Genomic DNA, 1010889 nt, shown 5'->3' on the forward strand with positions numbered 1-1010889 from the left:
TGATACATTTTCTGGTGGTAGTAAAAACGTATAGAAGATACTGTAAATACCCAGCCCTGCCTTCAGCTTTTGGAAAGAGGGTATTCACCTGTCTGTCACAGTCTCAAACATCTTAACCGAAAAGCTGTGTGGTTTCATTTTTAATCGGAGTGTAAGTCATCATCTGGATTGTAGAAAAGGAAAACCAAAAAGATAAGATTAACTATTTCACAGTCAGCCTGCCTGCAGCTGAAATGTTCAAATGCTCAGAATCATAACAACATAAAACACCATCAGGCTTGGCTCTAGAAGCAGAGAATACATGAAGTTTTGGGAGATCATCCTATTTGGCATTGTACTGAAACAACAAAATAACTGAAAATGATCATTTTGTAGAGGTTCCTTTGCTAAGCTCAGGTGCATTCGTGTCAGAAACAAACACATTCGTGGAGTGAAGTTTCAAGTGGTACATTCATAAAATAAAGGCTGTTAACAACAATAAAAAAAGAAGGGGCAGGGAATCAGGGAGCTTCCATGTGGCTTGTGAATTAGAAGGCTAAGGTGCAAAAGTGCTCAAAATGTCCTGAGTCAAATCTCACCTCCTACTCTCCTGACACTACGGAACATGCAGGAATGGCTTAATAATAATCACACTTCTTCTAAAGTAATGCATCTCAACATGAAAACCTGAGGGATTTCAAAATAAAAGCTCCTAACAAATACGATGCGTTTAAAATCAGAGAAGTTCTCTTTGGATGGAATGATTGTATTTGCTGCTTGGACATTTCAGAAAACAGGAAGTCATGAAGGCAACGCCCTCATTTCGAAGCTTGTGTACAAATCTTCTGTGATTAAAAGATGGGGGGGGGGAGAGAGAGAGAGAGAGAGAGAGAGAGAGAGAGAGAGAGAGAGAGAGAGAGAGAGAGATGAACCCTGAGTGCAACAAAAGGCAAAGTAGAAAACTCAGCTGCTTATTTTACTGTCCAACACAAGACAAACTGAAATATATACTAAGCAAGATCACTGCAGGTGTATCAAGAAACATCGGAGGATCCAGGACAATTCTTGGCACAAGCAGAGCTGCACCTGGTCTGTCTGCTGCTCACAGAGGAAGTTTACACACATTTTAAGACCCAAGATTTAAAGTATAATAATTCCAGGTCTTGTTAAATGTTTTAATTTTAGTATTTTTTATCAAAATGTTGATAAAAAAGGTTAGGTTAAGTTTAATTCAGTTTATAGCTAGCTAGTTATTATAAAGCTTGTTGCTTCCTGAACAGCCAAAAGACTGATTGTCGACAGCCTGACAAGCTGGAGCTCCCCTGTGCCACCTCAAGGTCTGATCCCAACACAAAGTGATATGGCCGAATTCTCTGTGAAATATTTAAATACAGAGTCTTGGTGACATAGTGACCATACTTGCAGGGCTAGTTGGTGAGCTGCTGTGGCTGAGCTGATCATTAACTCAGTAGCCAGCTGAGCTAGTGCAAGTCAGACACAATAACTCAATATCTTCTCTTTTTTCTCTCTCTCTCTCTCTTAGATACTTCATTCACCGTGGAGGCATGATATAAAGTTTTCTTCACAAATTCAGTCATTTGCGGGTGAAGTATTCCCTTAAAGCTGCTGGTCTGAACTCGGGCACCCATGATGTTAGGGTAGGGGAGAGAGAGAACCAAGGGGCTAAGCTGTATGAAACTATAGGGTACCAAGAGGCTCTCAGGAATGACAGAGCAGATTATCAAGATATCAAGGTACAACAAAATCAAAACACTAAAGACAAGGTGCAATGCAAAGAAAAGAAACAAAAATAAAGTTCACTGACTGCTGTATTTCAATCTTTTTAGAATTCTGCAACCAGCACAGATGATATGGCTAAAATTCCCACATTATTTAATGTTGTATAATTTACCTGCATGCCAGCAGAACTTGTCTGTTAAGTATCCACCCTGGGTGTTTACTAGGAAATGTCATTATTCCTACTGTCTAACAAGTGGAAATGCAAGAAAGACATGCCGCCCTTAGTCCACCAGCATCCTGTCAGCCAAACAAGTTCCTAACAGCTCACATACCACTGCTAACATTTCTACTGTTGTTTTGTATATGTGCTCATTTGCCCTCCATTAAAAAAGTAGCAACTTCTTTAGATCTATCAAGTATTGCTATTCTCTACAATTTAATAAGACATTATACATGGTCTTCAACGTTCTATATCATGTTGAATGTCACATATTTGTCGGTGTCTGCTGTTCCTACACACAAAAAATCCAAAACAGACATCTATTAGAAAAATGACTATATGGGAATGTCAGCATGCAATGAGAGACGATAGTGGTCATTTGAAAGACCGGCTGTTTCTCAAATTAACTGAAATTGAGAACTGAAGACCTTCACAATAGGAACAATTATATTCAACTTACATGTTTAATTAGCTACACTGGCAAAAGCTCTGCTATCCTGCAAGCTAGAGTGTCGACCCATAGTTGAATAGTAGATTATGTCATGTTGGAGACCCAGATAAAACATACTGCAGTTGCATTACACATTTCTGTCCTCAAGTAGTTGTCGTACTGTATATTTAAGAGACAGGACCAGTAAAACAAGATGATGAAAACTAAAACTCTGCTACAATTAAAATTCTATGCACCTTCCTCAAGTCTGAGCACAGAGACTGTTTTCACTATGACAAAGAAAATGTAGAAAAACAAAATGAAGTTTAAGTCCACATAGTCACTGAGGGACTTTCTGCTCTCTTGAAAACGACTTCAATCAGGGCTTCCTGAAGGACTGTAGAAGTCAATCATTTTCATTCAGCATCCACAAGCTACTATCAAACTCACTGAAAACCATGAAAGCAGAGAGGTTTGTGCTAAATGGCTGATTGATAAAAGCAATTGGAAAAAACTCTAAAAGAACCTCCTCAACTAAACTTATTTTCAACAGTTAATGTGAGACCACAACACGAGCTGATGTTCGACTGAGCGGCTACACACTATGGATGTATGTCAACCATTTTTGGAATGTGAAAGAAAAGCAACAAAATGTATATCTTCGCTCTATTAAAAACATTTAGAAAAACATTTTCTCCAGTGTAATCACAACTACCTGTCCTCTTCAAACAATAGAAGATGGATTCATTTTGTAGCTCTAATGATTAAGTAACACAGCTTGACACTAGAGTCTGCAGTGTGGCCACAATGACATAGTGTATCTAAAATTAGTTTGCAGATATACAGATGATGTGGTGGTGATTGTGTGGAACCTGTTACTGACTGAGACTTTGTCAAACTTTGGAAACAAATAGACACCACACCACAGCCAAGCCCCTCAACTACCAGCTGTTTAAGGAAATGTACATTACACTAATTTTTCGCAAGACAACAGATTACCATGGAGGAAGTTTTGAGTTTGCAGAGAAGCAGAAGAATTTAAGAAAACAACTTTCTAATATAAGCCTATTGCAAACAAAGAGAGAGCCCTCTGCCAATGAGGCAATAAAGGTCAAATTTGAGAATTTACTGTAGACTAAAATAAGATGTGTTGAAAAGTACAATGGCATGCTGAACATACAAAAATATTAAAATGATGTCTCAAAACAAATGTTCTTTAATTCCACCAACCTTGTCCATTAAAGTCTTAAACCCAAACTGGATTGTTTATGGAACCTTAGCTACACCAGCATGTATCTCAAGAGTGTAAACACAGCCAAACATAGGACCTTCGCCACCAAACCAGCTGGAAGAGCCACTTCACTGAGATTCAAGTTTAACTACACCACCCTTTTGACTGTGACAGTTTGAACCAGTATGTGACAGACAGGTGACCTCTCCCGTTTCCATTACGGTCACATTTCAGTGAACCAGTGTAACAGATGAGAAGTACTGTTTCATAAATCAAAAGTTTTCCATCAAGATGTCAGAGGGAAGAAATTAAAAATCTTAAGAACTCATCTTACCTCTTATTTTAAGTTTCCAAAAGCTGATTGGCCTAAATGGGTTAACTGGTAGTATTTAAGCATGTCTCCCACTCATACATACATAAATAAGTTGGCATACATTCAGCAAAACCATTTCCAGATGGAGGATATATTTTTCCACATGGGGTGACTGGGAGTTTCCGCAGGATGATTAAGTTGATCTTCATCTTTTCCCGGAAACAAAAGTAAAGTTTTCCTCTCAGCTCCATGGCTGAACAGTCATTCCAGCTGCTGTTCCATGCAGTCCAAACTCAGCACTTTTTTTAATGGAATATTTATTTTCTGAATATTTTCACACCACCTCCTACTTTGGTCCGTCTCATATTTACAACCACGGTTATAAATAATCACTAGTCTATTTGTGTGCGTGTGTGTGTTTCTTCCCAGGGTCTAAAAATGATTAATGGTCAAGTGTTGCACACTGAAATCAAGGTCTGTGTGTGTGAACACACAAGAGGCATTCCACTCCAGTTCCCTCCTACAAAGTGCTTGTTTCTCTGTGTGTTTTTATGTGTGTGTGTTTGTAAAGCGTGTAAGGTGCAGGTAGGCAGCTCTGTGATGATTTGAACGGGCAAGCTCAAGTGTGAGGGGAGTCAAGCCAGCGACTGATTGGCGTTACCAAATGTTCGTCAGCATAGTCTGTTGGCTGAGGGTAAGGGGGGAAGGTCACAAGGCCTAAAAAGTCGCCGAAAAGTAGAAAGACGAGGAAGAGGAGGACACTTTCCAACCCGTTTTATTCTCTTACTAGAAAGAGGGGCTTTAGGTTCATTATGAGGTCCAAATTACAAGTTGACTCGAAATCTCTTGAGTTGTGGTGTGGGCGGAGGCCAATAACTAAAGGCGGGGAGAAAACCTTTTGGTCCTCAACAGCAGTGGGTTTGAAGTGGTCGGCCTCTCCCGGTGTGGGAGCTTTGTGGCACCGAGAGGGAGCAGGGACACTTCCTGTCAGGATGATCGGCTTGCATTCCATTTAGCTGCGTTGTTCATGCTAGGCTGAGGCTTTTAGGAAAGCCCAAGCAATGGCTGAGGAGTGGGTGCAGATAAAGAGTCCCCCTCTGGGTGGCTGTGGATGACAAGGAGAGCAGTTTTTTCACCCACTGCTTGAGTAAGGTAGAGTTTAAGTGACTGGCCCACCCCTGGTTATTACTGAAGGTAGGAGTAGGAGTGTGATGGCCGTGTTGCTGGGTTGTTTGTTCAAGAGGTGACAGTTTCTCCCTTGAAATACTTCAAATAGTTCTGAGCCCATGTAGAGGCTCATACATTGGAGAAACAATTACGTAGGCATGAGAGTTTAAAACTCATCCTTGGCTGAGAGTTCAACGCCCAACTCGCTGGGTAATTCCTCGGTTAGGAGGTGGAGTTCCCTCCTTTGAATAAATTCTGGACCCAGGCGAGGGGCGTGGCCTGATGTCAGGAGTCATCATCAGTGTCCTCTATCAAAACCTTGGTGTCACGGGTCTTGGACCTGGAATGGGGGAAAAGGAAGAAGGTAAGCATGCTGATGCCACTAGCAGAGTGAGAGGTTCATTATATGGATTATTAAACCCACATTGTGTGTCTTCACATTAATTCCATTATGTTTTACTGCTGCTAACTACTGCAACTACTACAACTAACTACCTTAAAGTCAATTAATTGACTAAGTTCACACACAGAGAGGATTATATGACCTAAGATACCAATCACTACAAACAGCAGACGTCATATATTACAGAGTAGTTTTCACAAACAGCCCAATAGCATTGCTTTTATGGAGAACATTGAACACAGTGAGATCAGAAAACCTTGGATCAAACCACTTACTTTAGCTTATGCTTTATTGAATACACTGGATCATATTAGGAGATTATGGCGATTAAAATTAAAATTACATAAATAATGAACATCATTTTTTCATTGACATTCGAGTCAACCAAGTGTATCGGAAAAACTTAAGAAACAAAACTGTTGGTGCACACTCCCGCCATGAGAAAATCTTAAGAACTGTAATAATTTAATGAATCAGTTGATCGAAACTATTTAACCCATGCACTTTAACATCAGTGTATGAAATAACTAGAAAACAGTTTGACTGGGTCAGCCATTCAACATCAAATTTATCTGAGCACATATTTTCTGTTCAGTCCTAAAAAATACTTTCCATAACTTCAGGGGAAAAAAAATGCCGAAAATGAAGCAGAAGAGGTCGAGATATCCTGACTATTCTTATGTCTTAAATCAGGGGTGGGAATCTCAACATTCAGTTCAATTCAGAGGGCTACAATGCAATTACAAAATTATTGATGCATCAAAATTTTTGACATCTATACATGATTTCTTTTTTCTAACTGTACTTGCTACTTCAATAGGGTTAATAGGGTCGTGGTATCAAGGTATACCATGATAACAACCCTTCCATTTTCATTCCTTTAAGGGTCATTCTGACTGATAGTAATAATAATTCTGTAATACCGTGAAACCACAATATTTTCAGAGACAGCGTACTGGGAAAAACCTCATACCGTTGCAACCCTACTTTTAAAACAGCGTACTTATAATGATGCGTAATTTAAAAAAAAACAAAAAACAAAAACAGATTAATTACTACCAAAACTTTTGATTAATACAATAGTAGTAACATAGAGGAGATGTGTTAACTCGAAGGTTACATTTTACAACACAAAGCCATTCCTTAGTTCCACCCCTTTTTGCTTTGGGCTCCAATAACCCATTGAGCAAGCCTGGTATCCGTGACCGGTGACCGTGGTAACTAGTTACTCTTAGCTGAATGCGTTGTAGTTACTCGTAGTGCCGAGCTTTTGAAGACACAAACAAAACATGTCTGTGTCCTCCTTAAAAAAAAAAAAAAAAAGGCTTTAATTTAATTTTACTTCATCAATTTCAAATACATACTCATCTGTTTTTATTATCTACGGCAACCATTTTCATAAATTACTACAAGCAACCATGGTGCGTTTGGCTGAAAGTCACCAGTTAACACAGTCACTTGTTAAAATGGCCGCAGAACCTTGGTCAACTTTCCTCTTTCCTGTTACACTCAGCGCTAGATATGCTATGTGTTAGGGTTCTCTATGTTGCATAAATAAGTAGCTAAAACAACTATCAATCACGATCTGAACAGCCTTGTCCATATTAGGCTCGCTATGATACATTATACAGAATGCTGTCTTACATTAACTACCAGGCCCCCATGTTGCTCTGCCAAAGTATGTCTTTGCAGTTAAAGCAACAAAGGTGACGAGAAACCATCTGATACACACTGCAGCACCCAGATAAACAGAACCAGTTCTGCCATGTTTGTTTATTTTTTGTCAAGCTTGCCTGAACTAGCAACAGTAATTAAGGAGGGCGGGACATTGGATCGGTCAAATTACAGCTGTAAGGAACACACAGCCTAGTTTTACAGGTGATCATGATAAAAAGAATTTGGTTTTTAATTTTCTGATTATTGACTATTCTGCATGGAGACAGAGAATTGCAATGCATCTAAGAATTGTTTTTTCTACCCACCCCTGTCCAACACTACTGTGGATCCTGTGTTTTCCAAAAGGCAACTTGATAGTGTCTGTTGTTTGACCTTTCCTGCCTGGTTAAATCCCACTTCTCTTCAACTCTACACCTATTTGGTAAAACAGGCTTTAAATTTCGTATTAATTAATTAATTAATTTATTATTAATTTGCTCCCACATCACGCTTGGATCTGTTGTTGTTCAGACTCACTGTGAGGCCAGTCGTGGCCTGCGTAGACTCATGCTGTAGCTCCTCTTCCAGCTCTTCTTGCCCTGACGGTTCCTGACTCCGTCCTCCTGGTCCATCATCTGTTCCAGCAGTGTCTGGTCGTCAGCATTGAGCGGGGCCACGCTGATGTCTCTGACAGCCCTGAACTCACCACAGTTATTCAGGTGCTCGTTCTCTAATCTGAAGAAATTCCACACAAAACGCCTGGGGAGGAGAAATGCTCACTGTCAGTAGCAAATCTTTCTTACATACCTTACGTCACATATTAAATATTTAAACAACAATGAATAACAATGATTCACATCCTTACGCCAGCCAGTGGTCATCACATACTATATCAGCTGTTACAAATGTTTTCTTTAAAGTTAGGAGGAATATTATTATGCTATAATATAATCATTATATCAATGGCATAAAATGGTTGCAAAATGACAATAATATTGTTTGTTGCAATTATTTCTGGGACAATATCTTATCCAACAAAGGCAGTTATTGTTACATGCTTAATCCTAAATTCTATTTCATGTTTCAAATAATTAAAGTAACTGCTTATCAAAAGTGTTAAAAATGTCCATCATTTGCTGTTTACAGTTTTCAAAAAGGAGAACGTATTCTACCTTTGCTGCTGACGACTAAAAACATCTTTGGGTTTTAAAGATTGATGGGACATAACAAGCAATTTGAGGATGTCTTCCAGGGCTCCAGGAAATAATGACATTTTATAGAAACATTCATAAGTGGAAAGAAAAACTGACATATTGACCCAGAGGGAATAAGAGGAGTAGAAAGTAAGAGATGAAGAAGGAAACTTTAAAAGAAAGAAAGTTGCACTTTCAGTTTACATCCATGTCTGTGAAAACATGGACGCTTCACACACATTGTCCACCAGGCAGCACAGAAGATCTATACCATTAGCACAGTTTTAGTGTCTCCAATTCAGTATCTGACCAAATGTCACCTCTACTGTTCCTGAGATAAGACAGTGGGTAATAGCCAGAAAAGTGTTTTTGAAGAACATTATGCTGTCCGTCTCAGTGACCGTGACATTTGACCACCAAATTCTAATCAGTAGTCCAAGTAAATGTTTGTACCAAACTTAAAAACATTCCCTCCAGGTAGTCTTTAAATAGTGTGTTCATGAAAATGTAATGGATGAGGTCATAGTGACCTTGACCTTTAAGCACCAAAATGTAATCAGTTCATCGCTGAGTTCAAGTGAACATTTGTGCCTAATTTGGAGAAATTCACTCAAGGCCTTCTTGAGATATTGTGTTCACAGGTATAAGACAGACGAAGTTGCAGAGACCTTGACCTTTGACTCATGATCACCAAAAATGATTCCGTTCATCATTGATGCCGAGTGAACATTTGTGCCAAATTTGAAAAAATTCCACATTCTTGACTTATCGTGTTCACGGGTATGGACAAACAACCTAAAAACATTATGTCTCCGGCCATGGCTATCGCTGGTGCAGAGGCATAAAAAGTCAGATATCAGAATGATTGTTCATACCTAAAGACCTCCATTGGGGCTAGTATAGTTGCCAGTATGTCAGAGATGCCATGGATCCCAGAGACTCTGCTGAGGGTGACTGTTAAAGTCCATGAAAAACGCAACAGCACATCTTCCACTATGGCACTGTAGTAATAGGCCTGGAATGAGACAGAGAGAGCAGGGAGGACACATCATCACATGATCAGGGACTCACACTGAAAGGATCAAACTACTGGATGAGTCCCTCTCTTCTCTGTGTGGACAAATACCTTATGTGGGTAGACTATCTCCTCTCTCAGAAAGGTATTTTCTCCTGCGTTGCGGTCAAACAGGCCCCAGTCCATTTTCAGATCCCAGACCAGTGTGTAGCATGAGCTGACCACTAAGCAGCTGATATACAAGTAGAAGAAGATCTGGGCATCAGCGTGGGCTTCAGCTGAGGAGTCAGAGAGTGAGAGAGTGTGAGAGAGAGAGAGAGAGAGAGAGAGAGAGAGAGAGAGAGAGAGAGGTTGAGGTTAGACAGATGGTATAGCATCAAATTGATATGTTTAAAAATGGAAACATCAATCAAAGATGTTTGCTTATTTGGTTTTTAATAACCCAGACAGCTGTATTTTTCATTTAAAGGAGAGAATATATCTATGTATGTAGACTATCCCAAAATGATTCCAAGCCACCATTTCCTTTGAGTGATTCATACTTTAATAAAATCTTTTATGCTGTTAGTTTGGCTTCTGATGCACAACAGGAAAAGCTGCTTTATAACTAAATATGCAATGGACAACACAGGCAACAGAGCCTCACTAGGAAATAAATATAAACTTGAAAAAAAAAATCCTTTTTCTTAAAGGAAATAACCCACTGCTGTAAAAGTCTGTTTTGTCTTTTTATTTTATTCTTATTGTCTGAGGCTTCAGAACTTCTAGTCAGCTGTCATGTAGAACTGCAGCACCAACTGTAGGTGGTGTGGGGTGGCAGTGAACACTTTTACCCTATTCCACACCTAAGGCATCCATTGGGACCAATCACGTTATGCTAACTTGTCGGTAATAATGCTCCAAATCTAGGCTAAAATTTAACAAGGGAAAAAGTGGCGTGGCCATTTTAACAGGGGTCCCTTCACCTCAAGATATCTTTACAGATATGCCAGCTTTATGTTTATCCCATGCAGTTTTGGACAAAACCCATGCATTTTTCACATGCAGTACAAATGTATTATTTTTTCTTATTGTACTGGACTATTTCTGCATACTGGGGTTCCTAAACAGTCTTGGAATTGCCTGAATTTGGGTATGAATGGAAAACTGAGACTCTTGTGGATTCAATGAGCCCAGGTTAATTAATGTGTGATGATGTTAACCCCCTTAGTAGCCATTTCATTGTAGTGAGACATTAAAAAAAAAAAAAAAAAGATCACTATATAAAATGATCTATTGTGACCTCTAGGATAATCACAGCCTCTGAAACTTTACAAACATGCACTGGAGACCTCGGGCATTCAAGAGATATTATAGGTACTTTGACAATAAAGAGGTTTCTGAGCAGTTTCCAGAACAAAGGTTCTCACAATCCAATTGTAGAATCATGCAATTCTTACAAAATCTCCAAATGTCTTAAGTTTTTGATACCAAATCACAGCATGGATTTTTGTATGGTGTTCCTAAAGGTCTTGGAGTCTTAATGTGGCATTTTGGAGGGATTTTTCACCATTTTTATCAATTCTCATGTGGCCAAAATGCATAAATTTAGCACCAAATCTGTGTAACAGTCAACACAAAAATTGCTTCAATAACTTAGAAGATATAATTGAGAATGAGAATATCCATGATGTACTTCCATTATACATACACTCTAAACTTTCAGTTTGAATAGGCCTCTAAAGAAAACACAATATTTTTTGTAGATTTGTGACAAGAAAAGCTACATCTCAAATGAATCTTCAGGTTCCCAGCTTTGAGATTATGTTTACCACTTCAATGGGGCATATACTGTTTACCGCTATCTCCGATGAAGATCCCCCGTCCCACCCCAAAAAAAGACAAAAATGAGTCTCTGGTAGGGTGAAGGGGAGTAGAAGAGCGGGGGAACTAGAATATGGTAAAAGCTGTAAGGTACCATGAATTTAAAAGCTATTATTCAAATAATGACCAGCGTGGGCAAACATCAGCATAACAGAGTCATGGTGCATGGAGTGTCAGATGAGAGATGTGTCACCTGTTACATTTTGATGGTCTTATAACATACCAGCAATGAGAGGAATTATGCTCTTTGAGCTGCCGGAAGAGTTTTAATGTTAAACATCTGAGTAGGAAGTGATTTGTGACATGACCCCAGAACAACAGAATAACGGAGGAAGTGAAAACAGTAAAATAGTATAAAATTTGAAAACAGAGAGACATCTTACAACATTATGAACAAAAATATGAAAAGGCAGGGAATAATGGAAATATTTTTTTTCTATCTATAATAAAAGGGTGTGATAAGTAATTATATACTATATATAAGGATATTCCAATCAAGGTCTCTGTACATTGAATACAGCAAAGACGTGTAGTGTATCTGAGTTTCCATGCTACCTTTATGTGTGCTGTACAGGGCAGCAAAGGTGACGACAAAGAAGGAAGTTGAGTATTTCCCAGCATTAACCAGGTGAGGAAAGGCCCGTTTGGTGTCACGGTAACGTCGCAGACACTGGACGAATCGGAACCAAGCAGGAAGACACTGGATCACCGCACGGACGCCATACGAGTAGGAATTACAGACATCTCTACCTGCAGAGGGTGGCATGCAGACAATGTGGTTATGATGAGTTGTGGGTCCATCATCACTGTATCAGAATCTTACCAGTCTTTGATTGTTCAGTCTTACCTTCACTGCTGATGAGTCCGTCATGTTTCTTCCAATCCAGCTCAAAACTGTAGAAACAGATCATGTACTCCAGATCCATCAGAACCACACCTAGAGAGTTCAACTGGTCAGCAAGCCAGAAGTCTGCAAAGCCAACCCGATGAAATGGAGCCGTCACCACCCGAAACTGTGAAAGAAGGGACACAGAGGACAGTTTCTCTTCAGAATCCTGAACCAAAGCAATCATTAGTGTGTTTGTTAGGGTGGAATACATAACTGTTCTCCACTGATTTCAAAGTGAGTCCATTTGTACTTGGTCTTTATTAAGGGCGCTGTGATGATACTACTTTTAAGTTCTGCACATTGTTGATTCCTAAAAGCCTTCACCAGACTGTCACGCAAAATTCAAATTACTTATACAATAATTCTAATACATTAATCTTTGATATAAAATACACTAGCCCCAACAACCCTCATACAATGGCATTTCAAAACTCATTGTAGGAGAATATAGAATATAATCAGGGGTTCACATCTGAAGGACTAAAACCCCATTGTTTTTGTGCTGTGTGATTATTATTAATATTAATTATTCTCCTTATAATTATTGTTCAGAAATGTTTTCGCAAATTCCTGTGAGATGGTACATCTTACATAAAATTTTCACCAATGATTGGAAGCTGTGTGCAAATGATGATCAAAAAATATAATGCCAATCTGCTAGATGGGGGCACTATAATTAAGGTCAAGGAAACTCCACCATTTGTCGGACTGACGTGAAATTCCACAACATGTCCAGGTGAATGTGTTCTAAGAAAGCAGCAAGAACCACGAAGGTGACTAAATTTTTCACCATATTGAGTTTTTTTGAAAAACATATTTTTGACATCTCCTCCTAGGCCGTAGCTCCGATCTGTACCAAAGTTTCTGTGGTATTGCTTATTGATTGTTGCAGCTCAAGTATAAAGTCTGAAGCATGGCAGAAAATATCAGAGAGGTTGTGGATACCAGGTTTGTATTAATATAGTGATTTTGTAACAAAACTCTGAAAATGTTAAATGGTGTACCTTTCAAACAGTCAAACACTTGAAACATGTTTATCAACTACAATTAACTAAATTTACTGCATCACATATACTGAATATTTGAACAAAAAAAATGAAAGGTGGTGACAGAAACATCAAATGAAAACAAACTTTTTTTAAAAAAACTTTGTAATTGAGTGATGATACCAAGAGTTTGAGCAGCCAGAAGCGTGACTTGTAGTAGCAGGTCTTGAATGGGTTGATGAGGAAGAGGAAGAAGAAGCCGTAGAGAGCGAGAGGATTAGCCTGCATCGGTACCATGATGCTATCCCTGAAGAGACAGGACAGCAGGCTGACGCACCACAACACCCCCAGCAGACCTGCAATCTGCGTGCACACACACAAATTCAGTCACAATATTTATCACTATCAAAATATGCTCTTTAATCCAGAGGGATAAATGAACATCCAGTATATTAGATTGTACAAAAAGCAACTGGTAGAAATGCTCATGGTTACAAAGTTATTATTTTCATTTCATTTTGAGGGTTTTGTATTGAGCTACAGTACTTGTTGTGTTTGTTAGACAGCAGGTTTGCATGTGTGTGCTCAGACCTCAAACAGATGTTGATGTGACAGATTGTTTCTGGGGTTGAGTTCAAATATGAGTACATGGTTCACTCCTGCCTGCCTCCAGCCATACGTGTTGATGCCTGGAAGATAAAAACAGCGGGACTGGTATTTTTGTGCGCTTATTTTGAACAGGAAATCGTTCAAGCTTATGTGGTAGGGAAACATGTGTTTGTTTGTGTGTGTGTGTGTGTGTGTGTGTGTGTATGCATACCTAACAGGAAGAGGAATTCTATTAACAGGAAGCCTCCTCTGTAGATCCTGACCATAGGCCAAACATCAGCACTGCGGATCACCACAGCTCCTAGTGACAGGTATAGAAACATGGGAAAAGAGTGTGTAATGTATGGAGAGAGGAGACAAAAGAAAAATGAGAGAAGAACAGAACACTCACACCAGATCACTCACTGCCAACTTATAAACTACTTTATGAGGCAGAAGTACTATCATAAAAATAACATCCCTCCATGCAGCATCAAAGTCATACTGAGTGTAGCAGATTTTCAAATGTTGACATTTGGTTAGGGCTGGGTATCAGAATATCATACTTTTGAGGTATCTACTGAAATAACCCAGTACCGAGTAATATCAAAACTTCTCCAGTCAAACGATACCTGCATTTAGGGCTGGGCGATATGGCTTAAAAAAATATTGTCACATTTTTAGGCTATATCACGGTACATAATATATGACTCAATATTTTGAAAGCTCCTCTAAACCACTGTGGACTACTAAAATACATAATTATTAGATGACCTACAGTTACAATAAAGTTGATTAATACAGTAGCTAGTGTCACAATCAAGTTCAATTAAGTATTGTTACAATAAAGTTAAATAAAGTACTGTTATAATAAAGTTAAAAAAGATAGTGTTATAACTAAATAAATCAAAGCAGAACCATTGGTGCTTTTCATTGTGAAGCACCCAGCTCGACTCAGGCCGAAAGTGTTGATGTTTTTGCTGTGACCCTAAAGCCTCCGGTCAACAGAAGTTAGCAGTTAGCACGAAGTTAAACCGTTACTGCGGTGCCTTTCAACATGAATATTTATTCATTGTGAACTAGAAACACAGTAACAGTTATCCAGTTTATATATTTATAGTATTTGCAAGTCACACTGGTGCTCCATAGTTAAAGAATGCATGTAAACAGTCAGAGTCTGGAGCCCTGCAATTAACAAAAACAAATGCTTTGTCTGCTCACACTATCATTAAACTCATTAAACTGTTACTGCAGCGCCTTTAAACATGATGATTTATTTACTATGAGCTGGAATCAAAGAAACAGCTCTCCAGTTTATATATTAATAGTACTTGCAAGCTGAACTGGTGCTCCTTGGTCACAAAATGCGAATGAATAATAGCAACCTGGAGCCCTGCAGGTACAAAGACGTGCTTCGCCTACTCACACTGTCACTCTGGAGAAACTGATCTGGGTGGGCGGGGGAGTGTGTGTTATGTATCATGTTTGTGAGTTTTCTGCATGTGTCTGTGAGAAGGAGAGAGCCAAAGCTTGCAACTGAACATGTAGCCCACTTAGTAGGAAATACTAGGATATATATCGTGTATCGCCATTCAGCCTGAAAATAGTGGGATATGAGTTTTTGTCCGTATCGCCCAGCCCTACCTGCATCCTGTCCTTTTTGTACCCACATCTATAAAAAACAAACTATTTCATGGTTTTGCTTGCAGCCAATCACCACAAGCATTCTTTGACATAATGTAACATGTATTTGGCCCACTACTGCAGCAGCTACAACCAATACAGTCTATGGTGTGGTGAAGCTGAGCGCAGTGTATTTTAAAGTGTTGGCAGTTCAGCGAGAAGAGATGACACCAAAATGTTTGAAAGTATGGCTACACTACAATCCTGTGGTGTCTGGTGGAATTTTACACAATGCTTCTATTCACACAATGGGTATTAAATGAAGTAAAAAACAAAGGTATCAAATGAAGTACTCTCTTGGTATCTGTATCACTTTGAGGGTACTGGTATTAGTACTGGTATCGCAATATTTTTAAAAGATACCCAGCCCTACATTTGGTGATGTAATATATTCTAAAAACACAACAAAAAAAGTCACAAAATGATTTTGTCCAGTTTTTTTATTACCTCCGCCAAGGAAGTTATGTTTTCGCCGGGATTTGTCTGTTTGTCTGCAAAATAACTCAAAAAGTTCTGAACGGATTTTGATGAAATGAAAAGGAACAGATGATACAATTTTGGTGGTGATCGGTTGAAGCAAAGTGGATAAAATAATAAAATGGCGGGAAATCCGAGCTGCTTGGCGGAGGTCTGCGCTCTCCAAGTGCTTTTCTAGTTGCTACTTTTTTCCAATATTATCGATGAATTCTGCGTCTATGAATGAATTTTATTTTATGAATTTTTGTCTCTACAGCACGTTCAGAAGAAGTGTACTGTAGAGGACATTTTGACTTATTTTTATTTGAACAAATCAGACAAACGGGCAGTAATATGCACAGAGGACAAAGGCCTACTTATTCTAAAACCTTAGTAGCCCACCATATGTCACAATGTAAAGAACATAAATAGGTTATTCCACTCAAGTCATGAAACACACTAATTCCTAATACTAACCCTGACACTACAGTGTGTTCTGCTATGATCAATGTTTGCCAAATATTTTAAGTACTGTATATTTCTGGCCTGGACATACTGGCAGTTGTTTTCCAGGAACTAAAACCTGAGTCACTAGATGATTAAATATTTCAAACCTTAAAAATCTTATATTCTTAGATGCACAATTTTTATAACAATTGTTTAAGAGCTGAATGTGTGTATTACCTGTAATGACCACAGTGACTATTAAGACAAGGAATACTCCACAGTAAAGGCCGACTCTGAAAGTGGTCCAAGCAGGAGCAGGCTGTAGGCAGACACAGACACGCAGTCAGAGCATGACAACACAATTAGTAACAGGCCCAGCTGCCCAGGAGTAATATATATACCTACTGATCTACTATTCAAATTTGAACACACAGAAAACTCAGGCACTCTATAAAACTCATAACACGAATGTTCAGAGAAGTACATATATATATATATATATATATATATATATATATATATATATATATATATATATATATATATACATATATATATATATACACACATACATATACATATATCTATATCTATAGATATAGATATAGATATATACACATATATATCAGGGTTATTACAAATTGTGGACATGCAGACATGTCAAAAAACTGGACCATCTTTCAGCATAACCACATTCTCTGAGCTTGTTGTTCATTACCCAAACAAATAAGTCAAACTAATAATGAATTTGAAATTGCATTTGCAACTTATTCTTAATGTAGATGTCATACATGTAACAAAAAATAAAAAATAAAGGTCTCAGTGTAAAGGCATAATATGGTCTATTTGTCTGGATAGAGTGGACAGCTGTCACCATGTACAGTATAATAATATATTACTGACTGTGTAATTTGAGAGAAGTTTAGTTTGTAGGGTGATATTGGGTGCAAAAAAAGAAAAAGAAAAAGAAAAGAAACAGAGATAGAGAGAGGAATCTATTAGACAGACCATCTTAAAGTGTCAGCAAAATTCATAATGATTGGATTTGTTTGTTTCCCCCCAAGGAAATACAAACTTATTGGGACAGCAATTATCTGGGTTCATTTCATGACAATTTAAATTGGGTACTTGGTCCGTCACTTTGTTGGCAACTGTTAGGAAAGGGAGCTTTCTGTGGGTGAAAGTTTGATTATAAGCAGTTAACAGGACAACAGGAGGCCCTTGGAGGTCTGATCCTTCATAGAGGAAGATCAAGTGACAGCAGGGCATGTTGAATTAATACTGACTGATTGTGTGTGTGTGTGTGTGTGTGTGTGTGTGGGTGGGTGTGCGTGCGTGTGTGTGAAAGAGTCTGACCTGTGCAGCTCCCAGAGGAGGTACCCTCAGCCTCTTCATGGCCCTCTGCCTGTCACCGCCTTCCAACTCTGTTGTGACCAATGCCTGAAAGACACATAGAGAAAGAATTTTGAGGGTTGCTCTTTACCTAACTAATAATAACTGATCACTGATGGCAGGTAAATTTTTCTTACTGTTGCCTTTAAATTACATATTGACATTGTATAAACTTCTTCAGCATTACTGTTATTGACCAGAGCAATGCCAGTGAAGCATTTATAAATTTGAGCATGTTTACACTAATATCTATGTGTGTGTGTGTATGTGTATGTGTGTGTGTGTGTGTACGTGTGCACCTCAGTCTCAGAGATAAGCTGTGTGATCTTCTTGCATGTGTAAAATGGAGCCACTTCAACATGGGCCACCCTCCAGTCAGCCCCTCTCGACGTCTCCAAAATCTTATCATGCTTCTTGAGGATCTTCCTGAAACCTGTGAAATTCAGGTTCTACAGGGACAGGGACACAGACACGGATGGTGTTTCATGAAAGAAGATTCAGACCTGTCAAAAGCAGCTGAGTAAACACAGTTGATGAAAGATGTCAAACTATAAGTGACCTAAATATGACAAAAGGCTCTGCATGTGGTTTAGCTGTATTTAGTAAAGCAGATCGAATGCAAACTGAATGTGCAGTATAACCCCTGTTTGCACTGACTTAAATTATATCTCTACAATTAATGGCTTAATCTACAAGTGTAATTATAACCACATCCTGTTGAGGATTATTCTACTCATTACTTAAAGCTGTTTGAATTGATTTGTCTCAGGGGCCGGGAACAAGCTGAAAACACATCTGACATATTATAAAGCTGTTATGACAAACAGGCTAACAAACGGCTGCTTAATTACAAATCCAGCACTTATCTGAAGTTGTGTTTGTGTCCACATGATGAATGTCAGTCCAGTATTCACTCTCTTTACGCTGTTCTTTATCAACTCCTGAGGGGAAATATCTGGCTCTTTAGCTGCTAAATGCTCCACTATGCTCACCAGCTAATAGCTAGATTTGTCTTTTGGTGAAGGACAGGTAGTGTACAGTGGCTTTATCAGTGTTTTGCTGTAGAGCAGTGAGAGTAAACTAAAATAGTTAAGTGCCATACCATAATAATGAGCTAAAAGAGGCCAGGTAGTTCAGTAGAGCTGAGAGGAACTGCAAAGTTAGTGATAATTCTATGATGGTTCATCACTATGACACCTTTCACACTTCACATAGTCTATTGATTGTTAGTATCAACGTATTGATAATGCTGGGTTCAGACTACACCACATTTATCTCTGCTCCGACAGTCACCATATCAGATTATTTAATTGTGGAATCATAAAATCTTGCTGTGACTTGGCCAGCAGACATGACTACATGTTGGTCTGCGACCAATCATCACTGGTCATCTATCATGATGTGCATGATGTCATTGGGTTATTCTTGTCATATTTTTATTATTATTACTATTATTTCAGTCATTTTGGCTTTTTATGTGCCCGCCGAAATGTTAATATTGTAATGTAAGAAGTGGCGGCAGATGGCAGGAGCTACATTTGAAGTATGCATGTGAAGTATGCAAGTCACTGAATCCCCTACAACAAGTTCCTGCAAATGTTTCACAATTAAAAGCCTTTTTTTAAGAATATGAAGGGATCCTCTCAACCGAAGTTATTAATTATTTTATTTAATTTTAAATGAATACAGGAAGTGTTGAGTTTGAAATGACGGTATGATACGTTAATTTTAACAGGGCAAATGAGGGCGGATTAAAAGTAAAAATAGAATAATACAGAGGGAATAACAACAAAAGGCTTGTTTTTTATGTAGTTTGTTTCAAATGAAGCCGGCACCCTCTGCAGCTGTGGTAAGTAAAAGCTCTGCCACTATTTTTGAATTTTATTCCTTTATACCCTTCTCTATTATGAAGAAACCACATTCTGTGCTAGCCTGATGCTGTTGGCAGAACTCAGTGGGTTGCTTAAGTGCCTCTGCTGTTTCATGCAATAATTTTGCCTTTTTACTCTGTGTGGTAACATCCCTACAGGAAATATCAAAAAGGCTGTGGTGTTGTTGCCCTACAGTTGTCTATGGCAGCAGATCGCTCTGTGTTTCTATTGGTCAAGGTGACGGCTGAGGAAGACAAAAAGAAAATCAAACATGCTTGACTTTCTGTCCGGACGTCATGAGGTGTCCCAGACATAGCGTTGGTTGTCGTCTACTGTGATGCAATACAACCAGGATAAAACAAAGGATAATTTGTTTCAAAAAACTGCACTGACAATGGCAAAACTGGTCAAACTAAAGTTAATATTTATTGTCCTCTTCACATTTTTGCTGTGAATTAATTTATTAATATCACATCTATAGCAGCCACAACAAAGACATTACAATCAGTTATCTGGCCTAAAACACTCTCTCTCAGCCTACTTATGAATAGTCTGGTGAGCCTTTTCAGGTTGCGACAGCTGTATGTATCAACCTGTGAGCCCAATAACCCAATAGCTAATGGCTATTATGCTGTATATACAGTCCCTGACAAAAGTCTTGTCGCTTATCCAAGTTGTAGGAACAACAAATAATAACCTGACTTGTAGTTGATCAATTGGAATCAGAAATGGCTTATATGAAAGGCAAAGGCCTCTAGATTATGCTTATTATACCAAAATAAAGTTGTGCATCATTCACTGAATTTTATCATTTAATTAGGACAGAAAAGTCAGATCTTGCTTGGACAAAAGTCTTGTCGCATACAATAATAATGTACTGTAGAAATGATACTTTATTTTGAATACACAAACATGCTCCAATAACATCAGAACATAAAGTCATGGTGCCTTGGGAAAAAGAATTAATATCGTGTATGACTCCCATGAGCTTGGAGGACTGCATCCATACGTCTCGGCAATGACTCAAATAACTTATTGATGAAGTCATCTGGAATGGCAAAGAAAGCAGTCTTGCAGGACTCCCAGAGTTCATCAAGATTCTTTGGTTTCATCTTCCAAGTCTCCTCCTTCATCTTACCCCAGACATGCTCAATAATGTTCATGTCTGGTGATTGGGCTGGCCAATCCTGGAGCACCTTGACCTTCTTCACTTTCAGGAACTTTGATGTGGAGGCTGAAGTATGAGAAGGAGCACCACCCTGCTGAAGAATTTGCCCTCTCTTGTGGTTTGGAATGTAATGGGCAGCGAGAACCTCTTGATACTTCAGGCTGTTGATGTTGCCATCCACTCTGCAGGTCTCTCGCACACCCCCATACTGGATGTAACCCCAAACCATGATTTTTCCTCCACCAAACTTGACTGTTTTCTGGGTGAATCTTGGGTCCATGCGGGTTCCAACAGGTCTTCTGCAGTATTTGCGGCGATTGGGATGCAGTTCAATGGATGATTCATCAGAAAAATCAACCTTCTGCCACTTTTCCACTGTCCATCCTTTCTGCAAGCTGTGGGCCTTGGCAAATGCAGCACGATTCTTTTGTTGTCTTCTGTTTAATGCTGGTTTGTGAGCAGTAATTCGGCCATGGAGACCATTGCGTGAGAGAATTCGACAAACTGTTCTGGTAGATACAGGGGTTTCTGGTGACCAGTTCTGATGTAGCTCTGCTGCAGTTGAAAAAGGGCTGGCCCTGGACTGCCGAAGCAACAAACGGTCCTCTCTAACAGTTGTGTTACGGGGTCTGCCTGACCTGGGCTTGTCATGAACGTCACCAGTTTCTTCAAATCTTTTTTTTATCCTCTCCACTTGACGTTTGGATACACTGAAGATGTCTGCCATCTCAGCAGCAGACTTGGTCTTCAGGCTCTTGATGATCAGCACTTTGGTCTGTGGTTGAATCTTTGGCATGTTGTCAGCGGTCAGGTTGCACTTCACATGAAGGTCTGGTGTGCTGGGGTTCTTTTTATACACACCTGGGAATGTGTTAATTACAGTATTTGTCACAGGTGGAGCTCTAATCTGTGATTGGTTGAATCGTTTAAAGACACGACAAGACTTTTGTCCAAGCAAGATCTGACCTTTCTGTCCTAATTAAATGATAAAACTCAATGAATGATACACAACTTTATTTTGGTATAATAAGCATAATCTAAAGGCCTTTGCCTTTCATATAAGCTATTTCTGATCCCAATTGATCAACTACAAGTCAGGTTATTATTTGTTGTTCCTACAACTAGGATAAGCGACAAGACTTTTGTCAGGGACTGTATTATATGAACTTTATAAAACAAATTTTACCTTTTTAGGGTGCTTTTTAAACATCTTGCTAGGGACAACAAATGAAGATTAGCCTGAAGTCTAACTCTGTTTCTTCAAATGTCTTTAGTCTGCATGTGTAAATATGCACCTGATAGTTCTGCAGCAGTATGAGGCTGAGGTAGAACTCGGAGAAGGCCAACTGCAGGTCCTTTATGTTTCTATGTTTGCATCGCTCTTGCTGCGACAGGGCGAACACCGTCTTCCTCCTCCTCAGGCCCCGCCCGTTAGCCCAGCTCTCCCTCTGAGCATCCAATGATGACTGCAGCTCGTTCTGCAGCGTGGCGAATCGCCGCTGAGCCTCAGCCAGCTTTTCTGGAGGGAAGAGAGGGAAAGAGATGAGGATGATTTTAAAGATAGAAAGCCTCTGCAGCATAATAAGCAAAACAAACTGCCAGAGCTATATCTAAATGAGAGATTTCTAGCTTTAAAGTATATGAATGTGTGTGCGTAAAGCAGAGACAGTAGTTGTCATCATTACCAGAGTAGAAGGTGTTGATCTTGGCCAGTTCTTTTTCACATGTCTGGAAGAACTTCTCCTCAAACTTGGCATAGTACCTCTTAACGGTATCCTCATCTGTGACTGCAAGAAGATACCAGTTGTTAGATTAGTGAACCTTGAAGAACAGAGTGAAGACTATTTGTCTCACAGCACTGATCAAACCACCTTAATGAACCTGCATTTACATAGAGAATAAACAGGAGGACAGAAAGGGAAGGTGAAGAGAGGACAGCAAAGGCACAACAAGGACAAGCAGGAATGGAGGACTGAGTGTGTGAATGTAAAATTCCATGTTCCATACAGCAAGGCCTGCGTACCCTCCTGCTCTGACCAGCAGATGGAGCAGTGAGACAACAGCAGGGAGTCCAGCTCTGGCAACAGTTTTCAAAAGGTGGATTTTCCTTTGTTTCTATGAACTCTTGAATCTGTCTTAGCTTAATTTGCCTTAAATTTAAATATTTTAAATTTGATATTTTAGTGTGTGTAACTGGGCTTTTATTCCCGCAGTGTATATACATTACAAGTTTAATGTGGTTTGCATACTTTTTATAATAAATCATGAATGACAAAAAAAGTACTTTTAAACACACTGAAATGATTTCACCAAGTTTTATATTGAAAGCCACAAGCAAAATAAGCATATTTTTTTTGTTTATATAAACATTAAAGTAATTGCATGGCCAATACCTTATGGTATGGTAACACATGAAAACTATATGCATTGCAAATGTGCATTAACGTTAAAGGACAGTCTTTGAAGTTCTTGCTCAAGCATCTGTGTCACTGTAGATCAGGCATGTGCAAAATCTGGCTTGGGGGCCAATCATGGCCCATGGACCAATTTTTAAACAGCCCCCTGCTTGTTGTATGAATTATACTAAATGTGGCCAACTGCACATATCAGTTAATCATGTTGGATCACTTTACATTTTTTTCATTCACCTCACAATGCAGGACTATCACACAGTTTGTAGACATGAACAAAGTAGGAACTATGCAGACGAAACTAATGTGTTTTCATAAACGGATGTTAACAAGCAAACGAATGGTTGCCTAACAGCAGGCATTTCCTGCGAGGTAGAAGACATGGCCATAGCAAAAAAGTGTAAAGTCAACAGCGAGGGCCGCTGCTTTCTGGAGTGGCAGAAGGTTGAATACTTTTTTTTTTTTTTTTTGCTGCACGCCCACTCTGTAAGCAAGGCAACAGCAAAACAAACTGATGTTGCATGCTGCATATGTGCTGCATGCTGCTAACTCTGGTCAACTCTGGACAGTAAGTCTTTCAAAGTAATCAAACATGGTTTCAATGATGATTAAAATTTGAAATGGTAATACTAACCGTCTGGAATTTTAACATTGTTTATTGTCAAACTGGTAACTGTTTCATCCCTATCCTGGTCTATGACTATAGACTACAGTGCAGAGATGCTGACACATGAAATGTCATCTTCTTTGCACATTTATTTATCTCCTATTCTTTTTTGTATTTTTTTAAGGAGTATTTATGGCTCTTTCAGACTTACAAACAATCAATCCGAAAAGATGGCTTATAACAACGATCATGTACTGTATGTTTATTGCATGTTACAGTGTGTGAAATGAGTCTAATTAAAATCTTCCATGGTTGTTGAGGTTGTCCGATTGTGTGTTAAATGTGGGGTGAACTGTACTGCTATGATGTTGCTACATCAGCTTGCATTATCAATCTGTGCTCTCATGCTTTCAAAATAGAGCAAAACAACACACAGAATTTGGCCATGGTGCTGTTCTTCTGTTCTACCTCCATCACTTTGTTTTGTGTGAGTTTTTTCTAAAATGACCCACCAGCAGGTGTGTTGTGCATCATTTCATGTCGTATTATGATTGGCTGGTTTGTAGATATGACTCATAGCAGCCTTCACACTGTGGGAACTTGGTCATCAGTGTTACCAAAGCTCTAGACTCACAAGTCAGTCTTTAGACGCTTTGTTTAACTAAACACTGATGTCTTTCTCCCTGATTTTGTGTTTAGATGGGGGGATACAATTTCAGAGTTTAAAAAAACTCCCTACGTTGCAGAACCAATAGTAAATCTGCAGGGCGGACCTTCGGTGGTTCGCTGATCTCTTGTGCTCGTAAACATAGTCCGACTGCGTTAAAAGTTTTAAACAAAGTCGCTGTAAGTCCTTCATTTCCACAATCTTGTGGACTGAGCACATGTTTGATGAAACCGAGTTAAATCTCTCGGCATCCATTTTCAAGCTCTCTGTGCATTTGTTTCCTTGCGGACGAGAAAAGGGGGAGCGCACATTTCCAGGAGGGCGTGTCCTAAAAAATGCAAGAGGTGTTGCTTTGTTGCTGGCTGTTTTCTCCGGTGTGTTAAACACACTTTAGAAAAATGAAATGAAAGTGAAATATAATTTGTGAATCCACCCTGCAATTCAGATCTACTCTAAAATTGAATGGCTTCTTCCTTTAGCCATGCTTCACCTTTCCACCAAGTTTCATAAAAATCAGGCCAATAGTTTTTCTGTAATTCTGCTCACAGACAGACAAACAGCACTGAAAAACATATCTCCTTGGTAGAGGTAATAAGACAGATGAGATAAACTAAATTTAGAAACCAATCTTTTAACCAAGTTGTCCATCAAAGTTTAAGATCGTTTTCAAAACAAGTGACGTGACAGCATCTTGTTTGGGAGAATCATATTGATATCAGTGTTATATTTACTTGTCTCCCAAACACCATGCTAAAACATTTAATTCCTGTTCCTCCCATTGAGTCAAATGTTTTTTTTTATAGTTTTACCAGAACAGAGTCCTGTAATTTCAATCAAAAAAGGACAGAGTGAACCTGTGTGTCCAACCACTAACTTGTACCCACTGTCACGTCAACAACAACCAAACAACAGACCGGGCAGGTGGTTTTGAGTCAGACTCTGCAGACTCAGTGATTCACTGTGTTTCAGACTGGCTGCTTTTAGACAAGACACCAAATTAACTAAATTGGAGTGTCCCAACCACTCCCTCCCTCCCCCTCTCTCTCTTTCTCTAACTCTCTCTCTCCAGTGCACAAACACACAAACAGCCACCACAGTCAGACTACAGTAATCTCCTTATCCCTTTTTGGCCTTATTCGGCTCTTTTCTCTCTGTGTCTCCACTCATGTCATCATGATTATTATCATTATTATCATTATGGCATGTCTGTCTCTGGGTAATAGGCTATACTTTCCATTTGACAATTGATGTTTTTTAGCTCTATTTTTCTGCAACACTCTGCTTTACTCTCACACAGTTACACACACTGACACTTGGTAGCCAGGTGCAGAGGTGTGCTCACGGCCAACGTAGCTCTGTGTCTCGCTCAAAGGTAGTTAGAGGGAGGGACAGCATTACATGACACTTAAAGGTCGCTTTACGCAAGTAACAAAAAAATATTTTCTCTCCTCATCTGGTGCTTTCTAGTCATGCAGATAGATTATGTCAGTTGTCCAGTTTTTTAAATATCTTTTTATCCCTCAATACAATAAACATAAATGGAATGTCACTGACAGTGTTCAGAGCATTAAAAATATTTTTTCTCTCCCAGTCAACCTCTCTTTACAATGTCCCCATTCTTGTGGATCAAGCAGCAACCCCCAAGGCTGAAAAATGAAGCCAACGCAGAAGGGCCAGAAACTGCAGTTCCTCAAATGGCCACTTGAGGCTGGCTCCAAAAGCCAGTCAATCCCCACAGACCCCTTTGTTTAAATGCCCAACTTTACAGCAGAAATAAACATGTTTACAGCCTGGTACAAAAAAAAAACAGTTTTGGCCTCTTTATCTAATTTCTACTTCATTAAAATAGTAAGGGGGTGAAGTTTATATGTTATCAAGGCTTTAAGTTTCAAAATTAGGAGCATGGCTGTTTTCAGTTTTGACAGGTGGGGGCCATCTATTGACAAGTTGCTACCACGGCTACAATGTTGGTTAGGTAACGTAACCGCTGTGTAACCCCAGATACAGGCATAGCTGACAGTGTTGCTACTTTAGTGTGTTTTCAGTTCATGAAAGTTAACTGTAACCTTCTGGCTGTCTAAAAAGTCTTCTTCAGCTACTTACTTTCAAAGCTACTTACAAAGCTACTTTGTATTAATATGCACCATGCTAACCAAGCTAGCAGATAGTGTTAGAGTTAGCTCAACCCTTTCGTCCAAAGATAGTCTTTAATTCTATACTACTATATGCCACTACAACCAAAAAACAAATTAAAAACAATATACAAAGTAGGTCTGTGAAACTCAAGTCACCAACCGAATTTTAGTCATGTTTAATAAATTAATTTCTTCATCCACCTACCCCTTACGTACAACCACGAATCCAACTATGCAGGTCCAAATACACAACAAGTTGTCTTTGTGGGCTACTTTCATAAATTGAGTCAACATTTTTAAAAGGGCAGTTTGAATAAGGATGGGAATATATCAGATATTATCAGTAACAACGCCAATTCAGTTTATTGGTCCTATTATTTGTCAATTCCCTTATTGATTCCTAATCAAATTTCTGCAAAAAAAAAAAAAAAGAAAGAAAAGAAAGTAGGCCTACAGGTTTTCAGAGTCAATACAGTTGTTTTATTATCTCAGTCTGAACACAGTGTACAGTAGATGAAATGAGAGAATATTTGTACAACATTTATTTTCATTTAGGTTTTCTAAGTAAAAGAAAAAACATTATAATATATAAACCTATGTATTATCTAAGATATTCAACCTCAGAAACATACATGGTGCTCGGTTGGGAGGCAAGGGCACTTGTGTGTTGAGTGTCAAATACATGGCATTTCTTACATTTAAGCCCATATTGTGCAGAAAGATGTTTCAGCATATTTCTGGTGTTTCCACCCTTATTTATTTTTTCTAAGTTTCCACAATTGTAGACCCATGAATTTGATAATATTGTTTTGCCATGCGCACCTGTCAGAAAAACATGTATGAATAAAGGAATTGATAGGAATTGATGAGCACTTGGACTGGTTCTTCATTCCCATCCCGAAGTTTTAAGCAATGTAATCAACCCTGTGTGTCCAGTAAGAGAGACAAAACGACTCAAATCCTGGAAAAATGCAGATGAGTTGGGATACAAAAAGATAACATGCCGGTGTGTTGACAAGATATAGGACAAAACAAAACTAAATATAATTACTGTCAGAAAACCACAGAGTGTATTCCAGCCTTTGCAGGAGCTCTAACTGCTGTGTGTGTGCGCGTGTGCGTGTGTATGACTGCACTCAGGATCGGCAGGTGAGCTGGATGTCAGGTTCACAGTTAACAGTGAGTGTAATAGTGAATGCTTAGTGTGAGGTATAGTTGTCAGAACATAAATGCTACAGCCACTCGAGAGTTATGCAGAGTTAGGTTAGCCCCCCCGTTAGCAACAACTGAGCCCTGGGGCATTAAAGGAGTCTCCCCTGAGCTCTCTGACCTCAGCCGGAAGGCTAGAGCAGTTTCTGACAAAGCAGTCTGTTACACAAGGTTTTTCTGAAGTAATGTCACTCATCACCAGACCCATCAGGATCTGCAGTTTTTTTTAAGGGCTGTACCCCACTCAGAATCAGATTTGATGTTCCAAACAAATATTCAACATGTCTTTTTTTTTAATTATTATTATACAGCTGAACATTGTGAACAAGCTAATGGTGCCAACGACAGATCGGAAATGTGCAACATTTTTTTGCTGACATTAAATATCAAACAAAAATCAAAAACTGTGTCATATTAAGTTGCTGTGAGCTGTAAATTAACAATTTCTAAGCAGAAGAGAGAAGATAATGTTATCTTAGAGAAAGTCAAGGGCGTTTACTCTGCAGCAAAATCTGGGGACCAAAACCTCCCGGGAAGTACACGGCACAGCACACTGACTAGCAAAAAAAGACTGGTCTACTTGAAGTAATCTCAGTCAACTGAGCAGTCTCCAACTGATGAACTGAACCTCAAACTTTGAAAGGGCAGCCCCTTTTTTTTTTCTTCAGCAGTTAATTTAGACGATTTTTTGGCTTGTAATGTGAGTGTGATATTGAATATGATATTCATTCAAGATACTTTTTTTTTTTTTTTTTTTTTAAATCTAAGGTGGTGTCATCAGAATTCTGCGTCACCCTGAAAAAAACCACTGATGGAATAATGTGATTAAAGAAGCCATAACAGTGTTACTCAAATCTGTTTACAATACTCATTATTTTGATAGTCACAATAGATGTGAATATAGCATAATTCTAATTTGATTTAGCTTTTTGACTACTGAATATGTTTTACATACATATACACATGTATACAAACATATACAGTACAGGCCAAAAGTTTGGACACACCTTCTCATTCTATGCGTTTCCTTTATTTTCATGACTATTTACATTGTAGATTCTCACTGAAGGCATCAAAACTATGAATGAACATATGTGGAGTTATGTACTTAACAAAAAAAGGTGAAATAACTGAAAACATGTTTTATATTCTAGTTTCTTCAAAATAGCCACCCTTTGCTCTGATTACTGCTTTGCACACTCTTGGCATTCTCTCCATGAGCTTCAAGAGGTAGTCACCTGAAATGGTTTCCACTTCACAGGTGTGCCTTATCAGGGTTAATTAGTGGAATTTCTTGCTTTATCAATGGGGTTGGGACCATCAGTTGTGTTGTGCAGAAGTCAGGTTAATACACAGCCGACAGCCCTATTGGACAACTGTTAAAATTCATATTATGGCAAGAACCAATCAGCTAACTAAAGAAAAACGAGTGGTCATCATTACTTTAAGAAATGAAGGTCAGTCAGTCCGGAAAATTGCAAAAACTTTAAATGTGTCCCCAAGTGGAGTCGCAAAAACCATCAAGCGCTACAACCAAACTGGCACACATGAGGACCGACCCAGGAAAGGAAGACCAAGAGTCACCTCTGCTTCTGAGGATAAGTTCATCTGAGTCACCAGCCTCAGAAATGGCAAGTTAACAGCAGCTCAGATCAGAGACCAGATGAATGCCACACAGAGTTCTAGCAGCAGACCCATCTCTAGAACAACTGTTAAGAGGAGACTGCGCCAATCAGGCCTTCATGGTCAAATAGCTGCTAGGAAACCACTGCTAAGGAGAGGCAACAAGCAGAAGAGATTTGTTTGGGCCAAGAAACACAAGGAATGGACATTAGACCAGTGGAAATCTGTGCTTTGGTCTGATGAGTCCAAATTTGAGATCTTTGGTTCCAACCGCCATGTCTTTGTGAGACGCAGAAAAGGTGAACGGATGGATTCCACATGCCTGGTTCCCACTGTGAAGCATGGAGGAGGAGGTGTGATGGTGTGGGGGTGTTTTGCTGGTGACACTGTTGGGGATTTATTCAAAATTGAAAGCACACTGAACCAGCATGGCTACCACAGCATCCTGCAGCGACATGCCATCCCATCCAGTTTGCGTTTAGTTGGACGATCATTTATTTTTCAACAGGACAATGACCCCAAACACACCTCCAGGCTGTGTAAGGGCTATTTGACCAAGAAGGAGAGTGATGGAGTGCTGCGGCAGATGACCTGGCCTCCACAGTCACCGGACCTGAACCCAATCGAGATGGTTTGGGGTGAGCTGGACCGCAGAGTGAAGGCAAAGGGGCCAACAAGTGCTAAACACCTCTGGGAACTCCTTCAAGACTGTTGGAAAGCCATCTCAGGTGACTACCTCTTGAAGCTCATGGAGAGAATGCCAAGACTGTGTAAAGCAGTAATCAGAGCAAAGGGTGGCTATTTTGAAGAAACTAGAATATAAAACATGTTTTCAGTTATTTCACCTTTTTTTGTTAAGTACATAACTCCACATGTGTTCATTCATAGTTTTGATGCCTTCAGTGAGAATCTACAATGTAAATAGTCATGAAAATAAAGAAAACACATTGAATGAGAAGGTGTGTCCAAACTTTTGGCCTGTACTGTATGTATATATATTACTCAGTCATAACAATACATTATGCTCATATGCTTAGTACACAGAATTACTAAGAGCTCCACAGAAAGGATGAAGAACCATGTTCACAGGTGGCATTTGTTGTATAGGGTTCATTCATTATTTTTGTCACTGAATTTCCTTCTAATTCATACTATCACAGGATCATTTACGCATGTGTCTATACCTGCGCAAACATATTTTTTGTGAACTTCCAAAAGAAAAAGACTATTTCCTGTCATTCTACTATGTTATGTCAACATACTCTAGGTACAGTGTTAGCATAGCATAATTGCAGAGCAAACAATTTACGGGGACACATGAACCATTTTGTGCCTGTGTTGTCATCAGTCAAACAGCCTGACTGGAAAGCCTGCTAAAAGTCCTCCTGTGTATTCTTATGGTATGATGCACAGTTGTACACTTTCTCTAAGTGGTTCTTTCCAAACTGTATACCAGTCAATTATATGTGAGAACTCCAAAACCCAGTGAATGAGACTTAGAGTAACTGCAGCTTGATGTCAAAACAAACACTGTCAACATTAAATAATAATTATCTTTTTTTTTTTTTTTTTTTAAAGTCACTTCTCAGTCCCTGTAGAAGTGTTATTACTCTAACTGAAGGGATTTTCAACTGATTTTTTGTGGTCAATTATTGTTGTGCAAGCACCTACTGATACTGCAGCTTAATGTGAAATTACATAATTCTGCCAAACAGAGCAGCTGATAAGGTCAGTCACATGGAGGAGAGACAAACATGGTGAAAGACAGTAGTTGAAAGAGAGTGAACCACAGAAAAAGTCACAGGGATCATTAGGGAGGCCATGGTACAAGATGGAGGGATAAGAAAAGTGATAGATGGTTCGTGAGATTGATAGAACAACAACAACATGATGGGAAATACAAGAGACCTCTCCTTTTAGTCTGGTGCTTTATTGACTCAGTGAGCTTTAGCACTGCATCTCAAAGTGCTATCCATTCAGAGGTGGAGAAATTTTGATGTTTTACATTGTCTTGCCTTTTATTTTTTCTGTTGACTTTGCTGACAGACATCCAGCTAGCCTTGGCTGCTCCACACTGCACACTACTCGGGTCAGATGGGAGCTAGCCAGTGGTGCTGCTCATCTGGAGATTACTGCTATGGCAACATGGTAGCCACCATCTGGTTTCCTCCCTCAGGTTGCCCAAGTGAGTAAGTGGCTTCATTTTGAGCCGCAAAACCCTTTTAGCATTGTTAACAATTTTAGCACCATTAGCAATACTTACACTGCCAACTAATGATGCACAAGTTGACCCACAGCTGTAGGTCCGAAGGTTTGTATAAGCTTGTTAGAAAATATTGGGGGTTTCCGGCAGGTGGGTCATGAAGTAACAAAGCATTGTTCTGAGTAAGTTATTAATAACTTACAGAAACATTGTGCAATAATCCAACTCACGCCTTCTCTTTGTCTTTCTCTGTCTCTTTTAGACAGCAAGCCGCTGTATCATAGTGCTGCCATGCTCAGGCTTTCTGTTATTAGGCTTTTGAGCAGGAAAATCTGTTGAAGTCTGACATATTTAACTCCTTCCGGTAAAAACATTTCCCTCTGCAAATATGTAGGCCTAACACTGTAACAGCAAGCAAGCATATGCTAAATATGCATTTCTGTAACACCATGTAAACAAACCACTGTAAAGATCAGCTGTGCTCTCATGTAAACAAACCACATAGGTTTTCAGCTGTCCGCTCAAGATCATACCTAATACATTACCAGTTAAAGATGGGCGAGTACTTGCTGTCCTCTTACATTTGTTCTTTTTTAAACAAAGAAAAGAGGTGATATTTACTGGCGCCAACTGCAAGTAGGTTGTTATTAGCGATGGTCATTACTAGAAACTGCTCCGGTTTGCAAGTTTGAGGGTTGGGTTCGGGTTATTGATTAATGCATGTTTACAGGTCAGGTGGGGTGGACTGGGTCTCGTAAGGGGCCACATTGGTGTAGGTTTTAAAAAACCTGATCTCTGCATCACTACCACTAATTTTACAAGAGCTTACAAAAACACACACTCAAGCAGAAATTAGGGGCATTGAAGAGGAAGTCGTTTATTTTGTTTAAAGCAACAAAACTGTTAGGGGAGAGCAGATGTTTGTAGGATTCTTACAGACTACCATATCACTAATCATTTTCCAGATATGTTTGATGTTGGCTGTACTTCCAAGTCCAAGACACAGAAAAAAATTATTAAAATAAACAGGAGGCAAAAAAAATAAACACAATGACAGACAGTGCGAGCACTAACAGTCGGGTGGATTTATTCCTCAGCCAGAAGATGAGAATGGAACAACGTGTGATTCACACAATACCAGCCTGACCATGGACTTCTGCATATAACAGAGCCATATATAGGAATAGTGTCTGATCCACTGGCCATGCTGCAAATTAGTCAGTCAGTGAGCCATATCAGGAATATGTCTTACTTTTTTTCTCCTTACTATGTGTATAGATATGTAGCCATTCACAAGAGGTAGTTCCTTGTGTGTAAAAACCTACTTCGCAATAAGATAGATTCTTTCTCAGAAGGTGTTTGATCATAAACCTAAGTAGTGGACAAGTCAATGTTCTGACCTGATGATGGGGCTAGAGGAAACATCAGAGGATAATCAATGTTTTTATATTCATCCTGAAGGGAGTATGAATTTAATGGCAAATTTAATCAGTTTAATACTCAACAGTCACAGTCAACTGTGTTCATTCTTAGAGAACTATTACAGGGTTCAACGCTAAGTTTTTTTTTTCACTTGCCCGGTCGGGCAAGTTGGTCAGAGATCTACTTGCCCGAGGTCAGTTTTTACTTGCCCTATAAAAATTGTTTAATTTAAGCGGCTATCAATTAACAAAGACTGCAGTTATTTTCATGTTATGTAATCTTTATTCACACTGTATTTATTAATTAAAACAACCTATGTCATGTATTGTAGCTTAATTCCTACACAAATATGACCGTGTCAGGGCTTAAAGTGAAAAATTTGTCAATCATTCTCCGTCTATAATTTTGCGCCCTACTTGAGCCATGCCCACCTCTATTTATTTTTCACCCCTCTCTCCAGTTCTGCTGTATTAACACCGGGTTTAATATATTTTGCTTCCATCTCTCTGCCCTGCTCTACTCTACTTCAACGCTACTTAGCTCTCTCTCTACTCTACCAGTAGATTACCACATCCACCTGTTGCACAAAACGCACACAGCAGTGTTTCCCCTAGGATGGAGTTGTAGCAGCGGAGGTGAAGCACACGCATGAAAAATAATTTTCACATGCGTGAAACTTTTTTGTATGCTTGCAAAGCACAGCCTGCTGGGATGTTTCTATGTATCTACTGGCACCAGAAGGGCTCTTTAGGACTAAGTACATACAATACATGTGTGCACAGAAATGAGCAGTTGAAATGTCTGTCTAGCTTACATATGAGGTGTCTCAAGATTTAGGAACATACAATTGTATTGATTATGATAAAAGTAAAAAGTCACTTGACATGCTGCTGTTTTATGCTATGACCTATTTAAGTGCTGGAAGTTGTTATTTACGTGACAACGCCTGAACGCAACACAAGCTCAGCATAAATGCCGTGCTACGCTGCTTGGAGTGCTCGGGGTCAGGTTTGGTCAGGAAAATGCGGCCCGAGCCGCTCTAGCGTGCTCACCTGTGTGTGTGGCGGAACTCTGCCGTGCGCGATACAGAGAGCAGAGGAGAATTGTGACGCGTGACCATGTAGAGACAGAAATGACACGATGACATAACACCATAAATAGTATGTTTTTATGTTATTATATGAAGCGTTCATCGCGCAAAATAATATCAATGGGGGCTGTGGGCAGGACATTGTTACACAGCTGTGCCTGTGACTTCAGGCAGAGAGACCGCTGCATCAGAGCCGAAGGAGCACGTTTTAAAATACATTTATTTTATTAATTAGTTATTAACTTTTACTATTTTTAGCAACTTGCCCGATCGAGCAAGTGAGTTGTTAGTTTACGTGCCCGACCTTGAGTTTTACTTGCCCCGGGTAATCGGGCAATCCTTATTGTTGAGCCCTGTATTAATATCTAAATTTCATGGCAAGCCATTCAATAGTTGTTGAGATATTTCAGTCTGGAGGAAAGTGGTGGACCGACTATTTCCTTGAGCCAAGCTGCTAGCATGGCTAAAAACATAGATGTGGAATGATACGGGGAGTACTTTAAGGAACACTCCCAATTTTCAAAACTACATATGACCAATCACTGATGAAAGCGGTCAGATTGTCTATCTCTGTGTCTGGATGATGCACCTTACCACCAATTTACCACGGGTTTTCCAACACTCCAGAATTCATTAGAGTTTACTTCCACCTTTGAATGTTCTCTAATGCAAAATCCATTTAACTGTTTACAGCATTTGTAGGGTACCACTTTGGCATGATGTAAGCACCCTATATCCAGAGAGAATCTAGGAAGAAAAAAATCAATGGTTGTAAATTATGTTGATGTCTTTCACTTGTGCCATTCCACTTGACTAAACACAGAGTTAACTTACTCTGGGCAAATGTTAGATTTTTTCCTTCATCGACCAACTGACTGGCTGAAGAGTTGTTAGATTTTCAATAAACCAAGATTTTTTACCACAGCCCTATCGATGTGCTAGCAATGTGTGTGCAGATAGTTAGAAAAATATAAAATGTGATCAGGATACTATGCAGGTTTAAGATATTATGTAGAATGCTGTTTACATGAACACTGAACTTTAAGATTAGATTAATGGCTTTAAAGGTCTAGTGTGTAGGATTTAGTGGCATCCAGCAGTGAGGTTGCAGATTGCAACCATCTGAATTTTGAGATAGGAGAGGCAGAGTTGTCTATAAAGTAGAAAAAACAAGACAGAAAATGTTTCCTGCCAACAATTACTTTCCCTTTTTGTGGCATTTAGAGTATGGGTGGATTTCACATTTCATGTGGCTATGATAGTCTGAATGATTTTATGATGGTGGTGTTATGAGAATACGATATGCTTAATATATGCTCAATTTTGTTTCAATCAGTTTTTGCCTGAAATATTGTACTGTATATTGTTAAGTAGTAAAGTAATGGGGTATCGGTGGCGTGATGAATGGTGCCGGTGCCCCATGTGTGGAGGCGATGCCTTGCTGCAGTGGTTGTGGGTTCGATTCCGACCTGCGGCCCTTTGCTGCGTGTCTCTCCCCACCCTCTCTCCCCATTTCACATACTGTCCTGTCCATTAAAGGCAAACAGCCCATTAAAATAATCTTTAAAAAAATAAGGAAAGTAACTTTAATGGAATGAAATGTCAATGATACCAGTGTAAACCCTTTGTGTGTCGAGTGGGTCCGAGAGTCTGATGACCCTGTCATGAAACTAATAACACACACAGCAAAACACATGCCATCAGATCGATAGGTAGCTCATAGCTGGCAGATCTACAAGTGAAGCTAAATGCAGTGCAAGCGACCTGTATCAGAGCAATATGCAGGGGTTTGGGTTTGGCATAAGGGGTAGGCTTGTGTCTTTTTGATGCTCTGGTAAAACTTCACAAATTACATTGTTTTGTGGCCGTTGGGGATTTACTCTAAGGTTTAAGTTCACTTACGTCATTATTTCTGACTGAAAACAGGCTTCTATAGTGGTGAAACTCTTTTGCCAGTGTTTGTCAAAATAAGATGAAAGGAAAGATACCCGGAAAACACAAATTGTGCTGGTCACGCTGTTTTGTAATGCCTTAAGAGTGTGCAGTTCAGGGGCACAAAGAGGCCTGTCATTACATGATGAAAAAATAACGCCGCTGATAACTGGTTTTAAGACATTTTGAGACTCTTTGAGGCCTTAAATTTTGGTCATACTGTGGCTGTTGTTAGCATATTTTTTACAAAGACACATAATTAAGCAATAATGCAGGATGAGGTAGCCCCATATAAAAAGTAATTGAGGTGCTGGAGGTAGAGGACGGCACGTGCAATCTTGATAGTAAAGAGAGGCCTTTTCTCTACCAAGTCCATTGTTTTCTGCAACAGAACTCCACAGAGTGCATTATCACGCTCATACCATGAGGTATTATTGTTGCCTCGAGAGTACTGGAAAGACATAATTACAACTTAATCCACTTCCACAAAAGAGGAGCTTCCTCTATGCCCTAAACGGTGTGTTTTTGGATACAGCACATTCTGTAAATAGACCTCAGAGTTTGATGTAGAGGAATGGTGCTCTTTTGTGCTGCTGTGTAGCTAAAACACACTTTCACTCCAAAGTCAGTGAAATCATTTTTATAGACCATTCAATAAAGCTGTCATATTAATGACTTTGAGTTTTTATCGCATTCACGTTGGTAGTTACTCATCTTCCCTGTTGTCTCTGAACGTCACAGCTAATGAACCTAAGCTGAATGGCAAAGCTCTGCTGTCAGACCTTCATTTCAGCAAGTGAAGCACAACTAGGAAGGATTCACCCATCACTTCACATTTGAACAATATTAAAGAAACTTTAAATATGCTTAACCAAAGCCAGGGCAAACGTCTGTTTGTGACGCATTAACTATGCTGAGCAAGTTTCATGGCTCTGCCAGCTGATTTTGATAGTGGATTGATTTGGAAGTAACGGAATCAGATTTTAAAATGACAGCTCCACTTACACGCGTTAAGAAATGGTGGTAAATAAGATTTACTTGACTGAATGTGCAAAACCACCATGTCATATGGAGATAGAAACAAACCTTTTACCATATCATAAGTAGACGTAGTCCATTAATTTGCCAAATTAATGCATTCATTTGTCGAATTATACATACAGGATCCAAAACTAACACTCGCCACTCGCCAATTACGGGTAGATTTTGTCTCTGGCTGGTAAATTTTTAAGACCATTGGCCACTCTGGCGAGTTATATTTTTACCAGGGAAAAATGCATTTTTTGTTACTGTAGAACGGTGCTGGTATCAGTTGGTTTCTTGGCAGAGTAATGTGTATTTCAGGCAGAAACGATCTCTGGTCACGTAACGCCAGGGCCACACCGCCCGCGGAAGCGCTGTGAATAGCCTCGAAGCGAAGCCAGTTTCCTTTCAGCACCCATGTTAACCGATTGTGTCATCCACACCGGCCACGGAGCTGCCCTGCAGTGATCGTTTCGGCATCTGGTCTATTTTCTGCACGAGCCGCAAGCGAGTGTGTCAAGCCGGGCAGTTACCCATGATGGAAAAACAGCCCCAAATGTGACGGAGACAACAGCTGGGAGCAGAACCGCTTGTCGACCGGTGTGGAGAAATGCGCGTCTGATGTGAATGGAAGTGCTACGGCTCACGCGAGAATTTCGGTGCGCTGCGATCGCTGCCCAAACGTACCTGAACAGCCGAGCACACAGGTATGTGTTGTGTCAGAGGAGAAACGAGCCATTCACATTTCTCTCTTTGTGGCAGGTAACCATGCACAAACCTCATCGCACTTTAGGGACTGTTCTTTACTTATGAAGGGACTGTTCTTTACTTGTATGTTAATCAGTTGGTGCAGTTTCACTTAAGTAAAAAAAATGACTGAACAACTTTCACTTGTATTGGAGTAATATTTGACCAAGAGTATCTTTACTTTCACTCAAGTCATGTCGTTGAATACTTTGTCCACCACTGGTCAGACATTCATGTTTATATAGGGCAGGCCCTGCTGTTGCAGTCTGGTTGAGCTAAAATCTTATGTCTCAACTGTCCAAAGGGGACTGAAGTCAGTGATTCATGTAAAATTCCTTAATCAAAGATTCTTTTTGCACTGTAGTAAGAATACTACAGAATTTATTAACCCAAATATTAACTGTTGAAACAGTTATTCATATTTTAGCATACATTATTACTAATATTAGTGCACACTATAAAAATATTGATTGAGAATCGCATACAAGACCCACATGACATGCTAAATAATACTGATAGTAAATTACAACACTTAAAAGCAATTTTTATTTGGTTGGCTGGTAAAATATCTGCCTGGCTGGTAAAAAAATTCACTTACCAGCCAGCCTGGCTGGTAAAAAAATTCACTTACCAGCCAGCCTGGCTGGAGTAAAATGTCGGCAGTGTGGCGATATTTTACTCTTACTAAAAATAGTTTTGTGCGAGCAAAATAAATCATTCAGCATGCTGTGCCAGTACAGATTTCAACCAGCAGCAGAAACAAAAGGCAAATCCCGCCGGTTATGGGTTGAACGGGGGTCACAGACACAGACAGGAATGTATTCCTGTTAAATACGGCGGCCATAGTGCTCTGCGGTGCAAGATAACGCTTACCGGCGACGGAGAAGTCTGGCTCCAATAATGTCCTCTTCTTGGCATCATGACTGCCCAGTAGTACCTGGACAGCCGAGCCATGGCGGCACACAGGTATGTGACGTGTCAGGAGAAACTGTTCACATTTCTCTCTTTGTGGCAGGTAACGCTCCACAAACCTCACTGCACTTTAGGGACTGTTCTTTACTTATGAAGGGACTGTTCTTTACTTGTCAGGGGAGGAGGGTGGCTGGTTGATTTTTATTTTATTTATGCGAAATGCATTTGAATTGCAGTTAATTATTTCTCATAGACAACACTGTAAAAATTATATTGACAAAAAAATAACAGTAATTAAACAAGGCTTATAGAAATGGATTTAAACTTGGGCCAATGAAAAACTAAACAACGGTATTCGCTATTCGGTACTCGGTATTCGGCCAAGCGTTTAATTTTATTCGGCTTCAGCCACAAATTTTCATTTCGGTACATCCCTATTCTAAATACATACAATGTGAAATGAGCCATGTGGTGGGTGAGTTAATTAGCAAGTCAACAGATGGGGAAATGTTATTTTAAATTGTGCATGCAGAAGGTTGTCTTTTCACTGAATTTCTATCTAATGGGATGCTGATAAATGATTTGTACATATGATGGAAGAGTGTGCTGCTAAGGGCAGTGCATGGTTACAATTTAATTAAATGGGCATTATATCGACCAAAACGTGCCATAAGATCAAGTATTGCTTTTTGTGTATATCCTCCTTCCTAATCAGTTAACTATTAATAAGGTACGATTTTTATATTGAAGGTGTGAAAAAATTCCCAAATTCCCAACCCTTAAAGAGTAACTAAACCCTAAAACCATTTATTTTCAGCTGATAATCATTGTTTCTGGTTGTATAGTAGTGTTACTGACTGATCCTGCTCAAAATCTTGACAGTTTAGTGCAAACTGTTGAAAATCTACATTTTATTTTAAAAATGTGCTATGGAGTGCCCTCTACAGCTTGAAACCCGGTTACTACATTTGAATTTACATTACACTACATTGGAGGCGAATGATTCTTTTTCGGGGCGAATGACGTCACTAACCGTCCACGCTAAAGCCTGCCCTCCTCCCTGTACTCCTCCTCCCCTTAGTATAAAACCATTCTGTCCGCAGTTATCAAACTGATAGCGAGTAGGTTGGATCAGAGCAGAGAGAGTAGTAGAGCAGAGAGAATAGCTAGTAATTTGTCGAATTGTATTGTTAGCGTAGTGTATTTTAGTGTAGGTTTACAGTTAGTAGTGTGTTTATAGTATTTAGGTTAGTTGGTCAAGGAGAGGCGCCGAGGCTTGGGAGTATATGTGCGGAGCGGCGAGGGAGGGATGTGGAGGGCCGCTGTGCGGTGAGAGAGAGCCGAGCCTCGGGGGTATATGTGCGGGCCACGTGGGAGGGAGGGGTGGATGGATGGATGGATGCGGTGGGCTGCTGCGCGGTGAGGGAGAGCCCAGGCTCCCAGAGAGGGAGCAATAGAACCAAGTAGGATAAAATAAGTCAAAGTGTGGAGAAGGGGACCGGCTGAGCTCCGGCCGCCTTCCCTTCTGCCCGTGTGACACAGTTGGGGGGGTTTTCCAAGCCACCATCGGCACAATGAAAATAAGTCTAAGTGTGGAGGAGAGGGACCGGGTAAAGAGGCCGACCTCCGGGGAAGCCCTCTCCCCTCTCCCCGCAGCGAGGGACCGTTCTCCAAGGTACCAGTGCTGGGCTAGGTGAAAATAAGTTCCCCTTTAACTTCCCTTGGAGAATTTCCAACCCTTTGCAACCCTAGAGTGGTAGACCTTATTGATGTGTGTGCATGTGGAATACCTTCAATAGATGGGGCCTGGTCCTGAGCAGCGTACAGCATCTCTTTGAAAGCCTGCAGACACAATGATAGAGAAGTGATTAAATTATCAAATATTAAAAAATGACATGAAGTATTCACATTGTCAAACGTCTCCATGCTGTTAAAAAGCCAAGTGCTTTTTTATGCCCCATCAATGTTATCCCTGTTACATTATGTCAAATGCCCCCATACATACACACTTAGATCCCATTGAATAAATGTTTTCTCACAACAAACAATGAACCACCACAAATGACAATTTTGTTATTCACAGCCACTAATTGACAGTTTCAGTAATGAAAAAGAAAAAAAAAAGTTTTGGTTTTTTTTTTTTTTAAATTTTTTTTTATTTCTATGATTAGTCCCAATATTCAATTATATAGTCAAACTTTATTTAACCCATACACTGTTGTAGTGTTTAACTTGAACCATACTCCTTTAGTCCTTAAGACTCACTCACTGACAGTGTGACGTATAAGGCACCACAGACTTAACGGGCCTGTCTGAGGTCTGTTATTGTGATAATGCTAGAAATAAGAACCAGAGCTGTTTTTAATAGCTGTATTTATTAAAACGGAGACACTATGTATATCAATTATAACCCCAAACCTACACAGGACGGAAGAGTCCTGTGTCAGAGTTAAGTTGTGCACTGGGACAGCAATTCATTTCAGATGAATTAAACTGAGAGGGAGATTCAAGAATGAACATGAATGGAAGAAATGAGAAGCAGCAGCGTCTCGTTCACGGACAGTTAAACTGGGTGGAGAATTTTAGATGTAGGGCCTGGGCTAACCAGTCAAACAGCTTGGTCTGGTCTTTAAATAGTTTAGCACCCTGCCATCTGAAAAGTTTGACTGAAATCCAAACATTATCAAAGGGCCAGTCTGAAGGTGTCAGACTCAGGAGCCTCAAAATACATACAGTCAGGTCCATAATTATTTGGACAATGATACAGTTGTCATCATTTTGGCTCTGTACACCACCACAATGGGTTTTAAATGAAACAATGAATACCTGCTTAAAGTGCAGACTCTCAGCTTTCATTTAAGGCTTTTTTCAAAAATGTAGTATGAACCGTGTAGGAATTACAACCATTTCTTCACACAGTCCCCCGACTTTAAGGGCTCATAAGTATTTGGACAAACTAACATAATCATCAATTAAACAGTCAGTTTTAATACTTGGTTGCAAATCCTTTACAGTCAATGACTGCCTGAAGTGTTGGACACATAGGCATCATCAGATGCTGGGTATCTTCCCTGGTGATGCTCTGCCAGCCCTTTACTGCAGCCGTCTGCACTTCCTGCTTGTGTTTTGGGTGTTTTGCCCTCAGTTTTGGCTTCAGCAAGAGAAACGCATGCTCAGTTGGATTCAGGTCAGATGATATGACTTGGCCATTGCAGAACATTCCACTTCTTTGCCTTAAAAATGTCTTTGGTTGCTTTTGCAATATGCTTCAGGTCAATGTCCATCTGCACTGTGAAGCATCATCCAATGAGTTTTGAAGCATTTAATTGAATCTGAGCAGATAATGGTGCCCCAAACACTTCAGCTTTCATCCTGCTGCTCTTGTAAGCAAGACAAGACTTCACTAGAATAAATACAGAGGGTTTATCACAAGATGCAAACCATTGGTTAGCCTTAAAAATGGAAGGCCAGATTAGAGTTTGTCAAAAACCATCTAAAAGGTCTGTACAGTTGTGGAACAGCATACTATGGACAGATAAAACAAAAATCAACTACCAGAATGATGGGAAGACAAGAGAAGGAAGAAGGGAAGGAACTGCTCATGATCCAAAGCACACCACCTCATCAGTGAAGCATGGTGGAGGTACTGTTATGTCATGGCCATGTATGGCTGCCAGTGGAACTGGTTCTCTTGTATTTATTGATGATGTGACTGCTGAGAAGAACAGCAGGATGAAAGCTAAGTGTTTGGGGCACCATTATCTGCTCAGATTCAACCAAATGCTTCAAAACTCATTGGACGATGCTTCACAGTGCAGATGGACAATGACCTGAAGCATACTGCAAAAGCAACCAAAGACATTTTTAAGGCAAAGAAGTGGAATGTTCTGCAACGGCCAAGTCATATCATCTGACCTGAATCCAATTGAGCATGCGTTTCTCTTGCTGAAGCCAAAACTGAGGGCAAAACACCCAAAACACAAGCAGGAAGTGCAGACGGCTGCAGTAAAGGGCTGGCAGAGCATCACCAGGGAAGAAACCCAGCATCTGATGATGCCTATGTGTCCAACACTTCAGGCAGTCATTGACTGTAAAGGATTTGCAACCAAGTATTAAAACTGACTGTTTAATTGATGATTATGTTAGTTTGTCCAAATACTTATGAGCCCTTAAAGTCGGGGGACTGTGTGAAGAAATGGTTGTAATTCCTACACGGTTCATACTACATTTTTGAAAAAAGCCTTAAATGAAAGCTGAGAGTCTGCACTTTAAGCAGGTATTCATTGTTTCATTTAAAACCTATTGTGGTGGTGTACAGAGCCAAAATGACGACAACTGTATCACTGTCCAAATAATTATGGACCTGACTGTAGCTGCAAAAATAAAATGTCTGTTATACTGTAACTGTGATATAGTCTACTTACTTAGATGCTAGTGTTGGGTGATATGACCAATGTTTCCACAAGACTGTATCAAGATTTTGCCATTTTACTGTTTATCCCGCCGTAGCTATGTTTTTATTGTCTCTGGTTTAATTGAACCATTGTAGGCACTAATTTAAATCACTAAGCAGGACTGCTTTATGGGAGTATTTGACAGTTATTAGTTTGTGGCCCCTGAATAGATATTTTAAACAAAGTTGTTTGTGCTTGTCCATTTCTATAGGCTTGGCAGCATATTCAACAAGCTATTCAGTCTACAGGTTTTACAAGTAAGTCAGTGCACTCAGTGGGTTGTTTTAGAGTCATCTGGTTCTGTAAACATATTGTGACCATATACATGAATGCGTTGAGATTTTAAAAAAATATTTTGAATACTTAAGTATTTTTAAAAGCAAGAACTCACTAAATCAAGTAATAACTCACAAGTAATCACTTGACCAGGACCATCTATACTTTGACTTAGGTAATAGAGTTGTGTACTTTGTCCACCACTGCTGTGCACACTTATAACTAATAATTTTTTTTAAATTTTATATACTTTATTAATCCCCCTGAGGGGAAATTCATTTTTTCACTCCATTGTCATTAACACACAGGTCCGAAAGACACACACATGCACAAACAGGACCTATACATGCACAAAGTGGAGAGATGTCAGAGTGAGGGGGCTGCCTTGGTCAGGCGCCCCGAGCAGTTGGGGGGTTCAGTGCCTTGCTCACGGGCACCCCGGCAGTGCCCAGGAGGTGAACTGGCACCTCTCCAGCCACCAGTCCATGCTCCGCATTTGGTCCGGACGGGGACTTGAACCCGCGACCCTCCAGTTCCCAACCCAAGTCCCTATGGACTGAGCTACTAAGTTAATATCATCACTATCTGATAGCACTATGTACTATGTACAGGCAGGCCTACTACTTACATGATGGCTGTGAATCACAATTTCGCTTTCTGCCTCACTAAAAATGGAAGAAGACCAGATGGAGAAATTCTCAAAATAAAAAAAAATAAAAAATAAAAAAGACTTCTCCTCTGGAAGCAAGTTGTTCTCACATGCCAACAGCATTTTCAGACTGACATGCTTTAGTGTGCAGGTGGTCAAACCTGCAAAGGTGTCTTGCTTTATTGGACCTTTTCTTGGACAGATGTATTTGTACACTGCACCTGATTTCTAATGCAAAAGCTTTCTTGGTGACCTTTACTGAACCACATGAACTAGACGAACACAATGGGCCACAACTGCAAATCTTGTGACGGTAGTTTCCAGTTTTATAACAATGTCACTGATGTGTTGACATTGCATTGATGCATTAGTATCATCTTGCCTTTCTTGCTCAGCCTCCATCCTGTAATAATGCAGTGCTGATGATGTAGCCAGTCGGTCTCCTTCAGCCTCAGTGTTAGTAAATCTGCAGTGTATGCTGCAGCTTGTCTCTGCTGTGGAGAGGCCGAGTAGACGACAGTCATTCAGTCTCAGTGAGTACTAGCAGGACAGCAGGACAGTCGCCCTCTTTCATACGCTCTCTCTCAAGGGTTAGATAGTAGAGCAGTCAGTCAGTCAGTGTCTCAGAATGCCAACAGAGGACGAGACCACAATGGCCTCACTGTGTGCCAGACTGCCTGCAAGACAGCCAAAGAGTGGCAGAGCAGGCTTCTGCTGCAAACAGCAGCGCAAATCAAGGTCATGCTATATCCCACACAGCCAGCCTATACTCACTGTTCAGCAGTGCTGCCACTACAACAATGTAAACAACACCACCACAGACAACAAACAGCAAAGACAGGGCAAAAACACAGCAAAGGTTTACAAAGAAATCAATGAGAAGGCATTAAGATAAGATAGATGTGTGTCTGCCAATCCAGGTTTACATTTAAAGTTACAATGGGCCCATTACTTAAGTTGGGTAAAAACCTACATCACCCCAAAATACAATCAGTTCTTGATATAGTGGCCATATTGGTGCTCTGATATTCCTGTGACTTGTTTTTACCCCACACACAGAAACCTGTAGATACACATTTATAATGTATTGCATGGTCATGCAGTGTCAACAAATCCTAGTGTTTTCATTGATTGACAATACAAATGGTGCTAAAATTTGAAAACAAAAAAGAAGTGAGGATCAATACAAAACTGTTTGCCACTGTAACCTGAGAGATTAGGCCCTCAGCAGGCAGATATAGAGAAGACTTTGAAAATATGGCAAGGGATAAAGTCTGCCGCTGAGCGCCCCATTCATGTTTGCTAACATTCCTATCAGGTCCCCTGCCTTCACTGTATTTTTCCTTCACCACTAAGAAAAACAGCTTCTTTTCCCACAAATGCAATACGCATGAACACAGTAGAATCTAAATCCCAGGTCAGGACCACTGTCTCTTTCTAATACCACTGTTTCACAAGGGACCCATGTTCACCCCACATTTCCCAACATGCTGCGTGGGAAACAGACGACCAGTCAGACAATGAATTACATAAATGGGCAATCATAATATATATATTTACAGATAAAAATTTTAATACTGTATTGTTTCCAGGGGATATTGTGAATATAATTGCTTTCAATGGTTTTGTCAATTTGGAATGAACAAACACAGCCTGAAGTCACACAAGCAAACTGATCCAGAAGTCTATAAGCAAAGGGTTCAACAATAAATCATTTTTATATCAAAATGGTGGTTTGATGGGGGGTGTTGCATTGGAAGAATTCAAGCTGCTACAGCCACCAACTGAAGGTCTGTGACTCCGGAGCTGCTGCTGCTCTCCTCCCGGTCAAACAATCTACTGCAGCAGGGAGCAAGGTATGTATGCTTGTACCCCGGTTTACCTTTATTTTCATGTATTTTCATTTATGTAGGCCTCCTGGTTTAAGGCCATGTATTTGTGTTTGCATTGTGTAGTACTATTATTTCATTGTCTGATTTATATGCTTTTATAAAGAACGTTTATTTTGAATAGCCTTAAGGAAAATAATTATTCACAACCTTTTGTTTTCTTATGGTGTTGTTTTACTTTGTAGTGGTTTAAGAAATTTGTAAAACAGAGTTTACTTAGTAGAGTTCATGTTGAATGGGTGGTAATTTGCTAATTAAGCTGTCAGCCTATCATGAGGGGTGAAGAAGCAGAAAAAAGTCAGACCTGGCAACCCTCGAAAAGCGGTAGCATGGAGGAGAGCAGTAGGAAAAAGTACTAAATAGTGAGCTGACATGAACTGACTGTAAACGCAGGAGCATGCAGAGTGTGGGGCTTTTGTTCAGTGGCTGTGACTGACCTAAAAAAAACCCGTTTCAACAAAGTTTCAGTTGGCAGATCAAGAGAGGATAATGGTACATCAGAAGAGGACACTGCAGGACTCATCCTTGGACATTGTAGTTTTTTTGGCATCAGCCTTTGGATTAAAGTGTTTTGTTTTGTTTTTACTTTGAATGACCTCATTAGGAAGCGGCCTCTGAATTAACCTTGGTCAGGATAGTGCAGTGTCATAAGTTACTGAACTTTGAATGCACGAATTCACTCCTCTGAGCTCCAATGAACATACTACATGGACTTTCACAGACTGTAACTGTAACACATCTGTGGGCCAAACTGTTTTATTATTAATAACAGTTTGTTATGGTCCTTCAGTACTGCATCTAACCTATGTAAACTTAATGTCAGTGACAGAAAGTTAGCTGATATTTCTCAATTTAACTTTCAATAGGTTTAATAGACAAAGTGAACCCTGGTTGTTCAGTAAATTAATTTCAAATTGCACCTGTCTGTGTTCGGCCGATTTACATTCCTATTCTTACATAAGATTTTTTATTTGCACAAGTGCTCATTAATAATTTAATATGAGTAAACATGGAAGTCACAATGCCCATCCCTAACAGGTACTGGTATTGGTATCATATATATATTTTTTTAACAATACCCAGCCATATTTCTGATGCTAGTGAAGACTGTTGATAGTGAAGACATCATTGAGTGAGTTGAAAAAAGGTGCACTGGTCTCTCCTTTTCAGTAGCACCACATATTGTGATCTATTGGTGTCACAATACTGAATTGCTAACTTCAATGCCTTTAGAAATACTGATATTCAACACAATTTTTGATACCAGAGGAAAAATTTACATTGAGGACATTTAATTTGAATTTTTTATGAAAAGATAATTATGACAATTGCGACTTTTCTTTTTTGAGTTAGTAGCAGTGAACAGTAGAATGCTTGTATTAAGCATTAACAACAAGAGAGAGCAATAAAGATCAGATGAACCAGTCTATCAATACTGCAGAAAATGAGTACTGAAAACATTTGGAATATTCAGTATCAATATGTACTGATAAACTGATGTTTTTGGCAAGACTATTGTGAATTAGAAAATCTCTGCAACTTCTATGGGAATAAATAGTTTGGATTTATCTGCAGAATTAGTCTCAATGACCTCTGAGCCTCAGAGCTTGTTTTGTTTGGTCTATGGGTAATGAAAAATGACTGGATGTATTTGGCTGTGTGTTAAATTGGCACAATGTCTACACACACAGCCAGATAGAACATGATCTCTTTTACTATGATGATAATTTAAAGTGACAGAGTGCTTTGTTTGCCAATCTGATGTCACGCTATCATCAGCAGCAACCATACACACATACATTCACATACAGACTCATCTGGTTGACAACTGCAAACATTGCTTTCCCACACTTAGGGCCACTTAGGCCCTGAGGCCCATACAATGTGTGCGCCTGTGTGTGAATGTGTGTGTGGTCAATAGGCAGGCTCACCATGTGCTAAGGTGCAAGTTTCCAAAACATAACACACGCAGCTCAACAGGAAGGAGGGCAGCTCTGCTTATCCTCACAGATTACCCTAGTTCTCTCCTTTCCCCCTTCTCCACCTCGCTCTCTCTGACACACACTCACATTCTCACACTCCCTCTCTGTGGTCTTAGCCTCTTGTTGGCTTGTTACTAAGTCAAGGGCATTTTCTCTTCTCTCTCACACACCTCGGTCTTGATCCAGACCCATGACTTGCGGCTATCACCTCAGACAGACTGTTACACCATGACCACTGACCACAAATCTGTGGAACTGACCATGTGTGTGAGGTGTCTATGTCATCTTTCTTTGTTAATTTATCATCTCTATCTAATGTTTTTCTAAATCCCCCATTCCCTGTATTTTTTCTTTTCCCATCTTTACTCATTTTCTTTTCCTCCCTTTGTCCATTTATTTACATTTTAATATTACGCATAACATCTCACTTTCTCACCACTTCTCTTTTGCCTAATCTCTTTTATGCATTCCTTTCCCTCTGTCTCAGCCCCTCTCTCTTTCCCTAACCCCCTGCCACGAGGAGACAAACACTTTATATCTTGACACCAAACTGTCAGTAGGATTATATGAGTCATAACTGGATTATACTCGCGTTTGTGTCCCACAGAAACCTCAGATCTCTAGGTTTTCCCTCATTTTTGTGTTAGTGGCAGCTCAAACTGCTTATATACAAAACTGCCTCATGAAGGTGGTGCATAGAATAGATAGAAGGAAGCTGTGTTTTTAAATGTCAGGCCTACAAAGGGCATTATAGGGTCCCAAAAATGGAAATGGAAATATGTTTGTTGCAGGACAGTGATGTCATGCTCTGTGACGCTCAAATGACGCAAACTAAAAGCTAAACCAGCAGCTTTACAATGTCTTAACATTTGTCTGAGAAATGATTGCAACTATACAGGGATTTAACAGTTCTGTTCCTTATTAGGTGGCAAAATACTAAAAATGTACACATATTTTAAACTCATGTTTATGCAAAGATGAATGAAATAGTCAGAAAACATAAAAAGCTCAATATTAGCCACTGTTGACTGTTAGTTTGAGTACTATAAGGCCTGAATGTCAGAATGCATTTACGACTGCAGGTTCTAAATCTGGGTTTCGGATGTTGGTGCTAAGCTAATGCTTGTTTCAATTTAGCTGAGAAAAAAAATATAGATCTTTTTTTCCCTTTTGGCTATGGTTCATTTATTATTTTCTTTTGAGTGTCTCAGTCCAAGAAACGCTCATAGTTCTTAGAACGCCATTTTAAGGGAGTTTTTTAGCTAATATTTCAGGGTAGGTACTCTTCCAGCACAACATAAACCTTGAGTGACCAAAGTGTACAGTGACTGGTCAAAAACATGAGCCAATGCAGCACCGACAAAAGATATTTTTAAAAACCTTTTAGCTGTGTGGACAACAAACGTGACAAAACACAAACAACAGCTCATAACGAAAAAACAAGGGAAAATGGACTAACAGTAAAGTCCAGGCTTTACTTAGCATAGCCTATATGTGACAAGGGGATATATAATGTGATTTTGACTCATCGAAATCTTTCATAGCTGACTTGGGTCACTTCCCTAATGGCAGTGTGAAAGCAAACAGAAAAAAGCCCTTGAAGTAGAGCTGGGTATCTTATCAATACTATATCAGTACTGATATGAGACTAGATATCGTGTTAGATTTTGGGTATTGCAATATCATAAGTGTTGTCTTTTCCTGGGTTTAAAGTCTGCATTATAGTTAAGTGATATACTTTCTAAACTTGCCAGATTGTTCTATTATTTGAATTTACCCACTTAATCGTATCCACAATACTGATGATTATTTATCAAAAATCTCATTGTGTAAATATTTTCTGAAGGCACCAATAGTCAATCCTACAATATTGGTGCAATATCGACATCAAGGTATTATGTAAAAAAAAAAAAAAAATCAAGATACTTGTTTGTTTGTATATCACCCAGCCCTATCTTAAAGGTATATTGGTTTGGAAGAGCTCCCAAGTGAGCAGTTCCTCTCAGGGAGTTCTCAGAACTCTTTGGTCCAAAATGCCTAATGTCAAAAAGCTTCTTTTTTTTTAACTTGACCTAGGCATGTATGTTTTTAATTGCATTATTTTAAGCAGCTAAGTGCTGTGATTTAAGCACGCTTTTCCTGTATATTTTCCACTGAACAGTATTTTGTCAAAATTTAAAATCATGGAAGGATTGACTGACTTTGCATATTTTTTTTTTTTTTTTTTGCATTTACAAGGTCACAATATATGATTTCCCTATGAAGATCAGTAATGTAATAAATGATACTTAGGCCTATGCAGAGATCCAGACCAAAAACCGCCTGGCATTAAAACAGCACAGGGGCCTACGTCACTGGGAGCGTGTTGTTGAGATAATAGTAAGACCAGGGCTAAGATTTTCACTGTTCAATAAGCATCTCAGAAAAATCACGGTTCTATGGTATCACATCATACAGTTTTACACAATTCTTATAATTATCACTTACACTGACCCTTTAAGACATAATATGCAGGACAATCATCACTTATGACCCATTCTCAGTGTGTGGTAGTGTATTTTTCATGGATTTTCTCATTTTCTGTGTTCGGGACGTTTATGGGCGTGTACCCCCACAGCCCTTGGGTGAGGTAGGGGCTTTATAAAAGGTGCCAGACCAAAAGCAGCAGGCATCCAAGAGACACAGGGCCAAAAAAACACCAGTAAATACAGCAAAGCAAAATGCTGAACGATAGTGAATCTGAGGTTGGCTTTCACATTCACTTTTGCTGGCATGCATGCTTACAAGCAGTAGCCAACAATCCTGCATAGTATACCTTTAAAGGAGTCAAAACATAAGGTTTTTTGGGGTAAAAAATGCTTTATTAAAATTGAAACTTAACAACCTTTTTTAATATAAGTATGTGTAAAAGTCTGCCAGGCAGTTGAGGAGGAAAGGAGATGTACACCCACAGGTGAGATTCTTCATCTTCTTCTGTACACGGTATGATAATCAATTTTCAAACAGTGCACTGTGAAACTGGTACACCACTGCAACCCTTGGTGAGACAATGAAATAAAAAGTCCAGTTGGAGTAACAGATTAACTTAAGATGTCAAAAGACTGTGGTTGTCCTGTTGGCGAGTCACTGCCATTGGAGAGTGCTGTTGTCATTAGAGGGGGTACTTAGTCTGCAACTGTGTTTGGGTGATTGGAGTTTGTCAAGTGACATCCATATAAATGCCAGGACCAAAGGTCACCAAGCAGAACACTGCAATGTAACACGATCAACAATATTATTCATGTCACCCCAGGGTTGGAAATGAACATCCACCAAGTGCAAAATGCAGGTAGATTTTCTATTTAAGGCTTCTGCCACAGTCGTAAATGTTTGTACAAAAAAGTCACATGATAAAAACTATGCTGAGAGTCTCTAACACATTTTGGTGTTATTTACAGTTGCACTCCTTCGGTCCTCTTCACTTGTCTCTATCTGTGTCAGAGACAAGTTTGACACTCACAAAGTGACAGGGACTTGATTAAGCATTTAGGTGTTGTTCATAAATCTGATATTGATTTGTACAGCCACGTGTGGACGCTGACCATGGTGCATTCAAGTTCACATTATTAAATCAGTAATCTATACTCCAGTGGCCACAAAGGTTTTTCAAAATGGGGGTGTTTCTATTTTTTTCTCTCTATACAGCATTTTTAATAGTTAGATTCTAAAATCATACCAATATTACATTCATTTAAACATAGGCAGATTTAAAAGATTATATTTAGAAATCAAGTTGTTATCAGCAAACCCCGTAGTACTCTAGTTCAAGAGGTCCCCAAGTACCTCTGTGATCATTTAAAAGCTGTTTTACCACAGCACTTATAAACAATTGAATTCTCAAGTCAGACCGAATAAGCATATGCCTACATTTTGGCCAGTAACAATATGCATATTTGAAATAAACTAAAGTATCATTTGCTGCCAGTCTGCTGCTCATTACTTTTATTTTGGCTGGTAGAAAATATGCTTGGCCAGTGAATTTTTTCATCTACCAGTCCCCCTGGTCAGTGAGTCAAAAACACTGCTTCACCCACCAGTGTTTTTTATGTTTTGGCTGATCAGGGTACATATTCACTGGGATGCAGTGAATGCAGGTCATCACTAACTGCAGCAGACAGTGACAGAGTGAGAAAGGGGAAATGGTACCTGGATGTCTTATCGAAGGCCCTGATGCAACAAGCCGGTGGTCGGCCATCAGTCAAAGTTGGGCAGTTGATGAGCATCTGTTAGCCCTCGCTGGCGCTAGTTGGCATTTTTCCCACCAATTCTGCATGTTGAAACCACGTTGGCACAGCAGAGTCAGTTGGTAAATCTAATCACTATGATTGGCACTTCAGCTCAGGGAACTGTGTTGTTAACATCCTAACTGGCTAACTAGCATCAAGACTCTGAGTTTCCCTTTTTGAATGATGATTACAGATGACCGCCTTCTGCTGGTATGGAGTGGTATGTGCTCTCAGGCAGGCACATAGCATTCATGCTTGTGGGCCATCAGTTTGGTGTGTTCTATGCAACTTTTTGGCCAAGACAAGGCGACAAGAGGCAATGCAGCAGGATGGTCTCATCACCGCTAGTTCTCCCACGTCGGTTTGGTGTGTCTAGGCTGGGCTCACAGGACAGGAGACAGCTGTGGGAACTCAAAAGAGACCCATGTGATCTATGCATGTATGTGATCCTCTTATACCAGTCAGGTGGTAGCCACTGCCACCAGCAATCAACTCTGATCTTTCACATCCCTCTGACCTTTTTACCCTTTTCCTCTCTTCCTCCTCTCTTTCTCAATCTGTTAGTGTTAAGTGTTTTTCTGCTCCATATGTTTCCCTTTGGTCCTGGAAAGAGGTTTAATTAGAGCTTGTATGGAGATTATGACAATAAAGCTTTGAGAAATTCTCTGCTCATCTTTCTTTTAAATCCTTCGCTTCTGTCTCCACAGCCACTCGTTTTCATTGTGTAGACATTTTCTTGAATATAATTACAGTCAGGTCCATAAATTATTTGGACAATGATACACTTGTCATCATTTTGGCTCTGTACACCACCACAATGGGTTTTAAATGAAACAATGAATACCTGCTTAAAGTGCAGACTCTCAGCTTTCATTTAAGGCTTTTTTCAAAAATGTAGTATGAACCGTGTAGGAATTACAACCATTTCTTCACACAGTCCCCCGACTTTAAGGGCTCATAAGTATTTGGACAAACTAACATAATCATCAATTTAACAGTCAGTTTTAATACTTGGTTGCAAATCCTTTACAGTCAATGACTGCCTTAAGTGTTGGACACATAGACATCACCAGATGTTGGATTTCTTCCCTGGTGATGCTCTGCAAGCCCTTTACTGCAGCCGTCTGCACTTCCTGCTTGTGTTTTGGGTGTTTTGCCCTCAGTTTTAGCTTCAGCAAGAGAAACGCATGCTCAGTTGGATTCAGGTCAGATGATATGACTTGGCCATTGCAGAACATTCCACTTCTTTGCCTTAAAAATGTCTTTGGTTGCTTTTGCAATATGCTTCAGGTCATTGTCCAACTGCACTGTGAAGCATCGTCCAATGAGTTTTGAAGCATTTAGTTGAATCTGAGCAGATAATGGTGCCCCAGACACTTCAGCTTTCATCCTGCTGCTCTTGTAAGCAAGACAAGACTTCACTAGAATAAATACAGAGGGTTTATCACAAGATGCAAACCATTGGTTAGCCTTAAAAATGGAAGGCCAGATTAGAGTTTGTCAGAAACCATCTAAAAAGCCTGTACAGTTGTGGAACAGCATACTATGGACAGATAAAACAAAAATCAACTACCAGAATGATGGGAAGACAAGAGAAGGAAGAAGGGAAGGAACTGCTCATGATCCAAAGCACACCACCTCATCAGTGAAGCATGGTGGAGGTACTGTTATGTCATGGCCATGTATGGCTGCCAGTGGAACTGGTTCTCTTGTATTTATTGATGATGTGACTGCTGAGAAGAGCAGCAGGATGAAAGCTCAAGTGTTTGGGGCACCATTATCTGCTCAGATTCAACTAAATGCTTCAAAACTCATTGGACGATGCTTCACAGTGCAGATGGACATTGACCTGAAGCATACTGCAAAAGCAACCAAAGACATTTTTAAGAAAAAGAAGTGGAATGTTCTGCAATGGCCAAGTCATATCATCTGACCTGAATCCAACTGAGCATGCGTTTCTCTTGCTGAAGCCAAAACTGAGGGCAAAACACCCAAAACACAAGCAGGAAGTGCAGACGGCTGCAGTAAAGGGCTGGCAGAGCATCACCAGGGAAGAAACCCAGCATCTGATGATGCCTATGTGTCCAACACTTCAGGCAGTCATTGACTGTAAAGGATTTGCAACCAAGTATTAAAACTGACTGTTTAATTGATGATTATGTTAGTTTGTCCAAATACTTATGAGCCCTTAAAGTTGGGGGACTGTGTGAAGAAATGGTTGTCATTCCTACATGGTTCATACTACATTTTTGAAAAAAGCCTTAAATGAAAGCTGAGAGTCTGCACTTTAAGCAGGTATTCATTGTTTCATTTAAAACCCATTGTGGTGGTGTACAGAGCCAAAATGATGACAAGTGTATCATTGTCCAAATAATTATGGACCTGACTGTATATGCAAGTCACATCACTCTGTCTCCACTGACCTGTGTGTGTCTGTCTACATCCTTATTTCCCTACATGTTTCTCCCCCCTCCTCCTCTCTCTGACCCTCTTCCTTTTCCACTCACCCTTCTCTAGTATCTCGTTCTCTTTGCTTTCCATACTAATCAGATAATGAGACCAGCAGAGTCAGCAGCTGTCCATGACCATATTCTGCTGAAGGCAGTGTTACCAAGGAACAACAACTGAAACACACAGATAAAGGTTCCATCCACACTCGTGTGTTTTCCTTTTAAAACATGTAACTTTTAGTATGTTTACACCAAGTATCCACTCTACTGTGGCATTTTGGAACCCCTACAGAGACTTTTCAAAATGATGATGCAGACAACCACGTTCACTTCCTGATTGGGTCTCATCAGTCACAATGTGCCGCATGTGGGTACTTGATAATTTGGGAAATTTTCAGTTGTGTTAGTATGGACAGAAATTATTTCTGAAATTGTGCTAAAACACTTGTGTACATATATTGTTTTTGTTCTAAAACACCATTTAAAAATGAAGGATCTCAAGGATCCTCCAAATATGGCCAAGAAATGTGGCAGGATTTGCAGAATACAACTAGCTGGGTATGCTTTGTAGCCCTGTGCATCGAACAACCTCCTGCATGTTGGTCAACTGTTTCATGTTGCACTCGTCAAGTCATTATGTGGGCAAACATCACATGACCGTGTCATATTTACCAGGTGTCAGTATTCAGATGCTCATCAGTCACTTGTGAAAATACTGTATCATCTTAACTGGGCAAAACAAAACACCACTGCCTGGTGTAAATAGAGGAAGCTAGGCATGAACGCCACTGTTTGTTCTTGTTCGCAGCCTCAACAGGTTTTTCACAGGTTTCAATCACAAGGTTTCACAAATAAATGAAAGTTATACTGATGCTTTTTTCCACTCACTTTCGCTCACTGTTTCTATGTGCTCATCAGGCATTAAAGCCAAATGTCAAAGTTTATACTTTAAACCGTTCATGGAAGTGGTTTGGGTGAGAAATCATTTCAAATGTTTGATGCTCTTGCTAATGCAATATTCTAGCAAGTGTACAAGAACTTTTCTTTAATACGTACACTTCCATCTAGCTGTTAAATATGTTTTACATTTTGTGAATTTAAGAACCTGAGTGGACCAAAAATTCTAAAAGAAGTTCTTACACTTGACTGAGACAGAAACACTGGTGTATCAATAAAAGCAAAAGTGCACAAAATAGAATGGAAACAGCAAATAAATTACGATGACGTGTATGACGTGTGTGACAAAAGCACTATTCGGACGGGATTAGTTTTACATTGGCACGTGGGGTAATGTCACTTTACCACAGGACACCGGTAATATTAATGGCCAATTCGCACGGGATAAGAAATATCAGTAAAACTACCACAAGTGGGAGGGGTAAATCCATTCACGCGCCGCCGTCCCCTCCTGTCGTCATGTGTGTACGTTGCTTCCTGTGCGTACCACACTCAAACACACTTGAATCGTGTTCGTCGTAGGCCCACAGTACCTGAGGTTTCACATGGACTTGTCCAACTGTTAAGTGCAAAACTGAGTGCTTCTTCAAGAGCCTCCATGCTTGAAAATCTGCAGAAAACCACTTGTAAACAGGATATGACAAAATATCTACACACATATTTACTGCTGGTCTATTATCTATTATCTTTACTGACATCGTGCGGTAATGATTTCTTTTTTATTTTTATGGGCTTTTTGCCTTTAATGATAGGACAGTGAGTGAAATGGGGAGACAGAGAAAGAGTGGGGACTGACATGCAGCAAAGGGCCGCAAGCTGGATTCGAACCCGCGGCCACTGCAGCGAGGCAATGCCTCTATACATGGGGCGCCAGCACTATCCACTACGTACCAACGCCCCGTGTGGTAATGATTTCTGACATGGCACATTCGGACAGGACTAAAATCTCTTGTAATTATTACTTTACCCCATGTACCTATATAAAACTAATCCCGTCCAAATAGGGCTTTAGTCGTCCTCTGAAGCTTCCGCTCCACTGCAGAGACCAACAATGGCAGCAGAGTTCACATATGTGTGGATCAGAGAGAAGCCTGTAACCTTCCACACTTTTAAGTTGGTCAGCTCTTTGCACTCTCTTCCTGTGCGATGGTTTAATGACACCCAACTGGAAAATCAGCACCGTCAACTATTTACCCTGAGGCCCCAAGCTCCTTCAGGTTTCAGCAGTGGATGGAAATGCACTTTAGTTTGCATTTTCTCTGCAGATTAGCTAGAAATTCAGTTACAATTTGCCCTAACGTTCGGATGGAAACTGAGCTACATCAGAAACAATCTGACCATAGAACAAGTAAACTTTACTACAATTCCAAACAGACATTTAACACCAGCTTTCAGTGCTTGACAGTTTTAGTAAGTGCAGTGGGTGCAGTTTGGTCTGCAACAAAGTTTCAAAACCTAGCCCTGTTTACTAAAGATCTTTATCATTCTGTCAGCCCTCCGAAGACAACTTCTTAGTGTTAAACTTTAGAAGTACTGACTTTACAAGTTGAAGAGGGGTGCCTGAATGCAACATTAGTTTTGTTGTTCATGAGGCTAGAACTCTGGGTTTCAGTTAATTACTGATCTTGTAACCAGCTTAGTCTTCAGATGTCACTTAAAAATATAGTATGGATATGTTACATAGTTGATAAAATACTGTATGTTAGTATAGCTACTTTTGATAAGAGATCGACCAGTAGGGGATATTTAAAGTCCTGAAAGTCTGCCTGAGATTCTCAGGTACACAATGACATTACCTTGACTTTGTGTATGCAAAACAGTGATCAGAGATGGTCAGTATTTCTGCAACTTGTATTTGAAATAGGCTACATATTCCAATTACTTTTGGGTGTTTTATAATTAGTAAAAAAAAAAATCAAATGTAATTTCAAACAAGATATTTAAGAACAGAGTAATTTTGTATTTTCTAAATACTCAAAATACTTTCTCAATGACTCATAAAATAAAAAATAAGACTAGGTCAAAACCTAGTATATGACTGGACTGTGTATGAAACACTAGAGAGCTTTTATTTTTGAAACAAGGGTTCTTCATTTGAAGCAGGTAGTGACTGCATCCACTCAGTCACGGACTCACAGACATTTGTTCTAGGGCTAATAGTGCTACAACGCTCTATCAGCTGTTGCAGTCCAGGCAAAAACTTCCGTAAATACATGTTAAAATGAAGAGTGATTCACTTACACACAGTAACACAGGAGTGGGGACCCGCTTTCTCTGGAGCTGTACCCACTGATTATTTAACACAACCCTTCACTAAAACAGTAGTTTCAGTAGGTCTGTCCATGTTGTTTCAGAGACTTTCTTTAAATGTCTGCTGACTCATGACTGCAAGTCAAAACAGAGAATTGTTGATTCACCCTTATTTTTCTGTCAGCTGCTCTATTCATCACTTTAACAGAAACCAGCTACCATCAGCAAACTAACTTCCCATGAACCAAGGCTGCTGCGGCATGGAGTTTCCACTAATGCTGCTGTGCGCAGACCTCCATAGCAGCATTATGTTGACTAACAAGAAAAGTAGTTGTTTATCTATAAAAGAAAAAATATCACCTCAGGCCAATGACATATACAAATTACATCACAAACAAGGTGCTGCTGCCCGCTACATAGAGTAGAGTGATTAACCTTCTGCTCCTACACCTAACTGTGCATGTTTTACAAGTCCTGTGACTGAAATAACCCAGAGAGACTAATTCATTTTAAAATAAAACAAAAACCCATATGCAACATGGTGTTTTATTTTTGGTTATCATAACAATACAGTGGTGGGAAAAAGTTTTCGGACACCCCATGCATTTGTGAAATATTGCATTAAGAATCACTCTTAGGTCTTCAAGTGCAATTTCTTTTAGTACAATCACAGCCAAAATACTAAATAAATAATAATAAAAAAGCCATTAAAAACTTAAAAATGATTGGTTCCATAAAAATACATAAGAAATTTTGAGTATTGGGTCATTTTGGTACCAGTGATGAAGGTCGTTCTTTTTATTAAAAGACACAATTTTTGTTGCCAAGCTTCGTGTCTACATAAAGCCAGCACATTTGAAAGTTCTTCAGACACTAAAGTGGCTAAAACAAGGAACCTAACACAGGAAACACGGCTGAAGATAAAGATTCTCAGCCAGGAAGGGTACAGCTGCCGCCAGATAGCCAGGAAGTGCAGAGGCAGTCCTTCAGCAGTTGGATACACTCTGCAGAAATACAGACGAACCAACAGCTTGGAAGACAAACCAAGATCTGGGCGTTCAAGGGTTTCTTCAGCAAGAAATGACCGCATCCTGATCCACATGTGCAGGCAAAACCGCCGAATGGCATCACAGGAGCTTCAGCAGCAGTGGTCAAACCAAACTGGTGTCCAGTGTTCCACCCGCACTGTGCGTGGCCGACTTTTAGATCATGGCTTAAGGTCCTACAAGGCTATCAAGAAGCCCCTGATCAATGAGAGACAGAGGTTAGCCCGGCGTCGTTGGGCCCAGGCACACAAGAACTGGACAGCCAGGAACTGGAAGAAGATTTTGTGGTCAGATGAGTCCAATTTCCAGCTTTATCTTCCTCCTACTAATGTCAGGGTACGCAGGCTAAGCGAAGCATTATCTCCAGCATGTACAGTACCTACTGTCAAGCATGGTCGAGGCAGTATCATGGTTTGGGGATGCATGAGTGCTGCTGGTGTTGGTCATCTCACTGTCTGTGATGGCACATTGAACTCTACCAAGTATTGTACCATTCTCGAAACCCACATGCTCCCTTCTGCGCGTGCACTGTTCCGTCGAGGTAAAAACTGGATGTTTCAACAAGATAATGGCCCTTGCCACACATCCAAGGCCAGTAGAACTTGGCTGCAGGAGCACAGTATCCAGGCCTTAGAGTGGCCAGCTCAATCCCCGGACATGAGCCCCATTGAAAATCTGTGGTGGATTATCAAAAGGTCTGTTTCAAAGCATAAACCAAAGAATTTAGAAGAATTAAAAGCAGTAATTCAAGAAGAATGGGACAAGATTACCCCTCAACAGTGTGAAAGGCTCGTGGGGAACATGCCAGCCAGGATTAGAGCTCTACTACGTGCCAATGGCAGGACTACTAAATATTAATTTGATGATGTGATGGTTTATTTATTTTTTATTCAGTTTTGAACACATTCTCTGTTATTTGTTGACTTTGATACCGACAATGTTGAGAACTGACATATTGAAACTGTCAAGAATTTAGTTTTGTTAGTTTTTCTTGTAAAAAATAAACAAAAAATATAATTTGTATTTGTTTGTATCTGTCTAATGCAGCCACATCTTTTGAAACACAAAAAAGATTTTTCCACAAATATTTCAGGATAATATTTGAGATTGTGTAAAATTTTAAGGGTGTCCGAAAACTTTTTTCCACCACTGTATGTTAACCTACAGTAGTTACTTTCTGAGATGTGGGGACATGGCGACATTGCTACAGCAAAGTCTGATGGCAGCTAAGACACAGGAGTAGTCTGACAAATTTTAAACAAACTAACAGTTTATCCGAATTATCCAACTTTTCTGGATGTAAAACCGAAAGTGGGTGCAACTCATATTTGGTAACAATCCCTCATTTTACAAGAAAACTGCACAACCATAAAATCTATTGGAGGTCTAAGTTAAAGTGGGGAGGACAGTTTGGGTAATGATTTTACCATTGACCTTTGTTTCTTAACAAGATTGGGGGGTAAACTTAAAACCTGCCTGATCATCTGTTTGTGTTTCTTGTCTGTCAGACTTCTTTTGAGAAATATTGCCACACTCTGAGACACTCTCTTATTAAGTGAGTTGAGTTGGGTTGGTATGAGAAAAAAAAACAGTCCGGTTTTTGTAAAAAAACGGCATCAAGTCGGTAATACTGGATTTTCGCCACTTGGGGGTGCAATTGACTCATTTAAAATTAAAAAAACGACCTTAGGACAACAGAGTGACAGTAACAAGTTGTTTCTTTTATTCCTTACAAATAAATTTTGCAGCTTAGTCAATCAGTGCAAACAAGGGTTGCCTCCTTCGTCTGGCTCAAAGCCAAAGTGTTGCCATAGTGGCGCATTCTTTGATTTCGTCGAGACTAAATTGTCCGCCATTGGCCCTGTCCAAATACCCGCACTTGCGCCCTGAGGTCTTCCCTGAAGTGCACTTGCCAAAAGTGCAGTTAGGGACGTAAGTGCGCAAGGGATCGACGCTGTTTAAAAAGGAGAATTGGGACAGTTGCGTACACGTCACTTCCGTTTGGGTCCAGCTGGTCCGTCTCCTAGGAGACGAAACATGGCGATAGAGGAAATAACGTTGTTCACAGCACTGCTGCTGCAAATGATAAATAGATCAGCGAATGATGAGGAGGATTAGGAGCCGCAGGAGAAGGCAGCATCTACATCAGATCCAAGTATTGATGCTGATGCCCAACTAACAGGTAAATTTTTTAAATTAAATTTTTTAAATTAAATTTTACTCTTGAATTTACCTGTTAATAATGTGTATATTAGCTGTAACATCTTTTTTTACTCTACCGTTAACGTAGCCTAGATTACCGTTATTACTATTAAAACGTTTTTTGCTTGGATAAATTGTGGTAAATTGTAATATAAAATAAACTATAAAGACATACGGTAATAAAATAATAATTAAAGACAATCAAAACTGTAAAGTGATGTGGACTATCATACAAACCTCAGGTCAACTGTAAACTGTATATTATTTCATTATTAACGCCTTGTCATGTATTATTAAGTCCACACAGCGTGTTGTTTGACGTTATGTTCCTCTAACGGTTGCTGTCAGTCGTTAACGGCTCGCGGATACGTCAGTTACCGTTTGAAGATGGTGAGTTGTACCGGCCAGCTGTGCAGTGTTACGGCGTCACGACACTACAGAGGATTCTGGGTAAAATCCTTCAGCGAAGTGAGGTCTGATGCGCACTTTTGGAAGGGGTGCATTAAGGGCGCAGGTTTGCACCCCTTGATAACAACAGAAGACAATTTGGACACCCTACGCACTTGCGCCCCTTCGCGGGAGCGCGCAATTAAGGGGCACAAGGGCGCAAGGGCGGGTATTTGGACAAGGCCATTATCGACTCCCCATCACTATTAAACAAACTCCAGGCTACAGTAGAGGCGCATGCGCACTTGCACCTCCTAGCTCAGTCCCTGCCCCACCCCCCTCTCTCTCCTGCTTGCTGTGCGCTTGGTGAAGAGGCAGACACAGGTGTTCACAGACTCGGGCATACTATAAGCGGAGCGGACTCCGTGTAAAAATGTCTGTGAAAAATCCCCGCGATGTGAAAAATACATGCCGAACAGTCTATTGTGTGACACTGGTGCGCGGAGCGGAGTCTGCGCGGTCGTGCTTTGCGTGCACAGGGCTTGCAGACGTCCACTTTTACCAGGCGGACCTCCGCGGCGTCCGCTCCGCGTACGTTCTGCCCGAGTATGCGGTCCAATCGGTCTCAAAAAATAAAACCCGGTCCAAGACAGAGTACCAGACTGAACTGGTATTACCGAGAACTGACCCAACCCTATAAGTGAGTAATGCACACTTGCCACCTTTTTTGAGCGTGTAAAAAGCCATAATCAATAGAAACAATGACCAAACCTCCAATACCATAGTTGTGAGAAAGCAAAATTATACTCTAAGATTTAGCACAAAAGCATGTTATAACAAGCAACCTTTCTCAGCTTGAAGCAATGTGATTTTGCAGAAATACGTGAAATTACAATGACCTCTTTATATTGCATTCCATGGTGTTGGTTGGGTTTTGGCACCAAAACTATTTGGTTATGTTTAGAAAACGACTGTGGTTGCCATTAAAATAAAAACATTTGTTACGTACGGGCTGGCACAGTACAGTACAGTTCAGTTCGGTATGCATTTTTTCCATTTCCACTGTGAAAAGTTGTGAATGGTACCAATAAAACTGCTCCTTACAGTCCCCATTATTGGTCACCCTTCTGTTGGCGAACGTACACAGATCTGGAACTAAAAGGTGGCGCTCTGAATACTGCAGTCTGTTGATTGGTCAACAGCGGACGGTCACTCTGCTCAGAGCTGAGTTGTGGTTGGTTTTGAGGGTTACGTAACCACTGTTCATACCGTGGCAAGTGTTACACATATTAGTAAACTCTAACAATAAAATGAAAGGATGCTTTGATGCCTCTCACAGCAGCTGTAGACTGAGGAAAAATAATTAAAAAATAATTGGATTTACTGGGTGGACTGCCGGCAATTCCTATGGTGGAACGTTTACTTGTAATGTTACACAATGCATGAGTTGATGACGTGAATCCATCAACGCAACCTAAATATTAATATGACAACTTTGACCATTCCATTAGTTTTTACTGTCTCTCTCGGACGACATATACTTTAAGTAATGAGTGGATCTTCAAGCATTTAAAAAGATATATTAATTTCGACCAGATTATGTAAATTGCATATATTCTAATCCGCATTTGGAGAAAAAAAAATGCCACAAAGCATCATTCCTGTGGGCTCTGGCAACACTAAACCCCTAAGCTTGCCTGAGAAGGACTACATGACAAATCCGCTATTTTTTTTAAATATCCCCTGTAAAGAGACTCTGGCTCTAGCCAGCTCTATTTTGTTCTGAAAATGTCAGTGTCCAAGCCCAATCCTGTGGATGATAAATGAGGCGCAGATTTCCATCTGTGTCACCGGTGATGAGGAAATACAGTGAGTGCTGGACAGAGCAGTGTGTAACAACAACCCCGCCCACATTTAGGTGTACTATTTGCAGTGGAAATGCTAAACGGACCTAAGGTCTAGGGACCATGTCTATAGGGTTACTTTGGGTGTTTTTGGTTAAAATAATTACTTTTGTTACAGGACCTAAGTACATGGTGAACTGACATAAGTACATCACATAGCATGATATCACTAGGTAAAGGCTGTAAGTATGTAAAACCCTCTCTCTCTCTCTCTCACTGTTTATACTACGTATGGAGCCGTAACATTAACCACTGCCCATTGCATGATGATGACAAATAAGAATTTGTGTGTCCACCACAACAAAGGATCCTTACTAGCTGGCCATTAGCATTGTTTCCATGGGTGCCAGTTTGTAATTTTAACACATTACGTGCCACTACTACATAATGTGGTGTTAAAAGGTCATTGCCACTTCACACATTTCTGTGAGACAAGGCTGACTTGAAGAACATACTGATTACTTTCTAGTTATGACAAAATTTTCCTGTTATAACAAGATATCCTGTGTCAGATAACACAGTGTTGCGGTACTATTGTTACCACAGCAGCAATGCCACCGAAACTGGTGCTATACACTGTCTCCTTAGGGCTCCCTAAATCCATTCCTCTTCTCTAGAGTGGAAACAATTATTAGATTAATCAATTAGTTTAATGAAAGAAGAGTAACTTGCAACTATTTTCATAATCAATTCATCATTTTAGTCAAGAGAAAATGACAAAACATTTCCTGGTTCCATTTCCTTAAGTGTGAGGATTTGCTGCTTGTCCTTGTCATTCAAGATATTAAAAGAAATATCTATGGATTTTGAACTTTTGGTTGGACAAAACAAGCAATGAGAAGATGTCACTTGGGCACTGGGAAATAATAATGATTTTTTTTTCCTTTTTGCTTCTCTTTTTCTAGGGTTAATAGAGACAATAATAGGAAGATTAACTGATGGTGAAAATAACCATTGCTCCTACTGCTCCTGCCCCTTCCCCTTTCTCAAACCTCTCTATAAGTTCTGCTTATAGATATCCCTGTTGTCAACTGAGTGCAACAGACATGTAGTCATCAAGCAGATTTTTTTAGCCAGTTAATCAGTCAACTGAGTCATACTTATGACCATCAGGCATTTATTCTTGTAGTCCCTGTCAAGTAGTCACGCTAGCAGTCTGTCAGATAAAATAAAGCTGCTCCTATCATAGATTTTTATTGGGAATGAAGCCAGTCAGTCATTTAGTAAACAATGTCTGAGTCGGTTATATTGTTCAAACTGAATCATGATATCTCACATATTTTCTGCATTTAAACTGAAGGGAAAAGAAGGATTCCACACTATTAAAATGTCAATAATCTGAACTACAGACATGAGCTGTAATGAGACATGGCAGGCTCAAAACACCCCAGGCCAGCATGAAAACAAAGCAGTTGACAGTCTTTGGTTCACATCATATCATATCACATCAGCTGAGGGTACACCTCTGTTTATCTAACTGTCCTGCTAAGTGTCTGACCTAAACACAGCTGCTATGAGAAAACATGACATACACGTAACAGCCCTGGTCAGCATGGTTCTGCGAACCTCATAGGCCAGGGTCCCACATCTTCACAGGACTAAAACTAACTGGGCCAAGGGCCAGCCTTACAGCTGGGTAGAACAACAAGCTCCATCTGGTTTGCTTCCAAACACTGCAAGACCAGGAAGACACCAGAGTCCATGTAAAGCTGCTTTGGAAATAAGCAACAGAAAAGTGCACAAGAGGCATTACACTAACCGCTCACGGTGCAACAAAGATAAATTAGGCTGGGTATCACCTGCAAAACATAGATAACTGTCCCTATTTATGGGAACGCCCACAAAACGTCATATCCTATTGCCACAAGGGGAAAAACAAAGCATATGCTACCATGCTAAAGAGTTACTGTGTGGCTTTCTGCACACAAAATAAATTTAAAAATCCTGAGTTAAAGGGTATTTTTCAAAGCAAACCCTATTTTCACATGCTTTTGTGTCTAAGTGACTAATGGGAGCAACATTTTTTTTAAATGGTCCACACTGAAGGAAAGCAGCAGCCAGGCTGCAATGTAAACCCTCACAGTGTGTTCACACCCTCAGTTTATGCCCACTTAAAGTGCTTGATTTAGCCATTGACAACTATTCAATTATTTAAATGGATTGTATTGGGTTTGGGAATGGCAATGTTGGGCTGTTTTTGGTTAAAAACAAAAAAGTAACACTTTATCCAAAGAGTTTTAGGTTGTTTATCCGCCCACTACTAAAAAAAATTGTGTGCCTCCACGGACATGTACATCTTGAGGTTTCAAGACCCTGCATGATAGCATTATAGCACATCATCCAAACAGGCTAATGGTGTTGAGTAACATTATGTTAACAACTGTATCACAGCCTCTACTGAAGTGTGGTGTGTGGCAAGCAAGAAGGCAGAGATGGTGTATCTGCACTCGGGCCCAGCAGGTGAGTTGGGTATCAGGTTAGCAGTAAATCATGTATGTAACAGTGAATGTTTAGTGAGAGCTAAAGTTTGTCAGAACTACCAGACCAGGGAAGCTATTTTAGCGGTGTGTAGAAAAATTGTTTTGCATGTTTTGAGCAATCTGATCAGTTCTTCTGGTCAGCCTTTATAGAGACCACTAATCAAACTAGAACGAATGTAGGCCGACAGTGATTAGACACCGACTGTATGTATTGATCCACATTGTATTTGTCCAGGCCAGGTCAGGTTATCGGAGTTCAACTACTGCTGAAATAATTAGTCATATATTCAATTAGTCGCCCGACAGCAAAAAAACATTCCAACAGCAGGACTTGCAGCTCCACGAGAGTTCTTTTTTAACCTTTGGTAACATTTTTGTGAATGAAACTTGCCCACACACAGAGTGGAACAGGCAGCCTTACATAACAATTTTAGCGTTGATTACATTAATGATCACATCTCATGAATGTGCACCTCTTCATCAACAGGTGAAATCCATCAGGTTAAAATCAGCAATTTAAGACAAGTGTATCCACTTACATGTAGCACTCATGTCGGCAAACCTCACTTGTATTCTAGGAACAACTATAAAACTATGAACTTATGGTTAGGCTAATTCCAAATACTTTAAAACAAGTACAGCACAAACAAGGCTACAGTAGAATCTGTTTCTACATTTCACATCATCGCGAGCATTGCTTTTCTTCCCCTCTTCACTGTCTTGAAACATTCCACAATGTAAGGTCTACATTTTATTCTAACAATAACCAAAGGCCATTTTAATAGACAAAAAATTGGGAGGAGAATATCCAACAGCAAAACCTATAGGCTAGTCTGTATTTCAGAGGCTTTGTAATTCACCAGAGGCTATTTGGTTTGGTAATTACAGATGCTGATATGGTTGTTGTTTGGATCTCTGGAGCTGAGCTAAGCTGGGGTGAATTTTAAAAAGGTGGTAGGTTGATATAACACTGAACAGCACTGCTGAAGCTACTCAACAGACTGCATTTCTAACTGCACACAAAGACCTTTGGCTCACAGATGAATGTGACTGTGCTGCAAAGGGAACACAGAACTAAAACAATGTGTCAGGAGTGCAGTGACTGATTGCCTCTGACTTTGAGCCAGTAAGCTTAACTCTGCTTTATACTGACTGGAAAAACAGCATGAATAAACCAATGAGTAAACTATCTAAATATATAAGTGACAATTAACGGGTATTTCCAAGTCACTTAACTGAAATTCTAAATCTTCTTAGTGCCATACCATGGCAGGTTTTGGTATGGTGGTGAACTCAGTGGTACTGACTGAAAGAATGTGCTGCAGTCACACTGAGCTGTAGCAATATGTGACTATGCAGAGCGCTAGCGATGACTTATGAGAATACTGCAACCACCAAACAATGCAGATTCTTCTGCTACAGGTACAGAGGGGGGACACCCTGGAGGCAGAAACATAATAGCTGTGTTCCAACTGTATGTCCTCACTGCACAGAAACAATGGAGTATACTTCACATCTTGATGCAACATTATAGGTTATTTATTATACACATGTTGACAGGGACTGTGACAACAGATGAGGCTATACTTATGGTATTGTGATATGCATTCTTCCCACCTTATTAGTGGGAAGTTTTTCTTTGTCAACAAGATTTATGCTGGATAGTCGAAAAACTACATTAACTTTATGGTTCAACTGGGGTTGAGTCCTAATAGAGGGGCAAGTATTGAATTGGTTCAGGTCAAATGATACTGTAACGCAATGAAAATGTCCTCACGTTTTTCAAACTCTCAGAAGTTTCTTAAATGTTCTCTTTTATAGGTTTGCTGAAATTTTCAATCAAGCTATGTTCTGTGACCATGTCAGATTTGAGGTTATTTTACTGTCAAGATTTTTTTGTCGTTGTCATTGTTTTAAAATGAAAGGGAAAATCACCTCAAAATACATTGTAATAACAACAACAAGACAACAACAGATAATGTTCGATTCCATTCAGTCATATGAGGCCATGGTGACCGAAGGAAAAATACACCAAATGGTGCAGTAAAAAAAATTGGTGCATGTAATTTTAAAAGTTACACATGTACACGGATAAAAAGTATTTCAAGCTCTAAAATCACAATTAAACTGTGTGGTTTTGCTGTTCAACAAGACCAACAGAGAGGCAAGTGTTCTCTGGTGTAACGATCTTGCAGATCAACGTCTCAAATCATATGCATAGCACACAAACAATTCCCAAATTTGGACATCATGTGTTTAGAGCATACCTTGCGCAAAATACGTTGTGAAGTTAAAAGGTTACACTTGTTATTTTAATGTGCTATATTCATTCATGTAGTCGTTTAATACAGACATTATGCTGCCACTAAAATCTGTAGTGTTTCAGCCTTCAGTTTTAGTCTGTTTTTTTTTTTTTTTTTTTACACAAGTAACAAATGTTTAAGGCTGATAAACAAATGTTGAGGGTTGAATTTAGATTCAGTAGGAACATTTGATACTTGATTCAGATTGGATAAAATGCTATGAAGCCTCAACTTTAGGTTCAACTTGCATGCTGACAGTTAACACTCATGCAAAACTTGTGACATTTGAGTGACAGTTCAATAACATAGGAATTTGCCCTCTGTACCAACTGACTGTATGACAGTGTGCACCTTTTACATTACCCAAATTACTGCGAAAGCTGATTCTAGTAATGAAATCTGTCCAGCACACAGATCCGCTTGGTTGCAGTTTTAAATGCCACTTATAAGCTAGATATAACTAACTAACTAGCCATTGTCCCACGGCTAGCACCATGTTCCTGCTGTATGAAAACACACTGTACTGTAAGCCCAGTATACATCCTTGACAAGACATGCTTAGAACACCAATGTAAATATGCTGGCACAACTGTAAAGGCTTTCTTGGAACTGTTTCATAATATGTTTACTGTCAGCTCTGTATACAAATTAAGGCCCAACTGAGATAAGAGTTGAATAGCAAGTTTTAATAGCATTAATGGGTCAAAGGGTGCAGACTGATCTATCAGCACCTCTCCGTCTCCAAGTGACCCCGTCCACCCGCATGGTACAACACCTGCAGCAGCAGGACTGCTGAGCTGGGTCAGCATTTGGGGACAGACAGGGTGGTTAACAAGCGCAAAGATTAACTAGCTCAAAAAATGATGACTCAGCTGAATACCTTTTGTCCCCCAAACACATTCCAAGCAGCTTAGAGGACAGAGACACACGGCTCTGCTGCTCGATGTACATAACAGCTCGATACAGCATGATGTGACCGAGGTGCTAACCTGCAGAGCAACAAACAGCAAACATAGCTTATTTAGTTTGCTAGCTAGCTGACACTAGAGAGCTGCTGTTGCTTGATTTGCGGGTGTAACATTTGAAGCAGTTCCTCTCTTCCTGTTTTGTAAAGACAAAGGAGTGAAATATAAGGAAGCCATCTCTAACTATATTGTTCCAAACAGAAAAAACCGGTATGAAACTGGGCAGACATCCATACAGTCAGTGACTGCCCGGTTAGCCAGTCAGCTAGCTAGTTGCTAGCAAAGTGCAGGTTGAACATGAAGCTAACTTACCTCATACTGGATGTACTGTTTTCTCCACTCCGGGGTGATGTGAGCCGAGAGATGCTCTGTAAATTTCATCTTGACGGTTTGTTGGTTTCCCTCCCCTGCCTTTCCTGTAACCTGGACCGGTGGGTCAGCTGAGCAACGGGAGGTTTTGCCGTGCTGCTTCACAAACGTTTACACACAAACTGTCATTCGAAGATTTCGATCTAGCTGCTCGGTCAAAGACACAGAGATGCCCTTTTTGTCTTCACGTTATCCTAACGTTAGCTAGCTACCGGCGCGCATTTCTGCCGTTTCAGACACACTCGACGAAATGCCGATGGAGTCACACCTTAGCTAAAGGAAATGCGGTAAATGTGATTTTATATGTAGCCCCAATGTCAGAAAATCGCGATTGGGTTCAGCTAAAGAGAGCTGGCGTTAGCTGGGTCTTGCTATCTCCCCCTCCTCTCCCTGTTGTTCAGCCTCTACCTCTCTCCACCTCCTGTCTCCCGCTGCCTTCAGGTGCAGTTGGAAATATCACAACAAGCCAGGCTTCAGCGCACATGAAAATGTTGTTGATGGGTGGAACAAGGTGTGGCTTAACCCTTCTTCAGGAAACATCATCCAACCAGACGGGTCGTTTTTAACTTTAGTAGTGGGGCAATGCGCTGGCTGTCATAGAAAGGGGAGGGATAAACAGCCATACAGTCCTAGTTTATGTTCAGCACAGGAGCTACAATCAACAGATAGTGTTTTCCTCATTCACCACGCGTTGCTGGATTTTGTTTGTGCTTTGACTTGGATAAGTTTGTTCTTTATATTGTTGAACCCATCTCTAGTCCTAAGAGCCCGGCAGCTGCTTTACAGTATAAGTCTTCCACGACCTCTAAATTCCATTTAGACTCATATTCTGTTTGAGAAAACGTGCATTTTTACAATAATAATAAGCTATTAATTTATCCATGTTCCAGTCAGATAGCCTTAGGATTTATACAATTCAGTCCTGTAGCCTATATCTGATAATCTTTTAAATTGTATCTCTTTAAAACTATTTCCTTTCACCTCTCTTTATAGCTTGCATTTCCGTGACCAAACCTTGTCCTCTCTATATATTCCGATAACACACGAATGTCACACGTGTGACGTCGCCCGCCACCTTTGGGAGAAGATGACGTAGATGTAGATTGTCTTTTAGAGAGGGGGGGAATTCAGACGGAAAGTTACCATCACATAGCGATTCTCTTGAGTGCGGTTGTGCCTGAACGGTCACAAGATCCAAAAATAAACGTCAGTGGAAAAAATGTAGCATTATGATGTAGGGCCTACAGCTACAGTCAGTACAGTAACACTGTGATATTTTAACAGGTGAATCCTATCCTATAATCGTAAGCGACTGTGATACTATCAGTCGCACATTGTCAAAGCCTCAGCCTGCAGGAAATTGATAGAAATATGAAAAAATGATAAATAAACCATGGGGAAGCAGATACTGCAAATCAACCAGTTTTATAAACTACATAAATTGCAATTTTGTCCCGACAATTAACCCTTTGACTCAAGGCAATAATTATACTGCGGGGGTATTCAAATATGCTAAAAGTTTCCCTCACAATATATTGAAAAACAGTGTTGGTAGGGTTATTTTCATAGGTTACAAATTAGCCAAGTTAGCCTGTTAAACATGTAATAAGATTACTTTTCTAGCAGTTGTTTTAAACTGGGCAATAAAGCTGAAAAGTAACAAACTTAAATGCATTGCTCTCAGATTTGTTCCAACAGCTTTGTTGATCTGTGTTGTCTGAAATATGTCAGCAGAAGGCCTTCCTGCATGACAAAAAGATGCAAAGCAACAGAATGAATGTTCTACATATAAGTTTTTTTAACCAGAAAGAACAAGTTCATATGTAACCCCTTTGTAATCACCAACATTTTGATCACTTACTGTAATGTAATTCAAGATGTTTTTTTCTCAGTAACTGTTACTTATTACAATTACATTTATTTTGTAATTTAATTGCATAACTGTTACGTGTAACTTATTCCCTACCACTATTGATAAAAAACATAATACAAAAAAATTGGTTGGTAATACAAAAATGGTTCAACAGGTAAGCACGCACCACTATCCTAATTGATAATAATAAAAATAATAAGAACAAGAACAAGAAAAAGAAAAGGGAGGAGATATACTTTATTTATCCCGATGGGAAATTCAGTGTTTTCACTCTGATGTCATACACACACAGGCCAAAATACACACACATGTACAAACAGGACCTATATATGCATTAAACAGAGAGATGTCAGTATGCGGGGGCTGCCTTGGATGGGCACCCCAGGCAGTTGGGGGTTCAGTGCCATCCCTATGAACTGAGCTTTAACCACCTGGTGTTGGCAATCACTAGCAAACATATAATAGTAACTAAACCTAATACACCTCCAGACACCACAGAATGTCGACTCCATAGTTACAGACTTGCTTTGACTTGCTGTCCATAATTGAAAGATGATAAGTCACGGCACATTCAAAAATCTTGTCCCATGATATCACCCTATTACTCACCAGAATTGTACCTATTTTACAAACCCACATCAAAATGTGCTGACCTTTCTAGATCTAAACATCAAATGTTGTGTTTACAAATGGAGGAGTATGCTTCTGTCTTTGACGGAGGGCCTTAATAAGTTTTATCAAAACACCCTCAATAAAGGGATTCTGGCTACACACACATATATATATATATTATATATATATATCCCATTCTATAATCAACAAATCCATATCATATTCTCTTGAGTTCTTAATCAAGTCACTACAATAAAATCATTCTCATGCTTTAATTATATGGTCAGAAGTAGTCAGATTTAAAGATACTGAGTGTGCAATATATTGGAGGTAGTCACTAGGTTGGAACCATGTCCCATCCATCTCTTTCACTGTCTGTGTCTTTGTCTTTGTAAAATCTCACTGACATTCTCATCAGTGTCAGTGTTTATCTGTCACACTGTAATGCCAGTCCTTTTCTCTTGAGATGTCTTTAGTCTCACAACAAACAGACATAAATAAATAACAAGGAGTACCAACAGATCTGTATTGTCTTTGCACAGTATAAGAAGTGTAAGGCAATTTAGAGTAAACTTGTTTATGAAACATCTTAACTTTTTGGGGGGCTCAGCAAAAACATTTAATGATGTCACCTTCTGAACATGCCTCTTCTGTAGCCTTAATGATCCTGATGTTGATGCTGTTGCAGTTCATTTTGACCATTTGAGTCTTATCATGAAATATTAGTTGCAAATTAAGAATTGTCTAAAGTGGGGCTGTTGATAAGCAGGTTAACATTACCCTCTAGTGTTCAAATAAGACATTGCAGCCCAACTGGTTTTGAGGATGTACTAAGTGCATTCTTGTTTTTTTTTCCTTTACACATGTAGCATATTTAAATAAAAAAAATTAAATACACTTAAGACAACAACTTTTAACGTTTCAACATATTTAATTCCATACCAAAATCTGAAGAGAAAATATCAATCATCTATTAACATGGTCTACGCTGTCAGTGTCACTGTGACAGTGTGAGCCTGTTGTTGTTGTTGTTGTTGTTGTTGTGCCACCTACAGGTCAGCTAATAAGTACCCTCATATCAATGCATATATACAGTTTGTCCCCTCATATTGAACATATTACATTCAGATAAACCTGTTCTTTTGACTATACAGTTTGACCTGTAAACAAATGAGAGGTGAAGGACTACACATCAGTAGGTTTTTCCTGTTTCATTGCACCATGAGGTTCAAAGGTCTGGATTTTTGTTTTGCAGCAGCTGTATTAACTGAATGAAACCTGATCAACCTGTATTATTTCCTGACTTTTTTTGTGCATTGACGATTTATTTTATTTTAAGGTCCCCTTTTATACATGATTTTATTTTCAAATACATGGTGCCAAAAGATCAGTTAGACATCATTAATAATGGGCACATTTTGAACATTAAACATCTTCTGAGCAAAACACACACACACACACACACACACACACACACACACACACACACACACACACACTGTAAAACAATATAATTCATCCATGGTGCTGGAGTTGCTGTCCAGATGTTTTCATGCCTCATCAAGACAATTTAGTGTAACATTCCCATTCAGTTTGTTGCAGAGCTGACCATGTTGCAGCTGCTCTGCAGTATTCTCTGGCTTCTTCTCAACCCGTCCAGGTGACGCTCTTCTGGCTCAGACTGGAGGCTTCTGCTGCTACCTGCTCTGCTGCTACCTGCTCTGCTGCTGCGGCATGCCTGAGGGCGACCACTGTTACCTGGCAACCGCAACCATGTGCCGTTTATTTTGGAGTGATACCTCTGGAAGAAAATGAGAATTTCCTATTCCTGATGCTGTGGGTTAATAATCATTGACTACCTATGCTTAAAGGTCCAGTAGGTAGCTTTTATTACAATTTGAATTTGTCCCATTTACTTCAACTATCACTAAATCCTGACAGTAGTACATAAGACAGATAATCTGTGAAAAAATCAGGCTCCTAATGGCATCTGCAAGAATTCACTGCTCCTGAACGAGCGTAGAAGTTTGTAATGCATTATCAATCCCTGCTTATGCACGTACTGCCCTGCCAAGAACAGCATACACAGCAAAGACAAATAAGCAGAGGAAGACTAACAACAAAAAGAAAGAGTTACACTAAGATAAAACAAGAGTAAACATTGGATTGGCTTTTATGAGGTAAAGAGAGGGGATTCAAAACCAACGCCAGCTCAGGCTCTGTTTGACTTTTTATTAAGCTTGCTTTCATCGTCACTCTTACACCATGTTCACACTGGATGCAGAAGCAACCCAATATGTCAGTTTTTGTGTAGCCACCCATCAGCAGTTCCCTGGCCATTCACACACTCATCACACATTCCCATACACTGTGCACTTGCGTTCTGTTTTAAGGCTCTGACACACCAAGCCAATGGTCAGCTGTCAGTCAAAGTTGAGCTGTTGGTGAGCATCTGTCACCCTAGTTTTTCAGTGTGTCCCACACAGTTAGCCCTTATCAGCCCTTGTCGGCTTTTTTTCAGCCAAGTCACCATGTTGAATCATCGTTGTTCAGCTCAGCTCAGCACATGAGAAGAGAAATGGAAGTGAGGAAAGTAAACAAAGAGCTAAAGTCAAGAGGGAGTGAGACCAAAACAAACTTTTACATAAGGTAAGATTATTTTTCTTTAGCCATTGAGCTCTTCAGCAGAAACATTTCCTCCTGGTTTGTGTCATTGTTTACCTGCTCACTGGCTCATGCTGTATTCTTTCAACATTGAATTGTGTTGTTAATGTGCTAACTGGCTAACTAGCGTCAAGACAGTCTTCCAGTTTCCCCTTCTGAATGACAACTTCAGACTACCGCTATCTGCAGTTTGGTGTATCTGGGCATAGAGCTCACTGTCTCTGTCTGCTTGTGTGTCTCTTTGTGTGTCTGTGTGTGTGCTAATCTCTCTCACTCTCTGTTTAGACACCAATCATGGGATGGGATCTTTAAATCAATCAATCATGGAGCTCAGTGCCACACCATATCCTGTGTGAACAGCCTAATTGCTTAACATGGGCACCGAACAGACGTGGGCAGCACTCCACGGAAAACTGTTGTGCTTTGCAGCGCTTCAGGATCCAGTGTGAACCTGGTGCTACTGTGTTTACTTCTCTTTGTCATGCACGCTGTTGTTGGCAAAGGAGCAACGGGCAGTGTTTTCATTGGCAATGATTGTTTCTCAGCCACCGTGTTTGCAACGCTCCTCCAGACGCTGTGCTGAAAACACTGAGCTTGACTGAGTAAGAGCATTCCTGGTGGGGGGGGGGGGTAATGACCAGCGTGTGCAGGAGCAGTGACCGACAGCATTAGAGGATCCTCCTGGCTCTGACTGGTTGTTTTTGTTCAGGTGTGGTGGATATTCGCAAATGCCATTAGGAGCCGTAGATGGAGCCAGAGGAACCCGATTTTCTTTATCTTTTTATGTGTCTCGTGTACTTCTGTCAGGATATGGTGACTGTTTTAGCAAATATGACAAAGAGTTATTTTCATAAAAGTTACTTACTGTAGCTTTAATGGTGTCTACAAAGGCCACACAGTAAATTAAGGTGTCATTATAGGTGTCATAATGAAATAGATTTAGAGTTTGCTTCTATAAACAGACTTTCTATAAACAACTGATGTGTTCTCTGAGCACAAAACTGCAATCACGTTTCACACTTATACTGTGCAGTACAATATACTGAGCAGGCTGCAGTTACCTCACCGTTTTGTTATATAATATGTAATTCTGCCTGATTCTGAAGGATTAATATGACAGACAGGGAACTTAAAATACATTTACGCACGTAACTGGATCAATAGAGAGAGAAACAATATTGGATTACATAATCTGTGTGTGTTTGCATGAGTCTGTTTGTAAATGTGTGTGTGACAGGAGGTGTGTGGGTGCGTATGCATTATACAGTATATGTGCATAAAAGACAAATGGAAACTGGGCTTTGTAACACATCCTGAACATCTATGAAATACTAAGCACGGCTGACACGACTCGCTGCCTGCGGAAACATCCTGAGAGCCAGCAGGACTAAATGTAGAGCAATCATTACTGAGGATTAACAGCCAGTCAGGGTCAGATTAGGCTGGCTTGCCTTTTAACAAGGCTGTTTAGATGTAAACAAGCTGCTGTCTACAGTTTGAAGCAGACAATAAATACAAAGTCATTCCCAGCAAACCCCAAAATACTTCCAAACTGTTGTAGTTGTTAGAGGCAGCCATGTTAGGAGTAACACTCTGCTGCATATGACTGCACCTACTTATTATTGTTTGTCTCCACCTCAAGTGTTTTAAACTCAATGAACCACCTTACATTGCAAAAACTCAGTTTCCCTTGTGTAAACAAACAGCCAATTAAAACCTTAACTGTAGGTCATGTGATATTGCACTGTTCAAACCATATGCTGCCCTCAGACAGCATTTCAGTAACAGCCCAAAGTGTTTCCATAATGCAACTAAGTGGCAATTAAGACCCAACTAATGTTCACATTAGGCAGTCAGACACCACAACTGTGATTATTTATTCATCAGAGACTCACTGGATCACTCAACATGATGTCATTCCTTATCTTATCTTTTCTTTTCTTTGCTGCTTGTTAAATGCACTGTATGGGATTCAGTCATGCTTCTCTTTAGAAAATATACGGAGCAAAAGTTTAGCGCTATTGTCTTTGTTCCCATTTTTCACAGGCTTAAATTAAAGATCTCAGATTTTTTTAAAGCACTCAACAGATTCATTTCTCATAAATTTTGTTTGCAAATTTGCTTAAATTTGCATCAATGATCTTTTCCAAGACAGTCCATCCACCTGTTAGGTGTGCCTTGGGATAATCACAATAAAAGGCCACTTTAAAATGTGCACTTTGATCACACAGCACAATGACACAGATGTCTGCATTCTGACTGCAGGAATGTCCACCAGAGCTGTTGCCTGTGAATTGAATGTTCATTTAACTACCATAAGGCGTAACCGATGTTGTTTTTGTTAATTTGGCAGTACATCCAACCGGCCTCACAACCACAGACCACATGTAACCACACCAGCTCAGGACCTCCACATTCACTGAATTCACTTGCGAGATCATCTGAGACCAGCCACCTGAACAACTGATGCAACCGTTGGTTTGTAATAAGAATTTCCGCATAAACTGTCAGTAACAGTCTCAGGGAAGCTTATCTGCATGCTCATCATCGTTTCTAGGGTATTAACCTGACAGCAGTTCGTCATCTTAACTGACGTGTGTTTGTGAGGCTGGTTGGATGTACTGCCAAATTCATGGAAACAACATACTGTGGGAGACATCTTATGGTAGTGAAACATTAAGTTCACAGGCAACAGCTCTGGTGGACATTCCTACAGTCAGCATGCAAATGGCATGCTCCCTAAAACTTGGGACACCTGTGTCATTGTGTTGTGTGATCAAACTACACATTTTAGAGTTGCCTTTTATTGTGACCATCCCAAAGCACATCTGTGTAGTAATGATGCTGTTTAATCAGCATCTTAATATGCCACACCTGTCAGGTGGATGGATTATCTTGGAAAGGGAGAAGTGCACACTAACATGAATTTTAACAAATTTGTGACTGAAATTTAAAAGAAATATATCTCTTGAGTGCATGAAAAAGTCTGAGATAATTAACTTTTGCGAAGAGCAAATGTGTTATATTTTTTAAAAAAAATCATTATTAAATTACCATTGTCCCATTTACTAGTATGTCAGTCTTTAGTTATGATGATTTTTTTGTACATGCATGCAGCCCCATCCTCACTAAAATCACTAATAACTTATAATGATAATACCTTTATTTATATAGCACAATTCATGCATAAAATGCAACACAAAGTGCTGAACAGAAAAGACAATCATGACATTTGTGCGAAATTAAAAAAAAAATTAAAAGCATGAATAAAAGAATGCCTGGTAACAGCATTAATACATAAAAACATTTTTCAAGAGAAAGCAATGGTGAAAAGGTGTGTCTTAAGATATCGTTTGAAAGTTTCAACAGATTTAGAGGTCCTAAGACCCTCAGGTAGACTGTTCCAGAGTTTAGGGCCATAATAAGCAAAGGCTGCCTCTCCATGCCTTTTCGCTGTAACCTTCGGAACAATTAAGAGATCTGAGTCTGAAGATCTTAGGGACCTTGAAGGCACATATATTTTGAGCATGTCAGACAGATAAGATGGGACAAGGCCATTTAGAGCTTTAAAAGCCAATAAAATAATTTTAAAATGTATTCTGTGACTGACAGGTAACCAGTGTAGTGGTTTTAAAACTGGAGTGATGTGTGCCCTCTGTCTGTTTTTTGTCAGAACACGTGCTGCTGCATTTTGTATAAGCTGTAACTTAGATATGGCTTTCTTGGACAAACCAGACAGAAGAGCATTGCAATAGTCCAGTCTGCTGGAGATAAAAGCATGAATCAATTTTTCTGTATCTGCTTGGGAGAGAAACGGTCTGACTTTGGCAAAGTTCCTTAGGTGATAAAATGACACTTTAATTACATTTTTAATATGGTGGTCAAAGTTAAGATCCGGATCAATTATAATACCAAGGTTTTTTACTAGATACGGTTTATCACATTTCTTTACATTTTATTACTGGAGATGGTTTTAGGACTCACCACTGTGAACTATAGCCTATCAGAATGTGGGATGGTCTTCTCTTTGATAGAAGGGAAAGACACTGCCTCTTTTACGTTTATGAGGCATTGATAGGCAAGTTAACCTTCTTCCTAAATTCTCTTAATTCTGATGAGAAATTAAATCCATTTTTCATCACACATGTTCCTAGGAATTTTGTATCCCTTGAAACTCCTCATATCAGCACTGAGCTCTGTAAAGTCGCTTTTAGTTTGTTTGGTTTTTTTACACAAAATTAATGGAACACGTACTGAAATTAGACAGGTATGTGTCCTGAGATCATTTTAAGTGTATGCTAGATGATACAGTTGTTGTACAGTGTTCCTGCTTTGATTAATTCACAGACATGGTCATTATTTATTGTTTTTAATTTCTACATTCTTATTGCTGTTGTTATATATGCTTTATTCATGGCAGATGTGTTTGTTATTTACTTCTTAGTCATTTTACTGTCTTTATTGTTGTTTACCATTCTTGATAGACACCACTGCTAGTTATTTGTTTTTATGGACTTTTTCATCATTTGATTGCTGCTGTTATCACATATTATATATCCGTCTAGCCCTTATGAATGTGAATTCGAGGTGTTGCTGTAAAATAGCTTAATGCTCAGTCAATTTACCCTAAATTAACAATGACTGATGATGGATCTTCCTTGTTTGCTACATGCAGCACAACTGGGGGAAAAGGCCACTATATAAATCTGAGACTTACAATAAGAAATAGATCCACCTTTTCAAAAACTGCAGACACATTAACGTTCAAAAAAAGGTGAACTATAAAATACTGTTCTAACATCAGCATCAATACTGTATTACAGTTACATAACAAAACATACAAGGACAAAATATCAGCACTATTATTTCACGTTTCATCTTTATTTGCAGAGGTCAAATGCTATTTACAGCTATCACAATAATTAAAGGTTTACTGCGTGGAATTTAGTGGCACTGTAGATTGCAACCAACTGAAACTTCTCCCATGTGCCAAGCATGTGCCAGTGCACCAAGCCAGTGTTTGATTTGTCCATTCTGGGCTACTGTAGAAACACAGCTGACTCTGTGGAAGAGGACCATCTGCATGTAGATATAAATGGCTCATTCTGAGCTAATGAAAAAAAAAGATTCTTTGTTTCAGGTGATTACCAGTGACATAGTTATAAATATTATTTTCCATTTCTGCCAACAGATGCCTCTAAATCCTATACATTCAGCGATTGCACCTTTTATACAGAATGGCAAGGAGGAATAATTCCCGCCTTGAACAGGCTGTGTAAAAGGGGCTACAGTTGAATGAATTCTGATTTATGCAGGGAACATAAACAAACAATAGTAGGTTACAATGCTGACTTTTATTTCACTGAAATAAAAGTCAGCTTTATTCAGCCTCTGAAGGGGGCTAACTGAGTTAGCAGCCTCATCAGAAATGCCAGTGATTGGCTGTATCTAAAATACATGTTATTGTTGGGACCTTTGACACCAAATCAAACAATTCTAGATTGCTAAAATGTGAACTACAACATAGATATGGCACCTTAGTATAGCTCAGACATCTTGGAAATTGATGATAGACCTATTTTTGTGTTACAAAGTGAATCTAAAATGCATATCTCTATGAACATTTGCATAAATTACATTACTATCATAACACGACAAGGATGTCCAAAGTCTGGCCTACAGGCCAGTTAAGAGCCGTGGATGGATTTTGTCTTCACTTTTTTCCTCTCACCTCCCAATGGCAGGACTATTATACAGTTTGTAGACATATGCCACGTAGGAACTACACAGGCAGAACTCGTGTGTTTTCAGAAAAAGATAGTAAACAAGCACATGAACTGTTACCTAGCGGCCGATGTTTTCTGCTAGGTAGCAGACATCGGGACAGCAAAGAAAGTGCAGGCCAGTGAAGGCCAACACTATTTTTTTTTAAATGCCTCACATGATGCGAGAAGCAGCTGGCCCCGGGTATTTTCACATTATATAATATGGCCCTTTGTAAAAAAAAAAAAAAAAAAAGGTTAGTAAGGTTACTAAGGTTATTAGTTTTCATTTGTTTTTTGCATGTGCTTAGATGCTTGCCACACTGCAGACCATTATTTGAGACCAAAACACAGCAAGACCGCTTGTGTTTAAGCATGTCATTGCTGTGTTTTTCTTTACTTTATTAGATAGGAAAGACTAGTGTGAAATGGGGAGAGAGAGACAGGCAGCAAAGGGCCAGAGCCAGAACCAAACCTGCAGGACATAGCCTTTGGGCATGGGACGCCCACTCCACCAGGTGAGCCAGTGGGTACCCCAAAGTATCAAGGCATCGCAGTTTTTCCAGTAGGGATTTTGTCCCCCAAACCAGGCATTTTAAACCGAAACATGATCTTTTTTAATCCTAACTACGTTTACCACAGCACTGTTGAAACGTAAAGTTTCAGTGTATCCACTACATTATGACAAGCAAATGTTAAAATGCAAAAAATCCCCTCCTACTACAACATTAAATTACTACTTGTGTTATACATACATTAACAAAAGTGATCATATATCATAATAATATGACACTGATGTTGGCTATTCTGCATAATGATCACTGTGAGTAGATTTTGTTGCTGTTACTGTACTTTTATATAGGTAAATATTCTGAATGCAGGACTTGAACTTATAATGAGTATTTCTGCTTTTAAGTACATTATTTGAATACATCTTCCACCCCTCTATATCTCTTATTTGACATATTAACAATGCTGTCTGTGTTTTGTCATCAATGTGCAGGTCCATTTTGATGTAAAGGGAAGAGTTACCACTTCAGTATTTTAATATATATTGAATTTTAATACAGTCAGAACAAAAAGACAAAAAAGGGTTGATTTTGCACTTATCATCATTATTGTTATACATACAACAGTGAGGTCTGTGAGGCCAAAAGCAATGAGGAAGTACAGCCAATTTCCTTGCTGATTATATTCATCTCTGCAACAGGCATTACGCACACAAAATAAACTGCTTTTCTGAACAACAACCTAAGACATAATTTTAGACATTTTCCAAGCACAGAAGAGTATGGTACAGTTAGTTGGTATACACATTAACAGAGAAAGAGGCACACTATGAAACATAAACTGTATGCAGCACACACTCACATTTACAGTTTACAACAGCTTTTAGTATAAGCCATACCAAATTCCAGCCATTCTGGAGCAGCGAGGCTCCTCTCTTGGCATTCACCGCGTGCCTTAATTGACTGATTTTAAATCAAGGTCCACTGTGAACACTGAGAGAGGAAGCCCAGAGTCACTGAGGAAGAGAGAGACAATAACCTTGAGGCAGGTAGTGCTGAGGTTAAACCTATATATATTTTGTATTCCTGTATACTCTGAATAACGCTCTGAATAATACACCTTTAACAGAATATTCCAATAGCAAATATGTGTACAGCATCAACGGTTTCTCTTTCAAGCATGCAGTAGCCATGTATTTCTGGAATTCTGTAGTACTGTCACAGCTGCCTCTGTATCATCTATAATGGTAATTCACAATAATGAGCAAGATTTTTTTTGAAAAGTGACAAAAAGAAAATTTGTCTATAGTTTTTCTTTGAATTATTTCAAAATACACTTCCTTGCTGACAATATTTAAAGGTCACATATATACCTGCTCATCGTCTTCCTTTTGCTCTTTTAGGTACAGCAGCCATCAACTGTTTACAGCTGTCTGCCCTAATAGACAGTATTGGCAAGTAAAAAGCATGCAAAAACACAGATAATATCCAGTCTCTCTTTTTCATGACATGTCAAGGACACATCAAGCAGGCAGCCATTACAGAGTAGAGCCCAAGCTGCAGGGATCTAAATGAGGCTAAGACCAGATTTAATGGAGTCTCATCAAAATGTAAACAGATGGAAGCATCAGAATCAGGTTATCGTGGTGAGAAAAGACTTTTAACGTGCTGAAGTGTGCATAAATGCTTTTTTTAAAAAATTATAGTAATTAAAAAGAGGAATCACTTCATCTTTACTAGTGCCAAATGGTGACACACTGTCATCTTTCTCCAGAAAAATGAAACTAAAATGGTATTATCTATTCACAGTGAAGATACTATGCCATAAATGAATTGTGAAAATAATATGGTAGATTTAAAAGAATAATTAAATATACATATCTATATATAAAAGCATCCTACAGGCACCGCAGTAGTGTAAACACACCACTGAGTACTACAGACACATTGTGCTGGAATCACCATAAACCAACAATAAGGTCACAATAAGCTCAGTATTGATAAGTGCAGACACACACACAGTGTCCCTTTAGGAATGTTATATAAGAGTGATTTTTCATGTGACCACTGCCGACATTAGATGGAGCAGATTATTACAGTATGTAGGCCGTGGCATGCAGCATTAGCCTATATGCTCCACCAAAGCCTGACCAACCACAATCTGTCCAACAATAACAATACAAAATATGCACTCAAAAGCAAGGAGCTATGAAATATATATAAATACATCAATTTTAAGTCGGAATGAGCCATTTGATGCAACCTACATCCGTCTGTTTTACGCACAGGGACAACCCATCTTCATAACATATCGGTTTAAATAACAAGAACAAATTGCCTAAATATGAAGAGCGTCGACATCTGCAGTCAAACACGGAGCTGCTAGTCTCCTTGTCGCATTATCTCCTCCAGGATCCATCCCGAAGCCTCCACATCCTCCCTCTCCTCTCTCCAAATCCTTTCATGCAGGACAAAAAAATATTTTTGATTAAAAAAAAAAAACAAACTTGCCGATGAGGCACAGTCTCGTTTCAATGTCATCCTCCTACTCCCTGGATGGTGAAAAATGATCTTGGTTGATTGGTTTAATATTCGACACGAATTTGTTAAATGAAATCAAAGTGTTTGGATTCATCCTCCCGGACAGTGCGGACGGGCGGGCGGTGGATTACGCACAGAAGAAGGCTTCAAGCGGCTGGGGCGGGCTGACGTCACCATGCAGACAGATGCTCTCTCTCCCTCTCTCTCTCTCATCCCCCCACCACCGCCATCACCACCACCCCCCCCCCCCCCCCTCTTTGCCCTTGAGACCGGGATAGGCCTCCTGCAGGGAGGATGCTGCCATTTGGGTCTGTCACTTTGCTCTGTTTCCCCATTGTTCAGCTGCACAGGACCAATACAGCACAGTGATCATATGTTAGAAAGAACATGCATTTCATGCACCACAAAAATAGAACAAGTGATCATATTTTACATGTACAGGAAATTAGTCGACAATATGTGAAATATAGTGGCACAGGAGTGTGTTTCTCTACAATATGAAATCATGAATACAATAGCTCATAATGATAGCCTTTAAAAGGGCTATACTATTTATTTGTTTTTGTGCGTCAGTTCATGGTATTCACCGAAATTATATTCTGATCAGGAACTCAAGAACTGTATTTACAATGACTTATCTTAATATGCATTAAAAACCCACAGCAATTTCCCATCATATATGTTTTCTTCAAACTACAAGAAAGAAGGTTCTCTTCCTTACACCCTCTACTGAGGAGGTCATAGTGTAGTCATAGTGCTGTTTGTGTGTCTGTTTGTTTGTTCATTTGTCAGCAGGATTACTGAAAAAGCTACTGGCCCAATTTTCATGAAACTTCATGAAGAACCCATTACATTTTAGAGCGGATCAAAGGAAGGGTCGATACACCATAGATATATGATAATACCTACATACCAGTCACCAACACTGAGCCTATTCATTCCAGTGGAGTTGCTTGCCTGGTGCATAGGCTAAATTGTATATATGCAGTAGTTGCAGTAGTAGTTCAGTCTGCTCATCTCATTTCAATCATTTTCTTTGCAGCAAAATGTATGTAGTGGACTGAAAAAGCCTGCCATCAGGCTCAGAGATAGGGGTATATGTTTCAGGTTCATGGGATCCAGGATGTGATCTATCTATGCTTTCTGTCTCAGAGGAGATAAGGGGTAAATCTTTTGCTTTTGGACAATGTGTGTGTTGACAGCAGAAGGGCGCCTGGTATACACTGTCAACTATCTGCAGGGAGATTACATCATACATAACCTTGGCAGCTGGTTTCAGATCAGCGTTCCTTGTGTCACAGTGAGTTGATAGACACTTATGATCTGTTTCTATCACAAACTGATTTTATTATTCAAGTAGGCATTTAATTTGAATTTGTAATATTACTTATTCATATAATAAAAAATTCGATAGTTGGCACTGTGTGATGATAAAATATTACCACACAAAAACATCGCAATACTATGCTGTATCGATTTTTCCCCCACACCTAGCCTGAGATACACTAGTTATTTTTCACTTTAGTTAACATTCAGGGTTTCCACACATTTTCATGGACCCATAGTAAAATTTCCACAAGCATTCACAATGTATAACACGCACAGAACTGTATAGTACACTTTACTCCAGATGTTGATTATATTATTTTTGTTGCTCTGCAGTCATGGAGCAGTAGGGCTCCCGGATAGTTCAGCTGGCCTGTTGGTTAATTTGTTTCCAATAAAGAATGCTCCATACCTCTGAACAACCATGCTCTACTTTCAAAGCGGTAAAAAATAAACAAACAAAATAACAAAGTGCACACTGGCACTCAAAGTGACAGCTGACTGCCCATATCAAATGCTCCATCTCAAAAATGCTGTATAATTTAAAAGTAGTCATGGGGCACAGGTATGGAAACATGTTGAATCACACTGTCACATTATTTTTCTTGCCCTGCTTGTCCAGTGTCATTCAAACATATCAAATTCAAACTCTATGCTAACATAATTCCAGCTAGCTGATATACATGGAGAGAGAGACAAAATGTAACACATCAACTCATAATAGAGCTATGTTACATCAGCAGCAACAGATAATAAATTTCCTGTTATGTTACATTACGTGGAAGGTTATTCACAGACGATTACAATAACACTTTCATTACACACAACAAAATTCATTTTCCAAAAATTTCAAGGATTTTATTAATTCTATGACTTTTCCAGGCCTGGAAAACAAGATTGTGGACTTCCATGACTTTTTCAGGTTTTCCATGACTGTAGGAACCCTGAATCCTGATAGGGCATTTGGTTTTGTTGGGGGTATGTGCTCACTATACCCTTCTAGTTTAGAGAATTTGATAAGTGAAGTCTGAGTAGTATGTCTATTCAACTCATTTCAAGTCAAATGACTTTAATTCAGATGAGTTCATGTTCATAAAAAGGAAAAGGAAAAACTAGAAATGTGAAGTTTGTCTAACTTGAAACACATACATTTAGTTAATGATAAAGTATTAGTTGTATCCACTGAACCCCTACTTAAAATTTTTGTCAAAGACAATGAAAGAACGAGTGTAACAGGCTACAAGAACATGAAACACTTGTATTGTATGGGATTCCTAGCCAGGGCTAATTTGTGATCCCTGTCCCTTATATTTCTTTTGTTACTTTCAAACCACATTTGGTGTTCTGCACTTGGTTTTCGACAATCAACATAGAACACACCCACATACACACCTACAAGCCTTTACAACAGCCAAAACTCCATCCCAGTTATCCGTTGATGTGTGCTCTCATCTGAGAGACTGTGACATGGCAGCGCCTCCCCAGTAACAGTATTTGATCTTGCCATAATTGCTTCCACATTTGTCACACTTCTGTTCTGTGACTTTGCTGCTGTCCTTCCACTCTTGAAGGAGTTTTGCCAGATCTTTTGAGTTAGACTGATTTCCTGTAAGAGGACATTTCAGCAGAAATTGCTTTGGGAACTGATCTATTCAGACCTCTAAGCGGTCTTTGCAAACTGTAATGCTTCATGAGTGAGCTGCTGTAGGACTGGGAGTCAGTCCAGCACTGAAGTGATGGAGTAGTGTCTTTGACTGAGGACTGTGTCGCAATGAAAAACCCATAATTTAAACACAATGTGGTTCCTGTCATTTCAACTGACAGAATCAGGTAGATGGTGTTAAATTTCAGATCAAGCTGGAACTTGTTTGACATGATGTTTCCTAAATGGAATCAATAACAAGTTGTGTTTTGGCAGCATGGCTAGAGAGGAGCAGATTGGAAAGTTCAATGACACTTCAATGTACCATCACTCTCTGATGGGTTACATCACCAAACACATTCATCAGAGGGAGCCTGGAGCTGAAATTCTGGCTGCATGCATTCTCTTCCTCTCTCATCCTTCAATACTAAATTTTACCATACTTCTACACTTACAAAGATACTTCTATATTAAGTGAAAAAGTTGTGGTGATAATAAAAGGTCAAAATACTTGACTTAAGCAACTCTAACTTGTTTTTATTTTACTCCCTTTCTACTCAAACAAAATGTTTTTTTTTATTATTTCACTTTAGTCACAGTAAATAAATGGTAAATGGTCTTGAATTTGTATAGCACCTTTCTAGATGTAACACTACATGTCACAGCAGTACAAGATGCCGCCTGTTACTCAGTTAAACATTTATACTGATTCACATACCAATGGCACATCTATCAGGAACTGTCTGGGGTTCTTGACCAAGAACACTTAGACATGCAGACTGGAGGGACCAGGGATTGATCCACCCGTTCTCCAATTAGTGAACAACCCACTTTCCAGAGCCACCACCACCCCATATCAATTCTAGTTTTTATGATCAAATTGTTTTTTATAAGACACCTTATGTTTAAATAGTTTCCTTTAAAAATGATTGTCTATACACAAAGCACTGGCAGGAAGACGGTGCAGTAGGCAAGACCCCTCTTGAGTTTGGCAATGAAACTGGGGCCTGCTCTAAAGGACATAGTCAGGATCACTCTGGAGACAACAACGTGAGCGGGATCCCTCTGGATGACGGCAACAGGACCCTACTGGAACACAGAGACTTGACCTCACTGGAACACAGGCACAGAGCTTAAGGTCAGGAATGGCAGCTGGGAACTGATGGCCCAGCTGTAGAGTTTAGCCGGGGACTGGTGACTGGACAGCAGAACAGGAGGCTGGTGACTGGAGTACAGGAGTGGAGTCCAGCAGCTGGAGACTGCTGCAACTGAGAGAGCTCACTTCTTTCCACATCCCCTAGATTTTTTTTATTTTCAAACCTGTAGTCTTCAGCCCCAACTGACAATGACTCAAGTGACATCACTTGAGGCAATTTATTTGCACATAGAGCTCCCTCTGGGACCGCAAAAAGCTTTATACAGCTTTGTTCACATATGCAGTAATACTCAACCACACCTTCACCACATCATCTCAGTATCCGCTAGCTTTATCTTGTGATATGTTATCTTGTGAAAGGGGCCCAACTCCTAGGTTGAGATCCACTGGACTAAACTATCTTATCATATTCAAAGTAGTTAAAATTACACCTTGTCCAGTTACAACAGTAAAATTCTGCTAACACAATGACTTAGTGATACCTACCATCTAATAATGTGATTATTAGAGTAGATTATTATTTTCCGCAGTACAGTTACTTTAAGTACATTTTGCAATTTTGATACTTTAAGTACATTTTGCTGATAATATTCCTGTACCTTTACCTTATTAGGATTTTGAAAACTGAATAGATCTGAACTTGAATTGGTACTTTTACTAAAAGGTGGAGTGCAGGACTGAACATCTGTTACATTCAAACCCTTGCCAAACAAGTTCACACAATGCTGATAAAGCCTATTGCTGTCAGGGAACGCTCTCTGTATTTCACAGAATACTGAGAGCTCTGGAGCCTGGTGTCCTTGGTGACTTTTCTGTGCTGGCACATCCGTAATGATGCATATTACATCAACCAGCAGAGCAAAAGGGAGCAGGAAGGGGAAAGGGACCATAGCCATGCAGCAGCAATATGATGGAAGCCATGGTTAAAAAATCCCATGAAGTGTCCAAGAAATGAGTATTGAGTGGATGATGCAGCAAAAACTAAATATAAAAAGAAAATAAAAAAGACTTGAAGAGAATGCTCCAGAGGGCAGTGGAGATGCAGCAAGCTCACCTGGAGGCATACGTCATAACAGCCCATTCTCACTCTCAACTCGTCAAATACCATCGCTTTGTCAGTGGAGGTTATACCCAATGCAACGAGACACTCTTGGTGACAGTATGATACACACCAGCGACTATTTCTGATGGAAACTACCAAAGTATAAAGAGCAAGAAACATCTGACTTTCACCTGAGAGCCTGCTGTTCGTTTCCAATGTGAACTCAAAAGTCAATAAGGTTATTTTGATAACAACTACGAGTTTTACCTGTGCTGTAAGTTTATTTTGAAAAAGACAGTGTATTACATAAAGTAGATGTCAGTCGGCATGCCCCCAGTTTGGAGTACTGCCACCAGTCCAAGCAATGTACTGCTGTGAGTGGAGTGTATGCTATATTGAGAGTATTTTCACCACTTTACCTTTCCATTAGACAGTCCATTATTACGGGAAACCAATTAACGGTTTTAGTTCCCCATTTATGCTCTCCCCAAAGCCACCAGATTTCATTGATTAAACAGTAATTTTAGCTCACTGAACACAGGAGCTGCTGGTCGACTGTTGCTTTGATCAGTTGGTTTGTGTTATTGTGAGACTTTGGGGAATCTGATATAACTTTTTTTAAATACCAAAATTACACAATAACATTAGCAAAATAACTGATGGAGGCAGTGGTTGACCAGCAGCTCCTGTGTTCAGCAATTTTAAATCACAGTTTTTCCTTAATGGAGTCTGGCTCTGAAGAGAGAGATTTAACAGCTTCATTTTTCTTTTTGAAATTACTGTCTGACATTAAGCCAAAACAGTGAAAATATTCTCAATAAAGCGTACACTTAAACTGATATTGATATTTTAAGATGGGACTTTCTTTTCATGGCTAAAATATGTTCTATTGCTGACACCTCCAACAGTGGTTATTTCATGAAACACACATTTATATACACCATGCACATTTTGACATACAGCTCCTTCTCCTTCAGATTTGCAATTGATCAAATTACTACAATCAGCTGGTACAAAATAAGAATATATGCCCCAGGGGTCCACAGTAACCTGCTTTGCCTACTTGGTAACCCACCCTTGATTTAGTCTCTCTCAACAAATTTGGACTGTAATTTGAGAGAACATTTATGACATTAGGACATTATTAGGCCAGGAAATATTAAACTTAAAGTTAATATTGCTGGATTTCATATCTGATTTGCAAACAGCATCTTGCAGCAACAGCAGATGTTACTATATGTGTGAACATTAGAGGGCAGTCTCTCATTCAAGCATTGACAAAACATGAGAAGCACCAAACTTCATATCATCATAACATCTCTTCTGCTTATGCTAATTTGAACAGAGGTGTGACCATTAATAATGTTACATTTCATCTCTGCATTTTAAGATTAAGAAATTATAAGTATCACCCAGGTGAGAATAAAATTCATTTTAGGACATGATTTTTTTTTTTAACATAAACTTTAGTGTTTTATTCTCTGTAATAGACTTTGTGTCTCAGTTTTGAAAGGTGTTAACTGGAATAATCAAGTGCTCTGTTTTATCTTGTATTTCAGTTGATGTTAATGGTGCAGGTGTCCTCAGTCGTGACCCTGCACACCGTCCTTGTTAATCTGATGTCTAATTGGCTAAATAGAGCAGATGAAGCTAAGACCAGGAATAGGACTACATCCCACACACACACACACCTGTGTGTGGGGGTGTCCAAGTTAGAGGTTAGAAAGACTGTAAGGTCAGTACAATATGACCAAGATAAAGCAAGGCGCTTTATATATCCAAGAATGAAACACTCCCATTTTATTCACATTTTGCTCCAGCTTGTCCCAGTTTGAAATAAAGCTTTTATGTAAGTAAATAAACAGAAATAAACAGTCACTGTCAACTGAAATGACAGTGAAATCATTTCCATTACACTGACTATTATTTTGTGTGAAAGAGACTTCCAAGTCTTTACAAACCACACATATTATCTTAGAATCAGAATGCCTTTATTGTCATTGCAAAAAGAATTTGCAGCGAAATTGATTAGTTGTGTTACTGGAGCCTATAGCCTTAATTTGCTGTGTTGCCAAAAATGAAATCATAAGAATCTCACAGGTTCTTGAAAAAGGTGACACTGAGATGAGAAATAATTTCTCAAGGGCTAAAATTAAATGAAGTGGAGAAAAGCTGTATGAAGGTAAGATTCTGTATTATAGAGGCTCTCTAAATGTCTCTTGCCACTTTGTTCTGCCATGCAAAGGTTACAGTGACCAGAAGAGGTGTTATAATTAGACAAATGTAAGAAATGTAAGAAATGTAAGAATTGACAGCCATGCTATCAGCTTTGTGAGGCTGTACTGATGCAGTGGTCGTTTGAACAAAAAAATGCTAACAGACTCACATACTACATTGTGAAGCAGGTATAATATTTGGGTTTGCTATCATAGTTCGGCGTGCTAATATGCCAACCTTTGCTAAGTTGCACTGAACTCGCACAGCTGAGGCTGATGGGGATGGCATTAGTTTGACATGTATTTTATCATTATAAACCAAAGTGTTGCACAATGAAATTCTGGCCTGATAATAGCATTTGATGAAAAGTCAGAGGTTACAGAAGTGATGTCTGTACATAATTTCCTGCCAATCCATCCAATAGTTAAGATATTTCACTCAAACCCACAAATGTCAACCTGCTGAAGGTGCTAGAGGAAAAGTCAGTGGCTCACCAAAGTCATTAGGATTTGTTTGCTGAGGACCATGAAAGCCCATACCTTTTATTTAATTGCTCTCACCATCCTGTAAATGTTGAGCTATTTATAACCTTAGGTGGTGCTACAGAAAAAGTTAGGGGATTATCATCTCCTTAGAATTTATCCTTTGGGCACCATGAATGCTCATACCAAATGTAATGGTAATCCTTATAATAGTTGTTGAGATATTTCTGGGCAGAAATGTTAACCTGCTAGTGGTGCTGGAGGAAAAGTCAGGGATCCACTTAAGTCATTAGGATTCGTCCTCTTAAGACCATGAATACCTATACCTTTTTTTGCCCCAGTCAAGCCTGTAAATGTTAAGATATTTCACAGAATAAGTGAGAACTTTAACCTGAAGGTGATGCCCTAGGGGACCATCATCTGCTTAAAATTTCTCCTCTGGACACCATAACTGCTCATACCAAATGTAATGGTAATCTTTTTAAGTTGTTGAGGTATTCACAGAAAAAAATGTCAACCTGCTGATGGTGCTAAAGGAAAAGTCAGGGACTCACCAAAGTCAGTACAACTCATCCTGTGAAAACCATGAATTTTGTACCTTTTTTTGCCTCAAGCCATCCTGTAAATGTTGAGAGATCTCATAGAATAAGTGAGAACTTTAACCTGAAGGTGGTACTACTGATAAAGTTAGAGGATCATCATCTTCTTATAATTCATCCTCTGGGCAACATGAATACCCATACCTAATGTAATGGTAATCCATTAACAGTTGTTAACATCTTTAGGGGCAAAAATGTGAGCCTGCTGGTGGAGTTAAAGGAAACTGCAGTCAGTAGAACTCATCCTCTGGGGATCATGAATGTCTGTACAGAATTTCAATCCATTCAATAGTAACTGAGACATTTCAGTCTTAAAACTGTTCGTATAATATACTGCTGGACAGCAGCGTGTGTTGAGTGACTATAGCTACTATCGAGACCCAGCGGCATGATAAATCAGTAGCCTACATTAGGACTCTTCAGCCCAGTCCACATAAGAAAATGTTGGTATTGTATGTTTCTGCGAACATGCGAATATATGTTTCACTGGATCATATCAACGTTTCTAAGGACTTCGTCATGTGGAGGAGAAGGGGATAGTGGTGGACGGGGTGAAACCTAGGCGAGGCACCTGCCATGCTGCAGACCACTGGTCGAGAACAAAAAACAAGAAAACCATTGGTGGTTTAGTGGACTGTTTTTCCAGCCACTTTTTAATCTACCAAACATGAGTGTTTTTCAGTGGCCCATCACTGTTCTTCCAGCAGGGCTAGTGCCACAAAAAGCGATGACCAGCAGTTAACCACACATCATTCTCGGAACCCATCAGCTGTATTCGGCATCTGACTTCCGGCAGACGGCGAATACAGCCTCTGGGGGCAGACCCCCGATTTTTTGGCATTCCGGTTTGATTTTGGGTGGAGGAGGCGAAATGTAAGTAAATATGCTGAACCGTTGCGATGGATTCAGAGTTAGCAGTGACGCCAATTATGTTCCGCCTCATTAGTTCACCGCACGGACCGTTTAACCTGGCAACAACTACAGCCGGCTCAAACGTGATTGATCAATATCACGTGGACTACAAACAGCCTACAACCGGAAACCAGGGCTCTTCCGCTCTTCTTCCAGAGGCAAGATCTCTGGGGTTTGCCTACAGACTCTACATTCACTGAATGTAGAGTCTGTTTATAGAGACTAACCACACATTAACCACAGCTTCATTGAAAAATAAAGAAACATGAAGTTTCGACGTATCTGCTACATAATAACATACAAATGTAACATATCTATAGTTTCAGAAAATTAAAATGGCAACCTTTTTTTCTGGCTATTGGGTTGGACTAATTCAGAGTACTACTGCACATCCCTACAGGGAAATTCTGGGAGGAGGATTAGTCATTCTACAAATAAGTGACTTTTTTTAATAACCAACCTACTGCATAATCACCATCTCAAACACTTGTACAAGTGTGTGATGTAAGTGCAGATTTAGTTGGCCATGTGAAACTCACAGCTCAGCCAGGCAATCAGGGAGCTCAGACATTTGGCACCCAGGCTTTGGCTCCGCACCCTTGGGTGACAGGAGCAAACTACATTCCTCAGTGCAGACAAGTCAATCTGCCGTTTTTCCTATTAATACGTTAAGATAATGTGACCTTATGATATAGGCCAAGTCTTATTATATTATTACAGTAAATCTGTATTGAAAATATGGGAAATTGTTACACTTAAAGACTATTATGGTAACAATAACTGGAAGTTTAAAAAGTTATGTGAGTTTTGAGTTCTACAGGCAAACTGGAAGGCATGGAAATACTTTTGTTTAAATTTACACAACAGTAAATCAGGTATTACAGCAATATAGCCTAGAACAGTTAGTTTCATCCACAAATGAGTCAGCCTTTACCAGGCTTCAGCAACGTGCCTACCAATGTGTGTGTGTGTGTGTGTGTGTGTGTGTGGCCACTGACCGAGCATGTGCAGAGCAGCAGAGGGATTAGCGCTCACTCTGACTCTAGGCGGCTTGGTGCGCGTCCTTAGCTCCGCGACTGTTTGCTGGAATATTCCGGGAAACGGTTTAATTTAGTCATGGAGGGACTTAATGATTTTTGGGAAACTAACGTTATTCACGTAAAACAGAGCCAATAGGCATCAGAGGGAGAGGACATGAATGGTTGGGGTTTTATTTGACTTTGGAGACTTTTTACGCATATGGATGAATGCCTCATCAGATGTGGACATGGCCACGTAGCTCAACAGTTTGTTTGTGAAAGAGTGACTTTATTTAGAGTCGGACGCTTTTAATAACTTCAAGTAATGATAAGCTCGAGGAAACTGAATAATAGACTTGGTTTAAAGATATTTTATGCAGAAATCGTAATTTTTTGGACACATCTCAAGTGGCCTTATAACAGCTAACCAGCAAAAAACAAAACAAAACAAAAAAACAAAAAAAAAAAACAAATCAGTTTTCTATAGACTGGAATAGAGGATTATTTATATCTTTAAACGGAATTATTACAGAAATCAATTGTAAGTGGATCAAATGGCAGAGGAATATGAACAGTCTGGTGCGTCAGAGTTTATTAAAGGTAAGTTACGCATGAATTTATAGTATTTTATAACTGTAAACCTTGTTGTATACAAATATCTGCAACAATCCTGTGAGGTTAAGATGATGTTAGGTGTAATTGGGTAGCATGAACACTGAGATGTCCATTGGAAATAATAATATATATATAATTTTAATATATAAATAATATATATTAATAAGTAATTTACATAAAAAGACATCTGTGTCTAGTACAAAACTTTAACCTGTGGAGTAACCATAGACTCAGAATGAGTGTCTATGGGAATATCACTTTGAGACCTTACGAGAAAAATTACACTGAAGTCACTGCACTATTGAGAACCATGGATTCACGCAGGAATAATACCCAAATACTTTTACTTATGTTGATTCTTGTTGGATGATTCTCTAAAACAGGGGTAAAGCAATGGAAAATTAGTTGGTCCACCAATTTGGCCTGTTTAACAGTGCAGTCGGCAGTTGAAGCAACAGCAGTGGCTGTGACACACAGCTCATGGAGCCAACTAAGGTGCTTTAAAAAACCTTTTTAAAGCCCAACTGCCAGACTTTGCATCAAGAATTGCACTCCCTCAAATCTAAACACATAGACGTAATACAAGTATTTTTAGTCAGTGTGAAATATATTCTCTGAATATATCATTAACACTGATGTCCATGGCAAATAAACATATAAATCTGCTTAGAAATGACAGAAAAAGTAGCTTCCTAGAACTTGACTGAAAATCATCATGTTTTAAATTTGCTTCACTACCAACATAATTCAGTGATAGTCGTCTGTATGTCCATGGGTACATTGCAAACTGATAATAACTAATTTGACCTTTAATGGTGTCACTTTTTCAAAATTACAAACAAATATAGGCTGAAAAATTGGCTCAAGTTGAAGCCCACCAACGCAATTGGTGGAATAAATGTTGGCATTGTAAATTTCTGCAAACCATGGATACGTTACATTTTTAAATTATTATGTCGGCCTAGTGGATAAGTTAAAACTTTGCTTACTTTTAAATTTCAACAACGCTGTAGTTAATGTGTGGTTAGGTTTAGGCACAAAAGCCACTTGGTTATGGTTAGGAAAAGGTCATGTTTGGGCTTAAATTTTTCACTTTTGGTGACACAGTCTCGGCTGAAAATGCAACCAGTGTTTGTGGCACTATACCTGGTGGAAAAACAGCCACAGGTCGCTAAAAAACACCCACTTTGGGCTGGGCTGAGTCAACATCTAACTCACTGATTCTATGACAATAGGGTGTCAATTGTTGAGCACTGATGAAAACAACATTTGGGTTGCCAGGTTGTAAATTTTTCGTGTTCCCAGCCCCATATGTAACCTCAGCACTCCGTGCACTGTGTGACTTGGTCACACAGACTTCTCTGAGAGACTGACATCTTTGCCCACAGTGAAACCAATGTTTAGATTGATTATTTTAACAAACTGTGCCCAGTTTGTCAGAAACAAAACTACAAACATGGCCCCATTTTTATTGGCCTCACTGTTTTAGCCCTTCAGTTTTCAGCTGTCAAAATGACAAATAGTTGCCTTTCACCTTAATTTAACAATTCACTGTTAATACTTCTGTCTCTCTCTACACACAATCCAGTGCTTATTGAAGGACATGGTTTGCTTGATAAAAATTGCGGTTAAGTTTTACTCTGTGTTCCTGACATGAAACCAAAACTGTCTGTGTTCCGCACCTGAACCCACAACACCTATCAATAATGCAGTGTCTACTTGTCTCCCTGTGTGCTGTGTGTGTGTGTGTGTGTGTGTGTGTGTGTGTGTGTGTTCTGTACACCACAGACCGGCTGTACTTTGCCACTCTGCGTGTCAAACCAAAGAATACAGCCAACACACACTACTTCAGCATGGATGAGGAGTTCATATATGAGAGGTAAGCCTCTGTGATAATCAGCTGGATCAAATTAACATCACCCAGTCAGCTCCAGAGATCATGCCGCCATAGAATCCTCCAATCCACCCAATGCAAGGCAGTGTGACAGAAATACATTCATGGCATTTAGCAGGTGCTCTTAACCAGGCCAGGTGACACAGCAGTGCACGAAACAGTGAAGAATTTATAATAAATCTCTACATTAATTATAGATGCCTGATAGAAGATCAGGGGGTATCATTCAAGCACACTGGTATATTGTGATCATTAAATATGTTAGAATTTAGACGTTAGAGTTGTACAGTCTGTAGTCACTGTGCGATGGTGTGAGTAGTGTTGTTAATACTGGCCTTTATCCAGTCACATGTGTTATGAAAGATATATTGTTCTTACTGTAGAAAATTAATGCTTTGTTAAAGGGTAAATTCTACAGTACCTGAATGATCTCAACACACTGTGACATAAGAAACCACATGCATAAAGACAAAACTCAAACAAATGAGGAAAACATCATCCAGACTTTAATGCCACATGTCTGAGAGTATGAGTTGCTGTTGAATTTCTAAAACTCAAAGCATGTTTCCAAAAACATAAGCAAATAAAACCATCTGCAAAGTTATACTCACACTGTGTGTGTATTTTTATAATTTGAGTGAACTGACTTTTTAATAGTTAATAGCTGGAGCAGTAACCACAGTTGTTTTTGGCTTTTTAGTTAAAGGGGCAAAAAGCGAAATTGTTTCACCGCTAGGTTTGCTGTTGTGCACTGCCTGTAGACCAAAACAAAGTGTGTCATGAGCCACACCTCCCTCTACCTCTGCTCTCCACCCCCCACCCCACTCGCCTCGTCTAGCAGTTAGCGATGTCTCAGTCTCTGCTGTGTTTAGCTATTCCCCTGCCTACTTCAATGATGATGGTACCTGTAATAAATGTAATATATTTGCTGAGATGGAGGCGAGGCTCACTGACTAGAAGAGCTGGTAGAAGCGCTCCATAGCTGTTAAGTTACTCTAGTAGCCGGTGGCAGCCGACTCGGCTAGTGCTAACACCGGGAGCTAACGCTAACGTTCCTCCTCTTCTCCGTGAGTGAGAGTGATGTTTTAGCCTAGCGGGCAGCTGGCTCGCGGGCTGCCCACTAGGCTAAAACATCGCTTCAGGTTAAAGTGGGAAGAAGCAGTGGGTTTATCTGGCAGCTGAGTGAAGCTGGGTGAAGTGGAGGCTGCGGAGGAAACACCGGGATGGGTTAATGTCCGGAGCTTGAGCAGCCCGCCAGGCTGCCTGCCAGGCTCGCGGGCTGCCTTCTAGGCTAAAACATCGCTCTCACGGAGTGTTAGCACTAGCCAGGTCAGCTAGAGCCCGTCAGGCTGCCCGCCTGGCTCGCGGGCTGCTCAAGCTCCGGACATTAACCCATCCCGATGTTTCTTCCACAGCCTCCACTTCACCCAGCTTCACTCAGCTGCCCGATAAACCCACTGCTTCTTCCCACTTTAACCTGAAGCGATGTTTTAGCCTAGCGGGCAGCCCGCGAGCCAGCTGCCCGCTAGGCTAAAACATCACTCTCACTCACGGAGAAGAGGAGGAACGTTAGCGTTAGCTCCCGGTGTTAGCACTAGCCGAGGCGGCTGCCACCGGCTACTGGAGTAACTTAACAGCTATGGAGCGCTTCTATCAGCTCTTCTAGTCACTGAGCCTTGCCTCCATCTCAGCAAATATATTACAAAAATGTAGCCTCGCGGGGAGGCTACATTTTACAATGCTAATTGAAAATGTTAGCTGGGCTGCCGGGCTAACTTACTTCACATGAATGCGCAGCCAGACCGGCTTGTAAACAAGGGGCTGGAGATCAACACAGAGAGAGGGTGTGTGAGGTCATGCTATACTCCAGATGAAATTACACCCCTAGTTCTTCACATAGCAATTTTTTAATTCCTTCAATCTAGAAATGATAAATTTCGCTTATTGCTCCTTTAAACTGTTTTTATTGAGTTTTGAGTTGACAGCATATTTGTATGCAGTACACATTGGCAATGAATGTATTGCTAAACATAGGGCAGATGCGCTATATATATATATATATATATATATATACATATACATATATATATGAGTATAAATGTGAGGAAAACCTGCCCTTTCCCATACCCAGTCACCCAACCCTCCACACCATCCCACTTGTACCGATGAGTTCATGTCCTTAGGGGATTATTTTGACAAGGATGACAAAAGAGGTACATACAATATTGCATAATGATCACGGACAGATGATTAAGAAGCAATAAGAGAGAGAAAAGAAAGGAAAAAAAAACACAAAGGGAGACGTAATGTGAACCCCAAGACATTTAATTCCCTTGCTGACAACTCTAAACGGGATGTTTGATTCAGGAATTAAAGAGGCTGTCCGATTGGGAGGAAACATTTCACTTATTTCAAAACTGGTTTTATAAACTGAATGTTTCCCAAATTAAGTTAGAATGGCGGGAGCTAATTTTAATGGGTCAGAGACATACAAGAGAATGTCGTCGGCATATAAGGATATTTTGTGCGTGAGGCTGCCTTGCTCTATGCCATGGAAGTCTTCGGACTGTCTAAGAGTAGTGGCTAGAGGCTCAACAGCAATGGCAAATAATAGAAAGGACAGATTACAGCCCTGATGTGTGCCTCTGGTTTTTGGCTTTTTAGACAAGTGATAAGGTCTTACATTTAATGTGAGGCACAGGGCTCCAGTGGAGATATCCCGTGAAGATGTAAATTGACATGTAATTGTATGGGCAGGTTGAAGAACATACAGGTTGCTTGATTCTGCATCATTCAGATGAGTTGATCATCTGTAAACCAGGTTGTTGCAATAATCCAATTTGGCATTGATGACAATCATAACTTCTAGACGATGATTCATGCTGTTACTCTCATTAGTGTTGTAGACATGATATTTAACAGACCACTGGCGATTGGGCTCTCTGCTATGACAATGTCTCCAATGTAAAACGGTTAGAATTTCTGTGCTTGCAAAAAGTAACATCACCCTACATGGTACACTAGTATGTGTAAATGTATCTACTTATGTCGAAGCAGGCTTATAAGGAAATTCTCATTGGTCATTTGAATTCCAGCCTGTGTCTGAAGCCCATTCATTCCCATACATGTTGAGCCAGTGGTTATGATCCCATTGTAAGATATAGGTCAAGATGAGATCAGTGGCTGTGCCCTCATGATGGAAGGGGATTTAGGACAAACACTGGATGACACCATACAGACTGGATGCTTAATCATTACAATCTACCACAGTAGATAGTGATTGACATGACACTTTAGCCATACTCTTTGTTTTTAAAGCTCACAGGTCCTTGCTGTCTGTTATAGCATTTCAGTGCACTTAATAGTCCAGTAGGCTTTAGGGTTGTTTGTAAGGTATTAAAGTGTGAAGACATTCAGTCCAACATTGACATTTTAGAGGGAGAACCATGGAAAATGGACTGTACCTACATGAAAACACATGGATTGTATTTCATGAAAGCACAGTGTAATTCATTGTTTCAGCTCATACAGTATGTGTACTTAGAGTTAGTAAGGCAGCAGCTCATTATGCAATAAGTGACTGAGGTGCACACAGCGCTGGAATTCATCTAAGAAAGGAAAGGAATAAAATATGACAAGACGTGTAGGCTTGGGCAGTATCTAATTGTTCATACCTTCATACCTTCCTGGAATTTCACGGGGTATATGGTATATGATGGTATTTGTGTGTGGCTCTACATCGTCTCCTGGGACTGGCAAATTTGCTACATTTACCAAGCTCTACAACCAACCAACACAAAGGAAACCTGCAAAAAGTTTAAAAAAGTATCTTTTTTATCTTTATCTACTTTCTTTATTAAACAGAGAAATACAACCATAGACTTTATGGATTCAAGTTTCTCTCTTTCACAGAACTATGCCAGGCTTAGCTGCCTCGTTAACTCAGGGTAAAACCCTCTTCATTCAAACATGACAGAAACAAAATAAAACTCACCACAACTGTCTTGGATGGTCGTGTTAGTCCTTAAGTTAGTTAGTCCATTGTTGCAACAATCACCAACTCTGGTTTGGTCGAAATAAACCTTAAATTCACAGTTAGATGTGAAAATAAACTGTTTTCCTTGTGGGCTCTCTGCCCTATTTAGGGATGCACAATAATATCGGCATGTCATTGGTATCGGCCAATATCAGCTTTAAAATGAACTATTAGAATCAGCCAACATGCTTTTTCTTAATTTGCACAATGAATGAATATTACATACACTGAAAAGCATTCTATTTCATGTCTCCATCTGCTGGTGGACCATCATGATAACAGTATGCATGCATCATATGACGTTAATTCCACTACAGAAGAGACTTAAAATTAGGTAGGGAAAAAAAGTGGATATATCCAAATCGATTAACGGTCAAATGAGTTGTTACCTATAGGCATATTGGATATCGGCAAAAAATCCAATATTGTGCATCCCTAGTCCTCTGGGCTGTTTACAGTCAGTCCTTTTAATCTCTACGACTCGCAGTCAGCTCAGCTGCCTCTTGCACCACACTGACCTCTGGAGATGTGTGATGTGGGCTAAATGCAAAAAAATCCTCGGTACAGCCTCTCCAGCACAAGATGTAATAGAAAGATGAATGTCTGTATTTTTGACAGTATTAAAAATTATACCATCAGGATTTTTAAATACCCTGGTATACCGTAATACCAAGATATCGCCTAAGCCTAGATTTATGTCAGATTGTCAACATTCTAATCTGGACTCATTATGGCCAGGTATGAAGAACAGGGCCCTGGTTATCTGTTTACTTTAATCTCAATAGTCTTTGAATCAGATCCCTCCTGATGAAAGTTAGGCCTGCCCTACAAACACCAATCTCACTGAATGAGTGATGAAGTTACAACATTGGTCCAGTATTGGAGTTTTCCCAGTGGCTGTTGCTCTTTCAAAATGAATAGGTACAACAGTTTTTCAGCTGGTAACGTCTTTACCACCACAACTAAAACAAACTAACAAAAAAAAAAGTAAAATATAGAAAACATGTTAAGGAAAATATGTAAACTTATGTAGCCTAAATTAACATGATTGCATAGGTGCAGTTAAGGTGTCTGTGGTCACTAGCTTAAACTTAAAAAAAAAACCCTGAATTTATTAAATTAAAGCAGTCCTCAGGTATTTGACTCAAATTTAGCTTAATCTTGTCAAATTTATCTCCGTGCTTTCTAGCAGCTCTACACAGCTATTGCAGAGAGCACTATATCCCTTTAAATAAATTTAGTTAGTTTGTCTAAAAACAGTCTTTTTTTTCATTCAAACAGTCAGATATTCTATGTAAGAATATCAGTCAACCTTAACAAAGCCTAACGTGTAATTAATGTCAAAATGTAGAATATAAACTCCTCTTCACGACATTTAACACTCCAAATTCCCAATTCCCAAGAAATATTACTGAAGTGTACTCATGGTAGCCCTGATGGCTTTTATTGTCGACCAGTCTCCTGTTCTTGGACTGACATTAAAATGCAGAAAACACAAAATCATTTGCCAAGTTTGAAAAGAAAAGGCAACGATGCAAAGTCTGTTTATTACATATTACTCAACTTCCAATGTTGAAAAGAGATCATTGTGATGTGTGAGAACAGTAATAGTGTCTGAGCTTTATTCTGAGAAGTTTAACACACACACGCACGCACGCACACACGCACGCACACACACACACACACACCTGAGAAGCCATGTCTGATGAGCCTTCCTTTAAACATGAACAATAGGAAATGTGGGATAGGGTCTATACTTGAGATACTTGAGATGTGTGGGGCTGTTATACATGAAGTTACATGCAGCCGAAATCGCCAAAACAGCAGAGGTTGACCAAGCAGCGGTGCTGTCCAAAATATTTTTGGTACCTCAAGTTGCTCACGTCGCTCATGACGTCATACATTCGAATGTTCGATCGTTCTTGTCAATTTAAAGGAGCTGCAAAACAGGTTACTGGCTGGAGCACAGTGCCTTTGCCGGCTCCCCAGCCCCAAAAGCTAGGCTAAATGAGTAAAGAAATTTGGTCAATGAAAACAGAACACAACTACTAAATTGGCCTACATTAAACACTGGGAAAATATGTGTAGATGCTATGCTGCCATCACAGAAATGTCAATTCAAGCGTTTACACGAATAGGCTACAGATAGTTGCATGTTTGGTCAGTGAAAACAGAACTACTAAATTGGCCTACATTAAAGACTGGGAAAATATGTCTCTGCCTTGATGCCATCACAGAAATGTGATGTCACATTTTCACAGACTAAACGGTTGGCAGACCACGAAATCGTCACAGTCATGAAACAAGGGAGATTAGCATGCTGGGCATTATATTAGCATGGATGTATTCACCCCTAGTTTAAAAAATTCTTTCTCAATATCAACTCACCAGGCAAACCAACTACTCAGGACATGGCTTCCCACACCTGTTCCTTTTGATTTTGGTCCCTTTATATAAACAGGCTCGAATCATACAGGTCTCTGTGTCCAGCTACAGCAGTGATTAGCTTCTCTCTCATTTTGAAGTAGGAACGAATGTGTGGTAGGAACTAAAATTTCCGAGGATGTTCTCTGGGTTCCACAGAAGCGATGGACATCTACTTTTCGATTGGTGACCTGTCATTTGCAGCCGAAATGCGTCATAGCTAATTTGCATAAAGTTCACGACTCCCCAACTCACCGGTGCCCATTAAAAATGAATTGAATTGGTCGCCTTTGCAGCTTTTGCAGCTCTTGGTGTGCACGTACAGTTAAGGTGCACTGGAGGGCAGATGTACAGTGCATGATACATTCATCTATTTGTCTGTGTTGCAGTTTCTATGCAGATTTTGGGCCCCTCAACCTGGCCATGCTGTACAGATACTGCTGCAAAGTCAATAAGAAGCTCAAGGTAATGGAGACAGAGCTCTGCACTTAAACTACAGATTAGAATTCATCACATAATGGAGATTTAGGAGAGTTTACCCTCTTTCTCAGGCTGACATAAAGTTCTGTGGTGTACATTCATAATTTACACTGTGTGGAAATTGAGCAGTTAAATCACTTGTGTTGTTGAGTTGTTGCTTCTGATCATTCATTTGTAACTGTTTTTTTGTCCCTTCAGTCTTTCACGATGTCTAGAAAGAAACTGGTCCACTACACCAGTTATGACCAGAAGAAGAGAGCAAATGCTGCTCTTCTCATCGGTGCCTATGCTGTAAATATCCATTTCTTTGTCCATTATCCTCCTATTTATCCGTGCACTGTATCTGTCTGTCCATTATTAATAACACAGTATAACCTCTTCTCTACAGGTAATCTACTTAAAAAGAAGCCCAGAAGAAGCCTACAGGACTCTGATCTCAGGAAACAACATAGGCTACTTGCCATTCAGGTGGGCCTCAGAACCGGCCAGCATAATCATGTTCATCCTATGATAATCACATTTTATTTTGAACCCAAATATTTACCACTATTTATCAAAAACAATTATCAGAACAAAGTATTTATTGTGTAGACTCACAAACACGCACACTGGCTAATGTTGCTAACACTAGCTAGCAGGGGTGTAAATCACCAGTTTCATCACAATACGATATTATCATTGATGTTTTCACTTTGCATCGATGATATTGGATCGTTATCTGGATCAATGGATCGTTACACCCTACTAGCTAGTAGCCCTTTTTATACAGAGATCATTCTACAGAGCCACTACAAAGTCCCTTCTTTATGTCCCCTTTGCATTTTTACATAGAACCAAACAAGGCAGCCTCATGTTGATCCAGTGTGTGATTTTAGACAGCATGTCGGTATCACAGAAGCAAAGAGACGAAATTGCCATGACATGTAACACAACAGCGTCAGCCTCTAGTGTGACATCAACAAATACTTCGCCAGTGCTTTATGAACAATAACAATGGCATTAGCATGGCAAATACAATCATTTACCATCCCTATGATATAGGCTAGTGGTTGATCTCATCCTCTGATTGGAGGGTAAGGAGCTCCCTGACCCTATTGTTGTTGCGGAGCTGTTACTATCTCCGATGCCAGTTTAAAGGCAAGATGACTTTGTCCACCAGTTCCACAATTGTACCTTTTATACAGACCACCTCAAAGAGGCAGTGTAAAAGGGGCTAGTGTTAGCAACTAGATCTTTGCAATCATGCATTACAAAGGCATCATTTCTCACCAGTGAAAATGGATAGTGTAGATAGTCACGTAAATCTAAGCAGACAGCAACATATGCAATCACTACTAGTAAACGGACCTTTGTGTGTTTAAATGTTTGTGTGTGTGTGTGTGACACAGGGATGCTGCAGTGGGAGAGTGCTCCTTCAACCTTACTGTTCTCGACTGCTTACAAGGAATACGCAAGGTAAACAACAGCAGGTCATGAGAAAATTACATCACAGTGTCAGACTACATATAAAAATTTTAGAAAACTGCTAAGTTAACCATCCTCTCTCTCTCTCTCTCTCTCTCTCTCTGTCTCTCTCTCGTCTAGGCATTACAGCATGGTTTCTTTGACTTTGAAAGTTTTGATGTGGAGGAATATGAACATTATGAGGTGAGGGCACATACATATACACACACACTGATAATATGTGCATAAGAAATGTTTTTACTTACTTTTTACTACTGGACACAAAATAATGGCGCATGTAAAATTACAGTTGGGTTCATTTGTTTGTTTTTACCACCGTGCATGTGTTAGTTAATCAGAATAATTCTAAACTGACCTGCAGGCCAGTCTGCCATTTTATTTGATCTTCATTATTATTATTATTATTATAAACATGCATTGCTTTTATTGTTTTTATTGTATAAACTCTTATAAGTATGTTTTTATGCCTCCACGCTGGCGACTACGACGGAGTATTAGGGCCACATTGAAGAAAAAAAAGTCGAAACCGGTGTTTTTACTGTAGGCTATGTGTCCGGGGTCCTTCGCCTGTGGAACAAGTAACGTGACCACTAACTTGTCCCCAAACCAGCGCATGTTTCTGTGAGGCCTATGTGTTTCACTAACGTTCTATATGTATTATGAAGGATGTCAGACTGGCCAATCGGAGGCAGAGTTGGGCCCGGAGTTTCGACTGACACAGAACCGGCACGGTGCCGGTTCCCGAACCTAATTAAGTAGGCTACTTACAACGGCATGAAAGACAATCTGATATTCTGTTTGTTGTTGGTCATTTCCTTAAAAACTACGACTTTATTCTCGTAATATTATGACTTTAATCTCATTAAATTACGACTTTAATCTCATAATATTTCGACATTTTTTCTTGTAATATTACGACTTTATTCTCGAAATATTAAGACTTTAATCTCATAATATTTCGACTTTATTCTCGTAATATTTCGACTTTATTCTCGAAATCTCCAATTTTTTTTCTTCAATGTGGCCCTAATACTCCGTCGTAGGCGACAGCCATGGCCAGAAGGATTATATTTTGGGGTTTTCTGTCCTTTCATCCGTCCCTCATTTAAGTGAACATGATATGTTAAGAATGCCTTAAGGGAATTTCTTAAAATTTGGCACAAACCTCCACTTGGACTTAACAGTGAACTGATTACATTTTGGTGGTCAAAGGTCAAGGTCACTGTGATCTTGAATCTGTATGATTTTTTTTTTTAAAAATTGATATCTTAAGAACACCTTGAGGTCATTTCTTAAAATTTGGCACAAACGTTCCACTGGACTCAAGAATAAACTGATTAGAATCTGGTGGTTGAAGGTCAAAGGTCAATGTGATTGTGACCCCACAAAACATGTTTTTGGCTATAACATAAAAATTCATTCGCCAAACATGACAAAATTTAAGATAAATGTCTAATCGGATAAAATACTGAAGGGATGACATTTTATATCCAAAAGGTCAACTTCACTGTGACACCACATAGTTCTGCAAAAACACTTTTCTGGGCATTATTCAATGTCATATCTTAGGACAGAAGGGGAGACATTTGGTCAAATTCTGAATTGGTGACACTAATCTTGGGTGTCCACATTGAAACTGAGGAGAATAAACAGATCTTCTGTGCTACCCAGGGGGAAGATGTGTGTGAAGCATCCATGTTATCACAGATATGGATGTTAACTGTAGGTGCAACTTGATTGGTTCACAGAGACAGACAACCGTGAAGCAATAATTCTATTTCATCATTTTCATTTCTATTTCTCATTATCATCAGTGTTCCTTCGAATATGCTTTTGTGTCTTATCACTTGTTTAATTTAGTCTTTCTTTACGTCTTGCCTTCGTCTGGCATTACTCTATGGCTTCTATCATTATATTGCTTCTGCGTTACATTGCTCTCTCTCTGGTTTTGCAAAGCACATTGTAAACTCTATTTTTAAAGGTGCTATATAAATAAAGCTATTTTTATTACTCTTAATATTATAAGTTGCTAACTTTGTTAGCACATCATGTGCATCAATCTACATACCATGTATTATGCATGCGGCTGCATGTAGCGGACTGTTACCCTTGGACTGTGATGGTTCGCTATGAATACGTGAACCGTTACAGCACTATTACTGATCTATTACAGTAATATGTAAATGGTACTTTGATGTTGTTGTTGGTCAAGGTGGAGCTAATTCTAACAACTTAATAAACTGTTTCATCTATAACAGCGTCTCATATTTTATAAACTGATTCTATGTTTTATATGTAAATCTGAAAAGTCAGAAAAACTGTAGTAGAGCTAAAATTACCAGTAGTAATATTTCCCTCTGAAATGTAGCATAAAGTAGCATAAAATGGAAATACTCATGTAAAGTTCAAGTATCTCAAATTTGTACTGAAGCACTGTACTTAAGTAAATCACTTAGTTACATTTCATCACTGTTTTTAGGATTAATATAAATAAATAATATATAATGAAGATAATAACATGATAAAATTAGTTGTTTTTACAGTGAGAACTAGAAGGTTGGAATTGAAGAAAAATCTGCTAGGTTTGTTCTACTGACCACAAAAAGCAAGAGAGCTCTGTTTTTCTAGCATAGACAAAGCTAAAGAGTTTCTGGCACAGTCGAATAAAAGAGGGGAATGACAATTTCCAGTGTATTTATCCTCTAGGCAAAGGCAAACATTTATTTTCTTACCTGTTATGTTACACATACCAAGTGTACCTCAGTCACACACACTGCATCTCCTTCTTCGCTTTTTTTGTGTGTTTTCAGCGAGTAGAAAACGGGGATATGAACTGGATCATTCCAGGGAAAATTCTGGCATTCAGCAGTCCTCACCCTCGCAGTAAGATAGAAAATGGTGAGTTAGATTTTATCTAAAACCTTTCCTCCAAACCACTGGATTTAAAATGATTTCCCAAGGGTCCACTCTGGGTTTGTAAGGTCCCAAGAAAAATAGAGCCATATTTGTTTGAATTCATTCATTTGAACTCAGTATGAGAATGTCATAGGAAGGTTTATGAGGATTAAAAGTCCTAATTTTTACCACTGTTGATTTATTGGTTGCTATATTAGTTAGGTAAAGAGTATTTAACCAAAACGTCTCATACTATTACTTAAAACTACTATTAATCAGTGTTAACAAATCCAAATGATTTTTTTCCCAGGTTATCCTCTGCACGCACCAGAGGCGTATTTTACATACTTTCACCAAAATGATGTCACAGCCGTAGTCCGTTTAAACAGGAAGTTATATGACGGCAGGAGGTTTGAGGATGCAGGAATTGAGCATCATGACCTTTTTTTCCTGGATGGGACCACACCCTCTGACCTCATCGTCAGGCGCTTCCTGCATGTGTGTGAAAGTACTGAAGGAGCTGTGGCTGTGCACTGTAAAGGTAGGAGTGGATTTGTGTGTGCATTGACTTTTTGTTTTTGGTCACAGTGCATACATACCATATGTAGAGAGTAGCGTATTGTTAAACTTAATATTTATCTGTTTTCAAACCTGTATATCCTAATCTTCTCTTTTTAAACATTTCATTCAATCACAGCTGGCCTGGGCCGTACAGGCACTCTGATTGGCTGCTACCTGATGAAGCACTTTCGGTTCACTGCAGCTGAGGCCATCGCATGGATCAGAATTTGCCGACCTGGATCCATCATTGGTCCCCAGCAGAACTTCTTAGAGGAGTGAGTTTCAGTCTCAGTTGTGGCTCCACAATATGAACAACTCTCACTTGTTTTCTATTTGGTGAGATGACTTGAGGATAATTATGGAGATAATGGATAATATTTTGAGATTAAAAGATAAGACTAGTAAATTTTTATACTATGTTTTATTGTCACAAATCCCATTGTCGTGATGGTGAATGTGAGCAGCAAAGGAAGGAGGACTCAAACGCAGACAGTCGAGGCACATAAATAGCCTGAAAAACGCCAGACCAAACTACCAATGTGATTGTCTGGAACCTCTCAGTTCATTTGTGATTTCCAAGGGGTGTTAATTAATGGTCGTAGGCTAAAATGTCTCTGGACACAAAAAAACAGACAAAGGACACCTCCTCTGGACACATTTGATAGATCTATAACCAATCAGAGCAACACAACATGGGACTTTGCGTGAGTGATGGACCAGTATAAACAGAGTACACCTATGTGATGAGAACTGGAAAAAAAAGATATTTTATTAGAAAAATAATCCACTCACAGTTAATTTGCTCCCATTATTATAAATGCAACATTTGGGTCAGATAGACCTCGTCAGTCATTAACGAGGCCACTTTTCCACCCTTTACTCCAGCAGCAGAGACAGTCGGACATTACTTTAAAGTTTTGTATGTGATATATTCAGAGTAGTTTCATCATCCAATTAAATAACAGAAAATACTGTATATACTCTATTAATGTCACATATAGCCTGGTGATACTATTACATGTAATTTAAGTCTTGCCTGATGGTAAATTTTTGGATGTACTTTCAATGTTTCTACATTTTCCACTATAATATTACATATCATAGTATCATTTACATCCCACGCAACTGACATTGTACTGTCTCGCAGTCACAGACACCCTTAGTACCATTTCATCTCATATCATATGAAGCAGCCTACTTCATTCATGGTTCTGATGATGTCACTCATAATTAACACCCCCACCTCTTTCACATTAACGCCCTTGTGGCTGGATAGGAAAACCCAGAGTTGACTGAATTAGTTGATAACCAGCTTTGTAGTAGAAGTAGTGTGACAGATTAGTCAAGCCAGACAACGAAAAGATATCCAGGGTAAGTTGAACTGGATTCGTAGTACAGGCCTTTGGTCAGCTGGGAATCTGTTTGACGACTTGTCTGTCAGAGAAAACAAAACATGAGTTCACAAATGTATCTGTTTTTTGGGCCCAGACAGGGACAGTGGAATGATTTATTGGGGGGATGCAAAAAACATACAGGATCACAAGGTAAAGATTCTAAAGTCCAAGAAACAGGCAGGCAGGTGGGGTTCCAGGAGACGGGTAATAGATTGCAAACACAATGAACTGACAGGTATACGTTGTGACTTAAGAGGGAAGTGGGAACAGTTGTGTAAGTGGAAGGGGACATCAGGTGATGGAAAGAAAGTCTGAGTCCATCTAGTGGATGGTTTGAGGATGGCAGATTTGGGGAGAGAGGAGAGGACATGGCCTGAGGGAAGTGAGCAGGGGCTGGAGACAGGGACAGAGAGTAAGGCCAGGTGAAACAACCAGTTAAGTAGAAAGTCCTCATTAGCATTATCCCACAGCTCCACTGTTCCTTAGTACATCCTCAAAGAGCTGCTAGCATGACTGTAGACTTACTTCTGATCAGTGTTAAATCTTGTTTAGCTTACAACAAATGAGCTAAGTGTGTTATTTTCAAGAATTTTCTTCAATGAGATTACTTTGCTTAATACTACTAAAATGAAGTAGGAGACACTTGTGCATTTCATTTTTGTCATCACTTATTATGCCCAGAAAAGACTTTCTACCAGTACGTATGACTTAAGAATTTCACCGTCTCATTGTACAGTGTTGTCTGTTCCTTGTGTGTGTGTGTGTGTGTGTGTAGGAAACAGCACAGTTTATGGGTCCAGGGTGACGTCCATCGCTCCAAACAGAAGATCCTTCAGCAGAGACTGAGCCGACGGCAGCAGCTACAGCAACAGCGTCAACAGCAGCAGCTTCACAGCCCCGACTCTGAGGGGGGGAAACAGGAAGCCATGTCCCACCTACTCTCAAGCATGGATGACCTGTCAATTAAGACCACCCTCTGCAAATCATACAGTTTGGATGAGGTGAGGGGCAGAATGAGGATTACATCATTTAAAACTATTTCCAGTGTTACCTCTATGGAGAATGTACATTTTCATACAATTCAATTTCAAAAAATCTTTTCTTTTCTTTTCTTTTCCTCTCTCTCTCTCTCTCTCTCTCTCTCTCTCTCTCTCTCTCTCTCTCTCTCTCTCTCTCTCTCTCTCTCTGTATATAGAATAACTGTCAGGAAGGCAGTCTGACTCAGGGAGACAAACTCAGAGCACTGAAGGGAAAACGACCACCAAGATCAGCCTCCTCATCCTCAAGGTACAACGTGATTCGAGCTCAGTTAACGTAAGGGTTATGGTTGGGGTTATGCCTTTTATGCCTGTTATGACATTTAGGCCACGTTCAGACTGCAGGCAGTTCAGATTGGTTTCTTAAACCAGATCTTTATGACAGATGCATGTGATCAGTTTGGATTTGTGGGTCCACATCACCAGCCTATTTGCATGGGTTCTTATTATAACAATGTAGGCGTCTGGCCACATGGCTTTCCAACACGAAAGCATTAGAAATGGGGGGTCCATGACTTTGCACTCTGACAATTGAGCTCACAAGTCGCTGGGAGCAGGGATTCTGCTTAGCACTGCTGATACTCTAGATATGACTACGTTGCCTGGATCCAGTTAAAAATCTCATTACAAGTAGTTTTCGGCTGTCTGGACTTTCTCAAATCATCTGGATACAATCTGGATATGCCAAAATGAGATCTGGGCTGGCAGTCTGAACAAGACCTCAGAAAATACACTTTCACACTTTCTTGTGACAGATGTAAGTTAAATATGCTAATTAGTATATTTAATTACACTAAATGAGATACATTGTTAGCTTAGCTTAGCTCAAAGACTGGAAACAGCGAAACGTGTTATATTTTGTTTGTTTGTGCAGATTAAACAACAAGATATAAGGTACTAATTATTAATCAATCAATCAATCAATCAATCAATCTTCACCCTGACCTTCACCCAGGCAACATATGTCACGTGACATACTTGTAACCACTGCGGGTGTGTAGAGCTTTCAAGGATCTTTAACCTTTCAAATGTTTTGTTTCAACACATATACAGTTCATTCATGTTTTCTATCAATGGAACATAAAGTTATACTTTTATTGTGTTTCCATTAGTCAATTGATCTGAGTTGTTTCTTTGCGCATCATGAATTTCTTGACATTTTTCACTCATTCGCTGTACATGCTGTTCCTGTTTGTTAAATTTTCACATCAAATCTTTGTATTATGCTGATATAATTGTTAGTTACATTCGATTTAATGGTTTGGAAACATATAATCAGTTGATTGTCCTTTTTGTTTCGTAGGTTAAACCTGTCCAAGGCCTCTCAATGCTCCATTCTCCCACCCCCTAAGTCCCCGAAAGTTCCCCTCTCCTTCTCCTCCTCTTCCTCCTCTTCTAAGAGGCTGTTAAGAAGCTCGTCCTCCTCCGCCACGCAAATCAAAAGGTGAGTGTTCATGTTCTTGTCCTGTTTAAAATACACTTTTTGAATACAGTGGATCAAAACTAAATGGCACCAACAGGTTAATAAGCTGACACAGGTAACTATGTGACTCTGTGACACCACTATTGTGCAAACATTAAGGAGAGAGCCTCAGTGGCATGAATCAATCAAAGGAAAGAATTATAAAGCAAACTCCTCTCTCTCTTCTACTGTCTCCCCAGTCCATTCAGCCTCAGTCTGTTCAGCACCAGGCCTTCTGTCATTCACTGACTTCACAGTTTGGACCTTTCCATTCTGCTCACAGTTGACTGAGGAGGACATCAAAACTGGACTACCAACATGCTGCTGTTGTCTAGGCCTTAAACATTTTTTCACCTTTGACAAATGTTTTAATTATTTGTCTTATAAAGTACCTGCACGGACTCACAGAATACAGAGGTCTGTAGAGTCAACTCAAAGTAGGGAAACACATATTTCTTTAACACTGGCACCCAAAACACATCTCCAATCTCCAGTAGATAAAAGCAAATGGTATGTTGGAAGATAAAACACACAAAATTGCGGAAAAATAATGTAATTTCACATACATGTATTAAATAATGATGAACAAACTTTAATTAGTAAACAGGTTTATTATTGACAAATCTACGTACAGTACTAGTAGGCTGAAAACATCTGCAAGTACTCAAGTACAAGTAGTAACAAAACAATGTACATGTACCATTTCAAGTAAAAGTCCTGCTTTCAAAAGCCTACGAAGTATTAGTACAGATGTATCATTAGCAAAGTGTACTTTAAGTAACAAACTGCTCATTATGGTGAATGGCCCCAATCAGAGTTTTATATATTTTATAGTATCATTATCCCTCATGTTTTGACTGCTTAACAGTATTTTACTCTTGCAGTTGGTTGAAGCGGAGCTGATTTCAGCAACTTTATAAAGAGGTGGACTGTTTAATCTGCAAAAACCTCAACATTGTGAAGACTTTTTCTGGCAGTGATAATTGGTATGGGTGCAAAAATACTTGTAAAAGTACTTGCAAAGAGTTATAAAGACATAAAATAGACTATAAATATAATGTTGTTTTCCTCCAGAGGATATTCATTTACAGGCTGTTGAATAAAAAGAAATACCAACTTTGGATGGTACCATCACCATACTGAGAACAATGCTGCTGTAAGCACCTCTCAATAATTAACATACTTTACAACTGAGTTTTAGCATGTGACAGAGAGACGATTTTGGTGTCAAGTCTCAGGTGAAGTTTTAGAGTCCTCACATCACTTGCGGAGATCCGAGGGGAGAAGGGGTAGCAACACAACTCCACCTAATGGAGGCTTATGGTGCCCCAGATTAAAACGTCCAACAACACATAATTGAAACCACAAAATATCTCCATTCTGCTCGTCCATAGTGATCCAAGTGTCCTGAAGCCCTGACATAAAAAGTTGTTTGGAAAAACATCATTTGATCTCTGTTTTTAGCCTCATTGTAGCCTGTAGCTCTGCCTCTGCCTCTCTGTGCACCGTGCTCACGTGTGCTCGCTTGCGCATGAGACCAGCAAAAGAATGTGAACACACATGAACGCTGTGCCAATGTTTCGCGCAAGCGCGCACACATGAGTGCGGTGCACAGAGAGGCAGTTAGAGCTGCAGGCTGCAATGAGGCTAAAAACAGAGTTCAAGTGACGTTTGGATCGCTACGGTCGAGCAGTATGGAGATACTTTGTGGTTTCAATTATGTGTTGTTGGACGTTTTAATCTGGGGTGCCATCAGCCTCCATTAGGTGGAGTTGTGTTGCTACCCCCTCTCCCCTCAGATCTCCGCAAGTGATGTGAGGACTCTAAAACTTCACTTGAGCCTCCCTCGGCATATGGGTGAGTAGATAATGGCTGAATTTTCATTTTTGGGTGCACTATCCCTTTAATGTATCACTGTTCAAACAATGTAGAAGTTGTGCCAGTGGAGGAGTGGAAACAACGCCATATGACTCTTAACTGCAACTGCACTTTATTATTAGAACCATATTAAACTAAATGCTTTGACATCATTATTAGTAAGGGTTTGTTTTATATCGAGCAAGAAACACTGAGTATCAACAGTTACAGTTACATATAGGTCAAATTTATCAAGCACAATAAGGCACAGAAAAGGATCACAGGGGTTCAAATCACAAAAACTATTATAAAATATTTGGAAAGTATTTTTAGTTGCGAAGAATAATTTTGGCAGCAGGTCATTCATGCAAGCCATTCATAATAAAGGGAAATTGTTCTGTTTGTCTGTCAAGCTGTGTTAAAACATTTTTCTTTCTTCAGAGAAAATGTATGTATTGAGAATTTTTGTGTTTGCTTGTTGCAACATGCTGAAATGCTGTTTGGTTTTGAAAGTGTGCAGCTACGATTATGTGTGACTGTCATTGCCGGTGTTATTTTAGGAATGTATTCTTAAATCACTGGTTGTTTCAAAAGAAAGAAAAATAGTAATTTGAGATATACAACTGAATAATATAGGTGTGTTTAGCGTTGCTGCAGAGATTGTTATTTTTAAAATGAAGAATAAAGTTTGCTGATGCTGAGAAAATGATTCATATTTCCTTTGATTATGCATGTGTGTAATCATCATAGAAGTAGAGATATTGATATTTTGTAATGCTGGAATTATTTATCAAAGAGTTGATTATAATGCAGTGTAGTGATTAACTCAAGATCTCACACACAACTTAAAACTATTTGAAAATTTGGGTCAGTGAGTAAAGTCCACCCTCTACAATAAAATACCAGTGAACTTTTATTTGGAAGCACATACATTAAACATCTGTTCTTCAATTTCTGATTAATTCTGGCAGGTTTTCTTTATTCAGTTATTAAGCACTGATGAAAACAATTATTGTGAATATTAACTCCAAGATCCCTCTGGTTGATAATGTTGTGTCAGTTAAATCCAATGACATCATTATTTAATCTCTTGTTTAAGTACACAAAGCTGGTGCTGTAGTGCCAGTCACAGGTAACAATCAGCTGCTGAGAGAGCTATTGTAAGGAGAACTGTCACACACACTGTGTCCAAACAATGAGCACAACTCTTTAGCTGTCTTCTGGTTGTCTATTGTAAACACTCACACAAAACAGTCTTTACCTCACAAGATGTTGAGATATTGTGGAAAAAAAGTTTACAAAAAAGAGCTCCTTTGTGAAATTTGTCTGCTTTGCTAAATGACAAAAGAGGAAGATTTTTTTTCAGTGTTCCTCAAAGTATGACATCGTAAAACATTTTCTGCAATCAGTTCCATCATTAACAACACTCGTACTAAAACACTTGATATCCAGTCTTACTGAGAAAGCAGTATGCAATCGAATGTTTGAAAAGTGATAAGAAAAATGACTGCCTCTGAATGAAATTTGGATTACGTCCAGAAATTCAAAGGACCCTATTTAAATGATCTATAGTGCATGTTCTAAATTGAATGGTGCAAGTGCATTAAGGCGTGTCTTACTTCTGCTAGTTCAAATGCACATAGTCTGGGCGCAAAGTAAGGTGCAAGGGGCAAAGGGGTTGTATTTAGTTCCTTAATTAATCACAGGTGGATTTTGGGGTAACATATTCAACCAGTCACAGAGTAATCTCCTATATCCTTTACAAGCAAGGTACAAATGCTATTTACATGGTAGATTTGGCAAACTGGAGCAGTGAGTGGTCTTCTGCTGAGTGAGAGCAGTATTGTTAATGCAGCTAATACCGTGGGACATTTAGAAACTCGCCAGAGGAAACAGAACTTAACTTTTAGCTTTTTAAACAATCAATAAAGTTACGCTGCTCCTCCTGCGTAAATGCACACAGCCTCTCTCAATGTGGAGTCAGACAGCAGCTATGCAGCTTTGCTCCGATCTCTACTATGTTAACCCTTTTACATAAAGTCATTATTTGTCTTTATGATGTATTATTTCACCCACCGGGAACCCATCCACATGTTCCTGTGTGCCTAATAAGCAGACTGTACAAGCATTTTAAAGCCATCTTTGTAGGCACATCTCAGTATCTGAATAATAATAATGATGCGCCCTTTAAATAACAGGAAAACTCTGGGACATTCTGATTTCTGAGCATATTTTGTAGGGTCAATGGTGCAGTCAGTCCGCCGCCTCAGAATTGCAGCATTTAGTCAATGCACCTGACCACACCTCATTTTAAAACCTATACACCCATTGGTGTAAATACATTTGCTAATTAAACAACATGGGTGCTGGATACGGAACTACATTGGTCTGAAACTAGCAATGAAAGCTGCGCTGCACTGTGCACCGTTCCGCACACCACTGTGCGTTGGACGTAAGATAGGGCCCTAAAAGTGAATGTGTACTGTCATTACACAGTGGCAGAGACCAACAAAAGGAAACTGTTTCAGACAATGGGTCGTGGTGATGATGTTTTAATTTATTAACATGAAACAGCCATTAAAATACTGAAAAAAAACCCAACGAAAATTTGATTGGGAAATTATGTTGGTTGCTAAGTCCTTGGTGGATGTTTCACCCTGGTAGAAATGTGAGTGTTACAAACTGTGCAGTTTGAAGTTGTAGACATAATTCATATACTAACATCACATTTAACTTGTTTGCAGTTCAGCTCTTCTCTGGTCTGTCCATGTCCTCTGTGTCGAAGCTGAAGGGCTTATCGTAGCCCATCAGGTGGTTGTAGTCATGTGGAGTGAGGAACAGGTCTGGGTTTACCAGCAGCCCCGCTTTATCAGCATAGAAGGTGGTGAACATCTTGCTGACGGCTGGGATCCTGACCTGCCTCTGGTGGAACACAGTCTTTTTTTCAGTGAGAAGGACGCTACAGGTGATGGCAGTATAGGTATCTCTGTCTGGGTTGTGGTACAGGCGGAATACGTAGCCCTTACTGATGAGGTGGAAGAGGACAGGGGTCAGGAAGGTGAAGAATCCAATGATTCCACAGAAAGCAGCCTGCACAGCCAAGCTCTGGACTCCTAATCCGGTCTTCAGGAGGATTTGCGGCATGAGAAAGAGGCTGGCCGCACTGGTGCTGTAAGAAAACATCTTCACTCCTGACAAAAGAGAAGATTCAGAGAACACAGGTTATAGATACACTGCTATCATCAAGGCATTTTGTCCAGTACTGGATGCATTAAATTAATGGAACACTGACATCACAGAAAAGGCTCCTAATTCTTGTTTTATTTTTTGTTTTTTAAGCACTGACACCTTCTGGTTGGTTTGTTAAAGGTAGGATCTGGAGGATTTTCAAACAAAACAAAATATAGACGGATACAAATGAAATCCTGCTTAATCATCACCTATGGGTTTCTACTCATGTGTGATGGTGATTCTGTTTGCAGAGCTCCTGCCCTTTAACTGTATTTCGATGTTTTTGTGAGCTCGGACCGCTTCTGGGCGGAGATTTCCCCAGCCAATGAGAGAGCGCAGGTGCTGTGCCCGAGCGTGTCCGAGTGTGCACCAGCGCGAGCCTTGCCTGAACCTCTTCTGTGAAGCCTCCTCCCTACCTCTGGACTCCGTACACCCGGGAGAGTTGAGCCTGATAGGAGGGGCCAAATCTGAATGTGTGTTTACAAACAGCAACTGGAAAATCCTCCAGACCCTACCTTTAATATATACTCTTGTCTGACCAAATTCTCATTGCAGGGCTCAAAAATAATATATGAATATGAATATCCGATTGTCAGGGGCAAGTTTAATGCCACTTTGGGCTTGTAAATCTAGCAAAAAAAAAAAAAAAAATTAAACACATTGTTTTTTCTGGAGCTGATGATGGAAATAGCCATGGAGTGAGCCATCTTGTTTCTTTCTCATTTCTGTTGAGAGTTGCAATTGCGGCGGGTAAAGACAAAGTCAATGAGCTGAAGCAAGCATTTCAAGTTTCCTGGACACAGTAGTTTAGCTGGGTGAACAATGGAGCAATAGTGAAGAAACGGGGAAGAGAGACAGAGCGTGCACGAGAGGGGGACGAAAACAAGAGACAGAGAGAGAGAGAGAGAAGGGCTACAAGGCAACTTGGTTGGCAGTGTCTGCTTCTGCCTCCCCAACAGTGGGAATGTGTGTAACATGCAGTGAAGAGCGGTGATCCTCATCAGTGTGCCGCATCACCATGGATCATCATGCACACCACACACACCGAGGGCTCTGCCAATACGTAGTGCACAAGACAACAGACTACTGAAAAAGGAGAAATGGTGCAAGGGAACACATCAGCCCTTAGCTTGTAATGAATGTTTTAATACTAAAAAAAATATATTATAATAGATAAGATATAACTTCTTTTTTTTACAGTAGAAATTCTGGTTTTTAATTGGGTTCGGACCCAAAACTGCTGTAGTGGACCAGGCTCAGGTCAGGCTTGGACTGACACTGTGTGGGTTCATGTAGTGTTGGGCCTGATTTTGTTGGGCCTGATCAGAGCTCTAACAGGAGGAGAGAACATACCCTCCACTCTGTGTGGTCAGCAGTATTAATTTCTCCTCTACTGCTGTTGCTTGCTGTTGTTGTTGCTGAATGCCTGTACACGTAAGATGTGACAGTTGGTCTTTGCCCCACCCCTTCTCCACTGTGACTGGATGGCTGGGTAAAAAGTCACAGTCACAAGTGCAGAATTTTACACAAAGTTAAACATTTTTCAACTCTCAAGCAGAGAAAAACAGCCAAATGTGCAGTGATCAGCACAGAATAAATGCTCAGCTCCCATCGCAAAGAATTAAAACAATTAAAAATTTTTTTTTCCTCATCAACCAATTGATTGGTTGAAGAGTAGATAGAACTTCAATTCACCAGGATTTTCTTTGGCTTCCTACAGCCCTACTTTGTTTTAGGAAGAGCAGTGTGACTCGTTTCTGTTCACTCTATGATGCTGAATGATACTAGCTAAATTACTTTAGAACCAGACGCTGATCCTTTCACTACTGGCATCTAGTGTGATTGACTGTTTGACTGACAGCGCTGTCAGCGACAGGAGAGATGCTCCATGGTGCATCTGTGGTGATTTTACAACTGACCTATGATCAGGATGCACTCTTTGTTCATCATCTGTGATGCAAATACATCCAATTTCCACAGTCATTAAATGTGACTCTAAAGAGTAAAACATGAGACTGATGATGTAACTGTTGTTAGGAGCTGAGTGTGGGACCGGACTGTGACCCATTTATGGTTATTTGTTTTTATAAAGACATAAAAATAAAGTTGATCCAGAAGACCAGGAAACTTATCCACATTAAAAAAGTACAACATTAGTAAAAGGGCACTATGTTCTCAAGACAGACAAAAAGACAAGCAACAGTTAATGTTTGGGGCTTTCACACATTATACCTTTCATATACTGCAGACCTGGCACTATAGTGGAAAGAATAACAATCACAGCCATCCTCTGACTACTGAATTCTAACTTAATTAAAACTTGTATCAGATAAAGAAGAGGAAAGACATACTTTCAGATATAACAAGGTGAAAGTGACTTACCTCGGACAGCCATGCCCAGGCTACCAGTGTAAATGAGGTTCCCATCCTCAGAGTGGGTCACTGTGGAGAGACAGCGGGTGGACAGACAGTGGGACTGCACCTATTCAAAAAAACAAAAGAAAATTAAACAATAAAACTGGCTTTTGTAAGGGTTTAGTTACTGTGTTAGAATAAAAACCCTGAATAAGTCCTTAACACATGTCAGTTTATTTCTATCTGGTCACAGATGCAGGACACTTAGACAGAAAAAGGCACATTTCTGTAAAGGTTTTGTGTGTGTAAATATATATATACATACATATATATATATATGTGTGTGTGTGTGTGTGTGTGTATATATATATATATACACACTCACCAGCCACTTTATTGGGTACACCTGTTAAACTGCTTGTTAATGCAAATAGCCAGCCAATCATGTGGCAGCAACTCAGTGCATTTAGGCATGGAGACACGGTCAAGATAACCTGGTGAAGTTCAACCCGAGCATCAGAATGGGAGAGAAAGGTGATTTAGGTGACTTTCAATGTGGCTGATCTACTGGGATTTTCAAAATGTTGTTGCCAGAGGTCAGAGGAGAATGACCAGACTGGTTCAAGATGATAGAAAGGCAACAGTAAGTCAAATAACTACTCGTTACAACCAAGGTATGCAGAACACCATCTCTGAACCAACAACATGTCAAACCTGAGGCTACAATTCATAGGCTCACCAAAATTGGACAATAGAAGATTCAAAAATCATTGCCTGGTCTGAGGAGTCTTGGTTTCTGCTGCGACATTCAGATAGCAGGGTCAGAATTTGGCGTAAATAATAGGGATAGACCGATATGGATTTTTTAGGGCCGATGCCAATACCGATTTTTTTCCATCACCCTTAGCCGATGACCGATTACGGACTGTTTATGGACGATTTTCTTGAGCCGATATTTGGGGCCGATACTGCTTTTGCTCCCTCAATTTACATCAAAAAAATGACACAATGATAACAAATATTACAGGTCTCAAGTTTAAAATAAGAAACATTTATTGAACAGTAAAAAATACTAAAACAAGATGGAAAGTTGAGGTAGAACAGGTAGAATATTATTATTATTATTATTATTATTATTATTATACATTCAAAAAAAAGAGTTCAGTGCTCTTAAATCTTCCAGTAATGTCTTTATAAAATAAACAAATATTTAAACTGAAGCATAAATAAAACAACAACTACTGCACACAGTAGGATTCAACAGCTTTGTTCAACTTAACCACATACTTTCAAATGAAAAAAAGCGCCAGGGAAAAATAAATCTGCGAACCCACGCGCATATCGGCCGATGCAAGTAAAAAACTCAAATATCGGCCCGATATATCAGCCGGCCGATGTATCGGTCTATCCTTAGTAAATAACATGAAAGCATGGATCCATCTTGCCGGTTCAGGCTGCTGGTGGTGCTGTAAAGGTGAGGGATATTTTTTTTTGGCACACTTTGGGCCCCTTAGTACCAGCTGAGCATAGTTTAAACACCACAGCCTACCTGAGTGTTGTTGCTGGCTGTGTCCATCCCTTTATGACCACAGTGTACCCATCTTCTGATGGCTACATCCAGCAGGATAACACGTCATGTCACAAAACTCAAATCGTCTCAAACTGGTTTCTTGAACATGACAATGAGTTCACCGTACTCCAATGGCCTCCACAGTCACCAGATCTCAGTCCAATAGAGCACTTTTGGGACGTAGTGTAATGGGAGATTCTCATCATGGATGTGCAGCTGACAAATCTGCAGCAACTGTGTGATGCCATCATGTCAATATGGACCAAAATCTCTGATGAATGTTTCCAGCACCTTGTTGAATCTATGCCATGGAGTTCTGAGGGCAAAACGGTGCAACCCAGCACTATCAAGGTGTACCTAATAAACTGGCTGGTGTGTGTGTGTGTGTGTGTGAGAGAGAGAGAGAGAGAAAGAGAGAGAGAGAGAGAGAGAGTGTGTAACTCTACTGATGCAACAGTTCCAACAAAAAGAATAGAAAACACAGAAAATCAGATCCTTAAAAAAACGTTTTGTCTTGCCTTTAGTAATGTTTTTGAATTACAACAGGATGTTCCATAAATTGCATCTGAACAAGTCTCTCTATCATTTCCTGAAATAATACATTAACATAATGTCCTTTATTGTGATTTTAAGTTGGTAATGTATGTAACTACTGCTGCCAAAACAATGCAGTCATTTTCAGCACAGATGGTAGACAGTCATTTAGGCTGAGTACACAGTGATCTTAGCTGCTAATGCAAACTGAGCTAGTCTCTAGTTTTGTTTGCATTAGTCACATAAACATGTCCACTAAGTATTAGCTTGCTGACTACGCTATGTATCTCTCTAGAAAACAAAAAGTCGGCTTGGAGTTCAGTAACGTTACCTTGTAGCTCAGGTTGAGGAACGACCTTCTGACAGCATGGTGCTGGTTCCCACTCACTCCTTTGACGCAGGACACGTAAAACTGTCGCGCGGCCGCAATGTTACAGTAGGACTGAGAAAGTACACAGGGTCGTAATCTCCGCAGGATATTCACTGAAAACATTGTTAGTTTGTTAACAACCCTGACCGTTGTATTGAATTTCACACACACTACGCTGGAAGTACTATCCTCTCAGCTTCCTCTTCTTCGTGTGATGGCGGATAGGCTAAGAAACTAGCAAGAAAGGTGCATGCTGCCACCTAGTGTACCGGAGTGCGTAGCGTCATCGTTTTGTTTTAATGTCTTATTTCCTGGTTGTTTGAAAGAGACTAAAAGCTTCTCTCAAAAGCTGTTGTACACCTCCAGAAACACCAACAACATCCAGAAATCTCCTTACTGTATCTATGATTATCTCTATTTCCTCAGTTTTTCTTTGAGTTCCAGTGGTACAATTAAAAACCATTGTCACAAAGGCCAAAAACTTAATCTGGTCCTCACACGAGCAATATTCCTTATGCTTCCTGGCTGACTTGTCCTCCTTACTTTGCTGTCTTACATATCTTGTCTTACCTACTTCCTCACGCTATTTCTTTTCTTCATTTTGGCTCTTGCTTTTTTTTATTGAAGAGATTCACAGGTACAAATCAACATACATCACAATACAATATAGTGTATATCTAAAAATAAAGTGAACCGCTGAACTAAGTACTTCCTAGACTATGTGCATACATAATATGAAGTATTTTTACTGTGTTTTCGAGTAATCCTGTGTCAAAATCCTTAACAGAGGATAAGATCAAGGATATTTCACCCAACTTTGATGTGGAATAAAAAACTTATTTTCCATAAGTAGTCCAAGATTCATATACCGCTGAACTAAGTACTTCGTAGACTATGTGCATGCATAATATGAAGTATTTTTACTGTGTTTTCGAGTAATCCTTTGTCAAAATCCTTAACAGAGGATAAGATTAAGGATATTTCACCCAACTTTGATGTGGAATAAAAGCCTTATTTTCCATAAGTAGTCCAAGATTCATATACCGCTGAACTTAGTACTTCCTAAACTACGTGCATGCATAATATGAAGTACTTTTACTGTAGTTGAGTAATCCTTTGTCAAAATCCTTAACAGATCGCAAGATTAAGGATATTTCACCCAACTTTGATGTGGAATAAAAAACTTATTTTCCATAAATAGTCTATGATTCATATACTGCTGAACTTAACACTTCTTAGACTACTTGCTTGCATAATATGAAGTACTTTTACTGTGTACTTTTCCAGTAATCCTGTGTCAAAATCCTGACCAGATCACAAGATTAAGGATATTTCCCCCAAATTTGATGTCAAATAAAAAACTTATTTTCCATAAGTAGTCTATGATTCATATACCGCTGAACTTAGTACTTCCTAAACTGCGTGCATGCATAATATGAAGTACTTTTACTGTGTAGTTGAGTAATCCTTTGTCAAAATCCTTAACAGATCGCAAGATTAAGGATATTTCACCCAACTTTGATGTGGAATAAAAAACTTATTTTCCATAAGTAGTCTATGATTCATATACTGCTGAACTTAACACTTCTTAGACTACTTGCTTGCATAATATGAAGTACTTTTACTGTGTACTTTTCCAGTAATCCTGTGTCAAAATCCTGACCAGATCACAAGATTAAGGATATTTCCCCCAAATCTGATGTTGAATAAAAAACTTATTTTCCATAAGTAGTCCAAGATTCATACACTACTGAACTTAGTACTCCCTAGACTACTTGTATAACTAGTATGAAGTACTTTTACTGTGTACTTTTTGAGTAATCCTGTGTTAGAATCCTGACAAGATCACAAGATTAAGGATATTTCCCCCAACTTTGATGTGGAATAAAAAACTTATTTTACATAAGTAGTCCATGATTCATATACCGCTGAACTAAGTACTTCCTAGACTACTTGTATAACTAGTATGAAGTACTTTTACTGTGTACTTTTTGAGTAATCCTGTGTCAGAATCCTAAGGATATTTCGCCAAGTTTGACGTGGAATAAAAAACTTATTTTCCATAAGTAGTCCAAGATTCATACACTACTGAACTTAGTACTTCCTAGACTACTTGCATGAATAATATGAAGTACTTTTACTGTGTACTTTTCGAGTAATCATGTGTCAAGATCCATTACAGAGGACAAGATTAAGGATATTTCACCCAACTTTGATGTGGAATAAAAAACTTATTTTCCATAAGTAGTCCATGATTCATATACCACTGAACTAAGTACTTCCTAGACTACTTGTATAAACTAGTATGAAGTACTTTTACTGTGTAATTGAGTAATCCTGTATTCCTGTATTTCTAATTGTTTTGGTAACACGAGCAAACATTAGCACAGTAATGCTAAAATAACACGTTTTATGTGATAGTCATGGCACAGCGCGGCAAATATAGGTTGGTACGATTATAATATATGCGTTTCCAGAGTGTTCTTTCACAGGACACAGGGAGATGAGGAAGAGGGAGAGGGAGAGGAGGAAGACCAGGGACAGGAAGGGGGCGAGGGGGTAACGTTAGAGGCGGTGCAGGAACGGCCAGGCGAAGAGATGTGTCTCAGCTACCCAGAGGGAAGAGGAGGAGGAGAGGGTGGACGCCTTCGCAGCAGCGCGAGAGGAATCAACAGATTAGGCTGTAGGCTAGGCTAACCATTTAGCTGTAGCTCTGGAGTAACATTAGCCAAGGCTAGGATAACGTTAGCACGTAAACGTAGCCATCACTCGAACTTAAACGAGAGGGAAAAGTAGTTGCAAACCTGAAGCCAAAATGATTTTAAAATATCAGATTGAATTACCTGTCTAGCACAAAGCAGGCAACCTCCGCATCCCTTGTGAAATCGTTCTCCTTCAGGAGTTCTTTCCACCTGGAATAAGCAACGCCGAAATTCACTCACGTTTTGTCCTGTCCTCGCTTATCTGATCTTTTTCTTTTATTTGGTGGCGTGGTTTCCCTCTTACGGGGCAAAACATATGTGTGTTCCTCCATTTAAAGTGCGACAGAATCCTAAAAGTACAAAGCAGGTTCACGCAGAAGCGCCCCGGATTTATCTTCACCTTAACCGTCTCCAGTGACAGCAAGTTCTAGGTAAACGCGAAAGGCGAAGCGCGTATATCCCTTTCGGCCACTGTATTCAAATATGGCGACGCAAGAGGGCAGCCTCCATCATAGCACGCCCTGCCTGTGTATATATAGAGAAATCATTCTAAGCCTATGAGAAAGCTTCCATTTGTATGTGAATTGCGTTACACTTTAGTAAATATATATTTATGAAAGCAATAGTTGATATTTGCTAATAAACAACCACGTAAATTACACATTGTAACTTTAAAAAAATCCCGACCCCGTCGGCGCTGCTTTCACCTATCGAAATTACACTTGTACCCTTTGACCATAAATCAGACACATTCTTAACGTTATCATCAGAGGTTATTCTCATTTCTTGAGTGCATATGATATCGAAATTTGTTTTTAACAGGTAATCAATTTTTAGCTGTCTGGAAACAACAGATTTAATCCCACAGATATTTAATGTAGCAACGCTAAGGGCGCACATTGGATGTTATATTTATGGTGTGGGTTTATTGTCATGTCGTTTACTCTTAGATGATCGGGCAGAGTGGCGGCTGACTGAGGAGCCGACTGTTGCTGCTGATTAACAAGCTTTGGTCTGGGTTGTTGATGCTGGGCAGGTTGGGTAAAAGCCTGCTGCAGCTGGCCTCCAGGATTACTGTAGAGCCGCGCCGCTGCTGCTGCTGCTCCCGTGCTGGAGGCTGGCTGTGGGGTCTCTGCTGGACCTCAGGCTTGGCATGGGGCTTCTGCTACTGTGCAGGTTGCAGGCTGCGATGTTGCCGATGGTTCGCGGGCTCGGGGACCAGGATCTGCTGCCGTCTGTGCTGTTGTTCAGCCAAGGGATGTCCACCAGGGCTAAGCTGCTTTCTCTGCTGCTGACGCTTAGCTGGAGGTAGGTTTAGGGGCTGCTGCTGATGCTGCTGGTCACTCGGGCCGGTCTGTCTCAGCTGCTGGTCGCCGGGCTCAGGCTGCTGCTGATCTCCGGAGCCACGTTGTAGCTGGGCAGGGCCAGGCTGCTGCTGGGAAATGGAGCCGGGCTGCTGCTGGGCCGAGGAGCCACGCTGCTGTTGGTTCGTGGAGCTGGAGCCAGGCTGCTGGGCAGTGGAGCCACGCTGCTGTTGGTTAGTGGAGCCAGACTGCAGCTGATCACTGGAGCCGGGCTGATGGTGGGCTCTGGCCTGGTTGGCGTATGAGTGTGGGCACTTGAAGAAGATGTGGCCATTTTGACCACACAAATTGCACAACCTCCGAGTTGCAGGTTGTAGCTTTGTGGCCGAGGCCGCCACATTTCCAACACTTTTCCGTCTGTTTTACTTGATGGTCAGGGGGACCACATATGAAGCAACAGGCGGTCTGCCCCGGGTATATAATCCACCCATTGTAAGGGCCCATGGAGATGCAGTTAGGAATCTGTTTAACTTGGCCACCAGTGTCTTTGTGCAATTTGACTTTATATTTTCTCACTCCATACCAGATGGCGTGTTTATCTAGTGGTTTGTTCACTTGGAGGATGTCACAGAAACGTGATAGGTAAAGTTCAACATCGTTATCTGGCACCCTTCCAGTCCAGAATTTAAGTTCCTGCCCCCGGTTCCCGTCTCAGACAACCATTAGCCAAAACTAACAGATACAAATTCTCCTTCATACCCTCTGCCATCTCACTGCTTAACTCTGCACAGTACAGGTAGCATCATCATTAGTTCATATTTTATTCAAGTATGCGTTTTTATTTATTTAGTTACGACTGATTTTATGTGACTGTTGCCTTGTGTGTATCAACCTTGTTGTTGTCACTGTTGTTTGTTGCTGTTGTTTTTATTGCTACTGCGGCAGAATCAATTGCCCCTCGGGGACAAATAAAGGTCTTGAATCTTGAAAGATTGACGATATCGAGCTGGATGGCTGACTCAACAATCCATTCTCGCCACTATGGCTCACCTTGTTTAGTAGAGTGAACATCCAGGAAACGTCTCATATGAGCCTCTTGAAGGAAGATGAGCTCGAATTCGCGTTTGTTTGGTAATGCTATGAATGAATAGACATCAGACGTGTTTATCCAACACGAGTCAAATAGCAGTTTATCACAGACATAATCGCGGGTAGAAAGCTCTCCGGTGCCTATATACTTTAGGCAAACCAAGAATTTTCCATGCCTGGAGGCATACGTTGGTGTTTTGCCGAGGGGAAGCGTTGCGGTTCGCTGCCCAGCCGGGCGCGGGGGAGAGGGGGAGACAAAACTACAACTATTTTCCACTCATTTTGTCAGAGTCTAGTTTGTTCCGAAGAAAACTGGCTCCCTCACTCTCTATGGACAAATAGCCTCCCATGCTGTGCATGTTTGCCATTGCACAGATCACACACAGAACTCCACATTTACCACATAACTCTGTATCAGTTCTACACACAAATAGTCTATTACCAAACTTCCGACAGTCGGTACACTTAAGTGGCTTGAGGATATATTGTCTTGCTGGATATGACACGTGATCCAAAAACACTCATCCAGCAAGTACTTCAAATCAAAGTGAAGCATGATGGACTTGGTCTCAAACTTTTTCTGAGTAACTTTGTCAAATCACCTCCTGAGGCTGTCTGTTATGCCTTTGCTCTTTTTAAATCCCTCAGCTTTTACTCTGTGTGTGATTCCGTCTATAACATTTAATGTGATTTTTTTTTTCAATGTGAAACAAATCACTGGAAACACATCCATTCCACTCCTCAAAAGTTAAATTTTCAGTACCTTTTCCTTTTTTTTTTTTTTTTTTGATATGCACTCCACTACTATGTCGGTGAAGATTCTCAGTCATCCAAATCATGGTAATCGTAAGTGCTAATAGCGTAGGCAACTGGACTTGCTTGCGTTTCCTGAAGACGTTTTGCCTCTCATCCAAGAAGCTTCTTCAGTTCTAAATGACTGGTACGAAGTTGCAGGCTATAAACCCTGTGTGGGTGGGAACCCTGGCAGAGTCGTAGGGGTCACGTGAGCTCTTAGGTCTAGTCCACATGAGCACGGGTATTTTTAAAACCAAACTTTTTTGGCCTCCAGTTTTTAAAAAATCTGTGTCCATACGAGTGGTGTAATAAAAATACCTCCGTCCACATGACACCGCAAATTCCACTATCAAGCAATGTAATACACATGCCAAAGCAGTAGGTGGCGATATAACTCCTAACTGTAAGGCCATTGTAGCCAATCAGAAGGCAGTAAAACGTCATTACCGTAAAAACAACAACCGCTGAACTCCCCCCCATCCTCAAATCGTCTCTCGCACACACTGGATCGGGTAATAACAGCTGTTTTCTGTTTACGTCGCACACTGTGATGTCATACAATGGAGATGAGACAAAATAACTGCAGTTATCCTGTCCACACATGTGTTACACCCACAAATGTAATAAACCACAAACGTAATACAAATCTGCAGCTTTGAATGTAATAATCCTGCAAATGTAATAAATTTCCCACAAACGTAATAGCAGCTGCCTACTACAAACGTAACACACAATTTTCCGCAAATGTAATAACTATTACATTTGCAGGAAATTATTACATATGTGGGAAGGTGAAAATCTAAACTGTAATAACTTCCCACAAATGTAACATGAGACTGAATAATGATCTTTGTGGTTGTTGTTGTTTGTTTGTTTACTTATACACCTACCAATAGTAATGCGTGTGTTGACAAGCAACCCGCAGGTTGGGTCAGAAAGTGACAGAGCAGCGTTCTGAGTAAGTTAGAAATAACTTACAGAAACACACACATACACACATACACACACACACACACACTGGTCATTCCTTGTCAGTTCACAGAATTACTTTGTGGCAGCAAATATGTCCTTTAATTGCATTTATTTTATTTTCTTCTGCCTCTTGTTAATACGGATTTCTCTGCAGCATCTGGCCTACAGTACCTGTTCAGCACCTCGGACAGCGGCGCTGCGGGATGGGTTGGCTCTCATAGGGGGTCAGGTGCAGGTTGCAAGGTTTTAAAAACCATGGTTTACAATAACTTAATCCTCCTCCACTCAAAAATGTGTTTTCTCCTTGTTCCTACAGATGAATGTTTGAGCCTCACTGTGCAGAATGATGTATATGCAGAGCTTGACACTCGAAGGCTGTTTTCACATTTATCTGCTGAAAATGCTCATATGATTTTAAGGGCTAGGGCTACGAGCCTATGTTGGTGGCTTATGTAGCCTATGTTTGAACCATTTAATTAAAATATGTCTGCATATCAAAAGCCAAAAACTTGAATATGTCATTCATTCTTTGAAGTAATGAAAACATTTTTCAAGATTTAAGACTGGTCCGTGTACTTTTTGATAGTAACATGGACCAAGACTGTCTGAACACTGACAATTAAAGGCTTGCAAATAATTAATGACTGGTGAACTTAAATTAATGTAGCCTACGTGAATACAGGAAAGTGAGAATTGCCATGTAGGTAACTGAAAATTTCCCAGACAAAATGATACATTATGTTACATTACTTTAAATAAACAGCCTTTCAGTTAAGTGTAATGTAAGGTCTCATCCACTTATTATTATTTGAATATGAATTATTTGATAGTTGCCGCAAATAAATGAATGTATGGGTATGCATCAAAACTCTACCAGTAAAACCAAAGAAGACGCGCAGACGATGGTCACTTTGCGGTAAAACAGTTCAACTTTGGAACAACTTTTCACCCCTTTCCCGGTAAGCCAGCATGATGTATTTGGTATCAATGGATTCATTGAAATCTCAAGATATATATGATACCGCCCATCCCAAAGGTTTCACTGTTGAGTCCATTCTCAGTGTATGTGCACTGGAGGCTTCAAGTTTCCACATCACACTTGTGTAAGTTGAACATTGGACCATGACTGGCTTCTAAAATATTTGTGATGTCACAAATCATGCTTGTAGCCCTTCCAAGTTTTTGGCTTTTGATATGCAGACATATTTTAATTAAATGGTTCAAACATAGGCTACATAAGCCACCAACATAGGCTCGTAGCCCTAGCCCTTAAAATCATATGAGCATTTTCAGCAGATAAATGTCAAAACAGCCTTCGAGTGTCAAGCTCTGCACATACATCATTCTGCACAGTGAGGCTCAAACATTCATCTGTAGGAACAAGAAGAAAACACATTTTTGAGTGGAGGAGGATTAAGTTATTGTAAACCATGGTTTTTAAAACCTTACAACCTGCACCTGACCCCCTATGAGAGCCAACCCATCCCGCAGCACCGCTGTCTGAGGTGCTGAACAGGTACTGTAGGCCAGATGCTGCAGAGAAATCCGTATTAACAAGAGGCAGAAGAAAATAAAATAAATGCAATTAAAGGACATATTTGCTGCCACAAAGTAATTCTGTGAACTGACAAGGAATGACCAGTGTGTGTATGTGTGTGTTTCTGTAAGATATTTCTAACTTACTCAGAACGCTGCTCTGTCACTTTCTGACCCAACCTGCGGGTTGCTTGTCAACACACGCATCACTATTGGCAGGTGTATAAGTAAACAAACAAACAACAACAACCACAAAGATCATTATTCAGTCTCATATTACATTTGTGGGAAGTTATTACAGTTTAGATTTTCACCTTCCCACATGTGTGATAATTTCCTGCAAATGTAATAGTTATTACATTTGCGGAAAATTGTGTGTTACGTTTGTAGTAGGCAGCTGCTATTACGTTTGTGGGAAATTTATTGCATTTGCAGAATTATTACATTCAAAGCTGCAGATTTGTATTACGTTTGTGGGCTGTTATTAGGTTTGCGGGCGTAACACACATGACTGCACCGGACTTTTCCAAAAAGTTCACCCTGGACTCCGGTTACAAATAACTCTGGTTACAGGGGCCCAAAACTGCAGTTACGTGTGGATGAAAGGCCAAACCTTGAGCAAAGAGTCACGGTTTTATAATTACCCGCGTTGGTGTGGACAGCCCCTCAGTTTCAGAGTCGTTAAGGTCACAATGTGAGTCGTTAGGGTCAGGTGGGACCAGGGGTGAATGGGTGTGAAGTCGTCTGGGGAGGGATCCCAAGACTGCAAGTGGTTGTTTTGTCTCTACAGTGTATAAATCTGTGCATTCCTGGTTGCACTGAAGTGCATACACTACATTACTCTGCTTATGTATGCCAAGGACAAAACACCCAGGCATATGCAGAGTAATGTAGTGTATGCAGTTCAGTGTAACCAGGAATGCACAGATTTATACATTGGTGAGACAAAACAACCACTTCACAAGCTCATGGCACAACACATGAGATCCAGCTCCTTGGGTCAAGACTCGGCTGTCCACTTACATCTACAGGAGAAGGGACACTCCTTTGAGGACAGCAATGTGCACATCTTGGCCAGGGAGGAAAGATGGTTGAAAGAGGAGTAAAAGAAGCCATCGACCTCAAGCTGGAACGACCATCGTTAAACAGAGGGGGTGGCTTACGACACTACTTATCCCCCACCTACAATGCAGTCTTGGGATCCCTCCCCAGACGACTTCACACCCATTCACCCCTGGTCCCACCTGACCCTAACGACTCAAATGATGGCCAGGTGGGTCAACGACAAGCATTTCACGTAGATACAGTTTCCAAATACACAAATTTTATTGGCAGTATCTCTTTGATGTCTCGACAACCACCCAATAATAAACATTCCACTTCTTGTAATCCTCACCGATCTCACTTGTCTAAGATCTCCTTCTAAAAACTGTTCTACCACACCAGGATCACTGAAAATCCCATCTTCATGTGTCACAGCTATCATTCCAACAAGACATGTATTAGTCTGCCTTGTTGAATTGCTTGAATTAGTCTACTTTATTTTCAAATCCTTTTCAAATCCTGCTCCAATGCTATTTCCCCGTCCCCCTTGCCTCTAGACCTGTTTCTGGAAGATTCTGAAATAAATCCCTCCCTACCTCCCGCTGTTTATCAGTTAACTCCAACAACCCTTTAATACATTATTTGTCATGTTCCACTGTTTGTTAAGTATTTTATTTTTCTCCCTCATGTTTCATGTCTTGTCTTCCTGTTTTATTTTGTGATCACTCACCACTGTCTCTGTTCCAGGTTCCTGTCTGCCCCACCCCCTCCCCGTCTGTGTACACCTGATCCCTGATTGTGTCTCCCGCACCTGTGTCTAATCACTCCCCGTCAGTCCTGCATATATTCCCCCTTGTGTCTTGTCTCGTCGCCAGTTCGTTGATGTTCACAGCTCACGTTCCAGCATTTTTCTACAGCCACAGTCATAGCTTAATTGTGTTTGAACCTTGACTGTTTTTTGACCTCGCCTTTTGCCTCACGTCGTGGATACCTCTGCCTGGTTTGTCTGCTTCCTCGTGTACCGACCCCTGCCTGGAATAAACCTTGTTTTGCTGCTTTTAACCAGTCTGAATCGTGCATTTGAGTCCTGCCCTTTCTGAACTAAATTCATGACATTAGTTTAGTTTAGTTTAGTTTACTTGAAAGGGACAATGCACATTAATAAACATTGTGTACAAAAAAAAACACACATGTAAATGCACTCGAATTAGCTTAAAAAGCTAGTTTTCATCAATTGTCCCTTTGCCAGTTTGTACAAGGCAACCTTTAAAAAGAACAACAATGGGATAAAATATTGTACCACATAGGGTAGACACAAACACATACTACTGTCCGTAAATACGATATTATTCCCTTCCAGTTTATATTATATTTCAGCATAATGCTTTTACATACCAACAATAGGCTATGTGACTCATTTTTACTCATGGAATTCATTACAATAATTACTCAGGGATAGTAGGCAGTTAGATAGTTGTTGATACATTTTAAAATTAAAAGGTAGTTATCATCACACTATTAAACTGCAGTTTTGGAGAGTAGGCCTACTGGCGTTGTATGTGAGACTAATAAAGTCAGTAAGTAAGTAAAATTTCTTTGTACAGCACTTTTCACAGACATAGATCAGCAAGTGTTTAACAAGAGCAATATGCAAGGTACAAGGCAGAAAACAAAGAAGATAAAGTGACGACCTGAGTCACGTAGTTAGAGGTGCAAAACTATTTGCACAGCACATGCTGAAAAAAAAAAAACATCACATAAAGAATATACAGAGCCGATGCATACAAGAAGTTACCCAAATACCTGTCTACATTCCGAATGTTTTCTCTTTTGGTTACTGTTTGTTTTGTATTGTTTTATTTTCTTCTGCACTTCTTTCATGCAGTGTCTTTCTTATCTGATTTCTCTTGTTGAATGTGAACTAAGTCTTAAACAAAAATCAAAACAAAACAACAACAATAAAACTGTTATAAGAAAAGAAGAGAAAAGACACATCCTATTACTGCATATTACTAACTTGACCTTACTGCATGTCAATAACTCGGCTTCTTCTCCGAAGCCTTTGTGCTCCACTCTCTGGCAGGATACCTCGTATCGCAGCTGTGCCTGGATCGTGTGACATGGTAGTGCTGCTGCTGCGGTCCTACCTGATGCCTCCTGCTGCTGCTGTTATTATTAGTCATATTTTTACTGTTATTATACACATATGATTATTATTGTCACCTATAATATCATAAATTAATATATACTTACAGCATATGCTACCACAATTGCTGTAATTATACATACAACATCAATTACACATCTATCCGTCCTAGAAGAAGGATCCCTCCTCAGTTGCTCCTCCTGAGGTTTCTACAATATTTTTTCCCTGTTAAAGTTTTTTTGTGGGGAGTTTTTCCTTATCTCCTGTGAGGGTCCAATGAACAGAGGGTTGTGTATGCTGTAAAGCCCTGTGAGGCAAATTATGATTTGTGATATTGGGCTTTATAAATAAAATTGAATTGAATTGAATACTAAGTGAGGTGAAAAGTGCTTTACAGTAGTCAATGTGAGATACGATAAATACATGTATAATCAATTCCAGTTAAGCAGTAGAAAAAACAAATCTCAGGTTATTAATATTTCTCAAATGGAAAGAACAACATGGTTTACAATGATTTGAGACTGGGAGCCCAGCGAGGTCCCGCAAGAAAGCAACAACTCCAGGCTGTGAAGATCATATCCAGTGGGGCTCATTTGTTTCTCGGCCCAATGTCAATTTGAGTGACGGGCCGCTCCGTTTGCGTTGATATTTGGTTGTCCACAGGGAAGGAGAAGGGTGCACCGTTCCTGGCAGTGCTGCAATACCGGGTCGATGCGTGGAGTGAACGACACAAGCCCCTTTTTCAGCCCCCGACACAAAAAATATGTTTAATATGTTGTCGTCTTATTGAGGACATATCAGAAAATAAACAAATGAGAACAGATACTACACTTGATCTTAGCCAAAAGGCCGAAAAGTGATGTGGCCCAACCGTTAGCTGCCCAACACAATCTTCAGGCACAAGTGTCACTTGCCACAGTGCAATACTTTTCACTGGACATCAAACACCTAAATCTAGCTCAAGCTTAAAATGGCTTTTCTGATCTTCACAAAAGCACAAGGCTCAGCCAAACAGCAAAGCCTGCCAAAAATAGCCTCAACTCATCGGTGTTCCTTTCCACGGAAGTCTTTAAGTAAAAGGCAAAAGACTTGTGCGTTATGAAAAGAACCCAGAGTAAGTACAGCCCTTTGATGAAGAACAGCCAAAGACCCTAGTCGTCCCAGTCAAAACACTCACGGTACGCCTGACTTGCCCCGCGATCCAAATCCCAGGCCACACCCATTCCCCTACCCCTGCCCACAATATCACTGTGGCAATATTTCCTCTCTGTCCTGTGTTTTTCTACCAATTAAAAGTGCAAATCTCGCTGTATTTTTTGAGACTTCATTTTGCTGTTGATTGGCTTTTACTCCAGTTGTCATGTTTTACAGCCATTTGAGACTGGGAGCCCAATGAGGTTCGCCAAGGGACATGGGTGATGAGGAGTCAACAGAGCCTATTTTGCCACAACGCCAGGCCATGAAGACAGCATCCAATGGGACTCATTTGTTTCTCAGTCCAATGGCAATTTGAGCAATGGGCCGCTCCGTTTGCGTTGATATTTGGTTGTCCACAAGGCAGGAGAAGGGTGCGCCATTTCCAGCGGCGCTGCAATACCGGGTCGATGCGTGGAGTGAACGGAGCAAGCCCCTTTTTCAGCCCCCGACACAAAAAACATATGTTTAATGCTGTCGTCTTATTGAGGACATATCAGATATTAAACTGATGAGAACAGATACTACAGCCAAAAGGCCGAAAAGTGATGTGGCCCAACAGTTAGCTGCCCAACGCAATCTTCAGGCACAAGTGTCACTTGTCACAGTGCAATACTTTTCACTGGGCATCAAACACCTAAATCTAGCTCAGGCTTAAAATGGCTTTTCTGATCTTCACAAAAGCACTAGGCTAAACCAAATGACAAAGCCTGCCAAAAATAGCTTCAACTCATTGGTGTTCCTTTCCACGGAAGTCTTTAGTAAAAGGCGAAAGACTTGTGCGTTATGCAAAGAAACCAGAGTAAATACAGCCCTTTGATGAAGAACAGCCAAAGACCCTAGTCGTCCCAGTCAAAACACTCATGGTACGCCTGACTTGCCCCGCGATCCAAATCCCAGGCCACACCCATTCCCCTACCCCTGCCCACAATATCACCGTGGCAATATTTCCTCTCTGTCCTGTGTTTTTCTGCCAATTAAAAGTACAAATCTCGCTGTATTTTTTGAGACTTCATTTTGCTGTTGATTGGCTTTTACTCCAGTTGTCATGTTTTACAGCCATTTGAGACTGGGAGCCCAATGAGGTTCGCCAAGGGACATGGGTGATGAGGAGTCAACAGAGCCTATTTTGCCACAACGCCAGGCCATGAAGACAGCATCCAGTGGGACTCATTTGTTTCTCAGTCCAATGGCAATTTGAGCAATGGGCCGCTCCGTTTGCGTTGATATTTGGTTGTCCACAAGGCAGGAGAAGGGTGCGCCATTTCCAGCGGCGCTGCAATACCGGGTCGATGCGTGGAGTGAACGGAGCAAGCCCCTTTTTCAGCCCCCGACACAAAAAACATATGTTTAATGCTGTCGTCTTATTGAGGACATATCAGATATTAAACTGATGAGAACAGATACTACAGCCAAAAGGCCGAAAAGTGATGTGGCCCAACCGTTAGCTGCCCAACGCAATCTTCAGGCACAAGTGTCACTTGTCACAGTGCAATACTTTTCACTGGGCATCAAACACCTAAATCTAGCTCAGGCTTAAAATGGCTTTTCTGATCTTCACAAAAGCACTAAGCTAAACCAAATGACAAAGCCTGCCAAAAATAGCTTCAACTCATTGGTGTTCCTTTCCACGGAAGTCTTTAGTAAAAGGCGAAAGACTTGTGCGTTATGCAAAGAAACCAGAGTAAATACAGCCCTTTGATGAAGAACAGCCAAAGACCCTAGTCGTCCCAGTCAAAACACTCATGGTACGCCTGACTTGCCCCGCGATCCAAATCCCAGGCCACACCCATTCCCCTACCCCTGCCCACAATATCACCGTGGCAATATTTCCTCTCTGTCCTGTGTTTTTCTGCCAATTAAAAGTACAAATCTCGCTGTATTTTTTGAGACTTCATTTTGCTGTTGATTGGCTTTTACTCCAGTTGTCATGTTTTACAGCCATTTGAGACTGGGAGCCCAATGAGGTTCGCCAAGGGACATGGGTGATGAGGAGTCAACAGAGCCTATTTTGCCACAACGCCAGGCCATGAAGACAGCATCCAGTGGGACTCATTTGTTTCTCAGTCCAATGGCAATTTGAGCAATGGGCCGCTCCGTTTGCGTTGATATTTGGTTGTCCACAAGGCAGGAGAAGGGTGCGCCATTTCCAGCGGCGCTGCAATACCGGGTCGATGCGTGGAGTGAACGGAGCAAGCCCCTTTTTCAGCCCCCGACACAAAAAACATATGTTTAATGCTGTCGTCTTATTGAGGACATATCAGATATTAAACTGATGAGAACAGATACTACAGCCAAAAGGCCGAAAAGTGATGTGGCCCAACCGTTAGCTGCCCAACGCAATCTTCAGGCACAAGTGTCACTTGTCACAGTGCAATACTTTTCACTGGGCATCAAACACCTAAATCTAGCTCAGGCTTAAAATGGCTTTTCTGATCTTCACAAAAGCACTAGGCTAAACCAAATGACAAAGCCTGCCAAAAATAGCTTCAACTCATTGGTGTTCCTTTCCACGGAAGTCTTTAGTAAAAGGCGAAAGACTTGTGCGTTATGCAAAGAAACCAGAGTAAATACAGCCCTTTGATGAAGAACAGCCAAAGACCCTAGTCGTCCCAGTCAAAACACTCATGGTACGCCTGACTTGCCCCGCGATCCAAATCCCAGGCCACACCCATTCCCCTACCCCTGCCCACAATATCACCGTGGCAATATTTCCTCTCTGTCCTGTGTTTTTCTGCCAATTAAAAGTACAAATCTCGCTGTATTTTTTGAGACTTCATTTTGCTGTTGATTGGCTTTTACTCCAGTTGTCATGTTTTACAGCCATTTGAGACTGGGAGCCCAATGAGGTTCGCCAAGGGACATGGGTGATGAGGAGTCAACAGAGCCTATTTTGCCACAACGCCAGGCCATGAAGACAGCATCCAGTGGGACTCATTTGTTTCTCAGTCCAATGGCAATTTGAGCAATGGGCCGCTCCGTTTGCGTTGATATTTGGTTGTCCACAAGGCAGGAGAAGGGTGCGCCATTTCCAGCGGCGCTGCAATACCGGGTCGATGCGTGGAGTGAACGGAGCAAGCCCCTTTTTCAGCCCCCGACACAAAAAACATATGTTTAATGCTGTCGTCTTATTGAGGACATATCAGATATTAAACTGATGAGAACAGATACTACAGCCAAAAGGCCGAAAAGTGATGTGGCCCAACCGTTAGCTGCCCAACGCAATCTTCAGGCACAAGTGTCACTTGTCACAGTGCAATACTTTTCACTGGGCATCAAACACCTAAATCTAGCTCAGGCTTAAAATGGCTTTTCTGATCTTCACAAAAGCACTAGGCTAAACCAAATGACAAAGCCTGCCAAAAATAGCTTCAACTCATTGGTGTTCCTTTCCACGGAAGTCTTTAGTAAAAGGCGAAAGACTTGTGCGTTATGCAAAGAAACCAGAGTAAATACAGCCCTTTGATGAAGAACAGCCAAAGACCCTAGTCGTCCCAGTCAAAACACTCATGGTACGCCTGACTTGCCCCGCGATCCAAATCCCAGGCCACACCCATTCCCCTACCCCTGCCCACAATATCACCGTGGCAATATTTCCTCTCTGTCCTGTGTTTTTCTGCCAATTAAAAGTACAAATCTCGCTGTATTTTTTGAGACTTCATTTTGCTGTTGATTGGCTTTTACTCCAGTTGTCATGTTTTACAGCCATTTGAGACTGGGAGCCCAATGAGGTTCGCCAAGGGACATGGGTGATGAGGAGTCAACAGAGCCTATTTTGCCACAACGCCAGGCCATGAAGACAGCATCCAGTGGGACTCATTTGTTTCTCAGTCCAATGGCAATTTGAGCAATGGGCCGCTCCGTTTGCGTTGATATTTGGTTGTCCACAAGGCAGGAGAAGGGTGCGCCATTTCCAGCGGCGCTGCAATACCGGGTCGATGCGTGGAGTGAACGGAGCAAGCCCCTTTTTCAGCCCCCGACACAAAAAACATATGTTTAATGCTGTCGTCTTATTGAGGACATATCAGATATTAAACTGATGAGAACAGATACTACAGCCAAAAGGCCGAAAAGTGATGTGGCCCAACCGTTAGCTGCCCAACGCAATCTTCAGGCACAAGTGTGACTTGTCACAGTGCAATACTTTTCACTGGGCATCAAACACCTAAATCTAGCTCAGGCTTAAAATGGCTTTTCTGATCTTCACAAAAGCACTAGGCTAAACCAAATGACAAAGCCTGCCAAAAATAGCTTCAACTCATTGGTGTTCCTTTCCACGGAAGTCTTTAGTAAAAGGCAAAAGATTTCCGCGTTATGAAAAGAAACCAGAGTAAATACAGCCCTTTGATGAAGAACAGCCAAAGACCCTAGTCGTCCCAGTCAAAACACTCACGGTACGCCTGACTTGCCCCGCGATCCAAATCCCAGGCCACACCCATTCCCCTACCCCTGCCCACAATATCACCGTGGCAATATTTCCTCTCTGTCCTGTGTTTTTCTGCCAATTAAAAGTGCAAATCTCGCTGTATTTTTTGAGACTTCATTTTGCTGTTGATTGGCTTTTACTCCAGTTGTCATGTTTTACAGCCATTTGAGACTGGGAGCCCAATGAGGTTCGCCAAGGGACATGGGTGATGAGGAGTCAACAGAGCCTATTTTGCCACAACGCCAGGCCATGAAGACAGCATCCAGTGGGACTCATTTGTTTCTCAGTCCAATGGCAATTTGAGCAATGGGCCGCTCCGTTTGCGTTGATATTTGGTTGTCCACAAGGCAGGAGAAGGGTGCGCCATTTCCAGCGGCGCTGCAATACCGGGTCGATGCGTGGAGTGAACGGAGCAAGCCCCTTTTTCAGCCCCCGACACAAAAAACATATGTTTAATGCTGTCGTCTTATTGAGGACATATCAGATATTAAACTGATGAGAACATTTACTACAGCCAAAAGGCCGAAAAGTGATGTGGCCCAACCGTTAGCTGCCCAACGCAATCTTCAGGCACAAGTGTCACTTGTCACAGTGCAATACTTTTCACTGGGCATCAAACACCTAAATCTAGCTCAGGCTTAAAATGGCTTTTCTGATCTTCACAAAAGCACAAGGCTCAGCCAAACGGCAAAGCCTGCCAAAAATAGCTTCAACTCATTGGTGTTCCTTTCCACGGAAGTCTTTAGTAAAAGGCGAAAGACTTGTGCGTTATGAAAAGAAACCAGAGTAAGTACAGCCCTTTGATGAAGAACAGCCAAAGACCCTAGTCGTCCCAGTCAAAACACTCATGGTACGCCTGACTTGCCCCGCGATCCAAATCCCAGGCCACACCCATTCCCCTACCCCTGCCCACAATATCACCGTGGCAATATTTCCTCTCTGTCCTGTGTTTTTCTGCCAATTAAAAGTACAAATCTCGCTGTATTTTTTGAGACTTCATTTTGCTGTTGATTGGCTTTTACTCCAGTTGTCATGTTTTACAGCCATTTGAGACTGGGAGCCCAATGAGGTTCGCCAAGGGACATGGGTGATGAGGAGTCAACAGAGCCTATTTTGCCACAACGCCAGGCCATGAAGACAGCATCCAGTGGGACTCATTTGTTTCTCAGTCCAATGGCAATTTGAGCAATGGGCCGCTCCGTTTGCGTTGATATTTGGTTGTCCACAAGGCAGGAGAAGGGTGCGCCATTTCCAGCGGCGCTGCAATACCGGGTCGATGCGTGGAGTGAACGGAGCAAGCCCCTTTTTCAGCCCCCGACACAAAAAACATATGTTTAATGCTGTCGTCTTATTGAGGACATATCAGATATTAAACTGATGAGAACAGATACTACAGCCAAAAGGCAGAAAAGTGATGTGGCCCAACCGTTAGCTGCCCAACGCAATCTTCAGGCACAAGTGTCACTTGTCACAGTGCAATACTTTTCACTGGGCATCAAACACCTAAATCTAGCTCAGGCTTAAAATGGCTTTTCTGATCTTCACAAAAGCACTAGGCTAAACCAAATGACAAAGCCTGCCAAAAATAGCTTCAACTCATTGGTGTTCCTTTCCACGGAAGTCTTTAGTAAAAGGCGAAAGACTTGTGCGTTATGCAAAGAAACCAGAGTAAATACAGCCCTTTGATGAAGAACAGCCAAAGACCCTAGTCGTCCCAGTCAAAACACTCATGGTACGCCTGACTTGCCCCGCGATCCAAATCCCAGGCCACACCCATTCCCCTACCCCTGCCCACAATATCACCGTGGCAATATTTCCTCTCTGTCCTGTGTTTTTCTGCCAATTAAAAGTACAAATCTCGCTGTATTTTTTGAGACTTCATTTTGCTGTTGATTGGCTTTTACTCCAGTTGTCATGTTTTACAGCCATTTGAGACTGGGAGCCCAATGAGGTTCGCCAAGGGACATGGGTGATGAGGAGTCAACAGAGCCTATTTTGCCACAACGCCAGGCCATGAAGACAGCATCCAGTGGGACTCATTTGTTTCTCAGTCCAATGGCAATTTGAGCAATGGGCCGCTCCGTTTGCGTTGATATTTGGTTGTCCACAAGGCAGGAGAAGGGTGCGCCATTTCCAGCGGCGCTGCAATACCGGGTCGATGCGTGGAGTGAACGGAGCAAGCCCCTTTTTCAGCCCCCGACACAAAAAACATATGTTTAATGCTGTCGTCTTATTGAGGACATATCAGATATTAAACTGATGAGAACAGATACTACAGCCAAAAGGCCGAAAAGTGATGTGGCCCAACCGTTAGCTGCCCAACGCAATCTTCAGGCACAAGTGTCACTTGTCACAGTGCAATACTTTTCACTGGGCATCAAACACCTAAATCTAGCTCAGGCTTAAAATGGCTTTTCTGATCTTCACAAAAGCACTAGGCTAAACCAAATGACAAAGCCTGCCAAAAATAGCTTCAACTCATTGGTGTTCCTTTCCACGGAAGTCTTTAGTAAAAGGCGAAAGACTTGTGCGTTATGCAAAGAAACCAGAGTAAATACAGCCCTTTGATGAAGAACAGCCAAAGACCCTAGTCGTCCCAGTCAAAACACTCATGGTACGCCTGACTTGCCCCGCGATCCAAATCCCAGGCCACACCCATTCCCCTACCCCTGCCCACAATATCACCGTGGCAATATTTCCTCTCTGTCCTGTGTTTTTCTGCCAATTAAAAGTGCAAATCTCGCTGTATTTTTTGAGACTTCATTTTGCTGTTGATTGGCTTTTACTCCAGTTGTCATGTTTTACAGCCATTTGAGACTGGGAGCCCAATGAGGTTCGCCAAGGGACATGGGTGATGAGGAGTCAACAGAGCCTATTTTGCCACAACGCCAGGCCATGAAGACAGCATCCAGTGGGACTCATTTGTTTCTCAGTCCAATGGCAATTTGAGCAATGGGCCGCTCCGTTTGCGTTGATATTTGGTTGTCCACAAGGCAGGAGAAGGGTGCGCCATTTCCAGCGGCGCTGCAATACCGGGTCGATGCGTGGAGTGAACGGAGCAAGCCCCTTTTTCAGCCCCCGACACAAAAAACATATGTTTAATGCTGTCGTCTTATTGAGGACATATCAGATATTAAACTGATGAGAACATTTACTACAGCCAAAAGGCCGAAAAGTGATGTGGCCCAACCGTTAACTGCCGAACGCAATCTTCAGGCACAAGTGTCACTTGTCACAGTGCAATACTTTTCACTGGGCATCAAACACTTAAATCTAGCTCAGGCTTAAAATGGCTTTTCTGATCTTCACAAAAGCACAAGGCTCAGCCAAACGGCAAAGCCTGCCAAAAATAGCTTCAACTCATTGGTGTTCCTTTCCACGGAAGTCTTTAGTAAAAGGCGAAAGACTTGTGCTTTATGAAAAGAAACCAGAGTAAATACAGCCCTTTGATGAAGAACAGCCAAAGACCCTAGTCGTCCCAGTCAAAACACTCACGGTACGCCTAACTTGCCCCGCGATCCAAATCCCAGGCCACACCCATTCCCCTACCCCTGCCCACAATATCACTGTGGCAATATTTCCTCTCTGTCCTGTGTTTTTCTGCCAATTAAAAGTGCAAATCTCGCTGTATTTTTTGAGACTTCATTTTGCTGTTGATTGGCTTTTACTCCAGTTGTCATGTTTTACAGCCATTTGAGACTGGGAGCCCAATGAGGTTCGCCAAGGGACATGGGTGATGAGGAGTCAACAGAGCCTATTTTGCCACAACGCCAGGCCATGAAGACAGCATCCAGTGGGACTCATTTGTTTCTCAGTCCAATGGCAATTTGAGCAATGGGCCGCTCCGTTTGCGTTGATATTTGGTTGTCCACAAGGCAGGAGAAGGGTGCGCCATTTCCAGCGGCGCTGCAATACCGGGTCGATGCGTGGAGTGAACGGAGCAAGCCCCTTTTTCAGCCCCCGACACAAAAAACATATGTTTAATGCTGTCGTCTTATTGAGGACATATCAGATATTAAACTGATGAGAACATTTACTACAGCCAAAAGGCCGAAAAGTGATGTGGCCCAACCGTTAGCTGCCCAACGCAATCTTCAGGCACAAATGTCACTTGTCACAGTGCAATACTTTTCACTGGGCATCAAACACCTAAATCTAGCTCAGGCTTAAAATGGCTTTTCTGACCTTCACAAAAGCACAAGGCTCAGCCAAACGGCAAAGCCTGCCAAAAATAGCTTCAACTCATTGGTGTTGCTTTCCACGGAAGTCTTTAGTAAAAGGCGAAAGACTTGTGCGTTATTAAAAGAAACCAGAGTAAGTACAGCCCTTTGATGAAGAACAGCCAAAGACCCTAGTCGTCCCAGTCAAAACACTCACGGTACGCCTGACTTGCCCCGCGATCCAAATCCCAGGCCACACCCATTCCCCTACCCCTGCCCACAATATCACTGTGGCAATATTTCCTCTCTGTCCTGTGTTTTTCTGCCAATTAAAAGTGCAAATCTCGCTGTATTTTTTGAGACTTCATTTTGCTGTTGATTGGCTTTTACTCCAGTTGTCATGTTTTACAGCCATTTGAGACTGGGAGCCCAATGAGGTTCGCCAAGGGACATGGGTGATGAGGAGTCAACAGAGCCTATTTTGCCACAACGCCAGGCCATGAAGACAGCATCCAGTGGGACTCATTTGTTTCTCAGTCCAATGGCAATTTGAGCAATGGGCCGCTCCGTTTGCGTTGATATTTGGTTGTCCACAAGGCAGGAGAAGGGTGCGCCATTTCCAGCGGCGCTGCAATACCGGGTCGATGCGTGGAGTGAACGGAGCAAGCCCCTTTTTCAGCCCCCGACACAAAAAACATATGTTTAATGTTGTCGTCTTATTGAGGACATATCAGATATTAAACTGATGAGAACATTTACTACAGCCAAAAGGCCGAAAAGTGATGTGGCCCAACCGTTAGCTGCCCAACGCAATCTTCAGGCACAAGTGTCACTTGTCACAGTGCAATACTTTTCACTGGGCATCAAACACCTAAATCTAGCTCAGGCTTAAAATGGCTTTTCTGATCTTCACAAAAGCACAAGGCTCAGCCAAACGGCAAAGCCTGCCAAAAATAGCTTCAACTCATTGGTGTTGCTTTCCACGGAAGTCTTTAGTAAAAGGCGAAAGACTTGTGCGTTATGAAAAGAAACCAGAGTAAGTACAGCCCTTTGATGAAGAACAGCCAAAGACCCTAGTCGTCCCAGTCAAAACACTCACGGTACGCCTGACTTGCCCCGCGATCCAAATCCCAGGCCACACCCATTCCCCTACCCCTGCCCACAATATCACTGTGGCAATATTTCCTCTCTGTCCTGTGTTTTTCTGCCAATTAAAAGTGCAAATCTCGCTGTATTTTTTGAGACTTCATTTTGCTGTTGATTGGCTTTTACTCCAGTTGTCATGTTTTACAGCCATTTGAGACTGGGAGCCCAATGAGGTTCGCCAAGGGACATGGGTGATGAGGAGTCAACAGAGCCTATTTTGCCACAACGCCAGGCCATGAAGACAGCATCCAGTGGGACTCATTTGTTTCTCAGTCCAATGGCAATTTGAGCAATGGGCCGCTCCGTTTGCGTTGATATTTGGTTGTCCACAAGGCAGGAGAAGGGTGCGCCATTTCCAGCGGCGCTGCAATACCGGGTCGATGCGTGGAGTGAACGGAGCAAGCCCCTTTTTCAGCCCCCGACACAAAAAACATATGTTTAATGCTGTCGTCTTATTGAGGACATATCAGATATTAAACTGATGAGAACATTTACTACAGCCAAAAGGCCGAAAAGTGATGTGGCCCAACCGTTACCTGCCCAACGCAATCTTCAGGCACAAGTGTCACTTGTCACAGTGCAATACTTTTCACTGGGCATCAAACACCTAAATCTAGCTCAGGCTTAAAATGACTTTTCTGATCTTCACAAAAGCACAAGGCTAAGCCAAATGGCAAAGCCTGCCAAAAATAGCTTCAACTCATTGGTGTTCCTTTCCACGGAAGTCTTTAGTAAAAGGCGAAAGACTTGTGCGTTATGAAAAGAAACCAGAGTAAGTACAGCCCTTTGATGAAGAACAGCCAAAGACCCTAGTCGTCCCAGTCAAAACACTCACGGTACGCCTGACTTGCCCCGCGATCCAAATCCCAGGCCACACCCATTCCCCTACCCCTGCCCACAATATCACCGTGGCAATATTTCCTCTCTGTCCTGTGTTTTTCTGCCAATTAAAAGTGCAAATCTCGCTGTATTTTTTGAGACTTCATTTTGCTGTTGATTGGCTTTTACTCCAGTTGTCATGTTTTACAGCCATTTGAGACTGGGAGCCCAATGAGGTTCGCCAAGGGACATGGGTGATGAGGAGTCAACAGAGCCTATTTTGCCACAACGCCAGGCCATGAAGACAGCATCCAGTGGGACTCATTTGTTTCTCAGTCCAATGGCAATTTGAGCAATGGGCCGCTCCGTTTGCGTCGATATTTGGTTGTCCACAAGGCAGGAGAAGGGTGCGCCATTTCCAGCGGCGCTGCAATACCGGGTCGATGCGTGGAGTGAACGGAGCAAGCCCCTTTTTCAGCCCCCGACACAAAAAACATATGTTTAATGCTGTCGTCTTATTGAGGACATATCAGATATTAAACTGATGAGAACATTTACTACAGCCAAAAGGCCGAAAAGTGATGTGGCCCAACCGTTAGCTGCCCAACGCAATCTTCAGGCACAAGTGTCACTTGTCACAGTGCAATACTTTTCACTGGGCATCAAACACCTAAATCTAGCTCAGGCTTAAAATGGCTTTTCTGATCTTCACAAAAGCACAAGGCTCAGCCAAACGGCAAAGCCTGCCAAAAATAGCTTCAACTCATTGGTGTTCCTTTCCACGGAAGTCTTTAGTAAAAGGCGAAAGACTTGTGCGTTATGAAAAGAAACCAGAGTAAGTACAGCCCTTTGATGAAGAACAGCCAAAGACCCTAGTCGTCCCAGTCAAAACACTCACGGTACGCCTGACTTGCCCCGCGATCCAAATCCCAGGCCACACCCATTCCCCTACCCCTGCCCACAATATCACCGTGGCAATATTTCCTCTCTGTCCTGTGTTTTTCTGCCAATTAAAAGTGCAAATCTCGCTGTATTTTTTGAGACTTCATTTTGCTGTTGATTGGCTTTTACTCCAGTTGTCATGTTTTACAGCCATTTGAGACTGGGAGCCCAATGAGGTTCGCCAAGGGACATGGGTGATGAGGAGTCAACAGAGCCTATTTTGCCACAACGCCAGGCCATGAAGACAGCATCCAGTGGGACTCATTTGTTTCTCAGTCCAATGGCAATTTGAGCAATGGGCCGCTCCGTTTGCGTCGATATTTGGTTGTCCACAAGGCAGGAGAAGGGTGCGCCATTTCCAGCGGCGCTGCAATACCGGGTCGATGCGTGGAGTGAACGGAGCAAGCCCCTTTTTCAGCCCCCGACACAAAAAACATATGTTTAATGCTGTCGTCTTATTGAGGACATATCAGATATTAAACTGATGAGAACATTTACTACAGCCAAAAGGCCGAAAAGTGATGTGGCCCAACCGTTAGCTGCCCAACGCAATCTTCAGGCACAAGTGTCACTTGTCACAGTGCAATACTTTTCACTGGGCATCAAACACCTAAATCTAGCTCAGGCTTAAAATGGCTTTTCTGATCTTCACAAAAGCACAAGGCTCAGCCAAACGGCAAAGCCTGCCACAAATAGCTTCAACTCATTGGTGTTCCTTTCCACGGAAGTCTTTAGTAAAAGGCGAAAGACTTGTGCGTTATTAAAAGAAACCAGAGTAAGTACAGCCCTTTGATGAAGAACAGCCAAAGACCCTAGTCGTCCCAGTCAAAACACTCACGGTACGCCTGACTTGCCCCGCGATCCAAATCCCAGGCCACACCCATTCCCCTACCCCTGCCCACAATATCACTGTGGCAATATTTCCTCTCTGTCCTGTGTTTTTCTGCCAATTAAAAGTGCAAATCTCGCTGTATTTTTTGAGACTTCATTTTGCTGTTGATTGGCTTTTACTCCAGTTGTCATGTTTTACAGCCATTTGAGACTGGGAGCCCAATGAGGTTCGCCAAGGGACATGGGTGATGAGGAGTCAACAGAGCCTATTTTGCCACAACGCCAGGCCATGAAGACAGCATCCAGTGGGACTCATTTGTTTCTCAGTCCAATGGCAATTTGAGCAATGGGCCGCTCCGTTTGCGTTGATATTTGGTTGTCCACAAGGCAGGAGAAGGGTGCGCCATTTCCAGCGGCGCTGCAATACCGGGTCGATGCGTGGAGTGAACGGAGCAAGCCCCTTTTTCAGCCCCCGACACAAAAAACATATGTTTAATGTTGTCGTCTTATTGAGGACATATCAGATATTAAACTGATGAGAACATTTACTACAGCCAAAAGGCCGAAAAGTGATGTGGCCCAACCGTTAGCTGCCCAACGCAATCTTCAGGCACAAGTGTCACTTGTCACAGTGCAATACTTTTCACTGGGCATCAAACACCTAAATCTAGCTCAGGCTTAAAATGGCTTTTCTGATCTTCACAAAAGCACAAGGCTCAGCCAAACGGCAAAGCCTGCCAAAAATAGCTTCAACTCATTGGTGTTCCTTTCCACGGAAGTCTTTAGTAAAAGGCGAAAGACTTGTGCGTTATGAAAAGAAACCAGAGTAAGTACAGCCCTTTGATGAAGAACAGCCAAAGACCCTAGTCGTCCCAGTCAAAACACTCACGGTACGCCTGACTTGCCCCGCGATCCAAATCCCAGGCCACATCCATTCCCCTACCCCTGCCCACAATATCACTGTGGCAATATTTCCTCTCTGTCCTGTGTTTTTCTGCCAATTAAAAGTACAAATCTCGCTGTATTTTTTGAGACTTCATTTTGCTGTTGATTGGCTTTTACTCCAGTTGTCATGTTTTACAGCCATTTGAGACTGGGAGCCCAATGAGGTTCGCCAAGGGACATGGGTGATGAGGAGTCAACAGAGCCTATTTTGCCACAACGCCAGGCCATGAAGACAGCATCCAGTGGGACTCATTTGTTTCTCAGTCCAATGGCAATTTGAGCAATGGGCCGCTCCGTTTGCGTTGATATTTGGTTGTCCACAAGGCAGGAGAAGGGTGCGCCATTTCCAGCAGCGCTGCAATACCGGGTCGATGCGTGGAGTGAACGGAGCAAGCCCCTTTTTCAGCCCCCGACACAAAAAACATATGTTTAATGCTGTCGTCTTATTGAGGACATATCAGATATTAAACTGATGAGAACATTTACTACAGCCAAAAGGCCGAAAAGTGATGTGGCCCAACCGTTAACTGCCCAACGCAATCTTCAGGCACAAGTGTCACTTGTCACAGTGCAATACTTTTCACTGGGCATCAAACACCTAAATCTAGCTCAGGCTTAAAATGGCTTTTCTGATCTTCACAAAAGCACAAGGCTAAGCCAAATGACAAAGCCTGCCAAAAACAGCTTCAACGCATTGGTGTTCCTTTCCACGGAAGTCTTTAGTAAAAGGCGAAAGACTTGTGCGTTATGAAAAGTAACCAGAGTAAGTACAGCCCTTTGATGAAGAACAGCCAAAGACCCTAGTCGTCCCAGTCAAAACACTCATGGTACGCCTGACTTGCCCCGCGATCCAAATCCCAGGCCACACCCATTCCCCTACCCCTGCCCACAATATCACCGTGGCAATATTTCCTCTCTGTCCTGTGTTTTTCTGCCAATTAAAAGTGCAAATCTCGCTGTATTTTTTGAGACTTCATTTTGCTGTTGATTGGCTTTTACTCCAGTTGTCATGTTTTACAGCCATTTGAGACTGGGAGCCCAATGAGGTTCGCCAAGGGACATGGGTGATGAGGAGTCAACAGAGCCTATTTTGCCACAACGCCAGGCCATGAAGACAGCATCCAGTGGGACTCATTTGTTTCTCAGTCCAATGGCAATTTGAGCAATGGGCCGCTCCGTTTGCGTTGATATTTGGTTGTCCACAAGGCAGGAGAAGGGTGCGCCATTTCCAGCGGCGCTGCAATACCGGGTCGATGCGTGGAGTGAACGGAGCAAGCCCCTTTTTCAGCCCCCGACACAAAAAACATATGTTTAATGTTGTCGTCTTATTGAGGACATATCAGATATTAAACTGATGAGAACATTTACTACAGCCAAAAGGCCGAAAAGTGATGTGGCCCAACCGTTACCTGCCCAACGCAATCTTCAGGCACAAGTGTCACTTGTCACAGTGCAATACTTTTCACTGGGCATCAAACACCTAAATCTAGCTCAGGCTTAAAATGGCTTTTCTGATCTTCACAAAAGCACAAGGCTAAGCCAAATGGCAAAGCCTGCCAAAAATAGCTTCAACTCATTGGTGTTCCTTTCCACGGAAGTCTTTAGTAAAAGGCGAAAGACTTGTGCGTTATGAAAAGAAACCAGAGTAAGTACAGCCCTTTGATGAAGAACAGCCAAAGACCCTAGTCGTCCCAGTCAAAACACTCACGGTACGCCTGACTTGCCCCGCGATCCAAATCCCAGGCCACACCCATTCCCCTACCCCTGCCCACAATATCACCGTGGCAATATTTCCTCTCTGTCCTGTGTTTTTCTGCCAATTAAAAGTGCAAATCTCGCTGTATTTTTTGAGACTTCATTTTGCTGTTGATTGGCTTTTACTCCAGTTGTCATGTTTTACAGCCATTTGAGACTGGGAGCCCAATGAGGTTCGCCAAGGGACATGGGTGATGAGGAGTCAACAGAGCCTATTTTGCCACAACGCCAGGCCATGAAGACAGCATCCAGTGGGACTCATTTGTTTCTCAGTCCAATGGCAATTTGAGCAATGGGCCGCTCCGTTTGCGTCGATATTTGGTTGTCCACAAGGCAGGAGAAGGGTGCGCCATTTCCAGCGGCGCTGCAATACCGGGTCGATGCGTGGAGTGAACGGAGCAAGCCCCTTTTTCAGCCCCCGACACAAAAAACATATGTTTAATGCTGTCGTCTTATTGAGGACATATCAGATATTAAACTGATGAGAACATTTACTACAGCCAAAAGGCCGAAAAGTGATGTGGCCCAACCGTTAGCTGCCCAACGCAATCTTCAGGCACAAGTGTCACTTGTCACAGTGCAATACTTTTCACTGGGCATCAAACACCTAAATCTAGCTCAGGCTTAAAATGGCTTTTCTGATCTTCACAAAAGCACAAGGCTAAGCCAAATGACAAAGCCTGCCAAAAATAGCTTCAACGCATTGGTGTTCCTTTCCACGGAAGTCTTTAGTAAAAGGCGAAAGACTTGCGCGTTATGAAAAGAAACCAGAGTAAGTACAGCCCTTTGATGAAGAACAGCCAAAGACCCTAGTCGTCCCAGTCAAAACACTCACGGTACGCCTGACTTGCCCCGCGATCCAAATCCCAGGCCACACCCATTCCCCTACCCCTGCCCACAATATCACCGTGGCAATATTTCCTCTCTGTCCTGTGTTTTTCTGCCAATTAAAAGTGCAAATCTCGCTGTATTTTTTGAGACTTCATTTTGCTGTTGATTGGCTTTTACTCCAGTTGTCATGTTTTACAGCCATTTGAGACTGGGAGCCCAATGAGGTTCGCCAAGGGACATGGGTGATGAGGAGTCAACAGAGCCTATTTTGCCACAACGCCAGGCCATGAAGACAGCATCCAGTGGGACTCATTTGTTTCTCAGTCCAATGGCAATTTGAGCAATGGGCCGCTCCGTTTGCGTCGATATTTGGTTGTCCACAAGGCAGGAGAAGGGTGCGCCATTTCCAGCGGCGCTGCAATACCGGGTCGATGCGTGGAGTGAACGGAGCAAGCCCCTTTTTCAGCCCCCGACACAAAAAACATATGTTTAATGCTGTCGTCTTATTGAGGACATATCAGATATTAAACTGATGAGAACATTTACTACAGCCAAAAGGCCGAAAAGTGATGTGGCCCAACCGTTAGCTGCCCAACGCAATCTTCAGGCACAAGTGTCACTTGTCACAGTGCAATACTTTTCACTGGGCATCAAACACCTAAATCTAGCTCAGGCTTAAAATGGCTTTTCTGATCTTCACAAAAGCACAAAGCTCAGCCAAACGGCAAAGCCTGCCAAAAATAGCTTCAACTCATTGGTGTTCCTTTCCACGGAAGTCTTTAGTAAAAGGCGAAAGACTTGTGCGTTATGAAAAGAAACCAGAGTAAGTACAGCCCTTTGATGAAGAACAGCCAAAGACCCTAGTCGTCCCAGTCAAAACACTCATGGTACGCCTGACTTGCCCCGCGATCCAAATCCCAGGCCACACCCATTCCCCTACCCCTGCCCACAATATCACTGTGGCAATATTTCCTCTCTGTCCTGTGTTTTTCTGCCAATTAAAAGTGCAAATCTCGCTGTATTTTTTGAGACTTCATTTTGCTGTTGATTGGCTTTTACTCCAGTTGTCATGTTTTACAGCCATTTGAGACTGGGAGCCCAATGAGGTTCGCCAAGGGACATGGGTGATGAGGAGTCAACAGAGCCTATTTTGCCACAACGCCAGGCCATGAAGACAGCATCCAGTGGGACTCATTTGTTTCTCAGTCCAATGGCAATTTGAGCAATGGGCCGCTCCGTTTGCGTCGATATTTGGTTGTCCACAAGGCAGGAGAAGGGTGCGCCATTTCCAGCGGCGCTGCAATACCGGGTCGATGCGTGGAGTGAACGGAGCAAGCCCCTTTTTCAGCCCCCGACACAAAAAACATATGTTTAATGCTGTCGTCTTATTGAGGACATATCAGATATTAAACTGATGAGAACATTTACTACAGCCAAAAGGCCGAAAAGTGATGTGGCCCAACCGTTAGCTGCCCAACGCAATCTTCAGGCACAAGTGTCACTTGTCACAGTGCAATACTTTTCACTGGGCATCAAACACCTAAATCTAGCTCAGGCTTAAAATGGCTTTTCTGATCTTCACAAAAGCACAAAGCTCAGCCAAACGGCAAAGCCTGCCAAAAATAGCTTCAACTCATTGGTGTTCCTTTCCACGGAAGTCTTTAGTAAAAGGCGAAAGACTTGTGCGTTATGAAAAGAAACCAGAGTAAGTACAGCCCTTTGATGAAGAACAGCCAAAGACCCTAGTCGTCCCAGTCAAAACACTCATGGTACGCCTGACTTGCCCCGCGATCCAAATCCCAGGCCACACCCATTCCCCTACCCCTGCCCACAATATCACTGTGGCAATATTTCCTCTCTGTCCTGTGTTTTTCTGCCAATTAAAAGTGCAAATCTCGTTGTATTTTTTTGAGACTTCATTTTGCTGTTGATTGGCTTTTACTCCAGTTGTCATGTTTTACAGCCATTTGAGACTGGGAGCCCAATGAGGTTCGCCAAGGGACATGGGTGATGAGGAGTCAACAGAGCCTATTTTGCCACAACGCCAGGCCATGAAGACAGCATCCAGTGGGACTCATTTGTTTCTCAGTCCAATGGCAATTTGAGCAATGGGCCGCTCCGTTTGCGTCGATATTTGGTTGTCCACAAGGCAGGAGAAGGGTGCGCCATTTCCAGCGGCGCTGCAATACCGGGTCGATGCGTGGAGTGAACGGAGCAAGCCCCTTTTTCAGCCCCCGACACAAAAAACATATGTTTAATGCTGTCGTCTTATTGAGGACATATCAGATATTAAACTGATGAGAACATTTACTACAGCCAAAAGGCCGAAAAGTGATGTGGCCCAACCGTTAGCTGCCCAAGGCAATCTTCAGGCACAAGTGTCACTTGTCACAGTGCAATACTTTTCACTGGGCATCAAACACCTAAATCTAGCTCAGGCTTAAAATGGCTTTTCTGATCTTCACAAAAGCACAAGGCAAAGCCAAATGGCAAAGCCTGCCAAAAATAGCTTCAACTCATTGGTGTTCCTTTCCACGGAAGTCTTTAGTAAAATGCGAAAGACTTGTGCGTTATGAAAAGAAACCAGAGTAAGTACAGCCCTTTGATGAAGAACAGCCAAAGACCCTAGTCGTCCCAGTCAAAACACTCACGGTACGCCTGACTTGCCCCGCGATCCAAATCCCAGGCCACACCCATTCCCCTACCCCTGCCCACAATATCACCATGGCAATATTTCCTCTCTGTCCTGTGTTTTTCTGCCAATTAAAAGTGCAAATCTCGCTGTATTTTTTGAGACTTCATTTTGCTGTTGATTGGCTTTTACTCCAGTTGTCATGTTTTACAGCCATTTGAGACTGGGAGCCCAATGAGGTTCGCCAAGGGACATGGGTGATGAGGAGTCAACAGAGCCTATTTTGCCACAACGCCAGGCCATGAAGACAGCATCCAGTGGGACTCATTTGTTTCTCAGTCCAATGGCAATTTGAGCAATGGGCCGCTCCGTTTGCGTCGATATTTGGTTGTCCACAAGGCAGGAGAAGGGTGCGCCATTTCCAGCGGCGCTGCAATACCGGGTCGATGCGTGGAGTGAACGGAGCAAGCCCCTTTTTCAGCCCCCGACACAAAAAACATATGTTTAATGCTGTCGTCTTATTGAGGACATATCAGATATTAAACTGATGAGAACATTTACTACAGCCAAAAGGCTGAAAAGTGATGTGGCCCAACCGTTAGCTGCCCAACGCAATCTTCAGGCACAAGTGTCACTTGTCACAGTGCAATACTTTTCACTGGGCATCAAACACCTAAATCTAGCTCAGGCTTAAAATGGCTTTTCTGATCTTCACAAAAGCACAAGGCTAAGCCAAATGACAAAGCCTGCCAAAAATAGCTTCAACGCATTGGTGTTCCTTTCCACGGAAGTCTTTAGTAAAAGGCGAAAGACTTGCGCGTTATGAAAAGAAACCAGAGTAAGTACAGCCCTTTGATGAAGAACAGCCAAAGACCCTAGTCGTCCCAGTCAAAACACTCACGGTACGCCTGACTTGCCCCGCGATCCAAATCCCAGGCCACACCCATTCCCCTACCCCTGCCCACAATATCACCGTGGCAATATTTCCTCTCTGTCCTGTGTTTTTCTGCCAATTAAAAGTGCAAATCTCGCTGTATTTTTTGAGACTTCATTTTGCTGTTGATTGGCTTTTACTCCAGTTGTCATGTTTTACAGCCATTTGAGACTGGGAGCCCAATGAGGTTCGCCAAGGGACATGGGTGATGAGGAGTCAACAGAGCCTATTTTGCCACAACGCCAGGCCATGAAGACAGCATCCAGTGGGACTCATTTGTTTCTCAGTCCAATGGCAATTTGAGCAATGGGCCGCTCCGTTTGCGTTGATATTTGGTTGTCCACAAGGCAGGAGAAGGGTGCGCCATTTCCAGCGGCGCTGCAATACCGGGTCGATGCGTGGAGTGAACGGAGCAAGCCCCTTTTTCAGCCCCCGACACAAAAAACATATGTTTAATGCTGTCGTCTTATTGAGGACATATCAGATATTAAACTGATGAGAACATTTACTACAGCCAAAAGGCCGAAAAGTGATGTGGCCCAACCGTTAGCTGCCCAACGCAATCTTCAGGCACAAGTGTCACTTGTCACAGTGCAATACTTTTCACTGGGCATCAAACACCTAAATCTAGCTCAGGCTTAAAATGGCTTTTCTGATCTTCACAAAAGCACAAGGCTCAGCCAAACGGCAAAGCCTGCCAAAAATAGCTTCAACGTATTGGTGTTGCTTTCCACGGAAGTCTTTAGTAAAAGGCGAAAGACTTGTGCGTTATGAAAAGAAACCAGAGTAAGTACAGCCCTTTGATGAAGAACAGCCAAAGACCCTAGTCGTCCCAGTCAAAACACTCATGGTACGCCTGACTTGCCCCGCGATCCAAATCCCAGGCCACACCCATTCCCCTACCCCTGCCCACAATATCACCGTGGCAATATTTCCTCTCTGTCCTGTGTTTTTCTGCCAATTAAAAGTGCAAATCTCGCTGTATTTTTTGAGACTTCATTTTGCTGTTGATTGGCTTTTACTCCAGTTGTCATGTTTTACAGCCATTTGAGACTGGGAGCCCAATGAGGTTTGCCAAGGGACATGGGTGATGAGGAGTCAACAGAGCCTATTTTGCCACAACGCCAGGCCATGAAGACAGCATCCAGTGGGACTCATTTGTTTCTCAGTCCAATGGCAATTTGAACAATGGGCCGCTCCGTTTGCGTCGATATTTGGTTGTCCACAAGGCAGGAGAAGGGTGCGCCATTTCCAGCGGCGCTGCAATACCGGGTCGATGCGTGGAGTGAACGGAGCAAGCCCCTTTTTCAGCCCCCGACACAAAAAACATATGTTTAATGCTGTCGTCTTATTGAGGACATATCAGATATTAAACTGATGAGAACATTTACTACAGCCAAAAGGCCGAAAAGTGATGTGGCCCAACCGTTAGCTGCCCAACGCAATCTTCAGGCACAAGTGTCACTTGTCACAGTGCAATACTTTTCACTGGGCATCAAACACCTAAATCTAGCTCAGGCTTAAAATGGCTTTTCTGATCTTCACAAAAGCACAAGGCTCAGCCAAATGGCAAAGCCTGCCAAAAATAGCTTCAACTCATTGGTGTTCCTTTCCACGGAAGTCTTTAGTAAAAGGCGAAAGACTTGTGCGTTATGAAAAGAAACCAGAGTAAGTACAGCCCTTTGATGAAGAACAGCCAAAGACCCTAGTCGTCCCAGTCAAAACACTCACGGTACGCCTGACTTGCCCCGCGATCCAAATCCCAGGCCACACCCATTCCCCTACCCCTGCCCACAATATCACTGTGGCAATATTTCCTCTCTGTCCTGTGTTTTTCTGCCAATTAAAAGTGCAAATCTCGCTGTATTTTTTAAGACTTCATTTTGCTGTTGATTGGCTTTTACTCCAGTTGTCATGTTTTACAGCCATTTGAGACTGGGAGCCCAATGAGGTTCGCCAAGGGACATGGGTGATGAGGAGTCAACAGAGCCTATTTTGCCACAACGCCAGGCCATGAAGACAGCATCCAGTGGGACTCATTTGTTTCTCAGTCCAATGGCAATTTGAGCAATGGGCCGCTCCGTTTGCGTCGATATTTGGTTGTCCACAAGGCAGGAGAAGGGTGCGCCATTTCCAGCGGCGCTGCAATACCGGGTCGATGCGTGGAGTGAACGGAGCAAGCCCCTTTTTCAGCCCCCGACACAAAAAACATGTTTAATGCTGTCGTCTTATTGAGGACATATCAGATATTAAACTGATGAGAACATTTACTACAGCCAAAAGGCCGAAAAGTGATGTGGCCCAACCGTTAGCTGCCCAACGCAATCTTCAGGCACAAGTGTCACTTGTCACAGTGCAATACTTTTCACTGGGCATCAAACACCTAAATCTAGCTCAGGCTTAAAATGGCTTTTCTGATCTTCACAAAAGCACAAGGCTAAGCCAAATGGCAAAGCCTGCCAAAAATAGCTTCAACTCATTGGTGTTGCTTTCCACGGAAGTCTTTAGTAAAAGGCGAAAGACTTGTGCGTTATGAAAAGAAACCAGAGTAAGTACAGCCCTTTGATGAAGAACAGCCAAAGACCCTAGTCGTCCCAGTCAAAACACTCACGGTACGCCTGACTTGCCCCGCGATCCAAATCCCAGGCCACACCCATTCCCCTACCCCTGCCCACAATATCACTGTGGCAATATTTCCTCTCTGTCCTGTGTTTTTCTGCCAATTAAAAGTGCAAATCTCGCTGTATTTTTTGAGACTTCATTTTGCTGTTGATTGGCTTTTACTCCAGTTGTCATGTTTTACAGCCATTTGAGACTGGGAGCCCAATGAGGTTCGCCAAGGGACATGGGTGATGAGGAGTCAACAGAGCCTATTTTGCCACAACGCCAGGCCATGAAGACAGCATCCAGTGGGACTCATTTGTTTCTCAGTCCAATGGCAATTTGAGCAATGGGCCGCTCCGTTTGCGTCGATATTTGGTTGTCCACAAGGCAGGAGAAGGGTGCGCCATTTCCAGCGGCGCTGCAATACCGGGTCGATGCGTGGAGTGAACGGAGCAAGCCCCTTTTTCAGCCCCCGACACAAAAAACATATGTTTAATGCTGTCGTCTTATTGAGGACATATCAGATATTAAACTGATGAGAACATTTACTACAGCCAAAAGGCCGAAAAGTGATGTGGCCCAACCGTTAGCTGCCCAACGCAATCTTCAGGCACAAGTGTCACTTGTCACAGTGCAATACTTTTCACTGGGCATCAAACACCTAAATCTAGCTCAGGCTTAAAACGGCTTTTCTGATCTTCACAAAAGCACAAAGCTCAGCCAAACGGCAAAGCCTGCCAAAAATAGCTTCAACTCATTGGTGTTCCTTTCCACGGAAGTCTTTAGTAAAAGGCGAAAGACTTGTGCGTTATGAAAAGAAACCAGAGTAAGTACAGCCCTTTGATGAAGAACAGCCAAAGACCCTAGTCGTCCCAGTCAAAACACTCATGGTACGCCTGACTTGCCCCGCGATCCAAATCCCAGGCCACACCCATTCCCCTACCCCTGCCCACAATATCACTGTGGCAATATTTCCTCTCTGTCCTGTGTTTTTCTGCCAATTAAAAGTGCAAATCTCGCTGTATTTTTTGAGACTTCATTTTGCTGTTGATTGGCTTTTACTCCAGTTGTCATGTTTTACAGCCATTTGAGACTGGGAGCCCAATGAGGTTCGCCAAGGGACATGGGTGATGAGGAGTCAACAGAGCCTATTTTGCCACAACGCCAGGCCATGAAGACAGCATCCAGTGGGACTCATTTGTTTCTCAGTCCAATGGCAATTTGAGCAATGGGCCGCTCCGTTTGCGTCGATATTTGGTTGTCCACAAGGCAGGAGAAGGGTGCGCCATTTCCAGCGGCGCTGCAATACCGGGTCGATGCGTGGAGTGAACGGAGCAAGCCCCTTTTTCAGCCCCCGACACAAAAAACATATGTTTAATGCTGTCGTCTTATTGAGGACATATCAGATATTAAACTGATGAGAACATTTACTACAGCCAAAAGGCCGAAAAGTGATGTGGCCCAACCGTTAGCTGCCCAACGCAATCTTCAGGCACAAGTGTCACTTGTCACAGTGCAATACTTTTCACTGGGCATCAAACACCTAAATCTAGCTCAGGCTTAAAATGGCTTTTCTGATCTTCACAAAAGCACAAAGCTCAGCCAAACGGCAAAGCCTGCCAAAAATAGCTTCAACTCATTGGTGTTCCTTTCCACGGAAGTCTTTAGTAAAAGGCGAAAGACTTGTGCGTTATGAAAAGAAACCAGAGTAAGTACAGCCCTTTGATGAAGAACAGCCAAAGACCCTAGTCGTCCCAGTCAAAACACTCATGGTACGCCTGACTTGCCCCGCGATCCAAATCCCAGGCCACACCCATTCCCCTACCCCTGCCCACAATATCACTGTGGCAATATTTCCTCTCTGTCCTGTGTTTTTCTGCCAATTAAAAGTGCAAATCTCGTTGTATTTTTTTGAGACTTCATTTTGCTGTTGATTGGCTTTTACTCCAGTTGTCATGTTTTACAGCCATTTGAGACTGGGAGCCCAATGAGGTTCGCCAAGGGACATGGGTGATGAGGAGTCAACAGAGCCTATTTTGCCACAACGCCAGGCCATGAAGACAGCATCCAGTGGGACTCATTTGTTTCTCAGTCCAATGGCAATTTGAGCAATGGGCCGCTCCGTTTGCGTCGATATTTGGTTGTCCACAAGGCAGGAGAAGGGTGCGCCATTTCCAGCGGCGCTGCAATACCGGGTCGATGCGTGGAGTGAACGGAGCAAGCCCCTTTTTCAGCCCCCGACACAAAAAACATATGTTTAATGCTGTCGTCTTATTGAGGACATATCAGATATTAAACTGATGAGAACATTTACTACAGCCAAAAGGCCGAAAAGTGATGTGGCCCAACCGTTAGCTGCCCAAGGCAATCTTCAGGCACAAGTGTCACTTGTCACAGTGCAATACTTTTCACTGGGCATCAAACACCTAAATCTAGCTCAGGCTTAAAATGGCTTTTCTGATCTTCACAAAAGCACAAGGCTAAGCCAAATGGCAAAGCCTGCCAAAAATAGCTTCAACTCATTGGTGTTCCTTTCCACGGAAGTCTTTAGTAAAATGCGAAAGACTTGTGCGTTATGAAAAGAAACCAGAGTAAGTACAGCCCTTTGATGAAGAACAGCCAAAGACCCTAGTCGTCCCAGTCAAAACACTCACGGTACGCCTGACTTGCCCCGCGATCCAAATCCCAGGCCACACCCATTCCCCTACCCCTGCCCACAATATCACCATGGCAATATTTCCTCTCTGTCCTGTGTTTTTCTGCCAATTAAAAGTGCAAATCTCGCTGTATTTTTTGAGACTTCATTTTGCTGTTGATTGGCTTTTACTCCAGTTGTCATGTTTTACAGCCATTTGAGACTGGGAGCCCAATGAGGTTCGCCAAGGGACATGGGTGATGAGGAGTCAACAGAGCCTATTTTGCCACAACGCCAGGCCATGAAGACAGCATCCAGTGGGACTCATTTGTTTCTCAGTCCAATGGCAATTTGAGCAATGGGCCGCTCCGTTTGCGTCGATATTTGGTTGTCCACAAGGCAGGAGAAGGGTGCGCCATTTCCAGCGGCGCTGCAATACCGGGTCGATGCGTGGAGTGAACGGAGCAAGCCCCTTTTTCAGCCCCCGACACAAAAAACATATGTTTAATGCTGTCGTCTTATTGAGGACATATCAGATATTAAACTGATGAGAACATTTACTACAGCCAAAAGGCTGAAAAGTGATGTGGCCCAACCGTTAGCTGCCCAACGCAATCTTCAGGCACAAGTGTCACTTGTCACAGTGCAATACTTTTCACTGGGCATCAAACACCTAAATCTAGCTCAGGCTTAAAATGGCTTTTCTGATCTTCACAAAAGCACAAGGCTAAGCCAAATGACAAAGCCTGCCAAAAATAGCTTCAACGCATTGGTGTTCCTTTCCACGGAAGTCTTTAGTAAAAGGCGAAAGACTTGCGCGTTATGAAAAGAAACCAGAGTAAGTACAGCCCTTTGATGAAGAACAGCCAAAGACCCTAGTCGTCCCAGTCAAAACACTCACGGTACGCCTGACTTGCCCCGCGATCCAAATCCCAGGCCACACCCATTCCCCTACCCCTGCCCACAATATCACCGTGGCAATATTTCCTCTCTGTCCTGTGTTTTTCTGCCAATTAAAAGTGCAAATCTCGCTGTATTTTTTGAGACTTCATTTTGCTGTTGATTGGCTTTTACTCCAGTTGTCATGTTTTACAGCCATTTGAGACTGGGAGCCCAATGAGGTTCGCCAAGGGACATGGGTGATGAGGAGTCAACAGAGCCTATTTTGCCACAACGCCAGGCCATGAAGACAGCATCCAGTGGGACTCATTTGTTTCTCAGTCCAATGGCAATTTGAGCAATGGGCCGCTCCGTTTGCGTTGATATTTGGTTGTCCACAAGGCAGGAGAAGGGTGCGCCATTTCCAGCGGCGCTGCAATACCGGGTCGATGCGTGGAGTGAACGGAGCAAGCCCCTTTTTCAGCCCCCGACACAAAAAACATATGTTTAATGCTGTCGTCTTATTGAGGACATATCAGATATTAAACTGATGAGAACATTTACTACAGCCAAAAGGCCGAAAAGTGATGTGGCCCAACCGTTAGCTGCCCAACGCAATCTTCAGGCACAAGTGTCACTTGTCACAGTGCAATACTTTTCACTGGGCATCAAACACCTAAATCTAGCTCAGGCTTAAAATGGCTTTTCTGATCTTCACAAAAGCACAAGGCTCAGCCAAACGGCAAAGCCTGCCAAAAATAGCTTCAACGTATTGGTGTTGCTTTCCACGGAAGTCTTTAGTAAAAGGCGAAAGACTTGTGCGTTATGAAAAGAAACCAGAGTAAGTACAGCCCTTTGATGAAGAACAGCCAAAGACCCTAGTCGTCCCAGTCAAAACACTCATGGTACGCCTGACTTGCCCCGCGATCCAAATCCCAGGCCACACCCATTCCCCTACCCCTGCCCACAATATCACCGTGGCAATATTTCCTCTCTGTCCTGTGTTTTTCTGCCAATTAAAAGTGCAAATCTCGCTGTATTTTTTGAGACTTCATTTTGCTGTTGATTGGCTTTTACTCCAGTTGTCATGTTTTACAGCCATTTGAGACTGGGAGCCCAATGAGGTTTGCCAAGGGACATGGGTGATGAGGAGTCAACAGAGCCTATTTTGCCACAACGCCAGGCCATGAAGACAGCATCCAGTGGGACTCATTTGTTTCTCAGTCCAATGGCAATTTGAACAATGGGCCGCTCCGTTTGCGTCGATATTTGGTTGTCCACAAGGCAGGAGAAGGGTGCGCCATTTCCAGCGGCGCTGCAATACCGGGTCGATGCGTGGAGTGAACGGAGCAAGCCCCTTTTTCAGCCCCCGACACAAAAAACATATGTTTAATGCTGTCGTCTTATTGAGGACATATCAGATATTAAACTGATGAGAACATTTACTACAGCCAAAAGGCCGAAAAGTGATGTGGCCCAACCGTTAGCTGCCCAACGCAATCTTCAGGCACAAGTGTCACTTGTCACAGTGCAATACTTTTCACTGGGCATCAAACACCTAAATCTAGCTCAGGCTTAAAATGGCTTTTCTGATCTTCACAAAAGCACAAGGCTCAGCCAAATGGCAAAGCCTGCCAAAAATAGCTTCAACTCATTGGTGTTCCTTTCCACGGAAGTCTTTAGTAAAAGGCGAAAGACTTGTGCGTTATGAAAAGAAACCAGAGTAAGTACAGCCCTTTGATGAAGAACAGCCAAAGACCCTAGTCGTCCCAGTCAAAACACTCACGGTACGCCTGACTTGCCCCGCGATCCAAATCCCAGGCCACACCCATTCCCCTACCCCTGCCCACAATATCACTGTGGCAATATTTCCTCTCTGTCCTGTGTTTTTCTGCCAATTAAAAGTGCAAATCTCGCTGTATTTTTTGAGACTTCATTTTGCTGTTGATTGGCTTTTACTCCAGTTGTCATGTTTTACAGCCATTTGAGACTGGGAGCCCAATGAGGTTCGCCAAGGGACATGGGTGATGAGGAGTCAACAGAGCCTATTTTGCCACAACGCCAGGCCATGAAGACAGCATCCAGTGGGACTCATTTGTTTCTCAGTCCAATGGCAATTTGAGCAATGGGCCGCTCCGTTTGCGTCGATATTTGGTTGTCCACAAGGCAGGAGAAGGGTGCGCCATTTCCAGCGGCGCTGCAATACCGGGTCGATGCGTGGAGTGAACGGAGCAAGCCCCTTTTTCAGCCCCCGACACAAAAAACATGTTTAATGCTGTCGTCTTATTGAGGACATATCAGATATTAAACTGATGAGAACATTTACTACAGCCAAAAGGCCGAAAAGTGATGTGGCCCAACCGTTAGCTGCCCAACGCAATCTTCAGGCACAAGTGTCACTTGTCACAGTGCAATACTTTTCACTGGGCATCAAACACCTAAATCTAGCTCAGGCTTAAAATGGCTTTTCTGATCTTCACAAAAGCACAAGGCTAAGCCAAATGGCAAAGCCTGCCAAAAATAGCTTCAACTCATTGGTGTTGCTTTCCACGGAAGTCTTTAGTAAAAGGCGAAAGACTTGTGCGTTATGAAAAGAAACCAGAGTAAGTACAGCCCTTTGATGAAGAACAGCCAAAGACCCTAGTCGTCCCAGTCAAAACACTCACGGTACGCCTGACTTGCCCCGCGATCCAAATCCCAGGCCACACCCATTCCCCTACCCCTGCCCACAATATCACTGTGGCAATATTTCCTCTCTGTCCTGTGTTTTTCTGCCAATTAAAAGTGCAAATCTCGCTGTATTTTTTGAGACTTCATTTTGCTGTTGATTGGCTTTTACTCCAGTTGTCATGTTTTACAGCCATTTGAGACTGGGAGCCCAATGAGGTTCGCCAAGGGACATGGGTGATGAGGAGTCAACAGAGCCTATTTTGCCACAACGCCAGGCCATGAAGACAGCATCCAGTGGGACTCATTTGTTTCTCAGTCCAATGGCAATTTGAGCAATGGGCCGCTCCGTTTGCGTCGATATTTGGTTGTCCACAAGGCAGGAGAAGGGTGCGCCATTTCCAGCGGCGCTGCAATACCGGGTCGATGCGTGGAGTGAACGGAGCAAGCCCCTTTTTCAGCCCCCGACACAAAAAACATATGTTTAATGCTGTCGTCTTATTGAGGACATATCAGATATTAAACTGATGAGAACATTTACTACAGCCAAAAGGCCGAAAAGTGATGTGGCCCAACCGTTAGCTGCCCAACGCAATCTTCAGGCACAAGTGTCACTTGTCACAGTGCAATACTTTTCACTGGGCATCAAACACCTAAATCTAGCTCAGGCTTAAAATGGCTTTTCTGATCTTCAGAAAAGCACAAGGCTCAGCCAAACGGCAAAGCCTGCCAAAAACAGCTTCAACTCATTGGTGTTGCTTTCCACGGAAGTCTTTAGTAAAAGGCGAAAGACTTGTGCGTTATGAAAAGAAACCAGAGTAAGTACAGCCCTTTGATGAAGAACAGCCAAAGACCCTAGTCGTCCCAGTCAAAACACTCATGGTACGCCTGACTTGCCCCGCGATCCAAATCCCAGGCCACACCCATTCCCCTACCCCTGCCCACAATATCACCGTGGCAATATTTCCTCTCTGTCCTGTGTTTTTCTGCCAATTAAAAGTGCAAATCTCGCTGTATTTTTTGAGACTTCATTTTGCTGTTGATTGGCTTTTACTCCAGTTGTCATGTTTTACAGCCATTTGAGACTGGGAGCCCAATGAGGTTCGCCAAGGGACATGGGTGATGAGGAGTCAACAGAGCCTATTTTGCCACAACGCCAGGCCATGAAGACAGCATCCAGTGGGACTCATTTGTTTCTCAGTCCAATGGCAATTTGAGCAATGGGCCGCTCCGTTTGCGTTGATATTTGGTTGTCCACAAGGCAGGAGAAGGGTGCGCCATTTCCAGCGGCGCTGCAATACCGGGTCGATGCGTGGAGTGAACGGAGCAAGCCCCTTTTTCAGCCCCCGACACAAAAAACATATGTTTAATGCTGTCGTCTTATTGAGGACATATCAGATATTAAACTGATGAGAACATTTACTACAGCCAAAAGGCCGAAAAGTGATGTGGCCCAACCGTTAGCTGCCCAACGCAATCTTCAGGCACAAGTGTCACTTGTCACAGTGCAATACTTTTCACTGGGCATCAAACACCTAAATCTAGCTCAGGCTTAAAATGGCTTTTCTGATCTTCACAAAAGCACAAGGCTCAGCCAAACGGCAAAGCCTGCCAAAAATAGCTTCAACTCATTGGTGTTGCTTTCCACGGAAGTCTTTAGTAAAAGGCGAAAGACTTGTGCGTTATGAAAAGAAACCAGAGTAAGTACAGCCCTTTGATGAAGAACAGCCAAAGACCCTAGTCGTCCCAGTCAAAACACTCACGGTACGCCTGACTTGCCCCGCGATCCAAATCCCAGGCCACACCCATTCCCCTACCCCTGCCCACAATATCACTGTGGCAATATTTCCTCTCTGTCCTGTGTTTTTCTGCCAATTAAAAGTGCAAATCTCGCTGTATTTTTTGAGACTTCATTTTGCTGTTGATTGGCTTTTACTCCAGTTGTCATGTTTTACAGCCATTTGAGACTGGGAGCCCAATGAGGTTCGCCAAGGGACATGGGTGATGAGGAGTCAACAGAGCCTATTTTGCCACAACGCCAGGCCATGAAGACAGCATCCAGTGGGACTCATTTGTTTCTCAGTCCAATGGCAATTTGAGCAATGGGCCGCTCCGTTTGCGTTGATATTTGGTTGTCCACAAGGCAGGAGAAGGGTGCGCCATTTCCAGCGGCGCTGCAATACCGGGTCGATGCGTGGAGTGAACGGAGCAAGCCCCTTTTTCAGCCCCCGAAACAAAAAACTTATGTTTAATGCTGTCGTCTTATTGAGGACATATCAGATATTAAACTGATGAGAACATTTACTACAGCCAAAAGGCCGAAAAGTGATGTGGCCCAACCGTTAGCTGCCCAACGCAATCTTCAGGCACAAGTGTCACTTGTCACAGTGCAATACTTTTCACTGGGCATCAAACACCTAAATCTAGCTCAGGCTTAAAATGGCTTTTCTGATCTTCACAAAAGCACAAGGCTCAGCCAAATGGCAAAGCCTGCCAAAAATAGCTTCAACTCATTGGTGTTCCTTTCCACGGAAGTCTTTAGTAAAAGGCGAAAGACTTGTGCGTTATGAAAAGAAACCAGAGTAAGTACAGCCCTTTGATGAAGAACAGCCAAAGACCCTAGTCGTCCCAGTCAAAACACTCACGGTACGCCTGACTTGCCCCGCGATCCAAATCCCAGGCCACACCCATTCCCCTACCCCTGCCCACAATATCACTGTGGCAATATTTCCTCTCTGTCCTGTGTTTTTCTGCCAATTAAAAGTGCAAATCTCGCTGTATTCTTTGAGGCTTCATTTTGCTGTTGATTGGCTTTTACTCCAGTTGTCATGTTTTACAGCCATTTGAGACTGGGAGCCCAATGAGGTTCGCCAAGGGACATGGGTGATGAGGAGTCAACAGAGCCTATTTTGCCACAACGCCAGGCCATGAAGACAGCATCCAGTGGGACTCATTTGTTTCTCAGTCCAATGGCAATTTGAGCAATGGGCCGCTCCGTTTGCGTCGATATTTGGTTGTCCACAAGGCAGGAGAAGGGTGCGCCATTTCCAGCGGCGCTGCAATACCGGGTCGATGCGTGGAGTGAACGGAGCAAGCCCCTTTTTCAGCCCCCGACACAAAAAACATATGTTTAATGCTGTCGTCTTATTGAGGACATATCAGATATTAAACTGATGAGAACATTTACTACAGCCAAAAGGCCGAAAAGTGATGTGGCCCAACCGTTAGCTGCCCAACGCAATCTTCAGGCACAAGTGTCACTTGTCACAGTGCAATACTTTTCACTGGGCATCAAACACCTAAATCTAGCTCAGGCTTAAAATGGCTTTTCTGATCTTCACAAAAGCACAAGGCTAAGCCAAATGACAAAGCCTGCCAAAAATAGCTTCAACGTATTGGTGTTCCTTTCCACGGAAGTCTTTAGTAAAAGGCGAAAGACTTGTGCGTTATGAAAAGAAACCAGAGTAAGTACAGCCCTTTGATGAAGAACAGCCAAAGACCCTAGTCGTCCCAGTCAAAACACTCACGGTACGCCTGACTTGCCCCGCGATCCAAATCCCAGGCCACACCCATTCCCCTACCCCTGCCCACAATATCACTGTGGCAATATTTCCTCTCTGTCCTGTGTTTTTCTGCCAATTAAAAGTGCAAATCTCGCTGTATTTTTTGAGACTTCATTTTGCTGTTGATTGGCTTTTACTCCAGTTGTCATGTTTTACAGCCATTTGAGACTGGGAGCCCAATGAGGTTCGCCAAGGGACATGGGTGATGAGGAGTCAACAGAGCCTATTTTGCCACAACGCCAGGCCATGAAGACAGCATCCAGTGGGACTCATTTGTTTCTCAGTCCAATGGCAATTTGAGCAATGGGCCGCTCCGTTTGCGTCGATATTTGGTTGTCCACAAGGCAGGAGAAGGGTGCGCCATTTCCAGCGGCGCTGCAATACCGGGTCGATGCGTGGAGTGAACGGAGCAAGCCCCTTTTTCAGCCCCTGACACAAAAAACATATGTTTAATGCTGTCGTCTTATTGAGGACATATCAGATATTAAACTGATGAGAACATTTACTACAGCCAAAAGGCCGAAAAGTGATGTGGCCCAACCGTTAGCTGCCCAACGCAATCTTCAGGCACAAGTGTCACTTGTCACAGTGCAATACTTTTCACTGGGCATCAAACACCTAAATCTAGCTCAGGCTTAAAATGGCTTTTCTGATCTTCACAAAAGCACAAGGCTAAGCCAAATGGCAAAGCCTGCCAAAAATAGCTTCAACTCATTGGTGTTCCTTTCCACGGAAGTCTTTAGTAAAAGGCGAAAGACTTGTGCTTTATGAAAAGCAACCAGAGTAAGTACAGCCCTTTGATGAAGAACAGCCAAAGACCCTAGTCGTCCCAGTCAAAACACTCACGGTACGCCTGACTTGCCCCGCGATCCAAATCCCAGGCCACACCCATTCCCCTACCCCTGCCCACAATATCACTGTGGCAATATTTCCTCTCTGTCCTGTGTTTTTCTGCCAATTAAAAGTGCAAATCTCGCTGTATTTTTTGAGACTTCATTTTGCTGTTGATTGGCTTTTACTCCAGTTGTCATGTTTTACAGCCATTTGAGACTGGGAGCCCAATGAGGTTCGCCAAGGGACATGGGTGATGAGGAGTCAACAGAGCCTATTTTGCCACAACGCCAGGCCATGAAGACAGCATCCAGTGGGACTCATTTGTTTCTCAGTCCAATGGCAATTTGAGCAATGGGCCGCTCCGTTTGCGTCGATATTTGGTTGTCCACAAGGCAGGAGAAGGGTGCGCCATTTCCAGCGGCGCTGCAATACCGGGTCGATGCGTGGAGTGAACGGAGCAAGCCCCTTTTTCAGCCCCCGACACAAAAAACATATGTTTAATGCTGTCGTCTTATTGAGGACATATCAGATATTAAACTGATGAGAACATTTACTACAGCCAAAAGGCCGAAAAGTGATGTGGCCCAACCGTTAGCTGCCCAACACAATCTTCAGGCACAAGTGTCACTTGTCACAGTGCAATACTTTTCACTGGGCATCAAACACCTAAATCTAGCTCAGGCTTAAAATGGCTTTTCTGATCTTCACAAAAGCACAAGGCTCAGCCAAACGGCAAAGCCTGCCAAAAATAGCTTCAACTCATTGGTGTTGCTTTCCACGGAAGTCTTTAGTAAAAGGCGAAAGACTTGTGCGTTATGAAAAGAAACCAGAGTAAATACAGCCCTTTGATGAAGAACAGCCAAAGACCCTAGTCGTCCCAGTCAAAACACTCACGGTACGCCTGACTTGCCCCGCGATCCAAATCCCAGGCCACACCCATTCCCCTACCCCTGCCCACAATATCACTGTGGCAATATTTCCTCTCTGTCCTGTGTTTTTCTGCCAATTAAAAGTGCAAATCTCGTTGTATTTTTTGAGACTTCATTTTGCTGTTGATTGGCTTTTACTCCAGTTGTCATGTTTTACAGCCATTTGAGACTGGGAGCCCAATGAGGTTCGCCAAGGGACATGGGTGATGAGGAGTCAACAGAGCCTATTTTGCCACAACGCCAGGCCATGAAGACAGCATCCAGTGGGACTCATTTGTTTCTCAGTCCAATGGCAATTTGAGCAATGGGCCGCTCCGTTTGCGTTGATATTTGGTTGTCCACAAGGCAGGAGAAGGGTGCGCCATTTCCAGCGGCGCTGCAATACCGGGTCGATGCGTGGAGTGAACGGAGCAAGCCCCTTTTTCAGCCCCCGACACAAAAAACATATGTTTAATGCTGTCGTCTTATTGAGGACATATCAGATATTAAACTGATGAGAACATTTACTACAGCCAAAAGGCCGAAAAGTGATGTGGCCCAACCGTTAGCTGCCCAACGCAATCTTCAGGCACAAGTGTCACTTGTCACAGTGCAATACTTTTCACTGGGCATCAAACACCTAAATCTAGCTCAGGCTTAAAATGGCTTTTCTGATCTTCACAAAAGCACAAGGCTCAGCCAAACGGCAAAGCCTGCCAAAAATAGCTTCAACTCATTGGTGTTGCTTTCCACGGAAGTCTTTAGTAAAAGGCGAAAGACTTGTGCGTTATGAAAAGAAACCAGAGTAAGTACAGCCCTTTGATGAAGAACAGCCAAAGACCCTAGTCGTCCCAGTCAAAACACTCACGGTACGCCTGACTTGCCCCGCGATCCAAATCCCAGGCCACACCCATTCCCCTACCCCTGCCCACAATATCACTGTGGCAATATTTCCTCTCTGTCCTGTGTTTTTCTGCCAATTAAAAGTGCAAATCTCGCTGTATTTTTTGAGACTTCATTTTGCTGTTGATTGGCTTTTACTCCAGTTGTCATGTTTTACAGCCATTTGAGACTGGGAGCCCAATGAGGTTCGCCAAGGGACATGGGTGATGAGGAGTCAACAGAGCCTATTTTGCCACAACGCCAGGCCATGAAGACAGCATCCAGTGGGACTCATTTGTTTCTCAGTCCAATGGCAATTTGAGCAATGGGCCGCTCCGTTTGCGTCGATATTTGGTTGTCCACAAGGCAGGAGAAGGGTGCGCCATTTCCAGCGGCGCTGCAATACCGGGTCGATGCGTGGAGTGAACGGAGCAAGCCCCTTTTTCAGCCCCCGACACAAAAAACATATGTTTAATGCTGTCGTCTTATTGAGGACATATCAGATATTAAACTGATGAGAACATTTACTACAGCCAAAAGGCCGAAAAGTGATGTGGCCCAACCGTTAGCTGCCCAACGCAATCTTCAGGCACAAGTGTCACTTGTCACAGTGCAATACTTTTCACTGGGCATCAAACACCTAAATCTAGCTCAGGCTTAAAATGGCTTTTCTGATCTTCACAAAAGCACAAAGCTCAGCCAAACGGCAAAGCCTGCCAAAAATAGCTTCAACTCATTGGTGTTCCTTTCCACGGAAGTCTTTAGTAAAAGGCGAAAGACTTGTGCGTTATGAAAAGAAACCAGAGTAAGTACAGCCCTTTGATGAAGAACAGCCAAAGACCCTAGTCGTCCCAGTCAAAACACTCATGGTACGCCTGACTTGCCCCGCGATCCAAATCCCAGGCCACACCCATTCCCCTACCCCTGCCCACAATATCACTGTGGCAATATTTCCTCTCTGTCCTGTGTTTTTCTGCCAATTAAAAGTGCAAATCTCGCTGTATTTTTTTGAGACTTCATTTTGCTGTTGATTGGCTTTTACTCCAGTTGTCATGTTTTACAGCCATTTGAGACTGGGAGCCCAATGAGGTTCGCCAAGGGACATGGGTGATGAGGAGTCAACAGAGCCTATTTTGCCACAACGCCAGGCCATGAAGACAGCATCCAGTGGGACTCATTTGTTTCTCAGTCCAATGGCAATTTGAGCAATGGGCCGCTCCGTTTGCGTCGATATTTGGTTGTCCACAAGGCAGGAGAAGGGTGCGCCATTTCCAGCGGCGCTGCAATACCGGGTCGATGCGTGGAGTGAACGGAGCAAGCCCCTTTTTCAGCCCCCGACACAAAAAACATATGTTTAATGCTGTCGTCTTATTGAGGACATATCAGATATTAAACTGATGAGAACATTTACTACAGCCAAAAGGCCGAAAAGTGATGTGGCCCAACCGTTAGCTGCCCAAGGCAATCTTCAGGCACAAGTGTCACTTGTCACAGTGCAATACTTTTCACTGGGCATCAAACACCTAAATCTAGCTCAGGCTTAAAATGGCTTTTCTGATCTTCACAAAAGCACAAGGCTAAGCCAAATGGCAAAGCCTGCCAAAAATAGCTTCAACTCATTGGTGTTCCTTTCCACGGAAGTCTTTAGTAAAAGGCGAAAGACTTGTGCGTTATGAAAAGAAACCAGAGTAAGTACAGCCCTTTGATGAAGAACAGCCAAAGACCCTAGTCGTCCCAGTCAAAACACTCACGGTACGCCTGACTTGCCCCGCGATCCAAATCCCAGGCCACACCCATTCCCCTACCCCTGCCCACAATATCACCATGGCAATATTTCCTCTCTGTCCTGTGTTTTTCTGCCAATTAAAAGTGCAAATCTCGCTGTATTTTTTGAGACTTCATTTTGCTGTTGATTGGCTTTTACTCCAGTTGTCATGTTTTACAGCCATTTGAGACTGGGAGCCCAATGAGGTTCGCCAAGGGACATGGGTGATGAGGAGTCAACAGAGCCTATTTTGCCACAACGCCAGGCCATGAAGACAGCATCCAGTGGGACTCATTTGTTTCTCAGTCCAATGGCAATTTGAGCAATGGGCCGCTCCGTTTGCGTCGATATTTGGTTGTCCACAAGGCAGGAGAAGGGTGCGCCATTTCCAGCGGCGCTGCAATACCGGGTCGATGCGTGGAGTGAACGGAGCAAGCCCCTTTTTCAGCCCCCGACACAAAAAACATATGTTTAATGCTGTCGTCTTATTGAGGACATATCAGATATTAAACTGATGAGAACATTTACTACAGCCAAAAGGCTGAAAAGTGATGTGGCCCAACCGTTAGCTGCCCAACGCAATCTTCAGGCACAAGTGTCACTTGTCACAGTGCAATACTTTTCACTGGGCATCAAACACCTAAATCTAGCTCAGGCTTAAAATGGCTTTTCTGATCTTCACAAAAGCACAAGGCTAAGCCAAATGACAAAGCCTGCCAAAAATAGCTTCAACGCATTGGTGTTCCTTTCCACGGAAGTCTTTAGTAAAAGGCGAAAGACTTGCGCGTTATGAAAAGAAACCAGAGTAAGTACAGCCCTTTGATGAAGAACAGCCAAAGACCCTAGTCGTCCCAGTCAAAACACTCACGGTACGCCTGACTTGCCCCGCGATCCAAATCCCAGGCCACACCCATTCCCCTACCCCTGCCCACAATATCACCGTGGCAATATTTCCTCTCTGTCCTGTGTTTTTCTGCCAATTAAAAGTGCAAATCTCGCTGTATTTTTTGAGACTTCATTTTGCTGTTGATTGGCTTTTACTCCAGTTGTCATGTTTTACAGCCATTTGAGACTGGGAGCCCAATGAGGTTCGCCAAGGGACATGGGTGATGAGGAGTCAACAGAGCCTATTTTGCCACAACGCCAGGCCATGAAGACAGCATCCAGTGGGACTCATTTGTTTCTCAGTCCAATGGCAATTTGAGCAATGGGCCGCTCCGTTTGCGTTGATATTTGGTTGTCCACAAGGCAGGAGAAGGGTGCGCCATTTCCAGCGGCGCTGCAATACCGGGTCGATGCGTGGAGTGAACGGAGCAAGCCCCTTTTTCAGCCCCCGACACAAAAAACATATGTTTAATGCTGTCGTCTTATTGAGGACATATCAGATATTAAACTGATGAGAACATTTACTACAGCCAAAAGGCCGAAAAGTGATGTGGCCCAACCGTTAGCTGCCCAACGCAATCTTCAGGCACAAGTGTCACTTGTCACAGTGCAATACTTTTCACTGGGCATCAAACACCTAAATCTAGCTCAGGCTTAAAATGGCTTTTCTGATCTTCACAAAAGCACAAGGCTCAGCCAAACGGCAAAGCCTGCCAAAAATAGCTTCAACGTATTGGTGTTGCTTTCCACGGAAGTCTTTAGTAAAAGGCGAAAGACTTGTGCGTTATGAAAAGAAACCAGAGTAAGTACAGCCCTTTGATGAAGAACAGCCAAAGACCCTAGTCGTCCCAGTCAAAACACTCATGGTACGCCTGACTTGCCCCGCGATCCAAATCCCAGGCCACACCCATTCCCCTACCCCTGCCCACAATATCACCGTGGCAATATTTCCTCTCTGTCCTGTGTTTTTCTGCCAATTAAAAGTGCAAATCTCGCTGTATTTTTTGAGACTTCATTTTGCTGTTGATTGGCTTTTACTCCAGTTGTCATGTTTTACAGCCATTTGAGACTGGGAGCCCAATGAGGTTTGCCAAGGGACATGGGTGATGAGGAGTCAACAGAGCCTATTTTGCCACAACGCCAGGCCATGAAGACAGCATCCAGTGGGACTCATTTGTTTCTCAGTCCAATGGCAATTTGAACAATGGGCCGCTCCGTTTGCGTCGATATTTGGTTGTCCACAAGGCAGGAGAAGGGTGCGCCATTTCCAGCGGCGCTGCAATACCGGGTCGATGCGTGGAGTGAACGGAGCAAGCCCCTTTTTCAGCCCCCGACACAAAAAACATATGTTTAATGCTGTCGTCTTATTGAGGACATATCAGATATTAAACTGATGAGAACATTTACTACAGCCAAAAGGCCGAAAAGTGATGTGGCCCAACCGTTAGCTGCCCAACGCAATCTTCAGGCACAAGTGTCACTTGTCACAGTGCAATACTTTTCACTGGGCATCAAACACCTAAATCTAGCTCAGGCTTAAAATGGCTTTTCTGATCTTCACAAAAGCACAAGGCTCAGCCAAATGGCAAAGCCTGCCAAAAATAGCTTCAACTCATTGGTGTTCCTTTCCACGGAAGTCTTTAGTAAAAGGCGAAAGACTTGTGCGTTATGAAAAGAAACCAGAGTAAGTACAGCCCTTTGATGAAGAACAGCCAAAGACCCTAGTCGTCCCAGTCAAAACACTCACGGTACGCCTGACTTGCCCCGCGATCCAAATCCCAGGCCACACCCATTCCCCTACCCCTGCCCACAATATCACTGTGGCAATATTTCCTCTCTGTCCTGTGTTTTTCTGCCAATTAAAAGTGCAAATCTCGCTGTATTTTTTGAGACTTCATTTTGCTGTTGATTGGCTTTTACTCCAGTTGTCATGTTTTACAGCCATTTGAGACTGGGAGCCCAATGAGGTTCGCCAAGGGACATGGGTGATGAGGAGTCAACAGAGCCTATTTTGCCACAACGCCAGGCCATGAAGACAGCATCCAGTGGGACTCATTTGTTTCTCAGTCCAATGGCAATTTGAGCAATGGGCCGCTCCGTTTGCGTCGATATTTGGTTGTCCACAAGGCAGGAGAAGGGTGCGCCATTTCCAGCGGCGCTGCAATACCGGGTCGATGCGTGGAGTGAACGGAGCAAGCCCCTTTTTCAGCCCCCGACACAAAAAACATGTTTAATGCTGTCGTCTTATTGAGGACATATCAGATATTAAACTGATGAGAACATTTACTACAGCCAAAAGGCCGAAAAGTGATGTGGCCCAACCGTTAGCTGCCCAACGCAATCTTCAGGCACAAGTGTCACTTGTCACAGTGCAATACTTTTCACTGGGCATCAAACACCTAAATCTAGCTCAGGCTTAAAATGGCTTTTCTGATCTTCACAAAAGCACAAGGCTAAGCCAAATGGCAAAGCCTGCCAAAAATAGCTTCAACTCATTGGTGTTGCTTTCCACGGAAGTCTTTAGTAAAAGGCGAAAGACTTGTGCGTTATGAAAAGAAACCAGAGTAAGTACAGCCCTTTGATGAAGAACAGCCAAAGACCCTAGTCGTCCCAGTCAAAACACTCACGGTACGCCTGACTTGCCCCGCGATCCAAATCCCAGGCCACACCCATTCCCCTACCCCTGCCCACAATATCACTGTGGCAATATTTCCTCTCTGTCCTGTGTTTTTCTGCCAATTAAAAGTGCAAATCTCGCTGTATTTTTTGAGACTTCATTTTGCTGTTGATTGGCTTTTACTCCAGTTGTCATGTTTTACAGCCATTTGAGACTGGGAGCCCAATGAGGTTCGCCAAGGGACATGGGTGATGAGGAGTCAACAGAGCCTATTTTGCCACAACGCCAGGCCATGAAGACAGCATCCAGTGGGACTCATTTGTTTCTCAGTCCAATGGCAATTTGAGCAATGGGCCGCTCCGTTTGCGTCGATATTTGGTTGTCCACAAGGCAGGAGAAGGGTGCGCCATTTCCAGCGGCGCTGCAATACCGGGTCGATGCGTGGAGTGAACGGAGCAAGCCCCTTTTTCAGCCCCCGACACAAAAAACATATGTTTAATGCTGTCGTCTTATTGAGGACATATCAGATATTAAACTGATGAGAACATTTACTACAGCCAAAAGGCCGAAAAGTGATGTGGCCCAACCGTTAGCTGCCCAACGCAATCTTCAGGCACAAGTGTCACTTGTCACAGTGCAATACTTTTCACTGGGCATCAAACACCTAAATCTAGCTCAGGCTTAAAATGGCTTTTCTGATCTTCAGAAAAGCACAAGGCTCAGCCAAACGGCAAAGCCTGCCAAAAACAGCTTCAACTCATTGGTGTTGCTTTCCACGGAAGTCTTTAGTAAAAGGCGAAAGACTTGTGCGTTATGAAAAGAAACCAGAGTAAGTACAGCCCTTTGATGAAGAACAGCCAAAGACCCTAGTCGTCCCAGTCAAAACACTCATGGTACGCCTGACTTGCCCCGCGATCCAAATCCCAGGCCACACCCATTCCCCTACCCCTGCCCACAATATCACCGTGGCAATATTTCCTCTCTGTCCTGTGTTTTTCTGCCAATTAAAAGTGCAAATCTCGCTGTATTTTTTGAGACTTCATTTTGCTGTTGATTGGCTTTTACTCCAGTTGTCATGTTTTACAGCCATTTGAGACTGGGAGCCCAATGAGGTTCGCCAAGGGACATGGGTGATGAGGAGTCAACAGAGCCTATTTTGCCACAACGCCAGGCCATGAAGACAGCATCCAGTGGGACTCATTTGTTTCTCAGTCCAATGGCAATTTGAGCAATGGGCCGCTCCGTTTGCGTTGATATTTGGTTGTCCACAAGGCAGGAGAAGGGTGCGCCATTTCCAGCGGCGCTGCAATACCGGGTCGATGCGTGGAGTGAACGGAGCAAGCCCCTTTTTCAGCCCCCGACACAAAAAACATATGTTTAATGCTGTCGTCTTATTGAGGACATATCAGATATTAAACTGATGAGAACATTTACTACAGCCAAAAGGCCGAAAAGTGATGTGGCCCAACCGTTAGCTGCCCAACGCAATCTTCAGGCACAAGTGTCACTTGTCACAGTGCAATACTTTTCACTGGGCATCAAACACCTAAATCTAGCTCAGGCTTAAAATGGCTTTTCTGATCTTCACAAAAGCACAAGGCTCAGCCAAATGGCAAAGCCTGCCAAAAATAGCTTCAACTCATTGGTGTTGCTTTCCACGGAAGTCTTTAGTAAAAGGCGAAAGACTTGTGCGTTATGAAAAGAAACCAGAGTAAGTACAGCCCTTTGATGAAGAACAGCCAAAGACCCTAGTCGTCCCAGTCAAAACACTCACGGTACGCCTGACTTGCCCCGCGATCCAAATCCCAGGCCACACCCATTCCCCTACCCCTGCCCACAATATCACCGTGGCAATATTTCCTCTCTGTCCTGTGTTTTTCTGCCAATTAAAAGTGCAAATCTCGCTGTATTTTTTGAGACTTCATTTTGCTGTTGATTGGCTTTTACTCCAGTTGTCATGTTTTACAGCCATTTGAGACTGGGAGCCCAATGAGGTTCGCCAAGGGACATGGGTGATGAGGAGTCAACAGAGCCTATTTTGCCACAACGCCAGGCCATGAAGACAGCATCCAGTGGGACTCATTTGTTTCTCAGTCCAATGGCAATTTGAGCAATGGGCCGCTCCGTTTGCGTCGATATTTGGTTGTCCACAAGGCAGGAGAAGGGTGCGCCATTTCCAGCAGCGCTGCAATACCGGGTCGATGCGTGGAGTGAACGGAGCAAGCCCCTTTTTCAGCCCCCGACACAAAAAACATATGTTTAATGTTGTCGTCTTATTGAGGACATATCAGATATTAAACTGATGAGAACATTTACTACAGCCAAAAGGCCGAAAAGTGATGTGGCCCAACCGTTAGCTGCCCAACGCAATCTTCAGGCACAAGTGTCACTTGTCACAGTGCAATACTTTTCACTGGGCATCAAACACCTAAATCTAGCTCAGGCTTAAAATGGCTTTTCTGATCTTCACAAAAGCACAAGGCTAAGCCAAATGGCAAAGCCTGCCGAAAATAGCTTCAACTCATTGGTGTTGCTTTTCACAGAAGTCTTTAGTAAAAGGCGAAAGACTTGTGCGTTATGAAAAGAAACCAGAGTAAGTACAGCCCTTTGATGAAGAACAGCCAAAGACCCTAGTCGTCCCAGTCAAAACACTCACGGTACGCCTGACTTGCCCCGCGATCCAAATCCCAGGCCACACCCATTCCCCTACCCCTGCCCACAATATCACTGTGGCAATATTTCCTCTCTGTCCTGTGTTTTTCTGCCAATTAAAAGTGCAAATCTCGCTGTATTTTTTGAGACTTCATTTTGCTGTTGATTGGCTTTTACTCCAGTTGTCATGTTTTACAGCCATTTGAGACTGGGAGCCCAATGAGGTTCGCCAAGGGACATGGGTGATGAGGAGTCAACAGAGCCTATTTTGCCACAACGCCAGGCCATGAAGACAGCATCCAGTGGGACTCATTTGTTTCTCAGTCCAATGGCAATTTGAGCAATGGGCCGCTCCGTTTGCGTTGATATTTGGTTGTCCACAAGGCAGGAGAAGGGTGCGCCATTTCCAGCGGCGCTGCAATACCGGGTCGATGCGTGGAGTGAACGGAGCAAGCCCCTTTTTCAGCCCCCGAAACAAAAAACTTATGTTTAATGCTGTCGTCTTATTGAGGACATATCAGATATTAAACTGATGAGAACATTTACTACAGCCAAAAGGCCGAAAAGTGATGTGGCCCAACCGTTAGCTGCCCAACGCAATCTTCAGGCACAAGTGTCACTTGTCACAGTGCAATACTTTTCACTGGGCATCAAACACCTAAATCTAGCTCAGGCTTAAAATGGCTTTTCTGATCTTCACAAAAGCACAAGGCTCAGCCAAATGGCAAAGCCTGCCAAAAATAGCTTCAACTCATTGGTGTTCCTTTCCACGGAAGTCTTTAGTAAAAGGCGAAAGACTTGTGCGTTATGAAAAGAAACCAGAGTAAGTACAGCCCTTTGATGAAGAACAGCCAAAGACCCTAGTCGTCCCAGTCAAAACACTCACGGTACGCCTGACTTGCCCCGCGATCCAAATCCCAGGCCACACCCATTCCCCTACCCCTGCCCACAATATCACTGTGGCAATATTTCCTCTCTGTCCTGTGTTTTTCTGCCAATTAAAAGTGCAAATCTCGCTGTATTCTTTGAGGCTTCATTTTGCTGTTGATTGGCTTTTACTCCAGTTGTCATGTTTTACAGCCATTTGAGACTGGGAGCCCAATGAGGTTCGCCAAGGGACATGGGTGATGAGGAGTCAACAGAGCCTATTTTGCCACAACGCCAGGCCATGAAGACAGCATCCAGTGGGACTCATTTGTTTCTCAGTCCAATGGCAATTTGAGCAATGGGCCGCTCCGTTTGCGTCGATATTTGGTTGTCCACAAGGCAGGAGAAGGGTGCGCCATTTCCAGCGGCGCTGCAATACCGGGTCGATGCGTGGAGTGAACGGAGCAAGCCCCTTTTTCAGCCCCCGACACAAAAAACATATGTTTAATGCTGTCGTCTTATTGAGGACATATCAGATATTAAACTGATGAGAACATTTACTACAGCCAAAAGGCCGAAAAGTGATGTGGCCCAACCGTTAGCTGCCCAACGCAATCTTCAGGCACAAGTGTCACTTGTCACAGTGCAATACTTTTCACTGGGCATCAAACACCTAAATCTAGCTCAGGCTTAAAATGGCTTTTCTGATCTTCACAAAAGCACAAGGCTAAGCCAAATGACAAAGGCTGCCAAAAATAGCTTCAACGCATTGGTGTTCCTTTCCACGGAAGTCTTTAGTAAAAGGCGAAAGACTTGTGCGTTATGAAAAGAAACCAGAGTAAGTACAGCCCTTTGATGAAGAACAGCCAAAGACCCTAGTCGTCCCAGTCAAAACACTCACGGTACGCCTGACTTGCCCCGCGATCCAAATCCCAGGCCACACCCATTCCCCTACCCCTGCCCACAATATCACTGTGGCAATATTTCCTCTCTGTCCTGTGTTTTTCTGCCAATTAAAAGTGCAAATCTCGCTGTATTTTTTGAGACTTCATTTTGCTGTTGATTGGCTTTTACTCCAGTTGTCATGTTTTACAGCCATTTGAGACTGGGAGCCCAATGAGGTTCGCCAAGGGACATGGGTGATGAGGAGTCAACAGAGCCTATTTTGCCACAACGCCAGGCCATGAAGACAGCATCCAGTGGGACTCATTTGTTTCTCAGTCCAATGGCAATTTGAGCAATGGGCCGCTCCGTTTGCGTCGATATTTGGTTGTCCACAAGGCAGGAGAAGGGTGCGCCATTTCCAGCGGCGCTGCAATACCGGGTCGATGCGTGGAGTGAACGGAGCAAGCCCCTTTTTCAGCCCCTGACACAAAAAACATATGTTTAATGCTGTCGTCTTATTGAGGACATATCAGATATTAAACTGATGAGAACATTTACTACAGCCAAAAGGCCGAAAAGTGATGTGGCCCAACCGTTAGCTGCCCAACGCAATCTTCAGGCACAAGTGTCACTTGTCACAGTGCAATACTTTTCACTGGGCATCAAACACCTAAATCTAGCTCAGGCTTAAAATGGCTTTTCTGATCTTCACAAAAGCACAAGGCTAAGCCAAATGGCAAAGCCTGCCAAAAATAGCTTCAACTCATTGGTGTTCCTTTCCACGGAAGTCTTTAGTAAAAGGCGAAAGACTTGTGCTTTATGAAAAGCAACCAGAGTAAGTACAGCCCTTTGATGAAGAACAGCCAAAGACCCTAGTCGTCCCAGTCAAAACACTCACGGTACGCCTGACTTGCCCCGCGATCCAAATCCCAGGCCACACCCATTCCCCTACCCCTGCCCACAATATCACTGTGGCAATATTTCCTCTCTGTCCTGTGTTTTTCTGCCAATTAAAAGTGCAAATCTCGCTGTATTTTTTGAGACTTCATTTTGCTGTTGATTGGCTTTTACTCCAGTTGTCATGTTTTACAGCCATTTGAGACTGGGAGCCCAATGAGGTTCGCCAAGGGACATGGGTGATGAGGAGTCAACAGAGCCTATTTTGCCACAACGCCAGGCCATGAAGACAGCATCCAGTGGGACTCATTTGTTTCTCAGTCCAATGGCAATTTGAGCAATGGGCCGCTCCGTTTGCGTCGATATTTGGTTGTCCACAAGGCAGGAGAAGGGTGCGCCATTTCCAGCGGCGCTGCAATACCGGGTCGATGCGTGGAGTGAACGGAGCAAGCCCCTTTTTCAGCCCCCGACACAAAAAACATATGTTTAATGCTGTCGTCTTATTGAGGACATATCAGATATTAAACTGATGAGAACATTTACTACAGCCAAAAGGCTGAAAAGTGATGTGGCCCAACCGTTAGCTGCCCAACACAATCTTCAGGCACAAGTGTCACTTGTCACAGTGCAATACTTTTCACTGGGCATCAAACACCTAAATCTAGCTCAGGCTTAAAATGGCTTTTCTGATCTTCACAAAAGCACAAGGCTCAGCCAAACGGCAAAGCCTGCCAAAAATAGCTTCAACTCATTGGTGTTGCTTTCCACGGAAGTCTTTAGTAAAAGGCGAAAGACTTGTGCGTTATGAAAAGAAACCAAAGTAAGTACAGCCCTTTGATGAAGAACAGCCAAAGACCCTAGTCGTCCCAGTCAAAACACTCACGGTACGCCTGACTTGCCCCGCGATCCAAATCCCAGGCCACACCCATTCCCCTACCCCTGCCCACAATATCACTGTGGCAATATTTCCTCTCTGTCCTGTGTTTTTCTGCCAATTAAAAGTGCAAATCTCGCTGTATTTTTTGAGACTTCATTTTGCTGTTGATTGGCTTTTACTCCAGTTGTCATGTTTTACAGCCATTTGAGACTGGGAGCCCAATGAGGTTCGCCAAGGGACATGGGTGATGAGGAGTCAACAGAGCCTATTTTGCCACAACGCCAGGCCATGAAGACAGCATCCAGTGGGACTCATTTGTTTCTCAGTCCAATGGCAATTTGAGCAATGGGCCGCTCCGTTTGCGTCGATATTTGGTTGTCCACAAGGCAGGAGAAGGGTGCGCCATTTCCAGTGGCGCTGCAATACCGGGTCGATGCGTGGAGTGAACGGAGCAAGCCCCTTTTTCAGCCCCCGACACAAAAAACATATGTTTAATGTTGTCGTCTTATTGAGGACATATCAGATATTAAACTGATGAGAACATTTACTACAGCCAAAAGGCCGAAAAGTGATGTGGCCCAACCGTTAGCTGCCCAACGCAATCTTCAGGCACAAGTGTCACTTGTCACAGTGCAATACTTTTCACTGGGCATCAAACACCTAAATCTAGCTCAGGCTTAAAATGGCTTTTCTGATCTTCACAAAAGCACAAGGCTAAGCCAAATGGCAAAGCCTGCCGAAAATAGCTTCAACTCATTGGTGTTGCTTTTCACAGAAGTCTTTAGTAAAAGGCGAAAGACTTGTGCGTTATGAAAAGAAACCAGAGTAAGTACAGCCCTTTGATGAAGAACAGCCAAAGACCCTAGTCGTCCCAGTCAAAACACTCACGGTACGCCTGACTTGCCCCGCGATCCAAATCCCAGGCCACACCCATTCCCCTACCCCTGCCCACAATATCACTGTGGCAATATTTCCTCTCTGTCCTGTGTTTTTCTGCCAATTAAAAGTGCAAATCTCGCTGTATTTTTTGAGACTTCATTTTGCTGTTGATTGGCTTTTACTCCAGTTGTCATGTTTTACAGCCATTTGAGACTGGGAGCCCAATGAGGTTCGCCAAGGGACATGGGTGATGAGGAGTCAACAGAGCCTATTTTGCCACAACGCCAGGCCATGAAGACAGCATCCAGTGGGACTCATTTGTTTCTCAGTCCAATGGCAATTTGAGCAATGGGCCGCTCCGTTTGCGTTGATATTTGGTTGTCCACAAGGCAGGAGAAGGGTGCGCCATTTCCAGCGGCGCTGCAATACCGGGTCGATGCGTGGAGTGAACGGAGCAAGCCCCTTTTTCAGCCCCCGAAACAAAAAACTTATGTTTAATGCTGTCGTCTTATTGAGGACATATCAGATATTAAACTGATGAGAACATTTACTACAGCCAAAAGGCCGAAAAGTGATGTGGCCCAACCGTTAGCTGCCCAACGCAATCTTCAGGCACAAGTGTCACTTGTCACAGTGCAATACTTTTCACTGGGCATCAAACACCTAAATCTAGCTCAGGCTTAAAATGGCTTTTCTGATCTTCACAAAAGCACAAGGCTCAGCCAAATGGCAAAGCCTGCCAAAAATAGCTTCAACTCATTGGTGTTCCTTTCCACGGAAGTCTTTAGTAAAAGGCGAAAGACTTGTGCGTTATGAAAAGAAACCAGAGTAAGTACAGCCCTTTGATGAAGAACAGCCAAAGACCCTAGTCGTCCCAGTCAAAACACTCACGGTACGCCTGACTTGCCCCGCGATCCAAATCCCAGGCCACACCCATTCCCCTACCCCTGCCCACAATATCACTGTGGCAATATTTCCTCTCTGTCCTGTGTTTTTCTGCCAATTAAAAGTGCAAATCTCGCTGTATTCTTTGAGGCTTCATTTTGCTGTTGATTGGCTTTTACTCCAGTTGTCATGTTTTACAGCCATTTGAGACTGGGAGCCCAATGAGGTTCGCCAAGGGACATGGGTGATGAGGAGTCAACAGAGCCTATTTTGCCACAACGCCAGGCCATGAAGACAGCATCCAGTGGGACTCATTTGTTTCTCAGTCCAATGGCAATTTGAGCAATGGGCCGCTCCGTTTGCGTCGATATTTGGTTGTCCACAAGGCAGGAGAAGGGTGCGCCATTTCCAGCGGCGCTGCAATACCGGGTCGATGCGTGGAGTGAACGGAGCAAGCCCCTTTTTCAGCCCCCGACACAAAAAACATATGTTTAATGCTGTCGTCTTATTGAGGACATATCAGATATTAAACTGATGAGAACATTTACTACAGCCAAAAGGCCGAAAAGTGATGTGGCCCAACCGTTAGCTGCCCAACGCAATCTTCAGGCACAAGTGTCACTTGTCACAGTGCAATACTTTTCACTGGGCATCAAACACCTAAATCTAGCTCAGGCTTAAAATGGCTTTTCTGATCTTCACAAAAGCACAAGGCTAAGCCAAATGACAAAGCCTGCCAAAAATAGCTTCAACGCATTGGTGTTCCTTTCCACGGAAGTCTTTAGTAAAAGGCGAAAGACTTGTGCGTTATGAAAAGAAACCAGAGTAAGTACAGCCCTTTGATGAAGAACAGCCAAAGACCCTAGTCGTCCCAGTCAAAACACTCACGGTACGCCTGACTTGCCCCGCGATCCAAATCCCAGGCCACACCCATTCCCCTACCCCTGCCCACAATATCACTGTGGCAATATTTCCTCTCTGTCCTGTGTTTTTCTGCCAATTAAAAGTGCAAATCTCGCTGTATTTTTTGAGACTTCATTTTGCTGTTGATTGGCTTTTACTCCAGTTGTCATGTTTTACAGCCATTTGAGACTGGGAGCCCAATGAGGTTCGCCAAGGGACATGGGTGATGAGGAGTCAACAGAGCCTATTTTGCCACAACGCCAGGCCATGAAGACAGCATCCAGTGGGACTCATTTGTTTCTCAGTCCAATGGCAATTTGAGCAATGGGCCGCTCCGTTTGCGTCGATATTTGGTTGTCCACAAGGCAGGAGAAGGGTGCGCCATTTCCAGTGGCGCTGCAATACCGGGTAGATGCGTGGAGTGAACGGAGCAAGCCCCTTTTTCAGCCCCTGACACAAAAAACATATGTTTAATGCTGTCGTCTTATTGAGGACATATCAGATATTAAACTGATGAGAACATTTACTACAGCCAAAAGGCCGAAAAGTGATGTGGCCCAACCGTTAGCTGCCCAACGCAATCTTCAGGCACAAGTGTCACTTGTCACAGTGCAATACTTTTCACTGGGCATCAAACACCTAAATCTAGCTCAGGCTTAAAATGGCTTTTCTGATCTTCACAAAAGCACAAGGCTCAGCCAAACGGCAAAGCCTGCCAAAAACAGCTTCAACTCATTGGTGTTGCTTTCCACGGAAGTCTTTAGTAAAAGGCGAAAGACTTGTGCGTTATGAAAAGAAACCAGAGTAAGTACAGCCCTTTGATGAAGAACAGCCAAAGACCCTAGTCGTCCCAGTCAAAACACTCACGGTACGCCTGACTTGCCCCGCGATCCAAATCCCAGGCCACACCCATTCCCCTACCCCTGCCCACAATATCACCGTGGCAATATTTCCTCTCTGTCCTGTGTTTTTCTGCCAATTAAAAGTGCAAATCTCGCTGTATTTTTTGAGACTTCATTTTGCTGTTGATTGGCTTTTACTCCAGTTGTCATGTTTTACAGCCATTTGAGACTGGGAGCCCAATGAGGTTCGCCAAGGGACATGGGTGATGAGGAGTCAACAGAGCCTATTTTGCCACAACGCCAGGCCATGAAGACAGCATCCAGTGGGACTCATTTGTTTCTCAGTCCAATGGCAATTTGAGCAATGGGCCGCTCCGTTTGCGTCGATATTTGGTTGTCCACAAGGCAGGAGAAGGGTGCGCCATTTCCAGCGGCGCTGCAATACCGGGTCGATGCGTGGAGTGAACGGAGCAAGCCCCTTTTTCAGCCCCCGACACAAAAAACATATGTTTAATGCTGTCGTCTTATTGAGGACATATCAGATATTAAACTGATGAGAACATTTACTACAGCCAAAAGGCCGAAAAGTGATGTGGCCCAACCGTTAGCTGCCCAACGCAATCTTCAGGCACAAGTGTCACTTGTCACAGTGCAATACTTTTCACTGGGCATCAAACACCTAAATCTAGCTCAGGCTTAAAATGGCTTTTCTGATTTTCACAAAAGCACAAGGCTCAGCCAAACGGCAAAGCCTGCCAAAAATAGCTTCAACTCATTGGTGTTGCTTTCCACGGAAGTCTTTAGTAAAAGGCGAAAGACTTGTGCGTTATGAAAAGAAACCAAAGTAAGTACAGCCCTTTGATGAAGAACAGCCAAAGACCCTAGTCGTCCCAGTCAAAACACTCACGGTACGCCTGACTTGCCCCGCGATCCAAATCCCAGGCCACACCCATTCCCCTACCCCTGCCCACAATATCACTGTGGCAATATTTCCTCTCTGTCCTGTGTTTTTCTGCCAATTAAAAGTGCAAATCTCGCTGTATTTTTTGAGACTTCATTTTGCTGTTGATTGGCTTTTACTCCAGTTGTCATGTTTTACAGCCATTTGAGACTGGGAGCCCAATGAGGTTCGCCAAGGGACATGGGTGATGAGGAGTCAACAGAGCCTATTTTGCCACAACGCCAGGCCATGAAGACAGCATCCAGTGGGACTCATTTGTTTCTCAGTCCAATGGCAATTTGAGCAATGGGCCGCTCCGTTTGCGTCGATATTTGGTTGTCCACAAGGCAGGAGAAGGGTGCGCCATTTCCAGCGGCGCTGCAATACCGGGTCGATGCGTGGAGTGAACGGAGCAAGCCCCTTTTTCAGCCCCCGACACAAAAAACATATGTTTAATGCTGTCGTCTTATTGAGGACATATCAGATATTAAACTGATGAGAACATTTACTACAGCCAAAAGGCCGAAAAGTGATGTGGCCCAACCGTTAGCTGCCCAACGCAATCTTCAGGCACAAGTGTCACTTGTCACAGTGCAATACTTTTCACTGGGCATCAAACACCTAAATCTAGCTCAGGCTTAAAATGGCTTTTCTGATCTTCACAAAAGCACAAGGCTAAGCCAAATGGCAAAGCCTGCCAAAAATAGCTTCAACTCATTGGTGTTGCTTTTCACGGAAGTCTTTAGTAAAAGGCGAAAGACTTGTGCGTTATGAAAAGAAACCAGAGTAAGTACAGCCCTTTGATGAAGAACAGCCAAAGACCCTAGTCGTCCCAGTCAAAACACTCACGGTACGCCTGACTTGCCCCGCGATCCAAATCCCAGGCCACACCCATTCCCCTACCCCTGCCCACAATATCACCGTGGCAATATTTCCTCTCTGTCCTGTGTTTTTCTGCCAATTAAAAGTGCAAATCTCGCTGTATTTTTTGAGACTTCATTTTGCTGTTGATTGGCTTTTACTCCAGTTGTCATGTTTTACAGCCATTTGAGACTGGGAGCCCAATGAGGTTCGCCAAGGGACATGGGTGATGAGGAGTCAACAGAGCCTATTTTGCCACAACGCCAGGCCATGAAGACAGCATCCAGTGGGACTCATTGGTTTCTCAGTCCAATGGCAATTTGAGCAATGGGCCGCTCCGTTTGCGTCGATATTTGGTTGTCCACAAGGCAGGAGAAGGGTGCGCCATTTCCAGCGGCGCTGCAATACCGGGTCGATGCGTGGAGTGAACGGAGCAAGCCCCTTTTTCAGCCCCCGACACAAAAAACATATGTTTAATGCTGTCGTCTTATTGAGGACATATCAGATATTAAACTGATGAGAACATTTACTACAGCCAAAAGGCCGAAAAGTGATGTGGCCCCACCGTTAGCTGCCCAACGCAATCTTCAGGCACAAGTGTCACTTGTCACAGTGCAATACTTTTCACTGGGCATCAAACACCTAAATCTAGCTCAGGCTTAAAATGGCTTTTCTGATCTTCACAAAAGCACAAGGGTAAGCCAAATGGCAAAGCCTGCCAAAAATAGCTTCAACTCATTGGTGTTCCTTTCCACGGAAGTTTTTAGTAAAAGGCGAAAGACTTGTGCGTTATGAAAAGAAACCAGAGTAAGTACAGCCCTTTGATGAAGAACAGCCAAAGACCCTAGTCGTCCCAGTCAAAACACTCACGGTACGCCTGACTTGCCCCGCGATCCAAATCCCAGGCCACACCCATTCCCCTACCCCTGCCCACAATATCACTGTGGCAATATTTCCTCTCTGTCCTGTGTTTTTCTGCCAATTAAAAGTGCAAATCTCGCTGTATTTTTTGAGACTTCATTTTGCTGTTGATTGGCTTTTACTCCAGTTGTCATGTTTTACAGCCATTTGAGACTGGGAGCCCAATGAGGTTCGCCAAGGGACATGGGTGATGAGGAGTCAACAGAGCCTATTTTGCCACAACGCCAGGCCATGAAGACAGCATCCAGTGGGACTCATTTGTTTCTCAGTCCAATGGCAATTTGAGCAATGGGCCGCTCCGTTTGCGTCGATATTTGGTTGTCCACAAGGCAGGAGAAGGGTGCGCCATTTCCAGCGGCGCTGCAATACCGGGTCGATGCGTGGAGTGAACGGAGCAAGCCCCTTTTTCAGCCCCCGACACAAAAAACATATGTTTAATGCTGTCGTCTTATTGAGGACATATCAGATATTAAACTGATGAGAACATTTACTACAGCCAAAAGGCCGAAAAGTGATGTGGCCCAACCGTTAGCTGCCCAACGCAATCTTCAGGCACAAGTGTCACTTGTCACAGTGCAATACTTTTCACTGGGCATCAAACACCTAAATCTAGCTCAGGCTTAAAATGGCTTTTCTGATCTTCACAAAAGCACAAGGCTAAGCCAAATGGCAAAGCCTGCCAAAAATAGCTTCAACTCATTGGTGTTGCTTTTCACGGAAGTCTTTAGTAAAAGGCGAAAGACTTGTGCGTTATGAAAAGAAACCAGAGTAAGTACAGCCCTTTGATGAAGAACAGCCAAAGACCCTAGTCGTCCCAGTCAAAACACTCACGGTACGCCTGACTTGCCCCGCGATCCAAATCCCAGGCCACACCCATTCCCCTACCCCTGCCCACAATATCACCGTGGCAATATTTCCTCTCTGTCCTGTGTTTTTCTGCCAATTAAAAGTGCAAATCTCGCTGTATTTTTTGAGACTTCATTTTGCTGTTGATTGGCTTTTACTCCAGTTGTCATGTTTTACAGCCATTTGAGACTGGGAGCCCAATGAGGTTCGCCAAGGGACATGGGTGATGAGGAGTCAACAGAGCCTATTTTGCCACAACGCCAGGCCATGAAGACAGCATCCAGTGGGACTCATTTGTTTCTCAGTCCAATGGCAATTTGAGCAATGGGCCGCTCCGTTTGCGTCGATATTTGGTTGTCCACAAGGCAGGAGAAGGGTGCGCCATTTCCAGCGGCGCTGCAGTACCGGGTCGATGCGTGGAGTGAACGGAGCAAGCCCCTTTTTCAGCCCCCGACACAAAAAACATATGTTTAATGCTGTCGTCTTATTGAGGACATATCAGATATTAAACTGATGAGAACATTTACTACAGCCAAAAGGCCGAAAAGTGATGTGGCCCAACCGTTAGCTGCCCAACGCAATCTTCAGGCACAAGTGTCACTTGTCACAGTGCAATACTTTTCACTGGGCATCAAACACCTAAATCTAGCTCAGGCTTAAAATGGCTTTTCTGATCTTCACAAAAGCACAAGGCTCAGCCAAACGGCAAAGCCTGCCAAAAATAGCTTCAACTCATTGGTGTTGCTTTCCACGGAAGTCTTTAGTAAAAGGCGAAAGACTTGTGCGTTATGAAAAGAAACCAAAGTAAGTACAGCCCTTTGATGAAGAACAGCCAAAGACCCTAGTCGTCCCAGTCAAAACACTCACGGTACGCCTGACTTGCCCCGCGATCCAAATCCCAGGCCACACCCATTCCCCTACCCCTGCCCACAATATCACTGTGGCAATATTTCCTCTCTGTCCTGTGTTTTTCTGCCAATTAAAAGTGCAAATCTCGCTGTATTTTTTGAGACTTCATTTTGCTGTTGATTGGCTTTTACTCCAGTTGTCATGTTTTACAGCCATTTGAGACTGGGAGCCCAATGAGGTTCGCCAAGGGACATGGGTGATGAGGAGTCAACAGAGCCTATTTTGCCACAACGCCAGGCCATGAAGACAGCATCCAGTGGGACTCATTTGTTTCTCAGTCCAATGGCAATTTGAGCAATGGGCCGCTCCGTTTGCGTCGATATTTGGTTGTCCACAAGGCAGGAGAAGGGTGCGCCATTTCCAGCGGCGCTGCAATACCGGGTCGATGCGTGGAGTGAACGGAGCAAGCCCCTTTTTCAGCCCCCGACACAAAAAACATATGTTTAATGCTGTCGTCTTATTGAGGACATATCAGATATTAAACTGATGAGAACATTTACTACAGCCAAAAGGCCGAAAAGTGATGTGGCCCAACCGTTAGCTGCCCAACGCAATCTTCAGGCACAAGTGTCACTTGTCACAGTGCAATACTTTTCACTGGGCATCAAACACCTAAATCTAGCTCAGGCTTAAAATGGCTTTTCTGATCTTCACAAAAGCACAAGGCTAAGCCAAATGACAAAGCCTGCCAAAAATAGCTTCAACTCATTGGTGTTCCTTTCCACGGAAGTCTTTAGTAAAAGGCGAAAGACTTGTGCGTTATGAAAAGAAACCAGAGTAAGTACAGCCCTTTGATGAAGAACAGCCAAAGACCCTAGTCGTCCCAGTCAAAACACTCACGGTACGCCTGACTTGCCCCGCGATCCAAATCCCAGGCCGCACCCATTCCCCTACCCCTGCCCACAATATCACCGTGGCAATATTTCCTCTCTGTCCTGTGTTTTTCTGCCAATTAAAAGTGCAAATCTCGCTGTATTTTTTGAGACTTCATTTTGCTGTTGATTGGCTTTTACTCCAGTTGTCATGTTTTACAGCCATTTGAGACTGGGAGCCCAATGAGGTTCGCCAAGGGACATGGGTGATGAGGAGTCAACAGAGCCTATTTTGCCACAACGCCAGGCCATGAAGACAGCATCCAGTGGGACTCATTTGTTTCTCAGTCCAATGGCAATTTGAGCAATGGGCCGCTCCGTTTGCGTCGATATTTGGTTGTCCACAAGGCAGGAGAAGGGTGCGCCATTTCCAGCGGCGCTGTAATACCGGGTCGATGCGTGGAGTGAACGGAGCAAGCCCCTTTTTCAGCCCCCGACACAAAAAACATATGTTTAATGCTGTCGTCTTATTGAGGAAATATCAGATATTAAACTGATGAGAACATTTACTACAGCCAAAAGGCCGAAAAGTGATGTGGCCCAACCGTTAGCTGCCCAACGCAATCTTCAGGCACAAGTGTCACTTGTCACAGTGCAATACTTTTCACTGGGCATCAAACACCTAAATCTAGCTCAGGCTTAAAATGGCTTTTCTGATCTTCACAAAAGCACAAGGCTAAGCCAAATGGCAAAGCCTGCCAAAAATAGCTTCAACTCATTGGTGTTGCTTTCCACGGAAGTCTTTAGTAAAAGGCGAAAGACTTGTGCGTTATGAAAAGAAACCAGAGTAAGTACAGCCCTTTGATGAAGAACAGCCAAAGACCCTAGTCGTCCCAGTCAAAACACTCACGGTACGCCTGACTTGCCCCGCGATCCAAATCCCAGGCCACACCCATTCCCCTACCCCTGCCCACAATATCACTGTGGCAATATTTCCTCTCTGTCCTGTGTTTTTCTGCCAATTAAAAGTGCAAATCTCGCTGTATTTTTTGAGACTTCATTTTGCTGTTGATTGGCTTTTACTCCAGTTGTCATGTTTTACAGCCATTTGAGACTGGGAGCCCAATGAGGTTCGCCAAGGGACATGGGTGATGAGGAGTCAACAGAGCCTATTTTGCCACAACGCCAGGCCATGAAGACAGCATCCAGTGGGACTCATTTGTTTCTCAGTCCAATGGCAATTTGAGCAATGGGCCGCTCCATTTGCGTCGATATTTGGTTGTCCACAAGGCAGGAGAAGGGTGCGCCATTTCCAGCGGCGCTGCAGTACCGGGTCGATGCGTGGAGTGAACGGAGCAAGCCCCTTTTTCAGCCCCCGACACAAAAAACATATGTTTAATGCTGTCGTCTTATTGAGGACATATCAGATATTAAACTGATGAGAACATTTACTACAGCCAAAAGGCCGAAAAGTGATGTGGCCCAACCGTTAGCTGCCCAACGCAATCTTCAGGCACAAGTGTCACTTGTCACAGTGCAATACTTTTCACTGGGCATCAAACACCTAAATCTAGCTCAGGCTTAAAATGGCTTTTCTGATCTTCACAAAAGCACAAGGCTCAGCCAAACGGCAAAGCCTGCCAAAAACAGCTTCAACTCATTGGTGTTCCTTTCCACGGAAGTCTTTAGTAAAAGGCGAAAGACTTGTGCGTTATGAAAAGAAACCAGAGTAAGTACAGCCCTTTGATGAAGAACAGCCAAAGACCCTAGTCGTCCCAGTCAAAACACTCACGGTACGCCTGACTTGCCCCGCGATCCAAATCCCAGGCCACACCCATTCCCCTACCCCTGCCCACAATATCACCGTGGCAATATTTCCTCTCTGTCCTGTGTTTTTCTGCCAATTAAAAGTGCAAATCTCGCTGTATTTTTTGAGACTTCATTTTGCTGTTGATTGGCTTTTACTCCAGTTGTCATGTTTTACAGCCATTTGAGACTGGGAGCCCAATGAGGTTCGCCAAGGGACATGGGTGATGAGGAGTCAACAGAGCCTATTTTGCCACAACGCCAGGCCATGAAGACAGCATCCAGTGGGACTCATTTGTTTCTCAGTCCAATGGCAATTTGAGCAATGGGCCGCTCCGTTTGCGTCGATATTTGGTTGTCCACAAGGCAGGAGAAGGGTGCGCCATTTCCAGCGGCGCTGCAATACCGGGTCGATGCGTGGAGTGAACGGAGCAAGCCCCTTTTTCAGCCCCCGACACAAAAAACATATGTTTAATGCTGTCGTCTTATTGAGGACATATCAGATATTAAACTGATGAGAACATTTACTACAGCCAAAAGGCCGAAAAGTGATGTGGCCCAACCGTTAGCTGCCCAACGCAATCTTCAGGCACAAGTGTCACTTGTCACAGTGCAATACTTTTCACTGGGCATCAAACACCTAAATCTAGCTCAGGCTTAAAATGGCTTTTCTGATCTTCACAAAAGCACAAGGCTCAGCCAAACGGCAAAGCCTGCCAAAAATAGCTTCAACTCATTGGTGTTGCTTTCCACGGAAGTCTTTAGTAAAAGGCGAAAGACTTGTGCGTTATGAAAAGAAACCAAAGTAAGTACAGCCCTTTGATGAAGAACAGCCAAAGACCCTAGTCGTCCCAGTCAAAACACTCACGGTACGCCTGACTTGCCCCGCGATCCAAATCCCAGGCCACACCCATTCCCCTACCCCTGCCCACAATATCACTGTGGCAATATTTCCTCTCTGTCCTGTGTTTTTCTGCCAATTAAAAGTGCAAATCTCGCTGTATTTTTTGAGACTTCATTTTGCTGTTGATTGGCTTTTACTCCAGTTGTCATGTTTTACAGCCATTTGAGACTGGGAGCCCAATGAGGTTCGCCAAGGGACATGGGTGATGAGGAGTCAACAGAGCCTATTTTGCCACAACGCCAGGCCATGAAGACAGCATCCAGTGGGACTCATTTGTTTCTCAGTCCAATGGCAATTTGAGCAATGGGCCGCTCCGTTTGCGTCGATATTTGGTTGTCCACAAGGCAGGAGAAGGGTGCGCCATTTCCAGCGGCGCTGCAATACCGGGTCGATGCGTGGAGTGAACGGAGCAAGCCCCTTTTTCAGCCCCCGACACAAAAAACATATGTTTAATGCTGTCGTCTTATTGAGGACATATCAGATATTAAACTGATGAGAACATTTACTACAGCCAAAAGGCCGAAAAGTGATGTGGCCCAACCGTTAGCTGCCCAACGCAATCTTCAGGCACAAGTGTCACTTGTCACAGTGCAATACTTTTCACTGGGCATCAAACACCTAAATCTAGCTCAGGCTTAAAATGGCTTTTCTGATCTTCACAAAAGCACAAGGCTAAGCCAAATGACAAAGCCTGCCAAAAACAGCTTCAACTCATTGGTGTTGCTTTCCACGGAAGTCTTTAGTAAAAGGCGAAAGACTTGTGCGTTATGAAAAGAAACCAAAGTAAGTACAGCCCTTTGATGAAGAACAGCCAAAGACCCTAGTCGTCCCAGTCAAAACACTCACGGTACGCCTGACTTGCCCCGCGATCCAAATCCCAGGCCACACCCATTCCCCTACCCCTGCCCACAATATCACTGTGGCAATATTTCCTCTCTGTCCTGTGTTTTTCTGCCAATTAAAAGTGCAAATCTCGCTGTATTTTTTGAGACTTCATTTTGCTGTTGATTGGCTTTTACTCCAGTTGTCATGTTTTACAGCCATTTGAGACTGGGAGCCCAATGAGGTTCGCCAAGGGACATGGGTGATGAGGAGTCAACAGAGCCTATTTTGCCACAACGCCAGGCCATGAAGACAGCATCCAGTGGGACTCATTTGTTTCTCAGTCCAATGGCAATTTGAGCAATGGGCCGCTCCGTTTGCGTCGATATTTGGTTGTCCACAAGGCAGGAGAAGGGTGCGCCATTTCCAGCGGCGCTGCAATACCGGGTCGATGCGTGGAGTGAACGGAGCAAGCCCCTTTTTCAGCCCCCGACACAAAAAACATATGTTTAATGCTGTCGTCTTATTGAGGACATATCAGATATTAAACTGATGAGAACATTTACTACAGCCAAAAGGCCGAAAAGTGATGTGGCCCAACCGTTAGCTGCCCAACGCAATCTTCAGGCACAAGTGTCACTTGTCACAGTGCAATACTTTTCACTGGGCATCAAACACCTAAATCTAGCTCAGGCTTAAAATGGCTTTTCTGATCTTCACAAAAGCACAAGGCTCAGCCAAATGACAAAGCCTGCCAAAAATAGCTTCAACTCATTGGTGTTCCTTTCCACGGAAGTCTTTAGTAAAAGGCGAAAGACTTGTGCGTTATGAAAAGAAACCAGAGTAAGTACAGCCCTTTGATGAAGAACAGCCAAAGACCCTAGTCGTCCCAGTCAAAACACTCACGGTACGCCTGACTTGCCCCGCGATCCAAATCCCAGGCCGCACCCATTCCCCTACCCCTGCCCACAATATCACCGTGGCAATATTTCCTCTCTGTCCTGTGTTTTTCTGCCAATTAAAAGTGCAAATCTCGCTGTATTTTTTGAGACTTCATTTTGCTGTTGATTGGCTTTTACTCCAGTTGTCATGTTTTACAGCCATTTGAGACTGGGAGCCCAATGAGGTTCGCCAAGGGACATGGGTGATGAGGAGTCAACAGAGCCTATTTTGCCACAACGCCAGGCCATGAAGACAGCATCCAGTGGGACTCATTTGTTTCTCAGTCCAATGGCAATTTGAGCAATGGGCCGCTCCGTTTGCGTTGATATTTGGTTGTCCACAAGGCAGGAGAAGGGTGCGCCATTTCCAGCGGCGCTGCAATACCGGGTCGATGCGTGGAGTGAACGGAGCAAGCCCCTTTTTCAGCCCCCGACACAAAAAACATATGTTTAATGCTGTTGTCTTATTGAGGACATATCAGATATTAAACTGATGAGAACATTTACTACAGCCAAAAGGCCGAAAAGTGATGTGGCCCAACCGTTAGCTGCCCAACGCAATCTTCAGGCACAAGTGTCACTTGTCACAGTGCAATACTTTTCACTGGGCATCAAACACCTAAATCTAGCTCAGGCTTAAAATGGCTTTTCTGATCTTCACAAAAGCACAAGGCTCAGCCAAACGGCAAAGCCTGCCAAAAACAGCTTCAACTCATTGGTGTTCCTTTCCACGGAAGTCTTTAGTAAAAGGCGAAAGACTTGTGCGTTATGAAAAGAAACCAGAGTAAGTACAGCCCTTTGATGAAGAACAGCCAAAGACCCTAGTCGTCCCAGTCAAAACACTCACGGTACGCCTGACTTGCCCCGCGATCCAAATCCCAGGCCACACCCATTCCCCTACCCCTGCCCACAATATCACTGTGGCAATATTTCCTCTCTGTCCTGTGTTTTTCTGCCAATTAAAAGTGCAAATCTCGCTGTATTTTTTGAGACTTCATTTTGCTGTTGATTGGCTTTTACTCCAGTTGTCATGTTTTACAGCCATTTGAGACTGGGAGCCCAATGAGGTTCGCCAAGGGACATGGGTGATGAGGAGTCAACAGAGCCTATTTTGCCACAACGCCAGGCCATGAAGACAGCATCCAGTGGGACTCATTTGTTTCTCAGTCCAATGGCAATTTGAGCAATGGGCCGCTCCGTTTGCGTCGATATTTGGTTGTCCACAAGGCAGGAGAAGGGTGCGCCATTTCCAGCGGCGCTGCAATACCGGGTCGATGCGTGGAGTGAACGGAGCAAGCCCCTTTTTCAGCCCCCGACACAAAAAACATATGTTTAATGCTGTCGTCTTATTGAGGACATATCAGATATTAAACTGATGAGAACATTTACTACAGCCAAAAGGCCGAAAAGTGATGTGGCCCAACCGTTAGCTGCCCAACGCAATCTTCAGGCACAAGTGTCACTTGTCACAGTGCAATACTTTTCACTGGGCATCAAACACCTAAATCTAGCTCAGGCTTAAAATGGCTTTTCTGATCTTCACAAAAGCACAAGGCTAAGCCAAATGGCAAAGCCTGCCAAAAATAGCTTCAACTCATTGGTGTTGCTTTCCACGGAAGTCTTTAGTAAAAGGCGAAAGACTTGTGCGTTATGAAAAGAAACCAGAGTAAGTACAGCCCTTTGATGAAGAACAGCCAAAGACCCTAGTCGTCCCAGTCAAAACACTCACGGTACGCCTGACTTGCCCCGCGATCCAAATCCCAGGCCACACCCATTCCCCTACCCCTGCCCACAATATCACTGTGGCAATATTTCCTCTCTGTCCTGTGTTTTTCTGCCAATTAAAAGTGCAAATCTCGCTGTATTTTTTGAGACTTCATTTTGCTGTTGATTGGCTTTTACTCCAGTTGTCATGTTTTACAGCCATTTGAGACTGGGAGCCCAATGAGGTTCACCAAGGGACATGGGTGATGAGGAGTCAACAGAGCCTATTTTGCCACAACGCCAGGCCATGAAGACAGCATCCAGTGGGACTCATTTGTTTCTCAGTCCAATGGCAATTTGAGCAATGGGCCGCTCCGTTTGCGTCGATATTTGGTTGTCCACAAGGCAGGAGAAGGGTGCGCCATTTCCAGCGGCGCTGCAATACCGGGTCGATGCGTGGAGTGAACGGAGCAAGCCCCTTTTTCAGCCCCCGACACAAAAAACATATGTTTAATGCTGTCGTCTTATTGAGGACATATCAGATATTAAACTGATGAGAACATTTACTACAGCCAAAAGGCCGAAAAGTGATGTGGCCCAACCGTTAGCTGCCCAACACAATCTTCAGGCACAAGTGTCACTTGTCACAGTGCAATACTTTTCACTGGGCATCAAACACCTAAATCTAGCTCAGGCTTAAAATGGCTTTTCTGATCTTCACAAAAGCACAAGGCTCAGCCAAATGACAAAGCCTGCCAAAAATAGCTCCAACTCATTGGTGTTCCTTTCCACGGAAGTCTTTAATAAAAGGCGAAAGACTTGTGCGTTATGAAAAGAAACCAGAGTAAGTACAGCCCTTTGATGAAGAACAGCCAAAGACCCTAGTCGTCCCAGTCAAAACACTCACGGTACGCCTGACTTGCCCCGCGATCCAAATCCCAGGCCGCACCCATTCCCCTACCCCTGCCCACAATATCACCGTGGCAATATTTCCTCTCTGTCCTGTGTTTTTCTGCCAATTAAAAGTGCAAATCTCGCTGTATTTTTTGAGACTTCATTTTGCTGTTGATTGGCTTTTACTCCAGTTGTCATGTTTTACAGCCATTTGAGACTGGGAGCCCAATGAGGTTCGCCAAGGGACATGGGTGATGAGGAGTCAACAGAGCCTATTTTGCCACAACGCCAGGCCATGAAGACAGCATCCAGTGGGACTCATTTGTTTCTCAGTCCAATGGCAATTTGAGCAATGGGCCGCTCCGTTTGCGTCGATATTTGGTTGTCCACAAGGCAGGAGAAGGGTGCGCCATTTCCAGCGGCGCTGCAATACCGGGTCGATGCGTGGAGTGAACGGAGCAAGCCCCTTTTTCAGCCCCCGACACAAAAAACATATGTTTAATGCTGTCGTCTTATTGAGGACATATCAGATATTAAACTGATGAGAACATTTACTACAGCCAAAAGGCCGAAAAGTGATGTGGCCCAACCGTTAGCTGCCCAACGCAATCTTCAGGCACAAGTGTCACTTGTCACAGTGCAATACTTTTCACTGGGCATCAAACACCTAAATCTAGCTCAGGCTTAAAATGGCTTTTCTGATCTTCACAAAAGCACAAGGCTCAGCCAAACTGCAAAGCCTGCCAAAAATAGCTTCAACGCATTGGTGTTCCTTTCCACGGAAGTCTTTAGTAAAAGGCGAAAGACTTGTGCGTTATGAAAAGAAACCAGAGTAAGTACAGCCCTTTGATGAAGAACAGCCAAAGACCCTAGTCGTCCCAGTCAAAACACTCACGGTACGCCTGACTTGCCCCGCGATCCAAATCCCAGGCCACACCCATTCCCCTACCCCTGCCCACAATATCACCGTGGCAATATTTCCTCTCTGTCCTGTGTTTTTCTGCCAATTAAAAGTGCAAATCTCGCTGTATTTTTTGAGACTTCATTTTGCTGTTGATTGGCTTTTACTCCAGTTGTCATGTTTTACAGCCATTTGAGACTGGGAGCCCAATGAGGTTCGCCAAGGGACATGGGTGATGAGGAGTCAACAGAGCCTATTTTGCCACAACGCCAGGCCATGAAGACAGCATCCAGTGGGACTCATTTGTTTCTCAGTCCAATGGCAATTTGAGCAATGGGCCGCTCCGTTTGCGTCGATATTTGGTTGTCCACAAGGCAGGAGAAGGGTGCGCCATTTCCAGCGGCGCTGCAGTACCGGGTCGATGCGTGGAGTGAACGGAGCAAGCCCCTTTTTCAGCCCCCGACACAAAAAACATATGTTTAATGCTGTCGTCTTATTGAGGACATATCAGATATTAAACTGATGAGAACATTTACTACAGCCAAAAGGCCGAAAAGTGATGTGGCCCAACCGTTAGCTGCCCAACGCAATCTTCAGGCACAAGTGTCACTTGTCACAGTGCAATACTTTTCACTGGGCATCAAACACCTAAATCTAGCTCAGGCTTAAAATGGCTTTTCTGATCTTCACAAAAGCACAAGGCTCAGCCAAACGGCAAAGCCTGCCAAAAATAGCTTCAACTCATTGGTGTTGCTTTCCACGGAAGTCTTTAGTAAAAGGCGAAAGACTTGTGCGTTATGAAAAGAAACCAAAGTAAGTACAGCCCTTTGATGAAGAACAGCCAAAGACCCTAGTCGTCCCAGTCAAAACACTCACGGTACGCCTGACTTGCCCCGCGATCCAAATCCCAGGCCACACCCATTCCCCTACCCCTGCCCACAATATCACTGTGGCAATATTTCCTCTCTGTCCTGTGTTTTTCTGCCAATTAAAAGTGCAAATCTCGCTGTATTTTTTGAGACTTCATTTTGCTGTTGATTGGCTTTTACTCCAGTTGTCATGTTTTACAGCCATTTGAGACTGGGAGCCCAATGAGGTTCGCCAAGGGACATGGGTGATGAGGAGTCAACAGAGCCTATTTTGCCACAACGCCAGGCCATGAAGACAGCATCCAGTGGGACTCATTTGTTTCTCAGTCCAATGGCAATTTGAGCAATGGGCCGCTCCGTTTGCGTCGATATTTGGTTGTCCACAAGGCAGGAGAAGGGTGCGCCATTTCCAGCGGCGCTGCAATACCGGGTCGATGCGTGGAGTGAACGGAGCAAGCCCCTTTTTCAGCCCCCGACACAAAAAACATATGTTTAATGCTGTCGTCTTATTGAGGACATATCAGATATTAAACTGATGAGAACATTTACTACAGCCAAAAGGCCGAAAAGTGATGTGGCCCAACCGTTAGCTGCCCAACGCAATCTTCAGGCACAAGTGTCACTTGTCACAGTGCAATACTTTTCACTGGGCATCAAACACCTAAATCTAGCTCAGGCTTAAAATGGCTTTTCTGATCTTCACAAAAGCACAAGGCTAAGCCAAATGACAAAGCCTGCCAAAAATAGCTTCAACTCATTGGTGTTCCTTTCCACGGAAGTCTTTAGTAAAAGGCGAAAGACTTGTGCGTTATGAAAAGAAACCAGAGTAAGTACAGCCCTTTGATGAAGAACAGCCAAAGACCCTAGTCGTCCCAGTCAAAACACTCACGGTACGCCTGACTTGCCCCGCGATCCAAATCCCAGGCCGCACCCATTCCCCTACCCCTGCCCACAATATCACCGTGGCAATATTTCCTCTCTGTCCTGTGTTTTTCTGCCAATTAAAAGTGCAAATCTCGCTGTATTTTTTGAGACTTCATTTTGCTGTTGATTGGCTTTTACTCCAGTTGTCATGTTTTACAGCCATTTGAGACTGGGAGCCCAATGAGGTTCGCCAAGGGACATGGGTGATGAGGAGTCAACAGAGCCTATTTTGCCACAACGCCAGGCCATGAAGACAGCATCCAGTGGGACTCATTTGTTTCTCAGTCCAATGGCAATTTGAGCAATGGGCCGCTCCGTTTGCGTCGATATTTGGTTGTCCACAAGGCAGGAGAAGGGTGCGCCATTTCCAGCGGCGCTGTAATACCGGGTCGATGCGTGGAGTGAACGGAGCAAGCCCCTTTTTCAGCCCCCGACACAAAAAACATATGTTTAATGCTGTCGTCTTATTGAGGACATATCAGATATTAAACTGATGAGAACATTTACTACAGCCAAAAGGCCGAAAAGTGATGTGGCCCAACCGTTAGCTGCCCAACGCAATCTTCAGGCACAAGTGTCACTTGTCACAGTGCAATACTTTTCACTGGGCATCAAACACCTAAATCTAGCTCAGGCTTAAAATGGCTTTTCTGATCTTCACAAAAGCACAAGGCTAAGCCAAATGGCAAAGCCTGCCAAAAATAGCTTCAACTCATTGGTGTTGCTTTCCACGGAAGTCTTTAGTAAAAGGCGAAAGACTTGTGCGTTATGAAAAGAAACCAGAGTAAGTACAGCCCTTTGATGAAGAACAGCCAAAGACCCTAGTCGTCCCAGTCAAAACACTCACGGTACGCCTGACTTGCCCCGCGATCCAAATCCCAGGCCACACCCATTCCCCTACCCCTGCCCACAATATCACTGTGGCAATATTTCCTCTCTGTCCTGTGTTTTTCTGCCAATTAAAAGTGCAAATCTCGCTGTATTTTTTGAGACTTCATTTTGCTGTTGATTGGCTTTTACTCCAGTTGTCATGTTTTACAGCCATTTGAGACTGGGAGCCCAATGAGGTTCGCCAAGGGACATGGGTGATGAGGAGTCAACAGAGCCTATTTTGCCACAACGCCAGGCCATGAAGACAGCATCCAGTGGGACTCATTTGTTTCTCAGTCCAATGGCAATTTGAGCAATGGGCCGCTCCATTTGCGTCGATATTTGGTTGTCCACAAGGCAGGAGAAGGGTGCGCCATTTCCAGCGGCGCTGCAGTACCGGGTCGATGCGTGGAGTGAACGGAGCAAGCCCCTTTTTCAGCCCCCGACACAAAAAACATATGTTTAATGCTGTCGTCTTATTGAGGACATATCAGATATTAAACTGATGAGAACATTTACTACAGCCAAAAGGCCGAAAAGTGATGTGGCCCAACCGTTAGCTGCCCAACGCAATCTTCAGGCACAAGTGTCACTTGTCACAGTGCAATACTTTTCACTGGGCATCAAACACCTAAATCTAGCTCAGGCTTAAAATGGCTTTTCTGATCTTCACAAAAGCACAAGGCTCAGCCAAACGGCAAAGCCTGCCAAAAACAGCTTCAACTCATTGGTGTTCCTTTCCACGGAAGTCTTTAGTAAAAGGCGAAAGACTTGTGCGTTATGAAAAGAAACCAGAGTAAGTACAGCCCTTTGATGAAGAACAGCCAAAGACCCTAGTCGTCCCAGTCAAAACACTCACGGTACGCCTGACTTGCCCCGCGATCCAAATCCCAGGCCACACCCATTCCCCTACCCCTGCCCACAATATCACCGTGGCAATATTTCCTCTCTGTCCTGTGTTTTTCTGCCAATTAAAAGTGCAAATCTCGCTGTATTTTTTGAGACTTCATTTTGCTGTTGATTGGCTTTTACTCCAGTTGTCATGTTTTACAGCCATTTGAGACTGGGAGCCCAATGAGGTTCGCCAAGGGACATGGGTGATGAGGAGTCAACAGAGCCTATTTTGCCACAACGCCAGGCCATGAAGACAGCATCCAGTGGGACTCATTTGTTTCTCAGTCCAATGGCAATTTGAGCAATGGGCCGCTCCGTTTGCGTCGATATTTGGTTGTCCACAAGGCAGGAGAAGGGTGCGCCATTTCCAGCGGCGCTGCAATACCGGGTCGATGCGTGGAGTGAACGGAGCAAGCCCCTTTTTCAGCCCCCGACACAAAAAACATATGTTTAATGCTGTCGTCTTATTGAGGACATATCAGATATTAAACTGATGAGAACATTTACTACAGCCAAAAGGCCGAAAAGTGATGTGGCCCAACCGTTAGCTGCCCAACGCAATCTTCAGGCACAAGTGTCACTTGTCACAGTGCAATACTTTTCACTGGGCATCAAACACCTAAATCTAGCTCAGGCTTAAAATGGCTTTTCTGATCTTCACAAAAGCACAAGGCTCAGCCAAACGGCAAAGCCTGCCAAAAATAGCTTCAACTCATTGGTGTTGCTTTCCACGGAAGTCTTTAGTAAAAGGCGAAAGACTTGTGCGTTATGAAAAGAAACCAAAGTAAGTACAGCCCTTTGATGAAGAACAGCCAAAGACCCTAGTCGTCCCAGTCAAAACACTCACGGTACGCCTGACTTGCCCCGCGATCCAAATCCCAGGCCACACCCATTCCCCTACCCCTGCCCACAATATCACTGTGGCAATATTTCCTCTCTGTCCTGTGTTTTTCTGCCAATTAAAAGTGCAAATCTCGCTGTATTTTTTGAGACTTCATTTTGCTGTTGATTGGCTTTTACTCCAGTTGTCATGTTTTACAGCCATTTGAGACTGGGAGCCCAATGAGGTTCGCCAAGGGACATGGGTGATGAGGAGTCAACAGAGCCTATTTTGCCACAACGCCAGGCCATGAAGACAGCATCCAGTGGGACTCATTTGTTTCTCAGTCCAATGGCAATTTGAGCAATGGGCCGCTCCGTTTGCGTCGATATTTGGTTGTCCACAAGGCAGGAGAAGGGTGCGCCATTTCCAGCGGCGCTGCAATACCGGGTCGATGCGTGGAGTGAACGGAGCAAGCCCCTTTTTCAGCCCCCGACACAAAAAACATATGTTTAATGCTGTCGTCTTATTGAGGACATATCAGATATTAAACTGATGAGAACATTTACTACAGCCAAAAGGCCGAAAAGTGATGTGGCCCAACCGTTAGCTGCCCAACGCAATCTTCAGGCACAAGTGTCACTTGTCACAGTGCAATACTTTTCACTGGGCATCAAACACCTAAATCTAGCTCAGGCTTAAAATGGCTTTTCTGATCTTCACAAAAGCACAAGGCTAAGCCAAATGGCAAAGCCTGCCAAAAACAGCTTCAACTCATTGGTGTTGCTTTCCACGGAAGTCTTTAGTAAAAGGCGAAAGACTTGTGCGTTATGAAAAGAAACCAGAGTAAGTACAGCCCTTTGATGAAGAACAGCCAAAGACCCTAGTCGTCCCAGTCAAAACACTCACGGTACGCCTGACTTGCCCCGCGATCCAAATCCCAGGCCACACCCATTCCCCTACCCCTGCCCACAATATCACTGTGGCAATATTTCCTCTCTGTCCTGTGTTTTTCTGCCAATTAAAAGTGCAAATCTCGCTGTATTTTTTGAGACTTCATTTTGCTGTTGATTGGCTTTTACTCCAGTTGTCATGTTTTACAGCCATTTGAGACTGGGAGCCCAATGAGGTTCGCCAAGGGACATGGGTGATGAGGAGTCAACAGAGCCTATTTTGCCACAACGCCAGGCCATGAAGACAGCATCCAGTGGGACTCATTTGTTTCTCAGTCCAATGGCAATTTGAGCAATGGGCCGCTCCGTTTGCGTCGATATTTGGTTGTCCACAAGGCAGGAGAAGGGTGCGCCATTTCCAGCGGCGCTGCAATACCGGGTCGATGCGTGGAGTGAACGGAGCAAGCCCCTTTTTCAGCCCCCGACACAAAAAACATATGTTTAATGCTGTCGTCTTATTGAGGACATATCAGATATTAAACTGATGAGAACATTTACTACAGCCAAAAGGCCGAAAAGTGATGTGGCCCAACCGTTAGCTGCCCAACGCAATCTTCAGGCACAAGTGTCACTTGTCACAGTGCAATACTTTTCACTGGGCATCAAACACCTAAATCTAGCTCAGGCTTAAAATGGCTTTTCTGATCTTCACAAAAGCACAAGGCTCAGCCAAATGACAAAGCCTGCCAAAAATAGCTTCAACTCATTGGTGTTCCTTTCCACGGAAGTCTTTAGTAAAAGGCGAAAGACTTGTGCGTTATGAAAAGAAACCAGAGTAAGTACAGCCCTTTGATGAAGAACAGCCAAAGACCCTAGTCGTCCCAGTCAAAACACTCACGGTACGCCTGACTTGCCCCGCGATCCAAATCCCAGGCCGCACCCATTCCCCTACCCCTGCCCACAATATCACCGTGGCAATATTTCCTCTCTGTCCTGTGTTTTTCTGCCAATTAAAAGTGCAAATCTCGCTGTATTTTTTGAGACTTCATTTTGCTGTTGATTGGCTTTTACTCCAGTTGTCATGTTTTACAGCCATTTGAGACTGGGAGCCCAATGAGGTTCGCCAAGGGACATGGGTGATGAGGAGTCAACAGAGCCTATTTTGCCACAACGCCAGGCCATGAAGACAGCATCCAGTGGGACTCATTTGTTTCTCAGTCCAATGGCAATTTGAGCAATGGGCCGCTCCGTTTGCGTTGATATTTGGTTGTCCACAAGGCAGGAGAAGGGTGCGCCATTTCCAGCGGCGCTGCAATACCGGGTCGATGCGTGGAGTGAACGGAGCAAGCCCCTTTTTCAGCCCCCGACACAAAAAACATATGTTTAATGCTGTTGTCTTATTGAGGACATATCAGATATTAAACTGATGAGAACATTTACTACAGCCAAAAGGCCGAAAAGTGATGTGGCCCAACCGTTAGCTGCCCAACGCAATCTTCAGGCACAAGTGTCACTTGTCACAGTGCAATACTTTTCACTGGGCATCAAACACCTAAATCTAGCTCAGGCTTAAAATGGCTTTTCTGATCTTCACAAAAGCACAAGGCTCAGCCAAACGGCAAAGCCTGCCAAAAACAGCTTCAACTCATTGGTGTTCCTTTCCACGGAAGTCTTTAGTAAAAGGCGAAAGACTTGTGCGTTATGAAAAGAAACCAGAGTAAGTACAGCCCTTTGATGAAGAACAGCCAAAGACCCTAGTCGTCCCAGTCAAAACACTCACGGTACGCCTGACTTGCCCCGCGATCCAAATCCCAGGCCACACCCATTCCCCTACCCCTGCCCACAATATCACTGTGGCAATATTTCCTCTCTGTCCTGTGTTTTTCTGCCAATTAAAAGTGCAAATCTCGCTGTATTTTTTGAGACTTCATTTTGCTGTTGATTGGCTTTTACTCCAGTTGTCATGTTTTACAGCCATTTGAGACTGGGAGCCCAATGAGGTTCGCCAAGGGACATGGGTGATGAGGAGTCAACAGAGCCTATTTTGCCACAACGCCAGGCCATGAAGACAGCATCCAGTGGGACTCATTTGTTTCTCAGTCCAATGGCAATTTGAGCAATGGGCCGCTCCGTTTGCGTCGATATTTGGTTGTCCACAAGGCAGGAGAAGGGTGCGCCATTTCCAGCGGCGCTGCAATACCGGGTCGATGCGTGGAGTGAACGGAGCAAGCCCCTTTTTCAGCCCCCGACACAAAAAACATATGTTTAATGCTGTCGTCTTATTGAGGACATATCAGATATTAAACTGATGAGAACATTTACTACAGCCAAAAGGCCGAAAAGTGATGTGGCCCAACCGTTAGCTGCCCAACGCAATCTTCAGGCACAAGTGTCACTTGTCACAGTGCAATACTTTTCACTGGGCATCAAACACCTAAATCTAGCTCAGGCTTAAAATGGCTTTTCTGATCTTCACAAAAGCACAAGGCTAAGCCAAATGGCAAAGCCTGCCAAAAATAGCTTCAACTCATTGGTGTTGCTTTCCACGGAAGTCTTTAGTAAAAGGCGAAAGACTTGTGCGTTATGAAAAGAAACCAGAGTAAGTACAGCCCTTTGATGAAGAACAGCCAAAGACCCTAGTCGTCCCAGTCAAAACACTCACGGTACGCCTGACTTGCCCCGCGATCCAAATCCCAGGCCACACCCATTCCCCTACCCCTGCCCACAATATCACTGTGGCAATATTTCCTCTCTGTCCTGTGTTTTTCTGCCAATTAAAAGTGCAAATCTCGCTGTATTTTTTGAGACTTCATTTTGCTGTTGATTGGCTTTTACTCCAGTTGTCATGTTTTACAGCCATTTGAGACTGGGAGCCCAATGAGGTTCACCAAGGGACATGGGTGATGAGGAGTCAACAGAGCCTATTTTGCCACAACGCCAGGCCATGAAGACAGCATCCAGTGGGACTCATTTGTTTCTCAGTCCAATGGCAATTTGAGCAATGGGCCGCTCCGTTTGCGTCGATATTTGGTTGTCCACAAGGCAGGAGAAGGGTGCGCCATTTCCAGCGGCGCTGCAATACCGGGTCGATGCGTGGAGTGAACGGAGCAAGCCCCTTTTTCAGCCCCCGACACAAAAAACATATGTTTAATGCTGTCGTCTTATTGAGGACATATCAGATATTAAACTGATGAGAACATTTACTACAGCCAAAAGGCCGAAAAGTGATGTGGCCCAACCGTTAGCTGCCCAACACAATCTTCAGGCACAAGTGTCACTTGTCACAGTGCAATACTTTTCACTGGGCATCAAACACCTAAATCTAGCTCAGGCTTAAAATGGCTTTTCTGATCTTCACAAAAGCACAAGGCTCAGCCAAATGACAAAGCCTGCCAAAAATAGCTCCAACTCATTGGTGTTCCTTTCCACGGAAGTCTTTAATAAAAGGCGAAAGACTTGTGCGTTATGAAAAGAAACCAGAGTAAGTACAGCCCTTTGATGAAGAACAGCCAAAGACCCTAGTCGTCCCAGTCAAAACACTCACGGTACGCCTGACTTGCCCCGCGATCCAAATCCCAGGCCGCACCCATTCCCCTACCCCTGCCCACAATATCACCGTGGCAATATTTCCTCTCTGTCCTGTGTTTTTCTGCCAATTAAAAGTGCAAATCTCGCTGTATTTTTTGAGACTTCATTTTGCTGTTGATTGGCTTTTACTCCAGTTGTCATGTTTTACAGCCATTTGAGACTGGGAGCCCAATGAGGTTCGCCAAGGGACATGGGTGATGAGGAGTCAACAGAGCCTATTTTGCCACAACGCCAGGCCATGAAGACAGCATCCAGTGGGACTCATTTGTTTCTCAGTCCAATGGCAATTTGAGCAATGGGCCGCTCCGTTTGCGTCGATATTTGGTTGTCCACAAGGCAGGAGAAGGGTGCGCCATTTCCAGCGGCGCTGCAATACCGGGTCGATGCGTGGAGTGAACGGAGCAAGCCCCTTTTTCAGCCCCCGACACAAAAAACATATGTTTAATGCTGTCGTCTTATTGAGGACATATCAGATATTAAACTGATGAGAACATTTACTACAGCCAAAAGGCCGAAAAGTGATGTGGCCCAACCGTTAGCTGCCCAACGCAATCTTCAGGCACAAGTGTCACTTGTCACAGTGCAATACTTTTCACTGGGCATCAAACACCTAAATCTAGCTCAGGCTTAAAATGGCTTTTCTGATCTTCACAAAAGCACAAGGCTCAGCCAAACTGCAAAGCCTGCCAAAAATAGCTTCAACGCATTGGTGTTCCTTTCCACGGAAGTCTTTAGTAAAAGGCGAAAGACTTGTGCGTTATGAAAAGAAACCAGAGTAAGTACAGCCCTTTGATGAAGAACAGCCAAAGACCCTAGTCGTCCCAGTCAAAACACTCACGGTACGCCTGACTTGCCCCGCGATCCAAATCCCAGGCCACACCCATTCCCCTACCCCTGCCCACAATATCACTGTGGCAATATTTCCTCTCTGTCCTGTGTTTTTCTGCCAATTAAAAGTGCAAATCTCGCTGTATTTTTTGAGACTTCATTTTGCTGTTGATTGGCTTTTACTCCAGTTGTCATGTTTTACAGCCATTTGAGACTGGGAGCCCAATGAGGTTCGCCAAGGGACATGGGTGATGAGGAGTCAACAGAGCCTATTTTGCCACAACGCCAGGCCATGAAGACAGCATCCAGTGGGACTCATTTGTTTCTCAGTCCAATGGCAATTTGAGCAATGGGCCGCTCCGTTTGCGTCGATATTTGGTTGTCCACAAGGCAGGAGAAGGGTGCGCCATTTCCAGCGGCGCTGCAATACCGGGTCGATGCGTGGAGTGAACGGAGCAAGCCCCTTTTTCAGCCCCCGACACAAAAAACATATGTTTAATGCTGTCGTCTTATTGAGGACATATCAGATATTAAACTGATGAGAACATTTACTACAGCCAAAAGGCCGAAAAGTGATGTGGCCCAACCGTTAGCTGCCCAACGCAATCTTCAGGCACAAGTGTCACTTGTCACAGTGCAATACTTTTCACTGGGCATCAAACACCTAAATCTAGCTCAGGCTTAAAATGGCTTTTCTGATCTTCACAAAAGCACAAGGCTAAGCCAAATGGCAAAGCCTGCCAAAAATAGCTTCAACTCATTGGTGTTGCTTTCCACGGAAGTCTTTAGTAAAAGGCGAAAGACTTGTGCGTTATGAAAAGAAACCAGAGTAAGTACAGCCCTTTGATGAAGAACAGCCAAAGACCCTAGTCGTCCCAGTCAAAACACTCACGGTACGCCTGACTTGCCCCGCGATCCAAATCCCAGGCCACACCCATTCCCCTACCCCTGCCCACAATATCACTGTGGCAATATTTCCTCTCTGTCCTGTGTTTTTCTGCCAATTAAAAGTGCAAATCTCGCTGTATTTTTTGAGACTTCATTTTGCTGTTGATTGGCTTTTACTCCAGTTGTCATGTTTTACAGCCATTTGAGACTGGGAGCCCAATGAGGTTCGCCAAGGGACATGGGTGATGAGGAGTCAACAGAGCCTATTTTGCCACAACGCCAGGCCATGAAGACAGCATCCAGTGGGACTCATTTGTTTCTCAGTCCAATGGCAATTTGAGCAATGGGCCGCTCCGTTTGCGTCGATATTTGGTTGTCCACAAGGCAGGAGAAGGGTGCGCCATTTCCAGCGGCGCTGCAATACCGGGTCGATGCGTGGAGTGAACGGAGCAAGCCCCTTTTTCAGCCCCCGACACAAAAAACATATGTTTAATGCTGTCGTCTTATTGAGGACATATCAGATATTAAACTGATGAGAACATTTACTACAGCCAAAAGGCCGAAAAGTGATGTGGCCCAACCGTTAGCTGCCCAACGCAATCTTCAGGCACAAGTGTCACTTGTCACAGTGCAATACTTTTCACTGGGCATCAAACACCTAAATCTAGCTCAGGCTTAAAATGGCTTTTCTGATCTTCACAAAAGCACAAGGCTAAGCCAAATGGCAAAGCCTGCCAAAAATAGCTTCAACTCATTGGTGTTGCTTTTCACGGAAGTCTTTAGTAAAAGGCGAAAGACTTGTGCGTTATGAAAAGAAACCAGAGTAAGTACAGCCCTTTGATGAAGAACAGCCAAAGACCCTAGTCGTCCCAGTCAAAACACTCACGGTACGCCTGACTTGCCCCGCGATCCAAATCCCAGGCCGCACCCATTCCCCTACCCCTGCCCACAATATCACCGTGGCAATATTTCCTCTCTGTCCTGTGTTTTTCTGCCAATTAAAAGTGCAAATCTCGCTGTATTTTTTGAGACTTCATTTTGCTGTTGATTGGCTTTTACTCCAGTTGTCATGTTTTACAGCCATTTGAGACTGGGAGCCCAATGAGGTTCGCCAAGGGACATGGGTGATGAGGAGTCAACAGAGCCTATTTTGCCACAACGCCAGGCCATGAAGACAGCATCCAGTGGGACTCATTGGTTTCTCAGTCCAATGGCAATTTGAGCAATGGGCCGCTCCGTTTGCGTTGATATTTGGTTGTCCACAAGGCAGGAGAAGGGTGCGCCATTTCCAGCGGCGCTGCAATACCGGGTCGATGCGTGGAGTGAACGGAGCAAGCCCCTTTTTCAGCCCCCGACACAAAAAACATATGTTTAATGCTGTCGTCTTATTGAGGACATATCAGATATTAAACTGATGAGAACATTTACTACAGCCAAAAGGCCGAAAAGTGATGTGGCCCAACCGTTAGCTGCCCAACGCAATCTTCAGGCACAAGTGTCACTTGTCACAGTGCAATACTTTTCACTGGGCATCAAACACCTAAATCTAGCTCAGGCTTAAAATGGCTTTTCTGATCTTCACAAAAGCACAAGGCTCAGCCAAACTGCAAAGCCTGCCAAAAATAGCTTCAACTCATTGGTGTTCCTTTCCACGGAAGTCTTTAGTAAAAGGCGAAAGACTTGTGCGTTATGAAAAGAAACCAGAGTAAGTACAGCCCTTTGATGAAGAACAGCCAAAGACCCTAGTCGTCCCAGTCAAAACACTCACGGTACGCCTGACTTGCCCCGCGATCCAAATCCCAGGCCGCACCCATTCCCCTACCCCTGCCCACAATATCACCGTGGCAATATTTCCTCTCTGTCCTGTGTTTTTCTGCCAATTAAAAGTGCAAATCTCGCTGTATTTTTTGAGACTTCATTTTGCTGTTGATTGGCTTTTACTCCAGTTGTCATGTTTTACAGCCATTTGAGACTGGGAGCCCAATGAGGTTCGCCAAGGGACATGGGTGATGAGGAGTCAACAGAGCCTATTTTGCCACAACGCCAGGCCATGAAGACAGCATCCAGTGGGACTCATTTGTTTCTCAGTCCAATGGCAATTTGAGCAATGGGCCGCTCCGTTTGCGTTGATATTTGGTTGTCCACAAGGCAGGAGAAGGGTGCGCCATTTCCAGCGGCGCTGCAATACCGGGTCGATGCGTGGAGTGAACGGAGCAAGCCCCTTTTTCAGCCCCCGACACAAAAAACATATGTTTAATGCTGTCGTCTTATTGAGGACATATCAGATATTAAACTGATGAGAACATTTACTACAGCCAAAAGGCCGAAAAGTGATGTGGCCCAACCGTTAGCTGCCCAACGCAATCTTCAGGCACAAGTGTCACTTGTCACAGTGCAATACTTTTCACTGGGCATCAAACACCTAAATCTAGCTCAGGCTTAAAATGGCTTTTCTGATCTTCACAAAAGCACAAGGCTCAGCCAAACTGCAAAGCCTGCCAAAAATAGCTTCAACGCATTGGTGTTCCTTTCCACGGAAGTCTTTAGTAAAAGGCGAAAGACTTGTGCGTTATGAAAAGAAACCAGAGTAAGTACAGCCCTTTGATGAAGAACAGCCAAAGACCCTAGTCGTCCCAGTCAAAACACTCACGGTACGCCTGACTTGCCCCGCGATCCAAATCCCAGGCCACACCCATTCCCCTACCCCTGCCCACAATATCACTGTGGCAATATTTCCTCTCTGTCCTGTGTTTTTCTGCCAATTAAAAGTGCAAATCTCGCTGTATTTTTTGAGACTTCATTTTGCTGTTGATTGGCTTTTACTCCAGTTGTCATGTTTTACAGCCATTTGAGACTGGGAGCCCAATGAGGTTCGCCAAGGGACATGGGTGATGAGGAGTCAACAGAGCCTATTTTGCCACAACGCCAGGCCATGAAGACAGCATCCAGTGGGACTCATTTGTTTCTCAGTCCAATGGCAATTTGAGCAATGGGCCGCTCCGTTTGCGTCGATATTTGGTTGTCCACAAGGCAGGAGAAGGGTGCGCCATTTCCAGCGGCGCTGCAATACCGGGTCGATGCGTGGAGTGAACGGAGCAAGCCCCTTTTTCAGCCCCCGACACAAAAAACATATGTTTAATGCTGTCGTCTTATTGAGGACATATCAGATATTAAACTGATGAGAACATTTACTACAGCCAAAAGGCCGAAAAGTGATGTGGCCCAACCGTTAGCTGCCCAACGCAATCTTCAGGCACAAGTGTCACTTGTCACAGTGCAATACTTTTCACTGGGCATCAAACACCTAAATCTAGCTCAGGCTTAAAATGGCTTTTCTGATCTTCACAAAAGCACAAGGCTAAGCCAAATGGCAAAGCCTGCCAAAAATAGCTTCAACTCATTGGTGTTGCTTTTCACGGAAGTCTTTAGTAAAAGGCGAAAGACTTGTGCGTTATGAAAAGAAACCAGAGTAAGTACAGCCCTTTGATGAAGAACAGCCAAAGACCCTAGTCGTCCTAGTCAAAACACTCACGGTACGCCTGACTTGCCCCGCGATCCAAATCCCAGGCCACACCCATTCCCCTACCCCTGCCCACAATATCACTGTGGCAATATTTCCTCTCTGTCCTGTGTTTTTCTGCCAATTAAAAGTGCAAATCTCGCTGTATTTTTTGAGACTTCATTTTGCTGTTGATTGGCTTTTACTCCAGTTGTCATGTTTTACAGCCATTTGAGACTGGGAGCCCAATGAGGTTCGCCAAGGGACATGGGTGATGAGGAGTCAACAGAGCCTATTTTGCCACAACGCCAGGCCATGAAGACAGCATCCAGTGGGACTCATTTGTTTCTCAGTCCAATGGCAATTTGAGCAATGGGCCGCTCCGTTTGCGTCGATATTTGGTTGTCCACAAGGCAGGAGAAGGGTGCGCCATTTCCAGCAGCGCTGCAATACCGGGTCGATGCGTGGAGTGAACGGAGCAAGCCCCTTTTTCAGCCCCCGACACAAAAAACATATGTTTAATGCTGTCGTCTTATTGAGGACATATCAGATATTAAACTGATGAGAACATTTACTACAGCCAAAAGGCCGAAAAGTGATGTGGCCCAACCGTTAGCTGCCCAACGCAATCTTCAGGCACAAGTGTCACTTGTCACAGTGCAATACTTTTCACTGGGCATCAAACACCTAAATCTAGCTCAGGCTTAAAATGGCTTTTCTGATCTTCACAAAAGCACAAGGCTCAGCCAAATGGCAAAGCCTGCCAAAAATAGCTTCAACTCATTGGTGTTCCTTTCCACGGAAGTCTTTAGTAAAAGGCGAAAGACTTGTGCGTTATGAAAAGAAACCAGAGTAAGTACAGCCCTTTGATGAAGAACAGCCAAAGACCCTAGTCGTCCCAGTCAAAACACTCACGGTACGCCTGACTTGCCCCGCGATCCAAATCCCAGGCCACACGCATTCCCCTACCCCTGCCCACAATATCACTGTGGCAATATTTCCTCTCTGTCCTGTGTTTTTCTGCCAATTAAAAGTGCAAATCTCGCTGTATTTTTTGAGACTTCATTTTGCTGTTGATTGGCTTTTACTCCAGTTGTCATGTTTTACAGCCATTTGAGACTGGGAGCCCAATGAGGTTCGCCAAGGGACATGGGTGATGAGGAGTCAACAGAGCCTATTTTGCCACAACGCCAGGCCATGAAGACAGCATCCAGTGGGACTCATTTGTTTCTCAGTCCAATGGCAATTTGAGCAATGGGCCGCTCCGTTTGCGTCGATATTTGGTTGTCCACAAGGCAGGAGAAGGGTGCGCCATTTCCAGCGGCGCTGCAATACCGGGTCGATGCGTGGAGTGAACGGAGCAAGCCCCTTTTTCAGCCCCCGACACAAAAAACATATGTTTAATGCTGTCGTCTTATTGAGGACATATCAGATATTAAACTGATGAGAACATTTACTACAGCCAAAAGGCCGAAAAGTGATGTGGCCCAACCGTTAGCTGCCCAACGCAATCTTCAGGCACAAGTGTCACTTGTCACAGTGCAATACTTTTCACTGGGCATCAAACACCTAAATCTAGCTCAGGCTTAAAATGGCTTTTCTGATCTTCACAAAAGCACAACGCTAAGCCAAATGACAATGCCTGCCGAAAATAGCTTCAACTCATTGGTGTTGCTTTTCACAGAAGTCTTTAGTAAAAGGCGAAAGACTTGAGCGTTATGAAAAGAAACCAGAGTAAGTACAGCCCTTTGATGAAGAACAGCCAAAGACCCTAGTCGTCCCAGTCAAAACACTCACGGTACGCCTGACTTGCCCCGCGATCCAAATCCCAGGCCACACCCATTCCCCTACCCCTGCCCACAATATCACTGTGGCAATATTTCCTCTCTGTCCTGTGTTTTTCTGCCAATTAAAAGTGCAAATCTCGCTGTATTTTTTGAGACTTCATTTTGCTGTTGATTGGCTTTTACTCCAGTTGTCATGTTTTACAGCCATTTGAGACTGGGAGCCCAATGAGGTTCGCCAAGGGACATGGGTGATGAGGAGTCAACAGAGCCTATTTTGCCACAACGCCAGGCCATGAAGACAGCATCCAGTGGGACTCATTTGTTTCTCAGTCCAATGGCAATTTGAGCAATGGGCCGCTCCGTTTGCGTCGATATTTGGTTGTCCACAAGGCAGGAGAAGGGTGCGCCATTTCCAGCGGCGCTGCAATACCGGGTCGATGCGTGGAGTGAACGGAGCAAGCCCCTTTTTCAGCCCCCGACACAAAAAACATATGTTTAATGTTGTCGTCTTATTGAGGACATATCAGATATTAAACTGATGAGAACATTTACTACAGCCAAAAGGCCGAAAAATGATGTGGCCCAACCGTTAGCTGCCCAACGCAATCTTCAGGCACAAGTGTCACTTGTCACAGTGCAATACTTTTCACTGGGCATCAAACACCTAAATCTAGCTCAGGCTTAAAATGGCTTTTCTGATCTTCACAAAAGCACAACGCTAAGCCAAATGACAATGCTTGCCGAAAATAGCTTCAACTCATTGGTGTTGCTTTTCACAGAAGTCTTTAGTAAAAGGCGAAAGACTTGAGCGTTATGAAAAGAAACCAGAGTAAGTACAGCCCTTTGATGAAGAACAGCCAAAGACCCTAGTCGTCCCAGTCAAAACACTCACGGTACGCCTGACTTGCCCCGCGATCCAAATCCCAGGCCACACCCATTCCCCTACCCCTGCCCACAATATCACTGTGGCAATATTTCCTCTCTGTCCTGTGTTTTTCTGCCAATTAAAAGTGCAAATCTCGCTGTATTTTTTGAGACTTCATTTTGCTGTTGATTGGCTTTTACTCCAGTTGTCATGTTTTACAGCCATTTGAGACTGGGAGCCCAATGAGGTTCGCCAAGGGACATGGGTGATGAGGAATCAACAGAGCCTATTTTGCCACAACGCCAGGCCATGAAGACAGCATCCAGTGGGACTCATTTGTTTCTCAGTCCAATGGCAATTTGAGCAATGGGCCGCTCCGTTTGCGTCGATATTTGGTTGTCCACAAGGCAGGAGAAGGGTGCGCCATTTCCAGCGGCGCTGCAATACCGGGTCGATGCGTGGAGTGAACGGAGCAAGCCCCTTTTTCAGCCCCCGACACAAAAAACATATGTTTAATGCTGTCGTCTTATTGAGGACATATCAGATATTAAACTGATGAGAACATTTACTACAGCCAAAAGGCCGAAAAGTGATGTGGCCCAACCGTTAGCTGCCCAACACAATCTTCAGGCACAAGTGTCACTTGTCACAGTGCAATACTTTTCACTGGGCATCAAACACCTAAATCTAGCTCAGGCTTAAAATGGCTTTTCTGATCTTCACAAAAGCACAAGGCTCAGCCAAATGACAAAGCCTGCCAAAAATAGCTTCAACTCATTGGTGTTCCTTTCCACGGAAGTCTTTAGTAAAAGGCGAAAGACTTGTGCGTTATGAAAAGAAACCAGAGTAAGTACAGCCCTTTGATGAAGAACAGCCAAAGACCCTAGTCGTCCCAGTCAAAACACTCACGGTACGCCTGACTTGCCCCGCGATCCAAATCCCAGGCCGCACCCATTCCCCTACCCCTGCCCACAATATCACCGTGGCAATATTTCCTCTCTGTCCTGTGTTTTTCTGCCAATTAAAAGTGCAAATCTCGCTGTATTTTTTGAGACTTCATTTTGCTGTTGATTGGCTTTTACTCCAGTTGTCATGTTTTACAGCCATTTGAGACTGGGAGCCCAATGAGGTTCGCCAAGGGACATGGGTGATGAGGAGTCAACAGAGCCTATTTTGCCACAACGCCAGGCCATGAAGACAGCATCCAGTGGGACTCATTTGTTTCTCAGTCCAATGGCAATTTGAGCAATGGGCCGCTCCGTTTGCGTCGATATTTGGTTGTCCACAAGGCAGGAGAAGGGTGCGCCATTTCCAGCGGCGCTGCAATACCGGGTCGATGCGTGGAGTGAACGGAGCAAGCCCCTTTTTCAGCCCCCGACACAAAAAACATATGTTTAATGCTGTCGTCTTATTGAGGACATATCAGATATTAAACTGATGAGAACATTTACTACAGCCAAAAGGCCGAAAAGTGATGTGGCCCAACCGTTAGCTGCCCAACGCAATCTTCAGGCACAAGTGTCACTTGTCACAGTGCAATACTTTTCACTGGGCATCAAACACCTAAATCTAGCTCAGGCTTAAAATGGCTTTTCTGATCTTCACAAAAGCACAAGGCTCAGCCAAACGGCAAAGCCTGCCAAAAACAGCTTCAACTCATTGGTGTTCCTTTCCACGGAAGTCTTTAGTAAAAGGCGAAAGACTTGTGCGTTATGAAAAGAAACCAGAGTAAGTACAGCCCTTTGATGAAGAACAGCCAAAGACCCTAGTCGTCCCAGTCAAAACACTCACGGTACGCCTGACTTGCCCCGCGATCCAAATCCCAGGCCACACCCATTCCCCTACCCCTGCCCACAATATCACCGTGGCAATATTTCCTCTCTGTCCTGTGTTTTTCTGCCAATTAAAAGTGCAAATCTCGCTGTATTTTTTGAGACTTCATTTTGCTGTTGATTGGCTTTTACTCCAGTTGTCATGTTTTACAGCCATTTGAGACTGGGAGCCCAATGAGGTTCGCCAAGGGACATGGGTGATGAGGAGTCAACAGAGCCTATTTTGCCACAACGCCAGGCCATGAAGACAGCATCCAGTGGGACTCATTTGTTTCTCAGTCCAATGGCAATTTGAGCAATGGGCCGCTCCGTTTGCGTCGATATTTGGTTGTCCACAAGGCAGGAGAAGGGTGCGCCATTTCCAGCGGCGCTGCAATACCGGGTCGATGCGTGGAGTGAACGGAGCAAGCCCCTTTTTCAGCCCCCGACACAAAAAACATATGTTTAATGCTGTCGTCTTATTGAGGACATATCAGATATTAAACTGATGAGAACATTTACTACAGCCAAAAGGCCGAAAAGTGATGTGGCCCAACCGTTAGCTGCCCAACGCAATCTTCAGGCACAAGTGTCACTTGTCACAGTGCAATACTTTTCACTGGGCATCAAACACCTAAATCTAGCTCAGGCTTAAAATGGCTTTTCTGATCTTCACAAAAGCACAAGGCTCAGCCAAACGGCAAAGCCTGCCAAAAATAGCTTCAACTCATTGGTGTTGCTTTCCACGGAAGTCTTTAGTAAAAGGCGAAAGACTTGTGCGTTATGAAAAGAAACCAAAGTAAGTACAGCCCTTTGATGAAGAACAGCCAAAGACCCTAGTCGTCCCAGTCAAAACACTCACGGTACGCCTGACTTGCCCCGCGATCCAAATCCCAGGCCACACCCATTCCCCTACCCCTGCCCACAATATCACTGTGGCAATATTTCCTCTCTGTCCTGTGTTTTTCTGCCAATTAAAAGTGCAAATCTCGCTGTATTTTTTGAGACTTCATTTTGCTGTTGATTGGCTTTTACTCCAGTTGTCATGTTTTACAGCCATTTGAGACTGGGAGCCCAATGAGGTTCGCCAAGGGACATGGGTGATGAGGAGTCAACAGAGCCTATTTTGCCACAACGCCAGGCCATGAAGACAGCATCCAGTGGGACTCATTTGTTTCTCAGTCCAATGGCAATTTGAGCAATGGGCCGCTCCGTTTGCGTCGATATTTGGTTGTCCACAAGGCAGGAGAAGGGTGCGCCATTTCCAGCGGCGCTGCAATACCGGGTCGATGCGTGGAGTGAACGGAGCAAGCCCCTTTTTCAGCCCCCGACACAAAAAACATATGTTTAATGCTGTCGTCTTATTGAGGACATATCAGATATTAAACTGATGAGAACATTTACTACAGCCAAAAGGCCGAAAAGTGATGTGGCCCAACCGTTAGCTGCCCAACGCAATCTTCAGGCACAAGTGTCACTTGTCACAGTGCAATACTTTTCACTGGGCATCAAACACCTAAATCTAGCTCAGGCTTAAAATGGCTTTTCTGATCTTCACAAAAGCACAAGGCTAAGCCAAATGGCAAAGCCTGCCAAAAACAGCTTCAACTCATTGGTGTTGCTTTCCACGGAAGTCTTTAGTAAAAGGCGAAAGACTTGTGCGTTATGAAAAGAAACCAGAGTAAGTACAGCCCTTTGATGAAGAACAGCCAAAGACCCTAGTCGTCCCAGTCAAAACACTCACGGTACGCCTGACTTGCCCCGCGATCCAAATCCCAGGCCACACCCATTCCCCTACCCCTGCCCACAATATCACTGTGGCAATATTTCCTCTCTGTCCTGTGTTTTTCTGCCAATTAAAAGTGCAAATCTCGCTGTATTTTTTGAGACTTCATTTTGCTGTTGATTGGCTTTTACTCCAGTTGTCATGTTTTACAGCCATTTGAGACTGGGAGCCCAATGAGGTTCGCCAAGGGACATGGGTGATGAGGAGTCAACAGAGCCTATTTTGCCACAACGCCAGGCCATGAAGACAGCATCCAGTGGGACTCATTTGTTTCTCAGTCCAATGGCAATTTGAGCAATGGGCCGCTCCGTTTGCGTCGATATTTGGTTGTCCACAAGGCAGGAGAAGGGTGCGCCATTTCCAGCGGCGCTGCAATACCGGGTCGATGCGTGGAGTGAACGGAGCAAGCCCCTTTTTCAGCCCCCGACACAAAAAACATATGTTTAATGCTGTCGTCTTATTGAGGACATATCAGATATTAAACTGATGAGAACATTTACTACAGCCAAAAGGCCGAAAAGTGATGTGGCCCAACCGTTAGCTGCCCAACGCAATCTTCAGGCACAAGTGTCACTTGTCACAGTGCAATACTTTTCACTGGGCATCAAACACCTAAATCTAGCTCAGGCTTAAAATGGCTTTTCTGATCTTCACAAAAGCACAAGGCTCAGCCAAATGACAAAGCCTGCCAAAAATAGCTTCAACTCATTGGTGTTCCTTTCCACGGAAGTCTTTAGTAAAAGGCGAAAGACTTGTGCGTTATGAAAAGAAACCAGAGTAAGTACAGCCCTTTGATGAAGAACAGCCAAAGACCCTAGTCGTCCCAGTCAAAACACTCACGGTACGCCTGACTTGCCCCGCGATCCAAATCCCAGGCCGCACCCATTCCCCTACCCCTGCCCACAATATCACCGTGGCAATATTTCCTCTCTGTCCTGTGTTTTTCTGCCAATTAAAAGTGCAAATCTCGCTGTATTTTTTGAGACTTCATTTTGCTGTTGATTGGCTTTTACTCCAGTTGTCATGTTTTACAGCCATTTGAGACTGGGAGCCCAATGAGGTTCGCCAAGGGACATGGGTGATGAGGAGTCAACAGAGCCTATTTTGCCACAACGCCAGGCCATGAAGACAGCATCCAGTGGGACTCATTTGTTTCTCAGTCCAATGGCAATTTGAGCAATGGGCCGCTCCGTTTGCGTTGATATTTGGTTGTCCACAAGGCAGGAGAAGGGTGCGCCATTTCCAGCGGCGCTGCAATACCGGGTCGATGCGTGGAGTGAACGGAGCAAGCCCCTTTTTCAGCCCCCGACACAAAAAACATATGTTTAATGCTGTTGTCTTATTGAGGACATATCAGATATTAAACTGATGAGAACATTTACTACAGCCAAAAGGCCGAAAAGTGATGTGGCCCAACCGTTAGCTGCCCAACGCAATCTTCAGGCACAAGTGTCACTTGTCACAGTGCAATACTTTTCACTGGGCATCAAACACCTAAATCTAGCTCAGGCTTAAAATGGCTTTTCTGATCTTCACAAAAGCACAAGGCTCAGCCAAACGGCAAAGCCTGCCAAAAACAGCTTCAACTCATTGGTGTTCCTTTCCACGGAAGTCTTTAGTAAAAGGCGAAAGACTTGTGCGTTATGAAAAGAAACCAGAGTAAGTACAGCCCTTTGATGAAGAACAGCCAAAGACCCTAGTCGTCCCAGTCAAAACACTCACGGTACGCCTGACTTGCCCCGCGATCCAAATCCCAGGCCACACCCATTCCCCTACCCCTGCCCACAATATCACTGTGGCAATATTTCCTCTCTGTCCTGTGTTTTTCTGCCAATTAAAAGTGCAAATCTCGCTGTATTTTTTGAGACTTCATTTTGCTGTTGATTGGCTTTTACTCCAGTTGTCATGTTTTACAGCCATTTGAGACTGGGAGCCCAATGAGGTTCGCCAAGGGACATGGGTGATGAGGAGTCAACAGAGCCTATTTTGCCACAACGCCAGGCCATGAAGACAGCATCCAGTGGGACTCATTTGTTTCTCAGTCCAATGGCAATTTGAGCAATGGGCCGCTCCGTTTGCGTCGATATTTGGTTGTCCACAAGGCAGGAGAAGGGTGCGCCATTTCCAGCGGCGCTGCAATACCGGGTCGATGCGTGGAGTGAACGGAGCAAGCCCCTTTTTCAGCCCCCGACACAAAAAACATATGTTTAATGCTGTCGTCTTATTGAGGACATATCAGATATTAAACTGATGAGAACATTTACTACAGCCAAAAGGCCGAAAAGTGATGTGGCCCAACCGTTAGCTGCCCAACGCAATCTTCAGGCACAAGTGTCACTTGTCACAGTGCAATACTTTTCACTGGGCATCAAACACCTAAATCTAGCTCAGGCTTAAAATGGCTTTTCTGATCTTCACAAAAGCACAAGGCTAAGCCAAATGGCAAAGCCTGCCAAAAATAGCTTCAACTCATTGGTGTTGCTTTCCACGGAAGTCTTTAGTAAAAGGCGAAAGACTTGTGCGTTATGAAAAGAAACCAGAGTAAGTACAGCCCTTTGATGAAGAACAGCCAAAGACCCTAGTCGTCCCAGTCAAAACACTCACGGTACGCCTGACTTGCCCCGCGATCCAAATCCCAGGCCACACCCATTCCCCTACCCCTGCCCACAATATCACTGTGGCAATATTTCCTCTCTGTCCTGTGTTTTTCTGCCAATTAAAAGTGCAAATCTCGCTGTATTTTTTGAGACTTCATTTTGCTGTTGATTGGCTTTTACTCCAGTTGTCATGTTTTACAGCCATTTGAGACTGGGAGCCCAATGAGGTTCACCAAGGGACATGGGTGATGAGGAGTCAACAGAGCCTATTTTGCCACAACGCCAGGCCATGAAGACAGCATCCAGTGGGACTCATTTGTTTCTCAGTCCAATGGCAATTTGAGCAATGGGCCGCTCCGTTTGCGTCGATATTTGGTTGTCCACAAGGCAGGAGAAGGGTGCGCCATTTCCAGCGGCGCTGCAATACCGGGTCGATGCGTGGAGTGAACGGAGCAAGCCCCTTTTTCAGCCCCCGACACAAAAAACATATGTTTAATGCTGTCGTCTTATTGAGGACATATCAGATATTAAACTGATGAGAACATTTACTACAGCCAAAAGGCCGAAAAGTGATGTGGCCCAACCGTTAGCTGCCCAACACAATCTTCAGGCACAAGTGTCACTTGTCACAGTGCAATACTTTTCACTGGGCATCAAACACCTAAATCTAGCTCAGGCTTAAAATGGCTTTTCTGATCTTCACAAAAGCACAAGGCTCAGCCAAATGACAAAGCCTGCCAAAAATAGCTCCAACTCATTGGTGTTCCTTTCCACGGAAGTCTTTAATAAAAGGCGAAAGACTTGTGCGTTATGAAAAGAAACCAGAGTAAGTACAGCCCTTTGATGAAGAACAGCCAAAGACCCTAGTCGTCCCAGTCAAAACACTCACGGTACGCCTGACTTGCCCCGCGATCCAAATCCCAGGCCGCACCCATTCCCCTACCCCTGCCCACAATATCACCGTGGCAATATTTCCTCTCTGTCCTGTGTTTTTCTGCCAATTAAAAGTGCAAATCTCGCTGTATTTTTTGAGACTTCATTTTGCTGTTGATTGGCTTTTACTCCAGTTGTCATGTTTTACAGCCATTTGAGACTGGGAGCCCAATGAGGTTCGCCAAGGGACATGGGTGATGAGGAGTCAACAGAGCCTATTTTGCCACAACGCCAGGCCATGAAGACAGCATCCAGTGGGACTCATTTGTTTCTCAGTCCAATGGCAATTTGAGCAATGGGCCGCTCCGTTTGCGTCGATATTTGGTTGTCCACAAGGCAGGAGAAGGGTGCGCCATTTCCAGCGGCGCTGCAATACCGGGTCGATGCGTGGAGTGAACGGAGCAAGCCCCTTTTTCAGCCCCCGACACAAAAAACATATGTTTAATGCTGTCGTCTTATTGAGGACATATCAGATATTAAACTGATGAGAACATTTACTACAGCCAAAAGGCCGAAAAGTGATGTGGCCCAACCGTTAGCTGCCCAACGCAATCTTCAGGCACAAGTGTCACTTGTCACAGTGCAATACTTTTCACTGGGCATCAAACACCTAAATCTAGCTCAGGCTTAAAATGGCTTTTCTGATCTTCACAAAAGCACAAGGCTCAGCCAAACGGCAAAGCCTGCCAAAAATAGCTTCAACTCATTGGTGTTCCTTTCCACGGAAGTCTTTAGTAAAAGGCGAAAGACTTGTGCGTTATGAAAAGAAACCAGAGTAAGTACAGCCCTTTGATGAAGAACAGCCAAAGACCCTAGTCGTCCCAGTCAAAACACTCACGGTACGCCTGACTTGCCCCGCGATCCAAATCCCAGGCCACACGCATTCCCCTACCCCTGCCCACAATATCACTGTGGCAATATTTCCTCTCTGTCCTGTGTTTTTCTGCCAATTAAAAGTGCAAATCTCGCTGTATTTTTTGAGACTTCATTTTGCTGTTGATTGGCTTTTACTCCAGTTGTCATGTTTTACAGCCATTTGAGACTGGGAGCCCAATGAGGTTCGCCAAGGGACATGGGTGATGAGGAGTCAACAGAGCCTATTTTGCCACAACGCCAGGCCATGAAGACAGCATCCAGTGGGACTCATTTGTTTCTCAGTCCAATGGCAATTTGAGCAATGGGCCGCTCCGTTTGCGTCGATATTTGGTTGTCCACAAGGCAGGAGAAGGGTGCGCCATTTCCAGCGGCGCTGCAATACCGGGTCGATGCGTGGAGTGAACGGAGCAAGCCCCTTTTTCAGCCCCCGACACAAAAAACATATGTTTAATGCTGTCGTCTTATTGAGGACATATCAGATATTAAACTGATGAGAACATTTACTACAGCCAAAAGGCCGAAAAGTGATGTGGCCCAACCGTTAGCTGCCCAACGCAATCTTCAGGCACAAGTGTCACTTGTCACAGTGCAATACTTTTCACTGGGCATCAAACACCTAAATCTAGCTCAGGCTTAAAATGGCTTTTCTGATCTTCACAAAAGCACAACGCTAAGCCAAATGACAATGCCTGCCGAAAATAGCTTCAACTCATTGGTGTTGCTTTTCACAGAAGTCTTTAGTAAAAGGCGAAAGACTTGAGCGTTATGAAAAGAAACCAGAGTAAGTACAGCCCTTTGATGAAGAACAGCCAAAGACCCTAGTCGTCCCAGTCAAAACACTCACGGTACGCCTGACTTGCCCCGCGATCCAAATCCCAGGCCACACCCATTCCCCTACCCCTGCCCACAATATCACTGTGGCAATATTTCCTCTCTGTCCTGTGTTTTTCTGCCAATTAAAAGTGCAAATCTCGCTGTATTTTTTGAGACTTCATTTTGCTGTTGATTGGCTTTTACTCCAGTTGTCATGTTTTACAGCCATTTGAGACTGGGAGCCCAATGAGGTTCGCCAAGGGACATGGGTGATGAGGAGTCAACAGAGCCTATTTTGCCACAACGCCAGGCCATGAAGACAGCATCCAGTGGGACTCATTTGTTTCTCAGTCCAATGGCAATTTGAGCAATGGGCCGCTCCGTTTGCGTCGATATTTGGTTGTCCACAAGGCAGGAGAAGGGTGCGCCATTTCCAGCGGCGCTGCAATACCGGGTCGATGCGTGGAGTGAACGGAGCAAGCCCCTTTTTCAGCCCCCGACACAAAAAACATATGTTTAATGTTGTCGTCTTATTGAGGACATATCAGATATTAAACTGATGAGAACATTTACTACAGCCAAAAGGCCGAAAAATGATGTGGCCCAACCGTTAGCTGCCCAACGCAATCTTCAGGCACAAGTGTCACTTGTCACAGTGCAATACTTTTCACTGGGCATCAAACACCTAAATCTAGCTCAGGCTTAAAATGGCTTTTCTGATCTTCACAAAAGCACAAGGCTCAGCCAAACGGCAAAGCCTGCCAAAAATAGCTTCAACTCATTGGTGTTCCTTTCCACGGAAGTCTTTAGTAAAAGGCGAAAGACTTGTGCGTTATGAAAAGAAACCAGAGTAAGTACAGCCCTTTGATGAAGAACAGCCAAAGACCCTAGTCGTCCCAGTCAAAACACTCACGGTACGCCTGACTTGCCCCGCGATCCAAATCCCAGGCCACACCCATTCCCCTACCCCTGCCCACAATATCACTGTGGCAATATTTCCTCTCTGTCCTGTGTTTTTCTGCCAATTAAAAGTGCAAATCTCGCTGTATTTTTTGAGACTTCATTTTGCTGTTGATTGGCTTTTACTCCAGTTGTCATGTTTTACAGCCATTTGAGACTGGGAGCCCAATGAGGTTCGCCAAGGGACATGGGTGATGAGGAGTCAACAGAGCCTATTTTGCCACAACGCCAGGCCATGAAGACAGCATCCAGTGGGACTCATTTGTTTCTCAGTCCAATGGCAATTTGAGCAATGGGCCGCTCCGTTTGCGTCGATATTTGGTTGTCCACAAGGCAGGAGAAGGGTGCGCCATTTCCAGCGGCGCTGCAATACCGGGTCGATGCGTGGAGTGAACGGAGCAAGCCCCTTTTTCAGCCCCCGACACAAAAAACATATGTTTAATGTTGTCGTCTTATTGAGGACATATCAGATATTAAACTGATGAGAACATTTACTACAGCCAAAAGGCCGAAAAGTGATGTGGCCCAACCGTTAGCTGCCCAACGCAATCTTCAGGCACAAGTGTCACTTGTCACAGTGCAATACTTTTCACTGGGCATCAAACACCTAAATCTAGCTCAGGCTTAAAATGGCTTTTCTGATCTTCACAAAAGCACAACGCTAAGCCAAATGACAATGCTTGCCGAAAATAGCTTCAACTCATTGGTGTTGCTTTTCACAGAAGTCTTTAGTAAAAGGCGAAAGACTTGAGCGTTATGAAAAGAAACCAGAGTAAGTACAGCCCTTTGATGAAGAACAGCCAAAGACCCTAGTCGTCCCAGTCAAAACACTCACGGTACGCCTGACTTGCCCCGCGATCCAAATCCCAGGCCACACCCATTCCCCTACCCCTGCCCACAATATCACTGTGGCAATATTTCCTCTCTGTCCTGTGTTTTTCTGCCAATTAAAAGTGCAAATCTCGCTGTATTTTTTGAGACTTCATTTTGCTGTTGATTGGCTTTTACTCCAGTTGTCATGTTTTACAGCCATTTGAGACTGGGAGCCCAATGAGGTTCGCCAAGGGACATGGGTGATGAGGAGTCAACAGAGCCTATTTTGCCACAACGCCAGGCCATGAAGACAGCATCCAGTGGGACTCATTTGTTTCTCAGTCCAATGGCAATTTGAGCAATGGGCCGCTCCGTTTGCGTCGATATTTGGTTGTCCACAAGGCAGGAGAAGGGTGCGCCATTTCCAGCGGCGCTGCAATACCGGGTCGATGCGTGGAGTGAACGGAGCAAGCCCCTTTTTCAGCCCCCGACACAAAAAACATATGTTTAATGCTGTCGTCTTATTGAGGACATATCAGATATTAAACTGATGAGAACATTTACTACAGCCAAAAGGCCGAAAAATGATGTGGCCCAACCGTTAGCTGCCCAACGCAATCTTCAGGCACAAGTGTCACTTGTCACAGTGCAATACTTTTCACTGGGCATCAAACACCTAAATCTAGCTCAGGCTTAAAATGGCTTTTCTGATCTTCACAAAAGCACAAGACTGAACCAAATGACAAAGCCTGCCAAAAATAGCTTCAACTCATTGGTGTTGCTTTTCACGGAAGTCTTTAGTAAAAGGCGAAAGACTTGTGCGTTATGAAAAGAAACCAGAGTAAGTACAGCCCTTTGATGAAGAACAGCCAAAGACCCTAGTCGTCCCAGTCAAAACACTCACGGTACGCCTGACTTGCCCCGCGATCCAAATCCCAGGCCACACCCATTCCCCTACCCCTGCCCACAATATCACTGTGGCAATATTTCCTCTCTGTCCTGTGTTTTTCTGCCAATTAAAAGTGCAAATCTCGCTGTATTTTTTGAGACTTCATTTTGCTGTTGATTGGCTTTTACTCCAGTTGTCATGTTTTACAGCCATTTGAGACTGGGAGCCCAATGAGGTTCGCCAAGGGACATGGGTGATGAGGAGTCAACAGAGCCTATTTTGCCACAACGCCAGGCCATGAAGACAGCATCCAGTGGGACTCATTTGTTTCTCAGTCCAATGGCAATTTGAGCAATGGGCCGCTCCGTTTGCGTCGATATTTGGTTGTCCACAAGGCAGGAGAAGGGTGCGCCATTTCCAGCGGCGCTGCAATACCGGGTCGATGCGTGGAGTGAACGGAGCAAGCCCCTTTTTCAGCCCCCGACACAAAAAACATATGTTTAATGTTGTCGTCTTATTGAGGACATATCAGATATTAAACTGATGAGAACATTTACTACAGCCAAAAGGCCGAAAAGTGATGTGGCCCAACCGTTAGCTGCCCAACGCAATCTTCAGGCACAAGTGTCACTTGTCACAGTGCAATACTTTTCACTGGGCATCAAACACCTAAATCTAGCTCAGGCTTAAAATGGCTTTTCTGATCTTCACAAAAGCACAACGCTAAGCCAAATGACAATGCTTGCCGAAAATAGCTTCAACTCATTGGTGTTGCTTTTCACAGAAGTCTTTAGTAAAAGGCGAAAGACTTGAGCGTTATGAAAAGAAACCAGAGTAAGTACAGCCCTTTGATGAAGAACAGCCAAAGACCCTAGTCGTCCCAGTCAAAACACTCACGGTACGCCTGACTTGCCCCGCGATCCAAATCCCAGGCCACACCCATTCCCCTACCCCTGCCCACAATATCACTGTGGCAATATTTCCTCTCTGTCCTGTGTTTTTCTGCCAATTAAAAGTGCAAATCTCGCTGTATTTTTTGAGACTTCATTTTGCTGTTGATTGGCTTTTACTCCAGTTGTCATGTTTTACAGCCATTTGAGACTGGGAGCCCAATGAGGTTCGCCAAGGGACATGGGTGATGAGGAGTCAACAGAGCCTATTTTGCCACAACGCCAGGCCATGAAGACAGCATCCAGTGGGACTCATTTGTTTCTCAGTCCAATGGCAATTTGAGCAATGGGCCGCTCCGTTTGCGTCGATATTTGGTTGTCCACAAGGCAGGAGAAGGGTGCGCCATTTCCAGCGGCGCTGCAATACCGGGTCGATGCGTGGAGTGAACGGAGCAAGCCCCTTTTTCAGCCCCCGACACAAAAAACATATGTTTAATGCTGTCGTCTTATTGAGGACATATCAGATATTAAACTGATGAGAACATTTACTACAGCCAAAAGGCCGAAAAATGATGTGGCCCAACCGTTAGCTGCCCAACGCAATCTTCAGGCACAAGTGTCACTTGTCACAGTGCAATACTTTTCACTGGGCATCAAACACCTAAATCTAGCTCAGGCTTAAAATGGCTTTTCTGATCTTCACAAAAGCACAAGACTGAACCAAATGACAAAGCCTGCCAAAAATAGCTTCAACTCATTGGTGTTGCTTTTCACGGAAGTCTTTAGTAAAAGGCGAAAGACTTGTGCGTTATGAAAAGAAACCAGAGTAAGTACAGCCCTTTGATGAAGAACAGCCAAAGACCCTAGTCGTCCCAGTCAAAACACTCACGGTACGCCTGACTTGCCCCGCGATCCAAATCCCAGGCCACACCCATTCCCCTACCCCTGCCCACAATATCACTGTGGCAATATTTCCTCTCTGTCCTGTGTTTTTCTGCCAATTAAAAGTGCAAATCTCGCTGTATTTTTTGAGACTTCATTTTGCTGTTGATTGGCTTTTACTCCAGTTGTCATGTTTTACAGCCATTTGAGACTGGGAGCCCAATGAGGTTCGCCAAGGGACATGGGTGATGAGGAGTCAACAGAGCCTATTTTGCCACAACGCCAGGCCATGAAGACAGCATCCAGTGGGACTCATTTGTTTCTCAGTCCAATGGCAATTTGAGCAATGGGCCGCTCCGTTTGCGTCGATATTTGGTTGTCCACAAGGCAGGAGAAGGGTGCGCCATTTCCAGCGGCGCTGCAATACCGGGTCGATGCGTGGAGTGAACGGAGCAAGCCCCTTTTTCAGCCCCCGACACAAAAAACATATGTTTAATGCTGTCGTCTTATTGAGGACATATCAGATATTAAACTGATGAGAACATTTACTACAGCCAAAAGGCCGAAAAGTGATGTGGCCCAACCGTTAGCTGCCCAACGCAATCTTCAGGCACAAGTGTCACTTGTCACAGTGCAATACTTTTCACTGGGCATCAAACACCTAAATCTAGCTCAGGCTTAAAATGGCTTTTCTGATCTTCACAAAAGCACAAGGCTCAGCCAAACGGCAAAGCCTGCCAAAAATAGCTTCAACTCATTGGTGTTCCTTTCCACGGAAGTCTTTAGTAAAAGGCGAAAGACTTGTGCGTTATGAAAAGAAACCAGAGTAAGTACAGCCCTTTGATGAAGAACAGCCAAAGACCCTAGTCGTCCCAGTCAAAACACTCACGGTACGCCTGACTTGCCCCGCGATCCAAATCCCAGGCCACACGCATTCCCCTACCCCTGCCCACAATATCACTGTGGCAATATTTCCTCTCTGTCCTGTGTTTTTCTGCCAATTAAAAGTGCAAATCTCGCTGTATTTTTTGAGACTTCATTTTGCTGTTGATTGGCTTTTACTCCAGTTGTCATGTTTTACAGCCATTTGAGACTGGGAGCCCAATGAGGTTCGCCAAGGGACATGGGTGATGAGGAGTCAACAGAGCCTATTTTGCCACAACGCCAGGCCATGAAGACAGCATCCAGTGGGACTCATTTGTTTCTCAGTCCAATGGCAATTTGAGCAATGGGCCGCTCCGTTTGCGTCGATATTTGGTTGTCCACAAGGCAGGAGAAGGGTGCGCCATTTCCAGCGGCGCTGCAATACCGGGTCGATGCGTGGAGTGAACGGAGCAAGCCCCTTTTTCAGCCCCCGACACAAAAAACATATGTTTAATGCTGTCGTCTTATTGAGGACATATCAGATATTAAACTGATGAGAACATTTACTACAGCCAAAAGGCCGAAAAGTGATGTGGCCCAACCGTTAGCTGCCCAACGCAATCTTCAGGCACAAGTGTCACTTGTCACAGTGCAATACTTTTCACTGGGCATCAAACACCTAAATCTAGCTCAGGCTTAAAATGGCTTTTCTGATCTTCACAAAAGCACAACGCTAAGCCAAATGACAATGCCTGCCGAAAATAGCTTCAACTCATTGGTGTTGCTTTTCACAGAAGTCTTTAGTAAAAGGCGAAAGACTTGAGCGTTATGAAAAGAAACCAGAGTAAGTACAGCCCTTTGATGAAGAACAGCCAAAGACCCTAGTCGTCCCAGTCAAAACACTCACGGTACGCCTGACTTGCCCCGCGATCCAAATCCCAGGCCACACCCATTCCCCTACCCCTGCCCACAATATCACTGTGGCAATATTTCCTCTCTGTCCTGTGTTTTTCTGCCAATTAAAAGTGCAAATCTCGCTGTATTTTTTGAGACTTCATTTTGCTGTTGATTGGCTTTTACTCCAGTTGTCATGTTTTACAGCCATTTGAGACTGGGAGCCCAATGAGGTTCGCCAAGGGACATGGGTGATGAGGAGTCAACAGAGCCTATTTTGCCACAACGCCAGGCCATGAAGACAGCATCCAGTGGGACTCATTTGTTTCTCAGTCCAATGGCAATTTGAGCAATGGGCCGCTCCGTTTGCGTCGATATTTGGTTGTCCACAAGGCAGGAGAAGGGTGCGCCATTTCCAGCGGCGCTGCAATACCGGGTCGATGCGTGGAGTGAACGGAGCAAGCCCCTTTTTCAGCCCCCGACACAAAAAACATATGTTTAATGTTGTCGTCTTATTGAGGACATATCAGATATTAAACTGATGAGAACATTTACTACAGCCAAAAGGCCGAAAAATGATGTGGCCCAACCGTTAGCTGCCCAACGCAATCTTCAGGCACAAGTGTCACTTGTCACAGTGCAATACTTTTCACTGGGCATCAAACACCTAAATCTAGCTCAGGCTTAAAATGGCTTTTCTGATCTTCACAAAAGCACAAGGCTCAGCCAAACGGCAAAGCCTGCCAAAAATAGATTCAACTCATTGGTGTTCCTTTCCACGGAAGTCTTTAATAAAAGGCGAAAGACTTGTGCGTTATGAAAAGAAACCAGAGTAAGTACAGCCCTTTGATGAAGAACAGCCAAAGACCCTAGTCGTCCCAGTCAAAACACTCACGGTACGCCTGACTTGCCCCGCGATCCAAATCCCAGGCCACACCCATTCCCCTACCCCTGCCCACAATATCACTGTGGCAATATTTCCTCTCTGTCCTGTGTTTTTCTGCCAATTAAAAGTGCAAATCTCGCTGTATTTTTTGAGACTTCATTTTGCTGTTGATTGGCTTTTACTCCAGTTGTCATGTTTTACAGCCATTTGAGACTGGGAGCCCAATGAGGTTCGCCAAGGGACATGGGTGATGAGGAGTCAACAGAGCCTATTTTGCCACAACGCCAGGCCATGAAGACAGCATCCAGTGGGACTCATTTGTTTCTCAGTCCAATGGCAATTTGAGCAATGGGCCGCTCCGTTTGCGTCGATATTTGGTTGTCCACAAGGCAGGAGAAGGGTGCGCCATTTCCAGCGGCGCTGCAATACCGGGTCGATGCGTGGAGTGAACGGAGCAAGCCCCTTTTTCAGCCCCCGACACAAAAAACATATGTTTAATGTTGTCGTCTTATTGAGGACATATCAGATATTAAACTGATGAGAACATTTACTACAGCCAAAAGGCCGAAAAGTGATGTGGCCCAACCGTTAGCTGCCCAACGCAATCTTCAGGCACAAGTGTCACTTGTCACAGTGCAATACTTTTCACTGGGCATCAAACACCTAAATCTAGCTCAGGCTTAAAATGGCTTTTCTGATCTTCACAAAAGCACAACGCTAAGCCAAATGACAATGCCTGCCGAAAATAGCTTCAACTCATTGGTGTTGCTTTTCACAGAAGTCTTTAGTAAAAGGCGAAAGACTTGAGCGTTATGAAAAGAAACCAGAGTAAGTACAGCCCTTTGATGAAGAACAGCCAAAGACGCTAGTCGTCCCAGTCAAAACACTCACGGTACGCCTGACTTGCCCCGCGATCCAAATCCCAGGCCACACCCATTCCCCTACCCCTGCCCACAATATCACTGTGGCAATATTTCCTCTCTGTCCTGTGTTTTTCTGCCAATTAAAAGTGCAAATCTCGCTGTATTTTTTGAGACTTCATTTTGCTGTTGATTGGCTTTTACTCCAGTTGTCATGTTTTACAGCCATTTGAGACTGGGAGCCCAATGAGGTTCGCCAAGGGACATGGGTGATGAGGAGTCAACAGAGCCTATTTTGCCACAACGCCAGGCCATGAAGACAGCATCCAGTGGGACTCATTTGTTTCTCAGTCCAATGGCAATTTGAGCAATGGGCCGCTCCGTTTGCGTCGATATTTGGTTGTCCACAAGGCAGGAGAAGGGTGCGCCATTTCCAGCGGCGCTGCAATACCGGGTCGATGCGTGGAGTGAACGGAGCAAGCCCCTTTTTCAGCCCCCGACACAAAAAACATATGTTTAATGCTGTCGTCTTATTGAGGACATATCAGATATTAAACTGATGAGAACATTTACTACAGCCAAAAGGCCGAAAAATGATGTGGCCCAACCGTTAGCTGCCCAACGCAATCTTCAGGCACAAGTGTCACTTGTCACAGTGCAATACTTTTCACTGGGCATCAAACACCTAAATCTAGCTCAGGCTTAAAATGGCTTTTCTGATCTTCACAAAAGCACAAGACTAAACCAAATGACAAAGCCTGCCAAAAATAGCTTCAACGCATTGGTGTTCCTTTCCACGGAAGTCTTTAGTAAAAGGCGAAAGACTTGAGCGTTATGAAAAGAAACCAGAGTAAGTACAGCCCTTTGATGAAGAACAGCCAAAGACCCTAGTCGTCCCAGTCAAAACACTCACGGTACGCCTGACTTGCCCCGCGATCCAAATCCCAGGCCACACCCATTCCCCTACCCCTGCCCACAATATCACTGTGGCAATATTTCCTCTCTGTCCTGTGTTTTTCTGCCAATTAAAAGTGCAAATCTCGCTGTATTTTTTGAGACTTCATTTTGCTGTTGATTGGCTTTTACTCCAGTTGTCATGTTTTACAGCCATTTGAGACTGGGAGCCCAATGAGGTTCGCCAAGGGACATGGGTGATGAGGAGTCAACAGAGCCTATTTTGCCACAACGCCAGGCCATGAAGACAGCATCCAGTGGGACTCATTTGTTTCTCAGTCCAATGGCAATTTGAGCAATGGGCCGCTCCGTTTGCGTTGATATTTGGTTGTCCACAAGGCAGGAGAAGGGTGCGCCATTTCCAGCGGCGCTGCAATACCGGGTCGATGCGTGGAGTGAACGGAGCAAGCCCCTTTTTCAGCCCCCGACACAAAAAACATATGTTTAATGCTGTCGTCTTATTGAGGACATATCAGATATTAAACTGATGAGAACATTTACTACAGCCAAAAGGCCGAAAAGTGATGTGGCCCAACCGTTAGCTGCCCAACGCAATCTTCAGGCACAAGTGTCACTTGTCACAGTGCAATACTTTTCACTGGGCATCAAACACCTAAATCTAGCTCAGGCTTAAAATGGCTTTTCTGATCTTCACAAAAGCACAAGGCTCAGCCAAACGGCAAAGCCTGCCAAAAATAGCTTCAACTCATTGGTGTTCCTTTCCACGGAAGTCTTTAGTAAAAGGCGAAAGACTTGTGCGTTATGAAAAGAAACCAGAGTAAGTACAGCCCTTTGATGAAGAACAGCCAAAGACCCTAGTCGTCCCAGTCAAAACACTCACGGTACGCCTGACTTGCCCCGCGATCCAAATCCCAGGCCACACCCATTCCCCTACCCCTGCCCACAATATCACTGTGGCAATATTTCCTCTCTGTCCTGTGTTTTTCTGCCAATTAAAAGTGCAAATCTCGCTGTATTTTTTGAGACTTCATTTTGCTGTTGATTGGCTTTTACTCCAGTTGTCATGTTTTACAGCCATTTGAGACTGGGAGCCCAATGAGGTTCGCCAAGGGACATGGGTGATGAGGAGTCAACAGAGCCTATTTTGCCACAACGCCAGGCCATGAAGACAGCATCCAGTGGGACTCATTTGTTTCTCAGTCCAATGGCAATTTGAGCAATGGGCCGCTCCGTTTGCGTTGATATTTGGTTGTCCACAAGGCAGGAGAAGGGTGCGCCATTTCCAGCGGCGCTGCAATACCGGGTCGATGCGTGGAGTGAACGGAGCAAGCCCCTTTTTCAGCCCCCGACACAAAAAACATATGTTTAATGTTGTCGTCTTATTGAGGACATATCAGATATTAAACTGATGAGAACATTTACTACAGCCAAAAGGCCGAAAAGTGATGTGGCCCAACCGTTAGCTGCCCAACGCAATCTTCAGGCACAAGTGTCACTTGTCACAGTGCAATACTTTTCACTGGGCATCAAACACCTAAATCTAGCTCAGGCTTAAAATGGCTTTTCTGATCTTCACAAAAGCACAAGGCTAAACCAAATGGCAAAGCCTGCCAAAAATAGCTTCAACTCATTGGTGTTGCTTTTCACGGAAGTCTTTAGTAAAAGGCGAAAGACTTGTGCGTTATGAAAAGAAACCAGAGTAAGTACAGCCCTTTGATGAAGAACAGCCAAAGACCCTAGTCGTCCCAGTCAAAACACTCACGGTACGCCTGACTTGCCCCGCGATCCAAATCCCAGGCCACACCCATTCCCCTACCCCTGCCCACAATATCACTGTGGCAATATTTCCTCTCTGTCCTGTGTTTTTCTGCCAATTAAAAGTGCAAATCTCGCTGTATTTTTTGAGACTTCATTTTGCTGTTGATTGGCTTTTACTCCAGTTGTCATGTTTTACAGCCATTTGAGACTGGGAGCCCAATGAGGTTCGCCAAGGGACATGGGTGATGAGGAGTCAACAGAGCCTATTTTGCCACAACGCCAGGCCATGAAGACAGCATCCAGTGGGACTCATTTGTTTCTCAGTCCAATGGCAATTTGAGCAATGGGCCGCTCCGTTTGCGTCGATATTTGGTTGTCCACAAGGCAGGAGAAGGGTGCGCCATTTCCAGCGGCGCTGCAATACCGGGTCGATGCGTGGAGTGAACGGAGCAAGCCCCTTTTTCAGCCCCCGACACAAAAAACATATGTTTAATGCTGTCGTCTTATTGAGGACATATCAGATATTAAACTGATGAGAACATTTACTACAGCCAAAAGGCCGAAAAGTGATGTGGCCCAACCGTTAGCTGCCCAACGCAATCTTCAGGCACAAGTGTCACTTGTCACAGTGCAATACTTTTCACTGGGCATCAAACACCTAAATCTAGCTCAGGCTTAAAATGGCTTTTCTGATCTTCACAAAAGCACAAGGCTCAGCCAAACGGCAAAGCCTGCCAAAAATAGCTTCAACGCATTGGTGTTCCTTTCCACGGAAGTCTTTAGTAAAAGGCGAAAGACTTGTGCGTTATGAAAAGAAACCAGAGTAAGTACAGCCCTTTGATGAAGAACAGCCAAAGACCCTAGTCGTCCCAGTCAAAACACTCACGGTACGCCTGACTTGCCCCGCGATCCAAATCCCAGGCCACACCCATTCCCCTACCCCTGCCCACAATATCACTGTGGCAATATTTCCTCTCTGTCCTGTGTTTTTCTGCCAATTAAAAGTGCAAATCTCGTTGTATTTTTTGAGACTTCATTTTGCTGTTGATTGGCTTTTACTCCAGTTGTCATGTTTTACAGCCATTTGAGACTGGGAGCCCAATGAGGTTCGCCAAGGGACATGGGTGATGAGGAGTCAACAGAGCCTATTTTGCCACAACGCCAGGCCATGAAGACAGCATCCAGTGGGACTCATTTGTTTCTCAGTCCAATGGCAATTTGAGCAATGGGCCGCTCCGTTTGCGTCGATATTTGGTTGTCCACAAGGCAGGAGAAGGGTGCGCCATTTCCAGCGGCGCTGCAATACCGGGTCGATGCGTGGAGTGAACGGAGCAAGCCCCTTTTTCAGCCCCCGACACAAAAAACATATGTTTAATGCTGTCGTCTTATTGAGGACATATCAGATATTAAACTGATGAGAACATTTACTACAGCCAAAAGGCCGAAAAGTGATGTGGCCCAACCGTTAGCTGCCCAACACAATCTTCAGGCACAAGTGTCACTTGTCACAGTGCAATACTTTTCACTGGGCATCAAACACCTAAATCTAGCTCAGGCTTAAAATGGCTTTTCTGATCTTCACAAAAGCACAAGGCTAAGCCAAATGACAAAGCCTGCCAAAAATAGCTTCAACTCATTGGTGTTCCTTTCCACGGAAGTCTTTAGTAAAAGGCGAAAGACTTGTGCGTTATGAAAAGAAACCAGAGTAAGTACAGCCCTTTGATGAAGAACAGCCAAAGACCCTAGTCGTCCCAGTCAAAACACTCACGGTACGCCTGACTTGCCCCGCGATCCAAATCCCAGGCCGCACCCATTCCCCTACCCCTGCCCACAATATCACCGTGGCAATATTTCCTCTCTGTCCTGTGTTTTTCTGCCAATTAAAAGTGCAAATCTCGCTGTATTTTTTGAGACTTCATTTTGCTGTTGATTGGCTTTTACTCCAGTTGTCATGTTTTACAGCCATTTGAGACTGGGAGCCCAATGAGGTTCGCCAAGGGACATGGGTGATGAGGAGTCAACAGAGCCTATTTTGCCACAACGCCAGGCCATGAAGACAGCATCCAGTGGGACTCATTTGTTTCTCAGTCCAATGGCAATTTGAGCAATGGGCCGCTCCGTTTGCGTTGATATTTGGTTGTCCACAAGGCAGGAGAAGGGTGCGCCATTTCCAGCGGCGCTGCAATACCGGGTCGATGCGTGGAGTGAACGGAGCAAGCCCCTTTTTCAGCCCCCGACACAAAAAACATATGTTTAATGCTGTCGTCTTATTGAGGACATATCAGATATTAAACTGATGAGAACATTTACTACAGCCAAAAGGCCGAAAAGTGATGTGGCCCAACCGTTAGCTGCCCAACGCAATCTTCAGGCACAAGTGTCACTTGTCACAGTGCAATACTTTTCACTGGGCATCAAACACCTAAATCTAGCTCAGGCTTAAAATGGCTTTTCTGATCTTCACAAAAGCACAAGGCTCAGCCAAATGGCAAAGCCTTCCAAAAATAGCTTCAACTCATTGGTGTTCCTTTCCACGGAAGTCTTTAGTAAAAGGCGAAAGACTTGTGCGTTATGAAAAGAAACCAGAGTAAGTACAGCCCTTTGATGAAGAACAGCCAAAGACCCTAGTCGTCCCAGTCAAAACACTCACGGTACGCCTGACTTGCCCCGCGATCCAAATCCCAGGCCACACCCATTCCCCTACCCCTGCCCACAATATCACTGTGGCAATATTTCCTCTCTGTCCTGTGTTTTTCTGCCAATTAAAAGTGCAAATCTCGTTGTATTTTTTGAGACTTCATTTTGCTGTTGATTGGCTTTTACTCCAGTTGTCATGTTTTACAGCCATTTGAGACTGGGAGCCCAATGAGGTTCGCCAAGGGACATGGGTGATGAGGAGTCAACAGAGCCTATTTTGCCACAACGCCAGGCCATGAAGACAGCATCCAGTGGGACTCATTTGTTTCTCAGTCCAATGGCAATTTGAGCAATGGGCCGCTCCGTTTGCGTCGATATTTGGTTGTCCACAAGGCAGGAGAAGGGTGCGCCATTTCCAGCGGCGCTGCAATACCGGGTCGATGCGTGGAGTGAACGGAGCAAGCCCCTTTTTCAGCCCCCGACACAAAAAACATATGTTTAATGCTGTCGTCTTATTGAGGACATATCAGATATTAAACTGATGAGAACATTTACTACAGCCAAAAGGCCGAAAAGTGATGTGGCCCAACCGTTAGCTGCCCAACGCAATCTTCAGGCACAAGTGTCACTTGTCACAGTGCAATACTTTTCACTGGGCATCAAACACCTAAATCTAGCTCAGGCTTAAAATGGCTTTTCTGATCTTCACAAAAGCACAACGCTAAGCCAAATGACAATGCCTGCCGAAAATAGCTTCAACTCATTGGTGTTGCTTTTCACAGAAGTCTTTAGTAAAAGGCGAAAGACTTGAGCGTTATGAAAAGAAACCAGAGTAAGTACAGCCCTTTGATGAAGAACAGCCAAAGACCCTAGTCGTCCCAGTCAAAACACTCACGGTACGCCTGACTTGCCCCGCGATCCAAATCCCAGGCCACACCCATTCCCCTACCCCTGCCCACAATATCACTGTGGCAATATTTCCTCTCTGTCCTGTGTTTTTCTGCCAATTAAAAGTGCAAATCTCGCTGTATTTTTTGAGACTTCATTTTGCTGTTGATTGGCTTTTACTCCAGTTGTCATGTTTTACAGCCATTTGAGACTGGGAGCCCAATGAGGTTCGCCAAGGGACATGGGTGATGAGGAGTCAACAGAGCCTATTTTGCCACAACGCCAGGCCATGAAGACAGCATCCAGTGGGACTCATTTGTTTCTCAGTCCAATGGCAATTTGAGCAATGGGCCGCTCCGTTTGCGTCGATATTTGGTTGTCCACAAGGCAGGAGAAGGGTGCGCCATTTCCAGCGGCGCTGCAATACCGGGTCGATGCGTGGAGTGAACGGAGCAAGCCCCTTTTTCAGCCCCCGACACAAAAAACATATGTTTAATGCTGTCGTCTTATTGAGGACATATCAGATATTAAACTGATGAGAACATTTACTACAGCCAAAAGGCCGAAAAATGATGTGGCCCAACCGTTAGCTGCCCAACGCAATCTTCAGGCACAAGTGTCACTTGTCACAGTGCAATACTTTTCACTGGGCATCAAACACCTAAATCTAGCTCAGGCTTAAAATGGCTTTTCTGATCTTCACAAAAGCACAAGACTAAACCAAATGGCAAAGCCTGCCAAAAATAGCTTCAACGCATTGGTGTTCCTTTCCACGGAAGTCTTTAGTAAAAGGCGAAAGACTTGTGCGTTATGAAAAGAAACCAGAGTAAGTACAGCCCTTTGATGAAGAACAGCCAAAGACCCTAGTCGTCCCAGTCAAAACACTCACGGTACGCCTGACTTGCCCCGCGATCCAAATCCCAGGCCGCACCCATTCCCCTACCCCTGCCCACAATATCACCGTGGCAATATTTCCTCTCTGTCCTGTGTTTTTCTGCCAATTAAAAGTGCAAATCTCGCTGTATTTTTTGAGACTTCATTTTGCTGTTGATTGGCTTTTACTCCAGTTGTCATGTTTTACAGCCATTTGAGACTGGGAGCCCAATGAGGTTCGCCAAGGGACATGGGTGATGAGGAGTCAACAGAGCCTATTTTGCCACAACGCCAGGCCATGAAGACAGCATCCAGTGGGACTCATTTGTTTCTCAGTCCAATGGCAATTTGAGCAATGGGCCGCTCCGTTTGCGTCGATATTTGGTTGTCCACAAGGCAGGAGAAGGGTGCGCCATTTCCAGCGGCGCTGCAATACCCGGTCGATGCGTGGAGTGAACGGAGCAAGCCCCTTTTTCAGCCCCCGACACAAAAAACATATGTTTAATGCTGTCGTCTTATTGAGGACATATCAGATATTAAACTGATGAGAACATTTACTACAGCCAAAAGGCCGAAAAGTGATGTGGCCCAACCGTTAGCTGCCCAACACAATCTTCAGGCACAAGTGTCACTTGTCACAGTGCAATACTTTTCACTGGGCATCAAACACCTAAATCTAGCTCAGGCTTAAAATGGCTTTTCTGATCTTCACAAAAGCACAAGGCTAAGCCAAATGACAAAGCCTGCCAAAAATAGCTTCAACTCATTGGTGTTCCTTTCCACGGAAGTCTTTAGTAAAAGGCGAAAGACTTGTGCGTTATGAAAAGAAACCAGAGTAAGTACAGCCCTTTGATGAAGAACAGCCAAAGACCCTAGTCGTCCCAGTCAAAACACTCACGGTACGCCTGACTTGCCCCGCGATCCAAATCCCAGGCCACACCCATTCCCCTACCCCTGCCCACAATATCACTGTGGCAATATTTCCTCTCTGTCCTGTGTTTTTCTGCCAATTAAAAGTGCAAATCTCGCTGTATTTTTTGAGACTTCATTTTGCTGTTGATTGGCTTTTACTCCAGTTGTCATGTTTTACAGCCATTTGAGACTGGGAGCCCAATGAGGTTCGCCAAGGGACATGGGTGATGAGGAGTCAACAGAGCCTATTTTGCCACAACGCCAGGCCATGAAGACAGCATCCAGTGGGACTCATTTGTTTCTCAGTCCAATGGCAATTTGAGCAATGGGCCGCTCCGTTTGCGTCGATATTTGGTTGTCCACAAGGCAGGAGAAGGGTGCGCCATTTCCAGCAGCGCTGCAATACCGGGTCGATGCGTGGAGTGAACGGAACAAGCCCCTTTTTCAGCCCCCGACACAAAAAACATATGTTTAATGTTGTCGTCTTATTGAGGACATATCAGATATTAAACTGATGAGAACATTTACTACAGCCAAAAGGCCAAAAAGTGATGTGGCCCAACCGTTAGCTGCCCAACGCAATCTTCAGGCACAAGTGTCACTTGTCACAGTGCAATACTTTTCACTGGGCATCAAACACCTAAATCTAGCTCAGGCTTAAAATGGCTTTTCTGATCTTCACAAAAGCACAACGCTAAGCCAAATGACAATGCCTGCCAAAAATAGCTTCAACTCATTGGTGTTGCTTTTCACAGAAGTCTTTAGTAAAAGGCGAAAGACTTGAGCGTTATGAAAAGAAACCAGAGTAAGTACAGCCCTTTGATGAAGAACAGCCAAAGACCCTAGTCGTCCCAGTCAAAACACTCACGGTACGCCTGACTTGCCCCGCGATCCAAATCCCAGGCCACACCCATTCCCCTACCCCTGCCCACAATATCACTGTGGCAATATTTCCTCTCTGTCCTGTGTTTTTCTGCCAATTAAAAGTGCAAATCTCGCTGTATTTTTTGAGACTTCATTTTGCTGTTGATTGGCTTTTACTCCAGTTGTCATGTTTTACAGCCATTTGAGACTGGGAGCCCAATGAGGTTCGCCAAGGGACATGGGTGATGAGGAGTCAACAGAGCCTATTTTGCCACAACGCCAGGCCATGAAGACAGCATCCAGTGGGACTCATTTGTTTCTCAGTCCAATGGCAATTTGAGCAATGGGCCGCTCCGTTTGCGTCGATATTTGGTTGTCCACAAGGCAGGAGAAGGGTGCGCCATTTCCAGCGGCGCTGCAATACCGGGTCGATGCGTGGAGTGAACGGAGCAAGCCCCTTTTTCAGCCCCCGACACAAAAAACATATGTTTAATGCTGTCGTCTTATTGAGGACATATCAGATATTAAACTGATGAGAACATTTACTACAGCCAAAAGGCCGAAAAATGATGTGGCCCAACCGTTAGCTGCCCAACGCAATCTTCAGGCACAAGTGTCACTTGTCACAGTGCAATACTTTTCACTGGGCATCAAACACCTAAATCTAGCTCAGGCTTAAAATGGCTTTTCTGATCTTCACAAAAGCACAAGACTAAACCAAATGACAAAGCCTGCCAAAAATAGCTTCAACGCATTGGTGTTCCTTTCCACGGAAGTCTTTAGTAAAAGGCGAAAGACTTGTGCGTTATGAAAAGAAACCAGAGTAAGTACAGCCCTTTGATGAAGAACAGCCAAAGACCCTAGTCGTCCCAGTCAAAACACTCACGGTACGCCTGACTTGCCCCGCGATCCAAATCCCAGGCCGCACCCATTCCTCTACCCCTGCCCACAATATCACCGTGGCAATATTTCCTCTCTGTCCTGTGTTTTTCTGCCAATTAAAAGTGCAAATCTCGCTGTATTTTTTGAGACTTCATTTTGCTGTTGATTGGCTTTTACTCCAGTTGTCATGTTTTACAGCCATTTGAGACTGGGAGCCCAATGAGGTTCGCCAAGGGACATGGGTGATGAGGAGTCAACAGAGCCTATTTTGCCACAACGCCAGGCCATGAAGACAGCATCCAGTGGGACTCATTTGTTTCTCAGTCCAATGGCAATTTGAGCAATGGGCCGCTCCGTTTGCGTCGATATTTGGTTGTCCACAAGGCAGGAGAAGGGTGCGCCATTTCCAGCGGCGCTGCAATACCGGGTCGATGCGTGGAGTGAACGGAGCAAGCCCCTTTTTCAGCCCCCGACACAAAAAACATATGTTTAATGCTGTCGTCTTATTGAGGACATATCAGATATTAAACTGATGAGAACATTTACTACAGCCAAAAGGCCGAAAAGTGATGTGGCCCAACCGTTAGCTGCCCAACGCAATCTTCAGGCACAAGTGTCACTTGTCACAGTGCAATACTTTTCACTGGGCATCAAACACCTAAATCTAGCTCAGGCTTAAAATGGCTTTTCTGATCTTCACAAAAGCACAAGGCTAAGCCAAATGGCAAAGCCTGCCAAAAATAGCTTCAACGCATTGGTGTTGCTTTTCACGGAAGTCTTTAGTAAAAGGCGAAAGACTTGTGCGTTATGAAAAGAAACCAGAGTAAGTACAGCCCTTTGATGAAGAACAGCCAAAGACCCTAGTCGTCCCAGTCAAAACACTCACGGTACGCCTGACTTGCCCCGCGATCCAAATCCCAGGCCACACCCATTCCCCTACCCCTGCCCACAATATCACTGTGGCAATATTTCCTCTCTGTCCTGTGTTTTTCTGCCAATTAAAAGTGCAAATCTCGCTGTATTTTTTGAGACTTCATTTTGCTGTTGATTGGCTTTTACTCCAGTTGTCATGTTTTACAGCCATTTGAGACTGGGAGCCCAATGAGGTTCGCCAAGGGACATGGGTGATGAGGAGTCAACAGAGCCTATTTTGCCACAACGCCAGGCCATGAAGACAGCATCCAGTGGGACTCATTTGTTTCTCAGTCCAATGGCAATTTGAGCAATGGGCCGCTCCGTTTGCGTCGATATTTGGTTGTCCACAAGGCAGGAGAAGGGTGCGCCATTTCCAGCAGCGCTGCAATACCGGGTCGATGCGTGGAGTGAACGGAGCAAGCCCCTTTTTCAGCCCCCGACACAAAAAACATATGTTTAATGTTGTCGTCTTATTGAGGACATATCAGATATTAAACTGATGAGAACATTTACTACAGCCAAAAGGCCAAAAAGTGATGTGGCCCAACCGTTAGCTGCCCAACGCAATCTTCAGGCACAAGTGTCACTTGTCACAGTGCAATACTTTTCACTGGGCATCAAACACCTAAATCTAGCTCAGGCTTAAAATGGCTTTTCTGATCTTCACAAAAGCACAACACTAAGCCAAATGACAATGCCTGCCGAAAATAGCTTCAACTCATTGGTGTTGCTTTTCACAGAAGTCTTTAGTAAAAGGCGAAAGACTTGAGCGTTATGAAAAGAAACCAGAGTAAGTACAGCCCTTTGATGAAGAACAGCCAAAGACCCTAGTCGTCCCAGTCAAAACACTCACGGTACGCCTGACTTGCCCCGCGATCCAAATCCCAGGCCGCACCCATTCCCCTACCCCTGCCCACAATATCACCGTGGCAATATTTCCTCTCTGTCCTGTGTTTTTCTGCCAATTAAAAGTGCAAATCTCGCTGTATTTTTTGAGACTTCATTTTGCTGTTGATTGGCTTTTACTCCAGTTGTCATGTTTTACAGCCATTTGAGACTGGGAGCCCAATGAGGTTCGCCAAGGGACATGGGTGATGAGGAGTCAACAGAGCCTATTTTGCCACAACGCCAGGCCATGAAGACAGCATCCAGTGGGACTCATTTGTTTCTCAGTCCAATGGCAATTTGAGCAATGGGCCGCTCCGTTTGCGTTGATATTTGGTTGTCCACAAGGCAGGAGAAGGGTGCGCCATTTCCAGCGGCGCTGCAATACCGGGTCGATGCGTGGAGTGAACGGAGCAAGCCCCTTTTTCAGCCCCCGACACAAAAAACATATGTTTAATGCTGTCGTCTTATTGAGGACATATCAGATATTAAACTGATGAGAACATTTACTACAGCCAAAAGGCCGAAAAGTGATGTGGCCCAACCGTTAGCTGCCCAACGCAATCTTCAGGCACAAGTGTCACTTGTCACAGTGCAATACTTTTCACTGGGCATCAAACACCTAAATCTAGCTCAGGCTTAAAATGGCTTTTCTGATCTTCACAAAAGCACAAGGCTCAGCCAAACGGCAAAGCCTGCCAAAAATAGCTTCAACTCATTGGTGTTCCTTTCCACGGAAGTCTTTAGTAAAAGGCGAAAGACTTGTGCGTTATGAAAAGAAACCAGAGTAAGTACAGCCCTTTGATGAAGAACAGCCAAAGACCCTAGTCGTCCCAGTCAAAACACTCACGGTACGCCTGACTTGCCCCGCGATCCAAATCCCAGGCCGCACCCATTCCTCTACCCCTGCCCACAATATCACCGTGGCAATATTTCCTCTCTGTCCTGTGTTTTTCTGCCAATTAAAAGTGCAAATCTCGCTGTATTTTTTGAGACTTCATTTTGCTGTTGATTGGCTTTTACTCCAGTTGTCATGTTTTACAGCCATTTGAGACTGGGAGCCCAATGAGGTTCGCCAAGGGACATGGGTGATGAGGAGTCAACAGAGCCTATTTTGCCACAACGCCAGGCCATGAAGACAGCATCCAGTGGGACTCATTTGTTTCTCAGTCCAATGGCAATTTGAGCAATGGGCCGCTCCGTTTGCGTCGATATTTGGTTGTCCACAAGGCAGGAGAAGGGTGCGCCATTTCCAGCGGCGCTGCAATACCGGGTCGATGCGTGGAGTGAACGGAGCAAGCCCCTTTTTCAGCCCCCGACACAAAAAACATATGTTTAATGCTGTCGTCTTATTGAGGACATATCAGATATTAAACTGATGAGAACATTTACTACAGCCAAAAGGCCGAAAAGTGATGTGGCCCAACCGTTAGCTGCCCAACGCAATCTTCAGGCACAAGTGTCACTTGTCACAGTGCAATACTTTTCACTGGGCATCAAACACCTAAATCTAGCTCAGGCTTAAAATGGCTTTTCTGATCTTCACAAAAGCACAAGGCTAAGCCAAATGGCAAAGCCTGCCAAAAATAGCTTCAACGCATTGGTGTTGCTTTTCACGGAAGTCTTTAGTAAAAGGCGAAAGACTTGTGCGTTATGAAAAGAAACCAGAGTAAGTACAGCCCTTTGATGAAGAACAGCCAAAGACCCTAGTCGTCCCAGTCAAAACACTCACGGTACGCCTGACTTGCCCCGCGATCCAAATCCCAGGCCACACCCATTCCCCTACCCCTGCCCACAATATCACTGTGGCAATATTTCCTCTCTGTCCTGTGTTTTTCTGCCAATTAAAAGTGCAAATCTCGCTGTATTTTTTGAGACTTCATTTTGCTGTTGATTGGCTTTTACTCCAGTTGTCATGTTTTACAGCCATTTGAGACTGGGAGCCCAATGAGGTTCGCCAAGGGACATGGGTGATGAGGAGTCAACAGAGCCTATTTTGCCACAACGCCAGGCCATGAAGACAGCATCCAGTGGGACTCATTTGTTTCTCAGTCCAATGGCAATTTGAGCAATAGGCCGCTCCGTTTGCGTCGATATTTGGTTGTCCACAAGGCAGGAGAAGGGTGCGCCATTTCCAGAGGCGCTGCAATACCGGGTCGATGCGTGGAGTGAACGGAGCAAGCCCCTTTTTCAGCCCCCGACACAAAAAACATATGTTTAATGCTGTCGTCTTATTGAGGACATATCAGATATTAAACTGATAAGAACATTTACTACAGCCAAAAGGCCGAAAAGTGATGTGGCCCAACCGTTAGCTGCCCAACGCAATCTTCAGGCACAAGTGTCACTTGTCACAGTGCAATACTTTTCACTGGGCATCAAACACCTAAATCTAGCTCAGGATTAAAATGGCTTTTCTGATCTTCACAAAAGCACAAGGCTAAGCCAAATGACAAAGCCTGCCAAAAATAGCTTCAACTCATTGGTGTTGCTTTCCACGGAAGTCTTTAGTAAAAGGCGAAAGACTTGTGCGTTATGAAAAGAAACCAGAGTAAGTACAGCCCTTTGATGAAGAACAGCCAAAGACCCTAGTCGTCCCAGTCAAAACACTCACGGTACGCCTGACTTGCCCCGCGATCCAAATCCCAGGCCACACCCATTCCCCTACCCCTGCCCACAATATCACTGTGGCAATATTTCCTCTCTGTCCTGTGTTTTTCTGCCAATTAAAAGTGCAAATCTCGCTGTATTTTTTGAGACTTCATTTTGCTGTTGATTGGCTTTTACTCCAGTTGTCATGTTTTACAGCCATTTGAGACTGGGAGCCCAATGAGGTTCGCCAAGGGACATGGGTGATGAGGAGTCAACAGAGCCTATTTTGCCACAACGCCAGGCCATGAAGACAGCATCCAGTGGGACTCATTTGTTTCTCAGTCCAATGGCAATTTGAGCAATGGGCCGCTCCGTTTGCGTTGATATTTGGTTGTCCACAAGGCAGGAGAAGGGTGCGCCATTTCCAGCGGCGCTGCAATACCGGGTCGATGCGTGGAGTGAACGGAGCAAGCCCCTTTTTCAGCCCCCGACACAAAAAACATATGTTTAATGTTGTCGTCTTATTGAGGACATATCAGATATTAAACTGATGAGAACATTTACTACAGCCAAAAGGCCGAAAAGTGATGTGGCCCAACCGTTAGCTGCCCAACGCAATCTTCAGGCACAAGTGTCACTTGTCACAGTGCAATACTTTTCACTGGGCATCAAACACCTAAATCTAGCTCAGGCTTAAAATGGCTTTTCTGATCTTCACAAAAGCACAAGGCTAAGCCAAATGGCAAAGCCTGCCAAAAATAGCTTCAACTCATTGGTGTTGCTTTTCACTGAAGTCTTTAGTAAAAGGCGAAAGACTTGTGCGTTATGAAAAGAAACCAGAGTAAATACAGCCCTTTGATGAAGAACAGCCAAAGACCCTAGTCGTCCCAGTCAAAACACTCACGGTACGCCTGACTTGCCCCGCGATCCAAATCCCAGGCCACACGCATTCCCCTACCCCTGCCCACAATATCACTGTGGCAATATTTCCTCTCTGTCCTGTGTTTTTCTGCCAATTAAAAGTGCAAATCTCGCTGTATTTTTTGAGACTTCATTTTGCTGTTGATTGGCTTTTACTCCAGTTGTCATGTTTTACAGCCATTTGAGACTGGGAGCCCAATGAGGTTCGCCAAGGGACATGGGTGATGAGGAGTCAACAGAGCCTATTTTGCCACAACGCCAGGCCATGAAGACAGCATCCAGTGGGACTCATTTGTTTCTCAGTCCAATGGCAATTTGAGCAATGGGCCGCTCCGTTTGCGTCGATATTTGGTTGTCCACAAGGCAGGAGAAGGGTGCGCCATTTCCAGCGGCGCTGCAATACCGGGTCGATGCGTGGAGTGAACGGAGCAAGCCCCTTTTTCAGCCCCCGACACAAAAAACATATGTTTAATGCTGTCGTCTTATTGAGGACATATCAGATATTAAACTGATGAGAACATTTACTACAGCCAAAAGGCCGAAAAGTGATGTGGCCCAACCGTTAGCTGCCCAACACAATCTTCAGGCACAAGTGTCACTTGTCACAGTGCAATACTTTTCACTGGGCATCAAACACCTAAATCTAGCTCAGACTTAAAATGGCTTTTCTGATTTTCACAAAAGCACAAGGCTCAGCCAAACGGCAAAGCCTGCCAAAAATAGCTTCAACTCATTGGTGTTGCTTTCCACGGAAGTCTTTAGTAAAAGGCGAAAGACTTGTGCGTTATGAAAAGAAACCAAAGTAAGTACAGCCCTTTGATGAAGAACAGCCAAAGACCCTAGTCGTCCCAGTCAAAACACTCACGGTACGCCTGACTTGCCCCGCGATCCAAATCCCAGGCCACACCCATTCCCCTACCCCTGCCCACAATATCACTGTGGCAATATTTCCTCTCTGTCCTGTGTTTTTCTGCCAATTAAAAGTGCAAATCTCGCTGTATTTTTTGAGACTTCATTTTGCTGTTGATTGGCTTTTACTCCAGTTGTCATGTTTTACAGCCATTTGAGACTGGGAGCCCAATGAGGTTCGCCAAGGGACATGGGTGATGAGGAGTCAACAGAGCCTATTTTGCCACAACGCCAGGCCATGAAGACAGCATCCAGTGGGACTCATTTGTTTCTCAGTCCAATGGCAATTTGAGCAATGGGCCGCTCCGTTTGCGTCGATATTTGGTTGTCCACAAGGCAGGAGAAGGGTGCGCCATTTCCAGCGGCACTGCAATACCGGGTCGATGCGTGGAGTGAACGGAGCAAGCCCCTTTTTCAGCCCCCGACACAAAAAACATATGTTTAATGCTGTCGTCTTATTGAGGACATATCAGATATTAAACTGATGAGAACATTTACTACAGCCAAAAGGCCGAAAAGTGATGTGGCCCAACCGTTAGCTGCCCAACGCAATCTTCAGGCACAAGTGTCACTTGTCACAGTGCAATACTTTTCACTGGGCATCAAACACCTAAATCTAGCTCAGGCTTAAAATGGCTTTTCTGATCTTCACAAAAGCACAAGGCTAAGCCAAATGGCAAAGCCTGCCAAAAATAGCTTCAACTCATTGGTGTTGCTTTTCACGGAAGTCTTTAGTAAAAGGCGAAAGACTTGTGCGTTATGAAAAGAAACCACAGTAAGTACAGCCCTTTGATGAAGAACAGCCAAAGACCCTAGTCGTCCCAGTCAAAACACTCACGGTACGCCTGACTTGCCCCGCGATCCAAATCCCAGGCCACACCCATTCCCCTACCCCTGCCCACAATATCACTGTGGCAATATTTCCTCTCTGTCCTGTGTTTTTCTGCCAATTAAAAGTGCAAATCTCGCTGTATTTTTTGAGACTTCATTTTGCTGTTGATTGGCTTTTACTCCAGTTGTCATGTTTTACAGCCATTTGAGACTGGGAGCCCAATGAGGTTCGCCAAGGGACATGGGTGATGAGGAGTCAACAGAGCCTATTTTGCCACAACGCCAGGCCATGAAGACAGCATCCAGTGGGACTCATTTGTTTCTCAGTCCAATGGCAATTTGAGCAATGGGCCGCTCCGTTTGCGTCGATATTTGGTTGTCCACAAGGCAGGAGAAGGGTGCGCCATTTCCAGCGGCGCTGCAATACCGGGTCGATGCGTGGAGTGAACGGAGCAAGCCCCTTTTTCAGCCCCCGACACAAAAAACATATGTTTAATGCTGTCGTCTTATTGAGGACATATCAGATATTAAACTGATGAGAACATTTACTACAGCCAAAAGGCCGAAAAGTGATGTGGCCCAACCGTTAGCTGCCCAACGCAATCTTCAGGCACAAGTGTCACTTGTCACAGTGCAATACTTTTCACTGGGCATCAAACACCTAAATCTAGCTCAGGCTTAAAATGGCTTTTCTGATCTTCACAAAAGCACAAGGCTAAGCCAAATGACAAAGCCTGCCAAAAATAGCTTCAACTCATTGGTGTTCCTTTCCACGGAAGTCTTTAGTAAAAGGCGAAAGACTTGTGCGTTATGAAAAGAAACCAGAGTAAGTACAGCCCTTTGATGAAGAACAGCCAAAGACCCTAGTCGTCCCAGTCAAAACACTCACGGTACGCCTGACTTGCCCCGCGATCCAAATCCCAGGCCACACCCATTCCCCTACCCCTGCCCACAATATCACTGTGGCAATATTTCCTCTCTGTCCTGTGTTTTTCTGCCAATTAAAAGTGCAAATCTCGCTGTATTTTTTGAGACTTCATTTTGCTGTTGATTGGCTTTTACTCCAGTTGTCATGTTTTACAGCCATTTGAGACTGGGAGCCCAATGAGGTTCGCCAAGGGACATGGGTGATGAGGAGTCAACAGAGCCTATTTTGCCACAACGCCAGGCCATGAAGACAGCATCCAGTGGGACTCATTTGTTTCTCAGTCCAATGGCAATTTGAGCAATGGGCCGCTCCGTTTGCGTCGATATTTGGTTGTCCACAAGGCAGGAGAAGGGTGCGCCATTTCCAGCGGCGCTGCAATACCGGGTCGATGCGTGGAGTGAACGGAGCAAGCCCCTTTTTCAGCCCCCGACACAAAAAACATATGTTTAATGCTGTCGTCTTATTGAGGACATATCAGATATTAAACTGATGAGAACATTTACTACAGCCAAAAGGCCGAAAAGTGATGTGGCCCAACCGTTAGCTGCCCAACGCAATCTTCAGGCACAAGTGTCACTTGTCACAGTGCAATACTTTTCACTGGGCATCAAACACCTAAATCTAGCTCAGGCTTAAAATGGCTTTTCTGATCTTCACAAAAGCACAAGGCTAAGCCAAATGGCAAAGCCTGCCAAAAATAGCTTCAACTCATTGGTGTTGTTTTTCACGGAAGTCTTTAGTAAAAGGCGAAAGACTTGTGCGTTATGAAAAGAAACCAGAGTAAGTACAGCCCTTTGATGAAGAACAGCCAAAGACCCTAGTCGTCCCAGTCAAAACACTCACGGTACGCCTGACTTGCCCCGCGATCCAAATCCCAGGCCACACCCATTCCCCTACCCCTGCCCACAATATCACTGTGGCAATATTTCCTCTCTGTCCTGTGTTTTTCTGCCAATTAAAAGTGCAAATCTCGCTGTATTTTTTGAGACTTCATTTTGCTGTTGATTGGCTTTTACTCCAGTTGTCATGTTTTACAGCCATTTGAGACTGGGAGCCCAATGAGGTTCGCCAAGGGACATGGGTGATGAGGAGTCAACAGAGCCTATTTTGCCACAACGCCAGGCCATGAAGACAGCATCCAGTGGGACTCATTTGTTTCTCAGTCCAATGGCAATTTGAGCAATGGGCCGCTCCGTTTGCGTCGATATTTGGTTGTCCACAAGGCAGGAGAAGGGTGCGCCATTTCCAGCGGCGCTGCAATACCGGGTCGATGCGTGGAGTGAACGGAGCAAGCCCCTTTTTCAGCCCCCGACACAAAAAACATATGTTTAATGCTGTCGTCTTATTGAGGACATATCAGATATTAAACTGATGAGAACATTTACTACAGCCAAAAGGCCGAAAAGTGATGTGGCCCAACCGTTAGCTGCCCAACGCAATCTTCAGGCACAAGTGTCACTTGTCACAGTGCAATACTTTTCACTGGGCATCAAACACCTAAATCTAGCTCAGGCTTAAAATGGCTTTTCTGATCTTCACAAAAGCACAAGGCTAAGCCAAATGACAAAGCCTGCCAAAAATAGCTTCAACTCATTGGTGTTCCTTTCCACGGAAGTCTTTAGTAAAAGGCGAAAGACTTGTGCGTTATGAAAAGAAACCAGAGTAAGTACAGCCCTTTGATGAAGAACAGCCAAAGACCCTAGTCGTCCCAGTCAAAACACTCACGGTACGCCTGACTTGCCCCGCGATCCAAATCCCAGGCCACACCCATTCCCCTACCCCTGCCCACAATATCACTGTGGCAATATTTCCTCTCTGTCCTGTGTTTTTCTGCCAATTAAAAGTGCAAATCTCGCTGTATTTTTTGAGACTTCATTTTGCTGTTGATTGGCTTTTACTCCAGTTGTCATGTTTTACAGCCATTTGAGACTGGGAGCCCAATGAGGTTCGCCAAGGGACATGGGTGATGAGGAGTCAACAGAGCCTATTTTGCCACAATGCCAGGCCATGAAGACAGCATCCAGTGGGACTCATTTGTTTCTCAGTCCAATGGCAATTTGCGCAATGGGCCGCTCCGTTTGCGTCGATATTTGGTTGTCCACAAGGCAGGAGAAGGGTGCGCCATTTCCAGCGGCGCTGCAATACCGGGTCGATGCGTGGAGTGAACGGAGCAAGCCCCTTTTTCAGCCCCCGACACAAAAAACATATGTTTAATGCTGTCGTCTTATTGAGGACATATCAGATATTAAACTGATGAGAACATTTACTACAGCCAAAAGGCCGAAAAGTGATGTGGCCCAACCGTTAGCTGCCCAACGCAATCTTCAGGCACAAGTGTCACTTGTCACAGTGCAATACTTTTCACTGGGCATCAAACACCTAAATCTAGCTCAGGCTTAAAATGGCTTTTCTGATCTTCACAAAAGCACAAGGCTAAGCCAAATGGCAAAGCCTGCCAAAAATAGCTTCAACTCATTGGTGTTGCTTTCCACGGAAGTCTTTAGTAAAAGGCGAAAGACTTGTGCGTTATGAAAAGAAACCAGAGTAAGTACAGCCCTTTGATGAAGAACAGCCAAAGACCCTAGTCGTCCCAGTCAAAACACTCACGGTACGCCTGACTTGCCCCGCGATCCAAATCCCAGGCCACACCCATTCCCCTACCCCTGCCCACAATATCACCGTGGCAATATTTCCTCTCTGTCCTGTGTTTTTCTGCCAATTAAAAGTGCAAATCTCGCTGTATTTTTTGAGACTTCATTTTGCTGTTGATTGGCTTTTACTCCAGTTGTCATGTTTTACAGCCATTTGAGACTGGGAGCCCAATGAGGTTCGCCAAGAGACATGGGTGATGAGGAGTCAACAGAGCCTATTTTGCCACAACGCCAGGCCATGAAGACAGCATCCAGTGGGACTCATTTGTTTCTCAGTCCAATGGCAATTTGAGCAATGGGCCGCTCCGTTTGCGTTGATATTTGGTTGTCCACAAGGCAGGAGAAGGGTGCGCCATTTCCAGCGGCGCTGCAATACCGGGTCGATGCGTGGAGTGAACGGAGCAAGCCCCTTTTTCAGCCCCCGACACAAAAAACATATGTTTAATGCTGTCGTCTTATTGAGGACATATCAGATATTAAACTGATGAGAACATTTACTACAGCCAAAAGGCCGAAAAGTGATGTGGCCCAACCGTTAGCTGCCCAACGCAATCTTCAGGCACAAGTGTCACTTGTCACAGTGCAATACTTTTCACTGGGCATCAAACACCTAAATCTAGCTCAGGCTTAAAATGGCTTTTCTGATCTTCACAAAAGCACAAGGCTAAGCCAAATGGCAAAGCCTGCCAAAAATAGCTTCAACTCATTGGTGTTGTTTTTCACGGAAGTCTTTAGTAAAAGGCGAAAGACTTGTGCGTTATGAAAAGAAACCAGAGTAAGTACAGCCCTTTGATGAAGAACAGCCAAAGACCCTAGTCGTCCCAGTCAAAACACTCACGGTACGCCTGACTTGCCCCGCGATCCAAATCCCAGGCCACACCCATTCCCCTACCCCTGCCCACAATATCACTGTGGCAATATTTCCTCTCTGTCCTGTGTTTTTCTGCCAATTAAAAGTGCAAATCTCGCTGTATTTTTTGAGACTTCATTTTGCTGTTGATTGGCTTTTACTCCAGTTGTCATGTTTTACAGCCATTTGAGACTGGGAGCCCAATGAGGTTCGCCAAGGGACATGGGTGATGAGGAGTCAACAGAGCCTATTTTGCCACAACGCCAGGCCATGAAGACAGCATCCAGTGGGACTCATTTGTTTCTCAGTCCAATGGCAATTTGAGCAATGGGCCGCTCCGTTTGCGTCGATATTTGGTTGTCCACAAGGCAGGAGAAGGGTGCGCCATTTCCAGCGGCGCTGCAATACCGGGTCGATGCGTGGAGTGAACGGAGCAAGCCCCTTTTTCAGCCCCCGACACAAAAAACATATGTTTAATGCTGTCGTCTTATTGAGGACATATCAGATATTAAACTGATGAGAACATTTACTACAGCCAAAAGGCCGAAAAGTGATGTGGCCCAACCGTTAGCTGCCCAACGCAATCTTCAGGCACAAGTGTCACTTGTCACAGTGCAATACTTTTCACTGGGCATCAAACACCTAAATCTAGCTCAGGCTTAAAATGGCTTTTCTGATCTTCACAAAAGCACAAGGCTAAGCCAAATGACAAAGCCTGCCAAAAATAGCTTCAACTCATTGGTGTTCCTTTCCACGGAAGTCTTTAGTAAAAGGCGAAAGACTTGTGCGTTATGAAAAGAAACCAGAGTAAGTACAGCCCTTTGATGAAGAACAGCCAAAGACCCTAGTCGTCCCAGTCAAAACACTCACGGTACGCCTGACTTGCCCCGCGATCCAAATCCCAGGCCACACCCATTCCCCTACCCCTGCCCACAATATCACTGTGGCAATATTTCCTCTCTGTCCTGTGTTTTTCTGCCAATTAAAAGTGCAAATCTCGCTGTATTTTTTGAGACTTCATTTTGCTGTTGATTGGCTTTTACTCCAGTTGTCATGTTTTACAGCCATTTGAGACTGGGAGCCCAATGAGGTTCGCCAAGGGACATGGGTGATGAGGAGTCAACAGAGCCTATTTTGCCACAACGCCAGGCCATGAAGACAGCATCCAGTGGGACTCATTTGTTTCTCAGTCCAATGGCAATTTGAGCAATGGGCCGCTCCGTTTGCGTCGATATTTGGTTGTCCACAAGGCAGGAGAAGGGTGCGCCATTTCCAGCGGCGCTGCAATACCGGGTCGATGCGTGGAGTGAACGGAGCAAGCCCCTTTTTCAGCCCCCGACACAAAAAACATATGTTTAATGCTGTCGTCTTATTGAGGACATATCAGATATTAAACTGATGAGAACATTTACTACAGCCAAAAGGCCGAAAAGTGATGTGGCCCAACCGTTAGCTGCCCAACGCAATCTTCAGGCACAAGTGTCACTTGTCACAGTGCAATACTTTTCACTGGGCATCAAACACCTAAATCTAGCTCAGGCTTAAAATGGCTTTTCTGATCTTCACAAAAGCACAAGGCTAAGCCAAATGGCAAAGCCTGCCAAAAATAGCTTCAACTCATTGGTGTTGTTTTTCACGGAAGTCTTTAGTAAAAGGCGAAAGACTTGTGCGTTATGAAAAGAAACCAGAGTAAGTACAGCCCTTTGATGAAGAACAGCCAAAGACCCTAGTCGTCCCAGTCAAAACACTCACGGTACGCCTGACTTGCCCCGCGATCCAAATCCCAGGCCACACCCATTCCCCTACCCCTGCCCACAATATCACTGTGGCAATATTTCCTCTCTGTCCTGTGTTTTTCTGCCAATTAAAAGTGCAAATCTCGCTGTATTTTTTGAGACTTCATTTTGCTGTTGATTGGCTTTTACTCCAGTTGTCATGTTTTACAGCCATTTGAGACTGGGAGCCCAATGAGGTTCGCCAAGGGACATGGGTGATGAGGAGTCAACAGAGCCTATTTTGCCACAACGCCAGGCCATGAAGACAGCATCCAGTGGGACTCATTTGTTTCTCAGTCCAATGGCAATTTGAGCAATGGGCCGCTCCGTTTGCGTCGATATTTGGTTGTCCACAAGGCAGGAGAAGGGTGCGCCATTTCCAGCGGCGCTGCAATACCGGGTCGATGCGTGGAGTGAACGGAGCAAGCCCCTTTTTCAGCCCCCGACACAAAAAACATATGTTTAATGCTGTCGTCTTATTGAGGACATATCAGATATTAAACTGATGAGAACATTTACTACAGCCAAAAGGCCGAAAAGTGATGTGGCCCAACCGTTAGCTGCCCAACGCAATCTTCAGGCACAAGTGTCACTTGTCACAGTGCAATACTTTTCACTGGGCATCAAACACCTAAATCTAGCTCAGGCTTAAAATGGCTTTTCTGATCTTCACAAAAGCACAAGGCTAAGCCAAATGACAAAGCCTGCCAAAAATAGCTTCAACTCATTGGTGTTCCTTTCCACGGAAGTCTTTAGTAAAAGGCGAAAGACTTGTGCGTTATGAAAAGAAACCAGAGTAAGTACAGCCCTTTGATGAAGAACAGCCAAAGACCCTAGTCGTCCCAGTCAAAACACTCACGGTACGCCTGACTTGCCCCGCGATCCAAATCCCAGGCCACACCCATTCCCCTACCCCTGCCCACAATATCACTGTGGCAATATTTCCTCTCTGTCCTGTGTTTTTCTGCCAATTAAAAGTGCAAATCTCGCTGTATTTTTTGAGACTTCATTTTGCTGTTGATTGGCTTTTACTCCAGTTGTCATGTTTTACAGCCATTTGAGACTGGGAGCCCAATGAGGTTCGCCAAGGGACATGGGTGATGAGGAGTCAACAGAGCCTATTTTGCCACAACGCCAGGCCATGAAGACAGCATCCAGTGGGACTCATTTGTTTCTCAGTCCAATGGCAATTTGCGCAATGGGCCGCTCCGTTTGCGTCGATATTTGGTTGTCCACAAGGCAGGAGAAGGGTGCGCCATTTCCAGCGGCGCTGCAATACCGGGTCGATGCGTGGAGTGAACGGAGCAAGCCCCTTTTTCAGCCCCCGACACAAAAAACATATGTTTAATGCTGTCGTCTTATTGAGGACATATCAGATATTAAACTGATGAGAACATTTACTACAGCCAAAAGGCCGAAAAGTGATGTGGCCCAACCGTTAGCTGCCCAACGCAATCTTCAGGCACAAGTGTCACTTGTCACAGTGCAATACTTTTCACTGGGCATCAAACACCTAAATCTAGCTCAGGCTTAAAATGGCTTTTCTGATCTTCACAAAAGCACAAGGCTAAGCCAAATGGCAAAGCCTGCCAAAAATAGCTTCAACTCATTGGTGTTGCTTTCCACGGAAGTCTTTAGTAAAAGGCGAAAGACTTGTGCGTTATGAAAAGAAACCAGAGTAAGTACAGCCCTTTGATGAAGAACAGCCAAAGACCCTAGTCGTCCCAGTCAAAACACTCACGGTACGCCTGACTTGCCCCGCGATCCAAATCCCAGGCCACACCCATTCCCCTACCCCTGCCCACAATATCACCGTGGCAATATTTCCTCTCTGTCCTGTGTTTTTCTGCCAATTAAAAGTGCAAATCTCGCTGTATTTTTTGAGACTTCATTTTGCTGTTGATTGGCTTTTACTCCAGTTGTCATGTTTTACAGCCATTTGAGACTGGGAGCCCAATGAGGTTCGCCAAGAGACATGGGTGATGAGGAGTCAACAGAGCCTATTTTGCCACAACGCCAGGCCATGAAGACAGCATCCAGTGGGACTCATTTGTTTCTCAGTCCAATGGCAATTTGAGCAATGGGCCGCTCCGTTTGCGTTGATATTTGGTTGTCCACAAGGCAGGAGAAGGGTGCGCCATTTCCAGCGGCGCTGCAATACCGGGTCGATGCGTGGAGTGAACGGAGCAAGCCCCTTTTTCAGCCCCCGACACAAAAAACATATGTTTAATGCTGTCGTCTTATTGAGGACATATCAGATATTAAACTGATGAGAACATTTACTACAGCCAAAAGGCCGAAAAGTGATGTGGCCCAACCGTTAGCTGCCCAACGCAATCTTCAGGCACAAGTGTCACTTGTCACAGTGCAATACTTTTCACTGGGCATCAAACACCTAAATCTAGCTCAGGCTTAAAATGGCTTTTCTGATCTTCACAAAAGCACAAGGCTAAGCCAAATGGCAAAGCCTGCCAAAAATAGCTTCAACTCATTGGTGTTGTTTTTCACGGAAGTCTTTAGTAAAAGGCGAAAGACTTGTGCGTTATGAAAAGAAACCAGAGTAAGTACAGCCCTTTGATGAAGAACAGCCAAAGACCCTAGTCGTCCCAGTCAAAACACTCACGGTACGCCTGACTTGCCCCGCGATCCAAATCCCAGGCCACACCCATTCCCCTACCCCTGCCCACAATATCACTGTGGCAATATTTCCTCTCTGTCCTGTGTTTTTCTGCCAATTAAAAGTGCAAATCTCGCTGTATTTTTTGAGACTTCATTTTGCTGTTGATTGGCTTTTACTCCAGTTGTCATGTTTTACAGCCATTTGAGACTGGGAGCCCAATGAGGTTCGCCAAGGGACATGGGTGATGAGGAGTCAACAGAGCCTATTTTGCCACAACGCCAGGCCATGAAGACAGCATCCAGTGGGACTCATTTGTTTCTCAGTCCAATGGCAATTTGAGCAATGGGCCGCTCCGTTTGCGTCGATATTTGGTTGTCCACAAGGCAGGAGAAGGGTGCGCCATTTCCAGCGGCGCTGCAATACCGGGTCGATGCGTGGAGTGAACGGAGCAAGCCCCTTTTTCAGCCCCCGACACAAAAAACATATGTTTAATGCTGTCGTCTTATTGAGGACATATCAGATATTAAACTGATGAGAACATTTACTACAGCCAAAAGGCCGAAAAGTGATGTGGCCCAACCGTTAGCTGCCCAACGCAATCTTCAGGCACAAGTGTCACTTGTCACAGTGCAATACTTTTCACTGGGCATCAAACACCTAAATCTAGCTCAGGCTTAAAATGGCTTTTCTGATCTTCACAAAAGCACAAGGCTAAGCCAAATGACAAAGCCTGCCAAAAATAGCTTCAACTCATTGGTGTTCCTTTCCACGGAAGTCTTTAGTAAAAGGCGAAAGACTTGTGCGTTATGAAAAGAAACCAGAGTAAGTACAGCCCTTTGATGAAGAACAGCCAAAGACCCTAGTCGTCCCAGTCAAAACACTCACGGTACGCCTGACTTGCCCCGCGATCCAAATCCCAGGCCACACCCATTCCCCTACCCCTGCCCACAATATCACTGTGGCAATATTTCCTCTCTGTCCTGTGTTTTTCTGCCAATTAAAAGTGCAAATCTCGCTGTATTTTTTGAGACTTCATTTTGCTGTTGATTGGCTTTTACTCCAGTTGTCATGTTTTACAGCCATTTGAGACTGGGAGCCCAATGAGGTTCGCCAAGGGACATGGGTGATGAGGAGTCAACAGAGCCTATTTTGCCACAACGCCAGGCCATGAAGACAGCATCCAGTGGGACTCATTTGTTTCTCAGTCCAATGGCAATTTGAGCAATGGGCCGCTCCGTTTGCGTCGATATTTGGTTGTCCACAAGGCAGGAGAAGGGTGCGCCATTTCCAGCGGCGCTGCAATACCGGGTCGATGCGTGGAGTGAACGGAGCAAGCCCCTTTTTCAGCCCCCGACACAAAAAACATATGTTTAATGCTGTCGTCTTATTGAGGACATATCAGATATTAAACTGATGAGAACATTTACTACAGCCAAAAGGCCGAAAAGTGATGTGGCCCAACCGTTAGCTGCCCAACGCAATCTTCAGGCACAAGTGTCACTTGTCACAGTGCAATACTTTTCACTGGGCATCAAACACCTAAATCTAGCTCAGGCTTAAAATGGCTTTTCTGATCTTCACAAAAGCACAAGGCTAAGCCAAATGGCAAAGCCTGCCAAAAATAGCTTCAACTCATTGGTGTTGCTTTTCACGGAAGTCTTTAGTAAAAGGCGAAAGACTTGTGCGTTATGAAAAGAAACCAGAGTAAGTACAGCCCTTTGATGAAGAACAGCCAAAGACCCTAGTCGTCCCAGTCAAAACACTCACGGTACGCCTGACTTGCCCCGCGATCCAAATCCCAGGCCACACCCATTCCCCTACCCCTGCCCACAATATCACTGTGGCAATATTTCCTCTCTGTCCTGTGTTTTTCTGCCAATTAAAAGTGCAAATCTCGCTGTATTTTTTGAGACTTCATTTTGCTGTTGATTGGCTTTTACTCCAGTTGTCATGTTTTACAGCCATTTGAGACTGGGAGCCCAATGAGGTTCGCCAAGGGACATGGGTGATGAGGAGTCAACAGAGCCTATTTTGCCACAACGCCAGGCCATGAAGACAGCATCCAGTGGGACTCATTTGTTTCTCAGTCCAATGGCAATTTGAGCAATGGGCCGCTCCGTTTGCGTCGATATTTGGTTGTCCACAAGGCAGGAGAAGGGTGCGCCATTTCCAGCGGCGCTGCAATACCGGGTCGATGCGTGGAGTGAATGGAGCAAGCCCCTTTTTCAGCCCCCGACACAAAAAACATATGTTTAATGCTGTCGTCTTATTGAGGACATATCAGATATTAAACTGATGAGAACATTTACTACAGCCAAAAGGCCGAAAAGTGATGTGGCCCAACCGTTAGCTGCCCAACGCAATCTTCAGGCACAAGTGTCACTTGTCACAGTGCAATACTTTTCACTGGGCATCAAACACCTAAATCTAGCTCAGGCTTAAAATGGCTTTTCTGATCTTCACAAAAGCACAAGGCTCAGCCAAACGGCAAAGCCTGCCAAAAATAGCTTCAACTCATTGGTGTTGCTTTCCACGGAAGTCTTTAGTAAAAGGCGAAAGACTTGTGCGTTATGAAAAGAAACCAAAGTAAGTACAGCCCTTTGATGAAGAACAGCCAAAGACCCTAGTCGTCCCAGTCAAAACACTCACGGTACGCCTGACTTGCCCCGCGATCCAAATCCCAGGCCACACCCATTCCCCTACCCCTGCCCACAATATCACTGTGGCAATATTTCCTCTCTGTCCTGTGTTTTTCTGCCAATTAAAAGTGCAAATCTCGCTGTATTTTTTGAGACTTCATTTTGCTGTTGATTGGCTTTTACTCCAGTTGTCATGTTTTACAGCCATTTGAGACTGGGAGCCCAATGAGGTTCGCCAAGGGACATGGGTGATGAGGAGTCAACAGAGCCTATTTTGCCACAACGCCAGGCCATGAAGACAGCATCCAGTGGGACTCATTTGTTTCTCAGTCCAATGGCAATTTGAGCAATGGGCCGCTCCGTTTGCGTCGATATTTGGTTGTCCACAAGGCAGGAGAAGGGTGCGCCATTTCCAGCGGCGCTGCAATACCGGGTCGATGCGTGGAGTGAACGGAGCAAGCCCCTTTTTCAGCCCCCGACACAAAAAACATATGTTTAATGCTGTCGTCTTATTGAGGACATATCAGATATTAAACTGATGAGAACATTTACTACAGCCAAAAGGCCGAAAAGTGATGTGGCCCAACCGTTAGCTGCCCAACGCAATCTTCAGGCACAAGTGTCACTTGTCACAGTGCAATACTTTTCACTGGGCATCAAACACCTAAATCTAGCTCAGGCTTAAAATGGCTTTTCTGATCTTCACAAAAGCACAAGGCTAAGCCAAATGGCAAAGCCTGCCAAAAATAGCTTCAACTCATTGGTGTTGCTTTCCACGGAAGTCTTTAGTAAAAGGCGAAAGACTTGTGCGTTATGAAAAGAAACCAGAGTAAGTACAGCCCTTTGATGAAGAACAGCCAAAGACCCTAGTCGTCCCAGTCAAAACACTCACGGTACGCCTGACTTGCCCCGCGATCCAAATCCCAGGCCACACCCATTCCCCTACCCCTGCCCACAATATCACTGTGGCAATATTTCCTCTCTGTCCTGTGTTTTTCTGCCAATTAAAAGTGCAAATCTCGCTGTATTTTTTGAGACTTCATTTTGCTGTTGATTGGCTTTTACTCCAGTTGTCATGTTTTACAGCCATTTGAGACTGGGAGCCCAATGAGGTTCGCCAAGAGACATGGGTGATGAGGAGTCAACAGAGCCTATTTTGCCACAACGCCAGGCCATGAAGACAGCATCCAGTGGGACTCATTTGTTTCTCAGTCCAATGGCAATTTGAGCAATGGGCCGCTCCGTTTGCGTTGATATTTGGTTGTCCACAAGGCAGGAGAAGGGTGCGCCATTTCCAGCGGCGCTGCAATACCGGGTCGATGTGTGGAGTGAACGGAGCAAGCCCCTTTTTCAGCCCCCGACACAAAAAACATATGTTTAATGCTGTCGTCTTATTGAGGACATATCAGATATTAAACTGATGAGAACATTTACTACAGCCAAAAGGCCGAAAAGTGATGTGGCCCAACCGTTAGCTGCCCAACGCAATCTTCAGGCACAAGTGTCACTTGTCACAGTGCAATACTTTTCACTGGGCATCAAACACCTAAATCTAGCTCAGGCTTAAAATGGCTTTTCTGATCTTCACAAAAGCACAAGGCTCAGCCAAACTGCAAAGCCTGCCAAAAATAGCTTCAACGCATTGGTGTTCCTTTCCACGGAAGTCTTTAGTAAAAGGCGAAAGACTTGTGCGTTATGAAAAGAAACCAGAGTAAGTACAGCCCTTTGATGAAGAACAGCCAAAGACCCTAGTCGTCCCAGTCAAAACACTCACGGTACGCCTGACTTACCCCGCGATCCAAATCCCAGGCCACACCCATTCCCCTACCCCTGCCCACAATATCACTGTGGCAATATTTCCTCTCTGTCCTGTGTTTTTCTGCCAATTAAAAGTGCAAATCTCGCTGTATTTTTTGAGACTTCATTTTGCTGTTGATTGGCTTTTACTCCAGTTGTCATGTTTTACAGCCATTTGAGACTGGGAGCCCAATGAGGTTCGCCAAGGGACATGGGTGATGAGGAGTCAACAGAGCCTATTTTGCCACAACGCCAGGCCATGAAGACAGCATCCAGTGGGACTCATTTGTTTCTCAGTCCAATGGCAATTTGAGCAATGGGCCGCTCCGTTTGCGTCGATATTTGGTTGTCCACAAGGCAGGAGAAGGGTGCGCCATTTCCAGCGGCGCTGCAATACCGGGTCGATGCGTGGAGTGAATGGAGCAAGCCCCTTTTTCAGCCCCCGACACAAAAAACATATGTTTAATGCTGTCGTCTTATTGAGGACATATCAGATATTAAACTGATGAGAACATTTACTACAGCCAAAAGGCCGAAAAGTGATGTGGCCCAACCGTTAGCTGCCCAACGCAATCTTCAGGCACAAGTGTCACTTGTCACAGTGCAATACTTTTCACTGGGCATCAAACACCTAAATCTAGCTCAGGCTTAAAATGGCTTTTCTGATCTTCACAAAAGCACAAGGCTAAGCCAAATGACAAAGCCTGCCAAAAATAGCTTCAACTCATTGGTGTTCCTTTCCACGGAAGTCTTTAGTAAAAGGCGAAAGACTTGTGCGTTATGAAAAGAAACCAGAGTAAGTACAGCCCTTTGATGAAGAACAGCCAAAGACCCTAGTCGTCCCAGTCAAAACACTCACGGTACGCCTGACTTGCCCCGCGATCCAAATCCCAGGCCACACCCATTCCCCTACCCCTGCCCACAATATCACTGTGGCAATATTTCCTCTCTGTCCTGTGTTTTTCTGCCAATTAAAAGTGCAAATCTCGCTGTATTTTTTGAGACTTCATTTTGCTGTTGATTGGCTTTTACTCCAGTTGTCATGTTTTACAGCCATTTGAGACTGGGAGCCCAATGAGGTTCGCCAAGGGACATGGGTGATGAGGAGTCAACAGAGCCTATTTTGCCACAACGCCAGGCCATGAAGACAGCATCCAGTGGGACTCATTTGTTTCTCAGTCCAATGGCAATTTGAGCAATGGGCCGCTCCGTTTGCGTCGATATTTGGTTGTCCACAAGGCAGGAGAAGGGTGCGCCATTTCCAGCGGCGCTGCAATACCGGGTCGATGCGTGGAGTGAACGGAGCAAGCCCCTTTTTCAGCCCCCGACACAAAAAACATATGTTTAATGCTGTCGTCTTATTGAGGACATATCAGATATTAAACTGATGAGAACATTTACTACAGCCAAAAGGCCGAAAAGTGATGTGGCCCAACCGTTAGCTGCCCAACGCAATCTTCAGGCACAAGTGTCACTTGTCACAGTGCAATACTTTTCACTGGGCATCAAACACCTAAATCTAGCTCAGGCTTAAAATGGCTTTTCTGATCTTCACAAAAGCACAAGGCTAAGCCAAATGGCAAAGCCTGCCAAAAATAGCTTCAACTCATTGGTGTTGCTTTTCACGGAAGTCTTTAGTAAAAGGCGAAAGACTTGTGCGTTATGAAAAGAAACCAGAGTAAGTACAGCCCTTTGATGAAGAACAGCCAAAGACCCTAGTCGTCCCAGTCAAAACACTCACGGTACGCCTGACTTGCCCCGCGATCCAAATCCCAGGCCACACCCATTCCCCTACCCCTGCCCACAATATCACTGTGGCAATATTTCCTCTCTGTCCTGTGTTTTTCTGCCAATTAAAAGTGCAAATCTCGCTGTATTTTTTGAGACTTCATTTTGCTGTTGATTGGCTTTTACTCCAGTTGTCATGTTTTACAGCCATTTGAGACTGGGAGCCCAATGAGGTTCGCCAAGAGACATGGGTGATGAGGAGTCAACAGAGCCTATTTTGCCACAACGCCAGGCCATGAAGACAGCATCCAGTGGGACTCATTTGTTTCTCAGTCCAATGGCAATTTGAGCAATGGGCCGCTCCGTTTGCGTTGATATTTGGTTGTCCACAAGGCAGGAGAAGGGTGCGCCATTTCCAGCGGCGCTGCAATACCGGGTCGATGTGTGGAGTGAACGGAGCAAGCCCCTTTTTCAGCCCCCGACACAAAAAACATATGTTTAATGCTGTCGTCTTATTGAGGACATATCAGATATTAAACTGATGAGAACATTTACTACAGCCAAAAGGCCGAAAAGTGATGTGGCCCAACCGTTAGCTGCCCAACGCAATCTTCAGGCACAAGTGTCACTTGTCACAGTGCAATACTTTTCACTGGGCATCAAACACCTAAATCTAGCTCAGGCTTAAAATGGCTTTTCTGATCTTCACAAAAGCACAAGGCTCAGCCAAACTGCAAAGCCTGCCAAAAATAGCTTCAACGCATTGGTGTTCCTTTCCACGGAAGTCTTTAGTAAAAGGCGAAAGACTTGTGCGTTATGAAAAGAAACCAGAGTAAGTACAGCCCTTTGATGAAGAACAGCCAAAGACCCTAGTCGTCCCAGTCAAAACACTCACGGTACGCCTGACTTACCCCGCGATCCAAATCCCAGGCCACACCCATTCCCCTACCCCTGCCCACAATATCACTGTGGCAATATTTCCTCTCTGTCCTGTGTTTTTCTGCCAATTAAAAGTGCAAATCTCGCTGTATTTTTTGAGACTTCATTTTGCTGTTGATTGGCTTTTACTCCAGTTGTCATGTTTTACAGCCATTTGAGACTGGGAGCCCAATGAGGTTCGCCAAGGGACATGGGTGATGAGGAGTCAACAGAGCCTATTTTGCCACAACGCCAGGCCATGAAGACAGCATCCAGTGGGACTCATTTGTTTCTCAGTCCAATGGCAATTTGAGCAATGGGCCGCTCCGTTTGCGTCGATATTTGGTTGTCCACAAGGCAGGAGAAGGGTGCGCCATTTCCAGCGGCGCTGCAATACCGGGTCGATGCGTGGAGTGAACGGAGCAAGCCCCTTTTTCAGCCCCCGACACAAAAAACATATGTTTAATGCTGTCGTCTTATTGAGGACATATCAGATATTAAACTGATGAGAACATTTACTACAGCCAAAAGGCCGAAAAGTGATGTGGCCCAACCGTTAGCTGCCCAACGCAATCTTCAGGCACAAGTGTCACTTGTCACAGTGCAATACTTTTCACTGGGCATCAAACACCTAAATCTAGCTCAGGCTTAAAATGGCTTTTCTGATCTTCACAAAAGCACAAGGCTAAGCCAAATGGCAAAGCCTGCCAAAAATAGCTTCAACTCATTGGTGTTGCTTTTCACGGAAGTCTTTAGTAAAAGGCGAAAGACTTGTGCGTTATGAAAAGAAACCAGAGTAAGTACAGCCCTTTGATGAAGAACAGCCAAAGACCCTAGTCGTCCCAGTCAAAACACTCACGGTACGCCTGACTTGCCCCGCGATCCAAATCCCAGGCCACACCCATTCCCCTACCCCTGCCCACAATATCACTGTGGCAATATTTCCTCTCTGTCCTGTGTTTTTCTGCCAATTAAAAGTGCAAATCTCGCTGTATTTTTTGAGACTTCATTTTGCTGTTGATTGGCTTTTACTCCAGTTGTCATGTTTTACAGCCATTTGAGACTGGGAGCCCAATGAGGTTCGCCAAGGGACATGGGTGATGAGGAGTCAACAGAGCCTATTTTGCCACAACGCCAGGCCATGAAGACAGCATCCAGTGGGACTCATTTGTTTCTCAGTCCAATGGCAATTTGAGCAATGGGCCGCTCCGTTTGCGTCGATATTTGGTTGTCCACAAGGCAGGAGAAGGGTGCGCCATTTCCAGCGGCGCTGCAATACCGGGTCGATGCGTGGAGTGAACGGAGCAAGCCCCTTTTTCAGCCCCCGACACAAAAAACATATGTTTAATGCTGTCGTCTTATTGAGGACATATCAGATATTAAACTGATGAGAACATTTACTACAGCCAAAAGGCCGAAAAGTGATGTGGCCCAACCGTTAGCTGCCCAACGCAATCTTCAGGCACAAGTGTCACTTGTCACAGTGCAATACTTTTCACTGGGCATCAAACACCTAAATCTAGCTCAGGCTTAAAATGGCTTTTCTGATCTTCACAAAAGCACAAGGCTAAGCCAAATGGCAAAGCCTGCCAAAAATAGCTTCAACTCATTGGTGTTGCTTTTCACGGAAGTCTTTAGTAAAAGGCGAAAGACTTGTGCGTTATGAAAAGAAACCAGAGTAAGTACAGCCCTTTGATGAAGAACAGCCAAAGACCCTAGTCGTCCCAGTCAAAACACTCACGGTACGCCTGACTTGCCCCGCGATCCAAATCCCAGGCCACACCCATTCCCCTACCCCTGCCCACAATATCACTGTGGCAATATTTCCTCTCTGTCCTGTGTTTTTCTGCCAATTAAAAGTGCAAATCTCGCTGTATTTTTTGAGACTTCATTTTGCTGTTGATTGGCTTTTACTCCAGTTGTCATGTTTTACAGCCATTTGAGACTGGGAGCCCAATGAGGTTCGCCAAGGGACATGGGTGATGAGGAGTCAACAGAGCCTATTTTGCCACAATGCCAGGCCATGAAGACAGCATCCAGTGGGACTCATTTGTTTCTCAGTCCAATGGCAATTTGAGCAATGGGCCGCTCCGTTTGCGTCGATATTTGGTTGTCCACAAGGCAGGAGAAGGGTGCGCCATTTCCAGCGGCGCTGCAATACCGGGTCGATGCGTGGAGTGAACGGAGCAAGCCCCTTTTTCAGCCCCCGACACAAAAAACATATGTTTAATGCTGTCGTCTTATTGAGGACATATCAGATATTAAACTGATGAGAACATTTACTACAGCCAAAAGGCCGAAAAGTGATGTGGCCCAACCGTTAGCTGCCCAACGCAATCTTCAGGCACAAGTGTCACTTGTCACAGTGCAATACTTTTCACTGGGCATCAAACACCTAAATCTAGCTCAGGCTTAAAATGGCTTTTCTGATCTTCACAAAAGCACAAGGCTCAGCCAAATGGCAAAGCCTGCCAAAAATAGCTTCAACTCATTGGTGTTCCTTTCCACGGAAGTCTTTAGTAAAAGGCAAAAGACTTGTGCGTTATGAAAAGAAACCAGAGTAAGTACAGCCCTTTGATGAAGAACAGCCAAAGACCCTAGTCGTCCCAGTCAAAACACTCACGGTACGCCTGACTTGCCCCGCGATCCAAATCCCAGGCCACACCCATTCCCCTACCCCTGCCCACAATATCACTGTGGCAATATTTCCTCTCTGTCCTGTGTTTTTCTGCCAATTAAAAGTGCAAATCTCGCTGTATTTTTTGAGACTTCATTTTGCTGTTGATTGGCTTTTACTCCAGTTGTCATGTTTTACAGCCATTTGAGACTGGGAGCCCAATGAGGTTCGCCAAGGGACATGGGTGATGAGGAGTCAACAGAGCCTATTTTGCCACAACGCCAGGCCATGAAGACAGCATCCAGTGGGACTCATTTGTTTCTCAGTCCAATGGCAATTTGAGCAATGGGCCGCTCCGTTTGCGTCGATATTTGGTTGTCCACAAGGCAGGAGAAGGGTGCGCCATTTCCAGCGGCGCTGCAATACCGGGTCGATGCGTGGAGTGAACGGAGCAAGCCCCTTTTTCAGCCCCCGACACAAAAAACATATGTTTAATGCTGTCGTCTTATTGAGGACATATCAGATATTAAACTGATGAGAACATTTACTACAGCCAAAAGGCCGAAAAGTGATGTGGCCCAACCGTTAGCTGCCCAACGCAATCTTCAGGCACAAGTGTCACTTGTCACAGTGCAATACTTTTCACTGGGCATCAAACACCTAAATCTAGCTCAGGCTTAAAATGGCTTTTCTGATCTTCACAAAAGCACAAGGCTAAGCCAAATGGCAAAGCCTGCCAAAAATAGCTTCAACTCATTGGTGTTGCTTTTCACGGAAGTCTTTAGTAAAAGGCGAAAGACTTGTGCGTTATGAAAAGAAACCAGAGTAAATACAGCCCTTTGATGAAGAACAGCCAAAGACCCTAGTCGTCCCAGTCAAAACACTCACGGTACGCCTGACTTGCCCCGCGATCCAAATCCCAGGCCACACCCATTCCCCTACCCCTGCCCACAATATCACTGTGGCAATATTTCCTCTCTGTCCTGTGTTTTTCTGCCAATTAAAAGTGCAAATCTCGCTGTATTTTTTGAGACTTCATTTTGCTGTTGATTGGCTTTTACTCCAGTTGTCATGTTTTACAGCCATTTGAGACTGGGAGCCCAATGAGGTTCGCCAAGGGACATGGGTGATGAGGAGTCAACAGAGCCTATTTTGCCACAACGCCAGGCCATGAAGACAGCATCCAGTGGGACTCATTTGTTTCTCAGTCCAATGGCAATTTGAGCAATGGGCCGCTCCGTTTGCGTTGATATTTGGTTGTCCACAAGGCAGGAGAAGGGTGCGCCATTTCCAGCGGCGCTGCAATACCGGGTCGATGCGTGGAGTGAACGGAGCAAGCCCCTTTTTCAGCCCCCGACACAAAAAACATATGTTTAATGCTGTCGTCTTATTGAGGACATATCAGATATTAAACTGATGAGAACATTTACTACAGCCAAAAGGCCGAAAAGTGATGTGGCCCAACCGTTAGCTGCCCAACGCAATCTTCAGGCACAAGTGTCACTTGTCACAGTGCAATACTTTTCACTGGGCATCAAACACCTAAACCTAGCTCAGGCTTAAAATGGCTTTTCTGATCTTCACAAAAGCACAAGGCTAAGCCAAATGGCAAAGCCTGCCAAAAATAGCTTCAACTCATTGGTGTTCCTTTCCACGGAAGTCTTTAGTAAAAGGCGAAAGACTTGTGCGTTATGAAAAGAAACCAGAGTAAGTACAGCCCTTTGATGAAGAACAGCCAAAGACCCTAGTCGTCCCAGTCAAAACACTCACGGTACGCCTGACTTGCCCCGCGATCCAAATCCCAGGCCACACCCATTCCCCTACCCCTGCCCACAATATCACTGTGGCAATATTTCCTCTCTGTCCTGTGTTTTTCTGCCAATTAAAAGTGCAAATCTCGCTGTATTTTTTGAGACTTCATTTTGCTGTTGATTGGCTTTTACTCCAGTTGTCATGTTTTACAGCCATTTGAGACTGGGAGCCCAATGAGGTTCGCCAAGGGACATGGGTGATGAGGAGTCAACAGAGCCTATTTTGCCACAACGCCAGGCCATGAAGACAGCATCCAGTGGGACTCATTTGTTTCTCAGTCCAATGGCAATTTGAGCAATGGGCCGCTCCGTTTGCGTCGATATTTGGTTGTCCACAAGGCAGGAGAAGGGTGCGCCATTTCCAGCGGCGCTGCAATACCGGGTCGATGCGTGGAGTGAACGGAGCAAGCCCCTTTTTCAGCCCCCGACACAAAAAACATATGTTTAATGCTGTCGTCTTATTGAGGACATATCAGATATTAAACTGATGAGAACATTTACTACAGCCAAAAGGCCGAAAAGTGATGTGGCCCAACCGTTAGCTGCCCAACGCAATCTTCAGGCACAAGTGTCACTTGTCACAGTGCAATACTTTTCACTGGGCATCAAACACCTAAATCTAGCTCAGGCTTAAAATGGCTTTTCTGATCTTCACAAAAGCACAAGGCTAAGCCAAATGACAAAGCCTGCCAAAAATAGCTTCAACTCATTGGTGTTCCTTTCCACGGAAGTCTTTAGTAAAAGGCGAAAGACTTGTGCGTTATGAAAAGAAACCAGAGTAAATACAGCCCTTTGATGAAGAACAGCCAAAGACCCTAGTCGTCCCAGTCAAAACACTCACGGTACGCCTGACTTGCCCCGCGATCCAAATCCCAGGCCACACCCATTCCCCTACCCCTGCCCACAATATCACTGTGGCAATATTTCCTCTCTGTCCTGTGTTTTTCTGCCAATTAAAAGTGCAAATCTCGCTGTATTTTTTGAGACTTCATTTTGCTGTTGATTGGCTTTTACTCCAGTTGTCATGTTTTACAGCCATTTGAGACTGGGAGCCCAATGAGGTTCGCCAAGGGACATGGGTGATGAGGAGTCAACAGAGCCTATTTTGCCACAACGCCAGGCCATGAAGACAGCATCCAGTGGGACTCATTTGTTTCTCAGTCCAATGGCAATTTGAGCAATGGGCCGCTCCGTTTGCGTCGATATTTGGTTGTCCACAAGGCAGGAGAAGGGTGCGCCATTTCCAGCGGCGCTGCAATACCGGGTCGATGCGTGGAGTGAACGGAGCAAGCCCCTTTTTCAGCCCCCGACACAAAAAACATGTTTAATGCTGTCGTCTTATTGAGGACATATCAGATATTAAACTGATGAGAACATTTACTACAGCCAAAAGGCCGAAAAGTGATGTGGCCCAACCGTTAGCTGCCCAACGCAATCTTCAGGCACAAGTGTCACTTGTCACAGTGCAATACTTTTCACTGGGCATCAAACACCTAAATCTAGCTCAGGCTTAAAATGGCTTTTCTGATCTTCACAAAAGCACAAGGCTCAGCCAAATGGCAAAGCCTGCCAAAAATAGCTTCAACTCATTGGTGTTCCTTTCCACGGAAGTCTTTAGTAAAAGGCGAAAGACTTGTGCGTTATGAAAAGAAACCAGAGTAAGTACAGCCCTTTGATGAAGAACAGCCAAAGACCCTAGTCGTCCCAGTCAAAACACTCACGGTACGCCTGACTTGCCCCGCGATCCAAATCCCAGGCCACACCCATTCCCCTACCCCTGCCCACAATATCACCGTGGCAATATTTCCTCTCTGTCCTGTGTTTTTCTGCCAATTAAAAGTGCAAATCTCGCTGTATTTTTTGAGACTTCATTTTGCTGTTGATTGGCTTTTACTCCAGTTGTCATGTTTTACAGCCATTTGAGACTGGGAGCCCAATGAGGTTCGCCAAGGGACATGGGTGATGAGGAGTCAACAGAGCCTATTTTGCCACAACGCCAGGCCATGAAGACAGCATCCAGTGGGACTCATTTGTTTCTCAGTCCAATGGCAATTTGAGCAATGGGCGCTCCGTTTGCGTCGATATTTGGTTGTCCACAAGGCAGGAGAAGGGTGCGCCATTTCCAGCGGCGCTGCAATACCGGGTCGATGCGTGGAGTGAACGGAGCAAGCCCCTTTTTCAGCCCCCGACACAAAAAACATATGTTTAATGCTGTCGTCTTATTGAGGACATATCAGATATTAAACTGATGAGAACATTTACTACAGCCAAAAGGCCGAAAAGTGATGTGGCCCAACCGTTAGCTGCCCAACGCAATCTTCAGGCACAAGTGTCACTTGTCACAGTGCAATACTTTTCACTGGGCATCAAACACCTAAATCTAGCTCAGGCTTAAAATGGCTTTTCTGATCTTCACAAAAGCACAAGGCTAAGCCAAATGGCAAAGCCTGCCAAAAATAGCTTCAACTCATTGGTGTTCCTTTCCACGGAAGTCTTTAGTAAAAGGCAAAAGACTTGTGCGTTATGAAAAGAAACCAGAGTAAGTACAGCCCTTTGATGAAGAACAGCCAAAGACCCTAGTCGTCCCAGTCAAAACACTCACGGTACGCCTGACTTGCCCCGCGATCCAAATCCCAGGCCACACCCATTCCCCTACCCCTGCCCACAATATCACTGTGGCAATATTTCCTCTCTGTCCTGTGTTTTTCTGCCAATTAAAAGTGCAAATCTCGCTGTATTTTTTGAGACTTCATTTTGCTGTTGATTGGCTTTTACTCCAGTTGTCATGTTTTACAGCCATTTGAGACTGGGAGCCCAATGAGGTTCGCCAAGGGACATGGGTGATGAGGAGTCAACAGAGCCTATTTTGCCACAACGCCAGGCCATGAAGACAGCATCCAGTGGGACTCATTTGTTTCTCAGTCCAATGGCAATTTGAGCAATGGGCCGCTCCGTTTGCGTCGATATTTGGTTGTCCACAAGGCAGGAGAAGGGTGCGCCATTTCCAGCGGCGCTGCAATACCGGGTCGATGCGTGGAGTGAACGGAGCAAGCCCCTTTTTCAGCCCCCGACACAAAAAACATATGTTTAATGCTGTCGTCTTATTGAGGACATATCAGATATTAAACTGATGAGAACATTTACTACAGCCAAAAGGCCGAAAAGTGATGTGGCCCAACCGTTAGCTGCCTAACGCAATCTTCAGGCACAAGTGTCACTTGTCACAGTGCAATACTTTTCACTGGGCATCAAACACCTAAATCTAGCTCAGGCTTAAAATGGCTTTTCTGATCTTCACAAAAGCACAAGGCTAAGCCAAATGGCAAAGCCTGCCAAAAATAGCTTCAACTCATTGGTGTTGCTTTTCACGGAAGTCTTTAGTAAAAGGCGAAAGACTTGTGCGTTATGAAAAGAAACCAGAGTAAATACAGCCCTTTGATGAAGAACAGCCAAAGACCCTAGTCGTCCCAGTCAAAACACTCACGGTACGCCTGACTTGCCCCGCGATCCAAATCCCAGGCCACACCCATTCCCCTACCCCTGCCCACAATATCACTGTGGCAATATTTCCTCTCTGTCCTGTGTTTTTCTGCCAATTAAAAGTGCAAATCTCGCTGTATTTTTTGAGACTTCATTTTGCTGTTGATTGGCTTTTACTCCAGTTGTCATGTTTTACAGCCATTTGAGACTGGGAGCCCAATGAGGTTCGCCAAGGGACATGGGTGATGAGGAGTCAACAGAGCCTATTTTGCCACAACGCCAGGCCATGAAGACAGCATCCAGTGGGACTCATTTGTTTCTCAGTCCAATGGCAATTTGAGCAATGGGCCGCTCCGTTTGCGTTGATATTTGGTTGTCCACAAGGCAGGAGAAGGGTGCGCCATTTCCAGCGGCGCTGCAATACCGGGTCGATGCGTGGAGTGAACGGAGCAAGCCCCTTTTTCAGCCCCCGACACAAAAAACATATGTTTAATGCTGTCGTCTTATTGAGGACATATCAGATATTAAACTGATGAGAACATTTACTACAGCCAAAAGGCCGAAAAGTGATGTGGCCCAACCGTTAGCTGCCCAACGCAATCTTCAGGCACAAGTGTCACTTGTCACAGTGCAATACTTTTCACTGGGCATCAAACACCTAAATCTAGCTCAGGCTTAAAATGGCTTTTCTGATCTTCACAAAAGCACAAGGCTCAGCCAAACGGCAAAGCCTGCCAAAAATAGCTTCAACTCATTGGTGTTCCTTTCCACGGAAGTCTTTAGTAAAAGGCGAAAGACTTGTGCGTTATGAAAAGAAACCAGAGTAAGTACAGCCCTTTGATGAAGAACAGCCAAAGACCCTAGTCGTCCCAGTCAAAACACTCACGGTACGCCTGACTTGCCCCGCGATCCAAATCTCAGGCCACACCCATTCCCCTACCCCTGCCCACAATATCACTGTGGCAATATTTCCTCTCTGTCCTGTGTTTTTCTGCCAATTAAAAGTGCAAATCTCGCTGTATTTTTTGAGACTTCATTTTGCTGTTGATTGGCTTTTACTCCAGTTGTCATGTTTTACAGCCATTTGAGACTGGGAGCCCAATGAGGTTCGCCAAGGGACATGGGTGATGAGGAGTCAACAGAGCCTATTTTGCCACAACGCCAGGCCATGAAGACAGCATCCAGTGGGACTCATTTGTTTCTCAGTCCAATGGCAATTTGAGCAATGGGCCGCTCCGTTTGCGTCGATATTTGGTTGTCCACAAGGCAGGAGAAGGGTGCGCCATTTCCAGCGGCGCTGCAATACCGGGTCGATGCGTGGAGTGAACGGAGCAAGCCCCTTTTTCAGCCCCCGACACAAAAAACATATGTTTAATGCTGTCGTCTTATTGAGGACATATCAGATATTAAACTAATGAGAACATTTACTACAGCCAAAAGGCCGAAAAGTGATGTGGCCCAACCGTTAGCTGCCTAACGCAATCTTCAGGCACAAGTGTCACTTGTCACAGTGCAATACTTTTCACTGGGCATCAAACACCTAAATCTAGCTCAGGCTTAAAATGGCTTTTCTGATCTTCACAAAAGCACAAGGCTCAGCCAAACGGCAAAGCCTGCCAAAAATAGCTTCAACTCATTGGTGTTGCTTTCCACGGAAGTCTTTAGTAAAAGGCGAAAGACTTGTGCGTTATGAAAAGAAACCAGAGTAAGTACAGCCCTTTGATGAAGAACAGCCAAAGACCCTAGTCGTCCCAGTCAAAACACTCATGGTACGCCTGACTTGCCCCGCGATCCAAATCCCAGGCCACACCCATTCCCCTACCCCTGCCCACAATATCACCGTGGCAATATTTCCTCTCTGTCCTGTGTTTTTCTGCCAATTAAAAGTGCAAATCTCGCTGTATTTTTTGAGACTTCATTTTGCTGTTGATTGGCTTTTACTCCAGTTGTCATGTTTTACAGCCATTTGAGACTGGGAGCCCAATGAGGTTCGCCAAGGGACATGGGTGATGAGGAGTCAACAGAGCCTATTTTGCCACAACGCCAGGCCATGAAGACAGCATCCAGTGGGACTCATTTGTTTCTCAGTCCAATGGCAATTTGAGCAATGGGCCGCTCCGTTTGCGTTGATATTTGGTTGTCCACAAGGCAGGAGAAGGGTGCGCCATTTCCAGCGGCGCTGCAATACCGGGTCGATGCGTGGAGTGAACGGAGCAAGCCCCTTTTTCAGCCCCCGACACAAAAAACATATGTTTAATGCTGTCGTCTTATTGAGGACATATCAGATATTAAACTGATGAGAACATTTACTACAGCCAAAAGGCCGAAAAGTGATGTGGCCCAACCGTTAGCTGCCCAACGCAATCTTCAGGCACAAGTGTCACTTGTCACAGTGCAATACTTTTCACTGGGCATCAAACACCTAAATCTAGCTCAGGCTTAAAATGGCTTTTCTGATCTTCACAAAAGCACAAGGCTAAGCCAAATGGCAAAGCCTGCCAAAAATAGCTTCAACTCATTGGTGTTCCTTTCCACGGAAGTCTTTAGTAAAAGGCGAAAGACTTGTGCGTTATGAAAAGAAACCAGAGTAAATACAGCCCTTTGATGAAGAACAGCCAAAGACCCTAGTCGTCCCAGTCAAAACACTCACGGTACGCCTGACTTGCCCCGCGATCCAAATCCCAGGCCACACCCATTCCCCTACCCCTGCCCACAATATCACTGTGGCAATATTTCCTCTCTGTCCTGTGTTTTTCTGCCAATTAAAAGTGCAAATCTCGCTGTATTTTTTGAGACTTCATTTTGCTGTTGATTGGCTTTTACTCCAGTTGTCATGTTTTACAGCCATTTGAGACTGGGAGCCCAATGAGGTTCGCCAAGGGACATGGGTGATGAGGAGTCAACAGAGCCTATTTTGCCACAACGCCAGGCCATGAAGACAGCATCCAGTGGGACTCATTTGTTTCTCAGTCCAATGGCAATTTGAGCAATGGGCCGCTCCGTTTGCGTCGATATTTGGTTGTCCACAAGGCAGGAGAAGGGTGCGCCATTTCCAGCGGCGCTGCAATACCAGGTCGATGCGTGGAGTGAACGGAGCAAGCCCCTTTTTCAGCCCCCGACACAAAAAACATATGTTTAATGCTGTCGTCTTATTGAGGACATATCAGATATTAAACTAATGAGAACATTTACTACAGCCAAAAGGCCGAAAAGTGATGTGGCCCAACCGTTAGCTGCCCAACGCAATCTTCAGGCACAAGTGTCACTTGTCACAGTGCAATACTTTTCACTGGGCATCAAACACCTAAATCTAGCTCAGGCTTAAAATGGCTTTTCTGATCTTCACAAAAGCACAAGGCTCAGCCAAACGGCAAAGCCTGCCAAAAATAGCTTCAACTCATTGGTGTTGCTTTCCACGGAAGTCTTTAGTAAAAGGCGAAAGACTTGTGCGTTATGAAAAGAAACCAGAGTAAGTACAGCCCTTTGATGAAGAACAGCCAAAGACCCTAGTCGTCCCAGTCAAAACACTCATGGTACGCCTGACTTGCCCCGCGATCCAAATCCCAGGCCACACCCATTCCCCTACCCCTGCCCACAATATCACCGTGGCAATATTTCCTCTCTGTCCTGTGTTTTTCTGCCAATTAAAAGTGCAAATCTCGCTGTATTTTTTGAGACTTCATTTTGCTGTTGATTGGCTTTTACTCCAGTTGTCATGTTTTACAGCCATTTGAGACTGGGAGCCCAATGAGGTTCGCCAAGGGACATGGGTGATGAGGAGTCAACAGAGCCTATTTTGCCACAACGCCAGGCCATGAAGACAGCATCCAGTGGGACTCATTTGTTTCTCAGTCCAATGGCAATTTGAGCAATGGGCCGCTCCGTTTGCGTTGATATTTGGTTGTCCACAAGGCAGGAGAAGGGTGCGCCATTTCCAGCGGCGCTGCAATACCGGGTCGATGCGTGGAGTGAACGGAGCAAGCCCCTTTTTCAGCCCCCGACACAAAAAACATATGTTTAATGCTGTCGTCTTATTGAGGACATATCAGATATTAAACTGATGAGAACATTTACTACAGCCAAAAGGCCGAAAAGTGATGTGGCCCAACCGTTAGCTGCCCAACGCAATCTTCAGGCACAAGTGTCACTTGTCACAGTGCAATACTTTTCACTGGGCATCAAACACCTAAATCTAGCTCAGGCTTAAAATGGCTTTTCTGATCTTCACAAAAGCACAAGGCTAAGCCAAATGGCAAAGCCTGCCAAAAATAGCTTCAACTCATTGGTGTTCCTTTCCACGGAAGTCTTTAGTAAAAGGCGAAAGACTTGTGCGTTATGAAAAGAAACCAGAGTAAATACAGCCCTTTGATGAAGAACAGCCAAAGACCCTAGTCGTCCCAGTCAAAACACTCACGGTACGCCTGACTTGCCCCGCGATCCAAATCCCAGGCCACACCCATTCCCCTACCCCTGCCCACAATATCACTGTGGCAATATTTCCTCTCTGTCCTGTGTTTTTCTGCCAATTAAAAGTGCAAATCTCGCTGTATTTTTTGAGACTTCATTTTGCTGTTGATTGGCTTTTACTCCAGTTGTCATGTTTTACAGCCATTTGAGACTGGGAGCCCAATGAGGTTCGCCAAGGGACATGGGTGATGAGGAGTCAACAGAGCCTATTTTGCCACAACGCCAGGCCATGAAGACAGCATCCAGTGGGACTCATTTGTTTCTCAGTCCAATGGCAATTTGAGCAATGGGCCGCTCCGTTTGCGTTGATATTTGGTTGTCCACAAGGCAGGAGAAGGGTGCGCCATTTCCAGCGGCGCTGCAATACCGGGTCGATGCGTAGAGTGAACGGAGCAAGCCCCTTTTTCAGCCCCCGACACAGAAAACATATGTTTAATGCTGTCGTCTTATTGAGGACATATCAGATATTAAACTGATGAGAACATTTACTTCAGCCAAAAGACCGAAAAGTGATGTGGCCCAACCGTTAGCTGCCCAACGCAATCTTCAGGCACAAATGTCACTTGTCACAGTGCAATACTTTTCACTGGGCATCAAACACCTAAATCTAGCTCAGGCTTAAAATGGCTTTTCTGATCTTCACAAAAGCACAAGGCTCAGCCAAACGGCAAAGCCTGCCAAAAATAGCTTCAACTCATTGGTGTTCCTTTCCACGGAAGTCTTTAGTAAAAGGCGAAAGACTTGTGCGTTATGAAAAGAAACCAGAGTAAGTACAGCCCTTTGATGAAGAACAGCCAAAGACCCTAGTCGTCCCAGTCAAAACACTCACGGTACGCCTGACTTGCCCCGCGATCCAAATCCCAGGCCACACCCATTCCCCTACCCCTGCCCACAATATCACTGTGGCAATATTTCCTCTCTGTCCTGTGTTTTTCTGCCAATTAAAAGTGCAAATCTCGCTGTATTTTTTGAGACTTCATTTTGCTGTTGATTGGCTTTTACTCCAGTTGTCATGTTTTACAGCCATTTGAGACTGGGAGCCCAATGAGGTTCGCCAAGGGACATGGGTGATGAGGAGTCAACAGAGCCTATTTTGCCACAACGCCAGGCCATGAAGACAGCATCCAGTGGGACTCATTTGTTTCTCAGTCCAATGGCAATTTGAGCAATGGGCCGCTCCGTTTGCGTCGATATTTGGTTGTCCACAAGGCAGGAGAAGGGTGCGCCATTTCCAGCGGCGCTGCAATACCGGGTCGATGCGTGGAGTGAACGGAGCAAGCCCCTTTTTCAGCCCCCGACACAAAAAACATATGTTTAATGCTGTCGTCTTATTGAGGACATATCAGATATTAAACTGATGAGAACATTTACTACAGCCAAAAGGCCGAAAAGTGATGTGGCCCAACCGTTAGCTGCCCAACGCAATCTTCAGGCACAAGTGTCACTTGTCACAGTGCAATACTTTTCACTGGGCATCAAACACCTAAATCTAGCTCAGGCTTAAAATGGCTTTTCTGATCTTCACAAAAGCACAAGGCTAAGCCAAATGACAAAGCCTGCCAAAAATAGCTTCAACTCATTGGTGTTCCTTTCCACGGAAGTCTTTAGTAAAAGGCGAAAGACTTGTGCGTTATGAAAAGAAACCAGAGTAAATACAGCCCTTTGATGAAGAACAGCCAAAGACCCTAGTCGTCCCAGTCAAAACACTCACGGTACGCCTGACTTGCCCCGCGATCCAAATCCCAGGCCACACCCATTCCCCTACCCCTGCCCACAATATCACTGTGGCAATATTTCCTCTCTGTCCTGTGTTTTTCTGCCAATTAAAAGTGCAAATCTCGCTGTATTTTTTGAGACTTCATTTTGCTGTTGATTGGCTTTTACTCCAGTTGTCATGTTTTACAGCCATTTGAGACTGGGAGCCCAATGAGGTTCGCCAAGGGACATGGGTGATGAGGAGTCAACAGAGCCTATTTTGCCACAACGCCAGGCCATGAAGACAGCATCCAGTGGGACTCATTTGTTTCTCAGTCCAATGGCAATTTGAGCAATGGGCCGCTCCGTTTGCGTCGATATTTGGTTGTCCACAAGGCAGGAGAAGGGTGCGCCATTTCCAGCGGCGCTGCAATACCGGGTCGATGCGTGGAGTGAACGGAGCAAGCCCCTTTTTCAGCCCCCGACACAAAAAACATATGTTTAATGCTGTCGTCTTATTGAGGACATATCAGATATTAAACTGATGAGAACATTTACTACAGCCAAAAGGCCGAAAAGTGATGTGGCCCAACCGTTAGCTGCCTAACGCAATCTTCAGGCACAAGTGTCACTTGTCACAGTGCAATACTTTTCACTGGGCATCAAACACCTAAATCTAGCTCAGGCTTAAAATGGCTTTTCTGATCTTCACAAAAGCACAAGGCTAAGCCAAACGGCAAAGCCTGCCAAAAATAGCTTCAACTCATTGGTGTTGCTTTTCACGGAAGTCTTTAGTAAAAGGCGAAAGACTTGTGCGTTATGAAAAGAAACCAGAGTAAATACAGCCCTTTGATGAAGAACAGCCAAAGACCCTAGTCGTCCCAGTCAAAACACTCACGGTACGCCTGACTTGCCCCGCGATCCAAATCCCAGGCCACACCCATTCCCCTACCCCTGCCCACAATATCACCGTGGCAATATTTCCTCTCTGTCCTGTGTTTTTCTGCCAATTAAAAGTGCAAATCTCGCTGTATTTTTTGAGACTTCATTTTGCTGTTGATTGGCTTTTACTCCAGTTGTCATGTTTTACAGCCATTTGAGACTGGGAGCCCAATGAGGTTCGCCAAGGGACATGGGTGATGAGGAGTCAACAGAGCCTATTTTGCCACAACGCCAGGCCATGAAGACAGCATCCAGTGGGACTCATTTGTTTCTCAGTCCAATGGCAATTTGAGCAATGGGCCGCTCCGTTTGCGTCGATATTTGGTTGTCCACAAGGCAGGAGAAGGGTGCGCCATTTCCAGCGGCGCTGCAATACCGGGTCGATGCGTGGAGTGAACGGAGCAAGCCCCTTTTTCAGCCCCCGACACAAAAAACATATGTTTAATGCTGTCGTCTTATTGAGGACATATCAGATATTAAACTAATGAGAACATTTACTACAGCCAAAAGGCCGAAAAGTGATGTGGCCCAACCGTTAGCTGCCTAACGCAATCTTCAGGCACAAGTGTCACTTGTCACAGTGCAATACTTTTCACTGGGCATCAAACACCTAAATCTAGCTCAGGCTTAAAATGGCTTTTCTGATCTTCACAAAAGCACAAGGCTCAGCCAAACGGCAAAGCCTGCCAAAAATAGCTTCAACTCATTGGTGTTGCTTTCCACGGAAGTCTTTAGTAAAAGGCGAAAGACTTGTGCGTTATGAAAAGAAACCAGAGTAAATACAGCCCTTTGATGAAGAACAGCCAAAGACCCTAGTCGTCCCAGTCAAAACACTCACGGTACGCCTGACTTGCCCCGCGATCCAAATCCCAGGCCACACCCATTCCCCTACCCCTGCCCACAATATCACTGTGGCAATATTTCCTCTCTGTCCTGTGTTTTTCTGCCAATTAAAAGTGCAAATCTCGCTGTATTTTTTGAGACTTCATTTTGCTGTTGATTGGCTTTTACTCCAGTTGTCATGTTTTACAGCCATTTGAGACTGGGAGCCCAATGAGGTTCGCCAAGGGACATGGGTGATGAGGAGTCAACAGAGCCTATTTTGCCACAACGCCAGGCCATGAAGACAGCATCCAGTGGGACTCATTTGTTTCTCAGTCCAATGGCAATTTGAGCAATGGGCCGCTCCGTTTGCGTTGATATTTGGTTGTCCACAAGGCAGGAGAAGGGTGCGCCATTTCCAGCGGCGCTGCAATACCGGGTCGATGCGTGGAGTGAACGGAGCAAGCCCCTTTTTCAGCCCCCGACACAGAAAACATATGTTTAATGCTGTCGTCTTATTGAGGACATATCAGATATTAAACTGATGAGAACATTTACTTCAGCCAAAAGACCGAAAAGTGATGTGGCCCAACCGTTAGCTGCCCAACGCAATCTTCAGGCACAAATGTCACTTGTCACAGTGCAATACTTTTCACTGGGCATCAAACACCTAAATCTAGCTCAGGCTTAAAATGGCTTTTCTGATCTTCACAAAAGCACAAGGCTCAGCCAAACGGCAAAGCCTGCCAAAAATAGCTTCAACTCATTGGTGTTCCTTTCCACGGAAGTCTTTAGTAAAAGGCGAAAGACTTGTGCGTTATGAAAAGAAACCAGAGTAAGTACAGCCCTTTGATGAAGAACAGCCAAAGACCCTAGTCGTCCCAGTCAAAACACTCACGGTACGCCTGACTTGCCCCGCGATCCAAATCCCAGGCCACACCCATTCCCCTACCCCTGCCCACAATATCACTGTGGCAATATTTCCTCTCTGTCCTGTGTTTTTCTGCCAATTAAAAGTGCAAATCTCGCTGTATTTTTTGAGACTTCATTTTGCTGTTGATTGGCTTTTACTCCAGTTGTCATGTTTTACAGCCATTTGAGACTGGGAGCCCAATGAGGTTCGCCAAGGGACATGGGTGATGAGGAGTCAACAGAGCCTATTTTGCCACAACGCCAGGCCATGAAGACAGCATCCAGTGGGACTCATTTGTTTCTCAGTCCAATGGCAATTTGAGCAATGGGCCGCTCCGTTTGCGTCGATATTTGGTTGTCCACAAGGCAGGAGAAGGGTGCGCCATTTCCAGCGGCGCTGCAATACCGGGTCGATGCGTGGAGTGAACGGAGCAAGCCCCTTTTTCAGCCCCCGACACAAAAAACATATGTTTAATGCTGTCGTCTTATTGAGGACATATCAGATATTAAACTGATGAGAACATTTACTACAGCCAAAAGGCCGAAAAGTGATGTGGCCCAACCGTTAGCTGCCCAACGCAATCTTCAGGCACAAGTGTCACTTGTCACAGTGCAATACTTTTCACTGGGCATCAAACACCTAAATCTAGCTCAGGCTTAAAATGGCTTTTCTGATCTTCACAAAAGCACAAGGCTCAGCCAAACGGCAAAGCCTGCCAAAAATAGCTTCAACGTATTGGTGTTGCTTTACACGGAAGTCTTTAGTAAAAGGCGAAAGACTTGTGCATTACGAAAAGAAACCAGAGTAAGTACAGCCCTTTGATGAAGAACAGCCAAAGACCCTAGTCGTCCCAGTCAAAACACTCATGGTACGCGTGACTTGCCCCGCGATCCAAATCCCAGGCCACACCCATTCCCCTACCCCTGCCCACAATATCACCGTGGCAATATTTCCTCTCTGTCCTGTGTTTTTCTGCCAATTAAAAGTGCAAATCTCGCTGTATTTTTTGAGACTTCATTTTGCTGTTGATTGGCTTTTACTCCAGTTGTCATGTTTTACAGCCATTTGAGACTGGGAGCCCAATGAGGTTCGCCAAGGGACATGGGTGATGAGGAGTCAACAGAGCCTATTTTGCCACAACGCCAGGCCATGAAGACAGCATCCAGTGGGACTCATTTGTTTCTCAGTCCAATGGCAATTTGAGCAATGGGCCACTCCGTTTGCGTTGATATTTGGTTGTCCACAAGGCAGGAGAAGGGTGCGCCATTTCCAGCGGCGCTGCAATACCGGGTCGATGCGTGGAGTGAACGGAGCAAGCCCCTTTTTCAGCCCCCGACACAAAAAACATATGTTTAATGCTGTCGTCTTATTGAGGACATATCAGATATTAAACTGATGAGAACATTTACTACAGCCAAAAGGCCGAAAAGTGATGTGGCCCAACCGTTAGCTGCCCAACGCAATCTTCAGGCACAAGTGTCACTTGTCACAGTGCAATACTTTTCACTGGGCATCAAACACCTAAATCTAGCTCAGGCTTAAAATGGCTTTTCTGATCTTCACAAAAGCACAAGGCTCAGCCAAACGGCAAAGCCTGCCAAAAATAGCTTCAACTCATTGGTGTTGCTTTCCACGGAAGTCTTTAGTAAAAGGCGAAAGACTTGTGCGTTATGAAAAGAAACCAGAGTAAGTACAGCCCTTTGATGAAGAACAGCCAAAGACCCTAGTCGTCCCAGTCAAAACACTCACGGTACGCCTGACTTGCCCCGCGATCCAAATCCCAGGCCACACCCATTCCCCTACCCCTGCCCACAATATCACTGTGGCAATATTTCCTCTCTGTCCTGTGTTTTTCTGCCAATTAAAAGTGCAAATCTCGCTGTATTTTTTGAGACTTCATTTTGCTGTTGATTGGCTTTTACTCCAGTTGTCATGTTTTACAGCCATTTGAGACTGGGAGCCCAATGAGGTTCGCCAAGGGACATGGGTGATGAGGAGTCAACAGAGCCTATTTTGCCACAACGCCAGGCCATGAAGACAGCATCCAGTGGGACTCATTTGTTTCTCAGTCCAATGGCAATTTGAGCAATGGGCCGCTCCGTTTGCGTCGATATTTGGTTGTCCACAAGGCAGGAGAAGGGTGCGCCATTTCCAGCGGCGCTGCAATACCGGGTCGATGCGTGGAGTGAACGGAGCAAGCCCCTTTTTCAGCCCCCGACACAAAAAACATGTTTAATGCTGTCGTCTTATTGAGGACATATCAGATATTAAACTGATGAGAACATTTACTACAGCCAAAAGGCCGAAAAGTGATGTGGCCCAACCGTTAGCTGCCCAACGCAATCTTCAGGCACAAGTGTCACTTGTCACAGTGCAATACTTTTCACTGGGCATCAAACACCTAAATCTAGCTCAGGCTTAAAATGGCTTTTCTGATCTTCACAAAAGCACAAGGCTAAGCCAAATGGCAAAGCCTGCCAAAAATAGCTTCAACTCATTGGTGTTGCTTTCCACGGAAGTCTTTAGTAAAAGGCGAAAGACTTGTGCGTTATGAAAAGAAACCAGAGTAAGTACAGCCCTTTGATGAAGAACAGCCAAAGACCCTAGTCGTCCCAGTCAAAACACTCACGGTACGCCTGACTTGCCCCGCGATCCAAATCCCAGGCCACACCCATTCCCCTACCCCTGCCCACAATATCACTGTGGCAATATTTCCTCTCTGTCCTGTGTTTTTCTGCCAATTAAAAGTGCAAATCTCGCTGTATTTTTTGAGACTTCATTTTGCTGTTGATTGGCTTTTACTCCAGTTGTCATGTTTTACAGCCATTTGAGACTGGGAGCCCAATGAGGTTCGCCAAGGGACATGGGTGATGAGGAGTCAACAGAGCCTATTTTGCCACAACGCCAGGCCATGAAGACAGCATCCAGTGGGACTCATTTGTTTCTCAGTCCAATGGCAATTTGAGCAATGGGCCGCTCCGTTTGCGTCGATATTTGGTTGTCCACAAGGCAGGAGAAGGGTGCGCCATTTCCAGCGGCGCTGCAATACCGGGTCGATGCGTGGAGTGAACGGAGCAAGCCCCTTTTTCAGCCCCCGACACAGAAAACATATGTTTAATGCTGTCGTCTTATTGAGGACATATCAGATATTAAACTGATGAGAACATTTACTACAGCCAAAAGGCCGAAAAGTGATGTGGCCCAACCGTTAGCTGCCCAACGCAATCTTCAGGCACAAGTGTCACTTGTCACAGTGCAATACTTTTCACTGGGCATCAAACACCTAAATCTAGCTCAGGCTTAAAATGGCTTTTCTGATCTTCACAAAAGCACAAGGCTAAGCTAAATGGCAAAGCCTGCCAAAAATAGCTTCAACTCATTGGTGTTGCTTTCCACGGAAGTCTTTAGTAAAAGGCGAAAGACTTGTGCGTTATGAAAAGAAACCAGAGTAAGTACAGCCCTTTGATGAAGAACAGCCAAAGACCCTAGTCGTCCCAGTCAAAACACTCACGGTACGCCTGACTTGCCCCGCGATCCAAATCCCAGGCCACACCCATTCCCCTACCCCTGCCCACAATATCACTGTGGCAATATTTCCTCTCTGTCCTGTGTTTTTCTGCCAATTAAAAGTGCAAATCTCGCTGTATTTTTTGAGACTTCATTTTGCTGTTGATTGGCTTTTACTCCAGTTGTCATGTTTTACAGCCATTTGAGACTGGGAGCCCAATGAGGTTCGCCAAGGGACATGGGTGATGAGGAGTCAACAGAGCCTATTTTGCCACAACGCCAGGCCATGAAGACAGCATCCAGTGGGACTCATTTGTTTCTCAGTCCAATGGCAATTTGAGCAATGGGCCGCTCCGTTTGCGTCGATATTTGGTTGTCCACAAGGCAGGAGAAGGGTGCGCCATTTCCAGCGGCGCTGCAATACCGGGTCGATGCGTGGAGTGAACGGAGCAAGCCCCTTTTTCAGCCCCCCACACAAAAAACATGTTTAATGCTGTCGTCTTATTGAGGACATATCAGATATTAAACTGATGAGAACATTTACTACAGCCAAAAGGCCGGAAAGTGATGTGGCCCAACCGTTAGCTGCCCAACGCAATCTTCAGGCACAAGTGTCACTTGTCACAGTGCAATACTTTTCACTGGGCATCAAACACCTAAATCTAGCTCAGGCTTAAAATGGCTTTTCTGATCTTCACAAAAGCACAAGGCTAAGCCAAATGGCAAAGCCTGCCAAAAATAGCTTCAACTCATTGGTGTTGCTTTCCACGGAAGTCTTTAGTAAAAGGCGAAAGACTTGTGCGTTATGAAAAGAAACCAGAGTAAGTACAGCCCTTTGATGAAGAACAGCCAAAGACCCTAGTCGTCCCAGTCAAAACACTCATGGTACGCCTGACTTGCCCCGCGATCCAAATCCCAGGCCACACCCATTCCCCTACCCCTGCCCACAATATCACCGTGGCAATATTTCCTCTCTGTCCTGTGTTTTTCTGCCAATTAAAAGTGCAAATCTCGCTGTATTTTTTGAGACTTCATTTTGCTGTTGATTGGCTTTTACTCCAGTTGTCATGTTTTACAGCCATTTGAGACTGGGAGCCCAATGAGGTTCGCCAAGGGACATGGGTGATGAGGAGTCAACAGAGCCTATTTTGCCACAACGCCAGGCCATGAAGACAGCATCCAGTGGGACTCATTTGTTTCTCAGTCCAATGGCAATTTGAGCAATGGGCCGCTCCGTTTGCGTCGATATTTGGTTGTCCACAAGGCAGGAGAAGGGTGCGCCATTTCCAGCGGCGCTGCAATACCGGGTCGATGCGTGGAGTGAACGGAGCAAGCCCCTTTTTCAGCCCCCGACACAAAAAACATATGTTTAATGCTGTCGTCTTATTGAGGACATATCAGATATTAAACTGATGAGAACATTTACTACAGCCAAAAGGCCGAAAAGTGATGTGGCCCAACCGTTAGCTGCCCAACGCAATCTTCAGGCACAAGTGTCACTTGTCACAGTGCAATACTTTTCACTGGGCATCAAACACCTAAATCTAGCTCAGGCTTAAAATGGCTTTTCTGATCTTCACAAAAGCACAAGGCTCAGCCAAACGGCAAAGCCTGCCAAAAATAGCTTCAACTCATTGGTGTTGCTTTCCACGGAAGTCTTTAGTAAAAGGCGAAAGACTTGTGCGTTATGAAAAGAAACCAAAGTAAGTACAGCCCTTTGATGAAGAACAGCCAAAGACCCTAGTCGTCCCAGTCAAAACACTCACGGTACGCCTGACTTGCCCCGCGATCCAAATCCCAGGCCACACCCATTCCCCTACCCCTGCCCACAATATCACTGTGGCAATATTTCCTCTCTGTCCTGTGTTTTTCTGCCAATTAAAAGTGCAAATCTCGCTGTATTTTTTGAGACTTCATTTTGCTGTTGATTGGCTTTTACTCCAGTTGTCATGTTTTACAGCCATTTGAGACTGGGAGCCCAATGAGGTTCGCCAAGGGACATGGGTGATGAGGAGTCAACAGAGCCTATTTTGCCACAACGCCAGGCCATGAAGACAGCATCCAGTGGGACTCATTTGTTTCTCAGTCCAATGGCAATTTGAGCAATGGGCCGCTCCGTTTGCGTCGATATTTGGTTGTCCACAAGGCAGGAGAAGGGTGCGCCATTTCCAGCGGCGCTGCAATACCGGGTCGATGCGTGGAGTGAACGGAGCAAGCCCCTTTTTCAGCCCCCGACACAAAAAACATGTTTAATGCTGTCGTCTTATTGAGGACATATCAGATATTAAACTGATGAGAACATTTACTACAGCCAAAAGGCCGAAAAGTGATGTGGCCCAACCGTTAGCTGCCCAACGCAATCTTCAGGCACAAGTGTCACTTGTCACAGTGCAATACTTTTCACTGGGCATCAAACACCTAAATCTAGCTCAGGCTTAAAATGGCTTTTCTGATCTTCACAAAAGCACAAGGCTAAGCCAAATGGCAAAGCCTGCCAAAAATAGCTTCAACTCATTGGTGTTGCTTTCCACGGAAGTCTTTAGTAAAAGGCGAAAGACTTGTGCGTTATGAAAAGAAACCAGAGTAAGTACAGCCCTTTGATGAAGAACAGCCAAAGACCCTAGTCGTCCCAGTCAAAACACTCACGGTACGCCTGACTTGCCCCGCGATCCAAATCCCAGGCCACACCCATTCCCCTACCCCTGCCCACAATATCACTGTGGCAATATTTCCTCTCTGTCCTGTGTTTTTCTGCCAATTAAAAGTGCAAATCTCGCTGTATTTTTTGAGACTTCATTTTGCTGTTGATTGGCTTTTACTCCAGTTGTCATGTTTTACAGCCATTTGAGACTGGGAGCCCAATGAGGTTCGCCAAGGGACATGGGTGATGAGGAGTCAACAGAGCCTATTTTGCCACAACGCCAGGCCATGAAGACAGCATCCAGTGGGACTCATTTGTTTCTCAGTCCAATGGCAATTTGAGCAATGGGCCGCTCCGTTTGCGTTGATATTTGGTTGTCCACAAGGCAGGAGAAGGGTGCGCCATTTCCAGCGGCGCTGCAATACCGGGTCGATGCGTGGAGTGAACGGAGCAAGCCCCTTTTTCAGCCCCCGACACAAAAAACTTATGTTTAATGCTGTCGTCTTATTGAGGACATATCAGATATTAAACTGATGAGAACATTTACTACAGCCAAAAGGCCGAAAAGTGATGTGGCCCAACCGTTAGCTGCCCAACGCAATCTTCAGGCACAAGTGTCACTTGTCACAGTGCAATACTTTTCACTGGGCATCAAACACCTAAATCTAGCTCAGGCTTAAAATGGCTTTTCTGATCTTCACAAAAGCACAAGGCTCAGCCAAACGGCAAAGCCTGCCAAAAACAGCTTCAACTCATTGGTGTTCCTTTCCACGGAAGTCTTTAGTAAAAGGCGAAAGACTTGTGCGTTATGAAAAGAAACCAGAGTAAGTACAGCCCTTTGATGAAGAACAGCCAAAGACCCTAGTCGTCCCAGTCAAAACACTCACGGTACGCCTGACTTGCCCCGCGATCCAAATCCCAGGCCACACCCATTCCCCTACCCCTGCCCACAATATCACTGTGGCAATATTTCCTCTCTGTCCTGTGTTTTTCTGCCAATTAAAAGTGCAAATCTCGCTGTATTTTTTGAGACTTCATTTTGCTGTTGATTGGCTTTTACTCCAGTTGTCATGTTTTACAGCCATTTGAGACTGGGAGCCCAATGAGGTTCGCCAAGGGACATGGGTGATGAGGAGTCAACAGAGCCTATTTTGCCACAACGCCAGGCCATGAAGACAGCATCCAGTGGGACTCATTTGTTTCTCAGTCCAATGGCAATTTGAGCAATGGGCCGCTCCGTTTGCGTCGATATTTGGTTGTCCACAAGGCAGGAGAAGGGTGCGCCATTTCCAGCGGCGCTGCAATACCGGGTCGATGCGTGGAGTGAACGGAGCAAGCCCCTTTTTCAGCCCCCGACACAAAAAACTTATGTTTAATGCTGTCGTCTTATTGAGGACATATCAGATATTAAACTGATGAGAACATTTACTACAGCCAAAAGGCCGAAAAGTGATGTGGCCCAACCGTTAGCTGCCCAACGCAATCTTCAGGCACAAGTGTCACTTGTCACAGTGCAATACTTTTCACTGGGCATCAAACACCTAAATCTAGCTCAGGCTTAAAATGGCTTTTCTGATCTTCACAAAAGCACAAGGCTCAGCCAAACGGCAAAGCCTGCCAAAAACAGCTTCAACTCATTGGTGTTCCTTTCCACGGAAGTCTTTAGTAAAAGGCGAAAGACTTGTGCGTTATGAAAAGAAACCAGAGTAAGTACAGCCCTTTGATGAAGAACAGCCAAAGACCCTAGTCGTCCCAGTCAAAACACTCACGGTACGCCTGACTTGCCCCGCGATCCAAATCCCAGGCCACACCCATTCCCCTACCCCTGCCCACAATATCACTGTGGCAATATTTCCTCTCTGTCCTGTGTTTTTCTGCCAATTAAAAGTGCAAATCTCGCTGTATTTTTTGAGACTTCATTTTGCTGTTGATTGGCTTTTACTCCAGTTGTCATGTTTTACAGCCATTTGAGACTGGGAGCCCAATGAGGTTCGCCAAGGGACATGGGTGATGAGGAGTCAACAGAGCCTATTTTGCCACAACGCCAGGCCATGAAGACAGCATCCAGTGGGACTCATTTGTTTCTCAGTCCAATGGCAATTTGAGCAATGGGCCGCTCCGTTTGCGTCGATATTTGGTTGTCCACAAGGCAGGAGAAGGGTGCGCCATTTCCAGCGGCGCTGCAATACCGGGTCGATGCGTGGAGTGAACGGAGCAAGCCCCTTTTTCAGCCCCCGACACAAAAAACTTATGTTTAATGCTGTCGTCTTATTGAGGACATATCAGATATTAAACTGATGAGAACATTTACTACAGCCAAAAGGCCGAAAAGTGATGTGGCCCAACCGTTAGCTGCCCAACGCAATCTTCAGGCACAAGTGTCACTTGTCACAGTGCAATACTTTTCACTGGGCATCAAACACCTAAATCTAGCTCAGGCTTAAAATGGCTTTTCTGATCTTCACAAAAGCACAAGGCTCAGCCAAACGGCAAAGCCTGCCAAAAACAGCTTCAACTCATTGGTGTTCCTTTCCACGGAAGTCTTTAGTAAAAGGCGAAAGACTTGTGCGTTATGAAAAGAAACCAGAGTAAGTACAGCCCTTTGATGAAGAACAGCCAAAGACCCTAGTCGTCCCAGTCAAAACACTCACGGTACGCCTGACTTGCCCCGCGATCCAAATCCCAGGCCACACCCATTCCCCTACCCCTGCCCACAATATCACTGTGGCAATATTTCCTCTCTGTCCTGTGTTTTTCTGCCAATTAAAAGTGCAAATCTCGCTGTATTTTTTGAGACTTCATTTTGCTGTTGATTGGCTTTTACTCCAGTTGTCATGTTTTACAGCCATTTGAGACTGGGAGCCCAATGAGGTTCGCCAAGGGACATGGGTGATGAGGAGTCAACAGAGCCTATTTTGCCACAACGCCAGGCCATGAAGACAGCATCCAGTGGGACTCATTTGTTTCTCAGTCCAATGGCAATTTGAGCAATGGGCCGCTCCGTTTGCGTCGATATTTGGTTGTCCACAAGGCAGGAGAAGGGTGCGCCATTTCCAGCGGCGTTGCAATACCGGGTCGATGCGTGGAGTGAACGGAGCAAGCCCCTTTTTCAGCCCCCGACACAAAAAACTTATGTTTAATGCTGTCGTCTTATTGAGGACATATCAGATATTAAACTGATGAGAACATTTACTACAGCCAAAAGGCCGAAAAGTGATGTGGCCCAACCGTTAGCTGCCCAACGCAATCTTCAGGCACAAGTGTCACTTGTCACAGTGCAATACTTTTCACTGGGCATCAAACACCTAAATCTAGCTCAGGCTTAAAATGGCTTTTCTGATCTTCACAAAAGCACAAGGCTCAGCCAAACGGCAAAGCCTGCCAAAAACAGCTTCAACTCATTGGTGTTCCTTTCCACGGAAGTCTTTAGTAAAAGGCGAAAGACTTGTGCGTTATGAAAAGAAACCAGAGTAAGTACAGCCCTTTGATGAAGAACAGCCAAAGACCCTAGTCGTCCCAGTCAAAACACTCACGGTACGCCTGACTTGCCCCGCGATCCAAATCCCAGGCCACACCCATTCCCCTACCCCTGCCCACAATATCACTGTGGCAATATTTCCTCTCTGTCCTGTGTTTTTCTGCCAATTAAAAGTGCAAATCTCGCTGTATTTTTTGAGACTTCATTTTGCTGTTGATTGGCTTTTACTCCAGTTGTCATGTTTTACAGCCATTTGAGACTGGGAGCCCAATGAGGTTCGCCAAGGGACATGGGTGATGAGGAGTCAACAGAGCCTATTTTGCCACAACGCCAGGCCATGAAGACAGCATCCAGTGGGACTCATTTGTTTCTCAGTCCAATGGCAATTTGAGCAATGGGCCGCTCCGTTTGCGTCGATATTTGGTTGTCCACAAGGCAGGAGAAGGGTGCGCCATTTCCAGCGGCGCTGCAATACCGGGTCGATGCGTGGAGTGAACGGAGCAAGCCCCTTTTTCAGCCCCCGACACAAAAAACTTATGTTTAATGCTGTCGTCTTATTGAGGACATATCAGATATTAAACTGATGAGAACATTTACTACAGCCAAAAGGCCGAAAAGTGATGTGGCCCAACCGTTAGCTGCCCAACGCAATCTTCAGGCACAAGTGTCACTTGTCACAGTGCAATACTTTTCACTGGGCATCAAACACCTAAATCTAGCTCAGGCTTAAAATGGCTTTTCTGATCTTCACAAAAGCACAAGGCTCAGCCAAACGGCAAAGCCTGCCAAAAACAGCTTCAACTCATTGGTGTTCCTTTCCACGGAAGTCTTTAGTAAAAGGCGAAAGACTTGTGCGTTATGAAAAGAAACCAGAGTAAGTACAGCCCTTTGATGAAGAACAGCCAAAGACCCTAGTCGTCCCAGTCAAAACACTCACGGTACGCCTGACTTGCCCCGCGATCCAAATCCCAGGCCACACCCATTCCCCTACCCCTGCCCACAATATCACCGGGGCAATATTTCCTCTCTGTCCTGTGTTTTTCTGCCAATTAAAAGTGCAAATCTCGCTGTATTTTTTGAGACTTCATTTTGCTGTTGATTGGCTTTTACTCCAGTTGTCATGTTTTACAGCCATTTGAGACTGGGAGCCCAATGAGGTTCGCCAAGGGACATGGGTGATGAGGAGTCAACAGAGCCTATTTTGCCACAACGCCAGGCCATGAAGACAGCATCCAGTGGGACTCATTTGTTTCTCAGTCCAATGGCAATTTGAGCAATGGGCCGCTCCGTTTGCGTCGATATTTGGTTGTCCACAAGGCAGGAGAAGGGTGCGCCATTTCCAGCGGCGCTGCAATACCGGGTCGATGCGTGGAGTGAACGGAGCAAGCCCCTTTTTCAGCCCCCGACACAAAAAACATATGTTTAATGCTGTCGTCTTATTGAGGACATATCAGATATTAAACTGATGAGAACATTTACTACAGCCAAAAGGCCGAAAAGTGATGTGGCCCAACCGTTAGCTGCCCAACGCAATCTTCAGGCACAAGTGTCACTTGTCACAGTGCAATACTTTTCACTGGGCATCAAACACCTAAATCTAGCTCAGGCTTAAAATGGCTTTTCTGATCTTCACAAAAGCACAAGGCTAAGCCAAATGGCAAAGCCTGCCAAAAATAGCTTCAACTCATTGGTGTTGCTTTTCACGGAAGTCTTTAGTAAAAGGCGAAAGACTTGTGCGTTATGAAAAGAAACCAGAGTAAGTACAGCCCTTTGATGAAGAACAGCCAAAGACCCTAGTCGTCCCAGTCAAAACACTCACGGTACGCCTGACTTGCCCCGCGATCCAAATCCCAGGCCACACCCATTCCCCTACCCCTGCCCACAATATCACTGTGGCAATATTTCCTCTCTGTCCTGTGTTTTTCTGCCAATTAAAAGTGCAAATCTCGCTGTATTTTTTGAGACTTCATTTTGCTGTTGATTGGCTTTTACTCCAGTTGTCATGTTTTACAGCCATTTGAGACTGGGAGCCCAATGAGGTTCGCCAAGGGACATGGGTGATGAGGAGTCAACAGAGCCTATTTTGCCACAACGCCAGGCCATGAAGACAGCATCCAGTGGGACTCATTTGTTTCTCAGTCCAATGGCAATTTGAGCAATGGGCCGCTCCGTTTGCGTCGATATTTGGTTGTCCACAAGGCAGGAGAAGGGTGCGCCATTTCCAGCGGCGCTGCAATACCGGGTCGATGCGTGGAGTGAACGGAGCAAGCCCCTTTTTCAGCCCCCGACACAAAAAACATATGTTTAATGCTGTCGTCTTATTGAGGACATATCAGATATTAAACTGATGAGAACATTTACTACAGCCAAAAGGCCGAAAAGTGATGTGGCCCAACCGTTAGCTGCCCAACGCAATCTTCAGGCACAAGTGTCACTTGTCACAGTGCAATACTTTTCACTGGGCATCAAACACCTAAATCTAGCTCAGGCTTAAAATGGCTTTTCTGATCTTCACAAAAGCACAAGACTAAACCAAATGACAAAGCCTGCCAAAAATAGCTTCAACGCATTGGTGTTCCTTTCCACGGAAGTCTTTAGTAAAAGGCGAAAGACTTGTGCGTTATGAAAAGAAACCAGAGTAAGTACAGCCCTTTGATGAAGAACAGCCAAAGACCCTAGTCGTCCCAGTCAAAACACTCACGGTACGCCTGACTTGCCCCGCGATCCAAATCCCAGGCCACACCCATTCCCCTACCCCTGCCCACAATATCACTGTGGCAATATTTCCTCTCTGTCCTGTGTTTTTCTGCCAATTAAAAGTGCAAATCTCGCTGTATTTTTTGAGACTTCATTTTGCTGTTGATTGGCTTTTACTCCAGTTGTCATGTTTTACAGCCATTTGAGACTGGGAGCCCAATGAGGTTCGCCAAGGGACATGGGTGATGAGGAGTCAACAGAGCCTATTTTGCCACAACGCCAGGCCATGAAGACAGCATCCAGTGGGACTCATTTGTTTCTCAGTCCAATGGCAATTTGAGCAATGGGCCGCTCCGTTTGCGTTGATATTTGGTTGTCCACAAGGCAGGAGAAGGGTGCGCCATTTCCAGCGGCGCTGCAATACCGGGTCGATGCGTGGAGTGAACGGAGCAAGCCCCTTTTTCAGCCCCCGACACAAAAAACTTATGTTTAATGCTGTCGTCTTATTGAGGACATATCAGATATTAAACTGATGAGAACATTTACTACAGCCAAAAGGCCGAAAAGTGATGTGGCCCAACCGTTAGCTGCCCAACGCAATCTTCAGGCACAAGTGTCACTTGTCACAGTGCAATACTTTTCACTGGGCATCAAACACCTAAATCTAGCTCAGGCTTAAAATGGCTTTTCTGATCTTCACAAAAGCACAAGGCTCAGCCAAACGGCAAAGCCTGCCAAAAACAGCTTCAACTCATTGGTGTTCCTTTCCACGGAAGTCTTTAGTAAAAGGCGAAAGACTTGTGCGTTATGAAAAGAAACCAGAGTAAGTACAGCCCTTTGATGAAGAACAGCCAAAGACCCTAGTCGTCCCAGTCAAAACACTCACGGTACGCCTGACTTGCCCCGCGATCCAAATCCCAGGCCACACCCATTCCCCTACCCCTGCCCACAATATCACCGTGGCAATATTTCCTCTCTGTCCTGTGTTTTTCTGCCAATTAAAAGTGCAAATCTCGCTGTATTTTTTGAGACTTCATTTTGCTGTTGATTGGCTTTTACTCCAGTTGTCATGTTTTACAGCCATTTGAGACTGGGAGCCCAATGAGGTTCGCCAAGGGACATGGGTGATGAGGAGTCAACAGAGCCTATTTTGCCACAACGCCAGGCCATGAAGACAGCATCCAGTGGGACTCATTTGTTTCTCAGTCCAATGGCAATTTGAGCAATGGGCCGCTCCGTTTGCGTCGATATTTGGTTGTCCACAAGGCAGGAGAAGGGTGCGCCATTTCCAGCGGCGCTGCAATACCGGGTCGATGCGTGGAGTGAACGGAGCAAGCCCCTTTTTCAGCCCCCGACACAAAAAACATATGTTTAATGCTGTCGTCTTATTGAGGACATATCAGATATTAAACTGATGAGAACATTTACTACAGCCAAAAGGCCGAAAAGTGATGTGGCCCAACCGTTAGCTGCCCAACGCAATCTTCAGGCACAAGTGTCACTTGTCACAGTGCAATACTTTTCACTGGGCATCAAACACCTAAATCTAGCTCAGGCTTAAAATGGCTTTTCTGATCTTCACAAAAGCACAAGGCTAAGCCAAATGGCAAAGCCTGCCAAAAATAGCTTCAACTCATTGGTGTTGCTTTCCACGGAAGTCTTTAGTAAAAGGCGAAAGACTTGTGCTTTATGAAAAGAAACCAGAGTAAGTACAGCCCTTTGATGAAGAACAGCCAAAGACCCTAGTCGTCCCAGTCAAAACACTCACGGTACGCCTGACTTGCCCCGCGATCCAAATCCCAGGCCACACCCATTCCCCTACCCCTGCCCACAATATCACTGTGGCAATATTTCCTCTCTGTCCTGTGTTTTTCTGCCAATTAAAAGTGCAAATCTCACTGTATTTTTTGAGACTTCATTTTGCTGTTGATTGGCTTTTACTCCAGTTGTCATGTTTTACAGCCATTTGAGACTGGGAGCCCAATGAGGTTCGCCAAGGGACATGGGTGATGAGGAGTCAACAGAGCCTATTTTGCCACAACGCCAGGCCATGAAGACAGCATCCAGTGGGACTCATTTATTTCTCAGTCCAATGGCAATTTGAGCAATGGGCCGCTCCGTTTGCGTTGATATTTGGTTGTCCACAAGGCAGGAGAAGGGTGCGCCATTTCCAGCGGCGCTGCAATACCGGGTCGATGCGTGGAGTGAACGGAGCAAGCCCCTTTTTCAGCCCCCGACACAAAAAACATATGTTTAATGTTGTCGTCTTATTGAGGACATATCAGATATTAAACTGATGAGAACATTTACTACAGCCAAAAGGCCAAAAAGTGATGTGGCCCAACGGTTAGCTGCCCAACGCAATCTTCAGGCACAAGTGTCACTTGTCACAGTGCAATACTTTTCACTGGGCATCAAACACCTAAATCTAGCTCAGGCTTAAAATGGCTTTTCTGATCTTCACAAAAGCACAAGGCTAAGCCAAATGGCAAAGCCTGCCAAAAATAGCTTCAACTCATTGGTGTTGCTTTTCACGGAAGTCTTTAGTAAAAGGCGAAAGACTTGTGCGTTATGAAAAGAAACCAGAGTAAGTACAGCCCTTTGATGAAGAACAGCCAAAGACCCTAGTCGTCCCAGTCAAAACACTCACGGTACGCCTGACTTGCCCCGCGATCCAAATCCCAGGCCACACCCATTCCCCTACCCCTGCCCACAATATCACTGTGGCAATATTTCCTCTCTGTCCTGTGTTTTTCTGCCAATTAAAAGTGCAAATCTCGCTGTATTTTTTGAGACTTCATTTTGCTGTTGATTGGCTTTTACTCCAGTTGTCATGTTTTACAGCCATTTGAGACTGGGAGCCCAATGAGGTTCGCCAAGGGACATGGGTGATGAGGAGTCAACAGAGCCTATTTTGCCACAATGCCAGGCCATGAAGACAGCATCCAGTGGGACTCATTTGTTTCTCAGTCCAATGGCAATTTGAGCAATGGGCCGCTCCGTTTGCGTCGATATTTGGTTGTCCACAAGGCTGGAGAAGGGTGCGCCATTTCCAGCAGCGCTGCAATACCGGGTCGATGCGTGGAGTGAACGGAGCAAGCCCCTTTTTCAGCCCCAGACACAAAAAACATATGTTTAATGTTGTCGTCTTATTGAGGACATATCAGATATTAAACTGATGAGAACATTTACTACAGCCAAAAGGCCGAAAAGTGATGTGGCCCAACCGTTAGCTGCCCAACGCAATCTTCAGGCACAAGTGTCACTTGTCACAGTGCAATACTTTTCACTGGGCATCAAACACCTAAATCTAGCTCAGGCTTAAAATGGCTTTTCTGATCTTCACAAAAGCACAAGGCTAAGCCAAATGGCAAAGCCTGCCAAAAATAGCTTCAACTCATTGGTGTTGCTTTTCACAGAAGTCTTTAGTAAAAGGCGAAAGACTTGTGCGTTATGAAAAGAAACCAGAGTAAGTACAGCCCTTTGATGAAGAACAGCCAAAGACCCTAGTCGTCCCAGTCAAAACACTCACGGTACGCCTGACTTGCCCCGCGATCCAAATCCCAGGCCACACCCATTCCCCTACCCCTGCCCACAATATCACTGTGGCAATATTTCCTCTCTGTCCTGTGTTTTTCTGCCAATTAAAAGTGCAAATCTCGCTGTATTTTTTGAGACTTCATTTTGCTGTTGATTGGCTTTTACTCCAGTTGTCATGTTTTACAGCCATTTGAGACTGGGAGCCCAATGAGGTTCGCCAAGGGACATGGGTGATGAGGAGTCAACAGAGCCTATTTTGCCACAACGCCAGGCCATGAAGACAGCATCCAGTGCGACTCATTTATTTCTCAGTCCAATGGCAATTTGAGCAATGGGCCGCTCCGTTTGCGTTGATATTTGGTTGTCCACAAGGCAGGAGAAGGGTACGCCATTTCCAGCGGCGCTGCAATACCGGGTCGATGCGTGGAGTGAACGGAGCAAGCCCCTTTTTCAGCCCCCGACACAAAAAACATATGTTTAATGTTGTCGTCTTATTGAGGACATATCAGATATTAAACTGATGAGAACATTTACTACAGCCAAAAGGCCAAAAAGTGATGTGGCCCAACCGTTAGCTGCCCAACGCAATCTTCAGGCACAAGTGTCACTTGTCACAGTGCAATACTTTTCACTGGGCATCAAACACCTAAATCTAGCTCAGGCTTAAAATGGCTTTTCTGATCTTCACAAAAGCACAAGGCTAAGCCAAATGGCAAAGCCTGCCAAAAATAGCTTCAACTCATTGGTGTTGCTTTCCACGGAAGTCTTTAGTAAAAGGCGAAAGACTTGTGCGTTATGAAAAGAAACCAAAGTAAGTACAGCCCTTTGATGAAGAACAGCCAAAGACCCTAGTCGTCCCAGTCAAAACACTCACGGTACGCCTGACTTGCCCCGCGATCCAAATCCCAGGCCACACCCATTCCCCTACCCCTGCCCACAATATCACTGTGGCAATATTTCCTCTCTGTCCTGTGTTTTTCTGCCAATTAAAAGTGCAAATCTCGCTGTATTTTTTGAGACTTCATTTTGCTGTTGATTGGCTTTTACTCCAGTTGTCATGTTTTACAGCCATTTGAGACTGGGAGCCCAATGAGGTTCGCCAAGGGACATGGGTGATGAGGAGTCAACAGAGCCTATTTTGCCACAACGCCAGGCCATGAAGACAGCATCCAGTGGGACTCATTTGTTTCTCAGTCCAATGGCAATTTGAGCAATGGGCCGCTCCGTTTGCGTCGATATTTGGTTGTCCACAAGGCTGGAGAAGGGTGCGCCATTTCCAGCAGCGCTGCAATACCGGGTCGATGCGTGGAGTGAACGGAGCAAGCCCCTTTTTCAGCCCCAGACACAAAAAACATATGTTTAATGTTGTCGTCTTATTGAGGACATATCAGATATTAAACTGATGAGAACATTTACTACAGCCAAAAGGCCGAAAAGTGATGTGGCCCAACCGTTAGCTGCCCAACGCAATCTTCAGGCACAAGTGTCACTTGTCACAGTGCAATACTTTTCACTGGGCATCAAACACCTAAATCTAGCTCAGGCTTAAAATGGCTTTTCTGATCTTCACAAAAGCACAAGGCTAAGCCAAATGGCAAAGCCTGCCAAAAATAGCTTCAACTCATTGGTGTTGCTTTTCACAGAAGTCTTTAGTAAAAGGCGAAAGACTTGTGCGTTATGAAAAGAAACCAGAGTAAGTACAGCCCTTTGATGAAGAACAGCCAAAGACCCTAGTCGTCCCAGTCAAAACACTCACGGTACGCCTGACTTGCCCCGCGATCCAAATCCCAGGCCACACCCATTCCCCTACCCCTGCCCACAATATCACTGTGGCAATATTTCCTCTCTGTCCTGTGTTTTTCTGCCAATTAAAAGTGCAAATCTCGCTGTATTTTTTGAGACTTCATTTTGCTGTTGATTGGCTTTTACTCCAGTTGTCATGTTTTACAGCCATTTGAGACTGGGAGCCCAATGAGGTTCGCCAAGGGACATGGGTGATGAGGAGTCAACAGAGCCTATTTTGCCACAACGCCAGGCCATGAAGACAGCATCCAGTGGGACTCATTTATTTCTCAGTCCAATGGCAATTTGAGCAATGGGCCGCTCCGTTTGCGTTGATATTTGGTTGTCCACAAGGCAGGAGAAGGGTGCGCCATTTCCAGCGGCGCTGCAATACCGGGTCGATGCGTGGAGTGAACGGAGCAAGCCCCTTTTTCAGCCCCCGACACAAAAAACATATGTTTAATGTTGTCGTCTTATTGAGGACATATCAGATATTAAACTGATGAGAACATTTACTACAGCCAAAAGGCCAAAAAGTGATGTGGCCCAACGGTTAGCTGCCCAACGCAATCTTCAGGCACAAGTGTCACTTGTCACAGTGCAATACTTTTCACTGGGCATCAAACACCTAAATCTAGCTCAGGCTTAAAATGGCTTTTCTGATCTTCACAAAAGCACAAGGCTAAGCCAAATGGCAAAGCCTGCCAAAAATAGCTTCAACTCATTGGTGTTGCTTTTCACGGAAGTCTTTAGTAAAAGGCGAAAGACTTGTGCGTTATGAAAAGAAACCAGAGTAAGTACAGCCCTTTGATGAAGAACAGCCAAAGACCCTAGTCGTCCCAGTCAAAACACTCACGGTACGCCTGACTTGCCCCGCGATCCAAATCCCAGGCCACACCCATTCCCCTACCCCTGCCCACAATATCACTGTGGCAATATTTCCTCTCTGTCCTGTGTTTTTCTGCCAATTAAAAGTGCAAATCTCGCTGTATTTTTTGAGACTTCATTTTGCTGTTGATTGGCTTTTACTCCAGTTGTCATGTTTTACAGCCATTTGAGACTGGGAGCCCAATGAGGTTCGCCAAGGGACATGGGTGATGAGGAGTCAACAGAGCCTATTTTGCCACAACGCCAGGCCATGAAGACAGCATCCAGTGGGACTCATTTGTTTCTCAGTCCAATGGCAATTTGAGCAATGGGCCGCTCCGTTTGCGTCGATATTTGGTTGTCCACAAGGCAGGAGAAGGGTGCGCCATTTCCAGCAGCGCTGCAATACCGGGTCGATGCGTGGAGTGAACGGAGCAAGCCCCTTTTTCAGCCCCCGACACAAAAAACATATGTTTAATGTTGTCATCTTATTGAGGACATATCAGATATTAAACTGATGAGAACATTTACTACAGCCAAAAGGCCGAAAAGTGATGTGGCCCAACCGTTAGCTGCCCAACGCAATCTTCAGGCACAAGTGTCACTTGTCACAGTGCAATACTTTTCACTGGGCATCAAACACCTAAATCTAGCTCAGGCTTAAAATGGCTTTTCTGATCTTCACAAAAGCACAAGGCTAAGCCAAATGGCAAAGCCTGCCAAAAATAGCTTCAACTCATTGGTGTTGCTTTTCACGGAAGTCTTTAGTAAAAGGCGAAAGACTTGTGCGTTATGAAAAGAAACCAGAGTAAGTACAGCCCTTTGATGAAGAACAGCCAAAGACCCTAGTCGTCCCAGTCAAAACACTCACGGTACGCCTGACTTGCCCCGCGATCCAAATCCCAGGCCACACCCATTCCCCTACCCCTGCCCACAATATCACTGTGGCAATATTTCCTCTCTGTCCTGTGTTTTTCTGCCAATTAAAAGTGCAAATCTCGCTGTATTTTTTGAGACTTCATTTTGCTGTTGATTGGCTTTTACTCCAGTTGTCATGTTTTACAGCCATTTGAGACTGGGAGCCCAATGAGGTTCGCCAAGGGACATGGGTGATGAGGAGTCAACAGAGCCTATTTTGCCACAACGCCAGGCCATGAAGACAGCATCCAGTGGGACTCATTTGTTTCTCAGTCCAATGGCAATTTGAGCAATGGGCCGCTCCGTTTGCGTCGATATTTGGTTGTCCACAAGGCAGGAGAAGGGTGCGCCATTTCCAGCGGCGCTGCAATACCGGGTCGATGCGTGGAGTGAACGGAGCAAGCCCCTTTTTCAGCCCCCGACACAAAAAACATATGTTTAATGTTGTCGTCTTATTGAGGACATATCAGATATTAAACTGATGAGAACATTTACTACAGCCAAAAGGCCGAAAAGTGATGTGGCCCAACCGTTAGCTGCCCAACGCAATCTTCAGGCACAAGTGTCACTTGTCACAGTGCAATACTTTTCACTGGGCATCAAACACCTAAATCTAGCTCAGGCTTAAAATGGCTTTTCTGATCTTCACAAAAGCACAAGGCTAAGCCAAATGGCAAAGCCTGCCAAAAATAGCTTCAACTCATTGGTGTTGCTTTTCACGGAAGTCTTTAGTAAAAGGCGAAAGACTTGTGCGTTATGAAAAGAAACCAGAGTAAGTACAGCCCTTTGATGAAGAACAGCCAAAGACCCTAGTCGTCCCAGTCAAAACACTCACGGTACGCCTGACTTGCCCCGCGATCCAAATCCCAGGCCACACCCATTCCCCTACCCCTGCCCACAATATCACTGTGGCAATATTTCCTCTCTGTCCTGTGTTTTTCTGCCAATTAAAAGTGCAAATCTCGCTGTATTTTTTGAGACTTCATTTTGCTGTTGATTGGCTTTTACTCCAGTTGTCATGTTTTACAGCCATTTGAGACTGGGAGCCCAATGAGGTTCGCCAAGGGACATGGGTGATGAGGAGTCAACAGAGCCTATTTTGCCACAACGCCAGGCCATGAAGACAGCATCCAGTGGGACTCATTTGTTTCTCAGTCCAATGGCAATTTGAGCAATGGGCCGCTCCGTTTGCGTCGATATTTGGTTGTCCACAAGGCAGGAGAAGGGTGCGCCATTTCCAGCAGCGCTGCAATACCGGGTCGATGCGTGGAGTGAACGGAGCAAGCCCCTTTTTCAGCCCCCGACACAAAAAACATATGTTTAATGTTGTCATCTTATTGAGGACATATCAGATATTAAACTGATGAGAACATTTACTACAGCCAAAAGGCCGAAAAGTGATGTGGCCCAACCGTTAGCTGCCCAACGCAATCTTCAGGCACAAGTGTCACTTGTCACAGTGCAATACTTTTCACTGGGCATCAAACACCTAAATCTAGCTCAGGCTTAAAATGGCTTTTCTGATCTTCACAAAAGCACAAGGCTAAGCCAAATGGCAAAGCCTGCCAAAAATAGCTTCAACTCATTGGTGTTGCTTTTCACGGAAGTCTTTAGTAAAAGGCGAAAGACTTGTGCGTTATGAAAAGAAACCAGAGTAAGTACAGCCCTTTGATGAAGAACAGCCAAAGACCCTAGTCGTCCCAGTCAAAACACTCACGGTACGCCTGACTTGCCCCGCGATCCAAATCCCAGGCCACACCCATTCCCCTACCCCTGCCCACAATATCACTGTGGCAATATTTCCTCTCTGTCCTGTGTTTTTCTGCCAATTAAAAGTGCAAATCTCGCTGTATTTTTTGAGACTTCATTTTGCTGTTGATTGGCTTTTACTCCAGTTGTCATGTTTTACAGCCATTTGAGACTGGGAGCCCAATGAGGTTCGCCAAGGGACATGGGTGATGAGGAGTCAACAGAGCCTATTTTGCCACAACGCCAGGCCATGAAGACAGCATCCAGTGGGACTCATTTGTTTCTCAGTCCAATGGCAATTTGAGCAATGGGCCGCTCCGTTTGCGTCGATATTTGGTTGTCCACAAGGCAGGAGAAGGGTGCGCCATTTCCAGCAGCGCTGCAATACCGGGTCGATGCGTGGAGTGAACGGAGCAAGCCCCTTTTTCAGCCCCCGACACAAAAAACATATGTTTAATGTTGTCATCTTATTGAGGACATATCAGATATTAAACTGATGAGAACATTTACTACAGCCAAAAGGCCGAAAAGTGATGTGGCCCAACCGTTAGCTGCCCAACGCAATCTTCAGGCACAAGTGTCACTTGTCACAGTGCAATACTTTTCACTGGGCATCAAACACCTAAATCTAGCTCAGGCTTAAAATGGCTTTTCTGATCTTCACAAAAGCACAAGGCTAAGCCAAATGGCAAAGCCTGCCAAAAATAGCTTCAACTCATTGGTGTTGCTTTTCACGGAAGTCTTTAGTAAAAGGCGAAAGACTTGTGCGTTATGAAAAGAAACCAGAGTAAGTACAGCCCTTTGATGAAGAACAGCCAAAGACCCTAGTCGTCCCAGTCAAAACACTCACGGTACGCCTGACTTGCCCCGCGATCCAAATCCCAGGCCACACCCATTCCCCTACCCCTGCCCACAATATCACTGTGGCAATATTTCCTCTCTGTCCTGTGTTTTTCTGCCAATTAAAAGTGCAAATCTCGCTGTATTTTTTGAGACTTCATTTTGCTGTTGATTGGCTTTTACTCCAGTTGTCATGTTTTACAGCCATTTGAGACTGGGAGCCCAATGAGGTTCGCCAAGGGACATGGGTGATGAGGAGTCAACAGAGCCTATTTTGCCACAACGCCAGGCCATGAAGACAGCATCCAGTGGGACTCATTTGTTTCTCAGTCCAATGGCAATTTGAGCAATGGGCCGCTCCGTTTGCGTCGATATTTGGTTGTCCACAAGGCAGGAGAAGGGTGCGCCATTTCCAGCGGCGCTGCAATACCGGGTCGATGCGTGGAGTGAACGGAGCAAGCCCCTTTTTCAGCCCCCGACACAAAAAACATATGTTTAATGCTGTCGTCTTATTGAGGACATATCAGATATTAAACTGATGAGAACATTTACTACAGCCAAAAGGCCGAAAAGTGATGTGGCCCAACCGTTAGCTGCCCAACGCAATCTTCAGGCACAAGTGTCACTTGTCACAGTGCAATACTTTTCACTGGGCATCAAACACCTAAATCTAGCTCAGGCTTAAAATGGCTTTTCTGATCTTCACAAAAGCACAAGACTAAACCAAATGACAAAGCCTGCCAAAAATAGCTTCAACGCATTGGTGTTCCTTTCCACGGAAGTCTTTAGTAAAAGGCGAAAGACTTGTGCGTTATGAAAAGAAACCAGAGTAAGTACAGCCCTTTGATGAAGAACAGCCAAAGACCCTAGTCGTCCCAGTCAAAACACTCACGGTACGCCTGACTTGCCCCGCGATCCAAATCCCAGGCCACACCCATTCCCCTACCCCTGCCCACAATATCACTGTGGCAATATTTCCTCTCTGTCCTGTGTTTTTCTGCCAATTAAAAGTGCAAATCTCGTTGTATTTTTTGAGACTTCATTTTGCTGTTGATTGGCTTTTACTCCAGTTGTCATGTTTTACAGCCATTTGAGACTGGGAGCCCAATGAGGTTCGCCAAGGGACATGGGTGATGAGGAGTCAACAGAGCCTATTTTGCCACAACGCCAGGCCATGAAGACAGCATCCAGTGGGACTCATTTGTTTCTCAGTCCAATGGCAATTTGAGCAATGGGCCGCTCCGTTTGCGTCGATATTTGGTTGTCCACAAGGCAGGAGAAGGGTGCACCATTTCCAGCGGCGCTGCAATACCGGGTCGATGCGTGGAGTGAACGGAGCAAGCCCCTTTTTCAGCCCCCGACACAAAAAACATATGTTTAATGCTGTCGTCTTATTGAGGACATATCAGATATTAAACTGATGAGAACATTTACTACAGCCAAAAGGCCGAAAAGTGATGTGGCCCAACCGTTAGCTGCCCAACGCAATCTTCAGGCACAAGTGTCACTTGTCACAGTGCAATACTTTTCACTGGGCATCAAACACCTAAATCTAGCTCAGGCTTAAAATGGCTTTTCTGATCTTCACAAAAGCACAAGGCTAAGCCAAATGGCAAAGCCTGCCAAAAATAGCTTCAACTCATTGGTGTTGCTTTTCACGGAAGTCTTTAGTAAAAGGCGAAAGACTTGTGCGTTATGAAAAGAAACCAGAGTAAGTACAGCCCTTTGATGAAGAACAGCCAAAGACCCTAGTCGTCCCAGTCAAAACACTCACGGTACGCCTGACTTGCCCCGCGATCCAAATCCCAGGCCACACCCATTCCCCTACCCCTGCCCACAATATCACTGTGGCAATATTTCCTCTCTGTCCTGTGTTTTTCTGCCAATTAAAAGTGCAAATCTCGCTGTATTTTTTGAGACTTCATTTTGCTGTTGATTGGCTTTTACTCCAGTTGTCATGTTTTACAGCCATTTGAGACTGGGAGCCCAATGAGGTTCGCCAAGGGACATGGGTGATGAGGAGTCAACAGAGCCTATTTTGCCACAACGCCAGGCCATGAAGACAGCATCCAGTGGGACTCATTTGTTTCTCAGTCCAATGGCAATTTGAGCAATGGGCCGCTCCGTTTGCGTCGATATTTGGTTGTCCACAAGGCTGGAGAAGGGTGCGCCATTTCCAGCAGCGCTGCAATACCGGGTCGATGCGTGGAGTGAACGGAGCAAGCCCCTTTTTCAGCCCCAGACACAAAAAACATATGTTTAATGTTGTCGTCTTATTGAGGACATATCAGATATTAAACTGATGAGAACATTTACTACAGCCAAAAGGCCGAAAAGTGATGTGGCCCAACCGTTAGCTGCCCAACGCAATCTTCAGGCACAAGTGTCACTTGTCACAGTGCAATACTTTTCACTGGGCATCAAACACCTAAATCTAGCTCAGGCTTAAAATGGCTTTTCTGATCTTCACAAAAGCACAAGGCTAAGCCAAATGGCAAAGCCTGCCAAAAATAGCTTCAACTCATTGGTGTTGCTTTTCACAGAAGTCTTTAGTAAAAGGCGAAAGACTTGTGCGTTATGAAAAGAAACCAGAGTAAGTACAGCCCTTTGATGAAGAACAGCCAAAGACCCTAGTCGTCCCAGTCAAAACACTCACGGTACGCCTGACTTGCCCCGCGATCCAAATCCCAGGCCACACCCATTCCCCTACCCCTGCCCACAATATCACTGTGGCAATATTTCCTCTCTGTCCTGTGTTTTTCTGCCAATTAAAAGTGCAAATCTCGCTGTATTTTTTGAGACTTCATTTTGCTGTTGATTGGCTTTTACTCCAGTTGTCATGTTTTACAGCCATTTGAGACTGGGAGCCCAATGAGGTTCGCCAAGGGACATGGGTGATGAGGAGTCAACAGAGCCTATTTTGCCACAACGCCAGGCCATGAAGACAGCATCCAGTGGGACTCATTTATTTCTCAGTCCAATGGCAATTTGAGCAATGGGCCGCTCCGTTTGCGTTGATATTTGGTTGTCCACAAGGCAGGAGAAGGGTGCGCCATTTCCAGCGGCGCTGCAATACCGGGTCGATGCGTGGAGTGAACGGAGCAAGCCCCTTTTTCAGCCCCCGACACAAAAAACATATGTTTAATGTTGTCGTCTTATTGAGGACATATCAGATATTAAACTGATGAGAACATTTACTACAGCCAAAAGGCCAAAAAGTGATGTGGCCCAACGGTTAGCTGCCCAACGCAATCTTCAGGCACAAGTGTCACTTGTCACAGTGCAATACTTTTCACTGGGCATCAAACACCTAAATCTAGCTCAGGCTTAAAATGGCTTTTCTGATCTTCACAAAAGCACAAGGCTAAGCCAAATGGCAAAGCCTGCCAAAAATAGCTTCAACTCATTGGTGTTGCTTTTCACGGAAGTCTTTAGTAAAAGGCGAAAGACTTGTGCGTTATGAAAAGAAACCAGAGTAAGTACAGCCCTTTGATGAAGAACAGCCAAAGACCCTAGTCGTCCCAGTCAAAACACTCACGGTACGCCTGACTTGCCCCGCGATCCAAATCCCAGGCCACACCCATTCCCCTACCCCTGCCCACAATATCACTGTGGCAATATTTCCTCTCTGTCCTGTGTTTTTCTGCCAATTAAAAGTGCAAATCTCGCTGTATTTTTTGAGACTTCATTTTGCTGTTGATTGGCTTTTACTCCAGTTGTCATGTTTTACAGCCATTTGAGACTGGGAGCCCAATGAGGTTCGCCAAGGGACATGGGTGATGAGGAGTCAACAGAGCCTATTTTGCCACAACGCCAGGCCATGAAGACAGCATCCAGTGGGACTCATTTGTTTCTCAGTCCAATGGCAATTTGAGCAATGGGCCGCTCCGTTTGCGTCGATATTTGGTTGTCCACAAGGCAGGAGAAGGGTGCGCCATTTCCAGCGGCGCTGCAATACCGGGTCGATGCGTGGAGTGAACGGAGCAAGCCCCTTTTTCAGCCCCCGACACAAAAAACATATGTTTAATGTTGTCGTCTTATTGAGGACATATCAGATATTAAACTGATGAGAACATTTACTACAGCCAAAAGGCCGAAAAGTGATGTGGCCCAACCGTTAGCTGCCCAACGCAATCTTCAGGCACAAGTGTCACTTGTCACAGTGCAATACTTTTCACTGGGCATCAAACACCTAAATCTAGCTCAGGCTTAAAATGGCTTTTCTGATCTTCACAAAAGCACAAGACTAAACCAAATGACAAAGCCTGCCAAAAATAGCTTCAACTCATTGGTGTTCCTTTCCACGGAAGTCTTTAGTAAAAGGCGAAAGACTTGTGCGTTATGAAAAGAAACCAGAGTAAGTACAGCCCTTTGATGAAGAACAGCCAAAGACCCTAGTCGTCCCAGTCAAAACACTCACGGTACGCCTGACTTGCCCCGCGATCCAAATCCCAGGCCACACCCATTCCCCTACCCCTGCCCACAATATCACTGTGGCAATATTTCCTCTCTGTCCTGTGTTTTTCTGCCAATTAAAAGTGCAAATCTCGTTGTATTTTTTGAGACTTCATTTTGCTGTTGATTGGCTTTTACTCCAGTTGTCATGTTTTACAGCCATTTGAGACTGGGAGCCCAATGAGGTTCGCCAAGGGACATGGGTGATGAGGAGTCAACAGAGCCTATTTTGCCACAACGCCAGGCCATGAAGACAGCATCCAGTGGGACTCATTTGTTTCTCAGTCCAATGGCAATTTGAGCAATGGGCCTCTCCGTTTGCGTCGATATTTGGTTGTCCACAAGGCAGGAGAAGGGTGCGCCATTTCCAGCGGCGCTGCAATACCGGGTCGATGCGTGGAGTGAACGGAGCAAGACCCTTTTTCAGCCCCCGACACAAAAAACATATGTTTAATGCTGTCGTCTTATTGAGGACATATCAGATATTAAACTGATGAGAACATTTACTACAGCCAAAAGGCCGAAAAGTGATGTGGCCCAACCGTTAACTGCCCAACGCAATCTTCAGGCACAAGTGTCACTTGTCACAGTGCAATACTTTTCACTGGGCATCAAACACCTAAATCTAGCTCAGGCTTAAAATGGCTTTTCTGATCTTCACAAAAGCACAAGGCTAAGCCAAATGGCAAAGCCTGCCAAAAATAGCTTCAACTCATTGGTGTTCCTTTCCACGGAAGTCTTTAGTAAAAGGCAAAAGACTTGTGCGTTATGAAAAGAAACCAGAGTAAGTACAGCACTTTGATGAAGAACAGCCAAAGACCCTAGTCGTCCCAGTCAAAACACTCACGGTACGCCTGACTTGCCCCGCGATCCAAATCCCAGGCCACACCCATTCCCCTACCCCTGCCCACAATATCACTGTGGCAATATTTCCTCTCTGTCCTGTGTTTTTCTGCCAATTAAAAGTGCAAATCTCGCTGTATTTTTTGAGACTTCATTTTGCTGTTGATTGGCTTTTACTCCAGTTGTCATGTTTTACAGCCATTTGAGACTGGGAGCCCAATGAGGTTCGCCAAGGGACATGGGTGATGAGGAGTCAACAGAGCCTATTTTGCCACAACGCCAGGCCATGAAGACAGCATCCAGTGGGACTCATTTATTTCTCAGTCCAATGGCAATTTGAGCAATGGGCCGCTCCGTTTGCGTTGATATTTGGTTGTCCACAAGGCAGGAGAAGGGTGCGCCATTTCCAGCGGCGCTGCAATACCGGGTCGATGCGTGGAGTGAACGGAGCAAGCCCCTTTTTCAGCCCCCGACACAAAAAACATATGTTTAATGTTGTCGTCTTATTGAGGACATATCAGATATTAAACTGATGAGAACATTTACTACAGCCAAAAGGCCAAAAAGTGATGTGGCCCAACGGTTAGCTGCCCAACGCAATCTTCAGGCACAAGTGTCACTTGTCACAGTGCAATACTTTTCACTGGGCATCAAACACCTAAATCTAGCTCAGGCTTAAAATGGCTTTTCTGATCTTCACAAAAGCACAAGGCTAAGCCAAATGGCAAAGCCTGCCAAAAATAGCTTCAACTCATTGGTGTTGCTTTTCACGGAAGTCTTTAGTAAAAGGCGAAAGACTTGTGCGTTATGAAAAGAAACCAGAGTAAGTACAGCCCTTTGATGAAGAACAGCCAAAGACCCTAGTCGTCCCAGTCAAAACACTCACGGTACGCCTGACTTGCCCCGCGATCCAAATCCCAGGCCACACCCATTCCCCTACCCCTGCCCACAATATCACTGTGGCAATATTTCCTCTCTGTCCTGTGTTTTTCTGCCAATTAAAAGTGCAAATCTCGTTGTATTTTTTGAGACTTCATTTTGCTGTTGATTGGCTTTTACTCCAGTTGTCATGTTTTACAGCCATTTGAGACTGGGAGCCCAATGAGGTTCGCCAAGGGACATGGGTGATGAGGAGTCAACAGAGCCTATTTTGCCACAACGCCAGGCCATGAAGACAGCATCCAGTGGGACTCATTTGTTTCTCAGTCCAATGGCAATTTGAGCAATGGGCCGCTCCGTTTGCGTCGATATTTGGTTGTCCACAAGGCAGGAGAAGGGTGCACCATTTCCAGCGGCGCTGCAATACCGGGTCGATGCGTGGAGTGAACGGAGCAAGCCCCTTTTTCAGCCCCCGACACAAAAAACATATGTTTAATGCTGTCGTCTTATTGAGGACATATCAGATATTAAACTGATGAGAACATTTACTACAGCCAAAAGGCCGAAAAGTGATGTGGCCCAACCGTTAGCTGCCCAACGCAATCTTCAGGCACAAGTGTCACTTGTCACAGTGCAATACTTTTCACTGGGCATCAAACACCTAAATCTAGCTCAGGCTTAAAATGGCTTTTCTGATCTTCACAAAAGCACAAGGCTAAGCCAAATGGCAAAGCCTGCCAAAAATAGCTTCAACTCATTGGTGTTGCTTTTCACGGAAGTCTTTAGTAAAAGGCGAAAGACTTGTGCGTTATGAAAAGAAACCAGAGTAAGTACAGCCCTTTGATGAAGAACAGCCAAAGACCCTAGTCGTCCCAGTCAAAACACTCACGGTACGCCTGACTTGCCCCGCGATCCAAATCCCAGGCCACACCCATTCCCCTACCCCTGCCCACAATATCACTGTGGCAATATTTCCTCTCTGTCCTGTGTTTTTCTGCCAATTAAAAGTGCAAATCTCGCTGTATTTTTTGAGACTTCATTTTGCTGTTGATTGGCTTTTACTCCAGTTGTCATGTTTTACAGCCATTTGAGACTGGGAGCCCAATGAGGTTCGCCAAGGGACATGGGTGATGAGGAGTCAACAGAGCCTATTTTGCCACAACGCCAGGCCATGAAGACAGCATCCAGTGGGACTCATTTGTTTCTCAGTCCAATGGCAATTTGAGCAATGGGCCTCTCCGTTTGCGTCGATATTTGGTTGTCCACAAGGCAGGAGAAGGGTGCGCCATTTCCAGCGGCGCTGCAATACCGGGTCGATGCGTGGAGTGAACGGAGCAAGACCCTTTTTCAGCCCCCGACACAAAAAACATATGTTTAATGCTGTCGTCTTATTGAGGACATATCAGATATTAAACTGATGAGAACATTTACTACAGCCAAAAGGCCGAAAAATGATGTGGCCCAACCGTTAGCTGCCCAACGCAATCTTCAGGCACAAGTGTCACTTGTCACAGTGCAATACTTTTCACTGGGCATCAAACACCTAAATCTAGCTCAGGCTTAAAATGGCTTTTCTGATCTTCACAAAAGCACAAGGCTAAGCCAAATGGCAAAGCCTGCCAAAAATAGCTTCAACTCATTGGTGTTGCTTTTCACGGAAGTCTTTAGTAAAAGGCGAAAGACTTGTGCGTTATGAAAAGAAACCAGAGTAAGTACAGCCCTTTGATGAAGAACAGCCAAAGACCCTAGTCGTCCCAGTCAAAACACTCACGGTACGCCTGACTTGCCCCGCGATCCAAATCCCAGGCCACACCCATTCCCCTACCCCTGCCCACAATATCACTGTGGCAATATTTCCTCTCTGTCCTGTGTTTTTCTGCCAATTAAAAGTGCAAATCTCGCTGTATTTTTTGAGACTTCATTTTGCTGTTGATTGGCTTTTACTCCAGTTGTCATGTTTTACAGCCATTTGAGACTGGGAGCCCAATGAGGTTCGCCAAGGGACATGGGTGATGAGGAGTCAACAGAGCCTATTTTGCCACAACGCCAGGCCATGAAGACAGCATCCAGTGGGACTCATTTGTTTCTCAGTCCAATGGCAATTTGAGCAATGGGCCGCTCCGTTTGCGTCGATATTTGGTTGTCCACAAGGCTGGAGAAGGGTGCGCCATTTCCAGCAGCGCTGCAATACCGGGTCGATGCGTGGAGTGAACGGAGCAAGCCCCTTTTTCAGCCCCAGACACAAAAAACATATGTTTAATGTTGTCGTCTTATTGAGGACATATCAGATATTAAACTGATGAGAACATTTACTACAGCCAAAAGGCCGAAAAGTGATGTGGCCCAACCGTTAGCTGCCCAACGCAATCTTCAGGCACAAGTGTCACTTGTCACAGTGCAATACTTTTCACTGGGCATCAAACACCTAAATCTAGCTCAGGCTTAAAATGGCTTTTCTGATCTTCACAAAAGCACAAGGCTAAGCCAAATGGCAAAGCCTGCCAAAAATAGCTTCAACTCATTGGTGTTGCTTTTCACAGAAGTCTTTAGTAAAAGGCGAAAGACTTGTGCGTTATGAAAAGAAACCAGAGTAAGTACAGCCCTTTGATGAAGAACAGCCAAAGACCCTAGTCGTCCCAGTCAAAACACTCACGGTACGCCTGACTTGCCCCGCGATCCAAATCCCAGGCCACACCCATTCCCCTACCCCTGCCCACAATATCACTGTGGCAATATTTCCTCTCTGTCCTGTGTTTTTCTGCCAATTAAAAGTGCAAATCTCGCTGTATTTTTTGAGACTTCATTTTGCTGTTGATTGGCTTTTACTCCAGTTGTCATGTTTTACAGCCATTTGAGACTGGGAGCCCAATGAGGTTCGCCAAGGGACATGGGTGATGAGGAGTCAACAGAGCCTATTTTGCCACAACGCCAGGCCATGAAGACAGCATCCAGTGGGACTCATTTATTTCTCAGTCCAATGGCAATTTGAGCAATGGGCCGCTCCGTTTGCGTTGATATTTGGTTGTCCACAAGGCAGGAGAAGGGTGCGCCATTTCCAGCGGCGCTGCAATACCGGGTCGATGCGTGGAGTGAACGGAGCAAGCCCCTTTTTCAGCCCCCGACACAAAAAACATATGTTTAATGTTGTCGTCTTATTGAGGACATATCAGATATTAAACTGATGAGAACATTTACTACAGCCAAAAGGCCAAAAAGTGATGTGGCCCAACCGTTAGCTGCCCAACGCAATCTTCAGGCACAAGTGTCACTTGTCACAGTGCAATACTTTTCACTGGGCATCAAACACCTAAATCTAGCTCAGGCTTAAAATGGCTTTTCTGATCTTCACAAAAGCACAAGGCTAAGCCAAATGGCAAAGCCTGCCAAAAATAGCTTCAACTCATTGGTGTTGCTTTTCACGGAAGTCTTTAGTAAAAGGCGAAAGACTTGTGCGTTATGAAAAGAAACCAGAGTAAGTACAGCCCTTTGATGAAGAACAGCCAAAGACCCTAGTCGTCCCAGTCAAAACACTCACGGTACGCCTGACTTGCCCCGCGATCCAAATCCCAGGCCACACCCATTCCCCTACCCCTGCCCACAATATCACTGTGGCAATATTTCCTCTCTGTCCTGTGTTTTTCTGCCAATTAAAAGTGCAAATCTCGCTGTATTTTTTGAGACTTCATTTTGCTGTTGATTGGCTTTTACTCCAGTTGTCATGTTTTACAGCCATTTGAGACTGGGAGCCCAATGAGGTTCGCCAAGGGACATGGGTGATGAGGAGTCAACAGAGCCTATTTTGCCACAACGCCAGGCCATGAAGACAGCATCCAGTGGGACTCATTTGTTTCTCAGTCCAATGGCAATTTGAGCAATGGGCCGCTCCGTTTGCGTCGATATTTGGTTGTCCACAAGGCAGGAGAAGGGTGCGCCATTTCCAGCGGCGCTGCAATACCGGGTCGATGCGTGGAGTGAACGGAGCAAGCCCCTTTTTCAGCCCCCGACACAAAAAACATATGTTTAATGTTGTCGTCTTATTGAGGACATATCAGATATTAAACTGATGAGAACATTTACTACAGCCAAAAGGCCAAAAAGTGATGTGGCCCAACGGTTAGCTGCCCAACGCAATCTTCAGGCACAAGTGTCACTTGTCACAGTGCAATACTTTTCACTGGGCATCAAACACCTAAATCTAGCTCAGGCTTAAAATGGCTTTTCTGATCTTCACAAAAGCACAAGGCTCAGCCAAACGGCAAAGCCTGCCAAAAATAGCTTCAACTCATTGGTGTTGCTTTCCACGGAAGTCTTTAGTAAAAGGCGAAAGACTTGTGCGTTATGAAAAGAAACCAAAGTAAGTACAGCCCTTTGATGAAGAACAGCCAAAGACCCTAGTCGTCCCAGTCAAAACACTCACGGTACGCCTGACTTGCCCCGCGATCCAAATCCCAGGCCACACCCATTCCCCTACCCCTGCCCACAATATCACTGTGGCAATATTTCCTCTCTGTCCTGTGTTTTTCTGCCAATTAAAAGTGCAAATCTCGCTGTATTTTTTGAGACTTCATTTTGCTGTTGATTGGCTTTTACTCCAGTTGTCATGTTTTACAGCCATTTGAGACTGGGAGCCCAATGAGGTTCGCCAAGGGACATGGGTGATGAGGAGTCAACAGAGCCTATTTTGCCACAACGCCAGGCCATGAAGACAGCATCCAGTGGGACTCATTTGTTTCTCAGTCCAATGGCAATTTGAGCAATGGGCCGCTCCGTTTGCGTCGATATTTGGTTGTCCACAAGGCAGGAGAAGGGTGCGCCATTTCCAGCGGCGCTGCAATACCGGGTCGATGCGTGGAGTGAACGGAGCAAGCCCCTTTTTCAGCCCCCGACACAAAAAACATATGTTTAATGCTGTCGTCTTATTGAGGACATATCAGATATTAAACTGATGAGAACATTTACTACAGCCAAAAGGCCGAAAAGTGATGTGGCCCAACCGTTAGCTGCCCAACGCAATCTTCAGGCACAAGTGTCACTTGTCACAGTGCAATACTTTTCACTGGGCATCAAACACCTAAATCTAGCTCAGGCTTAAAATGGCTTTTCTGATCTTCACAAAAGCACAAGACTAAACCAAATGACAAAGCCTGCCAAAAATAGCTTCAACTCATTGGTGTTCCTTTCCACGGAAGTCTTTAGTAAAAGGCGAAAGACTTGTGCGTTATGAAAAGAAACCAGAGTAAGTACAGCCCTTTGATGAAGAACAGCCAAAGACCCTAGTCGTCCCAGTCAAAACACTCACGGTACGCCTGACTTGCCCCGCGATCCAAATCCCAGGCCACACCCATTCCCCTACCCCTGCCCACAATATCACTGTGGCAATATTTCCTCTCTGTCCTGTGTTTTTCTGCCAATTAAAAGTGCAAATCTCGTTGTATTTTTTGAGACTTCATTTTGCTGTTGATTGGCTTTTACTCCAGTTGTCATGTTTTACAGCCATTTGAGACTGGGAGCCCAATGAGGTTCGCCAAGGGACATGGGTGATGAGGAGTCAACAGAGCCTATTTTGCCACAACGCCAGGCCATGAAGACAGCATCCAGTGGGACTCATTTGTTTCTCAGTCCAATGGCAATTTGAGCAATGGGCCGCTCCGTTTGCGTCGATATTTGGTTGTCCACAAGGCAGGAGAAGGGTGCGCCATTTCCAGCGGCGCTGCAATACCGGGTCGATGCGTGGAGTGAACGGAGCAAGACCCTTTTTCAGCCCCCGACACAAAAAACATATGTTTAATGCTGTCGTCTTATTGAGGACATATCAGATATTAAACTGATGAGAACATTTACTACAGCCAAAAGGCCGAAAAGTGATGTGGCCCAACCGTTAACTGCCCAACGCAATCTTCAGGCACAAGTGTCACTTGTCACAGTGCAATACTTTTCACTGGGCATCAAACACCTAAATCTAGCTCAGGCTTAAAATGGCTTTTCTGATCTTCACAAAAGCACAAGGCTAAGCCAAATGGCAAAGCCTGCCAAAAATAGCTTCAACTCATTGGTGTTGCTTTCCACGGAAGTCTTTAGTAAAAGGCAAAAGACTTGTGCGTTATGAAAAGAAACCAGAGTAAGTACAGCCCTTTGATGAAGAACAGCCAAAGACCCTAGTCGTCCCAGTCAAAACACTCACGGTACGCCTGACTTGCCCCGCGATCCAAATCCCAGGCCACACCCATTCCCCTACCCCTGCCCACAATATCACTGTGGCAATATTTCCTCTCTGTCCTGTGTTTTTCTGCCAATTAAAAGTGCAAATCTCGCTGTATTTTTTGAGACTTCATTTTGCTGTTGATTGGCTTTTACTCCAGTTGTCATGTTTTACAGCCATTTGAGACTGGGAGCCCAATGAGGTTCGCCAAGGGACATGGGTGATGAGGAGTCAACAGAGCCTATTTTGCCACAACGCCAGGCCATGAAGACAGCATCCAGTGGGACTCATTTGTTTCTCAGTCCAATGGCAATTTGAGCAATGGGCCGCTCCGTTTGCGTCGATATTTGGTTGTCCACAAGGCAGGAGAAGGGTGCGCCATTTCCAGCAGCGCTGCAATACCGGGTCGATGCGTGGAGTGAACGGAGCAAGCCCCTTTTTCAGCCCCCGACACAAAAAACATATGTTTAATGTTGTCATCTTATTGAGGACATATCAGATATTAAACTGATGAGAACATTTACTACAGCCAAAAGGCCGAAAAGTGATGTGGCCCAACCGTTAGCTGCCCAACGCAATCTTCAGGCACAAGTGTCACTTGTCACAGTGCAATACTTTTCACTGGGCATCAAACACCTAAATCTAGCTCAGGCTTAAAATGGCTTTTCTGATCTTCGCAAAAGCACAAGGCTAAGCCAAATGGCAAAGCCTGCCAAAAATAGCTTCAACGCATTGGTGTTGCTTTCCACGGAAGTCTTTAGTAAAAGGCGAAAGACTTGTGCGTTATGAAAAGAAACCAGAGTAAGTACAGCCCTTTGATGAAGAACAGCCAAAGACCCTAGTCGTCCCAGTCAAAACACTCACGGTACGCCTGACTTGCCCCGCGATCCAAATCCCAGGCCACACCCATTCCCCTACCCCTGCCCACAATATCACTGTGGCAATATTTCCTCTCTGTCCTGTGTTTTTCTGCCAATTAAAAGTGCAAATCTCGCTGTATTTTTTGAGACTTCATTTTGCTGTTGATTGGCTTTTACTCCAGTTGTCATGTTTTACAGCCATTTGAGACTGGGAGCCCAATGAGGTTCGCCAAGGGACATGGGTGATGAGGAGTCAACAGAGCCTATTTTGCCACAACGCCAGGCCATGAAGACAGCATCCAGTGGGACTCATTTGTTTCTCAGTCCAATGGCAATTTGAGCAATGGGCCGCTCCGTTTGCGTCGATATTTGGTTGTCCACAAGGCAGGAGAAGGGTGCGCCATTTCCAGCGGCGCTGCAATACCGGGTCGATGCGTGGAGTGAACGGAGCAAGCCCCTTTTTCAGCCCCCGACACAAAAAACATATGTTTAATGCTGTCGTCTTATTGAGGACATATCAGATATTAAACTGATGAGAACATTTACTACAGCCAAAAGGCCGAAAAGTGATGTGGCCCAACCGTTAGCTGCCCAACGCAATCTTCAGGCACAAGTGTCACTTGTCACAGTGCAATACTTTTCACTGGGCATCAAACACCTAAATCTAGCTCAGGCTTAAAATGGCTTTTCTGATCTTCACAAAAGCACAAGACTAAACCAAATGACAAAGCCTGCCAAAAATAGCTTCAACGCATTGGTGTTCCTTTCCACGGAAGTCTTTAGTAAAAGGCGAAAGACTTGTGCGTTATGAAAAGAAACCAGAGTAAGTACAGCCCTTTGATGAAGAACAGCCAAAGACCCTAGTCGTCCCAGTCAAAACACTCACGGTACGCCTGACTTGCCCCGCGATCCAAATCCCAGGCCACACCCATTCCCCTACCCCTGCCCACAATATCACTGTGGCAATATTTCCTCTCTGTCCTGTGTTTTTCTGCCAATTAAAAGTGCAAATCTCGTTGTATTTTTTGAGACTTCATTTTGCTGTTGATTGGCTTTTACTCCAGTTGTCATGTTTTACAGCCATTTGAGACTGGGAGCCCAATGAGGTTCGCCAAGGGACATGGGTGATGAGGAGTCAACAGAGCCTATTTTGCCACAACGCCAGGCCATGAAGACAGCATCCAGTGGGACTCATTTGTTTCTCAGTCCAATGGCAATTTGAGCAATGGGCCGCTCCGTTTGCGTCGATATTTGGTTGTCCACAAGGCAGGAGAAGGGTGCGCCATTTCCAGCGGCGCTGCAATACCGGGTCGATGCGTGGAGTGAACGGAGCAAGCCCCTTTTTCAGCCCCCGACACAAAAAACATATGTTTAATGCTGTCGTCTTATTGAGGACATATCAGATATTAAACTGATGAGAACATTTACTACAGCCAAAAGGCCGAAAAGTGATGTGGCCCAACCGTTAACTGCCCAACGCAATCTTCAGGCACAAGTGTCACTTGTCACAGTGCAATACTTTTCACTGGGCATCAAACACCTAAATCTAGCTCAGGCTTAAAATGGCTTTTCTGATCTTCACAAAAGCACAAGGCTAAGCCAAATGGCAAAGCCTGCCAAAAATAGCTTCAACTCATTGGTGTTCCTTTCCACGGAAGTCTTTAGTAAAAGGCGAAAGACTTGTGCGGTATGAAAAGAAACCAGAGTAAGTACAGCCCTTTGATGAAGAACAGCCAAAGACCCTAGTCGTCCCAGTCAAAACACTCACGGTACGCCTGACTTGCCCCGCGATCCAAATCCCAGGCCACACCCATTCCCCTACCCCTGCCCACAATATCACTGTGGCAATATTTCCTCTCTGTCCTGTGTTTTTCTGCCAATTAAAAGTGCAAATCTCGCTGTATTTTTTGAGACTTCATTTTGCTGTTGATTGGCTTTTACTCCAGTTGTCATGTTTTACAGCCATTTGAGACTGGGAGCCCAATGAGGTTCGCCAAGGGACATGGGTGATGAGGAGTCAACAGAGCCTATTTTGCCACAACGCCAGGCCATGAAGACAGCATCCAGTGGGACTCATTTATTTCTCAGTCCAATGGCAATTTGAGCAATGGGCCGCTCCGTTTGCGTTGATATTTGGTTGTCCACAAGGCAGGAGAAGGGTGCGCCATTTCCAGCGGTGCTGCAATACCGGGTCGATGCGTGGAGTGAACGGAGCAAGCCCCTTTTTCAGCCCCCGACACAAAAAACATATGTTTAATGTTGTCGTCTTATTGAGGACATATCAGATATTAAACTGATGAGAACATTTACTACAGCCAAAAGGCCAAAAAGTGATGTGGCCCAACGGTTAGCTGCCCAACGCAATCTTCAGGCACAAGTGTCACTTGTCACAGTGCAATACTTTTCACTGGGCATCAAACACCTAAATCTAGCTCAGGCTTAAAATGGCTTTTCTGATCTTCACAAAAGCACAAGGCTAAGCCAAATGGCAAAGCCTGCCAAAAATAGCTTCAACTCATTGGTGTTGCTTTTCACGGAAGTCTTTAGTAAAAGGCGAAAGACTTGTGCGTTATGAAAAGAAACCAGAGTAAGTACAGCCCTTTGATGAAGAACAGCCAAAGACCCTAGTCGTCCCAGTCAAAACACTCACGGTACGCCTGACTTGCCCCGCGATCCAAATCCCAGGCCACACCCATTCCCCTACCCCTGCCCACAATATCACTGTGGCAATATTTCCTCTCTGTCCTGTGTTTTTCTGCCAATTAAAAGTGCAAATCTCGCTGTATTTTTTGAGACTTCATTTTGCTGTTGATTGGCTTTTACTCCAGTTGTCATGTTTTACAGCCATTTGAGACTGGGAGCCCAATGAGGTTCGCCAAGGGACATGGGTGATGAGGAGTCAACAGAGCCCATTTTGCCACAACGCCAGGCCATGAAGACAGCATCCAGTGGGACTCATTTGTTTCTCAGTCCAATGGCAATTTGAGCAATGGGCCGCTCCGTTTGCGTCGATATTTGGTTGTCCACAAGGCAGGAGAAGGGTGCGCCATTTCCAGCGGCGCTGCAATACCGGGTCGATGCGTGGAGTGAACGGAGCAAGCCCCTTTTTCAGCCCCTGACACAAAAAACATATGTTTAATGTTGTCGTCTTATTGAGGACATATCAGATATTAAACTGATGAGAACATTTACTACAGCCAAAAGGCCGAAAAGTGATGTGGCCCAACCGTTAGCTGCCCAATGCAATCTTCAGGCACAAGTGTCACTTGTCACAGTGCAATACTTTTCACTGGGCATCAAACACCTAAATCTAGCTCAGACTTAAAATGGCTTTTCTGATCTTCACAAAAGCACAAGGCTCAGCCAAACGGCAAAGCCTGCCAAAAATAGCTTCAACTCATTGGTGTTGCTTTCCACGGAAGTCTTTAGTAAAAGGCGAAAGACTTGTGCGTTATGAAAAGAAACCAAAGTAAGTACAGCCCTTTGATGAAGAACAGCCAAAGACCCTAGTCGTCCCAGTCAAAACACTCACGGTACGCCTGACTTGCCCCGCGATCCAAATCCCAGGCCACACCCATTCCCCTACCCCTGCCCACAATATCACTGTGGCAATATTTCCTCTCTGTCCTGTGTTTTTCTGCCAATTAAAAGTGCAAATCTCGCTGTATTTTTTGAGACTTCATTTTGCTGTTGATTGGCTTTTACTCCAGTTGTCATGTTTTACAGCCATTTGAGACTGGGAGCCCAATGAGGTTCGCCAAGGGACATGGGTGATGAGGAGTCAACAGAGCCTATTTTGCCACAACGCCAGGCCATGAAGACAGCATCCAGTGGGACTCATTTGTTTCTCAGTCCAATGGCAATTTGAGCAATGGGCCGCTCCGTTTGCGTCGATATTTGGTTGTCCACAAGGCAGGAGAAGGGTGCGCCATTTCCAGCAGCGCTGCAATACCGGGTCGATGCGTGGAGTGAACGGAGCAAGCCCCTTTTTCAGCCCCCGACACAAAAAACATATGTTTAATGTTGTCGTCTTATTGAGGACATATCAGATATTAAACTGATGAGAACATTTACTACAGCCAAAAGGCCGAAAAGTGATGTGGCCCAACCGTTAGCTGCCCAACGCAATCTTCAGGCACAAGTGTCACTTGTCACAGTGCAATACTTTTCACTGGGCATCAAACACCTAAATCTAGCTCAGGCTTAAAATGGCTTTTCTGATCTTCACAAAAGCACAAGGTTAAGCCAAATGGCAAAGCCTGCCAAAAATAGCTTCAACTCATTGGTGTTCCTTTCCACGGAAGTCTTTAGTAAAAGGCGAAAGACTTGTGCTTTATGAAAAGAAACCAGAGTAAGTACAGCCCTTTGATGAAGAACAGCCAAAGACCCTAGTCGTCCCAGTCAAAACACTCACGGTACGCCTGACTTGCCCCGCGATCCAAATCCCAGGCCACACCCATTCCCCTACCCCTGCCCACAATATCACTGTGGCAATATTTCCTCTCTGTCCTGTGTTTTTCTGCCAATTAAAAGTGCAAATCTCGCTGTATTTTTTGAGACTTCATTTTGCTGTTGATTGGCTTTTACTCCAGTTGTCATGTTTTACAGCCATTTGAGACTGGGAGCCCAATGAGGTTCGCCAAGGGACATGGGTGATGAGGAGTCAACAGAGCCTATTTTGCCACAACGCCAGGCCATGAAGACAGCATCCAGTGGGACTCATTTGTTTCTCAGTCCAATGGCAATTTGAGCAATGGGCCGCTCCGTTTGCGTCGATATTTGGTTGTCCACAAGGCAGGAGAAGGGTGCGCCATTTCCAGCGGCGCTGCAATACCGGGTCGATGCGTGGAGTGAACGGAGCAAGCCCCTTTTTCAGCCCCCGACACAAAAAACATATGTTTAATGCTGTCGTCTTATTGAGGACATATCAGATATTAAACTGATGAGAACATTTACTACAGCCAAAAGGCCGAAAAGTGATGTGGCCCAACCGTTAGCTGCCCAACGCAATCTTCAGGCACAAGTGTCACTTGTCACAGTGCAATACTTTTCACTGGGCATCAAACACCTAAATCTAGCTCAGGCTTAAAATGGCTTTTCTGATCTTCACAAAAGCACAAGACTAAACCAAATGACAAAGCCTGCCAAAAATAGCTTCAACGCATTGGTGTTCCTTTCCACGGAAGTCTTTAGTAAAAGGCGAAAGACTTGTGCGTTATGAAAAGAAACCAGAGTAAGTACAGCCCTTTGATGAAGAACAGCCAAAGACCCTAGTCGTCCCAGTCAAAACACTCACGGTACGCCTGACTTGCCCCGCGATCCAAATCCCAGGCCACACCCATTCCCCTACCCCTGCCCACAATATCACTGTGGCAATATTTCCTCTCTGTCCTGTGTTTTTCTGCCAATTAAAAGTGCAAATCTCGTTGTATTTTTTGAGACTTCATTTTGCTGTTGATTGGCTTTTACTCCAGTTGTCATGTTTTACAGCCATTTGAGACTGGGAGCCCAATGAGGTTCGCCAAGGGACATGGGTGATGAGGAGTCAACAGAGCCTATTTTGCCACAACGCCAGGCCATGAAGACAGCATCCAGTGGGACTCATTTGTTTCTCAGTCCAATGGCAATTTGAGCAATGGGCCGCTCCGTTTGCGTCGATATTTGGTTGTCCACAAGGCAGGAGAAGGGTGCACCATTTCCAGCGGCGCTGCAATACCGGGTCGATGCGTGGAGTGAACGGAGCAAGCCCCTTTTTCAGCCCCCGACACAAAAAACATATGTTTAATGCTGTCGTCTTATTGAGGACATATCAGATATTAAACTGATGAGAACATTTACTACAGCCAAAAGGCCGAAAAGTGATGTGGCCCAACCGTTAGCTGCCCAACGCAATCTTCAGGCACAAGTGTCACTTGTCACAGTGCAATACTTTTCACTGGGCATCAAACACCTAAATCTAGCTCAGGCTTAAAATGGCTTTTCTGATCTTCACAAAAGCACAAGGCTAAGCCAAATGGCAAAGCCTGCCAAAAATAGCTTCAACTCATTGGTGTTGCTTTTCACGGAAGTCTTTAGTAAAAGGCGAAAGACTTGTGCATTATGAAAAGAAACCAGAGTAAGTACAGCCCTTTGATGAAGAACAGCCAAAGACCCTAGTCGTCCCAGTCAAAACACTCACGGTACGCCTGACTTGCCCCGCGATCCAAATCCCAGGCCACACCCATTCCCCTACCCCTGCCCACAATATCACTGTGGCAATATTTCCTCTCTGTCCTGTGTTTTTCTGCCAATTAAAAGTGCAAATCTCGCTGTATTTTTTGAGACTTCATTTTGCTGTTGATTGGCTTTTACTCCAGTTGTCATGTTTTACAGCCATTTGAGACTGGGAGCCCAATGAGGTTCGCCAAGGGACATGGGTGATGAGGAGTCAACAGAGCCTATTTTGCCACAACGCCAGGCCATGAAGACAGCATCCAGTGGGACTCATTTGTTTCTCAGTCCAATGGCAATTTGAGCAATGGGCCGCTCCGTTTGCGTCGATATTTGGTTGTCCACAAGGCAGGAGAAGGGTGCGCCATTTCCAGCAGCGCTGCAATACCGGGTCGATGCGTGGAGTGAACGGAGCAAGCCCCTTTTTCAGCCCCCGACACAAAAAACATATGTTTAATGTTGTCGTCTTATTGAGGACATATCAGATATTAAACTGATGAGAACATTTACTACAGCCAAAAGGCCGAAAAGTGATGTGGCCCAACCGTTAGCTGCCCAATGCAATCTTCAGGCACAAGTGTCACTTGTCACAGTGCAATACTTTTCACTGGGCATCAAACACCTAAATCTAGCTCAGGCTTAAAATGGCTTTTCTGATCTTCACAAAAGCACAAGGCTAAGCCAAATGGCAAAGCCTGCCAAAAATAGCTTCAACTCATTGGTGTTCCTTTCCACGGAAGTCTTTAGTAAAAGGCGAAAGACTTGTGCTTTATGAAAAGAAACCAGAGTAAGTACAGCCCTTTGATGAAGAACAGCCAAAGACCCTAGTCGTCCCAGTCAAAACACTCACGGTACGCCTGACTTGCCCCGCGATCCAAATCCCAGGCCACACCCATTCCCCTACCCCTGCCCACAATATCACTGTGGCAATATTTCCTCTCTGTCCTGTGTTTTTCTGCCAATTAAAAGTGCAAATCTCGCTGTATTTTTTGAGACTTCATTTTGCTGTTGATTGGCTTTTACTCCAGTTGTCATGTTTTACAGCCATTTGAGACTGGGAGCCCAATGAGGTTCGCCAAGGGACATGGGTGATGAGGAGTCAACAGAGCCTATTTTGCCACAACGCCAGGCCATGAAGACAGCATCCAGTGGGACTCATTTATTTCTCAGTCCAAAGGCAATTTGAGCAATGGGCCGCTCCGTTTGCGTTGATATTTGGTTGTCCACAAGGCAGGAGAAGGGTGCGCCATTTCCAGCGGCGCTGCAATACCGGGTCGATGCGTGGAGTGAACGGAGCAAGCCCCTTTTTCAGCCCCCGACACAAAAAACATATGTTTAATGTTGTCGTCTTATTGAGGACATATCAGATATTAAACTGATGAGAACATTTACTACAGCCAAAAGGCCAAAAAGTGATGTGGCCCAACGGTTAGCTGCCCAACGCAATCTTCAGGCACAAGTGTCACTTGTCACAGTGCAATACTTTTCACTGGGCATCAAACACCTAAATCTAGCTCAGGCTTAAAATGGCTTTTCTGATCTTCACAAAAGCACAAGGCTAAGCCAAATGGCAAAGCCTGCCAAAAATAGCTTCAACTCATTGGTGTTGCTTTTCACGGAAGTCTTTAGTAAAAGGCGAAAGACTTGTGCGTTATGAAAAGAAACCAGAGTAAGTACAGCCCTTTGATGAAGAACAGCCAAAGACCCTAGTCGTCCCAGTCAAAACACTCACGGTACGCCTGACTTGCCCCGCGATCCAAATCCCAGGCCACACCCATTCCCCTACCCCTGCCCACAATATCACTGTGGCAATATTTCCTCTCTGTCCTGTGTTTTTCTGCCAATTAAAAGTGCAAATCTCGCTGTATTTTTTGAGACTTCATTTTGCTGTTGATTGGCTTTTACTCCAGTTGTCATGTTTTACAGCCATTTGAGACTGGGAGCCCAATGAGGTTCGCCAAGGGACATGGGTGATGAGGAGTCAACAGAGCCTATTTTGCCACAACGCCAGGCCATGAAGACAGCATCCAGTGGGACTCATTTGTTTCTCAGTCCAATGGCAATTTGAGCAATGGGCCGCTCCGTTTGCGTCGATATTTGGTTGTCCACAAGGCAGGAGAAGGGTGCGCCATTTCCAGCGGCGCTGCAATACCGGGTCGATGCGTGGAGTGAACGGAGCAAGCCCCTTTTTCAGCCCCCGACACAAAAAACATATGTTTAATGCTGTCGTCTTATTGAGGACATATCAGATATTAAACTGATGAGAACATTTACTACAGCCAAAAGGCCGAAAAGTGATGTGGCCCAACCGTTAGCTGCCCAACGCAATCTTCAGGCACAAGTGTCACTTGTCACAGTGCAATACTTTTCACTGGGCATCAAACACCTAAATCTAGCTCAGACTTAAAATGGCTTTTCTGATCTTCACAAAAGCACAAGGCTCAGCCAAACGGCAAAGCCTGCCAAAAATAGCTTCAACTCATTGGTGTTGCTTTCCACGGAAGTCTTTAGTAAAAGGCGAAAGACTTGTGCGTTATGAAAAGAAACCAAAGTAAGTACAGCCCTTTGATGAAGAACAGCCAAAGACCCTAGTCGTCCCAGTCAAAACACTCACGGTACGCCTGACTTGCCCCGCGATCCAAATCCCAGGCCACACCCATTCCCCTACCCCTGCCCACAATATCACTGTGGCAATATTTCCTCTCTGTCCTGTGTTTTTCTGCCAATTAAAAGTGCAAATCTCGCTGTATTTTTTGAGACTTCATTTTGCTGTTGATTGGCTTTTACTCCAGTTGTCATGTTTTACAGCCATTTGAGACTGGGAGCCCAATGAGGTTCGCCAAGGGACATGGGTGATGAGGAGTCAACAGAGCCTATTTTGCCACAACGCCAGGCCATGAAGACAGCATCCAGTGGGACTCATTTGTTTCTCAGTCCAATGGCAATTTGAGCAATGGGCCGCTCCGTTTGCGTCGATATTTGGTTGTCCACAAGGCAGGAGAAGGGTGCGCCATTTCCAGCGGCGCTGCAATACCGGGTCGATGCGTGGAGTGAACGGAGCAAGCCCCTTTTTCAGCCCCCGACACAAAAAACATATGTTTAATGCTGTCGTCTTATTGAGGACATATCAGATATTAAACTGATGAGAACATTTACTACAGCCAAAAGGCCGAAAAGTGATGTGGCCCAACCGTTAGCTGCCCAACGCAATCTTCAGGCACAAGTGTCACTTGTCACAGTGCAATACTTTTCACTGGGCATCAAACACCTAAATCTAGCTCAGGCTTAAAATGGCTTTTCTGATCTTCACAAAAGCACAAGGCTAAGCCAAATGGCAAAGCCTGCCAAAAATAGCTTCAACTCATTGGTGTTGCTTTTCACGGAAGTCTTTAGTAAAAGGCGAAAGACTTGTGCGTTATGAAAAGAAACCAGAGTAAGTACAGCCCTTTGATGAAGAACAGCCAAAGACCCTAGTCGTCCCAGTCAAAACACTCACGGTACGCCTGACTTGCCCCGCGATCCAAATCCCAGGCCACACCCATTCCCCTACCCCTGCCCACAATATCACTGTGGCAATATTTCCTCTCTGTCCTGTGTTTTTCTGCCAATTAAAAGTGCAAATCTCGCTGTATTTTTTGAGACTTCATTTTGCTGTTGATTGGCTTTTACTCCAGTTGTCATGTTTTACAGCCATTTGAGACTGGGAGCCCAATGAGGTTCGCCAAGGGACATGGGTGATGAGGAGTCAACAGAGCCTATTTTGCCACAACGCCAGGCCATGAAGACAGCATCCAGTGGGACTCATTTGTTTCTCAGTCCAATGGCAATTTGAGCAATGGGCCGCTCCGTTTGCGTCGATATTTGGTTGTCCACAAGGCAGGAGAAGGGTGCACCATTTCCAGCGGCGCTGCAATACCGGGTCGATGCGTGGAGTGAACGGAGCAAGCCCCTTTTTCAGCCCCCGACACAAAAAACATATGTTTAATGCTGTCGTCTTATTGAGGACATATCAGATATTAAACTGATGAGAACATTTACTACAGCCAAAAGGCCGAAAAGTGATGTGGCCCAACCGTTAGCTGCCCAACGCAATCTTCAGGCACAAGTGTCACTTGTCACAGTGCAATACTTTTCACTGGGCATCAAACACCTAAATCTAGCTCAGGCTTAAAATGGCTTTTCTGATCTTCACAAAAGCACAAGGCTAAGCCAAATGGCAAAGCCTGCCAAAAATAGCTTCAACTCATTGGTGTTGCTTTTCACGGAAGTCTTTAGTAAAAGGCGAAAGACTTGTGCATTATGAAAAGAAACCAGAGTAAGTACAGCCCTTTGATGAAGAACAGCCAAAGACCCTAGTCGTCCCAGTCAAAACACTCACGGTACGCCTGACTTGCCCCGCGATCCAAATCCCAGGCCACACCCATTCCCCTACCCCTGCCCACAATATCACTGTGGCAATATTTCCTCTCTGTCCTGTGTTTTTCTGCCAATTAAAAGTGCAAATCTCGCTGTATTTTTTGAGACTTCATTTTGCTGTTGATTGGCTTTTACTCCAGTTGTCATGTTTTACAGCCATTTGAGACTGGGAGCCCAATGAGGTTCGCCAAGGGACATGGGTGATGAGGAGTCAACAGAGCCTATTTTGCCACAACGCCAGGCCATGAAGACAGCATCCAGTGGGACTCATTTGTTTCTCAGTCCAATGGCAATTTGAGCAATGGGCCGCTCCGTTTGCGTCGATATTTGGTTGTCCACAAGGCAGGAGAAGGGTGCGCCATTTCCAGCAGCGCTGCAATACCGGGTCGATGCGTGGAGTGAACGGAGCAAGCCCCTTTTTCAGCCCCCGACACAAAAAACATATGTTTAATGTTGTCGTCTTATTGAGGACATATCAGATATTAAACTGATGAGAACATTTACTACAGCCAAAAGGCCGAAAAGTGATGTGGCCCAACCGTTAGCTGCCCAATGCAATCTTCAGGCACAAGTGTCACTTGTCACAGTGCAATACTTTTCACTGGGCATCAAACACCTAAATCTAGCTCAGGCTTAAAATGGCTTTTCTGATCTTCACAAAAGCACAAGGCTAAGCCAAATGGCAAAGCCTGCCAAAAATAGCTTCAACTCATTGGTGTTCCTTTCCACGGAAGTCTTTAGTAAAAGGCGAAAGACTTGTGCTTTATGAAAAGAAACCAGAGTAAGTACAGCCCTTTGATGAAGAACAGCCAAAGACCCTAGTCGTCCCAGTCAAAACACTCACGGTACGCCTGACTTGCCCCGCGATCCAAATCCCAGGCCACACCCATTCCCCTACCCCTGCCCACAATATCACTGTGGCAATATTTCCTCTCTGTCCTGTGTTTTTCTGCCAATTAAAAGTGCAAATCTCGCTGTATTTTTTGAGACTTCATTTTGCTGTTGATTGGCTTTTACTCCAGTTGTCATGTTTTACAGCCATTTGAGACTGGGAGCCCAATGAGGTTCGCCAAGGGACATGGGTGATGAGGAGTCAACAGAGCCTATTTTGCCACAACGCCAGGCCATGAAGACAGCATCCAGTGGGACTCATTTATTTCTCAGTCCAATGGCAATTTGAGCAATGGGCCGCTCCGTTTGCGTTGATATTTGGTTGTCCACAAGGCAGGAGAAGGGTGCGCCATTTCCAGCGGCGCTGCAATACCGGGTCGATGCGTGGAGTGAACGGAGCAAGCCCCTTTTTCAGCCCCCGACACAAAAAACATATGTTTAATGTTGTCGTCTTATTGAGGACATATCAGATATTAAACTGATGAGAACATTTACTACAGCCAAAAGGCCAAAAAGTGATGTGGCCCAACGGTTAGCTGCCCAACGCAATCTTCAGGCACAAGTGTCACTTGTCACAGTGCAATACTTTTCACTGGGCATCAAACACCTAAATCTAGCTCAGGCTTAAAATGGCTTTTCTGATCTTCACAAAAGCACAAGGCTAAGCCAAATGGCAAAGCCTGCCAAAAATAGCTTCAACTCATTGGTGTTGCTTTTCACGGAAGTCTTTAGTAAAAGGCGAAAGACTTGTGCGTTATGAAAAGAAACCAGAGTAAGTACAGCCCTTTGATGAAGAACAGCCAAAGACCCTAGTCGTCCCAGTCAAAACACTCACGGTACGCCTGACTTGCCCCGCGATCCAAATCCCAGGCCACACCCATTCCCCTACCCCTGCCCACAATATCACTGTGGCAATATTTCCTCTCTGTCCTGTGTTTTTCTGCCAATTAAAAGTGCAAATCTCGCTGTATTTTTTGAGACTTCATTTTGCTGTTGATTGGCTTTTACTCCAGTTGTCATGTTTTACAGCCATTTGAGACTGGGAGCCCAATGAGGTTCGCCAAGGGACATGGGTGATGAGGAGTCAACAGAGCCTATTTTGCCACAACGCCAGGCCATGAAGACAGCATCCAGTGGGACTCATTTGTTTCTCAGTCCAATGGCAATTTGAGCAATGGGCCGCTCCGTTTGCGTCGATATTTGGTTGTCCACAAGGCAGGAGAAGGGTGCGCCATTTCCAGCGGCGCTGCAATACCGGGTCGATGCGTGGAGTGAACGGAGCAAGCCCCTTTTTCAGCCCCCGACACAAAAAACATATGTTTAATGCTGTCGTCTTATTGAGGACATATCAGATATTAAACTGATGAGAACATTTACTACAGCCAAAAGGCCGAAAAGTGATGTGGCCCAACCGTTAGCTGCCCAACGCAATCTTCAGGCACAAGTGTCACTTGTCACAGTGCAATACTTTTCACTGGGCATCAAACACCTAAATCTAGCTCAGACTTAAAATGGCTTTTCTGATCTTCACAAAAGCACAAGGCTCAGCCAAACGGCAAAGCCTGCCAAAAATAGCTTCAACTCATTGGTGTTGCTTTCCACGGAAGTCTTTAGTAAAAGGCGAAAGACTTGTGCGTTATGAAAAGAAACCAAAGTAAGTACAGCCCTTTGATGAAGAACAGCCAAAGACCCTAGTCGTCCCAGTCAAAACACTCACGGTACGCCTGACTTGCCCCGCGATCCAAATCCCAGGCCACACCCATTCCCCTACCCCTGCCCACAATATCACTGTGGCAATATTTCCTCTCTGTCCTGTGTTTTTCTGCCAATTAAAAGTGCAAATCTCGCTGTATTTTTTGAGACTTCATTTTGCTGTTGATTGGCTTTTACTCCAGTTGTCATGTTTTACAGCCATTTGAGACTGGGAGCCCAATGAGGTTCGCCAAGGGACATGGGTGATGAGGAGTCAACAGAGCCTATTTTGCCACAACGCCAGGCCATGAAGACAGCATCCAGTGGGACTCATTTGTTTCTCAGTCCAATGGCAATTTGAGCAATGGGCCGCTCCGTTTGCGTCGATATTTGGTTGTCCACAAGGCAGGAGAAGGGTGCGCCATTTCCAGCGGCGCTGCAATACCGGGTCGATGCGTGGAGTGAACGGAGCAAGCCCCTTTTTCAGCCCCCGACACAAAAAACATATGTTTAATGCTGTCGTCTTATTGAGGACATATCAGATATTAAACTGATGAGAACATTTACTACAGCCAAAAGGCCGAAAAGTGATGTGGCCCAACCGTTAGCTGCCCAACGCAATCTTCAGGCACAAGTGTCACTTGTCACAGTGCAATACTTTTCACTGGGCATCAAACACCTAAATCTAGCTCAGGCTTAAAATGGCTTTTCTGATCTTCACAAAAGCACAAGGCTAAGCCAAATGGCAAAGCCTGCCAAAAATAGCTTCAACTCATTGGTGTTGCTTTTCACGGAAGTCTTTAGTAAAAGGCGAAAGACTTGTGCATTATGAAAAGAAACCAGAGTAAGTACAGCCCTTTGATGAAGAACAGCCAAAGACCCTAGTCGTCCCAGTCAAAACACTCACGGTACGCCTGACTTGCCCCGCGATCCAAATCCCAGGCCACACCCATTCCCCTACCCCTGCCCACAATATCACTGTGGCAATATTTCCTCTCTGTCCTGTGTTTTTCTGCCAATTAAAAGTGCAAATCTCGCTGTATTTTTTGAGACTTCATTTTGCTGTTGATTGGCTTTTACTCCAGTTGTCATGTTTTACAGCCATTTGAGACTGGGAGCCCAATGAGGTTCGCCAAGGGACATGGGTGATGAGGAGTCAACAGAGCCTATTTTGCCACAACGCCAGGCCATGAAGACAGCATCCAGTGGGACTCATTTGTTTCTCAGTCCAATGGCAATTTGAGCAATGGGCCGCTCCGTTTGCGTTGATATTTGGTTGTCCACAAGGCAGGAGAAGGGTGCGCCATTTCCAGCGGCGCTGCAATACCGGGTCGATGCGTGGAGTGAACGGAGCAAGCCCCTTTTTCAGCCCCCGACACAAAAAACATATGTTTAATGCTGTCGTCTTATTGAGGACATATCAGATATTAAACTGATGAGAACATTTACTACAGCCAAAAGGCCGAAAAGTGATGTGGCCCAACCGTTAGCTGCCCAACGCAATCTTCAGGCACAAGTGTCACTTGTCACAGTGCAATACTTTTCACTGGGCATCAAACACCTAAATCTAGCTCAGGCTTAAAATGGCTTTTCTGATCTTCACAAAAGCACAAGGCTCAGCCAAACGGCAAAGCCTGCCAAAAATAGCTTCAACGCATTGGTGTTCCTTTCCACGGAAGTCTTTAGTAAAAGGCGAAAGACTTGTGCGTTATGAAAAGAAACCAGAGTAAGTACAGCCCTTTGATGAAGAACAGCCAAAGACCCTAGTCGTCCCAGTCAAAACACTCACGGTACGCCTGACTTGCCCCGCGATCCAAATCCCAGGCCACACCCATTCCCCTACCCCTGCCCACAATATCACTGTGGCAATATTTCCTCTCTGTCCTGTGTTTTTCTGCCAATTAAAAGTGCAAATCTCGCTGTATTTTTTGAGACTTCATTTTGCTGTTGATTGGCTTTTACTCCAGTTGTCATGTTTTACAGCCATTTGAGACTGGGAGCCCAATGAGGTTCGCCAAGGGACATGGGTGATGAGGAGTCAACAGAGCCTATTTTGCCACAACGCCAGGCCATGAAGACAGCATCCAGTGGGACTCATTTGTTTCTCAGTCCAATGGCAATTTGAGCAATGGGCCGCTCCGTTTGCGTTGATATTTGGTTGTCCACAAGGCAGGAGAAGGGTGCGCCATTTCCAGCGGCGCTGCAATACCGGGTCGATGCGTGGAGTGAACGGAGCAAGCCCCTTTTTCAGCCCCCGACACAAAAAACATATGTTTAATGCTGTCGTCTTATTGAGGACATATCAGATATTAAACTGATGAGAACATTTACTACAGCCAAAAGGCCGAAAAGTGATGTGGCCCAACCGTTAGCTGCCCAACGCAATCTTCAGGCACAAGTGTCACTTGTCACAGTGCAATACTTTTCACTGGGCATCAAACACCTAAATCTAGCTCAGGCTTAAAATGGCTTTTCTGATTTTCACAAAAGCACAAGGCTCAGCCAAACGGCAAAGCCTGCCAAAAATAGCTTCAACTCATTGGTGTTGCTTTCCACGGAAGTCTTTAGTAAAAGGCGAAAGACTTGTGCGTTATGAAAAGAAACCAAAGTAAGTACAGCCCTTTGATGAAGAACAGCCAAAGACCCTAGTCGTCCCAGTCAAAACACTCACGGTACGCCTGACTTGCCCCGCGATCCAAATCCCAGGCCACACCCATTCCCCTACCCCTGCCCACAATATCACTGTGGCAATATTTCCTCTCTGTCCTGTGTTTTTCTGCCAATTAAAAGTGCAAATCTCGCTGTATTTTTTGAGACTTCATTTTGCTGTTGATTGGCTTTTACTCCAGTTGTCATGTTTTACAGCCATTTGAGACTGGGAGCCCAATGAGGTTCGCCAAGGGACATGGGTGATGAGGAGTCAACAGAGCCTATTTTGCCACAACGCCAGGCCATGAAGACAGCATCCAGTGGGACTCATTTGTTTCTCAGTCCAATGGCAATTTGAGCAATGGGCCGCTCCGTTTGCGTCGATATTTGGTTGTCCACAAGGCAGGAGAAGGGTGCACCATTTCCAGCGGCGCTGCAATACCGGGTCGATGCGTGGAGTGAACGGAGCAAGCCCCTTTTTCAGCCCCCGACACAAAAAACATATGTTTAATGCTGTCGTCTTATTGAGGACATATCAGATATTAAACTGATGAGAACATTTACTACAGCCAAAAGGCCGAAAAGTGATGTGGCCCAACCGTTAGCTGCCCAACGCAATCTTCAGGCACAAGTGTCACTTGTCACAGTGCAATACTTTTCACTGGGCATCAAACACCTAAATCTAGCTCAGGCTTAAAATGGCTTTTCTGATCTTCACAAAAGCACAAGGCTAAGCCAAATGGCAAAGCCTGCCAAAAATAGCTTCAACTCATTGGTGTTGCTTTCCACGGAAGTCTTTAGTAAAAGGCGAAAGACTTGTGCGTTATGAAAAGAAACCAGAGTAAGTACAGCCCTTTGATGAAGAACAGCCAAAGACCCTAGTCGTCCCAGTCAAAACACTCACGGTACGCCTGACTTGCCCCGCGATCCAAATCCCAGGCCACACCCATTCCCCTACCCCTGCCCACAATATCACTGTGGCAATATTTCCTCTCTGTCCTGTGTTTTTCTGCCAATTAAAAGTGCAAATCTCGCTGTATTTTTTGAGACTTCATTTTGCTGTTGATTGGCTTTTACTCCAGTTGTCATGTTTTACAGCCATTTGAGACTGGGAGCCCAATGAGGTTCGCCAAGGGACATGGGTGATGAGGAGTCAACAGAGCCTATTTTGCCACAACGCCAGGCCATGAAGACAGCATCCAGTGGGACTCATTTGTTTCTCAGTCCAATGGCAATTTGAGCAATGGGCCGCTCCGTTTGCGTCGATATTTGGTTGTCCACAAGGCAGGAGAAGGGTGCACCATTTCCAGCGGCGCTGCAATACCGGGTCGATGCGTGGAGTGAACGGAGCAAGCCCCTTTTTCAGCCCCCGACACAAAAAACATATGTTTAATGCTGTCGTCTTATTGAGGACATATCAGATATTAAACTGATGAGAACATTTACTACAGCCAAAAGGCCGAAAAGTGATGTGGCCCAACCGTTAGCTGCCCAACGCAATCTTCAGGCACAAGTGTCACTTGTCACAGTGCAATACTTTTCACTGGGCATCAAACACCTAAATCTAGCTCAGGCTTAAAATGGCTTTTCTGATCTTCACAAAAGCACAAGGCTAAGCCAAATGGCAAAGCCTGCCAAAAATAGCTTCAACTCATTGGTGTTGCTTTCCACGGAAGTCTTTAGTAAAAGGCGAAAGACTTGTGCGTTATGAAAAGAAACCAGAGTAAGTACAGCCCTTTGATGAAGAACAGCCAAAGACCCTAGTCGTCCCAGTCAAAACACTCACGGTACGCCTGACTTGCCCCGCGATCCAAATCCCAGGCCACACCCATTCCCCTACCCCTGCCCACAATATCACTGTGGCAATATTTCCTCTCTGTCCTGTGTTTTTCTGCCAATTAAAAGTGCAAATCTCGCTGTATTTTTTGAGACTTCATTTTGCTGTTGATTGGCTTTTACTCCAGTTGTCATGTTTTACAGCCATTTGAGACTGGGAGCCCAATGAGGTTCGCCAAGGGACATGGGTGATGAGGAGTCAACAGAGCCTATTTTGCCACAACGCCAGGCCATGAAGACAGCATCCAGTGGGACTCATTTGTTTCTCAGTCCAATGGCAATTTGAGCAATGGGCCGCTCCGTTTGCGTCGATATTTGGTTGTCCACAAGGCAGGAGAAGGGTGCGCCATTTCCAGCAGCGCTGCAATACCGGGTCGATGCGTGGAGTGAACGGAGCAAGCCCCTTTTTCAGCCCCCGACACAAAAAACATATGTTTAATGTTGTCGTCTTATTGAGGACATATCAGATATTAAACTGATGAGAACATTTACTACAGCCAAAAGGCCGAAAAGTGATGTGGCCCAACCGTTAGCTGCCCAACGCAATCTTCAGGCACAAGTGTCACTTGTCACAGTGCAATACTTTTCACTGGGCATCAAACACCTAAATCTAGCTCAGGCTTAAAATGGCTTTTCTGATCTTCACAAAAGCACAAGGCTAAGCCAAATGGCAAAGCCTGCCAAAAATAGCTTCAACTCATTGGTGTTCCTTTCCACGGAAGTCTTTAGTAAAAGGCGAAAGACTTGTGCTTTATGAAAAGAAACCAGAGTAAGTACAGCCCTTTGATGAAGAACAGCCAAAGACCCTAGTCGTCCCAGTCAAAACACTCACGGTACGCCTGACTTGCCCCGCGATCCAAATCCCAGGCCACACCCATTCCCCTACCCCTGCCCACAATATCACTGTGGCAATATTTCCTCTCTGTCCTGTGTTTTTCTGCCAATTAAAAGTGCAAATCTCGCTGTATTTTTTGAGACTTCATTTTGCTGTTGATTGGCTTTTACTCCAGTTGTCATGTTTTACAGCCATTTGAGACTGGGAGCCCAATGAGGTTCGCCAAGGGACATGGGTGATGAGGAGTCAACAGAGCCTATTTTGCCACAACGCCAGGCCATGAAGACAGCATCCAGTGGGACTCATTTATTTCTCAGTCCAATGGCAATTTGAGCAATGGGCCGCTCCGTTTGCGTTGATATTTGGTTGTCCACAAGGCAGGAGAAGGGTGCGCCATTTCCAGCGGCGCTGCAATACCGGGTCGATGCGTGGAGTGAACGGAGCAAGCCCCTTTTTCAGCCCCCGACACAAAAAACATATGTTTAATGTTGTCGTCTTATTGAGGACATATCAGATATTAAACTGATGAGAACATTTACTACAGCCAAAAGGCCAAAAAGTGATGTGGCCCAACGGTTAGCTGCCCAACGCAATCTTCAGGCACAAGTGTCACTTGTCACAGTGCAATACTTTTCACTGGGCATCAAACACCTAAATCTAGCTCAGGCTTAAAATGGCTTTTCTGATCTTCACAAAAGCACAAGGCTAAGCCAAATGGCAAAGCCTGCCAAAAATAGCTTCAACTCATTGGTGTTGCTTTTCACGGAAGTCTTTAGTAAAAGGCGAAAGACTTGTGCGTTATGAAAAGAAACCAGAGTAAGTACAGCCCTTTGATGAAGAACAGCCAAAGACCCTAGTCGTCCCAGTCAAAACACTCACGGTACGCCTGACTTGCCCCGCGATCCAAATCCCAGGCCACACCCATTCCCCTACCCCTGCCCACAATATCACTGTGGCAATATTTCCTCTCTGTCCTGTGTTTTTCTGCCAATTAAAAGTGCAAATCTCGCTGTATTTTTTGAGACTTCATTTTGCTGTTGATTGGCTTTTACTCCAGTTGTCATGTTTTACAGCCATTTGAGACTGGGAGCCCAATGAGGTTCGCCAAGGGACATGGGTGATGAGGAGTCAACAGAGCCTATTTTGCCACAACGCCAGGCCATGAAGACAGCATCCAGTGGGACTCATTTGTTTCTCAGTCCAATGGCAATTTGAGCAATGGGCCGCTCCGTTTGCGTCGATATTTGGTTGTCCACAAGGCAGGAGAAGGGTGCGCCATTTCCAGCGGCGCTGCAATACCGGGTCGATGCGTGGAGTGAACGGAGCAAGCCCCTTTTTCAGCCCCCGACACAAAAAACATATGTTTAATGCTGTCGTCTTATTGAGGACATATCAGATATTAAACTGATGAGAACATTTACTACAGCCAAAAGGCCGAAAAGTGATGTGGCCCAACCGTTAGCTGCCCAACGCAATCTTCAGGCACAAGTGTCACTTGTCACAGTGCAATACTTTTCACTGGGCATCAAACACCTAAATCTAGCTCAGGCTTAAAATGGCTTTTCTGATTTTCACAAAAGCACAAGGCTCAGCCAAACGGCAAAGCCTGCCAAAAATAGCTTCAACTCATTGGTGTTGCTTTCCACGGAAGTCTTTAGTAAAAGGCGAAAGACTTGTGCGTTATGAAAAGAAACCAAAGTAAGTACAGCCCTTTGATGAAGAACAGCCAAAGACCCTAGTCGTCCCAGTCAAAACACTCACGGTACGCCTGACTTGCCCCGCGATCCAAATCCCAGGCCACACCCATTCCCCTACCCCTGCCCACAATATCACTGTGGCAATATTTCCTCTCTGTCCTGTGTTTTTCTGCCAATTAAAAGTGCAAATCTCGCTGTATTTTTTGAGACTTCATTTTGCTGTTGATTGGCTTTTACTCCAGTTGTCATGTTTTACAGCCATTTGAGACTGGGAGCCCAATGAGGTTCGCCAAGGGACATGGGTGATGAGGAGTCAACAGAGCCTATTTTGCCACAACGCCAGGCCATGAAGACAGCATCCAGTGGGACTCATTTGTTTCTCAGTCCAATGGCAATTTGAGCAATGGGCCGCTCCGTTTGCGTCAATATTTGGTTGTCCACAAGGCAGGAGAAGGGTGCGCCATTTCCAGCGGCGCTGCAATACCGGGTCGATGCGTGGAGTGAACGGAGCAAGCCCCTTTTTCAGCCCCCGACACAAAAAACATATGTTTAATGCTGTCGTCTTATTGAGGACATATCAGATATTAAACTGATGAGAACATTTTCTACAGCCAAAAGGCCGAAAAGTGATGTGGCCCAACCGTTAGCTGCCCAACGCAATCTTCAGGCACAAGTGTCACTTGTCACAGTGCAATACTTTTCACTGGGCATCAAACACCTAAATCTAGCTCAGGCTTAAAATGGCTTTTCTGATCTTCACAAAAGCACAAGGCTAAGCCAAATGGCAAAGCCTGCCAAAAATAGCTTCAACTCATTGGTGTTGCTTTCCACGGAAGTCTTTAGTAAAAGGCGAAAGACTTGTGCGTTATGAAAAGAAACCAGAGTAAGTACAGCCCTTTGATGAAGAACAGCCAAAGACCCTAGTCGTCCCAGTCAAAACACTCACGGTACGCCTGACTTGCCCCGCGATCCAAATCCCAGGCCACACCCATTCCCCTACCCCTGCCCACAATATCACTGTGGCAATATTTCCTCTCTGTCCTGTGTTTTTCTGCCAATTAAAAGTGCAAATCTCGCTGTATTTTTTGAGACTTCATTTTGCTGTTGATTGGCTTTTACTCCAGTTGTCATGTTTTACAGCCATTTGAGACTGGGAGCCCAATGAGGTTCGCCAAGGGACATGGGTGATGAGGAGTCAACAGAGCCTATTTTGCCACAACGCCAGGCCATGAAGACAGCATCCAGTGGGACTCATTTGTTTCTCAGTCCAATGGCAATTTGAGCAATGGGCCGCTCCGTTTGCGTCGATATTTGGTTGTCCACAAGGCAGGAGAAGGGTGCGCCATTTCCAGCGGCGCTGCAATACCGGGTCGATGCGTGGAGTGAACGGAGCAAGCCCCTTTTTCAGCCCCCGACACAAAAAACATATGTTTAATGCTGTCGTCTTATTGAGGACATATCAGATATTAAACTGATGAGAACATTTACTACAGCCAAAAGGCCGAAAAGTGATGTGGCCCAACCGTTAGCTGCCCAACGCAATCTTCAGGCACAAGTGTCACTTGTCACAGTGCAATACTTTTCACTGGGCATCAAACACCTAAATCTAGCTCAGGCTTAAAATGGCTTTTCTGATCTTCACAAAAGCACAAGGCTAAGCCAAATGGCAAAGCCTGCCAAAAATAGCTTCAACTCATTGGTGTTGCTTTCCACGGAAGTCTTTAGTAAAAGGCGAAAGACTTGTGCGTTATGAAAAGAAACCAGAGTAAGTACAGCCCTTTGATGAAGAACAGCCAAAGACCCTAGTCGTCCCAGTCAAAACACTCACGGTACGCCTGACTTGCCCCGCGATCCAAATCCCAGGCCACACCCATTCCCCTACCCCTGCCCACAATATCACTGTGGCAATATTTCCTCTCTGTCCTGTGTTTTTCTGCCAATTAAAAGTGCAAATCTCGCTGTATTTTTTGAGACTTCATTTTGCTGTTGATTGGCTTTTACTCCAGTTGTCATGTTTTACAGCCATTTGAGACTGGGAGCCCAATGAGGTTCGCCAAGGGACATGGGTGATGAGGAGTCAACAGAGCCTATTTTGCCACAACGCCAGGCCATGAAGACAGCATCCAGTGGGACTCATTTGTTTCTCAGTCCAATGGCAATTTGAGCAATGGGCCGCTCCGTTTGCGTCGATATTTGGTTGTCCACAAGGCAGGAGAAGGGTGCACCATTTCCAGCGGCGCTGCAATACCGGGTCGATGCGTGGAGTGAACGGAGCAAGCCCCTTTTTCAGCCCCCGACACAAAAAACATATGTTTAATGCTGTCGTCTTATTGAGGACATATCAGATATTAAACTGATGAGAACATTTACTACAGCCAAAAGGCCGAAAAGTGATGTGGCCCAACCGTTAGCTGCCCAACGCAATCTTCAGGCACAAGTGTCACTTGTCACAGTGCAATACTTTTCACTGGGCATCAAACACCTAAATCTAGCTCAGGCTTAAAATGGCTTTTCTGATCTTCACAAAAGCACAAGGCTAAGCCAAATGGCAAAGCCTGCCAAAAATAGCTTCAACTCATTGGTGTTGCTTTCCACGGAAGTCTTTAGTAAAAGGCGAAAGACTTGTGCGTTATGAAAAGAAACCAGAGTAAGTACAGCCCTTTGATGAAGAACAGCCAAAGACCCTAGTCGTCCCAGTCAAAACACTCACGGTACGCCTGACTTGCCCCGCGATCCAAATCCCAGGCCACACCCATTCCCCTACCCCTGCCCACAATATCACTGTGGCAATATTTCCTCTCTGTCCTGTGTTTTTCTGCCAATTAAAAGTGCAAATCTCGCTGTATTTTTTGAGACTTCATTTTGCTGTTGATTGGCTTTTACTCCAGTTGTCATGTTTTACAGCCATTTGAGACTGGGAGCCCAATGAGGTTCGCCAAGGGACATGGGTGATGAGGAGTCAACAGAGCCTATTTTGCCACAACGCCAGGCCATGAAGACAGCATCCAGTGGGACTCATTTGTTTCTCAGTCCAATGGCAATTTGAGCAATGGGCCGCTCCGTTTGCGTCGATATTTGGTTGTCCACAAGGCAGGAGAAGGGTGCGCCATTTCCAGCAGCGCTGCAATACCGGGTCGATGCGTGGAGTGAACGGAGCAAGCCCCTTTTTCAGCCCCCGACACAAAAAACATATGTTTAATGTTGTCGTCTTATTGAGGACATATCAGATATTAAACTGATGAGAACATTTACTACAGCCAAAAGGCCGAAAAGTGATGTGGCCCAACCGTTAGCTGCCCAACGCAATCTTCAGGCACAAGTGTCACTTGTCACAGTGCAATACTTTTCACTGGGCATCAAACACCTAAATCTAGCTCAGGCTTAAAATGGCTTTTCTGATCTTCACAAAAGCACAAGGCTAAGCCAAATGGCAAAGCCTGCCAAAAATAGCTTCAACTCATTGGTGTTCCTTTCCACGGAAGTCTTTAGTAAAAGGCGAAAGACTTGTGCTTTATGAAAAGAAACCAGAGTAAGTACAGCCCTTTGATGAAGAACAGCCAAAGACCCTAGTCGTCCCAGTCAAAACACTCACGGTACGCCTGACTTGCCCCGCGATCCAAATCCCAGGCCACACCCATTCCCCTACCCCTGCCCACAATATCACTGTGGCAATATTTCCTCTCTGTCCTGTGTTTTTCTGCCAATTAAAAGTGCAAATCTCGCTGTATTTTTTGAGACTTCATTTTGCTGTTGATTGGCTTTTACTCCAGTTGTCATGTTTTACAGCCATTTGAGACTGGGAGCCCAATGAGGTTCGCCAAGGGACATGGGTGATGAGGAGTCAACAGAGCCTATTTTGCCACAACGCCAGGCCATGAAGACAGCATCCAGTGGGACTCATTTATTTCTCAGTCCAATGGCAATTTGAGCAATGGGCCGCTCCGTTTGCGTTGATATTTGGTTGTCCACAAGGCAGGAGAAGGGTGCGCCATTTCCAGCGGCGCTGCAATACCGGGTCGATGCGTGGAGTGAACGGAGCAAGCCCCTTTTTCAGCCCCCGACACAAAAAACATATGTTTAATGTTGTCGTCTTATTGAGGACATATCAGATATTAAACTGATGAGAACATTTACTACAGCCAAAAGGCCAAAAAGTGATGTGGCCCAACGGTTAGCTGCCCAACGCAATCTTCAGGCACAAGTGTCACTTGTCACAGTGCAATACTTTTCACTGGGCATCAAACACCTAAATCTAGCTCAGGCTTAAAATGGCTTTTCTGATCTTCACAAAAGCACAAGGCTAAGCCAAATGGCAAAGCCTGCCAAAAATAGCTTCAACTCATTGGTGTTGCTTTTCACGGAAGTCTTTAGTAAAAGGCGAAAGACTTGTGCGTTATGAAAAGAAACCAGAGTAAGTACAGCCCTTTGATGAAGAACAGCCAAAGACCCTAGTCGTCCCAGTCAAAACACTCACGGTACGCCTGACTTGCCCCGCGATCCAAATCCCAGGCCACACCCATTCCCCTACCCCTGCCCACAATATCACTGTGGCAATATTTCCTCTCTGTCCTGTGTTTTTCTGCCAATTAAAAGTGCAAATCTCGCTGTATTTTTTGAGACTTCATTTTGCTGTTGATTGGCTTTTACTCCAGTTGTCATGTTTTACAGCCATTTGAGACTGGGAGCCCAATGAGGTTCGCCAAGGGACATGGGTGATGAGGAGTCAACAGAGCCTATTTTGCCACAACGCCAGGCCATGAAGACAGCATCCAGTGGGACTCATTTGTTTCTCAGTCCAATGGCAATTTGAGCAATGGGCCGCTCCGTTTGCGTCGATATTTGGTTGTCCACAAGGCAGGAGAAGGGTGCGCCATTTCCAGCGGCGCTGCAATACCGGGTCGATGCGTGGAGTGAACGGAGCAAGCCCCTTTTTCAGCCCCCGACACAAAAAACATATGTTTAATGCTGTCGTCTTATTGAGGACATATCAGATATTAAACTGATGAGAACATTTACTACAGCCAAAAGGCCGAAAAGTGATGTGGCCCAACCGTTAGCTGCCCAACGCAATCTTCAGGCACAAGTGTCACTTGTCACAGTGCAATACTTTTCACTGGGCATCAAACACCTAAATCTAGCTCAGGCTTAAAATGGCTTTTCTGATTTTCACAAAAGCACAAGGCTCAGCCAAACGGCAAAGCCTGCCAAAAATAGCTTCAACTCATTGGTGTTGCTTTCCACGGAAGTCTTTAGTAAAAGGCGAAAGACTTGTGCGTTATGAAAAGAAACCAAAGTAAGTACAGCCCTTTGATGAAGAACAGCCAAAGACCCTAGTCGTCCCAGTCAAAACACTCACGGTACGCCTGACTTGCCCCGCGATCCAAATCCCAGGCCACACCCATTCCCCTACCCCTGCCCACAATATCACTGTGGCAATATTTCCTCTCTGTCCTGTGTTTTTCTGCCAATTAAAAGTGCAAATCTCGCTGTATTTTTTGAGACTTCATTTTGCTGTTGATTGGCTTTTACTCCAGTTGTCATGTTTTACAGCCATTTGAGACTGGGAGCCCAATGAGGTTCGCCAAGGGACATGGGTGATGAGGAGTCAACAGAGCCTATTTTGCCACAACGCCAGGCCATGAAGACAGCATCCAGTGGGACTCATTTGTTTCTCAGTCCAATGGCAATTTGAGCAATGGGCCGCTCCGTTTGCGTCAATATTTGGTTGTCCACAAGGCAGGAGAAGGGTGCGCCATTTCCAGCGGCGCTGCAATACCGGGTCGATGCGTGGAGTGAACGGAGCAAGCCCCTTTTTCAGCCCCCGACACAAAAAACATATGTTTAATGCTGTCGTCTTATTGAGGACATATCAGATATTAAACTGATGAGAACATTTTCTACAGCCAAAAGGCCGAAAAGTGATGTGGCCCAACCGTTAGCTGCCCAACGCAATCTTCAGGCACAAGTGTCACTTGTCACAGTGCAATACTTTTCACTGGGCATCAAACACCTAAATCTAGCTCAGGCTTAAAATGGCTTTTCTGATCTTCACAAAAGCACAAGGCTAAGCCAAATGGCAAAGCCTGCCAAAAATAGCTTCAACTCATTGGTGTTGCTTTCCACGGAAGTCTTTAGTAAAAGGCGAAAGACTTGTGCGTTATGAAAAGAAACCAGAGTAAGTACAGCCCTTTGATGAAGAACAGCCAAAGACCCTAGTCGTCCCAGTCAAAACACTCACGGTACGCCTGACTTGCCCCGCGATCCAAATCCCAGGCCACACCCATTCCCCTACCCCTGCCCACAATATCACTGTGGCAATATTTCCTCTCTGTCCTGTGTTTTTCTGCCAATTAAAAGTGCAAATCTCGCTGTATTTTTTGAGACTTCATTTTGCTGTTGATTGGCTTTTACTCCAGTTGTCATGTTTTACAGCCATTTGAGACTGGGAGCCCAATGAGGTTCGCCAAGGGACATGGGTGATGAGGAGTCAACAGAGCCTATTTTGCCACAACGCCAGGCCATGAAGACAGCATCCAGTGGGACTCATTTGTTTCTCAGTCCAATGGCAATTTGAGCAATGGGCCGCTCCGTTTGCGTCGATATTTGGTTGTCCACAAGGCAGGAGAAGGGTGCGCCATTTCCAGCGGCGCTGCAATACCGGGTCGATGCGTGGAGTGAACGGAGCAAGCCCCTTTTTCAGCCCCCGACACAAAAAACATATGTTTAATGCTGTCGTCTTATTGAGGACATATCAGATATTAAACTGATGAGAACATTTACTACAGCCAAAAGGCCGAAAAGTGATGTGGCCCAACCGTTAGCTGCCCAACGCAATCTTCAGGCACAAGTGTCACTTGTCACAGTGCAATACTTTTCACTGGGCATCAAACACCTAAATCTAGCTCAGGCTTAAAATGGCTTTTCTGATCTTCACAAAAGCACAAGGCTAAGCCAAATGGCAAAGCCTGCCAAAAATAGCTTCAACTCATTGGTGTTGCTTTTCACGGAAGTCTTTAGTAAAAGGCGAAAGACTTGTGCGTTATGAAAAGAAACCAGAGTAAGTACAGCCCTTTGATGAAGAACAGCCAAAGACCCTAGTCGTCCCAGTCAAAACACTCACGGTACGCCTGACTTGCCCCGCGATCCAAATCCCAGGCCACACCCATTCCCCTACCCCTGCCCACAATATCACTGTGGCAATATTTCCTCTCTGTCCTGTGTTTTTCTGCCAATTAAAAGTGCAAATCTCGCTGTATTTTTTGAGACTTCATTTTGCTGTTGATTGGCTTTTACTCCAGTTGTCATGTTTTACAGCCATTTGAGACTGGGAGCCCAATGAGGTTCGCCAAGGGACATGGGTGATGAGGAGTCAACAGAGCCTATTTTGCCACAACGCCAGGCCATGAAGACAGCATCCAGTGGGACTCATTTGTTTCTCAGTCCAATGGCAATTTGAGCAATGGGCCGCTCCGTTTGCGTCGATATTTGGTTGTCCACAAGGCAGGAGAAGGGTGCGCCATTTCCAGCGGCGCTGCAATACCGGGTCGATGCGTGGAGTGAACGGAGCAAGCCCCTTTTTCAGCCCCCGACACAAAAAACATATGTTTAATGCTGTCGTCTTATTGAGGACATATCAGATATTAAACTGATGAGAACATTTACTACAGCCAAAAGGCCGAAAAGTGATGTGGCCCAACCGTTAGCTGCCCAACGCAATCTTCAGGCACAAGTGTCACTTGTCACAGTGCAATACTTTTCACTGGGCATCAAACACCTAAATCTAGCTCAGGCTTAAAATGGCTTTTCTGATTTTCACAAAAGCACAAGGCTCAGCCAAACGGCAAAGCCTGCCAAAAATAGCTTCAACTCATTGGTGTTGCTTTCCACGGAAGTCTTTAGTAAAAGGCGAAAGACTTGTGCGTTATGAAAAGAAACCAAAGTAAGTACAGCCCTTTGATGAAGAACAGCCAAAGACCCTAGTCGTCCCAGTCAAAACACTCACGGTACGCCTGACTTGCCCCGCGATCCAAATCCCAGGCCACACCCATTCCCCTACCCCTGCCCACAATATCACTGTGGCAATATTTCCTCTCTGTCCTGTGTTTTTCTGCCAATTAAAAGTGCAAATCTCGCTGTATTTTTTGAGACTTCATTTTGCTGTTGATTGGCTTTTACTCCAGTTGTCATATTTTACAGCCATTTGAGACTGGGAGCCCAATGAGGTTCGCCAAGGGACATGGGTGATGAGGAGTCAACAGAGCCTATTTTGCCACAACGCCAGGCCATGAAGACAGCATCCAGTGGGACTCATTTGTTTCTCAGTCCAATGGCAATTTGAGCAATGGGCCGCTCCGTTTGCGTCAATATTTGGTTGTCCACAAGGCAGGAGAAGGGTGCGCCATTTCCAGCGGCGCTGCAATACCGGGTCGATGCGTGGAGTGAACGGAGCAAGCCCCTTTTTCAGCCCCCGACACAAAAAACATATGTTTAATGCTGTCGTCTTATTGAGGACATATCAGATATTAAACTGATGAGAACATTTACTACAGCCAAAAGGCCGAAAAGTGATGTGGCCCAACCGTTAGCTGCCCAACGCAATCTTCAGGCACAAGTGTCACTTGTCACAGTGCAATACTTTTCACTGGGCATCAAACACCTAAATCTAGCTCAGGCTTAAAATGGCTTTTCTGATCTTCACAAAAGCACAAGGCTAAGCCAAATGGCAAAGCCTGCCAAAAATAGCTTCAACTCATTGGTGTTGCTTTCCACGGAAGTCTTTAGTAAAAGGCGAAAGACTTGTGCGTTATGAAAAGAAACCAGAGTAAGTACAGCCCTTTGATGAAGAACAGCCAAAGACCCTAGTCGTCCCAGTCAAAACACTCACGGTACGCCTGACTTGCCCCGCGATCCAAATCCCAGGCCACACCCATTCCCCTACCCCTGCCCACAATATCACTGTGGCAATATTTCCTCTCTGTCCTGTGTTTTTCTGCCAATTAAAAGTGCAAATCTCGCTGTATTTTTTGAGACTTCATTTTGCTGTTGATTGGCTTTTACTCCAGTTGTCATGTTTTACAGCCATTTGAGACTGGGAGCCCAATGAGGTTCGCCAAGGGACATGGGTGATGAGGAGTCAACAGAGCCTATTTTGCCACAACGCCAGGCCATGAAGACAGCATCCAGTGGGACTCATTTGTTTCTCAGTCCAATGGCAATTTGAGCAATGGGCCGCTCCGTTTGCGTCGATATTTGGTTGTCCACAAGGCAGGAGAAGGGTGCGCCATTTCCAGCGGCGCTGCAATACCGGGTCGATGCGTGGAGTGAACGGAGCAAGCCCCTTTTTCAGCCCCCGACACAAAAAACATATGTTTAATGCTGTCGTCTTATTGAGGACATATCAGATATTAAACTGATGAGAACATTTACTACAGCCAAAAGGCCGAAAAGTGATGTGGCCCAACCGTTAGCTGCCCAACGCAATCTTCAGGCACAAGTGTCACTTGTCACAGTGCAATACTTTTCACTGGGCATCAAACACCTAAATCTAGCTCAGGCTTAAAATGGCTTTTCTGATCTTCACAAAAGCACAAGGCTAAGCCAAATGGCAAAGCCTGCCAAAAATAGCTTCAACTCATTGGTGTTGCTTTTCACGGAAGTCTTTAGTAAAAGGCGAAAGACTTGTGCGTTATGAAAAGAAACCAGAGTAAGTACAGCCCTTTGATGAAGAACAGCCAAAGACCCTAGTCGTCCCAGTCAAAACACTCACGGTACGCCTGACTTGCCCCGCGATCCAAATCCCAGGCCACACCCATTCCCCTACCCCTGCCCACAATATCACTGTGGCAATATTTCCTCTCTGTCCTGTGTTTTTCTGCCAATTAAAAGTGCAAATCTCGCTGTATTTTTTGAGACTTCATTTTGCTGTTGATTGGCTTTTACTCCAGTTGTCATGTTTTACAGCCATTTGAGACTGGGAGCCCAATGAGGTTCGCCAAGGGACATGGGTGATGAGGAGTCAACAGAGCCTATTTTGCCACAACGCCAGGCCATGAAGACAGCATCCAGTGGGACTCATTTGTTTCTCAGTCCAATGGCAATTTGAGCAATGGGCCGCTCCGTTTGCGTTGATATTTGGTTGTCCACAAGGCAGGAGAAGGGTGCGCCATTTCCAGCGGCGCTGCAATACCGGGTCGATGCGTGGAGTGAACGGAGCAAGCCCCTTTTTCAGCCCCCGACACAAAAAACATATGTTTAATGTTGTCGTCTTATTGAGGACATATCAGATATTAAACTGATGAGAACATTTACTACAGCCAAAAGGCCGAAAAGTGATGTGGCCCAACCGTTAGCTGCCCAACGCAATCTTCAGGCACAAGTGTCACTTGTCACAGTGCAATACTTTTCACTGGGCATCAAACACCTAAATCTAGCTCAGGCTTAAAATGGCTTTTCTGATCTTCACAAAAGCACAAGGCTAAGCCAAATGGCAAAGCCTGCCAAAAATAGCTTCAACTCATTGGTGTTGCTTTTCACGGAAGTCTTTAGTAAAAGGCGAAAGACTTGTGCGTTATGAAAAGAAACCAGAGTAAGTACAGCCCTTTGATGAAGAACAGCCAAAGACCCTAGTCGTCCCAGTCAAAACACTCACGGTACGCCTGACTTGCCCCGCGATCCAAATCCCAGGCCACACCCATTCCCCTACCCCTGCCCACAATATCACTGTGGCAATATTTCCTCTCTGTCCTGTGTTTTTCTGCCAATTAAAAGTGCAAATCTCGCTGTATTTTTTGAGACTTCATTTTGCTGTTGATTGGCTTTTACTCCAGTTGTCATGTTTTACAGCCATTTGAGACTGGGAGCCCAGTGAGGTTCGCCAAGGGACATGGGTGATGAGGAGTCAACAGAGCCTATTTTGCCACAACGCCAGGCCATGAAGACAGCATCCAGTGGGACTCATTTGTTTCTCAGTCCAATGGCAATTTGAGCAATGGGCCGCTCCGTTTGCGTCGATATTTGGTTGTCCACAAGGCAGGAGAAGGGTGCGCCATTTCCAGCGGCGCTGCAATACCGGGTCGATGCGTGGAGTGAACGGAGCAAGCCCCTTTTTCAGCCCCCGACACAAAAAACATATGTTTAATGCTGTCGTCTTATTGAGGACATATCAGATATTAAACTGATGAGAACATTTACTACAGCCAAAAGGCCGAAAAGTGATGTGGCCCAACCGTTAGCTGCCCAACGCAATCTTCAGGCACAAGTGTCACTTGTCACAGTGCAATACTTTTCACTGGGCATCAAACACCTAAATCTAGCTCAGGCTTAAAATGGCTTTTCTGATCTTCACAAAAGCACAAGGCTCAGCCAAACGGCAAAGCCTGCCAAAAATAGCTTCAACGCATTGGTGTTCCTTTCCACGGAAGTCTTTAGTAAAAGGCGAAAGACTTGTGCGTTATGAAAAGAAACCAGAGTAAGTACAGCCCTTTGATGAAGAACAGCCAAAGACCCTAGTCGTCCCAGTCAAAACACTCACGGTACGCCTGACTTGCCCCGCGATCCAAATCCCAGGCCACACCCATTCCCCTACCCCTGCCCACAATATCACTGTGGCAATATTTCCTCTCTGTCCTGTGTTTTTCTGCCAATTAAAAGTGCAAATCTCGCTGTATTTTTTGAGACTTCATTTTGCTGTTGATTGGCTTTTACTCCAGTTGTCATGTTTTACAGCCATTTGAGACTGGGAGCCCAATGAGGTTCGCCAAGGGACATGGGTGATGAGGAGTCAACAGAGCCTATTTTGCCACAACGCCAGGCCATGAAGACAGCATCCAGTGGGACTCATTTGTTTCTCAGTCCAATGGCAATTTGAGCAATGGGCCGCTCCGTTTGCGTCGATATTTGGTTGTCCACAAGGCAGGAGAAGGGTGCACCATTTCCAGCGGCGCTGCAATACCGGGTCGATGCGTGGAGTGAACGGAGCAAGCCCCTTTTTCAGCCCCCGACACAAAAAACATATGTTTAATGTTGTCGTCTTATTGAGGACATATCAGATATTAAACTGATGAGAACATTTACTACAGCCAAAAGGCCGAAAAGTGATGTGGCCCAACCGTTAGCTGCCCAACGCAATCTTCAGGCACAAGTGTCACTTGTCACAGTGCAATACTTTTCACTGGGCATCAAACACCTAAATCTAGCTCAGGCTTAAAATGGCTTTTCTGATTTTCACAAAAGCACAAGGCTCAGCCAAACGGCAAAGCCTGCCAAAAATAGCTTCAACTCATTGGTGTTGCTTTCCACGGAAGTCTTTAGTAAAAGGCGAAAGACTTGTGCGTTATGAAAAGAAACCAAAGTAAGTACAGCCCTTTGATGAAGAACAGCCAAAGACCCTAGTCGTCCCAGTCAAAACACTCACGGTACGCCTGACTTGCCCCGCGATCCAAATCCCAGGCCACACCCATTCCCCTACCCCTGCCCACAATATCACTGTGGCAATATTTCCTCTCTGTCCTGTGTTTTTCTGCCAATTAAAAGTGCAAATCTCGCTGTATTTTTTGAGACTTCATTTTGCTGTTGATTGGCTTTTACTCCAGTTGTCATGTTTTACAGCCATTTGAGACTGGGAGCCCAATGAGGTTCGCCAAGGGACATGGGTGATGAGGAGTCAACAGAGCCTATTTTGCCACAACGCCAGGCCATGAAGACAGCATCCAGTGGGACTCATTTGTTTCTCAGTCCAATGGCAATTTGAGCAATGGGCCGCTCCGTTTGCGTCAATATTTGGTTGTCCACAAGGCAGGAGAAGGGTGCGCCATTTCCAGCGGCGCTGCAATACCGGGTCGATGCGTGGAGTGAACGGAGCAAGCCCCTTTTTCAGCCCCCGACACAAAAAACATATGTTTAATGCTGTCGTCTTATTGAGGACATATCAGATATTAAACTGATGAGAACATTTACTACAGCCAAAAGGCCGAAAAGTGATGTGGCCCAACCGTTAGCTGCCCAACGCAATCTTCAGGCACAAGTGTCACTTGTCACAGTGCAATACTTTTCACTGGGCATCAAACACCTAAATCTAGCTCAGGCTTAAAATGGCTTTTCTGATCTTCACAAAAGCACAAGGCTAAGCCAAATGGCAAAGCCTGCCAAAAATAGCTTCAACTCATTGGTGTTGCTTTCCACGGAAGTCTTTAGTAAAAGGCGAAAGACTTGTGCGTTATGAAAAGAAACCAGAGTAAGTACAGCCCTTTGATGAAGAACAGCCAAAGACCCTAGTCGTCCCAGTCAAAACACTCACGGTACGCCTGACTTGCCCCGCGATCCAAATCCCAGGCCACACCCATTCCCCTACCCCTGCCCACAATATCACTGTGGCAATATTTCCTCTCTGTCCTGTGTTTTTCTGCCAATTAAAAGTGCAAATCTCGCTGTATTTTTTGAGACTTCATTTTGCTGTTGATTGGCTTTTACTCCAGTTGTCATGTTTTACAGCCATTTGAGACTGGGAGCCCAATGAGGTTCGCCAAGGGACATGGGTGATGAGGAGTCAACAGAGCCTATTTTGCCACAACGCCAGGCCATGAAGACAGCATCCAGTGGGACTCATTTGTTTCTCAGTCCAATGGCAATTTGAGCAATGGGCCGCTCCGTTTGCGTTGATATTTGGTTGTCCACAAGGCAGGAGAAGGGTGCGCCATTTCCAGCGGCGCTGCAATACCGGGTCGATGCGTGGAGTGAACGGAGCAAGCCCCTTTTTCAGCCCCCGACACAAAAAACATATGTTTAATGCTGTCGTCTTATTGAGGACATATCAGATATTAAACTGATGAGAACATTTACTACAGCCAAAAGGCCGAAAAGTGATGTGGCCCAACCGTTAGCTGCCCAACGCAATCTTCAGGCACAAGTGTCACTTGTCACAGTGCAATACTTTTCACTGGGCATCAAACACCTAAATCTAGCTCAGGCTTAAAATGGCTTTTCTGATCTTCACAAAAGCACAAGGCTAAGCCAAATGGCAAAGCCTGCCAAAAATAGCTTCAACTCATTGGTGTTGCTTTTCACGGAAGTCTTTAGTAAAAGGCGAAAGACTTGTGCATTATGAAAAGAAACCAGAGTAAGTACAGCCCTTTGATGAAGAACAGCCAAAGACCCTAGTCGTCCCAGTCAAAACACTCACGGTACGCCTGACTTGCCCCGCGATCCAAATCCCAGGCCACACCCATTCCCCTACCCCTGCCCACAATATCACTGTGGCAATATTTCCTCTCTGTCCTGTGTTTTTCTGCCAATTAAAAGTGCAAATCTCGCTGTATTTTTTGAGACTTCATTTTGCTGTTGATTGGCTTTTACTCCAGTTGTCATGTTTTACAGCCATTTGAGACTGGGAGCCCAATGAGGTTCGCCAAGGGACATGGGTGATGAGGAGTCAACAGAGCCTATTTTGCCACAACGCCAGGCCATGAAGACAGCATCCAGTGGGACTCATTTGTTTCTCAGTCCAATGGCAATTTGAGCAATGGGCCGCTCCGTTTGCGTCGATATTTGGTTGTCCACAAGGCAGGAGAAGGGTGCGCCATTTCCAGCGGCGCTGCAATACCGGGTCGATGCGTGGAGTGAACGGAGCAAGCCCCTTTTTCAGCCCCCGACACAAAAAACATATGTTTAATGCTGTCGTCTTATTGAGGACATATCAGATATTAAACTGATGAGAACATTTACTACAGCCAAAAGGCCGAAAAGTGATGTGGCCCAACCGTTAGCTGCCCAACGCAATCTTCAGGCACAAGTGTCACTTGTCACAGTGCAATACTTTTCACTGGGCATCAAACACCTAAATCTAGCTCAGGCTTAAAATGGCTTTTCTGATCTTCACAAAAGCACAAGGCTAAGCCAAACGGCAAAGCCTGCCAAAAATAGCTTCAACTCATTGGTGTTGCTTTCCACGGAAGTCTTTAGTAAAAGGCGAAAGACTTGTGCGTTATGAAAAGAAACCAAAGTAAGTACAGCCCTTTGATGAAGAACAGCCAAAGACCCTAGTCGTCCCAGTCAAAACACTCACGGTACGCCTGACTTGCCCCGCGATCCAAATCCCAGGCCACACCCATTCCCCTACCCCTGCCCACAATATCACTGTGGCAATATTTCCTCTCTGTCCTGTGTTTTTCTGCCAATTAAAAGTGCAAATCTCGCTGTATTTTTTGAGACTTCATTTTGCTGTTGATTGGCTTTTACTCCAGTTGTCATGTTTTACAGCCATTTGAGACTGGGAGCCCAATGAGGTTCGCCAAGGGACATGGGTGATGAGGAGTCAACAGAGCCTATTTTGCCACAACGCCAGGCCATGAAGACAGCATCCAGTGGGACTCATTTGTTTCTCAGTCCAATGGCAATTTGAGCAATGGGCCGCTCCGTTTGCGTTGATATTTGGTTGTCCACAAGGCAGGAGAAGGGTGCGCCATTTCCAGCGGCGCTGCAATACCGGGTCGATGCGTGGAGTGAACGGAGCAAGCCCCTTTTTCAGCCCCCGACACAAAAAACATATGTTTAATGTTGTCGTCTTATTGAGGACATATCAGATATTAAACTGATGAGAACATTTACTACAGCCAAAAGGCCGAAAAGTGATGTGGCCCAACCGTTAGCTGCCCAACGCAATCTTCAGGCACAAGTGTCACTTGTCACAGTGCAATACTTTTCACTGGGCATCAAACACCTAAATCTAGCTCAGGCTTAAAATGGCTTTTCTGATCTTCACAAAAGCACAAGGCTAAGCCAAATGGCAAAGCCTGCCAAAAATAGCTTCAACTCATTGGTGTTGCTTTTCACGGAAGTCTTTAGTAAAAGGCGAAAGACTTGTGCATTATGAAAAGAAACCAGAGTAAGTACAGCCCTTTGATGAAGAACAGCCAAAGACCCTAGTCGTCCCAGTCAAAACACTCACGGTACGCCTGACTTGCCCCGCGATCCAAATCCCAGGCCACACCCATTCCCCTACCCCTGCCCACAATATCACTGTGGCAATATTTCCTCTCTGTCCTGTGTTTTTCTGCCAATTAAAAGTGCAAATCTCGCTGTATTTTTTGAGACTTCATTTTGCTGTTGATTGGCTTTTACTCCAGTTGTCATGTTTTACAGCCATTTGAGACTGGGAGCCCAATGAGGTTCGCCAAGGGACATGGGTGATGAGGAGTCAACAGAGCCTATTTTGCCACAACGCCAGGCCATGAAGACAGCATCCAGTGGGACTCATTTGTTTCTCAGTCCAATGGCAATTTGAGCAATGGGCCGCTCCGTTTGCGTCGATATTTGGTTGTCCACAAGGCAGGAGAAGGGTGCGCCATTTCCAGCGGCGCTGCAATACCGGGTCGATGCGTGGAGTGAACGGAGCAAGCCCCTTTTTCAGCCCCCGACACAAAAAACATATGTTTAATGCTGTCGTCTTATTGAGGACATATCAGATATTAAACTGATGAGAACATTTACTACAGCCAAAAGGCCGAAAAGTGATGTGGCCCAACCGTTAGCTGCCCAACGCAATCTTCAGGCACAAGTGTCACTTGTCACAGTGCAATACTTTTCACTGGGCATCAAACACCTAAATCTAGCTCAGGCTTAAAATGGCTTTTCTGATCTTCACAAAAGCACAAGGCTCAGCCAAACGGCAAAGCCTGCCAAAAATAGCTTCAACGCATTGGTGTTCCTTTCCACGGAAGTCTTTAGTAAAAGGCGAAAGACTTGTGCGTTATGAAAAGAAACCAGAGTAAGTACAGCCCTTTGATGAAGAACAGCCAAAGACCCTAGTCGTCCCAGTCAAAACACTCACGGTACGCCTGACTTGCCCCGCGATCCAAATCCCAGGCCACACCCATTCCCCTACCCCTGCCCACAATATCACTGTGGCAATATTTCCTCTCTGTCCTGTGTTTTTCTGCCAATTAAAAGTGCAAATCTCGCTGTATTTTTTGAGACTTCATTTTGCTGTTGATTGGCTTTTACTCCAGTTGTCATGTTTTACAGCCATTTGAGACTGGGAGCCCAATGAGGTTCGCCAAGGGACATGGGTGATGAGGAGTCAACAGAGCCTATTTTGCCACAACGCCAGGCCATGAAGACAGCATCCAGTGGGACTCATTTGTTTCTCAGTCCAATGGCAATTTGAGCAATGGGCCGCTCCGTTTGCGTCGATATTTGGTTGTCCACAAGGCAGGAGAAGGGTGCACCATTTCCAGCGGCGCTGCAATACCGGGTCGATGCGTGGAGTGAACGGAGCAAGCCCCTTTTTCAGCCCCCGACACAAAAAACATATGTTTAATGTTGTCGTCTTATTGAGGACATATCAGATATTAAACTGATGAGAACATTTACTACAGCCAAAAGGCCGAAAAGTGATGTGGCCCAACCGTTAGCTGCCCAACGCAATCTTCAGGCACAAGTGTCACTTGTCACAGTGCAATACTTTTCACTGGGCATCAAACACCTAAATCTAGCTCAGGCTTAAAATGGCTTTTCTGATCTTCACAAAAGCACAAGGCTAAGCCAAACGGCAAAGCCTGCCAAAAATAGCTTCAACTCATTGGTGTTGCTTTCCACGGAAGTCTTTAGTAAAAGGCGAAAGACTTGTGCGTTATGAAAAGAAACCAAAGTAAGTACAGCCCTTTGATGAAGAACAGCCAAAGACCCTAGTCGTCCCAGTCAAAACACTCACGGTACGCCTGACTTGCCCCGCGATCCAAATCCCAGGCCACACCCATTCCCCTACCCCTGCCCACAATATCACTGTGGCAATATTTCCTCTCTGTCCTGTGTTTTTCTGCCAATTAAAAGTGCAAATCTCGCTGTATTTTTTGAGACTTCATTTTGCTGTTGATTGGCTTTTACTCCAGTTGTCATGTTTTACAGCCATTTGAGACTGGGAGCCCAATGAGGTTCGCCAAGGGACATGGGTGATGAGGAGTCAACAGAGCCTATTTTGCCACAACGCCAGGCCATGAAGACAGCATCCAGTGGGACTCATTTGTTTCTCAGTCCAATGGCAATTTGAGCAATGGGCCGCTCCGTTTGCGTTGATATTTGGTTGTCCACAAGGCAGGAGAAGGGTGCGCCATTTCCAGCGGCGCTGCAATACCGGGTCGATGCGTGGAGTGAACGGAGCAAGCCCCTTTTTCAGCCTCCGACACAAAAAACATATGTTTAATGTTGTCGTCTTATTGAGGACATATCAGATATTAAACTGATGAGAACATTTACTACAGCCAAAAGGCCGAAAAGTGATGTGGCCCAACCGTTAGCTGCCCAACGCAATCTTCAGGCACAAGTGTCACTTGTCACAGTGCAATACTTTTCACTGGGCATCAAACACCTAAATCTAGCTCAGGCTTAAAATGGCTTTTCTGATCTTCACAAAAGCACAAGGCTAAGCCAAATGACAAAGCCTGCCAAAAATAGCTTCAACTCATTGGTGTTGCTTTCCACGGAAGTCTTTAGTAAAAGGCGAAAGACTTGTGCGTTATGAAAAGAAACCAGAGTAAGTACAGCCCTTTGATGAAGAACAGCCAAAGACCCTAGTCGTCCCAGTCAAAACACTCACGGTACGCCTGACTTGCCCCGTGATCCAAATCCCAGGCCACACCCATTCCCCTACCCCTGCCCACAATATCACTGTGGCAATATTTCCTCTCTGTCCTGTGTTTTTCTGCCAATTAAAAGTGCAAATCTCGCTGTATTTTTTGAGACTTCATTTTGCTGTTGATTGGCTTTTACTCCAGTTGTCATGTTTTACAGCCATTTGAGACTGGGAGCCCAATGAGGTTCGCCAAGGGACATGGGTGATGAGGAGTCAACAGAGCCTATTTTGCCACAACGCCAGGCCATGAAGACAGCATCCAGTGGGACTCATTTGTTTCTCAGTCCAATGGCAATTTGAGCAATGGGCCGCTCCGTTTGCGTTGATATTTGGTTGTCCACAAGGCAGGAGAAGGGTGCGCCATTTCCAGCGGCGCTGCAATACCGGGTCGATGCGTGGAGTGAACGGAGCAAGCCCCTTTTTCAGCCCCCGACACAAAAAACATATGTTTAATGCTGTCGTCTTATTGAGGACATATCAGATATTAAACTGATGAGAACATTTACTACAGCCAAAAGGCCGAAAAGTGATGTGGCCCAACCGTTAGCTGCCCAACGCAATCTTCAGGCACAAGTGTCACTTGTCACAGTGCAATACTTTTCACTGGGCATCAAACACCTAAATCTAGCTCAGGCTTAAAATGGCTTTTCTGATCTTCACAAAAGCACAAGGCTCAGCCAAACGGCAAAGCCTGCCAAAAATAGCTTCAACGCATTGGTGTTCCTTTCCACGGAAGTCTTTAGTAAAAGGCGAAAGACTTGTGCGTTATGAAAAGAAACCAGAGTAAGTACAGCCCTTTGATGAAGAACAGCCAAAGACCCTAGTCGTCCCAGTCAAAACACTCACGGTACGCCTGACTTGCCCCGCGATCCAAATCCCAGGCCACACCCATTCCCCTACCCCTGCCCACAATATCACTGTGGCAATATTTCCTCTCTGTCCTGTGTTTTTCTGCCAATTAAAAGTGCAAATCTCGCTGTATTTTTTGAGACTTCATTTTGCTGTTGATTGGCTTTTACTCCAGTTGTCATGTTTTACAGCCATTTGAGACTGGGAGCCCAATGAGGTTCGCCAAGGGACATGGGTGATGAGGAGTCAACAGAGCCTATTTTGCCACAACGCCAGGCCATGAAGACAGCATCCAGTGGGACTCATTTGTTTCTCAGTCCAATGGCAATTTGAGCAATGGGCCGCTCCGTTTGCGTTGATATTTGGTTGTCCACAAGGCAGGAGAAGGGTGCGCCATTTCCAGCGGCGCTGCAATACCGGGTCGATGCGTGGAGTGAACGGAGCAAGCCCCTTTTTCAGCCCCCGACACAAAAAACATATGTTTAATGTTGTCGTCTTATTGAGGACATATCAGATATTAAACTGATGAGAACATTTACTACAGCCAAAAGGCCGAAAAGTGATGTGGCCCAACCGTTAGCTGCCCAACGCAATCTTCAGGCACAAGTGTCACTTGTCACAGTGCAATACTTTTCACTGGGCATCAAACACCTAAATCTAGCTCAGGCTTAAAATGGCTTTTCTGATCTTCACAAAAGCACAAGGCTAAGCCAAATGGCAAAGCCTGCCAAAAATAGCTTCAACTCATTGGTGTTGCTTTTCACGGAAGTCTTTAGTAAAAGGCGAAAGACTTGTGCATTATGAAAAGAAACCAGAGTAAGTACAGCCCTTTGATGAAGAACAGCCAAAGACCCTAGTCGTCCCAGTCAAAACACTCACGGTACGCCTGACTTGCCCCGCGATCCAAATCCCAGGCCACACCCATTCCCCTACCCCTGCCCACAATATCACTGTGGCAATATTTCCTCTCTGTCCTGTGTTTTTCTGCCAATTAAAAGTGCAAATCTCGCTGTATTTTTTGAGACTTCATTTTGCTGTTGATTGGCTTTTACTCCAGTTGTCATGTTTTACAGCCATTTGAGACTGGGAGCCCAATGAGGTTCGCCAAGGGACATGGGTGATGAGGAGTCAACAGAGCCTATTTTGCCACAACGCCAGGCCATGAAGACAGCATCCAGTGGGACTCATTTGTTTCTCAGTCCAATGGCAATTTGAGCAATGGGCCGCTCCGTTTGCGTCGATATTTGGTTGTCCACAAGGCAGGAGAAGGGTGCGCCATTTCCAGCGGCGCTGCAATACCGGGTCGATGCGTGGAGTGAACGGAGCAAGCCCCTTTTTCAGCCCCCGACACAAAAAACATATGTTTAATGCTGTCGTCTTATTGAGGACATATCAGATATTAAACTGATGAGAACATTTACTACAGCCAAAAGGCCGAAAAGTGATGTGGCCCAACCGTTAGCTGCCCAACGCAATCTTCAGGCACAAGTGTCACTTGTCACAGTGCAATACTTTTCACTGGGCATCAAACACCTAAATCTAGCTCAGGCTTAAAATGGCTTTTCTGATCTTCACAAAAGCACAAGGCTAAGCCAAACGGCAAAGCCTGCCAAAAATAGCTTCAACTCATTGGTGTTGCTTTCCACGGAAGTCTTTAGTAAAAGGCGAAAGACTTGTGCGTTATGAAAAGAAACCAAAGTAAGTACAGCCCTTTGATGAAGAACAGCCAAAGACCCTAGTCGTCCCAGTCAAAACACTCACGGTACGCCTGACTTGCCCCGCGATCCAAATCCCAGGCCACACCCATTCCCCTACCCCTGCCCACAATATCACTGTGGCAATATTTCCTCTCTGTCCTGTGTTTTTCTGCCAATTAAAAGTGCAAATCTCGCTGTATTTTTTGAGACTTCATTTTGCTGTTGATTGGCTTTTACTCCAGTTGTCATGTTTTACAGCCATTTGAGACTGGGAGCCCAATGAGGTTCGCCAAGGGACATGGGTGATGAGGAGTCAACAGAGCCTATTTTGCCACAACGCCAGGCCATGAAGACAGCATCCAGTGGGACTCATTTGTTTCTCAGTCCAATGGCAATTTGAGCAATGGGCCGCTCCGTTTGCGTTGATATTTGGTTGTCCACAAGGCAGGAGAAGGGTGCGCCATTTCCAGCGGCGCTGCAATACCGGGTCGATGCGTGGAGTGAACGGAGCAAGCCCCTTTTTCAGCCCCCGACACAAAAAACATATGTTTAATGTTGTCGTCTTATTGAGGACATATCAGATATTAAACTGATGAGAACATTTACTACAGCCAAAAGGCCGAAAAGTGATGTGGCCCAACCGTTAGCTGCCCAACGCAATCTTCAGGCACAAGTGTCACTTGTCACAGTGCAATACTTTTCACTGGGCATCAAACACCTAAATCTAGCTCAGGCTTAAAATGGCTTTTCTGATCTTCACAAAAGCACAAGGCTAAGCCAAATGGCAAAGCCTGCCAAAAATAGCTTCAACTCATTGGTGTTGCTTTTCACGGAAGTCTTTAGTAAAAGGCGAAAGACTTGTGCATTATGAAAAGAAACCAGAGTAAGTACAGCCCTTTGATGAAGAACAGCCAAAGACCCTAGTCGTCCCAGTCAAAACACTCACGGTACGCCTGACTTGCCCCGCGATCCAAATCCCAGGCCACACCCATTCCCCTACCCCTGCCCACAATATCACTGTGGCAATATTTCCTCTCTGTCCTGTGTTTTTCTGCCAATTAAAAGTGCAAATCTCGCTGTATTTTTTGAGACTTCATTTTGCTGTTGATTGGCTTTTACTCCAGTTGTCATGTTTTACAGCCATTTGAGACTGGGAGCCCAATGAGGTTCGCCAAGGGACATGGGTGATGAGGAGTCAACAGAGCCTATTTTGCCACAACGCCAGGCCATGAAGACAGCATCCAGTGGGACTCATTTGTTTCTCAGTCCAATGGCAATTTGAGCAATGGGCCGCTCCGTTTGCGTCGATATTTGGTTGTCCACAAGGCAGGAGAAGGGTGCGCCATTTCCAGCGGCGCTGCAATACCGGGTCGATGCGTGGAGTGAACGGAGCAAGCCCCTTTTTCAGCCCCCGACACAAAAAACATATGTTTAATGCTGTCGTCTTATTGAGGACATATCAGATATTAAACTGATGAGAACATTTACTACAGCCAAAAGGCCGAAAAGTGATGTGGCCCAACCGTTAGCTGCCCAACGCAATCTTCAGGCACAAGTGTCACTTGTCACAGTGCAATACTTTTCACTGGGCATCAAACACCTAAATCTAGCTCAGGCTTAAAATGGCTTTTCTGATCTTCACAAAAGCACAAGGCTCAGCCAAACGGCAAAGCCTGCCAAAAATAGCTTCAACTCATTGGTGTTCCTTTCCACGGAAGTCTTTAGTAAAAGGCGAAAGACTTGTGCGTTATGAAAAGAAACCAAAGTAAGTACAGCCCTTTGATGAAGAACAGCCAAAGACCCTAGTCGTCCCAGTCAAAACACTCACGGTACGCCTGACTTGCCCCGCGATCCAAATCCCAGGCCACACCCATTCCCCTACCCCTGCCCACAATATCACTGTGGCAATATTTCCTCTCTGTCCTGTGTTTTTCTGCCAATTAAAAGTGCAAATCTCGCTGTATTTTTTGAGACTTCATTTTGTTGTTGATTGGCTTTTACTCCAGTTGTCATGTTTTACAGCCATTTGAGACTGGGAGCCCAATGAGGTTCGCCAAGGGACATGGGTGATGAGGAGTCAACAGAGCCTATTTTGCCACAACGCCAGGCCATGAAGACAGCATCCAGTGGGACTCATTTGTTTCTCAGTCCAATGGCAATTTGAGCAATGGGCCGCTCCGTTTGCGTTGATATTTGGTTGTCCACAAGGCAGGAGAAGGGTGCGCCATTTCCAGCGGCGCTGCAATACCGGGTCGATGCGTGGAGTGAACGGAGCAAGCCCCTTTTTCAGCCTCCGACACAAAAAACATATGTTTAATGTTGTCGTCTTATTGAGGACATATCAGATATTAAACTGATGAGAACATTTACTACAGCCAAAAGGCCGAAAAGTGATGTGGCCCAACCGTTAGCTGCCCAACGCAATCTTCAGGCACAAGTGTCACTTGTCACAGTGCAATACTTTTCACTGGGCATCAAACACCTAAATCTAGCTCAGGCTTAAAATGGCTTTTCTGATCTTCACAAAAGCACAAGGCTAAGCCAAATGACAAAGCCTGCCAAAAATAGCTTCAACTCATTGGTGTTGCTTTCCACGGAAGTCTTTAGTAAAAGGCGAAAGACTTGTGCGTTATGAAAAGAAACCAGAGTAAGTACAGCCCTTTGATGAAGAACAGCCAAAGACCCTAGTCGTCCCAGTCAAAACACTCACGGTACGCCTGACTTGCCCCGCGATCCAAATCCCAGGCCACACCCATTCCCCTACCCCTGCCCACAATATCACTGTGGCAATATTTCCTCTCTGTCCTGTGTTTTTCTGCCAATTAAAAGTGCAAATCTCGCTGTATTTTTTGAGACTTCATTTTGCTGTTGATTGGCTTTTACTCCAGTTGTCATGTTTTACAGCCATTTGAGACTGGGAGCCCAATGAGGTTCGCCAAGGGACATGGGTGATGAGGAGTCAACAGAGCCTATTTTGCCACAACGCCAGGCCATGAAGACAGCATCCAGTGGGACTCATTTGTTTCTCAGTCCAATGGCAATTTGAGCAATGGGCCGCTCCGTTTGCGTTGATATTTGGTTGTCCACAAGGCAGGAGAAGGGTGCGCCATTTCCAGCGGCGCTGCAATACCGGGTCGATGCGTGGAGTGAACGGAGCAAGCCCCTTTTTCAGCCCCCGACACAAAAAACATATGTTTAATGCTGTCGTCTTATTGAGGACATATCAGATATTAAACTGATGAGAACATTTACTACAGCCAAAAGGCCGAAAAGTGATGTGGCCCAACCGTTAGCTGCCCAACGCAATCTTCAGGCACAAGTGTCACTTGTCACAGTGCAATACTTTTCACTGGGCATCAAACACCTAAATCTAGCTCAGGCTTAAAATGGCTTTTCTGATCTTCACAAAAGCACAAGGCTCAGCCAAACGGCAAAGCCTGCCAAAAATAGCTTCAACGCATTGGTGTTCCTTTCCACGGAAGTCTTTAGTAAAAGGCGAAAGACTTGTGCGTTATGAAAAGAAACCAGAGTAAGTACAGCCCTTTGATGAAGAACAGCCAAAGACCCTAGTCGTCCCAGTCAAAACACTCACGGTACGCCTGACTTGCCCCGCGATCCAAATCCCAGGCCACACCCATTCCCCTACCCCTGCCCACAATATCACTGTGGCAATATTTCCTCTCTGTCCTGTGTTTTTCTGCCAATTAAAAGTGCAAATCTCGCTGTATTTTTTGAGACTTCATTTTGCTGTTGATTGGCTTTTACTCCAGTTGTCATGTTTTACAGCCATTTGAGACTGGGAGCCCAATGAGGTTCGCCAAGGGACATGGGTGATGAGGAGTCAACAGAGCCTATTTTGCCACAACGCCAGGCCATGAAGACAGCATCCAGTGGGACTCATTTGTTTCTCAGTCCAATGGCAATTTGAGCAATGGGCCGCTCCGTTTGCGTTGATATTTGGTTGTCCACAAGGCAGGAGAAGGGTGCGCCATTTCCAGCGGCGCTGCAATACCGGGTCGATGCGTGGAGTGAACGGAGCAAGCCCCTTTTTCAGCCCCCGACACAAAAAACATATGTTTAATGTTGTCGTCTTATTGAGGACATATCAGATATTAAACTGATGAGAACATTTACTACAGCCAAAAGGCCGAAAAGTGATGTGGCCCAACCGTTAGCTGCCCAACGCAATCTTCAGGCACAAGTGTCACTTGTCACAGTGCAATACTTTTCACTGGGCATCAAACACCTAAATCTAGCTCAGGCTTAAAATGGCTTTTCTGATCTTCACAAAAGCACAAGGCTAAGCCAAATGGCAAAGCCTGCCAAAAATAGCTTCAACTCATTGGTGTTGCTTTTCACGGAAGTCTTTAGTAAAAGGCGAAAGACTTGTGCATTATGAAAAGAAACCAGAGTAAGTACAGCCCTTTGATGAAGAACAGCCAAAGACCCTAGTCGTCCCAGTCAAAACACTCACGGTACGCCTGACTTGCCCCGCGATCCAAATCCCAGGCCACACCCATTCCCCTACCCCTGCCCACAATATCACTGTGGCAATATTTCCTCTCTGTCCTGTGTTTTTCTGCCAATTAAAAGTGCAAATCTCGCTGTATTTTTTGAGACTTCATTTTGCTGTTGATTGGCTTTTACTCCAGTTGTCATGTTTTACAGCCATTTGAGACTGGGAGCCCAATGAGGTTCGCCAAGGGACATGGGTGATGAGGAGTCAACAGAGCCTATTTTGCCACAACGCCAGGCCATGAAGACAGCATCCAGTGGGACTCATTTGTTTCTCAGTCCAATGGCAATTTGAGCAATGGGCCGCTCCGTTTGCGTCGATATTTGGTTGTCCACAAGGCAGGAGAAGGGTGCGCCATTTCCAGCGGCGCTGCAATACCGGGTCGATGCGTGGAGTGAACGGAGCAAGCCCCTTTTTCAGCCCCCGACACAAAAAACATATGTTTAATGCTGTCGTCTTATTGAGGACATATCAGATATTAAACTGATGAGAACATTTACTACAGCCAAAAGGCCGAAAAGTGATGTGGCCCAACCGTTAGCTGCCCAACGCAATCTTCAGGCACAAGTGTCACTTGTCACAGTGCAATACTTTTCACTGGGCATCAAACACCTAAATCTAGCTCAGGCTTAAAATGGCTTTTCTGATCTTCACAAAAGCACAAGGCTAAGCCAAACGGCAAAGCCTGCCAAAAATAGCTTCAACTCATTGGTGTTGCTTTCCACGGAAGTCTTTAGTAAAAGGCGAAAGACTTGTGCGTTATGAAAAGAAACCAAAGTAAGTACAGCCCTTTGATGAAGAACAGCCAAAGACCCTAGTCGTCCCAGTCAAAACACTCACGGTACGCCTGACTTGCCCCGCGATCCAAATCCCAGGCCACACCCATTCCCCTACCCCTGCCCACAATATCACTGTGGCAATATTTCCTCTCTGTCCTGTGTTTTTCTGCCAATTAAAAGTGCAAATCTCGCTGTATTTTTTGAGACTTCATTTTGCTGTTGATTGGCTTTTACTCCAGTTGTCATGTTTTACAGCCATTTGAGACTGGGAGCCCAATGAGGTTCGCCAAGGGACATGGGTGATGAGGAGTCAACAGAGCCTATTTTGCCACAACGCCAGGCCATGAAGACAGCATCCAGTGGGACTCATTTGTTTCTCAGTCCAATGGCAATTTGAGCAATGGGCCGCTCCGTTTGCGTTGATATTTGGTTGTCCACAAGGCAGGAGAAGGGTGCGCCATTTCCAGCAGCGCTGCAATACCGGGTCGATGCGTGGAGTGAACGGAGCAAGCCCCTTTTTCAGCCCCCGACACAAAAAACATATGTTTAATGTTGTCGTCTTATTGAGGACATATCAGATATTAAACTGATGAGAACATTTACTACAGCCAAAAGGCCGAAAAGTGATGTGGCCCAACCGTTAGCTGCCCAACGCAATCTTCAGGCACAAGTGTCACTTGTCACAGTGCAATACTTTTCACTGGGCATCAAACACCTAAATCTAGCTCAGGCTTAAAATGGCTTTTCTGATCTTCACAAAAGCACAAGGCTAAGCCAAATGGCAAAGCCTGCCAAAAATAGCTTCAACTCATTGGTGTTGCTTTTCACGGAAGTCTTTAGTAAAAGGCGAAAGACTTGTGCATTATGAAAAGAAACCAGAGTAAGTACAGCCCTTTGATGAAGAACAGCCAAAGACCCTAGTCGTCCCAGTCAAAACACTCACGGTACGCCTGACTTGCCCCGCGATCCAAATCCCAGGCCACACCCATTCCCCTACCCCTGCCCACAATATCACTGTGGCAATATTTCCTCTCTGTCCTGTGTTTTTCTGCCAATTAAAAGTGCAAATCTCGCTGTATTTTTTGAGACTTCATTTTGCTGTTGATTGGCTTTTACTCCAGTTGTCATGTTTTACAGCCATTTGAGACTGGGAGCCCAATGAGGTTCGCCAAGGGACATGGGTGATGAGGAGTCAACAGAGCCTATTTTGCCACAACGCCAGGCCATGAAGACAGCATCCAGTGGGACTCATTTGTTTCTCAGTCCAATGGCAATTTGAGCAATGGGCCGCTCCGTTTGCGTCGATATTTGGTTGTCCACAAGGCAGGAGAAGGGTGCGCCATTTCCAGCGGCGCTGCAATACCGGGTCGATGCGTGGAGTGAACGGAGCAAGCCCCTTTTTCAGCCCCCGACACAAAAAACATATGTTTAATGCTGTCGTCTTATTGAGGACATATCAGATATTAAACTGATGAGAACATTTACTACAGCCAAAAGGCCGAAAAGTGATGTGGCCCAACCGTTAGCTGCCCAACGCAATCTTCAGGCACAAGTGTCACTTGTCACAGTGCAATACTTTTCACTGGGCATCAAACACCTAAATCTAGCTCAGGCTTAAAATGGCTTTTCTGATCTTCACAAAAGCACAAGGCTCAGCCAAACGGCAAAGCCTGCCAAAAATAGCTTCAACGCATTGGTGTTCCTTTCCACGGAAGTCTTTAGTAAAAGGCGAAAGACTTGTGCGTTATGAAAAGAAACCAGAGTAAGTACAGCCCTTTGATGAAGAACAGCCAAAGACCCTAGTCGTCCCAGTCAAAACACTCACGGTACGCCTGACTTGCCCCGCGATCCAAATCCCAGGCCACACCCATTCCCCTACCCCTGCCCACAATATCACTGTGGCAATATTTCCTCTCTGTCCTGTGTTTTTCTGCCAATTAAAAGTGCAAATCTCGCTGTATTTTTTGAGACTTCATTTTGCTGTTGATTGGCTTTTACTCCAGTTGTCATGTTTTACAGCCATTTGAGACTGGGAGCCCAATGAGGTTCGCCAAGGGACATGGGTGATGAGGAGTCAACAGAGCCTATTTTGCCACAACGCCAGGCCATGAAGACAGCATCCAGTGGGACTCATTTGTTTCTCAGTCCAATGGCAATTTGAGCAATGGGCCGCTCCGTTTGCGTCGATATTTGGTTGTCCACAAGGCAGGAGAAGGGTGCGCCATTTCCAGCGGCGCTGCAATACCGGGTCGATGCGTGGAGTGAACGGAGCAAGCCCCTTTTTCAGCCCCCGACACAAAAAACATATGTTTAATGCTGTCGTCTTATTGAGGACATATCAGATATTAAACTGATGAGAACATTTACTACAGCCAAAAGGCCGAAAAGTGATGTGGCCCAACCGTTAGCTGCCCAACGCAATCTTCAGGCACAAGTGTCACTTGTCACAGTGCAATACTTTTCACTGGGCATCAAACACCTAAATCTAGCTCAGACTTAAAATGGCTTTTCTGATTTTTACAAAAGCACAAGGCTCAGCCAAACGGCAAAGCCTGCCAAAAATAGCTTCAACTCATTGGTGTTGCTTTCCACGGAAGTCTTTAGTAAAAGGCGAAAGACTTGTGCGTTATGAAAAGAAACCAGAGTAAGTACAGCCCTTTGATGAAGAACAGCCAAAGACCCTAGTCGTCCCAGTCAAAACACTCACGGTACGCCTGACTTGCCCCGCGATCCAAATCCCAGGCCACACCCATTCCCCTACCCCTGCCCACAATATCACTGTGGCAATATTTCCTCTCTGTCCTGTGTTTTTCTGCCAATTAAAAGTGCAAATCTCGCTGTATTTTTTGAGACTTCATTTTGCTGTTGATTGGCTTTTACTCCAGTTGTCATGTTTTACAGCCATTTGAGACTGGGAGCCCAATGAGGTTCGCCAAGGGACATGGGTGATGAGGAGTCAACAGAGCCTATTTTGCCACAACGCCAGGCCATGAAGACAGCATCCAGTGGGACTCATTTGTTTCTCAGTCCAATGGCAATTTGAGCAATGGGCCGCTCCGTTTGCGTCGATATTTGGTTGTCCACAAGGCAGGAGAAGGGTGCGCCATTTCCAGCGGCGCTGCAATACCGGGTCGATGCGTGGAGTGAACGGAGCAAGCCCCTTTTTCAGCCCCCGACACAAAAAACATATGTTTAATGCTGTCGTCTTATTGAGGACATATCAGATATTAAACTGATGAGAACATTTACTACAGCCAAAAGGCCGAAAAGTGATGTGGCCCAACCGTTAGCTGCCCAACGCAATCTTCAGGCACAAGTGTCACTTGTCACAGTGCAATACTTTTCACTGGGCATCAAACACCTAAATCTAGCTCAGGCTTAAAATGGCTTTTCTGATCTTCACAAAAGCACAAGGCTAAGCCAAATGACAAAGCCTGCCAAAAATAGCTTCAACTCATTGGTGTTGCTTTCCACGGAAGTCTTTAGTAAAAGGCGAAAGACTTGTGCGTTATGAAAAGAAACCAGAGTAAGTACAGCCCTTTGATGAAGAACAGCCAAAGACCCTAGTCGTCCCAGTCAAAACACTCACGGTACGCCTGACTTGCCCCGCGATCCAAATCCCAGGCCACACCCATTCCCCTACCCCTGCCCACAATATCACTGTGGCAATATTTCCTCTCTGTCCTGTGTTTTTCTGCCAATTAAAAGTGCAAATCTCGCTGTATTTTTTGAGACTTCATTTTGCTGTTGATTGGCTTTTACTCCAGTTGTCATGTTTTACAGCCATTTGAGACTGGGAGCCCAATGAGGTTCGCCAAGGGACATGGGTGATGAGGAGTCAACAGAGCCTATTTTGCCACAACGCCAGGCCATGAAGACAGCATCCAGTGGGACTCATTTGTTTCTCAGTCCAATGGCAATTTGAGCAATGGGCCGCTCCGTTTGCGTCGATATTTGGTTGTCCACAAGGCAGGAGAAGGGTGCGCCATTTCCAGCGGCGCTGCAATACCGGGTCGATGCGTGGAGTGAACGGAGCAAGCCCCTTTTTCAGCCCCCGACACAAAAAACATATGTTTAATGCTGTCGTCTTATTGAGGACATATCAGATATTAAACTGATGAGAACATTTACTACAGCCAAAAGGCCGAAAAGTGATGTGGCCCAACCGTTAGCTGCCCAACGCAATCTTCAGGCACAAGTGTCACTTGTCACAGTGCAATACTTTTCACTGGGCATCAAACACCTAAATCTAGCTCAGGCTTAAAATGGCTTTTCTGATCTTCACAAAAGCACAAGGTTCAGCCAAACGGCAAAGCCTGCCAAAAACAGCTTCAACTCATTGGTGTTGCTTTCCACGGAAGTCTTTAGTAAAAGGCGAAAGACTTGTGCGTTATGAAAAGAAACCAGAGTAAGTACAGCCCTTTGATGAAGAACAGCCAAAGACCCTAGTCGTCCCAGTCAAAACACTCACGGTACGCCTGACTTGCCCCGCGATCCAAATCCCAGGCCACACCCATTCCCCTACTCCTGCCCACAATATCACCGTGGCAATATTTCCTCTCTGTCCTGTGTTTTTCTGCCAATTAAAAGTGCAAATCTCGCTGTATTTTTTGAGACTTCATTTTGCTGTTGATTGGCTTTTACTCCAGTTGTCATGTTTTACAGCCATTTGAGACTGGGAGCCCAATGAGGTTCGCCAAGGGACATGGGTGATGAGGAGTCAACAGAGCCTATTTTGCCACAACGCCAGGCCATGAAGACAGCATCCAGTGGGACTCATTTGTTTCTCAGTCCAATGGCAATTTGAGCAATGGGCCGCTCCGTTTGCGTCGATATTTGGTTGTCCACAAGGCAGGAGAAGGGTGCGCCATTTCCAGCGGCGCTGCAATACCGGGTCGATGCGTGGAGTGAACGGAGCAAGCCCCTTTTTCAGCCCCCGACACAAAAAACATATGTTTAATGCTGTCGTCTTATTGAGGACATATCAGATATTAAACTGATGAGAACATTTACTACAGCCAAAAGGCCGAAAAGTGATGTGGCCCAACCGTTAGCTGCCCAACGCAATCTTCAGGCACAAGTGTCACTTGTCACAGTGCAATACTTTTCACTGGGCATCAAACACCTAAATCTAGCTCAGGCTTAAAATGGCTTTTCTGATCTTCACAAAAGCACAAGGCTAAGCCAAATGGCAAAGCCTGCCAAAAATAGCTTCAACTCATTGGTGTTGCTTTTCACGGAAGTCTTTAGTAAAAGGCGAAAGACTTGTGCGTTATGAAAAGAAACCAGAGTAAGTACAGCCCTTTGATGAAGAACAGCCAAAGACCCTAGTCGTCCCAGTCAAAACACTCACGGTACGCCTGACTTGCCCCGCGATCCAAATCCCAGGCCACACCCATTCCCCTACCCCTGCCCACAATATCACTGTGGCAATATTTCCTCTCTGTCCTGTGTTTTTCTGCCAATTAAAAGTGCAAATCTCGCTGTATTTTTTGAGACTTCATTTTGCTGTTGATTGGCTTTTACTCCAGTTGTCATGTTTTACAGCCATTTGAGACTGGGAGCCCAATGAGGTTCGCCAAGGGACATGGGTGATGAGGAGTCAACAGAGCCTATTTTGCCACAACGCCAGGCCATGAAGACAGCATCCAGTGGGACTCATTTGTTTCTCAGTCCAATGGCAATTTGAGCAATGGGCCGCTCCGTTTGCGTCGATATTTGGTTGTCCACAAGGCAGGAGAAGGGTGCGCCATTTCCAGCGGCGCTGCAATACCGGGTCGATGCGTGGAGTGAACGGAGCAAGCCCCTTTTTCAGCCCCCGACACAAAAAACATATGTTTAATGCTGTCGTCTTATTGAGGACATATCAGATATTAAACTGATGAGAACATTTACTACAGCCAAAAGGCCGAAAAGTGATGTGGCCCAACCGTTAGCTGCCCAACGCAATCTTCAGGCACAAGTGTCACTTGTCACAGTGCAATACTTTTCACTGGGCATCAAACACCTAAATCTAGCTCAGGCTTAAAATGGCTTTTCTGATCTTCACAAAAGCACAAGGCTAAGCCAAATGACAAAGCCTGCCAAAAATAGCTTCAACTCATTGGTGTTCCTTTCCACGGAAGTCTTTAGTAAAAGGCGAAAGACTTGTGCGTTATGAAAAGAAACCAGAGTAAGTACAGCCCTTTGATGAAGAACAGCCAAAGACCCTAGTCGTCCCAGTCAAAACACTCACGGTACGCCTGACTTGCCCCGCGATCCAAATCCCAGGCCGCACCCATTCCCCTACCCCTGCCCACAATATCACCGTGGCAATATTTCCTCTCTGTCCTGTGTTTTTCTGCCAATTAAAAGTGCAAATCTCGCTGTATTTTTTGAGACTTCATTTTGCTGTTGATTGGCTTTTACTCCAGTTGTCATGTTTTACAGCCATTTGAGACTGGGAGCCCAATGAGGTTCGCCAAGGGACATGGGTGATGAGGAGTCAACAGAGCCTATTTTGCCACAACGCCAGGCCATGAAGACAGCATCCAGTGGGACTCATTTGTTTCTCAGTCCAATGGCAATTTGAGCAATGGGCCGCTCCGTTTGCGTCGATATTTGGTTGTCCACAAGGCAGGAGAAGGGTGCGCCATTTCCAGCGGCGCTGCAATACCGGGTCGATGCGTGGAGTGAACGGAGCAAGCCCCTTTTTCAGCCCCCGACACAAAAAACATATGTTTAATGCTGTCGTCTTATTGAGGACATATCAGATATTAAACTGATGAGAACATTTACTACAGCCAAAAGGCCGAAAAGTGATGTGGCCCAACCGTTAGCTGCCCAACGCAATCTTCAGGCACAAGTGTCACTTGTCACAGTGCAATACTTTTCACTGGGCATCAAACACCTAAATCTAGCTCAGGCTTAAAATGGCTTTTCTGATCTTCACAAAAGCACAAGGCTAAGCCAAATGACAAAGCCTGCCAAAAATAGCTTCAACTCATTGGTGTTCCTTTCCACGGAAGTCTTTAGTAAAAGGCGAAAGACTTGTGCGTTATGAAAAGAAACCAGAGTAAGTACAGCCCTTTGATGAAGAACAGCCAAAGACCCTAGTCGTCCCAGTCAAAACACTCACGGTACGCCTGACTTGCCCCGCGATCCAAATCCCAGGCCGCACCCATTCCCCTACCCCTGCCCACAATATCACCGTGGCAATATTTCCTCTCTGTCCTGTGTTTTTCTGCCAATTAAAAGTGCAAATCTCGCTGTATTTTTTGAGACTTCATTTTGCTGTTGATTGGCTTTTACTCCAGTTGTCATGTTTTACAGCCATTTGAGACTGGGAGCCCAATGAGGTTCGCCAAGGGACATGGGTGATGAGGAGTCAACAGAGCCTATTTTGCCACAACGCCAGGCCATGAAGACAGCATCCAGTGGGACTCATTTGTTTCTCAGTCCAATGGCAATTTGAGCAATGGGCCGCTCCGTTTGCGTCGATATTTGGTTGTCCACAAGGCAGGAGAAGGGTGCGCCATTTCCAGCGGCGCTGCAATACCGGGTCGATGCGTGGAGTGAACGGAGCAAGCCCCTTTTTCAGCCCCCGACACAAAAAACATATGTTTAATGCTGTCGTCTTATTGAGGACATATCAGATATTAAACTGATGAGAACATTTACTACAGCCAAAAGGCCGAAAAGTGATTTGGCCCAACCGTTAGCTGCCCAACGCAATCTTCAGGCACAAGTGTCACTTGTCACAGTGCAATACTTTTCACTGGGCATCAAACACCTAAATCTAGCTCAGGCTTAAAATGGCTTTTCTGATCTTCACAAAAGCACAAGGCTAAGCCAAATGACAAAGCCTGCCAAAAATAGCTTCAACTCATTGGTGTTCCTTTCCACAGAAGTCTTTAGTAAAAGGCGAAAGACTTGTGCGTTATGAAAAGAAACCAGAGTAAGTACAGCCCTTTGATGAAGAACAGCCAAAGACCCTAGTCGTCCCAGTCAAAACACTCACGGTACGCCTGACTTGCCCCGCGATCCAAATCCCAGGCCACACCCATTCCCCTACCCCTGCCCACAATATCACTGTGGCAATATTTCCTCTCTGTCCTGTGTTTTTCTGCCAATTAAAAGTGCAAATCTCGCTGTATTTTTTGAGACTTCATTTTGCTGTTGATTGGCTTTTACTCCAGTTGTCATGTTTTACAGCCATTTGAGACTGGGAGCCCAATGAGGTTCGCCAAGGGACATGGGTGATGAGGAGTCAACAGAGCCTATTTTGCCACAACGCCAGGCCATGAAGACAGCATCCAGTGGGACTCATTTGTTTCTCAGTCCAATGGCAATTTGAGCAATGGGCCGCTCCGTTTGCGTCGATATTTGGTTGTCCACAAGGCAGGAGAAGGGTGCGCCATTTCCAGCGGCGCTGCAATACCGGGTCGATGCGTGGAGTGAACGGAGCAAGCCCCTTTTTCAGCCCCCGACACAAAAAACATATGTTTAATGCTGTCGTCTTATTGAGGACATATCAGATATTAAACTGATGAGAACATTTACTACAGCCAAAAGGCCGAAAAGTGATGTGGCCCAACCGTTAGCTGCCCAACACAATCTTCAGGCACAAGTGTCACTTGTCACAGTGCAATACTTTTCACTGGGCATCAAACACCTAAATCTAGCTCAGGCTTAAAATGGCTTTTCTGATCTTCACAAAAGCACAAGGCTAAGCCAAATGACAAAGCCTGCCAAAAATAGCTTCAACTCATTGGTGTTCCTTTCCACGGAAGTCTTTAGTAAAAGGCGAAAGACTTGTGCGTTATGAAAAGAAACCAGAGTAAGTACAGCCCTTTGATGAAGAACAGCCAAAGACCCTAGTCGTCCCAGTCAAAACACTCACGGTACGCCTGACTTGCCCCGCGATCCAAATCCCAGGCCGCACCCATTCCCCTACCCCTGCCCACAATATCACCGTGGCAATATTTCCTCTCTGTCCTGTGTTTTTCTGCCAATTAAAAGTGCAAATCTCGCTGTATTTTTTGAGACTTCATTTTGCTGTTGATTGGCTTTTACTCCAGTTGTCATGTTTTACAGCCATTTGAGACTGGGAGCCCAATGAGGTTCGCCAAGGGACATGGGTGATGAGGAGTCAACAGAGCCTATTTTGCCACAATGCCAGGCCATGAAGACAGCATCCAGTGGGACTCATTTGTTTCTCAGTCCAATGGCAATTTGAGCAATGGGCCGCTCCGTTTGCGTCGATATTTGGTTGTCCACAAGGCAGGAGAAGGGTGCGCCATTTCCAGCGGCGCTGCAATACCGGGTCGATGCGTGGAGTGAACGGAGCAAGCCCCTTTTTCAGCCCCCGACACAAAAAACATATGTTTAATGCTGTCGTCTTATTGAGGACATATCAGATATTAAACTGATGAGAACATTTACTACAGCCAAAAGGCCGAAAAGTGATGTGGCCCAACCGTTAGCTGCCCAACGCAATCTTCAGGCACAAGTGTCACTTGTCACAGTGCAATACTTTTCACTGGGCATCAAACACCTAAATCTAGCTCAGGCTTAAAATGGCTTTTCTGATCTTCACAAAAGCACAAGGCTAAGCCAAATGACAAAGCCTGCCAAAAATAGCTTCAACTCATTGGTGTTCCTTTCCACGGAAGTCTTTAGTAAAAGGCGAAAGACTTGTGCGTTATGAAAAGAAACCAGAGTAAGTACAGCCCTTTGATGAAGAACAGCCAAAGACCCTAGTCGTCCCAGTCAAAACACTCACGGTACGCCTGACTTGCCCCGCGATCCAAATCCCAGGCCGCACCCATTCCCCTACCCCTGCCCACAATATCACCGTGGCAATATTTCCTCTCTGTCCTGTGTTTTTCTGCCAATTAAAAGTGCAAATCTCGCTGTATTTTTTGAGACTTCATTTTGCTGTTGATTGGCTTTTACTCCAGTTGTCATGTTTTACAGCCATTTGAGACTGGGAGCCCAATGAGGTTCGCCAAGGGACATGGGTGATGAGGAGTCAACAGAGCCTATTTTGCCACAACGCCAGGCCATGAAGACAGCATCCAGTGGGACTCATTTGTTTCTCAGTCCAATGGCAATTTGAGCAATGGGCCGCTCCGTTTGCGTCGATATTTGGTTGTCCACAAGGCAGGAGAAGGGTGCGCCATTTCCAGCGGCGCTGCAATACCGGGTCGATGCGTGGAGTGAACGGAGCAAGCCCCTTTTTCAGCCCCCGACACAAAAAACATATGTTTAATGCTGTCGTCTTATTGAGGACATATCAGATATTAAACTGATGAGAACATTTACTACAGCCAAAAGGCCGAAAAGTGATGTGGCCCAACCGTTAGCTGCCCAACGCAATCTTCAGGCACAAGTGTCACTTGTCACAGTGCAATACTTTTCACTGGGCATCAAACACCTAAATCTAGCTCAGGCTTAAAATGGCTTTTCTGATCTTCACAAAAGCACAAGGCTCAGCCAAACTGCAAAGCCTGCCAAAAATAGCTTCAACGCATTGGTGTTCCTTTCCACGGAAGTCTTTAGTAAAAGGCGAAAGACTTGTGCGTTATGAAAAGAAACCAGAGTAAGTACAGCCCTTTGATGAAGAACAGCCAAAGACCCTAGTCGTCCCAGTCAAAACACTCACGGTACGCCTGACTTGCCCCGCAATCCAAATCCCAGGCCACACCCATTCCCCTACCCCTGCCCACAATATCACTGTGGCAATATTTCCTCTCTGTCCTGTGTTTTTCTGCCAATTAAAAGTGCAAATCTCGCTGTATTTTTTGAGACTTCATTTTGCTGTTGATTGGCTTTTACTCCAGTTGTCATGTTTTACAGCCATTTGAGACTGGGAGCCCAATGAGGTTCGCCAAGGGACATGGGTGATGAGGAGTCAACAGAGCCTATTTTGCCACAACGCCAGGCCATGAAGACAGCATCCAGTGGGACTCATTTGTTTCTCAGTCCAATGGCAATTTGAGCAATGGGCCGCTCCGTTTGCGTCGATATTTGGTTGTCCACAAGGCAGGAGAAGGGTGCGCCATTTCCAGCGGCGCTGCAATACCGGGTCGATGCGTGGAGTGAACGGAGCAAGCCCCTTTTTCAGCCCCCGACACAAAAAACATATGTTTAATGCTGTCGTCTTATTGAGGACATATCAGATATTAAACTGATGAGAACATTTACTACAGCCAAAAGGCCGAAAAGTGATGTGGCCCAACCGTTAGCTGCCCAACGCAATCTTCAGGCACAAGTGTCACTTGTCACAGTGCAATACTTTTCACTGGGCATCAAACACCTAAATCTAGCTCAGGCTTAAAATGGCTTTTCTGATCTTCACAAAAGCACAAGGCTAAGCCAAATGACAAAGCCTGCCAAAAATAGCTTCAACTCATTGGTGTTCCTTTCCACGGAAGTCTTTAGTAAAAGGCGAAAGACTTGTGCGTTATGAAAAGAAACCAGAGTAAGTACAGCCCTTTGATGAAGAACAGCCAAAGACCCTAGTCGTCCCAGTCAAAACACTCACGGTACGCCTGACTTGCCCCGCGATCCAAATCCCAGGCCACACCCATTCCCCTACCCCTGCCCACAATATCACTGTGGCAATATTTCCTCTCTGTCCTGTGTTTTTCTGCCAATTAAAAGTGCAAATCTCGCTGTATTTTTTGAGACTTCATTTTGCTGTTGATTGGCTTTTACTCCAGTTGTCATGTTTTACAGCCATTTGAGACTGGGAGCCCAATGAGGTTCGCCAAGGGACATGGGTGATGAGGAGTCAACAGAGCCTATTTTGCCACAACGCCAGGCCATGAAGACAGCATCCAGTGGGACTCATTTGTTTCTCAGTCCAATGGCAATTTGAGCAATGGGCCGCTCCGTTTGCGTCGATATTTGGTTGTCCACAAGGCAGGAGAAGGGTGCGCCATTTCCAGCGGCGCTGCAATACCGGGTCGATGCGTGGAGTGAACGGAGCAAGCCCCTTTTTCAGCCCCCGACACAAAAAACATATGTTTAATGCTGTCGTCTTATTGAGGACATATCAGATATTAAACTGATGAGAACATTTACTACAGCCAAAAGGCCGAAAAGTGATGTGGCCCAACCGTTAGCTGCCCAACGCAATCTTCAGGCACAAGTGTCACTTGTCACAGTGCAATACTTTTCACTGGGCATCAAACACCTAAATCTAGCTCAGGCTTAAAATGGCTTTTCTGATCTTCACAAAAGCACAAGGCTAAGCCAAATGACAAAGCCTGCCAAAAATAGCTTCAACTCATTGGTGTTCCTTTCCACGGAAGTCTTTAGTAAAAGGCGAAAGACTTGTGCGTTATGAAAAGAAACCAGAGTAAGTACAGCCCTTTGATGAAGAACAGCCAAAGACCCTAGTCGTCCCAGTCAAAACACTCACGGTACGCCTGACTTGCCCCGCGATCCAAATCCCAGGCCGCACCCATTCCCCTACCCCTGCCCACAATATCACCGTGGCAATATTTCCTCTCTGTCCTGTGTTTTTCTGCCAATTAAAAGTGCAAATCTCGCTGTATTTTTTGAGACTTCATTTTGCTGTTGATTGGCTTTTACTCCAGTTGTCATGTTTTACAGCCATTTGAGACTGGGAGCCCAATGAGGTTCGCCAAGGGACATGGGTGATGAGGAGTCAACAGAGCCTATTTTGCCACAACGCCAGGCCATGAAGACAGCATCCAGTGGGACTCATTTGTTTCTCAGTCCAATGGCAATTTGAGCAATGGGCCGCTCCGTTTGCGTCGATATTTGGTTGTCCACAAGGCAGGAGAAGGGTGCGCCATTTCCAGCGGCGCTGCAATACCGGGTCGATGCGTGGAGTGAACGGAGCAAGCCCCTTTTTCAGCCCCCGACACAAAAAACATATGTTTAATGCTGTCGTCTTATTGAGGACATATCAGATATTAAACTGATGAGAACATTTACTACAGCCAAAAGGCCGAAAAGTGATGTGGCCCAACCGTTAGCTGCCCAACGCAATCTTCAGGCACAAGTGTCACTTGTCACAGTGCAATACTTTTCACTGGGCATCAAACACCTAAATCTAGCTCAGGCTTAAAATGGCTTTTCTGATCTTCACAAAAGCACAAGGCTAAGCCAAATGACAAAGCCTGCCAAAAATAGCTTCAACTCATTGGTGTTCCTTTCCACGGAAGTCTTTAGTAAAAGGCGAAAGACTTGTGCGTTATGAAAAGAAACCAGAGTAAGTACAGCCCTTTGATGAAGAACAGCCAAAGACCCTAGTCGTCCCAGTCAAAACACTCACGGTACGCCTGACTTGCCCCGCGATCCAAATCCCAGGCCGCACCCATTCCCCTACCCCTGCCCACAATATCACCGTGGCAATATTTCCTCTCTGTCCTGTGTTTTTCTGCCAATTAAACGTGCAAATCTCGCTGTATTTTTTGAGACTTCATTTTGCTGTTGATTGGCTTTTACTCCAGTTGTCATGTTTTACAGCCATTTGAGACTGGGAGCCCAATGAGGTTCGCCAAGGGACATGGGTGATGAGGAGTCAACAGAGCCTATTTTGCCACAACGCCAGGCCATGAAGACAGCATCCAGTGGGACTCATTTGTTTCTCAGTCCAATGGCAATTTGAGCAATGGGCCGCTCCGTTTGCGTCGATATTTGGTTGTCCACAAGGCAGGAGAAGGGTGCGCCATTTCCAGCGGCGCTGCAATACCGGGTCGATGCGTGGAGTGAACGGAGCAAGCCCCTTTTTCAGCCCCCGACACAAAAAACATATGTTTAATGCTGTCGTCTTATTGAGGACATATCAGATATTAAACTGATGAGAACATTTACTACAGCCAAAAGGCCGAAAAGTGATGTGGCCCAACCGTTAGCTGCCCAACGCAATCTTCAGGCACAAGTGTCACTTGTCACAGTGCAATACTTTTCACTGGGCATCAAACACCTAAATCTAGCTCAGGCTTAAAATGGCTTTTCTGATCTTCACAAAAGCACAAGGCTCAGCCAAACTGCAAAGCCTGCCAAAAATAGCTTCAATGCATTGGTGTTCCTTTCCACGGAAGTCTTTAGTAAAAGGCGAAAGACTTGTGCGTTATGAAAAGAAACCAGAGTAAGTACAGCCCTTTGATGAAGAACAGCCAAAGACCCTAGTCGTCCCAGTCAAAACACTCACGGTACGCCTGACTTGCCCCGCGATCCAAATCCCAGGCCACACCCATTCCCCTACCCCTGCCCACAATATCACTGTGGCAATATTTCCTCTCTGTCCTGTGTTTTTCTGCCAATTAAAAGTGCAAATCTCGCTGTATTTTTTGAGACTTCATTTTGCTGTTGATTGGCTTTTACTCCAGTTGTCATGTTTTACAGCCATTTGAGACTGGGAGCCCAATGAGGTTCGCCAAGGGACATGGGTGATGAGGAGTCAACAGAGCCTATTTTGCCACAACGCCAGGCCATGAAGACAGCATCCAGTGGGACTCATTTGTTTCTCAGTCCAATGGCAATTTGAGCAATGGGCCGCTCCGTTTGCGTCGATATTTGGTTGTCCACAAGGCAGGAGAAGGGTGCGCCATTTCCAGCGGCGCTGCAATACCGGGTCGATGCGTGGAGTGAACGGAGCAAGCCCCTTTTTCAGCCCCCGACACAAAAAACATATGTTTAATGCTGTCGTCTTATTGAGGACATATCAGATATTAAACTGATGAGAACATTTACTACAGCCAAAAGGCCGAAAAGTGATGTGGCCCAACCGTTAGCTGCCCAACGCAATCTTCAGGCACAAGTGTCACTTGTCACAGTGCAATACTTTTCACTGGGCATCAAACACCTAAATCTAGCTCAGGCTTAAAATGGCTTTTCTGATCTTCACAAAAGCACAAGGCTAAGCCAAATGGCAAAGCCTGCCAAAAATAGCTTCAACTCATTGGTGTTGCTTTCCACGGAAGTCTTTAGTAAAAGGCGAAAGACTTGTGCGTTATGAAAAGAAACCAGAGTAAGTACAGCCCTTTGATGAAGAACAGCCAAAGACCCTAGTCGTCCCAGTCAAAACACTCACGGTACGCCTGACTTGCCCCGCGATCCAAATCCTAGGCCACACCCATTCGCCTACCCCTGCCCACAATATCACTGTGGCAATATTTCCTCTCTGTCCTGTGTTTTTCTGCCAATTAAAAGTGCAAATCTCGCTGTATTTTTTGAGACTTCATTTTGCTGTTGATTGGCTTTTACTCCAGTTGTCATGTTTTACAGCCATTTGAGACTGGGAGCCCAATGAGGTTCGCCAAGGGACATGGGTGATGAGGAGTCAACAGAGCCTATTTTGCCACAACGCCAGGCCATGAAGACAGCATCCAGTGGGACTCATTTGTTTCTCAGTCCAATGGCAATTTGAGCAATGGGCCGCTCCGTTTGCGTCGATATTTGGTTGTCCACAAGGCAGGAGAAGGGTGCGCCATTTCCAGCGGCGCTGCAATACCGGGTCGATGCGTGGAGTGAACGGAGCAAGCCCCTTTTTCAGCCCCCGACACAAAAAACATATGTTTAATGCTGTCGTCTTATTGAGGACATATCAGATATTAAACTGATGAGAACATTTACTACAGCCAAAAGGCCGAAAAGTGATGTGGCCCAACCGTTAGCTGCCCAACGCAATCTTCAGGCACAAGTGTCACTTATCACAGTGCAATACTTTTCACTGGGCATCAAACACCTAAATCTAGCTCAGGCTTAAAATGGCTTTTCTGATCTTCACAAAAGCACAAGGCTAAGCCAAATGGCAAAGCCTGCCAAAAATAGCTTCAACTCATTGGTGTTGCTTTTCACGGAAGTCTTTAGTAAAAGGCGAAAGACTTGTGCGTTATGAAAAGAAACCAGAGTAAGTACAGCCCTTTGATGAAGAACAGCCAAAGACCCTAGTCGTCCCAGTCAAAACACTCACGGTACGCCTGACTTGCCCCGCGATCCAAATCCCAGGCCACACCCATTCCCCTACCCCTGCCCACAATATCACTGTGGCAATATTTCCTCTCTGTCCTGTGTTTTTCTGCCAATTAAAAGTGCAAATCTCGCTGTATTTTTTGAGACTTCATTTTGCTGTTGATTGGCTTTTACTCCAGTTGTCATGTTTTACAGCCATTTGAGACTGGGAGCCCAATGAGGTTCGCCAAGGGACATGGGTGATGAGGAGTCAACAGAGCCTATTTTGCCACAACGCCAGGCCATGAAGACAGCATCCAGTGGGACTCATTTGTTTCTCAGTCCAATGGCAATTTGAGCAATGGGCCGCTCCGTTTGCGTCGATATTTGGTTGTCCACAAGGCAGGAGAAGGGTGCGCCATTTCCAGCGGCGCTGCAATACCGGGTCGATGCGTGGAGTGAACGGAGCAAGCCCCTTTTTCAGCCCCCGACACAAAAAACATATGTTTAATGCTGTCGTCTTATTGAGGACATATCAGATATTAAACTGATGAGAACATTTACTACAGCCAAAAGGCCGAAAAGTGATGTGGCCCAACCGTTAGCTGCCCAACGCAATCTTCAGGCACAAGTGTCACTTGTCACAGTGCAATACTTTTCACTGGGCATCAAACACCTAAATCTAGCTCAGGCTTAAAATGGCTTTTCTGATCTTCACAAAAGCACAAGGCTAAGCCAAATGGCAAAGCCTGCCAAAAATAGCTTCAACTCATTGGTGTTGCTTTCCACGGAAGTCTTTAGTAAAAGGCGAAAGACTTGTGCGTTATGAAAAGAAACCAGAGTAAGTACAGCCCTTTGATGAAGAACAGCCAAAGACCCTAGTCGTCCCAGTCAAAACACTCACGGTACGCCTGACTTGCCCCGCGATCCAAATCCCAGGCCACACCCATTCCCCTACCCCTGCCCACAATATCACTGTGGCAATATTTCCTCTCTGTCCTGTGTTTTTCTGCCAATTAAAAGTGCAAATCTCGCTGTATTTTTTGAGACTTCATTTTGCTGTTGATTGGCTTTTACTCCAGTTGTCATGTTTTACAGCCATTTGAGACTGGGAGCCCAATGAGGTTCGCCAAGGGACATGGGTGATGAGGAGTCAACAGAGCCTATTTTGCCACAACGCCAGGCCATGAAGACAGCATCCAGTGGGACTCATTTGTTTCTCAGTCCAATGGCAATTTGAGCAATGGGCCGCTCCGTTTGCGTCGATATTTGGTTGTCCACAAGGCAGGAGAAGGGTGCGCCATTTCCAGCGGCGCTGCAATACCGGGTCGATGCGTGGAGTGAACGGAGCAAGCCCCTTTTTCAGCCCCCGACACAAAAAACATATGTTTAATGCTGTCGTCTTATTGAGGACATATCAGATATTAAACTGATGAGAACATTTACTACAACCAAAAGGCCGAAAAGTGATGTGGCCCAACCGTTAGCTGCCCAACGCAATCTTCAGGCACAAGTGTCACTTATCACAGTGCAATACTTTTCACTGGGCATCAAACACCTAAATCTAGCTCAGGCTTAAAATGGCTTTTCTGATCTTCACAAAAGCACAAGGCTAAGCCAAATGACAAAGCCTGCCAAAAATAGCTTCAACTCATTGGTGTTCCTTTCCACGGAAGTCTTTAGTAAAAGGCGAAAGACTTGTGCGTTATGAAAAGAAACCAGAGTAAGTACAGCCCTTTGATGAAGAACAGCCAAAGACCCTAGTCGTCCCAGTCAAAACACTCACGGTACGCCTGACTTGCCCCGCGATCCAAATCCCAGGCCGCACCCATTCCCCTACCCCTGCCCACAATATCACCGTGGCAATATTTCCTCTCTGTCCTGTGTTTTTCTGCCAATTAAAAGTGCAAATCTCGCTGTATTTTTTGAGACTTCATTTTGCTGTTGATTGGCTTTTACTCCAGTTGTCATGTTTTACAGCCATTTGAGACTGGGAGCCCAATGAGGTTCGCCAAGGGACATGGGTGATGAGGAGTCAACAGAGCCTATTTTGCCACAACGCCAGGCCATGAAGACAGCATCCAGTGGGACTCATTTGTTTCTCAGTCCAATGGCAATTTGAGCAATGGGCCGCTCCGTTTGCGTTGATATTTGGTTGTCCACAAGGCAGGAGAAGGGTGCGCCATTTCCAGCGGCGCTGCAATACCGGGTCGATGCGTGGAGTGAACGGAGCAAGCCCCTTTTTCAGCCCCCGACACAAAAAACATATGTTTAATGCTGTCGTCTTATTGAGGACATATCAGATATTAAACTGATGAGAACATTTACTACAGCCAAAAGGCCGAAAAGTGATGTGGCCCAACCGTTAGCTGCCCAACGCAATCTTCAGGCACAAGTGTCACTTGTCACAGTGCAATACTTTTCACTGGGCATCAAACACCTAAATCTAGCTCAGGCTTAAAATGGCTTTTCTGATCTTCACAAAAGCACAAGGCTCAGCCAAACTGCAAAGCCTGCCAAAAATAGCTTCAACGCATTGGTGTTCCTTTCCACGGAAGTCTTTAGTAAAAGGCGAAAGACTTGTGCGTTATGAAAAGAAACCAGAGTAAGTACAGCCCTTTGATGAAGAACAGCCAAAGACCCTAGTCGTCCCAGTCAAAACACTCACGGTACGCCTGACTTGCCCCGCGATCCAAATCCCAGGCCACACCCATTCCCCTACCCCTGCCCACAATATCACTGTGGCAATATTTCCTCTCTGTCCTGTGTTTTTCTGCCAATTAAAAGTGCAAATCTCGCTGTATTTTTTGAGACTTCATTTTGCTGTTGATTGGCTTTTACTCCAGTTGTCATGTTTTACAGCCATTTGAGACTGGGAGCCCAATGAGGTTCGCCAAGGGACATGGGTGATGAGGAGTCAACAGAGCCTATTTTGCCACAACGCCAGGCCATGAAGACAGCATCCAGTGGGACTCATTTGTTTCTCAGTCCAATGGCAATTTGAGCAATGGGCCGCTCCGTTTGCGTCGATATTTGGTTGTCCACAAGGCAGGAGAAGGGTGCGCCATTTCCAGCGGCGCTGCAATACCGGGTCGATGCGTGGAGTGAACGGAGCAAGCCCCTTTTTCAGCCCCCGACACAAAAAACATATGTTTAATGCTGTCGTCTTATTGAGGACATATCAGATATTAAACTGATGAGAACATTTACTACAGCCAAAAGGCCGAAAAGTGATGTGGCCCAACCGTTAGCTGCCCAACGCAATCTTCAGGCACAAGTGTCACTTGTCACAGTGCAATACTTTTCACTGGGCATCAAACACCTAAATCTAGCTCAGGCTTAAAATGGCTTTTCTGATCTTCACAAAAGCACAAGGCTAAGCCAAATGGCAAAGCCTGCCAAAAATAGCTTCAACTCATTGGTGTTGCTTTCCACGGAAGTCTTTAGTAAAAGGCGAAAGACTTGTGCGTTATGAAAAGAAACCAGAGTAAGTACAGCCCTTTGATGAAGAACAGCCAAAGACCCTAGTCGTCCCAGTCAAAACACTCACGGTACGCCTGACTTGCCCCGCGATCCAAATCCCAGGCCACACCCATTCCCCTACCCCTGCCCACAATATCACTGTGGCAATATTTCCTCTCTGTCCTGTGTTTTTCTGCCAATTAAAAGTGCAAATCTCGCTGTATTTTTTGAGACTTCATTTTGCTGTTGATTGGCTTTTACTCCAGTTGTCATGTTTTACAGCCATTTGAGACTGGGAGCCCAATGAGGTTCGCCAAGGGACATGGGTGATGAGGAGTCAACAGAGCCTATTTTGCCACAACGCCAGGCCATGAAGACAGCATCCAGTGGGACTCATTTGTTTCTCAGTCCAATGGCAATTTGAGCAATGGGCCGCTCCGTTTGCGTCGATATTTGGTTGTCCACAAGGCAGGAGAAGGGTGCGCCATTTCCAGCGGCGCTGCAATACCGGGTCGATGCGTGGAGTGAACGGAGCAAGCCCCTTTTTCAGCCCCCGACACAAAAAACATATGTTTAATGCTGTCGTCTTATTGAGGACATATCAGATATTAAACTGATGAGAACATTTACTACAGCCAAAAGGCCGAAAAGTGATGTGGCCCAACCGTTAGCTGCCCAACGCAATCTTCAGGCACAAGTGTCACTTATCACAGTGCAATACTTTTCACTGGGCATCAAACACCTAAATCTAGCTCAGGCTTAAAATGGCTTTTCTGATCTTCACAAAAGCACAAGGCTCAGCCAAATGGCAAAGCCTGCCAAAAATAGCTTCAACTCATTGGTGTTGCTTTTCACGGAAGTCTTTAGTAAAAGGCGAAAGACTTGTGCGTTATGAAAAGAAACCAGAGTAAGTACAGCCCTTTGATGAAGAACAGCCAAAGACCCTAGTCGTCCCAGTCAAAACACTCATGGTACGCCTGACTTGCCCCGCGATCCAAATCCCAGGCCACACCCATTCCCCTACCCCTGCCCACAATATCACTGTGGCAATATTTCCTCTCTGTCCTGTGTTTTTCTGCCAATTAAAAGTGCAAATCTCGCTGTATTTTTTGAGACTTCATTTTGCTGTTGATTGGCTTTTACTCCAGTTGTCATGTTTTACAGCCATTTGAGACTGGGAGCCCAATGAGGTTCGCCAAGGGACATGGGTGATGAGGAGTCAACAGAGCCTATTTTGCCACAACGCCAGGCCATGAAGACAGCATCCAGTGGGACTCATTTGTTTCTCAGTCCAATGGCAATTTGAGCAATGGGCCGCTCCGTTTGCGTCGATATTTGGTTGTCCACAAGGCAGGAGAAGGGTGCGCCATTTCCAGCGGCGCTGCAATACCGGGTCGATGCGTGGAGTGAACGGAGCAAGCCCCTTTTTCAGCCCCCGACACAAAAAACATATGTTTAATGCTGTCGTCTTATTGAGGACATATCAGATATTAAACTGATGAGAACATTTACTACAGCCAAAAGGCCGAAAAGTGATGTGGCCCAACCGTTAGCTGCCCAACACAATCTTCAGGCACAAGTGTCACTTGTCACAGTGCAATACTTTTCACTGGGCATCAAACACCTAAATCTAGCTCAGGCTTAAAATGGCTTTTCTGATCTTCACAAAAGCACAAGGCTAAGCCAAATGACAAAGCCTGCCAAAAATAGCTTCAACTCATTGGTGTTCCTTTCCACGGAAGTCTTTAGTAAAAGGCGAAAGACTTGTGCGTTATGAAAAGAAACCAGAGTAAGTACAGCCCTTTGATGAAGAACAGCCAAAGACCCTAGTCGTCCCAGTCAAAACACTCACGGTACGCCTGACTTGCCCCGCGATCCAAATCCCAGGCCGCACCCATTCCCCTACCCCTGCCCACAATATCACCGTGGCAATATTTCCTCTCTGTCCTGTGTTTTTCTGCCAATTAAAAGTGCAAATCTCGCTGTATTTTTTGAGACTTCATTTTGCTGTTGATTGGCTTTTACTCCAGTTGTCATGTTTTACAGCCATTTGAGACTGGGAGCCCAATGAGGTTCGCCAAGGGACATGGGTGATGAGGAGTCAACAGAGCCTATTTTGCCACAACGCCAGGCCATGAAGACAGCATCCAGTGGGACTCATTTGTTTCTCAGTCCAATGGCAATTTGAGCAATGGGCCGCTCCGTTTGCGTTGATATTTGGTTGTCCACAAGGCAGGAGAAGGGTGCGCCATTTCCAGCGGCGCTGCAATACCGGGTCGATGCGTGGAGTGAACGGAGCAAGCCCCTTTTTCAGCCCCCGACACAAAAAACATATGTTTAATGCTGTCGTCTTATTGAGGACATATCAGATATTAAACTGATGAGAACATTTACTACAGCCAAAAGGCCGAAAAGTGATGTGGCCCAACCGTTAGCTGCCCAACGCAATCTTCAGGCACAAGTGTCACTTGTCACAGTGCAATACTTTTCACTGGGCATCAAACACCTAAATCTAGCTCAGGCTTAAAATGGCTTTTCTGATCTTCACAAAAGCACAAGGCTCAGCCAAACTGCAAAGCCTGCCAAAAATAGCTTCAACGCATTGGTGTTCCTTTCCACGGAAGTCTTTAGTAAAAGGCGAAAGACTTGTGCGTTATGAAAAGAAACCAGAGTAAGTACAGCCCTTTGATGAAGAACAGCCAAAGACCCTAGTCGTCCCAGTCAAAACACTCACGGTACGCCTGACTTGCCCCGCGATCCAAATCCCAGGCCACACCCATTCCCCTACCCCTGCCCACAATATCACTGTGGCAATATTTCCTCTCTGTCCTGTGTTTTTCTGCCAATTAAAAGTGCAAATCTCGCTGTATTTTTTGAGACTTCATTTTGCTGTTGATTGGCTTTTACTCCAGTTGTCATGTTTTACAGCCATTTGAGACTGGGAGCCCAATGAGGTTCGCCAAGGGACATGGGTGATGAGGAGTCAACAGAGCCTATTTTGCCACAACGCCAGGCCATGAAGACAGCATCCAGTGGGACTCATTTGTTTCTCAGTCCAATGGCAATTTGAGCAATGGGCCGCTCCGTTTGCGTCGATATTTGGTTGTCCACAAGGCAGGAGAAGGGTGCGCCATTTCCAGCGGCGCTGCAATACCGGGTCGATGCGTGGAGTGAACGGAGCAAGCCCCTTTTTCAGCCCCCGACACAAAAAACATATGTTTAATGCTGTCGTCTTATTGAGGACATATCAGATATTAAACTGATGAGAACATTTACTACAGCCAAAAGGCCAAAAAGTGATGTGGCCCAACCGTTAGCTGCCCAACGCAATCTTCAGGCACAAGTGTCACTTGTCACAGTGCAATACTTTTCACTGGGCATCAAACACCTAAATCTAGCTCAGGCTTAAAATGGCTTTTCTGATCTTCACAAAAGCACAAGGCTCAGCCAAACGGCAAAGCCTGCCAAAAATAGCTTCAACGCATTGGTGTTGCTTTCCACGGAAGTCTTTAGTAAAAGGCGAAAGACTTGTGCGTTATGAAAAGAAACCAGAGTAAGTACAGCCCTTTGATGAAGAACAGCCAAAGACCCTAGTCGTCCCAGTCAAAACACTCACGGTACGCCTGACTTGCCCCGCGATCCAAATCCCAGGCCACACCCATTCCCCTACCCCTGCCCACAATATCACTGTGGCAATATTTCCTCTCTGTCCTGTGTTTTTCTGCCAATTAAAAGTGCAAATCTCGCTGTATTTTTTGAGACTTCATTTTGCTGTTGATTGGCTTTTACTCCAGTTGTCATGTTTTACAGCCATTTGAGACTGGGAGCCCAATGAGGTTCGCCAAGGGACATGGGTGATGAGGAGTCAACAGAGCCTATTTTGCCACAACGCCAGGCCATGAAGACAGCATCCAGTGGGACTCATTTGTTTCTCAGTCCAATGGCAATTTGAGCAATGGGCCGCTCCGTTTGCGTCGATATTTGGTTGTCCACAAGGCAGGAGAAGGGTGCGCCATTTCCAGCAGCGCTGCAATACCGGGTCGATGCGTGGAGTGAACGGAGCAAGCCCCTTTTTCAGCCCCCGACACAAAAAACATATGTTTAATGTTGTCGTCTTATTGAGGACATATCAGATATTAAACTGATGAGAACATTTACTACAGCCAAAAGGCCGAAAAGTGATGTGGCCCAACCGTTAGCTGCCCAACGCAATCTTCAGGCACAAGTGTCACTTGTCACAGTGCAATACTTTTCACTGGGCATCAAACACCTAAATCTAGCTCAGGCTTAAAATGGCTTTTCTGATCTTCACAAAAGCACAACGCTAAGCCAAATGACAATGCCTGCCAAAAATAGCTTCAAATCATTGGTGTTGCTTTTCACAGAAGTCTTTAGTAAAAGGCGAAAGACTTGTGCGTTATGAAAAGAAACCAGAGTAAGTACAGCCCTTTGATGAAGAACAGCCAAAGACCCTAGTCGTCCCAGTCAAAACACTCACGGTACGCCTGACTTGCCCCGCGATCCAAATCCCAGGCCACACCCATTCCCCTACCCCTGCCCACAATATCACTGTGGCAATATTTCCTCTCTGTCCTGTGTTTTTCTGCCAATTAAAAGTGCAAATCTCGTTGTATTTTTTGAGACTTCATTTTGCTGTTGATTGGCTTTTACTCCAGTTGTCATGTTTTACAGCCATTTGAGACTGGGAGCCCAATGAGGTTCGCCAAGGGACATGGGTGATGAGGAGTCAACAGAGCCTATTTTGCCACAACGCCAGGCCATGAAGACAGCATCCAGTGGGACTCATTTGTTTCTCAGTCCAATGGCAATTTGAGCAATGGGCCGCTCCGTTTGCGTTGATATTTGGTTGTCCACAAGGCAGGAGAAGGGTGCGCCATTTCCAGCGGCGCTGCAATACCGGGTCGATGCGTGGAGTGAACGGAGCAAGCCCCTTTTTCAGCCCCCGACACAAAAAACATATGTTTAATGCTGTCGTCTTATTGAGGACATATCAGATATTAAACTGATGAGAACATTTACTACAGCCAAAAGGCCGAAAAGTGATGTGGCCCAACCGTTAGCTGCCCAACGCAATCTTCAGGCACAAGTGTCACTTGTCACAGTGCAATACTTTTCACTGGGCATCAAACACCTAAATCTAGCTCAGGCTTAAAATGGCTTTTCTGATCTTCACAAAAGCACAAGGCTAAGCCAAATGGCAAAGCCTGCCAAAAATAGCTTCAACTCATTGGTGTTGCTTTCCACGGAAGTCTTTAGTAAAAGGCGAAAGACTTGTGCGTTATGAAAAGAAACCAGAGTAAGTACAGCCCTTTGATGAAGAACAGCCAAAGACCCTAGTCGTCCCAGTCAAAACACTCACGGTACGCCTGACTTGCCCCGCGATCCAAATCCCAGGCCACACCCATTCCCCTACCCCTGCCCACAATATCACTGTGGCAATATTTCCTCTCTGTCCTGTGTTTTTCTGCCAATTAAAAGTGCAAATCTCGCTGTATTTTTTGAGACTTCATTTTGCTGTTGATTGGCTTTTACTCCAGTTGTCATGTTTTACAGCCATTTGAGACTGGGAGCCCAATGAGGTTCGCCAAGGGACATGGGTGATGAGGAGTCAACAGAGCCTATTTTGCCACAACGCCAGGCCATGAAGACAGCATCCAGTGGGACTCATTTGTTTCTCAGTCCAATGGCAATTTGAGCAATGGGCCGCTCCGTTTGCGTCGATATTTGGTTGTCCACAAGGCAGGAGAAGGGTGCGCCATTTCCAGCGGCGCTGCAATACCGGGTCGATGCGTGGAGTGAACGGAGCAAGCCCCTTTTTCAGCCCCCGACACAAAAAACATATGTTTAATGCTGTCGTCTTATTGAGGACATATCAGATATTAAACTGATGAGAACATTTACTACAACCAAAAGGCCGAAAAGTGATGTGGCCCAACCGTTAGCTGCCCAACGCAATCTTCAGGCACAAGTGTCACTTATCACAGTGCAATACTTTTCACTGGGCATCAAACACCTAAATCTAGCTCAGGCTTAAAATGGCTTTTCTGATCTTCACAAAAGCACAAGGCTAAGCCAAATGACAAAGCCTGCCAAAAATAGCTTCAACTCATTGGTGTTCCTTTCCACGGAAGTCTTTAGTAAAAGGCGAAAGACTTGTGCGTTATGAAAAGAAACCAGAGTAAGTACAGCCCTTTGATGAAGAACAGCCAAAGACCCTAGTCGTCCCAGTCAAAACACTCACGGTACGCCTGACTTGCCCCGCGATCCAAATCCCAGGCCGCACCCATTCCCCTACCCCTGCCCACAATATCACCGTGGCAATATTTCCTCTCTGTCCTGTGTTTTTCTGCCAATTAAAAGTGCAAATCTCGCTGTATTTTTTGAGACTTCATTTTGCTGTTGATTGGCTTTTACTCCAGTTGTCATGTTTTACAGCCATTTGAGACTGGGAGCCCAATGAGGTTCGCCAAGGGACATGGGTGATGAGGAGTCAACAGAGCCTATTTTGCCACAACGCCAGGCCATGAAGACAGCATCCAGTGGGACTCATTTGTTTCTCAGTCCAATGGCAATTTGAGCAATGGGCCGCTCCGTTTGCGTTGATATTTGGTTGTCCACAAGGCAGGAGAAGGGTGCGCCATTTCCAGCGGCGCTGCAATACCGGGTCGATGCGTGGAGTGAACGGAGCAAGCCCCTTTTTCAGCCCCCGACACAAAAAACATATGTTTAATGCTGTCGTCTTATTGAGGACATATCAGATATTAAACTGATGAGAACATTTACTACAGCCAAAAGGCCGAAAAGTGATGTGGCCCAACCGTTAGCTGCCCAACGCAATCTTCAGGCACAAGTGTCACTTGTCACAGTGCAATACTTTTCACTGGGCATCAAACACCTAAATCTAGCTCAGGCTTAAAATGGCTTTTCTGATCTTCACAAAAGCACAAGGCTCAGCCAAACTGCAAAGCCTGCCAAAAATAGCTTCAACGCATTGGTGTTCCTTTCCACGGAAGTCTTTAGTAAAAGGCGAAAGACTTGTGCGTTATGAAAAGAAACCAGAGTAAGTACAGCCCTTTGATGAAGAACAGCCAAAGACCCTAGTCGTCCCAGTCAAAACACTCACGGTACGCCTGACTTGCCCCGCGATCCAAATCCCAGGCCACACCCATTCCCCTACCCCTGCCCACAATATCACTGTGGCAATATTTCCTCTCTGTCCTGTGTTTTTCTGCCAATTAAAAGTGCAAATCTCGCTGTATTTTTTGAGACTTCATTTTGCTGTTGATTGGCTTTTACTCCAGTTGTCATGTTTTACAGCCATTTGAGACTGGGAGCCCAATGAGGTTCGCCAAGGGACATGGGTGATGAGGAGTCAACAGAGCCTATTTTGCCACAACGCCAGGCCATGAAGACAGCATCCAGTGGGACTCATTTGTTTCTCAGTCCAATGGCAATTTGAGCAATGGGCCGCTCCGTTTGCGTCGATATTTGGTTGTCCACAAGGCAGGAGAAGGGTGCGCCATTTCCAGCGGCGCTGCAATACCGGGTCGATGCGTGGAGTGAACGGAGCAAGCCCCTTTTTCAGCCCCCGACACAAAAAACATATGTTTAATGCTGTCGTCTTATTGAGGACATATCAGATATTAAACTGATGAGAACATTTACTACAGCCAAAAGGCCGAAAAGTGATGTGGCCCAACCGTTAGCTGCCCAACGCAATCTTCAGGCACAAGTGTCACTTGTCACAGTGCAATACTTTTCACTGGGCATCAAACACCTAAATCTAGCTCAGGCTTAAAATGGCTTTTCTGATCTTCACAAAAGCACAAGGCTAAGCCAAATGGCAAAGCCTGCCAAAAATAGCTTCAACTCATTGGTGTTGCTTTCCACGGAAGTCTTTAGTAAAAGGCGAAAGACTTGTGCGTTATGAAAAGAAACCAGAGTAAGTACAGCCCTTTGATGAAGAACAGCCAAAGACCCTAGTCGTCCCAGTCAAAACACTCACGGTACGCCTGACTTGCCCCGCGATCCAAATCCCAGGCCACACCCATTCCCCTACCCCTGCCCACAATATCACTGTGGCAATATTTCCTCTCTGTCCTGTGTTTTTCTGCCAATTAAAAGTGCAAATCTCGCTGTATTTTTTGAGACTTCATTTTGCTGTTGATTGGCTTTTACTCCAGTTGTCATGTTTTACAGCCATTTGAGACTGGGAGCCCAATGAGGTTCGCCAAGGGACATGGGTGATGAGGAGTCAACAGAGCCTATTTTGCCACAACGCCAGGCCATGAAGACAGCATCCAGTGGGACTCATTTGTTTCTCAGTCCAATGGCAATTTGAGCAATGGGCCGCTCCGTTTGCGTCGATATTTGGTTGTCCACAAGGCAGGAGAAGGGTGCGCCATTTCCAGCGGCGCTGCAATACCGGGTCGATGCGTGGAGTGAACGGAGCAAGCCCCTTTTTCAGCCCCCGACACAAAAAACATATGTTTAATGCTGTCGTCTTATTGAGGACATATCAGATATTAAACTGATGAGAACATTTACTACAGCCAAAAGGCCGAAAAGTGATGTGGCCCAACCGTTAGCTGCCCAACGCAATCTTCAGGCACAAGTGTCACTTATCACAGTGCAATACTTTTCACTGGGCATCAAACACCTAAATCTAGCTCAGGCTTAAAATGGCTTTTCTGATCTTCACAAAAGCACAAGGCTCAGCCAAATGGCAAAGCCTGCCAAAAATAGCTTCAACTCATTGGTGTTGCTTTTCACGGAAGTCTTTAGTAAAAGGCGAAAGACTTGTGCGTTATGAAAAGAAACCAGAGTAAGTACAGCCCTTTGATGAAGAACAGCCAAAGACCCTAGTCGTCCCAGTCAAAACACTCACGGTACGCCTGACTTGCCCCGCGATCCAAATCCCAGGCCACACCCATTCCCCTACCCCTGCCCACAATATCACTGTGGCAATATTTCCTCTCTGTCCTGTGTTTTTCTGCCAATTAAAAGTGCAAATCTCGCTGTATTTTTTGAGACTTCATTTTGCTGTTGATTGGCTTTTACTCCAGTTGTCATGTTTTACAGCCATTTGAGACTGGGAGCCCAATGAGGTTCGCCAAGGGACATGGGTGATGAGGAGTCAACAGAGCCTATTTTGCCACAACGCCAGGCCATGAAGACAGCATCCAGTGGGACTCATTTGTTTCTCAGTCCAATGGCAATTTGAGCAATGGGCCGCTCCGTTTGCGTCGATATTTGGTTGTCCACAAGGCAGGAGAAGGGTGCGCCATTTCCAGCGGCGCTGCAATACCGGGTCGATGCGTGGAGTGAACGGAGCAAGCCCCTTTTTCAGCCCCCGACACAAAAAACATATGTTTAATGCTGTCGTCTTATTGAGGACATATCAGATATTAAACTGATGAGAACATTTACTACAGCCAAAAGGCCGAAAAGTGATGTGGCCCAACCGTTAGCTGCCCAACACAATCTTCAGGCACAAGTGTCACTTGTCACAGTGCAATACTTTTCACTGGGCATCAAACACCTAAATCTAGCTCAGGCTTAAAATGGCTTTTCTGATCTTCACAAAAGCACAAGGCTAAGCCAAATGACAAAGCCTGCCAAAAATAGCTTCAACTCATTGGTGTTCCTTTCCACGGAAGTCTTTAGTAAAAGGCGAAAGACTTGTGCGTTATGAAAAGAAACCAGAGTAAGTACAGCCCTTTGATGAAGAACAGCCAAAGACCCTAGTCGTCCCAGTCAAAACACTCACGGTACGCCTGACTTGCCCCGCGATCCAAATCCCAGGCCGCACCCATTCCCCTACCCCTGCCCACAATATCACCGTGGCAATATTTCCTCTCTGTCCTGTGTTTTTCTGCCAATTAAAAGTGCAAATCTCGCTGTATTTTTTGAGACTTCATTTTGCTGTTGATTGGCTTTTACTCCAGTTGTCATGTTTTACAGCCATTTGAGACTGGGAGCCCAATGAGGTTCGCCAAGGGACATGGGTGATGAGGAGTCAACAGAGCCTATTTTGCCACAACGCCAGGCCATGAAGACAGCATCCAGTGGGACTCATTTGTTTCTCAGTCCAATGGCAATTTGAGCAATGGGCCGCTCCGTTTGCGTTGATATTTGGTTGTCCACAAGGCAGGAGAAGGGTGCGCCATTTCCAGCGGCGCTGCAATACCGGGTCGATGCGTGGAGTGAACGGAGCAAGCCCCTTTTTCAGCCCCCGACACAAAAAACATATGTTTAATGCTGTCGTCTTATTGAGGACATATCAGATATTAAACTGATGAGAACATTTACTACAGCCAAAAGGCCGAAAAGTGATGTGGCCCAACCGTTAGCTGCCCAACGCAATCTTCAGGCACAAGTGTCACTTGTCACAGTGCAATACTTTTCACTGGGCATCAAACACCTAAATCTAGCTCAGGCTTAAAATGGCTTTTCTGATCTTCACAAAAGCACAAGGCTCAGCCAAACTGCAAAGCCTGCCAAAAATAGCTTCAACGCATTGGTGTTCCTTTCCACGGAAGTCTTTAGTAAAAGGCGAAAGACTTGTGCGTTATGAAAAGAAACCAGAGTAAGTACAGCCCTTTGATGAAGAACAGCCAAAGACCCTAGTCGTCCCAGTCAAAACACTCACGGTACGCCTGACTTGCCCCGCGATCCAAATCCCAGGCCACACCCATTCCCCTACCCCTGCCCACAATATCACTGTGGCAATATTTCCTCTCTGTCCTGTGTTTTTCTGCCAATTAAAAGTGCAAATCTCGCTGTATTTTTTGAGACTTCATTTTGCTGTTGATTGGCTTTTACTCCAGTTGTCATGTTTTACAGCCATTTGAGACTGGGAGCCCAATGAGGTTCGCCAAGGGACATGGGTGATGAGGAGTCAACAGAGCCTATTTTGCCACAACGCCAGGCCATGAAGACAGCATCCAGTGGGACTCATTTGTTTCTCAGTCCAATGGCAATTTGAGCAATGGGCCGCTCCGTTTGCGTCGATATTTGGTTGTCCACAAGGCAGGAGAAGGGTGCGCCATTTCCAGCGGCGCTGCAATACCGGGTCGATGCGTGGAGTGAACGGAGCAAGCCCCTTTTTCAGCCCCCGACACAAAAAACATATGTTTAATGCTGTCGTCTTATTGAGGACATATCAGATATTAAACTGATGAGAACATTTACTACAGCCAAAAGGCCAAAAAGTGATGTGGCCCAACCGTTAGCTGCCCAACGCAATCTTCAGGCACAAGTGTCACTTGTCACAGTGCAATACTTTTCACTGGGCATCAAACACCTAAATCTAGCTCAGGCTTAAAATGGCTTTTCTGATCTTCACAAAAGCACAAGGCTCAGCCAAACGGCAAAGCCTGCCAAAAATAGCTTCAACGCATTGGTGTTGCTTTCCACGGAAGTCTTTAGTAAAAGGCGAAAGACTTGTGCGTTATGAAAAGAAACCAGAGTAAGTACAGCCCTTTGATGAAGAACAGCCAAAGACCCTAGTCGTCCCAGTCAAAACACTCACGGTACGCCTGACTTGCCCCGCGATCCAAATCCCAGGCCACACCCATTCCCCTACCCCTGCCCACAATATCACTGTGGCAATATTTCCTCTCTGTCCTGTGTTTTTCTGCCAATTAAAAGTGCAAATCTCGCTGTATTTTTTGAGACTTCATTTTGCTGTTGATTGGCTTTTACTCCAGTTGTCATGTTTTACAGCCATTTGAGACTGGGAGCCCAATGAGGTTCGCCAAGGGACATGGGTGATGAGGAGTCAACAGAGCCTATTTTGCCACAACGCCAGGCCATGAAGACAGCATCCAGTGGGACTCATTTGTTTCTCAGTCCAATGGCAATTTGAGCAATGGGCCGCTCCGTTTGCGTCGATATTTGGTTGTCCACAAGGCAGGAGAAGGGTGCGCCATTTCCAGCAGCGCTGCAATACCGGGTCGATGCGTGGAGTGAACGGAGCAAGCCCCTTTTTCAGCCCCCGACACAAAAAACATATGTTTAATGTTGTCGTCTTATTGAGGACATATCAGATATTAAACTGATGAGAACATTTACTACAGCCAAAAGGCCGAAAAGTGATGTGGCCCAACCGTTAGCTGCCCAACGCAATCTTCAGGCACAAGTGTCACTTGTCACAGTGCAATACTTTTCACTGGGCATCAAACACCTAAATCTAGCTCAGGCTTAAAATGGCTTTTCTGATCTTCACAAAAGCACAACGCTAAGCCAAATGACAATGCCTGCCAAAAATAGCTTCAAATCATTGGTGTTGCTTTTCACAGAAGTCTTTAGTAAAAGGCGAAAGACTTGTGCGTTATGAAAAGAAACCAGAGTAAGTACAGCCCTTTGATGAAGAACAGCCAAAGACCCTAGTCGTCCCAGTCAAAACACTCACGGTACGCCTGACTTGCCCCGCGATCCAAATCCCAGGCCACACCCATTCCCCTACCCCTGCCCACAATATCACTGTGGCAATATTTCCTCTCTGTCCTGTGTTTTTCTGCCAATTAATAGTGCAAATCTCGTTGTATTTTTTGAGACTTCATTTTGCTGTTGATTGGCTTTTACTCCAGTTGTCATGTTTTACAGCCATTTGAGACTGGGAGCCCAATGAGGTTCGCCAAGGGACATGGGTGATGAGGAGTCAACAGAGCCTATTTTGCCACAACGCCAGGCCATGAAGACAGCATCCAGTGGGACTCATTTGTTTCTCAGTCCAATGGCAATTTGAGCAATGGGCCGCTCCGTTTGCGTTGATATTTGGTTGTCCACAAGGCAGGAGAAGGGTGCGCCATTTCCAGCGGCGCTGCAATACCGGGTCGATGCGTGGAGTGAACGGAGCAAGCCCCTTTTTCAGCCCCCGACACAAAAAACATATGTTTAATGCTGTCGTCTTATTGAGGACATATCAGATATTAAACTGATGAGAACATTTACTACAGCCAAAAGGCCGAAAAATGATGTGGCCCAACCGTTAGCTGCCCAACGCAATCTTCAGGCACAAGTGTCACTTGTCACAGTGCAATACTTTTCACTGGGCATCAAACACCTAAATCTAGCTCAGGCTTAAAATGGCTTTTCTGATCTTCACAAAAGCACAAGACTAAACCAAATGACAAAGCCTGCCAAAAATAGCTTCAACGCATTGGTGTTCCTTTCCACGGAAGTCTTTAGTAAAAGGCGAAAGACTTGTGCGTCATGAAAACAAACCAGAGTAAGTACAGCCCTTTGATGAAGAACAGCCAAAGACCCTAGTCGTCCCAGTCAAAACACTCACGGTACGCCTGACTTGCCCCGCGATCCAAATCCCAGGCCACACCCATTCCCCTACCCCTGCCCACAATATCACTGTGGCAATATTTCCTCTCTGTCCTGTGTTTTTCTGCCAATTAAAAGTGCAAATCTCGTTGTATTTTTTGAGACTTCATTTTGCTGTTGATTGGCTTTTACTCCAGTTGTCATATTTTACAGCCATTTGTGACTGGGAGCCCAATGAGGTTCGCCAAGGGACATGGGTGATGAGGAGTCAACAGAGCCTATTTTGCCACAACGCCAGGCCATGAAGACAGCATCCAGTGGGACTCATTTGTTTCTCAGTCCAATGGCAATTTGAGCAATGGGCCGCTCCGTTTGCGTCGATATTTGGTTGTCCACAAGGCAGGAGAAGGGTGCGCCATTTCCAGCGGCGCTGCAATACCGGGTCGATGCGTGGAGTGAACGGAGCAAGCCCCTTTTTCAGCCCCCGACACAAAAAACATATGTTTAATGCTGTCGTCTTATTGAGGACATATCAGATATTAAACTGATGAGAACATTTACTACAGCCAAAAGGCCAAAAAGTGATGTGGCCCAACCGTTAGCTGCCCAACGCAATCTTCAGGCACAAGTGTCACTTGTCACAGTGCAATACTTTTCACTGGGCATCAAACACCTAAATCTAGCTCAGGCTTAAAATGGCTTTTCTGATCTTCACAAAAGCACAAGGCTAAGCCAAATGGCAAAGCCTGCCAAAAATAGCTTCAACTCATTGGTGTTGCTTTCCACGGAAGTCTTTAGTAAAAGGCGAAAGACTTGTGCGTTATGAAAAGAAACCAGAGTAAGTACAGCCCTTTGATGAAGAACAGCCAAAGACCCTAGTCGTCCCAGTCAAAACACTCACGGTACGCCTGACTTGCCCCGCGATCCAAATCCCAGGCCACACCCATTCCCCTACCCCTGCCCACAATATCACTGTGGCAATATTTCCTCTCTGTCCTGTGTTTTTCTGCCAATTAAAAGTGCAAATCTCGCTGTATTTTTTGAGACTTCATTTTGCTGTTGATTGGCTTTTACTCCAGTTGTCATGTTTTACAGCCATTTGAGACTGGGAGCCCAATGAGGTTCGCCAAGGGACATGGGTGATGAGGAGTCAACAGAGCCTATTTTGCCACAACGCCAGGCCATGAAGACAGCATCCAGTGGGACTCATTTGTTTCTCAGTCCAATGGCAATTTGAGCAATGGGCCGCTCCGTTTGCGTTGATATTTGGTTGTCCACAAGGCAGGAGAAGGGTGCGCCATTTCCAGCGGCGCTGCAATACCGGGTCGATGCGTGGAGTGAACGGAGCAAGCCCCTTTTTCAGCCCCCGACACATAAAACATATGTTTAATGCTGTCGTCTTATTGAGGACATATCAGATATTAAACTGATGAGAACAGATACTACAGCCAAAAGGCCGAAAAGTGATGTGGCCCAACCGTTAGCTGCCCAACGCAATCTTCAGGCACAAGTGTCACTTGTCACAGTGCAATACTTTTCACTGGGCATCAAACACCTAAATCTAGCTCAGGCTTAAAATGGCTTTTCTGATCTTCACAAAAGCACAAGACTAAACCAAATGACAAAGCCTGCCAAAAATAGCTTCAACGCATTGGTGTTCCTTTCCACGGAAGTCTTTAGTAAAAGGCGAAAGACTTGTGCGTCATGAAAAGAAACCAGAGTAAGTACAGCCCTTTGATGAAGAACAGCCAAAGACCCTAGTCGTCCCAGTCAAAACACTCACGGTACGCCTGACTTGCCCCGCGATCCAAATCCCAGGCCACACCCATTCCCCTACCCCTGCCCACAATATCACTGTGGCAATATTTCCTCTCTGTCCTGTGTTTTTCTGCCAATTAAAAGTGCAAATCTCGCTGTATTTTTTGAGACTTCATTTTGCTGTTGATTGGCTTTTACTCCAGTTGTCATGTTTTACAGCCATTTGAGACTGGGAGCCCAATGAGGTTCGCCAAGGGACATGGGTGATGAGGAGTCAACAGAGCCTATTTTGCCACAACGCCAGGCCATGAAGACAGCATCCAGTGGGACTCATTTGTTTCTCAGTCCAATGGCAATTTGAGCAATGGGCCGCTCCGTTTGCGTTGATATTTGGTTGTCCACAAGGCAGGAGAAGGGTGCGGCATTTCCAGCGGCGCTGCAATACCGGGTCGATGCGTGGAGTGAACGGAGCAAGCCCCTTTTTCAGCCCCCGACACAAAAAACATATGTTTAATGTTGTCGTCTTATTGAGGACATATCAGATATTAAACTGATGAGAACATTTACTACAGCCAAAAGGCCGAAAAGTGATGTGGCCCAACCGTTAGCTGCCCAACGCAATCTTCAGGCACAAGTGTCACTTGTCACAGTGCAATACTTTTCACTGGGCATCAAACACCTAAATCTAGCTCAGGCTTAAAATGGCTTTTCTGATCTTCACAAAAGCACAAGGCTCAGCCAAACGGCAAAGCCTGCCAAAAATAGCTTCAACGCATTGGTGTTCCTTTCCACGGAAGTCTTTAGTAAAAGGCGAAAGACTTGTGCGTTATGAAAAGAAACCAGAGTAAGTACAGCCCTTTGATGAAGAACAGCCAAAGACCCTAGTCGTCCCAGTCAAAACACTCACGGTACGCCTGACTTGCCCCGCGATCCAAATCCCAGGCCACACCCATTCCCCTACCCCTGCCCACAATATCACTGTGGCAATATTTCCTCTCTGTCCTGTGTTTTTCTGCCAATTAAAAGTGCAAATCTCGCTGTATTTTTTGAGACTTCATTTTGCTGTTGATTGGCTTTTACTCCAGTTGTCATGTTTTACAGCCATTTGAGACTGGGAGCCCAATGAGGTTCGCCAAGGGACATGGGTGATGAGGAGTCAACAGAGCCTATTTTGCCACAACGCCAGGCCATGAAGACAGCATCCAGTGGGACTCATTTGTTTCTCAGTCCAATGGCAATTTGAGCAATGGGCCGCTCCGTTTGCGTCGATATTTGGTTGTCCACAAGGCAGGAGAAGGGTGCGCCATTTCCAGCAGCGCTGCAATACCGGGTCGATGCGTGGAGTGAACGGAGCAAGCCCCTTTTTCAGCCCCCGACACAAAAAACATATGTTTAATGTTGTCGTCTTATTGAGGACATATCAGATATTAAACTGATGAGAACATTTACTACAGCCAAAAGGCCGAAAAGTGATGTGGCCCAACCGTTAGCTGCCCAACGCAATCTTCAGGCACAAGTGTCACTTGTCACAGTGCAATACTTTTCACTGGGCATCAAACACCTAAATCTAGCTCAGGCTTAAAATGGCTTTTCTGATCTTCACAAAAGCACAACGCTAAGCCAAATGACAATGCCTGCCGAAAATAGCTTCAACTCATTGGTGTTGCTTTTCACAAAAGTCTTTAGTAAAAGGCGAAAGACTTGTGCGTTATGAAAAGAAACCAGAGTAAGTACAGCCCTTTGATGAAGAACAGCCAAAGACCCTAGTCGTCCCAGTCAAAACACTCACGGTACGCCTGACTTGCCCCGCGATCCAAATCCCAGGCCACACCCATTCCCCTACCCCTGCCCACAATATCACTGTGGCAATATTTCCTCTCTGTCCTGTGTTTTTCTGCCAATTAAAAGTGCAAATCTCGCTGTATTTTTTGAGACTTCATTTTGCTGTTGATTGGCTTTTACTCCAGTTGTCATGTTTTACAGCCATTTGAGACTGGGAGCCCAATGAGGTTCGCCAAGGGACATGGGTGATGAGGAGTCAACAGAGCCTATTTTGCCACAACGCCAGGCCATGAAGACAGCATCCAGTGGGACTCATTTGTTTCTCAGTCCAATGGCAATTTGAGCAATGGGCCGCTCCGTTTGCGTCGATATTTGGTTGTCCACAAGGCAGGAGAAGGGTGCGCCATTTCCAGCGGCGCTGCAATACCGGGTCGATGCGTGGAGTGAACGGAGCAAGCCCCTTTTTCAGCCCCCGACACAAAAAACATATGTTTAATGTTGTCGTCTTATTGAGGACATATCAGATATTAAACTGATGAGAACATTTACTACAGCCAAAAGGCCGAAAAATGATGTGGCCCAACCGTTAGCTGCCCAACGCAATCTTCAGGCACAAGTGTCACTTGTCACAGTGCAATACTTTTCACTGGGCATCAAACACCTAAATCTAGCTCAGGCTTAAAATGGCTTTTCTGATCTTCACAAAAGCACAAGACTAAACCAAATGACAAAGCCTGCCAAAAATAGCTTCAACGCATTGGTGTTCCTTTTCACGGAAGTCTTTAGTAAAAGGCGAAAGACTTGTGCGTTATGAAAAGAAACCAGAGTAAGTACAGCCCTTTGATGAAGAACAGCCAAAGACCCTAGTCGTCCCAGTCAAAACACTCACGGTACGCCTGACTTGCCCCGCGATCCAAATCCCAGGCCACACCCATTCCCCTACCCCTGCCCACAATATCACTGTGGCAATATTTCCTCTCTGTCCTGTGTTTTTCTGCCAATTAAAAGTGCAAATCTCGCTGTATTTTTTGAGACTTCATTTTGCTGTTGATTGGCTTTTACTCCAGTTGTCATGTTTTACAGCCATTTGAGACTGGGAGCCCAATGAGGTTCGCCAAGGGACATGGGTGATGAGGAGTCAACAGAGCCTATTTTGCCACAACGCCAGGCCATGAAGACAGCATCCAGTGGGACTCATTTGTTTCTCAGTCCAATGGCAATTTGAGCAATGGGCCGCTCCGTTTGCGTTGATATTTGGTTGTCCACAAGGCAGGAGAAGGGTGCGCCATTTCCAGCGGCGCTGCAATACCGGGTCGATGCGTGGAGTGAACGGAGCAAGCCCCTTTTTCAGCCCCCGACACAAAAAACATATGTTTAATGCTGTCGTCTTATTGAGGACATATCAGATATTAAACTGATGAGAACATTTACTACAGCCAAAAGGCCGAAAAGTGATGTGGCCCAACCGTTAGCTGCCCAACACAATCTTCAGGCACAAGTGTCACTTGTCACAGTGCAATACTTTTCACTGGGCATCAAACACCTAAATCTAGCTCAGGCTTAAAATGGCTTTTCTGAACTTCACAAAAGCACAAGGCTAAGCCAAATGACAAAGCCTGCCAAAAATAGCTTCAACTCATTGGTGTTCCTTTCCACGGAAGTCTTTAGTAAAAGGCGAAAGACTTGTGCGTTATGAAAAGAAACCAGAGTAAGTACAGCCCTTTGATGAAGAACAGCCAAAGACCCTAGTCGTCCCAGTCAAAACACTCACGGTACGCCTGACTTGCCCCGCGATCCAAATCCCAGGCCGCACCCATTCCCCTACCCCTGCCCACAATATCACCGTGGCAATATTTCCTCTCTGTCCTGTGTTTTTCTGCCAATTAAAAGTGCAAATCTCGCTGTATTTTTTGAGACTTCATTTTGCTGTTGATTGGCTTTTACTCCAGTTGTCATGTTTTACAGCCATTTGAGACTGGGAGCCCAATGAGGTTCGCCAAGGGACATGGGTGATGAGGAGTCAACAGAGCCTATTTTGCCACAACGCCAGGCCATGAAGACAGCATCCAGTGGGACTCATTTGTTTCTCAGTCCAATGGCAATTTGAGCAATGGGCCGCTCCGTTTGCGTTGATATTTGGTTGTCCACAAGGCAGGAGAAGGGTGCGCCATTTCCAGCGGCGCTGCAATACCGGGTCGATGCGTGGAGTGAACGGAGCAAGCCCCTTTTTCAGCCCCCGACACAAAAAACATATGTTTAATGTTGTCGTCTTATTGAGGACATATCAGATATTAAATTGATGAGAACATTTACTACAGCCAAAAGGCCGAAAAGTGATGTGGCCCAACCGTTAGCTGCCCAACGCAATCTTCAGGCACAAGTGTCACTTGTCACAGTGCAGTACTTTTCACTGGGCATCAAACACCTAAATCTAGCTCAGGCTTAAAATGGCTTTTCTGATCTTCACAAAAGCACAAGGCTCAGCCAAACGGCAAAGCCTGCCAAAAATAGCTTCAACGCATTGGTGTTCCTTTCCACGGAAGTCTTTAGTAAAAGGCGAAAGACTTGTGCGTTATGAAAAGAAACCAGAGTAAGTACAGCCCTTTGATGAAGAACAGCCAAAGACCCTAGTCGTCCCAGTCAAAACACTCACGGTACGCCTGACTTGCCCCGCGATCCAAATCCCAGGCCACACCCATTCCCCTACCCCTGCCCACAATATCACTGTGGCAATATTTCCTCTCTGTCCTGTGTTTTTCTGCCAATTAAAAGTGCAAATCTCGCTGTATTTTTTGAGACTTCATTTTGCTGTTGATTGGCTTTTACTCCAGTTGTCATGTTTTACAGCCATTTGAGACTGGGAGCCCAATGAGGTTCGCCAAGGGACATGGGTGATGAGGAGTCAACAGAGCCTATTTTGCCACAACGCCAGGCCATGAAGACAGCATCCAGTGGGACTCATTTGTTTCTCAGTCCAATGGCAATTTGAGCAATGGGCCGCTCCGTTTGCGTCGATATTTGGTTGTCCACAAGGCAGGAGAAGGGTGCGCCATTTCCAGCAGCGCTGCAATACCGGGTCGATGCGTGGAGTGAACGGAGCAAGCCCCTTTTTCAGCCCCCGACACAAAAAACATATGTTTAATGCTGTCGTCTTATTGAGGACATATCAGATATTAAACTGATGAGAACATTTACTACAGCCAAAAGGCCGAAAAGTGATGTGGCCCAACCGTTAGCTGCCCAACGCAATCTTCAGGCACAAGTGTCACTTGTCACAGTGCAATACTTTTCACTGGGCATCAAACACCTAAATCTAGCTCAGGCTTAAAATGGCTTTTCTGATCTTCACAAAAGCACAAGGCTCAGCCAAACGGCAAAGCCTGCCAAAAATAGCTTCAACTCATTGGTGTTCCTTTCCACGGAAGTCTTTAGTAAAAGGCGAAAGACTTGTGCGTTATGAAAAGAAACCAGAGTAAGTACAGCCCTTTGATGAAGAACAGCCAAAGACCCTAGTCGTCCCAGTCAAAACACTCACGGTACGCCTGACTTGCCCCGCGATCCAAATCCCAGGCCACACCCATTCCCCTACCCCTGCCCACAATATCACTGTGGCAATATTTCCTCTCTGTCCTGTGTTTTTCTGCCAATTAAAAGTGCAAATCTCGCTGTATTTTTTGAGACTTCATTTTGCTGTTGATTGGCTTTTACTCCAGTTGTCATGTTTTACAGCCATTTGAGACTGGGAGCCCAATGAGGTTCGCCAAGGGACATGGGTGATGAGGAGTCAACAGAGCCTATTTTGCCACAACGCCAGGCCATGAAGACAGCATCCAGTGGGACTCATTTGTTTCTCAGTCCAATGGCAATTTGAGCAATGGGCCGCTCCGTTTGCGTTGATATTTGGTTGTCCACAAGGCAGGAGAAGGGTGCGCCATTTCCAGCGGCGCTGCAATACCGGGTCGATGCGTGGAGTGAACGGAGCAAGCCCCTTTTTCAGCCCCCGACACAAAAAACATATGTTTAATGTTGTCGTCTTATTGAGGACATATCAGATATTAAACTGATGAGAACATTTACTACAGCCAAAAGGCCGAAAAGTGATGTGGCCCAACCGTTAGCTGCCCAACGCAATCTTCAGGCACAAGTGTCACTTGTCACAGTGCAATACTTTTCACTGGGCATCAAACACCTAAATCTAGCTCAGGCTTAAAATGGCTTTTCTGATCTTCACAAAAGCACAAGGCTCAGCCAAACGGCAAAGCCTGCCAAAAATAGCTTCAACGCATTGGTGTTCCTTTCCACGGAAGTCTGTAGTAAAAGGCGAAAGACTTGTGCGTTATGAAAAGAAACCAGAGTAAGTACAGCCCTTTGATGAAGAACAGCCAAAGACCCTAGTCGTCCCAGTCAAAACACTCACGGTACGCCTGACTTGCCCCGCGATCCAAATCCCAGGCCACACCCATTCCCCTACCCCTGCCCACAATATCACTGTGGCAATATTTCCTCTCTGTCCTGTGTTTTTCTGCCAATTAAAAGTGCAAATCTCGCTGTATTTTTTGAGACTTCATTTTGCTGTTGATTGGCTTTTACTCCAGTTGTCATGTTTTACAGCCATTTGAGACTGGGAGCCCAATGAGGTTCGCCAAGGGACATGGGTGATGAGGAGTCAACAGAGCCTATTTTGCCACAACGCCAGGCCATGAAGACAGCATCCAGTGGGACTCATTTGTTTCTCAGTCCAATGGCAATTTGAGCAATGGGCCGCTCCGTTTGCGTCGATATTTGGTTGTCCACAAGGCAGGAGAAGGGTGCGCCATTTCCAGCGGCGCTGCAATACCGGGTCGATGCGTGGAGTGAACGGAGCAAGCCCCTTTTTCAGCCCCCGACACAAAAAACATATGTTTAATGTTGTCGTCTTATTGAGGACATATCAGATATTAAACTGATGAGAACATTTACTACAGCCAAAAGGCCGAAAAGTGATGTGGCCCAACCGTTAGCTGCCCAACGCAATCTTCAGGCACAAGTGTCACTTGTCACAGTGCAATACTTTTCACTGGGCATCAAACACCTAAATCTAGCTCAGGCTTAAAATGGCTTTTCTGATCTTCACAAAAGCACAAGGCTCAGCCAAACGGCAAAGCCTGCCAAAAATAGCTTCAACGCATTGGTGTTCCTTTCCACGGAAGTCTTTAGTAAAAGGCGAAAGACTTGTGCGTTATGAAAAGAAACCAGAGTAAGTACAGCCCTTTGATGAAGAATAGCCAAAGACCCTAGTCGTCCCAGTCAAAACACTCACGGTACGCCTGACTTGCCCCGCGATCCAAATCCCAGGCCACACCCATTCCCCTACCCCTGCCCACAATATCACTGTGGCAATATTTCCTCTCTGTCCTGTGTTTTTCTGCCAATTAAAAGTGCAAATCTCGCTGTATTTTTTGAGACTTCATTTTGCTGTTGATTGGCTTTTACTCCAGTTGTCATGTTTTACAGCCATTTGAGACTGGGAGCCCAATGAGGTTCGCCAAGGGACATGGGTGATGAGGAGTCAACAGAGCCTATTTTGCCACAACGCCAGGCCATGAAGACAGCATCCAGTGGGACTCATTTGTTTCTCAGTCCAATGGCAATTTGAGCAATGGGCCGCTCCGTTTGCGTCGATATTTGGTTGTCCACAAGGCAGGAGAAGGGTGCGCCATTTCCAGCAGCGCTGCAATACCGGGTCGATGCGTGGAGTGAACGGAGCAAGCCCCTTTTTCAGCCCCCGACACAAAAAACTATTGTTTAATGCTGTCGTCTTATTGAGGACATATCAGATATTAAACTGATGAGAACATTTACTACAGCCAAAAGGCCGAAAAGTGATGTGGCCCAACCGTTAACTGCCCAACGCAATCTTAAGGCACAAGTGTCACTTGTCACAGTGCAATACTTTTCACTGGGCATCAAACACCTAAATCTAGCTCAGGCTTAAAATGGCTTTTCTGATCTTCACAAAAGCACAAGGCTAAGCCAAATGGCAAAGCCTGCCAAAAATAGCTTCAACTCATTGGTGTTCCTTTCCACGGAAGTCTTTAGTAAAAGGCGAAAGACTTGTGCGTTATGAAAAGAAACCAGAGTAAGTACAGCCCTTTGATGAAGAACAGCCAAAGACCCTAGTCGTCCCAGTCAAAACACTCACGGTACGCCTGACTTGCCCCGCGATCCAAATCCCAGGCCACACCCATTCCCCTACCCCTGCCCACAATATCACTGTGGCAATATTTCCTCTCTGTCCTGTGTTTTTCTGCCAATTAAAAGTGCAAATCTCGCTGTATTTTTTGAGACTTCATTTTGCTGTTGATTGGCTTTTACTCCAGTTGTCATGTTTTACAGCCATTTGAGACTGGGAGCCCAATGAGGTTCGCCAAGGGACATGGGTGATGAAGAGTCAACAGAGCCTATTTTGCCACAACGCCAGGCCATGAAGACAGCATCCAGTGGGACTCATTTGTTTCTCAGTCCAATGGCAATTTGAGCAATGGGCCGCTCCGTTTGCGTCGATATTTGGTTGTCCACAAGGCAGGAGAAGGGTGCGCCATTTCCAGCAGCGCTGCAATACCGGGTCGATGCGTGGAGTGAACGGAGCAAGCCCCTTTTTCAGCCCCCGACACAAAAAACATATGTTTAATGTTGTCGTCTTATTGAGGACATATCAGATATTAAACTGATGAGAACATTTACTACAGCCAAAAGGCCGAAAAGTGATGTGGCCCAACCGTTAGCTGCCCAACGCAATCTTCAGGCACAAGTGTCACTTGTCACAGTGCAATACTTTTCACTGGGCATCAAACACCTAAATCTAGCTCAGGCTTAAAATGGCTTTTCTGATCTTCACAAAAGCACAACGCTAAGCCAAATGACAATGCCTGCCGAAAATAGCTTCAACTCATTGGTGTTGCTTTTCACAGAAGTCTTTAGTAAAAGGCGAAAGACTTGTGCGTTATGAAAAGAAACCAGAGTAAGTACAGCCCTTTGATGAAGAACAGCCAAAGACCCTAGTCGTCCCAGTCAAAACACTCACGGTACGCCTGACTTGCCCCGCGATCCAAATCCCAGGCCACACCCATTCCCCTACCCCTGCCCACAATATCACTGTGGCAATATTTCCTCTCTGTCCTGTGTTTTTCTGCCAATTAAAAGTGCAAATCTCGCTGTATTTTTTGAGACTTCATTTTGCTGTTGATTGGCTTTTACTCCAGTTGTCATGTTTTACAGCCATTTGAGACTGGGAGCCCAATGAGGTTCGCCAAGGGACATGGGTGATGAGGAGTCAACAGAGCCTATTTTGCCACAACGCCAGGCCATGAAGACAGCATCCAGTGGGACTCATTTGTTTCTCAGTCCAATGGCAATTTGAGCAATGGGCCGCTCCGTTTGCGTCGATATTTGGTTGTCCACAAGGCAGGAGAAGGGTGCGCCATTTCCAGCGGCGCTGCAATACCGGGTCGATGCGTGGAGTGAACGGAGCAAGCCCCTTTTTCAGCCCCCGACACAAAAAACATATGTTTAATGCTGTCGTCTTATTGAGGACATATCAGATATTAAACTGATGAGAACATTTACTACAGCCAAAAGGCCGAAAAATGATGTGGCCCAACCGTTAGCTGCCCAACGCAATCTTCAGGCACAAGTGTCACTTGTCACAGTGCAATACTTTTCACTGGGCATCAAACACCTAAATCTAGCTCAGGCTTAAAATGGCTTTTCTGATCTTCACAAAAGCACAAGACTAAACCAAATGACAAAGCCTGCCAAAAATAGCTTCAACTCATTGGTGTTCCTTTCCACGGAAGTCTTTAGTAAAAGGCGAAAGACTTGTGCGTTATGAAAAGAAACCAGAGTAAGTACAGCCCTTTGATGAAGAACAGCCAAAGACCCTAGTCGTCCCAGTCAAAACACTCACGGTACGCCTGACATGCCCCGCGATCCAAATCCCAGGCCACACCCATTCCCCTACCCCTGCCCACAATATCACTGTGGCAATATTTCCTCTCTGTCCTGTGTTTTTCTGCCAATTAAAAGTGCAAATCTCGTTGTATTTTTTGAGACTTCATTTTGCTGTTGATTGGCTTTTACTCCAGTTGTCATGTTTTACAGCCATTTGAGACTGGGAGCCCAATGAGGTTCGCCAAGGGACATGGGTGATGAGGAGTCAACAGAGCCTATTTTGCCACAACGCCAGGCCATGAAGACAGCATCCAGTGGGACTCATTTGTTTCTCAGTCCAATGGCAATTTGAGCAATGGGCCGCTCCGTTTGCGTCGATATTTGGTTGTCCACAAGGCAGGAGAAGGGTGCGCCATTTCCAGCGGCGCTGCAATACCGGGTCGATGCGTGGAGTGAACGGAGCAAGCCCCTTTTTCAGCCCCCGACACAAAAAACATATGTTTAATGCTGTCGTCTTATTGAGGACATATCAGATATTAAACTGATGAGAACATTTACTACAGCCAAAAGGCCGAAAAATGATGTGGCCCAACCGTTAGCTGCCCAACGCAATCTTCAGGCACAAGTGTCACTTGTCACAGTGCAATACTTTTCACTGGGCATCAAACACCTAAATCTAGCTCAGGCTTAAAATGGCTTTTCTGATCTTCACAAAAGCACAAGACTAAACCAAATGACAAAGCCTGCCAAAAATAGCTTCAACTCATTGGTGTTCCTTTCCACGGAAGTCTTTAGTAAAAGGCGAAAGACTTGTGCGTTATGAAAAGAAACCAGAGTAAGTACAGCCCTTTGATGAAGAACAGCCAAAGACCCTAGTCGTCCCAGTCAAAACACTCACGGTACGCCTGACTTGCCCCGCGATCCAAATCCCAGGCCACACCCATTCCCCTACCCCTGCCCACAATATCACTGTGGCAATATTTCCTCTCTGTCCTGTGTTTTTCTGCCAATTAAAAGTGCAAATCTCGTTGTATTTTTTGAGACTTCATTTTGCTGTTGATTGGCTTTTACTCCAGTTGTCATGTTTTACAGCCATTTGAGACTGGGAGCCCAATGAGGTTCGCCAAGGGACATGGGTGATGAGGAGTCAACAGAGCCTATTTTGCCACAACGCCAGGCCATGAAGACAGCATCCAGTGGGACTCATTTGTTTCTCAGTCCAATGGCAATTTGAGCAATGGGCCGCTCCGTTTGCGTCGATATTTGGTTGTCCACAAGGCAGGAGAAGGGTGCGCCATTTCCAGCGGCGCTGCAATACCGGGTCGATGCGTGGAGTGAACGGAGCAAGCCCCTTTTTCAGCCCCCGACACAAAAAACTTATGTTTAATGCTGTCGTCTTATTGAGGACATATCAGATATTAAACTGATGAGAACATTTACTACAGCCAAAAGGCCGAAAAATGATGTGGCCCAACCGTTAGCTGCCCAACGCAATCTTCAGGCACAAGTGTCACTTGTCACAGTGCAATACTTTTCACTGGGCATCAAACACCTAAATCTAGCTCAGGCTTAAAATGGCTTTTCTGATCTTCACAAAAGCACAAGACTAAACCAAATGACAAAGCCTGCCAAAAATAGCTTCAACGCATTGGTGTTCCTTTCCACGGAAGTCTTTAGTAAAAGGCGAAAGACTTGTGCGTTATGAAAAGAAACCAGAGTAAGTACAGCCCTTTGATGAAGAACAGCCAAAGACCCTAGTCGTCCCAGTCAAAACACTCACGGTACGCCTGACTTGCCCCGCGATCCAAATCCCAGGCCACACCCATTCCCCTACCCCTGCCCACAATATCACTGTGGCAATATTTCCTCTCTGTCCTGTGTTTTTCTGCCAATTAAAAGTGCAAATCTCGTTGTATTTTTTGAGACTTCATTTTGCTGTTCATTGGCTTTTACTCCAGTTGTCATGTTTTACAGCCATTTGAGACTGGGAGCCCAATGAGGTTCGCCAAGGGACATGGGTGATGAGGAGTCAACAGAGCCTATTTTGCCACAACGCCAGGCCATGAAGACAGCATCCAGTGGGACTCATTTGTTTCTCAGTCCAATGGCAATTTGAGCAATGGGCCGCTCCGTTTGCGTCGATATTTGGTTGTCCACAAGGCAGGAGAAGGGTGCGCCATTTCCAGCGGCGCTGCAATACCGGGTCGATGCGTGGAGTGAACGGAGCAAGCCCCTTTTTCAGCCCCCGACACAAAAAACATATGTTTAATGTTGTCGTCTTATTGAGGACATATCAGATATTAAACTGATGAGAACATTTACTACAGCCAAAAGGCCGAAAAGTGATGTGGCCCAACCGTTAGCTGCCCAACGCAATCTTCAGGCACAAGTGTCACTTGTCACAGTGCAATACTTTTCACTGGGCATCAAACACCTAAATCTAGCTCAGGCTTAAAATGGCTTTTCTGATCTTCACAAAAGCACAACGCTAAGCCAAATGACAATGCCTGCCGAAAATAGCTTCAACTCATTGGTGTTGCTTTTCACAGAAGTCTTTAGTAAAAGGCGAAAGACTTGTGCGTTATGAAAAGAAACCAGAGTAAGTACAGCCCTTTGATGAAGAACAGCCAAAGACCCTAGTCGTCCCAGTCAAAACACTCACGGTACGCCTGACTTGCCCCGCGATCCAAATCCCAGGCCACACCCATTCCCCTACCCCTGCCCACAATATCACTGTGGCAATATTTCCTCTCTGTCCTGTGTTTTTCTGCCAATTAAAAGTGCAAATCTCGTTGTATTTTTTGAGACTTCATTTTGCTGTTGATTGGCTTTTACTCCAGTTGTCATGTTTTACAGCCATTTGAGACTGGGAGCCCAATGAGGTTCGCCAAGGGACATGGGTGATGAGGAGTCAACAGAGCCTATTTTGCCACAACGCCAGGCCATGAAGACAGCATCCAGTGGGACTCATTTGTTTCTCAGTCCAATGGCAATTTGAGCAATGGGCCGCTCCGTTTGCGTCGATATTTGGTTGTCCACAAGGCAGGAGAAGGGTGCGCCATTTCCAGCGGCGCTGCAATACCGGGTCGATGCGTGGAGTGAACGGAGCAAGCCCCTTTTTCAGCCCCCGACACAAAAAACATATGTTTAATGCTGTCGTCTTATTGAGGACATATCAGATATTAAACTGATGAGAACATTTACTACAGCCAAAAGGCCGAAAAGTGATGTGGCCCAACCGTTAACTGCCCAACGCAATCTTCAGGCACAAGTGTCACTTGTCACAGTGCAATACTTTTCACTGGGCATCAAACACCTAAATCTAGCTCAGGCTTAAAATGGCTTTTCTGATCTTCACAAAAGCACAAGGCTAAGCCAAATGGCAAAGCCTGCCAAAAATAGCTTCAACTCATTGGTGTTGCTTTCCACGGAAGTCTTTAGTAAAAGGCGAAAGACTTGTGCGTTATGAAAAGAAACCAGAGTAAGTACAGCCCTTTGATGAAGAACAGCCAAAGACCCTAGTCGTCCCAGTCAAAACACTCACGGTACGCCTGACTTGCCCCGCGATCCAAATCCCAGGCCACACCCATTCCCCTACCCCTGCCCACAATATCACTGTGGCAATATTTCCTCTCTGTCCTGTGTGTTTCTGCCAATTAAAAGTGCAAATCTCGTTGTATTTTTTGAGACTTCATTTTGCTGTTGATTGGCTTTTACTCCAGTTGTCATGTTTTACAGCCATTTGAGACTGGGAGCCCAATGAGGTTCGCCAAGGGACATGGGTGATGAGGAGTCAACAGAGCCTATTTTGCCACAACGCCAGGCCATGAAGACAGCATCCAGTGGGACTCATTTGTTTCTCAGTCCAATGGCAATTTGAGCAATGGGCCGCTCCGTTTGCGTCGATATTTGGTTGTCCACAAGGCAGGAGAAGGGTGCGCCATTTCCAGCAGCGCTGCAATACCGGGTCGATGCGTGGAGTGAACGGAGCAAGCCCCTTTTTCAGCCCCCGACACAAAAAACATATGTTTAATGTTGTCGTCTTATTGAGGACATATCAGATATTAAACTGATGAGAACATTTACTACAGCCAAAAGGCCGAAAAGTGATGTGGCCCAACCGTTAGCTGCCCAACGCAATCTTCAGGCACAAGTGTCACTTGTCACAGTGCAATACTTTTCACTGGGCATCAAACACCTAAATCTAGCTCAGGCTTAAAATGGCTTTTCTGATCTTCACAAAAGCACAACGCTAAGCCAAATGACAATGCCTGCCGAAAATAGCTTCAACTCATTGGTGTTGCTTTTCACAGAAGTCTTTAGTAAAAGGCGAAAGACTTGTGCGTTATGAAAAGAAACCAGAGTAAGTACAGCCCTTTGATGAAGAACAGCCAAAGACCCTAGTCGTCCCAGTCAAAACACTCACGGTACGCCTGACTTGCCCCGCGATCCAAATCCCAGGCCACACCCATTCCCCTACCCCTGCCCACAATATCACTGTGGCAATATTTCCTCTCTGTCCTGTGTTTTTCTGCCAATTAAAAGTGCAAATCTCGCTGTATTTTTTGAGACTTCATTTTGCTGTTGATTGGCTTTTACTCCAGTTGTCATGTTTTACAGCCATTTGAGACTGGGAGCCCAATGAGGTTCGCCAAGGGACATGGGTGATGAGGAGTCAACAGAGCCTATTTTGCCACAACGCCAGGCCATGAAGACAGCATCCAGTGGGACTCATTTGTTTCTCAGTCCAATGGCAATTTGAGCAATGGGCCGCTCCGTTTGCGTCGATATTTGGTTGTCCACAAGGCAGGAGAAGGGTGCGCCATTTCCAGCGGCGCTGCAATACCGGGTCGATGCGTGGAGTGAACGGAGCAAGCCCCTTTTTCAGCCCCCGACACAAAAAACATATGTTTAATGCTGTCGTCTTATTGAGGACATATCAGATATTAAACTGATGAGAACATTTACTACAGCCAAAAGGCCGAAAAATGATGTGGCCCAACCGTTAGCTGCCCAACGCAATCTTCAGGCACAAGTGTCACTTGTCACAGTGCAATACTTTTCACTGGGCATCAAACACCTAAATCTAGCTCAGGCTTAAAATGGCTTTTCTGATCTTCACAAAAGCACAAGACTAAACCAAATGACAAAGCCTGCCAAAAATAGCTTCAACTCATTGGTGTTCCTTTCCACGGAAGTCTTTAGTAAAAGGCGAAAGACTTGTGCGTTATGAAAAGAAACCAGAGTAAGTACAGCCCTTTGATGAAGAACAGCCAAAGACCCTAGTCGTCCCAGTCAAAACACTCACGGTACGCCTGACTTGCCCCGCGATCCAAATCCCAGGCCACACCCATTCCCCTACCCCTGCCCACAATATCACCGTGGCAATATTTCCTCTCTGTCCTGTGTTTTTCTGCCAATTAAAAGTGCAAATCTCGCTGTATTTTTTGAGACTTCATTTTGCTGTTGATTGGCTTTTACTCCAGTTGTCATGTTTTACAGCCATTTGAGACTGGGAGCCCAATGAGGTTCGCCAAGGGACATGGGTGATGAGGAGTCAACAGAGCCTATTTTGCCACAACGCCAGGCCATGAAGACAGCATCCAGTGGGACTCATTTGTTTCTCAGTCCAATGGCAATTTGAGCAATGGGCCGCTCCGTTTGCGTCGATATTTGGTTGTCCACAAGGCAGGAGAAGGGTGCGCCATTTCCAGCGGCGCTGCAATACCGGGTCGATGCGTGGAGTGAACGGAGCAAGCCCCTTTTTCAGCCCCCGACACAAAAAACATATGTTTAATGCTGTCGTCTTATTGAGGACATATCAGATATTAAACTGATGAGAACATTTACTACAGCCAAAAGGCCGAAAAGTGATGTGGCCCAACCGTTAGCTGCCCAACGCAATCTTCAGGCACAAGTGTCACTTGTCACAGTGCAATACTTTTCACTGGGCATCAAACACCTAAATCTAGCTCAGGCTTAAAATGGCTTTTCTGATCTTCACAAAAGCACAAGGCTCAGCCAAACGGCAAAACCTGCCAAAAACAGCTTCAACTCATTGGTGTTCCTTTCCACGGAAGTCTTTAGTAAAAGGCGAAAGACTTGTGCGTTATGAAAAGAAACCAGAGTAAGTACAGCCCTTTGATGAAGAACAGCCAAAGACCCTAGTCGTCCCAGTCAAAACACTCACGGTACGCCTGACTTGCCCCGCGATCCAAATCCCAGGCCACACCCATTCCCCTACCCCTGCCCACAATATCACCGTGGCAATATTTCCTCTCTGTCCTGTGTTTTTCTGCCAATTAAAAGTGCAAATCTCGCTGTATTTTTTGAGACTTCATTTTGCTGTTGATTGGCTTTTACTCCAGTTGTCATGTTTTACAGCCATTTGAGACTGGGAGCCCAATGAGGTTCGCCAAGGGACATGGGTGATGAGGAGTCAACAGAGCCTATTTTGCCACAACGCCAGGCCATGAAGACAGCATCCAGTGGGACTCATTTGTTTCTCAGTCCAATGGCAATTTGAGCAATGGGCCGCTCCGTTTGCGTCGATATTTGGTTGTCCACAAGGCAGGAGAAGGGTGCGCCATTTCCAGCGGCGCTGCAATACCGGGTCGATGCGTGGAGTGAACGGAGCAAGCCCCTTTTTCAGCCCCCGACACAAAAAACATATGTTTAATGCTGTCGTCTTATTGAGGACATATCAGATATTAAACTGATGAGAACATTTACTACAGCCAAAAGGCCGAAAAGTGATGTGGCCCAACCGTTAGCTGCCCAACGCAATCTTCAGGCACAAGTGTCACTTGTCACAGTGCAATACTTTTCACTGGGCATCAAACACCTAAATCTAGCTCAGGCTTAAAATGGCTTTTCTGATCTTCACAAAAGCACAAGACTAAACCAAATGACAAAGCCTGCCAAAAATAGCTTCAATGCATTGGTGTTCCTTTCCACGGAAGTCTTTAGTAAAAGGCGAAAGACTTGTGCGTTATGAAAAGAAACCAGAGTAAGTACAGCCCTTTGATGAAGAACAGCCAAAGACCCTAGTCGTCCCAGTCAAAACATTCACGGTACGCCTGACTTGCCCCGCGATCCAAATCCCAGGCCACACCCATTCCCCTACCCCTGCCCACAATATCACCGTGGCAATATTTCCTCTCTGTCCTGTGTTTTTCTGCCAATTAAAAGTGCAAATCTCGCTGTATTTTTTGAGACTTCATTTTGCTGTTGATTGGCTTTTACTCCAGTTGTCATGTTTTACAGCCATTTGAGACTGGGAGCCCAATGAGGTTCACCAAGGGACATGGGTGATGAGGAGTCAACAGAGCCTATTTTGCCACAACGCCAGGCCATGAAGACAGCATCCAGTGGGACTCATTTGTTTCTCAGTCCAATGGCAATTTGAGCAATGGGCCGCTCCGTTTGCGTCGATATTTGGTTGTCCACAAGGCAGGAGAAGGGTGCGCCATTTCCAGCGGCGCTGCAATACCGGGTCGATGCGTGGAGTGAACGGAGCAAGCCCCTTTTTCAGCCCCCGACACAAAAAACATATGTTTAATGCTGTCGTCTTATTGAGGACATATCAGATATTAAACTGATGAGAACATTTACTACAGCCAAAAGGCCGAAAAGTGATGTGGCCCAACCGTTAGCTGCCCAACGCAATCTTCAGGCACAAGTGTCACTTGTCACAGTGCAATACTTTTCACTGGGCATCAAACACCTAAATCTAGCTCAGGCTTAAAATGGCTTTTCTGATCTTCACAAAAGCACAAGGCTCAGCCAAACGCCAAAGCCTGCCAAAAATAGCTTCAACGCATTGGTGTTCCTTTCCACGGAAGTCTTTAGTAAAAGGCGAAAGACTTGTGCGTTATGAAAAGAAACCAGAGTAAGTACAGCCCTTTGATGAAGAACAGCCAAAGACCCTAGTCGTCCCAGTCAAAACACTCACGGTACGCCTGACTTGCCCCGCGATCCAAATCCCAGGCCACACCCATTCCCCTACCCCTGCCCACAATATCACCGTGGCAATATTTCCTCTCTGTCCTGTGTTTTTCTGCCAATTAAAAGTGCAAATCTCGCTGTATTTTTTGAGACTTCATTTTGCTGTTGATTGGCTTTTACTCCAGTTGTCATGTTTTACAGCCATTTGAGACTGGGAGCCCAATGAGGTTCGCCAAGGGACATGGGTGATGAGGAGTCAACAGAGCCTATTTTGCCACAACGCCAGGCCATGAAGACAGCATCCAGTGGGACTCATTTGTTTCTCAGTCCAATGGCAATTTGAGCAATGGGCCGCTCCGTTTGCGTCGATATTTGGTTGTCCACAAGGCAGGAGAAGGGTGCGCCATTTCCAGCGGCGCTGCAATACCGGGTCGATGCGTGGAGTGAACGGAGCAAGCCCCTTTTTCAGCCCCCGACACAAAAAACATATGTTTAATGCTGTCGTCTTATTGAGGACATATCAGATATTAAACTGATGAGAACATTTACTACAGCCAAAAGGCCGAAAAGTGATGTGGCCCAACCGTTAGCTGCCCAACGCAATCTTCAGGCACAAGTGTCACTTGTCACAGTGCAATACTTTTCACTGGGCATCAAACACCTAAATCTAGCTCAGGCTTAAAATGGCTTTTCTGATCTTCACAAAAGCACAAGGCTAAGCCAAATGGCAAAGCCTGCCAAAAATAGCTTCAACTCATTGGTGTTGCTTTTCACGGAAGTCTTTAGTAAAAGGCGAAAGACTTGTGCGTTATGAAAAGAAACCAGAGTAAGTACAGCCCTTTGATGAAGAACAGCCAAAGACCCTAGTCGTCCCAGTCAAAACACTCACGGTACGCCTGACTTGCCCCGCGATCCAAATCCCAGGCCACACCCATTCCCCTACCCCTGCCCACAATATCACTGTGGCAATATTTCCTCTCTGTCCTGTGTTTTTCTGCCAATTAAAAGTGCAAATCTCGCTGTATTTTTTGAGACTTCATTTTGCTGTTGATTGGCTTTTACTCCAGTTGTCATGTTTTACAGCCATTTGAGACTGGGAGCCCAATGAGGTTCGCCAAGGGACATGGGTGATGAGGAGTCAACAGAGCCTATTTTGCCACAACGCCAGGCCATGAAGACAGCATCCAGTGGGACTCATTTGTTTCTCAGTCCAATGGCAATTTGAGCAATGGGCCGCTCCGTTTGCGTCGATATTTGGTTGTCCACAAGGCAGGAGAAGGGTGCGCCATTTCCAGCGGCGCTGCAATACCGGGTCGATGCGTGGAGTGAACGGAGCAAGCCCCTTTTTCAGCCCCCGACACAAAAAACTATTGTTTAATGCTGTCGTCTTATTGAGGACATATCAGATATTAAACTGATGAGAACATTTACTACAGCCAAAAGGCCGAAAAGTGATGTGGCCCAACCGTTAGCTGCCCAACGCAATCTTCAGGCACAAGTGTCACTTGTCACAGTGCAATACTTTTCACTGGGCATCAAACACCTAAATCTAGCTCAGGCTTAAAATGGCTTTTCTGATCTTCACAAAAGCACAAGGCTCAGCCAAACGGCAAAACCTGCCAAAAACAGCTTCAACTCATTGGTGTTCCTTTCCACGGAAGTCTTTAGTAAAAGGCGAAAGACTTGTGCGTTATGAAAAGAAACCAGAGTAAGTACAGCCCTTTGATGAAGAACAGCCAAAGACCCTAGTCGTCCCAGTCAAAACACTCACGGTACGCCTGACTTGCCCCGCGATCCAAATCCCAGGCCACACCCATTCCCCTACCCCTGCCCACAATATCACCGTGGCAATATTTCCTCTCTGTCCTGTGTTTTTCTGCCAATTAAAAGTGCAAATCTCGCTGTATTTTTTGAGACTTCATTTTGCTGTTGATTGGCTTTTACTCCAGTTGTCATGTTTTACAGCCATTTGAGACTGGGAGCCCAATGAGGTTCGCCAAGGGACATGGGTGATGAGGAGTCAACAGAGCCTATTTTGCCACAACGCCAGGCCATGAAGACAGCATCCAGTGGGACTCATTTGTTTCTCAGTCCAATGGCAATTTGAGCAATGGGCCGCTCCGTTTGCGTCGATATTTGGTTGTCCACAAGGCAGGAGAAGGGTGCGCCATTTCCAGCGGCGCTGCAATACCGGGTCGATGCGTGGAGTGAACGGAGCAAGCCCCTTTTTCAGCCCCCGACACAAAAAACATATGTTTAATGCTGTCGTCTTATTGAGGACATATCAGATATTAAACTGATGAGAACATTTACTACAGCCAAAAGGCCGAAAAGTGATGTGGCCCAACCGTTAGCTGCCCAACGCAATCTTCAGGCACAAGTGTCACTTGTCACAGTGCAATACTTTTCACTGGGCATCAAACACCTAAATCTAGCTCAGGCTTAAAATGGCTTTTCTGATCTTCACAAAAGCACAAGACTAAACCAAATGACAAAGCCTGCCAAAAATAGCTTCAATGCATTGGTGTTCCTTTCCACGGAAGTCTTTAGTAAAAGGCGAAAGACTTGTGCGTTATGAAAAGAAACCAGAGTAAGTACAGCCCTTTGATGAAGAACAGCCAAAGACCCTAGTCGTCCCAGTCAAAACATTCACGGTACGCCTGACTTGCCCCGCGATCCAAATCCCAGGCCACACCCATTCCCCTACCCCTGCCCACAATATCACCGTGGCAATATTTCCTCTCTGTCCTGTGTTTTTCTGCCAATTAAAAGTGCAAATCTCGCTGTATTTTTTGAGACTTCATTTTGCTGTTGATTGGCTTTTACTCCAGTTGTCATGTTTTACAGCCATTTGAGACTGGGAGCCCAATGAGGTTCGCCAAGGGACATGGGTGATGAGGAGTCAACAGAGCCTATTTTGCCACAACGCCAGGCCATGAAGACAGCATCCAGTGGGACTCATTTGTTTCTCAGTCCAATGGCAATTTGAGCAATGGGCCGCTCCGTTTGCGTCGATATTTGGTTGTCCACAAGGCAGGAGAAGGGTGCGCCATTTCCAGCGGCGCTGCAATACCGGGTCGATGCGTGGAGTGAACGGAGCAAGCCCCTTTTTCAGCCCCCGACACAAAAAACATATGTTTAATGCTGTCGTCTTATTGAGGACATATCAGATATTAAACTGATGAGAACATTTACTACAGCCAAAAGGCCGAAAAGTGATGTGGCCCAACCGTTAGCTGCCCAACGCAATCTTCAGGCACAAGTGTCACTTGTCACAGTGCAATACTTTTCACTGGGCATCAAACACCTAAATCTAGCTCAGGCTTAAAATGGCTTTTCTGATCTTCACAAAAGCACAAGGCTAAGCCAAATGGCAAAGCCTGCCAAAAATAGCTTCAACTCATTGGTGTTGCTTTTCACGGAAGTCTTTAGTAAAAGGCGAAAGACTTGTGCGTTATGAAAAGAAACCAGAGTAAGTACAGCCCTTTGATGAAGAACAGCCAAAGACCCTAGTCGTCCCAGTCAAAACACTCACGGTACGCCTGACTTGCCCCGCGATCCAAATCCCAGGCCACACCCATTCCCCTACCCCTGCCCACAATATCACTGTGGCAATATTTCCTCTCTGTCCTGTGTTTTTCTGCCAATTAAAAGTGCAAATCTCGCTGTATTTTTTGAGACTTCATTTTGCTGTTGATTGGCTTTTACTCCAGTTGTCATGTTTTACAGCCATTTGAGACTGGGAGCCCAATGAGGTTCGCCAAGGGACATGGGTGATGAGGAGTCAACAGAGCCTATTTTGCCACAACGCCAGGCCATGAAGACAGCATCCAGTGGGACTCATTTGTTTCTCAGTCCAATGGCAATTTGAGCAATGGGCCGCTCCGTTTGCGTCGATATTTGGTTGTCCACAAGGCAGGAGAAGGGTGCGCCATTTCCAGCGGCGCTGCAATACCGGGTCGATGCGTGGAGTGAACGGAGCAAGCCCCTTTTTCAGCCCCCGACACAAAAAACTTATGTTTAATGCTGTCGTCTTATTGAGGACATATCAGATATTAAACTGATGAGAACATTTACTACAGCCAAAAGGCCGAAAAGTGATGTGGCCCAACCATTAGCTGCCCAACGCAATCTTCAGGCACAAGTGTCACTTGTCACAGTGCAATACTTTTCACTGGGCATCAAACACCTAAATCTAGCTCAGGCTTAAAATGGCTTTTCTGATCTTCACAAAAGCACAAGGCTCAGCCAAACGGCAAAGCCTGCCAAAAACAGCTTCAACTCATTGGTGTTCCTTTCCACGGAAGTCTTTAGTAAAAGGCGAAAGACTTGTGCGTTATGAAAAGAAACCAGAGTAAGTACAGCCCTTTGATGAAGAACAGCCAAAGACCCTAGTCGTCCCAGTCAAAACACTCACGGTACGCCTGACTTGCCCCGCGATCCAAATCCCAGGCCACACCCATTCCCCTACCCCTGCCCACAATATCACTGTGGCAATATTTCCTCTCTGTCCTGTGTTTTTCTGCCAATTAAAAGTGCAAATCTCGCTGTATTTTTTGAGACTTCATTTTGCTGTTGATTGGCTTTTACTCCAGTTGTCATGTTTTACAGCCATTTGAGACTGGGAGCCCAATGAGGTTCGCCAAGGGACATGGGTGATGAGGAGTCAACAGAGCCTATTTTGCCACAACGCCAGGCCATGAAGACAGCATCCAGTGGGACTCATTTGTTTCTCAGTCCAATGGCAATTTGAGCAATGGGCCGCTCCGTTTGCGTCGATATTTGGTTGTCCACAAGGCAGGAGAAGGGTGCGCCATTTCCAGCGGCGCTGCAATACCGGGTCGATGCGTGGAGTGAACGGAGCAAGCCCCTTTTTCAGCCCCCGACACAAAAAACATATGTTTAATGCTGTCGTCTTATTGAGGACATATCAGATATTAAACTGATGAGAACATTTACTACAGCCAAAAGGCCGAAAAATGATGTGGCCCAACCGTTAGCTGCCCAACGCAATCTTCAGGCACAAGTGTCACTTGTCACAGTGCAATACTTTTCACTGGGCATCAAACACCTAAATCTAGCTCAGGCTTAAAATGGCTTTTCTGATCTTCACAAAAGCACAAGACTAAACCAAATGACAAAGCCTGCCAAAAATAGCTTCAACTCATTGGTGTTCCTTTCCACGGAAGTCTTTAGTAAAAGGCGAAAGACTTGTGCGTTATGAAAAGAAACCAGAGTAAGTACAGCCCTTTGATGAAGAACAGCCAAAGACCCTAGTCGTCCCAGTCAAAACACTCACGGTACGCCTGACTTGCCCCGCGATCCAAATCCCAGGCCACACCCATTCCCCTACCCCTGCCCACAATATCACCGTGGCAATATTTCCTCTCTGTCCTGTGTTTTTCTGCCAATTAAAAGTGCAAATCTCGCTGTATTTTTTGAGACTTCATTTTGCTGTTGATTGGCTTTTACTCCAGTTGTCATGTTTTACAGCCATTTGAGACTGGGAGCCCAATGAGGTTCGCCAAGGGACATGGGTGATGAGGAGTCAACAGAGCCTATTTTGCCACAACGCCAGGCCATGAAGACAACATCCAGTGGGACTCATTTGTTTCTCAGTCCAATGGCAATTTGAGCAATGGGCCGCTCCGTTTGCGTCGATATTTGGTTGTCCACAAGGCAGGAGAAGGGTGCGCCATTTCCAGCGGCGCTGCAATACCGGGTCGATGCGTGGAGTGAACGGAGCAAGCCCCTTTTTCAGCCCCCGACACAAAAAACATATGTTTAATGCTGTCGTCTTATTGAGGACATATCAGATATTAAACTGATGAGAACATTTACTACAGCCAAAAGGCCGAAAAGTGATGTGGCCCAACCGTTAGCTGCCCAACGCAATCTTCAGGCACAAGTGTCACTTGTCACAGTGCAATACTTTTCACTGGGCATCAAACACCTAAATCTAGCTCAGGCTTAAAATGGCTTTTCTGATCTTCACAAAAGCACAAGACTAAACCAAATGACAAAGCCTGCCAAAAATAGCTTCAACTCATTGGTGTTCCTTTCCACGGAAGTCTTTAGTAAAAGGCGAAAGACTTGTGCGTTATGAAAAGAAACCAGAGTAAGTACAGCCCTTTGATGAAGAACAGCCAAAGACCCTAGTCGTCCCAGTCAAAACACTCACGGTACGCCTGACTTGCCCAGCGATCCAAATCCCAGGCCACACCCATTCCCCTACCCCTGCCCACAATATCACTGTGGCAATATTTCCTCTCTGTCCTGTGTTTTTCTGCCAATTAAAAGTGCAAATCTCGCTGTATTTTTTGAGACTTCATTTTGCTGTTGATTGGCTTTTACTCCAGTTGTCATGTTTTACAGCCATTTGAGACTGGGAGCCCAATGAGGTTCGCCAAGGGACATGGGTGATGAGGAGTCAACAGAGCCTATTTTGCCACAACGCCAGGCCATGAAGACAGCATCCAGTGGGACTCATTTGTTTCTCAGTCCAATGGCAATTTGAGCAATGGGCCGCTCCGTTTGCGTCGATATTTGGTTGTCCACAAGGCAGGAGAAGGGTGCGCCATTTCCAGCGGCGCTGCAATACCGGGTCGATGCGTGGAGTGAACGGAGCAAGCCCCTTTTTCAGCCCCCGACACAAAAAACTATTGTTTAATGCTGTCGTCTTATTGAGGACATATCAGATATTAAACTGATGAGAACATTTACTACAGCCAAAAGGCCGAAAAGTGATGTGGCCCAACCGTTAGCTGCCCAACGCAATCTTCAGGCACAAGTGTCACTTGTCACAGTGCAATACTTTTCACTGGGCATCAAACACCTAAATCTAGCTCAGGCTTAAAATGGCTTTTCTGATCTTCACAAAAGCACAAGGCTCAGCCAAACGGCAAAACCTGCCAAAAACAGCTTCAACTCATTGGTGTTCCTTTCCACGGAAGTCTTTAGTAAAAGGCGAAAGACTTGTGCGTTATGAAAAGAAACCAGAGTAAGTACAGCCCTTTGATGAAGAACAGCCAAAGACCCTAGTCGTCCCAGTCAAAACACTCACGGTACGCCTGACTTGCCCCGCGATCCAAATCCCAGGCCACACCCATTCCCCTACCCCTGCCCACAATATCACCGTGGCAATATTTCCTCTCTGTCCTGTGTTTTTCTGCCAATTAAAAGTGCAAATCTCGCTGTATTTTTTGAGACTTCATTTTGCTGTTGATTGGCTTTTACTCCAGTTGTCATGTTTTACAGCCATTTGAGACTGGGAGCCCAATGAGGTTCGCCAAGGGACATGGGTGATGAGGAGTCAACAGAGCCTATTTTGCCACAACGCCAGGCCATGAAGACAGCATCCAGTGGGACTCATTTGTTTCTCAGTCCAATGGCAATTTGAGCAATGGGCCGCTCCGTTTGCGTCGATATTTGGTTGTCCACAAGGCAGGAGAAGGGTGCGCCATTTCCAGCAGCGCTGCAATACCGGGTCGATGCGTGGAGTGAACGGAGCAAGCCCCTTTTTCAGCCCCCGACACAAAAAACATATGTTTAATGCTGTCGTCTTATTGAGGACATATCAGATATTAAACTGATGAGAACATTTACTACAGCCAAAAGGCCGAAAAGTGATGTGGCCCAACCGTTAGCTGCCCAACGCAATCTTCAGGCACAAGTGTCACTTGTCACAGTGCAATACTTTTCACTGGGCATCAAACACCTAAATCTAGCTCAGGCTTAAAATGGCTTTTCTGATCTTCACAAAAGCACAAGACTAAACCAAATGACAAAGCCTGCCAAAAATAGCTTCAATGCATTGGTGTTCCTTTCCACGGAAGTCTTTAGTAAAAGGCGAAAGACTTGTGCGTTATGAAAAGAAACCAGAGTAAGTACAGCCCTTTGATGAAGAACAGCCAAAGACCCTAGTCGTCCCAGTCAAAACACTCACGGTACGCCTGACTTGCCCCGCGATCCAAATCCCAGGCCACACCCATTCCCCTACCCCTGCCCACAATATCACCGTGGCAATATTTCCTCTCTGTCCTGTGTTTTTCTGCCAATTAAAAGTGCAAATCTCGCTGTATTTTTTGAGACTTCATTTTGCTGTTGATTGGCTTTTACTCCAGTTGTCATGTTTTACAGCCATTTGAGACTGGGAGCCCAATGAGGTTCGCCAAGGGACATGGGTGATGAGGAGTCAACAGAGCCTATTTTGCCACAACGCCAGGCCATGAAGACAGCATCCAGTGGGACTCATTTGTTTCTCAGTCCAATGGCAATTTGAGCAATGGGCCGCTCCGTTTGCGTCGATATTTGGTTGTCCACAAGGCAGGAGAAGGGTGCGCCATTTCCAGCGGCGCTGCAATACCGGGTCGATGCGTGGAGTGAACGGAGCAAGCCCCTTTTTCAGCCCCCGACACAAAAAACATATGTTTAATGTTGTCGTCTTATTGAGGACATATCAGATATTAAACTGATGAGAACATTTACTACAGCCAAAAGGCCGAAAAGTGATGTGGCCCAACCGTTAGCTGCCCAACGCAATCTTCAGGCACAAGTGTCACTTGTCACAGTGCAATACTTTTCACTGGGCATCAAACACCTAAATCTAGCTCAGGCTTAAAATGGCTTTTCTGATCTTCACAAAAGCACAACGCTAAGCCAAATGACAATGCCTGCCGAAAATAGCTTCAACTCATTGGTGTTGCTTTTCACAGAAGTCTTTAGTAAAAGGCGAAAGACTTGTGCGTTATGAAAAGAAACCAGAGTAAGTACAGCCCTTTGATGAAGAACAGCCAAAGACCCTAGTCGTCCCAGTCAAAACACTCACGGTACGCCTGACTTGCCCCGCGATCCAAATCCCAGGCCACACCCATTCCCCTACCCCTGCCCACAATATCACTGTGGCAATATTTCCTCTCTGTCCTGTGTTTTTCTGCCAATTAAAAGTGCAAATCTCGCTGTATTTTTTGAGACTTCATTTTGCTGTTGATTGGCTTTTACTCCAGTTGTCATGTTTTACAGCCATTTGAGACTGGGAGCCCAATGAGGTTCGCCAAGGGACATGGGTGATGAGGAGTCAACAGAGCCTATTTTGCCACAACGCCAGGCCATGAAGACAGCATCCAGTGGGACTCATTTGTTTCTCAGTCCAATGGCAATTTGAGCAATGGGCCGCTCCGTTTGCGTCGATATTTGGTTGTCCACAAGGCAGGAGAAGGGTGCGCCATTTCCAGCGGCGCTGCAATACCGGGTCGATGCGTGGAGTGAACGGAGCAAGCCCCTTTTTCAGCCCCCGACACAAAAAACATATGTTTAATGCTGTCGTCTTATTGAGGACATATCAGATATTAAACTGATGAGAACATTTACTACAGCCAAAAGGCCGAAAAATGATGTGGCCCAACCGTTAGCTGCCCAACGCAATCTTCAGGCACAAGTGTCACTTGTCACAGTGCAATACTTTTCACTGGGCATCAAACACCTAAATCTAGCTCAGGCTTAAAATGGCTTTTCTGATCTTCACAAAAGCACAAGACTAAACCAAATGACAAAGCCTGCCAAAAATAGCTTCAACTCATTGGTGTTCCTTTCCACGGAAGTCTTTAGTAAAAGGCGAAAGACTTGTGCGTTATGAAAAGAAACCAGAGTAAGTACAGCCCTTTGATGAAGAACAGCCAAAGACCCTAGTCGTCCCAGTCAAAACACTCACGGTACGCCTGACTTGCCCCGCGATCCAAATCCCAGGCCACACCCATTCCCCTACCCCTGCCCACAATATCACCGTGGCAATATTTCCTCTCTGTCCTGTGTTTTTCTGCCAATTAAAAGTGCAAATCTCGCTGTATTTTTTGAGACTTCATTTTGCTGTTGATTGGCTTTTACTCCAGTTGTCATGTTTTACAGCCATTTGAGACTGGGAGCCCAATGAGGTTCGCCAAGGGACATGGGTGATGAGGAGTCAACAGAGCCTATTTTGCCACAACGCCAGGCCATGAAGACAGCATCCAGTGGGACTCATTTGTTTCTCAGTCCAATGGCAATTTGAGCAATGGGCCGCTCCGTTTGCGTCGATATTTGGTTGTCCACAAGGCAGGAGAAGGGTGCGCCATTTCCAGCGGCGCTGCAATACCGGGTCGATGCGTGGAGTGAACGGAGCAAGCCCCTTTTTCAGCCCCCGACACAAAAAACTATTGTTTAATGCTGTCGTCTTATTGAGGACATATCAGATATTAAACTGATGAGAACATTTACTACAGCCAAAAGGCCGAAAAGTGATGTGGCCCAACCGTTAGCTGCCCAACGCAATCTTCAGGCACAAGTGTCACTTGTCACAGTGCAATACTTTTCACTGGGCATCAAACACCTAAATCTAGCTCAGGCTTAAAATGGCTTTTCTGATCTTCACAAAAGCACAAGGCTCAGCCAAACGGCAAAACCTGCCAAAAACAGCTTCAACTCATTGGTGTTCCTTTCCACGGAAGTCTTTAGTAAAAGGCGAAAGACTTGTGCGTTATGAAAAGAAACCAGAGTAAGTACAGCCCTTTGATGAAGAACAGCCAAAGACCCTAGTCGTCCCAGTCAAAACACTCACGGTACGCCTGACTTGCCCCGCGATCCAAATCCCAGGCCACACCCATTCCCCTACCCCTGCCCACAATATCACCGTGGCAATATTTCCTCTCTGTCCTGTGTTTTTCTGCCAATTAAAAGTGCAAATCTCGCTGTATTTTTTGAGACTTCATTTTGCTGTTGATTGGCTTTTACTCCAGTTGTCATGTTTTACAGCCATTTGAGACTGGGAGCCCAATGAGGTTCGCCAAGGGACATGGGTGATGAGGAGTCAACAGAGCCTATTTTGCCACAACGCCAGGCCATGAAGACAGCATCCAGTGGGACTCATTTGTTTCTCAGTCCAATGGCAATTTGAGCAATGGGCCGCTCCGTTTGCGTCGATATTTGGTTGTCCACAAGGCAGGAGAAGGGTGCGCCATTTCCAGCGGCGCTGCAATACCGGGTCGATGCGTGGAGTGAACGGAGCAAGCCCCTTTTTCAGCCCCCGACACAAAAAACATATGTTTAATGCTGTCGTCTTATTGAGGACATATCAGATATTAAACTGATGAGAACATTTACTACAGCCAAAAGGCCGAAAAGTGATGTGGCCCAACCATTAGCTGCCCAACGCAATCTTCAGGCACAAGTGTCACTTGTCACAGTGCAATACTTTTCACTGGGCATCAAACACCTAAATCTAGCTCAGGCTTAAAATGGCTTTTCTGATCTTCACAAAAGCACAAGACTAAACCAAATGACAAAGCCTGCCAAAAATAGCTTCAATGCATTGGTGTTCCTTTCCACGGAAGTCTTTAGTAAAAGGCGAAAGACTTGTGCGTTATGAAAAGAAACCAGAGTAAGTACAGCCCTTTGATGAAGAACAGCCAAAGACCCTAGTCGTCCCAGTCAAAACACTCACGGTACGCCTGACTTGCCCCGCGATCCAAATCCCAGGCCACACCCATTCCCCTACCCCTGCCCACAATATCACCGTGGCAATATTTCCTCTCTGTCCTGTGTTTTTCTGCCAATTAAAAGTGCAAATCTCGCTGTATTTTTTGAGACTTCATTTTGCTGTTGATTGGCTTTTACTCCAGTTGTCATGTTTTACAGCCATTTGAGACTGGGAGCCCAATGAGGTTCGCCAAGGGACATGGGTGATGAGGAGTCAACAGAGCCTATTTTGCCACAACGCCAGGCCATGAAGACAGCATCCAGTGGGACTCATTTGTTTCTCAGTCCAATGGCAATTTGAGCAATGGGCCGCTCCGTTTGCGTCGATATTTGGTTGTCCACAAGGCAGGAGAAGGGTGCGCCATTTCCAGCAGCGCTGCAATACCGGGTCGATGCGTGGAGTGAACGGAGCAAGCCCCTTTTTCAGCCCCCGACACAAAAAACATATGTTTAATGTTGTCGTCTTATTGAGGACATATCAGATATTAAACTGATGAGAACATTTACTACAGCCAAAAGGCCGAAAAGTGATGTGGCCCAACCGTTAGCTGCCCAACGCAATCTTCAGGCACAAGTGTCACTTGTCACAGTGCAATACTTTTCACTGGGCATCAAACACCTAAATCTAGCTCAGGCTTAAAATGGCTTTTCTGATCTTCACAAAAGCACAAGGCTAAGCCAAATGGCAAAGCCTGCCCAAAATAGCTTCAACTCATTGGTGTTCCTTTCCACGGAAGTCTTTAGTAAAAGGCGAAAGACTTGTGCGTTATGAAAAGAAACCAGAGTAAGTACAGCCCTTTGATGAAGAACAGCCAAAGACCCTAGTCGTCCCAGTCAAAACACTCACGGTACGCCTGACTTGCCCCGCGATCCAAATCCCAGGCCACACCCATTCCCCTACCCCTGCCCACAATATCACTGTGGCAATATTTCCTCTCTGTCCTGTGTTTTTCTGCCAATTAAAAGTGCAAATCTCGTTGTATTTTTTGAGACTTCATTTTGCTGTTGATTGGCTTTTACTCCAGTTGTCATGTTTTACAGCCATTTGAGACTGGGAGCCCAATGAGGTTCGCCAAGGGACATGGGTGATGAGGAGTCAACAGAGCCTATTTTGCCACAACGCCAGGCCATGAAGACAGCATCCAGTGGGACTCATTTGTTTCTCAGTCCAATGGCAATTTGAGCAATGGGCCGCTCCGTTTGCGTCGATATTTGGTTGTCCACAAGGCAGGAGAAGGGTGCGCCATTTCCAGCGGCGCTGCAATACCGGGTCGATGCGTGGAGTGAACGGAGCAAGCCCCTTTTTCAGCCCCCGACACAAAAAACTTATGTTTAATGCTGTCGTCTTATTGAGGACATATCAGATATTAAACTGATGAGAACATTTACTACAGCCAAAAGGCCGAAAAGTGATGTGGCCCAACCATTAGCTGCCCAACGCAATCTTCAGGCACAAGTGTCACTTGTCACAGTGCAATACTTTTCACTGGGCATCAAACACCTAAATCTAGCTCAGGCTTAAAATGGCTTTTCTGATCTTCACAAAAGCACAAGGCTCAGCCAAACGGCAAAGCCTGCCAAAAACAGCTTCAACTCATTGGTGTTCCTTTCCACGGAAGTCTTTAGTAAAAGGCGAAAGACTTGTGCGTTATGAAAAGAAACCAGAGTAAGTACAGCCCTTTGATGAAGAACAGCCAAAGACCCTAGTTGTCCCAGTCAAAACACTCACGGTACGCCTGACTTGCCCCGCGATCCAAATCCCAGGCCACACCCATTCCCCTACCCCTGCCCACAATATCACCGTGGCAATATTTCCTCTCTGTCCTGTGTTTTTCTGCCAATTAAAAGTGCAAATCTCGCTGTATTTTTTGAGACTTCATTTTGCTGTTGATTGGCTTTTACTCCAGTTGTCATGTTTTACAGCCATTTGAGACTGGGAGCCCAATGAGGTTCGCCAAGGGACATGGGTGATGAGGAGTCAACAGAGCCTATTTTGCCACAACGCCAGGCCATGAAGACAGCATCCAGTGGGACTCATTTGTTTCTCAGTCCAATGGCAATTTGAGCAATGGGCCGCTCCGTTTGCGTCGATATTTGGTTGTCCACAAGGCAGGAGAAGGGTGCGCCATTTCCAGCGGCGCTGCAATACCGGGTCGATGCGTGGAGTGAACGGAGCAAGCCCCTTTTTCAGCCCCCGACACAAAAAACATATGTTTAATGCTGTCGTCTTATTGAGGACATATCAGATATTAAACTGATGAGAACATTTACTACAGCCAAAAGGCCGAAAAATGATGTGGCCCAACCGTTAGCTGCCCAACGCAATCTTCAGGCACAAGTGTCACTTGTCACAGTGCAATACTTTTCACTGGGCATCAAACACCTAAATCTAGCTCAGGCTTAAAATGGCTTTTCTGATCTTCACAAAAGCACAAGACTAAACCAAATGACAAAGCCTGCCAAAAATAGCTTCAACGCATTGGTGTTCTTTTCCACGGAAGTCTTTAGTAAAAGGCGAAAGACTTGTGCGTTATGAAAAGAAACCAGAGTAAGTACAGCCCTTTGATGAAGAACAGCCAAAGACCCTAGTCGTCCCAGTCAAAACACTCACGGTACGCCTGACTTGCCCCGCGATCCAAATCCCAGGCCACACCCATTCCCCTACCCCTGCCCACAATATCACCGTGGCAATATTTCCTCTCTGTCCTGTGTTTTTCTGCCAATTAAAAGTGCAAATCTCGCTGTATTTTTTGAGACTTCATTTTGCTGTTGATTGGCTTTTACTCCAGTTGTCATGTTTTACAGCCATTTGAGACTGGGAGCCCAATGAGGTTCGCCAAGGGACATGGGTGATGAGGAGTCAACAGAGCCTATTTTGCCACAACGCCAGGCCATGAAGACAGCATCCAGTGGGACTCATTTGTTTCTCAGTCCAATGGCAATTTGAGCAATGGGCCGCTCCGTTTGCGTTGATATTTGGTTGTCCACAAGGCAGGAGAAGGGTGCGCCATTTCCAGCGGCGCTGCAATACCGGGTCGATGCGTGGAGTGAACGGAGCAAGCCCCTTTTTCAGCCCCCGACACAAAAAACTTATGTTTAATGCTGTCGTCTTATTGAGGACATATCAGATATTAAACTGATGAGAACATTTACTACAGCCAAAAGGCCGAAAAGTGATGTGGCCCAACCGTTAGCTGCCCACGCAATCTTCAGGCACAAGTGTCACTTGTCACAGTGCAATACTTTTCACTGGGCATCAAACACCTAAATCTAGCTCAGGCTTAAAATGGCTTTTCTGATCTTCACAAAAGCACAAGACTAAACCAAATGACAAAGCCTGCCAAAAATAGCTTCAACGCATTGGTGTTCCTTTCCACGGAAGTCTTTAGTAAAAGGCGAAAGACTTGTGCGTTATGAAAAGAAACCAGAGTAAGTACAGCCCTTTGATGAAGAACAGCCAAAGACCCTAGTCGTCCCAGTCAAAACACTCACGGTACGCCTGACTTGCCCCGCGATCCAAATCCCAGGCCACACCCATTCCCCTACCCCTGCCCACAATATCACTGTGGCAATATTTCCTCTCTGTCCTGTGTTTTTCTGCCAATTAAAAGTGCAAATCTCGTTGTATTTTTTGAGACTTCATTTTGCTGTTGATTGGCTTTTACTCCAGTTGTCATGTTTTACAGCCATTTGAGACTGGGAGCCCAATGAGGTTCGCCAAGGGACATGGGTGATGAGGAGTCAACAGAGCCTATTTTGCCACAACGCCAGGCCATGAAGACAGCATCCAGTGGGACTCATTTGTTTCTCAGTCCAATGGCAATTTGAGCAATGGGCCGCTCCGTTTGCGTCGATATTTGGTTGTCCACAAGGCAGGAGAAGGGTGCGCCATTTCCAGCGGCGCTGCAATACCGGGTCGATGCGTGGAGTGAACGGAGCAAGCCCCTTTTTCAGCCCCCGACACAAAAAACATATGTTTAATGCTGTCGTCTTATTGAGGACATATCAGATATTAAACTGATGAGAACATTTACTACAGCCAAAAGGCCGAAAAGTGATGTGGCCCAACCGTTAACTGCCCAACGCAATCTTCAGGCACAAGTGTCACTTGTCACAGTGCAATACTTTTCACTGGGCATCAAACACCTAAATCTAGCTCAGGCTTAAAATGGCTTTTCTGATCTTCACAAAAGCACAAGACTAAACCAAATGACAAAGCCTGCCAAAAATAGCTTCAACGCATTGGTGTTCCTTTCCACGGAAGTCTTTAGTAAAAGGCGAAAGACTTGTGCGTTATGAAAAGAAACCAGAGTAAGTACAGCCCTTTGATGAAGAACAGCCAAAGACCCTAGTCGTCCCAGTCAAAACACTCACGGTACGCCTGACTTGCCCCGCGATCCAAATCCCAGGCCACACCCATTCCCCTACCCCTGCCCACAATATCACTGTGGCAATATTTCCTCTCTGTCCTGTGTTTTTCTGCCAATTAAAAGTGCAAATCTCGTTGTATTTTTTGAGACTTCATTTTGCTGTTGATTGGCTTTTACTCCAGTTGTCATGTTTTACAGCCATTTGAGACTGGGAGCCCAATGAGGTTCGCCAAGGGACATGGGTGATGAGGAGTCAACAGAGCCTATTTTGCCACAACGCCAGGCCATGAAGACAGCATCCAGTGGGACTCATTTGTTTCTCAGTCCAATGGCAATTTGAGCAATGGGCCGCTCCGTTTGCGTCGATATTTGGTTGTCCACAAGGCAGGAGAAGGGTGCGCCATTTCCAGCGGCGCTGCAATACCGGGTCGATGCGTGGAGTGAACGGAGCAAGCCCCTTTTTCAGCCCCCGACACAAAAAACATATGTTTAATGCTGTCGTCTTATTGAGGACATATCAGATATTAAACTGATGAGAACATTTACTACAGCCAAAAGGCCGAAAAGTGATGTGGCCCAACCGTTAACTGCCCAACGCAATCTTCAGGCACAAGTGTCACTTGTCACAGTGCAATACTTTTCACTGGGCATCAAACACCTAAATCTAGCTCAGGCTTAAAATGGCTTTTCTGATCTTCACAAAAGCACAAGGCTAAGCCAAATGGCAAAGCCTGCCAAAAATAGCTTCAACTCATTGGTGTTCCTTTCCACGGAAGTCTTTAGTAAAAGGCGAAAGACTTGTGCGTTATGAAAAGAAACCAGAGTAAGTACAGCCCTTTGATGAAGAACAGCCAAAGACCCTAGTCGTCCCAGTCAAAACACTCACGGTACGCCTGACTTGCCCCGCGATCCAAATCCCAGGCCACACCCATTCCCCTACCCCTGCCCACAATATCACTGTGGCAATATTTCCTCTCTGTTCTGTGTTTTTCTGCCAATTAAAAGTGCAAATCTCGCTGTATTTTTTGAGACTTCATTTTGCTGTTGATTGGCTTTTACTCCAGTTGTCATGTTTTACAGCCATTTGAGACTGGGAGCCCAATGAGGTTCGCCAAGGGACATGGGTGATGAGGAGTCAACAGAGCCTATTTTGCCACAACGCCAGGCCATGAAGACAGCATCCAGTGGGACTCATTTGTTTCTCAGTCCAATGGCAATTTGAGCAATGGGCCGCTCCGTTTGCGTCGATATTTGGTTGTCCACAAGGCAGGAGAAGGGTGCGCCATTTCCAGCGGCGCTGCAATACCGGGTCGATGCGTGGAGTGAACGGAGCAAGCCCCTTTTTCAGCCCCCGACACAAAAAACATATGTTTAATGCTGTCGTCTTATTGAGGACATATCAGATATTAAACTGATGAGAACATTTACTACAGCCAAAAGGCCGAAAAATGATGTGGCCCAACCGTTAGCTGCCCAACGCAATCTTCAGGCACAAGTGTCACTTGTCACAGTGCAATACTTTTCACTGGGCATCAAACACCTAAATCTAGCTCAGGCTTAAAATGGCTTTTCTGATCTTCACAAAAGCACAAGACTAAACCAAATGACAAAGCCTGCCAAAAATAGCTTCAACGCATTGGTGTTCCTTTCCACGGAAGTCTTTAGTAAAAGGCGAAAGACTTGTGCGTTATGAAAAGAAACCAGAGTAAGTACAGCCCTTTGATGAAGAACAGCCAAAGACCCTAGTCGTCCCAGTCAAAACACTCACGGTACGCCTGACTTGCCCCGCGATCCAAATCCCAGGCCACACCCATTCCCCTACCCCTGCCCACAATATCACTGTGGCAATATTTCCTCTCTGTCCTGTGTTTTTCTGCCAATTAAAAGTGCAAATCTCGTTGTATTTTTTGAGACTTCATTTTGCTGTTGATTGGCTTTTACTCCAGTTGTCATGTTTTACAGCCATTTGAGACTGGGAGCCCAATGAGGTTCGCCAAGGGACATGGGTGATGAGGAGTCAACAGAGCCTATTTTGCCACAACGCCAGGCCATGAAGACAGCATCCAGTGGGACTCATTTGTTTCTCAGTCCAATGGCAATTTGAGCAATGGGCCGCTCCGTTTGCGTCGATATTTGGTTGTCCACAAGGCAGGAGAAGGGTGCGCCATTTCCAGCGGCGCTGCAATACCGGGTCGATGCGTGGAGTGAACGGAGCAAGCCCCTTTTTCAGCCCCCGACACAAAAAACATATGTTTAATGCTGTCGTCTTATTGAGGACATATCAGATATTAAACTGATGAGAACATTTACTACAGCCAAAAGGCCGAAAAGTGATGTGGCCCAACCGTTAGCTGCCCAACGCAATCTTCAGGCACAAGTGTCACTTGTCACAGTGCAATACTTTTCACTGGGCATCAAACACCTAAATCTAGCTCAGGCTTAAAATGGCTTTTCTGATCTTCACAAAAGCACAAGGCTAAGCCAAATGGCAAAGCCTGCCAAAAATAGCTTCAACTCATTGGTGTTCCTTTCCACGGAAGTCTTTAGTAAAAGGCGAAAGACTTGTGCGTTATGAAAAGAAACCAGAATAAGTACAGCCCTTTGATGAAGAACAGCCAAAGACCCTAGTCGTCCCAGTCAAAACACTCACGGTACGCCTGACTTGCCCCGCGATCCAAATCCCAGGCCACACCCATTCCCCTACCCCTGCCCGCAATATCACTGTGGCAATATTTCCTCTCTGTTCTGTGTTTTTCTGCCAATTAAAAGTGCAAATCTCGCTGTATTTTTTGAGACTTCATTTTGCTGTTGATTGGCTTTTACTCCAGTTGTCATGTTTTACAGCCATTTGAGACTGGGAGCCCAATGAGGTTCGCCAAGGGACATGGGTGATGAGGAGTCAACAGAGCCTATTTTGCCACAACGCCAGGCCATGAAGACAGCATCCAGTGGGACTCATTTGTTTCTCAGTCCAATGGCAATTTGAGCAATGGGCCGCTCCGTTTGCGTCGATATTTGGTTGTCCACAAGGCAGGAGAAGGGTGCGCCATTTCCAGCGGCGCTGCAATACCGGGTCGATGCGTGGAGTGAACGGAGCAAGCCCCTTTTTCAGCCCCCGACACAAAAAACATATGTTTAATGCTGTCGTCTTATTGAGGACATATCAGATATTAAACTGATGAGAACATTTACTACAGCCAAAAGGCCGAAAAGTGATGTGGCCCAACCGTTAGCTGCCGAACGCAATCTTCAGGCACAAGTGTCACTTGTCACAGTGCAATACTTTTCACTGGGCATCAAACACCTAAATCTAGCTCAGGCTTAAAATGGCTTTTCTGATCTTCACAAAAGCACAAGGCTAAGCCAAATGGCAAAGCCTGCCAAAAATAGCTTCAACTCATTGGTGTTCCTTTCCACGGAAGTCTTTAGTAAAAGGCGAAAGACTTGTGCGTTATGAAAAGAAACCAGAGTAAGTACAGCCCTTTGATGAAGAACAGCCAAAGACCCTAGTCGTCCCAGTCAAAACACTCACGGTACGCCTGACTTGCCCCGCGATCCAAATCCCAGGCCACACCCATTCCCCTACCCCTGCCCACAATATCACTGTGGCAATATTTCCTCTCTGTTCTGTGTTTTTCTGCCAATTAAAAGTGCAAATCTCGCTGTATTTTTTGAGACTTCATTTTGCTGTTGATTGGCTTTTACTCCAGTTGTCATGTTTTACAGCCATTTGAGACTGGGAGCCCAATGAGGTTCGCCAAGGGACATGGGTGATGAGGAGTCAACAGAGCCTATTTTGCCACAACGCCAGGCCATGAAGACAGCATCCAGTGGGACTCATTTGTTTCTCAGTCCAATGGCAATTTGAGCAATGGGCCGCTCCGTTTGCGTCGATATTTGGTTGTCCACAAGGCAGGAGAAGGGTGCGCCATTTCCAGCGGCGCTGCAATACCGGGTCGATGCGTGGAGTGAACGGAGCAAGCCCCTTTTTCAGCCCCCGACACAAAAAACATATGTTTAATGCTGTCGTCTTATTGAGGACATATCAGATATTAAACTGATGAGAACATTTACTACAGCCAAAAGGCCGAAAAATGATGTGGCCCAACCGTTAGCTGCCCAACGCAATCTTCAGGCACAAGTGTCACTTGTCACAGTGCAATACTTTTCACTGGGCATCAAACACCTAAATCTAGCTCAGGCTTAAAATGGCTTTTCTGATCTTCACAAAAGCACAAGACTAAACCAAATGACAAAGCCTGCCAAAAATAGCTTCAACGCATTGGTGTTCCTTTCCACGGAAGTCTTTAGTAAAAGGCGAAAGACTTGTGCGTTATGAAAAGAAACCAGAGTAAGTACAGCCCTTTGATGAAGAACAGCCAAAGACCCTAGTCGTCCCAGTCAAAACACTCACGGTACGCCTGACTTGCCCCGCGATCCAAATCCCAGGCCACACCCATTCCCCTACCCCTGCCCACAATATCACTGTGGCAATATTTCCTCTCTGTCCTGTGTTTTTCTGCCAATTAAAAGTGCAAATCTCGTTGTATTTTTTGAGACTTCATTTTGCTGTTGATTGGCTTTTACTCCAGTTGTCATGTTTTACAGCCATTTGAGACTGGGAGCCCAATGAGGTTCGCCAAGGGACATGGGTGATGAGGAGTCAACAGAGCCTATTTTGCCACAACGCCAGGCCATGAAGACAGCATCCAGTGGGACTCATTTGTTTCTCAGTCCAATGGCAATTTGAGCAATGGGCCGCTCCGTTTGCGTCGATATTTGGTTGTCCACAAGGCAGGAGAAGGGTGCGCCATTTCCAGCGGCGCTGCAATACCGGGTCGATGCGTGGAGTGAACGGAGCAAGCCCCTTTTTCAGCCCCCGACACAAAAAACATATGTTTAATGCTGTCGTCTTATTGAGGACATATCAGATATTAAACTGATGAGAACATTTACTACAGCCAAAAGGCCGAAAAGTGATGTGGCCCAACCGTTAGCTGCCCAACGCAATCTTCAGGCACAAGTGTCACTTGTCACAGTGCAATACTTTTCACTGGGCATCAAACACCTAAATCTAGCTCAGGCTTAAAATGGCTTTTCTGATCTTCACAAAAGCACAAGGCTAAGCCAAATGGCAAAGCCTGCCAAAAATAGCTTCAACTCATTGGTGTTCCTTTCCACGGAAGTCTTTAGTAAAAGGCGAAAGACTTGTGCGTTATGAAAAGAAACCAGAATAAGTACAGCCCTTTGATGAAGAACAGCCAAAGACCCTAGTCGTCCCAGTCAAAACACTCACGGTACGCCTGACTTGCCCCGCGATCCAAATCCCAGGCCACACCCATTCCCCTACCCCTGCCCGCAATATCACTGTGGCAATATTTCCTCTCTGTTCTGTGTTTTTCTGCCAATTAAAAGTGCAAATCTCGCTGTATTTTTTGAGACTTCATTTTGCTGTTGATTGGCTTTTACTCCAGTTGTCATGTTTTACAGCCATTTGAGACTGGGAGCCCAATGAGGTTCGCCAAGGGACATGGGTGATGAGGAGTCAACAGAGCCTATTTTGCCACAACGCCAGGCCATGAAGACAGCATCCAGTGGGACTCATTTGTTTCTCAGTCCAATGGCAATTTGAGCAATGGGCCGCTCCGTTTGCGTCGATATTTGGTTGTCCACAAGGCAGGAGAAGGGTGCGCCATTTCCAGCGGCGCTGCAATACCGGGTCGATGCGTGGAGTGAACGGAGCAAGCCCCTTTTTCAGCCCCCGACACAAAAAACATATGTTTAATGCTGTCGTCTTATTGAGGACATATCAGATATTAAACTGATGAGAACATTTACTACAGCCAAAAGGCCGAAAAGTGATGTGGCCCAACCGTTAGCTGCCGAACGCAATCTTCAGGCACAAGTGTCACTTGTCACAGTGCAATACTTTTCACTGGGCATCAAACACCTAAATCTAGCTCAGGCTTAAAATGGCTTTTCTGATCTTCACAAAAGCACAAGGCTAAGCCAAATGGCAAAGCCTGCCAAAAATAGCTTCAACTCATTGGTGTTCCTTTCCACGGAAGTCTTTAGTAAAAGGCGAAAGACTTGTGCGTTATGAAAAGAAACCAGAGTAAGTACAGCCCTTTGATGAAGAACAGCCAAAGACCCTAGTCGTCCCAGTCAAAACACTCACGGTACGCCTGACTTGCCCCGCGATCCAAATCCCAGGCCACACCCATTCCCCTACCCCTGCCCACAATATCACTGTGGCAATATTTCCTCTCTGTTCTGTGTTTTTCTGCCAATTAAAAGTGCAAATCTCGCTGTATTTTTTGAGACTTCATTTTGCTGTTGATTGGCTTTTACTCCAGTTGTCATGTTTTACAGCCATTTGAGACTGGGAGCCCAATGAGGTTCGCCAAGGGACATGGGTGATGAGGAGTCAACAGAGCCTATTTTGCCACAACGCCAGGCCATGAAGACAGCATCCAGTGGGACTCATTTGTTTCTCAGTCCAATGGCAATTTGAGCAATGGGCCGCTCCGTTTGCGTCGATATTTGGTTGTCCACAAGGCAGGAGAAGGGTGCGCCATTTCCAGCGGCGCTGCAATACCGGGTCGATGCGTGGAGTGAACGGAGCAAGCCCCTTTTTCAGCCCCCGACACAAAAAACATATGTTTAATGCTGTCGTCTTATTGAGGACATATCAGATATTAAACTGATGAGAACATTTACTACAGCCAAAAGGCCGAAAAATGATGTGGCCCAACCGTTAGCTGCCCAACGCAATCTTCAGGCACAAGTGTCACTTGTCACAGTGCAATACTTTTCACTGGGCATCAAACACCTAAATCTAGCTCAGGCTTAAAATGGCTTTTCTGATCTTCACAAAAGCACAAGACTAAACCAAATGACAAAGCCTGCCAAAAATAGCTTCAACGCATTGGTGTTCTTTTCCACGGAAGTCTTTAGTAAAAGGCGAAAGACTTGTGCGTTATGAAAAGAAACCAGAGTAAGTACAGCCCTTTGATGAAGAACAGCCAAAGACCCTAGTCGTCCCAGTCAAAACACTCACGGTACGCCTGACTTGCCCCGCGATCCAAATCCCAGGCCACACCCATTCCCCTACCCCTGCCCACAATATCACCGTGGCAATATTTCCTCTCTGTCCTGTGTTTTTCTGCCAATTAAAAGTGCAAATCTCGCTGTATTTTTTGAGACTTCATTTTGCTGTTGATTGGCTTTTACTCCAGTTGTCATGTTTTACAGCCATTTGAGACTGGGAGCCCAATGAGGTTCGCCAAGGGACATGGGTGATGAGGAGTCAACAGAGCCTATTTTGCCACAACGCCAGGCCATGAAGACAGCATCCAGTGGGACTCATTTGTTTCTCAGTCCAATGGCAATTTGAGCAATGGGCCGCTCCGTTTGCGTTGATATTTGGTTGTCCACAAGGCAGGAGAAGGGTGCGCTATTTCCAGCGGCGCTGCAATACCGGGTCGATGCGTGGAGTGAACGGAGCAAGCCCCTTTTTCAGCCCCCGACACAAAAAACATATGTTTAATGCTGTCGTCTTATGGAGGACATATCAGATATTAAACTGATGAGAACATTTACTACAGCCAAAAGGCCGAAAAGTGATGTGGCCCAACCGTTAGCTGCCCAACGCAATCTTCAGGCACAAGTGTCACTTGTCACAGTGCAATACTTTTCACTGGGCATCAAACACCTAAATCTAGCTCAGGCTTAAAATGGCTTTTCTGATCTTCACAAAAGCACAAGGCTAAGCCAAATGGCAAAGCCTGCCAAAAATAGCTTCAACTCATTGGTGTTCCTTTCCACGGAAGTCTTTAGTAAAAGGCGAAAGACTTGTGCGTTATGAAAAGAAACCAGAGTAAGTACAGCCCTTTGATGAAGAACAGCCAAAGACCCTAGTCGTCCCAGTCAAAACACTCACGGTACGCCTGACTTGCCCCGCGATCCAAATCCCAGGCCACACCCATTCCCCTACCCCTGCCCACAATATCACCGTGGCAATATTTCCTCTCTGTTCTGTGTTTTTCTGCCAATTAAAAGTGCAAATCTCGCTGTATTTTTTGAGACTTCATTTTGCTGTTGATTGGCTTTTACTCCAGTTGTCATGTTTTACAGCCATTTGAGACTGGGAGCCCAATGAGGTTCGCCAAGGGACATGGGTGATGAGGAGTCAACAGAGCCTATTTTGCCACAACGCCAGGCCATGAAGACAGCATCCAGTGGGACTCATTTGTTTCTCAGTCCAATGGCAATTTGAGCAATGGGCCGCTCCGTTTGCGTCGATATTTGGTTGTCCACAAGGCAGGAGAAGGGTGCGCCATTTCCAGCGGCGCTGCAATACCGGGTCGATGCGTGGAGTGAACGGAGCAAGCCCCTTTTTCAGCCCCCGACACAAAAAACATATGTTTAATGCTGTCGTCTTATTGAGGACATATCAGATATTAAACTGATGAGAACATTTACTACAGCCAAAAGGCCGAAAAATGATGTGGCCCAACCGTTAGCTGCCCAACGCAATCTTCAGGCACAAGTGTCACTTGTCACAGTGCAATACTTTTCACTGGGCATCAAACACCTAAATCTAGCTCAGGCTTAAAATGGCTTTTCTGATCTTCACAAAAGCACAAGACTAAACCAAACTACAAAGCCTGCCAAAAATAGCTTCAACGCATTGGTGTTCCTTTCCACGGAAGTCTTTAGTAAAAGGCGAAAGACTTGTGCGTTATGAAAAGAAACCAGAGTAAGTACAGCCCTTTGATGAAGAACAGCCAAAGACCCTAGTCGTCCCAGTCAAAACACTCACGGTACGCCTGACTTGCCCCGCGATCCAAATCCCAGGCCACACCCATTCCCCTACCCCTGCCCACAATATCACTGTGGCAATATTTCCTCTCTGTCCTGTGTTTTTCTGCCAATTAAAAGTGCAAATCTCGTTGTATTTTTTGAGACTTCATTTTGCTGTTGATTGGCTTTTACTCCAGTTGTCATGTTTTACAGCCATTTGAGACTGGGAGCCCAATGAGGTTCGCCAAGGGACATGGGTGATGAGGAGTCAACAGAGCCTATTTTGCCACAACGCCAGGCCATGAAGACAGCATCCAGTGGGACTCATTTGTTTCTCAGTCCAATGGCAATTTGAGCAATGGGCCGCTCCGTTTGCGTCGATATTTGGTTGTCCACAAGGCAGGAGAAGGGTGCGCCATTTCCAGCGGCGCTGCAATACCGGGTCGATGCGTGGAGTGAACGGAGCAAGCCCCTTTTTCAGCCCCCGACACAAAAAACATATGTTTAATGCTGTCGTCTTATTGAGGACATATCAGATATTAAACTGATGAGAACATTTACTACAGCCAAAAGGCCGAAAAGTGATGTGGCCCAACCGTTAACTGCCCAACGCAATCTTCAGGCACAAGTGTCACTTGTCACAGTGCAATACTTTTCACTGGGCATCAAACACCTAAATCTAGCTCAGGCTTAAAATGGCTTTTCTGATCTTCACAAAAGCACAAGGCTAAGCCAAATGGCAAAGCCTGCCAAAAATAGCTTCAACTCATTGGTGTTCCTTTCCACGGAAGTCTTTAGTAAAAGGCGAAAGACTTGTGCGTTATGAAAAGAAACCAGAGTAAGTACAGCCCTTTGATGAAGAACAGCCAAAGACCCTAGTCGTCCCAGTCAAAACACTCACGGTACGCCTGACTTGCCCCGCGATCCAAATCCCAGGCCACACCCATTCCCCTACCCCTGCCCACAATATCACTGTGGCAATATTTCCTCTCTGTCCTGTGTTTTTCTGCCAATTAAAAGTGCAAATCTCGCTGTATTTTTTGAGACTTCATTTTGCTGTTGATTGGCTTTTACTCCAGTTGTCATGTTTTACAGCCATTTGAGACTGGGAGCCCAATGAGGTTCGCCAAGGGACATGGGTGATGAGGAGTCAACAGAGCCTATTTTGCCACAACGCCAGGCCATGAAGACAGCATCCAGTGGGACTCATTTGTTTCTCAGTCCAATGGCAATTTGAGCAATGGGCCGCTCCGTTTGCGTTGATATTTGGTTGTCCACAAGGCAGGAGAAGGGTGCGCCATTTCCAGCGGCGCTGCAATACCGGGTCGATGCGTGGAGTGAACGGAGCAAGCCCCTTTTTCAGCCCCCGACACAAAAAACATATGTTTAATGCTGTCGTCTTATGGAGGACATATCAGATATTAAACTGATGAGAACATTTACTACAGCCAAAAGGCCGAAAAGTGATGTGGCCCAACCGTTAGCTGCCCAACGCAATCTTCAGGCACAAGTGTCACTTGTCACAGTGCAATACTTTTCACTGGGCATCAAACACCTAAATCTAGCTCAGGCTTAAAATGGCTTTTCTGATCTTCACAAAAGCACAAGGCTAAGCCAAATGGCAAAGCCTGCCAAAAATAGCTTCAACTCATTGGTGTTCCTTTCCACGGAAGTCTTTAGTAAAAGGCGAAAGACTTGTGCGTTATGAAAAGAAACCAGAGTAAGTACAGCCCTTTGATGAAGAACAGCCAAAGACCCTAGTCGTCCCAGTCAAAACACTCACGGTACGCCTGACTTGCCCCGCGATCCAAATCCCAGGCCACACCCATTCCCCTACCCCTGCCCACAATATCACTGTGGCAATATTTCCTCTCTGTTCTGTGTTTTTCTGCCAATTAAAAGTGCAAATCTCGCTGTATTTTTTGAGACTTCATTTTGCTGTTGATTGGCTTTTACTCCAGTTGTCATGTTTTACAGCCATTTGAGACTGGGAGCCCAATGAGGTTCGCCAAGGGACATGGGTGATGAGGAGTCAACAGAGCCTATTTTGCCACAACGCCAGGCCATGAAGACAGCATCCAGTGGGACTCATTTGTTTCTCAGTCCAATGGCAATTTGAGCAATGGGCCGCTCCGTTTGCGTTGATATTTGGTTGTCCACAAGGCAGGAGAAGGGTGCGCCATTTCCAGCGGCGCTGCAATACCGGGTCGATGCGTGGAGTGAACGGAGCAAGCCCCTTTTTCAGCCCCCGACACAAAAAACATATGTTTAATGCTGTCGTCTTATTGAGGACATATCAGATATTAAACTGATGAGAACATTTACTACAGCCAAAAGGCCGAAAAATGATGTGGCCCAACCGTTAGCTGCCCAACGCAATCTTCAGGCACAAGTGTCACTTGTCACAGTGCAATACTTTTCACTGGGCATCAAACACCTAAATCTAGCTCAGGCTTAAAATGGCTTTTCTGATCTTCACAAAAGCACAAGACTAAACCAAATGACAAAGCCTGCCAAAAATAGCTTCAACGCATTGGTGTTCCTTTCCACGGAAGTCTTTAGTAAAAGGCGAAAGACTTGTGCGTTATGAAAAGAAACCAGAGTAAGTACAGCCCTTTGATGAAGAACAGCCAAAGACCCTAGTCGTCCCAGTCAAAACACTCACGGTACGCCTGACTTGCCCCGCGATCCAAATCCCAGGCCACACCCATTCCCCTACCCCTGCCCACAATATCACTGTGGCAATATTTCCTCTCTGTCCTGTGTTTTTCTGCCAATTAAAAGTGCAAATCTCGTTGTATTTTTTGAGACTTCATTTTGCTGTTGATTGGCTTTTACTCCAGTTGTCATGTTTTACAGCCATTTGAGACTGGGAGCCCAATGAGGTTCGCCAAGGGACATGGGTGATGAGGAGTCAACAGAGCCTATTTTGCCACAACGCCAGGCCATGAAGACAGCATCCAGTGGGACTCATTTGTTTCTCAGTCCAATGGCAATTTGAGCAATGGGCCGCTCCGTTTGCGTCGATATTTGGTTGTCCACAAGGCAGGAGAAGGGTGCGCCATTTCCAGCGGCGCTGCAATACCGGGTCGATGCGTGGAGTGAACGGAGCAAGCCCCTTTTTCAGCCCCCGACACAAAAAACATATGTTTAATGCTGTCGTCTTATTGAGGACATATCAGATATTAAACTGATGAGAACATTTACTACAGCCAAAAAGCCGAAAAGTGATGTGGCCCAACCGTTAACTGCCCAACGCAATCTTCAGGCACAAGTGTCACTTGTCACAGTGCAATACTTTTCACTGGGCATCAAACACCTAAATCTAGCTCAGGCTTAAAATGGCTTTTCTGATCTTCACAAAAGCACAAGGCTAAGCCAAATGGCAAAGCCTGCCAAAAATAGCTTCAACTCATTGGTGTTCCTTTCCACGGAAGTCATTAGTAAAAGGCGAAAGATTTGTGCGTTATGAAAAGAAACCAGAGTAAGTACAGCCCTTTGATGAAGAACAGCCAAAGACCCTAGTCGTCCCAGTCAAAACACTCACGGTACGCCTGACTTGCCCCGCGATCCAAATCCCAGGCCACACCCATTCCCCTACCCCTGCCCACAATATCACTGTGGCAATATTTCCTCTCTGTCCTGTGTTTTTCTGCCAATTAAAAGTGCAAATCTCGCTGTATTTTTTGAGACTTCATTTTGCTGTTGATTGGCTTTTACTCCAGTTGTCATGTTTTACAGCCATTTGAGACTGGGAGCCCAATGAGGTTCGCCAAGGGACATGGGTGATGAGGAGTCAACAGAGCCTATTTTGCCACAACGCCAGGCCATGAAGACAGCATCCAGTGGGACTCATTTGTTTCTCAGTCCAATGGCAATTTGAGCAATGGGCCGCTCCGTTTGCGTCGATATTTGGTTGTCCACAAGGCAGGAGAAGGGTGCGCCATTTCCAGCGGCGCTGCAATACCGGGTCGATGCGTGGAGTGAACGGAGCAAGCCCCTTTTTCAGCCCCCGACACAAAAAACATATGTTTAATGCTGTCGTCTTATTGAGGACATATCAGATATTAAACTGATGAGAACATTTACTACAGCCAAAAGGCCGAAAAGTGATGTGGCCCAACCGTTAGCTGCCGAACGCAATCTTCAGGCACAAGTGTCACTTGTCACAGTGCAATACTTTTCACTGGGCATCAAACACCTAAATCTAGCTCAGGCTTAAAATGGCTTTTCTGATCTTCACAAAAGCACAAGGCTAAGCCAAATGGCAAAGCCTGCCAAAAATAGCTTCAACTCATTGGTGTTCCTTTCCACGGAAGTCTTTAGTAAAAGGCGAAAGACTTGTGCGTTATGAAAAGAAACCAGAGTAAGTACAGCCCTTTGATGAAGAACAGCCAAAGACCCTAGTCGTCCCAGTCAAAACACTCACGGTACGCCTGACTTGCCCCGCGATCCAAATCCCAGGCCACACCCATTCCCCTACCCCTGCCCACAATATCACCGTGGCAATATTTCCTCTCTGTCCTGTGTTTTTCTGCCAATTAAAAGTGCAAATCTCGCTGTATTTTTTGAGACTTCATTTTGCTGTTGATTGGCTTTTACTCCAGTTGTCATGTTTTACAGCCATTTGAGACTGGGAGCCCAATGAGGTTCGCCAAGGGACATGGGTGATGAGGAGTCAACAGAGCCTATTTTGCCACAACGCCAGGCCATGAAGACAGCATCCAGTGGGACTCATTTGTTTCTCAGTCCAATGGCAATTTGAGCAATGGGCCGCTCCGTTTGCGTTGATATTTGGTTGTCCACAAGGCAGGAGAAGGGTGCGCCATTTCCAGCGGCGCTGCAATACCGGGTCGATGCGTGGAGTGAACGGAGCAAGCCCCTTTTTCAGCCCCCGACACAAAAAACATATGTTTAATGCTGTCGTCTTATTGAGGACATATCAGATATTAAACTGATGAGAACATTTACTACAGCCAAAAGGCCGAAAAGTGATGTGGCCCAACCGTTAACTGCCCAACGCAATCTTCAGGCACAAGTGTCACTTGTCACAGTGCAATACTTTTCACTGGGCATCAAACACCTAAATCTAGCTCAGGCTTAAAATGGCTTTTCTGATCTTCACAAAAGCACAAGGCTAAGCCAAATGGCAAAGCCTGCCAAAAATAGCTTCAACTCATTGGTGTTCCTTTCCACGGAAGTCTTTAGTAAAAGGCGAAAGACTTGTGCGTTATGAAAAGAAACCAGAGTAAGTACAGCCCTTTGATGAAGAACAGCCAAAGACCCTAGTCGTCCCAGTCAAAACACTCACGGTACGCCTGACTTGCCCCGCGATCCAAATCCCAGGCCACACCCATTCCCCTACCCCTGCCCACAATATCACTGTGGCAATATTTCCTCTCTGTCCTGTGTTTTTCTGCCAATTAAAAGTGCAAATCTCGCTGTATTTTTTGAGACTTCATTTTGCTGTTGATTGGCTTTTACTCCAGTTGTCATGTTTTACAGCCATTTGAGACTGGGAGCCCAATGAGGTTCGCCAAGGGACATGGGTGATGAGGAGTCAACAGAGCCTATTTTGCCACAACGCCAGGCCATGAAGACAGCATCCAATGGGACTCATTTGTTTCTCAGTCCAATGGCAATTTGAGCAATGGGCCGCTCCGTTTGCGTCGATATTTGGTTGTCCACAAGGCAGGAGAAGGGTGCGCCATTTCCAGCGGCGCTGCAATACCGGGTCGATGCGTGGAGTGAACGGAGCAAGCCCCTTTTTCAGCCCCCGACACAAAAAACATATGTTTAATGCTGTCGTCTTATTGAGGACATATCAGATATTAAACTGATGAGAACATTTACTACAGCCAAAAGGCCGAAAAATGATGTGGCCCAACCGTTAGCTGCCCAACGCAATCTTCAGGCACAAGTGTCACTTGTCACAGTGCAATACTTTTCACTGGGCATCAAACACCTAAATCTAGCTCAGGCTTAAAATGGCTTTTCTGATCTTCACAAAAGCACAAGACTAAACCAAATGACAAAGCCTGCCAAAAATAGCTTCAACGCATTGGTGTTCCTTTCCACGAAAGTCTTTAGTAAAAGGCGAAAGACTTGTGCGTTATGAAAAGAAACCAGAGTAAGTACAGCCCTTTGATGAAGAACAGCCAAAGACCCTAGTCGTCCCAGTCAAAACACTCACGGTACGCCTGACTTGCCCCGCGATCCAAATCCCAGGCCACACGCATTCCCCTACCCCTGCCCACAATATCACCGTGGCAATATTTCCTCTCTGTCCTGTGTTTTTCTGCCAATTAAAAGTGCAAATCTCGCTGTATTTTTTGAGACTTCATTTTGCTGTTGATTGGCTTTTACTCCAGTTGTCATGTTTTACAGCCATTTGAGACTGGGAGCCCAATGAGGTTCGCCAAGGGACATGGGTGATGAGGAGTCAACAGAGCCTATTTTGCCACAACGCCAGGCCATGAAGACAGCATCCAGTGGGACTCATTTGTTTCTCAGTCCAATGGCAATTTGAGCAATGGGCCGCTCCGTTTGCGTTGATATTTGGTTGTCCACAAGGCAGGAGAAGGGTGCGCTATTTCCAGCGGCGCTGCAATACCGGGTCGATGCGTGGAGTGAACGGAGCAAGCCCCTTTTTCAGCCCCCGACACAAAAAACATATGTTTAATGCTGTCGTCTTATGGAGGACATATCAGATATTAAACTGATGAGAACATTTACTACAGCCAAAAGGCCGAAAAGTGATGTGGCCCAACCGTTAGCTGCCCAACGCAATCTTCAGGCACAAGTGTCACTTGTCACAGTGCAATACTTTTCACTGGGCATCAAACACCTAAATCTAGCTCAGGCTTAAAATGGCTTTTCTGATCTTCACAAAAGCACAAGGCTAAGCCAAATGGCAAAGCCTGCCAAAAATAGCTTCAACTCATTGGTGTTCCTTTCCACGGAAGTCTTTAGTAAAAGGCGAAAGACTTGTGCGTTATGAAAAGAAACCAGAGTAAGTACAGCCCTTTGATGAAGAACAGCCAAAGACCCTAGTCGTCCCAGTCAAAACACTCACGGTACGCCTGACTTGCCCCGCGATCCAAATCCCAGGCCACACCCATTCCCCTACCCCTGCCCACAATATCACCGTGGCAATATTTCCTCTCTGTTCTGTGTTTTTCTGCCAATTAAAAGTGCAAATCTCGCTGTATTTTTTGAGACTTCATTTTGCTGTTGATTGGCTTTTACTCCAGTTGTCATGTTTTACAGCCATTTGAGACTGGGAGCCCAATGAGGTTCGCCAAGGGACATGGGTGATGAGGAGTCAACAGAGCCTATTTTGCCACAACGCCAGGCCATGAAGACAGCATCCAGTGGGACTCATTTGTTTCTCAGTCCAATGGCAATTTGAGCAATGGGCCGCTCCGTTTGCGTCGATATTTGGTTGTCCACAAGGCAGGAGAAGGGTGCGCCATTTCCAGCGGCGCTGCAATACCGGGTCGATGCGTGGAGTGAACGGAGCAAGCCCCTTTTTCAGCCCCCGACACAAAAAACATATGTTTAATGCTGTCGTCTTATTGAGGACATATCAGATATTAAACTGATGAGAACATTTACTACAGCCAAAAGGCCGAAAAATGATGTGGCCCAACCGTTAGCTGCCCAACGCAATCTTCAGGCACAAGTGTCACTTGTCACAGTGCAATACTTTTCACTGGGCATCAAACACCTAAATCTAGCTCAGGCTTAAAATGGCTTTTCTGATCTTCACAAAAGCACAAGACTAAACCAAACGACAAAGCCTGCCAAAAATAGCTTCAACGCATTGGTGTTCCTTTCCACGGAAGTCTTTAGTAAAAGGCGAAAGACTTGTGCGTTATGAAAAGAAACCAGAGTAAGTACAGCCCTTTGATGAAGAACAGCCAAAGACCCTAGTCGTCCCAGTCAAAACACTCACGGTACGCCTGACTTGCCCCGCGATCCAAATCCCAGGCCACACCCATTCCCCTACCCCTGCCCACAATATCACTGTGGCAATATTTCCTCTCTGTCCTGTGTTTTTCTGCCAATTAAAAGTGCAAATCTCGTTGTATTTTTTGAGACTTCATTTTGCTGTTGATTGGCTTTTACTCCAGTTGTCATGTTTTACAGCCATTTGAGACTGGGAGCCCAATGAGGTTCGCCAAGGGACATGGGTGATGAGGAGTCAACAGAGCCTATTTTGCCACAACGCCAGGCCATGAAGACAGCATCCAGTGGGACTCATTTGTTTCTCAGTCCAATGGCAATTTGAGCAATGGGCCGCTCCGTTTGCGTCGATATTTGGTTGTCCACAAGGCAGGAGAAGGGTGCGCCATTTCCAGCGGCGCTGCAATACCGGGTCGATGCGTGGAGTGAACGGAGCAAGCCCCTTTTTCAGCCCCCGACACAAAAAACATATGTTTAATGCTGTCGTCTTATTGAGGACATATCAGATATTAAACTGATGAGAACATTTACTACAGCCAAAAGGCCGAAAAGTGATGTGGCCCAACCGTTAACTGCCCAACGCAATCTTCAGGCACAAGTGTCACTTGTCACAGTGCAATACTTTTCACTGGGCATCAAACACCTAAATCTAGCTCAGGCTTAAAATGGCTTTTCTGATCTTCACAAAAGCACAAGGCTAAGCCAAATGGCAAAGCCTGCCAAAAATAGCTTCAACTCATTGGTGTTCCTTTCCACGGAAGTCTTTAGTAAAAGGCGAAAGACTTGTGCGTTATGAAAAGAAACCAGAGTAAGTACAGCCCTTTGATGAAGAACAGCCAAAGACCCTAGTCGTCCCAGTCAAAACACTCACGGTACGCCTGACTTGCCCCGCGATCCAAATCCCAGGCCACACCCATTCCCCTACCCCTGCCCACAATATCACTGTGGCAATATTTCCTCTCTGTCCTGTGTTTTTCTGCCAATTAAAAGTGCAAATCTCGCTGTATTTTTTGAGACTTCATTTTGCTGTTGATTGGCTTTTACTCCAGTTGTCATGTTTTACAGCCATTTGAGACTGGGAGCCCAATGAGGTTCGCCAAGGGACATGGGTGATGAGGAGTCAACAGAGCCTATTTTGCCACAACGCCAGGCCATGAAGACAGCATCCAGTGGGACTCATTTGTTTCTCAGTCCAATGGCAATTTGAGCAATGGGCCGCTCCGTTTGCGTTGATATTTGGTTGTCCACAAGGCAGGAGAAGGGTGCGCCATTTCCAGCGGCGCTGCAATACCGGGTCGATGCGTGGAGTGAACGGAGCAAGCCCCTTTTTCAGCCCCCGACACAAAAAACATATGTTTAATGCTGTCGTCTTATGGAGGACATATCAGATATTAAACTGATGAGAACATTTACTACAGCCAAAAGGCCGAAAAGTGATGTGGCCCAACCGTTAGCTGCCCAACGCAATCTTCAGGCACAAGTGTCACTTGTCACAGTGCAATACTTTTCACTGGGCATCAAACACCTAAATCTAGCTCAGGCTTAAAATGGCTTTTCTGATCTTCACAAAAGCACAAGGCTAAGCCAAATGGCAAAGCCTGCCAAAAATAGCTTCAACTCATTGGTGTTCCTTTCCACGGAAGTCTTTAGTAAAAGGCGAAAGACTTGTGCGTTATGAAAAGAAACCAGAGTAAGTACAGCCCTTTGATGAAGAACAGCCAAAGACCCTAGTCGTCCCAGTCAAAACACTCACGGTACGCCTGACTTGCCCCGCGATCCAAATCCCAGGCCACACCCATTCCCCTACCCCTGCCCACAATATCACTGTGGCAATATTTCCTCTCTGTTCTGTGTTTTTCTGCCAATTAAAAGTGCAAATCTCGCTGTATTTTTTGAGACTTCATTTTGCTGTTGATTGGCTTTTACTCCAGTTGTCATGTTTTACAGCCATTTGAGACTGGGAGCCCAATGAGGTTCGCCAAGGGACATGGGTGATGAGGAGTCAACAGAGCCTATTTTGCCACAACGCCAGGCCATGAAGACAGCATCCAGTGGGACTCATTTGTTTCTCAGTCCAATGGCAATTTGAGCAATGGGCCGCTCCGTTTGCGTTGATATTTGGTTGTCCACAAGGCAGGAGAAGGGTGCGCCATTTCCAGCGGCGCTGCAATACCGGGTCGATGCGTGGAGTGAACGGAGCAAGCCCCTTTTTCAGCCCCCGACACAAAAAACATATGTTTAATGCTGTCGTCTTATTGAGGACATATCAGATATTAAACTGATGAGAACATTTACTACAGCCAAAAGGCCGAAAAATGATGTGGCCCAACCGTTAGCTGCCCAACGCAATCTTCAGGCACAAGTGTCACTTGTCACAGTGCAATACTTTTCACTGGGCATCAAACACCTAAATCTAGCTCAGGCTTAAAATGGCTTTTCTGATCTTCACAAAAGCACAAGACTAAACCAAATGACAAAGCCTGCCAAAAATAGCTTCAACGCATTGGTGTTCCTTTCCACGGAAGTCTTTAGTAAAAGGCGAAAGACTTGTGCGTTATGAAAAGAAACCAGAGTAAGTACAGCCCTTTGATGAAGAACAGCCAAAGACCCTAGTCGTCCCAGTCAAAACACTCACGGTACGCCTGACTTGCCCCGCGATCCAAATCCCAGGCCACACCCATTCCCCTACCCCTGCCCACAATATCACTGTGGCAATATTTCCTCTCTGTCCTGTGTTTTTCTGCCAATTAAAAGTGCAAATCTCGTTGTATTTTTTGAGACTTCATTTTGCTGTTGATTGGCTTTTACTCCAGTTGTCATGTTTTACAGCCATTTGAGACTGGGAGCCCAATGAGGTTCGCCAAGGGACATGGGTGATGAGGAGTCAACAGAGCCTATTTTGCCACAACGCCAGGCCATGAAGACAGCATCCAGTGGGACTCATTTGTTTCTCAGTCCAATGGCAATTTGAGCAATGGGCCGCTCCGTTTGCGTCGATATTTGGTTGTCCACAAGGCAGGAGAAGGGTGCGCCATTTCCAGCGGCGCTGCAATACCGGGTCGATGCGTGGAGTGAACGGAGCAAGCCCCTTTTTCAGCCCCCGACACAAAAAACATATGTTTAATGCTGTCGTCTTATTGAGGACATATCAGATATTAAACTGATGAGAACATTCACTACAGCCAAAAAGCCGAAAAGTGATGTGGCCCAACCGTTAACTGCCCAACGCAATCTTCAGGCACAAGTGTCACTTGTCACAGTGCAATACTTTTCACTGGGCATCAAACACCTAAATCTAGCTCAGGCTTAAAATGGCTTTTCTGATCTTCACAAAAGCACAAGGCTAAGCCAAATGGCAAAGCCTGCCAAAAATAGCTTCAACTCATTGGTGTTCCTTTCCACGGAAGTCTTTAGTAAAAGGCGAAAGATTTGTGCGTTATGAAAAGAAACCAGAGTAAGTACAGCCCTTTGATGAAGAACAGCCAAAGACCCTAGTCGTCCCAGTCAAAACACTCACGGTACGCCTGACTTGCCCCGCGATCCAAATCCCAGGCCACACCCATTCCCCTACCCCTGCCCACAATATCACTGTGGCAATATTTCCTCTCTGTCCTGTGTTTTTCTGCCAATTAAAAGTGCAAATCTCGCTGTATTTTTTGAGACTTCATTTTGCTGTTGATTGGCTTTTACTCCAGTTGTCATGTTTTACAGCCATTTGAGACTGGGAGCCCAATGAGGTTCGCCAAGGGACATGGGTGATGAGGAGTCAACAGAGCCTATTTTGCCACAACGCCAGGCCATGAAGACAGCATCCAGTGGGACTCATTTGTTTCTCAGTCCAATGGCAATTTGAGCAATGGGCCGCTCCGTTTGCGTCGATATTTGGTTGTCCACAAGGCAGGAGAAGGGTGCGCCATTTCCAGCGGCGCTGCAATACCGGGTCGATGCGTGGAGTGAACGGAGCAAGCCCCTTTTTCAGCCCCCGACACAAAAAACATATGTTTAATGCTGTCGTCTTATTGAGGACATATCAGATATTAAACTGATGAGAACATTTACTACAGCCAAAAGGCCGAAAAGTGATGTGGCCCAACCGTTAGCTGCCGAACGCAATCTTCAGGCACAAGTGTCACTTGTCACAGTGCAATACTTTTCACTGGGCATCAAACACCTAAATCTAGCTCAGGCTTAAAATGGCTTTTCTGATCTTCACAAAAGCACAAGGCTAAGCCAAATGGCAAAGCCTGCCAAAAATAGCTTCAACTCATTGGTGTTCCTTTCCACGGAAGTCTTTAGTAAAAGGCGAAAGACTTGTGCGTTATGAAAAGAAACCAGAGTAAGTACAGCCCTTTGATGAAGAACAGCCAAAGACCCTAGTCGTCCCAGTCAAAACACTCACGGTACGCCTGACTTGCCCCGCGATCCAAATCCCAGGCCACACCCATTCCCCTACCCCTGCCCACAATATCACCGTGGCAATATTTCCTCTCTGTCCTGTGTTTTTCTGCCAATTAAAAGTGCAAATCTCGCTGTATTTTTTGAGACTTCATTTTGCTGTTGATTGGCTTTTACTCCAGTTGTCATGTTTTACAGCCATTTGAGACTGGGAGCCCAATGAGGTTCGCCAAGGGACATGGGTGATGAGGAGTCAACAGAGCCTATTTTGCCACAACGCCAGGCCATGAAGACAGCATCCAGTGGGACTCATTTGTTTCTCAGTCCAATGGCAATTTGAGCAATGGGCCGCTCCGTTTGCGTTGATATTTGGTTGTCCACAAGGCAGGAGAAGGGTGCGCCATTTCCAGCGGCGCTGCAATACCGGGTCGATGCGTGGAGTGAACGGAGCAAGCCCCTTTTTCAGCCCCCGACACAAAAAACTTATGTTTAATGCTGTCGTCTTATTGAGGACATATCAGATATTAAACTGATGAGAACATTTACTACAGCCAAAAGGCCGAAAAGTGATGTGGCCCAACCGTTAGCTGCCCAACGCAATCTTCAGGCACAAGTGTCACTTGTCACAGTGCAATACTTTTCACTGGGCATCAAACACCTAAATCTAGCTCAGGCTTAAAATGGCTTTTCTGATCTTCACAAAAGCACAAGGCTAAGCCAAATGGCAAAGCCTGCCAAAAATAGCTTCAACTCATTGGTGTTCCTTTCTACGGAAGTCTTTAGTAAAAGGCGAAAGACTTGTGCGTTATGAAAAGAAACCAGAGTAAGTACAGCCCTTTGATGAAGAACAGCCAAAGACCCTAGTCGTCCCAGTCAAAACACTCACGGTACGCCTGACTTGCCCCGCGATCCAAATCCCAGGCCACACCCATTCCCCTACCCCTGCCCACAATATCACCGTGGCAATATTTCCTCTCTGTCCTGTGTTTTTCTGCCAATTAAAAGTGCAAATCTCGCTGTATTTTTTGAGACTTCATTTTGCTGTTGATTGGCTTTTACTCCAGTTGTCATGTTTTACAGCCATTTGAGACTGGGAGCCCAATGAGGTTCGCCAAGGGACATGGGTGATGAGGAGTCAACAGAGCCTATTTTGCCACAACGCCAGGCCATGAAGACAGCATCCAGTGGGACTCATTTGTTTCTCAGTCCAATGGCAATTTGAGCAATGGGCCGCTCCGTTTGCGTCGATATTTGGTTGTCCACAAGGCAGGAGAAGGGTGCGCCATTTCCAGCGGCGCTGCAATACCGGGTCGATGCGTGGAGTGAACGGAGCAAGCCCCTTTTTCAGCCCCCGACACAAAAAACATATGTTTAATGCTGTCGTCTTATTGAGGACATATCAGATATTAAACTGATGAGAACATTTACTACAGCCAAAAGGCCGAAAAGTGATGTGGCCCAACCGTTAACTGCCCAACGCAATCTTCAGGCACAAGTGTCACTTGTCACAGTGCAATACTTTTCACTGGGCATCAAACACCTAAATCTAGCTCAGGCTTAAAATGGCTTTTCTGATCTTCACAAAAGCACAAGGCTCAACCAAACGGCAAAGAATGCCAAAAATAGCTTCAACTCATTGGTGTTCCTTTCCACGGAAGTCTTTAGTAAAAGGCGAAAGACTTGTGCGTTATGAAAAGAAACCAGAGTAAGTACAGCCCTTTGATGAAGAACAGCCAAAGACCCTAGTCGTCCCAGTCAAAACACTCACGGTACGCCTGACTTGCCCCGCGATCCAAATCCCAGGCCACACCCATTCCCCTACCCCTGCCCACAATATCACCGTGGCAATATTTCCTCTCTGTCCTGTGTTTTTCTGCCAATTAAAAGTGCAAATCTCGCTGTATTTTTTGAGACTTCATTTTGCTGTTGATTGGCTTTTACTCCAGTTGTCATGTTTTACAGCCATTTGAGACTGGGAGCCCAATGAGGTTCGCCAAGGGACATGGGTGATGAGGAGTCAACAGAGCCTATTTTGCCACAACGCCAGGCCATGAAGACAGCATCCAGTGGGACTCATTTGTTTCTCAGTCCAATGGCAATTTGAGCAATGGGCCGCTCCGTTTGCGTCGATATTTGGTTGTCCACAAGGCAGGAGAAGGGTGCGCCATTTCCAGCGGCGCTGCAATACCGGGTCGATGCGTGGAGTGAACGGAGCAAGCCCCTTTTTCAGCCCCCAACACAAAAAACATATGTTTAATGCTGTCGTCTTATTGAGGACATATCAGATATTAAACTGATGAGAACATTTACTACAGCCAAAAGGCCGAAAAGTGATGTGGCCCAACCGTTAGCTGCCCAACGCAATCTTCAGGCACAAGTGTCACTTGTCACAGTGCAATACTTTTCACTGGGCATCAAACACCTAAATCTAGCTCAGGCTTAAAATGGCTTTTCTGATCTTCACAAAAGCACAAGGCTAAGCCAAATGGCAAAGCCTGCCAAAAATAGCTTCAACTCATTGGTGTTCCTTTCTACGGAAGTCTTTAGTAAAAGGCGAAAGACTTGTGCGTTATGAAAAGAAACCAGAGTAAGTACAGCCCTTTGATGAAGAACAGCCAAAGACCCTAGTCGTCCCAGTCAAAACACTCACGGTACGCCTGACTTGCCCCGCGATCCAAATCCCAGGCCACACCCATTCCCCTACCCCTGCCCACAATATCACCGTGGCAATATTTCCTCTCTGTCCTGTGTTTTTCTGCCAATTAAAAGTGCAAATCTCGCTGTATTTTTTGAGACTTCATTTTGCTGTTGATTGGCTTTTACTCCAGTTGTCATGTTTTACAGCCATTTGAGACTGGGAGCCCAATGAGGTTCGCCAAGGGACATGGGTGATGAGGAGTCAACAGAGCCTATTTTGCCACAACGCCAGGCCATGAAGACAGCATCCAGTGGGACTCATTTGTTTCTCAGTCCAATGGCAATTTGAGCAATGGGCCGCTCCGTTTGCGTCGATATTTGGTTGTCCACAAGGCAGGAGAAGGGTGCGCCATTTCCAGCGGCGCTGCAATACCGGGTCGATGCGTGGAGTGAACGGAGCAAGCCCCTTTTTCAGCCCCCGACACAAAAAACATATGTTTAATGCTGTCGTCTTATTGAGGACATATCAGATATTAAACTGATGAGAACATTTACTACAGCCAAAAGGCCGAAAAGTGATGTGGCCCAACCGTTAGCTGCCCAACGCAATCTTCAGGCACAAGTGTCACTTGTCACAGTGCAATACTTTTCACTGGGCATCAAACACCTAAATCTAGCTCAGGCTTAAAATGGCTTTTCTGATCTTCACAAAAGCACAAGGCTAAGCCAAACGGCAAAGCCTGCCAAAAATAGCTTCAACTCATTGGTGTTCCTTTCCACGGAAGTCTTTAGTAAAAGGCGAAAGACTTGTGCGTTATGAAAAGAAACCAGAGTAAGTACAGCCCTTTGATGAAGAACAGCCAAAGACCCTAGTCGTCCCAGTCAAAACACTCACGGTACGCCTGACTTGCCCCGCGATCCAAATCCCAGGCCACACCCATTCCCCTACCCCTGCCCACAATATCACCGTGGCAATATTTCCTCTCTGTCCTGTGTTTTTCTGCCAATTAAAAGTGCAAATCTCGCTGTATTTTTTGAGACTTCATTTTGCTGTTGATTGGCTCTTACTCCAGTTGTCATGTTTTACAGCCATTTGAGACTGGGAGCCCAATGAGGTTCGCCAAGGGACATGGGTGATGAGGAGTCAACAGAGCCTATTTTGCCACAACGCCAGGCCATGAAGACAGCATCCAGTGGGACTCATTTGTTTCTCAGTCCAATGGCAATTTGAGCAATGGGCCGCTCCGTTTGCGTTGATATTTGGTTGTCCACAAGGCAGGAGAAGGGTGCGCCATTTCCAGCGGCGCTGCAATACCGGGTCGATGCGTGGAGTGAACAGAGCAAGCCCCTTTTTCAGCCCCCGACACAAAAAACATATGTTTAATGTTGTCGTCTTATTGAGGACATATCAGATATTAAACTGATGAGAACATTTACTACAGCCAAAAGGCCGAAAAGTGATGTGGCCCAACCGTTAGCTGCCCAACACAATCTTCAGGCACAAGTGTCACTTGTCACAGTGCAATACTTTTCACTGGGCATCAAACACCTAAATCTAGCTCAGGCTTAAAATGGCTTTTCTGATCTTCACAAAAGCACAAGGCTAAGCCAAATGGCAAAGCCTGCCAAAAATAGCTTCAACTCATTGGTGTTCCTTTCCACGGAAGTCTTTAGTAAAAGGCGAAAGACTTGTGCGTTATGAAAAGAAACCAGAGTAAGTACAGCCCTTTGATGAAGAACAGCCAAAGACCCTAGTCGTCCCAGTCAAAACACTCACGGTACGCCTGACTTGCCCCGCGATCCAAATCCCAGGCCACACCCATTCCCCTACCCCTACCCACAATATCACTGTGGCAATATTTCCTCTCTGTCCTGTGTTTTTCTGCCAATTAAAAGTGCAAATCTCGCTGTATTTTTTGAGACTTCATTTTGCTGTTGATTGGCTTTTACTCCAGTTGTCATGTTTTACAGCCATTTGAGACTGGGAGCCCAATGAGGTTCGCCAAGGGACATGGGTGATGAGGAGTCAACAGAGCCTATTTTGCCACAACGCCAGGCCATGAAGACAGCATCCAGTGGGACTCATTTGTTTCTCAGTCCAATGGCAATTTGAGCAATGGGCCGCTCCGTTTGCGTCGATATTTGGTTGTCCACAAGGCAGGAGAAGGGTGCGCCATTTCCAGCGGCGCTGCAATACCGGGTCGATGCGTGGAGTGAACGGAGCAAGCCCCTTTTTCAGCCCCCGACACAAAAAACATATGTTTAATGCTGTCGTCTTATTGAGGACATATCAGATATTAAACTGATGAGAACATTTACTAGAGCCAAAAGGCCGAAAAGTGATGTGGCCCAACCGTTAGCTGCCCAACGCAATCTTCAGGCACAAGTGTCACTTGTCACAGTGCAATACTTTTCACTGGGCATCAAACACCTAAATCTAGCTCAGGCTTAAAATGGCTTTTCTGATCTTCACAAAAGCACAAGGCTCAACCAAACGGCAAAGCCTGCCAAAAATAGCTTCAACTCATTGGTGTTCCTTTCCACGGAAGTCTTTAGTAAAAGGCGAAAGACTTGTGCGTTATGAAAAGAAACCAGAGTAAGTACAGCCCTTTGATGAAGAACAGCCAAAGACCCTAGTCGTCCCAGTCAAAACACTCACGGTACGCCTGACTTGCCCCGCGATCCAAATCCCAGGCCACACCCATTCCCCTACCCCTGCCCACAATATCACTGTGGCAATATTTCCTCTCTGTCCTGTGTTTTTCTGCCAATTAAAAGTGCAAATCTCGCTGTATTTTTTGAGACTTCATTTTGCTGTTGATTGGCTTTTACTCCAGTTGTCATGTTTTACAGCCATTTGAGACTGGGAGCCCAATGAGGTTCGCCAAGGGACATGGGTGATGAGGAGTCAACAGAGCCTATTTTGCCACAACGCCAGGCCATGAAGACAGCATCCAGTGGGACTCATTTGTTTCTCAGTCCAATGGCAATTTGAGCAATGGGCCGCTCCGTTTGCGTCGATATTTGGTTGTCCACAAGGCAGGAGAAGGGTGCGCCATTTCCAGCGGCGCTGCAATACCGGGTCGATGCATGGAGTGAACGGAGCAAGCCCCTTTTTCAGCCCCCGACACAAAAAACATATGTTTAATGCTGTCGTCTTATTGAGGACATATCAGATATTAAACTGATGAGAACATTTACTACAGCCAAAAGGCCGAAAAGTGATGTGGCCCAACCGTTAGCTGCCCAACGCAATCTTCAGGCACAAGTGTCACTTGTCACAGTGCAATACTTTTCACTGGGCATCAAACACCTAAATCTAGCTCAGGCTTAAAATGGCTTTTCTGATCTTCACAAAAGCACAAGGCTAAGCCAAATGGCAAAGCCTGCCAAAAATAGCTTCAACTCATTGGTGTTCCTTTCTACGGAAGTCTTTAGTAAAAGGCGAAAGACTTGTGCGTTATGAAAAGAAACCAGAGTAAGTACAGCCCTTTGATGAAGAACAGCCAAAGACCCTAGTCGTCCCAGTCAAAACACTCACGGTACGCCTGACTTGCCCCGCGATCCAAATCCCAGGCCACACCCATTCCCCTACCCCTGCCCACAATATCACCGTGGCAATATTTCCTCTCTGTCCTGTGTTTTTCTGCCAATTAAAAGTGCAAATCTCGCTGTATTTTTTGAGACTTCATTTTGCTGTTGATTGGCTTTTACTCCAGTTGTCATGTTTTACAGCCATTTGAGACTGGGAGCCCAATGAGGTTCGCCAAGGGACATGGGTGATGAGGAGTCAACAGAGCCTATTTTGCCACAACGCCAGGCCATGAAGACAGCATCCAGTGGGACTCATTTGTTTCTCAGTCCAATGGCAATTTGAGCAATGGGCCGCTCCGTTTGCGTCGATATTTGGTTGTCCACAAGGCAGGAGAAGGGTGCGCCATTTCCAGCGGCGCTGCAATACCGGGTCGATGCGTGGAGTGAACGGAGCAAGCCCCTTTTTCAGCCCCCGACACAAAAAACATATGTTTAATGCTGTCGTCTTATTGAGGACATATCAGATATTAAACTGATGAGAACATTTACTACAGCCAAAAGGCCGAAAAGTGATGTGGCCCAACCGTTAGCTGCCCAACGCAATCTTCAGGCACAAGTGTCACTTGTCACAGTGCAATACTTTTCACTGGGCATCAAACACCTAAATCTAGCTCAGGCTTAAAATGGCTTTTCTGATCTTCACAAAAGCACAAGGCTAAGCCAAACGGCAAAGCCTGCCAAAAATAGCTTCAACTCATTGGTGTTCCTTTCCACGGAAGTCTTTAGTAAAAGGCGAAAGACTTGTGCGTTATGAAAAGAAACCAGAGTAAGTACAGCCCTTTGATGAAGAACAGCCAAAGACCCTAGTCGTCCCAGTCAAAACACTCACGGTACGCCTGACTTGCCCCGCGATCCAAATCCCAGGCCACACCCATTCCCCTACCCCTGCCCACAATATCACCGTGGCAATATTTCCTCTCTGTCCTGTGTTTTTCTGCCAATTAAAAGTGCAAATCTCGCTGTATTTTTTGAGACTTCATTTTGCTGTTGATTGGCTTTTACTCCAGTTGTCATGTTTTACAGCCATTTGAGACTGGGAGCCCAATGAGGTTCGCCAAGGGACATGGGTGATGAGGAGTCAACAGAGCCTATTTTGCCACAACGCCAGGCCATGAAGACAGCATCCAGTGGGACTCATTTGTTTCTCAGTCCAATGGCAATTTGAGCAATGGGCCGCTCCGTTTGCGTCGATATTTGGTTGTCCACAAGGCAGGAGAAGGGTGCGCCATTTCCAGCGGCGCTGCAATACCGGGTCGATGCGTGGAGTGAATGGAGCAAGCCCCTTTTTCAGCCCCCGACACAAAAAACATATGTTTAATGCTGTCGTCTTATTGAGGACATATCAGATATTAAACTGATGAGAACATTTACTACAGCCAAAAGGCCGAAAAGTGATGTGGCCCAACCGTTAGCTGCCCAACGCAATCTTCAGGCACAAGTGTCACTTGTCACAGTGCAATACTTTTCACTGGGCATCAAACACCTAAATCTAGCTCAGGCTTAAAATGGCTTTTCTGATCTTCACAAAAGCACAAGGCTAAGCCAAATGGCAAAGCCTGCCAAAAATAGCTTCAACTCATTGGTGTTCCTTTCCACGGAAGTCTTTAGTAAAAGGCGAAAGACTTGTGCGTTATGAAAAGAAACCAGAGTAAGTACAGCCCTTTGATGAAGAACAGCCAAAGACCCTAGTCGTCCCAGTCAAAACACTCACGGTACGCCTGACTTGCCCCGCGATCCAAATCCCAGGCCACACCCATTCCCCTACCCCTGCCCACAATATCACCGTGGCAATATTTCCTCTCTGTCCTGTGTTTTTCTGCCAATTAAAAGTGCAAATCTCGCTGTATTTTTTGAGACTTCATTTTGCTGTTGATTGGCTTTTACTCCAGTTGTCATGTTTTACAGCCATTTGAGACTGGGAGCCCAATGAGGTTCGCCAAGGGACATGGGTGATGAGGAGTCAACAGAGCCTATTTTGCCACAACGCCAGGCCATGAAGACAGCATCCAGTGGGACTCATTTGTTTCTCAGTCCAATGGCAATTTGAGCAATGGGCCGCTCCGTTTGCGTCGATATTTGGTTGTCCACAAGGCAGGAGAAGGGTGCGCCATTTCCAGCGGCGCTGCAATACCGGGTCGATGCGTGGAGTGAACGGAGCAAGCCCCTTTTTCAGCCCCCGACACAAAAAACATATGTTTAATGCTGTCGTCTTATTGAGGACATATCAGATATTAAACTGATGAGAACATTTACTACAGCCAAAAGGCCGAAAAGTGATGTGGCCCAACCGTTAGCTGCCCAACGCAATCTTCAGGCACAAGTGTCACTTGTCACAGTGCAATACTTTTCACTGGGCATCAAACACCTAAATCTAGCTCAGGCTTAAAATGGCTTTTCTGATCTTCACAAAAGCACAAGGCTAAGCCAAATGGCAAAGCCTGCCAAAAATAGCTTCAACTCACTGGTGTTGCTTTCCACGGAAGTCTTTAGTAAAAGGCGAAAGACTTGTGCGTTATGAAAAGTAACCAGAGTAAGTACAGCCCTTTGATGAAGAACAGCCAAAGACCCTAGTCGTCCCAGTCAAAACACTCATGGTACGCCTGACTTGCCCCGCGATCCAAATCCCAGGCCACACCCATTCCCCTACCCCTGCCCACAATATCACCGTGGCAATATTTCCTCTCTGTCCTGTGTTTTTCTGCCAATTAAAAGTGCAAATCTCGCTGTATTTTTTGAGACTTCATTTTGCTGTTGATTGGCTCTTACTCCAGTTGTCATGTTTTACAGCCATTTGAGACTGGGAGCCCAATGAGGTTCGCCAAGGGACATGGGTGATGAGGAGTCAACAGAGCCTATTTTGCCACAACGCCAGGCCATGAAGACAGCATCCAGTGGGACTCATTTGTTTCTCAGTCCAATGGCAATTTGAGCAATGGGCCGCTCCGTTTGCGTTGATATTTGGTTGTCCACAAGGCAGGAGAAGGGTGCGCCATTTCCAGCGGCGCTGCAATACCGGGTCGATGCGTGGAGTGAACGGAGCAAGCCCCTTTTTCAGCCCCCGACACAAAAAACATATGTTTAATGCTGTCGTCTTATTGAGGACATATCAGATATTAAACTGATGAGAACATTTACTACAGCCAAAAGGCCGAAAAGTGATGTGGCCCAACCGTTAGCTGCCCAACGCAATCTTCAGGCACAAGTGTCACTTGTCACAGTGCAATACTTTTCACTGGGCATCAAACACCTAAATCTAGCTCAGGCTTGAAATGGCTTTTCTGATCTTCACAAAAGCACAAGGCTCAGCCAAACGGCAAAGCCTGCCAAAAATAGCTTCAACTCATTGGTGTTCCTTTCCACGGAAGTCTTTAGTAAAAGGCGAAAGACTTGTGCGTTATGAAAAGAAACCAGAGTAAGTACAGCCCTTTGATGAAGAACAGCCAAAGACCCTAGTCGTCCCAGTCAAAACACTCACGGTACGCCTGACTTGCCCCGCGATCCAAATCCCAGGCCACACCCATTCCCCTACCCCTGCCCACAATATCACTGTGGCAATATTTCCTCTCTGTCCTGTGTTTTTCTGCCAATTAAAAGTGCAAATCTCGCTGTATTTTTTGAGACTTCATTTTGCTGTTGATTGGCTTTTACTCCAGTTGTCATGTTTTACAGCCATTTGAGACTGGGAGCCCAATGAGGTTCGCCAAGGGACATGGGTGATGAGGAGTCAACAGAGCCTATTTTGCCACAACGCCAGGCCATGAAGACAGCATCCAGTGGGACTCATTTGTTTCTCAGTCCAATGGCAATTTGAGCAATGGGCCGCTCCGTTTGCGTCGATATTTGGTTGTCCACAAGGCAGGAGAAGGGTGCGCCATTTCCAGCAGCGCTGCAATACCGGGTCGATGCGTGGAGTGAACGGAGCAAGCCCCTTTTTCAGCCCCCGACACAAAAAACATATGTTTAATGTTGTCGTCTTATTGAGGACATATCAGATATTAAACTGATGAGAACATTTACTACAGCCAAAAGGCCGAAAAGTGATGTGGCCCAACCGTTAGCTGCCCAACGCAATCTTCAGGCACAAGTGTCACTTGTCACAGTGCAATACTTTTCACTGGGCATCAAACACCTAAATCTAGCTCAGGCTTAAAATGGCTTTTCTGATCTTCACAAAAGCACAAGGCTAAGCCAAATGGCAAAGCCTGCCAAAAATAGCTTCAACTCATTGGTGTTGCTTTTCACGGAAGTCTTTAGTAAAAGGCGAAAGACTTGTGCGTTATGAAAAGAAACCAGAGTAAGTACAGCCCTTTGATGAAGAACAGCCAAAGACCCTAGTCGTCCCAGTCAAAACACTCACGGTACGCCTGACTTGCCCCGCGATCCAAATCCCAGGCCACACCCATTCCCCTACCCCTACCCACAATATCACTGTGGCAATATTTCCTCTCTGTCCTGTGTTTTTCTGCCAATTAAAAGTGCAAATCTCGCTGTATTTTTTGAGACTTCATTTTGCTGTTGATTGGCTTTTACTCCAGTTGTCATGTTTTACAGCCATTTGAGACTGGGAGCCCAATGAGGTTCGCCAAGGGACATGGGTGATGAGGAGTCAACAGAGCCTATTTTGCCACAACGCCAGGCCATGAAGACAGCATCCAGTGGGACTCATTTGTTTCTCAGTCCAATGGCAATTTGAGCAATGGGCCGCTCCGTTTGCGTCGATATTTGGTTGTCCACAAGGCAGGAGAAGGGTGCGCCATTTCCAGCGGCGCTGCAATACCGGGTCGATGCGTGGAGTGAACGGAGCAAGCCCCTTTTTCAGCCCCCGACACAAAAAACATATGTTTAATGCTGTCGTCTTATTGAGGACATATCAGATATTAAACTGATGAGAACATTTACTACAGCCAAAAGGCCGAAAAGTGATGTGGCCCAACCGTTAGCTGCCCAACGCAATCTTCAGGCACAAGTGTCACTTGTCACAGTGCAATACTTTTCACTGGGCATCAAACACCTAAATCTAGCTCAGGCTTGAAATGGCTTTTCTGATCTTCACAAAAGCACAAGGCTCAGCCAAACGGCAAAGCCTGCCAAAAATAGCTTCAACTCATTGGTGTTCCTTTCCACGGAAGTCTTTAGTAAAAGGCGAAAGACTTGTGCGTTATGAAAAGAAACCAGAGTAAGTACAGCCCTTTGATGAAGAACAGCCAAAGACCCTAGTCGTCCCAGTCAAAACACTCACGGTACGCCTGACTTGCCCCGCGATCCAAATCCCAGGCCACACCCATTCCCCTACCCCTGCCCACAATATCACTGTGGCAATATTTCCTCTCTGTCCTGTGTTTTTCTGCCAATTAAAAGTGCAAATCTCGCTGTATTTTTTGAGACTTCATTTTGCTGTTGATTGGCTTTTACTCCAGTTGTCATGTTTTACAGCCATTTGAGACTGGGAGCCCAATGAGGTTCGCCAAGGGACATGGGTGATGAGGAGTCAACAGAGCCTATTTTGCCACAACGCCAGGCCATGAAGACAGCATCCAGTGGGACTCATTTGTTTCTCAGTCCAATGGCAATTTGAGCAATGGGCCGCTCCGTTTGCGTCGATATTTGGTTGTCCACAAGGCAGGAGAAGGGTGCGCCATTTCCAGCAGCGCTGCAATACCGGGTCGATGCGTGGAGTGAACGGAGCAAGCCCCTTTTTCAGCCCCCGACACAAAAAACATATGTTTAATGTTGTCGTCTTATTGAGGACATATCAGATATTAAACTGATGAGAACATTTACTACAGCCAAAAGGCCGAAAAGTGATGTGGCCCAACCGTTAGCTGCCCAACGCAATCTTCAGGCACAAGTGTCACTTGTCACAGTGCAATACTTTTCACTGGGCATCAAACACCTAAATCTAGCTCAGGCTTAAAATGGCTTTTCTGATCTTCACAAAAGCACAAGGCTCAGCCAAACGGCAAAGCCTGCCAAAAATAGCTTCAACTCATTGGTGTTCCTTTCCACGGAAGTCTTTAGTAAAAGGTGAAAGACTTGTGCGTTATGAAAAGAAACCAGAGTAAGTACAGCCCTTTGATGAAGAACAGCCAAAGACCCTAGTCGTCCCAGTCAAAACACTCACGGTACGCCTGACTTGCCCCGCGATCCAAATCCCAGGCCACACCCATTCCCCTACCCCTGCCCACAATATCACTGTGGCAATATTTCCTCTCTGTCCTGTGTTTTTCTGCCAATTAAAAGTGCAAATCTCGCTGTATTTTTTGAGACTTCATTTTGCTGTTGATTGGCTTTTACTCCAGTTGTCATGTTTTACAGCCATTTGAGACTGGGAGCCCAATGAGGTTCGCCAAGGGACATGGGTGATGAGGAGTCAACAGAGCCTATTTTGCCACAACGCCAGGCCATGAAGACAGCATCCAGTGGGACTCATTTGTTTCTCAGTCCAATGGCAATTTGAGCAATGGGCCGCTCCGTTTGCGTTGATATTTGGTTGTCCACAAGGCAGGAGAAGGGTGCGCCATTTCCAGCGGCGCTGCAATACCGGGTCGATGCGTGGAGTGAACGGAGCAAGCCCCTTTTTCAGCCCCCGACACAAAAAACATATGTTTAATGTTGTCGTCTTATTGAGGACATATCAGATATTAAACTGATGAGAACATTTACTACAGCCAAAAGGCCGAAAAGTGATGTGGCCCAACCGTTAGCTGCCCAACGCAATCTTCAGGCACAAGTGTCACTTGTCACAGTGCAATACTTTTCACTGGGCATCAAACACCTAAATCTAGCTCAGGCTTAAAATGGCTTTTCTGATCTTCACAAAAGCACAAGGCTAAGCCAAATGGCAAAGCCTGCCAAAAATAGCTTCAACTCATTGGTGTTGCTTTTCACGGAAGTCTTTAGTAAAAGGCGAAAGACTTGTGCGTTATGAAAAGAAACCAGAGTAAGTACAGCCCTTTGATGAAGAACAGCCAAAGACCCTAGTCGTCCCAGTCAAAACACTCACGGTACGCCTGACTTGCCCCGCGATCCAAATCCCAGGCCACACCCATTCCCCTACCCCTGCCCACAATATCACTGTGGCAATATTTCCTCTCTGTCCTGTGTTTTTCTGCCAATTAAAAGTGCAAATCTCGCTGTATTTTTTGAGACTTCATTTTGCTGTTGATTGGCTTTTACTCCAGTTGTCATGTTTTACAGCCATTTGAGACTGGGAGCCCAATGAGGTTCGCCAAGGGACATGGGTGATGAGGAGTCAACAGAGCCTATTTTGCCACAACGCCAGGCCATGAAGACAGCATCCAGTGGGACTCATTTGTTTCTCAGTCCAATGGCAATTTGAGCAATGGGCCGCTCCGTTTGCGTCGATATTTGGTTGTCCACAAGGCAGGAGAAGGGTGCGCCATTTCCAGCGGCGCTGCAATACCGGGTCGATGCGTGGAGTGAACGGAGCAAGCCCCTTTTTCAGCCCCCGACACAAAAAACATATGTTTAATGCTGTCGTCTTATTGAGGACATATCAGATATTAAACTGATGAGAACATTTACTACAGCCAAAAGGCCGAAAAGTGATGTGGCCCAACCGTTAGCTGCCCAACGCAATCTTCAGGCACAAGTGTCACTTGTCACAGTGCAATACTTTTCACTGGGCATCAAACACCTAAATCTAGCTCAGGCTTAAAATGGCTTTTCTGATCTTCACAAAAGCACAAGGCTAAGCCAAATGGCAAAGCCTGCCAAAAATAGCTTCAACTCATTGGTGTTCCTTTCCACGGAAGTCTTTAGTAAAAGGCGAAAGACTTGTGCGTTATGAAAAGAAACCAGAGTAAGTACAGCCCTTTGATGAAGAACAGCCAAAGACCCTAGTCGTCCCAGTCAAAACACTCATGGTACGCCTGACTTGCCCCGCGATCCAAATCCCAGGCCACACCCATTCCCCTACCCCTGCCCACAATATCACCGTGGCAATATTTCCTCTCTGTCCTGTGTTTTTCTGCCAATTAAAAGTGCAAATCTCGCTGTATTTTTTGAGACTTCATTTTGCTGTTGATTGGCTCTTACTCCAGTTGTCATGTTTTACAGCCATTTGAGACTGGGAGCCCAATGAGGTTCGCCAAGGGACATGGGTGATGAGGAGTCAACAGAGCCTATTTTGCCACAACGCCAGGCCATGAAGACAGCATCCAGTGGGACTCATTTGTTTCTCAGTCCAATGGCAATTTGAGCAATGGGCCGCTCCGTTTGCGTTGATATTTGGTTGTCCACAAGGCAGGAGAAGGGTGCGCCATTTCCAGCGGCGCTGCAATACCGGGTCGATGCGTGGAGTGAACGGAGCAAGCCCCTTTTTCAGCCCCCGACACAAAAAACATATGTTTAATGCTGTCGTCTTATTGAGGACATATCAGATATTAAACTGATGAGAACATTTACTACAGCCAAAAGGCCGAAAAGTGATGTGGCCCAACCGTTAGCTGCCCAACGCAATCTTCAGGCACAAGTGTCACTTGTCACAGTGCAATACTTTTCACTGGGCATCAAACACCTAAATCTAGCTCAGGCTTAAAATGGCTTTTCTGATCTTCACAAAAGCACAAGGCTCAGCCAAATGGCAAAGCCTGCCAAAAATAGCTTCAACTCATTGGTGTTCCTTTCCACGGAAGTCTTTAGTAAAAGGCGAAAGACTTGTGCGTTATGAAAAGAAACCAGAGTAAGTACAGCCCTTTGATGAAGAACAGCCAAAGACCCTAGTCGTCCCAGTCAAAACACTCACGGTACGCCTGACTTGCCCCGCGATCCAAATCCCAGGCCACACCCATTCCCCTACCCCTACCCACAATATCACTGTGGCAATATTTCCTCTCTGTCCTGTGTTTTTCTGCCAATTAAAAGTGCAAATCTCGCTGTATTTTTTGAGACTTCATTTTGCTGTTGATTGGCTTTTACTCCAGTTGTCATGTTTTACAGCCATTTGAGACTGGGAGCCCAATGAGGTTCGCCAAGGGACATGGGTGATGAGGAGTCAACAGAGCCTATTTTGCCACAACGCCAGGCCATGAAGACAGCATCCAGTGGGACTCATTTGTTTCTCAGTCCAATGGCAATTTGAGCAATGGGCCGCTCCGTTTGCGTTGATATTTGGTTGTCCACAAGGCAGGAGAAGGGTGCGCCATTTCCAGCGGCGCTGCAATACCGGGTCGATGCGTGGAGTGAACGGAGCAAGCCCCTTTTTCAGCCCCCGACACAAAAAACATATGTTTAATGCTGTCGTCTTATTGAGGACATATCAGATATTAAACTGATGAGAACATTTACTACAGCCAAAAGGCCGAAAAGTGATGTGGCCCAACCGTTAGCTGCCCAACGCAATCTTCAGGCACAAGTGTCACTTGTCACAGTGCAATACTTTTCACTGGGCATCAAACACCTAAATCTAGCTCAGGCTTAAAATGGCTTTTCTGATCTTCACAAAAGCACAAGGCTCAGCCAAACGGCAAAGCCTGCCAAAAATAGCTTCAACTCATTGGTGTTCCTTTCCACGGAAGTCTTTAGTAAAAGGCAAAAGACTTGTGCGTTATGAAAAGAAACCAGAGTAAGTACAGCCCTTTGATGAAGAACAGCCAAAGACCCTAGTCGTCCCAGTCAAAACACTCACGGTACGCCTGACTTGCCCCGCGATCCAAATCCCAGGCCACACCCATTCCCCTACCCCTGCCCACAATATCACCGTGGCAATATTCCTCTCTGTCCTGTGTTTTTCTGCCAATTAAAAGTGCAAATCTCGCTGTATTTTTTGAGACTTCATTTTGCTGTTGATTGGCTTTTACTCCAGTTGTCATGTTTTACAGCCATTTGAGACTGGGAGCCCAATGAGGTTCGCCAAGGGACATGGGTGATGAGGAGTCAACAGAGCCTATTTTGCCACAACGCCAGGCCATGAAGACAGCATCCAGTGGGACTCATTTGTTTCTCAGTCCAATGGCAATTTGAGCAATGGGCCGCTCCGTTTGCGTCGATATTTGGTTGTCCACAAGGCAGGAGAAGGGTGCGCCATTTCCAGCGGCGCTGCAATACCGGGTCGATGCGTGGAGTGAACGGAGCAAGCCCCTTTTTCAGCCCCCGACACAAAAAACATATGTTTAATGCTGTCGTCTTATTGAGGACATATCAGATATTAAACTGATGAGAACATTTACTACAGCCAAAAGGCCGAAAAGTGATGTGGCCCAACCGTTAGCTGCCCAACGCAATCTTCAGGCACAAGTGTCACTTGTCACAGTGCAATACTTTTCACTGGGCATCAAACACCTAAATCTAGCTCAGGCTTAAAATGGCTTTTCTGATCTTCACAAAAGCACAAGGCTCAGCCAAACGGCAAAGCCTGCCAAAAATAGCTTCACCTCATTGGTGTTCCTTTCCACGGAAGTCTTTAGTAAAAGGCAAAAGATTTGTGCGTTATGAAAAGAAACCAGAGTAAGTACAGCCCTTTGATGAAGAACAGCCAAAGACCCTAGTCGTCCCAGTCAAAACACTCACGGTACGCCTGACTTGCCCCGCGATCCAAATCCCAGGCCACACCCATTCCCCTACCCCTGCCCACAATATCACTGTGGCAATATTTCCTCTCTGTCCTGTGTTTTTCTGCCAATTAAAAGTGCAAATCTCGCTGTATTTTTTGAGACTTCATTTTGCTGTTGATTGGCTTTTACTCCAGTTGTCATGTTTTACAGCCATTTGAGACTGGGAGCCCAATGAGGTTCGCCAAGGGACATGGGTGATGAGGAGTCAACAGAGCCTATTTTGCCACAACGCCAGGCCATGAAGACAGCATCCAGTGGGACTCATTTGTTTCTCAGTCCAATGGCAATTTGAGCAATGGGCCGCTCCGTTTGCGTTGATATTTGGTTGTCCACAAGGCAGGAGAAGGGTGCGCCATTTCCAGCGGCGCTGCAATACCGGGTCGATGCGTGGAGTGAACGGAGCAAGCCCCTTTTTCAGCCCCCGACACAAAAAACATATGTTTAATGTTGTCGTCTTATTGAGGACATATCAGATATTAAACTGATGAGAACATTTACTACAGCCAAAAGGCCGAAAAGTGATGTGGCCCAACCGTTAGCTGCCCAACGCAATCTTCAGGCACAAGTGTCACTTGTCACAGTGCAATACTTTTCACTGGGCATCAAACACCTAAATCTAGCTCAGGCTTAAAATGGCTTTTCTGATCTTCACAAAAGCACAAGGCTAAGCCAAATGGCAAAGCCTGCCAAAAATAGCTTCAACTCATTGGTGTTGCTTTTCACGGAAGTCTTTAGTAAAAGGCGAAAGACTTGTGCGTTATGAAAAGAAACCAGAGTAAGTACAGCCCTTTGATGAAGAACAGCCAAAGACCCTAGTCGTCCCAGTCAAAACACTCACGGTACGCCTGACTTGCCCCACGATCCAAATCCCAGGCCACACCCATTCCCCTACCCCTGCCCACAATATCACTGTGGCAATATTTCCTCTCTGTCCTGTGTTTTTCTGCCAATTAAAAGTGCAAATCTCGCTGTATTTTTTGAGACTTCATTTTGCTGTTGATTGGCTTTTACTCCAGTTGTCATGTTTTACAGCCATTTGAGACTGGGAGCCCAATGAGGTTCGCCAAGGGACATGGGTGATGAGGAGTCAACAGAGCCTATTTTGCCACAACGCCAGGCCATGAAGACAGCATCCAGTGGGACTCATTTGTTTCTCAGTCCAATGGCAATTTGAGCAATGGGCCGCTCCGTTTGCGTCGATATTTGGTTGTCCACAAGGCAGGAGAAGGGTGCGCCATTTCCAGCGGCGCTGCAATACCGGGTCGATGCGTGGAGTGAACGGAGCAAGCCCCTTTTTCAGCCCCCGACACAAAAAACATATGTTTAATGCTGTCGTCTTATTGAGGACATATCAGATATTAAACTGATGAGAACATTTACTACAGCCAAAAGGCCGAAAAGTGATGTGGCCCAACCGTTAGCTGCCCAACGCAATCTTCAGGCACAAGTGTCACTTGTCACAGTGCAATACTTTTCACTGGGCATCAAACACCTAAATCCAGCTCAGGCTTAAAATGGCTTTTCTGATCTTCACAAAAGCACAAGGCTCAGCCAAACGGCAAAGCCTGCCAAAAATAGCTTCAACTCATTGGTGTTGCTTTCCACCGAAGTCTTTAGTAAAAGGCGAAAGACTTGTGCGTTATGAAAAGAAACCAGAGTAAGTACAGCCCTTTGATGAAGAACAGCCAAAGACCCTAGTCGTCCCAGTCAAAACACTCACGGTACGCCTGACTTGCCCCGCGATCCAAATCCCAGGCCACACCCATTCCCCTACCCCTGCCCACAATATCACCGTGGCAATATTTCCTCTCTGTCCTGTGTTTTTCTGCCAATTAAAAGTGCAAATCTCGCTGTATTTTTTGAGACTTCATTTTGCTGTTGATTGGCTTTTACTCCAGTTGTCATGTTTTACAGCCATTTGAGACTGGGAGCCCAATGAGGTTCGCCAAGGGACATGGGTGATGAGGAGTCAACAGAGCCTATTTTGCCACAACGCCAGGCCATGAAGACAGCATCCAGTGGGACTCATTTGTTTCTCAGTCCAATGGCAATTTGAGCAATGGGCCGCTCCGTTTGCGTTGATATTTGGTTGTCCACAAGGCAGGAGAAGGGTGCGCCATTTCCAGCGGCGCTGCAATACCGGGTCGATGCGTGGAGTGAACGGAGCAAGCCCCTTTTTCAGCCCCCGACACAAAAAACATATGTTTAATGCTCTCGTCTTATGGAGGACATATCAGATATTAAACTGATGAGAACATTTACTACAGCCAAAAGGCCGAAAAGTGATGTGGCCCAACCGTTAGCTGCCCAACGCAATCTTCAGGCACAAGTGTCACTTGTCACAGTGCAATACTTTTCACTGGGCATCAAACACCTAAATCCAGCTCAGGCTTAAAATGGCTTTTCTGATCTTCACAAAAGCACAAGGCTAAGCCAAACGGCAAAGCCTGCCAAAAATAGCTTCAACTCATTGGTGTTGCTTTCCACCGAAGTCTTTAGTAAAAGGCGAAAGACTTGTGCGTTATGAAAAGAAACCAGAGTAAGTACAGCCCTTTGATGAAGAACAGCCAAAGACCCTAGTCGTCCCAGTCAAAACACTCACGGTACGCCTGACTTGCCCCGCGATCCAAATCCCAGGCCACACCCATTCCCCTACCCCTGCCCACAATATCACCGTGGCAATATTTCCTCTCTGTCCTGTGTTTTTCTGCCAATTAAAAGTGCAAATCTCGCTGTATTTTTTGAGACTTCATTTTGCTGTTGATTGGCTTTTACTCCAGTTGTCATGTTTTACAGCCATTTGAGACTGGGAGCCCAATGAGGTTCGCCAAGGGACATGGGTGATGAGGAGTCAACAGAGCCTATTTTGCCACAACGCCAGGCCATGAAGACAGCATCCAGTGGGACTCATTTGTTTCTCAGTCCAATGGCAATTTGAGCAATGGGCCGCTCCGTTTGCGTCGATATTTGGTTGTCCACAAGGCAGGAGAAGGGTGCGCCATTTCCAGCGGCGCTGCAATACCGGGTCGATGCGTGGAGTGAACGGAGCAAGCCCCTTTTTCAGCCCCCGACACAAAAAACATATGTTTAATGCTGTCGTCTTATTGAGGACATATCAGATATTAAACTGATGAGAACATTTACTACAGCCAAAAGGCCGAAAAGTGATGTGGCCCAACCGTTAGCTGCCCAACGCAATCTTCAGGCACAAGTGTCACTTGTCACAATGCAATACTTTTCACTGGGCATCAAACACCTAAATCTAGCTCAGGCTTAAAATGGCTTTTCTGATCTTCACAAAAGCACAAGGCTAAGCCAAATGGCAAAGCCTGCCAAAAATAGCTTCAACTCATTGGTGTTCCTTTCCACGGAAGTCTTTAGTAAAAGGCGAAAGACTTGTGCGTTATGAAAAGAAACCAGAGTAAGTACAGCCCTTTGATGAAGAACAGCCAAAGACCCTAGTCGTCCCAGTCAAAACACTCACGGTACGCCTGACTTGCCCCGCGATCCAAATCCCAGGCCACACCCATTCCCCTACCCCTGCCCACAATATCACCGTGGCAATATTTCCTCTCTGTCCTGTGTTTTTCTGCCAATTAAAAGTGCAAATCTCGCTGTATTTTTTGAGACTTCATTTTGCTGTTGATTGGCTTTTACTCCAGTTGTCATGTTTTACAGCCATTTGAGACTGGGAGCCCAATGAGGTTCGCCAAGGGACATGGGTGATGAGGAGTCAACAGAGCCTATTTTGCCACAACGCCAGGCCATGAAGACAGCATCCAGTGGGACTCATTTGTTTCTCAGTCCAATGGCAATTTGAGCAATGGGCCGCTCCGTTTGCGTTGATATTTGGTTGTCCACAAGGCAGGAGAAGGGTGCGCCATTTCCAGCGGCGCTGCAATACCGGGTCGATGCGTGGAGTGAACGGAGCAAGCCCCTTTTTCAGCCCCCGACACAAAAAACATATGTTTAATGCTGTCGTCTTATTGAGGACATATCAGATATTAAACTGATGAGAACATTTACTACAGCCAAAAGGCCGAAAAGTGATGTGGCCCAACCGTTAGCTGCCCAACGCAATCTTCAGGCACAAGTGTCACTTGTCACAGTGCAATACTTTTCACTGGGCATCAAACACCTAAATCTAGCTCAGGCTTAAAATGGCTTTTCTGATCTTCACAAAAGCACAAGGCTAAGCCAAACGGCAAAGCCTGCCAAAAATAGCTTCAACTCACTGGTGTTGCTTTCCACGGAAGTCTTTAGTAAAAGGCGAAAGACTTGTGCGTTATGAAAAGTAACCAGAGTAAGTACAGCCCTTTGATGAAGAACAGCCAAAGACCCTAGTCGTCCCAGTCAAAACACTCACGGTACGCCTGACTTGCCCCGCGATCCAAATCCCAGGCCACACCCATTCCCCTACCCCTGCCCACAATATCACTGTGGCAATATTTCCTCTCTGTCCTGTGTTTTTCTGCCAATTAAAAGTGCAAATCTCGCTGTATTTTTTGAGACTTCATTTTGCTGTTGATTGGCTCTTACTCCAGTTGTCATGTTTTACAGCCATTTGAGACTGGGAGCCCAATGAGGTTCGCCAAGGGACATGGGTGATGAGGAGTCAACAGAGCCTATTTTGCCACAACGCCAGGCCATGAAGACAGCATCCAGTGGGACTCATTTGTTTCTCAGTCCAATGGCAATTTGAGCAATGGGCCGCTCCGTTTGCGTTGATATTTGGTTGTCCACAAGGCAGGAGAAGGGTGCGCCATTTCCAGCGGCGCTGCAATACCGGGTCGATGCGTGGAGTGAACGGAGCAAGCCCCTTTTTCAGCCCCCGACACAAAAAACATATGTTTAATGTTGTCGTCTTATTGAGGACATATCAGATATTAAACTGATGAGAACATTTACTACAGCCAAAAGGCCGAAAAGTGATGTGGCCCAACCGTTAGCTGCCCAACGCAATCTTCAGGCACAAGTGTCACTTGTCACAGTGCAATACTTTTCACTGGGCATCAAACACCTAAATCTAGCTCAGGCTTAAAATGGCTTTTCTGATCTTCACAAAAGCACAAGGCTAAGCCAAATGACAAAGCCTGCCAAAAATAGCTTCAACTCATTGGTGTTGCTTTCCACCGAAGTCTTTAGTAAAAGGCGAAAGACTTGTGCGTTATGAAAAGAAACCAGAGTAAGTACAGCCCTTTGATGAAGAACAGCCAAAGACCCTAGTCGTCCCAGTCAAAACACTCACGGTACGCCTGACTTGCCCCGCGATCCAAATCCCAGGCCACACCCATTCCCCTACCCCTGCCCACAATATCACCGTGGCAATATTTCCTCTCTGTCCTGTGTTTTTCTGCCAATTAAAAGTGCAAATCTCGCTGTATTTTTTGAGACTTCATTTTGCTGTTGATTGGCTTTTACTCCAGTTGTCATGTTTTACAGCCATTTGAGACTGGGAGCCCAATGAGGTTCGCCAAGGGACATGGGTGATGAGGAGTCAACAGAGCCTATTTTGCCACAACGCCAGGCCATGAAGACAGCATCCAGTGGGACTCATTTGTTTCTCAGTCCAATGGCAATTTGAGCAATGGGCCGCTCCGTTTGCGTCGATATTTGGTTGTCCACAAGGCAGGAGAAGGGTGCGCCATTTCCAGCGGCGCTGCAATACCGGGTCGATGCGTGGAGTGAACGGAGCAAGCCCCTTTTTCAGCCCCCGACACAAAAAACATATGTTTAATGTTGTCGTCTTATTGAGGACATATCAGATATTAAACTGATGAGAACATTTACTACAGCCAAAAGGCCGAAAAGTGATGTGGCCCAACCGTTAGCTGCCCAACGCAATCTTCAGGCACAAGTGTCACTTGTCACAGTGCAATACTTTTCACTGGGCATCAAACACCTAAATCTAGCTCAGGCTTAAAATGGCTTTTCTGATCTTCACAAAAGCACAAGGCTCAGCCAAACGGCAAAGCCTGCCAAAAATAGCTTCAACTCATTGGTGTTCCTTTCCACGGAAGTCTTTAGTAAAAGGCGAAAGACTTGTGCGTTATGAAAAGAAACCAGAGTAAGTACAGCCCTTTGATGAAGAACAGCCAAAGACCCTAGTCGTCCCAGTCAAAACACTCACGGTACGCCTGACTTGCCCCGCGATCCAAATCCCAGGCCACACCCATTCCCCTACCCCTGCCCACAATATCACTGTGGCAATATTTCCTCTCTGTCCTGTGTTTTTCTGCCAATTAAAAGTGCAAATCTCGCTGTATTTTTTGAGACTTCATTTTGCTGTTGATTGGCTTTTACTCCAGTTGTCATGTTTTACAGCCATTTGAGACTGGGAGCCCAATGAGGTTCGCCAAGGGACATGGGTGATGAGGAGTCAACAGAGCCTATTTTGCCACAACGCCAGGCCATGAAGACAGCATCCAGTGGGACTCATTTGTTTCTCAGTCCAATGGCAATTTGAGCAATGGGCCGCTCCGTTTGCGTTGATATTTGGTTGTCCACAAGGCAGGAGAAGGGTGCGCCATTTCCAGCGGCGCTGCAATACCGGGTCGATGCGTGGAGTGAACGGAGCAAGCCCCTTTTTCAGCCCCCGACACAAAAAACATATGTTTAATGTTGTCGTCTTATTGAGGACATATCAGATATTAAACTGATGAGAACATTTACTACAGCCAAAAGGCCGAAAAGTGATGTGGCCCAACCGTTAGCTGCCCAACGCAATCTTCAGGCACAAGTGTCACTTGTCACAGTGCAATACTTTTCACTGGGCATCAAACACCTAAATCCAGCTCAGGCTTAAAATGGCTTTTCTGATCTTCACAAAAGCACAAGGCTAAGCCAAACGGCAAAGCCTGCCAAAAATAGAAAAGTTTTTAGTAAAAGGCGAAAGACTTGTGCGTTATGAAAAGAAACCAGAGTAAGTACAGCCCTTTGATGAAGAACAGCCAAAGACCCTAGTCGTCCCAGTCAAAACACTCACGGTACGCCTGACTTGCCCCGCGATCCAAATCCCAGGCCACACCCATTCCCCTACCCCTGCCCACAATATCACTGTGGCAATATTTCCTCTCTGTCCTGTGTTTTTCTGCCAATTAAAAGTGCAAATCTCGCTGTATTTTTTGAGACTTCATTTTGCTGTTGATTGGCTTTTACTCCAGTTGTCATGTTTTACAGCCATTTGAGACTGGGAGCCCAATGAGGTTCGCCAAGGGACATGGGTGATGAGGAGTCAACAGAGCCTATTTTGCCACAACGCCAGGCCATGAAGACAGCATCCAGTGGGACTCATTTGTTTCTCAGTCCAATGGCAATTTGAGCAATGGGCCGCTCCGTTTGCGTTGATATTTGGTTGTCCACAAGGCAGGAGAAGGGTGCGCCATTTCCAGCGGCGCTGCAATACCGGGTCGATGCGTGGAGTGAACGGAGCAAGCCCCTTTTTCAGCCCCCGACACAAAAAACATATGTTTAATGTTGTCGTCTTATTGAGGACATATCAGATATTAAACTGATGAGAACATTTACTACAGCCAAAAGGCCGAAAAGTGATGTGGCCCAACCGTTAGCTGCCCAACGCAATCTTCAGGCACAAGTGTCACTTGTCACAGTGCAATACTTTTCACTGGGCATCAAACACCTAAATCTAGCTCAGGCTTAAAATGGCTTTTCTGATCTTCACAAAAGCACAAGGCTCAGCCAAACGGCAAAGCCTGCCAAAAATAGCTTCAACTCATTGGTGTTCCTTTCCACGGAAGTCTTTAGTAAAAGGCAAAAGACTTGTGCGTTATGAAAAGAAACCAGAGTAAGTACAGCCCTTTGATGAAGAACAGCCAAAGACCCTAGTCGTCCCAGTCAAAACACTCACGGTACGCCTGACTTGCCCCGCGATCCAAATCCCAGGCCACACCCATTCCCCTACCCCTGCCCACAATATCACTGTGGCAATATTCCTCTCTGTCCTGTGTTTTTCTGCCAATTAAAAGTGCAAATCTCGCTGTATTTTTTGAGACTTCATTTTGCTGTTGATTGGCTTTTACTCCAGTTGTCATGTTTTACAGCCATTTGAGACTGGGAGCCCAATGAGGTTCGCCAAGGGACATGGGTGATGAGGAGTCAACAGAGCCTATTTTGCCACAACGCCAGGCCATGAAGACAGCATCCAGTGGGACTCATTTGTTTCTCAGTCCAATGGCAATTTGAGCAATGGGCCGCTCCGTTTGCGTCGATATTTGGTTGTCCACAAGGCAGGAGAAGGGTGCGCCATTTCCAGCGGCGCTGCAATACCGGGTCGATGCGTGGAGTGAACGGAGCAAGCCCCTTTTTCAGCCCCCGACACAAAAAACATATGTTTAATGCTGTCGTCTTATGGAGGACATATCAGATATTAAACTGATGAGAACATTTACTACAGCCAAAAGGCCGAAAAGTGATGTGGCCCAACCGTTAGCTGCCCAACGCAATCTTCAGGCACAAGTGTCACTTGTCACAGTGCAATACTTTTCACTGGGCATCAAACACCTAAATCTAGCTCAGGCTTAAAATGGCTTTTCTGATCTTCACAAAAGCACAAGGCTAAGCCAAACGGCAAAGCCTGCCAAAAATAGCTTCAACTCATTGGTGTTGCTTTCCACCGAAGTCTTTAGTAAAAGGCGAAAGACTTGTGCGTTATGAAAAGAAACCAGAGTAAGTACAGCCCTTTGATGAAGAACAGTCAAAGACCCTAGTCGTCCCAGTCAAAACACTCACGGTACGCCTGACTTGCCCCGCGATCCAAATCCCAGGCCACACCCATTCCCCTACCCCTGCCCACAATATCACCGTGGCAATATTTCCTCTCTGTCCTGTGTTTTTCTGCCAATTAAAAGTGCAAATCTCGCTGTATTTTTTGAGACTTCATTTTGCTGTTGATTGGCTTTTACTCCAGTTGTCATGCTTTACAGCCATTTGAGACTGGGAGCCCAATGAGGTTCGCCAAGGGACATGGGTGATGAGGAGTCAACAGAGCCTATTTTGCCACAACGCCAGGCCATGAAGACAGCATCCAGTGGGACTCATTTGTTTCTCAGTCCAATGGCAATTTGAGCAATGGGCCGCTCCGTTTGCGTCGATATTTGGTTGTCCACAAGGCAGGAGAAGGGTGCGCCATTTCCAGCGGCGCTGCAATACCGGGTCGATGCGTGGAGTGAACGGAGCAAGCCCCTTTTTCAGCCCCCGACACAAAAAACATATGTTTAATGCTGTCGTCTTATTGAGGACATATCAGATATTAAACTGATGAGAACATTTACTACAGCCAAAAGGCCGAAAAGTGATGTGGCCCAACCGTTAGCTGCCCAACGCAATCTTCAGGCACAAGTGTCACTTGTCACAGTGCAATACTTTTCACTGGGCATCAAACACCTAAATCTAGCTCACGCTTAAAATGGCTTTTCTGATCTTCACAAAAGCACAAGGCTCAGCCAAACGGCAAAGCCTGCCAAAAATAGCTTCAACTCATTGGTGCTCCTTTCCACGGAAGTCTTTAGTAAAAGGCGAAAGACTTGTGCGTTATGAAAAGAAACCAGAGTAAGTACAGCCCTTTGATGAAGAACAGCCAAAGACCCTAGTCGTCCCAGTCAAAACACTCACGGTACGCCTGACTTGCCCCGCGATCCAAATCCCAGGCCACACCCATTCCCCTACCCCTGCCCACAATATCACTGTGGCAATATTCCTCTCTGTCCTGTGTTTTTCTGCCAATTAAAAGTGCAAATCTCGCTGTATTTTTTGAGACTTCATTTTGCTGTTGATTGGCTTTTACTCCAGTTGTCATGTTTTACAGCCATTTGAGACTGGGAGCCCAATGAGGTTCGCCAAGGGACATGGGTGATGAGGAGTCAACAGAGCCTATTTTGCCACAACGCCAGGCCATGAAGACAGCATCCAGTGGGACTCATTTGTTTCTCAGTCCAATGGCAATTTGAGCAATGGGCCGCTCCGTTTGCGTCGATATTTGGTTGTCCACAAGGCAGGAGAAGGGTGCGCCATTTCCAGCGGCGCTGCAATACCGGGTCGATGCGTGGAGTGAACGGAGCAAGCCCCTTTTTCAGCCCCCGACACAAAAAACATATGTTTAATGCTGTCGTCTTATGGAGGACATATCAGATATTAAACTGATGAGAACATTTACTACAGCCAAAAGGCCGAAAAGTGATGTGGCCCAACCGTTAGCTGCCCAACGCAATCTTCAGGCACAAGTGTCACTTGTCACAGTGCAATACTTTTCACTGGGCATCAAACACCTAAATCTAGCTCAGGCTTAAAATGGCTTTTCTGATCTTCACAAAAGCACAAGGCTAAGCCAAACGGCAAAGCCTGCCAAAAATAGCTTCAACTCATTGGTGTTGCTTTCCACCGAAGTCTTTAGTAAAAGGCGAAAGACTTGTGCGTTATGAAAAGAAACCAGAGTAAGTACAGCCCTTTGATGAAGAACAGTCAAAGACCCTAGTCGTCCCAGTCAAAACACTCACGGTACGCCTGACTTGCCCCGCGATCCAAATCCCAGGCCACACCCATTCCCCTACCCCTGCCCACAATATCACCGTGGCAATATTTCCTCTCTGTCCTGTGTTTTTCTGCCAATTAAAAGTGCAAATCTCGCTGTATTTTTTGAGACTTCATTTTGCTGTTGATTGGCTTTTACTCCAGTTGTCATGCTTTACAGCCATTTGAGACTGGGAGCCCAATGAGGTTCGCCAAGGGACATGGGTGATGAGGAGTCAACAGAGCCTATTTTGCCACAACGCCAGGCCATGAAGACAGCATCCAGTGGGACTCATTTGTTTCTCAGTCCAATGGCAATTTGAGCAATGGGCCGCTCCGTTTGCGTCGATATTTGGTTGTCCACAAGGCAGGAGAAGGGTGCGCCATTTCCAGCGGCGCTGCAATACCGGGTCGATGCGTGGAGTGAACGGAGCAAGCCCCTTTTTCAGCCCCCGACACAAAAAACATATGTTTAATGCTGTCGTCTTATTGAGGACATATCAGATATTAAACTGATGAGAACATTTACTACAGCCAAAAGGCCGAAAAGTGATGTGGCCCAACCGTTAGCTGCCCAACGCAATCTTCAGGCACAAGTGTCACTTGTCACAGTGCAATACTTTTCACTGGGCATCAAACACCTAAATCTAGCTCAGGCTTAAAATGGCTTTTCTGATCTTCACAAAAGCACAAGGCTCAGCCAAACGGCAAAGCCTGCCAAAAATAGCTTCAACTCATTGGTGCTCCTTTCCACGGAAGTCTTTAGTAAAAGGCGAAAGACTTGTGCGTTATGAAAAGAAACCAGAGTAAGTACAGCCCTTTGATGAAGAACAGCCAAAGACCCTAGTCGTCCCAGTCAAAACACTCACGGTACGCCTGACTTGCCCCGCGATCCAAATCCCAGGCCACACCCATTCCCCTACCCCTGCCCACAATATCACTGTGGCAATATTTCCTCTCTGTCCTGTGTTTTTCTGCCAATTAAAAGTGCAAATCTCGCTGTATTTTTTGAGACTTCATTTTGCTGTTGATTGGCTTTTACTCCAGTTGTCATGTTTTACAGCCATTTGAGACTGGGAGCCCAATGAGGTTCGCCAAGGGACATGGGTGATGAGGAGTCAACAGAGCCTATTTTGCCACAACGCCAGGCCACGAAGACAGCATCCAGTGGGACTCATTTGTTTCTCAGTCCAATGGCAATTTGAGCAATGGGCCGCTCCGTTTGCGTTGATATTTGGTTGTCCACAAGGCAGGAGAAGGGTGCGCCATTTCCAGCGGCGCTGCAATACCGGGTCGATGCGTGGAGTGAACGGAGCAAGCCCCTTTTTCAGCCCCCGACACAAAAAACATATGTTTAATGCTGTCGTCTTATTGAGGACATATCAGATATTAAACTGATGAGAACATTTACTACAGCCAAAAGGCCGAAAAGTGATGTGGCCCAACCGTTAGCTGCCCAACGCAATCTTCAGGCACAAGTGTCACTTGTCACAGTGCAATACTTTTCACTGGGCATCAAACACCTAAATCTAGCTCAGGCTTAAAATGGCTTTTCTGATCTTCACAAAAGCACAAGGCTAAGCCAAATGGCAAAGCCTGCCAAAAATAGCTTCAGCTCATTGGTGTTGCTTTCCACGGAAGTCTTTAGTAAAAGGCGAAAGACTTGTGCGTTATGAAAAGAAACCAGAGTAAGTACAGCCCTTTGATGAAGAACAGCCAAAGACCCTAGTCGTCCCAGTCAAAACACTCACGGTACGCCTGACTTGCCCCGCGATCCAAATCCCAGGCCACACCCATTCCCCTACCCCTGCCCACAATATCACCGTGGCAATATTTCCTCTCTGTCCTGTGTTTTTCTGCCAATTAAAAGTGCAAATCTCGCTGTATTTTTTGAGACTTCATTTTGCTGTTGATTGGCTTTTACTCCAGTTGTCATGTTTTACAGCCATTTGAGACTGGGAGCCCAATGAGGTTCGCCAAGGGACATGGGTGATGAGGAGTCAACAGAGCCTATTTTGCCACAACGCCAGGCCATGAAGACAGCATCCAGTGGGACTCATTTGTTTCTCAGTCCAATGGCAATTTGAGCAATGGGCCGCTCCGTTTGCGTTGATATTTGGTTGTCCACAAGGCAGGAGAAGGGTGCGCCATTTCCAGCGGCGCTGCAATACCGGGTCGATGCGTGGAGTGAACGGAGCAAGCCCCTTTTTCAGCCCCCGACACAAAAAACATATGTTTAATGCTGTCGTCTTATTGAGGACATATCAGATATTAAACTGATGAGAACATTTACTACAGCCAAAAGGCCGAAAAGTGATGTGGCCCAACCGTTAGCTGCCCAACGCAATCTTCAGGCACAAGTGTCACTTGTCACAGTGCAATACTTTTCACTGGGCATCAAACACCTAAATCTAGCTCAGGCTTAAAATGGCTTTTCTGATCTTCACAAAAGCACAAGGCTAAGCCAAACGGCAAAGCCTGCCAAAAATAGCTTCAACTCACTGGTGTTGCTTTCCACGGAAGTCTTTAGTAAAAGGCGAAAGACTTGTGCGTTATGAAAAGTAACCAGAGTAAGTACAGCCCTTTGATGAAGAACAGCCAAAGACCCTAGTCGTCCCAGTCAAAACACTCACGGTACGCCTGACTTGCCCCGCGATCCAAATCCCAGGCCACACCCATTCCCCTACCCCTGCCCACAATATCACTGTGGCAATATTTCCTCTCTGTCCTGTGTTTTTCTGCCAATTAAAAGTGCAAATCTCGCTGTATTTTTTGAGACTTCATTTTGCTGTTGATTGGCTTTTACTCCAGTTGTCATGTTTTACAGCCATTTGAGACTGGGAGCCCAATGAGGTTCGCCAAGGGACATGGGTGATGAGGAGTCAACAGAGCCTATTTTGCCACAACGCCAGGCCATGAAGACAGCATCCAGTGGGACTCATTTGTTTCTCAGTCCAATGGCAATTTGAGCAATGGGCCGCTCCGTTTGCGTCAATATTTGGTTGTCCACAAGGCAGGAGAAGGGTGCGCCATTTCCAGCGGCGCTGCAATACCGGGTCGATGCGTGGAGTGAACGGAGCAAGCCCCTTTTTCAGCCCCCGACACAAAAAACATATGTTTAATGTTGTCGTCTTATTGAGGACATATCAGATATTAAACTGATGAGAACATTTACTACAGCCAAAAGGCCGAAAAGTGATGTGGCCCAACCGTTAGCTGCCCAACGCAATCTTCAGGCACAAGTGTCACTTGTCACAGTGCAATACTTTTCACTGGGCATCAAACACCTAAATCTAGCTCAGGCTTAAAATGGCTTTTCTGATCTTCACAAAAGCACAAGGCTAAGCCAAATGGCAAAGCCTGCCAAAAATAGCTTCAGCTCATTGGTGTTGCTTTCCACGGAAGTCTTTAGTAAAAGGCGAAAGACTTGTGCGTTATGAAAAGAAACCAGAGTAAGTACAGCCCTTTGATGAAGAACAGCCAAAGACCCTAGTCGTCCCAGTCAAAACACTCACGGTACGCCTGACTTGCCCCGCGATCCAAATCCCAGGCCACACCCATTCCCCTACCCCTGCCCACAATATCACCGTGGCAATATTTCCTCTCTGTCCTGTGTTTTTCTGCCAATTAAAAGTGCAAATCTCGCTGTATTTTTTGAGACTTCATTTTGCTGTTGATTGGCTTTTACTCCAGTTGTCATGTTTTACAGCCATTTGAGACTGGGAGCCCAATGAGGTTCGCCAAGGGACATGGGTGATGAGGAGTCAACAGAGCCTATTTTGCCACAACGCCAGGCCATGAAGACAGCATCCAGTGGGACTCATTTGTTTCTCAGTCCAATGGCAATTTGAGCAATGGGCCGCTCCGTTTGCGTTGATATTTGGTTGTCCACAAGGCAGGAGAAGGGTGCGCCATTTCCAGCGGCGCTGCAATACCGGGTCGATGCGTGGAGTGAACGGAGCAAGCCCCTTTTTCAGCCCCCGACACAAAAAACATATGTTTAATGCTGTCGTCTTATTGAGGACATATCAGATATTAAACTGATGAGAACATTTACTACAGCCAAAAGGCCGAAAAGTGATGTGGCCCAACCGTTAGCTGCCCAACGCAATCTTCAGGCACAAGTGTCACTTGTCACAGTGCAATACTTTTCACTGGGCATCAAACACCTAAATCTAGCTCAGGCTTAAAATGGCTTTTCTGATCTTCACAAAAGCACAAGGCTAAGCCAAATGGCAAAGCCTGCCAAAAATAGCTTCAACTCATTGGTGTTCCTTTCCACGGAAGTCTTTAGTAAAAGGCGAAAGACTTGTGCGTTATGAAAAGTAACCAGAGTAAGTACAGCCCTTTGATGAAGAACAGCCAAAGACCCTAGTCGTCCCAGTCAAAACACTCACGGTACGCCTGACTTGCCCCGCGATCCAAATCCCAGGCCACACGCATTCCCCTACCCCTGCCCACAATATCACTGTGGCAATATTTCCTCTCTGTCCTGTGTTTTTCTGCCAATTAAAAGTGCAAATCTCGCTGTATTTTTTGAGACTTCATTTTGCTGTTGATTGGCTTTTACTCCAGTTGTCATGTTTTACAGCCATTTGAGACTGGGAGCCCAATGAGGTTCGCCAAGGGACATGGGTGATGAGGAGTCAACAGAGCCTATTTTGCCACAACGCCAGGCCATGAAGACAGCATCCAGTGGGACTCATTTGTTTCTCAGTCCAATGGCAATTTGAGCAATGGGCCGCTCCGTTTGCGTCGATATTTGGTTGTCCACAAGGCAGGAGAAGGGTGCGCCATTTCCAGCGGCGCTGCAATACCGGGTCGATGCGTGGAGTGAACGGAGCAAGCCCCTTTTTCAGCCCCCGACACAAAGAACATATGTTTAATGCTGTCGTCTTATTGAGGACATATCAGATATTAAACTGATGAGAACATTTACTACAGCCAAAAGGCCGAAAAGTGATGTGGCCCAACCGTTAGCTGCCCAACGCAATCTTCAGGCACAAGTGTCACTTGTCACAGTGCAATACTTTTCACTGGGCATCAAACACCTAAATCTAGCTCAGGCTTAAAATGGCTTTTCTGATCTTCACAAAAGCACAAGGCTAAGCCAAATGGCAAAGCCTGCCAAAAATAGCTTCAGCTCATTGGTGTTGCTTTCCACGGAAGTCTTTAGTAAAAGGCGAAAGACTTGTGCGTTATGAAAAGAAACCAGAGTAAGTACAGCCCTTTGATGAAGAACAGCCAAAGACCCTAGTCGTCCCAGTCAAAACACTCACGGTACGCCTGACTTGCCCCGCGATCCAAATCCCAGGCCACACCCATTCCCCTACCCCTGCCCACAATATCACCGTGGCAATATTTCCTCTCTGTCCTGTGTTTTTCTGCCAATTAAAAGTGCAAATCTCGCTGTATTTTTTGAGACTTCATTTTGCTGTTGATTGGCTTTTACTCCAGTTGTCATGTTTTACAGCCATTTGAGACTGGGAGCCCAATGAGGTTCGCCAAGGGACATGGGTGATGAGGAGTCAACAGAGCCTATTTTGCCACAACGCCAGGCCATGAAGACAGCATCCAGTGGGACTCATTTGTTTCTCAGTCCAATGGCAATTTGAGCAATGGGCCGCTCCGTTTGCGTTGATATTTGGTTGTCCACAAGGCAGGAGAAGGGTGCGCCATTTCCAGCGGCGCTGCAATACCGGGTCGATGCGTGGAGTGAACGGAGCAAGCCCCTTTTTCAGCCCCCGACACAAAAAACATATGTTTAATGCTGTCGTCTTATTGAGGACATATCAGATATTAAACTGATGAGAACATTTACTACAGCCAAAAGGCCGAAAAGTGATGTGGCCCAACCGTTAGCTGCCCAACGCAATCTTCAGGCACAAGTGTCACTTGTCACAGTGCAATACTTTTCACTGGGCATCAAACACCTAAATCTAGCTCAGGCTTAAAATGGCTTTTCTGATCTTCACAAAAGCACAAGGCTAAGCCAAACGGCAAAGCCTGCCAAAAATAGCTTCAACTCACTGGTGTTGCTTTCCACGGAAGTCTTTAGTAAAAGGCGAAAGACTTGTGCGTTATGAAAAGTAACCAGAGTAAGTACAGCCCTTTGATGAAGAACAGCCAAAGACCCTAGTCGTCCCAGTCAAAACACTCACGGTACGCCTGACTTGCCCCGCGATCCAAATCCCAGGCCACACCCATTCCCCTACCCCTGCCCACAATATCACTGTGGCAATATTTCCTCTCTGTCCTGTGTTTTTCTGCCAATTAAAAGTGCAAATCTCGCTGTATTTTTTGAGACTTCATTTTGCTGTTGATTGGCTTTTACTCCAGTTGTCATGTTTTACAGCCATTTGAGACTGGGAGCCCAATGAGGTTCGCCAAGGGACATGGGTGATGAGGAGTCAACAGAGCCTATTTTGCCACAACGCCAGGCCATGAAGACAGCATCCAGTGGGACTCATTTGTTTCTCAGTCCAATGGCAATTTGAGCAATGGGCCGCTCCGTTTGCGTCAATATTTGGTTGTCCACAAGGCAGGAGAAGGGTGCGCCATTTCCAGCGGCGCTGCAATACCGGGTCGATGCGTGGAGTGAACGGAGCAAGCCCCTTTTTCAGCCCCCGACACAAAAAACATATGTTTAATGTTGTCGTCTTATTGAGGACATATCAGATATTAAACTGATGAGAACATTTACTACAGCCAAAAGGCCGAAAAGTGATGTGGCCCAACCGTTAGCTGCCCAACGCAATCTTCAGGCACAAGTGTCACTTGTCACAGTGCAATACTTTTCACTGGGCATCAAACACCTAAATCTAGCTCAGGCTTAAAATGGCTTTTCTGATCTTCACAAAAGCACAAGGCTAAACCAAATGGCAAAGCCTGCCAAAAATAGCTTCAGCTCATTGGTGTTGCTTTCCACGGAAGTCTTTAGTAAAAGGCGAAAGACTTGTGCGTTATGAAAAGAAACCAGAGTAAGTACAGCCCTTTGATGAAGAACAGCCAAAGACCCTAGTCGTCCCAGTCAAAACACTCACGGTACGCCTGACTTGCCCCGCGATCCAAATCCCAGGCCACACCCATTCCCCTACCCCTGCCCACAATATCACCGTGGCAATATTTCCTCTCTGTCCTGTGTTTTTCTGCCAATTAAAAGTGCAAATCTCGCTGTATTTTTTGAGACTTCATTTTGCTGTTGATTGGCTTTTACTCCAGTTGTCATGTTTTACAGCCATTTGAGACTGGGAGCCCAATGAGGTTCGCCAAGGGACATGGGTGATGAGGAGTCAACAGAGCCTATTTTGCCACAACGCCAGGCCATGAAGACAGCATCCAGTGGGACTCATTTGTTTCTCAGTCCAATGGCAATTTGAGCAATGGGCCGCTCCGTTTGCGTTGATATTTGGTTGTCCACAAGGCAGGAGAAGGGTGCGCCATTTCCAGCGGCGCTGCAATACCGGGTCGATGCGTGGAGTGAACGGAGCAAGCCCCTTTTTCAGCCCCCGACACAAAAAACATATGTTTAATGCTGTCGTCTTATTGAGGACATATCAGATATTAAACTGATGAGAACATTTACTACAGCCAAAAGGCCGAAAAGTGATGTGGCCCAACCGTTAGCTGCCCAACGCAATCTTCAGGCACAAGTGTCACTTGTCACAGTGCAATACTTTTCACTGGGCATCAAACACCTAAATCTAGCTCAGGCTTAAAATGGCTTTTCTGATCTTCACAAAAGCACAAGGCTAAGCCAAACGGCAAAGCCTGCCAAAAATAGCTTCAACTCACTGGTGTTGCTTTCCACAGAAGTCTTTAGTAAAAGGCGAAAGACTTGTGCGTTATGAAAAGTAACCAGACTAAGTACAGCCCTTTGATGAAGAACAGCCAAAGACCCTAGTCGTCCCAGTCAAAACACTCACGGTACGCCTGACTTGCCCCGCGATCCAAATCCCAGGCCACACCCATTCCCCTACCCCTGCCCACAATATCACCGTGGCAATATTTCCTCTCTGTCCTGTGTTTTTCTGCCAATTAAAAGTGCAAATCTCGCTGTATTTTTTGAGACTTCATTTTGCTGTTGATTGGCTTTTACTCCAGTTGTCATGTTTTACAGCCATTTGAGACTGGGAGCCCAATGAGGTTCGCCAAGGGACATGGGTGATGAGGAGTCAACAGAGCCTATTTTGCCACAACGCCAGGCCATGAAGACAGCATCCAGTGGGACTCATTTGTTTCTCAGTCCAATGGCAATTTGAGCAATGGGCCGCTCCGTTTGCGTTGATATTTGGTTGTCCACAAGGCAGGAGAAGGGTGCGCCATTTCCAGCGGCGCTGCAATACCGGGTCGATGCGTGGAGTGAACGGAGCAAGCCCCTTTTTCAGCCCCCGACACAAAAAACATATGTTTAATGCTGTCGTCTTATTGAGGACATATCAGATATTAAACTGATGAGAACATTTACTACAGCCAAAAGGCCGAAAAGTGATGTGGCCCAACCGTTAGCTGCCCAACGCAATCTTCAGGCACAAGTGTCACTTGTCACAGTGCAATACTTTTCACTGGGCATCAAACACCTAAATCTAGCTCAGGCTTAAAATGGCTTTTCTGATCTTCACAAAAGCACAAGGCTCAGCCAAATGGCAAAGCCTGCCAAAAATAGCTTCAACTCATTGGTGTTCCTTTCCACGGAAGTCTTTAGTAAAAGGCGAAAGACTTGTGCGTTATGAAAAGTAACCAGAGTAAGTACAGCCCTTTGATGAAGAACAGCCAAAGACCCTAGTCGTCCCAGTCAAAACACTCACGGTACGCCTGACTTGCCCCGCGATCCAAATCCCAGGCCACACGCATTCCCCTACCCCTGCCCACAATATCACTGTGGCAATATTTCCTCTCTGTCCTGTGTTTTTCTGCCAATTAAAAGTGCAAATCTCGCTGTATTTTTTGAGACTTCATTTTGCTGTTGATTGGCTTTTACTCCAGTTGTCATGTTTTACAGCCATTTGAGACTGGGAGCCCAATGAGGTTCGCCAAGGGACATGGGTGATGAGGAGTCAACAGAGCCTATTTTGCCACAACGCCAGGCCATGAAGACAGCATCCAGTGGGACTCATTTGTTTCTCAGTCCAATGGCAATTTGAGCAATGGGCCGCTCCGTTTGCGTCGATATTTGGTTGTCCACAAGGCAGGAGAAGGGTGCGCCATTTCCAGCGGCGCTGCAATACCGGGTCGATGCGTGGAGTGAACGGAGCAAGCCCCTTTTTCAGCCCCCGACACAAAAAACATATGTTTAATGCTGTCGTCTTATTGAGGACATATCAGATATTAAACTGATGAGAACATTTACTACAGCCAAAAGGCCGAAAAGTGATGTGGCCCAACCGTTAGCTGCCCAACGCAATCTTCAGGCACAAGTGTCACTTGTCACAGTGCAATACTTTTCACTGGGCATCAAACACCTAAATCTAGCTCAGGCTTAAAATGGCTTTTCTGATCTTCACAAAAGCACAAGGCTAAGCCAAATGACAAAGCCTGCCAAAAACAGCTTCAACGCATTGGTGTTGCTTTCCACGGAAGTCTTTAGTAAAAGGCGAAAGACTTGTGCGTTATGAAAAGTAACCAGAGTAAGTACAGCCCTTTGATGAAGAACAGCCAAAGACCCTAGTCGTCCCAGTCAAAACACTCATGGTACGCCTGACTTGCCCCGCGATCCAAATCCCAGGCCACACCCATTCCCCTACCCCTGCCCACAATATCACCGTGGCAATATTTCCTCTCTGTCCTGTGTTTTTCTGCCAATTAAAAGTGCAAATCTCGCTGTATTTTTTGAGACTTCATTTTGCTGTTGATTGACTTTTACTCCAGTTGTCATGTTTTACAGCCATTTGAGACTGGGAGCCCAATGAGGTTCGCCAAGGGACATGGGTGATGAGGAGTCAACAGAGCCTATTTTGCCACAACGCCAGGCCATGAAGACAGCATCCAGTGGGACTCATTTGTTTCTCAGTCCAATGGCAATTTGAGCAATGGGCCGCTCCGTTTGCGTTGATATTTGGTTGTCCACAAGGCAGGAGAAGGGTGCGCCATTTCCAGCGGCGCTGCAATACCGGGTCGATGCGTGGAGTGAACGGAGCAAGCCCCTTTTTCAGCCCCCGACACAAAAAACATATGTTTAATGTTGTCGTCTTATTGAGGACATATCAGATATTAAACTGATGAGAACATTTACTACAGCCAAAAGGCCGAAAAGTGATGTGGCCCAACCGTTAGCTGCCCAACGCAATCTTCAGGCACAAGTGTCACTTGTCACAGTGCAATACTTTTCACTGGGCATCAAACACCTAAATCTAGCTCAGGCTTAAAATGGCTTTTCTGATCTTCACAAAAGCACAAGGCTAAGCCAAATGACAAAGCCTGCCAAAAATAGCTTCAACTCATTGGTGTTCCTTTCCACGGAAATCTTTAGTAAAAGGCAAAAGACTTGTGCGTTATGAAAAGAAACCAGAATAAGTACAGCCCTTTGATGAAGAACAGCCAAAGAACCTAGTCGTCCCAGTCAAAACACTCATGGTACGCCTGACTTGCCCCACAATCCAAATCCCAGGCCACACCCATTCCCCTACCCCTGCCCACAATATCACCGTGGCAATATTTCCTTTCTGTCCTGTGTTTTTCTGCCAATTAAAAGTGCAAATCTCGCTGTATTTTTTGAGACTTCATTTTGCTGTTGATTGGCTTTTACTCCAGTTGTCATGTTTTACAGCCATTTGAGACTGGGAGCCCAATGAGGTTCGCCAAGGGACATGGGTGATGAGGAGTCAACAGAGCCTATTTTGCCACAACGCCAGGCCATGAAGACAGCATCCAGTGGGACTCATTTGTTTCTCAGTCCAATGGCAATTTGAGCAATGGGCCGCTCCGTTTGCGTTGATATTTGGTTGTCCACAAGGCAGGAGAAGGGTGCGCCATTTCCAGCGGCGCTGCAATACCGGGTCGATGCGTGGAGTGAACGGAGCAAGCCCCTTTTTCAGCCCCCGACACAAAAAACATATGTTTAATGTTGTCGTCTTATTGAGGACATATCAGATATTAAACTGATGAGAACATTTACTACAGCCAAAAGGCCGAAAAGTGATGTGGCCCAACCGTTAGCTGCCCAACGCAATCTTCAGGCACAAGTGTCACTTGTCACAGTGCAATACTTTTCACTGGGCATCAAACACCTAAATCTAGCTCAGGCTTAAAATGGCTTTTCTGATCTTCACAAAAGCACAAGGCTCAGCCAAACGGCAAAGCCTGCCAAAAATAGCTTCAACTCATTGGTGTTCCTTTCCACGGAAGTCTTTAGTAAAAGGCGAAAGACTTGTGCGTTATGAAAAGAAACCAGAGTAAGTACAGCCCTTTGATGAAGAACAGCCAAAGACCCTAGTCGTCCCAGTCAAAACACTCACAGAACGCCTGACTTGCCCCGCGATCCAAATCCCAGGCCACACCTATTCCCCTTCCCTTGCCCAAAATATCACCGTGGCAATATTTCCTCTCTGTCCTGTTTTTCTGCCAATTAAAAGTGCAAATCTCGCTGTATTTTTTGAGACTTCATTTTGCTGTTGATTGGCTTTTACTCCAGTTGTCATGCTTTACAGCCATTTGAGACTGGGAGCCCAATGAGGTTCGCCAAGGGACATGGGTGATGAGGAGTCAACAGAGCCTATTTTGCCACAACGCCAGGCCATGAAGACAGCATCCAGTGGGACTCATTTGTTTCTCAGTCCAATGGCAATTTGAGCAATGGGCCGCTCCGTTTGCGTTGATATTTGGTTGTCCACAAGGCAGGAGAAGGGTGCGCCATTTCCAGCGGCGCTGCAATACCGGGTCGATGCGTGGAGTGAACGGAGCAAGCCCCTTTTTCAGCCCCAGACACAAAAAACATATGTTTAATGCTGTCGTCTTATTGAGGACATATCAGATATTAAACTGATGAGAACATTTACTACAGCCAAAAGGCCGAAAAGTGATGTGGCCCAACCGTTAGCTGCCCAACGCAATCTTCAGGCACAAGTGTCACTTGTCACAGTGCAATACTCTTCACTGGGCATCAAACACCTAAATCTAGCTCAGGCTTAAAATGGCTTTTCTGATCTTCACAAAAGCACAAGGCTAAGCCAAATGACAAAGCCTGCCAAAAATAGCTTCAACTCATTGGTGTTGCTTTCCACGGAAGTCTTTAGTAAAAGGCGAAAGACTTGTGCGTTATGAAAAGAAACCAGAGTAAGTACAGCCCTTTGATGAAGAACAGCCAAAGACCCTAGTCGTCCCAGTCAAAACACTCACGGTACGCCTGACTTGCCCCGCGATCCAAATCCCAGGCCACACCCATTCCCCTACCCCTGCCCACAATATCACCGTGGCAATATTTCCTCTCTGTCCTGTGTTTTTCTGCCAATTAAAAGTGCAAATCTCGCTGTATTTTTTGAGACTTCATTTTGCTGTTGATTGGCTTTTACTCCAGTTGTCATGTTTTACAGCCATTTGAGACTGGGAGCCCAATGAGGTTCGCCAAGGGACATGGGTGATGAGGAGTCAACAGAGCCTATTTTGCCACAACGCCAGGCCATGAAGACAGCATCCAGTGGGACTCATTTGTTTCTCAGTCCAATGGCAATTTGAGCAATGGGCCGCTCCGTTTGCGTCGATATTTGGTTGTCCACAAGGCAGGAGAAGGGTGCGCCATTTCCAGCGGCGCTGCAATACCGGGTCGATGCGTGGAGTGAACGGAGCAAGCCCCTTTTTCAGCCCCCGACACAAAAAACATATGTTTAATGCTGTCGTCTTATTGAGGACATATCAGATATTAAACTGATGAGAACATTTACTACAGCCAAAAGGCCGAAAAGTGATGTGGCCCAACCGTTAGCTGCCCAACGCAATCTTCAGGCACAAGTGTCACTTGTCACAGTGCAATACTTTTCACTGGGCATCAAACACCTAAATCTAGCTCAGGCTTAAAATGGCTTTTCTGATCTTCACAAAAGCACAAGGCTAAACCAAATGGCAAAGCCTGCCAAAAATAGCTTCAGCTCATTGGTGTTGCTTTCCACGGAAGTCTTTAGTAAAAGGCGAAAGACTTGTGCGTTATGAAAAGAAACCAGAGTAAGTACAGCCCTTTGATGAAGAACAGCCAAAGACCCTAGTCGTCCCAGTCAAAACACTCACGGTACGCCTGACTTGCCCCGCGATCCAAATCCCAGGCCACACCCATTCCCCTACCCCTGCCCACAATATCACCGTGGCAATATTTCCTCTCTGTCCTGTGTTTTTCTGCCAATTAAAAGTGCAAATCTCGCTGTATTTTTTGAGACTTCATTTTGCTGTTGATTGGCTTTTACTCCAGTTGTCATGTTTTACAGCCATTTGAGACTGGGAGCCCAATGAGGTTCGCCAAGGGACATGGGTGATGAGGAGTCAACAGAGCCTATTTTGCCACAACGCCAGGCCATGAAGACAGCATCCAGTGGGACTCATTTGTTTCTCAGTCCAATGGCAATTTGAGCAATGGGCCGCTCCGTTTGCGTTGATATTTGGTTGTCCACAAGGCAGGAGAAGGGTGCGCCATTTCCAGCGGCGCTGCAATACCGGGTCGATGCGTGGAGTGAACGGAGCAAGCCCCTTTTTCAGCCCCCGACACAAAAAACATATGTTTAATGCTGTCGTCTTATTGAGGACATATCAGATATTAAACTGATGAGAACATTTACTACAGCCAAAAGGCCGAAAAGTGATGTGGCCCAACCGTTAGCTGCCCAACGCAATCTTCAGGCACAAGTGTCACTTGTCACAGTGCAATACTTTTCACTGGGCATCAAACACCTAAATCTAGCTCAGGCTTAAAATGGCTTTTCTGATCTTCACAAAAGCACAAGGCTCAGCCAAATGGCAAAGCCTGCCAAAAATAGCTTCAACTCATTGGTGTTCCTTTCCACGGAAGTCTTTAGTAAAAGGCGAAAGACTTGTGCGTTATGAAAAGTAACCAGAGTAAGTACAGCCCTTTGATGAAGAACAGCCAAAGACCCTAGTCGTCCCAGTCAAAACACTCACGGTACGCCTGACTTGCCCCGCGATCCAAATCCCAGGCCACACGCATTCCCCTACCCCTGCCCACAATATCACTGTGGCAATATTTCCTCTCTGTCCTGTGTTTTTCTGCCAATTAAAAGTGCAAATCTCGCTGTATTTTTTGAGACTTCATTTTGCTGTTGATTGGCTTTTACTCCAGTTGTCATGTTTTACAGCCATTTGAGACTGGGAGCCCAATGAGGTTCGCCAAGGGACATGGGTGATGAGGAGTCAACAGAGCCTATTTTGCCACAACGCCAGGCCATGAAGACAGCATCCAGTGGGACTCATTTGTTTCTCAGTCCAATGGCAATTTGAGCAATGGGCCGCTCCGTTTGCGTCGATATTTGGTTGTCCACAAGGCAGGAGAAGGGTGCGCCATTTCCAGCGGCGCTGCAATACCGGGTCGATGCGTGGAGTGAACGGAGCAAGCCCCTTTTTCAGCCCCCGACACAAAAAACATATGTTTAATGCTGTCGTCTTATTGAGGACATATCAGATATTAAACTGATGAGAACATTTACTACAGCCAAAAGGCCGAAAAGTGATGTGGCCCAACCGTTAGCTGCCCAACGCAATCTTCAGGCACAAGTGTCACTTGTCACAGTGCAATACTTTTCACTGGGCATCAAACACCTAAATCTAGCTCAGGCTTAAAATGGCTTTTCTGATCTTCACAAAAGCACAAGGCTAAGCCAAATGACAAAGCCTGCCAAAAACAGCTTCAACGCATTGGTGTTGCTTTCCACGGAAGTCTTTAGTAAAAGGCGAAAGACTTGTGCGTTATGAAAAGTAACCAGAGTAAGTACAGCCCTTTGATGAAGAACAGCCAAAGACCCTAGTCGTCCCAGTCAAAACACTCATGGTACGCCTGACTTGCCCCGCGATCCAAATCCCAGGCCACACCCATTCCCCTACCCCTGCCCACAATATCACCGTGGCAATATTTCCTCTCTGTCCTGTGTTTTTCTGCCAATTAAAAGTGCAAATCTCGCTGTATTTTTTGAGACTTCATTTTGCTGTTGATTGACTTTTACTCCAGTTGTCATGTTTTACAGCCATTTGAGACTGGGAGCCCAATGAGGTTCGCCAAGGGACATGGGTGATGAGGAGTCAACAGAGCCTATTTTGCCACAACGCCAGGCCATGAAGACAGCATCCAGTGGGACTCATTTGTTTCTCAGTCCAATGGCAATTTGAGCAATGGGCCGCTCCGTTTGCGTTGATATTTGGTTGTCCACAAGGCAGGAGAAGGGTGCGCCATTTCCAGCGGCGCTGCAATACCGGGTCGATGCGTGGAGTGAACGGAGCAAGCCCCTTTTTCAGCCCCCGACACAAAAAACATATGTTTAATGTTGTCGTCTTATTGAGGACATATCAGATATTAAACTGATGAGAACATTTACTACAGCCAAAAGGCCGAAAAGTGATGTGGCCCAACCGTTAGCTGCCCAACGCAATCTTCAGGCACAAGTGTCACTTGTCACAGTGCAATACTTTTCACTGGGCATCAAACACCTAAATCTAGCTCAGGCTTAAAATGGCTTTTCTGATCTTCACAAAAGCACAAGGCTAAGCCAAATGACAAAGCCTGCCAAAAATAGCTTCAACTCATTGGTGTTCCTTTCCACGGAAATCTTTAGTAAAAGGCAAAAGACTTGTGCGTTATGAAAAGAAACCAGAATAAGTACAGCCCTTTGATGAAGAACAGCCAAAGAACCTAGTCGTCCCAGTCAAAACACTCATGGTACGCCTGACTTGCCCCACAATCCAAATCCCAGGCCACACCCATTCCCCTACCCCTGCCCACAATATCACCGTGGCAATATTTCCTTTCTGTCCTGTGTTTTTCTGCCAATTAAAAGTGCAAATCTCGCTGTATTTTTTGAGACTTCATTTTGCTGTTGATTGGCTTTTACTCCAGTTGTCATGTTTTACAGCCATTTGAGACTGGGAGCCCAATGAGGTTCGCCAAGGGACATGGGTGATGAGGAGTCAACAGAGCCTATTTTGCCACAACGCCAGGCCATGAAGACAGCATCCAGTGGGACTCATTTGTTTCTCAGTCCAATGGCAATTTGAGCAATGGGCCGCTCCGTTTGCGTTGATATTTGGTTGTCCACAAGGCAGGAGAAGGGTGCGCCATTTCCAGCGGCGCTGCAATACCGGGTCGATGCGTGGAGTGAACGGAGCAAGCCCCTTTTTCAGCCCCCGACACAAAAAACATATGTTTAATGTTGTCGTCTTATTGAGGACATATCAGATATTAAACTGATGAGAACATTTACTACAGCCAAAAGGCCGAAAAGTGATGTGGCCCAACCGTTAGCTGCCCAACGCAATCTTCAGGCACAAGTGTCACTTGTCACAGTGCAATACTTTTCACTGGGCATCAAACACCTAAATCTAGCTCAGGCTTAAAATGGCTTTTCTGATCTTCACAAAAGCACAAGGCTCAGCCAAACGGCAAAGCCTGCCAAAAATAGCTTCAACTCATTGGTGTTCCTTTCCACGGAAGTCTTTAGTAAAAGGCGAAAGACTTGTGCGTTATGAAAAGAAACCAGAGTAAGTACAGCCCTTTGATGAAGAACAGCCAAAGACCCTAGTCGTCCCAGTCAAAACACTCACAGAACGCCTGACTTGCCCCGCGATCCAAATCCCAGGCCACACCTATTCCCCTTCCCTTGCCCAAAATATCACCGTGGCAATATTTCCTCTCTGTCCTGTTTTTCTGCCAATTAAAAGTGCAAATCTCGCTGTATTTTTTGAGACTTCATTTTGCTGTTGATTGGCTTTTACTCCAGTTGTCATGCTTTACAGCCATTTGAGACTGGGAGCCCAATGAGGTTCGCCAAGGGACATGGGTGATGAGGAGTCAACAGAGCCTATTTTGCCACAACGCCAGGCCATGAAGACAGCATCCAGTGGGACTCATTTGTTTCTCAGTCCAATGGCAATTTGAGCAATGGGCCGCTCCGTTTGCGTTGATATTTGGTTGTCCACAAGGCAGGAGAAGGGTGCGCCATTTCCAGCGGCGCTGCAATACCGGGTCGATGCGTGGAGTGAACGGAGCAAGCCCCTTTTTCAGCCCCAGACACAAAAAACATATGTTTAATGCTGTCGTCTTATTGAGGACATATCAGATATTAAACTGATGAGAACATTTACTACAGCCAAAAGGCCGAAAAGTGATGTGGCCCAACCGTTAGCTGCCCAACGCAATCTTCAGGCACAAGTGTCACTTGTCACAGTGCAATACTTTTCACTGGGCATCAAACACCTAAATCTAGCTCAGGCTTAAAATGGCTTTTCTGATCTTCACAAAAGCACAAGGCTAAGCCAAATGACAAAGCCTGCCAAAAATAGCTTCAACTCATTGGTGTTGCTTTCCACGGAAGTCTTTAGTAAAAGGCGAAAGACTTGTGCGTTATGAAAAGAAACCAGAGTAAGTACAGCCCTTTGATGAAGAACAGCCAAAGACCCTAGTCGTCCCAGTCAAAACACTCACGGTACGCCTGACTTGCCCCGCGATCCAAATCCCAGGCCACACCCATTCCCCTACCCCTGCCCACAATATCACCGTGGCAATATTTCCTCTCTGTCCTGTGTTTTTCTGCCAATTAAAAGTGCAAATCTCGCTGTATTTTTTGAGACTTCATTTTGCTGTTGATTGGCTTTTACTCCAGTTGTCATGTTTTACAGCCATTTGAGACTGGGAGCCCAATGAGGTTCGCCAAGGGACATGGGTGATGAGGAGTCAACAGAGCCTATTTTGCCACAACGCCAGGCCATGAAGACAGCATCCAGTGGGACTCATTTGTTTCTCAGTCCAATGGCAATTTGAGCAATGGGCCGCTCCGTTTGCGTCGATATTTGGTTGTCCACAAGGCAGGAGAAGGGTGCGCCATTTCCAGCGGCGCTGCAATACCGGGTCGATGCGTGGAGTGAACGGAGCAAGCCCCTTTTTCAGCCCCCGACACAAAAAACATATGTTTAATGCTGTCGTCTTATTGAGGACATATCAGATATTAAACTGATGAGAACATTTACTACAGCCAAAAGGCCGAAAAGTGATGTGGCCCAACCGTTAGCTGCCCAACGCAATCTTCAGGCACAAGTGTCACTTGTCACAGTGCAATACTTTTCACTGGGCATCAAACACCTAAATCTAGCTCAGGCTTAAAATGGCTTTTCTGATCTTCACAAAAGCACAAGGCTAAACCAAATGGCAAAGCCTGCCAAAAATAGCTTCAGCTCATTGGTGTTGCTTTCCACGGAAGTCTTTAGTAAAAGGCGAAAGACTTGTGCGTTATGAAAAGAAACCAGAGTAAGTACAGCCCTTTGATGAAGAACAGCCAAAGACCCTAGTCGTCCCAGTCAAAACACTCACGGTACGCCTGACTTGCCCCGCGATCCAAATCCCAGGCCACACCCATTCCCCTACCCCTGCCCACAATATCACCGTGGCAATATTTCCTCTCTGTCCTGTGTTTTTCTGCCAATTAAAAGTGCAAATCTCGCTGTATTTTTTGAGACTTCATTTTGCTGTTGATTGGCTTTTACTCCAGTTGTCATGTTTTACAGCCATTTGAGACTGGGAGCCCAATGAGGTTCGCCAAGGGACATGGGTGATGAGGAGTCAACAGAGCCTATTTTGCCACAACGCCAGGCCATGAAGACAGCATCCAGTGGGACTCATTTGTTTCTCAGTCCAATGGCAATTTGAGCAATGGGCCGCTCCGTTTGCGTTGATATTTGGTTGTCCACAAGGCAGGAGAAGGGTGCGCCATTTCCAGCGGCGCTGCAATACCGGGTCGATGCGTGGAGTGAACGGAGCAAGCCCCTTTTTCAGCCCCCGACACAAAAAACATATGTTTAATGCTGTCGTCTTATTGAGGACATATCAGATATTAAACTGATGAGAACATTTACTACAGCCAAAAGGCCGAAAAGTGATGTGGCCCAACCGTTAGCTGCCCAACGCAATCTTCAGGCACAAGTGTCACTTGTCACAGTGCAATACTTTTCACTGGGCATCAAACACCTAAATCTAGCTCAGGCTTAAAATGGCTTTTCTGATCTTCACAAAAGCACAAGGCTAAGCCAAACGGCAAAGCCTGCCAAAAATAGCTTCAACTCACTGGTGTTGCTTTCCACAGAAGTCTTTAGTAAAAGGCGAAAGACTTGTGCGTTATGAAAAGTAACCAGACTAAGTACAGCCCTTTGATGAAGAACAGCCAAAGACCCTAGTCGTCCCAGTCAAAACACTCACGGTACGCCTGACTTGCCCCGCGATCCAAATCCCAGGCCACACCCATTCCCCTACCCCTGCCCACAATATCACCGTGGCAATATTTCCTCTCTGTCCTGTGTTTTTCTGCCAATTAAAAGTGCAAATCTCGCTGTATTTTTTGAGACTTCATTTTGCTGTTGATTGGCTTTTACTCCAGTTGTCATGTTTTACAGCCATTTGAGACTGGGAGCCCAATGAGGTTCGCCAAGGGACATGGGTGATGAGGAGTCAACAGAGCCTATTTTGCCACAACGCCAGGCCATGAAGACAGCATCCAGTGGGACTCATTTGTTTCTCAGTCCAATGGCAATTTGAGCAATGGGCCGCTCCGTTTGCGTTGATATTTGGTTGTCCACAAGGCAGGAGAAGGGTGCGCCATTTCCAGCGGCGCTGCAATACCGGGTCGATGCGTGGAGTGAACGGAGCAAGCCCCTTTTTCAGCCCCCGACACAAAAAACATATGTTTAATGCTGTCGTCTTATTGAGGACATATCAGATATTAAACTGATGAGAACATTTACTACAGCCAAAAGGCCGAAAAGTGATGTGGCCCAACCGTTAGCTGCCCAACGCAATCTTCAGGCACAAGTGTCACTTGTCACAGTGCAATACTTTTCACTGGGCATCAAACACCTAAATCTAGCTCAGGCTTAAAATGGCTTTTCTGATCTTCACAAAAGCACAAGGCTCAGCCAAATGGCAAAGCCTGCCAAAAATAGCTTCAACTCATTGGTGTTCCTTTCCACGGAAGTCTTTAGTAAAAGGCGAAAGACTTGTGCGTTATGAAAAGTAACCAGAGTAAGTACAGCCCTTTGATGAAGAACAGCCAAAGACCCTAGTCGTCCCAGTCAAAACACTCACGGTACGCCTGACTTGCCCCGCGATCCAAATCCCAGGCCACACGCATTCCCCTACCCCTGCCCACAATATCACTGTGGCAATATTTCCTCTCTGTCCTGTGTTTTTCTGCCAATTAAAAGTGCAAATCTCGCTGTATTTTTTGAGACTTCATTTTGCTGTTGATTGGCTTTTACTCCAGTTGTCATGTTTTACAGCCATTTGAGACTGGGAGCCCAATGAGGTTCGCCAAGGGACATGGGTGATGAGGAGTCAACAGAGCCTATTTTGCCACAACGCCAGGCCATGAAGACAGCATCCAGTGGGACTCATTTGTTTCTCAGTCCAATGGCAATTTGAGCAATGGGCCGCTCCGTTTGCGTCGATATTTGGTTGTCCACAAGGCAGGAGAAGGGTGCGCCATTTCCAGCGGCGCTGCAATACCGGGTCGATGCGTGGAGTGAACGGAGCAAGCCCCTTTTTCAGCCCCCGACACAAAAAACATATGTTTAATGCTGTCGTCTTATTGAGGACATATCAGATATTAAACTGATGAGAACATTTACTACAGCCAAAAGGCCGAAAAGTGATGTGGCCCAACCGTTAGCTGCCCAACGCAATCTTCAGGCACAAGTGTCACTTGTCACAGTGCAATACTTTTCACTGGGCATCAAACACCTAAATCTAGCTCAGGCTTAAAATGGCTTTTCTGATCTTCACAAAAGCACAAGGCTAAGCCAAATGACAAAGCCTGCCAAAAACAGCTTCAACGCATTGGTGTTGCTTTCCACGGAAGTCTTTAGTAAAAGGCGAAAGACTTGTGCGTTATGAAAAGTAACCAGAGTAAGTACAGCCCTTTGATGAAGAACAGCCAAAGACCCTAGTCGTCCCAGTCAAAACACTCATGGTACGCCTGACTTGCCCCGCGATCCAAATCCCAGGCCACACCCATTCCCCTACCCCTGCCCACAATATCACCGTGGCAATATTTCCTCTCTGTCCTGTGTTTTTCTGCCAATTAAAAGTGCAAATCTCGCTGTATTTTTTGAGACTTCATTTTGCTGTTGATTGACTTTTACTCCAGTTGTCATGTTTTACAGCCATTTGAGACTGGGAGCCCAATGAGGTTCGCCAAGGGACATGGGTGATGAGGAGTCAACAGAGCCTATTTTGCCACAACGCCAGGCCATGAAGACAGCATCCAGTGGGACTCATTTGTTTCTCAGTCCAATGGCAATTTGAGCAATGGGCCGCTCCGTTTGCGTTGATATTTGGTTGTCCACAAGGCAGGAGAAGGGTGCGCCATTTCCAGCGGCGCTGCAATACCGGGTCGATGCGTGGAGTGAACGGAGCAAGCCCCTTTTTCAGCCCCCGACACAAAAAACATATGTTTAATGTTGTCGTCTTATTGAGGACATATCAGATATTAAACTGATGAGAACATTTACTACAGCCAAAAGGCCGAAAAGTGATGTGGCCCAACCGTTAGCTGCCCAACGCAATCTTCAGGCACAAGTGTCACTTGTCACAGTGCAATACTTTTCACTGGGCATCAAACACCTAAATCTAGCTCAGGCTTAAAATGGCTTTTCTGATCTTCACAAAAGCACAAGGCTAAGCCAAATGACAAAGCCTGCCAAAAATAGCTTCAACTCATTGGTGTTCCTTTCCACGGAAATCTTTAGTAAAAGGCAAAAGACTTGTGCGTTATGAAAAGAAACCAGAATAAGTACAGCCCTTTGATGAAGAACAGCCAAAGAACCTAGTCGTCCCAGTCAAAACACTCATGGTACGCCTGACTTGCCCCACAATCCAAATCCCAGGCCACACCCATTCCCCTACCCCTGCCCACAATATCACCGTGGCAATATTTCCTTTCTGTCCTGTGTTTTTCTGCCAATTAAAAGTGCAAATCTCGCTGTATTTTTTGAGACTTCATTTTGCTGTTGATTGGCTTTTACTCCAGTTGTCATGTTTTACAGCCATTTGAGACTGGGAGCCCAATGAGGTTCGCCAAGGGACATGGGTGATGAGGAGTCAACAGAGCCTATTTTGCCACAACGCCAGGCCATGAAGACAGCATCCAGTGGGACTCATTTGTTTCTCAGTCCAATGGCAATTTGAGCAATGGGCCGCTCCGTTTGCGTTGATATTTGGTTGTCCACAAGGCAGGAGAAGGGTGCGCCATTTCCAGCGGCGCTGCAATACCGGGTCGATGCGTGGAGTGAACGGAGCAAGCCCCTTTTTCAGCCCCCGACACAAAAAACATATGTTTAATGTTGTCGTCTTATTGAGGACATATCAGATATTAAACTGATGAGAACATTTACTACAGCCAAAAGGCCGAAAAGTGATGTGGCCCAACCGTTAGCTGCCCAACGCAATCTTCAGGCACAAGTGTCACTTGTCACAGTGCAATACTTTTCACTGGGCATCAAACACCTAAATCTAGCTCAGGCTTAAAATGGCTTTTCTGATCTTCACAAAAGCACAAGGCTCAGCCAAACGGCAAAGCCTGCCAAAAATAGCTTCAACTCATTGGTGTTCCTTTCCACGGAAGTCTTTAGTAAAAGGCGAAAGACTTGTGCGTTATGAAAAGAAACCAGAGTAAGTACAGCCCTTTGATGAAGAACAGCCAAAGACCCTAGTCGTCCCAGTCAAAACACTCACAGAACGCCTGACTTGCCCCGCGATCCAAATCCCAGGCCACACCTATTCCCCTTCCCTTGCCCAAAATATCACCGTGGCAATATTTCCTCTCTGTCCTGTTTTTCTGCCAATTAAAAGTGCAAATCTCGCTGTATTTTTTGAGACTTCATTTTGCTGTTGATTGGCTTTTACTCCAGTTGTCATGCTTTACAGCCATTTGAGACTGGGAGCCCAATGAGGTTCGCCAAGGGACATGGGTGATGAGGAGTCAACAGAGCCTATTTTGCCACAACGCCAGGCCATGAAGACAGCATCCAGTGGGACTCATTTGTTTCTCAGTCCAATGGCAATTTGAGCAATGGGCCGCTCCGTTTGCGTTGATATTTGGTTGTCCACAAGGCAGGAGAAGGGTGCGCCATTTCCAGCGGCGCTGCAATACCGGGTCGATGCGTGGAGTGAACGGAGCAAGCCCCTTTTTCAGCCCCAGACACAAAAAACATATGTTTAATGCTGTCGTCTTATTGAGGACATATCAGATATTAAACTGATGAGAACATTTACTACAGCCAAAAGGCCGAAAAGTGATGTGGCCCAACCGTTAGCTGCCCAACGCAATCTTCAGGCACAAGTGTCACTTGTCACAGTGCAATACTTTTCACTGGGCATCAAACACCTAAATCTAGCTCAGGCTTAAAATGGCTTTTCTGATCTTCACAAAAGCACAAGGCTAAGCCAAATGACAAAGCCTGCCAAAAATAGCTTCAACTCATTGGTGTTGCTTTCCACGGAAGTCTTTAGTAAAAGGCGAAAGACTTGTGCGTTATGAAAAGAAACCAGAGTAAGTACAGCCCTTTGATGAAGAACAGCCAAAGACCCTAGTCGTCCCAGTCAAAACACTCACGGTACGCCTGACTTGCCCCGCGATCCAAATCCCAGGCCACACCCATTCCCCTACCCCTGCCCACAATATCACCGTGGCAATATTTCCTCTCTGTCCTGTGTTTTTCTGCCAATTAAAAGTGCAAATCTCGCTGTATTTTTTGAGACTTCATTTTGCTGTTGATTGGCTTTTACTCCAGTTGTCATGTTTTACAGCCATTTGAGACTGGGAGCCCAATGAGGTTCGCCAAGGGACATGGGTGATGAGGAGTCAACAGAGCCTATTTTGCCACAACGCCAGGCCATGAAGACAGCATCCAGTGGGACTCATTTGTTTCTCAGTCCAATGGCAATTTGAGCAATGGGCCGCTCCGTTTGCGTTGATATTTGGTTGTCCACAAGGCAGGAGAAGGGTGCGCCATTTCCAGCGGCGCTGCAATACCGGGTCGATGCGTGGAGTGAACGGAGCAAGCCCCTTTTTCAGCCCCCGACACAAAAAACATATGTTTAATGCTGTCGTCTTATTGAGGACATATCAGATATTAAACTGATGAGAACATTTACTACAGCCAAAAGGCCGAAAAGTGATGTGGCCCAACCGTTAGCTGCCCAACGCAATCTTCAGGCACAAGTGTCACTTATCACAGTGCAATACTTTTCACTGGGCATCAAACACCTAAATCTAGCTCAGGCTTAAAATGGCTTTTCTGATCTTCACAAAAGCACAAGGCTAAGCCAAATGACAAAGCCTGCCAAAAACAGCTTCAACGCATTGGTGTTCCTTTCCACGGAAGTCTTTAGTAAAAGGCGAAAGACTTGTGCGTTATGAAAAGTAACCAGAGTAAGTACAGCCCTTTGATGAAGAACAGCCAAAGACCCTAGTCGTCCCAGTCAAAACACTCATGGTACGCCTGACTTGCCCCGCGATCCAAATCCCAGGCCACACCCATTCCCCTACCCCTGCCCACAATATCACCGTGGCAATATTTCCTCTCTGTCCTGTGTTTTTCTGCCAATTAAAAGTGCAAATCTCGCTGTATTTTTTGAGACTTCATTTTGCTGTTGATTGGCTTTTACTCCAGTTGTCATGTTTTACAGCCATTTGAGACTGGGAGCCCAATGAGGTTCGCCAAGGGACATGGGTGATGAGGAGTCAACAGAGCCTATTTTGCCACAACGCCAGGCCATGAAGACAGCATCCAGTGGGACTCATTTGTTTCTCAGTCCAATGGCAATTTGAGCAATGGGCCGCTCCGTTTGCGTTGATATTTGGTTGTCCACAAGGCAGGAGAAGGGTGCGCCATTTCCAGCGGCGCTGCAATACCGGGTCGATGCGTGGAGTGAACGGAGCAAGCCCCTTTTTCAGCCCCCGACACAAAAAACATATGTTTAATGTTGTCGTCTTATTGAGGACATATCAGATATTAAACTGATGAGAACATTTACTACAGCCAAAAGGCCGAAAAGTGATGTGGCCCAACCGTTAGCTGCCCAACGCAATCTTCAGGCACAAATGTCACTTGTCACAGTGCAATACTTTTCACTGGGCATCAAACACCTAAAACTAGCTCAGGCTTAAAATGGCTTTTCTGATCTTCACAAAAGCACAAGGCTCAGCCAAACGGCAAAGCCTGCCAAAAATAGCTTCAACTCATTGGTGTTCCTTTCCACGGAAGTCTTTAGTAAAAGGCGAAAGACTTGTGCGTTATGAAAAGAAACCAGAGTAAGTACAGCCCTTTGATGAAGAACAGCCAAAGACCCTAGTCGTCCCAGTCAAAACACTCACGGTACGCCTGACTTGCCCCGCGATCCAAATCCCAGGCCACACGCATTCCCCTACCCCTGCCCACATTATCACTGTGGCAATATTTCCTCTCTGTCCTGTGTTTTTCTGCCAATTAAAAGTGCAAATCTCGCTGTATTTTTTGAGACTTCATTTTGCTGTTGATTGGCTTTTACTCCAGTTGTCATGTTTTACAGCCATTTGAGACTGGGAGCCCAATGAGGTTCGCCAAGGGACATGGGTGATGAGGAGTCAACAGAGCCTATTTTGCCACAACGCCAGGCCACGAAGACAGCATCCAGTGGGACTCATTTGTTTCTCAGTCCAATGGCAATTTGAGCAATGGGCCGCTCCGTTTGCGTTGATATTTGGTTGTCCACAAGGCAGGAGAAGGGTGCGCCATTTCCAGCGGCGCTGCAATACCGGGTCGATGCGTGGAGTGAACGGAGCAAGCCCCTTTTTCAGCCCCCGACACAAAAAACATATGTTTAATGCTGTCGTCTTATTGAGGACATATCAGATATTAAACTGATGAGAACATTTACTACAGCCAAAAGGCCGAAAAGTGATGTGGCCCAACCGTTAGCTGCCCAACGCAATCTTCAGGCACAAGTGTCACTTGTCACAGTGCAATACTTTTCACTGGGCATCAAACACCTAAATCTAGCTCAGGCTTAAAATGGCTTTTCTGATCTTCACAAAAGCACAAGGCTAAGCCAAATGACAAAGCCTGCCAAAAATAGCTTCAACTCATTGGTGTTGCTTTCCACGGAAGTCTTTAGTAAAAGGCGAAAGACTTGTGCGTTATGAAAAGTAACCAGAGTAAGTACAGCCCTTTGATGAAGAACAGCCAAAGACCCTAGTCGTCCCAGTCAAAACACTCATGGTACGCCTGACTTGCCCCGCGATCCAAATCCCAGGCCACACCCATTCCCCTACCCCTGCCCACAATATCACCGTGGCAATATTTCCTCTCTGTCCTGTGTTTTTCTGCCAATTAAAAGTGCAAATCTCGCTGTATTTTTTGAGACTTCATTTTGCTGTTGATTGGCTTTTACTCCAGTTGTCATGTTTTACAGCCATTTGAGACTGGGAGCCCAATGAGGTTCGCCAAGGGACATGGGTGATGAGGAGTCAACAGAGCCTATTTTGCCACAACGCCAGGCCATGAAGACAGCATCCAGTGGGACTCATTTGTTTCTCAGTCCAATGGCAATTTGAGCAATGGGCCGCTCCGTTTGCGTTGATATTTGGTTGTCCACAAGGCAGGAGAAGGGTGCGCCATTTCCAGCGGCGCTGCAATACCGGGTCGATGCGTGGAGTGAACGGAGCAAGCCCCTTTTTCAGCCCCCGACACAAAAAACATATGTTTAATGTTGTCGTCTTATTGAGGACATATCAGATATTAAACTGATGAGAACATTTACTACAGCCAAAAGGCCGAAAAGTGATGTGGCCCAACCGTTAGCTGCCCAACGCAATCTTCAGGCAAAAATGTCACTTGTCACAGTGCAATACTTTTCACTGGGCATCAAACACCTAAAACTAGCTCAGGCTTAAAATGGCTTTTCTGATCTTCACAAAAGCACAAGGCTCAGCCAAACGGCAAAGCCTGCCAAAAATAGCTTCAACTCATTGGTGTTCCTTTCCACGGAAGTCTTTAGTAAAAGGCGAAAGACTTGTGCGTTATGAAAAGAAACCAGAGTAAGTACAGCCCTTTGATGAAGAACAGCCAAAGACCCTAGTCGTCCCAGTCAAAACACTCACGGTACGCCTGACTTGCCCCGCGATCCAAATCCCAGGCCACACGCATTCCCCTACCCCTGCCCACATTATCACTGTGGCAATATTTCCTCTCTGTCCTGTGTTTTTCTGCCAATTAAAAGTGCAAATCTCGCTGTATTTTTTGAGACTTCATTTTGCTGTTGATTGGCTTTTACTCCAGTTGTCATGTTTTACAGCCATTTGAGACTGGGAGCCCAATGAGGTTCGCCAAGGGACATGGGTGATGAGGAGTCAACAGAGCCTATTTTGCCACAACGCCAGGCCATGAAGACAGCATCCAGTGGGACTCATTTGTTTCTCAGTCCAATGGCAATTTGAGCAATGGGCCGCTCCGTTTGCGTTGATATTTGGTTGTCCACAAGGCAGGAGAAGGGTGCGCCATTTCCAGCGGCGCTGCAATACCGGGTCGATGCGTGGAGTGAACGGAGCAAGCCCCTTTTTCAGCCCCCGACACAAAAAACATATGTTTAATGCTGTCGTCTTATTGAGGACATATCAGATATTAAACTGATGAGAACATTTACTACAGCCAAAAGGCCGAAAAGTGATGTGGCCCAACCGTTAGCTGCCCAACGCAATCTTCAGGCACAAGTGTCACTTGTCACAGTGCAATACTTTTCACTGGGCATCAAACACCTAAATCTAGCTCAGGCTTAAAATGGCTTTTCTGATCTTCACAAAAGCACAAGGCTAAGCCAAATGACAAAGCCTGCCAAAAATAGCTTCAACTCATTGGTGTTGCTTTCCACGGAAGTCTTTAGTAAAAGGCGAAAGACTTGTGCGTTATGAAAAGAAACCAGAGTAAGTACAGCCCTTTGATGAAGAACAGCCAAAGACCCTAGTCGTCCCAGTCAAAACACTCACGGTACGCCTGACTTGCCCCGCGATCCAAATCCCAGGCCACACCCATTCCCCTACCCCTGCCCACAATATCACCGTGGCAATATTTCCTCTCTGTCCTGTGTTTTTCTGCCAATTAAAAGTGCAAATCTCGCTGTATTTTTTGAGACTTCATTTTGCTGTTGATTGGCTTTTACTCCAGTTGTCATGTTTTACAGCCATTTGAGACTGGGAGCCCAATGAGGTTCGCCAAGGGACATGGGTGATGAGGAGTCAACAGAGCCTATTTTGCCACAACGCCAGGCCATGAAGACAGCATCCAGTGGGACTCATTTGTTTCTCAGTCCAATGGCAATTTGAGCAATGGGCCGCTCCGTTTGCGTTGATATTTGGTTGTCCACAAGGCAGGAGAAGGGTGCGGCATTTCCAGCGGCGCTGCAATACCGGGTCGATGCGTGGAGTGAACGGAGCAAGCCCCTTTTTCAGCCCCTGACACAAAAAACATATGTTTAATGCTGTCGTCTTATTGAGGACATATCAGATATTAAACTGATGAGAACATTTACTACAGCCAAAAGGCCGAAAAGTGATGTGGCCCAACCGTTAGCTGCCCAACGCAATCTTCAGGCACAAGTGTCACTTGTCACAGTGCAATACTTTTCACTGGGCATCAAACACCTAAATCTAGCTCAGGCTTAAAATGGCTTTTCTGATCTTCACAAAAGCACAAGGCTCAGCCAAACGGCAAAGCCTGCCAAAAATAGCTTCAACTCATTGGTGTTCCTTTCCACGGAAGTCTTTAGTAAAAGGCGAAAGACTTGTGCGTTATGAAAAGAAACCAGAGTAAGTACAGCCCTTTGATGAAGAACAGCCAAAGACCCTAGTCGTCCCAGTCAAAACACTCACGGTACGCCTGACTTGCCCCGCGATCCAAATCCCAGGCCACACGCATTCCCCTACCCCTGCCCACAATATCACTGTGGCAATATTTCCTCTCTGTCCTGTGTTTTTCTGCCAATTAAAAGTGCAAATCTCGCTGTATTTTTTGAGACTTCATTTTGCTGTTGATTGGCTTTTACTCCAGTTGTCATGTTTTACAGCCATTTGAGACTGGGAGCCCAATGAGGGAGACTGGGAGCCCAATGAGGTTCGCCAAGGGACATGGGTGATGAGGAGTCAACAGAGCCTATTTTGCCACAACGCCAGGCCATGAAGACAGCATCCAGTGGGACTCATTTGTTTCTCAGTCCAATGGCAATTTGAGCAATGGGCCGCTCCGTTTGCGTCGATATTTGGTTGTCCACAAGGCAGGAGAAGGGTGCGCCATTTCCAGCGGCGCTGCAATACCGGGTCGATGCGTGGAGTGAACGGAGCAAGCCCCTTTTTCAGCCCCCGACACAAAAAACATATGTTTAATGTTGTCGTCTTATTGAGGACATATCAGATATTAAACTGATGAGAACATTTACTACAGCCAAAAGGCCGAAAAGTGATGTGGCCCAACCGTTAGCTGCCCAACGCAATCTTCAGGCACAAGTGTCACTTGTCACAGTGCAATACTTTTCACTGGGCATCAAACACCTAAATCTAGCTCAGGCTTAAAATGGTTTTTCTGATCTTCACAAAAGCACAAGGCTCAGCCAAACGGCAAAGCCTGCCAAAAATAGCTTCAACTCATTGGTGTTCCTTTCCACGGAAGTCTTTAGTAAAAGGCGAAAAACTTGTGCGTTATGAAAAGAAACCAGAGTAAATACAGCCCTTTGATGAAGAACAGCCAAAGACCCTAGTCGTCCCAGTCAAAACACTCACGGTACGCCTGACTTGCCCCGCGATCCAAATCCCAGGCCACACGCATTCCCCTACCCCTGCCCACAATATCACTGTGGCAATATTTCCTCTCTGTCCTGTGTTTTTCTGCCAATTAAAAGTGCAAATCTCGCTGTATTTTTTGAGACTTCATTTTGCTGTTGATTGGCTTTTACTCCAGTTGTCATGTTTTACAGCCATTTGAGACTGGGAGCCCAATGAGGGAGACTGGGAGCCCAATGAGGTTCGCCAAGGGACATGGGTGATGAGGAGTCAACAGAGCCTATTTTGCCACAACGCCAGGCCATGAAGACAGCATCCAGTGGGACTCATTTGTTTCTCAGTCCAATGGCAATTTGAGCAATGGGCCGCTCCGTTTGCGTTGATATTTGGTTGTCCACAAGGCAGGAGAAGGGTGCGCCATTTCCAGCGGCGCTGCAATACCGGGTCGATGCGTGGAGTGAACGGAGCAAGCCCCTTTTTCAGCCCCCGACACAAAAAACATATGTTTAATGTTGTCGTCTTATTGAGGACATATCAGATATTAAACTGATGAGAACATTTACTACAGCCAAAAGGCCGAAAAGTGATGTGGCCCAACCGTTAGCTGCCCAACGCAATCTTCAGGCACAAGTGTCACTTGTCACAGTGCAATACTTTTCACTGGGCATCAAACACCTAAATCTAGCTCAGGCTTAAAATGGCTTTTCTGATCTTCACAAAAGCACAAGGCTAAGCCAAACGGCAAAGCCTGTCAAAAATAGCTTCAACTCACTGGTGTTGCTTTCCACGGAAGTCTTTAGTAAAAGGCGAAAGACTTGTGCGTTATGAAAAGTAACCAGAGTAAGTACAGCCCTTTGATGAAGAACAGCCAAAGACCCTAGTCGTCCCAGTCAAAACACTCACGGTACGCCTGACTTGCCCCGCGATCCAAATCCCAGGCCACACCCATTCCCCTACCCCTGCCCACAATATCACCGTGGCAATATTTCCTCTCTGTCCTGTGTTTTTCTGCCAATTAAAAGTGCAAATCTCGCTGTATTTTTTGAGACTTCATTTTGCTGTTGATTGGCTTTTACTCCAGTTGTCATGTTTTACAGCCATTTGAGACTGGGAGCCCAATGAGGGAGACTGGGAGCCCAATGAGGTTCGCCAAGGGACATGGGTGATGAGGAGTCAACAGAGCCTATTTTGCCACAACGCCAGGCCATGAAGACAGCATCCAGTGGGACTCATTTGTTTCTCAGTCCAATGGCAATTTGAGCAATGGGCCGCTCCGTTTGCGTTGATATTTGGTTGTCCACAAGGCAGGAGAAGGGTGCGCCATTTCCAGCGGCGCTGCAATACCGGGTCGATGCGTGGAGTGAACGGAGCAAGCCCCTTTTTCAGCCCCCGACACAAAAAACATATGTTTAATGTTGTCGTCTTATTGAGGACATATCAGATATTAAACTGATGAGAACATTTACTACAGCCAAAAGGCCGAAAAGTGATGTGGCCCAACCGTTAGCTGCCCAACGCAATCTTCAGGCACAAGTGTCACTTGTCACAGTGCAATACTTTTCACTGGGCATCAAACACCTAAATCTAGCTCAGGCTTAAAATGGTTTTTCTGATCTTCACAAAAGCACAAGGCTCAGCCAAACGGCAAAGCCTGCCAAAAATAGCTTCAACTCATTGGTGTTCCTTTCCACGGAAGTCTTTAGTAAAAGGCGAAAAACTTGTGCGTTATGAAAAGAAACCAGAGTAAATACAGCCCTTTGATGAAGAACAGCCAAAGACCCTAGTCGTCCCAGTCAAAACACTCACGGTACGCCTGACTTGCCCCGCGATCCAAATCCCAGGCCACACGCATTCCCCTACCCCTGCCCACAATATCACTGTGGCAATATTTCCTCTCTGTCCTGTGTTTTTCTGCCAATTAAAAGTGCAAATCTCGCTGTATTTTTTGAGACTTCATTTTGCTGTTGATTGGCTTTTACTCCAGTTGTCATGTTTTACAGCCATTTGAGACTGGGAGCCCAATGAGGGAGACTGGGAGCCCAATGAGGTTCGCCAAGGGACATGGGTGATGAGGAGTCAACAGAGCCTATTTTGCCACAACGCCAGGCCATGAAGACAGCATCCAGTGGGACTCATTTGTTTCTCAGTCCAATGGCAATTTGAGCAATGGGCCGCTCCGTTTGCGTTGATATTTGGTTGTCCACAAGGCAGGAGAAGGGTGCGCCATTTCCAGCGGCGCTGCAATACCGGGTCGATGCGTGGAGTGAACGGAGCAAGCCCCTTTTTCAGCCCCCGACACAAAAAACATATGTTTAATGTTGTCGTCTTATTGAGGACATATCAGATATTAAACTGATGAGAACATTTACTACAGCCAAAAGGCCGAAAAGTGATGTGGCCCAACCGTTAGCTGCCCAACGCAATCTTCAGGCACAAGTGTCACTTGTCACAGTGCAATACTTTTCACTGGGCATCAAACACCTAAATCTAGCTCAGGCTTAAAATGGCTTTTCTGATCTTCACAAAAGCACAAGGCTAAGCCAAACGGCAAAGCCTGTCAAAAATAGCTTCAACTCACTGGTGTTGCTTTCCACGGAAGTCTTTAGTAAAAGGCGAAAGACTTGTGCGTTATGAAAAGTAACCAGAGTAAGTACAGCCCTTTGATGAAGAACAGCCAAAGACCCTAGTCGTCCCAGTCAAAACACTCACGGTACGCCTGACTTGCCCCGCGATCCAAATCCCAGGCCACACCCATTCCCCTACCCCTGCCCACAATATCACCGTGGCAATATTTCCTCTCTGTCCTGTGTTTTTCTGCCAATTAAAAGTGCAAATCTCGCTGTATTTTTTGAGACTTCATTTTGCTGTTGATTGGCTTTTACTCCAGTTGTCATGTTTTACAGCCATTTGAGACTGGGAGCCCAATGAGGGAGACTGGGAGCCCAATGAGGTTCGCCAAGGGACATGGGTGATGAGGAGTCAACAGAGCCTATTTTGCCACAACGCCAGGCCATGAAGACAGCATCCAGTGGGACTCATTTGTTTCTCAGTCCAATGGCAATTTGAGCAATGGGCCGCTCCGTTTGCGTTGATATTTGGTTGTCCACAAGGCAGGAGAAGGGTGCGCCATTTCCAGCGGCGCTGCAATACCGGGTCGATGCGTGGAGTGAACGGAGCAAGCCCCTTTTTCAGCCCCCGACACAAAAAACATATGTTTAATGTTGTCGTCTTATTGAGGACATATCAGATATTAAACTGATGAGAACATTTACTACAGCCAAAAGGCCGAAAAGTGATGTGGCCCAACCGTTAGCTGCCCAACGCAATCTTCAGGCACAAGTGTCACTTGTCACAGTGCAATACTTTTCACTGGGCATCAAACACCTAAATCTAGCTCAGACTTAAAATGGCTTTTCTGATCTTCACAAAAGCACAAGGCTAAGCCAAACGGCAAAGCCTGCCAAAAATAGCTTCAACTCATTGGTGTTGCTTTCCACGGAAGTCTTTAGTAAAAGGCGAAAGACTTGTGCGTTATGAAAAGTAACCAGAGTAAGTACAGCCCTTTGATGAAGAACAGCCAAAGACCCTAGTCGTCCCAGTCAAAACACTCACGGTACGCCTGACTTGCCCCGCGATCCAAATCCCAGGCCACACCCATTCCCCTACCCCTGCCCACAATATCACCGTGGCAATATTTCCTCTCTGTCCTGTGTTTTTCTGCCAATTAAAAGTGCAAATCTCGCTGTATTTTTTGAGACTTCATTTTGCTGTTGATTGGCTTTTACTCCAGTTGTCATGTTTTACAGCCATTTGAGACTGGGAGCCCAATGAGGTTCGCCAAGGGACATGGGTGATGAGGAGTCAACAGAGCCTATTTTGCCACAACGCCAGGCCATGAAGACAGCATCCAGTGGGACTCATTTGTTTCTCAGTCCAATGGCAATTTGAGCAATGGGCCGCTCCGTTTGCGTCGATATTTGGTTGTCCACAAGGCAGGAGAAGGGTGCGCCATTTCCAGCGGCGCTGCAATACCGGGTCGATGCGTGGAGTGAACGGAGCAAGCCCCTTTTTCAGCCCCCGACACAAAAAACATATGTTTAATGTTGTCGTCTTATTGAGGACATATCAGATATTAAACTGATGAGAACATTTACTACAGCCAAAAGGCCGAAAAGTGATGTGGCCCAACCGTTAGCTGCCCAACGCAATCTTCAGGCACAAGTGTCACTTGTCACAGTGCAATACTTTTCACTGGGCATCAAACACCTAAATCTAGCTCAGGCTTAAAATGGCTTTTCTGATCTTCACAAAAGCACAAGGCTCAGCCAAACGGCAAAGCCTGCCAAAAATAGCTTCAACTCATTGGTGTTGCTTTCCACGGAAGTCTTTAGTAAAAGGTGAAAGACTTGTGCGTTATGAAAAGAAACCAGAGTAAGTACAGCCCTTTGATGAAGAACAGCCAAAGACCCTAGTCGTCCCAGTCAAAACACTCACGGTACGCCTGACTTGCCCCGCGATCCAAATCCCAGGCCACACCCATTCCCCTACCCCTGCCCACAATATCACTGTGGCAATATTTCCTCTCTGTCCTGTGTTTTTCTGCCAATTAAAAGTGCAAATCTCGCTGTATTTTTTGAGACTTCATTTTGCTGTTGATTGGCTTTTACTCCAGTTGTCATGTTTTACAGCCATTTGAGACTGGGAGCCCAATGAGGTTCGCCAAGGGACATGGGTGATGAGGAGTCAACAGAGCCTATTTTGCCACAACGCCAGGCCATGAAGACAGCATCCAGTGGGACTCATTTGTTTCTCAGTCCAATGGCAATTTGAGCAATGGGCCGCTCCGTTTGCGTTGATATTTGGTTGTCCACAAGGCAGGAGAAGGGTGCGCCATTTCCAGCGGCGCTGCAATACCGGGTCGATGCGTGGCGTGAACGGAGCAAGCCCCTTTTTCAGCCCCCGACACAAAAAACATATGTTTAATGCTGTCGTCTTATTGAGGACATATCAGATATTAAACTGATGAGAACATTTACTACAGCCAAAAGGCCGAAAAGTGATGTGGCCCAACCGTTAGCTGCCCAACGCAATCTTCAGGCACAAGTGTCACTTGTCACAGTGCAATACTTTCCACTGGGCATCAAACACCTAAATCTAGCTCAGGCTTAAAATGGCTTTTCTGATCTTCACAAAAGCACAAGGCTCAGCCAAACGGCAAAGCCTGCCAAAAATAGCTTCAACGCATTGATGTTACTTTCCACGGAAGTCTTTAGTAAAAGGCGAAAGACTTGTGCGTTATGAAAAGAAACCAGAGTAAGTACAGCCCTTTGATGAAGAACAGCCAAAGACCCTAGTCGTCCCAGTCAAAACACTCACGGTACGCCTGACTTGCCCCGCGATCCAAATCCCAGGCCACACCCATTCCCCTACCCCTGCCCACAATATAACCGTGGCAATATTTCCTCTCTGTCCTGTGTTTTTCTGCCAATTAAAAGTGCAAATCTCGCTGTATTTTTTGAGACTTCATTTTGCTGTTGATTGGCTTTTACTCCAGTTGTCATGTTTTACAGCCATTTGAGACTGGGAGCCCAATGAGGTTCGCCAAGGGACATGGGTGATGAGGAGTCAACAGAGCCTATTTTGCCACAACGCCAGGCCATGAAGACAGCATCCAGTGGGACTCATTTGTTTCTCAGTCCAATGGCAATTTGAGCAATGGGCCGCTCCGTTTGCGTTGATATTTGGTTGTCCACAAGGCAGGAGAAGGGTGCGCCATTTCCAGCGGCGCTGCAATACCGGGTCGATGCGTGGAGTGAACGGAGCAAGCCCCTTTTTCAGCCCCCGACACAAAAAACATATGTTTAATGCTGTCGTCTTATTGAGGACATATCAGATATTAAACTGATGAGAACATTTACTACAGCCAAAAGGCCGAAAAGTGATGTGGCCCAACCGTTAGCTGCCCAACGCAATCTTCAGGCACAAGTGTCACTTGTCACAGTGCAATACTTTTCACTGGGCATCAAACACCTAAATCTAGCTCAGGCTTAAAATGGCTTTTCTGATCTTCACAAAAGCACAAGGCTCAGCCAAACGGCAAAGCCTGCCAAAAATAGCTTCAACTCATTGGTGTTCCTTTCCACGGAAGTCTTTAGTAAAAGGCGAAAGACTTGTGCGTTATGAAAAGAAACCAGAGTAAGTACAGCCCTTTGATGAAGAACAGCCAAAGACCCTAGTCGTCCCAGTCAAAACACTCACGGTACGCCTGACTTGCCCCGCGATCCAAATCCCAGGCCACACCCATTCCCCTACCCCTGCCCACAATATAACCGTGGCAATATTTCCTCTCTGTCCTGTGTTTTTCTGCCAATTAAAAGTGCAAATCTCGCTGTATTTTTTGAGACTTCATTTTGCTGTTGATTGGCTTTTACTCCAGTTGTCATGTTTTACAGCCATTTGAGACTGGGAGCCCAATGAGGTTCGCCAAGGGACATGGGTGATGAGGAGTCAACAGAGCCTATTTTGCCACAACGCCAGGCCATGAAGACAGCATCCAGTGGGACTCATTTGTTTCTCAGTCCAATGGCAATTTGAGCAATGGGCCGCTCCGTTTGCGTTGATATTTGGTTGTCCACAAGGCAGGAGAAGGGTGCGCCATTTCCAGCGGCGCTGCAATACCGGGTCGATGCGTGGCGTGAACGGAGCAAGCCCCTTTTTCAGCCCCCGACACAAAAAACATATGTTTAATGCTGTCGTCTTATTGAGGACATATCAGATATTAAACTGATGAGAACATTTACTACAGCCAAAAGGCCGAAAAGTGATGTGGCCCAACCGTTAGCTGCCCAACGCAATCTTCAGGCACAAGTGTCACTTGTCACAGTGCAATACTTTCCACTGGGCATCAAACACCTAAATCTAGCTCAGGCTTAAAATGGCTTTTCTGATCTTCACAAAAGCACAAGGCTCAGCCAAACGGCAAAGCCTGCCAAAAATAGCTTCAACGCATTGATGTTACTTTCCACGGAAGTCTTTAGTAAAAGGCGAAAGACTTGTGCGTTATGAAAAGAAACCAGAGTAAGTACAGCCCTTTGATGAAGAACAGCCAAAGACCCTAGTCGTCCCAGTCAAAACACTCACGGTACGCCTGACTTGCCCCGCGATCCAAATCGCAGGCCACACCCATTCCCCTACCCCTGCCCACAATATAACCGTGGCAATATTTCCTCTCTGTCCTGTGTTTTTCTGCCAATTAAAAGTGCAAATCTCGCTGTATTTTTTGAGACTTCATTTTGCTGTTGATTGGCTTTTACTCCAGTTGTCATGTTTTACAGCCATTTGAGACTGGGAGCCCAATGAGGTTCGCCAAGGGACATGGGTGATGAGGAGTCAACAGAGCCTATTTTGCCACAACGCCAGGCCATGAAGACAGCATCCAGTGGGACTCATTTGTTTCTCAGTCCAATGGCAATTTGAGCAATGGGCCGCTCCGTTTGCGTTGATATTTGGTTGTCCACAAGGCAGGAGAAGGGTGCGCCATTTCCAGCGGCGCTGCAATACCGGGTCGATGCGTGGAGTGAACGGAGCAAGCCCCTTTTTCAGCCCCCGACACAAAAAACATATGTTTAATGCTGTCGTCTTATTGAGGACATATCAGATATTAAACTGATGAGAACATTTACTACAGCCAAAAGGCCGAAAAGTGATGTGGCCCAACCGTTAGCTGCCCAACGCAATCTTCAGGCACAAGTGTCACTTGTCACAGTGCAATACTTTTCACTGGGCATCAAACACCTAAATCTAGCTCAGGCTTAAAATGGCTTTTCTGATCTTCACAAAAGCACAAGGCTCAGCCAAACGGCAAAGCCTGCCAAAAATAGCTTCAACTCATTGGTGTTGCTTTCCACGGAAGTCTTTAGTAAAAGGCGAAAGACTTGTGCGTTATGAAAAGAAACCAGAGTAAGTACAGCCCTTTGATGAAGAACAGCCAAAGACCCTAGTCGTCCCAGTCAAAACACTCACGGTACGCCTGACTTGCCCCGCGATCCAAATCCCAGGCCACACCCATTCCCCTACCCCTGCCCACAATATAACCGTGGCAATATTTCCTCTCTGTCCTGTGTTTTTCTGCCAATTAAAAGTGCAAATCTCGCTGTATTTTTTGAGACTTCATTTTGCTGTTGATTGGCTTTTACTCCAGTTGTCATGTTTTACAGCCATTTGAGACTGGGAGCCCAATGAGGTTCGCCAAGGGACATGGGTGATGAGGAGTCAACAGAGCCTATTTTGCCACAACGCCAGGCCATGAAGACAGCATCCAGTGGGACTCATTTGTTTCTCAGTCCAATGGCAATTTGAGCAATGGGCCGCTCCGTTTGCGTTGATATTTGGTTGTCCACAAGGCAGGAGAAGGGTGCGCCATTTCCAGCGGCGCTGCAATACCGGGTCGATGCGTGGAGTGAACGGAGCAAGCCCCTTTTTCAGCCCCCGACACAAAAAACATATGTTTAATGCTGTCGTCTTATTGAGGACATATCAGATATTAAACTGATGAGAACATTTACTACAGCCAAAAGGCCGAAAAGTGATGTGGCCCAACCGTTAGCTGCCCAACGCAATCTTCAGGCACAAGTGTCACTTGTCACAGTGCAATACTTTCCACTGGGCATCAAACACCTAAATCTAGCTCAGGCTTAAAATGGCTTTTCTGATCTTCACAAAAGCACAAGGCTCAGCCAAACGGCAAAGCCTGCCAAAAATAGCTTCAACGCATTGATGTTACTTTCCACGGAAGTCTTTAGTAAAAGGCGAAAGACTTGTGCGTTATGAAAAGAAACCAGAGTAAGTACAGCCCTTTGATGAAGAACAGCCAAAGACCCTAGTCGTCCCAGTCAAAACACTCACGGTACGCCTGACTTGCCCCGCGATCCAAATCCCAGGCCACACCCATTCCCCTACCCCTGCCCACAATATAACCGTGGCAATATTTCCTCTCTGTCCTGTGTTTTTCTGCCAATTAAAAGTGCAAATCTCGCTGTATTTTTTGAGACTTCATTTTGCTGTTGATTGGCTTTTACTCCAGTTGTCATGTTTTACAGCCATTTGAGACTGGGAGCCCAATGAGGTTCGCCAAGGGACATGGGTGATGAGGAGTCAACAGAGCCTATTTTGCCACAACGCCAGGCCATGAAGACAGCATCCAGTGGGACTCATTTGTTTCTCAGTCCAATGGCAATTTGAGCAATGGGCCGCTCCGTTTGCGTTGATATTTGGTTGTCCACAAGGCAGGAGAAGGGTGCGCCATTTCCAGCGGCGCTGCAATACCGGGTCGATGCGTGGAGTGAACGGAGCAAGCCCCTTTTTCAGCCCCCGACACAAAAAACATATGTTTAATGCTGTCGTCTTATTGAGGACATATCAGATATTAAACTGATGAGAACATTTACTACAGCCAAAAGGCCGAAAAGTGATGTGGCCCAACCGTTAGCTGCCCAACGCAATCTTCAGGCACAAGTGTCACTTGTCACAGTGCAATACTTTTCACTGGGCATCAAACACCTAAATCTAGCTCAGGCTTAAAATGGCTTTTCTGATCTTCACAAAAGCACAAGGCTCAGCCAAACGGCAAAGCCTGCCAAAAATAGCTTCAACTCATTGGTGTTGCTTTCCACGGAAGTCTTTAGTAAAAGGCGAAAGACTTGTGCGTTATGAAAAGAAACCAGAGTAAGTACAGCCCTTTGATGAAGAACAGCCAAAGACCCTAGTCGTCCCAGTCAAAACACTCACGGTACGCCTGACTTGCCCCGCAATCCAAATCCCAGGCCACACCCATTCCCCTACCCCTGCCCACAATATCACCGTGGCAATATTTCCTCTCTGTCCTGTGTTTTTCTGCCAATTAAAAGTGCAAATCTCGCTGTATTTTTTGAGACTTCATTTTGCTGTTGATTGGCTTTTACTCCAGTTGTCATGTTTTACAGCCATTTGAGACTGGGAGCCCAATGAGGTTCGCCAAGGGACATGGGTGATGAGGAGTCAACAGAGCCTATTTTGCCACAACGCCAGGCCATGAAGACAGCATCCAGTGGGACTCATTTGTTTCTCAGTCCAATGGCAATTTGAGCAATGGGCCGCTCCGTTTGCGTTGATATTTGGTTGTCCACAAGGCAGGAGAAGGGTGCGCCATTTCCAGCGGCGCTGCAATACCGGGTCGATGCGTGGAGTGAACGGAGCAAGCCCCTTTTTCAGCCCCCGACACAAAAAACATATGTTTAATGCTGTCGTCTTATTGAGGACATATCAGATATTAAACTGATGAGAACATTTACTACAGCTAAAAGGCCAAAAAGTGATGTGGCCCAACCGTTAGCTGCCCAACGCAATCTTCAGGCACAAGTGTCACTTGTCACAGTGCAATACTTTTCACTGGGCATCAAACACCTAAATCTAGCTCAGGCTTAAAATGGCTTTTCTGATCTTCACAAAAGCACAAGGCTCAGCCAAACGCCAAAGCCTGCCAAAAATAGCTTCAACGCATTGGTGTTCCTTTCCACGGAAGTCTTTAGTAAAAGCCGAAAGACTTGTGCGTTATGAAAAGAAACCAGAGTAAGTACAGCCCTTTGATGAAGAACAGCCAAAGACCCTAGTCGTCCCAGTCAAAACACTCACGGTACGCCTGACTTGCCCCGCGATCCAAATCCCAGGCCACACCCATTCCCCTACCCCTGCCCACAATATCACCGTGGCAATATTTCCTCTCTGTCCTGTGTTTTTCTGCCAATTAAAAGTGCAAATCTCGCTGTATTTTTTGAGACTTCATTTTGCTGTTGATTGGCTTTTACTCCAGTTGTCATATTTTACAGCCATTTGAGACTGGGAGCCCAATGAGGTTCGCCAAGGGACATGGGTGATGAGGAGTCAACAGAGCCTATTTTGCCACAACGCCAGGCCATGAAGACAGCATCCAGTGGGACTCATTTGTTTCTCAGTCCAATGGCAATTTGAGCAATGGGCCGCTCCGTTTGCGTTGATATTTGGTTGTCCACAAGGCAGGAGAAGGGTGCGCCATTTCCAGCGGCGCTGCAATACCGGGTCGATGCGTGGAGTGAACGGAGCAAGCCCCTTTTTCAGCCCCCGACACAAAAAACATATGTTTAATGCTGTCGTCTTATTGAGGACATATCAGATATTAAACTGATGAGAACATTTACTACAGCCAAAAGGCCGAAAAGTGATGTGGCCCAACCGTTAGCTGCCCAACGCAATCTTCAGGCACAAGTGTCACTTGTCACAGTGCAATACTTTTCACTGGGCATCAAACACCTAAATCTAGCTCAGGCTTAAAATGGCTTTTCTGATCTTCACAAAAGCACAAGGCTAAGCCAAATGACAAAGCCTGCCAAAAACAGCTTCAACGCATTGGTGTTCCTTTCCACGGAAGTCTTTAGTAAAAGGCAAAAGACTTGTGCGTTATGAAAAGAAACCAGAGTAAGTACAGCCCTTTGATGAAGAACAGCCAAAGACCCTAGTCGTCCCAGTCAAAACACTCACGGTACGCCTGACTTGCCCCGCTATCCAAATCCCAGGCCACACCCATTCCCCTACCCCTGCCCACAATATCACCGTGGCAATATTTCCTCTCTGTCCTGTGTTTTTCTGCCAATTAAAAGTGCAAATCTCGCTGTATTTTTTGAGACTTCATTTTGCTGTTGATTGGCTTTTACTCCAGTTGTCATGTTTTACAGCCATTTGAGACTGGGAGCCCAATGAGGTTCGCCAAGGGACATGGGTGATGAGGAGTCAACAGAGCCTATTTTGCCACAACGCCAGGCCATGAAGACAGCATCCAGTGGGACTCATTTGTTTCTCAGTCCAATGGCAATTTGAGCAATGGGCCGCTCCGTTTGCGTTGATATTTGGTTGTCCACAAGGCAGGAGAAGGGTGCGCCATTTCCAGCGGCGCTGCAATACCGGGTCGATGCGTGGAGTGAACGGAGCAAGCCCCTTTTTCAGCCCCCGACACAAAAAACATATGTTTAATGCTGTCGTCTTATTGAGGACATATCAGATATTAAACTGATGAGAACATTTACTACAGCTAAAAGGCCAAAAAGTGATGTGGCCCAACCGTTAGCTGCCCAACGCAATCTTCAGGCACAAGTGTCACTTGTCACAGTGCAATACTTTTCACTGGGCATCAAACACCTAAATCTAGCTCAGGCTTAAAATGGCTTTTCTGATCTTCACAAAAGCACAAGGCTCAGCCAAACGGCAAAGCCTGCCAAAAATAGCTTCAACTCATTGGTGTTGCTTTCCACGGAAGTCTTTAGTAAAAGGCGAAAGACTTGTGCGTTATGAAAAGAAACCAGAGTAAGTACAGCCCTTTGATGAAGAACAGCCAAAGACCCTAGTCGTCCCAGTCAAAACACTCACGGTACGCCTGACTTGCCCCGCGATCCAAATCCCAGGCCACACCCATTCCCCTACCCCTGCCCACAATATCACTGTGGCAATATTTCCTCTCTGTCCTGTGTTTTTCTGCCAATTAAAAGTGCAAATCTCGCTGTATTTTTTGAGACTTCATTTTGCTGTTGATTGGCTTTTACTCCAGTTGTCATGTTTTACAGCCATTTGAGACTGGGAGCCCAATGAGGTTCGCCAAGGGACATGGGTGATGAGGAGTCAACAGAGCCTATTTTGCCACAACGCCAGGCCATGAAGACAGCATCCAGTGGGACTCATTTGTTTCTCAGTCCAATGGCAATTTGAGCAATGGGCCGCTCCGTTTGCGTTGATATTTGGTTGTCCACAAGGCAGGAGAAGGGTGCGCCATTTCCAGCGGCGCTGCAATACCGGGTCGATGCGTGGAGTGAACGGAGCAAGCCCCTTTTTCAGCCCCCGACACAAAAAACATATGTTTAATGCTGTCGTCTTATTGAGGACATATCAGATATTAAACTGATGAGAACATTTACTACAGCCAAAAGGCCGAAAAGTGATGTGGCCCAACCGTTAGCTGCCCAACGCAATCTTCAGGCACAAGTGTCACTTGTCACAGTGCAATACTTTTCTCTGGGCATCAAACACCTAAATCTAGCTCAGGCTTAAAATGGCTTTTCTGATCTTCACAAAAGCACAAGGCTAAGCCAAATGACAAAGCCTGCCAAAAACAGCTTCAACGCATTGGTGTTCCTTTCCACGGAAGTCTTTAGTAAAAGGCAAAAGACTTGTGCGTTATGAAAAGAAACCAGAGTAAGTACAGCCCTTTGATGAAGAACAGCCAAAGACCCTAGTCGTCCCAGTCAAAACACTCACGGTACGCCTGACTTGCCCCGCGATCCAAATCCCAGGCCACACCCATTCCCCTACCCCTGCCCACAATATCACCGTGGCAATATTTCCTCTCTGTCCTGTGTTTTTCTGCCAATTAAAAGTGCAAATCTCGCTGTATTTTTTGAGACTTCATTTTGCTGTTGATTGGCTTTTACTCCAGTTGTCATGTTTTACAGCCATTTGAGACTGGGAGCCCAATGAGGTTCGCCAAGGGACATGGGTGATGAGGAGTCAACAGAGCCTATTTTGCCACCACGCCAGGCCATGAAGACAGCATCCAGTGGGACTCATTTGTTTCTCAGTCCAATGGCAATTTGAGCAATGGGCCGCTCCGTTTGCGTTGATATTTGGTTGTCCACAAGGCAGGAGAAGGGTGCGCCATTTCCAGCGGCGCTGCAATACCGGGTCGATGCGTGGAGTGAACGGAGCAAGCCCCTTTTTCAGCCCCCGACACAAAAAACATATGTTTAATGCTGTCGTCTTATTGAGGACATATCAGATATTAAACTGATGAGAACATTTACTACAGCCAAAAGGCCGAAAAGTGATGTGGCCCAACCGTTAGCTGCCCAACGCAATCTTCAGGCACAAGTGTCACTTGTCACAGTGCAATACTTTTCACTGGGCATCAAACACCTAAATCTAGCTCAGGCTTAAAATGGCTTTTCTGATCTTCACAAAAGCACAAGGCTCAGCCAAACGGCAAAGCCTGCCAAAAATAGCTTCAACTCATTGGTGTTGCTTTCCACGGAAGTCTTTAGTAAAAGGCGAAAGACTTGTGCGTTATGAAAAGAAACCAGAGTAAGTACAGCCCTTTGATGAAGAACAGCCAAAGACCCTAGTCGTCCCAGTCAAAACACTCACGGTACGCCTGACTTGCCCCGCGATCCAAATCCCAGGCCACACCCATTCCCCTACCCCTGCCCACAATATCACCGTGGCAATATTTCCTCTCTGTCCTGTGTTTTTCTGCCAATTAAAAGTGCAAATCTCGCTGTATTTTTTGAGACTTCATTTTGCTGTTGATTGGCTTTTACTCCAGTTGTCATGTTTTACAGCCATTTGAGACTGGGAGCCCAATGAGGTTCGCCAAGGGACATGGGTGATGAGGAGTCAACAGAGCCTATTTTGCCACAACGCCAGGCCATGAAGACAGCATCCAGTGGGACTCATTTGTTTCTCAGTCCAATGGCAATTTGAGCAATGGGCCGCTCCGTTTGCGTTGATATTTGGTTGTCCACAAGGCAGGAGAAGGGTGCGCCATTTCCAGCGGCGCTGCAATACCGGGTCGATGCGTGGAGTGAACGGAGCAAGCCCCTTTTTCAGCCCCCGACACAAAAAACATATGTTTAATGCTGTCGTCTTATTGAGGACATATCAGATATTAAACTGATGAGAACATTTACTACAGCCAAAAGGCCGAAAAGTGATGTGGCCCAACCGTTAGCTGCCCAACGCAATCTTCAGGCACAAGTGTCACTTGTCACAGTGCAATACTTTTCACTGGGCATCAAACACCTAAATCTAGCTCAGGCTTAAAATGGCTTTTCTGATCTTCACAAAAGCACAAGGCTAAGCCAAATGACAAAGCCTGCCAAAAACAGCTTCAACGCATTGGTGTTCCTTTCCACGGAAGTCTTTAGTAAAAGGCGAAAGACTTGTGCGTTATGAAAAGAAACCAGAGTAAGTACAGCCCTTTGATGAAGAACAGCCAAAGACCCTAGTCGTCCCAGTCAAAACACTCACGGTACGCCTGACTTGCCCCGCGATCCAAATCCCAGGCCACACCCATTCCCCTCCCCCTGCCCACAATATCACCGTGGCAATATTTCCTCTCTGTCCTGTGTTTTTCTGCCAATTAAAAGTGCAAATCTCGCTGTATTTTTTGAGACTTCATTTTGCTGTTGATTGGCTTTTACTCCAGTTGTCATGTTTTACAGCCATTTGAGACTGGGAGCCCAATGAGGTTCGCCAAGGGACATGGGTGATGAGGAGTCAACAGAGCCTATTTTGCCACAACGCCAGGCCATGAAGACAGCATCCAGTGGGACTCATTTGTTTCTCAGTCCAATGGCAATTTGAGCAATGGGCCGCTCCGTTTGCGTTGATATTTGGTTGTCCACAAGGCAGGAGAAGGGTGCGCCATTTCCAGCGGCGCTGCAATACCGGGTCGATGCGTGGAGTGAACGGAGCAAGCCCCTTTTTCAGCCCCCGACACAAAAAACATATGTTTAATGCTGTCGTCTTATTGAGGACATATCAGATATTAAACTGATGAGAACATTTACTACAGCTAAAAGGCCAAAAAGTGATGTGGCCCAACCGTTAGCTGCCCAACGCAATCTTCAGGCACAAGTGTCACTTGTCACAGTGCAATACTTTTCACTGGGCATCAAACACCTAAATCTAGCTCAGGCTTAAAATGGCTTTTCTGATCTTCACAAAAGCACAAGGCTCAGCCAAACGCCAAAGCCTGCCAAAAATAGCTTCAACGCATTGGTGTTCCTTTCCACGGAAGTCTTTAGTAAAAGCCGAAAGACTTGTGCGTTATGAAAAGAAACCAGAGTAAGTACAGCCCTTTGATGAAGAACAGCCAAAGACCCTAGTCGTCCCAGTCAAAACACTCACGGTACGCCTGACTTGCCCCGCGATCCAAATCCCAGGCCACACCCATTCCCCTACCCCTGCCCACAATATCACCGTGGCAATATTTCCTCTCTGTCCTGTGTTTTTCTGCCAATTAAAAGTGCAAATCTCGCTGTATTTTTTGAGACTTCATTTTGCTGTTGATTGGCTTTTACTCCAGTTGTCATATTTTACAGCCATTTGAGACTGGGAGCCCAATGAGGTTCGCCAAGGGACATGGGTGATGAGGAGTCAACAGAGCCTATTTTGCCACAACGCCAGGCCATGAAGACAGCATCCAGTGGGACTCATTTGTTTCTCAGTCCAATGGCAATTTGAGCAATGGGCCGCTCCGTTTGCGTTGATATTTGGTTGTCCACAAGGCAGGAGAAGGGTGCGCCATTTCCAGCGGCGCTGCAATACCGGGTCGATGCGTGGAGTGAACGGAGCAAGCCCCTTTTTCAGCCCCCGACACAAAAAACATATGTTTAATGCTGTCGTCTTATTGAGGACATATCAGATATTAAACTGATGAGAACATTTACTACAGCCAAAAGGCCGAAAAGTGATGTGGCCCAACCGTTAGCTGCCCAACGCAATCTTCAGGCACAAGTGTCACTTGTCACAGTGCAATACTTTTCACTGGGCATCAAACACCTAAATCTAGCTCAGGCTTAAAATGGCTTTTCTGATCTTCACAAAAGCACAAGGCTAAGCCAAATGACAAAGCCTGCCAAAAACAGCTTCAACGCATTGGTGTTCCTTTCCACGGAAGTCTTTAGTAAAAGGCAAAAGACTTGTGCGTTATGAAAAGAAACCAGAGTAAGTACAGCCCTTTGATGAAGAACAGCCAAAGACCCTAGTCGTCCCAGTCAAAACACTCACGGTACGCCTGACTTGCCCCGCTATCCAAATCCCAGGCCACACCCATTCCCCTACCCCTGCCCACAATATCACCGTGGCAATATTTCCTCTCTGTCCTGTGTTTTTCTGCCAATTAAAAGTGCAAATCTCGCTGTATTTTTTGAGACTTCATTTTGCTGTTGATTGGCTTTTACTCCAGTTGTCATGTTTTACAGCCATTTGAGACTGGGAGCCCAATGAGGTTCGCCAAGGGACATGGGTGATGAGGAGTCAACAGAGCCTATTTTGCCACAACGCCAGGCCATGAAGACAGCATCCAGTGGGACTCATTTGTTTCTCAGTCCAATGGCAATTTGAGCAATGGGCCGCTCCGTTTGCGTTGATATTTGGTTGTCCACAAGGCAGGAGAAGGGTGCGCCATTTCCAGCGGCGCTGCAATACCGGGTCGATGCGTGGAGTGAACGGAGCAAGCCCCTTTTTCAGCCCCCGACACAAAAAACATATGTTTAATGCTGTCGTCTTATTGAGGACATATCAGATATTAAACTGATGAGAACATTTACTACAGCTAAAAGGCCAAAAAGTGATGTGGCCCAACCGTTAGCTGCCCAACGCAATCTTCAGGCACAAGTGTCACTTGTCACAGTGCAATACTTTTCACTGGGCATCAAACACCTAAATCTAGCTCAGGCTTAAAATGGCTTTTCTGATCTTCACAAAAGCACAAGGCTCAGCCAAACGGCAAAGCCTGCCAAAAATAGCTTCAACTCATTGGTGTTGCTTTCCACGGAAGTCTTTAGTAAAAGGCGAAAGACTTGTGCGTTATGAAAAGAAACCAGAGTAAGTACAGCCCTTTGATGAAGAACAGCCAAAGACCCTAGTCGTCCCAGTCAAAACACTCACGGTACGCCTGACTTGCCCCGCGATCCAAATCCCAGGCCACACCCATTCCCCTACCCCTGCCCACAATATCACTGTGGCAATATTTCCTCTCTGTCCTGTGTTTTTCTGCCAATTAAAAGTGCAAATCTCGCTGTATTTTTTGAGACTTCATTTTGCTGTTGATTGGCTTTTACTCCAGTTGTCATGTTTTACAGCCATTTGAGACTGGGAGCCCAATGAGGTTCGCCAAGGGACATGGGTGATGAGGAGTCAACAGAGCCTATTTTGCCACAACGCCAGGCCATGAAGACAGCATCCAGTGGGACTCATTTGTTTCTCAGTCCAATGGCAATTTGAGCAATGGGCCGCTCCGTTTGCGTTGATATTTGGTTGTCCACAAGGCAGGAGAAGGGTGCGCCATTTCCAGCGGCGCTGCAATACCGGGTCGATGCGTGGAGTGAACGGAGCAAGCCCCTTTTTCAGCCCCCGACACAAAAAACATATGTTTAATGCTGTCGTCTTATTGAGGACATATCAGATATTAAACTGATGAGAACATTTACTACAGCCAAAAGGCCGAAAAGTGATGTGGCCCAACCGTTAGCTGCCCAACGCAATCTTCAGGCACAAGTGTCACTTGTCACAGTGCAATACTTTTCTCTGGGCATCAAACACCTAAATCTAGCTCAGGCTTAAAATGGCTTTTCTGATCTTCACAAAAGCACAAGGCTAAGCCAAATGACAAAGCCTGCCAAAAACAGCTTCAACGCATTGGTGTTCCTTTCCACGGAAGTCTTTAGTAAAAGGCAAAAGACTTGTGCGTTATGAAAAGAAACCAGAGTAAGTACAGCCCTTTGATGAAGAACAGCCAAAGACCCTAGTCGTCCCAGTCAAAACACTCACGGTACGCCTGACTTGCCCCGCGATCCAAATCCCAGGCCACACCCATTCCCCTACCCCTGCCCACAATATCACCGTGGCAATATTTCCTCTCTGTCCTGTGTTTTTCTGCCAATTAAAAGTGCAAATCTCGCTGTATTTTTTGAGACTTCATTTTGCTGTTGATTGGCTTTTACTCCAGTTGTCATGTTTTACAGCCATTTGAGACTGGGAGCCCAATGAGGTTCGCCAAGGGACATGGGTGATGAGGAGTCAACAGAGCCTATTTTGCCACCACGCCAGGCCATGAAGACAGCATCCAGTGGGACTCATTTGTTTCTCAGTCCAATGGCAATTTGAGCAATGGGCCGCTCCGTTTGCGTTGATATTTGGTTGTCCACAAGGCAGGAGAAGGGTGCGCCATTTCCAGCGGCGCTGCAATACCGGGTCGATGCGTGGAGTGAACGGAGCAAGCCCCTTTTTCAGCCCCCGACACAAAAAACATATGTTTAATGCTGTCGTCTTATTGAGGACATATCAGATATTAAACTGATGAGAACATTTACTACAGCCAAAAGGCCGAAAAGTGATGTGGCCCAACCGTTAGCTGCCCAACGCAATCTTCAGGCACAAGTGTCACTTGTCACAGTGCAATACTTTTCACTGGGCATCAAACACCTAAATCTAGCTCAGGCTTAAAATGGCTTTTCTGATCTTCACAAAAGCACAAGGCTCAGCCAAACGGCAAAGCCTGCCAAAAATAGCTTCAACTCATTGGTGTTGCTTTCCACGGAAGTCTTTAGTAAAAGGCGAAAGACTTGTGCGTTATGAAAAGAAACCAGAGTAAGTACAGCCCTTTGATGAAGAACAGCCAAAGACCCTAGTCGTCCCAGTCAAAACACTCACGGTACGCCTGACTTGCCCCGCGATCCAAATCCCAGGCCACACCCATTCCCCTACCCCTGCCCACAATATCACCGTGGCAATATTTCCTCTCTGTCCTGTGTTTTTCTGCCAATTAAAAGTGCAAATCTCGCTGTATTTTTTGAGACTTCATTTTGCTGTTGATTGGCTTTTACTCCAGTTGTCATGTTTTACAGCCATTTGAGACTGGGAGCCCAATGAGGTTCGCCAAGGGACATGGGTGATGAGGAGTCAACAGAGCCTATTTTGCCACAACGCCAGGCCATGAAGACAGCATCCAGTGGGACTCATTTGTTTCTCAGTCCAATGGCAATTTGAGCAATGGGCCGCTCCGTTTGCGTTGATATTTGGTTGTCCACAAGGCAGGAGAAGGGTGCGCCATTTCCAGCGGCGCTGCAATACCGGGTCGATGCGTGGAGTGAACGGAGCAAGCCCCTTTTTCAGCCCCCGACACAAAAAACATATGTTTAATGCTGTCGTCTTATTGAGGACATATCAGATATTAAACTGATGAGAACATTTACTACAGCCAAAAGGCCGAAAAGTGATGTGGCCCAACCGTTAGCTGCCCAACGCAATCTTCAGGCACAAGTGTCACTTGTCACAGTGCAATACTTTTCACTGGGCATCAAACACCTAAATCTAGCTCAGGCTTAAAATGGCTTTTCTGATCTTCACAAAAGCACAAGGCTAAGCCAAATGACAAAGCCTGCCAAAAACAGCTTCAACGCATTGGTGTTCCTTTCCACGGAAGTCTTTAGTAAAAGGCGAAAGACTTGTGCGTTATGAAAAGAAACCAGAGTAAGTACAGCCCTTTGATGAAGAACAGCCAAAGACCCTAGTCGTCCCAGTCAAAACACTCACGGTACGCCTGACTTGCCCCGCGATCCAAATCCCAGGCCACACCCATTCCCCTACCCCTGCCCACAATATCACCGTGGCAATATTTCCTCTCTGTCCTGTGTTTTTCTGCCAATTAAAAGTGCAAATCTCGCTGTATTTTTTGAGACTTCATTTTGCTGTTGATTGGCTTTTACTCCAGTTGTCATGTTTTACAGCCATTTGAGACTGGGAGCCCAATGAGGTTCGCCAAGGGACATGGGTGATGAGGAGTCAACAGAGCCTATTTTGCCACAACGCCAGGCCATGAAGACAGCATCCAGTGGGACTCATTTGTTTCTCAGTCCAATGGCAATTTGAGCAATGGGCCGCTCCGTTTGCGTTGATATTTGGTTGTCCACAAGGCAGGAGAAGGGTGCGCCATTTCCAGCGGCGCTGCAATACCGGGTCGATGCGTGGAGTGAACGGAGCAAGCCCCTTTTTCAGCCCCCGACACAAAAAACATATGTTTAATGCTGTCGTCTTATTGAGGACATATCAGATATTAAACTGATGAGAACATTTACTACAGCTAAAAGGCCAAAAAGTGATGTGGCCCAACCGTTAGCTGCCCAACGCAATCTTCAGGCACAAGTGTCACTTGTCACAGTGCAATACTTTTCACTGGGCATCAAACACCTAAATCTAGCTCAGGCTTAAAATGGCTTTTCTGATCTTCACAAAAGCACAAGGCTCAGCCAAACGGCAAAGCCTGCCAAAAATAGCTTCAACTCATTGGTGTTGCTTTCCACGGAAGTCTTTAGTAAAAGGCGAAAGACTTGTGCGTTATGAAAAGAAACCAGAGTAAGTACAGCCCTTTGATGAAGAACAGCCAAAGACCCTAGTCGTCCCAGTCAAAACACTCACGGTACGCCTGACTTGCCCCGCGATCCAAATCCCAGGCCACACCCATTCCCCTACCCCTGCCCACAATATCACCGTGGCAATATTTCCTCTCTGTCCTGTGTTTTTCTGCCAATTAAAAGTGCAAATCTCGCTGTATTTTTTGAGACTTCATTTTGCTGTTGATTGGCTTTTACTCCAGTTGTCATGTTTTACAGCCATTTGAGACTGGGAGCCCAATGAGGTTCGCCAAGGGACATGGGTGATGAGGAGTCAACAGAGCCTATTTTGCCACAACGCCAGGCCATGAAGACAGCATCCAGTGGGACTCATTTGTTTCTCAGTCCAATGGCAATTTGAGCAATGGGCCGCTCCGTTTGCGTTGATATTTGGTTGTCCACAAGGCAGGAGAAGGGTGCGCCATTTCCAGCGGCGCTGCAATACCGGGTCGATGCGTGGAGTGAACGGAGCAAGCCCCTTTTTCAGCCCCCGACACAAAAAACATATGTTTAATGCTGTCGTCTTATTGAGGACATATCAGATATTAAACTGATGAGAACATTTACTACAGCCAAAAGGCCGAAAAGTGATGTGGCCCAACCGTTAGCTGCCCAACGCAATCTTCAGGCACAAGTGTCACTTGTCACAGTGCAATACTTTTCACTGGGCATCAAACACCTAAATCTAGCTCAGGCTTAAAATGGCTTTTCTGATCTTCACAAAAGCACAAGGCTCAGCCAAATGACAAAGCCTGCCAAAAACAGCTTCAACGCATTGGTGTTCCTTTCCACGGAAGTCTTTAGTAAAAGGCGAAAGACTTGTGCGTTATGAAAAGAAACCAGAGTAAGTACAGCCCTTTGATGAAGAACAGCCAAAGACCCTAGTCGTCCCAGTCAAAACACTCACGGTACGCCTGACTTGCCCCGCGATCCAAATCCCAGGCCACACCCATTCCCCTACCCCTGCCCACAATATCACCGTGGCAATATTTCCTCTCTGTCCTGTGTTTTTCTGCCAATTAAAAGTGCAAATCTCGCTGTATTTTTTGAGACTTCATTTTGCTGTTGATTGGCTTTTACTCCAGTTGTCATGTTTTACAGCCATTTGAGACTGGGAGCCCAATGAGGTTCGCCAAGGGACATGGGTGATGAGGAGTCAACAGAGCCTATTTTGCCACAACGCCAGGCCATGAAGACAGCATCCAGTGGGACTCATTTGTTTCTCAGTCCAATGGCAATTTGAGCAATGGGCCGCTCCGTTTGCGTTGATATTTGGTTGTCCACAAGGCAGGAGAAGGGTGCGCCATTTCCAGCGGCGCTGCAATACCGGGTCGATGCGTGGAGTGAACGGAGCAAGCCCCTTTTTCAGCCCCCGACACAAAAAACATATGTTTAATGCTGTCGTCTTATTGAGGACATATCAGATATTAAACTGATGAGAACATTTACTACAGCTAAAAGGCCAAAAAGTGATGTGGCCCAACCGTTAGCTGCCCAACGCAATCTTCAGGCACAAGTGTCACTTGTCACAGTGCAATACTTTTCACTGGGCATCAAACACCTAAATCTAGCTCAGGCTTAAAATGGCTTTTCTGATCTTCACAAAAGCACAAGGCTCAGCCAAACGGCAAAGCCTGCCAAAAATAGCTTCAACTCATTGGTGTTGCTTTCCACGGAAGTCTTTAGTAAAAGGCGAAAGACTTGTGCGTTATGAAAAGAAACCAGAGTAAGTACAGCCCTTTGATGAAGAACAGCCAAAGACCCTAGTCGTCCCAGTCAAAACACTCACGGTACGCCTGACTTGCCCCGCGATCCAAATCCCAGGCCACACCCATTCCCCTACCCCTGCCCACAATATCACCGTGGCAATATTTCCTCTCTGTCCTGTGTTTTTCTGCCAATTAAAAGTGCAAATCTCGCTGTATTTTTTGAGACTTCATTTTGCTGTTGATTGGCTTTTACTCCAGTTGTCATGTTTTACAGCCATTTGAGACTGGGAGCCCAATGAGGTTCGCCAAGGGACATGGGTGATGAGGAGTCAACAGAGCCTATTTTGCCACAACGCCAGGCCATGAAGACAGCATCCAGTGGGACTCATTTGTTTCTCAGTCCAATGGCAATTTGAGCAATGGGCCGCTCCGTTTGCGTTGATATTTGGTTGTCCACAAGGCAGGAGAAGGGTGCGCCATTTCCAGCGGCGCTGCAATACCGGGTCGATGCGTGGAGTGAACGGAGCAAGCCCCTTTTTCAGCCCCCGACACAAAAAACATATGTTTAATGCTGTCGTCTTATTGAGGACATATCAGATATTAAACTGATGAGAACATTTACTACAGCCAAAAGGCCGAAAAGTGATGTGGCCCAACCGTTAGCTGCCCAACGCAATCTTCAGGCACAAGTGTCACTTGTCACAGTGCAATACTTTTCACTGGGCATCAAACACCTAAATCTAGCTCAGGCTTAAAATGGCTTTTCTGATCTTCACAAAAGCACAAGGCTCAGCCAAACGCCAAAGCCTGCCAAAAACAGCTTCAACGCATTGGTGTTCCTTTCCACGGAAGTCTTTAGTAAAAGGCGAAAGACTTGTGCGTTATGAAAAGAAACCAGAGTAAGTACAGCCCTTTGATGAAGAACAGCCAAAGACCCTAGTCGTCCCAGTCAAAACACTCACGGTACGCCTGACTTGCCCCGCGATCCAAATCCCAGGCCACACCCATTCCCCTACCCCTGCCCACAATATAACCGTGGCAATATTTCCTCTCTGTCCTGTGTTTTTCTGCCAATTAAAAGTGCAAATCTCGCTGTATTTTTTGAGACTTCATTTTGCTGTTGATTGGCTTTTACTCCAGTTGTCATGTTTTACAGCCATTTGAGACTGGGAGCCCAATGAGGTTCGCCAAGGGACATGGGTGATGAGGAGTCAACAGAGCCTATTTTGCCACAACGCCAGGCCATGAAGACAGCATCCAGTGGGACTCATTTGTTTCTCAGTCCAATGGCAATTTGAGCAATGGGCCGCTCCGTTTGCGTTGATATTTGGTTGTCCACAAGGCAGGAGAAGGGTGCGCCATTTCCAGCGGCGCTGCGATACCGGGTCGATGCGTGGAGTGAACGGAGCAAGCCCCTTTTTCAGCCCCCGACACAAAAAACATATGTTTAATGCTGTCGTCTTATTGAGGACATATCAGATATTAAACTGATGAGAACATTTACTACAGCCAAAAGGCCGAAAAGTGATGTGGCCCAACCGTTAGCTGCCCAACGCAATCTTCAGGCACAAGTGTCACTTGTCACAGTGCAATACTTTTCACTGGGCATCAAACACCTAAATCTAGCTCAGGCTTAAAATGGCTTTTCTGATCTTCACAAAAGCACAAGGCTCAGCCAAACGGCAAAGCCTGCCAAAAATAGCTTCAACGCATTGATGTTCCTTTCCACGGAAGTCTTTAGTAAAAGGCAAAAGACTTGTGCGTTATGAAAAGAAACCAGAGTAAGTACAGCCCTTTGATGAAGAACAGCCAAAGACCCTAGTCGTCCCAGTCAAAACACTCACGGTACGCCTGACTTGCCCCGCGATCCAAATCCCAGGCCACACCCATTCCCCTACCCCTGCCCACAATATCACCGTGGCAATATTTCCTCTCTGTCCTGTGTTTTTCTGCCAATTAAAAGTGCAAATCTCGCTGTATTTTTTGAGACTTCATTTTGCTGTTGATTGGCTTTTACTCCAGTTGTCATGTTTTACAGCCATTTGAGACTGGGAGCCCAATGAGGTTCGCCAAGGGACATGGGTGATGAGGAGTCAACAGAGCCTATTTTGCCACAACGCCAGGCCATGAAGACAGCATCCAGTGGGACTCATTTGTTTCTCAGTCCAATGGCAATTTGAGCAATGGGCCGCTCCGTTTGCGTTGATATTTGGTTGTCCACAAGGCAGGAGAAGGGTGCGCCATTTCCAGCGGCGCTGCAATACCGGGTCGATGCGTGGAGTGAACGGAGCAAGCCCCTTTTTCAGCCCCCGACACAAAAAACATATGTTTAATGCTGTCGTCTTATTGAGGACATATCAGATATTAAACTGATGAGAACATTTACTACAGCCAAAAGGCCGAAAAGTGATGTGGCCCAACCGTTAGCTGCCCAACGCAATCTTCAGGCACAAGTGTCACTTGTCACAGTGCAATACTTTTCACTGGGCATCAAACACCTAAATCTAGCTCAGGCTTAAAATGGCTTTTCTGATCTTCACAAAAGCACAAGGCTCAGCCAAACGCCAAAGCCTGCCAAAAACAGCTTCAACGCATTGGTGTTCCTTTCCACGGAAGTCTTTAGTAAAAGGCAAAAGACTTGTGCGTTATGAAAAGAAACCAGAGTAAGTACAGCCCTTTGATGAAGAACAGCCAAAGACCCTAGTCGTCCCAGTCAAAACACTCACGGTACGCCTGACTTGCCCCGCGATCCAAATCCCAGGCCACACCCATTCCCCTACCCCTGCCCACAATATAACCGTGGCAATATTTCCTCTCTGTCCTGTGTTTTTCTGCCAATTAAAAGTGCAAATCTCGCTGTATTTTTTGAGACTTCATTTTGCTGTTGATTGGCTTTTACTCCAGTTGTCATGTTTTACAGCCATTTGAGACTGGGAGCCCAATGAGGTTCGCCAAGGGACATGGGTGATGAGGAGTCAACAGAGCCTATTTTGCCACAACGCCAGGCCATGAAGACAGCATCCAGTGGGACTCATTTGTTTCTCAGTCCAATGGCAATTTGAGCAATGGGCCGCTCCGTTTGCGTTGATATTTGGTTGTCCACAAGGCAGGAGAAGGGTGCGCCATTTCCGGCGGCGCTGCGATACCGGGTCGATGCGTGGAGTGAACGGAGCAAGCCCCTTTTTCAGCCCCCGACACAAAAAACATATGTTTAATGCTGTCGTCTTATTGAGGACATATCAGATATTAAACTGATGAGAACATTTACTACAGCCAAAAGGCCGAAAAGTGATGTGGCCCAACCGTTAGCTGCCCAACGCAATCTTCAGGCACAAGTGTCACTTGTCACAGTGCAATACTTTTCACTGGGCATCAAACACCTAAATCTAGCTCAGGCTTAAAATGGCTTTTCTGATCTTCACAAAAGCACAAGGCTAAGCCAAATGACAAAGCCTGCCAAAAACAGCTTCAACGCATTGGTGTTCCTTTCCACGGAAGTCTTTAGTAAAAGGCAAAAGACTTGTGCGTTATGAAAAGAAACCAGAGTAAGTACAGCCCTTTGATGAAGAACAGCCAAAGACCCTAGTCGTCCCAGTCAAAACACTCACGGTACGCCTGACTTGCCCCGCTATCCAAATCCCAGGCCACACCCATTCCCCTACCCCTGCCCACAATATCACCGTGGCAATATTTCCTCTCTGTCCTGTGTTTTTCTGCCAATTAAAAGTGCAAATCTCGCTGTATTTTTTGAGACTTCATTTTGCTGTTGATTGGCTTTTACTCCAGTTGTCATGTTTTACAGCCATTTGAGACTGGGAGCCCAATGAGGTTCGCCAAGGGACATGGGTGATGAGGAGTCAACAGAGCCTATTTTGCCACAACGCCAGGCCATGAAGACAGCATCCAGTGGGACTCATTTGTTTCTCAGTCCAATGGCAATTTGAGCAATGGGCCGCTCCGTTTGCGTTGATATTTGGTTGTCCACAAGGCAGGAGAAGGGTGCGCCATTTCCAGCGGCGCTGCAATACCGGGTCAATGCGTGGAGTGAACGGAGCAAGCCCCTTTTTCAGCCCCCGACACAAAAAACATATGTTTAATGCTGTCGTCTTATTGAGGACATATCAGATATTAAACTGATGAGAACATTTACTACAGCTAAAAGGCCAAAAAGTGATGTGGCCCAACCGTTAGCTGCCCAACGCAATCTTCAGGCACAAGTGTCACTTGTCACAGTGCAATACTTTTCACTGGGCATCAAACACCTAAATCTAGCTCAGGCTTAAAATGGCTTTTCTGATCTTCACAAAAGCACAAGGCTAAGCCAAATGACAAAGCCTGCCAAAAACAGCTTCAACGCATTGGTGTTCCTTTCCACGGAAGTCTTTAGTAAAAGGCAAAAGACTTGTGCGTTATGAAAAGAAACCAGAGTAAGTACAGCCCTTTGATGAAGAACAGCCAAAGACCCTAGTCGTCCCAGTCAAAACACTCACGGTACGCCTGACTTGCCCCGCTATCCAAATCCCAGGCCACACCCATTCCCCTACCCCTGCCCACAATATCACCGTGGCAATATTTCCTCTCTGTCCTGTGTTTTTCTGCCAATTAAAAGTGCAAATCTCGCTGTATTTTTTGAGACTTCATTTTGCTGTTGATTGGCTTTTACTCCAGTTGTCATGTTTTACAGCCATTTGAGACTGGGAGCCCAATGAGGTTCGCCAAGGGACATGGGTGATGAGGAGTCAACAGAGCCTATTTTGCCACAACGCCAGGCCATGAAGACAGCATCCAGTGGGACTCATTTGTTTCTCAGTCCAATGGCAATTTGAGCAATGGGCCGCTCCGTTTGCGTTGATATTTGGTTGTCCACAAGGCAGGAGAAGGGTGCGCCATTTCCAGCGGCGCTGCAATACCGGGTCGATGCGTGGAGTGAACGGAGCAAGCCCCTTTTTCAGCCCCCGACACAAAAAACATATGTTTAATGCTGTCGTCTTATTGAGGACATATCAGATATTAAACTGATGAGAACATTTACTACAGCTAAAAGGCCAAAAAGTGATGTGGCCCAACCGTTAGCTGCCCAACGCAATCTTCAGGCACAAGTGTCACTTGTCACAGTGCAATACTTTTCACTGGGCATCAAACACCTAAATCTAGCTCAGGCTTAAAATGGCTTTTCTGATCTTCACAAAAGCACAAGGCTCAGCCAAACGGCAAAGCCTGCCAAAAATAGCTTCAACTCATTGGTGTTGCTTTCCACGGAAGTCTTTAGTAAAAGGCGAAAGACTTGTGCGTTATGAAAAGAAACCAGAGTAAGTACAGCCCTTTGATGAAGAACAGCCAAAGACCCTAGTCGTCCCAGTCAAAACACTCACGGTACGCCTGACTTGCCCCGCGATCCAAATCCCAGGCCACACCCATTCCCCTACCCCTGCCCACAATATCACCGTGGCAATATTTCCTCTCTGTCCTGTGTTTTTCTGCCAATTAAAAGTGCAAATCTCGCTGTATTTTTTGAGACTTCATTTTGCTGTTGATTGGCTTTTACTCCAGTTGTCATGTTTTACAGCCATTTGAGACTGGGAGCCCAATGAGGTTCGCCAAGGGACATGGGTGATGAGGAGTCAACAGAGCCTATTTTGCCACAACGCCAGGCCATGAAGACAGCATCCAGTGGGACTCATTTGTTTCTCAGTCCAATGGCAATTTGAGCAATGGGCCGCTCCGTTTGCGTTGATATTTGGTTGTCCACAAGGCAGGAGAAGGGTGCGCCATTTCCAGCGGCGCTGCAATACCGGGTCGATGCGTGGAGTGAACGGAGCAAGCCCCTTTTTCAGCCCCCGACACAAAAAACATATGTTTAATGCTGTCGTCTTATTGAGGACATATCAGATATTAAACTGATGAGAACATTTACTACAGCTAAAAGGCCAAAAAGTGATGTGGCCCAACCGTTAGCTGCCCAACGCAATCTTCAGGCACAAGTGTCACTTGTCACAGTGCAATACTTTTCACTGGGCATCAAACACCTAAATCTAGCTCAGGCTTAAAATGGCTTTTCTGATCTTCACAAAAGCACAAGGCTCAGCCAAACGGCAAAGCCTGCCAAAAATAGCTTCAACTCATTGGTGTTGCTTTCCACGGAAGTCTTTAGTAAAAGGCGAAAGACTTGTGCGTTATGAAAAGAAACCAGAGTAAGTACAGCCCTTTGATGAAGAACAGCCAAAGACCCTAGTCGTCCCAGTCAAAACACTCACGGTACGCCTGACTTGCCCCGCGATCCAAATCCCAGGCCACACCCATTCCCCTACCCCTGCCCACAATATCACCGTGGCAATATTTCCTCTCTGTCCTGTGTTTTTCTGCCAATTAAAAGTGCAAATCTCGCTGTATTTTTTGAGACTTCATTTTGCTGTTGATTGGCTTTTACTCCAGTTGTCATGTTTTACAGCCATTTGAGACTGGGAGCCCAATGAGGTTCGCCAAGGGACATGGGTGATGAGGAGTCAACAGAGCCTATTTTGCCACAACGCCAGGCCATGAAGACAGCATCCAGTGGGACTCATTTGTTTCTCAGTCCAATGGCAATTTGAGCAATGGGCCGCTCCGTTTGCGTTGATATTTGGTTGTCCACAAGGCAGGAGAAGGGTGCGCCATTTCCAGCGGCGCTGCAATACCGGGTCGATGCGTGGAGTGAACGGAGCAAGCCCCTTTTTCAGCCCCCGACACAAAAAACATATGTTTAATGCTGTCGTCTTATTGAGGACATATCAGATATTAAACTGATGAGAACATTTACTACAGCCAAAAGGCCGAAAAGTGATGTGGCCCAACCGTTAGCTGCCCAACGCAATCTTCAGGCACAAGTGTCACTTGTCACAGTGCAATACTTTTCACTGGGCATCAAACACCTAAATCTAGCTCAGTCTTAAAATGGCTTTTCTGATCTTCACAAAAGCACAAGGCTAAGCCAAATGACAAAGCCTGCCAAAAATAGCTTCAACGCATTGGTGTTCCTTTCCACGGAAGTCTTTAGTAAAAGGCAAAAGACTTGTGCGTTATGAAAAGAAACCAGAGTAAGTACAGCCCTTTGATGAAGAACAGCCAAAGACCCTAGTCGTCCCAGTCAAAACACTCACGGTACGCCTGACTTGCCCCGCGATCCAAATCCCAGGCCACACCCATTCCCCTACCCCTGCCCACAATATCACCGTGGCAATATTTCCTCTCTGTCCTGTGTTTTTCTGCCAATTAAAAGTGCAAATCTCGCTGTATTTTTTGAGACTTCATTTTGCTGTTGATTGGCTTTTACTCCAGTTGTCATGTTTTACAGCCATTTGAGACTGGGAGCCCAATGAGGTTCGCCAAGGGACATGGGTGATGAGGAGTCAACAGAGCCTATTTTGCCACAACGCCAGGCCATGAAGACAGCATCCAGTGGGACTCATTTGTTTCTCAGTCCAATGGCAATTTGAGCAATGGGCCGCTCCGTTTGCGTTGATATTTGGTTGTCCACAAGGCAGGAGAAGGGTGCGCCATTTCCAGCGGCGCTGCAATACCGGGTCGATGCGTGGAGTGAACGGAGCAAGCCCCTTTTTCAGCCCCCGACACAAAAAACATATGTTTAATGCTGTCGTCTTATTGAGGACATATCAGATATTAAACTGATGAGAACATTTACTACAGCTAAAAGGCCAAAAAGTGATGTGGCCCAACCGTTAGCTGCCCAACGCAATCTTCAGGCACAAGTGTCACTTGTCACAGTGCAATACTTTTCACTGGGCATCAAACACCTAAATCTAGCTCAGGCTTAAAATGGCTTTTCTGATCTTCACAAAAGCACAAGGCTCAGCCAAACGGCAAAGCCTGCCAAAAATAGCTTCAACTCATTGGTGTTGCTTTCCACGGAAGTCTTTAGTAAAAGGCGAAAGACTTGTGCGTTATGAAAAGAAACCAGAGTAAGTACAGCCCTTTGATGAAGAACAGCCAAAGACCCTAGTCGTCCCAGTCAAAACACTCACGGTACGCCTGACTTGCCCCGCGATCCAAATCCCAGGCCACACCCATTCCCCTACCCCTGCCCACAATATCACCGTGGCAATATTTCCTCTCTGTCCTGTGTTTTTCTGCCAATTAAAAGTGCAAATCTCGCTGTATTTTTTGAGACTTCATTTTGCTGTTGATTGGCTTTTACTCCAGTTGTCATGTTTTACAGCCATTTGAGACTGGGAGCCCAATGAGGTTCGCCAAGGGACATGGGTGATGAGGAGTCAACAGAGCCTATTTTGCCACAACGCCAGGCCATGAAGACAGCATCCAGTGGGACTCATTTGTTTCTCAGTCCAATGGCAATTTGAGCAATGGGCCGCTCCGTTTGCGTTGATATTTGGTTGTCCACAAGGCAGGAGAAGGGTGCGCCATTTCCAGCGGCGCTGCAATACCGGGTCGATGCGTGGAGTGAACGGAGCAAGCCCCTTTTTCAGCCCCCGACACAAAAAACATATGTTTAATGCTGTCGTCTTATTGAGGACATATCAGATATTAAACTGATGAGAACATTTACTACAGCTAAAAGGCCAAAAAGTGATGTGGCCCAACCGTTAGCTGCCCAACGCAATCTTCAGGCACAAGTGTCACTTGTCACAGTGCAATACTTTTCACTGGGCATCAAACACCTAAATCTAGCTCAGGCTTAAAATGGCTTTTCTGATCTTCACAAAAGCACAAGGCTCAGCCAAACGGCAAAGCCTGCCAAAAATAGCTTCAACTCATTGGTGTTGCTTTCCACGGAAGTCTTTAGTAAAAGGCGAAAGACTTGTGCGTTATGAAAAGAAACCAGAGTAAGTACAGCCCTTTGATGAAGAACAGCCAAAGACCCTAGTCGTCCCAGTCAAAACACTCACGGTACGCCTGACTTGCCCCGCGATCCAAATCCCAGGCCACACCCATTCCCCTACCCCTGCCCACAATATCACCGTGGCAATATTTCCTCTCTGTCCTGTGTTTTTCTGCCAATTAAAAGTGCAAATCTCGCTGTATTTTTTGAGACTTCATTTTGCTGTTGATTGGCTTTTACTCCAGTTGTCATGTTTTACAGCCATTTGAGACTGGGAGCCCAATGAGGTTCGCCAAGGGACATGGGTGATGAGGAGTCAACAGAGCCTATTTTGCCACAACGCCAGGCCATGAAGACAGCATCCAGTGGGACTCATTTGTTTCTCAGTCCAATGGCAATTTGAGCAATGGGCCGCTCCGTTTGCGTTGATATTTGGTTGTCCACAAGGCAGGAGAAGGGTGCGCCATTTCCAGCGGCGCTGCAATACCGGGTCGATGCGTGGAGTGAACGGAGCAAGCCCCTTTTTCAGCCCCCGACACAAAAAACATATGTTTAATGCTGTCGTCTTATTGAGGACATATCAGATATTAAACTGATGAGAACATTTACTACAGCTAAAAGGCCAAAAAGTGATGTGGCCCAACCGTTAGCTGCCCAACGCAATCTTCAGGCACAAGTGTCACTTGTCACAGTGCAATACTTTTCACTGGGCATCAAACACCTAAATCTAGCTCAGGCTTAAAATGGCTTTTCTGATCTTCACAAAAGCACAAGGCTCAGCCAAACGGCAAAGCCTGCCAAAAATAGCTTCAACTCATTGGTGTTGCTTTCCACGGAAGTCTTTAGTAAAAGGCGAAAGACTTGTGCGTTATGAAAAGAAACCAGAGTAAGTACAGCCCTTTGATGAAGAACAGCCAAAGACCCTAGTCGTCCCAGTCAAAACACTCACGGTACGCCTGACTTGCCCCGCGATCCAAATCCCAGGCCACACCCATTCCCCTACCCCTGCCCACAATATCACCGTGGCAATATTTCCTCTCTGTCCTGTGTTTTTCTGCCAATTAAAAGTGCAAATCTCGCTGTATTTTTTGAGACTTCATTTTGCTGTTGATTGGCTTTTACTCCAGTTGTCATGTTTTACAGCCATTTGAGACTGGGAGCCCAATGAGGTTCGCCAAGGGACATGGGTGATGAGGAGTCAACAGAGCCTATTTTGCCACAACGCCAGGCCATGAAGACAGCATCCAGTGGGACTCATTTGTTTCTCAGTCCAATGGCAATTTGAGCAATGGGCCGCTCCGTTTGCGTTGATATTTGGTTGTCCACAAGGCAGGAGAAGGGTGCGCCATTTCCAGCGGCGCTGCAATACCGGGTCGATGCGTGGAGTGAACGGAGCAAGCCCCTTTTTCAGCCCCCGACACAAAAAACATATGTTTAATGCTGTCGTCTTATTGAGGACATATCAGATATTAAACTGATGAGAACATTTACTACAGCCAAAAGGCCGAAAAGTGATGTGGCCCAACCGTTAGCTGCCCAACGCAATCTTCAGGCACAAGTGTCACTTGTCACAGTGCAATACTTTTCACTGGGCATCAAACACCTAAATCTAGCTCAGTCTTAAAATGGCTTTTCTGATCTTCACAAAAGCACAAGGCTAAGCCAAATGACAAAGCCTGCCAAAAATAGCTTCAACGCATTGGTGTTCCTTTCCACGGAAGTCTTTAGTAAAAGGCAAAAGACTTGTGCGTTATGAAAAGAAACCAGAGTAAGTACAGCCCTTTGATGAAGAACAGCCAAAGACCCTAGTCGTCCCAGTCAAAACACTCACGGTACGCCTGACTTGCCCCGCGATCCAAATCCCAGGCCACACCCATTCCCCTACCCCTGCCCACAATATCACCGTGGCAATATTTCCTCTCTGTCCTGTGTTTTTCTGCCAATTAAAAGTGCAAATCTCGCTGTATTTTTTGAGACTTCATTTTGCTGTTGATTGGCTTTTACTCCAGTTGTCATGTTTTACAGCCATTTGAGACTGGGAGCCCAATGAGGTTCGCCAAGGGACATGGGTGATGAGGAGTCAACAGAGCCTATTTTGCCACAACGCCAGGCCATGAAGACAGCATCCAGTGGGACTCATTTGTTTCTCAGTCCAATGGCAATTTGAGCAATGGGCCGCTCCGTTTGCGTTGATATTTGGTTGTCCACAAGGCAGGAGAAGGGTGCGCCATTTCCAGCGGCGCTGCAATACCGGGTCGATGCGTGGAGTGAACGGAGCAAGCCCCTTTTTCAGCCCCCGACACAAAAAACATATGTTTAATGCTGTCGTCTTATTGAGGACATATCAGATATTAAACTGATGAGAACATTTACTACAGCTAAAAGGCCAAAAAGTGATGTGGCCCAACCGTTAGCTGCCCAACGCAATCTTCAGGCACAAGTGTCACTTGTCACAGTGCAATACTTTTCACTGGGCATCAAACACCTAAATCTAGCTCAGGCTTAAAATGGCTTTTCTGATCTTCACAAAAGCACAAGGCTCAGCCAAACGGCAAAGCCTGCCAAAAATAGCTTCAACTCATTGGTGTTGCTTTCCACGGAAGTCTTTAGTAAAAGGCGAAAGACTTGTGCGTTATGAAAAGAAACCAGAGTAAGTACAGCCCTTTGATGAAGAACAGCCAAAGACCCTAGTCGTCCCAGTCAAAACACTCACGGTACGCCTGACTTGCCCCGCGATCCAAATCCCAGGCCACACCCATTCCCCTACCCCTGCCCACAATATCACCGTGGCAATATTTCCTCTCTGTCCTGTGTTTTTCTGCCAATTAAAAGTGCAAATCTCGCTGTATTTTTTGAGACTTCATTTTGCTGTTGATTGGCTTTTACTCCAGTTGTCATGTTTTACAGCCATTTGAGACTGGGAGCCCAATGAGGTTCGCCAAGGGACATGGGTGATGAGGAGTCAACAGAGCCTATTTTGCCACAACGCCAGGCCATGAAGACAGCATCCAGTGGGACTCATTTGTTTCTCAGTCCAATGGCAATTTGAGCAATGGGCCGCTCCGTTTGCGTTGATATTTGGTTGTCCACAAGGCAGGAGAAGGGTGCGCCATTTCCAGCGGCGCTGCAATACCGGGTCGATGCGTGGAGTGAACGGAGCAAGCCCCTTTTTCAGCCCCCGACACAAAAAACATATGTTTAATGCTGTCGTCTTATTGAGGACATATCAGATATTAAACTGATGAGAACATTTACTACAGCCAAAAGGCCGAAAAGTGATGTGGCCCAACCGTTAGCTGCCCAACGCAATCTTCAGGCACAAGTGTCACTTGTCACAGTGCAATACTTTTCACTGGGCATCAAACACCTAAATCTAGCTCAGTCTTAAAATGGCTTTTCTGATCTTCACAAAAGCACAAGGCTAAGCCAAATGACAAAGCCTGCCAAAAATAGCTTCAACGCATTGGTGTTCCTTTCCACGGAAGTCTTTAGTAAAAGGCAAAAGACTTGTGCGTTATGAAAAGAAACCAGAGTAAGTACAGCCCTTTGATGAAGAACAGCCAAAGACCCTAGTCGTCCCAGTCAAAACACTCACGGTACGCCTGACTTGCCCCGCGATCCAAATCCCAGGCCACACCCATTCCCCTACCCCTGCCCACAATATCACCGTGGCAATATTTCCTCTCTGTCCTGTGTTTTTCTGCCAATTAAAAGTGCAAATCTCGCTGTATTTTTTGAGACTTCATTTTGCTGTTGATTGGCTTTTACTCCAGTTGTCATGTTTTACAGCCATTTGAGACTGGGAGCCCAATGAGGTTCGCCAAGGGACATGGGTGATGAGGAGTCAACAGAGCCTATTTTGCCACCACGCCAGGCCATGAAGACAGCATCCAGTGGGACTCATTTGTTTCTCAGTCCAATGGCAATTTGAGCAATGGGCCGCTCCGTTTGCGTTGATATTTGGTTGTCCACAAGGCAGGAGAAGGGTGCGCCATTTCCAGCGGCGCTGCAATACCGGGTCGATGCGTGGAGTGAACGGAGCAAGCCCCTTTTTCAGCCCCCGACACAAAAAACATATGTTTAATGTTGTCGTCTTATTGAGGACATATCAGATATTAAACTGATGAGAACATTTACTACAGCCAAAAGGCCGAAAAGTGATGTGGCCCAACCGTTAGCTGCCCAACGCAATCTTCAGGCACAAGTGTCACTTGTCACAGTGCAATACTTTTCACTGGGCATCAAACACCTAAATCTAGCTCAGGCTTAAAACGGCTTTTCTGATCTTCACAAAAGCACAAGGCTCAGCCAAACGGCAAAGTCTGCCAAAAATAGCTTCAACGCATTGGTGTTGCTTTCCACGGAAGTCTTTAGTAAAAGGCGAAAGACTTGTGCGTTATGAAAAGAAACCAGAGTAAGTACAGCCCTTTGATGAAGAACAGCCAAAGACCCTAGTCGTCCCAGTCAAAACACTCACGGTACGCCTGACTTGCCCCGCGATCCAAATCCCAGGCCACACCCATTCCCCTACCCCTGCCCACAATATCACTGTGGCAATATTTCCTCTCTGTCCTGTGTTTTTCTGCCAATTAAAAGTGCAAATCTCGCTGTATTTTTTGAGACTTCATTTTAATGTTGATTGGCTTTTACTCCAGTTGTCATGTTTTACAGCCATTTGAGACTGGGAGCCCAATGAGGTTCGCCAAGGGACATGGGTGATGAGGAGTCAACAGAGCCTATTTTGCCACAACGCCAGGCCATGAAGACAGCATCCAGTGGGACTCATTTGTTTCTCAGTCCAATGGCAATTTGAGCAATGGGCCGCTCCGTTTGCGTTGATATTTGGTTGTCCACAAGGCAGGAGAAGGGTGCGCCATTTCCAGCGGCGCTGCAATACCGGGTCGATGCGTGGAGTGAACGGAGCAAGCCCCTTTTTCAGCCCCCGACACAAAAAACATATGTTTAATGCTGTCGTCTTATTGAGGACATATCAGATATTAAACTGATGAGAACATTTACTACAGCCAAAAGGCCAAAAAGTGATGTGGCCCAACCGTTAGCTGCCCAACGCAATCTTCAGGCACAAGTGTCACTTGTCACAGTGCAATACTTTTCACTGGGCATCAAACACCTAAATCTAGCTCAGGCTTAAAATGGCTTTTCTGATCTTCACAAAAGCACAAGGCTCAGCCAAACGGCAAAGCCTGCCAAAAATAGCTTCAACTCATTGGTGTTGCTTTCCACGGAAGTCTTTAGTAAAAGGCGAAAGACTTGTGCGTTATGAAAAGAAACCAGAGTAAGTACAGCCTTTTGATGAAGAACAGCCAAAGACCCTAGTCGTCCCAGTCAAAACACTCACGGTACGCCTGACTTGCCCCGCGATCTAAATCCCAGGCCACACCCATTCCCCTACCCCTGCCCACAATATCACTGTGGCAATATTTCCTCTCTGTCCTGTGTTTTTCTGCCAATTAAAAGTGCAAATCTCGCTGTATTTTTTGAGACTTCATTTTGCTGTTGATTGGCTTTTACTCCAGTTGTCATGTTTTACAGCCATTTGAGACTGGGAGCCCAATGAGGTTCGCCAAGGGACATGGGTGATGAGGAGTCAACAGAGCCTATTTTGCCACAACGCCAGGCCATGAAGACAGCATCCAGTGGGACTCATTTGTTTCTCAGTCCAATGGCAATTTGAGCAATGGGCCGCTCCGTTTGCGTTGATATTTGGTTGTCCACAAGGCAGGAGAAGGGTGCGCCATTTCCAGCGGCGCTGCAATACTGGGTCGATGCGTGGAGTGAACGGAGCAAGCCCCTTTTTCAGCCCCCGACACAAAAAACATATGTTTAATGCTGTCGTCTTATTGAGGACATATCAGATATTAAACTGATGAGAACATTTACTACAGCCAAAAGGCCGAAAAGTGATGTGGCCCAACCGTTAGCTGCCCAACGCAATCTTCAGGCACAAGTGTCACTTGTCACAGTGCAATACTTTTCACTGGGCATCAAACACCTAAATCTAGCTCAGGCTTAAAATGGCTTTTCTGATCTTCACAAAAGCACAAGGCTAAGCCAAATGGCAAAGCCTGCCAAAAATAGCTTCAACTCAATGGTGTTGCTTTCCACGGAAGTCTTTAGTAAAAGGCGAAAGACTTGTGCGTTATGAAAAGTAACCAGAGTAAGTACAGCCCTTTGATGAAGAACAGCCAAAGACCCTAGTCGTCCCAGTCAAAACACTCACGGTACGCCTGACTTGCCCCGCGATCCAAATCCCAGGCCACACGCATTCCCCTACCCCTGCCCACAATATCACTGTGGCAATATTTCCTCTCTGTCCTGTGTTTTTCTGCCAATTAAAAGTGCAAATCTCGCTGTATTTTTTGAGACTTCATTTTGCTGTTGATTGGCTTTTACTCCAGTTGTCATGTTTTACAGCCATTTGAGACTGGGAGCCCAATGAGGTTCGCCAAGGGACATGGGTGATGAGGAGTCAACAGAGCCTATTTTGCCACAACGCCAGGCCATGAAGACAGCATCCAGTGGGACTCATTTGTTTCTCAGTCCAATGGCAATTTGAGCAATGGGCCGCTCCGTTTGCGTCGATATTTGGTTGTCCACAAGGCAGGAGAAGGGTGCGCCATTTCCAGCGGCGCTGCAATACCGGGTCGATGCGTGGAGTGAACGGAGCAAGCCCCTTTTTCAGCCCCCGACACAAAAAACATATGTTTAATGTTGTCGTCTTATTGAGGACATATCAGATATTAAACTGATGAGAACATTTACTACAGCCAAAAGGCCGAAAAGTGATGTGGCCCAACCGTTAGCTGCCCAACGCAATCTTCAGGCACAAGTGTCACTTGTCACAGTGCAATACTTTTCACTGGGCATCAAACACCTAAATCTAGCTCAGGCTTAAAATGGCTTTTCTGATCTTCACAAAAGCACAAGGCTAAGCCAAATGGCAAAGCCTGCCAAAAATAGCTTCAACTCAATGGTGTTGATTTCCACGGAAGTCTTTAGTAAAAGGCGAAAGACTTGTGCGTTATGAAAAGTAACCAGAATAAGTACAGCCCTTTGATGAAGAACAGCCAAAGACCCTAGTCGTCCCAGTCAAAACACTCACGGTACGCCTGACTTGCCCCGCGATCCAAATCCCAGGCCACACGCATTCCCCTACCCCTGCCCACAATATCACTGTGGCAATATTTCCTCTCTGTCCTGTGTTTTTCTGCCAATTAAAAGTGCAAATCTCGCTGTATTTTTTGAGACTTCATTTTGCTGTTGATTGGCTTTTACTCCAGTTGTCATGTTTTACAGCCATTTGAGACTGGGAGCCCAATGAGGGAGACTGGGAGCCCAATGAGGTTCGCCAAGGGACATGGGTGATGAGGAGTCAACAGAGCCTATTTTGCCACAACGCCAGGCCATGAAGACAGCATCCAGTGGGACTCATTTGTTTCTCAGTCCAATGGCAATTTGAGCAATGGGCCGCTCCGTTTGCGTTGATATTTGGTTGTCCACAAGGCAGGAGAAGGGTGCGCCATTTCCAGCGGCGCTGCAATACCGGGTCGATGCGTGGAGTGAACGGAGCAAGCCCCTTTTTCAGCCCCCGACACAAAAAACATATGTTTAATGCTGTCGTCTTATTGAGGACATATCAGATATTAAACTGATGAGAACAGATACTACAGCCAAAAGGCCGAAAAGTGATGTGGCCCAACCGTTAGCTGCCCAACGCAATCTTCAGGCACAAGTGTCACTTGTCACAGTGCAATACTTTTCACTGGGCATCAAACACCTAAATCTAGCTCAGGCTTAAAACGGCTTTTCTGATCTTCACAAAAGCACAAGGCTAAGCCAAATGGCAAAGCCTGCCAAAAATAGCTTCAACTCATTGGTGTTGCTTTCCACGGAAGTCTTTAGTAAAAGGCGAAAGACTTGTGCGTTATGAAAAGTAACCAGAGTAAGTACAGCCCTTTGATGAAGAACAGCCAAAGACCCTAGTCGTCCCAGTCAAAACACTCACGGTACGCCTGACTTGCCCCGCGATCCAAATCCCAGGCCACACCCATTCCCCTACCCCTGCCCACAATATCACTGTGGCAATATTTCCTCTCTGTCCTGTGTTTTTCTGCCAATTAAAAGTGCAAATCTCGCTGTATTTTTTGAGACTTCATTTTGCTGTTGATTGGCTTTTACTCCAGTTGTCATGTTTTACAGCCATTTGAGACTGGGAGCCCAATGAGGTTCGCCAAGGGACATGGGTGATGAGGAGTCAACAGAGCCTATTTTGCCACCACGCCAGGCCATGAAGACAGCATCCAGTGGGACTCATTTGTTTCTCAGTCCAATGGCAATTTGAGCAATGGGCCGCTCCGTTTGCGTTGATATTTGGTTGTCCACAAGGCAGGAGAAGGGTGCGCCATTTCCAGCGGCGCTGCAATACCGGGTCGATGCGTGGAGTGAACGGAGCAAGCCCCTTTTTCAGCCCCCGACACAAAAAACATATGTTTAATGCTGTCGTCTTATTGAGGACATATCAGATATTAAACTGATGAGAACATTTACTACAGCCAAAAGGCCGAAAAGTGATGTGGCCCAACCGTTAGCTGCCCAACGCAATCTTCAGGCACAAGTGTCACTTGTCACAGTGCAATACTTTTCACTGGGCATCAAACACCTAAATCTAGCTCAGGCTTAAAATGGCTTTTCTGATCTTCACAAAAGCACAAGGCTAAGCCAAATGACAAAGCCTGCCAAAAACAGCTTCAACGCATTGGTGTTCCTTTCCACGGAAGTCTTTAGTAAAAGGCAAAAGACTTGTGCGTTATGAAAAGAAACCAGAGTAAGTACAGCCCTTTGATGAAGAACAGCCAAAGACCCTAGTCGTCCCAGTCAAAACACTCACGGTACGCCTGACTTGCCCCGCGATCCAAATCCCAGGCCACACCCATTCCCCTACCCCTGCCCACAATATCACTGTGGCAATATTTCCTCTCTGTCCTGTGTTTTTCTGCCAATTAAAAGTGCAAATCTCGCTGTATTTTTTGAGACTTCATTTTGCTGTTGATTGGCTTTTACTCCAGTTGTCATGTTTTACAGCCATTTGAGACTGGGAGCCCAATGAGGTTCGCCAAGGGACATGGGTGATGAGGAGTCAACAGAGCCTATTTTGCCACAACGCCAGGCCATGAAGACAGCATCCAGTGGGACTCATTTGTTTCTCAGTCCAATGGCAATTTGAGCAATGGGCCGCTCCGTTTGCGTTGATATTTGGTTGTCCACAAGGCAGGAGAAGGGTGCGCCATTTCCAGCGGCGCTGCAATACCGGGTCGATGCGTGGAGTGAACGGAGCAAGCCCCTTTTTCAGCCCCCGACACAAAAAACATATGTTTAATGCTGTCGTCTTATTGAGGACATATCAGATATTAAACTGATGAGAACATTTACTACAGCTAAAAGGCCAAAAAGTGATGTGGCCCAACCGTTAGCTGCCCAACGCAATCTTCAGGCACAAGTGTCACTTGTCACAGTGCAATACTTTTCACTGGGCATCAAACACCTAAATCTAGCTCAGGCTTAAAATGGCTTTTCTGATCTTCACAAAAGCACAAGGCTCAGCCAAACGGCAAAGCCTGCCAAAAATAGCTTCAACTCATTGGTGTTGCTTTCCACGGAAGTCTTTAGTAAAAGGCGAAAGACTTGTGCGTTATGAAAAGAAACCAGAGTAAGTACAGCCTTTTGATGAAGAACAGCCAAAGACCCTAGTCGTCCCAGTCAAAACACTCACGGTACGCCTGACTTGCCCCGCGATCCAAATCCCAGGCCACACCCATTCCCCTACCCCTGCCCACAATATCACTGTGGCAATATTTCCTCTCTGTCCTGTGTTTTTCTGCCAATTAAAAGTGCAAATCTCGCTGTATTTTTTGAGACTTCATTTTGCTGTTGATTGGCTTTTACTCCAGTTGTCATGTTTTACAGCCATTTGAGACTGGGAGCCCAATGAGGTTCGCCAAGGGACATGGGTGATGAGGAGTCAACAGAGCCTATTTTGCCACAACGCCAGGCCATGAAGACAGCATCCAGTGGGACTCATTTGTTTCTCAGTCCAATGGCAATTTGAGCAATGGGCCGCTCCGTTTGCGTTGATATTTGGTTGTCCACAAGGCAGGAGAAGGGTGCGCCATTTCCAGCGGCGCTGCAATACCGGGTCGATGCGTGGAGTGAACGGAGCAAGCCCCTTTTTCAGCCCCCGACACAAAAAACATATGTTTAATGCTGTCGTCTTATTGAGGACATATCAGATATTAAACTGATGAGAACATTTACTACAGCCAAAAGGCCGAAAAGTGATGTGGCCCAACCGTTAGCTGCCCAACGCAATCTTCAGGCACAAGTGTCACTTGTCACAGTGCAATACTTTTCACTGGGCATCAAACACCTAAATCTAGCTCAGGCTTAAAATGGCTTTTCTGATCTTCACAAAAGCACAAGGCTAAGCCAAATGGCAAAGCCTGCCAAAAATAGCTTCAACTCAATGGTGTTGCTTTCCACGGAAATCTTTAGTAAAAGGCGAAAGACTTGTGCGTTATGAAAAGTAACCAGAGTAAGTACAGCCCTTTGATGAAGAACAGCCAAAGACCCTAGTCGTCCCAGTCAAAACACTCACGGTACGCCTGACTTGCCCCGCGATCCAAATCCCAGGCCACACGCATTCCCCTACCCCTGCCCACAATATCACTGTGGCAATATTTCCTCTCTGTCCTGTGTTTTTCTGCCAATTAAAAGTGCAAATCTCGCTGTATTTTTTGAGACTTCATTTTGCTGTTGATTGGCTTTTACTCCAGTTGTCATGTTTTACAGCCATTTGAGACTGGGAGCCCAATGAGGTTCGCCAAGGGACATGGGTGATGAGGAGTCAACAGAGCCTATTTTGCCACAACGCCAGGCCATGAAGACAGCATCCAGTGGGACTCATTTGTTTCTCAGTCCAATGGCAATTTGAGCAATGGGCCGCTCCGTTTGCGTCGATATTTGGTTGTCCACAAGGCAGGAGAAGGGTGCGCCATTTCCAGCGGCGCTGCAATACCGGGTCGATGCGTGGAGTGAACGGAGCAAGCCCCTTTTTCAGCCCCCGACACAAAAACCATATGTTTAATGCTGTCGTCTTATTGAGGACATATCAGATATTAAACTGATGAGAACATTTACTACAGCCAAAAGGCCGAAAAGTGATGTGGCCCAACCGTTAGCTGCCCAACGCAATCTTCAGGCACAAGTGTCACTTGTCACAGTGCAATACTTTTCACTGGGCATCAAACACCTAAATCTAGCTCAGGCTTAAAATGGCTTTTCTGATCTTCACAAAAGCACAAGGCTAAGCCAAATGGCAAAGCCTGCCAAAAATAGCTTCAACTCAATGGTGTTGCTTTCCACGGAAGTCTTTAGTAAAAGGCGAAAGACTTGTGCGTTATGAAAAGTAACCAGAATAAGTACAGCCCTTTGATGAAGAACAGCCAAAGACCCTAGTCGTCCCAGTCAAAACACTCACGGTACGCCTGACTTGCCCCGCGATCCAAATCCCAGGCCACACGCATTCCCCTACCCCTGCCCACAATATCACTGTGGCAATATTTCCTCTCTGTCCTGTGTTTTTCTGCCAATTAAAAGTGCAAATCTCGCTGTATTTTTTGAGACTTCATTTTGCTGTTGATTGGCTTTTACTCCAGTTGTCATGTTTTACAGCCATTTGAGACTGGGAGCCCAATGAGGGAGACTGGGAGCCCAATGAGGTTCGCCAAGGGACATGGGTGATGAGGAGTCAACAGAGCCTATTTTGCCACAACGCCAGGCCATGAAGACAGCATCCAGTGGGACTCATTTGTTTCTCAGTCCAATGGCAATTTGAGCAATGGGCCGCTCCGTTTGCGTTGATATTTGGTTGTCCACAAGGCAGGAGAAGGGTGCGCCATTTCCAGCGGCGCTGCAATACCGGGTCGATGCGTGGAGTGAACGGAGCAAGCCCCTTTTTCAGCCCCCGACACAAAAAACATATGTTTAATGCTGTCGTCTTATTGAGGACATATCAGATATTAAACTGATGAGAACAGATACTACAGCCAAAAGGCCGAAAAGTGATGTGGCCCAACCGTTAGCTGCCCAACGCAATCTTCAGGCACAAGTGTCACTTGTCACAGTGCAATACTTTTCACTGGGCATCAAACACCTAAATCTAGCTCAGGCTTAAAATGGCTTTTCTGATCTTCACAAAAGCACAAGGCTAAGCCAAATGGCAAAGCCTGCCAAAAATAGCTTCAACTCATTGGTGTTGCTTTCCACGGAAGTCTTTAGTAAAAGGCGAAAGACTTGTGCGTTATGAAAAGTAACCAGAGTAAGTACAGCCCTTTGATGAAGAACAGCCAAAGACCCTAGTCGTCCCAGTCAAAACACTCACGGTACGCCTGACTTGCCCCGCGATCCAAATCCCAGGCCACACCCATTCCCCTACCCCTGCCCACAATATCACTGTGGCAATATTTCCTCTCTGTCCTGTGTTTTTCTGCCAATTAAAAGTGCAAATCTCGCTGTATTTTTTGAGACTTCATTTTGCTGTTGATTGGCTTTTACTCCAGTTGTCATGTTTTACAGCCATTTGAGACTGGGAGCCCAATGAGGTTCGCCAAGGGACATGGGTGATGAGGAGTCAACAGAGCCTATTTTGCCACAACGCCAGGCCATGAAGACAGCATCCAGTGGGACTCATTTGTTTCTCAGTCCAATGGCAATTTGAGCAATGGGCCGCTCCGTTTGCGTTGATATTTGGTTGTCCACAAGGCAGGAGAAGGGTGCGCCATTTCCAGCGGCGCTGCAATACCGGGTCGATGCGTGGAGTGAACGGAGCAAGCCCCTTTTTCAGCCCCCGACACAAAAAACATATGTTTAATGCTGTCGTCTTATTGAGGACATATCAGATATTAAACTGATGAGAACATTTACTACAGCCAAAAGGCCGAAAAGTGATGTGGCCCAACCGTTAGCTGCCCAACGCAATCTTCAGGCACAAGTGTCACTTGTCACAGTGCAATACTTTTCACTGGGCATCAAACACCTAAATCTAGCTCAGGCTTAAAATGGCTTTTCTGATCTTCACAAAAGCACAAGGCTCAGCCAAACGGCAAAGCCTGCCAAAAATAGCTTCAACGCATTGGTGTTCCTTTCCACGGAAGTCTTTAGTAAAAGGCAAAAGACTTGTGCGTTATGAAAAGAAACCAGAGTAAGTACAGCCCTTTGATGAAGAACAGCCAAAGAGCCTAGTCGTCCCAGTCAAAACACTCACGGTACGCCTGACTTGCCCCGCGATCCAAATCCCAGGCCACACCCATTCCCCTACCCCTGCCCACAATATCACTGTGGCAATATTTCCTCTCTGTCCTGTGTTTTTCTGCCAATTAAAAGTGCAAATCTCGCTGTATTTTTTGAGACTTCATTTTGCTGTTGATTGGCTTTTACTCCAGTTGTCATGTTTTACAGCCATTTGAGACTGGGAGCCCAATGAGGTTCGCCAAGGGACATGGGTGATGAGGAGTCAACAGAGCCTATTTTGCCACAACGCCAGGCCATGAAGACAGCATCCAGTGGGACTCATTTGTTTCTCAGTCCAATGGCAATTTGAGCAATGGGCCGCTCCGTTTGCGTTGATATTTGGTTGTCCACAAGGCAGGAGAAGGGTGCGCCATTTCCAGCGGCGCTGCAATACCGGGTCGATGCGTGGAGTGAACGGAGCAAGCCCCTTTTTCAGCCCCCGACACAAAAAACATATGTTTAATGCTGTCGTCTTATTGAGGACATATCAGATATTAAACTGATGAGAACATTTACTACAGCCAAAAGGCCGAAAAGTGATGTGGCCCAACCGTTAGCTGCCCAATGCAATCTTCAGGCACAAGTGTCACTTGTCACAGTGCAATACTTTTCACTGGGCATCAAACACCTAAATCTAGCTCAGGCTTAAAATGGCTTTTCTGATCTTCACAAAAGCACAAGGCTCAGCCAAACGGCAAAGCCTGCCAAAAATAGCTTCAACTCATTGGTGTTCCTTTCCACAGAAGTCTTTAGTAAAAGGCGAAAGACTTGTGCGTTATGAAAAGAAACCAGAGTAAGTACAGCCCTTTGATGAAGAACAGCCAAAGACCCTAGTCGTCCCAGTCAAAACACTCACGGTACGCCTGACTTGCCCCGCGATCCAAATCCCAGGCCACACCCATTCCCCTACCCCTGCCCACAATATCACCGTGGCAATATTTCCTCTCTGTCCTGTGTTTTTCTGCCAATTAAAAGTGCAAATCTCGCTGTATTTTTTGAGACTTCATTTTGCTGTTGATTGGCTTTTACTCCAGTTGTCATGTTTTACAGCCATTTGAGACCGGGAGCCCAATGAGGTTCGCCAAGGGACATGGGTGATGAGGAGTCAACAGAGCCTATTTTGCCACAACGCCAGGCCATGAAGACAGCATCCAGTGGGACTCATTTGTTTCTCAGTCCAATGGCAATTTGAGCAATGGGCCGCTCCGTTTGCGTTGATATTTGGTTGTCCACAAGGCAGGAGAAGGGTGCGCCATTTCCAGCGGCGCTGCAATACCGGGTCGATGCGTGGAGTGAACGGAGCAAGCCCCTTTTTCAGCCCCCGACACAAAAAACATATGTTTAATGCTGTCGTCTTATTGAGGACATATCAGATATTAAACTGATGAGAACATTTACTACAGCCAAAAGGCCGAAAAGTGATGTGGCCCAACCGTTAGCTGCCCAACGCAATCTTCAGGCACAAGTGTCACTTGTCACAGTGCAATACTTTTCACTGGGCATCAAACACCTAAATCTAGCTCAGGCTTAAAATGGCTTTTCTGATCTTCACAAAAGCACAAGGTTCAGCCAAATGGCGATGCCTGCCAAAAATAGCTTCAACTCATTGGTGTTCCTTTCCACGGAAGTCTTTAGTAAAAGGCGAAAGACTTGATTTTGAAAAGAAACCAGAGTAAGTACAGCCCTTTGATGAAGAACAGCCAAAGACCCTAGTCGTCCCAGTCAAAACACTCATGGTACGCCTGACTTGCCCCGCGATCCAAATCCCAGGCCACACCCATTCCCCTACCCCTGCCCACAATATCACCGTGGCAATATTTCCTCTCTGTCCTGTGTTTTTCTGCCAATTAAAAGTGCAAATCTCGCTGTATTTTTTGAGACTTCATTTTGCTGTTGATTGGCTTTTACTCCAGTTGTCATGTTTTACAGCCATTTGAGACTGGGAGCCCAATGAGGTTCGCCAAGGGACATGGGTGATGAGGAGTCAACAGAGCCTATTTTGCCACAACGCCAGGCCATGAAGACAGCATCCAGTGGGACTCATTTGTTTCTCAGTCCAATGGCAATTTGAGCAATGGGCCGCTCCGTTTGCGTTGATATTTGGTTGTCCACAAGGCAGGAGAAGGGTGCGCCATTTCCAGCGGCGCTGCAATACCGGGTCGATGCGTGGAGTGAACGGAGCAAGCCCCTTTTTCAGCCCCCGACACAAAAAACATATGTTTAATGCTGTCGTCTTATTGAGGACATATCAGATATTAAACTGATGAGAACAGATACTACAGCCAAAAGGCCGAAAAGTGATGTGGCCCAACCGTTAGCTGCCCAACGCAATCTTCAGGCACAAGTGTCACTTGTCACAGTGCAATACTTTTCACTGGGCATCAAACACCTAAATCTAGCTCAGGCTTAAAATGGCTTTTCTGATCTTCACAAAAGCACAAGGCTAAGCCAAATGACAATGCCTGCCAAAAATAGCTTCAACTCATTGGTGTTCCTTTCCACGGAAGTCTTTAGTAAAAGGCGAAAGACTTGATTTTGAAAAGAAACCAGAGTAAGTACAGCCCTTTGATGAAGAACAGCCAAAGACCCTAGTCGTCCCAGTCAAAACACTCATGGTACGCCTGACTTGCCCCGCGATCCAAATCCCAGGCCACACCCATTCCCCTACCCCTGCCCACAATATCACCGTGGCAATATTTCCTCTCTGTCCTGTGTTTTTCTGCCAATTAAAAGTGCAAATCTCGCTGTATTTTTTGAGACTTCATTTTGCTGTTGATTGGCTTTTACTCCAGTTGTCATGTTTTACAGCCATTTGAGACTGGGAGCCCAATGAGGTTCGCCAAGGGACATGGGTGATGAGGAGTCAACAGAGCCTATTTTGCCACAACGCCAGGCCATGAAGACAGCATCCAGTGGGACTCATTTGTTTCTCAGTCCAATGGCAATTTGAGCAATGGGCCGCTCCGTTTGCGTTGATATTTGGTTGTCCACAAGGCAGGAGAAGGGTGCGCCATTTCCAGCGGCGCTGCAATACCGGGTCGATGCGTGGAGTGAACGGAGCAAGCCCCTTTTTCAGCCCCCGACACAAAAAACATATGTTTAATGCTGTCGTCTTATTGAGGACATATCAGATATTAAACTGATGAGAACAGATACTACAGCCAAAAGGCCGAAAAGTGATGTGGCCCAACCGTTAGCTGCCCAACGCAATCTTCAGGCACAAGTGTCACTTGTCACAGTGCAATACTTTTCACTGGGCATCAAACACCTAAATCTAGCTCAGGCTTAAAATGGCTTTTCTGATCTTCACAAAAGCACAAGGCTAAGCCAAATGACAATGCCTGCCAAAAATAGCTTCAACGCATTGGTGTTCCTTTCCACGGAAGTCTTTAGTAAAAGGCGAAAGACTTGATTTTGAAAAGAAACCAGAATAAGTACAGCCCTTTGATGAAGAACAGCCAAAGACCCTAGTCGTCCCAGTCAAAACACTCATGGTACGCCTGACTTGCCCCGCGATCCAAATCCCAGGCCACACCCATTCCCCTACCCCTGCCCACAATATCACCGTGGCAATATTTCCTCTCTGTCCTGTGTTTTTCTGCCAATTAAAAGTGCAAATCTCGCTGTATTTTTTGAGACTTCATTTTGCTGTTGATTGGCTTTTACTCCAGTTGTCATGTTTTACAGCCATTTGAGACTGGGAGCCCAATGAGGTTCGCCAAGGGACATGGGTGATGAGGAGTCAACAGAGCCTATTTTGCCACAACGCCAGGCCATGAAGACAGCATCCAGTGGGACTCATTTGTTTCTCAGTCCAATGGCAATTTGAGCAATGGGCCGCTCCGTTTGCGTTGATATTTGGTTGTCCACAAGGCAGGAGAAGGGTGCGCCATTTCCAGCGGCGCTGCAATACCGGGTCGATGCGTGGAGTGAACGGAGCAAGCCCCTTTTTCAGCCCCCGACACAAAAAACATATGTTTAATGCTGTCGTCTTATTGAGGACATATCAGATATTAAACTGATGAGAACAGATACTACAGCCAAAAGGCCGAAAAGTGATGTGGCCCAACCGTTAGCTGCCCAACGCAATCTTCAGGCACAAGTGTCACTTGTCACAGTGCAATACTTTTCACTGGGCATCAAACACCTAAATCTAGCTCAGGCTTAAAATGGCTTTTCTGATCTTCACAAAAGCACAAGGCTCAGCCAAATGACAATGCCTGCCAAAAATAGCTTCAACTCATTGGTGTTCCTTTCCACGGAAGTCTTTAGTAAAAGGCAAAAGACTTGATTTTGAAAAGAAACCAGAGTAAGTACAGCCCTTTGATGAAGAACAGCCAAAGACCCTAGTCGTCCCAGTCAAAACACTCATGGTACGCCTGACTTGCCCCGCGATCCAAATCCCAGGCCACACCCATTCCCCTACCCCTGCCCACAATATCACCGTGGCAATATTTCCTCTCTGTCCTGTGTTTTTCTGCCAATTAAAAGTGCAAATCTCGCTGTATTTTTTGAGACTTCATTTTGCTGTTGATTGGCTTTTACTCCAGTTGTCATGTTTTACAGCCATTTGAGACTGGGAGCCCAATGAGGTTCGCCAAGGGACATGGGTGATGAGGAGTCAACAGAGCCTATTTTGCCACAACGCCAGGCCATGAAGACAGCATCCAGTGGGACTCATTTGTTTCTCAGTCCAATGGCAATTTGAGCAATGGGCCGCTCCGTTTGCGTTGATATTTGGTTGTCCACAAGGCAGGAGAAGGGTGCGCCATTTCCAGCGGCGCTGCAATACCGGGTCGATGCGTGGAGTGAACGGAGCAAGCCCCTTTTTCAGCCCCCGACACAAAAAACATATGTTTAATGCTGTCGTCTTATTGAGGACATATCAGATATTAAACTGATGAGAACATTTACTACAGCCAAAAGGCCGAAAAGTGATGTGGCCCAACCGTTAGCTGCCCAACGCAATCTTCAGGCACAAGTGTCACTTGTCACAGTGCAATACTTTTCACTGGGCATCAAACACCTAAATCTAGCTCAGGCTTAAAATGGCTTTTCTGATCTTCACAAAAGCACAAGGCTCAGCTAAACGGCAAAGCCTGCCAAAAATAGCTTCAACGCATTGGTGTTCCTTTCCACAGAAGTCTTTAGTAAAAGGCGAAAGACTTGTGCGTTATGAAAAGAAACCAGAGTAAGTACAGCCCTTTGATGAAGAACAGCCAAAGACCCTAGTCGTCCCAGTCGAAACACTCACGGTACGCCTGACTTGCCCCGCGATCCAAATCCCAGGCCACACCCATTCCCCTACCCCTGCCCACAATATCACTGTGGCAATATTTCCTCTCTGTCCTGTGTTTTTCTGCCAATTAAAAGTGCAAATCTCGCTGTATTTTTTGAGACTTCATTTTGCTGTTGATTGGCTTTTACTCCAGTTGTCATGTTTTACAGCCATTTGAGACTGGGAGCCCAATGAGGTTCGCCAAGGGACATGGGTGATGAGGAGTCAACAGAGCCTATTTTGCCACAACGCCAGGCCATGAAGACAGCATCCAGTGGGACTCATTTGTTTCTCAGTCCAATGGCAATTTGAGCAATGGGCCGCTCCGTTTGCGTTGATATTTGGTTGTCCACAAGGCAGGAGAAGGGTGCGCCATTTCCAGCGGCGCTGCAATACCGGGTCGATGCGTGGAGTGAACGGAGCAAGCCCCTTTTTCAGCCCCCGACACAAAAAACATATGTTTAATGCTGTCGTCTTATTGAGAACATATCAGATATTAAACTGATGAGAACAGATACTACAGCCAAATGGCCAAAAAGTGATGTGGCCCAACCGTTAGCTGCCCAACACAATCTTCAGGCACCAGTGTCACTTGTCACAGTGCAATACTTTTCACTGGGCATCAAACACCTAAATCTAGCTCAGGCTTAAAATGGCTTTTCTGATCTTCACAAAAGCACAACGCTAAAACAAATGACAATGCCTGCCAAAAATAGCTTCAACTCATTGGTGTTCCTTTCCACGGAAGTCTTTAGTAAAAGGCGAAAGACTTGATTTTGAAAAGAAACCAGAGTAAGTACAGCCCTTTGATGAAGAACAGCCAGAGACCCTAGTCGTCCCAGTCAAAACACTCATGGTACGCCTGACTTGCCCCGCGATCCAAATCCCAGGCCACACCCATTCCCCTACCCCTGCCCACAATATCACCGTGGCAATATTTCCTCTCTGTCCTGTGTTTTTCTGCCAATTACAAGTGCAAATCTCGCTGTATTTTTTGAGACTTCATTTTGCTGTTGATTGGCTTTTACTCCAGTTGTCATGTTTTACAGCCATTTGAGACTGGGAGCTCAATGAGGTTCGCCAAGGGACATGGGTGATGAGGAGTCAACAGAGCCTATTTTGCCACAACGCCAGGCCATGAAGACAGCATCCAGTGGGACTCATTTGTTTCTCAGTCCAATGGCAATTTGAGCAATGGGCCGCTCCGTTTGCGTTGACATTTGGTTGTCCACAAGGCAGGAGAAGGGTGCGCCATTTCCAGCGGCGCTGCAATACCGGGTCGATGCGTGGAGTGAACGGAGCAAGCCCCTTTTTCAGCCCCCGACACAAAAAACATATGTTTAATGTTGTCGTCTTATTGAGGACATATCAGATATTAAACTGATGAGAACAGATACTACAGCCAAAAGGCCGAAAAGTGATGTGGCCCAACTGTTAGCTGCCCAACGCAATCTTCAGGCACAAGTGTCACTTGTCACAGTGCAATACTTTTCACTGGGCATCAAACACCTAAATCTAGCTCAGGCTTAAAATGGCTTTTCTGATCTTCACAAAAGCACAAGGCTCAGCTAAACGGCAAAGCCTGCCAAAAATAGCTTCAACGCATTGGTGTTCCTTTCCACGGAAGTCTTTAGTAAAAGGCGAAAGACTTGTGCGTTATGAAAAGAAACCAGAGTAAGTACAGCCCTTTGATGAAGAACAGCCAAAGACCCTAGTCGTCCCAGTCAAAACACTCACGGTACGCCTGACTTGCCCCGCGATCCAAATCCCAGGCCACACCCATTCATCTACCCCTGCCCACAATATCACCGTGGCAATATTTCCTCTCTGTCCTGTGTTTTTCTGCCAATTAAAAGTGCAAATCTCGCTGTATTTTTTGAGACTTCATTTTGCTGTTGATTGGCTTTTACTCCAGTTGTCATGTTTTACAGCCATTTGAGACTGGGAGCCCAATGAGGTTCGCCAAGGGACATGGGTGATGAGGAGTCAACAGAGCCTATTTTGCCACAACGCCAGGCCATGAAGACAGCATCCAGTGGGACTCATTTGTTTCTCAGTCCAATGGCAATTTGAGCAATGGGCCGCTCCGTTTGCGTTGATATTTGGTTGTCCACAAGGCAGGAGAAGGGTGCGCCATTTCCAGCGGCGCTGCAATAACGGGTCGATGCGTGGAGTGAACGGAGCAAGCCCCTTTTTCAGCCCCCGACACAAAAAACATATGTTTAATGTTGTCGTCTTATTGAGGACATATCAGATATTAAACTGATGAGAACATTTACTACAGCCAAAAGGCCGAAAAGTGATGTGGCCCAACCGTTAGCTGCCCAACGCAATCTTCAGGCACAAGTGTCACTTGTCACAGTGCAATACTTTTCACTGGGCATCAAACACCTAAATCTAGCTCAGGCTTAAAATGGCTTTTCTGATCTTCACAAAAGCACAAGGCTAAGCCAATTGACAATGCCTGCCAAAAATAGCTTCAACTCATTGGTGTTCCTTTCCACGGAAGTCTTTAGTAAAAGGCGAAAGACTTGTGCGTTATGAAAAGAAACCAGAGTAAGTACAGCCCTTTGATGAAGAACAGCCAAAGACCCTAGTCGTCCCAGTCAAAACACTCATGGTACGCCTGACTTGCCCCGCGATCCAAATCCCAGGCCACACCCATTCCCCTACCCCTGCCCACAATATCACCGTGGCAATATTTCCTCTCTGTCCTGTGTTTTTCTGCCAATTAAAAGTGCAAATCTCGCTGTATTTTTTGAGACTTCATTTTGCTGTTGATTGGCTTTTACTCCAGTTGTCATGTTTTACAGCCATTTGAGACTGGGAGCCCAATGAGGTTCGCCAAGGGACATGGGTGATGAGGAGTCAACAGAGCCTATTTTGCCACAACGCCAGGCCATGAAGACAGCATCCAGTGGGACTCATTTGTTTCTCAGTCCAATGGCAATTTGAGCAATGGGCCGCTCCGTTTGCGTTGATATTTGGTTGTCCACAAGGCAGGAGAAGGGTGCGCCATTTCCAGCGGCGCTGCAATACCGGGTCGATGCGTGGAGTGAACGGAGCAAGCCCCTTTTTCAGCCCCCGACACAAAAAACATATGTTTAATGTTGTCGTCTTATTGAGGACATATCAGATATTAAACTGATGAGAACATTTACTACAGCCAAAAGGCTGAAAAGTGATGTGGCCCAACCGTTAGCTGCCCAACGCAATCTTCAGGCACAAGTGTCACTTGTCACAGTGCAATACTTTTCACTGGGCATCAAACACCTAAATCTAGCTCAGGCTTAAAATGGCTTTTCTGATCTTCACAAAAGCACAAGGCTCAGCTAAACGGCAAAGCTTGCCAAAAATAGCTTCAACGCATTGGTGTTCCTTTCCACAGAAGTTTTTAGTAAAAGGCGAAAGACTTGTGCGTTATGAAAAGAAACCAGAGTAAGTACAGCCCTTTGATGAAGAACAGCCAAAGACCCTAGTCGTCCCAGTCAAAACACTCACGGTACGCCTGACTTGCCCCGCGATCCAAATCCCAGGCCACACCCATTCCCCTACCCCTGCCCACAATATCACTGTGGCAATATTTCCTCTCTGTCCTGTGTTTTTCTGCCAATTAAAAGTGCAAATCTCGCTGTATTTTTTGAGACTTCATTTTGCTGTTGATTGGCTTTTACTCCAGTTGTCATGTTTTACAGCCATTTGAGACTGGGAGCCCAATGAGGTTCGCCAAGGGACATGGGTGATGAGGAGTCAACAGAGCCTATTTTGCCACAACGCCAGGCCATGAAGACAGCATCCAGTGGGACTCATTTGTTTCTCAGTCCAATGGCAATTTGAGCAATGGGCCGCTCCGTTTGCGTTGATATTTGGTTGTCCACAAGGCAGGAGAAGGGTGCGCCATTTCCAGCGGCGCTGCAATACCGGGTCGATGCGTGGAGTGAACGGAGCAAGCCCCTTTTTCAGCCCCCGACACAAAAAACATATGTTTAATGCTGTCGTCTTATTGAGAACATATCAGATATTAAACTGATGAGAACAGATACTACAGCCAAAAGGCCAAAAAGTGATGTGGCCCAACCGTTAGCTGCCCAACGCAATCTTCAGGCACAAGTGTCACTTGTCACAGTGCAATACTTTTCACTGGGCATCAAACACCTAAATCTAGCTCAGGCTTAAAATGGCTTTTCTGATCTTCACAAAAGCACAACGCTAAGCCAAATGACAATGCCTGCCAAAAATAGCTTCAACTCATTGGTGTTCCTTTCCACGGAAGTCTTTAGTAAAAGGCGAAAGACTTGATTTTGAAAAGAAACCAGAGTAAGTACAGCCCTTTGATGAAGAACAGCCAGAGACCCTAGTCGTCCCAGTCAAAACACTCATGGTACGCCTGACTTGCCCCGCGATCCAAATCCCAGGCCACACCCATTCCCCTACCCCTGCCCACAATATCACCGTGGCAATATTTCCTCTCTGTCCTGTGTTTTTCTGCCAATTAAAAGTGCAAATCTCGCTGTATTTTTTGAGACTTCATTTTGCTGTTGATTGGCTTTTACTCCAGTTGTCATGTTTTACAGCCATTTGAGACTGGGAGCCCAATGAGGTTCGCCAAGGGACATGGGTGATGAGGAGTCAACAGAGCCTATTTTGCCACAACGCCAGGCCATGAAGACAGCATCCAGTGGGACTCATTTGTTTCTCAGTCCAATGGCAATTTGAGCAATGGGCCGCTCCGTTTGCGTTGATATTTGGTTGTCCACAAGGCAGGAGAAGGGTGCGCCATTTCCAGCGGCGCTGCAATACCGGGTCGATGCGTGGAGTGAACGGAGCAAGCCCCTTTTTCAGCCCCCGACACAAAAAACATATGTTTAATGTTGTCGTCTTATTGAGGACCTATCAGATATTAAACTGATGAGAACATTTACTACAGCCAAAAGGCCGAAAAGTGATGTGGCCCAAACGTTAGCTGCCCAACGCAATCTTCAGGCACAAGTGTCACTTGTCACAGTGCAATACTTTTCACTGGGCATCAAACACCTAAATCTAGCTCAGGCTTAAAATGGCTTTTCTGATCTTCACAAAAGCACAAGGCTCAGCCAAACGGCAAAGCCTGCCAAAAATAGCTTCAACGCATTGGTGTTCCTTTCCACGGAAGTCTTTAGTAAAAGGCAAAAGACTTGTGCGTTATGAAAAGAAACCAGAGTAAGTACAGCCCTTTGATGAAGAACAGCCAAAGAGCCTAGTCGTCCCAGTCAAAACACTCACGGTACGCCTGACTTGCCCCGCGATCCAAATCCCAGGCCACACCCATTCCCCTACCCCTGCCCACAATATCACTGTGGCAATATTTCCTCTCTGTCCTGTGTTTTTCTGCCAATTAAAAGTGCAAATCTCGCTGTATTTTTTGAGACTTCATTTTGCTGTTGATTGGCTTTTACTCCAGTTGTCATGTTTTACAGCCATTTGAGACTGGGAGCCCAATGAGGTTCGCCAAGGGACATGGGTGATGAGGAGTCAACAGAGCCTATTTTGCCACAACGCCAGGCCATGAAGACAGCATCCAGTGGGACTCATTTGTTTCTCAGTCCAATGGCAATTTGAGCAATGGGCCGCTCCGTTTGCGTTGATATTTGGTTGTCCACAAGGCAGGAGAAGGGTGCGCCATTTCCAGCGGCGCTGCAATACCGGGTCGATGCGTGGAGTGAACGGAGCAAGCCCCTTTTTCAGCCCCCGACACAAAAAACATATGTTTAATGCTGTCGTCTTATTGAGGACATATCAGATATTAAACTGATGAGAACATTTACTACAGCCAAAAGGCCGAAAAGTGATGTGGCCCAACCGTTAGCTGCCCAATGCAATCTTCAGGCACAAGTGTCACTTGTCACAGTGCAATACTTTTCACTGGGCATCAAACACCTAAATCTAGCTCAGGCTTAAAATGGCTTTTCTGATCTTCACAAAAGCACAAGGCTCAGCCAAACGGCAAAGCCTGCCAAAAATAGCTTCAACTCATTGGTGTTCCTTTCCACAGAAGTCTTTAGTAAAAGGCGAAAGACTTGTGCGTTATGAAAAGAAACCAGAGTAAGTACAGCCCTTTGATGAAGAACAGCCAAAGACCCTAGTCGTCCCAGTCAAAACACTCACGGTACGCCTGACTTGCCCCGCGATCCAAATCCCAGGCCACACCCATTCCCCTACCCCTGCCCACAATATCACCGTGGCAATATTTCCTCTCTGTCCTGTGTTTTTCTGCCAATTAAAAGTGCAAATCTCGCTGTATTTTTTGAGACTTCATTTTGCTGTTGATTGGCTTTTACTCCAGTTGTCATGTTTTACAGCCATTTGAGACCGGGAGCCCAATGAGGTTCGCCAAGGGACATGGGTGATGAGGAGTCAACAGAGCCTATTTTGCCACAACGCCAGGCCATGAAGACAGCATCCAGTGGGACTCATTTGTTTCTCAGTCCAATGGCAATTTGAGCAATGGGCCGCTCCGTTTGCGTTGATATTTGGTTGTCCACAAGGCAGGAGAAGGGTGCGCCATTTCCAGCGGCGCTGCAATACCGGGTCGATGCGTGGAGTGAACGGAGCAAGCCCCTTTTTCAGCCCCCGACACAAAAAACATATGTTTAATGCTGTCGTCTTATTGAGGACATATCAGATATTAAACTGATGAGAACATTTACTACAGCCAAAAGGCCGAAAAGTGATGTGGCCCAACCGTTAGCTGCCCAACGCAATCTTCAGGCACAAGTGTCACTTGTCACAGTGCAATACTTTTCACTGGGCATCAAACACCTAAATCTAGCTCAGGCTTAAAATGGCTTTTCTGATCTTCACAAAAGCACAAGGTTCAGCCAAATGGCGATGCCTGCCAAAAATAGCTTCAACTCATTGGTGTTCCTTTCCACGGAAGTCTTTAGTAAAAGGCGAAAGACTTGATTTTGAAAAGAAACCAGAGTAAGTACAGCCCTTTGATGAAGAACAGCCAAAGACCCTAGTCGTCCCAGTCAAAACACTCATGGTACGCCTGACTTGCCCCGCGATCCAAATCCCAGGCCACACCCATTCCCCTACCCCTGCCCACAATATCACCGTGGCAATATTTCCTCTCTGTCCTGTGTTTTTCTGCCAATTAAAAGTGCAAATCTCGCTGTATTTTTTGAGACTTCATTTTGCTGTTGATTGGCTTTTACTCCAGTTGTCATGTTTTACAGCCATTTGAGACTGGGAGCCCAATGAGGTTCGCCAAGGGACATGGGTGATGAGGAGTCAACAGAGCCTATTTTGCCACAACGCCAGGCCATGAAGACAGCATCCAGTGGGACTCATTTGTTTCTCAGTCCAATGGCAATTTGAGCAATGGGCCGCTCCGTTTGCGTTGATATTTGGTTGTCCACAAGGCAGGAGAAGGGTGCGCCATTTCCAGCGGCGCTGCAATACCGGGTCGATGCGTGGAGTGAACGGAGCAAGCCCCTTTTTCAGCCCCCGACACAAAAAACATATGTTTAATGCTGTCGTCTTATTGAGGACATATCAGATATTAAACTGATGAGAACAGATACTACAGCCAAAAGGCCGAAAAGTGATGTGGCCCAACCGTTAGCTGCCCAACGCAATCTTCAGGCACAAGTGTCACTTGTCACAGTGCAATACTTTTCACTGGGCATCAAACACCTAAATCTAGCTCAGGCTTAAAATGGCTTTTCTGATCTTCACAAAAGCACAAGGCTAAGCCAAATGACAATGCCTGCCAAAAATAGCTTCAACTCATTGGTGTTCCTTTCCACGGAAGTCTTTAGTAAAAGGCGAAAGACTTGATTTTGAAAAGAAACCAGAGTAAGTACAGCCCTTTGATGAAGAACAGCCAAAGACCCTAGTCGTCCCAGTCAAAACACTCATGGTACGCCTGACTTGCCCCGCGATCCAAATCCCAGGCCACACCCATTCCCCTACCCCTGCCCACAATATCACCGTGGCAATATTTCCTCTCTGTCCTGTGTTTTTCTGCCAATTAAAAGTGCAAATCTCGCTGTATTTTTTGAGACTTCATTTTGCTGTTGATTGGCTTTTACTCCAGTTGTCATGTTTTACAGCCATTTGAGACTGGGAGCCCAATGAGGTTCGCCAAGGGACATGGGTGATGAGGAGTCAACAGAGCCTATTTTGCCACAACGCCAGGCCATGAAGACAGCATCCAGTGGGACTCATTTGTTTCTCAGTCCAATGGCAATTTGAGCAATGGGCCGCTCCGTTTGCGTTGATATTTGGTTGTCCACAAGGCAGGAGAAGGGTGCGCCATTTCCAGCGGCGCTGCAATACCGGGTCGATGCGTGGAGTGAACGGAGCAAGCCCCTTTTTCAGCCCCCGACACAAAAAACATATGTTTAATGCTGTCGTCTTATTGAGGACATATCAGATATTAAACTGATGAGAACAGATACTACAGCCAAAAGGCCGAAAAGTGATGTGGCCCAACCGTTAGCTGCCCAACGCAATCTTCAGGCACAAGTGTCACTTGTCACAGTGCAATACTTTTCACTGGGCATCAAACACCTAAATCTAGCTCAGGCTTAAAATGGCTTTTCTGATCTTCACAAAAGCACAAGGCTAAGCCAAATGACAATGCCTGCCAAAAATAGCTTCAACGCATTGGTGTTCCTTTCCACGGAAGTCTTTAGTAAAAGGCGAAAGACTTGATTTTGAAAAGAAACCAGAATAAGTACAGCCCTTTGATGAAGAACAGCCAAAGACCCTAGTCGTCCCAGTCAAAACACTCATGGTACGCCTGACTTGCCCCGCGATCCAAATCCCAGGCCACACCCATTCCCCTACCCCTGCCCACAATATCACCGTGGCAATATTTCCTCTCTGTCCTGTGTTTTTCTGCCAATTAAAAGTGCAAATCTCGCTGTATTTTTTGAGACTTCATTTTGCTGTTGATTGGCTTTTACTCCAGTTGTCATGTTTTACAGCCATTTGAGACTGGGAGCCCAATGAGGTTCGCCAAGGGACATGGGTGATGAGGAGTCAACAGAGCCTATTTTGCCACAACGCCAGGCCATGAAGACAGCATCCAGTGGGACTCATTTGTTTCTCAGTCCAATGGCAATTTGAGCAATGGGCCGCTCCGTTTGCGTTGATATTTGGTTGTCCACAAGGCAGGAGAAGGGTGCGCCATTTCCAGCGGCGCTGCAATACCGGGTCGATGCGTGGAGTGAACGGAGCAAGCCCCTTTTTCAGCCCCCGACACAAAAAACATATGTTTAATGCTGTCGTCTTATTGAGGACATATCAGATATTAAACTGATGAGAACAGATACTACAGCCAAAAGGCCGAAAAGTGATGTGGCCCAACCGTTAGCTGCCCAACGCAATCTTCAGGCACAAGTGTCACTTGTCACAGTGCAATACTTTTCACTGGGCATCAAACACCTAAATCTAGCTCAGGCTTAAAATGGCTTTTCTGATCTTCACAAAAGCACAAGGCTAAGCCAAATGACAATGCCTGCCAAAAATAGCTTCAACTCATTGGTGTTCCTTTCCACGGAAGTCTTTAGTAAAAGGCGAAAGACTTGATTTTGAAAAGAAACCAGAGTAAGTACAGCCCTTTGATGAAGAACAGCCAAAGACCCTAGTCGTCCCAGTCAAAACACTCATGGTACGCCTGACTTGCCCCGCGATCCAAATCCCAGGCCACACCCATTCCCCTACCCCTGCCCACAATATCACCGTGGCAATATTTCCTCTCTGTCCTGTGTTTTTCTGCCAATTAAAAGTGCAAATCTCGCTGTATTTTTTGAGACTTCATTTTGCTGTTGATTGGCTTTTACTCCAGTTGTCATGTTTTACAGCCATTTGAGACTGGGAGCCCAATGAGGTTCGCCAAGGGACATGGGTGATGAGGAGTCAACAGAGCCTATTTTGCCACAACGCCAGGCCATGAAGACAGCATCCAGTGGGACTCATTTGTTTCTCAGTCCAATGGCAATTTGAGCAATGGGCCGCTCCGTTTGCGTTGATATTTGGTTGTCCACAAGGCAGGAGAAGGGTGCGCCATTTCCAGCGGCGCTGCAATACCGGGTCGATGCGTGGAGTGAACGGAGCAAGCCCCTTTTTCAGCCCCCGACACAAAAAACATATGTTTAATGCTGTCGTCTTATTGAGGACATATCAGATATTAAACTGATGAGAACATTTACTACAGTCAAAAGGCCGAAAAGTGATGTGGCCCAACCGTTAGCTGCCCAACGCAATCTTCAGGCACAAGTGTCACTTGTCACAGTGCAATACTTTTCACTGGGCATCAAACACCTAAATCTAGCTCAGGCTTAAAATGGCTTTTCTGATCTTCACAAAAGCACAAGGCTCAGCTAAACGGCAAAGCCTGCCAAAAAAAGCTTCAACTCATTGGTGTTCCTTTCCACGGAAGTCTTTAGTAAAAGGCGAAAGACTTGATTTTGAAAAGAAACCAGAGTAAGTACAGCCCTTTGATGAAGAACAGCCAAAGACCCTAGTCGTCCCAGTCAAAACACTCATGGTACGCCTGACTTGCCCCGCGATCCAAATCCCAGGCCACACCCATTCCCCTACCCCTGCCCACAATATCACCGTGGCAATATTTCCTCTCTGTCCTGTGTTTTTCTGCCAATTAAAAGTGCAAATCTCGCTGTATTTTTTGAGACTTCATTTTGCTGTTGATTGGCTTTTACTCCAGTTGTCATGTTTTACAGCCATTTGAGACTGGGAGCCCAATGAGGTTCGCCAAGGGACATGGGTGATGAGGAGTCAACAGAGCCTATTTTGCCACAACGCCAGGCCATGAAGACAGCATCCAGTGGGACTCATTTGTTTCTCAGTCCAATGGCAATTTGAGCAATGGGCCGCTCCGTTTGCGTTGATATTTGGTTGTCCACAAGGCAGGAGAAGGGTGCGCCATTTCCAGCGGCGCTGCAATACCGGGTCGATGCGTGGAGTGAACGGAGCAAGCCCCTTTTTCAGCCCCCGACACAAAAAACATATGTTTAATGTTGTCGTCTTATTGAGGACATATCAGATATTAAACTGATGAGAACAGATACTACAGCCAAAAGGCTGAAAAGTGATGTGGCCCAACCGTTAGCTGCCCAACGCAATCTTCAGGCACAAGTGTCACTTGTCACAGTGCAATACTTTTCACTGGGCATCAAACACCTAAATCTAGCTCAGGCTTAAAATGGCTTTTCTGATCTTCACAAAAGCACAAGGCTCAGCTAAACGGCAAAGCCTGCCAAAAATAGCTTCAACGCATTGGTGTTCCTTTCCACAGAAGTCTTTAGTAAAAGGCGAAAGACTTGTGCGTTATGAAAAGAAACCAGAGTAAGTACAGCCCTTTGATGAAGAACAGCCAAAGACCCTAGTCGTCCCAGTCAAAACACTCACGGTACGCCTGACTTGCCCCGCGATCCAAATCCCAGGCCACACCCATTCCCCTACCCCTGCCCACAATATCACTGTGGCAATATTTCCTCTCTGTCCTGTGTTTTTCTGCCAATTAAAAGTGCAAATCTCGCTGTATTTTTTGAGACTTCATTTTGCTGTTGATTGGCTTTTACTCCAGTTGTCATGTTTTACAGCCATTTGAGACTGGGAGCCCAATGAGGTTCGCCAAGGGACATGGGTGATGAGGAGTCAACAGAGCCTATTTTGCCACAACGCCAGGCCATGAAGACAGCATCCAGTGGGACTCATTTGTTTCTCAGTCCAATGGCAATTTGAGCAATGGGCCGCTCCGTTTGCGTTGATATTTGGTTGTCCACAAGGCAGGAGAAGGGTGCGCCATTTCCAGCGGCGCTGCAATACCGGGTCGATGCGTGGAGTGAACGGAGCAAGCCCCTTTTTCAGCCCCCGACACAAAAAACATATGTTTAATGCTGTCGTCTTATTGAGGACATATTAGATATTAAACTGATGAGAACAGATACTACAGCCAAAAGGCCGAAAAGTGATGTGGCCCAACCGTTAGCTGCCCAACGCAATCTTCAGGCACAAGTGTCACTTGTCACAGTGCAATACTTTTCACTGGGCATCAAACACCTAAATCTAGCTCAGGCTTAAAATGGCTTTTCTGATCTTCACAAAAGCACAAGGCTAAGCCAAATGACAATGCCTGCCAAAAATAGCTTCAACTCATTGGTGTTCCTTTCCACGGAAGTCTTTAGTAAAAGGCAAAAAACTTGATTTTGAAAAGAAACCAGAGTAAGTACAGCCCTTTGATGAAGAACAGCCAAAGACCCTAGTCGTCCCAGTCAAAACACTCATGGTACGCCTGACTTGCCCCGCGATCCAAATCCCAGGCCACACCCATTCCCCTACCCCTGCCCACAATATCACTGTGGCAATATTTCCTCTCTGTCCTGTGTTTTTCTGCCAATTAAAAGTGCAAATCTCGCTGTATTTTTTGAGACTTCATTTTGCTGTTGATTGGCTTTTACTCCAGTTGTCATGTTTTACAGCCATTTGAGACTGGGAGCCCAATGAGGTTCGCCAAGGGACATGGGTGATGAGGAGTCAACAGAGCCTATTTTGCCACAACGCCAGGCCATGAAGACAGCATCCAGTGGGACTCATTTGTTTCTCAGTCCAATGGCAATTTGAGCAATGGGCCGCTCCGTTTGCGTTGATATTTGGTTGTCCACAAGGCAGGAGAAGGGTGCGCCATTTCCAGCGGCGCTGCAATACCGGGTCGATGCGTGGAGTGAACGGAGCAAGCCCCTTTTTCAGCCCCCGACACAAAAAACATATGTTTAATGCTGTCGTCTTATTGAGGACATATCAGATATTAAACTGATGAGAACAGATACTACAGCCAAAAGGCCGAAAAGTGATGTGGCCCAACCGTTAGCTGCCCAACGCAGTCTTCAGGCACAAGTGTCACTTGTCACAGTGCAATACTTTTCACTGGGCATCAAACACCTAAATCTAGCTCAGGCTTAAAATGGCTTTTCTGATCTTCACAAAAGCACAACGCTAAAACAAATGACAATGCCTGCCAAAAATAGCTTCAACTCATTGGTGTTCCTTTCCACGGAAGTCTTTAGTAAAAGGCGAAAGACTTGATTTTGAAAAGAAACCAGAGTAAGTACAGCCCTTTGATGAAGAACAGCCAAAGACCCTAGTTGTCCCAGTCAAAACACTCATGGTACGCCTGACTTGCCCCGCGATCCAAATCCCAGGCCACACCCATTCCCCTACCCCTGCCCACAATATCACCGTGGCAATATTTCCTCTCTGTCCTGTGTTTTTCTGCCAATTAAAAGTGCAAATCTCGCTGTATTTTTTGAGACTTCATTTTGCTGTTGATTGGCTTTTACTCCAGTTGTCATGTTTTACAGCCATTTGAGACTGGGAGCCCAATGAGGTTCGCCAAGGGACATGGGTGATGAGGAGTCAACAGAGCCTATTTTGCCACAACGCCAGGCCATGAAGACAGCATCCAGTGGGACTCATTTGTTTCTCAGTCCAATGGCAATTTGAGCAATGGGCCGCTCCGTTTGCGTTGATATTTGGTTGTCCACAAGGCAGGAGAAGGGTGCGCCATTTCCAGCGGCGCTGCAATACCGGGTCGATGCGTGGAGTGAACGGAGCAAGCCCCTTTTTCAGCCCCCGACACAAAAAACATATGTTTAATGTTGTCGTCTTATTGAGGACATATCAGATATTAAACTGATGAGAACAGATACTACAGCCAAAAGGCTGAAAAGTGATGTGGCCCAACCGTTAGCTGCCCAACGCAATCTTCAGGCACAAGTGTCACTTGTCACAGTGCAATACTTTTCACTGGGCATCAAACACCTAAATCTAGCTCAGGCTTAAAATGGCTTTTCTGATCTTCACAAAAGCACAAGGCTAAGCCAAATGACAATGCCTGCCAAAAATAGCTTCAACTCATTGGTGTTCCTTTCCACGGAAGTCTTTAGTAAAAGGCAAAAGACTTGATTTTGAAAAGAAACCAGAGTAAGTACAGCCCTTTGATGAAGAACAGCCAAAGACCCTAGTCGTCCCAGTCAAAACACTCATGGTACGCCTGACTTGCCCCGCGATCCAAATCCCAGGCCACACCCATTCCCCTACCCCTGCCCACAATATCACCGTGGCAATATTTCCTCTCTGTCCTGTGTTTTTCTGCCAATTAAAAGTGCAAATCTCGCTGTATTTTTTGAGACTTCATTTTGCTGTTGATTGGCTTTTACTCCAGTTGTCATGTTTTACAGCCATTTGAGACTGGGAGCCCAATGAGGTTCGCCAAGGGACATGGGTGATGAGGAGTCAACAGAGCCTATTTTGCCACAACGCCAGGCCATGAAGACAGCATCCAGTGGGACTCATTTGTTTCTCAGTCCAATGGCAATTTGAGCAATGGGCCGCTCCGTTTGCGTTGATATTTGGTTGTCCACAAGGCAGGAGAAGGGTGCGCCATTTCCAGCGGCGCTGCAATACCGGGTCGATGCGTGGAGTGAACGGAGCAAGCCCCTTTTTCAGCCCCCGACACAAAAAACATATGTTTAATGCTGTCGTCTTATTGAGGACATATCAGATATTAAACTGATGAGAACATTTACTACAGCCAAAAGGCCGAAAAGTGATGTGGCCCAACCGTTAGCTGCCCAACGCAATCTTCAGGCACAAGTGTCACTTGTCACAGTGCAATACTTTTCACTGGGCATCAAACACCTAAATCTAGCTCAGGCTTAAAATGGCTTTTCTGATCTTCACAAAAGCACAAGGCTCAGCTAAACGGCAAAGCCTGCCAAAAAAAGCTTCAACTCATTGGTGTTCCTTTCCACGGAAGTCGTTAGTAAAAGGCGAAAGACTTGTGCGTTATGAAAAGAAACCAGAGTAAGTACAGCCCTTTGATGAAGAACAGCCAAAGACCCTAGTCGTCCCAGTCGAAACACTCACGGTACGCCTGACTTGCCCCGCGATCCAAATCCCAGGCCACACCCATTCCCCTACCCCTGCCCACAATATCACTGTGGCAATATTTCCTCTCTGTCCTGTGTTTTTCTGCCAATTAAAAGTGCAAATCTCGCTGTATTTTTTGAGACTTCATTTTGCTGTTGATTGGCTTTTACTCCAGTTGTCATGTTTTACAGCCATTTGAGACTGGGAGCCCAATGAGGTTCGCCAAGGGACATGGGTGATGAGGAGTCAACAGAGCCTATTTTGCCACAACGCCAGGCCATGAAGACAGCATCCAGTGGGACTCATTTGTTTCTCAGTCCAATGGCAATTTGAGCAATGGGCCGCTCCGTTTGCGTTGATATTTGGTTGTCCACAAGGCAGGAGAAGGGTGCGCCATTTCCAGCGGCGCTGCAATACCGGGTCGATGCGTGGAGTGAACGGAGCAAGCCCCTTTTTCAGCCCCCGACACAAAAAACATATGTTTAATGCTGTCGTCTTATTGAGAACATATCAGATATTAAACTGATGAGAACAGATACTACAGCCAAAAGGCCAAAAAGTGATGTGGCCCAACCGTTAGCTGCCCAACACAATCTTCAGGCACCAGTGTCACTTGTCACAGTGCAATACTTTTCACTGGGCATCAAACACCTAAATCTAGCTCAGGCTTAAAATGGCTTTTCTGATCTTCACAAAAGCACAACGCTAAAACAAATGACAATGCCTGCCAAAAATAGCTTCAACTCATTGGTGTTCCTTTCCACGGAAATCTTTAGTAAAAGGCGAAAGACTTGATTTTGAAAAGAAACCAGAGTAAGTACAGCCCTTTGATGAAGAACAGCCAGAGACCCTAGTCGTCCCAGTCAAAACACTCATGGTACGCCTGACTTGCCCCGCGATCCAAATCCCAGGCCACACCCATTCCCCTACCCCTGCCCACAATATCACCGTGGCAATATTTCCTCTCTGTCCTGTGTTTTTCTGCCAATTACAAGTGCAAATCTCGCTGTATTTTTTGAGACTTCATTTTGCTGTTGATTGGCTTTTACTCCAGTTGTCATGTTTTACAGCCATTTGAGACTGGGAGCTCAATGAGGTTCGCCAAGGGACATGGGTGATGAGGAGTCAACAGAGCCTATTTTGCCACAACGCCAGGCCATGAAGACAGCATCCAGTGGGACTCATTTGTTTCTCAGTCCAATGGCAATTTGAGCAATGGGCCGCTCCGTTTGCGTTGACATTTGGTTGTCCACAAGGCAGGAGAAGGGTGCGCCATTTCCAGCGGCGCTGCAATACCGGGTCGATGCGTGGAGTGAACGGAGCAAGCCCCTTTTTCAGCCCCCGACACAAAAAACATATGTTTAATGTTGTCGTCTTATTGAGGACATATCAGATATTAAACTGATGAGAACAGATACTACAGCCAAAAGGCCGAAAAGTGATGTGGCCCAACTGTTAGCTGCCCAACGCAATCTTCAGGCACAAGTGTCACTTGTCACAGTGCAATACTTTTCACTGGGCATCAAACACCTAAATCTAGCTCAGGCTTAAAATGGCTTTTCTGATCTTCACAAAAGCACAAGGCTCAGCTAAACGGCAAAGCCTGCCAAAAATAGCTTCAACGCATTGGTGTTCCTTTCCACGGAAGTCTTTAGTAAAAGGCGAAAGACTTGTGCGTTATGAAAAGAAACCAGAGTAAGTACAGCCCTTTGATGAAGAACAGCCAAAGACCCTAGTCGTCCCAGTCAAAACACTCACGGTACGCCTGACTTGCCCCGCGATCCAAATCCCAGGCCACACCCATTCATCTACCCCTGCCCACAATATCACCGTGGCAATATTTCCTCTCTGTCCTGTGTTTTTCTGCCAATTAAAAGTGCAAATCTCGCTGTATTTTTTGAGACTTCATTTTGCTGTTGATTGGCTTTTACTCCAGTTGTCATGTTTTACAGCCATTTGAGACTGGGAGCCCAATGAGGTTCGCCAAGGGACATGGGTGATGAGGAGTCAACAGAGCCTATTTTGCCACAACGCCAGGCCATGAAGACAGCATCCAGTGGGACTCATTTGTTTCTCAGTCCAATGGCAATTTGAGCAATGGGCCGCTCCGTTTGCGTTGATATTTGGTTGTCCACAAGGCAGGAGAAGGGTGCGCCATTTCCAGCGGCGCTGCAATAACGGGTTGATGCGTGGAGTGAACGGAGCAAGCCCCTTTTTCAGCCCCCGACACAAAAAACATATGTTTAATGTTGTCGTCTTATTGAGGACATATCAGATATTAAACTGATGAGAACATTTACTACAGCCAAAAGGCCGAAAAGTGATGTGGCCCAACCGTTAGCTGCCCAACGCAATCTTCAGGCACAAGTGTCACTTGTCACAGTGCAATACTTTTCACTGGGCATCAAACACCTAAATCTAGCTCAGGCTTAAAATGGCTTTTCTGATCTTCACAAAAGCACAAGGCTAAGCCAATTGACAATGCCTGCCAAAAATAGCTTCAACTCATTGGTGTTCCTTTCCACGGAAGTCTTTAGTAAAAGGCGAAAGACTTGTGCGTTATGAAAAGAAACCAGAGTAAGTACAGCCCTTTGATGAAGAACAGCCAAAGACCCTAGTCGTCCCAGTCAAAACACTCATGGTACGCCTGACTTGCCCCGCGATCCAAATCCCAGGCCACACCCATTCCCCTACCCCTGCCCACAATATCACCGTGGCAATATTTCCTCTCTGTCCTGTGTTTTTCTGCCAATTAAAAGTGCAAATCTCGCTGTATTTTTTGAGACTTCATTTTGCTGTTGATTGGCTTTTACTCCAGTTGTCATGTTTTACAGCCATTTGAGACTGGGAGCCCAATGAGGTTCGCCAAGGGACATGGGTGATGAGGAGTCAACAGAGCCTATTTTGCCACAACGCCAGGCCATGAAGACAGCATCCAGTGGGACTCATTTGTTTCTCAGTCCAATGGCAATTTGAGCAATGGGCCGCTCCGTTTGCGTTGATATTTGGTTGTCCACAAGGCAGGAGAAGGGTGCGCCATTTCCAGCGGCGCTGCAATACCGGGTCGATGCGTGGAGTGAACGGAGCAAGCCCCTTTTTCAGCCCCCGACACAAAAAACATATGTTTAATGCTGTCGTCTTATTGAGAACATATCAGATATTAAACTGATGAGAACAGATACTACAGCCAAAAGGCCAAAAAGTGATGTGGCCCAACCGTTAGCTGCCCAACGCAATCTTCAGGCACAAGTGTCACTTGTCACAGTGCAATACTTTTCACTGGGCATCAAACACCTAAATCTAGCTCAGGCTTAAAATGGCTTTTCTGATCTTCACAAAAGCACAACGCTAAGCCAAATGACAATGCCTGCCAAAAATAGCTTCAACTCATTGGTGTTCCTTTCCACGGAAGTCTTTAGTAAAAGGCGAAAGACTTGATTTTGAAAAGAAACCAGAGTAAGTACAGCCCTTTGATGAAGAACAGCCAGAGACCCTAGTCGTCCCAGTCAAAACACTCATGGTACGCCTGACTTGCCCCGCGATCCAAATCCCAGGCCACACCCATTCCCCTACCCCTGCCCACAATATCACCGTGGCAATATTTCCTCTCTGTCCTGTGTTTTTCTGCCAATTAAAAGTGCAAATCTCGCTGTATTTTTTGAGACTTCATTTTGCTGTTGATTGGCTTTTACTCCAGTTGTCATGTTTTACAGCCATTTGAGACTGGGAGCTCAATGAGGTTCGCCAAGGGACATGGGTGATGAGGAGTCAACAGAGCCTATTTTGCCACAACGCCAGGCCATGAAGACAGCATCCAGTGGGACTCATTTGTTTCTCAGTCCAATGGCAATTTGAGCAATGGGCCGCTCCGTTTGCGTTGACATTTGGTTGTCCACAAGGCAGGAGAAGGGTGCGCCATTTCCAGCGGCGCTGCAATACCGGGTCGATGCGTGGAGTGAACGGAGCAAGCCCCTTTTTCAGCCCCCGACACAAAAAACATATGTTTAATGTTGTCGTCTTATTGAGGACATATCAGATATTAAACTGATGAGAACAGATACTACAGCCAAAAGGCCGAAAAGTGATGTGGCCCAACCGTTAGCTGCCCAACGCAATCTTCAGGCACAAGTGTCACTTGTCACAGTGCAATACTTTTCACTGGGCATCAAACACCTAAATCTAGCTCAGGCTTAAAATGGCTTTTCTGATCTTCACAAAAGCACAAGGCTGAGCTAAACGGCAAAGCCTGCCAAAAATAGCTTCAACGCATTGGTGTTCCTTTCCACGGAAGTCTTTAGTAAAAGGCGAAAGACTTGTGCGTTATGAAAAGAAACCAGAGTAAGTACAGCCCTTTGATGAAGAACAGCCAAAGACCCTAGTCGTCCCAGTCAAAACACTCACGGTACGCCTGACTTGCCCCGCGATCCAAATCCCAGGCCACACGCATTCCCCTACCCCTGCCCACAATATCACTGTGGCAATATTTCCTCTCTGTCCTGTGTTTTTCTGCCAATTAAAAGTGCAAATCTCGCTGTATTTTTTGAGACTTCATTTTGCTGTTGATTGGCTTTTACTCCAGTTGTCATGTTTTACAGCCATTTGAGACTGGGAGCCCAATGAGGTTCGCCAAGGGACATGGGTGATGAGGAGTCAACAGAGCCTATTTTGCCACAACGCCAGGCCATGAAGACAGCATCCAGTGGGACTCATTTGTTTCTCAGTCCAATGGCAATTTGAGCAATGGGCCGCTCCGTTTGCGTTGATATTTGGTTGTCCACAAGGCAGGAGAAGGGTGCGCCATTTCCAGCGGCGCTGCAATACCGGGTCGATGCGTGGAGTGAACGGAGCAAGCCCCTTTTTCAGCCCCCGACACAAAAAACATATGTTTAATGTTGTCGTCTTATTGAGGACCTATCAGATATTAAACTGATGAGAACATTTACTACAGCCAAAAGGCCGAAAAGTGATGTGGCCCAAACGTTAGCTGCCCAACGCAATCTTCAGGCACAAGTGTCACTTGTCACTGTGCAATACTTTTCACTGGGCATCAAACACCTAAATCTAGCTCAGGCTTAAAATGGCTTTTCTGATCTTCACAAAAGCACAAGGTTCAGCCAAATGGCAAAGCCTGCCAAAAATAGCTTCAACTCATTGGTGTTCCTTTCCACGGAAGTCTTTAGTAAAAGGCGAAAGACTTGACTTTGAAAAGAAACCAGAGTAAGTACAGCCCTTTGATGAAGAACAGCCAAAGACCCTAGTCGTCCCAGTCAAAACACTCATGGTACGCCTGACTTGCCCCGCGATCCAAATCCCAGGCCACACCCATTCCCCTACCCCTGCCCACAATATCACCGTGGCAATATTTCCTCTCTGTCCTGTGTTTTTCTGCCAATTAAAAGTGCAAATCTCGCTGTATTTTTTGAGACTTCATTTTGCTGTTGATTGGCTTTTACTCCAGTTGTCATGTTTTACAGCCATTTGAGACTGGGAGCCCAATGAGGTTCGCCAAGGGACATGGGTGATGAGGAGTCAACAGAGCCTATTTTGCCACAACGCCAGGCCATGAAGACAGCATCCAGTGGGACTCATTTGTTTCTCAGTCCAATGGCAATTTGAGCAATGGGCCGCTCCGTTTGCGTTGATATTTGGTTGTCCACAAGGCAGGAGAAGGGTGCGCCATTTCCAGCGGCGCTGCAATACCGGGTCGATGCGTGGAGTGAACGGAGCAAGCCCCTTTTTCAGCCCCCGACACAAAAAACATATGTTTAATGCTGTCGTCTTATTGAGGACATATCAGATATTAAACTGATGAGAACATTTACTACAGCCAAAAGGCCGAAAAGTGATGTGGCCCAACCGTTAGCTGCCCAACGCAATCTTCAGGCACAAGTGTCACTTGTCACAGTGCAATACTTTTCACTGGGCATCAAACACCTAAATCTAGCTCAGGCTTAAAATGGCTTTTCTGATCTTCACAAAAGCACAAGGCTCAGCTAAACGGCAAAGCCTGCCAAAAATAGCTTCAACGCATTGGTGTTCCTTTCCACAGAAGTCTTTAGTAAAAGGCGAAAGACTTGTGCGTTATGAAAAGAAACCAGAGTAAGTACAGCCCTTTGATGAAGAACAGCCAAAGACCCTAGTCGTCCCAGTCGAAACACTCACGGTACGCCTGACTTGCCCCGCGATCCAAATCCCAGGCCACACCCATTCCCCTACCCCTGCCCACAATATCACTGTGGCAATATTTCCTCTCTGTCCTGTGTTTTTCTACCAATTAAAAGTGCAAATCTCGCTGTATTTTTTGAGACTTCATTTTGCTGTTGATTGGCTTTTACTCCAGTTGTCATGTTTTACAGCCATTTGAGACTGGGAGCCCAATGAGGTTCGCCAAGGGACATGGGTGATGAGGAGTCAACAGAGCCTATTTTGCCACAACGCCAGGCCATGAAGACAGCATCCAGTGGGACTCATTTGTTTCTCAGTCCAATGGCAATTTGAGCAATGGGCCGCTCCGTTTGCGTTGATATTTGGTTATCCACAAGGCAGGAGAAGGGTGCGCCATTTCCAGCGGCGCTGCAATACCGGGTCGATGCGTGGAGTGAACGGAGCAAGCCCCTTTTTCAGCCCCCGACACAAAAAACATATGTTTAATGCTGTCGTCTTATTGAGAACATATCAGATATTAAACTGATGAGAACAGATACTACAGCCAAAAGGCCAAAAAGTGATGTGGCCCAACCGTTAGCTGCCCAACACAATCTTCAGGCACCAGTGTCACTTGTCACAGTGCAATACTTTTCACTGGGCATCAAACACCTAAATCTAGCTCAGGCTTAAAATGGCTTTTCTGATCTTCACAAAAGCACAACGCTAAAACAAATGACAATGCCTGCCAAAAATAGCTTCAACTCATTGGTGTTCCTTTCCACGGAAATCTTTAGTAAAAGGCGAAAGACTTGATTTTGAAAAGAAACCAGAGTAAGTACAGCCCTTTGATGAAGAACAGCCAAAGACCCTAGTCGTCCCAGTCAAAACACTCATGGTACGCCTGACTTGCCCCGCGATCCAAATCCCAGGCCACACCCATTCCCCTACCCCTGCCCACAATATCACCGTGGCAATATTTCCTCTCTGTCCTGTGTTTTTCTGCCAATTAAAAGTGCAAATCTCGCTGTATTTTTTGAGACTTCATTTTGCTGTTGATTGGCTTTTACTCCAGTTGTCATGTTTTACAGCCATTTGAGACTGGGAGCCCAATGAGGTTCGCCAAGGGACATGGGTGATGAGGAGTCAACAGAGCCTATTTTGCCACAACGCCAGGCCATGAAGACAGCATCCAGTGGGACTCATTTGTTTCTCAGTCCAATGGCAATTTGAGCAATGGGCCGCTCCGTTTGCGTTGATATTTGGTTGTCCACAAGGCAGGAGAAGGGTGCGCCATTTCCAGCGGCGCTGCAATACCGGGTCGATGCGTGGAGTGAACGGAGCAAGCCCCTTTTTCAGCCCCCGACACAAAAAACATATGTTTAATGTTGTCGTCTTATTGAGGACATATCAGATATTAAACTGATGAGAACAGATACTACAGCCAAAAGGCTGAAAAGTGATGTGGCCCAACCGTTAGCTGCCCAACGCAATCTTCAGGCACAAGTGTCACTTGTCACAGTGCAATACTTTTCACCGGGCATCAAACACCTAAATCTAGCTCAGGCTTAAAATGGCTTTTCTGATCTTCACAAAAGCACAAGGCTCAGCTAAACGGCAAAGCCTGCCAAAAATAGCTTCAACGCATTGGTGTTCCTTTCCACAGAAGTCTTTAGTAAAAGGCGAAAGACTTGTGCGTTATGAAAAGAAACCAGAGTAAGTACAGCCCTTTGATGAAGAACAGCCAAAGACCCTAGTCGTCCCAGTCAAAACACTCACGGTACGCCTGACTTGCCCCGCGATCCAAATCCCAGGCCACACGCATTCCCCTACCCCTGCCCACAATATCACTGTGGCAATATTTCCTCTCTGTCCTGTGTTTTTCTGCCAATTAAAAGTGCAAATCTCGCTGTATTTTTTGAGACTTCATTTTGCTGTTGATTGGCTTTTACTCCAGTTGTCATGTTTTACAGCCATTTGAGACTGGGAGCCCAATGAGGTTCGCCAAGGGACATGGGTGATGAGGAGTCAACAGAGCCTATTTTGCCACAACGCCAGGCCATGAAGACAGCATCCAGTGGGACTCATTTGTTTCTCAGTCCAATGGCAATTTGAGCAATGGGCCGCTCCGTTTGCGTTGATATTTGGTTGTCCACAAGGCAGGAGAAGGGTGCGCCATTTCCAGCGGCGCTGCAATACCGGGTCGATGCGTGGAGTGAACGGAGCAAGCCCCTTTTTCAGCCCCCGACACAAAAAACATATGTTTAATGCTGTCGTCTTATTGAGAACATATCAGATATTAAACTGATGAGAACAGATACTACAGCCAAAAGGCCAAAAAGTGATGTGGCCCAACCGTTAGCTGCCCAACGCAATCTTCAGGCACAAGTGTCACTTGTCACAGTGCAATACTTTTCACTGGGCATCAAACACCTAAATCTAGCTCAGGCTTAAAATGGCTTTTCTGATCTTCACAAAAGCACAACGCTAAGCCAAATGACAATGCCTGCCAAAAATAGCTTCAACGCATTGGTGTTCCTTTCCACGGAAGTCTTTAGTAAAAGGCGAAAGACTTGATTTTGAAAAGAAACCAGAGTAAGTACAGCCCTTTGATGAAGAACAGCCAGAGACCCTAGTCGTCCCAGTCAAAACACTCATGGTACGCCTGACTTGCCCCGCGATCCAAATCCCAGGCCACACCCATTCCCCTACCCCTGCCCACAATATCACCGTGGCAATATTTCCTCTCTGTCCTGTGTTTTTCTGCCAATTACAAGTGCAAATCTCGCTGTATTTTTTGAGACTTCATTTTGCTGTTGATTGGCTTTTACTCCAGTTGTCATGTTTTACAGCCATTTGAGACTGGGAGCTCAATGAGGTTCGCCAAGGGACATGGGTGATGAGGAGTCAACAGAGCCTATTTTGCCACAACGCCAGGCCATGAAGACAGCATCCAGTGGGACTCATTTGTTTCTCAGTCCAATGGCAATTTGAGCAATGGGCCGCTCCGTTTGCGTTGACATTTGGTTGTCCACAAGGCAGGAGAAGGGTGCGCCATTTCCAGCGGCGCTGCAATACCGGGTCGATGCGTGGAGTGAACGGAGCAAGCCCCTTTTTCAGCCCCCGACACAAAAAACATATGTTTAATGTTGTCGTCTTATTGAGGACATATCAGATATTAAACTGATGAGAACAGATACTACAGCCAAAAGGCCGAAAAGTGATGTGGCCCAACTGTTAGCTGCCCAACGCAATCTTCAGGCACAAGTGTCACTTGTCACAGTGCAATACTTTTCACTGGGCATCAAACACCTAAATCTAGCTCAGGCTTAAAATGGCTTTTCTGATCTTCACAAAAGCACAAGGCTCAGCTAAACGGCAAAGCCTGCCAAAAATAGCTTCAACGCATTGGTGTTCCTTTCCACGGAAGTCTTTAGTAAAAGGCGAAAGACTTGTGCGTTATGAAAAGAAACCAGAGTAAGTACAGCCCTTTGATGAAGAACAGCCAAAGACCCTAGTCGTCCCAGTCAAAACACTCACGGTACGCCTGACTTGCCCCGCGATCCAAATCCCAGGCCACACCCATTCATCTACCCCTGCCCACAATATCACCGTGGCAATATTTCCTCTCTGTCCTGTGTTTTTCTGCCAATTAAAAGTGCAAATCTCGCTGTATTTTTTGAGACTTCATTTTGCTGTTGATTGGCTTTTACTCCAGTTGTCATGTTTTACAGCCATTTGAGACTGGGAGCCCAATGAGGTTCGCCAAGGGACATGGGTGATGAGGAGTCAACAGAGCCTATTTTGCCACAACGCCAGGCCATGAAGACAGCATCCAGTGGGACTCATTTGTTTCTCAGTCCAATGGCAATTTGAGCAATGGGCCGCTCCGTTTGCGTTGATATTTGGTTGTCCACAAGGCAGGAGAAGGGTGCGCCATTTCCAGCGGCGCTGCAATAACGGGTCGATGCGTGGAGTGAACGGAGCAAGCCCCTTTTTCAGCCCCCGACACAAAAAACATATGTTTAATGTTGTCGTCTTATTGAGGACATATCAGATATTAAACTGATGAGAACATTTACTACAGCCAAAAGGCCGAAAAGTGATGTGGCCCAACCGTTAGCTGCCCAACGCAGTCTTCAGGCACAAGTGTCACTTGTCACAGTGCAATACTTTTCACTGGGCATCAAACACCTAAATCTAGCTCAGGCTTAAAATGGCTTTTCTGATCTTCACAAAAGCACAAGGCTAAGCCAATTGACAATGCCTGCCAAAAATAGCTTCAACTCATTGGTGTTCCTTTCCACGGAAGTCTTTAGTAAAAGGCGAAAGACTTGTGCGTTATGAAAAGAAACCAGAGTAAGTACAGCCCTTTGATGAAGAACAGCCAAAGACCCTAGTCGTCCCAGTCAAAACACTCATGGTACGCCTGACTTGCCCCGCGATCCAAATCCCAGGCCACACCCATTCCCCTACCCCTGCCCACAATATCACCGTGGCAATATTTCCTCTCTGTCCTGTGTTTTTCTGCCAATTAAAAGTGCAAATCTCGCTGTATTTTTTGAGACTTCATTTTGCTGTTGATTGGCTTTTACTCCAGTTGTCATGTTTTACAGCCATTTGAGACTGGGAGCCCAATGAGGTTCGCCAAGGGACATGGGTGATGAGGAGTCAACAGAGCCTATTTTGCCACAACGCCAGGCCATGAAGACAGCATCCAGTGGGACTCATTTGTTTCTCAGTCCAATGGCAATTTGAGCAATGGGCCGCTCCGTTTGCGTTGATATTTGGTTGTCCACAAGGCAGGAGAAGGGTGCGCCATTTCCAGCGGCGCTGCAATACCGGGTCGATGCGTGGAGTGAACGGAGCAAGCCCCTTTTTCAGCCCCCGACACAAAAAACATATGTTTAATGTTGTCGTCTTATTGAGGACATATCAGATATTAAACTGATGAGAACAGATACTACAGCCAAAAGGCTGAAAAGTGATGTGGCCCAACCGTTAGCTGCCCAACGCAATCTTCAGGCACAAGTGTCACTTGTCACAGTGCAATACTTTTCACTGGGCATCAAACACCTAAATCTAGCTCAGGCTTAAAATGGCTTTTCTGATCTTCACAAAAGCACAAGGCTCAGCTAAACGGCAAAGCCTGCCAAAAATAGCTTCAACGCATTGGTGTTCCTTTCCACAGAAGTTTTTAGTAAAAGGCGAAAGACTTGTGCGTTATGAAAAGAAACCAGAGTAAGTACAGCCCTTTGATGAAGAACAGCCAAAGACCCTAGTCGTCCCAGTCAAAACACTCACGGTACGCCTGACTTGCCCCGCGATCCAAATCCCAGGCCACACCCATTCCCCTACCCCTGCCCACAATATCACTGTGGCAATATTTCCTCTCTGTCCTGTGTTTTTCTGCCAATTAAAAGTGCAAATCTCGCTGTATTTTTTGAGACTTCATTTTGCTGTTGATTGGCTTTTACTCCAGTTGTCATGTTTTACAGCCATTTGAGACTGGGAGCCCAATGAGGTTCGCCAAGGGACATGGGTGATGAGGAGTCAACAGAGCCTATTTTGCCACAACGCCAGGCCATGAAGACAGCATCCAGTGGGACTCATTTGTTTCTCAGTCCAATGGCAATTTGAGCAATGGGCCGCTCCGTTTGCGTTGATATTTGGTTGTCCACAAGGCAGGAGAAGGGTGCGCCATTTCCAGCGGCGCTGCAATACCGGGTCGATGCGTGGAGTGAACGGAGCAAGCCCCTTTTTCAGCCCCCGACACAAAAAACATATGTTTAATGCTGTCGTCTTATTGAGAACATATCAGATATTAAACTGATGAGAACAGATACTACAGCCAAAAGGCCAAAAAGTGATGTGGCCCAACCGTTAGCTGCCCAACGCAATCTTCAGGCACAAGTGTCACTTGTCACAGTGCAATACTTTTCACTGGGCATCAAACACCTAAATCTAGCTCAGGCTTAAAATGGCTTTTCTGATCTTCACAAAAGCACAACGCTAAGCCAAATGACAATGCCTGCCAAAAATAGCTTCAACTCATTGGTGTTCCTTTCCACGGAAGTCTTTAGTAAAAGGCGAAAGACTTGATTTTGAAAAGAAACCAGAGTAAGTACAGCCCTTTGATGAAGAACAGCCAGAGACCCTAGTCGTCCCAGTCAAAACACTCATGGTACGCCTGACTTGCCCCGCGATCCAAATCCCAGGCCACACCCATTCCCCTACCCCTGCCCACAATATCACCGTGGCAATATTTCCTCTCTGTCCTGTGTTTTTCTGCCAATTAAAAGTGCAAATCTCGCTGTATTTTTTGAGACTTCATTTTGCTGTTGATTGGCTTTTACTCCAGTTGTCATGTTTTACAGCCATTTGAGACTGGGAGCTCAATGAGGTTCGCCAAGGGACATGGGTGATGAGGAGTCAACAGAGCCTATTTTGCCACAACGCCAGGCCATGAAGACAGCATCCAGTGGGACTCATTTGTTTCTCAGTCCAATGGCAATTTGAGCAATGGGCCGCTCCGTTTGCGTTGACATTTGGTTGTCCACAAGGCAGAAGAAGGGTGCGCCATTTCCAGCGGCGCTGCAATACCGGGTCGATGCGTGGAGTGAACGGAGCAAGCCCCTTTTTCAGCCCCCGACACAAAAAACATATGTTTAATGTTGTCGTCTTATTGAGGACATATCAGATATTAAACTGATGAGAACAGATACTACAGCCAAAAGGCCGAAAAGTGATGTGGCCCAACCGTTAGCTGCCCAACGCAATCTTCAGGCACAAGTGTCACTTGTCACAGTGCAATACTTTTCACTGGGCATCAAACACCTAAATCTAGCTCAGGCTTAAAATGGCTTTTCTGATCTTCACAAAAGCACAAGGCTCAGCTAAACGGCAAAGCCTGCCAAAAATAGCTTCAACGCATTGGTGTTCCTTTCCACGGAAGTCTTTAGTAAAAGGCGAAAGACTTGTGCGTTATGAAAAGAAACCAGAGTAAGTACAGCCCTTTGATGAAGAACAGCCAAAGACCCTAGTCGTCCCAGTCAAAACACTCACGGTACGCCTGACTTGCCCCGCGATCCAAATCCCAGGCCACACCCATTCATCTACCCCTGCCCACAATATCACCGTGGCAATATTTCCTCTCTGTCCTGTGTTTTTCTGCCAATTAAAAGTGCAAATCTCGCTGTATTTTTTGAGACTTCATTTTGCTGTTGATTGGCTTTTACTCCAGTTGTCATGTTTTACAGCCATTTGAGACTGGGAGCCCAATGAGGTTCGCCAAGGGACATGGGTGATGAGGAGTCAACAGAGCCTATTTTGCCACAACGCCAGGCCATGAAGACAGCATCCAGTGGGACTCATTTGTTTCTCAGTCCAATGGCAATTTGAGCAATGGGCCGCTCCGTTTGCGTTGATATTTGGTTGTCCACAAGGCAGGAGAAGGGTGCGCCATTTCCAGCGGCGCTGCAATACCGGGTCGATGCGTGGAGTGAACGGAGCAAGCCCCTTTTTCAGCCCCCGACACAAAAAACATATGTTTAATGTTGTCGTCTTATTGAGGACCTATCAGATATTAAACTGATGAGAACATTTACTACAGCCAAAAGGCCGAAAAGTGATGTGGCCCAAACGTTAGCTGCCCAACGCAATCTTCAGGCACAAGTGTCACTTGTCACTGTGCAATACTTTTCACTGGGCATCAAACACCTAAATCTAGCTCAGGCTTAAAATGGCTTTTCTGATCTTCACAAAAGCACAAGGTTCAGCCAAATGGCAAAGCCTGCCAAAAATAGCTTCAACTCATTGGTGTTCCTTTCCACGGAAGTCTTTAGTAAAAGGCGAAAGACTTGACTTTGAAAAGAAACCAGAGTAAGTACAGCCCTTTGATGAAGAACAGCCAAAGACCCTAGTCGTCCCAGTCAAAACACTCATGGTACGCCTGACTTGCCCCGCGATCCAAATCCCAGGCCACACCCATTCCCCTACCCCTGCCCACAATATCACCGTGGCAATATTTCCTCTCTGTCCTGTGTTTTTCTGCCAATTAAAAGTGCAAATCTCGCTGTATTTTTTGAGACTTCATTTTGCTGTTGATTGGCTTTTACTCCAGTTGTCATGTTTTACAGCCATTTGAGACTGGGAGCCCAATGAGGTTCGCCAAGGGACATGGGTGATGAGGAGTCAACAGAGCCTATTTTGCCACAACGCCAGGCCATGAAGACAGCATCCAGTGGGACTCATTTGTTTCTCAGTCCAATGGCAATTTGAGCAATGGGCCGCTCCGTTTGCGTTGATATTTGGTTGTCCACAAGGCAGGAGAAGGGTGCGCCATTTCCAGCGGCGCTGCAATACCGGGTCGATGCGTGGAGTGAACGGAGCAAGCCCCTTTTTCAGCCCCCGACACAAAAAACATATGTTTAATGTTGTCGTCTTATTGAGGACCTATCAGATATTAAACTGATGAGAACATTTACTACAGCCAAAAGGCCGAAAAGTGATGTGGCCCAAACGTTAGCTGCCCAACGCAATCTTCAGGCACAAGTGTCACTTGTCACTGTGCAATACTTTTCACTGGGCATCAAACACCTAAATCTAGCTCAGGCTTAAAATGGCTTTTCTGATCTTCACAAAAGCACAAGGTTCAGCCAAATGACAAAGCCTGCCAAAAATAGCTTCAACTCATTGGTGTTCCTTTCCACGGAAGTCTTTAGTAAAAGGCGAAAGACTTGACTTTGAAAAGAAACCAGAGTAAGTACAGCCCTTTGATGAAGAACAGCCAAAGACCCTAGTCGTCCCAGTCAAAACACTCATGGTACGCCTGACTTGCCCCGCGATCCAAATCCCAGGCCACACGCATTCCCCTACCCCTGCCCACAATATCACTGTGGCAATATTTCCTCTCTGTCCTGTGTTTTTCTGCCAATTAAAAGTGCAAATCTCGCTGTATTTTTTGAGACTTCATTTTGCTGTTGATTGGCTTTTACTCCAGTTGTCATGTTTTACAGCCATTTGAGACTGGGAGCCCAATGAGGTTCGCCAAGGGACATGGGTGATGAGGAGTCAACAGAGCCTATTTTGCCACAACGCCAGGCCATGAAGACAGCATCCAGTGGGACTCATTTGTTTCTCAGTCCAATGGCAATTTGAGCAATGGGCCGCTCCGTTTGCGTTGATATTTGGTTGTCCACAAGGCAGGAGAAGGGTGCGCCATTTCCAGCGGCGCTGCAATACCGGGTCGATGCGTGGAGTGAACGGAGCAAGCCCCTTTTTCAGCCCCCGACACAAAAAACATATGTTTAATGCTGTCGTCTTATTGAGAACATATCAGATATTAAACTGATGAGAACAGATACTACAGCCAAAAGGCCAAAAAGTGATGTGGCCCAACCGTTAGCTGCCCAACGCAATCTTCAGGCACAAGTGTCACTTGTCACAGTGCAATACTTTTCACTGGGCATCAAACACCTAAATCTAGCTCAGGCTTAAAATGGCTTTTCTGATCTTCACAAAAGCACAACGCTAAGCCAAATGACAATGCCTGCCAAAAATAGCTTCAACGCATTGGTGTTCCTTTCCACGGAAGTCTTTAGTAAAAGGCAAAAGACTTGATTTTGAAAAGAAACCAGAGTAAGTACAGCCCTTTGATGAAGAACAGCCAGAGACCCTAGTCGTCCCAGTCAAAACACTCATGGTACGCCTGACTTGCCCCGCGATCCAAATCCCAGGCCACACCCATTCCCCTACCCCTGCCCACAATATCACCGTGGCAATATTTCCTCTCTGTCCTGTGTTTTTCTGCCAATTACAAGTGCAAATCTCGCTGTATTTTTTGAGACTTCATTTTGCTGTTGATTGGCTTTTACTCCAGTTGTCATGTTTTACAGCCATTTGAGACTGGGAGCTCAATGAGGTTCGCCAAGGGACATGGGTGATGAGGAGTCAACAGAGCCTATTTTGCCACAACGCCAGGCCATGAAGACAGCATCCAGTGGGACTCATTTGTTTCTCAGTCCAATGGCAATTTGAGCAATGGGCCGCTCCGTTTGCGTTGACATTTGGTTGTCCACAAGGCAGGAGAAGGGTGCGCCATTTCCAGCGGCGCTGCAATACCGGGTCGATGCGTGGAGTGAACGGAGCAAGCCCCTTTTTCAGCCCCCGACACAAAAAACATATGTTTAATGTTGTCGTCTTATTGAGGACATATCAGATATTAAACTGATGAGAACAGATACTACAGCCAAAAGGCCGAAAAGTGATGTGGCCCAACTGTTAGCTGCCCAACGCAATCTTCAGGCACAAGTGTCACTTGTCACAGTGCAATACTTTTCACTGGGCATCAAACACCTAAATCTAGCTCAGGCTTAAAATGGCTTTTCTGATCTTCACAAAAGCACAAGGCTCAGCTAAACGGCAAAGCCTGCCAAAAATAGCTTCAACGCATTGGTGTTCCTTTCCACGGAAGTCTTTAGTAAAAGGCGAAAGACTTGTGCGTTATGAAAAGAAACCAGAGTAAGTACAGCCCTTTGATGAAGAACAGCCAAAGACCCTAGTCGTCCCAGTCAAAACACTCACGGTACGCCTGACTTGCCCCGCGATCCAAATCCCAGGCCACACCCATTCATCTACCCCTGCCCACAATATCACCGTGGCAATATTTCCTCTCTGTCCTGTGTTTTTCTGCCAATTAAAAGTGCAAATCTCGCTGTATTTTTTGAGACTTCATTTTGCTGTTGATTGGCTTTTACTCCAGTTGTCATGTTTTACAGCCATTTGAGACTGGGAGCCCAATGAGGTTCGCCAAGGGACATGGGTGATGAGGAGTCAACAGAGCCTATTTTGCCACAACGCCAGGCCATGAAGACAGCATCCAGTGGGACTCATTTGTTTCTCAGTCCAATGGCAATTTGAGCAATGGGCCGCTCCGTTTGCGTTGATATTTGGTTGTCCACAAGGCAGGAGAAGGGTGCGCCATTTCCAGCGGCGCTGCAATAACGGGTCGATGCGTGGAGTGAACGGAGCAAGCCCCTTTTTCAGCCCCCGACACAAAAAACATATGTTTAATGTTGTCGTCTTATTGAGGACATATCAGATATTAAACTGATGAGAACATTTACTACAGCCAAAAGGCCGAAAAGTGATGTGGCCCAACCGTTAGCTGCCCAACGCAATCTTCAGGCACAAGTGTCACTTGTCACAGTGCAATACTTTTCACTGGGCATCAAACACCTAAATCTAGCTCAGGCTTAAAATGGCTTTTCTGATCTTCACAAAAGCACAAGGCTAAGCCAATTGACAATGCCTGCCAAAAATAGCTTCAACTCATTGGTGTTCCTTTCCACGGAAGTCTTTAGTAAAAGGCGAAAGACTTGTGCGTTATGAAAAGAAACCAGAGTAAGTACAGCCCTTTGATGAAGAACAGCCAAAGACCCTAGTCGTCCCAGTCAAAACACTCATGGTACGCCTGACTTGCCCCGCGATCCAAATCCCAGGCCACACCCATTCCCCTACCCCTGCCCACAATATCACCGTGGCAATATTTCCTCTCTGTCCTGTGTTTTTCTGCCAATTAAAAGTGCAAATCTCGCTGTATTTTTTGAGACTTCATTTTGCTGTTGATTGGCTTTTACTCCAGTTGTCATGTTTTACAGCCATTTGAGACTGGGAGCCCAATGAGGTTCGCCAAGGGACATGGGTGATGAGGAGTCAACAGAGCCTATTTTGCCACAACGCCAGGCCATGAAGACAGCATCCAGTGGGACTCATTTGTTTCTCAGTCCAATGGCAATTTGAGCAATGGGCCGCTCCGTTTGCGTTGATATTTGGTTGTCCACAAGGCAGGAGAAGGGTGCGCCATTTCCAGCGGCGCTGCAATACCGGGTCGATGCGTGGAGTGAACGGAGCAAGCCCCTTTTTCAGCCCCCGACACAAAAAACATATGTTTAATGTTGTCGTCTTATTGAGGACATATCAGATATTAAACTGATGAGAACAGATACTACAGCCAAAAGGCTGAAAAGTGATGTGGCCCAACCGTTAGCTGCCCAACGCAATCTTCAGGCACAAGTGTCACTTGTCACAGTGCAATACTTTTCACTGGGCATCAAACACCTAAATCTAGCTCAGGCTTAAAATGGCTTTTCTGATCTTCACAAAAGCACAAGGCTCAGCTAAACGGCAAAGCCTGCCAAAAATAGCTTCAACGCATTGGTGTTCCTTTCCACAGAAGTTTTTAGTAAAAGGCGAAAGACTTGTGCGTTATGAAAAGAAACCAGAGTAAGTACAGCCCTTTGATGAAGAACAGCCAAAGACCCTAGTCGTCCCAGTCAAAACACTCACGGTACGCCTGACTTGCCCCGCGATCCAAATCCCAGGCCACACCCATTCCCCTACCCCTGCCCACAATATCACTGTGGCAATATTTCCTCTCTGTCCTGTGTTTTTCTGCCAATTAAAAGTGCAAATCTCGCTGTATTTTTTGAGACTTCATTTTGCTGTTGATTGGCTTTTACTCCAGTTGTCATGTTTTACAGCCATTTGAGACTGGGAGCCCAATGAGGTTCGCCAAGGGACATGGGTGATGAGGAGTCAACAGAGCCTATTTTGCCACAACGCCAGGCCATGAAGACAGCATCCAGTGGGACTCATTTGTTTCTCAGTCCAATGGCAATTTGAGCAATGGGCCGCTCCGTTTGCGTTGATATTTGGTTGTCCACAAGGCAGGAGAAGGGTGCGCCATTTCCAGCGGCGCTGCAATACCGGGTCGATGCGTGGAGTGAACGGAGCAAGCCCCTTTTTCAGCCCCCGACACAAAAAACATATGTTTAATGCTGTCGTCTTATTGAGAACATATCAGATATTAAACTGATGAGAACAGATACTACAGCCAAAAGGCCAAAAAGTGATGTGGCCCAACCGTTAGCTGCCCAACGCAATCTTCAGGCACAAGTGTCACTTGTCACAGTGCAATACTTTTCACTGGGCATCAAACACCTAAATCTAGCTCAGGCTTAAAATGGCTTTTCTGATCTTCACAAAAGCACAACGCTAAGCCAAATGACAATGCCTGCCAAAAATAGCTTCAACTCATTGGTGTTCCTTTCCACGGAAGTCTTTAGTAAAAGGCGAAAGACTTGATTTTGAAAAGAAACCAGAGTAAGTACAGCCCTTTGATGAAGAACAGCCAGAGACCCTAGTCGTCCCAGTCAAAACACTCATGGTACGCCTGACTTGCCCCGCGATCCAAATCCCAGGCCACACCCATTCCCCTACCCCTGCCCACAATATCACCGTGGCAATATTTCCTCTCTGTCCTGTGTTTTTCTGCCAATTAAAAGTGCAAATCTCGCTGTATTTTTTGAGACTTCATTTTGCTGTTGATTGGCTTTTACTCCAGTTGTCATGTTTTACAGCCATTTGAGACTGGGAGCTCAATGAGGTTCGCCAAGGGACATGGGTGATGAGGAGTCAACAGAGCCTATTTTGCCACAACGCCAGGCCATGAAGACAGCATCCAGTGGGACTCATTTGTTTCTCAGTCCAATGGCAATTTGAGCAATGGGCCGCTCCGTTTGCGTTGACATTTGGTTGTCCACAAGGCAGAAGAAGGGTGCGCCATTTCCAGCGGCGCTGCAATACCGGGTCGATGCGTGGAGTGAACGGAGCAAGCCCCTTTTTCAGCCCCCGACACAAAAAACATATGTTTAATGTTGTCGTCTTATTGAGGACATATCAGATATTAAACTGATGAGAACAGATACTACAGCCAAAAGGCCGAAAAGTGATGTGGCCCAACCGTTAGCTGCCCAACGCAATCTTCAGGCACAAGTGTCACTTGTCACAGTGCAATACTTTTCACTGGGCATCAAACACCTAAATCTAGCTCAGGCTTAAAATGGCTTTTCTGATCTTCACAAAAGCACAAGGCTCAGCTAAACGGCAAAGCCTGCCAAAAATAGCTTCAACGCATTGGTGTTCCTTTCCACGGAAGTCTTTAGTAAAAGGCGAAAGACTTGTGCGTTATGAAAAGAAACCAGAGTAAGTACAGCCCTTTGATGAAGAACAGCCAAAGACCCTAGTCGTCCCAGTCAAAACACTCACGGTACGCCTGACTTGCCCCGCGATCCAAATCCCAGGCCACACCCATTCATCTACCCCTGCCCACAATATCACCGTGGCAATATTTCCTCTCTGTCCTGTGTTTTTCTGCCAATTAAAAGTGCAAATCTCGCTGTATTTTTTGAGACTTCATTTTGCTGTTGATTGGCTTTTACTCCAGTTGTCATGTTTTACAGCCATTTGAGACTGGGAGCCCAATGAGGTTCGCCAAGGGACATGGGTGATGAGGAGTCAACAGAGCCTATTTTGCCACAACGCCAGGCCATGAAGACAGCATCCAGTGGGACTCATTTGTTTCTCAGTCCAATGGCAATTTGAGCAATGGGCCGCTCCGTTTGCGTTGATATTTGGTTGTCCACAAGGCAGGAGAAGGGTGCGCCATTTCCAGCGGCGCTGCAATACCGGGTCGATGCGTGGAGTGAACGGAGCAAGCCCCTTTTTCAGCCCCCGACACAAAAAACATATGTTTAATGTTGTCGTCTTATTGAGGACCTATCAGATATTAAACTGATGAGAACATTTACTACAGCCAAAAGGCCGAAAAGTGATGTGGCCCAAACGTTAGCTGCCCAACGCAATCTTCAGGCACAAGTGTCACTTGTCACTGTGCAATACTTTTCACTGGGCATCAAACACCTAAATCTAGCTCAGGCTTAAAATGGCTTTTCTGATCTTCACAAAAGCACAAGGTTCAGCCAAATGGCAAAGCCTGCCAAAAATAGCTTCAACTCATTGGTGTTCCTTTCCACGGAAGTCTTTAGTAAAAGGCGAAAGACTTGACTTTGAAAAGAAACCAGAGTAAGTACAGCCCTTTGATGAAGAACAGCCAAAGACCCTAGTCGTCCCAGTCAAAACACTCATGGTACGCCTGACTTGCCCCGCGATCCAAATCCCAGGCCACACCCATTCCCCTACCCCTGCCCACAATATCACCGTGGCAATATTTCCTCTCTGTCCTGTGTTTTTCTGCCAATTAAAAGTGCAAATCTCGCTGTATTTTTTGAGACTTCATTTTGCTGTTGATTGGCTTTTACTCCAGTTGTCATGTTTTACAGCCATTTGAGACTGGGAGCCCAATGAGGTTCGCCAAGGGACATGGGTGATGAGGAGTCAACAGAGCCTATTTTGCCACAACGCCAGGCCATGAAGACAGCATCCAGTGGGACTCATTTGTTTCTCAGTCCAATGGCAATTTGAGCAATGGGCCGCTCCGTTTGCGTTGATATTTGGTTGTCCACAAGGCAGGAGAAGGGTGCGCCATTTCCAGCGGCGCTGCAATACCGGGTCGATGCGTGGAGTGAACGGAGCAAGCCCCTTTTTCAGCCCCCGACACAAAAAACATATGTTTAATGTTGTCGTCTTATTGAGGACCTATCAGATATTAAACTGATGAGAACAGATACTACAGCCAAAAGGCTGAAAAGTGATGTGGCCCAACCGTTAGCTGCCCAACGCAATCTTCAGGCACAAGTGTCACTTGTCACAGTGCAATACTTTTCACTGGGCATCAAACACCTAAATCTAGCTCAGGCTTAAAATGGCTTTTCTGATCTTCACAAAAGCACAAGGCTCAGCTAAACGGCAAAGCCTGCCAAAAATAGCTTCAACGCATTGGTGTTCCTTTCCACAGAAGTTTTTAGTAAAAGGCGAAAGACTTGTGCGTTATGAAAAGAAACCAGAGTAAGTACAGCCCTTTGATGAAGAACAGCCAAAGACCCTAGTCGTCCCAGTCAAAACACTCACGGTACGCCTGACTTGCCCCGCGATCCAAATCCCAGGCCACACCCATTCCCCTACCCCTGCCCACAATATCACTGTGGCAATATTTCCTCTCTGTCCTGTGTTTTTCTGCCAATTAAAAGTGCAAATCTCGCTGTATTTTTTGAGACTTCATTTTGCTGTTGATTGGCTTTTACTCCAGTTGTCATGTTTTACAGCCATTTGAGACTGGGAGCCCAATGAGGTTCGCCAAGGGACATGGGTGATGAGGAGTCAACAGAGCCTATTTTGCCACAACGCCAGGCCATGAAGACAGCATCCAGTGGGACTCATTTGTTTCTCAGTCCAATGGCAATTTGAGCAATGGGCCGCTCCGTTTGCGTTGATATTTGGTTGTCCACAAGGCAGGAGAAGGGTGCGCCATTTCCAGCGGCGCTGCAATACCGGGTCGATGCGTGGAGTGAACGGAGCAAGCCCCTTTTTCAGCCCCCGACACAAAAAACATATGTTTAATGCTGTCGTCTTATTGAGAACATATCAGATATTAAACTGATGAGAACAGATACTACAGCCAAAAGGCCAAAAAGTGATGTGGCCCAACCGTTAGCTGCCCAACGCAATCTTCAGGCACAAGTGTCACTTGTCACAGTGCAATACTTTTCACTGGGCATCAAACACCTAAATCTAGCTCAGGCTTAAAATGGCTTTTCTGATCTTCACAAAAGCACAACGCTAAGCCAAATGACAATGCCTGCCAAAAATAGCTTCAACTCATTGGTGTTCCTTTCCACGGAAGTCTTTAGTAAAAGGCGAAAGACTTGATTTTGAAAAGAAACCAGAGTAAGTACAGCCCTTTGATGAAGAACAGCCAGAGACCCTAGTCGTCCCAGTCAAAACACTCATGGTACGCCTGACTTGCCCCGCGATCCAAATCCCAGGCCACACCCATTCCCCTACCCCTGCCCACAATATCACCGTGGCAATATTTCCTCTCTGTCCTGTGTTTTTCTGCCAATTAAAAGTGCAAATCTCGCTGTATTTTTTGAGACTTCATTTTGCTGTTGATTGGCTTTTACTCCAGTTGTCATGTTTTACAGCCATTTGAGACTGGGAGCTCAATGAGGTTCGCCAAGGGACATGGGTGATGAGGAGTCAACAGAGCCTATTTTGCCACAACGCCAGGCCATGAAGACAGCATCCAGTGGGACTCATTTGTTTCTCAGTCCAATGGCAATTTGAGCAATGGGCCGCTCCGTTTGCGTTGACATTTGGTTGTCCACAAGGCAGAAGAAGGGTGCGCCATTTCCAGCGGCGCTGCAATACCGGGTCGATGCGTGGAGTGAACGGAGCAAGCCCCTTTTTCAGCCCCCGACACAAAAAACATATGTTTAATGTTGTCGTCTTATTGAGGACATATCAGATATTAAACTGATGAGAACAGATACTACAGCCAAAAGGCCGAAAAGTGATGTGGCCCAACCGTTAGCTGCCCAACGCAATCTTCAGGCACAAGTGTCACTTGTCACAGTGCAATACTTTTCACTGGGCATCAAACACCTAAATCTAGCTCAGGCTTAAAATGGCTTTTCTGATCTTCACAAAAGCACAAGGCTCAGCTAAACGGCAAAGCCTGCCAAAAATAGCTTCAACGCATTGGTGTTCCTTTCCACGGAAGTCTTTAGTAAAAGGCGAAAGACTTGTGCGTTATGAAAAGAAACCAGAGTAAGTACAGCCCTTTGATGAAGAACAGCCAAAGACCCTAGTCGTCCCAGTCAAAACACTCACGGTACGCCTGACTTGCCCCGCGATCCAAATCCCAGGCCACACCCATTCATCTACCCCTGCCCACAATATCACCGTGGCAATATTTCCTCTCTGTCCTGTGTTTTTCTGCCAATTAAAAGTGCAAATCTCGCTGTATTTTTTGAGACTTCATTTTGCTGTTGATTGGCTTTTACTCCAGTTGTCATGTTTTACAGCCATTTGAGACTGGGAGCCCAATGAGGTTCGCCAAGGGACATGGGTGATGAGGAGTCAACAGAGCCTATTTTGCCACAACGCCAGGCCATGAAGACAGCATCCAGTGGGACTCATTTGTTTCTCAGTCCAATGGCAATTTGAGCAATGGGCCGCTCCGTTTGCGTTGATATTTGGTTGTCCACAAGGCAGGAGAAGGGTGCGCCATTTCCAGCGGCGCTGCAATACCGGGTCGATGCGTGGAGTGAACGGAGCAAGCCCCTTTTTCAGCCCCCGACACAAAAAACATATGTTTAATGTTGTCGTCTTATTGAGGACCTATCAGATATTAAACTGATGAGAACATTTACTACAGCCAAAAGGCCGAAAAGTGATGTGGCCCAAACGTTAGCTGCCCAACGCAATCTTCAGGCACAAGTGTCACTTGTCACTGTGCAATACTTTTCACTGGGCATCAAACACCTAAATCTAGCTCAGGCTTAAAATGGCTTTTCTGATCTTCACAAAAGCACAAGGTTCAGCCAAATGGCAAAGCCTGCCAAAAATAGCTTCAACTCATTGGTGTTCCTTTCCACGGAAGTCTTTAGTAAAAGGCGAAAGACTTGACTTTGAAAAGAAACCAGAGTAAGTACAGCCCTTTGATGAAGAACAGCCAAAGACCCTAGTCGTCCCAGTCAAAACACTCATGGTACGCCTGACTTGCCCCGCGATCCAAATCCCAGGCCACACCCATTCCCCTACCCCTGCCCACAATATCACCGTGGCAATATTTCCTCTCTGTCCTGTGTTTTTCTGCCAATTAAAAGTGCAAATCTCGCTGTATTTTTTGAGACTTCATTTTGCTGTTGATTGGCTTTTACTCCAGTTGTCATGTTTTACAGCCATTTGAGACTGGGAGCCCAATGAGGTTCGCCAAGGGACATGGGTGATGAGGAGTCAACAGAGCCTATTTTGCCACAACGCCAGGCCATGAAGACAGCATCCAGTGGGACTCATTTGTTTCTCAGTCCAATGGCAATTTGAGCAATGGGCCGCTCCGTTTGCGTTGATATTTGGTTGTCCACAAGGCAGGAGAAGGGTGCGCCATTTCCAGCGGCGCTGCAATACCGGGTCGATGCGTGGAGTGAACGGAGCAAGCCCCTTTTTCAGCCCCCGACACAAAAAACATATGTTTAATGTTGTCGTCTTATTGAGGACCTATCAGATATTAAACTGATGAGAACATTTACTACAGCCAAAAGGCCGAAAAGTGATGTGGCCCAAACGTTAGCTGCCCAACGCAATCTTCAGGCACAAGTGTCACTTGTCACTGTGCAATACTTTTCACTGGGCATCAAACACCTAAATCTAGCTCAGGCTTAAAATGGCTTTTCTGATCTTCACAAAAGCACAAGGTTCAGCCAAATGGCAAAGCCTGCCAAAAATAGCTTCAACTCATTGGTGTTCCTTTCCACGGAAGTCTTTAGTAAAAGGCGAAAGACTTGACTTTGAAAAGAAACCAGAGTAAGTACAGCCCTTTGATGAAGAACAGCCAAAGACCCTAGTCGTCCCAGTCAAAACACTCATGGTACGCCTGACTTGCCCCGCGATCCAAATCCCAGGCCACACCCATTCCCCTACCCCTGCCCACAATATCACCGTGGCAATATTTCCTCTCTGTCCTGTGTTTTTCTGCCAATTAAAAGTGCAAATCTCGCTGTATTTTTTGAGACTTCATTTTGCTGTTGATTGGCTTTTACTCCAGTTGTCATGTTTTACAGCCATTTGAGACTGGGAGCCCAATGAGGTTCGCCAAGGGACATGGGTGATGAGGAGTCAACAGAGCCTATTTTGCCACAACGCCAGGCCATGAAGACAGCATCCAGTGGGACTCATTTGTTTCTCAGTCCAATGGCAATTTGAGCAATGGGCCGCTCCGTTTGCGTTGATATTTGGTTGTCCACAAGGCAGGAGAAGGGTGCGCCATTTCCAGCGGCGCTGCAATACCGGGTCGATGCGTGGAGTGAACGGAGCAAGCCCCTTTTTCAGCCCCCGACACAAAAAACATATGTTTAATGTTGTCGTCTTATTGAGGACATATCAGATATTAAACTGATGAGAACAGATACTACAGCCAAAAGGCTGAAAAGTGATGTGGCCCAACCGTTAGCTGCCCAACGCAATCTTCAGGCACAAGTGTCACTTGTCACAGTGCAATACTTTTCACTGGGCATCAAACACCTAAATCTAGCTCAGGCTTAAAATGGCTTTTCTGATCTTCACAAAAGCACAAGGCTCAGCTAAACGGCAAAGCCTGCCAAAAATAGCTTCAACGCATTGGTGTTCCTTTCCACAGAAGTCTTTAGTAAAAGGCGAAAGACTTGTGCGTTATGAAAAGAAACCAGAGAAAGTACAGCCCTTTGATGAAGAACAGCCAAAGACCCTAGTCGTCCCAGTCAAAACACTCACGGTACGCCTGACTTGCCCCGCGATCCAAATCCCAGGCCACACCCATTCCCCTACCCCTGCCCACAATATCACTGTGGCAATATTTCCTCTCTGTCCTGTGTTTTTCTGCCAATTAAAAGTGCAAATCTCGCTGTATTTTTTGAGACTTCATTTTGCTGTTGATTGGCTTTTACTCCAGTTGTCATGTTTTACAGCCATTTGAGACTGGGAGCCCAATGAGGTTCGCCAAGGGACATGGGTGATGAGGAGTCAACAGAGCCTATTTTGCCACAACGCCAGGCCATGAAGACAGCATCCAGTGGGACTCATTTGTTTCTCAGTCCAATGGCAATTTGAGCAATGGGCCGCTCCGTTTGCGTTGATATTTGGTTGTCCACAAGGCAGGAGAAGGGTGCGCCATTTCCAGCGGCGCTGCAATACCGGGTCGATGCGTGGAGTGAACGGAGCAAGCCCCTTTTTCAGCCCCCGACACAAAAAACATATGTTTAATGCTGTCGTCTTATTGAGGACATATCAGATATTAAACTGATGAGAACAGATACTACAGCCAAAAGGCCGAAAAGTGATGTGGCCCAACCATTAGCTGCCCAACGCAATCTTCAGGCACAAGTGTCACTTGTCACAGTGCAATATTTTTCACTGGGCATCAAACACCTAAATCTAGCTCAGGCTTAAAATGGCTTTTCTGATCTTCACAAAAGCACAAGGCTAAGCCAAATGACAAAGCCTGCCAAAAATAGCTTCAACTCATTGGTGTTCCTTTCCACGGAAGTCTTTCGTAAAAGGCGAAAGACTTGATTTTGAAAAGAAACCAGAGTAAGTACAGCCCTTTGATGAAGAACAGCCAAAGACCCTAGTCGTCCCAGTCAAAACACTCATGGTACGCCTGACTTGCCCCGCGATCCAAATCCCAGGCCACACCCATTCCCCTACCCCTGCCCACAATATCACCGTGGCAATATTTCCTCTCTGTCCTGTGTTTTTCTGCCAATTAAAAGTGCAAATCTCGCTGTATTTTTTGAGACTTCATTTTGCTGTTGATTGGCTTTTACTCCAGTTGTCATGTTTTACAGCCATTTGAGACTGGGAGCCCAATGAGGTTCGCCAAGGGACATGGGTGATGAGGAGTCAACAGAGCCTATTTTGCCACAACGCCAGGCCATGAAGACAGCATCCAGTGGGACTCATTTGTTTCTCAGTCCAATGGCAATTTGAGCAATGGGCCGCTCCGTTTGCGTTGATATTTGGTTGTCCACAAGGCAGGAGAAGGGTGCGCCATTTCCAGCGGCGCTGCAATACCGGGTCGATGCGTGGAGTGAACGGAGCAAGCCCCTTTTTCAGCCCCCGACACAAAAAACATATGTTTAATGTTGTCGTCTTATTGAGGACATATCAGATATTAAACTGATGAGAACAGATACTACAGCCAAAAGGCTGAAAAGTGATGTGGCCCAACCGTTAGCTGCCCAACGCAATCTTCAGGCACAAGTGTCACTTGTCACAGTGCAATACTTTTCACTGGGCATCAAACACCTAAATCTAGCTCAGGCTTAAAATGGCTTTTCTGATCTTCACAAAAGCACAAGGCTCAGCTAAACGGCAAAGCCTGCCAAAAATAGCTTCAACGCATTGGTGTTCCTTTCCACAGAAGTCTTTAGTAAAAGGCGAAAGACTTGTGCGTTATGAAAAGAAACCAGAGTAAGTACAGCCCTTTGATGAAGAACAGCCAAAGACCCTAGTCGTCCCAGTCAAAACACTCACGGTACGCCTGACTTGCCCCGCGATCCAAATCCCAGGCCACACGCATTCCCCTACCCCTGCCCACAATATCACTGTGGCAATATTTCCTCTCTGTCCTGTGTTTTTCTGCCAATTAAAAGTGCAAATCTCGCTGTATTTTTTGAGACTTCATTTTGCTGTTGATTGGCTTTTACTCCAGTTGTCATGTTTTACAGCCATTTGAGACTGGGAGCCCAATGAGGTTCGCCAAGGGACATGGGTGATGAGGAGTCAACAGAGCCTATTTTGCCACAACGCCAGGCCATGAAGACAGCATCCAGTGGGACTCATTTGTTTCTCAGTCCAATGGCAATTTGAGCAATGGGCCGCTCCGTTTGCGTTGATATTTGGTTGTCCACAAGGCAGGAGAAGGGTGCGCCATTTCCAGCGGCGCTGCAATACCGGGTCGATGCGTGGAGTGAACGGAGCAAGCCCCTTTTTCAGCCCCCGACACAAAAAACATATGTTTAATGTTGTCGTCTTATTGAGGACATATCAGATATTAAACTGATGAGAACAGATACTACAGCCAAAAGGCCGAAAAGTGATGTGGCCCAACTGTTAGCTGCCCAACGCAATCTTCAGGCACAAGTGTCACTTGTCACAGTGCAATACTTTTCACTGGGCATCAAACACCTAAATCTAGCTCAGGCTTAAAATGGCTTTTCTGATCTTCACAAAAGCACAAGGCTCAGCTAAACGGCAAAGCCTGCCAAAAATAGCTTCAACGCATTGGTGTTCCTTTCCACGGAAGTCTTTAGTAAAAGGCGAAAGACTTGTGCGTTATGAAAAGAAACCAGAGTAAGTACAGCCCTTTGATGAAGAACAGCCAAAGACCCTAGTCGTCCCAGTCAAAACACTCACGGTACGCCTGACTTGCCCCGCGATCCAAATCCCAGGCCACACCCATTCATCTACCCCTGCCCACAATATCACCGTGGCAATATTTCCTCTCTGTCCTGTGTTTTTCTGCCAATTAAAAGTGCAAATCTCGCTGTATTTTTTGAGACTTCATTTTGCTGTTGATTGGCTTTTACTCCAGTTGTCATGTTTTACAGCCATTTGAGACTGGGAGCCCAATGAGGTTCGCCAAGGGACATGGGTGATGAGGAGTCAACAGAGCCTATTTTGCCACAACGCCAGGCCATGAAGACAGCATCCAGTGGGACTCATTTGTTTCTCAGTCCAATGGCAATTTGAGCAATGGGCCGCTCCGTTTGCGTTGATATTTGGTTGTCCACAAGGCAGGAGAAGGGTGCGCCATTTCCAGCGGCGCTGCAATAACGGGTCGATGCGTGGAGTGAACGGAGCAAGCCCCTTTTTCAGCCCCCGACACAAAAAACATATGTTTAATGTTGTCGTCTTATTGAGGACATATCAGATATTAAACTGATGAGAACATTTACTACAGCCAAAAGGCCGAAAAGTGATGTGGCCCAACCGTTAGCTGCCCAACGCAATCTTCAGGCACAAGTGTCACTTGTCACAGTGCAATACTTTTCACTGGGCATCAAACACCTAAATCTAGCTCAGGCTTAAAATGGCTTTTCTGATCTTCACAAAAGCACAAGGCTAAGGCAATTGACAATGCCTGCCAAAAATAGCTTCAACTCATTGGTGTTCCTTTCCACGGAAGTCTTTAGTAAAAGGCGAAAGACTTGTGCGTTATGAAAAGAAACCAGAGTAAGTACAGCCCTTTGATGAAGAACAGCCAAAGACCCTAGTCGTCCCAGTCAAAACACTCATGGTACGCCTGACTTGCCCCGCGATCCAAATCCCAGGCCACACCCATTCCCCTACCCCTGCCCACAATATCACCGTGGCAATATTTCCTCTCTGTCCTGTGTTTTTCTGCCAATTAAAAGTGCAAATCTCGCTGTATTTTTTGAGACTTCATTTTGCTGTTGATTGGCTTTTACTCCAGTTGTCATGTTTTACAGCCATTTGAGACTGGGAGCCCAATGAGGTTCGCCAAGGGACATGGGTGATGAGGAGTCAACAGAGCCTATTTTGCCACAACGCCAGGCCATGAAGACAGCATCCAGTGGGACTCATTTGTTTCTCAGTCCAATGGCAATTTGAGCAATGGGCCGCTCCGTTTGCGTTGATATTTGGTTGTCCACAAGGCAGGAGAAGGGTGCGCCATTTCCAGCGGCGCTGCAATACCGGGTCGATGCGTGGAGTGAACGGAGCAAGCCCCTTTTTCAGCCCCCGACACAAAAAACATATGTTTAATGTTGTCGTCTTATTGAGGACATATCAGATATTAAACTGATGAGAACAGATACTACAGCCAAAAGGCTGAAAAGTGATGTGGCCCAACCGTTAGCTGCCCAACGCAATCTTCAGGCACAAGTGTCACTTGTCACAGTGCAATACTTTTCACTGGGCATCAAACACCTAAATCTAGCTCAGGCTTAAAATGGCTTTTCTGATCTTCACAAAAGCACAAGGCTCAGCTAAACGGCAAAGCCTGCCAAAAATAGCTTCAACGCATTGGTGTTCCTTTCCACAGAAGTTTTTAGTAAAAGGCGAAAGACTTGTGCGTTATGAAAAGAAACCAGAGTAAGTACAGCCCTTTGATGAAGAACAGCCAAAGACCCTAGTCGTCCCAGTCAAAACACTCACGGTACGCCTGACTTGCCCCGCGATCCAAATCCCAGGCCACACCCATTCCCCTACCCCTGCCCACAATATCACTGTGGCAATATTTCCTCTCTGTCCTGTGTTTTTCTGCCAATTAAAAGTGCAAATCTCGCTGTATTTTTTGAGACTTCATTTTGCTGTTGATTGGCTTTTACTCCAGTTGTCATGTTTTACAGCCATTTGAGACTGGGAGCCCAATGAGGTTCGCCAAGGGACATGGGTGATGAGGAGTCAACAGAGCCTATTTTGCCACAACGCCAGGCCATGAAGACAGCATCCAGTGGGACTCATTTGTTTCTCAGTCCAATGGCAATTTGAGCAATGGGCCGCTCCGTTTGCGTTGATATTTGGTTGTCCACAAGGCAGGAGAAGGGTGCGCCATTTCCAGCGGCGCTGCAATACCGGGTCGATGCGTGGAGTGAACGGAGCAAGCCCCTTTTTCAGCCCCCGACACAAAAAACATATGTTTAATGCTGTCGTCTTATTGAGAACATATCAGATATTAAACTGATGAGAACAGATACTACAGCCAAAAGGCCAAAAAGTGATGTGGCCCAACCGTTAGCTGCCCAACGCAATCTTCAGGCACAAGTGTCACTTGTCACAGTGCAATACTTTTCACTGGGCATCAAACACCTAAATCTAGCTCAGGCTTAAAATGGCTTTTCTGATCTTCACAAAAGCACAACGCTAAGCCAAATGACAATGCCTGCCAAAAATAGCTTCAACTCATTGGTGTTCCTTTCCACGGAAGTCTTTAGTAAAAGGCGAAAGACTTGATTTTGAAAAGAAACCAGAGTAAGTACAGCCCTTTGATGAAGAACAGCCAGAGACCCTAGTCGTCCCAGTCAAAACACTCATGGTACGCCTGACTTGCCCCGCGATCCAAATCCCAGGCCACACCCATTCCCCTACCCCTGCCCACAATATCACCGTGGCAATATTTCCTCTCTGTCCTGTGTTTTTCTGCCAATTAAAAGTGCAAATCTCGCTGTATTTTTTGAGACTTCATTTTGCTGTTGATTGGCTTTTACTCCAGTTGTCATGTTTTACAGCCATTTGAGACTGGGAGCTCAATGAGGTTCGCCAAGGGACATGGGTGATGAGGAGTCAACAGAGCCTATTTTGCCACAACGCCAGGCCATGAAGACAGCATCCAGTGGGACTCATTTGTTTCTCAGTCCAATGGCAATTTGAGCAATGGGCCGCTCCGTTTGCGTTGATATTTGGTTGTCCACAAGGCAGAAGAAGGGTGCGCCATTTCCAGCGGCGCTGCAATACCGGGTCGATGCGTGGAGTGAACGGAGCAAGCCCCTTTTTCAGCCCCCGACACAAAAAACATATGTTTAATGTTGTCGTCTTATTGAGGACATATCAGATATTAAACTGATGAGAACATTTACTACAGCCAAAAGGCCGAAAAGTGATGTGGCCCAACCGTTAGCTGCCCAACGCAATCTTCAGGCACAAGTGTCACTTGTCACAGTGCAATACTTTTCACTGGGCATCAAACACCTAAATCTAGCTCAGGCTTAAAATGGCTTTTCTGATCTTCACAAAAGCACAACGCTAAGCCAAATGACAATGCCTGCCAAAAATAGCTTCAACTCATTGGTGTTCCTTTCCACGGAAGTCTTTAGTAAAAGGCGAAAGACTTGATTTTGAAAAGAAACCAGAGTAAGTACAGCCCTTTGATGAAGAACAGCCAGAGACCCTAGTCGTCCCAGTCAAAACACTCATGGTACGCCTGACTTGCCCCGCGATCCAAATCCCAGGCCACACCCATTCCCCTACCCCTGCCCACAATATCACCGTGGCAATATTTCCTCTCTGTCCTGTGTTTTTCTGCCAATTAAAAGTGCAAATCTCGCTGTATTTTTTGAGACTTCATTTTGCTGTTGATTGGCTTTTACTCCAGTTGTCATGTTTTACAGCCATTTGAGACTGGGAGCTCAATGAGGTTCGCCAAGGGACATGGGTGATGAGGAGTCAACAGAGCCTATTTTGCCACAACGCCAGGCCATGAAGACAGCATCCAGTGGGACTCATTTGTTTCTCAGTCCAATGGCAATTTGAGCAATGGGCCGCTCCGTTTGCGTTGATATTTGGTTGTCCACAAGGCAGAAGAAGGGTGCGCCATTTCCAGCGGCGCTGCAATACCGGGTCGATGCGTGGAGTGAACGGAGCAAGCCCCTTTTTCAGCCCCCGACACAAAAAACATATGTTTAATGTTGTCGTCTTATTGAGGACATATCAGATATTAAACTGATGAGAACATTTACTACAGCCAAAAGGCCGAAAAGTGATGTGGCCCAACCGTTAGCTGCCCAACGCAATCTTCAGGCACAAGTGTCACTTGTCACTGTGCAATACTTTTCACTGGGCATCAAACACCTAAATCTAGCTCAGGCTTAAAATGGCTTTTCTGATCTTCACAAAAGCACAAGGTTCAGCCAAATGGCAAAGCCTGCCAAAAATAGCTTCAACTCATTGGTGTTCCTTTCCACGGAAGTCTTTAGTAAAAGGCGAAAGACTTGACTTTGAAAAGAAACCAGAGTAAGTACAGCCCTTTGATGAAGAACAGCCAAAGACCCTAGTCGTCCCAGTCAAAACACTCATGGTACGCCTGACTTGCCCCGCGATCCAAATCCCAGGCCACACCCATTCCCCTACCCCTGCCCACAATATCACCGTGGCAATATTTCCTCTCTGTCCTGTGTTTTTCTGCCAATTAAAAGTGCAAATCTCGCTGTATTTTTTGAGACTTCATTTTGCTGTTGATTGGCTTTTACTCCAGTTGTCATGTTTTACAGCCATTTGAGACTGGGAGCCCAATGAGGTTCGCCAAGGGACATGGGTGATGAGGAGTCAACAGAGCCTATTTTGCCACAACGCCAGGCCATGAAGACAGCATCCAGTGGGACTCATTTGTTTCTCAGTCCAATGGCAATTTGAGCAATGGGCCGCTCCGTTTGCGTTGATATTTGGTTGTCCACAAGGCAGGAGAAGGGTGCGCCATTTCCAGCGGCGCTGCAATACCGGGTCGATGCGTGGAGTGAACGGAGCAAGCCCCTTTTTCAGCCCCCGACACAAAAAACATATGTTTAATGTTGTCGTCTTATTGAGGACCTATCAGATATTAAACTGATGAGAACATTTACTACAGCCAAAAGGCCGAAAAGTGATGTGGCCCAAACGTTAGCTGCCCAACGCAATCTTCAGGCACAAGTGTCACTTGTCACTGTGCAATACTTTTCACTGGGCATCAAACACCTAAATCTAGCTCAGGCTTAAAATGGCTTTTCTGATCTTCACAAAAGCACAAGGTTCAGCCAAATGGCAAAGCCTGCCAAAAATAGCTTCAACTCATTGGTGTTCCTTTCCACGGAAGTCTTTAGTAAAAGGCGAAAGACTTGACTTTGAAAAGAAACCAGAGTAAGTACAGCCCTTTGATGAAGAACAGCCAAAGACCCTAGTCGTCCCAGTCAAAACACTCATGGTACGCCTGACTTGCCCCGCGATCCAAATCCCAGGCCACACCCATTCCCCTACCCCTGCCCACAATATCACCGTGGCAATATTTCCTCTCTGTCCTGTGTTTTTCTGCCAATTAAAAGTGCAAATCTCGCTGTATTTTTTGAGACTTCATTTTGCTGTTGATTGGCTTTTACTCCAGTTGTCATGTTTTACAGCCATTTGAGACTGGGAGCCCAATGAGGTTCGCCAAGGGACATGGGTGATGAGGAGTCAACAGAGCCTATTTTGCCACAACGCCAGGCCATGAAGACAGCATCCAGTGGGACTCATTTGTTTCTCAGTCCAATGGCAATTTGAGCAATGGGCCGCTCCGTTTGCGTTGATATTTGGTTGTCCACAAGGCAGGAGAAGGGTGCGCCATTTCCAGCGGCGCTGCAATACCGGGTCGATGCGTGGAGTGAACGGAGCAAGCCCCTTTTTCAGCCCCCGACACAAAAAACATATGTTTAATGTTGTCGTCTTATTGAGGACATATCAGATATTAAACTGATGAGAACAGATACTACAGCCAAAAGGCTGAAAAGTGATGTGGCCCAACCGTTAGCTGCCCAACGCAATCTTCAGGCACAAGTGTCACTTGTCACAGTGCAATACTTTTCACTGGGCATCAAACACCTAAATCTAGCTCAGGCTTAAAATGGCTTTTCTGATCTTCACAAAAGCACAAGGCTCAGCTAAACGGCAAAGCCTGCCAAAAATAGCTTCAACGCATTGGTGTTCCTTTCCACAGAAGTCTTTAGTAAAAGGCGAAAGACTTGTGCGTTATGAAAAGAAACCAGAGTAAGTACAGCCCTTTGATGAAGAACAGCCAAAGACCCTAGTCGTCCCAGTCAAAACACTCACGGTACGCCTGACTTGCCCCGCGATCCAAATCCCAGGCCACACCCATTCCCCTACCCCTGCCCACAATATCACTGTGGCAATATTTCCTCTCTGTCCTGTGTTTTTCTGCCAATTAAAAGTGCAAATCTCGCTGTATTTTTTGAGACTTCATTTTGCTGTTGATTGGCTTTTACTCCAGTTGTCATGTTTTACAGCCATTTGAGACTGGGAGCCCAATGAGGTTCGCCAAGGGACATGGGTGATGAGGAGTCAACAGAGCCTATTTTGCCACAACGCCAGGCCATGAAGACAGCATCCAGTGGGACTCATTTGTTTCTCAGTCCAATGGCAATTTGAGCAATGGGCCGCTCCGTTTGCGTTGATATTTGGTTGTCCACAAGGCAGGAGAAGGGTGCGCCATTTCCAGCGGCGCTGCAATACCGGGTCGATGCGTGGAGTGAACGGAGCAAGCCCCTTTTTCAGCCCCCGACACAAAAAACATATGTTTAATGCTGTCGTCTTATTGAGGACATATCAGATATTAAACTGATGAGAACAGATACTACAGCCAAAAGGCCGAAAAGTGATGTGGCCCAACCATTAGCTGCCCAACGCAATCTTCAGGCACAAGTGTCACTTGTCACAGTGCAATACTTTTCACTGGGCATCAAACACCTAAATCTAGCTCAGGCTTAAAATGGCTTTTCTGATCTTCACAAAAGCACAAGGCTAAGCCAAATGACAAAGCCTGCCAAAAATAGCTTCAACTCATTGGTGTTCCTTTCCACGGAAGTCTTTCGTAAAAGGCGAAAGACTTGATTTTGAAAAGAAACCAGAGTAAGTACAGCCCTTTGATGAAGAACAGCCAAAGACCCTAGTCGTCCCAGTCAAAACACTCATGGTACGCCTGACTTGCCCCGCGATCCAAATCCCAGGCCACACCCATTCCCCTACCCCTGCCCACAATATCACCGTGGCAATATTTCCTCTCTGTCCTGTGTTTTTCTGCCAATTAAAAGTGCAAATCTCGCTGTATTTTTTGAGACTTCATTTTGCTGTTGATTGGCTTTTACTCCAGTTGTCATGTTTTACAGCCATTTGAGACTGGGAGCCCAATGAGGTTCGCCAAGGGACATGGGTGATGAGGAGTCAACAGAGCCTATTTTGCCACAACGCCAGGCCATGAAGACAGCATCCAGTGGGACTCATTTGTTTCTCAGTCCAATGGCAATTTGAGCAATGGGCCGCTCCGTTTGCGTTGATATTTGGTTGTCCACAAGGCAGGAGAAGGGTGCGCCATTTCCAGCGGCGCTGCAATACCGGGTCGATGCGTGGAGTGAACGGAGCAAGCCCCTTTTTCAGCCCCCGACACAAAAAACATATGTTTAATGTTGTCGTCTTATTGAGGACATATCAGATATTAAACTGATGAGAACAGATACTACAGCCAAAAGGCTGAAAAGTGATGTGGCCCAACCGTTAGCTGCCCAACGCAATCTTCAGGCACAAGTGTCACTTGTCACAGTGCAATACTTTTCACTGGGCATCAAACACCTAAATCTAGCTCAGGCTTAAAATGGCTTTTCTGATCTTCACAAAAGCACAAGGCTCAGCTAAACGGCAAAGCCTGCCAAAAATAGCTTCAACGCATTGGTGTTCCTTTCCACAGAAGTCTTTAGTAAAAGGCGAAAGACTTGTGCGTTATGAAAAGAAACCAGAGTAAGTACAGCCCTTTGATGAAGAACAGCCAAAGACCCTAGTCGTCCCAGTCAAAACACTCACGGTACGCCTGACTTGCCCCGCGATCCAAATCCCAGGCCACACGCATTCCCCTACCCCTGCCCACAATATCACTGTGGCAATATTTCCTCTCTGTCCTGTGTTTTTCTGCCAATTAAAAGTGCAAATCTCGCTGTATTTTTTGAGACTTCATTTTGCTGTTGATTGGCTTTTACTCCAGTTGTCATGTTTTACAGCCATTTGAGACTGGGAGCCCAATGAGGTTCGCCAAGGGACATGGGTGATGAGGAGTCAACAGAGCCTATTTTGCCACAACGCCAGGCCATGAAGACAGCATCCAGTGGGACTCATTTGTTTCTCAGTCCAATGGCAATTTGAGCAATGGGCCGCTCCGTTTGCGTTGATATTTGGTTGTCCACAAGGCAGGAGAAGGGTGCGCCATTTCCAGCGGCGCTGCAATACCGGGTCGATGCGTGGAGTGAACGGAGCAAGCCCCTTTTTCAGCCCCCGACACAAAAAACATATGTTTAATGCTGTCGTCTTATTGAGAACATATCAGATATTAAACTGATGAGAACAGATACTACAGCCAAAAGGCCAAAAAGTGATGTGGCCGAACCGTTAGCTGCCCAACGCAATCTTCAGGCACAAGTGTCACTTGTCACAGTGCAATACTTTTCACTGGGCATCAAACACCTAAATCTAGCTCAGGCTTAAAATGGCTTTTCTGATCTTCACAAAAGCACAACGCTAAGCCAAATGACAATGCCTGCCAAAAATAGCTTCAACGCATTGGTGTTCCTTTCCACGGAAGGCTTTAGTAAAAGGCGAAAGACTTGATTTTGAAAAGAAACCAGAGTAAGTACAGTCCTTTGATGAAGAACAGCCAGAGACCCTAGTCGTCCCAGTCAAAACACTCATGGTACGCCTGACTTGCCCCGCGATCCAAATCCCAGGCCACACCCATTCCCCTACCCCTGCCCACAATATCACTGTGGCAATATTTCCTCTCTGTCCTGTGTTTTTCTGCCAATTAAAAGTGCAAATCTCGCTGTATTTTTTGAGACTTCATTTTGCTGTTGATTGGCTTTTACTCCAGTTGTCATGTTTTACAGCCATTTGAGACTGGGAGCTCAATGAGGTTCGCCAAGGGACATGGGTGATGAGGAGTCAACAGAGCCTATTTTGCCACAACGCCAGGCCATGAAGACAGCATCCAGTGGGACTCATTTGTTTCTCAGTCCAATGGCAATTTGAGCAATGGGCCGCTCCGTTTGCGTTGACATTTGGTTGTCCACAAGGCAGGAGAAGGGTGCGCCATTTCCAGCGGCGCTGCAATACCGGGTCGATGCGTGGAGTGAACGGAGCAAGCCCCTTTTTCAGCCCCCGACACAAAAAACATATGTTTAATGTTGTCGTCTTATTGAGGACATATCAGATATTAAACTGATGAGAACAGATACTACAGCCAAAAGGCCAAAAAGTGATGTGGCCCAACCGTTAGCTGCCCAACGCAATCTTCAGGCACAAGTGTCACTTGTCACAGTGCAATACTTTTCACTGGGCATCAAACACCTAAATCTAGCTCAGGCTTAAAATGGCTTTTCTGATCTTCACAAAAGCACAAGGCTCAGCTAAACGGCAAAGCCTGCCAAAAATAGCTTCAACGCATTGGTGTTCCTTTCCACAGAAGTCTTTAGTAAAAGGCGAAAGACTTGTGCGTTATCAAAAGAAACCAGAGTAAGTACAGCCCTTTGATGAAGAACAGCCAAAGACCCTAGTCGTCCCAGTCAAAACACTCACGGTACGCCTGACTTGCCCCGCGATCCAAATCCCAGGCCACACCCATTCATCTACCCCTGCCCACAATATCACCGTGGCAATATTTCCTCTCTGTCCTGTGTTTTTCTGCCAATTAAAAGTGCAAATCTCGCTGTATTTTTTGAGACTTCATTTTGCTGTTGATTGGCTTTTACTCCAGTTGTCATGTTTTACAGCCATTTGAGACTGGGAGCCCAATGAGGTTCGCCAAGGGACATGGGTGATGAGGAGTCAACAGAGCCTATTTTGCCACAACGCCAGGCCATGAAGACAGCATCCAGTGGGACTCATTTGTTTCTCAGTCCAATGGCAATTTGAGCAATGGGCCGCTCCGTTTGCGTTGATATTTGGTTGTCCACAAGGCAGGAGAAGGGTGCGCCATTTCCAGCGGCGCTGCAATAACGGGTCGATGCGTGGAGTGAACGGAGCAAGCCCCTTTTTCAGCCCCCGACACAAAAAACATATGTTTAATGTTGTCGTCTTATTGAGGACATATCAGATATTAAACTGATGAGAACATTTACTACAGCCAAAAGGCCGAAAAGTGATGTGGCCCAACCGTTAGCTGCCCAACGCAATCTTCAGGCACAAGTGTCACTTGTCACAGTGCAATACTTTTCACTGGGCATCAAACACCTAAATCTAGCTCAGGCTTAAAATGGCTTTTCTGATCTTCACAAAAGCACAAGGCTAAGCCAATTGACAATGCTTGCCAAAAATAGCTTCAACTCATTGGTGTTGCTTTCCACGGAAGTCTTTAGTAAAAGGCGAAAGACTTGTGCGTTATGAAAAGAAACCAGAGTAAGTACAGCCCTTTGATGAAGAACAGCCAAAGACCCTAGTCGTCCCAGTCAAAACACTCATGGTACGCCTGACTTGCCCCGCGATCCAAATCCCAGGCCACACCCATTCCCCTACCCCTGCCCACAATATCACCGTGGCAATATTTCCTCTCTGTCCTGTGTTTTTCTGCCAATTAAAAGTGCAAATCTCGCTGTATTTTTTGAGACTTCCTTTTGCTGTTGATTGGCTTTTACTCCAGTTGTCATGTTTTACAGCCATTTGAGACTGGGAGCCCAATGAGGTTCGCCAAGGGACATGGGTGATGAGGAGTCAACAGAGCCTATTTTGCCACAACGCCAGGCCATGAAGACAGCATCCAGTGGGACTCATTTGTTTCTCAGTCCAATGGCAATTTGAGCAATGGGCCGCTCCGTTTGCGTTGATATTTGGTTGTCCACAAGGCAGGAGAAGGGTGCGCCATTTCCAGCGGCGCTGCAATACCGGGTCGATGCGTGGAGTGAACGGAGCAAGCCCCTTTTTCAGCCCCCGACACAAAAAACATATGTTTAATGTTGTCGTCTTATTGAGGACATATCAGATATTAAACTGATGAGAACAGATACTACAGCCAAAAGGCTGAAAAGTGATGTGGCCCAACCGTTAGCTGCCCAACGCAATCTTCAGGCACAAGTGTCACTTGTCACAGTGCAATACTTTTCACTGGGCATCAAACACCTAAATCTAGCTCAGGCTTAAAATGGCTTTTCTGATCTTCACAAAAGCACAAGGCTCAGCTAAACGGCAAAGCCTGCCAAAAATAGCTTCAACGCATTGGTGTTCCTTTCCACAGAAGTTTTTAGTAAAAGGCGAAAGACTTGTGCGTTATGAAAAGAAACCAGAGTAAGTACAGCCCTTTGATGAAGAACAGCCAAAGACGCTAGTCGTCCCAGTCAAAACACTCACGGTACGCCTGACTTGCCCCGCGATCCAAATCCCAGGCCACACCCATTCCCCTACCCCTGCCCACAATATCACTGTGGCAATATTTCCTCTCTGTCCTGTGTTTTTCTGCCAATTAAAAGTGCAAATCTCGCTGTATTTTTTGAGACTTCATTTTGCTGTTGATTGGCTTTTACTCCAGTTGTCATGTTTTACAGCCATTTGAGACTGGGAGCCCAATGAGGTTCGCCAAGGGACATGGGTGATGAGGAGTCAACAGAGCCTATTTTGCCACAACGCCAGGCCATGAAGACAGCATCCAGTGGGACTCATTTGTTTCTCAGTCCAATGGCAATTTGAGCAATGGGCCGCTCCGTTTGCGTTGATATTTGGTTGTCCACAAGGCAGGAGAAGGGTGCGCCATTTCCAGCGGCGCTGCAATACCGGGTCGATGCGTGGAGTGAACGGAGCAAGCCCCTTTTTCAGCCCCCGACACAAAAAACATATGTTTAATGCTGTCGTCTTATTGAGGACATATCAGATATTAAACTGATGAGAACATTTACTACAGCCAAAAGGCCGAAAAGTGATGTGGCCCAACCGTTAGCTGCCCAACGCAATCTTCAGGCACAAGTGTCACTTGTCACAGTGCAATACTTTTCACTGGGCATCAAACACCTAAATCTAGCTCAGGCTTAAAATGGCTTTTCTGATCTTCACAAAAGCACAAGGCTCAGCCAAACGGCAAAGCCTGCCAAAAATAGCTTCAACTCATTGGTGTTGCTTTCCACGGAAGTCTTTAGTAAAAGGCGAAAGACTTGTGCGTTATGAAAAGAAACCAGAGTAAGTACAGCCCTTTGATGAAGAACAGCCAAAGACCCTAGTCGTCCCAGTCAAAACACTCATGGTACGCCTGACTTGCCCCGCGATCCAAATCCCAGGCCACACCCATTCCCCTACCCCTGCCCACAATATCACCGTGGCAATATTTCCTCTCTGTCCTGTGTTTTTCTGCCAATTAAAAGTGCAAATCTCGCTGTATTTTTTGAGACTTCATTTTGCTGTTGATTGGCTTTTACTCCAGTTGTCATGTTTTACAGCCATTTGAGACTGGGAGCCCAATGAGGTTCGCCAAGGGACATGGGTGATGAGGAGTCAACAGAGCCTATTTTGCCACAACGCCAGGCCATGAAGACAGCATCCAGTGGGACTCATTTGTTTCTCAGTCCAATGGCAATTTGAGCAATGGGCCGCTCCGTTTGCGTTGATATTTGGTTGTCCACAAGGCAGGAGAAGGGTGCGCCATTTCCAGCGGCGCTGCAATACCGGGTCGATGCGTGGAGTGAACGGAGCAAGCCCCTTTTTCAGCCCCCGACACAAAAAACATATGTTTAATGCTGTCGTCTTATTGAGGACATATCAGATATTAAACTGATGAGAACATTTACTACAGCCAAAAGGCCGAAAAGTGATGTGGCCCAACCGTTAGCTGCCCAACGCAATCTTCAGGCACAAGTGTCACTTGTCACAGTGCAATACTTTTCACTGGGCATCAAACACCTAAATCTAGCTCAGGCTTAAAATGGCTTTTCTGATCTTCACAAAAGCACAAGGCTAAGCCAATTGCCAATGCCTGCCAAAAATAGCTTCAACTCATTGGTGTTCCTTTCCACGGAAGTCTTTAGTAAAAGGCGAAAGACTTGTGCGTTATGAAAAGAAACCAGAGTAAGTACAGCCCTTTGATGAAGAACAGCCAAAGACCCTAGTCGTCCCAGTCAAAACACTCATGGTACGCCTGACTTGCCCCGCGATCCAAATCCCAGGCCACACCCATTCCCCTACCCCTGCCCACAATATCACCGTGGCAATATTTCCTCTCTGTCCTGTGTTTTTCTGCCAATTAAAAGTGCAAATCTCGCTGTATTTTTTGAGACTTCATTTTGCTGTTGATTGGCTTTTACTCCAGTTGTCATGTTTTACAGCCATTTGAGACTGGGAGCCCAATGAGGTTCGCCAAGGGACATGGGTGATGAGGAGTCAACAGAGCCTATTTTGCCACAACGCCAGGCCATGAAGACAGCATCCAGTGGGACTCATTTGTTTCTCAGTCCAATGGCAATTTGAGCAATGGGCCGCTCCGTTTGCGTTGATATTTGGTTGTCCACAAGGCAGGAGAAGGGTGCGCCATTTCCAGCGGCGCTGCAATACCGGGTCGATGCGTGGAGTGAACGGAGCAAGCCCCTTTTTCAGCCCCCGACACAAAAAACATATGTTTAATGTTGTCGTCTTATTGAGGACATATCAGATATTAAACTGATGAGAACAGATACTACAGCCAAAAGGCTGAAAAGTGATGTGGCCCAACCGTTAGCTGCCCAACGCAATCTTCAGGCACAAGTGTCACTTGTCACAGTGCAATACTTTTCACTGGGCATCAAACACCTAAATCTAGCTCAGGCTTAAAATGGCTTTTCTGATCTTCACAAAAGCACAAGGCTCAGCTAAACGGCAAAGCCTGCCAAAAATAGCTTCAACGCATTGGTGTTCCTTTCCACAGAAGTTTTTAGTAAAAGGCGAAAGACTTGTGCGTTATGAAAAGAAACCAGAGTAAGTACAGCCCTTTGATGAAGAACAGCCAAAGACCCTAGTCGTCCCAGTCAAAACACTCACGGTACGCCTGACTTGATCGCCCCGCGATCCAAATCCCAGGCCACACCCATTCCCCTACCCCTGCCCACAATATCACTGTGGCAATATTTCCTCTCTGTCCTGTGTTTTTCTGCCAATTAAAAGTGCAAATCTCGCTGTATTTTTTGAGACTTCATTTTGCTGTTGATTGGCTTTTACTCCAGTTGTCATGTTTTACAGCCATTTGAGACTGGGAGCCCAATGAGGTTCGCCAAGGGACATGGGTGATGAGGAGTCAACAGAGCCTATTTTGCCACAACGCCAGGCCATGAAGACAGCATCCAGTGGGACTCATTTGTTTCTCAGTCCAATGGCAATTTGAGCAATGGGCCGCTCCGTTTGCGTTGATATTTGGTTGTCCACAAGGCAGGAGAAGGGTGCGCCATTTCCAGCGGCGCTGCAATACCGGGTCGATGCGTGGAGTGAACGGAGCAAGCCCCTTTTTCAGCCCCCGACACAAAAAACATATGTTTAATGCTGTCGTCTTATTGAGAACATATCAGATATTAAACTGATGAGAACAGATACTACAGCCAAAAGGCCAAAAAGTGATGTGGCCCAACCGTTAGCTGCCCAACGCAATCTTCAGGCACAAGTGTCACTTGTCACAGTGCAATACTTTTCACTGGGCATCAAACACCTAAATCTAGCTCAGGCTTAAAATGGCTTTTCTGATCTTCACAAAAGCACAACGCTAAGCCAAATGACAATGCCTGCCAAAAATAGCTTCAACTCATTGGTGTTCCTTTCCACGGAAGTCTTTAGTAAAAGGCGAAAGACTTGATTTTGAAAAGAAACCAGAGTAAGTACAGCCCTTTGATGAAGAACAGCCAGAGACCCTAGTCGTCCCAGTCAAAACACTCATGGTACGCCTGACTTGCCCCGCGATCCAAATCCCAGGCCACACCCATTCCCCTACCCCTGCCCACAATATCACCGTGGCAATATTTCCTCTCTGTCCTGTGTTTTTCTGCCAATTAAAAGTGCAAATCTCGCTGTATTTTTTGAGACTTCATTTTGCTGTTGATTGGCTTTTACTCCAGTTGTCATGTTTTACAGCCATTTGAGACTGGGAGCTCAATGAGGTTCGCCAAGGGACATGGGTGATGAGGAGTCAACAGAGCCTATTTTGCCACAACGCCAGGCCATGAAGACAGCATCCAGTGGGACTCATTTGTTTCTCAGTCCAATGGCAATTTGAGCAATGGGCCGCTCCGTTTGCGTTGACATTTGGTTGTCCACAAGGCAGGAGAAGGGTGCGCCATTTCCAGCGGCGCTGCAATACCGGGTCGATGCGTGGAGTGAACGGAGCAAGCCCCTTTTTCAGCCCCCGACACAAAAAACATATGTTTAATGTTGTCGTCTTATTGAGGACATATCAGATATTAAACTGATGAGAACAGATACTACAGCCAAAAGGCCGAAAAGTGATGTGGCCCAACCGTTAGCTGCCCAACGCAATCTTCAGGCACAAGTGTCACTTGTCACAGTGCAATACTTTTCACTGGGCATCAAACACCTAAATCTAGCTCAGGCTTAAAATGGCTTTTCTGATCTTCACAAAAGCACAAGGCTCAGCTAAACGGCAAAGCCTGCCAAAAATAGCTTCAACGCATTGGTGTTCCTTTCCACGGAAGTCTTTAGTAAAAGGCGAAAGACTTGTGCGTTATGAAAAGAAACCAGAGTAAGTACAGCCCTTTGATGAAGAACAGCCAAAGACCCTAGTCGTCCCAGTCAAAACACTCACGGTACGCCTGACTTGCCCCGCGATCCAAATCCCAGGCCACACCCATTCATCTACCCCTGCCCACAATATCACCGTGGCAATATTTCCTCTCTGTCCTGTGTTTTTCTGCCAATTAAAAGTGCAAATCTCGCTGTATTTTTTGAGACTTCATTTTGCTGTTGATTGGCTTTTACTCCAGTTGTCATGTTTTACAGCCATTTGAGACTGGGAGCCCAATGAGGTTCGCCAAGGGACATGGGTGATGAGGAGTCAACAGAGCCTATTTTGCCACAACGCCAGGCCATGAAGACAGCATCCAGTGGGACTCATTTGTTTCTCAGTCCAATGGCAATTTGAGCAATGGGCCGCTCCGTTTGCGTTGATATTTGGTTGTCCACAAGGCAGGAGAAGGGTGCGCCATTTCCAGCGGCGCTGCAATACCGGGTCGATGCGTGGAGTGAACGGAGCAAGCCCCTTTTTCAGCCCCCGACACAAAAAACATATGTTTAATGTTGTCGTCTTATTGAGGACCTATCAGATATTAAACTGATGAGAACATTTACTACAGCCAAAAGGCCGAAAAGTGATGTGGCCCAAACGTTAGCTGCCCAGCGCAATCTTCAGGCACAAGTGTCACTTGTCACTGTGCAATACTTTTCACTGGGCATCAAACACCTAAATCTAGCTCAAGCTTAAAATGGCTTTTCTGATCTTCACAAAAGCACAAGGTTCAGCCAAATGGCAAAGCCTGCCAAAAATAGCTTCAACTCATTGGTGTTCCTTTCAACGGAAGTCTTTAGTAAAAGGCGAAAGACTTGACTTTGAAAAGAAACCAGAGTAAGTACAGCCCTTTGATGAAGAACAGCCAAAGACCCTAGTCGTCCCAGTCAAAACACTCATGGTACGCCTGACTTGCCCCGCGATCCAAATCCCAGGCCACACCCATTCCCCTACCCCTGCCCACAATATCACCGTGGCAATATTTCCTCTCTGTCCTGTGTTTTTCTGCCAATTAAAAGTGCAAATCTCGCTGTATTTTTTGAGACTTCATTTTGCTGTTGATTGGCTTTTACTCCAGTTGTCATGTTTTACAGCCATTTGAGACTGGGAGCCCAATGAGGTTCGCCAAGGGACATGGGTGATGAGGAGTCAACAGAGCCTATTTTGCCACAACGCCAGGCCATGAAGACAGCATCCAGTGGGACTCATTTGTTTCTCAGTCCAATGGCAATTTGAGCAATGGGCCGCTCCGTTTGCGTTGATATTTGGTTGTCCACAAGGCAGGAGAAGGGTGCGCCATTTCCAGCGGCGCTGCAATACCGGGTCGATGCGTGGAGTGAACGGAGCAAGCCCCTTTTTCAGCCCCCGACACAAAAAACATATGTTTAATGTTGTCGTCTTATTGAGGACATATCAGATATTAAACTGATGAGAACAGATACTACAGCCAAAAGGCTGAAAAGTGATGTGGCCCAACCGTTAGCTGCCCAACGCAATCTTCAGGCACAAGTGTCACTTGTCACAGTGCAATACTTTTCACTGGGCATCAAACACCTAAATCTAGCTCAGGCTTAAAATGGCTTTTCTGATCTTCACAAAAGCACAAGGCTCAGCTAAACGGCAAAGCCTGCCAAAAATAGCTTCAACGCATTGGTGTTCCTTTCCACAGAAGTCTTTAGTAAAAGGCGAAAGACTTGATTTTGAAAAGAAACCAGAGTAAGTACAGCCCTTTGATGAAGAACAGCCAGAGACCCTAGTCGTCCCAGTCAAAACACTCATGGTACGCCTGACTTGCCCCGCGATCCAAATCCCAGGCCACACCCATTCCCCTACCCCTGCCCACAATATCACCGTGGCAATATTTCCTCTCTGTCCTGTGTTTTTCTGCCAATTAAAAGTGCAAATCTCGCTGTATTTTTTGAGACTTCATTTTGCTGTTGATTGGCTTTTACTCCAGTTGTCATGTTTTACAGCCATTTGAGACTGGGAGCTCAATGAGGTTCGCCAAGGGACATGGGTGATGAGGAGTCAACAGAGCCTATTTTGCCACAACGCCAGGCCATGAAGACAGCATCCAGTGGGACTCATTTGTTTCTCAGTCCAATGGCAATTTGAGCAATGGGCCGCTCCGTTTGCGTTGACATTTGGTTGTCCACAAGGCAGGAGAAGGGTGCGCCATTTCCAGCGGCGCTGCAATACCGGGTCGATGCGTGGAGTGAACGGAGCAAGCCCCTTTTTCAGCCCCCGACACAAAAAACATATGTTTAATGTTGTCGTCTTATTGAGGACATATCAGATATTAAACTGATGAGAACAGATACTACAGCCAAAAGGCCGAAAAGTGATGTGGCCCAACCGTTAGCTGCCCAACGCAATCTTCAGGCACAAGTGTCACTTGTCACAGTGCAATACTTTTCACTGGGCATCAAACACCTAAATCTAGCTCAGGCTTAAAATGGCTTTTCTGATCTTCACAAAAGCACAAGGCTCAGCTAAACGGCAAAGCCTGCCAAAAATAGCTTCAACGCATTGGTGTTCCTTTCCACGGAAGTCTTTAGTAAAAGGCGAAAGACTTGTGCGTTATGAAAAGAAACCAGAGTAAGTACAGCCCTTTGATGAAGAACAGCCAAAGACCCTAGTCGTCCCAGTCAAAACACTCACGGTACGCCTGACTTGCCCCGCGATCCAAATCCCAGGCCACACCCATTCCCCTACCCCTGCCCACAATATCACTGTGGCAATATTTCCTCTCTGTCCTGTGTTTTTCTGCCAATTAAAAGTGCAAATCTCGCTGTATTTTTTGAGACTTCATTTTGCTGTTGATTGGCTTTTACTCCAGTTGTCATGTTTTACAGCCATTTGAGACTGGGAGCCCAATGAGGTTCGCCAAGGGACATGGGTGATGAGGAGTCAACAGAGCCTATTTTGCCACAACGCCAGGCCATGAAGACAGCATCCAGTGGGACTCATTTGTTTCTCAGTCCAATGGCAATTTGAGCAATGGGCCGCTCCGTTTGCGTTGATATTTGGTTGTCCACAAGGCAGGAGAAGGGTGCGCCATTTCCAGCGGCGCTGCAATACCGGGTCGATGCGTGGAGTGAACGGAGCAAGCCCCTTTTTCAGCCCCCGACACAAAAAACATATGTTTAATGCTGTCGTCTTATTGAGAACATATCAGATATTAAACTGATGAGAACAGATACTAAAGCCAAAAGGCCAAAAAGTGATGTGGCCCAACCGTTAGCTGCCCAACGCAATCTTCAGGCACAAGTGTCACTTGTCACAGTGCAATACTTTTCACTGGGCATCAAACACCTAAATCTAGCTCAGGCTTAAAATGGCTTTTCTGATCTTCACAAAAGCACAACGCTAAGCCAAATGACAATGCCTGCCAAAAATAGCTTCAACTCATTGGTGTTCCTTTCCACGGAAGTCTTTAGTAAAAGGCGAAAGACTTGATTTTGAAAAGAAACCAGAGTAAGTACAGCCCTTTGATGAAGAACAGCCAGAGACCCTAGTCGTCCCAGTCAAAACACTCATGGTACGCCTGACTTGCCCCGCGATCCAAATCCCAGGCCACACCCATTCCCCTACCCCTGCCCACAATATCACCGTGGCAATATTTCCTCTCTGTCCTGTGTTTTTCTGCCAATTAAAAGTGCAAATCTCGCTGTATTTTTTGAGACTTCATTTTGCTGTTGATTGGCTTTTACTCCAGTTGTCATGTTTTACAGCCATTTGAGACTGGGAGCTCAATGAGGTTCGCCAAGGGACATGGGTGATGAGGAGTCAACAGAGCCTATTTTGCCACAACGCCAGGCCATGAAGACAGCATCCAGTGGGACTCATTTGTTTCTCAGTCCAATGGCAATTTGAGCAATGGGCCGCTCCGTTTGCGTTGACATTTGGTTGTCCACAAGGCAGGAGAAGGGTGCGCCATTTCCAGCGGCGCTGCAATACCGGGTCGATGCGTGGAGTGAACGGAGCAAGCCCCTTTTTCAGCCCCCGACACAAAAAACATATGTTTAATGTTGTCGTCTTATTGAGGACATATCAGATATTAAACTGATGAGAACAGATACTACAGCCAAAAGGCCGAAAAGTGATGTGGCCCAACCGTTAGCTGCCCAACGCAATCTTCAGGCACAAGTGTCACTTGTCACAGTGCAATACTTTTCACTGGGCATCAAACACCTAAATCTAGCTCAGGCTTAAAATGGCTTTTCTGATCTTCACAAAAGCACAAGGCTCAGCTAAACGGCAAAGCCTGCCAAAAATAGCTTCAACGCATTGGTGTTCCTTTCCACGGAAGTCTTTAGTAAAAGGCGAAAGACTTGTGCGTTATGAAAAGAAACCAGAGTAAGTACAGCCCTTTGATGAAGAACAGCCAAAGACCCTAGTCGTCCCAGTCAAAACACTCACGGTACGCCTGACTTGCCCCGCGATCCAAATCCCAGGCCACACCCATTCATCTACCCCTGCCCACAATATCACCGTGGCAATATTTCCTCTCTGTCCTGTGTTTTTCTGCCAATTAAAAGTGCAAATCTCGCTGTATTTTTTGAGACTTCATTTTGCTGTTGATTGGCTTTTACTCCAGTTGTCATGTTTTACAGCCATTTGAGACTGGGAGCCCAATGAGGTTCGCCAAGGGACATGGGTGATGAGGAGTCAACAGAGCCTATTTTGCCACAACGCCAGGCCATGAAGACAGCATCCAGTGGGACTCATTTGTTTCTCAGTCCAATGGCAATTTGAGCAATGGGCCGCTCCGTTTGCGTTGACATTTGGTTGTCCACAAGGCAGGAGAAGGGTGCGCCATTTCCAGCAGCGCTGCAATACCGGGTCGATGCGTGGAGTGAACGGAGCAAGCCCCTTTTTCAGCCCCCGACACAAAAAACATATGTTTAATGTTGTCGTCTTATTGAGGACCTATCAGATATTAAACTGATGAGAACATTTACTACAGCCAAAAGGCCGAAAAGTGATGTGGCCCAAACGTTAGCTGCCCAACGCAATCTTCAGGCACAAGTGTCACTTGTCACTGTGCAATACTTTTCACTGGGCATCAAACACCTAAATCTAGCTCAGGCTTAAAATGGCTTTTCTGATCTTCACAAAAGCACAAGGTTCAGCCAAATGGCAAAGCCTGCCAAAAATAGCTTCAACGCATTGGTGTTCCTTTCCACGGAAGTCTTTAGTAAAAGGCGAAAGACTTGACTTTGAAAAGAAACCAGAGTAAGTACAGCCCTTTGATGAAGAACAGCCAAAGACCCTAGTCGTCCCAGTCAAAACACTCATGGTACGCCTGACTTGCCCCGCGATCCAAATCCCAGGCCACACCCATTCCCCTACCCCTGCCCACAATATCACCGTGGCAATATTTCCTCTCTGTCCTGTGTTTTTCTGCCAATTAAAAGTGCAAATCTCGCTGTATTTTTTGAGACTTCATTTTGCTGTTGATTGGCTTTTACTCCAGTTGTCATGTTTTACAGCCATTTGAGACTGGGAGCCCAATGAGGTTCGGCAAGGGACATGGGTGATGAGGAGTCAACAGAGCCTATTTTGCCACAACGCCAGGCCATGAAGACAGCATCCAGTGGGACTCATTTGTTTCTCAGTCCAATGGCAATTTGAGCAATGGGCCGCTCCGTTTGCGTTGATATTTGGTTGTCCACAAGGCAGAAGAAGGGTGCGCCATTTCCAGCGGCGCTGCAATACCGGGTCGATGCGTGGAGTGAACGGAGCAAGCCCCTTTTTCAGCCCCCGACACAAAAAACATATGTTTAATGTTGTCGTCTTATTGAGGACATATCAGATATTAAACTGATGAGAACAGATACTACAGCCAAAAGGCTGAAAAGTGATGTGGCCCAACCGTTAGCTGCCCAACGCAATCTTCAGGCACAAGTGTCACTTGTCACAGTGCAATACTTTTCACTGGGCATCAAACACCTAAATCTAGCTCAGGCTTAAAATGGCTTTTCTGATCTTCACAAAAGCACAAGGCTCAGCTAAACGGCAAAGCCTGCCAAAAATAGCTTCAACGCATTGGTGTTCCTTTCCACAGAAGTCTTTAGTAAAAGGCGAAAGACTTGTGCGTTATGAAAAGAAACCAGAGAAAGTACAGCCCTTTGATGAAGAACAGCCAAAGACCCTAGTCGTCCCAGTCAAAACACTCACGGTACGCCTGACTTGCCCCGCGATCCAAATCCCAGGCCACACCCATTCCCCTACCCCTGCCCACAATATCACTGTGGCAATATTTCCTCTCTGTCCTGTGTTTTTCTGCCAATTAAAAGTGCAAATCTCGCTGTATTTTTTGAGACTTCATTTTGCTGTTGATTGGCTTTTACTCCAGTTGTCATGTTTTACAGCCATTTGAGACTGGGAGCCCAATGAGGTTCGCCAAGGGACATGGGTGATGAGGAGTCAACAGAGCCTATTTTGCCACAACGCCAGGCCATGAAGACAGCATCCAGTGGGACTCATTTGTTTCTCAGTCCAATGGCAATTTGAGCAATGGGCCGCTCCGTTTGCGTTGATATTTGGTTGTCCACAAGGCAGGAGAAGGGTGCGCCATTTCCAGCGGCGCTGCAATACCGGGTCGATGCGTGGAGTGAACGGAGCAAGCCCCTTTTTCAGCCCCCGACACAAAAAACATATGTTTAATGCTGTCGTCTTATTGAGGACATATCAGATATTAAACTGATGAGAACAGATACTACAGCCAAAAGGCCGAAAAGTGATGTGGCCCAACCATTAGCTGCCCAACGCAATCTTCAGGCACAAGTGTCACTTGTCACAGTGCAATACTTTTCACTGGGCATCAAACACCTAAATCTAGCTCAGGCTTAAAATGGCTTTTCTGATCTTCACAAAAGCACAAGGCTAAGCCAAATGACAAAGCCTGCCAAAAATAGCTTCAACTCATTGGTGTTCCTTTCCACGGAAGTCTTTCGTAAAAGGCGAAAGACTTGATTTTGAAAAGAAACCAGAGTAAGTACAGCCCTTTGATGAAGAACAGCCAAAGACCCTAGTCGTCCCAGTCAAAACACTCATGGTACGCCTGACTTGCCCCGCGATCCAAATCCCAGGCCACACCCATTCCCCTACCCCTGCCCACAATATCACCGTGGCAATATTTCCTCTCTGTCCTGTGTTTTTCTGCCAATTAAAAGTGCAAATCTCGCTGTATTTTTTGAGACTTCATTTTGCTGTTGATTGGCTTTTACTCCAGTTGTCATGTTTTACAGCCATTTGAGACTGGGAGCCCAATGAGGTTCGCCAAGGGACATGGGTGATGAGGAGTCAACAGAGCCTATTTTGCCACAACGCCAGGCCATGAAGACAGCATCCAGTGGGACTCATTTGTTTCTCAGTCCAATGGCAATTTGAGCAATGGGCCGCTCCGTTTGCGTTGATATTTGGTTGTCCACAAGGCAGGAGAAGGGTGCGCCATTTCCAGCGGCGCTGCAATACCGGGTCGATGCGTGGAGTGAACGGAGCAAGCCCCTTTTTCAGCCCCCGACACAAAAAACATATGTTTAATGTTGTCGTCTTATTGAGGACATATCAGATATTAAACTGATGAGAACAGATACTACAGCCAAAAGGCTGAAAAGTGATGTGGCCCAACCGTTAGCTGCCCAACGCAATCTTCAGGCACAAGTGTCACTTGTCACAGTGCAATACTTTTCACTGGGCATCAAACACCTAAATCTAGCTCAGGCTTAAAATGGCTTTTCTGATCTTCACAAAAGCACAAGGCTCAGCTAAACGGCAAAGCCTGCCAAAAATAGCTTCAACGCATTGGTGTTCCTTTCCACAGAAGTCTTTAGTAAAAGGCGAAAGACTTGTGCGTTATGAAAAGAAACCAGAGTAAGTACAGCCCTTTGATGAAGAACAGCCAAAGACCCTAGTCGTCCCAGTCAAAACACTCACGGTACGCCTGACTTGCCCCGCGATCCAAATCCCAGGCCACACGCATTCCCCTACCCCTGCCCACAATATCACTGTGGCAATATTTCCTCTCTGTCCTGTGTTTTTCTGCCAATTAAAAGTGCAAATCTCGCTGTATTTTTTGAGACTTCATTTTGCTGTTGATTGGCTTTTACTCCAGTTGTCATGTTTTACAGCCATTTGAGACTGGGAGCCCAATGAGGTTCGCCAAGGGACATGGGTGATGAGGAGTCAACAGAGCCTATTTTGCCACAACGCCAGGCCATGAAGACAGCATCCAGTGGGACTCATTTGTTTCTCAGTCCAATGGCAATTTGAGCAATGGGCCGCTCCGTTTGCGTTGATATTTGGTTGTCCACAAGGCAGGAGAAGGGTGCGCCATTTCCAGCGGCGCTGCAATACCGGGTCGATGCGTGGAGTGAACGGAGCAAGCCCCTTTTTCAGCCCCCGACACAAAAAACATATGTTTAATGCTGTCGTCTTATTGAGAACATATCAGATATTAAACTGATGAGAACAGATACTACAGCCAAAAGGCCAAAAAGTGATGTGGCCCAACCGTTAGCTGCCCAACGCAATCTTCAGGCACAAGTGTCACTTGTCACAGTGCAATACTTTTCACTGGGCATCAAACACCTAAATCTAGCTCAGGCTTAAAATGGCTTTTCTGATCTTCACAAAAGCACAAGGCTAAGCCAAATGACAATGCCTGCCAAAAATAGCTTCAACGCATTGGTGTTCCTTTCCACGGAAGGCTTTAGTAAAAGGCGAAAGACTTGATTTTGAAAAGAAACCAGAGTAAGTACAGCCCTTTGATGAAGAACAGCCAGAGACCCTAGTCGTCCCAGTCAAAACACTCATGGTACGCCTGACTTGCCCCGCGATCCAAATCCCAGGCCACACCCATTCCCCTACCCCTGCCCACAATATCACCGTGGCAATATTTCCTCTCTGTCCTGTGTTTTTCTGCCAATTAAAAGTGCAAATCTCGCTGTATTTTTTGAGACTTCATTTTGCTGTTGATTGGCTTTTACTCCAGTTGTCATGTTTTACAGCCATTTGAGACTGGGAGCTCAATGAGGTTCGCCAAGGGACATGGGTGATGAGGAGTCAACAGAGCCTATTTTGCCACAACGCCAGGCCATGAAGACAGCATCCAGTGGGACTCATTTGTTTCTCAGTCCAATGGCAATTTGAGCAATGGGCCGCTCCGTTTGCGTTGACATTTGGTTGTCCACAAGGCAGGAGAAGGGTGCGCCATTTCCAGCGGCGCTGCAATACCGGGTCGATGCGTGGAGTGAACGGAGCAAGCCCCTTTTTCAGCCCCCGACACAAAAAACATATGTTTAATGTTGTCGTCTTATTGAGGACATATCAGATATTAAACTGATGAGAACAGATACTACAGCCAAAAGGCCGAAAAGTGATGTGGCCCAACCGTTAGCTGCCCAACGCAATCTTCAGGCACAAGTGTCACTTGTCACAGTGCAATACTTTTCACTGGGCATCAAACACCTAAATCTAGCTCAGGCTTAAAATGGCTTTTCTGATCTTCACAAAAGCACAAGGCTAAGCCAATTGACAATGCTTGCCAAAAATAGCTTCAACTCATTGGTGTTCCTTTCCACGGAAGTCTTTAGTAAAAGGCGAAAGACTTGTGCGTTATGAAAAGAAACCAGAGTAAGTACAGCCCTTTGATGAAGAACAGCCAAAGACCCTAGTCGTCCCAGTCAAAACACTCATGGTACGCCTGACTTGCCCCGCGATCCAAATCCCAGGCCACACCCATTCCCCTACCCCTGCCCACAATATCACCGTGGCAATATTTCCTCTCTGTCCTGTGTTTTTCTGCCAATTAAAAGTGCAAATCTCGCTGTATTTTTTGAGACTTCATTTTGCTGTTGATTGGCTTTTACTCCAGTTGTCATGTTTTACAGCCATTTGAGACTGGGAGCCCAATGAGGTTCGCCAAGGGACATGGGTGATGAGGAGTCAACAGAGCCTATTTTGCCACAACGCCAGGCCATGAAGACAGCATCCAGTGGGACTCATTTGTTTCTCAGTCCAATGGCAATTTGAGCAATGGGCCGCTCCGTTTGCGTTGATATTTGGTTGTCCACAAGGCAGGAGAAGGGTGCGCCATTTCCAGCGGCGCTGCAATACCGGGTCGATGCGTGGAGTGAACGGAGCAAGCCCCTTTTTCAGCCCCCGACACAAAAAACATATGTTTAATGTTGTCGTCTTATTGAGGACATATCAGATATTAAACTGATGAGAACAGATACTACAGCCAAAAGGCTGAAAAGTGATGTGGCCCAACCGTTAGCTGCCCAACGCAATCTTCAGGCACAAGTGTCACTTGTCACAGTGCAATACTTTTCACTGGGCATCAAACACCTAAATCTAGCTCAGGCTTAAAATGGCTTTTCTGATCTTCACAAAAGCACAAGGCTCAGCTAAACGGCAAAGCCTGCCAAAAATAGCTTCAACGCATTGGTGTTCCTTTCCACAGAAGTTTTTAGTAAAAGGCGAAAGACTTGTGCGTTATGAAAAGAAACCAGAGTAAGTACAGCCCTTTGATGAAGAACAGCCAAAGACCCTAGTCGTCCCAGTCAAAACACTCACGGTACGCCTGACTTGCCCCGCGATCCAAATCCCAGGCCACACCCATTCCCCTACCCCTGCCCACAATATCACTGTGGCAATATTTCCTCTCTGTCCTGTGTTTTTCTGCCAATTAAAAGTGCAAATCTCGCTGTATTTTTTGAGACTTCATTTTGCTGTTGATTGGCTTTTACTCCAGTTGTCATGTTTTACAGCCATTTGAGACTGGGAGCCCAATGAGGTTCGCCAAGGGACATGGGTGATGAGGAGTCAACAGAGCCTATTTTGCCACAACGCCAGGCCATGAAGACAGCATCCAGTGGGACTCATTTGTTTCTCAGTCCAATGGCAATTTGAGCAATGGGCCGCTCCGTTTGCGTTGATATTTGGTTGTCCACAAGGCAGGAGAAGGGTGCGCCATTTCCAGCGGCGCTGCAATACCGGGTCGATGCGTGGAGTGAACGGAGCAAGCCCCTTTTTCAGCCCCCGACACAAAAAACATATGTTTAATGCTGTCGTCTTATTGAGGACATATCAGATATTAAACTGATGAGAACATTTACTACAGCCAAAAGGCCGAAAAGTGATGTGGCCCAACCGTTAGCTGCCCAACGCAATCTTCAGGCACAAGTGTCACTTGTCACAGTGCAATACTTTTCACTGGGCATCAAACACCTAAATCTAGCTCAGGCTTAAAATGGCTTTTCTGATCTTCACAAAAGCACAAGGCTCAGCCAAACGGCAAAGCCTGCCAAAAATAGCTTCAACTCATTGGTGTTGCTTTCCACGGAAGTCTTTAGTAAAAGGCGAAAGACTTGTGCGTTATGAAAAGAAACCAGAGTAAGTACAGCCCTTTGATGAAGAACAGCCAAAGACCCTAGTCGTCCCAGTCAAAACACTCATGGTACGCCTGACTTGCCCCGCGATCCAAATCCCAGGCCACACCCATTCCCCTACCCCTGCCCACAATATCACCGTGGCAATATTTCCTCTCTGTCCTGTGTTTTTCTGCCAATTAAAAGTGCAAATCTCGCTGTATTTTTTGAGACTTCATTTTGCTGTTGATTGGCTTTTACTCCAGTTGTCATGTTTTACAGCCATTTGAGACTGGGAGCCCAATGAGGTTCGCCAAGGGACATGGGTGATGAGGAGTCAACAGAGCCTATTTTGCCACAACGCCAGGCCATGAAGACAGCATCCAGTGGGACTCATTTGTTTCTCAGTCCAATGGCAATTTGAGCAATGGGCCGCTCCGTTTGCGTTGATATTTGGTTGTCCACAAGGCAGGAGAAGGGTGCGCCATTTCCAGCGGCGCTGCAATACCAGGTCGATGCGTGGAGTGAACGGAGCAAGCCCCTTTTTCAGCCCCCGACACAAAAAACATATGTTTAATGCTGTCGTCTTATTGAGGACATATCAGATATTAAACTGATGAGAACATTTACTACAGCCAAAAGGCCGAAAAGTGATGTGGCCCAACCGTTAGCTGCCCAACGCAATCTTCAGGCACAAGTGTCACTTGTCACAGTGCAATACTTTTCACTGGGCATCAAACACCTAAATCTAGCTCAGGCTTAAAATGGCTTTTCTGATCTTCACAAAAGCACAAGGCTCAGCCAAACGGCAAAGCCTGCCAAAAATAGCTTCAACTCATTGGTGTTGCTTTCCACGGAAGTCTTTAGTAAAAGGCGAAAGACTTGTGCGTTATGAAAAGAAACCAGAGTAAGTACAGCCCTTTGATGAAGAACAGCCAAAGACCCTAGTCGTCCCAGTCAAAACACTCATGGTACGCCTGACTTGCCCCGCGATCCAAATCCCAGGCCACACCCATTCCCCTACCCCTGCCCACAATATCACTGTGGCAATATTTCCTCTCTGTCCTGTGTTTTTCTGCCAATTAAAAGTGCAAATCTCGCTGTATTTTTTGAGACTTCATTTTGCTGTTGATTGGCTTTTACTCCAGTTGTCATGTTTTACAGCCATTTGAGACTGGGAGCCCAATGAGGTTCGCCAAGGGACATGGGTGATGAGGAGTCAACAGAGCCTATTTTGCCACAACGCCAGGCCATGAAGACAGCATCCAGTGGGACTCATTTGTTTCTCAGTCCAATGGCAATTTGAGCAATGGGCCGCTCCGTTTGCGTTGATATTTGGTTGTCCACAAGGCAGGAGAAGGGTGCGCCATTTCCAGCGGCGCTGCAATACCGGGTCGATGCGTGGAGTGAACGGAGCAAGCCCCTTTTTCAGCCCCCGACACAAAAAACATATGTTTAATGTTGTCGTCTTATTGAGGACATATCAGATATTAAACTGATGAGAACATTTACTACAGCCAAAAGGCCGAAAAGTGATGTGGCCCAACCGTTAGCTGCCCAACGCAATCTTCAGGCACAAGTGTCACTTGTCACAGTGCAATACTTTTCACTGGGCATCAAACACCTAAATCTAGCTCAGGCTTAAAATGGCTTTTCTGATCTTCACAAAAGCACAAGGCTAAGCCAAATGACAAAGCCTGCCAAAAATAGCTTCAACGCATTGGTGTTCCTTTCCACGGAAGTCTTTACTAAAAGGCAAAAGACTTGTGCGTTATGAAAAGAAACCAGAGTAAGTACAGCCCTTTGATGAAGAACAGCCAAAGACCCTAGTCGTCCCAGTCAAAACACTCACGGTACGCCTGACTTGCCCCGCGATCCAAATCCCAGGCCACACCCATTCCCCTACCCCTGCCCACAATATCACCGTGGCAATATTTCCTCTCTGTCCTGTGTTTTTCTGCCAATTAAAAGTGCAAATCTCGCTGTATTTTTTGAGACTTCATTTTGCTGTTGATTGGCTTTTACTCCAGTTGTCATGTTTTACAGCCATTTGAGACTGGGAGCCCAATGAGGTTCGCCAAGGGACATGGGTGATGAGGAGTCAACAGAGCCTATTTTGCCACAACGCCAGGCCATGAAGACAGCATCCAGTGGGACTCATTTGTTTCTCAGTCCAATGGCAATTTGAGCAATGGGCCGCTCCGTTTGCGTTGATATTTGGTTGTCCACAAGGCAGGAGAAGGGTGCGCCATTTCCAGCGGCGCTGCAATAACGGGTCGATGCGTGGAGTGAACGGAGCAAGCCCCTTTTTCAGCCCCCGACACAAAAAACATATGTTTAATGTTGTCGTCTTATTGAGGACATATCAGATATTAAACTGATGAGAACATTTACTACAGCCAAAAGGCCGAAAAGTGATGTGGCCCAACCGTTAGCTGCCCAACGCAATCTTCAGGCACAAGTGTCACTTGTCACAGTGCAATACTTTTCACTGGGCATCAAACACCTAAATCTAGCTCAGGCTTAAAATGGCTTTTCTGATCTTCACAAAAGCACAAGGCTAAGCCAATTGACAATGCTTGCCAAAAATAGCTTCAACTCATTGGTGTTCCTTTCCACGGAAGTCTTTAGTAAAAGGCGAAAGACTTGTGCGTTATGAAAAGAAACCAGAGTAAGTACAGCCCTTTGATGAAGAACAGCCAAAGACCCTAGTCGTCCCAGTCAAAACACTCATGGTACGCCTGACTTGCCCCGCGATCCAAATCCCAGGCCACACCCATTCCCCTACCCCTGCCCACAATATCACCGTGGCAATATTTCCTCTCTGTCCTGTGTTTTTCTGCCAATTAAAAGTGCAAATCTCGCTGTATTTTTTGAGACTTCATTTTGCTGTTGATTGGCTTTTACTCCAGTTGTCATGTTTTACAGCCATTTGAGACTGGGAGCCCAATGAGGTTCGCCAAGGGACATGGGTGATGAGGAGTCAACAGAGCCTATTTTGCCACAACGCCAGGCCATGAAGACAGCATCCAGTGGGACTCATTTGTTTCTCAGTCCAATGGCAATTTGAGCAATGGGCCGCTCCGTTTGCGTTGATATTTGGTTGTCCACAAGGCAGGAGAAGGGTGCGCCATTTCCAGCGGCGCTGCAATACCGGGTCGATGCGTGGAGTGAACGGAGCAAGCCCCTTTTTCAGCCCCCGACACAAAAAACATATGTTTAATGTTGTCGTCTTATTGAGGACATATCAGATATTAAACTGATGAGAACAGATACTACAGCCAAAAGGCCGAAAAGTGATGTGGCCCAACCGTTAGCTGCCCAACGCAATCTTCAGGCACAAGTGTCACTTGTCACAGTGCAATACTTTTCACTGGGCATCAAACACCTAAATCTAGCTCAGGCTTAAAATGGCTTTTCTGATCTTCACAAAAGCACAAGGCTCAGCTAAACGGCAAAGCCTGCCAAAAATAGCTTCAACGCATTGGTGTTCCTTTCCACAGAAGTTTTTAGTAAAAGGCGAAAGACTTGTGCGTTATGAAAAGAAACCAGAGTAAGTACAGCCCTTTGATGAAGAACAGCCAAAGACCCTAGTCGTCCCAGTCAAAACACTCACGGTACGCCTGACTTGCCCCGCGATCCAAATCCCAGGCCACACCCATTCCCCTACCCCTGCCCACAATATCACTGTGGCAATATTTCCTCTCTGTCCTGTGTTTTTCTGCCAATTAAAAGTGCAAATCTCGCTGTATTTTTTGAGACTTCATTTTGCTGTTGATTGGCTTTTACTCCAGTTGTCATGTTTTACAGCCATTTGAGACTGGGAGCCCAATGAGGTTCGCCAAGGGACATGGGTGATGAGGAGTCAACAGAGCCTATTTTGCCACAACGCCAGGCCATGAAGACAGCATCCAGTGGGACTCATTTGTTTCTCAGTCCAATGGCAATTTGAGCAATGGGCCGCTCCGTTTGCGTTGATATTTGGTTGTCCACAAGGCAGGAGAAGGGTGCGCCATTTCCAGCGGCGCTGCAATACCGGGTCGATGCGTGGAGTGAACGGAGCAAGCCCCTTTTTCAGCCCCCGACACAAAAAACATATGTTTAATGCTGTCGTCTTATTGAGGACATATCAGATATTAAACTGATGAGAACATTTACTACAGCCAAAAGGCCGAAAAGTGATGTGGCCCAACCGTTAGCTGCCCAACGCAATCTTCAGGCACAAGTGTCACTTGTCACAGTGCAATACTTTTCACTGGGCATCAAACACCTAAATCTAGCTCAGGCTTAAAATGGCTTTTCTGATCTTCACAAAAGCACAAGGCTCAGCCAAACGGCAAAGCCTGCCAAAAATAGCTTCAACTCATTGGTGTTGCTTTCCACGGAAGTCTTTAGTAAAAGGCGAAAGACTTGTGCGTTATGAAAAGAAACCAGAGTAAGTACAGCCCTTTGATGAAGAACAGCCAAAGACCCTAGTCGTCCCAGTCAAAACACTCATGGTATGCCTGACTTGCCCCGCGATCCAAATCCCAGGCCACACCCATTCCCCTACCCCTGCCCACAATATCACCGTGGCAATATTTCCTCTCTGTCCTGTGTTTTTCTGCCAATTAAAAGTGCAAATCTCGCTGTATTTTTTGAGACTTCATTTTGCTGTTGATTGGCTTTTACTCCAGTTGTCATGTTTTACAGCCATTTGAGACTGGGAGCCCAATGAGGTTCGCCAAGGGACATGGGTGATGAGGAGTCAACAGAGCCTATTTTGCCACAACGCCAGGCCATGAAGACAGCATCCAGTGGGACTCATTTGTTTCTCAGTCCAATGGCAATTTGAGCAATGGGCCGCTCCGTTTGCGTTGATATTTGGTTGTCCACAAGGCAGGAGAAGGGTGCGCCATTTCCAGCGGCGCTGCAATACCGGGTCGATGCGTGGAGTGAACGGAGCAAGCCCCTTTTTCAGCCCCCGACACAAAAAACATATGTTTAATGTTGTCGTCTTATTGAGGACATATCAGATATTAAACTGATGAGAACATTTACTACAGCCAAAAGGCCGAAAAGTGATGTGGCCCAACCGTTAGCTGCCCAACGCAATCTTCAGGCACAAGTGTCACTTGTCACAGTGCAATACTTTTCACTGGGCATCAAACACCTAAATCTAGCTCAGGCTTAAAATGGCTTTTCTGATCTTCACAAAAGCACAAGGCTCAGCCAAACGGCAAAGCCTGCCAAAAATAGCTTCAACGCATTGGTGTTCCTTTCCACGGAAGTCTTTAGTAAAAGGCAAAAGACTTGTGCGTTATGAAAAGAAACCAGAGTAAGTACAGCCCTTTGATGAAGAACAGCCAAAGACCCTAGTCGTCCCAGTCAAAACACTCACGGTACGCCTGACTTGCCCCGCGATCCAAATCCCAGGCCACACCCATTCCCCTACCCCTGCCCACAATATCACTGTGGCAATATTTCCTCTCTGTCCTGTGTTTTTCTGCCAATTAAAAGTGCAAATCTCGCTGTATTTTTTGAGACTTCATTTTGCTGTTGATTGGCTTTTACTCCAGTTGTCATGTTTTACAGCCATTTGAGACTGGGAGCCCAATGAGGTTCGCCAAGGGACATGGGTGATGAGGAGTCAACAGAGCCTATTTTGCCACAACGCCAGGCCATGAAGACAGCATCCAGTGGGACTCATTTGTTTCTCAGTCCAATGGCAATTTGAGCAATGGGCCGCTCCGTTTGCGTTGATATTTGGTTGTCCACAAGGCAGGAGAAGGGTGCGCCATTTCCAGCGGCGCTGCAATACCGGGTCGATGCGTGGAGTGAACGGAGCAAGCCCCTTTTTCAGCCCCCGACACAAAAAACATATGTTTAATGCTGTCGTCTTATTGAGGACATATCAGATATTAAACTGATGAGAACATTTACTACAGCCAAAAGGCCGAAAAGTGATGTGGCCCAACCGTTAGCTGCCCAACGCAATCTTCAGGCACAAGTGTCACTTGTCACAGTGCAATACTTTTCACTGGGCATCAAACACCTAAATCTAGCTCAGGCTTAAAATGGCTTTTCTGATCTTCACAAAAGCACAAGGCTCAGCCAAACGGCAAAGCCTGCCAAAAATAGCTTCAACTCATTGGTGTTGCTTTCCACGGAAGTCTTTAGTAAAAGGCGAAAGACTTGTGCGTTATGAAAAGAAACCAGAGTAAGTACAGCCCTTTGATGAAGAACAGCCAAAGACCCTAGTCGTCCCAGTCAAAACACTCATGGTACGCCTGACTTGCCCCGCGATCCAAATCCCAGGCCACACCCATTCCCCTACCCCTGCCCACAATATCACCGTGGCAATATTTCCTCTCTGTCCTGTGTTTTTCTGCCAATTAAAAGTGCAAATCTCGCTGTATTTTTTGAGACTTCATTTTGCTGTTGATTGGCTTTTACTCCAGTTGTCATGTTTTACAGCCATTTGAGACTGGGAGCCCAATGAGGTTCGCCAAGGGACATGGGTGATGAGGAGTCAACAGAGCCTATTTTGCCACAACGCCAGGCCATGAAGACAGCATCCAGTGGGACTCATTTGTTTCTCAGTCCAATGGCAATTTGAGCAATGGGCCGCTCCGTTTGCGTTGATATTTGGTTGTCCACAAGGCAGGAGAAGGGTGCGCCATTTCCAGCGGCGCTGCAATACCAGGTCGATGCGTGGAGTGAACGGAGCAAGCCCCTTTTTCAGCCCCCGACACAAAAAACATATGTTTAATGCTGTCGTCTTATTGAGGACATATCAGATATTAAACTGATGAGAACATTTACTACAGCCAAAAGGCCGAAAAGTGATGTGGCCCAACCGTTAGCTGCCCAACGCAATCTTCAGGCACAAGTGTCACTTGTCACAGTGCAATACTTTTCACTGGGCATCAAACACCTAAATCTAGCTCAGGCTTAAAATGGCTTTTCTGATCTTCACAAAAGCACAAGGCTCAGCCAAACGGCAAAGCCTGCCAAAAATAGCTTCAACTCATTGGTGTTGCTTTCCACGGAAGTCTTTAGTAAAAGGCGAAAGACTTGTGCGTTATGAAAAGAAACCAGAGTAAGTACAGCCCTTTGATGAAGAACAGCCAAAGACCCTAGTCGTCCCAGTCAAAACACTCATGGTACGCCTGACTTGCCCCGCGATCCAAATCCCAGGCCACACCCATTCCCCTACCCCTGCCCACAATATCACTGTGGCAATATTTCCTCTCTGTCCTGTGTTTTTCTGCCAATTAAAAGTGCAAATCTCGCTGTATTTTTTGAGACTTCATTTTGCTGTTGATTGGCTTTTACTCCAGTTGTCATGTTTTACAGCCATTTGAGACTGGGAGCCCAATGAGGTTCGCCAAGGGACATGGGTGATGAGGAGTCAACAGAGCCTATTTTGCCACAACGCCAGGCCATGAAGACAGCATCCAGTGGGACTCATTTGTTTCTCAGTCCAATGGCAATTTGAGCAATGGGCCGCTCCGTTTGCGTTGATATTTGGTTGTCCACAAGGCAGGAGAAGGGTGCGCCATTTCCAGCGGCGCTGCAATACCGGGTCGATGCGTGGAGTGAACGGAGCAAGCCCCTTTTTCAGCCCCCGACACAAAAAACATATGTTTAATGTTGTCGTCTTATTGAGGACATATCAGATATTAAACTGATGAGAACATTTACTACAGCCAAAAGGCCGAAAAGTGATGTGGCCCAACCGTTAGCTGCCCAACGCAATCTTCAGGCACAAGTGTCACTTGTCACAGTGCAATACTTTTCACTGGGCATCAAACACCTAAATCTAGCTCAGGCTTAAAATGGCTTTTCTGATCTTCACAAAAGCACAAGGCTCAGCCAAACGGCAAAGCCTGCCAAAAATAGCTTCAACTCATTGGTGTTCCTTTCCACGGAAGTCTTTAGTAAAAGGCGAAAGACTTGTGCGTTATGAAAAGAAACCAGAGTAAGTACAGCCCTTTGATGAAGAACAGCCAAAGAACCTAGTCGTCCCAGTCAAAACACTCACGGTACGCCTGACTTGCCCCGCGATCCAAATCCCAGGCCACACCCATTCCCCTACCCCTGCCCACAATATCACTGTGGCAATATTTCCTCTCTGTCCTGTGTTTTTCTGCCAATTAAAAGTGCAAATCTCGCTGTATTTTTTGAGACTTCATTTTGCTGTTGATTGGCTTTTACTCCAGTTGTCATGTTTTACAGCCATTTGAGACTGGGAGCCCAATGAGGTTCGCCAAGGGACATGGGTGATGAGGAGTCAACAGAGCCTATTTTGCCACAACGCCAGGCCATGAAGACAGCATCCAGTGGGACTCATTTGTTTCTCAGTCCAATGGCAATTTGAGCAATGGGCCGCTCCGTTTGCGTTGATATTTGGTTGTCCACAAGGCAGGAGAAGGGTGCGCCATTTCCAGCGGCGCTGCAATACTGGGTCGATGCGTGGAGTGAACGGAGCAAGCCCCTTTTTCAGCCCCCGACACAAAAAACATATGTTTAATGTTGTCGTCTTATTGAGGACATATCAGATATTAAACTGATGAGAACATTTACTACAGCCAAAAGGCCGAAAAGTGATGTGGCCCAACCGTTAGCTGCCCAACGCAATCTTCAGGCACAAGTGTCACTTGTCACAGTGCAATACTTTTCACTGGGCATCAAACACCTAAATCTAGCTCAGGCTTAAAATGGCTTTTCTGATCTTCACAAAAGCACAACGCTAAAACAAATGACAATGCCTGCCAAAAATAGCTTCAACTCATTGGTGTTCCTTTCCACGGAAGTCTTTAGTAAAAGGCGAAAGACTTGTGCGTTATGAAAAGAAACCAGAGTAAATACAGCCCTTTGATGAAGAACAGCCAAAGACCCTAGTCGTCCCAGTCAAAACACTCACGGTACGCCTGACTTGCCCCGCAATCCAAATCCCAGGCCACACCCATTCCCCTACCCCTGCCCACAATATCACCGTGGCAATATTTCCTCTCTGTCCTGTGTTTTTCTGCCAATTAAAAGTGCAAATCTCGCTGTATTTTTTGAGACTTCATTTTGCTGTTGATTGGCTTTTACTCCAGTTGTCATGTTTTACAGCCATTTGAGACTGGGAGCCCAATGAGGTTCGCCAAGGGACATGGGTGATGAGGAGTCAACAGAGCCTATTTTGCCACAACGCCAGGCCATGAAGACAGCATCCAGTGGGACTCATTTGTTTCTCAGTCCAATGGCAATTTGAGCAATGGGCCGCTCCGTTTGCGTTGATATTTGGTTGTCCACAAGGCAGGAGAAGGGTGCGCCATTTCCAGCGGCGCTGCAATACCGGGTCGATGCGTGGAGTGAACGGAGCAAGCCCCTTTTTCAGCCCCCGACACAAAAAACATATGTTTAATGCTGTCGTCTTATTGAGGACATATCAGATATTAAACTGATGAGAACATTTACTACAGCCAAAAGGCCGAAAAGTGATGTGGCCCAACCGTTAGCTGCCCAACGCAATCTTCAGGCACAAGTGTCACTTGTCACAGTGCAATACTTTTCACTGGGCATCAAACACCTAAATCTAGCTCAGGCTTAAAATGGCTTTTCTGATCTTCACAAAAGCACAAGGCTAAGCCAAATGACAAAGCCTGCCAAAAATAGCTTCAACGCATTGGTGTTCCTTTCCACAGAAGTCTTTAGTAAAAGGCAAAAGACTTGTGCGTTATGAAAAGAAACCAGAGTAAGTACAGCCCTTTGATGAAGAACAGCCAAAGACCCTAGTCGTCCCAGTCAAAACACTCACGGTACGCCTGACTTGCCCCGCGATCCAAATCCCAGGCCACACCCATTCCCCTACCCCTGCCCACAATATCACTGTGGCAATATTTCCTCTCTGTCCTGTGTTTTCCTGCCAATTAAAAGTGCAAATCTCGATGTATTTTTTGAGACTTCATTTTGCTGTTGATTGGCTTTTACTCCAGTTGTCATGTTTTACAGCCATTTGAGACTGGGAGCCCAATGAGGTTCGCCAAGGGACATGGGTGATGAGGAGTCAACAGAGCCTATTTTGCCACAACGCCAGGCCATGAAGACAGCATCCAGTGGGACTCATTTGTTTCTCAGTCCAATGGCAATTTGAGCAATGGGCCGCTCCGTTTGCGTTGATATTTGGTTGTCCACAAGGCAGGAGAAGGGTGCGCCATTTCCAGCGGCGCTGCAATACCGGGTCGATGCGTGGAGTGAACGGAGCAAGCCCCTTTTTCAGCCCCCGACACAAAAAACATATGTTTAATGCTGTCGTCTTATTGAGAACATATCAGATATTAAACTGATGAGAACATTTACTACAGCCAAAAGGCCGAAAAGTGATGTGGCCCAACCGTTAGCTGCCCAACGCAATCTTCAGGCACAAGTGTCACTTGTCACAGTGCAATACTTTTCACTGGGCATCAAACACCTAAATCTAGCTCAGGCTTAAAATGGCTTTTCTGATCTTCACAAAAGCACAAGGCTCAGCCAAACGGCAAAGCCTGCCAAAAATAGCTTCAACTCATTGGTGTTGCTTTCCACGGAAGTCTTTAGTAAAAGGCGAAAGACTTGTGCGTTATGAAAAGAAACCAGAGTAAGTACAGCCCTTTGATGAAGAACAGCCAAAGACCCTAGTCGTCCCAGTCAAAACACTCATGGTACGCCTGACTTGCCCCGCGATCCAAATCCCAGGCCACACCCATTCCCCTACCCCTGCCCACAATATCACTGTGGCAATATTTCCTCTCTGTCCTGTGTTTTTCTGCCAATTAAAAGTGCAAATCTCGCTGTATTTTTTGAGACTTCATTTTGCTGTTGATTGGCTTTTACTCCAGTTGTCATGTTTTACAGCCATTTGAGACTGGGAGCCCAATGAGGTTCGCCAAGGGACATGGGTGATGAGGAGTCAACAGAGCCTATTTTGCCACAACGCCAGGCCATGAAGACAGCATCCAGTGGGACTCATTTGTTTCTCAGTCCAATGGCAATTTGAGCAATGGGCCGCTCCGTTTGCGTTGATATTTGGTTGTCCACAAGGCAGGAGAAGGGTGCGCCATTTCCAGCGGCGCTGCAATACCGGGTCGATGCGTGGAGTGAACGGAGCAAGCCCCTTTTTCAGCCCCCGACACAAAAAACATATGTTTAATGTTGTCGTCTTATTGAGGACATATCAGATATTAAACTGATGAGAACATTTACTACAGCCAAAAGGCCGAAAAGTGATGTGGCCCAACCGTTAGCTGCCCAACGCAATCTTCAGGCACAAGTGTCACTTGTCACAGTGCAATACTTTTCACTGGGCATCAAACACCTAAATCTAGCTCAGGCTTAAAATGGCTTTTCTGATCTTCACAAAAGCACAAGGCTAAGCCAAATGACAAAGCCTGCCAAAAATAGCTTCAACGCATTGGTGTTCCTTTCCACGGAAGTCTTTACTAAAAGGCAAAAGACTTGTGCGTTATGAAAAGAAACCAGAGTAAGTACAGCCCTTTGATGAAGAACAGCCAAAGACCCTAGTCGTCCCAGTCAAAACACTCACGGTACGCCTGACTTGCCCCGCGATCCAAATCCCAGGCCACACCCATTCCCCTACCCCTGCCCACAATATCACCGTGGCAATATTTCCTCTCTGTCCTGTGTTTTTCTGCCAATTAAAAGTGCAAATCTCGCTGTATTTTTTGAGACTTCATTTTGCTGTTGATTGGCTTTTACTCCAGTTGTCATGTTTTACAGCCATTTGAGACTGGGAGCCCAATGAGGTTCGCCAAGGGACATGGGTGATGAGGAGTCAACAGAGCCTATTTTGCCACCACGCCAGGCCATGAAGACAGCATCCAGTGGGACTCATTTGTTTCTCAGTCCAATGGCAATTTGAGCAATGGGCCGCTCCGTTTGCGTTGATATTTGGTTGTCCACAAGGCAGGAGAAGGGTGCGCCATTTCCAGCGGCGCTGCAATAACGGGTCGATGCGTGGAGTGAACGGAGCAAGCCCCTTTTTCAGCCCCCGACACAAAAAACATATGTTTAATGTTGTCGTCTTATTGAGGACATATCAGATATTAAACTGATGAGAACATTTACTACAGCCAAAAGGCCGAAAAGTGATGTGGCCCAACCGTTAGCTGCCCAACGCAATCTTCAGGCACAAGTGTCACTTGTCACAGTGCAATACTTTTCACTGGGCATCAAACACCTAAATCTAGCTCAGGCTTAAAATGGCTTTTCTGATCTTCACAAAAGCACAAGGCTCAGCCAAACGGCAAAGCCTGCCAAAAATAGCTTCAACGCATTGGTGTTCCTTTCCACGGAAGTCTTTAGTAAAAGGCGAAAGACTTGTGCGTTATGAAAAGAAACCAGAGTAAGTACAGCCCTTTGATGAAGAACAGCCAAAGACCCTAGTCGTCCCAGTCAAAACACTCATGGTACGCCTGACTTGCCCCGCGATCCAAATCCCAGGCCACACCCATTCCCCTACCCCTGCCCACAATATCACCGTGGCAATATTTCCTCTCTGTCCTGTGTTTTTCTGCCAATTAAAAGTGCAAATCTCGCTGTATTTTTTGAGACTTCATTTTGCTGTTGATTGGCTTTTACTCCAGTTGTCATGTTTTACAGCCATTTGAGACTGGGAGCCCAATGAGGTTCGCCAAGGGACATGGGTGATGAGGAGTCAACAGAGCCTATTTTGCCACAACGCCAGGCCATGAAGACAGCATCCAGTGGGACTCATTTGTTTCTCAGTCCAATGGCAATTTGAGCAATGGGCCGCTCCGTTTGCGTTGATATTTGGTTGTCCACAAGGCAGGAGAAGGGTGCGCCATTTCCAGCGGCGCTGCAATACCAGGTCGATGCGTGGAGTGAACGGAGCAAGCCCCTTTTTCAGCCCCCGACACAAAAAACATATGTTTAATGCTGTCGTCTTATTGAGGACATATCAGATATTAAACTGATGAGAACATTTACTACAGCCAAAAGGCCGAAAAGTGATGTGGCCCAACCGTTAGCTGCCCAACGCAATCTTCAGGCACAAGTGTCACTTGTCACAGTGCAATACTTTTCACTGGGCATCAAACACCTAAATCTAGCTCAGGCTTAAAATGGCTTTTCTGATCTTCACAAAAGCACAAGGCTCAGCCAAACGGCAAAGCCTGCCAAAAATAGCTTCAACTCATTGGTGTTGCTTTCCACGGAAGTCTTTAGTAAAAGGCGAAAGACTTGTGCGTTATGAAAAGAAACCAGAGTAAGTACAGCCCTTTGATGAAGAACAGCCAAAGACCCTAGTCGTCCCAGTCAAAACACTCATGGTACGCCTGACTTGCCCCGCGATCCAAATCCCAGGCCACACCCATTCCCCTACCCCTGCCCACAATATCACTGTGGCAATATTTCCTCTCTGTCCTGTGTTTTTCTGCCAATTAAAAGTGCAAATCTCGCTGTATTTTTTGAGACTTCATTTTGCTGTTGATTGGCTTTTACTCCAGTTGTCATGTTTTACAGCCATTTGAGACTGGGAGCCCAATGAGGTTCGCCAAGGGACATGGGTGATGAGGAGTCAACAGAGCCTATTTTGCCACAACGCCAGGCCATGAAGACAGCATCCAGTGGGACTCATTTGTTTCTCAGTCCAATGGCAATTTGAGCAATGGGCCGCTCCGTTTGCGTTGATATTTGGTTGTCCACAAGGCAGGAGAAGGGTGCGCCATTTCCAGCGGCGCTGCAATACCGGGTCGATGCGTGGAGTGAACGGAGCAAGCCCCTTTTTCAGCCCCCGACACAAAAAACATATGTTTAATGTTGTCGTCTTATTGAGGACATATCAGATATTAAACTGATGAGAACATTTACTACAGCCAAAAGGCCGAAAAGTGATGTGGCCCAACCGTTAGCTGCCCAACGCAATCTTCAGGCACAAGTGTCACTTGTCACAGTGCAATACTTTTCACTGGGCATCAAACACCTAAATCTAGCTCAGGCTTAAAATGGCTTTTCTGATCTTCACAAAAGCACAAGGCTAAGCCAAATGACAAAGCCTGCCAAAAATAGCTTCAACGCATTGGTGTTCCTTTCCACGGAAGTCTTTACTAAAAGGCAAAAGACTTGTGCGTTATGAAAAGAAACCAGAGTAAGTACAGCCCTTTGATGAAGAACAGCCAAAGACCCTAGTCGTCCCAGTCAAAACACTCACGGTACGCCTGACTTGCCCCGCAATCCAAATCCCAGGCCACACCCATTCCCCTACCCCTGCCCACAATATCACCGTGGCAATATTTCCTCTCTGTCCTGTGTTTTTCTGCCAATTAAAAGTGCAAATCTCGCTGTATTTTTTGAGACTTCATTTTGCTGTTGATTGGCTTTTACTCCAGTTGTCATGTTTTACAGCCATTTGAGACTGGGAGCCCAATGAGGTTCGCCAAGGGACATGGGTGATGAGGAGTCAACAGAGCCTATTTTGCCACCACGCCAGGCCATGAAGACAGCATCCAGTGGGACTCATTTGTTTCTCAGTCCAATGGCAATTTGAGCAATGGGCCGCTCCGTTTGCGTTGATATTTGGTTGTCCACAAGGCAGGAGAAGGGTGCGCCATTTCCAGCGGCGCTGCAATAATGGGTCGATGCGTGGAGTGAACGGAGCAAGCCCCTTTTTCAGCCCCCGACACAAAAAACATATGTTTAATGTTGTCGTCTTATTGAGGACATATCAGATATTAAACTGATGAGAACATTTACTACAGCCAAAAGGCCGAAAAGTGATGTGGCCCAACCGTTAGCTGCCCAACGCAATCTTCAGGCACAAGTGTCACTTGTCACAGTGCAATACTTTTCACTGGGCATCAAACACCTAAATCTAGCTCAGGCTTAAAATGGCTTTTCTGATCTTCACAAAAGCACAAGGCTCAGCCAAACGGCAAAGCCTGCCAAAAATAGCTTCAACGCATTGGTGTTCCTTTCCACGGAAGTCTTTAGTAAAAGGCAAAAGACTTGTGCGTTATGAAAAGAAACCAGAGTAAGTACAGCCCTTTGATGAAGAACAGCCAAAGACCCTAGTCGTCCCAGTCAAAACACTCACGGTACGCCTGACTTGCCCCGCGATCCAAATCCCAGGCCACACCCATTCCCCTACCCCTGCCCACAATATCACTGTGGCAATATTTCCTCTCTGTCCTGTGTTTTTCTGCCAATTAAAAGTGCAAATCTCGCTGTATTTTTTGAGACTTCATTTTGCTGTTGATTGGCTTTTACTCCAGTTGTCATGTTTTACAGCCATTTGAGACTGGGAGCCCAATGAGGTTCGCCAAGGGACATGGGTGATGAGGAGTCAACAGAGCCTATTTTGCCACAACGCCAGGCCCTGAAGACAGCATCCAGTGGGACTCATTTGTTTCTCAGTCCAATGGCAATTTGAGCAATGGGCCGCTCCGTTTGCGTTGATATTTGGTTGTCCACAAGGCAGGAGAAGGGTGCGCCATTTCCAGCGGCGCTGCAATACTGGGTCGATGCGTGGAGTGAACGGAGCAAGCCCCTTTTTCAGCCCCCGACACAAAAAACATATGTTTAATGTTGTCGTCTTATTGAGGACATATCAGATATTAAACTGATGAGAACATTTACTACAGCCAAAAGGCCGAAAAGTGATGTGGCCCAACCGTTAGCTGCCCAACGCAATCTTCAGGCACAAGTGTCACTTGTCACAGTGCAATACTTTTCACTGGGCATCAAACACCTAAATCTAGCTCAGGCTTAAAATGGCTTTTCTGATCTTCACAAAAGCACAAGGCTCAGCCAAACGGCAAAGCCTGCCAAAAATAGCTTCAACTCATTGGTGTTCCTTTCCACGGAAGTCTTTAGTAAAAGGCGAAAGACTTGTGCGTTATGAAAAGAAACCAGAGTAAGTACAGCCCTTTGATGAAGAACAGCCAAAGACCCTAGTCGTCCCAGTCAAAACACTCACGGTACGCCTGACTTGCCCCGCGATCCAAATCCCAGGCCACACCCATTCCCCTACCCCTGCCCACAATATCACTGTGGCAATATTTCCTCTCTGTCCTGTGTTTTTCTGCCAATTAAAAGTGCAAATCTCGCTGTATTTTTTGAGACTTCATTTTGCTGTTGATTGGCTTTTACTCCAGTTGTCATGTTTTACAGCCATTTGAGACTGGGAGCCCAATGAGGTTCGCCAAGGGACATGGGTGATGAGGAGTCAACAGAGCCTATTTTGCCACAACGCCAGGCCATGAAGACAGCATCCAGTGGGACTCATTTGTTTCTCAGTCCAATGGCAATTTGAGCAATGGGCCGCTCCGTTTGCGTTGATATTTGGTTGTCCACAAGGCAGGAGAAGGGTGCGCCATTTCCAGCGGCGCTGCAATACCGGGTCGATGCGTGGAGTGAACGGAGCAAGCCCCTTTTTCAGCCCCCGACACAAAAAACATATGTTTAATGTTGTCGTCTTATTGAGGACATATCAGATATTAAACTGATGAGAACATTTACTACAGCCAAAAGGCCGAAAAGTGATGTGGCCCAACCGTTAGCTGCCCAACGCAATCTTCAGGCACAAGTGTCACTTGTCACAGTGCAATACTTTTCACTGGGCATCAAACACCTAAATCTAGCTCAGGCTTAAAATGGCTTTTCTGATCTTCACAAAAGCACAACGCTAAAACAAATGACAATGCCTGCCAAAAATAGCTTCAACTCATTGGTGTTCCTTTCCACGGAAGTCTTTAGTAAAAGGCGAAAGACTTGTGCGTTATGAAAAGAAACCAGAGTAAATACAGCCCTTTGATGAAGAACAGCCAAAGACCCTAGTCGTCCCAGTCAAAACACTCACGGTACGCCTGACTTGCCCCGCGATCCAAATCCCAGGCCACACCCATTCCCCTACCCCTGCCCACAATATCACTGTGGCAATATTTCCTCTCTGTCCTGTGTTTTCCTGCCAATTAAAAGTGCAAATCTCGCTGTATTTTTTGAGACTTCATTTTGCTGTTGATTGGCTTTTACTCCAGTTGTCATGTTTTACAGCCATTTGAGACTGGGAGCCCAATGAGGTTCGCCAAGGGACATGGGTGATGAGGAGTCAACAGAGCCTATTTTGCCACAACGCCAGGCCATGAAGACAGCATCCAGTGGGACTCATTTGTTTCTCAGTCCAATGGCAATTTGAGCAATGGGCCGCTCCGTTTGCGTTGATATTTGGTTGTCCACAAGGCAGGAGAAGGGTGCGCCATTTCCAGCGGCGCTGCAATACCGGGTCGATGCGTGGAGTGAACGGAGCAAGCCCCTTTTTCAGCCCCCGACACAAAAAACATATGTTTAATGCTGTCGTCTTATTGAGAACATATCAGATATTAAACTGATGAGAACATTTACTACAGCCAAAAGGCCGAAAAGTGATGTGGCCCAACCGTTAGCTGCCCAACGCAATCTTCAGGCACAAGTGTCACTTGTCACAGTGCAATACTTTTCACTGGGCATCAAACACCTAAATCTAGCTCAGGCTTAAAATGGCTTTTCTGATCTTCACAAAAGCACAAGGCTCAGCCAAATTTCAAAGCCTGCCAAAAATAGCTTCAACTCATTGGTGTTGCTTTCCACAGAAGTCTTTAGTAAAAGGCGAAAGACTTGTGCGTTATGAAAAGAAACCAGAGTAAGTACAGCCCTTTGATGAAGAACAGCCAAAGACCCTAGTCGTCCCAGTCAAAACACTCACGGTACGCCTGACTTGCCCCGCGATCCAAATCCCAGGCCACACCCATTCCCCTACCCCTGCCCACAATATCACCGTGGCAATATTTCCTCTCTGTCCTGTGTTTTTCTGCCAATTAAAAGTGCAAATCTCGCTGTATTTTTTGAGACTTCATTTTGCTGTTGATTGGCTTTTACTCCAGTTGTCATGTTTTACAGCCATTTGAGACTGGGAGCCCAATGAGGTTCGCCAAGGGACATGGGTGATGAGGAGTCAACAGAGCCTATTTTGCCACAACGCCAGGCCATGAAGACAGCATCCAGTGGGACTCATTTGTTTCTCAGTCCAATGGCAATTTGAGCAATGGGCCGCTCCGTTTGCGTTGATATTTGGTTGTCCACAAGGCAGGAGAAGGGTGCGCCATTTCCAGCGGCGCTGCAATACCGGGTCGATGCGTGGAGTGAACGGAGCAAGCCCCTTTTTCAGCCCCCGACACAAAAAACATATGTTTAATGCTGTCGTCTTATTGAGGACATATCAGATATTAAACTGATGAGAACATTTACTACAGCCAAAAGGCCGAAAAGTGATGTGGCCCAACCGTTAGCTGCCCAACGCAATCTTCAGGCACAAGTGTCACTTGTCACAGTGCAATACTTTTCACTGGGCATCAAACACCTAAATCTAGCTCAGGCTTAAAATGGATTTTCTGATCTTCACAAAAGCACAAGGCTAAACCAAATGGCAAAGCCTGCCAAAAATAGCTTCAACTCATTGGTGTTGCTTTCCACGGAAGTCTTTAGTAAAAGGCGAAAGACTTGTGCGTTATGAAAAGTAACCAGAGTAAGTACAGCCCTTTGATGAAGAACAGCCAAAGACCCTAGTCGTCCCAGTCAAAACACTCACGGTACGCCTGACTTGCCCCGCGATCCAAATCCCAGGCCACACCCATTCCCCTACCCCTGCCCACAATATCACTGTGGCAATATTTCCTCTCTGTCCTGTGTTTTTCTGCCAATTAAAAGTGCAAATCTCGCTGTATTTTTTGAGACTTCATTTTGCTGTTGATTGGCTTTTACTCCAGTTGTCATGTTTTACAGCCATTTGAGACTGGGAGCCCAATGAGGTTCGCCAAGGGACATGGGTGATGAGGAGTCAACAGAGCCTATTTTGCCACAACGCCAGGCCATGAAGACAGCATCCAGTGGGACTCATTTGTTTCTCAGTCCAATGGCAATTTGAGCAATGGGCCGCTCCGTTTGCGTTGATATTTGGTTGTCCACAAGGCAGGAGAAGGGTGCGCCATTTCCAGCGGCGCTGCAATACCGGGTCGATGCGTGGAGTGAACGGAGCAAGCCCCTTTTTCAGCCCCCGACACAAAAAACATATGTTTAATGTTGTCGTCTTATTGAGGACATATCAGATATTAAACTGATGAGAACATTTACTACAGCCAAAAGGCCGAAAAGTGATGTGGCCCAACCGTTAGCTGCCCAACGCAATCTTCAGGCACAAGTGTCACTTGTCACAGTGCAATACTTTTCACTGGGCATCAAACACCTAAATCTAGCTCAGGCTTAAAATGGCTTTTCTGATCTTCACAAAAGCACAAGGCTCAGCCAAATGGCAAAGCCTGCCAAAAATAGCTTCAACTCATTGGTGTTCCTTTCCACGGAAGTCTTTAGTAAAAGGCGAAAGACTTGTGCGTTATGAAAAGAAACCAGAGTAAGTACAGCCCTTTGATGAAGAACAGCCAAAGACCCTAGTCGTCCCAGTCAAAACACTCACGGTACGCCTGACTTGCCCCGCGATCCAAATCCCAGGCCACACTCATTCCCCTACCCCTGCCCACAATATCACTGTGGCAATATTTCCTCTCTGTCCTGTGTTTTTCTGCCAATTAAAAGTGCAAATCTCGCTGTATTTTTTGAGACTTCATTTTGCTGTTGATTGGCTTTTACTCCAGTTGTCATGTTTTACAGCCATTTGAGACTGGGAGCCCAATGAGGTTCGCCAAGGGACATGGGTGATGAGGAGTCAACAGAGCCTATTTTGCCACAACGCCAGGCCATGAAGACAGCATCCAGTGGGACTCATTTGTTTCTCAGTCCAATGGCAATTTGAGCAATGGGCCGCTCCGTTTGCGTTGATATTTGGTTGTCCACAAGGCAGGAGAAGGGTGCGCCATTTCCAGCGGCGCTGCAATACCGGGTCGATGCGTGGAGTGAACGGAGCAAGCCCCTTTTTCAGCCCCCGACACAAAAAACATATGTTTAATGCTGTCGTCTTATTGAGGACCTATCAGATATTAAACTGATGAGAACATTTACTACAGCCAAAAGGCCGAAAAGTGATGTGGCCCAACCGTTAGCTGCCCAACGCAATCTTCAGGCACAAGTGTCACTTGTCACAGTGCAATACTTTTCACTGGGCATCAAACACCTAAATCTAGCTCAGGCTTAAAATGGCTTTTCTGATCTTCACAAAAGCACAAGGCTCAGCCAAACGGCAAAGCCTGCCAAAAATAGCTTCAACTCATTGGTGTTGCTTTCCACAGAAGTCTTTAGTAAAAGGCGAAAGACTTGTGCGTTATGAAAAGAAACCAGAGTAAGTACAGCCCTTTGATGAAGAACAGCCAAAGACCCTAGTCGTCCCAGTCAAAACACTCACGGTACGCCTGACTTGCCCCGCGATCCAAATCCCAGGCCACACCCATTCCCCTACCCCTGCCCACAATATCACCGTGGCAATATTTCCTCTCTGTCCTGTGTTTTTCTGCCAATTAAAAGTGCAAATCTCGCTGTATTTTTTGAGACTTCATTTTGCTGTTGATTGGCTTTTACTCCAGTTGTCATGTTTTACAGCCATTTGAGACTGGGAGCCCAATGAGGTTCGCCAAGGGACATGGGTGATGAGGAGTCAACAGAGCCTATTTTGCCACAACGCCAGGCCATGAAGACAGCATCCAGTGGGACTCATTTGTTTCTCAGTCCAATGGCAATTTGAGCAATGGGCCGCTCCGTTTGCGTTGATATTTGGTTGTCCACAAGGCAGGAGAAGGGTGCGCCATTTCCAGCGGCGCTGCAATACCGGGTCGATGCGTGGAGTGAACGGAGCAAGCCCCTTTTTCAGCCCCCGACACAAAAAACATATGTTTAATGCTGTCGTCTTATTGAGGACATATCAGATATTAAACTGATGAGAACATTTACTACAGCCAAAAGGCCGAAAAGTGATGTGACCCAACCGTTAGCTGCCCAACGCAATCTTCAGGCACAAGTGTCACTTGTCACAGTGCAATACTTTTCACTGGGCATCAAACACCTAAATCTAGCTCAGGCTTAAAATGGCTTTTCTGATCTTCACAAAAGCACAAGGCTAAGCCAAACGACAAAGCCTGCCAAAAATAGCTTCAACGCATTGGTGTTCCTTTCCACGGAAGTCTTTAGTAAACGGCAAAAGACTTGTGCGTTATGAAAAGAAACCAGAGTAAGTACAGCCCTTTGATGAAGAACAGCCAAAGACCCTAGTCGTCCCAGTCAAAACACTCACGGTACGCCTGACTTGCCCCGCGATCCAAATCCCAGGCCACACCCATTCCCCTACCCCTGCCCACAATATCACCGTGGCAATATTTCCTCTCTGTCCTGTGTTTTTCTGCCAATTAAAAGTGCAAATCTCGCTGTATTTTTTGAGACTTCATTTTGCTGTTGATTGGCTTTTACTCCAGTTGTCATGTTTTACAGCCATTTGAGACTGGGAGCCCAATGAGGTTCGCCAAGGGACATGGGTGATGAGGAGTCAACAGAGCCTATTTTGCCACCACGCCAGGCCATGAAGACAGCATCCAGTGGGACTCATTTGTTTCTCAGTCCAATGGCAATTTGAGCAATGGGCCGCTCCGTTTGCGTTGATATTTGGTTGTCCACAAGGCAGGAGAAGGGTGCGCCATTTCCAGCGGCGCTGCAATACTGGGTCGATGCGTGGAGTGAACGGAGCAAGCCCCTTTTTCAGCCCCCGACACAAAAAACATATGTTTAATGTTGTCGTCTTATTGAGGACATATCAGATATTAAACTGATGAGAACATTTACTACAGCCAAAAGGCCGAAAAGTGATGTGGCCCAACCGTTAGCTGCCCAACGCAATCTTCAGGCACAAGTGTCACTTGTCACAGTGCAATACTTTTCACTGGGCATCAAACACCTAAATCTAGCTCAGGCTTAAAATGGCTTTTCTGATCTTCACAAAAGCACAAGGCTAAGCCAAATGGCAAAGCCTGCCAAAAATAGCTTCAACTCATTGGTGTTGCTTTCCACGGAAGTCTTTAGTAAAAGGCGAAAGACTTGTGCGTTATGAAAAGTAACCAGAGTAAGTACAGCCCTTTGATGAAGAACAGCCAAAGACCCTAGTCGTCCCAGTCAAAACACTCATGGTACGCCTGACTTGCCCCGCGATCCAAATCCCAGGCCACACCCATTCCCCTACCCCTGCCCACAATATCACCGTGGCAATATTTCCTCTCTGTCCTGTGTTTTTCTGCCAATTAAAAGTGCAAATCTCGCTGTATTTTTTGAGACTTCATTTTGCTGTTGATTGGCTTTTACTCCAGTTGTCATGTTTTACAGCCATTTGAGACTGGGAGCCCAATGAGGTTCGCCAAGGGACATGGGTGATGAGGAGTCAACAGAGCCTATTTTGCCACAACGCCAGGCCATGAAGACAGCATCCAGTGGGACTCATTTGTTTCTCAGTCCAATGGCAATTTGAGCAATGGGCCGCTCCGTTTGCGTCGATATTTGGTTGTCCACAAGGCAGGAGAAGGGTGCGCCATTTCCAGCGGCGCTGCAATACTGGGTCGATGCATGGAGTGAACGGAGCAAGCCCCTTTTTCAGCCCCCAACACAAAAAACATATGTTTAATGCTGTCGTCTTATTGAGGACATATCAGATATTAAACTGATGAGAACATTTACTACAGCCAAAAGGCCGAAAAGTGATGTGGCCCAACCGTTAGCTGCCCAACGCAATCTTCAGGCACAAGTGTCACTTGTCACAGTGCAATACTTTTCACTGGGCATCAAGCACCTAAATCTAGCTCAGGCTTAAAATGGCTTTTCTGATCTTCATAAAAGCACAAGGCTAAACCAAATGGCAAAGCCTGCCAAAAATAGCTTCAACTCATTGGTGTTCCTTTCCACGGAAGTCTTTAGTAAAAGGCGAAAGACTTGTGCGTTATGAAAAGAAACCAGAGTAAGTACAGCACTTTGATGAAGAACAGCCAAAGACCCTAGTCGTCCCAGTCAAAACACTCACGGTACACCTAACTTGCCCCGCGATCCAAATCCCAGGCCACACTCATTCCCCTACCCCTGCCCACAATATCACTGTGGCAATATTTCCTCTCTGTCCTGTGTTTTTCTGCCAATTAAAAGTGCAAATCTCGCTGTATTTTTTGAGACTTCATTTTGCTGTTGATTGGCTTTTACTCCAGTTGTCATGTTTTACAGCCATTTGAGACTGGGAGCCCAATGAGGTTCGCCAAGGGACATGGGTGATGAGGAGTCAACAGAGCCTATTTTGCCACAACGCCAGGCCATGAAGACAGCATGCAGTGGGACTCATTTGTTTCTCAGTCCAATGGCAATTTGAGCAATGGGCCGCTCCGTTTGCGTTGATATTTGGTTGTCCACAAGGCAGGAGAAGGGTGCGCCATTTCCAGCGGCGCTGCAATACCGGGTCGATGCGTGGAGTGAACGGAGCAAGCCCCTTTTTCAGCCCCCGACACAAAAAACATATGTTTAATGCTGTCGTCTTATTGAGGACATATCAGATATTAAACTGATGAGAACATTTACTACAGCCAAAAGGCCGAAAAGTGATGTGGCCCAACCGTTAGCTGCCCAACGCAATCTTCAGGCACAAGTGTCACTTGTCACAGTGCAATACTTTTCACTGGGCATCAAACACCTAAATCTAGCTCAGGCTTAAAATGGCTTTTCTGATCTTCACAAAAGCACAAGGCTCAGCCAAACGGCAAAGCCTGCCAAAAATAGCTTCAACTCATTGGTGTTCCTTTCCACGGAAGTCTTTAGTAAAAGGCGAAAGACTTGTGCGTTATGAAAAGAAACCAGAGTAAGTACAGCCCTTTGATGAAGAACAGCCAAAGACCCTAGTCGTCCCAGTCAAAACACTCACGGTACACCTGACTTGCCCCGCGATCCAAATCCCAGGCCACACTCATTCCCCTACCCCTGCCCACAATATCACCGTGGCAATATTTCCTCTCTGTCCTGTGTTTTTCTGCCAATTAAAAGTGCAAATCTCGCTGTATTTTTTGAGACTTCATTTTGCTGTTGATTGGCTTTTACTCCAGTTGTCATGTTTTACAGCCATTTGAGACTGGGAGCCCAATGAGGTTCGCCAAGGGACATGGGTGATGAGGAGTCAACAGAGCCTATTTTGCCACAACGCCAGGCCATGAAGACAGCATCCAGTGGGACTCATTTGTTTCTCAGTCCAATGGCAATTTGAGCAATGGGCCGCTCCGTTTGCGTTGATATTTGGTTGTCCACAAGGCAGGAGAAGGGTGCGCCATTTCCAGCGGCGCTGCAATACCGGGTCGATGCGTGGAGTGAACGGAGCAAGCCCCTTTTTCAGCCTCCGACACAAAAAACATATGTTTAATGCTGTCGTCTTATTGAGGACATATCAGATATTAAACTGATGAGAACATTTACTACAGCCAAAAGGCCGAAAAGTGATGTGGCCCAACCGTTAGCTGCCCAACGCAATCTTCAGGTATAAGTGTCACTTGTCACAGTGCAATACTTTTCACTGGGCATCAAACACCTAAATCTAGCTCAGGCTTAAAATGGCTTTTCTGATCTTCACAAAAGCACAAGGCTCAGCCAAACGGCAAAGCCTGCCAAAAATAGCTTCAACTCATTGGTGTTCCTTTCAACAGAAGTCTTTAGTAAAAGGCGAAAGACTTGTGCGTTATGAAAAGAAACCAGAGTAAGTACAGCCCTTTGATGAAGAACAGCCAAAGACCCTAGTCGTCCCAGTCAAAACACTCACGGTACGCCTGACTTGCCCCGCGATCCAAATCCCAGGCCACACCCATTCCCCTACCCCTGCCCACAATATCACCGTGGCAATATTTCCTCTCTGTCCTGTGTTTTTCTGCCAATTAAAAGTGCAAATATCGCTGTATTTTTTGAGACTTCATTTTGCTGTTGATTGGCTTTTACTCCAGTTGTCATGTTTTACAGCCATTTGAGACTGGGAGCCCAATGAGGTTCGCCAAGGGACATGGGTGATGAGGAGTCAACAGAGCCTATTTTGCCACAACGCCAGGCCATGAAGACAGCATCCAGTGGGACTCATTTGTTTCTCAGTCCAATGGCAATTTGAGCAATGGGCCGCTCCGTTTGCGTTGATATTTGGTTGTCCACAAGGCAGGAGAAGGGTGCGCCATTTCCAGCGGCGCTGCAATACCGGGTCGATGCGTGGAGTGAACGGAGCAAGCCCCTTTTTCAGCCCCCGACACAAAAAACATATGTTTAATGCTGTCGTCTTATTGAGGACATATCAGATATTAAACTGATGAGAACATTTACTACAGCCAAAAGGCCGAAAAGTGATGTGGCCCAACCGTTAGCTGCCCAACGCAATCTTCAGGCACAAGTGTCACTTGTCACAGTGCAATACTTTTCACTGGGCATCAAACACCTAAATCTAGCTCAGGCTTAAAATGGCTTTTCTGATCTTCACAAAAGCACAAGGCTCAGCCAAACGGCAAAGCCTGCCAAAAATAGCTTCAATTCATTGGTGTTCCTTTCCACAGAAGTCTTTAGTAAAAGGCGAAAGACTTGTGCGTTATGAAAAGAAACCAGAGTAAGTACAGCCCTTTGATGAAGAACAGCCAAAGACCCTAGTCGTCCCAGTCAAAACACTCACGGTACGCCTGACTTGCCCCGCGATCCAAATCCCAGGCCACACCCATTCCCCTACCCCTGCCCACAATATCACCGTGGCAATATTTCCTCTCTGTCCTGTGTTTTTCTGCCAATTAAAAGTGCAAATCTCGCTGTATTTTTTGAGACTTCATTTTGCTGTTGATTGGCTTTTACTCCAGTTGTCATGTTTTACAGCCATTTGAGACTGGGAGCCCAATGAGGTTCGCCAAGGGACATGGGTGATGAGGAGTCAACAGAGCCTATTTTGCCACAACGCCAGGCCATGAAGACAGCATCCAGTGGGACTCATTTGTTTCTCAGTCCAATGGCAATTTGAGCAATGGGCCGCTCCGTTTGCGTTGATATTTGGTTGTCCACAAGGCAGGAGAAGGGTGCGCCATTTCCAGCGGCGCTGCAATACCGGGTCGATGCGTGGAGTGAACGGAGCAAGCCCCTTTTTCAGCCCCCGACACAAAAAACATATGTTTAATGCTGTCGTCTTATTGAGGACATATCAGATATTAAACTGATGAGAACATTTACTACAGCCAAAAGGCTGAAAAGTGATGTGGCCCAACCGTTAGCTGCCCAACGCAATCTTCAGGCACAAGTGTCACTTGTCACAGTGCAATACTTTTCACTGGGCATCAAACACCTAAATCTAGCTCAGGCTTAAAATGGCTTTTCTGATCTTCACAAAAGCACAAGGCTCAGCCAAACGGCAATGCCTGCCAAAAATAGCTTCAACTCATTGGTGTTCCTTTCCACGGAAGTCTTTAGTAAAAGGCGAAAGACTTGTGCGTTATGAAAAGAAACCAGAGTAAGTACAGCCCTTTGATGAAGAACAGCCAAAGACCCTAGTCGTCCCAGTCAAAACACTCACGGTACGCCTGACTTGCCCCGCGATCCAAATCCCAGGCCACACCCATTCCCCTACCCCTGCCCACAATATCACCGTGGCAATATTTCCTCTCTGTCCTGTGTTTTTCTGCCAATTAAAAGTGCAAATCTCGCTGTATTTTTTGAGACTTCATTTTGCTGTTGATTGGCTTTTACTCCAGTTGTCATGTTTTACAGCCATTTGAGACTGGGAGCCCAATGAGGTTCGCCAAGGGACATGGGTGATGAGGAGTCAACAGAGCCTATTTTGCCACAACGCCAGGCCATGAAGACAGCATCCAGTGGGACTCATTTGTTTCTCAGTCCAATGGCAATTTGAGCAATGGGCCGCTCCGTTTGCGTTGATATTTGGTTGTCCACAAGGCAGGAGAAGGGTGCGCCATTTCCAGCGGCGCTGCAATACCGGGTCGATGCGTGGAGTGAACGGAGCAAGCCCCTTTTTCAGCCCCCGACACAAAAAACATATGTTTAATGCTGTCGTCTTATTGAGGACATATCAGATATTAAACTGATGAGAACATTTACTACAGCCAAAAGGCCGAAAAGTGATGTGGCCCAACCGTTAGCTGCCCAACGCAATCTTCAGGCACAAGTGTCACTTGTCACAGTGCAATACTTTTCACTGGGCATCAAACACCTAAATCTAGCTCAGGCTTAAAATGGCTTTTCTGATCTTCACAAAAGCACAAGGCTCAGCCAAACGGCAAAGCCTGCCAAAAATAGCTTCAACGCATTGGTGTTCCTTTCCACGGAAGTCTTTAGTAAAAGGCAAAAGACTTGTGCGTTATGAAAAGAAACCAGAGTAAGTACAGCCCTTTGATGAAGAACAGCCAAAGACCCTAGTCGTCCCAGTCAAAACACTCACGGTACGCCTGACTTGCCCCGCAATCCAAATCCCAGGCCACACCCATTCCCCTACCCCTGCCCACAATATCACTGTGGCAATATTTCCTCTCTGTCCTGTGTTTTTCTGCCAATTAAAAGTGCAAATCTCGCTGTATTTTTTGAGACTTCATTTTGCTGTTGATTGGCTTTTACTCCAGTTGTCATGTTTTACAGCCATTTGAGACTTGGAGCCCAATGAGGTTCGCCAAGGGACATGGGTGATGAGGAGTCAACAGAGCCTATTTTGCCACAACGCCAGGCCATGAAGACAGCATCCAGTGGGACTCATTTGTTTCTCAGTCCAATGGCAATTTGAGCAATGGGCCGCTCCGTTTGCGTCGATATTTGGTTGTCCACAAGGCAGGAGAAGGGTGCGCCATTTCCAGCGGCGCTGCAATACCGGGTCGATGCGTGGAGTGAACGGAGCAAGCCCCTTTTTCAGCCCCCGACACAAAAAACATATGTTTAATGTTGTCGTCTTATTGAGGACATATCAGATATTAAACTGATGAGAACAGATACTACAGCCAAAAGGCCGAAAAGTGATGTGGCCCAACCGTTAGCTGCCCAACGCAATCTTCAGGCACAAGTGTCACTTGTCACAGTGCAATACTTTTCACTGGGCATCAAACACCTAAATCTAGCTCAGGCTTAAAATGGCTTTTCTGATCTTCACAAAAGCACAAGGCTCAGCTAAACGGCAAAGCCTGCCAAAAACAGCTTCAACGCATTGGTGTTCCTTTCCACGGAAGTCTTTAGTAAAAGGCGAAAGACTTGTGCGTTATGAAAAGAAACCAGAGTAAGTACAGCCCTTTGATGAAGAACAGCCAAAGACCCTAGTCGTCCCAGTCAAAACACTCACGGTACGCCTGACTTGCCCCGCGATCCAAATCCCAGGCCACACCCATTCCCCTACCCCTGCCCACAATATCACTGTGGCAATATTTCCTCTCTGTCCTGTGTTTTTCTGCCAATTAAAAGTGCAAATCTCGCTGTATTTTTTGAGACTTCATTTTGCTGTTGATTGGCTTTTACTCCAGTTGTCATGTTTTACAGCCATTTGAGACTGGGAGCCCAATGAGGTTCGCCAAGGGACATGGGTGATGAGGAGTCAACAGAGCCTATTTTGCCACAACGCCAGGCCATGAAGACAGCATCCAGTGGGACTCATTTGTTTCTCAGTCCAATGGCAATTTGAGCAATGGGCCGCTCCGTTTGCGTTGATATTTGGTTGTCCACAAGGCAGGAGAAGGGTGCGCCATTTCCAGCGGCGCTGCAATACCGGGTCGATGCGTGGAGTGAACGGAGCAAGCCCCTTTTTCAGCCCCCGACACAAAAAACATATGTTTAATGCTGTCGTCTTATTGAGGACATATCAGATATTAAACTGATGAGAACAGATACTACAGCCAAAAGGCCGAAAAGTGATGTGGCCCAACCGTTAGCTGCCCAACGCAATCTTCAGGCACAAGTGTCACTTGTCACAGTGCAATACTTTTCACTGGGCATCAAACACCTAAATCTAGCTCAGGCTTAAAATGGCTTTTCTGATCTTCACAAAAGCACAAGGCTCAGCCAAACGGCAAAGCCTGCCAAAAATAGCTTCAACGCATTGGTGTTCCTTTCCACGGAAGTCTTTAGTAAAAGGCAAAAGACTTGTGCGTTATGAAAAGAAACCAGAGTAAGTACAGCCCTTTGATGAAGAACAGCCAAAGACCCTAGTCGTCCCAGTCAAAACACTCACGGTACGCCTGACTTGCCCCGCAATCCAAATCCCAGGCCACACCCATTCCCCTACCCCTGCCCACAATATCACTGTGGCAATATTTCCTCTCTGTCCTGTGTTTTTCTGCCAATTAAAAGTGCAAATCTCGCTGTATTTTTTGAGACTTCATTTTGCTGTTGATTGGCTTTTACTCCAGTTGTCATGTTTTACAGCCATTTGAGACTTGGAGCCCAATGAGGTTCGCCAAGGGACATGGGTGATGAGGAGTCAACAGAGCCTATTTTGCCACAACGCCAGGCCATGAAGACAGCATCCAGTGGGACTCATTTGTTTCTCAGTCCAATGGCAATTTGAGCAATGGGCCGCTCCGTTTGCGTCGATATTTGGTTGTCCACAAGGCAGGAGAAGGGTGCGCCATTTCCAGCGGCGCTGCAATACCGGGTCGATGCGTGGAGTGAACGGAGCAAGCCCCTTTTTCAGCCCCCGACACAAAAAACATATGTTTAATGTTGTCGTCTTATTGAGGACATATCAGATATTAAACTGATGAGAACAGATACTACAGCCAAAAGGCCGAAAAGTGATGTGGCCCAACCGTTAGCTGCCCAACGCAATCTTCAGGCACAAGTGTCACTTGTCACAGTGCAATACTTTTCACTGGGCATCAAACACCTAAATCTAGCTCAGGCTTAAAATGGCTTTTCTGATCTTCACAAAAGCACAAGGCTCAGCTAAACGGCAAAGCCTGCCAAAAACAGCTTCAACGCATTGGTGTTCCTTTCCACGGAAGTCTTTAGTAAAAGGCGAAAGACTTGTGCGTTATGAAAAGAAACCAGAGTAAGTACAGCCCTTTGATGAAGAACAGCCAAAGACCCTAGTCGTCCCAGTCAAAACACTCACGGTACGCCTGACTTGCCCCGCGATCCAAATCCCAGGCCACACCCATTCCCCTACCCCTGCCCACAATATCACTGTGGCAATATTTCCTCTCTGTCCTGTGTTTTTCTGCCAATTAAAAGTGCAAATCTCGCTGTATTTTTTGAGACTTCATTTTGCTGTTGATTGGCTTTTACTCCAGTTGTCATGTTTTACAGCCATTTGAGACTGGGAGCCCAATGAGGTTCGCCAAGGGACATGGGTGATGAGGAGTCAACAGAGCCTATTTTGCCACAACGCCAGGCCATGAAGACAGCATCCAGTGGGACTCATTTGTTTCTCAGTCCAATGGCAATTTGAGCAATGGGCCGCTCCGTTTGCGTTGATATTTGGTTGTCCACAAGGCAGGAGAAGGGTGCGCCATTTCCAGCGGCGCTGCAATACCGGGTCGATGCGTGGAGTGAACGGAGCAAGCCCCTTTTTCAGCCCCCGACACAAAAAACATATGTTTAATGCTGTCGTCTTATTGAGGACATATCAGATATTAAACTGATGAGAACAGATACTACAGCCAAAAGGCCGAAAAGTGATGTGGCCCAACCGTTAGCTGCCCAACGCAATCTTCAGGCACAAGTGTCACTTGTCACAGTGCAATACTTTTCACTGGGCATCAAACACCTAAATCTAGCTCAGGCTTAAAATGGCTTTTCTGATCTTCACAAAAGCACAAGGCTCAGCCAAACGGCAAAGCCTGCCAAAAATAGCTTCAACGCATTGGTGTTCCTTTCCACAGAAGTCTTTAGTAAAAGGCGAAAGACTTGATTTTGAAAAGAAACCAGAGTAAGTACAGCCCTTTGATGAAGAACAGCCAAAGACCCTAGTCGTCCCAGTCAAAACACTCATGGTACGCCTGACTTGCCCCGCGATCCAAATCCCAGGCCACACCCATTCCCCTACCCCTGCCCACAATATCACCGTGGCAATATTTCCTCTCTGTCCTGTGTTTTTCTGCCAATTAAAAGTGCAAATCTCGCTGTATTTTTTGAGACTTCATTTTGCTGTTGATTGGCTTTTACTCCAGTTGTCATGTTTTACAGCCATTTGAGACTGGGAGCCCAATGAGGTTCGCCAAGGGACATGGGTGATGAGGAGTCAACAGAGCCTATTTTGCCACAACGCCAGGCCATGAAGACAGCATCCAGTGGGACTCATTTGTTTCTCAGTCCAATGGCAATTTGAGCAATGGGCCGCTCCGTTTGCGTTGATATTTGGTTGTCCACAAGGCAGGAGAAGGGTGCGCCATTTCCAGCGGCGCTGCAATACCGGGTCGATGCGTGGAGTGAACGGAGCAAGCCCCTTTTTCAGCCCCCGACACAAAAAACATGTTTAATGTTGTCGTCTTATTGAGGACATATCAGATATTAAACTGATGAGAACAGATACTACAGCCAAAAGGCCGAAAAGTGATGTGGCCCAACCGTTAGCTGCCCAACGCAATCTTCAGGCACAAGTGTCACTTGTCACAGTGCAATACTTTTCACTGGGCGTCAAACACCTAAATCTAGCTCAGGCTTAAAATGGCTTTTCTGATCTTCACAAAAGCACAAGGCTCAGCTAAACGGCAAAGCCTGCCAAAAATAGCTTCAACGCATTGGTGTTCCTTTCCACGGAAGTCTTTAGTAAAAGGCGAAAGACTTGTGCGTTATGAAAAGAAACCAGAGTAAGTACAGCCCTTTGATGAAGAACAGCCAAAGACCCTAGTCATCCCAGTCAAAACACTCACGGTACACCTGACTTGCCCCGCGATCCAAATCCCAGGCCACACCCATTCCCCTACCCCTGCCCACAATATCACCGTGGCAATATTTCCTCTCTGTCCTGTGTTTTTCTGCCAATTAAAAGTGCAAATCTCGCTGTATTTTTTGAGACTTCATTTTGCTGTTGATTGGCTTTTACTCCAGTTGTCATGTTTTACAGCCATTTGAGACTGGGAGCCCAATGAGGTTCGCCAAGGGACATGGGTGATGAGGAGTCAACAGAGCCTATTTTGCCACAACGCCAGGCCATGAAGACAGCATCCAGTGGGACTCATTTGTTTCTCAGTCCAATGGCAATTTGAGCAATGGGCCGCTCCGTTTGCGTTGATATTTGGTTGTCCACAAGGCAGGAGAAGGGTGCGCCATTTCCAGCGGCGCTGCAATAACGGGTCGATGCGTGGAGTGAACGGAGCAAGCCCCTTTTTCAGCCCCCGACACAAAAAACATATGTTTAATGTTGTCGTCTTATTGAGGACATATCAGATATTAAACTGATGAGAACATTTACTACAGCCAAAAGGCCGAAAAGTGATGTGGCCCAAACGTTAGCTGCCCAACGCAATCTTCAGGCACAAGTGTCACTTGTCACTGTGCAATACTTTTCACTGGGCATCAAACACCTAAATCTAGCTCAGGCTTAAAATGGCTTTTCTGATCTTCACAAAAGCACAAGGTTCAGCCAAATGGCAATGCCTGCCAAAAATAGCTTCAACTCATTGGTGTTCCTTTCCACGGAAGTCTTTAGTAAAAGGCGAAAGACTTGATTTTGAAAAGAAACCAGAGTAAGTACAGCCCTTTGATGAAGAACAGTCAAAGACCCTAGTCGTCCCAGTCAAAACACTCACGGTACGCCTGACTTGCCCCGCAATCCAAATCCCAGGCCACACCCATTCCCCTACCCCTGCCCACAATATCACCGTGGCAATATTTCCTCTCTGTCCTGTGTTTTTCTGCCAATTAAAAGTGCAAATCTCGCTGTATTTTTTGAGACTTCATTTTGCTGTTGATTGGCTTTTACTCCAGTTGTCATGTTTTACAGCCATTTGAGACTGGGAGCCCAATGAGGTTCGCCAAGGGACATGGGTGATGAGGAGTCAACAGAGCCTATTTTGCCACAACGCCAGGCCATGAAGACAGCATCCAGTGGGACTCATTTGTTTCTCAGTCCAATGGCAATTTGAGCAATGGGCCGCTCCGTTTGCGTTGATATTTGGTTGTCCACAAGGCAGGAGAAGGGTGCGCCATTTCCAGCGGCGCTGCAATACCGGGTCGATGCGTGGAGTGAACGGAGCAAGCCCCTTTTTCAGCCCCCGACACAAAAAACATATGTTTAATGCTGTCGTCTTATTGAGGACATATCAGATATTAAACTGATGAGAACAGATACTACAGCCAAAAGGCCGAAAAGTGATGTGGCCCAACCGTTAGCTGCCCAACGCGATCTTCAGGCACAAGTGTCACTTGTCACAGTGCAATACTTTTCACTGGGCATCAAACACCTAAATCTAGCTCAGGCTTAAAATGGCTTTTCTGATCTTCACAAAAGCACAAGGCTCAGCCAAACGGCAAAGCCTGCCAAAAATAGCTTCAACGCATTGGTGTTCCTTTCCACGGAAGTCTTTAGTAAAAGGCAAAAGACTTGTGCGTTATGAAAAGAAACCAGAGTAAGTACAGCCCTTTGATGAAGAACAGCCAAAGACCCTAGTCGTCCCAGTCAAAACACTCACGGTACGCCTGACTTGCCCCGCAATCCAAATCCCAGGCCACACCCATTCCCCTACCCCTGCCCACAATATCACTGTGGCAATATTTCCTCTCTGTCCTGTGTTTTTCTGCCAATTAAAAGTGCAAATCTCGCTGTATTTTTTGAGACTTCATTTTGCTGTTGATTGGCTTTTACTCCAGTTGTCATGTTTTACAGCCATTTGAGACTGGGAGCCCAATGAGGTTCGCCAAGGGACATGGGTGATGAGGAGTCAACAGAGCCTATTTTGCCACAACGCCAGGCCATGAAGACAGCATCCAGTGGGACTCATTTGTTTCTCAGTCCAATGGCAATTTGAGCAATGGGCCACTCCGTTTGCGTCGATATTTGGTTGTCCACAAGGCAGGAGAAGGGTGCGCCATTTCCAGCGGCGCTGCAATACCGGGTCGATGCGTGGAGTGAACGGAGCAAGCCCCTTTTTCAGCCCCCGACACAAAAAACATATGTTTAATGCTGTCGTCTTATTGAGGACATATCAGATATTAAACTGATGAGAACAGATACTACAGCCAAAAGGCCGAAAAGTGATGTGGCCCAACCGTTAGCTGCCCAACGCAATCTTCAGGCACAAGTGTCACTTGTCACAGTGCAATACTTTTCACTGGGCATCAAACACCTAAATCTAGCTCAGGCTTAAAATGGCTTTTCTGATCTTCACAAAAGCACAAGGCTCAGCTAAACGGCAAAGCCTGCCAAAAATAGCTTCAACGCATTGGTGTTCCTTTCCACGGAAGTCTTTAGTAAAAGGCGAAAGACTTGTGCGTTATGGAAAGAAACCAGAGTAAGTACAGCCCTTTGATGAAGAACAGCCAAAGACCCTAGTCATCCCAGTCAAAACACTCACGGTACGCCTGACTTGCCCCGCGATCCAAATCCCAGGCCACACCCATTCCCCTACCCCTGCCCACAATATCACCGTGGCAATATTTCCTCTCTGTCCTGTGTTTTTCTGCCAATTAAAAGTGCAAATCTCGCTGTATTTTTTGAGACTTCATTTTGCTGTTGATTGGCTTTTACTCCAGTTGTCATGTTTTACAGCCATTTGAGACTGGGAGCCCAATGAGGTTCGCCAAGGGACATGGGTGATGAGGAGTCAACAGAGCCTATTTTGCCACAACGCCAGGCCATGAAGACAGCATCCAGTGGGACTCATTTGTTTCTCAGTCCAATGGCAATTTGAGCAATGGGCCGCTCCGTTTGCGTTGATATTTGGTTGTCCACAAGGCAGGAGAAGGGTGCGCCATTTCCAGCGGCGCTGCAATAACGGGTCGATGCGTGGAGTGAACGGAGCAAGCCCCTTTTTCAGCCCCCGACACAAAAAACATATGTTTAATGCTGTCGTCTTATTGAGGACATATCAGATATTAAACTGATGAGAACAGATACTACAGCCAAAAGGCCGAAAAGTGACGTGGCCCAACCGTTAGCTGCCAAACGCAATCTTCAGGCACAAGTGTCACTTGTCACAGTGCAATACTTTTCACTGGGCATCAAACACCTAAATCTAGCTCAGGCTTAAAATGGCTTTTCTGATCTTCACAAAAGCACAAGGCTAAGCCAAATGACAATGCCTGCCAAAAATAGCTTCAACTCATTGGTGTTCCTTTCCACGGAAGTCTTTAGTAAAAGGCAAAAGACTTGTGCGTTATGAAAAGAAACCAGAGTAAGTACAGCCCTTTGATGAAGAACAGCCAAAGACCCTAGTCGTCCCAGTCAAAACACTCACGGTACGCCTGACTTGCCCCGCAATCCAAATCCCAGGCCACACCCATTCCCCTACCCCTGCCCACAATATCACTGTGGCAATATTTCCTCTCTGTCCTGTGTTTTTCTGCCAATTAAAAGTGCAAATCTCGCTGTATTTTTTGAGACTTCATTTTGCTGTTGATTGGCTTTTACTCCAGTTGTCATGTTTTACAGCCATTTGAGACTTGGAGCCCAATGAGGTTCGCCAAGGGACATGGGTGATGAGGAGTCAACAGAGCCTATTTTGCCACAACGCCAGGCCATGAAGACAGCATCCAGTGGGAGTCATTTGTTTCTCAGTCCAATGGCAATTTGAGCAATGGGCCGCTCCGTTTGCGTCGATATTTGGTTGTCCACAAGGCAGGAGAAGGGTGCGCCATTTCCAGCGGCGCTGCAATACCGGGTCGATGCGTGGAGTGAACGGAGCAAGCCCCTTTTTCAGCCCCCGACACAAAAAACATATGTTTAATGTTGTCGTCTTATTGAGGACATATCAGATATTAAACTGATGAGAACAGATACTACAGCCAAAAGGCCGAAAAGTGATGTGGCCCAACCGTTAGCTGCCCAACGCAATCTTCAGGCACAAGTGTCACTTGTCACAGTGCAATACTTTTCACTGGGCATCAAACACCTAAATCTAGCTCAGGCTTAAAATGGCTTTTCTGATCTTCACAAAAGCACAAGGCTCAGCTAAACGGCAAAGCCTGCCAAAAACAGCTTCAACGCATTGGTGTTCCTTTCCACGGAAGTCTTTAGTAAAAGGCGAAAGACTTGTGCGTTATGAAAAGAAACCAGAGTAAGTACAGCCCTTTGATGAAGAACAGCCAAAGACCCTAGTCGTCCCAGTCAAAACACTCATGGTACGCCTGACTTGCCCCGCGATCCAAATCCCAGGCCACACCCATTCCCCTACCCCTGCCCACAATATCACCGTGGCAATATTTCCTCTCTGTCCTGTGTTTTTCTGCCAATTAAAAGTGCAAATCTCGCTGTATTTTTTGAGACTTCATTTTGCTGTTGATTGGCTTTTACTCCAGTTGTCATGTTTTACAGCCATTTGAGACTGGGAGCCCAATGAGGTTCGCCAAGGGACATGGGTGATGAGGAGTCAACAGAGCCTATTTTGCCACAACGCCAGGCCATGAAGACAGCATCCAGTGGGACTCATTTGTTTCTCAGTCCAATGGCAATTTGAGCAATGGGCCGCTCCGTTTGCGTTGATATTTGGTTGTCCACAAGGCAGGAGAAGGGTGCGCCATTTCCAGCGGCGCTGCAATACCGGGTCGATGCGTGGAGTGAACGGAGCAAGCCCCTTTTTCAGCCCCCGACACAAAAAACATATGTTTAATGCTGTCGTCTTATTGAGGACATATCAGATATTAAACTGATGAGAACATTTACTACAGCCAAAAGGCCGAAAAGTGATGTGGCCCAACCGTTAGCTGCCCAACGCAATCTTCAGGCACAAGTGTCACTTGTCACAGTGCAATACTTTTCACTGGGCATCAAACACCTAAATCTAGCTCAGGCTTAAAATGGCTTTTCTGATCTTCACAAAAGCACAAGGCTCAGCCAAACGGCAAAGCCTGCCAAAAATAGCTTCAACTCATTGGTGTTCCTTTCCACAGAAGTCTTTAGTAAAAGGCAAAAGACTTGTGCGTTATGAAAAGAAACCAGAGTAAGTACAGCCCTTTGATGAAGAACAGCCAAAGACCCTAGTCGTCCCAGTCAAAACACTGACGGTACGCCTGACTTGCCCCGCTATCCAAATCCCAGGCCACACCCATTCCCCTACCCCTGCCCACAATATCACCGTGGCAATATTTCCTCTCTGTCCTGTGTTTTTCTGCCAATTAAAAGTGCAAATCTCGCTGTATTTTTTGAGACTTCATTTTGCTGTTGATTGGCTTTTACTCCAGTTGTCATGTTTTACAGCCATTTGAGACTGGGAGCCCAATGAGGTTCGCCAAGGGACATGGGTGATGAGGAGTCAACAGAGCCTATTTTGCCACAACGCCAGGCCATGAAGACAGCATCCAGTGGGACTCATTTGTTTCTCAGTCCAATGGCAATTTGAGCAATGGGCCGCTCCGTTTGCGTCGATATTTGGTTGTCCACAAGGCAGGAGAAGGGTGCGCCATTTCCAGCGGCGCTGCAATACCGGGTCGATGCGTGGAGTGAACGGAGCAAGCCCCTTTTTCAGCCCCCGACACAAAAAACATATGTTTAATGCTGTCGTCTTATTGAGGACATATCAGATATTAAACTGATGAGAACATTTACTACAGCCAAAAGGCCGAAAAGTGATGTGGCCCAACCGTTAGCTGCCCAACGCAATCTTCAGGCACAAGTGTCACTTGTCACAGTGCAATACTTTTCACTGGGCATCAAACACCTAAATCTAGCTCAGGCTTAAAATGGCTTTTCTGATCTTCACAAAAGCACAAGGCTCAGCTAAACGGCAAAGCCTGCCAAAAATAGCTTCAACGCATTGGTGTTCCTTTCCACAGAAGTCTTTAGTAAAAGGCGAAAGACTTGTGCGTTATGAAAAGAAACCAGAGTAAGTACAGCCCTTTGATGAAGAACAGCCAAAGACCCTAGTCGTCCCAGTCAAAACACTCATGGTACGCCTGACTTGCCCCGCGATCCAAATCCCAGGCCACACCCATTCCCCTACCCCTGCCCACAATATCACCGTGGCAATATTTCCTCTCTGTCCTGTGTTTTTCTGCCAATTAAAAGTGCAAATCTCGCTGTATTTTTTGAGACTTCATTTTGCTGTTGATTGGCTTTTACTCCAGTTGTCATGTTTTACAGCCATTTGAGACTGGGAGCCCAATGAGGTTCGCCAAGGGACATGGGTGATGAGGAGTCAACAGAGCCTATTTTGCCACAACGCCAGGCCATGAAGACAGCATCCAGTGGGACTCATTTGTTTCTCAGTCCAATGGCAATTTGAGCAATGGGCCGCTCCGTTTGCGTCGATATTTGGTTGTCCACAAGGCAGGAGAAGGGTGCGCCATTTCCAGCAGCGCTGCAATACCGGGTCGATGCGTGGAGTGAACGGAGCAAGCCCCTTTTTCAGCCCCCGACACAAAAAACATATGTTTAATGCTGTCGTCTTATTGAGGACATATCAGATATTAAACTGATGAGAACATTTACTACAGCCAAAAGGCCGAAAAGTGATGTGGCCCAACCGTTAGCTGCCCAACGCAATCTTCAGGCACAAGTGTCACTTGTCACAGTGCAATACTTTTCACTGGGCATCAAACACCTAAATCTAGCTCAGGCTTAAAATGGCTTTTCTGATCTTCACAAAAGCACAAGGCTCAGCCAAACGGCAAAGCCTGCCAAAAATAGCTTCAACGCATTGGTGTTCCTTTCCACGGAAGTCTTTAGTAAAAGGCAAAAGACTTGTGCGTTATGAAAAGAAACCAGAGTAAGTACAGCCCTTTGATGAAGAACAGCCAAAGACCCTAGTCGTCCCAGTCAAAACACTCACGGTACGCCTGACTTGCCCCGCAATCCAAATCCCAGGCCACACCCATTCCCCTACCCCTGCCCACAATATCACTGTGGCAATATTTCCTCTCTGTCCTGTGTTTTTCTGCCAATTAAAAGTGCAAATCTCGCTGTATTTTTTGAGACTTCATTTTGCTGTTGATTGGCTTTTACTCCAGTTGTCATGTTTTACAGCCATTTGAGACTGGGAGCCCAATGAGGTTCGCCAAGGGACATGGGTGATGAGGAGTCAACAGAGCCTATTTTGCCACAACGCCAGGCCATGAAGACAGCATCCAGTGGGACTCATTTGTTTCTCAGTCCAATGGCAATTTGAGCAATGGGCCGCTCCGTTTGCGTTGATATTTGGTTGTCCACAAGGCAGGAGAAGGGTGCGCCATTTCCAGCGGCGCTGCAATACCGGGTCGATGCGTGGAGTGAACGGAGCAAGCCCCTTTTTCAGCCCCCGACACAAAAAACATATGTTTAATGTTGTCGTCTTATTGAGGACATATCAGATATTAAACTGATGAGAACAGATACTACAGCCAAAAGGCCGAAAAGTGATGTGGCCCAACCGTTAGCTGCCCAACGCAATCTTCAGGCACAAGTGTCACTTGTCACAGTGCAATACTTTTCACTGGGCATCAAACACCTAAATCTAGCTCAGGCTTAAAATGGCTTTTCTGATCTTCACAAAAGCACAAGGCTAAGCCAAATGACAATGCCTGCCAAAAATAGCTTCAACTCATTGGTGTTCCTTTCCACGGAAGTCTTTAGTAAAAGGCGAAAGACTTGATTTTGAAAAGAAACCAGAGTAAGTACAGCCCTTTGATGAAGAACAGCCAAAGACCCTAGTCGTCCCAGTCAAAACACTCATGGTACGCCTGACTTGCCCCGCGATCCAAATCCCAGGCCACACCCATTCCCCTACCCCTGCCCACAATATCACCGTGGCAATATTTCCTCTCTGTCCTGTGTTTTTCTGCCAATTAAAAGTGCAAATCTCGCTGTATTTTTTGAGACTTCATTTTGCTGTTGATTGGCTTTTACTCCAGTTGTCATGTTTTACAGCCATTTGAGACTGGGAGCCCAATGAGGTTCGCCAAGGGACATGGGTGATGAGGAGTCAACAGAGCCTATTTTGCCACAACGCCAGGCCATGAAGACAGCATCCAGTGGGACTCATTTGTTTCTCAGTCCAATGGCAATTTGAGCAATGGGCCGCTCCGTTTGCGTCGATATTTGGTTGTCCACAAGGCAGGAGAAGGGTGCGCCATTTCCAGCGGCGCTGCAATACCGGGTCGATGCGTGGAGTGAACGGAGCAAGCCCCTTTTTCAGCCCCCGACACAAAAAACATATGTTTAATGCTGTCGTCTTATTGAGGACATATCAGATATTAAACTGATGAGAACATTTACTACAGCCAAAAGGCCGAAAAGTGATGTGGCCCAACCGTTAGCTGCCCAACGCAATCTTCAGGCACAAGTGTCACTTGTCACAGTGCAATACTTTTCACTGGGCATCAAACACCTAAATCTAGCTCAGGCTTAAAATGGCTTTTCTGATCTTCACAAAAGCACAAGGCTCAGCCAAACGGCAAAGCCTGCCAAAAATAGCTTCAACGCATTGGTGTTCCTTTCCACGGAAGTCTTTAGTAAAAGGCAAAAGACTTGTGCGTTATGAAAAGAAACCAGAGTAAGTACAGCCCTTTGATGAAGAACAGCCAAAGACCCTAGTCGTCCCAGTCAAAACACTCACGGTACGCCTGACTTGCCCCGCGATCCAAATCCCAGGCCACACCCATTCCCCTACCCCTGCCCACAATATCACTGTGGCAATATTTCCTCTCTGTCCTGTGTTTTTCTGCCAATTAAAAGTGCAAATCTCGCTGTATTTTTTGAGACTTCATTTTGCTGTTGATTGGCTTTTACTCCAGTTGTCATGTTTTACAGCCATTTGAGACTGGGAGCCCAATGAGGTTCGCCAAGGGACATGGGTGATGAGGAGTCAACAGAGCCTATTTTGCCACAACGCCAGGCCATGAAGACAGCATCCAGTGGGACTCATTTGTTTCTCAGTCCAATGGCAATTTGAGCAATGGGCCGCTCCGTTTGCGTCGATATTTGGTTGTCCACAAGGCAGGAGAAGGGTGCGCCATTTCCAGCGGCGCTGCAATACCGGGTCGATGCATGGAGTGAACGGAGCAAGCCCCTTTTTCAGCCCCCGACACAAAAAACATATGTTTAATGTTGTCGTCTTATTGAGGACATATCAGATATTAAACTGATGAGAACAGATACTACAGCCAAAAGGCCGAAAAGTGATGTGGCCCAACCGTTAGCTGCCCAACGCAATCTTCAGGCACAAGTGTCACTTGTCACAGTGCAATACTTTTCACTGGGCATCAAACACCTAAATCTAGCTCAGGCTTAAAATGGCTTTTCTGATCTTCACAAAAGCACAACGCTAAGCCAAATGACAATGCCTGCCAAAAATAGCTTCAACTCATTGGTGTTCCTTTCCACGGAAGTCTTTAGTAAAAGGCGAAAGACTTGATTTTGAAAAGAAACCAGAGTAAGTACAGCCCTTTGATGAAGAACAGCCAAAGACCCTAGTCGTCCCAGTCAAAACACTCATGGTACGCCTGACTTGCCCCGCGATCCAAATCCCAGGCCACACCCATTCCCCTACCCCTGCCCACAATATCACCGTGGCAATATTTCCTCTCTCTCCTGTGTTTTTCTGCCAATTAAAAGTGCAAATCTCGCTGTATTTTTTGAGACTTCATTTTGCTGTTGATTGGCTTTTACTCCAGTTGTCATGTTTTACAGCCATTTGAGACTGGGAGCCCAATGAGGTTCGCCAAGGGACATGGGTGATGAGGAGTCAACAGAGCCTATTTTGCCACAACGCCAGGCCATGAAGACAGCATCCAGTGGGACTCATTTGTTTCTCAGTCCAATGGCAATTTGAGCAATGGGCCGCTCCGTTTGCGTTGATATTTGGTTGTCCACAAGGCAGGAGAAGGGTGCGCCATTTCCAGCGGCGCTGCAATACCGGGTCGATGCGTGGAGTGAACGGAGCAAGCCCCTTTTTCAGCCCCCGACACAAAAAACATATGTTTAATGCTGTCGTCTTATTGAGGACATATCAGATATTAAACTGATGAGAACAGATACTACAGCCAAAAGGCCGAAAAGTGATGTGGCCCAACCGTTAGCTGCCCAACGCAATCTTCAGGCACAAGTGTCACTTGTCACAGTGCAATACTTTTCACTGGGCATCAAACACCTAAATCTAGCTCAGGCTTAAAATGGCTTTTCTGATCTTCACAAAAGCACAAGGCTCAGCCAAACGGCAAAGCCTGCCAAAAATAGCTTCAACGCATTGGTGTTCCTTTCCACGGAAGTCTTTAGTAAAAGGCAAAAGACTTGTGCGTTATGAAAAGAAACCAGAGTAAGTACAGCCCTTTGATGAAGAACAGCCAAAGACCCTAGTCGTCCCAGTCAAAACACTCACGGTACGCCTGACTTGCCCCGCAATCCAAATCCCAGGCCACACCCATTCCCCTACCCCTGCCCACAATATCACTGTGGCAATATTTCCTCTCTGTCCTGTGTTTTTCTGCCAATTAAAAGTGCAAATCTCGCTGTATTTTTTGAGACTTCATTTTGCTGTTGATTGGCTTTTACTCCAGTTGTCATGTTTTACAGCCATTTGAGGCTTGGAGCCCAATGAGGTTCGCCAAGGGACATGGGTGATGAGGAGTCAACAGAGCCTATTTTGCCACAACGCCAGGCCATGAAGACAGCATCCAGTGGGACTCATTTGTTTCTCAGTCCAATGGCAATTTGAGCAATGGGCCGCTCCGTTTGCGTCGATATTTGGTTGTCCACAAGGCAGGAGAAGGGTGCGCCATTTCCAGCGGCGCTGCAATACCGGGTCGATGCGTGGAGTGAACGGAGCAAGCCCCTTTTTCAGCCCCCGACACAAAAAACATATGTTTAATGTTGTCGTCTTATTGAGGACATATCAGATATTAAACTGATAGGAACAGATACTACAGCCAAAAGGCCGAAAAGTGATGTGGCCCAACTGTTAGCTGCCCAACGCAATCTTCAGGCACAAGTGTCACTTGTCACAGTGCAATACTTTTCACTGGGCATCAAACACCTAAATCTAGCTCAGGCTTAAAATGGCTTTTCTGATCTTCACAAAAGCACAAGGCTAAGCCAAATGACAAAGCCTGCCATAAACAGCTTCAACGCATTGGTGTTCCTTTCCACGGAAGTCTTTAGTAAAAGGCGAAAGACTTGTGCGTTATGAAAAGAAACCAGAGTAAGTACAGCCCTTTGATGAAGAACAGCCAAAGACCCTAGTCGTCCCAGTCAAAACACTCACGGTACGCCTGACTTGCCCCGCGATCCAAATCCCAGGCCACACCCATTCCCCTACCCCTGCCCACAATATCACTGTGGCAATATTTCCTCTCTGTCCTGTGTTTTTCTGCCAATTAAAAGTGCAAATCTCGCTGTATTTTTTGAGACTTCATTTTGCTGTTTATTGGCTTTTACTCCAGTTGTCATGTTTTACAGCCATTTGAGACTGGGAGCCCAATGAGGTTCGCCAAGGGACATGGGTGATGAGGAGTCAACAGAGCCTATTTTGCCACAACGCCAGGCCATGAAGACAGCATCCAGTGGGACTCATTTGTTTCTCAGTCCAATGGCAATTTGAGCAATGGGCCGCTCCGTTTGCGTTGATATTTGGTTGTCCACAAGGCAGGAGAAGGGTGCGCCATTTCCAGCGGCGCTGCAATAACGGGTCGATGCGTGGAGTGAACGGAGCAAGCCCCTTTTTCAGCCCCCGACACAAAAAACATATGTTTAATGCTGTCGTCTTATTGAGGACATATCAGATATTAAACTGATGAGAACAGATACTACAGCCAAAAGGCCGAAAAGTGATGTGGCCCAACCGTTAGCTGCCCAACGCAATCTTCAGGCACAAGTGTCACTTGTCACAGTGCAATACTTTTCACTGGGCATCAAACACCTAAATCTAGCTCAGGCTTAAAATGGCTTTTCTGATCTTCACAAAAGCACAAGGCTAAGCCAAATGACAATGCCTGCCAAAAATAGCTTCAACTCATTGGTGTTCCTTTCCACGGAAGTCTTTAGTAAAAGGCGAAAGACTTGATTTTGAAAAGAAACCAGAGTAAGTACAGCCCTTTGATGAAGAACAGCCAAAGACCCTAGTCGTCCCAGTCAAAACACTCATGGTACGCCTGACTTGCCCCGCGATCCAAATCCCAGGCCACACCCATTCCCCTACCCCTGCCCACAATATCACCGTGGCAATATTTCCTCTCTGTCCTGTGTTTTTCTGCCAATTAAAAGTGCAAATCTCGCTGTATTTTTTGAGACTTCATTTTGCTGTTGATTGGCTTTTACTCCAGTTGTCATGTTTTACAGCCATTTGAGACTGGGAGCCCAATGAGGTTCGCCAAGGGACATGGGTGATGAGGAGTCAACAGAGCCTATTTTGCCACAACGCCAGGCCATGAAGACAGCATCCAGTGGGACTCATTTGTTTCTCAGTCCAATGGCAATTTGAGCAATGGGCCGCTCCGTTTGCGTTGATATTTGGTTGTCCACAAGGCAGGAGAAGGGTGCGCCATTTCCAGCGGCGCTGCAATACCGGGTCGATGCGTGGAGTGAACGGAGCAAGCCCCTTTTTCAGCCCCCGACACAAAAAACATATGTTTAATGCTGTCGTCTTATTGAGGACATATCAGATATTAAACTGATGAGAACAGATACTACAGCCAAAAGGCCGAAAAGTGATGTGGCCCAACCGTTAGCTGCCCAACGCAATCTTCAGGCACAAGTGTCACTTGTCACAGTGCAATACTTTTCACTGGGCATCAAACACCTAAATCTAGCTCAGGCTTAAAATGGCTTTTCTGATCTTCACAAAAGCACAAGGCTCAGCCAAACGGCAAAGCCTGCCAAAAATAGCTTCAACGCATTGGTGTTCCTTTCCACGGAAGTCTTTAGTAAAAGGCAAAAGACTTGTGCGTTATGAAAAGAAACCAGAGTAAGTACAGCCCTTTGATGAAGAACAGCCAAAGACCCTAGTCGTCCCAGTCAAAACACTCACGGTACGCCTGACTTGCCCCGCAATCCAAATCCCAGGCCACACCCATTCCCCTACCCCTGCCCACAATATCACTGTGGCAATATTTCCTCTCTGTCCTGTGTTTTTCTGCCAATTAAAAGTGCAAATCTCGCTGTATTTTTTGAGACTTCATTTTGCTGTTGATTGGCTTTTACTCCAGTTGTCATGTTTTACAGCCATTTGAGGCTTGGAGCCCAATGAGGTTCGCCAAGGGACATGGGTGATGAGGAGTCAACAGAGCCTATTTTGCCACAACGCCAGGCCATGAAGACAGCATCCAGTGGGACTCATTTGTTTCTCAGTCCAATGGCAATTTGAGCAATGGGCCGCTCCGTTTGCGTCGATATTTGGTTGTCCACAAGGCAGGAGAAGGGTGCGCCATTTCCAGCGGCGCTGCAATACCGGGTCGATGCGTGGAGTGAACGGAGCAAGCCCCTTTTTCAGCCCCCGACACAAAAAACATATGTTTAATGTTGTCGTCTTATTGAGGACATATCAGATATTAAACTGATAGGAACAGATACTACAGCCAAAAGGCCGAAAAGTGATGTGGCCCAACTGTTAGCTGCCCAACGCAATCTTCAGGCACAAGTGTCACTTGTCACAGTGCAATACTTTTCACTGGGCATCAAACACCTAAATCTAGCTCAGGCTTAAAATGGCTTTTCTGATCTTCACAAAAGCACAAGGCTAAGCCAAATGACAAAGCCTGCCATAAACAGCTTCAACGCATTGGTGTTCCTTTCCACGGAAGTCTTTAGTAAAAGGCGAAAGACTTGTGCGTTATGAAAAGAAACCAGAGTAAGTACAGCCCTTTGATGAAGAACAGCCAAAGACCCTAGTCGTCCCAGTCAAAACACTCACGGTACGCCTGACTTGCCCCGCGATCCAAATCCCAGGCCACACCCATTCCCCTACCCCTGCCCACAATATCACTGTGGCAATATTTCCTCTCTGTCCTGTGTTTTTCTGCCAATTAAAAGTGCAAATCTCGCTGTATTTTTTGAGACTTCATTTTGCTGTTGATTGGCTTTTACTCCAGTTGTCATGTTTTACAGCCATTTGAGACTGGGAGCCCAATGAGGTTCGCCAAGGGACATGGGTGATGAGGAGTCAACAGAGCCTATTTTGCCACAACGCCAGGCCATGAAGACAGCATCCAGTGGGACTCATTTGTTTCTCAGTCCAATGGCAATTTGAGCAATGGGCCGCTCCGTTTGCGTTGATATTTGGTTGTCCACAAGGCAGGAGAAGGGTGCGCCATTTCCAGCGGCGCTGCAATAACGGGTCGATGCGTGGAGTGAACGGAGCAAGCCCCTTTTTCAGCCCCCGACACAAAAAACATATGTTTAATGCTGTCGTCTTATTGAGGACATATCAGATATTAAACTGATGAGAACAGATACTACAGCCAAAAGGCCGAAAAGTGATGTGGCCCAACCGTTAGCTGCCCAACGCAATCTTCAGGCACAAGTGTCACTTGTCACAGTGCAATACTTTTCACTGGGCATCAAACACCTAAATCTAGCTCAGGCTTAAAATGGCTTTTCTGATCTTCACAAAAGCACAAGGCTAAGCCAAATGACAATGCCTGCCAAAAATAGCTTCAACTCATTGGTGTTCCTTTCCACGGAAGTCTTTAGTAAAAGGCGAAAGACTTGATTTTGAAAAGAAACCAGAGTAAGTACAGCCCTTTGATGAAGAACAGCCAAAGACCCTAGTCGTCCCAGTCAAAACACTCATGGTACGCCTGACTTGCCCCGCGATCCAAATCCCAGGCCACACCCATTCCCCTACCCCTGCCCACAATATCACCGTGGCAATATTTCCTCTCTGTCCTGTGTTTTTCTGCCAATTAAAAGTGCAAATCTCGCTGTATTTTTTGAGACTTCATTTTGCTGTTGATTGGCTTTTACTCCAGTTGTCATGTTTTACAGCCATTTGAGACTGGGAGCCCAATGAGGTTCGCCAAGGGACATGGGTGATGAGGAGTCAACAGAGCCTATTTTGCCACAACGCCAGGCCATGAAGACAGCATCCAGTGGGACTCATTTGTTTCTCAGTCCAATGGCAATTTGAGCAATGGGCCGCTCCGTTTGCGTTGATATTTGGTTGTCCACAAGGCAGGAGAAGGGTGCGCCATTTCCAGCGGCGCTGCAATACCGGGTCGATGCGTGGAGTGAACGGAGCAAGCCCCTTTTTCAGCCCCCGACACAAAAAACATATGTATAATGCTGTCGTCTTATTGAGGACATATCAGATATTAAACTGATGAGAACATTTACTACAGCCAAAAGGCCGAAAAGTGATGTGGCCCAACCGTTAGCTGCCCAACGCAATCTTCAGGCACAAGTGTCACTTGTCACAGTGCAATACTTTTCACTGGGCATCAAACACCTAAATCTAGCTCAGGCTTAAAATGGCTTTTCTGATCTTCACAAAAGCACAAGGCTCAGCCAAACGGCAAAGCCTGCCAAAAATAGCTTCAACTCATTGGTGTTCCTTTCCACAGAAGTCTTTAGTAAAAGGCGAAAGACTTGTGCGTTATGAAAAGAAACCAGAGTAAGTACAGCCCTTTGATGAAGAACAGCCAAAGACCCTAGTCGTCCCAGTCAAAACACTCATGGTACGCCTGACTTGCCCCGCGATCCAAATCCCAGGCCACACCCATTCCCCTACCCCTGCCCACAATATCACCGTGGCAATATTTCCTCTCTGTCCTGTGTTTTTCTGCCAATTAAAAGTGCAAATCTCGCTGTATTTTTTGAGACTTCATTTTGCTGTTGATTGGCTTTTACTCCAGTTGTCATGTTTTACAGCCATTTGAGACTGGGAGCCCAATGAGGTTCGCCAAGGGACATGGGTGATGAGGAGTCAACAGAGCCTATTTTGCCACAACGCCAGGCCATGAAGACAGCATCCAGTGGGACTCATTTGTTTCTCAGTCCAATGGCAATTTGAGCAATGGGCCGCTCCGTTTGCGTTGATATTTGGTTGTCCACAAGGCAGGAGAAGGGTGCGCCATTTCCAGCGGCGCTGCAATACCGGGTCGATGCGTGGAGTGAACGGAGCAAGCCCCTTTTTCAGCCCCCGACACAAAAAACATGTTTAATGTTGTCGTCTTATTGAGGACATATCAGATATTAAACTGATGAGAACAGATACTACAGCCAAAAGGCCGAAAAGTGATGTGGCCCAACCGTTAGCTGCCCAACGCAATCTTCAGGCACAAGTGTCACTTGTCACAGTGCAATACTTTTCACTGGGCGTCAAACACCTAAATCTAGCTCAGGCTTAAAATGGCTTTTCTGATCTTCACAAAAGCACAAGGCTCAGCTAAACGGCAAAGCCTGCCAAAAATAGCTTCAACGCATTGGTGTTCCTTTCCACGGAAGTCTTTAGTAAAAGACGAAAGACTTGTGCGTTATGAAAAGAAACCAGAGTAAGTACAGCCCTTTGATGAAGAACAGCCAAAGACCCTAGTCATCCCAGTCAAAACACTCACGGTACGCCTGACTTGCCCCGCGATCCAAATCCCAGGCCACACCCATTCCCCTACCCCTGCCCACAATATCACCGTGGCAATATTTCCTCTCTGTCCTGTGTTTTTCTGCCAATTAAAAGTGCAAATCTCGCTGTATTTTTTGAGACTTCATTTTGCTGTTGATTGGCTTTTACTCCAGTTGTCATGTTTTACAGCCATTTGAGACTGGGAGCCCAATGAGGTTCGCCAAGGGACATGGGTGATGAGGAGTCAACAGAGCCTATTTTGCCACAACGCCAGGCCATGAAGACAGCATCCAGTGGGACTCATTTGTTTCTCAGTCCAATGGCAATTTGAGCAATGGGCCGCTCCGTTTGCGTTGATATTTGGTTGTCCACAAGGCAGGAGAAGGGTGCGCCATTTCCAGCGGCGCTGCAATAACGGGTCGATGCGTGGAGTGAACGGAGCAAGCCCCTTTTTCAGCCCCCGACACAAAAAACATATGTTTAATGTTGTCGTCTTATTGAGGACATATCAGATATTAAACTGATGAGAACATTTACTACAGCCAAAAGGCCGAAAAGTGATGTGGCCCAAACGTTAGCTGCCCAACGCAATCTTCAGGCACAAGTGTCACTTGTCACTGTGCAATACTTTTCACTGGGCATCAAACACCTAAATCTAGCTCAGGCTTAAAATGGCTTTTCTGATCTTCACAAAAGCACAAGGTTCAGCCAAATGGCAATGCCTGCCAAAAATAGCTTCAACTCATTGGTGTTCCTTTCCACGGAAGTCTTTAGTAAAAGGCGAAAGACTTGTGCGTTATGAAAAGAAACCAGAGTAAGTACAGCCCTTTGATGAAGAACAGCCAAAGACCCTAGTCGTCCCAGTCAAAACACTCACGGTACGCCTGACTTGCCCCGCAATCCAAATCCCAGGCCACACCCATTCCCCTACCCCTGCCCACAATATCACTGTGGCAATATTTCCTCTCTGTCCTGTGTTTTTCTGCCAATTAAAAGTGCAAATCTCGCTGTATTTTTTGAGACTTCATTTTGCTGTTGATTGGCTTTTACTCCAGTTGTCATGTTTTACAGCCATTTGAGACTTGGAGCCCAATGAGGTTCGCCAAGGGACATGGGTGATGAGGAGTCAACAGAGCCTATTTTGCCACAACGCCAGGCCATGAAGACAGCATCCAGTGGGACTCATTTGTTTCTCAGTCCAATGGCAATTTGAGCAATTGGGCGCTCCGTTTGCGTTGATATTTGGTTGTCCACAAGGCAGGAGAAGGGTGCGCCATTTCCAGCGGCGCTGCAATACCGGGTCGATGCGTGGAGTGAACGGAGCAAGCCCCTTTTTCAGCCCCCGACACAAAAAACATATGTTTAATGCTGTCGTCTTATTGAGGACATATCAGATATTAAACTGATGAGAACATTTACTACAGCCAAAAGGCCGAAAAGTGATGTGGCCCAACCGTTAGCTGCCCAACGCAATCTTCAGGCACAAGTGTCACTTGTCACAGTGCAATACTTTTCACTGGGCATCAAACACCTAAATCTAGCTCAGGCTTAAAATGGCTTTTCTGATCTTCACAAAAGCACAAGGCTCAGCCAAACGGCAAAGCCTGCCAAAAATAGCTTCAACGCATTGGTGTTCCTTTCCACGGAAGTCTTTAGTAAAAGACGAAAGACTTGTGCGTTATGAAAAGAAACCAGAGTAAGTACAGCCCTTTGATGAAGAACAGCCAAAGACCCTAGTCATCCCAGTCAAAACACTCACGGTACGCCTGACTTGCCCCGCGATCCAAATCCCAGGCCACACCCATTCCCCTACCCCTGCCCACAATATCACCGTGGCAATATTTCCTCTCTGTCCTGTGTTTTTCTGCCAATTAAAAGTGCAAATCTCGCTGTATTTTTTGAGACTTCATTTTGCTGTTGATTGGCTTTTACTCCAGTTGTCATGTTTTACAGCCATTTGAGACTGGGAGCCCAATGAGGTTCGCCAAGGGACATGGGTGATGAGGAGTCAACAGAGCCTATTTTGCCACAACGCCAGGCCATGAAGACAGCATCCAGTGGGACTCATTTGTTTCTCAGTCCAATGGCAATTTGAGCAATGGGCCGCTCCGTTTGCGTTGATATTTGGTTGTCCACAAGGCAGGAGAAGGGTGCGCCATTTCCAGCGGCGCTGCAATAACGGGTCGATGCGTGGAGTGAACGGAGCAAGCCCCTTTTTCAGCCCCCGACACAAAAAACATATGTTTAATGTTGTCGTCTTATTGAGGACATATCAGATATTAAACTGATGAGAACATTTACTACAGCCAAAAGGCCGAAAAGTGATGTGGCCCAAACGTTAGCTGCCCAACGCAATCTTCAGGCACAAGTGTCACTTGTCACTGTGCAATACTTTTCACTGGGCATCAAACACCTAAATCTAGCTCAGGCTTAAAATGGCTTTTCTGATCTTCACAAAAGCACAAGGTCTCAGCCAAATGGCAATGCCTGCCAAAAATAGCTTCAACTCATTGGTGTTCCTTTCCACGGAAGTCTTTAGTAAAAGGCGAAAGACTTGATTTTGAAAAGAAACCAGAGTAAGTACAGCCCTTTGATGAAGAACAGCCAAAGACCCTAGTCGTCCCAGTCAAAACACTCACGGTACGCCTGACTTGCCCCGCAATCCAAATCCCAGGCCACACCCATTCCCCTACCCCTGCCCACAATATCACTGTGGCAATATTTCCTCTCTGTCCTGTGTTTTTCTGCCAATTAAAAGTGCAAATCTCGCTGTATTTTTTGAGACTTCATTTTGCTGTTGATTGGCTTTTACTCCAGTTGTCATGTTTTACAGCCATTTGAGACTTGGAGCCCAATGAGGTTCGCCAAGGGACATGGGTGATGAGGAGTCAACAGAGCCTATTTTGCCACAACGCCAGGCCATGAAGACAGCATCCAGTGGGAGTCATTTGTTTCTCAGTCCAATGGCAATTTGAGCAATGGGCCGCTCCGTTTGCGTCGATATTTGGTTGTCCACAAGGCAGGAGAAGGGTGCGCCATTTCCAGCGGCGCTGCAATACCGGGTCGATGCGTGGAGTGAACGGAGCAAGCCCCTTTTTCAGCCCCCGACACAAAAAACATATGTTTAATGTTGTCGTCTTATTGAGGACATATCAGATATTAAACTGATGAGAACAGATACTACAGCCAAAAGGCCGAAAAGTGATGTGGCCCAACCGTTAGCTGCCCAACGCAATCTTCAGGCACAAGTGTCACTTGTCACAGTGCAATACTTTTCACTGGGCATCAAACACCTAAATCTAGCTCAGGCTTAAAATGGCTTTTCTGATCTTCACAAAAGCACAAGGCTCAGCTAAACGGCAAAGCCTGCCAAAAACAGCTTCAACGCATTGGTGTTCCTTTCCACGGAAGTCTTTAGTAAAAGGCGAAAGACTTGTGCGTTATGAAAAGAAACCAGAGTAAGTACAGCCCTTTGATGAAGAACAGCCAAAGACCCTAGTCATCCCAGTCAAAACACTCACGGTACGCCTGACTTGCCCCGCGATCCAAATCCCAGGCCACACCCATTCCCCTACCCCTGCCCACAATATCACCGTGGCAATATTTCCTCTCTGTCCTGTGTTTTTCTGCCAATTAAAAGTGCAAATCTCGCTGTATTTTTTGAGACTTCATTTTGCTGTTGATTGGCTTTTACTCCAGTTGTCATGTTTTACAGCCATTTGAGACTGGGAGCCCAATGAGGTTCGCCAAGGGACATGGGTGATGAGGAGTCAACAGAGCCTATTTTGCCACAACGCCAGGCCATGAAGACAGCATCCAGTGGGACTCATTTGTTTCTCAATCCAATGGCAATTTGAGCAATGGGCCGCTCCGTTTGCGTTGATATTTGGTTGTCCACAAGGCAGGAGAAGGGTGCGCCATTTCCAGCAGCGCTGCAATACCGGGTCGATGCGTGGAGTGAACGGAGCAAGCCCCTTTTTCAGCCCCTGACACAAAAAACATATGTTTAATGCTGTCGTCTTATTGAGGACATATCAGATATTAAACTGATGAGAACATTTACTACAGCCAAAAGGCCGAAAAGTGATGTGGCCCAACCGTTAGCTGCCCAACGCAATCTTCAGGCACAAGTGTCACTTGTCACAGTGCAATACTTTTCACTGGGCATCAAACACCTAAATCTAGCTCAGGCTTAAAATGGCTTTTCTGATCTTCACAAAAGCACAAGGCTCAGCCAAATGGCAATGCCTGCCAAAAATAGCTTTAACTCATTGGTGTTCCTTTCCACAGAAGTCTTTAGTAAAAGGCAAAAGACTTGTGCGTTATGAAAAGAAACCAGAGTAAGTACAGCCCTTTGATGAAGAACAGCCAAAGACCCTAGTCGTCCCAGTCAAAACACTGACGGTACGCCTGACTTGCCCCGCGATCCAAATCCCAGGCCACACCCATTCCCCTACCCCTGCCCACAATATCACCGTGGCAATATTTCCTCTCTGTCCTGTGTTTTTCTGCCAATTAAAAGTGCAAATCTTGCTGTATTTTTTGAGACTTCATTTTGCTGTTGATTGGCTTTTACTCCAGTTGTCATGTTTTACAGCCATTTGAGACTGGGAGCCCAATGAGGTTCGCCAAGGGACATGGGTGATGAGGAGTCAACAGAGCCTATTTTGCCACAACGCCAGGCCATGAAGACAGCATCCAGTGGGACTCATTTGTTTCTCAGTCCAATGGCAATTTGAGCAATGGGCCGCTCCGTTTGCGTCGATATTTGGTTGTCCACAAGGCAGGAGAAGGGTGCGCCATTTCCAGCGGCGCTGCAATACCGGGTCGATGCGTGGAGTGAACGGAGCAAGCCCCTTTTTCAGCCCCCGACACAAAAAACATATGTTTAATGCTGTCGTCTTATTGAGGACATATCAGATATTAAACTGATGAGAACAGATACTACAGCCAAAAGGCCGAAAAGTGATGTGGCCCAACCGTTAGCTGCCCAACGCAATCTTCAGGCACAAGTGTCACTTGTCACAGTGCAATACTTTTCACTGGGCATCAAACACCTAAATCTAGCTCAGGCTTAAAATGGCTTTTCTGATCTTCACAAAAGCACAAGGCTCAGCTAAACGGCAAAGCCTGCCAAAAACAGCTTCAACGCATTGGTGTTCCTTTCCACGGAAGTCTTTAGTAAAAGGCGAAAGACTTGTGCGTTATGAAAAGAAACCAGAGTAAGTACAGCCCTTTGATGAAGAACAGCCAAAGACCCTAGTCATCCCAGTCAAAACACTCACGGTACGCCTGACTTGCCCCGCGATCCAAATCCCAGGCCACACCCATTCCCCTACCCCTGCCCACAATATCACCGTGGCAATATTTCCTCTCTGTCCTGTGTTTTTCTGCCAATTAAAAGTGCAAATCTTGCTGTATTTTTTGAGACTTCATTTTGCTGTTGATTGGCTTTTACTCCAGTTGTCATGTTTTACAGCCATTTGAGACTGGGAGCCCAATGAGGTTCGCCAAGGGACATGGGTGATGAGGAGTCAACAGAGCCTATTTTGCCACAACGCCAGGCCATGAAGACAGCATCCAGTGGGACTCATTTGTTTCTCAGTCCAATGGCAATTTGAGCAATGGGCCGCTCCGTTTGCGTTGATATTTGGTTGTCCACAAGGCAGGAGAAGGGTGCGCCATTTCCAGCGGCGCTGCAATACCGGGTCGATGCGTGGAGTGAACGGAGCAAGCCCCTTTTTCAGCCCCCGACACAAAAAACATATGTTTAATGCTGTCGTCTTATTGAGGACATATCAGATATTAAACTGATGAGAACAGATACTACAGCCAAAAGGCCGAAAAGTGATGTGGCCCAACCGTTAGCTGCCCAACGCAATCTTCAGGCACAAGTGTCACTTGTCACAGTGCAATACTTTTCACTGGGCATCAAACACCTAAATCTAGCTCAGGCTTAAAATGGCTTTTCTGATCTTCACAAAAGCACAAGGCTCAGCCAAACGGCAAAGCCTGCCAAAAATAGCTTCAACACATTGGTGTTCCTTTCCACGGAAGTCTTTAGTAAAAGGCAAAAGACTTGTGCGTTATGAAAAGAAACCAGAGTAAGTACAGCCCTTTGATGAAGAACAGCCAAAGACCCTAGTCGTCCCAGTCAAAACACTCACGGTACGCCTGACTTGCCCCGCAATCCAAATCCCAGGCCACACCCATTCCCCTACCCCTGCCCACAATATCACTGTGGCAATATTTCCTCTCTGTCCTGTGTTTTTCTGCCAATTAAAAGTGCAAATCTCGCTGTATTTTTTGAGACTTCATTTTGCTGTTGATTGGCTTTTACTCCAGTTGTCATGTTTTACAGCCATTTGAGACTGGGAGCCCAATGAGGTTCGCCAAGGGACATGGGTGATGAGGAGTCAACAGAGCCTATTTTGCCACAACGCCAGGCCATGAAGACAGCATCCAGTGGGACTCATTTGTTTCTCAGTCCAATGGCAATTTGAGCAATGGGCCGCTCCGTTTGCGTCGATATTTGGTTGTCCACAAGGCAGGAGAAGGGTGCGCCATTTCCAGCGGCGCTGCAATACCGGGTCGATGCGTGGAGTGAACGGAGCAAGCCCCTTTTTCAGCCCCCGACACAAAAAACATATGTTTAATGTTGTCGTCTTATTGAGGACATATCAGATATTAAACTGATGAGAACAGATACTACAGCCAAAAGGCCGAAAAGTGATGTGGCCCAACCGTTAGCTGCCCAACGCAATCTTCAGGCACAAGTGTCACTTGTCACAGTGCAATACTTTTCACTGGGCATCAAACACCTAAATCTAGCTCAGGCTTAAAATGGCTCTTCTGATCTTCACAAAAGCACAAGGCTAAGCCAAACGACAATGCCTGCCAAAAATAGCTTCAACTCATTGGTGTTCCTTTCCACGGAAGTCTTTAGTAAAAGGCTAAAGACTTGATTTTGAAAAGAAACCAGAGTAAGTACAGCCCTTTGATGAAGAACAGCCAAAGACCCTAGTCGTCCCAGTCAAAACACTCATGGTACGCCTGACTTGCCCCGCGATCCAAATCCCAGGCCACACCCATTCCCCTACCCCTGCCCACAATATCACCGTGGCAATATTTCCTCTCTGTCCTGTGTTTTTCTGCCAATTAAAAGTGCAAATCTCGCTGTATTTTTTGAGACTTCATTTTGCTGTTGATTGGCTTTTACTCCAGTTGTCATGTTTTACAGCCATTTGAGACTGGGAGCCCAATGAGGTTCGCCAAGGGACATGGGTGATGAGGAGTCAACAGAGCCTATTTTGCCACAACGCCAGGCCATGAAGACAGCATCCAGTGGGACTCATTTGTTTCTCAATCCAATGGCAATTTGAGCAATGGGCCGCTCCGTTTGCGTTGATATTTGGTTGTCCACAAGGCAGGAGAAGGGTGCGCCATTTCCAGCGGCGCTGCAATACCGGGTCGATGCGTGGAGTGAACGGAGCAAGCCCCTTTTTCAGCCCCTGACACAAAAAACATATGTTTAATGCTGTCGTCTTATTGAGGACATATCAGATATTAAACTGATGAGAACATTTACTACAGCCAAAAGGCCGAAAAGTGATGTGGCCCAACCGTTAGCTGCCCAACGCAATCTTCAGGCACAAGTGTCACTTGTCACAGTGCAATACTTTTCACTGGGCATCAAACACCTAAATCTAGCTCAGGCTTAAAATGGCTTTTCTGATCTTCACAAAAGCACAAGGCTCAGCCAAACGGCAAAGCCTGCCAAAAATAGCTTTAACTCATTGGTGTTCCTTTCCACAGAAGTCTTTAGTAAAAGGCAAAAGACTTGTGCGTTATGAAAAGAAACCAGAGTAAGTACAGCCCTTTGATGAAGAACAGCCAAAGACCCTAGTCGTCCCAGTCAAAACACTGACGGTACGCCTGACTTGCCCCGCGATCCAAATCCCAGGCCACACCCATTCCCCTACCCCTGCCCACAATATCACCGTGGCAATATTTCCTCTCTGTCCTGTGTTTTTCTGCCAATTAAAAGTGCAAATCTCGCTGTATTTTTTGAGACTTCATTTTGCTGTTGATTGGCTTTTACTCCAGTTGTCATGTTTTACAGCCATTTGAGACTGGGAGCCCAATGAGGTTCGCCAAGGGACATGGGTGATGAGGAGTCAACAGAGCCTATTTTGCCACAACGCCAGGCCATGAAGACAGCATCCAGTGGGACTCATTTGTTTCTCAGTCCAATGGCAATTTGAGCAATGGGCCGCTCCGTTTGCGTCGATATTTGGTTGTCCACAAGGCAGGAGAAGGGTGCGCCATTTCCAGCGGCGCTGCAATACCGGGTCGATGCGTGGAGTGAACGGAGCAAGCCCCTTTTTCAGCCCCCGACACAAAAAACATATGTTTAATGCTGTCGTCTTATTGAGGACATATCAGATATTAAACTGATGAGAACATTTACTACAGCCAAAAGGCCGAAAAGTGATGTGGCCCAACCGTTAGCTGCCCAACGCAATCTTCAGGCACAAGTGTCACTTGTCACAGTGCAATACTTTTCACTGGGCATCAAACACCTAAATCTAGCTCAGGCTTAAAATGGCTTTTCTGATCTTCACAAAAGCACAAGGCTCAGCCAAACGGCAAAGCCTGCCAAAAATAGCTTCAACGCATTGGTGTTCCTTTCCACGGAAGTCTTTAGTAAAAGGCAAAAGACTTGTGCGTTATGAAAAGAAACCAGAGTAAGTACAGCCCTTTGATGAAGAACAGCCAAAGACCCTAGTCGTCCCAGTCAAAACACTCACGGTACGCCTGACTTGCCCCGCAATCCAAATCCCAGGCCACACCCATTCCCCTACCCCTGCCCACAATATCACTGTGGCAATATTTCCTCTCTGTCCTGTGTTTTTCTGCCAATTAAAAGTGCAAATCTCGCTGTATTTTTTGAGACTTCATTTTGCTGTTGATTGGCTTTTACTCCAGTTGTCATGTTTTACAGCCATTTGAGACTGGGAGCCCAATGAGGTTCGCCAAGGGACATGGGTGATGAGGAGTCAACAGAGCCTATTTTGCCACAACGCCAGGCCATGAAGACAGCATCCAGTGGGACTCATTTGTTTCTCAGTCCAATGGCAATTTGAGCAATGGGCCGCTCCGTTTGCGTCGATATTTGGTTGTCCACAAGGCAGGAGAAGGGTGCGCCATTTCCAGCGGCGCTGCAATACCGGGTCGATGCGTGGAGTGAACGGAGCAAGCCCCTTTTTCAGCCCCCGACACAAAAAACATATGTTTAATGTTGTCGTCTTATTGAGGACATATCAGATATTAAACTGATGAGAACAGATACTACAGCCAAAAGGCCGAAAAGTGATGTGGCCCAACCGTTAGCTGCCCAACGCAATCTTCAGGCACAAGTGTCACTTGTCACAGTGCAATACTTTTCACTGGGCATCAAACACCTAAATCTAGCTCAGGCTTAAAATGGCTTTTCTGATCTTCACAAAAGCACAAGGCTAAGCCAAACGGCAAAGCCTGCCAAAAATAGCTTCAACTCATTGGTGTTCCTTTCCACGGAAGTCTTCAGTAAAAGGCGAAAGACTTGTGCGTTATGAAAAGAAACCAGAGTAAGTACAGCCCTTTGATGAAGAACAGCCAAAGACCCTAGTCGTCCCAGTCAAAACACTCATGGTACGCCTGACTTGCCCCGCGATCCAAATCCCAGGCCACACCCATTCCCCTACCCCTGCCCACAATATCACCGTGGCAATATTTCCTCTCTGTCCTGTGTTTTTCTGCCAATTAAAAGTGCAAATCTCGCTGTATTTTTTGAGACTTCATTTTGCTGTTGATTGGCTTTTACTCCAGTTGTCATGTTTTACAGCCATTTGAGACTGGGAGCCCAATGAGGTTCGCCAAGGGACATGGGTGATGAGGAGTCAACAGAGCCTATTTTGCCACAACGCCAGGCCATGAAGACAGCATCCAGTGGGACTCATTTGTTTCTCAGTCCAATGGCAATTTGAGCAATGGGCTGCTCCGTTTGCGTTGATATTTGGTTGTCCACAAGGCAGGAGAAGGGTGCGCCATTTCCAGCGGCGCTGCAATACCGGGTCGATGCGTGGAGTGAACGGAGCAAGCCCCTTTTTCAGCCCCCGACACAAAAAACATATGTTTAATGCTGTCGTCTTATTGAGGACATATCAGATATTAAACTGATGAGAACAGATACTACAGCCAAAAGGCCGAAAAGTGATGTGGCCCAACCGTTAGCTGCCCAACGCAATCTTCAGGCACAAGTGTCACTTGTCACAGTGCAATACTTTTCACTGGGCATCAAACACCTAAATCTAGCTCAGGCTTAAAATGGCTTTTCTGATCTTCACAAAAGCACAAGGCTAAGCCAAATGACAATGCCTGCCAAAAATAGCTTCAACTCATTGGTGTTCCTTTCCACGGAAGTCTTTAGTAAAAGGCGAAAGACTTGATTTTGAAAAGAAACCAGAGTAAGTACAGCCCTTTGATGAAGAACAGCCAAAGACCCTAGTCGTCCCAGTCAAAACACTCATGGTACGCCTGACTTGCCCCGCGATCCAAATCCCAGGCCACACCCATTCCCCTACCCCTGCCCACAATATCACCGTGGCAATATTTCCTCTCTGTCCTGTGTTTTTCTGCCAATTAAAAGTGCAAATCTCGCTGTATTTTTTGAGACTTCATTTTGCTGTTGATTGGCTTTTACTCCAGTTGTCATGTTTTACAGCCATTTGAGACTGGGAGCCCAATGAGGTTCGCCAAGGGACATGGGTGATGAGGAGTCAACAGAGCCTATTTTGCCACAACGCCAGGCCATGAAGACAGCATCCAGTGGGACTCATTTGTTTCTCAGTCCAATGGCAATTTGAGCAATGGGCCGCTCCGTTTGTGTCGATATTTGGTTGTCCACAAAGCAGGAGAAGGGTGCGCCATTTCCAGCGGCGCTGCAATACCGGGTCGATGCGTGGAGTGAACGGAGCAAGCCCCTTTTTCAGCCCCCGACACAAAAAACATATGTTTAATGCTGTCGTCTTATTGAGGACATATCAGATATTAAACTGATGAGAACATTTACTACAGCCAAAAGGCCGAAAAGTGATGTGGCCCAACCGTTAGCTGCCCAACGCAATCTTCAGGCACAAGTGTCACTTGTCACAGTGCAATACTTTTCACTGGGCATCAAACACCTAAATCTAGCTCAGGCTTAAAATGGCTTTTCTGATCTTCACAAAAGCACAAGGCTCAGCCAAACGGCAAAGCCTGCCAAAAATAGCTTCAACGCATTGGTGTTCCTTTCCACGGAAGTCTTTAGTAAAAGGCAAAAGACTTGTGCGTTATGAAAAGAAACCAGAGTAAGTACAGCCCTTTGATGAAGAACAGCCAAAGACCCTAGTCGTCCCAGTCAAAACACTCATGGTACGCCTGACTTGCCCCGCGATCCAAATCCCAGGCCACACCCATTCCCCTACCCCTGCCCACAATATCACCGTGGCAATATTTCCTCTCTGTCCTGTGTTTTTCTGCCAATTAAAAGTGCAAATCTCGCTGTATTTTTTGAGACTTCATTTTGCTGTTGATTGGCTTTTACTCCAGTTGTCATGTTTTACAGCCATTTGAGACTGGGAGCCCAATGAGGTTCGCCAAGGGACATGGGTGATGAGGAGTCAACAGAGCCTATTTTGCCACAACGCCAGGCCATGAAGACAGCATCCAGTGGGACTCATTTGTTTCTCAGTCCAATGGCAATTTGAGCAATGGGCCGCTCCGTTTGCGTTGATATTTGGTTGTCCACAAGGCAGGAGAAGGGTGCGCCATTTCCAGCGGCGCTGCAATACCGGGTCGATGCGTGGAGTGAACGGAGCAAGCCCCTTTTTCAGCCCCCGACACAAAAAACATATGTTTAATGTTGTCGTCTTATTGAGGACATATCAGATATTAAACTGATGAGAACAGATACTACAGCCAAAAGGCTGAAAAGTGATGTGGCCCAACCGTTAGCTGCCCAACGCAATCTTCAGGCACAAGTGTCACTTGTCACAGTGCAATACTTTTCACTGGGCATCAAACACCTAAATCTAGCTCAGGCTTAAAATGGCTTTTCTGATCTTCACAAAAGCACAAGGCTCAGCTAAACGGCAAAGCCTGCCAAAAATAGCTTCAACGCATTGGTGTTCCTTTCCACGGAAGTCTTTAGTAAAAGGCAAAAGACTTGTGCGTTATGAAAAGAAACCAGAGTAAGTACAGCCCTTTGATGAAGAACAGCCAAAGACCCTAGTCGTCCCAGTCAAAACACTCATGGTACGCCTGACTTGCCCCGCGATCCAAATCCCAGGCCACACCCATTCCCCTACCCCTGCCCACAATATCACCGTGGCAATATTTCCTCTCTGTCCTGTGTTTTTCTGCCAATTAAAAGTGCAAATCTCGCTGTATTTTTTGAGACTTCATTTTGCTGTTGATTGGCTTTTACTCCAGTTGTCATGTTTTACAGCCATTTGAGACTGGGAGCCCAATGAGGTTCGCCAAGGGACATGGGTGATGAGGAGTCAACAGAGCCTATTTTGCCACAACGCCAGGCCATGAAGACAGCATCCAGTGGGACTCATTTGTTTCTCAGTCCAATGGCAATTTGAGCAATGGGCCGCTCCGTTTGCGTTGATATTTGGTTGTCCACAAGGCAGGAGAAGGGTGCGCCATTTCCAGCGGCGCTGCAATACCGGGTCGATGCGTGGAGTGAACGGAGCAAGCCCCTTTTTCAGCCCCCGACACAAAAAACATATGTTTAATGTTGTCGTCTTATTGAGGACATATCAGATATTAAACTGATGAGAACAGATACTACAGCCAAAAGGCTGAAAAGTGATGTGGCCCAACCGTTAGCTGCCCAACGCAATCTTCAGGCACAAGTGTCACTTGTCACAGTGCAATACTTTTCACTGGGCATCAAACACCTAAATCTAGCTCAGGCTTAAAATGGCTTTTCTGATCTTCACAAAAGCACAAGGCTCAGCTAAACGGCAAAGCCTGCCAAAAATAGCTTCAACGCATTGGTGTTCCTTTCCACAGAAGTCTTTAGTAAAAGGTGAAAGACTTGTGCGTTATGAAAAGAAACCAGAGTAAGTACAGCCCTTTGATGAAGAACAGCCAAAGACCCTAGTCGTCCCAGTCAAAACACTCACGGTACGCCTGACTTGCCCCGCGATCCAAATCCCAGGCCACACCCATTCCCCTACCCCTGCCCACAATATCACTGTGGCAATATTTCCTCTCTGTCCTGTGTTTTTCTGCCAATTAAAAGTGCAAATCTCGCTGTATTTTTTGAGACTTCATTTTGCTGTTGATTGGCTTTTACTCCAGTTGTCATGTTTTACAGCCATTTGAGACTGGGAGCCCAATGAGGTTCGCCAAGGGACATGGGTGATGAGGAGTCAACAGAGCCTATTTTGCCACAACGCCAGGCCATGAAGACAGCATCCAGTGGGACTCATTTGTTTCTCAGTCCAATGGCAATTTGAGCAATGGGCTGCTCCGTTTGCGTTGATATTTGGTTGTCCACAAGGCAGGAGAAGGGTGCGCCATTTCCAGCGGCGCTGCAATACCGGGTCGATGCGTGGAGTGAACGGAGCAAGCCCCTTTTTCAGCCCCCGACACAAAAAACATATGTTTAATGCTGTCGTCTTATTGAGGACATATCAGATATTAAACTGATGAGAACAGATACTACAGCCAAAAGGCCGAAAAGTGATGTGGCCCAACCGTTAGCTGCCCAACGCAATCTTCAGGCACAAGTGTCACTTGTCACAGTGCAATACTTTTCACTGGGCATCAAACACCTAAATCTAGCTCAGGCTTAAAATGGCTTTTCTGATCTTCACAAAAGCACAAGGCTAAGCCAAATGACAATGCCTGCCCAAAATAGTTTCACGTCATTAGTTTTCCTTTCCACGGAAGTCTTTAGTAAATGCGAAAGACTTGATTTTGAAAAGAAACCAGAGTAAGTACAGCCCTTTGATGAAGAACAGCCAAAGACCCTAGTCGTCCCAGTCAAAACACTCATGGTACGCCTGACTTGCCCCGCGATCCAAATCCCAGGCCACACCCATTCCCCTACCCCTGCCCACAATATCACCGTGGCAATATTTCCTCTCTGTCCTGTGTTTTTCTGCCAATTAAAAGTGCAAATCTCGCTGTATTTTTTGAGACTTCATTTTGCTGTTGATTGGCTTTTACTCCAGTTGTCATGTTTTACAGCCATTTGAGACTGGGAGCCCAATGAGGTTCGCCAAGGGACATGGGTGATGAGGAGTCAACAGAGCCTATTTTGCCACAACGCCAGGCCATGAAGACAGCATCCAGTGGGACTCATTTGTTTCTCAGTCCAATGGCAATTTGAGCAATGGGCCGCTCCGTTTGCGTTGATATTTGGTTGTCCACAAGGCAGGAGAAGGGTGCGCCATTTCCAGCGGCGCTGCAATACCGGGTCGATGCGTGGAGTGAACGGAGCAAGCCCCTTTTTCAGCCCCCGACACAAAAAACATATGTTTAATGTTGTCGTCTTATTGAGGACATATCAGATATTAAACTGATGAGAACAGATACTACAGCCAAAAGGCTGAAAAGTGATGTGGCCCAACCGTTAGCTGCCCAACGCAATCTTCAGGCACAAGTGTCACTTGTCACAGTGCAATACTTTTCACTGGGCATCAAACACCTAAATCTAGCTCAGGCTTAAAATGGCTTTTCTGATCTTCACAAAAGCACAAGGCTCAGCCAAACGGCAAAGCCTGCCAAAAATAGCTTCAACTCATTGGTGTTCCTTTCCACAGAAGTCTTTAGTAAAAGGCGAAAGACTTGTGCGTTATGAAAAGAAACCAGAGTAAGTACAGCCCTTTGATGAAGAACAGCCAAAGACCCTAGTCGTCCCAGTCAAAACACTGACGGTACGCCTGACTTGCCCCGCGATCCAAATCCCAGGCCACACCCATTCCCCTACCCCTGCCCACAATATCACCGTGGCAATATTTCCTCTCTGTCCTGTGTTTTTCTGCCAATTAAAAGTGCAAATCTCGCTGTATTTTTTGAGACTTCATTTTGCTGTTGATTGGCTTTTACTCCAGTTGTCATGTTTTACAGCCATTTGAGACTGGGAGCCCAATGAGGTTCGCCAAGGGACATGGGTGATGAGGAGTCAACAGAGCCTATTTTGCCACAACGCCAGGCCATGAAGACAGCATCCAGTGGGACTCATTTGTTTCTCAGTCCAATGGCAATTTGAGCAATGGGCCGCTCCGTTTGCGTCGATATTTGGTTGTCCACAAGGCAGGAGAAGGGTGCGCCATTTCCAGCGGCGCTGCAATACCGGGTCGATGCGTGGAGTGAACGGAGCAAGCCCCTTTTTCAGCCCCCGACACAAAAAACATATGTTTAATGCTGTCGTCTTATTGAGGACATATCAGATATTAAACTGATGAGAACATTTACTACAGCCAAAAGGCCGAAAAGTGATGTGGCCCAACCGTTAGCTGCCCAACGCAATCTTCAGGCACAAGTGTCACTTGTCACAGTGCAATACTTTTCACTGGGCATCAAACACCTAAATCTAGCTCAGGCTTAAAATGGCTTTTCTGATCTTCACAAAAGCACAAGGCTCAGCCAAACGGCAAAGCCTGCCAAAAATAGCTTCAACGCATTGGTGTTCCTTTCCACGGAAGTCTTTAGTAAAAGGCAAAAGACTTGTGCGTTATGAAAAGAAACCAGAGTAAGTACAGCCCTTTGATGAAGAACAGCCAAAGACCCTAGTCGTCCCAGTCAAAACACTCACGGTACGCCTGACTTGCCCCGCAATCCAAATCCCAGGCCACACCCATTCCCCTACCCCTGCCCACAATATCACTGTGGCAATATTTCCTCTCTGTCCTGTGTTTTTCTGCCAATTAAAAGTGCAAATCTCGCTGTATTTTTTGAGACTTCATTTTGCTGTTGATTGGCTTTTACTCCAGTTGTCATGTTTTACAGCCATTTGAGACTGGGAGCCCAATGAGGTTCGCCAAGGGACATGGGTGATGAGGAGTCAACAGAGCCTATTTTGCCACAACGCCAGGCCATGAAGACAGCATCCAGTGGGACTCATTTGTTTCTCAGTCCAATGGCAATTTGAGCAATGGGCCGCTCCGTTTGCGTCGATATTTGGTTGTCCACAAGGCAGGAGAAGGGTGCGCCATTTCCAGCGGCGCTGCAATACCGGGTCGATGCGTGGAGTGAACGGAGCAAGCCCCTTTTTCAGCCCCCGACACAAAAAACATATGTTTAATGTTGTCGTCTTATTGAGGACATATCAGATATTAAACTGATGAGAACAGATACTACAGCCAAAAGGCCGAAAAGTGATGTGGCCCAACCGTTAGCTGCCCAACGCAATCTTCAGGCACAAGTGTCACTTGTCACAGTGCAATACTTTTCACTGGGCATCAAACACCTAAATCTAGCTCAGGCTTAAAATGGCTTTTCTGATCTTCACAAAAGCACAAGGCTAAGCCAAACGGCAAAGCCTGCCAAAAATAGCTTCAACTCATTGGTGTTCCTTTCCACGGAAGTCTTCAGTAAAAGGCGAAAGACTTGTGCGTTATGAAAAGAAACCAGAGTAAGTACAGCCCTTTGATGAAGAACAGCCAAAGACCCTAGTCGTCCCAGTCAAAACACTCATGGTACGCCTGACTTGCCCCGCGATCCAAATCCCAGGCCACACCCATTCCCCTACCCCTGCCCACAATATCACCGTGGCAATATTTCCTCTCTGTCCTGTGTTTTTCTGCCAATTAAAAGTGCAAATCTCGCTGTATTTTTTGAGACTTCATTTTGCTGTTGATTGGCTTTTACTCCAGTTGTCATGTTTTACAGCCATTTGAGACTGGGAGCCCAATGAGGTTCGCCAAGGGACATGGGTGATGAGGAGTCAACAGAGCCTATTTTGCCACAACGCCAGGCCATGAAGACAGCATCCAGTGGGACTCATTTGTTTCTCAGTCCAATGGCAATTTGAGCAATGGGCTGCTCCGTTTGCGTTGATATTTGGTTGTCCACAAGGCAGGAGAAGGGTGCGCCATTTCCAGCGGCGCTGCAATACCGGGTCGATGCGTGGAGTGAACGGAGCAAGCCCCTTTTTCAGCCCCCGACACAAAAAACATATGTTTAATGCTGTCGTCTTATTGAGGACATATCAGATATTAAACTGATGAGAACAGATACTACAGCCAAAAGGCCGAAAAGTGATGTGGCCCAACCGTTAGCTGCCCAACGCAATCTTCAGGCACAAGTGTCACTTGTCACAGTGCAATACTTTTCACTGGGCATCAAACACCTAAATCTAGCTCAGGCTTAAAATGGCTTTTCTGATCTTCACAAAAGCACAAGGCTAAGCCAAATGACAATGCCTGCCAAAAATAGCTTCAACTCATTGGTGTTCCTTTCCACGGAAGTCTTTAGTAAAAGGCGAAAGACTTGATTTTGAAAAGAAACCAGAGTAAGTACAGCCCTTTGATGAAGAACAGCCAAAGACCCTAGTCGTCCCAGTCAAAACACTCATGGTACGCCTGACTTGCCCCGCGATCCAAATCCCAGGCCACACCCATTCCCCTACCCCTGCCCACAATATCACCGTGGCAATATTTCCTCTCTGTCCTGTGTTTTTCTGCCAATTAAAAGTGCAAATCTCGCTGTATTTTTTGAGACTTCATTTTGCTGTTGATTGGCTTTTACTCCAGTTGTCATGTTTTACAGCCATTTGAGACTGGGAGCCCAATGAGGTTCGCCAAGGGACATGGGTGATGAGGAGTCAACAGAGCCTATTTTGCCACAACGCCAGGCCATGAAGACAGCATCCAGTGGGACTCATTTGTTTCTCAGTCCAATGGCAATTTGAGCAATGGGCCGCTCCGTTTGCGTTGATATTTGGTTGTCCACAAGGCAGGAGAAGGGTGCGCCATTTCCAGCGGCGCTGCAATACCGGGTCGATGCGTGGAGTGAACGGAGCAAGCCCCTTTTTCAGCCCCCGACACAAAAAACATATGTTTAATGCTGTCGTCTTATTGAGGACATATCAGATATTAAACTGATGAGAACATTTACTACAGCCAAAAGGCCGAAAAGTGATGTGGCCCAACCGTTAGCTGCCCAACGCAATCTTCAGGCACAAGTGTCACTTGTCACAGTGCAATACTTTTCACTGGGCATCAAACACCTAAATCTAGCTCAGGCTTAAAATGGCTTTTCTGATCTTCACAAAAGCACAAGGCTCAGCCAAACGGCAAAGCCTGCCAAAAATAGCTTCAACTCATTGGTGTTCCTTTCCACAGAAGTCTTTAGTAAAAGGCGAAAGACTTGTGCGTTATGAAAAGAAACCAGAGTAAGTACAGCCCTTTGATGAAGAACAGCCAAAGACCCTAGTCGTCCCAGTCAAAACACTGACGGTACGCCTGACTTGCCCCGCGATCCAAATCCCAGGCCACACCCATTCCCCTACCCCTGCCCACAATATCACCGTGGCAATATTTCCTCTCTGTCCTGTGTTTTTCTGCCAATTAAAAGTGCAAATCTCGCTGTATTTTTTGAGACTTCATTTTGCTGTTGATTGGCTTTTACTCCAGTTGTCATGTTTTACAGCCATTTGAGACTGGGAGCCCAATGAGGTTCGCCAAGGGACATGGGTGATGAGGAGTCAACAGAGCCTATTTTGCCACAACGCCAGGCCATGAAGACAGCATCCAGTGGGACTCATTTGTTTCTCAGTCCAATGGCAATTTGAGCAATGGGCTGCTCCGTTTGCGTCGATATTTGGTTGTCCACAAGGCAGGAGAAGGGTGCGCCATTTCCAGTGGCGCTGCAATACCGGGTCGATGCGTGGAGTGAACGGAGCAAGCCCCTTTTTCAGCCCCCGACACAAAAAACATATGTTTAATGCTGTCGTCTTATTGAGGACATATCAGATATTAAACTGATGAGAACATTTACTACAGCCAAAAGGCCGAAAAGTGATGTGGCCCAACCGTTAGCTGCCCAACGCAATCTTCAGGCACAAGTGTCACTTGTCACAGTGCAATACTTTTCACTGGGCATCAAACACCTAAATCTAGCTCAGGCTTAAAATGGCTTTTCTGATCTTCACAAAAGCACAAGGCTAAGCCAAATGACAATGCCTGCCAAAAATAGCTTCAACTCATTGGTGTTCCTTTCCACGGAAGTCTTTAGTAAAAGGCGAAAGACTTGATTTTGAAAAGAAACCAGAGTAAGTACAGCCCTTTGATGAAGAACAGCCAAAGACCCTAGTCGTCCCAGTCAAAACACTCATGGTACGCCTGACTTGCCCCGCGATCCAAATCCCAGGCCACACCCATTCCCCTACCCCTGCCCACAATATCACCGTGGCAATATTTCCTCTCTGTCCTGTGTTTTTCTGCCAATTAAAAGTGCAAATCTCGCTGTATTTTTTGAGACTTCATTTTGCTGTTGATTGGCTTTTACTCCAGTTGTCATGTTTTACAGCCATTTGAGACTGGGAGCCCAATGAGGTTCGCCAAGGGACATGGGTGATGAGGAGTCAACAGAGCCTATTTTGCCACAACGCCAGGCCATGAAGACAGCATCCAGTGGGACTCATTTGTTTCTCAGTCCAATGGCAATTTGAGCAATGGGCTGCTCCGTTTGCGTTGATATTTGGTTGTCCACAAGGCAGGAGAAGGGTGCGCCATTTCCAGCGGCGCTGCAATACCGGGTCGATGCGTGGAGTGAACGGAGCAAGCCCCTTTTTCAGCCCCCGACACAAAAAACATATGTTTAATGCTGTCGTCTTATTGAGGACATATCAGATATTAAACTGATGAGAACAGATACTACAGCCAAAAGGCCGAAAAGTGATGTGGCCCAACCGTTAGCTGCCCAACGCAATCTTCAGGCACAAGTGTCACTTGTCACAGTGCAATACTTTTCACTGGGCATCAAACACCTAAATCTAGCTCAGGCTTAAAATGGCTTTTCTGATCTTCACAAAAGCACAAGGCTCAGCCAAACGGCAAAGCCTGCCAAAAACAGCTTCAACGCATTGGTGTTCCTTTCCACGGAAGTCTTTAGTAAAAGGCGAAAGACTTGATTTTGAAAAGAAACCAGAGTAAGTACAGCCCTTTGATGAAGAACAGCCAAAGACCCTAGTCGTCCCAGTCAAAACACTGACGGTACGCCTGACTTGCCCCGCGATCCAAATCCCAGGCCACACCCATTCCCCTACCCCTGCCCACAATATCACCGTGGCAATATTTCCTCTCTGTCCTGTGTTTTTCTGCCAATTAAAAGTGCAAATCTCGCTGTATTTTTTGAGACTTCATTTTGCTGTTGATTGGCTTTTACTCCAGTTGTCATGTTTTACAGCCATTTGAGACTGGGAGCCCAATGAGGTTCGCCAAGGGACATGGGTGATGAGGAGTCAACAGAGCCTATTTTGCCACAACGCCAGGCCATGAAGACAGCATCCAGTGGGACTCATTTGTTTCTCAGTCCAATGGCAATTTGAGCAATGGGCCGCTCCGTTTGCGTCGATATTTGGTTGTCCACAAGGCAGGAGAAGGGTGCGCCATTTCCAGCGGCGCTGCAATACCGGGTCGATGCGTGGAGTGAACGGAGCAAGCCCCTTTTTCAGCCCCCGACACAAAAAACATATGTTTAATGCTGTCGTCTTATTGAGGACATATCAGATATTAAACTGATGAGAACATTTACTACAGCCAAAAGGCCGAAAAGTGATGTGGCCCAACCGTTAGCTGCCCAACGCAATCTTCAGGCACAAGTGTCACTTGTCACAGTGCAATACTTTTCACTGGGCATCAAACACCTAAATCTAGCTCAGGCTTAAAATGGCTTTTCTGATCTTCACAAAAGCACAAGGCTCAGCTAAACGGCAAAGCCTGCCAAAAATAGCTTCAACGCATTGGTGTTCCTTTCCACAGAAGTCTTTAGTAAAAGGCGAAAGACTTGTGCGTTATGAAAAGAAACCAGAGTAAGTACAGCCCTTTGATGAAGAACAGCCAAAGACCCTAGTCGTCCCAGTCAAAACACTCATGGTACGCCTGACTTGCCCCGCGATCCAAATCCCAGGCCACACCCATTCCCCTACCCCTGCCCACAATATCACCGTGGCAATATTTCCTCTCTGTCCTGTGTTTTTCTGCCAATTAAAAGTGCAAATCTCGCTGTATTTTTTGAGACTTCATTTTGCTGTTGATTGGCTTTTACTCCAGTTGTCATGTTTTACAGCCATTTGAGACTGGGAGCCCAATGAGGTTCGCCAAGGGACATGGGTGATGAGGAGTCAACAGAGCCTATTTTGCCACAACGCCAGGCCATGAAGACAGCATCCAGTGGGACTCATTTGTTTCTCAGTCCAATGGCAATTTGAGCAATGGGCCGCTCCGTTTGCGTCGATATTTGGTTGTCCACAAGGCAGGAGAAGGGTGCGCCATTTCCAGCGGCGCTGCAATACCGGGTCGATGCGTGGAGTGAACGGAGCAAGCCCCTTTTTCAGCCCCCGACACAAAAAACATATGTTTAATGCTGTCGTCTTATTGAGGACATATCAGATATTAAACTGATGAGAACATTTACTACAGCCAAAAGGCCGAAAAGTGATGTGGCCCAACCGTTAGCTGCCCAACGCAATCTTCAGGCACAAGTGTCACTTGTCACAGTGCAATACTTTTCACTGGGCATCAAACACCTAAATCTAGCTCAGGCTTAAAATGGCTTTTCTGATCTTCACAAAAGCACAAGGCTCAGCCAAACGGCAAAGCCTGCCAAAAATAGCTTCAACGCATTGGTGTTCCTTTCCACGGAAGTCTTTAGTAAAAGGCAAAAGACTTGTGCGTTATGAAAAGAAACCAGAGTAAGTACAGCCCTTTGATGAAGAACAGCCAAAGACCCTAGTCGTCCCAGTCAAAACACTCACGGTACGCCTGACTTGCCCCGCAATCCAAATCCCAGGCCACACCCATTCCCCTACCCCTGCCCACAATATCACTGTGGCAATATTTCCTCTCTGTCCTGTGTTTTTCTGCCAATTAAAAGTGCAAATCTCGCTGTATTTTTTGAGACTTCATTTTGCTGTTGATTGGCTTTTACTCCAGTTGTCATGTTTTACAGCCATTTGAGACTGGGAGCCCAATGAGGTTCGCCAAGGGACATGGGTGATGAGGAGTCAACAGAGCCTATTTTGCCACAACGCCAGGCCATGAAGACAGCATCCAGTGGGACTCATTTGTTTCTCAGTCCAATGGCAATTTGAGCAATGGGCCGCTCCGTTTGCGTCGATATTTGGTTGTCCACAAGGCAGGAGAAGGGTGCGCCATTTCCAGCGGCGCTGCAATACCGGGTCGATGCGTGGAGTGAACGGAGCAAGCCCCTTTTTCAGCCCCCGACACAAAAAACATATGTTTAATGTTGTCGTCTTATTGAGGACATATCAGATATTAAACTGATGAGAACAGATACTACAGCCAAAAGGCCGAAAAGTGATGTGGCCCAACCGTTAGCTGCCCAACGCAATCTTCAGGCACAAGTGTCACTTGTCACAGTGCAATACTTTTCACTGGGCATCAAACACCTAAATCTAGCTCAGGCTTAAAATGGCTTTTCTGATCTTCACAAAAGCACAAGGCTAAGCCAAACGGCAAAGCCTGCCAAAAATAGCTTCAACTCATTGGTGTTCCTTTCCACGGAAGTCTTCAGTAAAAGGCGAAAGACTTGTGCGTTATGAAAAGAAACCAGAGTAAGTACAGCCCTTTGATGAAGAACAGCCAAAGACCCTAGTCGTCCCAGTCAAAACACTCATGGTACGCCTGACTTGCCCCGCGATCCAAATCCCAGGCCACACCCATTCCCCTACCCCTGCCCACAATATCACCGTGGCAATATTTCCTCTCTGTCCTGTGTTTTTCTGCCAATTAAAAGTGCAAATCTCGCTGTATTTTTTGAGACTTCATTTTGCTGTTGATTGGCTTTTACTCCAGTTGTCATGTTTTACAGCCATTTGAGACTGGGAGCCCAATGAGGTTCGCCAAGGGACATGGGTGATGAGGAGTCAACAGAGCCTATTTTGCCACAACGCCAGGCCATGAAGACAGCATCCAGTGGGACTCATTTGTTTCTCAGTCCAATGGCAATTTGAGCAATGGGCTGCTCCGTTTGCGTTGATATTTGGTTGTCCACAAGGCAGGAGAAGGGTGCGCCATTTCCAGCGGCGCTGCAATACCGGGTCGATGCGTGGAGTGAACGGAGCAAGCCCCTTTTTCAGCCCCCGACACAAAAAACATATGTTTAATGCTGTCGTCTTATTGAGGACATATCAGATATTAAACTGATGAGAACAGATACTACAGCCAAAAGGCCGAAAAGTGATGTGGCCCAACCGTTAGCTGCCCAACGCAATCTTCAGGCACAAGTGTCACTTGTCACAGTGCAATACTTTTCACTGGGCATCAAACACCTAAATCTAGCTCAGGCTTAAAATGGCTTTTCTGATCTTCACAAAAGCACAAGGCTAAGCCAAATGACAATGCCTGCCAAAAATAGCTTCAACTCATTGGTGTTCCTTTCCACAGAAGTCTTTAGTAAAAGGCGAAAGACTTGATTTTGAAAAGAAACCAGAGTAAGTACAGCCCTTTGATGAAGAACAGCCAAAGACCCTAGTCGTCCCAGTCAAAACACTCATGGTACGCCTGACTTGCCCCGCGATCCAAATCCCAGGCCACACCCATTCCCCTACCCCTGCCCACAATATCACCGTGGCAATATTTCCTCTCTGTCCTGTGTTTTTCTGCCAATTAAAAGTGCAAATCTCGCTGTATTTTTTGAGACTTCATTTTGCTGTTGATTGGCTTTTACTCCAGTTGTCATGTTTTACAGCCATTTGAGACTGGGAGCCCAATGAGGTTCGCCAAGGGACATGGGTGATGAGGAGTCAACAGAGCCTATTTTGCCACAACGCCAGGCCATGAAGACAGCATCCAGTGGGACTCATTTGTTTCTCAGTCCAATGGCAATTTGAGCAATGGGCCGCTCCGTTTGCGTCGATATTTGGTTGTCCACAAAGCAGGAGAAGGGTGCGCCATTTCCAGCGGCGCTGCAATACCGGGTCGATGCGTGGAGTGAACGGAGCAAGCCCCTTTTTCAGCCCCCGACACAAAAAACATATGTTTAATGCTGTCGTCTTATTGAGGACATATCAGATATTAAACTGATGAGAACATTTACTACAGCCAAAAGGCCGAAAAGTGATGTGGCCCAACCGTTAGCTGCCCAACGCAATCTTCAGGCACAAGTGTCACTTGTCACAGTGCAATACTTTTCACTGGGCATCAAACACCTAAATCTAGCTCAGGCTTAAAATGGCTTTTCTGATCTTCACAAAAGCACAAGGCTCAGCCAAACGGCAAAGCCTGCCAAAAATAGCTTCAACGCATTGGTGTTCCTTTCCACGGAAGTCTTTAGTAAAAGGCAAAAGACTTGTGCGTTATGAAAAGAAACCAGAGTAAGTACAGCCCTTTGATGAAGAACAGCCAAAGACCCTAGTCGTCCCAGTCAAAACACTCATGGTACGCCTGACTTGCCCCGCGATCCAAATCCCAGGCCACACCCATTCCCCTACCCCTGCCCACAATATCACCGTGGCAATATTTCCTCTCTGTCCTGTGTTTTTCTGCCAATTAAAAGTGCAAATCTCGCTGTATTTTTTGAGACTTCATTTTGCTGTTGATTGGCTTTTACTCCAGTTGTCATGTTTTACAGCCATTTGAGACTGGGAGCCCAATGAGGTTCGCCAAGGGACATGGGTGATGAGGAGTCAACAGAGCCTATTTTGCCACAACGCCAGGCCATGAAGACAGCATCCAGTGGGACTCATTTGTTTCTCAGTCCAATGGCAATTTGAGCAATGGGCCGCTCCGTTTGCGTTGATATTTGGTTGTCCACAAGGCAGGAGAAGGGTGCGCCATTTCCAGCGGCGCTGCAATACCGGGTCGATGCGTGGAGTGAACGGAGCAAGCCCCTTTTTCAGCCCCCGACACAAAAAACATATGTTTAATGTTGTCGTCTTATTGAGGACATATCAGATATTAAACTGATGAGAACAGATACTACAGCCAAAAGGCTGAAAAGTGATGTGGCCCAACCGTTAGCTGCCCAACGCAATCTTCAGGCACAAGTGTCACTTGTCACAGTGCAATACTTTTCACTGGGCATCAAACACCTAAATCTAGCTCAGGCTTAAAATGGCTTTTCTGATCTTCACAAAAGCACAAGGCTCAGCTAAACGGCAAAGCCTGCCAAAAATAGCTTCAACGCATTGGTGTTCCTTTCCACAGAAGTCTTTAGTAAAAGGTGAAAGACTTGTGCGTTATGAAAAGAAACCAGAGTAAGTACAGCCCTTTGATGAAGAACAGCCAAAGACCCTAGTCGTCCCAGTCAAAACACTCACGGTACGCCTGACTTGCCCCGCGATCCAAATCCCAGGCCACACCCATTCCCCTACCCCTGCCCACAATATCACTGTGGCAATATTTCCTCTCTGTCCTGTGTTTTTCTGCCAATTAAAAGTGCAAATCTCGCTGTATTTTTTGAGACTTCATTTTGCTGTTGATTGGCTTTTACTCCAGTTGTCATGTTTTACAGCCATTTGAGACTGGGAGCCCAATGAGGTTCGCCAAGGGACATGGGTGATGAGGAGTCAACAGAGCCTATTTTGCCACAACGCCAGGCCATGAAGACAGCATCCAGTGGGACTCATTTGTTTCTCAGTCCAATGGCAATTTGAGCAATGGGCTGCTCCGTTTGCGTTGATATTTGGTTGTCCACAAGGCAGCAGAAGGGTGCGCCATTTCCAGCGGCGCTGCAATACCGGGTCGATGCGTGGAGTGAACGGAGCAAGCCCCTTTTTCAGCCCCCGACACAAAAAACATATGTTTAATGCTGTCGTCTTATTGAGGACATATCAGATATTAAACTGATGAGAACAGATACTACAGCCAAAAGGCCGAAAAGTGATGTGGCCCAACCGTTAGCTGCCCAACGCAATCTTCAGGCACAAGTGTCACTTGTCACAGTGCAATACTTTTCACTGGGCATCAAACACCTAAATCTAGCTCAGGCTTAAAATGGCTTTTCTGATCTTCACAAAAGCACAAGGCTAAGCCAAATGACAATGCCTGCCCAAAATAGTTTCACGTCATTAGTTTTCCTTTCCACGGAAGTCTTTAGTAAATGCGAAAGACTTGATTTTGAAAAGAAACCAGAGTAAGTACAGCCCTTTGATGAAGAACAGCCAAAGACCCTAGTCGTCCCAGTCAAAACACTCATGGTACGCCTGACTTGCCCCGCGATCCAAATCCCAGGCCACACCCATTCCCCTACCCCTGCCCACAATATCACCGTGGCAATATTTCCTCTCTGTCCTGTGTTTTTCTGCCAATTAAAAGTGCAAATCTCGCTGTATTTTTTGAGACTTCATTTTGCTGTTGATTGGCTTTTACTCCAGTTGTCATGTTTTACAGCCATTTGAGACTGGGAGCCCAATGAGGTTCGCCAAGGGACATGGGTGATGAGGAGTCAACAGAGCCTATTTTGCCACAACGCCAGGCCATGAAGACAGCATCCAGTGGGACTCATTTGTTTCTCAGTCCAATGGCAATTTGAGCAATGGGCCGCTCCGTTTGCGTTGATATTTGGTTGTCCACAAGGCAGGAGAAGGGTGCGCCATTTCCAGCGGCGCTGCAATACCGGGTCGATGCGTGGAGTGAACGGAGCAAGCCCCTTTTTCAGCCCCCGACACAAAAAACATATGTTTAATGCTGTCGTCTTATTGAGGACATATCAGATATTAAACTGATGAGAACATTTACTACAGCCAAAAGGCCGAAAAGTGATGTGGCCCAACCGTTAGCTGCCCAACGCAATCTTCAGGCACAAGTGTCACTTGTCACAGTGCAATACTTTTCACTGGGCATCAAACACCTAAATCTAGCTCAGGCTTAAAATGGCTTTTCTGATCTTCACAAAAGCACAAGGCTCAGCCAAACGGCAAAGCCTGCCAAAAACAGCTTCAACGCATTGGTGTTCCTTTCCACGGAAGTCTTTAGTAAAAGGCAAAAGACTTGTGCGTTATGAAAAGAAACCAGAGTAAGTACAGCCCTTTGATGAAGAACAGCCAAAGACCCTAGTCGTCCCAGTCAAAACACTCACGGTACGCCTGACTTGCCCCGCAATCCAAATCCCAGGCCACACCCATTCCCCTACCCCTGCCCACAATATCACTGTGGCAATATTTCCTCTCTGTCCTGTGTTTTTCTGCCAATTAAAAGTGCAAATCTCGCTGTATTTTTTGAGACTTCATTTTGCTGTTGATTGGCTTTTACTCCAGTTGTCATGTTTTACAGCCATTTGAGACTGGGAGCCCAATGAGGTTCGCCAAGGGACATGGGTGATGAGGAGTCAACAGAGCCTATTTTGCCACAACGCCAGGCCATGAAGACAGCATCCAGTGGGACTCATTTGTTTCTCAGTCCAATGGCAATTTGAGCAATGGGCCGCTCCGTTTGCGTCGATATTTGGTTGTCCACAAGGCAGGAGAAGGGTGCGCCATTTCCAGCGGCGCTGCAATACCGGGTCGATGCGTGGAGTGAACGGAGCAAGCCCCTTTTTCAGCCCCCGACACAAAAAACATATGTTTAATGTTGTCGTCTTATTGAGGACATATCAGATATTAAACTGATGAGAACAGATACTACAGCCAAAAGGCCGAAAAGTGATGTGGCCCAACCGTTAGCTGCCCAACGCAATCTTCAGGCACAAGTGTCACTTGTCACAGTGCAATACTTTTCACTGGGCATCAAACACCTAAATCTAGCTCAGGCTTAAAATGGCTTTTCTGATCTTCACAAAAGCACAAGGCTAAGCCAAACGGCAAAGCCTGCCAAAAATAGCTTCAACTCATTGGTGTTCCTTTCCACGGAAGTCTTCAGTAAAAGGCGAAAGACTTGTGCGTTATGAAAAGAAACCAGAGTAAGTACAGCCCTTTGATGAAGAACAGCCAAAGACCCTAGTCGTCCCAGTCAAAACACTCATGGTACGCCTGACTTGCCCCGCGATCCAAATCCCAGGCCACACCCATTCCCCTACCCCTGCCCACAATATCACCGTGGCAATATTTCCTCTCTGTCCTGTGTTTTTCTGCCAATTAAAAGTGCAAATCTCGCTGTATTTTTTGAGACTTCATTTTGCTGTTGATTGGCTTTTACTCCAGTTGTCATGTTTTACAGCCATTTGAGACTGGGAGCCCAATGAGGTTCGCCAAGGGACATGGGTGATGAGGAGTCAACAGAGCCTATTTTGCCACAACGCCAGGCCATGAAGACAGCATCCAGTGGGACTCATTTGTTTCTCAGTCCAATGGCAATTTGAGCAATGGGCTGCTCCGTTTGCGTTGATATTTGGTTGTCCACAAGGCAGGAGAAGGGTGCGCCATTTCCAGCGGCGCTGCAATACCGGGTCGATGCGTGGAGTGAACGGAGCAAGCCCCTTTTTCAGCCCCCGACACAAAAAACATATGTTTAATGCTGTCGTCTTATTGAGGACATATCAGATATTAAACTGATGAGAACAGATACTACAGCCAAAAGGCCGAAAAGTGATGTGGCCCAACCGTTAGCTGCCCAACGCAATCTTCAGGCACAAGTGTCACTTGTCACAGTGCAATACTTTTCACTGGGCATCAAACACCTAAATCTAGCTCAGGCTTAAAATGGCTTTTCTGATCTTCACAAAAGCACAAGGCTCAGCCAAACGGCAAAACCTGCCAAAAATAGCTTCAACTCATTGGTGTTCCTTTCCACAGAAGTCTTTAGTAAAAGGCGAAAGACTTGTGCGTTATGAAAAGAAACCAGAGTAAGTACAGCCCTTTGATGAAGAACAGCCAAAGACCCTAGTCGTCCCAGTCAAAACACTGACGGTACGCCTGACTTGCCCCGCGATCCAAATCCCAGGCCACACCCATTCCCCTACCCCTGCCCACAATATCACCGTGGCAATATTTCCTCTCTGTCCTGTGTTTTTCTGCCAATTAAAAGTGCAAATCTCGCTGTATTTTTTGAGACTTCATTTTGCTGTTGATTGGCTTTTACTCCAGTTGTCATGTTTTACAGCCATTTGAGACTGGGAGCCCAATGAGGTTCGCCAAGGGACATGGGTGATGAGGAGTCAACAGAGCCTATTTTGCCACAACGCCAGGCCATGAAGACAGCATCCAGTGGGACTCATTTGTTTCTCAGTCCAATGGCAATTTGAGCAATGGGCCGCTCCGTTTGCGTCGATATTTGGTTGTCCACAAGGCAGGAGAAGGGTGCGCCATTTCCAGTGGCGCTGCAATACCGGGTCGATGCGTGGAGTGAACGGAGCAAGCCCCTTTTTCAGCCCCCGACACAAAAAACATATGTTTAATGCTGTCGTCTTATTGAGGACATATCAGATATTAAACTGATGAGAACATTTACTACAGCCAAAAGGCCGAAAAGTGATGTGGCCCAACCGTTAGCTGCCCAACGCAATCTTCAGGCACAAGTGTCACTTGTCACAGTGCAATACTTTTCACTGGGCATCAAACACCTAAATCTAGCTCAGGCTTAAAATGGCTTTTCTGATCTTCACAAAAGCACAAGGCTAAGCCAAATGACAATGCCTGCCAAAAATAGCTTCAACTCATTGGTGTTCCTTTCCACGGAAGTCTTTAGTAAAAGGCGAAAGACTTGATTTTGAAAAGAAACCAGAGTAAGTACAGCCCTTTGATGAAGAACAGCCAAAGACCCTAGTCGTCCCAGTCAAAACACTCATGGTACGCCTGACTTGCCCCGCGATCCAAATCCCAGGCCACACCCATTCCCCTACCCCTGCCCACAATATCACCGTGGCAATATTTCCTCTCTGTCCTGTGTTTTTCTGCCAATTAAAAGTGCAAATCTCGCTGTATTTTTTGAGACTTCATTTTGCTGTTGATTGGCTTTTACTCCAGTTGTCATGTTTTACAGCCATTTGAGACTGGGAGCCCAATGAGGTTCGCCAAGGGACATGGGTGATGAGGAGTCAACAGAGCCTATTTTGCCACAACGCCAGGCCATGAAGACAGCATCCAGTGGGACTCATTTGTTTCTCAGTCCAATGGCAATTTGAGCAATGGGCTGCTCCGTTTGCGTTGATATTTGGTTGTCCACAAGGCAGGAGAAGGGTGCGCCATTTCCAGCGGCGCTGCAATACCGGGTCGATGCGTGGAGTGAACGGAGCAAGCCCCTTTTTCAGCCCCCGACACAAAAAACATATGTTTAATGCTGTCGTCTTATTGAGGACATATCAGATATTAAACTGATGAGAACAGATACTACAGCCAAAAGGCCGAAAAGTGATGTGGCCCAACCGTTAGCTGCCCAACGCAATCTTCAGGCACAAGTGTCACTTGTCACAGTGCAATACTTTTCACTGGGCATCAAACACCTAAATCTAGCTCAGGCTTAAAATGGCTTTTCTGATCTTCACAAAAGCACAAGGCTCAGCTAAACGGCAAAGCCTGCCAAAAACAGCTTCAACGCATTGGTGTTCCTTTCCACGGAAGTCTTTAGTAAAAGGCGAAAGACTTGTGCGTTATGAAAAGAAACCAGAGTAAGTACAGCCCTTTGATGAAGAACAGCCAAAGACCCTAGTCGTCCCAGTCAAAACACTCATGGTACGCCTGACTTGCCCCGCGATCCAAATCCCAGGCCACACCCATTCCCCTACCCCTGCCCACAATATCACCGTGGCAATATTTCCTCTCTGTCCTGTGTTTTTCTGCCAATTAAAAGTGCAAATCTCGCTGTATTTTTTGAGACTTCATTTTGCTGTTGATTGGCTTTTACTCCAGTTGTCATGTTTTACAGCCATTTGAGACTGGGAGCCCAATGAGGTTCGCCAAGGGACATGGGTGATGAGGAGTCAACAGAGCCTATTTTGCCACAACGCCAGGCCATGAAGACAGCATCCAGTGGGACTCATTTGTTTCTCAGTCCAATGGCAATTTGAGCAATGGGCCGCTCCGTTTGCGTCGATATTTGGTTGTCCACAAGGCAGGAGAAGGGTGCGCCATTTCCAGCGGCGCTGCAATACCGGGTCGATGCGTGGAGTGAACGGAGCAAGCCCCTTTTTCAGCCCCCGACACAAAAAACATATGTTTAATGCTGTCGTCTTATTGAGGACATATCAGATATTAAACTGATGAGAACATTTACTACAGCCAAAAGGCCGAAAAGTGATGTGGCCCAACCGTTAGCTGCCCAACGCAATCTTCAGGCACAAGTGTCACTTGTCACAGTGCAATACTTTTCACTGGGCATCAAACACCTAAATCTAGCTCAGGCTTAAAATGGATTTTCTGATCTTCACAAAAGCACAAGGCTAAGCCAAATGACAAAGCCTGCCAAAAATAGCTTCAACTCATTGGTGTTCCTTTCCACGGAAGTCTTCAGTAAAAGGCGAAAGACTTGTGCGTTATGAAAAGAAACCAGAGTAAGTACAGCCCTTTGATGAAGAACAGCCAAAGACCCTAGTCGTCCCAGTCAAAACACTCATGGTACGCCTGACTTGCCCCGCGATCCAAATCCCAGGCCACACCCATTCCCCTACCCCTGCCCACAATATCACCGTGGCAATATTTCCTCTCTGTCCTGTGTTTTTCTGCCAATTAAAAGTGCAAATCTCGCTGTATTTTTTGAGACTTCATTTTGCTGTTGATTGGCTTTTACTCCAGTTGTCATGTTTTACAGCCATTTGAGACTGGGAGCCCAATGAGGTTCGCCAAGGGACATGGGTGATGAGGAGTCAACAGAGCCTATTTTGCCACAACGCCAGGCCATGAAGACAGCATCCAGTGGGACTCATTTGTTTCTCAGTCCAATGGCAATTTGAGCAATGGGCCGCTCCGTTTGCGTCGATATTTGGTTGTCCACAAGGCAGGAGAAGGGTGCGCCATTTCCAGCGGCGCTGCAATACCGGGTCGATGCGTGGAGTGAACGGAGCAAGCCCCTTTTTCAGCCCGCGACACAAAAAACATATGTTTAATGCTGTCGTCTTATTGAGGACATATCAGATATTAAACTGATGAGAACAGATACTACAGCCAAAAGGCCGAAAAGTGATGTGGCCCAACCGTTAGCTGCCCAACGCAATCTTCAGGCACAAGTGTCACTTGTCACAGTGCAATACTTTTCACTGGGCATCAAACACCTAAATCTAGCTCAGGCTTAAAATGGCTTTTCTGATCTTCACAAAAGCACAAGGCTCAGCTAAACGGCAAAGCCTGCCAAAAACAGCTTCAACGCATTGGTGTTCCTTTCCACGGAAGTCTTTAGTAAAAGGCGAAAGACTTGTGCGTTATGAAAAGAAACCAGAGTAAGTACAGCCCTTTGATGAAGAACAGCCAAAGACCCTAGTCGTCCCAGTCAAAACACTCATGGTACGCCTGACTTGCCCCGCGATCCAAATCCCAGGCCACACCCATTCCCCTACCCCTGCCCACAATATCACCGTGGCAATATTTCCTCTCTGTCCTGTGTTTTTCTGCCAATTAAAAGTGCAAATCTCGCTGTATTTTTTGAGACTTCATTTTGCTGTTGATTGGCTTTTACTCCAGTTGTCATGTTTTACAGCCATTTGAGACTGGGAGCCCAATGAGGTTCGCCAAGGGACATGGGTGATGAGGAGTCAACAGAGCCTATTTTGCCACAACGCCAGGCCATGAAGACAGCATCCAGTGGGACTCATTTGTTTCTCAGTCCAATGGCAATTTGAGCAATGGGCCGCTCCGTTTGCGTCGATATTTGGTTGTCCACAAGGCAGGAGAAGGGTGCGCCATTTCCAGCGGCGCTGCAATACCGGGTCGATGCGTGGAGTGAACGGAGCAAGCCCCTTTTTCAGCCCCCGACACAAAAAACATATGTTTAATGCTGTCGTCTTATTGAGGACATATCAGATATTAAACTGATGAGAACATTTACTACAGCCAAAAGGCCGAAAAGTGATGTGGCCCAACCGTTAGCTGCCCAACGCAATCTTCAGGCACAAGTGTCACTTGTCACAGTGCAATACTTTTCACTGGGCATCAAACACCTAAATCTAGCTCAGGCTTAAAATGGCTTTTCTGATCTTCACAAAAGCACAAGGCTAAGCCAAATGACAAAGCCTGCCAAAAATAGCTTCAACTCATTGGTGTTCCTTTCCACGGAAGTCTTCAGTAAAAGGCGAAAGACTTGTGCGTTATGAAAAGAAACCAGAGTAAGTACAGCCCTTTGATGAAGAACAGCCAAAGACCCTAGTCGTCCCAGTCAAAACACTCACGGTACGCCTGACTTGCCCCGCGATCCAAATCCCAGGCCACACCCATTCCCCTACCCCTGCCCACAATATCACCGTGGCAATATTTCCTCTCTGTCCTGTGTTTTTCTGCCAATTAAAAGTGCAAATCTCGCTGTATTTTTTGAGACTTCATTTTGCTGTTGATTGGCTTTTACTCCAGTTGTCATGTTTTACAGCCATTTGAGACTGGGAGCCCAATGAGGTTCGCCAAGGGACATGGGTGATGAGGAGTCAACAGAGCCTATTTTGCCACAACGCCAGGCCATGAAGACAGCATCCAGTGGGACTCATTTGTTTCTCAGTCCAATGGCAATTTGAGCAATGGGCCGCTCCGTTTGCGTTGATATTTGGTTGTCCACAAGGCAGGAGAAGGGTGCGCCATTTCCAGCGGCGCTGCAATACCGGGTCGATGCGTGGAGTGAACGCAGCAAGCCCCTTTTTCAGCCCCCGACACAAAAAACATATGTTTAATGCTGTCGTCTTATTGAGAACATATCAGATATTAAACTGATGAGAACAGATACTACAGCCAAAAGGCCGAAAAGTGATGTGGCCCAACCGTTAGCTGCCCAACGCAATCTTCAGGCACAAGTGTCACTTGTCACAGTGCAATACTTTTCACTGGGCATCAAACACCTAAATCTAGCTCAGGCTTAAAATGGCTTTTCTGATCTTCACAAAAGCACAAGGCTAAGCCAAATGACAATGCCTGCCAAAAATAGCTTCAACGCATTGGTGTTCCTTTCCACGGAAGTCTTTAGTAAAAGGCGAAAGACTTGATTTTGAAAAGAAACCAGAGTAAGTACAGCCCTTTGATGAAGAACAGCCAAAGACCCTAGTCGTCCCAGTCAAAACACTGACGGTACGCCTGACTTGCCCCGCGATCCAAATCCCAGGCCACACCCATTCCCCTATCCCTGCCCACAATATCACTGTGGCAATATTTCCTCTCTGTCCTGTGTTTTTCTGCCAATTAAAAGTGCAAATCTCGCTGTATTTTTTGAGACTTCATTTTGCTGTTGATTGGCTTTTACTCCAGTTGTCATGTTTTACAGCCATTTGAGACTGGGAGCCCAATGAGGTTCGCCAAGGGACATGGGTGATGAGGAGTCAACAGAGCCTATTTTGCCACAACGCCAGGCCATGAAGACAGCATCCAGTGGGACTCATTTGTTTCTCAGTCCAATGGCAATTTGAGCAATGGGCCGCTCCGTTTGCGTTGATATTTGGTTGTCCACAAGGCAGGAGAAGGGTGCGCCATTTCCAGCGGCGCTGCAATACCGGGTCGATGCGTGGAGTGAACGCAGCAAGCCCCTTTTTCAGCCCCCGACACAAAAAACATATGTTTAATGCTGTCGTCTTATTGAGAACATATCAGATATTAAACTGATGAGAACAGATACTACAGCCAAAAGGCCGAAAAGTGATGTGGCCCAACCGTTAGCTGCCCAACGCAATCTTCAGGCACAAGTGTCACTTGTCACTGTGCAATACTTTTCACTGGGCATCAAACACCTAAATCTAGCTCAGGCTTAAAATGGCTTTTCTGATCTTCACAAAAGCACAAGGCTAAGCCAAATGACAATGCCTTCCAAAAATAGCTTCAACGCATTGGTGTTCCTTTCCACGGAAGTCTTTAGTAAAAGGCGAAAGACTTGATTTTGAAAAGAAACCAGAGTAAGTACAGCCCTTTGATGAAGAACAGCCAAAGACCCTAGTCGTCCCAGTCAAAACACTGACGGTACGCCTGACTTGCCCCGCGATCCAAATCCCAGGCCACACCCATTCCCCTACCCCTGCCCACAATATCACCGTGGCAATATTTCCTCTCTGTCCTGTGTTTTTCTGCCAATTAAAAGTGCAAATCTCGCTGTATTTTTTGAGACTTCATTTTGCTGTTGATTGGCTTTTACTCCAGTTGTCATGTTTTACAGCCATTTGAGACTGGGAGCCCAATGAGGTTCGCCAAGGGACATGGGTGATGAGGAGTCAACAGAGCCTATTTTGCCACAACGCCAGGCCATGAAGACAGCATCCAGTGGGACTCATTTGTTTCTCAGTCCAATGGCAATTTGAGCAATGGGCCGCTCCGTTTGCGTTGATATTTGGTTGTCCACAAGGCAGGAGAAGGGTGCGCCATTTCCAGCGGCGCTGCAATACCGGGTCGATGCGTGGAGTGAACGGAGCAAGCCCCTTTTTCAGCCCCCGACACAAAAAACATATGTTTAATGCTGTCGTCTTATTGAGAACATATCAGATATTAAACTGATGAGAACAGATACTACAGCCAAAAGGCCGAAAAGTGATGTGGCCCAACCGTTAGCTGCCCAACGCAATCTTCAGGCACAAGTGTCACTTGTCACAGTGCAATACTTTTCACTGGGCATCAAACACCTAAATCTAGCTCAGGCTTAAAATGGCTTTTCTGATCTTCACAAAAGCACAAGGCTAAGCCAAATGACAATGCCTGCCAAAAATAGCTTCAACTCATTGGTGTTCCTTTCCACGGAAGTCTTTAGTAAAAGGCGAAAGACTTGATTTTGAAAAGAAACCAGAGTAAGTACAGCCCTTTGATGAAGAACAGCCAAAGACCCTAGTCGTCCCAGTCAAAACACTCATTGTACGCCTGACTTGCCCCGCGATCCAAATCCCAGGCCACACCCATTCCCCTACCCCTGCCCACAATATCACCGTGGCAATATTTCCTCTCTGTCCTGTGTTTTTCTGCCAATTAAAAGTGCAAATCTCGCTGTATTTTTTGAGACTTCATTTTGCTGTTGATTGGCTTTTACTCCAGTTGTCATGTTTTACAGCCATTTGAGACTGGGAGCCCAATGAGGTTCGCCAAGGGATATGGGTGATGAGGAGTCAACAGAGCCTATTTTGCCACAACGCCAGGCCATGAAGACAGCATCCAGTGGGACTCATTTGTTTCTCAGTCCAATGGCAATTTGAGCAATGGGCCGCTCCGTTTGCGTTGATATTTGGTTGTCCACAAGGCAGGAGAAGGGTGCGCCATTTCCAGCGGCGCTGCAATACCGGGTCGATGCGTGGAGTGAACGGAGCAAGCCCCTTTTTCAGCCCCCGACACAAAAAACATATGTTTAATGTTGTCGTCTTATTGAGGACATATCAGATGGTGCACCTGACTGTTGTGAATGTGTACATGTTAATTTGATTTCAATCATTTTGTTTTAAATCTGGGCATGAGGTGGACTCAGCCAGTGCTAAGAAAGGTCTGGTCTATGCCTGCCTGTTGGAGAGATAGAGAAAACATTAAAGAGTCAAATTGCAGTAAAAGATGTTGTATAGAAAATAGGCTACAACTTTTTTCCCCCCTGGAATTATTCTCTAAAATTTTACTGTTTATTGTCCCCCCCAACTATGTAATTGGATTTTCGCTCCTGCCCCATCCCTTCCAGGTATGAAGGAAACTTAGGGACATGTGCTCAGTTTTTACACCAGTGCTCCTTAGTCTTTAGTCAGCAACCTGTAACCTATGCCACTCATGCTTCTAAAATAGCATTTGTTATGAGTTTGCTTTCAGGACAGGCCACAGCTTGGGCCTTAGCAATTTCCGGCCAACGCCAAGACGTTTGTTCTAATTACGCTTGTTTTGCTGAAGAAATGAAAAAAGATTTTGATCATCCCGTTAAAGGGAGGGAAGCTATGGGAAAATTGTTAGATTTACGACAGGGCAACCAGTCAGTCTCCCAGTACGCCGTTTCTTTCCGCATACTTGCAGTAGAAAGCGGGTGGAATGATTCGGTTTTACAAGCTCTTTTCATAAGGGACCATTGGGGGAGGTTAAAGACGAATTGGCGGTGCGAGACGAAACAGCGTCCTTAAACGAGCTTCTTGATTTAGCCATTCGGTTAGATAACAGACTGAGGGAAAGACACAGGGAGAGATTAGATAGGCAGAGGCCCCGTGCTTTCACCTCCACCCCACTCAGTCCTGCCTCCGACAGACCCATTTCCTCCTCGCCTCTGTCGTCCCCTAACACATCTCATCCCGGCACCTCGGCCTCCCCGGTTCCGAAGGAGAGCCAGTGCAGTTGGGGCGGGCTTGGCTGACCCCAGCGGAGAGATAGCGGCGCTGGTGCAACCAGCTCTGCATCTACTGCGGTGGGGAGGGCCATTTCTTGGCTCAGTGTCTGGAGGTGCCAAAAGACCAGGCTCATCAGTAGGCGAGGGGGTGCTGGTGAGCCAAACTACCACTTCTACCACCTCTACAGGCAGACTACAAGCAAAGGGTATGTTGCATTACGCTCAGCTGACTACTCCCGTGCAGATTTTGGTGGATTCGGGGGCAGACGATAACCTCATAGACTCAGACTTTGTTACACGCAATAACCTTCCATTGATAAAGCTAAATTCGCCTAGAGAGGTCCGGGCTATTGACGGCAAACTACTGGAGGTTGTTACTCACAAGACTGAACTCATAAAGCTGACTTTTTCTGGTAACCACCATGAATACCTAGAGCTGAATGTAATGTCCTCTCCTCTGATTCCTGTTGTGCTCGGGATACCTTGGCTAAAATTGCACAACCCACACATAGACTGGGCCACGGCTACCATTTGTAGTTGGAGCAGTTACTGCCACGCTCACTGCCTACACTCCGCTATTCCAGGTAAAAACCCCATCGGTTTTAGTGCGCTAGAGAAAACTGATTTGACCTCTGTCCCCAGTGAATATCATAGCTCGGTCCTTGTTCAGCAAGGACCGAGCTATGTCGCTCCCCCCACACCAACCTTATGACTGTGGCATTGACTTGCTTCCAGGTGCTCTTCTCCCCACAAGGAGACTATACAACATTTCCCAACCTGAAAAAGAATCCATGGAGAAATATATTAACGACTCTCTAGCCGCAGGTCTCATCCGCTCCTCCTCATCTCCGGTGGGGGCCGTTTTTTTCTTCGTGGAGAAAAAGGACAAGACCCTACGCCCCTGTATCGACTACTCAGGTTTGAATGAGATCACAGTGAAAAACAAATATCTGCTCCCCTTCATAGACTCAGCTTTTGGTCCTCTCCATGAAGCAACCATCTTCTCAAAACTGAACTTAAGAAATGCATATCATCTGGTCAGAATCAGAGAGGGTGACGAGTGGAAAACTGCCTTCAGTACACATCTAGGACATTTTGAGTACTTAGTCATGCCTTTTGGCTTAACCAATGCACCTGCAGTTTTTCAGGCAATGGTGAATGATGTTTTGAGAGACCTGTTAAACAAAACTGTGTTTGTGTATCTCGACGACATTCTGATTTTCTCACGGACTCCTGAGGAACATGTTAACCATGTCCGGGAGGTCCTCAAGAGACTCTTGGACAACAAACTGTTTGTAAAAGCCGAAAAATGTGAATTTCACGTTTCCTCTGTCAACTTTCTAGGTTACGTGGTGGAGATGGGGCAGCTCAGACCAGACCCTGCTAAGATTAAAGCAGTGGAGGAGAGGCCGGTTCCTGCCACACGTAAGCAGCTACAGAGATTTTTGGGCTTTGCAAATTTTTATAGGAGGTTCATAAGGAACTACAGCCACATCGCTGCCCCTCTCACCCAGTTAACCTCGGTTAAAAAGTCTTTTGTCTGGTCTGCTGCTGCACAGAGCACTTTTGATAATCCGAAAGGAATGTTTACTAATGCACCTGTGTTGATTCACCCAGATCCCAAGCTGCAATTTGTGGTTGAGGTGGACGCCTCCGATTCAGGGGTAGGGGCCGTTCTCTCCCAGCGCTCGCCTGCGGACCAAAAACTCCACCCATATGCGTTTTTCTCCCGCCGCCTCACTCCGGCTGAGCGAAATTATGATGTGGGGAACCGAGAGTTGCTGGCGGTGGTCGTGGCTCTTCAGGAGTGGCGGCACTGGCTGGAGGGAGCTGCTCATCCTTTCGTCGTCTGGACGGACCACAAAAACCTGTCCTGGGGCGTCGGTGGCTTAGTGGTAGAGCAGGTGCCCCATGTACAAGGCTGTTGCCGCAGCGGCCCGGGTTCGAGTCCAGCCTGTGGCCCTTTGCTGCATGTCATCTCCTCTCTCTCTCCCCCTTTCACACTTAACTGTCCTGTGCATTAAAGGCAAAAAAAATGCCCAAAAAAATATCTTTAAAAAAAAACAAAACAAAAAAAAAACCTGTCCTACCTTCGCTCTGCACACCGGCTGAACCCCCGTCAGGCTCAATGAGCTCTTTTTCTGGGCAGGTTCAACCTCATACTCACCGATCAGCCGGGGTCCAAATATCAGAACGGTCCAGGATGCGCTTCGGAACCACCCAGCACCCGATGAGTGTCCTGCAGGCCAATTGTTTGTTCCCCTGCCTGCAAGATCCCCAGTGCTCCAGTGGGGGCACTCCTCTCGCATGGCATGTCATCCCGGGGTCCATCGGACTCTCTCCCTACTTCGCCAGTGGTTTTGGTGGCCTTCCATGACTGCAGACACCAGGGGGTTCATCGCTGCCTGCCCGGTCTGCGCCCAAAACAAGTCCTCATCGCGCCCCTGCTGGTCTTCTGCTCCCCTTGCCTGTTCCCCACCGCCCCTGGTCCCACATAGCAGTCGACTTCATCACCGGACTCCCACCTTCAGAGGGAAACACCACGGTACTCACCATAGTGGACCGTTTTTCCAAGGCAGTTCATTTTGTCCCTCTCCCTAAGCTCTCGTCAGCCTTGGAAACAGCCAATCTGCTTGTGCAACACATCTTTCATCTCCATGGCATTCCCCAGGACATCGTCTCGGACAAAGGTCCCCAGTTCATCTCGCAGGTTTGGAAGGCCTTCTGTCGCACCTTGGGCACCACGACCAGCCTCTCATCAGGGTACCACCCACAGTCCAATGGTCAGACAGAGCGTGCCAACCAGGACCTGGAGTCCGCTTTCAGGTGTGTGGCTTCCTGTCTCCCGGCCTCCTGGTGCCCCCTCCTACCGTGGGTGGAATATTCCCACAACTCCATGGTCAGCTCGGTGACAGGTATGTCACCTTTCATGGTGACCCATGGTTTTCAGCCTCCCCTATTCCCCAGCCAGGAACTGGAGGTTGCTGTCCCTTCGGTCCAGGCCCAGTTCCGTCGAGCTCGCCGGGTCTGGCAGGAAGCCGTTTATTGTGTCAAGCGGCTTTTTATAATAAACTGTTAAGAACTTTCACTCCGCCTGGTCTCTGCAACTTGAGTCCCGTTGGTTTTCAAGCCAGTCCGTAACACTTAGCTGCTCTGTCTTCTTGCCTTCTAGGCCTGCTAGCTCTCTGTGGTAGAGACCTCAGGTCGCCACTTATTCCTCCTACTTCGACACTCATTACTTCAACATATGTTTCATTTCATGTTGCATTTCATCATTAACTCTCTTTAAAGCTTCTGCATATGATATGTTATTGATTACCTTATATTTCTGCACCTCTTTTGCTTTAATCTGTACAGAACAGCCTCCAAATGCTGCCCTATGTTCTCCTCCACAGTTACAACATTTCAGCTTAGCATCTTTCGCACATTTACCATAGTCATGTTCCCCTCCACATTTTGCACATCTTTGTTTACCGCGGCACTGTTGGGCTACATGTCCCATTCTTTGGCATTTAAAGCATCGTATCGGATTTGGGATATATTCTCTTACTCTGTAATTGATCCACCCCATTCTGATCTCTTTGGGAAGCGTGCTCTCAAATTGTACCAGCATTGATAAACTTTCCTTCTTTACCCCATCTTTGTTTGTCTGAAGTCATTTGATGTCTAGCACTTTCCCTCCTCTGATTTCTTGCTTGACTTCCTCAGTCATTTCTAGCGGCACATTTGAAATTACACCTCTCAGTTTAGCCACTATACCAGGGATGTGAGTTGTAATCTTTACTCCATCAAGTGTATTTATCTTGAGAATTTTATCTTGTTGCTGCTTGTTCATAGCAGAAATAAGAACTCTGCGGTTGTTGGGAAACTTGGCAAATCTTATCTTTCCAATTTCTTTCTCAGTTGCTTTAGTCATTCTAACTGGATGAAAGTGCCCCGTCTCTCTCCCAAACAAAATGACTACCAGTGTTGGGCAGTAGCGTCAGTATCAGACGTTTGTAGTTTAACTACATTTCTCAGTAACTTGGTGGTAGCGTTGCTGTTTTCTGAATCAAGTAAATTCTCAGTAGTTAAGCTCTTTTATTGATCACTTAGCGCGGTAGCGTCCACACAAGCTACATTTCCAAAATCATTTCTGACGCTCAAACGAGGTGGGGATTTCTGTTATGGACTGAAATAAAACTGTCACAGCTACCACACAGAGTCACTTCTGCATGAACCTGACGGGGGACAGCCCTCCATTCCCAAACACCGCCGTTCCGAAACCCCCCCACTCCGAAATTGATTTTCAAGTCCATATCGAGTTTCCTGCATCAAACACTGCCGCCCGCTCTCCGGCCGCACTCGCACAATTCTGAAACTCGTTGTACTACAAAAGCTTGAAATCAACGTTCAACTCATTGTTTTTTATTGAAAATATGTCACTGTCTTCATTTATTATGTATAGTTTCGCTAGCAGCAAACACATTTAGAGGAGATGCTTGTCAAGTCTTTTTACGCGTGCCGTCCGTGGTGCTGAAATCCCCGCTGCAGCCGTCGCTCCTGCTGACAGCAGACCGGGGGAGAAAAAAAGACATTTCTTTGCTCTGTGCTTTCGGAAAATAACCAGGGTTAGGGTAAGAAAGACCAACGGTCTGTACAGCAGTCCCACTGTGTTTGCCAGGGCATATCAGGCTGTGTGATGCGCAAAGTTTGGTTTAACGCAATTTCATACAATTTCGGACATTTAACGTGATAGACTAATTTCAATTCAACATGGTCATTTGCTGAGAGGATTCAGCTGAAGCATAATGAGTGTTATATGTCATTAAGATGAAGTATTTGCTTGTTTTGTGGTTAATTATGCACATAATCCATCTGACCCCATCATGAATGGGATTTTCACTCGTTCCTGCAGACAGAGGCAAAAGGATCAACGCGCAGCCTCCGTTTTCTTTGCGTCCGCTCGTTCATTCAAACTTTGTAAACACGGTTGGGATTTGTAGGGGACATACAGTACAGGCGAAAAGTTTGGACACACCTTCTCATTCAATGCGTTTTCTTTATTTTCATGACTATTTACATTGTAGATTCTCACTGAAGGCATCAAAACTATGAATGAACACATGTGGAGTTATGTACTTAACAAAAAAAGGTGAAATAACTGAAAACATGTTTTATATTCTAGTTTCTTCAAAATAGCCACCCTTTGCTCTGATTACTGCTTTGCACACTCTTGGCATTCTCTCCATGAGCTTCAAGAGGTAGTCACCTGAAATGGTTTTCCAACAGTCTTGAAGGAGTTCCCAGAGGTGTTTAGCACTTGTTGGCCCCTTTGCCTTCACTCTGCGGTCCAGCTCACCCCAAACCATCTCGATTGGGTTCAGGTCCGGTGACTGTGGAGGCCAGGTCATCTGCCGCAGCACTCCATCACTCTCCTTCTTGGTCAAATAGCCCTTACACAGCCTGGAGGTGTGTTTGGGGTCATTGTCCTGTTGAAAAATAAATGATCGTCCAACTAAACGCAAACCGGATGGGATGGCATGTCGCTGCAGGATGCTGTGGTAGCCATGCTGGTTCAGTGTGCCTTCAATTTTGAATAAATCCCCAACAGTGTCACCAGCAAAACACCCCCACACCATCACACCTCCTCCTCCATGCTTCACAGTGGGAACCAGGCATGTGAAATCCATCCGTTCACCTTTTCTGCGTCTCACAAAGACACGGCGGTTGGAACCAAAGATCTCAAATTTGGACTCATCAGACCAAAGCACAGATTTCCACTGGTCTAATGTCCATTCCTTGTGTTTCTTGGCCCAAACAAATCTCTTCTGCTTGTTGCCTCTCCTTAGCAGTGGTTTCCTAGCAGCTATTTGACCATGAAGGCCTGATTGGCGCAGTCTCCTCTTAACAGTTGTTCTAGAGATGGGTCTGCTGCTAGAACTCTGTGTGGCATTCATCTGGTCTCTGATCTGAGCTGCTGTTAACTTGCGATTTCTGAGGCTGGTGACTCGGATGAACTTATCCTCAGAAGCAGAGGTGACTTTTGGTCTTCCTTTCCTGGGTCGGTCCTCATGTGTGCCAGTTTCACTGTAGCGCTTGATGGTTTTTGCGACTCCACTTGGGGACACATTTAAAGTTTTTGCAATTTTCCGGACTGACTGACCTTCATTTCTTAAAGTAATGATGGCCACTCGTTTTTCTTTAGTTAGCTGATTGGTTCTTGCCATAATATGAATTTTAACAGTTGTCCAATAGGGCTGTCGGCTGTGTATTAACCTGACTTCTGCACAACCCAACTGATGGTCCCAACCCCATTGATAAAGCAAGAAATTCCACTAATTAACCCTGATAAGGCACACCTGTGAAGTGGAAACCATTTCAGGTGACTACCTCTTGAAGCTCATGGAGAGAATGCCAAGAGTGTGCAAAGCAGTAATCAGAGCAAAGGGTGGCTATTTTGAAGAAACTAGAATATAAAACATGTTTTCAGTTATTTCACCTTTTTTTGTTAAGTACATAACTCCACATGTGTTCATTCATAGTTTTGATGCCTTCAGTGAGAATCTACAATGTAAATAGTCATGAAAATAAAGAAAACGCATTGAATGAGAAGGTGTGTCCAAACTTTTGGCCTGTACTGTACATGTGTATGCTGCTCACTATAAAATGTGTTTATTAAAATGTGTTTACTAGCCTCATTTCTAGTCAAAACAAATCTCTTTACACTTAAAAAATACTTGTTTCAAGCAAATTTAAGTAAGTATGAAAATCTGTCCATGGAGCAAGTTTTTTTTTGCTTGCAATAAGAAAAAAAAAACTTGCTCCATGGACAGATTTTTTTTCTATTTATTTCAAGTGAAAATTTTCCTGAAACAAGTGAAAATTGTCTAAAACCAAGTTACTTTTTAGGCGATGAGTCTTATTTCAATTGTAATGAGATTTGTTTTGACTAGAAATAAATATTCTTGGTAAGATTTATGAGTTTTTGCAGTGTACATACACATACATACACACATACGTTTTTGACCATGTTGTGACTGTTTGAAGCAGGTCTTCATTCTTGCTGTTGTGGTTTGAGTCGTGTTGGGAGTTAGTGCAGCTCACTGTTCAATAAACAATTGAACTTAACTTTTTTACCTGCCTATCTGTTCGACTGACAGTTTTATTGATCAGTAAGGTAACACTGACTTGGCACGAAGTTGGTTCAGTTTAGTAAAAAGCTTGGATGTAGTTGCACTAGTTACTTTCATTTTGCTGTAGCTTAGCTTGATACATTTCTGAGAGTGATAGCTTTGATGTAGTGAAGCTTCATTTAATATTAGAGTAACTAGTAGCTTAGCTCACTACACTTTCCAAGTAGCTTGCCCAACACTGATGACTACTTTCCAGTCTTTCTCAGTCTCACGTTGCGCTGAATCTTCCCAATAAGTTCTTACTTTTTTTGAAGCACCCTCTTCTTCTTGACTGCTTCGATCTGACCAAGCTTCACTTCTATCTTTCTTATCCTGCCTTTTCCTTCTTCTGTTTGATGCGATACACCAATCCATACCTTCCTCATCCCATCCCTCCGAACTTTCACCCATCCTCCACTCACAGTTCAGTTGATTGCAATCCGACACTATTTCTCTCTTCCAGTACAGAAAGGGCAAATACCTCACTTCCTGTTGGAGTTAGGTCAGGGGTATCAGCGTGTGATTTGTAGGGCTCGATGACATGAACAAACCAGTTTTGGTTTGACCTTTCTACGTCATTCCTACAAGCCACAGCCACAGCTGATAATAATATAATAATATCTTTCGGCCGAGGTCCCTAATAAACGCACCAAAAACAAGAGGGTCATCGCCCTTCAGCCAAAGTCCCTAATAAACGCACCAGAAACAAGAGGGACTTCGTCCTTCGGCCGAGGTCCCTAATAATTGTTAGTTACTCATTTGTTCCTCTTTAGTCCCTTAGTAATTACTTGTTTTTATGTATGTTTTCGTAAAGTGTTACTGGTTTAATTTGTGTTGTGTATGAGAATCTATTCATTAAGACTAACCCCAGTGCTTTGAAGCATCAATTGTTGCCATGAGAATTAACATCTAAATCAGTGTTGGAATGCTTCATTTTTTGTTTCTTACTACTAAAACGGTAGAGGAAATTGAAAGGAGGTGACAAATGTCACAAATGAGGCCAGTGTCCGAAGCGCAGTCATCGACCCCAGCTTGTATGTACTACTTCTTTATTAGCCTGTTAATCATCTTACAACCCTTCAGATTTATCTTATAAATGTTTGTGAAGCTGGGGAAGGGAAAACTGCCTCATATTATGATTGGTTTTGTTCACATTAGATAAGTGATTTTTATTGAGGGGACATTGAAGGCAAAAGGCCTCTGTCCTGCTCACCTGTGGTTCATACCTGCTTCATTTTTTACCTTAGAGCAGAATTCTCTGAACTGTCAGGACTGAGAGTAGAACAGAGTCTGTAGAGAGCCTGTGCACCTTATCAGTGAAACATTGATCTCTGCCCTGTAGATAAGGCTCATATAAATGAAAAATCACTCCCCATCTGTCACTGTGTTGTTCTGCAGCTCTTTACAAAGAGTTTCATTTTTGAATCATAAGGACAGTAAGAACAGGCGAGAGGATGGGAGAAAGAGAGGACAAAAGTGACAAGGGCATGGAAGAAAGGCAAGACAGGTCAGTGACAGATATACAGTTGTTTTCCTGTCTATCAAGCTGTGCATAAAACACTGAGTAAAAACTTTTTTTTTCTCCATTGCGTTTTGCTTTGTTCCTCCAGGATACAGTTGCAGTCTAGCCGTCAAGGTTTGGACCTTTATCTTGGCTGTTTAACCAAAAAACAGCTGATAATAATATCTGTGGCTGTTGGACTTGTTCTCCTTGTGATTATCATTACTCTCGCTGCTGTGCTCACCAAAAAGTCAGGTACATTAAAGATATTTGCCATATATGAGTAATTGTGTGCTTAGTTGATTTTACTTATGCTTTGTTGATTTTGACCATCACACCAAAACCAAAAGCCATGACCAGTGTTTGGGGTCATGCATTACAGTAGTATCTTACTTTTTAGCAGTAACAAGGTAATATTATTACATTTACAACACATGGTACATGGTAACACGTTACCAAACGAAATTAACTATTTATCGTTTTCATTTTTCATTTAGCCACACTGATCCACACCGCTCCACTTCTGCCAGTGCACCACTGGAAAAAAATATCTCCCAAAGGTTGTTGTATATTGTCATGTCATTCATTATGCTACCTTATAGAGGGGTACCGGTGATCATGTGTATCCCAGTGGTTGACATATATGGGTAATGTTAGTATATGTTGGATGTTTACATTCACATCCCCTATAATTGCAGCGCAATGCTGGCACACAGTCCCCATTCTTATGCATAACTCTCTCTCCGATGCTGTTGTAGCTGACCGACACACTAGAAACTGGCAGATGGGTCTTCCAGCTCTGTAGTATTAATTTGCACACGTCATATTGACTGACTCACACGCCATTTGTTTGTTGTGCCAACCTCAGCATTTGTTTATTGTGTTTCATAGGCTCACAAATACATAATTATCAGACTTTGATCCTCTGCCTGACCCTTCCTGTGTCCAAGGCTATTCATTTAATTTAAAAGGTCTAAGCTAGTTAATCATTCTATATCATCATGCTACTATTAATAAAAGCAGAGGATATTAACACAAAGTGGTAACCACTGTACGTGAATGTATGAATAGGTCAGACCTGTGAAGCACTGGATTTGAAATGAATTGTAATAAACTGGAGCTTCTGCGCTTTGATTACCTGCTGTGAAACAACATGACCATCATCCATTTAAAATGAACTTTAGTTCTTCTTAGGTCATTTTGATCAAAGTAATCCAAAAGGAGTGTAATAAGTAACTTATTACTCTACACAGAAAGTAATATTGTAAAGTACCTAATTACTTTTAAATGAAGGTAAATAGTAATATGTAATATATTACATTTTGAGAGTAACTTGCCCAATACTGGCCATGACTGAATTTCATGAATTTGATGATACAGTTTAGCTATATAGGCTAGTTGAAAACTATATCAATAAGGAAAGGGTTAGGGTCACACACTGATACTTGGTTTCTTAGTTTACAGTCACTGTTACTAATTATCTGATGTGCATAGACTAATACCGTAAGGTTAACATTTTGAGTCCCACAGTATTCCCACCAGTAAGGTGGTTGTCCTTTTCCTTTGAGACAAATATACAGCTTTATTTGAAGGAGTACATTGATTGTAAGGAGCAAAACATTTACAGGAAACAAGCCTTCTCAAGTTTAGGGGAAATTCATGGGTACCCACTGAACCCATTTTCATTCAAATATCTCGAGGTGAGAACTCAAGGGACCCCTTGAAAATGGCCATGCCAGTTGTTTCCTCACCAAAATATTGCCTACATTTAGAGCATTATTTAGCCCCCTTCTGAGCAAGCCATGCTAAACCAATGGATGACTTAGGTTGTAACCCTTCCTTCATGCTAGCTTATAAAATTAGTGCACCACAGCCTCTTAAAGACAGTAAGGTCAGCCTCCAATTATTTTTGCCTGGGGGGACCATTTATTGTATTGGTGGGCCATAGCCTCCCCCGGTTCCGCTTAAGGGGCACCACTGTTTGTTTGTTGAAAGAGACTCCAAAATCATCTCGATTATGTCACATAACATTACACCACTGAAGATAATACTAATCATTTCTCATTTAAATGTAGTTTAGTTATGTGTAGTGTTGGAATATGTCTTCTTCCTTGATACCAAAATATTGTGTAACCATAATCACTATCACTTGTGACCTTTATTTTCTTCCGTACCAATTAGACTTAGAACTTGCATCATTAAGTATCTTTAAAAGGAAAAAAAATGTAAGAGGCTCGATTCCAATTAGCATCAATTATTCTGATTGCCAAAACAGCTAACCATTTATTTTAACAGAGGTTTTGCTAGGTAACTTTACAGGTCTGGACACGAGCAAGCATACAACAGGACAAGCACAGATTTATGTGAAATATTTTTGACGAGTCAGTGACGTATGTCAAGAAGGATGCAACTGTTGGGAAATGCAACAGGGGCTAGATTAAAAGTAGCTTCATAATGAGACTGAATTACCATGTCAGAAATGTAGTGTTGACCCAGGCTACAATCAAGGATATCAATCAATCAATCAATCAATTTTATTTATAAAGCCCAATATCACAAATCACAATTTGCCTCACAGGGCTTTATACAGCATACGACATCCCTCTGTCCTTATGACCCTCGCAGCGGATAAGGAAAAACTCCCCAAAAAAACCCTTTAACGGGGAAAAAAAAACGGTAGAAACCTCAGGAAGAGCAACTGAGGAGGGATCCCTCTTCCAGGACGGACAGATGTGCAATAGATGTCGTACAGAACAGATCAGCATAATAAATTAACAGTAATCCGCATGATGAATAAATGCAGTCCGTGAGGTTTGTTTTAAATGAGAATTAAAAAACAAATCTTGATCAAATATTACTCCGAGGTTTCTTACGGTAGTGCGAGAGGCCAGAGCAATGCCATCAAGAGAAACTATGTCATCAGATAAAGAGTCTCTGAGTTGTTTGGGGCCAAGAACAATAACTTCAGTTATGTCTGAATTTAACATCAGGAAATTGGTGCTCATCCAAGTTTTTATGTCTTTAAGGCAGTTATGGAGTTTAGTTAATTGATTACTTTCTTCTGGCTTCATCGATAAATACAACTGAGTCATCCGCATAACAATGGAAATTTATAGAGTGATTTCTAATGATGTTACCTAAAGGAAGCATATATAGAGTAAATAGGATTGGTCTGAGCACAGAAGCTTGCGGAACTCCAAAACAAACTTTGGTACATAAGGACGATTCATTATGAACGTCAACAAACTGAAAACGATCAGATAAATTAGATTTAAACCAGCTCAGTGCAGAACCTTTTAGGCCAATTAAGTGATCTAGTCTCTGCAGTAGAATTTGATGGTCAATTGTGTCAAACGCCGCACTAAGATCTAATAAAACAAGTACAGAGATGAGTCCTTTGTCTGAAGCAATCAGATGGTCATTTGTAATTTTAAGTAGTGCTGTCTCAGTGCTATGATGCACTCTAAATCCTGACTGAAATTCCTCAAATAAATTATTATCCTGGAGAAAATCACACAGCTGATCTGCGACTACTTTCTCAAGGATCTTTGACATAAAGGGAAGATTAGATATTGGTCTATAGTTGGCTAACACCTCTGGATCCAGGGTGGGCTTTTTTAGGAGAGGTTTAATTACAGCTACCTTAAAAGACTGTGGTACATAGCCTGTTAATAAGGATATATTGATCATATCTAATATATGAGTGTTAACTAAAGGAAAGACCTCCTTAAGTAGCCTAGTTAGGATGGGGTCTAAGAGACACGTTGATGATTTAGATGAAGAAATCACTGCGGTCAATTCTTGAAGAGAAATTGGGGAGAAGCAATCTAAATATATATTAGGTTTTACAGCTGTGTTTGAGGTTAGATAGGTACTATCTGAGGACAGGAGGTCATGAATTTTGCCTCTAATAGTTAGAATTTTGTCATTAAAAAAGCTCATAAAATCATTACTGCTAAGGGCTAAAGGAATACAAGGCTCAGTAGAGCTTTGACTCTCAGTCAGCCTGGCTACAGTGCTGAAAAGAAACCTGGGGTTGTTCTTATTGTCTTCTATTAATGCTGAGTAATAGTTTGCTCTGGCATTGCGGAGGCCCCTCTTATAAGTTTTGAGTCTGTCTGTCGAGATTAAACGAGATTCTTCCAGTTTGGTTAATTGCCAATTCCTTTCAAATTTTCGCGATATTTGTTTTAACTTACGGGTTTGAGAGTTATACCAAGGAGCGAACTTTCTTTGCTTTTTTAACTTCTTTTTAAGAGGAGCTACAGAGTCAAGTGTTGTTCGCAGCGAGCCTACGGCGCTATCGACAAAATGATCAAAGTCGGTACAGGAAACCTCTGTTACTGAGGGACTTGGTATTGAATTTAATGACGGAGTAATCTTTTCCTTAAATTTTGCGACAGCACTATCTATTTTCCATGGTGCGGAGCCGCGCTTCTACTTCACTAAGCCTCGCCTCCAACGCAGCAAATAAGCTACACTTATTACATTTACCACTGTCGCTAAAGGAGGCAGAGGCATAACTTAACATTTGGCACACCGAGCAAGAGAGAGCAGAGGGAGAAGCCACGCTAACTATGCTCCCATTTGAAACATGTGAGGACTCCGGTTCTTTATACAGATGGGTTTATCTTTTATTGATGCCTTCAAATAGCTAGCCTAGCTCGCTTCACGTTGCACCATCAATCACCACCGTAGAACTACAAACAGACACAAAATATAACAATGAATTTCGATATACACAGTCCATGAAATGACACAAAAGTTGAAATAAAAGTTACACAATAAAATTGTACTGACCACTTTGCCCGCTTGCAGCTCTGAAATGGGAGGGGTGTTTAGTCTTTATCTTAAATCTTTATCTTTTGCCCAACAATAACGTGACAAACATGCCGGCTATCCATCATCTTCTGATGTGACAAAACTACAGTGTGGGAAAGTGAGGGTGGGACAGGAAGTGGCAATGACCAAATCTAATGGAATATCAAAATAAAGGTGCGATCTCTGTTGGTCAAACCAGGAATAGCAGCTGTACACAAAATCTGTATCAACAGCATTTACACTAACTGTAAAGCTAATGTAGCTACCAAGGCTAGTAACATGCAAACAACAGCTAAGAGATTAGCGAGAAAGTCGTAGAAAGGAGGAGAGCAATAACGTTAAGTGCTTAAACAGAACCAGTGTGGGTTAAGACTTGAAGTAGACGTTAAAGCAACGTTAAAGCAACTGAAGTGAGAAAGCAGGCTAGTAGAATTCACCAGAGCAGTACAGAGACGCTGTCACAGAAACACCGGAAATGACACAACTCGCTTACCGCAATACGTCAGCACGTCTACCATCAAGTATGTAGCCATCCCCATACTGGCAGAGATATGAAAAGTTTGTGTCCTGTTTTTGGGGTTTAGAGTGAGTGGTATAAGCTCTCTGTGTGAGTTTCAACTGTATCATTCCGTTCATATTCTGTGGAGGCAGACTTGGTGTGCTGCTCTCATATGTGTACATAATATCACATAATAACTTAATGATACCATAATCCAAAATTTTTGGATTAGGGCAGTCAAATTTCTTGTGATAACATATGCTGTTAAATTTAATAACATTATGCATGGATATCCATCAATCAGATTACCTGCTGACTTAGCTAAAACAAAATTAAAAGTGAAACTGTGGCTCAGGAGTTAGAGCGGTCATCGATCCCTGGCCCCTGCAGTCTATATGTTAAAGTGTTCCTGGCGAAGATACTGAATGCCTAATTGCTCCCAGTGGGTGTGTGTGAATGCACACAAGATAGTACAAAATGTAGTAAATCCGCAGGGCGGACCTTCGGTGGCTCGCTGAACTCTTGTGCTCGTAAACATAGTCCGACTGCGTTAAAAGTTTTAAACAAAGTTGCTGTAAGTCCTTCATTTCCACAATCTTTTGGACTGAGTACACGTTTGATAAAACAGAGTTAAATCTCTCGGCATCCATTTTCAAGCTCTCTGTGTGTTTGTTTCCTTGAGGACGAGAAAAGGGGGAGCGCACATTTCTGGGAGGGCATATCCTTTTCAAAAATGCAAGAGGCGTTGCTTTGTTGCCGGCCGTTTTCTCCGGTGTGTTAAACACAATTTAGAAAGGAGTGTCCCCAGACTATCAGAAGGCGGAGATCTCTGATTGTCTGGTGGTGAGACTACCATCTGCACAATAGAAGTAGGATTAGAAATTGCCAAAATTATGGCAAACATTAGAAAAAGATAATCCCATTTTCTACATATTACAGCCACTCTTTATTTTTGAACCAACAGCTGTCACTGGCACATTTTTGTATAGTCCTTTAGTTAGTTGAGACATTCATTTACAAAAGTAATTCCCTTGAAAGAACTGCTCTATAGAAACAGAGCATATAATTAAGCAGTTACCTTAATACAGGAAAAAAATGGGAAGGGGTGGAAGTGACTTGAAATACTTGCCATATTTTCACTACACAAATATTGTGGCCAAGTAAGTTCATGATAACATTATCATGATATATCACCAATTCAGTATCTGACCAAATATTTCCCCTTCTGTTCCTGAGTGATGACACTGAATTGAAGTTGAAGAAATCCACTCAAGGTGTTCTTGAGATATCACGTTTACAATAATGAGACAGATGAGGTCACTTTGACCTTGACCTTTGACCTATGACCACCAAAATTGAATCAGTTCATTGTAGATTCCAAGTGAGCATTTGTGCCAAATTTGAAGAAATTCCCTCAAGGCATTCTTAAGATATTGTGTTCATGAGAATGAAACAGACAAGGTCACAGTGACCTTGACCTTTGACCACCTAAAACTAAGCAGTTCATCACTGAGTCCCAGTGGATATTTGTGCCAAATTTGAAGAAATTCCCTTGAGGTGTTCTTGAGATATTGTATTCACAAGGATGGGATGGACAGAAGGATTGACAACCTAAAAACATAATGCCTCCACCCACAGCTATTGCCGGCATTAAAAAGAAAAAAGATTTTGTATGACTTATGTAAAGACCCATATTTTCACAGTCCCACACTCACATTTTGGCCTGTATCTTGCTATCCAATGAGGTTCCCCAGCTCATCCCTCATTTTCAACTGGTGGAGACATGCTGGACTTCCTGGTTCAGTCGGGTGATATCAGCAAACCTGATGGTCTGTTGGCTACCTGGTTTCACCGAGCCAATAGAAAGGAGGAAATGAACAAAGCCCTAACAAGTAAACTCTCTCACACAGACTTCTTTAATGGTGTTGTTTGTTCCTCAGATTTACGTACTATACAATTGCTACATTATCCTCCAGTGATTTGACAAAAATGTACTCCCTTCTTTGTTTCCTCAGGTGACGCTATGATCCTAGAGGCTGATGTCACTCTTGAGGGTTATGGAACACCCAGTGAGAAGCCAATCCCTATCATGGCCCACCCTCCTGCCATCTATAGTGACAACACTCTGGACCAATGGTTGGATGCTGTGCTGGAATCTCGAAAAGGTATGGTAGAGTAGAACTGATATGCCTTTCTGTGTCTTTATCTATATGTCTGTTTGTCTGTGTCGATTCAATGATCTTAAGAAGTAACAGGTTTTAATGCTCTGTGTCTCTCTACAGGCATGAAGTTGGATTTTAAGTCTCTGAGATCAGTAGGTTTGTCACTGGACCTGCTTATTAAAAAAAACAGTAGTAGAGGAATAAACAGGCCTGTTTGGCTTAATGCAGACATCCTCCAAGGTCCCAACGTACCAGACTTTGTGCCTCCAATCAATGGAACCAGGTGAAAAAGCTTGATTTTCATGTATTTTGTCCATCAGGTCTTTGTTATTCAAAGCTAGTGTTGTATGTATTATATCTATTATTGCCACACTGACAAATTAGAAACACATTTACTCACTATCCCATCATAACAACAGCATATTTCTCTCCTTTCCTTCCTTCCTCTTTTTCCAGATTTCTGCAGTTGATTCAGGAGAAGTTTCCAGATGTGACTTTGTCTCCTGGATGGAGGGTAGTGCATATTTACAGCCTGATTAGGAATCACAGTATAGCACTTGTAGATTAACCTTCTCTATAGGTTTTTTGAACAAGCTGGTGATGTCAGTCAGTTGGTCAGTCGATGGGTCCATCTATGGATCCAGCACTTTTGGTCCAGAGCATAAGTCAAAGACAGGTATGAAGCTAAGATTTTAGAAATACTGAGGTCATGTGTCCTACATGTAGCTACTCTGTAAGAAGCGTGAGGCTGTGCTGCATTCAGCTCTGAACACTGATGTGCCTAACATCAGTATGCTAATGTAGCCTGAGACTGGTAACAATGAACACAGCTACATCTAATTCTGAATAAACACACCAGACAAAATAACTAATTCAAACACTGTTAAGCAGTTTTATTTCTGCCTTAAAATCAATAAGAAATAATTTATTTCCTGGTCCTACTAAAAGAGAGGCTGAAGGGAGAGAAGACAGTCAACAGGGGCAGCACAATGTGGCACCTAAGACAGATATTAACAGGATATTCACTACAACCACAATTAGGGATGCACGATAACTATTGGCCGATAACAGGAAATTATTACGTCATTCCGATAAGTCCAATATCATGACGAATAGCCCCGATAACAAATATAATTTTGTCAGCACGGCAGTGCCCCGCTCTCACTATGAGACCTGAATGGCCTGCAGTGAATGCTGCATTCAAGTGACATCGGCATAATCAGAAAAACTCTTTCTGACTGGGAAAATTCAAGAATACCCCCTCATGTCAGAAAACAACTCGTTAACTCGTTCATAATTTCACAATTAATAATTTCTCTCTCTCTCTCTCTCTCTCTCTCTCTCTCTCTCTCTCTCTCTCTCTCACACACTCACACTCACACTCACACACACACACACACACGCACACTCTCTACACACTCTCTCACACTAGTGTTGCACGGTATACTGGTACCAACGGTAGACCGCGGCACTAAAACGCCACAGTACATATGATACCATAATGTTGGAGTACTGTAGTACTACAGTACCTCACGGTACCACCACTGTGGGATAAGTTCAAAGTCCAGTCTCAAGAGGGTGAGTGTCCATGCGCCGTCCAATAACAGCGTGCGCTGTCCAATAACGGCGAATCCTGCCAGTTGTGGGTTGAACGGGGGTCACAGACACAGACAGGAATATGTATTCCTGTCAAATACAGCGGCCATAGTGCTCCGCAGCGCAACATAATGGCTTACCGGCGACGGATAAGTCCGGCTCCGGGTCCAATAATGTCCTCTTGTTGGCATCATGACTGCCCAGAAGTACCTGAACAGCCAAGCCGTGGCGGCACACAGGTATGTGACGTGTCAGAGGAGAAACGAGTCGTTCACATTTCTCTTTGTGGCAGGTAACGGCCCACAAACCTCAGCGCACTTTAGGGACTGTTCTTTACTTATGAAGGGACCATCAGGGGAGCAGGGTGGCTGGTTGATTTTTATTTTATTAATTTATTTCATTTTGATCCCCCCTATGTTAATCACTTATTCATGCTGTTTTTGAAGTATGAATAAGTCAATAAGTAATTTATTCCATTGAAATATCATTGATGTATTATAGAAAAGTGATTTATCTTTTCATAAATGACAAAAGGCACATCTGCCTCATTTTTGCTGTGGTATCGTGATACTACTCAGAACCATGATACTGTCACTGGTACAGTGGGTCCCAATTTTGGTCTCTCTCTCTCTCTCTCACTCTCTCTCTTCTAATATGAGATAAAAGAACAACTGAACTTCATTTACCTTAGTGAAAAGATATTCATTTCAATGGAACCATAAGCCAAAATTCTTTAAACATATTTTTTTGTTACTATGGAATGCACTTTTTCAGTTTGTTTACATAGACAAGTCTAACTTGTTCAGTGCAGTCATTTTCTATATATATTTATTTTTTTGAACTTCTGGAATGAACTTTTTCAGTTTGTAATCCCAATGCATGTATTTGCATCAGTTCAAGGGGCCTTTATTTTTATATCAGTAAGTAATGCACCTTATTTAAATTGATGTTCATTTGAGATATCAAATAGTTTTTTTGTTTGATATCTTTTCAAAAATGTTTGAGATGCTTGCCAATAGTTTTTCATTGGAAAAAATAAATATCTCTTCATTTAAAGGGTCAAAACTGTTTTGGTTTTGTTCATAGTATTGATGTCATGATCTTAAGTATATATATATATATAAATATATACTGTATATGTGTGTGTGTGTGTTATCGGTTAACAGTTATCGGTATCGGCCTTTCGGAGCTGAAAGTTATCGGTTATCGGTATCGGTTTAAAAGAAAAGTTATCGTACATCCCTAACCACAATACAGCACTCACCCAATCTAAAGGTAGCCACACCAAACTACCACCACACACCACCTTACTACAAATCCTAGTGTTACACCACATGCAGCTGTCCCTGATGCACCCACTGGCTGCCACCAGGAAACCCTACAGAAAGACTTTAGACCAGAGTTAATTATCTTAATTATTTTATTATGGCAGCATTAACAAACAATAAATGTAATTGATAATAATCGGCGCTTGACAGAAAGTTCACATAACCAAGGCAGCCATAGGGGTTTGTTTCCCCCAGGAGCATCTTGGACTTGCCAGCCACTAAAGTACTTCAGCTTTCCATGGATCTCAGTGTGTGCCTCAAACAAGAGATGTGAGACAAAGAGGACTACACACTTTGGCTTGACCTTTTTTTAACCTAAGCACCTCCCACTGACATACCCTACTCCCCCATCTATTCTCCCCTGGTCTACCCAATGTCCTGGGTCCTTAAATCCTCCTCACTACTCTAACATGCTCAGAATGTTTACCAGGTTGGTCATTTTAGAAAAGATACTCAAAAACGCATTATAAGCTGGGCCAATGGCATGAAATGGTATACACTACCGGTCTCCTAACTAGGCGTGGTCTCCTCTACGGCTTATTCCCCCGCCCCCAAGGGTTGTAAACAGATTCAAAACAACATACATATATACAACAGTATATACAGAACAAATTTAATTTTTGCTTCTTATTTTGTTGCTGGTTTTTATCAGCAAGCTTAATGTCTGACATCGGCCAAGTGCAAATCATATCAGTCTGATTATTTTGTATTTTCCCCCCTCCAAAAACAGTTAGATACTAACAATAATATAATTAAGTAAAGAAATGCAAGTTTTACTTCAGTTTTAACTTCTGATTCATGGTGTCATGTATAAGTCTATTTATGTATCTGTTTATGTGGCTGAAAAGAGACATCGGTAGCACTACAGTAAAACCAGAGCAACAGTTCAGCACCACAGAAGGGATTCTGTGTTGAACACACATCAGCATACACTACCTAAAATGATAGAAAATATGAAAAAAATAATTTGAAGTGTGATCTTTTAGTGTGGTCCATGTCCCATTCGTTAACATGGAGGGGATGGGGTTTATGACCTACACTATAGCCAGCCTCCAGGGGGCGATCAAGATGTCCGGTTTCACTTTTGGAGTGCTGTCATTTCGTCTGTCCAAGTTAGCCATTGTTACTAATACTAGATGATATACGCATTTCACCATATTTCACACATAGAAACACCATAGTAACATGTCCACAGATAGAAGTTGGACAGTACTGAGTGTACAACTGTTTTAATGAGACAAAAAGAAGTGCCAATAAACACTATATTGCTAAAGTTTTTACTTCTGTTGATGGGCGGGGCAGCCATGTGGGATTTTGCATTTGGGGTTAGTGAGGTTCCTCCAGCTTTGCGAGTCAGAAATCTGACTTCAGGGGGCGTTCCACATAAAATTTTCAACTGGGAACTGCAAATGGAGTGCACCCAGTCTATGGGAAGAATTCAACAATTGTTACAGCCTCACAGGACTACCAGTTCAGCTGTAGACCTTTAGTTCGATTTTAGTCAGAATGATTGTGTTTCACACCTGACATTGCATTGTTTGTGACAGGTGGGCTATTTTCCTCCGCATAATGTTGAGACCTACACCAGGTCCATGGTGGAGGAGATGTACAATATGATCAAAGATGTCCCTCAAAAGGTAAGCTTTAAAACACACACACAAAATACATCGGGGGATCCAGTATTATTTAGTATCAAGCAGCGTGGGAATTAGTCTGAATTAGTCTTCAACTCTGGTCAGATGTGAACGTGTCATTTTAAAATTCACTTAACATGTCCACACAAAAGAGCAGGAAGAGTAATGATGACTAGGCATGCCACTAGGCCGCTAACTAGCAAGTTCAGTTGCTACCTATGCTACCACGGTTCATTCAGGTATCTCCTATCTCTCAGCTAACTGATCCTTTTTGTATCTTTACTGTGGAGATGTTTATAGTCCGGCAGAGCAGGGTAATAAATTAGCTGAAGCTAATATGACCACTTGTTCCTTTTTTTCCTCAATGGACAGCACTGCCAAAAAGGCTTGTTCAGAGGTACTAGTTTGCACATCAAAGTTTACCAAATTTGAACTCTCCTTGAAATCTTGATGTACATTTACTCAGCTTCTGCTAGTGGGTTCAGTGATTGCAACAGTTCCATTCACTGAAAACTGATATTGCACCAAGATTTCGTTCATTTAAATGCTGGTGTGACCAGGCCTTTAAAATAATCAATGCAGCTCTTCTGTTTGATAAGTTTGATATACTGGCATTATAACCATGCTGCATTTTATCGCGTGATACACAAGATCCTTTAGGAGGAAACACACAAGGGCTGCTGTTTCCAGTGAGAGATAGTAATAGCAATAAATGTTCAAAGACAAAATTCTTTTTAGTGTCAGCAAGTAGTGCTAAACAGGCAGAGGTCATTGTTCGTAACACTCGAAGAAGAACTGTGTTGCTTACCTCCTCACTTTTCTTTGTGTGACATATAGTATTGTTGTTAATGTCCCTACAAAGATGCAAAAACATATGGGAAAGCTTTGTCAAAATGTGTTAGTTGCTAGGGAGGGAAGACAAGTAACATCATCACTATGGTCTCATTTGCTCATGTTATATCAAGGTCTCCCATTGAATTTCACAGTGATATTCTGGTATGTAACAATAACCTGTGTGGTTGCTGATACTAAGTGAGGAGTTATAAAATCTGCAATAAAAGATTTAGTTTGTGTCTCTAGGTGACATTCCCAGTCCATGCCCTGTTGGTTCGCAGCGGCTGGCAGCACATCAGCTGGATCCTGAGCCAGTCACCACGGTAACACAGACAACGTCCTACTGTATTATGGCAATCAGTAAAGTCGGTCATTTATTATTAAGGGTAACCCAGTCTTCAGTCTGTCTAAACAGGCACTCAAGTGATAATCCACAGCATTTTCAAACACAGAATAATTCAGTGGTTGTATTTCCTCAGTCTCTGTTTGATAATAACATATCAGTTCATGAAAATTTTCACATTTAAAGTTTGTTCCAGAGAGAAATTGATCTGGCTTGCAGAAAATTTAGCCCAGTTGCCAGGAGAAAATATTAGCATTGTACACTTCTGCAAACCACAGATACGTTACACTTGCAAAATTTATACATGTCATGTCTATGGAGTTATATTTGTCTCATTAATACCTGTAAATGCACAGAGGGTGATCTACAAATATTTCTTGATCTGCACACGTTTCATAATTATGTGTGTGAATAGATCGACAATCTGTGTGTAAATGTGTAATCTGTAAATATAAAACACATTCCACAAACACAAAAAATATCTGTGAATACATTAAATTAATTTGCAAATAAATGAAAAGCATTTGTGAATATCTTCCTAACATTTACAACTTTTGAAATAGGCATTTGTGAACTCAGTTTTTATTTGTGAATCGAAAAAACATTTGTGGATCTCAGTTCTACGCGTGTGGATTTGCTTTTTACACACACAGATTTTTGAGACAAACTTTCCGCTGGTCCAAACGAAAATGCACTCGTATCACTTGGCCATCTTCGGATAGCATGTGATCAACCAACTGATGACATCATTTCCGCGTGTGAAAGTAAGAGCACGCAGTCTTTCTATGAGCTGTTTTTTGTTGTTGTTTTTTTAATAATAATCAGCGATAAGTAACGTGCATTCATTGTTTTATGTTTATGTCATACAGTGAGTATTAGTGTGTGTTTATTTGTTCTATGTATCTGACACGGTGGCTTGGCTGCTTCTTCAGTTGGCAGTTATCAGCCAACTCATCCTTTATATTTTTCATTTATTCTTTCGAGTAGGATTAAAGTCACAAAGCACTTCACATCTTATTATTAGTGTACTCTTACTAATGTAGTTGTAATGTCTGTGCTCACCGCACTGTGTTTAGTTAGGTTACATCGTTTCAGTGAGGTTACGTTAACTGTTGTAAGATATGACAAGTGGCAACACCCTGGTTAAGGTCTTTGATAGAACAGCTGTTGGTGTTGGTAGCTCTTTTTGTTTAGAAATGTAATATTGTAGTTGTATTGTTCATTGTTAATATGTAGATTGCGCTAAGCTAATGTTAGCTACTGAAACAGCATCTGTCTGCTGCCATGGCAACAGTAAACATTTATGTTGCGGGCTGGGGGGATGAAAGCAGGGTGCAGCATTTTATACATTGTAAATAGACCAGAAGTCAGTACCATCCTAATCTCTCAAGACAGATTTTGCAATCTACATTGTAGAGGAAAGGAAGAAATTTTTTTTTTTTTTTTTTACAGATGGATTTCCAGATTGGTACCATCCAACCTGTAAAGAGGGCCACGGTAGAAGATGCTGGTGACTGACATCCAGACATCTCTCCACAACCTTTCAATGCTAGTGTAATCAGTACAAAAATCAGTACAGCATTTAAAAGATCATTCTATCGTTAAACAGTAATAGAAAATAAATACAGCTATTCATAAAATATATTTGTATTCATAAGAATGAATAAAAATGCAAAATATAAGTGTACCTACATCTGATCTAACCCATGCAGTCTGTGTTCTAACTGCTGAGTTTTCTAGTTTAAATAGAGCCATTAAGTCATGATGACACAAAAACACTTTGACCAGTAGATGGCGGTAGCAAGTCTGCTGGTCAAACAAAGACAACTGCCAACTGATTATACATATAGAAAATACCAATTATGCTAAAAACAACAAATGGGGTGCATGATTACAATAAATGCAATGGTAAGTGAAACATGACACAAGTTATCTTTTACAGGTTGGATGGTACTGACTTCTGGTCTATTAACAATGTATAAAATGCTGCACCCTGCTTTCATCCCCCCAGCCCGCAACATAAATGTTTACTGTTGCCATGGCAACAGATGCTGTTTCAGTAGCTAATGTTGGCTTAGCACAATCTAAATATTAACAATGAACAATACAACTACAATATTACATTTCTAAACAAAAAGAGCTACCAACACCAACAGCTGTTCTATCAAAGACCTTAACCAGGATGTTGCCACTTGTCATATCTTACAACAGTTAACGTAACCTCACTGAAACGATGTAACCTAACTAAACACAGTGCGGTGAGCACAGACATTACAACTACATTAGTAAGAGTACACTAATAATAAGATGTGAAGTGCTTTGTGACTTTAATCGTATAATGAAAATATAAAGGATGAGTTGGCTGATAACTGCCAACTGAAGAAGCAGCCAAGCCAATGCCTTTCATACTCAAACAGAAATGTATACAAAAGTGTGTGCCAGATACATAGAACAAATAAACACACTAATACTCACTGTATGACATTAACATAAAACAATGAATGCACGTTGCTTATCGCTGATTATTATTAAAAAAACAACAACAAAAAACAGCTCATAGAAGGACTGCGTGCTCCTACTTTCACATGCGGAAATTACGTCATCAGCTGGGTGATCACATGCTATCCGAAGATGGCCAAGTGATACGAGTGCATTTTTGTTTGGACCGGCGGAAGGTTTGTCTCAAAAATCCGTGTGTGTAAAAAGCAAATCCACACGCGTAGAACTGAGATCCACAAGGAAGATAGGAAGATATTCACAAATGCTTTTCATTTATTTGCAAATTAATTTAATGTATTCACAGATATTTTTTGTACTTGTGGAATGTGTTTTATATTTACAGATTACACATTTACACACAGATTGTCAATCTGTTCACACACATAATTATGAAAAGTGTGCAGATCAAGAAATATTTGTAGATCACCCTCTGTGCATTTACAGGTATTAATGAGACAAATCTAACTCCATACATGTCAACATGTTACGTAGTATATCAGGAATTTGTTACGTGCTTAGTATATAAGCTGACTTTGTCAATGGGAGGTGTAGGGGCTGGTGGATGGCGTGACACCTAGGTAAGATACCTGCCAAGCTGCAGACTATTGTTTAAAACCAGCTGTGATTTAGTGAGTTATTGCTGTGTGATAGTGGTACATAAAACAGTTGTATTTTAACAAGACGTTGCTGCTTTCCCTGCATGGATTTTTAAGTGTTTTTTGTACTTAAAACTAACCACGTTAATTACAGCATTCTTGAAAAGTAAAGTTTAAATGTATCCGCTACATGATTATGTGCAAATGTAACGTTTCCATGGTTTGCAGACAGGTACAGGTTATTCCGGCGACTAAGTTGAGAAATTTCTTTGTAAGTTGCTGAGCACAGTAAGAAAAGAGCATCAGCTGAACTTTAACTAAAGAATATAGACTGAGGGACATGAAATATCAGTTACATTGATAAGCCACATGATACTGGACTTTGTGACACTGTGACTGTTGTGGTGTTGTGATTTGGTTTCCAGGTTCAGTATGACATTGTGGCAGGGTTCAGTTCACCCAAACATCACTGATCTTCTGTTCATTCGTGAGAACACCTACCCTACCAGAGTCTACTATGATATATATGAACCAACACTGTCTGCATTCAAAGAGGCTGCAAGTAAGGAAGGAGCTGTTCATCAAGAAACAGTGACCAAATTTACAACAGAGGTGGAGTCTGCCAGTCAGTCAGTGCTTTGTTGCAAACATGTAGCATTAAACCTGGCTAGATTTGTGGGAAGGCATTTACAATTTAGCATTTTTATTGCTAAATACCTGTTGCAAAAAAAAGATTTTAAGAAATATTACCTAACTTCAATAAAGAGATAAAGCTGATGGTTAGGGTTACTTGAATTTTTAGATCCAAAAATAACCAGTTGACTTTGAACAACTTGAATACTGGACATGTGATTATTTTATTTATTTTTATTATTATTACAGTGTGGAGAATATTACTGCATTTTATTGTTCATGAAAAAAAAAAATCACAATATACATATCAGTTACAACATTATCATTTGCTGCCATGTCTGTGATACATAAGTCAAAAGTGAAAAATAATTTTCATTAGATGATAAAGGTTAGAAATGACTTGCTGTTTCACTTTAATTATTGATATATTAATTCTGTTTACAGGGCAACAGGGACTTCTGAGAAGATTTTATCCTGGAGGAAACCTGATGGACTTCCTCTATCCGGGTCACAACTCAGATGCTGACGTTCTGTCCACAGCCACACAACACAACAGCCTTGCAGTCCATTGGCTGAGAGTCACTGACAAGACCTCCTTATTGGCTCAGTTTTCAGGTATGTAGATACAAACATGTGGTTTCTTCAGACATACAGACAATTCACTTTCATCATTTTTGATGTAGTAGGCTGTCTGGCTATGCTGAAATGTCACAGAAAAACTTCTGCCATCACAATACTGTCATTTGAAATCATGAAAAACAAAATTCGACACACTGTCATTTTCAAATTTTATTAGGCACTGGAAAAAATGAAATAGGTGACATAAAAGCTGTAATCTAATCACAGTAAATTATGTGAATGTGGTGTTTAAAGTCGTGATGTCTTAGAACAGCTGGAAAAGCTGTGCTCCCACACCACAGCTTGGAGAGGACGGAAACTACCTTCTGCTCCTCGACACTGATTGGTGCAGGAGCAAAACTTAGGGCTGGGCAATGTGTTAAAATCTTCAAACTGGCCACCAACAACTGCTGTAGTTTTAGCCAGAAGATAGGTTTGAGTGGTGAGTTTGCTACATTCCACAAGCTCTCTTAGCTTTTTTTTGGTCTAATACGTTTATACAGAATAAACTCACAAAATACCAAGAAAGAAAATATTCTTACACCTCTTTTCCTTATTAAACAGGAGAATACAAGTCTACACCGTCTTATTTCGAGTTTCTTACTTTCACTGAACCAAGACTAGTTTGGTTGCCTTGTTTATTGTAAAACACACTTCAAGCTCAACAAAAACAAAATAAAACTCAACAAAACCTCCTTGGTTACTCTTTCCCTTGTTTCAGCAATCACAAATTCTGGTTTGGTTGAAATGAACCCTTTATTCACAGTTAGATGTAAAATACGCTGGCTCTAAACACCGTTTATCCCCACTGTCTCTTTCTCACACGCTTATTCTTCAGAGGCAGACCATTGAATTAGCGAAATCAAATGACAAAAAACAACTGCTAAAGTATTCAGCCAACTGACGATTTATTTGTCCAATCGTAGTGAAGCTGGTGTTGGTCAGGGTCCACTCCTCCGGGTCAGTCTTGTTACACTTTGCATAGGTGTTCAGCTGCTCTACGAAGGAGGCGGATCCTGGATATCTGGGCTGGTTTCTGAGCCCTGCTTATTATATTGTTCAGATGTTCCCTCCCTCACATTTCCCCTGGATAGTGTTAGTGTAAACCTGTGGACACTGTTGTTTTTTTAATCATAACGTCACTGTGATGGTTAAAAGGCATTAATCCTGTTTATAACATCTGTCTGGATGTCCAGAAGGTGATGGTGGTATGCTGGTGGTTCAGGTGGCCTCTGACAGCAGCCGACTTGGAGTCCCTCTGGTGGAAGGTTCTGGAAAGAGCTCAGAGGCCTTCACACTGCAGGTACGTACATAAATTAAAAACAGGTTGTTAGTGGCAGGAAAAAAAAACTTTTCTTTTTCTCATTTTCTTAAAAAAGACATTGCAATTAGGCCATACAATAAATGACATGTGGATAAATAAGGCTTTATCTGTGGATGTGTTTGTAGGACTTCCTGCAGCTGCTTGGGCAGAGAGCTGATGTTCCCTGGGGTGTTTACCTGCGGATCCACACGCACCAGCTTCTTGAAGCTTCCCTCAAGCTGCTGCACTCAGCCTACAATAGAGAGAAGCTCTACAGACCTATCTGGATCAGCATGGAGGATTTACAGGGCACTGACAATGTTGAGGTATGTAGCTTCCTGTTCACCATTTATATAAATGATATAGTCTTGTCTTTACAAACCTGTTTAGTCCACATTTATGCAGATAACTCTATTTTATAATGTTGGGCTGGCTCTATAAAATTGGCTACTGGAAGCCTGCAGATTTCTGTCAGTGCTTTGGAAGATGCACTCATTGATCTCAAACTTGTATTAAATGCAGATAGAACAAAATATATGCAGTTCTCCAGAGCCAAAAACAAAATGAAAAGGTAAGTGTCTGAGAGGTCTGAGCATACAACTGGAAAAGAAAAACATGGATTATACTGCAGGAGTTATGTGAGTTTGTAAACAGATGTCTTGATAAAGTTTTGCTATTGTTAAATGCAGTCCCTAATCATTCAGGAAATCAATTTGTGTGCTGTTTTCCGTGGAGGCACATGAGAAAAACAAAGTTTTCTTCATGAATTCAAGGTAACACGGCATTACCAACTGATTTATGAATGGCCATTTTGTGAGGGAAGTATTCTTTTAAGTGCATTTTTGAGGTGCTTGTAATTTTGCTCCTGTTCCAATACTTAAGCTACAATAAAGTCGTGTAAATCCTGTGTTTTAACCCCCTTCTCTTTCTGTCAGGAGTTTGTATCCACAGTAGAGAGGTTGTTCCCTTACATTACCATCGTCCTGACAGAGCAGAACAGGCCTCCTCTGACCCCAGCAACAGGCTTGTCTCAAAGGGTGGCCCTACATCTGAAAACAGCATCACTGCCAAAAGGACAAGAGGCGTTAAACTCTCTAATGGGAATGATGTACACATATGACCTAATTGTGGAGGAGGACACAAAAAGCAGTGCTGGGGCTCTCGCATCCTTCAAAGGACTTATGACCCAGCGTACAGGGAGAGCAAACACAAACCTGTATGTGATGTCTGATCAGTCCTAACTGAGTATAGATATGACCAACCCAGAATTACAGCATTTAAAAGGATAATTGTGTCATACAGCTACCTCTTAATGTAATGTGAATTGACATAACTATGGGACATTGACTCAACAGCTCTACACACTATTAATCATCGGAAGGCTAATGTTATCAGCGGATACTGGCTATTTACTCATCTATCAGTGTATCCGGTGATGGATATCAGTAAGAAATGATTGTACATAAATGAGAGTGCTTGAGATGTCTTGTCTTCCACTGAAATAAAATGAAATGTAGGATGTGACTTGTACATGTATAATGATATCTTTCATACCTCTCAATTTATGAAAGAAAGAGAAGTGTGTTGATGGCAATACATCAACTAGTTGTAATTTAGTCTGAACCATAAATGTCAACCTCATCATGGTGCTAGAGGAGAAGTCTGGGGATCACCAAAGTCAATAGGACTGACCATGAATGTCTATAAAGGATTGCACTAAAATCCATTCAGCAGTTGCCAAGACATTTCAGTCCGAACCAAAGCACTGACCACTGTTGCCATCCCTAGAGCCACTGGCATGGCTAAAATAACGGTACAGAATCTGTTAGCAGGTTTAGGTTCAGCTATAAAATACCTCACTTCCAGCAACCTACATAATTTTGTTGCACCTCTTTGATGCCAGAACAGAAGCTGGCATGCTAAATCTATTAGCCTACATAGTTAACTATGCCTATCCCTATGTTCCCATGGTCCTGTGTTCCCAAGATTTAAATGGAACATAATGGGGAATGACAAAGGGTCTTATGTTCCCAGGGCCCAAAGTTCCTAGGTTCTACATTAGTGCTCTCCCAGAATTATACGTCCCCTAGATCCTGTGTTTCCCAGGGTCCTACGTTCTCCTAATTTATGACAAACAATCGTATGTCCCCAGGGTCCAAAGTTCCCAAATTCTACATTAGTGCTCTCCCAGAATTATATGTTCCCAACGCCCTGTGTTTCCCAAGGTCCTACCCTTCCCCAGATTTATATGGCAAAGGGTCTTATGTTCCCAGGGTCCGAAGTTCCTAAGTTCTACATTATTGCTCTCCTAGGATTATATGTCCCTGACGTCCTGTGTTTCCCAGAGTCCTATGTTCTCCAGATTTATACGACAAGGGGTCTTATGTTCCCATAATCCGAAGTTCCCAAGCTCTACACAGGGTTATATGTTCTCAGGGTCCTATGTTCCGCAGCTCAATATAGCACATGATGGGAATAAGTCAACCAATGCATTAAAATAAAAGAGACGGCATTTAAAAAGGGAGAAAAAACATTATTAAACATTTAGCATTAGGTAAACATAATAAGATTATGAAAAAGCTTTAAGGTAAGGTTAGTTTATTTCTGAAATATTTAACATGAAACAGGTCAAATGGGACCCAAACACAACAACAGGGTTAATGTATGTAAACAGAATATTAAACTAGGATACATGGGAGCCTAGGAGCATATGACCTGAGAATCATAGGATTCTAGGAACATAGCTATGCTCCCATGGGACTTTCAGGATCACACTTCCAATCGTGTGGTTGGTCCAGCACTTTGGTCCTGAGTAAAACTTGACAATTAATGATTCCCCAAACTTTTCCTCCAACACCACAAGGAGGCTGACCTTTTTGTTTCAGTGACGTCTGTCTATGACTGAACAGCTCTCCATTGTAAAGACATTCATTATCCTCCCAGAAGGAACTGTAATCACTTTGCTGATATCAAATCTCACAAGGAACTTTAGGACATAATTTATGTTTCTGCTTGCACCATCATGCCACAAAAAAACGAGGAATAGTGCCACACACATCTCTTTCTTGCTCATAAGTGAATAAATCCCTTTGATACACGATACAAAAAAAGGTTCCTGTGACACAATCCACTTGCCAATTTTAACATTTAGACATCAGCTTTGACTCATCTTAATTGGTTTTCTTTACAGTGAGCATTACACCCTTACAGAGCTAGCATGTCTATAGACTAACTGTTTATACTGTGCTACTGTCTCTCTCAAAATATTTAGATTCAACCAAATTTTATTACTAATTCTTAATCACCTCAACTCCGACCGTGGCAATGTCAGTCAGTTGGTTGGTCAGTAGACCACTTTGGTCCAGACTGAAGTGTCTCAGCAGTGTGGCATACTGCAGTTGTGTAATTGTATTTTGTTGTGTCATTTACAGTTGAATTCTGATTGTACAGATATAGCAAACATATTTTTTAAAAACATTTTATTAAAATTCCTATAAAAGCATTTAATGAAACATCAATGTTTTTATCAAAAGACAGATGTTACCTTGTGCTAATTCTAGACAGAAAATGGGAACAATTCTCTCACCACTTAATGCCACTCTTAGTGTTTCTAAAAATGAACCCTGCATTTCCTATAAACCCCATACTTGGTTAGATTTACAAATTTGGTTACAGTTAGATTTGCCAAATCAGTGAAATCAGTGCTGTGTACATTATGTACTTGCTTTATTAGTACACTTCCATATAGTACATTATGTACTTGCATAGTGCATGAAGTTCTACAGGATAGTGTTGATTCATATCGAACATGGCTGTTGGTACTTATCAGAAATGACAGTCTCAACGTTTGAACTCTTCTATGTAATGGCAAACTGTAAATAGACAGAGCATTACCACCAACATTTGACCACGACTGTCACCCACGAAAATATCTGCCAGTTTCTTTGCTTATTCACTGGAACAACTGCAGCTTCCTAGGCCACCATTTTCACAAGTTTGGTGGCCACTCCCTTGTGCTCAAAGCCGAGATGGCAATCAAATGATGGTGGGAGTCCAGCGTTCCACTCTCAACTTTTTGATCAATATTAATATAGGGTATAGTACTCACAGTGCACTGCATTTTGCCATGCTTGTCAGTGTGAATGCACTTATGCGCTCAAAATAGCAAGTGTACGTATGGAAAATTGCAAATTGAGACAGCACAGGTCTATGTTTTACATCGGACTCTGGTTAAATATTGTGTCTATGTGAGTGTCTGAGACAGTTTTTTTTCCATGCTCACTTTGATCTTAGATTTTCTATACTAACACCTTTGTTTAAAGGTCCAGTGTGGAGGATTTAGGGTGATATATTGACAGAAATTAAATCTAATATTATACTTTTGTTTTCTTTCACGTATAATCACCTGAAAGTAAGAACTGTTGTGTTTTCGTAACCTTAGAGTGAGCCATTTATATCTACATTGGGAGCTGGTCCTTGTCTACGGAGATCACCGTATTGCACTACCATGTTTCTACAGTAACCCAGAACGGACAAATCAAACATTGGCTCTAGATAGTGCTATTCACATTTTTGCATCAGCTACCGTAGTCAGCAGCCCTTCCACAATGACAACGCAGGAAAAACACTGATTTGTAATGTAAAACAGCATTAGTCAGTGTTTTTTTACTGGTTTATATAACCAGAGGCCTGTACTACGAAGCCAGTTCAACTTACCCTAGATATCTTTTTGTTATCTGGTTTGACTACCCCTAACATTGTCCGACTAGATAACCGGTACTACAAAGCTGGTTATGAAGTAGTTCAGTCAACTCTAGGTTTCCCTTTCCAGCCATGAGCGCTTTCATGTGAAAGAGACAGGGCTGTTAATTTCAAGCGACATCATCAGAACCATGAATGAAGTAGGGTGCTTCACACGATATGAGATGAAACGGTACTGAAAGTGTTTGCGTCTGCAAGACAGTAAAATCTTAATGTAAACAATGCTCTGTAATCTTATAATGGAAAATGTAGAAATATTGAAAATACTATCCAAAAATACACCATTAGCCAAGACTTAATTTACGTATAGGTATACCTAGGCTATATGTGACATTGATATGTTATTTATTTATTTAGCCTAGTATTAGTATTAGAGTATTTTGATATGTCACATAAAACACTTTAAAGTAATGTCAGACTGTTTCTGCTACTGAAGTAAAAGGCTGAAAAGTAGCCAAGTTAATGACTGATGAGGTCTATCTGACCCAAATGTTGCATTTATAATAACTGGAGCTAATTAACTGTGTGTGGATTATGTCACTAATAAAAGATTGTCTTTCTCTCCCTAGTTCTCATAACAAGGCGTGTCAAGTTATTTTGAGCTGCAGTGATGGAATCAGAGTGTAAAATATCAACACTATCACTGTGAACTAAAATAAACTTTGCATGAGTAAAAATCATGTGTTTAGTGTTGTAAAGGATCTCTATGTTTGTTAGAAGCTCTGTTTTAAAACAAGTGGAAATAGAGCCCTGGAACAATGAAATTATTCTACTGACCTATAACAATATATAGGTTACTCTTTTTTACCTGAGACTCCAGACTTGTATCCATAGATACTTTTTTCTTCAGTGATCTAATTGGTCAGAGGTCAGGATGTTGACAAGCTGTGATCAGAAAGTCTGAACTTAACCTGCTCCGGAGCAGGTTAGCTGTTCTGCGTAAGTGATTCATCCCGGTAAAAAGACAACCAGCTTCGTAGTACTGAAAACCTAGACTGAACCCTGAAGTTACCTCACTAACTCCAAATCCTGCTTCATAGTACAGGCCTCAGGTCTTTTTGTTTTGAAGATGAAGAGACCTCTGTAGATAATCTGGTTCCTGGTTAAAAAAAAAAACTCCTCAATATCTAGATCTTAAGTCATCAGGGGAAAAAAGGTGAGCACACAGTAGCAGGGGCTGGCCTAGCGGCCCTTCTGTGATGTGTTGAGCAGGATAGGAAAAATACTGATTTGTGATGTGAAAACGCTATATTCAGTGTTATTACCAGTTTTAATTACCTGGTCTATTTGTTTTGGAGAGGAAGAGACTCCTGGTAAAAACCTCCTAAACAACGAACACTGAAATAAATTCTAACTAGGAGAGGTTTTAGCTTTTTGTACTCTGCTATCATCACTGCTAGATGCCACTGAGTCCCCTTAAATTTTATACACTGCTTCTTTTAAAAACAAATTTTGACAAAAAAATAATGTAAACGTCACCTTTCGTTTTCCTGAACACTTCAACAGTGTTAATCATACTACGTTGTATAAACAGTAGCTTGACCTCACTTTACAATTTGTGACGTGAACTGGTATGGAAAGTAGGGCTGGGCAATATATCATTATTACAGATATTGTGATATGAAACAGATGTAGTCATAGAGAGTGGATATCATTAATGCTGGTTTTAAAAGCTGCATCACAGTAAAGTGCTGTAAATGTTTGAACTTAAACAGACTATTCTAGCTGTTGCTGTTCTATTGTTTGCCTTATCTACTTCTATCCACATTACTGATGATTTTTTCTCAAAAATCTAATTGTCTAAATATTTTGTCAAAGCACCCAAGGTTAATCCTTCAATATCATTGAATATAATTTTTTTGGTCAAAAATATTATGATATTTGATTGTCTCCATATCGCCCAGCCCTAAAGTACCACTGACTGTCTACAGCTTGGTGCTGTGGAGGGCAGATGACAGATTGTCAGCTTCATTATCACAGGTGGGACTGTCTGTACTCGTGGCCTGGTATTGGTCTGTTTGCACCTCAGAGGCAGACTGCAGTCTGTTCCTGGTCAGGTATTGGCTGCAGGAGCAGAAGCTGTGGTAGAAAGAGGAGGAGAGGCCAGCAATATCTGTGGAGATGTAGGGAAGAACCTCTGGAGATGCCTGGTTGAAGTAACTGATCTGGAAAAAGATCAAGGAAAAAGAGGAAGTTTGTTAAGATTTTATATAAATGCACAGCTGTTAATCAGTTAAACTTACTATTTGTCTCACCAGTGACTTGTTGTCTTTGGTTTCTAGTATGGTAAATCCAGCACACAGAACCTCTCCTCTATTATAACCTTCTACGGGAGGGTGAGTGGGCAGGGACACTGAACGCAGTGCAATGACGTATGGATCTCTAAGGACAATAAAAAAAACAAGAACTAACAGTAAATACTCAAAGACAGGGGTGTATGAACTTTGACTTGTCATGTAGACATTCCAGCCAGTTATTCTACTGACCCGCTGCCACACGGCTTCCTCTTAGAAGCCAACAAGATGAAGTCCTGGCGAATCCCTTCTCCCTGGAGGGCTGAAGTCGGGGAACCTACTCCACCCTGCCGCACTGATGGGGTCACCACACGATACAGAAAGTCATCATCATCCACCCGGTGAATCAGCTCACAATTCCTGATTAAGGAAAGGACACCGAGATATACCACTGATTAGGATGTTGATAGAAATTCAAATATACATCTGGTTTATTTATTGACAGATCGTGATCAAGGACTTTCTTTCTTGTCTTCTTGTTCTGTTCTCTGTTTTAACTGTAGTTACATTTTGTTTATTATTTACTGTGGAGTACCACTAATTGCCCCTTTTGGGACATTAACATCTAAGTCACTAATTAACACCCTATACTCTATCTTGTTTGTTTGATCTGTACATAAAAAAAGAAGTGTACAGACTACAAGTTACAGTTTTGCAGGGGTTTTTGTCCCAGACTATTACTTGGACCCTGTGTTAACATTAATGTAATGGACATACCTCCACCCAGGCACTGAATATGTATTACACCGCTTTATTACCTGAAACTTTCAAGTACTCACATTAAATTATAGAATACTCGAGTACTTGCAAAAAAAAAAAAAAAATGCCATTGGAAAAATATATATATAAAAGTCTTGTTCACATGTGGGAGAGGCGAGTACTCAAATCCTAATGTCCAAAAAGGTACTCCAGTACTCATGCTCATCCCTACCCTAATTACAAACTTACTTAGACTATCTGGATTCTTTACTGTAGCATGAGAAAGTTTGCTCCTACTGGTGGGTGGTTTCAACATGGTGGCCTCTAATTTTACAGATTAACAGCACACTAAAATTTTTCTTTAAACATTGGAGGGGAGTAATAAAAACTAGTATTACTGCATGCAGTTGTATGCGTCCGCGCACCTGTCAGGTTTCTCTTTAAGTTTACACCCATGTCTGTAAAAACATGGATGCTTCACACCTATTTTCCCGACAACACAGAGGATCTTCACAGTCAGCACAGTTTAAAGATGGACACCCATGACTGATGTCACCAATTCAGTATCTGACCAAATGTCTCCCCTTCTGTTCTTGAGATATGACATTGATTAATGGCCAGAAAAGTGTTTCATGCAGAACATTATGATGTCACAGTGAAGTTGACCTTCAACATTTTGGATATAAAATGTCATTACTGCATTATTTTAGTTGATTAGATATTTGTGTGAAGTTCTGTCCTAACTAGCACATGAATTCTTGAGTTATGGCCAAAAACATATTTTGCGCAGTCACACTGACCTTGACATTTGACCACCAAATCTGATCAGAACATCATTGAGTCCAAGTGAACATTTGTGCCAAATGTATAAATTCCTAAAGGTATTCTTGAGATATTGCATTCACAAGAATGAGATGGAGGCAAGGTCACAGCGACCTTGACAGCTGACTCTTGACCATCAAATTGTAGTCACTTCCTCCTTGTGTCCAAATCAACCTTTGCACTAAATATGAAGAAATTCCCTCAAGGTGTTCTTGAGATATCTTGTTCACAAGAATGAGACTGACAAGGTCACAGTGACCTTGACCTTCGACCTATAACTACCAAAAACAAATTACTTTATTGTTGAGTCAAAATGGACATTTGCGCCAAATTTGAAGAAATTCCCTCAGGGTGTTCTTGAGATATTGTGTTCACAAGGATGGCACAGATGGACAGACGGACAACCCAAAAATATAATTTCTTCAGCCACAGCTATCGCTGGCCAGGAGGCATAAAAAGCTTTTTTTTTACCATTTAAGGAGTTAAACTTTCACTCATTTCCTCTAAAATCATATTGTATCAGATCATACATTATACCCTGACCTTTACAGAAGCAGTGAAGACAGTTTAACGAGCTTAAACTGATTTCTTACCAAAAGCGTGCATGTTTGTTTGTATGTGTGTATGTGTGCGCACATGTGTGACAGTATTACTGATAATGTGTGTCCCAGCTCGTCCTGTTGCTCAGCTCAGCCAGCAGACTAAAAGCTCTGTGAGCGGGTACATCCACCTCTGATTCCACCCTGAAACTCAACATGGACTTGTACTCCAAGGTGTAAAGACGAACCTGGGAACAAATAATCACAGTAATCACTCAGCTCCCCAGAGAATAGAAAAAAAACTCATACATGAAACAAAAGAACTCCCAGCAGGTACCTTGTCTTTCTCAGAGCTGAGGCGCCAGTTTTTTCTAGCAGCCAACATCTTCAGAGCTGAAACATTGTTATAGCTCAGATACACCTGGAAACACACAGACACACAAAATACATCAGCATTAGCTAATAAACACATAGGCATGCACACAAAGCAGAAAATACTATTCTAATACTATATATTCTGACGACCATCCTATTAAAATAATATTCTTATTACATCCTTCAAAAAGCGACAGTCTCATCTTAAATATTAGCTTGGTAATGAATGAATTTGTATCTTTGTCTCATGACAGCATGACATTTCTGCCACACTAGTTTTACAGATCAAACATACTTAGCATTACTGTTATTCCTTGTTCAGGCTAATGTCAAACACAGTAATAGTTAAAGTAATAATGTAAGTCATTCAGTTTTACAAGTTAAAGCTAATAAAAAAGCTTGTTACGAGTGAGTGTGTGTGTGTTTTTAATTATCACTAACAATTATAATAGTTTATATGATACATTAACAACTACACATACTGTGTGACTACTGTAAAATGGTGCTACATTTATGGATTGTGTTAAATGCAGTTATTTAGTTTTTGTCTTAAACAACATAATGAGTCATTTTTCATTGTGATATGAGTTGCCCATGCCACATTAAGAATTGTGCCACAGAGATCCTGTTGAGCGTGTTAGTAAAGCTTCATGCAGCACAATCCATCTCTTAAAACTGCAAGCAGTCAACCACAACTGTAACTAAATGTACAGTCAATAGTAGTGTCCCTCTAGCCAGCTTGAACATAAAATGCTGTTTTAATGTAAAAGGCTGTCCCTCAATGGTTGCCATAAGCTCCTGTCAGTGATGATATGCCTCATCCATGGTCCCACCCGAAAGCTGTGATTGAGCAATTGATTCCTTTTCACTTTGACACTGAAGATGTGTCCTGCTGTCATAAAGAAAAAGCTCCTCTGAACTAGAGCGTGGATCTGGACAGGACCTGACAGGTCAGGCTGGGTTCAGCCAAATATTTACAAGTAATGTTCAGGTGCCAGTCATGGCCGATGACGTGCCAGTCATGGCCGATGACGGCCTTCTTCTCAATCAGTGCTGGGGTTTGTTATTTACGTGACAACACATAGGCTATTTCAGGTGGTAAAAATTCATGTAAGTTAATGTTAGCTAGCTAACTACTGAGGATGTCAAACAAAGTTTATCATATCCCAACATTACCACAGTGGGGGTAACACAAAAAAGTAACGCATTACCCCCAACACTGGTGTAACACAAGTAACCCGTTACAGTACTGTATTACCTTTTAGCAGTAACAAGGTAATAAAATGCGTTAGCAACAGGGTTTCGGGCAATATCATTACATTTACAATGTCACGTAACATGTTACCACCCGAAATAAACTGTTAATTGTTTTCATTTTTCATTCATCCATACTGATGCACACTACTCCACTTCCGCCAGTGCGCCACCGGAAAAAATAGCTCGCGCATGTTGTTGTGTGTTGTGTGGACTGGGTCGCTCAACCAGAACAAGCTGGAAAAAAGCTGACCCAAAGGAACAACGAAGCATGGTGCAGAGAGATAGGTCCGGAAGGCTGAGGAGGAAACACGGCATGTCAAGGCCGTAGCCATGAAGAAGCAAGGCAGCTGGACAAGGTGGGAGGGAGTACGAGAGAGGGCCCTGACCTGGCAGGACATCTGGAGCATGGAAGGACATCGGATAAAGTTCTTGTTGTGTTCTGTCTATAATGTCCTGCCTACTCCATCAAACCTCCACACATGGGGGTTGGCAGAGAGCCCCAGCTTCATGCTCTGTGGGAAGCCGGCTAACCTGGAGCATGTCCTCTCATCTTGCCAGTCAAGCCTGGCAGACGGGAAATTCCGGTGGCGTCATGACAAGATCCTGGCTCAGTTGGCAGATGGGGTGGAACAGGTAAGGAAAAAGCAGAAAGATCTTTCCACCGGGCCCCACTTTATCAACTTCATCAGGTCAGGAGAGACTGCTGCAGCGGGACTGAGGAGCAAAGGCATCCTGCCTCAGCAAATGACTGGGAGATGCAGGTAGACCTGAAGAAACAGCTCAAATTCCCAGAGGAGATAGCCCACACTAGCCTCAGATCAAATATGGTCCTCTGGTCTAGTGGTACCAAACAGGTGGTGCTCATAGAGGTAACAGTACCCTGGGAAGAGAGGATTGAGCGCAAGCTCAAAAAATATCAAGCCCTTATCCTCGAGAGTCAGCAAAGCAGATGGAAGGCCTGGAATCTACCAGTAGAGGTCGGCTGCAGGGGCATCGCTGGGCAGTCACTCTGGAGAACACTTGGACGGTTGGGGATTGAAGGTGTGGCCAGGAAGCGGCTGGTAGGCAACATCACCAGGCAGGCGAAGGCAGTGCCCTGTTGGATTTGGATTTAGCGGGAGGTGAGGTGGCAGAGCCAACCTGTCGAAGGACCAACAGCATAGAGTTGGGTGGTGGTCAGCAGGGGTAGACCCAGGAGGCTGGAATCTGCTGTCAAGCCCTCCCGATGTGTCATGGGCTTAATTTGACGAAACATCAAAAACCGGGAGGGTGCCCATCTGATGACCTGCTGTAGCCACACAAATCTTGCCCAGTGCTGGTGATTGAAAGATGGAAGGAGAGGAGAGAGCGTTGCCACTGGCTCACAGACGGTGCAGGGCAGAGTACCTGTAAAGGTGGGCCAGCTGTGATAACCCTATCGTATTTTGCATATACATTTACAATGCCACGTAACATGTTACCACCCGAAATAAACTGTTAATTTTTCATTCATCCACACTGATCCACACTACTCCAATTCCGCCAGTGCGCCACCGGAAAAAATAGCTCGTGCATGTTGTTGTGTGTTGTCATGTCATTGTAGGCTACATTATAGACCTGTAAGGGTGCCAGCGATCGGCACATCTGGGGCTGTGCGTTATCAAGTTAAATGTGTTCCCATTAATACACCCGCAACATCTACAACGCATCCTGTCCTGCGTTTGTGTCCTAAGGCTGCTTGAAAGCAGCGGGGATTAGGAGCTGGTCTCTGGTTTGTTTTTTCCTCATACTGATGATCAGCACATCTGGGTGATGTTAGTATACGTTGGATGTGTTTCTATTCACATCCCCTACAGCTGCAGCAACACTGGCACACAGTCCTGTTCTTATGCGTAACTCTCTCTCCAGTGCTGTTGTAGCTAACCAGCACACCATAACATTTGTTGTGCCAACCTCAAAATTGTGTATTGTATTTCATATCAAAGGCCCACAAATATTTATCTATATCCCATAATTATTAGATTTTGATCATCTGCCTGACCCTCTCTGTGTCCAAGGCTATTCATTTATTTTAAAAGGTTTAGGCTATTTAATTGTTCTTTATCATCAGGCTATTATTAAAATAAGTATGGGATTGCAATACAAAGTGGTAACCACTGTAAATGAATGCATGAAGGGGTCAGACCTGTGAAGCACTGGATTTGAAATGAACTGTAATAAAGTGGAGCTTCTGCACTTTGATTACCTGCTGTGAAACAACATGACCATCATCCATTTAAAATGAGCATTAGTTCTCCTGAGCTCATTTTGGTCAAAGTAATCCAAAAGTAGTGTAATAAGTAACTTATTAGTCTACACAGAGTAATACTGTAAAGTAACTTATTACTTTCAAATGAAGGTAACTATTAATATGTAATAAATCACATTTTGAAAGTAACTTGCCCAACACTGTGTTGCCCAAAGCTTGTGGTACTTGCTCAGGACATTCTGGCATTTCTGGCTAGCAGCAGCAGTGAACAGAACTTTAGCATTACTGGAAGACGGATCAAACAGAGGAGGACATCACTGACACCGTCGACAATGGATGCTACAAGCCATGATGGCTGGATTATGTAGTTCAGTTAACAGCAGTTACAGTTCAAAAGAGTTCAAGGACATTAAGACTTGACATACACAAATAATAAGACCCATGTTTTATTACTGTGTGTGTGTTCGTGTTTAAACAATCTGCCTATGACCTATGAACAATGCCTTTTGACAGTCGTTTATACTGTGCCACGTGTGTAATCACGTCAGGCTCGGGTCAGGTTTGGACATAAATAACAGAATGCGCGTCAGGTTCTGTTACCTTTCTCTCAGACTTGGGTCAAAAGTAATGTGCGCCCCAAGCCATACGCCGCACCGCTTCATGAAAACTACTGACAGGTCTCTGGTGCCCTCTGCTGTACAACACTGAAACACATCACACCATTATTTTCTATGTTTCGATTTTAATGTGGCATTGAAAATTCATGTCACAATGAAAAACGCCCATTCAGTTATTAAAGGATTGAAGAAAGATGTCATTAAATATATGTTATTAAATTATATCACTGTAAACACCTACATAAAAAGGAAAAAACATATCATACATTAACTGTATTTCACTTCATTTCTTTGTTTGATTTTTTTTCATTTATTTCACCATTTTTAAACTTCCACACAGCTACATTACTGCACAATCATTTGAAAATATATCTTGCTCTTGTTTGTTTAGAGCCTCTAAATTTCAAAATGCCACTTGGAAACTAGTAGCATTGTTAGGAAGCTACCCCCCTGCCACGTTCTGCTCTCTAATTGCTCTTTTTGTGTGAGAATATAACTAACCACACAACACAGATTTTGTCTTTGACATATGTTTCTTGTTTAAAGCACCAGAGAGCACAATATGCCAGCTGGTAACTCAGGTCCTGAATGGAAGCACTGGACTCTAGTCCAGAATTTTTGGGTCAAATGGGATCTAGTCCCATAATAATGACCAAACACTAGTGACACTGTTGACTCGTCAGTGAAGTAGGGGTCAGTAAAAAGAACTGTGCAGTCTGCATCCATTCCTCTCCACAAGTTAACATATAGAGGACAGCTCATATTAGTAGTCCTGAGTGATTCCTTAACTGTTTCCTCACCTGGTTTCTGGGGTCCCAGGGTACAGACAGAGGGACCTCGCCCTGCTTGTGGGAAATGATGTACTTTCTGAAACAGCAAAAGGAGCTAAATTAGAAGCATTTTATAATGTAACTGTAATGCCAGAACTGTTTGATAAATCTATTCATCTAAATCCACTAAAACACCAAACTCATGTTCAGAGTTTAAAACTGAGGTATCCTGTTGTGATAAGATAAGATACACCTTTATTGATCCCATAATTGAGAAATTCCAATACCAGTGTTTTGAACACTTGTGGCACTGTAGACCAATGTTTATGTGTTTCATGCATGCCTTTTATCATGAACAGCAGTGTGATACACATTTCTACACTATGCATAGGGCTGGTTACTGCCTACTGAAATTTCTGCAGATTGTGCTTTTTACCGAAAAGTTCAATCTCTGTTATTTTTAATGACTCAAGTTTGTTAGAAAGTACATAAACAGTGTCACTTTTGATCTTGAAGATAAGAAAGTACATGCTCTTCACAGGAACACCCAGGCAGGTTACCTGTCCAATCTGATCTTCTTCCTTGCTATGGCCTCTTGAAACCTTCTCTCCCCTTCCTAGAGTGACAAAGACGCATACAGAGAGAAATTAAACATGTCAATTCAGCTATCCATCTTTTACATCCTCTTGTCCTGTTTAGGGCTACAGTGATCATATTCCAAATTTTTTTTAAACCAAAGATGTTATATGTATTCATTTTGACACTGTGATAGTATCCTATCGGCAGATGAAGGCTTTAAAATGAAATATCGGCATTAGGCCAAAAAGAACATTTCTGCTGATGCCAGTGGCTGATGAGATGACGCTTTAATTGTGCGACTTGAATTAGTTGAAAGTATTTTACAGTTTTGTTTGAAAATATTTAATAAATATGGCCTGTTTTACATGCAACCTTAGTTAAAGTAGTTTTCCCTTTTTGCCCAGTGAATGTGTACATTTTGAAAAGCATTGTATTTTATGTCTGCATCTTCCAGTGTGCCATCACGATATAAGTAGGCATGTTAATTCAGCTACAGGAGAGACTTAATGCTGTCTGCAATTAGATGGTAAAACGTTTTGTGTATGTTGGTATCAAAAGTATCAGCATATCACAAAAAAGAAATATTGTGCATTCCTAATTGAGGTGAGACTCAAAAGAAATATAAGAAAGACTGACCAAAACTAAAGCAGCAGAGGCCAAGATATCCCGATTTTTAATCCCTAACATAGGTCAAACTCCAAATTCACTGCATCCTACATCTCCCATAATTCAACATGGTAGTGTTACTTTTTTCAGGTTCTCCCTGCCTAACAAGCACCTACATCTTTCAAAGTCCATGCCCCAACTTTTTAACACAGGCCCAAGCCAAAATAACTCCAATGACATCATCAGGGTTGTTGTCCATATCCATAAGACTTGACTAAGCTCCTCCGGAACCACAGAATCCATTATATACCTGTTTTCACAAGCTGAGTAGTATTACTCATGACTGATCTGTAAAATTAGCAAAGTGCACTTTCATCTTAGATGACTGACCACAGCACTAGCACTTTAAGTGCAGCTGTTTTTCCCAAATAAAGTTGCTTTGTGTCTTCCTATAACAGTGGGTGGTTTTACTCAGGGTAAGACTTACTCCCTGCTTTAACTACAGAGTAGTGTCTGAAACTGCTTATGCTATCTTGGCTTGCTGCACATTGGGTGACAGGCTGGGTATACTATGGACACATCAGCACAAGGCTTACTCATAAGCCCCTTTCCCACTGCACAAAAAAACTGCTAAAATCCGCTAACATCTGGCTTTTTAATTTAATAGGAAAGCTGACAAGTGGCATTCACACCCAGGGCAGATGACTGTGCAGGAGATATTTATGAGCTTTACATTTGACTCCGATTTGGTGGAAGCACAACAAACAGGTGAACATGCTAATTGTAGCCCCTTTACTGTCAAAATGCAATGACATACCACCACAAAATACCATCTGTCTCCGCTACAGCAGCATTCAAACACCAATCCAAATTAGTCTGCACCAACTTTGAAAGAGAGACTGAATAAGAGATATATTAAAAGAAGTAACCACCATTAAATTTTCAGTCCTCCATGCTGCTTTCTACTGTTTACTAACCTGTTTTCAGGCCTGTCCGTGACATCAAACATGACACACCAAAAAAAAACAAAACAAAAGGAAAACCACACACACACACACACACACACACACACACACACACACACACACACACAGAAAGGCATATCCGTCTGCAGCGAAGCCATGTACACAATGGGAAGGAGTCTATAACCTATTTTTAGCGTATTTACCCATGCTTAAAAATCTGCATACTGATGGTAATTTTTGTGGGAAAAGGGTAATAGAGAGAGACAGACAACCTTTCATGTTCACATTTACATCTGTGGGCAATTGAGATCCAACAATTAACCTAATTTGCATGTCTTTGGACTGTGGGAGAAACCTGGATAAACCAGAGAAAACCCACACTGACACATGGAAACATGCAAACATGTGAATGGCCCCTGCAAGCCAGAGGGTTCATTCCTAAAACCCACTACAGGCCACAGTGCTAACCACTACACCACCGTAACAGCATAACTCAGCCGATTTCCTGCCAAATATAGCCTGGTGTGTAACAATGTAACAACAACAAAGACTTGGAGAGGCCGCTGCTGATGTCTGGGTTGGTCATATTTGTTTATGCTGATAGTATTACTATCTCATGATTACAGTGTACCCATAAACACAGCACCTTTCACTCTGTAGTTGAACTCTAGCTCAGTGTGACTCTTACAAGTAGGAGTAGGACATTGTGATAAGAGCTGCTTCAATGAACACAAGGCCGATGTGTCTCTACATGGGGATAACTTAGATACAAGTTAATAAGACTGCAGTTTATAACTGTCATGGCTGGGAAATTATTAGCCAATATGCTGTAACTTTTTTAAGGGAAGTGGTGACTAACAGATCTATTATCTATTATCAGAAGTTGGAACAGTGGTAATGTCAATTTATCAGTTTCTGAGAGTAACAAAAGGCTGACCCCACCTTCTCCCGCTGTTTCAAAGGAGCTTTTCTTAGAGGATATTTGAGGGGATTTGTTATTTCTGTACCACCTTTCTAAATCAGACATCTTAATGGGTTCTTCATCAGTACTTCATTTTTTTAGGTGACTCACCAAGGGTTCGGGTCGAATCCACGGTAACGCACATGGCTTCCCCTGGTCGTCAAGCACCTCGAATGTCATGAATGCAGAGTTTATGTGTCTGTTAGGCCCTTCCTCCTGGTAGGCTTCCGCTCGCACCCCCACCTCCATGCTGCAGCACACAGACAATCACTCATTTCTTTTTATTCTAAGTTAAATACTGTCTTTGTTTCTTTGCTGTACCCTTTAAAAACCGGCATGTTATCATGACCTGTTTTCTCCACATAAATCAGTCAAGTGTTATCTTATCATCTGTATCTTTATGGGTGATTCAGCACATACTCATACCTGCTTTTGAAGGCGTTGTTGACTATAGCTTTCAGCAGCAGTCTGTCACCAACCTGAGAAGGTCCTCTAAAGGTGAACATGTCGATGGCCTGCAGAGTCGGGTGAGCCTGACAAAGACGACTGCAAAGAGAAAGAGAGAGATTATATCATAAGAAAAAAAAAATGAGAGGACACTAAATCTGTAACTCTGATTAATACATATAAAGTATTTAAAATGTGTGTGTGAAACTGTACCTGGCAGCAATCGTAGCTACATTCACCATCCAGGCCATGATCTGACCTCCAAATGTATTTACCTGGTATTTAGATAAATGATATAGTCAACGCACCCCTAAGGACTATATTGGCACAACACAAATGAAATATACAGTGCATGAACAGTGAAAGCCTTTAATTCATTAAATACCTGAATTTTTTATAATATGCTGCACAAAGGCACCAAACCAAAATGTTTAACTGAAGTCAATAGGACAGAATAATCACAATATTACCCAAAGATTCTCAGTATAGTGTTACCAAAAACAGCACTAATTATTAAGGACACACCAATTGTGAAAGTTTTAAAATAACAATTTAGTCAGAGTCGCCTCCAGCGCCCGAACCTGCGTTTTCCAGGCGGTTAAAGATGCAGTATGGGTACAGTCCCTAATATATCCTTCTTTCACAAAAAAAAAAAGATTTTTAAAAGAAACTGCTTTAAAAGCCTTTTTTAATACATCATAATTCCCTTCCCTGTTTAATATCTGTTTTATATTGCTGTGAAACATCAATAAATTTCTCCTTCAGACAATTGTACTTCTTGCCAAAAACTACATTTTACTAGATTACATTTGAACACATCGTGATAAAGTTATCATTTCACCCAGTACTTATTTTACTGTTTAATAACTGGAACGGAATCATAATGCAAATCAATGCAACCTCTGACAACAGTTATTTCCAGCCACCGGCAGCTAACAGCTAACAGCTAAGGTTAACTAGCTCTCCACCTGATGATTTCAAAATGGATTTGTTGTACACAATGAAGCATTTCAGGGAAACAATAGGGTGCATCCCCTGACACATCAATAGTGAGTTTACTGCGTCCTTTCGTCTCAAAGACATCCCGGGGAAGATCTCTGTTCCTCGCAAACACGTTTTTGATTGACCCCAGGATGACAGGACGCCATTAGTCTAGAGCCCTGCTTTGTAGCGTGCACAAAATTAACATGTGACAAACAAAACATCGGTCAACAAGGCAAATATTGGCCGATACCATGTTCAGCCAATACTATAAATCAGTGCATCCCTACTAATTACCACATATTATCAAATCAGAAAATAACTGCAGATCTCTTGCTCTCCTGAGATTAACAGACAGAGAGGCAGACAGAGCCATACATAAATAAATAACCTGATGGTTAGCATGCGGGGGTAGAACCAGTTCAACACTCTCCACCTTGGTCTTCTCTGCTGCCACCGCATTGGCTACTGCTGAGCTGTCGACTGACACACAGACACACACACATTTGAAAGTTAATGCGAGTTTTTAAACAATACAGTTGGTGTTATTCTATGTATTTTCTCTTCCCAATGAAAACAAAAGTCTTTAAATCTACAACCTAATATATAGTTCTAGTATATATGTAGAATGAATGAATTTTTCAGCAGCGCATGAATTCACATTTGGTGCCCCAGTGAGTATTTCTGGCAGCATGGTGTATGTGGGATTGGGTCAAAATAAACTACAGTCTGTGTTCATGCTAATGAGAGATCAAGTCATCCAGTGCAACAGTGTAGCTCACTGATGTGCTTTCAACACGCCAACTGTTTCCAGAAAGTAACATCAAATGACTCAAAACAATCCTTTTTATTGATATCACATTTCATATTTCATCACTGCCTCATTGTGTTTAAAGTCCAGATACTCTGTAGTGAGTTACTGTCCTTCACTTTCACCATCCAACAAACCTCCAGAGTCGCTGCAGTATCTGCTGTATCAGGGGGCAGCAGCTACTTTTAATGTGGACTGCTGTATGCTGTGATGTGGTAGTATGCCTCAAACCTACCCTGCTGGATCGACCCATGGGAGAGTAGATCTTTGATGATGTCATCGTGAAGCATCCTGACCCTCCGTCTCTCAGCAGCCACACTGTATTCAACCTGCTCTTTCTCAGTGTGAGGTACAATTGGCTTCAGGATCACCTGTGAGTAAATGCCAGCAAATGTGTCTACTTAGTGTCAAAGAGCCTTTCACAATACACACACACACACACACAAATACAGACTGTTAAACTGCGTAAAATGAAATTTGCATCTGTTTTTACATTCACTTTGTTTTTCTGCTTTAAAACAATAATTTCGATGTGGATGTGCAGTCAGTTTGTAGCAAGTTGCCACCGACCACATCACATACATTCTTAACAGCCAAAAGGGTCATTAAAAAATAATTTGCTATTCCATACAACCCACCCCTTACCTTTTTTCCCGTGTTTGTGCGCTGAGTAACAAAGGTGGCAAAGGCGTGACAAACCCTCCAGTGACGATCAGAGAACAGGTCCTCACAGCTCACCTGTATGCCCACCTTAGATGGAATATATAAGAGATAATCTATGGTCAAACTCTTTTGCTTTGACCATAGATTATCCCTGATATTCTAAATAGTGTTGAGGTAATACACTTTTTTCATATAGTCTAGGTGTCAGCACTAAAGGATTACTTTACCAATGTGACAAACACAAGTAGCTTAGTAACAGCTGTAATTGGACAATTACATTTATATTTGGACATCATTTGGTATTTTACCACTGGAAACCAGCCTTTTGCATTCAAATTAGCTGAACTTGAAAAAACTAGGCAAGGCAAAAAAAATACTGATGGACATGTTTTATATAGATAAATACATTTGTGTAGGAGGTTCAAAAATGTAAAAAGGGCCCATTTGCACATTGGGAAAGATAATATTTTAAATGAAGATACTAAAAAAATGGTTTATTTCCAAAGACTTTTCTGAGAGGTTCATTTTTTATCATTTCATTTTTAACAAAAGTAGGTTGTCTTTAACCGTTTAGCGCTGTATACTGTATATATCTATATATATACTGTATATATGTCACCTATTGACAATTGGGACAACACCTCACTTTTTAAAAAGTATTTTAAAAAATCAAAGTCTTGACTATAAAACCTTGTAATGTTCCAACTTCCCAGTGATTGAATTTTTCTTTTGAATAACATACGTGATGGATGTCAGACGGAGTTGACAAAAAGTTCCATATTTATCAATTTCTCAGCAGTTGTCATAAGTCATTTTATTTTTCTAAGTTGCTAAAAGTCCTCTTAATGCTAATCAAAATACTCATTTTTAATCCATAATTCTTATTTAGTTTGGATTTAGAAGGGCTACGGAATTGGTGTGTTATGGTTGAGACACATTCGATATCAATATTATTTAATGAATTTATCAAAAAATAGAAAGCTTACCAGTGCTTGAGCAGCATTCCCACTTCTCGGAAACCAGAAAGTGAAACAGGAGTCCTTGTGATAAAGCTAACCCCTTTCATAACTGATTAAATTATGTTTTTGCAGAAATCTGACGGAGTTGACAAAAAACCCGAGACACAACTTTACAGGGCCAACATTTTCATTAGTAAGTATCATGTAAAACAAAGATGATGATTATAGTAGCACATTTTTACACTGATGTAATCAGCACTGTTAGTTTAGTTTTAAAACTGTTAGTTTTAATTTGAAGGCTTTTAACACATTTTTTGATTGTTTGAAGTTGTGAATTCTTGTCTGTCTGGCACAGGGCAAGGTTACAAGTTAGAAAAATTAAGGCACATCAAAATATTTTATGAACCATATTTATTTTTTATAAATAAATTCTTTAAAAAATATATTTTACCCACAACACAGAATTAGTGTGTTGATAAGTTTATTTATTTATATAATGGCCTGTCTCTAATATAAGCCTATGTCTCTCTGCCATCTAGTTTAATATAGGCTGTTATTTGAGAATTAACGGTACATGACAAAGTAAGTTTGTTTTCATTTGGGTGAATTTGCAAGTGTACCCAGGAGAGTGAATATCTCCACCAGGTGGCCCCGGGCTAACTGCGACCACTCAAGACAATTCCTGTAATTCCAGCAGGTGCAGCGCCCTTCAGAAGTGCCCCAGAAGCTAATAAAAATACACGTCTTGTGTGTTTTTGACTCAGAGGGCTGCACCCTGTGGTATTGTCACTCCCAGCTCCCTTACAGTCAAGATGGCAGTGAAGATAACAAAAATGGGGATTTATTCATGTGGTATTGTATTTGAGTGGATCATAATCTATTGCGCATAGTATTAATCTTCAGATGTTCCTGTTCAAAATAAGACCAAACTTTTTTTATAGATGGCAGTATTTCAGCGACAAAAGCCAAAATATGGCCTGTAACAGACTGTAGGACTTGTTGCCAGCTGAGAAGATTTCCATAAAACCTGCGCCCCCACCAGAGAAGTCTCTTTTCACTAAAAGAAGTGAGAAGTCAGCAGTCAGTGACGGTATAAAAAAGTCATAAACAAGTTATTCAACAACCATGAATCGCAGTGAATCATGAGTGGTCCATGAGCATACAGTCATAAATGTGAACAGAAAATATATGAAAAGAAAGCTTAAAAATGAAATTTTATAAAAATACAATAAAATGCACACACAGGACCAAACACATGATTCCCTCTATGCTAAATGGTTACAGACAACCTCCTTCCATTTAAAATAAAACAACAAAAATGAACTTCTCAAAAAAGTCTTTTGTAGTAAAAGGTTTCACAACATCTTCATTTACGCCTGGTGGAGATAACAAAGGGTATTATGGTATGACTGTAAAGAAACAAAGAATGAGTAAGTGTCTTTGTTTGTAGAAAAGGATGTTTAAAAGTATAAGTGATACACTGCAAGAACACAATGCAAAATTATCTGACCTCCATGCTGGTGTTAAAGGCTCTGTTGACCTTTGCCTTGATGTTCACCACCTGACCCACACTAAACAGAGAGGCATAAAGGAAAAATGAGTATAGAATGAATACACACATAAACACACCAGCAAATCAGAAGGACCCACGCCTTTGTACACACGTCCTGTTACCTGATGGTGTGTTCAAAGTGGATGTCATCCATAGAGGCAGTGACGCAGGGACTCCCAGCATGCCTCTCAGCTGCCCATATGAAACAGACATGTGTCATGTCCTGCCCAGCTAGTCAGTGGTTACAACAGACTGTGGACACTTACAAATGAAATCATTTCAACATACATCACATGACTAATATTCACACATACACACATACACGCACACACACACCTCACCAGAAAGGCAGGCAGTGGAGTCTATCCACTTAAGCAGTTGTCCCACGCTCAGCTCCTGTCGATGGTTGCTGTGGCAGGGCATCACTATCTGACTCATTTTCACCTCTGTTGGGTTGAGGCTCTCTTCTCCTTCTCCCTCCTCCTCCTCCTCATTATCTTCCTCTTCCTCCTTCTCTGGATCACCTGACAGTCTGGAACTCATCTTCGAGACTGAAAGGAGAAAGGTTTCTTTGGACAGATGATTTTCAATTTTAGGTCAGTTGTCTTAGTTAGCTTTAAAAAGATTAAAAGAATGACACACTACATCACTGGTGCCCATGCTCCATTTTCACACCTTTAGGTAACATGTACTGTTCAGGTTTGTACTGGCTGAGGGCTGGTCCTAGAGCTGTTTCTGCCAAAGATAAATCCAAAGTTGCCAAAAAAAAAAAAAAAAAGATATTAAGACATTAACACAGTTGATGATGTATTCTAAAATGTCATCTTGCAGCCCATTTGCCAGAAGAAAATGTTCGCATTGTACAGCTCTGCAAACCACAAATACATTAAATTTGTACGTTTCATCCTTATTATATTAATGTTTATAACGTGACGTAGTATATGAGCTGACTTTGTCATCTGGAGGTGGAGGGGATTGTGGATGGCGTGACATCTCAGGGAGATGCCTGCCAAGCTGCAGACCACTGCAGACCACTCTTCAAGACCAAGAAACAACAAAACTGATTGTGATTCGGTAAGTCATTGCTGGGTTTCCTTTTCCTTTTCACACCGGAATTGTGCCCCCAAACCGAGTACTGTAAGCCAATACGTGATCTTTTTCCTAACCATAAACTAGTGGTCTTTGTGCCTAAATGTAACTATATGTGTTGAAACGTAAAGTTTCAACGTATCCACTACATAATAACGCACAAATGTAACGCATCTATGGTTGCAGCAGTGTTAAATTTGTTGATGAAAACTATGACGAAACTTTTTCGTCAACAACCTTTTTTCCATGACAAAAAAAAAAGACTGACGAGCTAAAAATAGATCTTGAGAATAAAAAGTAAGACGAAATCTATGTTTCATTTTCGCTGACGAGACAAGACGTGATGAAAATGTTGGTGGTGGTCTATCAGACATTGAAAGCTTATAATTATCTTCAAATGCTGCATGAGTGACAGGTTGGTAAACGCCAGTAAATAGTCTGAGCCAGGATGTTCCGCTTGCCAGCAAAAACACTCACACTGGAGTAGCATCAGCCGCTGGTGCAAGTTGTGAGCTGTAATTCAGCAGTAAATAAACAGTAGTGTGTGTCTGCCTGTGGATGGTGGAGCTGCTGAATGGATTTGTGGAGTTTGTTAGTTGCAGCGGTGGCTGTTAGCAGTTAGCCACTGAACTGCAGTGTAAATGTTTAGTTTTACTCACCAGCTCTGTGAGAGAACACAAGTTTAAACCTCCAGACTAACATGTTGCAGATTAAGAAAGAATTCAGGCTTTAATTATTTTTCAGCTTCTTAACAGTGAGATGGATAAGTCAGATTTTACAATGACCCTGGGTACAAATCCTAGTTGTCTCAGATTAGTTATTTGTGGTGTCAAAGTTTTTGAGAGCATAAATAGAGATGTTGAGCTTTTCAAATGACAATCAGTAAGTGTCTGCTCGTAAATCACCCCTTAAACCTGTCAAATACTGCTGGAGAAATGACAGTTTGTAAGTGTGCAGAGTAGTTGTAGAAAAAAATTGTAAAGAAATTTTCATACAACCTAATTTCTGAAACATGAATTAGCCTCACTGGATTAGTTTTTATGATTAAAAAACATATAGAAAACAAAATGACAAAAAGTTGACTAAAATGTTTTGAATTTTCCACAACTAATACTAGACTAACACTATGGAGGATAAAAATGACTAAAATGAGACTAAAACTAATGAGTATTTTGTCTCAAGACTAAGACAAATCTAAAATAGTTGTCAAAATTAACAGAGTTGCTGAAACGTACAATGCCAACATCATGCTTGAACATCAAAGCTACAAAACACACTAGGACTCAACTTGTCCTTGTAAAATCTCACATTCCATCTATAGCCTAACCAGTTAACTTAGCAATGAACATCATAAATGTTTCCTCTTCATCAAATGTTTTAGCTTATCCACAATATTTACTATCATTATTACAACAAGATCTCAGCCTGTAGCAGCACTGACAGATCATAAGACAATGACAAAGTGTGGCCTCTGGCACAGACATGTAAATAGACATGTAAATATTATTTTGTTTGCTAAGCTAATATAGTCTAACGTCAGCTGCCACGGATGGGCCCACTTCTGTTATAAGTGTTGGAATTCACCACATTTATGTGAGTGGGTAACAACCAACTAGGGATCTCAACAGATTCCCCTATTTAGGAATATATGAATGAGGGAATAGTGGTTCATTCCACACAGACACAGCATACTCAATCATCACAATCATCTCTTGTTTTGACTATTCAATAAGACATCTTAACAATAAAATAAGGCTGCCCTCTTGGGCAGATGGCCTGTAAACCCACTCAATAATCAATCCATGAGTAACAGACTCCAAGCCCTTCCAGCTCTCAGTCAGAAGCAGGCAAGTCTGAATCAACAGATGCAGACTGTGGGTATGTGCCTGCATTTAGCCGGCTATTTCAGCAGGCATTCTCCTCCCCTATCTGCGTGCTACCGTTTTGCCAGGGCACCATCGCTGCATCTTGAGCTTAGAACTGAACAAGATAGCTGTGATTGGTTTAGAGAGATACAATCCAGAGGATTTTCACCCTATATCAGAATGACGATGGGTACTTCCAGACCTTTCTCTAGCACTGCCGCCAACACAGCACTGTGGAAATACAGTAGGTCTGGCTACCTGAGACAAGTGGCAGGCAGGACTGATACCAGTGTGTCTGATAAAAGAGGCAAGGGGGAAGGATCAGAGAGGCTATAAAATTGGGACTTGTTCTTTCCTCTTTAAACTAATCTATGTCATTTCTTTACTGGATATCAAATCTGTAGAAAATACTGCCTAGAGCTGTAGCTCATGCTGATGAGAAAAATGCATTAAGAAACTACACATAGCCTCAGCCCTGGGTGAGAAGAGTTATAAAGGTCAATTACGAGCAGTTTGGCAGACGAATGGATCCACTTTTGTGTCTGGACTAAATTAATTTCAGTATATCTCAGTTTGTGTTGGAAACATCTGTCTGGAACCAGTTTCCTGGGAAGCTATTCAGTGACACTGCTGACGAGATAATCATAGAGGGTACCCTACTGTTAAGACCACTCAACATACAGTATCTACAAGAGGCCTGCATTACATTGTAGCATTCTCTTAACTCTGCTGTATATCTGGTGGAGTAGCACACCACAATGTGTAGATTAACTTTTCTATTTGACCACCACTTTTAAAGATAATGTCTTCAATGCATGACACATTGGGCCACATAAGTTAAGTGGATACATGAGGGTTGCACTCATACAGCCAGTGATGGCGCAACTGTTTACCGCAACAGCTTCCTGTGAAATGATTCATTCTCAACTGAATGCTTTTTCTTGTTTTTGTCACAATCGGTTTCTCAGACCTCAGAAGCCAAATTCAGTGACTTTGTGCTGTTAGCTCACTGGAAGAGGTCCCAGCCTGTTAGACAGTGATTTTAAGATGGCATCTGGCTGCTGACATTAGATGGTAATGCATGGTGGATCACAAATGCACCCTTGTCTCTCTTAAGTCTCCTCACCCCTTCATCTATGCATCAACCACGCTGATTTGGACATGTCCCCTGTCCCCTGAGTTGAAATACAGCACTGCAGAAGATATCTAAATACCTGTAGCCTGAGGACTTCAGAGATCTCTACTCACTTCCTTTGTCTCCAGCTGATAACGCTGATGACATGACCTGACAGGCACAACATAGGTCTGACAGGTCTGTCCGCTCTGAGCCGCCAAGAAAACACAAAGCTACAAGGAGGGTGCACGCACTGTGCACACACTCGACACATTTACAGGCTATGGAAGAACGAGTTACCTTCGACAACTTTTATTCCTTCAAACAGAAACATTTGCACATGAAACAGCGACATGAAGAGAGCTTCTAGTCACATAACGTTAAATTGCTGCGCACCAGACCACTTAGCTAGTCTTCAGCTGGAACAGCGAACTTCAAAAACCTTCCACAGCTGAGCTTCAGTAACGTTACTATAAGCTAAAGCTGCTACAATCTGCTTCAGTAAACACGGAATAAAATGAAAGTTAAGGAGTTATACTTTGTTAGCTTACTTTACAATGTAATGTACTCACTGACCTGACGGGACAGCGACTTGTGGACGTGTAAAGTTAAACGTTGATACCATGTTACTTTAAGGGAGTTCGGGTGATACCTTTCAAAATAAAAACCTAAAGATGACACATTTTCAAATGCTTTGTTTTGCTATGACAAGACTGACATGCTACTTATTTATGTACTAATTAATCTGCCCTGAGAAAGTAGCAACTTCCCTTATATTTCTCATAGGAAGCATACCAAAGTGAAATCAGTATGATGCAGATTAGATATATTTTGGGGTTATCAAAGCTGTAATTTGATATGGAGCTGTTGGTTATTTTCTTGTGTAAGTACTGTAAAGGGACTTTTGTTTTGGCTTAGGGAAAGGGCATACAACTTTAAATGGCTGTGTTTTGTAGGCTATTTATTTTACCACCAATTGTTGGGAAAGCATATTTTCTTTTAAAATTGATTAATTACACCATTTATTGCAGCCGGAAACTGTTAAAACACAAATTATTGTTGGGTTTTAAAATTTACAATGGTATTTAAACACACTGGGTCTCATTCATTAAACATGAGCAGAACAAATTTGTGTGTAAACTGTCAGCTGAGGGAAATTTACGTGTAATTCAGCATTCATCAATATGTTAGTAGCTCCAATCGTTTAATTGTTACTAACAAAATATCTATCCATAGTAATTATCATCTCCATATATGGTGGTCCCCATATATGGGGTTGTATGTTAATTGCCGACAAGTGGGAGCATGCTGTCAATTTACGGCTGGCATTCATGAATTTACACACTTGCCCACAATCAAATCCTAGTTTCCCGTGGGGTTCATGAATACGGTGTGGGTTTTTAGTATCAAGGTTTTTTATGTGCAAATCTACTCACAGATTTACTAACATTTCATATATGAGATTTACTAATATGTCATAAATCATACCCATTGTGTGGGACAAATGCTTTCATCAGAAAAAAAAAACATAATCATATTTTAAGCTTAGAATACTAATATTTCATCAAAATCACTCACAACTAACCGGCAAGCACAACATGAATGAAAAACCCATAGCTTTTTTTCAACTCCAGGATTTGGTTTTGAACTTTTAACTTTTTTAAAGGGTAAGTTTTTACATCTGACAACTAATTTATGGTGAAGGGAGGGTCATGCTTTTTCCGCCAGTCACTCAGGAAGGCTCAAGGATAAATACCTGAAGGTTTGGGGACAGTCAAAATAAGATAAATAAATAAATGACTAAATAAAATGAGGTCAGACCCTTGCCTCCATTCATCCCCGACTCTCCCTCTGATAAGTGAAGAACAGTCCCTGACATTTAAGTGACGTCCGTTGCATTGTTCCATATTAGAATACACTACTAACAAATACACAAATACTAACATGGACAGCAATATTAGCAAACAACACACAAGACTCAAACGGAATTTATACCAGAGGCTACTTTTTATGTGAAACTAATTAGCAAAGCGACTGACTTCCGGTGTTTTTGTGTGCATCTCTGGGTAGCTTGACACAACTATAGTTTGGACCAGAAAACTTTAAAGCATTATAAGTGACATGTCAGACGATGTTTCGATGTACCTTTTTGCAGCTTCTTTTGTGTCCTGTAGGTTTGGGCTTGTGTCAGGCTTGTGTCTCTCCGTCTCTGTCTGTGTCCCTGAGGTCGGTTCAGTGTGTTTGTAGTCTGCTGGTCCTTCCTGTCAGAGTGCAGCTGCGGGTGTAGACTTGCTCTCATTGCCACATTGATACAGTCGGTTTGTTTGTGCCTGCTGTGGTGCGTCGACGGAAAAAATGTGCTTACATAAACTGTTTAATTTACCAGCTCGCACAGCACGGCTTCCCATTTGGTTTCGTTTGTTTATTTGTTTTGTTTTGTTTTTTAAAGTGTTGTCATGTGACATGCAGTCCCGTGGAAATCAGTTAAAATCATGATAGTATGTGATGTATTAAATGTGACTCAGTGGAAACACTGACAGTTTTTGCTGACACCCATTCAGTGGGTCCAAGGCTGTTTTATCCACTGCAGGCAGCTGCCCCTGAGCCCCAGACCCCCAGGGGCCCCAAAGATTCACTGTATGTCAGTGGATTTTTGTTATTTGGTTGGTTTGTACCACTCAAGTACAATTCCTAACGCACAACATTGTGACTCTGTATCAAAATGCACAGAGGTGGTAGATGGGGCTTAACGAGGACCCAATAGTAATTGTTGCTCAGAGGCACCCTAATTTTATCTGTCCATGAAAAGACCCTGCAGCTTTGGTAACTACTGGTCTAGAGGGATAGTTATTACTGTAGCCTGAGTGCAAAAATGACTGAAAAGGTTATTTTTAGGCCCATCATACATATACACAGACCTCAGCTAAGTTGCACTCCATTACCTGATATCTTATGAAGTGATCAGTTTGATTTCTTGCATCTTGATTAATAATTTTTACACTTTAATATCAATATACAAGTTAATTCATGTGCTTGATCATAGAACTGTTATTATATGTTATAACTGTATATTATATAATAATATTATATATTATATATTATAATTATATGTTATTATATGTTAACTGTTATTATATTTGGACTTGATAAAGAAAAGGCATTTAAACTTTATTAGTAATTCTTCTAAAAGTGTGCTGTTGTAAGCATCACTTTCCTTTTCCTAAAAATGAAAAAATATGCAATCAGAATATTTTTGACATCAAATATAATTACATAAAAAAGACAGTCCATTGTGGGTGAGGACTCTGGTGTCGTGCACACTGACTCACTCTCATTACTCACATGGATCAGAGCTATTGTTAATAAAATTAGTTTCACCAGTGCACCGGTTACAACAAGTCCAAATGGGTGTGAGATTAGCCCTATAATGTTATGTGTGCGCTGTAGAGGTTTGAAGTTTATGTTTTCTTTGTAGTGTGATATTAAGACATGCTGATATTCATATCAATTCTAGGTCTGCTGCCCTGTTAAAGTTGCTCATACCTGCAACACCCCAAATAGAGCCCATTACTGTTGTCTCTTTACAGCAGAGTACTAGTGTTATAATAGGTTTTAGGATGAAAAATTGTTGGGATATAAGCCTGTATTCATTTTCAATGTACACCAGTAAAGCATAAAAACACACTTAAGTATCTATTCAGAATGAGTTTTTTTTTATTGAGTAAGTCACAGTTGGATGGGGTCAAGGTGTTAAATTATCCAGACAACATAACATGTTGTAAACCAGGTCACCGACTGAAGGGACATACGTAAAAACAAACAACAACAAAAAAACATAAATACAGACAAGGTACTGTTTGTTGTCCTACACAGCCCCGTGCAGGTACAGGGCCAAGAACTTGTTGAATGTTTCAGGCTTGTATCCTGCCAGACCAGCTGGTACCTGCAGGGAGACACACAACAAACAACCACTCAAGTTTACTTTGCTGCCCTTTCAGTTTCTCTGTCGTCCCATCACACTTATCAATAAATACGCATTCAGTGTATTTATGGCAGGGGTCGGCAACCTTTCTATAGAAAGAGCTATTTTTGGCCAAAATAAAAAGTTTTAAAAGTCTGTCTGGAGCCGCAAAACATATTTGAGCCTGGATATGAAGGTAACATGGCCTATTAAGTCTACATTAGCCTATCAACATACTAATAGGTCGAAATAAGCATTCATTAATATGTTTTACCACAAGATTACGACTCTGCCATGTGCTATTTAGGATTATTTGGTGTGGCAGTGTTGTAGTGTTGGTGGTGAAAGCAAACAAATCTGTATATGCAATATTAAAGTCTCTATTTTCCTCCAAGACTTCCTTTTTTGGATTTGAAATCTATAGCTAGCCTAACTAGGAAACTCAAGACCAGCCACTGCTATTGAGATCTAACAAAATTAAGAGAAAAAGGTGCCAGGGCTCAGATGTATGATATGTTCATACCTTCACTTGCTTTTTCTTGATGAGCGGTCGGAGTTTTGCAAAATCATAGAGCTCGACATCTTTATCCAGCCACACCTGCATGGAGCAGAAAGCGTTTCAAAAAGCCAGCAGACAACAGCAAACTCATTCTCACATCAGGTCTGATTTTTACTCTGATAGTCAATTATGATTATTATGAAAAATTGTTGTTTTTGCACGGACACAGATTTTTGCAGCATCACTTGATCAAAAATACTGATAAGAATTCACTCTGAGGATTAGTTTCTTTGCATATGGATTTACAACATATTATTCAGCCCTGAACAAAAAGCAATCTCGGAGCTATTGGTCTGACGACAATTTAGCCTGTAAAGGCAATGGGCAATATTCAACCAGGACCCCATTTTCCCATGTTTTTGTGTCTAAGTAACTAATGGAACAACAATTTTGGAAATTGGTCCAGATATGCGATAGCCAAACTCACAGACTCCATTTAAATAATCAGGTTTTTTTTTGGTCACAAACACACTTAATTCAAAGTTGATGGAAGCAAAATAAAACTCACAAAAGCCATTTGGTTCGTCTTTCCGCTATTCCAACAATCCCTAACTCTGGTTTGGTTGAAATAAACCCTTTATTCACCCAGTTAGATGTGCAAATATGTTGCTTTTATACACGCCAAAATACAATTACTGTATATTTAAATAGAGTCTGGTGTGTTTGACGACAGTGATTTTTGAGGCGGTATCTGATTAAACAAAAAGGATTTGCACCTTTAAAAGGTAAGGATTGATCCTATAAGTTGTCAGACATTTAGAATGGTAATCTGCGGCTGTCAAAACAAGAACTTTAAGTGGACGTACACTGACGCTGCATACATGCCCTGAGTGATTACACTGCAGCCACTGCCAGCTGCAGCCCTCTCGCTTAATACTGGACCAATTTCAGAAATTATAAAATAGAATAATACTTTATTGCATTATTACTGTTGCATTAGTCACTTAGACACAGAAACATGGAAGACACATGGGAAATAGGGACCAAGTTAGAATATACCAAACTTACCTTTTAAACCACAGCATGAGTTTAATGGTATTTACTGCTGGGTGTACTGTTTTGTATTGTAGTGTTCACTTGGTCTACCCATGCAGAAGCAAAGGTCCTCGTATTGATGCGTTTTTTGCAGTACAGCAGCAAATGTCTCTTCAAAGCCAATAACGTGTCAATTTGGGTTTTCTCACAAAGCACCACACACAGATATTGAATAAAAAAAATGAGGCACCTGGTTCTTGATGCCGTCGTCTCCTGAGAGATCTGTGGTGTTGAGCTGGAAAACCATAAAATGGAAAATTCTACCGTTGGTCCCCACTGCCTGTACTGTTATAGGTCGATCTAATACACGCTGGGGCTGGGGCTGACACACACACACACACACACACACACACACACACACACAGGGTAAAAAGTAGAAAGGGAGAGAAGGATGATTATGAATTTCGAGAATGTAGATCACTTACTGGTAATACAGTATGTTGTTCACAGATCCACTGAGTTTAATGACACAGTGATGTGTACATCCTTACCCCATACAGTTTGTGTGCACGGACCAAAGCATTTCCAAAGGTAAACATGAGCATCTTGGCTCTGAACTGTTCTGGCAGGAGCTTAAAGTTAGCATCACCTCCCTCCGTAAAGTAAATGGTGTGGGCATGAGGATAAGGGTAGTCATCCCTGAAACCTGATTGGATATAAGAGAAGTCATTTAATTAGGCCTGAGCACTGGACAAACGGAGACCCGCAGTACTATACTCCCAGACACAGCAAACTACTGCAAGACCATGATTAATGTGACATGATGTCTTCTCACCTGTGCAGTTCACGTCCTCTTTGTACACGTGAACCTTCTGCAGGTCGATGGTGGGGGAGACAGGATAGAAGGTTTTCAGGACGTGATCTGCCGTGTCAGCCACTTCCTGTTTCCCAGAAACCTCTGGGAGAGGATCCATGCAGTTATGCAGTAAACCGTTCTGACCCCTAATCTGGAACAGGTCCTCACCTGGTATTCAAACATGGAATGAAATTGGAAGTCCATTAGAATGTATTCAGTACATTCAGGTTTATTATTATGATTTTAGGCAGCACTGATCAATTTTCGAAACTCATTAATTGTCTCTAGGGACGGCATTGTCTGTCTGTCTTTCAGTCAGTCCACCACTTTGTTCCAGATATAAATATCTCAACAACAATAGGATGGATTGTCATAAAAGTTAGAGACATTCGTCGTCCCCAGACACTGGGTCCCAGTGACTGAAGTGATCCTTTGATTTTTACTGTGGCGCGACCAGAAGGTCAATATTTCCACATATCCTTTGACAAATCTTTCATCCAAGGTTCCTACAGCCTAAAGCTCAGTATAACCTGTGCTATTTTGGGCTGTCCCACATGAAAGATGACCAACGTCAAAGAAACGTGGTGATATCTTTGGTTGTGGCTCTAAAACGATGATCCTGTGTCACACAGTTACAGAGCTTCAAGGATGGCCGTTGTCACATTATTGCGATCAAAGACAGCCTGGGATAAAATTCTGACTGTGCCAGGAATTTATGGCCTATGTCTACTAACCAATCTATAGAAATGCATAATAAAATGACGCACTGACCCTAAACCCAAAGAAACAGATGAATAGCAGCTTGGCATGGAGGCAAAACATGCTAAAAGAAATGCATGGGATTCCAGTAAAGAGGAAAACCTTGTGGAGTTGTGGCAGCAGAAGCCTTGCCTGTATGATGTGTCCTCCAGCTCTTACCATGGTCGGGTAAAGAAGGACAAAGCATGGAAGGAAATATGGAGTTGCAGCTGCCAGGTGAGCAACCTAGTAACTATCAAACACACACACAGACACACTGCAGCTTTTAGTGACCACAAAACTTTAAGTTATTTAGTAATATGACCCTCTATGTTGTGCTTCACAGTTGGAGAAGTAATAACCCGTGCAGCATCCTTGTGCACTCAAGTGTGGGAAGCTAATGCTTTGTAGGACGTAGCCTGCGATTCAGTAGGCTCTGTCATTGTATAGTCTGCATACATCAAACTTGATGTCGTACCCAAGTTAATTAGATCCATGTCACACAGTGTAGCTTGTGCTAAACTTATAAGATAGCTAAAATCTCACAGTCTGTAGGAGGCTTTAGACAAGTTAGATTTAGGACTTTTTTGAGACTTTTTTAAGACTTTTTTTATTGCCATTTGGAGTCAAACTTTAGAATTTTTTTTCAATATCCAAAAAAAACAACAACATAAAAACATAAACTGACATCAAGTACTTCGGGTCATAGACAATTTTGCCCAAATACTTGTAACATAAAATGTGACTTGCAGATTTTGTGTTTCTCACTCTGCATGCGGGATTCAACTACCTTGATTCCTATCGTGCCAAGCTTGGAAATACTTTTTACATTAAATACACAGAGCCTTGTATGCATTGCCTTGTACTGGCTTCAGCCATGCCGCCAAGTCTTAGTTAAACAGCCAGTTTTCGTTGACTTTGCCCTTACCCATGTCGTCCAGGGTACAGTGACAGCTAGCTAGCATACAGTAGGTCCTTTGTTTGTTTGGGTTTTTTTTAATTATTGAATGCCCCTCGTAAAAAAAAAAAACCACTTGCCGCACCTTTTTCTTGTTGCCAAGCAACCACCCAATCACCTCCTTACCCTAACCATCCCATGTAATTAATCTACTGTTTATTTATTTTTATTTATTTCACAGTAATTAGTAGCTTGGTTCTAAAAGGGACAGACAGAGGGTACTTGCTGTACTGTAGCTCTGGCTGAGAAGCTGTCGGCAAATCGTTTGTTGGGTACAGGGAAATGGAGATCTGTGTGGGCACATGAGACTCTTAAAAAAAGAGGGTGGATCACAGGGAATACCACCAGTTGGTCCAGGAGAGTCACCTCGATGATAGCCGTTTCAACTACTGCACTGACGTGCTTCCACGCCTGCGGTTTTCTATTGAGATGGTGGTGACTGCTGTTTGTTAAGTCATATAGCTCTGGGTATCCAGTGACCGCTACTACTAGTTTCTCATCCATTGTTTACCAACTGTAAACTATGTTGTCATGACCACCACAGACGGTCCGCCTCTCAAATCATAGTATTAAACAACGGGAAAAAAGCAGAGATGACGTGGGCGCTTTTCTGCTCTGAATTTAAGTTTTATTCAAAGCTCAGAGCCCTCCAGCAAAAACACCATGCGCCTACAGCACAGAAACACAAGGCGCGTAGGAAAAAGCTTTATTCTCATTAAAAACAATTACAAAAAACGCCTCCAGTTGTTAAACACTTTCTGTGTGATCAGGGCCTTGTACTTCTTTGCCTTTGTTTGTGTAATGCTGTATAGGTGTTAGTTTGCTGATGATATAAACACAACAGGAACCCACTTATTGGTCAACAACTTCTCAGGTTGCTCACGCTGACCAACAGCTGAGCGTCGGCTTGGTTTGTCAAGGCCCTTAAGTATTTCACTAGGTAATCCCTAGTGTGTATTACCTCTGCTCCACATGGATGCCAATGAGTATTTCTCAGCAAGGATCCTCCTTCCAATTGCTGGGTGACTGGGCTGTAGAGTTGCACACAGATGGAGCAGGTTGAAGAGCAAAGTGTTGCTGAGAAAAGAGCACACACAAACAAACAAACAATGAGAGAGGACAGTGATTTATTACCCAAACAAGGACTGTAAAAATACCTGTGCTGCTCTCAGCTACTGATTTTCAACCAAATATTCAATGAGTCAACACCACTATACTTTAGAGAAAGTTGTGCTGGCTTTTCCTATGGAGAGAGCAAAGATGTCAAACCTTGCTACAGTGCTATTCTGAGAGCTGCATCCTGTGCAGATGATACACCTCACCACAGAGTGTTGCAGGGATGACGTTTTTCTGTAGGCCGACACGGAAGTTAGCGATGGCCTGGTTCCCTTGTCGAAAAGCCTATGGGATTTTTCCACTGGATTTTGGATTATTGCCGAAAATAAGCTCTGTGGCAAAAAAATGTTTATGATACATCTTTTATTCAGAAAGATAATCTTCACAAATTCACACCAATTTTATGTTTTTTGAAGCCCAAATGCAATTAGCCACAGTAATAAACTAACGTTAGGCTATACATTAACTACACCCGGGTCACATGACTTAACACTGCCACCATGATGAGGCTGTAAAGCCATGTTCAGGGTGATGACACTCTTAAGTCTCATTTAGCTTCTTGTTAGCAACCGCCTTTTTTCATGAGTATTAAGCTTGTGTTAGCCACAGACCTTATTGCAGGAGTTGGGACACTGTATAAAACTTAACAGAAGTTTTGCAAATATTTTTCAATATGTTTTCAATTGGAGACAGCACAAAGACAAGATATTTAATGTTCAAACAAATATACTTTACTGGGTTGTAGGCATCAAATTCAGAATATGTGCATATCAACAAAAATAAATAATAAATAAATAAAGTTTATCAGTTTGAACATTAAATATATTGTCTTTAGACCGCATTCAATTAAAATATAGGTCAAAAAACATTTGCAAATCATTGCATTCTGTTTTTAATTATGTTTTACACAGCGTCCCAATTTTTTTGGAATCTGAGTTGTTACTAAAACCCATTAGACCTTGAGAGGAGGGAACCAGGAGTGCTAAAATACTCACTCATTTCATTTCTGGGATTTATGACTCATTCCCGGAGCACTCTATTGAGTTAAATCACTTTCAACTTTAACCTTATTTGTCAGTGACCTTTCAGTGAACAACTAATGATCTGAAACCTGTCCATGACATAACATAAAAATGACACATTCTGGACAAAAGAACAAAAACAGTTTTAATAGTTTCATGCACCCGTCTTAATAGTTAAACTCATTTAAATCATTCATAAACAGTCTTTACTCGGCTAGTTACATTGTTTTTCAAATTCCAGTTGCTTTTTTGTGACTTGCTGCTTGTTGGTGTCATAAGCCTATGTTGTTTTTTGCCTCTGCTGCACCTCATGGGAAGCACAGCTCATTTTGCTGATCAAGTTTAGAGAGCTAAACCCACTAAGAGCCATTACCTGGCTTCACCTGCATCCATCACAGTCTAAACACTGGACTGCAAATTCCACAAACGGTCACTGAATGTGACACTGATGCGGTAAAAGCACTACTTCTGGGGCGTCGGTGGCTTAGTGGTAGAGCAGGCGCCCCATGTACAAGGCTGTTGCCGCAGCGGCCCGGGTTCAACTCCAGTCTGTAGCCCTTTGCTGCATGTCATTCCCTCTCTCTATCCCCCTTTCACACCTGACTTTCCTATCAATTAAAGGCAAACTGCCCAAAAAATATCTTAAAAAAAAGGCACTTCTTCTATTCTCACTGAACAGAAATGTGGGCTTGTGACCACTTTGTACCTTTAGACATTTTTGGTACATGTATAGAACAATTCAGTTTTGGTGATGTATACACAAGAAGGCAGAATTTAGAACAGATTTTCTGTAAATCCACACAACAAAAATGTAACAATAGCTGTTAATCTACTTGACTAGACAATGCATACTAAAATGTACGTTGCTGTGACACACTACCTGTATTTAATTTTGTCTGGTCGGACCTCTGTTGTGTCCCAGAAGCGGGCGTGTTTGATGGCGTTCTGCACACGTTCATCCTGATCTGGTATCCAATTGGCAGGACTCTCTGTCAGTGAGAGAAGCTGAGGCGGCAAACCTGAGATCAGTTTGGTTTTGGTCAACCACAGAGCCTGACGCACACCTGAGACACAGAGAGAGATGACAATTTGAAGTGACATGTTTTGAAATGTATATCGTAGGCAACTGGACTTTGATTGCCTACGATTTAATTGTTGCCAGAATGGAATTGATCTGGATAAATGAGAATATCCACAGACCTAATTACGTAGAGCAGTAACCTTTGCTTTTAATATTCCTTGTTATAGAAAAAAACACCCGACAGCCAATATTGAAGTGTCTAACTACCCTATCTGCAGTAAAATGTTGAAAGGGTTCCCTGGACCCTGCGTGACACCACCATCAGATGTTCTACGAGCAAGCGCCAGCATAAATATACAGTTTTCAGTGTCATTCGTTTGTAGACTGCTGGTAAGAAATACTTGCTTGTTTTCACACAACAACGATGTACTTCAGATGTAGTACATCTGTGAGCTTTTACCTTCCAGTGGGCTGGTCCTCTGGTTGTACACATAGCACGGTTTTTCTTTGTACAGCGGCATCTCGTGAACCGGAGGAGACTTGTAACGTCTCGGGTCCTTGTAGTCCCTCTCCCACCGTGGATAGACGGGCTTGGACAGCCCCGGAACATAGTGCATCCTCTCCCCGTAGGTGACCATCTCCAGCCCGGGGATCTCCACTCTCTCCCTGGGTTTGCGCGCAGGGGGAGCTTTGGCTGTGAGACAGCGGCTCACACCGAAGTGTCTGCGGGCCTGAAGGTGGCTGCCTCCTCCATGTGTGGACAGCCGTCTCAAATCCTTCAGGAAAACGGTTTGAGAAAACAACGGTGCCGCTGATTTTAAACACTGGGCCGTTTCTTGAAACATATTAACTCCTAATGTACTTCTTATAGAGTTTTCAAGATTGACGATGCTATGCTGACCTAAGTCATTCCCTGTCAGTAAGTGCTGCTGTAGGGCGCCGCCATGTTGGATCTCTGACTTCTTCAGTGGCTTAAACCAGCGTTACGTCCTTTCGTATGATTACGACAGCGCCCCCAACAGGTTACGAAAAGAACTACTGGTGCTTCTGTTATTTCACATTTCTCTTTTTATACATTTCATGTATTTTACCTTAGACTGTGGTGGAGAAAGTATTCAGATCCTTTACCCAAGTAAAAGTAGTTATACCATACTGTAAATAATCTGTTACCAGTAAAAGTCCTGCATTAAAAATATTACTTTGGTAAACGTATGTAAGTACAGTCAGGAAATGTGGGCTATTTAACTTTTAAAAGAAAAGGTGCTTATGCATGAAATATGACTTCAACAATTATCAAAATAGTTCTCCTGCTTGTCATCCTCACTGATCATGCCAGCAAGCTTTTCATCCTCCACAGCTGACTTCATGTTGAAAGCATACGACTCCAGGCCGTTCTTAGCTAATAAATTTCCTACTCCACGTCTTATGGTTTCAGCTGCACTTGTATCTGTTTCCATTTAGTTTATGTGCAAACGTCTTAGTGGCTAGTAAGGTAAAAGGTGGCATGAGATTGAAATACTGAATTAAACGGATAGTTCAGGTTTTTTTTGAATGGGGTACTTATTCTGAGACATTGTACAGCAGATGTTAGTTGTCACACCCCCAGTTTGGAAAATCACGCAGGAGTCTGACATGGAAGCTAAGCAATGCTCTGCTGTGGAGGGGGCAGCAACAAAACATGTTTTAGCCACCTAAAAAAAAGCAGTTTCAGTTAAAGTGTACGCTATATTGAGATTATTTCACCACTTTACTGTCAGTGTTTTTCAGTGAGAAAATGAAGCCATCACACCGCTCTCTTCAAAGCCAGACTCCAATGAGAAAACAGTTATTTAACATTGCTGAACACAAAGGACCTGCTGTCCTTCTGTTGCCTCAATCAATTAATTAATGTTATTTGTGACTTTGGAGTTTAAAAAGGATAGTTCAAATTGACCAGCATCACACAGTAACACAAATTAACTGATCAAGGCAGTGGTAGACCAGCATCTCCCGTTTTCAGCGAGCTAAAATTACTGTTTTTATCGATGGAGTCTGGTGGCTTTCACAAGAGCAGAGATGAGGAACTAAAGACATTAATATCTTTTCCACTGAAACAGGCTGTCTGGCAGAAAGGTTAAACGGTGAAAATATTCTCTATAGGTTCAACTGAAAAGTTTAACTTGTCTGTAGGAACTTTGCCAGGATTTTAGTAATACTGAGTTCATCAGTACAAACTCCCCCAATATTACCCCCCTATCTAAGAAATGTACAATTAGTCACGAAAAGGTAGTCCAGATGTTAAAAATCTAAACATTTTCATATTATCTATTCTTTTCTCATTTCTGTTATAAACCATTTAATTTCATTTTATGTGACATTCATTTTCCTCCATGATGACCAAAATGCTTTTTCAAAACAGTCTCTCAGTGGGAAATAGAAGTGCAAAGTCCTTTAATTTTATAAAAAATCATTCCATTTGTATTTTCAGTTTTTGTGGTCAACATTCCTGGGTCACCACTGCTAAGTTACAGAGTTTAATTATAAAAAGAAACTAAACTACTCACATATAAGGAGTTACATGAAGAGCATTTAAATGTAAAAATTCCAAGACAGCAATACAACATTATTTGCAGGGTCCAGAACAGATGAATCCTGGAACTGCTTCACTGACAGTAAATGTGTAATTTGAGGACTAAACAATGCAAAGAAATTAAAATATGCAATTAAGTCTTTCATCAAATGAATGATCCAAACAAAGCATTGCTATAAAGAGAGATCTGGATCCTTCTCTTCTCATCCTCTCTTGTATTTTACAGCCAGGGAGGCCAAACTGAGGAGGAGGATGGCAGTTTTTCCCAGCAGAATCCAGAACCATATCTGACCCTGCAGACCTACACGGACACAAATGGATGCAGACCGGGCTTTTAGTTACATAAAATATATTGGAAACAAAGTTGCACGGACATACATAGAGATGAAAAGAGGCAGTGTATGAGGAAGTAATGAAGGAAAAGACATGATTAAAATAAATTTGACAAATTAAATTAAAATTTAGTTAATGTATATTTAATAAAAGACTATACTTGAAGTACTGTAAAGTGAAATGAGAAGCCACAGTCTAGTCTCATCAATCCCTCATAGGAATTTGATATGGATGTTGATACTTCCACTGTCACAACGCTCCCTCACCACTAGTTGTCTCTGTAAGACTGCGCAGAGTAGAGGTACATGGGATACAGGTATGCAGAGGAAGAGTGTAACATGTAGAGCAGCATTAATACAGATCCAACTGCTTTTCTTGGCCAGTCCCGCCCTACTGTGCTGTGACTAGCTAGCACTAGCCCTAACCATGGCCTCTTCACCCTAACCCAAACAACCTCCAACCCTGTTGCATTGACATGATGAATACAAGCCAATCACAGCACAGTAGTGTGGGACTTACCAAGAAAAACAGTGGTATCTTGAATAGTACAGTAGAGCAAATGCCATAGACAGTATTAAAGTTAGCCTTCGGTCTGAAAAAAAGAGGCCAATGTGGAAGTCCGTTAAACATGCAGTCTTTCTAATGGCCAGCAGGGAGTGACTCTAAGCGGCAACTTCTGAACCTAAAAAAATTGAAGCCAATGTGCAACTGACAAAGTCTGCAGTTTGTCATATGGCGACTTGAGGCTGGCTCCACATCAGAGTAAAACCCCATAGATCCCCATGTTAAAATGCCGATGTGCTCTCATCCCCACCTGTCAAATACTGTCACTCTTTCACTGGACCTACACGTCAAAATATGACTCCCTAGGTACCCCCCTGCATCTGTTTTGGACATTCAGGGACGGCATATCAACTTATGCTTGTTAGGTGCATTTTGTATTTTCAAAAAACACTGTTTTCCCAGGAAATGTACAGTTTCTGCTTGTTTTTTGCATTAAGTGTTTTTCAAAATAAACTTACAATGCATGTAAAATACTGAGTTTTTCCAATCGAATGCAGACAATTGTTTGACCTGAGACATTTTGATGCTACTCGGTACTGGTGAAAACCGTTGTTTTGTCCCGTAATGCCTCCTTCTGGACTAGAGGAGGGCAGACCTTGTTTTGCATGTGGCCTTGAAAAAAAACAGATCTCTGATCAGGAGCGCTGAGACACATATATGTGGACAAGCATATATGACAGTTTCCTTATAAATGGAGTTTCTAACACATGTGGAGGTATCAGAGATGTTCTCAGAGAGTCTGGCAGTGCTGAAACCTGCCCAAATGCACAATTCATTCATGGCCCTAAGATTACTATGGACTTCCTGAAAACCTCCATGAGTGATAATGAGAATGAGCAATGCAGACACATCACACAATAAATTCTTCACCTCAACAGGGACTTGAAACCTGCACCCTCAGATCAAAAATCTGATGCTCTACTGACTGTGCTATCCAGGGTTCAAAAACAGGGACTTTGGAGTACACAATTTGGCAAAGTGTCTTGAGCCAGTGAAAAACAAAACATTTTTGTGGATTACTACATCCTTCTGGAATGGAGAAGGGCAGATCCTGAATTACATGCAGCCAGTGTGAGTTTGTTGAGACTTTTTAGATGTTGACTGAGAGTTCATCAGAAAGATAGCCAGTACAGAGATGGCACCACTACAAAGTTTTCTGGTTAGGTGGGGAGTCAGAATGGTCCAGGATCAGACCGCCTGCACAAAGGATTGAATGCAGATATCATGTGACTGGAGACGTTTTGATATTACTTGATACTGGCTTATTTCAATTGTGCAGATACCCAGCCCAGGTGCAAACCATTGAAGTTTTGTCTTGTAATGCCTCCTTCTGGACCAGAGGAAAGCAGACCTTGTTATGTATGTAGTCTGGAAAAAAAAACATGATGGGTTGCATTCAGATTTCTGATCAGGAAAGCTGAGACACATATGTGGCCAAGTGTACATGAAAGTTTCCTCATTAATGGGGCCTCAAAAACTTGTGGAGGTAACAGGGATGTTTCTGGAAAGTCTGGCAGAACTGAAGGCTGCCCAAACGCACAACTCAGTGATGGCCACAAGCAAACTGTGAACCTCCTGCAGACCCTCATGTGTGATGATGATGATGATGATGATGATGATGATAGTGAGCACCACAGACACACTGCACAACAAACTAGGCACCTGAACAGAGACTTGAATCCTGAAGCGGCAGACTAGGGTCTGATGCTCTACCAGCTGAGCTGCTCAGGGTTCAAGAAAGTTGTTCCTTGAAGAAAACCATTGCTCATAGTGTTTTGAGCCAGTGAAAACCAAAGACGTGATGTCCATTACCACCTCCTTTCAGAATGGAGGAGGGCGGACCCTCATTTGCATGTGGTCTGGGAAAAGCAAGAAAAGCTGCAATCAGATTTCTGATTTGAAAGCAGGAGCGCCAGCAGCTTAAATCCTGTATGCTCCATGTGAACTTTTTTTAATAATTTTTACATAGTTGAGAGTTCTGGACAAGCTAAAAGACTATCCTCTGGAGGGGACAATCACCCAAAGTGACTTGAGCTGGTGAAAAATATACAATTTTTGTCTATTTCCACCTCCTTCTGGACTAGAGGAGAGCAGACGTTGATTGCACATAGCTTGGAAAAAACAAGATGGGTTGCAATCACCTTTCCAATCTGGCCAAAAGAGACACATATGTATGAGGCTACAAGTAAATGACAGTGACCCCAGTAATGCGGCATTAAAAACTTGTGGACATCACAGACCTGTTCCTGAGAAGTCTGCAAGTGTTGATACCTGTCCAAATGCAAAACTCATTCATGGCCATAAACAGACCATGGACCAGTTCACAGAATTATTAGCAATTATGAGAAGTTGCAACACATAGCTGTGAGTTCTTACTTGCTGCACTGCTGTGCTTTTTGGTGCTGGCACACCCTGGGTTGCTGGATGTGGTCAGGGTGGATGTTGACAGGTTATCTGGAGAGGAGACAGTTGATTAATCTTTAATTATAGAGCTTGAAGTATTATTACATAAATGAGTAAGTATTTCTTTTTTTTAAAAAAAAAGTGTGCAATTGTGCTAGTTTGCTTACTAGCTTGGCATGGTTATGAGTTTGGTTTGTTTGTTATTCAGCATCAAAGTGAGGAGACAGTGTTAATAGCAGCAGCTGACATTAGCTGGTTTATTCCAGGTTACCTCGGCTGCATTGATTCTAAAGATGTTCCACAGAGAAAGACACACAACTCTGCAAAGAGCAAAAATACATAGTATTTCTCTATATTTACTAAAGCCAACAGGAGCTTGCTAACACTCTATGGGAGTAACAAACCAAGCTGGCTTAGTTAGTTGGTTAGCATGTGCAGTAGCAATGGGTGAAAATGAACAAATCTTTTTTACCGACTCTTTTTGGGTTTGATGCATGCATCAACTACAAGATTCGGTCCACCCCTCACTAATGTGTTAAGCTAAGGCTAAAAGAGCTAAACAAGTTAAGTTACTGTGTCTTGTGTTCATTTATAGCAGCAGCCTCTAGTTAATTGATTCAGAAAAACTTTAGCACTGTCAATACATGATGTGAGTTGTGTGTGGATGTGAGTCGCTCACGCACGAAAAGGTCCACCATCTTAGACAGCTAGCTATGGCTCCACCACTTGGACAAACCACATGTCATGATCTGAGTTTTGTGTCACAACCTGACCTTTAACCATGGATGTGAGTCACACATTTTTCACAGCATGAGTTATTGCAGAAAATGTTTGGTTCATGTTCAAGATGTAATTCTTGATGGCGACTTCATGGCGACATAACCAGGTGTTGAAAAGTTTAGCTGCAGGCATCGAAGGGAAACGAAGACAGGTAAATTCAGAAGGTTTTAAGAACAGGAGTTTAGCAATTCAGTTTGTCCGTGAGGGAGAGAAATACAGAAGCGATAAGTTAGTAAGGAGGCAATGGTGTGGCTGCCTAGAAGGTGCTTGTGATTGGGAAATGCAAGTAGATTTAGGGGGAAAGCTTGTTGTTCCCCAGGAAATAGTTTGTCCCAGCAGAGGCCTGACGTAGTGTTGTGGTCAGTGAGTCAACAGATAGTTTATTTCATTGAGCTGACAGTTCCTTGGGAAGACTCAGTGGAAGAAGCCTATGAAAGAAAAAAGCTTAGGTATGAGCAGCGAGGATGGAAAACTAGGATTTGTCCAGTGGAAGTGGGGTGTAGGGGATTCATAGCAAGATCAGCTGTCTCGCTCCTGGGGGAACTCAGAGTGCGGGGACAGAGTTTGAGGAAGACAGTGAAGGAAATGTCAGATGAAGCAGCTAGAGCTAGTCAGTGGATTTGGATGAGGAAGAATAATGTCAGTCGGGGGCCAGCAGGGGGAAGTACTAACAGGGTACGTCACTCCTTGAAATCAGGTGGAGAGATCCACCAATCAGTCCTCTCAGGAGAAAATCCAGGAAGTGGAAGGTTATTTAAGTGTGGGAGTGGCCTACTTGAATCCCTTTTGTTTGAGACCATGCTGCAAGGTGAGTGTGTTTGCTGATCCTGTGACTATATCTATTTCCTTTAACTTTAGCTTATACTGGAGTTATGCTATGTAGCGTGTGAAATAGAGTATGGTGAATGTGCTAGGAAAGGTAGTATCGGCACTGTCTCTACCTGGAGCTCACATGAACGGAGCCTGGGTTTGTTAAAAGTGGCAGTGCTCTAGATAAAGGATCAGCACTCAGTGAATAACCTCCTAAGCCCTATGATAAGCTATTATGGCAAGGCTTAACTATACAGACCAATGAGCAGTGATAACTAACACGTCATTGGGGTCATCAGGTGGGAACCTCCTTTTACCAGTGTTTCATCTAGTTGGTCCCACAACACCTCCAGGAGGCTAGACAGTGATCTCTGGCATCCCAGAGACACTCCCCTAATGCCAGCTCTCACTGCTCCCCGCACCGACCCAACAACCTCCTTTACCTTACCTTACACATGGCTTTCTCAGCCCAAACAACACTGCCACCTTCAACAAACCCAGGCTCTGTTTTTGTGAGCTTCAGGTAGTGGCCGTGCCGATACTACCTTTCCTAGCACATTCACCATACTCTATTTCACACGCTACATAGCATAACTCCAATATAAGCTAAAGTTAAAGGAGATAGAGAAGATAAACTCACAGGATCAGCAAACACACTCACCTTGCAGCATGGTCTCAAACAAAAGGGATTCAAATAGGCCACTCCCACACCTATAACCTTCCTCTTCCTGAATTTTCTCCTGAGAGGACTGATTGGTGGATCTCTCCACCTGATCTCAAGGAGTTATGTACCCTGCTTAGTAGGTCCTCCTGCTGGCCCCCGACTGACATTATTCTTCCTCATCCAAATCCACTGACTAGATCTAGCTGCTTCATCTGGCATTTCCTTCACTGTCTTCCTCAAACTCTGTCCCCGCAATCCGAGTTCCCCCGTGAGCGAGACAGCTGATCTTGCTATGAATCCCCTACACTCCATTTCCACTGGACAAATCCTAGTTTTCCACCCTCACTGCTTAGCTTCTGCTCCTAAGTCTGCATACCTAAGCTTTTTTCTTTCATAGGCTTCTTCCACTGAGTCTTCCCAAGGAGCTGTCAGCTCAATGAAATAAACTATCCGTTGACTCACTGACCACAACACTATGTCAGGCCTCTGATTGGTACAAACTATTTCCTGTTATGAGAAAAACCTTAACATTAAAATAAAGTTGTACCAATACCAATATTGCATGGTGAAAATGCAATTATTACTATTAATTATGTTTTGATAATAATTATTGGAGTTTTAATATTATATTTTTTTCTTCTTTCTTCGTTTTACAAATACTTGGTTCATTTCTATTATATATCTTTTTTGATTTATTTAATATGAATATATACCAGACATCACATGTGCAGTAGGTGGCACTGTTGCCATTTAGGCTACTAAAAATTAATTATTCATTTATTTAAATGGTATTTTATGAGTAAATTAAAGAATTATGATAAAGTTCTTACAATCACCATTTACTCAAAAATGGACATTTAATAAGGACTGTGCTGTTACCGTTTATCTTACCTGCTACCTGAATCAAGACCTCAGAGCTGATTGTATCAGGTGGTTGGGTCATGCAGGAGTAATAACCAGTGTCTGCCTTTGTTGCAGAGCTGATGCTCAGGACGATGGTCACATTAGGCAGGATGGAGGTAACATTAACAAGAGACACACTCTCCTAGGAGATGGAAATAGTTAGTACTATGGCAACACACTTTGGAACCAGCACTGGTTGACTTTCCTAACAGTAACTTAACTCTAGGCTGAAAAGTAGTGTTTAAAGTCCCCTCTCTGGGTGGGGGATCTAAAAAGAAACATGGTTGTAGCTACAGTATAACCACACCTGAAAGTGATATGATGGTGTACTGACATACCCTGGAGTACATATCTACATCACTGCAGCAAGATGAGAATCTAAACCACTTCACTCAGTTAAATATATTAGCTTTAAAATATATTAGGACACCATTTTCCCTTCACTTTTTGCTGTATATTCTGTTTAAAATACATTTGTTTAGACCACTTTCATGAAGACAACATATCAACGTTATCGAAAAAAAAAAAGATTTTGTTTGAGGATGCAATGTGAATCTTACTACCCCATTGAGATTAACGTTACGGTTTTTCTAGCATGATTCTTGCGATTCTTGTCATATCCACGTCTGAATGCACTCATTGTAAGTTGCATTGGATAAAAACATCAGCTAAATAAATGGAATGGAATGTAACTGTGCAGCTAATCAAAAGTATCATCATCATCATCATCATCATAACATCCTAACAACAAGATAACTTTCTTGCAACAATCAAGGCTTTGTGGCATAATAAAGAGTACACATAGTTGTACATATTATAGAGCTTCATTCATGCCTTAATAAATTATAAATGTCAGACAACCTTTAACAAGATTTTTAATACCTCCTGTGGGCTGTTCCTGTACAGCTGTGCGACATGTTGGACTGTTAAACATACGAACTCACAGCTGAGTTTGAAGCCGTCTCCTGCTGAAAGAGTCCATTCATCTCCAGAAATACTCACAATAGGCCCACTGCAGCCACCTAAAGAAGTGAAAGAAGAAGGCAGACATATACATATATATATATATATATATATATATATATATATATATATATACATACATGTATATATATATATATATATATATATATATATATATATATATATATATATATATATATATATATATATATACATACATGTATATATATATATATACACACACACACACATATATATATACATATATGTGTATATATATATATATATATATATATATATATATATATATATAAACCACAATCACTACAAGATAAAAATGACTTGAGCTTAGATAGCCTCAGTTGGAAAAAGCTATATTGGATGACAGTTTATCTGCTTATATAATTTCATATCACTGTCCATTATCATGACCAGATTTTTAACAGTAGATTTCATATATGGTTTCAGGGAACAAAGGTCAATATGAGGGGCATCACAGGTGCCACTGGGTCCAAATAACAGGAATGCAGTTTTACTTTCATTAAAGTTTAAAACATTTACTGCCATCCAAGCTTTAATGCCCCTGCGACAACCCAACAGCTGCTATTAACACAGAGTTTATGTCTTTCCCTTGTGAAGGCAGGTAAATCTGTGTGTCATCTGTGTAAGAGTGGAATGACCTTGTCATTATTTCTGAAGTTGAACCCTAACGGGAGTACATAAAGGTAAAAGAGGACTGGCCCTGAACCCTGAGGAACTCCAGGTGCCAAGGAAGATGCAGTCACCAAGGCTGACAGAAAAGCTTCTGTCAGACAAGTAAGATCTAAATATTTGGGATCCAATACATATTTAATTATAAATGGGCAAGCAGATCAAAAATATAATCAGCCCACTCAAAATAAAAGTCATGTTTGTTTGGTGATATTTGTATATTTTGAAATATACTGCATATGCAATGCATTTTTTTTTTTTTTTTTTTTACAATTTCAGCCCTGTGATAGTTTGGTGACCTGTCCAGGGTGTACCCCACCTCTCGCCAAGTGTAGGCTGCGATAGCCACCTTATTAACCAATTGATCCTATTAACACAAATGCTACCATCAATAGCAATATCATGCAAACATTCATAACATCAAAGTGTCAAAGTAGCAACATCAAGCATGTTTAAACTTTGGCTAACTGCACCTCTGTTTGATTAACACTGTTATTGATAAGCCAGGTCAAGATACTTGACTGCATAACCCAGCCACACGGTCTGCAGGTCCTTGATTTTGGTACTTTGGGCATTGATATGAGTGTTAGCATGCCATTGCCATTGACAGCAGCATTTTTGTTAATAGGATCATTAGTTCTCTCCTGTTAAGAACTGTAGCAGCATCATAACTCAGGGCGCAATTACTGGTGAGCTCTGTATACATTATCAGCTATGCCTATTTAACTTCTATTAAGTATTATATATGAAACTAATTCATCAAATGTTTCAAACCCACACAGTTAAAATTTGCCTTTGTAACAGTTACAGCCTTTAAGTCCAATTAAGTCAGACCATAGATTTGGTCCCTCCCAGTGTTGACTCCATGGCCATAGCCATGGAGTCAACACTGGGTTTCGTCATATTTATTTTCTTATTTTTTCTTATTATTTATTTTTGTAGCAGTAATTACAAAGAAATAGCAGTTAATGAAAGAAAGAAAACGGCTTATTAAAAAAAAATCAGTGAAAGTAGCCAATAAATAAAATTAATAAATGAACAAATATGAAGGAAAAAAATCAATAAAAATGTCCATCTTTCTTTCTCAGTGACACAAAGGCGCGTGCGTCATGAAATGTTATGTAAACAGAACGATGACCCGGCCGAGGTCGGTAAGGCCTCCATACCGTTCAGATCTCTCCCTTTGCACTTCGATTTGGACCAGAGGCAAACTGTGGAAAGTTTTGAAGCAGACAGCAAATCTTGTTGGAAAACACTTTACAAACTTTTGTATCACTCAACTTTGTGGAAAACCGAAGAGCCCGAAAATGCCCCCCAGCAGACCACGGACATTGATCTCATTGTTCTGTCATCACTGAAGTCTTTACAGTTGTTTGGTTGGTGTAGAATAACTGCCTTTACTCGGAGCTCCTACTCAACAGTGGGTTAACTGACCTACTGACACACTGATCACATTGTTACTGCAGCTTTATTATGCTGCATTAGGCTAATTGTCTCATCCCTCATTTGTACAAAGTCAGAGGCTGAACTGCACAGTATCTGACATTACTGTTAAAAGGCGTAGCCAGTGTTTCCCCTAGGATGGAGTTGTAGCAGCGGAGGTGAAGCACGCACACGAAAAAAAAAAAAAAAATTCACGCGCGAAACTTTTTTGTACTCCAGCACAGCCTGCTGGGATGTTTCTATGTATCTACTGGCACCAGAAGGGCTCTTAAGGACTAAGTACATAGAGTATATTTGTGCACAGTAATGAGCAGGAGAAATGTCTGTCTAGCTTACATATGAGGTGTCTCAAGATTTAGGAAAATACAATTTTATTGAACATAATAAAAGTAAAATGTCACATGACATGCTGCTGTTTTGTGCTATGACCTGTATTAAGTGCTGGAAGTTATTTACGTGACAACGCCTGAAGGCCTGAACGCCACACAGGCTCTGCTCCGTGTTGTGCTGCTGTGCGAGCAGCGTGTTTGTCTATGCGTAACAGCAGTCTTTTTATAGTTATTTAAACACTGTCCGTAACAATAACAATGTCACGAAACAAACTGCGCCGGGCTCAGGCCGGGTTGGCCAGGAAAACGCGACCTGAGCCGCGCTCTAGCGTGCTCACCTGTGTGTGTGTGTGTGTGTGTGTGTGTGTGTGTGTGTGCGCCAACTCCGCCGTGCGCGATACAGAGAGCAGAGGAGAATTGTTAACGCGTGACCGTGTAGAGACAGAAATAACACAATGACATAACACGGCAAATAGTATATTGTTATGTTATTATATGAAGCATCCATCGCGCAAAATAATACACTAACTTTAGTAATTAAGAGATAAGACGGAGCCCTCTCCTCTCCTCTTATATGCTTTACTCACAAGTGTGTGAATTGACCTGGATATGAAGCGTCCATAACGCCAAATAATATAACGGTAGTTTCTGAAGAGCTAAAACGAGAAAGAAAAAAAAAATCAGCAGCGGTGGTCATGTTTGCATATAGGGGAAACACTGGTGTAGCCCCTTGTGTGTTGGTGTCTTTGTTGCAAGTGTAGTGCAGGTGTAATTAGTTTATGGAGATGTTGTAGTTTTTTTTCCAGTTTAAATTTTGATGATTGCTGATTTAATCTAAAATATTTAATGAGAGATTGAATGAGAAATCCTTATAATTTGAATATCCTTCCTCCTTAGGTGGTGCTTTCTATGTCGTCGAGTGCCCTGCAGAGGATGGCCTCCTTGAAGTCATCAGGATCCTCGACAAAGATCTCCCCATCTACATCTCCTCTGGTGAGAAAGAGGTAAGTGAGGACGAGGTAGGTGTCGAGGATGATGGAGAGGTTGAGGTAGGTGAAGGTAAGCTCATTCCCCTGCTCCACTCTGATGACAATGAAGATCTCCCCATCTACATCTTCTCTGGTGAGGAAGAGGTAAGTGAGGACGCGGTAGGTGTTGAGGATGATAGAGAGGTTGAGGTAGGTGAAGGTAAGTTCATTCCCCCTCTCCACTCTGACAACGAGGATGAGGAGGACGAGGACGAGGATGAAGAGCTTGATGATAAAGACACTGACGATGAAGACGACTGTTCTGACCTGGAGAGCGAAGATTCCGGGTACGAGTCCATGACTGTGAAGAGGATGAAGAGGACCCTTGTGACCTCAGTCTTTTCCTCCCTCTCGTCCAGCGGATCCCACCTGGAGGTTTTTGGCCCGGATGGCGTCCTTTTGGTGTTCTGGCGGAGCGTAGCGCAGGTCTCCCCCCAGTCTCTCCCAGGTCTGAAGACTCTGCTCCCCCAGCCTCCGCCCTCAGCTCACCCACCAAGAGAAGTAGGGAGGACAGCGACACACCGCAGGTAAGTGTGAAGAGGCAGAGGACGACTTCTGAGGACAGCGACGAACACCCAAGACCCTCCACTGCAAACCAAACCTCCACCGCAAAGAGAAGCAGGGAAGAGGGCGACACACCTCAGGGAAGTGTGAAGAGGCTGAGGACCACTGGAGAGGACGGCGACTAAGACCCAAGACCCACCACTGCAGGCCTCAGCTCCCCCACCTTAGAAGACACTTCCTGTCTCTCTTTGAGTCCTTGAGTTGGCCGGACAGCGACTCCGATGACGAAGACTGACGGCACTGATGGGAAATCTTTGTGTCTGGCAGGACTAATACAGCCCCGGCAGCCTTCGCATCTGGCAAGGCTAACAAAGCCCTCGGTAGCGTCTTGCACCAGGGCTTTTTATTTACATTTTACTTTTGCATTATAATTGAAGATTTATTTACCAGTGATTTGGAAACCTCTTCGTCTGGTGAGGCTAACAAAGCCCTCGGTAGCGGCACCAGGGCTTTTTATTTACATTTTACTTTTTCATTATAATTTATTTATTAACCAGTGATTTGAAAACCTCTGCATCTGGTGAGGCTAACACAGCTCTCGGTCACGTCTTACACCAGGGCTTTTCATTTACATTTTACATTTTCATATGCACACACCAGTGGTAAGGTAACACTTAATGCATGTTATACTGTTATGTATTGTCCTTTATAAAGTATAGGTGGCCATACCAGGCAAAGGTAAATCAGTACTTAGCCACAAGATTAAGACAAGTCTCCTACAAGTATTTATCTCTCTAAGCAGTATAATAATATCAGATTATTTTGCTCACTTAGTTGCACTGTCATGTGTTTTCAGGTGTAGGTGGCTGTAACAAACAGATGGATGGTAATAATTACTAACGTAAAGAAAGTCTTCAAGTCTCTTTTACTCAGGTAATGTCAGGTGTAACAGACCCCCCCATACAGGAAGCAGCGAGGTGGAAGACCAAGACAGGACCAGATGAGAAGGACAGATGATTACAAGACCAGATGGAGGGCGATTGGCGCCTTTGATTCACTGGGCTCAGTAAGTAATCCCCTCACTACGACTACAAAGTACCAGTGTTGGCATAAAGTGGTGCTCATATAAAGTTATGTTTACATATGCGAATTATTTTTTATAATAGAAGCCTTCTGAATATTATTTCATCGTTTATAATATCATTCCATGTACAGCTGAGTTCAAAAGTCTTCATTACTTGTGTTTGTGTTTCACAGGACAGGAGGTTGTGGCACTCCTGGGGCAGCTGAGAGTGTATGTCATCCATCCCAGGAAGACCCAATGCCACAGCAGACCACTGAACCACTCTCAGCGCTCAAGTGAGTCCAGCACCCCCAGCCTCCCCACCCTGACCCACGACACCACCCTTTCCACCCACTAGACAAAACCATGAGGAGTACCCTGTCCTGACCAGCTCAGAAGACGCAGTTAGTGTCCGCTTCTTCTGTGCTGGTGGATTTGTGACACAACAAACAACGTCTTGACAAACATATATTAATTAATGCCAACAGTAAGATATTTAATTATACTGACTTAACTCTGTTAGACAGCCATTACTCATCTGTATTTATTAAGTCCAACTAAACTAGTTTTCTTTGTTAAAACGGTCGTAAATTAAGCAGACTTACTAAACCTGGTTATGTCGACAATTTCTACACAGGGAGGTTAAGTAAATTAAAAGCACACCACTTTGGTTCTGTGACAAAGTTCATTTATTACAGATGAAACATAATATAGGATCATAGATACCCATTATTTTAAACCAAAGTTTCAATAGGAGTTAAAGACTGACAGAGACATAAACTGCTGCTGGTATTTTCTGTCGGCAACTTTTGATATGAAAAAAGCTTTGAAAAAAAGTTAATTTAGCAAGGGATTAATATGAAATTCTGTTTGCACTGTCTAGGGTCACGTCTCAGTCAATACATTAAACTTAGAAATGATTGCTTAAAGAGGGCTTATTTCAAGACATTTCACACTCCAAACATAAAAATAGAATAATAAATCCCCAATTAGTCTTACACAACTGAATTTCTGTTGATATTTTTTTGTTTACATTAAAGTTTGTTACACTGCAACCTCAGAGGTCCGTCACTCTATGTTTTTTAGAATATGCTAAATTAATTAACATCTATATCTAAACATGTGTTCATTCAAATGCAACCAAAATTGACATAGACATTCTCTGGATTCTAGTTATCACATTTTTCAAATGGTGTTCAAGTCAGTTTAATGGTTAGCCCGCAGTCCAGAGTTTTATCACCAATGCTTTGACTTCTGTAAAGCTGTAACTGTAGACTGTTGCTTTAAGACTAAAAAGACAAAAAAAAGAAACCCAGTTTTGCATGTGACATCATCGCCTCAAGTTGTCAGAAAAGTGTGTGAGGAACCCAGTCTTCCTGGTGGTGCAGTAAGGAAGTCATTTATTTAGGGGCAGAGAGGTTAATGTGTTGAATCTCTACACTGACAAGCACCACACTTCCTAAAAAACCTTTACTAAAGTCTTTAACAATACACCAAAACCTTGAGTGATGTCTTTTTAGGATTGTATCCTCAGTAGTATTGTAAATTTGTGACATTACTCTCTCTGCTTTCTGCCTCTGAGGCTGGTTTAGCTTCCTGGCCTTGGAGCTGATGGGCAGGGTTGGAGAGGTTGACATGCCATATCCTCTGCTACTTTATTAATTTCCAAACTAAAATTCCCAACCTCCTTTGACACATCTCAAATATCCAACATAATAAACTCAAGTAAAACGAATTTCATTCCATTGATAATTCATCCTGTCAAAACCTACTATGACCCTGTGCTATCAGCTGTTTCCATAGTAGTTGAGTGGTAAGGTGGTTGACTTATAATGCAGAGGTTGAGAATTCTAATCTTGCTGTTGCCATCCTGCAGGTGGTCTGAATCTTTGCAATTTCCAGGATAACCTTTAGCACTCTTCACACAGTAGCATTAAATTAATGGGACATGGGATGCAATCCAGATGTTCAACTAAATGGAAATTCAGTATAAATGTAGTCAAGCAAAACACATTTTCACTGAACACACTGAATGCTTGCAGTCTGCCTGGCCCCCAGTAAATGCCACTTGTGGCTTAAATTTATTTTTAAAATTCTGAAACTTGAATTTTTAAAACTGACTTTGTGAACATTGAAAAAAAAAACTGAAATTCAGCTTCTGAAATTGCAAATTACAATATTTCATATTTTAATTTTAAAAAAATGTATTGAGAACAAATAAATTCTGTTGCATAATTTTCAAGGTGAATACGGATTTATTCCGTTTCTTCAGAAAGATTGAACTGAGACATATGTTCGGCAACCCCAGTATACAAAGGTCTGATGAACCTGTATTTAAGCCTAAAAGCACATTTATGCCCCATACCTCGATTCCTTCCATCCTAACTTTTTGCAGAATGGTTGAGCAAGAAACTCTCGATGCATTGAAAGACAAACACCCTCATTCTCTCTCTAACTTCAGTAAAGATGAACATTTAGCTGTACAAGAGCTTTCAAAAGACCCTGAGATTGTTATTAAGCCTGCGGACAAGGTGGGCGCTATCGTCATCCAGAATATGTCAGACTATAAAGAAGAAGCCTACCGACAACTGAATGATGACCTTTTTTACAGGAAACTGAGAGCCAACCCCACCCTTGATTTCCAAAAAAAGATCTCTGATGTCACATGCCGTGCTCTTGAACTGAAGTGGATCACCAAATACGAACATGATTTCTTGAATTGTAAACATCCTGTAACTCCTGTATTCTACATGCTGCCTAAAATACATAAAAGCTTGATCAAACCTAAAGGCCGGCCTATTGTAGCCATTAACGATTCTCTTTTGGAGCCATTGTCTAATTATGTTGATTATTTTCTTAAACCTTATGTTCAGAGGGTTCCTTCATATGTTCAGGATTCTACTGATTTAATCAACAAGATTTCTACATTAAAAGACTTACCTATTAACATCATTCTGGCTACTTTAGAAGTTGAAAGCATGGATACAAATATCTCCCACGACAGAGGTCTTGAGGCTCTTGAGTATTATCTAAAAGATCGCACTGAGGAAACTCTTCCTCCCAGCATATTCATTTGTGAGCTGGCGGCTTTGGTCCTTAAACTGAATTTTTTCTCCTTTAATGGGGACTTCTTTCTACAGTGTAAAGGTACAGCGATGGGCTCCACCTTTGCCCCGGAATATGCTAATTTGTATGTGGGTTTTTTTAAACATAGTTTTGTTTTTGACATAAATAGAAACCCCTTTTTTCATAAAATTCTCAAATGGTTTAGATATCTTGACAATGTCTTTTGCATTTTCCAAGGGACCAGTAATGAGCTGACTGATTTTGTTAATCTTCTCAATAGTGTGAATCCTGACCTTAAATTTTCAGTTAATTGTGACCATAAACGTGTGTCATTTTTGGATATGTGGATTGAATTATGCAATGGAAGCCTCATCACCACCCTATATCAAAAAGATACTGACAAAAACACTCTTCTCCTCTCCAGCAGCGCCCACCCGAGAGCTCTTAAACATGGTTTACCAAAAAGCCAGTTCTACAGGCTTAGACGTCTTTGTCATTCTGATCAAGACTTTCTTGACAAAGCTGCTGCCATGAAAAAACGTTTTTTGGACAGAGGTTAATTAGTACACTGTGTGGATGAGGCTTTCCAGGTTGCTCTTTCAAAACCCCGTTCTGATCTTCTTAAAAAAAAGTGTTAAAAAAGACAAAAACTTTTCTGCCTCTTTTATTTAAGACTAGCCCAAAACAGACTCTTCTAGCTCCTCTGAAGGATGGGAGTTATCCATGTGGATATTGTGCCCAGTGTCACAACACATGGAGGACTCCTGTTTTTAGACATCCCAGATCAGGCAAAAGCTTCCCTGTCAAGGGTTTTATCACATGTAACACAGAAAATGTCATCTATCTATTAAAATGTCCATGTGATAAAATTTATGTAGGTAAAACAACACGTATGCTGAAACAAAGGATTAGTGAACACAAGAGCTCCATCAGACGAAATGATATTAATTATCCTGTAGCTCGTCACTTTAATTTGTGTTCTCATCCTATTTCTTCTTTACGTTTTCAGGGCATCGAACATATTGAACTGCTAAGAGGGGGGGATATAGATAGGAGGTTATGCCAAAGAGAGCTTTTCTGGATTTATACTTTAAATGCTCTAGAACCCACTGGTCTTAATGAAGATTTTGATATGAGTGTTATGCTGTAGATCAGGATGTTTCTATTCATGTTGGTTCATCTCTTTTTTGTGTAGAGCAGGGGGTCTATGATATATGACGGCTCTTGCCTGAAACCCTCCCATAGCCCCCTGCTCTATTTTTGATCTATTTTCTATCTTATTTGAAAAAATATTTTTGAAGGTATTTTTTATACCTGTGATATCTGTTTTTGTGGCACTTTACTGTAATATACTTTGTGATTGTTTTTTTGTTTTTCTGTATTCACCGTGTTACACTTCTTTTTCAGTTAATTTAGGTCCTTTCAGTAGGATTCACAGCCTACACCTGGAAACTACAATCCCCAGAAGGTGGTGTGGCCTCTAACTGAGTGTGCACAGGTGTCCTTCATACTGCTGATGATTAGAGCAGGAGTGACATGCTCTTAATCTGCCTGTTCATTGTGTGTTGTATGCTCTGATGAAGGTCTTACTGACCGAAAGCTAAGCAATAAATGTGAGTTTTAGTGCAAATTTAAGTGTGCGGAAATCCCCCTTTTTTCATTGTGGACTTTTTAGTTATTTTTCCAGCACCTTAACCAAGACTTGGCCGGGTTGAGCAGTGGTCCTCCCTCTGTTGCATGATTTACAAAATAAAATATTTAAATGAATGATTTCTATGAATTTAGTGGTGTTTAAATTTGATTATTAAATAATAAATGGCTGTTAAACTTATACTACTTTTGTCTCTGTTTTGCTTCCATTATGCATGTTGTTTCAGTGTCTTTTAAGTGTAAAGAAAACATTTCAGATCTCCAGTTTATAACATAATGAGCAGTGGCACAGCCAGCAGATGGCAGCATCTCACAGGTTTCAAAGCTAGCCACTACACTACCGTGCCGCCCAAGAAAGTCCATCCTTAAGTGTAATTAAATCCAACTTTAATAGATATGGTGTCATGTTGTCAATGCGAAGTATTTTTGACCTTCACAAGACCAACTCCGTAATCATATAACCATCTTGAGTTGTCTGATGATGTGAACACCCACAACAAAATCCATCCATCCCGTATGACCCGACTGCAGCAATGAAACAGGTGAGCATGCTAGTATGCTAATGCTAGGTGTGATTATCTTAAATAATACTGGAATCACTTATAAGAATGTGAAAAAGCAGACGTCCCAGCAGAAGTTTTGAGTTGTCATGGTGTGAAAAGCACAGGTGTTTCTCATATTAATGATGGCGCTAATCAGTTCAAGTTTCTCGGTAAGCCGTGACAGTGAGCCAGCACGATCAATACCAGGACCCTAAACTGAATCAGCTAAATGGAATTCAGCTGTTATTCACTCTATTATTCATACCTGCACTCTTCTTGATTTTTCTCTGCCTGCAAAAGATCTTTTATCGAGGGGTCAATGTATTTGTCCCATTTTTGTGCCTCTTGGAAATTTAACATATTTTTGGACTTTTAAGTCGCTGCATGTGGAGCTCTCTCAGCCACAGTATTTTACCCACATTTTTCACACATTCACGAGACGCAACACACCATGACAGCGTACCTATGCATGTAGTAATTTTATTTACAAATAGTAAAAAAATAAATTAAAAAAACACCATAAAAATATATCTTGCTTTCACATATATACATTTAAATGCATTTCTTTGAACTATGTAGACAGGACAAATCTCAAGTATAGATGTGGCGACTGTATCACAGTGGTGAACACTACAAAGGACCAACTTCACACAGACTAATTTTTTAATACACCAGAGGTGATCTGGTTTCATCTTAGCAATTCTTCAATTCCTATTTGGAATCAGTTGTTTTTCCTGAACACCCATTAGGTAGATCTCACCAGTATTTGGCCCATAGTTTTGAAAAAAATACATTTCATAATATTCTGGGGTGAAAAGTCAGAATGTTGAGAGAATACAGTTGTAACTTTTAGAAAAAAGTCATAATCATTTATAGATTACTATTCTTGGCCCCCCTAAGGCAAATTTGTGATTTTTGACTACATAAGTAAAATAGAAAAAGTCATATTTGGAAAGTAATGTCTATTTATCGAAAAAAAAACATTATGAGAGCTACAATCAAAATATCATAAAATTAAGATTATAATTTAAAAAGTCATATAACATCAAAAATAAAAGTAGAAATACTGTATTTAAAACATCAGTCAAATACCCAGGTCATCAGATACAAACTCTTTGTGACGCCCTTTGGCGACACACAGGGCATTTTTTCATATCTATGTGACACACAGCTGAACCACATTGCAACATGTGGTTTATGTTGTTAAAGAGACGTAGTTAGGTTTAGGCAACAAAACTACTTGGTTATGTTCAGATGAAAGATAATGTTTTGGGTTAAAATAAGTATGTTTATTATGTAATGTAATGTGTTGATCTTGTGTAAATTGTGTTTCATTACGTTAAAACAACATAGACTTTAGGTTTCGGGACACAGGTACGTAAGCTACTTAATGTTACATCAACACAACACTGACTTTTGGAGTCACACGAGACATAGATACATAAGTTACTTAACATTACGTCAACACAACACTGACCTGGATTCACACATTACACAGATACGTAAGTTATGTCATGTGTAACGTTACGACAGCATAATGAGAAATGTTCTTAAGATAATAAGAAACATTCTCAAATCTAAAAATAATGACTTAGTATCTCAAAATAATGAGTCATTACTTTGACGTCATTATTTCAATAAAGTGTCTCATTATTTTGTAACAGTAAGTCATCATTTTGAGATACTAACTCATGAATTCAATAAAGTTTGTCATTATAAAGACCTATTAGATCGATAGATAGAAAAGGTGTACAGTTCATTTTATTTAAAATAGCCAGCTCAATGCAAAATAACAGCAGTGACGCAGCTTCAGACAAGTGTGCCTGCAGAATTGGTTACCTCCTGCTTCACCCTGGTGGGGGGACGGGGTGGGCAAAGAGACTTAAGATGAGTCAGACTAACAATGGTCACACCGTCACGATAACCTAATAATGCGATTTATCTCAACTGAAATAAAATGAAAGCACCGTCATCAGAGCTTTTAACACACATGGACACAGTGAGTGTCCCAGTCTGACCTCTGCTGCTGCTGCTGGGTCTGTTGACTCCACATACACTGACTTGAGGAGGTTGAGCAGTGGGTTGTTCTTCTGGTTCACTGCTGCGTGCACTGCTGAAACACACAACATGCTCGTGAACAGCACAGAAGCATTCCTTCAGCCTTCATGCTAAATCACAATTAGTAACATTACGTCTGAGGCTGAGGAATAAACCGGTATTACGGATCTCCTCGCGACCACGTTAACTAGAGACTTTCATCCGAATGCATCTGTGGTTGTCGTAGCGACAACAGCTGTTTCCACCAGGTAAGAACACGTTCAATGTTTCATTACAGTGTCAAAACAGAACATACCCGAGTCGTCTGTTGAGTCGTCTGAGTTTTAATTGAGGAAACGCGTGACGATATATATTTGTGTGTGTGTGTGTGTGCATATATATTTCCTCTTTTGTTTTTTGGTTTTTAATATCTTACACCAAAGATGTGACACCCATGTGATTGTGTGATTGTTGACCATTTAATGCAAAAATCATGAGCACTAATAGGAAGCTGTTTTTTATCTGCTCAATTAAGGACAAATCAGGTGCTAATTGGCTGAGCCCAGCAAGCAAAGCTTGTGGCCAACTAGCCTGATTACACCATTTTTGGGAAACCTATATAAGGTTGTGCAAAACTTACAGCAGTGTTGAGAACAGGGAGAAATCTTGTTGGACAAAAAACAACAGAAAATAATCAAAGACAAAAAGTTGTAAAGGAAATCATGGACTACAAAGTCCATATTTTTCCAGACGGACTTACAAAGCACCAGCGCCACACAATTAAAAGAGCTTCGTACTTTGTGCTCAAGGGTAAGTAATGTTATACCTTCAACCAAAATAAGTAGCCTACATTTGCTCTTTTATATTATAATAAAATTGACTTTTCTTTTGACCAGATGGAGTTCTGCACTACATTTGCAGAAGGAGAAAGGACAAGGAAGAACACCTTGCAAAAGTAGTACTGCCAGCTGCTGAGGCAAATGACATATTTCAGGAGTTTCATTGTAGCAGCCTTGGGGCTCACTGTTGCGTACAGAAAACGCACCACGCCACAATCAGCTGCTATTACTGGCCTTGTATGGAAGCTGACATTTGCAAATGATTAAGTTAAAATGGTCACCCAAATTTACCTCAGTTTTTTAGCATGAAGGCCTACTCTATAATTAACTGAATTTAATCCAAACACTTGTATGTCATATATCATTCTCACTGTTTCTGCTTGGCTAAGGCATATGATATAGATTAATGTGAATAAAATTCTGCTTAAGGTTGCTCAGTGTCCTGATTGTCAGGCAAAGCGAGCTTGTCTTAAGGAAAAAGTATCAGTATAACCCAATAGAGGTGAGGTTATTTGTGCAATTCAATGTTCCATGCTAAGCCAAATGCTTACATACCAGTCATTTTCTATACAGATGTCTAATTATTTAACTCTTTCAGGTATCACAGCCATTTGAGCTGGTCGGTATGGACCTAGTCAAACTCACGGTACCAGAAGATGGTAATCAATACATTTGTGTAATGGTTGATTATTTCACAAAGTAGGCAGAGGCCTACGCTCTGAAGCTTAAGTCTGCAGAGGAGGTGACCAATTGTATTTTTGATTTTGTATACAAATTTGGTGCACCTCAGAGACTACTTACAGACCAGGGGACAGAGTTCAAAAATCAGGTAGAACACTCATGATCAATAATTTTTATGTCTTAGCAAGCAATATTGTGAATGCAGATTTTTTTTTTCTTTTCTGCTAAATAAATTTAAGCTGAATGACATACTCTGTGAGGCCCTGAGTATACAGAGGTGCTTTGTTCACCCTATCACCCTCAAACAAATGGCTTGGTTGAGAAACTTAATGGCACCATCCAGAGGTAAGTCACATGAGTTGGCAGGTATCATACACTGACTCAACATAAATGGTATAAACTAAAATAGTGACATACAAATATCTGCTGTTATGTTAAGTAATGTGGACATTGTCTGGTCTCTAACAAACTAGCAAGGAAGAACCCCAAAAATTGGGATAACTATCTTCAGGGGACCATGTTTGGCATTAGAACCAAAAAGCAGCTGATGACACAACACAGTCCATACTACCTGATGTTTGGCAGGGAGGCCAGATACCCATCTGAGGTGCCTCAGGAGTATGAAGTAAGTGGCTGTTGGTCTTGGAGTCCAGGGATTGGGGTTATGTTTGGTAAATAGTTCAAAATAATATAACATTTGGCATTTTTGTTCTTAGGTGACAGAAGCGAGATTGGAGCGCCTTGTGAAAAAGGAGGACGTCTTTGAAGGACTCCAAAATCAAACAACTGTCTACGAAAAGGTCAGAAAAAAATGTCAGGAAAAGATCTGTAAAAGCAGGCTCCAGAGAGGATGGGAGGACAACTTCAATGTTGGTGATGTTGTACTGGAAAAAAAAAACATAAGAGAACAGCAACACAAAGGAGGGAAAATGGAGAGTGGCATGCTAGGTCAATTTACCATCACGGACATGAGAGGAAAAATTGATTACCTTGCGAGCCCATCATCTGAAACAGTGGCCAATATAGACCAGTTTGCTCATTTCAAAGAGCCAGAGGAGAGGATCCCAGCAAAGCTAAAAAAAAGTTAACAACTCTCCTCTGGCTCCCCCCCGCCTCAGCCACCGTCCAGCCCCTCCACCCATTCGCATGCCATCAGTTCCCCTGGACCCATACCAGCCACATTACAAGGAACCAGTCAACCCATCCATAGTAATGGTATGTCATATTTTTCAAAGTAACTGCAAGTTTAACAATGCTATATAGGCCTATTCTTTTACATGATTGAGATGTTCTGAATTTCCAGTTGTCCAATACCTATGAACCACGCAAAAGGGGAGGTCCTCTGGGCAAAAATGGGGCCATACAAATTGTTTACTGCGGATTTGCAGAGCCTGGCACCTGGGAGGGAGTTGGAAAGCAAGGTAAGTTTGGATTTGTAAGCTGTTCCTTTAGATTTTTCATCTTTGATATGCAAGCTAATTTGAAATTTGTATTTATATTTTTTTTTTTCTTTTTGTGTAGATTGTAAATGCATACTTTCTTTGGACCACAAAGCAAGTCCAAAACAGCTCAATGTGATGGAATGGGACACATTAATTGGGGCCGTGCAAGGACAGACATTGGAGTCTTATAGTAAGTGCACTTTAATCAATGCTATTCATTCAACTATACTTACAACTCTGAGAATAATTTACATTAAAGTATGCTGTGTGCAACAGACCATGTGCCCAAACAACAGATGGGCTCTATTGGTAGATCCTTTTGGAGCCACACAAAATCAGCTAAACGTTGTAGGGATGCAACAAGGTAACTTCAGGATTTATTTTCATGTGTTTCATTTCTTAAACAGGATAAGTGGTTGCTGATGTGCTAGTAACAACATTTACTAAATATTCAGAATTCTTTTCTTTCCTTTAGGGCTTTCATATGGAAAAAAACCTGGGCCTAAACTTACCCAGGTGGTCCTGTGACACAGTCCAACATCCCCGTCAGCAGAATTCCACATCCTGTGGAGTGCTGGACTGCAAAGTAAGATTGTTCTACCTAGAAACCATTTAAATATTTTTGCAAAAACAACAATAACACTGCCCTTTTATTTTAAGGTTGCAGAGCTGCTGCTGCTTGAAGGCAGCAGCGTACAATTTAATGTAAACAAGGACAACATCAACTCCATGCGGATGGAAATGGCCAGGAGACTGATGATTCTGGTAAGCTACAATCAAAAGTATATAATTCTCAGCAACATTTTTTTATACTTAAACCCACTGTGAAACTTGAATATCTTTTAATAGTCAACCTAACAGAACTGTGCAGAATCTGCAGGGAAACAGAGTCTGGAGACAGGGACACCTCAGATGCACCTGTGGATCAATGGGTAGGAAGCCTTTAAAGTTGTTTACATGGAGAGTTCATTAAAAGGAAAAACAAAGATCTAATTTATCTTTCTTTCAGATTGAGTGCTCTCACTGGTTCCATTGGGTGTGTGTGGCAAGGCCTAATATAAATTACATTTTTTTTTTTATGTCCAGCCTGTTCACCTCCCACCTAAATTCAATTTGATTGTCCCTGTCTCACCTGACATTGGAACCCTTCCACTTCCACCTCACTGCCCAGGTCAACACCAGCTGAACATCAGCTCCCCCCATCAAAACAGCACAGCAGAGGATGTACTTGCTGCAGCTGCTGAAGGGGTTCAAGCTGCCAAAGACAATGATAGTTCACTTATACTGCCATCATCAAGTCCATCCTCACCACCTCCATCAGCATCTGGTATATGGCTGTGACAGCCAAAGACAAGGGTGCGCTGCAACATTATCATCCCTGTGCTGAGAAGATGATGGGCTGTAACCTGCCATCATATTCCAGTTGTGATTGCTATTCCAAGAGAATTGGATTTTGTGTGCTCATTATTTTTACATGAGTTTTCCCTTGAGGATGTCAAATGATTTAAGATGTCAGGCACAAATTTGATTTTTGCCTGTCCTGAATAAAATGAAGTTGACTGACTTGAACTTTGTTCTTAGCTGACTTGTAACAAGTGGAGGGACATTAATTTTATGCAGTTTTGGTCTGCAATACTTTTTATTTAGTTTTTTGTTTGTTTTTGGGACAGATGATCTGAAGCTCTACAATTTAAAAATATGTTTTAGTCATCTGGTTTTTAACAGCTACCTATTTTGCGTTGGAAACCAGTGAAAAACTAAAATGGTCCTTGTCCTTTCTGATACTCATTATGTTGCCAGTTGGTAAAATGTATCCAGGGTTTTTTGTCAAACTAGACTTGGGGGAATTTGCTAACGATGCATTTTGTAGGGGCTACGCTTTTGGTTACATAACATTGAAGCAACACCGTACCAATGGTGGCAAAATAAGGTGAAAACTTATTTGTTTTAAATTTTAATACTTTTTGAATATATTCCAAAAAATGTGAGTTTAAAATTCATGCCATTTCATAAACATTGTGGGAATTCGTGAACATATGGTGTTGCTTTAAGGCAACATATGCATTTGAACATGTTTCTGTTACTGATTATCAAATGTAGTGCATTACACCATTGAAAATTGAACTCCAGTCATCTGTTTTTGTTAATCCTTTTTCCCAGATTGTAAAATGACAGACAGCCGTTTTCAGACCGTTATTGTGGAGAGATATCACAAAGCTGAACCATGTGAGAAGGGCCATAAAAGGGACTTAACAACGTTTTTTATTTACCTTATTAATCCCCCTGAGGGGAAATTCAATTTTTCCACTCTTTTTGTCATTAACACACAGGTCCGAAAGACACACACATGCACAAATAGGACCTATACATGCACAAAGTGGAGATGTCAGAGTGAGGGGGCTGCCTTGGTCAACGCCCCGAGCGGTTGGGGGGTTCGGTGCCTTGCTCAAGGGCACCTCGGCAGTGCCCAGGAGGTGAACTGGCACCTCTCCAGCCACGCTCCATATTTGGTCCGGACGGGGACTCGACAGGCGACCCACCGGGTCCCAACCCAAGTCCCTATGGACTGAGCTACTGCCGGATATACTGTGTGAGCGTAAACATGGAAAAAATAAGTTCAGAGACTGAACTGGCTGTATGCCTAGAAAGAGTAAAATACGTAAGTGATCTCCAGTAATGTGAAGTGACTGTAGTGTAAAAGCTATGTGGACTCTCGTTTCTTTTCCCACCATGGAAGATCGAATCCCCGACAAAACATGTTTTCATTTTTGGGCTAGAAAAGGCTTAATGTTGTATGTAACACATGTCAATTCAAAGATACTTCAAAGACTAAAAATTGTATTGCCAAAATTCATAGTAAAAGCAACTTGTTTACTTCCTTCCTGTTGTCAAAAAATTCCGCCACAACAAATGAGGTACAAAGCGCGAGTGGGTAATCGTACGTCACGCGTTTCCTCAAATAAAACTCAGACGACTCAGGTATGGTATGTTCTGTTTTGATACTGTAATGAAACACTGAACAAAGAGCATTCGCGAGGACAGCTACTTGTTCTCTTCCTGGTTGAAAACAGCTGTTGTCACTACCATGATATCTGTGGTCACTACGACAACCACAGACGCATTCGGCTGAAAGTCTCTCGTTAACATGGTCGTGAGTAGATCCGTAACACCGGGCATGTCCCCGGAGGAGACAGTTAGGCTACACAAGTTAGCACCGCGGAGGTTTCACACACTCACCTTCTGAGCTTTTGGCGCAGTGCGGCAGCGGCGTCTCGTGCCAGGGTGCTGCCCGCGGCTTTCCCTCAAGACCTGGTGCCTGGTTTTCTAGGTTGAAATTTACATACGCGCAACTCGCGCCCCCATGTTTGACAAGTTACCAAACACCGGCGCTCAAACCGTCGACGGGGAGCGAGAAGGTTAGTTTCAGAATGGAAAAGCGAACACAGAAAGTAGTCAGCGACACCACGTTGTTGGAGTGTGTAATATTTCTCACGTCGTTTTAAAACAAACAAGGTAATATTTGTCGACTTCTCTATTATGGAAACACATCTTACACAGGGGGAGACAAAATCCCAAAATTTAAATTATAAGTCAAAAATGCAATTCATGAGACGTCATAAATAATAACGAGGACATTAGTCACATATATAAAACAAGACGTTATGTTGAGATAGTTTATAGGCCTTTGTCAAAACTGAAACTTTTTTACCAAATTAAAATTACTGAATAGCATAGAAACCCACCTATCTCTACCTATTTATAGCTCCGCTGCCTGTCTATCAGTACTATGCTAAAACTGACAAAAAAAGATTTGTGGGGGCAAATAAGAGACAAAAGTATTTCAATTATAACAGCTACTGAATACTTAATATTGAAATTTAAACACCACTGAATCTTTTCAAAGCACGGAAATATTTTTTTGAAAACCATGTATCTGAATTTATTTGTTCTAATTTCACCTCACAGTTGTTCACAGTTTCAGATAAAAAAAATGTAAGTGTCTAAATAAAAAAAAGTTTGCTACATATATAGGTATAGATAGATAGATAGATAGATAGATAGAGTTTGCTCAGACCATATATTTGTTTTATAGGGGTCAGAGCAGCGACTGCTGCTGGAGTCCTATTGTTTTTGTTGTCACATTGCATCAAATCAGGTGGCTTTTATGGCTTTAACAAGTCTTCATTTGAAGCTAAAACTGCTAAAGTGACCTGTTCATCAAATGATGTATAGGTCCATCCGTGCTCATATATCCTCCTCAGACCTCAGCTTTTGTTTGGTATGCATTTTTCATTTCTCTGAGCTATTTGGGAATGTAGGATCTGATAAGTATAAAAAAACAAGCATTGTCTTTCAACAGGAAGTAGTTTTGGGGAAAAATGTCCTTATATGGGGACAATGGGTTTATTTTCAATAGTTGCACATATGTAGTAAGTTATAAAATTACAAACATTGCAACAACTGTTTAATGTGTTGTAAATGCATCGGTTAGAGGTGACTGTTCGGGTCTAAAACTGATCAAAACTGTTTATTTCAATGCTTGAACATGGATGTGCAAAACCAAAATTGCAAATAATGCAACACATCTAAAAACCTTGTGATCTGTTTGTTTTGTAACTCTGTAAATTTTCCTTGCTCCGTACTCCAGTCTACAAATGTCCTTATGGGAACAGTCTGTCACACATAATTGGCCTGTGTGAAATGCTGGAATAATACATTATAATATAGTCCCAATGTCCTAATCAGGTACTTCCTGATTAACAGCATTTTAGCTTGTTACTTTGGCTAAAATTTATCAACTTTGTATGCCAGATCAACCTACAGATGTTGTTCAGCACAAATAAACAAGTTTCAACCATAAAATTTAATCAGGTTATGTACCTTGTCCACTTTTGTGTACTACTATTTCTACAATTTTTTTTTTAACTCATTCACTGTTTGTATAGTTTATTGTTATTGTGTTTGTACAGCAAATAATAAGGTGACCACCAATAACAAACATACATAGAATAATTTACAAGATCAAATACAAAGAGATACATAACATTATGTATTACTACCACTGATAATAATATGTTTTAATGTACAATGACTCAAAACCTCACCTTTGGTTTGACTCCAGCACAGCAAACTCATCACCAGAAACAACATGTCTGATTCCTTTCTCATCCTTTCTGTGTGTCCGTTCCTGACCTGTCCCTGTCTGCCTCAGGACGTTTCTAGTTTCGCTGTCAGGTATATTTCAAACTGACTTTCACATGGTAAGTACTGACTGATCTTCTGACTGACAGACGCTGCTGACCTAAATCCCTGACAGGATGTACATCGCTGCAGTTTTGAGCTGATGAAGGCTGTGATAACCATAGCAGAAAAGGTTTCTGATGATAACGCTGACCATAAAGTCACCTGCAGTGCTGAAAAGTAGACAGAAAGCACACATGAACGAACAGTAACACTGATGTTAGTGCAATAACAGGAAGTCTTTTGTTGTTATCTATCCAAACAAAAGGACAACTGACACCCTGTAACTAGACTAACAAAGCAAAAACAATGTATCTAATAGATTATACTGGCTTTACTGTACTTTATGATGTTTTTAATGTCCATGGAGTTTTCGTGGTCACTCTATTTTTTTCTATGAGGGTTTTAGACAAAGATGTAAATGAATAACATAAAAGTAGCAAATGATAAGTTCAAAATAAGTCTACACAACTGAACCAAGATGTGTATGATACTGTAGTTTATTTGGCTCATTACATTGTGTAGGAAAAATACGCTCCATAAACTCAAACTTTATATTTTGTTTAGCTCTGTATGACAGCACATTTGAAATTAAAGATTACACTGAAAGTAGTTTTAACTTAATGTGTTTCAAATCTTACTATGTTCACAACTTGGTCAGATTAAAGCTGTAGCTAGTAACTTTTTGTCAATTTTGTTGGAACTGTCGCTACATTCTGACAGTAGTACAAGAGACAGATAATCTGTGGAAAATCTGTTCTTCCCCCTCCACATAGAATGGTAAATGGATGGACCTGCATTTGTATAGCGCCTTTCTAGTCGTTTGACCACTCAAAGCGATTTTTACGCTATAAGTCACATTCACCTATTGGTGGCTGAGACTACCATACAAGGTGCTACCTGCTATTCAGTTTTTAACTCACTCACACACCGATGGAAGCATCATCGGGAGCAATTTGGGGTTCAGTATCTCGCTCAAGGATGCTTTGACATACCGACAGGAAGAGCCGCCGATCAAACCTCTGATCTTCCAATTGGTGGACGACCTGCTCTACCTCTGAGCCACAGCCGCCCAATGCACCACACGTGGATGAAAATAACCCATTAAAGCCAAGGAGTCTCTGACACAGCTGTCAATCACTGCTTGTGAACTGTAGTCAAACTGTCAATCCAGGCAGCACTGATCAAATATCAATCATCCTTCTGTTACTGTATTGCCTATTTCTCTCCTCAAATGTTTTCAGAAAAATATTTTAGTGTACTCTATAGCTGCAAATAAGAACATTTGTGACTCGGCCGCTATGTTTAAAGCAGTCTCATTGTTCTCATTTTACAGCTAAACAGTGCACAACATTTCACAAGCAGTAACTGACAGCTGCATTAGAGACTACTCAGCTCTGATTGGTTGTTTTTCAACAGCTGAAATGAATTTTAGCAAATGGCATCCATCAGACAATTTCGGCATAGTACTCTTAGAGCTGTATTTAACCCATGCAAACATGTCCCTAAACCATCGATCTGCTTTGCGTTCCTACCACAGACAGTACTCTTACTGTAGGAAAAGTTGTTAATATATGGTAATAGCCACATCACTGCTCCATCCAGCTCTTGCTGTATTTCCTCTTCACGAGGATGAAGCAGAGGAACATCTGTGCCTCGCTGATCATCTTCAGACTAGGTTGCATGACATTTTTAAAACAAAAAAGAACAGTTGTAGACCACTTTGTTCTCAACATTGTCAGTGGCCACTTTGTTCTCAAAGTTAGGAAATAGAATATTAGCAATTCACACAAATCACTTGAAATTCAACTACATTTTGTTTTAATGCATATGTCATGCAAGAGAAATGTTAAAGAAATGAAATGGTCAGAGTTGCCATATTGACTTACCACATCAACTCATGCAAAACATGCAAAAAAACATTCCACTTTAAAATATGCCAGCAGCTGCTAGCAGTAGCCTTTGCGTGATGAATCTGATCACATTTTTCTCAATCTATAGCTATCTTTGAACTAGTAAAGACGAAAAGGCAGCAAAACAGCCTTTCATCTTAAATGTTATCAGGTACAGTGGCTACATAACTTTCGAAATGAGCCCCATGCTTATCATAGGTGCACTGTGGTACTTAAACAACTAACACTAACATTATTAGAGTCTCTGTTACAATAGATGGGAAATTTTAATTGTGGGTTTGTGGTTTGTGCACCGTGTCCTTGTAGATAAAGTGTTTCAATTCTTTATCGACCAATCAATGGACTGCAGAGTTTCTAGATCTGCCTTTTAGTATCGGATCAGCGTGCTTAGTACCTCAGTGGAAGGGTGACAAGAAAAGCTATGGATTGGAACATTTCTGTTGATACTATCAACAACTTTTAACAATGGAAACACAAACATAACACTTCTAATGTGTAACAAACTGAACTGCACTGCACCAGACTGTTTGGTGCAATACTGTGTGAATGTAGTGACAGTATTTTAGCAACTATATCAAACAGTTATTTTCCTAAAAGTTACCAGCTGTAGCTTTAATCTTTTACAAGGTCACTAGGCAATGTTTGTTGCTGTACCCCGACCACCCATCCTCATCCCTAACCCTTATTATATGTCCAGAGATGGCAGTTCCAACCAGTGCTCCTGTGCTGGAACATTAAGTGGCCTTACATTATTAAATATTTTTGTGTACAGCAAACAGCAAATTAATTAAACATTACTTTTGCACAATATCAACTAAAATCGTATACAGTAGATTGTTACACAGGGCCCCTCTACAAGACATGACCACAGTTTAAAGATAATGCAGGACACACATTAGTTAATATTGTATTTTTGTGGTGCAAATTCCATAGAAAAGGTGCAATTAATCAGAGTACAAAAGATGAGTTTACACTATGAACTTGTGCTATTGGTGCAAATGGGGCCCTGGAACAGTTGTCCACTTTGTCTGGTTTGTAATCCAGCCTTGGTTCATAACCATATTAGGTGGCCAAGTCTTTACCTCAAACCATTACATTATGTGCATGTGATTTACTTGCTGAAAACTAAGCTGAAGGCAAAAACCCCTTTAACAAGTGAGAACCGAAGGCTGTAGTAGGCCTAAGGCCTGGTAGAGCATCAGCAGGGAGGATTTCAATCTGCTCGATGTTTGTGATTCACAGGCTTTAATAACTGTAAAGGATTCATGACCAGATATTACATGGATGATGAAAAAGTTACTTGTATTTTTTTCAATTCAAATGAAATCTCCTGGAGCACAGAGCCGACAATGTCCAGATTGGATACAGATATTTAAAAAAAAAGAACAAAAAAAAGACACATAAAGTTAGTAAAACATACACACACTCGTAGTTATTCCAGCAAGTGCTGATGAAAATAAAAACAACTTTTCACCACAAATCAAAGTGTGCGTGACCCTCTCTCACGTACACACACAGTCACACATACGCACACACAGATTTTCTGTCGATATTCTTAAGAGCAGTTTACGCTGGTCCCTTCCGTTCACTGCGGCGTACTTAGCTCCATCTACGCAAATTACGTTACGGTCACTGGTGAGGCTTTTCAGCTGGTTAGCCAAACATCCACAGAAAAAGAGATGAGCAGGAAAACGAGACGAAGAAATTAGGAACAATTAATTATACGCTAGAAAAATAGCGACAGAAAGAAAATCTGTTTAGGTACGTAACCTCTTTTTTGAACTTTGTAAAACTGTGTTTGTTAAATTAGCTAACTGAGTTTATGAATGACTGTATGTATGGGCAGAAATTCAGCGTTAGCCAACATTGGCTAGTTAGCTGCCTGGCTAACGTTAGCTTCTGTCAGGCTACGTCTTGTTACGACCACAGAGGCTAGTAAACGCTAGCTGGGTAGCTAGTTGTTGATATGGTTCACTAGCTATGATAATCACTACTGCCCGTTACTGTTGTCGTTGTTGTATTATCTGACACTACTTTGGTTCATTTCCTACTGCATTCACTTCACTTAACTATTTCACAATTGTTTCAATGAAGCTAACGTTGTCAGGCTACACTGAGGCCAAACATTGACACACAAACTACTGTGGCCTAAACCTAACTTCCTGCGTTACTTAGCTCGATTGATAGTTTGACGTGCAACAATGCTGTATTATGTTTTCCAAAATAGGCAACCAGCTAAGGTTTGGTAACGACAGCGAGTGCAGACGTGTAGGTAGCAGATTGAGCAGTCGCTGCTGCCCGAATGTTTAAATGTGCTGCAGTCGAATCAGCTAACGTTAGCTGCATTAGCAAACCTTAGCCCCTTTGCTCAAAAAGCTCATCACCTTAACACTTTTCTGTTCTAAATCTTTAAATTGTGACGGCTTGCGACGACCTTGAACACAGTGTTTAACAGTCTCTGAGGTTGGCTTTTAAGTATTCTCAGCTACCTGAAGCCATTTTTCGAGATTAGTTAGAGTGGGTGCTGCTAAGTTTATCATTGGAGTGTGGGTGGTGAGACAAGGCCATGTTAATACAGCTAGATGTATTGTATTTCCCTTTAAATATCCCTCACAAAAATCATCAAGACATTTGTACTGCCTGCGAAGAAGAGCTTGAAATGAACAGATTGAAAATTAGGGTAAAGGCTTTTGTTCCCATAGGGGCCACTGTCACTACTTGCACTCATTTTTAGTTATAGTGTAGTGTAAGGTGCCATGGATACACAAATAACCTTTAAGAAGGATATACATTTGCAATTTTGTAGTACCATACCCAACAACAATTAATGTAGGACAGAGTGGACTGGCAATGTAGAGACAGCAGTAAACATAGTAATTTAGCCACCATTAGAGTGAAGGAAATACAATCACTTGTGAACAGCCTTAAATTGAAATGTATTGAAAAGATGCCATATAATTCTATGATTTGAGCAAAAAATGTTAAAGAATAAATTTTAAAATTCACACGTAGTTCCTATGATTCAAGACAGTCCAAAAATATCAATAAACATGAACAACTTTCTTCTAAATTTAAAAACGAGAGTGCTAAAACTTGTGGTGTCAGGGTGTAAACTCTGGAGCTGCTCCTTTGACAATTACTCGGGAAAGATGTTATAGATGATAACTGAGAGCACTGTTCTGAGAATATGGGTTCCTTTTCTGTTTCTGGACTGAGAACACTACAACTGAATAAAGATCTTTTGGGTATAAAAAATAAAACAAACATCTGTGGGCGTAGAAAGTCAAGCTCCCATTCATTGTCTATGGAGCAGCTCCAGACTTTGACATCACAAGTTTGAGACTCACTTCTCTGATTTCTGGCATTGAAAGAGAGTAGCTTATGTTCACAAATATTAATCGAGCTTTCCTTGGCCATGGAAATAATATATTGCTATTTTTAACTTGGGTGGTGTTCCCCTTAAAGGAAACCAAGTGTAGGGTGAGAACATGATGATAATGTGGAGCCAAGGGCTATTATTTTTAGTCAATCTCAGGAACTGTAGAGGACGTTTTTGTCAGTACAGTGTGATTCAATTCAATTAAGGATTTGATTTCATGGATTTATTGGTCTTTTCATAAGTAAAAAGCTTTGAGTTGTTAAAGAGTATTGCTAAAATTTAGGCTAATCATAAATTGTAATTGCTAATCAAACAGTGCAAGTAGAAATCTCTTACCACATTCAGTATATCATCCCTTGCAAATTCATTTTCCCTCATGAGCATTTATTGATGTGATCGCATTTTGCTGTCTGTGAATTACTTTTGTTTAAAACTCACTGTTACCTATAAAAACAGAAGTTATATAACAAGCAAATAGTATAATAGGGGCTGATCCAGAGACTGCAGGCAGATTTTTAATCCTGAAAAGTCTAAATTGGCATATCTAATAAACTGTTCCTGTGCCTCAGATTTTTCTCCTTGTGGAGAAACTGTTGAATCTGTTGTCCCAGTTGCTTAGTAATTGAGGTCAGGTTTGAAGCCTGGGGCAAGCTGTGTAGTGGATACCATTGGGTGTGAGGCTGCATGCAGGTTAGTGTGGGTGTAGTAAATGACTTAACTTTCACTGCTCAGCTTGATGCTGTCAGACAAGAGGATCCAAAATACTGCTGACAAGGACTCGGTGTTGATACCAAAATTGGTGTCTCGATTTCAGTGACAAACAAGTAGCATTTTCAATACCCATATTGATTCACATTTTTTCAAAAATATTTATTTACTTTACATATGTTAAAAAGTATATTTGCCAGTATAGATACCAGTATATACAATGTAATTTTCAGGAGACCATAGGTTTAAGCCTGTCATTTCTGAGTGTTATTGTTTTCAAAATCCCAGTCGCTATGTGAAACTAGTCTCCCATAGCCAGACTTAACTCCACATTTAGCTTTGGTGCTGTGCGTAAAACAACAACAACCTCTGAGTCAGGAACCTACACACTAAAATGTATTTCAGTGTTTTATGTGCCATTTACTGTTGGAAGGATTTAGCTGTTTTAATACCAGCACTCGCTGGTATTTAAAAAAAAAAAAAAAAAAACGGCTCAGGAAGTTCCCTCCTGAACCTATTTAGTAAGGGCATTGTCACTCCGGCCAGGGCTTTGCTTTCGCTCAATACGATTGTAATTGTTTCAAAGAAATACAAACAACCCTGAGCATTTTGTCTCTTAGTGCGTAATTACGATGGGTTAAGTCAGACCTTTCTCCACAATTGCCACAGTGTGAGATAGGTCTGGCCATGCAAGACTAAGTTTTTAATACAGGCAGGGTATCCGAGGATTCCTTACAGGTCTTAATGATTAAATTTGATTTTGTGTGCAGGTGCCCTGAAAGTTATTGTTATTGTAGCAGACGTTGCGGTGCAGCATGCATTGGAGTCCCTGTGTGTGTATCCTACTGGCTAGGCAATCGCTGACACTCTGCACTATCAGTGTTTCCCATACATTGACGAGACTATGGCGGCCCGCCATAGTTTAATTTCCCCCGCCATAGTCTCCAAAAATTGGCCAGATATAAAATGCCTCTGGTAAATGAACAACACTCTGTAGTGCGCTGGCTGGAGTGCCGTCAAAAATAGACCCGACCCGTATTTTTAGCGGAGTGGAGCGCCAAGCCGCTTCTAGGCTGTGGCTAGGAGCGCTGCGGCGCTTCTGGTGGAGCAGCTTATATTGACTTGAATGGCTGCGATTAGCTCCAGCACCCGCGCCTTGGCCAGCTCGCGCAGGCGACAGATCCAGTGGGTTGCCATAAATGGACCTGTCCCAGAGGCATTCAACTACCAGAGGACTTTTGAATTCTTCTTTTTGAAGCTGTGTAAAATGCTCTGATTCAGGGTGCTGTACTTGCAAATCGTGAGGGAGGGAAGCAGTAATTTGTGTCTGTTTGTGTGTAATTAATTTGAGTCTTACCTTTTGTTTTCTTTTTGTATGGCATATTTTGTATTGTTTTGTGTATCTGTAACTGTGTTTGTGAGTGAGAGAGAGAGAGAATGAGAGAGTGAGAGAGAGAGAGTTTTAAAAGAATATTTTGTCTGCACATGATTTAAAATCATAAAATAGCCCTGCAGAGGCAGATCAGTATGTTAGTCATTTTTCTTTTGATTACTGAAATGTTAAACCACTAATCCTTAGCCATATTTTAAGTGTAACCCTTCACCATAACATACCACTAATGTTTTTATCAGTAAAAATCAGGGCTGGACTGGCATTTTTGGCCATGGCGGCCCACTTTGATTGGTGATATGCCATACGTACACACTACGCTGTTACCAAAATTAAAATAAATCTCAGTTGTACCCTACGTGCCCTGGAAGAGAGTACCAAAGCTAGAAAATCAATGTGCTCATTCACTTCTCATATATCCATCAGTGGTTTATACATCAGTGTACATTAGTAGGCTACGCACATAGACGTCGGAACTAGGGGTACGGGGATTTAAACCCGACATTTTTCAGTAAGTTGGCTGTTATAATTAAGAGTATTAAACCGCAATTCTTGTTATTTGAATGACAGAAATATCAAATCTTAATGAATGGTGCAACACGGAAGCATGATTAGGCTATGTAATAAAACAGTTGTTTATTTTAGGATCCAGGTGGTGAAGGGCTGTGCGTGCACAATGTCCCAACAGGCGACAGCCCTCCATTCCGAAACCCCCCCACTCCGAAATTGATTTCAAGTCCATATCGAGTTGCATCAAACACTGCCGCCTGCTCTCCGGCTGCACTCGCACAATTCTGAAATTCGTTGTAGGCTACTACAAAAGCTTGAAATGAACGTTCAACTCATTGTTTTTTATTGAAAACATGTCACTGTCTTCATTTATTATGTATAATTTCTCTAGCAGCAAACACATTTAAAGGAGACACTTGTCAAGTCTTTTATATGTGCGCTGTCTGGTGCTGAAATCTCCACTGCAGCCGCCGCTCTCTGCTGACAGCAGACCGGGGGAGAAAAAAAAAAGACATTTCTTTGCTCTGTGCTTTCAGAAAATAACCAGGGTTAGGGGAAGAAAGACCAACGGTCTGTACAGCAGTCCCACCGTGTTTGCCAGGGCATACCAGGCTGTGTGATTATGCACAAAGATTGGTTAACGCATTGGAGCAATTTCATACAATTTCGGACATTTAACGTGATAGACTAATTTCAATTCAACATGGTCATTTGCTTATAGAGGATTTAGCTGACGCATAATGAGTGTTATATGTCATTAAGATGAAGTATTTGCTTGTTTTGTGGTTAATTATGCACATGATCCGTTTGACTCCATCATGCGTCCCTGCAAACATGGGCAAAAGGGTCAATGTGCAGCCTCCGTTTACTTTGCGTCCGTCTTGTTCATTCAAACTTTGTAAACACGGTTGGCATGTTCTGCCATCATAACTTGGCTCTCAGAATTCACCAGATTGATGCCTTTAAATCAAATATATACAAAATACAAAAACAAAGCACGCCCCCAGACCCCCCTAGAAGGTTCGGACCCCCCGCCATAGTCTCCAAAAATCCTGTGGGAAACACTGACTATGCTCATATAGCGGTTACTGCTGATAATACTGTCCTGACCCACAGCACTGTTGTCATTGTTAGCATGGATTGTGCTGTTAGCACCTTTAGCTGCTAGCACCTTTAGCTGCTAGCCACTGTTTCAGCCACCTCCATGTTGAGAACCGTGGGCAGACAACCTGAATCAGACCAAATCATAGACACCTATTGTATGTCTTATACAGCTCCTTTAAGACGTCATCAGTTGTTGTAAGGAAAGATGTAGAGATGAAGTGCTGGGGTCAAAGATAAGTTTTGGCTTCCTGATGGTATTTTATTTAAAAGACCCAACTTTAATACTAGGCCATTTTATAATATATTGCCAAATTATCGCATGATTTGATTTTAAAGGAAGTGATAATAGAGAAAGTCAAACTTGGGCAATAATTTGTCACCCTAGAGTTTGTTGAAGATATAGATATCAGGCACAGGTGAAAGCATAAAAAATTAAAATTACCTAATGACCAGCTTTTATACTACAAGTACATTTTTCTCTGAAGACAGTTTATTTGTTTAATTGTTTATTTGTTCATTTATTAGTCTTCCTGGGGTCCACTTTTAAAACCTGTTACACATTAAACCGAATTAAAACAATGCAGTACCTAAAAATAAACAAAAACTATGCACATGTTTGAAAGCATACAGTCATGATGCACCAAAAAGTTATAATTAAAATGTGAAAGCATACAGTCATGAAACACCAAAAAGTTCTAATTAAAACGGACAAAAAGGAACAAACAACACCAAGACAGTCAAATCAATACTGAATTACGCAGTCTTACTTTTAGAGACTTCTTAAAAGAAACTCTATCTTTGATCTGTTTGATATTAATTGGTAATTGATTCCAGGCAGAACAGTTCACTTCATACAATTAGTTTAGACAGTCAGCTCATAACAATGTTTGAGCAAAGACCTCAGTCCATTAGAGTGTATTCAAGTAAGAGTTGCAAACTCTTCTTTTAGCTGAGGCCAAAGATAGCGTGTGGGAGTGATGTTGCCTCTCGCTTTGTGGAGGTCTAACCCTTTCTCATATATGGCCTATACAGAAGCATTGATTTTTGCTGTGAGTTGCTCAATCTGACAGAGGCCTCTGTGGGAGGAAAAAAACAGTGTTTGACTTGATACAATGAATGTAATTACAGGCACAGGTCTATCTTCAGTAAGGGTAATATGCTGTTAAATTTAATAATGGAATCTGATTTGAGCAACTCTTACAAACCTATTTGCTAAATCATGAGCACCCTACCTCCCTCATTTGTTCAACTCAGCTAAGCACAGTTCCCACATAAACAACAAACAAATGTTCTCAGGCAAAGAGTTGATGCAGCTGCACTGAAGTTGTTGTTGCACATAGCTCAGAAATCCTTCTGAAGCACTGAGTTCACATATTGGTATTGGCATTTTCACATGCAATCAGTATCTGTTATTGGCTACAAATATCCTGTGTGGGGCGCCTCTAGTTAAAGTGGTCTGATGAAATCAGAGCATCAATATCTGACTAGACTGTAATAGAACAGAATAGTTATTTGTAAGGCCGCAGTAATAGTTTATGACATTTGTGTTGTATTTTGAATTGCCCTTATAGAGATTAAAATGAATAAGATATATTGACTAAAGTAGAGATGTTTTTAAGTATTTGTTGCAGAAATTCAGCAAACACACAAAAAAACCCACATCTTGGAATTGTGTCATTTTGCTGATGTTTGTCGCTGACACATGCCCTTCCTCACAGCAGCTCAGGGATCATGTTATTCCTGTTAATTACATAAGAGGGGGTGAGTTGACATACTCAGCATTGTCCAGTATCAGACATTGCCTCCTCCACCTCACTGTTCTTCTTTCTGTGTCCTCCATGTCATTATCATTAGTAAAGAAGTGGTCATAAACCTCTTGGGCAGTGAACTGTTATTCTGAAGCTGACTAACAGTTCTGCAGATTAAAACCAAAAGGCCATGGATACTCGACTTGATTTGCTCGGGGCCACGTATGCAAAATGACTTGAGGCCAGGGGCCAGTTACAGCAGCCCTGCATAGGTCAGGTCAGAGGGGTGGACTTGAGTCACAATAATGATGAATTTAGACTCTTTAAAACCAGTGACTTGTGACTTCTGTTGAACTTGAGCCTTTTGACTTGAAAATACTTGATACCTTCCACCGAGCTAATTTGGGAAGAGAAAGTCATAGACATGTTTCCAATATGAGATGAGTTAAATGCAACAAGACAAGACAAATTCATTCTGTTGTGGTGCCAGTTATTAGTGCTACTGTGCTATGAAAGTGTGTCTCAGCATTAGTTCTGTAACATTTGGTTTTACAAAAGCATTCATGATTTTTATTTAGTATTACTCTGTTGTTAAATTGGTAATAAATTTGGCAAAGAGCACTTTAGAACTTGTTCAAGACTCGAAACTGTGGACCTGTCACTCTCGACTTGGTACTTGACTCAGGACTTGCCTACCTTGACTTGGCACTTGCTACTTTGAGTGTAAAGACTTGACATTTACTTGTGACTTGCAAAACAATGACTTGGTCCCACCTCTGGGTCAGGTGTACACAGGGGTAGGTAGGGCTGCACGGTATATGCGGTAGACGGTAGAAATGATATAAATTTGGCCCACGATAGAGATTTGCGCTCTACCGTCCTATTGTCGATGACATCATCGCACCTACCTCAGTGGGAAAATGGCTGTGAACACAGAGACAGCGGAGCAAGAGGAGCTGGTTCACATCCGTGATTTAGCGTAGCACGTGCAACATGTGTTGCTGGAGAACTTGTGAGTGAGTGAGTTAATGTCTTATGAACAGCCCCGGACTTCTCAGACTCTTTTAGCGACTTACCGCTCAGAGGGAACTCATTCAGTGTCTCCTCTGGCAGCAGCACAGCGTCTCTCCCTCTCCTCTCTCGCCGTGCGCACACGGGAGTTGGTTTTCGGCAAGAGAGTTTGTCATAAACCTTTGGTAATGTAAACCTATGTGACGCTAGGGGCTCCACAAAAAACTCCATATGTGAATGTGTGATAGTTGTGGTATCATAACAGCCTGTCACAGGTTACAGCGTGATGATTAGAGGAGAAATGGCAGAGCATAAAGGTCCAGGTGGAAAACACACAACTCAGTCATTTAGGATTTTGCTAAAAGAAGGAAATTACCTTTTGATATAGATCCCAGGGGACATTTTGCACCATAGAGTACTGGGTTTTAATTTTGAGTTTTGAGATCTGCATTCTGCACAATAAATGCTCTAAAAAATACATTATATCTTTGCTTTTGTTGTTGTTGTTGTTTTTTTATCAATTTAGCTTTGCTAAGGGACTACAAAACCCATTCAGAAGCACTTCTATTATAACTTTTACACTTAAATTTATACCGCGATATATACCGTTACCGTGAAGGGATTCGATTTATACCGTGATATGAATTTTAGGTCATACCGCCCAGCCCTAGGGGTAGGGTTTCCCTTCTTGGTTGACATCAGGTTGAGGCCGTCTTTGTCCATGCGCCATCACCTTTCAAGAAGCAAAACCACTTCCAATTTATTGACGTTGTGTAACCTTTTTTATTCACAATTTCATCTGTTTTTGACGATAACCCGAGCTCTTCTTCAGCTTCACCGCCACTTTGCTCCTCACTTTCACTCATTTTCCCCTCTTTTTTTATGTCCACGCCACTTTCAATTGCTCCTCACCTCTGCTGACTCACCTCATCACAAACTTAGCTTTGAAAAATAGACGTGTACAATGACACACATCCCTGACACTGCAGATTGACTGACAGCTGTCTTGTTAACTTCTGCTGCATGACACGCTGTTTGAATCTATCTAGGTCTATCCATGTAGATAGATGACATACATTTTATTGCGCTCCTGTTTGAGATCGTTTTATCTGCCAGCCCTATGCAGGGGCATCTCTAGGATTTGAGGACATGGAGGCTTAGTCCAGACCTCTGTTGTTGGTGCAAGCAATCCTCCCCCGGCATTTTTTAAATTTATTTTTTTATAAACAAGCTGTATTTTGATGCTTTTTATGCACCCTGGAACCTTATTTACATTAAAAATACAAAAAAGTATTTTCAGTGTGAATTAGCAAATGGTTGGAGGGGTGGCCTGCCTCCCTATCAAAGGCCAGATTTGGCTTATAGGCTTTAAGTTTAGTATCACTGTGGATACTTAACTAACATGTGGGTCTATGTGGATTGCCTTGTTCTAGGAGCCAGCCTCAAGTGGCCATTAGAGGAACTGCAGTTTTGGCACTTCCATGTTGGCTTCTATGTCAGCCCCAGGGGTTGCCACTTAAGCAAAACACAGACAATGCTGGGAACAATCTGGCATCATCTGCAAACAGTACCTTGTGGCTCATTTTCACTGCAGGTAATTAGGCATAAGGTACTGCTGCATGATACAGCTTGACTTGATTTGATATTTTACTCACTTTTGGTGCCAGGTCCTTTCTCCATTTTGTTTTCCACTGCTTATAGTACCCTGCTATAGTGACTAGAGTTGGGCGATCTTGTCCATATCCTATCGTCATCTAGTGAAATCGCCAATGAACGATAGGGGGGGGGGACCTTGATTGAAGTGGTACCACAAAACAAGTACACCACCAGGTACTATCCACAACCTTGGCCGATAGAAAACTAAAATAAATCAAGGAGTGACTTGAGTTGAGTAGAGCTGTTCTGTACCATCCAGTAGAAATGCAGCATGCATGCAGCATTAGCCTGGCAAATTGGTGACACTCTAGACCAATACTGCCATAGAAAAAGAATACAAATTCCCATTTACATTATGTATTGTAAAAGAGGTAAAGTGATATGTATCTGTTTAACTTAAATTAATTGTTGAAATTATTTTTGTGTTCTAAAACTAGACTGTGGAGCTATTGGCCGACAAATACGAAATCAGTTTAGGAGTGATTGTCTTAAAATTTATATTACTGCATTATTCACTTAGTGCTTACAGATTTTCTTGCAACAGAGTATTCTGAAACTGATCAAAAACAAAGCCTTTAACTTTGGAAAGTTAAATTAATAGATGTGATCAGCTGTACGCTCCCTCACATGTTGCAGTAATCTCCTCAATAGTTAATTCTTCAAACAGGACCTAACAAATTGTAGCTCAAATTTTGGTGGATATTTATTGTTAAGTATTATTGCTCTGAGTGTCAGTTAATTGATTTGACTTAATCTGTGACATTTAAAAAGTGTCTGTGCTCACCTTGCAGTTACAGTATGTAGCCTATATTTTATATTAAGCACAAGTATTGCAGATTAGGAACATGCTTGTAACGGAATTAATATATCTGACTCGATGACTCAAATAAGAAACCAAAAATACCAATACCAAATACAAAGGTTTGATTACTTTTAATTAAAGAGGCAGTTGTATTTGACTTATAAAACAAGAACGTGCATCATCTTATACCTGCATAGTAAAATGCTAATTAATAAATATGACCTCTCATGCACTGCCATTTACCAGCTTATTATAGCAAAAGGAGAAAAGAGAGGTCTTGAGCAGAGGAGAGGGGATATATTGGAAAATGGAGTGCTGAGGAAAACTGAGAGGAGAGAAGGAAGGAATGGGAGAAGCCAGGATGAGTGTTATTATTAGAAGAGGAAATCGGAAACACCAGAGAACATGTCCTGTCCTCCTGGAGTAAGATCTGGCCTGGTTTTCTGTTTTCTGAAAGGCTGAATGCTGTTGGTTGGTTCCTGCGATAAAAAAATAAAAACATTTCAACTTACAAAATTTTCCTTTACTGTATCACTGACAACTTGTTGCCCAGCATATATATGTACAGTACAGGCCAAAAGTTTGGACACACCTTCTCATACAATACGTTTTCTTTATTTTCATGACTATTTACATTGTAGATTCTCACTGAAGGCATCAAAACTATGAATGAACACATGTGGAGTTATGTACTTAACAAAAAAAGGTGAAATAACTGAAAACATGTTTTATATTCTAGTTTCTTCAAAATAGCCACCCTTTGCTCTGATTACTGCTTTACACACTCTTGGCATTCTCTCCATGAGCTTCAAGAGGTAGTCACCTGAAATGGTTTCCACTTCACAGGTGTGCCTTATCAGGGTTAATTAGTGGAATTTCTTGCTTTATCAATGGGGTTGGGACCATCAGTTGTGTTGTGCAGAAGTCAGGTTAATACACAGCCGACAGCCCTATTGGACAACTGTTAAAATTCATATTATGGCAAGAACCAATCAGCTAACTAAAGAAAAACGAGTGGCCATCATTACTTTAAGAAATGAAGGTCAGTCAGTCCGGAAAATTGCAAAAACTTTAAATGTGTCCCCAAGTGGAGTCGCAAAAACCATCAAGCGCTACAACGAAACTGGCACACATGAGGACCGACCCAGGAAAGGAAGACCAAGAGTCACCTCTGCTTCTGAGGGTAAGTTCATCCGAGTCACCAGCCTCAGAAATCGCAAGTTAACAGCAGCTCAGATCAGAGACCAGATGAATGCCACACAGAGTTCTAGCAGCAGACCCATCTCTAGAACAACTGTTAAGAGGAGACTGCGCCAATCAGGCCTTCATGGTCAAATAGCTGCTAGGAAACCACTGCTAAGGAGAGGCAACAAGCAGAAGAGATTTGTTTGGGCCAAGAAACACAAGGAATGGACATTAGACCAGTGGAAATCTGTGCTTTGGTCTGATGAGTCCAAATTTGAGATCTTTGGTTCCAACCGCCGTGTCTTTGTGAGACGCAGAAAAGGTGAACGGATGGATTCCACATGCCTGGTTCCCACTGTGAAGCATGGAGGAGGAGGTGTGATGGTGTGGGGGTGTTTTGCTGGTGACACTGTTGGGGATGTATTCAAAATTGAAGGCACACTGAACCAGCATGGCTACCACAGCATCCTGCAGCGACATGCCATCCCATCTGGTTTGCGTTTAGTTGGACGATCATTTATTTTTCAACAGGACAATGACCCCAAACACACCTCCAGGCTGTGTAAGGGCTATTTGACCAAGAAGGAGAGTGATGGAGTGCTGCGGCAGATGACCTGGCCTCCACAGTCACCAGACCTGAACCCAATCGAGATGGTTTGGGGTGAGCTGGACCGCAGAGTGAAGGCAAAGGGGCCAACAAGTGCTAAACACCTCTGGGAACTCCTTCAAGACTGTTGGAAAACCATTTCAGGTGACTACCTCTTGAAGCTCATGGAGAGAATGCCAAGAGTGTGCAAAGCAGTAATCAGAGCAAAGGGTGGCTATTTTGAAGAAACTAGAATATAAAACATGTTTTCAGTTATTTCACCTTTTTTTGTGAAGTACATAACTCCACATGTGTTCATTCATAGTTTTGATGCCTTCAGTGAGAATCTACAATGTAAATAGTCATGAAAATAAAGAAAACGCATTGAATGAGAAGGTGTGTCCAAACTTTTGGCCTGTACTGTGTATATATACAATACAGTATCTCCATCTTTTAGTACCTGATCAGTGTGCTAGGTACCTCAACAGAGGGTGACCAAAAATGGAGATGGCAAGGGATGGTTCTCTTGGTACCATCTGCAAATCTTCACAATAGAAACGTAAAAATAACCTTTATAATATCTACCAAACTGAAGTGAACTGAACCGGACCGCTTGGTGGAAATGAGGCTTTAGACCTAGAATTGGACTGTGGGGTGCTTGGTGTCCATGGGATTGCAGCCAGTTTAATCCAAAAAAGGTTGGAAAAAGGTTTAAAAAAAACCATTATGTTGAGAGCGCTGTTGTTCTAAGAAATAGAGCGTTTTATTTCTTTATGAATGAATGAACGGTTAAGTTTCACTTAAACTGCGCCTAGGGTTCAACTGCTCTGTCAGTGCCCAGAGTACACTCTGTACTCAGATAGTGTGGTGCTCTGAATAACCGAACAGTATCTCTATTCCAGCAGCACTCCTAATGAACAGTCCAGCTCCAAAAATAGAAAACCAACATGTGGCAGCAAATGCTGATGTCGTGGTGGGCCGTGACTAGGGTTGGGATCCGGATCTGGTTCTTTTTTGGAACCGGGTCCAAAGTTCTGGTTCTGGAACCGGTTCCATCACATTTGGCGTAACAGTTCCTGCAAACGATTCCTAGATTGTTTAAAAAAAAACAAAAAAAAAAACGTCACGTGCATTTCCATTAGAGTGCGGCACGGGCCGCATATTTCTGTCCGAGCCCGACATTATCTAATCACTAAAGCACTGAGTTTGTGTCACACAGTTGTCATGGTTACAGGCTATTTAATAGGCCGGGCGTGCGCCGGGTGCTCAGCGGAGAGGGAGACCTTCATGTTTGAGACGGGAGCGGGCGGCGGTAGGTCCGACACTTCCAGCGAGGGGAGCGGTAGAAATATAACAAAATAAGATAAAATAGGAGACGCCTGTCTCCCTCTTTTATTTAATTTTCAGCGTTTAATCAAGGTGGAGGCTGGCAGCGGGAGGTGCACAAATGTGTATTTTCATCTAATTGTACTGTGCAACAGTTAGAATAAAGTTTTTGTATTTGTATGATTGCATTTGTGTTTATTATATACTTGTTTAAGTATAGCAAGTATAAGGAATATAATGTAGGAATCGGTAAGAGGAATCGGTAAGGAATCGGAATCGTTAAAATCCTAACGAGTCCCAACCCTAGCCGTGACAAATGAATGTGTGGCAAACTGTGCTATACATTAAATACTGACATATGGTTCAACTTTCATGAAATCATTTGAATCTCATCTCTTTTTTTTTTCATGTCTTGCAGGTGGAACGTTGAAACATCGGCACACACTCTCATCACACCCAGGGGCAAAAGCTTCACCTGGTGTTCTGCAGGACCAAGCAGTTGTGTGACAGATTATCATCTTCTGTGTGACAGTGGACAAGTACAGAGGTCTAGGATTGATAGGAACACATGCTCTAAAACCAACTAACTAAGATCTATGGCAATAAATCACATGCCTGAGGTATTTATGCCAGTATCAGCTGTAAGAAAGGGGAACCTCTGAACTAGTTTTTGGTAAACTCAGATTACCTCAACTGCTGTTAAAGTCTGCACTGGGGTTGGGTGCATGGGTTTTGTGCTGACAGCAGGCTGTTGTCATGGTGGACTGGTATATCTTAGCCTGAAGCTAGCATAGCTTCCCAGTTTCATATAGCATGTTAGCATATGGCTAGCCACGCATGGTGACTGATAAGGCCATTATCCCCTTCCCCTCCATCACCATCTCTGGCCCCTACAAGGGGGTATAAACTGGTTGGAAGTGTTGCCCCCTTACCCTGTCATTTTTTCATTTCTCTTTAATTTAGTCATCTATCCACCCACCCAGCAATCATTAGCTTTTGATTTCTTTCACTCTCATCAGCCCTCATCACTTATTTTATAGTACTAAGCACTCTTAAGTTCTGCATAACTAAGCTCTAGTGTTTTATATCCGCTTATTTCCTTTCATTTCTAGCATCTGTCCCAGTCCAGCGTAGACCCTGCCCTCTTTAAAGTTAAACCCCAAGCCAAGTTAAATTCACATTTTGGCCCCGCGGAGACCATCCTAACGTCTGACAGTCAAGCCGCTAGGCAGTTGTTTTGGTAGTTGTTTTGGTTGCATGGAATCGGCTTAACCGTGGAGAGGCCAGGCTACCACAAACTGATGGACTTTGACAAGCGAGGAGTAGGGGGAGGAGGTGGTGGTGGCGGTGGTGGTGGAGGAGGAGGAGGTGGTGGGGGAGGTGGAGGCAAGGGGGAGACGGAGGAGGGGAAGAGGATGCCTGGAAAGACGGGGAGTCGATCAGGGCATGGTGGACGGGGTGCCAGCTCCAACTCCGGGGTTCTGATGGTCGGACCAAACTTCCGGGTAGGAAAGAAGATCGGCTGTGGGAACTTTGGAGAGCTGCGACTTGGAAAGAACCTGTACACCAATGAATACGTGGCTATTAAACTGGTAAACATAATTTCTCTGTGTGGAGTGTATAGCATTTTAGGGCAGCACAATTAATTTGTGTAATAGTGAGAGGGACGCTAATCCATAGTTCAGAATAAAATCATTTGCACTTGAAAGGGACAGAAAACTGTTTTGCATTGTACTGAAAGACATTATTTACATAGAAAATACAAATTGCCCTGAATAAAGTATTGTCAGAAGAATATATATAATGAATTGTATTTTATGAAATTTACCACGTCTATTGTGTGACAAAGAATTATTCTAATTCAGACATAATCCTCCTTCATAGGAGCCTATCAAGTCACGGGCGCCCCAGCTCCACCTAGAATATCGCTTCTACAAACAGCTGGGAAGTTCAGGTAAGAACCACTGTCTCTTTTGTCAGGTTTTCTACTGAGAGATAATGGAAAAGTTTTCATGTGACCAACATGTTTAATAAAGTTAGCTGTGTGGAGCATACACACTAATGCCAACCAGCAAAAAGACTTCTTAAGTTTTATTTTTGTAGCATTATAAATACCAAAAAGAGAAGTGCCATATTATTCTGTGGTGTTTTTCTCGATTTTTTTTTCCAATTTGGAAAGCCTGTTTACCTAAGCACTGCAGTTCATGTCACTCCTAACTCTACTTTTGACCTGGGGAGGGTGTAGGCAGCCATATTCTACCTCTGTGTTTCTAGACAAAGATATCTTCATATTTCTTTCCACTGTCGACACCCATATCAACCAGTGTGAGCTTATGAGCTGCTAGTGCAATAACAAATACAAGATCACTTGATGTGTTTCCCACTTCCCACCCCCAATCAATAAATATAAAAAAATAACATTCAAAGCAGTATTGCACAAGTTGACCCATTATTTCACGTTTGAGTCAAGCTCAATGTTTCTTAATAGTCCACAACACAATGGCGGGACAGTGTTTGATTCTGTTCAGTTCAGTGATAGCTCTTGGATAAAAGCTGTCTAAACAGCCCATGTAGCAAAAGCAGCATGTAGCAGAGCAGCAGCAGTTTCAGTCCTCTGTCTGTGTCTACACGGGATGCCTTAAGGCATAGTATTGCGTGTAGGTCACCCGCATTCAGCAGCGCACAGAGACCAACATAGGATCACTGTAGTTACAACAGAATGCAAATAACAGCCGTTATGCAGCCTGTGCGGACAGCTTAATTGATTTAATTAGGAGCTTTTCTGTTTCATCAGAAGTGTGAGACAGACGACTGAAAAATAAGTCTGAAACACCTCCTGTGTGATACCGATTTTTTTAACATCACCTTTAGCCGATGACCGATTATGGACCGCCGATTTTCTTTAGCCAATATTTGGGGCCGATACTGCTTTTGCTCCCTCAATTTACTTAAAAAAAAATGACACAATGATAACATATATTACGGGTCTCAAGTTTAAAATAAGAAAAAATTATTGAACAGTAAAAAATACTAAAACAAGATGGAAAGTTGAGGTAGAACAGGTAGAATATTATTATTATTATTATTATACATTCAAATAAAAAAAAGAGTTCAGTGCTCTTAAATCTTCCAGTAATGTCTTTATAAAATAAACAAATATTTAAGCTGAAGCATAAATAAAACAACAACTACTGTACACAGTAGGATTCAACAGCTTTGTTCAACTTAACCACATACTTTCAAATGAAAAAAGGTGCCAGGGAAAAATAAATCTGCGAACCCACGCGCGTATCGGCCGATGCCGATACAAGTAAAAAAACTCAAATATCGGCCCGATATATTGGCCAGCCGATGTATCGGTCTATCCTTACTCATCATCACAGTTTAGTTCGTAAATGATCCTGTGCTGTGTTCATGAACGTGACTATGTAGTAGGCTGATATTGAAACAAAAAAGCAAGAAAGGCAAAACTTACTTTGAATTTTGTTTCTGGGATTTCATAGTTAAGGTGCTGTCATTCAAAATTATGTATTTTTGTAACATTATGCATAATTTAATACTTAAAAATATTTTAAAAGATCTTTCCATGTACCAGCAAAGGGAGCTCGCCTCCCACCAGGGTTATACCATAATTTAAGAACCAATGTTTTATGCAGATCAGCTCTTAATTTTTCTTAAAAAAGGGAAATACTTTGAATCAGTCCGACAACAGACAATCATGTCGCGTGAGCAGAAGAAAAAGGTACATTTGACTATAAAGACCAGCAGACAATATCATAATTATTACATTCAGATTTCAATACTACTGTGGTCAATTCAGAATGGTCGGCAACAGCAACGTGCAAAATAGTTTTTTTGAAAGTAATAAATGCAAATTTTACAAAGCATTATGTCTGTACATTTACTATATTAACTGTCAATGATTCAAAAAATATCTAATGGCATTCACTTTGATGTAGGGAGCATAATAACTTGTTTTGGATTCGAAGTGCAGGACCTGGACTTAATGTGGGACTTGTTGGTCTTGACTTGGGACCTATATCTCTGTTATAAGATATCTGTATCTTTTCTACTTGATGTTGAGCTCAGAATTGTAATGTGGGCTGAGTATATCAGGATAATATCCAGCGTGGTGGCCTTCAGCTGCTGTCAGTCTTCTCCGCACAGTTTGTTTGTCATTTCTCATAGTGGATTCATTGATGGTTGATGTTTGATCAGTGTACAGTGTTAATACATAAATGTGCCTGTTCTTTCTTTATCTGTTCATCCAGAGGGCGTACCCCAAGTGTTTTACTTTGGACCATGTGGTAAATACAATGCTATGGTTCTGGAGCTACTGGGACCTAGCTTAGAAGATCTGTTTGACCTCTGCGACCGGACCTTCTCTCTTAAGACAGTACTCATGATAGCTATACAACTGGTAAGGCAAACGCATAAAAACCTTTTCATTCAATTCTCAAAAACAGTCAAAGTGTATTGTTAGATTACTTAGCTCTGCCTTTTTTGCTTCGTCCTTTCCTGCAGATAACCCGTATGGAGTTTGTCCATACCAGAAGCCTGATCTATCGAGACGTGAAGCCTGAGAACTTCCTGGTGGGCCGACCTGGCTCCAAACGGCAACACACCATCCACATCATAGACTTTGGCCTGGCGAAAGAATACATTGACCCAGAGACCAAGAAACACATCCCATACAGAGAACACAAGAGTCTGACTGGAACTGCTAGATATATGAGCATCAATACACATTTGGGGAAAGGTGAGTTGATTCCTCGTGTGACATTTGCACACATGTGCCAATTGTTACACAAATCACAGGTTATAACCATATCCACCATAGATGTCTAAGGCCCTCTAAAGGCTGTGTGTATTTGAGCACGTACAGCAATAAACCTGTCAGGTTTAATTTTTGCTTTATTCTTCTTTGTAAATGGATTTGAAAATGTTCTTTATAATAACATTTTATTTTGTTCACTCTGCCTTTTATTCGAAGGTCTGAGGAAGGTAAAAAGAAAAGAGATTGGTAAAATGCACATCAAATCACCCATCCATGTTGTTTTCTCTGTAAAATCAAACACACAGTCGGCATCTTGATGTGTGTTAACTCTCCAGAAAAGTTGCTTTTTTTAATCACATTTCTCCCAGGAACAACACTCATCATCTGCTCGGCCTAGACCATTTCTTCTGTCTTTATGTACACCAGATGTGTGTTACAGGTGTCAGTAAACAATGTGACATTACATGATGATGATCCCCAAGTGAGGGAGAGAGAAGGGGTTGAAGCTGAAACCGCGGGAACAAAAAGGCACATGGCAAAGGCCAAATACAGAAAATAATTAGGGCTGACATTGTTTTATGTTTTTTGTGGTACAGTAATGTGTCATTTATTTTTTACTATATCAGATAATTGTTAAAAAAAAAAAAGTCCCTCCAATTCCCCAGGGCCCAAGGTGACATCTTCAAATAATTTGTTCTGTTAGTCAGTTATTCAGTAATATCAGTCAATTATGTGATCCTCACATTTAAGGAGCCGTTTTGCTGAATAAATAACTGAAAAGATTAATGGATCAACAATATTGTAGGCTATGAAAGAGGGACTGCACCTTTAAACAGTTTTTTTTTTTTTTTTGCTGTAAACTAAATTACATGATTGTAGTGTGATGAAACACATCACTGTTGGTGTTAACATTGATATTTCTAGCTAAATTGATCAAAACTGGCATTTCATGGGTTGAAAATGGCTCTAACGCCACCTGCTGTTTTAAATCAGCCCTGAAACTTGCAAGAACAGTGCTGACACAGAGTCAGCCATTTACAACATTAGAATGTCATGAAAGTTATATCAAAAAAATAATGTTAATGCCCATTACACTTTAATTCCTTTTGCTCAAAAAAGTGGGAAAGAAGTGCCAGAACTGTAACCTTTTTCATCCCACCTGTGTTTACAGGCCTGCTCAACACATACTTAGGCTTGACAATTATTATCTGTCATGATTAAGAGCAGTTTAAGTCTTTGTTGTTACCTGCAATTTCCATATACTCTGTCTGCGCAGCTCTGCGCAGCACCACGGATCTGGAGTGACCGACGGCGCGTACCCTCGCCTACTGGGTGCATTTCTGTAGCGCCGCATAGCGGAGCCGCAAGCTCACGTGGGAACTGCAAAATCACGCGATAAAAAGCAGTTGATTAAGTGTGAGCCAGACCAAAACAATAGTTCATTCCGAAGGAGAAAGAGAGAAAACAAGTTTAACTTGAGATCATCTTGCTGTTCACATCAACATTACTTCATGATTTTTAAAAAACTGAGAGTTTACAATCCGTAGTCTGTGCATTGTGTTGTATTTTGAAATTTACCGGGTGCTGTGTGCGTTCCATTTCTGGTTTCGTGGATCTGAGCTACGTGGCTTGACGTGCTATGGACGTGCAGTCGCTGAAAAATAGACCTGGCGTGGATTTCCGACGAAGCGGAGCGCCGTGGCGCTTCTGGGATGCTTCAGAGACGCTGCGCGGCACGTCCTGTGAAAAATGAATCTATTCACTAGAATGGGAGTGTATCTGCTACGCAGTGCGCGCCGAAATTGCGGGTTATGCCTCCGCACTGGTGACAACCATGGCCAAGGGCATTATGTTTTTGGGGTTGTACATCCATCCACTGCATTCTCTTGAAAACAATATCTTAAGAATGTCCTCAGAGAATTTCCTCAAACAATGTCCACTTGGACTCAAGGATGTACTGATTAAATTTTGGTTGTCAACAGGCACTTTGACATTGTGTCTGTCCCATTCTCATGAACACAATATCTCAGAAATGCCTTGACGGAATTTCTTCAACTTTGGCACCAGCGTCCATTTGGACTCACAGATGAACAGATGTGGTGGTCAAAGGTCAAGGTCACTGTGACCTCACAAAACATGTTTTGGGGCATTATTCAAGAATTCATGGCGGTAATTACAACAAAATTTCACATTAATATCTAACAGAATAAAATGATGAAGTGATGACATTATATATCCCAAAGGTCAACTTCACTGTGACATCATAATGTTTTGCTAAAACACTTTTCTGGCCATCACTTAATGTCAGGAACAGAAGGGGAGACATTTGGTCAGATACTGAATTGGTGACACTAATCCTAGCTGTCCACCTTGAAACTCTGCTGATTGTATAGATTTTGTCAGGTTAAAGATGTGTGTGTGAAGCATCCATGTTTTAGATTCCATAGCTTCTTTACAGCAATATCCATATTTGAAGCATTGTCTACTGTCATGACTACTTATGGGTCAGGACAGACATAGATGTAAACTGTAACTTCAACTTGACTGGTTTGCGGAGGCAAACAACCGCGAGGCAGTAATTCTATTTATTTTGTGTTTTAGAGCAAAGCAGGCGGGATGACCTGGAAGCTCTAGGCCACATGTTCATGTACTTTCTGCGAGGCAGTCTACCCTGGCAGGGACTCAAGGTGAGGAGACCGTTGATCAGTCATGCAGTGTGTTCATCAGTCCAGTCATCTTTGTTTTTTTCCCCTTCATCACCTCTGTATAGTGGTGTTGCATCCATTTATCCCATTATAAATGAACTCCTCTATGTCTCTGTCCTCTTTAGGCTGACACCCTGAAAGAACGTTATCAGAAGATAGGGGACACAAAGAGAGACACACCAATAGAAGTCCTCTGTGAAAGCTTCCCAGGTTTGTTTACACACACCTCTGAAAAAAAGTGTTTTTCTGTGCAGCTGTTGCATATATGATCAGGCTAGCATATGTTGATCAAATCTTATTTTTCTCTGTATATGAATCTGTGTGTGCGTGGTTTTGGTGCCCGTGTATGTGTGTGTGAATTGTGCCTGTGTGTATGAAACAGAAGAGATGGCCACCTATCTGCGGTACGTGCGTCGGCTGGACTTTTTCGAGAAGCCAGATTATGACTATCTGAGGAAACTCTTTACGGACCTCTTTGACAGAAATGGATACATCTTTGACTACCAGTATGACTGGACTGGAAAACCACTGGTTAGTGTGGAGGGGGTGTATTGTGACACACACACACACACACACACACACACACACAGTAAGCTGTCAGAGTTGATATATATAAACTTAGTTTATATATATTTAGGGTAGGGTCCATGTTGAGAGGCTAGTTTGACAGTGATGTAATCATGTGGCTAATGTACTGTGTAAACAGGAACTGATAGTCATGCTATTAATTTCTCTTATCGACAGAAAGTCAAAGACACTTCCTCTTCCGTGTTTATGTTCCTTTGCAAACTGTAATCTGAACATACTCACTGTGAGTGAGGTCAGCAGAAAACAGTGTTGAAGTTAAACTAATGAGTTTTGAGTTCAGTGGTGAGATTTAAAATTTGACATCCAGCGCCATCACTCTAACCCTGCCAAATTTGATTTAAATGAGTTTTTAATGACAAAAGAGCTTATTGTACAGGGCTCCTACCCCCAACAGTACAACAGAGTTTTCCATAAGCTCAATAATTAAGTCCACATAAAGAAATTTAACTGACTGTGTATTTCCTTTCTCTGATCCCTTCTTGACCCCACTTCCTGTGTGTTTAGCCCACACCTATTGGTCCAGTGGCCAGTGAGACTCCACTTCAGACGAGCAACCGAGAGAAAGCACCGCAGACCAAAAACCAGGTACAGTCACTCACTCCATATAGTCATGTTAGCGTTGCAATTCACAGTAGAGTATGAATATTTGGAACAGAGTCTGTACTGTCAATACCAGCTCAAAAATGACGTATGTGCCAGTCTAGTGAAAAAGTCTTCTTGTGTTTTCTTACTGTACGTCAGACACACACGCACACACGCACACACACACACGCACGCACACACACTCAGCTGGCCACACAAAGCAGCTCTGCCTCTCATTCACAGTGCTGCCCTTCAGCTCTTATTTGTTCCACTTGATAAAAGCTGGTTAGCGGTGTTGCAGGGTTAACTTTTTCGGTTTCTTTGTCGGTCAACACAAAATAATCAACACTAAAGAAACCAGCAAATAAGCAAGCGATGCTGCAACGATCCAAATTGACTTCACATCTTAAGTAATGGACTAGAAGGAAAGCCTCATTGTTAAATTTAATATTTTTAATTTCCTTGATATTTAATAGTAAAATTGTAGTGCCTGTGTATTGTAGTATTGGCTGGACCTTTTCATGTTTTACAAAATTGTGTCACAGTGGACAGTAATGTATTTTGACATTGATCAACAGAAAAGCTTGAACACACTGAGTGTTGGTTGCCCCTTGTCGGGTCAACACGTGGCTTTAATAAGTCTGTTTGCTTCTTCAGGGAGGATGGCAGCTGTGGTCAGACTGGATCTACAGCTGTGTTACAGTATTTAATGCACTCTGTTGTGTTTACTGTGCACTTAGGTTAAACCTCATTTCCACTGTATGGTTCAGCTTGAGTCAACTCACTTTTGATACCTGGTCCTTTTCTCAGTTCTTTTTCCTTTTTCACTGTGGACAGTACCCACCCAGCGTAGGCAGGGTTCTTTAGTCCTGTTTCTAGCAAGCAGTTCGGTATGGTTCAGTTCGGTAGGCATTTTTTCATCAACCAAAAGTTGGTGACTTAAATCATCAGTTGAGATGGCCCTGAGTCGACTCGCGTGTTGTCTGTCGAATGAATCACTGCACTGTTTTCTTAGCTGTGTTATTGTGCGCAGAGCAATGCAGGAGCAACAGCAGGGCAGGCTGTAAACTTTACAAAGTCTTGCCTCAGAATGACCTCACCACAAAACTAACTGATGGAAGAGGAGATGGATGATGGAAACAGCTGGCTGCACTGATGCTTTAAGCTCTCATGCTTACTGTTAACACCTCCAACCCCCTTCCACACACACCCCCCAAACCCAAAGTCCTGAATCTTGGTTCAGGTACAGTCCTAATAATATTCGTTCTAATGTAGATTTTGTGTCCTCATAATTGAAATGCAGTGCAGGATTCTGGAATAATAATTATTCATTGCCTGGCATTGATACATTACACTGAGTTGGTAGCGTAGAAATAGAATGAGAGTAGAGCGAACATTAAATGGTTTGCTGTGGTCATTAGACTAATTCAAAAGAAAACAGATGTTGTTTGTCATCATGACATCACACATCAGTGGGGCTGTAAAGTGTGTCACACTTGCTAGTTTGAGATATTAAAAGAATTAGATGATTAACCAATAGAAAAATAAATCCTCCATTCCTGTGCAACAGCAATGCACAAAAGACCTCCTACTCCCAGCTTGTTTGGTTGTTACTGCAAAACCTCACCTCAGTGAGTGTGAATTGCTGCAAGTTAGTTTATGGAAGTTAAATGGAAGTAAGCGTGCTCCAAAGGTCATAGTTCTCTGCAATGGCAATTGCACTCTGATCATCCTGCTACATCCATTTGAACGGGAACGGCTGTTTAAAGTCATTCTATGTCTATAATTGATAGTTAAAATGTTAACACACTGTACAGTTGGCCCTGTGTGCAAGATAAGGCGTGTGTGCGTGTTCCATTTGTTCCACTTTTCACACTACAGCTGCTGCTAATAATAATAATGATGTCTTAATTTATAGTTTACAGAGCACAGTGCTTCACAAAGGCAGCAAAATAAAACAGACATGTCACAAAATCAGGTTTAAAAATATTAAAAAACAAATTAAAAAACAATTTGGTGTATTAAAATCAATACAGTACAAGAAAACATAATGATAGTAATAGAAAACATTTTCTAAAGTAAATAAAAGACAATTCAAAAGAAAATTAAAACTCAAGTAAAATTAGGAAAGGCTCTGATAAAAGTATGTTTTGAGAATGGACTTAAAAGGAGATTACTGACTCAGCAGACCTGATTTCCTCGGGTAGATGGGTCCAGAGCTTTGGGGCCACTGGAACAGACAAAATACCTCAGCCCAAGAACCAAAGGGCCCTGACACACCAAGCTGACGACCATCAGTCAACGTCGGGCTGTCGGTTGAGCATCTGTTGGTCTTGTTTTTGCTGTCTGCCCTGCACTGTTGGTACTAGTCGGCCCTTATTGGCTTTTTTTGGGCCGATTCAGCATGTTGAATCGGCATCAGAGAAGGTGGAGCCCATTGGTGGGTGAAATCACTCTGATTTGCGGTTCAGCTCAGCACACGAGAAGAGAAACAGAAGAGAGGAAACTAAACAAACAGCTAAAGTCAAGAGGGAATGAGATTAAAACAAACTTGTTATATCGGGTAAGATTATGTTTTCAGTCATTGAGCTCTTTTGCAGAAACGGTTCGTGGTTGTTTGTGTCATTGTTTGCTAGGGCACGGTAAATATCATTTGCTCCTTCAGCATCAGGTTATGTTATTAATGTGCTAACTGGCTAACAAGCATCTTGAATGCTTCCTGTCGGTCTTCTGGTGTCCCTTTTTGAATGACGAATACAGACTACCACCACTTGCTGGTGTGGAGAGATCATTCCTCGCACACAGGTGTAGGACATACATGCTAGTCAGCCATTGGCTTTAGTCTTTGATGTGTTTAAGTACAAGTTTTGTCTGAGATACAGGCAAAGTGAGGCATCACAAGTAAGGATAGACCGATACATCGGCCAGCCGATATATCGGGCCGATATTTGAGTTTTTTACTTGTATCGGCATCGGCCGATACGCGCGTGGGTTCGCGGATTTATTTTTCCCTGGCACTTTTTTCATTTGAAAGTATGTGGTTAAGTTGAACAAAGCTGTTGAATCCTACTGTGTACAGTAGTTGTTGTTTTATTTATGCTTCAGCTTAAATATTTGTTTATTTTATAAAGACATTACTGGAAGATTTAAGAGCGCTGAACTCTTTTTTTTTTATTTGAATGTATAATAATAATAATAATAATATTCTACCTGTTCTACCTCAACTTTCCATCTTGTTTTAGTATTTTTTACTGTTCAATAAATGTTTCTTATTTTAAACTTGAGACCTGTCATATTTGTTATCATTGTGTCATTTTTTTTATGTAAATTGAGGGAGCAAAAGCAGCATCGGCCCCAAATATCGGCTCAAGAAAATCGGCAGTCCATAATCGGTCATCGGCTAAGGGTGATGGAAAAAAATCGGTATCCGCATCGGCCCTAAAAAATCCATATCGGTCTATCCCTAATCACAACAGGCGACCTTAGTCGCCATTGATGTCGGTTTACTGCGTCTGGGCCTTTTAAGGATAACTTCGGTATTTTTCAACCTGGGCCCTATTTCCCCATGTGTATGTGTGCGTATGATTCATAGGTACAACTCGTTCTAAAATTAGCCGTGAAACGAGCTAAAACGGTAACGGGGGCAAATGCGTCCCATATAAGTTTGTGCATTAAAAGTGCTTTTTTTCGCCACTGACTGTTTCAAATCGCCAGTGCTATCTCTGTAAATAGCATACTAAGTGTTACTAAAATCCTGAACTCTTTTCTAAAACATACTGGCAGCCAGTGTAAAGAGGGCTGATGTGATCATGTGTCTTGGTTCTGGTTAAAAGCCTGGAAACTGAGTTCTGTACAGTCTGGAGTGGATCCATAGTGTTCTGATTCAGGCAGATAAAGAGGCAATTGCAGTAGCATGATGAGATGAAGGCATGTAAAATTCTTTGTGTCTTTAACAGTTAAGATAGATTGTATTTTTGAAATATTGGTAAGATGATAAAAACATGATTGCACAAGCTTTGTGGTGTGCTGCTTTAAACTTAAATTACTTTAAACCACATGCCAACCGCTACATTTTGTTGAGGATGGAATATTTTCAGCATGGCAACACCCTGCACACTCTGCAGATTAATATTATGCTGGACAGACACGTTTTAGTGGATAAGCACCTTTTTACAACAGTCTCCTTTTTGTTCTGACTTGGTAGCATGGTCTGTGTTCAAGTCTTCCCCTGCCTCTTCTTAGTGTTCGACTGTGACATTTTTAAAATACTTTGTGACCTGACACTTGCAGTTCACGTCCTGCTTTATACTACATCAAATGGTGTTTCAAAGTCAATATCTTTGCATATTTTACAGTGAGTGGTTGCACTGGTTTTCCAGTCCACCCCTTCTTTTACAATCACAAACACAAATACACTTTAGTTCTGTTTCACTCTTAATTCCAAAAAACAGGTGTGAGGCAGGTGAGGTTGAGGCAACACAGAATATAAACCTCGTCCTTCCCCTTTTGCATGGGGTTTCCGCAGTGCGCACTCTCCTGTGCACACACACTGTACTGCACACTTGAGTACCTACCCTCCTGTTGCTCCTCCACCAAATACTGATTCTGAACTCACTATTTCTTTTCTCTTTCCTTCTTCACTCTCTCCTCATTCTTATGTCTCCTCACCCGCCACTTCTCTCCTCCATCTGCTCGTCTTCCCACTTCTCCCTCGCCTTACTGCTTTTCCTTCTTCTTTTTCTCTGTTCCACCCTGTCTCTTCTTCCTTCCATTGCGAGCCCCGTCTTTCATCTCACCTGTTCTCTTTGCCTTTCCTCTCTCCACCGCCACCACCTCTTTCCCCTCTTCCTTCACCCCTTCTCGTTTATCCTGCGATCGGCTTCCCGTCTCCTCTAGTCTCCAGAGGGGAAAGGCAGTGAGTCGCAGCCCACTCCAGTGACCAATCGAGAGCTGCTGGGCTCCCATCTCACTGCTGATAGGCTGGGCGGGTCTGTCCAGGTACTGGGAGGAAGGGTTAGCTCTTCTGGCTTGTTTGTCTGCCTACCTGTCTATCTGTCTGCCTGCATGATCTTCTCTGTCTTTGCAGCAGGGCTGTTTCTTCACAACCTCAGTTATTCCCTCACATGGGTCGACTATAATAGAAATTTTATTTTAAAACCTTTATGCATCCATGTTAGGTTTATACATCATATGTTAGAGTATATTATACGTATTTTAATACTACCATCCCCTTTTTCCACATTAAAATAATGGAGAATTTCTGCGAGGAGACAGAACGTTGCTTCTCTATTGACATAGCATAGAGTGTAAAGACCACATGATGTAGACTGCTTTTTGTAAGCTGATAAGGTGGAAGAGGCTGGGTTTCTTAAGTGTTTGTAGCTACTAGTGATGGGCAGGTCAGGGTTTTTTAAAGCCTGCACCAACCCAGTCCATTATGAGAACAAGTCCGTCCAGCCTGACCCATGAACATAAGCATGAATCAATGACCTGAACCCTACCTGCAAACCAAAGCTGAAAGTTTCTGATAATGACCAATGCTAACAACAACCTACGTGCTGTGGGCTTTATTGTATGTAATTCCCAGTAAATATCACAATTTAAAATGTGTTTTCTCATTTAAAAAGTAAAAACGGAGAAAGACAGCAAGTATTCACCCATCTTTTAAGTGGTAACATCTCCAGTATGATCTCGAGCGCACAGTTGATATCCAACATGGTTTGTTTACATGGAAGACAGGCTGTTCTCACAAACTGCTAGTATGTTTTCCTATGAAAAATAATGCACCCAACTTCATACATTTACCACATATTTTGAAAGGCTGTGATCATGTGACCAATGTGATGACTGAAATAAATAAGTCCCTAGTGGTCCGTAATAAGGCAGGTTGCGGTGGTGCATGGGTCACAAAAACACGGTCTTTAGCTCCGGATTTTCCCCTGGAGTCACCTGTTCAGAACCATGTGAACTTTAAGTGAACTTTGAGTCATTTTAAGGTACATCCTCACAATGTTTCTCTTCCTAAACCTAACCACAGTAACTTCAAGTTACATAACGTAACTGTATGTTAAGAACATAACGTCATTTCTGGGGTGCTAATTCGTCAGACATCATACAAACTGTTCCAGTAAGAAATATTCTTATTGGACATTATGACAAGAGAGATTTTAACATGTCAGACTTTTACAGATATTCCTGGTCAAATGTTTAATAAAGCCTTGATGAGTTGTGGCAGCGCTGATGATAAAGCTGCTGGCTGTGCGAAAGAGACAGAGAGAGGGGAAGGGAGAGGTTGTGAGTCGAACTACTGCACAATGTTTCTCTAAAGCCCTTTTTAAATAGGAATTGTGCAAATTTGCAGGAAAGCCTAATCAGTCTTCGTTCAGCATTGGCAGTATAAAAACAAAATTGGGGAGTGCAGCGAAATGCCGTCTGCCTACTTTTGTTCATACAGAATGTGTCTTTTTCGGGGCAATGGGGGGCGTGAGCAAGTAACAAAACATGTAGCTCAGCGTGTGACGTAATCAGTGACGTGGGAGGGAAGCCGCGGCTGGTCAGTCCTTTGGCAGTTCTCTCATAAGTTGGCCCATCCTTCACCGTTTATGGCCTCTTCGTTTGCGAGGGCAAGGAGGGCACACTAGGTGACACTTAGCTTGTAGTGCTCAAAGCGCCAAAAAATACATTTGAAAAACTGAACAGCAATGTCTCTTTCCAGAGATCATGACCCGGTTACTAAGATAATCCACAGACCTTGTTGTGAGCACTTTCCTGTAGGAACTATTGTCTTTATACCGAATTACACCCGCCAACTGCATCACTGAGCAGAAGGAAGTGTGCATCTACTCATGGACAAGACGCTCATGCTTGTGACATTGCAAGATGTAAACATTAATGGCATCCTCCTTGGCTGAGGTGGTGCTGGATGAGCTAGCAGTTGATTCTAGCTGATTAAAAAAACACAGTTCAGTCATGGCTTGGACACTGAAGGGCTGGGGAATATTTAAAAGACAAAGGAACAATGGGTGAAATAATTAAGGGAACTAAACACAGCTGCAGCAAAACTGTATAAGCAGGTATGTGATGTTAGAGTTGTCTCTGTTAAGCGTGAAGTAAGAACAAATTCAAGGCCACAAAGTAGTCATTGCTTCTCATTGTGAGTCATTAAGCAGAGGTGCCGCTACTTTGCATGGCAGCAAAATGAATGTTGATAATGCCTGTATCCATACATGTGAGAAGCTTCCCTTGATGTCACACCTCTCATGGACTGTTAGACCATGTCCACATTAAGCTGGCTACATTTGAAAACAGTCTTTTCTCTGGTGAAGCTGGAGAGCAGGACACAGGTGGATGCTTGTCACTCTGCTGTTTGGCTCGTAGGCACATTTGTGCCAAGTGAAAAGAAGAAGATGATGACTTTGATCTGTTTTTCTATTGGTTTGGTGTGTTGGTGTAGAAAAAGAACGTCTCAAAAATGACCTGAAAACACTAGTGTAGAAGCATGTTGCTTTCACACATAAACAGCATTTTCAGTTTTATCAGCTTTAGTGTGGACATAACGCAAGTCTTTAATTTTGTCTGCCAAGATCGGGTGTTGGCACAGCGGCACTCACCTCTCTGTGTCTTCCATTTCTTACCTCCAGGTGATGAGTTCAACCAATGGAGAACTGAATACAGACGACCCCACAGCAGGGCACTCCAATGCACCAATCACGGCCAATGCAGAGGTGGAAGTGGCTGATGATACCAAGTAAGGACATACACACGCAAGTTATAGTAGCATATGAAGTATGTGTAGAATAAGTCAACACCTGCAACTTTTCCTTTTGCCATCTGCAATAGAGGCAGAAATATCCAAGTTTAGATTTAGACCAACTTATGCTACTTTAAAAACAAGATATTAAACTGACTCCACTAACACAAATAAAACAGCAAATGGGATAAGTTTACCTTCAGGGCTTTCTGTCAGAGACCTTTCTGGAAGAAATCTTTTCATTTTAATCCAAACCATCATCTTTTTCATAAAACTTGAGGTCCATGTGGTTTAAAGCCCTGAAGACAAACTTCTCCAAACAGCCATAAATTACAGATGTACAAAAGATCATTCAACAAAAGTATAACATTCAGCTCAGTAATAACTGTTGAGGTTCAGAGACAAAACAATTGATTTTTGCTAATCACTCATTATTAGCTTAAGCATGTTTACATTGCATAAATTAACCTAGCGGCTAGCGGACATTTTTCCTCTACCCATAGCTTAACAAATTACATGTAACGTTATTATTTTTCTTACTCACCAGTGGTTAAAGTTACTGCATCTCCTGACTGAACAGCTTGGTTAAATATCAGCCTGCATGCATGGTTTTTCAGCTGAAAATTGTTAAAACAGAGCAGCTAATGTTGCTAAAGCAAGAAGCTAGCAGAGTGAGACGCTCGTACGGGCAGGTAACGTTACATTGTGTTTTTATCTCATAACAGCAAATCTACACACACCATGTGTGCTGTCTGTTGTCCTTTATTTTCTCTGAAACCCAAAATATTTCCACTCTTCTGATTAATTCCCGAGTAAATAAAGTTATCCTCATCGTCTTTCTCTTGGCTGCTTGCCACCTGCCTGCCACTTCATAATAAAAGCCTATGCTAAAGATAACGATATGGATTGATGTTTTCACTCTGCATTGATGTGATTGAATCATTGATCATTAAATATATTGATCCAGATCGATGGATCGTTACACCCCTACTGATCAGAGGAGCTCCAGTCTGTGTTTGTCTGCCTCTGTGGCACGTCAGCCTTCAATATTTATAGGCCGTTACTCTTAACATGTAACCAATCACATAGTGCTGCAGTTGTGACATTGAGCGATGCCATGGAGAAGTGACTGCAGTCAGCCAAGTGGCTGCATTAGAGCCAAGTAAAGCTTTTTTCAATTAATTTATTTTATCGGCTATCATATCAAAAAATAATGATTTCAATAATATTAAAAATGCTGAATTTTGCAGCAAATAATCTCACTTCCTGTAGATTGGTCATTCGTAAAGAATGACTGCTACAAAGCAGTGCTTCAGGAAGTGTAGACTTTGCACAAATAAGATGCTGACAGTGCAAAAAGTCTGCTTGTTCTCTCACTTTCTCTCACACTTTCATTCTTCAGAAGCTGTTTTCTCTTCTGCTTTTATTTTACATTTATAATTATTTTCTGTTATGACCATTTGAGATAGGGGTAGAGGTAGGTAAGTGACCATCACCCCTACTATAAAAAGCTGATCTAAAAAATATACATGTAGCTGTCTACAAGAGGTGTAAATCACAAGTTTCATCACAATGTTGTATTGATTCCTTGGACAAGGATACAACCTTGTTCATATCACAAAGTCTGCCACAGTATGCTTTTGATTCAGTTCAATTCAGGGGCCTGAGATCGATATGTGACAATATCAGTAAATATCCTCATTGTCTTTTTCTTGGCTACTTACCATTATCTGCGTGGGGCGAGCAGTGATTGAATGTTGAGGAGGGAGGTGTGCTCGGACAGAAATGGTAACACAGACATGCCTTGGGAATTTCAAAATAAAGGCATACCTTAAATATGATTATATGTATCAGTGCTTTCACTTTGCATCAATGATATAGGATTGCTTATCACAGAATCCATATATCAGTCCAGACTGATGCAGTTTTACATCTCAACAATCTACTGTATTTGTTACTTGTTACATGTACAAGAGCTCGTAGTGCTCATAGTGGGGTTGACATGTTTAGTTCAGAGTTCATTGCTAGTTAAAATAAATATTAATGATAATAAATGAATACTATTTGAACGAGCAAAGCTGTATCTGAAATCTGTTTATGACGGTTTGTGTGTTGCAGGTGCTGCTGTTTCTTCAAGAGGAGGAAGAGGAAAGCCCTCCAGAGACACAAATGAAAATGAGAGAGAAACCCTGGTCTCCTTTTGTTTTTCTCTCTTTTTTTCTCTAGCCCTCTTCATATAGCCCTCTCTTTCCTACCCACTCAGTCCCCCTCTGACCCTCCTCCTCTGCTGTTGGGGGTCCTGTAGTTTACCTTGGGTCGACTGGACTGGCCGGACCACCGGGCAGCACAATATGTTTGCTAAGCTGATCTACTGGTTTCTGCTGCTCTGGAACAACTGGACAGACAGAGTAACATGTTTGCCGTTCCACCTCGGAGCTTTAACTGTGGACTAGATGTACCAGCAGAGGAGTCTTCACGTATTTATGGTCACAAACTGAACTGAAACTGGATAAACACAAACTGCTGTTGGAAACAAGTGACCACGAACAAACAGCTGATAGACTGTAAAAGGCAAGCTGATTGGCTGACAGACTGGATTCAGCTAGATTACTGGCAGACTGGCTGGTTCTCTATTTTTTTGTTTTTGTTTTTTTCTTCCTTACTGACTGGTTCAGAGGAGAGAGAAGTGTGTTTCCGAGGATATACAGAAGAAAGGAGAACAAAGGATGGGAAGTAACGAGACTGTCGGACCACACGTACACAAAACATACACTTGTACAAACACGCTGCACATTTTCTCAAGTTCATCATAAAGAGACTTCATGGACATAAAGATGCAGCTCTTGCACATACTCTATAAAGTTTTTATTCCCTAGGGTCAAAGGCAGTATACCATGAGCGGCTTGGTCTATTTCCTGCAACGGATTGGGCTTGGTGTACTACTCAGACACATTCACCCTCAGAGGAAAAACCTCACAACCACCAGAATCGGAAGTTGAAAAAGATGTTTATGTGAAAATTATGCTTTTCCTGTTTTAATTTCTAACTAAAAAAGACTGTCTACAGTTTGGAACCTGTGTTTTTTTTTTCTTTTTCCTTTTTTTTTTTTGAGTTCCAAAAGTTTGTGTTTTGTAGCTTGAAGTGTGTTCCTCAAAATGTATTTTTTTTAACTTGTATTTTTAATTTTCCCGTTTTTTGTTTTTTTTCCCTCTTTCTCTCTGGGTTGGAGGATGGAAAGTCGGATAACTCCATTAAAAAAACAACCAAACAAAATAAAAGCTGATCTTTATTTAAGGGAATCATGAACCAAACATTTTTTTCAGTTTGAAGGATATTTTGCCAGTGTTTCAGTGAGTCATCATTGCAGATACAGTAGGATCATAAAGTCAGGTCAGTACATTGGTCTGGAGAATCTGAACTGAAGCATGATTCTTTATCAGAACAGTTTTGTCAGTCCATCATTTGACTGTGGTTTCCACATAAAGTGCAAACTGCCACACTTGAGGGAAAAAAATGGATAAAATAGAGTACACATCTGTTGGGAAATTGCCAGTACCTTGGTCGGTGTTTGTATGCTGAAGTGTGTTGAGCTTAAATGGATAGTTCGGATAGTTCAAAGTAGGGCTGTATGAGTTACCTAACCATATTCACCATATTACGTACAGTAGATGTCAGTTGGCATGCCCCCAGTTTGGAAAAGCAGGCAATAATACCACCAAGCAAGCTAAGCTATGTGCTGCTGTGGACAGGGCAGCAGTAAAACACATTTTAGCCTCCTTAAAAAATATTAGTTTAAGTGTACACTACATTTAGAGTATTTTCACTGCTGTATATTATCACCAGACAACCCCTTCCAACATGGGGAAATGGAGCAGTTCTTTCACTCTCTTCAAAGCCACCAAACTGCTTTGACAAAAACAGTAATTTTAACCTCACAGAAAACAGGAGCTGCTGGTTTACTGCTGCCTCGATCAGTTAGTTCATGTTATTGTGACTGGTGAATCCTAACTATGCCTCTAAATCACCAAAGTCACACAATATCACAAACAATCAAGGCTGCAGCAAACCATCAGCTCCTGTGTTCTGCAAAGTAAAATTGCTGTTTTTGTCAGTGGTCTCTGCCTTTCAGGGAAACATGGATAACTGCTTCAGTTCCCCATCAGAAAGGGCTGCCTGATGGCAATGCGCAGTGCTGATCCATACGTCCAGTTTCATTCGCTTTGAGGCGGGGTTGTGGAGGCAGCAGGCCAATAAAAGCACCCTAGACGTCCTTCAATCCAGCAATGCTTTCCAGCTCCTCCTGGGGGACCCTGAGGTGTTCCCAGGCCAGATGAGATATGTAATCCCTCCAGCGTGTTTTAGGTCTACCTCGGGGTCTCCTACCAGTTGGATATGCCCAGAACACCTCTAAAGGGGGGTGTCCAGGAAGCATCCTGGTCAGATGCCTGAACCACCTCAACTGACCCCTTTTGACATGAAGGAGCAGTGGGTGCTACACCAGGCGAGCGAGTGAAGCACTGTAAGTATTCTAAATATGGCGTACAGTTCAAATGATGCTGATTTTTTTATGGTGGTTTTGCTGCAGCCCCCATCGACAGCAGCACATTGCCTAGCTGCCTGCTTCTCCAAACTGGGGGTGTGCCGACCGCCATCCACTGCAGGTAATACACTGACTGAAAATCTGAGGTGTCCCTTTAAGTAATATTACACATCAGCCCTTTTTCAAAATGGCTAAGAGTGAGTGCTTCATCAAATATATAATGAAACATCAACTTATGAGAAGGCATTAATGTCTTGAACTGACAGAAAAGGGAATTAAAAAAAATTGAATCCATTCATCCAGTGGTTGTCCAGATGTTTCATTCTGGACCGACTGACTGACACTGCCATCTAGAGCCCTGCAGCTAGTGGGGCTGAAAACGACACAAGCTGCAAATAAGAGGGCTGTTTGTAAAAATGTCCTTTATGGAGTGCAATTACAAAAACATTATATATCTTTATATTTCTTTTATAGGATTTATAAATGTAAATAAGTTTTGTTAAGTGTGATAAAATACCAGGAGATGTGGAAGATGCAGGTGCTCCTGGCCTTATCTTCACATTTTGAGCTTTTAAATATTTTAAGGTGTCCCCAAATCCAGTGCTGATAATCTTATTTTATACTCTGGACCACTTAGACATTAAAGGTGTTAATGTACTGCCAAATTACCAGTGTAATATTAATATAAAGAGGCTATCAGTGCAAGGAGGGTCAAGCAAAAGTTGAGTGTTTCTTTCTGTGATCTTTGTTTCTGGCAGCTACATTTTGCAGCTACTGGATGTTAATGGTAGATGTGAGCTTTGATATAGAGGAAAAAAAGAGTCGCAAACCATGTGAGAGGAGTTACTAATGAGTGTGAATAACAGCCAGGTCAGTAGGAGACAAACCTAATTTTGATGTATTTGCAGGAAAAATTGTGGCATTTCTTATTTAATATAGATACCCAAGCACAGGATAGAAAAGAGATTTCATGGACACTCTCAGACTTCCTCTTATTAAATTTGGGACGTCCTAAATTTGATGCCCAATTGAACTGGATATGCTGTAACCAAATATCACTGGCATAATAATGAAGAGAAGTTAGAAAGTGGCTGAGAGTTCAGGGAAGCATCTATGAAGAGAAAAGTAATGAACAATTAGTGAAAAAAAGTGAGGTGTTGCCCTTCTCAACAAAGATGGTGTCAAATGTAGGAAATATCTAAATATCTTCAATATAATCCAGACTCAACCTTCCCAGATGAGTTTGATTTTTATGCCTCAACCTTTGTATGCCCATTCAACAGTCGTGGCCAGAGGCATTACTGTATGTTTTCAGGTTGTCTGTCCAGTCCTCCCTTGTCAACGAGGTATCTCACGAATGCCTTGAGGGATTCTTCCTTAAATTTGGTGGAAACATTGCCTTGAACTCAAGGATGAACTGATTAGAATTTGGTGGTCAGAGGTCAAGGTCACTGTGATCACATCCGTCCTATTCTTGTGAACGCAATATCTTAAGAACGCCTTGAGGGAAATCCCTTAAATTTGGCACAAACAACCCCTTGGACTCAAAGATGATTAGCATTTGGTGGTCAAATGTCAAGGTTACTGTGACCTCAGGTCCTCCCTATTCCTGTGAATGAGATATCTCAGGAATACCTGAAGGGAATTTCATTACATCTGGCACAAACATCCACATGGATGCAGAGATGAACTGTTTAGATTTTTGAGGTCAAAAGTCACTTTTTTGATCTGATGACATTTTATATCCAAAAGGTCAATGGTCAACTTCACTGTGACATTACAATTTTGTCTGGCCATTATTTAATGTCATATCTCAGGAACAGAAGGGGAGACATTTGGTCAGATACTGAATTGGTGACACTAATCTTGGGTGTCCACCTTGAAACTGTGCTGATTGTATAGATTGTCTGTGTTGCGGAAGATGTGTGCGAAGCATCCATGTTTTAGAATCTATAGCTTCTTGCAGCAACGTCTATATATGAAGCATAATTTACTGTCATGGCTACATATGAGTCTGGACAGACATGGATGTAAACTGCAACTTGACTGACTGGTGGAAGAACACAACTGCAAGGTCAGTCCAGATATCTGTGTACTTCTGGGACTTGTTTCTTGTCATGACTCTTTTGTCACAGTCATCTAAATAATCCAGTAAACCTACAAGGCTGTGTTGAGGTACAGTTATTTTATCTTCTTACCTACATTTTTTTCTTGTATTTCCAGTGCTGAAAAATACATATTGAATGCCCTGTCTACATGTATCTCAGCACTATTTCCAGCTGTTGCCCTGTAGGGTAGCCTTCTAATAACTTTACACTTGTGCCCCTTAGCAAGGCACTGGATGTCAAACTGGTTAATGGGAACTGGAAATGGGTGTGAACTTGTGCTTTGACATTTATACAATGGCAAAACCATTGTGTAACATAGGGGACATAGCAAGTGCTGTGCTTTGTTGGGATGACTAAACTCTGCTTTGTTGTAGGCCTATATGAAATCACAATTTCGAAAATTATTTAATGAAAAAGCTGTGGCCAAATTTGCAGTAATATATGCATATAAACTTGTAATATGTAACATCCTTTGTCCACTACGTAACGGCGGAAGTCAATTGGTCACTCTGTTACATACACAACCATTGGCTGTCAGTCTGCCGTCACATGACAAAGTTGATCCCACGAGGCTTTCGCAATTGGCTGAGAGGAGCAAGAAGGATCTTTATTGGTCAATCCCTCTCGCTTTTTTGCTTACCTCATCATCGCCGGTCTGCTTAGCTGTTTACATCTGTTATGTGTTTTCCTCACCAGATGTGTCGTACGCTTGTTGCTAGCAAGCTAAAGGTTAATGAGGCAGCGGTTCGGTGTTTTCCGTACCGAGGTGGATCTAAAACTCTACACGCTGCTGCTGGAGGGAGAAATGTGCGAAGAAGAACAGGCACTCGAGGGGTTTCTGTTTTATTATGGGGTACATTTTTAATGGGATTTTGACTCAGCAAAGTAATTGAATTAGACTTGACAGAAAGCTGAGATAGAACACCTCGCTTACGTTTCAGAGTAGCTAATTAGGTGTCCAAATGTGATGTGATGAAGTGGAGAAATGCGGCGATGAAACCCGTTTTTTGTCCTGTGCTGTGGTTCTGTTTCGGTTTTCATTTATCCCCAGATGCTCCTCCTGGCTTTGACACATCTCTCCACTGTCACCTGATTACAGGGAATCTGACACCGAGATGAAGAGGGAATTTCTTTTTGTCCTACCTCCTACGCGGGCAACATTTAACTTACTGAGCGGAAACGCTTCATGATAAGTTTATAAAAAGACAGTAACATGTTAAAAAGGGAACCGAAAACTGGTCTGTCGTCATTCAGCTGTGTTCAGCAACTCCCAGAGTGGAAAAAGTTTGTCTAGTTATACCGGTAGTGTATTCAACTATATCTTACCCCTGTCGAGAGCTGATTGAGGCGTGTGGTGCCGACACTTTCCTTTGAACTGCTTTGTGTCTCGCGAGCCACCATGTCGGACACAGAGAGGTCTCTGCCAGCCCTCAGGAGGCTCTGCTATGCGGTGGGACACTTTCTCAACGACCTGTGTGCTTCTATGTGGTTCACATACCTGCTGGTGTTCTACCACTCAGTACTGGGATTCAAAAACACATATGCAGGTTAGTCTGTCTGTTTGTCTGTCTATTTCAGTTCATTTCAATTAAATTCAACATGCTTTATTTGCACATTTAACAAGTGTTGCCAAAGCATAAATACAAGACAGTGAATAAACTTTACAACTGGTAGATCTGCTGTATAAGTAATTCAAGTTTGTTTAGGCTCAGTAAAGAAACTAATAAAAAAAAAGTATTTATACGAAATCGTAGGTATCAAGTGTCAAAAAAGTGTGTGTGTGTGTGTGTGTGTTTGTGTGAGAGAGATTGTTCTCTGTCTTTCTGTCTGTCTGTCTGTCTATCAATCAGTCTGTGTATCTGTCTGTTTATACAAGTATACACATGTTGTATATTTGTGAAAACATCTGCACAGTACAGGCACACACACAATGACCCTGTCGTAAATCTTTGTAAGGCTTATAAATGTTTTTTTGTTGGGTTTTTTTTTACGGAGACTGCATGAAAGTTATTAAAATTAACTTGAACCAAATTAAAAACTAAAACTAGTTGCAGAACAAAAAAATTTTAGTTAACTGAAATAAAAATGGAAAATAGAGTCACAAAATAAATGAAAACTAACTAAACAACGGTGAATTATCATGAAACGAAATACAATATAGCGAAAATTAGTAGAAAATGTCTTTAGTCAAAAGTTTTCTGTTTGGTGAAATGTATCAGCACAACAGGCATGAGGAGGCACAGGTGCACCCTCCCCCCTGCCCATATTATACAAAAACGTAAAACTAATAGTAAGTAGTGAAAGTAATGAAAACAAAACCAAAACTTAAATTTTTTTACAAATAAAAACTAAAATGTGCAACACCACCTTCCCCACCTCTAAACTCCATTGAAAACAACAAAATAAAAACTAATGAAAAATATAATTTAAAGTATATACTGAATTCGTACAGTGAGTGTCTACCTTCGTCATGCATCTATCTTCTTGGTCTGTTGTCACATATTAATTATTATTGTAAATTACTCAATGGTGACTGTCTCCTTGTGGTGCAGGTGTGTTGCTGCTGGTTGGGCAGATAGCTGATGGCATCTGTACGCCTCTCATTGGCTATGAGTCTGACCGAACCCCCGGCTGTGGCAACTATGGCAAAAGGAAGACATGGCATTTAGTGGGTAAGTCTGAAAGATACACAGACAGAATTTGTAATCCACATTCAGCTATCTTTTACAAGTTACACTGCAGTGTTATAATACCCAAGATCGGTCTTGGTCTGAAGACCACTTTTTGGAGGTCTCAGCCTCGTCTTGGACTCGACCTCATTTTTACTCAGTTTTGTCTACGTCATGACTTGGGATTTTATTTTAACACTGGTCAAAACTACCTCTACGGGAATATCACAAAATTGCCTGTGTAAAAAGGAGTGTTGAATAAAGATGGTTACGTTGATTTGAGCTCATTAGTGTTTGTAAAAATGCCACATATAAACTTTACCTCTGCAATGCCTTTTGATAATTTTATGTCCACATTTCTCATAGTACACTTAAACAAACACATATACATACAGTACATGGCAAGTAAGTGCATCATGCAGTGTGGGCCTGCCTTGGTCTTGACCCCTTAAAGTCTTGGTCTATTCGCTGTCCTGATAAACTCTGTTCTTGGTCATGACTTGGTCTCTGTTTAGGTGGTCTTGAATACAAAACTCCCAAATTAAAATTAATTTTCAGGTTCAAGAAAGGGAGACATCTGTCATATTTATGTCAGTGTGTTTTGTTTTTGAAAATGACCACATTGGGCAAAATGCAGAGTCTAAACAATTGATAAATTGATACATAATGAAATTGATACATACTACATGCTTACATTTATGTAACTTATGAGTCACTACCTGCTCTACATAGTGTTAGTATCCTGGGTGGTAAAAGGTTAACTGGGAAGAAAGCAGCCATGTTGTCTCGTCCTGAAGCGGCTCCTTGTTTCTGACAGTCAGCTGTTATGTACATGATGCCATAAACATGTAACTTTTAATGAAACTGGTGTTTGGACTATGCTCTCATACTGCACCCCAAACATATGTTTTATTGATCCATTTAAGTGACAGAGTGTTTTATGAGACTCTTTAATGACAGTGGTCAGAGGAGGATACAGACTGATACTGAGGTTATTCTTCAATCACAGAGGAATGACTTGACAACTGCAAGTATCCACATGACACACACACGACGAGGAAAGCCTCATCATAAATCGTCTACGAAGTCATATTAGGTTAGGCAAGAGCTTTTGCCTCACAGCGGTCAGACAGCACTTCTTAGCAAGAGTAACATAACAGCCAAACAGCCAAATTGTTGAATGTAAATAGAGACGCGTGAAAGTAGATCTAAATATATACAATGGATAGACCATCAAAAAAAAATTACATTTTTATTCTACCTAAACCATAAAACCAATAAAGATCCCCTCAAGACATGTTATAAGACAGTAGTTCCCAAGTGGTGGGTCGCAGTCCAAAAGTGGGTCGCAAGTCCATTCTGAATGGACCGCAAGTGACTCGAATGTGTCAAGTTTGTAAAAAACACACTTTATTTTGAAGTAAAGTGAATTTGCAGCACAATTGCAATTTCCTGCTGTAAAGTGAGTGACTAAGCAACAGCTACTTGGCAAAGACTGCAAACTAGCTTGACGACATAGCCAAACCCAAGTATGATGCTGAATATATTAAACTGTGTGGACCTTGAACTGATGATTTAGGAGAAATTTGGTCCCTGTGGCTGGGCCAGTTAGGAACCACTGTTGTAAGACACGCTCTACTTTGAAGAAGTTCTGTCTAAAATGCTTTTTCTACTTAAATTACCTGGTTAAATATTCTAAAAAACACATGTTCAGACTCAATCAAACTTAATATTTATAGCATTACAAGGAATACAATGGAATATAATGCAATAATACTGACAATAAAAGTCAGAAGGAAGAGGAAACAGTGAAAGCAAAGAACAAATCAAAACACACTAGACCCTAACCCTAACAACAACCCTAACCCTAACCCACTAGGCTATAAAGGTGTGTCCTGCTCTATGAAAAACAAGATGTCTCGATTTTTAATGTAAAGATTCAGTTCTCAGTATATGTGACCTTGAGGTTTCCAGTTTCCACATCACACTTATCTAAGTTTTATACTGGACCATGCTTGGCTTCAAACTAGTGATGTATGAGATATATGATGAGCACCAAGCAGCAACTGCTGGGGCTGGAAAATGAAGACAACACAGAAAGTGCCAAAAACTGCAGTTCCTATAATGGCCACTTGAGGCTAGTTCCATGAAGGAGTTAATCCCAAAGACGCCCATGTTAAAATGCCTAACTTTACAGCAGAAATAAACATGTTTATTACCTGGTACAAAAAAATGTTTTTTGTCTCTATAGTTAATAGAGTGCTTTAGGGATGACATTTTTCTGTAAGCTGACATGGAAGTTAGCTTTGCCCTGGCTCCCTCGTCAAAAAGCCTATATGATTTTTCCACTGGATTTTGGATTATTGCAAAGGATAAGCTCTGTGGCAAACAAATGTTTAAGGTACTGATATGTATTGTTCACTTGTTCAGCAAGATAATCTTCAAAAATGAACACCGCTTTCATGATTATTGAAGCCTAATTGCAATTGCCAGAATTAAAAAGCAAATTTTAGGCTGTAAGTGAACTACACTATGGTCACATGACCTATCACCGCCATCATAACAAGACCATAAAGCCATGTTCGGTGTGGCTCAGAGTCTAGATGTTTTGTGGTCTCATTTAGCCACGTGCTTGTTTAGCAGTTTCAGAGTTCATGAGTGGGGTATTTACTAACGTACTTTATGTTGTAGAACAAAACGTGAAAGTCTCTTAAGCTTGTGTGAACCACAGACCTTATAAGAGGCGTCGAACCAAAATCCCAATCAGAAAAACCCATTGACTTTGAGACAAGGGAAATGTGAGTGATAAAATTCTAACTCATTTCCAGGTTTTAGGACTAATTTCTGCTGAACTCTATTTCCCTGTTAATGACAACCGTTCGGAGGGTGGATTTCATAACTCACCATTTGCATGTCTTTAAGGCCTAAAGTTAATTATAATTAAGGGCGTGGCTGTTTTGAGTGACAGGTAGGTACCGTCTGTCAACAAGTCGCTACCATGGTGTTAACGTTGGTTAGGTAATGTATCCATGGCATAACTGCAGATTCACTAGCTGCTGCTTTTTCAGTGTGTTTTCAGTTTATGAAAGTTAACTGTAACAGTTAAAAAGTCTTGTTCAGTGTATGGTTGTACTTAAAGGCCCTCTTAGGAGGAGCTGGATATTGAGGTTTTTTTGGTAAATACATTTTTCTTTAATGGTTTTAAGCCTGTTTTTTGCTAGTGAAAATTAGCATTACAATTAGCATAATCTCAGACAAAGGTCCAGCGTGTAGGATTTATAGCCTGGTAAGACCATCCTAATGGCGTGAGCTCAACATTCTGTTTTACTCTCTGTATCAGTCTGGACTTGGTGCTACTCCACTGTCAATGGGTGTGGGTACTCGCCTTTGCAGATCCCTGATTGGCCCCAACTGGATTTTAATTTCTGGAAAGTCATGACTGATACGGAGAGCGAAACAGAATGTTGAGCTCACATCATGAGCATAGTCTAACCAGGCTATAGGATTTAGGACGATATATTAGCAGAAATGGAATATAACATAATAAGTGTGTTTTCTTTTGTGTATAACCTCCTGAAAATATGAATCATTGGATTTTCTTTACGCTAGAATGGGGCATTTATATGTACATTGGGAGCGGGTCCTCGTCCCTGGAGTCCATCATGTTGATCGACAGTAGCCCAGAATAGACAAACAAAACACTTGGCTGTAGATAGGGCCATTCACATTTTCCTGTCGGCCACCATAGTTAGTTAGTACCCTCTCCACGATGAGCAGTGTTGGAAGAACTCAGATTTTTGGAATATAAAACTGCTTTATTCAGTGTTTTTACTGGTTTAAATTGCCAGGACTGTTTGGTATGGGGAAGAAGAGACCTCAGTGGATGATTCAGCCTGTGGGAAAAACCTCCTGAACAATGAACACAGTGGGATTTCGAACAGGGAATTCGTGCTTGGCACATGAGAGAAGTTTTAGCTGGTTGCAAACTGCAGTCCTCACCGTTAGATGCCACTAAATCCTACACACTGTTCCTTTAATCATAGCTGTAAATGCATTGTGTTAACCGAGCTAGTAGCTAGCAATAGAGTTAACTTTACCCTCTTGTCAAAATATGGTCACTTCTTGTTCCAAAAATCCAATATGGTGATGGCCAGAATGCCAACATCAAGGCTCCTTAGCAGATGAATGAGAGAACAAACTCTGCACATACATCATTCTGCACAGTGAAGCTTAAAAATCCAAGTGAAGGAACAATAAGAAAAACACATTTTTGAAAGGTGGTCTTCAATGAGGATAACAAATTTAGGTGCCAAAGTTATCCCAGTGGTGTTTTGGGGCTGCTATTGGCTCCACAAGCAGGGGAACCTTCGCTGTGCTGTCAAATAAAGACAAAATGCTCAGATGGTGAAGGTGTCCTGCCAGCATTGGTGTGTTCCAAATTTGTTTTGGGGCAAAAGTTGTGAATTTTTCTTACAGGCTTCAATTCATCACTTTCATGTGTGTGAATAAGACTGACGCAGAATGATAGGTGTATTTTTACTAACAGTATACTGAAAGTCATTGTTTGTGCCCTCTGTGTGTGTGTGTGTTATCCAGGTACACTGAGCGTGGTGCTGTCCTTTGCTTTCATCTTCAACCAGTGTCTGGGCTGTAGCTCATTCACCCCCCAGTGGGCCAGTTTGATCTACTTCATCCCGTTCATCATCATCTTTCAGTTCGGCTGGGCCGCCACCCAGATCTCCCACTTGTCTCTCATTCCAGAGCTAGTCTCCTGTGAGCACGCTAAAGTAGAACTCACTGCATACCGGTACGTTTTATTCACACAGACAGTACAGACAGCAAGATAATCTACAGATCTTGAATACACAGCCTCCCTTGTTTGTGTGTGTGCAGGTACGCGTTCACAGTGATAGCCAACATCACAGTGTATGCAGTGGCTTACCTGCTGTTCCACGTGCAGGCCGGAGGGGACGAAGATCCGCTCAGTGATGCACTTGGACCAGTCGATATCCCCGTCTTCAGGGTGAGGAGGGCTTCTAATCAACTGTGTTTAAGAGTGGGCAGAGCCACTGAAAATCACCACATGACATTGACAGTGAACAGTACCATTTAGCATACCAGTGCCCTTTGAACAGAACACTGAGGGCCCTAATCAGGGGTGAAAATAATGACTTATGTTTACTCTCGTTACTGTAAAAAATATAGATTTACTTGGACTTTTTGAGTATTTTTTTTTTTTATAATTGGTAATTTTACTTGTACTTAAGTACTTTTTATCACAAGTATTGTACTTTGCTACTTTTCAAGTTGCAATGGTTTCAAGTTGCAAAGTCACAGGAATCAGTCATGAAAACTGTTGTGAATGAAGTAAAGGAGGAACAAGGAAAGCAATAAAGAAAGATCCACACACTGTTGCTCCATTAAGTAATTTATCAGCACAATGAAACTAAAGACAGGAAATAAATCTGCAGCTGCAGGTGTGTGTGTAGCTGCAGGAGGGCAGAGCTTGACTGAGGTGACAGTCTGCACTCAGCTGACACTCAGGTAGAGATGCATGTTGTAAATGTTTACACTCACCAGCCGAGTGTCAGGATGTGGGCAGGATACGGAATGGCGGTCACACCTGAGCTGTGGCTAGCAGTTAGTGAACAGTTCAAATGTACAACAATTGCCATCAAATTAAGGATCATGTCCTTGTGGGTTATGGTTGGCATTACTATACGCTGATATAGTTACAAAAAACAGGTGGTATTCAACTTAAACAATCATACAATGCTCCACCCTGTGAGCACACTCAGTGTCCCAAGTCAAACACACCTACGATGTTGCATGATGCAGGCACATGCTGGGTCAGGCTGACATGCTACAGTGCTCATGTGCATCTGCTAGACAGGCTGAGTAGACTGGTTACAGCAGGACAGAGATGCTGAGTAGGCTGGTTATATTAACGTAATGCTTTAAGAATGAACAAGCAGAGAGGTTAAATGTAGAGCAGATCGAGGGGGACTTTGCTGTGCTCAAGGCTCACAGAGTGACATTCAGACAGGTGACAACAAACTCTGAACTCATTCTCTAGATAAAAATGTCAACAGCAACTGTGCTGCCGAGCAACTTTATGTGTGCCTGCCTGCTATGTGGTGTATAAAAACTGTGCAGTCTCTCCTTTGCTGTAATGTGTTTGTGGCTGCAGCTGCTGTGGAGTTTATATTGTTTAGCTAGTGCCTTAGTGATGATTTTATTCTGCTGTTGATTGTGTTAGAAGTGTCGGTAAAGGACAGTTTTCTTAAAGATGCAAAATAGAACATGAAATTGAATGTGATTTTCAGTAGGGTGAGAGCATTAATAATAATAATAATAATAATAATAATAATAATAATTATAATTATTATCAATATAACTGTATTTATATAGCACCTGTCAAAAACAAAGTTACGAACTGCTTTTTGGGTAAAAAAGAAAAGCTATAAAGTAAATAAAATCCCAAATATAAAGGATAAAACAAGATTAAACGATTAAAAACCATTACAAAACAAACCATGACCAAAGTCATGCTAAAACTGAGGTGCTATATTTACACTTATGGGCTCTGCATGAGGCAAGTCTGACAGAGTTTGAAAACAGTTTATAATAAACCTTAACTTGTGTTTTGCTGTGTTTGATTACAGAATCTGGCGCTGATTGTGCTGGGCATTGGTGCTCTCTTCTCCCTCCTCTTCCACCTGGGAATCAAAGAGAGGAGTGCTGGAGCAGGAGGAGAGGCTGGAGAAGAGGAGGGGAGGAGTAGGGAGAGGATGGAGGAGGAGGGGGAGCGGAGGCCTCTGCTTCCTCGCCATAAAACCTCCGCGTCTCCTCTGCAGTGGAAATGTTGGCTGCAGCAGCCCTCTTTTTACCAGGTAGGAAGATTGTACAGGTAAAAGCAGATGTGACTCTCTTAGTATCAGAACAAACACACTGAAGTCTGACCTGAACTTCACTTGAACCTACTGAACTGACAGATCGGCACAGAAAAAGCTTTTTTTTTGCAATCAGCTTTTCCGCTTTCAACATCTTGACAGTTGCCACATGTTGTCTGGTGTCAAATGTTTTTCACTGCCTGCAGCAAACCTGGCTGACAGATCTGTGTGTTACTGTGTATCTCTGTAGGTGGCCTTACTCTACATGTCAACCAGGTTAATGGTCAATCTGTCTCAGACATACATCTCAATGTATCTCATCAACACTCTGGGGCTGCCCAAGGTAACACAAGATCACCAGAATTAATCTTTTTCATACGTGTATATGCATTATCAGTTCATAGTGACCACACCATTAGTGTTATTCTGTATCAAAGCTAAAAGGACTACTCATTCCTCAGTGTTTGTTCATTCCATTTCTCTTTCTCCCTCCAATAGAAGTTCATTGCAACCATCCCATTAGTGATGTACGTGAGTGGCTTCCTGTCCTCCTTCATCATGAAGCCTGTCAGTAAGCTTATTGGAAAATGTGTAAGTACACACACTAGACACATAATTCCTTTCCTATGGAAACAAAATGAAAATGTAGTCTGATTATCAGGCTACTTTCACCATTAAAGCAATAGTTCACCTCAGATCAGGGGCCATATTCACAAAGCGTCCTAGTACGAGCAAGTAAGAGTTGCTCTGAGTGACGAAACTCTAAAAAAAATTCTTAGAATTGTGACATTTTCTTAGAATTTTCCCTTAAAGTTAAGATTAGGTCCTTGTAAAGATAAAAGTTATTCACAGAGCATCTTAGATCTTAAAAGAGCTCCAAAGGTGAAAAACTGTTAGGAGCATGGAGGAGGACTTTTAAGAGGCTCTTAAGCAGAGGAGAAAATGGTGGAAACACAAAGAGGTCAGAGAAATATCCTCCAAACGCTGGATGACAGTGAGTTAATGAAATGCTGGTTGATGTCATTAGAGATACACACGTCTCACCTAACACTATAACGCCAGAAATAAAATGATTACAACACTAAGATTTTTGAATAACTGGAAAAATGCAAGAGTGCAGCAGTGATGACTTGGGTCTGTCCCAGCCTTACTTCAACAGAGTGATCACACTAACAAAGAGAGCACTTTAACAGTCAGTAGTGCATTTCACTTCCACTGGGTGTCCACACCTTGCAGGATCACAATGGGCGTGTCTCTGACAACCAATCACATCTGTTAAGAGGATGCATCATACCTAGCAATGGGGTCAACCACACCTCCTCACTGAGGTAAAAGTTTCTGTCCCGTCCTTGTTCAAAGCTGCTCTGAGAACTTTCCTAAATCACTCCCATGCTCGGACTCCTTACAAAAAACTTTTGGGCTAAGTTAGGAGCTCCCCAAGAATATTCACAGAATGTTTGTGAATATGGCCCCAGAAATACATATTTTTCGCTGCCAAGTTGCTGAGTGTTGGAGATATCAACGATAGAGATGTCTGCCTTCTCTCCAGTATAATGTAACTAGATGGCACTTAGCTTGTGGTGCTCAAAGCACCAAAAAATACATTTGAAAAACTCAACAGCAATGTCTCTATAGAAATCATCTGGTTACAAAAGATATTCCACAGACTTATCACTAGCATTGGATGAGCTGATCATCTATACAGCCACTGCAGTTAACACTGAGGAAAATTCAATCATGTGATAGCCCGGCGTGTTATCTGTGGTCAAAACAACCCAAACTCATTAGCTTGAACGCAAAAAATAGATTGGCTCAGTGATGTCCTTCTTTACTCTCTGATCCATCTGGTGTTTCCTGTGTTTCCCCAGAAGTTAGAGCAACTAGAGGGGTAAGGGGATATGACGCTAGTGACAGGCAACCAAATGAAAAACACTGTACCTTGAATGAAATTACAGATTTCTCTGGGTTTGAACATTGGGGGAAACATTTGGGATAATGTAAGTACACAGCTCATCAAAATATATAAGATAGGTCTGGTTTTAGACATTTTAATGTGGAAATGTTACATATTAAAGCTTTAAACCTTTGATCCCAACTGATGTAAAAAAAAAAAATCACACCCTTTTTTTCAGTCTTATACAGATATCACGTAGATGTCTCACACACACTCCTGGAATCAACCCTTTCCAGTGACCTCAGGATCTGTGATGTCCATTGAGAAAAAATGTCCATAAATCCGCTTAGAAATCATAGGAAAAAAATCTAAGAACCTGTCCTATAAAAGATTTTTTTTCTTCAGCCCTGAAGTCCAGTGATTGCTATCTGTATCCATGGTTACAATGCAAACAGGAAATGCTTGCAGCTAATGCAGCATGGCTTTTTATGGTGATGATCTGCAAATATTTAAACAAACATAGGCTAAAAAATAGGGCTGAAGTGTAGCTAAGTGACTGACTCTAATAAGATGAAAGTCTAATTTTTGAAACTAGAATGTCTCATCAACACAGTTCTTTTATTCCTTAAACACTGACACTCACCTCTCTCTATTCGTTTACAGATACTTGCTACAGGTTCAAAACCTAAGAACAGACAGGCACATTATGTTCGCTCCTGTTAATTAAATCAAATCACACCAATACATTCCTGAGTCCTCACAGTCACTCAGTTTTTGAGTGTTCACATCAATAATACCTAAGTAGGTTTTTGTCATTGCTCCTTATTTAATCGTGAAAATGTAATCTTACATAGAAAAAGTTAAAATTTCAAATCAGGTCTTCAGGGGTTTTGATAAAGGAAGTTAAAAAAGAGCAAAAAGTTAGAAAAAGGTAAGGCAGGAGAAACTGTTAATAGTGTAATCCTTTCCATTTACATTCATCAGGGTACAAAATATTAGAAACCCTTTTCAGTATAATGCAGTCCTCTACAACATAAACACTAACTATAACCTAATACATGATCATGGATATATGAATTGAGTTGAGAGCTCTGAATACAAAAGCTGAGCCAAAAAGTTGCCGAACTGGTTCTCTGGTGTTTCAGTACTTCCTCATCACATTCTTCTGTAAAGTGTCAGTGAATCTTAGTACTTTAGTGAGTTGAATAGGAGATCTGATTCTGTATCTATGCTGATAGGAAGAGGAAGTGTTCAAGCCAGAAGTTTATGCTGACTCACCTGTCAAACACTGTGTGTCTCTCTTCTGATTGGTCCAGCTCACCTACTTCATAGGCCTCTTGCTGATCATGGCCTTCTCCTACTGGGTGCTATTGGATGATAAGATGGGCCAGTGGGTGTATGGGCCTGCTGTGCTGCTGGGGGCGGGGTCCGCCACCATCCTGGTCATATCGCTCTCCATGACTGCTGAGCTCATCGGCAATCAGACAGTAAGAATTGTGTGTGTGAGTGAGTGACTGAGTGACTGAGTGACTGAGTGAGTGACTGAGTGAGTGACAGACAGACAGACAGACAGAGAGATGTGTTAAGTATTATACCATCCACTAACTGTATCTCCATCTCTGCAGCAAACTGGAGCATTTGTGTACGGAGCCATGAGTTTCACTGATAAAGTGGCTAATGGAGTGGCTGTGATGATCATTCAGACTCTGCATCCCTGCCAGTTAGTACAAACACACACACAAATTCACTCATTGTTTACTGTTACACACACATTATGTATGTATGTACACTACAGGACCTCCTCTTGCGTTAAGTGATGACCCACTACTACATAATTCAAACTCAAATTTTCTCTATTGTCGTATCACTAGTTTAGTGATAGTTTACTCCTCCTGATTAGTTCTGCACAGCCTGTAACAAGACCGCAATGATGTTGATGTCACAGATTTTTAAGTAGTTTTTCTCGGCTTTCCAGAAAAGTTTAACAAACATGGATAAAAAAAAATTCATGTCATAATTGACCTTTTTTACAGTTCGGGGTGTCCTTTCAACAGTTTTACGGACGTCTCTTTTATAATGGTGGCCTATGGGGAAAATGCTTTTTTGAGCTGCAGGGGATTTTTTTCACTGCAATACTGCGAGTGGCCACTGGGAAAAAATGGCTGCAAAGCTGAGCAGTGTTCCTGGGGATCTGGTTTTATCTGTTAGCGTGCTACATTTGTTGACTATCAAAAAGCTCAAAGTACAATTGAGGCTGATGGAAATGTTATTAGTTTTGCAGGTATTTGGTCGTAAACCAAAGTGTTGGACAAAAGTAGCCTATCCCAGCTGACATTGGGCGAGAGGCAGGGTACACCCTGGACAGGTTGCCACTTGCCAGACTATCACAGGGATGACACATAGAGACAGATAAACATTCACGCTCACATTCACACCTACGGACAATTTAGGGTCACCAATTAACCTGTATGTCTTTGGACTGTGGGAGGAAGCAGGAGTACCTGGAGAAAATCCACGCTGACATGGGGAGAACATGCAAACTCCGCACAAAAGGGCACCCCCACCCTGGGGTTCAAACTCCCCACCTTGGGTCCAAACCAGGAACCCTCTTGCTGTGAGGCAACAAAGCTAACCACCCTGCCACCCTTTGATTATTTTTTTGTTACAATGCCTTTTTAATCTGTCCCTAACAAGTCCCTCAACTTTTATGGAAGTGCAATACTAAATCAGTGGAGTACTCCTTTCAAGGGACAGTTCACCCTAAAAATGCATATTTTTCCTCTTACCTGTTTTACTGTTCATCATTCCAGACAGTTTAGGTGTGAGTTGCTGAGTGTTAGAGATATTGGCTGCAGAGATATCTGTCTTCTCTCCAATTTAATGGAACTAGATGGCACTCAGAAGCACCAGAAATCATGACCTGGTTGCTCAAGACATTCCACTGACTTTGTTGTGAGCAGTTTCATGTAGGAACTATTTTCTTTCTACCAAACTACACCCGAATCACTACACAGAGGGAAGCATGCATGAGAGTGACATGTAAACAATAACAATGCCCTACTCCATTATGTTAGCTAGCTCAAGTGGTGCTAGTGACCTACCAGTTGATGCACGCTTCCTTCAGCATGGTGATTTGGCAGGTGTAGTTTGATAGAAAGAAAATAGTTCCTGCATGAAACTGCTCACAACAAGGTCTTTGGATTATCTTGAGTAACTGGGTTGTGATCTCTGGAAAGAGATGTTGTTGTTTGGCATTCTGAGTACCACAAGCTGAGTGCCATCTAGTTCCATTATATGGGAGAGAAGGCAGACATCTCTGCAGCCAATATCTCCAACACTCTGGAGCTCACACCAAAACTATCTAGACTGATAAACAGCACTACAAGTAAGAGGAAAAATAGGTAGTTTTGATTTGGGGATGAACTGTTCCTTGAAGTACAATATTGCCAGGCACATGTTGAACAGCATTTAAGCTACAAGACTAATGCTACAATAATTACTATACAACAATTCATACTATAATGAAAAAAGGACAATTTTACAAATGAATGATTAAAATAAAAAGCCAAAGTATATGCATGTTAAGATGGGATATGATTCAACACAGAAATGTAAGAAGAAAAGAGCAGAAAAAGAGGAGTGAGAGTTTAAAGGAGTAGTTTCAGTGATCTGCTGGTTCTGTCTCAGACTGTGACATGACTTTGTTGTCTCTCTCAGTACTGTGGTGTGCTGTCCTGCCTGTGTGTGGTTCTATCACTACGTCATGGTCATAGTAACAGGAGGCGTGGCAGTTGTTGCAGCTTTAACGCTCTGCTCCATCCTCATCTGGCCAATACAGATCAGACCACGTGAGTATATACAAGTATATGTGTAGTACTGTATATATCTGCATAGCTTTTAGCCTAACTTATTAAAGCTCCTCCTTTACTTTTTAGTTCTGGTTCACAGCTCAACTACTACCTTCCTCTGTGTGTGTGTGTGTGTGTCTAGGTGGTCTGACAGTCATCTCTGATGATGCAGCCAGAGTCAACTAACAATCCCTACCCCACCTTCCCGCCAACTGACACCGCAGGGTACATCAAGGAAACACAAATCCTGGGCCAGTCTCAGCTGGACAGGAAGTGCTTTCACTTTTGTTTCTTTTTAAGATTCATCTCTAGTTTTTCAGGGAAGAGCAGCAGGGGGGGATCCCTGACTGGCTGCTCGACTGGTGCACTTTATGTGGCACATTTAGCACTTCTGATCAAGTTACAGGAGTGAGCAGGGAAACCAGAGGAACTGATAGGGAGATTTTTTATTTCATGCCTTACTGACAATTCTGGCCATTTTCAAAACTAGATCTTGTTTTCCAACCGTTTTCCAAGAATTTTTATATTGCAGCACGGTAATTACAAAAATCAGGTTATTATAGGTTCATTTTATTGTAGTGACATGAATAATTCGACAGGCAGTAGCTGTCCTGACTCCACCTTAATTGATGGATTTTCACGTTTTTTCGTGGGGATGCGTCGTCGTCAATTTGTGCCACCCTGGACTAATTCCTTATAAATTGCATCTAACCATTTTTTGAATATGCAATTGCGTTGCCTCTAAAATTCACTTAGTGTTCTGTCTGATTCTGAACACACAGTACTGTGTTAAGTCAACAGCGCTGGTATGAATTTATCGGCAGTGATAGTAAGAAGGGCCAGATTAGTATAACCATGCTGTATAAATATGATTGGCTGTTACTAATCAGCAGGTAGGCCAGCAGCTGATGACTGAGCATGGAGCATGAATGAAGCATGTCTTCAGCTCTCATCCATAATGTTGGTCCATGCATTACTATATTTTGATACACATTCATTCCAATCTTAATATTTTCCGTATTTTACACATTCTTTGTCACATATTCAGTTGTAGAATCCTATCACAGAACCCAACCAACACACAAAACAGCTACATGATAGCTAACATCTATACAGGCCCGCAGATATAGCTGGAGTGGAATGAAGAATAATAGGTCATTGATTGTATAGATTCTTTACACAGTATTGTGACCACAGAACTGTGAGCAGGAACATGCTTTGGATGCTTTACGGGTTGATTTTGCTTCATGATTTTCCATGGTACGACATCAGCTACAGCTGTAAACAATTATACACAACTTTGGAAAATGATGGGAAAACAAGATCCAGTGTCAACAGCATGTCTGCGGAGAAATACGAGGAAACACTGGGAACAGACTGACCTGTTCCTGGCAGATACCTCACCTGACTGCAGGCTTTAGCTCATCTAAAGTGGATCACTTCAAAAGGGAACTGCTATCCTGTGGCTGCACAAACGGACATCAGAGTCTACAGGATGGTGAGGAAAACCAGCTATAGTGTGAGATGTATTCAAGTGATTAAGCTCAAACACCAAAGAAGAAGCAGGGAGCATTTTAAATCCAGTCAGTACTTGCTGCTGATGTGACACATAACTACATTCCAAAATCATTCCTGAGATTCTAAATGGGGTGGTTAATTAAGAGATCATTACACTATATTTCCTCCACAAGTAGGACACAGTAAAAAGCCACTACATTTACACAGACTGTCACTGGAAACATGAAAACTGAGTCAGAAATACAGACAGTCATGAAGACGAGAATTAAGGCCTTTAACAAAAAGTTCAACAATGTCACTTGAATGTTACTGCAGCAGCAAACGCAACCTCAGAATAGGTATGGGACGATATGAATATTTCATGTCAAGTTTGTGCTGGCCAATATTTTACAGAAAATCATCAAAGTATGCTTAAAACTCTAAAATGGCACTAAAACATACTGGAATCACTTTACCTTACATTTTGTTAAGAAACATACATTTTTATTACTTCAGATAGGACACACTTCTTTTAGTGAACATCCTTTTAAGTGAAAAACAAACTATCTTGAAAAGCCAAGATTCTTAATTATTTGAAACAGCATTATATATTTTAATATGAAATGTGCTCGATAAGGATCATCTGTTTTTTTTTTTTTTGTTTTTTTTTTTTTAAAGGTTGGTGCATACGCAGTTTGTTTCTGCAGAGTCTCTTTTATTGTTGGTTGCCCAGCAGTCTGCTGGGCAACCAACAATAAGGTACCCATGCGGTTGGTTGCCCGGCAGTCTGCTGGGCAACCAACAATAACGGCTGCTGCTAACGGTTGCTGCTGTTCGTTATTTTCCCCGATAATGGAAATTCACCGTGATCAACTTACTGTGATTTTAATGCGATCCGCAATAAATTCGTATATCCTCCAAGCAGCAACCTCGCAGGCTGACCAAAAGCTGCAGTTCCTTTAATGTCCACTTGAGGCTGGCTCCGAGAGCAAGTCAATCCTCATAGACACTCATGCTAAAATGCCCAATTTTACAGCAGAAATGAACATGTTTACAGGCAGGTCCAAAAACAGTTTTGGTCTCTATAGCTAATTTCAACATTCATAGCTGTACCGTGTGTGAAGTTTAAATGTTAGTACGCATTAAAGCTATACATAATTAAGGGCGTGGCCACTTTGTTACAGTTGCTGTCTGTTGACAAATCGCTGCCACAGCGACAACATTGGTGAGATAACATAATCATGGCGTAACCCTAGATCCACAGAGTAATTGGCGTAGGCGTTGCCGTCGCCATTGCATTGGGTTTTCAGTCCATGAATGTTGAGTGTAATGTTTCGATTGTCTAAAAAAGTCTTGCTAAAAAAAAAAAAAACACAAAAAAACCCCTCCAATAAGTCGGATATTCAGTCTTTCTGATAAGTACATTTTATTTTAATGCTTTTGAGCCTGTCTTTCTCTAGCAAAAATTAGCATTGTTACACTTAACCATAGCTGTAAATGCTTTGTGCAAATCATGCTAGCAGCTAGCATTAGGGTAAGGGCCACCCTCTTGGTCAAATATGGTCACTTCTGGCTCCTAAACTACAAGTCAAAATGCCAAAGTCTGGTCCACAAACCAATGGGGGATGTGACGTTGTGGTGGCTATGTCCATTATTTTATACACTCTATGATATCGTCCCATTCCTACCTGAGAATAAGTTAACTTTTTCCTACGTTCAGCAGATAGGGAGGCATTACTGTACTGCCTGTTGTCTCATTTGACATCATACACATAACTTGTATGTGAGCCATATGGAGCAACTCATTATGATATGATCATATTTCTATTTGAATCATTTTTCTTTGTACAGTGTTTTCTCTTTTCACAATAAAGTGCTCCAGGGATAATGTTTTTCAGTAGGCCAACTTGGAAGTTAGCATCGCACTGGTTCCCTTGTCAAAGTCTATGGGATTTTTCCATTGGAGTTTGGATTATTGCAGAAAATAAACTCTGGCAAACAAATGTTTTTGATACACGTTTTGTTCAGCAAGATAATCTTCACAAATGAACACCACTTTCATGATTATGAAAAATTAAATGCAATCACCAGAAGTAAAAAGCTAACATTAAGCTATAAATAAACTACACCACTGTCACATGATTTAACATCCCTACCACGATGAAGCCGTAAAGCTGTGTAGGCATGATGACTTCCGTCATCTCATTTTGCCACTTGTTAACAACCGTCTTTTTCAAAAATTTATGAGTGGGACATTTACAGACCTATTTTATGTTGTAGAGCAAGAGATCAAAGTCTTTTAGGCTTGTGTGAACTACACACCTTATATCAATCATCCAACCACAAATTCATTCAAAAAGCCCATTAACTATGAGACGAGGGAACCATCAGTGCCAAAATGCTAACTCAGTTCCAGGTTTTAGCACCCATTACTGGGGCAACTCTATCACGGACCAAATGGAACATTAAAATAAATAATTTTATGTAATCAAAAGACACTTGAATAGTAGAAATATATTTGATGTAAAATAACTTAAAGGGATCAATGCTATGTGTATTCATATAATGTAAGAATACCAATATAAGGGAAGTATACTGATAAATGATTGAAACAGGCACTGGTGTTTGACTGGGAGCTGTGGGAAAATCTGTGTTCAGTTCCAGTTGAGTAAAGTGTTTGTCATGTCCAGCCAGCCCTGTGCCAAAGCTCTCTGTGACTTGCGTGATAATCTCTCATCCTGATCCCTGTTTATATTTATGTTTTTACTTCCTTTTTATGTCTTTGTTGCCTGGAGACTTCTGTGATTCTACATGTGTTCGGGGTTGTTTTATAAAGAGACACTCATTAAAACAAGTTTCATAAGGTGCAACTCGAAATGTGTCTGCATTTGATTTGAGTTCTTAATGGTTACTCATTTACTTAGTTTTACAGAGTATAGTGAAGCCCATAACAGCATGGTCACATTGTGAGAAGAAAAATTAACACAAATTTAGAAAAAAGTTAAAAACATTTTGTGCAAACATGGACGAGAGGTCCTTAAAGTGTTGTACTATTCCATGACAAATGGGCAAATTCGTTCTCAACTGGCCACTTAATGGACTGTGTGGTGAGATTGTCTGTTTTTAAAGATTATTTTTTTGGGCTTTTTTTTGCCTTTAATGTACAGGCTAGAGTGAAATGGGGTGAGAGAGAGAGTGGGGGGTGACATGCAGCGGATGGTTGCAAGCCGGAGTCGAGCCTCAGACCGCTGCAGCGAGGCATTGCCTCTGTACACAAAACATTGCAATAAATGCTTCCATTGGGGCGTCGGTAGCGTAGTGGATAGTGCCGGCGCCCCAATGGAAGCATTTATTGCAATGTTTTGGGCAGTGGCGCCCCAGAAAATTTTCAAAGTGACAGTCAGATTGGGCCACTGAAAATTTTAGGGTAGCACACCAAAACCAAAAGTTATAACTGAATTCCAGGGACTCGATTCGGCTGTTGTAGTATATAGGGTAGTTGAAAACTATGTCAACATGGAGAGTTAAGGAATCTCATACTGAAATTTTTCACCCATTTACATTTTATTAAAGCTTAAAGTGACGCATAATTATTTTAATTAATTTTTTTATTTTTAATTAATTAGAAACAGGGTGTCTGCCGATGGTGTCCTCAGCTTCTCAGTCAGATCTTTAAGGGGGGCCACCTCTTGGTGCCGCCAATGGTTTCAGGTCAGAAAATGACACAGATGAACAGACACCCCCTGCCTGTGTTAACAAGACAAGTGAACAGTGCTTTGTGGATGATACTTAAAAAAACAAACAGCCTACTCAGATGATTCAGCTACAGATCTATCCTGTCCCATTATAACACTGCTTGTGACTAATCTGAAGATGACAGGAAGTGGTTGCTTATTGGATGCAACATAAAACTTCAATAGTTGGAGGGTGTCAGGTGGATGTGACATGAAAACCAGTGGAATTCTAAAACTGTCTGGTGCTTAACAGACAGGCAGAGTTCCTTGTTTCACTGGTCCAAAAACAAAAGTTTAAAATGATTTTTTTCATTTTTAAAATGAATGAATATTATTTATATTGTGTAAATAAACAAAATCAATGAAACACAACATTAAGGCATGATTTTTAAAATGCAGAGTCCAAGTATTTAATACTGTTAACATCCAAAGAGAACATTCTTATCGGGTCAGTTATAGCAGCAGGCCTGTCAAAGTCACCTGTTTGCCCCTGAACAGCAACAACAGTGTGGAACTCTGAGTCCAACAAGTAGCTGGATAAATAAAGAGCAAAAACAGTTTCCGTCTACATTTTGTTTTCCTGCACTCATCTCTCCTGTCAGGGAGCACTGGCATTCATTTTCTCCTGGCAGCTGTCCCAGAGGTTGAGCAGTCTGTTGTCCTTGTTGGCACAGAAGTCTGTGAAGTCCCTGAGCAGCCGATCGGCGAGCCTCTCGTCCCCCAGCACGCCTGTCCTCCAGGCCTTGGTCAGCATGGTGTTGTAGGCCCAGTAGTATCCGACCCGCTCCTCGCCACCGAAAGGCCCCTGGCTGTTGGAGGTGGTGGAGTTTCTGCGTCTGCGCTGCTGCCCGCTTGAGTACTTCCTTTTGGAGTATGGCAGCTGCAGGAACACGGTGCCTGACAGGAAACAAGCAGACTGAGGCTCATGGGCTTCCAGGAAACAGAAGTTTGTATGTTTTTATGCTGTGGTGAGACAAACCTGTAACGTGGATGTACTGGGGCTTGTTCTCAGAGGGGAAATTAAAAGCTGAAGCAGAAAACTTGTCATGCACAAAGCCGAATCTGGTAGGAAGAGCAAATATTTACAGACAAAACATGTGGTCAGGACATGGAACTTTGTAATTCACATCCTAAATGTAAGAATTACTAAGGCAAATACTGGTGCCTCATTCTGAGCATGGGATTTTAGGCACAGAAAACAATTTTGCATCCATCCCCAGACACACCTGTGTAGTACTGATGCTGTTTCATCAGCATCTTGATATGCCACACCTGTTGGGTGGATGGATTATCTTGGAAAAGTGTCCACTAACACAGATTTTCATGACCAAAATTTGACAGAAATCTATTGAGTGCATAAAAAATGTTTTAGATCTTTAACTTACACGTGAAAAATGGGGGCAAAAACAAAGGTGTACCTAAATTTTTAATGAGTTAATTTGAGCTAGTTGGATAACTTGATGATTGTAGCTACACAGCTGAGGCAATAGAATCATTAATGTAGTTCCCTTAAATAAAACAAGCTTTAATAGTACCTTGAGGTGGGAATCTCCAGAGGCCCCAGATACGATAATACTGCAATACCTACCTCACGATACAATATTATAGTGATTTTAAATCTTTTTTAATATGCTGAGTATTGTGAAAACATATATTGCAATATATTGGGATTTGTTACCTTTTTTTCAACTGTTAATAAAAAAAATATTGTCAACATCTTTTTTTTTATCTAATAAAATATAGTTTTCAGTCTGTTCATCTCACTTAAATCATTTTTATTGCACCAATGTGTACCAAGTGGACTGAAAAAGCAATTGATTTTGTTATTTTAGTAGGCTACCAAAAGTTTAATTCATATTTGCAACATTTATAATTTCTAGAATAAAAGCATCCATGTATCGATACATTATCGCCACGCAAAATATCGCGATACGCTGTATTGATTTTCCCCCACCTCTTATAGTACCTGTACATTTAAATAGATATAAGATACTATTTTCTTGAACAGGGTGTAATACATTTCATTTAAAAGCATGCTCTAAGGTAGGGTTGGGCAGTATATTGATATCATATCAATATTGTGATATGAGGCTAGATATAGTAGATATCATCTTACATTTCAGAAACTGTAATATTGTAAGAGTTGTCTTTTCCTGGTTTCAAAGGCTCCATTATTACCATTACAATTACAAAGTGATGTCATTTTCTGAACTCCCTCGTCTGTTCTAGCTGTTCTATTATTTGCTTTTACTCATTTATTCATTATATCCACATTACTGATGATTAGTTATCAAAAATCTCTTTGTGTAAATATTTTGTGAAAGCACCAATAGTTCAACCAACCCTTCAATATTGTCACAATATCAATATGGAGGTAAGTGGTCAAAAATAATGTAAAATGTGCTTTTCTCCACATCGTCCAACCCTAGTATAGGGTGGTTAGTGGTATTAAGTATGCTAGTCAGCTATATAAATTAGAGTCCACATTACTTGCATTTAAACAGAGGCACAGCTCGTTTAAGTTCCATATTTGTAACCGAACTAGCTACATGATCATAATGCCTTGGCTTGTGTAACTGGTAATTATCAGGTTAGACAGCTGACAGCTAGCTTAGCTACTGCTTTTCCTGCAGAAATTAACTAGCTACCTAACATGTAATGTCCCATCATGTTGTGAGGAGTGAGGCACAAATGTAACATATGTTATGATATAAAAAAACAACCTGTAGAGTATAGCTTCCTGAAAGAGTTGCATCCTGTCCCAGTATGTCTCTGGTTCAAAACCTGTTTGATGAATTAAAGCAGACAGATGTTGTGACTGAGCTACACATCACACACATGGACACAGCAGTCAGTCAGTCAGTCAGACAGTCAGGTGGCTTCTATACCTTCAAAAAGGTTGTCGCTGCTGTTCTTCAGCAGACAGTGGATGTTCAGAGGGATGAAGAGCTGGGCTCTCAGTGGATCTCCATACAGGTACGAGGTCAGCGCAAAAGGAACCTCCAGCACAGGGACCAGCAAGAAGCCGCAGGATGCTGCTTTCCGGTGCCACCCTTGAACCTGACAGATAATAAGTGTTTTAAACTGTCAGCAAGGTGTTCTTTTGTGCCTTGACAAGCTGAGGCAATCACTGCCAGTGTCCTAGCTGTTATCATTGCTGTCTATGTCTCTGTGGCACAGAGGTTAGAAACAGACAAAAACACAGTTAAGAGTTAGCATCAAATCACTAAAATGTTCAACTGTTAATTAAATAAAAACCTGCATTCATCTCAAGCTCCTGGCCATTAACATATTAGTGAGCAAAACCTCTTCAGAGAGCACACCATGAAATATTAGACTTACAAATATTAATGCGCAATTAATAAATAATACAAATCATAATAATTGTAATATATATAATTTTAAGTATTTAACACAGTGGAAAAAGTAAATGTGGTCTGTGCAATAGTTAAGACACCCTGTCTCTGAGTTCCTGTGGGACAAATCACAGTCCTAAATATGTCTTAGCTTATCGTTCTTGATTAAGGATATTTAGCAGGGATGTGCAACAACATCGACATGTAATCGATATCGCTCAATATCAGCTTTAAAATGAACTATACGAATCGGCCAACATGCTTTTTCTTATTTTGCGCGATGAATGCATATAACATACATTGAAAAGTACTGTATTTCATGTCTCCATCTGCTGATTGGCCATCACGATAAGATGATGTAATGTATGCATAATATGATGTTAATTTCACTACAGAAGAGACATGATGATCATTAAAATTAGGTGGGGAAAAAAAGTGGATATATCGATATTGGTATCACTTATTAGCCAAATATGTTTTTAGATATCGGCATATCAGATATCAGCAAAAAATCCAATATCGCGCATCCCTAATATTCAGCCTTTCTTCCTTGCAGAATGTTTCTATTTCAGATACATATTTCAGAAATATTCTTCTTCATCTTGTATGCACTGCAGTTTAAGATACAAGCACAGATTCAAATACTAAGTTGAGACACTGTGAAAGCAGCTGTGATGGCCTTCTATTAGTTGTTTGGGGTTGATTTTACAGTGTTTAGAATCATTCTCTTTGTGTAATATCCAACCTTTTCAATTCAAGTTGCTTTACTGATTCTTGCTCATACATGAGTAATAGATTCCATTTTTCATTTCCTCAATACTTTTAGTGCTATGTCGCTGGCTGCCAACCAACCAAAATAGTTCCATTGTTGTTTCTCCAGTTTAAAAAGCATCTGTGTTTCTTCTTGTGTTGCATACTGAGAATGTTGGGTGTGTTTCAAAGATGTTGTTGATCAGTACAGGACCTGGAGGTATCATAGTGGCGGTGTTGGGCAGGGAGGGGAACTCCACTGACTTTACACTTCCAAGTGTGGTAACAGTTACTAGGGAGCACTACTGCATATGTGAAAACGGTTGTATAAAGTCTTTAGTGGCTTCAGGGGGAGCTGCGCAAAAGTTGATAAATTGCCTGGAGTCATATCACTTGATTCGGAGTCGGCCTCATAACAACATGAGTTACAGGAGTGCAATGCTTTATCAGTGGAGTACTAATTTAAGACCTGAGGTGTCAATGAGACCCTCACACCCAAAGCCATACTAGCTTTTTCTTATTTCGTCTTTTCAGAGAACTCTGAATGGGGAGTATCCGAGTGCTGCTGCACTATTCAGGAACTTGTGGAAGCCCATTTCTACTTCTGTGATGAAAAACACAATATCTCATAAGTCATTAGAATGAGAAACATTCTCAAAATAATAACGACTTATGGGGCTTTCAAATCAGAGACCTGGGCCTTGATCTGATTACACGTGACAGCAAATTTCAGTCTCTTTGGCGTATGCAGGCACAGTATGCTGATATGTGCCCAAGTCCATTTGAAAAGGTGATTTCAAGTACGGTTTATGTGTACTCCAGTACACATAAGGTGTAAATACCATCAGGTGTAAATACCAGGTGTAACAAAACATGCAAGTGGACTGCTATTTACCGTGACCACAAGGAGTTTCTAACTGGTTATGAAACAGTAAAAATTTAATAGTAATGCCTATATCAGACAGCAGCACAGCCCGCCACAGACAGACCCAGATCTGGCTTCACTGCTGCCTTTGACCTGCAGTCAGAGCTGCGGCGGGAGGCAGAGAGCTCTGTGCCCGACAGCAGTGGCTTAACCTCAAGCCAAGAGCTTCACCTCACTGCTCCACCGTTACCTATTCTGCTTCCTGCATCTTGTTCATGATAATACCGATATATTTTTTAATATCATATTAAAAATTCATATCATGATACTCGCAATAATTTGGCTTGTTGACATATGACTGGATTTTTTTCCATCAAACTTGCGGAAATTGGCTTCAATATAAACTTGAGAAGTAGGCTGGAATGGTAGTTTTTTAAATCATTATTTGTGTGGGGGTTCTGCAATCTATTTGAATATTGTGTCTCTTCACATGTGACAGATGTTAATTGAGCCAACAAAAAAAGGCATCTAGTTACCATCTCAAAGAGCACTGCAGCAGTCACAGCCATCCAGTGCAGCTTGATCTCAAAGGCAGAGTTAAGGGAGAAGTTTCCGTGGTAATAACAGCTGCACCACTCGGTTCGGTCACTGCGGTTGTTAACGTCCACATCCAAAGTGACGGTCTTCTGCTCTGGGACTGTAGCCGCTGGGGGACAGACAGAGGGAGGGAGAGAGGTGGAGAGACAGGAAGACAGGAGGCAAAGGAAGCAAAAGAAGGAAAGATGGGTGGCATGATGGGCAGGCAGAGGAAGGAGCAAGAGCAGGTGGTGAGCATGGATTGAGACTAAACTACCTTCAGTCCCACATAGTTAAAACAGCATGAATGTCTGCATTATCCCAGTTCAAAGAGAGGTTTCCTGGTATAATAAAGAGCAGTTGGAACAACTAATAAGCTTCAAATGTAGTCAGTGTCTAATGAATGATTTCAGCATCACATTAAGAGTATTCCAGGAAACCAGTCCAAGGTGACAGATAGCAAACTGGGAAAGCAAGCATTTTTAAACATGTTGAGATCAAAGGTGACAAATGAAGCTTTGAGCGGTTGCATGAAGCAAGAATCAGGCAGAAAGACTGTCACAACATGCTGTGCTGTGATAGTGCCTTATGTTGAAAAGCCAGGAGGAGAGCGACAGGTGAGGACATCACACACCACAGCACTACTGCACCACAGCCACTAACACCACAGCATGCACTGAAACACCACACCACCTGAAACTGCTCCTGGATCAGGTACACACTAATCACGCAGCATGCAGTGATTGGATGGTGAGGGTGGAACAAAATTTGATCACACTGATCAGCGATGTGGCTACATCACACAGAGACAGAGCCACTGTGGACAGATGAAACTACAGCTAGAGGACACATTCGTCATGCACTACACACTGGAGAACACACCACCAGCTGTTCGATGCAGATCTACAGTCCACTGTCAGGAAAGCTGAGTCCAGTATCTCTGTCACACAACAAAGAATGATGATGGTGGCTGGTGACGAATATGATATCATTGACTGTTACATGAAAGCAGGTCTGAGGTGATAGTAAGATTCCCACTGTGTTAGCTTGAAAATGATTAATTTTTTTTCACCAAAGTTGGAATGGTTAGTGGTATGGATGTGTTGGTACTGTACACGTGGGGCTCATTTTTGGTTTACATAATTTTGTTTTTAATCTGGGGAGTTCATCTGTCTTTATTTTGAAATTCTAAATAGAAAATTGGAGTAGACACCATTTGTCTTTGGAATGTAACCATTGTAATCTTTACTAACTTGATGGACTGAAGCAGCCTATGTCTACCATACGCTAGAAGACTTCGAAAATACTTTTAAAAGACCAAAGTGTGACACTCTCACACCATTACCTATTATCAGTTTTGTTACCTAAACTGACCACCAGCCTCTGTTGTTCAGCTGTGCTATTTTAGTAAGAGAAGACTGAAGGGATGAGTGGTGAACCCTTTCAAAAATTAGGATTTCTCACTAAAATAATTGCTGGTTGGCTGATCAGACACAGACCACGGACTCCTGTTTACTTCACAGCTCCACCAGTTTCTCCTCCTTTTCCGCAGTTCAAGAGAATTAAGACTTGTTCTTGTGCCTCCTCTGAGTCCCTCCACATTTACTGTCTGTCCGGTTTGCTGCTTCCTGTTTGGTGCTGGAGAGAGCGCGGCTATTCTTCACTATTTGCATGAGCCAAGACTTAAACCTGAGACAATATTAAACATGTCTGATTTTGTTGAAACAGCAAGAGGAGAAAAAAACTGACTTAAGACAGATCGGAAATTTGTCTGTGATAGTAAAATCACTTGAAAAGTTGTTTGTTGTGAGGCTGGAATTATTTGTCAGAGCTAATTTTGCCATTTTACTGATATTTCATTGAATCCAAGACTGAAATGGACAGCTAATGATAAAAAGAAAATCTGAGACAGCGTTTAGCCTGAAAAGCCTTTAAAAAATGTAACTTTGCATTTTGACACTAAACATTTGCAACCAACACAAAGAGCCTTAGGTTGATGTGGATGAATGTTATATGGAAGCTTGAGGGCTCACTTGAGGGTGCTTAGTGCTTTCCTAGGTCACATGAAGGACCGATGTTGGGCAGGGCAAACTGTACTGTCCTTATGTATGCATAAATAATCATGAGCAGCAGTAGAAGAGCCAATTCAGACCAAGAGCCCTTAAACAAAAGCACCCTCTTGGCCCTGTGTGACGCGTAAATACTGGCAACCCTCTGAAGTGGACTTGTGTATGATCTGCATCCAACTGGATGTTGGAGGAGACTGTGGCTCCTCCGCAGTGTTGGCTGGGCCTGGAGAATCGGGCTGGGTGTACCTAGCAGTGCCGCGGCCTGGCTGCGTCCCCCAAAGCTGCGGCTGAAGGAGCTGTGCCTACTTGCGTAGGAGGCTGGCCGGCTGGGCAGCCAAGGCAGGAGGAACGCTGGGAGGTCGCAAGGTCTCCGCTCCTCCAGCACAAAGGCCACCTCAAACCACTTCCTCTGGAACAGAGCAAAGTCCTCCAGGGCTGCAGGAGACCAGCCTCCAGCCGCCGTGGTGGGAAGCTGGGACGTCTGGCCTGAAGAGGACAGGACAGCCAAAAATGTCATGACAATGTCGACTTAAAACCTCTATATAAGAAAAATCACAGATTGTTCTAATTACCTGACATTAATTATAGATATATACAAGTTCAGGCATTTGCTAAACTAGATATATATTGAGACAAAAACAGTGACCCCTATGGCCTCTGAGTGCATTTTAAATCCATTCACCATCCTTCTCTCCTACTATCCTGTAGAAGTAGAATCCGTAGACGAAGGTGCGCATGGCATCTCCGGAAGCGTGGGCCACCAAACCTTCATCCAGCATTTTCTATACAAACCAAACAGACAGACACAGAGACGGCTGAGCAGATACAATACTCACAATACCACAGTTTTCCTTTCCTTAAAGGACAGTTCTAAAAGCACCACAAGCCTCAAAATCTACTCATGGACGAGAGGCTCGTGCTCATGACAGTGCAAGATGTAAACATTAATGGCATCCTCCTCAGCTGAGCTGTAACATTAGCTAGCTCAGTGGTGCTAAGTGAGCTGGCAGTAGATGCACGCTTCCTTCTATGTGTTGATACAGTGGGCAGGTGTAGACAGGTAGAAAAAAAAAATAGTTCCTCCATGAAACTGCTCACAACAAAGTCTTTAAATCAATATTTGCTCATTTTCATACAGCTAGCAGCTGCTTAATTTAGCATAAAGACTGGAAACAGGAAGAAATAGCTATTCTGTCCAAAGGTCCACCTACCAGCAGCTCCAAAGCTCAGGAATGAACACATGATGTCTTGTCTGTTTAATCTGAACACAAACCAGAGTGTAAAAACAGCATGTTGTTGTTTAATGGGGGTTAGGAACTGGACTTCCTTGGACTTTCTTGCACTTCCTGGAGAAGCTGCTGGTTGTCATGCAACCTCACAGTCACATTAGGACTCCAGGACAGTTTGATTAATTTCACCTTTGCCCTCGTTTTGTCTTTCAAATTTGATTGTCCAACCTGCAGCGTTGTTTAAAACCTCTCTGATCACCTAAATATTCATGCTTCGTAACCTGTTGCCGTTCTTTAAAGTGATGCTGCTGCAGTGATAAACTGAATGAGCACAATGTTTAAGACCCAAGTTGTGATAAATCAATTAATTTCTCTTGAAATCTTCCTCACGTCTTTCCTTCCTCACGTCACATGACATTTTTCATCAATTTAAGGGAAAGCTGGGACACACAGATCTTACTTGCATGACATCCACAGCCATCCCCTGTGTGGCCACACCCTCCACATTGTTGACCAGCCAATGAACGACTTCTGCGCTTATAAAACAGTTGAGCGGTAGGCCTTTCTGCTCCGGGAGCAGTTGTATGCCTGTCCTGTAGAGCACAGACACAAACAACTGTATCCAATACACAAGACAGAACCCTGTAAAACCGAACCCAAGAGCCTGGTTTTCACTTTTATTCACATAAGGTAACAAGCAAATACATTAGTATATATCAAATACATAACATTTTTTTAAACTAAAATATATTTTTAATAAATATAAAATGCAATAGTTAGATAACTACACACTGGTCACAGCAGCCACATAAAAACATTTTGCTGTCACTTATTTTCTTTATAGTCAGTAAAAGAGAAAGTATCTGAAAGGATGAGTTGATTTTTTTTTCATCTGCTGTAACTCTGCAAGACACATCTGCAAATATATGATGAGCCATAAGCCAGAGGGGGGGGGGGGGGGGGAGTAACTCACAAACAAGTCTCAAGTTACTGTGGTGACAATTACACAAGTCAAATCAAGTCCCTGCTATAAGGCAAGCAATTAACCAGTAAAGTCATGTAAAATTCTGATGATAGCCAATCAGCTAATAAATTAGCTAAAAAGACACATTCACATACCTTTCTGTGTGGGTTTCGTAGCGACGGATAATGTTGGATGTTGTATTTGTTGTGTCACTGAGATGCAGACATTGCATACCAATGTTCTCTTCCTACCACCATCACTGACAACATAAGTCAATCCAAATTGTATTATTTTTGCACTAGCCCCCTCCATGACAGCTGCCTTGTGCATTGGCCTCTGCTGGTCTGCTACGTCCCAGCAGGTTGCACGCATTGCACTAGAATCACCCATCTATGTTTCAAAAACAAATGTACCTTCTAAATAAGAAAAAATGTAAATATTTAATCAAAAGTCAAGTCATTTGTCTCAATTCTAAGTCAAGTCTCAAGTCATGAATACTGAGTCAAAGTTAAGTTGTGTCCTTTGTCAGTGTTAGTCAAGCAAGTCTCAAGTCCTCAAATTTGTGACTCAAGCCAGACTTGAGTCGATACATGTGACCTGAGTCCCCAACCATTGCCAAAAACACACAGCACATCTTACGTGGGATGTTTGATGGCCTCCAGGATCTCCAAGAGTGTTGAGGAAGAGGACAGAGAAAGGGCTCCCGCTGCACACTGCCCACTGTCAACAGATTACTGATCAGTGCTAAATCACAGGTTACAGTTTAGACAGGTTATCCATAATCTATTATGTATGTATGTATGTATGTCAAGTTATCAGCTATTCTCTCTGGTTCTAAGTTTCAGCATATTTACTGGTACATTTTAATGTCATAAAATAAAAATATCCCAGATCCTAGTAATGTTATGGTAACCATGTTTTACATATTAAACTACTACAATCACTTTATTATCAGTTTTATGAGCTAGATGTGTGATTTTTTTTTTATACAGCTGTCAGGGTATCCCTGCAGTACACAGAGTCAAAGGTTACCTGGTGTCTGAGGTGCTGCTGCTGACTGCAGTCTCTACTGCAGGCTGTGCTGCTGCTCCAGCTGTCACTGCTGGCTGGACTCCTTTATCTGCAGCCTCACTGGCCTCGCCAGGCAACTGCACAGTTAGTTAAAAGTTAACATCACTAAATTTGCTGTTTCATTTCGTATGTTATAGTGTTTTTCCAGATTACCAAAAAGCCCATTTCTCACTTCCATCTGGTGGTATCCAACCATGCAGATGTTTCTCTTTGTACAGGGCTGGGATATTTGACTTTGAGATCTCTGCAGCCACACTGAAACAGAATTCTGTTTGTGTTGCTCACAGTATTGAAACATAAACAGTAAAAATCTATTTACGGAAACTGTGTTGCTGTTACTCTGAATAATCCACAGAGAAACTGTCCCAATGTGTATCCTGTGGTTTATCCAGAGTACAACAGACACTGTTTCTTAAAAGACTTTTTAAAATTACATTTTTAAATACTGTGAGCACCACCTCCATTGTATATTGGAGGCAGAAATCTCAGAGACAGAGATCTCAAAGCCTGGAAAAAGAAACCATCCGAATGGACAGATAACAGAGGACAGAAGTCAAGAAAATATGTTTTATTCTTTAATTCCTGTGAACAGACCCTTTACCAACCCAGTTCTGATGTCATGCATGGAAACAGGAGTTTCTCAGAAGTTTATCTGGGTCTAGTTGTGTTACAGTACATGTTAGTTACACCAGGATCACACTACATGTATTACTCTCTAGAATTGGAGAGCATTGATTTTAGGATTTAAGCTATGTGCCTTATGCCAGACATCTAATAGCGGCCCTAAGGAGATCAATCTTTGGCTAAATATTTTTATGATATTTTAGTTATTCCTATACTTGTATGATACTAACAATAGCTAGGTCTCTGGAGTGTTTTTGATTGCTCTACAGGTCTGACATTCTTAGTCTGTGCTGAGATGAAGGCGTTACCAGTAACCTACATGGTTTACAGATCCTGACAATGGTTTATGAGCCTATATTTCTATACAGTACATACTTTGCCTACAGTATGCCCACATTTTAAATTCTAAATCTAAAGATTTAATCTAAAGACCAATTTAGATATTTTTGACATCTGATAGTTCTGCATTAATATAATATGCATCACAGCTTTCCTTTGATGATCTTCTATAATATTTTGTATAGTGTCCTATAGTAAGTACTTTGTGAATCTACTGAAGGTCTGAGGTTTAAAAGGACTCTCTTCAACCTCAGCACTACAGACATGTAGTTAATCTGTAAAATGTCACTAAAAAGACACAACTGACTGAGGCATAGCATTTACTGTGGAGGCCCATTGCTGCCTTTGTGATGAAAAAACTAGAATTACCGCCTTGTGGTTGTGTGCCACCCCCACCACACTTAAGGTGCACCTACAGTTTACATTCATGCCTGTGAAAACATGGATGTTTCACACACACCGGCAACAATGTTGTTCCTACCTTTATACCCTAATGTTCAAAATATCAACACAGCGCCAACCAGTGTGCATCCATAGTAAAAATAATTCAGGTCTACGGAGTGAATGACATATTTGGCTCTTACAATAATGTCACAGTGAAGTTGACCTTTGACTTTTGGATATAAAATGTTATGACTTTGTTATTTTATCCTATTAGACATTTGTGTGAAGTTTTGCAAAAAACATGTTTTGTAAAGTCACAGTGACCTTGACCTTTGACCACCAAATTGTAATCAATCCATTCTTGAGTCCAAGAAGACATCTGTGCCAAATTAGAGGAAATTCCCTGATGGCCTTTTTGAGATATTGCGTTTTCGAGAATGAGACAGACGCGAGGTCACAGTGACCTTTGACCTATAAACACCAAAATCTAATCAGTTCATTCTTTTCTAGTTCAGTTTAAGGGATATGATGACACTGAGTCTGAGTTCTCAACTGAAATTTTCTCTATATGGTGCAGTGTGCCTGCAAACTCCAGTCAAGATCCTCCGAATCAGTGAGCAGTACATTTATTAAACAGTGAAATATAGCACTGGACATCACTGTAACAGAATTTTAGAATTAAAATCAATTACAAAAATGTTTTCCATTTCTTTGGCACCCTCCAGTTGGTTTTGCTTTAGGCATCCACCAGCTCACCCATGCCTAAACGTGGTGCTGGATGACAGCAAAGATGCCTTCTTTACTCTGTTGGCTAAACTAGGGCCGACATAAGGCACGTTTTCAAGGGTTTTGTTATTAATCACATAAAAAATTAAATGTTAACTAATCTTTTCTGCAAATACAGTCAATATCTGATTTTTCCAGACTTTTTTTTTTGCTAGGTAACTGCAACTTCTCATGACGCTAACATATTTGTCAGTGCATTACATTTGTGGTTTATATGGTGAAGCTATAACAGTTAACCTAACTGAATTGGTTTCATGTGTAAATGTTTCAGCTGTGGGGAACTGCCAACAGGTTGAATCATCATAAAGATATGATGGATTAAATGTGATCCTGGTGTGAGAGTTGTCAGTGTTACTACCTACCTGCAGGCATTACAGTACTGAGCAAAGTACAAACAGTAAAAGTAAAAATTGGGATCTGATGAGGCACTGCAAGTCAAAGATCATGCAATAACAACATAGAGTTTGTCTGCACACCATGCTCATGCAGTAACGCAGCATGAATTTAAGGAGCTACAGCACATGTAGACACACATACACGCACAGACCAAAACACACAGCTTGAGTGATGCCCAGGGACCTCGTTACTGACCTGAGAGTGATAGATGTAGGAGGAGCGAGGGCTACGTATAAAATCCAAAATAAAGGCAGCATCCTGTCAGCACACAGGAAGAACATAACCCAGGATCAAACACCCAAAGCCCAGCAGCAGGAGCAGAACAGAGCATGAAGGGGAAATGCAGATGGAAGGAGAGAAACAAGAGCAAAAGCCCCACACTGAAGCACCAGCGAAGAAGAACCATTTTATTCAAGTATTTCTGGATGATTAAAAAAAACTTTTAATTGTGTCAGCAAAAGCTAAATGCCTGAAGCAAAACATGTATTCTGATCCACACACATAGTATAGCTGCTCACCTTGCGGGGACTGTCTACATATGTGGGAGCGGTGGCAACACTTGCAGGGTCACTGATGGCTGTTGAGGGCTTTGCCTGCTGCTGCTGCTGCTGCTGTTGTTGTTCTTCCAGTGTTCTGAGAGGAAGCAGAAACAATGCAGTTAAAACTGAGATATATGGCTCCAATGCAAACAACACGTTGGCTTGCAGTAACAGGAGACACCCACTTCTGGTTCTGCTCCATCTCAAGTAAAGCTGATAAAGCTGATGTGCCTTTCTTGCCCTGTGGGGGTACCACTGGCTCGGTGGGATATGGAGGGAGAGGACTGGTGACCTGCAGTCCTTTCATCGGTGTGCCCTTCTGCTATGAAGGGGAAAACAAACAGATGGAAGAGTCCGTTTTAGCACCAGTAAATATAAATGCCAACAGAGCAAACGTTTGAAGACGATTGCCCCGTGTGCAGTGGGTAGCAAGCTACAACTCACAAGTAAGTTAAGTGCTCAGTTTAATGACTGTAACCAAATACTTCTCAGTACAGAGTACAAGATCTTTTGGAGACTTCATTTGCATGCCTATGTGTGATGTGCAACTGCAATAGTAATCTGCTGGATTGTTTTAAAGATGCAGCCGTGTCACACTTTTTAAATGTCCTGTTGCTCTAGGGCAGGATATCGGTACTTCATACCTTTAAGGTATCGACCAAAATAACCCAGTGCCCAGAAGTATCAAAACAGACAAATGACAGCTGCATTTGATCTTTTTTGTATCCAGATGTAGAAAGACTATTTGTATGGTTTGGCTTGCAGCCAAGCGTTCTTCAGTTTCATGCAAGTTGTAATTGGCCCACAACTGCTGCAGCTTCAATCCAAACAGCCTGTGGTGTGGTGAAGTTAAGTGCTGTGTATTTACAGAGTTGGAGGTTTAACGGTTTAACGCTCCGAGATGCCACCAAAATGTTCAGAAGTATGGCTCCACTACACGCTTGTGGCTAGAGATGTGCACAAGTCGTTGACTACTTGATAAAATGTTGCTGCCCTCAATAGACTGCACCAGAAATACCAGCTGGTTAAAGTTATTATTAAATTTTTTATTTAATTATGTACACATTTAAATTACAAATTGACATAATTTGCACTGAAATACATGTCGTCCTAGCTACTAATGTTAAAAATGGCAGATAAAAAAATAAAAATAAAAACCCACTGGCCTGTTCGCCTCACCCTGCTGATAGTGAGGTGGAGACAAAGATGACAGTGAGGTTTCAACTATTTTCTGGCTGTGTTTTTTGTTTGTTTGTTAGTTTTAGGCCTGTCTAGTTTACATATAACGGAAATTAGTCGTTAGGAACATCCCTTCCTATGGCATCTGGTATTTTACATATCTAAATGCTTCTATTGACATGAAGGGCATCAAATGAAATAGAAAAACGGTATCAAATGAAGTACTCTGGTATCGTATCACTTTCAGGGTACTGGTATTGGTACTGGTATCACAATTTTTTAAACAATACCCAGCCCTACACTGCTGTCTGTGAATGTCAAGCAGGATTCTGCAAGTTGATTTTGATACCAGACATACATTAAATGAAATAGAGCTAAAACTACTACATTAATTATCTTTTAATCTGCCTATTTTTTTGTCAGAAAATACTAAAAAAAAAATCATAATTTTTCACAGTAATGTTTTCCATAACGTCTTGTTTTGGCTGACCAGCAGTCAAAAACCCCAAACTGTTCAGTTTACTATCACATAAAATAAAGAAAAGGCACAAATGCTCACAATTTACACACTTCAACTGGTGGATGATGGCATTTCTCTTAAAGAAAGACAACTAAAGGAATCACAATAGTTTTTTGATACAGTTTCAGTCAATGAATTAATTGCTTAACAACTAACTGTTTAAGCACTAGGCTAAAACCTCATGGCTAGTGAGGGAACAAAATGCAAAAACACAGGTATGCTGCTAGAACTGTGGATAATTCTGACATTAAAGTAGCCCCAAAAGCTTTTATAAAACAATAATGATACCTGCAAAGACAAAAGGGCAGTGGTAGTGGTAGTGTGGTCAGCATAATGCACAGAGTAACTTATAAATGTAGCTGTCAGATAAATGTAGTGGAGTGAAAGTACAATATCTATATCTGCTCTATAAAAGGAGAGGCAAGTACAAGAACAAGTAGCAAAAATGGGGAAAAAAGACAAGTGATGAAAAAGTCAAAAATGCAATCAACATTCAGAGGTAAATGTAATAAATTTGAAAAATCATTAACAACAGCATGAGTGTCAAGTTTATAAAATATTAAAATATATGCAGCCTGAAATAAAGCAGTGACATGTAAATTCAAACCGCAAGTAAAGTAGAAGAGCCTCACCCTGATGATCCTATCGGAACGATGGCGTCGTCGAATGCGGTTGAGACCCTCCAGGAAGCGGATGAAGCCATCCAGCAGGACCCAGTCCCCGCTGCCACCCATCCCAGCACCTGCTCCCTCCCCATACACATCCCAGTGCCCCTCCCCATCTGCCACCCGCCGAGCTCCTCCGGCTGGCAGCAGGAGGAAGCGGGTCCTCCAGAACTTCAGAGAGTCGATCAAACTGTGGAGAAGAAAGGCAGAGTCTGATAACAATACTCACTCCACTGTAGTTTCATTTTACAAACTTTATGAAAAACAAATTATGATAAAGTGTAGTGTGGCTTTGATGTGATCATATAAAAAACATTAACACATATGTTTAAATTCTGGAATCAGTAAGAGATATAATTATGTATGTTATGTTTGAGTATTAATGTATACCTGAAGTCCTCAGAGCCAGCAGAGCAGATGTACTGGTCCAGGTAGTTCCACTTGTATTCCTCCAGCCTCTCATGGCCAAACTCCACCCAGCAGGACACAAACTGAGCATCAGAGTGTGGAGGACACAGACTGTAGCTGTACTGGATCTGTGCCGACTCATACGGGTACCTAAACACGCGCGCGCACACACACACACACACACACACACACACACACACACACACACACACACACACACACACACATTATGAAACAGGAATTCCTTTTCATGTGCAATGTTTTTTGTATTTTTCCCTTTTTATTACAAAATGGCAGCAGAGAGCTGACAGGAGATGAGGGAAGAGAGATGGGGGATGACATACAAGTGGACAACACTTTTCTAAAACATATGATTCAAAACTCGAGACACAATCTCAGAGCCCATCAGCTGTCTGCCTGATGACAATAGAGCCTCTGGGGGCAATATTTCTGGGGTTCTGATGTAGCCAGTGGATATCTGGGCCCAGACGTCCTCTTCCATGCACCCGTCATTTCAACTAAAGTATATAAACAGCAAATGAATGCGGATGAAAAAAACACAATGGCCCATTTCAGGAATGCATTTTGGCCAATGCATTCCACCTCTTTCCCTCTTGCCATGGACTGTTTACCTGCACGCAATCAAAGCCTGATCAGATATGATTGGTCAAAACTACTCAGACTACAAATGGACTACAAACAGAAACCAGTATGCTTCCATTACCAAAAACCCTTGTCTACAGGTTTCACATTCATAATCATGTATCTGTTTACAGCGATTACTAAGGACTTAACTGACACTCGTTTCCTTTTCATGTATATTCAGGCTGATACGTCCTCCCTTAAACATACAGTAGACTAAAGTTTAAGCAGCTCCAGCTGAGTTACAGCAGCAGCAGCAGCTTTCCTGTTTGAGTCTGTGATGTGTTTTGATTAGAAGATGAAATGTATGTGTCCTCTAAAGATATGCTATGCAGGATTTGTGTGTGGCGGTGTATTTATCTGCAGAGAACCTGCTCTTGTCTTTACCTGTAATTTTTTTATTTTCTTCTTATTTTGTTTTGCTTGGGATGTTTAAAGGCTGCAGCCTTTGGGCAGTGGCGTACAGCCCCAAGCCAATAAGGTTGAGATGTCAGTACAAAAATGTAGAAACCAGGTGCCAGACTGTAAAAAATGTGGTCACAGCGCCAAAATAACACAAATGTGTTGCGCTGAAATGGCAAGCGGACCAAGCTCATTTTAATCTAGGGTTTACTTTCCTAGGTAAGTACTGAAGGAGAGGATGGGGTTGATGAGTGTTGCAAAGTTGGCCTGTTTTCTGTTGGACAAGTAAATGCTGGCGGTTAGCCTAGTTAGCTCTCTAATGTATCAGCTTTTCCATTATAACAAGTGTAACGTCTCTACAATAGTGCAGCAGCACGGTATACGAACAAGTACACCAAGTTGAATGTTGTGTTTATAAACAGTAAGCGACACTTCCTGCGTGGTATACCTTTTACTATTTTCACTTCTTATACGAAAAGTTTAACTAACAGATGCATGTGTGTTATATTTGATAGCTGACACTGGCAGGTTTCATATAGGATTGGACACTTGGGAGTCCCCATTCATACATGTAACTTCTCCTGCGATACTTTTATCTAGTTGGGAGGTTTAACATGGCAAAATGCAGAATGAGTTCTTTCTGTGTTTGGGTTTTCAGGTGTACTTACTTTGGCAGGTAGCGAGTGACAGTGATGATCTTGTCTTTGAGACAAACTTTATGGAAGGTCCGGCCCATACTGAGCCAGTAAACTGTCTCCTCCTCCTCAGCTCGACGCAGTGATACCAAACCTGAAACCCCAAGAAGAAGGAAGACACATACAGTCACCATGGCTCTGTTGATGTTTTCTGACATTTCTTTTAGGACTGAGAGACCTGTTTTCTTAAATACTGAAAGCAGAGGTTATAGACAGGTTGTTTCTCTGTGAGTTAGCACAAATACTTATTTAAGTTGTTTGTGTCGGTTGGAAGTAAAGCTGGAAAATCTATTTTACAGTGAATATCAAGCTACTTCAAACATGTACATCCCATGGCTGAAATGCAACAACTTCATGGAGCTGCTGAAAGGCATCGTGGGAAACGACTACCACATGAGGCACTTTAACAATCACAGGCTACAACAAGAAATTCATACTCAGACTTCACACGAAAGTCATACTCACAAACTAACTCCTAGAAATAATATGCGATTACTTTTTAATGGAGAATAGAGTGGGCAATCTGATTTTTTTTAAGGATTCCAAATACAAAACTGATGATAATAAACATAAATCAACCTCTGGAGTAAAGAGGACTGCTGCCGAGTGGAGTGGCCACAGCGGGCTGTGGCTTCCTGTTATTGGGCTGAACGATGATCTGGTAGCCTTGCATCAACCTCTGACAGATAAACTCCTCAAACACCTGAGACGCACTCATCACCGGAGCTTCATCTTCTCGCCTGGGAAAGAGACAGAAGCATGAAAACAGATGAGCAAATAACCTTGTTTTGCTCATTTCATGTGTTGCTTAATGCTGCTCAGGAAAAGTCATAGTAAAATGAGTCTGTGATATGATATGTTTGCTTGGTTTCACAGGATATATGTGATACTGCCTATATAGGCAGTAGGTAAGTAGGTATCGAACACTGCGTAATTCTCTATTATTAAAGCACTAACCTACTTAATATGATTTTATGTTTCCTTGAGAAAGACCTGACAGTATGATGAAGATGCAAATACAGTATTAGCTATAATAAACAGTGCTGTACTGCACAGACCGATGCTGCAAGAAGTTGCAAGCACAAAGTGATTGGCTATAGACAGTTCTACACTTAAGACAGGTTGTTGTCTACCTCTCCAGGTCGCTGTGTGGCAGCAGGTCATAGCATCCTTCAGTGTAGTCGTTCTGTAGCGTCTGGCGGTCGGGGAAGTAGTCGGTGGTGAGGGGCAGGCAGGCCGGTGTGGTCAGAGACTTCCAGTCTACCCCCACTGTGCAGCAGAAGCTGGGCACTGTCGGGGGTGCAGACAGCAGCAGGACTTCAGGAGCACCCACACCATACACACACACAAACACACACACACAAACAAAAATTCCCCACAGCAAAGACAAATGCATGTACCCAGAGAGGAGAGGTACATGTGTGTGGGTGGGGAGGGGATGGATATAGAGAGGAAGGGAAAGCACAGTGTGGTGATAAGTAAAGAAAGGAGGGTAGGAGGAGAATTAAGATGGAAAGATGGAAAAGAAAGAGTGACGATGAAGATACAAACAAAAAAAAAAGAAAGTAGAAGAGAGGGGAAAAAACAGAAAGCGTTACTTTTACTGGCCTTGTCGCCCCTGCTGGTGATTCCTGAGGGGCCTGTAGTTGTGGAACAGCAGTGATCAAACATGCAGATTGTGGCCCTGTGACAGTCAGTCTGTGGTCAGCATCGCTCACAAGCAAGTGACAATTGTGTCCTGAGCTCAGCAAAGGTGTGAACTGTAAAGTGACTGAGTGAATTTTAACAGAGAAATCACATCATGCAGACATACAGATGGTGAGCCAACTCTTAAATACAGTTTGCAAGAGGGATTTGTTTGACAAAAGCACCAATCTACAATCAATCAGGAGAAATATACTATGCGTACTGCCATGCAAGAGCGAGATATAAACGAAAGGCTTGTTGAATGCAAACAGGTCATGATGAAGGAAAATTATGGGAGGGCGAATTAAGAAGAGGATTTTAAGATCTAGTCATATTTTATCTAAAGACTTAAGATCGACAGAAGGCCCAGAGAAAGAAATAGAAAAGAGTTGTACAGAGAAAGAGAGTATACAGAGGGAGGAAGAGGGGTAGCCCCAAGTCACATGACCTCTGAGAGTCATTTATACCTGTGAACCCTGGAGACAAGCGCCCAGAGAAACCTGCCTGCAGAAGCTGAATAAACCCTCACAGGTTAAAGACACCACTGAAGGTTTATTGTCATTATCAGTTTGGTGATTGAGAGTATCAACCCGATCCTGAGGTCTGGCTTTGTAACAGTGTTTGCTACTGATCAACTGACATGTTTTTGTTTTTGTAGGGGCAAGATGGACTCACTTGGATCTGAACCACTGAGGGAAAGGTCTTCAAATGTGGAGCCACGGTTGGTTAGAGTTCCTGTACAGAGATCACAGTTAAAACAAAGAAAGAGCAGCACAGTTACAAGTTTTAAAGTAATGGTTATTTTCATTGCTGATTGATATGACCAGTCGATTGTCAATTAATCAATTAAATGGTTAATCCATAACAATTTTTAAAAGTTGTTAAAAAAAGCCATTGCAGCTATCAAATACATATCAACTACAAATGACTTATTTTATCAAGCCCCAACAGACAGTGCATACACCAATCTCATGCACTGAGAGAGAGCGCCCTGCATCAAAATACCAGTAGCCTAATGTTATCTTAGAAAGGATACAAACTGAGAAAATGTATGACAGCAAGAGGAAAGGAGTGAGAATGGGTTGAAAATTAAACATAAAAAGGTGGGAAAAGTTTTATTTCATAGCAAGTTAGTCAACAAGCATACCCAACAAGACGATGCAGAAGTCCATTAAAGTGAGTACTTGTTTGAGGAACGCAGTTAACATGCACAGTTAGCTCTGGACTGGCACGAAAATATTAACAACGTGGACTAATCTGTATGAAAAAACATTTTGATTCTTTTGATCATGGACCCTTACGGACTAAAGGAATATAAATAAAGGAGGAATGAACACTTTCAGATGCCACTTCAGAGGTAGAAGTTCACCACTTTTTCCATCTCTCTTGTCTACCATGCCTGCAAATCTGAATGAATTATATTTGCTGCTCATGGCTTCTGTAAATTGAGCAAAGTGACTGAATTGTGGAGTATGTTACCAAGCTAATGATGTATAGCATGTCCATATTGACAAAGGTTTAACATTTGTATTTGTATGTGTGCACTAGAAACGTAGAACTAGCTCAAGCAGGTAGCAAATGACCCAGTGGGCTTTAAGAGGTTTTATATATAGCCAAAGAATGTCTATAAATATGAACCGCTTCGCAGCCTCAATAGTAGCCAGACCCGGCTTCTAACTGACACCTGTGCAGCCACACCTGGTTAGTAAATTTGAGACTAAGCGTTTTATTGAGGCTCGGCTCCGATTGAAGTTTTATGATAATTGAAAAAATGACTAAGACGCTATTGTGCCACAAGTCTGGTGTGCTTCTTTTGTCACTGCAAATCAATTAGGGCTACAGTATACAGTATATATACAGTATAAATATATACATGCATATATGTATATATACATATAAAGCACAGGTAAAATACTCAGTATATTTCAGGAGAACACATCACCACTGTAGTTGCTCCCTGGACTCCCTGTAAACTCTTCCATCCCTCCACCAATGCAAACGCCGTTCTCCCCTGCATGTCTGGAGGTAGTTCGCCTTAAATAAAAAGATTAATAATAAGCATTCATCTCACTGTCTGTGCTTTAAGCTACATTTCTTATTATATTGCCTTGTGGTGGCCGTGTCTAACCTTCCGGTGGCCTCATGATAGGCCAGCTCCAGCAGCTCAGCGGAGGTGTGTGCAGGATCTCTCTGCTGGCTGCCCTGCAGTTCAGCCATGTTCTGTCTGGTCTGGTGATGGATCTGGATTGCTTCTCCAGAAGGACCTGAAGAACAACAGTTTACATACAGTCTGATGATGGCATTACAGTGCTTTTTAAATTCTTAAAACAAACTGAAAACGTCGGGCAGTCACCAAAAACATTTCAAATTATCTTCTGAGGACTGAACATGCAAAGAAAATTTCATTGGAAAAATCTGAAATTTGCTTTTAAGATAATTTGTAAGAAGTGTCATGAAGATTGAAAGATCAGGATGTCAAAAAAACTAACATTAGGAGTCATCCTCTGGAGACCATAAAGTCAGATTTTATAAAACTCTGGCTAGTAGTTGATCATGATCAGAAACACAGTGCTGGATGTACCAAATAACCGAATGAAGCATCTGCCATTCTTAGACACTTCCTCTATAAATAATTTTGCAAATATGATCAATCACTAGCATAATGCATGACATAGCAAATATTGCTATGTTGACATGTTATCTTTAATTGAATATATCAATATATATATATCACGCTCCATAAAACTGTAATCTACTCACATGTGGTACGTATGAATGTGGACAATAAGGATCAAATATTCTGTTCCAGTATACAGCACATTATTCTGGAGATTCAATTGAGATAATGTTATATTGCAGTTTCTATTATTTTGTCCACCCCATGTATATCAATGAGGGTAGGTTTATGGAGGGCTGTACACATGCCATGTTTACATGCACCCTCCTATTAATTGTTTTCAATGTACACCAACAACAGATGCGATGCACACGCGTTCCTTAGTGCCTATTTTTCATGGCTCAATGCTGCACACTGAGATAATCCAAGTTTAACTTTTGTAATGCAGCAGTGAGCAACGCATGTCATGTGAGGAGGACCAACCAATCACAGCCGACAGATATCTTTCCCTTTATCCATATATATCAGTTTGTGGTTAATATAGAGGAGAAGTTAATCATTTTAGTGCAGGGTGACCAGAGCTGTACATCTGTCCCACGGACAATAGGCCTACACACAAACAGCACCTGGAAGATCAGCTCTGCACTCAGGATTTCAGGTACATAGGCTATGATACGGTACTTGATGAGATTGCTTAGCAACCTCAGATGCAACCTGCCGCTGCACTCTTAAAAGCCGGCACAGAAAAGGCACAAGAGTGTCACCCAGCTCCTGACCTCGCATTTTCCAGGCGGTTAATGACACGGCATGTGTACGGACCCTAATGCACTGCAGTTTAACACCACAAACTACATAACCCAAGATGATCATGCATATGGGTTTACCAGCTCACACCTCAACTAGCTCCAATAAATTGCTGACTGCATGTGTGTGTTTTTTACAAGGCTTTGTGTCCCCTCACCAACAGGAAAGGTGTGCATCCACCGCCGTCGGTTGGAAGTGAGCTTCATGGGCATCCTGGATGGGGTGAAGGGGTTTATGAGTGCTCTCTGTGGGGTGTAACCTCCTGGACGAATGTGCAGGGTGGATTCAGCACTTCCCACTGTGAACCTGCCCGGGGCACTGGAGTCCCGCTGAGAGTCCATCATCTTCTCCAACAACTCTGACCAACGGAAAAACAAAACAAGATAACCAGAATATGATGGTGAAAGGAAAGAGATGGAGCACACTTTATCACACCCTTAGTAAGGGTTTCTGGAGGAGTTACCTCTGGTGCTGGTGTATCCCAGGGAGCTGCTGACTTCATACTGGGCAGGAGGCATGCGAGGTATAAGCAGCATGTTGGACACAGGGCCCAGACTATCATCAGAAGCCAGGCTACGCTGTTCGTCCGGACCTCCAGAGCGAATAGGAGGGGACGCGCCTATGCCTGCACTGACGTCCACTGAGCCCCAGCTCTTCCTCCCACTTGTCTCTTTGTCTCGACCCATCCTGAAAGAGACACAGTCACTGCTGTTCAACAGGCTGAACGTTCACAAGGTTTTCAAGAAAGGATAACTCTGTCCTCTTAATAGAGCATAGTTTAGTATTGTGCAAGCAGTGAGATACCTGAAGTTGGTACTCCTCTGAATTCGTGAAGGACCAGGCAGTCTGAACACCTGAGCATCATAGGCGTCGTAGTCCACCTGAATTGGTAGGCTGTTTTCAGAGTCTTTTGTAGCACAGAGAGCTGGAGGAGGTCATGAGGAGAAGGGTTGGAGAGCCAGAAAAAAAATTCTACTTCATCCTTCAAGAAATCAACAGGACAGTGGTTGTGCTTTGAGCTAAATGCTAACGACAGCATGCTAATGCTAACATGACCATAATATTAATGCTAACATCGTGATGCGAAGCAGATGTAAGCTTTACCATGATCATATCATATCTCTTATTTCTGCATCCCAGCATGCTAACATTTGCTAATTAGCACTGAACACAAAGGACCGCTGAGGCTGATAGATGTCATCAGTTTTTTGCTTTGACAGAAACCAAAGATGTTAACTAGAAGATGACACTAGATAAAGGATCATTACAGTTAAAACAGGCCGTCCTGAGGAAAACATAAATGTCTTTACCAAATTTAACTTGTCCATTAGTTGTTGAGACATTTCACTTAAAATCACACGTGAACCTCATGATGACGCTACAGGGAAAAGTCAGAGGATCATAAAAACACTGGCATACATCATTGGGCACCGTGAATGTGTGTGCAGAATTTGTGCCAATCTGCTGAATAAACGTTGAGCTATTTTACAAGATAAATGTAAGCTTTGACCTGCTGCTGGTACTAGAGTAAAAAGTCAGGTGATCACCAAATTAAAAATGCCATTTTTGAAAATTAGCAGATTGGAGCAGGAGATTGTTGCTGTGTGTCACGCAGAATTGACATTGCTATATGAGCCGAAGATTGGCTTACGTCAATTTGCTGTTGCTATTGACGGTGTGAATGCAAATAGAAAAAAGCCCTTGTAATTTGCAGGGAAGCTCCCCAGTGGGCAGTTCCCCTTAGGGAGTCCCCAGAATCGTTTGGTCCGAAAAACACCTTCCTGTCTAAATCATGCTTGAAGAAAGAGTTTAGAGAGATAGTGTAAAGTGTCACAACTTACTGTGGTCCTTGCTGCTCTTAAATTTCTCAGCATGAAGCTAGAAGAAAAGTCATACTAATGAGATATTAAAACATTAAAAAAAAATCATTTACAATTTTTCTAAGTCCAACAACAGTTCTGTAAAGAATGTGAATGCACCTTGCGACCAGCCAGTTTGATTCGAGGGGTGAAGGAGCTACATGAGTTCTGACTTTTGGAGGTGTAGAAGCTGTGTGCGTGGAAAAAAAGATACAAGCAAGACATAAATTGACCAAGTCCACCTTTGCATAGAATTTGAATTCGTCTTGGTTTTTATTAGTTATGTTGTTTTACCTGTGGTTGATCCAGTGAGGAAGGTTATAGTCGTCTCCAACACGAGAGTCTCCAGGTGTTGCCCTGTTGTGCAACTGCAGAGAAAAGGTCCATCAGAATCCAACAGGTATGTAAAGCACCTACAGAAACTAACACTTTGGATGTGTTACCTTAAATAATGGTACTGCATGCAGTGGCTGCTCCCCCATACACACCAAGTCTACCCCAATACCTAAAGAAGGAACAGTATGTGTCACATCATTAACTCCATGCAATGAACTGTTAAACTGCAGTTTAAAATGTTTGTACTGTCACACTCACCGTTGTCAATCATACGCTGTTTAGTGAGAATCATAAGCAGACGGTCAACTTCAAACACTCCCACCCCGGGTGTGATGACCACTGACATCTGGCCTGTGCGGTCAAAGTTTCGGTTGATGTAGTGCTTGTCAAACACTGTGGGAGACATGGCATTGTCAGCTTTTCTTCTTATCTTTTCTAGTTAGTAACCTGTGAAAAATGCTCACTTAACTATAATAGACTTTTGGTATTAAAGGACAGGTTTTCAATCTCACTAGCAGATATCTTCAAAGGTCCCTCTGGCACTATCCCTGTACTGCAGACCAACTAGAAAGCACTGTAAAAGGGTATGTTCTAAAAAGACCGTAACTTTGTGACTTGATTTGTCTAACTCCAGATTAACTTTGAAATGCATCTTTGTAAAAAACAAGGCCAGTATGAGTAAGGAGGATGATTACAGCAAGCAAATCCTGACAGACTTGAGAATTTGTGATCATTTAATCTCATCTTGTCAAAATTAATGAGTTTTCTTTGTGTGATTGGTCAGGAACTTCTTGGAGTAAAATATTTGACCGAAGAGTTTCTGAGCTCTAAAAATGTTTTTAAGAATTCAGTAGTATTATTCTCTATTCACCCCAATAACTGAATACATGCATGCAAAGGTATCTTTCTTTCCTGTCTTTCCTATATATAGCATATTTTAGCCCTGAGGACTCCCCCACAAAAGAAAGGCATTCATTGGCCCATGGAGGTAGTATAATGACAAGTCTGAGGCTCTGCCAACGTTCACAGTTAAGTATTTATGTTTGTTCACATCTGGTCATGCTATATACTGTAGCGTCCCTCCGTAAAAAAACAAAACAAAACAAAAATAGGAGACGTTGGCTGGTTTCGCTATCAGTGTATTCGCGAACAGTACACAGATTACTGTGGGCAGTAGCCAAAGCCAAAACAACAAAAAAGTCAACATGACTGTGTGCCCTCTGACCTAACATCTTACTTTCACTGCTTGGCCTGCCATCAAACAGATGCTCCAGGCCTATCCACCCTTGAGCAGGGCACAGATGAGACCCTTTAATAGCAAAGGCAGGATAAATACAAATAAAGTTGAGTTGAGGATGTGCCTTTCAGTGATGCCTCACTGTTACGCTCATTTGACATAAGCTTACTTCTGCCCTGCTGGTTACTTGTGGCCATAGCTTGATTGGCTGTCTTGATATGAGCACCATTTGAAGTTTTGAAATTGTCACGCCCTCTTGTAGCACTGCCAGCTTGCTTTCTATGGCACGTAACCCAGCATACTTTGTACAGTCAATCAGTTGCTTCCAACACACAATGAATGGGAGTGAATTTCTGGTCTTGTATAATGGGGCTGCAATGTTACAGTGCTAACTCCTGCTCTCCAAACTAGCAACAAAATACAATTAATATATAATTAACGTATGAATTCTGAACATGTTTTGTGAGGTCACGGTGACCTTAACCTTTGACCAACAAAATCTAATCAGTTCATTGTTGAGTCCAATAGACGTTTGTGCCAAATCTGAGGAAATTCCATCAAGGTGTTCTTAAGATACTGCGTTAACAAGAATGGGACAAACGGACGGTTGGACAGACAACCTGAAAACATAATCCTGCTCAGAGGCATAAAAATATTTCAGATGGTTTCAGTAAAATGCTATTCACAATTGTGAGTTGATGGCAGGCCAGAAAGTGTGAGTACCTGAGCACTGAGAAACAAAATTGCTTGTATAAATGGCCAAATGGCAAATGGCCAAATTAATAACCAATTAACTTTTGAAATAGGATAACAAAGTGAAATGAAAACCACTTGGCATGAACACATAGATCCAAACCTCTTTTTTTTCTGCAATTCAAACATAATGATAGATTAATAGATTCAAATAATGAAGTGAAACACTATTGCTTTTCAGTCTGATGATCACTTGTTAATACTGCTAGAAATAAATAACATTTTCACAAATGTTAACACATACATTACAGACAATTCTAAATTAATGTGTTACATGTTTTTTTTAAATGTAGTATGCTGAATATAGTTGCACAATGTAAACTGCAAATCCTAAATTTAATAACTGTGATGACTATGACCATGTATCTTGACTAAACATGCTCTCAGTAAAACAATTTCTCCTTTTTCTGAGAGCAGTTCTAGTCTGGTATTGGCCTACTTACCATTGAAGGAAAGGTTAATGGCCTCCAGGTAGTTTCCTTGAGCAGCAGTTGAGTTGTTACCAACAGGAAAACCATCTGGCATGAAAAGAAATCAACACATGATTTGGTTACAATAAGCACCTGATCCAAAGAGCCATTTATCAGCCAAACGCTCGACTCTCTCTACCTGCTTCCTTGAGCCGCACCAGGACAGGATACTGAATGAAGAGCTTCTTGATAGTGACCAGTAGTGATGTCCACTCATCCCGTCTCTCATTCTGAGCAACAACCCTGAACACAAAACACCGTCAAACTAGAATTACCACTTTGCAGTTGTATGCCTCTGCACCAGTCAAGCTGCAGTTACAGTTTACATTCATGTCTCTGAAAACAATGGATGCTTCACACATATCTTTCCCCCGGCAGCACAGAGGATCTATACAATCAGCACAGTTTCAAGGTGGGCACCAAAGATTAGTGTCACCAATTCAGTATCTGACCAAATGTCTCCACTTCTGTTCCTGAGTAATGATCTTGAGTGTTTTATGCTGAATATTATGATGTCACAGTGAAGTTGACCTTTGACCTTTTGGATATAAAATGTCATCACTTCATCATTTTATGCTGTTAGACATTTGTGAAAAATGTTGTCATAATTAGTGTATGAGCTCTTGAGTTATGGCCAAAAACATGTTTTGTGAGGTCACAGTGAACTTGACCTTGGACCACCAAATTCTAATCAGTTCATTCTGGAGTCCAAATGGAGGTTTGTACCAAATTTAGGGGGAAACTTCCTCATGATGTTATTGAGATATTGGGTTCATGAGAATAAGACAGATGCAAGGTCACATTGACCTCTGACCTATGACCTCCAAATTCTAATTGGTTTATTGTTGAGTCCAAGCGGCCGTTTTTGCTAAATTTGAAGAAATTCCCTCAAGGCATTCTTGAGATATTGCATTCACAAGAATGGGACAGATGGATGAACAACAAGAAAACATAATGCCTCCAGCCACATCTATTGCCAGTACGGAAGCATTAAAACCTCCGACATCACTACCGTAATTCAGATAAGCTTTAAGTAAGGTAGATAATGTGTACAGTAACTACAGTTACCTGTAAAAGTCTTCATAAAAACGTCCCTCATGATCCTGTCTGATGGACCCTCTCAGGATCTCAGGAAATTCATCTGAGGAAAAAAAAGGTTATTTGTATTAATGGTAATTATATCAATATGCATCATAACTCACTGTGTTAACGTAGGAAACACACTCACCGATAGATTTGGCATTGTAGAATGTACGTGAGAAAAGTACAACTGTCACTTCATGACTGCAGTTCTTCTCCTGTTTAACATGAAAACACTGGTTTTGTTTCAAGTTTGAAAGAAAATGTTACACAGAGGCAGACAAAGAGAAATTACAAACCTTCCACTTGGCGAAAAGGTCAGAGAGGAAACCATTTACAGCCTTCTCAAAGTAGAGATCCCCTAAGAGCAAAACATTACAATAAGACATTCTCTTCCAGAGGCACATGTAAAGAAGAGAACATTTATGTCACTGAAAACCAAATGAAACCTGCCTACAAAGTTTGAGTAACAAATCAGGTCCAACTAACCATAGATGTCAAAGTCCCACATCTCACAACTCATCTGGATAAAGATGTACACCATTGCAGATGTGGATCTGAACACCACCTGTATGTACAAAGTCACAAAGCATTTATAGAAATCAGTGAATCTTACATTAACAAATACTAAAGTGACTATTTAATAGCAGGCTTTTGAAGCCAAAGGGAGTCAGGTGCTTGCTGTAACAGTTCAGGTATGATCCTTGATATAGGTATGCAATTAAAAAAAGATTTTTTTTTAAAGAGGTGATGGGGAGAGAGGGGGACTGATATGCAACAATGGTCCACAGTCAGACTTGATGCTGGGGATGTGGCGACCCCTGGTCAGTACCTTAAACCCATGGGCCACAAGGGTGCTTGTGCCCTCACAACTTAAAGTACAAATTTTATACAAGTTTTAACACTGTAAGTATGATAGTGTATTAGGGCCATTGTGGGTAAAATAAGAAAGCTAAAACATTTGCTGACATTATGAAGTCATAAATCTGCACAAATACAACTTAGAAATTCACTGAGATTTAAGTTGTAAATTTACGAGACTTGCCGTCAGGGTTTTCTGTCAGAAAGTCAGGTGACTAAGTATTAAGTGTGACAGAGTGTAAGTTGTGGAGGACTTTCACCCAGGAGAGCAGGGTTTGTGTCCTGTGTGAGTCAGGCTTATTGAATTTAGACTTAAATTACTTATTATTTTCAGTTTTTAGAATGTATAAAGCTGCTGAGTGCACTCTGTGTGCCATAACTTTAGCAGAATACCTGAATGGGAACGTTACCATTAACATCATATTCCGATAGAATAATAAATAATAAACTAAAACTAAATATAAACTAAAAGACACTGATTTTTTCAAGTACTTGCAACTGAAAAACTGGATTACATGTAATTTTGATCTTGGGAATAGGGTTTCAACTGAGATAGGGGAGATTCTAAATAATATGTATTTATTTCTTGATATTTTTACATAGAGTTTTAGGAGTTGAGATATACAACAATTCATATCCCATCCATTTTTATTTTACACGCTGGTATCGGATCGGTACTCGGTATCGGCAGATACCTAAGGTTCAGGGATCGGAATCAGTATCAGGAAGGAAAGTGGTATCGGTACATCTCGAGTAAAAAGACACTTCTTTCACAACCATCTTCCGGTCTTGCATGTACAAAACAAAATGAAACTTAAGGCACAATAATTACTAAAAAGAAATACTTAACATCCTTTAATAGTCGAGTTTTAAAAAAATTGAAACTGAATTTCATTATGTAAACTTATATACATGTTGTGTTCACAGTCCCAGAAGAATGACTTGTAATGACTCTGATGACCTCACTAAGACTATAGAGAGCTTAAGCTAATAAGCTATAAAAAATTGTTTATTAGCTATTTAAATAATAAAAATCACTACTACTACTAAAAAGCTAAACTGTAACCTCCAGGTTTTGTTCTTGAATTAAGAAATTATCATTAAAAATCAAGTAAAGCAACACTCCTTTTTTTCTTGTAAATTTGTGACTTTTTTCTCAGATAATATCTGAGTTTTTTCTTATAAATTTATGACTTTAAGATGTTGGAGAATTTCCAAGTTTTTTTCCCATAAATCTACCACTTTGATCTCAAAGAATTTCCTTTTTTGTTTTTGTAAATTTTCAAGCAAGGCCCTAATATGCCATGGTACTATAAGTGCGAATTGGATGTATCTGTGTTAAAAAGTTAACACGCAGTTCAGTCACAGCCCCTTTTCCTGATTGTTTATTGAATGACTTCATTTAAAAAGCTATGTATCAGAGAGTTTCTTTGTAATGACATGGGTGTTGTGAGTCAAACCTTGCTAAACTGAAACAAATTTTGAGTTTCAATGTGGCATTCTATTATCCCAGACCACTTCCAAACCACAATTCTGACACTTCAATTTGACAGTTACATGAAGAAGGTCAAACTCACAAACTGTGAACACCTCATTTACATATATTTTTGTTTTAAGTGTGTATATCAGCATCTATTTTCAAAACTGCTCTTACCCTGGTGTCTTCACTGATGTACCCACAGGTCACTTTCTCTCCTTTCACCCACAATTCACTGGCCTGGGCCCTGCAGAGTAAAAAACACTATAAGCTTTCATGTAGTGACAGAAACATTCTACAGCCATTTCATTCGGCATCACCATTGTACATGAAGAAAACAAAGCAGAGACAGCTAAGACAGAGACAGCTGTCTCATCAAGCCTCCAACTATGGCAATGTCTACTTTCTTCTTTCGTATGACAAGGAACATTACTGGTCCTTTTGCCTTTTTTCTCAACCTTTACACATACTGTATGCGGGCTGCTTTCTGTACTCAGTAATAGAAAAGTTTATGTTTGTACATATTGATTAATTCTGCATTCAAGTCACTCTTCATGCATTTCTGAAAATGGAGTGCAGAGAATGAAATGTATGCTTCGTACCTGATTCCTGCAAACTCCACTTTCTGTGTCACATAAGCACAGGTGCTCACCTGGAATAAAGATTGTAACGATTAAATCTTTACATAACTGTTTACCATTACAAATTATACCGATACACTATAGTGTCATATGGCCCACCAGACTTTTCTTTAGTCTCCACATGTCCCCTCTGCCGATGTACTGATCCTTGAAGGTCAGCTCCACCAGGTCAAGTGTTACATCCTGCAAGGCAAAATTAACCTGAGGGATTCTGTTCAACTGTCAAATGGTGGAGACGCAGCAGGGTCACAGTGAATATACCTTTGGGTCGACAATGTTGACAATGACATCCTGGTAGGCACGCAACTTGAAGGCTTGAGCTACAGTCTGGTCCACACTGATCGTCTCTACATAAGAACAAATTATCTATCATGGGTAGTGAACACACAACCACCACAACTCTCTGCATTGTTAAGTGTATGGACTGCATATAATAACAGACATTTATAAGCAATATATATTATGCCATTTGTGATGTATGTAACTGGAGGAGGACAATATACCCTATACCCTATAATTTAATGCATTGACATATGGCAACACTGCCAACTGTAGCCTAAAAAAACCCATAGAGTTGAATTTACAGATTTATTACAGCGCCAGGAAAAACTAAACATTGTAAGGATCACAGGGCAGGATATATTGCAAGACAGTTGTAATGGATTACAGCAGATAACAGGGTATACCTGTTATTCTGTCACCGCTTAAGAGATCTCTAGGGCTGCAAGTAATGATAATGTAATAAGCTAAGGCTTCAGCCTACACGTTTTCAGTCATGTTTTGTTTATCTTTTGTTTTTAATGCTAAATAAGCATTAAGTTAATATGTATTTATCATTTATCTAACAGTGTATTTGAGTTTCACAAGTTGGAAAATGACCAAAATTAACTAAACTAAACTAAACATTATTAACAAAATGACATTACACAGATTACTCAAACATACTCAGTATCACAAAAGACAAAGCTGCAAATCCTCACATTTAAAACCAGGAACCAGGTTATGTTTGGCATTTCCACTGATAAAAATGCAAAACAGAAAACAGCAAAAACATTGATTTATTGATTGATTGGGGACCATGTTTAACAACATCAAAACTGTATCAAAACATCTGTTTAAAAACTCTCACACAGCTGGTGCAGGATAATCCAAATCTCGTTTATTCAGTCGTAAGCTTAGCACTTCCATAATATTTTCACTAAAACAAGTATTGGAGTCTGGCTTTGAAAAGAGAAAAGATAAGTTTCACTTTCAGTTCAGTTTTAAATAGTGAGGTTTTCGTGAAAATGCATGTGTTTGGGAAGTACTGAGTGGATAAATGAGACTTGGATTATACTGCATGTGGGAGTTTGTAAACAGATGTTTTGATGTAGTTTTGCTGTAGTTAGACATGGTCCCAATCAACCAATATATTCATAGTTTACTTAGTTTTTAGCGTGTGAGAAAAATAAAATTTTCTTTACCAATTCAAGGTAACACAGCACAACTAACTGACACGCAAATGGTCATTTTGTGGGTGAAATATGCCTTTAATATTTCAGCACTATACTATTATCATTATTTATTGATACAATTAAATTTATTTAATCTAGCCTTACTGAAGACTTGAAATATAGCAAACATGCTGCTACATACATTGCCAGATCATAATAAATTTACCTTTCTGAAGGTCCTCTTTTAGGCTCTTCACTTGCAGCAGGAGAGGACTGGGAATTTCAAAAGAGACAACAGCAGATTAAAAATGTAACACTGTGTAAATGGACATACAGCAGTCATCCTCTCATTAAGTAAGCTCACCTGTATTCATCTGTGGGGTGTGCGATCTCGATTATATCCCTCAGACTGACTTGAGGGAAAACTTTTGGGTTGACAACCAACTCATCATCTGTTTGAAGAAAAAGTTCATTTGTGAAACTCAGAGAGATTAAATATTTCTAAAGTGAAGCATTAATTTAGACTGCATGAAATGCAAGTTCTTGCTTACCACTTCCACCAAAACCTTTCTTGTGCAGCACAAGCTTGTACGACTTATTGGTCTTCATAATGAAACAGCTGTGTAGCAAAATCAGGAGTTTATTTATGGCTTCTCAAGACTGCCAGCAAACTGACACATGAGCTTTAGTTCGTATGTGTTCTCTTTCAATGTCTTAAAAGTCCTAAACTTAGTTACCATATCTGCTATGCCATAGTAAGGCTGCGATACAACTGATTCATTAAATGTTATTTTCTTATAGCCTTCCACACAGTGGTGTAGGTAACGACAGAAGTCTATGTAGAAAGCGGTGAGGCAGGCAAAATAGTCTGAAAGTTGCGTTTTGACTGAAATAAACATCTTGAAACTGTTATACTAAGGTTGCCTGTTGACTCACGAGTTGCCGGTCAGGCTTTGGAAAGGAGCAACATTAACATTCTGTCTATCACTTAGACCTACAATACATTCAAGAGCAATATATTTATTATGATAACTTCTTGTAGTATTTCAGTAGAAAACATTAGGGTAGTTTGGTTAGGACTAGTAAACTCACATAGAATAAATATAGCTGTACCGTTACCTGAGCAGGCTCTCCTCAACAACTCAAACTCCTAGCAGCTCCAACTGCCCTGGGATGTTGACATATGCTAGCCTAGCATGTCTCTACTTTGAGACAATTTACAGCTACTGCACTGAGTTTACTAACGCTAGCCCCTACGTTACACTAACTGCTTGCAATGAAGATGCATCCATATAGCCATTCAGTTAGAATAAGTTAGAGTCGCCGTTTTAAAGGTGGAAATAGAAAGCAGTGTGCTGGCTAACTTTCCTGACGGTAGCTCCTGCTGGTCGTACTTCCTCCAAAACATGGACACGTGTGATGTGATTGGCTCGCGGCGGATCAAAGAGTGTCTTAGCAAAACAAGAGGGTTCACTCCTCTTATTTTCATTTTCGTTTCTTTCGGGACTTGAACTCGTGTTTTTTTTTCATGTAGCCTATTACCCGGCATACCTACGAATTCCCCCATATTCCACACATATTATACTATTTCCTTAAATTGTATGTTAAAGTACTTTAAGATGTCCTGCTTATAATATAATTGTAAGCAAGGGCATACAACTATGATGTGATGTAAATATAAACTTAATTTATCATAGGTTATATATCTGCACCGCCACACATCAAATAAAGACAAGTCCTTGTACACATTTTGTGTTTTTCAGTAGATAACAACACCCTAATCATTAGGGAATGTTCATTACCTATGAGATGGGAGGGAGTGGAGCAAAACTTGGAGAGAGTTATGTTTTTAGATTTGGTTAAATTGTTGTATTTTGTATTTATTTTAACCAACCTAAAAAGAACCCAAAAACCCACAAGTGGATTTTGAAGGCATGGTTCTTTTTAAATCTCTAAAATCACACCATTTATCATAGCCAGAAACTTTGAAATATGGTTATTTATGGTGGAGGGAGGGTTGGTGTCTGCAGTGATGCGGGTGCTGCCCTCGACTGTTTTGGGGAATAGGGAGCTGAGCAAGAAGGCAAAGCTTTCAATTTACTGGTCCATCTACATCCCAACCCTCACCTATGGTCATGAGCTCTGGGTAGTGACCGAAAGAATGAGATTGCGGATACAAGCGGCCAAAATGAGTTTCCACCATGGGCCCAGGATGCCTCCCGTTAGAGGTGTTCCGGGCACATCCCACTAGTAGAAGGCCCCAGGGTAGACCCAGGACACGCTGGAGGGATTACATATCTCATCTGGTCTGGGAATGCTTTGGGGTCCCCCGGGAGAACCTCAGAAGCGTTGCGAGGAGAGGGACATCTGCTTGGCATGCTGCCCCCTTAACCCAGCCCCAGATAGGCCGACGAAAAAGTAAGAAGTTCAAAAAGGAACAAAACACTCAGCATTTTGCTTGGGAATCTTGCATAGCCATAGCTCATGATCTTAAATATATTAATGACATAACAGTTCAGACAGCTGATAAACCACTTTATTAAATAATAATGAGACTTTGACAACAATACTGGTTTCATAAATGCACAGCTGTTATCGCCAGCTATTGTTCCAATGAATCAGGTATTACTTTGATAAATTACATTATAATGTTGTGCCCATTATATATATTGAGTAAAGAGTAGACTCATTTAGACTTTTATAACTTTAAAGTAAACATAATCCTTTAGTTATCTTGCTCCATAATTCCAGCCTATAAACTTTCATTAAACCTTTATCACCCACTATACTGGGTGAGACATATTTCACAACAATACTGTATGACACAAACAAACACTACGACAGTAGCAAAAAAAAAATCCAAAGTATCCAAATGAGTGTCATATGATTTGTTATATGTTATTATTGTTTGTTATTGCCAATGTATAGTATTTTATCTATTGTCCATTGTCTAAGTGATATTCTGGATGAAATACTGACAACTATCCCATAAAAATGGTCAAATATACAAGACTTAGTATCAGCAAAGAGAGTACATTATTGTCAGTTTCAGTCCTATAACAGTTGTCTTTCAGAAGCGCATACTGATTGAGTCTTTTGAAGATGTCAGAATACATGGCAGTGTTTATGACTTGTAAGGACAATTCACCCCAAAAGCAAAAATACATATTTTTCCTCCTACCTGCTGTTTGTCAATCCAGATTTGGTGTGAGTTGTTGAGTATTGAAGATATTGGCTGTAGAGATGTCTGCCTTCTCCACAATATTACTCAAGATAATCCACTGACCTTGTTGTGAGCAGGCCCCCAGGAAGTGCGGCAGGCTTTGAAGCCAATTTTCATAGTGGCCAAATGGTGTAATTACATCATCATGAGATGCCCTGTGGCCCAAAATGACTTTTTCTTATTGACTTACATGGCAAAAGAGACGTCTGTAAATCAGTGGATAATTTTTTTTGAACGTCACAACCCCCGTGAAATGACTCGTTTCACTATCAAGATTTGATCCATTCTGTCTGATAACACTACAAAAGTCTAAAAGAGCTGCACGATAAAACAATTTTATCCCCATTCAAGTTAGCTCTAAACCTGAAGATAGCCACTTGGCCGCGCTCAGCCACTGTAAGTCTCTGGTTCTCCTGTTCTATGGGCTGCACAGTGCGGAAGCAATGTTTATTATCCCTAGATCAACCGGGTAATTTCATACCTGGCAGTTGGACCATTTTGGCTTCATGTGCCACTGAGCAACTTTCATAGGAATGAACAAGGCTCCACGTTCAACGCTGTATCCATTTGTGTGCAGTTTCATGTAGAAACTATTTTCTTTCTACCGAACTATATCCCTAAACCATATCACTGCACAGAAGGAAGCGTGCATCTCCTCATGAATGAGAGTCTCGAGCTAATGACAGTGTGAGATGTAAATATTAATGTCATTCTCCTCGGCTGAGCTGTACCGTTAGCTAGCTCTGGAGAGCTGCCATTGTTCTCAGCAGAGGAATTCCTTCTGTGCCGTGATACAGTTGGCGGGTGTAGTTTGGTAGAAAGAAAATAGCTCCTACATAAAACTGCTAACAACAAGGTCTGTAGATCATATTGAGTTATGATTTCTGGAAAGAGACATTGCTTTTAAGTTTTGCAAATTTTTTTTTTTTTTTTTTCTCACTTTGAGCACCACAAGCTTAGTGCCATCTAGTTCCATTATACTGGAGAGAAGGCAGACATCTCTACAGCCAAAATCTCCAACACTTGGCAACTTGATTTTGGGGTGAACTGTCCCTTTGGGAACCTAATGGAACATGTCCTAAGGCACATTTCACACCAGTGGAACAAGGCCACTTTTATTTCTGCAGGTAAAGCTCAGAATAGAGCCTCCATCTGGTTCTGCTCCTTAACAGATCACGTTAAGAGTTCCTCTTTTCATGAGCAGCAGCTTCTCTTCGTGTCTTGGGGTGCTGCCCCCTCCAGGTTGGCACGATCTGATTCTGTAAAGACAAAGATTTAGAATAGATGTGTATACCCTCAGGGATTTCGATTAGCAGCATCTCTGATTGTTAGGAGCTGAGTCATTACTTACTAATACTATCTCCTCCACGTCCAATGCTAGCAGGGACTCCATTCTCCATGTCTTTTAGTACACACTTCTCAAAGGCCAAAGCTGCCACCCTGAAGAAAAATCCCTGCACATTCTCCCCTGAAAATAAGAAATATTAACAGTTATTCACAGTGGCCTTCTGCATTCCCCAAAACACTGTATTTATATTGTCTTATTGTCTTAACAGCTCTGATATGTTTACGCTCTTGGTCTTACCTGTTTTAGCCGAAACAGCCCAAAACTCTGCATGCATTTCTGTTGCTATCCTGGCAGCATCTTTTTCTGTCCTCTGTCTTTCTTCTAAGGGCTTAAGGACAAGACGGGTGGGTACTAGAGAAAAATTGCGAACATCTGCGAAATGTACATATAGTGCAAAATATATTCACCAGCAGGTCACTTTTAGTGCCAACCAAGAAGATGAAACAGGAGTCAGGTTCATTTTCTTTCATGGCCTCCTCCAGCCATTGGCTATAAAAACAAAAGAAAGTTCTTTATTAAAGTATTTGACAGACATGTCATTGAAGATGAGTTGTTGATTTAGTTTAAGATATGAATGAAGTGAAATGAAATGTATTTAGTCTGATTAGCAGGCTAAAGACTTCTGACTTATACGAGATATAACAACTAAATGTCTAAGAGGCTGTATTTTGGAAAATAAAACAGGTGAATGAAATATATGTGTCATTATTATAAGATTTAGTATGGTTATGCATTGTCACTAGATCATTTTTGTTGCATCATTACTCTTGGTAAAGTGCATCAATCTTTGTATTGTAGACTTTTCACAATTGTAGAATAAGCCTGATGATAATCTTAGAATAAAACATACCATGTATGATCCAGGGACTTAATGTCTGCCATGTCAAAGACTGTGATAATGACTGGAAAAGATGAACAAGTTTCAGCATTATTACTTTACACCAGCTAAAATGTAAACTAGTTTCCCCTAACATCAGACACACAACCATCTTTTTTACAACATCTTACCCTGAGCGCCTCTGTAGTATGCACAAGTGATGCACTTGAATTTTTCCTGCCCAGCAGTGTCCCAGCTATGAAAAAGGTAAACATGAACGGTGAAAACGTACTCTAAGTTATATGTATGCAGAAAGACTTATTTAAGATCACACTACTCACATCTGTAGGGAGAAGGGTACTCCAGATATCTCAAACCTCTCAATCTCAAAGTCTACACCTATGGTGGCCTTGTAGTCTCTCTCAAACACATCTTTACAAAACCTGAAAACAGCATAAACAAATCACATTGTTTTTCTTTTCGTCATCTTTTTGTTCAGAAGTCAGACACACTACAACAGTCCCAGATCTGTTTCTTTTTGATATATATATATTTTTTTTACTAAATTTCTGAGCATGTTATAGGTGCAATCAGTCAGTTCCAACAGAGAACTGTGTTTGTTCAATATAGACGAGAAAAATGTTCTAAAAGTTTCTACAGTAGCACCATGGCAGGGGTTCCCAACCTCTCCCATCTAGATGAGACCCTCCAAACAAGACACAAGATCAATCTGATTGCTTGTGAGATGATGAGCAGGACACAGAAACAGAAAAAAAATGTTCTGCTTCACAAACTAGTGAGATTTTTTTCATGATCTTGGCCCTTTGCTTATAAATAACTGGATAATATTTTCATCTTTATAGTACTAAAAAGTACTATAAGTTCAACAAAATAAAATCTACCACAAATTATATATTTAAACAGCTCCCAAATACAAAAAAATGTACCCTGGGACCTATATAGATATAAATGAACAGGCAATTTCCTAAATCCTAAATGATTGAGTTTTTTCCCACCTGGACCTTTATGCTCTGCCATTTCTCCTCTAATCATCACGATATAACCTGTGACAGGCTGTTATGCTAGGATATGAATTTTTCATATCATTTTAAAAATTACATCGGTATTATCATGAATGATATGATATGGCACATCCCTACCATACGCAGGTAATACAGGGTATACCCACCCCTTTTTCTAGCCACTCCCAGTATACCCACCTATTAGCTAAACAGCCATTAGGATACATAGGAGAGTATACCCACCTCCTCCTGGGTAACCTACCCATCTACTTGATAGTACACCCACCTAATAAATTACCATTTCACCACTGACCTGTGATGAAGGATCACAAGTAGACTTTACTTTAAGGGGTCACTTGTCAAAAAGGTTGGTAAACACTGACCTGAAGAACACATCCACTTTCCTGTATGTACCATTACATGTGGTAAAACAGATCTGATTTTGATATTGCCATCTCAGTCATATTTGTTGTCTTCCTTATTTATAAAGTACCTATTAATGAGACACGTCTTCCCCACATTAAGGTCTCCAACAACCACCACTTTTGACATTTTCTGTCGGTCCCACCTTTAAAGAAGAAAAGAGGTTTTTTTTACATTAGTGAGATGTAAATGCTTTTCATGAGATTTTCAAGCAAAGCTAAGAGTGATGCATCGACCCAAAACGGTAGACTCACGGCTGATGCCTGGCTGCTCCGTCTTTACAGGCTGCTTTAGTCTGAATGTCCCAGTCTGTCTTCAGCTGCAGAGAGGCATTAGGTGCGTAGCACTGAAAAGAACAGGACCATAACGTACTGGCATTTATTGTGCACAATGCCACTGAATACATAACAGGACTAGGTCCACAGCCATGTGACTCTGTGAGGCTTACTTAGGCACACAGGTTCTTTGTGCTAAATGCTAACATGCTTACAATGCCAATGCTGGCATGCAGATGTTAAGCAGGTATAATGTTTAAAAGTTAGAATGCTTACATTTACTAATTAATAATGGGGGTGTCGTTTGTTTTGCAGGTATTTAGTCATAAACCAAAGTATTGGACCCGATGATGGTGCTAGATGCAAAATGGAAGGCAATACCAGTTATCGAAATGAATCGTGAGGGGGACATGAATGTTTATACCAAATGTCATGGCAATCTATCCAATAGCTGTTAAGACATTTCACTCAAAACCACGAACGTCAACCTAATGGTGGCCCTAGAGGATCACCAAAGTCTTTAGGCTACATTGTGTGGAAACCATGAATGTCTGTACAATATTTTGTGCAAATGCATCAAGGTAGATGTTGAGATATCACTGGACAATTAAACAACTTTGATTTTATGATAGCACTAGATGAAAAGTTGTGGGATCACTTAAGTCATTCAGTGTCAAATTCTACCAAATTTCATGGCAATCCATGTGATAGTTGACATTTCATTTAAGGCAAAGAATGTCAACCGCATCATGGCACTACATGACAGATTGTGTCATCACCCAATTCAGTTTGATTAATCTTCTGGGCATCATGAAGTTACATTTAAATTTTAATGACAGCAGTTCATCAGATATTTCAGTCTAGCCCAGAGCTGTAAACAGGCAGATCTACAGACAGACCGACACTGCCGTCCTAACAGCCTTGCCACTAGCATGGCTAAACCTGCTTACCTTGCTGGGTAATTCCCTCCCAACATGACTATTCAAGTTGTCTGTTTTAGGTGACTGTCACATTGTAACTGTTACTGTGGCACTGTAACATCAGATTTACTTCTTTCATATTGGGATTGTGCTATTTTTGCAAACTAACTTCTATGTCTTAAGGCCCAGACACACCAAACTAATGTCGGAGATCTAGTGGCGATGAGGGTTTCCTGCTGTGTCACCTCTTATGACCATGTCTCGGCCAAAAAGTTGCATATGAATAAACCAAAATGACGGGCAACAGGCACATATGTTATGCATGAGAGCACATACCCCTCCATACCAGCAGACGGCGGTCACCTGTAATCGCCATTCAAAAAGGGGAAATAGGAAGATGTCTTGACCCCAGTTGGCACATTAGCAACACATTCCAATGTTGAAAGAACATAGCATATTTTCTGTGCGCCAGTGAACAATAACACAATCCATCAGGAAACATTTCTGCTAAAGAGCTCAGTGACTAAATAAATATTATCTTACCATGTAACATGTTTGTTTTGACCCCATTCCCTCTTGACTTAAGCTCTTTGTTTACATCCCTCATTTACGTTTCTCTTGTGCGCTGAGCTGAGCTGCCAATCAGAGTGGTTTCATTCCCTGACAGACTCCACTGTGCTCACACCCATTCAACATGCTGAATTGGTGGAAAAAGGCCAACTAGCGGCAACAAGGGCTAATGGTGTGGGACACACCACACCAACGAGGGCAGCAGACACTCACCAATGGCCCAACTTTGGCCGATGGCTGACTGATGGCTTGGTGTGTCAGGGCCTTTACTGTTAATACCTTGTGATTTTAAGATTCAGCATCTCTGATTTAAGACCTTTTGATGCCAGTTAAGATAAAGATAAGATTAAGTTCATATTACAAAATCGAAAGGAAAGCAGTCCTTCTCTATCAGAATGGGACAAGAAGACTACAAAAAAAAAGCAAAAACGAGAAGCAACAACCTATTTAATGGCTTATAAATCAAAATTTATTATATATTCAGCTGTATTCAAGACCATTTGAGACATTGAATCTTATCACAATTTAGGACATTTAGGATTATTCCAGTACTAGTATGCATTCGTTAACATTGGATAGAGCCACTGCCAGTCTTCTCAGGTAAACCATGACTGACAGTTGCCCTGAGAACCTTTGAGCTGACCCCATTACATTCCTGTCCAAATAAAGTACTTCAATATATTATCTAGAGAAGATTCAGAGGGCAGAGGGATATATTGAATGAGTCTGTCCTTGGGTAGCTGACCTCAACAGCCCATAATAGCCCTCAGTGCTCCGATCTGACACAGATTTCACTATCTGAGTAAGTTAGTTAGAAGTCACATGTTTCTTAATGAAATTTCCATCTACTAGTTAGCCACTCCTATTTATCTTTTTTTTTTACTACAGTGATCTTACAGTAAAAGACAAGGGTTTTCTTGAACTGGGACATTAAATTGAAAAAAAAAAAAAACAGGACATACCTTTGGGAATTCCCCGATTACCCTGTCTCTGCTGATGGGGGGTGGGAACGGAATCATCCCATTCCTGTTATCCTGCATGATCACCTGTGAGGGAATGTGTAACAGGAGTCAGTCTTATCTAATTCAGTCTAGTAACAAGCACTCCTTCATTGCATGTGTGTACATGTTTACAAAGGTCATTTGTTCTCTGAACCAAATACAGCAGGGATGCTCAACTTGTTTTGCAATATGACAGGACGCCAGGGGCCAGTTAATACACAAACATCAATACTATTTACCAATATATAATAAATGAAATGTCTTTTTTCAATCTTTAGACATTTGGTGTCCGTATTCATCTTTGCTACAAGGCAAATCCAGCGGCAGAGACCCCGCACAGTTCAGGTGTAGGTTCAGGGAGGTTTCAGGGATTTGAGGACATATGGGGCTAGCTAGGACCTCCTCTGTCGGGGAGTCCAGGGGATCCTCCCCCAGCCCTGTGTTCATTTTTAAATAAAAAACTCTATGTTGATGCTTTTTTCTGCCCCCCTGTACCTTGTCTTCATTCAAAATACAAAACAATTCCAGTATGTACAAATATAGGTGTATTTTGATTCTGAATTAGAAAATGGTTGGCCACTGGCACCCTACGCAGACCAGATCTGGGGCCATGCATTGAGCATCACTGAAATATAGCATTAGAATATAGATTATATATAATATAATATTATATATTATATTATATTATATATTATATAATATAGAATTTGGAACCAGACACTCTAATCTAAATTTAGATTAGAGTGTCTGGTTCCAAATTCTGATTCTCATTTAGCTTCATGACATTCATCGACATGCACACAGGATGTGCAATGTGTGTGGCAGACAAACAAAGATGGTTGCTGGTGTTCATTTGTGACAACATCCTTATATATAGAACTTTTTATTGTGTATATTACGGACTGGTTGGGAGTCTGGACATTAGTAATCATGCTGTTTAGTCTTAGAAGACGGTGCTAGTGCGGCTGCTGCATTGTTAAGTTGTCCAGTACCAGGCCGGAAGTAAGCTGACTCTGTCTTCAAAATAAAAGCACACAGACAAACGTGATATCAAAATTATGACAGTATATTCTCATCCTACAAGTACATTCTTTATTGCCACTTGTGTTGTGTTTTATATTGATTTTCTATTATGTGTCCTCCTCCTGCCCCAAATTCTGCATTATCTTACATTAAAAAGCAAAGATGAACAGTTTTAGTTTGAAGTTCTTGAACGGAAATCACATTTTGTTTAGCTTACTGTGACACTGGCAGACACAGACAGACACCACAACCAGCCCCACTACATACAGTATTATTTCACACCTCTGGGCTTTTTCCTGTCAGACTGGCGCTCTGTCACATTGTGGTTGAAATCAGGAAGACTGTGAAAGGCTTGTACTCACCGCAGATGAAATTACAGCTATCTCCTCGATTACTCTGACCGTGTCGCTTGCTGCAGTTGCAAGCCCGGACGCTGTTTGATGAGGAGCTTGTCGTCATGACAACCATACTGTAGCGCATATGCCACGTGATGTTTGGACTTTTATTGCACGTATGATTATTAAGCTATACTTGGCACAGACATGCCAACCTATTTAGCAATAATAACAACATAATGACAGTACTGGTTGAACAAACACAGCGTTAGGTGACATAAATATATGCTCATCTCTCATGTCAGCAGTCCTTCCAGTCCTAATTTTGGCATCCTGGAAAAAATTCTAAAGTAAATTTTCAAGTATTTTTATTGAGCCAAAGATGGAATTACATATATCATGTTGCAGTGTCAGCATTCATTTCATTTTACATAAAATAGTTTTTAAATAATAAGTTCACAGATGCAGGCAAACATGAACATGAAAATAAGAACACAGGTGCCTTAGTGCACAAAGTAAAGAAAGGGGAGAGAAAAGAGGAAAAAAAGGAAACTAAATCCAGGTGCAGGACTTCCTTAACCTCTGCTATTCCCTGGTCTCACTCATATCTCATAAATATATATATATATATATATATATATATATATATATATATATATATATATATATATATGTATAGTAGAAGAATGGGTCACAATTTTGGGTAAAAAACTCAAACACTTTTGTAAACTCTGATAAAGCCATTTCTGTTTATAACTGTGTCATGTAAACCATACTTTCTTAAAAAGCAATCACTCAGCGCGTTAAACGTATATCAAGGTGTATATAATTGAAACAGCTTCTTTAAAAAATGTTTCAAATGGGCGTCTTCATCCTAAAAGAAGAAACAATAACTTAGCTCGCTTTACTAGGATTATAAAAACTGAAACATGGTTTAAAGTATAACTACTTGAAACAAGCTGGTGTTGAAGAATACAGAAGCATAAAACTGAAATACTTAAGTATTACTTAATACAAATAGTCTATCCCGGAATTGTACAGTACAGTGCCTATAAGTAGCCTCGCATGGCACCACAAGTATTTAACATAGCCTACCAATTTTACCTGCATGTATGCTCTCCAACTCCTTCCCACGTTCAGTTTAATTTTACTCCCAGTCATTTTGCACATGCAGAAAAAAAACGGTTCGTTCCTCTATTCCAGTGTTTAATAGGCGAACACAATCAGTCATACTTGAGAATACAAGTGACTTGATTACACCACCATTTGGTTTTATACGTAGTCTCCATAAATGTTTTCCGTGCCTACTCTGAGATGTATAGGCAAATGAAAAAAAATCCAGTTAAAATGATGCAATTAAAAAATCCTCCATGAATTTCTTCATTCTTTCTCATCGTCAAGGTTGACAATCTGTCTTATTTTTCTCTATAATATGTGAACTTCTGTCTTTGCAGTCATGTCAGTAGCCTACGTGATATGCCAGTGCTACCATTATAAAAACTGTAGAATTGTGTAAATGTTAAAATAAACACGACCAGAAACAAAGTGAATGAGTAGCTTATCTGTAACATAAAAGTTTTTACGCCTGACCTTAGGTTTAGTGAAATAAAACTGCCGATTCTTGATTTTTTTTAATACTTGACAACACCCAATAAAAGAGTTACGTCACACTATTAACTTAATAAAACACTGCCCGTACCTGAATATACCTCAGGTCATGTGTCGGTGCCGGGGGGCATGCTGGGAGCGGGCAAGCTACGCAGTTAGATAACGCGGAGGATATGTCGAGAGCGTCAGCCGAAGCTTAGTTTGTTTAACCTGCGCCTAGACGGTGTACTTAAGTATTATTTTGCAGGAAGACGTGCTAAGGAAAGATTATCCCGTTTGCCGACGTCTACCGACTTTCTTAATTGGACTGAAAAGAACACAGGTAATGTTACTTCACTTTACGCTAGCAAGCTAAAGCCTGATTTATGGTCCTGCGTTAAATCAACGACGTCGCTACGTCGTAGGGTACGTGGCTACGCAGAAGGCTCCCCGTAGCCCCCGGCGTAGCTAGTGCCTAGTGACTAATGGTCACTAGCAAACCTCAGCTAACGTAAACGTTACTGCGTCATGCTAGCTAAACGGTATTTTTTTAAATATTTGTCAGAATTTTAAGAAGCTTGACTAATTATCTAATTATCTGAGTAAGTGGGGTTACCTAAATCTGGCAAGCTCATCATGTAAAGTCATTCCAAAATACTCCTTCAAACAAGAATTGCGTATTTTTTTGGTAACAGTTTGGCCGTGGTCCCCCCGTGGACTTGAAAATAAAGCCAAGTTAATGCAGCGTTAGGTAAGGGTGATAACAAGTAGAGGAAAAGGTAACGTTAAACTGTATTTTAGCTAAAATGTTTAAACGCTGGTAGATAACTTTATATGTACTTCTTTGTGACAGCACCTCGATGTAAAAATGTATTTGGTTGTAACCTTAACGTAAATATCTATGGAAGCCCATTTCCGCCACTTGATGGAAAAAAATAAGATCTAATAACTCAAAATAATGAGATACTAATTTGAAATAATGAGATACTATCTCAAAATAATGAGATACTAATGTTATCTCAAAAATAATGAGATACTAAGTCAAAATAATGAGATACTATCTCAAAATATTGAGATACTAAGTCACCCATGACTCCTCTGTAGTGTCACCACACGTCTTACAGGCAGCATACAGAGATTTAATGCCATCACTCTCGAGTCTGAAAAACTTCTTTAGTACTCCAGACTTGCCCGAAAGCTCTGTCAGAGTGATGCGCGGATCATTTTCCTTCACTTTCACTTGTAATGCTGCCTTCCCTAACTCATCCGACTCCATTTTGGTGGCTGGCTGCACCGTGCGTCAACATCCATATATGTCATAAGCTGGTCAGGTGGCTGGTTGCTGGTTGGTTGCAGCCAGCCACCTGACAGGAGAGAATAAAAATGAATTAAACAAGACAACAGATCGACCAGCTGTATATTAAAAATAAGGAAATAGCATTTATTCATTGTGGAACTGCATATTTGTATATAAAATCTTGACTGTTGTTATTATGATTCCCTGTCCCGCCCGCTCTTGTTGACTTTTTTTCCCATCCCGTCCCAATCACGTGACTAATAGTGAAACTGATTTCCACCCCGTGGGAATCCCACGGGAATCACGTGACCCGTGGGAGTCCCGAAAAAATGTCAGCCTCTAGCGAGTGTAACGTTACGACCAAGACAGTCAAACGCAACCCCGGAGTTTTAAAACTCAACCGGAGTCAGTGATGACTGATGAGGTTTAGAATAAGGTTACAGTGCTAACGTTAGATAGTAGCATTAATGTTACTAGTAAGTGGAAACGCACAAGGAAGATAACATTAACGTTTCAGAGGCTACGCTACAGTAGACTAATGTTAGCAGCAACTGGATGCTGTGTTGTAGGCTTGTGCCGGTTTGAAAATTTTCCAACCGGTTTGATTTAAAGCCAAATATCTAACCGAACCGATATATCTAATTATATACCTATTTTTACCACTGAGGGTCGCATTTGAGCTATTTTTCCCAATAAAAGCCTATTATAGGTGTAGTGAGTTCCCAATCCACTAGGTGGCGATAATGCTGTATTAACCGCCAATACACACAAAGTTACACAAGAAGAAGAAGAAGAAGCAGAAGGACACTTCTCTCGTAGCAGCAGCAGACAGTTGAGCAGAGCTGCGGAGTCCGCAGTCCGTGGAGCCTCCGAGACAAGCTAAACAATTAACATTAAGTTGTCATAATGCATGTTTCAATGCAAGATAAGTTGAATATAGTCCCTTGACACATCGCTGATGTGAGAAGCCCCACCCCCTCCCGGTTTATCCGGTTGACGTGAATTAAACCGGGTGGAGCTCTTAAAACCAGACCGAACCAGTTAAACCAGAAATCGGCACAAGCCTACTGTGTTGTCATATATATAATATATAACGCTGCTGGCGTCACCCCGTCGGGACAGCTCCAGGCGAAACCACAGTCATCTCAGGGCTAGCTCGATGTAGCAGGCCAAGCTTGCTACACACCTTGAGCTCTCTCGGTTGTAGCGTTAGATCTCTGCAGTGGTTTGTTAGAAACTTGTGACTGTATTGCACTGAAGAATTTACTTCTTATTGCACCATGTTTACTTCGCCAATGTACGCAGAGGCTGCTGCAAGCATTGGTCGTGCTGTTGATTCAAACTTTGAGGCAAACTAAAAAATACCTGTCCAGCAGAAACTCTGTGACCATCTCGTCCCTTTTTTATATCCACAAGCGTCCCTGTTATGGCATGCCGTCATGTAAATAAGATAAATAACATAAGGCTATTTAGTTTGTTTAATAAAAGGACAAGGTATAGATCTGTTCTATAGGCCTGGATATGAAGGGTCCGTAGCGCCAAATAATATAACGGTAGTTTCTAAAGAGCTAAGACGAAAAAAAATAAATAAATCAGCCGCTGCTAGTTGCATATAGGGGAAACACTGCTCTTTTTGGTATGAGTTCTTCTGGGTCATCGTGTTCTTCAGCAACGTGTACAGTTGCTTCGCTTTCAGGACTCTCACCAGCAGCCATTCTCGCCTCTAAACTTTTCTCTGTGCTTTCACTCTCGCCATCTCTAGCATGCCTGTGGTGTGCAGTGGTGAAATGGGTCCCCGCTGAAAGACTTGACCGCTGCGCACGTTCCGGACGTTGTTTGGGCTATTCACCAGTATTGCAGCATATGAAAAATTCATATAACGAAAATAAATACCGGTTTTCGGTACAAACTGGTATACCGCACAGCCCGAGTTTAAAGGTTTACAGCACAGGCCACAAAACTATAACATGACTGTAAAAGTATCAGGTAGGCCTCAATCCATTGTAGGTTGAAACAATTCAGATTCTTTGTTGAGGGCGTACAAAGGCATTTTCTATGGCCTTTCAAATTAATCTATTGCTGGAAAATTATTTAAATATTTTTATTTATTTAAACTATTAGTCTTATTCACGCACATAGTAGGGAAGCACGATATTGGATTCTTTGCCGATATGCTGATATGTGAAAACTCATTTGACTGATAACTGATACCGATATCAATATGTACACTTTTAATCAAACAAGTTTACACAATCTTAAACAATTGTAGTGATCTGATTTGTGTTTGTGAACAGTGAAGGCGTATTTTGTGGCAATGGGACAATCAGCCTCAGGCTAGAAGAGTTTCCCTCATCTCAGGCTTAATATACTCAGAGTTTTGAATAATCTCACTTTCTGAAACAGGGCCCTGAAGTACCTTGCCCAGCCTGTCGCCCTGGATAAGCAGATTAAAATGTATGTATGGATGGAAAATGCATTGTAGCAAAGTGCTTCAGAAGATTGGGACTGTAGTGTGGATTGAGTTAAAATAAACATTGCGTTGGCCGGGAATCGAACCCGGGTCAACTGCTTGGAAGGCAGCTATGCTAACCACTATACCACCAACGCATATGTAGGAAAGCATGTGTGATAGTTTATGTTTCGCGGAACTCAACTCTTGGTGTGTATTCATACCATGATGCACGAGGACCTGTGGCAAAAAATAAATATAAGTCATTGGTGAAAGTGTTATCTAGACTGCAGACAGAGTTCCGTAGTCAACCAGGTCACCAGGCTGTGGACACACTATATGAAATCATATGGACAAACTAGCATTCATGGGTTTCCGTAGTGTAGTGGTTATCACGTTCGCCTAACACGCGAAAGGTCCCCGGTTCGAAACCGGGCGGAAACATGTTATTTTTGTACCACAATAAGCATTTTTGGCCATGTACGTCTACACATAGCCTACCAGGCATCTGTGTTCAGCTCTAGGTCGTTTTGACTGCTTCAGAGGGCCAGCTGTTTAACCCCCTGTGTCTTAACCTTGTGTTGCTGAACTAGCGGAGACACGGGGGGGAGGGGCAGTAGGGAAGGGATGCAGTTAGTTGTGTAAGGTCTGAGGCAGAGCGGGTGAGGGGTGTGAATGTGGGCTTATCTAACCTCTAGTAAGACACATTCAGGTTGTTAGCCAGTCTGTTGTTCCAGCTCTTCTTGGTAACCATTATTGGTGACCATGTGAATGAAAATGCCCCTAAATCACAACACTATTAGGATGGATGTAGTGGAGCAATGTAGAGTTCAGTGCCTTAAAATATTGATAGAAGACCACAGAAACAGCAGATAGGAATTCAGAGCACAGCACAGCACAAAAAGAAAATGCTAGCGCCCAACGTGGGGCTCGAACCCACGACCCTGAGATTAAGAGTCTCATGCTCTACCGACTGAGCTAGCCGGGCTGTTTTTTCCGTGGAAATATGTATATTATTGTACTTGCCCAAACGGTGTCCTTGTGCAGTTCTTCCTCATGGGAAGTTGTTATGTGCTGTGGAATACAAGTCATACATGATTCGAGGCAAATTTGTGACAACCATTGGAAATGTGCAGTACTGTTAGAGGAAAAAAAAATTCAGGGCCAAAAATGGCTGCATATCAGTCTCTGTGGCGCAATCGGTTAGCGCGTTCGGCTGTTAACCGAAAGGTTGGTGGTTCGAGCCCACCCAGGGACGAAGTGTGTTTTGTTCCATCTCCTCGCTTTGATGTAAATGACCTCTTATTATTTCAGTGATACTTTGTCTAAACACTATAAGGTCTGCAGTCTATGCAAAGGCTGGCAATGGAGATGAGTTGGAGCAAATGAAAAGAATGTACTGTCACATGCCACCATGCTAATCAGCTACACAAATCCTGTTCTTGTGGGCAGGAAGGTGTGGCTGTCTCTGTGGCGCAATCGGTTAGCGCGTTCGGCTGTTAACCGAAAGGTTGGTGGTTCGAGCCCACCCAGGGACGAGAGTTATTTTCTTGGTCTGCAAGCAGTAAATTACTCCTTGCCATTTATGAATTTTCTGTCTGAAGGACCACAATTTTTACAGGCCCCCTGGTAGAGGGATCGTTCAGTTTAATGGATGACATCCTCAAGACTGACAGGTGTTCGCGGAATGTGGAAACCTATGAGAGCCTGGCAGTGGTTAAGTCCACTCTAAAAGTCAAGGACTGGACAGCATCAAGTATGTCCATAGACCAGCCTTTGAGGCAGTCTTTTTTGTCTTTCTTTCAAAATTATGAACTGCACTTGACAACACACAAAGCTAACAGGCTGGTACAACAGGCGAAGTCAGCAAAATCCTCTGAGAACAAAGTCAGCAAAATCCTCTGCATCATCCACAACAGCCAGAAGCCCTCACTCCTCTGGGCCAGCCAGCACCTCCTCTGGGCCAGCCAGATTCTTACCCCTCTTTTATGCTCCAGCCAAAGCCTCCCCTACCTCCCCTGCACCAGCCTCAACTGCGTCTGCAAATATATTAAAGAGGAAGAGGTCTGGGGACCCAAAACCCAGTCAGAAAAAGAAATAGATGTCAAAAATAGGTTTATGCACTCTAGTGATTACACTGTAAGCTTCATTATCTTCTGTTCACCGTTGCACTTTAATTGTTTAATTGTATTTCAAAATAAATGGTGCATATTGTTTAAAAAGTGGATCAGTATCCGTTTTCATGTCCTGTGGTAGCCTTAATGACTTTCACATGCCCTTATAACATTTATGATGTTAAACTGAACTTAGAAATACTAAAATTTAGTATTTTAGGTTGTGGGTCATCTTGTACCTTGTCAACGACAATCCCAACTTTCAAAACTTGATATTAAAAGCATTATATATGCTACATGTGTTTGCACTATATTGTAGTCAGATGGAGTATTATTGCCACCTACTGATCTTTTTTGATATTGCTGTAGTATGATCTGAAGCCTGGCTATCAAAAGACAGGTGGCTGGTTAAAAGGGTCATTTTCAAAAAATGTCTTGCACATTTTAAAAGTGTGTTAATTTTGTGTTAGTAGGCAAGTTAGAAAAAAAAAAACATTCTAGATCAGGGCTCGACAGCGCGAGCGTTTCACTCGCATTTGCGACAAAAAAATAGCTGTGTGCGAACTGTAAAAAATAATTAGGGGCACATGTGCGCATAAAAAATCACCCGAAGCAGCCTATATTTTTGTCAATAAAAAAAATATGATAATCTAAACCGCAAATGTTGGAGAAACTCCAGCTGCCTTCCCTCTTCCCTGTGTAACACAGTTATGGGCGGTTTTCCAAGCCACTGTCGGCACAATGAATATAAGTCCCACTGTCGGCACAATGAACATAGTCCCATAGTTGGCAGCGTGGAAATAAGTCAATAAGTCCAAGTGTGGAGGAAGCGGCGGAACTACAGGGAAGCCTGCTCCGTTCTCCCCGCAGTTAGGGACCGTTCTCCACGGCCAGGCTGTCGGCTGGGTGGAAATAAGTCAAAGTGTAGCGGAGACGAGGGACCGGGAAAAGCTGCGGACCTCCAGTGAAGCCTGCTCCGTTCTCCCTGCAGTTAGGGACCGTTCGCCACGGTACCGCTGCTGGGCAGGGTGGAAATAAAGCCCTTTTCACCTCCGGCAACGAACCCATTCATTGTGTATGTGCTACCGCGGCGCAAGAGCGCACCGCTCTGCCGCTGAGCTGATGCCGCGGCGTCTGTGCACCGCCAGCCTGCAATTGAAAATGTTTTAATTTCACCGCAACGTGCTGTGACGACACCTCGGCGCGTCCAATAGCAGAGAAGAGCCTGAAGTAGACCCAGAAGCGGTCACCATGGAGCTGTAGCTCCTGAACGAGCCTGTACCCCAAATCCTGTCTTGCACGCCTTGCTCTCTGCTTGCTCTGCGCCCTACCCCGCAGTGGGCGCCACGAAAATCGCACTCTGTGTGAAAGAGGCTTAAGTCCTGCAGAGTTTCAGAGGACCTGGAGAATGTTTTAGGATAGTAATAACATTATATAAGATAATCATATTGCAAAGATAATGTATATAAGATAATAACATTAAAGACAAAATTAAATTGCAATACTTTTTCAAAACTTGATGATTTTACCTTTCTGTACATTTTGTTTACAAATTCATTAAATAATTTTGCTTGTAAATGTCTATTTGCATCACGTTTATTACGGAAAACACATTATTTGATCAATTTACATTGTGCCCCTAAAGTTTCTTACTTTTTCAACTTAGGAGCACATGTGCTCCTTGGGAAAAAAGCAAGCGTCAAGCCCTGTTCTAGATATAGAATTAGTTTTCCGATGTGAATTCAACAGAACCTTATTGTGGAAAAATAATATTGCGTATAGTAATACTGTGCTGAAAATTCTGTTCAATCCTTCATCAAATAAGTCCAAAAATATATTTTTTTGCTATCACCCCTGTAACTAGTACTATAAAAACAACAGAAGAATGCAACACAGACTTAATTAAAAAGAAAAAAGAAAAAAAAAAGTTAGTCTGGAGCCCTGGTGATAACTGGCTCAATCCTTTGTCCCCTGCTGAGACCGATCTGGTTGGCCTCTGCACTGGCACCATGGCTCCAACTGATGTAACCAGCAATTTCTTGAGATAGGAGAAGAGGCCTACCAGGTATTCAGGCAAACAAGGTATGATATGATGAGGTCTGTGAAATAACATAACCAGATGACCAAGCAAAGTCTAAAGACATTCTCCAGTGTCAGCACAAAAACAGCTCATGGAAAGAAAGCACAAGATGTGGTTCTGAAGGCAGATAGAAACCAATTCCGCTACATGATCCAAGGGGTTGAAAGCAGGAGGATGAAAATGAATGATGACCTTGCCCACCCACTGCGCCTACTGCTGTGGGCACTGGCAAATGCTAATGGGTCCATATGAAAAACAGAATACATCCCAAGCCCATTTACTTCCATTGTCGATAGGATAAGCCTTGTCAAAAAAATAAATGGCAAGAACAAAACCAATTTGAGTTAAAAAAAAAAAAAATCTCTTTCTTGTCTACTTTGCCATTATAAGTCCATAACACTGAGCCTGGTATCACATATAATCATATTAGACAACATCACATTACAGTGATGAAGAGGATGACAATGAAGCTTATTCCCTCATCTCTCTCCCCACCCTTTCCTAACTTGTGTTTCCCTCTCTCCTGTCAGTCCTCTATACGTGGACACACTACTCAGTGAATGCGTAGTTTGACAGAAGATTAAAAAAAAAATACGAAAAAGATTGAACAAACGCATAAGGTGACAGACAGCAGTTCTCACTCAAGACGTAAAGGTAAGAATTTCTTGCTGCTTTAGTTAGGTACCATGCAGATATTTGACATACATTCTTCTGAGTTCTGAAGCTGCAGGTATAGTTTTTCCACACTGAAATACTTATGTTATGTTAGAAATTGAGTTTTATATATATACCACTGTTAGTCATGGTCACTTTGCAACAAATTCACATTCAGATAATATACTGTATATATTTATTCTTGTAGAGCTACTTCAGCACCACATCACCTTAAATTAACCTTGATCGCCCAGAAATGTTTTTTTTTTTTCCAGAAACAGCACATAGCCATATATATATATATATATATATATATGTGCTTACATCCATTTGTATATGCTTACATATCCATTGCTTTAGTCATATCGTTTGTTCATGCATATGCATATGTTATAGTGTTTTTACTTTAGTCATGCCATGTTTAAAACCATTTAGGGTTAAAATCCACTTGCTAAACTGCTTTTGAGTTAATGTCACCATGCAAGAAATGTATTGCTTTTTCATAACATGAAGGAATTAGCCGCCTCAGACTAAAGGGTATTATCAGTTTTATGACTGACGTAGTGTCGATTAGGACCCTGTTGTCATCGACAGCTCAGCTGTATCAGCACAATAGCTTTTTGTCCGGCTTTTACTGGTGTCTCCAGGGAAGAAGAGATTCTGGCACGTATTCCTTGATACTCAGAACACCAGAATACACACTGCACCTAACCACAACATCAAAATTGCTGTTGATTTATTTATAATTAAGTGGAATCATTCATGCCACATTTTGGTTACTTTGACAGAAGAAAATTGGAGGTTATACATTTAAAGGAACCCAAATAAAGTAACTAAACTAAGTAACAAAGTAACATTCTCTCCTTTTTCCTCTAAAACTTGAGTCTGTCACAAGAGACTGATCTTCAGTTTTCAGGATCGCAAATATAAAAGAACAGTTGGGGTTACAAAAAGGTAAACAGAATGACAGGCCGAGCAAGCATATTATGTCATATCACACACACGCACATACGGATGTCCTAGGCATGTGTGCACATCAGACTCCTGGTAATCTCAGCATAATCTGCTAAGTAAACTTAAGCCTGGCTCACAGTAAGTGCTCATGACAACAGTATGTCCAATTGCATGGATCCATGCAGGGCTCAACACTAGCTTTTAAAAGTGGGTGTCAGGCTGGCAACCAATCATTAGCTTTGGTTGCTGGAACTGAAAATGAGGTTGCCATTTTTAGTCACTTTATATTTTGAATAATTCAAATACTATGCAATTATACGTCCTCTTAATAATAAAACTTTGCCATTAAAACAATGTGTGAAAGCGGTATTACATTAACCAAACAAAATTCTTTGTAGTTTGTGTTTTATCTGACATTTAACATGTGTTGCACATGCTTTGCAGCCTCCCAAGACTTCATAGATTTCCTTTTTGTTTATCGCTCAGGTTCATCTGGTTCTTATTCAGTTACATCAGTTTGCACATTTCGTTTTTGATGTTGACAGGTTAGTCAATCTTTTCAGCCCACATTAAAACAACTTAATTTGCTTCACCATTGTCTCCAAAACCACTGCCTCTGCGCACGAGTAAACGTACCAACATGTGAAGGGTTGTCACATGTAGGGTTGTCTTGATTCGGTTCTGACTGAAACCACTATATTTAAATATTCCTAAAGCAACAAATATTAAAAAATGTATGTATTTGAGGCTGTATATTTTGCAGTTTATTGTCCCTTTATATATTTTAAAAAGTGTTTGCCACTGATGGCAATCCTAGGCCAAGAATTGGTTGCCACTCTCTCAAAATGGCTGCAAGTGGCAACCTAGAAAACATTACTGTCAAGCCCTGCCTCGCACATATGGGCATACAAAATGTTGCAGATAGTTTGTTTTGGATTTGTCAAAGTGATGTCTGGTAATTTATTTCTCCTTTGGCAATATGCAAACAATGTCATGTAAAATCCTGAGATAAGAATAGCTCTGTGTCAAACTCACAATGAAGTGAAGGACAATATTATTAATATCCAACACATAAGGGGTAAAAGCAGGAATCTTTTAGGCCAGCTCAACTTTTTTTTTGCCTTTATACCAAACATAAATGATCCGTATATCATGCGGTTGAGCTAAAAAGTATTTAACACCAAACACACACCTGTAGGACAAGTGCATAGGAGAATGAAATTAAGTTTTTTAAAAAGTGGTAGACTTCCACACACTGTAAGCACACAATTTACCAAAGAATAAACACTTTGGCCATAATCCATCATTCTGATTTATTTTAACCTGGCACATAAAGAGTTGTTGTTGAGAGGGACTTGTAACATGGTTTTCAAATGACACAAAACCTCACCTGCTCTCAGTATGGGCCTGATCAGGTTATCCAGATTGTGTGTTGTCTGTATTGCAGACTACTTGCAGGATGTCTGGCTCTACCCAGGAAGAAGAGGAGTTGCCTGCCATTCACACAGGTCAGAGGCATAAATCAGAAAGATACAGTCAATGTGAATAGCTAAAATGGCAGTCTAGCCTCAGTCAGTATAGAATAGTTTTTGTAAATCATCACAACAGTTGTACCATTCTGAACTAGGGCTGCCACTAACGATTATTTTCATTGTCGACTAATCTGTCGATTATTTCTTTGATTAGTCGACTAATCATTTTATCGAAAAATGTGTTAAAATGTTGAAAAATGTCGGTCTGTCTCGCCCAAACCCCAAAATTACATAATCTAATGTCTTGTTTCATACTCACACCAAAGGGTTTTAGTTCACTGTCACGGGAGAGTGTGTAAAGCTGCCAATATCTGAACGTAAGAAGCTGCAGTAAGAGTATTTTGGGGTACTTTTATAGTGCTTTTCTATGAAAAATGACTCAAACCGATTAGTCGACTACTAAAATAGTCACCGATTATTTTAATAGTCGATTAGTCATCGATTAGTCGACTAATGGTGGCAGCCCTATTCTGAACAGGTGAATGTCTTGTCTCTATAAAAAGTTAAATTGAGGCATCAATCAATGTGCACTTCATGATATTACTAAATTCAAAATACTTAAGTATGCCTTTATGAAGTAATGTTAATGTTATTGTGGTTATGGTATTTCTTTGTGTCTACAGGTCCAAAAGGTGTAATTAATGACTGGCGAAGGTTTAAGTTGGACAGTGTTGATCCGACTGTCCCGCAAAGCAAGAGAGAGCTGCTTAGACAAATGTCGAGCCCCCGAGAGGATGACAAGGAGAGACTCAACAGAAAGGTGGATGGAAACTCATACCTTTGACAGATTTTATAGTCAATGAAAGGATGTCAGTGGACTCTACCACAGTTGTGCAGATATGTGCCAAAAGATACACAAAGATACAAAAAGATACATACAGACTGCAGCTGTTAAAAACATAGCAGCCAAGAATCCACAAGCACAAATCTCAACACAGCTATGTTTCAAAGTCCAAGATTTATTCTGGTATTCAAGCAGGGTCAAAACCAAGAGATCAATTACAGAAGGTGGACTGAACTGACAGGGAACAGGCAGATGTCTAGACAGGTGGTATTAGGATTGCTGGAAAGCTAGCGTAATGCAAAGACAATCTTGCAAGTGACAAGTGTGGACCGGTATGTTGTACTGTACTGCAGAGGTAATCAGGGAAATGGGAAACAGGTGAGTTAAGGGACATTTACAGGAAGACAGATACTATAAAAATCAAAACATAAAGTACACACAACCTAACATGGCTTGGATTCTTTGGACAAAAACAAATATGTTTAAACGTAACGCAAAAGTTGTTTCCTTACCTCTAGATGAGTGTTCAAGAGTACGAAATGATCCAAGAAGATGATGAACGTTGCCTGAAACGCTACAGAAAACAGTGTATGCAGGAAATGCATGAGCGCCTGAGCTTTGGCCCCACATTTGAAGAAGTCCACGAGCTTGAGACTGGAGAAGCCTTCCTGGAAGTCATAGAGAAGGAACATAGGTTGACCCTGGTGGTTGTCCACATCTACCAACATGGTGTCAAAGGTTTGTGTTTTTTTTTTTTAAAAATTGTGTGTTAAAGTCTTAGCTCATTGACTCATGTTACAACTACATTAAACATGCTACACAACTCCAGAAATGTCTATATGTATTCCCATGGGATGGGTCACTAAAGTGTTGTTTTTTCTTGGTTATGCATGCATTATTTCTCCTTTGTCAGGGTGTGAACAGTTGAACTCATGTCTGGACTGTCTGGCTTCAGAGTATCCCAGCGTTAAATTTTGTCGTATTGATGCTGTGGCGACAGGCGCTGCTGAGCGCTTCTCCCCAGAGGTTAGTAAAATGTTGAAAATATAAAAAGATTTAAAAAAAAAAAAAAACGATGAAAATATGGACTTACCCATGTTTAAAATGACCTGTTGAAGTGAAAAAACAAGTATTGACAGGAACAGACGAGTGGAGTCGATGTTTAACCAGCGCGGAGAGCGCAGGAGAAATGCGCTGCCTGTGTGAACAGTCAAGCGCCTGCGAGTGCACTCGCAGGACTTCCGCGGCACTAACGCGCTCGGTGTGTCCAATTATAACAGCCAACTTATTGAAAAATGTTGGGTTTAAATTGGGCTCGGGCCCATAATTACAGTTAATTGGACGGGCTGGGCCGGGCCGGTCCAAGACATAACGTGCACGGGCTTGGGCCGGGTCGGGCTGAATTTTTTGGGCCCGATCTAAGCTCTAAAGTGTATAAACTACACTGCAGAGTGGAGTCTCCACTAACAGAGACAAACAGTGACAGCTGATTCATATGAACAGTTTGAATGCGCATCGGCAGGTCCACATTATATGTTGTATGAAATGTTTATATTGTCATGCTGCATTTAAAAAAAAAAAAAAAAACACACCCAGATGCTGTCTCACTGTCCCACGATGGACTAGCCTTCACCTGCCAAGTAGAATAGCAATGCGCTATGAATTTACTTCAAACATTTACACTCAGACAAACAAGCGGCTGTGTCACACACACAGAGCCAGAGAGATAGACGTGCTCCACACTGGGTTGTCAGGTAACGATACAAATAGTCACTAACTGTAGCATCATATAGCTAGCGGGTATTGTAACAACAGAGTTGCGCCTTTTAAAAGCTTGGTGTTGGATGTAAACCACTGCTGCTAATTAACTTGTGCTAACACTCTGGAGACTTCAACAATGTGTCTAACCTGTTTAAGGCTGCAGGAAGTTTGTTGATCTGGTGGGGTGTCGGGGTGGCTGGAGATCAGGGCCCGTATTTATCAAGCTTCTTAGAATGACTCCTAAGAGCACTGCTAAGAGTCGAAAGCTGAAAGCTACACTTAAAAGTTAGTTATCAAGCGTCCTACTCATACTTTTAGTGAAGTGTAGGACTGAATCTTAAGTGTCGGTCTCAGAGCTGAATCACGACAGTACTATGTGCCATAAACGGAATTTTAGGTGATGTCACTTCCAAGTCCATAGAAATGACCAATCACTGAAGGGAATCCCTTATCTAAGAATATATAAATATCTTAGAAATATGTCAGTGAATCGTTAAATGGACAACGAGAGTGTATATTTTGACAATAATCTACAAATAATACAGAACATATAATAATACATTGGCAATGAATCAAAAATAAACGTTTCCTTATCTTTCCAATTTATTAATTAGGCAACTAACTTGTGTGCGGTTAATTGAGTGGCTCTATATACTGCCGCCACAGTCCACCAAGCTGAAACCAACATGGAATCAAAAAGAAAACCAAACTGAAGAAGAGATACTATCAGATGGATGAATGTTGCTAGGGACGCTCGCAACTCCATCTCCTCCCTCATCGTCATCATCATCGTCTGCTGGTGGGAGTGGGACATTGCGCACCTTACAAATGTTGTGCAGTATTGCACATGCCATAATGATACAGCACACTCTGTCTGGAGTGTGCCGTATTTCTGAATGCAGAACGTGGAATCTGCGCTTCCACTGGCCAATTCCTCTCTCCGCCACACTTCTTGTGCTTTTGTGTGCCCTGTGACGAGAATAAACCCTCCTATTAAACCATATTCTATAAACTTAATTAAACTCCCTAGTAGGGAGTGCTGCAGACATGACTGTTTTTTGTTGGCCAACCTGGAAGTTAGCAGGGCTCTGGTTCCCTAGACATAAAGCCAACAATATCCTTCTTTTGGATTTTGGATTATTGCAGAAAATAAGCTCTGTGCAAACAAAAGTATATGATACTTAAATCTTTACAAATCAACACCACTTTTATGATTGTTAAAGCGTAAATGCAATCCCCATAAGTAAAAAGCTAATGTTAGGCTATAAACAAACTACGCTACAGTCACACAACTTCTACATCACCATGACAACAAGGCTGTAAAGCCATGTTTGCCGTGATGACCTTCAATAGTCTCATTTAAGCGCTTGTTAGACATCGCCTTTTTAAACGCACATAAAAGTTCATGAGCACGGTATTTACTTAAGTATTTTATGTTGTTGAACAAAACTTGAAAACCCACAGACTTCAAAACGAGGGAGCCAGAAGCATTAAAATGCTATCTGAAGTCCACGTTTTAGGACAAAGTCTTGCAGGACTCTATAATTGATTAAATTAGTGTAATTTACTGTGGTACATGGGGTTGCAGAATAGCAGTATAATTAGCAGTATAATTTCCATCAAATTAGTAATAAGGCTTGTAGTCACACTGCTGTTAAGAACTGAGATTATAATTGACAGAAACATTAAAAGTCAGCCAAAGTCTTTGGCTAAAATCGGCTAAAAATGAAAAGCCTGCTCTTGTTTTCTTTTTTGTGAAATCAAGGAGCCATTGTTCTGACACTGTTATTGTAAACAACATCATGCTAGAATAGGAAGTTTGACAGCAACACTAAATAGCTGAATCTTTGGTTGCTTAAAGGCTGCAATGGCTGCTAAAAAAAAATGTTGGTGTAGCATTTGTAATATATTACTGCGATTGGAGTAGCCTTGACTTGAACACCTTGTGACTGAAAAAAGTTTATATTGTTGTAAGATGCTAATTACTATTTTAAAACCAGCATCAAATGATCAACTCCAAAAACAGCTTACAGGTAAATGTTGATTCTCATTAATATCCTTCCAGGTTCTTCCTGCCCTGCTGGTGTACAAGGCTGGTGAGTTACTGGGTAACTTTCTGGCTGTTACCAAACACTTCAATGAAGACTTCTTCGCAACAGATATAGAGGGGTTTCTCAATGAATATGGCCTGTTACCTGAGAAGGAGTTCACAGCATGTGCTGATGATGAGGATGAGACAGGGGACGTGGAATAGTAAGACAGCGAAGGAGGAGAAGATGGTTATTGATGGAAGGAGAGAAAACAATGGATTGTAGTGGAGGAAGAGTGGGTAAAAGCAGATGACAGTAAATGGGCAAAGGAAAGGAGAAAAAAATATGGGGAAAGTGGAGATAAACAGTGGGGACAGTGTGTCAGTCAAGACACATACACACAAGTTAAATAAGCTTATATATTGCATGTGCAGATAAACACAATAGTAAACATCCACCAGCACACACTGAATGCTGATTGTATTTAGAAGCACTTAGGTGTAAACCACATGGTGTGAGTCTGTGTTGAAATACCGCTTTACAGTCATATTATAGCTCTCCAATAAAAGATGTCTTTACCAAAGTGCCCTCTCTGTGTATGTCTGTATAATATTGTAAATTGGACTTAAAAAACCTTGATGGTACACCCCAGGGCTGCATTTTGAGTACCCCCTGCTGTACCCCCGGTACACTCACGACTATGAAGCTGCTTCCAACTCCAACACCATCATCAAGTTTGCTGTCGACACAGCTGCAATGGGCCTGATGACAGAATACAATGAAAAGGCTTTCATGAAAGACGTGGAGGACCTGAACCTCTGGTGTCAGGACAACAACGTACACCTGAATGTCAGTTAAATTGAGATGATAGCAGACTGGGAAGAAACAGCAAAGGAACTATGCTCCCCTTAACATCAATGGGTCCTCAGTGGAGAGGGTGGAAATCTTTAATACCTTGGGGTCCACACCACCTAGACCCTGATTTGGGTGCTGCATACTGACTCAGTGGCAAAGCAGAGTTTGTTTTACCTAAGACACCTGCAAATACTCCAGGCATCTCAAATTCTGAGGAAGTTCTACTCCTGCAGCATCAAGAGTGTCCCGACAAACTTAACTGCCTGGTACGGAAACAGCACTGAACAGGACCACAAGGCCCTGCAAAGTGGTTCGTTCAGCTAAATACACAATAGGTGCTGCTCTACCCAGCCTCAAGGATATTAACAGCAGGCACTGCAGAAATAAGGCCAGGAGAATCACTAAAGATCCCAACCACCTGGATAAGTGCCTATTCCCCCCGTTGAGACAGGGAGGAGTTACACCAGTCCAGCACTGAGGAAGAGCTGGAAGGCTCAAGAGTTGCTACCCTCACGCCACAAGGATCCTCAACCAAGACCCTGCCTAATCCTAATCCTAAACCTACCCACCATAGCCATATATTAATTATTATTACACTGTTTTGAATATACAATTGATGGAACCATATACAAATTAATGGAAATCATATTTTATGATTTCATGTGACATGATTGATTGATTGATCTTAGGATCATACATGAATTCAAGATTACACAGTGTGACTTACTGACATACAACTGTTTTTTTTGCGGGTGAAGTATTCATTTAAGTCAATGAGCCAATCAAGGTAACTAAACCCTAAATCTATTTTTATTTGCTAAATATACACTGTTGTGTGAATGTAATATAGGTCCATCTGACCAGATCTGCCTGCCATATAACTACCTCAAAGGTAGGTAACCATTCATTGTGTGTAAATGACACTCAGCAATACATGGTCAAATCATTAAGAGTGGTTATTTTAAACCCATTCACATGACTAAAATCTAAGAATGGATGAAGCCAACTTGGTCATTATGTGTGCCATTATTTTAATTAAGTAAAACGAAAACATTGATTTCACTTACAGTTTGGGACAATAGCAGTGTTTATATCCAAAGCCAATTTCTAATACAAATCCTCTGGCAAATCCATGATCAAAGTTAATCTGAATAATAAAAGCCCCCTAAATTATGTCTTGAGGAAATAAAACCAGGTCCGTTACTGGTGGTTCAAGTGTGATGACTTGACGAGGTGAAGATCCAAAATATGTATCTGTGTTATTTGTATTATATGTATTCATGAAATTTGGACGATCATTAAGAAAAGCGATGCACAAAGGGAAAATTACTAACCAGTTGGTCCCAGTTAGATTCTGTTAGATACATTAATTGGCTCCTTGGCAATAATAAAATCCCAGAGTTTTGCCTCACAGGCAGCTGCAGTCTCAACCTGCTATACAGTTGGAATGGTGTTGAGTAATAGAATATCAAGCGTCGTGGTAAAACCACGGTTCAGATTTTGGTTACTTTTCGATTTTCAATTTATTGATCAAGGCAGTGTTTGTACGCAGCACGAAAATAAATGCTTCCTGAGAGTCTAATCTTGGGGGGGAAGTCCATAAGTGTAGGAAAGACGAACCCCATGTTTGTAGTCCACTTGCTGTTTTGACAGTGGTGCTAGCGAGTAGCACACGGAATTCTATGGTCGTGATTTGGGGGATCTATTAAATGACATCGAGCTATTAAGTTAACTCAAAATCTGAAACATTAAATTTGAAGAAGATGCAGGATGACGCGCGCTACCTCAAACGGTGAGGCGGAACAAGTTAACATGGTTGTAATGTTAACTTAGTATTTTTTTGAGTAAAGAAACATCAGTATTAGCTAGCTAACCTTCCTACAATACCTCTTGCATTATGATGTAATTAAAATGTGACAGTCTTCTGTATCAGATGTGACTATTAACGCTTAACCAAGCACCGAAGTTATTGAAATTCCATCATTTAACGTTAATTAGCCTCGATGCGTGCAGTTCAGTTGCAGCTCACACTAGTCAACGTTGCTGCTTAAATTTGGGGGAATTTCATGTTTTCTTGCTCGCTGAGCAAAGTGAGTACCAGGTGTAAGATGTCTAAAGCGCTTTTGTATACCACTATGTCCTACCAATCAATTCGGCGTGAGTGTTAACTAAAGAAAAAGACCTACTGCATAAAAAATATTGCATTTTATAACCGATACTCTCGCTTTCACAATCAAAAACCTTTCCTGCGTGGAAGCTAGCTCTAACCCATAGCAGTCATTTTAGAGAGCTCATCTGTGTGAATCACTACCTGAAACCAAACTGTTTTTGTGCCGAACTCACTACAGGATAACAAAAAACACTGAGAAGGTTTTTCATTTTCCAACCGATATATATTTTCGCCAGTAAACACAACGCCATTCAAGTGACAGATTGTTAAACCTGGTATGGCATTACATTGCCTCAACGAAGGGGGCTGGGATAACAGGGTTACAGCTAATATTGCTAGCAAGCTACTGTGAAATGGTGACCTATATACTATCTAGCAAATTAGCGGTCTTATATATGTTTACTGTGTGGTAGTTCACACTGAGTTGAGTTAATATTATAATTACCCAGCCCTTTATGGAAACATACCGGTGGCTGATAGACCAGCCAGTACAGCTCCGTATGTCGCTGTCTGGGCGTGTCCTCCTTTAACGTTATTGTTTTAGTGCATGGTTAAACGTTAACGACAGTTCAAATTGTTTTAACTGTTACTGAGGTAAGAGTAAGAACCAAACCCTTTTACTGTTATCTTTATTTCTCTAATGCGATTTTTCCCCCCCATATTTGCTTCGTCAACATTTAAAGCCAGTTATCAAAATTCTGTGAAAGAGGTATGACATAAACACCTCAGCTTTGGTACATTTGGAATGGGAAATTGTGAAAAATTTGATAGCTAAAATCATAATATATTATAATATTTAATAATATAATAATATTTAATAGTGAACAAGCTCTAGTGTATTGCTTTTTATGCACTCTGGCATCTTATTTACCCTTAAAATCTAATTTTTTTAAATTTTATTTTCCAGCTTGGTCATGAATTGTGATGTGTTGAATTGTGACACTTGATTAGGTCTGGGGCTTTTAAAAAAATATTATCAGGTCTTTTCCAATTTAAAATATATATATATATATATATATATATATATACAGTACAGGCCAAAAGTTTGGACACACCTTCTCATTCAATGCGTTTTCTTTATTTTCATGACTATTTACATTGTAGATTCTCACTGAAGGCATCAAAACTATGAATGAACACATGTGGAGTTATGTACTTAACAAAAAAAGGTGAAATAACTGAAAACATGTTTTATATTCTAGTTTCTTCAAAATAGCCACCCTTTGCTCTGATTACTGCTTTGCACACTCTTGGCATTCTCTCCATGAGCTTCAAGAGGTAGTCACCTGAAATGGTTTCCACTTCACAGGTGTGCCTTATCAGGGTTAATTAGTGGAATTTCTTGCTTTATCAATGGGGTTGGGACCATCAGTTGTGTTGGGCAGAAGTCAGGTTAATACACAGCCGACAGCCCTATTGGACAACTGTTAAAATTCATATTATGGCAAGAACCAATCAGCTAACTAAAGAAAAACGAGTGGCCATCATTACTTTAAGAAATGAAGGTCAGTCAGTCCGGAAAATTGCAAAAACTTTAAATGTGTCCCCAAGTGGAGTCGCAAAAACCATCAAGCGCTACAACGAAACTGGCACACATGAGGACCGACCCAGGAAAGGAAGACCAAGAGTCACCTCTGCTTCTGAGGATAAGTTCATCCGAGTCACCAGCCTCAGAAATCGCAAGTTAACAGCAGCTCAGATCAGAGACCAGATGAATGCCACACAGAGTTCTAGCAGCAGACCCATCTCTAGAACAACTGTTAAGAGGAGACTGCACGAATCAGGCCTTCATGGTCAAATAGCTGCTAGGAAACCACTGCTAAGGAGAGGCAACAAGCAGAAGAGATTTGTTTGGGCCAAGAAACACAAGGAATGGACATTAGACCAGTGGAAATCTGTGCTTTGGTCTGATGAGTCCAAATTTGAGATCTTTGGTTCCAACCGCCGTGTCTTTGTGAGACACAGAAAAGGTGAACGGATGGATTCCACATGCCTGGTTCCCACTGTGAAGCATGGAGGAGGAGGTGTGATGGTGTGGGGGTGTTTTGCTGGTGACACTGTTGGGGATTTATTCAAAATTGAAGGTACACTGAACCAGCATGGCTACCACAGCATCCTGCAGCGACATGCCATCCCATCCGGTTTGCGTTTAGTTGGACGATCATTTATTTTTCAACAGGACAATGACCCCAAACACACCTCCAGGCTGTGTAAGGGCTATTTGACCAAGAAGGAGAGTGATGGAGTGCTGCGGCAGATGACCTGGCCTCCACAGTCACCGGACCTGAACCCAATCGAGATGGTTTGGGGTGAGCTGGACCGCAGAGTGAAGGTAAAGGGGCCAACAAGTGCTAAACACCTCTGGGAACTCCTTCAAGACTGTTGGAAAACCATTTCAGGTGACTACCTCTTGAAGCTCATCGAGAGAATGCCAAGAGTGTGCAAAGCAGTAATCAGAGCAAAGGGTGGCTATTTTGAAGAAACTAGAATATAAAACATGTTTTCAGTTATTTCACCTTTTTTTGTTAAGTACATAACTCCACATGTGTTCATTCATAGTTTTGATGCCTTCAGTGAGAATCTACAATGTAAATAGTCATGAAAATAAAAAAAACGCATTGAATGAGAAGGTGTGTCCAAACTTTTGGCCTGTACTGTATGTATATGTATGTGTATATGTGTGTATATATATATATATATATATATATATACAGCCTATTTAGATCTGGGGCTAGCCTTGGATGCCCAAGCCTGACAATGTTTCTTTTCTTGAAAGAGATATTGACATCACCCTTCGTATTTATTGTAGAATTCATTGATTTGAAATTTAAGCTCAATGCAAGGATTATTTAATATGTATTTAAAATAAGGTCACTGGAGTTTACAAGAACAAAGATGTTTGAGTTATTGTTAACTGTCTGTTCATTGTCACCCAAAGCAAAGTGACTGCGGGCAGTTTAGATGTCCATCCCACAGAGAAGGCCCTTGTGGTCCACTATGAGGTGGAAGCATCTATACTGGGAGAGGGTGGAGGCCATATGCTGGGTGAACGAAAGGAAGGACAAAAAATGTGAGTGCACTCTTGATTTTATACACATAACTTATTTCTTTCTATGACCTCTCAGGCCATTGTTTTATCCCTTCTTCATTCTTTATTTGAATTAAAATGTAAAGATACAGGTTTGTCATTGATTTTTTTTACATGGTTATATTTGATTTTCTGTTTGTATTATCTTTATTTTCAGGCCATCCATTTTAGATTTCCATTATTGTCTACCTCTTTTAATTTTATCCTCACTGGAATTGATTTAGTTTTATTCAGGCTGGTGTGTGTATCTAGACTGGATATGAGCAGCTGGCCATATTATTAGTCATTTGATTGGTAGGCAATAATATCACATCAGCTGGTTCTTAAAGTCTCTGAGAAAAGTCTGAAATGCTGTAGGGAGATGTCTTATTTTTCACTGGGTAATGATAAGCTTCTTTACACTGCATGACCATTCTTAGATGAATACTGAACATAAGTAAAAGTCCAATTTGGAATAAAAAAAAAACTGTAATCAGATCTGTTTAATTAGTAACATGCTAGTGTTTCAGCTTCATTGTAGGTTTTGCAGTGGTCTTAAATTCTGTTTCAGGTACGTAAGTGGATAATTCCACTTACTCAAGACTGCAATCTTAAAAACCTGCTAAAAGCTGTGAAAATGGATGAAGTCAGTCAGCCTTCATCTGTCACCCTTCTCTTTGTCCTCTCTTTCTCCCTCCAGCATCCGAGTGAAAAGTCTTTCTCCCAGTACAGACGTGGGAGCTTTGGCCAAGAAAGTGGTGGAGGAGTGTAAACTCATTCCTTCTTCCCGTTTGCCCCAGGTGGAGCAGCTCCTCTACTACTTGCAGAATAGGAAATCATCCCCCGTGGAAGGCAAAAGTCAGTCACATCACCATTTTTGCACCCTTGGTGTAGAGTGTAAACATATCCCAATTTTCACATCAAAATTTGATCATAAACATAATGACCAACTTCAGTTTATTCTTCTCATCTAGTCTGGCACCATACTTATACATGTAAAGCTTTACTTGTAGGATCAATGAACCAGCTTCAGTTGATTGAATTGTATTATTTCTCACTGGAGTTCCTATCAGCTGATGCCTCATTGAATGCTGTTCCGTCTATGGCCTACAAAACACATAACAGTATGGAAGGTTGTAAACACTGTAAACGTTACTTAACACTGACATTTCAATGTAAAGCAAAGTTTGAGAAATCCTAAGAAATTCAGCAGGCTGCAAACATTTCAAGAACATTAAATATGTAAAAACACAGACAGATAGCAGATATGAGGAGTGATGAAGCAATGTTTAACAGTTCCCCAAATTAGCCATAGATCCTGTTGTTATTGAATACATGATGAAAAGATCCATGCATAGATGTTCAGTATCTAATGAAATCATAAACCTTACAAAGAATGAATATATGTTTCAAGTTTTGAAGGAAACACAGTGATGTTGGTTGTTTGTGTTTTTGTGTCACCAGTGGAGAAGAAAGAGAAAAGAACCGTGAAACCTAGAGATCTGACACCGTTTGAAGGCATGGAGGTAACAACTTAAAACACTGGCAGACTCCGCCTGTTTGTTTATGCATCTTGCTTTTATGATTGTTTCTTAGCTCTCTAACCTGATTTGCACCAACACCAAATTTAAGGCCTCTGTATCATGCAATAATTTATGACTTCCCATGCATGTATTCATTTTATATAATTTACAATATGGGTGGTAAAAGACTAAAGCCCCCCAAGCCTCAAATGTCATGTTTACTGTTCACTAGTATAGTTACATGCCTTGTTAATAGTCAATAACATTATGTGTCTGTGTTGCATGTTTGTCTGTGCAGTTAAACGAGGAGGCCAGTATAACCAGAGTGGATGAGTATATTGAACTGCTCTATGAAGGGATCCCAGAGAAGATCCGAGGCTCTGCTCTCATTCTGCAGCTGGCCCGCAACCCTGATAACCTGGAGGAGCTGCTACACAACGGTATACTTTCATTCAGACTGCTAATGCTGATGTTTTTAGCAAAGAAGCTCCTACCTACATTTACATTCATAAATATTTTACTCAAAGGGATAGTTTGGATCTTTCCACAGTGGTGTAGTGGAGGGTATACTCAGGTATACAGGGTATACCCACTTCTTTTTCTATCCAGTTATAGTATATCCACATATCAGCTAAAAAGCCATTGTAATATATAGGAGAGTATGCCCACTTCCTCATCAGTAACCTACCTATCTACCTAGTAGTACACCCACCTCATCAATTACCACTACACCACTGCTTATCCATAGCCAGAGTATTACCTACAGTAGATGGCATGGCTTCAGTTTGGAGATGCAGGCTGGAGTACCACAACGGAAGCTAATCAGTGTACTGCTGTGGGCAGGGGCAGCAGCAAAATGGATTTTAGCCACCTAAAAAAGTCCCAGTTAAAAAAAAACAATACCAGTTTTATTGTATACTATATGGAGAATGTTTTCACCACTCTTACTTTGCTATCAGACAGTGATTTCAGAGTTAACATTGCTGGATACAGAGCTGCTGGTCTACCGCTGCCTCGATCAGTTAGTTTATTTCCGTTCTTGTGTGACTTTGGTTTTTAAAAGTGTTAGTTAGTATTTACCATAGTCACACAGTAACACCAACTAATTAAATGATGAGGCAGTGGTAGACCAGCAGTTCCTGTGTTCAGAGAGCTTAAATTACTGTTTTTGTCAACGGAGTCTGGTGGCTTTGACGAAAGCACAGATTGGGGAACTGACGTAGTTAATGGCTTCCCCATCAGAAAGGGCTGTTTGCAATAAGGTAAAGCAGTAAAAAATATTCTCAATATATATTGTACACTTAAACTGATATTGATATTGTTTAGGAGGCTAAAATGTGTACAGTACAGGCCAAAAGTTTGGACACACCTTCTCATTCAATGCGTTTTCTTTATTTTCATGACTATTTACATCGTAGATTCTCACTGAAGGCATCAAAACTATGAATGAACACATGTGGAGTTATGTACTTAACAAAAAAGGTGAAATAACTGAAAACATGTTTTATATTCTAGTTTCTTCAAAATAGCCACCCTTTGCTCTGATTACTGCTTTGCACACTCTTGGCATTCTCTCCATGAGCTTCAAGAGGCAGTCACCTGAAATGGTTTTCCAACAGTCTTGAAGGAGTTCCCAGAGGTGTTTAGCACTTGTTGGCCCCTTTGCCTTCACTCTGCGGTCCAGCTCACCCCAAACCATCTCGATTGGGCTCAGGTCCGGTGACTGTGGAGGCCAGGTCATCTGCCGCAGCACTCCATCACTCTCCTTCTTGGTCAAATAGCCCTTACACAGCCTGGAGGTGTGTTTGGGGTCATTGTCCTGTTGAAAAATAAATGACCGTCCAACTAAACGCAAACTGGATGGGATGGCATGTCGCTGCAGGATGCTGTGGTAGCCATGCTGGTTCAGTGTGCCTTCAATTTTGAATAAATCCCCAACAGTGTCACCAGCAAAACACCCCTACACCATCACACCTCCTCCTCCATGCTTCACAGTGGGAACCAGGCATGTGGAATCCATCCGTTCACCTTTTCTGCGTCTCACAAAGACACGACGGTTGGAACCAAAGATCTCAAATTTGGACTCATCAGACCAAAGCACAGATTTCCACTGGTCTAATGTCCATTCCTTGTGTTTCTTGGCCCAAACAAATCTCTTCTGCTTGTTGCCTCTCCTTAGCAGTGGTTTCCTAGCAGCTATTTGACCATGAAGGCCTGATTCGCGCAGTCTCCTCTTAACAGTTGTTCTAGAGATGGGTCTGCTGCTAGAACTCTGTGTGGCATTCATCTGGTCTCTGATCTGTGCTGCTGTTAACTTGCGATTTCTGAGGCTGGTGACTCGGATGAACTTATCCTCAGAAGCAGAGGTGACTCTTGGTCTTCCTTTCCTGGGTCGGTCCTCATGTGTGCCAGTTTGGTTGTAGTGCTTGATGGTTTTTGCGCCTCCACTTGGGGACACATTTAAAGTTTTTGCAATTTTCCGGACTGACTGACCTTCATTTCTTAAAGTAATGATGGCCATTCGTTTTTCTTTAGTTAGCTGATTGGTTCTTGCCATAATATGAATTTTAACAGTTGTCCAATAGGGCTGTCGGCTGTGTATTAACCTGACTTCTGCACAACACAACTGATGGTCCCAACCCCATTGATAAAGCAAGACATTCCACTAATTAACCCTGATAAGGCACACCTGTGAAGTGGAAACCATTTCAGGTGACTACCTCTTGAAGCTCATGGAGAGAATGCCAAGAGTGTGCAAAGCAGTAATCAGAGCAAAGGCTGGCTATTTTGAAGAAACTAGAATATAAAACATGTTTTCAGTTATTTCACCTTTTTTTGTTAAGTACATAACTCCACATGTGTTCATTCATAGTTTTGATGCCTTCAGTGAGACTCTACAATGTAAATAGTCATGAAAATAAAGAAAACGCATTGAATGAGAAGGTGTGTCCAAACTTTTGGCCTGTACTGTACATTGAACATAAGTACATTACTTAGCTTCCATGTTGGTACTGCTGCCTGTTTCTCCAAACTGGGGGTGTGCTTACTGCTATCTACTGTAGGTTATCCAACTCCACTTTAACAGACTGGAGTTATCCCTTCAGTCGCTACAGATGTGGTATATTTTGCCCTCATTAGGCCAATTAAAGCATATGTTTGTGATGTCTTCTCGTCTGTATTTTTTTGTCGGTGAAGGCACTCTTGTCAGCCATGGTGACTGATCACCCAGTTTTCTTCTTTGTCTCTGTTTAAGCTAGAGACATAAAATCAGTCTCTATGCAGCAGTGTTTCTGATCAGACTTGAGGTGATCACAGCAATAGATATAAAAAGCCATAAGAAATGGATATAATGTGGTTCATTCAGTCATGTGTCTAGCTGACATTTACTCATGTACAATTTTACAGATTATCCTGAAGTAATTTAAAAATGAATTAGTAGTCTTCTACTGTGGCCTGGACTTCTTACTCCAGTCTGTTGTATTTATTTGTTTGTTTTTTAGTGAGTTAATTTGACACATTTATTCCAGTTTATGGGAACCTTGGTTTAAGATACTTGTGATATTCTGATATTTTCAATATTACTGAATCATGTAAACATGCTGTTTAATTTAACATATAATTTTCACACCAAGCTGGATTTTTCAAAGTATCTTTGGTAGTCAATTCAATTACTATGTTATAACCAGTTAACGTGTTTAGTCATATTATTTGTAATTAAGGTGTTCATAATCCAAACATAGTGGCAGAGACTGACCGTTCATATAGTGCAGCATTCAGATAAAGTGAAAGTGAAAGCCACTTTTATCTAGTGATGGAAATAAAGAGACTCACAATAGATTTGATTTTAGGTTTTATTAAAGAAGAAAGTAATGATGCAAGACATTTTCCAGGTATCGTTACAATAATAAATCAACAATCATTTATAGTTTCTATTGTATTTTGGTGGGTTTATTAAGGAGTTGACTGTAATACACATAAATATTACTGCAAATAAAAATATCAACAAAAATCTTGATGTAAAAGATTCTGGTAACGTGAGCACCAACTGTAGCTGAACAATTAGAATTTTCAGACAACCAAATTATGCCAGCAACAATCCCCATCTCAGTCAGACTTGTGGCCTTGTTTAACACACAATCAGCTGTACTTGTACCTGTACGAGTCATGTTACATAACATGAACTGCATCTGTGTGTGTAGAGGCAGCCCTAGGTGCTCTCGCCAGAGTGTTGAGGGAGGACTGGAAACAGAGTGTAGAGCTTGCTACCATCATCATTTACATCTTCTTCTGCTTCTCCAGGTAACACACACACACACACACACACACACACAATTCCTTTAGAAAGGTCTAACTATTCTACTTCGTCCTTTTACATTATGCGTCTCCTCTCCTTCAGTTTCTCCCAGTTTCACGGAGTGGTAAGTCATTATAAAATAGGTGCATTGTGTATGAGCGTGGTGGAACATGAGCTGAAGAGATACGATGTATGGCGTGAGGAGCTCCGCAAGAAAACCAAGGCTTATATCCTTTTATCTGCTGTCATCTGCTTATTCCATTGAGCTGCAGGTTATAAGCCGTCTACTCTGCTCTCATATAGTTACCGTACTTATTTTGTGCGGGTGTGTGTGTGTACAGTATATGTTTCTTAACACTCATCTGTGTACATGAGTCAGCGCCAGAGAATGGCTCTCTAAGAAGAGACCAGGACAAAGCTGTGAGAAAATACCATGGCCTTCTGGCTAAGCAGGAACAGCTGCTCAGAGGTGGGCCAACCTTTCAACACTACACTTGTTTTTTTTTTTCTTTATTTATTTATTTTGTTTTTGGTCAAACATTAGCAAAAACACAGAGCTTGTATTAGTCTTTGCTGTGATGCAAATGCAACATTTATGTAAAATTGTTAGATCCATTGGTTTTCTTCTTTCTAATTTTAACCCAACAATGATTTGATTGATGGTACCAGAAATAACAAGTTGCCTATAAATCTCTCTCTCTCCTTCTGTTTCTCATTTTTTCCTCTCTTTCTGTCTCATTCGTCGTCACCCAGTGTCTCTTTACCTTCTATTGAACCTTGCTGAGGACACCAGGACAGAGCTGAAGATGAGGAATAAAAACATTGTTGGTCTTCTCGTTAAAGTCCTTGAAAGGAACGATGAGGAGCTGCTGGTCCTGGTGGTTTCATTCCTCAAAAAATTGTCCATCTTCCTGGAGAACAAGAATGACATGGTGAGTGGAAGAGATTAACTTCAGAATTATCCTGTCAGTGTAGATAATGGTGCAAGGAGGGACAGAGGAATAACTTACTATATAATTTTATTTATTTACTTAACACTGACACCAAGCAATGTTGAGTCATTGACAAAGTGTCATGGCAAGCCATGAGTCTACAAACGAGATGACTGACTTGTCAAACCATAAGCCAAGTAGGGGAGTGCATGTCCTACTCTTCTGCCTTTAATAACAGATTCAATAAAACAAATAAATCAGTTTTGAGAATCAGTTACAAAAAATGAAACGCACCACACTTTTCTTTGCTACCATCTAAAATAATCCATCCACTTGACAGATGTGGTGTATGAAGATGCTGATTGAAGAGCATCATTACTACACAGGTGTGCCTTGGGAAGGTCACAATAAATGGCAACTCTTAAAATGCTACAGATGTCAGGTTTTGAGGGAGCGGAGCAGTGGTCACAGATATTTATTGGCCCATTGTCAGTCAGCTCGAATCAGCAGTAATGAAACTAAAAAACTACTTTTAGCTCCTTTTCCAGCACATTACAACGCTCCACCACAAAATACTGTCTTTGAACGTCGTTCAAAATCTAGTCAGCACCGAGTCTGGAAGAGAGACTCAATAAGTAAGACATATAAAAAAGAAGTAACCACCGTAATATTTTCACTGATCTCCATGCTGCTTTTTACTGTTTACTTATCAGTTTTCAGGTCCATCTGTGACATCGAACCAGAAAAACAAAACAAAAAAGAAAAAAAAGAAGGGCAATATTTCAACTGTAGAGCAGTCTACTCAGCTTCTCTCTTAGCAATGGAAAAGGAGTCGATTGCCTATGTTAAACAGCTCTTCCCATGTTTAAAAAAAAAACTGTAGCTGTCAGTTTACAGCTGGACCTTCACCAGTTTGTTTACAAGATTGGTAGAAGAGTGAGCGGAGAACAGAAGAGGGCGCCATGGTGCAGACTTTCAGCACCCTTGCTGGGGCGTCATTGGGTCCTGGCGCTTTGCCTGGTTTGCAGCAACTTATCTGTTACTGTACATCCTCCTGGCATAGAAAGGGACAGTTATTGTGGAGAGGATGGGTCTTGGGTCACAGCCACTGAGGATCTTTACTTTTTGAAATGCTTGTCTGTTGCTTCTGCATCAAGTTTATCTTTGCATCTGAGATTGGCATAAATAGTGTAATTTATTACAATGCAGCCATTGAATTTTAGGGAAGCTCTGTCCTTGTGTTTAAAGGCTTTTTCTTTTTCCATTTAACTGTGTTTAATGTTAAATTCAGGATTTGTGAAGATTAAGATATATTCTGAATGTCTTCCCAGGAATCGTAGTTGTGATATAGAACCTGAATGTAGTCTGTGATGACAGAGGCTCTTTTTCAGATCCCCATCAATTAATATCTGTTGTTTTTGTGTTTGTGATTTGCAGGCTGAGGTGGATACTATAGAACGATTGGCTCGTCTGGTTCCCTGTGACCATGAAGACCTGTTAAACCTGACTTTGCGTCTGCTGCTCAATCTCTCCTTTGACTCTGGACTCAGAGCCAAGATGGTAGAAGTTGGACTGTTGCCGAAACTGACTGCCTTGTTGGGTAACTGCACACATTAACAGAGAACAATATATACTGTCCATATTGCATGTACAATACATCCTGCTTTATTCTCAATACAGTAGCCGTGTGATGAATAACTACCTTTACGGAGCACATTATATTAAGTTTTCAGCCATGCTAGCACCTCTGTAGATAGAAATGCAGGTCAGTCCGTCCACCATTTTGGTCACCTTTTAAATGGATGGGTGGAAAATTTTGTGCAGAAATTCATGTTCCCCAGAGGATGAATCCTATTAATTTCAGTGATCTCCTGACTTTTCTAGTAGGTCAACATTTTTGGAAATATTTTGGATGGATCACTATGAAATGTGGTACATTTGTCTATGGTGCCTACAGGATGAATCCTGCTGACTTTGGAGATCCTCTGACCTTTCCTCTAGCGCCACCCTGAAGTTAACATTTGGGATTTTGAATTGTTAGATGGATTGCCGGTAAATCTGGCACAGACATTCAAGTCCCCCGAGGGTTAATTGTAATCACTTTGCCTTAATGGCACTAAATGAAAATTTGTTAGAACAAAATTTGCCAAATTTAGATACTTTGGTTTAGCATCAAATATCTATAAGATATTGAAAACCTGTAAGACGATGAACAGGCCGTCAATAATTAGAGAGTACAAGAATATTTTGACTGATGTTTGGATATGTTTGTTGTCATGCAGGCGATGAGAACAACCGTCAGGTAGTCATGCGTATCTTGTATCACATCAGCATCGATGACCGTTTTAAGGGGATGTTTGTTTACACTGACTGCATACCTCAGGTACGTTGAAATCCACAGAAAATCTCTTTAAACAAACTAAAGGAATATAAAGTGTTAACATCAACATTTATACTTAGAGGGTGAGGAGCTCCTGGACCTCATTTATACAAAGCTGTCTTTGTCTTTGTGTCTGTGTCTAGCTAATGCAAATGCTGTATGAGCACGGTGAGGAGGAGATAGAAGCTGAGCTTATCTCCATCTGCATCAACCTGGCTGCTAACAAGAGGAATGCACAGCTCATGTGTGAAGGTATATTTTTCCTGATCTGCTTTTTATAACCAGATAATGACTTGTTATCTCCAGACTACTGACACTTTTTCCACAGGTAGATCTTCCATTGTCTGTCAGTGGTGGTGTTGACTCAGTCCCTGACTTAGCAAGGGAGTTATCTGTGTTTATAGCCTGGTTTGACTGATCTGTGATTATTGGTTAAATAGTACTTGTGTTTTACTGTAAAGTCTCTGTTTGTTTGTTTGTTTGTTTGTGTATGCCTCTATGTAGGAAATGGATTAAAGATGCTTATGAAGAGAGCTCTGAAGATGAAAGACTGCCTTCTGATGAAGATGATCAGAAACATCTCACAGCATGATGGACCAACCAAACCAGTGTTCATAGTGAGTTACAAATGCAAGAAAAAAAATAGTACTACTCCCAAGACCCCAAAAAGCCATGAAAAAAACTGGTTTAGTATTGTTGGTATAAATATTAGTATTGGTGTTAGTATTACTGTTAGTGGTAGCAGAGCAAGCAGGAGAAGCAGTCTTTTATTCTAGTGTCATGATGAGCTCCTTTGTCTGTCTCTGTCAGGACTATGTTGGGGACCTGGCAGCAGAGATCCGTGCAGAGGAAGAGGAGGAGTGGGTTCTGGAGTGTCTAGGGACGCTTGCCAACCTCACTATCCCTGACCTGGACTGGGAGTTGGTGCTAAAGGAATACAACCTGGTACCTTACCTCAAGGACAGACTTAAACCAGGTACTGATACAATTTAGGGAATATACATAAGGCATAGACATATACCTAAGAATAGTCCTTGAATTATAAACCAGTTTTAGAGCCCAACTGATAAAGCCACACATTTAGAAAAGATACGTTTGCACTGGGATTTTGTACATTTACATAGCATGTTGTCACTGTCGGGCAGAAGCCTTGTATGTCAAAAACTGCTACTTTTCAGGAAATGAAAAAACCCTGTGTTTTTAAAATGATTGAACATGCATATTGCAACCATGGAGCACCAGTACGACCTGCAAATATTAATATATGAACTGGAGATCTGTTAGTTTGTTTCCCTCTCATAGTGAGTAAATCCTCGGATTTAATGCTGCTGCTGTAACAGTTTAACTTTTAATGAGTTTAGCAATAGTGTGAGCAGACGAAGTGTGACTAAAAATAGATACAAGGTTTTCACCTGACAGTGACGCTCAACACAGTAAACTGCAGAAATGTATCTTAAATTGTCTGCCATGTTTGTGTACCATTTGCAATTTTCTTAAAGTTTATTGTTTTATTTGTGTTTTTATTTCTAGTTATTTAGAACTAACTTTATGTTCACTGAAGTTAACTTCACTTAACTTCAAGTTATATATTCACTGTTAATGTCAACTATCATTCAAATGTAAAATTTCCTGCCTCACACATATCGTTCTCACAACTCTTAACTAAATGTTCATATTATTAAAATTAATTTTACAGTGTTTGTGTGTGTTAAGACATATCATCTGACATATCATTATTGGGTTTTGATCATACTCAATTATCAGTTTCAACTTCAAAAATCCAACGTCAGTTAGTCTCTAGTATATGGCCTCCAAGACGTCTTGATTTGGCTCAGTGTGATCAGTTCTTGTGCTTTGTGTGTAATTTAAAAGCCTCCATTCAGCAGGAGTTTTTTTGGTGTATCTTATTTTCTACCACAACAGCCTGGATCACCAACATTTAATAAAGTTTCATCCTTTTATCTTTGTGTTTGTTTCAGGCTCAGCAGAGGATGACCTTATTCTGGAGGTGGTGATAATGATAGGAACAGTTTCCATGGATGATGCCTGCGCTGCCATGTTGGCTAAATCTGGCATTATTCCTGCCCTTATCGAACTACTAAATGGTAACACACACACTTACCTGTGGTTTTACTCAAGATGTTGTGTTTTAGACTCATGAACTGAGTGATAGATGTTTACACATTAGTAGTAGTAGTAGTAGTAGTAGTAATTGCAGTATGGAATGTCAAACCTGCTAAGAGATACTTCTAGACCAGTTTTATAACTTGTTCTCCATATGTTCTTCTGTTTGTTGAATACAGCCCAACAGGAGGATGATGAGTTTGTGTGTCAGATTGTCTACGTCTTCTATCAGATGGTGTTTCACCAAGCTACACGAGATGTCATCATCAAAGACACACGTATCCTTCCCACAGTGCACTCTGCCTACTGCAGATTTAAAGATTAATGAGAATCTTTTAGCTGGGTCCACAGCTCCTGAAGTTGAGGTGAAACAGGTCTCATAAACTGGAAAATCTCAGATCACCACCCTTTAAGAATTTCTTTCTTTAACCTTTTCTGCAGAGGCTCCAGCCTACCTCATTGATCTGATGCATGACAAGAATGCTGAGATCAGAAAAGTGTGTGACAACACCCTCGATATTATTGCTGTAAGTGAAACACACAGGATGATGCACACACAGGGTAGCAACTTTAAGTGACAAAAGTAACTCATCAGATAGAGTCCCTAGCCCCCTTTACACTGCCTCCTCAAGGTGGGAATTTTAAGCCTTTTTGCTGCCTTGCAGTTCTTAATAAAAGGTACTATTGCAGAATGGGGTGACAGAGTTGTCTTGCCTTTAAGGCGGCATCAGAGGTAGTAACAGTGCTGAAATGACTGCTGTATAATTGGTACAGTCAGCAGGACAGTATCATGGGCAGCATGGGTGTGACATTTTGACAAACTGTGATGCACTGCGGGAGATTTAAAAAGTAGCTGTAGCAGTTAGCAGCGAATTCAAAGAACAGCAGTCAAAATGTAGGAAAATTGAGAAAACAATGAGGTCCAGGAGCTCCTTACCCTCTAAGTAGAAGGTGTTTCAAAAAAGGGTAGAGAAATGCACCTCCCTGTCTTTGTCCGTAGGTTTTCCTCTTATTTATCTCTCTTCATTTTTATCTTCCAGGAGTATGATGAGGAGTGGGGAAGGAAAATTCAGTCAGAGAAGTTCCGTTTCCATAACAACCAGTGGTTGGAGATGGTCGAGAGTCGCCAAGCTGATGAGTCTGAACCATATCTGTACGACAACGACAACGACAGGACTGATCTGTTCTATAGCGCAGGTATATAGACACGCACGCACGTGCACACACACCCATGCATGTATGATAATTTGCACTGCAAAAAGTGACATGCTGGTCATTTTATCTTGTATGCTGAATTATCAAGTTTACCACAAGGATTTTAAGATACCTACAGATCATTGTGCCAGTTTCAGTAAATAATGTATCATAACGTCATGTCAATGTCAATGACAATATCATAAGTTGAAAATTGACAACAGATATGTCATGTTCTATAGGAGTGTCTGTACATTTCCTCCAAAGTGACTACTACCATTATAGTGTCTTTTTAGCAGACAGCAGATACTAAATTGTCCTCACCATGCTAACCAGTATCAGAAATACCACAAAAACGACCATGAATTCATTGGACAAAAATCACTTTCAAGTAGACTACATATATGGGAAGAAAACAGTTTTATTTATTAATTAATTTAATCACCAACACAGAAGCTTTTGGTGTCAGTGTGGATTGACGTTTTTCCTAATACAAACTATTATACTATTTACAGCTCCTATAGCAACATTTAGAGAAGACTAATTATGATGAGTTTGGCTAAAGGCTGATTTATAGTAGTGTGTCGGCTCTACACAGAGCACACACTGTAGCCTGCGCGAGTGCCGTACATTGTTGTGAGCAGTTACACCTCCAAACGCTTGTTGGCAGTAGGGTTTCTATGCCACTGCGTGGAGTTTCTGTAAAGAGCAGTGAAGTTTGATTCAGCCAAACACACATTAAACATGGCTTAATATCCACAATAATGAACTAAAGTACAAAATTGGGCTCCATTACGACACACGAGGTTCACCGACAAAACAACTGTCATGTCTTGTTTTCCCCACAAATGCAACATTCTACCATTATTAGCATACGCCTATTGCATGTCGCATTACATAAATTAACCTAGCGGCTAGTGGAGTTTTCATCTACTGGTATGAAGTGGAGATAAATCACACACAAGACTGAAAATGCTGTTTTGGGGAATTTTATTGTTTTCACAGTTCACTGTTTCTTATATGTCAAATAAATGTAAATATAAGCTTGAAAATAAACAAAAATAAACAGGAGGTCTGCGTCACTGTGACCTGTAGTTAGATTTCTGAGGAGGTGCATGTCAGGCACCTACGCAGAGCCTACACTGTAGGTACAGTGTTGATTCATCACAAAATCATAAACACGGCTTTATAAAGTGCAAGCACTATCTATAACTAAACACTTGTGAATAAATTATGTTTTGTGTGTATTAAATGTATGTATGTGTGTGTTTTATCCTCGTGTGTGTGTGTGTGTGTCTTTAGATGGAATAACTCCAGCAGATGGTTCAGTCAGCCCAGATTTCTTCAGTGACCTACAGCCTCAAAATGGAGACTTGCACCATCCAGGGTGAGTTAACACACTCCAAAAATAATTATTAAATTATTATAAATAATAAATAAATAAATAACAGCAGAATATGCTTTGCTATTTTCTCCTAGACAATTAGAGGAGAATGTGATCAGTAATCTCAATGACAGAGAAGATCTGTGAGCTCTAAAGTGCAGACTACCAGGCAATGATTACCTGCTAATATAAGCCTTTTAAAAAAATTTGACAACTGGGGCTGCAGCTCGGGGAGGGCGACATATTTGATATGCTTGATGTATCGCAGCTTGTTTCACACGTGATGTATGAAATGACTGTTTTCACATTGTTTTTTTAAACCACTAGCATGAGAATTGTGTTAGCGTTTCAGCTTTCGCTCCCTCTCACAGACACACATATAATAGACTCACAAATATGATTCGTCCCACACATACATGGACTGGAGAGCTGTTCGTTTTTCTCCAGCTCGCAGTAGATAAATCCTCATGTTTAACAGTGCCACGGTAACAGTTAAACTTAACGAGTTTAATGATAGTGTTAGCAAATGAAGCATGTGTTTTTGTACGTGTAGGGCTCTAAACTGTGACTACACACTTTAAGCCCGATACGAGACGGGTGTTTCAAAATTAAAGTACTTGTGGTTTCACTTTGATTTATGTAATCATAACTTTTTTTTAAATTTTTTTATACTAACTTTATTATGAAAGTAGCTACTTTATTTAACTTTATTGTACCTGTAGTTCATTTGATAATTTTGTAGTTTATTAGTCTGCTGTAGTTTAGAGGACGTTTCAAAATAACAAGATCTATATAGTAAATCGTGATACAGCCTAAAAATTTTGCAATATTATTTTTAAGCCATATGGCCCAGTCCTACCTGCAACAAACGATCATATTCATTGTGGATTAGCCTGTTGATTATTTTGTCAATTTATTTGATAAATTGTTTATAAAATGTCAAAAAATGGTAGAAAATGTCGATCAGTGTTCCCAAAGCCCAAGATGACGTCTTTAAATACCATGTTTTGTCCACAATCCAAAGAAACCAGACAATATTCACCTTTAGGAAGCTAGAATCAGATCAGAGAATTTTGACTTTTTCTTAAAAATTACTCAAACCAGTTAATAAAGTATCCAGTCACATGGTCATTAATGTAATAATTGACAGCTAATCAATTAATTGTTACAGCTCAGCAGACAATGTACAACCACAATTATACAGACACCTGAAGATGGTGTAAGCTCAACTGAAGAAAGGTGTTCACACATTTGAATTTAGCTAGTTTTAACGTCAGACTTATTTTTATTTATTTTCATATACATCTGTGTCCCTCCTCTACTGCTAGCAGACTCCTGCAAAGTGAAAGTAACAGTCTATTCATTTGAGTGGCTTTGTTTTCCAGAGATGACAACGAAGTCTTTGATCAGACCAGCTCCTCACCTGGACGACCAGCTACAGCTTATGGCTTCAGACCTGATGAACAACCCTTCTATCAGTACTCATAGAAACACACACACACACGCGCGCACACACACACACACACACACACACACACACACACACAGAGTATACCCTGTCATCTTAGATCCATTCCTCCTCCATCTCTAACATCTTCAGTTAGAACGTTCAGTGCTTTAATCCCTCATGACTGAAGGCATCACATTAGTATAGTTACTGGGACAATAACTGGTTACATGGACAATATTTCTTTAATCCAACTACAATTAATCTGATTAGAGATTCCAACTCTGATAAGTCTGATAAGACGTGTGTTTACATGCCCCAGAGCATTAAATTAGATTATAGCTTTTTTGACTTGTGCAAAGTGGTGTCAACAGCTGTGAAGTGTCTAATCTGTCAGTAATATAACAGGAGAACAAAAAGTATAGAAGTGGAAGAGGTGGTTCTGCCTGTTCATACAATTTAGTACCAAGTAACAGAAGTGTAAGACAGGTTATTTTCTGTAGCTACAAATTACAGATGTCCCCTAAACACCTCGTATGCGGACAGATCAGTAGACGCCACAATTTACCCATGCTCCCTAAACATCTCATACGCAGTCTACTGCTACTGGTAGTTGTTAGAGGTCGACCCATAGTGGGTTTCTGAAAGACGATAACTGAATGTCTAAGGCAAAGTAATAGGCTAAAACAATACATATGGCCCTGAACATCAAACTCAAAGTAATTAATAGAAAAATCTGGAACAGAACATCAAACTAACCATAACCCCAAATTCCTTCCCATCAGGCTAGTTCAGACCAGTCTCCTCTGTTTGAGATGGTCACATGAGGCATTTTTATTCTGATTGGGCTATTATCCAGATTATTAGTGGAATATTAGAGTCCATGTAAGTGCACCTATTGATCATAGAGATGCATATTACTGGTTAGGACTGACACACTACCACTGTAGATTTTAAACTAGTTATCAAATAAACTGCAGTTCCAAGCAGTCACCTTTCATTACCCATTTCATTCATTCACCATTATGTTAAACAGATAATAGTTAGTCTTCCTAACCCACTGGCTACGGTCTTCTGATAGTGACTTCCCAGTGGGTCAGCAAATAATTTAAAGACTGTGAACAGACTTAACATTTCTAATAATATACTTTATGTTAATATGTTTTTGCATGTTTTCCTGTATGATAATGAATATTTGTTGCCTCTTCAAATCCACTGAAAAAAGATTAGTGAAATGTTTTCTTACATTCCATTGTTGAACAGTTTGAAATCCACCAGTTTGACTCGTCACTATGTCAGCATGCTAACCTACATTATGAGTAACACTAACACTACACACAGTGATTTTATTAACATACACATAGTTTTCTTTTGTCCATGTCACTGTGAAATTGGTGCAGCGTTGTCATTGATCCGTAAAACTTGGGGTGCTTTCACACTGGAAAACTTGTCTTGTATGTGGATGTCTTTATGACATTTTTATATTGTTAGTGAGAAAAACAAAGACAGCTCGCTGATGTTTGAACAGAGAGAAACATTCAGGCCCAATGAGCAAGGAGGGCAGTGATGAAGGGCTGCTTGTTTTTGCTTTTCTGCAGCCCTCATAGGTGGTTGTGGTTACATCACTCAGCCATTATTTTCCATTTTCCGCATGTCAAAATACTCACCAGCCTTGTCTCTAGGCAACAGCAGTCAAAAGCTGCACTTTGATGAGGAAAGCATCACCACAGATTGATAAAACCATCTGAGCAGCACGTTTATGACAAAGGGAGGTAGTCAAATTCAAAAAGCAAACCCATTGTGAAAGTGTCTTAAGAAATAATGGGTCTACGTTGAAGCTTTAAATGTTGTGCCACCATATTTCTCTGGTTATTTCTGTGGCCACCACTCAGTGTGTTCTGTATGTTTCTGATGTAGAACCATAACAGTATTATCTTTTTTCAGTGATGAAACCCTGTCACTGCAGAAGTGATGGGCCCTCTCTTTCCAACTGTATATACTGTATGTAACTACTCCAGACTGTTTATCAAGATGCACGACGCGTCTCCACTTCCTCCCACCATACAAAATTAAGCTGTGTATACAGGTGTATGACCTGTACTGAAGCCAGCCACCAGGGGGCAATCCAGATGTTTCGGTTTCACTTTTAGGGAGCTGCCATGTCATCCATCTTTATAAACAGTCACTGGTCACTACATAATAAAATTATGTTACTGACCTGCCACCATACAGTCCTTGCACTGGGGTGTTATATTGGAGTGCACCTGAATGAAGCATTCGATAAAACGGGGCTTCCACTCACCATGTCAGTGTTAACTGCAGGAAGTCACAGGTCCTTTGAGTCATTGTCAGCACATGTAGCAGCTAGCGACAGGGCCAGACAAAGTACCAGGGTTTCTGTTATTCTGGTCACTGATAGTACACCTGCTTAGTGTTATTCTTAGTTTGTATAGGAGGAGATAAGAGAATCCACCTTCCTTAAATGAACTGGCTTTAATAGTAGGAGAGAATCCTCCAGCTTTCCATTCTTGCTGATTAAAAAGAAAAATGATATCCATAATCCTCATTGGCCCGTGTCTAGTTCTCTCTGGTTGTTTGAATAGCGAGATAGTATGCAAGTTTTGGCATGTGCAGTGTTTGATATGCACATGTAATTATCCTACTTGTTGAATCATATACACTAATAGTATTCAATATTGAGTAGTTATTTGGACATTTAAGTAGTTGGGACAGAGCTAAGAATGTCATCCCGTACATTTACTCTACATCCAGCATATAAGGCGTGATGTCATTGCTCATCATGCCTCTGGCTTCTCCCTGTTTTAACAGCAGTGAGATCAGGAGACTTGGGGTCATGGGGATGAATGTGTCACCTTAAGTCAACATTATTGGCATAATTTCATGTTTTATTGGTACACTAACTGACAAGTACAATTTAAAAATGCAACAGGTAATGTGACTCTCCTGATTCTCACCAATTTAAATACTGAGGCTAGCTTGGTTAAGGGAGCAAATAATGTACCCTTGAATATGGCACTTACTGCTAGGCAACAGAGCATGTCTGAATGTATAAATGTTATCATAGCAGTATAGACACCCTTTTCAAAACTAAAGTATGTTGACTAAACTACATCTGAAATGGAGGGTCACACATACTGTTTAACAGGCTGTTACTTCTAGGCATATTTGCACATAGAGTTAAAATTTGATGCATGTCATGTTTTCTTTTTCATTGTAAGTTATTGTTAATCTGTGTATATTATTGTGTTTTTTTGATAATTGATTTTATTGCTACTTAACAAGACACTGTAAACTTAAGCAAGTACTGTAGATAAACTCCATCTCTCTCACTGTCTTTCATCCTCAGGTTCTTTAATAAAAAAATAAATTCCACGTTTCTTATGACTGTTTTATAATACAACTGTGTTCACAGTTACATCCTGGACACATTGTAACACACATTGGTTTTTTCCCTTTTAGGCCTCTCAGCTGCTTTAAATGTATTTCCTTTGGTTTGCTTTACTGACAATATTCAATTTATGCAATACAACATGTCAGCCTAACTCAGTGATTTATACTCACATTTGTACAAAGGTTGTTTAAAATGGTAACATACACAGACCTGTCATCTGTAAATACTGTTATTTTTTAAGGTCACTACATGCTAAAATCATAACAATATCCCATTAATTTCTATAGGTTTTTAAAATTCTATTTAATAAAATTGTTATCAGCAAACTCAACTATATTATTGTACAACAGGTCCCCAAGTACATCTGTGATAGTTTTGAGGATGTTTCACTGCAGCATTTTTCAATAATTGAATACTTAAAGGAAAACTTCACCCACAAAATAACTATTTGTATATCAGTTAGTCACACAGTGTTAACCTTGAATTTATTTTCATTTTTTGTTTCTCACATGCCTCCAGAGAAAACAGAAACATTGATTTATTGATTGATTGGGGAATATATTTAACAATAGCACAACATCTGCTTACACACTCACACAACTTGTGCAGTAAGTCTCATTTATCTATTTGTATGCTCAGTACTTCCCAAACCCATGCATTTTCGCTATAACATCACTATTTAAAACACCTTTCTGGTACTCTTGTAAACTACTAATTTTACCTGATAGCTGTGTGTCTGCTTGCAGATCATCTTTTTGTACAAAGAGATGGTACCAAGTAATTAAAACGAGTGTGTATCTCATGGTGTACTCAAAATGTTTAGTCAAAATACGGGAGTATTATGAACAAAATATAATTCTATAAATAACATTAAATGAATAACTAAGCAGAATGATCCCTGTCAGTGCCATAATTTCAAAATATATGTGACTTTTTCCGCATTAAAATGTCAAAAAAAGATTAGACCAATGTCATGTATTTTGTTGAGTTATGTTCCCACATATTCCCAAACATTTTAAACAATGTTCAAACCCAGAGGAATTTTAAATTTAAATCAAGAGCACAGTCTGTAACTTTTTTTTCCCATTTTATTATGTTAAATCCATACAATTATCTTAAACAAAGATAATTATACAGTTGGTAAAGAAAACAAAAAGACAAAACAAAAAAACTATTACGTAGGGGCATCATTTAAATAATAAAGAAAAAAATGAGCCCTCACAAAAGTTTATAGTTAGTTTGCTTTTCTATTCTTCAATGCATTTAATATTTCAGTTTTCAATAAAATATAACTTCATGTCTAATTTCTATTTTCAGTTGTATGTGTGGCATCATTTTGGTCACAGTTCTGCTCCTCTGCTCACCTCATGCAGTACTTTTCCATTTACCCCACCACTGCCAGCCACACCCATCTCATCAAGGCAACTCTGCTCACCTGCTCAACTCAGCCTGCTATCTCATCAGCCCAACTCCACTCACCTGCTTTCAATCACTGACTGGTTCAGTATAAAGGCTCCACACACTCACTGCCAGATTGTTCTTCACCTCTTTGTATGCAAGACTCTCTAGCACTACTTCCCGGACTGATTGCCTGTTGCCAACCTTGCCTGAATCCTGGTAATTGCCTCAGCCTTCTGTCCTTGACCACGAGTTCTGCTTTTGCCCTCCTGGTTTCTGTCTGCCTGTTCCTGTGGGTGCTTGGAGATTACCTGCCTTGTCGCAACAGTGTGAGTTTCGTCCTTACAACCTGTTAAGCAGAGACTCTTGCTGTGTTGCCACACTGGTCTTGGTGTGTGTGCTGTGTGGATTTTTACCTGCTGGATTATTACTCTGCATTTCCCTGTGTCTGCTGCAAGCTTCATTAAAGTCATTACCAACTGTGTGCCTGCCTCTCTTGACTGCTGCATTTAGGTTCAGTCACACCCATCACACTTTTTCCATCTAAAAGAGGTTAAAAATACTGTGTTCTGCAATAAATATCACTTATGATAAATCTCTTTTTTTTTTTTTTTTTTAAATTAAGTGAACCAGTCAGCATCTTAAAGAATATTTATCAATAAAACCCTCCTGAGCTGGAGAAAAGAATACACATTAGCAGGAGCTGAGCCAGCACAAAACTGCTGTATTCAGTGTTTTTACTGGTTTAAAGCACCAGGTCCATGTGATTTGGAGAGATGGAGACCTCTGCTGATAATTCGGCTCCTGGTAAAATCCTCCTGAACAATGAACACTGAAGGAATCCTTCAGAAACTGACTGCAATGACACCATCCCTCCCTCTGTTGTTGTTGCTTTGATAGACTGCTAGTAGTAGAAAGTGACATTGTGTGTAATTACTGATGCCATAATATAGCATTTTCATGTGGCAGCTAGTCCAGGCGGAGCTCAGTTTTATGTACCATGGCAGGGGTCCCTTTACTGTTGTGAACTTCTTCCAGCTCTCACCAGATAGTCTGCTTCCCTTACCTTATCACATCATCAGTACCTTTTCATACTAAGAGCTACTCAGAATAACAGGGAAATGGTAAATAACAGTAACAATGAAGATATGTAAAAGTGATCTGAAACGGCAACTTCACTGTCAATTTGAAGAATACCTAAAAGATAAAATTGGTTTATGTAATCCAGATGTCAACTGGGAGGACGCAGAGAGCAGACCACCAAGGCCAAATGCTCCACCAGTGTTAAAAGTGTGAAATAATTAATGTATCAGCCCTGTAACTCAGATCCTCTCTAAAATGTCATAGGTTCTTATTTGGCTAATGCTACACCCTACCACCAAATTTCATGACAATTGCACCATTAGTTTTTCCATAATCCTGCTGACAGACAGCCAAACCTAACCTAAAACCTAACCCACTTGGTAATTATTATTTAATATTATTGAGGTTTTTAGCCTCTTTTAATTCATTATTTTGATTTTACGGCCCACAGCTTTACTGTTTTAGCTCTCATTGTTTCAGTCACCAGCAGGCAGCTGTTTTCAGCGTAACATTTCTGATAATCCCACTGTACACTACCTGCTGAGCACCAACTGGCAGGTAGATGGTGAGTGGCTAGCTGGGGAACATGGGAGCATTTATCAACTAAAGAGGCAAATTTCACAAAACAATCTGGTAGAAACCAAAAACAGGGCTTAAATGAGAGTAAATATATACATAAAGTTCTCCATGGCCAGACACACAACTCCAAATGAATGATAATGTTGCATTGTGACTGCTGGATATTTGGTAACACCTTATCTATAGCAGGTGAACAATTTCGTAATGTGATAGTAGCTCAGTGTTGGCCAAAACAGTGAATGCAGCTTTAAGATCAGGGTTTTACATCTTTCTTGGGTCATTTTTATTCATTTCCATGTTAGCAGAAAAAAGCAACTGTAAAACTGTAAAAAAAAAAAAAAAAAAAAAAGTTGTAGCTTTTATCAAGAAAAAAAAAACAGTTTTGTCCTCAAAATGTTGTTTAAATGTGATACAGTAATAATATAATGGGTTAACCTTGTTTCTCCTTCTTTATGGACTTTCTCACTTCCCCTCTTCCTCCATCTACAGTCTCTGTAACATTTAAAGGGAAAATGTACCACCTTGTAACTGAATATCATATCAGTGTTGACGGTACATGTTGTCAGCTGAAGACATAAATTGCTTAGTGCGTGCTATATTGACAGAGAATGTGGAGTTTGCAGCCTAGAATCTCATGTTCTTTTTGTATCCAGTGCCATCATTTGATGTGACAGTGATGTAGTATGAGGCAGGAGGGACTACAGTTTGGGGCAGCACTGGCTCAGTCCACGGGGACTTGGCTTTGGGAACCAGAGCATCGCCAGTTCAAGTCCCCACAAGGAACAAGAAGAGAGTGTGGATTGGTTGCTAAAGAAGTGCCAGTTCACCTCCTGGGTAATGCCGAGGTGCCTGTGAGCAAAGCTACGAACCCCCCAACTGCTCCAGGAGTGCCAGTCTATGGATGACCCTGTGCTTACCATTCATTTAATGCATATGTGGTGTGTGTAAGAAGAGGGATGCACAAAGAGATACAATTTGAATTGTGTTGATTGACAAATTAAAAAATCGAAAGAAAAGGTTGAGCTTTGCCTCCAGTAGCCAGGACACGTGCTCTAGATGCCAATTAAAAACAGAACTTCCTTGTTCTCTTTGTTTGTTTTGCACACGAGATATGTTTCCAAGAGCAGAAATGGCATTCCAAAAATATGAATGGAGAGGATGTCATGGACGAGGATACATTTTCCAGTGTTTTGGCTTTTTTTTCCCCCCACTGATTGTCACACACCTGAGTGTGGGAAATTTGTTCTCCGCATTTGACCCATCCCCTGAGGGAGCGGCGAGCAGCAGCGGTGCCGTGCTCGGGAATCATGTAGTGATCTAACCCCCCAATTCCAACCCCTGACTTGGATATTCATATTTATTTGAGCCAGAGTATACCGCTGAAGAAATGCAGCAGAGAAGCCAAGGCTGCAGCTGCAGGATATGGCCAGCAGGGACACTCCTGAACCTGAGCTTCAGAGAATTTCATCGGTGGCAGTTTTTGTTTGATGCCATCGCCAACACCAAGAGAGCATTGGGTAATGTGAGCTGCTTAGTATAAGAGCCTGTGTGCGTGTTACTAGGCATTAAAGTTTTTCTCCTCACTTGGACAGAAGTTTGCTGGAGACTTTCTTCAGGATGCTGAAGATAAACTGGAGAAGAAGACCAAGATTAGCAGGACAAAGAGGGCAGATGACCATTGAGTGAGTATTTTTGTTACCTAACACTATACATCAGGCCAGCAATGCATCATCCAGGATAGGCTCTCATAACCACGCCTCCTTTTGGGGGAAAACAATCCAGCGATGGGCGGAGGTGGCAACAGTGTACACAGAGGAAGTGGAAACAAATCAGTTTATATTAGTAACGCAAGCTGGAGCGCTGCTGTGTAGTTGGTTGTACCAACAATAAATCCAACAGTGCTGTTCTCTGATTTGTTTCTCTTCCGTGTCATAAGAAAGATAGAAGACACATCATGTCATTGCCAACTCTGTGTCCCCTTTTGGGGGAGAGAGACGTGCGGTTACAGTAGGACAGAAATGGGAAAATGCAGAAAAGTTGTTGTGTAACCATGGGTTTCACACTGTGGTTTGAGGCCCATAACAATCTCAGTCTGTAGATCAAACAGTTGGGTTCAACAAACTCTGGGCTTTCAGCTGGGCACCTGCTGTTGGGTTCCCATATGAATTTAAGCCAAACCATGATGTTTTTTCCTAAACCTAACCGTGTGCTTTTGTTGCCTGAACCTAAGGAAATCAGCGGAAAAACGAATTATTTCACCAACATTGTAAATTTATTTTGAAAAAGACTTCATGCATGTCAGGAACAGACGCTGTACATTTCCTGGGAAAACGGAAGTGTATTTTGAAAAGACAGTGCATGTAACAAGCATAAATTGCCATCCATGAACATCCAAAACAGAAGATGCAGTAGGATACCTAGCACGTCATATTTGACATGTTTGTCCACTGACAAAGCGGTAGTATTTGACAAGTTGGGATGAGAATGTATTGCAGGTTCCGGGAAGGTTGCAAAGTAATTATTAGACATATCTATAAGACAAACATTTGTTTAACAAGAAACAAATGTATACAGACGTGTCAAAATTATAATCCAAACACAAATTGCATTGACATCAGTGGATTTTTGGCTCTCTGCCCCAAAAGGGGCCACATTCTTGAAATTTTGCAGAGTACGGTATGTCTGATGTATGTTTTAGCTTGCATATAATGCATCCTGGTATATGTAGGCACTGTTGGCATGGCTCAACAAGCAGCAGAACTCAACTTTATTGGTCAGAATAGCATGCACTGAGGAATTTATTGCTTCAGTGGACTACATTCAATATCAACACTGATTGGATATTCACATACACACTTGGCGAATTTTTCCTTTAACAAAAAAGTGTGAAGTAGGTATTAGTAAAGGACATCAGGCTGTTGGAAGGTCCAACAGTCAGTTGCTGTGGTAAAGGGTCTCAGGGTGTATGACTGCTGTTGGCACAGGGGCTGATCACAGTCTCCACTTCAGTAATCTCAGTCACAAGTTCTCTGATCATAGCCACACTGTCCAATGGCAGCTCAGTAGCACTTTCTGGCTGCAATTCGCTTGGCTGAGGAACCTCTTCCTCCTCTTTTTCCTTCTTTCCTCCTTTTTCTACCTCATCTTCTTTTATTTTCTCAGTCTCAAGCTTTCTATCTTTCTCTTCATCATCCACCTTCTCTTTGTCCTCTTTCTGCTCTGTGGTGAAGGCAGTGGTACTCTCTGCTGGTGGTTCAGAGGACTGGCAGCCTTCATCGACAGGCTCAGCTCTTGATTGGGCTACACCTTCCATTTTCCCTTCACCTCTCTCCTCCTCTGTGTCCTCTTCTTTTCCATTTCCTATCTGTGTCTCTTCCTCCCCCTCTTTGCTTCTCTCGTGCACCTTGGTCTCCTCTGCTGCCTCTATCTGTTTCTCCTTTCTGACCTTCTCCACCTCCCAGTTGTCCTTTATTTCTCCCCTCAGGTAGACAGCTCTGTCAGTGGTGCACTGTTCCATTGTCGGCATTACAGAAGGTGCTGCAGAGTCACAACTAATCGCCTGGCATAGTGACCCAAGGCTGATTTTCACTGCATTGTCTGTACCAGGTGGGTGTGGCGATGAGGGGCAGGGATGCTGGACCAGGGATGAGTCTTCTGTCGCTGTATCTGAGGTCAACAGGTCAGGTGTAACAGAACTTTCAGGTGTTGCAGGTGGATCACTTTGAGCACATTCAGCTGGAGCATCTGTGGACTGCGGCGAGGACACAGTGGACATCGGAGGGTCAGGAGAGTCTGGGCTGGGATTGGTAGAATCTGGGTTAGGTGTACCAACTTCATGTGTAACAGCTGCCTCAGAGTCAGGTGGGGCTGAGTTGGAAGGCTGAGCTGGAATTGACTCTGTTGTTGATGGTGTGGAAGTTGCAAGCTGGACTTCGTGGGTTTCCTCGATGCAAGAAGCTTCCTCGGTTGTAGATTCATCCAACTGTTGTGTGACAACAATCATAGGAGACAGAGGCACTGTGCTGTGGTCACAGCTTTGAGTCATGCTGGGGTCAGGTTTGGCATCAGCGTTAAGATCTGGGTCACTCTCAGAGACTGTCTGACTTTCCTCCTCCACCACAGGAGCAGGTTCTTTACCTTCATTGGCTGCTGCTGTGGAAGTTGCAAGCTGGACTTCGTGGGTTTCCTCGATGCAAGAAGCTTCCTCGGTTGTAGATTCATCCAACTGTTGTGTCACAACAATCATAGGAGACAGAGGCACTGTGCTTTGGTCACAGCTTTGAGTCATGCTGGGGTCAGGTTTGGCATCAGCGTTAAGATCTGGGTCACTCTCAGAGACTGTCTGACTTTCCTCCTCCACCACAGGAGCAGGTTCTTTACCTTCATCGGCTGCTGCTGTGGAGGAGTCTCGAGCAGCAAGAGTTGGGCTGCCTTGTGCAGAGCGAGGTGGAGTCTGCCCCAGCAGACTGTACTGACTAATGGCCAGATCTGAAGTGTCCAGTAAGAGATTGTTGCTCTTCTTACTGGCTGCATCCTGGACCACTGGGGAGAGACAAAGATAGGTATGTTCAGCAGATGTTCTTTTCCTCAGTAACTCAAAATAAATGGTCCTACAGGGCAGGGCCACAGCTACCATTATAGGAATACTTCCCCTGCAAGAAGACCATTTGCATATCAATAACCGACATGTTACCTTAAATTTGTATTAAAGAAGGTTGTTCGTCTTGCACGCTTCCATGGTTAACAGGGAATCCAAAAAGGCGAGCACCCTTTTTGAACTGAAGTAATCAGGGTCTACATTTAAAGGAATACTTCAGCCACAAAATGACCATTTGTAACTCAATCAGTCATGCTGTGTTACCTTAAATTTGTGAAGAAAACTGTATTTCACACATGCCACCATGGAAAACAGCAAACATAGTGATTTGTAGATTGATTGGGGACTGTGTTGAACAACAGCAAAACTATATCAAAACATCCATTTACAAATTTACATAACTCCTGCTCAAGCAGTCTCATTATCCTCATTATCAGTACTTCCCCAACACACGCATTTTTGTTGAAAAACTGAAGTGAAACTTATCTCTGCTCTCTTCAAAGCCAGGACCCCAAAAAATAATACTGATGGTTTTTTTAAGTGAAAATGCATGTGTTTGGGAAATACTGAGCATATGACTAGATAAATTAGGCTTAGATTAAACTGCATGAGTTGTGTGAGAGTTTGTAAACGGATGTTTTCATATAGTTTTGCCATTGTTAAGTTCAGACCCTGATTACTTTTATTCATGAAGAGAAGTCACCTTTTTTGGATTTTCTGTTCACCATTGAGGCTTGCAAGAAAAATGACTTAGCATTTCATGAATTCAAGGTAACACACGGTGAGTAAGTGATATATAAATTGGTCATTTTGTAGGTGAAGTATTCCTTTATCGACACAAAGGTAATGTACCTTCTTGGAATTTGTGGCTTTTAATAACCCAAGCGGTTGACATTCTACAATTACACAAAAATTACACATGGTGAGTTTTTAAAGTCTGATTATTTATACAGTTCATAAATGTGAGGGTTTTAGGCAAAAATTAAGACTTCAATAATGGGATTTTGTGTGTCTTTGATAGAATAATATTCCTGGAATTTGGGGAAGGAATTTAAACAGCATTTAAATCAATGTTGGAGTATACTAACAGTACCGGACCTAGCACATTAAGGCGCCCTAGGAATGCTTCCCAGGATCTCCGTGTGGACAGCCTGGCTGCTTTTACAATTTATGTTCACACAATGTAATCTCCTGGACATCAATGCAGAAACAAAGAATATGAAAAGTATGAGGAAAACACACTGTGATGAAGATAATATGGCAAATGTGTACTCTGTGTGTGTGTGTGTGTGTGTGTGTGTGTGTGTGTTTACCTGTCTCTATCTCCTTACTGAGGATGTTTCTCAGCACATCATCATAGACATTATGAACCAGGATGAAACTGCTGTAGTCTGAGAAAATGTACTGCTCGAACTGCTGCAGCTCCTGAACAGAAAACACATGAAATACTTTATAGAGTAAAATTAGTGAAATGAAAGCAAGTATGAATGTGTCTACTGTAGTTTGCACTGTTATGTTAGAGACAGAGTGGGAAAGACTGCAGCAGTGTGTTTGACCTACACTTTTCCACTTGCTGTCCATCTTCCTGGTGAGAGCGGGCAGAGTGATCCCCAGCAGAGCTTCCTCATAGAGCCTCCTCTGGACAACTCTGCTGTCATAGTCCAGTTGCTGCTCTCACACACACACACACACACACACGATTTTCACTGACTGAGTGCTTATATCATCATCACTTTTGAACATTTTATGGTTTATTTGTTTGATACACAAAAATAATGGTATAGAAAGCAAGAAGTCTGAATATATCTTATCCTCTCCTATATTATATATTTATTACTTTTATAATGAGTTGTGTTTTATGCTGTGCGTTGAACTTTGTTGTATTTATTTACAATGACAATAAAAAAAGGAATTAAATTAAATTAAATTAAATCGAATCGAAACTACATAGCACTTAGCTGGTGGTGTTTTAAGTGCCAAAAATACATTTGAAAAACTCAACAGCAATGTCTTTTTCCAGAAATCATGACCTGGTGACTCAAGATAATCCACAGACCTTGTTGTGAGCAGCTTCGTGTAGGAACTATTTTCTGTCTACCGACCTACACCTGCTAACCATTTCACTGCTCAGAAGGAAGCGTGCATCTACTGCTAGCTCACCTAACACCACTGAAATAGCTAACGTTACAGCTCAGCTGAGGAGGATGCTATAATTCTTTACATCTTGCACTGTCACAAGCATGAGCCTCTCGTCCATGAGCAGATGAAAAACACTCACCAGCTCACTACAAAACTTTTAAAATTTTTAAAATATTAATATTGTACTTTTACTCCACCACATTTATCTGACAGCTTTAGTTACAAGTTACATTACAGGTTTCGATTATTAGTGCAAAATATAATCAGTGATTGTCAGTGATTAATTAATGATTATGCATTATTTTAGATTAAACTATCCAGCAGTATATACATTATTTCTCAACTATATTGTGATGCTAATGCTTTTGTTCTTTTACTTGAGTACGATTTTGTATGCAGGACTTGTACTTGTACTGTACCTGTACAATATGGTTTTGCTACTTTTACTAGAAGTTCTGAGTACTTCTTTTACCTCTTAACTTACCTAACTTCAAACCTTATATAAATTGTAAATTCTCATACATTGTGCAGATGATTGATCCTTAAACACTTAATTATACATATGTAGTAAATAATTATGCAGCTCACACAGTAAAATAAAATAAAATAAAAAAATTTAGTCACAAGCACCCTAGTGCCTGATACGTTGAAATCATACAGGGTGAAAAAGTAATTTCTTGCCACATAATTCATTTGGTATTCCATGCTGTTGTTTTCTTACCTTCAGGACTCTTTCTTTAGCTCTTTCCATCTTGACAGGGATTTGAGAAGGCTCCAGTCGGGCTGATGACTGGGTGAACAGCTCTAAGGTGTACACAGCACTGTCAAACAGCTGGAAGAGACAAATGACACACACTGTAGAAAGGCCTTAGTTGTATTCAATGTTGCACTTTGCCAAACTCAGCTGAAGGCCCTGACTGAACCTCCATCACTGCTCCATACCTTCTCCATCTCCAGGTGTGCAGAGTGAACCAGTCTCTGAGTGCTGCTCAGTCCAAAGCGCTGCTTCAAGTCTTTAAGTTTCTCTGTCAGGTTCTCCACCTGCCTGTAGCACTGATCCAGACTGACGGAGCGCAGAGTGGACAAGGCCTGCACAACACACAAAACCACAATCAAGAGCTGAAACCAAAAAATAGTAATAATAAAATGACTGAACCAAGACTCAGCACTTCCATAAGTTTAAGCTAAATTTTGTGCACATGCACACACACACACACACACACACACACACACACACACACACACACACATCGCCCTGTAAACACTAATCATAGACTCTTCTTCACACACATACAACACAAAGGACTTTCTCACCTTCTTAGTCTCCTCTGTTCCTCCATTTGTGTGTGTGAAGGCTGAGTTCATCTGAGTGTGCAGTGTGTGTTGCATCCCATGAATCCCTGCACTTATGTTTTCTGTCAGTGCTTCAAGGATGGAGAACATGTAGGGTGCTACAGACTCACAGCACACTTTCTCTGCTTCCTTACATATACATGCTGGAACACACACAAACACACAAACACACACACACACAAACACACACACATATTCATGTAAGGGACACAAAATGTTTGACAGTCAGTTTTTTAAAGTTACTGGAGGACTCTATCAGACAGGAAACTCAGAATGTAGCTCCAGATGTTGGTTTAAAAGTACTGTGTTTGCCTTTCAAAACCAGTCTCTCAGTTATTTTCTAGGTGTGTTCAAACTGTAGGGGCTAGTACCTCTGACTTTCTCCTCCAGGAAGCAGTGAGAAGAGATTATCTGGTCCAGGTTAGACCTGATTAGTGCCTGATTGGATGATGCTGTCTGACGACACTCCTCCCTCAGAGCCTCCAAACTTGCAGTGAGTTGTTCCAGCACCAAGGTGTAGGTTGCCTGCACTGTCTATAAACAGGTAATAAAAGTAATATCAACACTGAGTTGCAAATGTTTCGCTATATGGTTCAGAGTTGTGTTCAGTAAATTTAACACAGTATAAAAGATAGTAGTGTTTAAAGCTGCCTTCGGAAAAAAAGTTATGAGATTAATATCTAAATTCTGACAGATGCTGCAGCATTCTGAGAAGTCAAAATTATAAGATCATAATGAGAATTTGGCAGAAAGAAAGGTCTAAATACTTTTAAAAAGTTAAAGCTGAATTGCACCGAAAGCATACACTGCTTTTTGTGGCCACTTAGGGAGATAGCATAACAAGCTGTAAACTTAACATGGACATAGTTTTCACCTTATAAAGTTGTTAGTCCTGTTAAAACCAACCGAATTGCCAGAAAAAATGCTGGCATTATATATTTCTGCAAACCACAGATATGTTACATTTGCATGTTATAATGTAGCAGATATGTTGACACTTTACATTTCAACAGCGCTCTGGTTAATGTGAGGTAAGGTTTAAGCACAAAAACAACTTAATTATGGTTAGGAAAAAATAATGTTTTGGCTTAAAACTTGGCACAACTCCCACTAGAAAAGTAGCCATGGGTCACTAATAAAAACCCATGTTTGGGGACTGAAAAGCCACTGAAAAAACAGAAATGGCTTGCTACAAAACACCAACATTTAGGGGCTGAAAAGCCGCTGGAAAAACCACCACAAGTCACTTAGAGGCTGGCAAAAGAGTGGCGGGTCGCTAAGAAACACCCACTTAAGAGCCACTGGAAAAATTGGTGTGAGCCACTGAAAAACACCCACATTTAGGGGCTGAAAACCGCTGGAAAAACTGGTATGAGTCAATAAAAAATGTCTACATTTAGGGGCTGAAAGGGAGCTATATAAACGGCCATAAGTCACTGAAAAACACCCAAATTTAGGGTCTGGAAAAAGAGCAATGGGTAGCTAAAAAACCACCCACATTTAGAAGCTGAAGAGCCCCTGGAAAAATTGCCCCAAATCACTAAAAAAAACACCCACATTTAGGGGCTGGAAAAAGAGCAATGGATTGCTGAAGAACTCCCACATTTGGTGGCTAAAAAGCTGCTGGAAACACAGCGATGACTCACTAAAAAAGCAACCAGTTTATTGGTCTGCAGTTTTTTTGCAGCTTTGCAGGCCTCCACCTAGGTGTTATGCCATACACCATTCCCTCCACCTCCCAGTGACTTGAAGGTCTGCTCATGTACTTAGTCACTTTAGAAATATTGCTATGATGCATATGAAACGTGTAAATGTAACACATTTGTATTTGCAGAAACGTACAACGCTAACATTGTCTTTTGGTGACTGGGCTAATTAAAAATCTTGTAGGCACAGAGCAACATTAGCATTCATTTGGAGTTGTGTTTTTGTCAACTGGAAGAATGTAAGTCTGATTTTCACTCCTCTTTTAGCTCTGGTTTGGTCCCAGCTTCTGAGTATCTGTCTCTTTAGCTGCTAAATGCTGTGTTGTTGGACAGATGGTGCACAGTGGGTTTATCAGCTGCCTGCTGCTGAGAATGAGGTTAACAAGAGCAGTGAGCCTGATCTTGAACAGTACAGTTTATGGCCATAAAAACCAAAACAATGAATGACCTAAAAGATGTTAAAAAGCTCTGTAGAGCTGTGGGAACTACAGAGTTTGATGTTAATGCCTGTGGGTTCATTACTGAGCGACCCTCTATCACATGACACATACCAATCTGATCCATTATTAACATAATAATATTGATTAGTTCAGCTTTGAAGTCATACTTTTCCGAAGAAAATCAAAATTATTTTAATCCCAGACTGTCTGTCATTCTTTTTGCTCACTGGTCTGAGATTGATCTAAGGACAACATTTTTTGTGGAGTAATGTGCTACTTGTTATATAGGACATAATTTAACAATGTACACAATGTGCTTTAATTTCATTATTAGGGTTTATTTTTTCTTCTTGAGGTAGAAGCTTAATATTCAGAGTGTCTCAATTACTCTGGATATTCCAACAGATCTCATTAAGTGCATTTCCATCCTCCTGTTTTCATGCACATTTTCAGTTTGCGCCTAATAAAATTTGAGTGGAAACTCAGCTGAAATTTTGAAGAAAAAAAAAGTTGAAATCTAGCAAAAATGTTTTATACTTGGCTGAGGCGGAAGGGATGGTGTATTGATAAGTCAAAATGTGACAAATTGTTATGGAACCAGACTTGGTGTAAATGACCTACATGAAGCATGTGATTTAAAAGTCACTCCCACTCCCACTGAAGAGATAAATCAATAGATGTGTGTGAAGCAGTGAGGAGACTGTGATCTTCCTCAAATCAGTACATGAAACAAAAAGAAATGCCGTATTTCTATCATGTTTTGTACATCATTTTCCACAGTTTGAGGTTTGTTGTGTCCTTTCCTTCTTTTAATGATTTAATAACACTCAAATGGAGAATTTGTAGCACCAGCTGGACCACCAACTTCTAATATTCACACAACAGTAGTGGATGTTAAATTGATTTGGTATTTTCTGGGGCCTCATAGTCTATATGTTGCCTTTAAGAATTGCCAGAGATATTTCAGTTCACATGGATGACCCACAACAAAAAAGACCACATACGTATGTCACATAACTGACAACTTTAACATACTGTAGACTGAGGCACCATAGACTGTATAAAACACTGGTTGCCAACCTGAGGTTCCTTACCCCCAACCTTCATTAGGGGTCACAAGATTTTCTTAATGTCAATAGGGGTTAAGAAAGCTTTTCAGAAAAAACATATGTTAGTGCTATATCTAACTATTTCAGTCATCTCTGTGAAGAAAAAAAGGCCTAAGTGAAGTTTAGATTATTATTCAAGATATTAACTTAAAAGAAACCTCACTGGATTACAGCACAGTGAAGAGCTAAACACAAGCTACATTCACAGAGCCATCACTCTCTGCTTAACAGCCTCATCCTGCATTAGAAAAGTACAAACTTAAAACATCTTAAGAGTTAATATGAACAAGGGTCAGGGTGAGGAAAACACTGAACTTGTGAAAAAAAGAGATATTAAGTATGTATGATTGTTAAAATGAAAAAAGGAAACATAATACAGACAGAGAATCATATTAAAATGTAAAATGTAAAAAATAGATGTAGCTAAGTGACATCACCCAATGGTTTGTGGAGTGCCTTTTTGAAGTCTCAAGTTTGGCACTTTGACTATTGCTATCTTGTTTCTTGGAGCCAGAAGTGACCATATTTGGACGAGAGGGTGGAGCTGTGGAGGAGTGCGAGGCCAACCTCAAGTGGCCATTAGAGGAACTGCAGTTTATGGCATTTCATTTTTCAGCTTCGGAGGTTGCTGCTTGCTCAGTACAGAGATTGCTGATATTTGAGTTTTGTTGAGCACTAGGCTGATGATGGATGTCATCACACTTAAGCACTGCGTTTTCATCACATCTATGTTGTGTTGGTGTATTAGCTCAACTCACTGCCAGCCACTGTCGTATCCTTTCAGTCTTCTTGCCCTTCACTCTGGACTGAAGTTGACTCTGTAACCATGGCAACACCTCTTCCATCACCTGGCAGGCCAGCACCTAAACATGTAAACATGATTGAATAAGCGAGTGGATGAATAACCACAAACAAACAGAATGCTGAAGTGTGTGTGCTAACTGACTTGTTCCTCAGTGCCCAGCAGCATTTCCCAGGATTCATAGCACCCTTTGTCCTGTCGGTAGAGTCGGAGGGCTCGGATGTACGCCTGGCTCTCATAGGATGAATCACACCAAGGGTCTGCAGGGAGGAGAAATGGAGGAATTTAGCTGAAATCACATTCATCCTTTTCTGTAGCAAGTATTGACTTTGTAAGCCTGATACATGTTCCTCCTCTGTGCCATAGAGCACCATTGTTGTCCAAAAACTATTAAAAACACATCAGTGAGTCACACTGTTGCACCTGGAGACATGTCCCTTTATTACTTGAACACACACACTGTAGCTTATTTTTGACTCAGTCCCACATACACGTTCTGCTGCCACAAGCACTCACTACAGCACCAAATGTGGATTAATCCACCACTGAAAACAGTCCCCCACAAATGCACTATTATGTCTTGTTTGAGTAACATTTGATAAAAAATACAGTTAACAGCTATTTAAGGATCTTTTGGGGTGCTCTGGAAGCCTAAGGGTTAGGTTTTTTGGGGGTGGTTGGTTTATCAGTCCCTCCAGGATGTTGCAGTGTTGCCACATTCTACCAATTCCTGTGAATTCTATGCAACCTTGCAATTTTGCCCAATCACCACAACTTTACTGCAAGTTTCGACTAATTAAAACAAGTAAAATGTCATTCAACTGTCGGGCTGCATGCAGCACATTGGTTAGCTCAGCCCCTCTCTCTCTGTCTTTATCATGAGACTGCCGCTGCGTTACTGGAGCTCTGTGCCTGGGATGCCAATTTGTGAACCCTAGGATAGTGAAGGAATGGCCCGCCTTACACTGCCTGACTCTGCCTCTGATTGCCTTACCCTGGCATTCTTACCCTTACACAAACCAATTCCACTCCTCTTGCCTAAACCTAATCAATCCAATCAACAAAGGCAAGGAGTATTAGCCAATCATAGGTAGGTCACCACTTCGCTATCTTAGAATTTGTAAATTTGCACCTGGGACAGCGTCACACACACACACAGTACCGGGCTGACTGTTAGCTTCACATGGCTAATGTTACCCAATGGTTATTAACAGGTTTAAGGACAAAGTCAAGCTGTTGTGGTGTCAGTGTGAGATTAACGGCTCAGTGTTGGATAGGCTTCTAACGAGTACTATGATATGACGAGTAGGGGTAAGATAATGCTGTGCTGTGCTAGCTCTTGATAACTGGGCAGAGAGAGCAGGAGGAGGGTGGTTCAGGGAGACAATCCTTCACTGCCTATCACATATCTTCCAAAAATTAATATAAAAAATAAACTATATAATTCTGCTCTGTTTCTAAACATTAACATGTCAGGTTGTAACCAATGAGCTTGTAGCTGAGAGCCACAGAACTGAGAGGTCAGTAAGTAATGAGAGATTGACTAACACATTGTTGGTGCTGGTCTTGAAAATCTGTGGAGGAAAACTAAAGTAAATGTGATTATATGATAGTTCAGCACACTCATTTCTTTAATCTTTATATGTTATTCTTCATTTCATGGGCACATGCTGCCACTGCTAGAATTTCTGCTGTTAAGTCTTTACAAATTAGATGTAGTGTTGCTGTGTTTAATGGTGTTGGGTTTCGCATCTCTAATTTTTAACATTGTTATGTCCTGTTTTTCCGTTGTGTTATCCCATTATTAATTCCTCTGTGGTCTTGTTCCCCATTAAGGTTTAGGGGCATTCTTTTTTCAGTAAATTGATGAAGAATATTTGAGGAACAGAAAGCGCCACTAATGCTAAATAAACTTCCCTTTATTATGAACACCATCAGTGTGAATCACACTAGTACCACTGAAAACTGTGACAGAAAGCATGAAATCATTTCCTCGCTGATGTCACTGACGTGCTCGAGTGGTTTAAGTGTAGTTACACGTAGACTATGGTTTGAAGTACAAAACTGGTGTTTAGTTGACAGTTAAAGATCTCATCACTGCCCATTGCCTGTATCAGATATGATTATGACTGCTGTCCCCTTGTAGCAACAGTACTGCACTGCACTTAAAGATACTTACTGTAGTTCCCAAGGAAATACCTCAGTTTCCCTCACAATTTTATGCATCATCTCCAACTTCTGTAAACTAGCTTGATTAAAGCTGCAGTTATTATCTGAACATCACACATGTTTGATGTTATCACCTTATAAAGGCGGTCATGTTAGCTAACAGTTGCCTATTTGGAAATCCAGCAGACATGAAGCAACTTAAACATTCATTTAAAGTCATGTGTCTGTCACCTTGCTAAGTCTCAATCAAATATTCTATCTCCCTCTTACTTTGTTTTGGTGTCCACTGACATGAGAGAGGTCTGCCTGATCTCACTCCCAAAGTGTTAAAATACTTGGACAGTGTCCTCAGTGTCACTATAATGATGCTATGGGCACCCTTTTGCATCTGTATGAGACAAAATGGGCTTTGAACCAACTCAAACATAAACCCAGGCAGTTCATTATTGGATGTTCAGAGCAGTGGACCTGCTATAAAGAGTGAGAAAGTCCACTTAGGGCAGATGGCAGAGGGGGTATATGGATGGGTCCAACAAGCACAGGACTTTAACCTAGGAGACTGCTGTTTGTGTGCTGTGTGATACTGAAAGTCAATGTGAATTTATTTTGTCACATCGATTGTTAGTCACATTCGTCGAGTCATGTGACAAACATCAACCATGAACTCCAACCCTAACCAAGCAGTTAAATCTAACCACTGTGTAGACCTCATAGAGGTCCAGTGCAAAATGATGCTGTGGGCTTCTTCTTCAAAATATACCAAAAAGGATAAGATCACACTGGAGAGGGATTTATGACAGCAAATGCTCAACAATGTTCATCATATCGCTGACTCTATCAGTCTGCTGTTTGTTGCTAGGCAGGTAGTGTACAGTGGGATGAAAACAGCTGCCTGCTACTGCTGCAAACTAAGTTGATGAGAGATCTGAGACTGAATCAGAAAACCGATATTGCTTGGTGTGGCTTTAAGAAATTGCACAAAAACTTGGTGGAAGTTCCCCAATCTAATGTCAATTCTATCTGGTAAAATGAAACAGAAAGACTGGTCAGCTCTGGTTTCGTCTGAAGTTAATTTTAACACCAGAGGCAGCCATCTCCTGTTTATGTAATCAAAGAATACAAATTCTAAGAAAGTATTGCAAGTGAGAATGTTATTTGAATAAAAGAGTAACATAAGTTTGGCATAAATGAGACCGTTTTAATATATTGTAGCTCCTGTAAGTATTTAAGTGAAATAGTCAGTGCTGGCCAGCTATGTGTTGTTTCCTGTTGCTGCTGACAGTATCTTGGTAGCTGTGCAGATGTGACATGCTGGGTTTCGCAACCAAATGACTTAAGGGGTTGTTTTTGCTTTGTATCCCAGCTAACCACACAGGAAGCCAACAGTATTAATATTTTTATCTGTCGCCAGGGCAACTGCCACCACACCAGTGACAAAATGAAAAAGAGCTAATACGCAAGGACACTGTGGTACAACAAGTTTAAATACTTTAGAAACTTATCTGACATTACAGACGTGTTAAAGTGTTGGCTCCTTTTTTCATTAAAAGTCTCACACCAACAGGTTTAAATACTTTAGAAACTCATCTGACATTACAGACGTGTCAAAGTGTTGGGGCCTTTTTTCATTAAAAGTCTCACACCACCTCAGTGGGAGTATAGCACTGACTCAAATACCATTTGGCAGTTAAAAAACTGCCTGGGACCATTTTGTTAAGTTAACACTATAATTTCAGGAAAGTAGTGTTGTACATCATCTGTCAATTTTAAATGAACTTGTTATTTTCTTATTTTAATTGACTTTAATTGACTTGGAAATGTTTATGTTCTTTCCAAATGTACAAAACTAGTTTAACATAAACTATGTTTTTATATATTTGATCAATACATGAGCAAAAATATGAAAATGCAATGTGTGATTTTAGGGGGCACACATTCTGTAACTGTTGATGAACAACTGGAAGCTGCCTGAGGTCACTATGCCAAGCTGTTGTTTGCCGAGAAATATTTTCAGAACCTCTGAAACCATAAATTGTCTTTTTTTTTTTTTTTTTACCTTTTTCTTTGTATACAGATCAAAAATAAAGCTACATGTTGTGTCAGCCCAGTCGCCAGAGAAAAATGTTAGCATAGTATGGAAACATTGCCTTTGTACATTTCATGCATATCATACCAATGTTTCTAAAGTGACTGACTACATGTGTATGAGCTGACTTAGATGGTAGACAGCATGACACCACGGCGAGACAACTGCCAAGCTACAGACCACTGTTTGAGAGCAGCAAACAATAGAGATGCACGATATTGGATTTTTTGCTGATATCCGATATGCCTGTATATAACAACTCATTTGACAAATAATGCATACTGTTACTGTGATGGCCCACCAAGAGATGGAGACATGAAATAGAATGTATGCAATATTCATTCATTGTGCAAAATAAGAAAAAGCATGTTGGCCAATTCTGATCCCTAGCAAACCAAACAAAACCAGTTGTTCATTGGCAAGATCATTGTACCACCAAAACCAGGTATTTCAACCCAAAACATGACCTTTTCCTAAGCATAACCAAGTGGTTTTGTGCCTAAACCTTAACAGATAACCATAAGCGATGCTAAACATATCCCAACTCAAGCATCAAACTTGAAGCAAGACCGTGTAACTTTTGCTGAATGGCAGCTACTGTTGCCACAAGTGGCAATAACGAGATAATGGTATGTTCAATTTCCCTTCATTTTCCAAGATTCTCCTGCGTTAGGTGCCAGAAAGAGATTATTATTTCGGGTCCTGACCAACAGCAAGTTGAAACCACAAGCAAGAAACGGCACGTGTCTGCTTATGAGGTTAGCTCTGTTTACCTCTTGTTTTACTTTTGTAATAAAAACCATTGAAATGCTCATCAGTAAGTCATAGTCAAGTCAGAGGACTGACTCAGTCAGGTGAGTTACTCAAAAAGTTTGATCATGTAAGCTAACATTAACTAACATGAGCCACTGGTCATACCAGACCAAGAGAGACTGTAACACAAAAGTGTATTAAATCAGGCAATACAACTTTTCATGTTAGAGGAAGTTGTATCAATTCTTCTTTAAAAAGTCACATCGCTTTCTTTAAAACACACCCAAAACTAGTATCAATTTTCCCATCTCACTCTTGGATAGAAAGTGAATAAGTGCATTTTAAAAGATGGAGCACTTCCTTTAGGACAGCAGAGACGTGATAAGGGTTGTTTTTCTTAATGTTAATGTTAATTTCTCATTTTTGCTACATTATGGGACAACACTGTCCACCACTGTCCCCAAAACTGAGCAACTTGCAAAGTTGCCATTTTGACGTCACTTTATTTTGCCTCTTATTTTTAATATATAAGTGAGCAAATGTGTGTGTGAGTATGAGTTTTACCAAGGTTGCCATGTCTAATGCAGGTCTTGAGGGCAGACAGGAAGTTATCTCGTTCCTCTTCCTGTTGGAACAGGAAGCATGTGTGGCCCATATAAGGCAGGTGCAGATACACAGCAAGCACATCTGGAGAGGATACCACTGAAGAAGAATCCTCCTTCACTCCTAAACACACACATGAACACACACGATAGTGTTATAGATCTGTGGGCTTGAATATATTTTCTCTGAACCATGAATTAGCAGCATGAACCACGAATCATGCTCAACAAAATAAACGCAGCTGAGGTTTATGTTGGCCAGTGACAGCAATTCTTGATACTTAGACACACTTTTATTAATATAACCATAATCCTATGTCAGAGCTTTCTACAACCACCCAGGCAACTAAAGCTACTTGGTTAAACTTGGGGAAATATAGCTGATATAGTTAAAAGACAACAAAGACAATGGGAAGCATCTTTCAGGTATCTAAGTCACATCCACCCCCTTGGGTTTTGGACGGACTCAGCATGTTGTGGTTCTCACCTTTAAACAAGCTTGGCCACACTCCTGGTGGTGACAAAACATTTTGACAAAAGCTATTTTTTTGATCACAAAAAACAAAGTAAAGTCAGGTTTGGGTTTAGTTATTTTCAAATGTCATCTAATGAGAAAATTATTTTGCTGTCTCTCTGGCTTTGCTAATGTCTGCACAAAAAGAAACTGATGCAATATAATGGTAGTGATTACAACTGATAACAGCGATTTAATGGGCTGGTAACATTTAATCAGAAATGGATGAAATGAAGGAAATATATAGGTAGGGGTCTGTGGTTCAGTTCTTAAATGTGAAAGTACTTATCAGGTTCAATCAGTTTGGGTCTCAGTCAGCAGTAACTATTTCATCTTTAGTCTTGTAAAGTAATTCATCATCCAAAAAATGAGATGGGCTGCAATTTTTCACACAGTGCTGTTATCACTCTGAACACAGCCCCAGCCTCCTGCTGAATTGTGGGACAGGTAATCAAATAGACAAAATATTATCCCAACAGTCTTAACCATTATTCACCTAATTTCCATCGTCTTCAGTCCTCAGTAGGAACTTTTACAATTAGACCAAGCTGTTTCTGAAGTCAATATACATAAAGCTGTAGCAGCAAACTTTACATGTCTCCAGCTCCATGTGAAGTCTTGAAGAATGTCTGCATCATTATGATAAATGCTTTGATGTTGAACAAACTGGTCAGTTGTCATGATCTAACCACAAAGGTTGTTAGAGGTTGATACTTGGTTGAATTTAAGTTGAGAAGTCTGGTGACCAAAATTCAATCTCCAGACGTCTAAAGCCAAAGTCAATTTGATGTAGAATACTGATGACAGACGACACTGATGTTTCGTTGGTTTAAAGTTGGGTTGTTAAGTAATCAAAATCCAACGTCTTCTGAACGTCTCATACAAAGTCATCTTGACTTAGAATAATGGCGTTTAGTTGTGAGGTATGGACATCAAAACCTAATGTCTGAAAGACGTAGTTATGTTAATGTCCACACCATGTGAAATTCTAATGTTATTAGACATTTTAAATATTGTCAACCCAATTTTCATTCAAACCAAAATTTAATGTGTGCCCACTGTAAGAGTCCAACGTTTTTCTTACACCATATTGACTTCTGGTGCCATCTGGTGAGGAGGGCAATTAGCTGTAGAGGCCAAAACCATTTTTTTGTGCCAGGTTGTATACATGTTTATTTCTGATGTAAAGTTGGGCATTATAACATGGAGGTCTATATGGATTAACTCGCTCATGGAGCCAGCTTCAAGTGGCCATTAGAAGATTCGAGAAACTTCAGTTATGGGTACTTCTACATTGGTTTCATTTTTCAGCCCCAGATGTTGCCGCTTAGTGTCAACAAGAATTCAAGCTATTGTTAACTACTGTAGACATATTGTGATATAGGAGTAAGTTAAAACTACCATTGAGTATTCTAGCACAGGTTTGTTCCAAATGAGCTCTGGACTCTTCCTCTGTGGTGAACACACTGCCCCCTGCTGTCTGGAGGACCAACTTTGCTGCACATCCACGACTGAAAGTCTACAGGTGGAAACACAGATAGCGATGTCCAGCATTAGCATATAATTTATATCCTGAATGAAATGTTTTGTTTGTGAAAGTGTACGTATGTAGGTGTCACCTCTGTGTTTTCATGTATCTCCACTTTGTAGTTTCTCCTCAGGACGATGTATCTCTCTCTGCATTTCTTTCCTTGCTCATCCCAGCAGGAAAACTTCACACTCTGTTGGTACAGCACTTCCTCCGGAGCACACTGAGGCTGAGCACACAATCACACACAGTCACATACAGATTTAACTTTAACATCTTAAGAAATTAGCACAAAGTTTCCAGCCTTACCCTGCATGAATATATAGTTAGCAACATATTCTCACTCCCAACTTGTCAGATAAGACGGCTCGGTCAGTGGCCCAACATGTCAAAATATGACACTCTAGGTACCCCTCTGGTGTCAGATTTGGATGCTTAGAAACAATGTTTCAATTTCCGCTCCTTACATGCATAGTGTCTTTTCAAAATAAACTTCCATTTTCACAGAAAATGTACAGTTGCATACAGTCTCTTTTCAAAATAAACTTAAACCAATGTTGGTGTACTTCATCTTTAGGTTTGGCATCAAAAGTATTTGGTTAGGTTAAAAAAAGGATCATGGTTTGGGTTAAAATATATATGTTTGTTATTAATATAATGTAAAATCACTTGACATAAAACATTACATAGTTAGATCATTTCATGTTGATTTTAGATTTTACATAGGACACAAACAATGCTGTCATGGGTAGCTAAAGGTCCTGTGTTTGTCTAACCCATTCGCCACCCTTCCGTCCCACCCCACGTGGACTTTCACGTCATGTGCTCAGACTGCCTAATAACGATGCAGCCAGGTGCTTCTCAAACAGATGCTAAAAATGCCTTGTACGTCTGTATAGACGCCAAAGGCCAAGCACTGTTAATTGATGAGCTAGGAGTGAGAACACCCTATGAACCAGTGTTGACTGATGATTGTTGAGATTAGTTTGATTCACAGATCTGTAAGTGCAGCTCCTACCCCTGGTGTGAGCAATAGGCCCCTCCCCTCTTTCTTAGGCTCCACCTCCTGGTGTAAATGTCCGATGTAGGCTGCAGAATACTGCTGACAGTAAAACACACGGAAGCTCTGTAATGTACTGTCGACACGTCCTGGAAACACACAGACAAACCCACATTTTTTTTTAACAATGCTGTCATACTGTGTTCACCAAATAACAGACAGACAAAGTTATTGACTGAACATAGTGGAGCATTTGGTTGCTAAAGAGTTGAATGTTTTTTGCCAGGAGTTGGTGGAGACCAAAAACAGAACTAAAAGGAGAGTTAATGTTGGAGTTACATGACTTATACAAACATGACCCCAAATAAATGTTTATATTTCTCCATGTCAGCTAGATGTCTGAATAGGTATCTATTTGCTAACATGTTAGCCATAACTGATAATTTGTCAGTGTTTTGTTTTCACTTTGTCCCACTGCCGCAAGTGACTGAAAAAACTAATACAGCCTTAAAGTGCATCTGCTTGGTTGTAACACAGAAAAGGAGGTAATAATATTATATGGTATGGCAGCAAGACAAAAACTGGGGCTAAAACACTCCAGGAAGACTTTTTCATTTAATGCTACTATGTAGATGGTTTAATCAAGCTTTGAAAGGGGGGATATTGAATCAAACACAACTATCCACTGGATTTAAACGGACATTTCACCCCCAAATCAAAACAACATTTTTCCTCTTACCTGTAGTGCTGCTATCTATCCGTATAGGTTTCGTGTGAGTTGCAGACTGATGGAGATATCGGCTGAGGTGTCTGCCTTCTCTGCAATATAATAGAATGAGATGGCACTCGGCTTGTAGTGTTCAAAGTGCTTAAAAAAAACTTAACAGCAATGTCTCTTTCCCAAAATCATGACCCAGTTACTCAAGATGATCCACAGACCTTGCTGTGAGCATGTAGTAACTATTTTCTCTCTACTGAATGACACTCGCCAACCATATAATCGTATCACATGAGACTCGTGCTCATGACAGTGCGAGATGTATAAATTAATGACGTCCTGCTCGGCTGAGCTGTTACGTTAGGTAACTCTGTGGTGCTAGGTGAGCTAGCAGTAGATGCACACTTCCTTCTGCACAGTGATACAGCTGACAGTTTCATTTTGTAGAGAGAAAATAGTTCATATATGAAACTGTTTACAACAAGGTGTGTGGATTATCTTGACTATCTGGGCCATGATTTCTGGAAAGAGACATAACTGTTGAGTTTTTCAGGTGTATTTTTTGGCGCTTTGAGCACCACAAGCTGAGTGCCATCTAGTTCCATTATATAGGAGAGAAGGCAGACATCTCTACGGCCGATATCTCAAACACTTACACCAAAACTATCTAGACTGATAAATAGCACTACAAGTGAGAGGAAATTGATTGATTTTGGGGTGAACTGTACCTTGACCTTAGTAATTTTGTAATGGATTGAAACAGACAACCATCCAACTGCTACTGCCCCGCTCTAAGTTCGGTAATATGTACAGCATGGAGGACAAGGGGTGAGATACATAAGGTGAGGCTGAGAGGAAGAAACAATTACCTCACACACACACACACATGCACGCGCAGGCACGCGCAGGCACGCACGCACGCAGGCACGCACACACACACACACACACACACACACACAAAATGCTCAATGCTCAAGTATTAATAAGTTAATGATGTGATCGTAACAAGTCAAAGCACATACATAACTACACACACAGCCAAACTTAGCGGGTGTGATGCAATTTAATGTGGTTAAACTGTCAAAACAACAGCTCATTTACAAATCTCATAATCTGTAGTCACATTTAAATGTATATATTCAAACACATATTTAAAAATCTATTTGGGATAGCAAAAGCCATGCTTAACACCATTAAACCCCTGTACAATGATCTGTATGAGGTTTGTCAAATGTCCATAGGTAAAAAGAGATGGGTTCATGTACTGCCTGACCTGGAGGCTCAAGATGGTTTTGAATGTGGATCAGCCGAAGTCTGTTTATCATTTGTTTACACTGTATGACCATTATCACACATTGTTTGGGTCACCCTGTAGCCTTTCATCTTACACACTGACACACACGCACACGCACACACACACACACACACACACACACACACACACACACACACACACACACACAGCAAGAGATCAGACAACCCATAATAATGTAATAGTTGGAAATGGCTGTAATTACATTCTAACAGATAAGTGACAGGATGTGGCTGTGCCGATAACATGTATGGGAATGCACACATGGAAATGAACCCAGCATACACATCATTTTTTTAAAATTCAAAGTTGATTTTTAAGTTAAAATTATAATTTGTGACTTTGTCAAAAACACATTTTTATTGATAACATGTTCAATGAAACAACCAACCTAACGAACGAACAAACAAACAAACAAACAAACAAACAAAAAAACTATTATGCATACTGTTCTTGTGGCCTGGTGGTTAATGCGAGTACCATATTAGCATGACATCCCCACTTTGTTTCCGGGGACCTTTGTTGCATGTCATAGCCCGCCTTATGTTTCCTGTCTACCTCTTTACTGAAAGCTATCTAATAAAGACCACAATATGATATGTTATGCCACCTTCATGCATGTAGAACCAGTACAATGCAGTCCAATACAACACCACTAACTACAGCTTCCAAAATGACCATGGATTGAATGAACTCCTCTGTGACAGTGTCAATGCTTTTGTTTTTGATTACATTAGATTATATGGGGTTTACTCAAATTATCCATGTATGGGCAGTATATTACAGCTTTTTCTTTTTTTTATTGCTAACAAGCAGCAGTCATACTGAAGTAACTTTTTCAATGTTCTTCATACAGTCTGCATTACCAACCATGTCTAAAATGAGGTTGTTCGACTATAACACAGTTCTCACTTAGAGAGCAACACTATCATTCATAACACAATATCAAACACTAACAACAGTGAGCATTACTGAAATGATGAATGTTTATCTCTGAAATTTGAATGACTTTTCATCATAAATCAGTATTTCATTATGGAATAAAAATAACACCTTTTCAAGAATAAATCCGTAATGCCGCAATTTGCATCAGTAAAATTTATTTTTCTCTTTATCTTTGCGCATAGTAAATTAGTGATTGGTGATTAGTCATCAAGTGATTTTGAAAAATTAGCACTATTGACACATGATGTGTTTGAAGGACTTTGAGAAATCTGAAAATCCAACAACACTTTGTCTTTACAGTTTCTGGCTATGATAAAGGGTGTAATTTTTCCAGATTTTTCCAAAGCATGTTTTCTTTCATAATCAGCTGTAATATAAATATAAATTCAAAGTACAACCATTTAAATTTGTATGTCCTCCCCTAAGCCAAAATAAAAAACATGAGTCCCTCCCTGGTGCTTAGAAATGTATTTGACATGCCTCCCCCACTTTGCACAATCCCCTCCCCTCTCATAAGTAACGAACAGCCCCTTAGCATTTTAAAAATTGCACCGCATATAGTGTTTTACAGGTGGTGGAGTATGAATAAGAGAAGAGTTGTGTGAAAGCAATGACAATGATTTACAGTTCGGTCCACATAGACTTCAGTGTCAATGACTGTGTGAAGAGTTTTGACTTCTTGAACTTGAAACTCAGATCTAAAGCAACTACACAGTGGAGTGTACGCCATCATAAACGGCACCAATACAGTTCCTACTGATACTACTGCTCCAGTTACGATTGCTTCTGCTATGATTACAAGTGGCACCATCAGTCCTACACACACCCCTATTGCTTCTGTCATTTCTCTTATACCGTACATTTGTCTGTCTCTCTCTTTCTTCCCCCCGATTTATCAACTTTACTCAAAATGGAGAGCTTATATTTAAATAGGGCTGAAATACAGTATCTGGGCAAGACATCTGGGCCATCAAAGTCCTTATGAAGAATTCTAAACAACAAGCGTCCAAAGCTGTGACTACATTATAGAAATTTTAAATAAAAAAAATAATTAAAAAAAGGTTTCTCTTAGTTTTACCTTTGATGTTGCTGATTTTAGCCTCATCCAACAAGCCAGAGGAAGATGCTCCCATAATGTATCTATTTCAATTCTTCTCAAGTGAAAAGCTTGATTCGATTATCTGAATGTGCATACACAGTATACACAGGAAACCTATACGTCAACTAAATGAGCTGCTCTGATGTGTCAAGAAGTTTTTGCTCAGCTCATTTCCTCTCTGCTCTGTGAGTCAGTGTGTGGTGAGCTGGGTGGTAATGTCAAAACATGAGGTGAAATCTGTCCCAGCAGTCATCTCACCAATGACAACACCATACACAAGTGTCACAACCTCCCCTGCAGGGCCATCTGCTGGTTAACATGGAAACAGGATAATACTTTTAGTTTCATGTAACAGTGATACTCTAACATCAGTCTTTCCTTATTAGAAAAGCGATTAACTACCATATGTAAACATTCTGGTGACAATTCAACTCTCACAAGGTGTTTTATGCATTTTTTTAAAAAACATTATTAGTATATTTGAACACACTAATTTGAGCTCAGAAATCCAATGACCTCAAGTTGTGGGGGCACTACAGACCTTTTTCACTGCAAACATTTTTACATGTTGTAGCAGGGAAAGCACAGGTGTAATTAATAACATTGGCAAGGGCTGCATTCCGTTTAGTTCAAAGTCTGGTATTGAGCATGCTGTCTCACTGGGACACTATGGAATGTAGACATCACTAACTCTACTTACTTACTTCTTTTTTGCCTTTTCTTCCTCTGCAAACAAAAATTTCTGCTGCTCTGTTGTGACAGTTTTGTTTGGTTTCTTCTTCGGAAATGCCTAAAATGCTTGAAGCTTATTACAACTTCACTTTTGTAATTGTAGTCTGGCAAGATTCAGTAAGCATTTAATTTGGACGGATGCCATTTTAAACAGTTGTACTAATTATCTTGTGCTCATATGTTGCATATTTCTCATTAAAGATGTGTCCAATCAAATAACCACAAACTAACTGACACTCAATCATGAAATGATTGATCGTGTTTTTCTCTTTTTTTAAATGTTAATTTTTTTTTTTCTTTGAGAATGTGCAAGACATGTGACTCATCAGTTATTTTTAAGGCCATGGTTTTTTTTGTGTCTATTGCAACTGTATTGCATAGTATTACATGTGTTTATTAGCTCTATAATCTATTCTATAACCGTGAAAGTTACAAAGTTAAAACTTGTATGAAGTATAGCTACCTGTCATGTTAATTACAGTATGATCAAAACCCTTTAATAAATACAGTAAAATGTATTTATCCACTTCTCCATTTATTCCAAATCTGGGTAAACACCTGAAGACTAAATAAGAATCTCCTAAAATGGCTTTAATTTGTAACAAAATATGTTTCAGATCCCTAAACCAGAAGATGTGTAGATCTAAGGGTTTTAGTTTTCTCCTTATCAGAATAAGTTAAAGGGTCTCTTAATATTTGGTATAAATTAAGGATTATTGAAAGTACTTCAAAGGAATACTTCGTCCCCACATTATTGAGAAAAAAACTTTGTTTTTCTCACACGACTCCACTGTGAACAAAGAATGCAAAAAAGGCGAGCATTCAGGGTCTGCATTTACTAACAGTAGAACTGTAACAAAAGAAACTCTCACACAACTTGTGCAGTATAATCCAAGTAGCATGTATCGAGTCACAAACACATGCATTTTTGCTTACACCATAGATGTATATAGAGAACTGGATACAGTGTTGGACACTTTGCTGTGAATGTTGCTCATTGACGCATGAAGCCAAAAAATTCAACTGCCACATACTTATGCTTACAGTTTCCTCTAAAAGTACCCCATAAGTACCCAGTACTTGGGGATAGTAGTCAATTTCCTCATTTATGGTTGATTATTCTTTTTCAGGCACTTTCCTTAATTTCTCAAAAATAAAATCTCATAAAATAAATTATCTACCTAAGCTTCCCTGTCATTTTACTCCTACCTGACAGAAATACATACTCCACATTTACTTACAGTATGAGTAATTTACCATTTCCTGTAAAATAGCCTGTAGGTACCCTGAACTTAGAAAATACTTGCAGTATAGGTTAGCCTCTGCAATTCCCAACTGTTACTCCCTTAAGGTCATACCTACATTTAAGTACCAGTGAGAACAAATAAGCATTTGATAGGTACTGGTTGACAATATTAAACTCTAAGTTAAGAGGACTTACCCAGTAAGTGTCGGGTATTTAGCCAATGCAGTAAGTGGCTGGTTGAATTATAAATTGTTACTTAACATTCTCATACACAGAGTAGTGTTTTAAATAGTAGACCTAAGGTTTTCCTGAAAATGCGTGTGTTTTGGAAGTACTGACCTTACAACTAATATGATACATGAGCCTTGGATTATACTGCATGAGTTATGTGAGTTTATAAAGGCTGTTTTGATATACTTTTGCACAAATCAAACATGGACCCCTATGACTTCAGTTCATCAAAAATATTTGCTTTTTGGATTCATCATTCACAAGAGCCATGCGAGAGAAACAGTTTTTTTTCTCGAATCCAAAATAGTATGGGGTGAGTTATTGATATACAAATGATGATTGGGGGGTGAAGTGTTCCTTTAAGGGGTTGCTGACTGTGTCCCACAGCTGGACAGTGAGGTTGGGGAGCTCTCTTTCTCTCTCTCGCTCTCTCAGGCACGAGCTCAGCCAGTCCTAGTTTGGACCGGGTCTGGTGAGGAGGTCTGTCCCCTCTGTCGGTGCCACCCATCTCACCGGCGACACGTCACATGGAACCGAATACAGTTCTTTGTCCCCGGCATTTTATACGTGCACAATTGTGACTTGTTCATTTTTCATTCATTAATGACCAAGCGTCTCGATGGACACAACTGAAGTAAGTGCACGAGTTTATTGTGTCAAGTTTTTCTTTTTCCGGCTAAACGTGGACCAGCGTTTATTCAGTGCTTTGGAGATGTTGAGAAGCTTTTCAAGAACAATGGACGTTTATTTTTAAGCGTTTGGAAGGCGTGTAATTAGTCGCTCGCAAGGCAGCCTAAAACCAGTGGACTGCTGGATAACATTACGTGGGCGTTTGTTCTTTCTGCGCTGTCAGACTGGACCTTCCAGACATTTTTGGTTACAACTACCTGATAATTACCTGAGACTATAGTTTCCTCACTCTTCATTGTCAGTTGCCTCTGTGGAGAAATGTGGCCCAGATTCTCGCTGCTTATTTTTTGCTGTGCTGTAAGTGGTCTTGATGCTCTGGAGGCGGACAGCAGCGTTGACCCCTCGCGGGGGAAGATGCTGGGGACCGAGGCAGCAGAGCTGGGTAAACCGGACAAGGATGCTCCCCCCGCGGAGAAAGTGGATGACAGTCTGCAGCTGCCCCCGGGGACAGACGCTCCTGTTGTGGGTGCGGAGGGGAGAGCTCAGCAGCCCACCGCCGAGCCTCTGGAAGAGGAGATGGATAACCAAGAGAATGTTATCAGCCAGGTTAGTGTAATGCGCACCCAGTCATTCATTACCAAACCGCACACACAAACTGGTGGTTTAATGACAAATCGCGTGCCTCAAACGCACAAAACCAGTAGAGGAAAGACTACACATGTTTAATAAATTAAAAGGAGGCACCCTTCAATTCGGCATTATCCAATTTACTAATAGCCAAGTTAAAAATGTGTTATCCACGTGATCCTCCCCAGTTCAGTGAAAGTTTTGTACGTAAGGACCATGCTGTTAAAAAAAACTGGGATAGATATTAAATTGCCAGAACTTAAACCCAAGACCAGTTTATTTTCCCCCTCTCCATTATGCTGCATTTGATCTCACTCGCCAACAGTCTTGTGTGTCAGATCACATCTCAGTGGTTACTTGACCTCAGGAACATTTTCCATCCACTTCATCATGTGAAAACCACATGAGAACTCAAAGCACTTGTGCATTTTGGACACATGGTGCTTTTTAACTATAAACCTTAAATTTCTCATTTCCAATATGAAAATGAGATTAAGTGATTGTATTAGACACTGCAGTTTTATATGCAAAACTAGGCCTATAATTTATTTTTCCTTTATACGATATCCAAACCCCACAGTTAGTCAGTTCAGCTTAAATGATGTGTAAATCAGACACAGACCTGTGTATGTGTGTGTGTGTGTGTGTGTGTGTGTGTGCAGCAACGGGTTGCATCCTTCTGGTGGTTGGTTATGTAATATCCTTCAAACTGTAAGTGCTCCAAACCAAAAAGTGGCTGTTTGTAAACGCCTGTAGCCATCTTCCTCTCAGGCAGCTCACCACTGCTGCAGCTGCAAAGCATCACCCGTGCTGCAACTCTTTTCTTTCACTTTTCATTCAAGTATTCCTGCTTTCTTCAAAGTAGAGAGTCTCTTCTAAGCAGAAAGACTTGAATAAATACTATACACTGTATAGAGCCAGTATAATAGACTGACATAAATGAAATGCCTAAATTCATATCAACCTTGAGTAAAATGTGAAAGTGACTATATTATTTCTTTAAAGTTTCTTTTCATCTGAGCAGCCAGAGTGAGATGAAAAAGTTACTGAGAAAGAAAAAACAAACTCTGTGTCTTTTTTCAGTTGCTTGGCGATTACGACAAAGTAAAGACCGTGTCCTCAGGGTCTGACTGTGTGTGTCGTTGTATTGTTCGACCAATCAAACGCGCTGACTGCAGCCGTATCCATGACAGTGACCTGGCATCACCACAACAGGATTTTTACACTGTGGAGACTGTTACTAAGGGAACAGACTGCAAGAAGTGTGTGTGCATGGCTCCACCTTCAGCTGTCAACCCCTGCGAAGGAGAGTACAGGTTTAAAAAACTACAAGAGGCCAGCAAAGATGACATTAAGGTACAAAAACACACACACACACACAAGCACACAATGTTGCTTTCACTGTTTTTGTAGTGGCTATTGAGGGCAAATTCCTTCTTGTAGGAGTGTAGAGTTTGAACTGTCTTGAGGTAAAAATGATTCCCTTAGAGTTAAGTTATTCTCTTTGTTTTTCTTTCATCTTTCTGTGTTCTTTCTCTCTGTTTAGCTGGCGACCATTATTGACTTGCTGGAGGGCTCTCTATATGGAATGGACTTGTTAAAGATCAACTCTGTCACCACTAAACTACTGACCAGGGTGGACAACATAGAGAAGGTGAACACACACAGACACAGATGTGTGATGACGCTGTGTTTTTACCCACATTTAGCTTATATATAATGACTTGCATGGAGGGAATGCAACTCCACACTCACTTAAAAAAAATCTGTTTTCCATAAAGAGGAATGCCACAGGGTGGTTCATAGCATATGAAGGTTTTCAGGCTTTCCTTTGGCCAAAGACTGCAGCTCCAGTCACATAATAGATAGTTGTCATTTGCATTGTTAGGACAAGAGAAACAAATGCCAAAAGCCATAATTAGTGTGATTGGAGTTAAAAGGGGTCTTTTAAAACACTACTGAGGTCCAGTACCTTCAGTTGGGCCGATGACTAAGTGTAGATTCTGCTCCTTAAAAGGGAAATATTGTACCAGTGTAACTGTCATACAGCATTACTGGCTATGCATAAACATACTTGAATAAAGCTGGAGTATGCAACAGTTTATTGGCACAAATTAGACATAGATATGTCAAATAGCAGGGGAGCGTGTAAACACACTTGTATGAGCATGAAATCATTAAACTTCCTTGTTTTCTTTCTGACATATCTGTATCCTTACTGCAACACAGATAAATGAGTAATGGCAATTTGGCGTGCAAACTGAGTGGTACTAAGAAACTTTGTGTTTCCTTTAAACTTTGCGTTAAAGTGAGTGAAATTTATGATATTGGACTGCCAAACTTTGATGGTGATCGAACAGTATGCATGTTGGTATCTTTATTAAAGTGAATTACTGAAAACTAATTTTGTGTATGATCCATGAAGATGAAGAGACAGGAAAAGAGAAATGCATGGCAAAAATAGTGTATTGTTAATGTGTTTGAGACCCCAAAATTTCAAAGATAATGTTCTGAGAAGAGCACATGTCTTATAATAGTACACATGCTGACTAAAGAGACACCTACTGTGGGATTTTACAATACATGTCTCACTGAAAATACTTTATATATTTAGAGTAGTACATGTAAACACATAAGAGAACAGAGGAGGGAGTGACTGGTATCCTCTCATGTCTGTCATGCAGTGGCGGTTCTAGCCTAAATGGTGCCCTGGGCGACACCCCCCCTGAACACACAGTCAATTGGAGCGGAGCCTGTGTTGCGTTCAGGCGTTGTCACGTAAATGACAAATTCCAGCACTTGCTGCTCCTGCCGCACCCCCACACGTTGTGACAAGAGTGCCGCCCTGGGCAAACACCTATTTGGCCCATATCAGGATCTGCTACTGCTGTCATGTGTCAAGCACTAGTGTCATATCAAGAACATATTTTCCAGGACAAAATCAAGACAACTGCACCCCTGTCTTCAACTAACTGCCATCATCAACCCCCACCAGTGACAGCATAGTGCAACATGGTAAATCCGCCATCATGCTCTTCAGTTTATCTACTTTGCCGACGACATTCAGCTCCACATCTCCACCAAAGCCATCACTCCTGCCAATCACTCTACCCTCACCAACTGCATCACCAAAATAAAATCCTGGCTTCAAAGCAACTTCCTCAAACTTACCTGTGACAAATCAGAAGTCATCATCATCAGCTCCCAAATCTCTCATCAAATCCACCCATAACCTCTCTCTCTCCATCAACAGCTCCACTGTGCTCGCTCACCCCCCATGCCCATACCCTTGGTGTCATCTTTGATCAAACCCTCTCCTTTGACCAACATATCAAACACATCACCAAAACAGCGTCCTTCCATCTGAGAAACATTCCCGGCCTCCGTTCATCCCTCTCCTTTTCAGCTGCAGAGACTCTTAATCACGCATTCATTACTTCCAGACTTGATTACTGCAATAGTCTCCTCTACGGTTAATCATCCAGCACTCTCAAGAAACTGCAATATCTCCAGAATTCAGCTGTTCGTCTTCTCACACACTCTCATACATGTGAACTCACCCCGTCCTCCATTGGCTCCCCGTCCCCCAGTGTATCCACTTGAAACTTCTTCTCATCACCTATAAAGCCTTTCACAACCTGGCTCCACCTTACCTGTCTGAGTTCCTCAAACTGGCACACTCCCTCCTGCACTCTGAGGTTTGCTAATGCCAGCCTCCTGCCCTGGCTACAACTTTATCCCTAATTTTGAGCCTAAATTTCTTTAAATTTTGGCAACTGGCATTGTCAAAAGTATGCTGAATTAAATATTAGCAGTTCACAATGAATGTATGGGCAACTATCACTAATTTGGTGCTAAGGAAAACTTAAAAACAGGATGATTCTCAGGCAAGTTCTAGCTTTGTTATATTTCTCCACTCATTTATTCAGGTTTTTATTTATTCAGGTTTTTATATTTCACCAGTCTGTGTATTCTATAAGTAGTTTGCCACTGAGTATGTCATTGTTAATCCTGCTTAAGATGGGCTGTTAATGTGCTGTCATTGTGTGTGTGCACTCCAGACTATTGCCCGTAATTTTACAGAGAGAGCACGAGAGAAGGAACGTGTGAAGGAAAGAGCAAAAGAAAAAGAGAAAGAGAAGAAGGCCCAGCAGAAAAAAAAGAAAGTGAATGATTTGGAGCGTGCAGGACAGAAAAGTGGGGCAGCTGCCTATGCCAACAAGCAGGTATTTACTGTCTGAAAAGCTGTCTCTAATATACTAGAAGCACAAACAAACTCCCACATCTGTTTTCAAAACATGTTGTCGTCTGAACTGGAAATCCCATACTCTTTCTAAATTAGACCAAAATGTGCTTGTTCTGTTGCAGAAGAATTATGAGGGTCAACTGAAGAAAAACCAACAGCAAGATGGTCTGGAACAACCACAGCCAACCAGGAATAAGACAGGAACTCAAAAGCCAATCAAAGACAAGACAGAGCCAACACAGCCAATCAAAGACAAGACAGATCCAAAGCAGCCAATCAAAGACAAGACGGATCAAAAGCAGCAAATCAAAGACAAGACGTATCAAAAGCAGCCAATTAAAGACAAGACAGAACCAAAGAAGACCAACAAAGACAAGACAGCTCCAACACAGCCAATCAAAGACAAGACAGAGCCAACGCAGCCATTCAAAGACAAGACAGAGCAAATGCAGCCAATCAAAGACAAGCCAGAGCCAACGCAGCCATTCAAAGACAAGACAGAGCCAACACAGCCATTTCAAGACAAGACAGAGCCAACACAGCCAATCCAAGACAAAACAGAGCCAACTCAGCCAATCAAAGACAAGACAGAGCCAACACAGCCAATCAAAGATAAGACAGAGCCAAAGCAGCCACTCAAAGACAAGGCCAGCATGGTCATCAGGGGCGTGACCTTTTACAAGGCAGAGGTGGAGACCTTCAAAGAGGAGGAGGAGGAGCTGGATGACAAAGAGGAAGTAAAAAATAGTAAGTCTAAAGAAATCTTTTATGATAATGATTTTATATCACATTTTGTCAAAAACTGTCATGAAATAACAGCAACAACGTGAAGTATTCTCCTCCTGTCCTGTCAGGATGGATGTTTTTTGCAGACACAGACACTGTGCTAGTGATGATTTTAAAAGCCTCAGTGTATAAAAATGGTGAGTGACAGTGACATCAGCAGTCAAATTCTAGATTGCAGTGCTCACTCGCGCTCACCCCTCCCGTCGGGTAAGTGACGTGGCCTCGTAGGACAGAAAGCCTTGCGCAGAGTTTTTCAAGTTTTTCAGGAGTAGGCCTATCTAGCGATGAGGTGAATATTTATTTAGGAATCTAAACCATGTTACGATATTGTAGCGACCCTGCAGTAAATGTTCTGTTATAATGTCAATGTTCTGTGAGTTAATGGCATGTTTGGGATTGAATGAGTATAGGTAGGGGGGCGGGGTGCGAGTGTGATGGGGATGAGAGCTGTGTGAGTGCACGTGCTGGTGTGTGTAGGAGCAAGCTGGAGGAGAGAGCAGGAGTGCACAGTTGGAGTTACAGCTAAGTTCTTGTTTGTTGGTTGTTTTGGCGTAGTTATGGCCAACAGTAACCTGTACTGTTCAGTAATAAACGGTGGTTTGCCGAATAACTGCATCATCCTTTCCACACGTCCTGGCGGACACTACAATATGTTATAGCTTACAAGTGAGATATAGGTTATCTGTGAGATATAACGTTATGTGTTTTATCTCTAATTGTTTTGGTAACACGAGCAAACATTAGCACAGTAATGCTAAAATAACACGTTTTATGTGATAGTCACAGCACAGTGCGGCAAATATAGGTTGGTACGGTTATAATATATGCGTCTCTAGAGTGTTCTTCCACAGGAGTTTTTTCCACCTGGAATAAGCAATGCCGATATTCACTCGTGTTTTATCCCGTCCTCGCTTATCTGATCTTTTTCTTTTATTTGGTGGCGTGGTTTCCCTCTTACGGGGCAAAACATATGTGTGTTCCTCCATTTAAAGTGCGACAGAATCATAAAAGTACAAAGCAGGTTCACGCAGAAGCGCCCCGGATTGAGCTTCACCTTCTCTGTCTCCAGTGACAGCAAGTTCTAGGTAAACACAAAAGGCGAAGCGCGTATATCACTTTCGGCCACTGTATTCAAATATGGCGACGCAAGAGGGCAGCCTCCAGCATAGCACGCCCTGCCTGTGTATATATAGAGAAATCATTCTAAGCCTATGAGAAAGCTTCCATTTGTATGTGAATTGCATTACACTTGAGTAAATATATATTTATGAAAGCAGTAGTTGATATTTGCTAATAAACAACCATGTAAATTACACATTGTAACTTTAAGCTGAATTAATTGATGAAAACATCAGATTTTACTGTCGTTTTGCCAATTACTGATCATACTGATAATCAAAATAATTGGCAATTTTTGATGAATTTCAAGAATTTTTTTTCCCTATTGGGCAAAAATGAGGTCTTCTTGGGTCATTCGCTGGTAATATCCTAAATTTGTGTTTTATAATTATAGCTAAAATATAACAAAAAATGGGCTAACCCAGGGGTTGGCAACCTTTTTGATACAAAGTGCTATTTTTAAATTTTCTTGTTAATCAGTGTGCCATATCAATATAATGTCAATCCCTCACTTCTCAAAATGCTCCATAAAACTTTGGATATGTGACCTCACCTTTTGTTGTTTGAGGCATTGGTTTTAAGCAGCAGAGCTGCTTCCTTATAGTCAAATCACAGTATCTTACTATGACTGGCAGCCATGGGCGAATATGCAAATCCTAGGATGATGAAGGAATGGCCTTCCTTACTCTACCTTACTCTGCCTCTGATCTGATGACGTAATTTACTTCACTTTTATAGCATCATTTAGTAAATTACGTCTCTTCAAGTCAATTTTGCATGCTGCGGCTTCAGAGCACTTGGATTACAACGTACGAGCCGTTCTGACGTTTTTGAAATGAATTAGCAGAGTTTTATTACATTTTCAAAATGTGGGTTTCATGCACTTCAAGTGTAGCTGTTATTCCGGCTAGCTTTTATCCTCTGATACCCCGAACGAGTTTTGTGGATTAAAAAACTACACTGGACTTCTTGTTGGCATGAGGGTCAGTAAGTACTGTCTACATTTTCATTCTAAAGTGGCCATTTCCTTTAATCATTATTAATTTCATTATTTACACCTGTGTTATTCCTACTGTGACATGTCAAAATGTCTTGCTTGAAAAAGGCTCATTGTACTGTGTGAATTAAAGACACACTGACAGACAAGTGAAGAAGCTTCTTGGATGAGAGGCAAAACGTCTTCAAGAAACGCAAGCAAGTCCAGTTGCCTACGATATAGCACTTACGATTAAAGACACATGATTACTGAGATACTTTTTTATGTAGTAAGTTTTATGGTGAGTTAGTTATGGTCCTGGCAGTCCTGGTGACGGACCCTCCCATATGTCTCATTTGTCTTCTTCCTCTTCCTTTTTTCATTTTCCTCCTCTTCCTCCTCTTTCTCCACAAAATGCCTGTTTCTGACTCACCGCTGCGCAGCAGCTATAATTAGTTTTTGGCACTTCCACATTGGCTTCATTTTTCAGCCCTAGAGGTTGCTGCTTGGTGCTGATCAGGTAGAGTAGGGTGAGTTTGAGTTGAGATGAATAGTTGGGCAATGATTCTCTATGGATATGTTCCAGTTCTGACTGGAGCATATCCTTAACCTCCTGAGGACAATCAGCTCTTGGCAATCTCATTCAATGATACAATTCTCTAAAATACCGTTCACCGCAAAACTTTTATTATCAAAGTAATATTTCTGCATGAAGAGCATGTGACCACCTCTTAAATAAAAAAAACTTAATTGTTGCAAAACTGACAGCTCTAGCAGGCACATAGAACCATCTGAAAAAATAAGTCAACATAAAACTGTCCTCCCCTCTTATATCTCTTATTTTACTTCTTTTACAGCAACTCCACCCACCACCAAGAGTCCAGGACCTTCAACCACTGTAAGCACACAGCTAGACTTTCAGGACCTGTCCAGGAGACCGAGCAGACCTGCACCCACCCAGCAACCAACAGCTCCCCCAACTACCACCCAACAAAGCACAACTACAACCACTCCAATTCCCACCACCACCATCAAACCAACGACTGAATTAACTACTAACATACCACTAACAACTTCACAACCAACAACAACCAAACTGACAACTACTTCCCAACAAACTACTATTCAGCCAACCCAGCATGTCAATCAGCCCACCACTTTACCCTCAGATACCACTATGGGTCCGCTCATTGCTGCGTCTCCCACGGCAGAGTCTCGGCGAGGATTCAAAAGTCGTCTCGTCTGGACGGAGAGCCCCGCTGACCAACCAAAGACGACAAAAAAGCCTGGTAGAGATACATATAGTACAGTACTTTATCTGGTAGTGAGTGCACACATTTTTGTACTTTTATCATTAAAATAAGTGAAAAATGATAATTGTGTTATAGAGTCTTGATTCACAGTGTCATATTTCATTCATTTACAGCAGTGTGTAAGGATACAGTGGCCAGCATCTCTGAACCAGTCCAGCAGAACTCCTATGGCAATAGAGATGGAGCCTGGATGAAAGATGCTCGCGGCCACGGCAACGTCATCTACCTTACTAATGGTCACTATGGCAACAATCTCTTGGAGTTCAGAGACATGGACACCTTCAAATCAGGTATAGGAGTTGTTTATATATATATATATGTGTGTGTGTGTGTGTGTGTGTGTGTGTGTAGAAGGTCATGAGCCCATAATTTATTTCCAACCATAACAACTCATGAAACTGTGTCAAGTTTTAACAGTTTGAAACATCTTATGCAGCTACATGACTAAACAGTTGGCAAAAAGACTGGACATTCACCACTAAGTCACTTCCATTACAGGTCCTCCTGAGGCAAACCCACCCCCAAAAACCTATGGATTTACTCACCCTAAAATGAGAAAACCTAGAGTTGACTGAACTGGTTGATATCCAGCTTTGTAGTACCGGTTATCCAGATGGCCAATGTTAGGGTTAGTCAAACAAGATAACCAAAAGTAAGTTGAACTGGGTTTGTAGTACAGGCCTCTAGTAGTGTTGTGTGTCCACCAAAGTGTTTTTTCCTGAGGTCAGCGTATTTTTAAATTTTTTTGCAATGGGAGCACCATATGTACTGTGCTACAAACGGAAGCAGCTTGACGAGGCCCTCAGCATCTGTTCTGCTGCACATTTGGCTTTGTTTTTCTGGTCGCAGAGAGTTACAAAAAGTTCAGCTTTGGGTATAATGCTGCACTCGTCACTGTCCCATTTTACCCAGCCGCCCAGTCACAGTGGAGAGGCGTGACAAATTAAAGACCAACCATCACATCCTCCATGTTCAAGTGGTGAAAAACAACAGTGGAGGAGAAATTAATAGTGCTGGCTAGGGGTGGGGGAAAAAATAGAAAATATAATCCTCCTGGGCGTTTTTAGAAAAGCCCTTTGTGTTTTGGTGCACACAGCCTAAATGAAATTAACAGAATTGGTCAAATAAGAGCTTATCAACCAACCAACTTACCCACCAAAACAGGTCAGCCCTAATGTTTTGAGCATTACCAGCAGATACACAGAGGTTGGAGAGCAGAAAGGCCTTTAGAAAGCTTCAAACATTAGCACCCACTGAGACAAATGTTATTGTATTGTTAATTTAATGCAGAGAGCCACTTAAGTGCTACTACAAAAATACTTTCTGTCGATATTGGATGGATGAATCACACCTTGAAATACAGTCATGGTTACACATGTTCTAAAGCTCACGGTGTGGATCGTGAGCCTGACAAGCTGCATGTATGTTTTCCGTGTGTTCTGCCTCAGGTCAGGCGAGTAATTCATACAAGCTGCCCTACAGTTTCACTGGAACAGGCCATGTCGTGTTTAGTGGAGCTTTCTACTACAACCGTGCCTTCAGCAGGGACATCATCAGATATGACCTGAGACACAGATATGTAGCCGCCTGGACCACACTACATGATGCTTTACTGGAGGAGCAAGCTCACAGGACACATACTGATGTAAGAGCCATGGTATACTTTATGTGAATGTTACTGTGATTTAACTGTACAAGAAACACAGCATGATAATTTACTGGAGGAATATACACTCGGGACACTTTAAAGGGTCATAAAAGGTCAGCGTGGGGAACAGAAACTCTACAAATCACTAAAGAGTTCAAAAGGGCAAATAGCATGGAGTAGAAATAACTGCTGTAGTTTGGTTCCCTGTTCATTTCAATTCATGTTTCAACTGAAATATATCTGGAGTTTACTTTTTATGTTATCCCTATGAATGTGAAAAAAATTCTTTAACGGAATAGTTCTACATTGTGGGAAATACATTTATTTGTGAGATGATTAGATCAATACCACTCTCATTGTATGTGCATTGAGTACAGAGTTGCAGTTTGGAGGTGGTTAGTTTAGCTTAGCATAAAAGCTAGCTCTCTTTAAAGATCAACAATACACTTACCTCTAAAGCTCACTTGATAACATGTTGTATATTGAGTGTATATAATCAACAGAAATATGAAATGTCAGTTTGTGGTTTCAGGTGGAGTTGTGTGCTGTAAATATTCTTTATCTGCTCAGTACTTCCTTTCATCATCTCTGGCTATAACGTGGGTTGCCAGCTGGTGAGCAAAGGTTTTAAGTGTAGGATTCTATACAGCTACAGTGGTACCAAACATGGCAACCTCACTGTAACAAGACTATTATAACAATACTTAACACCACCACATAACTACTCCTAAAATGACAAATTGTATTTAGGGTTTAGGTCACATTGGCTTATGAGATTCAGTGGGATAAATAATGAGCTTTTTATCCCCCACTTAGAGTCTTTATGTTAAGCTAGGCTAACAACATTTTGATTCCATCTTAGGAAGTATTAATTAAGGGTAAAGGTTGGCTCTCATTTAACCCTGTAACAGATTTTTTTTGGTAATTAAGGAGTAGCAGAAACAAGCTGTGAACAACACTGACGTATTATTACCTCTTAAATTGATATGGAAAACTATGTAATTAGCAAACAGCTATTTGTTTACATATTAGAATGTGGATACCCGACCCAAGTCCGACGGGACCCAACAGTTCAAGTTACAGTTCAAAAAGAGTTTGTCAAGATGATGACTTGACATACGCCAATAGTAAGATGTGACATTAACTGCGTTGGGTTCGGGTCGGGCTCGATTACTACTCTCTTGAGCTCTGGTCAGGTTCAGACAGAAGTATGCAGCCCAAGTCTTGCTCTATTTTCAGCAGTTTCTGATCTTGATTTATCTTTCATTTGGAGTGGGCTTTCTGTCCACCTGATGAATGTATGCCCAATGTCCACTCTCCTTTTTGCTCTGGTTTTGTCTTATCACCAACACTTAATAAAATATAAAATCTGGCTCTTTACTATCTCCACTATGTTTACCAGCTAGTTGCTAACTTCGTCTTCCTATAGCTGAGCAGGTGGTGTACAGTGGATGTTTATAGCTTTAGGCTGAAAACAGCTGCCTGCTGCATCTGGAATTGATGCTAATGAGAACGGTAGGAGTGAACTAAAACAATAAAGCTGTGGGCCACTAAACTAAAACAGTGAGCTGAAAGATGCTGAAACACTTTGTAGAGCTGAGAGGAGCTGCAGTGTTTTGGTTCTCTGTAAGTGAAAGCATGTTATATGTTCCAGGTGGAGTTTGCTGTTGATGAGTCTGGCCTGTGGCTGCTTTATCCTGCTCTGGACACTGAGGGCTTCCACCAGGAAGTTATCCTGCTTATCCACCTCCGTCCTCGGGACCTGCAGCCTATACAGACCTTCCGCACAGGTCTTCGGCGTGGTCGCTATGGAAACAGCTTCCTGGTTTGTGGCGTGCTTTATGCAGTGGACAGTATGGAGCGCCACTATGCTAATGTGACATATGCCTTTGACACACACACGCTCACACACACAGTGCCGAGCCTGGCGTTCACAAATGTGCACGGACACACCTCTCAAGTGGCTTATAGCCCACTAGACAAGAAACTGTATGCGTGGGACAACAGTCATCAGATGACATATGATGTCATCTTCGCTTATTAGCACAACAAACGGACACAAAGATGGAAGAAATTAATTGAAGATGGAAGAAAAAAAATTTGGCTAGACTGAAAATTTAGCATATCCAGCAAGGAGGTTCAAACAAAGCTGAGGACAGAGAAGATAATAACTGCACAGATATTTTATCAATGTTTTGTTTCTAACTGACTGTGGATCAGTCTAACTGAATGTGTTTTATATTGACCTCAGCTGCTGCTTTGTCACACATGCCAAAGTCAGTATTATACAGCACGAGCAGCTCTTAACTCACAAGAAGTCAGAAAACAAGTGGAAGTATTCACATTTGGAAAAAGACAAAATCCCAGGGGTCATATGAATGAATGTAAATAATTGTATTCACATCTTTCTCTATTTCTCCAGATGGAAAGTTTCCTTTCATTTAAAAACTATCTATATCATTCCCCCTGCATATTCAGACTGTGATGAAGAAATCACTGTGGAAATGAGCATGCATGAGTGCGCAGCTGTCCACTGCCATATAACCACACTCAAATGGTTCTAAAAATGCTATTAATTACACTGTTCCTCCCATTCTTTAAGAACATGTGCCTCCAACAGTTTGTGAACAAATACACCCCCAATTCCAAAAAAGTTGGGACATTGTGTAAATGTAAATAAAAACAGAATGCAATGATTTGTAAATCATTTTCAACTTATATTCAGTTGAATAAAGACAAGATATCTAATGTTCAAACTGATACAATTTAATGTTTCTGGTAAATACTCACTCATTCTGAATTTGATGCCTGCAACACGTTCAAAAAAAGTTGGGACAGGGGCAACAAAAGGGGCATCCTTGAAAGGCCCAGTTGTTCACAAGGAAGAATGGTGACTTTTTGAAACTGTGTGGGCAACAGTTTAAGAACAAAGTTTCTCAATGCACAATTGCAGGAATTTATGGATTTCACCATCTACAATCAATAACATCATCAAAAGATTCAGAAAATAAGGAGATATCTCTGCGCATTAGGGGCAAGGCTAAAAATCAACATTGAATGCCCGTGACCTGTGACCCCTCAGGCTGCACTGCATTAAAAACTAACATGATTTTATAAAGGATATAACTGCATGGGCCCAGGAACATTTTTGAAAACCATTATCGGTAAACACAGTCTGTCTCTGCATCTACAAATGCAAGTAAACAAACACACGCAAAGTGAACGCTACATATCAACAACATCAAGAAACAACGGCAACTTCTCTGGACCTGAGGTCATCTGAGGAGGACTGACACAAAGTGGAAAAGTGTGCTGTGGTCTGACAAGTCCATCGTGGACGTCATGTCCTCCAGGCCAAAGAGAAAAAAAGGACTATCCAGACTATGACCTGAACCAAGTTCAAAGCCAGCAACTGTGATGATATGGAGGTGTATTAGTGCCATGACATCATGGTTAACTTGCATATCTGTGAGGGCACCATGAATGCTGAAAGGAACATACAGGTTTTGGAGCAACACATGCTGCCACCCAGATGACGTCTTTTTCAAGGACGTCCGTGCTTATTCCAGTAAGACGATGAGACACATTCTGCACTTGTTCCAATAGCATGGCTTTATAATAAATGAGTGCAGGTACTAGACTTACCTGCCTACATACAAGAGAAACCACAAACTGTTGAGCAACTGAAGTCGTATTTCAAGCAGAATTGGAAGAATTTCACTTTAAAACTTCAACTGTTAGTGTCCTCAGTTTCTAAATGAGTGTTGTTAAAAGAAAAGGTGATGTCACACTGTGCTAAACATGCCCGTATCCCAATGTTTTTGGAATGTGTTGCAGGCATCAAATTACGAATGAGTGCATATTTACAAAAAACATTAAAGTTTATCAGTTTGAACTTTAAATATCTTGTCTTTCGATTGTATTCAATTGAATATAGGTGAGAAAAGTCTTGCAAATCATTGCATTCTGTTGTTTTTTACCTTTATGCAACATCTCAACATCTTTTGGAATTGGGATTGTAAACACTCTTTACGTAACTATGGAAGACTGTTCTCCATAATTACGTACATACTTAAATTTAAGATCAAAAAACAACAACAACCAAAAAAAAACAAAAAGGCAATGCCCATCAAAGCTTTCTATCTCTAAACAAAGATCGGGGTTTGGTTTCTGTTATGACCCTTCAGTGATGAGTTCAGTGCTTGGCAAAAGGGAATATTAATATCATGTAAAGTGGGATTGTCTAGTCTGTATAAATAAGTGATTTTAATTCTTTTTAAAAGGAAACTTTGCAGAGTTTAGAAGGGAGCGCTGAAAACAGTTTTGTCTGGGGGAATGACATGTTTATGATGTCATCAAGGTTACTGTCACAGCTTTAAGACTACGATGTATGGGCCTGTGTTCTTTTTAACTCCAAGGTCCACTTACTAATTTGTCTCTAACTTCCATACTTGAATGGTGGTGTGAGGTCAGAAAGACTTCGGCAATGACCAGTCAGGGAGGGTTGCATGAAAAGTTGCCATTGGTAGCATTGTGGGATATGCAGGATCCAGTGTTTTGGAAACTAAATGTCAAGATAAGTTGACCTCTGCTGCATCAGATTTGATATTTTTTAATTCTGTTTCTTATGAATCACCTTACTTTATGAAATTAAACAGTGAAATGCAGAGTTTCCCTTTAAGACATCCATGAAGGAACCCTGGACTTATCTCGCTGTTTTGTGTTAATTCATTAATCATGTATTCACAACATCAAGTCACATATAAGGCTTATGCAGCAGCTTTGCATATCCTCTGTCAATAAGCTACTGTATTGGTGCTAAGTCAGAAATATAACATCATAAAAAACAGACTTGTGTCTAATATGCAATGTTTAATTCCAGAGAGTAAAAACTGATTCTGATAATGACATAAGATACAAATACTCTATACTGTGTTGCATCTAATGTCAGTGTAATGCCTTTATTTTCAGGATGTAATGAAGCAGCAGCCTATTTTTCATATCGTCAACATTTATACTGTATGTTTTTTTTTGCATATTACCTTCACTCCTGTCCAGTAGTGTTCTAATCATAAAGTTTTAGTACAGTGGGTACAGGAATGGAAACTTTCACACTGGTACAGTTAGCGCTTCATCTGCCATTGAAATTCATTCATTTAAAACAATTTTCAAACCAGCACATGATCCACACTGCTCTGCTTGTTGAAGAAAATCCCATGACAATGTTGATTTCAGCTGCTTTACGACAAGTTTGCCTTTCTGTTTTGTTAATTTATAATAAAATATAAAGATGAAGGTGAACGCGCTCTTTCCTGCATTTCTATATTTCTTCTCCTCTGGTTCTCCTCATTCAGTCCTGAGCATGTCCAGCCTGCTGTGGTCATTATTTCTGGGGTTGATTTAGTTTTCCTGGAAGCAGCGGAGCCACTGGAAGGATCCCAGGGTGGAAAATGAGCCCCAGCCAGATGCTGGTGAACCTCCGACTGGTAATGCTCAGGACACAGACCAGACCCTCTTCATGTTAGAGAGTCTCACATAGATTCTAAAAAGATCATTGACTGGGGTTTGGTAAGATTTCATCATAGATAGCTCGTTTCCTCTAACATAGAATGGGTTCTGCTTTGGTTTGTGCAACAAATTTTGAACTGTTCTGAGCATTTTGACCAAGAATAAATAGGTTCAGAACCCGAACAGTTGGATTCCAGCTGAAACTAAAAAGTTTCTCGACCTGAACTGTGAACCATACCGACATCAGTGGACATGTCATAAGTCTCTTTTACACATTGTTATTGGGGGGGGGGGGTCATAATACTAGAAAAGTACAAGTGCAGTCCATTTACCATTTACCATTCTCTTGAGAATTCACAGTGAGCGAGTGGCCATGTTGTTGGCGTTCCTATCAAGTGAATGGTGTAAGACCACAAAAATACAATCTGATGGTGAAAAAGAAGAAGAAGTGTCATTTTCACAGAGTGCCCCAAAAGTGACTCCTAAAATCCAGAAATGAGTTAGCATTTTACCACTCACGGTTCCCTAGTCTCAAAGTGTACGTGTTTTTTGAATGGGTTCTTTCATATTTTGTTCTACGACATAAAATCTGTCAATAAGTACCCCACTCGTGAACTCTGAAGCTTTTATGCATCTTAAAAATGGCAGTTGCTCACAAGTGGCTAAATGAGTCTACAGAACGTCATCAAACTGTGCCAGTCTTGCACACAACAATCTCCTGCATCTTCTTATCATCAATATTTAGTCCATGCTTGTTTTTTTGGATAAAAGCAAATATGTGTAATAACAGAAAAAAGTTTGTAGGTAACCAAAGCGATCCGTCATCTTGCTACTACTTTTGGCTGGTTGGCTACATAGCACCAAGGTTCCAAGAATCCTGAATCAAGAACCAGTGCTAGCTAGCACAGTTCACTTCTCCTCAGATCAGATTAGTCCATATGCGCTCAAAACAGAATGAAAATGCAATGTAATAATTAACACATTTATAACAATAATACATTTTCAAGCAGGCAAGTACATAGGGAGTTAATAGCTCTGCTTCATGGACTGGTTTATGGGCCCTCTGCTCCAGTCATGCAGCTTCTGACACGTGCTTGCTAATGGACTCTCCGGAGGACTCACCCTGACGTGCACACAAACCTTCAAGGGAAATATTTACTGCAAAATAACTTCTGCCTTCCTGTCTTGACCTACACAGTGTTTTACAGTGGGTCACAGTGGGTCTAACAACACAATTCCAAAATATACAAACAACCTAAACAACAAATTACAAATGCATGACTTGCAGCAGGAATGTTCCAGTGACGCTGACTGGATCCTCTGGAGATGACATCAAAGTTATATAACCATCATGTTTATGTGTGGTGGTGTCTGTGTGTGTGTGGTACGTGAGTGTCTGTGTGGTGTGTGTGTATGTGGTAAGTGACCACCTAGCAGGATGCAGAAGAAAAGCGCCCATTCATATCAACTGATTTACCAAGCTGAGTGTGTGTGTGTGTGTGTGTGTATGTGTGTGTGTGTGTGTGTGTGTGTGTACAACTGTCTTTATACCACTTGGTCTAAATGTCTGCCTGGAGACCACACACACACACACACACACACGCACACACACACACACACACACACACACACACACACACACTGCATAATGTCTGGTTTAAAGATAGCAGCGGTATCTGCATACACATTCCTGACTACCACTGAGTTTAAAATCTGTACCAAGAAAGAAAAAGAAATGGAGAGGGAGAGAAAAGAGAGGCTATTGTGTAGACCTTTGGGTTATAAATATACTCACTCAGAGGTCATTTGTGTTCCACAGATTGTGGGCGAAATGAGAGGAGGTGAAAGAAAATCTGCTAAGGAGTCTGTGGAAAGGGGGGAATGAAAAGAGAAAGTAAAAATGGTGGATGAAAAAACCTTTGGGGAAAAGGGAGGAAAAAGGAAGAGAATGATGAGATGATAAGAGACAGAAAAAATGACAGGGATGCATGTAGAGGATAAAAACAGGCAAAACATAAATAAAAACAAAAACACTTAACATATTTTAAGACCAGATAAAAGTGTGTAATAAAAAATAAAGTTGATAAAAGAGCCATAGAAACTGATTCAGCCTTTGTGTTAGAGGAGGTTTAAAAGAAGACACTGAGTTTGCTAGCCTAAGTTCCTCAGGTACTGTAGGGAGTTCCACAGCTGAGAACAGTTTGGAGAGTCCTATCTCACCCCTTTCCACCAACATGGAACTGGTTCCATTCTGGTTTCTGCACCTAATTTTAAGCTGTTTAAACCAAGCTGCATTTAAACCAAAAATAAATTGATTCAGAGCACTAAAACTTTGCTCTCAGCTGAAACCAAAATATAGCAGGTTTTCCTTGACCTGAAGTGCGAACTGTGATGACATCAGTGGGCGTTTCATATTCTACCAGTTGGAAAGAGAGGATGGAGAAGACAACAATGGAAAAGTCAAGTGAGAAATCATCAGAAAGGAAAGAGCGTTGGTTTCATCAACAGTTGGCTCATGCTTGTTTTTTGGGTAAAAAAAAAAAAAAAAAAGGTTGTAGGTAATCCATGTGATCTGCCATCTGTTAATTTCCATTGTGCATTAAGCAACACCCTCCTCAAGACTGGTAGAAATGCAGTCTGGTTCACTATGGTAAATGGACCTGCATTTGTATAGCGCCTTTCTAGTCATCTGACCACTCAAAGCACTTTTTACACACGAGTCACATTTACCCATTTACACACACAATCATACACTGGTGGCCAAGACTACCATACAAGGTGCCACCTGCTACTCAGTTTTTTTTTAAAGTCACTCGCACCGATGGGACAGCCATCGGGAACAATTTGGGGTTCAGTATCTTGCTCAAGGAAAGTTCGGCATGCAGACAGGAAGAGCTGGGGATCGAACCGCTGATCTTCCGATTGGTGGACAACCCGCTCTGAGCCACAGCTGCCCCTATAGCACCAAGGTTCCCGAACAGAATGCTGAAGAGAATCAGCTCAAAAAAGACAGCTGGGCACTGTAGTTCTCAGTAAACATCACTCAAACAAGAACAAAAAGTGCATCTCTTGGGGACTATCTTTAACAGCGGTTTAATCCACTTTTGGTATTCCATAAGTATTTGTGACAGCAGGACAGTGTAGGATTGAGTCAAAATAAAAAACAGTGTGGTAATGAAGGTACATGTCACCCAATACTTGTTGGTAGGTACATTCATTGCTAATTTGAGTCTTCACATGAAATTTGCTGATGACAAGAAAGTCTAGAATAACAAGTAACTAGAATCTACAGCAGCTTTTAAACTGTTTAAATGCTGGAATATATCTGTTCCACTGTTTTTAAACACAAAAGAAGAGGAACACTACCAGAGCCTGCTGAAGGTCCCTGCCAGAGGGAGTAGGCTGTGATCAACTTTGCCTATAAACACTGTGTCTATGAGCAGGAGCTGATCCCTATCACTACCGAGGAGGCTCCTCTGTTCCTCTGATTTATTTGCATCTTTAATTCGAACAGGTTGGATGCTTTCACCACTCCAGAGGTGGTTATTTATAAA

General features: G+C 43.9%; 15 protein-coding genes, 604 non-coding genes and 718 pseudogenes across 636 annotated transcripts; 10 read left to right on the forward strand and 1327 right to left on the reverse strand.

Annotated features, from left to right (window-relative positions):
* Positions 1–4674: 4674 nt before the first annotated feature.
* Positions 4675–69929, reverse strand: LOC117272274 (xenotropic and polytropic retrovirus receptor 1 homolog). The gene is made up of 16 exons (XM_033651105.2): positions 69443–69929; positions 40462–40513; positions 22376–22477; positions 21986–22209; positions 17951–18100; positions 17616–17699; positions 16497–16578; positions 13906–13995; positions 13677–13774; positions 13269–13448; positions 12058–12223; positions 11766–11960; positions 9459–9625; positions 9208–9347; positions 7677–7898; positions 4675–5420 (listed from the first exon to the last, which is right to left on the reverse strand). Exons 1-16 carry the CDS (start codon positions 69509–69511, stop codon positions 5366–5368), a joined length of 2076 nt encoding a protein of 691 aa, XP_033506996.1. The 5' UTR covers positions 69512–69929; the 3' UTR covers positions 4675–5365.
* A 23896-nt stretch (positions 69930–93825) lies between these two features.
* LOC117271715 (dual specificity protein phosphatase CDC14AB) lies at positions 93826–114680 on the forward strand. The gene is made up of 14 exons (XM_033650065.2): positions 93826–94455; positions 96259–96349; positions 103214–103289; positions 103503–103595; positions 103693–103772; positions 104693–104759; positions 104889–104951; positions 107579–107666; positions 107974–108204; positions 108361–108499; positions 110394–110619; positions 110814–110905; positions 111959–112099; positions 112318–114680. The coding sequence occupies exons 1-14, from the start codon at positions 94410–94412 to the stop codon at positions 112364–112366; spliced, it is 1482 nt and encodes a 493-aa protein (XP_033505956.2). The 5' UTR covers positions 93826–94409; the 3' UTR covers positions 112367–114680.
* A 1830-nt stretch (positions 114681–116510) lies between these two features.
* Positions 116511–122260, reverse strand: tmem70 (transmembrane protein 70). Its single transcript, XM_033649607.2, has 3 exons — positions 121996–122260; positions 119588–119687; positions 116511–117165 (listed from the first exon to the last, which is right to left on the reverse strand). The coding sequence occupies exons 1-3, from the start codon at positions 122155–122157 to the stop codon at positions 116720–116722; spliced, it is 708 nt and encodes a 235-aa protein (XP_033505498.1). The 5' UTR covers positions 122158–122260; the 3' UTR covers positions 116511–116719.
* Positions 122261–134292: 12032 nt separating this feature from the next.
* LOC144466183 (U2 spliceosomal RNA) lies at positions 134293–134483 on the reverse strand. Its single transcript, XR_013493083.1, has one exon. It is a non-coding gene; the product is annotated as a U2 spliceosomal RNA (small nuclear RNA).
* Positions 134484–134626: 143 nt separating this feature from the next.
* LOC144466021 (U5 spliceosomal RNA) lies at positions 134627–134740 on the reverse strand. The gene has a single exon (XR_013493070.1). It is a non-coding gene; the product is annotated as a U5 spliceosomal RNA (small nuclear RNA).
* Positions 134741–135185: 445 nt separating this feature from the next.
* On the reverse strand, positions 135186–135366 carry LOC144465181 (U2 spliceosomal RNA; annotated as a pseudogene).
* Positions 135367–135508: 142 nt separating this feature from the next.
* On the reverse strand, positions 135509–135622 carry LOC144465726 (U5 spliceosomal RNA). Its single transcript, XR_013492839.1, has one exon. It is a non-coding gene; the product is annotated as a U5 spliceosomal RNA (small nuclear RNA).
* Positions 135623–136067: 445 nt separating this feature from the next.
* On the reverse strand, positions 136068–136248 carry LOC144465192 (U2 spliceosomal RNA; annotated as a pseudogene).
* Positions 136249–136387: 139 nt separating this feature from the next.
* LOC144465654 (U5 spliceosomal RNA) lies at positions 136388–136504 on the reverse strand. Its single transcript, XR_013492777.1, has one exon. It is a non-coding gene; the product is annotated as a U5 spliceosomal RNA (small nuclear RNA).
* A 445-nt stretch (positions 136505–136949) lies between these two features.
* LOC144465204 (U2 spliceosomal RNA) lies at positions 136950–137130 on the reverse strand (annotated as a pseudogene).
* A 142-nt stretch (positions 137131–137272) lies between these two features.
* LOC144465727 (U5 spliceosomal RNA) lies at positions 137273–137386 on the reverse strand. Its single transcript, XR_013492840.1, has one exon. It is a non-coding gene; the product is annotated as a U5 spliceosomal RNA (small nuclear RNA).
* A 445-nt stretch (positions 137387–137831) lies between these two features.
* On the reverse strand, positions 137832–138012 carry LOC144465215 (U2 spliceosomal RNA; annotated as a pseudogene).
* Positions 138013–138154: 142 nt separating this feature from the next.
* LOC144465728 (U5 spliceosomal RNA) lies at positions 138155–138268 on the reverse strand. Its single transcript, XR_013492841.1, has one exon. It is a non-coding gene; the product is annotated as a U5 spliceosomal RNA (small nuclear RNA).
* Positions 138269–138713: 445 nt separating this feature from the next.
* On the reverse strand, positions 138714–138894 carry LOC144465226 (U2 spliceosomal RNA; annotated as a pseudogene).
* A 142-nt stretch (positions 138895–139036) lies between these two features.
* LOC144465965 (U5 spliceosomal RNA) lies at positions 139037–139150 on the reverse strand. Its single transcript, XR_013493042.1, has one exon. It is a non-coding gene; the product is annotated as a U5 spliceosomal RNA (small nuclear RNA).
* Positions 139151–139595: 445 nt separating this feature from the next.
* Positions 139596–139776, reverse strand: LOC144466188 (U2 spliceosomal RNA; annotated as a pseudogene).
* A 141-nt stretch (positions 139777–139917) lies between these two features.
* On the reverse strand, positions 139918–140032 carry LOC144465405 (U5 spliceosomal RNA). Its single transcript, XR_013492557.1, has one exon. It is a non-coding gene; the product is annotated as a U5 spliceosomal RNA (small nuclear RNA).
* A 445-nt stretch (positions 140033–140477) lies between these two features.
* LOC144465581 (U2 spliceosomal RNA) lies at positions 140478–140658 on the reverse strand (annotated as a pseudogene).
* A 142-nt stretch (positions 140659–140800) lies between these two features.
* LOC144465729 (U5 spliceosomal RNA) lies at positions 140801–140914 on the reverse strand. The gene has a single exon (XR_013492842.1). It is a non-coding gene; the product is annotated as a U5 spliceosomal RNA (small nuclear RNA).
* A 445-nt stretch (positions 140915–141359) lies between these two features.
* On the reverse strand, positions 141360–141540 carry LOC144465237 (U2 spliceosomal RNA; annotated as a pseudogene).
* A 142-nt stretch (positions 141541–141682) lies between these two features.
* Positions 141683–141796, reverse strand: LOC144465730 (U5 spliceosomal RNA). Its single transcript, XR_013492843.1, has one exon. It is a non-coding gene; the product is annotated as a U5 spliceosomal RNA (small nuclear RNA).
* Positions 141797–142241: 445 nt separating this feature from the next.
* LOC144466190 (U2 spliceosomal RNA) lies at positions 142242–142422 on the reverse strand (annotated as a pseudogene).
* Positions 142423–142563: 141 nt separating this feature from the next.
* LOC144465500 (U5 spliceosomal RNA) lies at positions 142564–142678 on the reverse strand. Its single transcript, XR_013492639.1, has one exon. It is a non-coding gene; the product is annotated as a U5 spliceosomal RNA (small nuclear RNA).
* Positions 142679–143123: 445 nt separating this feature from the next.
* Positions 143124–143304, reverse strand: LOC144466191 (U2 spliceosomal RNA; annotated as a pseudogene).
* Positions 143305–143445: 141 nt separating this feature from the next.
* On the reverse strand, positions 143446–143560 carry LOC144465894 (U5 spliceosomal RNA). The gene has a single exon (XR_013492977.1). It is a non-coding gene; the product is annotated as a U5 spliceosomal RNA (small nuclear RNA).
* A 445-nt stretch (positions 143561–144005) lies between these two features.
* LOC144466053 (U2 spliceosomal RNA) lies at positions 144006–144186 on the reverse strand (annotated as a pseudogene).
* A 141-nt stretch (positions 144187–144327) lies between these two features.
* Positions 144328–144442, reverse strand: LOC144465611 (U5 spliceosomal RNA). Its single transcript, XR_013492739.1, has one exon. It is a non-coding gene; the product is annotated as a U5 spliceosomal RNA (small nuclear RNA).
* A 445-nt stretch (positions 144443–144887) lies between these two features.
* Positions 144888–145068, reverse strand: LOC144466192 (U2 spliceosomal RNA; annotated as a pseudogene).
* Positions 145069–145209: 141 nt separating this feature from the next.
* LOC144465379 (U5 spliceosomal RNA) lies at positions 145210–145324 on the reverse strand. The gene has a single exon (XR_013492534.1). It is a non-coding gene; the product is annotated as a U5 spliceosomal RNA (small nuclear RNA).
* Positions 145325–145769: 445 nt separating this feature from the next.
* Positions 145770–145950, reverse strand: LOC144466193 (U2 spliceosomal RNA; annotated as a pseudogene).
* Positions 145951–146091: 141 nt separating this feature from the next.
* Positions 146092–146206, reverse strand: LOC144465406 (U5 spliceosomal RNA). Its single transcript, XR_013492558.1, has one exon. It is a non-coding gene; the product is annotated as a U5 spliceosomal RNA (small nuclear RNA).
* A 445-nt stretch (positions 146207–146651) lies between these two features.
* Positions 146652–146832, reverse strand: LOC144466194 (U2 spliceosomal RNA; annotated as a pseudogene).
* Positions 146833–146973: 141 nt separating this feature from the next.
* LOC144465906 (U5 spliceosomal RNA) lies at positions 146974–147088 on the reverse strand. The gene has a single exon (XR_013492988.1). It is a non-coding gene; the product is annotated as a U5 spliceosomal RNA (small nuclear RNA).
* Positions 147089–147533: 445 nt separating this feature from the next.
* On the reverse strand, positions 147534–147714 carry LOC144466054 (U2 spliceosomal RNA; annotated as a pseudogene).
* A 141-nt stretch (positions 147715–147855) lies between these two features.
* On the reverse strand, positions 147856–147970 carry LOC144465407 (U5 spliceosomal RNA). Its single transcript, XR_013492559.1, has one exon. It is a non-coding gene; the product is annotated as a U5 spliceosomal RNA (small nuclear RNA).
* A 445-nt stretch (positions 147971–148415) lies between these two features.
* LOC144465176 (U2 spliceosomal RNA) lies at positions 148416–148596 on the reverse strand (annotated as a pseudogene).
* A 142-nt stretch (positions 148597–148738) lies between these two features.
* On the reverse strand, positions 148739–148852 carry LOC144465907 (U5 spliceosomal RNA). The gene has a single exon (XR_013492989.1). It is a non-coding gene; the product is annotated as a U5 spliceosomal RNA (small nuclear RNA).
* Positions 148853–149297: 445 nt separating this feature from the next.
* On the reverse strand, positions 149298–149478 carry LOC144466056 (U2 spliceosomal RNA; annotated as a pseudogene).
* Positions 149479–149619: 141 nt separating this feature from the next.
* LOC144465380 (U5 spliceosomal RNA) lies at positions 149620–149734 on the reverse strand. Its single transcript, XR_013492535.1, has one exon. It is a non-coding gene; the product is annotated as a U5 spliceosomal RNA (small nuclear RNA).
* Positions 149735–150179: 445 nt separating this feature from the next.
* Positions 150180–150360, reverse strand: LOC144466195 (U2 spliceosomal RNA; annotated as a pseudogene).
* Positions 150361–150502: 142 nt separating this feature from the next.
* Positions 150503–150616, reverse strand: LOC144465859 (U5 spliceosomal RNA). Its single transcript, XR_013492946.1, has one exon. It is a non-coding gene; the product is annotated as a U5 spliceosomal RNA (small nuclear RNA).
* Positions 150617–151061: 445 nt separating this feature from the next.
* Positions 151062–151242, reverse strand: LOC144466196 (U2 spliceosomal RNA; annotated as a pseudogene).
* Positions 151243–151381: 139 nt separating this feature from the next.
* Positions 151382–151498, reverse strand: LOC144465329 (U5 spliceosomal RNA). The gene has a single exon (XR_013492488.1). It is a non-coding gene; the product is annotated as a U5 spliceosomal RNA (small nuclear RNA).
* A 445-nt stretch (positions 151499–151943) lies between these two features.
* Positions 151944–152124, reverse strand: LOC144466197 (U2 spliceosomal RNA; annotated as a pseudogene).
* A 139-nt stretch (positions 152125–152263) lies between these two features.
* Positions 152264–152380, reverse strand: LOC144465330 (U5 spliceosomal RNA). The gene has a single exon (XR_013492489.1). It is a non-coding gene; the product is annotated as a U5 spliceosomal RNA (small nuclear RNA).
* Positions 152381–152826: 446 nt separating this feature from the next.
* On the reverse strand, positions 152827–153007 carry LOC144466198 (U2 spliceosomal RNA; annotated as a pseudogene).
* Positions 153008–153149: 142 nt separating this feature from the next.
* On the reverse strand, positions 153150–153263 carry LOC144465829 (U5 spliceosomal RNA). The gene has a single exon (XR_013492921.1). It is a non-coding gene; the product is annotated as a U5 spliceosomal RNA (small nuclear RNA).
* Positions 153264–153708: 445 nt separating this feature from the next.
* Positions 153709–153889, reverse strand: LOC144465209 (U2 spliceosomal RNA; annotated as a pseudogene).
* Positions 153890–154031: 142 nt separating this feature from the next.
* LOC144465860 (U5 spliceosomal RNA) lies at positions 154032–154145 on the reverse strand. The gene has a single exon (XR_013492947.1). It is a non-coding gene; the product is annotated as a U5 spliceosomal RNA (small nuclear RNA).
* A 445-nt stretch (positions 154146–154590) lies between these two features.
* Positions 154591–154771, reverse strand: LOC144466199 (U2 spliceosomal RNA; annotated as a pseudogene).
* Positions 154772–154912: 141 nt separating this feature from the next.
* LOC144465957 (U5 spliceosomal RNA) lies at positions 154913–155027 on the reverse strand. Its single transcript, XR_013493035.1, has one exon. It is a non-coding gene; the product is annotated as a U5 spliceosomal RNA (small nuclear RNA).
* Positions 155028–155472: 445 nt separating this feature from the next.
* Positions 155473–155653, reverse strand: LOC144466201 (U2 spliceosomal RNA; annotated as a pseudogene).
* A 141-nt stretch (positions 155654–155794) lies between these two features.
* Positions 155795–155909, reverse strand: LOC144465339 (U5 spliceosomal RNA). The gene has a single exon (XR_013492497.1). It is a non-coding gene; the product is annotated as a U5 spliceosomal RNA (small nuclear RNA).
* Positions 155910–156354: 445 nt separating this feature from the next.
* Positions 156355–156533, reverse strand: LOC144466145 (U2 spliceosomal RNA; annotated as a pseudogene).
* Positions 156534–156674: 141 nt separating this feature from the next.
* Positions 156675–156789, reverse strand: LOC144465578 (U5 spliceosomal RNA). The gene has a single exon (XR_013492709.1). It is a non-coding gene; the product is annotated as a U5 spliceosomal RNA (small nuclear RNA).
* Positions 156790–157234: 445 nt separating this feature from the next.
* LOC144466202 (U2 spliceosomal RNA) lies at positions 157235–157415 on the reverse strand (annotated as a pseudogene).
* A 139-nt stretch (positions 157416–157554) lies between these two features.
* On the reverse strand, positions 157555–157671 carry LOC144465331 (U5 spliceosomal RNA). The gene has a single exon (XR_013492490.1). It is a non-coding gene; the product is annotated as a U5 spliceosomal RNA (small nuclear RNA).
* A 445-nt stretch (positions 157672–158116) lies between these two features.
* Positions 158117–158297, reverse strand: LOC144466203 (U2 spliceosomal RNA; annotated as a pseudogene).
* Positions 158298–158436: 139 nt separating this feature from the next.
* On the reverse strand, positions 158437–158553 carry LOC144465332 (U5 spliceosomal RNA). The gene has a single exon (XR_013492491.1). It is a non-coding gene; the product is annotated as a U5 spliceosomal RNA (small nuclear RNA).
* Positions 158554–158999: 446 nt separating this feature from the next.
* Positions 159000–159180, reverse strand: LOC144466204 (U2 spliceosomal RNA; annotated as a pseudogene).
* Positions 159181–159321: 141 nt separating this feature from the next.
* On the reverse strand, positions 159322–159436 carry LOC144465751 (U5 spliceosomal RNA). The gene has a single exon (XR_013492859.1). It is a non-coding gene; the product is annotated as a U5 spliceosomal RNA (small nuclear RNA).
* A 445-nt stretch (positions 159437–159881) lies between these two features.
* On the reverse strand, positions 159882–160062 carry LOC144465210 (U2 spliceosomal RNA; annotated as a pseudogene).
* Positions 160063–160204: 142 nt separating this feature from the next.
* LOC144465861 (U5 spliceosomal RNA) lies at positions 160205–160318 on the reverse strand. The gene has a single exon (XR_013492948.1). It is a non-coding gene; the product is annotated as a U5 spliceosomal RNA (small nuclear RNA).
* A 445-nt stretch (positions 160319–160763) lies between these two features.
* On the reverse strand, positions 160764–160944 carry LOC144466205 (U2 spliceosomal RNA; annotated as a pseudogene).
* Positions 160945–161085: 141 nt separating this feature from the next.
* On the reverse strand, positions 161086–161200 carry LOC144465959 (U5 spliceosomal RNA). Its single transcript, XR_013493036.1, has one exon. It is a non-coding gene; the product is annotated as a U5 spliceosomal RNA (small nuclear RNA).
* A 445-nt stretch (positions 161201–161645) lies between these two features.
* LOC144466206 (U2 spliceosomal RNA) lies at positions 161646–161826 on the reverse strand (annotated as a pseudogene).
* A 141-nt stretch (positions 161827–161967) lies between these two features.
* On the reverse strand, positions 161968–162082 carry LOC144465340 (U5 spliceosomal RNA). The gene has a single exon (XR_013492498.1). It is a non-coding gene; the product is annotated as a U5 spliceosomal RNA (small nuclear RNA).
* Positions 162083–162527: 445 nt separating this feature from the next.
* LOC144466146 (U2 spliceosomal RNA) lies at positions 162528–162706 on the reverse strand (annotated as a pseudogene).
* A 141-nt stretch (positions 162707–162847) lies between these two features.
* Positions 162848–162962, reverse strand: LOC144465579 (U5 spliceosomal RNA). The gene has a single exon (XR_013492710.1). It is a non-coding gene; the product is annotated as a U5 spliceosomal RNA (small nuclear RNA).
* A 445-nt stretch (positions 162963–163407) lies between these two features.
* LOC144466207 (U2 spliceosomal RNA) lies at positions 163408–163588 on the reverse strand (annotated as a pseudogene).
* A 141-nt stretch (positions 163589–163729) lies between these two features.
* Positions 163730–163844, reverse strand: LOC144465812 (U5 spliceosomal RNA). Its single transcript, XR_013492914.1, has one exon. It is a non-coding gene; the product is annotated as a U5 spliceosomal RNA (small nuclear RNA).
* Positions 163845–164289: 445 nt separating this feature from the next.
* LOC144466208 (U2 spliceosomal RNA) lies at positions 164290–164470 on the reverse strand (annotated as a pseudogene).
* A 141-nt stretch (positions 164471–164611) lies between these two features.
* Positions 164612–164726, reverse strand: LOC144465612 (U5 spliceosomal RNA). The gene has a single exon (XR_013492740.1). It is a non-coding gene; the product is annotated as a U5 spliceosomal RNA (small nuclear RNA).
* Positions 164727–165171: 445 nt separating this feature from the next.
* Positions 165172–165352, reverse strand: LOC144466156 (U2 spliceosomal RNA; annotated as a pseudogene).
* A 141-nt stretch (positions 165353–165493) lies between these two features.
* On the reverse strand, positions 165494–165608 carry LOC144465341 (U5 spliceosomal RNA). The gene has a single exon (XR_013492499.1). It is a non-coding gene; the product is annotated as a U5 spliceosomal RNA (small nuclear RNA).
* A 445-nt stretch (positions 165609–166053) lies between these two features.
* Positions 166054–166234, reverse strand: LOC144466209 (U2 spliceosomal RNA; annotated as a pseudogene).
* A 142-nt stretch (positions 166235–166376) lies between these two features.
* LOC144465893 (U5 spliceosomal RNA) lies at positions 166377–166490 on the reverse strand. The gene has a single exon (XR_013492976.1). It is a non-coding gene; the product is annotated as a U5 spliceosomal RNA (small nuclear RNA).
* Positions 166491–166935: 445 nt separating this feature from the next.
* LOC144466164 (U2 spliceosomal RNA) lies at positions 166936–167116 on the reverse strand (annotated as a pseudogene).
* A 141-nt stretch (positions 167117–167257) lies between these two features.
* On the reverse strand, positions 167258–167372 carry LOC144465843 (U5 spliceosomal RNA). Its single transcript, XR_013492932.1, has one exon. It is a non-coding gene; the product is annotated as a U5 spliceosomal RNA (small nuclear RNA).
* A 445-nt stretch (positions 167373–167817) lies between these two features.
* LOC144466210 (U2 spliceosomal RNA) lies at positions 167818–167998 on the reverse strand (annotated as a pseudogene).
* Positions 167999–168139: 141 nt separating this feature from the next.
* Positions 168140–168254, reverse strand: LOC144465613 (U5 spliceosomal RNA). Its single transcript, XR_013492741.1, has one exon. It is a non-coding gene; the product is annotated as a U5 spliceosomal RNA (small nuclear RNA).
* A 445-nt stretch (positions 168255–168699) lies between these two features.
* Positions 168700–168880, reverse strand: LOC144466212 (U2 spliceosomal RNA; annotated as a pseudogene).
* A 141-nt stretch (positions 168881–169021) lies between these two features.
* Positions 169022–169136, reverse strand: LOC144465615 (U5 spliceosomal RNA). The gene has a single exon (XR_013492742.1). It is a non-coding gene; the product is annotated as a U5 spliceosomal RNA (small nuclear RNA).
* A 445-nt stretch (positions 169137–169581) lies between these two features.
* LOC144466213 (U2 spliceosomal RNA) lies at positions 169582–169762 on the reverse strand (annotated as a pseudogene).
* A 139-nt stretch (positions 169763–169901) lies between these two features.
* LOC144465333 (U5 spliceosomal RNA) lies at positions 169902–170018 on the reverse strand. Its single transcript, XR_013492492.1, has one exon. It is a non-coding gene; the product is annotated as a U5 spliceosomal RNA (small nuclear RNA).
* A 446-nt stretch (positions 170019–170464) lies between these two features.
* LOC144466214 (U2 spliceosomal RNA) lies at positions 170465–170645 on the reverse strand (annotated as a pseudogene).
* A 141-nt stretch (positions 170646–170786) lies between these two features.
* Positions 170787–170901, reverse strand: LOC144465382 (U5 spliceosomal RNA). Its single transcript, XR_013492536.1, has one exon. It is a non-coding gene; the product is annotated as a U5 spliceosomal RNA (small nuclear RNA).
* Positions 170902–171346: 445 nt separating this feature from the next.
* On the reverse strand, positions 171347–171527 carry LOC144465211 (U2 spliceosomal RNA; annotated as a pseudogene).
* Positions 171528–171669: 142 nt separating this feature from the next.
* On the reverse strand, positions 171670–171783 carry LOC144465862 (U5 spliceosomal RNA). Its single transcript, XR_013492949.1, has one exon. It is a non-coding gene; the product is annotated as a U5 spliceosomal RNA (small nuclear RNA).
* A 445-nt stretch (positions 171784–172228) lies between these two features.
* Positions 172229–172409, reverse strand: LOC144466215 (U2 spliceosomal RNA; annotated as a pseudogene).
* A 141-nt stretch (positions 172410–172550) lies between these two features.
* LOC144465960 (U5 spliceosomal RNA) lies at positions 172551–172665 on the reverse strand. Its single transcript, XR_013493037.1, has one exon. It is a non-coding gene; the product is annotated as a U5 spliceosomal RNA (small nuclear RNA).
* A 445-nt stretch (positions 172666–173110) lies between these two features.
* On the reverse strand, positions 173111–173291 carry LOC144466216 (U2 spliceosomal RNA; annotated as a pseudogene).
* Positions 173292–173432: 141 nt separating this feature from the next.
* On the reverse strand, positions 173433–173547 carry LOC144465342 (U5 spliceosomal RNA). The gene has a single exon (XR_013492500.1). It is a non-coding gene; the product is annotated as a U5 spliceosomal RNA (small nuclear RNA).
* A 445-nt stretch (positions 173548–173992) lies between these two features.
* LOC144466147 (U2 spliceosomal RNA) lies at positions 173993–174171 on the reverse strand (annotated as a pseudogene).
* Positions 174172–174312: 141 nt separating this feature from the next.
* On the reverse strand, positions 174313–174427 carry LOC144465580 (U5 spliceosomal RNA). Its single transcript, XR_013492711.1, has one exon. It is a non-coding gene; the product is annotated as a U5 spliceosomal RNA (small nuclear RNA).
* Positions 174428–174872: 445 nt separating this feature from the next.
* LOC144466217 (U2 spliceosomal RNA) lies at positions 174873–175053 on the reverse strand (annotated as a pseudogene).
* Positions 175054–175194: 141 nt separating this feature from the next.
* LOC144465813 (U5 spliceosomal RNA) lies at positions 175195–175309 on the reverse strand. The gene has a single exon (XR_013492915.1). It is a non-coding gene; the product is annotated as a U5 spliceosomal RNA (small nuclear RNA).
* Positions 175310–175754: 445 nt separating this feature from the next.
* Positions 175755–175935, reverse strand: LOC144466218 (U2 spliceosomal RNA; annotated as a pseudogene).
* A 141-nt stretch (positions 175936–176076) lies between these two features.
* LOC144465493 (U5 spliceosomal RNA) lies at positions 176077–176191 on the reverse strand. Its single transcript, XR_013492632.1, has one exon. It is a non-coding gene; the product is annotated as a U5 spliceosomal RNA (small nuclear RNA).
* Positions 176192–176636: 445 nt separating this feature from the next.
* On the reverse strand, positions 176637–176817 carry LOC144466114 (U2 spliceosomal RNA; annotated as a pseudogene).
* Positions 176818–176958: 141 nt separating this feature from the next.
* Positions 176959–177073, reverse strand: LOC144465935 (U5 spliceosomal RNA). The gene has a single exon (XR_013493012.1). It is a non-coding gene; the product is annotated as a U5 spliceosomal RNA (small nuclear RNA).
* Positions 177074–177518: 445 nt separating this feature from the next.
* Positions 177519–177699, reverse strand: LOC144466157 (U2 spliceosomal RNA; annotated as a pseudogene).
* Positions 177700–177840: 141 nt separating this feature from the next.
* Positions 177841–177955, reverse strand: LOC144465343 (U5 spliceosomal RNA). Its single transcript, XR_013492501.1, has one exon. It is a non-coding gene; the product is annotated as a U5 spliceosomal RNA (small nuclear RNA).
* A 445-nt stretch (positions 177956–178400) lies between these two features.
* Positions 178401–178581, reverse strand: LOC144466219 (U2 spliceosomal RNA; annotated as a pseudogene).
* Positions 178582–178724: 143 nt separating this feature from the next.
* Positions 178725–178837, reverse strand: LOC144465464 (U5 spliceosomal RNA). Its single transcript, XR_013492606.1, has one exon. It is a non-coding gene; the product is annotated as a U5 spliceosomal RNA (small nuclear RNA).
* Positions 178838–179282: 445 nt separating this feature from the next.
* LOC144466165 (U2 spliceosomal RNA) lies at positions 179283–179463 on the reverse strand (annotated as a pseudogene).
* A 141-nt stretch (positions 179464–179604) lies between these two features.
* Positions 179605–179719, reverse strand: LOC144465844 (U5 spliceosomal RNA). Its single transcript, XR_013492933.1, has one exon. It is a non-coding gene; the product is annotated as a U5 spliceosomal RNA (small nuclear RNA).
* Positions 179720–180164: 445 nt separating this feature from the next.
* On the reverse strand, positions 180165–180345 carry LOC144465212 (U2 spliceosomal RNA; annotated as a pseudogene).
* A 141-nt stretch (positions 180346–180486) lies between these two features.
* On the reverse strand, positions 180487–180601 carry LOC144465761 (U5 spliceosomal RNA). The gene has a single exon (XR_013492867.1). It is a non-coding gene; the product is annotated as a U5 spliceosomal RNA (small nuclear RNA).
* Positions 180602–181046: 445 nt separating this feature from the next.
* Positions 181047–181227, reverse strand: LOC144465969 (U2 spliceosomal RNA; annotated as a pseudogene).
* A 141-nt stretch (positions 181228–181368) lies between these two features.
* LOC144465937 (U5 spliceosomal RNA) lies at positions 181369–181483 on the reverse strand. Its single transcript, XR_013493013.1, has one exon. It is a non-coding gene; the product is annotated as a U5 spliceosomal RNA (small nuclear RNA).
* Positions 181484–181928: 445 nt separating this feature from the next.
* On the reverse strand, positions 181929–182109 carry LOC144466158 (U2 spliceosomal RNA; annotated as a pseudogene).
* A 141-nt stretch (positions 182110–182250) lies between these two features.
* Positions 182251–182365, reverse strand: LOC144465344 (U5 spliceosomal RNA). Its single transcript, XR_013492502.1, has one exon. It is a non-coding gene; the product is annotated as a U5 spliceosomal RNA (small nuclear RNA).
* Positions 182366–182810: 445 nt separating this feature from the next.
* On the reverse strand, positions 182811–182991 carry LOC144466220 (U2 spliceosomal RNA; annotated as a pseudogene).
* A 142-nt stretch (positions 182992–183133) lies between these two features.
* On the reverse strand, positions 183134–183247 carry LOC144465660 (U5 spliceosomal RNA). Its single transcript, XR_013492781.1, has one exon. It is a non-coding gene; the product is annotated as a U5 spliceosomal RNA (small nuclear RNA).
* A 445-nt stretch (positions 183248–183692) lies between these two features.
* On the reverse strand, positions 183693–183873 carry LOC144465171 (U2 spliceosomal RNA; annotated as a pseudogene).
* Positions 183874–184014: 141 nt separating this feature from the next.
* Positions 184015–184129, reverse strand: LOC144465815 (U5 spliceosomal RNA). The gene has a single exon (XR_013492916.1). It is a non-coding gene; the product is annotated as a U5 spliceosomal RNA (small nuclear RNA).
* A 445-nt stretch (positions 184130–184574) lies between these two features.
* On the reverse strand, positions 184575–184755 carry LOC144466221 (U2 spliceosomal RNA; annotated as a pseudogene).
* Positions 184756–184896: 141 nt separating this feature from the next.
* LOC144465762 (U5 spliceosomal RNA) lies at positions 184897–185011 on the reverse strand. Its single transcript, XR_013492868.1, has one exon. It is a non-coding gene; the product is annotated as a U5 spliceosomal RNA (small nuclear RNA).
* Positions 185012–185456: 445 nt separating this feature from the next.
* On the reverse strand, positions 185457–185637 carry LOC144466223 (U2 spliceosomal RNA; annotated as a pseudogene).
* A 141-nt stretch (positions 185638–185778) lies between these two features.
* On the reverse strand, positions 185779–185893 carry LOC144465505 (U5 spliceosomal RNA). The gene has a single exon (XR_013492643.1). It is a non-coding gene; the product is annotated as a U5 spliceosomal RNA (small nuclear RNA).
* A 445-nt stretch (positions 185894–186338) lies between these two features.
* On the reverse strand, positions 186339–186519 carry LOC144466224 (U2 spliceosomal RNA; annotated as a pseudogene).
* Positions 186520–186661: 142 nt separating this feature from the next.
* LOC144465784 (U5 spliceosomal RNA) lies at positions 186662–186775 on the reverse strand. The gene has a single exon (XR_013492888.1). It is a non-coding gene; the product is annotated as a U5 spliceosomal RNA (small nuclear RNA).
* A 445-nt stretch (positions 186776–187220) lies between these two features.
* On the reverse strand, positions 187221–187401 carry LOC144466225 (U2 spliceosomal RNA; annotated as a pseudogene).
* A 141-nt stretch (positions 187402–187542) lies between these two features.
* Positions 187543–187657, reverse strand: LOC144465506 (U5 spliceosomal RNA). Its single transcript, XR_013492644.1, has one exon. It is a non-coding gene; the product is annotated as a U5 spliceosomal RNA (small nuclear RNA).
* A 445-nt stretch (positions 187658–188102) lies between these two features.
* LOC144465244 (U2 spliceosomal RNA) lies at positions 188103–188283 on the reverse strand (annotated as a pseudogene).
* A 141-nt stretch (positions 188284–188424) lies between these two features.
* Positions 188425–188539, reverse strand: LOC144465763 (U5 spliceosomal RNA). Its single transcript, XR_013492869.1, has one exon. It is a non-coding gene; the product is annotated as a U5 spliceosomal RNA (small nuclear RNA).
* Positions 188540–188984: 445 nt separating this feature from the next.
* LOC144466226 (U2 spliceosomal RNA) lies at positions 188985–189165 on the reverse strand (annotated as a pseudogene).
* A 142-nt stretch (positions 189166–189307) lies between these two features.
* On the reverse strand, positions 189308–189421 carry LOC144465352 (U5 spliceosomal RNA). The gene has a single exon (XR_013492509.1). It is a non-coding gene; the product is annotated as a U5 spliceosomal RNA (small nuclear RNA).
* A 445-nt stretch (positions 189422–189866) lies between these two features.
* On the reverse strand, positions 189867–190047 carry LOC144465293 (U2 spliceosomal RNA; annotated as a pseudogene).
* A 141-nt stretch (positions 190048–190188) lies between these two features.
* On the reverse strand, positions 190189–190303 carry LOC144465582 (U5 spliceosomal RNA). Its single transcript, XR_013492712.1, has one exon. It is a non-coding gene; the product is annotated as a U5 spliceosomal RNA (small nuclear RNA).
* Positions 190304–190748: 445 nt separating this feature from the next.
* On the reverse strand, positions 190749–190929 carry LOC144465245 (U2 spliceosomal RNA; annotated as a pseudogene).
* A 141-nt stretch (positions 190930–191070) lies between these two features.
* Positions 191071–191185, reverse strand: LOC144465477 (U5 spliceosomal RNA). Its single transcript, XR_013492618.1, has one exon. It is a non-coding gene; the product is annotated as a U5 spliceosomal RNA (small nuclear RNA).
* Positions 191186–191630: 445 nt separating this feature from the next.
* On the reverse strand, positions 191631–191811 carry LOC144466227 (U2 spliceosomal RNA; annotated as a pseudogene).
* Positions 191812–191952: 141 nt separating this feature from the next.
* On the reverse strand, positions 191953–192067 carry LOC144465764 (U5 spliceosomal RNA). The gene has a single exon (XR_013492870.1). It is a non-coding gene; the product is annotated as a U5 spliceosomal RNA (small nuclear RNA).
* Positions 192068–192512: 445 nt separating this feature from the next.
* On the reverse strand, positions 192513–192693 carry LOC144466228 (U2 spliceosomal RNA; annotated as a pseudogene).
* A 142-nt stretch (positions 192694–192835) lies between these two features.
* Positions 192836–192949, reverse strand: LOC144465877 (U5 spliceosomal RNA). Its single transcript, XR_013492962.1, has one exon. It is a non-coding gene; the product is annotated as a U5 spliceosomal RNA (small nuclear RNA).
* Positions 192950–193394: 445 nt separating this feature from the next.
* On the reverse strand, positions 193395–193575 carry LOC144466229 (U2 spliceosomal RNA; annotated as a pseudogene).
* A 143-nt stretch (positions 193576–193718) lies between these two features.
* Positions 193719–193831, reverse strand: LOC144465334 (U5 spliceosomal RNA). The gene has a single exon (XR_013492493.1). It is a non-coding gene; the product is annotated as a U5 spliceosomal RNA (small nuclear RNA).
* Positions 193832–194276: 445 nt separating this feature from the next.
* On the reverse strand, positions 194277–194457 carry LOC144465251 (U2 spliceosomal RNA; annotated as a pseudogene).
* Positions 194458–194598: 141 nt separating this feature from the next.
* LOC144465478 (U5 spliceosomal RNA) lies at positions 194599–194713 on the reverse strand. Its single transcript, XR_013492619.1, has one exon. It is a non-coding gene; the product is annotated as a U5 spliceosomal RNA (small nuclear RNA).
* A 445-nt stretch (positions 194714–195158) lies between these two features.
* Positions 195159–195339, reverse strand: LOC144466230 (U2 spliceosomal RNA; annotated as a pseudogene).
* A 141-nt stretch (positions 195340–195480) lies between these two features.
* LOC144465583 (U5 spliceosomal RNA) lies at positions 195481–195595 on the reverse strand. The gene has a single exon (XR_013492713.1). It is a non-coding gene; the product is annotated as a U5 spliceosomal RNA (small nuclear RNA).
* Positions 195596–196040: 445 nt separating this feature from the next.
* Positions 196041–196221, reverse strand: LOC144466231 (U2 spliceosomal RNA; annotated as a pseudogene).
* Positions 196222–196364: 143 nt separating this feature from the next.
* LOC144465756 (U5 spliceosomal RNA) lies at positions 196365–196477 on the reverse strand. Its single transcript, XR_013492863.1, has one exon. It is a non-coding gene; the product is annotated as a U5 spliceosomal RNA (small nuclear RNA).
* Positions 196478–196922: 445 nt separating this feature from the next.
* Positions 196923–197103, reverse strand: LOC144466232 (U2 spliceosomal RNA; annotated as a pseudogene).
* A 143-nt stretch (positions 197104–197246) lies between these two features.
* Positions 197247–197359, reverse strand: LOC144465712 (U5 spliceosomal RNA). The gene has a single exon (XR_013492828.1). It is a non-coding gene; the product is annotated as a U5 spliceosomal RNA (small nuclear RNA).
* Positions 197360–197804: 445 nt separating this feature from the next.
* LOC144465246 (U2 spliceosomal RNA) lies at positions 197805–197985 on the reverse strand (annotated as a pseudogene).
* Positions 197986–198126: 141 nt separating this feature from the next.
* LOC144465765 (U5 spliceosomal RNA) lies at positions 198127–198241 on the reverse strand. Its single transcript, XR_013492871.1, has one exon. It is a non-coding gene; the product is annotated as a U5 spliceosomal RNA (small nuclear RNA).
* Positions 198242–198686: 445 nt separating this feature from the next.
* Positions 198687–198867, reverse strand: LOC144466234 (U2 spliceosomal RNA; annotated as a pseudogene).
* A 142-nt stretch (positions 198868–199009) lies between these two features.
* LOC144465353 (U5 spliceosomal RNA) lies at positions 199010–199123 on the reverse strand. The gene has a single exon (XR_013492510.1). It is a non-coding gene; the product is annotated as a U5 spliceosomal RNA (small nuclear RNA).
* A 445-nt stretch (positions 199124–199568) lies between these two features.
* LOC144465214 (U2 spliceosomal RNA) lies at positions 199569–199749 on the reverse strand (annotated as a pseudogene).
* Positions 199750–199890: 141 nt separating this feature from the next.
* Positions 199891–200005, reverse strand: LOC144465584 (U5 spliceosomal RNA). Its single transcript, XR_013492714.1, has one exon. It is a non-coding gene; the product is annotated as a U5 spliceosomal RNA (small nuclear RNA).
* Positions 200006–200450: 445 nt separating this feature from the next.
* LOC144465247 (U2 spliceosomal RNA) lies at positions 200451–200631 on the reverse strand (annotated as a pseudogene).
* Positions 200632–200772: 141 nt separating this feature from the next.
* LOC144465479 (U5 spliceosomal RNA) lies at positions 200773–200887 on the reverse strand. Its single transcript, XR_013492620.1, has one exon. It is a non-coding gene; the product is annotated as a U5 spliceosomal RNA (small nuclear RNA).
* A 445-nt stretch (positions 200888–201332) lies between these two features.
* Positions 201333–201513, reverse strand: LOC144466235 (U2 spliceosomal RNA; annotated as a pseudogene).
* Positions 201514–201654: 141 nt separating this feature from the next.
* On the reverse strand, positions 201655–201769 carry LOC144465766 (U5 spliceosomal RNA). The gene has a single exon (XR_013492872.1). It is a non-coding gene; the product is annotated as a U5 spliceosomal RNA (small nuclear RNA).
* Positions 201770–202214: 445 nt separating this feature from the next.
* Positions 202215–202395, reverse strand: LOC144466236 (U2 spliceosomal RNA; annotated as a pseudogene).
* Positions 202396–202536: 141 nt separating this feature from the next.
* Positions 202537–202651, reverse strand: LOC144465810 (U5 spliceosomal RNA). Its single transcript, XR_013492912.1, has one exon. It is a non-coding gene; the product is annotated as a U5 spliceosomal RNA (small nuclear RNA).
* A 445-nt stretch (positions 202652–203096) lies between these two features.
* On the reverse strand, positions 203097–203277 carry LOC144466237 (U2 spliceosomal RNA; annotated as a pseudogene).
* Positions 203278–203420: 143 nt separating this feature from the next.
* LOC144465335 (U5 spliceosomal RNA) lies at positions 203421–203533 on the reverse strand. Its single transcript, XR_013492494.1, has one exon. It is a non-coding gene; the product is annotated as a U5 spliceosomal RNA (small nuclear RNA).
* Positions 203534–203978: 445 nt separating this feature from the next.
* Positions 203979–204159, reverse strand: LOC144465252 (U2 spliceosomal RNA; annotated as a pseudogene).
* A 141-nt stretch (positions 204160–204300) lies between these two features.
* On the reverse strand, positions 204301–204415 carry LOC144465480 (U5 spliceosomal RNA). The gene has a single exon (XR_013492621.1). It is a non-coding gene; the product is annotated as a U5 spliceosomal RNA (small nuclear RNA).
* A 445-nt stretch (positions 204416–204860) lies between these two features.
* On the reverse strand, positions 204861–205041 carry LOC144466238 (U2 spliceosomal RNA; annotated as a pseudogene).
* A 141-nt stretch (positions 205042–205182) lies between these two features.
* LOC144465585 (U5 spliceosomal RNA) lies at positions 205183–205297 on the reverse strand. Its single transcript, XR_013492715.1, has one exon. It is a non-coding gene; the product is annotated as a U5 spliceosomal RNA (small nuclear RNA).
* Positions 205298–205742: 445 nt separating this feature from the next.
* On the reverse strand, positions 205743–205923 carry LOC144466239 (U2 spliceosomal RNA; annotated as a pseudogene).
* A 143-nt stretch (positions 205924–206066) lies between these two features.
* On the reverse strand, positions 206067–206179 carry LOC144465757 (U5 spliceosomal RNA). Its single transcript, XR_013492864.1, has one exon. It is a non-coding gene; the product is annotated as a U5 spliceosomal RNA (small nuclear RNA).
* A 445-nt stretch (positions 206180–206624) lies between these two features.
* On the reverse strand, positions 206625–206805 carry LOC144466240 (U2 spliceosomal RNA; annotated as a pseudogene).
* A 143-nt stretch (positions 206806–206948) lies between these two features.
* Positions 206949–207061, reverse strand: LOC144465713 (U5 spliceosomal RNA). The gene has a single exon (XR_013492829.1). It is a non-coding gene; the product is annotated as a U5 spliceosomal RNA (small nuclear RNA).
* Positions 207062–207506: 445 nt separating this feature from the next.
* On the reverse strand, positions 207507–207687 carry LOC144466241 (U2 spliceosomal RNA; annotated as a pseudogene).
* A 141-nt stretch (positions 207688–207828) lies between these two features.
* On the reverse strand, positions 207829–207943 carry LOC144465586 (U5 spliceosomal RNA). Its single transcript, XR_013492716.1, has one exon. It is a non-coding gene; the product is annotated as a U5 spliceosomal RNA (small nuclear RNA).
* Positions 207944–208388: 445 nt separating this feature from the next.
* LOC144466242 (U2 spliceosomal RNA) lies at positions 208389–208569 on the reverse strand (annotated as a pseudogene).
* Positions 208570–208710: 141 nt separating this feature from the next.
* LOC144465507 (U5 spliceosomal RNA) lies at positions 208711–208825 on the reverse strand. The gene has a single exon (XR_013492645.1). It is a non-coding gene; the product is annotated as a U5 spliceosomal RNA (small nuclear RNA).
* A 445-nt stretch (positions 208826–209270) lies between these two features.
* LOC144466243 (U2 spliceosomal RNA) lies at positions 209271–209451 on the reverse strand (annotated as a pseudogene).
* Positions 209452–209594: 143 nt separating this feature from the next.
* LOC144465439 (U5 spliceosomal RNA) lies at positions 209595–209707 on the reverse strand. The gene has a single exon (XR_013492587.1). It is a non-coding gene; the product is annotated as a U5 spliceosomal RNA (small nuclear RNA).
* Positions 209708–210152: 445 nt separating this feature from the next.
* On the reverse strand, positions 210153–210333 carry LOC144466245 (U2 spliceosomal RNA; annotated as a pseudogene).
* Positions 210334–210476: 143 nt separating this feature from the next.
* On the reverse strand, positions 210477–210589 carry LOC144465715 (U5 spliceosomal RNA). The gene has a single exon (XR_013492830.1). It is a non-coding gene; the product is annotated as a U5 spliceosomal RNA (small nuclear RNA).
* Positions 210590–211034: 445 nt separating this feature from the next.
* Positions 211035–211215, reverse strand: LOC144466246 (U2 spliceosomal RNA; annotated as a pseudogene).
* Positions 211216–211356: 141 nt separating this feature from the next.
* On the reverse strand, positions 211357–211471 carry LOC144465508 (U5 spliceosomal RNA). Its single transcript, XR_013492646.1, has one exon. It is a non-coding gene; the product is annotated as a U5 spliceosomal RNA (small nuclear RNA).
* Positions 211472–211916: 445 nt separating this feature from the next.
* Positions 211917–212097, reverse strand: LOC144465177 (U2 spliceosomal RNA; annotated as a pseudogene).
* A 141-nt stretch (positions 212098–212238) lies between these two features.
* On the reverse strand, positions 212239–212353 carry LOC144465345 (U5 spliceosomal RNA). Its single transcript, XR_013492503.1, has one exon. It is a non-coding gene; the product is annotated as a U5 spliceosomal RNA (small nuclear RNA).
* A 445-nt stretch (positions 212354–212798) lies between these two features.
* On the reverse strand, positions 212799–212979 carry LOC144466247 (U2 spliceosomal RNA; annotated as a pseudogene).
* Positions 212980–213123: 144 nt separating this feature from the next.
* On the reverse strand, positions 213124–213235 carry LOC144466005 (U5 spliceosomal RNA). Its single transcript, XR_013493055.1, has one exon. It is a non-coding gene; the product is annotated as a U5 spliceosomal RNA (small nuclear RNA).
* A 445-nt stretch (positions 213236–213680) lies between these two features.
* Positions 213681–213861, reverse strand: LOC144465172 (U2 spliceosomal RNA; annotated as a pseudogene).
* A 142-nt stretch (positions 213862–214003) lies between these two features.
* Positions 214004–214117, reverse strand: LOC144465998 (U5 spliceosomal RNA). Its single transcript, XR_013493049.1, has one exon. It is a non-coding gene; the product is annotated as a U5 spliceosomal RNA (small nuclear RNA).
* Positions 214118–214562: 445 nt separating this feature from the next.
* On the reverse strand, positions 214563–214743 carry LOC144466248 (U2 spliceosomal RNA; annotated as a pseudogene).
* Positions 214744–214886: 143 nt separating this feature from the next.
* LOC144465336 (U5 spliceosomal RNA) lies at positions 214887–214999 on the reverse strand. Its single transcript, XR_013492495.1, has one exon. It is a non-coding gene; the product is annotated as a U5 spliceosomal RNA (small nuclear RNA).
* Positions 215000–215444: 445 nt separating this feature from the next.
* On the reverse strand, positions 215445–215625 carry LOC144466249 (U2 spliceosomal RNA; annotated as a pseudogene).
* Positions 215626–215766: 141 nt separating this feature from the next.
* LOC144465482 (U5 spliceosomal RNA) lies at positions 215767–215881 on the reverse strand. Its single transcript, XR_013492622.1, has one exon. It is a non-coding gene; the product is annotated as a U5 spliceosomal RNA (small nuclear RNA).
* A 445-nt stretch (positions 215882–216326) lies between these two features.
* Positions 216327–216507, reverse strand: LOC144466250 (U2 spliceosomal RNA; annotated as a pseudogene).
* Positions 216508–216648: 141 nt separating this feature from the next.
* LOC144465767 (U5 spliceosomal RNA) lies at positions 216649–216763 on the reverse strand. Its single transcript, XR_013492873.1, has one exon. It is a non-coding gene; the product is annotated as a U5 spliceosomal RNA (small nuclear RNA).
* A 445-nt stretch (positions 216764–217208) lies between these two features.
* Positions 217209–217389, reverse strand: LOC144466251 (U2 spliceosomal RNA; annotated as a pseudogene).
* Positions 217390–217530: 141 nt separating this feature from the next.
* Positions 217531–217645, reverse strand: LOC144465811 (U5 spliceosomal RNA). Its single transcript, XR_013492913.1, has one exon. It is a non-coding gene; the product is annotated as a U5 spliceosomal RNA (small nuclear RNA).
* Positions 217646–218090: 445 nt separating this feature from the next.
* Positions 218091–218271, reverse strand: LOC144466252 (U2 spliceosomal RNA; annotated as a pseudogene).
* Positions 218272–218414: 143 nt separating this feature from the next.
* LOC144465338 (U5 spliceosomal RNA) lies at positions 218415–218527 on the reverse strand. The gene has a single exon (XR_013492496.1). It is a non-coding gene; the product is annotated as a U5 spliceosomal RNA (small nuclear RNA).
* Positions 218528–218972: 445 nt separating this feature from the next.
* Positions 218973–219153, reverse strand: LOC144465253 (U2 spliceosomal RNA; annotated as a pseudogene).
* Positions 219154–219294: 141 nt separating this feature from the next.
* Positions 219295–219409, reverse strand: LOC144465483 (U5 spliceosomal RNA). Its single transcript, XR_013492623.1, has one exon. It is a non-coding gene; the product is annotated as a U5 spliceosomal RNA (small nuclear RNA).
* A 445-nt stretch (positions 219410–219854) lies between these two features.
* LOC144466253 (U2 spliceosomal RNA) lies at positions 219855–220035 on the reverse strand (annotated as a pseudogene).
* Positions 220036–220176: 141 nt separating this feature from the next.
* LOC144465587 (U5 spliceosomal RNA) lies at positions 220177–220291 on the reverse strand. The gene has a single exon (XR_013492717.1). It is a non-coding gene; the product is annotated as a U5 spliceosomal RNA (small nuclear RNA).
* Positions 220292–220736: 445 nt separating this feature from the next.
* LOC144466254 (U2 spliceosomal RNA) lies at positions 220737–220917 on the reverse strand (annotated as a pseudogene).
* Positions 220918–221060: 143 nt separating this feature from the next.
* On the reverse strand, positions 221061–221173 carry LOC144465758 (U5 spliceosomal RNA). The gene has a single exon (XR_013492865.1). It is a non-coding gene; the product is annotated as a U5 spliceosomal RNA (small nuclear RNA).
* Positions 221174–221618: 445 nt separating this feature from the next.
* Positions 221619–221799, reverse strand: LOC144466256 (U2 spliceosomal RNA; annotated as a pseudogene).
* A 141-nt stretch (positions 221800–221940) lies between these two features.
* LOC144465408 (U5 spliceosomal RNA) lies at positions 221941–222055 on the reverse strand. The gene has a single exon (XR_013492560.1). It is a non-coding gene; the product is annotated as a U5 spliceosomal RNA (small nuclear RNA).
* Positions 222056–222500: 445 nt separating this feature from the next.
* On the reverse strand, positions 222501–222681 carry LOC144466257 (U2 spliceosomal RNA; annotated as a pseudogene).
* A 144-nt stretch (positions 222682–222825) lies between these two features.
* On the reverse strand, positions 222826–222937 carry LOC144466006 (U5 spliceosomal RNA). Its single transcript, XR_013493056.1, has one exon. It is a non-coding gene; the product is annotated as a U5 spliceosomal RNA (small nuclear RNA).
* Positions 222938–223382: 445 nt separating this feature from the next.
* LOC144465173 (U2 spliceosomal RNA) lies at positions 223383–223563 on the reverse strand (annotated as a pseudogene).
* Positions 223564–223704: 141 nt separating this feature from the next.
* On the reverse strand, positions 223705–223819 carry LOC144465409 (U5 spliceosomal RNA). The gene has a single exon (XR_013492561.1). It is a non-coding gene; the product is annotated as a U5 spliceosomal RNA (small nuclear RNA).
* Positions 223820–224264: 445 nt separating this feature from the next.
* LOC144466057 (U2 spliceosomal RNA) lies at positions 224265–224445 on the reverse strand (annotated as a pseudogene).
* A 142-nt stretch (positions 224446–224587) lies between these two features.
* LOC144465999 (U5 spliceosomal RNA) lies at positions 224588–224701 on the reverse strand. Its single transcript, XR_013493050.1, has one exon. It is a non-coding gene; the product is annotated as a U5 spliceosomal RNA (small nuclear RNA).
* A 445-nt stretch (positions 224702–225146) lies between these two features.
* On the reverse strand, positions 225147–225327 carry LOC144465217 (U2 spliceosomal RNA; annotated as a pseudogene).
* Positions 225328–225468: 141 nt separating this feature from the next.
* Positions 225469–225583, reverse strand: LOC144465710 (U5 spliceosomal RNA). The gene has a single exon (XR_013492826.1). It is a non-coding gene; the product is annotated as a U5 spliceosomal RNA (small nuclear RNA).
* A 445-nt stretch (positions 225584–226028) lies between these two features.
* LOC144466058 (U2 spliceosomal RNA) lies at positions 226029–226209 on the reverse strand (annotated as a pseudogene).
* A 142-nt stretch (positions 226210–226351) lies between these two features.
* On the reverse strand, positions 226352–226465 carry LOC144466000 (U5 spliceosomal RNA). The gene has a single exon (XR_013493051.1). It is a non-coding gene; the product is annotated as a U5 spliceosomal RNA (small nuclear RNA).
* A 445-nt stretch (positions 226466–226910) lies between these two features.
* On the reverse strand, positions 226911–227091 carry LOC144465218 (U2 spliceosomal RNA; annotated as a pseudogene).
* A 141-nt stretch (positions 227092–227232) lies between these two features.
* Positions 227233–227347, reverse strand: LOC144465711 (U5 spliceosomal RNA). The gene has a single exon (XR_013492827.1). It is a non-coding gene; the product is annotated as a U5 spliceosomal RNA (small nuclear RNA).
* Positions 227348–227792: 445 nt separating this feature from the next.
* Positions 227793–227973, reverse strand: LOC144466258 (U2 spliceosomal RNA; annotated as a pseudogene).
* Positions 227974–228114: 141 nt separating this feature from the next.
* On the reverse strand, positions 228115–228229 carry LOC144465410 (U5 spliceosomal RNA). The gene has a single exon (XR_013492562.1). It is a non-coding gene; the product is annotated as a U5 spliceosomal RNA (small nuclear RNA).
* A 445-nt stretch (positions 228230–228674) lies between these two features.
* On the reverse strand, positions 228675–228855 carry LOC144466259 (U2 spliceosomal RNA; annotated as a pseudogene).
* Positions 228856–228999: 144 nt separating this feature from the next.
* LOC144466007 (U5 spliceosomal RNA) lies at positions 229000–229111 on the reverse strand. The gene has a single exon (XR_013493057.1). It is a non-coding gene; the product is annotated as a U5 spliceosomal RNA (small nuclear RNA).
* Positions 229112–229556: 445 nt separating this feature from the next.
* On the reverse strand, positions 229557–229737 carry LOC144465174 (U2 spliceosomal RNA; annotated as a pseudogene).
* A 141-nt stretch (positions 229738–229878) lies between these two features.
* On the reverse strand, positions 229879–229993 carry LOC144465664 (U5 spliceosomal RNA). The gene has a single exon (XR_013492784.1). It is a non-coding gene; the product is annotated as a U5 spliceosomal RNA (small nuclear RNA).
* A 445-nt stretch (positions 229994–230438) lies between these two features.
* Positions 230439–230619, reverse strand: LOC144466059 (U2 spliceosomal RNA; annotated as a pseudogene).
* A 144-nt stretch (positions 230620–230763) lies between these two features.
* Positions 230764–230875, reverse strand: LOC144466008 (U5 spliceosomal RNA). Its single transcript, XR_013493058.1, has one exon. It is a non-coding gene; the product is annotated as a U5 spliceosomal RNA (small nuclear RNA).
* Positions 230876–231320: 445 nt separating this feature from the next.
* Positions 231321–231501, reverse strand: LOC144465219 (U2 spliceosomal RNA; annotated as a pseudogene).
* A 142-nt stretch (positions 231502–231643) lies between these two features.
* LOC144465889 (U5 spliceosomal RNA) lies at positions 231644–231757 on the reverse strand. Its single transcript, XR_013492973.1, has one exon. It is a non-coding gene; the product is annotated as a U5 spliceosomal RNA (small nuclear RNA).
* Positions 231758–232202: 445 nt separating this feature from the next.
* Positions 232203–232383, reverse strand: LOC144466260 (U2 spliceosomal RNA; annotated as a pseudogene).
* A 141-nt stretch (positions 232384–232524) lies between these two features.
* On the reverse strand, positions 232525–232639 carry LOC144465411 (U5 spliceosomal RNA). Its single transcript, XR_013492563.1, has one exon. It is a non-coding gene; the product is annotated as a U5 spliceosomal RNA (small nuclear RNA).
* A 445-nt stretch (positions 232640–233084) lies between these two features.
* LOC144466060 (U2 spliceosomal RNA) lies at positions 233085–233265 on the reverse strand (annotated as a pseudogene).
* A 138-nt stretch (positions 233266–233403) lies between these two features.
* Positions 233404–233521, reverse strand: LOC144465658 (U5 spliceosomal RNA). Its single transcript, XR_013492780.1, has one exon. It is a non-coding gene; the product is annotated as a U5 spliceosomal RNA (small nuclear RNA).
* A 445-nt stretch (positions 233522–233966) lies between these two features.
* On the reverse strand, positions 233967–234147 carry LOC144466261 (U2 spliceosomal RNA; annotated as a pseudogene).
* A 141-nt stretch (positions 234148–234288) lies between these two features.
* LOC144465671 (U5 spliceosomal RNA) lies at positions 234289–234403 on the reverse strand. The gene has a single exon (XR_013492790.1). It is a non-coding gene; the product is annotated as a U5 spliceosomal RNA (small nuclear RNA).
* Positions 234404–234848: 445 nt separating this feature from the next.
* On the reverse strand, positions 234849–235029 carry LOC144466262 (U2 spliceosomal RNA; annotated as a pseudogene).
* Positions 235030–235171: 142 nt separating this feature from the next.
* On the reverse strand, positions 235172–235285 carry LOC144465354 (U5 spliceosomal RNA). The gene has a single exon (XR_013492511.1). It is a non-coding gene; the product is annotated as a U5 spliceosomal RNA (small nuclear RNA).
* Positions 235286–235730: 445 nt separating this feature from the next.
* On the reverse strand, positions 235731–235911 carry LOC144466263 (U2 spliceosomal RNA; annotated as a pseudogene).
* Positions 235912–236051: 140 nt separating this feature from the next.
* On the reverse strand, positions 236052–236167 carry LOC144465328 (U5 spliceosomal RNA). The gene has a single exon (XR_013492487.1). It is a non-coding gene; the product is annotated as a U5 spliceosomal RNA (small nuclear RNA).
* A 445-nt stretch (positions 236168–236612) lies between these two features.
* On the reverse strand, positions 236613–236793 carry LOC144466264 (U2 spliceosomal RNA; annotated as a pseudogene).
* A 144-nt stretch (positions 236794–236937) lies between these two features.
* On the reverse strand, positions 236938–237049 carry LOC144466009 (U5 spliceosomal RNA). Its single transcript, XR_013493059.1, has one exon. It is a non-coding gene; the product is annotated as a U5 spliceosomal RNA (small nuclear RNA).
* Positions 237050–237494: 445 nt separating this feature from the next.
* On the reverse strand, positions 237495–237675 carry LOC144465220 (U2 spliceosomal RNA; annotated as a pseudogene).
* A 141-nt stretch (positions 237676–237816) lies between these two features.
* Positions 237817–237931, reverse strand: LOC144465783 (U5 spliceosomal RNA). Its single transcript, XR_013492887.1, has one exon. It is a non-coding gene; the product is annotated as a U5 spliceosomal RNA (small nuclear RNA).
* A 445-nt stretch (positions 237932–238376) lies between these two features.
* On the reverse strand, positions 238377–238557 carry LOC144465286 (U2 spliceosomal RNA; annotated as a pseudogene).
* A 142-nt stretch (positions 238558–238699) lies between these two features.
* On the reverse strand, positions 238700–238813 carry LOC144465355 (U5 spliceosomal RNA). The gene has a single exon (XR_013492512.1). It is a non-coding gene; the product is annotated as a U5 spliceosomal RNA (small nuclear RNA).
* Positions 238814–239258: 445 nt separating this feature from the next.
* On the reverse strand, positions 239259–239439 carry LOC144465264 (U2 spliceosomal RNA; annotated as a pseudogene).
* Positions 239440–239583: 144 nt separating this feature from the next.
* LOC144465928 (U5 spliceosomal RNA) lies at positions 239584–239695 on the reverse strand. The gene has a single exon (XR_013493005.1). It is a non-coding gene; the product is annotated as a U5 spliceosomal RNA (small nuclear RNA).
* A 445-nt stretch (positions 239696–240140) lies between these two features.
* On the reverse strand, positions 240141–240321 carry LOC144465221 (U2 spliceosomal RNA; annotated as a pseudogene).
* Positions 240322–240463: 142 nt separating this feature from the next.
* Positions 240464–240577, reverse strand: LOC144465734 (U5 spliceosomal RNA). Its single transcript, XR_013492847.1, has one exon. It is a non-coding gene; the product is annotated as a U5 spliceosomal RNA (small nuclear RNA).
* A 445-nt stretch (positions 240578–241022) lies between these two features.
* On the reverse strand, positions 241023–241203 carry LOC144466265 (U2 spliceosomal RNA; annotated as a pseudogene).
* A 141-nt stretch (positions 241204–241344) lies between these two features.
* On the reverse strand, positions 241345–241459 carry LOC144465851 (U5 spliceosomal RNA). The gene has a single exon (XR_013492939.1). It is a non-coding gene; the product is annotated as a U5 spliceosomal RNA (small nuclear RNA).
* Positions 241460–241904: 445 nt separating this feature from the next.
* Positions 241905–242085, reverse strand: LOC144466143 (U2 spliceosomal RNA; annotated as a pseudogene).
* A 144-nt stretch (positions 242086–242229) lies between these two features.
* On the reverse strand, positions 242230–242341 carry LOC144466010 (U5 spliceosomal RNA). Its single transcript, XR_013493060.1, has one exon. It is a non-coding gene; the product is annotated as a U5 spliceosomal RNA (small nuclear RNA).
* Positions 242342–242786: 445 nt separating this feature from the next.
* Positions 242787–242967, reverse strand: LOC144466267 (U2 spliceosomal RNA; annotated as a pseudogene).
* Positions 242968–243108: 141 nt separating this feature from the next.
* Positions 243109–243223, reverse strand: LOC144465412 (U5 spliceosomal RNA). The gene has a single exon (XR_013492564.1). It is a non-coding gene; the product is annotated as a U5 spliceosomal RNA (small nuclear RNA).
* A 445-nt stretch (positions 243224–243668) lies between these two features.
* Positions 243669–243849, reverse strand: LOC144466268 (U2 spliceosomal RNA; annotated as a pseudogene).
* Positions 243850–243990: 141 nt separating this feature from the next.
* On the reverse strand, positions 243991–244105 carry LOC144465852 (U5 spliceosomal RNA). Its single transcript, XR_013492940.1, has one exon. It is a non-coding gene; the product is annotated as a U5 spliceosomal RNA (small nuclear RNA).
* A 445-nt stretch (positions 244106–244550) lies between these two features.
* On the reverse strand, positions 244551–244731 carry LOC144465559 (U2 spliceosomal RNA; annotated as a pseudogene).
* Positions 244732–244873: 142 nt separating this feature from the next.
* On the reverse strand, positions 244874–244987 carry LOC144465549 (U5 spliceosomal RNA). The gene has a single exon (XR_013492682.1). It is a non-coding gene; the product is annotated as a U5 spliceosomal RNA (small nuclear RNA).
* Positions 244988–245432: 445 nt separating this feature from the next.
* On the reverse strand, positions 245433–245613 carry LOC144466061 (U2 spliceosomal RNA; annotated as a pseudogene).
* A 141-nt stretch (positions 245614–245754) lies between these two features.
* On the reverse strand, positions 245755–245869 carry LOC144465884 (U5 spliceosomal RNA). Its single transcript, XR_013492968.1, has one exon. It is a non-coding gene; the product is annotated as a U5 spliceosomal RNA (small nuclear RNA).
* A 445-nt stretch (positions 245870–246314) lies between these two features.
* LOC144466269 (U2 spliceosomal RNA) lies at positions 246315–246495 on the reverse strand (annotated as a pseudogene).
* Positions 246496–246636: 141 nt separating this feature from the next.
* LOC144465768 (U5 spliceosomal RNA) lies at positions 246637–246751 on the reverse strand. Its single transcript, XR_013492874.1, has one exon. It is a non-coding gene; the product is annotated as a U5 spliceosomal RNA (small nuclear RNA).
* Positions 246752–247196: 445 nt separating this feature from the next.
* Positions 247197–247377, reverse strand: LOC144465958 (U2 spliceosomal RNA; annotated as a pseudogene).
* A 141-nt stretch (positions 247378–247518) lies between these two features.
* On the reverse strand, positions 247519–247633 carry LOC144465900 (U5 spliceosomal RNA). The gene has a single exon (XR_013492983.1). It is a non-coding gene; the product is annotated as a U5 spliceosomal RNA (small nuclear RNA).
* A 445-nt stretch (positions 247634–248078) lies between these two features.
* LOC144466270 (U2 spliceosomal RNA) lies at positions 248079–248259 on the reverse strand (annotated as a pseudogene).
* A 142-nt stretch (positions 248260–248401) lies between these two features.
* LOC144465356 (U5 spliceosomal RNA) lies at positions 248402–248515 on the reverse strand. Its single transcript, XR_013492513.1, has one exon. It is a non-coding gene; the product is annotated as a U5 spliceosomal RNA (small nuclear RNA).
* Positions 248516–248960: 445 nt separating this feature from the next.
* Positions 248961–249141, reverse strand: LOC144466271 (U2 spliceosomal RNA; annotated as a pseudogene).
* A 141-nt stretch (positions 249142–249282) lies between these two features.
* On the reverse strand, positions 249283–249397 carry LOC144465895 (U5 spliceosomal RNA). The gene has a single exon (XR_013492978.1). It is a non-coding gene; the product is annotated as a U5 spliceosomal RNA (small nuclear RNA).
* Positions 249398–249842: 445 nt separating this feature from the next.
* LOC144466272 (U2 spliceosomal RNA) lies at positions 249843–250023 on the reverse strand (annotated as a pseudogene).
* Positions 250024–250165: 142 nt separating this feature from the next.
* LOC144465357 (U5 spliceosomal RNA) lies at positions 250166–250279 on the reverse strand. The gene has a single exon (XR_013492514.1). It is a non-coding gene; the product is annotated as a U5 spliceosomal RNA (small nuclear RNA).
* A 445-nt stretch (positions 250280–250724) lies between these two features.
* LOC144466273 (U2 spliceosomal RNA) lies at positions 250725–250905 on the reverse strand (annotated as a pseudogene).
* A 141-nt stretch (positions 250906–251046) lies between these two features.
* LOC144465588 (U5 spliceosomal RNA) lies at positions 251047–251161 on the reverse strand. The gene has a single exon (XR_013492718.1). It is a non-coding gene; the product is annotated as a U5 spliceosomal RNA (small nuclear RNA).
* A 445-nt stretch (positions 251162–251606) lies between these two features.
* On the reverse strand, positions 251607–251787 carry LOC144466274 (U2 spliceosomal RNA; annotated as a pseudogene).
* A 141-nt stretch (positions 251788–251928) lies between these two features.
* Positions 251929–252043, reverse strand: LOC144465896 (U5 spliceosomal RNA). The gene has a single exon (XR_013492979.1). It is a non-coding gene; the product is annotated as a U5 spliceosomal RNA (small nuclear RNA).
* Positions 252044–252488: 445 nt separating this feature from the next.
* LOC144466275 (U2 spliceosomal RNA) lies at positions 252489–252669 on the reverse strand (annotated as a pseudogene).
* Positions 252670–252811: 142 nt separating this feature from the next.
* On the reverse strand, positions 252812–252925 carry LOC144465358 (U5 spliceosomal RNA). The gene has a single exon (XR_013492515.1). It is a non-coding gene; the product is annotated as a U5 spliceosomal RNA (small nuclear RNA).
* Positions 252926–253370: 445 nt separating this feature from the next.
* Positions 253371–253551, reverse strand: LOC144466276 (U2 spliceosomal RNA; annotated as a pseudogene).
* A 141-nt stretch (positions 253552–253692) lies between these two features.
* On the reverse strand, positions 253693–253807 carry LOC144465897 (U5 spliceosomal RNA). Its single transcript, XR_013492980.1, has one exon. It is a non-coding gene; the product is annotated as a U5 spliceosomal RNA (small nuclear RNA).
* A 445-nt stretch (positions 253808–254252) lies between these two features.
* Positions 254253–254433, reverse strand: LOC144466278 (U2 spliceosomal RNA; annotated as a pseudogene).
* Positions 254434–254575: 142 nt separating this feature from the next.
* On the reverse strand, positions 254576–254689 carry LOC144465360 (U5 spliceosomal RNA). The gene has a single exon (XR_013492516.1). It is a non-coding gene; the product is annotated as a U5 spliceosomal RNA (small nuclear RNA).
* Positions 254690–255134: 445 nt separating this feature from the next.
* LOC144466279 (U2 spliceosomal RNA) lies at positions 255135–255315 on the reverse strand (annotated as a pseudogene).
* Positions 255316–255456: 141 nt separating this feature from the next.
* LOC144465589 (U5 spliceosomal RNA) lies at positions 255457–255571 on the reverse strand. Its single transcript, XR_013492719.1, has one exon. It is a non-coding gene; the product is annotated as a U5 spliceosomal RNA (small nuclear RNA).
* Positions 255572–256016: 445 nt separating this feature from the next.
* LOC144466280 (U2 spliceosomal RNA) lies at positions 256017–256197 on the reverse strand (annotated as a pseudogene).
* Positions 256198–256338: 141 nt separating this feature from the next.
* Positions 256339–256453, reverse strand: LOC144465898 (U5 spliceosomal RNA). The gene has a single exon (XR_013492981.1). It is a non-coding gene; the product is annotated as a U5 spliceosomal RNA (small nuclear RNA).
* Positions 256454–256898: 445 nt separating this feature from the next.
* On the reverse strand, positions 256899–257079 carry LOC144466281 (U2 spliceosomal RNA; annotated as a pseudogene).
* A 142-nt stretch (positions 257080–257221) lies between these two features.
* On the reverse strand, positions 257222–257335 carry LOC144465361 (U5 spliceosomal RNA). The gene has a single exon (XR_013492517.1). It is a non-coding gene; the product is annotated as a U5 spliceosomal RNA (small nuclear RNA).
* A 445-nt stretch (positions 257336–257780) lies between these two features.
* LOC144466282 (U2 spliceosomal RNA) lies at positions 257781–257961 on the reverse strand (annotated as a pseudogene).
* A 141-nt stretch (positions 257962–258102) lies between these two features.
* Positions 258103–258217, reverse strand: LOC144465509 (U5 spliceosomal RNA). The gene has a single exon (XR_013492647.1). It is a non-coding gene; the product is annotated as a U5 spliceosomal RNA (small nuclear RNA).
* Positions 258218–258662: 445 nt separating this feature from the next.
* On the reverse strand, positions 258663–258843 carry LOC144466160 (U2 spliceosomal RNA; annotated as a pseudogene).
* A 141-nt stretch (positions 258844–258984) lies between these two features.
* LOC144465769 (U5 spliceosomal RNA) lies at positions 258985–259099 on the reverse strand. Its single transcript, XR_013492875.1, has one exon. It is a non-coding gene; the product is annotated as a U5 spliceosomal RNA (small nuclear RNA).
* A 445-nt stretch (positions 259100–259544) lies between these two features.
* On the reverse strand, positions 259545–259725 carry LOC144466283 (U2 spliceosomal RNA; annotated as a pseudogene).
* Positions 259726–259866: 141 nt separating this feature from the next.
* Positions 259867–259981, reverse strand: LOC144465590 (U5 spliceosomal RNA). Its single transcript, XR_013492720.1, has one exon. It is a non-coding gene; the product is annotated as a U5 spliceosomal RNA (small nuclear RNA).
* Positions 259982–260426: 445 nt separating this feature from the next.
* On the reverse strand, positions 260427–260607 carry LOC144465269 (U2 spliceosomal RNA; annotated as a pseudogene).
* A 143-nt stretch (positions 260608–260750) lies between these two features.
* On the reverse strand, positions 260751–260863 carry LOC144465716 (U5 spliceosomal RNA). The gene has a single exon (XR_013492831.1). It is a non-coding gene; the product is annotated as a U5 spliceosomal RNA (small nuclear RNA).
* Positions 260864–261308: 445 nt separating this feature from the next.
* LOC144466161 (U2 spliceosomal RNA) lies at positions 261309–261489 on the reverse strand (annotated as a pseudogene).
* Positions 261490–261631: 142 nt separating this feature from the next.
* Positions 261632–261745, reverse strand: LOC144465362 (U5 spliceosomal RNA). Its single transcript, XR_013492518.1, has one exon. It is a non-coding gene; the product is annotated as a U5 spliceosomal RNA (small nuclear RNA).
* A 445-nt stretch (positions 261746–262190) lies between these two features.
* Positions 262191–262371, reverse strand: LOC144466284 (U2 spliceosomal RNA; annotated as a pseudogene).
* A 141-nt stretch (positions 262372–262512) lies between these two features.
* On the reverse strand, positions 262513–262627 carry LOC144465510 (U5 spliceosomal RNA). The gene has a single exon (XR_013492648.1). It is a non-coding gene; the product is annotated as a U5 spliceosomal RNA (small nuclear RNA).
* Positions 262628–263072: 445 nt separating this feature from the next.
* On the reverse strand, positions 263073–263253 carry LOC144465271 (U2 spliceosomal RNA; annotated as a pseudogene).
* A 143-nt stretch (positions 263254–263396) lies between these two features.
* On the reverse strand, positions 263397–263509 carry LOC144465717 (U5 spliceosomal RNA). The gene has a single exon (XR_013492832.1). It is a non-coding gene; the product is annotated as a U5 spliceosomal RNA (small nuclear RNA).
* A 445-nt stretch (positions 263510–263954) lies between these two features.
* Positions 263955–264135, reverse strand: LOC144466285 (U2 spliceosomal RNA; annotated as a pseudogene).
* Positions 264136–264276: 141 nt separating this feature from the next.
* Positions 264277–264391, reverse strand: LOC144465511 (U5 spliceosomal RNA). The gene has a single exon (XR_013492649.1). It is a non-coding gene; the product is annotated as a U5 spliceosomal RNA (small nuclear RNA).
* A 445-nt stretch (positions 264392–264836) lies between these two features.
* LOC144466286 (U2 spliceosomal RNA) lies at positions 264837–265017 on the reverse strand (annotated as a pseudogene).
* Positions 265018–265158: 141 nt separating this feature from the next.
* LOC144465512 (U5 spliceosomal RNA) lies at positions 265159–265273 on the reverse strand. Its single transcript, XR_013492650.1, has one exon. It is a non-coding gene; the product is annotated as a U5 spliceosomal RNA (small nuclear RNA).
* Positions 265274–265718: 445 nt separating this feature from the next.
* Positions 265719–265899, reverse strand: LOC144466287 (U2 spliceosomal RNA; annotated as a pseudogene).
* A 141-nt stretch (positions 265900–266040) lies between these two features.
* LOC144465350 (U5 spliceosomal RNA) lies at positions 266041–266155 on the reverse strand. Its single transcript, XR_013492507.1, has one exon. It is a non-coding gene; the product is annotated as a U5 spliceosomal RNA (small nuclear RNA).
* A 445-nt stretch (positions 266156–266600) lies between these two features.
* On the reverse strand, positions 266601–266781 carry LOC144466289 (U2 spliceosomal RNA; annotated as a pseudogene).
* Positions 266782–266922: 141 nt separating this feature from the next.
* Positions 266923–267037, reverse strand: LOC144465513 (U5 spliceosomal RNA). The gene has a single exon (XR_013492651.1). It is a non-coding gene; the product is annotated as a U5 spliceosomal RNA (small nuclear RNA).
* A 445-nt stretch (positions 267038–267482) lies between these two features.
* Positions 267483–267663, reverse strand: LOC144466290 (U2 spliceosomal RNA; annotated as a pseudogene).
* Positions 267664–267804: 141 nt separating this feature from the next.
* On the reverse strand, positions 267805–267919 carry LOC144465383 (U5 spliceosomal RNA). Its single transcript, XR_013492537.1, has one exon. It is a non-coding gene; the product is annotated as a U5 spliceosomal RNA (small nuclear RNA).
* A 445-nt stretch (positions 267920–268364) lies between these two features.
* On the reverse strand, positions 268365–268545 carry LOC144466291 (U2 spliceosomal RNA; annotated as a pseudogene).
* Positions 268546–268687: 142 nt separating this feature from the next.
* LOC144465363 (U5 spliceosomal RNA) lies at positions 268688–268801 on the reverse strand. Its single transcript, XR_013492519.1, has one exon. It is a non-coding gene; the product is annotated as a U5 spliceosomal RNA (small nuclear RNA).
* Positions 268802–269246: 445 nt separating this feature from the next.
* On the reverse strand, positions 269247–269425 carry LOC144466148 (U2 spliceosomal RNA; annotated as a pseudogene).
* Positions 269426–269566: 141 nt separating this feature from the next.
* On the reverse strand, positions 269567–269681 carry LOC144465346 (U5 spliceosomal RNA). The gene has a single exon (XR_013492504.1). It is a non-coding gene; the product is annotated as a U5 spliceosomal RNA (small nuclear RNA).
* A 444-nt stretch (positions 269682–270125) lies between these two features.
* LOC144466292 (U2 spliceosomal RNA) lies at positions 270126–270306 on the reverse strand (annotated as a pseudogene).
* A 141-nt stretch (positions 270307–270447) lies between these two features.
* LOC144465433 (U5 spliceosomal RNA) lies at positions 270448–270562 on the reverse strand. Its single transcript, XR_013492582.1, has one exon. It is a non-coding gene; the product is annotated as a U5 spliceosomal RNA (small nuclear RNA).
* Positions 270563–271007: 445 nt separating this feature from the next.
* Positions 271008–271188, reverse strand: LOC144466293 (U2 spliceosomal RNA; annotated as a pseudogene).
* A 141-nt stretch (positions 271189–271329) lies between these two features.
* Positions 271330–271444, reverse strand: LOC144465515 (U5 spliceosomal RNA). Its single transcript, XR_013492652.1, has one exon. It is a non-coding gene; the product is annotated as a U5 spliceosomal RNA (small nuclear RNA).
* A 445-nt stretch (positions 271445–271889) lies between these two features.
* LOC144466295 (U2 spliceosomal RNA) lies at positions 271890–272070 on the reverse strand (annotated as a pseudogene).
* A 141-nt stretch (positions 272071–272211) lies between these two features.
* Positions 272212–272326, reverse strand: LOC144465413 (U5 spliceosomal RNA). Its single transcript, XR_013492565.1, has one exon. It is a non-coding gene; the product is annotated as a U5 spliceosomal RNA (small nuclear RNA).
* Positions 272327–272771: 445 nt separating this feature from the next.
* LOC144465272 (U2 spliceosomal RNA) lies at positions 272772–272952 on the reverse strand (annotated as a pseudogene).
* Positions 272953–273093: 141 nt separating this feature from the next.
* Positions 273094–273208, reverse strand: LOC144465616 (U5 spliceosomal RNA). The gene has a single exon (XR_013492743.1). It is a non-coding gene; the product is annotated as a U5 spliceosomal RNA (small nuclear RNA).
* Positions 273209–273653: 445 nt separating this feature from the next.
* Positions 273654–273834, reverse strand: LOC144466296 (U2 spliceosomal RNA; annotated as a pseudogene).
* A 141-nt stretch (positions 273835–273975) lies between these two features.
* LOC144465384 (U5 spliceosomal RNA) lies at positions 273976–274090 on the reverse strand. The gene has a single exon (XR_013492538.1). It is a non-coding gene; the product is annotated as a U5 spliceosomal RNA (small nuclear RNA).
* Positions 274091–274535: 445 nt separating this feature from the next.
* LOC144465299 (U2 spliceosomal RNA) lies at positions 274536–274716 on the reverse strand (annotated as a pseudogene).
* A 141-nt stretch (positions 274717–274857) lies between these two features.
* LOC144465617 (U5 spliceosomal RNA) lies at positions 274858–274972 on the reverse strand. The gene has a single exon (XR_013492744.1). It is a non-coding gene; the product is annotated as a U5 spliceosomal RNA (small nuclear RNA).
* A 445-nt stretch (positions 274973–275417) lies between these two features.
* Positions 275418–275598, reverse strand: LOC144466297 (U2 spliceosomal RNA; annotated as a pseudogene).
* Positions 275599–275739: 141 nt separating this feature from the next.
* Positions 275740–275854, reverse strand: LOC144465385 (U5 spliceosomal RNA). The gene has a single exon (XR_013492539.1). It is a non-coding gene; the product is annotated as a U5 spliceosomal RNA (small nuclear RNA).
* A 445-nt stretch (positions 275855–276299) lies between these two features.
* LOC144465320 (U2 spliceosomal RNA) lies at positions 276300–276480 on the reverse strand (annotated as a pseudogene).
* Positions 276481–276621: 141 nt separating this feature from the next.
* On the reverse strand, positions 276622–276736 carry LOC144465415 (U5 spliceosomal RNA). The gene has a single exon (XR_013492566.1). It is a non-coding gene; the product is annotated as a U5 spliceosomal RNA (small nuclear RNA).
* Positions 276737–277181: 445 nt separating this feature from the next.
* On the reverse strand, positions 277182–277362 carry LOC144466298 (U2 spliceosomal RNA; annotated as a pseudogene).
* Positions 277363–277504: 142 nt separating this feature from the next.
* Positions 277505–277618, reverse strand: LOC144465364 (U5 spliceosomal RNA). Its single transcript, XR_013492520.1, has one exon. It is a non-coding gene; the product is annotated as a U5 spliceosomal RNA (small nuclear RNA).
* Positions 277619–278063: 445 nt separating this feature from the next.
* On the reverse strand, positions 278064–278244 carry LOC144466299 (U2 spliceosomal RNA; annotated as a pseudogene).
* A 151-nt stretch (positions 278245–278395) lies between these two features.
* Positions 278396–278500, reverse strand: LOC144465655 (U5 spliceosomal RNA; annotated as a pseudogene).
* A 445-nt stretch (positions 278501–278945) lies between these two features.
* On the reverse strand, positions 278946–279126 carry LOC144465273 (U2 spliceosomal RNA; annotated as a pseudogene).
* Positions 279127–279267: 141 nt separating this feature from the next.
* Positions 279268–279382, reverse strand: LOC144465618 (U5 spliceosomal RNA). The gene has a single exon (XR_013492745.1). It is a non-coding gene; the product is annotated as a U5 spliceosomal RNA (small nuclear RNA).
* A 445-nt stretch (positions 279383–279827) lies between these two features.
* On the reverse strand, positions 279828–280008 carry LOC144465291 (U2 spliceosomal RNA; annotated as a pseudogene).
* A 141-nt stretch (positions 280009–280149) lies between these two features.
* LOC144465416 (U5 spliceosomal RNA) lies at positions 280150–280264 on the reverse strand. The gene has a single exon (XR_013492567.1). It is a non-coding gene; the product is annotated as a U5 spliceosomal RNA (small nuclear RNA).
* A 445-nt stretch (positions 280265–280709) lies between these two features.
* On the reverse strand, positions 280710–280890 carry LOC144466301 (U2 spliceosomal RNA; annotated as a pseudogene).
* A 141-nt stretch (positions 280891–281031) lies between these two features.
* LOC144466040 (U5 spliceosomal RNA) lies at positions 281032–281146 on the reverse strand. Its single transcript, XR_013493078.1, has one exon. It is a non-coding gene; the product is annotated as a U5 spliceosomal RNA (small nuclear RNA).
* Positions 281147–281591: 445 nt separating this feature from the next.
* Positions 281592–281772, reverse strand: LOC144466302 (U2 spliceosomal RNA; annotated as a pseudogene).
* A 141-nt stretch (positions 281773–281913) lies between these two features.
* Positions 281914–282028, reverse strand: LOC144465619 (U5 spliceosomal RNA). Its single transcript, XR_013492746.1, has one exon. It is a non-coding gene; the product is annotated as a U5 spliceosomal RNA (small nuclear RNA).
* Positions 282029–282473: 445 nt separating this feature from the next.
* LOC144466149 (U2 spliceosomal RNA) lies at positions 282474–282652 on the reverse strand (annotated as a pseudogene).
* Positions 282653–282793: 141 nt separating this feature from the next.
* On the reverse strand, positions 282794–282908 carry LOC144465591 (U5 spliceosomal RNA). The gene has a single exon (XR_013492721.1). It is a non-coding gene; the product is annotated as a U5 spliceosomal RNA (small nuclear RNA).
* Positions 282909–283353: 445 nt separating this feature from the next.
* On the reverse strand, positions 283354–283534 carry LOC144465258 (U2 spliceosomal RNA; annotated as a pseudogene).
* Positions 283535–283676: 142 nt separating this feature from the next.
* Positions 283677–283790, reverse strand: LOC144465501 (U5 spliceosomal RNA). Its single transcript, XR_013492640.1, has one exon. It is a non-coding gene; the product is annotated as a U5 spliceosomal RNA (small nuclear RNA).
* A 445-nt stretch (positions 283791–284235) lies between these two features.
* On the reverse strand, positions 284236–284414 carry LOC144466153 (U2 spliceosomal RNA; annotated as a pseudogene).
* A 141-nt stretch (positions 284415–284555) lies between these two features.
* On the reverse strand, positions 284556–284670 carry LOC144465593 (U5 spliceosomal RNA). The gene has a single exon (XR_013492722.1). It is a non-coding gene; the product is annotated as a U5 spliceosomal RNA (small nuclear RNA).
* A 445-nt stretch (positions 284671–285115) lies between these two features.
* LOC144466303 (U2 spliceosomal RNA) lies at positions 285116–285296 on the reverse strand (annotated as a pseudogene).
* Positions 285297–285437: 141 nt separating this feature from the next.
* Positions 285438–285552, reverse strand: LOC144465771 (U5 spliceosomal RNA). Its single transcript, XR_013492876.1, has one exon. It is a non-coding gene; the product is annotated as a U5 spliceosomal RNA (small nuclear RNA).
* Positions 285553–285997: 445 nt separating this feature from the next.
* On the reverse strand, positions 285998–286176 carry LOC144466150 (U2 spliceosomal RNA; annotated as a pseudogene).
* Positions 286177–286317: 141 nt separating this feature from the next.
* On the reverse strand, positions 286318–286432 carry LOC144465594 (U5 spliceosomal RNA). Its single transcript, XR_013492723.1, has one exon. It is a non-coding gene; the product is annotated as a U5 spliceosomal RNA (small nuclear RNA).
* A 445-nt stretch (positions 286433–286877) lies between these two features.
* Positions 286878–287058, reverse strand: LOC144466176 (U2 spliceosomal RNA; annotated as a pseudogene).
* Positions 287059–287199: 141 nt separating this feature from the next.
* On the reverse strand, positions 287200–287314 carry LOC144465484 (U5 spliceosomal RNA). Its single transcript, XR_013492624.1, has one exon. It is a non-coding gene; the product is annotated as a U5 spliceosomal RNA (small nuclear RNA).
* Positions 287315–287759: 445 nt separating this feature from the next.
* On the reverse strand, positions 287760–287940 carry LOC144466178 (U2 spliceosomal RNA; annotated as a pseudogene).
* Positions 287941–288081: 141 nt separating this feature from the next.
* Positions 288082–288196, reverse strand: LOC144465485 (U5 spliceosomal RNA). Its single transcript, XR_013492625.1, has one exon. It is a non-coding gene; the product is annotated as a U5 spliceosomal RNA (small nuclear RNA).
* A 445-nt stretch (positions 288197–288641) lies between these two features.
* On the reverse strand, positions 288642–288822 carry LOC144466179 (U2 spliceosomal RNA; annotated as a pseudogene).
* Positions 288823–288963: 141 nt separating this feature from the next.
* LOC144465486 (U5 spliceosomal RNA) lies at positions 288964–289078 on the reverse strand. The gene has a single exon (XR_013492626.1). It is a non-coding gene; the product is annotated as a U5 spliceosomal RNA (small nuclear RNA).
* Positions 289079–289523: 445 nt separating this feature from the next.
* On the reverse strand, positions 289524–289704 carry LOC144465194 (U2 spliceosomal RNA; annotated as a pseudogene).
* Positions 289705–289845: 141 nt separating this feature from the next.
* Positions 289846–289960, reverse strand: LOC144465487 (U5 spliceosomal RNA). Its single transcript, XR_013492627.1, has one exon. It is a non-coding gene; the product is annotated as a U5 spliceosomal RNA (small nuclear RNA).
* A 445-nt stretch (positions 289961–290405) lies between these two features.
* LOC144466180 (U2 spliceosomal RNA) lies at positions 290406–290586 on the reverse strand (annotated as a pseudogene).
* A 141-nt stretch (positions 290587–290727) lies between these two features.
* Positions 290728–290842, reverse strand: LOC144465488 (U5 spliceosomal RNA). Its single transcript, XR_013492628.1, has one exon. It is a non-coding gene; the product is annotated as a U5 spliceosomal RNA (small nuclear RNA).
* Positions 290843–291287: 445 nt separating this feature from the next.
* Positions 291288–291468, reverse strand: LOC144466304 (U2 spliceosomal RNA; annotated as a pseudogene).
* Positions 291469–291609: 141 nt separating this feature from the next.
* On the reverse strand, positions 291610–291724 carry LOC144465516 (U5 spliceosomal RNA). The gene has a single exon (XR_013492653.1). It is a non-coding gene; the product is annotated as a U5 spliceosomal RNA (small nuclear RNA).
* A 445-nt stretch (positions 291725–292169) lies between these two features.
* On the reverse strand, positions 292170–292350 carry LOC144466305 (U2 spliceosomal RNA; annotated as a pseudogene).
* A 142-nt stretch (positions 292351–292492) lies between these two features.
* Positions 292493–292606, reverse strand: LOC144465735 (U5 spliceosomal RNA). Its single transcript, XR_013492848.1, has one exon. It is a non-coding gene; the product is annotated as a U5 spliceosomal RNA (small nuclear RNA).
* A 445-nt stretch (positions 292607–293051) lies between these two features.
* On the reverse strand, positions 293052–293232 carry LOC144466181 (U2 spliceosomal RNA; annotated as a pseudogene).
* Positions 293233–293373: 141 nt separating this feature from the next.
* LOC144465489 (U5 spliceosomal RNA) lies at positions 293374–293488 on the reverse strand. The gene has a single exon (XR_013492629.1). It is a non-coding gene; the product is annotated as a U5 spliceosomal RNA (small nuclear RNA).
* Positions 293489–293933: 445 nt separating this feature from the next.
* Positions 293934–294114, reverse strand: LOC144466306 (U2 spliceosomal RNA; annotated as a pseudogene).
* Positions 294115–294255: 141 nt separating this feature from the next.
* LOC144465826 (U5 spliceosomal RNA) lies at positions 294256–294370 on the reverse strand. Its single transcript, XR_013492918.1, has one exon. It is a non-coding gene; the product is annotated as a U5 spliceosomal RNA (small nuclear RNA).
* A 445-nt stretch (positions 294371–294815) lies between these two features.
* LOC144466130 (U2 spliceosomal RNA) lies at positions 294816–294996 on the reverse strand (annotated as a pseudogene).
* A 141-nt stretch (positions 294997–295137) lies between these two features.
* On the reverse strand, positions 295138–295252 carry LOC144465517 (U5 spliceosomal RNA). Its single transcript, XR_013492654.1, has one exon. It is a non-coding gene; the product is annotated as a U5 spliceosomal RNA (small nuclear RNA).
* Positions 295253–295697: 445 nt separating this feature from the next.
* On the reverse strand, positions 295698–295878 carry LOC144466025 (U2 spliceosomal RNA; annotated as a pseudogene).
* A 141-nt stretch (positions 295879–296019) lies between these two features.
* LOC144465853 (U5 spliceosomal RNA) lies at positions 296020–296134 on the reverse strand. The gene has a single exon (XR_013492941.1). It is a non-coding gene; the product is annotated as a U5 spliceosomal RNA (small nuclear RNA).
* Positions 296135–296579: 445 nt separating this feature from the next.
* LOC144465208 (U2 spliceosomal RNA) lies at positions 296580–296760 on the reverse strand (annotated as a pseudogene).
* Positions 296761–296901: 141 nt separating this feature from the next.
* On the reverse strand, positions 296902–297016 carry LOC144465760 (U5 spliceosomal RNA). The gene has a single exon (XR_013492866.1). It is a non-coding gene; the product is annotated as a U5 spliceosomal RNA (small nuclear RNA).
* Positions 297017–297461: 445 nt separating this feature from the next.
* LOC144466036 (U2 spliceosomal RNA) lies at positions 297462–297642 on the reverse strand (annotated as a pseudogene).
* Positions 297643–297783: 141 nt separating this feature from the next.
* On the reverse strand, positions 297784–297898 carry LOC144465854 (U5 spliceosomal RNA). The gene has a single exon (XR_013492942.1). It is a non-coding gene; the product is annotated as a U5 spliceosomal RNA (small nuclear RNA).
* Positions 297899–298343: 445 nt separating this feature from the next.
* On the reverse strand, positions 298344–298524 carry LOC144466131 (U2 spliceosomal RNA; annotated as a pseudogene).
* A 141-nt stretch (positions 298525–298665) lies between these two features.
* Positions 298666–298780, reverse strand: LOC144465518 (U5 spliceosomal RNA). Its single transcript, XR_013492655.1, has one exon. It is a non-coding gene; the product is annotated as a U5 spliceosomal RNA (small nuclear RNA).
* A 445-nt stretch (positions 298781–299225) lies between these two features.
* On the reverse strand, positions 299226–299406 carry LOC144465870 (U2 spliceosomal RNA; annotated as a pseudogene).
* Positions 299407–299547: 141 nt separating this feature from the next.
* Positions 299548–299662, reverse strand: LOC144465519 (U5 spliceosomal RNA). The gene has a single exon (XR_013492656.1). It is a non-coding gene; the product is annotated as a U5 spliceosomal RNA (small nuclear RNA).
* Positions 299663–300107: 445 nt separating this feature from the next.
* Positions 300108–300288, reverse strand: LOC144466062 (U2 spliceosomal RNA; annotated as a pseudogene).
* Positions 300289–300429: 141 nt separating this feature from the next.
* LOC144465520 (U5 spliceosomal RNA) lies at positions 300430–300544 on the reverse strand. Its single transcript, XR_013492657.1, has one exon. It is a non-coding gene; the product is annotated as a U5 spliceosomal RNA (small nuclear RNA).
* Positions 300545–300989: 445 nt separating this feature from the next.
* On the reverse strand, positions 300990–301170 carry LOC144465881 (U2 spliceosomal RNA; annotated as a pseudogene).
* A 141-nt stretch (positions 301171–301311) lies between these two features.
* LOC144465521 (U5 spliceosomal RNA) lies at positions 301312–301426 on the reverse strand. Its single transcript, XR_013492658.1, has one exon. It is a non-coding gene; the product is annotated as a U5 spliceosomal RNA (small nuclear RNA).
* A 445-nt stretch (positions 301427–301871) lies between these two features.
* On the reverse strand, positions 301872–302052 carry LOC144465892 (U2 spliceosomal RNA; annotated as a pseudogene).
* Positions 302053–302193: 141 nt separating this feature from the next.
* LOC144465522 (U5 spliceosomal RNA) lies at positions 302194–302308 on the reverse strand. Its single transcript, XR_013492659.1, has one exon. It is a non-coding gene; the product is annotated as a U5 spliceosomal RNA (small nuclear RNA).
* A 445-nt stretch (positions 302309–302753) lies between these two features.
* Positions 302754–302934, reverse strand: LOC144466307 (U2 spliceosomal RNA; annotated as a pseudogene).
* A 142-nt stretch (positions 302935–303076) lies between these two features.
* On the reverse strand, positions 303077–303190 carry LOC144465737 (U5 spliceosomal RNA). The gene has a single exon (XR_013492849.1). It is a non-coding gene; the product is annotated as a U5 spliceosomal RNA (small nuclear RNA).
* A 445-nt stretch (positions 303191–303635) lies between these two features.
* Positions 303636–303816, reverse strand: LOC144465792 (U2 spliceosomal RNA; annotated as a pseudogene).
* A 141-nt stretch (positions 303817–303957) lies between these two features.
* On the reverse strand, positions 303958–304072 carry LOC144465523 (U5 spliceosomal RNA). Its single transcript, XR_013492660.1, has one exon. It is a non-coding gene; the product is annotated as a U5 spliceosomal RNA (small nuclear RNA).
* A 445-nt stretch (positions 304073–304517) lies between these two features.
* Positions 304518–304698, reverse strand: LOC144466047 (U2 spliceosomal RNA; annotated as a pseudogene).
* Positions 304699–304839: 141 nt separating this feature from the next.
* Positions 304840–304954, reverse strand: LOC144465855 (U5 spliceosomal RNA). The gene has a single exon (XR_013492943.1). It is a non-coding gene; the product is annotated as a U5 spliceosomal RNA (small nuclear RNA).
* Positions 304955–305399: 445 nt separating this feature from the next.
* Positions 305400–305580, reverse strand: LOC144466132 (U2 spliceosomal RNA; annotated as a pseudogene).
* A 141-nt stretch (positions 305581–305721) lies between these two features.
* On the reverse strand, positions 305722–305836 carry LOC144465524 (U5 spliceosomal RNA). The gene has a single exon (XR_013492661.1). It is a non-coding gene; the product is annotated as a U5 spliceosomal RNA (small nuclear RNA).
* Positions 305837–306281: 445 nt separating this feature from the next.
* On the reverse strand, positions 306282–306462 carry LOC144466063 (U2 spliceosomal RNA; annotated as a pseudogene).
* Positions 306463–306604: 142 nt separating this feature from the next.
* LOC144465451 (U5 spliceosomal RNA) lies at positions 306605–306718 on the reverse strand. Its single transcript, XR_013492594.1, has one exon. It is a non-coding gene; the product is annotated as a U5 spliceosomal RNA (small nuclear RNA).
* Positions 306719–307163: 445 nt separating this feature from the next.
* On the reverse strand, positions 307164–307344 carry LOC144465317 (U2 spliceosomal RNA; annotated as a pseudogene).
* Positions 307345–307485: 141 nt separating this feature from the next.
* Positions 307486–307600, reverse strand: LOC144465434 (U5 spliceosomal RNA). Its single transcript, XR_013492583.1, has one exon. It is a non-coding gene; the product is annotated as a U5 spliceosomal RNA (small nuclear RNA).
* Positions 307601–308045: 445 nt separating this feature from the next.
* LOC144466134 (U2 spliceosomal RNA) lies at positions 308046–308226 on the reverse strand (annotated as a pseudogene).
* A 141-nt stretch (positions 308227–308367) lies between these two features.
* LOC144465526 (U5 spliceosomal RNA) lies at positions 308368–308482 on the reverse strand. Its single transcript, XR_013492662.1, has one exon. It is a non-coding gene; the product is annotated as a U5 spliceosomal RNA (small nuclear RNA).
* Positions 308483–308927: 445 nt separating this feature from the next.
* LOC144465803 (U2 spliceosomal RNA) lies at positions 308928–309108 on the reverse strand (annotated as a pseudogene).
* A 141-nt stretch (positions 309109–309249) lies between these two features.
* Positions 309250–309364, reverse strand: LOC144465527 (U5 spliceosomal RNA). Its single transcript, XR_013492663.1, has one exon. It is a non-coding gene; the product is annotated as a U5 spliceosomal RNA (small nuclear RNA).
* Positions 309365–309809: 445 nt separating this feature from the next.
* On the reverse strand, positions 309810–309990 carry LOC144465321 (U2 spliceosomal RNA; annotated as a pseudogene).
* A 141-nt stretch (positions 309991–310131) lies between these two features.
* Positions 310132–310246, reverse strand: LOC144465528 (U5 spliceosomal RNA). The gene has a single exon (XR_013492664.1). It is a non-coding gene; the product is annotated as a U5 spliceosomal RNA (small nuclear RNA).
* A 445-nt stretch (positions 310247–310691) lies between these two features.
* Positions 310692–310872, reverse strand: LOC144466052 (U2 spliceosomal RNA; annotated as a pseudogene).
* A 141-nt stretch (positions 310873–311013) lies between these two features.
* On the reverse strand, positions 311014–311128 carry LOC144465856 (U5 spliceosomal RNA). Its single transcript, XR_013492944.1, has one exon. It is a non-coding gene; the product is annotated as a U5 spliceosomal RNA (small nuclear RNA).
* Positions 311129–311573: 445 nt separating this feature from the next.
* On the reverse strand, positions 311574–311754 carry LOC144466135 (U2 spliceosomal RNA; annotated as a pseudogene).
* A 141-nt stretch (positions 311755–311895) lies between these two features.
* On the reverse strand, positions 311896–312010 carry LOC144465529 (U5 spliceosomal RNA). Its single transcript, XR_013492665.1, has one exon. It is a non-coding gene; the product is annotated as a U5 spliceosomal RNA (small nuclear RNA).
* Positions 312011–312455: 445 nt separating this feature from the next.
* LOC144466136 (U2 spliceosomal RNA) lies at positions 312456–312636 on the reverse strand (annotated as a pseudogene).
* Positions 312637–312777: 141 nt separating this feature from the next.
* Positions 312778–312892, reverse strand: LOC144465772 (U5 spliceosomal RNA). Its single transcript, XR_013492877.1, has one exon. It is a non-coding gene; the product is annotated as a U5 spliceosomal RNA (small nuclear RNA).
* Positions 312893–313337: 445 nt separating this feature from the next.
* On the reverse strand, positions 313338–313518 carry LOC144466308 (U2 spliceosomal RNA; annotated as a pseudogene).
* Positions 313519–313660: 142 nt separating this feature from the next.
* On the reverse strand, positions 313661–313774 carry LOC144465452 (U5 spliceosomal RNA). The gene has a single exon (XR_013492595.1). It is a non-coding gene; the product is annotated as a U5 spliceosomal RNA (small nuclear RNA).
* A 445-nt stretch (positions 313775–314219) lies between these two features.
* Positions 314220–314400, reverse strand: LOC144465318 (U2 spliceosomal RNA; annotated as a pseudogene).
* A 141-nt stretch (positions 314401–314541) lies between these two features.
* LOC144465649 (U5 spliceosomal RNA) lies at positions 314542–314656 on the reverse strand. The gene has a single exon (XR_013492772.1). It is a non-coding gene; the product is annotated as a U5 spliceosomal RNA (small nuclear RNA).
* Positions 314657–315101: 445 nt separating this feature from the next.
* LOC144465903 (U2 spliceosomal RNA) lies at positions 315102–315282 on the reverse strand (annotated as a pseudogene).
* Positions 315283–315423: 141 nt separating this feature from the next.
* On the reverse strand, positions 315424–315538 carry LOC144465879 (U5 spliceosomal RNA). Its single transcript, XR_013492964.1, has one exon. It is a non-coding gene; the product is annotated as a U5 spliceosomal RNA (small nuclear RNA).
* Positions 315539–315983: 445 nt separating this feature from the next.
* Positions 315984–316164, reverse strand: LOC144466309 (U2 spliceosomal RNA; annotated as a pseudogene).
* Positions 316165–316306: 142 nt separating this feature from the next.
* On the reverse strand, positions 316307–316420 carry LOC144465738 (U5 spliceosomal RNA). Its single transcript, XR_013492850.1, has one exon. It is a non-coding gene; the product is annotated as a U5 spliceosomal RNA (small nuclear RNA).
* A 445-nt stretch (positions 316421–316865) lies between these two features.
* Positions 316866–317046, reverse strand: LOC144466310 (U2 spliceosomal RNA; annotated as a pseudogene).
* A 141-nt stretch (positions 317047–317187) lies between these two features.
* On the reverse strand, positions 317188–317302 carry LOC144465460 (U5 spliceosomal RNA). Its single transcript, XR_013492602.1, has one exon. It is a non-coding gene; the product is annotated as a U5 spliceosomal RNA (small nuclear RNA).
* A 445-nt stretch (positions 317303–317747) lies between these two features.
* Positions 317748–317928, reverse strand: LOC144465947 (U2 spliceosomal RNA; annotated as a pseudogene).
* A 141-nt stretch (positions 317929–318069) lies between these two features.
* Positions 318070–318184, reverse strand: LOC144465530 (U5 spliceosomal RNA). Its single transcript, XR_013492666.1, has one exon. It is a non-coding gene; the product is annotated as a U5 spliceosomal RNA (small nuclear RNA).
* Positions 318185–318629: 445 nt separating this feature from the next.
* On the reverse strand, positions 318630–318810 carry LOC144466014 (U2 spliceosomal RNA; annotated as a pseudogene).
* A 141-nt stretch (positions 318811–318951) lies between these two features.
* On the reverse strand, positions 318952–319066 carry LOC144465773 (U5 spliceosomal RNA). The gene has a single exon (XR_013492878.1). It is a non-coding gene; the product is annotated as a U5 spliceosomal RNA (small nuclear RNA).
* Positions 319067–319511: 445 nt separating this feature from the next.
* Positions 319512–319692, reverse strand: LOC144466115 (U2 spliceosomal RNA; annotated as a pseudogene).
* Positions 319693–319834: 142 nt separating this feature from the next.
* LOC144465650 (U5 spliceosomal RNA) lies at positions 319835–319948 on the reverse strand. Its single transcript, XR_013492773.1, has one exon. It is a non-coding gene; the product is annotated as a U5 spliceosomal RNA (small nuclear RNA).
* A 445-nt stretch (positions 319949–320393) lies between these two features.
* LOC144466312 (U2 spliceosomal RNA) lies at positions 320394–320574 on the reverse strand (annotated as a pseudogene).
* A 142-nt stretch (positions 320575–320716) lies between these two features.
* On the reverse strand, positions 320717–320830 carry LOC144465739 (U5 spliceosomal RNA). The gene has a single exon (XR_013492851.1). It is a non-coding gene; the product is annotated as a U5 spliceosomal RNA (small nuclear RNA).
* A 445-nt stretch (positions 320831–321275) lies between these two features.
* LOC144465814 (U2 spliceosomal RNA) lies at positions 321276–321456 on the reverse strand (annotated as a pseudogene).
* A 141-nt stretch (positions 321457–321597) lies between these two features.
* LOC144465789 (U5 spliceosomal RNA) lies at positions 321598–321712 on the reverse strand. Its single transcript, XR_013492893.1, has one exon. It is a non-coding gene; the product is annotated as a U5 spliceosomal RNA (small nuclear RNA).
* A 445-nt stretch (positions 321713–322157) lies between these two features.
* Positions 322158–322338, reverse strand: LOC144466116 (U2 spliceosomal RNA; annotated as a pseudogene).
* A 141-nt stretch (positions 322339–322479) lies between these two features.
* On the reverse strand, positions 322480–322594 carry LOC144465494 (U5 spliceosomal RNA). The gene has a single exon (XR_013492633.1). It is a non-coding gene; the product is annotated as a U5 spliceosomal RNA (small nuclear RNA).
* Positions 322595–323039: 445 nt separating this feature from the next.
* Positions 323040–323220, reverse strand: LOC144466137 (U2 spliceosomal RNA; annotated as a pseudogene).
* A 141-nt stretch (positions 323221–323361) lies between these two features.
* On the reverse strand, positions 323362–323476 carry LOC144465532 (U5 spliceosomal RNA). The gene has a single exon (XR_013492667.1). It is a non-coding gene; the product is annotated as a U5 spliceosomal RNA (small nuclear RNA).
* A 445-nt stretch (positions 323477–323921) lies between these two features.
* LOC144466313 (U2 spliceosomal RNA) lies at positions 323922–324102 on the reverse strand (annotated as a pseudogene).
* Positions 324103–324243: 141 nt separating this feature from the next.
* On the reverse strand, positions 324244–324358 carry LOC144465774 (U5 spliceosomal RNA). Its single transcript, XR_013492879.1, has one exon. It is a non-coding gene; the product is annotated as a U5 spliceosomal RNA (small nuclear RNA).
* Positions 324359–324803: 445 nt separating this feature from the next.
* Positions 324804–324984, reverse strand: LOC144466314 (U2 spliceosomal RNA; annotated as a pseudogene).
* Positions 324985–325125: 141 nt separating this feature from the next.
* On the reverse strand, positions 325126–325240 carry LOC144465533 (U5 spliceosomal RNA). The gene has a single exon (XR_013492668.1). It is a non-coding gene; the product is annotated as a U5 spliceosomal RNA (small nuclear RNA).
* Positions 325241–325685: 445 nt separating this feature from the next.
* On the reverse strand, positions 325686–325866 carry LOC144465825 (U2 spliceosomal RNA; annotated as a pseudogene).
* Positions 325867–326007: 141 nt separating this feature from the next.
* Positions 326008–326122, reverse strand: LOC144465790 (U5 spliceosomal RNA). The gene has a single exon (XR_013492894.1). It is a non-coding gene; the product is annotated as a U5 spliceosomal RNA (small nuclear RNA).
* Positions 326123–326567: 445 nt separating this feature from the next.
* LOC144466117 (U2 spliceosomal RNA) lies at positions 326568–326748 on the reverse strand (annotated as a pseudogene).
* Positions 326749–326889: 141 nt separating this feature from the next.
* On the reverse strand, positions 326890–327004 carry LOC144465495 (U5 spliceosomal RNA). The gene has a single exon (XR_013492634.1). It is a non-coding gene; the product is annotated as a U5 spliceosomal RNA (small nuclear RNA).
* Positions 327005–327449: 445 nt separating this feature from the next.
* Positions 327450–327630, reverse strand: LOC144466138 (U2 spliceosomal RNA; annotated as a pseudogene).
* A 141-nt stretch (positions 327631–327771) lies between these two features.
* Positions 327772–327886, reverse strand: LOC144465534 (U5 spliceosomal RNA). The gene has a single exon (XR_013492669.1). It is a non-coding gene; the product is annotated as a U5 spliceosomal RNA (small nuclear RNA).
* A 445-nt stretch (positions 327887–328331) lies between these two features.
* Positions 328332–328512, reverse strand: LOC144466315 (U2 spliceosomal RNA; annotated as a pseudogene).
* A 141-nt stretch (positions 328513–328653) lies between these two features.
* LOC144465775 (U5 spliceosomal RNA) lies at positions 328654–328768 on the reverse strand. The gene has a single exon (XR_013492880.1). It is a non-coding gene; the product is annotated as a U5 spliceosomal RNA (small nuclear RNA).
* Positions 328769–329213: 445 nt separating this feature from the next.
* LOC144466316 (U2 spliceosomal RNA) lies at positions 329214–329394 on the reverse strand (annotated as a pseudogene).
* A 141-nt stretch (positions 329395–329535) lies between these two features.
* LOC144465791 (U5 spliceosomal RNA) lies at positions 329536–329650 on the reverse strand. Its single transcript, XR_013492895.1, has one exon. It is a non-coding gene; the product is annotated as a U5 spliceosomal RNA (small nuclear RNA).
* A 445-nt stretch (positions 329651–330095) lies between these two features.
* Positions 330096–330276, reverse strand: LOC144466317 (U2 spliceosomal RNA; annotated as a pseudogene).
* Positions 330277–330417: 141 nt separating this feature from the next.
* LOC144465672 (U5 spliceosomal RNA) lies at positions 330418–330532 on the reverse strand. The gene has a single exon (XR_013492791.1). It is a non-coding gene; the product is annotated as a U5 spliceosomal RNA (small nuclear RNA).
* A 445-nt stretch (positions 330533–330977) lies between these two features.
* LOC144466318 (U2 spliceosomal RNA) lies at positions 330978–331158 on the reverse strand (annotated as a pseudogene).
* Positions 331159–331299: 141 nt separating this feature from the next.
* Positions 331300–331414, reverse strand: LOC144465776 (U5 spliceosomal RNA). Its single transcript, XR_013492881.1, has one exon. It is a non-coding gene; the product is annotated as a U5 spliceosomal RNA (small nuclear RNA).
* Positions 331415–331859: 445 nt separating this feature from the next.
* Positions 331860–332040, reverse strand: LOC144465836 (U2 spliceosomal RNA; annotated as a pseudogene).
* Positions 332041–332181: 141 nt separating this feature from the next.
* On the reverse strand, positions 332182–332296 carry LOC144465595 (U5 spliceosomal RNA). The gene has a single exon (XR_013492724.1). It is a non-coding gene; the product is annotated as a U5 spliceosomal RNA (small nuclear RNA).
* A 445-nt stretch (positions 332297–332741) lies between these two features.
* LOC144465847 (U2 spliceosomal RNA) lies at positions 332742–332922 on the reverse strand (annotated as a pseudogene).
* A 141-nt stretch (positions 332923–333063) lies between these two features.
* Positions 333064–333178, reverse strand: LOC144465596 (U5 spliceosomal RNA). The gene has a single exon (XR_013492725.1). It is a non-coding gene; the product is annotated as a U5 spliceosomal RNA (small nuclear RNA).
* Positions 333179–333623: 445 nt separating this feature from the next.
* Positions 333624–333804, reverse strand: LOC144466118 (U2 spliceosomal RNA; annotated as a pseudogene).
* Positions 333805–333945: 141 nt separating this feature from the next.
* LOC144465496 (U5 spliceosomal RNA) lies at positions 333946–334060 on the reverse strand. Its single transcript, XR_013492635.1, has one exon. It is a non-coding gene; the product is annotated as a U5 spliceosomal RNA (small nuclear RNA).
* A 445-nt stretch (positions 334061–334505) lies between these two features.
* On the reverse strand, positions 334506–334686 carry LOC144466139 (U2 spliceosomal RNA; annotated as a pseudogene).
* A 141-nt stretch (positions 334687–334827) lies between these two features.
* LOC144465535 (U5 spliceosomal RNA) lies at positions 334828–334942 on the reverse strand. Its single transcript, XR_013492670.1, has one exon. It is a non-coding gene; the product is annotated as a U5 spliceosomal RNA (small nuclear RNA).
* A 445-nt stretch (positions 334943–335387) lies between these two features.
* LOC144466319 (U2 spliceosomal RNA) lies at positions 335388–335568 on the reverse strand (annotated as a pseudogene).
* Positions 335569–335709: 141 nt separating this feature from the next.
* On the reverse strand, positions 335710–335824 carry LOC144465777 (U5 spliceosomal RNA). The gene has a single exon (XR_013492882.1). It is a non-coding gene; the product is annotated as a U5 spliceosomal RNA (small nuclear RNA).
* Positions 335825–336269: 445 nt separating this feature from the next.
* LOC144465256 (U2 spliceosomal RNA) lies at positions 336270–336450 on the reverse strand (annotated as a pseudogene).
* Positions 336451–336591: 141 nt separating this feature from the next.
* LOC144465597 (U5 spliceosomal RNA) lies at positions 336592–336706 on the reverse strand. The gene has a single exon (XR_013492726.1). It is a non-coding gene; the product is annotated as a U5 spliceosomal RNA (small nuclear RNA).
* A 445-nt stretch (positions 336707–337151) lies between these two features.
* LOC144466320 (U2 spliceosomal RNA) lies at positions 337152–337332 on the reverse strand (annotated as a pseudogene).
* A 141-nt stretch (positions 337333–337473) lies between these two features.
* Positions 337474–337588, reverse strand: LOC144465598 (U5 spliceosomal RNA). The gene has a single exon (XR_013492727.1). It is a non-coding gene; the product is annotated as a U5 spliceosomal RNA (small nuclear RNA).
* Positions 337589–338033: 445 nt separating this feature from the next.
* On the reverse strand, positions 338034–338214 carry LOC144465858 (U2 spliceosomal RNA; annotated as a pseudogene).
* A 141-nt stretch (positions 338215–338355) lies between these two features.
* Positions 338356–338470, reverse strand: LOC144465599 (U5 spliceosomal RNA). The gene has a single exon (XR_013492728.1). It is a non-coding gene; the product is annotated as a U5 spliceosomal RNA (small nuclear RNA).
* Positions 338471–338915: 445 nt separating this feature from the next.
* Positions 338916–339096, reverse strand: LOC144466119 (U2 spliceosomal RNA; annotated as a pseudogene).
* A 141-nt stretch (positions 339097–339237) lies between these two features.
* Positions 339238–339352, reverse strand: LOC144465497 (U5 spliceosomal RNA). Its single transcript, XR_013492636.1, has one exon. It is a non-coding gene; the product is annotated as a U5 spliceosomal RNA (small nuclear RNA).
* A 445-nt stretch (positions 339353–339797) lies between these two features.
* LOC144466140 (U2 spliceosomal RNA) lies at positions 339798–339978 on the reverse strand (annotated as a pseudogene).
* Positions 339979–340119: 141 nt separating this feature from the next.
* On the reverse strand, positions 340120–340234 carry LOC144465536 (U5 spliceosomal RNA). Its single transcript, XR_013492671.1, has one exon. It is a non-coding gene; the product is annotated as a U5 spliceosomal RNA (small nuclear RNA).
* A 445-nt stretch (positions 340235–340679) lies between these two features.
* On the reverse strand, positions 340680–340860 carry LOC144466321 (U2 spliceosomal RNA; annotated as a pseudogene).
* Positions 340861–341001: 141 nt separating this feature from the next.
* Positions 341002–341116, reverse strand: LOC144465778 (U5 spliceosomal RNA). The gene has a single exon (XR_013492883.1). It is a non-coding gene; the product is annotated as a U5 spliceosomal RNA (small nuclear RNA).
* A 445-nt stretch (positions 341117–341561) lies between these two features.
* LOC144465257 (U2 spliceosomal RNA) lies at positions 341562–341742 on the reverse strand (annotated as a pseudogene).
* Positions 341743–341883: 141 nt separating this feature from the next.
* LOC144465600 (U5 spliceosomal RNA) lies at positions 341884–341998 on the reverse strand. The gene has a single exon (XR_013492729.1). It is a non-coding gene; the product is annotated as a U5 spliceosomal RNA (small nuclear RNA).
* Positions 341999–342443: 445 nt separating this feature from the next.
* Positions 342444–342624, reverse strand: LOC144466323 (U2 spliceosomal RNA; annotated as a pseudogene).
* A 141-nt stretch (positions 342625–342765) lies between these two features.
* On the reverse strand, positions 342766–342880 carry LOC144465538 (U5 spliceosomal RNA). The gene has a single exon (XR_013492672.1). It is a non-coding gene; the product is annotated as a U5 spliceosomal RNA (small nuclear RNA).
* Positions 342881–343325: 445 nt separating this feature from the next.
* Positions 343326–343506, reverse strand: LOC144466324 (U2 spliceosomal RNA; annotated as a pseudogene).
* A 141-nt stretch (positions 343507–343647) lies between these two features.
* Positions 343648–343762, reverse strand: LOC144465779 (U5 spliceosomal RNA). The gene has a single exon (XR_013492884.1). It is a non-coding gene; the product is annotated as a U5 spliceosomal RNA (small nuclear RNA).
* Positions 343763–344207: 445 nt separating this feature from the next.
* Positions 344208–344388, reverse strand: LOC144466325 (U2 spliceosomal RNA; annotated as a pseudogene).
* Positions 344389–344529: 141 nt separating this feature from the next.
* On the reverse strand, positions 344530–344644 carry LOC144465601 (U5 spliceosomal RNA). The gene has a single exon (XR_013492730.1). It is a non-coding gene; the product is annotated as a U5 spliceosomal RNA (small nuclear RNA).
* Positions 344645–345089: 445 nt separating this feature from the next.
* LOC144466326 (U2 spliceosomal RNA) lies at positions 345090–345270 on the reverse strand (annotated as a pseudogene).
* Positions 345271–345411: 141 nt separating this feature from the next.
* On the reverse strand, positions 345412–345526 carry LOC144465539 (U5 spliceosomal RNA). The gene has a single exon (XR_013492673.1). It is a non-coding gene; the product is annotated as a U5 spliceosomal RNA (small nuclear RNA).
* Positions 345527–345971: 445 nt separating this feature from the next.
* On the reverse strand, positions 345972–346152 carry LOC144466064 (U2 spliceosomal RNA; annotated as a pseudogene).
* Positions 346153–346293: 141 nt separating this feature from the next.
* LOC144465540 (U5 spliceosomal RNA) lies at positions 346294–346408 on the reverse strand. The gene has a single exon (XR_013492674.1). It is a non-coding gene; the product is annotated as a U5 spliceosomal RNA (small nuclear RNA).
* Positions 346409–346853: 445 nt separating this feature from the next.
* Positions 346854–347034, reverse strand: LOC144466327 (U2 spliceosomal RNA; annotated as a pseudogene).
* A 141-nt stretch (positions 347035–347175) lies between these two features.
* LOC144465673 (U5 spliceosomal RNA) lies at positions 347176–347290 on the reverse strand. The gene has a single exon (XR_013492792.1). It is a non-coding gene; the product is annotated as a U5 spliceosomal RNA (small nuclear RNA).
* A 445-nt stretch (positions 347291–347735) lies between these two features.
* Positions 347736–347916, reverse strand: LOC144465603 (U2 spliceosomal RNA; annotated as a pseudogene).
* Positions 347917–348057: 141 nt separating this feature from the next.
* On the reverse strand, positions 348058–348172 carry LOC144465780 (U5 spliceosomal RNA). The gene has a single exon (XR_013492885.1). It is a non-coding gene; the product is annotated as a U5 spliceosomal RNA (small nuclear RNA).
* Positions 348173–348617: 445 nt separating this feature from the next.
* On the reverse strand, positions 348618–348798 carry LOC144466328 (U2 spliceosomal RNA; annotated as a pseudogene).
* Positions 348799–348939: 141 nt separating this feature from the next.
* On the reverse strand, positions 348940–349054 carry LOC144465602 (U5 spliceosomal RNA). Its single transcript, XR_013492731.1, has one exon. It is a non-coding gene; the product is annotated as a U5 spliceosomal RNA (small nuclear RNA).
* A 445-nt stretch (positions 349055–349499) lies between these two features.
* LOC144466329 (U2 spliceosomal RNA) lies at positions 349500–349680 on the reverse strand (annotated as a pseudogene).
* Positions 349681–349821: 141 nt separating this feature from the next.
* Positions 349822–349936, reverse strand: LOC144465793 (U5 spliceosomal RNA). The gene has a single exon (XR_013492896.1). It is a non-coding gene; the product is annotated as a U5 spliceosomal RNA (small nuclear RNA).
* A 445-nt stretch (positions 349937–350381) lies between these two features.
* On the reverse strand, positions 350382–350562 carry LOC144466330 (U2 spliceosomal RNA; annotated as a pseudogene).
* Positions 350563–350713: 151 nt separating this feature from the next.
* On the reverse strand, positions 350714–350818 carry LOC144465816 (U5 spliceosomal RNA; annotated as a pseudogene).
* A 445-nt stretch (positions 350819–351263) lies between these two features.
* LOC144466065 (U2 spliceosomal RNA) lies at positions 351264–351444 on the reverse strand (annotated as a pseudogene).
* Positions 351445–351585: 141 nt separating this feature from the next.
* Positions 351586–351700, reverse strand: LOC144465794 (U5 spliceosomal RNA). Its single transcript, XR_013492897.1, has one exon. It is a non-coding gene; the product is annotated as a U5 spliceosomal RNA (small nuclear RNA).
* A 445-nt stretch (positions 351701–352145) lies between these two features.
* LOC144466331 (U2 spliceosomal RNA) lies at positions 352146–352326 on the reverse strand (annotated as a pseudogene).
* Positions 352327–352467: 141 nt separating this feature from the next.
* LOC144465674 (U5 spliceosomal RNA) lies at positions 352468–352582 on the reverse strand. Its single transcript, XR_013492793.1, has one exon. It is a non-coding gene; the product is annotated as a U5 spliceosomal RNA (small nuclear RNA).
* A 445-nt stretch (positions 352583–353027) lies between these two features.
* Positions 353028–353208, reverse strand: LOC144465614 (U2 spliceosomal RNA; annotated as a pseudogene).
* A 151-nt stretch (positions 353209–353359) lies between these two features.
* On the reverse strand, positions 353360–353464 carry LOC144465817 (U5 spliceosomal RNA; annotated as a pseudogene).
* A 445-nt stretch (positions 353465–353909) lies between these two features.
* On the reverse strand, positions 353910–354090 carry LOC144465254 (U2 spliceosomal RNA; annotated as a pseudogene).
* A 142-nt stretch (positions 354091–354232) lies between these two features.
* On the reverse strand, positions 354233–354346 carry LOC144465550 (U5 spliceosomal RNA). The gene has a single exon (XR_013492683.1). It is a non-coding gene; the product is annotated as a U5 spliceosomal RNA (small nuclear RNA).
* Positions 354347–354791: 445 nt separating this feature from the next.
* LOC144466332 (U2 spliceosomal RNA) lies at positions 354792–354972 on the reverse strand (annotated as a pseudogene).
* Positions 354973–355113: 141 nt separating this feature from the next.
* Positions 355114–355228, reverse strand: LOC144465675 (U5 spliceosomal RNA). The gene has a single exon (XR_013492794.1). It is a non-coding gene; the product is annotated as a U5 spliceosomal RNA (small nuclear RNA).
* A 445-nt stretch (positions 355229–355673) lies between these two features.
* On the reverse strand, positions 355674–355854 carry LOC144466067 (U2 spliceosomal RNA; annotated as a pseudogene).
* Positions 355855–355995: 141 nt separating this feature from the next.
* LOC144465795 (U5 spliceosomal RNA) lies at positions 355996–356110 on the reverse strand. The gene has a single exon (XR_013492898.1). It is a non-coding gene; the product is annotated as a U5 spliceosomal RNA (small nuclear RNA).
* A 445-nt stretch (positions 356111–356555) lies between these two features.
* On the reverse strand, positions 356556–356736 carry LOC144466334 (U2 spliceosomal RNA; annotated as a pseudogene).
* Positions 356737–356887: 151 nt separating this feature from the next.
* LOC144465818 (U5 spliceosomal RNA) lies at positions 356888–356992 on the reverse strand (annotated as a pseudogene).
* Positions 356993–357437: 445 nt separating this feature from the next.
* Positions 357438–357618, reverse strand: LOC144466068 (U2 spliceosomal RNA; annotated as a pseudogene).
* A 141-nt stretch (positions 357619–357759) lies between these two features.
* LOC144465796 (U5 spliceosomal RNA) lies at positions 357760–357874 on the reverse strand. The gene has a single exon (XR_013492899.1). It is a non-coding gene; the product is annotated as a U5 spliceosomal RNA (small nuclear RNA).
* Positions 357875–358319: 445 nt separating this feature from the next.
* On the reverse strand, positions 358320–358500 carry LOC144466335 (U2 spliceosomal RNA; annotated as a pseudogene).
* Positions 358501–358641: 141 nt separating this feature from the next.
* LOC144465463 (U5 spliceosomal RNA) lies at positions 358642–358756 on the reverse strand. Its single transcript, XR_013492605.1, has one exon. It is a non-coding gene; the product is annotated as a U5 spliceosomal RNA (small nuclear RNA).
* A 445-nt stretch (positions 358757–359201) lies between these two features.
* On the reverse strand, positions 359202–359382 carry LOC144465255 (U2 spliceosomal RNA; annotated as a pseudogene).
* A 142-nt stretch (positions 359383–359524) lies between these two features.
* Positions 359525–359638, reverse strand: LOC144465551 (U5 spliceosomal RNA). The gene has a single exon (XR_013492684.1). It is a non-coding gene; the product is annotated as a U5 spliceosomal RNA (small nuclear RNA).
* Positions 359639–360083: 445 nt separating this feature from the next.
* On the reverse strand, positions 360084–360264 carry LOC144466336 (U2 spliceosomal RNA; annotated as a pseudogene).
* A 141-nt stretch (positions 360265–360405) lies between these two features.
* LOC144465676 (U5 spliceosomal RNA) lies at positions 360406–360520 on the reverse strand. The gene has a single exon (XR_013492795.1). It is a non-coding gene; the product is annotated as a U5 spliceosomal RNA (small nuclear RNA).
* Positions 360521–360965: 445 nt separating this feature from the next.
* LOC144466069 (U2 spliceosomal RNA) lies at positions 360966–361146 on the reverse strand (annotated as a pseudogene).
* Positions 361147–361287: 141 nt separating this feature from the next.
* LOC144465797 (U5 spliceosomal RNA) lies at positions 361288–361402 on the reverse strand. The gene has a single exon (XR_013492900.1). It is a non-coding gene; the product is annotated as a U5 spliceosomal RNA (small nuclear RNA).
* Positions 361403–361847: 445 nt separating this feature from the next.
* Positions 361848–362028, reverse strand: LOC144466337 (U2 spliceosomal RNA; annotated as a pseudogene).
* A 151-nt stretch (positions 362029–362179) lies between these two features.
* Positions 362180–362284, reverse strand: LOC144465819 (U5 spliceosomal RNA; annotated as a pseudogene).
* Positions 362285–362729: 445 nt separating this feature from the next.
* Positions 362730–362910, reverse strand: LOC144466120 (U2 spliceosomal RNA; annotated as a pseudogene).
* Positions 362911–363051: 141 nt separating this feature from the next.
* On the reverse strand, positions 363052–363166 carry LOC144465798 (U5 spliceosomal RNA). Its single transcript, XR_013492901.1, has one exon. It is a non-coding gene; the product is annotated as a U5 spliceosomal RNA (small nuclear RNA).
* Positions 363167–363611: 445 nt separating this feature from the next.
* Positions 363612–363792, reverse strand: LOC144466338 (U2 spliceosomal RNA; annotated as a pseudogene).
* Positions 363793–363933: 141 nt separating this feature from the next.
* On the reverse strand, positions 363934–364048 carry LOC144465677 (U5 spliceosomal RNA). The gene has a single exon (XR_013492796.1). It is a non-coding gene; the product is annotated as a U5 spliceosomal RNA (small nuclear RNA).
* A 445-nt stretch (positions 364049–364493) lies between these two features.
* Positions 364494–364674, reverse strand: LOC144466339 (U2 spliceosomal RNA; annotated as a pseudogene).
* Positions 364675–364815: 141 nt separating this feature from the next.
* On the reverse strand, positions 364816–364930 carry LOC144465620 (U5 spliceosomal RNA). Its single transcript, XR_013492747.1, has one exon. It is a non-coding gene; the product is annotated as a U5 spliceosomal RNA (small nuclear RNA).
* Positions 364931–365375: 445 nt separating this feature from the next.
* On the reverse strand, positions 365376–365556 carry LOC144466340 (U2 spliceosomal RNA; annotated as a pseudogene).
* A 142-nt stretch (positions 365557–365698) lies between these two features.
* On the reverse strand, positions 365699–365812 carry LOC144465552 (U5 spliceosomal RNA). Its single transcript, XR_013492685.1, has one exon. It is a non-coding gene; the product is annotated as a U5 spliceosomal RNA (small nuclear RNA).
* A 445-nt stretch (positions 365813–366257) lies between these two features.
* Positions 366258–366438, reverse strand: LOC144466341 (U2 spliceosomal RNA; annotated as a pseudogene).
* Positions 366439–366581: 143 nt separating this feature from the next.
* LOC144465824 (U5 spliceosomal RNA) lies at positions 366582–366694 on the reverse strand. The gene has a single exon (XR_013492917.1). It is a non-coding gene; the product is annotated as a U5 spliceosomal RNA (small nuclear RNA).
* Positions 366695–367139: 445 nt separating this feature from the next.
* On the reverse strand, positions 367140–367320 carry LOC144466342 (U2 spliceosomal RNA; annotated as a pseudogene).
* Positions 367321–367461: 141 nt separating this feature from the next.
* LOC144465541 (U5 spliceosomal RNA) lies at positions 367462–367576 on the reverse strand. The gene has a single exon (XR_013492675.1). It is a non-coding gene; the product is annotated as a U5 spliceosomal RNA (small nuclear RNA).
* A 445-nt stretch (positions 367577–368021) lies between these two features.
* Positions 368022–368202, reverse strand: LOC144466343 (U2 spliceosomal RNA; annotated as a pseudogene).
* A 142-nt stretch (positions 368203–368344) lies between these two features.
* LOC144465365 (U5 spliceosomal RNA) lies at positions 368345–368458 on the reverse strand. The gene has a single exon (XR_013492521.1). It is a non-coding gene; the product is annotated as a U5 spliceosomal RNA (small nuclear RNA).
* A 445-nt stretch (positions 368459–368903) lies between these two features.
* Positions 368904–369084, reverse strand: LOC144466345 (U2 spliceosomal RNA; annotated as a pseudogene).
* A 142-nt stretch (positions 369085–369226) lies between these two features.
* Positions 369227–369340, reverse strand: LOC144465366 (U5 spliceosomal RNA). The gene has a single exon (XR_013492522.1). It is a non-coding gene; the product is annotated as a U5 spliceosomal RNA (small nuclear RNA).
* Positions 369341–369785: 445 nt separating this feature from the next.
* On the reverse strand, positions 369786–369966 carry LOC144466346 (U2 spliceosomal RNA; annotated as a pseudogene).
* Positions 369967–370108: 142 nt separating this feature from the next.
* LOC144465668 (U5 spliceosomal RNA) lies at positions 370109–370222 on the reverse strand. The gene has a single exon (XR_013492788.1). It is a non-coding gene; the product is annotated as a U5 spliceosomal RNA (small nuclear RNA).
* A 445-nt stretch (positions 370223–370667) lies between these two features.
* On the reverse strand, positions 370668–370848 carry LOC144466347 (U2 spliceosomal RNA; annotated as a pseudogene).
* Positions 370849–370990: 142 nt separating this feature from the next.
* Positions 370991–371104, reverse strand: LOC144465367 (U5 spliceosomal RNA). Its single transcript, XR_013492523.1, has one exon. It is a non-coding gene; the product is annotated as a U5 spliceosomal RNA (small nuclear RNA).
* Positions 371105–371549: 445 nt separating this feature from the next.
* On the reverse strand, positions 371550–371730 carry LOC144466348 (U2 spliceosomal RNA; annotated as a pseudogene).
* Positions 371731–371872: 142 nt separating this feature from the next.
* LOC144465368 (U5 spliceosomal RNA) lies at positions 371873–371986 on the reverse strand. The gene has a single exon (XR_013492524.1). It is a non-coding gene; the product is annotated as a U5 spliceosomal RNA (small nuclear RNA).
* Positions 371987–372431: 445 nt separating this feature from the next.
* LOC144466349 (U2 spliceosomal RNA) lies at positions 372432–372612 on the reverse strand (annotated as a pseudogene).
* A 143-nt stretch (positions 372613–372755) lies between these two features.
* Positions 372756–372868, reverse strand: LOC144465718 (U5 spliceosomal RNA). The gene has a single exon (XR_013492833.1). It is a non-coding gene; the product is annotated as a U5 spliceosomal RNA (small nuclear RNA).
* A 445-nt stretch (positions 372869–373313) lies between these two features.
* LOC144466350 (U2 spliceosomal RNA) lies at positions 373314–373494 on the reverse strand (annotated as a pseudogene).
* A 142-nt stretch (positions 373495–373636) lies between these two features.
* On the reverse strand, positions 373637–373750 carry LOC144465369 (U5 spliceosomal RNA). The gene has a single exon (XR_013492525.1). It is a non-coding gene; the product is annotated as a U5 spliceosomal RNA (small nuclear RNA).
* Positions 373751–374195: 445 nt separating this feature from the next.
* Positions 374196–374376, reverse strand: LOC144466351 (U2 spliceosomal RNA; annotated as a pseudogene).
* Positions 374377–374518: 142 nt separating this feature from the next.
* LOC144465371 (U5 spliceosomal RNA) lies at positions 374519–374632 on the reverse strand. Its single transcript, XR_013492526.1, has one exon. It is a non-coding gene; the product is annotated as a U5 spliceosomal RNA (small nuclear RNA).
* Positions 374633–375077: 445 nt separating this feature from the next.
* Positions 375078–375258, reverse strand: LOC144466352 (U2 spliceosomal RNA; annotated as a pseudogene).
* A 142-nt stretch (positions 375259–375400) lies between these two features.
* On the reverse strand, positions 375401–375514 carry LOC144465372 (U5 spliceosomal RNA). The gene has a single exon (XR_013492527.1). It is a non-coding gene; the product is annotated as a U5 spliceosomal RNA (small nuclear RNA).
* A 445-nt stretch (positions 375515–375959) lies between these two features.
* Positions 375960–376140, reverse strand: LOC144466353 (U2 spliceosomal RNA; annotated as a pseudogene).
* Positions 376141–376283: 143 nt separating this feature from the next.
* LOC144465901 (U5 spliceosomal RNA) lies at positions 376284–376396 on the reverse strand. The gene has a single exon (XR_013492984.1). It is a non-coding gene; the product is annotated as a U5 spliceosomal RNA (small nuclear RNA).
* Positions 376397–376841: 445 nt separating this feature from the next.
* On the reverse strand, positions 376842–377022 carry LOC144466354 (U2 spliceosomal RNA; annotated as a pseudogene).
* A 141-nt stretch (positions 377023–377163) lies between these two features.
* Positions 377164–377278, reverse strand: LOC144465604 (U5 spliceosomal RNA). The gene has a single exon (XR_013492732.1). It is a non-coding gene; the product is annotated as a U5 spliceosomal RNA (small nuclear RNA).
* Positions 377279–377723: 445 nt separating this feature from the next.
* LOC144466356 (U2 spliceosomal RNA) lies at positions 377724–377904 on the reverse strand (annotated as a pseudogene).
* Positions 377905–378045: 141 nt separating this feature from the next.
* On the reverse strand, positions 378046–378160 carry LOC144465542 (U5 spliceosomal RNA). Its single transcript, XR_013492676.1, has one exon. It is a non-coding gene; the product is annotated as a U5 spliceosomal RNA (small nuclear RNA).
* A 445-nt stretch (positions 378161–378605) lies between these two features.
* LOC144466357 (U2 spliceosomal RNA) lies at positions 378606–378786 on the reverse strand (annotated as a pseudogene).
* A 141-nt stretch (positions 378787–378927) lies between these two features.
* LOC144465605 (U5 spliceosomal RNA) lies at positions 378928–379042 on the reverse strand. The gene has a single exon (XR_013492733.1). It is a non-coding gene; the product is annotated as a U5 spliceosomal RNA (small nuclear RNA).
* A 445-nt stretch (positions 379043–379487) lies between these two features.
* LOC144465296 (U2 spliceosomal RNA) lies at positions 379488–379668 on the reverse strand (annotated as a pseudogene).
* Positions 379669–379810: 142 nt separating this feature from the next.
* On the reverse strand, positions 379811–379924 carry LOC144465373 (U5 spliceosomal RNA). The gene has a single exon (XR_013492528.1). It is a non-coding gene; the product is annotated as a U5 spliceosomal RNA (small nuclear RNA).
* Positions 379925–380369: 445 nt separating this feature from the next.
* LOC144466358 (U2 spliceosomal RNA) lies at positions 380370–380550 on the reverse strand (annotated as a pseudogene).
* Positions 380551–380693: 143 nt separating this feature from the next.
* Positions 380694–380806, reverse strand: LOC144465719 (U5 spliceosomal RNA). Its single transcript, XR_013492834.1, has one exon. It is a non-coding gene; the product is annotated as a U5 spliceosomal RNA (small nuclear RNA).
* Positions 380807–381251: 445 nt separating this feature from the next.
* Positions 381252–381432, reverse strand: LOC144466359 (U2 spliceosomal RNA; annotated as a pseudogene).
* Positions 381433–381573: 141 nt separating this feature from the next.
* LOC144465606 (U5 spliceosomal RNA) lies at positions 381574–381688 on the reverse strand. The gene has a single exon (XR_013492734.1). It is a non-coding gene; the product is annotated as a U5 spliceosomal RNA (small nuclear RNA).
* Positions 381689–382133: 445 nt separating this feature from the next.
* LOC144466360 (U2 spliceosomal RNA) lies at positions 382134–382314 on the reverse strand (annotated as a pseudogene).
* A 141-nt stretch (positions 382315–382455) lies between these two features.
* Positions 382456–382570, reverse strand: LOC144465472 (U5 spliceosomal RNA). The gene has a single exon (XR_013492613.1). It is a non-coding gene; the product is annotated as a U5 spliceosomal RNA (small nuclear RNA).
* A 445-nt stretch (positions 382571–383015) lies between these two features.
* Positions 383016–383196, reverse strand: LOC144466361 (U2 spliceosomal RNA; annotated as a pseudogene).
* Positions 383197–383338: 142 nt separating this feature from the next.
* Positions 383339–383452, reverse strand: LOC144465374 (U5 spliceosomal RNA). Its single transcript, XR_013492529.1, has one exon. It is a non-coding gene; the product is annotated as a U5 spliceosomal RNA (small nuclear RNA).
* A 445-nt stretch (positions 383453–383897) lies between these two features.
* Positions 383898–384078, reverse strand: LOC144466362 (U2 spliceosomal RNA; annotated as a pseudogene).
* Positions 384079–384221: 143 nt separating this feature from the next.
* On the reverse strand, positions 384222–384334 carry LOC144465720 (U5 spliceosomal RNA). The gene has a single exon (XR_013492835.1). It is a non-coding gene; the product is annotated as a U5 spliceosomal RNA (small nuclear RNA).
* A 445-nt stretch (positions 384335–384779) lies between these two features.
* On the reverse strand, positions 384780–384960 carry LOC144465195 (U2 spliceosomal RNA; annotated as a pseudogene).
* Positions 384961–385101: 141 nt separating this feature from the next.
* LOC144465880 (U5 spliceosomal RNA) lies at positions 385102–385216 on the reverse strand. The gene has a single exon (XR_013492965.1). It is a non-coding gene; the product is annotated as a U5 spliceosomal RNA (small nuclear RNA).
* A 445-nt stretch (positions 385217–385661) lies between these two features.
* On the reverse strand, positions 385662–385842 carry LOC144466121 (U2 spliceosomal RNA; annotated as a pseudogene).
* A 144-nt stretch (positions 385843–385986) lies between these two features.
* LOC144465945 (U5 spliceosomal RNA) lies at positions 385987–386098 on the reverse strand. The gene has a single exon (XR_013493022.1). It is a non-coding gene; the product is annotated as a U5 spliceosomal RNA (small nuclear RNA).
* A 445-nt stretch (positions 386099–386543) lies between these two features.
* Positions 386544–386724, reverse strand: LOC144466363 (U2 spliceosomal RNA; annotated as a pseudogene).
* Positions 386725–386865: 141 nt separating this feature from the next.
* On the reverse strand, positions 386866–386980 carry LOC144465607 (U5 spliceosomal RNA). The gene has a single exon (XR_013492735.1). It is a non-coding gene; the product is annotated as a U5 spliceosomal RNA (small nuclear RNA).
* A 445-nt stretch (positions 386981–387425) lies between these two features.
* LOC144465297 (U2 spliceosomal RNA) lies at positions 387426–387606 on the reverse strand (annotated as a pseudogene).
* A 142-nt stretch (positions 387607–387748) lies between these two features.
* LOC144465375 (U5 spliceosomal RNA) lies at positions 387749–387862 on the reverse strand. Its single transcript, XR_013492530.1, has one exon. It is a non-coding gene; the product is annotated as a U5 spliceosomal RNA (small nuclear RNA).
* Positions 387863–388307: 445 nt separating this feature from the next.
* Positions 388308–388488, reverse strand: LOC144466364 (U2 spliceosomal RNA; annotated as a pseudogene).
* Positions 388489–388631: 143 nt separating this feature from the next.
* LOC144465721 (U5 spliceosomal RNA) lies at positions 388632–388744 on the reverse strand. Its single transcript, XR_013492836.1, has one exon. It is a non-coding gene; the product is annotated as a U5 spliceosomal RNA (small nuclear RNA).
* Positions 388745–389189: 445 nt separating this feature from the next.
* On the reverse strand, positions 389190–389370 carry LOC144466365 (U2 spliceosomal RNA; annotated as a pseudogene).
* Positions 389371–389511: 141 nt separating this feature from the next.
* LOC144465608 (U5 spliceosomal RNA) lies at positions 389512–389626 on the reverse strand. The gene has a single exon (XR_013492736.1). It is a non-coding gene; the product is annotated as a U5 spliceosomal RNA (small nuclear RNA).
* Positions 389627–390071: 445 nt separating this feature from the next.
* LOC144466367 (U2 spliceosomal RNA) lies at positions 390072–390252 on the reverse strand (annotated as a pseudogene).
* Positions 390253–390393: 141 nt separating this feature from the next.
* LOC144465473 (U5 spliceosomal RNA) lies at positions 390394–390508 on the reverse strand. The gene has a single exon (XR_013492614.1). It is a non-coding gene; the product is annotated as a U5 spliceosomal RNA (small nuclear RNA).
* Positions 390509–390953: 445 nt separating this feature from the next.
* On the reverse strand, positions 390954–391134 carry LOC144466368 (U2 spliceosomal RNA; annotated as a pseudogene).
* Positions 391135–391276: 142 nt separating this feature from the next.
* On the reverse strand, positions 391277–391390 carry LOC144465376 (U5 spliceosomal RNA). The gene has a single exon (XR_013492531.1). It is a non-coding gene; the product is annotated as a U5 spliceosomal RNA (small nuclear RNA).
* Positions 391391–391835: 445 nt separating this feature from the next.
* Positions 391836–392016, reverse strand: LOC144466369 (U2 spliceosomal RNA; annotated as a pseudogene).
* A 143-nt stretch (positions 392017–392159) lies between these two features.
* LOC144465722 (U5 spliceosomal RNA) lies at positions 392160–392272 on the reverse strand. Its single transcript, XR_013492837.1, has one exon. It is a non-coding gene; the product is annotated as a U5 spliceosomal RNA (small nuclear RNA).
* A 445-nt stretch (positions 392273–392717) lies between these two features.
* On the reverse strand, positions 392718–392898 carry LOC144465196 (U2 spliceosomal RNA; annotated as a pseudogene).
* Positions 392899–393039: 141 nt separating this feature from the next.
* LOC144465882 (U5 spliceosomal RNA) lies at positions 393040–393154 on the reverse strand. Its single transcript, XR_013492966.1, has one exon. It is a non-coding gene; the product is annotated as a U5 spliceosomal RNA (small nuclear RNA).
* A 445-nt stretch (positions 393155–393599) lies between these two features.
* LOC144466123 (U2 spliceosomal RNA) lies at positions 393600–393780 on the reverse strand (annotated as a pseudogene).
* A 144-nt stretch (positions 393781–393924) lies between these two features.
* On the reverse strand, positions 393925–394036 carry LOC144465946 (U5 spliceosomal RNA). Its single transcript, XR_013493024.1, has one exon. It is a non-coding gene; the product is annotated as a U5 spliceosomal RNA (small nuclear RNA).
* A 445-nt stretch (positions 394037–394481) lies between these two features.
* On the reverse strand, positions 394482–394662 carry LOC144465222 (U2 spliceosomal RNA; annotated as a pseudogene).
* Positions 394663–394804: 142 nt separating this feature from the next.
* On the reverse strand, positions 394805–394918 carry LOC144465997 (U5 spliceosomal RNA). The gene has a single exon (XR_013493048.1). It is a non-coding gene; the product is annotated as a U5 spliceosomal RNA (small nuclear RNA).
* A 445-nt stretch (positions 394919–395363) lies between these two features.
* Positions 395364–395544, reverse strand: LOC144465197 (U2 spliceosomal RNA; annotated as a pseudogene).
* Positions 395545–395685: 141 nt separating this feature from the next.
* On the reverse strand, positions 395686–395800 carry LOC144465609 (U5 spliceosomal RNA). Its single transcript, XR_013492737.1, has one exon. It is a non-coding gene; the product is annotated as a U5 spliceosomal RNA (small nuclear RNA).
* Positions 395801–396245: 445 nt separating this feature from the next.
* LOC144465781 (U2 spliceosomal RNA) lies at positions 396246–396426 on the reverse strand (annotated as a pseudogene).
* Positions 396427–396568: 142 nt separating this feature from the next.
* Positions 396569–396682, reverse strand: LOC144465845 (U5 spliceosomal RNA). Its single transcript, XR_013492934.1, has one exon. It is a non-coding gene; the product is annotated as a U5 spliceosomal RNA (small nuclear RNA).
* Positions 396683–397127: 445 nt separating this feature from the next.
* On the reverse strand, positions 397128–397308 carry LOC144465274 (U2 spliceosomal RNA; annotated as a pseudogene).
* Positions 397309–397449: 141 nt separating this feature from the next.
* Positions 397450–397564, reverse strand: LOC144465678 (U5 spliceosomal RNA). Its single transcript, XR_013492797.1, has one exon. It is a non-coding gene; the product is annotated as a U5 spliceosomal RNA (small nuclear RNA).
* A 445-nt stretch (positions 397565–398009) lies between these two features.
* Positions 398010–398190, reverse strand: LOC144466124 (U2 spliceosomal RNA; annotated as a pseudogene).
* A 144-nt stretch (positions 398191–398334) lies between these two features.
* LOC144466026 (U5 spliceosomal RNA) lies at positions 398335–398446 on the reverse strand. The gene has a single exon (XR_013493071.1). It is a non-coding gene; the product is annotated as a U5 spliceosomal RNA (small nuclear RNA).
* A 445-nt stretch (positions 398447–398891) lies between these two features.
* LOC144465175 (U2 spliceosomal RNA) lies at positions 398892–399072 on the reverse strand (annotated as a pseudogene).
* A 142-nt stretch (positions 399073–399214) lies between these two features.
* LOC144465731 (U5 spliceosomal RNA) lies at positions 399215–399328 on the reverse strand. The gene has a single exon (XR_013492844.1). It is a non-coding gene; the product is annotated as a U5 spliceosomal RNA (small nuclear RNA).
* A 445-nt stretch (positions 399329–399773) lies between these two features.
* On the reverse strand, positions 399774–399954 carry LOC144466370 (U2 spliceosomal RNA; annotated as a pseudogene).
* A 142-nt stretch (positions 399955–400096) lies between these two features.
* LOC144465377 (U5 spliceosomal RNA) lies at positions 400097–400210 on the reverse strand. The gene has a single exon (XR_013492532.1). It is a non-coding gene; the product is annotated as a U5 spliceosomal RNA (small nuclear RNA).
* A 445-nt stretch (positions 400211–400655) lies between these two features.
* On the reverse strand, positions 400656–400836 carry LOC144465288 (U2 spliceosomal RNA; annotated as a pseudogene).
* A 141-nt stretch (positions 400837–400977) lies between these two features.
* Positions 400978–401092, reverse strand: LOC144465679 (U5 spliceosomal RNA). Its single transcript, XR_013492798.1, has one exon. It is a non-coding gene; the product is annotated as a U5 spliceosomal RNA (small nuclear RNA).
* Positions 401093–401537: 445 nt separating this feature from the next.
* Positions 401538–401718, reverse strand: LOC144465178 (U2 spliceosomal RNA; annotated as a pseudogene).
* Positions 401719–401859: 141 nt separating this feature from the next.
* Positions 401860–401974, reverse strand: LOC144465417 (U5 spliceosomal RNA). The gene has a single exon (XR_013492568.1). It is a non-coding gene; the product is annotated as a U5 spliceosomal RNA (small nuclear RNA).
* A 445-nt stretch (positions 401975–402419) lies between these two features.
* LOC144466070 (U2 spliceosomal RNA) lies at positions 402420–402600 on the reverse strand (annotated as a pseudogene).
* Positions 402601–402741: 141 nt separating this feature from the next.
* On the reverse strand, positions 402742–402856 carry LOC144465948 (U5 spliceosomal RNA). Its single transcript, XR_013493025.1, has one exon. It is a non-coding gene; the product is annotated as a U5 spliceosomal RNA (small nuclear RNA).
* A 445-nt stretch (positions 402857–403301) lies between these two features.
* Positions 403302–403482, reverse strand: LOC144466071 (U2 spliceosomal RNA; annotated as a pseudogene).
* A 141-nt stretch (positions 403483–403623) lies between these two features.
* LOC144465680 (U5 spliceosomal RNA) lies at positions 403624–403738 on the reverse strand. The gene has a single exon (XR_013492799.1). It is a non-coding gene; the product is annotated as a U5 spliceosomal RNA (small nuclear RNA).
* A 445-nt stretch (positions 403739–404183) lies between these two features.
* On the reverse strand, positions 404184–404364 carry LOC144465169 (U2 spliceosomal RNA; annotated as a pseudogene).
* Positions 404365–404505: 141 nt separating this feature from the next.
* Positions 404506–404620, reverse strand: LOC144465386 (U5 spliceosomal RNA). The gene has a single exon (XR_013492540.1). It is a non-coding gene; the product is annotated as a U5 spliceosomal RNA (small nuclear RNA).
* A 445-nt stretch (positions 404621–405065) lies between these two features.
* On the reverse strand, positions 405066–405246 carry LOC144466125 (U2 spliceosomal RNA; annotated as a pseudogene).
* A 144-nt stretch (positions 405247–405390) lies between these two features.
* LOC144465938 (U5 spliceosomal RNA) lies at positions 405391–405502 on the reverse strand. The gene has a single exon (XR_013493014.1). It is a non-coding gene; the product is annotated as a U5 spliceosomal RNA (small nuclear RNA).
* A 445-nt stretch (positions 405503–405947) lies between these two features.
* LOC144465223 (U2 spliceosomal RNA) lies at positions 405948–406128 on the reverse strand (annotated as a pseudogene).
* Positions 406129–406270: 142 nt separating this feature from the next.
* On the reverse strand, positions 406271–406384 carry LOC144465453 (U5 spliceosomal RNA). The gene has a single exon (XR_013492596.1). It is a non-coding gene; the product is annotated as a U5 spliceosomal RNA (small nuclear RNA).
* Positions 406385–406829: 445 nt separating this feature from the next.
* On the reverse strand, positions 406830–407010 carry LOC144465224 (U2 spliceosomal RNA; annotated as a pseudogene).
* Positions 407011–407152: 142 nt separating this feature from the next.
* Positions 407153–407266, reverse strand: LOC144465454 (U5 spliceosomal RNA). The gene has a single exon (XR_013492597.1). It is a non-coding gene; the product is annotated as a U5 spliceosomal RNA (small nuclear RNA).
* A 445-nt stretch (positions 407267–407711) lies between these two features.
* LOC144465216 (U2 spliceosomal RNA) lies at positions 407712–407892 on the reverse strand (annotated as a pseudogene).
* A 142-nt stretch (positions 407893–408034) lies between these two features.
* Positions 408035–408148, reverse strand: LOC144465740 (U5 spliceosomal RNA). The gene has a single exon (XR_013492852.1). It is a non-coding gene; the product is annotated as a U5 spliceosomal RNA (small nuclear RNA).
* Positions 408149–408593: 445 nt separating this feature from the next.
* On the reverse strand, positions 408594–408774 carry LOC144466072 (U2 spliceosomal RNA; annotated as a pseudogene).
* Positions 408775–408918: 144 nt separating this feature from the next.
* LOC144465939 (U5 spliceosomal RNA) lies at positions 408919–409030 on the reverse strand. Its single transcript, XR_013493015.1, has one exon. It is a non-coding gene; the product is annotated as a U5 spliceosomal RNA (small nuclear RNA).
* Positions 409031–409475: 445 nt separating this feature from the next.
* LOC144466371 (U2 spliceosomal RNA) lies at positions 409476–409656 on the reverse strand (annotated as a pseudogene).
* A 141-nt stretch (positions 409657–409797) lies between these two features.
* On the reverse strand, positions 409798–409912 carry LOC144465610 (U5 spliceosomal RNA). The gene has a single exon (XR_013492738.1). It is a non-coding gene; the product is annotated as a U5 spliceosomal RNA (small nuclear RNA).
* Positions 409913–410357: 445 nt separating this feature from the next.
* Positions 410358–410538, reverse strand: LOC144466126 (U2 spliceosomal RNA; annotated as a pseudogene).
* Positions 410539–410682: 144 nt separating this feature from the next.
* Positions 410683–410794, reverse strand: LOC144465940 (U5 spliceosomal RNA). The gene has a single exon (XR_013493016.1). It is a non-coding gene; the product is annotated as a U5 spliceosomal RNA (small nuclear RNA).
* A 445-nt stretch (positions 410795–411239) lies between these two features.
* LOC144465225 (U2 spliceosomal RNA) lies at positions 411240–411420 on the reverse strand (annotated as a pseudogene).
* Positions 411421–411562: 142 nt separating this feature from the next.
* LOC144465455 (U5 spliceosomal RNA) lies at positions 411563–411676 on the reverse strand. The gene has a single exon (XR_013492598.1). It is a non-coding gene; the product is annotated as a U5 spliceosomal RNA (small nuclear RNA).
* A 445-nt stretch (positions 411677–412121) lies between these two features.
* Positions 412122–412302, reverse strand: LOC144466372 (U2 spliceosomal RNA; annotated as a pseudogene).
* A 141-nt stretch (positions 412303–412443) lies between these two features.
* Positions 412444–412558, reverse strand: LOC144465467 (U5 spliceosomal RNA). The gene has a single exon (XR_013492609.1). It is a non-coding gene; the product is annotated as a U5 spliceosomal RNA (small nuclear RNA).
* A 445-nt stretch (positions 412559–413003) lies between these two features.
* On the reverse strand, positions 413004–413184 carry LOC144466373 (U2 spliceosomal RNA; annotated as a pseudogene).
* A 142-nt stretch (positions 413185–413326) lies between these two features.
* LOC144465917 (U5 spliceosomal RNA) lies at positions 413327–413440 on the reverse strand. Its single transcript, XR_013492995.1, has one exon. It is a non-coding gene; the product is annotated as a U5 spliceosomal RNA (small nuclear RNA).
* Positions 413441–413885: 445 nt separating this feature from the next.
* On the reverse strand, positions 413886–414066 carry LOC144466374 (U2 spliceosomal RNA; annotated as a pseudogene).
* Positions 414067–414209: 143 nt separating this feature from the next.
* LOC144465733 (U5 spliceosomal RNA) lies at positions 414210–414322 on the reverse strand. The gene has a single exon (XR_013492846.1). It is a non-coding gene; the product is annotated as a U5 spliceosomal RNA (small nuclear RNA).
* Positions 414323–414767: 445 nt separating this feature from the next.
* Positions 414768–414948, reverse strand: LOC144466375 (U2 spliceosomal RNA; annotated as a pseudogene).
* A 141-nt stretch (positions 414949–415089) lies between these two features.
* Positions 415090–415204, reverse strand: LOC144465543 (U5 spliceosomal RNA). The gene has a single exon (XR_013492677.1). It is a non-coding gene; the product is annotated as a U5 spliceosomal RNA (small nuclear RNA).
* Positions 415205–415649: 445 nt separating this feature from the next.
* Positions 415650–415830, reverse strand: LOC144466171 (U2 spliceosomal RNA; annotated as a pseudogene).
* Positions 415831–415971: 141 nt separating this feature from the next.
* Positions 415972–416086, reverse strand: LOC144465468 (U5 spliceosomal RNA). Its single transcript, XR_013492610.1, has one exon. It is a non-coding gene; the product is annotated as a U5 spliceosomal RNA (small nuclear RNA).
* Positions 416087–416531: 445 nt separating this feature from the next.
* On the reverse strand, positions 416532–416712 carry LOC144466376 (U2 spliceosomal RNA; annotated as a pseudogene).
* A 142-nt stretch (positions 416713–416854) lies between these two features.
* On the reverse strand, positions 416855–416968 carry LOC144465918 (U5 spliceosomal RNA). Its single transcript, XR_013492996.1, has one exon. It is a non-coding gene; the product is annotated as a U5 spliceosomal RNA (small nuclear RNA).
* A 445-nt stretch (positions 416969–417413) lies between these two features.
* Positions 417414–417594, reverse strand: LOC144466378 (U2 spliceosomal RNA; annotated as a pseudogene).
* A 141-nt stretch (positions 417595–417735) lies between these two features.
* LOC144465544 (U5 spliceosomal RNA) lies at positions 417736–417850 on the reverse strand. The gene has a single exon (XR_013492678.1). It is a non-coding gene; the product is annotated as a U5 spliceosomal RNA (small nuclear RNA).
* A 445-nt stretch (positions 417851–418295) lies between these two features.
* On the reverse strand, positions 418296–418476 carry LOC144466182 (U2 spliceosomal RNA; annotated as a pseudogene).
* Positions 418477–418617: 141 nt separating this feature from the next.
* On the reverse strand, positions 418618–418732 carry LOC144465490 (U5 spliceosomal RNA). Its single transcript, XR_013492630.1, has one exon. It is a non-coding gene; the product is annotated as a U5 spliceosomal RNA (small nuclear RNA).
* Positions 418733–419177: 445 nt separating this feature from the next.
* Positions 419178–419358, reverse strand: LOC144465227 (U2 spliceosomal RNA; annotated as a pseudogene).
* Positions 419359–419500: 142 nt separating this feature from the next.
* Positions 419501–419614, reverse strand: LOC144465456 (U5 spliceosomal RNA). The gene has a single exon (XR_013492599.1). It is a non-coding gene; the product is annotated as a U5 spliceosomal RNA (small nuclear RNA).
* Positions 419615–420059: 445 nt separating this feature from the next.
* Positions 420060–420240, reverse strand: LOC144466379 (U2 spliceosomal RNA; annotated as a pseudogene).
* A 142-nt stretch (positions 420241–420382) lies between these two features.
* Positions 420383–420496, reverse strand: LOC144465457 (U5 spliceosomal RNA). Its single transcript, XR_013492600.1, has one exon. It is a non-coding gene; the product is annotated as a U5 spliceosomal RNA (small nuclear RNA).
* A 445-nt stretch (positions 420497–420941) lies between these two features.
* Positions 420942–421122, reverse strand: LOC144466172 (U2 spliceosomal RNA; annotated as a pseudogene).
* A 141-nt stretch (positions 421123–421263) lies between these two features.
* On the reverse strand, positions 421264–421378 carry LOC144465469 (U5 spliceosomal RNA). Its single transcript, XR_013492611.1, has one exon. It is a non-coding gene; the product is annotated as a U5 spliceosomal RNA (small nuclear RNA).
* A 445-nt stretch (positions 421379–421823) lies between these two features.
* On the reverse strand, positions 421824–422004 carry LOC144465179 (U2 spliceosomal RNA; annotated as a pseudogene).
* A 142-nt stretch (positions 422005–422146) lies between these two features.
* Positions 422147–422260, reverse strand: LOC144465919 (U5 spliceosomal RNA). The gene has a single exon (XR_013492997.1). It is a non-coding gene; the product is annotated as a U5 spliceosomal RNA (small nuclear RNA).
* Positions 422261–422705: 445 nt separating this feature from the next.
* On the reverse strand, positions 422706–422886 carry LOC144466073 (U2 spliceosomal RNA; annotated as a pseudogene).
* Positions 422887–423030: 144 nt separating this feature from the next.
* LOC144465941 (U5 spliceosomal RNA) lies at positions 423031–423142 on the reverse strand. The gene has a single exon (XR_013493018.1). It is a non-coding gene; the product is annotated as a U5 spliceosomal RNA (small nuclear RNA).
* Positions 423143–423587: 445 nt separating this feature from the next.
* LOC144465228 (U2 spliceosomal RNA) lies at positions 423588–423768 on the reverse strand (annotated as a pseudogene).
* Positions 423769–423910: 142 nt separating this feature from the next.
* Positions 423911–424024, reverse strand: LOC144465458 (U5 spliceosomal RNA). Its single transcript, XR_013492601.1, has one exon. It is a non-coding gene; the product is annotated as a U5 spliceosomal RNA (small nuclear RNA).
* Positions 424025–424469: 445 nt separating this feature from the next.
* On the reverse strand, positions 424470–424650 carry LOC144466173 (U2 spliceosomal RNA; annotated as a pseudogene).
* Positions 424651–424791: 141 nt separating this feature from the next.
* On the reverse strand, positions 424792–424906 carry LOC144465471 (U5 spliceosomal RNA). Its single transcript, XR_013492612.1, has one exon. It is a non-coding gene; the product is annotated as a U5 spliceosomal RNA (small nuclear RNA).
* Positions 424907–425351: 445 nt separating this feature from the next.
* Positions 425352–425532, reverse strand: LOC144466380 (U2 spliceosomal RNA; annotated as a pseudogene).
* Positions 425533–425674: 142 nt separating this feature from the next.
* Positions 425675–425788, reverse strand: LOC144465920 (U5 spliceosomal RNA). The gene has a single exon (XR_013492998.1). It is a non-coding gene; the product is annotated as a U5 spliceosomal RNA (small nuclear RNA).
* Positions 425789–426233: 445 nt separating this feature from the next.
* Positions 426234–426414, reverse strand: LOC144466127 (U2 spliceosomal RNA; annotated as a pseudogene).
* Positions 426415–426556: 142 nt separating this feature from the next.
* LOC144465662 (U5 spliceosomal RNA) lies at positions 426557–426670 on the reverse strand. The gene has a single exon (XR_013492782.1). It is a non-coding gene; the product is annotated as a U5 spliceosomal RNA (small nuclear RNA).
* A 445-nt stretch (positions 426671–427115) lies between these two features.
* Positions 427116–427296, reverse strand: LOC144466184 (U2 spliceosomal RNA; annotated as a pseudogene).
* A 141-nt stretch (positions 427297–427437) lies between these two features.
* On the reverse strand, positions 427438–427552 carry LOC144465491 (U5 spliceosomal RNA). Its single transcript, XR_013492631.1, has one exon. It is a non-coding gene; the product is annotated as a U5 spliceosomal RNA (small nuclear RNA).
* Positions 427553–427997: 445 nt separating this feature from the next.
* On the reverse strand, positions 427998–428178 carry LOC144465229 (U2 spliceosomal RNA; annotated as a pseudogene).
* Positions 428179–428320: 142 nt separating this feature from the next.
* Positions 428321–428434, reverse strand: LOC144465933 (U5 spliceosomal RNA). Its single transcript, XR_013493010.1, has one exon. It is a non-coding gene; the product is annotated as a U5 spliceosomal RNA (small nuclear RNA).
* A 445-nt stretch (positions 428435–428879) lies between these two features.
* LOC144466185 (U2 spliceosomal RNA) lies at positions 428880–429060 on the reverse strand (annotated as a pseudogene).
* A 141-nt stretch (positions 429061–429201) lies between these two features.
* LOC144465741 (U5 spliceosomal RNA) lies at positions 429202–429315 on the reverse strand. The gene has a single exon (XR_013492853.1). It is a non-coding gene; the product is annotated as a U5 spliceosomal RNA (small nuclear RNA).
* A 445-nt stretch (positions 429316–429760) lies between these two features.
* LOC144466381 (U2 spliceosomal RNA) lies at positions 429761–429941 on the reverse strand (annotated as a pseudogene).
* Positions 429942–430083: 142 nt separating this feature from the next.
* LOC144465742 (U5 spliceosomal RNA) lies at positions 430084–430197 on the reverse strand. Its single transcript, XR_013492854.1, has one exon. It is a non-coding gene; the product is annotated as a U5 spliceosomal RNA (small nuclear RNA).
* Positions 430198–430642: 445 nt separating this feature from the next.
* LOC144466382 (U2 spliceosomal RNA) lies at positions 430643–430823 on the reverse strand (annotated as a pseudogene).
* A 141-nt stretch (positions 430824–430964) lies between these two features.
* On the reverse strand, positions 430965–431079 carry LOC144465387 (U5 spliceosomal RNA). Its single transcript, XR_013492541.1, has one exon. It is a non-coding gene; the product is annotated as a U5 spliceosomal RNA (small nuclear RNA).
* Positions 431080–431524: 445 nt separating this feature from the next.
* LOC144465230 (U2 spliceosomal RNA) lies at positions 431525–431705 on the reverse strand (annotated as a pseudogene).
* Positions 431706–431847: 142 nt separating this feature from the next.
* Positions 431848–431961, reverse strand: LOC144465743 (U5 spliceosomal RNA). Its single transcript, XR_013492855.1, has one exon. It is a non-coding gene; the product is annotated as a U5 spliceosomal RNA (small nuclear RNA).
* A 445-nt stretch (positions 431962–432406) lies between these two features.
* LOC144466383 (U2 spliceosomal RNA) lies at positions 432407–432587 on the reverse strand (annotated as a pseudogene).
* A 141-nt stretch (positions 432588–432728) lies between these two features.
* Positions 432729–432843, reverse strand: LOC144465498 (U5 spliceosomal RNA). Its single transcript, XR_013492637.1, has one exon. It is a non-coding gene; the product is annotated as a U5 spliceosomal RNA (small nuclear RNA).
* Positions 432844–433288: 445 nt separating this feature from the next.
* Positions 433289–433469, reverse strand: LOC144466384 (U2 spliceosomal RNA; annotated as a pseudogene).
* Positions 433470–433610: 141 nt separating this feature from the next.
* On the reverse strand, positions 433611–433725 carry LOC144465388 (U5 spliceosomal RNA). Its single transcript, XR_013492542.1, has one exon. It is a non-coding gene; the product is annotated as a U5 spliceosomal RNA (small nuclear RNA).
* Positions 433726–434170: 445 nt separating this feature from the next.
* Positions 434171–434351, reverse strand: LOC144465231 (U2 spliceosomal RNA; annotated as a pseudogene).
* A 142-nt stretch (positions 434352–434493) lies between these two features.
* LOC144465744 (U5 spliceosomal RNA) lies at positions 434494–434607 on the reverse strand. Its single transcript, XR_013492856.1, has one exon. It is a non-coding gene; the product is annotated as a U5 spliceosomal RNA (small nuclear RNA).
* A 445-nt stretch (positions 434608–435052) lies between these two features.
* Positions 435053–435233, reverse strand: LOC144466385 (U2 spliceosomal RNA; annotated as a pseudogene).
* Positions 435234–435374: 141 nt separating this feature from the next.
* On the reverse strand, positions 435375–435489 carry LOC144465499 (U5 spliceosomal RNA). The gene has a single exon (XR_013492638.1). It is a non-coding gene; the product is annotated as a U5 spliceosomal RNA (small nuclear RNA).
* Positions 435490–435934: 445 nt separating this feature from the next.
* LOC144466386 (U2 spliceosomal RNA) lies at positions 435935–436115 on the reverse strand (annotated as a pseudogene).
* A 141-nt stretch (positions 436116–436256) lies between these two features.
* LOC144465389 (U5 spliceosomal RNA) lies at positions 436257–436371 on the reverse strand. Its single transcript, XR_013492543.1, has one exon. It is a non-coding gene; the product is annotated as a U5 spliceosomal RNA (small nuclear RNA).
* A 445-nt stretch (positions 436372–436816) lies between these two features.
* Positions 436817–436997, reverse strand: LOC144465232 (U2 spliceosomal RNA; annotated as a pseudogene).
* A 142-nt stretch (positions 436998–437139) lies between these two features.
* Positions 437140–437253, reverse strand: LOC144465934 (U5 spliceosomal RNA). Its single transcript, XR_013493011.1, has one exon. It is a non-coding gene; the product is annotated as a U5 spliceosomal RNA (small nuclear RNA).
* Positions 437254–437698: 445 nt separating this feature from the next.
* LOC144465294 (U2 spliceosomal RNA) lies at positions 437699–437879 on the reverse strand (annotated as a pseudogene).
* Positions 437880–438020: 141 nt separating this feature from the next.
* LOC144465390 (U5 spliceosomal RNA) lies at positions 438021–438135 on the reverse strand. The gene has a single exon (XR_013492544.1). It is a non-coding gene; the product is annotated as a U5 spliceosomal RNA (small nuclear RNA).
* A 445-nt stretch (positions 438136–438580) lies between these two features.
* LOC144465233 (U2 spliceosomal RNA) lies at positions 438581–438761 on the reverse strand (annotated as a pseudogene).
* Positions 438762–438907: 146 nt separating this feature from the next.
* Positions 438908–439017, reverse strand: LOC144465577 (U5 spliceosomal RNA). The gene has a single exon (XR_013492708.1). It is a non-coding gene; the product is annotated as a U5 spliceosomal RNA (small nuclear RNA).
* A 445-nt stretch (positions 439018–439462) lies between these two features.
* On the reverse strand, positions 439463–439643 carry LOC144466387 (U2 spliceosomal RNA; annotated as a pseudogene).
* Positions 439644–439784: 141 nt separating this feature from the next.
* LOC144465391 (U5 spliceosomal RNA) lies at positions 439785–439899 on the reverse strand. The gene has a single exon (XR_013492545.1). It is a non-coding gene; the product is annotated as a U5 spliceosomal RNA (small nuclear RNA).
* Positions 439900–440344: 445 nt separating this feature from the next.
* On the reverse strand, positions 440345–440525 carry LOC144465202 (U2 spliceosomal RNA; annotated as a pseudogene).
* Positions 440526–440666: 141 nt separating this feature from the next.
* Positions 440667–440781, reverse strand: LOC144465393 (U5 spliceosomal RNA). Its single transcript, XR_013492546.1, has one exon. It is a non-coding gene; the product is annotated as a U5 spliceosomal RNA (small nuclear RNA).
* Positions 440782–441226: 445 nt separating this feature from the next.
* Positions 441227–441407, reverse strand: LOC144465234 (U2 spliceosomal RNA; annotated as a pseudogene).
* A 142-nt stretch (positions 441408–441549) lies between these two features.
* LOC144465745 (U5 spliceosomal RNA) lies at positions 441550–441663 on the reverse strand. Its single transcript, XR_013492857.1, has one exon. It is a non-coding gene; the product is annotated as a U5 spliceosomal RNA (small nuclear RNA).
* Positions 441664–442108: 445 nt separating this feature from the next.
* LOC144465266 (U2 spliceosomal RNA) lies at positions 442109–442289 on the reverse strand (annotated as a pseudogene).
* A 141-nt stretch (positions 442290–442430) lies between these two features.
* Positions 442431–442545, reverse strand: LOC144465993 (U5 spliceosomal RNA). Its single transcript, XR_013493045.1, has one exon. It is a non-coding gene; the product is annotated as a U5 spliceosomal RNA (small nuclear RNA).
* A 445-nt stretch (positions 442546–442990) lies between these two features.
* On the reverse strand, positions 442991–443171 carry LOC144466389 (U2 spliceosomal RNA; annotated as a pseudogene).
* Positions 443172–443312: 141 nt separating this feature from the next.
* On the reverse strand, positions 443313–443427 carry LOC144465394 (U5 spliceosomal RNA). Its single transcript, XR_013492547.1, has one exon. It is a non-coding gene; the product is annotated as a U5 spliceosomal RNA (small nuclear RNA).
* Positions 443428–443872: 445 nt separating this feature from the next.
* LOC144466390 (U2 spliceosomal RNA) lies at positions 443873–444053 on the reverse strand (annotated as a pseudogene).
* A 141-nt stretch (positions 444054–444194) lies between these two features.
* LOC144465395 (U5 spliceosomal RNA) lies at positions 444195–444309 on the reverse strand. Its single transcript, XR_013492548.1, has one exon. It is a non-coding gene; the product is annotated as a U5 spliceosomal RNA (small nuclear RNA).
* Positions 444310–444754: 445 nt separating this feature from the next.
* LOC144465235 (U2 spliceosomal RNA) lies at positions 444755–444935 on the reverse strand (annotated as a pseudogene).
* Positions 444936–445077: 142 nt separating this feature from the next.
* Positions 445078–445191, reverse strand: LOC144465912 (U5 spliceosomal RNA). The gene has a single exon (XR_013492994.1). It is a non-coding gene; the product is annotated as a U5 spliceosomal RNA (small nuclear RNA).
* A 445-nt stretch (positions 445192–445636) lies between these two features.
* Positions 445637–445817, reverse strand: LOC144465295 (U2 spliceosomal RNA; annotated as a pseudogene).
* Positions 445818–445958: 141 nt separating this feature from the next.
* Positions 445959–446073, reverse strand: LOC144465396 (U5 spliceosomal RNA). Its single transcript, XR_013492549.1, has one exon. It is a non-coding gene; the product is annotated as a U5 spliceosomal RNA (small nuclear RNA).
* Positions 446074–446518: 445 nt separating this feature from the next.
* Positions 446519–446699, reverse strand: LOC144465236 (U2 spliceosomal RNA; annotated as a pseudogene).
* Positions 446700–446841: 142 nt separating this feature from the next.
* LOC144465752 (U5 spliceosomal RNA) lies at positions 446842–446955 on the reverse strand. Its single transcript, XR_013492860.1, has one exon. It is a non-coding gene; the product is annotated as a U5 spliceosomal RNA (small nuclear RNA).
* A 445-nt stretch (positions 446956–447400) lies between these two features.
* LOC144466391 (U2 spliceosomal RNA) lies at positions 447401–447581 on the reverse strand (annotated as a pseudogene).
* A 141-nt stretch (positions 447582–447722) lies between these two features.
* Positions 447723–447837, reverse strand: LOC144465397 (U5 spliceosomal RNA). The gene has a single exon (XR_013492550.1). It is a non-coding gene; the product is annotated as a U5 spliceosomal RNA (small nuclear RNA).
* Positions 447838–448282: 445 nt separating this feature from the next.
* LOC144465203 (U2 spliceosomal RNA) lies at positions 448283–448463 on the reverse strand (annotated as a pseudogene).
* A 141-nt stretch (positions 448464–448604) lies between these two features.
* LOC144465398 (U5 spliceosomal RNA) lies at positions 448605–448719 on the reverse strand. Its single transcript, XR_013492551.1, has one exon. It is a non-coding gene; the product is annotated as a U5 spliceosomal RNA (small nuclear RNA).
* A 445-nt stretch (positions 448720–449164) lies between these two features.
* Positions 449165–449345, reverse strand: LOC144465238 (U2 spliceosomal RNA; annotated as a pseudogene).
* A 142-nt stretch (positions 449346–449487) lies between these two features.
* LOC144465746 (U5 spliceosomal RNA) lies at positions 449488–449601 on the reverse strand. Its single transcript, XR_013492858.1, has one exon. It is a non-coding gene; the product is annotated as a U5 spliceosomal RNA (small nuclear RNA).
* Positions 449602–450046: 445 nt separating this feature from the next.
* LOC144465289 (U2 spliceosomal RNA) lies at positions 450047–450227 on the reverse strand (annotated as a pseudogene).
* Positions 450228–450368: 141 nt separating this feature from the next.
* On the reverse strand, positions 450369–450483 carry LOC144465782 (U5 spliceosomal RNA). The gene has a single exon (XR_013492886.1). It is a non-coding gene; the product is annotated as a U5 spliceosomal RNA (small nuclear RNA).
* Positions 450484–450928: 445 nt separating this feature from the next.
* LOC144466392 (U2 spliceosomal RNA) lies at positions 450929–451109 on the reverse strand (annotated as a pseudogene).
* Positions 451110–451250: 141 nt separating this feature from the next.
* On the reverse strand, positions 451251–451365 carry LOC144465399 (U5 spliceosomal RNA). Its single transcript, XR_013492552.1, has one exon. It is a non-coding gene; the product is annotated as a U5 spliceosomal RNA (small nuclear RNA).
* Positions 451366–451810: 445 nt separating this feature from the next.
* On the reverse strand, positions 451811–451991 carry LOC144466186 (U2 spliceosomal RNA; annotated as a pseudogene).
* Positions 451992–452132: 141 nt separating this feature from the next.
* Positions 452133–452247, reverse strand: LOC144465786 (U5 spliceosomal RNA). Its single transcript, XR_013492890.1, has one exon. It is a non-coding gene; the product is annotated as a U5 spliceosomal RNA (small nuclear RNA).
* A 445-nt stretch (positions 452248–452692) lies between these two features.
* Positions 452693–452873, reverse strand: LOC144466393 (U2 spliceosomal RNA; annotated as a pseudogene).
* Positions 452874–453014: 141 nt separating this feature from the next.
* LOC144465445 (U5 spliceosomal RNA) lies at positions 453015–453129 on the reverse strand. Its single transcript, XR_013492592.1, has one exon. It is a non-coding gene; the product is annotated as a U5 spliceosomal RNA (small nuclear RNA).
* Positions 453130–453574: 445 nt separating this feature from the next.
* LOC144466154 (U2 spliceosomal RNA) lies at positions 453575–453755 on the reverse strand (annotated as a pseudogene).
* Positions 453756–453896: 141 nt separating this feature from the next.
* On the reverse strand, positions 453897–454011 carry LOC144465787 (U5 spliceosomal RNA). The gene has a single exon (XR_013492891.1). It is a non-coding gene; the product is annotated as a U5 spliceosomal RNA (small nuclear RNA).
* A 445-nt stretch (positions 454012–454456) lies between these two features.
* LOC144466394 (U2 spliceosomal RNA) lies at positions 454457–454637 on the reverse strand (annotated as a pseudogene).
* A 151-nt stretch (positions 454638–454788) lies between these two features.
* LOC144465446 (U5 spliceosomal RNA) lies at positions 454789–454893 on the reverse strand (annotated as a pseudogene).
* Positions 454894–455338: 445 nt separating this feature from the next.
* LOC144465201 (U2 spliceosomal RNA) lies at positions 455339–455519 on the reverse strand (annotated as a pseudogene).
* Positions 455520–455660: 141 nt separating this feature from the next.
* LOC144465400 (U5 spliceosomal RNA) lies at positions 455661–455775 on the reverse strand. Its single transcript, XR_013492553.1, has one exon. It is a non-coding gene; the product is annotated as a U5 spliceosomal RNA (small nuclear RNA).
* Positions 455776–456220: 445 nt separating this feature from the next.
* Positions 456221–456401, reverse strand: LOC144466174 (U2 spliceosomal RNA; annotated as a pseudogene).
* Positions 456402–456552: 151 nt separating this feature from the next.
* On the reverse strand, positions 456553–456657 carry LOC144465449 (U5 spliceosomal RNA; annotated as a pseudogene).
* A 445-nt stretch (positions 456658–457102) lies between these two features.
* Positions 457103–457283, reverse strand: LOC144465207 (U2 spliceosomal RNA; annotated as a pseudogene).
* A 141-nt stretch (positions 457284–457424) lies between these two features.
* LOC144465788 (U5 spliceosomal RNA) lies at positions 457425–457539 on the reverse strand. Its single transcript, XR_013492892.1, has one exon. It is a non-coding gene; the product is annotated as a U5 spliceosomal RNA (small nuclear RNA).
* Positions 457540–457984: 445 nt separating this feature from the next.
* LOC144466395 (U2 spliceosomal RNA) lies at positions 457985–458165 on the reverse strand (annotated as a pseudogene).
* A 151-nt stretch (positions 458166–458316) lies between these two features.
* Positions 458317–458421, reverse strand: LOC144465447 (U5 spliceosomal RNA; annotated as a pseudogene).
* Positions 458422–458866: 445 nt separating this feature from the next.
* On the reverse strand, positions 458867–459047 carry LOC144466162 (U2 spliceosomal RNA; annotated as a pseudogene).
* A 141-nt stretch (positions 459048–459188) lies between these two features.
* On the reverse strand, positions 459189–459303 carry LOC144465401 (U5 spliceosomal RNA). Its single transcript, XR_013492554.1, has one exon. It is a non-coding gene; the product is annotated as a U5 spliceosomal RNA (small nuclear RNA).
* A 445-nt stretch (positions 459304–459748) lies between these two features.
* On the reverse strand, positions 459749–459929 carry LOC144466396 (U2 spliceosomal RNA; annotated as a pseudogene).
* A 141-nt stretch (positions 459930–460070) lies between these two features.
* LOC144465723 (U5 spliceosomal RNA) lies at positions 460071–460185 on the reverse strand. The gene has a single exon (XR_013492838.1). It is a non-coding gene; the product is annotated as a U5 spliceosomal RNA (small nuclear RNA).
* Positions 460186–460630: 445 nt separating this feature from the next.
* Positions 460631–460811, reverse strand: LOC144466397 (U2 spliceosomal RNA; annotated as a pseudogene).
* Positions 460812–460952: 141 nt separating this feature from the next.
* On the reverse strand, positions 460953–461067 carry LOC144465418 (U5 spliceosomal RNA). The gene has a single exon (XR_013492569.1). It is a non-coding gene; the product is annotated as a U5 spliceosomal RNA (small nuclear RNA).
* Positions 461068–461512: 445 nt separating this feature from the next.
* Positions 461513–461693, reverse strand: LOC144466128 (U2 spliceosomal RNA; annotated as a pseudogene).
* A 141-nt stretch (positions 461694–461834) lies between these two features.
* LOC144465545 (U5 spliceosomal RNA) lies at positions 461835–461949 on the reverse strand. Its single transcript, XR_013492679.1, has one exon. It is a non-coding gene; the product is annotated as a U5 spliceosomal RNA (small nuclear RNA).
* Positions 461950–462394: 445 nt separating this feature from the next.
* On the reverse strand, positions 462395–462575 carry LOC144466398 (U2 spliceosomal RNA; annotated as a pseudogene).
* Positions 462576–462716: 141 nt separating this feature from the next.
* Positions 462717–462831, reverse strand: LOC144465419 (U5 spliceosomal RNA). Its single transcript, XR_013492570.1, has one exon. It is a non-coding gene; the product is annotated as a U5 spliceosomal RNA (small nuclear RNA).
* Positions 462832–463276: 445 nt separating this feature from the next.
* Positions 463277–463457, reverse strand: LOC144466129 (U2 spliceosomal RNA; annotated as a pseudogene).
* A 141-nt stretch (positions 463458–463598) lies between these two features.
* On the reverse strand, positions 463599–463713 carry LOC144465732 (U5 spliceosomal RNA). The gene has a single exon (XR_013492845.1). It is a non-coding gene; the product is annotated as a U5 spliceosomal RNA (small nuclear RNA).
* A 445-nt stretch (positions 463714–464158) lies between these two features.
* Positions 464159–464339, reverse strand: LOC144466074 (U2 spliceosomal RNA; annotated as a pseudogene).
* A 141-nt stretch (positions 464340–464480) lies between these two features.
* On the reverse strand, positions 464481–464595 carry LOC144465546 (U5 spliceosomal RNA). Its single transcript, XR_013492680.1, has one exon. It is a non-coding gene; the product is annotated as a U5 spliceosomal RNA (small nuclear RNA).
* A 445-nt stretch (positions 464596–465040) lies between these two features.
* Positions 465041–465221, reverse strand: LOC144466400 (U2 spliceosomal RNA; annotated as a pseudogene).
* A 141-nt stretch (positions 465222–465362) lies between these two features.
* LOC144465402 (U5 spliceosomal RNA) lies at positions 465363–465477 on the reverse strand. Its single transcript, XR_013492555.1, has one exon. It is a non-coding gene; the product is annotated as a U5 spliceosomal RNA (small nuclear RNA).
* A 445-nt stretch (positions 465478–465922) lies between these two features.
* LOC144466401 (U2 spliceosomal RNA) lies at positions 465923–466103 on the reverse strand (annotated as a pseudogene).
* A 141-nt stretch (positions 466104–466244) lies between these two features.
* On the reverse strand, positions 466245–466359 carry LOC144465347 (U5 spliceosomal RNA). The gene has a single exon (XR_013492505.1). It is a non-coding gene; the product is annotated as a U5 spliceosomal RNA (small nuclear RNA).
* A 445-nt stretch (positions 466360–466804) lies between these two features.
* Positions 466805–466985, reverse strand: LOC144466402 (U2 spliceosomal RNA; annotated as a pseudogene).
* A 141-nt stretch (positions 466986–467126) lies between these two features.
* LOC144465435 (U5 spliceosomal RNA) lies at positions 467127–467241 on the reverse strand. Its single transcript, XR_013492584.1, has one exon. It is a non-coding gene; the product is annotated as a U5 spliceosomal RNA (small nuclear RNA).
* Positions 467242–467685: 444 nt separating this feature from the next.
* Positions 467686–467866, reverse strand: LOC144466403 (U2 spliceosomal RNA; annotated as a pseudogene).
* Positions 467867–468007: 141 nt separating this feature from the next.
* Positions 468008–468122, reverse strand: LOC144465905 (U5 spliceosomal RNA). The gene has a single exon (XR_013492987.1). It is a non-coding gene; the product is annotated as a U5 spliceosomal RNA (small nuclear RNA).
* Positions 468123–468567: 445 nt separating this feature from the next.
* Positions 468568–468748, reverse strand: LOC144466075 (U2 spliceosomal RNA; annotated as a pseudogene).
* Positions 468749–468889: 141 nt separating this feature from the next.
* Positions 468890–469004, reverse strand: LOC144465547 (U5 spliceosomal RNA). Its single transcript, XR_013492681.1, has one exon. It is a non-coding gene; the product is annotated as a U5 spliceosomal RNA (small nuclear RNA).
* A 445-nt stretch (positions 469005–469449) lies between these two features.
* Positions 469450–469630, reverse strand: LOC144466404 (U2 spliceosomal RNA; annotated as a pseudogene).
* A 141-nt stretch (positions 469631–469771) lies between these two features.
* On the reverse strand, positions 469772–469886 carry LOC144465904 (U5 spliceosomal RNA). The gene has a single exon (XR_013492986.1). It is a non-coding gene; the product is annotated as a U5 spliceosomal RNA (small nuclear RNA).
* A 445-nt stretch (positions 469887–470331) lies between these two features.
* On the reverse strand, positions 470332–470512 carry LOC144465290 (U2 spliceosomal RNA; annotated as a pseudogene).
* Positions 470513–470663: 151 nt separating this feature from the next.
* LOC144465913 (U5 spliceosomal RNA) lies at positions 470664–470768 on the reverse strand (annotated as a pseudogene).
* A 445-nt stretch (positions 470769–471213) lies between these two features.
* Positions 471214–471394, reverse strand: LOC144466406 (U2 spliceosomal RNA; annotated as a pseudogene).
* Positions 471395–471535: 141 nt separating this feature from the next.
* Positions 471536–471650, reverse strand: LOC144465404 (U5 spliceosomal RNA). Its single transcript, XR_013492556.1, has one exon. It is a non-coding gene; the product is annotated as a U5 spliceosomal RNA (small nuclear RNA).
* Positions 471651–472095: 445 nt separating this feature from the next.
* Positions 472096–472276, reverse strand: LOC144466407 (U2 spliceosomal RNA; annotated as a pseudogene).
* Positions 472277–472427: 151 nt separating this feature from the next.
* Positions 472428–472532, reverse strand: LOC144465748 (U5 spliceosomal RNA; annotated as a pseudogene).
* A 445-nt stretch (positions 472533–472977) lies between these two features.
* LOC144466076 (U2 spliceosomal RNA) lies at positions 472978–473158 on the reverse strand (annotated as a pseudogene).
* Positions 473159–473300: 142 nt separating this feature from the next.
* Positions 473301–473414, reverse strand: LOC144465899 (U5 spliceosomal RNA). The gene has a single exon (XR_013492982.1). It is a non-coding gene; the product is annotated as a U5 spliceosomal RNA (small nuclear RNA).
* A 445-nt stretch (positions 473415–473859) lies between these two features.
* LOC144466078 (U2 spliceosomal RNA) lies at positions 473860–474040 on the reverse strand (annotated as a pseudogene).
* Positions 474041–474181: 141 nt separating this feature from the next.
* LOC144465421 (U5 spliceosomal RNA) lies at positions 474182–474296 on the reverse strand. The gene has a single exon (XR_013492571.1). It is a non-coding gene; the product is annotated as a U5 spliceosomal RNA (small nuclear RNA).
* A 445-nt stretch (positions 474297–474741) lies between these two features.
* On the reverse strand, positions 474742–474922 carry LOC144466079 (U2 spliceosomal RNA; annotated as a pseudogene).
* Positions 474923–475596: 674 nt separating this feature from the next.
* On the reverse strand, positions 475597–475777 carry LOC144466080 (U2 spliceosomal RNA; annotated as a pseudogene).
* Positions 475778–475918: 141 nt separating this feature from the next.
* Positions 475919–476033, reverse strand: LOC144465436 (U5 spliceosomal RNA). Its single transcript, XR_013492585.1, has one exon. It is a non-coding gene; the product is annotated as a U5 spliceosomal RNA (small nuclear RNA).
* A 444-nt stretch (positions 476034–476477) lies between these two features.
* Positions 476478–476658, reverse strand: LOC144465205 (U2 spliceosomal RNA; annotated as a pseudogene).
* Positions 476659–476809: 151 nt separating this feature from the next.
* Positions 476810–476914, reverse strand: LOC144465915 (U5 spliceosomal RNA; annotated as a pseudogene).
* Positions 476915–477359: 445 nt separating this feature from the next.
* On the reverse strand, positions 477360–477540 carry LOC144466408 (U2 spliceosomal RNA; annotated as a pseudogene).
* A 141-nt stretch (positions 477541–477681) lies between these two features.
* Positions 477682–477796, reverse strand: LOC144465461 (U5 spliceosomal RNA). The gene has a single exon (XR_013492603.1). It is a non-coding gene; the product is annotated as a U5 spliceosomal RNA (small nuclear RNA).
* A 444-nt stretch (positions 477797–478240) lies between these two features.
* LOC144465206 (U2 spliceosomal RNA) lies at positions 478241–478421 on the reverse strand (annotated as a pseudogene).
* Positions 478422–478572: 151 nt separating this feature from the next.
* On the reverse strand, positions 478573–478677 carry LOC144465916 (U5 spliceosomal RNA; annotated as a pseudogene).
* A 445-nt stretch (positions 478678–479122) lies between these two features.
* On the reverse strand, positions 479123–479303 carry LOC144466409 (U2 spliceosomal RNA; annotated as a pseudogene).
* Positions 479304–479444: 141 nt separating this feature from the next.
* On the reverse strand, positions 479445–479559 carry LOC144465462 (U5 spliceosomal RNA). The gene has a single exon (XR_013492604.1). It is a non-coding gene; the product is annotated as a U5 spliceosomal RNA (small nuclear RNA).
* Positions 479560–480004: 445 nt separating this feature from the next.
* On the reverse strand, positions 480005–480185 carry LOC144466410 (U2 spliceosomal RNA; annotated as a pseudogene).
* Positions 480186–480326: 141 nt separating this feature from the next.
* Positions 480327–480441, reverse strand: LOC144465846 (U5 spliceosomal RNA). Its single transcript, XR_013492935.1, has one exon. It is a non-coding gene; the product is annotated as a U5 spliceosomal RNA (small nuclear RNA).
* Positions 480442–480886: 445 nt separating this feature from the next.
* LOC144466412 (U2 spliceosomal RNA) lies at positions 480887–481067 on the reverse strand (annotated as a pseudogene).
* Positions 481068–481218: 151 nt separating this feature from the next.
* LOC144465749 (U5 spliceosomal RNA) lies at positions 481219–481323 on the reverse strand (annotated as a pseudogene).
* A 445-nt stretch (positions 481324–481768) lies between these two features.
* On the reverse strand, positions 481769–481949 carry LOC144466082 (U2 spliceosomal RNA; annotated as a pseudogene).
* A 141-nt stretch (positions 481950–482090) lies between these two features.
* On the reverse strand, positions 482091–482205 carry LOC144465848 (U5 spliceosomal RNA). The gene has a single exon (XR_013492936.1). It is a non-coding gene; the product is annotated as a U5 spliceosomal RNA (small nuclear RNA).
* A 445-nt stretch (positions 482206–482650) lies between these two features.
* LOC144466413 (U2 spliceosomal RNA) lies at positions 482651–482831 on the reverse strand (annotated as a pseudogene).
* A 141-nt stretch (positions 482832–482972) lies between these two features.
* LOC144465571 (U5 spliceosomal RNA) lies at positions 482973–483087 on the reverse strand. The gene has a single exon (XR_013492702.1). It is a non-coding gene; the product is annotated as a U5 spliceosomal RNA (small nuclear RNA).
* Positions 483088–483532: 445 nt separating this feature from the next.
* Positions 483533–483713, reverse strand: LOC144465267 (U2 spliceosomal RNA; annotated as a pseudogene).
* A 141-nt stretch (positions 483714–483854) lies between these two features.
* On the reverse strand, positions 483855–483969 carry LOC144465849 (U5 spliceosomal RNA). Its single transcript, XR_013492937.1, has one exon. It is a non-coding gene; the product is annotated as a U5 spliceosomal RNA (small nuclear RNA).
* Positions 483970–484414: 445 nt separating this feature from the next.
* LOC144466414 (U2 spliceosomal RNA) lies at positions 484415–484595 on the reverse strand (annotated as a pseudogene).
* A 151-nt stretch (positions 484596–484746) lies between these two features.
* LOC144465750 (U5 spliceosomal RNA) lies at positions 484747–484851 on the reverse strand (annotated as a pseudogene).
* Positions 484852–485296: 445 nt separating this feature from the next.
* Positions 485297–485477, reverse strand: LOC144466083 (U2 spliceosomal RNA; annotated as a pseudogene).
* Positions 485478–485615: 138 nt separating this feature from the next.
* On the reverse strand, positions 485616–485733 carry LOC144465885 (U5 spliceosomal RNA). The gene has a single exon (XR_013492969.1). It is a non-coding gene; the product is annotated as a U5 spliceosomal RNA (small nuclear RNA).
* Positions 485734–486178: 445 nt separating this feature from the next.
* Positions 486179–486359, reverse strand: LOC144466415 (U2 spliceosomal RNA; annotated as a pseudogene).
* A 151-nt stretch (positions 486360–486510) lies between these two features.
* LOC144466022 (U5 spliceosomal RNA) lies at positions 486511–486615 on the reverse strand (annotated as a pseudogene).
* Positions 486616–487060: 445 nt separating this feature from the next.
* LOC144466416 (U2 spliceosomal RNA) lies at positions 487061–487241 on the reverse strand (annotated as a pseudogene).
* A 141-nt stretch (positions 487242–487382) lies between these two features.
* Positions 487383–487497, reverse strand: LOC144465474 (U5 spliceosomal RNA). Its single transcript, XR_013492615.1, has one exon. It is a non-coding gene; the product is annotated as a U5 spliceosomal RNA (small nuclear RNA).
* Positions 487498–487942: 445 nt separating this feature from the next.
* Positions 487943–488123, reverse strand: LOC144466417 (U2 spliceosomal RNA; annotated as a pseudogene).
* A 142-nt stretch (positions 488124–488265) lies between these two features.
* Positions 488266–488379, reverse strand: LOC144465909 (U5 spliceosomal RNA). Its single transcript, XR_013492991.1, has one exon. It is a non-coding gene; the product is annotated as a U5 spliceosomal RNA (small nuclear RNA).
* A 445-nt stretch (positions 488380–488824) lies between these two features.
* On the reverse strand, positions 488825–489005 carry LOC144466084 (U2 spliceosomal RNA; annotated as a pseudogene).
* A 142-nt stretch (positions 489006–489147) lies between these two features.
* LOC144465807 (U5 spliceosomal RNA) lies at positions 489148–489261 on the reverse strand. Its single transcript, XR_013492909.1, has one exon. It is a non-coding gene; the product is annotated as a U5 spliceosomal RNA (small nuclear RNA).
* Positions 489262–489706: 445 nt separating this feature from the next.
* On the reverse strand, positions 489707–489887 carry LOC144466085 (U2 spliceosomal RNA; annotated as a pseudogene).
* Positions 489888–490028: 141 nt separating this feature from the next.
* LOC144465422 (U5 spliceosomal RNA) lies at positions 490029–490143 on the reverse strand. The gene has a single exon (XR_013492572.1). It is a non-coding gene; the product is annotated as a U5 spliceosomal RNA (small nuclear RNA).
* A 443-nt stretch (positions 490144–490586) lies between these two features.
* LOC144466168 (U2 spliceosomal RNA) lies at positions 490587–490767 on the reverse strand (annotated as a pseudogene).
* A 142-nt stretch (positions 490768–490909) lies between these two features.
* LOC144465553 (U5 spliceosomal RNA) lies at positions 490910–491023 on the reverse strand. The gene has a single exon (XR_013492686.1). It is a non-coding gene; the product is annotated as a U5 spliceosomal RNA (small nuclear RNA).
* Positions 491024–491468: 445 nt separating this feature from the next.
* On the reverse strand, positions 491469–491649 carry LOC144466418 (U2 spliceosomal RNA; annotated as a pseudogene).
* A 138-nt stretch (positions 491650–491787) lies between these two features.
* LOC144465886 (U5 spliceosomal RNA) lies at positions 491788–491905 on the reverse strand. Its single transcript, XR_013492970.1, has one exon. It is a non-coding gene; the product is annotated as a U5 spliceosomal RNA (small nuclear RNA).
* A 445-nt stretch (positions 491906–492350) lies between these two features.
* Positions 492351–492531, reverse strand: LOC144466419 (U2 spliceosomal RNA; annotated as a pseudogene).
* A 141-nt stretch (positions 492532–492672) lies between these two features.
* Positions 492673–492787, reverse strand: LOC144465475 (U5 spliceosomal RNA). The gene has a single exon (XR_013492616.1). It is a non-coding gene; the product is annotated as a U5 spliceosomal RNA (small nuclear RNA).
* Positions 492788–493232: 445 nt separating this feature from the next.
* On the reverse strand, positions 493233–493413 carry LOC144466420 (U2 spliceosomal RNA; annotated as a pseudogene).
* Positions 493414–493555: 142 nt separating this feature from the next.
* On the reverse strand, positions 493556–493669 carry LOC144465910 (U5 spliceosomal RNA). The gene has a single exon (XR_013492992.1). It is a non-coding gene; the product is annotated as a U5 spliceosomal RNA (small nuclear RNA).
* Positions 493670–494114: 445 nt separating this feature from the next.
* Positions 494115–494295, reverse strand: LOC144466086 (U2 spliceosomal RNA; annotated as a pseudogene).
* A 142-nt stretch (positions 494296–494437) lies between these two features.
* On the reverse strand, positions 494438–494551 carry LOC144465808 (U5 spliceosomal RNA). Its single transcript, XR_013492910.1, has one exon. It is a non-coding gene; the product is annotated as a U5 spliceosomal RNA (small nuclear RNA).
* Positions 494552–494996: 445 nt separating this feature from the next.
* Positions 494997–495177, reverse strand: LOC144466087 (U2 spliceosomal RNA; annotated as a pseudogene).
* Positions 495178–495318: 141 nt separating this feature from the next.
* LOC144465423 (U5 spliceosomal RNA) lies at positions 495319–495433 on the reverse strand. The gene has a single exon (XR_013492573.1). It is a non-coding gene; the product is annotated as a U5 spliceosomal RNA (small nuclear RNA).
* A 443-nt stretch (positions 495434–495876) lies between these two features.
* Positions 495877–496057, reverse strand: LOC144466169 (U2 spliceosomal RNA; annotated as a pseudogene).
* A 142-nt stretch (positions 496058–496199) lies between these two features.
* Positions 496200–496313, reverse strand: LOC144465554 (U5 spliceosomal RNA). The gene has a single exon (XR_013492687.1). It is a non-coding gene; the product is annotated as a U5 spliceosomal RNA (small nuclear RNA).
* Positions 496314–496758: 445 nt separating this feature from the next.
* On the reverse strand, positions 496759–496939 carry LOC144466421 (U2 spliceosomal RNA; annotated as a pseudogene).
* Positions 496940–497077: 138 nt separating this feature from the next.
* Positions 497078–497195, reverse strand: LOC144465887 (U5 spliceosomal RNA). The gene has a single exon (XR_013492971.1). It is a non-coding gene; the product is annotated as a U5 spliceosomal RNA (small nuclear RNA).
* Positions 497196–497640: 445 nt separating this feature from the next.
* LOC144466423 (U2 spliceosomal RNA) lies at positions 497641–497821 on the reverse strand (annotated as a pseudogene).
* Positions 497822–497972: 151 nt separating this feature from the next.
* Positions 497973–498077, reverse strand: LOC144466023 (U5 spliceosomal RNA; annotated as a pseudogene).
* Positions 498078–498522: 445 nt separating this feature from the next.
* Positions 498523–498703, reverse strand: LOC144466424 (U2 spliceosomal RNA; annotated as a pseudogene).
* Positions 498704–498844: 141 nt separating this feature from the next.
* On the reverse strand, positions 498845–498959 carry LOC144465476 (U5 spliceosomal RNA). Its single transcript, XR_013492617.1, has one exon. It is a non-coding gene; the product is annotated as a U5 spliceosomal RNA (small nuclear RNA).
* Positions 498960–499404: 445 nt separating this feature from the next.
* On the reverse strand, positions 499405–499585 carry LOC144466425 (U2 spliceosomal RNA; annotated as a pseudogene).
* Positions 499586–499727: 142 nt separating this feature from the next.
* On the reverse strand, positions 499728–499841 carry LOC144465911 (U5 spliceosomal RNA). The gene has a single exon (XR_013492993.1). It is a non-coding gene; the product is annotated as a U5 spliceosomal RNA (small nuclear RNA).
* A 445-nt stretch (positions 499842–500286) lies between these two features.
* LOC144466088 (U2 spliceosomal RNA) lies at positions 500287–500467 on the reverse strand (annotated as a pseudogene).
* A 142-nt stretch (positions 500468–500609) lies between these two features.
* On the reverse strand, positions 500610–500723 carry LOC144465809 (U5 spliceosomal RNA). Its single transcript, XR_013492911.1, has one exon. It is a non-coding gene; the product is annotated as a U5 spliceosomal RNA (small nuclear RNA).
* A 445-nt stretch (positions 500724–501168) lies between these two features.
* LOC144466090 (U2 spliceosomal RNA) lies at positions 501169–501349 on the reverse strand (annotated as a pseudogene).
* A 141-nt stretch (positions 501350–501490) lies between these two features.
* On the reverse strand, positions 501491–501605 carry LOC144465424 (U5 spliceosomal RNA). Its single transcript, XR_013492574.1, has one exon. It is a non-coding gene; the product is annotated as a U5 spliceosomal RNA (small nuclear RNA).
* A 443-nt stretch (positions 501606–502048) lies between these two features.
* On the reverse strand, positions 502049–502229 carry LOC144466170 (U2 spliceosomal RNA; annotated as a pseudogene).
* A 142-nt stretch (positions 502230–502371) lies between these two features.
* On the reverse strand, positions 502372–502485 carry LOC144465555 (U5 spliceosomal RNA). Its single transcript, XR_013492688.1, has one exon. It is a non-coding gene; the product is annotated as a U5 spliceosomal RNA (small nuclear RNA).
* A 445-nt stretch (positions 502486–502930) lies between these two features.
* LOC144466426 (U2 spliceosomal RNA) lies at positions 502931–503111 on the reverse strand (annotated as a pseudogene).
* A 142-nt stretch (positions 503112–503253) lies between these two features.
* LOC144465908 (U5 spliceosomal RNA) lies at positions 503254–503367 on the reverse strand. The gene has a single exon (XR_013492990.1). It is a non-coding gene; the product is annotated as a U5 spliceosomal RNA (small nuclear RNA).
* Positions 503368–503812: 445 nt separating this feature from the next.
* On the reverse strand, positions 503813–503993 carry LOC144466091 (U2 spliceosomal RNA; annotated as a pseudogene).
* Positions 503994–504134: 141 nt separating this feature from the next.
* LOC144465425 (U5 spliceosomal RNA) lies at positions 504135–504249 on the reverse strand. The gene has a single exon (XR_013492575.1). It is a non-coding gene; the product is annotated as a U5 spliceosomal RNA (small nuclear RNA).
* A 445-nt stretch (positions 504250–504694) lies between these two features.
* On the reverse strand, positions 504695–504875 carry LOC144466427 (U2 spliceosomal RNA; annotated as a pseudogene).
* A 142-nt stretch (positions 504876–505017) lies between these two features.
* LOC144465504 (U5 spliceosomal RNA) lies at positions 505018–505131 on the reverse strand. The gene has a single exon (XR_013492642.1). It is a non-coding gene; the product is annotated as a U5 spliceosomal RNA (small nuclear RNA).
* Positions 505132–505576: 445 nt separating this feature from the next.
* Positions 505577–505757, reverse strand: LOC144466092 (U2 spliceosomal RNA; annotated as a pseudogene).
* Positions 505758–505898: 141 nt separating this feature from the next.
* On the reverse strand, positions 505899–506013 carry LOC144465427 (U5 spliceosomal RNA). The gene has a single exon (XR_013492576.1). It is a non-coding gene; the product is annotated as a U5 spliceosomal RNA (small nuclear RNA).
* A 445-nt stretch (positions 506014–506458) lies between these two features.
* On the reverse strand, positions 506459–506639 carry LOC144466428 (U2 spliceosomal RNA; annotated as a pseudogene).
* Positions 506640–506781: 142 nt separating this feature from the next.
* LOC144465556 (U5 spliceosomal RNA) lies at positions 506782–506895 on the reverse strand. Its single transcript, XR_013492689.1, has one exon. It is a non-coding gene; the product is annotated as a U5 spliceosomal RNA (small nuclear RNA).
* A 445-nt stretch (positions 506896–507340) lies between these two features.
* LOC144465298 (U2 spliceosomal RNA) lies at positions 507341–507521 on the reverse strand (annotated as a pseudogene).
* A 141-nt stretch (positions 507522–507662) lies between these two features.
* On the reverse strand, positions 507663–507777 carry LOC144465428 (U5 spliceosomal RNA). Its single transcript, XR_013492577.1, has one exon. It is a non-coding gene; the product is annotated as a U5 spliceosomal RNA (small nuclear RNA).
* Positions 507778–508243: 466 nt separating this feature from the next.
* LOC144466093 (U2 spliceosomal RNA) lies at positions 508244–508424 on the reverse strand (annotated as a pseudogene).
* A 141-nt stretch (positions 508425–508565) lies between these two features.
* LOC144465465 (U5 spliceosomal RNA) lies at positions 508566–508680 on the reverse strand. Its single transcript, XR_013492607.1, has one exon. It is a non-coding gene; the product is annotated as a U5 spliceosomal RNA (small nuclear RNA).
* A 466-nt stretch (positions 508681–509146) lies between these two features.
* Positions 509147–509327, reverse strand: LOC144466094 (U2 spliceosomal RNA; annotated as a pseudogene).
* A 151-nt stretch (positions 509328–509478) lies between these two features.
* LOC144465839 (U5 spliceosomal RNA) lies at positions 509479–509583 on the reverse strand (annotated as a pseudogene).
* Positions 509584–510049: 466 nt separating this feature from the next.
* Positions 510050–510230, reverse strand: LOC144466095 (U2 spliceosomal RNA; annotated as a pseudogene).
* A 141-nt stretch (positions 510231–510371) lies between these two features.
* On the reverse strand, positions 510372–510486 carry LOC144465466 (U5 spliceosomal RNA). The gene has a single exon (XR_013492608.1). It is a non-coding gene; the product is annotated as a U5 spliceosomal RNA (small nuclear RNA).
* A 466-nt stretch (positions 510487–510952) lies between these two features.
* Positions 510953–511133, reverse strand: LOC144466096 (U2 spliceosomal RNA; annotated as a pseudogene).
* Positions 511134–511284: 151 nt separating this feature from the next.
* LOC144465840 (U5 spliceosomal RNA) lies at positions 511285–511389 on the reverse strand (annotated as a pseudogene).
* Positions 511390–511855: 466 nt separating this feature from the next.
* LOC144466097 (U2 spliceosomal RNA) lies at positions 511856–512036 on the reverse strand (annotated as a pseudogene).
* A 151-nt stretch (positions 512037–512187) lies between these two features.
* On the reverse strand, positions 512188–512292 carry LOC144465661 (U5 spliceosomal RNA; annotated as a pseudogene).
* Positions 512293–512737: 445 nt separating this feature from the next.
* LOC144466098 (U2 spliceosomal RNA) lies at positions 512738–512918 on the reverse strand (annotated as a pseudogene).
* Positions 512919–513059: 141 nt separating this feature from the next.
* On the reverse strand, positions 513060–513174 carry LOC144465891 (U5 spliceosomal RNA). The gene has a single exon (XR_013492975.1). It is a non-coding gene; the product is annotated as a U5 spliceosomal RNA (small nuclear RNA).
* A 445-nt stretch (positions 513175–513619) lies between these two features.
* LOC144465262 (U2 spliceosomal RNA) lies at positions 513620–513800 on the reverse strand (annotated as a pseudogene).
* Positions 513801–513941: 141 nt separating this feature from the next.
* LOC144465706 (U5 spliceosomal RNA) lies at positions 513942–514056 on the reverse strand. The gene has a single exon (XR_013492822.1). It is a non-coding gene; the product is annotated as a U5 spliceosomal RNA (small nuclear RNA).
* Positions 514057–514501: 445 nt separating this feature from the next.
* On the reverse strand, positions 514502–514682 carry LOC144466429 (U2 spliceosomal RNA; annotated as a pseudogene).
* Positions 514683–514823: 141 nt separating this feature from the next.
* LOC144465429 (U5 spliceosomal RNA) lies at positions 514824–514938 on the reverse strand. Its single transcript, XR_013492578.1, has one exon. It is a non-coding gene; the product is annotated as a U5 spliceosomal RNA (small nuclear RNA).
* A 445-nt stretch (positions 514939–515383) lies between these two features.
* Positions 515384–515564, reverse strand: LOC144465263 (U2 spliceosomal RNA; annotated as a pseudogene).
* A 141-nt stretch (positions 515565–515705) lies between these two features.
* Positions 515706–515820, reverse strand: LOC144465707 (U5 spliceosomal RNA). The gene has a single exon (XR_013492823.1). It is a non-coding gene; the product is annotated as a U5 spliceosomal RNA (small nuclear RNA).
* Positions 515821–516265: 445 nt separating this feature from the next.
* Positions 516266–516446, reverse strand: LOC144466430 (U2 spliceosomal RNA; annotated as a pseudogene).
* Positions 516447–516587: 141 nt separating this feature from the next.
* On the reverse strand, positions 516588–516702 carry LOC144465621 (U5 spliceosomal RNA). The gene has a single exon (XR_013492748.1). It is a non-coding gene; the product is annotated as a U5 spliceosomal RNA (small nuclear RNA).
* Positions 516703–517147: 445 nt separating this feature from the next.
* Positions 517148–517328, reverse strand: LOC144466431 (U2 spliceosomal RNA; annotated as a pseudogene).
* A 141-nt stretch (positions 517329–517469) lies between these two features.
* LOC144465708 (U5 spliceosomal RNA) lies at positions 517470–517584 on the reverse strand. Its single transcript, XR_013492824.1, has one exon. It is a non-coding gene; the product is annotated as a U5 spliceosomal RNA (small nuclear RNA).
* A 445-nt stretch (positions 517585–518029) lies between these two features.
* On the reverse strand, positions 518030–518210 carry LOC144466432 (U2 spliceosomal RNA; annotated as a pseudogene).
* A 141-nt stretch (positions 518211–518351) lies between these two features.
* On the reverse strand, positions 518352–518466 carry LOC144465622 (U5 spliceosomal RNA). The gene has a single exon (XR_013492749.1). It is a non-coding gene; the product is annotated as a U5 spliceosomal RNA (small nuclear RNA).
* A 445-nt stretch (positions 518467–518911) lies between these two features.
* Positions 518912–519092, reverse strand: LOC144465300 (U2 spliceosomal RNA; annotated as a pseudogene).
* A 143-nt stretch (positions 519093–519235) lies between these two features.
* Positions 519236–519348, reverse strand: LOC144465942 (U5 spliceosomal RNA). Its single transcript, XR_013493019.1, has one exon. It is a non-coding gene; the product is annotated as a U5 spliceosomal RNA (small nuclear RNA).
* Positions 519349–519793: 445 nt separating this feature from the next.
* Positions 519794–519974, reverse strand: LOC144466434 (U2 spliceosomal RNA; annotated as a pseudogene).
* A 142-nt stretch (positions 519975–520116) lies between these two features.
* On the reverse strand, positions 520117–520230 carry LOC144465830 (U5 spliceosomal RNA). Its single transcript, XR_013492922.1, has one exon. It is a non-coding gene; the product is annotated as a U5 spliceosomal RNA (small nuclear RNA).
* Positions 520231–520675: 445 nt separating this feature from the next.
* On the reverse strand, positions 520676–520856 carry LOC144465301 (U2 spliceosomal RNA; annotated as a pseudogene).
* A 141-nt stretch (positions 520857–520997) lies between these two features.
* Positions 520998–521112, reverse strand: LOC144465623 (U5 spliceosomal RNA). Its single transcript, XR_013492750.1, has one exon. It is a non-coding gene; the product is annotated as a U5 spliceosomal RNA (small nuclear RNA).
* Positions 521113–521557: 445 nt separating this feature from the next.
* On the reverse strand, positions 521558–521738 carry LOC144466435 (U2 spliceosomal RNA; annotated as a pseudogene).
* A 142-nt stretch (positions 521739–521880) lies between these two features.
* LOC144465831 (U5 spliceosomal RNA) lies at positions 521881–521994 on the reverse strand. Its single transcript, XR_013492923.1, has one exon. It is a non-coding gene; the product is annotated as a U5 spliceosomal RNA (small nuclear RNA).
* Positions 521995–522439: 445 nt separating this feature from the next.
* Positions 522440–522620, reverse strand: LOC144466436 (U2 spliceosomal RNA; annotated as a pseudogene).
* A 141-nt stretch (positions 522621–522761) lies between these two features.
* LOC144465624 (U5 spliceosomal RNA) lies at positions 522762–522876 on the reverse strand. Its single transcript, XR_013492751.1, has one exon. It is a non-coding gene; the product is annotated as a U5 spliceosomal RNA (small nuclear RNA).
* A 445-nt stretch (positions 522877–523321) lies between these two features.
* LOC144466437 (U2 spliceosomal RNA) lies at positions 523322–523502 on the reverse strand (annotated as a pseudogene).
* A 142-nt stretch (positions 523503–523644) lies between these two features.
* On the reverse strand, positions 523645–523758 carry LOC144465827 (U5 spliceosomal RNA). The gene has a single exon (XR_013492919.1). It is a non-coding gene; the product is annotated as a U5 spliceosomal RNA (small nuclear RNA).
* A 445-nt stretch (positions 523759–524203) lies between these two features.
* LOC144465302 (U2 spliceosomal RNA) lies at positions 524204–524384 on the reverse strand (annotated as a pseudogene).
* Positions 524385–524527: 143 nt separating this feature from the next.
* LOC144465943 (U5 spliceosomal RNA) lies at positions 524528–524640 on the reverse strand. Its single transcript, XR_013493020.1, has one exon. It is a non-coding gene; the product is annotated as a U5 spliceosomal RNA (small nuclear RNA).
* Positions 524641–525085: 445 nt separating this feature from the next.
* LOC144466438 (U2 spliceosomal RNA) lies at positions 525086–525266 on the reverse strand (annotated as a pseudogene).
* A 142-nt stretch (positions 525267–525408) lies between these two features.
* On the reverse strand, positions 525409–525522 carry LOC144465832 (U5 spliceosomal RNA). The gene has a single exon (XR_013492924.1). It is a non-coding gene; the product is annotated as a U5 spliceosomal RNA (small nuclear RNA).
* A 445-nt stretch (positions 525523–525967) lies between these two features.
* Positions 525968–526148, reverse strand: LOC144465304 (U2 spliceosomal RNA; annotated as a pseudogene).
* Positions 526149–526289: 141 nt separating this feature from the next.
* On the reverse strand, positions 526290–526404 carry LOC144465626 (U5 spliceosomal RNA). The gene has a single exon (XR_013492752.1). It is a non-coding gene; the product is annotated as a U5 spliceosomal RNA (small nuclear RNA).
* Positions 526405–526849: 445 nt separating this feature from the next.
* LOC144466439 (U2 spliceosomal RNA) lies at positions 526850–527030 on the reverse strand (annotated as a pseudogene).
* Positions 527031–527172: 142 nt separating this feature from the next.
* Positions 527173–527286, reverse strand: LOC144465833 (U5 spliceosomal RNA). Its single transcript, XR_013492925.1, has one exon. It is a non-coding gene; the product is annotated as a U5 spliceosomal RNA (small nuclear RNA).
* Positions 527287–527731: 445 nt separating this feature from the next.
* Positions 527732–527912, reverse strand: LOC144466440 (U2 spliceosomal RNA; annotated as a pseudogene).
* Positions 527913–528053: 141 nt separating this feature from the next.
* LOC144465627 (U5 spliceosomal RNA) lies at positions 528054–528168 on the reverse strand. Its single transcript, XR_013492753.1, has one exon. It is a non-coding gene; the product is annotated as a U5 spliceosomal RNA (small nuclear RNA).
* A 445-nt stretch (positions 528169–528613) lies between these two features.
* On the reverse strand, positions 528614–528794 carry LOC144466441 (U2 spliceosomal RNA; annotated as a pseudogene).
* A 142-nt stretch (positions 528795–528936) lies between these two features.
* On the reverse strand, positions 528937–529050 carry LOC144465828 (U5 spliceosomal RNA). The gene has a single exon (XR_013492920.1). It is a non-coding gene; the product is annotated as a U5 spliceosomal RNA (small nuclear RNA).
* A 445-nt stretch (positions 529051–529495) lies between these two features.
* Positions 529496–529676, reverse strand: LOC144465305 (U2 spliceosomal RNA; annotated as a pseudogene).
* Positions 529677–529817: 141 nt separating this feature from the next.
* LOC144465628 (U5 spliceosomal RNA) lies at positions 529818–529932 on the reverse strand. Its single transcript, XR_013492754.1, has one exon. It is a non-coding gene; the product is annotated as a U5 spliceosomal RNA (small nuclear RNA).
* A 445-nt stretch (positions 529933–530377) lies between these two features.
* Positions 530378–530558, reverse strand: LOC144466442 (U2 spliceosomal RNA; annotated as a pseudogene).
* Positions 530559–530701: 143 nt separating this feature from the next.
* LOC144465785 (U5 spliceosomal RNA) lies at positions 530702–530814 on the reverse strand. Its single transcript, XR_013492889.1, has one exon. It is a non-coding gene; the product is annotated as a U5 spliceosomal RNA (small nuclear RNA).
* Positions 530815–531259: 445 nt separating this feature from the next.
* Positions 531260–531440, reverse strand: LOC144465306 (U2 spliceosomal RNA; annotated as a pseudogene).
* Positions 531441–531581: 141 nt separating this feature from the next.
* Positions 531582–531696, reverse strand: LOC144465629 (U5 spliceosomal RNA). Its single transcript, XR_013492755.1, has one exon. It is a non-coding gene; the product is annotated as a U5 spliceosomal RNA (small nuclear RNA).
* A 445-nt stretch (positions 531697–532141) lies between these two features.
* Positions 532142–532322, reverse strand: LOC144466443 (U2 spliceosomal RNA; annotated as a pseudogene).
* Positions 532323–532465: 143 nt separating this feature from the next.
* On the reverse strand, positions 532466–532578 carry LOC144465857 (U5 spliceosomal RNA). Its single transcript, XR_013492945.1, has one exon. It is a non-coding gene; the product is annotated as a U5 spliceosomal RNA (small nuclear RNA).
* A 445-nt stretch (positions 532579–533023) lies between these two features.
* Positions 533024–533204, reverse strand: LOC144465261 (U2 spliceosomal RNA; annotated as a pseudogene).
* Positions 533205–533345: 141 nt separating this feature from the next.
* On the reverse strand, positions 533346–533460 carry LOC144465653 (U5 spliceosomal RNA). Its single transcript, XR_013492776.1, has one exon. It is a non-coding gene; the product is annotated as a U5 spliceosomal RNA (small nuclear RNA).
* A 445-nt stretch (positions 533461–533905) lies between these two features.
* On the reverse strand, positions 533906–534086 carry LOC144466445 (U2 spliceosomal RNA; annotated as a pseudogene).
* A 143-nt stretch (positions 534087–534229) lies between these two features.
* On the reverse strand, positions 534230–534342 carry LOC144465875 (U5 spliceosomal RNA). Its single transcript, XR_013492960.1, has one exon. It is a non-coding gene; the product is annotated as a U5 spliceosomal RNA (small nuclear RNA).
* Positions 534343–534787: 445 nt separating this feature from the next.
* On the reverse strand, positions 534788–534968 carry LOC144466163 (U2 spliceosomal RNA; annotated as a pseudogene).
* A 142-nt stretch (positions 534969–535110) lies between these two features.
* Positions 535111–535224, reverse strand: LOC144465834 (U5 spliceosomal RNA). The gene has a single exon (XR_013492926.1). It is a non-coding gene; the product is annotated as a U5 spliceosomal RNA (small nuclear RNA).
* Positions 535225–535669: 445 nt separating this feature from the next.
* On the reverse strand, positions 535670–535850 carry LOC144465316 (U2 spliceosomal RNA; annotated as a pseudogene).
* A 142-nt stretch (positions 535851–535992) lies between these two features.
* Positions 535993–536106, reverse strand: LOC144465835 (U5 spliceosomal RNA). The gene has a single exon (XR_013492927.1). It is a non-coding gene; the product is annotated as a U5 spliceosomal RNA (small nuclear RNA).
* A 445-nt stretch (positions 536107–536551) lies between these two features.
* On the reverse strand, positions 536552–536732 carry LOC144465307 (U2 spliceosomal RNA; annotated as a pseudogene).
* Positions 536733–536873: 141 nt separating this feature from the next.
* Positions 536874–536988, reverse strand: LOC144465630 (U5 spliceosomal RNA). The gene has a single exon (XR_013492756.1). It is a non-coding gene; the product is annotated as a U5 spliceosomal RNA (small nuclear RNA).
* Positions 536989–537433: 445 nt separating this feature from the next.
* LOC144465308 (U2 spliceosomal RNA) lies at positions 537434–537614 on the reverse strand (annotated as a pseudogene).
* Positions 537615–537755: 141 nt separating this feature from the next.
* Positions 537756–537870, reverse strand: LOC144465631 (U5 spliceosomal RNA). Its single transcript, XR_013492757.1, has one exon. It is a non-coding gene; the product is annotated as a U5 spliceosomal RNA (small nuclear RNA).
* Positions 537871–538315: 445 nt separating this feature from the next.
* Positions 538316–538496, reverse strand: LOC144466446 (U2 spliceosomal RNA; annotated as a pseudogene).
* A 142-nt stretch (positions 538497–538638) lies between these two features.
* On the reverse strand, positions 538639–538752 carry LOC144465665 (U5 spliceosomal RNA). The gene has a single exon (XR_013492785.1). It is a non-coding gene; the product is annotated as a U5 spliceosomal RNA (small nuclear RNA).
* Positions 538753–539197: 445 nt separating this feature from the next.
* LOC144465310 (U2 spliceosomal RNA) lies at positions 539198–539378 on the reverse strand (annotated as a pseudogene).
* Positions 539379–539519: 141 nt separating this feature from the next.
* LOC144465632 (U5 spliceosomal RNA) lies at positions 539520–539634 on the reverse strand. The gene has a single exon (XR_013492758.1). It is a non-coding gene; the product is annotated as a U5 spliceosomal RNA (small nuclear RNA).
* A 445-nt stretch (positions 539635–540079) lies between these two features.
* Positions 540080–540260, reverse strand: LOC144465311 (U2 spliceosomal RNA; annotated as a pseudogene).
* A 141-nt stretch (positions 540261–540401) lies between these two features.
* LOC144465633 (U5 spliceosomal RNA) lies at positions 540402–540516 on the reverse strand. The gene has a single exon (XR_013492759.1). It is a non-coding gene; the product is annotated as a U5 spliceosomal RNA (small nuclear RNA).
* Positions 540517–540961: 445 nt separating this feature from the next.
* Positions 540962–541142, reverse strand: LOC144465312 (U2 spliceosomal RNA; annotated as a pseudogene).
* A 141-nt stretch (positions 541143–541283) lies between these two features.
* LOC144465634 (U5 spliceosomal RNA) lies at positions 541284–541398 on the reverse strand. The gene has a single exon (XR_013492760.1). It is a non-coding gene; the product is annotated as a U5 spliceosomal RNA (small nuclear RNA).
* Positions 541399–541843: 445 nt separating this feature from the next.
* On the reverse strand, positions 541844–542024 carry LOC144466447 (U2 spliceosomal RNA; annotated as a pseudogene).
* Positions 542025–542166: 142 nt separating this feature from the next.
* Positions 542167–542280, reverse strand: LOC144465666 (U5 spliceosomal RNA). The gene has a single exon (XR_013492786.1). It is a non-coding gene; the product is annotated as a U5 spliceosomal RNA (small nuclear RNA).
* A 445-nt stretch (positions 542281–542725) lies between these two features.
* Positions 542726–542906, reverse strand: LOC144465313 (U2 spliceosomal RNA; annotated as a pseudogene).
* A 141-nt stretch (positions 542907–543047) lies between these two features.
* LOC144465635 (U5 spliceosomal RNA) lies at positions 543048–543162 on the reverse strand. Its single transcript, XR_013492761.1, has one exon. It is a non-coding gene; the product is annotated as a U5 spliceosomal RNA (small nuclear RNA).
* Positions 543163–543607: 445 nt separating this feature from the next.
* LOC144466448 (U2 spliceosomal RNA) lies at positions 543608–543788 on the reverse strand (annotated as a pseudogene).
* A 142-nt stretch (positions 543789–543930) lies between these two features.
* Positions 543931–544044, reverse strand: LOC144465667 (U5 spliceosomal RNA). Its single transcript, XR_013492787.1, has one exon. It is a non-coding gene; the product is annotated as a U5 spliceosomal RNA (small nuclear RNA).
* A 445-nt stretch (positions 544045–544489) lies between these two features.
* LOC144466099 (U2 spliceosomal RNA) lies at positions 544490–544670 on the reverse strand (annotated as a pseudogene).
* A 141-nt stretch (positions 544671–544811) lies between these two features.
* LOC144465878 (U5 spliceosomal RNA) lies at positions 544812–544926 on the reverse strand. The gene has a single exon (XR_013492963.1). It is a non-coding gene; the product is annotated as a U5 spliceosomal RNA (small nuclear RNA).
* A 445-nt stretch (positions 544927–545371) lies between these two features.
* On the reverse strand, positions 545372–545552 carry LOC144465199 (U2 spliceosomal RNA; annotated as a pseudogene).
* A 141-nt stretch (positions 545553–545693) lies between these two features.
* LOC144465637 (U5 spliceosomal RNA) lies at positions 545694–545808 on the reverse strand. Its single transcript, XR_013492762.1, has one exon. It is a non-coding gene; the product is annotated as a U5 spliceosomal RNA (small nuclear RNA).
* A 445-nt stretch (positions 545809–546253) lies between these two features.
* On the reverse strand, positions 546254–546434 carry LOC144466113 (U2 spliceosomal RNA; annotated as a pseudogene).
* Positions 546435–546575: 141 nt separating this feature from the next.
* On the reverse strand, positions 546576–546690 carry LOC144465652 (U5 spliceosomal RNA). The gene has a single exon (XR_013492775.1). It is a non-coding gene; the product is annotated as a U5 spliceosomal RNA (small nuclear RNA).
* Positions 546691–547135: 445 nt separating this feature from the next.
* Positions 547136–547316, reverse strand: LOC144466101 (U2 spliceosomal RNA; annotated as a pseudogene).
* Positions 547317–547457: 141 nt separating this feature from the next.
* Positions 547458–547572, reverse strand: LOC144465963 (U5 spliceosomal RNA). The gene has a single exon (XR_013493040.1). It is a non-coding gene; the product is annotated as a U5 spliceosomal RNA (small nuclear RNA).
* A 466-nt stretch (positions 547573–548038) lies between these two features.
* On the reverse strand, positions 548039–548219 carry LOC144465248 (U2 spliceosomal RNA; annotated as a pseudogene).
* Positions 548220–548360: 141 nt separating this feature from the next.
* LOC144465572 (U5 spliceosomal RNA) lies at positions 548361–548475 on the reverse strand. The gene has a single exon (XR_013492703.1). It is a non-coding gene; the product is annotated as a U5 spliceosomal RNA (small nuclear RNA).
* A 445-nt stretch (positions 548476–548920) lies between these two features.
* On the reverse strand, positions 548921–549101 carry LOC144466449 (U2 spliceosomal RNA; annotated as a pseudogene).
* A 142-nt stretch (positions 549102–549243) lies between these two features.
* On the reverse strand, positions 549244–549357 carry LOC144465837 (U5 spliceosomal RNA). The gene has a single exon (XR_013492928.1). It is a non-coding gene; the product is annotated as a U5 spliceosomal RNA (small nuclear RNA).
* A 445-nt stretch (positions 549358–549802) lies between these two features.
* LOC144465314 (U2 spliceosomal RNA) lies at positions 549803–549983 on the reverse strand (annotated as a pseudogene).
* A 141-nt stretch (positions 549984–550124) lies between these two features.
* LOC144465638 (U5 spliceosomal RNA) lies at positions 550125–550239 on the reverse strand. The gene has a single exon (XR_013492763.1). It is a non-coding gene; the product is annotated as a U5 spliceosomal RNA (small nuclear RNA).
* Positions 550240–550684: 445 nt separating this feature from the next.
* Positions 550685–550865, reverse strand: LOC144466450 (U2 spliceosomal RNA; annotated as a pseudogene).
* A 141-nt stretch (positions 550866–551006) lies between these two features.
* Positions 551007–551121, reverse strand: LOC144465842 (U5 spliceosomal RNA). Its single transcript, XR_013492931.1, has one exon. It is a non-coding gene; the product is annotated as a U5 spliceosomal RNA (small nuclear RNA).
* Positions 551122–551566: 445 nt separating this feature from the next.
* LOC144465268 (U2 spliceosomal RNA) lies at positions 551567–551747 on the reverse strand (annotated as a pseudogene).
* Positions 551748–551888: 141 nt separating this feature from the next.
* Positions 551889–552003, reverse strand: LOC144465838 (U5 spliceosomal RNA). The gene has a single exon (XR_013492929.1). It is a non-coding gene; the product is annotated as a U5 spliceosomal RNA (small nuclear RNA).
* Positions 552004–552469: 466 nt separating this feature from the next.
* On the reverse strand, positions 552470–552650 carry LOC144465259 (U2 spliceosomal RNA; annotated as a pseudogene).
* A 141-nt stretch (positions 552651–552791) lies between these two features.
* LOC144465573 (U5 spliceosomal RNA) lies at positions 552792–552906 on the reverse strand. Its single transcript, XR_013492704.1, has one exon. It is a non-coding gene; the product is annotated as a U5 spliceosomal RNA (small nuclear RNA).
* A 445-nt stretch (positions 552907–553351) lies between these two features.
* On the reverse strand, positions 553352–553532 carry LOC144466451 (U2 spliceosomal RNA; annotated as a pseudogene).
* A 141-nt stretch (positions 553533–553673) lies between these two features.
* LOC144465683 (U5 spliceosomal RNA) lies at positions 553674–553788 on the reverse strand. The gene has a single exon (XR_013492801.1). It is a non-coding gene; the product is annotated as a U5 spliceosomal RNA (small nuclear RNA).
* Positions 553789–554233: 445 nt separating this feature from the next.
* LOC144466452 (U2 spliceosomal RNA) lies at positions 554234–554414 on the reverse strand (annotated as a pseudogene).
* Positions 554415–554555: 141 nt separating this feature from the next.
* On the reverse strand, positions 554556–554670 carry LOC144465700 (U5 spliceosomal RNA). Its single transcript, XR_013492817.1, has one exon. It is a non-coding gene; the product is annotated as a U5 spliceosomal RNA (small nuclear RNA).
* Positions 554671–555115: 445 nt separating this feature from the next.
* Positions 555116–555296, reverse strand: LOC144466453 (U2 spliceosomal RNA; annotated as a pseudogene).
* Positions 555297–555439: 143 nt separating this feature from the next.
* LOC144466001 (U5 spliceosomal RNA) lies at positions 555440–555549 on the reverse strand. The gene has a single exon (XR_013493052.1). It is a non-coding gene; the product is annotated as a U5 spliceosomal RNA (small nuclear RNA).
* Positions 555550–555994: 445 nt separating this feature from the next.
* Positions 555995–556175, reverse strand: LOC144465270 (U2 spliceosomal RNA; annotated as a pseudogene).
* Positions 556176–556319: 144 nt separating this feature from the next.
* LOC144465980 (U5 spliceosomal RNA) lies at positions 556320–556428 on the reverse strand (annotated as a pseudogene).
* Positions 556429–556873: 445 nt separating this feature from the next.
* Positions 556874–557054, reverse strand: LOC144465281 (U2 spliceosomal RNA; annotated as a pseudogene).
* A 144-nt stretch (positions 557055–557198) lies between these two features.
* LOC144466043 (U5 spliceosomal RNA) lies at positions 557199–557307 on the reverse strand (annotated as a pseudogene).
* Positions 557308–557752: 445 nt separating this feature from the next.
* On the reverse strand, positions 557753–557933 carry LOC144465292 (U2 spliceosomal RNA; annotated as a pseudogene).
* Positions 557934–558076: 143 nt separating this feature from the next.
* LOC144465964 (U5 spliceosomal RNA) lies at positions 558077–558186 on the reverse strand. Its single transcript, XR_013493041.1, has one exon. It is a non-coding gene; the product is annotated as a U5 spliceosomal RNA (small nuclear RNA).
* A 445-nt stretch (positions 558187–558631) lies between these two features.
* On the reverse strand, positions 558632–558812 carry LOC144466454 (U2 spliceosomal RNA; annotated as a pseudogene).
* Positions 558813–558955: 143 nt separating this feature from the next.
* On the reverse strand, positions 558956–559068 carry LOC144465863 (U5 spliceosomal RNA). Its single transcript, XR_013492950.1, has one exon. It is a non-coding gene; the product is annotated as a U5 spliceosomal RNA (small nuclear RNA).
* Positions 559069–559513: 445 nt separating this feature from the next.
* Positions 559514–559694, reverse strand: LOC144465992 (U2 spliceosomal RNA; annotated as a pseudogene).
* A 143-nt stretch (positions 559695–559837) lies between these two features.
* LOC144465995 (U5 spliceosomal RNA) lies at positions 559838–559947 on the reverse strand. Its single transcript, XR_013493046.1, has one exon. It is a non-coding gene; the product is annotated as a U5 spliceosomal RNA (small nuclear RNA).
* A 445-nt stretch (positions 559948–560392) lies between these two features.
* On the reverse strand, positions 560393–560573 carry LOC144465420 (U2 spliceosomal RNA; annotated as a pseudogene).
* Positions 560574–560716: 143 nt separating this feature from the next.
* On the reverse strand, positions 560717–560829 carry LOC144465557 (U5 spliceosomal RNA). The gene has a single exon (XR_013492690.1). It is a non-coding gene; the product is annotated as a U5 spliceosomal RNA (small nuclear RNA).
* A 445-nt stretch (positions 560830–561274) lies between these two features.
* LOC144465275 (U2 spliceosomal RNA) lies at positions 561275–561455 on the reverse strand (annotated as a pseudogene).
* A 144-nt stretch (positions 561456–561599) lies between these two features.
* Positions 561600–561711, reverse strand: LOC144465323 (U5 spliceosomal RNA). The gene has a single exon (XR_013492483.1). It is a non-coding gene; the product is annotated as a U5 spliceosomal RNA (small nuclear RNA).
* A 445-nt stretch (positions 561712–562156) lies between these two features.
* Positions 562157–562337, reverse strand: LOC144466159 (U2 spliceosomal RNA; annotated as a pseudogene).
* Positions 562338–562480: 143 nt separating this feature from the next.
* Positions 562481–562593, reverse strand: LOC144465929 (U5 spliceosomal RNA). Its single transcript, XR_013493006.1, has one exon. It is a non-coding gene; the product is annotated as a U5 spliceosomal RNA (small nuclear RNA).
* Positions 562594–563038: 445 nt separating this feature from the next.
* LOC144465636 (U2 spliceosomal RNA) lies at positions 563039–563219 on the reverse strand (annotated as a pseudogene).
* A 144-nt stretch (positions 563220–563363) lies between these two features.
* LOC144465968 (U5 spliceosomal RNA) lies at positions 563364–563472 on the reverse strand (annotated as a pseudogene).
* A 445-nt stretch (positions 563473–563917) lies between these two features.
* LOC144465184 (U2 spliceosomal RNA) lies at positions 563918–564098 on the reverse strand (annotated as a pseudogene).
* A 141-nt stretch (positions 564099–564239) lies between these two features.
* On the reverse strand, positions 564240–564354 carry LOC144465684 (U5 spliceosomal RNA). The gene has a single exon (XR_013492802.1). It is a non-coding gene; the product is annotated as a U5 spliceosomal RNA (small nuclear RNA).
* A 445-nt stretch (positions 564355–564799) lies between these two features.
* Positions 564800–564980, reverse strand: LOC144466456 (U2 spliceosomal RNA; annotated as a pseudogene).
* Positions 564981–565121: 141 nt separating this feature from the next.
* LOC144465701 (U5 spliceosomal RNA) lies at positions 565122–565236 on the reverse strand. The gene has a single exon (XR_013492818.1). It is a non-coding gene; the product is annotated as a U5 spliceosomal RNA (small nuclear RNA).
* Positions 565237–565681: 445 nt separating this feature from the next.
* LOC144466457 (U2 spliceosomal RNA) lies at positions 565682–565862 on the reverse strand (annotated as a pseudogene).
* A 143-nt stretch (positions 565863–566005) lies between these two features.
* LOC144466002 (U5 spliceosomal RNA) lies at positions 566006–566115 on the reverse strand. Its single transcript, XR_013493053.1, has one exon. It is a non-coding gene; the product is annotated as a U5 spliceosomal RNA (small nuclear RNA).
* A 445-nt stretch (positions 566116–566560) lies between these two features.
* On the reverse strand, positions 566561–566741 carry LOC144465303 (U2 spliceosomal RNA; annotated as a pseudogene).
* Positions 566742–566885: 144 nt separating this feature from the next.
* Positions 566886–566994, reverse strand: LOC144465982 (U5 spliceosomal RNA; annotated as a pseudogene).
* A 445-nt stretch (positions 566995–567439) lies between these two features.
* Positions 567440–567620, reverse strand: LOC144465315 (U2 spliceosomal RNA; annotated as a pseudogene).
* Positions 567621–567764: 144 nt separating this feature from the next.
* On the reverse strand, positions 567765–567873 carry LOC144466044 (U5 spliceosomal RNA; annotated as a pseudogene).
* A 445-nt stretch (positions 567874–568318) lies between these two features.
* LOC144465326 (U2 spliceosomal RNA) lies at positions 568319–568499 on the reverse strand (annotated as a pseudogene).
* A 144-nt stretch (positions 568500–568643) lies between these two features.
* Positions 568644–568752, reverse strand: LOC144465983 (U5 spliceosomal RNA; annotated as a pseudogene).
* Positions 568753–569197: 445 nt separating this feature from the next.
* On the reverse strand, positions 569198–569378 carry LOC144465319 (U2 spliceosomal RNA; annotated as a pseudogene).
* Positions 569379–569521: 143 nt separating this feature from the next.
* LOC144466012 (U5 spliceosomal RNA) lies at positions 569522–569631 on the reverse strand. Its single transcript, XR_013493062.1, has one exon. It is a non-coding gene; the product is annotated as a U5 spliceosomal RNA (small nuclear RNA).
* Positions 569632–570076: 445 nt separating this feature from the next.
* Positions 570077–570257, reverse strand: LOC144466277 (U2 spliceosomal RNA; annotated as a pseudogene).
* A 143-nt stretch (positions 570258–570400) lies between these two features.
* On the reverse strand, positions 570401–570513 carry LOC144465865 (U5 spliceosomal RNA). Its single transcript, XR_013492951.1, has one exon. It is a non-coding gene; the product is annotated as a U5 spliceosomal RNA (small nuclear RNA).
* A 445-nt stretch (positions 570514–570958) lies between these two features.
* LOC144466175 (U2 spliceosomal RNA) lies at positions 570959–571139 on the reverse strand (annotated as a pseudogene).
* A 144-nt stretch (positions 571140–571283) lies between these two features.
* On the reverse strand, positions 571284–571392 carry LOC144466027 (U5 spliceosomal RNA; annotated as a pseudogene).
* Positions 571393–571837: 445 nt separating this feature from the next.
* On the reverse strand, positions 571838–572018 carry LOC144465337 (U2 spliceosomal RNA; annotated as a pseudogene).
* Positions 572019–572161: 143 nt separating this feature from the next.
* LOC144465996 (U5 spliceosomal RNA) lies at positions 572162–572271 on the reverse strand. Its single transcript, XR_013493047.1, has one exon. It is a non-coding gene; the product is annotated as a U5 spliceosomal RNA (small nuclear RNA).
* A 445-nt stretch (positions 572272–572716) lies between these two features.
* LOC144466288 (U2 spliceosomal RNA) lies at positions 572717–572897 on the reverse strand (annotated as a pseudogene).
* Positions 572898–573041: 144 nt separating this feature from the next.
* On the reverse strand, positions 573042–573150 carry LOC144465994 (U5 spliceosomal RNA; annotated as a pseudogene).
* A 445-nt stretch (positions 573151–573595) lies between these two features.
* LOC144466458 (U2 spliceosomal RNA) lies at positions 573596–573776 on the reverse strand (annotated as a pseudogene).
* A 143-nt stretch (positions 573777–573919) lies between these two features.
* LOC144465944 (U5 spliceosomal RNA) lies at positions 573920–574032 on the reverse strand. Its single transcript, XR_013493021.1, has one exon. It is a non-coding gene; the product is annotated as a U5 spliceosomal RNA (small nuclear RNA).
* Positions 574033–574477: 445 nt separating this feature from the next.
* On the reverse strand, positions 574478–574658 carry LOC144465648 (U2 spliceosomal RNA; annotated as a pseudogene).
* A 143-nt stretch (positions 574659–574801) lies between these two features.
* Positions 574802–574911, reverse strand: LOC144466031 (U5 spliceosomal RNA). The gene has a single exon (XR_013493075.1). It is a non-coding gene; the product is annotated as a U5 spliceosomal RNA (small nuclear RNA).
* A 445-nt stretch (positions 574912–575356) lies between these two features.
* On the reverse strand, positions 575357–575537 carry LOC144465531 (U2 spliceosomal RNA; annotated as a pseudogene).
* Positions 575538–575680: 143 nt separating this feature from the next.
* On the reverse strand, positions 575681–575793 carry LOC144465558 (U5 spliceosomal RNA). The gene has a single exon (XR_013492691.1). It is a non-coding gene; the product is annotated as a U5 spliceosomal RNA (small nuclear RNA).
* A 445-nt stretch (positions 575794–576238) lies between these two features.
* On the reverse strand, positions 576239–576419 carry LOC144465265 (U2 spliceosomal RNA; annotated as a pseudogene).
* A 144-nt stretch (positions 576420–576563) lies between these two features.
* Positions 576564–576675, reverse strand: LOC144465324 (U5 spliceosomal RNA). The gene has a single exon (XR_013492484.1). It is a non-coding gene; the product is annotated as a U5 spliceosomal RNA (small nuclear RNA).
* Positions 576676–577120: 445 nt separating this feature from the next.
* Positions 577121–577301, reverse strand: LOC144465659 (U2 spliceosomal RNA; annotated as a pseudogene).
* A 144-nt stretch (positions 577302–577445) lies between these two features.
* On the reverse strand, positions 577446–577554 carry LOC144465970 (U5 spliceosomal RNA; annotated as a pseudogene).
* A 445-nt stretch (positions 577555–577999) lies between these two features.
* LOC144465642 (U2 spliceosomal RNA) lies at positions 578000–578180 on the reverse strand (annotated as a pseudogene).
* A 151-nt stretch (positions 578181–578331) lies between these two features.
* Positions 578332–578436, reverse strand: LOC144465724 (U5 spliceosomal RNA; annotated as a pseudogene).
* Positions 578437–578881: 445 nt separating this feature from the next.
* Positions 578882–579062, reverse strand: LOC144465185 (U2 spliceosomal RNA; annotated as a pseudogene).
* Positions 579063–579205: 143 nt separating this feature from the next.
* On the reverse strand, positions 579206–579315 carry LOC144466013 (U5 spliceosomal RNA). Its single transcript, XR_013493063.1, has one exon. It is a non-coding gene; the product is annotated as a U5 spliceosomal RNA (small nuclear RNA).
* A 445-nt stretch (positions 579316–579760) lies between these two features.
* Positions 579761–579941, reverse strand: LOC144466459 (U2 spliceosomal RNA; annotated as a pseudogene).
* Positions 579942–580084: 143 nt separating this feature from the next.
* LOC144465866 (U5 spliceosomal RNA) lies at positions 580085–580197 on the reverse strand. Its single transcript, XR_013492952.1, has one exon. It is a non-coding gene; the product is annotated as a U5 spliceosomal RNA (small nuclear RNA).
* A 445-nt stretch (positions 580198–580642) lies between these two features.
* On the reverse strand, positions 580643–580823 carry LOC144465670 (U2 spliceosomal RNA; annotated as a pseudogene).
* A 143-nt stretch (positions 580824–580966) lies between these two features.
* On the reverse strand, positions 580967–581076 carry LOC144466032 (U5 spliceosomal RNA). The gene has a single exon (XR_013493076.1). It is a non-coding gene; the product is annotated as a U5 spliceosomal RNA (small nuclear RNA).
* A 445-nt stretch (positions 581077–581521) lies between these two features.
* LOC144466300 (U2 spliceosomal RNA) lies at positions 581522–581702 on the reverse strand (annotated as a pseudogene).
* A 143-nt stretch (positions 581703–581845) lies between these two features.
* Positions 581846–581958, reverse strand: LOC144465867 (U5 spliceosomal RNA). Its single transcript, XR_013492953.1, has one exon. It is a non-coding gene; the product is annotated as a U5 spliceosomal RNA (small nuclear RNA).
* A 445-nt stretch (positions 581959–582403) lies between these two features.
* On the reverse strand, positions 582404–582584 carry LOC144465681 (U2 spliceosomal RNA; annotated as a pseudogene).
* Positions 582585–582728: 144 nt separating this feature from the next.
* On the reverse strand, positions 582729–582837 carry LOC144466034 (U5 spliceosomal RNA; annotated as a pseudogene).
* A 445-nt stretch (positions 582838–583282) lies between these two features.
* LOC144465753 (U2 spliceosomal RNA) lies at positions 583283–583463 on the reverse strand (annotated as a pseudogene).
* Positions 583464–583606: 143 nt separating this feature from the next.
* On the reverse strand, positions 583607–583719 carry LOC144465560 (U5 spliceosomal RNA). Its single transcript, XR_013492692.1, has one exon. It is a non-coding gene; the product is annotated as a U5 spliceosomal RNA (small nuclear RNA).
* Positions 583720–584164: 445 nt separating this feature from the next.
* On the reverse strand, positions 584165–584345 carry LOC144465276 (U2 spliceosomal RNA; annotated as a pseudogene).
* A 144-nt stretch (positions 584346–584489) lies between these two features.
* Positions 584490–584601, reverse strand: LOC144465325 (U5 spliceosomal RNA). The gene has a single exon (XR_013492485.1). It is a non-coding gene; the product is annotated as a U5 spliceosomal RNA (small nuclear RNA).
* A 445-nt stretch (positions 584602–585046) lies between these two features.
* Positions 585047–585227, reverse strand: LOC144466311 (U2 spliceosomal RNA; annotated as a pseudogene).
* Positions 585228–585370: 143 nt separating this feature from the next.
* Positions 585371–585483, reverse strand: LOC144465949 (U5 spliceosomal RNA). The gene has a single exon (XR_013493026.1). It is a non-coding gene; the product is annotated as a U5 spliceosomal RNA (small nuclear RNA).
* Positions 585484–585928: 445 nt separating this feature from the next.
* Positions 585929–586109, reverse strand: LOC144465692 (U2 spliceosomal RNA; annotated as a pseudogene).
* A 144-nt stretch (positions 586110–586253) lies between these two features.
* Positions 586254–586362, reverse strand: LOC144465971 (U5 spliceosomal RNA; annotated as a pseudogene).
* A 445-nt stretch (positions 586363–586807) lies between these two features.
* LOC144465864 (U2 spliceosomal RNA) lies at positions 586808–586988 on the reverse strand (annotated as a pseudogene).
* Positions 586989–587131: 143 nt separating this feature from the next.
* LOC144465561 (U5 spliceosomal RNA) lies at positions 587132–587244 on the reverse strand. The gene has a single exon (XR_013492693.1). It is a non-coding gene; the product is annotated as a U5 spliceosomal RNA (small nuclear RNA).
* Positions 587245–587689: 445 nt separating this feature from the next.
* LOC144465186 (U2 spliceosomal RNA) lies at positions 587690–587870 on the reverse strand (annotated as a pseudogene).
* Positions 587871–588013: 143 nt separating this feature from the next.
* Positions 588014–588123, reverse strand: LOC144466015 (U5 spliceosomal RNA). The gene has a single exon (XR_013493064.1). It is a non-coding gene; the product is annotated as a U5 spliceosomal RNA (small nuclear RNA).
* A 445-nt stretch (positions 588124–588568) lies between these two features.
* Positions 588569–588749, reverse strand: LOC144465187 (U2 spliceosomal RNA; annotated as a pseudogene).
* Positions 588750–588892: 143 nt separating this feature from the next.
* LOC144466011 (U5 spliceosomal RNA) lies at positions 588893–589002 on the reverse strand. The gene has a single exon (XR_013493061.1). It is a non-coding gene; the product is annotated as a U5 spliceosomal RNA (small nuclear RNA).
* A 445-nt stretch (positions 589003–589447) lies between these two features.
* On the reverse strand, positions 589448–589628 carry LOC144465703 (U2 spliceosomal RNA; annotated as a pseudogene).
* Positions 589629–589772: 144 nt separating this feature from the next.
* LOC144466037 (U5 spliceosomal RNA) lies at positions 589773–589881 on the reverse strand (annotated as a pseudogene).
* A 445-nt stretch (positions 589882–590326) lies between these two features.
* On the reverse strand, positions 590327–590507 carry LOC144465975 (U2 spliceosomal RNA; annotated as a pseudogene).
* Positions 590508–590650: 143 nt separating this feature from the next.
* On the reverse strand, positions 590651–590763 carry LOC144465562 (U5 spliceosomal RNA). The gene has a single exon (XR_013492694.1). It is a non-coding gene; the product is annotated as a U5 spliceosomal RNA (small nuclear RNA).
* A 445-nt stretch (positions 590764–591208) lies between these two features.
* LOC144465277 (U2 spliceosomal RNA) lies at positions 591209–591389 on the reverse strand (annotated as a pseudogene).
* Positions 591390–591533: 144 nt separating this feature from the next.
* On the reverse strand, positions 591534–591645 carry LOC144465327 (U5 spliceosomal RNA). Its single transcript, XR_013492486.1, has one exon. It is a non-coding gene; the product is annotated as a U5 spliceosomal RNA (small nuclear RNA).
* Positions 591646–592090: 445 nt separating this feature from the next.
* Positions 592091–592271, reverse strand: LOC144466322 (U2 spliceosomal RNA; annotated as a pseudogene).
* Positions 592272–592414: 143 nt separating this feature from the next.
* Positions 592415–592527, reverse strand: LOC144465950 (U5 spliceosomal RNA). The gene has a single exon (XR_013493027.1). It is a non-coding gene; the product is annotated as a U5 spliceosomal RNA (small nuclear RNA).
* A 445-nt stretch (positions 592528–592972) lies between these two features.
* Positions 592973–593153, reverse strand: LOC144465714 (U2 spliceosomal RNA; annotated as a pseudogene).
* A 144-nt stretch (positions 593154–593297) lies between these two features.
* Positions 593298–593406, reverse strand: LOC144465972 (U5 spliceosomal RNA; annotated as a pseudogene).
* A 445-nt stretch (positions 593407–593851) lies between these two features.
* LOC144466055 (U2 spliceosomal RNA) lies at positions 593852–594032 on the reverse strand (annotated as a pseudogene).
* Positions 594033–594175: 143 nt separating this feature from the next.
* On the reverse strand, positions 594176–594288 carry LOC144465563 (U5 spliceosomal RNA). Its single transcript, XR_013492695.1, has one exon. It is a non-coding gene; the product is annotated as a U5 spliceosomal RNA (small nuclear RNA).
* Positions 594289–594733: 445 nt separating this feature from the next.
* On the reverse strand, positions 594734–594914 carry LOC144465188 (U2 spliceosomal RNA; annotated as a pseudogene).
* A 143-nt stretch (positions 594915–595057) lies between these two features.
* On the reverse strand, positions 595058–595167 carry LOC144466016 (U5 spliceosomal RNA). Its single transcript, XR_013493065.1, has one exon. It is a non-coding gene; the product is annotated as a U5 spliceosomal RNA (small nuclear RNA).
* A 445-nt stretch (positions 595168–595612) lies between these two features.
* On the reverse strand, positions 595613–595793 carry LOC144465592 (U2 spliceosomal RNA; annotated as a pseudogene).
* A 143-nt stretch (positions 595794–595936) lies between these two features.
* On the reverse strand, positions 595937–596049 carry LOC144465951 (U5 spliceosomal RNA). The gene has a single exon (XR_013493029.1). It is a non-coding gene; the product is annotated as a U5 spliceosomal RNA (small nuclear RNA).
* A 445-nt stretch (positions 596050–596494) lies between these two features.
* Positions 596495–596675, reverse strand: LOC144465725 (U2 spliceosomal RNA; annotated as a pseudogene).
* A 144-nt stretch (positions 596676–596819) lies between these two features.
* LOC144465973 (U5 spliceosomal RNA) lies at positions 596820–596928 on the reverse strand (annotated as a pseudogene).
* A 445-nt stretch (positions 596929–597373) lies between these two features.
* Positions 597374–597554, reverse strand: LOC144466066 (U2 spliceosomal RNA; annotated as a pseudogene).
* Positions 597555–597697: 143 nt separating this feature from the next.
* Positions 597698–597810, reverse strand: LOC144465564 (U5 spliceosomal RNA). Its single transcript, XR_013492696.1, has one exon. It is a non-coding gene; the product is annotated as a U5 spliceosomal RNA (small nuclear RNA).
* A 445-nt stretch (positions 597811–598255) lies between these two features.
* On the reverse strand, positions 598256–598436 carry LOC144465189 (U2 spliceosomal RNA; annotated as a pseudogene).
* A 143-nt stretch (positions 598437–598579) lies between these two features.
* Positions 598580–598689, reverse strand: LOC144466017 (U5 spliceosomal RNA). The gene has a single exon (XR_013493066.1). It is a non-coding gene; the product is annotated as a U5 spliceosomal RNA (small nuclear RNA).
* A 445-nt stretch (positions 598690–599134) lies between these two features.
* LOC144465190 (U2 spliceosomal RNA) lies at positions 599135–599315 on the reverse strand (annotated as a pseudogene).
* A 143-nt stretch (positions 599316–599458) lies between these two features.
* LOC144466018 (U5 spliceosomal RNA) lies at positions 599459–599568 on the reverse strand. The gene has a single exon (XR_013493067.1). It is a non-coding gene; the product is annotated as a U5 spliceosomal RNA (small nuclear RNA).
* Positions 599569–600013: 445 nt separating this feature from the next.
* Positions 600014–600194, reverse strand: LOC144466333 (U2 spliceosomal RNA; annotated as a pseudogene).
* Positions 600195–600337: 143 nt separating this feature from the next.
* Positions 600338–600450, reverse strand: LOC144465924 (U5 spliceosomal RNA). Its single transcript, XR_013493002.1, has one exon. It is a non-coding gene; the product is annotated as a U5 spliceosomal RNA (small nuclear RNA).
* A 445-nt stretch (positions 600451–600895) lies between these two features.
* Positions 600896–601076, reverse strand: LOC144465348 (U2 spliceosomal RNA; annotated as a pseudogene).
* A 142-nt stretch (positions 601077–601218) lies between these two features.
* LOC144466028 (U5 spliceosomal RNA) lies at positions 601219–601329 on the reverse strand. Its single transcript, XR_013493072.1, has one exon. It is a non-coding gene; the product is annotated as a U5 spliceosomal RNA (small nuclear RNA).
* Positions 601330–601774: 445 nt separating this feature from the next.
* On the reverse strand, positions 601775–601955 carry LOC144466344 (U2 spliceosomal RNA; annotated as a pseudogene).
* Positions 601956–602098: 143 nt separating this feature from the next.
* On the reverse strand, positions 602099–602211 carry LOC144465868 (U5 spliceosomal RNA). Its single transcript, XR_013492954.1, has one exon. It is a non-coding gene; the product is annotated as a U5 spliceosomal RNA (small nuclear RNA).
* A 445-nt stretch (positions 602212–602656) lies between these two features.
* On the reverse strand, positions 602657–602837 carry LOC144466077 (U2 spliceosomal RNA; annotated as a pseudogene).
* A 143-nt stretch (positions 602838–602980) lies between these two features.
* LOC144465565 (U5 spliceosomal RNA) lies at positions 602981–603093 on the reverse strand. Its single transcript, XR_013492697.1, has one exon. It is a non-coding gene; the product is annotated as a U5 spliceosomal RNA (small nuclear RNA).
* A 445-nt stretch (positions 603094–603538) lies between these two features.
* Positions 603539–603719, reverse strand: LOC144465278 (U2 spliceosomal RNA; annotated as a pseudogene).
* A 144-nt stretch (positions 603720–603863) lies between these two features.
* On the reverse strand, positions 603864–603975 carry LOC144465322 (U5 spliceosomal RNA). Its single transcript, XR_013492482.1, has one exon. It is a non-coding gene; the product is annotated as a U5 spliceosomal RNA (small nuclear RNA).
* Positions 603976–604420: 445 nt separating this feature from the next.
* Positions 604421–604601, reverse strand: LOC144466355 (U2 spliceosomal RNA; annotated as a pseudogene).
* Positions 604602–604744: 143 nt separating this feature from the next.
* Positions 604745–604857, reverse strand: LOC144465952 (U5 spliceosomal RNA). Its single transcript, XR_013493030.1, has one exon. It is a non-coding gene; the product is annotated as a U5 spliceosomal RNA (small nuclear RNA).
* Positions 604858–605302: 445 nt separating this feature from the next.
* LOC144465736 (U2 spliceosomal RNA) lies at positions 605303–605483 on the reverse strand (annotated as a pseudogene).
* A 144-nt stretch (positions 605484–605627) lies between these two features.
* LOC144465974 (U5 spliceosomal RNA) lies at positions 605628–605736 on the reverse strand (annotated as a pseudogene).
* Positions 605737–606181: 445 nt separating this feature from the next.
* Positions 606182–606362, reverse strand: LOC144466102 (U2 spliceosomal RNA; annotated as a pseudogene).
* A 144-nt stretch (positions 606363–606506) lies between these two features.
* LOC144465976 (U5 spliceosomal RNA) lies at positions 606507–606615 on the reverse strand (annotated as a pseudogene).
* A 445-nt stretch (positions 606616–607060) lies between these two features.
* On the reverse strand, positions 607061–607241 carry LOC144466103 (U2 spliceosomal RNA; annotated as a pseudogene).
* Positions 607242–607384: 143 nt separating this feature from the next.
* On the reverse strand, positions 607385–607494 carry LOC144466019 (U5 spliceosomal RNA). The gene has a single exon (XR_013493068.1). It is a non-coding gene; the product is annotated as a U5 spliceosomal RNA (small nuclear RNA).
* Positions 607495–607939: 445 nt separating this feature from the next.
* On the reverse strand, positions 607940–608120 carry LOC144465191 (U2 spliceosomal RNA; annotated as a pseudogene).
* A 143-nt stretch (positions 608121–608263) lies between these two features.
* Positions 608264–608373, reverse strand: LOC144466020 (U5 spliceosomal RNA). Its single transcript, XR_013493069.1, has one exon. It is a non-coding gene; the product is annotated as a U5 spliceosomal RNA (small nuclear RNA).
* Positions 608374–608818: 445 nt separating this feature from the next.
* On the reverse strand, positions 608819–608999 carry LOC144466366 (U2 spliceosomal RNA; annotated as a pseudogene).
* A 143-nt stretch (positions 609000–609142) lies between these two features.
* On the reverse strand, positions 609143–609255 carry LOC144465869 (U5 spliceosomal RNA). The gene has a single exon (XR_013492955.1). It is a non-coding gene; the product is annotated as a U5 spliceosomal RNA (small nuclear RNA).
* Positions 609256–609700: 445 nt separating this feature from the next.
* Positions 609701–609881, reverse strand: LOC144465359 (U2 spliceosomal RNA; annotated as a pseudogene).
* A 142-nt stretch (positions 609882–610023) lies between these two features.
* On the reverse strand, positions 610024–610134 carry LOC144466029 (U5 spliceosomal RNA). The gene has a single exon (XR_013493073.1). It is a non-coding gene; the product is annotated as a U5 spliceosomal RNA (small nuclear RNA).
* A 445-nt stretch (positions 610135–610579) lies between these two features.
* Positions 610580–610760, reverse strand: LOC144466377 (U2 spliceosomal RNA; annotated as a pseudogene).
* Positions 610761–610903: 143 nt separating this feature from the next.
* LOC144465871 (U5 spliceosomal RNA) lies at positions 610904–611016 on the reverse strand. Its single transcript, XR_013492956.1, has one exon. It is a non-coding gene; the product is annotated as a U5 spliceosomal RNA (small nuclear RNA).
* Positions 611017–611461: 445 nt separating this feature from the next.
* Positions 611462–611642, reverse strand: LOC144465747 (U2 spliceosomal RNA; annotated as a pseudogene).
* A 144-nt stretch (positions 611643–611786) lies between these two features.
* On the reverse strand, positions 611787–611895 carry LOC144466048 (U5 spliceosomal RNA; annotated as a pseudogene).
* A 445-nt stretch (positions 611896–612340) lies between these two features.
* LOC144466255 (U2 spliceosomal RNA) lies at positions 612341–612521 on the reverse strand (annotated as a pseudogene).
* A 143-nt stretch (positions 612522–612664) lies between these two features.
* Positions 612665–612777, reverse strand: LOC144466004 (U5 spliceosomal RNA). Its single transcript, XR_013493054.1, has one exon. It is a non-coding gene; the product is annotated as a U5 spliceosomal RNA (small nuclear RNA).
* A 445-nt stretch (positions 612778–613222) lies between these two features.
* LOC144465279 (U2 spliceosomal RNA) lies at positions 613223–613403 on the reverse strand (annotated as a pseudogene).
* Positions 613404–613545: 142 nt separating this feature from the next.
* LOC144465656 (U5 spliceosomal RNA) lies at positions 613546–613659 on the reverse strand. The gene has a single exon (XR_013492778.1). It is a non-coding gene; the product is annotated as a U5 spliceosomal RNA (small nuclear RNA).
* A 445-nt stretch (positions 613660–614104) lies between these two features.
* On the reverse strand, positions 614105–614285 carry LOC144466388 (U2 spliceosomal RNA; annotated as a pseudogene).
* A 143-nt stretch (positions 614286–614428) lies between these two features.
* Positions 614429–614541, reverse strand: LOC144465953 (U5 spliceosomal RNA). The gene has a single exon (XR_013493031.1). It is a non-coding gene; the product is annotated as a U5 spliceosomal RNA (small nuclear RNA).
* Positions 614542–614986: 445 nt separating this feature from the next.
* LOC144466460 (U2 spliceosomal RNA) lies at positions 614987–615167 on the reverse strand (annotated as a pseudogene).
* A 141-nt stretch (positions 615168–615308) lies between these two features.
* Positions 615309–615423, reverse strand: LOC144465639 (U5 spliceosomal RNA). The gene has a single exon (XR_013492764.1). It is a non-coding gene; the product is annotated as a U5 spliceosomal RNA (small nuclear RNA).
* A 445-nt stretch (positions 615424–615868) lies between these two features.
* LOC144465143 (U2 spliceosomal RNA) lies at positions 615869–616049 on the reverse strand (annotated as a pseudogene).
* A 144-nt stretch (positions 616050–616193) lies between these two features.
* LOC144465351 (U5 spliceosomal RNA) lies at positions 616194–616305 on the reverse strand. The gene has a single exon (XR_013492508.1). It is a non-coding gene; the product is annotated as a U5 spliceosomal RNA (small nuclear RNA).
* Positions 616306–616750: 445 nt separating this feature from the next.
* On the reverse strand, positions 616751–616931 carry LOC144466399 (U2 spliceosomal RNA; annotated as a pseudogene).
* Positions 616932–617074: 143 nt separating this feature from the next.
* LOC144465954 (U5 spliceosomal RNA) lies at positions 617075–617187 on the reverse strand. Its single transcript, XR_013493032.1, has one exon. It is a non-coding gene; the product is annotated as a U5 spliceosomal RNA (small nuclear RNA).
* A 449-nt stretch (positions 617188–617636) lies between these two features.
* On the reverse strand, positions 617637–617817 carry LOC144465759 (U2 spliceosomal RNA; annotated as a pseudogene).
* Positions 617818–617961: 144 nt separating this feature from the next.
* Positions 617962–618070, reverse strand: LOC144465977 (U5 spliceosomal RNA; annotated as a pseudogene).
* A 445-nt stretch (positions 618071–618515) lies between these two features.
* Positions 618516–618696, reverse strand: LOC144466089 (U2 spliceosomal RNA; annotated as a pseudogene).
* Positions 618697–618839: 143 nt separating this feature from the next.
* On the reverse strand, positions 618840–618952 carry LOC144465566 (U5 spliceosomal RNA). The gene has a single exon (XR_013492698.1). It is a non-coding gene; the product is annotated as a U5 spliceosomal RNA (small nuclear RNA).
* A 445-nt stretch (positions 618953–619397) lies between these two features.
* Positions 619398–619578, reverse strand: LOC144465193 (U2 spliceosomal RNA; annotated as a pseudogene).
* Positions 619579–619721: 143 nt separating this feature from the next.
* Positions 619722–619831, reverse strand: LOC144466042 (U5 spliceosomal RNA). The gene has a single exon (XR_013493080.1). It is a non-coding gene; the product is annotated as a U5 spliceosomal RNA (small nuclear RNA).
* Positions 619832–620276: 445 nt separating this feature from the next.
* LOC144466411 (U2 spliceosomal RNA) lies at positions 620277–620457 on the reverse strand (annotated as a pseudogene).
* Positions 620458–620600: 143 nt separating this feature from the next.
* On the reverse strand, positions 620601–620710 carry LOC144466045 (U5 spliceosomal RNA). Its single transcript, XR_013493081.1, has one exon. It is a non-coding gene; the product is annotated as a U5 spliceosomal RNA (small nuclear RNA).
* A 445-nt stretch (positions 620711–621155) lies between these two features.
* On the reverse strand, positions 621156–621336 carry LOC144466100 (U2 spliceosomal RNA; annotated as a pseudogene).
* Positions 621337–621479: 143 nt separating this feature from the next.
* LOC144465567 (U5 spliceosomal RNA) lies at positions 621480–621592 on the reverse strand. Its single transcript, XR_013492699.1, has one exon. It is a non-coding gene; the product is annotated as a U5 spliceosomal RNA (small nuclear RNA).
* Positions 621593–622037: 445 nt separating this feature from the next.
* On the reverse strand, positions 622038–622218 carry LOC144465570 (U2 spliceosomal RNA; annotated as a pseudogene).
* A 144-nt stretch (positions 622219–622362) lies between these two features.
* Positions 622363–622471, reverse strand: LOC144465978 (U5 spliceosomal RNA; annotated as a pseudogene).
* Positions 622472–622916: 445 nt separating this feature from the next.
* Positions 622917–623097, reverse strand: LOC144466111 (U2 spliceosomal RNA; annotated as a pseudogene).
* A 143-nt stretch (positions 623098–623240) lies between these two features.
* LOC144465568 (U5 spliceosomal RNA) lies at positions 623241–623353 on the reverse strand. The gene has a single exon (XR_013492700.1). It is a non-coding gene; the product is annotated as a U5 spliceosomal RNA (small nuclear RNA).
* Positions 623354–623798: 445 nt separating this feature from the next.
* LOC144465200 (U2 spliceosomal RNA) lies at positions 623799–623979 on the reverse strand (annotated as a pseudogene).
* Positions 623980–624122: 143 nt separating this feature from the next.
* LOC144466039 (U5 spliceosomal RNA) lies at positions 624123–624232 on the reverse strand. Its single transcript, XR_013493077.1, has one exon. It is a non-coding gene; the product is annotated as a U5 spliceosomal RNA (small nuclear RNA).
* Positions 624233–624677: 445 nt separating this feature from the next.
* Positions 624678–624858, reverse strand: LOC144466422 (U2 spliceosomal RNA; annotated as a pseudogene).
* A 143-nt stretch (positions 624859–625001) lies between these two features.
* LOC144465926 (U5 spliceosomal RNA) lies at positions 625002–625114 on the reverse strand. Its single transcript, XR_013493003.1, has one exon. It is a non-coding gene; the product is annotated as a U5 spliceosomal RNA (small nuclear RNA).
* Positions 625115–625559: 445 nt separating this feature from the next.
* Positions 625560–625740, reverse strand: LOC144465370 (U2 spliceosomal RNA; annotated as a pseudogene).
* A 142-nt stretch (positions 625741–625882) lies between these two features.
* LOC144466030 (U5 spliceosomal RNA) lies at positions 625883–625993 on the reverse strand. The gene has a single exon (XR_013493074.1). It is a non-coding gene; the product is annotated as a U5 spliceosomal RNA (small nuclear RNA).
* A 445-nt stretch (positions 625994–626438) lies between these two features.
* Positions 626439–626619, reverse strand: LOC144466433 (U2 spliceosomal RNA; annotated as a pseudogene).
* Positions 626620–626762: 143 nt separating this feature from the next.
* On the reverse strand, positions 626763–626875 carry LOC144465872 (U5 spliceosomal RNA). The gene has a single exon (XR_013492957.1). It is a non-coding gene; the product is annotated as a U5 spliceosomal RNA (small nuclear RNA).
* Positions 626876–627320: 445 nt separating this feature from the next.
* Positions 627321–627501, reverse strand: LOC144465770 (U2 spliceosomal RNA; annotated as a pseudogene).
* Positions 627502–627645: 144 nt separating this feature from the next.
* LOC144466049 (U5 spliceosomal RNA) lies at positions 627646–627754 on the reverse strand (annotated as a pseudogene).
* A 445-nt stretch (positions 627755–628199) lies between these two features.
* Positions 628200–628380, reverse strand: LOC144466122 (U2 spliceosomal RNA; annotated as a pseudogene).
* Positions 628381–628522: 142 nt separating this feature from the next.
* On the reverse strand, positions 628523–628636 carry LOC144465443 (U5 spliceosomal RNA). Its single transcript, XR_013492590.1, has one exon. It is a non-coding gene; the product is annotated as a U5 spliceosomal RNA (small nuclear RNA).
* Positions 628637–629081: 445 nt separating this feature from the next.
* LOC144466444 (U2 spliceosomal RNA) lies at positions 629082–629262 on the reverse strand (annotated as a pseudogene).
* Positions 629263–629405: 143 nt separating this feature from the next.
* LOC144465955 (U5 spliceosomal RNA) lies at positions 629406–629518 on the reverse strand. Its single transcript, XR_013493033.1, has one exon. It is a non-coding gene; the product is annotated as a U5 spliceosomal RNA (small nuclear RNA).
* Positions 629519–629963: 445 nt separating this feature from the next.
* On the reverse strand, positions 629964–630144 carry LOC144465144 (U2 spliceosomal RNA; annotated as a pseudogene).
* A 141-nt stretch (positions 630145–630285) lies between these two features.
* Positions 630286–630400, reverse strand: LOC144465640 (U5 spliceosomal RNA). The gene has a single exon (XR_013492765.1). It is a non-coding gene; the product is annotated as a U5 spliceosomal RNA (small nuclear RNA).
* Positions 630401–630845: 445 nt separating this feature from the next.
* Positions 630846–631026, reverse strand: LOC144465240 (U2 spliceosomal RNA; annotated as a pseudogene).
* A 141-nt stretch (positions 631027–631167) lies between these two features.
* Positions 631168–631282, reverse strand: LOC144465641 (U5 spliceosomal RNA). The gene has a single exon (XR_013492766.1). It is a non-coding gene; the product is annotated as a U5 spliceosomal RNA (small nuclear RNA).
* Positions 631283–631727: 445 nt separating this feature from the next.
* LOC144466104 (U2 spliceosomal RNA) lies at positions 631728–631908 on the reverse strand (annotated as a pseudogene).
* A 142-nt stretch (positions 631909–632050) lies between these two features.
* LOC144465930 (U5 spliceosomal RNA) lies at positions 632051–632164 on the reverse strand. The gene has a single exon (XR_013493007.1). It is a non-coding gene; the product is annotated as a U5 spliceosomal RNA (small nuclear RNA).
* A 445-nt stretch (positions 632165–632609) lies between these two features.
* LOC144465280 (U2 spliceosomal RNA) lies at positions 632610–632790 on the reverse strand (annotated as a pseudogene).
* A 142-nt stretch (positions 632791–632932) lies between these two features.
* LOC144465444 (U5 spliceosomal RNA) lies at positions 632933–633046 on the reverse strand. Its single transcript, XR_013492591.1, has one exon. It is a non-coding gene; the product is annotated as a U5 spliceosomal RNA (small nuclear RNA).
* Positions 633047–633491: 445 nt separating this feature from the next.
* LOC144466133 (U2 spliceosomal RNA) lies at positions 633492–633672 on the reverse strand (annotated as a pseudogene).
* A 143-nt stretch (positions 633673–633815) lies between these two features.
* Positions 633816–633928, reverse strand: LOC144465956 (U5 spliceosomal RNA). Its single transcript, XR_013493034.1, has one exon. It is a non-coding gene; the product is annotated as a U5 spliceosomal RNA (small nuclear RNA).
* A 445-nt stretch (positions 633929–634373) lies between these two features.
* LOC144465145 (U2 spliceosomal RNA) lies at positions 634374–634554 on the reverse strand (annotated as a pseudogene).
* Positions 634555–634695: 141 nt separating this feature from the next.
* On the reverse strand, positions 634696–634810 carry LOC144465643 (U5 spliceosomal RNA). Its single transcript, XR_013492767.1, has one exon. It is a non-coding gene; the product is annotated as a U5 spliceosomal RNA (small nuclear RNA).
* A 445-nt stretch (positions 634811–635255) lies between these two features.
* LOC144466105 (U2 spliceosomal RNA) lies at positions 635256–635436 on the reverse strand (annotated as a pseudogene).
* A 141-nt stretch (positions 635437–635577) lies between these two features.
* Positions 635578–635692, reverse strand: LOC144465685 (U5 spliceosomal RNA). Its single transcript, XR_013492803.1, has one exon. It is a non-coding gene; the product is annotated as a U5 spliceosomal RNA (small nuclear RNA).
* A 445-nt stretch (positions 635693–636137) lies between these two features.
* LOC144465146 (U2 spliceosomal RNA) lies at positions 636138–636318 on the reverse strand (annotated as a pseudogene).
* Positions 636319–636459: 141 nt separating this feature from the next.
* Positions 636460–636574, reverse strand: LOC144465644 (U5 spliceosomal RNA). The gene has a single exon (XR_013492768.1). It is a non-coding gene; the product is annotated as a U5 spliceosomal RNA (small nuclear RNA).
* Positions 636575–637019: 445 nt separating this feature from the next.
* On the reverse strand, positions 637020–637200 carry LOC144465241 (U2 spliceosomal RNA; annotated as a pseudogene).
* Positions 637201–637341: 141 nt separating this feature from the next.
* Positions 637342–637456, reverse strand: LOC144465645 (U5 spliceosomal RNA). Its single transcript, XR_013492769.1, has one exon. It is a non-coding gene; the product is annotated as a U5 spliceosomal RNA (small nuclear RNA).
* Positions 637457–637901: 445 nt separating this feature from the next.
* Positions 637902–638082, reverse strand: LOC144466106 (U2 spliceosomal RNA; annotated as a pseudogene).
* A 141-nt stretch (positions 638083–638223) lies between these two features.
* LOC144465430 (U5 spliceosomal RNA) lies at positions 638224–638338 on the reverse strand. The gene has a single exon (XR_013492579.1). It is a non-coding gene; the product is annotated as a U5 spliceosomal RNA (small nuclear RNA).
* Positions 638339–638783: 445 nt separating this feature from the next.
* On the reverse strand, positions 638784–638964 carry LOC144465914 (U2 spliceosomal RNA; annotated as a pseudogene).
* Positions 638965–639107: 143 nt separating this feature from the next.
* Positions 639108–639220, reverse strand: LOC144465440 (U5 spliceosomal RNA). The gene has a single exon (XR_013492588.1). It is a non-coding gene; the product is annotated as a U5 spliceosomal RNA (small nuclear RNA).
* A 445-nt stretch (positions 639221–639665) lies between these two features.
* LOC144465147 (U2 spliceosomal RNA) lies at positions 639666–639846 on the reverse strand (annotated as a pseudogene).
* Positions 639847–639988: 142 nt separating this feature from the next.
* Positions 639989–640102, reverse strand: LOC144465888 (U5 spliceosomal RNA). The gene has a single exon (XR_013492972.1). It is a non-coding gene; the product is annotated as a U5 spliceosomal RNA (small nuclear RNA).
* Positions 640103–640547: 445 nt separating this feature from the next.
* LOC144465249 (U2 spliceosomal RNA) lies at positions 640548–640728 on the reverse strand (annotated as a pseudogene).
* Positions 640729–640869: 141 nt separating this feature from the next.
* LOC144465646 (U5 spliceosomal RNA) lies at positions 640870–640984 on the reverse strand. The gene has a single exon (XR_013492770.1). It is a non-coding gene; the product is annotated as a U5 spliceosomal RNA (small nuclear RNA).
* A 445-nt stretch (positions 640985–641429) lies between these two features.
* On the reverse strand, positions 641430–641610 carry LOC144466107 (U2 spliceosomal RNA; annotated as a pseudogene).
* Positions 641611–641752: 142 nt separating this feature from the next.
* Positions 641753–641866, reverse strand: LOC144465931 (U5 spliceosomal RNA). Its single transcript, XR_013493008.1, has one exon. It is a non-coding gene; the product is annotated as a U5 spliceosomal RNA (small nuclear RNA).
* Positions 641867–642311: 445 nt separating this feature from the next.
* On the reverse strand, positions 642312–642492 carry LOC144465282 (U2 spliceosomal RNA; annotated as a pseudogene).
* A 141-nt stretch (positions 642493–642633) lies between these two features.
* Positions 642634–642748, reverse strand: LOC144465682 (U5 spliceosomal RNA). The gene has a single exon (XR_013492800.1). It is a non-coding gene; the product is annotated as a U5 spliceosomal RNA (small nuclear RNA).
* Positions 642749–643193: 445 nt separating this feature from the next.
* LOC144465242 (U2 spliceosomal RNA) lies at positions 643194–643374 on the reverse strand (annotated as a pseudogene).
* Positions 643375–643515: 141 nt separating this feature from the next.
* On the reverse strand, positions 643516–643630 carry LOC144465647 (U5 spliceosomal RNA). Its single transcript, XR_013492771.1, has one exon. It is a non-coding gene; the product is annotated as a U5 spliceosomal RNA (small nuclear RNA).
* Positions 643631–644075: 445 nt separating this feature from the next.
* LOC144466108 (U2 spliceosomal RNA) lies at positions 644076–644256 on the reverse strand (annotated as a pseudogene).
* A 142-nt stretch (positions 644257–644398) lies between these two features.
* Positions 644399–644512, reverse strand: LOC144465932 (U5 spliceosomal RNA). Its single transcript, XR_013493009.1, has one exon. It is a non-coding gene; the product is annotated as a U5 spliceosomal RNA (small nuclear RNA).
* Positions 644513–644957: 445 nt separating this feature from the next.
* On the reverse strand, positions 644958–645138 carry LOC144465260 (U2 spliceosomal RNA; annotated as a pseudogene).
* A 141-nt stretch (positions 645139–645279) lies between these two features.
* LOC144465686 (U5 spliceosomal RNA) lies at positions 645280–645394 on the reverse strand. Its single transcript, XR_013492804.1, has one exon. It is a non-coding gene; the product is annotated as a U5 spliceosomal RNA (small nuclear RNA).
* Positions 645395–645839: 445 nt separating this feature from the next.
* On the reverse strand, positions 645840–646020 carry LOC144465925 (U2 spliceosomal RNA; annotated as a pseudogene).
* Positions 646021–646161: 141 nt separating this feature from the next.
* LOC144465431 (U5 spliceosomal RNA) lies at positions 646162–646276 on the reverse strand. The gene has a single exon (XR_013492580.1). It is a non-coding gene; the product is annotated as a U5 spliceosomal RNA (small nuclear RNA).
* A 445-nt stretch (positions 646277–646721) lies between these two features.
* LOC144466109 (U2 spliceosomal RNA) lies at positions 646722–646902 on the reverse strand (annotated as a pseudogene).
* A 143-nt stretch (positions 646903–647045) lies between these two features.
* Positions 647046–647158, reverse strand: LOC144465441 (U5 spliceosomal RNA). The gene has a single exon (XR_013492589.1). It is a non-coding gene; the product is annotated as a U5 spliceosomal RNA (small nuclear RNA).
* A 445-nt stretch (positions 647159–647603) lies between these two features.
* Positions 647604–647784, reverse strand: LOC144465250 (U2 spliceosomal RNA; annotated as a pseudogene).
* A 143-nt stretch (positions 647785–647927) lies between these two features.
* Positions 647928–648040, reverse strand: LOC144465850 (U5 spliceosomal RNA). Its single transcript, XR_013492938.1, has one exon. It is a non-coding gene; the product is annotated as a U5 spliceosomal RNA (small nuclear RNA).
* A 445-nt stretch (positions 648041–648485) lies between these two features.
* Positions 648486–648666, reverse strand: LOC144465149 (U2 spliceosomal RNA; annotated as a pseudogene).
* Positions 648667–648804: 138 nt separating this feature from the next.
* LOC144465669 (U5 spliceosomal RNA) lies at positions 648805–648922 on the reverse strand. Its single transcript, XR_013492789.1, has one exon. It is a non-coding gene; the product is annotated as a U5 spliceosomal RNA (small nuclear RNA).
* A 445-nt stretch (positions 648923–649367) lies between these two features.
* Positions 649368–649548, reverse strand: LOC144466110 (U2 spliceosomal RNA; annotated as a pseudogene).
* A 141-nt stretch (positions 649549–649689) lies between these two features.
* Positions 649690–649804, reverse strand: LOC144465349 (U5 spliceosomal RNA). The gene has a single exon (XR_013492506.1). It is a non-coding gene; the product is annotated as a U5 spliceosomal RNA (small nuclear RNA).
* Positions 649805–650249: 445 nt separating this feature from the next.
* Positions 650250–650430, reverse strand: LOC144465243 (U2 spliceosomal RNA; annotated as a pseudogene).
* A 141-nt stretch (positions 650431–650571) lies between these two features.
* Positions 650572–650686, reverse strand: LOC144465883 (U5 spliceosomal RNA). The gene has a single exon (XR_013492967.1). It is a non-coding gene; the product is annotated as a U5 spliceosomal RNA (small nuclear RNA).
* Positions 650687–651131: 445 nt separating this feature from the next.
* Positions 651132–651312, reverse strand: LOC144465150 (U2 spliceosomal RNA; annotated as a pseudogene).
* Positions 651313–651454: 142 nt separating this feature from the next.
* On the reverse strand, positions 651455–651568 carry LOC144465923 (U5 spliceosomal RNA). The gene has a single exon (XR_013493001.1). It is a non-coding gene; the product is annotated as a U5 spliceosomal RNA (small nuclear RNA).
* A 445-nt stretch (positions 651569–652013) lies between these two features.
* LOC144465936 (U2 spliceosomal RNA) lies at positions 652014–652194 on the reverse strand (annotated as a pseudogene).
* A 141-nt stretch (positions 652195–652335) lies between these two features.
* LOC144465574 (U5 spliceosomal RNA) lies at positions 652336–652450 on the reverse strand. The gene has a single exon (XR_013492705.1). It is a non-coding gene; the product is annotated as a U5 spliceosomal RNA (small nuclear RNA).
* Positions 652451–652895: 445 nt separating this feature from the next.
* LOC144466112 (U2 spliceosomal RNA) lies at positions 652896–653076 on the reverse strand (annotated as a pseudogene).
* Positions 653077–653214: 138 nt separating this feature from the next.
* On the reverse strand, positions 653215–653332 carry LOC144465450 (U5 spliceosomal RNA). The gene has a single exon (XR_013492593.1). It is a non-coding gene; the product is annotated as a U5 spliceosomal RNA (small nuclear RNA).
* A 445-nt stretch (positions 653333–653777) lies between these two features.
* On the reverse strand, positions 653778–653958 carry LOC144465151 (U2 spliceosomal RNA; annotated as a pseudogene).
* Positions 653959–654099: 141 nt separating this feature from the next.
* On the reverse strand, positions 654100–654214 carry LOC144465432 (U5 spliceosomal RNA). The gene has a single exon (XR_013492581.1). It is a non-coding gene; the product is annotated as a U5 spliceosomal RNA (small nuclear RNA).
* A 445-nt stretch (positions 654215–654659) lies between these two features.
* LOC144465287 (U2 spliceosomal RNA) lies at positions 654660–654840 on the reverse strand (annotated as a pseudogene).
* A 141-nt stretch (positions 654841–654981) lies between these two features.
* On the reverse strand, positions 654982–655096 carry LOC144465927 (U5 spliceosomal RNA). Its single transcript, XR_013493004.1, has one exon. It is a non-coding gene; the product is annotated as a U5 spliceosomal RNA (small nuclear RNA).
* Positions 655097–655541: 445 nt separating this feature from the next.
* On the reverse strand, positions 655542–655722 carry LOC144465152 (U2 spliceosomal RNA; annotated as a pseudogene).
* Positions 655723–655863: 141 nt separating this feature from the next.
* Positions 655864–655978, reverse strand: LOC144465902 (U5 spliceosomal RNA). The gene has a single exon (XR_013492985.1). It is a non-coding gene; the product is annotated as a U5 spliceosomal RNA (small nuclear RNA).
* Positions 655979–656423: 445 nt separating this feature from the next.
* Positions 656424–656604, reverse strand: LOC144465213 (U2 spliceosomal RNA; annotated as a pseudogene).
* Positions 656605–656755: 151 nt separating this feature from the next.
* LOC144465442 (U5 spliceosomal RNA) lies at positions 656756–656860 on the reverse strand (annotated as a pseudogene).
* Positions 656861–657305: 445 nt separating this feature from the next.
* Positions 657306–657486, reverse strand: LOC144465153 (U2 spliceosomal RNA; annotated as a pseudogene).
* A 141-nt stretch (positions 657487–657627) lies between these two features.
* Positions 657628–657742, reverse strand: LOC144465687 (U5 spliceosomal RNA). Its single transcript, XR_013492805.1, has one exon. It is a non-coding gene; the product is annotated as a U5 spliceosomal RNA (small nuclear RNA).
* Positions 657743–658187: 445 nt separating this feature from the next.
* On the reverse strand, positions 658188–658368 carry LOC144466144 (U2 spliceosomal RNA; annotated as a pseudogene).
* Positions 658369–658511: 143 nt separating this feature from the next.
* LOC144465799 (U5 spliceosomal RNA) lies at positions 658512–658624 on the reverse strand. The gene has a single exon (XR_013492902.1). It is a non-coding gene; the product is annotated as a U5 spliceosomal RNA (small nuclear RNA).
* Positions 658625–659069: 445 nt separating this feature from the next.
* LOC144465381 (U2 spliceosomal RNA) lies at positions 659070–659250 on the reverse strand (annotated as a pseudogene).
* Positions 659251–659391: 141 nt separating this feature from the next.
* LOC144465688 (U5 spliceosomal RNA) lies at positions 659392–659506 on the reverse strand. The gene has a single exon (XR_013492806.1). It is a non-coding gene; the product is annotated as a U5 spliceosomal RNA (small nuclear RNA).
* A 445-nt stretch (positions 659507–659951) lies between these two features.
* LOC144466155 (U2 spliceosomal RNA) lies at positions 659952–660132 on the reverse strand (annotated as a pseudogene).
* A 143-nt stretch (positions 660133–660275) lies between these two features.
* LOC144465800 (U5 spliceosomal RNA) lies at positions 660276–660388 on the reverse strand. The gene has a single exon (XR_013492903.1). It is a non-coding gene; the product is annotated as a U5 spliceosomal RNA (small nuclear RNA).
* A 445-nt stretch (positions 660389–660833) lies between these two features.
* LOC144465392 (U2 spliceosomal RNA) lies at positions 660834–661014 on the reverse strand (annotated as a pseudogene).
* A 141-nt stretch (positions 661015–661155) lies between these two features.
* On the reverse strand, positions 661156–661267 carry LOC144466046 (U5 spliceosomal RNA). Its single transcript, XR_013493082.1, has one exon. It is a non-coding gene; the product is annotated as a U5 spliceosomal RNA (small nuclear RNA).
* Positions 661268–661712: 445 nt separating this feature from the next.
* On the reverse strand, positions 661713–661891 carry LOC144466294 (U2 spliceosomal RNA; annotated as a pseudogene).
* Positions 661892–662034: 143 nt separating this feature from the next.
* LOC144465569 (U5 spliceosomal RNA) lies at positions 662035–662147 on the reverse strand. The gene has a single exon (XR_013492701.1). It is a non-coding gene; the product is annotated as a U5 spliceosomal RNA (small nuclear RNA).
* Positions 662148–662592: 445 nt separating this feature from the next.
* Positions 662593–662773, reverse strand: LOC144465283 (U2 spliceosomal RNA; annotated as a pseudogene).
* A 143-nt stretch (positions 662774–662916) lies between these two features.
* LOC144465967 (U5 spliceosomal RNA) lies at positions 662917–663026 on the reverse strand. The gene has a single exon (XR_013493044.1). It is a non-coding gene; the product is annotated as a U5 spliceosomal RNA (small nuclear RNA).
* A 445-nt stretch (positions 663027–663471) lies between these two features.
* LOC144465403 (U2 spliceosomal RNA) lies at positions 663472–663652 on the reverse strand (annotated as a pseudogene).
* Positions 663653–663793: 141 nt separating this feature from the next.
* Positions 663794–663908, reverse strand: LOC144465689 (U5 spliceosomal RNA). The gene has a single exon (XR_013492807.1). It is a non-coding gene; the product is annotated as a U5 spliceosomal RNA (small nuclear RNA).
* A 445-nt stretch (positions 663909–664353) lies between these two features.
* On the reverse strand, positions 664354–664534 carry LOC144465414 (U2 spliceosomal RNA; annotated as a pseudogene).
* Positions 664535–664677: 143 nt separating this feature from the next.
* On the reverse strand, positions 664678–664790 carry LOC144465502 (U5 spliceosomal RNA). Its single transcript, XR_013492641.1, has one exon. It is a non-coding gene; the product is annotated as a U5 spliceosomal RNA (small nuclear RNA).
* Positions 664791–665235: 445 nt separating this feature from the next.
* Positions 665236–665416, reverse strand: LOC144465239 (U2 spliceosomal RNA; annotated as a pseudogene).
* A 144-nt stretch (positions 665417–665560) lies between these two features.
* Positions 665561–665672, reverse strand: LOC144465438 (U5 spliceosomal RNA). The gene has a single exon (XR_013492586.1). It is a non-coding gene; the product is annotated as a U5 spliceosomal RNA (small nuclear RNA).
* A 445-nt stretch (positions 665673–666117) lies between these two features.
* Positions 666118–666298, reverse strand: LOC144466166 (U2 spliceosomal RNA; annotated as a pseudogene).
* A 143-nt stretch (positions 666299–666441) lies between these two features.
* On the reverse strand, positions 666442–666554 carry LOC144465801 (U5 spliceosomal RNA). The gene has a single exon (XR_013492904.1). It is a non-coding gene; the product is annotated as a U5 spliceosomal RNA (small nuclear RNA).
* A 445-nt stretch (positions 666555–666999) lies between these two features.
* Positions 667000–667180, reverse strand: LOC144465154 (U2 spliceosomal RNA; annotated as a pseudogene).
* Positions 667181–667321: 141 nt separating this feature from the next.
* LOC144465709 (U5 spliceosomal RNA) lies at positions 667322–667436 on the reverse strand. Its single transcript, XR_013492825.1, has one exon. It is a non-coding gene; the product is annotated as a U5 spliceosomal RNA (small nuclear RNA).
* A 445-nt stretch (positions 667437–667881) lies between these two features.
* LOC144465155 (U2 spliceosomal RNA) lies at positions 667882–668062 on the reverse strand (annotated as a pseudogene).
* A 143-nt stretch (positions 668063–668205) lies between these two features.
* Positions 668206–668318, reverse strand: LOC144465873 (U5 spliceosomal RNA). Its single transcript, XR_013492958.1, has one exon. It is a non-coding gene; the product is annotated as a U5 spliceosomal RNA (small nuclear RNA).
* Positions 668319–668763: 445 nt separating this feature from the next.
* LOC144465180 (U2 spliceosomal RNA) lies at positions 668764–668944 on the reverse strand (annotated as a pseudogene).
* Positions 668945–669085: 141 nt separating this feature from the next.
* LOC144465690 (U5 spliceosomal RNA) lies at positions 669086–669200 on the reverse strand. Its single transcript, XR_013492808.1, has one exon. It is a non-coding gene; the product is annotated as a U5 spliceosomal RNA (small nuclear RNA).
* A 445-nt stretch (positions 669201–669645) lies between these two features.
* On the reverse strand, positions 669646–669826 carry LOC144466177 (U2 spliceosomal RNA; annotated as a pseudogene).
* Positions 669827–669970: 144 nt separating this feature from the next.
* Positions 669971–670079, reverse strand: LOC144465984 (U5 spliceosomal RNA; annotated as a pseudogene).
* A 445-nt stretch (positions 670080–670524) lies between these two features.
* On the reverse strand, positions 670525–670705 carry LOC144465156 (U2 spliceosomal RNA; annotated as a pseudogene).
* Positions 670706–670846: 141 nt separating this feature from the next.
* Positions 670847–670961, reverse strand: LOC144465691 (U5 spliceosomal RNA). Its single transcript, XR_013492809.1, has one exon. It is a non-coding gene; the product is annotated as a U5 spliceosomal RNA (small nuclear RNA).
* A 445-nt stretch (positions 670962–671406) lies between these two features.
* On the reverse strand, positions 671407–671587 carry LOC144466266 (U2 spliceosomal RNA; annotated as a pseudogene).
* A 144-nt stretch (positions 671588–671731) lies between these two features.
* On the reverse strand, positions 671732–671840 carry LOC144465979 (U5 spliceosomal RNA; annotated as a pseudogene).
* Positions 671841–672285: 445 nt separating this feature from the next.
* LOC144465426 (U2 spliceosomal RNA) lies at positions 672286–672466 on the reverse strand (annotated as a pseudogene).
* A 141-nt stretch (positions 672467–672607) lies between these two features.
* On the reverse strand, positions 672608–672722 carry LOC144465693 (U5 spliceosomal RNA). The gene has a single exon (XR_013492810.1). It is a non-coding gene; the product is annotated as a U5 spliceosomal RNA (small nuclear RNA).
* A 445-nt stretch (positions 672723–673167) lies between these two features.
* On the reverse strand, positions 673168–673348 carry LOC144465198 (U2 spliceosomal RNA; annotated as a pseudogene).
* A 142-nt stretch (positions 673349–673490) lies between these two features.
* On the reverse strand, positions 673491–673604 carry LOC144465921 (U5 spliceosomal RNA). The gene has a single exon (XR_013492999.1). It is a non-coding gene; the product is annotated as a U5 spliceosomal RNA (small nuclear RNA).
* Positions 673605–674049: 445 nt separating this feature from the next.
* Positions 674050–674230, reverse strand: LOC144466141 (U2 spliceosomal RNA; annotated as a pseudogene).
* Positions 674231–674374: 144 nt separating this feature from the next.
* Positions 674375–674483, reverse strand: LOC144465985 (U5 spliceosomal RNA; annotated as a pseudogene).
* Positions 674484–674928: 445 nt separating this feature from the next.
* LOC144465437 (U2 spliceosomal RNA) lies at positions 674929–675109 on the reverse strand (annotated as a pseudogene).
* A 141-nt stretch (positions 675110–675250) lies between these two features.
* On the reverse strand, positions 675251–675365 carry LOC144465694 (U5 spliceosomal RNA). Its single transcript, XR_013492811.1, has one exon. It is a non-coding gene; the product is annotated as a U5 spliceosomal RNA (small nuclear RNA).
* Positions 675366–675810: 445 nt separating this feature from the next.
* LOC144465309 (U2 spliceosomal RNA) lies at positions 675811–675991 on the reverse strand (annotated as a pseudogene).
* Positions 675992–676133: 142 nt separating this feature from the next.
* On the reverse strand, positions 676134–676247 carry LOC144465922 (U5 spliceosomal RNA). Its single transcript, XR_013493000.1, has one exon. It is a non-coding gene; the product is annotated as a U5 spliceosomal RNA (small nuclear RNA).
* Positions 676248–676692: 445 nt separating this feature from the next.
* On the reverse strand, positions 676693–676873 carry LOC144466142 (U2 spliceosomal RNA; annotated as a pseudogene).
* Positions 676874–677017: 144 nt separating this feature from the next.
* On the reverse strand, positions 677018–677126 carry LOC144465986 (U5 spliceosomal RNA; annotated as a pseudogene).
* Positions 677127–677571: 445 nt separating this feature from the next.
* Positions 677572–677752, reverse strand: LOC144466003 (U2 spliceosomal RNA; annotated as a pseudogene).
* Positions 677753–677893: 141 nt separating this feature from the next.
* On the reverse strand, positions 677894–678008 carry LOC144465702 (U5 spliceosomal RNA). The gene has a single exon (XR_013492819.1). It is a non-coding gene; the product is annotated as a U5 spliceosomal RNA (small nuclear RNA).
* A 445-nt stretch (positions 678009–678453) lies between these two features.
* On the reverse strand, positions 678454–678632 carry LOC144466405 (U2 spliceosomal RNA; annotated as a pseudogene).
* Positions 678633–678775: 143 nt separating this feature from the next.
* On the reverse strand, positions 678776–678888 carry LOC144465876 (U5 spliceosomal RNA). Its single transcript, XR_013492961.1, has one exon. It is a non-coding gene; the product is annotated as a U5 spliceosomal RNA (small nuclear RNA).
* Positions 678889–679333: 445 nt separating this feature from the next.
* On the reverse strand, positions 679334–679514 carry LOC144465284 (U2 spliceosomal RNA; annotated as a pseudogene).
* A 143-nt stretch (positions 679515–679657) lies between these two features.
* LOC144465378 (U5 spliceosomal RNA) lies at positions 679658–679770 on the reverse strand. Its single transcript, XR_013492533.1, has one exon. It is a non-coding gene; the product is annotated as a U5 spliceosomal RNA (small nuclear RNA).
* Positions 679771–680215: 445 nt separating this feature from the next.
* Positions 680216–680396, reverse strand: LOC144465157 (U2 spliceosomal RNA; annotated as a pseudogene).
* A 141-nt stretch (positions 680397–680537) lies between these two features.
* Positions 680538–680652, reverse strand: LOC144465890 (U5 spliceosomal RNA). The gene has a single exon (XR_013492974.1). It is a non-coding gene; the product is annotated as a U5 spliceosomal RNA (small nuclear RNA).
* Positions 680653–681097: 445 nt separating this feature from the next.
* LOC144465285 (U2 spliceosomal RNA) lies at positions 681098–681278 on the reverse strand (annotated as a pseudogene).
* Positions 681279–681422: 144 nt separating this feature from the next.
* Positions 681423–681532, reverse strand: LOC144465966 (U5 spliceosomal RNA). The gene has a single exon (XR_013493043.1). It is a non-coding gene; the product is annotated as a U5 spliceosomal RNA (small nuclear RNA).
* A 445-nt stretch (positions 681533–681977) lies between these two features.
* LOC144466189 (U2 spliceosomal RNA) lies at positions 681978–682158 on the reverse strand (annotated as a pseudogene).
* Positions 682159–682301: 143 nt separating this feature from the next.
* On the reverse strand, positions 682302–682414 carry LOC144465802 (U5 spliceosomal RNA). Its single transcript, XR_013492905.1, has one exon. It is a non-coding gene; the product is annotated as a U5 spliceosomal RNA (small nuclear RNA).
* Positions 682415–682859: 445 nt separating this feature from the next.
* Positions 682860–683040, reverse strand: LOC144466187 (U2 spliceosomal RNA; annotated as a pseudogene).
* A 143-nt stretch (positions 683041–683183) lies between these two features.
* On the reverse strand, positions 683184–683296 carry LOC144465576 (U5 spliceosomal RNA). Its single transcript, XR_013492707.1, has one exon. It is a non-coding gene; the product is annotated as a U5 spliceosomal RNA (small nuclear RNA).
* A 445-nt stretch (positions 683297–683741) lies between these two features.
* LOC144465448 (U2 spliceosomal RNA) lies at positions 683742–683922 on the reverse strand (annotated as a pseudogene).
* Positions 683923–684065: 143 nt separating this feature from the next.
* Positions 684066–684178, reverse strand: LOC144465804 (U5 spliceosomal RNA). Its single transcript, XR_013492906.1, has one exon. It is a non-coding gene; the product is annotated as a U5 spliceosomal RNA (small nuclear RNA).
* Positions 684179–684623: 445 nt separating this feature from the next.
* On the reverse strand, positions 684624–684804 carry LOC144465459 (U2 spliceosomal RNA; annotated as a pseudogene).
* A 141-nt stretch (positions 684805–684945) lies between these two features.
* On the reverse strand, positions 684946–685060 carry LOC144465657 (U5 spliceosomal RNA). The gene has a single exon (XR_013492779.1). It is a non-coding gene; the product is annotated as a U5 spliceosomal RNA (small nuclear RNA).
* Positions 685061–685505: 445 nt separating this feature from the next.
* LOC144466200 (U2 spliceosomal RNA) lies at positions 685506–685686 on the reverse strand (annotated as a pseudogene).
* Positions 685687–685830: 144 nt separating this feature from the next.
* Positions 685831–685939, reverse strand: LOC144466033 (U5 spliceosomal RNA; annotated as a pseudogene).
* A 445-nt stretch (positions 685940–686384) lies between these two features.
* Positions 686385–686565, reverse strand: LOC144466167 (U2 spliceosomal RNA; annotated as a pseudogene).
* Positions 686566–686706: 141 nt separating this feature from the next.
* On the reverse strand, positions 686707–686821 carry LOC144465651 (U5 spliceosomal RNA). The gene has a single exon (XR_013492774.1). It is a non-coding gene; the product is annotated as a U5 spliceosomal RNA (small nuclear RNA).
* A 445-nt stretch (positions 686822–687266) lies between these two features.
* Positions 687267–687447, reverse strand: LOC144465158 (U2 spliceosomal RNA; annotated as a pseudogene).
* A 141-nt stretch (positions 687448–687588) lies between these two features.
* LOC144465695 (U5 spliceosomal RNA) lies at positions 687589–687703 on the reverse strand. Its single transcript, XR_013492812.1, has one exon. It is a non-coding gene; the product is annotated as a U5 spliceosomal RNA (small nuclear RNA).
* A 445-nt stretch (positions 687704–688148) lies between these two features.
* On the reverse strand, positions 688149–688329 carry LOC144466211 (U2 spliceosomal RNA; annotated as a pseudogene).
* Positions 688330–688480: 151 nt separating this feature from the next.
* On the reverse strand, positions 688481–688585 carry LOC144465821 (U5 spliceosomal RNA; annotated as a pseudogene).
* Positions 688586–689030: 445 nt separating this feature from the next.
* Positions 689031–689211, reverse strand: LOC144465470 (U2 spliceosomal RNA; annotated as a pseudogene).
* Positions 689212–689355: 144 nt separating this feature from the next.
* Positions 689356–689464, reverse strand: LOC144465987 (U5 spliceosomal RNA; annotated as a pseudogene).
* A 445-nt stretch (positions 689465–689909) lies between these two features.
* On the reverse strand, positions 689910–690090 carry LOC144465160 (U2 spliceosomal RNA; annotated as a pseudogene).
* A 141-nt stretch (positions 690091–690231) lies between these two features.
* LOC144465696 (U5 spliceosomal RNA) lies at positions 690232–690346 on the reverse strand. The gene has a single exon (XR_013492813.1). It is a non-coding gene; the product is annotated as a U5 spliceosomal RNA (small nuclear RNA).
* Positions 690347–690791: 445 nt separating this feature from the next.
* On the reverse strand, positions 690792–690972 carry LOC144466455 (U2 spliceosomal RNA; annotated as a pseudogene).
* Positions 690973–691115: 143 nt separating this feature from the next.
* On the reverse strand, positions 691116–691228 carry LOC144465575 (U5 spliceosomal RNA). The gene has a single exon (XR_013492706.1). It is a non-coding gene; the product is annotated as a U5 spliceosomal RNA (small nuclear RNA).
* Positions 691229–691673: 445 nt separating this feature from the next.
* Positions 691674–691854, reverse strand: LOC144465148 (U2 spliceosomal RNA; annotated as a pseudogene).
* A 143-nt stretch (positions 691855–691997) lies between these two features.
* LOC144465961 (U5 spliceosomal RNA) lies at positions 691998–692110 on the reverse strand. The gene has a single exon (XR_013493038.1). It is a non-coding gene; the product is annotated as a U5 spliceosomal RNA (small nuclear RNA).
* Positions 692111–692555: 445 nt separating this feature from the next.
* On the reverse strand, positions 692556–692736 carry LOC144465481 (U2 spliceosomal RNA; annotated as a pseudogene).
* A 143-nt stretch (positions 692737–692879) lies between these two features.
* LOC144466050 (U5 spliceosomal RNA) lies at positions 692880–692988 on the reverse strand (annotated as a pseudogene).
* Positions 692989–693433: 445 nt separating this feature from the next.
* Positions 693434–693614, reverse strand: LOC144465159 (U2 spliceosomal RNA; annotated as a pseudogene).
* Positions 693615–693755: 141 nt separating this feature from the next.
* Positions 693756–693870, reverse strand: LOC144465704 (U5 spliceosomal RNA). Its single transcript, XR_013492820.1, has one exon. It is a non-coding gene; the product is annotated as a U5 spliceosomal RNA (small nuclear RNA).
* Positions 693871–694315: 445 nt separating this feature from the next.
* On the reverse strand, positions 694316–694496 carry LOC144465161 (U2 spliceosomal RNA; annotated as a pseudogene).
* A 141-nt stretch (positions 694497–694637) lies between these two features.
* Positions 694638–694752, reverse strand: LOC144465697 (U5 spliceosomal RNA). The gene has a single exon (XR_013492814.1). It is a non-coding gene; the product is annotated as a U5 spliceosomal RNA (small nuclear RNA).
* A 445-nt stretch (positions 694753–695197) lies between these two features.
* On the reverse strand, positions 695198–695378 carry LOC144466222 (U2 spliceosomal RNA; annotated as a pseudogene).
* A 151-nt stretch (positions 695379–695529) lies between these two features.
* LOC144465822 (U5 spliceosomal RNA) lies at positions 695530–695634 on the reverse strand (annotated as a pseudogene).
* A 445-nt stretch (positions 695635–696079) lies between these two features.
* Positions 696080–696260, reverse strand: LOC144465492 (U2 spliceosomal RNA; annotated as a pseudogene).
* A 144-nt stretch (positions 696261–696404) lies between these two features.
* On the reverse strand, positions 696405–696513 carry LOC144465988 (U5 spliceosomal RNA; annotated as a pseudogene).
* A 445-nt stretch (positions 696514–696958) lies between these two features.
* On the reverse strand, positions 696959–697139 carry LOC144465162 (U2 spliceosomal RNA; annotated as a pseudogene).
* A 141-nt stretch (positions 697140–697280) lies between these two features.
* LOC144465705 (U5 spliceosomal RNA) lies at positions 697281–697395 on the reverse strand. Its single transcript, XR_013492821.1, has one exon. It is a non-coding gene; the product is annotated as a U5 spliceosomal RNA (small nuclear RNA).
* Positions 697396–697840: 445 nt separating this feature from the next.
* On the reverse strand, positions 697841–698021 carry LOC144466151 (U2 spliceosomal RNA; annotated as a pseudogene).
* A 144-nt stretch (positions 698022–698165) lies between these two features.
* Positions 698166–698274, reverse strand: LOC144465989 (U5 spliceosomal RNA; annotated as a pseudogene).
* Positions 698275–698719: 445 nt separating this feature from the next.
* On the reverse strand, positions 698720–698900 carry LOC144465503 (U2 spliceosomal RNA; annotated as a pseudogene).
* A 141-nt stretch (positions 698901–699041) lies between these two features.
* On the reverse strand, positions 699042–699153 carry LOC144466041 (U5 spliceosomal RNA). The gene has a single exon (XR_013493079.1). It is a non-coding gene; the product is annotated as a U5 spliceosomal RNA (small nuclear RNA).
* A 445-nt stretch (positions 699154–699598) lies between these two features.
* On the reverse strand, positions 699599–699779 carry LOC144465163 (U2 spliceosomal RNA; annotated as a pseudogene).
* Positions 699780–699922: 143 nt separating this feature from the next.
* Positions 699923–700035, reverse strand: LOC144465874 (U5 spliceosomal RNA). The gene has a single exon (XR_013492959.1). It is a non-coding gene; the product is annotated as a U5 spliceosomal RNA (small nuclear RNA).
* A 445-nt stretch (positions 700036–700480) lies between these two features.
* On the reverse strand, positions 700481–700661 carry LOC144465164 (U2 spliceosomal RNA; annotated as a pseudogene).
* A 141-nt stretch (positions 700662–700802) lies between these two features.
* Positions 700803–700917, reverse strand: LOC144465698 (U5 spliceosomal RNA). Its single transcript, XR_013492815.1, has one exon. It is a non-coding gene; the product is annotated as a U5 spliceosomal RNA (small nuclear RNA).
* Positions 700918–701362: 445 nt separating this feature from the next.
* On the reverse strand, positions 701363–701543 carry LOC144466233 (U2 spliceosomal RNA; annotated as a pseudogene).
* Positions 701544–701694: 151 nt separating this feature from the next.
* On the reverse strand, positions 701695–701799 carry LOC144465823 (U5 spliceosomal RNA; annotated as a pseudogene).
* Positions 701800–702244: 445 nt separating this feature from the next.
* On the reverse strand, positions 702245–702425 carry LOC144465514 (U2 spliceosomal RNA; annotated as a pseudogene).
* Positions 702426–702569: 144 nt separating this feature from the next.
* Positions 702570–702678, reverse strand: LOC144466038 (U5 spliceosomal RNA; annotated as a pseudogene).
* A 445-nt stretch (positions 702679–703123) lies between these two features.
* On the reverse strand, positions 703124–703304 carry LOC144465165 (U2 spliceosomal RNA; annotated as a pseudogene).
* A 141-nt stretch (positions 703305–703445) lies between these two features.
* On the reverse strand, positions 703446–703560 carry LOC144465699 (U5 spliceosomal RNA). The gene has a single exon (XR_013492816.1). It is a non-coding gene; the product is annotated as a U5 spliceosomal RNA (small nuclear RNA).
* A 445-nt stretch (positions 703561–704005) lies between these two features.
* On the reverse strand, positions 704006–704186 carry LOC144465170 (U2 spliceosomal RNA; annotated as a pseudogene).
* Positions 704187–704329: 143 nt separating this feature from the next.
* LOC144465962 (U5 spliceosomal RNA) lies at positions 704330–704442 on the reverse strand. Its single transcript, XR_013493039.1, has one exon. It is a non-coding gene; the product is annotated as a U5 spliceosomal RNA (small nuclear RNA).
* Positions 704443–704887: 445 nt separating this feature from the next.
* On the reverse strand, positions 704888–705068 carry LOC144465525 (U2 spliceosomal RNA; annotated as a pseudogene).
* Positions 705069–705211: 143 nt separating this feature from the next.
* On the reverse strand, positions 705212–705320 carry LOC144466051 (U5 spliceosomal RNA; annotated as a pseudogene).
* Positions 705321–705765: 445 nt separating this feature from the next.
* Positions 705766–705946, reverse strand: LOC144465166 (U2 spliceosomal RNA; annotated as a pseudogene).
* A 141-nt stretch (positions 705947–706087) lies between these two features.
* LOC144465841 (U5 spliceosomal RNA) lies at positions 706088–706202 on the reverse strand. Its single transcript, XR_013492930.1, has one exon. It is a non-coding gene; the product is annotated as a U5 spliceosomal RNA (small nuclear RNA).
* A 445-nt stretch (positions 706203–706647) lies between these two features.
* On the reverse strand, positions 706648–706828 carry LOC144466244 (U2 spliceosomal RNA; annotated as a pseudogene).
* A 151-nt stretch (positions 706829–706979) lies between these two features.
* Positions 706980–707084, reverse strand: LOC144465820 (U5 spliceosomal RNA; annotated as a pseudogene).
* Positions 707085–707529: 445 nt separating this feature from the next.
* On the reverse strand, positions 707530–707710 carry LOC144465537 (U2 spliceosomal RNA; annotated as a pseudogene).
* A 141-nt stretch (positions 707711–707851) lies between these two features.
* Positions 707852–707966, reverse strand: LOC144465663 (U5 spliceosomal RNA). The gene has a single exon (XR_013492783.1). It is a non-coding gene; the product is annotated as a U5 spliceosomal RNA (small nuclear RNA).
* A 445-nt stretch (positions 707967–708411) lies between these two features.
* LOC144466152 (U2 spliceosomal RNA) lies at positions 708412–708592 on the reverse strand (annotated as a pseudogene).
* Positions 708593–708736: 144 nt separating this feature from the next.
* On the reverse strand, positions 708737–708845 carry LOC144465990 (U5 spliceosomal RNA; annotated as a pseudogene).
* Positions 708846–709290: 445 nt separating this feature from the next.
* On the reverse strand, positions 709291–709471 carry LOC144465548 (U2 spliceosomal RNA; annotated as a pseudogene).
* Positions 709472–709614: 143 nt separating this feature from the next.
* LOC144465805 (U5 spliceosomal RNA) lies at positions 709615–709727 on the reverse strand. The gene has a single exon (XR_013492907.1). It is a non-coding gene; the product is annotated as a U5 spliceosomal RNA (small nuclear RNA).
* A 445-nt stretch (positions 709728–710172) lies between these two features.
* Positions 710173–710353, reverse strand: LOC144465167 (U2 spliceosomal RNA; annotated as a pseudogene).
* Positions 710354–710495: 142 nt separating this feature from the next.
* Positions 710496–710609, reverse strand: LOC144465754 (U5 spliceosomal RNA). The gene has a single exon (XR_013492861.1). It is a non-coding gene; the product is annotated as a U5 spliceosomal RNA (small nuclear RNA).
* Positions 710610–711054: 445 nt separating this feature from the next.
* Positions 711055–711235, reverse strand: LOC144465981 (U2 spliceosomal RNA; annotated as a pseudogene).
* A 143-nt stretch (positions 711236–711378) lies between these two features.
* On the reverse strand, positions 711379–711491 carry LOC144465806 (U5 spliceosomal RNA). Its single transcript, XR_013492908.1, has one exon. It is a non-coding gene; the product is annotated as a U5 spliceosomal RNA (small nuclear RNA).
* Positions 711492–711936: 445 nt separating this feature from the next.
* On the reverse strand, positions 711937–712117 carry LOC144465168 (U2 spliceosomal RNA; annotated as a pseudogene).
* A 142-nt stretch (positions 712118–712259) lies between these two features.
* On the reverse strand, positions 712260–712373 carry LOC144465755 (U5 spliceosomal RNA). The gene has a single exon (XR_013492862.1). It is a non-coding gene; the product is annotated as a U5 spliceosomal RNA (small nuclear RNA).
* Positions 712374–712818: 445 nt separating this feature from the next.
* Positions 712819–712999, reverse strand: LOC144465182 (U2 spliceosomal RNA; annotated as a pseudogene).
* Positions 713000–713143: 144 nt separating this feature from the next.
* On the reverse strand, positions 713144–713252 carry LOC144466035 (U5 spliceosomal RNA; annotated as a pseudogene).
* Positions 713253–713697: 445 nt separating this feature from the next.
* On the reverse strand, positions 713698–713878 carry LOC144465183 (U2 spliceosomal RNA; annotated as a pseudogene).
* Positions 713879–714022: 144 nt separating this feature from the next.
* LOC144466024 (U5 spliceosomal RNA) lies at positions 714023–714131 on the reverse strand (annotated as a pseudogene).
* A 445-nt stretch (positions 714132–714576) lies between these two features.
* On the reverse strand, positions 714577–714757 carry LOC144465625 (U2 spliceosomal RNA; annotated as a pseudogene).
* Positions 714758–714901: 144 nt separating this feature from the next.
* LOC144465991 (U5 spliceosomal RNA) lies at positions 714902–715010 on the reverse strand (annotated as a pseudogene).
* A 10002-nt stretch (positions 715011–725012) lies between these two features.
* Positions 725013–745544, forward strand: fam151a (family with sequence similarity 151 member A). Of its 2 annotated transcripts, XM_033650420.2 has the most exons (13): positions 725013–725160; positions 725264–725409; positions 732220–732366; positions 732490–732639; positions 732757–732919; positions 733093–733150; positions 737108–737197; positions 738275–738351; positions 741892–742028; positions 742544–742714; positions 743914–744020; positions 744167–744346; positions 744956–745544. In XM_033650420.2, the coding sequence occupies exons 1-13, from the start codon at positions 725108–725110 to the stop codon at positions 745259–745261; spliced, it is 1785 nt and encodes a 594-aa protein (XP_033506311.1). In that variant the 5' UTR covers positions 725013–725107; the 3' UTR covers positions 745262–745544. The 2 variants fall into 2 exon arrangements, with proteins under 2 accessions (XP_033506311.1, XP_078029028.1); XM_078172902.1 differs by lacking the exon at positions 737108–737197.
* Positions 745545–747713: 2169 nt separating this feature from the next.
* On the reverse strand, positions 747714–773311 carry LOC117271888 (acyl-coenzyme A thioesterase 11-like). 5 transcript variants are annotated; one of them, XM_078172901.1, is made up of 17 exons: positions 773119–773311; positions 767247–767456; positions 767028–767097; positions 766864–766924; positions 764377–764481; positions 763967–764102; positions 763312–763403; positions 762153–762214; positions 761919–762038; positions 761604–761742; positions 758942–758997; positions 758412–758478; positions 753473–753556; positions 753250–753383; positions 751268–751435; positions 751037–751163; positions 747714–750946 (listed from the first exon to the last, which is right to left on the reverse strand). In XM_078172901.1, exons 1-17 carry the CDS (start codon positions 773270–773272, stop codon positions 750707–750709), a joined length of 2025 nt encoding a protein of 674 aa, XP_078029027.1. In that variant the 5' UTR covers positions 773273–773311; the 3' UTR covers positions 747714–750706. The 5 variants fall into 5 exon arrangements, with proteins under 5 accessions (XP_078029027.1, XP_033506308.2, XP_033506309.2 ...); XM_033650417.2 differs by having other exon boundaries at positions 767247–767474; XM_033650418.2 differs by lacking the exon at positions 773119–773311 and adding an exon at positions 771550–771613.
* Positions 773312–774669: 1358 nt separating this feature from the next.
* On the reverse strand, positions 774670–783139 carry mrpl37 (mitochondrial ribosomal protein L37). The gene is made up of 8 exons (XM_033649597.2): positions 782640–783139; positions 782039–782222; positions 779982–780097; positions 777304–777492; positions 777020–777174; positions 776719–776850; positions 775458–775532; positions 774670–774916 (listed from the first exon to the last, which is right to left on the reverse strand). Exons 1-8 carry the CDS (start codon positions 783022–783024, stop codon positions 774839–774841), a joined length of 1314 nt encoding a protein of 437 aa, XP_033505488.1. The 5' UTR covers positions 783025–783139; the 3' UTR covers positions 774670–774838.
* A 1453-nt stretch (positions 783140–784592) lies between these two features.
* Positions 784593–812763, reverse strand: LOC144465066 (uncharacterized). Of its 5 annotated transcripts, none has more exons than XR_013492421.1 (6): positions 812609–812763; positions 792088–792227; positions 791194–791347; positions 788022–788099; positions 787308–787504; positions 784593–785049 (listed from the first exon to the last, which is right to left on the reverse strand). XR_013492421.1 is itself a non-coding variant. In XM_078172904.1 (6 exons), the coding sequence occupies exons 3-6, from the start codon at positions 792189–792191 to the stop codon at positions 784952–784954; spliced, it is 372 nt and encodes a 123-aa protein (XP_078029030.1). In that variant the 5' UTR covers positions 792192–792227; positions 804523–804614; positions 810741–810912; the 3' UTR covers positions 784593–784951. The 5 variants fall into 5 exon arrangements, 4 of the variants coding, with proteins under 4 accessions (XP_078029030.1, XP_078029031.1, XP_078029033.1 ...); XM_078172904.1 differs by lacking the exons at positions 787308–787504; positions 812609–812763 and adding exons at positions 804523–804614; positions 810741–810912 and having other exon boundaries at positions 792150–792227; XM_078172905.1 differs by lacking the exons at positions 787308–787504; positions 812609–812763 and adding exons at positions 804523–804617; positions 810741–810912 and having other exon boundaries at positions 792150–792227.
* A 3520-nt stretch (positions 812764–816283) lies between these two features.
* Positions 816284–849763, forward strand: LOC117271996 (casein kinase I-like). 4 transcript variants are annotated; one of them, XM_033650629.2, is made up of 12 exons: positions 816284–816418; positions 830481–831654; positions 831947–832016; positions 834334–834482; positions 834587–834821; positions 837441–837526; positions 837670–837754; positions 837927–838075; positions 838637–838717; positions 843611–843712; positions 846355–846461; positions 848583–849763. In XM_033650629.2, exons 2-12 carry the CDS (start codon positions 831364–831366, stop codon positions 848635–848637), a joined length of 1410 nt encoding a protein of 469 aa, XP_033506520.2. In that variant the 5' UTR covers positions 816284–816418; positions 830481–831363; the 3' UTR covers positions 848638–849763. The 4 variants fall into 4 exon arrangements, with proteins under 4 accessions (XP_033506520.2, XP_033506521.2, XP_033506522.2 ...); XM_033650630.2 differs by having other exon boundaries at positions 837930–838075; XM_033650631.2 differs by lacking the exon at positions 843611–843712.
* A 3999-nt stretch (positions 849764–853762) lies between these two features.
* LOC117272216 (major facilitator superfamily domain-containing protein 12-like) lies at positions 853763–872783 on the forward strand. Its single transcript, XM_033651018.2, has 11 exons — positions 853763–854659; positions 855665–855784; positions 860378–860588; positions 860675–860804; positions 862447–862674; positions 862925–863017; positions 863173–863265; positions 865885–866055; positions 866194–866288; positions 868286–868416; positions 868559–872783. Exons 1-11 carry the CDS (start codon positions 854512–854514, stop codon positions 868600–868602), a joined length of 1464 nt encoding a protein of 487 aa, XP_033506909.2. The 5' UTR covers positions 853763–854511; the 3' UTR covers positions 868603–872783.
* A 263-nt stretch (positions 872784–873046) lies between these two features.
* depdc5 (DEP domain containing 5, GATOR1 subcomplex subunit) lies at positions 873047–908764 on the reverse strand. Of its 6 annotated transcripts, none has more exons than XM_033650297.2 (43): positions 908480–908764; positions 907912–907979; positions 907725–907812; positions 907587–907633; positions 906189–906274; positions 906027–906110; positions 905889–905938; positions 905464–905533; positions 903438–903516; positions 903248–903309; positions 903097–903166; positions 902937–903009; positions 902008–902111; positions 901842–901916; positions 899667–899801; positions 899516–899577; positions 899367–899440; positions 899193–899262; positions 899055–899091; positions 898018–898138; positions 897677–897900; positions 897371–897571; positions 895921–896056; positions 895735–895826; positions 894468–894527; positions 893240–893396; positions 892686–892846; positions 892080–892200; positions 890350–890517; positions 889927–890149; positions 887781–887917; positions 887575–887689; positions 887252–887314; positions 884489–884604; positions 884096–884176; positions 882953–883085; positions 881946–882045; positions 881510–881749; positions 879155–879324; positions 876536–876707; positions 876371–876431; positions 874627–874709; positions 873047–874544 (listed from the first exon to the last, which is right to left on the reverse strand). In XM_033650297.2, exons 2-43 carry the CDS (start codon positions 907967–907969, stop codon positions 874246–874248), a joined length of 4758 nt encoding a protein of 1585 aa, XP_033506188.1. In that variant the 5' UTR covers positions 907970–907979; positions 908480–908764; the 3' UTR covers positions 873047–874245. The 6 variants fall into 6 exon arrangements, 5 of the variants coding, with proteins under 5 accessions (XP_033506188.1, XP_033506187.1, XP_033506189.1 ...); XM_033650296.2 differs by having other exon boundaries at positions 887781–887914; positions 893240–893423; XM_033650298.2 differs by having other exon boundaries at positions 881570–881749; positions 893240–893423.
* Positions 908765–909880: 1116 nt separating this feature from the next.
* rab36 (RAB36, member RAS oncogene family) lies at positions 909881–918422 on the reverse strand. The gene is made up of 11 exons (XM_033650926.2): positions 918345–918422; positions 916921–917004; positions 914448–914539; positions 914264–914338; positions 913090–913191; positions 912940–913004; positions 912782–912833; positions 912339–912420; positions 912169–912259; positions 911935–912051; positions 909881–911842 (listed from the first exon to the last, which is right to left on the reverse strand). The coding sequence occupies exons 2-11, from the start codon at positions 916996–916998 to the stop codon at positions 911778–911780; spliced, it is 819 nt and encodes a 272-aa protein (XP_033506817.2). The 5' UTR covers positions 916999–917004; positions 918345–918422; the 3' UTR covers positions 909881–911777.
* Positions 918423–923736: 5314 nt separating this feature from the next.
* trnag-ucc (transfer RNA glycine (anticodon UCC)) lies at positions 923737–923808 on the reverse strand. The gene has a single exon. It is a non-coding gene; the product is annotated as a tRNA-Gly (tRNA).
* A 213-nt stretch (positions 923809–924021) lies between these two features.
* On the forward strand, positions 924022–924094 carry trnav-aac (transfer RNA valine (anticodon AAC)). The gene has a single exon. It is a non-coding gene; the product is annotated as a tRNA-Val (tRNA).
* A 471-nt stretch (positions 924095–924565) lies between these two features.
* Positions 924566–924638, reverse strand: trnak-cuu (transfer RNA lysine (anticodon CUU)). The gene has a single exon. It is a non-coding gene; the product is annotated as a tRNA-Lys (tRNA).
* Positions 924639–924834: 196 nt separating this feature from the next.
* Positions 924835–924908, forward strand: trnan-guu (transfer RNA asparagine (anticodon GUU)). The gene has a single exon. It is a non-coding gene; the product is annotated as a tRNA-Asn (tRNA).
* Positions 924909–925114: 206 nt separating this feature from the next.
* Positions 925115–925188, forward strand: trnan-guu (transfer RNA asparagine (anticodon GUU)). The gene has a single exon. It is a non-coding gene; the product is annotated as a tRNA-Asn (tRNA).
* A 2784-nt stretch (positions 925189–927972) lies between these two features.
* pdca (phosducin a) lies at positions 927973–936142 on the forward strand. Its single transcript, XM_033650866.2, has 6 exons — positions 927973–928498; positions 930900–930960; positions 931608–931744; positions 932287–932506; positions 932682–932794; positions 935595–936142. Exons 2-6 carry the CDS (start codon positions 930912–930914, stop codon positions 935781–935783), a joined length of 708 nt encoding a protein of 235 aa, XP_033506757.1. The 5' UTR covers positions 927973–928498; positions 930900–930911; the 3' UTR covers positions 935784–936142.
* A 1916-nt stretch (positions 936143–938058) lies between these two features.
* Positions 938059–960322, forward strand: LOC117272112 (kinesin-associated protein 3-like). Its single transcript, XM_033650865.2, has 20 exons — positions 938059–938206; positions 941523–941654; positions 942352–942509; positions 943116–943177; positions 943473–943614; positions 947374–947473; positions 947571–947695; positions 947839–947937; positions 948222–948400; positions 949838–950000; positions 950683–950783; positions 950924–951032; positions 951285–951397; positions 951591–951756; positions 952760–952885; positions 953084–953182; positions 953346–953431; positions 953945–954101; positions 955401–955485; positions 956868–960322. The coding sequence occupies exons 1-20, from the start codon at positions 938178–938180 to the stop codon at positions 956968–956970; spliced, it is 2334 nt and encodes a 777-aa protein (XP_033506756.1). The 5' UTR covers positions 938059–938177; the 3' UTR covers positions 956971–960322.
* A 5329-nt stretch (positions 960323–965651) lies between these two features.
* LOC117272267 (protein Niban 1-like) lies at positions 965652–988469 on the reverse strand. The gene is made up of 14 exons (XM_033651095.2): positions 988253–988469; positions 984218–984348; positions 983291–983428; positions 983073–983190; positions 981120–981281; positions 975692–975807; positions 975504–975608; positions 971862–972024; positions 971452–971633; positions 971080–971226; positions 970859–970969; positions 969559–969666; positions 969312–969423; positions 965652–967943 (listed from the first exon to the last, which is right to left on the reverse strand). The coding sequence occupies exons 1-14, from the start codon at positions 988305–988307 to the stop codon at positions 966358–966360; spliced, it is 3234 nt and encodes a 1077-aa protein (XP_033506986.2). The 5' UTR covers positions 988308–988469; the 3' UTR covers positions 965652–966357.
* Positions 988470–990928: 2459 nt separating this feature from the next.
* On the forward strand, positions 990929–1007128 carry olfml2bb (olfactomedin-like 2Bb). Its single transcript, XM_033651097.2, has 9 exons — positions 990929–991718; positions 992823–993095; positions 993286–993393; positions 995801–995965; positions 996108–996732; positions 999724–1000155; positions 1000293–1000469; positions 1001628–1001824; positions 1003482–1007128. Exons 1-9 carry the CDS (start codon positions 991431–991433, stop codon positions 1003869–1003871), a joined length of 2655 nt encoding a protein of 884 aa, XP_033506988.1. The 5' UTR covers positions 990929–991430; the 3' UTR covers positions 1003872–1007128.
* Positions 1007129–1010889: the final 3761 nt, after the last annotated feature.

Source organism: Epinephelus lanceolatus, chromosome 12 (assembly GCF_041903045.1).
Source record: "Epinephelus lanceolatus isolate andai-2023 chromosome 12, ASM4190304v1, whole genome shotgun sequence".
NCBI lineage: Eukaryota > Metazoa > Chordata > Actinopteri > Perciformes > Serranidae > Epinephelus > Epinephelus lanceolatus.

Coding starts and splice junctions, on each gene's coding strand:
- rab36 (XM_033650926.2), bottom strand. CDS start 916,998: ATGCAGGATAACAGGAATGGGATGATTCCGTTCCCACCCCCCATCAGC. Junction 912,834..912,939: donor ATACTACAGAGGCGCTCAGG/GTAAGATGTTGT, acceptor CATCTTTTCCAG/TCATTATCACAGTCTTTGAC. Junction 912,260..912,338: donor GCACTAAAAGTGACCTGCTG/GTGAATATATTT, acceptor CTTGTCCTTAAG/CCCTTAGAAGAAAGACAGAG.
- LOC144465066 (XM_078172903.1), bottom strand. CDS start 812,672: ATGAGAAAGGAATCAGACATGTTGTTTCTGGTGATGAGTTTGCTGTGC. Junction 791,348..792,087: donor ACAGGAACAGCCCACAGGAG/GTATTAAAAATC, acceptor TCCATCTCCTAG/GAGAGTGTGTCTCTTGTTAA. Junction 788,100..791,193: donor GGTCTTGATTCAGGTAGCAG/GTAAGATAAACG, acceptor TCTCCTCTCCAG/ATAACCTGTCAACATCCACC.
- LOC117272267 (XM_033651095.2), bottom strand. CDS start 988,307: ATGGGAGCATCTTCCTCTGGCTTGTTGGATGAGGCTAAAATCAGCAAC. Junction 975,808..981,119: donor CATTAGACATGGCAACCTTG/GTAAAACTCATA, acceptor TCCTCCCTGCAG/ACCCTTGGTGTGATTCATCC. Junction 967,944..969,311: donor CAGTAAGGAGATAGAGACAG/GTAAACACACAC, acceptor GTCTCTCCCCAG/TGGTCCAGGATGCAGCCAGT.
- olfml2bb (XM_033651097.2), top strand. CDS start 991,431: ATGTGGCCCAGATTCTCGCTGCTTATTTTTTGCTGTGCTGTAAGTGGT. Junction 995,966..996,107: donor CTGCCTATGCCAACAAGCAG/GTATTTACTGTC, acceptor GTTCTGTTGCAG/AAGAATTATGAGGGTCAACT. Junction 1,001,825..1,003,481: donor CTCACAGGACACATACTGAT/GTAAGAGCCATG, acceptor TATATGTTCCAG/GTGGAGTTTGCTGTTGATGA.
- LOC117271715 (XM_033650065.2), top strand. CDS start 94,410: ATGGCAGAGGAATATGAACAGTCTGGTGCGTCAGAGTTTATTAAAG. Junction 94,456..96,258: donor TGCGTCAGAGTTTATTAAAG/GTAAGTTACGCA, acceptor TGTACACCACAG/ACCGGCTGTACTTTGCCACT. Junction 110,906..111,958: donor TCAGCCTCCTCATCCTCAAG/GTACAACGTGAT, acceptor TTTGTTTCGTAG/GTTAAACCTGTCCAAGGCCT.
- LOC117272216 (XM_033651018.2), top strand. CDS start 854,512: ATGTCGGACACAGAGAGGTCTCTGCCAGCCCTCAGGAGGCTCTGCTAT. Junction 854,660..855,664: donor ATTCAAAAACACATATGCAG/GTTAGTCTGTCT, acceptor CTTGTGGTGCAG/GTGTGTTGCTGCTGGTTGGG. Junction 868,417..868,558: donor GCCAATACAGATCAGACCAC/GTGAGTATATAC, acceptor GTGTGTGTCTAG/GTGGTCTGACAGTCATCTCT.
- tmem70 (XM_033649607.2), bottom strand. CDS start 122,157: ATGTTTTCAGTGAATATCCTGCGGAGATTACGACCCTGTGTACTTTCT. Junction 119,688..121,995: donor TCCTCAACCTGAGCTACAAG/GTAACGTTACTG, acceptor TTTTTTGAATAG/GTGCAGTCCCACTGTCTGTC. Junction 117,166..119,587: donor CCTGGGCATGGCTGTCCGAG/GTAAGTCACTTT, acceptor CTCTTTTGTCAG/GAGTGAAGATGTTTTCTTAC.
- pdca (XM_033650866.2), top strand. CDS start 930,912: ATGTCTGGCTCTACCCAGGAAGAAGAGGAGTTGCCTGCCATTCACACA. Junction 931,745..932,286: donor AGGAGAGACTCAACAGAAAG/GTGGATGGAAAC, acceptor CCTTACCTCTAG/ATGAGTGTTCAAGAGTACGA. Junction 932,795..935,594: donor CTGAGCGCTTCTCCCCAGAG/GTTAGTAAAATG, acceptor ATATCCTTCCAG/GTTCTTCCTGCCCTGCTGGT.
- LOC117271888 (XM_033650417.2), bottom strand. CDS start 773,272: ATGAGAGCAAGTCTACACCCGCAGCTGCACTCTGACAGGAAGGACCAG. Junction 758,479..758,941: donor AAGAAGATCAGATTGGACAG/GTAACCTGCCTG, acceptor TTGCTGTTTCAG/AAAGTACATCATTTCCCACA. Junction 751,164..751,267: donor AGGAAGCCGTGTGGCAGCGG/GTCAGTAGAATA, acceptor TATTGTCCTTAG/AGATCCATACGTCATTGCAC.
- LOC117271996 (XM_033650629.2), top strand. CDS start 831,364: ATGGACTTTGACAAGCGAGGAGTAGGGGGAGGAGGTGGTGGTGGCGGT. Junction 832,017..834,333: donor CAAACAGCTGGGAAGTTCAG/GTAAGAACCACT, acceptor CTGTTCATCCAG/AGGGCGTACCCCAAGTGTTT. Junction 843,713..846,354: donor GGCTGGGCGGGTCTGTCCAG/GTACTGGGAGGA, acceptor TCTTACCTCCAG/GTGATGAGTTCAACCAATGG.
- mrpl37 (XM_033649597.2), bottom strand. CDS start 783,024: ATGTTTCAAGAAACGGCCCAGTGTTTAAAATCAGCGGCACCGTTGTTT. Junction 777,175..777,303: donor AGAGGACGTGAACTGCACAG/GTGAGAAGACAT, acceptor ATATCCAATCAG/GTTTCAGGGATGACTACCCT. Junction 776,851..777,019: donor GTGCACACAAACTGTATGGG/GTAAGGATGTAC, acceptor TGTGTGTGTCAG/CCCCAGCCCCAGCGTGTATT.
- LOC117272274 (XM_033651105.2), bottom strand. CDS start 69,511: ATGAAATTTACAGAGCATCTCTCGGCTCACATCACCCCGGAGTGGAGA. Junction 13,775..13,905: donor AGAATTCCTCTTCCTGTTAG/GTATGCATACAC, acceptor TTTATCTTCCAG/GCATCAACACGTATGGCTGG. Junction 5,421..7,676: donor AGGCCACGACTGGCCTCACA/GTGAGTCTGAAC, acceptor CCCCCATTCCAG/GTCCAAGACCCGTGACACCA.
- LOC117272112 (XM_033650865.2), top strand. CDS start 938,178: ATGCAGGATGACGCGCGCTACCTCAAACG. Junction 947,938..948,221: donor GCAGGAACAGCTGCTCAGAG/GTGGGCCAACCT, acceptor GTCGTCACCCAG/TGTCTCTTTACCTTCTATTG. Junction 953,432..953,944: donor ACACCCTCGATATTATTGCT/GTAAGTGAAACA, acceptor TTTATCTTCCAG/GAGTATGATGAGGAGTGGGG.
- fam151a (XM_033650420.2), top strand. CDS start 725,108: ATGGGAGAAAGAGAGGACAAAAGTGACAAGGGCATGGAAGAAAGGCAA. Junction 732,640..732,756: donor TGTGCTGGAATCTCGAAAAG/GTATGGTAGAGT, acceptor GTCTCTCTACAG/GCATGAAGTTGGATTTTAAG. Junction 732,920..733,092: donor CCTCCAATCAATGGAACCAG/GTGAAAAAGCTT, acceptor CTCTTTTTCCAG/ATTTCTGCAGTTGATTCAGG.
- depdc5 (XM_033650294.2), bottom strand. CDS start 907,969: ATGAAGACCAATAAGTCGTACAAGCTTGTGCTGCACAAGAAAGGTTTT. Junction 887,690..887,780: donor GAGATGGAGCAGAACCAGAA/GTGGGTGTCTCC, acceptor GCTTCCTCTCAG/AACACTGGAAGAACAACAAC. Junction 876,432..876,535: donor CAGCGACAACCTTTTTGAAG/GTATAGAAGCCA, acceptor TTCATCAAACAG/GTTTTGAACCAGAGACATAC.